General features: G+C 36.1%; 10 protein-coding genes and 1 long non-coding RNA gene across 24 annotated transcripts; 5 read left to right on the forward strand and 6 right to left on the reverse strand.

The window, feature by feature from the left end:
• Window positions 1-11,744: 11,744 nt before the first annotated feature.
• Window positions 11,745-20,785, forward strand: LOC131805062 (uncharacterized). The gene is made up of 2 exons (XM_059128305.1): window positions 11,745-12,525; window positions 19,444-20,785. Exon 2 carries the CDS (start codon window positions 19,446-19,448, stop codon window positions 20,436-20,438), a length of 993 nt encoding a protein of 330 aa, XP_058984288.1. The 5' UTR covers window positions 11,745-12,525; window positions 19,444-19,445; the 3' UTR covers window positions 20,439-20,785.
• A 17,458-nt stretch (window positions 20,786-38,243) lies between these two features.
• LOC101901723 (alpha-N-acetylgalactosaminidase) lies at window positions 38,244-526,713 on the reverse strand. Of its 3 annotated transcripts, none has more exons than XM_059128176.1 (7): window positions 526,563-526,713; window positions 320,385-320,544; window positions 270,271-270,445; window positions 207,632-208,063; window positions 194,123-194,485; window positions 75,107-75,189; window positions 38,457-38,581 (listed from the first exon to the last, which is right to left on the reverse strand). In XM_059128176.1, the coding sequence occupies exons 1-6, from the start codon at window positions 526,636-526,638 to the stop codon at window positions 75,151-75,153; spliced, it is 1,245 nt and encodes a 414-aa protein (XP_058984159.1). In that variant the 5' UTR covers window positions 526,639-526,713; the 3' UTR covers window positions 38,457-38,581; window positions 75,107-75,150. The 3 variants fall into 3 exon arrangements, 2 of the variants coding, with proteins under 2 accessions (XP_058984158.1, XP_058984159.1); XR_009343395.1 differs by lacking the exon at window positions 75,107-75,189 and adding an exon at window positions 118,533-118,792 and having other exon boundaries at window positions 38,475-38,581; XM_059128175.1 differs by lacking the exon at window positions 75,107-75,189 and having other exon boundaries at window positions 38,244-38,581.
• Window positions 526,714-566,728: 40,015 nt separating this feature from the next.
• On the forward strand, window positions 566,729-579,267 carry LOC131804893 (golgin subfamily A member 6-like protein 22). The gene is made up of 5 exons (XM_059128148.1): window positions 566,729-567,259; window positions 568,888-569,076; window positions 573,762-573,950; window positions 578,669-578,857; window positions 579,031-579,267. Exons 1-5 carry the CDS (start codon window positions 566,729-566,731, stop codon window positions 579,265-579,267), a joined length of 1,335 nt encoding a protein of 444 aa, XP_058984131.1.
• Window positions 579,268-584,709: 5,442 nt separating this feature from the next.
• Window positions 584,710-589,120, reverse strand: LOC131804894 (uncharacterized). Its single transcript, XM_059128149.1, has 3 exons — window positions 588,973-589,120; window positions 586,333-586,474; window positions 584,710-585,760 (listed from the first exon to the last, which is right to left on the reverse strand). Exons 1-3 carry the CDS (start codon window positions 589,118-589,120, stop codon window positions 584,710-584,712), a joined length of 1,341 nt encoding a protein of 446 aa, XP_058984132.1.
• Window positions 589,121-617,366: 28,246 nt separating this feature from the next.
• LOC101890570 (trafficking kinesin-binding protein milt) lies at window positions 617,367-671,840 on the reverse strand. Of its 8 annotated transcripts, XM_059128202.1 has the most exons (7): window positions 671,475-671,840; window positions 657,683-657,854; window positions 657,380-657,589; window positions 624,092-624,370; window positions 622,476-624,039; window positions 622,232-622,410; window positions 617,367-619,599 (listed from the first exon to the last, which is right to left on the reverse strand). In XM_059128202.1, exons 2-7 carry the CDS (start codon window positions 657,837-657,839, stop codon window positions 618,743-618,745), a joined length of 3,246 nt encoding a protein of 1,081 aa, XP_058984185.1. In that variant the 5' UTR covers window positions 657,840-657,854; window positions 671,475-671,840; the 3' UTR covers window positions 617,367-618,742. The 8 variants fall into 8 exon arrangements, with proteins under 8 accessions (XP_058984185.1, XP_005175433.2, XP_019891865.2 ...); XM_005175376.4 differs by lacking the exons at window positions 657,380-657,589; window positions 657,683-657,854; window positions 671,475-671,840 and adding exons at window positions 629,766-630,607; window positions 633,171-633,336; XM_020036306.2 differs by lacking the exons at window positions 657,380-657,589; window positions 657,683-657,854; window positions 671,475-671,840 and adding exons at window positions 629,766-630,736; window positions 633,171-633,336.
• A 127,630-nt stretch (window positions 671,841-799,470) lies between these two features.
• Window positions 799,471-801,106, forward strand: LOC131805035 (uncharacterized). The gene is made up of 3 exons (XM_059128265.1): window positions 799,471-799,939; window positions 800,018-800,544; window positions 800,603-801,106. The coding sequence occupies exons 1-3, from the start codon at window positions 799,644-799,646 to the stop codon at window positions 800,998-801,000; spliced, it is 1,221 nt and encodes a 406-aa protein (XP_058984248.1). The 5' UTR covers window positions 799,471-799,643; the 3' UTR covers window positions 801,001-801,106.
• Window positions 801,045-802,195, reverse strand: LOC131805036 (uncharacterized). Its single transcript, XR_009343483.1, has 3 exons — window positions 801,853-802,195; window positions 801,627-801,783; window positions 801,045-801,566 (listed from the first exon to the last, which is right to left on the reverse strand). It is a non-coding gene; the product is annotated as an uncharacterized LOC131805036 (long non-coding RNA).
• A 12,122-nt stretch (window positions 802,196-814,317) lies between these two features.
• LOC101893052 (ras-related protein Rab-30) lies at window positions 814,318-884,328 on the forward strand. 4 transcript variants are annotated; one of them, XM_059128252.1, is made up of 3 exons: window positions 814,318-814,525; window positions 869,546-869,729; window positions 882,716-884,328. In XM_059128252.1, the coding sequence occupies exons 2-3, from the start codon at window positions 869,559-869,561 to the stop codon at window positions 883,196-883,198; spliced, it is 654 nt and encodes a 217-aa protein (XP_058984235.1). In that variant the 5' UTR covers window positions 814,318-814,525; window positions 869,546-869,558; the 3' UTR covers window positions 883,199-884,328. The 4 variants fall into 4 exon arrangements, with proteins under 4 accessions (XP_058984235.1, XP_058984236.1, XP_058984238.1 ...); XM_059128253.1 differs by lacking the exon at window positions 814,318-814,525 and adding an exon at window positions 814,656-814,795; XM_059128255.1 differs by lacking the exon at window positions 814,318-814,525 and adding an exon at window positions 836,728-836,873.
• Window positions 884,329-903,746: 19,418 nt separating this feature from the next.
• LOC109613960 (uncharacterized) lies at window positions 903,747-905,162 on the reverse strand. Its single transcript, XM_059128150.1, has one exon. The coding sequence runs from the start codon at window positions 905,160-905,162 to the stop codon at window positions 903,747-903,749; it is 1,416 nt and encodes a 471-aa protein (XP_058984133.1).
• A 5,616-nt stretch (window positions 905,163-910,778) lies between these two features.
• LOC109613959 (uncharacterized) lies at window positions 910,779-912,998 on the reverse strand. Of its 2 annotated transcripts, XM_020039151.2 has the most exons (3): window positions 912,601-912,998; window positions 912,496-912,540; window positions 910,779-912,395 (listed from the first exon to the last, which is right to left on the reverse strand). In XM_020039151.2, exons 1-3 carry the CDS (start codon window positions 912,833-912,835, stop codon window positions 912,292-912,294), a joined length of 384 nt encoding a protein of 127 aa, XP_019894710.1. In that variant the 5' UTR covers window positions 912,836-912,998; the 3' UTR covers window positions 910,779-912,291. The 2 variants fall into 2 exon arrangements, with proteins under 2 accessions (XP_019894710.1, XP_058984156.1); XM_059128173.1 differs by having other exon boundaries at window positions 910,779-912,540.
• A 24,733-nt stretch (window positions 912,999-937,731) lies between these two features.
• Window positions 937,732-938,493, forward strand: LOC131805071 (uncharacterized). Its single transcript, XM_059128308.1, has one exon. It carries the CDS (start codon window positions 937,765-937,767, stop codon window positions 938,491-938,493), a length of 729 nt encoding a protein of 242 aa, XP_058984291.1. The 5' UTR covers window positions 937,732-937,764.
• Window positions 938,494-1,087,853: the final 149,360 nt, after the last annotated feature.

The following is a 1,087,853-nucleotide window of genomic DNA, read 5'->3' on the forward strand; positions in this document are numbered from 1 at the left end:
TGATCAACGCGACGACGGATAATCAGTACAAGTGAAGCTAATTATTTTCACAACAAGAGAACTAATTTTTGTAGGAAAATGCGCTTGTATAACACAAGAAGTGTTAATATAAGTCGACCAACTGACTTGTTTCCAAACGAAAGGCAAAAGTATGATCAACGCAATGTAGGTTGATCAGTACAACGAATGCAATTTAATGCAACGAGAGTGGACTGTATTCAAATTACAATAACACACGCGAAGGGTGATTGAAGCTCGACCAATATTATGTTTTTTTCCGAATAAAAACAATTGACATATGCACTAAACCGCGGGTAGCTCACTACAAATAGAGATCTGAAATTACGTACCGGGTTTTTAGTCTAATATGTTGATGATTATGATGAGAGAGAAGGACTTCTTCATCCAATAAAGGGAGCAACGACAAGGGGATGGCTTCAACCCGGCTCGATGCGACCAATGTTTAAACTCAGGGTAGTGGGAAGAATGGCTTCGATTAGCGGTAGCAACAACAAGAACTCCCCAGACTTATTATGTGATGTGAGGTATGTGATGTGTAGGTGAGGTGCGGGTGATACGCGTGTGTGATGTAGGATAAAAAGAAAGACAAATGCAAGAAATAAAACACAGAAATATAATTAGTGTAATTCAATATAAATTCATGGTTTTATTGGTGATTCTTTCTTTTCTAAACAACAAATTACCTTCAGTAATTGGGGTGGCGACAGAGGCCGTGTGCTTTCGCTTTCGTTTCTAAAAGACAAGTGAACGCAGAGGTTCTAAGTGATCGCAGAGGATCCCTTGTCTATTTCTAATACATATGCAAATACAGGCAAGTGAACGCAGAGGCTCTGAGTGACCGCTGAGGGTCCCATGTCTGTATATTATTATAACTACAACTACTTCCAATGAGAGCAAGGTGAGCCTACCGCCAACAACCAATACCCAGCGGCGATCCGCTCACTACGGTATCCGCCAAGGGAGTTGTAGAGCACATGCCAGTGTGCGAATCAGCATCCGAGATTGACGAGTATTGGAAAGTTGTGGTGGAACGTATCGAACTTATACAATACTTTTTCACATGATCCATAAATTATAGGGCTACAGAAATATCCATTTTTAATTTTTTTAAGAACACAAGTAATTAGAACAAAATCATTGGGAATATTATGTTTCTTTATTTACAATTTGTTTGTTTACAACCGAGCTGCCAGTTCACGCAGAGCCTGCTTACGTATGGTTGCATTCTGATACGAAAGTGAGTGACTAGCTTTCGTTCGCACAAATTTTCGATATCGTGGAACAGGCTGTAAGTCATATTATCATAAGCAGTACTTAAGGAATATTTTTAAGAAAAAAAATCAGTATCTTACAAACGCTCAGCAAAGATAGATGTGGTGTCTATCAAATTACTGATCCTGGTTTACAAAACTTTTCAAAAAACTATAAAGTGTTTAGAAAATTTTATACTTCATGGATTGTTATCTATCAAACATTTATAATCTATCAAACCTTTATACCAAATTTGAATTTTAAAAACTGCAACCAATTTCAGACTGCTGTCATTTCTAAGCCACTCGTCCGACAGCTGTTAAAATTATTCCAGTGACAGCTCATTATATTGTTTACAATCGTACAAAAGCTTTTTGTTGAAAATTTTCCAGAAAAAAGTTATTCGAGATGGAATTCAAGCGTGATAGTGTGATTTCTTTATATTTGACTGGAAAACCACAAATGGGTGTCGTTAGAGCACTCCAGCATTTAAATGTGAATAAATCTTTTGTGTCTCGTACCATCGCTCATTACTGTAATACTGGTAACGTAGCCCGAGTGGACGGAAGAAAACAGCAACATGAGCAGAAATGGTTCGAAAAGTAAAGAAGCGACATAATCGAAATCCGCGTCACAGTGGCCAAAAAATGGTTTGTGAGCTGAAATACTGAAAAATGATAAAGCCATTGAAATTCAAAAAGTGCAAGAACTTACACCGCAACAGAAAGCTAATAGACTCAAAAGAGCTGAAGAGTTGCTTCGCTTGGCCGAAAATGGTGAACTGCCGAATTTGGGTTTCTCCGATGAGAAAACATTTGTTGTCCAGGAGTTTGTAAACAAACAAATGATCGTGTTTTCTTACCAAAGAGGTCAGCTGAAAATGTGAACCTTCGGTTGACCACCAGAACTCAATCGCCGGCCATGGTGATGGTGTGGGCCGCCATAATAGCCGAAGGTCGCTCTCCACTCGCATTAATCGACCGTGGCATCATAATAAATGCCGAATATTATCGCGAAAATAATCTGAAGGGTGTATTAAAGCCTTGGGCACCCAAACATTTTGGCTGCAGACCTTGGACATTCCAACAGGACTCAGCACCATCGCATTCAGCACGCGCAACCCAAGATTGGTTACAAAATGATGTTCCTCGCTTCATATCCAGTGCAGAATGGCCACCAAAATCTCCGGATACCAATCCATTGAACTATTGTGTCTGGAGTATTTTGAAGAGCAAGGTTGGCGCTAAAAATGCCAAAGCGTCGATCACCTCAAACAAACGCTTCGCCGGGAATGCGCCAAAATACCGCAGAGCAACATTCGGCACCGTGTGACGGTTTCATTGGCCGTTTGAAGGCCATAATTCGTGTCCAAGATGACCAGTTTGAACAAATATAACATTTTTCAAAAAATTCATTCAATAAAATTAAAACAAGTTAAAAATTATGACGTTTGACTTTGTTGCCGTTTTTTTATATCACCCTGTCACTAATATCCTTTTTATACCCTCCACCATACTATGGAGTGTATATTAACTTTGTCATTCCGTTTGTAACTCCTTGAAATACTCATGTCAGACCCAACAAAATATATATATTCTTGATCAGCGTAAAACTCTTAGACGATTTAGCCATGTCCGTCTGTCTGTCTGTCCGTCTGTCTGTCTGTCCGTCTGTCCGTCTGTCTATTGTAATCACGCTATCTTTCGAACGAATTGAGATAGAATTCTTAAATTTTGCACACGTGTTTATTTTTCTAGTAGGCAGGTTAAGTTCGTAAATGGGCCATGTAGGTCCACGTTTTTATATAGCCCCCGTATATTAGCGACATTATTCACCGGAGTTGTTTCAAAGTTTGTATTTGAGATTCGTAATGGATGCTACAGCCTATGAAAGAAAATTGTCTGTGCAGGTTCACGTCTGCGTATAGCCCCCATATAACGGTACCTCCCAAAATTCGGTATTTTGATGATTTTAGCGCCATTATTCACCGGAACTGTTTCAAATTACGTATTTAGAGTTCGTAATGGGAACTACAGTCTGTGACAGAAAAATTTCTATGCAGGTCCAGTTCTTCGTATATCCCCCATATCTTTCGAACGAATTGAGATAGAATTCTTAAATTTTGCACACGTGTTTATTTTTCTAGTAGGCAGGTTAAGTTCGTAAATGGGCCATGTAGGTCCACGTTTTTATATAGCCCCCGTATAACGGTACCTCCCTATATTCGGTATTTTGATGATATTAGCGACATTATTCACCGGAGTTGTTTCAAAGTTGGTATTTGAGATTCGTAATGGATGCTACAGCCTATGAAAGAAAATTGTCTGTGCAGGTTCACGTCTGCGTATAGCCCCCATATAACGGTACCTCCCAAAATTCGGTATTTTGATGATTTTAGCGCCATTATTCACTGGAACTGTTTCAAATTACGTATTTAGAGTTCGTAATGGGAACTACAGTCTGTGATAGAAAAATTTCTATGCAGGTCCAGTTCTTCGTATATCCCCCATATAACCGTACCTCCCAAAATTCGTATTTTGATGATTTTAGCGTCATTATTCACCGGAATTGTTTCAAATTACGTATTTAGAGTTCATCATGGGAACTATAGTCTGGGATAGAAAAATGTCTATGCAGGTCCAGGTCTTCGTATAGGCCATATATATCAGTACCTCCCTATATTCGGTATTTTGACGAGTTTAGGTACAATACCCACCGAAATTGTTTGAGATATCGTATTTGACGTTAGTAATGGATGCTATAGCCTGTGACAGAAAATTGTCTATGCTGGTCCAGGTCTTCGCACAGCTCCCATATAATGGTACCTCCCTATATACGATATTTTGATGGTTTAAGCTACATTATTCACCGTTTATTTCAAGTTTCGAATTTGAATATGGTAATGGCAAACAATGCCTATGTAGGTCCACGTCGTATAGACCCCAATATTATGGCAATATTCGGTATTTTTAAAATTTAACAGAATTGTTTAAGGATTTTATTTTTTTTTTAATTTTCAAATTCGTTCCAAATGGTGGAGGGTATTCAAAGTTCGGCCCGTCCGAACTTACTGCTTTTTAACTTTTTATACCCTCCACCATACAATGGAGGGTATATTAAATTTGTCATTCCGTTTGTAACTCCTCGAAATACTCATGGCAGACCCAACAAAGTATATATATTCTTGATCAGCATAAAATTCTAAGTCGATTTGGCCATGTCCATCTGTCTGTCTGTCGTAATCACGCTATCTTTCGAACGAATTGAGACAGAAGACTAAAATTTTGCACACGTGTTTATTTTTCCAGTAGGCAAATACCAAATTTGAAACAATTCCGGTGAATAATGTCGCTTTACGAACTTAACGCGCCTACTGAAAAAATAAACATGTGTGCAAAATTTTAGCCATCTATCTCAAATCATTCGAAAGATAGCGTGATTACAACAGACAGACAGACGGACATCGCTAAATCGACTTAGAATTTTACGCTGATCAAGAAAATAAATACTTTGTTGGGTCTGACATGAGTATTTCGAGGAGTTAAAAACGGAATGACAAAGTTAATGTACCCTCCATAGTATGGTGGAGGGTATAAAAATGTCTATGCAGGTCCAGGTCTTCGTATAGGCCCCATATATCAGTACCTCCCTATATTCGGCATTTTGACGAGTTTTGGTACATTATTCACCGTTTATTTCAAGTTTCGAATTTGAATATGGTAATATATAATATAACGGCTGTATTTGGTATTTTTAAAGTTTTAACACAATTTTTTAAGGATTTTATTTTTTGAAAATTTCCAAATTCGTTCCAAATGGTGGAGGGTATTCAAAGTTCGGCCCGTCCGAACTTACTGCTTTTTAACTTTTTATACCCTCCACCATACAATGGAGGGTATATTAAATTTGTCATTCCGTTTGTAACTCCTCGAAATACTCATGGCAGACCCAACAAAGTATATATATTGTTGATCAGCATAAAATTCTAAGTCGATTTGGCCATGTCCGTCTGTCTGTCTGTCCGTCTCTCTGTCTGTCCGTCTGTCTGTCTGTTGTAATCACGCTATCTTTCGAATGCATTGAGATAGATGGCTAAAATTTTTGCACACATATTTATTTTTCCAGTAGGCAGGTTAACTTCGTAAATGGGCCATGTAGGTCCACGTTTTCATATAGCCCCCATATAACGGTACCTCCCGATATCCGGTATTTTGATGATTTTAGCTACATTATTCATCGTTTTAAAAGAATTTTTTATGTTTTTTAGGTTTTTTGTTTTTTTTTTTTTTTTAATTTCCAAATTCGTTCCATATGGTGGAGGGTATTCAAAGTTTGGCCCGACCGAACTTACTGCTTTTTAACTTGCTTTTTTTTAAATATTTAAACCACATATTTGCACTGTTCTTCCGAGTTATAACGTAAAATCTTCCTTGTGGATTTTCGGTAGTACATACAATCTTTAATCTTACTGATATGTGTGTCTATCTTTGTGGACTTTGTCCTCATCTTTTCTTGCTGCTCTTTGTCGTTTCATGTTTGTATTACGTCTTCGCCGTCTGCTATTAGTTTAAATAGTGGAAATTGTGATTTTGTTGTTAGAAGTCCAAATTTCTCTCCGAGCGAAGGAAGCCACTTCACATCTTCGGAGAATTGAGTGTTTGTGTATTTAGAGACCATTTATCATTCTATTTTATGCCAAGATGTATCATTTCTTGCTGTTTAAGTTTTTTGAATTTTCTTTTCTGCCACGTCCGATATTATTTTGCATATATACAGGGTGAGATGAAAAAACTGTTGGTGATGAAATTCAAGCGTGATAGTGTGATTCTTTATATTTGGCTGGAAAACCACAAGTGGCTATCGTTAGAGCACTCCAGCATTTAAATATGAATAAATTTTTTGGGTCTCGTACCATCGCATGTTACCGTGATACTGGAAGCGTAGCCCGACGTCAAGGGAGTGCCAAAGGTGACCAATTCGAACAAATCTAAACTTATTCTATATTTTGATGCTATTTCGAAAATTTTTTGCTTTAATTCAATAAAATAATAAAAAAAATAATAATTAAAAATGTTCACCGACATGTAGGTCCACGTTTTCGGTTGATATTGTACCTAAACTCGTCAAAATACCGAATATAGGGAGGTACTGATATATGGGGTCTATACGAAGACCTGGACCTGTATAGACATTTTTCTGTCACAGACTGTAGTTCCCATTACGAACTCTAAATACGTAATTTGAAACAATTCTGGTGAATAATCGCGCTAAAATCATAGAAATACCGAATTTTGGGAGGTACCGTTATATGGGGGATATACGAAGACCTGGACCTGCATAGACGTTATTTTGTCACAGACTGTAGTTCCCATTACGAACTCTAAATACGTAATTTGAAACAATTTCGGTGAATAATGGCGCTAAAATCATCAAAATATCGAATTTTGGGAGGTACGGTTATATGGGGGATATACGAAGAACTGGACCTGCATAGAAATTTTTCTGTCACAGACTGTAGTTCCCATTACGAACTCTAAATACGTAATTTGAAACAATTCCGGTGAATAATGACGCTAAAATCATCAAAATACGAATTTTGGGAGGTACGGTTATATGGGGGATATACGAAGAACTGGACCTGCATAGAAATTTTTCTGTCACAGACTGTAGTTCCCATTACGAACTCTAAATACGTAATTTGAAACAGTTCCGGTGAATAATGGCGCTAAAATCATCAAAATACCGAATTTTGGGAGGTACCGTTATATGGGGGCTATACGCAGACGTGAACCTGCACAGACAATTTTCTTTCATAGGCTGTAGCATCCATTACGAATCTCAAATACCAACTTTGAAACAACTCCGGTGAATAATGTCGCTAATATCATCAAAATACCGAATATAGGGAGGTACCGTTATACGGGGGCTATATAAAAACGTGGACCTACATGGCCCATTTACGAACTTAACCTGCCTACTAGAAAAATAAACACGTGTGCAAAATTTAAGAATTCTATCTCAATTCGTTCGAAAGATATGGGGGATATATGAAGAACTGGACCTGCATAGAAATTTTTCTGTCACAGACTGTAGTTCCCATTACGAACTCTAAATACGTAATTTGAAACAATTCCGGTGAATAATGGCGCTAAAATCATAGAAATACCGAATTTTGGGAGGTACCGTTATATGGGGGATATACGAAGACCTGGACCTGCATAGACGTTTTTCTGTCACAGACTGTAGTTCCCATTACGAACTCTAAATACGTAATTTGAAACAATTTCGGTGAATAATGGCGCTAAAATCGTCAAAAAAAAGGAATTTTGGGAGGTACCGTTATATGGGGGATATACGAAGACCTGGATCTGCATAGACATTTTTCTGTCACAGACTGTAGTTCCCATTACGAATTCTAAATACGTAATTTGAAACAATTCCGGCGAATAATGGCGCTAAAATCATCAAAATATCGAATTTTGGGAGGTACAGTTATATGGGGGATATACGAAGACCTGGACCTGCATAGACATTTTTCTGTCACAGACTGTAGTTCCCATTACGAACTCTAAATACGTAATTTGAAACAATTCCGGTGAATAATGGCGCTAAAATCATAGAAATACCGAATTTTGGGAGGTACCGTTATATGGGGGAAATACGAAGACCTGGACCTGCATAGACGTTTTTCTGTCACAGACTGTAGTTCCCATTACGAACTCTAAATACGTAATTTGAAACAATTTCGGTGAATAATAGCGCTAAAATCGTCAAAAAAAAAGGAATTTTGGGAGGTACCGTTATATGGGGGATATACGAAGACCTGGATCTGCATAGACATTTTTCTGTCACAGACTGTAGTTCCCATTACGAACTCTATATACGTAATTTGAAACAATTCCGGTGAATAATGGCGCTAAAATCATCAAAATATCGAATTTTGGGAGGTACCGTTATATGGGGGATATACGAAGAACTGGAACTGCATAGACATTTTTTTGTCTTTTGGGAGGTACCGTTATATGGGGGCTATACGCAGACGTGAACCTGCACAGACAATTTTCTGTCATAGGCTGTAGCATCCATTACGAATCTCAAATATCAACTTTGAAACAATTCCGGTGAATAATGGCGCTAAAATCATCAAAATACCGAATTTTGGGAGGTACGGTTATATGGGGGCTATACGAAGACGTGGACCCAGATAATTTTCTGTCATAGGCTGTAGTATCCATTTCGAACTTCAAATACCAAAGTTGAAACAATTCCCGAGAATAATGTCGCTAAAATCATCAAAATACCGAATATCGGTAGGTACCGTTATAAGGGGGCTATATGAAAACGTGGACCTACATGGCCCATTTACGAACTTAACCTGCCTACTGGCAAAAAAAAAAAACATTTTTGCAAAATTATATGTCAATTCGTTCGAAAGATAACGTAATTACAACAGACAGACAGACAGACAGACGAACAGACAGACAGACGGACAGACAGACAGACAGACGGACATGGCTAAATCGACTTAGAATTTTACGCTGATCAAGAATATATATACTTTGTTTGGTCTGACATGAGTATTTCCAGGAGTTACAAATGGAATGACAAAGTTAATATACCCTCCATAGTATGGTGGAGGGTATAAAAATATGAAGATTAAGACAAATGACAGAATGGTTTCATTTGACGTAGTATCACTCTTCCCGAGCATACCGATTGATCTTGGTATTCAAATAATCGACGAACGGTAGGAAGAACTGAAACAATACACAAATATTATAAAGGGCCTATTTTTCAGCATCCAGTAAATTTCGCATTGAGGACAACCGATATTTCAAATACAACGACAGGATATATAAACAAAGAATAAGAAGAATAGACTGTCAATGTGCACAACAGCTTCTCCAGTTGTGGCGGATATAGACATGGAGAAACACCTGCATGAAAAAACTGACAACGAAACCCAAAATATTAACGAAATACGTGGACGATCTCTTTGTAATAACTGGGGAAGATGCGATCAATGATACATTGAATATGCTTAATAGTTTCAGCAACAATATCAAATTCATCATGGAGGATGAAATGAATGGATGTTTAGAATATCTGGACACAATAATATATAGAAATAAGGACAAATTAGAATTAGACTGGTATCAAAAACCTACGGCATCAGGGGGAATTATAAATTTCTTTTCGAAACATCCCAAGCAAATGATTATAAACACTTCAAAAAATTTTGTACATAGAGTAATGAACAAACACAAAATCCAAGATATTCTATGATTTACTTACCAAATTTATCAGAAAGATTCTAAATCTAAATTTATATGAAAAGAACAAATATATAATAGCCCAGAAAAACAACAACATTCTCAAAAAGCTATTAAGCAATACAAAAGACTAAATACAAAACTCTGATAAACACAATGCGATGTACCAAATACAATGTGATGGCAACCCTAACGAAAAATATGGGAAACGTTATGTTTGTACCACACACACACAGCTCATAAGTCTGATTTAAAAATTTGAAACCAAAATTACACACAAACAAGTTAAAAAGCAGTAAGTTCGGCCGGGCCAAACTTTGAATACCCTCCATCATTTGGAACGAATTTGGAAATTTTAAAAAAATACAATCCTTAAAAAATTCTGATACATTTTAAAAATACCGAATATTGCCGTTATATTGGGGTCTATACGACGTGGACCTACATAGGCATTGTTTGCCATTAGCCATTACCATATTCAAATTCGAAACTTGAAATCAACGGTGAATAACGTAGCTAAAATCATCAAAATATTGTATATAGGGAGGTACCATTATATGGAAGCTGTGCGAAGCCTTGGACCAGCATAGACAATTTTCTGTCACAGGCTATAGCATCCATTACTAACGTCAAATACGATATCTCAAACAATTTCGGTGGGTATTGTACCTAAACTCGTCAAAACACCGAATATAGGGAGGTACTTATATATGGGGCGTATACGAAGACCTGGACCTGCATAAACATTTTTCTGTCACAGACTGTAGTTCCCATTACGAACTCTAAATACGTAATTAGAAACAATTCCGGTGAATAATGGCGCTAAAATTATCAAAATACCGAATTTTGGGAGGTATCGTTATATGGGGGATATACGAAGACCTGGACCTGCATAGACATTTTTCTGTCACAGACTGTAGTTCCCATTACGAACTCTAAATACGTAATTTGAAACAATTCCAGTGAATAATGACGCTAAAATCATCAAAATACCGAATATAGGGAGGTACCGTTATATGGGGGCTATACGACGAAGTGGACCTGCAGACAATTTTCTGTCATAGGCTGTAGCATCCATTACAAATCTCAAATACCAAATTTGAAACAATTCCATTGAATAATATCGCTAATATCATCAAAATACCGAAGTTTGGGTGGTACCGTTATATGGGGGCTATACGAAGACGTGGACCCAAATAATTTTTTGTCATAGGCTGTAGTATCCATTTCGAACTTCAAATACCAAAGTCGAAACAATTCCGATGAATAATGTCGCTAAAATCATCAAAATACCGAATATCGGGAGGTACCGTTATATGGGGGCTATATGAAAACGTGGACCTACATGGCCCATTTACGAACTTAACCTGCCTACTGGAAAAATAAACACGTTTGGAAAATGTTAGCCTTCTATTTCAATTCGTTCGAAAGATAGCATGATTACAACAGGCAGACAAACTACATGGCTAAATCGACTTAGAATTTTACGCTGATCAAGAATGTATATACTTTGTTGGGTCTGACATGAGTATTTCGAGGAGTTACAAACGGAATGAAAAAGTTAATTAATATATAATATAATATAGTATGGTGGAGGGTATAAAAACTGACCAAAATCTCAAAATATAACGTTCAGGACTCAATAGCGAATTAATCAATCGAATCAATTAAGGCAAATGACGGAATGGTTTCATTTGACGTAGTATCACTCTTCCCGAGCATACCGATTCATCTTGGTATTCAATTAATCGACGAACGGTGGGAAGAACTGAAACAATACACAAATATGACAAAGGGCCTGTTCATAAAAGATGCTAGTTTTTTGCGCAACACTGTTGTTTGTTACATTACCGGTGGCTGCATAAATAACATCATAAAAAAATGATGTACATATACACACACACAGGCACATATATGCAGCCACCGGTAAATTCCAATGCTGAATTCAAATAAATAAGCATCGTCACCAGCCAAAACAGGTTTGCTGTGACGATGCAAATTGGAGTTAGATCAGTTCTGTCTCGAATTTAAAAGCGCGTACGCAAGGTTCCCCCCCGAAGTGAACAGTGCCCAAAAACAGAAAAAAAAAACAAAGTGTCAACAAAAAAAAAAAAAAAAAAAAAAACATCATACAAAAAACATAAAACATTGTACATAAAACCAAAACCAATTGAACAAAAAAAAGTAAAAATTAATTGAACAAAAAAAAAAACCTAAAACTAGAACAAAAAAGTGTGTACGAAACAAATTGAATTTTAAACATTGAAATAAAACAATACAAAAAAAAAAAAAACAAAAATAAAACAACATCTTTTAATTAAAGAAAACATAAAAAAGGTGAAATAAAAAAATAAAAAACTGTTTTTAGAATATTAAAAACAAAAAAAAAACAAAGTATTAAGTGGACAGACACAGTGAAGTGAAACAAAAGTGCATAATAACATATAAATAAATAAATTAACAAAAAGTGACGTTTAAAAAAGTGCAACCAAAAGAAAAAGTGCTAAAAAAAAAAATAGAAAGTACACTGTGCTACAAAAAAGTGACATTAAACAAACAAATATATATTTTTACAAATTTACTACAAAAAAGGGACAACACACAGTGCTACAAAACAAACAGAAAATACACAGTGCTACAAAAGTGACATTAAAAAGTGATACAAAGTGACATTACACGGTGCTACAGAACTAAAAGAAATTACACAGTGCTACAAAAATAAACAAAAATTAATTAAATTTTTTATTTTTTTGGCAAAAAAAGTCTACACAAAAGACAAAATACAAAAATAAAAAGTGTAACAAAAAGTGACAGTACACAATATTACAAAAAAACCAAACAAAATCAAGAAGTACGCAAAATTGTGGAAGCTGCCAGAAGACCACGAAGGACTCCGGCAACACAACAACAATAGTAACAACAACAACAAGAGGAACACTACAATAACGAATTTTTTTTGAGACCCAAAGGCCAAATCAAAGTGAGTACTCAATCAAATTTATCTTGTTGGACATAAAGGGCATACCGGGAGCAGGCAAATCCTCAATATTTGTATTGACCCGAAGATTCCCATACTTTGAAATCTCAAGTTGACACTTTTTAAAGTTGCTGCGTTGCCTCTAAGACACTTTTTTGAGAAAATTTCCCTTTTTGGAGCCATTTTGTGGACGGACATCTAAATATAGACTCACATAGGCGCAATAAGTACTTATAAAATAGCGCGAATTTTCATACACATAAATACATAATATTGGAATTTGCTGAACGTGCAGTTCAAAAAATAAATAAGCGCCATATTAAAAAAAAAACATTCTTATTGGAAAATTGGCGTCACTTGACACACATATAAACGCCATATTGGAAAAAAATCTAGCGTCACATAAAAATATATAATCGCCATATTTTTAACATTTTTGGCGTCACAAAAATACATAAGCGAAATACATAGCAACCGTTTGGATTTTGCAAATAATAGCGTCTAGTGGATGGACATGAAACAATACTTAACCTAGAATTTTTTTCGGGATTTTTGAAAAAAATTAGATTGGCGTCTGTGGACAGACAAAAGAGAAAAAAATCGATTCCATATATAATATAACACACTTTTATTATATTTTACAAATCTCTTAACATTTTTAAATCAAGAAAAACATTTCTGGGACCCAAAATTTATTTCTGGATTTTTTCGCAGAAATATTTTGCTGGTATTTTTTTTTTTGCTTTTTGCTAAAACAAACATTTTGAAAGAATTTGCTGAACGAAAAAAGTTACTTTTTGGAAACTTTTGTGGAAATTTTAATTGGAGTTTGACACAACAAACATTTTGCTGGGATATACAAATTTTTTGGAAAATTTTGCAAATTATTGGAATTTTTCTGGAGAAAAAAATTTTGTGGAACTTGACCCAATACTAGCAACTTGTGATTTTAAATTAATTACCTAGCGTTTTTAGAAAATTTGTTGCTTCAACCAAAATTTCATAGCAATATTTTTGGCTCGTCAAAATTTAAAATTCCTCCTGCAATTTTATGGTAATATTTTTGAGGATATTTTGTTCGACAACCCAGTACACATTTTTATTTCAATAGAAAATATTTTTCCTTTTTGGAAATATTTATTGAAAATTTTCATTTTCTACAATTTTACTGCTGGGAAAAAACCCTCGTTGGTGGAAAATCAAAAATCTTTTGGTCGTTTTTGTATCGTTTTTTGCCTGTACAATCCTCACCTTTACTCTTTTTGGAATAATATTGATGGACAACCCAGCAAACATTTTTAAACAAAATTATTTCGGCGTCTCATACAAAGTAAAGTTTTTGGGATTTTGCAAGAACTTTCAAGTCTTTGGAACAAAACGAAATATAATTCGACCCAAACCAAAAATTGTACATAGATTTCGTTGATCAAATTGAAGAAGATAGCTTATCCTTATTTTTTAAAAATAAAAATTTGGATAAAAGTTTGAATCTTATTCCAAGTCAATCCTTTTCATTGGGTTGCCTTTCCTTTTTGCAACACAACAAAATTTCGGTAAAGGTTAATACTCAGTCATCAAGATGGATAAGACCCTAAGCGAAAAATTCGCAAACTGCGTCAACGATCTTCAGGATTATATTTCAATTTTTTCAATAACCAAACCGGATGACACGGTTCATACTTTGGAGACAACACGCATGGAGTTGGATTCTGCATGGGACCAGGTCAAAAGGGCATATTTAGACTGCCGTGATTATGTTCCAGAGGAAGGAGGAAAAACCATCGACAAAAATAAACTGAGGAAACATTATATGGATACCATGGGATCATATAAACAGGCGCTGAGTTCAATAAATGGACAAATTCAAAATATTTTGGATGAAAAGGCACAGGAGAAAATGAAAAGAGATTCAGAGATGTCACAGCAAGGAAAGGAAGTGGATTTTACGCCAATATCACGGCTGCCGCCATGCGACACAGACACCTTTAAAGGGGGTTATCGAGAATAGCCGACTTTCAGAGATTTATTTTCGGCAATTTACATAAACAATTCAAAATTAAGTAATGTCGAAAAGTTATTCCATTTGACTCAAAAGACAGCAGGAGAAGCACCAGAAATTATAACGCATGTTCCCCTAACTAATGATGGATTTGCACTAGCGTGGAAAAATCTTACGGATCGTTATGAGAACAAAAGGATGCAAATTAATGAAGAAATTAAAACACTTTTTAATCTACCTGGTGTTTCTACAGAGTCAAGTCACACTATTCAAAAACTACAACGCACTGTAAATAGCTGTATTCAAACTTTGGGGATGCTTGACGTCGATGTAAAAGGATGGGATCCGATTTTAATATACATTTGCTCAACAAAATCACCTAGAGGCTTCCTAGAAGAATTCGAGAACTCATTAAGCGATTGTAAACAAATACCAAAATGGGAACATTTTGACGATTTCTTAACAAACAAATTCAAAACCTTGGAAACAGTAGGGAATATAAAACCCTCAACATCAAAATTTGCTCAACAGAAGCAAAATAGCATCAATAAACCTAGATTTTTGAAAACATTTCAAACAAATGTCGCAAAAAATACAACCAATTTTAGAGGAAGAAACAACTTAGCACAACCTCAACAAAATAAAACACAAAATACTCAAACATGTCAAGTCTGCAAATCAAATCATTTTATCAGGGATTGCAGCGAATTTTTAAAAAAGAGTGTAAATGACAGAATTCACACTGTGAAAACGTCACACTTATGCTATAACTGCTTGTCTTCAAACCACGGAGTAAAAGATTGCAAAAGTCGCTTTGGTTGTCGTATCTGTACTATGAGACATAATACTTTGTTACACAAGGGGTCGGAAACCCGAACCACAAACACATACCTAGCTCGAGTGGAAGCACAACCTAGTACCAGTGCTGCTGCTCTTTCAAATCACATACAGTCCACTACCAACCTAGAACCAACTACTATTACCTCTTTGACCCTCCAAGATGAGCGAATTAGTGAGCAACAATCTAGAGGAACTCTACTTTTCACAGCAATAGTACAAATTGAAACCAAAGGACAACTATACGATGCCCGAGCTCTAATAGACTCAGGATCACAATCCACTTTTATTTCTGAGAAGATGAAAAACCTCTTGAAATTACCCACAAGGAACAATCTAGTTCATATCACCGGCCTTAGTCAATTTGTTGCCGAAACATCTACGAAATCTTGCTTGTTTACTATGAGATCCAAATACGACCCTAGCTTTAAACTGGAAGTATGGGCTCCAGTTCTAAAGAATTTACCTTCAAATTTACCACCACAAAACTTAGATGAATCACAACTTCGAGATGTAACCTCATTAGAACTGGCTGACCCGAAATTTTACGTTAGTCAACCCATTGATTTACTTATTGGAATGGACATAGGACCATTAATATTCACACTTGGAACTCCGATGAGAACATTTGGATCAATTTTAACTCAAAAAACCAAATTTGGATGGATAGTTGGAGGACCCATACCGGGAAGCACTCTTCAACGAAAACAAATATCACTTCTAAATACAACATCAATAGAGAAAGTACTTACACGATTTTGGGAGGTGGAAGAGACACCTAAAAAAGTTTTACGGTCAGAAGAAGACCAATTTTGTGAACAAAATTTTACTGAAACAACAATACGAAACAAGGATGGAAGATATGTGGTGACTCTCCCATTCAAAAAATGCGAAGAATTAGGAAATTCCCGAAACATCGCCTTAGCTCAATTCTACAGAATGGAGAAAAAACTTATGAAAACGCCCGAGATAAAAGAACAATATGATGCCTCAATACTTGAATATTTAGAACTTGGTCATATGCGGAGGATCAATCCGGATGAAAGAGACGAAATGCCCAATTATTATCTACCACATCATGCAGTAATTAAGCCAGATCGAATCACGACAAAGTTAAGAGTCGTCTTCAATGCTGATGGGCAACATCAAACAAAACAAGTCTCAATGACATATTGTTTCCGGGACCCATTTTACAACAAGATTTGGTACTACAAATTCTAAAATGGAGATTTTTTAAGTATGCTTTTAAAGCCGATATTACTAAAATGTATAGGCAAATACTGTTGGATTCAACTCAAACAAAATATCAAAGAATTCTGTTTAGAAAATCGCCAACAGACCCAGTTGAAGACTATGAATTACTAACTGTAAAATTTGGAGTAAATTGCGCACCGTTTCTGGCACTGAGAACTCTTATGAAATTGGCAGATGATGTTCAAGATTCGTATCCAAGAGCTGCAAGAATTATAAGACAAAATCTTTATGTGGATGATGTACTTGCGGGTGGACACACAATTGAGGAGACTATAAAAGCTCGGAAGGACTTAGTAGCAGCGCTCGAATCCGCTGGATTTCAACTTATGAAATGGGCCTCAAATTATCATACAATAATAAAAGATATTCCACAAGAAAATTTATTGCCTCTTAACTTGTTGGATATCTCTGAAGATGCGTCCACGAAAACGTTGGGAATTCGATGGAATATATCAGGTGATTTTTTCACTTTTACAGCTCCAACCGTGGAAAACAAAAACATTTACACAAAACGAGAAGTTTTATCAACTATAGCCAAATTGTTTGATCCATGCGGATGGCTAGCGCCAATAGTGGTCGTAGCAAAACTGATAATGCAACAAATTTGGCTGGATAAAATCGATTGGGATGATACACTGAAACCAATCACCCATATAAATTAAACTGTCAAAAATAGCAATGATATTAAATCTCTCAGAGTTCCAAGATGGATACAGTTTACACTAGATGCTTCTGTTGAGATTCATGGATTTTGTGACGCATCGGAGAGCGCGTATGAAGCAACGCTATATGTTCGGATTGAAAAAACTGACCATACCACACACACCTTTTTATTAGCAGCAAAGACTCGTGTAGCACCAATCAAAAAACTATCAATACCAAGGCTCGAATTATGTGGGGCAGTATTACTTTCCAAATTAGCAAAATCTATTACAAACAGTCTACAAATATCAAAATATTCAACACATTTTTGGACAGACTCTACTATCGTTTTGGCCTGGTTAAAAAAGCCTCCTTGTCATTGGAGCACCTTTGTGGGAAATAGAGTCTCGGAAATATCTGATAATGTTGGGCAAGAAAACTGGAAACATGTTGACTCTGAAAGCAACCCAGCTGACATTGCTAGTCGTGGATGTTCTCCAACTGAACTAACGACTCATGAGCTCTGGTGGCATGGACCTCAATGGCTCAAAATGCCAAAAGATCGTTGGCCATCGCAAGATATCCCAAACGACACAAATTTAGAGGCTAAAGCTGTAAAAGTTCTGACTATATTTCAAGAAAGAGATGATCCATTAAAAAATTTCTCATCATTGGCAAAAGTCTACCGATCATTCGCCTATGCTCTGCGATTTTGGAAAATACTGGCGCAAATCGGCAAAATCTTCGCTCCTCATCAATAGATCTTACCGCAGCCGAAATCCAAGATGGAAAACGATCTTGCATAATTCGTACACAAAAATTCGTTTATGCAGATGAATATAATTCACTAATGAAAAGGTCTCCAATTTCTCCATCTAGCCCTCTATTGACGTTAAACCCTTTCTCGACTCAAAGGGTATTATTCGAGCTAATGGCAGATTAGTTCAATCTCCAGCCCTTACATATAGCGAACGTCATCCATAATACTACCACACGGAACTACCCTTAGCAAATTGTTGGTCGAATTCACTCATAAGATCACTTTACATGGTGGTAATCAATTGATGACCCGAGTGCTAAGATCCGAATTCTGGATATTTGGACTCAAATCTCTGGTTAAACAAACTATACGAAAATGTCGAATCTGCTTAATTCACAAGAAACAAACCCAAACTCAAATAATGGCCTCGCTGCCACCCGAACGTACTTTTCTGTCTCGACCCTTTACAAACACTGGGGTAGATTTTGCAGGACCCTTTAATATTAAAAGTTATTCAGGAAGGGCTTGCTTTATTACAAAAGGCTATGTTTGCCTGTTCGTCTGCTTCGCCACCAAGGCTATACATTTAGAACCAACTAGCGATTTATCTACATATGCCTTTCTCGCCGCTTTCTCCAGATTCATAAGTCGGCGAGGTTGTCCGTCTTGTATATTTTCCGACAACGGAACCAATTTTGTGGGAGCGGTCGATCTATTAAAGCGAGATCGATTAGCTTTCATGAAGAATATTCAAAGTACCACAATCCAAAACAATTTCAATCAAAATCTTACTTGGAAATTTATCCCGCCTGGCGCTCCGCACATGGGCGGTTTGTGGGAGGCCGGCGTTAAATCGTTTAAAATGCATTTGCGAAAAAGTATTCCAAAAATGAATTTCACATTTGAAGAATTTACAACTATCTTAGCAAGAATTGAAGCCTGCCTTAATTCGCGACCCTTAAGTCCTGGTAGCGATGATCCAATGACCTTTCCCCGTTAACTCCTGGTCATTTCTTAATTGGAACATCAATTCTTACTCCTGCTGAACCCGACATTTCCGACACAGATCTTAGTCTAGTAAATCGTTGGAAACGACTCAAAGTTATTTCACAATACTTTTGCAATAGGTGGAAATTAGAATATCTCCACGAACTTCACAGAAGAACTAAATGGAAGCGTGAAAAGGAGAATGTCAAAGAAGGAGATTTAGTAGTCATAAAGGACGATAGGTTGGCTCCAAATGAATGGAAGTTGGGTCGAATTGCAAAAACATATCTCGGTAGCGATCAGAATACGAGGGTTGTAGACATACGGACATCAAGTGGCAACATTAGCAGACCTATTACAAAAATTGTCAAATTGTTTTCCGACTGACTAGCCGGAATCCTACTTAAAAAAGAACATAGTACTCGCCTTTGGTTTTTTTCAGATATGGCTGCCTACTTGCCCAATCAAGACTGCCGTTTAGATGATCGCAGCCTCAGTCCCAACCAATCCGCACGTCCAACAGCGAGAAGTTCTAGCAGACCCAGACGCCCAACCGAACCCATTCCCAGCAGACCGGCTCATAGACACCGCAGACTTCCCAGTTCCACATCGCCAGAAAGACGTCAACGAAGCCGCTCCGCTGCAAGATCCCGCCAACGCCAAGAACGACCCAGCTATTGGCAGTATTCCTGTGGGTTGTGTCAGGAGGACCATGCCCTCAGTGCTTGCGAGAGGTTTCGCCACCAGACCCCCTTCCAGCGCTATGAGACTGTGGAGCGTAGGGGGTACTGCAGAAATTGCCTTGCCAGAAGTCATTTGGCCCCTGACTGTCCGTCGTTGACTGGTTGCAGGAGGTGCAACAATCGGCATCATACGCTGCTACACGGGGCGTCTCAGCTGGAGGAAGTATCTCTAAACGTGGAAGTTGTAACAACACCAAACTTTGCGTGGGATTTGGTATTTGTGCCAACGGCTATGGTGCGCATCAAAGCTGACAAAACAGAGGGGTACACCATGATAAGAGCATTAATCAGCCAATCAGCGACGATGTCCAAAATATCGTATGCGGCTTTCCGTAGATTGGGCTTACAATCGCGGATTTACAAAGGGCAGCGATTTACCACATTTACTGTTTCGCCCCGCCGCACAAACAGCCACTGGAGTCTTAGAGTCAATGCCTTGATAATCGAAGATTTGCCCAGGCGCATTTACTCGGACCCGATCCTCGAGGACCCCACAAGAAGTTTCAGAAATTGCGCCCTAGCCGACCCTGATCCCCGAGGCAACAATCCCGTCGATGTGGAACTGGGTGCTGACGTTTACTCAGCCATAAGAAAAGACGAGTGCAAGGAGGCTGGAATTGGAGATGTCCTGGCCTATGATACCCAGCTGGGTTACGTGTTTGCAGGTCCAATAAAAAATATGCCAAAAATATAAAGAACAATATTGTATTTCAAAGATGAATGTAAACACTTGTCATTCGGGGGCCAGAAATGTTCATAAAAGATGCTAGTTTTTTGCGCAACAGTGTTGTTTGTTACATTACCGGTGGCTGCATAAATAACATCATAAAAAAATGATGTACATATACACACACACATGCACATATATGCAGCCACCGGTAAATTCCAATGCTGAATTCAAATAAATAAGCATCGTCACCAGCCAAAACAGGTTTGCTGTGACGATGCAAATTGGAGTTAGATCAGTTCTGTCTCGAATTTAAAAGCGCGTACGCAAGGTTCCCCCCCGAAGTGAACAGTGCCCAAAAACAGAAAAAAAAAACAAAGTGTCAACAAAAAAAAAAAAAAAAAAAAAAAAAAAACATCATACAAAAAACATAAAACATTGTACAAAAAACCAAAACCAATTGAACAAAAAAAGTAAAAATTGAACAAAAAAAAAAACCTAAAACTAGAACAAAAAAGTGTGAACGAAACAAATTGAATTTTAAACATTGAAATAAAACAGTTCAAAAAAAAAAACAAAAATAAAGCAACATCTTTTAATTAAAGAAAACATAAAAAAAGGTGAAATAAAAAACAGGGCCTATTTTTCAGTATTCAGTAAATTTTGCATTAAGGACAACCGATATCTCAAATACGACGACAGGATATATAAACAAAAGAATAGACTGCTAATGGGCTCAACAGCTTCTCCAGTTGTGGCGAATATAGACATGGAGAAACACCTGCATGAAAAAACTGACAACGAAACCCAAAATATTAACGAAATACGTGGACGATCTTTTTGTGATAACTGGGGAAGATGCAATCAATGATACATTGAATATGCTCAACAGTTTCAGCAACAATATCAAATTCATCATGGAGGATGATATGGATGGATGTTTAGAATATCTGGACACAATAATATATAGAAATAAGGACAAATTAGAATTAGACTGGTATCAAAAACCTACGGCATCAGGGGGAATTATAAATTTCTTTTCGAAACATCCCAAGCAAATAATTATAAACACTTCAAAAAATTTTGTACATAGAGTAATGAACAAACACAAAATCCTAGAATATCTTGGACAAACGACAATTTTCCAATAAGATTAATAATTAGATAAATACACCGACAGAATACTCCTAGAGAAACCCAAACGAATTAAAAGATATATAAATCTATGATTTACTTACCAAATTTATCAGAAAGATTCTAAATCTCAAATTTATATGACAAGAACAAATATATAATAGCCCACAAAAACAACAACAGTCTCAGAAAGCTATTTAGCAATACAAAAGACAAAATACAAAACTCTGATAAACACAATGTGATGTACCTAATACAATGTGATGGCAACCCTAACGAAAATATGGGAAACGTTATGTTTGTATCACACACACACAGCTCATAAGTCTGATTTAAAAATTTGAAACCAAAATTACACACAAAAAACAGCGCTTGCGGGACACTGTATATCAGGCAACCACCAGCCAAACATTGAACTTACATTAGGAATGCTATACAATACATTAACAATCTACTGAGTAGATTGTTCTACTGAGTTGTAGTAGTAGTAGAGTAGATTCTACTCACAACAGAGAGAACAACACAGCTTATTGCTATAGGCCATAGATGCCCAATGTAATAGTATTGGTGAGAGCGACGAAATAACACTGGAAGAAAAGATTTTTCTATTCATTTTATTTAGTCGTCAGCGAGATAACGACGAAAGCACATGTGTGGCGGGTGTCGTCATTTTTTTCTTTTTCTGGGAAATGTAAAATTAATAAATGTACATATTTTAGTAATACCCTTGATGAATATAAATGTTGATACTCTAATTGCAGTTACGCAGTAAAAGTGTATTTCTCAAACTATAAGAATTCATCTTATTGCGTTTTTTATATTATATAAAAATATATTTATATTTTTTTAAATTATATTTCTTATTTTTTTAAATGTCTTATAACATATAACACATTGCATATCATCAAAAGCATTTTGTAGCATAACATACTTTTTAAATGACATCATTGACATATCGCAATAATTTTCAGTTTATGTGTTCACTAACAGCTGTCTCGATTACGATTAAATGTAAATATTACACAGAACTTCTGCCTGTGTAGCTTGTCTCTCTCACTCATATTTCTGCTTTCCCATTGGTTGATTGGCGATCAAACAAAAGAGCGTAAGAATACGTGTGAGCAGTGTTGCCGTTTTGGGCGTTTCCGTCCAAATTTGGGCGGAAAAAAGATAAATTTTGTGGTTTGGGCGGATTTTGGGCGGATTTTTTCCATATTGGGTACAAATTTATTTTTCATTGTTTATTTTTACGCAATTTAATTTTTTTTATTACAAACTGAATTTTATATTTTTTATTGAAATGAATCGTTATTTATTTTATAGATTTTTGTTAAGTTTTTTAATAATATAAATAATACATTAGGCTAAAGTCGTGAGGGGCCGACCATGTGATACCCTACAACACTACAATATGTTAGAAGCCCCCTCATGTCCAAATCCATTTTGGAAGATTTCGCTTTTGAAATTATGTGACGGAGCACTGCCCTGATATTACCCTTAGCATTTTGACAAGGGCCATTTTCCCAATATTTATGCACTCCGTCGTGCTGTTAGTTTTTGTGTTCCATTTTACGGCTAAATATATTCCAATGGTCATCCAAAATGCCAGAATTCTTCCCTGTGCTTACCTATTTTCTCAGGCGTGTCGATTGGCTTCAATTGTGTGATTATGAATTTTTTTTCTGTTTTTGGTTCATATATATATATATATATATATGAATATATTGCGGACATCTTTGAAAACAATAGGCCTTGCCCTTCTGAGCCTAACCCTTGTGAAAAATTTCGTGAGGATCGAACGATAATTGCAATCTGTATATAAATAATAACCCTAACCTGTGTTGTATTATAAGTCAACTTGAAAAAATCGCATGCGAAAAAAAAAATATGAAAAAAATAAAGAAAATGTCTCAAAATACTACAAAATCTATATGAACATCATTATTGGTATCTTTTTATGCGATTTTGTAGTATTTATACTTTAATGCCACAAGGGCAATTGACAAAATTTGTCAAAATCGCTCCAGCCATTGTGAAGATATAAGCATTCTAGCTGACATCCCCTTCCTTTGTATATATACATTGTATATATTTCTCTATATATATCCGATATTTTTACTATCGGCATCTACGTAACGGTCAGAATTGACCTGTTCGTCTATTTGTGATTTCGCCGGCAGTAAAAATATTCGCGGATTAATGGTAAAATTTACTTTTATTTATCGCAAATGCTATGGTCTACTAAACCACTAAATATTACCCGATGACCATCAAAATTGGAAGGCTTCTGCCCAGTCCAAAGCTCTAGCCCCATGCTAAACTTCGCTTCGATTGGTCTATAATTGTGACCTGTAGAGCAACTGCAAAATCAGGAAATTTCAGTTTTTGGTCCATTTCAACCCCTAAATATTATGCGATCATCTCCAAAAGAAATAGGGTTCTATTCTGACCTTAACCCCAGCTACATTCTAAATTTCGTGAAGATCGGGCCATAATTGCGACCTGTAGAGTGATTACAAATTTACATGGACATACATAGCTAGATCGACTCAGCTCGGTGAGATAGGAAGATCCATATATACTTTGTGGGAAACCAATATTTCGTGGTGTTACATAATTTTTGGCCCAATCAAACTTATAATACCCCCAACACATAGTGTTGTAGGGTATAAAAACCTGAATAATAATAATGACTTAAATGTATTTAATACATTGAATTCTTGTATTATGTTACTTTTTCAAATATGTATATAAAAAAAAAACTTGAAGTAAAATAACATAACATTTTTATTTTCTCTAAAGTATTTAATACATTGAATGTAATAAAATTTGAGTACCTTTTTTATGTATAGTGTAAAATTGTCATTTTCTTACTTGAATACAAACTACATATAAATTATTCAACTTTTTACAGTTTGGGCGGATATGGTCGATTTTGGGCGGTTTTTAGAAAAAATTTGGGCTGAAATAAAAATTTCAAACGGCAACACTGCGTGTGAGTTGAAATTGCTGAAATCAGCCACTACTGGGCATCTATGTCATAAGATGAGATCCTGCAATATGTAAACAAAATCAGTGAAATATCAACAGCCGACGATGATAGTGAATCCTATCATAGTTTTTAAGTTAACTTGACGGTTATTGTTTACAAGTAAGCGATTTTTGTGTCATAAGAATATTGTGTTTGTTTCTATTTTTAATCAATGCTGTGATATTAAAATTAGGAATATTATATTTTCTTGTAGATCCCTTGAAAATTCAATTTATGCAATTGCGAAATATCGGAGATCGAAAATGAGATAAAATAAAAAACTGACCTAAAGCTCAAAAAACTCGTATTATTAAATATGTATAAACTCACACTTATAGTAGAATATTTGTCAGCATAATATAAAAAAAGATAAGTGAAAATTATGTGATGACATCGAAAAATACGGGAATAATCAAATGAAATTCTCAAGAACAGATGAAATATGTTTTCGAAGTCAAGTAAGTCGACTGCGGAAATTAACGGAGTAGCAACTAGGACCAGGACTATTGTTTGATTTTAAGTTACGTAAACTTTTTGTACCCTCCACCATACATGTGTGGGAGATAAAAACGTCTTTAACCACGAAAACAACGCTCAGTTTGGACACACTTGTTGTATAACTGTTGAATAACAGATATGCGGAAAATAAAAACTATTTTTAAAAATGCTATCTTTTTTAAATTTGTAGTTATTTTTGTTTGTAAACGATAGGGAACATAATTAATTAATAATAATTAAAGTTGTTTCAATAAAACCATTCGTCCTCATATCGATTATTTTTGAATGGGAGAAAATTACATAGCCCACTGTGCGGCAATAAAAAATTGTGCACTACAGGAAAGGTCGTTCCAAGAGCTTTCTAAAACGCTATTACTTGGCGAAATCGATCGCGGAAAATTAGAGAAAATTTGTCTTTTTCGATTTTTCAAAAGGAAAGGTCGTTCCAAGAGCTTTCTAAAACGCTATTACTTGGCGAAATCGATCGCGGAAAATTAGAGAAAAATTGTCTTTTTCGATTTTTCAAAAGTTATCATCGATTCCCACCGTGCGAAAACTACAAATAGTGCAAGCACATGGAATAGCATGTTGAAAAGTCCATGAGGTGTACTTTCAAGATATAGACACTCCTAGAACATTATTCGGACAGATTTTTTAAAAAATATTTTTCATAAAATCAAGTTTTTTCTAAGGGAAACATAAAATTCTCCACTGTGCAGCAATAAAAAATAGTGCACGCATATGAATGGTACCGCAGGAAAGGTCGTTCCAAGAGCTTTATAAAACGCGATTACTTGGCCAAATCGATCGTCGGAAGAATTTACTTTTCTGATTTTTCAAAAGTTATCATCAAGTCCTACACAAAGAGTTCTTTTTGAGTACTTTATAATCTGGAAGAGAATTATCTATATAGGTCCGTGATATCGCATAGTCCCCATATAACGGTACCCCCAATATTCGTTATTTTGCTGATTTTAGCCACATTTTTCAACGGAATCTTCTGAAATTCTACAGAAAGAGTTCCTTGTGGGTACTTTACCCCCTGAAAGATAATGGTCTATATAGTGTCACGCTGTCGTATAGCCTCCATATAACGGTACCTCCCGATATTCAATAATTTGATGATTTTAGCCACATTTTTCAATGGAATTGTCTTACATTCTGCACAAGAAGTTCCTTGTGACTACTTTATCCCCTGAAAGAGAATATATATCTATAAAAGAGGAAAATGTTTGTATGTTTGTTTCTAATTTATGGACTCGAAAACCGCTGAACAGATTTTCCTGAAAATGTCCAAGTATACTACAACATTGCCTGAAAGTAACATAGGCTATAAAAATTATATAAAAAAATTCCACTTGGATCTGGAGATATAGCATCAGAATCGGAGGTATCTCCCAAAAATTTAGATTTTTTATGCAATTATCTATTGATCGATTACAAATACAGTTTCCAAATTTGGAATGTGTAACGGAGTTCGCAACAAAAATAAATTTGCCAGATTTAAATGTAGCTCCCATATATATTTTTGACCGATTTCATGTATTTGCTGCATCAAACACGCTGTGTTTCAATGAAATTTGGAATGTTTGATAGAATTTGTCCAAAAACTGTTTTTTTTTTTTTTGAAAATTTAGTTCCAAATGGTGGAAGGTATTCAAAGTTTGGCCCGTCCGAACTTACTGCTTTTTTACTTTTTTCACATAAACTATTTGTATACCCTCCACCAAAAAAGGTATGGAGGGTATATTAAGTTCGTCATTCCGTTTGCAACTAATCGAAATAATCATTTTAGACCCAACAAAGTATATATATTCTTGATCAGCGTAAAATTCTAAGACGATTTAGTCCGTCCGTCCGTCTGTCCGTCTGTTGTAATCACGCTACAGTCTAAACGAATTAAGATAGGAAGCTAAAACTTTTTGTCTGCAGGCAGGTCAAGTTCGAAGATGGGCTATATCGGTCCACGATATCGTATAGCCCCCATATAACGGTACCCCCGATATTCGGTATTTTGATGATGTTAGCCACATTTTTCAATGGAATTGTCTGAAAATCCATACAAGGAGTTCCTTGTGAGTACTTTACACGCAGACATAGATTTGTCCTTATAGGTCCACAATATCGTATATCCCCCCATATATCGGCACCTTCCTATATTAGATATTTTAAAGATTTTAAAAGAATTTTTATTGGATTTAATTTTTTTTAAAATTTTCTAATTCGTTCCAAATGGTGGAGGGTATTCAAAGTTCGGCCCGGCCGAACTTACTGCTTTTTAACTTGTTTTTATTTCCTTTTTTTCTTGGGTGGGTTATTTCTTTCGATATTTCCCCTTTGCACGATATCCGTTTCAGGACATTTTGAGTCGATCTAGCGGTGTCTATCTAGCTGGGGAAATTCAAGGGAGTATCCAATTTCCTACAAACTTGGTATATCGTAATATTTGTATCAGTTCTGGGACAGATGCGAAAATAGATAATAACGGACACGAATACTAAATTAAAATCAGATTGTCTTGAAATTTCACACATTCCAATATTTCTAGAAATATCAGACCTTTAGAAATATCTTATGGCAGGATGGTACAACACGCAACATTTATATACCCTCCACCATACTATGGAGGGTATATTAACTTTGTCATTCCGTTTGTAACTCCTCGAAATACTCATGTTTTTGATCAGCGTAAAATTCTAAGTCGATTTAGCCATGTCCGTCTGTCTGTTGTAATCACGCCATCTTTCGTACGAATTGAGATAGAAGTCTAAAATTTTGCTCACGTGTTTATTTTTCCAGTAGGCAGGTTAAGTAAATGGGCCATGTAGATCCACGTTTTCATATAGCCCCCATATAACGGTACCTCCTGATATTCGGTATTTTGATGATTTTAGCGACATTATTCACACGAATTGTTTCCACTTTGGTATTTGAAGTTCGAAATGGATACTACAGCCTATGACAGAAAATTATCTGGGTCCACGTCTTGGTATAGCCCCCATATAACGGTACCACCCATATTCGGTATTTTGATGATATTAGCGACATTATTCACCGGAATTGTTTCAAATTTGATATTTAGGATTCGTAATGGTTGCTACAGCCTATGACAGAAAATTGTCTGTGCAGGTCCACGTCTGCGTACAGCCCCCATATAACGGAACCTCCCAAAATTCGATATTTTGATGATTTTAGCGCCATTATTCACCGGAATTGTTTCAAATGACGTATTTAGAGTTCGTAATGGGAACTACAGTCTGTGACAGAAAAATGTCTATGCAGGTCCAGGTCTTCGTATAGGCCACATATATCAGTACCTCCCTATAATCGGTAGTTTGACGAGTTTAAGTACAATAACCATTACATTATTCACCGTTTATTTCAAGTTTCGAATTTGAATATGGTAATGGCTAATGGCAAACAATGCCTATGTAGGTCCACGTCGTATAGACCCCAACATAACGGCAATATTGGGTATTTTTAAAATTTAACAGATTTTTTTAAAATTTCCAAATTCGTTCCAAATGGTGGAGGGTATTCAAAGTTTGGCCCGGCCGAACTTACTGTTTTTTAACTTTTTATACCCTCCACCATACTATGGAGGGTATATTAACTTTGTCATTCCGTTTGTAACTCCTCGAAATACTCATGTCAGACCCAACAAAGTATATATATTTTGATTAGCTTAAAATTCTAAGTCGATTTAGTTATGTCCGTCTGTCTATCTGTCTGTCTGTCCGTCTGTCTGTCTGTCTGTTGCAGTGTTGCCGTTTGAAATTTTTATTTCAGCCCAATTTTTTTCTAAAAACCGCCCAAAATCGACCATATCCGCCCAAACTGTAAAAAGTTGAATAATTTATATGTAGTTTGTATTCAAGTAAGAAAACGACAATTTTACACTATACATAAAAAAGGTACTCAAATTTTATTACATTCAATGTATTAAATACTTTAGAGAAAATAAAAATGTTATGTTATTTTACTTCAAGTTTTTTTTTTTATATACATATTTGAAAAAGTAACATAATACAAGAATTCAATGTATTAAATACATTTAAGTCATTATTATTATTCAGGTTTTTATACCCTACAACATTATGTGTTGGGGTATTAGAAGTTTGATTGGGCCAAAAATTATGTAACACCACGAAATATTGGTTTCCCACAAAGTATATATGGATCTTCCTATCTCACCGAGCTGAGTCGATCTAGCTATGAATGTCCATGTAAATTTGTAATCACTCTACAGGTCGCAATTATGGCCCGATCTTCACGAAATTTAGAATGTAGCTGGGGTTAAGGTCAGAATAGAACCCTATTTCTTTTGGAGATGATCGCATAATATTTAGGGGTTGAAATGGACCAAAAACTGAAATTTCCTGATTTTGCAGTTGCTCTACAGGTCACAATTATAGACCAATCGAAGCGAAGTTTAGCATGGGGCTAGAACTTTGGACTGGGCAGAAGCCTTCCAATTTTGATGGTCATCGGGTAATATTTAGTGGTTTAGTAGACCATAGCATTTGCGATAAATAAAAGTAAATTTTTCCATTAATCCGCGAATATTTTTACTGCCGGCGAAATCACAAATAGACGAACAGGTCAATTCTGACCGTTACGTAGATGCCGATAGTAAAAATATCGGATATATATAGAGAAATATATACAATGTATATATACAAAGGAAGGGGATGTCAGCTAGAATGCTTATATCTTCACAATGGCTGGAGCGATTTTGACAAATTTTGTCAATTGCCCTTGTGGCATTAAAGTATAAATACTACAAAATCGCATAAAAAGATACCAATAATGATGTTCATATAGATTTTGTAGTATTTTGAGACATTTTCTTTATTTTTTTCATATTTTTTTTTCGCATGCGATTTTTTCAAGTTGACTTATAATACAACACAGGTTAGGGTTATTATTTATATACAGATTGCAATTATCGTTCGATCCTCACGAAATTTTTCACAAGGGTTAGGCTCAGAAGGGCAAGGCCTATTGTTTTCAAAGATGTCCGCAATATATTCATATATATATATGAACCAAAAACAGAAAAAAAATTCATGATCACACAATTGAAGCCAATCGACACGCCTGAGAAAATAGGTAAGCACAGGGAAGAATTCTGGCATTTTGGATGACCATTGGAATATATTTAGCCGTAAAATGGAACACAAAAACTAACAGCACGACGGAGTGCATAAATATTGGGAAAATGTCCCTTGTCAAAATGCTAAGGGTAATATCTGGGCAGTGCTCCGTCACATAATTTCAAAAGCGAAATCTTCCAAAATGGATTTGGACATGAGGGGGCTTCTAACATATTGTAGTGTTGTAGGGTATCACATGGTCGGCCCCTCACGACTTTAGCCTAATGTATTATTTATATTATTAAAAAACTTAACAAAAATCTATAAAATAAATAACGATTCATCTCAATAAAAAGTATAAAATTCAGTTAGTAATAAAAAAAATTAAATTGCGTAAAAATAAACAATGAAAAATAAATTTGTACCCAATATGGAAAAAATCCGCCCAAAATCCGCCCAAACCACAAAAGTTATCTTTTTTCCGCCCAAATTTGGACGGAAACGCCCAAAACGGCAAGACTCTGTTGTAATCACGCTATCTTTCGAATGAATTGAGATAGATGGCTAAATTTTTTGAACACATATTTATTTTTCCATTAGGCAGGTTAAGTTCGTAAATGGGCCTTCATATAACGGTACCTCCCGATATAGCCTTCATATAACGGTACCTCCCGATATTAGGTATTTTAATGATTTTAGCGACATTATTTATTCGTATAGCCTCCATATAACGGTACCTCCCAATATTCGGTATTTTGATGATTTTAGCGTCATTATTCACCAGAATTGTTTCAAATTACATATTAATTTTTCGTTATGGGAACTACAGTCTGTAACAGAAAATTGTCTATGCAGGTCCAGTTCTTCGTATAGGCCCCATATATATGAGTACCTCCCTATATTCGGAATTTTGACGATTTTAGTTGCAATACCCACCGAAATTGTTTAAGATGCGGTATTTGAAGTTCGTAAAGCCTGTGACAGAAAGTTGTCTATGCAGGTCCAGGTCTTCGCACAGCTCCGATGTAACGGTACCTCCCTATATACGATATTTTGATGATTTTAGCAACATTATTCACCGTTTATTTCAAGTTTCGAGTTTGAATATGGTAATGACTTTTGACGAACAATGCCAATGTTGGTCCTCGTCGTATAGACCCCAATATAATGGCTGTATTTGGTATTTTTAAAATTTTAACAGAATTTTTTAAGGATTTTATTTTTTGAAAATTTCAAAATTCGTTCCAAATGGTGGAGGGTGTTCAAAGTTTGGCCCGGCCGAACTTACTGCTTTTTAACTTGTTATATCTCCCTTTTCAGAACTCTGAAAGATACAATTGTCCTTGATGGCTATTTTTTGAGATTAATATGTCTCATTGTTGGTACATTTAAAAAAATGCATTTGTGGAAGAATGCTTAAATCACTTCTTTTAAGGCATTGTAAAAAAAGGAAATACAAACAATTCTATAAGTCATATATTTTTCAACCGATTTTTTTTTGTTTTTACCCACTTTCAAAAGTTAATTTAATTTCCTGCCTCACTAATATATGATTTTGTTTGAAATATTATATTTAACTCTTCTAAAGGGTAAGAACTAATATAAATTCATTGTAAAAGACAGAGGGCTCAAACATTGTTTTCGATTTATATATGTTAATATTTTTGACATCATAACCTAACCGTTTTCACTCAAACTCCTATAAACGGCATAACCGACATGCTGAATCTAATTTTTTCGATGATAGTAGAATAGAGCGTTTCTGGCTTTTACTTTATTATTATATTGAATTACATATAAGCGTCGCACACATACATGTTATACATAGCTACCGAATTTTATGATATGTCTGATTTGCATTACTTTATTGTCAGTTTGTAAGTAAAAAAGGGCACACAATAGATATGTTCTATATTCAAGTTTATTTTCAACACCATCTTAAAGACTAATGTATATATAATATAAACAAGTAAAAAAAGCAGTAAGTTCGGCCGGGCCGAACTTTGAATACCCTCCACCATTTGGAACGAATTAGAAAATTTTCCAATAAATAAAATCCTAATATCGGAAGGTATATAGACAAATCTATGTCTTGGGGTAAAGTACTCATAAGGAACTCCTTGTGTGTTTTTTCAGAGAATACAATTGGAAAATATAGCTAAAATCACCAAAATACCGAATATCGGGGGTACTGTTATATGAGGGCTATACGATGTCGCTAACCTTTATAGAGAACTCTCTGTCAGGGGGTAAAGTGCTAACAAAGAACCCCTTGTGTGAAACTTCAGACAATTCAATTGAAATGTGGCTAAAATCATCAAAAAACCGAATATCGAAGGGTACCGTTATATGGGGGCTATACGATATCGTCGACCTATATAGATAATTCCCTTCCGAGGAATAAAGTACCCACAAGGAACTGCTTGTGTGGATTATCAGACAATTCCGTTGAAAAATGTGGCTAAAATCATCAAAATATCGAATATCGGGGGGTACCATTATAAGGGGGATATACGATATCGTGGACCTATATAGACAATTCTCTTTCAGGGGTGAAATACTCATAAGGGACTCTTTGTGTGGAATTGAAATGTGGCTAAAATCATCAAAATAAATAATATCGGGGACACCGTTATATGGGGGCTATACGATCGTCGACCTATATAGATAATTCCCTTTCGAGGTATAAAGTACCCACAAGGAACTCATTGTGTGGATTTTCAGACAGTTCCGTTGAAAAATCTGGATAAAATCATCAATATACCGAATATCGGGGGGTACCGTTATGTGGGGGCTATACGATATCGTGGACCGATATAGCCCATCTTCGAACTTGATCTGCCTGCAGACAAAAGAGAGATCTGTGCAAAATTGTACCTTTCTAACTTAATTCGTTTAGACTGTAGCGTGATTTCAACAGACGGACGGACAGGGATAAATCGTCTTAGAATTTTACGATGATCAAGAATATATATACTTTGTTGGGTCCAAAATGATTATTTCGATGATAAACGGAATAACGAAAACCCTTGAAATTTTGGGTGAGGGTCACTCTTTGGCCGAAGGGCTCAGATAAGGTTGGGTTTTTAGAAATTGTACTAGAACGGTTAGAAAAGTATTAAAAGGTACAAAATATGGCAGCCATTATATATGATGAAGCAGTAGAACCAGACATTTTTTAATTTGGAATGAGAGTCACAGATGGAGTGTGTGATGGGTGTATTAAAAGGTTTTTGGAAATTCGCACTATAATTGTACGAAAAGTACTAATATGTACTACATTTGGTACCATTTCGTATCATGTGAACGGTTAGAGCTAAAAACTTGAATTTTGGAATGCGAATCAAGGTTAAGAAGTAGAGTCGATGTAAGGAGGTAGTATTGGAAGTATAAACTCATGTATGGAGCTGAAATCTTGAAATTTAAAAATTAACATTACTGGTGGTGTGAAACAACCATTTCTCAATATGATTTTAACCACATTTTCACGTAATTTGGTATAAGGTATTCTCAATGGGTTCAAAATCTGGTTGGGGAACATTGTAAATGTAGGTATACATTTTTCTACAACGATACCTCCAGATATTTAGTGATTTAACAATTTATGTCACATTTTTCGATTTTTTTCTTGATATTCCGTATTTGTATTTTACAATGGGTTTTACGACCGTTGTCAAAACATTGTCCATATTGGTCCACGGTTTCAACATAACAAACCGATATTAGGTGTTTTGATGATTCTAGAAAAATTTTGCTTCGCATTTGTTTCAAATTTTGTGTTTGAGTCTTTGACTTTGAATGTTCGTTCCTGCCGAACTAAATGTTTTTTGTGTGTACTAAATTCAATAACGTTTATGAATAAGATGTATTAATGGTAATCCCAACAGTATAAGTCATAAAAGTAGGTTTTTTTCACCAATCTTTTCAAACTTGTCCCAACTGTTTTTTTTTATTTTTAACTAAACGTTCAAGAAAACAATTGGAAGAGCATGTGTATATATTGTAATAATATTAAGGGCAGATAATCTAGTTAATCATTGCTCTGTTTCAGAACCTGCAAGAACCTACTAGTTTTGAATTTTTATTTCGATATCATAGATGAAAAATTGGTTGTGGTAGTAACAAGTTTTACCTTATTGCAGTTCTGGAGTAAAGCATTGATTTGTCATTCAAAAATATATCACAACATACTCGATTTATTTGATACCATAATTGAAGTCACAGTATGAAAAAAACTATTTTCAATGAAATACATACAATTGCAACACTTTGTCTTTAATCTGATGATTGTCTAAAAAATGGTGGGATTAACCACGTAACGTAACTATTAATGGTAAGTGCAACCAGGAGATGGTTTTAACAAGACTGTGCCACATGCCACACTAAAGGTCTCATAGAGAGTTCGATGAACATTTTATTTAACGTTCGGGACCTAATCAATTAGGCGTCTATATCGTGACATTAACGCCTTTAGAATATTTTTGTGGGGCTATATTTAAGCTCATACCTAGACAGATGAGTTCGCTTTAATTGACGCCTTCTAAGACAACATTGACAAAATAATTCGTAAAATACTGGCCGAAATGTTGAAAAAAGTATGCCAAAATTGGACTAAGCGGATTGATGATTTGCGTCGCAATCGCAAATAAATTAAATGGAACGGTATAGCCATAGGGACTAGTTTGCTTCCTGCTGCGCCATTGTGGACCCCAGTGAGTCCTCATCTTCGTCGTTCACATCGTCGTCGGAGTATGAGACTCCCCCACAACAGCAAGTCGTGCAGCAGTTGACGCCACACTTTGCTGTTCAAGTTTCGGACAATGTATCGTTTCTCCAAATTAACTGCCATGGTGTCCGAGGTAAGAAAAACGAAATTGTAAGCTCCATGAGTCGGAAGAATATCAAGGTCGCTGCGATCCTGGAAACAATCAGTGGCAATCAGTCATTTCGCTAGGCTCAGACCACCTCCCCATTATTGTCGCCATCAACATACCACCCGATTTCATAGACTCTGAACGTCGCACGTTCCTTAACCATGGGAAAGCTAACTGGCAAGACTTCGGAAAGTATACTAATCGCCGCTTCAGAGAACTGCCCAACCAATCTGATGTTCAGGTAGCTTTCGGGACATCATCAAAGCCACAGCCGCTCGCTATATACCTGCTGGTCGAATACTTGAAATAAGACCAAATTTCCCAGCAGAGGCAGCGGGATTAGCAAATGAGCGAGATGAGCTTCGCCGTACTAACCCTAATAACCCCAGAGTCAGGGAACTTACTCTGGAGGTAAACAGGTTAGTCGGTGAGCATAAGCGGAAAAAGTGGCTAGAACATCTGAAGCATTGCAACATCTGGATCGGAACGAGTAAATTGTGGGCAACGGTTAAGTCGCTCTCGAAACTCCTCAACCTGTCATTCCATCCTTATAGTTTCCGAATCCAGGAAAGTGGGCAGGGAGGTCCCGCTACTGAAGCCAGGCAAGGTAGCCAGCAAAAGTGATTCATACAGGCCGATATCACATTTGTCACCAGTACCAAAGACGCTTGAGGCTTTATTCCTTTCCAGCATAAGAGAGTGTTTCCCAGTAGCTGATCATCAACACGGATTCCGAAAATGGCATAGCACGACAAAAGCTTTAAACGACATTTCCATACATGTCAGCATAGGACTCAACCAGCCCAGGCCGTGTGATGGTGCACTTGATTTATTAAAAGCTTTTGATAGTGTCAATCATTCCACACTGTTCGAGTACATTAGACGCACCGCCCTCTGGCCAAGTTTGAAACGTAAACTACATGTGTGGACGCCAGTCGTACGTGGAATTCGGAAACAAGAAGTCGAGCTACCATAGAGTGAAACAGGGAGTTCCCCAAGTTGGGGTGATATCTCCGGAACTGTTTAACCTCTACCTTTCAGACATTCCACGCCCTTCAGACGGCATAGATCAAATAGAGTACAGTGGAAAAATATTTAGTCCTGTCAGAGTGCTGCCCTTAGAGCCGCAACAGGGTACCTTCTCATGACACCTGTCGACCATCTAAATTAGGATTCGAAGGTCTTACCTGTACGACAGCATAATAAAAAGCTGTTAATGCAATACCTGCTTGGTTGTTAGCGACAGAGGCATCCGAATCACCACCTGGTGGATAAGCAACCTCCGCCCAGGCACGTAAGGAAAGACCTTCATGATCTATAGAGAGAGGTACAAAGGTATAAGAGAGAGTCTCTAGATCAACAGGCCTAGCAGGCGGGACTGGATAGTGTTCACTCTAAAGCGGTCTCAGAAGTTATTGAAGGATATAGAATGAATACTGTATTAGGAGACTATCCCCTTCCATCGCAGCTGAAGAGCGAGAGCTGCCCGACAAACCCGAGTAGTTTTGGCTCAACTAAGATCCGGATGATGCAGTCGCCTCAATTCCCATTGGGCTCGGATCGACAGCGATGTGCAAAACATCTGCCCAGCTTGTGACACAGAACCACATGACACGCTGCATCTTTTTCGCTGTTCAGCCAAACCTACTCACCTAACTCCAGCCTTGTTGTCGACTCAACACGTACAGGTAGCATCCTTTTTGAGACTGGACTTAGAGACAGAACCCGATTAAGAAGAGTCACATACAAATACCAAGTTTTAGACAAATCCGCGAAGAAATGTTTTAGACAAATTCGTGAAAAAATGTGACAAAAACCATCAAAATACCGAATATCGGGAGGTACCGTTATATGGGGCTATCCCAAAACGTGCACCTATACATGCAATGTTTCGCCACCTGAGCTAGAACCCATTATGACCAACAAATAGTAATTTTTAGACAAATTCGTGAAAAAATGTGCCAAAAATTCTTAAAAATATTCAGGCTTCAAAGTTGTGATGGAGTATTAGCGTTCCTATTGCACCACTCTGTCCAGTGACCCGTACATGGAATGTATGGGGGTAGCGGTCAAGTGTGGAACCGCGGATGTTGAGTTGTACATTCCGCCTTTAAATAGCTGCTAGGCAATAACCGTCTGGTACTAGGGAATTTCAATGCCCATCATGAACTATGGCATTCCATCCCAGGTAATGACCAGAGAGGCATGGCGCTGGTTGAGCAAATCGATAGCTCTATGTTTTGCACAGTGAATGAGGAAGCGCCCACCAGAATTAGGGGAGACTGCCACAGTTCGCCGGACTCATCCATCGTGTCCCCAGGTCTGACGAATGACGTGGCAATCAGTCATTTCGCTAGGCTCAGACCCGATTTCATAGACTCAGAACGTCGCACTTTCCTTAACCATGGGAAAGCCAACTGGCAAGACTTCAGAAAATATACTAATCGCCGCTTCAGAGAACTGCCCAACCCATCTGATGTTCAGGTAGCTTTCGGGACATCATCAAAGCCACAGCCGCTCGCTATATACCTGCTGGTCGAATACTTGAAATAAGACCAAATTTCCCAGCAGAGGCAGCGGGATTAGCAAATGAGCGAGATGAGCTTCGCCGCACTAACCCTAATAACCCCAGAGTCAGGGAACTTACTCTGGAGGTAAACAGGTTAGTCGGTGAGAATAAGCGAAAAAAAGTGGCTAGAACATCTGGATCGGAACGAGTAAATTGTGGGCAACGGTTAAGTCGCTCTCGAAACTCCTCAACCTTATAGTTCCCGATTCCTGGAAAGTGTGCAGGGAGGTCCCGCTACTGAAGCCAGGCAAGGTAGCCAGCAAAAGTGATTCATACAGGCCGATATCACATTTGTCACCAGTACCAAAGACGCTTGAGGCTTTATTCCTTCCCAGCATAAGATAGTGTTTCCCAGTAGCTGATCATCAACACGGATTCCGAAAATGGCATAGCACGACAACAGCTTTAAACGCCATTTCCATACATGTCAGCATAGGACTCAACCAGACCAGAACAGAGCGTTTCTTCCTTTTACTTTATTATTATATTGAATTACATATAAGCGTCGCATACATACGCATACATCCATGTTATACATAGCTACCGAATTTTATGATATGTCTGATTTGCATTACTTTATTGTCAGTTTATAAGTAAAAAAGGGCACACAATAGATATTTTCTATATTCAAGTTTATTTTCAACACCATCTTATAGACTAATGTATATATAATATAAAAAACAACTTAACAAACTGTTCCAGAACTGCAGGAATGTACAATTTTTTACTAGGATAACCAATTTTTCCTTATGACATCGAAAACAATTAAAAAACTAATACATTCTTGCTGGTTTTAGAACAGAACAAAAATGAACATATATACTTTAAATGTAAAAGTTTCAGGAGATATGTAGGAGTGCATGATTGTGAACTTCAGCCCTTAACATCACAACACCGGATGGATTAACCTTCACTTTTATTTTGGTATTGGAATGGAGAACTCCGTAATCGACGTTTTCATATAAATCCTAAAATCATAAGAGCATATGATAAAATGGTTGTTATTCAAGTATATATATAAAATATAAAATATAATGAATAAAAAAGTATCGGCCGACAGATGTATACCCTCAGCCGATTATTTTAAAATATTTTGACTTCTGTTATGAATTTTCAAACTCTTGAACCTCTATGGAGTGGGTTTGGAAAGAATGGGTCAATATAGTCCATTTCGTATCTGACCTCAATAAATATGATATATATATATATATATATATATATATATATATATATATATATATATATATATATATAATATATAATATATAATATATAAATAAATAAATAATATATATATATATATATATATATATATATAATATATATATATATATACATGTATATATATATATATATATTGGGAGGTGTGAAATTTGAAGACAATTGGACTCTTACATCACATTATTCATGTAATTTTGACCATTTTTGGGAATGTACTTGATGGCTCACCTGACTTAGCTTTGACGTAAATATTAGGATTTGCAAATATGGAACAAAATCGGATTATCCTTTCTCTTTCTGTGCAAAAAATATAGTTTTTGAAAAATTTGACCTTTTGTGGGGAGTGGATATTGCTTATCTCCGAGCTTGATCTTAATTCGACAAAAATATTACGATGTACCCAGTTTGGACCAAATCGGAGAGTTTTCGTGCGCACCAGACAGACAGACGGACGATCCAAAGAGACCTAGGGTCTAAAACCGTTATTTCGACAAGTCACGTTTTCACCGTATCAAATTGTATATAACCTCTGTAGCCATATGGCTGAGGGTATAAAAACAGTTTCTTTAATTTCAATATTTTTACGTTGCGTTTACATCAGAATTGCGTTTGTAGGTGATGTAAGCTTTCCAAACATTGCAACTTTATCTATATTAATAAAAGAGTAATGTAATTGAGTGACTGACTGACTTAACGATTCATCAACGCCCAGACGAAACGGCTGAAGCTTGGATCTTGAAATTTTGGGTGAGGGTCACTCTTGGGCCGAAGGGCTCAGATAAGGTTGGGTTTTTAGAAATTGTACTAGAACGGTTAGAAAAGTATTAAAAGGTACAAAATATGGCAGCCATTATATATGATGAAGCAGTAGAACTAGACCTTTTTAATTTGGAATGAGAGTCACTGATGGAGTGTGTGATGGGTGTACTAAAGAGTTTTTGGAAATTTGCTCTATAATTGTGCGAAAAGTACTAATATGTACTACATTTGTTACCATTTCGTATCATGTGAACGGTTAGAGCTAAAAACTTGAATTTTGGAATGGGAATCAAGGTTAAGAAGTAGAGTCGATATAAGGAGGTAGTATTGGAAGTATAAACTCATGTATACAATTAGAATTTGGAGGATCGGATGGAGCTGACATCTTGAAATTTAAAAATTAACATTACTGGTGGTGTGTAGGATTGATTTTCGAAATTTGTACTTATGTGCACTAAAAGTACTAGATTTGGTACAATTTTGATTTGGCTAAACTGATAGAAATGAAATTCAGAAATAAGATTGCTATTGCAATCTAGGTACTAAATTTGGGGACAAGACAACAACGTAGAAATGAACTGGTATCAAAAACCGACGGCATCTAGTCGCATATTAAATTTCCACTCGAAACACCTAAAACAAAATGAACCTTATGAACAGAATATCGAACATAAGTGACAATAAATTCCACGAAAGTAATAAAAACAAAATACGAGAAAATACTGACAAAAACGGTTTTCCAAAATTATTAATTGAAAACCAAATAAATAAATGTAACATACAAAAAAGGGGACAAATCTGAGAAACATTAAAAAACGATTTATGTGACAAGGATAAATTGCAAATAGCAACACAGAAATACAGTACAGTAAAATGTATATTTACTAATACCAAAAGTACAAAAGAGGCTATCTTTGAATGTGCAGGTCGATTGAGTTGTAATTCCGACCACCAACTAACCCAAGGTGCTATGGTCACATTCGATAGCCTTTTCAAGTCGCCCGCGCATACCAAAGTTATCTGCGATAGGATTAGTAATAAGAACAAGGTTCTCAAGTCTCTTGCCGGCAGCACTTGGGGAGCTGATAACGAAATCTTGTTGACCTCTTAAAACTTGATAGGCCAGTTTGTGGTAAACTATGCGACTCGGGTGTGGTGCAGAATGCCGCCCTTAAAACCGCAACAGGGTACCTTCTCATGACGCCTGTCGATCATCTACATGAGGCGGCGAAGGTCTTACCGGTGCGACAGCATAATAAAATGCTGTCAATGCAAAACCTGCTTGGGTGTTAGCGACAGAGCCATCCGAATCACCACCTGGTGGATAGGAAACCTCCGCCCAGGCACGTAAGGAAAGACCTTCATGATCTAGAGAGAGAGGTACAAAGGTATAAGAGAGAGCCTCTAGATCAACAGGCCTATCAGGCGGGACTGAATAGTATTCACTCTAACGCGGTCTCAGAAGTTATTGAAGGATATAGAGTGAATACTGTATTAGGAGATTACCCCCCTTCCATCGCAGCTGAAGAGCGAGAGCTGCCCGACAAACCCGAGTAGTTTTGGCTCAACTAAGATCCGGATGGTGCAGTCGCCTCAATTCCCATTGGGCTCGGATCGACAGCGATGTGCAAAACATCTGCCCAGCTTGTGGCACAGAACCACATGACACGCAGCATCTTTTTCGCTGTTCAGCCAAACCTACTCACTTAACTCAAGTCTCGATGTAGACCCAACCCGTACAGATTGCATCCTTTGTCAGACTTGACTTAGAGGCATAACCCGATTGAGAAGAGTCAGATCGAACACGGCAGTATGAGCTGCTACAACAACAACAACATACAAATTTGTTGTGAACAAACAATTAACTTTCATTAAACTATTTTTAATTCAAAAATATACATTTTTGGAATTTGAATTTTAAATTTTAAAATGCAGAGGAATAGTTCCTAAAATATTTAATTTTAATACTCCCCTGCATGTATGATTGTTAGCTGTAGGTCAAAATCTCTCAACACTTCAAGCAATCGCTGGACTGTATATATACATAAAGTATTTAACATTTTGCAATCAATAGACAAGGCACCGTCGATGAAGATTTCCACGGTTATGCTGATTTCGTTAACGAACGCATAACAAGTGAAGGGACATGAAAATGGTTATAAGTGCGTTATATGACTGGCTCATCCAAAACTCGTCACTTGTCATTGAATACGTCAGACCATCGTCACTAGTTCTTGTCATATTAGCTACATGCAAAACGCTCATCTCCACTATTAGATAAATACATGTTTTGTATTTTGCAACAACAAAATAATTTTAAAGTTCATTGCAAAACTATTTACGCTGTTGTGCAGTTAGGTTTTTTGAAAAGTTAAAATAAAGTTATTGCGTTTTTGCTTTCCTGACACGAAGATGATATGGTTGTGATATTATTTTTCTTTTTCGTTAAGAGCGTAGTGATCTGAATTTTGCAATGAAAAGGAAAAACCAGAGAGGCACTATTAGGCAAAAGTAGTTTTTGTTTTAAAGTAAATACGGTAATGCATATGCGAATAAACACTAGAACAATCCAAGTTCGACTCAAGCTCAAGCTGTACTGTATGAAACGTGTTGATGGTATTCAAGATTGCGTTATCAACTTCACGTGTCTATTCACATTTATAGATGATTCACAGTGTTTAAAACGAAATAATACAATACCGAGTAATTTATAAAAAAATGCGTTGTTTTTTTTAAAATGTTACGTTAGTTTTAAAATATAATATTTTTTATCAATTAAAAAAGGATTTAAATTTCAATTTTATTATTTTTCTTTTTTGATAATTGATTAGATTATTTATTTTTTCTTTTCATATTTTTTATAATGCATGAAACAATGAATTTTCTTTGTAAAATAGGAAAATTATATATTTAATATCTACCTATTGACTCAAAGGGACCCAAGAAGGACACAAATCAAGGGACGTAGAAGGGTTAATGCAAAATACGGATGTAGAGCGTATATTTTCAAAGGTCAGTTCTGTGAAAATTGTCAAAAACATTTTGAATAAAAGTAAGGATCAAAGGCAAATCCATAGATAGTATTATTACATTATCGCAGCAATATATAATTCCAAAAATATAATTTACCGTCTCCAGCTCCGTCGTATCAACTAAGTTAAAAAAGCTCAAATCACTGTAGACGATCTATCTGATTTTCATTCTCGAAAATCCTGTATTAGATAACAGTAGTCTGATGGAAGAAAATCAAGACATGTCTATGAACCGACATTTAAAAAATTAAAATAACAAACCTACACAATATCAACATTATGTAACAAAATCTGGTGGGCCTCAAAAATCCCAAAAAGATGTGACATCGAAACAGTGACAATTTAAACTATAAAAGAGAACTATACATCACTTTCAAATCTCATCATACATCATATGAGTAATCAGTATCCTTAATATTTATAAATATGGATATAAGTTATTATATGTTACTAGTCTTATACCAATCTTCAACTTGCTGAGTAAGAGAGACCCAATTGCTGCTAACGGCGATGTATCGTTAATTGCTGATCATTTCATTACGTGTATTGAATATCCGTACGAATGGGCTATGGATGTACTTTAAATTTAGATAGAGACGAGCTCGATTCAGCTTGTAAAACATATTCAGTTGTACAAGATGAATATGTTTTACAAACTGAATATTTATTTTGCTCAATCTGTCTGATAATTGCTTTGCGTTTTAGCTAAATATTACTGATACAATTCCAAAGTAAATATTTGGATATCTTCCACTTCCGTTACCATCATCACCACGTAGTTTGGTGTGTAAGCGAACCAAACCGTCTGAGTTCGGTCGGTTCGGACTACTGACCGAAAATTATATGGAGAGGTTAATGCGTTGTCAAACCGAAGGGTTGGATGAAAGTCTAAAATTTTAGCCGACTTTCGAAACGAAGTTGGACCGAATTCGCAAGGATATCAATGGGAAATTTGGAATGGAAATTAGAGTTGTCGGACTAATATTTATTGTCGACTATCTAACCGTAGCCGAATTCGGAAGAAAGGTCTTGTAAAGTTCTGACGAACATATTAACTACTACCGTAATACTTCCCTGACTGTACGACCACAATTACGTATATATTTCACCAACAAAGTATTAGCAGAAAAGGGAACCACAGAAGAATAAGTGAAAAAAAACACAACAACAAGAAAAAATATAAGAAAAAATAATAAGAATTAATGCCTTCCCAAGAAATATCATCAATGAAATCGCATATAGAGTATACCAAAATACTAAAATTGTGGAAAAGATATACCTATATACCTGGGTTTTCTGAAAGATTTTCTTCATCAAAAATGTACAATAGTGAGAAGCATCAATTGGCTTTTAGAAGAGGTAACATCAACTGTTTAAGTAAGAACTGTATCCATTAATTGAAATGGAATCGTGGTGCAGTTGTTTGCAATACTTATCGTACAATACGATTCGTTGAAATCTGTTCACTACTTCTTATTGCAACATTGATATGTCAATGTCAGATTTCAACGAATTGGCGCTAAAGCTGCCACCTTACTTCTGGCTGTCTTGGTGATTCCGTCTTTGCTATCGGTTGAGTGTTTATGCTCAACATTGTAAACACTACACGTACAAAGGTCAATCTCGTCACCTTTTGATTATAATATCAATAAAGGATCCACATATTTATTTGCATAAGAAAATAAAACGATTGTGTTTTATTTTGTTGTTGCAAAATGGTCAGGCTTTATCCCTTTATTGTTGTTTTTATAAAACAACGTTTTTTTATTAGTGGAGAACGATGGTAATGTTTACCAGGGGGTAAGGCAGGGAATACCTAGGTTTCGGAAAGAGCCACCAATCCTCATCAGTTCCCTTGTTTTTTGTCTGGGATATTCTCCCCAGAAGTTATTTTAAAAATAACTTCTATGACAAAAGACATTTTTTTTTTACCCAAGTGACGAGATCGTAAGCTCAATAGAAGAGGAACCAAAGAATTAAATAAAACTAAAATTCTTTTGGAAAGTCTTCTAAATCTTACAACCGCACTTATAAACATTTACATCTTTCTCCACTTGTTACGCTTTCGTTCAACCTGAACGAAGTAGCATAACCATGTAAGTTGGTTTTGTCTGTTACAACAAAAACCCCTTCGTCGACTGTGCCTTGTCTATTAATAGAACAGTTTTGGCTTGTTTGTTCGGGGTACCGTAGTATTTTGTTGTTGCAAAATGGTCAGGCTTTATCCCTTTATTGTTGTTTTTATAAAACAACGTTTTTTTTTTAGTGGAGAACGATGGTAATGTTTACCAGGGGGTAAGGCAGGGAATACCTAGGTTTCGGAAAGAGCCACCAATCCTCATCAGTTCCCTTGTTTTTTGCTCATTAGAAAATTAAAAATTGAGGATTTAGATTATTTCGAATCAGAAGCCCGTAGCTCTAATTTAGAACAAGTATGGAAAGCAACGGATGAGAGTTTAGAATTATATGAAACTAATTTGGAATAGTCCTGTGCAGGTACTACAGCAGATTTTGATACCGTTTACACAAAATATGATGAAGCTAGGGAAAACTATATGCGTTGCTTAAGTGGTTTAAAAAATAGGCTGTCCGAGGTTAGTCGGTCGAAAAATCCTTCGGTGACTTCTTCTCGTAGCAGTTCATTAGCGTTATCGCAGCATCCACTTGATATTCCACTCCAGAAACACAGTCTCGCGATTTTGCTTTAATAAACTTCCCCAATATCGTCTGTTGCGAATGATAGTGTCGTTAAGAGTTTTGTTGATCCTCCTCTAGTAGACAGTGTTCATAACCTAGCTTTGCCTCCTTGTGATATAGACGTTTTCGATGGCAATTTCCAAAATTGGCCTACGGTCTATATAAATAATTCGCGCTTGAGCGATATTGAGCGTCTTTGTTATTTAGCGCGCAAAACCAGCGGAGAAGCTCGAGATTCCCCCTGACCATCCGCAGTTTCGGCCTAGCGTGGAATGTTTAAAGGATGAATATGATAACCCTCGGTTACTCGTCCATAGTCATTTGAAATCTCTTTTCGCGCTTCCTGTTCTCGAAAAAGAAAATAGCGCTGGTTTGAAAGAAATTCAACGCGGCATTAATGGATGTCTTTCGGCGATGTCCATATACGATACTCCTACGGATCATTGGGATCCAATAATCGTTTTCGTTTGTCTCCAAACGCTCTTGTTGCTTGTTTTGCCCCTCACAAAGCCATCCTCTTTTTGAATGTCCTAATTTCAAAAATATAACCCTATCTTCAAGATTTTCTACGGTGAAGCGTCATCGTTTGTGTATAAACTTCTTGCGCAAGGGACATGAGATAAAAAATTGTTGAAGTCGTCGTCGGTGTGTATTTTGTAATCGTAGTCATCACAAATTGCCTCATAGATATGGTTTAACAACAAATAGTCCAAGTCCAATGGCAATACCACCAAATTCGTGTTTGTCAGTTTCGGCTCCACGTTTTTATCCCTCGAATTCTTTCTCAAGCACTAGTAAATCTCCCGAATCAAATGCATCTCGTTCCTCCACATCGGCTGGAGATGCAATTCAACAGACATTTCACGCTGCGCAGAATCAGTCAGTCTTTTGGGCACTGCCATGGTGGTCGTTCATCAAGGCGGTTCCTATTCTGCTAGGGCGTTGATAGACCCGGCATCTGAGTCCTCTTTTGTCACAGAGCGACTTCGAAAGAAACTTAAGCTTTCTGTTTGTTCGTGCAATTCCACCATTTCGTGTGTTAAGTGTTCACTTGCGGCTACATCAAAGAATATTTGTAATATTAAAATCAGAAGTAGCCTAGACCATTCATTGTCCCTGAAAACTTCAGCGGTCGTGCTGAATTCGATTTCAGGAAATCTACCCTCGCTTGCGGACACGTTCGACTTCAGAAATCTACTGTCTAATGTCGTATTAGCAGATTAAAAAATGTTTAAGTCAAGTCCAGTTGATAATTTGATAGGTGCAGACTTGTACACTAGAATTGTTAAAAACCACAGCTTTCGCTTTTCGTCCGGTTCTCTGCTTGCTCAAAATACCATATTTGGTTGGATTGTAACTGGACCGATTCCGCATCGACAAAATCGCTCTCTTGAAACTACATAAAGCTTTTCGTCGTCATTAATACACATATTTTTTTCGAATTGAAATCTCGTATTGTAAATTGGCCACAAAAATACTCATTTTTCGGACTAAATTCGTAACTGCGGATTTCACATACTTGGTTTTCGTAGCAAATCCGTAACTGCGGATTTCGTGGAACTTAAATCCGTAACAGCGGATGTCGTTATTGTTTCGTGAAAATAGCCCATAACTGCGGGTTTTGTTTGAATCTCAAAATACTTTGTAATCAAGTTCGAATCCATAACTGTGGGTTCTTGGTGACGTTGGACTATCAATTCGTTTATCGTTTACTTTCGAAACCGCTCACATATCTACACTGTACCACCACTTTATACTATTTATCTAATTAATTTATATTGTTACACCATCCCAGGATGCAGTAAGTTGGCCGGCTAATGTTTAAGTAAGGATTGTATCCATTTATTTGAAACTGAATCGTGGTGCAGTTTGTTGCAACACTTATCGTATTATACATTCGTTGAAATCTGTTCACTACGTCTTATTGCAACATTGAATTGGCGCTAAAACTAGCACCTTACTTCAGGCTGTCTTGGTGATTCCGTCTTTGCTATCAGTTGAGTGTTTGTGCTCATCATTGTAAACATTACACGTTCGTGTGTAATTACAAATGTAAATCTCGTCAACTTTTGATTATAATATCAATAAAGGACCCACATATTTATTTGCATAAGAAAATAAAACGATTGTGTTTTATTTCTATTTTTCTCTCCCCTTTTATCGGAGCGCAATTTCGGCGCACTAACATTTGAGTAGTATTTCGCTGTCATTCGGGCAGACAACACCAGCGATATCGTTTATTTATATGAGTAAACTCCCTGATGAGTAATAAATATATAGCTGCACAATTCATGAACAATATGCCTCTGTAGTTGGATTGATTAGATATAGAGTTTTTGCCAGGTAATAAATACGTCGTTTATTTTCGAAGACTAGCATTTTTTAACTGGCAAAAACTCTATTGTGTATAGCTTAATAATCTAGAATTGATCTGTGGCGCTCATGAAAAATTCATGCCTTATCCTGCCCTTGGCTGGAGCCTTATTAGTTTTACAACATTTTCTTCGATTCGATTATTGTAAACAGTCTATTTAAATCGGTATCCCCTTTATATCTAGGTGAGTAGTAAATAATGACATTATCTTCGCAGTTTTTAAATGGCCTTTCATAGGAACATCCATAGCACAATTACAGATGGTAGAACAAAGCTACCCCCCAAATATTTTTTCTTTTTGTGCCCTTATTCTGTCAAAACATATACACACTTTGTGTATAATATTTTTATTCAAAACAAAAAATACAACAAAATCACAATAATGCAATTTTTCGACGTAAATGGGTAACAAATTGTACAATTTTGTGATAAAACTGTATCCTCCTACTATTTTAGATTCAATATTGCGGAATAACCCCGAAATTCCGTTCTTGTTTCGCTTTTTTTCAATATAAGCATTTTTTTTAAGAAATTAAAAAAAAACAAAGCCAAATTTTGCGTTTTTAAAAGCCTATTTAACAATATAAGTCTCCAGCACAGAGTTGAATTTTTCTAGTTTCTCTGAAGTCGAGCCATGGGAACATCTAAAGGCTTCTGCCGTAACATTTGATTATACCAGATTGTTTCTATTTAAGTATTTTTCTGCATTCGTATTTCGTGCATTAGTCATTGCATATTACTTTTGATAGCAATAACATTTATTTTCCTGTCGGTATTACAGTTTTTACTATTTAGACGTCGAAGTTTAGTATCCGAATGACATTTGTAGATCAGTTCAATACGTTTCTGGAACACTCTTCCCCCGAAATCCAAAGCCTATTTTGTTATTTATTTGAATATCATATCAAATTCTAATATGTATTTTAATTTTTAATGCCGATTTAATATTGTTAATGCTTACTTTTTATTATTAATTATCTGGGTGTTCCCCTAAAACAAAAATGAAATAAGAAGTAAAAAAGAAGAAGAAAAGAAAACGGTGCAGGACCTAAATAAACAAGCACCGGCGGGTGCTTGTGATCCAGCCACAAGTCACACCACGCCAATATCCAATGATCGTGAGCAAATTTCTCCCGCAGATGTGGGTGTCTTGGCATCTGCCGTCGAAGGTGACGCTACAAGCCCACAGCATTTTGGCAAAAAGGGAGACAAAATGACAGCAGCAGCTACACTGCCGTTTTGCAAATCCCAATAAAGGAGGAGGCACACAAAACGACAGAAGAAGTGAGCGACAGCTTTGCGAAACTTACAACTAAAACGAAAAAAGTTGTCTGGGGCTCAACGGCAAAAGCCAAGGAATCAACATACGAGAAAAAATCCAGAGTTGCAAGATGCTCCTAAGGGGTCTACGAGTACTCCCCCACTCCCTTGGAGTCAGGAAGAGGATCAAGTCCCCTGAAGAACCAAAAACTGCGAAGCCGCCGAAAAAGAAAAAAAATTCCCGCCTTCAAGTGCTCCGAGAAAACCAGGTCAAGGACCTTGCAAAGAAGACTGACTGATTCCTATCCTTTGACAGAGGGAAACGAGGTTGGCGTCAACACTGAAAAAGAGAGCCCGACCGTGAAATCGACTGCCAAGCCTGGGATTTCTGAGGAGAAATCCCTGAACCGACAGAAGAGGAAGCGGGTAAGAAGCCGGCATCCTATGCAAAAACAGTCAGGAAACATTATAGGCACGATATTAACTCGATACCAATAAATTTTCAGTCAATTTACCCAAAAACCATAGAGGAAAAGTTCAACAACAAAATATTCTTAATGATTGCAACACATGCAAACATTGCCGCCCTAAAAGAAATCATCGTTAATATAAAACCCCTTGGAAAAACGGCAGCCTCAAGATGGTGATGAAGAGCGAAAATCCTCGGCTGACTAAAACGACGGTATACGTCGACTCGGAACATATGCTCGAAGCCTTTGTAAGACAAAACAAGACCTTCGACGTGAACTCCAATCACAAGTCTTCTTGTGATTGGAGTTGACGATCTCTCCATGGCCAGTCTGACAAAGACTAAGGGCATTGATTTATATTAATCAAATGTGGTCAGATTCAATATCAATAAGACATAAAGCAACACAAAACAGGGAGTCGTAACAGAAATCAGCGACTTTCAAAAACCCGTCTACTGGTGGACCAGTGATTGAGGTCATCCATATCAACCTTCATCGGAGGTAGACGGCAACTCTAGTAAAGGTACACATTGGAACCTTGGACTGTTAAGAGCAAGTCTTGTGAATAAACCATTTTAACTACCAATTGTTTTATGGCAAAACAGGGTCTCGACCGAGAGCGTTTATAATATGTCTCAAAAATTGATATTTTCCCTCGGCAGAATTCAACATCGGACCCAACAGTACTATGGCAGCATATACCTAGCGTCAGTACACCTGCTGTTCGTCTCACCGACATTACCACCTACGTCGGAACTGCAGCAGCTGGTGAGCAAAGCAAAACAAACACGTAACTAAGTACTTATAGGTAGCGATGTTAACTCTCACCACATTGAGTGGGGTAGTACTAACACTTCGACAGAGGAAATCTGACTACGAAAAAACCTGAATGACAGGGTTAATTCGTAACAAAAGAAAAGAGGTTCGAAGGCTCTACACGTAAAAAAACAGCAGTATTCTGGGATAGCTATATAGCACTATAAACTTAAAGAATACAGATAATAGTAAGAACAGAGAACGCAACTCCAGGATTTTTTTTCTGCGAACAGGTTGACAGCGTAAATAATGTATCAAAGATTAAAATGTCTCTCAAAAATCCATGCACGAGTCGAGAAAATAGTGGATGATATGGGAACGAGATGGAAACGATGGAAGAGGCCCTAGGGCTTTTGATGGAAACACACTTCCCGTCGAGAATCACGACACACGTAGTTATTTTGGAATTGAGAGGGAATGGGACTGATAAAGCACCAAAGGATGATATCAAAAACCTCAAATCGTTTAAGGCAGAGGAGCCAGACATGGTCTTCCCGGCTCCAAAAGTAAGTGGACTATATAAAGCTGGCAGGCAAGCTACTCACTACCTAAGTCTTATCGACCGATAAGTTTAACATCGTTCTTACTCAATACCATGAAACGCACAATCGATACCATGATTAAGAACTAGATCGCAAACGATGTGCTTACATATAAACAACATGCATACGTTAAAGGATGTTCAGCGGAAACTGCATTGCATGAGATTATACACCACATAGAGAGCAACTTCGATAAAAAGATGTATACACATTCGAGGGTGGTTCGGAAATTTCTTAGGCTATCAGTGAAAAATATTTTCATTTTTTCAATATAATCTCCTGAAACTTCGATACACTTAGTCCAACGCTTTTCTAGCAACTCTATCACTTGATAAAAATAGTTTTCCTCAAGGTCTTCAAAATAGTGGTTTATAACTGTAATTGCATCTACATTTGAGGTAAAACGCTTTAATTCGTTGCGTTGTCTTGATGAAAAAATATTTTTTGTGTTGTAAGTCAGGACGTTTTTCTCATATTTGTACATTTAATTGATACAAAAGGTTGCAATAGTACTCTGAATTTTTTGTTTACCATTTTGCAGATAGGCAATTAATACAATAACTTTGAAGTCCCAAAAACCGTTGCCATAGCCATACTAGCCGATTAAAATGTTTTTGCCTTCTTTGGGGCACTTTCTCCAGCTTCAGTCCATTCCGCATCGACAAAATCGCTCTCTTGAAACTACATAAAGCTTTTCGTCGTCATTAATACACATATTTTTTTCGAATTGAAATCTCGTATTGTAAATTGGCCACAAAAATACTCATTTTTCGGACTAAATTCGTAACTGCGGATTTCACATACTTGGTTTTCGTAGCAAATCCGTAACTGCGGATTTCGTGGAACTTAAATCCGTAACTGCGGATGTCGTTATTGTTTCGTGAAAATAGCCCATAACTGCGGGTTTTGTTTGAATCTCAAAATACTCTGTAATCAAGTCCGAATCCATAACTGTGGGTTCTTGGTGACTTTGGACTATCAATTCGTTTATCGTTTACTTTCGAAACTGCTCACATATCTACACTGTACCACCACTTTATACTATTTATCTAATTAATTTATATTGTTACACCATCCCAGGATGCTGTAAGTTGGCCGGCTAATGTTTAAGTAAGGATTGTATCCATTTATTTGAAACTGAATCGTGGTGCAGTTTGTTGCAACACTTATCGTATTGTACATTCGTTGAAATCTGTTCACTACTTCTTATTGCAACATTGAATTGGCGCTAAAACTAGCACCTTACTTCAAGCTGTCTTGGTGTTTGTGCTCATCATTGTAAACATTACACGTTCGTGTGTAATTACAAATGTAAATCTCGTCAACTTTTGATTATAATATCAATAAAGGACCCACATATTTATTTGCATAAGAAAATAAAACGATTGTGTTTTATTTCTATTTTTCTCTCCCCTTTTATCGGAGCGCAATTTCGGCGCACTAACATTTGAGTAGTATTTCGCTGTCATTCGGGCAGACAACACCAGCGATATCGTTTATTTATATGAGTAAACTCCCTGATGAGTAATAAATATATAGCTGCACAATTCATGAACAATATGCCTCTGTAGTTGGATTGATTAGATATAGAGTTTTTGCCAGGTAATAAATACGTCGTTTATTTTCGAAGACTAGCATTTTTTAACTGGCAAAAACTCTATTGTGTATAGCTTAATAATCTAGAATTGATCTGTGGCGCTCATGAAAAATTCATGCCTTATCCTGCCCTTGGCTGGAGCCTTATTAGTTTTACAACATTTTCTTCGATTCGATTATTGTAAACAGTCTATTTAAATCGGTATCCCCTTTATATCTAGGTGAGTAGTAAATAATGACATTATCTTCGCAGTTTTTAAATGGCCTTTCATAGGAACATCCATAGCACAATTACAGATGGTAGAACAAAGCTACCCCCCAAATATTTTTTTCTTTTTGTGCCCTTATTCTGTCAAAACATATACACACTTTGTGTATAATATTTTTATTCAAAACAAAAAATACAACAAAATCACAATAATGCAATTTTTCGACGTAAATGGGTAACAAATTGTACAATTTTGTGATAAAACTGTATCCTCCTACTATTTTAGATTCAATATTGCGGAATAACCCCGAAATTCCGTTCTTGTTTCGCTTTTTTTCAATATAAGCATTTTTTTTAAGAAATTAAAAAAAACAAAGCCAAATTTTGCGTTTTTAAAAGCCTATTTAACAATATAAGTCTCCAGCACAGAGTTGAATTTTTCTAGTTTCTCTGAAGTCGAGCCATGGGAACATCTAAAGGCTTCTGCCGTAACATTTGATTATACCAGATTGTTTCTATTTAAGTATTTTTCTGCATTCGTATTTCGTGCATTAGTCATTGCATATTACTTTTGATAGCAATAACATTTATTTTCCTGTCGGTATTACAGTTTTTACTATTTAGACGTCGAAGTTTAGTATCCGAATGACATTTGTAGATCAGTTCAATACGTTTCTGGAACACTCTTCCCCCGAAATCCAAAGCCTATTTTGTTATTTATTTGAATATCATATCAAATTCTAATATGTATTTTAATTTTTAATGCCGATTTAATATTGTTAATGCTTACTTTTTATTATTAATTATCTGGGTGTTCCCCTAAAACAAAAATGAAATAAGAAGTAAAAAAGAAGAAGAAAAGAAAACGGTGAAGGACCTAAATAAACAAGCACCGGCGGGTGCTAGTGATCCAGCCACAAGTCACACCACGCCAATATCCAATGATCGTGAGCAAATTTCTCCCGCAGATGTGGGTGTCTTGGCATCTGCCGTCGAAGGTGACGCTACAAGCCCACAGCCTTTTGGCAAAAAGGGAGACAAAATGACAGCAGCAGCTACACTGCCGTTTTGCAAATCCCAATAAAGGAGGAGGCACACAAAACGACAGAAGAAGTGAGCGACAGCTTTGCGAAACTTACAACTAAAACGAAAAAAGTTGTCTGGGGCTCAACGGCAAAAGCCAAGGAATCAACATACGAGAAAAAATCCAGAGTTGCAAGATGCTCCTAAGGGGTCTACGAGTACTCCCCCACTCCCTTGGAGTCAGGAAGAGGATCAAGTCCCCTGAAGAACCAAAAACTGCGAAGCCGCCGAAAAAGAAAAAAAATTCCCGCCTTCAAGTGCTCCGAGAAAACCAGGTCAAGGACCTTGCAAAGAAGACTGACTGATTCCTATCCTTTGACAGAGGGAAACGAGGTTGGCGTCAACACTGAAAAAGAGAGCCCGACCGTGAAATCGACTGCCAAGCCTGGGATTTCTGAGGAGAAATCCCTGAACCGACAGAAGAGGAAGCGGGTAAGAAGCCGGCATCCTATGCAAAAACAGTCAGGAAACATTATAGGCACGATATTAACTCGATACCAATAAATTTTCAGTCAATTTACCCAAAAACCATAGAGGAAAAGTTCAACAACAAAATATTCTTAATGATTGCAACACATGCAAACATTGCCGCCCTAAAAGAAATCATCGTTAATATAAAACCCCTTGGAAAAACGGCAGCCTCAAGATGGTGATGAAGAGCGAAAATCCTCGGCTGACTAAAACGACGGTATACGTCGACTCGGAACATATGCTCGAAGCCTTTGTAAGACAAAACAAGACCTTCGACGTGAACTCCAATCACAAGTCTTCTTGTGATTGGAGTTGACGATCTCTCCATGGCCAGTCTGACAAAGACTAAGGGCATTGATTTATATTAATCAAATGTGGTCAGATTCAATATCAATAAGACATAAAGCAACACAAAACAGGGAGTCGTAACAGAAATCAGCGACTTTCAAAAACCCGTCTACTGGTGGACCAGTGATTGAGGTCATCCATATCAACCTTCATCGGAGGTAGACGGCAACTCTAGTAAAGGTACACATTGGAACCTTGGACTGTTAAGAGCAAGTCTTGTGAATAAACCATTTTAACTACCAATTGTTTTATGGCAAAACAGGGTCTCGACCGAGAGCGTTTATAATATGTCTCAAAAATTGATATTTTCCCTCGGCAGAATTCAACATCGGACCCAACAGTACTATGGCAGCATATACCTAGCGTCAGTACACCTGCTGTTCGTCTCACCGACATTACCACCTACGTCGGAACTGCAGCAGCTGGTGAGCAAAGCAAAACAAACACGTAACTAAGTACTTATAGGTAGCGATGTTAACTCTCACCACATTGAGTGGGGTAGTACTAACACTTCGACAGAGGAAATCTGACTACGAAAAAACCTGAATGACAGGGTTAATTCGTAACAAAAGAAAAGAGGTTCGAAGGCTCTACACGTAAAAAAACAGCAGTATTCTGGGATAGCTATATAGCACTATAAACTTAAAGAATACAGATAATAGTAAGAACAGAGAACGCAACTCCAGGATTTTTTTTCTGCGAACAGGTTGACAGCGTAAATAATGTATCAAAGATTAAAATGTCTCTCAAAAATCCATGCACGAGTCGAGAAAATAGTGGATGATATGGGAACGAGATGGAAACGATGGAAGAGGCCCTAGGGCTTTTGATGGAAACACACTTCCCGTCGAGAATCACGACACACGTAGTTATTTTGGAATTGAGAGGGAATGGGACTGATAAAGCACCAAAGGATGATATCAAAAACCTCAAATCGTTTAAGGCAGCGGAGCCAGACATGGTCTTCCCGGCTTTGCTCCAAAAGTAAGTGGACTATATAAAGCTGGCAGGCAAGCTACTCACTACCTAAGTCTTATCGACCGATAAGTTTAACATCGTTCTTACTCAATACCATGAAACGCACAATCGATACCATGATTAAGAACTAGATCGCAAACGATGTGCTTACATATAAACAACATGCATACGTTAAAGGATGTTCAGCGGAAACTGCATTGCATGAGATTATACACCACATAGAGAGCAACTTCGATAAAAAGATGTATACACATTCGAGGGTGGTTCGGAAATTTCTTAGGCTATCAGTGAAAAATATTTTCATTTTTTCAATATAATCTCCTGAAACTTCGATACACTTAGTCCAACGCTTTTCTAGCAACTCTATCACTTGATAAAAATAGTTTTCCTCAAGGTCTTCAAAATAGTGGTTTATAACTGTAATTGCATCTACATTTGAGGTAAAACGCTTTAATTCGTTGCGTTGTCTTGATGAAAAAATATTTTTTGTGTTGTAAGTCAGGACGTTTTTCTCATATTTGTACATTTAATTGATACAAAAGGTTGCAATAGTACTCTGAATTTTTTGTTTACCATTTTGCAGATAGGCAATTAATACAATAACTTTGAAGTCCCAAAAACCGTTGCCATAGCCATACTAGCCGATTAAAATGTTTTTGCCTTCTTTGGGGCACTTTCTCCAGCTTCAGTCCATTCCGCATCGACAAAATCGCTCTCTTGAAACTACATAAAGCTTTTCGTCGTCATTAATACACATATTTTTTTCGAATTGAAATCTCGTATTGTAAATTGGCCACAAAAATACTCATTTTTCGGACTAAATTCGTAACTGCGGATTTCACATACTTGGTTTTCGTAGCAAATCCGTAACTGCGGATTTCGTGGAACTTAAATCCGTAACTGCGGATGTCGTTATTGTTTCGTGAAAATAGCCCATAACTGCGGGTTTTGTTTGAATCTCAAAATACTCTGTAATCAAGTCCGAATCCATAACTGTGGGTTCTTGGTGACTTTGGACTATCAATTCGTTTATCGTTTACTTTCGAAACTGCTCACATATCTACACTGTACCACCACTTTATACTATTTATCTAATTAATTTATATTGTTACACCATCCCAGGATGCTGTAAGTTGGCCGGCTAATGTTTAAGTAAGGATTGTATCCATTTATTTGAAACTGAATCGTGGTGCAGTTTGTTGCAACACTTATCGTATTGTACATTCGTTGAAATCTGTTCACTACTTCTTATTGCAACATTGAATTGGCGCTAAAACTAGCACCTTACTTCAGGCTGTCTTGGTGTTTGTGCTCATCATTGTAAACATTACACGTTCGTGTGTAATTACAAATGTAAATCTCGTCAACTTTTGATTATAATATCAATAAAGGACCCACATATTTATTTGCATAAGAAAATAAAACGATTGTGTTTTATTTCTATTTTTCTCTCCCCTTTTATCGGAGCGCAATTTCGGCGCACTAACATTTGAGTAGTATTTCGCTGTCATTCGGGCAGGCAACACCAGCGATATCGTTTATTTATATGAGTAAACTCCCTGATGAGTAATAAATATATAGCTGCACAATTCATGAACAATATGCCTCTGTAGTTGGATGGATTAGATATAGAGTTTTTGCCAGGTAATAAATACGTCGTTTATTTTCGAAGACTAGCATTTTTTAACTGGCAAAAACTCTATTGTGTATAGCTTAATAATCTAGAATTGATCTGTGGCGCTCATGAAAAATTCATGCCTTATCCTGCCCTTGGCTGGAGCCTTATTAGTTTTACAACATTTTCTTCGATTCGATTATTGTAAACAGTCTATTTAAATCGGTATCCCCTTTATATCTAGGTGAGTAGTAAATAATGACATTATCTTCGCAGTTTTTAAATGGCCTTTCATAGGAACATCCATAGCACAATTACAGATGGTAGAACAAAGCTACCCCCCAAATATTTTTTTCTTTTTGTGCCCTTATTCTGTCAAAACATATACACACTTTGTGTATAATATTTTTATTCAAAACAAAAAATACAACAAAATCACAATAATGCAATTTTTCGACGTAAATGGGTAACAAATTGTACAGTTTTGTGATAAAACTGTATCCTCCTACTATTTTAGATTCAATATTGTGGAATAACCCCGAAATTCCGTTCTTGTTTCGCTTTTTTTTTTCAATATAAGCATTTTGTTTAAGAAATTAAAAAAAACAAAGCCAAATTTTGCGTTTTTAAAAGCCTATTTAACAATATAAGTCTCCAGCACAGAGTTGAATTTTTCTAGTTTCTCTGAAGTCGAGCCATGGGAACATCTAAAGGCTTCTGCCGTAACATTTGATTATACCAGATTGTTTCTATTTAAGTATTTTTCTGCATTCGTATTTCGTGCATTAGTCATTGCATATTACTTTTGATAGCAATAACATTTATTTTCCTGTCGGTATTACAGTTTTTACTATTTAGACGTCGAAGTTTAGTATCCGAATGACATTTGTAGATCAGTTCAATACGTTTCTGGAACACTCTTCCCCCGAAATCCAAAGCCTATTTTGTTATTTATTTGAATATCATATCAAATTCTAATATGTATTTTAATTTTTCGTGCCGATTTAATATTGTTAATGCTTACTTTTTATTATTAATTATCTGGGTGTTCCCCTAAAACAAAAATGAAATAAGAAGTAAAAAAGAAGAAGAAAAGAAAACGGTGCAGGACCTAAATAAACAAGCACCGGCGGGTGCTTGTGATCCAGCCACAAGTCACACCACGCCAATATCCAATGATCGTGAGCAAATTTCTCCCGCAGATGTGGGTGTCTTGGCATCTGCCGTCGAAGGTGACGCTACAAGCCCACAGCATTTTGGCAAAAAGGGAGACAAAATGACAGCAGCAGCTACACTGCCGTTTTGCAAATCCCAATAAAGGAGGAGGCACACAAAACGACAGAAGAAGTGAGCGACAGCTTTGCGAAACTTACAACTAAAACGAAAAAAGTTGTCTGGGGCTCAACGGCAAAAGCCAAGGAATCAACATACGAGAAAAAATCCAGAGTTGCAAGATGCTCCTAAGGGGTCTACGAGTACTCCCCCACTCCCTTGGAGTCAGGAAGAGGATCAAGTCCCCTGAAGAACCAAAAACTGCGAAGCCGCCGAAAAAGAAAAAAAATTCCCGCCTTCAAGTGCTCCGAGAAAACCAGGTCAAGGACCTTGCAAAGAAGACTGACTGATTCCTATCCTTTGACAGAGGGAAACGAGGTTGGCGTCAACACTGAAAAAGAGAGCCCGACCGTGAAATCGACTGCCAAGCCTGGGATTTCTGAGGAGAAATCCCTGAACCGACAGAAGAGGAAGCGGGTAAGAAGCCGGCATCCTATGCAAAAACAGTCAGGAAACATTATAGGCACGATATTAACTCGATACCAATAAATTTTCAGTCAATTTACCCAAAAATCATAGAGGAAAAGTTCAACAACAAAATATTCTTAATGATTGCAACACATGCAAACATTGCCGCCCTAAAAGAAATTATCGTTAATATAAAACCCCTTGGAAAAACGGCAGCCTCAAGATGGTGATGAAGAGCGAAAATCCTCGGCTGACTAAAACGACGGTATACGTCGACTCGGAACATATGCTCGAAGCCTTTGTAAGACAAAACAAGACCTTCGACGTGAAAAGATGGGAAGTCTTCCACAGGGAGGAGAAGGTAGACGGCACTCTTCTTGTGATTGGAGTTGACGATCTCTCCATGGCCAGTCTGACAAAGACTAAGGGCATTGATTTATATTAATCAGATGCGGTCAGATTCAATATCAATAAGGCATAAAGCAACACAAAACAGGGAGTCGTAACAGAAATCAGCGACTTTCAAAAACCCGTCTACTGGTGGACCAGTGATTGAGGTCATCCATATCAACCTTCATCGGAGGTAGACGGCAACTCTAGTAAAGGTACACATTGGAACCTTGGACTGTTAAGAGCAAGTCTTGTGAATAAACCATTTTAACTACCAATTGTTTTATGGCAAAACAGGGTCTCGACCGAGAGCGTTTATAATATGTCTCAAAAATTGATATTTTCCCTCGGCAGAATTCAACATCGGACCCAACAGTACTATGGCAGCATATACCTAGCGTCAGTACACCTGCTGTTCGTCTCACCGACATTACCACCTACGTCGGAACTGCAGCAGCTGGTGAGCAAAGCAAAACAAACACGTAACTAAGTACTTATAGGTAGCGATGTTAACTCTCACCACATTGAGTGGGGTAGTACTAACACTTCGACAGAGGAAATCTGACTAGGAAAAAACCTGAATGACAGGGTTAATTCGTAACAAAAGAAAAGAGGTTCGAAGGCTCTACACGTAAAAAAACAGCAGTATTCTGGGATAGCTATATAGCACTATAAACTTAAAGAATACAGATAATAGTAAGAACAGAGAACGCAACTCCAGGATTTTTTTTCTGCGAACAGGTTGACAGCGTAAATAATGTATCAAAGATTAAAATGTCTCTCAAAAATCCATGCACGAGTCGAGAAAATAGTGGATGATATGGGAACGAGATGGAAACGATGGAAGAGGCCCTAGGGTTTTTGATGGAAACACACTTCCCGTCGAGAATCACGACACACGTAGTTATTTCGGAATTGAGAGGGAATGGGACTGATAAAGCACCAAAGGATGATATCAAAAACCTCAAATCGTTTAAGGCAGCGGAGCCAGACATGGTCTTCCCGGCTTTGCTCCAAAAGTAAGTGGACTATATAAAGCTGGCAGGCAAGCTACTCACTACCTAAGTCTTCGTCTATCAGTGAAAAATATTTTCATTTTTTCAATATAATCTCCTGAAACTTCGATACACTTAGTCCAACGCTTTTCTAGCAACTCTATCCCTTGATAAAAAAATAGTTTTCCTCAAGGTCTTCAAAATAGTGGTTTATAACTGTAATTGCATCTACATTTGAGGTAAAACGCTTTAATTCGTTGATTTTATCCATTGTTAAAACACTCTAGTGCGCTGTTGCGTTGTCTTGATGAAAAAATATTTTTTGTGTTGTAAGTCAGGACGTTTTTCTCATATTTGTACATTTAATTGATACAAAAGGTTGCAATAGTACTCTGAATTTTTTGTTTACCATTTTGCAGATAGGCAATTAATACAATAACTTTGAAGTCCCAAAAACCGTTGCCATAGCCATACTAGCCGATTAAAATGTTTTTGCTTCTTTGGGGCACTTTCTCCAGCTTCAGTCCATTGTTTGGATTGTTATTTTGTCTCTGGAGTGCAGTGGTGGATCCATGTCTCATCAACAGTTATGAAAAGACTCTTATAATCCATTTTATTTCGCTAAAAACGATCCAAACAAGCTTGAGAAATGTTCATTCCTATGCGTTTTTGATCGACTGTGAACAAATGCGGCTCCCATCTTCCAGAAAGCTTTTTCATCTGTAGTCCTTCATGCTAAATTTAATGGATTATATCATTTGAGATGCCCATGATATTAGCACAGATACATTCATCAAATCTTTAGACAATTTCCAGGTTGACCGGAGCCTCAGGGACTGGATATGCTTTGGAAACGATGGATAAGATATGGGCTATTTGTCGTAATCTCTTTCTGCTTGCCCGATCATAATGCGATTTTTCAAGCGGAGCTCCGGGTGATTGCAGAGTGTCTGAACTGGCTCAATACCAACACGAGACCGCTACGACGTACGTACGGAGAATAAAATCGCTATAAAAGCTATAACCTACAAAATAGTAAATTCGACAAGTAAAGAAGCATCTAAGTTCGGCCGGACCGAACTTTTAATACCCTCCACCATTTCGAAGGAACTTGAAAATTTTCAAAAAAAAAAAAGAAAAAAAAAATAGAACAGTGTGGCTTGTGTTTTCGGGATACCGTAGTATTTTGTTGTTGCAAAATGGCCAGGTTTTATCCCTTTATTGTTGTTTTTATAAAAACAACGTTTGTTTATTAGTGGAGAACGATGGTAATGTTTACCAGGGGGTAAGGCAGGGAATACCTAGGTTTCGGAAAGAGCCACCAATCCTCATCAGATCCCTTGTATTTGTCTGGGATATTCTCCCCAGAAGTTATTTTAAAAATAGCTTCTATGACAAAAAACTTTATTTACCCAAGTGACGAGATCGCAAGCTCAATAGAAGAGAAACCAAGGAATTAAATAAAACTAAAATTCTTTTGGAAAATCTTCTAAATCTTACAACCGCACTTATAAACCTAAGTATTACCCTCTGGTAAACATTACCGTCGTTCTCCACTAATAAAACCAGTAAAGAAAGCCTTAAAGTCGGCCGGGGCCGACTAATTTGAAATGGGATAAAGATATGTATGGGAGCTATATCCAAATCTGAATTTCGATCAAATGTGGCATACTTATTTTCAGGCCTAATTTGGTTGTATGTGCAAAATTCCATACTATTCGGGCTGATATTACACGTTTGGTGCACAATAAAAGGCAAATCGGACGAAGATATATATATGGGAGCTATATCTAAATTTCGACCGACTATCTCTAATTTCGTTCGTTTCGTTCTTGGGCCAAACAAATGATTTGTGCAAAATTTCATGTGGATAGGGCAAATTTCATCTGGATAGGGCATCTGGACGGACATGTATAAATCGACTCAGAATGTGATTCTATGCAGATCATCAAAAGGAACTATGGGTCTATCTCCAATCCCACGGCAGCGGGTTCTACGATACCGGATTGACCCGAAACAACAAGATTCCAGTTTCGGCCAGCGGCTGCCAACCCAGTATGTACATGTTTGTGTTTGTTTATTTTTCTGCATTGGGAGCAACATATCCCGGAATGCTTGCTCCGGATTTTATTGGTCCGTGCCGGGATTGAGGAAAACCCCGGACCTTGGTTCTGCTCGGTTAGTCAGAACGTCATCACACAGATCTTTCTCGGTGCGATGTAATGGATGCAGAGAGTGGGTGCACTTCAAGAACTGTTCCGGACTAAGGCGTTTACGAGACTACAGCGAAAGGGATTATGTTGCGACTTGCTGCGGTAACGTAGTCCCCAGCGAGTCCACTTCTTCGTCGTCCTCGTCAGAGACGTCGTCGGAGTATGGCATTCCACCGCAGTCTCCAGAACAGTAACCAACACCGCAGCACCTAACGCCACATGTTGCTGTTGCAACTCCGGATTGTGCATCATTCTTGCAATTCAATTGCAACGGACTTCGAGGCAAAATACATGAGTTAGTGGAATTTATGAGTCGGAGGAATATTAAGATCGCAGCGGTGCAGGAAACCAAGCTGAATGAAAATTGCAGCCTACAACGTTGTTATTGTTACAACGTACTAAGGAAGGATCGCACCAGAAGTGGAGGTGGGGGATTAGCGTTCCTGTTACACCATTCTGTTCAGTACAGACCTATCTCGCTTGAGCTAGTCTCTAGTGACCCTTACATGGATGTATGGGGGAAGCAGTCAAGTGTGGAACTGCCGAGGTAGAGGTGGTTAATGTGTATATCCCGCCGATTAATAGCTGTGAATCGCGTTATTTGCCTGATATTAGCCCATTATTGGTAGGCAATAACCGCCTGGTACTAGGGGATTTTAATGCCCACCATGAGTTGTGGCATTCCGTCCTAGGTAATGACCAGAGAGGATCAGCGCTGGCAGTGCAGATTGACTGCTCCACATTCTGTACGGTTAACGAGGATGCCCCCACCCGAATAAGAGGAGAGTGTCACAGTTCGCCAGACTTAACCATAGTGTCACCCGGTCTGATAAATGACGTGACTTGGCAACCCGTCATTACTCTTGGCTCAGACCATCTCCCGATAATCGTCTCCATAAGCAGGTCGCCCGATTTCATAACCTCTGAACGCCGCACTTTCCTTAACCATGGGAAAGCTCACTGGCCAGAGTTCAGAGAATTCACCAACCGCCGCTTCAGAGAACTGCCCACCCTTCTGATGTTCGGGTAGCAGAAAGGATTTTCCGAAACATCATCAGAGCTGCAGCCGCTCGCTATATACCTGCTGGTCGAATACCCGAGATAAGACCAAACTTCCCAGCAGAGGCAGCGGGATTAGCAAACGAGCGTGATGATCTCCGTCGTACCAACCCTACTGATCCTAGAATCAGTGATTTGACAGTGGAAGTCAACCGGTTGGTACAGGACCATAAGAGGAAAAAGTGGCTAGACCATCTGAAGTGCTGCAACATTGGAACCGATATGAGTAAGCTGTGGGTAACGGTTAAGTCGCTCTCGAACCCTGGAAAAAAGGATGATAGGACCTCAGTCACTTTTAACGACGTAACGGTGACTGATCCGAAGAGGTGCGCGGAATATTTTAACCGTCGAGCGCACAGTGGTCCAAGATGCCAATCTAGCTGGAAAAAAACTCAATTTTTTTATGTTTCAATGTTCACATAATTTGTTTGGTAATCATTAGATAACAGTCCACTGTTCATAATTGTATATCAGTTTTTTTGTTTTTTTTCTAATTTGCTTTGTTATGATGTTTTGGAAATGAACTATTGTATTATCACTGTTGTTTTAGCAGGCCTGTCGATTGCCAGCATCACATTTGAACTGTTCGTAACATCAAAGAAGAAAAAATTTTGTCGTAATTTTTTTTACATTGCATCATGTCAGGTATGTTTAAGCTATATTGTAGATAAATGTCGAATTTAAATGTTCTGTGTGCAAAATAATTGGTAAGAGGAAATATGTGTTTTGTGTAGCAAAATTTAGCAGTTTATGGTTTTTAGAGTAACTTTTAAATAGGATTCCCGTGGATTCCCGTGAAATGAATTGTGTCCTGTTGATCTGTGTGGTGTCCACTTTAGATGAAAAAAAGAAATAGCTGCAATTATTGACCGGTAAACTTTTTATATACATATATAGATAACATACCCATAACACGGAGAGAACTATATAATGTGTGGATTGCCGAAATGGAAAGCAAAGAAAGGGCAAAAGCTGTCATTAGTTATTTTTTTGCTAAGAGTGGTTTACAGAAAACTAAAACAGAAGATTATTGCAATAAAGTTGAGTTAGCTGTACGGAGATTAACGTATTCAATTAACGAAAGGTGGATAAAAGCAAAAAGATCAAAGAAATATTTTGAAGACTCTAATAAAATTTGGTTAAATGGAGTATTTTGTCTTCCTTCTGAAAACGTGATTAAAATTCCAGAGGATTTAGGGATCCAACCGTCAACGTCAAATTTTGGTAGACCTCGATCTGATTTTTCAGCTAAATCTGAAAAAGGGAAGCGTTTGGAAGTGTCAACTTTAGTTAGTGAATGTTCACCTGAGAAACTAGTTTTCGCTGCTGGCGTTAGTCTTTATAAGTCTGGCAAGAGGAATGCTGCCGCGATTCTAAAGAACATAAATGAATCTCCAACGAGAGCAACTAAAATTAAAAAAATTGTTAATGCACAATCTAAGGAACCAGTACCATATACAGATGACGAAGCATTACGACTGTTTATCGATGTAAAATATACAAAAGCAAGTTATAATGCGATGCGTGCTGGTGCTAAGATCCGTAACGCGGATATATACCCATCATATCATAGAATTTTAGAAGCTAAAGAAAAGTGCTACCCAAGTAATGGAATAAAGGTATCCGATGTAACAGCAGAAGTGCCTCTGCAGGACTTAGTGGATCACACTGCATGTAGAATTTTAAAGTTACAAAAAGAGGTCATAGAGGAATTCAATTATACGGAATTGACTTTGACGTATAAATGGGGATGTGATGGTAGCAGTGGACACTCAACCTATAAGCAAAACTTTAGTTCAAATGATTCCCGTAAGACAGATGAATATTTGTTTGCAATTTGCTTGGTACCTTTGCAGCTAAAGTACGATAACCATATCATATGGGAAAACCCACGTCCATCATCTACACGTTTTTGCAGGCCAATTAAACTGATTTTTGAAAAGGAAACAAAATCGTTGATTCAAGATGAAACTAATTACATTCAAAATCAAATTAATGCAATAGTGTCAACAGCTTCTAACATTGAAGATAAAACGGTTATTGTTAAACATGTGTTTTATTTAACAATGATTGATGGCAAGGTTTTCTCAATTCTTAGCGATTCCTCTACTCAAAGATGTGGTATTTGTGGAGCAACGCCAACCATTATGAACAAACTGCACGAAATTAAAGCCTTAAATGTAAGGGCCAATCTTTACGAATATGGGTTATCGACATTGCATGCGTGGATAAGATGCCTGGAATGTGTATTGCATATATCTTACAAAATTGAAATTAGAAAATGGCAAGCTCGTAGTGCGTCCGATAAAGATTCACAGAAGAAAAGAAAAGAAGAAATAATTAGCGCTCTGAAATCAGAAATGAATTTGCTTATTGATATTCCTAAGCCTGGAGAAGGAAGCACAAATGACGGTAATACCGCTAGAAAATTTTTTCAGCAACCTTCCTTAGCTTCTCAAGTAAATGAAAGTTTAATAAAAAGACTAGGAATAATTTTGAGAACTATGTCATCTGGTTATGCAATTAATGTGGAAGCTTTCCGAAAATATGCGATGGATACTGCGGAACTATACGTAGAACTGTATGAATGGTACTATATGCCATCGAGTGTCCACAAAATTTTGATTCACGGCGCAGACATAATTCAAAATGCGGCACTACCGATAGGAATGATGTCGGAGGAAGCACTAGAGTCTCGAAACAAAGATTTTAGATTTATTCGCGAACATCACACTAGAAAAATGTCACGAGAAAAAACAATGGAAGATCTTTTCAATTATTTGCTTCTGTCATCAGATCCATTAATCTCATCTTTTTCAGCAAAGCCATTTGTTAGCTCTCGAAATGAAGAACTATTAGGTGATGAAGATATTTCATTACTTTTAGATCCTTTTATACAGGAAGATGTAGAATAATTTAAATAAATGATTATTATTTTAAATATATATTAATATTCTTATGTTGTTTTGTATATATTAACATTCATATACTTTCAAATGCCATAAAAATTTCCACGACTATTTTACCTACAACGCCCATTTTTGGTACAAAGAATGCTTTCAATACGAAATACATAATTCCAAAATTTCATACTTCTAGCTGCTTCCGAAGAGAAGTTATGACTTTTTTCCAGCTAGATTGGCGTCTTGGACCACTGTGGAGCGCCCCGAGTGCGATAGGGAGAAGCGAAGAGTACTACGTCGTATCAGATCTCTTCCCGCCGAGGAGGAACCACCACAGTTTACGATGGGTGATGTTGCAAATGTCATCCGTAACGCTAAGTCATCCAAAGCGTTGGGCCCGGACGGAATCTCAATGATAATGTTGAATCAGCTGGATACGCCGGGAGTCGAGTACTTAACGAAAGTTCTCAATTTGTCGCTAGCCACCCACATAGTGCCCGAAACCTGGAAAATGGGCCGGGTGGTCCCGCTACTGAAGCCAGGCAAGGATGCCAGTAAAGCGAATCGTACAGGCCGATTTCGCTTTTGTCGCCAGTAGCAAAGACTCTTGAGGCTTTACTCCTCCCCAGCATTAGAGGAAGCTATACAGTTGCCAACCACCAGCACGGATTCCGTCCACAACATAGTACCACAACATCATTACACGCCATTTCCACACATATTAGTAGAGGACTGAACCAGAACAGGCCGTGTGACAGAACAGTGTTGGTAGCCCTTGACCTATCAAAGGCATTTGATACGGTCAATCATGCCACACTGTTTGAGGACGTACAGAGAACTACCCTCCGGCCAAGTTTGAAACGTTGGATAATCAACTATATGTGTGGACGCCAGTCGTACGTGGAATTCCGGAACAAGAAGTCCAAAGCCCGTAGAGTGAAACAGGGAGTTCCCCAAGTTGGGGTGATATCTCCGGAACTGTTTAACCTCTACCTTTCCAGAATTCCTCGCCCTCCAGACGGCATTGAGATCGTAACGTATGCGGATGATTGTACGATCATGGCGTCGGGTCCAGTGGTCGATGACATATGCGAAAGGTTGAACCCCTATCTCGCGGAGCTTGCCGCATACTTCCACGCGAGGAATATGAAAATATCCGCCACGAAATCAACGGCCACACTACCACATGGTCTGCGGAGATGAGAACACAGCTGAATGTTCAGGTCGAGGGGAATCTAATACCGACCACGAACTACCCCAAGATTCTTGGGGTAACGTTCGACAGCATGTTCAAGTCGTCCGCGCAAGCCACAGCTATCTGCGACAAGATGAAAAGTAGGAACAAGGTCCTCAAGGCGCTAGCCGGCAGCTCTTAGGGTGCGGACAAAGAAAACTTGTTGACCTCTTATAACGCGATAGGTCGGTCTGTGGTCAGCTATGCGGCTCCAGTGTGGTCTGCGAATACTAGTGCTACGCAGTGGAAGCATATCCAGACCTGCCAGAACGCTGCCCAGAGAACTGCGACAGGGTGCCTCCTCATGACACCAGTGGACCATCTACATGAGGAGGCGAAAGTCCTTCCCTTACGTCAGCATAATCATATGCTTTCGTTGCAGTACCTGCTTGGGTGTTACCGTGAGAGTCATCCCAACCATCATATGGTGGATAACTCTCCCCCATCCAGGCGTGTCAGAAAGGACATACATGATCTAGAGAGGGAGGTCCAGCGCTACAAGAGAGAGCCTCTAGATCAAGAAGCCTATCAGGCAGGTCTGAGTGGCATTCACACCGATGCAGTCGCGGATGCTATTAGCAGTTATAAAGTGAATGCCGTCCTCGGAGTCCACCACCCATCCATTGCAGCCGAAGAACGTCAGCTGCCTAGACAAACCAGGGTAGTTTTGGCGCAATTACGTTCAGGATGGTGTAGTCGTCTCAATTCGTATTGGGCACGAATTGATGAAGATGTGCGTGACGCCTGCCCGGCGTGCGATACAGGACCGCACAATACGCTACACCTTTTTATTTGCTCACCCAAACCTACCCAACTCACTCCAGAAGATCTCTGGCTACAGCCCGTTAAAGTAGCCGAATTTGTAAACCTGGAGCTGGAACCAGATTAGCAGAACGCAAACACATACATGTACTACTGCTACAACAACAACAACATGGGTCTATCTCGTTTCCTTTTGCCTGCTACAAACAAATGCACAAAGACATAATACACCTTGTGGTGTAGGGTATAAAATCGATGTTTTTATAAAAACAACAATAAAGGGACTAAGCCTGAACATTTTGCAACAACAAAATGCTACGGTATCCCGAACAAAGACGTCTACACTGTTCTGTTCCTAGATTTAAAAAAAGAAACAAATGAAAGAAATGCTGTTATTCCTCATATTTAGGGTGTTTTAAGTTTTTTCCTTTTCCCCTATAAAACTATTTTGAATAGCTAAAATAAGTAAAATAAGCGTAGACAAAGATAAACCTAGTTAAAAATGTTTGTTTAAGCGCCGCCTTTCGACATTGTAGCTTATTTAATTCACTCTCTCATTATTTCCCGAACAGAAAGCATAAAAACACTACATTCGGTACAAACGGTACATACAACCCATTACCGTTCCCATTTTTCTGACCACAGGTTGGTTAGGAAAGTGGACTTGGAGGGTACACAGAATGTGGGAACTATACTTAAATAAATCCCTATGTGGACAATTATCTGTAAGATAGTTCTCTACCACGGGGTGGTCTAAATACATTTTTTGCCAAATCAATTGATAAATGTGCTCAAGAGAGGTTTTTTACCCCCTTAGAGCTAAAGATGCCAAATAAGGGCTAAAAATCCTAAAAAAGTGGCCAAGACTCCGAAAATATCGTAAATCATATGATGATTTTACCAAAACGTGATCAGTTTTTGCAAGGATCGTTTCTTCTCAAATTACCAACGTTTGCCGAAATTAGTACTACAAATATGGAAAAAGTGTAAAATATGCTTGAAATTAGGTTGTACCCTTATCCGAGAGGTTATGACCCATTTCATGATCTGCATTTAAGGTATCTTGAAAGTATAGGAAGAACACTTTTTCTTAATAAATCTCCAATTCGCTCTACTATTTTGCGCCCTTTATATACGGTATTTCGCAGATTGCAGTCTTAATGAATTTTGCATTTTGAGTTCTCATTGGACGGATTATTGTCATGTGAAAGAAGTAAGTTCACTTTTTGAAATGAGCCCCATCATAACTTTGTCGGTCATTTTGGTTTGTTTAAATGTGTTCGCATCTTCCAGATGAAGCACGATGTAGACTCTGGAGTTGAAAGATAGATGCCAATTTTAGACATGAAAGATCGCCATTTAATATCGTAATTGCAAATGGAGAACGGAGAGTCGCACGGACATAATTTAATCGACATAGATGTGTACCTTTTAACATACTTTGTGGGGTCCATAACTTTTATAAACCGATGACACCTTATTTACAATAGTTAAATTCAATTTAGAAATTATTATCGTTTTTGACGACGAAAACACCAACAAATTGAAAACATATATACATGTGTATAGCCTAAATGTCCTTCATTCCCATAAATATGTTTTGTGCAAACTAAATAAATAAGTTCAAACGAATACAACAATAAATCTCAAAACAAGGGAAACAGCAATAAGCATGAACACCTCCAAATTTGTAGATTGACGATAGTTGCAAGCCAACATTGTTTATCACAGTTTACAACTTATAGTAGGTTCTTAAAAATATGCTTTATATGCTAATACTATGGGTCAGGAACGCGGTCCGGGTTAGTTAATTTGTAATTAGTGGCGTCGAAAACCGTTGAACAGATTTTCTGAAAACTTCCAAGTATACTCCAACATTGCCCGAAATTATATTGAAATCGATTCAGATTTAAATATATCTCCCATATATATTTTTGACCGATTGCATGTATTTGATGCATTAAACACGCTGTGGGCGTCACATTCAATGAAATTTGGAATGTTTGATGGAATTTGTCCAAAAACTGTTTTTGCCAAATTATATTGAAATCGATTTAGATTTGAATATAGCTCCCATTTACATTTTCGGCCGACTTCGTTTGTTTGATGCACCAAAGACGATACGTATGTTCGATTCCAGTGAATGAGTGACTAAATTTGGTACAAAAATAAATTTGTCAAATTATATTCAAAGCGGTTCAAATTTTGATATAGCTCCCATATATATTTTCGGCCTATTTGCATAATTGATGCACCCAACGCGATATATATGTCCGATTCCAATGAAATTCAAAATGTGTGGCGGAATTTTGTACAGAAATAAATGTTGCAAATTATATTCAAATCGGTTAAGATTTAAATATAGCTCCCATATTTATTTTCGGCCGATTTCGCATATTTAATCCTTCAAACACGATATGTATGTCAAATTGCAATGGAATTTGGATTAAAGGGTATATAATATATTTAGTACATAAAATTTTCAAATTATATTGAAATCGGTTAAGATTTGGATATAGGTTCCATATATATTTCGGCCGATTTCATGTATTGTATGCACCAAACACGATATGTATGTCCAATTCCAAAGAAATTCAGAATGTGTGGCAGAAGTGACGGAATTTAGTGCAAAAAATCCAATTTATGTTGAAATCGGTTGAGGTTTGGATATAGCTCCTATATATATTTCGGCCGATTCGGAATAGGTGAATATCAGAATGTGCTATGGAATAAAAATTAATTTTCCAAATTATATTGAAATTGTTAGAGGCTTGGATATATATAAAACGGTTGTCAAATTGTATTGAAATTGGTTCAGTTTGCGATATGATTGTGTCCCACAACGCCTTGACTATAGTATTAGGCTAACAGTAAAAACTTCACAAAAATTTAATTGAGGATACGATTATTATGGGGAAGTATGTTGCTAACTCGAATTCTCTAATAGTAATAGAAATTCCACTCAACTTCAAAAATTTGCAGTTTCCTGCACGCTTGGCATTTGCTATTAATAAATCCGAAGTACAAACTCTTCGTGTATGCGGACTAAATTTGGCATGTTTCTGCTTTTCACATGGACAGCTGTGCCTGGCATGTTCACGCGTTGTTAGACCGAGCGATTTGTTTGTTTACGCATTCAAGTCTTATGATAAATATATATAAAATATAAATATAAATATATATATATATTATAATATATATATATATAATTATCTGTTCCCAGCTGGAACCCATTAGACAAATCCGTGAAAAAATGTGGCAAAACTAATCCAAATACCGAATAACGGGAGGTACCGTTATATGGGGGCTATACCAAATCGTGAACCCATACATGCAACGTTTCGCCACCGGAGCTGGAACCCATTATGACCAACAAATACCAATTTTTAGACAAATCCGTGAAAAAATGTGGCAAAAATATGGGGGCTATACCAAAACATGAACTTATATATGCCATGTTTTGCCACACGTACAGGGACCCGTTATGACCTACAAATACCAAAAATCCGTGAAAAAAATGTGGCATGAATCATCAAAATACCGAATATCGGGAGGTACCGTTATATGGGGACTATACCAGAAGGTGGACCGATATATCTCATTTTCAATACCAACCATCCTAGACACAATACAAATTGCTCTGCTACATTTTGGCCTTAAAAAATTCTGTTAAATTTTAAAAATACCGAATATTGCCGTTATATTGGGGTCTACACGACGTGGACATACATAGGCATTGTTTGTCATAAGCCATTACCATATTCAAATTCGAAACTTGAAACAAACGGTGAATTATGTAGCTAAAATCATCAAAATATCGTATATAAGGAGGTGCCGTTAAATTGGAGCTGTGCGAAGACCTGAACCAGCATAGACAATTTTCTTTCGCAGGCTGTAGCATCCCATACAAACTTCAAATACCATATCTCAAACAATTTCGGCGGGTATTGTACTTAAAATCTTCAAAATACCGAATGTAGGGTGGTACTGATATATGGGTCCTATACGAAGACATGGACCCGCACAGACAGTTTTCTGTCACAGACTGTAGTTCCCATAACGAACTTCAAATACCAAATTTGAAACGATTCCCGTGAATAATGTCGTTAAAATCATCAAAATACCGAATGTAGGGAGGTACCGATATATGGGGGCTATACGAAGACGTGGACCTGCACAGACAATTTTCTATCTTAGGGTGTAGTATCCATTTTGAATTTCAAATACCAAATTTGAAACAATTCCCGTGAATAATGTCGCTAAAATCATCAAAATACCGAATATCGGGAGGTACCGTTATATGGGGGCTATACGAAGACGTGAACCTGCACAGACAATTTGCTGTCTTAAGGTGTAGTATCCATTTTGAACTTCAAATACCAAATTTTAAATTACTTCCGGGAAAAGGTCGCTAAAATCATCAAAATACTGAATATCGGGAGGTACCGTTATATGGGGGCTATACGAAGACATGGACTTGCACAGACAATTTTCTATCTTAGACCGTAGTATTCATTACGAACTTCAAATACCAATTTTGAAACAATTCCGGTGAATAATGTCGCTAAAATCATCAAAATACCGAATATCGGGAGGTACCGATATATGGGGGCTATACGAAGACGTGGACCTGCACAGACAATTTTCTATCTTAGGGTGTAGTATCCATTTTGAATTTCAAATACCAAATTTGAAACAATTCCCGTGAATAATGTCGCTAAAATCATCAAAATACCGAATATAGGGAGGTACCGTTATATGGGGCTATATGAAAACGTGGACCAACATGGCCCATTTAAGAACTTAACCTGCCTACTGGAAAAATAAACATGTGTGCAAAATTTTAGCCATCTATCTCAATTCATTCGAAAGATAGCGTGATTACAACAGACAGACGGACGGACAGACAGACAGACGGTCATCGCTAAATCGACTTAGAATTTTACGCTGATCAAGAATATATACTTTGTTGGGTCTGACATGAGTATTTCGAGGAGTTACAAACGGAATGACAAAGTTAATATACCCTCCATAGTATGGTGGAGGGTATAAAAATGCAAATTGGGTAAAATTACAATTTTTGTCCTCTAAGTACAATACCACCAGACCCTTTAGCAATAACATAAACCATGAAGCGGCCAATATCCAAAGGATACTTCTTCGAAGCGCCAATGAATCGTTTCCTCACCATTAGATCAGTTCCTGCAGTCTCCGCCTGATTCTCTACGAAAACGAAAGAAACCGACTGAAGTTACATTAGATAAGCCAACGAATGAAATTATTACGCAGAAAATTCCGCTGATTACTATCCAAGAAACACCATCAAAAACTGCTTCGTCATCAATTTGTAATCAGAATCGTGCAATAGTAACTGATTTAACACCGTCCAAAAACCCTTCTACATCAAAATCTGCACCACTTTCAATACCTACGTCCGAACTAACTCCGTCTGTGTCAAAAAAGTTTTTCTCCCCTCAAATCACGCCAAAGTCGCCATATATAATGAGTACTCCTAATACTCCAAGTCCGCCCAATCTAAGAGTAGTTTTGCCTAAACGTACAGTATTTGCTGCAAGGTTTGCTGCTTCAACGTCTGAGGATGATGTCTTATCATTTATAAAGAGCAAAATAAATATCGATGCTGAAATAAAAGTTTTTAAATTCAAATATGCGGAAAAACGAAGTAAAGCTTCGTATAAAATTCTTGTTGCTGAGGATATTTTTGAAATAATAGTTAACCAATCTTTTTGGCCTGCAAAAGCCGTTATACACGAATATATTTATAAAGAAGTTCCTAAATCAGATATTGTATATTTACCAACATCTCAATCAAAAAACTAAATATTGTACCTACTGTTGATAATTTTAATCTAGTTTATCAGAATTTTAGAGGTTTGAACACTAAATTATCTTCCTTATTTATAAACAGTTATATTCTGAATTATCAAGTCATCGCGTTTACCGAAACTTGGCTTTCAAGCAATATCTACGACGCAGAAATTTTATGTTCCAAATTTCAGATTTTTAGATGTGATCGTACTAATAGTTTAAAAAGTAGAGGCGGTGGAGTTCTTATCGCCGTTTCTTCTCAACTACCTGCTGTCGAAATTTTCTTCTCTACACCGCTGGATATTGAAATAGTTGCTGTAAAGATTCGCCTTAATCATCTAACAATCTATATTACTTGTTCATATATCCCACCATGCGCAAGTATTGATACATATATTAACCATGTTTCTTTTATTCTTTATGCCTTTCAGCATGCAAAATCCGAAGATATATTGATTACTCTTGGAGACTTCAATCTTCCTAACTTAAAGTGGATTGAAAGCGAGGATAATAAAGAATGTTTACCAGCTGAATTGAATGAAAATACAAAACAATTTGTTGCTGCATTAATTAGTAGTGGTCTTTCACAAATTAATAAAATTAGCAACATATTTGGAAGAACCCTTGACCTTATATTTGTCAATAATCCTTCAGATATTTTACTTTCCCGTTGTAATCCCATAACCCTACCTGAAGACAAGCACCACCCTACTTTAAACATCCAAATCCCATTATCCACTCTTTCCACCAACCATAAGAAATCGTACCAAACTAAATCCACGTATTGCTTCTCAAAGACGAATTATGTACGCCTAAATTCACAATTAAGTTCATTAGATTGGCCTACGTTGTTTTCACTTAGTTCTTTAGATGAAATGTTAACCGTGTTTTATCATACCTTAGAATCATCTATATCTCAAAATGTTCCAAAAACCGCAGCTTTTAAGAATGTTGGTCCTCCGTGGAATACACCGTTGTTATCTAAATTGAAGAATAAAAAGAATAAACTCTACGCAAAGTTTAAGAGAAGTGGTTCACTTTTAGAGTTTAAGAGCTATTCTGTCATAAGATCGCAATATATGGTCTTAAATAAGCAGCTTTATAATAATTATATAAGTAAAATGAAGAATGAAATGCTTTCAAATCCCAAATCCTTCTACGGTTTTGTAAACAATAAGCGCCGACATAATGGATTTCCAAAAACGTTAAAATTTGGTCACATTATTGCAGAGGATGATATTGAAATCTCAAATATATTTGCATCTTTTTTTGAAACTACATATTCCACGAAATCGTACAACGATAATTTCCTATACCCTTACTTAGTTTCAGAATTTTCATCAATTCATGTTCCCAGTTTCAATGTACAGACTGTGTTAAATAACTTAAAAGTGCTCAAAAGTACGACTGTTCCCGGCCCTGATGGAATTCCAGCATGTATACTAAAAAATTGTGCCGAAAATTTAGCATTGCCTCTCTGTATGTTGTTTAATAAATCGTTAGGTTCTAGTTATTTTCCTGAATTGTGGAAAGAATCCTATATTGTGCCCTTGTTTAAATCAGGTAGTAGAATTGATGTCACAAATTACAGAGGTATTGCAAAGCTTAATGCCATACCAAAACTTTTTGAAAAGTTAGTTACAGATATAATATCATTTCAAGTATCGTCTATTATATCAAAATTTCAGCATGGTTTTAGAAAGCATCGCTCAACAGTCACAAACATTTTGGAACTTACTACTGTTGTAAATGAAGGATTTAGAATGAAATGCCAAACAGACTGTGTTTATACTGATTTCAGTAAGGCATTCGATAAAGTAAACCATAAGTTATTGTTATTTAAGTTGCATAGCATGGGTTTTAGTGCCTCATTATTAGATTGGATAAAATCTTATTTAACAGGAAGATCACAAAGAGTGAAATATGGCAACATAATTTCCAATAAAATTAATGTAAGTTCGGGTGTGCCACAAGGAAGCCATCTTGGACCTGTTCTTTTTACACTATTTATAAACGACTTACCTAACGTAATATGCCACTCTAAAGTCTTAATGTATGCGGATGATGTAAAAATATTTCTTCCATTTAATGCTGAATCGAATCAACAGCTTTTACAGTCTGATCTCAACAACTTTTACCAGTGGTGTATAGATAACCTTTTAGAATTAAACATTAAAAAATGCAAACATATGTCATTTTTTAGAGTTAAGAAAATCACGTCGAGTTACTATTTTAATAATTGTCTAATCGACTCTGTAACATGTATGAATGATCTTGGAATCCTTTTGGATCATAGACTTGACTTCCGAGAGCATATTTCATTGACTATAAATAAAGCATATAAAAGTTTGGGCTTTATAAAAAGATGGAGTAAAGAATTCTTGGATCCATTAGTCTGTAAACAACTTTACATTTCTTTTGTGCGCTGCATCTTAGAGTATGGGTCTGTAATATGGGATCCAGGATATGTCATTCATTCTAATTTATTAGAATCCGTTCAAAAGCAATTTTTATTATTTTGTCTTCGTGGTCATAGTTGGACCCAACAAACATTGCCAAGTTACGAACATAGGTTAAACCTTATAAAGTTACCTACATTGAAAAGCCGCCGTACTATGCTAAATGTAACTTTTTTATTAATGGTTATTCATGGGAAGATATTGTCAGATGTTATTCTAGATAAACTGCACATAAACGTACCGTATAGACCGACGCGAAACTATCAATTGCTTCATATAAATTATTATACTACTAACTATGCCAATAATGATCCTTTACGTCGTCTTTTCCTTGAATTTAATAAATTTTATAATTTTATTGATCTAGCAGAGAGTCGCGAATCTTTAAAACGGAAATTGACTTTGCACTTAAACAGAGTTTAGTTTTTAAACCTCTACATTTTTTCTCTATTATAAAAATAAAAAAAAAAAAATTCTCAATTGTATATAGCAATTTAGTTTTTAATTTAGTCTGTAAGGATTTGTAATCTATAGACTTAAGATAAATAATAAAAAAAAAAAAAAAAAAAAAAAAAAAAATATATACCTAGCATAAGAAGAAATATCAATGTCCCATGGTGGAACAAAACTCTTGAATTACTTAAAAGAGAAAGAAACCGCTTATGGAATATTTTAAAAAGACATATAACACCTGATAACATCATTAATTTTAAGAGAGCTAATGCCAAATTCTTAAATAACACCTACATCACCAGTTGATAAGTTATGGTACAATATCAAACAATATCAAACAATGATTACAAATAACACGGATATGGCTAATGCTTTCGCAAATGCCTGGTCTTAAAACTCCCATGATCTGAATTTTCCACTACTATTTCAAGAACACAAAAAGTCTGCTTCCGCCGCTATTAACCTTACGCCATGTAAGGATGCAGATGTTTTAGAAGCGCCTATTTCGTATCTAGAACTTGAGTCTCTCCTCTATACTTTGAAAGGAAAAACCCCAGAAATGGATATTTCTTATCCAATGATAAAATATGCCTCAAAACCTCTCAAAAACAGAATATACAATATATAATATATATGTATATATATATATATATATATATATACAATATATAATATATATGTATATATATATATATATATATATATATATATATATATATTATATATTGTATATTCCTTTTTTGAGAGGTTTTGAGGTATATTTTATCATTGGATATATATATATATATATATATATATATATATATATATATATATATATATATATATATATATATATATATATATATTTATACAATACAATTTTCACTAATTATATAACACAAATATCATATCATATCATACAAATCATCAAACCAAACACAGATAAAACATTCATAACGTCATACAGACCTATTTCCTTAAACTCATGCATGTCAAAATTGTTAAACAAAATCATCTCAAAACGCCTATGGTGGTTTTTATCTAAAAACAACCTTCTTCATCCTAACCAGATTGGCTTCAAGAAGGGGAAATGAATTTATGATTCACTTATTTTTCTTGATCACATTATAAGTCACTCAATTTCATCAGGGAAACACATATCACTTATATCATTAGATTTTGCAAAGGCATATGACAAAATCAGAATACATACTATACTGGACCAACTCATCCAATGGAAAGTAAGACCTAATATATTCAAATACATTTATAATTTCTTGAATAATAGAAAACTCAGAGTTCAGGTCAACTCCGCCCACTCAAATATTTATCCCATTAACAATGGAATTCCTCAGGGGTCTCCTATTTCAGTAGTACTCCTTCTTATTGCGTACAATAAATTATGCAATATTATACCTCTACATAAGGAACTTAGCTTCATAGCATATGCGGACGACTTTGTAATTTTAAGAAAACAAAACAAGTCTAAAAACCAAGACATAAATTTAGAACCACTCCTAGATAAGATATTATCATGGTGTAAATATTCCGGTACCTCATTTTCTGTAAGCAAGTGTCAACAAATACACATTTGTCGGAAACATCACTGCACCTCCAAACTTTTATGCAATTATTCGCATATTCCTACTGTCGATTCTTTTAAAATTCTAGTACTTACATTCAACAAGAAATATCGCTGGAATACACATATTGACAATATTGTTAAAGAACTTACCAATAGTCTGAACATAATAAAATGTCTATCATGCAATAAATTCAACTTTAGTACGATTTCATTAATAAATACTGTACATGCTTTAATAAAATCAAAATTGGAATGTGGACTAATAATATATGGAAAAGCTCCTAAATCACTTTTAAATAAAATAAAAACAATATTGAATTCTGCTATTAGATTAGCTGTTGGTGCTTTTAGAACCACTCCAATTAATAATTTACTTTATGAAAGTAATTTCTTGTCCATTCCCGAGATCAGAATCTATCTCACTTTTAAGAGTTTCAAACATATCTTCTACAGGGACAAGTCACCTCTATCTGATACTACAAATATGTTACTTAAAAAAGAAAAATACAGGAACATTCCATCCACTTTGAATAATATTATAAAATACTGTCGAGACTTTGATATACCAATAAATAACAAAATAAAAAACCAAAACATATATCCCCCATGGCATTTTAAGACCTATTCCATAGATTGCAGCCTTTCTAAGTACAAAAAGAATATTAATCCTTTAGAGACTTATAAGAAGGAAGTACTACAAATACAAACAGTTTGGGAAATATAACATTTATTTATACTGATGGTTCCAAATCCGAAACAACAACTGCGTACAGCATAATTCTCAATAATGTAATCAAAAGACGCTCAATCTTACCTGAATACAGTACATCATTCACAGCAGAAATAATTGCAATTCACGACTCACTAAATTTAATACAAAATATGAGAAGCAATTTTGCCATATTTGCGGACTCCTTGTCTTCCCTTGAATCAATAAGAAACATAAACAACTATGAATTTTACGCTTGCAATTTTAGACAAAAACTCATTAAACTCGGAAAAAGTTAGTAATTGTTTGGATACCTAGCCATTCACCAATACTTGGAAACGAATTAGCTGACAATACTGCCAAACTCGCCACAAAATCCCCGTTAATAGCATCGTATAATCTTAATATTTGCAATATATATAAATTTATAAAAAAAAATATATATATATATATATATAATGGTATAATCTTAATATTTGCGATATATATAAATTTATAAAATTCAAAATGCTATATAGAAAAAATATACCATGGCTGTTTCAAGATATCAATAAAGATAAAACACCTATTGTTCAAATACTACGAAATAATCAGAGCATCAACCTTTCCAGATGGGAACAGATATTTCTCATATAATAATTATCAATTATTATATATATATATATATATATATATATATATATATATATATATATATATATATAAATATATATATATATATATATATATATATATATATATATATATATATATATTATATGGGGGCTATACGAAGACATGGACTTGCACAGACAATTTGCTGTCTTAGGGTGTAGTATCCATTTTGAACTTCAAATACCAAATTTTAAATTACTTCCGGGAAAAGGTCGCTAAAATCATCAAAATACCGAATATCGGGAGGTTCCGTTATATGGGGGCTATACGAAGACATGGACTTGCACAGACAATTTTCTATCTTAGGGTATAGTATCCATTTTGAACTTCAAATACCAAATTTGAAACAATTACCGTGAATAATGTCGCTAAAATCATCAAAATACCGAATATAGGGAGGTACCGTTATATGGGGGCTATATGAAAACGTGGACCTACATGGCCCATTCAAGAACTTAACCTGCCTACTGGAAAAATAAACTTGTGTGCAAAATTTTAGCTATCTATCTCAATTCATTCGAAAGATAGCGTGGTTACAACAGACAGACGGACATCGCTAAATCGACTTAGAATTTTACGCTGATCAAGAATATATACTTTGTTGGGTCTGACATGAGTATTTCGAGGAGTTACAAACGGAATGACAAAGTTAATATACCCTCCATAGTATGGTGGAGGGTATAAAAATGCAAATTGGGTAAAATTACAATTTTTGTCCTCTAAGTACAATACCACCAGACCCATTAGCAATAACATAAACCATGAAGCGGCCAATATCCAAAGGATACTTCTTCGAAGCGCCAATGAATCGTTTCCTCACCATATCCCTAGCATAAGAAGAAATATCAATGTCCCATGGTGGAACAAAACTCTTGAATTACTTAAAAGAGAAAGAAACCGCTTATGAAATATGTTTAAGTTAGAATCGCTGTTTAAAATGGTTAAACACTCTGCCCTTAATTTGAAATGAAATAGCCGTTAAAATCTGTCTACTCCTAATTACTACATCCTTGTTGTAGTAGGATAGACAGATTTCAACGAGCATTTGACATTAAATTGACAAGCCGCCAACCTTTTTTAGGCATCTAAATGTCAATACAGACCAACAAATAGCTTCGAGTTGGATCGCCGCTTGAATCGCAAGCAAATAACCGCGCTTATATTGTAAGCTAAGTACATATCGATGTACTCATTAAAAGGTAATATCGTTTACCACCAATAAATACACGGCAATTGGCCAAACCTTTTATTAAAACCCTGTGTTTTCTTTTATTTATATTTCCTCGCAATCACCCATCCTTTGACGGTCACACGTACGTATTGGACGTACTGGCTCTATTGGGAGAGCTTCGCCGGCACTTGTTACCCGAGTCCCTATAGTGCGGACTTAACATTGGTCGTATCGAGCCGGATCCGAAGGATCGCTGCCCTTCATATTGGTAAACTCGTATGGTTGCTGAAATTACAGTCCACAGCATCATTTATTTGCATCAACCTATATCGGTACGTATAGTGAGCAAAACAATAACAAGTGTTTCGTTTGTTTGTGGCCGTCATAACAACACTTTGCATATTCCCTTTTTCGCGATCGGTCAAAGTCCATTTTCGAACAGACATACGGGAATAATAAAATCAAAACAAAATTAATATTTTCGGTTTTTGTGTTTGGTTCTTATTATTCTCAAACCTCGCAGTCAATATTGTTGACATCGATAGTTTGTTGTTAGATTTTTAAACTGCATCCCTCAACATTACCAGTTTACTTCTTCTTTCTGTTTTCATTTTTGCGGCATTAGAAATATACAAAAATATATTCATATTTACGTGAGTGACATACGTACGTTTTACAGCCTATTGGCGGCTGTATATTTGTTTGTTACACACACGTACGTATTGTTACATACTCCAGCATCGTCGCTTTGTCGTTCCGTCTAGTCGGTCAATCAGTCAATTGCATGCGACAAGCATACATACGCATACGCACATAAATATTTCGTTTGGGCAATTCTCTTTTGTGTCGTGTCCGTTTTTATTGCACAGTCTCCCGCCACTATATTATTACACAGTGTTTGGTCGGTAAATTAGTACCGATACCAGTAATTATATATTTTATTGTAAATATATAAAATCAGTGTAGGGGAGCATTTTGAAAATATCTTTGGACATTTTGAATTGTTGTGCACCCTACAATCGGTCAATTGGACATTTTAGTTGTGTAGGGCGCTTCTTTTGCATATAGTTGCAAAATAAATAAATTGGCTGATTATAAAAAGTGTTTTAATTTCTGAGTGAAAATTTACTGTCGTGAATTATTGTACGCTACAATCGGTAGCTTTTTTAATAAGCTATTCGTCCTTTACAACCAGAACTTAGTCGTTTATTTGTTAGTGACCATTTGGCTTAAAACAAAGGAGATTTCTTTGCATATTGTTGCAAATTTTTAATCTGGTAGGGTTTTTGAGTATCCAGTTGGGTTTAAAAAATATTATACGCTACAATCGGTAGCTTGTTTTTTATATATTGTTATATTTGATTTTTATCGTGTCATTTGCAATAAAAGTTTCGTTGCAAATTGTTAATTTTAAACATTTTTAACTTTTCTATAGTGACCTCTTCATCCTAATACGCTGCAATTGGTAGCTCTTTTCGTTGAATATCGCAATTTGTTTCATAAAATCGTAACTTTGGTTTTGTATTCGTTGTTTACGATTCGATTCTCTTTTGTTTTCGTACTGCCTTTTCATTTTGTCGGCAATTTGTTTGCTAAATTCCTCCTTTTTTGAAATGGCCTTCACTCCTTTTGAAAAGTTTCTAAGAGCTTCTAACTCTTTGGTGAGGTTCACTGCACATTTCGGTGCAATGAAGAAAGAAGAGCTTGATATTTATGATCTTCAGGTCAGGAGTGAAGAAATTGGAAAATTGTGGAAATTGGTTGAGGAAACATTCAATAATTGTCTCTCCCATCTAGAAACTCCTGAAGATCTTGATTCTCTATACAGCAAATTCGAGGTTTCGTCCAAAGAATATATGATTTGCGCATCGGCGATTAAACGATTGTTGTCTAAATTTCAGAGTGAATCAAAAGTGTCCCTGAACTCATCTCGCAACAGTTCAGTAGATTCCTTAACGGAGCCTCCAGATACTATTCTTGTAGAAAAGCTGTCTTCTGATGCTTCCGTTAAAAACATTAGCTCGTCGTCCCACTCTTCTCGGGAGGTGGGAACACAGGCATCTAGCTCCGCAATTTTGGATATTGGGAATCCTAGAATAGGCACAAGCTTTGTTGTTGATCCTCTAAATGTAGATAACTTTCACAATTTGGCGATACCCCCTTGTAATATTGAGGTCTTCGATGGAAGTATTTTGACTTGGCCCACTTTCAGAGATTTGTTTAGTGCGGTTTTTATTAATAACACTCGATTAACAGACATCGAACGTCTATGTCATCTTGTTAATAAGACTAGTGGTGAGGCTCGAGAAATCGTCTCGAAGTTTCCTTTGACTCATCGGAGTTTCGAACTAGCGTGGAATGCCCTGAATTCCACTTACAATAATCCACGGTTGCTTGTGCACAGCCATTTAAAATCATTGTTCGCTCTTCCTGTATTGGAGCAGGAAACTAGTTCGGGACTTAAGTCTATTCAACGCGGGGTTAATAGTTGTCTTTCGGCAATGGCAATTTTTGATGTACCAACGGATAATTGGGATCCGATTGTGGTTTTTATTTGTTTGCAAAAATTGCCTGAAATCACTCACGCTTTATGGGAGCAAAATGTGAAAACCAAATCGTCTCTTTCATCTTGGAAAGAGTTAGATGCATTCTTGACAGAGAGAATTCGAACTCTTCTGTGTTTGCATGAAATGAGGAATACTGATGCTTCGCTCAAATTGAATCGCAACGAAGTATCCTCTGATATTGTTGTTTCCTCCTCCCCCGCGTCTCCCGGTCAGAAAAATCATAATTCCTCCCCTCGTGTGTCTCGTAATTCTTGTTGCATTCTTTGTTCAGAGCAACAACATATATTGTATGCTTGTCCTCGGTTCGTAAATGGTACACCGGTGGAAAGATTTAAATTGGTAAAAAGGCATCGTTTATGTGTAAATTGCCTTCGTAAGGGGCACGAAGTCAAAAATTGTAGCAGTCGTTCTTGTCGAAAGTGCAGTCAGAGACATCACACTCTATTGCACAGAGATCGCTCTATTGTGAGTAGTCCGAGTCAGATTGTGACTCCTAGAAATTCGAATTTGTCGTCGTCTGCCCCCTCCTTTCGACCAAGAAACGTAATTGTTAATAGTAATCGTACGCCCGCTTCAAATACGATTGATTCAGTCGCATCGGTCGGTAATGTAGTTCGCCAATCGTTTTACGTAACGCAGAATAAGACAGTTCTATTGGGAACAGCTATGGTGAATATAGTTCATCATGGTGCTTCTTTTCCTGCCAGGGCGTTGATAGATCCGGCATCTGAATCGTCATTCATTTCGGAACGACTTCAGAAAAACTTAAATCTGTCGGTTAAGTCTACTAATTCGGTAGTTTCTGCGGTAAATAGTACTGTCGCAGCTACCTGTCGAAAGGTGTGTAACATAAAGCTTCGTAGTCGTTGTGATAGATCGCCTATTTTAGAAACATCAGCGTTGGTTGTAGATTCTATATCGAGAAATCTCCCAACAATTTCAGTCACTTCGGACCTGAGGTCAGATTTGTCCAATATAGTTTTGGCTGATCCTCAGTTCGGTGATTCTCGACCAGTAGATATTTTGATAGGAGCAGATTTGTACCCTAAATTGGTCAAAAATCATAGTTTTCGGTTTTCGTCCGGTGCGCTGCTCGCTCAGAATACTCATTTCGGCTGGATTATTACAGGTCCTATCACATAACTGTTCACGCTCGTATATCGTACGGATTTTTCGTTGAATGACGGCCGCTTCAGACACATTTACTTAGCTCACTTCGCGGGGTCCCTAATGGCCCGGAGCCTCGTATGGCTCCAAATGTTTCAAGGTCCCTAATGGCCTGGGGTCCTTAACGATCTCGAATGTGGTAAAGGTCCATAATGGCCTGGGGCCTCTAGTGACCCCGAATGTTTAAAAAGGTCCCTAATGGCCTGGGGTCTTTAATAGTCCCGAATGTGTAATTGGTCCCTAATGGCCTGAGATCGCTAATGACCCCGAATGCTTAGATTGTAAGCATATTTATTTGAAAAAATAATGAATTAAAAAAAAAAATGAAAAAAAGTAGAAAAAATGTAAAAGGTTTTGCTCACTACTTTATGATACCACAAATTGTAATAATTATTTTAATCTTTATTCGTTGAAACATATAGTTGTTTCAAGGGAGGCGGCAAATGTTTAAGTTAGAATCGCTGTTTAAAATGGTTAAACACTCTGCCCTTAATTTGAAATGAAATAGCCGTTAAAATCTGTCTACTCCTAATTACTACATCCTTGTTGTAGTAGGATAGACAGATTTCAACGAGCATTTGACATTAAATTGACAAGCCGCCAACCTTTTTTAGGCATCTAAATGTCAATACAGACCAACAAATAGCTTCGAGTTGGATCGCCGCTTGAATCGCAAGCAAATAACCGCGCTTATATTGTAAGCTAAGTACATATCGTTGTACTCATTAAAAGGTAATATCGTTTACCACCAATAAATACACGGCAATTGGCCAAACCTTTTATTAAAACCCTGTGTTTTCTTTTATTTATATTTCCTCGCAATCACCCATCCTTTGACGGTCACACGTACGTATTGGACGTACTGGCTCTATTGGGAGAGCTTCGCCGGCACTTGTTACCCGAGTCCCTATAGTGCGGACTTAACAAAATATTTTAAAAAGACATATAACACCTGATAACATCATTAATTTTAAGAGAGCTAATGCCAAATTCTGAAATAACACCTACATCACCAGTTGATAAGTTATGGTACAATATCAAACGTTTCCGTGGCCTAAAAATTAAACACCGAATTCACTGTATTCAATCTGCTTCCAATCCCTTAACAATGATTACAAATAACACGGATATGGCTAATGCTTTCGCAAATGCCTGGTCTGAAAACTCTCATGATCTGAATTTTCCACTACTATTTCAAGAACACAAAAAGTCTGCTTCCACCGCTATTAACCTTACGCCATGTAAGGATGCAGATGTTTTAGAAGCGCCTATTTCATATCTAGAACTTGAGTCTCTCCTCTATACTTTGAAAGGCAAAACCCCAGGAATGGATAATATTTCTTATCCAATGATAAAATATGCCTCAAAACCTCTCAAAAAAAGAATAGTATCTTTATACAATACAATTTTCACTAATTATATAGCACAAATATCATACAAATCATCAAACCAAACACAGATAAAACATTCATAACGTCGTACAGACCTATTTCCTTAAACTCATGCATGTCAAAATTGTTAAACAAAATCATCTCAAAACGCCTATGGTGGTTTTTATCTAAAAACAACCTTCTTCATCCTAACCAGATTGGCTTCAAGAAGGGGAAATCAATTTATGATTCACTAATTTTTCTTGATCACATTATAAGTCACTCAATTTCATCAGGGAAACACATATCACTTATATCATTAGATTTTGCAAAGGCATATGACAAAATCAGAATACATACTATACTGGACCAACTCATCCAATGGAAAGTAAGACCTAATATATTCAAATACATTTATAATTTCTTGAATAATAGAAAACTCAGAGTTCAGGTCAACTCCGCCCACTCAAATATTTATCCCATTAACAATGGAATTCCTCAGGGGTCTCCTATTTCAGTAGTACTCTTTCTTATTGCGTACAATAAATTATGCAATATTATATCTCTACATAAGGAACTTAGCTTCATAGCATAAGCGGACGACTTTGTAATTTTAAGAAAACAAAACAAGTCTAAAAACCAAGACATAAATTTAGAACCACTCCTAGATAAGATATTATCATGGTGTAAATATTCCGGTACCTCACTTTCTGTAAGCAAGTGTCAACAAATATACCTTTGTCGGAAACATCACTGCACCTCCAAACTTTTATGGAATTATTCGCATGTTCCTACTGTCGATTCTTTTAAAATTCTAGGACTTACATTCAACAAGAGATATCGCTGAATACACATATTGACAATATTTTTAAATGACTTACCAATAGACTGAACATAATAAAATGTCTATCATGCAATAGATTCAACTTTAGTACGATTTCATTAATAAATACTGTACATGCTTTAATAAAATCAAAATTGGAATATGGACTAATAATATATGGAAAAGCTCCTAAATCACTTTTAAATAAAATAAAAACAATATTGAATTCTGCTATTAGATTAGCTTTTGGTGCTTTTAGAACCACTCCAATTAATAATTTACTTTATGAAAGTAATTTCTTGTCCATTCCCGAGATCAGAGTCTATCTCACTTTTAAGAGTTTCAAACATATCTTCTACAGGGACAAGTCACCTCTATCTGATACTACAAATATATAAATATATATATATATATATATATATATATATATATATATATATATATATAGTTTCCAAGTATTGGTGAATGGCTAGGTATCCAAACAATTACTAACTTTTTCCGAGTTTAATGAGTTTTTGTCTAAAATTGCAAGCGTAAAATTCATAGTTGTTTATGTTTCTTATTGATTCAAGGGAAGACAAGGAGTCCGCAAATATGGCAAAATTGCTTCTCATATTTTGTATTAAATTTAGTGAGTCGTGAATTGCAATTATTTCTGCTGTGAATGATGTACTGTATTCAGGTAAGATTGAGCGTCTTTTGATTACATTATTGAGAATTATGCTGTACGCAGTTGTTGTTTCGGATTTGGAACCATCAGTATAAATAAATGTTATATTTCTCAAACTGTTTGTATTTTTAGTACTTCCTTCTTATAAGTCTCTAAAGGATTAATATTCTTTTTGTACTTAGAAAGGCTGCAATCTATGGAAGAGGTCTTAAAATGCCACGGGGGATATATGTTTTGGTTTTTTATTTTGATATTTATTGGTATATCAAAGTCTCGACAGTATTTTATAATATTATTCAAAGTGGATGGAATGTTCCTGTATTTTTCTTTTTTAAGTAACATATTTGTAGTATCAGATAGAGGTGACTTGTCCCTGTAGAAGATATGTTTGAAACTCTTAAAAGTGAGATAGACTCTGATCTCGGGAATGGACAAGAAATTACTTTCATAAAGTAAATTATTAATTGGAGTGGTTCTAAAAGCACCAAAAGCTAATCTAATAGCAGAATTCAATATTGTTTTTATTTTATTTAAAAGTGATTTAGGAGCTTTTCCATATATTATTAGTCCATATTCCAATTTTGATTTTATTAAAGCATGTACAGTATTTATTAATGAAATCGTACTAAAGTTGAATCAATTGCATGATAGACATTTTATTATGTTCAGTCTATTGGTAAGTCATTTAACAATATTGTCAATATGTGTATTCAGCGATATCTCTTGTTGAATGTAAGTCCTAGAATTTTAAAAGAATCGACAGTAGGAACATGCGAATAATTCCATAAAAGTTTGGAGGTGCAGTGATGTTTCCGACAAATGTGTATTTGTTGACACTTGCTTACAGAAAGTGAGGTACCGGAATATTTACACCATGATAATATCTTATCTAGGAGTGGTTCTAAATTTATGTCTTGGTTTTTAGACTTGTTTTGTTTTCTTAAAATTACAAAGTCGTCCGCTTATGCTATGAAGCTAAGTTCCTTATGTAGAGATATAATATTGCATAATTTATTGTACGCAATAAGAAAGAGTACTACTGAAATAGGAGACCCCTGAGGAATTCCATTGTTAATGGGATAAATATTTGAGTGGGCGGAGTTGACCTGAACTCTGAGTTTTCTATTATTCAAGAAATTATAAATGTATTTGAATATATTAGGTCTTACTTTCCATTGGATGAGTTGGTCCAGTATAGTATGTATTCTGATTTTGTCATATGCCTTTGCAAAATCTAATGATATAAGTGATATGTGTTTCCCTGATGAAATTGAGTGACTTATAATGTGATCAAGAAAAATTAGTGAATCATAAATTGATTTCCCCTTCTTGAAGCCAATCTGGTTAGGATGAAGAAGGTTGTTTTTAGATAAAAACCACCATAGGCGTTTTGAGATGATTTTGTTTAACAATTTTGACATGCATGAGTTTAAGGAAATAGGTCTGTACGACGTTATGAATGTTTTATCTGTGTTTGGTTTGATGATTTGTATGATATTTGTGCTATATAATTAGTGAAAATTGTATTGTATAAATATACTATTCTTTTTTGAGAGGTTTTGAGGCATATTTTATCATTGGATAAGAAATATTATCCATTCCTGGAGTTTTTCCTTTCAAAGTATAGAGGAGAGACTCAAGTTCTAGATATGAAATAGGCGCTTCTAAAACATCTGCATCCTTACATGGCGTAAGGTTAATAGCGGTGGAAGCAGACTTTTTGTGTTCTTGAAATAGTAGTGGAAAATTCAGATCATGAGAGTTTTCAGACCAGGCATTTGCGAAAGCATTAGCCATATCCGTGTTATTTGTAATCATTGTTAAGGGATTGGTAGCAGATTGAATACAGTGAATTCGGTGTTTAGTTTTTAGGCCACGGAAACGTTTGATATTGTACCATAACTTATCAACTGGTGATGTAGGTGTTATTTCAGAATTTGGCATTAGCTCTCTTAAAATTAATGATGTTATCAGGTGTTATATGTCTTTTTAAAATATTTCATAAGCGGTTTCTTTCTCTTTTAAGTAATTCAAGAGTTTTGTTCCACCATGGGACATTGATATTTCTTCTTATGCTAGGGATATGGTGAGGAAACGATTCATTGGCGCTTCGAAGAAGTATCCTTTGGATATTGGCCGCTTCATGGTTTATGTTATTGCTAATGGGTCTGGTGGTATTGTACTTAGAGGACAAAAATTGTAATTTTACCCAATTTGCATTTTTATACCCTCCACCATACTATGGAGGGTATATTAACTTTATCATTCCGTTTGTAACTCCTCGAAATACTCATGTCAGACCCAACAAAGTATATATTCTTGATCAGCGTAAAATTCTAAGTCGATTTAGCGATGTCCGTCTGTCTGTTGTAACCACGCTATCTTTCGAATGAATTGAGATAGATAGCTAAAATTTTGCACACAAGTTTATTTTTCCAGTAGGCAGGTTAAGTTCTTAAACGGGTCATGTAGGTCCACGTTTTCATATAGCCCCCATATAACGGTACCTCCCTATATTCAGTATTTTGATGATTTTAGCGACATTATTCACGGTAATTGTTTCAAATTTGGTATTTGAAGTTCAAAATGGATACTATACCCTAAGATAGAAAATTGTCTGTGCAAGTCCATGTCTATATATATATATATATATATATATATATATATATATATAATAATTGATAATTATTATATGAGAAATATCTGTTCCCATCTGGAAAGGTTGATGCTCTGATTATTTCGTAGTATTTGAACAATATGTGTTTTATCTTTATTGATATCTTGAAACAGCCATGGTGTATTTTTTCTATATAACATTTTGAATTTTATAAATTTATATATATCGCAAATATTAAGATTATACCATTATATATATATATATATAATATATATATATATATATTTTTTTTTTTTTTATAAATTTATATATATTGCAAATATTAAGATTATACGATGCTATTAACGGGGATTTTGTGGCGAGTTTGGCAGTATTGTCAGCTAATTCGTTTCCAAGTATTGGTGAATGGCTAGGTATCCAAACAATTACTAACTTTTTCCGAGTTTAATGAGTTTTTGTCTAAAATTGCAAGCGTAAAATTCATAGTTGTTTATGTTTCTTATTGATTCAAGGGAAGACAAGGAGTCCGCAAATATGGCAAAATTGCTTCTCATATTTTGTATTAAATTTAGTGAGTCGTGAATTGCAATTATTTCTGCTGTGAATGATGTACTGTATTCAGGTAAGATTGAGCGTCTTTTGATTACATTATTGAGAATTATGCTGTACGCAGTTGTTGTTTCGGATTTGGAACCATCAGTATAAATAAATGTTATATTTCTCAAACTGTTTGTATTTGTAGTACTTCCTTCTTATAAGTCTCTAAAGGATTAATATTCTTTTTGTACTTAGAAAGGCTGCAATCTATGGAAGAGGTCTTAAAATGCCACGGGGGATATATGTTTTGTTTTTTTATTTTGATATTTATTGGTATATCAAAGTCTCGACAGTATTTTATAATATTATTCAAAGTGGATGGAATGTTCCTGTATTTTTCTTTTTTAAGTAACATATTTGTAGTATCAGATAGAGGTGACTTGTCCCTGTAGAAGATATGTTTGAAACTCTTAAAAGTGAGATAGACTCTGATCTCGGGAATGGACAAGAAATTACTTTCATAAAGTAAATTATTAATTGGAGTGGTTCTAAAAGCACCAAAAGCTAATCTAATAGCAGAATTCAATATTGTTTTTATTTTATTTAAAAGTGATTTAGGAGCTTTTCCATATATTATTAGTCCATATTCCAATTTTGATTTTATTAAAGCATGTACAGTATTTATTAATGAAATCGTACTAAAGTTGAATCTATTGCATGATAGACATTTTATTATGTTCAGTCTATTGGTAAGTCATTTAACAATATTGTCAATATGTGTATTCAGCAATATCTCTTGTTGAATGTAAGTCCTAGAATCGACAGTAGGAACATGCGAATAATTCCATAAAAGTTTGGAGGTGCAGTGATGTTTCCGACAAATGTGTATTTGTTGACACTTGCTTACAGAAAGTGAGGTACCGGAATATTTACACCATGATAATATCTTATCTAGGAGTGGTTCTAAATTTATGTCTTGGTTTTTAGACTTGTTTTGTTTTCTTAAAATTACAAAGTCGTCCGCTTATGCTATGAAGCTAAGTTCCTTATGTAGAGATATAATATTGCATAATTTATTGTACGCAATAAGAAAGAGTACTACTGAAATAGGAGACCCCTGAGGAATTCCATTGTTAATGGGATAAATATTTGAGTGGGCGGAGTTGACCTGAACTCTGAGTTTTCTATTATTCAAGAAATTATAAATGTATTTGAATATATTAGGTCTTACTTTCCATTGGATGAGTTGGTCCAGTATAGTATGTATTCTGATTTTGTCATATGCCTTTGCAAAATCTAATGATATAAGTGATATGTGTTTCCCTGATGAAATTGAGTGACTTATAATGTGATCAAGAAAAATTAGTGAATCATAAATTGATTTCCCCTTCTTGAAGCCAATCTGGTTAGGATGAAGAAGGTTGTTTTTAGATAAAAACCACCATAGGCGTTTTGAGATGATTTTGTTTAACAATTTTGACATGCATGAGTTTAAGGAAATAGGTCTGTACGACGTTATGAATGTTTTATCTGTGTTTGGTTTGATGATTTGTATGATATTTGTGCTATATAATTAGTGAAAATTGTATTGTATAAATATACTATTCTTTTTTTGAGAGGTTTTGAGGCATATTTTATCATTGGATAAGAAATATTATCCATTCCTGGGGTTTTTCCTTTCAAAGTATAGAGGAGAGACTCAAGTTCTAGATATGAAATAGGCGCTTCTAAAACATCTGCATCCTTACATGGCGTAAGGTTAATAGCGGTGGAAGCAGACTTTTTGTGTTCTTGAAATAGTAGTGGAAAATTCAGATCATGAGAGTTTTCAGACCAGGCATTTGCGAAAGCATTAGCCATATCCGTGTTATTTGTAATCATTGTTAAGGGATTGGTAGCAGATTGAATACAGTGAATTCGGTGTTTAGTTTTTAGGCCACGGAAACGTTTGATATTGTACCATAACTTATCAACTGGTGATGTAGGTGTTATTTCAGAATTTGGCATTAGCTCTCTTAAAATTAATGATGTTATCAGGTGTTATATGTCTTTTTAAAATATTTCATAAGCGGTTTCTTTCTCTTTTAAGTAATTCAAGAGTTTTGTTCCACCATGGGACATTGATATTTCTTCTTATGCTAGGGATATGGTGAGGAAACGATTCATTGGCGCTTCGAAGAAGTATCCTTTGGATATTGGCCGCTTCATGGTTTATGTTATTGCTATTGGGTCTGGTGGTATTGTACTTAGAGGACAAAAATTGTAATTTTACCCAATTTGCATTTTTATACCCTCCACCATACTATGGAGGGTATATTAACTTTATCATTCCGTTTGTAACTCCTCGAAATACTCATGTCAGACCCAACAAAGTATATATTCTTGATCAGCGTAAAATTCTAAGTCGATTTAGCGATGTCCGTCTGTCTGTTGTAACCACGCTATCTTTCGAATGAATTGAGATAGATAGCTAAAATTTTGCACACAAGTTTATTTTTCCAGTAGGCAGGTTAAGTTCTTAAACGGGTCATGTAGGTCCACGTTTTCATATAGCCCCCATATAACGGTACCTCCCTATATTCGGTATTTTGATGATTTTAGCGACCTTTTCCCGGAAGTAATTTAAAATTTGGTATTTGAAGTTCAAAATGGATACTACACCCTAAGACAGCAAATTGTCTGTGCAAGTCCATGTCTTCGTATAGCCCCCATATAACGGTACCTCCCGATATTCGGTATTTTGATGATTTTAGCGACATTATTCACCGGAATTGTTTCAAAATTGGTATTTGAAGTTCGTAATGAATACTACGGTCTAAGATAGAAAATTGTCTGTGCAAGTCCATGTCTTCGTATAGCCCCCATATAACGGTACCTCCCGATATTCGGTATTTTGATGATTTTAACGACATTATTCACGGGAATCGTTTCAAATTTGGTATTTGAAGTTCGTTATGGGAACTACAGTCTGTGACAGAAAACTGTCTGTGCGGGTCCATGTCTTCGTATAGGACCCATATATCAGTTCCTCCCTAAATTCGGTATTTTGAAGATTTTAGGTACAATACCCGCCGAAATTGTTTGAATGTGGTATTTGAAGTTTGTAAGGGATGCTACAGCCTGCGACAGAAAATTGTCTATGCTGGTCCAGGTCTGCGCACAGCTCCAATTTAATGGTACCTCCCTATAAACGATATTTTGATGATTTTAGCTACATTATTCACCGTTTATTTCAAGTTTCGAATTTGAATATGGTAATGACTAATGGCAAACAGTGCCTATGTAGGTCCACGTCGTATAGACTCCAATATAACGGCTATATTCGGTATTTTTAAAATTTAACAGAATTTTTTAAGGATTTTATTTTTTTAAATTTTCCAATTCGTTGCAAATGGTGGAGGGTATTTTTAACTTGTTTAATTTAAAATGAGCTTTATGTCTTTTTATACCCTCCACCTTAGAAAGGAGGGTATATTAACTTTGTCATTCCGTTTGTAACATCCTTAAATATTCGTCGTAGAGCCCATAAAGTATATATATTCATAATCAGCATAAAATTCTAAGTCGATTTAACGATGTCCGTCTGTCTGTCTGTCTGTTGAAATCACTGCCCACATTATTTGACGTAGAGCGCCAAAATTTAGCAGAGCAATTTGTATTGTGTCTAGGATGGTTGGTATTGAAAATGAGATATATCGGTCCACGTTCTGGTATAGTCCCCATATAACGGTACCTCCCGATATTCGGTATTTTGATGATTCATGCCACATTTTTTTCACGGATTTTTGGTATTTGTAGGTCATAACGGGTCCCTGTACGTGTGGCAAAACATTGCATATATAGGTTCATGTTTTGGTATAGCCCCCATATAAAGGTACCTCCTGATATTCGGTATTTTGATTATTTTTGCCACATTTTTCACGGATTTGTCTAAAAATTGGTATTTGTTGGTCATAATGGGTTCCAGCTCCGGTGGCGAAACGTTGCATGTTTGGGTTCATGTTTTGGTATAGCCCCCATGTAAAGGTACCTCCCGTTATTCGGTATTTTGATTATTTTTGCCACATTTTTTCACTGATTTGTCTAATGGGTTCCAGCTCCGGTAGCGAAACATTGCATGTTTGGGTCCACGATTTGATATAGCCCCCATATAACGGTACCTCCCGATATTCGGTATTTTGATGGTTTTTGCCACATTTTTTTCATGGATTTTTCTGAAAATTGGTATTTTGTAGGTCATAACGGGTTCCTGTACGTGTGGCAAAACATTGCATGTATAGGTCCACGTTTTGGTATAGCCCCCATATAAAGGTACCTCCCGATATTCGGTATTTTGATTATTTTTGCCACATTTTTCACGGATTTGTCTAAAAATTGGTATTTGTTGGTCATAATGGGTTCCAGCTCCGGTGGCGAAACGTTGCATGTTTGGGTTCATGTTTTGGTATAGCCCCCATGTAAAGGTACCTCCAGTTATTCGGTATTTTGATTATTTTTGCCACATTTTTTCACTGATTTGTCTAATGGGTTCCAGCTCCGGTAGCGAAACATTGCATGTTTGGGTCCACGATTTGATATAGCCCCCATATAACGATACCTCCCAATATTCGGTATTTTGATGATTTTTGACACATTTTATGACGAATTTCTCTGAAAATTGGTAGTTGCAGATCATAATGGGTCCCAGTTTGTGTGGCGAGTCATTGTAATTAAAGGACCAGGTTTTGGTATAGCCCCCATATAACGGTACCTCCCGATATTCGGTATTTTGATAATTTTTGCCAAATATTTTCGCGGATTGGTCTAAAAATTTGTATTTGTAGATGATAATGGGTTCTAGTTCCGTTGGCAAAACATTGCATGTGTAGGTCCACGATTTGGTATAGCCGCCATATAACGATACCTCCCAATATTCGGCATTTTAATGCTTGTTGTCACATTTCTTCTAATGTTTCCTTTACCCTAAGGTGGAGGGTATTAAAAGTTTGGCCCGGCCGAACTTAATGTTTTTTTACTTGTTGAATATATTCCAGTAGTTGGAAAAAGGGGTATTTTTATTGGGAAATGGTCGCTTCCACTTAGATCATCATGTATGTTCCAGGTTGAATTGATCTTGATTATTGGTGATGCTATAGATAAGTCAATATGTGAAAATGTGTTGTGTGTTGAATAGTGTGTAGGTGAACCATCGTTTAGCAAAATAAGATTCGATTGAGTTATAAATTTATTTATTGTATTGCCTCTTTTGTTATTCTTTTGTGAACCCAAGAAGAGTGCCAGCCATTAAAATCTCCCGTAATAATATATGGGCAAGAAGAACAGTTGAAAGTATCGTCTAAATTTTTCTTATTAAATCCCAAATTTGGCGATATATAAGATGAAAAAATAGTAAATTTTATTTTTGAATAAAGAGTTAGGGCTATTGTGTCAAATGTGCTATTTGTGTAGAAGATTTCGTGTTGAATAGAATTATGTATATTCAGATCAGAGCCTCCAAATGAATTCATATTATTTTCTTTTCACTGCAAATTTCAGATCATTAAGCTCGTCTCGAAAGAGAAATCAAACACATAAATCGCCTTAATAAGGCAAAACTTAAAAATTCAGCCGAGCCTGGCTGTGGGATTTGAACCGCGGACCTCGGTGTGCAGCCAACTAGAAGTTGCCGTCTCTACGTTCAGAGCCATTAACCCGTCTTCCTAAAGTAGCACTAAAACAAGTGTATGCATTGGAAGCAATTTAGTTGTTGTGGACAAAAAATCCATCACTACAAAAACAAAAAACTTTGCTGTGAAAAAGATCTGCCAATAGAACTTGAGTCGAACCTGAAGAGTTTCTAGTGTATAATTCGCATATGCTAATTTGCAATAAGTTCGAAATATATACTTCTTTCCAGAGAACGGCCCTTGTAAGCCATCATCCAAACCAAATATGCCTGATGAGCCGCTTAACCAACGGCGAAACGCGTCGCATAGTGGTGAGTGTGTGATAGTGTCTATCTGGCTTTCCTTTTCACTGCAAATTTCAGATCATTAAGCTCGTCTCGAAAGAGAAATCAAACACATAAATCATAAAACATATGATCTTCGCCTTAATAAGGCAAAACTGATAAATTTTATAATTGACAGGGATTGGGATATTTAGAGCATTTTTTAGGTGTGTTTCCTGAAGAGATATTACTTGGGGTTTATGTAATTTTATTAGCGTTTGTAATTCATTATATAATAATTATATATGTAACCTTTTATGTTCCATTGTAAAGTGCTAAGAGTCATCTAGTGTATATTATTTTTATTGATATATAATTCAAATTTTGGTTGGTATTAAAAAAATTTTGGTTGGTATCAAAGGTAACGAATGACAAACAATATTGAGTGAGTGTTGTGTAAACAGGGCAATATTGAATTGATTTTGGGGTTTCTTTCTTCTTTACTTCGTGTCATTATTCTTTCATTCCGCTAGATTCGTCGCTAGTTTCAACTTAAATTTGGTTCAACAGTTTTGTTTTGAGAGATCTTCTCATTCTCTTTGATGCATTTCGTGGTAGAATTATGACATTATGATTTCATTCACTGTTCTGTTTTGAGGGAGAGTTTTGTTTGTTATTGTTGCTGTTGCTGTTGTTCCATGCTGTGAAGTTTCATTTAATTTATTGAGAGACGCATATTTGGATGTTGATGGGGATTGAGCATCGAGAGAGTTGTGAGTATTGTTTCTAGTTATCTCTGCATATGATTTGGACTGCTGAACTCGCGCCTTATACATGTTAGGGCAGTTTTATGGACTACTTTTTTAGTTGTTTTTATTGTTTGAATTTCTTTCTGTTTCAAAAACGTTGGGCATTTTTTACTTGTGGCTGGATAATTTGTGTCTGATATCTCTTCTCTCTTGCAATTGATGCAGCACGTTGTGTTTTCGCATGGAGTATTAGAATTAATTGTGTGATATGAATTGGAACAATTGTAGCAAATTTTATCATTTGTACAAAACTTTCCCGAATGACCGTATAAGTGGCAATTGTTGCATTTAAGAGGCGAAGGGATGTAGTCACGCACTTGTCTTATTACATAACCAATGTGTACGTATTTAGGGAGCTAAATGGTTGTGAAAGTTAATATAATAAGACCTGTTTCAACTAATAGTTCATCTTTCTGTTTCAATATTTTTTTGACTTCACAAACATTTTGAGATTTCATTTCATTAAGAATTATGTCTTCGCTAATTCCCCGCAGAGAGTTATCATATACACTCCCCGACACATGAATAGGACAACGCAAATATTATTTAAGAGACTGCTGGTTTTTACAAAAGAAAGGTACAATTGTATGTTATTTGTTATTGTTTTTTCTTATTGATTATCGCTCATTATTTGAGTGTAATTTAATGTGCAGAAAATGTACCGTTATGAGATTTTTTCTATTTTGTTTTGGTACTGTGGTAAAATTACAGTATTTTTTCGTGACACTTGAATAAGACACTGCTTTAAATTCCAGTTTTTTCGTACAAGTTAAAATGTGAAGGTCAATAATTTTAATTTTCACCGTAATTAAAGTAATTTAAATTACAATTCGTTAAAAATGGGACGAGGAAAATCATTGACTGGTGAAGAAAAAATTAAAATTAAAATTTACAAAGAATCTGATTTATCTATTAATCAAATCGCAAAAAAAATTGGCAGAAGCCGGAATGTAGTATCCAATTTTTTAAAAAATGAATCAAGTTACGGAAAAAATATGAAAGGTCGAACAAAAAGTGTACTTTCAGCAGCAGATAAACGTGCTATACTTAGAAAAGCTTCAAACTCTCACGACTCCGCAGCACAAATTTTAGCTAAAACAGGTGTAGTAGCGAGCGTAAGAACTGTTCAGCGTGTTATTTCTAAAGCTGACCACTTAAAGAGATTAAAACTTAAGAAGAAACCACCGCTTAACGACACGCGTAAAAAGGCACGCCTCGAATTTTGTCGTTCGCATTGGACGGGTAAAACAAATTGGCACCGTGTCGTCTTCTCTGATGAAAAAAAATTTAATTTCGAGGGGCCAGATGGTTTTAATTATTATTTCCACGATATTCGAAAAGAAAATCATTATTTGGATCGCTTGCATAGCAGAGTGGGCGGTGTAATGGTATGGGGGGCCATATCATACTATGGCACTATCGATTTGCAATTCCTAACCACCACAATGAATGCAAATTGCTACAAAAATGTTCTTCAGGAAGCATTTCCTCAATTCAAAATTTTTTTTGGAGACCTAGAATGGATATTCCAGCACGACAATGCACCGATTCATACAGCTGGAGTCGTAAAGTCTTGGATTCGAAGCCAAAATGTCAAGCTTCTTAACTGGCCACCTTACTCCCCAGACCTTAATGTAATTGAAAATGTGTGGGGCTGGCTAGTTAGAAAAGTTTACGCTTCTGGTAAGCAGTACAACAACAGAGATGACCTTATCTATGCAATAAAAGAGGCCTGGTCCACAATTTCCCTCGATTACATTAAATCGTTGTACGATTCCATTCCAGACAGAATGTACGAAGTAGTTCTTAACAAAGGAGGACCTACTCATTATTAATATTACAAAAATGTGTTCAAATCTTAATAATTTAACGTTAAAAATAAACCAAAATAAAAACTATTTTCAAACTATACATTTTATGAGTTTTTTTAAAGGGTGTCCTATTCTACTGACGCAATTATAAAGCCAAATTTGCAGTAGTTTTACATTCATTGGCATTATTTTAAACAACCATTATCCATATCACATCGAAAAATATTTTTCTCGTTAAGAACTACCTGTGGTTGAAAAAATGCAAAAATTTAAAATTTTTTTCGCTATATATGTTTATAACTTGTAATTTAATATGAATTACATTGGTGTCCTATTCATGTGTCGCGGAGTGTATGATGCCTTTAGAAGTGTTCAAACTCTTGTGTTCATTTATTTCTACATTTATTTCAAGGGTAAATGAGGTTAACTTTATTAACATGCTTACTTGGATATAGTTTTTTGTTTTCACAAGTAATGTTCCATTCATCAATTTCTTACAAGAGGAAACTTCTCCACAAGCACAATCTATCAATTTCTTTATAAGAAATGGTGAAGTGTTCTTGAATGATTCAGTTTTGTGTAAACTTGTTATCACAAGATATTTTGGACCAATAAACACATTTTTTATGGTTTTGTTGTGGTTCCTTGCGCAACATAACATTGTTGTTGGAAGTCGTATTTTTTTTTATTCTCGCTCTCTATAAGAGAGGAGAGATCACTAAAATTCGTCTTATGTATGGTTATTTTTTCTTCAATTTATTGCACCAAATACATTAATCTTCATTTGAAGTTTTTTTTATGATTATTTGAGTATTTATATAAAAGTACATTCACAACGCAATGATATTCAGTTTGCCACTGATATATATATATATATATATATATATATATATATATATATATATATATATATATATATATATATATATATATATATATATATATATATATATATATATATATATATATATATATATATATATATATATATATATATATATATATATATATATACTAGCTGGTCCGGTCCACATTGCCGGCCCGTAGTTCTTGTCTATTATGCATATTTGTCAAAGCATAATTATTCACAGATATGACTGATATAAGCATTCACGTACTGGTCGATTAAAAGTGTTTTAAAATACCTGCACCCATATTTAAGCCGAGATTTTTAGCGATTTTGAAAAAGGAATTATCTTTTAACTTTCGTGTGAAATCTTCAGATTAGGGCCTATATTGGTCTTAACCACATTCATCAAATGATTGATTCCTATAAAAATTGTACTTATAGGCATTTATTTAAGTAAAGTCCCGACATTGGAGTATCCCCAAGTCCACTTGTACATCGAATGTGTGGTCAGAAAAGAAAATTTTGTATTCTATTGAATTTGTAACCCCCAAGAGAATATTGGTTGGAAACGTAGATTTGGGATGTACATCTATATGAAATAAATTGTGAAAACATGAACAAATTACATATATAAGAAAGTAGCACGGGACCGAATATTTGTTGAATCGTCATTGAATTATACTATGATGAAAAATATGGACTTTATGGGGTCTCCAAATTACAATTTAAGTGCGAAATACGATGTTAACTGACATATACCTTTCAACTGCAGGGCCTACATCGTGGTTCAGCAGGAAGATGTGAACACATTTAAACAAACAAAAATGACCGAAAAAGCCTCTTTCATGTGTCAATAATCCGTCCAATGAGAGCTCAAAATGCAAAATTCTATGGGAGTACAATCACCAAATATAAAGGATGCAAAAAAGTAGAGCGAATGGGACTTTAGTAAGAAAAGGAATTCTATCCTTCCAGAAGTTCTTCCTAAACATTCAAGATACCTTAAATCGCTTTTGCAGGTCATGATGTATAACCATCGTATGATTTAAGCTATTTTTGTGATCTTGGCCACTTTTTTTTTACCTTTTTTGGCATCTTTGTTTCTAAGGGGGTAGAGAACCTCTTCGCATAAAATTTAAAATTTTCGGGGTAGGGCCCATATTGGTCTTGACCACATTCATCAATTGATTTGGCTAAAAAAATTTATTTATGCTACCCTGGGTTAGGCAACCATCATACAGATAATTGCCTCATAGGAATTTATTTAAGTAAAGTCCCCACATTGGAGTATTCCCAAGTCCACTTTCACATCGAATGTGTGGTCAGAAAAGAAAATTTTGTATTCTATTGAATTTGTAACCCCCAAGAGAATATTGGTTGGGAACGTAGATTTGGGATGTACATCTATATGAAATAAATTATGAAAACATGAACAAATTACAAATATAAGAAAGTAGCACCGGACCGATTATTTGTTAAATCGTCATTGAATTATACTATGATGACAAATATGAACTTTATGGGGTCTCCAACTTACAATTTAAATGGCAAATAAAATTAATTCCCACCTTACGATAATAGGTGTAAAATAGTAATAATATTTGACTATTCTAAAATCATTCTGCCCTCAATTATGAGGTGGATAGAACTATTTTTACTTATTTAAATCACGCGAATTTTTTTCAGTTTGAAAAAACATTGCGTTTTTCTGCTATATTTTTGATTTGGCCTCTATTTGTCATCTTGGATTATAAGGAGTAGAAGAAATTTTTCAATGTAGATCGATGTTTCGGAGTAGTGCCCATATAAAGATACCTCCTGATTTTACCATATTTCAAAGTATTTGGATAAACATGTGTATTTGGGGGTGAAAATCAACATATATACAAATTTTAGAATTTTCTCCATATAATAGTACCCCCTCAAGTCCACCTTTTGGCGGACAAACAGACCGGGGGACTTATGAGAACTCTAATGCATAATCTAAAGTGCAAATGGGTTTAAAAAAGTAATTAGCTTCGGCTATTCTTAAATCATTCAGGCGTCAATTATGAGGTGTACAAAATAAAGTATATATATTGTTAAATATTGAAGGCCACGGCTTAATACTGTATATACTGTATTTTGTAATTACTCACAGATATGACTGATATAAGTATTCACGTACTGGTCGATTAAAAGTGTTTTATATGTTTTATATATACTGTATTTTGTACATCTCATAATTGACGCCTGAATGATTTAAGGATAGCCAAAGTTAATTACTTTTTTTAACCCATTAGCACTTTAGATTGTGCATTAGAGTCCTCATAAGTCCCCCGGTCTGTTTGTACGCCAAAAGGTGGACTTGAGGGGGTACTATTATATGGAGAAAATTCTAAAATTTGTATATATGTATTTGTATATAATTCTTAACCTTACACACTATCTAGCAACCCTTACTTTCTATTCAAGAATACATATAAATTGGTGACAGACCAACGCGACTCATCTTGCGTACATTGTCTTTCCTGCATATCTCTTATGGGGGTCATAAAATCTCTATTACATGCTCATTATCTTATGCAGCAGGCAAACACAGCGTTTGGTAGATTATAATTTACAAAAACTATTAAACATAGTCGTACGTAAATAGTTCAATACAAAATTATCACTAAACTGAAGAGTAAATTCTATGTTGATAAGAATGTAAGTACTTAGCATAAAGCAAACTAAAAACTAAATAATATTTAGATAAGCGTGTGGAACACCAATTCCATTTCCACACACATGTTTGAGTCTTTCAAACATTCTGCGGGGGGGCAAAGTGAATAGATGCTACTCTTGTCGGTTTTATGCATCTTCTGATTGAACATATTAGATCTATTATGCAGGCGGCTACCATCACCATTAGAGATAAGTGCCCGGAGATATGATGAAAATTCAACCCTTTTAGATTAAGCTGTTAGGCATCGATCGTTTTCAACTGAGACTCTATTTCCGCTAGCCTTGCTGAGTGATTTACCACCATCGGCCCTAAAGGCATGACCGAGAAATTAGACAGCCGGTCTATGTCTGCTACGAAGGATGATTTGTCTTCCACGACCTTCTTCGATTCAAGATTGAAAGGTGTGGAAATTGTTGCTCCTTTTACCCTTAATGTACATCCTGGCTTCATCGTAATGATGCCTTGACTCGGTAGCTGGACTATTTGCTGTGAATCTCGACTGCAGGATACGTGAGCTGTTGTTGGTTGAAAAACTTTGAACAACCAGCGGTTGTTGGCTTGCAGCTTCGTTCATAGCGATTCCATCTTTGTCTCAGAGAACTGACATCTCGGTGCATTTAGGGGCTTAAGAGAGTACACCTCACACGAATGGTCATTTGCGTCGACCCATGGCCAATTACCTTCGCAAACATATTCATCGTCAATGTACAGCTGACACATGTTTAACTCAGCTTGCGTCATTATATGATAGGCAACCCTGTTGAAATTATATATCAGATAATGTCCCGATGGCTGTGCTACAACTTTCCCACCGTTCAGCCTAATAGGCAGGGGGATGATCCGATGCAGCTGAGACGTGTGCTGCGTAAACAATGGAATATTAACTGAAACCATCAGTCGGTCCTCAATTAATGCTGCCTTAGCAGTAAGAAGTTTGTATACCGCTCTAATTTGATCATACTTTTTTCCAGGAAATTTGAGGTGTTCAGGCATGTGATCTCTTATCTTGGTCATTTCTTCCTGAAGTTGTAACGGCGTAATCAAGGCTGGATTGAGCTTCCCATGGTTAATGTCAATAAGCAGGTTTATCATACTCGACTGTACTCTTTCGTTCTCGCGAATTATTGCGTCCAAATCTTTGGTTACCATGAAAAACCGAATCGACTCTCTATAAACGAAGTATGATTCTTCCGTAGCTGCCGTTATGTTGTTCATCTGATCCTGTATCTTCTTGAAGTTGGAATTTACATCTTCCATAGTAGAGCGCAGAATATTAACCGTAGATTCTACGACCGATGTTTGTTTTTGCATCATAAACTTCAGGTTATATTGATTTTCCAATAAGTTTTGCAAGCTTTCTTCTATTTTTTCCGATCTTCCGCATCCATAGTTCCGAATAGGACGTGCTGGAGTGACCCGATGAACTCTAATGGCGCTCGTTTGGGCCTCCTACTAGTTCTCGAGAACAAGAACTCGTTAGTGTCTTGTAGACTCCGAACCTGCCTCTCCATAGTTCTTAGAATATTGTCGCACTGCGGCTCGAATATCTGCAACTTTACGCATAGTGGCATCATCGTTTTTAACACGGTCTCGCAGTTCTCCATGGATTCAAAGAATGGAAGCATATTAAAAACTATGATCATGTTCCATTTCGAGGCTACAACATTCACTTATCCAACCTGGTCCAAATATAGTGCGGTTGACTCCTGCAGCTCTGTGATATTGGTTAAGCTGTCAGCGACCGTAGGTTTTACTTGAGTTAAAGCAAGAAGCAAAAGCACTAAGTAGCCTGCCAGATTGCCGGTTCTCTTTCCACTGGAGCTGTCATGTTTTTCATCAGTTTTTACGCCTTCTAATGGGCACAACTTGTTCACGGATCTCTTTATCAACCCTGCTTGGGTTTTTAAAGTGGCGACTCTTACTAACCTATCCGGTCCTGGATGGACATCTTCGAATTTACCTAACGGCCATCGTCCAGGATGTGTTTCCTCATTCTTAACTATCACCACTTGTCCCCTCTGTATATTCTTCTTTTGGGTTTTCCACTTGTACCGTTGTTGGAGTGTTTCTAGATAGTTTGATTTCCATTGCTTCCAAAAACAATTTTTCATTTTCTGCACTTGCTTCCAACGATCTAGGGTTGTAATGTTGTGTTCGTCGCTCGTTTCTGGATAGCTTATCAAGGGCCTTCCGATTAGAAAATGTCCAGGTGTGAGGACTTCCACCTCGCCAGCATTATCATCCATGTTATAAAGCGGCCTCGAATTTAACACGGCCTCGATCTGATATAAAAGCGTAGACATTTCTTCAAATGTCAATTTACTCTCACCAATAACTCTTCGTAAATGGTATTTCATTGATTTAACCGCCGCTTCCCATATTCCTCCGAAGTGGGGACTTGCCGGGGGAATAAAATGCCACTGCACTCCTTCTGTTGCTAATATAGGTGCTAGTGCGTTATTCTTCTTCATGGCGGCCTTTAAATCTCTATCCAAATGTTTAAATGTTCCAACAAAGTTTGTGCCGTTGTCAGAATATATATGACTACTTTTACCTCTTCTGGCAAACAAGCTCTTTAGGGCTGCCAGAAATGCTTCTGACGTCAAACTGCTAACCGGTTCCAAATGAATTGCCTTTGTTGTCATGCAAATAAATACCGCAATGTATCCTTTATATGTTTTCTGACTTCTGCCATTTGAACATTTCATGTATATTGGTCCTGCATAGTCCACACAACAATGTGTAAACGGTGCTGATACATTAACTCTATATTCTGGTAACATTCCCATTAGATGGCATTGATTTTCTCGTTTATATCGTATACATTTGACGCAACCCCGATTCAGCCGTTTTACGTTGTTTTTCAACCCAATAATCCAAAATTTTCTTTTTAGCAAATGTTTCACTATCCGATTTCCACCATGGAGCGTTTTCACATGTGCGTCCTTGATAATTAGATCACTCAGGTCTGATTTATTGAGTATTATAGGATGTTTATGATTATACGCCAGCGAAGCTAACTGTAATCGACCTCCAACTCTCAACACGTCATTCTCGTCTAAAAAGGGTTTTAATGAAGCCAGCTTGTGTTTGTGATCAATCGGCGTATTATTTCTTAGTCTCGTGACAATTTCTGGAAATTCTTGTTGTTGATGGCCTTTTATTAAAAACATTTCCGCAGCTCGTAATTCTTCCACAGTCAAGTAATCTGGCAAGTTTTTTCCGCGTAGCTTTGCGATATATCTGAGCACATACGCTATCACTCGCTTAAGTCGTGTAAACGATGAATAATCTTTTACCATATGATTGAAATAGTTGGGACCGCTGTTCGCATTTGTAACGGCCACATTGACGTACACAGGTTCCTTTGTACCCCAGCTCTCTTCATCTCGCATTAACCACGACGGACCATTCCACCAGAGATTATTCTCTGGTAACTTGACTGCTGATATCCCTCTGGATCCCATGTCTGCCGGATTTTCCTTTGATTTTACATATTGCCATTTGGCTGCTGGTACCCATTGTCGAATCTCCTTCACTCTTGTCCTTATAAATCGATCTTTACTGGAACTATTACGGATCCATAACAGCGCTATCGACAAATCACTCCACATAAATACATTTGCTTCTATTGACAAAATTTTCATAACCTTTGTCATAAGTTTCGCTAATAAATTCGCCACACACAACTCTAGTTTTGGTAACGTCTTCCTATTTTTAATGGGATTGACTTTGCTTTTAGCTGCTACTAGATGAACAACTCCATTCACTTTAACATAAACTACGGCTACAAAAGCCTTTTCCGATGCATCCGCGAATCCATGCAATTGTGCTTCAGTTGGGCTGGATACGTGCAACCATCGAGGTATTCGAATCGAAATTAGTGAGGTCAGCTTACTCGTGAACCCTCTCCATTGTTTATTCAGCTCCTCTATTAGTAGATTATCCCATCCAATATGCATTACCCATAGTTGTTGAATAAAAAGCTTCGCCGTTATTGTTCCAATATCCATTACCCATAGTTGTTGAATAAAAAGCTTCGACGTTATTGTTATTGGCGTTAGCCATCCTAATGGATCGAAGATTTTGGCCAAATAGGACAGGGCTTTCCGCTTGGTTATCCGTTGTTCATTGTAAAGTTGCGTTGTAAATCCAAATGTGTCACATGCTGGATACCATTTCAGCCCCAACGTTTTAAGGCAATCATCTTCTTCTATGTGAAGTGCATCATTCTCTCTTTTAGCGTCTATGTTTTTTTGGACATCACTATCGTTCGAAATCCATTTTCGTAGCTTAAATCCATATTTTGCTAGATGTTTATTTATTTTCTCCTGTAATTCTTTACATCTTAAAATAGAATCTGCTCCGGTTAACAAAACTTCCATGTAGAAATCATTTTGGATAATAGCGCCAATGTCTTTATCTTCACATTGAGATCCAATTTCGTCAAGCGTCTTTAACGCCAAAAACGGCGCACATGCCGTACCGTACATCACTGTCGTTAATCTGTATTGTTCTACTGGGCTTTCGCTGCTGGATCTCCACAACACATATTGGTATTCTTGGTCATCTTTATGTACCCAAATTTGTCGGTACATTTTTTCCACGTCTGCACTTATGACGAACTGATGTTTCCGCCATTTTGTAAGGATATCAAAAATATCTCTCTGCAATCTTGGCCCAGCGTAGAGAATATCGTTCAAGCTTCTTCCATTTGATGTCTTGGAAGACGCATCAAACGCCACTCTTACTTTTGTAGTTATACTGCTTTCTCTGATGACAGCTTGATGGGGAAGGTAGTATTTTCCCCGTATTTCCGGCTCTACTCGTTCCATATGCCCCATACTAATATATTCTTCCATAAACTGTTGGTATTCCATTTTTAGTTCAGGGTTGGCGCATATTTTTTTTTTCAATGTTCAAAAATCTTGCCATAGCTCTTTTATGTGAATCTCCTAATTCAACGTCTTTCCTGAAGGGAAACAACATTCGCTAACGATGTTGTTGAGCCATAATTTGACATACAAAAGTCATCCTCTGTCACTGCTTGATTGTCGCTCACCTCCTCTATCTCCCAAAATATCTCCAGTGTAGTAGTTGCTACAATTTTCTTGCTGCTTCCCTTTTTTTCCGTAGTCGGCCCCGACAGTATCCATTTTTTCCCATTTATCTATATCGTATTTACACGTTGGATCCTGCTGAACTGAAGCTAACTCAGGAAGTACGACTGCCTCTATATTCACAGCGAAATCACTTAAAAATCTGGGTTTCACTTCGATAATAACTTTCGATTTTGCTTTACCGACGACTGCTCCTCCAAGTCCATGCAGTGTTACATCTGTTCTTTGCTTTGGCAACTGCAATATCTGTACGGCTTCCTCGCTGATTGAAGACGCCTGAGCACAAGGATCGATAAATGCTCGCAAGGTGATGCATTCGTTTTGCTTCGATTTTACTCGTATCTGTGCTGTTGCAATTAATACGCAATGCATAATGCATTTCTTTAATTGTGGTAAATGTTGATTTTCCTTTGTTGCCTCCTGAAGCCGATTTTTCAATATGAAGGCTGGTATGATGTCTGCCATTACACATAAATCAATTCGTTTTGCTAAAGCATCTTCTTGTTGCCTTATGATTTAAACAGTTAGTGCACAGCTCGTTCCGTCTTACCCAATCAATCCTCTCCTTCACTGTTAATGTTTTATACTGCTGACATTGGTGAATCTTGTGCCCAAAACTTTTGCAATAACCGCATTTTGTTTGATTTGCTTCGCTGTTTGTTGCTGCCTCTTTAAAATTGTATTGTCGCTTGAATCTCTGCTTATCTCCATCATCTATAGACCAAACTGAATTCAAAGTTTGATATCTTTGCTCCAAGAATTTTAGAACGTCGTTGATATCTTGAATTTCCGTAGACTTTTGTATTGTCTGTTCATATTGTAAAAGAGTCTCTTTATCCAATTTGCGCACTATTATGTGTGCCAGAATTGGGTATGCATCTCCTAGTTTCAAATTCATGGATTTGATACCCTCAATGCTCTCTATAGCTGTATCCAATAACTTCTTGATACTGTGATACCTTTTACGCAATGCTTCCAAAGCCCCTTCATATGCTGAACTGGTTAACGGCATGTTTTGAATAATCTACAGTGCATCCCCCTTCAAAGCTGACCTTAGACGAAACAGCTTCTCTTGATCTGAGGCATTTTTATCTTCGTGCACTAATGTGCGGAATAATTCATAAAATGAGTTCCAATCTTCACGACGTCCACTAAACTCTGGAATTTTTATTTTTTCGACCATTACGGATTTTCTTTCTGCCGCTTCTAAAGATGTCAACAATTCTGTTATTTGCATCTGAGCTTTGTTGAAATCTTTTCCGGACTGCTCCCACCGATCTTCCGTAAAGTCATTTCCTGCACCTTCTCTCGCCATTTCTGATCGAATGTCGAGCAGTGTGTTCATCTGGACTTCCAGTCTCTCAAGCAGTTTTGTTAAATATATCTTGTCTTTCTTGGTTTCGACCAGCTTTATCATAGAATTTAATTCTGCTACGTTAGAATTAAGTCGATTTTCTTTTCTTGATCTTGCTAGTTTGTTGTGATTTTCATTTGACACTTCACCAATTTCCATTCATTTGAATGATAACTGTGGTGTATTTAAGCTATGTTCTTGTGGACTTAAATCTCCTTGTCGTGGACTTATTTTAACGGTGTGGGATTCTTCTGCTTCTGCATCATTTAAAATCTTCCATATGTCCTCTTTCATGTTATGTGCAATTTCATACGCTTTCTCCTTATAATACGGGTCATTTTCACTCTTATCGTCCCTTTTTTTGACTGCCTCATCATTTCTGCAGAATGTTTCCCATTGTTCTACCACCTTCTTACGCATGTCTGGTATGGTATTACTGCGATATTTCCTACCTCGCGCCGTCTGCAACATAGCATCTAACACTTTGAAGATTGTGTGTTGTTGAGAGTAAATTTCTTGGCAACTAGGCATTTTGATATGTCCTTTTAAAAATCGATGTTTAATTTTTTGTAGATTTGTTTTCTTTTTTTTTTGTTTGCGAATGTTGATCAATGTTGTTGTTGTGTTTTGTAGATTGTTATATTGTGGTTGGTGAGTTGTTTCACTGCTGTTACCACACTTGATGTTGATGTTGTTAAAGTTGTTTGTTCCTAATGTTAAATCGTTTTTGATTGTTGTTGATTCGATTTTTGATGTTTGCTAGTTCCTTCACTTTCGCCAAGTGCGCGCTCGATGGACCAAATGTTTGGGAAGAGAATGAAAATGCTCGTATGATGCTTGATTCGACACTGAATTTATTTTTTCATAATTCCATCTTAAGTGCTAGCTTACAAAATAATTCTTAACCTTACACACTATCTAGCAACCCTTACTTTCTATTCAAGAATACATATAAATTGGTGACAGACCAACGCGACTCATCTTGCGTACATTGTCTTGCCTGCATATCTCTTGTGGGGGTCATAAAACCTTTATTACATGCTCATTACCTTATGCAGCAAGCAAACACAGCGTTGGGTAGATTATAATTTACAAAAACTATTAAACATAGTCGTACGTAAATAGTTCAATACAAAATTATCACTAAACTGAAGAGTAAATTCTATGTTGATAAGAATGTAAGTACTTAGCATAAAGTAAACTAAAAACTAAATAATATTTAGATAAGCGTGTGAAACACCAATTCCATTTCCACACACATGTTTGAGTCTTTCAAACAACACCCATTATCGTAAGATGGGTATTAATTTTATTTGCCATTTAAATTGTAAGTTGGAGACCACATAAAGTCCATATTTTTCATCATAGTATAATTCAATGACGATTCAACAAATATTCGGTCCCGTGCTACTTTCTTATATTTGTAATTTGTTCATGTTTTCACAATTTATTTCATTTAGATGTACATCCCAAATCTACGTTTCCAACTAATATTCTCTTGGGGTTACAAATTCAATAGAATACAAAATTTTCTTTTCTGACCACACATTCGATGTGAAAGTGGACTTAGGGATACTCCAATGTTGGGACTTTACTTAAATAAATTCCTATAAATACAATTTTCTAGCCAAATCAATTGATGCATGTGGTTAAGACCAATATGGGCACTATTCTGAAAATTTCACACCGAAGTTAAAAGATAATTACTTTTTCAAAATCGCTAAAAAATCACGAAAAAAGAGATCTCATTGCAAAAATTCTCAAATCGAGAAAAAATTTAGAAAAAATGTTCAATGGAATAGAATTTTAAAATAATAGTACATTCTATTGACAAACTTTGTAAGGATCTTTAAACATTTGCTGTAAGAAATCAGCGAACACGTTGAAGATTTTTTCAATTTGTTATTCTTCTTTTGTCAATTTTTTTCAATTTGTATTGTCATATGGAATTCAGTGGATTTTTTGTGAACAAACTAAAGAATAATTTTTCACTATATACAATTTTTCACCAAAAAAAAAAAAAAATGAAATAAGTGCGAAATACGATGTTAACTGACATCTACCTTTTCACTCCAGGGCCGACATCGTGGTTCAGCTGGAAGATGCGATCACATTTAAACAAACAAATATTACCGAAAAAGCCTAATGGGGTTCATTTCAAAGCGTGGTCCTACTTCTTTCAAGTGACAATAATCCGTCCAATGAGTGTTCAAAATGCAAAATTCTTTGGGAGTACAATCAGTAAAATACCAAATATAAAGGGTGGAACATAGTAGAGCGAATGGAACTCTTAGTAAGAAATGGATTTCTATCCTTCCAGCAATTCTTCCCAAACATTCAAGATACCTTAAATCGCTTTGCAGGTCATGATATCGATCGTAATTCACGGATAAGGGTACAACCCGATTTCATATTTATATAACCATCGTATGATTTAAGCTTTTTTGGGGTCTTAGCCACTTTTTTCATTTTTTTGGCCCTTATTTGGCATCTTTGTTTCTAAGAGGGTAGAGAACCTCTTCGCATAAAATTTGAAATTTTTGGATTAAGGCCCATATTGGTCTTGACCACATTCCTCAATTGATTTGGCTAAACAATTGTAGATATGCTACCTTGGGTTAGGGAACCATCATACAGATAATTGCCACATAGGAATTTATTTAAGTAAAGTCCCCATATTGGAGTATCCCCAAGTCCACTTTTACATCTAATGTGTGGTTAGAAAAGAAAAAAAATTATTCTATTGAATTTGTAACCCCCAAGAGAATATTGGTTGGGAACGTAGATTTGGAATGTACATCTATATGAAATAAATTGTGAAAACATGATCAAATTACAAATATAAGAAAGTAGCACGTCATTGAATTATACTATGATGAAAAATATGGACCTTATGGGGTCTCCAACTTACAATTTGAATGGCAAATAAAATTAATTCCCATCTTTCGGTAATGGGTGTAAAATAGCTATATTTTTTATTTGTCCTCTATTTGTCATATTGGATTACAAGGGGTAGAAGAAAGTTTTCAATGTAGGTCGATGTTACGGAGTAGTGCCCATATTAAGGTACCTCTTGATTTTACCTTATTTCAAAGGATTTGGCTAAAATGTATATTTGAAGTGGAAATCTTAAGCAAAATCCACCTTTTGACGGGAAGGAGGCCGGCATGGTTAGGGGGACTTATAAGGACTCTAAGGAGCTAATGGTTTTAAAAAAGTAATTAACTTTGGCTATTCTTAAATCATTCGGCCCTCAATTATGAGGTGTACAAAATACACTAAATTCCAAATTGCTGCTCATTTGACATGAAAATTTTTCTAAAATTTTTACCATACTAAAAATTAATTTGATGCCTTACATGGGGATAAGATTGATACATACTTTTTAATGGATTTGTATAGCACATCCACACATTTGAAGTCCACGGTTTAAATATTGAAGCCCACGGCTTAAATATGGGTACAGGTATTTTAAAACACTTTTAATCGACCAGTACGTGAATACTTATATCAGTCATATCTGGAATAGTTATGCTTTGACAAATATGCATAATAGAGAAAAAATACGGGCCGGCAACGCGGACCGGCCCAGCTAGTAAAATATAAAAAACACTACAAATGTACATTAGAAAAAAAGTAAAATATAAAAAACACTACAAATGTACATTAGAAAAAAGTAAGTCAAAATGGAGAAAAATCGTCTGTCTGTTGAAATCATGATACACATTATAAGACGTAGAGCTTTAAAATTTGGCAGAACGATTTGTATTGTGTATACGATGGTTAGTGTTATGTTGGTATAACAGTACCTCCCGATATTCGGTATTTTAAAGAATGGTCGTTCGTGTACATGTTCACATGTATAAATTAAAAGAATTCTTAATGGTTTTTGCAAATACTGAGCGGTCATTGTCTATATATTATATATTAAAATTATATATTATATATTAAAATTGCAAATAACAACTTTTTACTTAATTATACCTTTTATTAAGTCTGGATTTTGTTCCAAATCTGATGAAATATATTGATTGAAGTTTAATGTTTTATGTTGCGCTTGCCTGTCATTGGCACATTCGATCGAATTTAGCAAAGAAGCAAACACGTTAAATGTGGTGCAAATCGGTTCAGATATAGATCTTGCTCTGGTACATATAGTTCACATACAACATAAAAAATCGATTCTTTCCGATTAAATGTGTGTTATTCAAAATTCCATTCGATTACAAATGAGAGTCACTCTAAAGCAAATCCAAATCGCTATAAAGTAATCAATAACGGTCATAGTTGGTATAATCAGTTTAAAATAAATTACTTATATAAACGTTTATTTGTTACAGGTTGCCCCACTGTGGCCCTTTTTTTACTATGGGGATACTTCTATTTTTCATCAAATGTGGGTTTTAACATTTTGATCTTTGCTGTGATACTTACTAGTATGTCGAACTTCCCTATTTGTGAATGTTATTTTTTAGAGGGGACGATGTCAAGAATTAGACCACAAGGTGGTCAGGGTATTATGTCTTGTGCATTTGTTTGTAACAGGCAAAAGGAAACGAGATAGACCCATAGTTCCTTTTGATGATCTGCATAGAATCACATTCTGAGTCGATTTATGCATGTCCGTCCGTCCGTCTGTCTATGTATTTTTGTAAACAAAGTATAGTTCGCATTTATTGCCCTATCCAGATAAAATTTTGCACAAATCATTTGTTTGGCCCAAGGACGAACCCTATTGAAATTGGAGATAATCGGTCAAAATGTAGATAAAGCTCCCATATATATCTTCGTCCGATTTGCCTTTTATTGTACACCAAACGTGTAGAATCAGTCCGAATAGTATGGAATTTTGCATGTACGATCAGATTGGACCTAAAAATAAGTATGCTAAATTTGATCGAAATCGGTTTAGATATAGCTATAGCTCCCATATATATTGTTCATCCGATTTGTTGTTTTTGTCCTCCGCAGCCGTAATATGCACTCTGTAACAACCATATTTGGGGAAATATATCAAATACAGCTCAGAAATACATTTGCTAAATTTTATAGAGATCGGTTCAGATTTGGATATAGCTTCCATATATAACTTCGTCCGATTTACCTTTGATTGTGCACCAAACGTCTAATATTTGCCCAAATTGGATGAAATTTGGCACTTACGACCGAATTGAGCCTAGAAGGTAGAATGTTAAATTTGGTGAAGATCGGTTCAGATATAGCTATAGCTCCCATATATACTTTCATCCGATTTGATATACTTGTTACCCACAGTCATAATATGCACTCCGTAACAACGATATTCAGGGAAATATATCAAATACAGCTCAGAAATATCTTTGTCAAATTTTATCGAGATGGGTTACGATTTGGATATAGCTCCCATATATATCTTTATCCGATTTAAAATTAATTGTGCACCAAATGGGCAATACAAGTCCGAATTTAAAAGATACAAATGCTTCGGCATATTTAGTCCTTTGAACTTTAAATTATAATTATAATCATAGCGTGTATGATTGAATTCTCCCATAAAGACTTTTAATTGTTATGCGCAGCTCTACTAAATTAGCAAAGTGGTGTAGGGTAGCATAAAGTCGGCCCCGCCCGATTTTAAGACTTTCTTTACTGGTTTTGCGTTTTCAAAGCGTGCAATAATGTGTTATTCAGGTCCATTTGCTTAACAAGCTCTAGTGAGAATATTTTCTATTTTTCCAGTGGGGTTTCGTGTTTGAGCTGATGCAGGCAGAGTTTTCAAACCTGAGATCAGATAAGATTTGTGCATTTTGTTGTAGGTCTGGACCATTGAATCGTTAGTTGTTTGTTATTATTTCGCAGATATATTGGTTGGGTATTACAACATTGTTATTTAATCTCCTATCATTGATGGTCTAATGTACGCTTTTGAGCAGCTTTGGAATGCATTTAGAATCGTTAACATCAAACCTACCATATGGCTTCACAAATATTTGGGGACACATAAATGTTATAATTGTCTTTAAGTCCAAATATTGTCTTTAATACCCTCCACCATACATACAATGGTGGGTATATTAAGTCCGTTTGTAACTCATCGAAATAATAATTTAGGCCAAAATATCATATAGCCCCCATATAACGGTAACCTCGATATTCGGTATTTCCATGATTTTAGCCAAATTTTTCAATACAATAGCCTAAAATTCTATCCCCCACACAACGGTAACTTCCGATATTGTATATGCAGGACCACGCCTTCGTATAGCCCCCATATACTGGTTTTCCTTTGAGTGGTACTTTTCGACTGAGCTGTTTTTTGGAAATTTATCAAGTTACTTCAAAATGGTGGAGGACATTAAACGTTCTGCCTGGCCGAACATAGCTGCTTTTCAACTTGTTTACAAAGGGGAACATATTCAAAATATATTTTTTAAATTTCCTTCCAATTTTTATGCCCTCTATGTAACTCCTCAAAATACTCATGTCAGACCCAACATAGTATATATTCTTGATCAGCGTAAAATCTTCGATTTAGCGATGCCAGTCTGTCTGTTGTTATCACGCTATCTTTCGAACGAATTGGAATAGAAGGCTAAAATGTTGCACACATGTGTATTTTGCCAGTAGGTAGGTTAAGTTCGTAAATGAACCATGTTGGTCCACGTGTGCGTACACCTCCCATATAACGGTACATTCCAATATTAGGTATGTCGATGATTTTAGAGACGTCATTTAGTGGAATTTTTTCAAATTTCATATTTTAGGTTCGTAATGGATACTACAATCTATGAAAAAAAATTGCTTGTGCATTCCCACGTATTCGTATTGCCCCTATATAACGGAACCTCTCAATATTCTTTATTTTTATGATTTGAGAAACATTATAGGCTGGAATTGTTTCAAATTTTGTATTGAAAACTCGCAATGGGTATTACAGTCTACAGTATTCAGGTCCACGCCTTCTTATAGCCTCCATATAACCATACCTCCCGATATTCGGTATTTTGATGATGTTAGCGACATTTTTCACCGAAGTTTAAGTTTCCTATTTCAAATTCGTAATGGATACTACAACCTATTACAGAAAATTGTCTCTGCATTTTTTTTAATTATCTTCATTAGTTTTAGTATACCTTCCATTTTATTCTTGAGAAAAGTGTGATACAACTTGATGCTACTGAAAGCAATATTATAAAATTTTGTTTTTATTTTGTATTTTAATGGACGAGAAAATAACTTTAGCCAAATGGACTGCCAGTAGGACATTTACAATTTCTCCTATAGCACTTAAATATAAATCGTACAATTTCATTGAACATTTTATGCCCAGATTTACTTTTAAACTCTCCACCTTTTCAAGGATAAGTTATAAGCTATATACTTTACCCATCAACTTCCCGAGCTCGGCCAATCACAGATGCATATGACATCACTGGCATCTCCTCTACACCCTCCCTCTGTGTGAAAAGTGAAGTCCGACGGTTGTTGATACTTTGCTAGCTTGATGCATACCATATTACTCTCCACTTGGAAATTAGTATTAATGCATTAGTAACTGGCAAGGAGATCCTCTGCGATCAAAATAATATCTAACTTCACTTGTCTTTTTGATGATATTCGCCACATTTTCCCACGGAATTGTTCTAAATTTGATATTAAGACTTAGCTGTCCACTTTTTTCCATGGTCCCCATATAAAGGTACTCTGATAGATTCGGTATTCTGATAGATTTAGCCACATTTTTCCCCGCGTTTGTCCAAAAATAGTATTTGTTGTTCGTAATGGGTTCTAGCTCCTGTACTAAAAAATGTTATGTAGGTCCACGTTTTCCTACATCGCATACATAACGTCCGTTCGTTATCGGACATTCGGTACTTTGACGAGTTAAGTATTTTAGTAAAATTTGGTAATTGTAGTTCGTAATGGGTTCTAAAACAGGTGTCAATATATTGTCCATATTGGCCTCCAGTTTCCATATAACGGCACACACCGATATTCAGTATTTTTACAATCCTAGTCACATTTACCCACGGAATTTTTACAAATTTGGTATATAAGACTCACAATATTTAAAAACATTTTAGTGTAAAATTTTTAAATATAGGTTCCCGTTTTTGTATGGCCCCCAAACAACGCACAAAGGGGTGAAATCACAAAACACGGAGGTTAATTGAAAAATAAAATTCGTCGTTTGGAATAAATGCTTTTAAACTATTATAGAATATTAGATTCTACTTCAGTAACGAACATTTCAAAGTCATACGTTGTTCACGATAGTTATCGAATACAGATAGTTATCAGTGTAAAAAAAGTTTTGAAAATAATGATGTAAAAATATTTTAAAAATTAATTCGAAATATGACTGATTTGCGGTGAATGTACTTTGATCTAGTTCTCTGCTTTGTTTTTTTCTTTTTATTGTTCTTTTTAAATCACTTTCTCTTGCGGTTTTATACTTTCTTTACTACATAAAAATAATGTAAAAAAATGTCCGTCTGTCTGTCTGTCTGTTGCAATCACGCTATCTTTCGTATGAATTGAGATAGATGGCTAAAATTTTTGCACACATATTTATTTTTCCAGTACGCAGGCTAAGTTCGTAAATGGGCCATGTAGGTCCACGTCTTCGTATAGCCCCCATATAACGGTACCTCCCGATATTCGGTATTTTGATGATTTTAGCGACATTTTTCACGGGAATTGTTTCAAATTTGGTATTTGAAGTTCAAAGTGGATACTACACCTTAAGACAGAAAATTGTCTGTGCAAGTCCACGTCTTCATATAGCCCGCATATAACGGTACCTCCCTATATTCGATATTTTGATGATTTTAGCTACATTATTCACCGGAATTGTTTCAAAATTGGTATTTGAAGTTCGTTATGGGAACTACAGTCTGTGACAGAAAATTGTATATGCAGGTCCAGGTCTTCGTATAGGCTCCATATATCAGTACCTCCCTATATTCGGTATTTTGACGATTTTAGGTACAATACCCACCGAAATTGTTTGAGATGTGGTATTTGAAGTTCGTAATGGATGCTACAGCCTGTGACAGAAAATTGTCTATGCTGGTCCAGGTCTTCGCACAGCTCCAATTTAACGGCACCTCCTTATATACGATATTTTGATGATTTTAGCTACATTATTCACCGTTTCGAATTTGAATATGGTAATGGCTTAAGACAAACAATGCCTATGTATGTCCACGTCGTATGTCCACGTCAGGCCTTTTATAGCCAGCAGCCTTGGTACGCGAACTGAATTTAGTTTTATAAATAAATGAAAAAATATATAAATGACAATCAACTTTTAAATAAGTGGAAATAAATAAATTGAAATAAATTTTGAAAAAAAAGGAAATGAAATAATTTGAGCTGATAATTAATAAGAAAATAAAAAATCGGGTTATAAAATAAAAAAAGTTAAAGTTAAATTAAACAAAAAGCAATGAAACAAAAAATAAACTAGAAATAAACAAATTGAAATAAGTTTTAAAAACAGAAGAAAAAAAATAATTTTGACAAGAAATAAAGAAAATAAAAGGAACGAAGTTTAAAATTAAAAGTGAAATTCGATGAATAGTAATGAAACAAAAAATACATGAAATACACATTTAGAATATATGGCAAAATAGAATGTTATTGAACTGTGACGATCAATTAAAGGAAAAAATTGTATGTGAACATAAACTAAATGCAAAAAGTGTAAAAGAAAAAAAATAATGAAAATGAAACTATTATCAAGATATCAAAATAAAAACTGAGGAACTATAGAAATTTACAAAGAAGTCTACAAAACGTAACATAATGTAAAGCAGCATACGGCGAATAATCATCAACAGAACGAGCCAGCAAACACCGAAGGAAAACGAAATGAATATGTTAACGTTATTAAAGTAAGCTTATAGTATAATATTGCCGTTAAATTTTAGTACTTATTAAAATTAAATTTATTTGAACAACTAATCCTCTCATTCCTACTAACATCCATGTTAAATCTACCAAAATGACGGAAGTAGACAACATAGCCGAAAGATTAAGAAAAGGGTTAGACTTAGGAACGTCTTCAACTTGTTTAGGATTAACTCAAACACAAAAAGATGATGCGATTAAAATTATGAGAAGTTTCTTTCCACTAGACAGCACAGAGGAAATGGGCGATCAGCCTATAACACAAGTCAATATTAAGCAACTGGACTCGATTCCAGATATAGTTAAAAGTTTAAGAGAATCCAGTGGTAGACCAGGAGAGTTTAATTCATGGCGTAAGTCAGTCGATAGAATACTAGAACTTTTTGATTCTATAAAAGGTACTAGTAGGTATTTTGCCATCCTACATACCATTAGATTGAAAGTTATTGGTGACGCTGATACCGCACTGGAATACTAAGTATACTAGAATTCCAAATGAGTTCCTTGAGACAAAACAGTATGACGGTTACTCAGTTTTGTCGTGCTGTGTACCAGCACCTTTCTTTAATCCTAGACAAAATAGCATGCCTAGATTATGACGACAAAAGTCTTGCGAATATGACGAAGGCATACAGAGATAAAGCTTTGGACACATTTATTATAGGGCTTAGGGATCAGTTACCAAAATTATTAGCAATTTTTGCTCCCAATTAACTGCCTCAAGCATTGCATATCTGCCTAAAATTGGATAATATGAACATAAGAACCAACCTTGTCTTTGGTCAGACGAGAACGGCTATTAATTTCGGAAACTATGCAACAACTAAACAAGGATTCAATCCAGAACTTGTTAATTTTGAGGGACAGAACAAATTCCAAGCGAGACCTCCGTTTCCGCATCGGTCTCAAAAAACATCATGGTTTGAGGCACCACAAGCCTCCAATAGTAATCATGCTTTTAGACAACATTTTAATAATAATCGTTCTCGAATAAATCCGGTTCAACATAACCAATATGATACAATACATAATAAGCCTCAACCCATGGAAGTAGATCAATCCATGCAAACGAGACACGTTAACTATGCAAATAATCCTCAATATAATAATTTTCCATTCAAAAGGTCAGCAACCGCAAGCTTTCAAACACTAGTCAACATAGTTCAACGCAACTTTCATTTAAATACAACGGATACACCAAATTCAGTAAATACAGATTTTAAGGATTTACCAGAATGTAGCTCATTCTGAGCAACCTCGGACGCTGCTGACTATAATGAAGATTACGAAGAAATTGTCAACCAAAACGATGTAGAAGATTATCTTAATCCATGCGATTATAGGATAGAGGAACATGATAAATCGGAAAGTTATTCCTTACAAGAACTCAATGACGTTATGAATTTTTTTGGTTTAATAGTTCCTCGTTTCCATATTTTAATATAAAAACGAGGGACGTAAAAGAACTCAAAATTTTAATAGACACTAGTAGTAATAAGATCTATATTAAATCAGAGCACGTACAAGGTCCAAAACCGAATCTGGAAATTCTTTCTGCCAATGCAATATCGGGCAATGTTATAGACACTCACCATACCAAATTTTACATATTGCCAGGCTTACGTACATTTGACGCTATTTTGGGAAATAACACACTTGTCGAATTATCTGCTGTGATTTACTCATCTAAAAATTACTTTACACTTCAAAATCAAGTAACAATACCCATATACCAATATTTGATTCAAAACGTTAATAACATAGAAATGAGAATGGGACATATGACTCCAAATCAAAATGTACAACTTTCACGAATGGTTGATACTTTTAGGAACCTTCTTGCTGACCCAGACGAGCGTTTGACTTATACCACTCGGTTAAGGGCGAAATTCGGACTTCAACTAACGCACCGACATACACCAGAAATTATCCATATCCAACAGCACTGAAAGGGATAGTAGACGAAGAAATTAGTAAGCTACTCAAGGATGGAATAATAAGACCTTCTCGTTCACCAAAAAAGGAAGATGCATCAGGGCAAAAAAAATATCGTGTGGTGGTAGACTTTAGGAAGTTGAACTCAATAACAATTGCAGGTAGGTATCCAATTCCGGAGATTACTGCAGTTTTGTCAAAGCTTGGGGGAAATAAGTTCTTTTCAGTTATTGACCTAAAAAGTGGATTTCATCAAATCCCTTTAAGAGAGGAAGATATCGAGAAAACCGCGTTCTCTGTCAATAACGGCAAATATGAATTTACAAGGTTGCCATTCTGATTAAAGAAGGCGCCCTCCATATTCCAACGGGCACTCGACGATATATTGAGAGATTATATTGGTAAGATCTGCTATGTCTACATCGACTACGTGATTATTTTTAGCGAAGACGAATAGTCGCATTTAAAAAATGTGGAAGAAATCTTTTGGACAACACGAACAGTTGGACAAATGTGAATTCTTCAAAAAGGAAGTAGAATTTTTAGGATTTGTAGTTTCTGGGGAAGGGATAAAAACTATAAGGAAGAAGGTTGATGCACTTGTCAACATTCCATATCCTGTGACACTTAGGCAATTGAGATCATTTTTAGGACTATGCAATTACTATCGACGATTCGACGATGGTTTTGCAGATATCGCAAAACCTCTCACATCTATGTTAAGAGGACCTTATGGTAACATACCTGGGAGAGAATGAGAAAAAAACGATAGACAATCTTAAAAATGCCTTGGTATCTAGAGATGTAATGCTATATTACCCCGACTGTAAGAAAAATTTAATTAATAGTACAGAAATTCCAATAAACGTATTTAAGAACCAAATTTAGTTCTGATGAGTTAGTGATGAGCCATCCTACCAATTTAAAATTATATTCCCAGGTTACCACAGGCATATTATTAACGAACGAGAATTCACACTAGAAAACTTGACAACATTTTTAAAGCGTTATTTAAATCCTTCAATCAGAAATGGTGTAAAAGCACCAGAATGTATTATGGGCAAAATTCAGGAAATATACCTCATTCATTTTAGAAATTACAAAGTTTTATTTTCCCAGAATGTTGTTGTTGACGATGTTAAATCTGAAACTGACAAAGAAAATATTATAATAGACACCCATAAAAGGGCACATCGTAATGCCGAGGAAAATAAAATACACATGTTAGAAAAATACTACTTCCCCGGAATGCTAGGCAAGACAAAAAGGATTGTGAAACTATACACGATTTGCAGAGCAAATAAATACGAAAGGCACCCTAACAACCCAAAACTTAATGAAACACCTATCCCCACCTATCCAGGACAAATCCTTCATTTGGATATCTTTTCAACGGACAAAAAATTAGTGCTAACATCCATAGACAAATTTTCAAAATATGCTCAAGCCCGTATACTTAAAGGAAAATTTACGGAAGATGTAAGGAGACCTCTTAGAGATCTCTTATTCTTTTATGGGGTACCAAAAACGTCAATAATGTTTATGATGAAAGACGAATTAGGGATTGATGTATTTACTTGCCCACCTTACAGGAGCGAAGTTAATGGACAAATCGAAAGGTTCCACTCAACATTAGCCAAACTTTTGAGATGGATTAAATCTGAAGGAGTATGCCGTGATTTTGAAGAACTTTTAGAAAAGGACGTTAACGAATACAATCACTCGATTGTATTCGTTAACGAACCGGCCAGGCCAAAAGGTCTACGTTAAGATAAATAAGCGGCTAGGGACAAAATTGTCAGAAAGGTATAAAGAAGAAATAGTAAAGAAAAATAGAAATTCAACCATAGTAACCGAGGGTGACAAAAGCCACATAAAACATTAACTAAATTCGCTTAATATATTGCAGAGTACCACTACTGCTGTCATTATGCAGAGCAGATTTCCAAATATTGAACTATTCCATTTCTAAATTAATGACAATTCATGCAGGACTAGCAAAAATTCAAACCGGATCATTTAAAATTATTCATAACATCGATTTGCAGAATTATGAAAATATAATACGTAAATTTTAAAAAGACATTTTTATAAACACCAGCCGTCATCCCTTAATCCCATACATATCCTTCACCTTATCCCAAATAAAATCCCATATTGCTAGAATTAAACCTAGGATAAATAAGGATTCTCGGTACAGCTTGGAAATGGTTGGCTGGTAGCCCAGACCGCCACGATTTTGAAATCATTTCAAAGAAAATTGAAAATACTCTTAAGATCAATGATAATCCAATAATTATTAATAAGTTTTCAATTGAAAAAATTAATCAATTAACAAACATGTCTAACGAAATTGTAAAAATCATTAAATCCGAAAATAACGAAGAAAATGAAAAAAATGTTGAATTCAAATATAAATTAGAAATTTTGAAAGAAGAAATTGTTAATATAGAACTAGCGATTCATTTAGCTAAGGAAAACGTTGTAAATTCATTCATATTGTCAGCAATTGAAATTGAAACACTTAATAAAATTTTTGACAAAGAAAACATTCCGTTTAAAAGTATTGACGAATTACTACATTTCTCGAGAGTAAAAATAGCATCAGAAGGATTTAATATAATTTATATCATAAGTGTCCCTACAACTAAAGAGGAGAATTGTAAGAAAAAATCTATCTATCTAAATTGTTTGTTACTTGCTCTTATATTCCCCCTTCATCTTCACTTGACATTTATAATCAGCATTTATCAGCAATAAATTTAATCGCTGAAAAAATGAAAGATTCCGATCGCATTCTGTTCCTTGGTGATTTTAATATGCCCTCCATTAGGTGGCTTCCAATGCCAGATTCTGAAGCTTTGATTCCTTTGCCATCCGAAATGAACAGTACCCAGTATACATTTGATGTTATAAATAGTTTGTGTGACTTAAATCTTTATCAAATAAACAGTGTGAAAAATTCCCTCGGCAAAATTCTTGATTTGGCGTTTGTAAATATAACACAGCATTTTGATATATTCAGAATTCCTCCAATATATATCTCCATGACTCACAGTTATGTAATTGAAGAAAGTCAGTCCGACTCATTTAAAACTGTCCTTAATTACAAAAAAACTAATTTTCGAAAATTTAATACCCTCATTTCCTCCGTAAATTGGGCTTCTGTGTGCCTGTGTAACAATCATAAAGATTTAGAATATATAATTGATAAATTTTATGATATTTTAAATAGATTTAAACTGGAATGTGTTCCAACCACTAGAGTTAAAAATTCAAATAAATATCCATGGATAACCTCTGAGTTATCAAGTTTAAAAAACTCTAAAAATAAGCTTTTTCGTAAATATAAAAAATCAGACTTAACAATAGACTACACTAATTACTCTGTTGCTAGATCTAAATATACTTTAGAGTCTTGTAGATTGTATAATCTTTACCTAGACAAGATTAAAAATAATTTTAAATCCAATCCTAAATCTTTTTATGATTTTGTTAATCTAAAACAAAAAGTTTCCTCAAAGACCTCAGTATTGAAATATAACAATAAAGAATTTGTCACAGGCACAGATTATGCTGAATGTTTCGCAGATTTTTTTGCCACAACCTATTCCAGTACATCTTGCCAACTTAAAGAGTCTTATCCTTATAGATTATCACAGGCTGATCAAATGTGTATGTCTTTTCTACAACGTCAGGATGTGTCCAATAGTCTGCGTAGTTTAAAATCGATTAAATGTCCAGGACCGGATGGCATACCTAATATAATTCTTAAATATAGTTCAGAAACATTAGCACTTCCGTTAACTATATTGTTAAATTATTCACTTAAATTTGGTCACTTTCCTACTTTCTGGAAAAAATCTTATATTATACCTTTACATAAGTCTGGTAGTTTTACTAATGTGTCAAATTATAGAGGAATTGCAAAATTAAGTGCCATACCAAAATTGTTTGAAAAATTAATTACTGCAGTAATTTCACAGAAAATTCAATCTATATTGAGTCCCTATCAGCATGGTTTTCGTAGTGGTCTTTCAACTACAACAAATCTTATAGAATTTACGTCAACAGTAATAAAAGGATTTGTTCAGCGTAAACAAACTGATACAATTTATACTGATTTTAGTAAAGCTTTTGATAGGGTTAACCATGAACTCCTAATATATAAATTAAATTATATGGGTTTCAACACAAACTTAGTCAAATGGATATCATCTTACTTAAAAGATAGATCACAACTAGTTTTGTTTGAAGGGTATCTATGCAAAACGATTAACGTTCCATCGGGTGTTCCGCAAGGAAGTCACCTTGGACCGATCCTCTTTCTTTTATTTATCAACGATTTACCTAATTCCATAAATTACTCGAAATTGTTAATGTACGCAGATGATGTTAAATTATTCATTTCCCATAATTGTGATAAACGAGCTAGTTTACTTCAAAACGATTTAGATAGCCTTTTTAAATGGTGCAGGTTAAATTGTATGGACTTAAATTTAAGCAAATGTAAGCATATGTGCTTCTCCACATCTTCTTCTCTGATATAACAATATAATATTGACGGTCATTCATTATCAACTGTAGATTCATTTGTCGATCTAGGCCTCTTGATGGATCCAAAATTAAATTTTAATAGCCATGTAATAACAATGGTAAATAAAGCAAATGGTGTTTTAGGTTTTGTTAAACGGTGGGCCAAAGAATTTTCTGATCCATATATAACAAAACAGTTATTTACGTCTCTTGTTAGACCTATATATTGGAATATGGTCCTGTTGTATGGGATCCTCAATATGCAATATACTCAGATAAAATAGAATCCGTGCAAAAACAATTTCTGCTATTTGTCTTACGAGGTTTACATTGGAATAGTGATTTTGTTTTGCCTTCTTACGCTAGCAGGCTAAAATTAATTAGGTTGCCTACACTTAAAAGCAGACATATTATGTTGAACTCCATGTTTGTACTAAAAATATTAAATGGTAATATACCTTCAGATTTCCTAGGGCGAACCTCTTAGTAAAATGTGTATTGACTTTAATTCTGTGTATTGTAATGTAGATTTTTGTATGAGTTTAGAAGTTATTAAATCTAGAATAATTTTAATTTTTAAACAATTAACATACATGTTTTATTATTTGACAAACTAGCTGATGAATTAGATTCTGTAGCTGGTTTTCAATTTCCTACGGAATTCCCATTATGATGCGTATCATGATGTGTACGCGATCCCTCCGTAAAGGGAGGTCGCCCCCTCGGTCGGCAGGGGTGGGAATGTGAGGCGTGGGAACGTTCGAAAAAAAAATTATTAAACCTATAAAAAATAGAGATGAAATATTGAAAATTGAATTTGAATTTATCTTTGAATGTAACAAACAATTTATAATTCATTAAATATTTGCGAAACCAATAAAATTATTGATATTACAAACACTAGTTGTATTCCAAATTTGATCAAAAGCCAACATTCAACCTGCACCACAACCAACAACGATCACGTACTAACTAAATACGTACTACTAAATACTAATAGATGACTCAACATTATGGCTCAACGGCTCGTATGTTATTCACCACTATAATTCAACTGTTCAACCAGATATCAAGTTTAAAGCCTCTACCAGCCCTAGTGCAACCTACAAAAAGCACCAAGCAACAGAAGACTTTATCACTGGAATTTATAAATCAGATGAACCTAAATAATTCTCATCGATTGGAAGATTATGGAGAAATGAACAACATAAGTCTGATACTTGGCACTATTCTCCTGTTTATATTCATAATACTAATAACACTTTTGGCCGTTAATCACTTGAGAAGAACTCATTCAACTACTCACAACAAACCTAATACAAGGAGGACAGAGGACGTGTCCGTAGGTGACATTTAGAGTTAAGTTAGTTAAGTTAATCAGTTACAAATTTGATTTAATTAACTCTAAATGTCACCTACGGACACGTCCTCGGTCCTCCTTGTATTAGGTTTGTTGGGAGTAGTTGAATGAGTTCTTCTCAAGTGATTAACGGCCAAAAGTGTTATTAATATTATGAATATAAACAGGAGAATGGTGCCAAGTATCAGACTTATGTTGTTCATTTCTCCATAATCTTCCAATCGATGACAATTATTTAGGTTCATCTGATTTATAAATTCCAGTGATAAAGTCTTCTGTTGCTTGGTGCTTTTTGTAGGTTGCACTAGGGCTGGTAGAGGCTTTAAACTTGATATCTGGTTGAACAGTTGAATTATAGTGGTGAGTAACATACGAGCCGTTGAGCCATAATGTTGAGTCATCTATTAGTATTTCTCCGACATATTGATTAAGCATTATAACATCTTCCTCTATTTCCTCTATTGTTGGGACGTGATCGTTGTTGGTTGTGGTGCAGGTTAAATGTTGGCTTTTGATCAAATTTGGAATACAACTAGTGTTTGTAATATCAATAATTTTATTGGTTTCGCAAATATTTAATGAATTATAAATTGTTTTTTACATTCAAAGATAAATTCAAATTCAATTTTCAATATTTCATCTCTATTTTTTATAGGTTTAATACTTTTTTTTTCGAATGTTCCCACGCCTCACATTCCCACCCCTGCCGACCGAGGGGGCGACCTCCCTCTACGGAGGGATCGCGTACACATCATGATCCGCATCATAATGGGAATTCAGTAGGAAATTGAAAACCAGCTACAGAATCTAATTCATCAGCTAGTTTGTCAAATAATAAAACATGTATGTTAATTGTTTAAAAATAAAATTATTCTAGATTTAATAACTTCTAAACTCATACAAAAATCTACATTACAATACACAGAATTAAAGTCAATACACATTTTACTAAGAGGTTCGCCCATTGAATAATTCGTGCGGTGAAAATCAGTATATAATAATTGGTAGTATCTACTAGATCTAAACGGAAAATTAATTCTAATAGATGAGATTAGGAAATCTGAAGGTATATTACCATTTAATATTTTTAATACAAACATGGAGTTCAACATAATACGTCTGCTTTTAAGTGTAGGCAACCTAATTAATTTTAGCCTGCTAGCATAAGAAGGCAAAACAAAATCACTATTCCAAAGTAAACCTCGTAAGGCAAATAGCAGAAATTGTTTTTGCACGGATTCTATTTTATCTGAGTATATTGCATATTGAGGATCCCATACAACGGAACCATATTCCAATATATAGGTCTAACAAGAGACGTAAATAACTGTTTTGTTATATATGGATCAGAAAATTCTTTGGCCCACCGTTTAACAAAACCTAAAACACCATTTGCTTTATTTACCATTGTTATTACATGGCTATTAAAATTTAATTTTGGATCCATCAAGAGGCCTAGATCGACAAATGAATCTACAGTTGATATTGAATGACCGTCAATATTATATTGTAATATCAGAGAAGAAGATGTGGAGAAGCACATATGCTTACATTTGCTTAAATTAAACTCCATACAATTTAACCTGCACCATTTGAAAAGGCTATCTAAATCGTTTTGAAGTAAACTAGCTCGTTTATCACAATTATGGGAAATGAATAATTTAACATCATCTGCGTACATTAACAATTTCGAGTAATTTATGGAATTAGGTAAATCGTTGATAAATAAAAGAAAGAGGACCGGTCCAAGGTTACTTCCTTGAGGAACACCCGATGGAACGTTAATCGTTTTGGATAGATACCCTTCAAACAAAACTAGTTGTGATCTATCTTTTAAGTAAGATGATATCCATTAGACTTAGTTTGTGTTGAAACCCATATAATTTAACTTATATATTAGGAGTTCATGGTTAACCCTATCAAAAGCTTTACTAAAATCAGTATAAATTGTATCAGTTTGTTTACGCTGAACAAATCCTTTTATTACTGTTGATGTAAATTCTATAAGATTTGTTGTAGTTGAAAGACCACTACGAAAACCATGCTGATATGGACTCAATATAGATTGAATTTTCTGTGAAATTACTGCAGTAATTAATTTTTCAAACAATTTTGGTATGGCACTTAATTTTGCAATTCCTCTATAATTTAACACATTAGTAAGACTACCAGACTTATGTAAAGGTATAATATAAGATTTTTTCCAGAAAGTAGGAAAGTGACCAAATTTAAGTGAATAATTAAACAATATAGTTAACGGAAGTGCTAATGTTTCTGAACAATATTTAAGAATTATATTAGGTATGCCATCCGGTCCTGGACATTTAATCGATTTTAAACTACGCAGACTATTGGACACATCCTGACGTTGTAGAAAAGACATACACATTTGATCAGCCTGTGATAACTTATAAGGATACGACTCTTTAAGTTGGCAAGATGTACTGGAATAGGTTGTGGCAAAAAAATCTGCGAAACATTCAGCAATATCTGTGCCTGTGACAAATTCTTTATTGTTATATTTCAATACTGAGGTCTTTGAGGAAACTTTTCGTTTTAGATTAACAAAATCATAAAAAGATTTAGGATTGGATTTAAAATTATTTTTAATCTTGTCTAGGTAAAGATTATACAATCTACAAGACTCTAAAGTATATTTAGATCTAGCAACAGAGTAATTAGTGTAGTCTATTGTTAAGTCTGATTTTTTATATTTACGAAAAAGCTTATTTTTAGAGTTTTTTAAACTTGATAACTCAGAGGTTATCCATGGATATTTATTTGAATTTTTAACTCTTGTGGTTGGAACACATTCCAGTTTAAATCTATTTAAAATATCATAAAATTTATCAATTATATATTCTAAATCTTTATGATTGTTACACAGGCACACAGAAGCCCAATTTACGGAGGAAATGAGGGTATTAAATTTTCGAAAATTAGTTTTTTTGTAATTAAGGACAGTTTTAAATGAGTCGGACTGACTTTCTTCAATTACATAACTGTGAGTCATGGAGATATATATTGGAGGAATTCTGAATATATCAAAATGCTGTGTTATATTTACAAACGCCAAATCAAGAATTTTGCCGAGGGAATTTTTCACACTGTTTATTTGATAAAGATTTAAGTCACACAAACTATTTATAACATCAAATGTATACTGGGTACTGTTCATTTCGGATGGCAAAGGAATCAAAGCTTCAGAATCTGGCATTGGAAGCCACCTAATGGAGGGCATATTAAAATCACCAAGGATCAGAATGCGATCGGAATCTTTCATTTTTTCAGTGATTAAATTTATTGCTGATAAATGCTGATTATAAATGTCAAGTGAAGATGAAGGGGGAATATAAGAGCAAGTTACAAACAATTTAGATAGATAGATTTTTTCTTACAATTCTCCTCTTTAGTTGTAGGGACACTTATGATATAAATTATATTAAATCCTTCTGATGCTATTTTTACTCTCGAGAAATGTAGTAATTCGTCAATACTTTTAAACGGAATGTTTTCTTTGTCAAAAATTTTATTAAGTGTTTCAATTTCAATTGCTGACAATATGAATGAATTTACAACGTTTTCCTTAGCTAAATGAATCGCTAGTTCTATATTAACAATTTCTTCTTTCTAATTTATATTTGAATTCAACATTTTCTTCATTTTCTTCGTTATTTTCGGATTTAATGATTTTTACAATTTCGTTAGACATGTTTGTTAATTGATTAATTTTTTCAATTGAAAACTTATTAATAATTATTGGATTATCATTGATCTTAAGAGTATTTTCAATTTTCTTTGAAATGATTTCAAAATCGTGGCGGTCTGGGCTACCAGCCAACCATTTCGAAGCTGTACCGAGAATCCTTATTTATCCTAGGTTTAATTCTAGCAATATGGGATTTTATTTGGGACAAGGTGAAGGATATGTATGGGATTAAGGGATGACGGCTGGTGTTTATAAAAAAGTCTTCTTCAAATTTACGTATTATATTTTCATAATTCTGCAAATCGATGTTATGAATAATTTTAAATGATCCGGTTTGAATTTTTGCTAGTCCTGCATGTATTGTCATTAATTTAGAATTGGAATAGTCCAATATTTGGAAATCTGCTCTGCATAATGACAGCAGTAGTGGTACTCTGCAATATATTAAGTGAATATAGTTAATGTTTTATGTGGCTTTTGTCACCCTCGGTTACTATCTTTCTGACAATTTTGTCCCTAGCCGCTTATTTATCTTAGCGTAGACCTGTTGGCCTGGCCGGTTCTGTTTTTGTTGTGATATCTTTTATCATGTGCCTGCGTGTTTTTGCTGCAGTTTGTCAACGTTTGAGAGTCTTGTACGGTCTTAACTACCGGGTTAAAAATCTACAGTTCGACGGAAAAATAGATCAACCGGTTTTTTCCCTATCGTTGAATGAATCGAGTGATTGTATTCCTTAACGTCCTTTTCTAAAATTTCTTCAAAATCACGGCATACTCCTTCAGATTTAATCTATCTCAAAAGTTTGGCTAATGTTGAGTGGAACCTTTCGCTCCTGTAAGGTGGGCAAGTAAATACATCAACTACTCCCAACAAACCTAATACAAGGAGGACAGAGTACGTGTCCGTAGGTGACATTTAGAGTTAAGTTAGTTAAGTTAATCAGTTACAATTTTGATTTCATTATAAACAAGCGGTGTATCAACCGCACCGGTTTAATTTATATATATATATATATATATATATATATATATATATATATATATATATATATATATATATATATGGCCTGTGCTTGAGTTCTGGTGGCCAACCTAAGCTGCACATTTTCAGCTGACCTCTTTGGTAAGTAAACACGATCATTTTGTTTGTTTACATACTGCTGGACAACGAATGTTTTCTCATGAGAGAAGACCAAATTCGGAACTCACAAAACATTTTTCGGCCACTGCGACGCGGGTTTCGATCAAGTCGCTTCTTTACAGATGCAGATGCGATTGTACCTACACTGTTTTTGTTGATTGAGCGCCTGTGACAAGGCATTTGTGGATCTGAAAATGCTTGGTAAAAGGCGTTTCAAATGCCAATGCTTTATCCCATAAACCGATCATGTCCAGGTAATCCATACAATCAAAAGTAATCTTTGGTTCTACATATCCCCGAGGACCAGTTACATCGCATACATTGTCGCGAATATACACTATTTTCTTGAGTGTTATTTTACAAATATTTTTACGATCATCTAATACAGGGCAAGGCAGAGTGCCTCAAAAATTTTTTGTGATTGTATGTGTTTTGAAATAACAAAATATTGCAAGTGCTTTTTTGCCTCTCTTTACAGAGTGAGAAATAATTTGTTATCTTTAAATTTTCAATTTAAAATTTTCTGTTTTCAAAACAACTTCGTTGGTAAACATTAATATTTGATCAGACAATTCGGACATATATTTACACAGTTATTTCAATTATGATTCATTTTAGAATAAATAAAAAATATATAAGTTGACATTTTCAGAAATTTTATATAATTTTGATGTTATTTGTGTTTAATAATTCCGGACATAACATGTTAACCATCTAAATTGGCCCTTTAAAAAGTAATACCAATTACCACTGGCTGACATACGCAAATAGTCGAAGAATTTTATGCTGATCAGAAACTCATATCCTGTGTTGGGTCCTAAAATATTATTTCTATGAATTACAAAGAGAATAACAAACATCATATCCTGTTCTTTTTTCTAATAGTGACTAAGAACGTACATATCATTTCAGAGAAATTAAGGGTTATGAAAATGTACACTAATTTGGAAGGACAATAAATGTATCTAACAATATTAAATAAATTTATATTCCTAACATGTGAATTCGTATGCAATTTTTGTCAAATAGAAATCAATCAAAAAAGATAAATCTTAAAAGTTGTAATTTTTCAACTTGGCAAATATTTGTTTCAAATATGTAGTGAGATATATTTATGTACACCAATATTTCTAACGATGTATTCTTAAAAATGTCCGACAGCACCTTCCTCATCGACTGATCGAACAAAACTAAATATTCTCCCAAAACCAATTTGACAGAAAATTCAAAACAATTTATTTTTTACAATTGTGTTGGTGAACACACAGATATCCCAAGGGATACTTTTTGCCTAGCCTTGATCTAATAACATGACCAACGAAACATTTTCACAGTACGCATTTGCATGTTAGAGTTACTGCATAATAACAGGTGTACACAATGGAAACAATGTACTTATTGTATAAAAACCTATCGCTACAACAAACTTTACTGTAAACAAGAAAAAACAGATTAAATTTAGCCAGACCGAACTTTTAACACCTTCCAAAATTGGATAAAGAAAAAATTGCATATAAAAGTATATTTAATTCAAATGGCATAAATAAGATTACATACATTTTCAATCTGTTATTTTTACGATCAAAGTATATACCACACAACTGTCATTTCCCCTTTTTCCAACTTATACAACTAACTATAATTTGTTTATCCTATTTTTATTAAACAACGTTTTACGCAATTTTTTAACCCTTTTATATATGATAGAATAATACAAGTAACAGCAAGTGTTGTTGTACAACAACCACATGCAAATTTGTTTTTGTACGTAATACAAGTGTCAGAGTTATTTACCTAAAAATATAACTATAATTTTCAAAAAATTATTTTAATCTCAAAAATGTTCGTTCTTGGAATTTGGATTATTAAGTTTGCAATGCAGAAAAATAGTTCCTAAAATAGTAAATTATAATGCATTCATATTATTCCCCTCAATGTATAGTTGTTAGCTGTAGGTCCAAATCTCCGAACACTTCAAGCAAACGCTAGAAAATCGTGGGAAACAATATCCCATTCAAATTGAAAGCAAACTGTATATATACTTAAAGTATTTTACATCTTGCTACTTTATGAAACATTGAATATTCGACTTATTACCTAATGCGGTGTCGCGGTTCCTTAACCCTGAAATAAGTTTTCGTACCATCGCCTTTCGGCGTTTTATTAAGTATAACAGCGAATTTTTCTATTATTGGGATAAAATATGTTCACATTGTCCTGCTGTGCCGGGCAAAACTTTCAAACCCCTCCACTATATACAAGGAAGAAAACCATACGGAGACGAGGACTTGCATAAGTAATTTTTTGTCATTGGTTGTAGTACCCACTACGAACTTTAAATTCGAAATTTAAAATAGTTCCGGTCTATAATGTCTCTAAATTCATAAAAATACCGAATATCGGGAGGTATGTACAATGTGAACCCAATACGAACTACAAATGCCATGAAAATACCGAATGTCGGGAGGTACCGTTATATGGCGGCCATATAAAAACGTGGACCTATATGTATAATGTTCCGCCACCGCAGCTGGAAACCATAACGAACGACAAATACCATATTTATACCCTCCACAATGGAGAGTATATTAGCTTTGTTATTCCATTTGTAACTCCTCGAAACATTCATAATAGACCCTACAAAGTATATACATTCTGGATTAGCGTAAAATCCCAAGACGATCTAGAGGTGTCCGTATGTCTGTTTTAATCACACTATCTTTCCGACGAATTGACGAACGAATACATGCAGTGCGACCTACTGGTAAATTAGCGGGCAGGTTAAGTTTGTAAATTGGCCATGTGGGTCCACCTTTTCTTATATCCCCCATACAACGGTACCTCCCGATATTCGGTATTTTCAGGATTTTAGCAACATTATTCATTGGAGTAGTTTTAAATTACGTATTTAGAGTTCGTAATAGGTACTACAGTCTCTGACAGAAAATTGTCTGTGCAGGTCTACGTCTTCGTATTGCGCCCATATAACAGTGCGACATTTTTTACCGATATGTTTACCGGAATTGTTTCAAATTTGGCATTTGAAGTTCGTAATGAATACTATAGTCTAAGGTAGAAAATGAGCCATGTGGGTCCACGACTTCGTATAGCCCCCATTTAACATTACCCCCGATATTCGGTATTTTGATGATTTTAGCGACATTATTTACCTGAATTATTTCAAATTTTGTATTTGAAGTTCCAAAAGGATACTACAGCCTAAGACAGAAAATGAGCCATGTGGGTCTACGTCTTCGTATAGCCCCCATATAACGGAACCCCCGATATTCGGTATTTTGATGATTTTAACGGCATTATTCATGGGATTTTTTTCAGATTTGGTATTTAAAGTTCGTAATGGATACCACAGCCTATGAAAGAAATTTTTCTGGGCAGGTTCACGTCTTCGTATTGCCCCCATATAACAGAACCGTCCGATATGTTTACCGGAATTGTTTCAAATTTGGTATTTGAATTTCGTAATGAATACTACAGCCTATGACAGAAAATTGTCTGTGCAGGTCCACGTCCGATATTCGGTATTTTGATGATTTTAGCGGCATTATTTACCTGAATTATTCCAAATTTTGTATTTGAAGTTCGTAATGGATACTACAGCGTATGCCAGAAAATTGTCTGTGAGGGTACCTCCCTATATTCGGTATTTTATTTATTTTAGCTACATTATAAACAGATTTTTTTCAAGTTTAGCATTTGAATATTATTATAGCTTATGACAAAAGTTGCCTATGCAGGTCCACGTCGTCGTATAGACCCTAATTAACGGCTACATTCGGTATTTTTAAGATTTTAACAGAATTTTTAATGCATTTTATTTTTTTGAAAATTGCCAAATTTGTACCTAATGGTGGAGGGTATTCAAAGTTCGGCCCGGCCGAACTTACATCTTTTTTACTTGTTTTTATTAAAATCATTAATAATTTTATTAAATGGTGCACAAAATGTGGGTCATCCCTAACTGTGACAGTATCGGAACTCACAAAAAACCAAAAGGCAATTAAAAAAGCCTGTATAATGCAACCTTTAATAAAAAGTTTAATTAATAATACTAGCATAAAAGAATTAAGAAATTGAAACAACAAAACAATCCGTTTAGGAAAGAAATCGATTAAGATGACAAAAAATCAAGAAACGTATTATGAAAATACACAACCAATTATCATTTTTTAAGTTGAAAATAAAACAATATAGACATTGTGAAGGAATAACAGATAATTTTAAGAAAGAAAATATATAAAAATAAATAAATCACAAAACAATAGACAATAGAATCTATCAACGAAAAATCAACAGGCCATTAAACCATCTCGCTGTGGAGTTGAAGTCAGGCAATGAGAAACTATTTAATAAAAACAAGTAAAAAAGCTGTAAGTTCAGCCGGGCTGAACTTTGAATACCCTCCACCATTTGGTAAAAATTTGGCATTTTTCAAAAAAATAAATAAATAAATAAAATCCGTTGAAAATTATGTTAAAATCATAAAAATACCGAAAGTAGCCGTATATTAGGGTCTACGACGTGGACCTTCAAAGGCAACTTTTGTCATAAGCTATTACAATATTCAAATGCGAAACTTGAAAAAAAATCTGTTTATAATGTAGCTAAAATCATCAAAATACCGAATATCGGGAGGTACCATGGGGGTTATAAAACGTGGACCTGCACAGACAATTTTCTGACATAGGTTATAATATTCATTACGAACTTCAAATGCTAAACTATTTCCGGTAAATAATGTCTCTAAAATCATCACAATACCCAATATCGGGAGGTACCATTATATGGGGGCTATACGAAGACGCGGGCCTACATGGCTGTAGGTACTGTCTTAGGCTGCAGTATAAATTACGAACTTCAAATACCAAATTTGAAACAATTCCGGTAAATAAGTGTCGCTAAAATCATCAAAATACTGCATATCGGGGGGTACCGTTGTATGAGGCCTATACGAAGACTAGGTCCACGTCTTCGTATAGGCTCATTTTAAATACCAAAAGTCCTGCAGATATAATACACACAAAAAATAGTCATTGTTTTGGGGGTTTTCATCTCCTACATAAACGTACGTATTAAGGCAGTATTCTACTTAACCTTTAACAAACAAGGTGCTGGTAAATTTTACCCTCCATTCGCATTTTCGTGAAATTCTCTCTTCTATTACGATTCTTATTGTTGTAATTTAAAATACACAAGCATATACTTATAAAACAAATAATAATAAAAAAATATTTTTTTTTTGTAAAATTTAGAGGGGTCAAATTTACCAACACGTTATAAAATATGTCACCTCACCAGTTATTGGTTAAGTTTTTGTCACTAAGTCATCATAGTTAAAGCTATTTGTACGGTTGTCATAAGCGCAATGTTTTTGTTTAGTTCCTAAATCTGACTTATTTTTACATGTGAAATTAAGTTGTAAGTGGAAATTGCGTTCAAAGTGCAAAGAGTTTCGCCTTTGATCAGGAGGCCCCATCGGGTATATATGGTGTGCATAGTGGCTAGCAAGGGTTGCCTTCGAATTCACATTAAAAAAAAAAAAATAGTTTTAATTTAAGTTCATATTTTATTGAACAAATTCAAGGGTATGGGATAGGTATTACAATTTCTTATTACAGGTTAATCTCAATTTCATCATAAAATATTTAACTTGCCTAATTGCATATAAGTTAATAATTTTATTTTATTTCACAATTTTCAGTTTATTAACAAATGCGGCACTAACCTCTTTCTGCGTTAATCAGTTTATCTCGACGGGGGTAGGTACGTGGTGATCATTTGAACTTGCAAACTTCGAATGAAAATAAAAAAATTGCAACGTCGCAGCCAACCTGTCTTTTACTGTGATGTTTCCAATGCTGATTGGACTGTCCAAAGAGAAATGCAAAACTGTTGTGACACTCTGAATACTTAATATTTTTTAATAACTCAGTACTTTTTAATATTGTTTCAATAACAAACGCATGCATTTTTTGGAAATAATAGTGCTTAACGTTGTGTTGGATTTATATGCAAAGTTAATGTTGTTGTTGTTAATGATTTGTCGCAGCTGTTTGTTATCAAATAACCCAGGGATGTAAGTTACACCGTAAAAACTTTTTGGTTCTGTCTTTTCATTATCCGCCGGTGTTTTGACATCTCTCTGTAGTTTTGTTTTAATTTCGTCAATTAATGTGCATATTACTTTATATGGAAAACTACAAAATAAAATAATTTTGTTTTAATTTGTATATGAAACCTAAGGTCAAAAAGCTAAAACACTCAAAACATTTACTACTGTTTGATGAGGTTTTAAGAAAATGAAAAACGTCTGCAGCAAATGCGAATGAAAGAGATGCCGTTGCTCAACTTATTCTCACGCTACACGAAGCTTTTGACCCGGTAGTTACCGCGTTGGAAAATATGAATGAAGAAGATCTATCCATCGAAATAGTTAAGCAAAGGCTATTGGTAGATGATTCCAGGAGGCAAGATCGTTGTGACATGGATACTTCCACGACTTCGCCGTTTAATGGAGTGAAGAAGTCATAAAAATTCCATGGTACAATGGAGTAAAGGTAACCTCATTTCAAATTAGCATTCCCAGCTTTGCATTTTCTGTAATTTACCAAGACATAAAAAACAGGTCCCATCTCTGATTTTGTGTGTATGCAATGGATTCATGAATAAAGATTTTGACAATAAGATGTTGTCAAATGCATAAATTGAAAAAAAAAATTGTAAACATATGATTACATGACTTTACCGTCTTAGTCCTACCATGAAAAATTCCTTGTGTGTTTCCGCTGCAAGAAAAAGAGCCATAAACAAAATAATTGCCGCGATCATTTGTAAAATGAAAAAGCTAATACAGCATCAGCTTCGAAGTCAATTTGTTTCAGGTTGCTGCCTTGTAGTAGTACCGTTGCAATTTTGTCCTTTTACTGCGTTCTATTGATGGTGTTTTTGTGCGGAACCGGCATTTTGGTTATTGTCTGTATAGGCATAGCGTTGTTGTTTTGGTGGCTCGCTGTTTGTGTGTGTCACACGGATAGGCATAAGACGTAAAAAGAAATACAATCGCTTTTGGTTTTCGCTTGCTCAAAAAAGTTTGCAATTACTTTGCAAATGAAGTTGGAATTTGAGTCACAGTGGTATGCAACCATACGTAATAAAATGAATTTATGCGAAAATAAGAATAAAAGATAAATCCTCTATATCGTCTTACACCACAGAACAACAATTGGTTGTTGTTTATTGATACTTACGCACGAAGAGAAATTTGCTCAATTTATGAGACAAAATGTTTATATTTGGAATACTTGTTGGGCCTTCGATTATATAAAAACTTGTGCGCTTGAAACTTTGTAGAAAGGAAATACTATACATTCTTATTAGTAGAGTCTACTTAACATCTTTCTCGATTGAAAGTTGGTTAAATAATCGAAGTTATTGGACTTCTTGGTAACTTCGCGAACATTAACGAGCAAAAAAATTTACTCTTAACTCATTTGGAGTTTTGAAGATTTTTTTTTGCTTCAATGGGAAAAAAAGGAGATTACCCGGGAGAAACTGATACTCGATAAATATTTATATACTTTTGGGTATATAAAACATTGTATTTCCACAATTCGAGTTTCGGGTAGTTTGGAAATTAAACGTTACTCTTGGGAGATCACCTTGGAAAAATTCTTATTTGAGAAAGTATTTTGAGAAAAATTTCACAAAAACTTCCGTGCTCTACTAAATCGTGCTTCCGTGCTCTTACTCAATGTGTTATCGGTGTATAAGGAATCGGCAATTGAGGCCGAACGTTCAGAAATCCGAAGCTTATGGGCCGAATGGAAGGATGCCTATAAACAGTGTACTGCTCACCCTGAATGCAGTAAGAAGAATAAAGAAGTCCTAAAGTGGAATAAGAAATTTGCTCACCAGAGTTATATTAGCCTTATTAGTACTTTGGGGGACTGGATGGAAAGAACTAAAGTTGTACCAAGTTCTTCCAACCAGAAATTGTCTTCCTCAATTGCTGCCCCACCGTGTGATACGGAGATTTTTCATGGGGACTGTCAAACTTGGCCAAGTTTCCGTGATTTGTTCACGGCTGTTTAGTTTAATAATAAAAAATTATCTTCGGTTGAAAAACTTTATCATCTTTTCCAAGGGAAGTGAATCGCAAAATACCACTAACAGCCGAAGGATTTACGATTGCTTGGGACAATCTTAAAAACCATTATGGAAATAAAAGGATTTTAATCAATACCCAGCTGAGAAATTTGTTCAATTTGGCTCATTGTGAACAAGAATCAAGCTACAGCAGGATATAAATTTAAAGCCCATCACACTAAAGTTATTGAAAACAAATGCAATCTATGCAAAGGTACGCATCCATTAATATCCTCCCCGAAGTTCCTTAGTATTGAATGTCATTCAAAGAAAAAATCGCTGCATAAATTGTATGGGAATAGGTCATTGAGCTGTGGACTGTAAAGATTGCAAGATTGTTCTAAATGCAGAGGAAAACATCATGATCCTCCCCATAGAAATAAAATTACTCAAAATGATGGACCTACATCACTTAATTTCACAGATAAGCCTGATACTTCTAATGCTAATACATCCTCTGGCAAATCCTAGAAACTTCCACACGTCTGTCTCAAATAGGACTATGCTTGCCAGCTTGGGTAAATGTTTTAAAGAATTCAGTACCATATAGAATTCGTGCGCTAATAGATCCTTGCTTCAGCGGCGTCTGACCCACAATGGGCGGCTTGCTGGTCTGCGTCTGACTCCAGGATGGGTTGCAGCAACTTCAATTTCCTGTCCTTACGGACATTAAGATCGAGCCCAGTAAGATCTTAATTATGGCATACTGGAAACCATATCCTTTGATGTTTTGAACCCCTGGCCTAAAATCTGACTGAAAAGGCTTCCGGGTTAAAGCTCCAGCTGCCTTTCGTCCCTTTAAAATGTGGGAAGTCTTATGGTACGCTCCTAGTTTCGTCGCCATTTAGTTGGTGGTATAGGTTCTGTTGAATGTCGTCCTGATTTATACGGGTCTGGCTCTGAACGCAGGATCTCATAAGGATCCTGTGTCAACCCTTGCATGGCCTCTCTGCTTGCATAGACAACCATGGGACCAACAAACTTAACTACTCATCGAACTAAGATAACGGCCATAAGTTGGGACCCAGTGAAGAAATGAATAGCAATAACAACATTAATGGAGAAGAAAACACAACGATGGTAAACCCTTTTAAACCAAGAGGTACCTTACGAAGAACACCACCTAGGGGGATATTTACACCGAGGAATGCCATTCCAAAGTATAACCACATCCAACACAAGAGATGATGATGTTTATATCTCACGGTTAGAACTGCAGGAGGAGCAAGCATTTGTTAAACTCGGTAACAAATTGAGTGCAATATATATTATATATTGCACTATATTAATATAGTGAGTGAAGCAAAAAAATACATAAAACTATAAGGGATAATCTCTTGCAAGCTGTTGCTCTATACCAACAACCAAGAGAAAATCGGGAAGCTCTTGCATTAAGCAAGGTTGTTGGTGAAAAACAGGAAAAAGAAATGACAGACAAAGAAGTACAAACGGAGTATGAAGTATCTCCAAGGAATATTCAAAAGAGAACTGCTTCCGTATCTCCTAAAAAGAGCACATTAAATAAAAAAGTGCGTACGTTTGAACCAGAGAAAGCCGTAGATGAACACACAAACACACCCCAGTGATTAGTTGTAAAACGGAAAAAGGGTAAAAATAAAAGTAACCCTGATAAAAAATCAATTAGAACAAGAGGAAACTCAACGTATGCAGACATAGTACGAAAAATGAAATCAACTATCAAACTGGCAGAAATCGGTATCGGAATAAGAAAAATAAGCAAAACCAAAGATGGCAATGTACATATTGAAGTTGGAAGAGGCGATGGAAATGCCAATTTGATAGAATTATGGAACCTACGAATGAAATCGGCCCTAAGAACATTAAAGTGCGAAATATTCTAAATTTCTATGTGGGAACAAAACAAGCCCTGTTCGAAATTCCCAGTAACATAGCAATAAAACTTTTCAAAAATAATGAAATTAAAATGGGTCTTACTTATTGCAGAATTAGGAGGAAAACTTTCGCTAAACACTGCTATAGATGCCTAGAATAGGGCCATCTTGCTTGAACATGTAAAGGAAAGGACAGGGGTCTAATGTGCCGTAAATGTGGTTTAGATGGGCACAAATCGAGCACATGTTCGAACCAGCCAAGATGTGTAATTTGCATAGAAGCCGTTCAAAAGAGTACAAACCACTACATCGGTACAAGTACCTTCTGTAGCAATGTCCAAATAAACCTGGGAAGAGGTCACCAAGCCCAAGATCTTATGATTAGGAATGCTCGGGATAAGGAACAATATAACAAATGTGAGAGTAAATCGTGATATCAAGACAAACTAGGCAACGCCTCAGTTTATGTGAGAAATCATGCACTATCCATAGATGAAGTTGACGAGAGCAGAGAAAACTTTACTGTCGTTCAAATTAACGGTATACGGATCTATAGTTGCTACTATTCGCACAAAATGGACTTGTAAGTCTTTTTATCACAAATGGCTAGGCTTGAGCGCCACATAAAAAGATATAATACACCGGTAATAATTGGAGGGGATTTTAACAGTAAATCAAAGGAACAGTGTTCCAAAAAATAAAAGGGGAATTGCAGTCGGCGAGATGATAGATTCGCTTGGATTATATGTGCTTAATAATGGAAATGCCCCAACGTTTATGCGAGGCGAAGCCACATCCTTTATCGACATTACATTATCATCAACCGAGGTCGCAAATAAAATGTCAGGATGGAACGTTCTACACGAGGAAACTCTGAGCGACCATCAATATATCATGTTCGAAGTAGGGAAAACCCTCCACGTGGTGAATAGTTCGAAGCAAAGGTGGAACACAAGAAAAACCAACCTAGAAAACTGCAAACAAAAGGTGATAGCACTCAAGAGTACAGTTGATATCACTAACTGTACATATATAAACACCGCTACTGAACTACTCGCGAGCATATTAACTCAGATTTGCGAAGCGGGGATCCCTAAAACGAGATCTTTAGACCCTAAGAAGAAACCTGCTTACTGGTGGAGCAATGAAATCGCAGAACTTCGGAAAAATTGTCACAAGGCAATAAGAAAGAAAGGTGATATAGACTCTATGAACCACTATAGAATAGAGAGGAATAGCCTTCGTGTGGCTATAAAAAAGCAAAGAAGAAAGCATGGGAATCGCTTATAAATGAAGTCCAAAAGCGACCTCTGGGTTCTTCCATACAAGATCGTTACGAAGAAGTTCGGCAATAGGAATGTAATTCCAGGATGGGCACTAACCATTGTTAAAACGCTATTTCCAAAGAGCAAGGCGGTCCGAAATACTTTTTTAAATACAGCACGTACGGGAAATCTTGACAATTTCACAGTGGAAGAAATCAAAAAAGTGATTGGCAAGCTAAAGAAGCGCAAGGCGCCTGGTCCTGACGGAATACCCAATGAAGTCATTTCTATAGTAGGAAAACTATTGCCAGAATTACTCGCGTTGGTTCTAAACCAGTGCCTACAAGCAGACGTTTTCCTTCTATACGGTAAGTACAGCAGTTAGTTCTACTAAGAAATAACAACAAGCCAATAACCAGCCCCTCGTTTTACAGACAAATTTGCTTGCTGGACACATGTGGGAAATTACTGGAAAAACTATTACTAAATAGATTAGAACAGGAAATTCAGGTAAATGGAGGCTTATCTCAGATGCAGTTTGGTTTCATTAAAGTTAATCGACAAAGTCTAAGGAAAGAAGGCATTTTTGTGCTATAATTACATTAGATATAAAAAATGCTTTTAATTCTGCTGATTGAAACTTAATAAGGAGTGTCATAAGGCGACGCAATATTTCAGGTTATCTGGTAAAGTTGATTGATAGCTACCTCGGAAACCGTACACTGATTTATGACTCTGACACTGGTGCCAAAAAATATACCATAACTTTAGGCGTCCCACAAGGTTCAATATTGGGCCCTTTTGTATGGAACCTGATGTATGACGACTTATTAAAATTGAGTTTACCGCAGGGCATAAAACTGGTTGGATATGCGATGACGTCGCACTTGTCGTTGACCAACCTCTAGCTCCACTATTTGAAATTACTGCGAATGACAGTCTGGCAAGGATCTCAAGATGGCTAACATCAAAACAGTTGGAGCTTGCTGCTGCTAAGACGGAGGCAATTCTTGTAACCCGAAGGCGCAATTTTATTAGACCAGAGATATTAACGGAATTCATTGTCTGAATAGGGGATTAGGTCATGAAAAGAAAGATGCAAAAAGGCAGTAAATGAACTACACCTCGAAGTAATGCGAAAGCGTTCCAGGGGTAGTAGTTCCAGTGTAGGACCACTATTTATAGCGCGCTATCACTACGTCCATAAAAGATCAGAAGATGTTAAAATTACTTAGGCAGTGAGCATTTGACGAAATACTCAAAAATAGCGTCTGTGACAATTGGATCTATCAAAAATAGCCCTTTCTCGATTGACCTGGAGGTCTTTGTAGTTCCCGAAATAACGGGAAATATTACAAGACAGGCATTGGATAAGATGTGTGTCACGAAAATTCCAGATATAGATTTGGCGGATCCCATTTTCTACCAAAGCAGTCCGATAGATATCTTGCTCGGAGGGAACGTTTATCCAATTATATTACTCAACGGAGTAAAAAAGAATATACTTGGTTCACTTTTAGCCCAAGAGACTGTGTTTGGCTGGATATTAACAAATCCAACTACGAATTTGATAGATCGAAACTCGTTGCAAATTTCCCATTGTACAAGAATATCAGTACAGGATCAGCTTGCAAAATTTTGGGGGGTAGAGGATATTCTCAAGGTACCAACTGTCTCAGTAGATGATGAAAAGTGTGAAAAAAATTTCAAACAACAACAATTCGAGGTCCATGGGTGAGAGCGTAACGACGAAGTGAAGAGTGGTCTTTAACGCCTCATGTCCCTCAATGGACGGCAAAAGTCTAAACGATGCATTATATGTTGATTCCTCGCTCCAAAAAGATATTATATCTTTGGTATTGAACTGGCATATACAAGTACGTATTCAATGCGGATATTTCCAAAATGTATCGCCAAATTTGGATCAACCCATTGCATGCTAAATATCAACGTGTTTTATTTAGAACATGTCCGGAAGAGGAGGTGTCTGATTACCAGTTAAAGACTGTAACCTTTGGAGTAAATTGCGCTCCTTATTTGGTTGTAAGAAAGCTTTTAAAATTGGCGGATGATAAAGAGGCGCGATTTCCTCTTGTTTTCAAAATACTTAGAAATAATATGTATGTTGATGATGCTTTGGTAGGAGCTCACACTATCTCAGAGGGGTTAAAGGCAAGAGAAGAGCTAAGTAAGATACTGGAATCTGCTGGGCTTGAGCTTTGAAAATGGATTTCTAACTCAAGAGAAATATTGGCGAAGACGTTGGGAATTCGTTGGAACGATTCCTCTGACTGTTTCTTTTTTGTGATGAAAAAAAAAGGAAACAAATTCTTACACAAAACGACTGGTCTTGTCAATAATTGCGAAAATTTTCGATCCTTTGGGATGGCTGTCGCCAATAGTCGTGACTGCAAAGATTTTTATGCAACAGTTATGGCTCGATGGATTGGATGGGACGACTCCTTAAAAGCCCTTACTCTAACAATCTGGAAAAAATTTGTCTCAAATTATGCTGGAATTGAGGTAATTAGCATTCCTCCTTGGGAAAATTACTCTCCCAACTGCGATCTTGAATTGCGCGGTTTTTGTGACTCATCCGAGTCCGCCTACGCGGCAGCTTTGTACTTAAGGGTAGTTATTGGAAATGATATTTGTTCAAACTTGCTCGTTTCGAAATCTAAAGTAGCCCCTTTGAAGAAAACATCTTTGCCTAGGCTGGAGCTCTGTGTTGCTCTGCTGCTGGCAGAGTTAGTTGATTCAATTCTGCCACAATTAAATATCCTGAAAGCTTCAATGTTTGCTTGGTCAGATTCGACTATTGTGCTATCTTGGCTAAAGAAACCTTCATACACCTGGAAAACCTTTGTCGCGAATAGGGTGTCGATTATCCAAGAGGAGGTAGGAAAAGATTGGCGCCATGTCTCTACATATGAAAACCCGGCAGATCTGGCAACCCGGGGACGGACTCAAAGAAAATTAGTTTTGCCCGGCGACGTTTGATGTCTCTCGGAATCGGAAGCTTGAGTCAGGTAGTCCTCTTTTGTCTCTAAACCCCTTTCTCGATAAAGATGTCTCATCCGAGCAAACGGAGTTCCACACTTTCTCTACCGTACGGTGAAAGGTACCAGATAATTCTGGTCCATAAGAGCAGATTCTCTGCAATCTACGTTGACCATGTCCATCGTCTGACCGACCATGGGGGTATTCAGCTGACTCTGGCTACAACTCGCATCGAATGTTGCATCATATGAGGCAGAAACTTAGTGAAAACCACTTATCGAAATTGCACTAAATGTGTTCTTGCCCAAAAGAAGCGACAAACGCAACCTATGGCTGCCTTCCTCCCGAGAGAACTACATTTGCTCGCCCGTTTTCCACCTCTGGAGTCGATTTCGCTGGGCCAATTGAAATTAAGAATTTCAGTGGAAGAGGTTGTCGTATTTCGAAAGGTTATATATGTTTGTTAGTCGGCTCCGCCACTAAGGCGATTCATTTGAAGCCCGTAAGCGATCTCTCCACACCGGCTTTCATTTCTGCTCTGTCTCGTTTTGTCGCCTGGCGTGGTTGCCCCCGTCACTTCTACTCTAATTTTAAAGGACGATTCTCTTACTCGATAGGGTTTTCAGAAATTAGAATGGCATTTTATACCCGCCGCGGCTCCGCACATGGGAGGACTATGGGAAGCAGGGGTCAAAAGCTGCAAAGACCACTTGAAGAAAATTAGCGGACAAATTACACACTTTTGAGAAACTTTCAACCATTCCTGCCCATATAGAATCCTGCCTGAATTCTAGATCTCTTACCCATTTTTCCGACAGCGTGGACGACTTTGCTGCGCTCATTCCAGGGCATTTTCTCATTGGAGAAATGTCACAAAGTGACCTACGAATCGATGATATTGTGGTGCTACATTCTGACTCACTTGCTCCAAACGAGTGGCGACTGGGTCTCGTGGTAAAATTACACTTTGGACAGGACCTTAGGGATCGAGTAGTGGACTTGAAAACCCTGAACGGCCTGACAACGCGTCCAGTACACAAATTAGTACTCCTTCCTCATCCCGAATAAACTTTGCTCTAAAGGCCAGCTAAAGTTGTCACATGATGTCTTACTCTATGAAAATATGTCTACCCATCATTGAACCAGGTATGCCGTACGCTCAAAATACCATTTTTGGATGGACCTTTTTTTGGCGACGTTGCCCGCAAAGTGCTACCTCATGAATATTAGAACTTGTGAAGCTGATTCCTATTTTATTTATTATTTACTTAGTTTTAGTTCAGCAGTGCTTGTATATATATATATATATTATTATCTAGTATTACTTTATTTTTTTTTGTAATGTATTAGAAATCATCATTGAATTCCTATTCTTATATAAATTAGTATCTAGTTGGGACCTCGCCCCAAGGGGGAGGATGTAGAGGAGAGAAAAAAAAACGCGTAATTGGCATTACTGCCTTCTCTCCACTATATATTTTCCCACATTTATCATTTTTATTAATTTCCCTTTGGCAATCACTCTCCCTCTCTTGCTCTCAATACCAGTAAAACCGGTATTTGGAGAAGAAGAAGAACAGTGATTGCCAAAACGGTTCATCTATGCATTTAGAAAAATGCAATTGTTAGTTCTAGTCTTTGTGTGTCAATCTATTAGAAGGTTTTTTTGTTGAAAAAATAAAAATTGAAGAATTAAAGAAGTTGTTTTAGTATATAACAGTGTGGCAGAACAGACATTGAACATTAAAGCGCAAGTGGGTGCTCTTTCCCGAGGAAGATCAATCAAAGAAAACTATTCGGCATCTCCATTGCCCTGGAGCAACTGACGATTTCTACAGCGAACAAGCGACGCTTGTGGGATTTTTACATAATTGTGTGCTGTGTGTCGCTCGGGAAAGCCCGTCCCGTGGTGGTCAACTTTAGAAAAGTTGGTGAATGACACCAATAAGCTGCATTTCTTTGCGGGGATTTAAAAGAAGATATTTACATGGAAGTTCCAGACGGATTAAACGCTCCTAAAAACCAAGTATGCAAGTTACGAAAATCGCTTTATGGACTTAAACAAAGTCCAAGGTGCTGGAACAAAAAATTTAACGATTTCCAGCTCCAGCTTTGTTTTAAGAAACCTTTACATGATCCGTATCAATGTTTCAAAGAAATTCGGTTTCGTACTTGCTACTATATGTGAGGATGTATTGATTGCGGGATATGATTTTATAGCAATAAAGGAGGTAAAATCGGATCTACGTGCATCAATCAAAATGTCCGATTGTGGACCCCTACAGTATTACTTGGGAACGAAGATTGAATATGATAGAACTAAAGGCGCAATGAATCTGAATCAGAACAAGTAAAAAACATTAAGTTTGGCCGGGCCAAACTTTTAATACCCTCCACCTTAGGGTAAAAGAAACATTAGAAGAAATGTGGCAAAAACCATTAAATTACCGAATATCGGGAGGTACCGTTATATGGGGGCTATACCAAAACGTGGACCTATAATTACAATGTTTCGCTACATGAACTAGGACCCATTATGACCTACAAATACCAATTTCCAGACAAATCCGTGAAAAAAATGTGGCATAAATCATCAAAATACCGAATATCGGGAGGTACCGTTATATGGGACTATACCAAAACGTGGACCGATATATCTCATTTTCAATACCAACCATCCTAGACACAATGCAAATATCTCTGCTAAATTGTGGCGCTCTACGTCAAATAATGTGGGCTGTATCGTGATTTCAACAGACAGACAGACGGACAGACATCGTTAAATCGACTTAGAATTTTATGCTGATTATGAATATATATACTTTATGGGGTCTAAGACGAATATTTAAGGATGTTACAAACGCAATGACAAAGTTAATATACCCTCCTTTCCAAGGTGGAGGGTAGAAAAATCACATGGAATAGATTCTTGAAAAATTCTCAATAAATGAGTGCAATCCTACAAAAACTCCAATCGAAAAGGCATTGATTCTTCCAACAGAAACCCAAGAGTTAACGGACAAACAATATCGTGAAATGCTGGGCAGCATAATGTATTTGAGGTTAAGCGCCCGACCAGACATATGTTTTCAAATATCGTATATGGGTAGATTTCAAACAGGCGAGATACATTTGTCTGCATTAAAAATAATTGTCCGCTACATTGAAGGAACTAAAGAACTCAACATGGTTGACCAAGATAATTTTAGTGACGAAGAGCTTATTGGGCTTTAGATAACACAGACCGCAATTATGTAAGCGGTATATTTTCAAGGTTATGATGGAGCAGCAAGAAACATACTATATTTGCAACCTCATTAAGCTAAGCGGATTGCATAGCCCTCAGTTACGCTGTTTCGGAAGCTTTTTGGATTAGAGGAATTCTTATAGATTTGAACGTTCTAAATGATGAGATACCATAGTAAATGATGGGATACCATAGTATTTTGTTGTTTCAAAATGTTCAGGCTTAATCTCTTTATTGTTGTTTTTATAAAACAACTAATAAACAAACGTTTCGGCATTACCCTCTCCGCTTAACTGTCTCGTAGTGCTGAAATGCTGACTGTTCTCTAAACTTAGGGCATCTCATGATGGCGTGGTCATCCTGAAAGAGTTCGCATGCATATTGCCAGAAACTCGGAGATCCGACTGGTCAGCCGGTACATAGTTTGACGACTTTTGTAATGAGTCTGTTAGTTCTACCAAGCGAAGTTTTCATGTCTACAACTCTAATATTATTATCAACCCCCTGGTAAGTTTTGACAATGCGTCGCAACCTCCATTCTGTAAGCGACAATCGGTCATCCCTCGGTCTTTTCGATATTTATATTTGTGCCTTCTATGAAGTTCACTTAGATTTTAATTTTTACACCTATGACAAAAATGGTGGGAAATAACTGTGAGTCCCTTCCAACGATTTACTTACGAAAGCTCAGAATCGGAACCGCCTGGTTCAGCTGGTTAAGCAGAGGGCCCCCAATGAGAAAATGTGCTGGCGTCAAGGAAGCAATTTCATTAGAGTCGTCACTAGCAGGGCTCAAGGGTCTTGAATTGAGACAAGCATCTATACGAATAAATATTTTAGTGTACTCTCCAAAGGTAAAATTAAGATTTGAGAAGCTTTTCCTAAATGAGTCTTAAAGGATGTAACGTCAACCTCCCACAATCCACACATATGCCGAGCGCCGGGAGGAATATTTTCAATCTAAGTTTCGATGGACATTTTGATTAACGACTTGAGTTCTAAGACTTTTACGAAATTCTGCTTTATCCTTTTTTAAGGATTCAGCGGCACCAGGAGGAACATTTGCTTCGAAATAAAAGCCAAAAATAAGATAATAAGACTGAAAGACCTTGCAAAGTCAACCCCCGTGTTGCAGAAGGGTCTTGCAAATCAAGTACGATGAGGCGGACTGAAATCCATAATTTGATTTTGGCTGTGTTTTCGATATAAGGTGCAAACTTTGCAGTAGCGATTCGTTTTTATACCCTCCACCAAAAAAAGTATGGAGGGTATATTAAGTTCGTCATTCCGTTTGTAACTCATAAAAATAATCATTTTAGACCCAACAAAGTATATATATATTCTTGATCAGCGTAAAATTCTAAGACGATTTAGCCCTGTCCGTCCGTCTGTTGTAACCACGCTACAGTCTAAACGAATTAAGATAGGAAGCTAAAATTTTGACCAGATCTCTCTTTTGTCTGCAGGCAGGTCAAGTTCGAAGATGGGCTATATCGGGCCACGATATCGTATAGCCCCCATATAACGGTACCCTCACGGTATTCGGTATTTTGATGATTTTAGCCACAATTTTCAATGGAATTGTCTGAAATTCCACAAAAGGAGTCCCTTGTGGACATTTTACCCCCTCAAAAAGAATTGTCTATATAGGTCCACGATATTGTATATCCCCCATATAACTGTACCCCCCGATATTCGGTATTTTGATGATGTTAGCCGCATTTTCCAATGGAATTGTCTTAAAATCCACACAAGTAGTTCCTTCTGAGTACTTTACCCCCTGAGAGAGAATTGTCTATACAGGTCCATGATATCGTATATCCCCCATATAACGGTACTTCCGATATTCGGTATTTTGATGATTTTACCAACGTTTTTCATCGGAATTGTCTGAAAATCCACACAAGGAGTTCCTTGTGGGTGCTTTATACCTCGGCAGAGAATTATCTATATAGGTCCACGATATCGTAGAGCCCTCATATAACGGTGCCCCCGATATTCGGTATTTTGATGTTTTTAGCCATATTTTTCAACGGAATGGTCACAAGGGGTTCTTTGTACACAAGGGGTTCTTTGTGAGCACTTTACCCCCGACAGAGAATTCTCTATATAGGTTAACGATAACGTATAGCTCCCATATAACGATATCCCGCTATATTCGGTATTTTGAAAATCCACACAAGGAGTTCCTTGTGAGTACTTTCCACGCAGACATAGATTTGTCTTTATAGGTCCACAATATCGTATATCCCCCATATCGGCACCTTCCTATATTAGATATTTTAAAGATTTTAAAAGAATTTTTAATGGATTTTATTTTTTTGAAAATTTTCTAATTCGTTCCAAATGGTGGAGGGTATTCAAAGTTCGGCCCGGCCGAGCTTACTGTCTTTTTACTGGTTTTTTTTTATACCCTCCACCATACTATGGAGGGTATATTAACTTTGTAATTCCGTTTGTAACTCCTTGAAATACTCATGTCAGACCCAACAAAGTATATATATTCTTGATCAGCGGAAAATTCTAAGTCGATATAGCGATGTCCGTCTGTCTGTCTGTCCGTCTGTTCGTCTGTCTGTCTGTTGTAATCACGCTATCTTTCGAATGAATTGAGATAGATGGCTAAAATTTTGCACACATGTTTATTTTTCCAGTAGGCACGTTAAGTTCGTAAATGGGCCATGTAGGTCCACGTTTTCATATAACCCCCATATAACGGTACCCCCACGGTATTCGGTATTTTGATGATTTTAAGGACATTATTCGCGGGAATTGTTTCAAATTTGGTACTTGAAGTTCAAAATGGATACTACTCCCTAAGACAGAAAATTGTCTGTGCAGGTCCACGTGTTCGTATAGCCCCCACACAAGGAGTTCCTTGTGGGTGCTTTATACCTCGGCAGAGAATTATCTATATAGGTCCACGATATCGTAGAGCCCTCATATAACGGTACCCCCGATATTCGGTATTTTGATGTTTTTAGCCATATTTTTCAACGAAATGGTCACAAGGGGTTCTTTGTGAGCACTTTACCCCCCGACAGAGAATTCTCTATATAGGTTAAGGATAACGTATAGCTCCCATATAACGATACCCCGCGATATTCGGCATTTTGAAAATCCACACAAGGAGTTCCTTGTGAGTACTTTACACGCAGACATAGATTTGTCTTTATAGGTCCACAATATCGTATATCCCCCCATATCGGCACCTTCCTATATTAGATATTTTAAAGATCTTAAAAGAATTTTTAATGGATTTTATTTTTCTTTTTTTTTTTGAAAAAATGGTGGAGGGTATTCAAAGTTCGGCCCGGCCGAACTTACTGCTTTTTTACTTGTTTTTTTTATACCCTCCACCATACTATGGAGGGTATATTAACTTTGTAATTCCGTTTGTAACTCCTGGAAATACTCATGTCAGACCCAACAAACTATATATATTCTTGATCAGCGTAAAATTCTAAGTCGATTTAGCGATGTCCGTCTGTTTGTCTGTCTGTCTGTCTGTCTAGTGTAATCACGCTATCTTTCGAATGAATTGAGATAGATGGCTAAAATTTTGCACACATGTTTATTTTTCCAGTAGGCACGTTAAGTTCATAAATGGGCCGTGTAGGTCCACGTTTTCATATAGCCCCCATATAACGGTACCTCCCTATATTCGGTATTTTGATGATTTTAGCGACATTATTCACCGGAATTGTTTCAAATTTGGTATTTGAAGTTCCAAGTGGATACTTCACCCTAAGATAGAAAATTGTCTGTGCAAGTCCATGTCTTCGTATAGCCCCCATATAACTTTACCTCCCGATATTCGGTATTTTGATGATTTTAGCCACCTTTTTCCCGGAAGTAATTTAAAATTTAGTATTTGAAGTTCAAATTGGATACTACACCCTAAGACAGGAAATTGTCTATGCAGGTCCACGTCTTCGTATAGCCCTCATATAACAGTACCTCCCGATATTCGGTATTTTGATGATTTTAACGACATTATTCACGGGAATTGTTTCAAATTTGGTACTTGAAGTTCAAAATGGATACTACTCCCTAAGACCGAAACTTGTCTGTGCAGGTCCACGTCTTCGTATAGCCCCCGTATAACGGTACCTCCCTATATAAAGTATTTTGATGATTTTATTATTTATTTTTTTGAAAATTTTCTAATTCGTTCCAAATGGTGGAGGGTATTCAAAGTTCGACCCGACCGAACTTACTGCTTTTTTCCATCATACTATGGAGGGTATATTAACTTTGTAATTCCGTTTGTAACTCCTCGAAATACTCATGTCAGACCCAACAAAGTATATATACTCTTGATCAGCGTAAAATTCTAAGTCGATTTAGCGATGTCTGTCTGTCTGTCTGTCTGTTGTAATCACGCTATCTTTCGAATGAATTGAGATAGATGGCTAAAATTTTGCACACATGTTTATTTTTCCAGTAGGCACGTTAAGTTCGTAAATGGGCCATGTAGGTCCACGTTTTCATACAGCCCTCATATAACGGTACCTCCCTATATTCGGTATTTTGATGATTTTAGCGACATTATTCACCGGAATTGGTATTTGAAGTTCGTTATGGGATCTACAGTCTGTGACAGAAAACTGTCTGTGCGGGTCCAGGTCTTCGTATAGGCCCCACATATCAGTACCTCCCTATATTCGGTATTTTGACGATTTTAGGTACAATACCCACCGAAATTGTTTTAGATGTGGTATTTGAAGTTCGTAATGGATGCTGCAGCCTGTGACAGAAAATTCTCTATGCTGGTCCAGGTCTTCGCACAGCTCCAATTTAACGGCACCTCCTTATATACGATATTTTGATGATTTTAGCTACATTATTCACCGTTTATTTCAAGTTTCGAATTTGAATATGGTAATGGCTTATGACAAACAATGCCTATGTATGTCCACGTCGCACTATGTCGCGAGTTCATACAAACGGCGGCCAAAAATAGAAAGAGTTGTCGTAGGTGGATGAAATTTTGTACAGATGCTTATTATTGGGCTAAAAAGCAAATTACAAAAATTTGGATAGATTGGACCAAAATTCGGTATACCTCCCATATATAGGGTCTTCCAAATTTCACTCTTTTAGCCTATAAAATCGTTAATATTCAACCAAATTTGATGAAAATTGGCATGTAACTTCTAATTGGGCCTATAAAACAGTTGACAAAAAATTGGATTGATCGGACCATGATTTGGTATACCTCCCATACAATGGGTCTTGAAAAATTCTCTCTTTTGGGATATAAAAACGAATGTATTAACCCAAATTCGACGAAAATCTGCAGTTTACTTCTAATTTGGGCTATAAAACAAGTGACAAAAAATTGAATTGATCGGACCATGATTTGGTATACCTCCCATACAATGGGGCTTGAAAATTTCGATTTGTTGGCCTATGAAATCGTATGTATTCAACCATATTAAATGAATATTTGCAGTTTACTTCTTATTTAGTGAAATATTAAAATTGTCTGTAGGTTTACGTTTCAGAGTATTTTATATTACAAAACCCTCTTTTCAATAAAACACGTTTTATTCGTATTTAATTTTTATTAATAACATAAGCTTTGAAATACACTATTCACTACATACCTCACTGCAATCATCAGATTCATCTTCTGAACATATTTCCGGAATATTTAAGTTATTTTCTTCACAAATATATGATTTAATGTCTTCCATGTTATAATTTCGGGCCAATATATTATGACTGTTCAAGGATATTACAGGGTCCGATTGTAGTATCAAATACTGAATTAAATCCCTATTTGACTCGACTCTACCACATTTTCGGGTGTGTTTCAAACGGTTGCTCCTAATTATTTTATGGCATGACTCGATAGCCTCTTCCGAAAGCAGTCCAAGAGGGGATGTACTGTACCTTACATATCCAATGCCATGAACTAAAATTTTATGCACCGTGACTGGCATGTAATACCAAGAGTATAAGTCGATGTAAAGTTGCCATGTATATTGAAGAAGCTTATGAAATAAATTTATATTTATAAATCTCCCACAAGACAAAATCCGCAAAATGAGGGAAAAATTGTAAATTAATCTTCTGTCGACCCCGGTAATATCTGCCGCTACTTCAATGTTTGAAAAAAAACGTCGAGCTGTATTTCCATCATTTGATGTCCCGTAGCCCGGTTTTATTTTGTCGACAAGAAGACCTAGATTTGTTTTTAATGCTCTTCGTATCCTGATTTTATTTTCATTCACTAATATTGTGTTTCTACTATCAATTCGCCATGTCTTGACAGGTAGTTTATATGCAATATGAACAATGCACTCAAAAAACTTAATCCAGGCGTGTAAACTAGATATACCGTTCCTATAACACTCTTCGTTGACTTCTCTTTGGTATATAGATTCATCATTCATTTGTGAAGGCTTGGCGCCACATAAAACACAGGTTGCACAACTTTTATTGCCATACAATACATTTAATACAGCTCCGTCAATCATTGTTAGTTTCATGCGATGAGAAATCATAATTTCATAACTGTTATCAATGTATACACAAGCATCCAAATCTGCTATTTCTTTCTCTATGTTTTCTTTGACTTCATTTATAGTCTGTGAATTTTCCTTTGTAAAAAGTATTTTAATAGGTCTACATAGCCTTGAAGATGAGTGCCTGTCGAAGAAACGAACATAAATTCATCTGTTGCGTCTTCGTTTCGAAATTTTTGTTTATAGAGGCTATGACCACTGCTGCCATCAAATCCCCATTTACATTCTAAAGTTATATTATTTTTCGGACAAATTTGTAGTTTAGTTAGAATGCTCTTCGCGGTATTATCCAAAAGTGTTTGTAGAGGTACATTCATTGATGTTTCCGTCACTTCTATATTTTCTGGAATCAATTTTTTCTTAGCTTCTGCTATAGCATAATACGATGGGAAACAATTTTTATGTATAGCATTTACAGCATTTCTCATCATGTTATACTGTCTAACTGATAAATCCATATCCACGTAGAGCGCCAATGCTTTTTCCACTGAAATAATGTCCGTTTCCTTTACATTCGAAAATCTTTTTGCAGCTGTTGTTATGATGTCCGCCGAAGTAGATGCAACAAGTTCACCTACACGTCGCCTTTTTGTTCTACATGAACTTTCCTCAAAGTTAATGCGTGGTCGACCTCTTGATGTAGACTTATCAGGTTCCTAAATATTTAAAAGTTTTTAAATAATTGGTTTAATAAAAATAATCTTCAAATGTACCGAATCAAATTTAAACGTATCCATAAGAAACCAATCTTTTAAGACCATTTCTACTTTATCCCTCTTTCGATAGTATTTTTTCCACGTAGAAGACAATTTGTAGCAAATATTTTTAACCTTTATGTGTTCTTCGCCCGTCATTTTCCTTCCAATTCGATCCTCAATAAATTCTTTAAGTTTTGCCAGAACATATGACATACTTTGATCCTTTACTTCTAACCATTCCAAAAATATGTCACAGTTTTTTAAAGAGGTGGTCACTAAAAAAAGCAAATAACTCTTAGGACCGCAGGATTCCGCAGCTAATTTTTTATAGGTTAAAAATACATACTTTTCACAACTAAAATCAACAAAAATGTAGACTAAACTTTTTTAACCTTTTTTTTTCTACTCCACTAATTTCAAGATTTGCTTTACAAAATAGATGAACTAAGTACAACAGGTGTTTGTAACTGTAAACACCATATGATCACTATTTACACCCAAACAAAGGTGAAGCCAAGTTTTTGACATCCCAAGTAACTAAAATAAACACTTTTTTTATAACCGTTACTTTTAATATTCAAATTTTTGAACATATGAAAAAAGTGTCAATTTTCCGAAAAAAATAGAAAAATGCCGATTGCCAAAAACTATCAGATTTGAACCCTCGTACAGGCAAAACTACTTGACGTATCACTACCAAAATTCATATTATTCCTAACTGGAATGTTTTCTATCAATTCTCATCAATAAATTTGTGCTCTTATGTACTTGGTTTTTACCATTTTTGGCCGCGGTCGTGACACTGTGCGTCGTATAGACCCCAAAATAACGGCTATATTCGGTATTTTTAAAATTTTAACAGAATTTTTTAAGGATTTCATTTTTTGAAAATTTCCAAATTCGTTGCAAATGGTGGAGGGTATTAAAAGTTCGGTCCGGCCGAACTTACTGCTTTTTAACTTGTTTTTGATAAAGATTTTTAATTGGATATTCATTCCGAACGTAAGATACAAGTTATTAGATGATTATGATGATTCGACCAATAATTGTGACAATTTGGGGGTAGCAGGGGATTGTATCTAGATACGAATTTAAAGAAACCAGACTGCTGCTAGGTGGAAGTTTTGTTTTTCTTTTAGATATTAGTATTCGCTTTCAAAATAGTATTGCTCGGTAGTCATGATAACTAGATGCTTAGCGTGTCGAATCTAATCAGAGAAAAAGCGAGACAACACCTTAAGTGTTTTTTGGAATAGCGCATAACAAAAGCATACGTTCTGTAGGTTCAGTGTAATTGTGAGAATTTTTTAAGGATCATTGTTTATAAGTTCTTCTTTGGCATTACCAGTAATGGTTGTAAGTGTCAATACTTTAGATGGTTTCTTTTTTTTAATTGGTGTCTAGCGGAATGTTATTCGATGGCAAACTATTTTTTTTTTGACATTTTAACCACTGTGGTCCATGCCACCAAAAATGTTGTGTTTGTGAATCGATAGGTGAGCATCCACGACTTGCGACTTCAGCTGGATTAGCCTAAGAGTCAACAAGACCCCATCGGTGATCCATTCCCACAATTTCTGTTTCCTGTTGTTCCTTCTGTTGCTCCAGTGGTACGGTGATTTTTTAAGACAACCTAAAATAATTGTGTAGCCTCTTTAATAATAAGACTCAGTAATCGAAATTGAAAGGTTTGTAATTATGGAATGGGCTAATTTGGACTAAGTTGAAAACCTGCTGATTCAAATGCGGCAATTAGTTCTTTACATAAGCCAACTGCTTTTTAAAATAATTTTGGCAGTTTTAGGGTGTGTGTCTTTAATGTCATCTGCCAATTGCATGAGTTCGCAGTTCACTCCGAAAGTGACTATCAAAAGTTCAAAATCTTCCACATGGTCGGAAGAAGATTTTTTAAAGAGAATTCTTTAATATCGAGTCTGGTTTCTATTGAAGAGAATCTGACGGTACATTTGCGTAACATCAGCGTTGTAAACGTCTTCAAAGAACTGCATTTAAGTATTTGTAGAACAAGGTCTTGCTGAAATATTATACCAGCGAAAAGATTATCATTTAGGCTTATTTTATTAGAAGTAAAGCTTGAAGCATTAAAAACCACACGAAGTTTCGTAGTTAACCGATCGGGTTTGATGACCACATGGTGCGGCAAATAATAATTTGGAGTCTGATTTATTTCCTCAAGTGAAAGTTTTCTTTTCAATATTTTGTGTAGGTAAATTATACGGAAGAGTTTTCAAAACTGGCGCCCATACATCAAACTCAAAACTGTGGTCTAAACGAGAACAAGGAGTGTAAAGGCAAGATTTTGTAGATTTGGCTATGTCCCGTAAAATGAACAAGGTTTTTCTTAGATGGCAAATTCAACATTTTTTATTTTTTTTTATTTTATTTTATTTATTTATTTATTTTTTTTTTGTGATAAATGTAGACAAAATTAATTCTGTCATGCACTGACTTTTCTATACATCGAGAACAATCCCTTATAAAATGATTTTCTTTACAAAGTGGCCAATTCAGTGTGACTTGAGTCCTTAGCGGTTGATGATCTACTTCTAGAGTTTCTAAAGTCTGAATGCAACTATTTATAGTACGTCGAAGTTTTTGAATTGTGCTACTTGAATCATATGTTATGTGGGTAGGTTAAAGAGGATTTTCGTCTGCTCGTTTACCTGCATTCTTCTGTTTTCATAACGCTCGTTAAGATTTTTCCACGCCAAATCCGTCTTTTGTGTCAACGCGGACCTCGGTGTGCAGCCAACTAGAAGTTGCCGTCTCTACGTTCAGAGCCATTAACCCGTCTTCCTAAAGCAGCACTAAAACAAGTGTATGTATTGGAAGCAATGTAGTTGTTGTGGACAAAAAATCCATCACTACAAAAACAATACTTTGGTGTGAAAAAGATCTGCCAATAGAACTTGAGTCGAACCTGGAGAGTTTCTAGTGTATAATTCGCATATGCTAATTTGCAATAAGTTCGAAATATATACTTCTTTCCAGAGAACGGCCCTCGTAAGCCATCATCCACACCAAATATGCCTGATGAGCCGCTTAACCAACGGCGAAACGCGTCGCATAGTGGTGAGTGTGTGATAGTGTCTATCTGGCTTTCCTTTTCACTGCAAATTTCAGATCATTAAGCTCGTCTCGAAAGAGAAAACAAAGAGTTTTTCAACATTGCTTAGTTTCTCGTTCTTTATATATATATCTCAATGAAAAGAGGTCTCGGAACGTCGGCCGTAATTCCTCGTATGACATTTTTATATGAGTTAATGGCCTCCATATAATGGCTTTTTCATTTATTTTTGTCCAATGGATTCTCTCTTTCTTGAGGAACATAATCCCTGCATTCCACATAAGCTCTTTTGACCTGTTCATAAATCGAATCTAACTGAACTCTCGATGTCTCTTATCTATGTGTGTCGTCTTCTGTGTTTGCTATGCTTAAATCAAAATAAAAAATCAAAAATAAATCGAAAAAAAAATGTGTGTTTGGTTGTCCAGACAAGAGAAATTAAAAAACAGTGATTAATTAATGAAGCAATGGTATGGTAAATCTCTTTCGCGTTGCACTTTAAAACCGATAACGTTTGAAAACAAATTTTTTTTGGGTATAAGTCAAAAAGTTAGAGTAAATAAATTAGCCAATAAGTCATGATATCCCAGCAACCATATCAGTATTAAATTATTCTGGATCAAAAATTGTTCAACACAAATACTTTTCAAGTGTCGCCAGCAGCAAAAATGCTTAAGAATATAATTTAAGTTGATCTTAAAATCTATTTTGATGATACTATTTTGTGTTAGCTGATGATATCAAGAAGCATTAAACTACATTTGTTTGTTATGTGCTGCTACTTGTCCCCTTTTTTTTTTTGAAGTCTCTTTCCTAAATTGTTTTAACATTTGAGACCCTAGGATGGTCAATACTTTAAGTATCGTTTGGATACAAATGAATGAAATGAATATGTTTATGACAAATGAAGATAAAAACTGGCTATACTCAAATATATGTGTTTTCGTGTTTCTTTAATATATTTTCCTTTACGACTTCCGTTACGGACTCGAGGCGAACGACTAGATCTAATGATTCACCGCAATGAGAATACTGTAAATCGTAATTTTTGTATAGGAAGTTTAGACTAATGATTTATTTACTTTTAACTTTAAAGGCTTTTATGCTGCTTCTATGCTTGTTATTATGTAGTCAATCACAATTTCAACTCAAAATAAGTCGTAGTGAAATAAGCACCAAAATATCTTCTATATTATCTGACAACCGTTACAAATTCAAATTTTTGCAAAAAACCTCTCATTCGATGAACGCATTTGAAAAATTGACGTGTAGCTATCAATATCTAAAAGCAGATATCTGTTATAGTCTAATTGAATTTGAATTTTTCTTTATAATTGTGAAAGTTTGTTTGTGTGAATATATATAGGGTGAGATGAAAAAACTGCAACCAACGTCAGGCTGCTGTTATATATGCCACTCGCCCAACAGCTTTTAAAATTATTTCAGTTGCAGCTCACTATATTGTGTAGAAAAGCATTTTGGTGAGAATTTTCCAGAAAAAATGTTATTCGTGATGGAATTCAACCGTGAGAGTGTGATTTCTTTATATTTGGCTAGAAAACCACAAGTGGATATCGTTAGAGACCTCCAGCATTTAAATGTACCATCGCTTATTACCCTCATACTGATAGCGTAGCCCTTGAGCTGAACATATCAGCAGCATTTTGTAAACAAACAAAATGATCGTGTTTACTTGCCAAAGAGGCCAGCTTAAAATGTGCACCTTTGGTTGGCCACCAGAACTGAAGCTTCCTCCGTGGCGATGGTGTAGTCCGCCATAACAGCCGATGGTCGCTCTTCGCTCGTATTAATTGACCGTGGCATCACAATAAATGCCGAATATTATCGCGAAAATATTCTGGAGGGTGTATTAAAGCCTTAGGCACGCAAACATTTTGGCCACAGACGTTGGACATTCCAACAGGACTCAGCAGGCGCTACCCAAGAATGGTTACAAAATGAGGTTCCTCGCTTCATTTCCAGCGCACAATGACCGCCAAAATCTCCAGATACCAACCCGTTGGGCTATTGTGTCTTAAGAATGTCTGAAGAAAAATACAAGTGTTGAACACCTCAAGGAAGCGCTTCGACGAAAATGGGCCAAAATACCACAGAGCAACATTCGCGCAGAGTGTGACGGTTTCATTGGACGTCTCAAGGTCATAATCCTGGCAAAAGTGACCAATTCGAACAAAACTATGCTATTTCCGACATTTTTTGCTTTCATTAAATAACATTTAACACAAGTTAAAAACCAGTAAGTTTGGCGGGCCGAACTTTGAAAACCCTCCACCATTTGGAACGAATTTGGAAATTTTCAAAAAATAAAATCCTTAAAAAATTCTGTTAAAATTTTAAAAATACCAAATACAGCCGTTATATTGGGGTATATACGACGAGGACCTACATTGACATTGTTCGTCATAAGTCATTACCATATTCAAACTCGAATCTTGAAATAAACGGTGAATAATGTAGCTAAAATCATCAAAATATCGTATATAGGGAGGTACCGTTATATCGTAGCTGTGCGAAGACCTGGACCTGCATAGACAATTTTCTGTCACAGGCTGTAGCATCCATTACAAACTTTAAATACCACATCTCAAACAATTTCGGTGGGTATTGCACCTAAAATCGTCAAAATACCGAATATAGGGAGGTACTGATATATGGGGCCTATACGAAGACCGCATAGACAACTTTCTGTTACATACTGTAGTTCCCATAACGAAAAATTAATATGTAATTTGAAACAATTCTGGTGAATAATGGCGCTAAAATCATCAAAATACCGAATATTGGGAGGTACCGTTATATGGGGGCTATACGAAGACGTCAACCTGCACAAACAATTTTCTGTCTTAAGGTGTAGTATCCATTTCGAACTTCAAATACCAAATTTGAAATAATTCCGGTGAATATATCGCTAAAGTTATCAAAATACCGAATGTAGGGAGGTAACTTTGTATGGGGGCTATACGACGAAGTGGACCTGCAAAGACAATTTTCTGTATTAGGGTGTAGCATCTATTTCGAACTTTAAATACCACATTTGAAACAATTCCGGTAAATAATGTCGCTAAAATCATCAAAATACCGAATATCGGGAGGTACCGTTATATGGGGCTATCTGAAAACGTGGACATACATGGCCCATTTACGAACTTAACCTGCCAACTGGAAAAATAAATATGTGTGCAAAAATTTTAGCCATCTATCTCAATTCATTCGAAAGATAGCGTGATTACAACAGACAGACGGCAGAGAGACGGACAGACAGACTGGCGGAGGTGGCTAAATCGTCATAGAATTTTACACTGATCAAGAATATATATACTTTGTTGGGTCTGACATGAGTATTTCGAAGAGTTACAAACGGAATGACAAAGTTATTATACCCTCTATTGTATGGTGGAGGGTATAAAAACTTAAAAAGCAGTAAGTTCGGTCGGACCAAACTTTGAATACCCTCCACCATTTAGAACGAATTTGGAAATTTAAAAAAAAATGAAATCCTTAAAAAATTCTGTTAAATTTTAAAAATACCGAATATTGCCGTTAATTGGGGTCTATACGACGTGGACCTACATAGGCATTGTTTGCCATAAGCCATTACCATATTCAAATTCGAAACTTGAAATAAACGGTGAATAATGTAGGTAAAATCATCAAAATATCGTATAGAGGGAGCTACCATTATATCGGAGCTGTGCGAAGACCTGGACCAGCATAGACGATTTTCTGTCACAGGCTATAGCATCCATTACTAACGTCAGATACGATATCTCAAACAATTTCGGTGGGTATTGTACCTAAACTCCTCAAAATACCGAATATAGGAAGGTACTGATATATGGGGCCTAATTCCAGTAAATATATCGCTAAAATCATCAAAATACCGAATATAGGGAGGTACCGTTATATGGGGACTATACGACAAAGGGGTCCTGCAAAGACAATATCCTGTATTAGAGTGTAGCATCTATTTCGAACTTTAAATACCACATTTGAAACAATTCCGGTAAATAATGTCGCTAAAATCATCAAAATACCGAATATCGGGAGGTACCGTTATATGGGGGCTATATGAAAACGTGGACCTACATGGCCCATTTACGAACTTAACCTGCCTACTGGAAAAATAAATATGTGTGCAAAAATTTTAGCCATCTATCTCAATTCATACGAAAGATAGCGTGATTACAACAGACAGACAGAGAGACGGACATAGCTAAATCGTCTTAGAATTTTACGCTGATCAAGAATATATATACTTTGTTGGGTCTGACATGAGTATTTCGAGGAATTATAAACGGAATGAAAAAGTTAATATACCCTCCATTTTATGGTGAAGGGTATAAAAGAATGTAAAAATTATGGCGTTTGACATTGTTGCAGTTTTTTAATCTCACCTGTATTATCTACTTCCATTTTTATACCCTCCACCAAAAAAGGTATGGAGGGTATATTAAGTTCGTCACTCCGTTTGTAACTCATCGAAATAATCATTTTAGACCCAACAAAGTATATATATTCTTGATCAGCGTAAAATTCTAAGACGATTTAGCCCTGTCCGTCCGTCTGTCCGTCCGTCCGTCTGTCTGTCCGTCTGTCCGTCCGTCCTTCTGTCCGTCTGTCCGTCTGTTGTAATCACGCTACGAATTAAGATAGGAAGCTAAAACTTTGCACAGATCTCTCTTTTGTCTGCAGGCAGGTCAAGTTCGAAGATGGGCTATATCGGTTCACGATATCGTATAGCCCCCATATAACGGTAGCACCGATATTCGGTATTTTGATGATGTTAGCCACATTTTTCAATGGAATTGTCTGAAAATCCTCACAAGTAGTTCCTTGTGGGTACTTTATACCTCGGCAGAGAATTATCTATATAGGTCCACAATATCGTATAGCCTCCATATAACGGTACCCCCCGGTATTCGGCATTTTGATGATGTTAGCCATATTTTTCAATGGAATTGTCTTAAAATCCACACAAGTAGTTCCTTGCGAGTAATTTACCCCCTGAGAGAGAATTTTCTATACAGGTCCACGATATCGTACATCCCCCATATAACGGTACCCCCCGATATTCGGTATTTTGATGATTTTACCCACATTTTTGAACGGAATTGTCTGAAAATCCACACAAGGAGTACCTTGTGGGTACTTTATACCTCGGCAGAGAATTATCTATATAGGTCCACAATATCGTACAGCCCCCATATAACGGTACCCCCCGATATTCGGTATTTTGATGATTTTACCCACATTTTTCAACGGAATTGTCTGAAAATCCACACAAGGAGTTCCTTGTGGGTACTATATACCTAGGCAGAGAATTATCTATATAGGTTCACAATATCGTATAGCCCCCATGTAACGGTACCCCAGATATTCGGTATTTTGATGATTTTACCCACATTTTTGAACGGAATTATCTGAAAATCCACACAAGAAGTTCCTTGTGGGTACTTTATACCTTGGCAGAGAATTGTCCATACAGGTCCACGATATCGTATAGCCCCCATGTACCCAGGCGTTACCCAAGAATGGTTACAAAATGAGGTTCCTCGCTTCATTTCCAGCGCACAATGACCGCCAAAATCTCCAGATACCAACCCGTTGGGCTATTGTGTCTTAAGAATGTCTGAAGAAAAATACAAGTGTTGAACACCTCAAGGAAGCGCTTCGACGAAAATGGGCCAAAATACCACAGAGCAACATTCGCGCAGAGTGTGACGGTTTCATTGGACGTCTCAAGGTCATAATCCTGGCAAAAGTGACCAATTCGAACAAAACTATGCTATTTCCGACATTTTTTGCTTTCATTAAATAACATTTAACACAAGTTAAAAACCAGTAAGTTTGGCGGGCCGAACTTTGAAAACCCTCCACCATTTGGAACGAATTTGGAAATTTTCAAAAAATAAAATCCTTAAAAAATTCTGTTAAAATTTTAAAAATACCAAATACAGCCGTTATATTGGGGTATATACGACGAGGACCTACATTGACATTGTTCGTCATAAGTCATTACCATATTCAAACTCGAATCTTGAAATAAACGGTGAATAATGTAGCTAAAATCATCAAAATATCGTATATAGGGAGGTACCGTTATATCGTAGCTGTGCGAAGACCTGGACCTGCATAGACAATTTTCTGTCACAGGCTGTAGCATCCATTACAAACTTTAAATACCACATCTCAAACAATTTCGGTGGGTATTGCACCTAAAATCGTCAAAATACCGAATATAGGGAGGTACTGATATATGGGGCCTATACGAAGACCGCATAGACAACTTTCTGTTACATACTGTAGTTCCCATAACGAAAAATTAATATGTAATTTGAAACAATTCTGGTGAATAATGGCGCTAAAATCATCAAAATACCGAATATTGGGAGGTACCGTTATATGGGGGCTATACGAAGACGTCAACCTGCACAAACAATTTTCTGTCTTAAGGTGTAGTATCCATTTCGAACTTCAAATACCAAATTTGAAATAATTCCGGTGAATATATCGCTAAAGTTATCAAAATACCGAATGTAGGGAGGTAACTTTGTATGGGGGCTATACGACGAAGTGGACCTGCAAAGACAATTTTCTGTATTAGGGTGTAGCATCTATTTCGAACTTTAAATACCACATTTGAAACAATTCCGGTAAATAATGTCGCTAAAATCATCAAAATACCGAATATCGGGAGGTACCGTTATATGGGGCTATCTGAAAACGTGGACATACATGGCCCATTTACGAACTTAACCTGCCAACTGGAAAAATAAATATGTGTGCAAAAATTTTAGCCATCTATCTCAATTCATTCGAAAGATAGCGTGATTACAACAGACAGACGGCAGAGAGACGGACAGACAGACTGGCGGAGGTGGCTAAATCGTCATAGAATTTTACACTGATCAAGAATATATATACTTTGTTGGGTCTGACATGAGTATTTCGAAGAGTTACAAACGGAATGACAAAGTTATTATACCCTCTATTGTATGGTGGAGGGTATAAAAACTTAAAAAGCAGTAAGTTCGGTCGGACCAAACTTTGAATACCCTCCACCATTTAGAACGAATTTGGAAATTTAAAAAAAAATGAAATCCTTAAAAAATTCTGTTAAATTTTAAAAATACCGAATATTGCCGTTAATTGGGGTCTATACGACGTGGACCTACATAGGCATTGTTTGCCATAAGCCATTACCATATTCAAATTCGAAACTTGAAATAAACGGTGAATAATGTAGGTAAAATCATCAAAATATCGTATAGAGGGAGCTACCATTATATCGGAGCTGTGCGAAGACCTGGACCAGCATAGACGATTTTCTGTCACAGGCTATAGCATCCATTACTAACGTCAGATACGATATCTCAAACAATTTCGGTGGGTATTGTACCTAAACTCCTCAAAATACCGAATATAGGAAGGTACTGATATATGGGGCCTAATTCCAGTAAATATATCGCTAAAATCATCAAAATACCGAATATAGGGAGGTACCGTTATATGGGGACTATACGACAAAGGGGTCCTGCAAAGACAATATCCTGTATTAGAGTGTAGCATCTATTTCGAACTTTAAATACCACATTTGAAACAATTCCGGTAAATAATGTCGCTAAAATCATCAAAATACCGAATATCGGGAGGTACCGTTATATGGGGGCTATATGAAAACGTGGACCTACATGGCCCATTTACGAACTTAACCTGCCTACTGGAAAAATAAATATGTGTGCAAAAATTTTAGCCATCTATCTCAATTCATACGAAAGATAGCGTGATTACAACAGACAGACAGAGAGACGGACATAGCTAAATCGTCTTAGAATTTTACGCTGATCAAGAATATATATACTTTGTTGGGTCTGACATGAGTATTTCGAGGAATTATAAACGGAATGAAAAAGTTAATATACCCTCCATTTTATGGTGAAGGGTATAAAAGAATGTAAAAATTATGGCGTTTGACATTGTTGCAGTTTTTTAATCTCACCTGTATTATCTACTTCCATTTTTATACCCTCCACCAAAAAAGGTATGGAGGGTATATTAAGTTCGTCACTCCGTTTGTAACTCATCGAAATAATCATTTTAGACCCAACAAAGTATATATATTCTTGATCAGCGTAAAATTCTAAGACGATTTAGCCCTGTCCGTCCGTCTGTCCGTCCGTCCGTCTGTCTGTCCGTCTGTCCGTCCGTCCTTCTGTCCGTCTGTCCGTCTGTTGTAATCACGCTACGAATTAAGATAGGAAGCTAAAACTTTGCACAGATCTCTCTTTTGTCTGCAGGCAGGTCAAGTTCGAAGATGGGCTATATCGGTTCACGATATCGTATAGCCCCCATATAACGGTAGCACCGATATTCGGTATTTTGATGATGTTAGCCACATTTTTCAATGGAATTGTCTGAAAATCCTCACAAGTAGTTCCTTGTGGGTACTTTATACCTCGGCAGAGAATTATCTATATAGGTCCACAATATCGTATAGCCTCCATATAACGGTACCCCCCGGTATTCGGCATTTTGATGATGTTAGCCATATTTTTCAATGGAATTGTCTTAAAATCCACACAAGTAGTTCCTTGCGAGTAATTTACCCCCTGAGAGAGAATTTTCTATACAGGTCCACGATATCGTACATCCCCCATATAACGGTACCCCCCGATATTCGGTATTTTGATGATTTTACCCACATTTTTCAACGGAATTGTCTGAAAATCCACACAAGGAGTACCTTGTGGGTACTTTATACCTCGGCAGAGAATTATCTATATAGGTCCACAATATCGTACAGCCCCCATATAACGGTACCCCCCGATATTCGGTATTTTGATGATTTTACCCACATTTTTCAACGGAATTGTCTGAAAATCCACACAAGGAGTTCCTTGTGGGTACTATATACCTAGGCAGAGAATTATCTATATAGGTTCACAATATCGTATAGCCCCCATGTAACGGTACCCCAGATATTCGGTATTTTGATGATTTTACCCACATTTTTCAACGGAATTATCTGAAAATCCACACAAGAAGTTCCTTGTGGGTACTTTATACCTTGGCAGAGAATTGTCCATACAGGTCCACGATATCGTATAGCCCCCATGTAATGGTACCCCCACGGTATTCGGTATTTTGATGATTTTTGCCACATTTTTCAACGGAATTGTCTGAAATTCCACAAAAGGAGTCCCTTGTGGGCATTTTACCTCCTCAAAAAGAATTGTCTATATAGGTCCACGATATCGTATATCCCCCATATAACGGTACCCCCCGATATTCGGTATTTTTATGATTTTACCCACATTTTTCAACGGAATTGTCTAAAAATCCACACAAGGGGTTCCTTTTGGGTACTTTATACCTCGGCAGAGAATTATCTGTATAGGTCCACAATATCGTATAGCCCCCATATAACGGTACCCCCCGATATTCGGTATTTTGATGATTTTACCCACATTTTTCAACGGAATTGTCTGAAAATCCACACAAGGAGTTCCTTGTGGGTACTTTATACCTCGGCAGAGAATCATCTATATAGGTTCACAATATCGTATAGCCCCCATATAAGGGTACTCCCCTATATTCGGTATTTTGATGATTTTAGCCACTTTTTCCAATGGAATTATCTGAAAATCCATACAAGGAGTTCCTTGTGAGTACTTTACACGCAGACATAGATTTGTCTTTATAGGTCCACAATATCGTATATCCCTCCATATATCGGCACCTTCCTATATTAGATATTTTAAAGATTTTAAAAGAATTTTTATTGGTTTTATTTTTTTTGAAAATTTTCTAATTCGTTCAAATGGTGGAGGGTATTCAAAGTTCGGCCCGGCCGAACTTACTGCTTTTTTACTTGTTTAAACTTAGATAATAGATGTTTTTAGTTCACTTATTAATAACACTTTATAAATGCCACTATTGTTTAAGCCAAAATCACTCAGATTCGTATTGTTCAGTTGCAGATATTATAATGTGTCAGTTTCTCAAGTGTAATCTTATAATAGCAAATTTTTAGTGACGTTGTAGCCTTTACCTTACCTAAAATTACGTATTTTCTATGGTATTTTTACTGAAAGAACATTCGCTCTTCTGTACTGAAATACGTACGATGACTATTAATGGGTTAATTTGTTGTATGTGGAAATTTGTTGGTCCTGTTGTAGCCTTTGCCTACTTAACCCAATCATGTGTACCTTTTTAGCCCATACAAAGTATGGTCATTAAAATGAAAAAGAATTTCTTCGTGAAATTGCTTATTTTCTATGATATTTTTTACAGAATGAAAATGGGTTCATTAAAATCATATCAATGCTAAATCCTGGGGTTTCGGAAAGTGTGAAAATTGATAAGCTGTTAATTTTAGGTGAATTTTTATAAGAGGAAAAAGAGTTAAAACACAAAATAAATTATAACTCGTCTATTTCTCAATCGATTGTAATGAACTTTCCAACTTTTCGGTGTAAAGCGCGAAGGAAAACGTTTTCCTATTTTTGAATGCGTTTTTTCACACTTAAACCACTGTAACTTTGCTATTTGTTAACCGATTTCAAAAATCTTTGATTTACAAAGAAGTTTACACCCTTTTAAAGAAATCCGTTGTGGAAAATAAAAGTAATGCACGTTTAAAGTTGAAAATCCAGGAAACGCCGATTTTCTCTTTATTTACCGTTATAAAGTCAATTTTCGAAGTGACCCAGAAAAACTAAAGGCATATTATTCAAAAACAATAAAATCCGTTAAAAATTCTGTTAAAATCTTAAAAATACCGAATGTAGCTGTCATATTAGGGTCTATACGACGACATGGACCTACATAGGTAACTTTTTTCTTAAGCTATTACAATATTCAAATGCGAAACTTAATGAATAATATAGCTAAAATCATCAAAATACCAAATATCGGGAGGTACTGTTATTTGGGGGCTATACGAAGATGTGGACCTGAACAGACAATTTTCTTTCATAGGCTGAAGCATCCATTACGAACTTCAAATACCAAATTTGAAACAATTCTGGTGAATAATGTCGATAAAATCATCAAAATACCGAATATCGAAAGGTACCAGTTTAGGGAGGTCCATACCAGAAGGTGGAACTACACGGCCCATTTTCAATACCAAAAGTCCTACAGACATAATATATATTTGAGTAAAATTTTATTAATTTACTTCAATTCGTTCGGAAGCTAGTGTGATTTCCACAGATGGATAAACGGACGGACATCGCTAAAAAACATAGAATTTTATGCTGATCAAGAATATGTATTGAATATCCGTATTAAAATAACGATAACCGGATCTGCTCGGCAATAAAAAGTCATATTCATCTGTCATCAAAAATTGCTAATTTTTTCGTTCGGGAACAAACATTACGCTTTCGTTGACAATTGCAGATAATTTTTTACTGAATTATGTTTACAAAATCAAATATATGATCATTTGGTCGGCTTAAAATTTGCCTTGAAATTACGTATGTTTTGGTCATTTATATTGCTGTCCTCTAACAACTTTGTACCTTCCATTGATTGTGAATGCCAGGGATGAGGGGATCAGATGGTGCTATCAAAATATTACATAAATCTTTGTTAGCAAAATTTTGTGATGTCTGTCTTGTATTGTAATCTCAATAAGATTCGTAATCCTTGTTTATTTTTTCTTCTAGTAGACCTTCGATTGATACTAATCATCCAGTAATAATCTGCTCCATGGCAGAGAATATTGTGCACTGTTGCAGACATTTTTCTCAATTCAATCGTTTTTAATCTTGAAATTAGATTTATATCCACTCCAGTTAATTTAAATGTCCCTTTCCGATTCGAAGACGTATTATTTGGGTTGTTTGAATCACTGCTTCTAAAATAACACAGACACAATTACATATCCGAACTAATTTTAAGAATATTTTGGATATTCTTATCTGGGGTGACAGCAATTGAAATTCATATATAATAGCATAATCCAATAATTTTTCGGGGACTTTGTTTAATTGCTCTGGTGCTGACAGGACTTAAGCCCTATTCCCCAGAAAAGTTGTAACTGGTAAAGTGTAATTTGCTAATATTTAAACACGAACTTTGAATACCCTCCACCATTTGGAACGAATTAGAAAATTTTCAAAATAATAAAATCCAATAAAAATTCTTTTAAAATCTTTAAAATATCTAATATAGGAAGGCGCCGATATATGGGGGGATATACGATATTGTGGACCTATAAAGACAAGGAACTCCGTGTGTGGATTTCAGACAATACGATTGGAAAATGTGGCTAAAATCATCAAAATACCGAATATCGCGTGGTACCGTTATATGGGAGCTATACGTTATCGTTAACCTATATAGAGAATTCTCTGTCGGTGGGTAAAGTGCTCACAAAGAACCCCTTGTGACCATTCCGTTGAAAAATATGGCTAAAAACATCAAAATACCGAATATCGGGGGTACCGTTATATGAGGGCTATACAATATCGTGGACCTGTATAGACAATTCTCTCTCAGGGGGGGTATAAAGTACCCACAAGGAACTCCTTGTGTGGATTTTCAGACAATTCCGATGAAAAATGTGGGTCAAATCATAAAATACCGAATATCGGGAGGTACCGTTATATGGGGGATATACGATATCGTGGACCTGTATAGACAATTCTCTCTCAGGGGGTGAAGTACTCACAAGGAACTACTTGTGTTGATTTTAAGACAATTCCATTGAAAAATGTGGGTAAAATCATCAAAATACCGAATATCGGAGGTTTCAGTTATATGGGGGATATACGATATCGTGGACCTATATAGACACTTCATTTTGAGGAGGTAAAATGCCCACAAGGGACTCCTTTTGTGGATTTTCAGACAATTCCGTTGAAAAATGTGGGTAAAATCATCAAAATACCAAATATCGGGGGGTACCGTTATATGGGGGCTATACGATATTGTGGACCTATATAAATAATTTTCTGCCGAGGTATAAAGTAACCACAAGGAACTCTTTGTGTGGATTTTCAGACAATTCCGTTAAAAAATGTGGGTAAAATCATCAAAATACCAAATATCGGGGGGTACCGTTATATGGGGGCTATACGATATTGTGGACCTATATAGATAATTCTCTGCCGAGGTATAAAGTACCCACAAGGAACTCCTTGTGTGGATTTTCAGACAATTCCGTTCAAAAATGTGGGTAAAATCTTCAAAATACCGAATATCGGGGGGTACCGTTATATGGGGGCTATACGATATTGTGGACCTATATAAATAATTCTCTGCCGAGGTATAAAGTACCCACAAGGAACTCCTTGTGTGGATTTTCAGACAATTCCGTTGAAAAATGTGGGTAAAATTATCAAAATACCGAATATCGGGGGGTACCGTTACATGGGGGCTATACGATATCGTGGACCTATATGGACAATTCTCTGCCGAGGTATAATGTACCCACAAGGAACTCCTTGTGTGGATTTTCAGACAATTCCGTTGAAAAATGTGGGTAAAATCATCAAAATACCGAATATCGGGGGGGTGCCGTTATATGGGGGCTATACGATATTGTGGACCTATATAGATAATTCTCTGCCGAGGTATAAAGTACCCACAAGGAACTCCTTGTGTGGATTTTCAGACAATTCCGTTAAAAAATGTGGGTAAAATCAACAAAATACTGAACATCGGGGGTACCGTTATATGGGGGCTATACGATATTGTGGACCTATATAGATAACTCTCTGCCGAGGTATAAAGTACCCACAAGGAACTTCTTGTGTGGATTTTCAGACAATTCCGTTAAAAAATGTGGGTAAAATCATCAAAATACTGAACATCGGGGGGTACCGTTATATGGGGGCTATACGATATTGTAGAGCTATATAAATAATTCTCTGCCGAGGTATAAAGTACCCACAAGGAACTCCTTGTGTGGATTTTCAGACAATTCCGTGGAAAAATGTGGGTAAAATCATCAAAATACCGAATATCGGGGGGTACCGTTACATGGGGGCTATACGATATCGTGGACCTATATGGACAATTCTCTGCCGATGTATAAAGTACCCACAAGGAACTCCTTGTGTGGATTTTCAGACAACTCCGTTGAAAAATGTGGGTAAAATCAGCAAAATACCGAATATTGGGGGGTACCGTTATATAGGGGCTATACGATATTGTGGACCTATATAGATAATTCTCTGCCGAGGTATAAAGTACCCACAAGGAACTCCTTGTGTGGATTTTCAGACAATTCCGTTGAAAAATGTGGGTAAAATCATCAAAATACCGAATATCGGGGGGTACCGTTATATGGGGGCTATACGATATTGTAGAGCTATATAAATAATTCTCTGCCGAGGTATAAAGTACCCACAAGGAACTCCTTGTGTGGATTTTCAGACAATTCCGTGGAAAAATGTGGGTAAAATCATCAAAATACCGAATATCGGGGGGTACCGTTACATGGGGGCTATACGATATCGTGGACCTATATGGACAATTCTCTGCCGATGTATAAAGTACCCACAAGGAACTCCTTGTGTGGATTTTCAGACAACTCCGTTGAAAAATGTGGGTAAAATCAGCAAAATACCGAATATTGGGGGGTACCGTTATATAGGGGCTATACGATATTGTGGACCTATATAGATATTTCTCTGCCGAGGTATAAAGTACCCACAAGGAACTCCTATTGTGGATTTTCAGACAATTCCGTTCAAAAATGTGGGTAAAATCATCAAAATACCGAATATCGGGGGGGTACCGTTATATGGGGGCTATACGATATTGTGGACCTATATAAATAATTCTCTGCCGAGGTATAAAGTACCCACAAGGAACTCCTTGTGTGGATTTTCAGACAATTCCGCGGAAAAATGTGGGTAAAATCATCAAAATACCGAATATCGGGGGGTACCGTTACATGGGGGCTATACGATATCGTGGACCTATATATATAATTCTCTGCCGAGGTATAAAGTACCCACAATGAACTCCTTGTGTGGATTTTCAGACAATTCCGTTGAAAAATGTGGGTAAAATTATCAAAATACCGAATATCGGGGGGTACCGTTATATGGGGGCTATACGATATTGTAGACCTATATAAATAATTCTCTGCCGAGGTATAAAGTACCCACAAGGAACTCCTTGTGTGGATTTTCAGACAATTCCGTTGAAAAATGTGGGTAAAATCATCAAAATACCGAATATCGGGGGGTACCGTTACATGGGGGCTATACGATATCGTGGACCTATATGGACAATTCTCTGCCGATGTATAAAGTACCCACAAGGAACTCCTATTGTGGATTTTCAGACAATTCCGTTCAAAAATGTGGGTAAAATCATCAAAATACCGAATATCGGGGGGTACCGTTATATGGGGGCTATACGATATTGTGTGGATTTTCAGACAATTCTGTTGAAAAATGTGGGTAAAATCATCAAAATACCGAATATCGGGGGGTACCGTTACATGGGGGCTATACGATATCGTGGACCTATATAGATATTTCTCTGCCGAGGTATAAAGTACCCACAAGGAACTCCTATTGTGGATTTTCAGACAATTCCGTTCAAAAATGTGGGTAAAATCATCAAAATACCGAATATCGGGGGGGGTACCGTTATATGGGGGCTATACGATATTGTGGACCTATATAAATAATTCTCTGCCGAGGTATAAAGTACCCACAAGGAACTCCTTGTGTGGATTTTCAGACAATTCCGTGGAAAAATGTGGGTAAAATCATCAAATACCGAATATCGGGGGGTACCGTTACATGGGGGCTATACGATATCGTGGACCTATATATATAATTCTCTGCCGAGGTATAAAGTACCCACAAGGAACTCCTTGTGTGGATTTTCAGACAATTCCGTTGAAAAATGTGGGTAAAATCATCAAAATACCGAATATCGGGGGGTACCATTACATGGGGGCTATACGATATCGTGGACCGATATAGCCCATCTTCGAACTTGACCTGCCTGCATACAAAAGAGAGATCTGTGCAAAATTTTAGCTTCCTATCTTAATTCGTTTAGACTGTAGCGTGATTACAATAGACGGACGAACAGGGCTAAATCGTCTTAGAATTTTACGCTGATCAAGAATATATATACTTTGTTGGGTCTAAAATGATTATTTCGATGAGTTACAAACGGAATGACGAACTTAATATACCCTCCATACCTTTTTTGGTGGAGGGTATAAAAAGAACGCTTTCGTTTCACAAAAATTGTTGCATTTTTCTTTTGGACATACATTTGAATAAGTCTGCCGAAAAATTGCAAAGCAAACGTTAACATAACAATTCACCTTTGTTAAAGCCAGAAAATATCTAAAAATTTTAAAACGCGAGATTTTGTTCGGCGATAGTGAAAACTTGGTTACAACAAGAAACTCTAAATAGTATTCGAAACATGTAAAAAACATTAAGTTCGGACGGTCCGAACATTTAATACCATTCACCTTTAAGTATAGAGAACATTTTTATATATAAGGGTATCTGCATTCAAACGTGTACCATTTAAAAATACAAATACCCGTAAGACCGTTTGGATAATACTGTTAAAGTTTCCAAAAACCAAAAGTTGGTGAGGCCGTTATATGACGGCCATACCAAAACGGGAGCCTCCATAGACAATTTTATGCTTCAAGGATTGTCATCTACAAAATCTTTTTAAATACTACACTTGAAACAATTTCGGGGGTAAATGTTTCTAGGAGTATTAAAAAAAGAATTTCGGGGGTTATCCTTATATGTGCGCTATAAGAAAACGTAGATCTAAATATTCAATATTCTCCCACCGGAGCTAGAATCCATTATGAACTACAAATAAGAATTTTTACACAATTCAGTAAAAAAATGTCATCATCCGTATCATCAAAATACTGAATATCGGGAAGTACCATTATGTAGGGGCTATACGAAAACGTGGCCCCATACATTCTTTGCACCGCCACCGGAGCTAAAACCCATTACAAACGACAAATATAATACTGAAAATTTAAAATGTTATTCGGCATATCTACAAAGAATTACAAATAGTTTTCAATGCAACACAAAAAACTTCTATAATTTCGTGAATTCTAAAAGAAAGGTTCATGAATTACCTAGCTGTATGAAATTCGGCAGTACAGAGGCTACTGATGATTCTGATATTGCAAACATGTTCGCAGATTTTTTTCAGAATAGCTATTCAACATTTGCATGCACTAGCAATTACAGCTTTAACATTAATAGACTGAATTTTTTGCCCCAAATTTTGCTTACGGAAGAAGAGGTTTTACATGGTTTAAAAACTTTAAAAAGTTCGATCTCCCCAGGTCCAGACGGAGTACCGGCAAACGTTCTTAAATTATGTGCAATTGAATTAACATACCACTTACGAAATTATTTAATTACTCTTTATCTTTAGGCTACTTTCCTTATTTTTGGAGATATAGTTATATAATTCCTCTCCATAAAACTGGTAGTCGTTGCAATATTAAAATTATAGGGGTATTGCTAAGCTTAGCGCAATACCTAAACTTTTTGAATTTTTGGTTTCGCGTAGGCTAACACTCTTTGTGACACTAATTTTTTCACCGTGTCGACACTGTTTCATCAGAGGTAGGTCAACTTTGACTAATCTTATGGAATTAACATGCTTGTTCATAATGGTTTTGCCAATAAATTTCAAACTGATGTAATTTATACCGATTTTAGTAAAGCTTTTGACACTGTCGTACATAGTTTATTACTCCACAAGCTTGATATAATGGGTTTACCTACATTGTTGTTAGACTGGATTTCATCATACCTTGAAACCCGTACTCAAAAGATGTCTTTCATAAATACCATCTCAAAAAATATTCTAGTCCATTCTGGTGTTCCCCAGGGAAGCCATTTAGGTCCATTACTCAATGATCTTCCGTCAGTTGTAAGCTTTGCCAAAATTCTAATGTTTGCAGATGATTTTAAGCTGTTCATTAATCTCGATTCCCTCAATAGCTCATTACATTTACAACATGATCTACATTCCATTGTAAATTGGTGTGGTTTAAATGGCATGTCACTAAATCTTAAAAAATGTAAAAAATTATCATTATTCAGATCTAGACATATTCAATCTGATTACTTCGTAGGTTCATACAAATTGGAGAATGTAGACTCATTTATTGATCTTGGAGTTATTTTGAACAATAAACTTCGTTTTTACTTACACATTGAATCTAGCGTTAAAAGCAGATGCATGTCCACATCTTCGTATAGCCTTCATATAACAGTACCTCCCGATATTAGGTATTTTTGAAGATATTACCTACATTGTTACCGATTTTTTTTCAGTTTCGCATTTGAATATTGTAATTGAATATTGACTATTGAATTGAATATTGAATTTCGGTTTAATAATATCGATTCAGATTAACCCCCCATATATATGATTTATCCGATTTGTATTCAAAGTCATAATATGCATTCTATGGAAGTGATACTTACGACTAAAAACTTCGTCAAATTTTGTGGAACATGTTTCATCTGTTGATGATTGTGTTTTGACAAGGCATGTACCTCTTGAATGTCTATTTAATAGTAGGTTTGATCCAATAAATGGAGTTTCATACTTGAATATCCGGTTAAAGATAACGATAACCGGATCTGCTCGGCAATAAAAAGTCGTATTCATCTGTCATCAAAAATTGCTAATTTTTTCGTTCGGGAACAAACATTACGCTTTCGTTGACAATTGCAGAATTTTTTTTTATTGAATTATGTTTACAAAATCAAATATATGATCATTTGGTCGGCTTAAAATTTGCCTTCAAATTACGTATGTTTTGGTCTGTTATATTGCTGTCCTGTAGCAACTTTGTACCTTCCATTGATTGTGAATGCTAGGGATGAGGGGATCAGATGGTGCCATCAAAATATTACATAAATCTTTGTTAGCAAAATTTTGTGATGTCTGTCTTGTATTGTAATCTCAATAAAATTTGTAATCCTCTTTTATTTTTATACCCTCCACCAAAAAAGGTATGGAGGGTAAATTAAGCTCGTAATTCCGTTTGTAACTCATCGAAATAATCATTTTACACCCAACAAAGTATATATATTCTTGATCAGCGTAAAATTCTAAGACGATTTAGCCCTGTCCGTCCGTCGGTCCGTCTGTTGTAATCACGCTACAGTCTAAACGAATTAAGATAGGAAGCTACAATTTTGCACAGATCTCTCTTTTGTCTGCAGGCAGGTCAAGTTCGAAGATGGGCTATATCGGTCCACGATATCGTATAGCCCCCATGTAACGGTACCCCCCGATATTCGGTATTTTGATGATTTTACCCACATTTTTGAACGGAATTGTCTGAAAATCCACACAAGGAGTTCCTTGTGGGTACTTTATACCTCGGCAGAGAATTATCTATATAGGTCCACAATATCGTATAGCCCCCATATAACGGTACCCCCCGATATTCGGTATTTTGATGATTTTACCCACATTTTTCAACGGAATTGTCTGAAAATCCACACAAGGAGTTCCTTGTGGGTACTTTATACCTCGGCAGAGAATTATCTATATAGGTCCACAATATCGTATAGCCCCCATGTAACGGTACCCCCCAATATTCGGTATTTTGATGATTTTACCCTCATTTTTCAACGGAATTGTCCGAAAATCCACACAAGGAGTTTCTTGTGGGTACTTTATACCTCGGCAGAGAATTATTTATATAGGTCCACAATATCGTATAGCCCCCATATAACGGTACCCCCCGATATTCGGTATTTTGATGATTTTACCCACATTTTTGAACGGAATTGTCTGAAAATCCACACAAGGAGTTCCTTGTGGGTACTTTATACCTCGGCAGAGAATTATCTATATAGGTCCACAATATCGTATAGCCCCCATATAACGGTACCCTCCGATATTCGGTATTTTGATGATTTTACCCACATTTTTCAACGGAATTGTCTGAAAATCCACACAAGGAGTTCCTTGTGGGTACTTTATACCTCGGCAGAGAATTATCTATATAGGTCCACAATATCGTATAGCCCCCATATAACGGTACCCCCCGATATTCGGTATTTTGATGATTTTACCCACATTTTTCAACGGAATTGTCCGAAAATCCACACAAGGAGTTCCTTCTAGTCCATTCTGGTGTTCCCCAGGGAAGCCATTTAGGTCCATTACTCAATGATCTTCCGTCAGTTGTAAGCTTTGCCAAAATTCTAATGTTTGCAGATGATTTTAAGCTGTTCATTAATCTCGATTCCCTCAATAGCTCATTACATTTACAACATGATCTACATTCCATTGTAAATTGGTGTGGTTTAAATGGCATGTCACTAAATCTTAAAAAATGTAAAAAATTATCATTATTCAGATCTAGACATATTCAATCTGATTACTTCGTAGGTTCATACAAATTGGAGAATGTAGACTCATTTATTGATCTTGGAGTTATTTTGGACAATAAACTTCGTTTTTACTTACACATTGAATCTAGCGTTAAAAGCAGATGCATGTCCACATCTTCGTATAGCCCCCATATAACAGTACCTCCCGATATTAGGTATTTTTGAAGATATTACCTACATTGTTACCGATTTTTTTTCAGTTTCGCATTTGAATATTGTAATTGAATATTGACTATTGAATTGAATATTGAATTTCGGTTTAATAATATCGATTCAGATTAACCCCCCATATATATGATTTATCCGATTTGTATTCAAAGTCATAATATGCATTCTATGGAAGTGATACTTACGACTAAAAACTGTTGATGATTGTGTTTTGACAAGGCATGTACCTCTTGAATGTCTATTTAATAGTAGGTTTGATCCAATAAATGGAGTTTCATACTTGAATATCCGGTTAAAGATAACGATAACCGGATCTGCTCGGCAATAAAAAGTCGTATTCATCTGTCATCAAAAATTGCTAATTTTTTCGTTCGGGAACAAACATTACGCTTTCGTTGACAACTGCAGAAAATTTTTTATTGAATTATGTTTACAAAATCAAATATATGATCATTTGGTCGGCTTAAAATTTGCCTTCAAATTACGTATGTTTTGGTCTGTTATATTGCTGTCCTGTAGCAACTTTGTACCTTCCATTGATTGTGAATGCTAGGGATGAACGGAATTGTCTGAAAATCCACACAAGGAGTTCCTTGTGGGTACTTTATACCTCGGCAGAGAATTATCTATATAGGTCCACGATATCGTATAGCCCCCATGTAACGGTACCCCCCGATATTCGGTATTTTGATGATTTTACACACATTTTTCAACGGAATTGTCTGAAAATCCACACACGTAGTTCCTTGTGGTAACTTTATACCTCGGCAGAGAATTATTTATATAGGTCTACAATATCGTATAGCCCCCACATAACGGTACCCCCCGATGTTCAGTATTTTGATGATTTTACCCACATTTTTTAACGGAATTGTCTGAAAATCCACACAAGGAGTTCCTTGTGGGTACTTTATACCTCGGCAGAGAATTATCTATATAGGTCCACAATATCGTATAGCCCCCATATAACGGTACCCCCGATATTTGGTATTTTGATGATTTTACCCACATTTTTCAACGGAATTGTCTGAAAATCCAGAAAAGGAGTCCCTTGTGGGCATTTTACCTCCTCAAAATGAAGTGTCTATATAGGTCCACGATATCGTATATCCCCCATATAACTGTAACCTCCGATATTCGGTATTTTGATGATGTTAGCCACGCTTTTCAATGGAATTGTCTTAAAATCAACACAAGTAGTTCCTTGTGAGTACTTCACCCCCTGAGAGAGAATTGTCTATAGAGGTCCACGATATCGTATATCCCCCATATAACGGTACCTCCCGATATTCGGTATTTTATGATTTGACCCACATTTTTCATCGGAATTATCTGAAAATCCACACAAGGTGTTCCTTGTGGGTTCTTTATACCCCCCCTGAGAAAGAATTGTCTATACAGGTCCACGATATTGTATAGCCCTCATATAACGGTACTCCCGATATTCGGTATTTTGATGTTTTTAGCCATATTTTTCAACGGAGTGGTCACAAGGGGTTCTTTGTACACAAGGGGTTCTTTGTGAGCACTTTACCCACCGACAGAGAATTCTCTATATAGGTTAACGATAACGTATAGCTCCCGTATAGCGGTACCCCGCGATATTCGGTATTTTGATGATTTTAGCCACATTTTCCAATCGTATTGTCTGAAAATCCACACACGGAGTTCCTTGTGAGTACTTTACACGCAGACATAGATTTGTCTTTATAGGTCCACAATATCGTATATCCCCCCATATATCGGCGCCTTCCTATATTAGATATTTTAAAGATTTTAAAAGAATTTTTATTGGATTTTATTTTTTTGAAATTTTCTAATTCGTTCCAAATAGTGGAGGGTATTCAAAGTTCGGCCCGGCCGAACTTACTGCTTTTTTACTTGTTTCTTCTTATAGATCTTCGATTGGTACTAATCATCTAGTAACAATCTGCTCCATGGCAAAGAATATTGTGCACTGTTGCAGACATTTTTCTCAATTCAATCGTTTTTAATCTTGAAATTAGATTTATGTCCACTCCAGTTAATTTAAATGTCGCTTTCCGATTTGAAGACGTATTATTTGGGTTGATATCTTGTGATTTCGTATTTGCGAAATTCAGTCTGAAGATGTTTCCTTAAGATAACACAGATACAATTACATATCCGAACTAATTTCAAGAATATTTTGGATATTCTTATCTGGGGTGACAGCAATTGAAATTCATATGTAATAGCATAATCCAATAATTTTTCGGGGACTTTGTTTAATTACTCTGGTGCTGACAGGACCTAAGCCCTATTCCCCAAAAATTTTTAACTGGTAAGGTGTAATTTGCTAATATTTAAAAAAGAACGCTTTCGTTTCACAAAATTGTTGCATTTTTCTTTCGGACATACATTTGAATAAGTCTGCCGAAAAATTGCAAAGCAAACGTTAACATTACAATTTACATTTGTTAAAGCCAGAAAAGATCTAAAAATTTTAAAACGCGAGATTTTGTTCGGCGATATTGAAAACTTGGTTATAACAAGAAACTCTAAATAGTATTCGAAACATGTAAAAAACATTAAGTTCGGACGGTCCGAACATTTAATACCCTTCACCTTTAAGTATAGAAAACATTTTTACATATAAGATTGTTTGCATTCAAACGTGTACCACTTAAAAATACAAATTCAAGATGGTACACACTTACACATTGAATCTAGCGTTAATAAAGCAAAGTCTCTTCTAGGTTTCATTAAGCGCTGGTCTAAAGAGTTTGAAGACCCTTACGTAACTAAACGCTTGTTTACTAGTCTACTTCGACCTACATTAGAGTATGGTTGCGTGTTGTGGGGTACATTTTATATATGTAACTCTAATTCAATAGAAACAGTTCATAAACAATTCATTATATTCGCACTCAAAGGTCTGCCCTGGAATCCGGCTGAAGCACTCCTCCCCTATGAAGATCGAATAAAACTTACAGACCTTCCATCGTTAGAAAGAAGGCGTTTAATGCTTAGAGCAATATTTTTAGTACTACTTTTGCGTGGTCAAATTGATTCACAATTTTTAATTAGCGAAGTAAAGTTTAATGTTCCGTCTAGAATAACTCGTAATTATATACCGCTACATATTTCCTTGGCGAGATATAACTACGAACTAAGCAACCCCTTAGATCTTTATGTGAAATATATAACAAACTCTATAATTATTTGTCACTATCTGAACCTTTGAATGCAATAAAAGTATCAATACTTAATTTGTAATTATAGTATTAGGAGCTGCCAGATTTGTAATACTAATCCTTTTACTAATACCGGCTGATGTTTTACTGTAGCTGGTATTTCCCTACAATACTAACCCTCCATGGTGAGGACTATGGGGTGTAGCGCTCCCTACATGTTGGGAGGTAGCCCCCTCGGTCGGCAGGGGTACCGAATATCGTGGAACTAACATACATTGTTGCGCTACCTGAGCTAGAGCCCATTATGACCAAGAAATTCTAATTTTTAGACAAATCCGTGGAAAAATCTTGCAAAGATCATAAAAATACCGAATATCGGGCAGTACCGTTATATGGGGGCTATACAAAAACGTTAACGTATACATATAATGTTCCGCCACCGGAGATAGAAACCACTTTACCTACAAATACAATTTTTAAACAAATCCGTGAATAGATGTGGCGAAAATTATCAAACTACCTAATATCGGGAGGTACCACCCATCGTAGACACAAAAAACAACGGGACCAAATTTTAAAGCTCTACGTTGAATAATGTGGTATCGCGATTTCAACAGACAGGAAGGCTTAGAATGTTATGCGGATTATGAATATATATACTTTATGGGGTCTGCGGCGAATATTTAGAGATGTTACAAATGGAGTGACAAACTTGGTCATTCAAGGTGGAGAGAAATAATGTCGCTAAAAAAATATCGAATATCGGGAGATACCGTTATATGAGGGCACAGACAATTTTCTATCTTAGGCTGTAGCATACATTACGAACTTCAAATATCAAATTTGAAACAATTCTGGTAATTAATGTTGCTAAAGTCACGAAAATACCGAATATCGGAAGGTACAAATTTACCAGAACGTGGAACTACATGGTCCATTTCAATTCCAAAAGTCCTGCAGACATAATATACATTTGAGAAAAAATTTATCAACCTACATCAACAATTCTTGTAAATAATGTCGCTAATGTCATCAAAATACCGAATATCGAAAGGTACCAATTTAATGAGGGCCATACCAGATCGTGGAACTACATTTTCCATTTTCAATTCCAAAAGTCCTGCAGACATAATATACATTTGAGAAAAATTTTATCAACCTACATCAACAATTCTGGAAAATAATGTCGCTAATGTCATCAAAATACCGAATATCGGAAGGTACCAATCTAATGAGGGCCATACCAGAACGTGGAGCTACATGGTTCATTTTCAATTCGAAAAGTCCTGCAGACGCAATATATATTTGAGAAAAATTTTATCAACCTACTTCATTTTGTTCGGAAGCTAGAGTTATTTCCACAGACGGACGAACATCGCTAAATCGACATAGAATTTTATACTGATCGAGAATATATATACTTTGTGGGATCTAAAATGTATATATATTGTGTTACAAACGGAATGACAAACTGAATATACCCTCTATACCATGGTGGAGGGTGTTGTCAAGCGATGGAACATAGTATGCAGATTCTTCGCAATAAAAATTCACATCTATTTAGAAAAGTTTAAACCTATTTTATTTAATATTGTGGACATTTAGGTTTAGTAAGCTTATAAATTAGCCTATTGTGCCAGACCGTTTTAATGGTTTCTCAACATTTAGTAAAACCATTGCCATAGAGCGCTTTAATTAAAATTGGTTGTTTACTAACGGACCTATAGCTGGAAATTATGTATATGGTATGGTTCACCTTGTTTTGGTGAGGGAATTGATTGAAATTGCACACAATCCTCGAAAATATATCTTAAGTGAATTAAATGCTAGACCCAAAAATTTTAATATTATCCAACTCACTGATTTCTTATTTTTCATGTTTTTTATATTGTTCATAAATTTACGCAATTTTGCCCAACACTGTTGGTTGGGTATTTACCGGCGGCTGCATAAATTACATCAAAACAAAATGATGTAAATAATATATACCTACACATACACACATACATTGATGCAGCCACCGGTAAATTCCAATGCTGAATTCCAATAAGTAAGCATCGTCAACAGGCAAAACAGGTTTGATGTGACGATGCAAATTGGACAATAGTTAGTTCTCGTCGAATTCTAATAGCGACCGCAAGAATTCCCCCCCAAATGATAAGTGATAAAATAATAAATTTATGTAATTAAGATTGAACATTAAACAGAAACAGTGAATATACAATTAAATATACGGAATAAGACAACATAAAGTGGAAATTAATAATTGCTGCGAAAAAGCATTACAGCAAACTAATACAACACAAAGTATTGAAATTGTACAAAAAACACATAAAAATGCTAAATTAAAACTTATGAACTATTAAAATAAAACTTAAACACTAAATTACCTAAATTAAAATTGTTGAGCTACTGAACTAAATCGTATAACTAGTGAATAAAAAGCTTAAAATAATTTATGTGAAATTACAAAAAATATCTATTTTTATATCTACATTGCACTACCCCCAAGAAAAAATCTAATAATAAAACCCAATTGAAATAAAAGACATAGATCTTGTAATTAAAAAGGAAATAAAGATAAACTTAAAAACATTTGATCCTTCAGTGCCGGATAAAAAAGTGGTGTTTTTTAAATGTTAAAAACAAATGAGTGGACAGACACAAGAACAGTGAAAAAGAACACTAATACAGTGAGTTTAAAAAATTAGTGCAAAACTAAAAAAGTTGAAAAAAAATTATTGAATTTTTAAATATTAAAAAATAAACAGTATTAATATAAACAACATAAAATAGACTATAAACAGTGCAACAAAAAGTAAAATTACACAGTGCTACAAAAAAATTATTTTTTTAAATTTTAAAAAAATTAAATTTTTATTAAATTTTTTATACAAAAAAGAGACAATAGAAAGTGATACACAAAAGAACAGTGACACAGAGAACAACAACAAGGAAAATTGTGGAACCAGCAGCAAGGAGAGAGGAACGGACACACGTAGCACAACAACAATAACAACCGAGATCCAAAACCCAAAGTGAGTAGTCGTGAAATTTTCTTTTTTGACACAAAAGGGCATTTCGGGAGCTGGCAAATCTTCAATATTTGCTTTGACCCGCATATTCTTGACACATATTCAAAGCTGCTAGTTGCCCACTCAGACAATGTGACGGAAAATTTCTCAATTCGGAGCCATTTTTGTGGACAGACATTTGGCTATTAACCCGGAAAAAAGCAGACAGATATATTTTTTTAAAATATCGGGAATTTTCGAAAAAAAAAATTTGAAATTCTCTGAACGTGGAGTTCAGATGAAAAATAAGCGCCATATTGACACAAATACATAAGCTTTTAAATTTAGAAAATTGGCGTCACGAAACTTGGCAAGCGTATAACCGCCACATTGCAAAAACTATATACAATTTTTTGGAAACAAAGCGTCACTTGCAATATATAGTCCCCATATTTTTTTTTTGGAAATATTTGGCGTCTATCGATAACATAAAAACGTAAATAACAACCGTTTAAAAATAGTGTCTGGTGGACAGACAAAAATTAACCTAAAATTTTTTAAACAATTTTTCGAAAGAAAAAAATGGCAAACAAGCAAGCGTCTGGTGGACAGACATACTTTTGAAACTTAAACCACACATTTGAAAATTTGGAGAACAAATTTAATATCGTAGTCTGGTGGACATACATAAAATCGATTCCATATATTTACAAATATTTTTATTCTAATTTCAATCTTTTTCCCATTTAGCACAATATCTATTGCTCTAAGGAGCTTAAATTTTTTTCTGAGACCCAAAATTAATTTCTCGCTTTTTCGCAGAAATATTTTGCTGGTATATTTTTTGAGTTTTGTGACACATTACAAAACTTTTTGGAAAAAAGTTTTCTTTACTTTTCTGCATTCCTTATTATTATTATTTTTTTTTTTTTTGCGAAAAATATTTGGATTTTGAACCAAATTTTTTTCTGTTGAAATATTTTGCTGGGACATAAATTTTTCCCTGAAATATTTGGACCTTGACCCAAATCATATTTTTGTGAAAATTTTTGTTCCACTTTTTGGATTTTGACCCAAATTATTTGTTTGAAATATTTTCTGCTGAAATATTTGGATTTATACATACATAATTTTCTCTAACTCTCGTTGCGAGTTTTATCGAAAAATTTGGAGAAGTTAGAAAATTTGTTGAATCAGACAAATTTTCACAGCAATAATCAACGTTATTGGCTTTTAATAATAAAATCCTCCTGTCGTAGGATATTAAACAATTTTAAGTAAAAGTTTTTGAAACTTTTTTTCGACAGCCCAACACACAATATTTACTTCGTTAAAAATTTTCGGATCATCTGAATTTTTTTTTGGAATTTTTAACTTCTTTTTTATTATCAAACTAGATTCTCGTTTTTTTTTTGGCAAAAATCGATTATTGCAGCAACACATCTCTGGTAATTTCTGCTTTTGCAATTCAAGTTTACACACTTTTGTTTTAAAAAATTTTTGATTATTGTCAATTTGCAAAAATAAAATCCTCCTGCAAGGGGACGACATATAGTTTGACTCAAAACTACAAGATAAGATCGTTTTCGTCGACAAAAATTGAACAAAGAAACTTATCCGTATTAAAAAAATTGGATAAACGTCTAAATTCTAAACCAAGTTAGTCCTTTTCATTGGGCAAATTTTCTTTTTTGTAACACATCAAAAATTTCGTAAATTCGCTCAGCTTTCAAAATGGATAAAACTTTAAGCGATAAATTCACAAATTGCGTCAACGATCTTCTGGATTATATTTAAAATTTTTCAATAACCAAACCTGATGACACGGTACATACATTGGAAACAGCAAGGATGGAGTTGGACTCTGCATGGGGCCAGGTCAAGAGATCATACATAGATTGCAGGGATTATGTCCAGAAGCGGAAGGAGAACCTATTGATAAAAATAAACTGAGGAAGCAATATATGGATACCATGGGATCGTTCAAAAAAAAAAAAGCGCTGAGTTCAATAAATGAACAAATTCAAAATCTTTTGGATAAAAAGACAAATTAATTAAGAAATTAAGACACTTTTTAATTTATCTGGAGTTTCTACAGAATCAAGTCACACTATTCAAAAATTACAACGCACTTTTTAAAGGATGGGATCCGATTATAATATACATTTCTTCAACAAAATTATCTAGAGGCTTTTTAGAAGAATTCGAGAACTCATTAAAGCTCTCTATATCAAAATTTGCTCAACAAAAACCAACTAACTATAACACGCCTAGATTTTTGAAAACATTTCAAACAAATGTCTCAAAAAATACAAACAACTTTGGAGGAAGACCTACTAATATAACACAATCTCAACAAAATAAATTGAAAAATATTCAAACATGTCAAGTCTGCAAATCAAATCATTTCATCAGAGATTGCAGCGAATTTTTGAAAAATAGTGTGAATGACGGAATTCATATCTTGAAAACATCACACTTATGGTACAATTGTTTGTTATCAAATCACGGAGTAAAGATTGCAAAAGTCGCTTTGGCTGCCGTATTTGTACTATGAAACACAATACTTTGTTACACAAGGGAACGGAAACCCAAACAATAAATACATACTTAGCTCAAGTGGAAGCACAACCTAGTACTAGTTCTGCCGCCCTTACAAATCAAATACAGTCCACTACAAACCTAGAACCAACTACTATTACTTCTTTGACCCTCCAAGATAAGCAAATTTGTGAGCGACAATCTGGAGGAACAGTACTTTTCACAGCAATAGTACAAATTGAAACCAAAGGACAATTTACGATGCCCGAGCTCAGGATCACAATCCACCTTTATTTCGGAAAAGATGAAAAACTTTTTGAAGTTGCCTACACGGAACAACTTAGTTCATGTCTCTGGCTTAAGTCAATTTGTTTCTGAGACTTCAACGAAATCTTGATTTTTCACTATGAGATCCAAATACGACCCTAGCTTTAAACTGCAAGTCTGGGCTCCAGTTTTAAAGAACCCACCTACATACATATAGAACTCCAATGAAAACATTGGGATCAATTTTAACAAAAACAAAGTTTGGATGGATGGGCCCATAACGGGAAGCACCCTTCAACGAAAACAAATATCACTTTTAAATACAACATCGATAGAGAAAATACTTACACGTTTTTAGGAGGTGGAAGAGACCCCTAAAAAGTTTTACGGTCAGAAGAAGACCAACAAACTAAAAACAAAACTACAATACGGAACAAGGATGGAAGATATGTGGTGACTTTCCCATTCTAAAAATGCGAATTCTACAGAATGGAGAAAAAACTTATGAAAACACCACATATCAAAAAACAATATGATGCCTCAATACTTGAATACCTAAAACTTGGTCATGTGAGAAAAATGAATCCGAATGGAATAGATAAAATGCCAAATTATTATCTACCACATCACGCTGTGATAAAACCCGATCGACTCACAACGAAATTAAGAGTCGTATTTAATGCTTCTTGTCCTACATCAAACAAAACAAGTCTAGATGACATACTATGTCCTGGACCCATATTACAACAGGATTTAATATTGCAAATGTTAAATTGGAGATTCTTCAAATATGCCTTCAATGCAGATATAACAAAGATGTATCACCAAATACTTTTGGATTCAAAGCAAACAAAATATCAAAGAATTCTCTTTAGCCAGTCTCCTGAAAACCCGGTAGAGGATTATGCGCTGCTAACAGTTACATTTGGAGTTAACTGCGCACCATATTTAGCATTGAGAACTCTTCTTAAACTAGCTGAGGATGTAAAAGATTTGTATCCTAGAGCCGCAAACAAATTTTGAATAATTTATATGGTGATGATGTATTAGCTGGCGGACACACTGAAGATGAATCAATAAAAGCTCAAAAGGAATTGACTGGCGCTTTAGACTCTGCTGGTTTCACACTCATGAAATGGGTGTCAAATGATCACAAAATAATACAAGATATTCCACATGAACATTTACTATCACTCAATTGGCTAGACATTTCCGAAGATGCTTCTAATAAAACCCTTGGAATTCGATTAAATATCTCAGGCGATTATTTTTCTCTCAGACCACATTTAATGGAAAATAAAAATGTATCTTCAAAACGAGAAGTTTTATCAAAGATAGCCAATTCATTTGACCCATGTGAATGGCTGACACCGGTGGTGGTCGTAACTAAGTTGATAATGCAACAAATCTGGCTAGACAAAATTGACTGGGATGATTAATTAAAGCCAATAACACAAATGAACTGGAACAGTTTTGTCAAAGATAGCAAAGATATTGAATATCTCAGAGTTCCTCGATGGATTCAATACACGCTAGATGGTTCTGTTGAGATTCATGGATTTTGTGACGCATCGGAAAGCGTGTATGGAACCACTCTTTATATTCGGGTGGAAATACTGACCATACCACACATACATTTTTTTGGACATCGTCTTAGCATGGTTAAAATAGCCCCCTTGTCATTGGAGCACATTGCTGATAATGTTGTACAAAAGAAAATTGGAGACTTGTTGATTCGGAGAATAATCCAGCTGATATTGCGATCCGTGCTTGAAGTCATGGCTAGGCATATTAATGCCAAATTATAATGGAAAACGACGGAAGGATTTTAGTGCGGCTCTGTAATTCCTTTGTGAAATGTCACAAAATAGGCCGTGCCATGACTTCAAGCTTCTTATGTACTTAGCCCTTAAGACTCTGGAGGCAAATAAGCAACACCTTCGCACGTCATCACAAGACCTTACAGCTGCCGAAATCCAAGATGGAAAACGATCTTGCATTATTCGTACACAAAAATTCGTATATTGCGACAAATACAACTCACTTATGAAAAAGACTCAAATTTCTCCTTCAAGTCCTCTGTTAACACTCAATCCGTTTCTAGACTCAAAGGGCATTATTAGAGCAAATGGCAGATTGGTACAATCGCCAGTCCTTACATATAGCGAATGTCACCCAATAATATTACCACATGGCGCAAAACTCAGCTTAACTTATCACATTGCACGGTGGTAATCAATTAATGACCCGGGTATTAAGGTCCGAATTCTGGATATTTGGACTCAAATCGCTAATCAAACAAACCATACGAAAATGTCAAATCTGCTTAATTCACAAAAAAAAAAACGAACCCAAACTCAAATAATGGTTTCGCTAACAAAGGGTTAGACAGAACCCTTTCACATTAAAATTTATTAAGGAAGAGCCTGTTTTATTACAAAGGCAACGTGTGCCTGTTTGTTTGTTTGTTTCGCCACTAAGGCTATAAATTTAGAACCCAAAAGCGATTTGTCGACATATGCCTATCTTGCCGCTTTTTCTAGGTTCTTAAGTCGGAGAGGTTGTCCATCTTGTATATTTTCGGACAACGGAACTAACTTTGTGGTGCTCTGCACATGGGCGACTTGTGGGAAGCTGATGTTAAATCACTTAAATTCATTTACGAAAAAGTATCCCAAAAATTAATTTCACCTTTGAAGAACTATTTTAGTAAGAATTGAAGGCTGTCTTAATTCGCGACCCTTAAGTCCTGCTAGCGACGATCCAAATGACCTTTCCCTTTGACTCTTGGTCATTGCTTAATAGGAACATCTATTTTTACCCCAGTTGAACCAGACATAGTCAATCGTTGGAAAAGACTCAAAGTTATTTCGCAATATTTTTGTAACAGATGGAAGTTAGAATATCTTCACGAACTACACAGACCCATAACAAAAATTGTCAAATTATTTTCCGACTGACTAGTCGGATTCTCACTCAAAAAAAAAAAAAAAAAAAAAAAAAAGTGTTCGCCTTAATTTATTTTCAGATATGGCCGCTTACTCGCCTAACCAGGACTCTTGTCTGGACGATTGCAACGGTAGCCCAGACTCACCTGCCCGACCAACAGCAAGAAGGAGTCTCAATTGGGCGAGGTATTCCTGAATATAGAAGCCGTCACCACCTCAGCTTTCGCATGGGACTTAGTATTTGTATCGACGGCTATGGTACGCATAACGGTCGAGGGCATGTCTAAAATAGTTTGGTTTTTCAATAGACCCTAAAATATAATATGGTAACTTAGTTAATTTGTTACATCACAGAGGAGTACAAATTTCTATCGCAGAAAGAACACGATTGTTAATGTCAACTGTGGATATGATGTCATTTAGAAACAAAGCCCTTTGTGAGATCAATTATATTTTTATTAAAGCTTTTCCAAGTAGTTTTAAAAAAGAGATATAAAAACTTATCATACAAATATAAAGCGTTTATTAAAAAAGTAACAGGGAAATATTCTCCTATTATTGCAACAATCACCTATAATTTTAGCTATATCGTTAATGAGTAATTCAAGTACTAAGTTTTTTCTATTAATATATTTTTTATTCTGTTTAATCGGCGTAACTTAATGTTTCTGGGAATGAATATAACGACACCACCACCCCTTCGATTTAATCTGTAGTGTGTAAAACATATGTATGCTAAAATTAAAAGTAGTTATTCATTGCCTAAAAAAAATAACTTTCTTTCTTTAAAGATATTAAATAATGCCAGACTCTTTCCATTATTGTAAGCACAGCTCTTTTTTCTATGTTCTATTTCATAGAACAATGATTGCAAAAGGCCACATAAGAGATCCCAAAAACAACTTAAGAGATCACAGTAAGAGTAAAATAGGCTTAATGTAGAGGGAAATTGAATATTGAAATATGGCTCTGTTTTAACTGATTGTAGCAAGCGTTGATCTGCCTCTTCTTTGCCTTAGTATAATTGTGTCTTTTTAGCAGCAATTGTGTTGTGATACGATGCATATAGATTAGAAACCTTTAATACCGCACGAAATCTGAATACTTGTAATAATCCATATTGGAGTACTTATGAAAGCATTTGATAATTGTTTACTTTTTTCATAGTTCTGATTGATTTTAACAGATTGTTCACAAAACTTCTTATATTTTAAATAAAAATGCCGACATAAATATATTTTTGTTAATGAGTTTCTATTCTTATAGCACGTTATTTTTAACCTTACTGGATAAAGGTTGTACCGTTTTTATATTTCACTAAAATTTTGTACCAGGGAAACAATCAAACTGCTCATTTCGTATATTCCCTAAGGTAAACCATTTCACAAAGGTAACAAGCCTACCTAATTTCAATAAAAGTCAGTCAAATTGGATTAAAACGAAGAAATAATATTTCAGAATAATTTGAACAATGGATACTATTTTAGAGTAATTTAAATAATGAAAGTATTAAATATGTTTTGTTACAAACTCAACAGTGCACTTTGGTATGGATTATTAGTAATATTTTATATTTTCATAAGTATTCTTGTGTATTTAAAACTACACAATACTTACTTGAACTCGGTAACCGTGTGTTGATACTAATCCTAATTCCTTGAGCGTAACAGCAATATCTGACGGAGTACCATCGGTTCTTCTATTTACGAACGCTATTGCATAAGAGTAATGCAGATCCTGTGTAGGTGTAATTGGTTTGGACCATATTTCAATTCCTTTATGCTTGTATATCCTCCGTCCTTGAATGCCCAATGGATCTTGATCTACGGAAATAATCTTTCTGTTCTGCAAGATAGCCTTGAATTCCGGACGTATCGTTCGTAAATCAACTGACATCAACAGAGGTGCTGCCATTATAGACCAAATAGCAAACTGAGTTTTGGCTTGATCATAACTGAGGCCAAAGTTACCAATTATCAACTACGATGGAAAATAAAAAAATATTTTAGACAATTCAAAAAGCGAAATTGTTAAAAGTCAATTTAAATCGAGCATACTTAAGGTAAGTTCCACCATAAAAATGAGGGTATATTGATTTTGTCATTCCGTTTGTAACATCCCTAAATTATACCTATTCATAAAATTCTAGTCGATTTGGCGTAGAGCCTCAACATTTAGCACACCATTTTGTATTGTGTTTAGGATGGTTGGTATTGAAAATGAAATATGTCGGTCCACGTTTTGGCATAGCCACCATATAATGGTACCTCCCTATATTCAGTGTTTTGATGAATTTTGCCATATTTTTCCACGGATTTGTCTAATAATGACAATGACAATCCATAAGCTATAAAATTTTCTATGGTGGTTCCCGTTTTGGAATGACCGCCATATAACGGGCTCATCCACTTCATTGTTTCTTTGAAAAGTTTAACAGCATTATCCCAACGGTCTTACTGATATTTGTACTTCTACTGACACAATTATTTGACAATTTTTGTATAAACAAGCCATTCGGCTAATTCTCGGTTTTATATATTTGTCAAGTTGTTCCTCTTTCGGAAAGAATAAAAGATAAATGTTTATCTTCTTCACAAAAATGCTTTAAAAATCTTTCATTTTGAAGTCTACCGAGGAGAATATTAGTAAAAACCATTGCTCAATGGATCCACATCCAAATTTTCTGTCCACAACTATTTCAACGTCCCAATATATAAACCCTACAAACCAACAGTGACCTTAATATCAAATTCCATAATTTCATCTCTATCCCTCTACCCAAGGCAAAATTTAGAGCCATTCAGCACTTTTCATACAATTATAGTGCACATTTCCGAAATCACCTCTTTATATCCAGGCTATACATGAATCCTAATATAATCCTAATATAACTATTCTATTCAATACTTTTCGTGCACAACACATTTCTGAAACCACCTCTTTGTCACAAACCTATGACCAGCAGGGACCCAAAACAACATTTCAGCTTAGGAGTGAACTTAACCAAATTTTAGTACAATTTGCCAACTTAATGTACACTTCTAAAACTACCACACCAAATTTCAAGTTGTAAGCTCTATCCATTCACATAATTTCAAATTGTATAATTTTAGAAGGTTAGTACCTGTTCTAGATCAGGCCATAGATATGCGCCTTAAATTATTGTTATTTTGCTGCTATCGATTATTATTTGTATTATCAGTTTGAAGTGAATTTCCGGAGTTTTGTTGATTCCTCTTTCTTTGCATATTTGTGTTAATCGTTGCTAATCGCAATTTAGTTTTTATTCAATTATAATTTTGATATTCGTTGAAGACGGAGGCGTAAAACTGGGGTAAGGGTTTACCGTCTATATGTGTATTTTTTTTGTAATTAAACAGTTATGTTTTCATAGAAATAAACTCAACAACAACATAAAGGTGTTTTAATTTCTGTTTAACGCAAACCACCTGCTATTCTAGCCGTAGCCAGTAACATCTTTTTTTTATTTTGCAGTTTGTTGTTGTTGTATGTTGCAGTTTTTTGTATTTTCATACAAAGAACTGAGTTTGTTGCCGTGGTAATTGTTGGTGGACACAAAATAAGCAACCTTTTGGAAAAAGTAACAGCATACTCCACCACGCCGGAAACCTCGTCTACAAGGTAATAAAAATGAAGATGCTATAGTAGATGATCATCCTGATCAGACTCCGCCCGAGTCAATGCCAATTTGTGTCACCAACAAAACAACCAAAAAAACTACCTATAACCTCACGTGGTGTGCAGCCAGCACCAATTTTCTCCATGGAATTAAATGGAAAGCCAGCCACTACAGTAAGTGGCCATCAATAGCAAACTATTGCACTACAGATATCAGTGCCGATGTCGACTGCAAGTCCTGCCAGTCCATCAGAGATGCAAAGATCAAATCACTGCTTATTCATCCTGACAACGTCGACGACATAATTAAGCAACTCTGTTTTAGATTTGGTAAACCGGAACAGCTCATATATACTCAGTTATGCCAAACCAGTGAAGTTAGTGCCATTTTCAAACTAACTTAGTGAAGTTAGTGCCATTCTCAATAAAAGTTAAAAATTTAGCTGTTTTCCTGCAATCCGTGAATGCACAAAATCACATTGCAAACCCCATACTTCTTGAGTAGTTGGTGTCGAAGCTTCCCATAAGTAAGAAATTGGAATGGGCCAGGGTTGCCACAGCGACATTGCCGAAAAAATAAGGATCAGAGGAAAGAGGCACCATTAATGTTCAATGGTTCGGAAATTGACCTTCCAGAGAGCCTGTGACATCCTTCAACATAAAAGTGAGTGGATCTGGTAAAAAGGGCTTGCGACCTTCCGATGCAGTCTTTGAGTCAAGATGAAATTTTACCGGGCCATTGTAGTGCCAAAGCTGTTGATTGGATTGGGCTACGCGCATCTAGGGTTGCCATCGAATTGAAAACCAATAATGAATTTGGACCATTTGAATTGGGATGTGTTCTTTTCATGTCACTCTTTATCTTCTATCCAGAAATCATCTCTATGTATTTCCGTGGAAAAAAATGACGAGTTACATCAAATGGTACTTGATTATTTTAATGTGGAAGGCATGGGTGTTAGATAAGTTCCTTTAGTCGAAAGCGATGATGATGTTAGAGCCAAGAGAATTTTTCAAGAAACCACTCAAAGAATTGGAGGGCTGTTGTGGAAGCAAGATGAGATTCGGCTCCCAGATAGTTACCCGATTACACTTAGTCATCTGGAGGGAATTAAAAGGAAGATGAAACGAGATTCCAATTTCTCTGCAACCTACAGGGAGATCATAGATAAATAGGTAAGGAAAGTCATTCCGAAGTAGAATTTCTAGTGAGAGAAAATGATATTTCCGCACTTCGTGGTAGTCAACCTCCACAAACCTGAAAAGTTAAGACTCGTTTTTGATGCAGCCAAGGTAAACAATATTTCGCTGAGTTCTCTTCCGCTAAAATCACCTCAAAATATAAATCCTTTGTTGACTATACCTTATAATTTCCGTCGAGTCAAAATAGCAGTTGGTGCCGATATATGGGAAATGTTTCACCAAGTTAAAATTCAACAGAGTGATAGAGTTTCCCAACGATTCCTATGGAGGAATGGAAATCAGAAAAAGCCACCAGGTGTTTACGAGATGCAGGTCTTGATCTTCGGGGCAGCCTGTTCACCATGCTCTGCCATTTTTGTCATGAAAGCAAATGCCGAAGAACATTTCCATTATAATCCAAGAGCGATTGAAGTCATTTGCGAAAACCATTGCTTTGATGATTTTGTAGATAGAAGCTGTAGATGAAGCTTTCAATATTTCTAAACAAGTATAAGAAATTCACAAAAACGGCGGGTTTGAATTGAGGAACTTCATATCAAACTCGAAGGATATCTCCCAGATGGTAGTTTGAAAGCAATGCCAATAAATAACGGAGCAGAGATGGTCTTAGGATTATATTGGGAGTGAGGACGCCTTTGCTGCAGTGACATTTTTGAGGTACAGTTCGAATGAGTTCACTGATACCAGCTTCATCACTTCTAAAATTAAATGTGCACCTCTGACAAAAGTTACGATTCCGCGTCTGGAGCTACAAGCTGCAGTTTTGGGAACTAGATAATTGCAGACAAATGTGTCTTCTCATATTTTGACCCAGAAAAGATTGTTTTGTGGAGTGATTCCACAACAGTGTTACGATAGATAGCCAGCAGCCACAGCAATATAAACAGTACGTCACCCATCGAATTTCTAAAATATTGTCATCACCAAAAATTGAGAGTTTTAGATGGGTTTCAACAAGTGAAAATGTAGCCGATGAAGGCACCAGGGCATTCAACCATATCGACTTTTCCATGTCCCACTTTCTTGAGAATGAATGGACATCACCGGCCTACTAGAGTAATTGACACCACCTGTGCTAATGATATTGAGGAAAATCATCCTAAAATATCATTATTGATTGTTGATAATGATTTTATTGATTCTAACCGGTTTTCGTCATTTACGAGAATAATAAGGTCGGCTTGTTGGATTATTAGTTTTGTGAAGAGATGCCGAAATATTTTTGACGATTTAAATTACGGCGAAAATATATTATGCCGCTTAGTACAGAGAGATAGATTTTCTGCCGAGTTAAATTGCAGTGAAAAAAACTAACAGTAGTTTGATTAGTTTATCTCCTTATGTTGATGATGGTCTTTTAAAAGTATGTGCAAGGTAGATCTACTAGGTAATCGCATCAACCCAGCTGACGGCACCATTAAAGGTCAAAACAAATTGTTGTAATAAAGATTCGCCCTAAATGAATGCAACAACAAATTTGTTTATGTTGTCTTCCCTAAAAGTACCTTTTTATAATATTTCAAATAATTTAAGAGCAAGTTTAGTGTGAAACCAGTAAAAAAATTAAAAGAAAATGAAGGAAGGAGGTTAGAATGGAATGCAGCTTTAAGAATTAAGTTAGCCTTAACATCAAAGATTCCCAAAGCACATCACGGGAAGTTGTGCAAGAATTCGACCCTTGCCATTTGCAGTTCCGGAAAACTTTCGGTTTAAACCAGTAAAATATAGTCATTATAAGTTTCTTGGTATAAAAAAAATTAATACTTATTTTACTCTTATTTGTTTTACAATAAAAACTTTTATTGCGACGTTCGTTTACGACGAGAGGCACACAAAATAAAATGTAAACAAACGCTTCGTTTCTGATTGGTTGAAGCAAATTTGCCGCAACGATGGCGAATCTATGTTTTTCGCCTTAGATGCGAATTTTGACATTTGAGGGTACCACAAAATTTGCTTTATTGTAGCAATTCGCCGATGCGGTTACCTGTTAGATCTACCTTGAGTATGTGGAAGAATAGATGCAGCCAGCTACAACATGAAAGGGCAATAATATTGCCTAAAAATCATCAGTTTACGAAACTTTTAGTTATGCATCACCATAGCCAGAAGATGAACCAAAATCCCGAGGCTACGGTGTGTGAATTTCGAAAAAAGTTTTGGATACCACAAGTACGTTTTTTGAAGAAAGTAGTTGCCGAGTGTTTTTATGCCGATCTAAAAAATGTTTGCCACGATTGCCCATCATGGGGCAGCTGCAATTAGACCGCTTTGAGCCTAATATTCCGCCGTTCAAATACACAGGACTGGATTATTTTAGACCAATTACTGTAACAATTGGAAGTAAAATCTTAGAAAAGGTGGATAGCATTGCTCATAACTTCTCAACGGATTCGTGTATCATTGCCATAAGGGATTTCATTGATCGTAGAGGTGTTTCAACCAGAATTCGTTCCGATAACCGGCGAAATTTTATTGGGGCCACCGAAGCTTTTGATGCTAATTGAATCCAGAGTGAGTTATCCAAGAGAGGAATTAAATGGATTTTTAATTATCCCGCTAATCCTTCGGATAGTGACGCTTAGGAATGAATGGTTCAGTGTGTGAAAAAAGTTTTGCGGTATACACTGAAAGAAATCTCACCTCGAGAACATGTACTACAGTCTCTTTTGATCGAAGCTGAGAATATAGTGAATTCCCGCCCACCAACTCACTTCCCAAAAAGTTCTGATGAGGAATAACCACTTACTCCAAGCCATTTTTTTAATTGGCTCGGGAAATGTTGCACCTACCACGCCAGTTAATGAACCAGACGGAAGCTTTTTTCCCTGAAAAAACAATGGAGAGTTCTGAGGTGTCTTCGAGATAGATTTTGGAAGTGGTGGATTGCAGAATACCTAACCACTCTCACCAGGAAAGTTAAGGGGTTGAATATTTGTGTTAATCGTTGCTGAGCGCAAATAGCTCATTTTAATTTTGATATTCGTTGAAGAAGAAGGCGCAAAACTGCGGTAAATGTTTGCCATTTATATTTGTATTTTTTGTAATTAATCGGTTGTTTTTTCATAGAAATAAACGCAACAACAACATAAAGGTGTTTTATTGTCTGTTTAACGCAATCCTCCTGCTCTTCTAGCCGCAGCCAGAAACAGTACCATTACAAAACTATTCTTAATCTGCACTCCCAATTTCAGAGTTCTAACCTATTTCGTTTGTTCAACACAAAGTATTATTTTTTTACTTTTTCGATTTTACGTACCTCTTGTTCGAAGGTATTTGTTGAAGGTGCTTTGTTGGTATGGATAGACACCCTGTAATCATTTGGAAGAGAGTCACTCACTCCCCCTTTAAGATGCCACTTCTGCGACGCTTCTAATCCTAATAAATGTGATAGTTTACAATAACGAAACTTCTGTTGTCTACTTTCTATTATTAAGGTGTCACAAATTAGTGGCACCAAGGAAGGTAAACGAAGGTGGCGCGTATGCCGACATTATTTCGTGAATTCGATCGGATAAAACATCGATAGTTTACATAATTTACGAAATTATCAAAAATAAAACTTTGTTATATCTGAGGAATATAAAACACTGTGGCGCAGTTGTAAGTTTGTCATCAAGACATCACAAAATTAAAAACGAAAAATGTGAGAGATCATTCCAGCTAATTAGTATAAGTTCTATGCAAGCGCACATTGGCAAAAGTATCAATAACAATAAAAAAAAATGAAGTATCTTCTGCGATTATTAGAAGTTATGCTGTAAATGCAAGTTAGTCACGCGGGCCTATTTACCCACGAAATTTGGTATTTAAGACAATCCTCGAAGTATAAAATTGTCTATAGACTTTCTCGTTTTGGTAAGGTCTCCATATAACGGCCTCACCCAATTTATAGTTTTATTAAAAGCTTAACAGCATTATCCAAACGGTCTTACTGGTATTTGTAGTTTTATGTGGAACACGTTTGAACTCGGATACTTTTATATAAAATTATTTTTAATTTTATATATTTAGCCAATAGTGGAGGGTATTAAAAGATCGGTCCAGCTGGACTTAATGTTTTTTTCTACTTTTTTTCATTTTTAATAACTGTTCAGGAAGTAACTTCTGCGGTTTTTATTTAGTTTTTTCACTTTCAATAACTGTCGAGGAACAAACTTCTGCGATTATTAGAAGTAACGCTGTATACGCTAGTTAGTCAAGCGACACCATATATTTTTTTTAAATTTAGTATTTAATAGGATTTGTTAGAGTACAATCCTCGAAGCATAAAACTATCTGTAGACTTCCCCGTTTTGGTATGGCATCCACCAGTCGGTTCGGTCCAGCCGAACTTATTGTTTTGTTTACTTGTTTTATCAAAAAATATTCAACACGGGTCCTCAAAAAAGGTTTCCTTCAATTTTTCGGCATTTTGACTTAATCTCTTAAAAAATATTAATATACAACCCCCGATGCAACAGTATTTTCAAATTTTTAATTGTTTCTCATTTTACGAAGCCAATTGTTAAAAAAGTGTTGCACAGACTTTTTTCTTGAAAACAACTTTTTTCTTCAAAAAAATTATTCGTCTGTAAAAACCAAACAATGTGATATTACTAATAAAATATTGAAGCAAAGAAAAAAAAAAAAACAAAACAAACAAGTAAAAAAGCTGTAAGTCGGCCGAGCCGAACTTTAAATACCCTCCACCATTTGGAACAAATTTGGCAATTCTCAAAAACAATAAAATCCGTTAAAAATTCTGTTAATATCTAATAAATACCGAATGTAGCTGTTACATTAAGGTCTACACGACAACATGGAAAACTTGAAAAAAAAAATCGGTGCATAATGTAACTAAAATCATCAAAATACCGAATAGGGAGGTACCTTTATATGGGGTCTATACGAAGACGTGGACCTGCACAGACAATTTGCTGTCTTTGGCTGTAGTATCCATTACGAACTTTACCAAATTTGAAACCATTCCTGTGTATAATGGTGCAAAAATCATCAAAATACCGAATATTGGGAGGTACCGTTATATGAGGGCTATACGAAGACGTGAACCTGCACAAAAAAATTTCGGTAAGAGGCTGTAGTATCCATTACGAACTTCAAATACCAAATTTGAAGCAATTCCGGTGAATAATGTCGCTAAAATCATTAAAACACCGAATATCGGTAGGTACCGTTATATGGGGGCTATACGAAGAGGTGGACCTGCACAGATAATTTTCTGTGATAGGCTGTAGTATTCACTTCAAATATCAAATTCAAAACAATTCGGATTAATATTGTCGCAAAACTCATCAAAATACCCAATATCGGGAGGTACCGTTATATGGAGGCTATACCAAAACGTGGACCTACATGGCCCATTTTCAATACCAAAAGTCCTGCAGAGTATATATTTGAGTAATATTTTATCAATCTACTTCAATTCGTTCGGAAGCTAGAGTGATTTCCACAGACGGACGGACATCGCTATATCGACATAGAATTTTATGGTGATCAAGAATATATGTACTTTGTTGGGTCTAAAATGTATATTTCGAGGTGTTACAAACGGAATGACACCATACTATGGTGGAGGGTATAAAAATAACACTCAAGAAAAGAATTATGTAATTATTAAAAAATATGTGAAATATGTATTGTGGAATGCCGTTAAATCAATTAATAATTAATTAATATTTTAGGACAGGCACAGGAATTTGCACTAAAAACAATTATCATAGATTTTATGGAGAACCATCATGACCTAGCTAGGGCTATGTCAAAGGTGATTGTGTGGTTGCCGAAACAAGTTCGTAACAACTTACCGAAAAAAAACCCTAGGGACCACCCACCCATAAGATTGCAATGAGTGGAAAAAAACATGGTTAGACTGGACAGTATACATTAAAACAAGTAAAAAAACATTAAGCTCGGCCAGGCCAAACTTTTAATACCCTCCACCTTAGGGTAAAAGAAACATTAGAAGAAATGTGGCAAAAACCATTAAAATGCCGAATATCGGGAGGTACCGTTATATGGGCACTATACCAACGCATGGACCTATAATTACAATGTTTCGCCACACGAACTAGGACCCATTATGACCCACAAATACCAATTTTTAGACAAATCAGTGAAAAAATGTGGCAAAAACCATCAAAATACCGAATATCGGGAGGTACCGTTATATGGGGGCTATATCAAATCATGGACCCATGCATTGCAATGTTTCGCCACCGAAGCTGGAACCCATTATGACCAACAAATACAAATTTTCAGACAAATCCGTGAAAAAATGTGGCAAAAATCATCAAATTACCGAATATCGGGAGGTACCTTTATATGCGGGCTATACCACAACGTGGACCTATACATGCAATGTTTTGCCACACGCTCAGGGACCCATTATGACCTACAAATACCAATTTTCAGACAAATCCGTGAAAAAATGTGGCATAAATCATCAAAATAATATCGGGAGGTACCGTTATATGGGGAATATACCAGAACGTGGACCGATATATTTCATTTTCAATACCAACCATCCTAGACATAATTCAAATAGCTCTGCTAAATTTTGGCGCTCTACGTCAAATAATGTGGGCTGTATCGTGATTTCAACAGACAGGCAGACGGACAGACAGACAGACGGACAGACAGACAGACGGACAGACAGACAGACGGACATTGTTAAATCGACTTAGAATTTTATGCTGATTATGAATATATATACTTTATGTGGTCTAAGACGAATATTTAAGGATGTTACAAACGGAATGACAAAGTTAATATACCCTCCTTTCCAAGGTGGAGGGTATAAAAATGGTGTCACAATAAAAAGGAAAATGCAAAACTGATGGTGTTTTTTTTGCACAAAAAACTCTTTCAAACAGAATATGTACACTTCTACAATATTTTTAAATCATGTGTTCTGCTTTGATTCATCGTTTATTCATTCTTTCATTCCCCTAATGTTACCATAGTGAATATAAAATGTTGCCATATTTACACTGAATTTATAGTTTACCCAATCGTACGAAATCTGAAGAAGCTAAGACAAAAACGAACGATTTTTAATTGCGGAATTCAAACCATTTCGATACGATTTTGTGACATGCTACATGACATTCGGTCTATCCAGGTATTTGTGAACATAAATCTTTATATTATTGCTATAGGTCCCATATATATGTTTTTGATATAATTTGAAATACCAGAAACAGAAAATATTGATTCAGCCTGTTAAAAAAACCGAGTTTTATAACTGTTAATACATAATACGCCTTCTTTTTAATGTGGACAGTCGATTGATTTTGAGCGGAAATGCGGGGTGATAAAATGTTCTCGTTAATATCATATACAGTTGATAAAGAAGTAGATTTTAAATCCATGAAATTGAACCACGAAAATAAGCTTTTGAGATAGCATTGCAATAAATCTGACTGTTTATAGGACTTGTGATTCAGAAATATCTTTACATCATCTGCATACATCAGGAACTTTAAATAGTTTATTGTAGTAGGCAAATCGTTCACAAGCAAGAGAAAAAGTATCGGTCTAAGATGACTTCCTTGTGGAACCCCCGATAATATTGTAAAAAAGTAGAATGAAAATCCTTAAATAATGCTATACGTGTTCTAGTGAATAGGATGTAACCCACGACAAAAAATATTACTGACGCCCATATAGTTTAGTTTATGTAATTAAATTGGGCGATGGAACGTTTTACTGAAATCTGATTTGTGAAAGGACGAAAACCATGTTAATGAGGACATAAAACGGGCTCGACTTTATGTGAAAATAATTCAGTTATAAATTTTCAAATGGCTTCCGATTTGCCCTTAATTTTGCAACACATCTTTAATTTGATGCATCATATAAACTACGGATTTATGTGATAGAACTAAAACAGAGTTGTACACAGAGTGAGATGACAAAATGCAACCAGCTTCGGACTGCTGTCATTTCTAAGCCACTCGTCCGACAACTGTCAAAATTATTCAAGTGACAGCTTGTTATATTGTTTACAAGCGTACAAAAGCATTTTGGGGAGAATTTTCCAGAAAAATTGAAATATTCGTGTAACGAATTCAAGCGTGATAATGTGATTTCATTATATTTCGCTGGAAAACCACAAGTGGCTATCGTTAGAGCACTCCACCATTTAAATATGAATAAATCTTTTGTGGCTCGTACCATAGCTCGTTACCGTGATACTGGTAGCGTAGCCCGACATCAGGGAAATGGAGGGAAGAAAACAGCAACATAAGCAGAAATGGTTCGAAAAGTAAAAAAAGCGACTTGATCGAAACCTGCTCGCACTGGCCGAAAAATGGCTCTTGAGCTGAACATATCTCAATATTCCATTCGGCAAATATTTAAAAATGAGCTCGGGGTAAAACCATTAAAATTCCAAAAAGTGCAGGAACCGCAAAATAAAGAAAATAGACCCAAAAGAGCTAAAGAGTTGCTTCGCTTGGTCGAAATTGGTAAACTCCCGAATCTGGTTTTCTCCGATGAGAAAACATTCGTTGTATTAAAGCCTTGGGCACGCAATCATTTTGGTCGCAGACCTTGGACATTCCAACAGGACTCAGTACCATCGCACTCAGTACGCGCCACCCAGCGCACAATGGCCACCAAAACTCTTCAGATACCAATCCGTTGGACTATTGTGTCTAGAGTATTTTAAAAGGAAGGTTGGCACTAAAAAATTCCAAAGTGTTGATCACCTCGAGCAAGCGCTTTGCCGGGAATGGACCAAAATACCGCAGAGCTACTTTCGGGCAGCGTGTGACGGTTTCATTGGCCGTTTGGAGGCCATAATTCGAGCCAAAGTTGACAAATTCGAACAAATCTCAACTTATTTTAAAATTTGAGGCTATTTCCGACATTATTTGCTTTCAATCAATAAAATTTAAAAAAAAAAATGTAAAAAGTTTGGCATTTGACTTTGTTGCTTTTTTATCTCACCCTGTATATGTCTCTTACTCAAATGGCGAGGTATTCTTCGAGGGAATATGAAGAGGTTCATGGTCCTTATTTCTTTGGGGTCATACCAATATTGAACATACCAACAGCAGGTCACCAATGAAAAAGTCATTTAAAGCTTTAGACAGTACATCAAAGTCTTCAGCGTGGAACAATTGATTAAAGAGCCAATGATCACCCCAGGAAGTGCAAGACAGCAAGAGAGTTCCAGCATGCGTAGCATATTTTTGGGATCTGCCAAAACTTTATTATGATCAATTATAATTGTTCATCAATGCATGGCAACTAATAAGCGGCAACTAATAAATTGGGTGCGAAATAGTCTTTCACTTCGAACATTTGCTGCAGTCATAGCACAACGAGCGTCTCTTTGCCGATATTCACTTATGTTGTTTCGCCAAAAATCACACAATCGATCTCCAGGTCCATCTGTTATTATTTTAGCTTTCCCAAATTGAATGTTGGAAAATTTTCTTAGAATCATTTTTGAGGGCCATGGTCTGATATTTTAAGTTTCAAAGTGTTTTTCGCTAAAATGATTCAACAATGGTGGCACTTGTTCCAATTTCCTTCTTATTTTCAACGTTTAAAGATATCTTCTTGAAAGACATGTTATAAATCACTTTTTTACTTCAATTTTAAAAATTTTACATTTATGCAACGATTTTTTTAAAAAAATTTCAAAAATGTAAAATGAATGACCCCTAACAAATGCAAATTCATCAGCATTAGGTAGTCAATTGAAAACACACCTTAACCGTACACCTTCAAGTTAATGTAGACGGGTAGCTACAAAAAAGAAGACGTAGAACTATTCAGCTATTATCGGAAAAATTATTATTGGAAAGAAAAACAATCAGATGGACATTTCCTATGATTTGCTTGCAAAAAAATTAGTCTAATGAAAATATTTAATTCATCGTGAGAGTATTTTATATTTTTAAAATACTAACGTTAAAAAATGCGCTGAAAAAGCTTTCATGACTTGTGACCAATGTCATTACAAAGAATTGGTGATAAATATCATGAAGATCTGGTGATAAATGACGTGACATCATGAGTCAAAAGAGTAAAAACAGTCGGCGATATTACAGCAAATCACTGCATTATGATTCAACTCATGATTAATCATCGAACATTTTGTGATTATAGAATTACCTTACGGCACTAAACAGCAACAGACTAGGAATGGTTATTAGAAGACTGAAGGAGGGTGGAAAAATATGAATATTTTGATCAGTAATGTCGGTCATCTTGTATGAGTTTGATGGGTATTTATAGACGTCATGTGTACACGTGTGTATGTCTTACCATATCCGGATCGTTCCAATGTCCTGGGCCAGCAAATTGTGCAATATGATCCTGGTTATCTCCATAATAATCGATTATACTCTCTACAGATGCCCACGAATCTTGAACATCATCAAAATTTCTCCACATATTACAATGTTCCATTACCTTGCTAAAGTTGGGCTGAATACCAGCGTATATTTGATAAACGGGCCAACTACATGAAAAAACCATTGGTCTCCCTGTATTATTCAATACTGTCTGAAAATCGCTATATCCTTTGTCCATATCTTCTGGAAATGCGTAACATCCATCGAGCTTAACATAATCAACGCCCCATTCCGCAAACTGATTGGCGTCTGATATTTGGTGTCCTATTATACCTGGATACCCGGCGCATGTGTAATTTCCAAAATCTTCATATATGCCAAATTTAAGACCCCTGGAATGAACCTAAAAGTAATAAAAAGTTTCAATTAAAATAAAATTTTAAATTTGCTCTAATTATATAGAGTGCAGTGCTGTAAATGGAAATATATCTACATTATTCAATAAGGGAAGGCAAAAGTCGGATATCTAACAGATGATATGTCCATCACAATAGTAATTTTTTATACCCACCACCTAGAAAAGGAGGGCATATTGGGTATATAATCATAATCAGCATAACATCCTAAGTCGATTTAACGATGTGCGTCAAAAAATTGGTATTTGTAGATCATAATGGGTTCTAGCACCGGTGGCTAAAAATTCTGTGTATAGGTCCACGTTTTTGTATAGCCCCATGTCTAAAAATTGGTATTTGTAGGTCATGATGGGTTCTAGCTCCTGTGGCGGAACATAGTGTGCATAGGTCTACGTTTTCGTATAGCCTTCACATACCGGTACTTCCCGATATTCGGTATTTTTATTATTTTTGCCACGTTTTTCCATGATTTTGTCTAAAAATTGGTATTCATAGTTTATAATAGGTTCTAGCTCCGGCGGCAGAACATTGGAAATTTAGGTCCACGTTTTCGTATAGGGCACATATAATGATACCCACTGATATTCGGTATTTTTATAATCCTAGTCATATTTAATCCTAGTCAAATTTGAAACAACTTTCAAATAGAGGTTCCCGTTTTGGTATTTTTTTTTTTTTTTTTTTGAAAAGTGTAACAGCATTATCCAATCGTTTTTACTTGTTTGTAGTTTAAAATGGAACAGATACTTTTATATAAAAATTTCAGATACTTTTACTCAAAACTAAAAAAAAACTAATTAAAATCTGAGAAATTTCGGTCAGAATTCAAAAAACATTACATTATATAAAATTCATATGTCAATTCATATCAAAAGCTATAAAAAAAGCAGCTAAGTTCGACCTGGCCGAACTTTTAATACCCCACACCATTTGGAAGGAACTTGAAAATTTTCAAAAAGAGAACTGAGCCGAAAAATATGGCCTAAATGAAAGCCGTTATATAAGATCTGTATGAAGACGTGGACGTGCAAAAATAATTTTCCTCAATAGACTGTCATTCCGATTGTGGACTCCTAATACGAAATTTGAAACAATTCCGGTGAATAAAGTCGGTAATATCATAAAAATACCGAATAAAGGGAGGAACCGTTATGTGTGGGCAAAGACGTGGACCTGGATAAACAATTTTCTGCCATAGGTTGTAGTACCCATTGTGAACTTCAAGTACGAAATTTAAAACAATTTCGGTGAATAATGTCGCTTATATCCTATACGAAAACGTGGACCGATATGACCCATTTACGACCTTAAACTGCCTACAAACGTATGATAAATTTATATCGTCATTATAACAGACACGCAGACAGCGGGAAATCGCTAAATTGATTTAAACTTTTAAGCTGATCCAGAATATGAACACTTTGAAGTGTCTAATATAAGTATTTCCAGAAATTCTAAACGCTAATATACCCTCAATAAAATGGTGAAGGGTATAAAAACAATATCCTTCTCGAAAAAGGCCATTCCGAACTGCATATTCTGCAAACCCCTCCTCTCTGTTGTGGTAAGCGTAGTGTTGTTGCAAAATAGTCAGACTCAATGCTTTTTTTATAAAAATATTTCTCAACTAATAAACAATCGATGTTTTTATAAAAACAATAATGGGATTAAGCCTGACTATTTAATTTATTATAATAACAAATTTTCCCTTTATGATGTCGAAAAAAAAAATTGAAGAAAATAATAGAATCTTGCGTGTTCTGGAACAGAGCACTCTCCTCAACACATAAGCCAACATAAGTTTACAAAGTTCTTTAAACCGCTTATTATCCACGCATTTCGTAAAGATGTCTGCCAACTGATCACATGTTCCGATAGGTACTATATTGATAATTCCTTTATCCGTATGATGCTTGATATCAGTTTCGACATTTGATGCCATGAAAATACCTGCCCTGTCTATATCTATAAAAGCGAAATGTTTGTACGTTTGATTGTTTGTTTGTAATTTATGGACACAAAAACTGCTAAACTTATTTTCCTGAAAATTACCATATATACTACAGCATCGCCTGAAAATTTTTTGAAATTAAACATGGAACTAGAGATATAGCGTCAGTATCGGAGGTACCTCCAGAAGATTTAGTTTTGGAATGCACATATCTATTGGTTTGAAATCAGTCCAATAAATTTGTAAAATTATATTGAAATCGGTTCAGCCGATCTCACACATTTGATTGTACGAGTATGTTTGCCTAATTCCAATGAAATTTGGAACAAGTGAAGGAATTTGGTACAAAAATAAGTTTGCTAAATTATATTGAAATCGGTTCAGATTTGGATATAGCTCCCATATATACTTTCGACAGATTTAGTTAATTTGATGCACCAAACACAATTCGATTCCAATTATTCCGATTCCGTATACAGTTTCGGTCGATTTCAAATATTTGATGCACAAAACACGATAAGTATGTCGTACTTTCTACTTGAAGAGGATTCGGAACATCTAAAAACTTACTTAAAACACTTACTGACATTCGATCAACTTCATCACTAGCTACATCTGGAAATCCTATTATGGGAGGCTCATCATTTTTCATAATTCAATTTAGATTTTATAGTTCTTATATCTTAAAACACTTTTGGCTCCTTGCGAATGATGTTCTGATTTTTGTTGGAAATGTCCCAGGTAGCCCACATGATAGCATATGTCTAGCCTTACGCAAAGCTACGTCTATGCATCATACCTCCGATCTCTATAAGGCTTATAGCATAGGTTTTTAACTTTTTTAGCATGTAGCTTCAAATTTTATACATTGACGTTTAAAGGGGTTACAATTCTGCATAGAAATTTTGTCCAATACTAGCTTCTTGCTATAGCATTATTTTTGATGAAGTCTTTTCAATCTTCACTCCCAAAAAGTATTTCAACTCCCCAAAATCTTACTATTTAAATTTGCCTAACTTTTGTTTTAAATTTTTTAATGAATATTATATTACTGTTAGCAATAAGCAGATAGTCTACATAAAGTATGATATAGACTACATCATCACTTCATAAGTTTGGTGAATAAACAATTGTCATGACCTGATCTGTTAAATCCCAAAGCGATGAGATGCATATTAAGGGTCTCGTTTTAACACTTTGGCACTTGCTTTATCCCATAAGTAGATTTTAAAAGACGACATGCGATTCCCCTGCTTGCGAAAACGCCATTAGGAATGTGTATAAAAATGTCCTCTTTCAGCTCGCCATCAAGGATGCAGTTTTTAAATTCATTATATTGCATAGCAACAAATTTTATAAGCTGCAATGGCTAACACAAAGGGCGCAGTTGAAAATTTAGCAACGGGTGCACAAACTTCCTTATATTCCTCTCCTTTTCTTTGCTGAAAACCTTCTACAACAATCAATGCCACTGATTTCAGTTCTCCGTTTGTTGCTTAATGTTCATCAGATCTATTAATGTTCATCAGATCTATTAATGTTCATCAGATCTAACGATATCAAAAACATTTTCTGGAACGCCTAAGAGGGATTTATCTTCTATATGTGCAGAAAACCCCAACTTGAATCCCATGAATAAGTTGGGAATATTCCTGGTTCGTTTACTTCTTCAAATTCATTGGGACTGCAATCAGTAAAGTGGATTATAAAGAGGAATTATATTCATATTTCATATGGTAATAATCCGTCTAATGAGAACTAAAAAAGCAATGATAAAAATTCCTCTATCACCTCTAATATAATCACCTCTATATAATATCACCTTACGATCTTAAGTACATAATTTGTTAATTCAAAATATCGGGTACCTCACTACAGAAAATTGTTGTAAGAATCCAAAATAGAGAATCTGATCCCCATGTTTACTATGTATTATTGGAGTCGAATATAATTAGGTTTTCGGGTATGAGCGCATATATACTTAAGAGGGGTCTATATATATATATATATATATATATATATATATATATATATATATATATATATATATATATATATATATATATATATATATATATATATATATATATTTACAAAAATTAAATGCGCATAGCACCCATACCACTATGTGGTGTAGGGTATAAACATCAAGTTCGGCCAGGTCGAACTTTAAATAACCTCAAACATTAGCCAAAGAAAACATTTTTATATAAAAACTAAAACACTTTAAACTAACAATATCAGTGAGGTCGGCTGGATAATGCAATAAAAGCTTTCAAAAAGCAAGAAAGTGGGTTAATCCATTATAAACTGTGGCTTTAATCTCAAAATTCTGAACATCCGAAGGTACCGTTATATGTGCGTTATAGGAATACGTATTCCACTAGAAGTACCAATTATTCGACAAATCCTGTTATGTGCATATACTGTTATATGGAGGATGTAGTAAAACATGAACCTATACAGCCAATGTTTTGCTATCAGAGGTACCTTAGTATCAAATTTTGCAAAAATTCCATAAAAATTCCACTAAAATACGGAATATCGAAAGGTTCTATGGAGCTATACCAAAACGTGGACTGCTATATCTCATTTTCAACACCAACCTTTCTAGACGCAATACTAACTGCTATGTCAAATTTAAAAGTTCTACGTTAAATAATGTTGGGCTGCATCGTGATTTCAACAGACAGACGGACATGGTTAAATCATTCTAGCACTATATACTGGTCATGAATATAAATATTTTAAGGGACTTACGACGAATATTTAGAGGCGTTACAAGCGGAATAACAGATTTAATACACGGTGGAGGGTATAATTAATTAGAAAAATGAATGTTTTCAAATACATTCATGAATGTCCTGTAATTTTGTCAGTTTGAAGGAATATTTCCATTGAAAAGAAATCGGTAGAAGCTAGTTGGAAGACAATTTTACTCAGAAAGATATATAAAATATTTAAGTATATATTACAATGATACCATCTTTGAAACAGAAGTAGATTTACATATTTGATGCACCCAATGCGATATATGTCAGATTCCAATGAAATACAGAATGTGTGGCGGAATTTGGTTACAACATTAAATTTGACACTCCATGTAAATAAAAAAAAATGTTTCAACTAGTTTATCGTTGGACTAGTTTACCGTTCACACTGCTTCCTGGCGAGGTATCGTTTCACTGCTCGTAGTTTGTCTTTAGTCGAAAAAACATATGATACAAGTACTACTCGCTCACCACTATGGAACCCTAAAACTCGCTTATAATGAAGTTTGCTAGCTTGTTTCCACATTCTAGCCCTACTTATCACACGCCCATCGTTGCCGGTTGAACAACTGCCTAATTATAGTGTAACAATGCAAAACAAACATTTTAATCAACGATTGTAGACAATAGACATGCCCCACGGTTACATTTTAATCTAGTCTATGCATATGTTTAAAATTCCCACGACTGTATCTTTTTTATTATATTTTGGTTTTTAGTACATTTATCCTAAACATTGCAATGTATATTTAACATAAAACCGTTTACCTTAAAAAGATTTTTTTTACCTATTTATACCCTACAACACTATGTGTTGGGGTATAATAAGTTTGATTGGGCCAAAAATTTTGTAACACCTCGAAATATTGGTTTCTCACATAGTAAAGTATATATGGATCTTCCTATCTCATGTTAATTTGCAATCACGCTACAGGTCGCAATTATGGCCCGATCCTCACGAAATTTCCGTCTATCTGTCTGTTGAAATCACCATAGAGTCCACATTATTTAATCTATAGATTTGAAATTCGGCACAAAGATCCATATTAAATGCTGGCGGGTTGATTTTGAAATGGGCTATATTGGTCCACGTTCAGGTATAGCTCAAATACAACGGTACCTCCAGATTTTCGGTATTTTGATGATTTCGGCCACAATTTCCAGCCTCATCAGCTCTTGTGTAAAGTTTCACAAGAGGTTTTTAGTAAGTCTGTTCTCTTCTTGAAAAATTTGTTCGATTAAAATCCACTAATTGGTCCAACTAAATTTTATACCCTCCACCATTCTATGGAGTGTATATTAAATTTGTCATTCCGTTTGTTACTCCTCGAAATACTCGCAAAAGACCCTACAAAGTATATATATTCCAGATCAACGTAAGATTCTAAGTCGGTTTAGTGCCGGCCCATCTGTCTATCTGTCTATTGTAATCACGCTATCTTTCGAGAGAATTGAGATAGAAGGCTAAAATTCTTCACACGTGTGTATTTTACCAGTAAGCAGGTTAAGTTCGTAGATGGGCCATAACGGTCGTCGTTTTCGCATGGCCCAATAGGTCGGCACCTCTCTATATTTTGTATTTTGAAGTTCGTAATGGGTTCTACAACCTATGACAGAAAATTGTGTCTTCAGGACCTCGTGTTCGTATAGCCCACATAAAACTGTACCTCCCTTTATTCGGTGTTTTGATGATTTTTACGACATTATACACCAGAATGGTTTCAAATTTCGTATTTGATGCTCGGAATCGCCACAACAGGCTATGGCGAAATTTACTTATTCAGGACCACGTCTTCCTATAGCTCACATACAACGATTCGATTTAAGAGGCATTTTTTGACGTTTTTATACCCTCCACCAAAAAAGGTATGGAGGGTATATTAAGTTCGTCATTCCGTTTGTAACTCATCGAAATAATCATTTTAGACCCAACAAAGTATATATATTCTTGATCAGCGCAAAATTCTAAGACGATTTAGCCCTGTCCGTCCATCTGTCCGTCTGTTGTAATCACGCTACAGTCTAAACGAATTAAGATAGGAAGCTAAAATTTTGCAGGCAGGTCAAGTTCGAAGATGGGCTATATCGGTCCACGATATCGTATAGCCCCCATATAACGGTACCCCCCGATATTCGGTATTTTGATGATTTTACCCACATTTTTCATCGGAATTGTCTAAAAATCCACACAAGGAGTCCCTTGTGGGCATTTTACCTCCTTAAAAAAGAATTATCTATATAGGTCTACAATATCGTATAGCCCCCATGTGACGGTACCCCCGATATTCGGTATTTTGATGATTTTACCCACATTTTTCAACGGAATTGTCTGAAAATCCACACAAGGAGTTCCTTCTGGTACTTTATACCTCGGCAGAGAATTATCTATATAGGTCCAAAATATAGTATAGCCCCCATGAAACGGTACCCCCAAAATTCGGTATTTTGATGATTTTACCCACATTTTTCAATGGAATTGTCTGAAATTCCACAAAAGGAGTTCCCTGTGGGCATTTTACCTCCTCAAAAAGAATTATTTATATAGGTCTACAATATCGTATATCCCCAATATAACGGTACCCCCCGATATTCGGTATTTTGATGATGTTAGCCACATTTTTCAATGGAATTGTCTGAAAATCCACACACGGAGTTCCTTGTGGGTACTTTATACCTCGACAGAGAATTATCTATATAGGTCCACAATATCGTACATCCCCCATATAACGGTACCCCCCGATATTCGGTATTTTGATGATTTTACCCACACTTTTCATCGGAATTGTCTAAAAATCCACACAAGGAGTCCCTTGTGGGCATTTTACCTCCTTAAAAAAGAATTATCTATATAGGTCTACAATATCGTATAGCCCCCATGTGACGGTACCCCCGATATTCGGTATTTTGATGATTTTACCCACATTTTTCAACGGAATTGTCTGAAAATCCACACAAGGAGTTCCTTCTGGTACTTTATACCTCGGCAGAGAATTATCTATATAGGTCCAAAATATAGTATAGCCCCCATGTAACGGTACCCCCGATATTCGGTATTTTGATGATTTTACCCACATTTTTCAATGGAATTGTCTGAAAATCCACATAAGGAGTTCCTTGTGGGTACTTTATACCTCGGCAGAGAATTATCTATATAGGTCCACAATATCGTATAGGCCCCATAAACGGTACCCCCCGATATTCGGTATTTTGATGATTTTTGCCACATTTTTCAATGGAATTGTCTGAAATTCCACAAAAGGAGTACCTTGTGGGCATTTTACCTCCTTAAAAAAGAATTATCTATATAGGTCCACAATATCGTATAGCCCCCATGTAACGGTACCCTTGATATTCGGTATTTTGATGATTATACACACATTTTTCAACGGAATTGTCTGAAAATCCACACAAGTAGTTCCTTGTGGGTACTTTATACCTCGACAGAGAATTATCTATATAGGTCCACAATATCGTACATCCCCCATATAACGGTACCCCCCGATATTCGGTATTTTGATGATTTTACCCACATTTTTCATCGGAATTGTCTAAAAATCCACACAAGGAGTCCCTTGTGGGCATTTTACCTCCTTAAAAAAGAATTATCTATATAGGTCCACAATATCGTATATCCCCCATACAACGGTACCCCCCGATGTTCGGTATTTTGATGATTTTACCCACATTTTTCAATGGAATTGTCTGAAATTCCACAAAAGGAGTCCCTTGTGGGCATTTAAGCTCCTCAAAAAGAATTGTCTATATAGGTCCACGATATCGTATATCCCCCATATAACGGTACCCCCCGATATTCGGTATTTTGATGATTTTACCCACATTTTTCAACGGACTAGTCTGAAAATCCACATAAGGAGTTCCTTGTGGGTACTTTATACCTCGACAGAGAATTATCTATATAGGTCCACAATATCGTAATGGAATTGTCTGAAAATCCACACACGGAGTTCCTTGTGGGTACTTTATACCTCGACAGAGAATTATCTATATAGGTCCACAATATCGTACATCCCCCATATAACGGTACCCCCCGATATTCGGTATTTTGATGATTTTACCCACACTTTTCATCGGAATTGTCTAAAAATCCACACAAGGAGTCCCTTGTGGGCATTTTACCTCCTTAAAAAAGAATTATCTATATAGGTCTACAATATCGTATAGCCCCCATGTGACGGTACCCCCGATATTCGGTATTTTGATGATTTTACCCACATTTTTCAACGGAATTGTCTGAAAATCCACACAAGGAGTTCCTTCTGGTACTTTATACCTCGGCAGAGAATTATCTATATAGGTCCAAAATATAGTATAGCCCCCATGTAACGGTACCCCCGATATTCGGTATTTTGATGATTTTACCCACATTTTTCAATGGAATTGTCTGAAAATCCACATAAGGAGTTCCTTGTGGGTACTTTATACCTCGGCAGAGAATTATCTATATAGGTCCACAATATCGTATAGGCCCCATAAACGGTACCCCCCGATATTCGGTATTTTGATGATTTTTGCCACATTTTTCAATGGAATTGTCTGAAATTCCACAAAAGGAGTCCCTTGTGGGCATTTTACCTCCTTAAAAAAGAATTATCTATATAGGTCCACAATATCGTATAGCCCCCATGTAACGGTACCCTTGATATTCGGTATTTTGATGATTATACACACATTTTTCAACGGAATTGTCTGAAAATCCACACAAGTAGTTCCTTGTGGGTACTTTATACCTCGACAGAGAATTATCTATATAGGTCCACAATATCGTACATCCCCCATATAACGGTACCCCCCGATATTCGGTATTTTGATGATTTTACCCACATTTTTCATCGGAATTGTCTAAAAATCCACACAAGGAGTCCCTTGTGGGCATTTTACCTCCTTAAAAAAGAATTATCTATATAGGTCCACAATATCGTATATCCCCCATACAACGGTACCCCCCGATGTTCGGTATTTTGATGATTTTACCCACATTTTTCAATGGAATTGTCTGAAATTCCACAAAAGGAGTCCCTTGTGGGCATTTAAGCTCCTCAAAAAGAATTGTCTATATAGGTCCACGATATCGTATATCCCCCATATAACGGTACCCCCCGATATTCGGTATTTTGATGATTTTACCCACATTTTTCAACGGACTAGTCTGAAAATCCACATAAGGAGTTCCTTGTGGGTACTTTATACCTCGACAGAGAATTATCTATATAGGTCCACAATATCGTAATGGAATTGTCTGAAAATCCACACACGGAGTTCCTTGTGGGTACTTTATACCTCGACAGAGAATTATCTATATAGGTCCACAATATCGTACATCCCCCATATAACGGTACCCCCCGATATTCGGTATTTTGATGATTTTACCCACACTTTTCATCGGAATTGTCTAAAAATCCACACAAGGAGTCCCTTGTGGGCATTTTACCTCCTTAAAAAAGAATTATCTATATAGGTCTACAATATCGTATAGCCCCCATGTGACGGTACCCCCGATATTCGGTATTTTGATGATTTTACCCACATTTTTCAACGGAATTGTCTGAAAATCCACACAAGGAGTTCCTTCTGGTACTTTATACCTCGGCAGAGAATTATCTATATAGGTCCAAAATATAGTATAGCCCCCATGTAACGGTACCCCCGATATTCGGTATTTTGATGATTTTAGCCACTTTTTCCAATGGAATTATCTGAAAATCCATACAAGGTGTTCCTTTTGAGTACTTTACACGCAGACATAGATTTGTCTTTATAGGTCTATAATATCGTATATCCCCCCATAAAAGAATTTTTATTGGATTTAATTTTTTGAAAATTTTCTAATTCGTTCCAAATGGTGGAGGGTATTCAAAGTTCGGCCCGGCCGAACTTACTGCTTTTTTACTTGTTTTTTTTTTTAATTTTTCAGGTTCCTTCCAAATGGTAATGAGTATTAAAATTTCAACCCTGCGAACATAGCTTCTTTTTTACTAGTTTTATTTTAATTTAAATATTAATATTTGCAATTAACATATTCTACTCTTTCCATGACTTCTTTTTACATTGACAAACATAGTTCGGCACGGTAGAATTTAAAGCCCTTTTTACTTGTTTTTATACCCTCCACCATACTATGGAGGGTATATTAACTTAGTCATTCCGTTTGTAACTCCTCGAAATACTCATGTCAGACCCAACAAAGTATATATCTTCTTGATCAGCGTAAAATTCTAAGTCGATTTAGCCATGTCCATCTGTCTGTCTGTTGTAATCACACTATCTTTCGAACAAATTGCGATAGAAGGCTAAAATTTTGCACACGTGTTTATTTTTTCAGTAGGCAGGTTAAGTTCGTAAATGGGCCATGTAGGTCCACGTTTTCATGTAGCCCCCATATAACGGTACCTCCCGATATTCGGTATTTTGATGATTTTAGCGACATTATTCACCGGAATTGTTTCATCTTGGTATTTGAAGTTCGAAATGGATGCTACAGCCTATGACAGAAAATTGTCTGTGCAGGTCCACGTCTTCGTATAGCCCCCATATAAAGGTCCTCCCAAAATTCGGTATTTTGATGATTTTAGCGCCATTATTCACCGGAATTGTTTCAAATTACGTATTTAGAGTTCGTAATGGGAACTAAAGTCTGTGACAGAAAAATGTCTATGCAGGTCAAGGTCTTCGTATAGCCCCCATATATCAGTACCTACCTATATTCGGTATTTTGACGAGTTTAGGCACAATACCCACCGAAATTGTTTGAGATGTGGTATTTGAAGTTCTAATGGATGATATAGCCTGTGACAGAAAATTGTCCATGCTGGTCCAGGTCTGCGCACAGCTCCAATTTAATGGTACCTCCCTATATACAATATTTTGATGATTTTAGCTACATTATTCACCGTTTATTTCAAGTTTCGAATTTGAATATGGTAATGGCTAATGGCAAACAGTGCCTATGTAGGTCCACGTCGTATAGACCCCAATATAACGTTAATATTCGGTATTTTTAAAATTTAACAGAATTTTTTAAGGATTTTATTTTTTAAAAATTTCGAAATTCGTTCCAAATTGTGGGGGGTATTCAAAGTTTGGCCCGGCCAAACTTACTGCTTTTTAACTTTTTATACCCTCCACAATACTATGGAGAGTATATTAACCTTGTCATTCCGTTTGTTACTCCTCGAAATACTCATGTCACACCCAACAAAATATATATATTATTGATCAGCGTAAAATTCTAAGTCGATTTAGCCTTGCCCGTCTGTCTGTCCGTCTGTCTGTCTGTTGTAATCACGCTATCTTTCGAATGATTTGAGATCGATTGCTAAAATTTTGCACACATATTTATTTTTCCAGTAGGCAGGTTAAGTTCGTAGATGGACCATGTAGGTCCACGTTTTCATATAGTCCCCATATAACGGTACCTCCCGATATTCGGTATTTTGATGATTTTAGCGACCTTATTTACAGGAATTGTTTCAAATTCGGTATTTAAAGTTCGAAATAGATGCTATACCCTAATACAGAAAATTGTCTTTGCAGGTCCACTTCGTCGTATAGCCCCATATAACGATACCTCCCTATATTCGGTATTTTGATAATTTTAGCGATATATTCATCGGAATTATTTCAAATTTGGTATTTGAAGTTCGAAGTGGATACTACACCTTAAGACAGAAAGTTGTTTGTACAGGTTGACGTCTTCGTATAGCCCCAATATTCGGTATTTTGATGATTTTAGCGTCATTATTCACCAGAATTGTTTCAAATTACATATTAATTTTTCGTTATGGGAACTGTAACAGGAAATTTTCTATGCAGGTCCAGGTCTTCGTATAGGCCACATATATCAGTACCTCCCTATATTCGGTATTTTGACGATGTTAGGTGTAATCCCAACCGAAATTGTTTGAGATATGGTATTTGAAGTTCGTAATGGATGCTACAGCCTGTGACAGAAAATTGTCTATAAAGGTCCAGGTCTTCGCACAGCTCCGATTTAATGGTACCTCCCTATATGCGATATTTTGATGATTTTAGCTGCATTATTCACCGTTTATTTCGAGTTTGAAAAATGCGAACAATGTCAATGTAGGTCCTCGTCGGGCTGCAAATGTGACACTTTTCTCTATTTATGTCATGGAGAAAAAACGCTCGTCATGTTGTGCCCTGTTTGATCAAACGCATAACAGTACGTGACATCCAACTAAATGCTCGATGTCTCGTCATGTCGGTCACACTCAAACCCATCGTCATAACATGTAATGACCAATAAAAGGGAATGTTGAATAGTGTGTCATACAGAAATGTTCTATCAAAAAAACAACAACAATTATGAAACAATTGCCAACGAAAAAGACACACATGATGAAGGCAAAGCGCAATCGCTACCTGCTTTTCCGATATGTGAAAAAATACATTTTTTGTAATAAAGAATTTCTTGGCGATTACTAAAATATTAAAGGTACTTCTAATTGGTCCACACAGAATGTTCACATTTCGTGGTTATTGACGAAACAATCTAAAATGTTAATCCTTATTAAAAAACAATAATCCCCTGAAAAATTTTCTCATTTTGATTATAATTTCATAAATGTTTGCCTCCGGTATTGATATGTAAATGAGAATAAGTGCTACTGTAATTCACATAACAACACTATATACTACCATTGTTCAATTCTGTGTATATTCTGTTATTGAATGAGAGTCAAATCTCTGCCCACAAACTTTAATTTTAAAGGAACAATATATGTAGATTGAAAATATGCAAACAATATTTAACTCTTTTTTATGACCAACATTTTATGATAATCACCAATAAATTGGGATTATTAAGCATATATTTCATTTTTTCTATTCATTTGTTGTTGCCCATGTACATTTTGTTATTGAACTCAATTTTATATTTACGCGGTGTTTGTTACTTCAAAATTACAGCACACACAAAAACACACCCTCGTCGTCGAAAGTAACACACACATACACTCTCAATTTAAGCACACGTACACAAATGACACACAATTTGACGATGACACGGTTCGATGTCATCGTTGACACCCTGCATTTTTCGAGAACACCTTCAAATATTCGAGTCAGCCATGCCACGATCGAACCTTAGACAATGGCACACATGAATCAATATGGGGGATGTTGTTGGTTGTCATTGCTTTTCAAATACATAGCGCATGATTGAGTAGGCAAAGTCAGTGTGTCGAACAAAGGATTATTCATACAATTCGTCTTGTGCAGGCCTTTAGTATAGACCCCAATATAACGGCTGTATTTTGTATTTTTAAATTTTAACAAACTAAAATATCTTACTGAAAAATAGGATCAGGTTTTTGAAAGTAATATTATATCGATTAAATAGAAATAAATACGTCTTTCAAAAAACCTGATCCTATTTTTCAGTAAGATATTTTATTTTGAGAGTAAAAAACCTAAATAATATAGCATATATATTAAAAAGTATACATTAACTGTTTATAATAGGCCCATGCAAGTAGCCTAAACACACATTTTAAGTCAAATCGATTCGAAAAAATGTGACCAAGACCTTGATGGTAACTAAAATCACCGGATACCTTCACATAAGAGTTATAATGAAGCATGGTCCTATACTAACAATTATTTGAAACAATTTTTTCTTTCTAAAATCTCAAATTACCCATATTTGAGGAATTTGAAAGGAGCTATATCATTTGATGTGGGCTATATCACAATGTAGACCAACCTACACATGATTCCTCATGTAACCCCTAGGACTGTATCAAATTTAAAACCTTATCGTAACTTTTGTGGAGTATAGGGGAAAATATTTGCGGCCCTTTGTGTATGGTTAAGATATATAAAATTAACTCTAAAAAAGTTACACCCGGGAACCCCTCTTTTGCGATTTTTATTTACCAACCGAAAAATTTCCTAACCCCAAGATTGTCTGCGGCGCAGTGTAATTACTGACGATAGCGCATAGTGCCCGTATAACGGTACCTATGATTTAAGGTTACTTCTAAGGGTTCGGAAGATTTTTCCAATTATATGAATCCTTTCCTTACTATATTTTCAATTCACACCACTATTTTGTATAGTCCGCATATTAAAGTGCCTCTTCATAATTTTGCATTTTGAGTTCTCATTGGATGGATTATTTCCATATCTAATCAAAATTGAAAATTTGGGTATGGCAACCATATAACAGCATGTATAGAAAATATGCAAACTTTCCCGATTTTTTCGGGTTTTTCAATAAGAATTTTTAATTCCAAAAGGCACTCTGGAACAAGGAGATCCGCAATTATTCCCAAAAATTTCTTTCATTACAACGTTTCCACTGTAATGACAAATAACCGAAAGAAAATTTGAATCAAATCGCCCCAGCCGTTCTCAACTGATGTGTTACTATACTTTTTAAATTTTTTTACATAAAAATTTAAAGACGTAGGTGTGGCCAGTTCCCCTGACCCCAAACAAATACCTAGGGTTGGAGGGAGAGAGTCAAGATTGCGTCGTATACTAACTGTGGAACAGATATCTTCATGATTTTGGCAGATATTAGGATTAGGATTTTAGATAAATCGAAGAAATGGGCGCAAAATTGGTCGTGGTCACTTTTTCTTTGTATAAAAAATTGAATCGGGATAGGACGAAATTTAAAAGAAATAATCCAAATAGCTCCAGCCGGTCTCAACTGATTCAATTACCAACGAACAACAATTGGTTTATATATAGATGAAAAAGTAGGCGTGGTCAGTTCCTCAGCCCCCAAATAAATACTTAGAATTGGAGGGACAGTCAACAGTATGTCGTGTAATAATTTTAAAAACGATATCTTCATTATTTGGCAAATATAAGGATTTTAGAAGAATCGAAATAGTTGGCCTTGGTCCCCAGTTGGTCCCCATATATATTTTCGCCAGACTTCATGTATTTGATGTATCAAACACGCTGTGTATATCAAATATCAATGATATTCAGAATGTGTGATTGAATTTGGTCTAACGATTTATTTATCAAATTAAATTTAAATCGGTTCATATTTGGATGTAGCTCTCATATATATTTGATACACCAAACACGATACGTATGCCCGATTCCAATGAAATTCGGCTTGAGTGATTAAATTTGGTACACAAAAAAAATTGCAAAATTATATTGAAATCGGTAAAGATTTGGAGATATGTTCCATTTATATTTTCGACCGATTTGGTTTATTTGATGTATCAAACACTATGTTTATATTCGATTCCAATGAAATTTGGAAAGTGTGACCGGATTTGATACGAAAATAAATTTGGCAAATTATATTGAAATCGGTTCAGATTTGGATCTAGCTCCCATATATATTTTCGGCCGATCTTACATATTTGATGCACCAACACCATACATATGTCCGATTCCAAAGAAATTAGGACAGAGAAACGAAATTTGGTACCAAAAAAATGCCAAATTATATTGAAATCGGTTGAGGTTTGGGTATAGCTCCCATACATACATATCTGCCGATTTCATGTATGTTATGCTCCAAACACGATATGTATGTCCGATTCCAATGAAATTCAGTATGTGTGGCGGAATTTGGTTACAATAATAAATTTGACAAATTAATTAGAAATAGGTTAAGATTTGGATATAGCTCCCATATATATATATACTTCCGGTCGATTTTACACATTTGATGCACCAAACAAGGTATATACCTCCAATTTCAAAGAAATATGGAAATTTTGGTCTAAAAGAAAGTTTTTTTCAAATTGTATTGAAATCGGTTCAGATAAGGATATGATTTTATTAAGAAGCATTGACCCACAAAGCCTTTGCAATGGTATGAGGCTAACAATAAAAAACGACACAACAATTTATTTGAGGATACGATTATCACCGGGAAGTATGTTATATTAAAAAATAAATATTTAAAATATTCAATATATTCATGCTTATAAATTTTTTTGGGACATCAATCAGTGAAATACGGAATATAAAGGGCGCAAAATAGTAGAGCGAATTGGACATTTGGTAAGAAAAGGATACTTTCAAGATACCTTATATCAATTTTGCAGGTCATGATACGCCCGGTACCCCGGATACAATCCGACTTCAAGTATAATATTTGAATATTGTAATGGCTTAAGAAAAAAGTTATCTATCATTCCGCCCTCAATTTTATAATAACATAACGGCACACCACCCCCCCCCCCCCACCCCTCTGGGTATTTGACTGATTGATGTCCTAAAAAAATTTTCATTTTGAGTTGTCATTGGACGGATCATTGTCATATAAAAGATGTAGGTCAACGTTTTGAAATGAGCTCCATAACGCCATATGTAGATTAGCTGGCCCGGTCCGCCTGAATGAATCATAATAAAAATGAAATGAGTGCGATTTCAAAACGATGTTAAATGGCGATAAAAATATGGAAAAATAAAAGAGATATCAGAAAATACTACAAAATCTATATTGACATCATTACTGGCATCTTTTTATGTGATTTTTCTAGATTTTTTCTTTTATACCAAAAGGGCATTCTGAATTGACAAAATTTGTCAAAATCAGTCCAGCCATTCTTGAGCTATATGCATTCTAGAAAACCTCCCCTTTCTTTGTATATATACATTGTATATATTTCGCTATATATATCCGATATATTTACTATCGGCATCTACGTAAAAATATTCTCGGCTTAATGAAAAATTTGACTTTAATTTAACACAAATGTTATGGTCTATTTCACCCACTAAATATTAGCCGATGACACGATGGGAACAAATAGCGAAAAAGCTATTGTGGGGACAGTAAGTATTGAAAAATAGGGGTTTTTCTTCTGCAAGAAAATTAATGCACCTTCCAACTATCATGAGTAAGTACAATTTGAAATTTTTTTACTTATTGTACGAATGCTAAATGTAATGAAAGGCTTTGCGAAAATATTTGCGACTTTTTAATTACACTTTCCGTTAGTGTGTAGATTCCGCATTTAAGAAGATTCCGCACTGGTCGTGAGAAGATATATTTTTGTATGGTAAAACTGGTTGACATCTTGAAAATGTGGGTTTATCTGGATAAAATTTTGTATATAAACGCGCTATAAATCTGGGAATCCTGGTCAAGATTTATTCAACAGGGCTTTAAGCGGACTAACCTTTATTATCTGGATTTTTACTTAGTCCGAATTTATTCAACCAGATTTGTAGTGCGTTTATATACAAAATTTTAATCTGGATTAACTCAGATTATCTGGATTTACTGCTTAATCCGGATTTTTCATTCATATTTACCATACAAAAATTTAACTGGCTACAAAATTAGTAGTGTTACACTCCAAAATCGCTATTTTCCAGCAAATACACGTAAACTAACATCAGCTTAGGAGCATTTATATTCTCCTTAGGGTGTATCTATTAACCCACTGGGTGTATAAAACGGAGGGTTAATATACAATAGTATAAATGCTTTCACTGACCAGGACAACCGAAACCTCAATTACGTTGCGTCGTTGAGATATGTTATGAGTTAACACTTTTGAATTTAAGATCTCATTTTCCATTGCAATTTTAAAATATATTTGTATTAACATTAGTTGTTTCAAATATCTGATATCTTCCTAACTCAATAATTTTCTTAGAGCAAACTAATTATAATGTAGGGCCATCCGTAGATCGACATAAATTGCGGTAAAGGTCGGTAAATCTTCCCGGCAAAAATGTAAAACAAAAAAAAAAACAAGTTGTTCAGGCAAACGGCTGAATTGCCTGGTAAAGCTTTGGAAGCATCTACCGTGAGTGTGATGGTGGACAACTTGCTCTTAGAGCCCAAACAAAATCCAAGATCACTTTTTTTTACCTTGAATGTTGTAGCTGGCAGAAACGTTGAAAACGGTTGGAACCCAAATCCAGAGTAATGAAAAAAAAGCTTTTATATTTCGCTATATTAGAATTCTTTTTATTAGGATGGTACTGGATTTGGACTGTCAGGTTCCAGAGTCGAATTAGAATAGAATCCAAGATAATGCGGAAATTAGACTCCCAATATGGCCATTAGAGAAGGCCGATAAAAGAAAGTATGGAAATGGGAAAAGGAAAAACATAGCATATTTATCTTAACTTCGATAACAGTTCGAATGGATAGTACACTAACAATGGTGCTATTCATATTTAAGATACAATTTAAGAAAGTGAAAATGGTTTACGTTTTGACGTAAACATTCCGCCCCCCATGGCAAGGGGACATGACAATTATATAATCAATTCATTTAGGACTAAATTCATATGACTAAATGACTTAATGCATAACTTATTATATCATAATACAATATGTCTTTTCAAGTGATTTCAATTGGCATATTAGTATTTAAAAAAAAAGGTATCGTAAATTCAGAATAAAAGTGGTGGAAGAGAGTACAATTATTTGTATTAATTTGAAAATGTTCCATATAGCACTAATCCGAAAAGGGTATTTTGAGCTGTAGGAAGTCCATGGCGAATAAAGATGCCGTCGACAATAATTTTGGAATATATGTCAACACCAATGACGATATCAACAGAAGCTGCCTTATAGAATTTGCTATCTGCTAGGACGAAGTTTTTGAAACTGAGTTTTGAAGACTCGGGCAGCGATTGCTTAGGAGTTGTAATTCCAATCCTGTTCCTCATTCGCAATATAGCCTCTATCTTTGTCTTGGAATCGACGCAGGATGTCAAGGTGACGGGGCACATAACTTCATCTTCCAACTCGAGCGTAGACAACCCCAACTTATCTACGAAGCGTTTGGAAATGCAGCTCATGGGGGCCGCGGAATCCAATAAACACCTTGCCAACTGTGTGCTATTTGCTCCGTTGATTTTGACGACTGCAGTAGGAAGAAGAGGGGTGGCATTCTGCCTAAGAAGTGCCGACAAAGAGGTAATACTGGATGTCGATGTTGACCTCGGTATTGAGCCGGTAGTGGCTGAAGAGTCCTTGGGGGTGGTGATATCAAGAGGGGTAACCATCTTATTGGTATTTTTCGTCGAGGATGATTTGGCCTTTTGTAACCTTGGGTGTTGATGTAACAAGGAGTGGTGCTTTTTGTGGCAATATCCACATCCTGTGGTGGTAAAACAGGTGCCCTGTGAATGGGTATGCGCCAGGCAGTTCATACAGTACCCATATTTCTTGACCGCATTTAACCTTTCTGCGGAGTTCATGGCACGAAATTTCCAGCACGATTTCAGAGGATGTTTTTTGCGGCACAACCTGCAGGCAAATTCCGAATAACGAGAAGACGAAGGACCCTTCATTGTAATATTGTAAATAAAGAACTGAAAAAAAGGAATGAATTAAAAAAAAAGAAGAATGGAATTGAATTGAACTAAAATAGAAAATGGAAAAATTATTTGTCTCAGGCTTTGTATGAGGATAAAGTCTAAGACTGGTTATCTGGTAAGATGACCAGCTTTGTAATTGGCCGGGTGATTCTTCCCTTCTGAGTGAGAATGTCAGCAACGCGCACTTTCTGATCATTGCCATGATAGACACGAATCACTCTGCCCAAACGCCAACAGGTCGGAGGGAGATTTTCTTCCTGAATAACCACCAGCATATTTTCTTCGACATCGCGTTCTGGACTTTTCCATTTAGTCCTTTTATGAAGTTCCTTCAGATATTCAGTCTTCCATCTGCTACAAAAATGTTGATACATTGATCGGAGTCGTTGCCAGCGATTTTGAATAGAAATGGATGACTGGGAAATTTCTGGTTCTAAGGGAGATAGTATAGGAGAACCGATTAAAAAGTGTCCAGGAGTCAATGCGGTGAAATCTGATGGGCTTTGAGAAGATGGGGATATTGGTCTAGAGTTTAGACACGCCTCAATTTTAGTCAGTAAGGTTTGAAATTCTTCGTATGTGTATTTTGTATTGCCAGCAACTTTGCGGAAATGTTGTTTGAAACTTTTTACGCCGGCTTCCCAGAGTCCACCCATATGAGGAGCTCCGGGAGGTATGAAATGCCATGTCAAATTTTGGTGGGCGTAATTAGACATTAGAGCTTGATTCGAGGTATCGATAAAATCTTTTGCGATCCTCTTGGAAGCTCCGACAAACGTAGTTCCGTTGTCAGAGTGCAAATGGAGTGGACAGCCACGACGGGAAACAAAACGGTTAAAAGCTGCCAGAAAATTGGATGTGGATAAGTCGGATGTTGCTTCAAGGTGAATTGCCTTTGTGGAAAAACAGACAAACACACACACATATCCTTTCTTAATCCGACAATATCTTCCAGTATAGCTCTTGATATCAAAAGGTCCTGCAAAATCCAAACCGGTATGTGTGAATGGTCGGGATATTTCACATCTTTCTGGAGGCAATGCAGCCATCAACTGCTTTTGGCATCTTTTCTTATATATGACACAGATCTTGCAATTTCGTATAATGGATTTTATAAGATTTTGAACCTTTGGTATCCAGTATTGTGTACGGACCAATCGGAGGACAAGTTGATTGCCCCCGTGTAGACTTATCAAATGGATATATTGGACTAATAGTTTGGAATATTGACAGTTGTATGGAACAATTATAGGATGTCTCTCGTTGTAGGATAACTCTGGACATACTTCAAGTCGACCGCAAATTCGCATTAGACCTTCAGAATCTAAGAAGGGATTCAAACTCAATAGTTTACTAGAAGAAGGAATCGGTCTTTGGATACTCAGCGCCATGTACTCATTTGGGTAAAATAGCCTTTGGTATATGGATATCAGCTTTGAGCGAACATGGATGATTTCTTGAGCTTCTATGACGTTACCATAACGTCTATTATTGGTCTTATATCGTGGATGAGTACCATTTATAAAACGATATACATACGCCATAATCCTTAGAGCTCTTGGGTAGGAAGAAAAATTCGTTAAGTAATCGTGGAAGTTTTCGAAATATGCAAAATGTGTCTTTACCGACTTCTTCTCTAATTCAGTTGGTTGGACATCTTGATTAGAGTAATTTTCCCAAGGAGTGTCAAATTCAGATAACCATGCAGGACCTCTCCACCAAAGATCATTTTGGATTAGATCCTGTGGATAGACACCTCTACTCGCGAGATCGGCGGGGTTGTCCTCTGAACTGACGTGGTGCCATTTTGGTGGATCGACAGTTTGGATGATTTTAGAAATTCGATTTGCCACAAAAGTATTCCAATGACATGGTTGTTTTGCTAACCATGAAATCACAATGGTGGAGTCCGTCCAGCAATGTAATGAGTGACGGTGAACGTCGAATTGAGGCACTAAATTGTCAATTAACTCAGCAAGGAGAGTAGCTGCACATAATTCCAGTCTAGGAATAGATAGGGACTTAATCGGTGCTACTTTCGTTTTGGAAGCCACTAAGTGGGTGTACACAGTAGTTGGAGAAACAATTCGAATGTATAGTACTGCGGCATAAGCCCTTTCTGATGCATCCGAAAACCCGTGGAATTCAATTTCATGGTCTGGGACAAAGTTAAACCAACGTGGAACACGAATCTCATTGATGGAAGAAAATGAAGACTGAAATGCTTTCCATAAGTCAATTGATTCTGGTGATATCTCTTCATCCCAACCCACTTTATCTAGCCATATTTTTTGCATAATTATCTTGGCTAATACAATGACCGGCGAAATCCAGCCAGCAGGATCAAATAGTCTTGATATTTGGGAAAGAACCTCTCGTTTGGTATAAGTATGGGGAGAAAATGCAATGGAGGAGAAATAAAACTGATCAGAATACGCATTCCAACGAATGCCTAACATTTTAGCTGCACAATGTGCGTTAAAGTCTAAAAAGCCATCATTAAGAAGATCATCGGGTGACAAGTCCGAGAGAATTGTTGTTGAATTGGAGGTCCATTTTCGCATGTTGAATCCTGCGGACTTCAGTGATAGGATTAATTCACGTACGGTTGAAATTGCTGTGTGTATGTCATGTGCCCCTGCAAGGGCATCATCCACATACATGCAATTCTTCAAAACATGACTAGCTAATGGATATGAATCATGGACGTCATTGGCTAGTTGAATCATCGTACGTATCGCAAGATACGGTGCACAGTTAACACCAAAGGTTACAGTTTTCAACTCGTAATCCTTTATTGGTTCAGTTGGATTCTGGCGGAACAGGATTCTCTGAAAGTGGGTGTGAGAAGGAGACACAAGGATTTGGCGATACATTTTCTCTATATCACCACTGAAAACATAGCGATAAAAACGCCACTTAAGGATGAGAATAGTCAAGTCGTTCTGTAAGGCTGGACCAGTATACAAAACGTCATTTAGACTTGTACCATTCGATGTTGCGTAAGAAGCATTGAAAACCACACGGACTTTAGTGGTAGAACTATCTGGCTTCACAACAGCATGATGCGGCAAATAGTAGTGATCGGGAAATTCTGAGATTGTAGGAGGTAGAACAGGAATCATATGTCCTAATTTGACGTACTCTTCAATATTAAGATCATATTCTCTTTTCAATTCTGGATTTTTTAGCAGACGACTTTCATTCCGAATATATTGGGCCATCGCACCTTTTCTCGACTGACCTAAGGTTAGTGAATCGGAATATTCGTCTTTAAACGGAAGCGAAACAGTATACCTTCCATTCCCATCTCTAGTTGTCGTTCTCTGATAAATTTCTTCACATTGTCTATCTGCTTTGGACATTACACGCTGTTGTGGAATATTCTCCACCTCCCAAAATTTCAGAAGACTTTTTTCTAAAGAAATTTCGCAGAAGTACGATACACATGTAGAGAAGGACTTTGGAGCTTTGGTTGGAATGGGGCCAGTGAGGATCCATCCGAATACGGTCTCCTGGGCGAATAAGGATCCGCAAATCGCTCGCTGGCACCCAGATAACATGACAGAAGGAAGTAAATCTGCGCCAATTAGGATATCAATCTTGGAGCTTCGGTAAAAATACGGGTCAGCTAAGTCTAACTTTGGTAGCGAATAGAGAATATCAGACCCTATTGTGCAGGTTGGAAGGTTATTAGAAAGATGAGGCACAATTAAGGCTGAAACATCGATCTCGAAAGCTTTATCCGCATAGGAGCCCAGGATAAAGCGACATTCTTTTTGAACAGCAGCTGAAACCGTGTTATTAAGGCCTGATATGATAGCGGATGTAGGTTTGGAAGGTAACCTGAGGGCATTGGCAAGGTTTTGAGATATAAAGGTACCTTCTGAACCTGAATCTATGAGGGCCCTCGCTATATAACCAACACCTGCATGAATAACTTTTACTACAGCGGTACCAAGCAAAACGCCGTTTGAATTAACCGCGAAACAATTTTGAATAACATCGGTTGAAGAGTTAGTGGACTGTATGGAAGAATTTGGAGAAGCTTGGAATGCACATGTCCTAGGCGTTTGAAGTGGTGTATTGGAAGCTGCAGGAGAAGTACTAACGGGTATATTTTGTTGCTCAGCATCCTTATGGAGGAGAGTATTATGTCGTTTTTGACATTTGAAGCAAGAATTTTTGCTTTTACAATTTTTGACAGCATGGGAGCTGGAAAAACAATTTAGACAGAGATTGCTGGCCTTTATTTCCGCCAATCTCTGTGCGTAATTAAATGCTAGGAACCGAGGACATTTCCTTATTATGTGGAATTCATTGGAACACAATCGACATTTAGTTTTGTTGACGTTGGTTTGGTATGTCTGAAGCCTGTCCTTCTGATTTTTTGTATTTAAAGGTTTGGACTTATCCCCTTTGGACTTGGAATCAGAAGAACTTCTCATTTCAGAGACAGCCTCCAATGTTCTATACCTGTTGGTAAGAAATATATCCAATTCAGACCATTTTGGAATGCTGGTTTTATCCGAGAGTGTTTGTTCCCATAAAGTTAAAGTAGAATCTGGAAGACAGTTGGAACAAATGAACACGAAAATCGGATTCCAGCTTTCAACGTCAACATCATAAAGCTTTAGAGTGGATATACAAGAATTGATATCTCTTTGAAGCTTCTTGATGGATATTGCAGTTTCTGTATGAATATTGACAAGTGAAAATAAATTCTTTAGTTGGCCATTAACCAGCACTCGTTTGTTCTCAAACCTGGAACATAGATTGTTCCACGCTAAGGTGAATCCGGAATTCGTCAAAGGACTTTTCCTAACAATGTCGTGTGCTTCACCTTTGGTCTTCTGACTTAGGTAGAACAATTTTTCTACTGGGCTTAATTTGGAATTGCGTATGCAAATGGCCGTAAACATGTCACGAAAGCTTGGCCAGGATTTGTAGTCCCCATGGAATGTGGATAACTCAATTGGAGGCAAGTTAAAAGAGTTACTGGACCGTAAACTTGGACTAGAAGAGGAAGGAGAGAGAGGTTCCAGAGCTTTATTGAGCTTTGAGATACAACGACAGTAAGTGGAGTAGGATTTTTTATATTTATCCTTTACTGTCGCTACCTCATTGGTTTCTCGATCATCAGACACCTCTTCATCTTCTTCTTCATTTTCCAAATCCGCCAGACATTGCTCATAAGCTTGTTTAAGATGTGACCATGTGGATTTCACCTCTTCAGTGTGGGTTTCCAGCAAACAACGAGTTGTTAGAGGAAACTCATTGGCAATAAGTGCCGCTTCAAATTCTACCAAGCTGTCAGCTAGGCGAATGAATTTGTCGAGTGACATGACTACAAGCAAGAAGTTTGGTGGATCAAAGGCAAGAAAATGAATGAATAAAGATTATTCAGATAAGTGGTTATATCGGAGTAGGCAACTAGGACTGGTGAAAGAAACAACAAGCTGAGTTCACCGTATGTTCCAAATTTGAAAATGATGCGCAAATTTGAAAATGATGCAAAAATAGCATAAAATGTCCTGGTATAAAGTACGGATACCAATTGAATGCTATTTTAGGAAAAACCAACTTGAAACGAACAGGAGATTGTTTTATGTATTATTATTAATTTCAAATTCCACTGGTGGAATATTTTTGTAATTTTATTGTATTTATTTTTTTTAATTACTTAATTATTTCCTTTAATTTGAGTTAAAGTTTTAATTATTACTATTTTTAATTCAAGTAGAAGTTTTTCTTTATTTTAGTATCAGTAGAATAGTATATTTCATTTCAATTAATTTTTTCCCAATAATTAACTAGTCTCTTGAGTTTAAAATTTCAATTAAATAATGTACTTGATTTTTTACTAATTATTAACTTTTTCTCAAATATCGATTAATTATTATTATTTTTTTTAACTTCAATTAAATAATTCTGAATTATTACAATTAATTTATTTAATTTTCAATATAAAGTGGAAATAACGACAAGTGTATAATTTTTTAATTATTGTGGAAAAGTGATATTTGGTACCACTGTGCGATGGTATCCAGATATAAATATTTTTATCTAATTGCTTCGAAATGTGCTTCAGATACATCACAAGCAAAAACACGACTTTGCCAAAGTAGAAAAGCAGCTGATCGTTCAAGAGTTCATTGAACTCAATGTAAGTGGAAAGAATTTGGAAGAATTGGAATAAATGGAATAATTTGGAATGATATGCTCCGCTCTGAGCAATCAATCCTCCGTTGGTATGTGTCGGACTCTCAAACAGCGAGAATGACACGTAAAAAATAAATAGAGAAAAGAACACAAATGTAACAACTGATTGAGTGGAGAACTCAAACTCTGCAGTAGTAGTTACACGGCAATGATACAACAACACGATTGAGTTGTAATCTCACCCACAATTGACTAGCGCATTCTCATTGGACATGCGCACTCAAAGCAGAGAATGTAAACATTGGTAGCAATTGGATGTATGTGGCTGAGGAAGAGAACGATGAGTTGAGCTTTAGTTTCAGCATGCACGAGAGAAGCGCATTCTCAGTGGACATGCGCATTCGAACAATAGAAAAGAAGAGAGTGATGCTGAAACTGAGTTAAGAGACGTGTGCAAGCTCTGATCACCACATACATGCACAAGAGTAGCATATGCTCATTCGGACCAATGAAGACGAAGAAAGGTAAGCTGAAAATAACTTAAGAGAACATGGCAAGCTTGGATCTCAACATCCATAAATAAGAGCATGTACTCAGTGGACATGCGCGCTGGGAATAAACATGAAGCTGAAAAAGAGAATGGAATGGACAATGCAAGACGAGTGAACAACAATATGGAAGAGATCATGCATGGAGGTTGCTCACTCCCATGTGTATTATGAGTGCCTGGATGATCATTGAGAAAGCACTTCTAATGTATTTTCAGGGTAAACCTGAAATGCATCTGGTACAACAGAGAGATGTTCCCATAAATAAATAGTGAACAGTGAGGCTGTCGCAGATAAATGTTATGACTCTGTTATTAACAGAGTTCTACAGAACACGGTTTTTAATTTAACAGCCTCGGATCTGTTACACTAAGGAGCAAATGTACCACTTATGTTCACACATATTTTAAACGAATTTTGCCCCTTTTTTTATTATTTTTTTTCCAACAAAATGTTTCCTTTTTACCGAAATTTTTAAGAACTTCCCACAGAGATTTTTTTTGTAGTCTCACTCAGGGCTATTTTTCAACACACAGGATATCAATATTTTTTTTTGTAAAAAACTTACTCACAATCCTCTTGTTGTATTAAGGCAGTCTCCTCTTAGTAAATCCTCTTAGTCTTCCTCTTAGTAAATCCACAATTCCTAGGTTGTCGATCTTCTCAGCTTAGTTATTTGGGGAATTAGCCAGGAATTTCCAGATATATAATTATTTTGAAGTTTATATTTTGGGGTGAAACACGACACGGCACTTTATATCAAATTGAGTGAATCTTTCGACTTCTTGTTGTGTACTGAAACGACGAAATTATTACAAGAGAAACGTACCTATGGAAATCAAAGGCTTCTGCAGCTGAATTCTCTGGAGAGCAGCTTGTCGATCCGGTTCGACGTGGACCAAAATGTTCAGGCAAACGGCTGAATTGCCTGGGAAAGCTGTGGATGTAGACAATTTACTCTCTGGAGCCCAAACAAAATCCAAGACCAGTTTTTATCTTGAACGTTATAACTAGCAGAAACGTAGAAGAGTATTAGAACTCAAATCCAATATAAATGAAACAAAAGCCTTTAACTTTCTTAGCTAAGAATTATATTTATTAGGATTTCACTGGATTTGACTAACAGCTTCAGAAGTCGAATTAGAACAGAATCCAAGATAATGCGGAAATTAGACTCCCAATATGGCCATTAGAGAAGGCCGATAAAAGAAAGTATGGAAATGGGAAAAGGAAAAACATAGCATATTTATCTTAACTTCGATAACAGTTCGAATGGATAGTACACTAACAATGGTGCTATTCATATTTAAGATACAATTTAAGAAAGTGAAAATGGTTTACGTTTTGACGTAAACACAAGTTAAAAAGCAGTAAGTTCGGACGGGCCGAACTTTGAATACCTTCCACTATTTGGAACGAATTTGAAAATTTTAAAAAAATAAAATCCTTAAAAAATTTAGTTAAAAATTTAAAAATACCAAATACAGCCGTTATATTGGGGTCTATACGACGAGGACCTACATTGGCATTGTTCGTCATAAGCCATTACCATATTGAAATAAACGGTGAATAATGTAGCTAAAATCATCAAAATATCGTATATAGGGAGGTACCATTAAATTGGAGCTGTGCGCACACCTGGACCTGCATAGACAATTTTCTGTCATAGGCAGTAGCATCCATTACGAACTTTAAATACCACGTCTCAAATAATTTCGGTGGGTATCGCACCTAAAATCGTCAAAATACCGAATATAGGAAGGTACCGTTATATGGGGGCTATATGAAAAAGTGGACCTACATGGCCCATTTACGACTTTAACCTGCCTACTGGAAAAATAAATATGTGTGCAAAAATTTTAGCCATCTATCTCAATTCATTCGAAAGATAGCGTGATTACAAGAGACAGACAGACGGACATGGCTAAATCGTCTTAGAATTTTACGCTGATCAAGAATATATATACATTGTTGGGTCTGACATGAGTATTTCGAGGAGTTACAAACGGAATGACAAAGTTAATATACCCCCCATTGTATGGTGGAGGGTATAAAAAGTTAAAAAACAGTAAGTTCGGTCGGGCAAAACTTTGAAAAAAAAATCCTTAAAAAATTCTGTTAAATTTTAAAAATACCGAATATTGCCGTTATATTGGGGTCTATACGACGTGGACCTACATAGGTATTGTTTGCCATTAGCCATTACCATATTCAAATTCGAAATTTGAAATAAACGGTGAATAATGTAGCTAAAATCATCAAAATATCGTATTTAGGGAGGTACCATTATATCGGAGCTGTGCGAAGACCTGGACCAGCATAGACAATTTTCTCTCACAGGCTGTAGCATCCATTACGAACTTCAAATACCACATCTCAAACAATTTCGGTGGGTATTGTACCTTAAATCGTCAAAATACCGAATATAGGGAGGTACTGATATATTGGGCCTATACGAAGACTTGGACCCGCACAGACACTTTTCTGTCACAGACTGTAGTTCCCATTACGAACTCTAAATGCGTAATTTGAAACAATTCTGGTGAATAATGGCGCTAAAATCATCAAAATACCGAATTTTGGGAGGCACCGTTATATGGGGAATATACGAAGACCTGTTGTTTTCCAACATCCACTAGGGAGAAAATGAAGTCGGCTTTATTTTTAATCAATAAAATCGTCCCAGTAGCTTATTTATGAGGAGGGAAAATTTGACGCGGTTTATCTACTTGATATCATAAATTTTGTTATATTAAATTTGCATTACATTGTTCCTATACCCTCAACCACTCTATGGAGGGTATTTAACTTTCATTCCGTTTGTTACTCCTCGAAATATTCATAATAGACCCTACAAAGTATATATATTCTGGATCAGCGTAAAATTCTAAGACGATCTAATGATGTCCGTCTGTCTGTTGTAATCACGCTATCTTTCGAACGAATTGAGAATTTAGAATACTTGCATAGTTTACCAGTAGGCAGGTTAACTTCGTAAACGGGCCATGCATCTTGCATTTGAAGTTCGTAATGGGTACCACAGTCTATGACAAAAATTTGTGTATGGAAGTCCAAGTCTTCGTACTCATTTTTGTTTATTTAACCTAGGTTTGGTGCGCAATTATTTAGATCAGAGAACAGCATTGATCCATTTGCAAAATCATGGCAATCTATATATATATATATATATATATATATATATATATATATATATATATATATATATATATATATACATAGATATGTATTAGGGCTATTTCTAAATGAGAGCAAATATATACCGTTTGTAACATCAATCATCCTAACAATAATATGAAAACCTGTGCAAAGTTCGAAAGACGCATATTAAATTAAATTAATTAAATTAATTAATTAAATATTAAATTTGTTGACCTCTATCGTAATTGCAGATGGTGAACGAAGAGGCTCATGGACATTATTTAACCAACAAAGATTTATACTCTTTAATATACTTTATGAGGTCCCTAACTTTTATAAATCGACGAAACTTTATTTATGATAGCTAAATTAAAGTCATATAGCCATCATATTGGATTTCAATTAAGAAATTACTATCCATCCTGAGGTCCAAAACTCAAAGAAATTTACTAGATATACAAAAAATCCATCCAATTGTAGTGGATACTACTTAAAAAAAAACACCGTTTGATTTATCTTTTTTTTTTTTTTGATACACTGTCTGTTTGCTTTTGCTCTCTCCATTCGACTGTCTGTCCAGCGACCGACGAGCAACAGAACAAGGCTCAATCTTTTATTAGGTACAATTATCGATAAATATTACAAACTAATGTGCTAGATAGTAATTAACGTTACGTGAATATGATTTATTATCTAAATGTCTTATGAACTAATGAGTATACTACAATTCGGCCGTCCTGACCATAAGAATCACCTGATTCTTTCGAAATCTACATCAGTATGTTATCACATTTTTTTTTACCTTGGAACCAGGGTTTTATATTATGAGCTGCCCAAACGCCTTTGTAGGGTATTTGCGTTTGCTGGAAACCGTCTACGTCTTCTAAAATATATGTACTTCGGTATTAGTTTTCTCGCTATCCCGGTTTTGCAGTCGAAGTTTCGGATAACTACATAATCTCCTACTTTATATTCAACCGGATTTTTCCGTTTCTCATTAGTAATTCTTTCATTGTACGATTGTGCTTGCATTTCTTTTTTATTTGCGTTTGTTCTAACCTCGTCAACATCTCGACGATTTTCGGGTAAAACATTTTTCTGTATTTCGTTTGTACATTTTCCTTTTTGATTTATTCCAAAAAGCATAACGCTTAGATGTTCATCTATCATTCTGTGAACGGTATTATTCATGGTAAATTCTGTAATTTCTATTATGTCACTCCAGCTTAAATTTGCATCTGTGTCTTTAATTTTTGCTATCATTGGCCCTAAATTTCTGTTAACCCTCTCGACTTGGCCATTAGCTTGTGGCGACCCTGTTGCGATTAAAATGTGCTTAATGTCATTTTCTTTCATAAATTGTGCGAAATCAGAGGAGGTGAAACACGTCCCTCTGTCCGATACTATATATGTCGGCCTACTGTAATATCTAAAGTACTCACTCAACGCCTTTATAGCCTCTTTTGTTGCTGTAGTCTTTGTGGGATATAGTTTTACAAATTTTGAACAAGCATCAACGACAACAAATAAATGCTTCTTCACGTCGTTGCCATGAATAGGTCCGTAATGATCTATATGAAGCATCTCGAAAGGTTTATCAGGCTTCGGTATATTATGAAGAAAACCTTCTTTCTTACCACTTTTACTAGAAAATGATATGCACTTTAAACAATTCTCGATGTGATTTTTCACTTTAACCTTCAGTTGTGGAAACCAGTAATGTTTTTCTATTAGATCAGTAACTTTATTAATACCAACGTGGCCCATCTCATCATGAAATTTGTACAAAACGTGTGACTCCATATCTAGCGGAACGTAAAATAATACTCTATTTTTACTAAGCTTCTTGTATAATACTCCATTTCTCATCTCATAATGTTTATGTTCTGTAGTTTGTAGTGTCTCCTTTAATTTCCTTATATTTGGGTCTCTATTTTGACATATAACTAAATTCTCTTCAAACGTGTTAGTTTCGATTATCATTATGTCTTGGCATCTGCTAAGTGCGTCGACATGTATCATGCGCTTTCCAGAGCGATGTTCCACGACATAATCGAAGTTTTGCATTTCTAAAGCCCACCGTGCTATTCTCGGGTTCAGATCTTTTTTACCTAAAGTCAACTTAAGTGAATTACAGTCTGTAATTATTTTGAACGGTCTCCCAAAGACTCTAAATCTCCTCAACGCATATATGATAGCTAGGGTTTCCAATTCATAACTATGAAATTTTGATTCAGATTCACTTGACCTCTTTGAAAAATAAAATACTGGATGATATTTTCCATCGCTTCCCTTTTGAACTAGTATTGCCCCATAACCTAGCGCACTGGCGTCACAGTGTAATTCTGTTTCAGCTAAAGGATCAAAAAGAGCTAGAACTGGGGATTCTAAAAGCTTGTTTTTCAGTAAGTCGAATGCTGTAAATTCTTCTAGACCAAATGAAAACTTCTTGTCTTTTTTGTGAGGTCGTATAACGGTTTTGCTATGATTGAAAAATCTTTTATAAAACAACGAAAATATGAGCACAATCCTAAAAAGCTTCGAACCGTGTGTACTTTATCTGGAACGGGGTAGTTTTTAATTGCCTCCAAACCTTTTTCATCTGCTCTAATACCTGACGAGTCTATATTGTAACCAAGATATTTAACATTATTCTGTAAGAACTCGCATTTATATAGTCGCAACTCTAATTTGTTTTTTTACTATCCGTTTCATAACCTCTTCCAATACCAAAAGGTGCTCAGGGATGTTATCGGTGGCTATCATAATGTCGTCAAGGTAAATTATAACTTTTCTATCTTTTACTAGATCTGCGAAGATTTTGTTAATGAACATTTGAAACACTGACGGAACATTTTTTAGGCCGAAAGGCATTCTGAGAAATTCAAATTGTCCCAGTGGTGTAATAAAGGAAGTAAATTTTACTGATTCTTCGTGCATGTGAACGTGGTAAAAGCCGTTCCGTAAATCTAGTTTTGTAAAAATTGTCTTTTTACATAAGGTTTCTAAAAGGTCATCTATCAGGGGTATAGGATAGTTATGTTTCATAGTCATTTTATTCAAGTGCCTAAAGTCTACGCACATTCTTAATTCACCCGTCTTTTTGCGTACTAATACTATCGGCGAGGTGTACTCGGATTCGCTAACTCTAATAATTTTATTCTCTAAAAGTTCGTCTATTATTTTCTGTAGCGCCTGTTTCTCAGCATACGCAAGTCTACGAGGTGGACAATTGAATGGTTGTAAATTATCTAAATTAATTTTCATTTCAAACTTAATTTCTGGTTCTTCAGGTCTTTCCAAATTTACATAAGTGTTTCGGAATATTTTCTCTAAGATAGATTTGACTTCGTGCGGTACATTTTCTTGAATATTTAAATTTATATCATTTTTATCTGTATAATTTTCTAATGCCATAATAGCTTTCTCAAATTCTGTATTTTCATCCAAATCAAATTCATTTTGTAATTCATGTACTTTGTTTTCTTTTTCTGATTCCCCAATCATAATTTTGCTATTTGTTATATTTAAAAAATCTCTTCCCAATAATATCGAATACTTCATGGATTTTGCATCCACCACAATCAGCTCAATTTCATAACAGCATTTATTGACTTCAATTAAAAATAAACATTTTCCGATTGTTTGTTTCAGTAAAATTTAATCCATAAAATGAGGTATTATTATCAAAATTAAGAATTTGGAATTCATTTGGAACCATATCCTCTTTAATCAAGCTGACTGACCCCATTGTATGGTGGAGGGTATAAAAAGTTAAAAAACAGTAAGTTCGGTCGGGCAAAACTTTGAATACCCTCCACCATTTGGAACGAATTTGGATATTTAAAAAAAATCCTTAAAAAATTCTGTTAAATTTTAAAAATACCGAATATTGCCGTTATATTGGGGTCTATACGACGTGGACCTACATAGGTATTGTTTGCCATTAGCCATTACCATATTCAAATTCGAAATTTGAAATAAACGGTGAATAATGTAGCTAAAATCATCAAAATATCGTATTTAGGGAGGTACCATTATATCGGAGCTGTGCGAAGACCTGGACCAGCATAGACAATTTTCTCTCACAGGCTGTAGCATCCATTACGAACTTCAAATAGCACATCTCAAACAATTTCGGTGGGTATTGTACCTTAAATCGTCAAAATACCGAATATAGGGAGGTACTGATATATGGGGCCTATACGAAGACTTGGACCCGCACAGACAATTTTCTGTCACAGACTGTAGTTCCCATTACGAACTCTAAATGCGTAATTTGAAACAATTCTGGTGAATAATGGCGCTAAAATCATCAAAATACCGAATTTTGGGAGGCACCGTTATATGGGGGATATACGAAGACCTGTTGTTTTCCAACATCCACTAGGGAGAAAATGAAGTCGGCTTTATTTAGTCTTTGTGGGATATAGTTTTACAAATTTTGAACAAGCATCAACGACAACAAATAAATGCTTCTTCACGTCGTTGTCATGAATAGGTCCGTAATGATCTATATGAAGCATCTCGAAAGGTTTATCAGGCTTCGGTATATTATGAAGAAAACCTTCTTTCTTACCACTTTTACTAGAAAATGATATGCACTTTAAACAATTCTCGATGTGATTTTTCACTTTAACCTTCAGTTGTGGAAACCAGTAATGTTTTTCTATTAGATCAGTAACTTTATTAATACCAACGTGGCCCATCTCATCATGAAATTTGTACAAAACGTGTGACTCCATATCTAGCGGAACGTAAAATAATACTCTATTTTTACTAAGCTTCTTGTATAATACTCCATTTCTCATCTCATAATGTTTATGTTCTGTAGTTTGTAGTGTCTCCTTTAATTTCCTTATATTTGGGTCTCTATTTTGACATATAACTAAATTCTCTTCAAACGTGTTAGTTTCGATTATCATTATGTCTTGGCATCTGCTAAGTGCGTCGACATGTATCATGCGCTTTCCAGAGCGATGTTCCACGACATAATCGAAGTGTTGCATTTCTAAAGCCCACCGTGCTATTCTCGGGTTCAGATCTTTTTTACCTAAAGTCAACTTAAGTGAATTACAGTCTGTAATTATTTTGAACGGTCTCCCAAAGACTCTAAATCTCCTCAACGCATATATGATAGCTAGGGTTTCCAATTCATAACTATGAAATTTTGATTCAGATTCACTTGACCTCTTTGAAAAATAAAATACTGGATGATATTTTCCATCGCTTCCCTTTTGAACTAGTATTGCCCCATAACCTAACGCACTGGCGTCACAGTGTAATTCTGTTTCAGCTAAAGGATCAAAAAGAGCTAGAACTGGGGATTCTAAAAGCTTGTTTTTCAGTAAGTCGAATGCTGTAAATTCTTCTAGACCAAATGAAAACTTCTTGTCTTTTTTGTGAGGTCGTATAACGGTTTTGCTATGATTGAAAAATCTTTTATAAAACAACGAAAATATGAGCACAATCCTAAAAAGCTTCGAACCGTGTGTACTTTATCTAGAACGGGGTAGTTTTTAATTGCCTCCAAACCTTTTTCATCTGCTCTAATACCTGACGAGTCTATATTGTAACCAAGATATTTAACATTATTCTGTAAGAACTCGCATTTATATAGTCGCAACTCTAATTTGTTTTTTTACTATCCGTTTCATAACCTCTTCCAATACCAAAAGGTGCTCAGGGATGTTATCGGTGGCTATCATAATGTCGTCAAGGTAAATTATAACTTTTCTATCTTTTACTAGATCTGCGAAGATTTTGTTAATGAACATTTGAAACACTGACGGAACATTTTTTAGGCCGAAAGGCATTCTGAGAAATTCAAATTGTCCCAGTGGTGTAATAAAGGAAGTAAATTTTACTGATTCTTCGTGCATGTGAACGTGGTAAAAGCCGTTCCGTAAATCTAGTTTTGTAAAAATTGTCTTTTTACATAAGGTTTCTAAAAGGTCATCTATCAGGGGTATAGGATAGTTATGTTTCATAGTCATTTTATTCAAGTGCCTAAAGTCTACGCACATTCTTAATTCACCCGTCTTTTTGCGTACTAATACTATCGGCGAGGTGTACTCGGATTCGCTAACTCTAATAATTTTATTCTCTAAAAGTTCGTCTATTATTTTCTGTAGCGCCTGTTTCTCAGCATACGCAAGTCTACGAGGTGGACAATTGAATGGTTGTAAATTATCTAAATTAATTTTCATTTCAAACTTAATTTCTGGTTCTTCAGGTCTTTCCAAATTTACATAAGTGTTTCGGAATATTTTCTCTAAGATAGATTTGACTTCGTGCGGTACATTTTCTTGAATATTTAAATTTATATCATTTTTATCTGTATAATTTTCTAATGCCATAATAGCTTTCTCAAATTCTGTATTTTCATCCAAATCAAATTCATTTTGTAATTCATGTACTTTGTTTTCTTTTTCTGATTCCCCAATCATAATTTTGCTATTTGTTATATTTAAAAAATCTCTTCCCAATAATATCGAATACTTCATGGATTTTGCATCCACCACAATCAGCTCAATTTCATAACAGCATTTATTGACTTCAATTAAAAATAAACATTTTCCGATTGTTTGTTTCAGTAAAATTTAATCCATAAAATGAGGTATTATTATCAAAATTAAGAATTTGGAATTCATTTGGAACCATATCCTCTTTAATCAAGCTGACTGACCCCATTGTATGGTGGAGGGTATAAAAAGTTAAAAAACAGTAAGTTCGGTCGGGCAAAACTTTGAATACCCTCCACCATTTGGAACGAATTTGGATATTTAAAAAAAATCCTTAAAAAATTCTGTTAAATTTTAAAAATACCGAATATTGCCGTTATATTGGGGTCTATACGACGTGGACCTACATAGGTATTGTTTGCCATTAGCCATTACCATATTCAAATTCGAAATTTGAAATAAACGGTGAATAATGTAGCTAAAATCATCAAAATATCGTATTTAGGGAGGTACCATTATATCGGAGCTGTGCGAAGACCTGGACCAGCATAGACAATTTTCTCTCACAGGCTGTAGCATCCATTACGAACTTCAAATACCACATCTCAAACAATTTCGGTGGGTATTGTACCTTAAATCGTCAAAATACCGAATATAGGGAGGTACTGATATATTGGGCCTATACGAAGACTTGGACCCGCACAGACACTTTTCTGTCACAGACTGTAGTTCCCATTACGAACTCTAAATGTGTAATTTGAAACAATTCTGGTGAATAATGGCGCTAAAATCATCAAAATACCGAATTTTGGGAGGCACCGTTATATGGGGGATATACGAAGACCTGTTGTTTTCCAACATCCACTAGGGAGAAAATGAAGTCGGCTTTATTTTTAATCAATAAAATCATCCCAGTAGCTTATTTATGAGGAGGGAAAATTTGACGCGGTTTATCTACTTGATATCATAAATTTTGTTATATTAAATTTGCATTACATTGTTCCTATACCCTCAACCACTCTATGGAGGGTATTTAACTTTCATTCCGTTTGTCACTCCTCGAAATATTCATAATAGACCCTACAAAGTATATATATTCTGGATCAGCGTAAAATTCTAAGACGATCTAATGATGTCCGTCTGTCTGTTGTAATCACGCTATCTTTCGAACGAATTGAGAATTTTGAATACTTGCATAGTTTACCAGTAGGCAGGTTATCTTCGTAAACGGGCCACGCATCTTGCATTTGAAGTTCGTAATGGGTATTACATTCTATGACAAAAATTTGTGTATGGAAGTCCAAGACTTCGTACTCATTTTTGTTTATTTAACCTAGGTTTGGTGCGCAATTATTTAGATCAGAGAACAGGATTGATCCATTTGCAAAATCATTGCAATCTATATATATATATATATATATATATATATATATATATATATATATATATATATATATATATATATATATATATATATAAATAAATATATTTTTGTTCTTCGTTGGTAATGGAATCAGTTGAGAACGGTTGAACCGATTTGAATTGTTTTCAAAATTTCTTTTGGTAATTTGTAATTACAGTGGAAACGTTTTCATAACAAATGTTGAGAAGAATCTCTATAAAAATAGTGGAAATGAAAACATTGATTTTTCTATTGTGATATAGAGTTTTGTGTAGAATAGTTTCAAAATGCCTCTTGAAATTTTAAAAAAGAAAAAATCGAGACATTTTGCATATTTTCTATAGATGCCATTATATGGTTGCTATACCAACGCTGTTTTTTCCAACCAATGCTGGTATATTCAATTTTGATTGAAAAATACTTTTCAAAGCATCAAAACATTAAAATTCTCAACGTACTTTTAAATTGAGGCTATGCCTAATGGGGACCAATAGTAGCCAGTTATTGTCGGCATTGATTTCTCAACATCGAAAACTTCAAATGTCAAGTTACAGATAATTCTGTAGAAATTGTAACAAAACCATGCAAATGGACGAATTTTTAGTGGTATTGTTTTACCTAAACGGAACGGATATATTTTAACTAGTTTAAATTTTAATCTAAATATTTCGCCTTTATTGCGATTTCAACGAACGAACGGCCGCATACACAGACGGATATAATTTAATTGACTGGTAAAATCTAAATACCTTACAACATGATCTTCTAAAAGTTACGAATTCTAAGAATTCTTGCTAAGACCTTTATAGTACTGATAACTGAGATTTGAAAATTTAATTAAATACGATGAAATAATAAATAAAAAGAGGCACATTTGGTCGACGAATATTAGAAGATAATATTATATTAGGGCTATTTCTAAATGAGAGCAAATATATACCGTTTGTAACATCAATCATCCTAACAATAATATGAAAACCTGTGCAAAGTTCGAAAGACGCATATTAAATTTGTTGACCTCTATCGTAATTGCAGATGGTGAACGAAGAGGCTCATGGACATTATTTAACCAACAAAGATTTATACTCTTTAATATACTTTATGAGGTCCCTAACTTTTATAAATCGACGAAACTTTATTTATGATAGCTAAATTAAAGTCATATAGCCATCATATTGGATTTCAATTAAGAAATTACTATCCATCCTGAGGTCCAATTGTAGTGGATACTACTTAAAAAAACACCGTTTGATTTATCTTTTTTTTTTTTGATACACTGTCTGTTTGCTTTTGCTCTCTCCATTCGACTGTCTGTCCAGCGACCGACGAGCAACAGAACAAAGCTCAATCTTTTATTAGGTACAATTATCGATAAATATTACAAACTAATGTGCTAGATAGTAATTAACGTTACGTGAATATGATTTATTATCTAAATGTCTTATGAACTAATTAGTATACTACAATTCGGCCGTCCTGACCATAAGAATCACCTGATTCTTTCAAAATCTACATCATTATGTTATCACATTTTTTTTTACCTTGGAACCAGGGTTTTATAATATGAGCTGCCCAAACGCCTTTGTAGGGTATTTGCGTTTGCTGGAAACCGTCTACGTCTTCTAAAATATATCTGTCATTATCTAAAATCGTAGTTATCTGGTATATTCCCTTGTACTTCGGTATTAGTTTTCTCGCTATCCCGGTTTTGCAGTCGAAGTTTCGGATAACTACATAATCTCCTACTTTATATTCAACGGGTTTTTCCGTTTCTCATTAGTAATTCTTTCATTGTACGATTGTGCTTGCATTTCTTTTTTATTTGCGTTTGTTCTAACCTCGTCAACATCTCGACGATTTTCGGGTAAAACATTTTTATGTATTTCGTCTGTACATTTTCCTTTTTGATTTATTCCAAAAAGCATAACGCTTAGATGTTCATCTATCATTCTGTGAACGGTATTATTCATGGTAAATTCTGTAATTTCTATTATGTCACTCCAGCTTAAATTTGAATCTGTGTCTTTAATTTTTGCTATCATTGGCCCTAAATTTCTGTTAACCCTCTCGACTTGGCCATTAGTTTGTGGCGACCCTGTTGCGATTAAAATGTGCTTAATGTCATTTTCTTTCATAAATTGTGCGAAATCAGAGGAGGTGAAACACGTCCCTCTGTCCGATACTATATATGTCGGCCTACTGTAATATCTAAAGTACTCACTCAACGCCTTTATAGCCTCTTTTGTTGCTGTAGTCTTTGTGGGATATAGTTTTACAAATTTTGAACAAGCATCAACGACAACAAATAAATGCTTCTTCACGTCGTTGCCATGAATAGGTCCGTAATGATCTATATGAAGCATCTCGAAAGGTTTATCAGGCTTCGGTATATTATGAAGAAAACCTTCTTTCTTACCACTTTTACTAGAAAATGATATGCACTTTAAACAATTCTCGATGTGATTTTTCACTTTAACCTTCAGTTGTGGAAACCAGTAATGTTTTTCTATTAGATCAGTAACTTTATTAATACCAACGTGGCCCATCTCATCATGAAATTTGTACAAAACGTGTGACTCCATATCTAGCGGAACGTAAAATAATACTCTATTTTTACTAAGCTTCTTGTATAATACTCCATTTCTCATCTCATAATGTTTATGTTCTGTAGTTTGTAGTGTCTCCTTTAATTTCCTTATATTTGGGTCTCTATTTTGACATATAACTAAATTCTCTTCAAACGTGTTAGTTTCGATTATCATTATGTCTTGGCATCTGCTAAGTGCGTCGACATGTATCATGCGCTTTCCAGAGCGATGTTCCACGACATAATCGAAGTTTTGCATTTCTAAAGCCCACCGTGCTATTCTCGGGTTCAGATCTTTTTTACCTAAAGTCAACTTAAGTGAATTACAGTCTGTAATTATTTTGAACGGTCTCCCAAAGACTCTAAATCTCCTCAACGCATATATGATAGCTAGGGTTTCCAATTCATAACTATGAAATTTTGATTCAGATTCACTTGACCTCTTTGAAAAATAAAATACTGGATGATATTTTCCATCGCTTCCCTTTTGAACTAGTATTGCCCCATAACCTAGCGCACTGGCGTCACAGTGTAATTCTGTTTCAGCTAAAGGATCAAAAAGAGCTAGAACTGGGGATTCTAAAAGCTTGTTTTTCAGTAAGTCGAATGCTGTAAATTCTTCTAGACCAAATGAAAACTTCTTGTCTTTTTTGTGAGATCGTATAACGGTTTTGCTATGATTGAAAAATCTTTTATAAAACAACGAAAATATGAGCACAATCCTAAAAAGCTTCGAACCGTGTGTACTTTATCTAGAACGGGGTAGTTTTTAATTGCCTCCAAACCTTTTTCATCTGCTCTAATACCTGACGAGTCTATATTGTAACCAAGATATTTAACATTATTCTGTAAGAACTCGCATTTATATAGTCGCAACTCTAATTTGTTTTTTTACTATCCGTTTCATAACCTCTTCCAATACCAAAAGGTGCTCAGGGATGTTATCGGTGGCTATCATAATGTCGTCAAGGTAAATTATAACTTTTCTATCTTTTACTAGATCTGCGAAGATTTTGTTAATGAACATTTGAAACACTGACGGAACATTTTTTAGGCCGAAAGGCATTCTGAGAAATTCAAATTGTCCCAGTGGTGTAATAAAGGAAGTAAATTTTACTGATTCTTCGTGCATGTGAACGTGGTAAAAGCCGTTCCGTAAATCTAGTTTTGTAAAAATTGTCTTTTTACATAAGGTTTCTAAAAGGTCATCTATCAGGGGTATAGGATAGTTATGTTTCATAGTCATTTTATTCAAGTGCCTAAAGTCTACGCACATTCTTAATTCACCCGTCTTTTTGCGTACTAATACTATCGGCGAGGTGTACTCGGATTCGCTAACTCTAATAATTTTATTCTCTAAAAGTTCGTCTATTATTTTCTGTAGCGCCTGTTTCTCAGCATACGCAAGTCTACAAGGTGGACAATTGAATGGTTGTAAATTATCTAAATTAATTTTCATTTCAAACTTAATTTCTGGTTCTTCAGGTCTTTCCAAATTTACATAAGTGTTTCGGAATATTTTCTCTAAGGTAGATTTGACTTCGTGCGGTACATTTTCTTGAATATTTAAATTTATATCATTTTTATCTGTATAATTTTCTAATGCCATAATAGCTTTCTCAAATTCTGTATTTTCATCCAAATCAAATTCATTTTGTTATTCATGTACTTTGTTTTCTTTTTCTGATTCCCCAATCATAATTTTGCTATTTGTTATATTTAAAAAATCTCTTCCAAATAATATCGAATACTTCATGGATTTTGCATCCACCACAATCAGCTCAATTTCATAACAGCATTTATTGACTTCAATTAAACATAAACATTTTCCGATTGTTTGTTTCAGTAAAATTTAATCCATAAAATGAGGTATTATTATCAAAATTAAGAATTTGGAATTCATTTGGAACCATATCCTCTTTAATCAAGCTGACCGGGCTTCCAGAATCTATGAGGCATTCTAAAGAAAAACTAAAATTAGGTTTGTTATGTAATCTTAATAAGAAATATCTTACATAATCATTTGTTTCGCTTTGTTTCTTCTTGTTAAGGCTGCAGTTTGAAACCATATGATCTTTGCTTCCACACGCATAGCATGTACCTGGTTGCCGACGGGGTTTGCCGCAGTCCACAGCATAATGACCAAGGCTATTGCAGTTGTAACATCTTACAACAAGCTTCGTTGTCGTTGTTGCTGTAGATTTTGTTGTGACTGCCATGGCAGTATTTGTTTTCGGCAATTTGACATTCACCAAGGCTTTATACAAATCTCTAGTATTTTTATGTTGTTGCATTGACACTTGCGTTTTAATCTGTAGATTTGTTATCCCATCTATTATGTATTCTAGCAACTCTTCATCGTCCATCTCTAACTTGTTGGCAAGCAACATTTTTCCATTAAAGTAATCTGTAAAGTTTTCATTCTGTTGCCATTTACGTTGTTCGAATTTGCGTCGTCTTTCTAACTTTGTGTCGTTTGTTCCAAACGTCAAGCAGAATTCTTGAAGTAAGTTGTCTACATCTTCACAAGCAGTGTTGCGCCTGGAATGCAACCAAGACTTAGCTTTTCCAACAAGTTTCATCGCAAACAATGTGCGCAACATGTTGTCATTGAACTGATATGTTTTTTGGATGTCTCGAAGTTATGTTGTCCAAAATGTTGCATCACTTGTTCCATCGTAATCTGCCATAAAGTTGCTGACAAGATCAATCGACACTCCACTGGCACCGTGTTCTCTTATTTCTAGCCTCTTCTTTAACAATTCATTTTCTCTTGTTAGTAATCCATGCTCACGTCGCAGCAACTCATTTTCTCTTCTTAATATGTTGGCTTCTCTTTCGATGAATTCTTGTTCTGTCGACGATTTGGTACTGCTGCTGACGGTAATAGAAGTTCTCGGACAGTATTCATTGTTGTGTTGCTTTGAGTTTTTAGAGCCTACATTTTGCATAGTTCTTTCCTCCGAGTTATTGTTGTTCTGCAATTCTGCTGTATGGTTGTCGTCGTTATTATTTTTCAGCATGGCAGTAGGGTTCTGTATGTTTGCTTGTTCTTTATTTTGCAGCGGTACTTTTGAATTTTCTGCATTTTTTAATTTCTCCTCACTTTTTGATTTCTGTAATTTTTGTTGCTGTTCATTATGTAGCGGTACTGTTGTCATTGTCATTGTCATCACGGTCATCGATTTGGTGCAAAAGGCCACTTAAATATGTAACTTGATCTTCTTCCTCTTCCACAGTTTGTATAACTTTTTCTAGATCATCCGCTGATACGTTTTTGATACGTTGTATTAAAACTCTTTTTGTGCCTTCAGCAGATAAACTGAGCTGTTTGCACACACATTGTAATGAGGCAATGGATAGTTTTTCTAAATGAGCCAGATTGTCCATTTTTCACACTCTATATTCTTTTCTATTTTATGGTTTTGTATGTCTATAATTTGTTTTATTTAATAGTTATTGTTATGTGGCAGGTAAGGCCCACTTCTGATATTTGTAGTGGATACTACTAAAAAAAACACCGTTTGATTTATCTTTATTTTTGATGCACTGTCTATTTGCTTCCGCTCTCTCCATTCGACTGTCTGTCCAGCGACCGACGAGCAACAGAACAAGGCTCAATCTTTTATTAGGTACAATTATCGATAAATATTAGGAACTTATGTGCTAGATAGTAATTAACGTAACGTGAATATGATTTATTATCTAAATGTCTTATATATATATATATATATATATATATATATATATATATATATATATATATATATTACCAACGAACAACAACTGAATAAAACATATATATATATATATATATATATATATATATATATATATATATATATATATATATATATATATATATATAGATAGATTAAAAAGTAGTCATAATCAGTTCCCCTGCCCCAAATACATACTTAAGGTTGCATGGAAAGTCAACAGTAGCTTGTGTAATAATTTCCAAACCGATTGTTAACACATACGTACCTACATACATATTTATATTTAAGTTGTATTTTAGTTGTGACGTATTTACAGCTTTATTCTAGTTTGTAAATTCAGCTTTTTCATGTAAGCCATTTATTAACGTTTATTTAGGTTCATTGACTATTTGCAATATTTAACAATTTCATTTATTCACTTTGTATTAATAATATTTGACCTAGTTTTACTTTATGCAATTCATCAATTATGCTAAGAAATTATTTGTACAAAAGAATGAAAATAATAAAGAGTTAATCAGTTGTCTTTTATGAAGCGGCCATAACCAATTTGGGTTTATTTAATAAACATTGTCTTTCCTTCAAGTTTATGTGCTTGTAAGGAAAATTTTAAGGACTGTAAATGTCAGTTCAAATTTATGTGTTTGAACTTAATCCCACTAGGTCCGATTTATATTAACATTTTTTGGTGACCCCGACGTGATCCTTTTACCCCACAAGTGGTAAAGGATTTGAATCGTAATACGCGTTCGTTTACACACATCCTTTTACCTCACAAGTGGTAAAGGATTTTGGTCGTTATGCGCGTTCGTTAACACACATTCTATTACCCCACAAGTGGCAAAAGAGGTTGATCGTGATACGTATCGTTAAACACAGCCTTTTGCCCCACAAGTGGTAAAGGACTTGGCAACATATATCCGGTTTTGTCAGGTGTGGTACACACGCATCTTGTACACAAATTTCTTTGGAAATTTAAATCTCAACAATCGTACTGAGTTTAAATATTAACAATAGTCCAACAAGAAGTAAGGGGCAGTAATTTCGAGAAATTCATAGCGATCATTAAGAAGGCACCTCTTGAAAGAAGAACTGAGGAGTTTTACATTGGCAAGCGTAAGGAGCTAGAGCAGCTTTGGCAGACGTTTGAAACGGCAGAAAACCAGATCCGCAAAGATTCATCATTGGGAGAGGATGATCCGTATATAGCGGAGACTCTGTACCAGGCCATAGGAGAAAAGTTCAATGCAACAGTGGACTATATAAAGGCGGAGTTGGAGAAGCTGAAGTCTGCCAAGGTCAATCCAGATAAACCTGCAAAGACATGATCGCCAGAAAATGATTCAGAACCCCAAGCATCAGCCCAGGTTAAGGAACCTGCGTCTGCTCAAGTTTTCTGAACCAGCCAACAGGAACCTCATCAACCGCTTCTATCAAAGCTATGCATGATACGGCGAGGAATGTATGCTAGCCCTGAACAACCTGGATATTGATACTTCGTCGTGGGACGCGCTATTGATCCAATTGATTACGAAGAAGTTGGATCATACCGAAAAGGCCGAAGGAGGTCCCTTCCATGAAAGAACTGTTTGCATTTTTGGAATTGCAGTTTGAGTCGATGGAATCGATTGGGAAAGTGGCAACTGCTCACAAAGGTTCAAGCAAAGCTGTTTCGTCCATAACATCAATGGAGAATCACAGTAATTGTAAGCTATGCAAAAATGATCAACATCGTCTTTATCAGTAAGCAATTCTTGGCGATGTCGGAATCTGAAAGACTCCAATGGATACAACAACATAAAATGTGCGTGAACTGATTTAAGGCTGATCGTATAGCGAAAAACTGCACATCTGGTAACTGCAAGAAATGTAATAATAAACACTATACGTTGTTACATTTATCAAGGAGATCTCAATCATCATCAACGGGCTTGAATCAAACGTCAACCACAAGTAGCAATCATACACCGGTCAATACTGCTGTAATTTCTTCGGCATCAGCAGAAGATCAGAAGAACGTAATTCTTGCCACTGTTGTATGTCAGGCGAGTTCAGAGCTGTGCTTGATTCCGGTTCACAAGTAAATATTGTTACAAAACGGCTGAATAAAAGGTTATCAATTGCAACAACAGAGACCTCTTTGTCTATTGACGGAGTTGGAAAAATCCAGATGAAGGCTTATCATCGTGTGAACATGCAAATGTTGTCTAACAAATCTGGATTTCCATCTTATTTGGAAGCATATATTTTACCAACGATTATACCTGCACAACCGAATCACGATTTGGACATATCTAACTGTCAGATTCCAACGAACATTAAATTGGCGGATCCAAATTTTAATATTCAAGGAAAAATCGACATCCTACTCGGGGCGGAGTTTTACTTCAGCCTAATGCAACCGGGTACAATAAAACTGAATAATAATCAACCAATTCTGCAGAATACTGCGCTTGGCTGGATTGTAGGCGGCTTAATAAAACAATCATCAACGAACGTCACATCAGCAGCGCTAACATGTGCAATTTTCGATAGTGAAACTTCACTGGCACAAGCAATTGAGAGGTTATGGAAACTCGAGGAAGTAGCATCAACAGAAAGGGTAAAGGGTCTCCGCTGGAAACCCGCTGCGATTCTCATTATAATCAGCATGTCCCGAAAGATCAGAGCGGTCGATTCATTGTTAGTCTTCCTTTCCAAGAATCTCCAACAACATTGGGAAAATCTCATGCGATGGCGTATAACCTGTTCATGAGTCTTGAACGTCGGCTTCTTCAGAAGGATGTTATCCGCATGCAATACATCAAGTTCATGTAGGAATATGAAATGCTAGGACACATGCAGAAAATTGACGTGAATATAGTGTCAAAACCTAAATATTTCATTCCGCATCACTGTGTCCTGAAACCAGATAGTACCACGACAAAATTAAGGGTGGTATTTGATGCATCCGCGAAAACGTCATCGGGTCATTCGTTAAATGACTTAATGTACACAGGACCAACTGTGCAAAGCGAACTGTTCTCTATCCTGCTACGGTTTCGATTACCAAAGTTTGTATTCACAACTGACATTGAAAAAATGTATAGACAAATCTTAATTCACCCCGATGATCAGAAATATCAACTTATCATTTGGAGGGATCGAGAACAGGGATCGCACCCAGTTAGCTATTACAAGCTCAATACTGCTACATATGGAAATCGTGCAGCAGCATACCTTGCCACAAAGTGTCTACAGAAAATCGCAGACGATAACTTGGATCGCTATCCCCTTGGTTCAGAAATGCTAAAAGAACTTTTATATGGACGATGGTCTCGGTGGTTCTGATAGCTTCAACATAGCGATGGAGACGCAAAAGGAATTGATAATCATTTTGAAAAAGCACGGCTTCAACTTAAGAAAATAGTAGTCAAACAGTCCAAGATTGCTAAAGGATATACCTTATAGTGATCGGGAAGTCAATCTAGATTTTGATGAAAGCAAAACGATAAAGACTTTTTGACTATTTTGGATGCCTAAGGCCGACCATTTTTGCGTATTGATCATTGTCAAGTAATAACGGAACGATCAGTTACGTCTGAGCTAGCGAAACTCTTTGATCCACTTAGTCTGCTTGCACCAATTATTGTAAAAGCAAAGATGTTTATCCAGCAGCTGTGGCAACATGCATTAGGATGGGATGAACGGAAATTGTCCTTGCCTGGATAAAATCCCAGTCAACCTTATATAAGACATTTGTGGCAAATAGGGAGTCAGACATTCAAACATTGTCATTACCAGAGCAATGGAAGCACGTTCCGTCAAAGGAGAATCCTGCCGACATGCTTTCTCGAGGCCTGCAACCAGTAGACCTAGATAAGAGCCGATTATGGTTTCATGGTCCAGTTTTTCTTCACGGAAAGGAGGAGTTGTGGCCTGCTAAATGTCCTCCTCAAAATGCTCTTACCAATAACATGGAGCTAAAGGTTGCCGCTACGACTGCTATAGTAACCTCTGACATCCACTTTATAGATGGAATCGATCACAAAAATTCCTTCAGGAGACTACAAAGGATTGTGTCATACGTCCTCAGATTCATAAGAAATGCAAAGGTCTCAGCGGCCCAGAAGTAAGGCCCCTAACCCTGAGGAGTTAGATGACTCCCTCCGGTTAATTACTCATGCTATACAATCGGCAGAATTCGCAACTGAAATAAAAGAGTTGAAAGCTGAGAAGCAAATTAGCAAACACAGCTCTCTATGCAGCCTGTTGCCGTACTTGGATGAAGAAGGTGTCCTTCGCGTAGGTGGAAGATTGGAACATTCTATGCTTCAATCGGAGGCAATAATATTGCCATATAACGGTCCATTAGTAAAGTTATTATTTACGATGATTCATGAAGAAAACAAACATTGTGGACCTCAAGCGGTGTTAAACACAATAAGACAACGATTTTGGCCAATCAGAGGGAAAATAACTGCCACATCAACGATTCAAAAATGTATAAGGTGCACCAGAGCACGACCCCAGCTGTATCAACAAATAATGGGATAGCTGCCAGCAACAAGAGTAACTTCCGCAAGGCCATTTATAAACTCTGGAGTTGACTATTGTGGGCAATTTTGGATACATTACAAAGTGAGGGGTAAGCGACCAACCAAGGCTTATGTAGCTGTCTTCTGCTGCTTTGCGACAAAGGCAGTTTACCTAGAACTTGTGTCTGATTTATCCACAGAAGCTTTTATTGGCGCACTTTAACGCTTCATTGCGCGGCGTGGACACTGCCAAAAAATATTGTGACAATGCTACGAACTTCGTTGGAGGCAAGAATAATTTAGCGGAGCTATCTGAAAATATATATTCGGATAAAGCGCAAGAATCAAGTTTTTCAACCTCAAGCGCTAAAGGCATTCACTTTCATTTCATCCCACCAAGAGCACCGAATTTCGGAGGTTTATGGGAAGCAGCAGTGAAGTCCGCGAAACGCCTCTTGGTACGTAGCGTGTCAACGGAAAACCTAACACATGAGGAATTGGAAACGATCATAATCGGGATAGAAGCAATCCTAAATTCCCTGCCGCTCACGCCTTTGTCAAACGATCCTGATTGTCTTGAAGCACTGACACCAGGACACTTTTTAAGGCTTCGGGGAGGCTTTAACTACACAAGTAGACAGCAGAGCAGAATCTGTTAAGACCTCTAGCACATCTTATTGGAAGCTGCTCTCACATATCAAGCAGCAGTTCTGGAGAAGATGGTCGGATGAATACCTCCACGAACTGCAACAACGGAACAAATGGAGGAGAAAGATGAACAATCTTCGGAAAGGTGATATGGTCATCATCAAGGAAGATAATTTACCGACGATGAAGTGGCCATTGGGAAGAATTCTCAATGTGTTCGCTGGTGACGATGGAGCTGTATGAGTTGCTGATGTGAAAACATCAACTGGAGTATACAAATGGGCCATTCAGAGGCTGGCTCCACTGTTTCCAGAGGAGCATAGTGAATTATCCACAGACCAGACAACGCAGGGTGACATCGGCTCTTCTAGGCAAGAGGAAGATGGGAAAGATACCATCCCGAGTAAAAGAATGAAGATCGCAAATAGCCCCATAATGCTATCAGTAATATTAGCCTTGCTTCTAATGCCTGTGGTCCTATGCGACATTCTGAAAATAACGCAATTTCACAATGATCCGGGATTATGTTTTGAAGGCTTGGAAACAGTGTAACTTAACGCGGCAGAATGGAAAATGTTGGTGTATTGCGATTTAACGCCTTTTACATCAGAAATAAAGACACTTTCAACCGGTTTACAATCGCTGCAGCAGATGTGTCCTGTAATTCAGCAACACGAGATGTGTGACATGTTCGTGAGCAATCTCAAACACATAAAAAATGAACTACTACAGGAAAATGAGTTATTTACCAACAGATGGTTTAAAAGATCTCCATTCAATATAGTCGGCAATATTGTTCGTTCCCTTTTTGGTGCCCTTGATGCTGATTATGCGGAAGAAATGTCTAAAACCATTAGCAAGGCAAGAATCGATCACATATCGAAAGCCCAAACTTCAATAGTTGACTCTACCATTAATGTCATAAAACAGGATGAGATCGGCAATCAACAAAAGATATAAGAGATCTCAGAAATGGTTGAGAAATAAGCAAAAAAATAATGGCAAAATAAGTCCACTTTTACTGTCTCCTCATCAATTGAGAGAAGAAATTAACATAATCAAGGCTAATCTTCCAATTTCGCATGCTTTACCAACGGACAATGAAAACTTGATTAAACTCTATAAACTTATGAGCGTCAAGGGTGCAGTGACAAAGCATGAAGTCATCTTCGAGGTCAGGATACCCTTAGTCAATTAACAGTTTTTTGAACTATTCAAGGTAGTACCCGTTCCAACAATAAGGAATGACACTGTAATAGCCATTAAGCCAGAAAAGTCATACTTGGCTACAGATGCGCACAGAGACGAATACATACTTTTCCAACCTGAGGACATATCAAGATGCCTTAAATCAAAGAATGACGAATACATATGTAGAAATCACCGTTTCAAACTCCGGAGGAACGCAGTCGCCAACTCCTGTGAAGTCAACATTTTTAATAATCATTCAACTGCCAATTGCAATCTCAACAAGATTATTGGAAATACTGTATGGAGCCAATTTCATCATCAAAATAGATGGATCTTCGCTACTACTGTCGATGTTGAATCTTCTATTGTAGGCGGTACGGAGACAAATCTTATCATCATCAAGTATGCCGGAATAATGGAAATGGGTTCCAACTGTGTCATGAAGAACCATTTTGTTACCATACATGGACATTTTGAACCCTCAAATAGCATACACACTTCATATGTGAGATTAAAAGACATCCTTTTTATAAGTCCATCACAGGAAAAAGATTTTAACGCTCACAAACACTACTTTTTACAAGGTTCATCTGGAAGTATTGGATAATATACAACGGCAGTTGAATGAATCAACTCTTAAGCATTTGCCACAACTTATCCACTCCACCACTCTTCACCATCATGCAGTTAGCTACACCTCGTTATGTTGCTGCATTATTATTCTGCTTGGTCTGCTGAGTTGGAGAATGCATTTAAGGTTCAACAAACCAGCTCAATTTACACCTACTCCAGCTGTAAGAATTCACCAATCAGCGACAAATGGCTCCGTTTCTGCTTGAATACTGTCAACGCGGCGGAGAATGTTAACACATACGCATCTATGTACATATTTATATTTAAGTTGTATTTTAGTTGTGACGTATTTACAGCCGTATTCTAGTTTGTTAATTCAGCATTTTTATGTAAGCCATTTATTAACGTTTTTTTAGGTTCATTGACTATTTGCAATATTTAACAATTTCATTTATTCACTTTGTATTAATAATATTTGACCAAGTTTTACTTTATGCAATTCATCAATTATGCTAAGAAATTATTTGTATAAAAGAATGAAAATAATAAAGAGTTAGTCAGTTGTCTTTTATGAAGCGACCATAACCAATTTGGGTTTATTTAATAAACATCGTCTTTCCTTCAAGTTTATGTGCTTGTAAGGAGAATTTTAAGGACTGTAAGTGTCAGTTCAAATTTAGGTGTTTGAACTGAATCCCACTAGGTCCGATTTATATTAACACCGATATCTTCATTATTTTTGCAAATATAAGTATTTTAGATAAATCGAAATAGTGGGCGTAAAAGTAGGCGTGGTCAATATTTTTTCTTTAAAAACCTAACTCGGGGTATGAAGAACGTTTGTACCAAAAAATAATGGAAATCGGTCCAGCCGTTCTCAACTGATTTCATTACCAACGAACAACAATTGATTTTTATATATACAGATATTTAAAGAAGTATGTGTGGCCAGTTTCTCTGACCCCAAACAGATACCTAGGGTTGGAGGGAGAGTCAAGAGTACGTCATATACTAACTATGGAACACATATCTTCATTATTTGGACATACGGTTTACGTTTTACCTAATATATGTCCAAATAATGAAGATATGTGTTCCATAGTTAGCATATGACGTACTCTTGACTCTCCCTCCAACCCTAGGTATCTGTTTGGGGTCAGAGACAACTGACTAACTCTTTATTATTTTCATTCTTTTATACAAATAATTTCTTAGCATAATTGATGAATTGCATAAAGTAAAACTAGGTCAAATATTATTAATACAAAGTAAATAAATGAAATTGTTAAATATTGCAAATAGTCAATGAACCTAAATAAACGTTAATAAATGGCTTACATAAAAATGCTGAATTAACAAACCAGAATACGGCTGTAAATACGTCACAACTAAAATACAACTTAAATATAAATATGTACATAGATGCGTATGTGTTAACATTCTCCGCCGCGTTGACAGTATTCAAGCAGAAACGGAGCCATTTGTCGCTGATTGGTGAATTCTTACAGCTGGAGTAGGTGTAAATTGAGCTGGTTTGTTGAACCTTAAATGCATTCTCCAACTCAGCAGACCAAGCAGAATAATAATGCAGCAACATAACGAGGTGTAGCTAACTGCATGATGGTGAAGAGTGGTGGAGTGGATAAGTTGTGGCAAATGCTTAAGAGTTGATTCATTCAACTGCCGTTGTATATTATCCAATACTTCCAGATGAACCTTGTAAAAAGTAGTGTTCGTGAGCGTTAAAATCTTTTTCCTGTGATGGACTTATAAAAAGGATGTCTTTTAATCTCACATATGAAGTGTGTATGCTATTTGAGGGTTCAAAATGTCCATGTATGGTAACAAAATGGTTCTTCATGACACAGTTGGAACCCATTTCCATTATTCCGGCATACTTGATGATGATAAGATTTGTCTCCGTACCGCCTACAATAGAAGATTCAACATCGACAGTAGTAGCGAAGATCCATCTATTTTGATGATGAAATTGGCTCCATACAGTATTTCCAATAATCTTGTTGAGATTGCAATTGGCAGTTGAATGATTATTAAAAATGTTGACTTCACAGGAGTTGGCGACTGCGTTCCTCCGGAGTTTGAAACGGTGATTTCTACATATGTATTCGTCATTCTTTGATTTAAGGCATCTTGATATGTCCTCAGGTTGGAAAAGTATGTATTCGTCTCTGTGCGCATCTGTAGCCAAGTATGACTTTTCTGGCTTAATGGCTATTACAGTGTCATTCCTTATTGTTGGAACGGGTACTACCTTGAATAGTTCAAAAAACTGTTAATTGACTAAGGGTATCCTGACCTCGAAGATGACTTCATGCTTTGTCACTGCACCCTTGACGCTCATAAGTTTATAGAGTTTAATCAAGTTTTCATTGTCCGTTGGTAAAGCATGCGAAATTGGAAGATTAGCCTTGATTATGTTAATTTCTTCTCTCAATTGATGAGGAGACAGTAAAAGTGGACTTATTTTGCCATTATTTTTTTGCTTATTTCTCAACCATTTCTGAGATCTCTTGTATCTTTTGTTGATTGCCGATCTCATCCTGTTTTATGACATTAATGGTAGAGTCAACTATTGAAGTTTGGGCTTTCGATATGTGCTCGATTCTTGCCTTGCTAATGGTTTTAGACATTTCTTCCGCATAATCAGCATCAAGGGCACCAAAAAGGGAACGAACAATATTGCCGACTATATTGAATGGAGATCTTTCAAACCGTCTGTTGGTAAATAACTCATTTTCCTGTAGTAGTTCATTTTTTATGTGTTTGAGATTGCTCACGAACATGTCACACATCTCGTGTTGCTGAATTACAGGACACATCTGCTGCAGCGATTGTAAACCGGTTGAAAGTGTCTTTATTTCTGATGTAAAAGGCGTTAAATCGTAATACACCAACATTTTCCATTCTGCCGTGTTAAGTTTCACTGTTCCCAAGCCTTCAAAACATAATCCCGGATCATTGTGAAATTGCGTTATTTTCAGAATGTCGCATAGGACCACAGGCATTAGAAGCAAGGCTAATATTACTGATAGTATTATGGGGCTATTTGCGATCTTCATTCTTTTACTCGGGATGGTATCTTTCCCATCTTCCTCTTGCCTAGAAGAGCCGATGTCACCCTGCGTTGTCTGGTCTGTGGATAATTCACTATGCTCCTCTGGAAACAGTGGAGCCAGCCTCTGAATGGCCCGTTTGTATACTCCAGTTGATGTTTTCACATCAGCAACTCATACAGCTCCATCGTCACCAGCGAACACATTGAGAATTCTTCCCAATGGCCACTTCATCGTCGGTAAATTATCTTCCTTGATGATGACCATATCACCTTTCCGAAGATTGTTCATCTTTCTCCTCCATTTGTTCCGTTGTTGCAGTTCGTGCAGGTATTTATCCGACCATCTTCTCCAGAACTTCTGCTTGATATGTGAGAGCAGCTTCCAATAAGATGTGCTAGAGGTCTTAACAGATTCTGCTCTGCTGTCTACTTGTGTAGTTAAAGCCTCCCCGAAGCCTTAAAAAGTGTCCTGGTGTCAGTGCTTCAAGACAATCAGGATCGTTTGACAAAGGCGTGAGCGGCAGGGAATTTAGGATTGCTTCTATCCCGATTATGATCGTTTCCAATTCCTCATGTGTTAGGTTTTCCGTTGACACGCTACGTACCAAGAGGCGTTTCGCGGACTTCACTGCTGCTTCCCATAAACCTCCGAAATTCGGTGCTCTTGGTGGGATGAAATGAAAGTGAATGCCTTTAGCGCTTGAGGTTGAAAAACTTGATTCTTGCGCTTTATCCGAATATATATTTTCAGATAGCTCCGCTAAATTATTCTTGCCTCCAACGAAGTTCGTAGCATTGTCACAATATTTTTTGGCAGTGTCCACGCCGCGCAATGAAGCGTTAAAGTGCGCCAATAAAAGCTTCTGTGGATAAATCAGACACAAGTTCTAGGTAAACTGCCTTTGTCGCAAAGCAGCAGAAGACAGCTACATAAGCCTTGGTTGGTCGCTTACCCCTCACTTTGTAATGTATCCAAAATTGCCCACAATAGTCAACTCCAGAGTTTATAAATGGCCTTGCGGAAGTTACTCTTGTTGCTGGCAGCTATCCCATTATTTGTTGATACAGCTGGGGTCGTGCTCTGGTGCACCTTATACATTTTTGAATCGTTGATGTGGCAGTTATTTTCCCTCTGATTGGCCAAAATCGTTGTCTTATTGTGTTTAACACCGCTTGAGGTCCACAATGTTTGTTTTCTTCATGAATCATCGTAAATAATAACTTTACTAATGGACCGTTATATGGCAATATTATTGCCTCCGATTGAAGCATAGAATGTTCCAATCTTCCACCTACGCGAAGGACACCTTCTTCATCCAAGTACGGCAACAGGCTGCATAGAGAGCTGTGTTTGCTAATTTGCTTCTCAGCTTTCAACTCTTTTATTTCAGTTGCGAATTCTGCCGATTGTATAGCATGAGTAATTAACCGGAGGGAGTCATCTAACTCCTCAGGGTTAGGGGCCTTACTTCTGGGCCGCTGAGACCTTTGCATTTCTTATGAATCTGAGGACGTATGACACAATCCTTTGTAGTCTCCTGAAGGAATTTTTGTGATCGATTCCATCTATAAAGTGGATGTCAGAGGTTACTATAGCAGTCGTAGCGGCAACCTTTAGCTCCATGTTATTGGTAAGAGCATTTTGAGGAGGACATTTAGCAGGCCACAACTCCTCCTTTCCGTGAAGAAAAACTGGACCATGAAACCATAATCGGCTCTTATCTAGGTCTACTGGTTGCAGGCCTCGAGAAAGCATGTCGGCAGGATTCTGCTTTGACGGAACGTGCTTCCATTGCTCTGGTAATGACAATGTTTGAATGACTGACTCCCTATTTGCCACAAATGTCTTATATAAGGTTGACTGGGATTTTATCCAGGCAAGGACAATTTCCGTTCATCCCATCCTAATGCATGTTGCCACAGCTGCTGGATAAACCTCTTTGCTTTTACAATAATTGGTGCAAGCAGACTAAGTGGATCAAAGAGTTTCGCTAGCTCAGACGTAACTGATCGTTCCGTTATTACTTGACAATGATCAATACGCAAAAATGGTCGGCCTTAGGCATCCAAAATAGTCAAAAAGTCTTTATCGTTTTGCTTTCATCAAAATCTAGATTGACTTCCCGATCACTATAAGGTATATCCTTTAGCAATCTTGGACTGTTTGACTACCATTTTCTTAAGTTGAAGCCGTGCTTTTTCAAAATGATTATCAATTCCTTTTGCGTCTCCATCGCTATGTTGAAGCTATAAGAACCACCGAGACCATCGTCTGCGATTTTCTGTAGACACTTTGTGGCAAGGTATGGTGCTGCACGATTTCCATATGTAGCAGTATTGAGCTTGTAATAGCTAACTGGGTGCAATCCCTGTTCTCGATCCCTCCAAATGATAAGTTGATATTTCTGATCATCGGGGTGAATTAAGATTTGTCTATACATTTTTTCAATGTCAGTTGTGAATACAAACTTTGGTAATCGAAACCGTAGCAGGATAGAGAACAGTTCGCTTTGCACAGTTGGTCCTGTGTACATTAAGTCATTTAACGAATGACCCGATGACGTTTTCGCGGATGCATCAAATACCACCCTTAATTTTGTCGTGGTACTATCTGGTTTCAGGACACAGTGATGCGGAATGAAATATTTAGGTTTCGACACTATATTCACGTCAATTTTCTGCATGTGTCCTACCATTTCATATTCCTACATGAACTTGCATGCGGATAACATCCTTCTGAAGAAGCCGACGTTCAAGACTCATGAACAGGTTATACGCCATCGCATGAGATTTTCCCAATGTTGTTGGAGATTCTTGGAAAGGAAGACTAACAATGAATCGACCGCTCTGATCTTTCGGGACATGCTGATTACAATGAGAATCGCAGCGGGTTTTCAGCGGAGACCCTTTACCCTTTCTGTTGATGCTACTTCCTCGAGTTTCCATAACCTCTCAATTGCTTGTGCCAGTGAAGTTTCACTATCGAAAATTGCACATGTTAGCGCTGCTGATGTGACGTTCGTTGATGATTGTTTTATTAAGCCGCCTACAATCCAGCCAAGCGCAGTATTCTGCAGAATTGGTTGATTATTATTCAGTTTTATTGTACCCGGTTGCATTAGGCTGAAGTAAAACTCCGCCCCGAGTAGGATGTCGATTTTTCCTTGAATATTAAAATTTGGATCCGCCAATTTAATGTTCGTTGGAATCTGACAGTTAGATATGTCCAAATCGTGATTCGGTTGTGCAGGTATAATCGTTGGTAAAATAAATGCTTCCAAATAAGATGGAAATCCAGAATTGTTAGACAACATTTGCATGTTCACACGATGATAAGCCTTCATCTGGATTTTTCCAACTCCGTCAATAGACAAAGAGGTTTCTGTTGTTGCAATTGATAACCTTTTATTCAGCCGTTTTGTAACAATATTTACTTGTGAACCGGAATCAAGCACAGCTCTGAACTCGCCTGACATACAACAGTGGCAAGAATTACGTTCTTCTGATCTTCTGCTGATGCCGAAGAAATTACAGCAGTATTGACCGGTGTATGATTGCTAATTGTGGTTGACGTTTGATTCAAGCCCGTTGATGATGATTGAGATCTCCTTGATAAATGTAACAACGTATAGTGTTTATTATTACATTTCTTGCAGTTACCAGATGTGCAGTTTTTCGCTATACGATCAGCCTTAAATCAGTTCACGCACATTTTATGTTGTTGTATCCATTGAAGTCTTTCAGATTCCGACATCGCCAAGAATTGCTTACTGATAAAGACGATGTTGATCATTTTTGCATAGCTTACAATTACTGTGATTCTCCATTGATGTTATGGACGAAACAGCTTTGCTTGAACCTTTGTGAGCAGTTGCCACTTTCCCAATCGATTCCATCGACTCAAACTGCAATTCCAAAAATGCAAACAGTTCTTTCATGGAAGGGACCTCCTTCGGCCTTTTCGGTATGATCCAACTTCTTCGTAATCAATTGGATCAATAGCGCATCCCACGTCGAAGTATCAATATCCAGGTTGTTCAGGGCTAGCATACATTCCTCGCCGTATCATGCATAGCTTTGATAGAAGCGGTTGATGAGGTTCCTGTTGGCTGGTTCAGAAAACTTGAGCAGACGCAGGTTCCTTAACCTGGGCTGATGCTTGGGGTTCTGAATCATTTTCTGGCGATCATGTCTTTGCAGGTTTATCTGGATTGACCTTGGCAGACTTCAGCTTCTCCAACTCCGCCTTTATATAGTCCACTGTTGCATTGAACTTTTCTCCTATGGCCTGGTACAGATTCTCCGCTATATACGGATCATCCTCTCCCAATGATGAATCTTTGCGGATCTGGTTTTCTGCCGTTTCAAACGTCTGCCAAAGCTGCTCTAGCTCCTTACGCTTGCCAATGTAAAACTCCTCAGTTCTTCTTTCAAGAGGTGCCTTCTTAATGATCGCTATGAATTTTTCGAAATTACTGCCCCTTACTTCTTGTTGGACTATTGTTAATATTTAAACTCAGTACGATTGTTGAGATTTAAATTTCCAAAGAAATTTGTGTACAAGATGCGTGTGTATCACACCTGACAAAACCGGATATATGTTGCCAAGTCCTTTACCACTTGTGGGGCAAAAGGCTGTGTTTAACGACACGTATCACGATCAACCTCTTTTGCCACTTGTGGGGTAATAGAATGTGTGTTAACGAACGCGTATAACGACCAAAATCCTTTACCACTTGTGAGGTAAAAGGATGTGTGTAAACGAACGCGTATTACGATTCAAATCCTTTACCACTTGTGGGGTAAAAGGATCACGTCGGGGTCACCAAAAAATGTTAATATAAATCGGACCTAGTGGGATTCAGTTAAAAAAAAAAAAAAAATGAACCTAAATAAACGTTAATAAATGGCTTACATGAAAAAGCTGAATTTACAAACTAGAATAAAGCTGTAAATACGTCACAACTAAAATACAACTTAAATATAAATATGTATGTAGGTACGTATGTGTTAACAATCGGTTTGAAAATACTGCTGACTTTCCATGCAACCCTTAGTATTTATTTGGGGCAGAGGAACTGATTATGACTACTTTTTAATATGGGCGTAAAAGTAGGCGTGGTAATAAAAACCAAACTCGGGGTAGGACGAAAATTTTAAAAAAATATTCAAATATATATATATATATATATATATTCAGTTGTTTTTCGTTGGTAATCGGCTGATAATCAGCTGAGAACGGCTGAACGGATTTGAATATTTTTTTAAAATTTTCGTCCTACCCCGAGTTTGGTTTTTATTACCACGCCTACTTTTACGCCCATTTTTCGAATTAGCTCAAATCCTAATATTTGCCAAAGATTGTTCCATACTTAGTATATATATAGTATAATATATATATATATAAATATATATATATATATATATATATATATAGTATAATATATATATATATATATATATATATATATATATATATATATATATATATATATATATATATATATATATATATATATATATATATATATATATATATATATATATATATATATATATATATATATATATATATATATATATATATATATATATATATATATATATATATATATATAATTTAAAAAAATGTAGTAATACATTTGTTGAGAACTGCTTGGATGAATTGACTCTAACGTTCTTTTAATTATTTGTATTTATATAATGGAAACGTTTTCACGAATGAACATTTTAAAAAAAAACCTCTAGAAAAATCGTATTTATAGAATTGTTTCAGAATGCCTTTTAAAATAGAAAATTCTTATTCAAAAAAAAAAAAACAAAATCGAGAAATTTTGCATACATTCTATACAATTTTGATTAAAAAATACTTCTCAAAGCATCAAAACATTTAAAATCTGCACGTACTTTTAAATTGGGGCTATGCATAATGGCGAACGATAGTAAATTAAGTAGTAAGCAGTTATTGCCGGTATTGATTTCACAATACGGAAAACTTTAAATGTCAAATTACAGTTAATTCGGTAGAAATTATAACAAAAACATACAAAAGCACGAATGTTTAACGGTATTATTATACCTAAACGAAACGCATATATTCTAACTTCCTTTTAATATTGTATAAATGTTCAAAGATTAACCTAAATTTTTCGACTTTATTGCGATTTTAACGAACGGCCACATACACAGACGGATATAGATGAATTGAAATAGGATTTTGCACAAACATGGTCTTCTAAAAGTTACGAATTCAAAATTACTTTTGATTTGAAAAATATTGCCAAGAACTTTATAATACTGACAATTGAGGTTTGAAAATTTAATTAAAAACGATAATATAACGATTTGTTTAACAAATGATTTATAACCCCGAAAATGCTTTTGAGGCCTTCAAAATAGCTCAAATCGGCAGGTTATATGGGATATCAGTTTTAAAGGACTAGACTTAAGTGTACTGAAATCATAAAATGACACACTGGAGCATATTTAGTCAACGAATATTAGGAGATAATATTATATGAGGGCTATATCTAAATGAGAACAAATATATACCTTTTGTAACATCAATAATTCTAAGAATAATATGTGCTAAGTCTGAAAGACGCATATTAAAATTGGTAGGCTCTATCGTAATTGCAAATGGAGAACGGAGAAGATCACGGACATAATTTAATCGACAAAGATTTGTACTCTTTAACTTACTTTATGGGTCCATAACTTTTATAAAGCGATGACACCTTATTTACAATAGTTAAATTCAATTTAGAAATTATTATCAATTCTGATGACGAAAATCAATGGTTGACGTAGATAAAATGTCTAAATGTTAGAGAATAACAAGTTAAAAAGCAGCAAGTTCGGCCGGGCCGAACTTTTAATACCCACCACCATTTCCAACGAATTTGGAAATTTTTAAAAATAAAATCCTTAAGAAATTCTGTTAAAATTTTAAAAATACCGAATATAGCCGTTATATAGGGGTCTATACGACGTGGACATACATAGGCATTGTTTGTCATAAGCCATTACCATATGCAAATTCGAAACATGAAAAAAACGGTGAATAATGTAGCTAAAATCATCAAAATATCGTATATAAGGAGCTGCCGTTAAATTGGTGCTGTGCGAAGACCTGGACCAGCATAGACAAATTTCTGTCACAGGCTGTAGCATCCATTACGAACTTTAAATACCACATCTCAAACAATTTCGGTGGGTATTGTACCTAAAATCGACAAAATACCGAATATAGGGAGGTACTGATATATGGGGCCTATACGAAGACCTGGACCTGCATATACAATTTTCTGTCACAGACTGTAGTTCCCATAACGAACTTCAAATACCAATTTTGAAACAATTCCGGTGAATAATTTCGCTAAAATAATCAAAATACCGAATATAGGGAGGTACCGTTATATGGGGGCTATATGAAGACGTGGACCTGCACAGACAATTTTCTGTCTTAGGGTGTAGTATCCATTTTGAACTTCAAATACCAAATTTGAAACAATTCCCGTGAATAATGTCGAATATAAGGAGGTACCGTTATATGGGGGCTATATGAAAACTTGGACCTACATGGCCCATTTACGAACTTAACCTGCCTACTGGAAAAATAAACATGTGTGCAAAATTTTAGCCATCTATCTCAATTCATTCGAAAGATAGCGTGATTACAACAGACAGACAGACGGACATCGCTAAATTGACTTAGAATTTTACGCTGATCAAGAATATATATACTTTGTTGGGTCTGACATGAGTATTTCGAGGAGTTACAAACGGAATGACAAAGTTCATATACCCTCCATAGTATGGTGGAGGGTATAAAAACGAATTCCTCATTTTGTAAAGAAAAATATGTGTTTCAATCAAAAATTGAGAAAAACTAATAAATTTGCTTAAAATAGAATTACAAGCCCCCCATTACAAAATGGTATTAAATATGTGGCGATATTGTTCTCATATGTATATTGTACATACTATGAGATACATTTTAACTCAATTCGGTAACATTAAATTTTCTTTATACAGAATTTTTTTATGTTATTTTAAAAATAATGGATATATGCTGTTTCTTCATATATACAGTTTTAAATATTTATGCTCACATAGTTTGCAAGAGATTTCATACCACTAGGAAATCTCAATTTATCAGGCACCAGGTGGCCATTTAAAGACCTTTTTTTCTCTAACCAGCAATCGTCAATATTAATATATTCGTATCCGACAGATGCATAACCATCAGTTATAAGAAGATCTGCCATGGTTTTAAACAAGTGCTCGCTAAAAAGATATTGTAAAAACAGAAAAACGTTATTACAGATATACTTAAAACTTTGTAGCTGACAGATTTATTTTATACATACTAAACATTTAACTTTTACAAATAATACAGAAATAAATTCTGGAGGCACATTATGGGGTTTTCAATATTACATTTTACCGTTAAAACAAATGAATTTTTGATAGATAGATAGATAGATAGATAGATAGATAGATAGATAGGTAGCTACTGCTTTTTCACAATGGCATCTTCTTTATACCCTACACCACAAGGTGGCCAGGGTATTATGTCTTTGTGCATTTGTTTGTAACAGGCAAAGGAAACGAGATAGACCCATAGTTCCTTTTGATGATCTGCATAGAATCACTTTCTGAGTTGATTTATGTATGTCAGTCCGTCTGTCCGTCCGTCTGTCGGTCCGTCTGTCCGTCCGTCTGTCCATGTATTCTTGTGAACAAAATGCAGGTCGCTTTTATTATCCGATTGAGATGAAATTTTCCAAACAACATTTGTTTGGCCCAAGGACGAACCCTATTGAAATTGGAGATAATCGGTAAAAATTTAGATATATCTCCCATATATAACTTCGTCCGATTTGCCTTTTATTGAGCACCAAACGTCTAATATTTGTCGAAATGGGATGGAATTTGGCACATACGACCGAATTTAGTCTAGAAGGTAGTATGCCAAATTTGGTGAAGATCGGTTCAGATATAGTTATAGCTCCCATATATATTGTTCATCCGATTTATTGTATTTGTTACCCACAGCCGTAATATGCACTCCGTAACAACGATATTCAGGGAAATATATCAAATACAGCTCAGAAATATCTTTGCCAAATTTTTTCGAGATCGGTTCAGATTTGGATATAGTTCCCATATATATTTTTATCCGATTTCAAATTAATTTCGCACCAAATGGGCAATACAAGTCCGAATTCAAAAGATACAAATGCTTCGGCATATTTAGTCCTTTGAATTTTAAATTATAATTATAATCATAGCGTGTATGATTGAATTCTCCCATAAAAACTTTTAATTATTAAGTGGAGCTCAACTAAATTAGCAAAATGGTGTAGGGTATCATAAAATCGGCCCCGCCCGACTTTAGGACTTTCTTTACTGGTTTAAGCTTAAAAATAATACACAAAACGAAATTCCACATGGAACTGGAAATATAGCATCAGCTAAAAAATTTATATTCTGTATCACCATATCTATTGATCCATCTCAGATAAAATTTGGAAAATGAAGCGCAAATTATATTGAAATCGGTTCAGATTTGGATTTAGCTTCCATCGGTCGATTTTTTAACTGATTTCTTTATACCGCTCCAACTGTGGAGTATAAGTCACCAATTCCATAAGAGTAAAGTATTTTTACTGAAGGCGTAATAATATATAGGCCATTTCTTAGATTTTTTCTTTCACATTATCGGGTTTTTCATTATTACATATTTCCTTTAAAATAAATGCATTTTCAGAGATATGACAAAAAATGTAAATGTAACTGTTACTTTCAAATTAAAAACAAAACGATTTTCTAATTAGTGTCGTGAAATAAATCGGTAATTTTTTCGTTCAATGTTTTCGTATATACATATCTTCAAGTTCTTCAATACAAAATAAACGTTTTGCGTTATCCATTTTTTATTTGAATAAATTTTGCTGTTATCGCTGTGTTATCAATATAAAATATGGTAATCGACCTATGGCCGGTTATTACATCTTTCTGACAGATAAAATATTTTTCATTACTTCAAGTTTAATTTAAATATGAACTGTCCGATAAGCTAAATTTTCCTTTTGTCTTTTACAGTGAAGTTTACTGAATTCATGTTGCCATATATTATATTGACAATATTATATATATATATATATTGACAATATGGCAATAAAAACAAGTAAGAGAGCAGTAAGTTCGGCCGGGCCGAACTTTCAATACCCTTCACCATTTGGAAAGAATTTGGAAAGTTTCAAAAAATAAATAAAAATACCGAATACAGCCGTTATACTGGTGTTTATACGACGTGCCATTACCATATTCAAATTCAAAAACTTGAAATAACCAGCATAGACAATTTTCTGTCATAGGCTGTAGTATCCATTACGAACTTCAAATGCCAAATTTGAAACTATTCCGGTTAATAATGTCGCTAAAATCATCAAAATACCGAATATAGGGAGGTACTGTTATATGGGGGCCATACGAAGTCGTGGACCTGCACAGACAATTTTCTGTCTTAGGCGGTAGTATTTTTTTGTGTTTGTTTTCTCTTTCGAGACGAGCTTAATGATCTGAAATTTGCAGTGAAAAGGAAAGCCAGATGGACACTATCACACACTCACCACTATGCGACGCGTTTCGCCGTTGGTTAAGCGGCTCATGAGGCATATTTGGTTTGGATGATGGCTTACAAGGGCCGTTCTCTGGAAAGTAGTATATATTTCGAACTTATTGCAATTTAGCATATGCGAATTATACACTAGAAAATCTCCAAGTTCGACTCAAGTTCTATTGGCAGATCTTTTTCTTTTTGTTTGGTAGTATTTTTTTGAACTTCAACTACCAAATTTGAAACACTTCTGGTGAAAAATATCGCTAAAATCATCAAAATACCGAACATTGGGAGGTACCGTTTATGAGGGCTATATGAAAACGTGGACCTACATGGCCCATTTACGAACTTAACCTGCCTACTGGAAAAATAAACATGTGTGCAAAATTTTAGCCTTCTCTTTCAATTCGTTCGAAAGTTAGCGTGATTACAACAGACAGACAGACAGACGGACAAACTTTGTTGGGTCTGATATGAGTATTTTGAGGAGTTATAAACGGAATGACAAAGTTAATATACCCTCCATTGTATGGTGGAGGGTATAATAAAATCAGGAAAAAACTATATGATACCCTACACCACTATGCGTATTTAATAGATCTACCTAACAAAAAATTATATATTGGGAATTTAACTGAGGTAGTTCATACCAACTATGATCCAAATGACATTGCTGTAGAGTGCATGATATGACTTCGATAAGGATTATATTAAAAAATGTTTCTTGGAGCAATATATTTACCGGACAGAGTTTCAACAAATGGAAAAATTCGGTTGAATATGAAAAAATCTATTCAATTTGGCCTGACGTATATCGAAGCTATATAAAAACCGACCTTGATAAAATTTGGCAGAGGTATTTTCGAGCATTTTCTGATGCCCGGTATAAAGTATCATTGTTGAGGAGTGCATATTACGCATGTAAGAGACTTTAACACCAAATCGGATGAAATATATATTTGGGAGCTATAGCTATATCTGAACCGATTTTCTCCAAAATCCGAAGCGCTTGCATAAAGGCTAAAGTCAAAATTCAGTCCATGCACAAAAAACATGAAATCGGATAAAGATATATATGGGAGCTATATCCAAATCCGAACCGATCTCGACAAAATTTTAAACACTTATTTCTGAACTGTATCTGATATCTGACTCCAAAGATTATTTTTGTGGAGTGCACACAACGCATGTGAAGGACTTTAACACCAAATAGGATAATACATACATACATATGGGAGCTATAGCTATATTTGAACCGATTTTCACCAAATTTGATGACTTGTTTCTACGATGAATTCAGTCGAAATTGCCGAAATTCAGTTCATTTGACCTGATATTAGCTGTTTTTTGGTGTAATCGATAGAAGCTAGTTGGAAAAAAATTTTACTCAGAAAGATCGCTTGACAATATTTTTAAGATTATGTTATATATTTAATTTTATATTATAATTACATCACCTTTGAAACAGAAGTAGATATGTTTAAACAAAATAAACAAAAATTACTCCAAGGCCCGGCGGAACTTTAATATAAAACTAACCGAATCAGTTTCACTTCGCTACTCCTTTTGATGTATGTGCATTCAAAATTTTATATATGAATATTTTGTAATTTTTAAATAAAAACCAATACCAATTTTTAGACATATTCATGGGGAAATGTGGAAAAAATTATTAAAATAGCGAATAACGGGAGGTACCGCTATATGGGGCTATACAAAAACAAATACAATGTTTCGCCACCGGAGCTAGAACCCATTATGACTAACAAATACCAATTTTTAGACAAATCCGTGAAAAAATGTGGCAAAAATCATCAAAATACTGCATGTCGGGAGGTACCGTTATATGGGGGCTATACCAAATCGTGGTCCTATACATGCAATGTTTCGCCACACGAACTTGGACCCAGTTTGACCACAAATCCCAGTTTTCAGACAAATCCGTGTTAAATGTGGCAAAAATTATAAAAATACCGAATATTGGGAGGTACCGTTATATGGGGACTATACCAAAACGTGGACCGATATATCTCATTTTCAATATCAACCATAATAGACACAATATAAATTGTTCTGCTAAATTTTGGTGCTCTACTTCAAATAATGTGGGCTATCGTGATTTCAACAGACACACAGACAAACGGACAGACAGACGGACATCGTTAAATCGACTTAGAATTTTATGCTAATTATAAGTATATATACTTTATGGGGTCTACGACGAATATTTAGGGATGTTACAAACGGAATGACAAAATTAATATACTCTCCTTTCCAAAGGTGGAGGGCATAGTAAAACAAATTAAAAAATATGACAACCGTAGTTGCTCGGTCTATCAACGCCTGAACATGCCAGGTACAGATGACCATAAGAAAAGCAGGAACATGCCAAATTTAGTCTGCATACATGAAGAGTTTGTCCTTGCGATTCATGAATTGTCATAGCAAGTGCAAAACGTAAAGTAGTGTATATTACATCCCCAAATATTCGTCGTATACCCCATAATTCTAAGTCGATTAACGATGTCTACTTTTGCTTATAACCCCCACATGACGGTACCTCCTGAAATTCGGCATTTAAATGTTTTTTGTCACATTTTTCAAGGATTTGTTTAAAAATTGGCTATTGTTGTTCGTAATGGGTTCTAGCTCCGGTAGCAGAACATTGAATATCTATGTCCACGTTTTCCTATAGCACACATATAACGATCCCCACCGATATTCGGTATATTGATAACCGTAGTCACATTTCACCACGAAATTGTTTCAAATTTGGTATTTAAGACTCTCAGTCCTTGTAGAATAAAATTGTGTACATAAGTCTCCGTTTTGGTATGGCCCCCACATAACAGCCTCCCCCACTTTATGGTTTTTTGAAAAGTTTAAAGGTGGGAGTACATAAAAGCTTTTGTAGTGACTTAAGTCATCGTAATAGAACAAATGAGTAATAGGTTGACATAGTTCGAATTTGACCTTACGCTCCTTTTTTCTTTTAAAAAGAAGTACGTTTGAATACAGATACTTTTATATATATAAAAATATTTGCTTTACCCAATGGTAGAAAGTACTAAAAGTAAACCAGTAAAGAAAGTCTTAAAGTCGGGCGGGGACGACTTTATGATATCCTACACCACTTTGCTTGGCAAAAATATTTCTGAACTGTATTTGATATATTTCCCTGAATATCGTTGTTACGGAGTGCATATTATGGTCGTAAGTGCCAAAATTCAGTCCATTTGGACAAATATTAGACGTTTGGTGCACAATAAAACGTATATCGGTCGAAGTTTTATATGGGAGCAATAACGATAAAATTTTTCATACTTATTTTCAGGTCTAATTTGGTTGCATGTGCAAAATTTCATACTATTCGGGCTGATATTACACGTTTCGTGCACAATAAAAGACAAATCGGACGAAGATATATATGGGAGCTATATCTAAATTTTTACCGATTATCTCCAATTTCAATAGGGTTCGTCTTTGGGCCAAACAAATGATTTGTGCTAAATTTCATCTGGATAGGGCAATAAATGCGAACTGTACTTTGTTTACAAAAACACATGAACAGACGGACTGAATGCATAAATCAACTCAGAAAGTGATTCTATGCACATCATCAAAAGGAACTATGGGTCTATCTCGTTTCCTTTTGCCTGTTACAAACAAATTCACAAAGACATAATACCCTGACCACCTTGTGGTGTAGGGTATAAATATAATACCCCGGTGTTGTGATCTAAGTCTTTATAAATAAGATGTTTACTATGAAGAGCGTTTTGTAAATATGTGTTGTGTACTTTAGATATGATATCCATAAACCGCCATTGTCCCGCGTTCAGCCAAGGCGTTTCTTCAGCCTTATTCGACTAGTACCAAACCGCTAAAAACATCATCCATTTAGCTGCTATGGGTATGGTTAGGTTGGACGTAACATATTTTCGTATTCAACCCAAAGGCATCTTCAAATCGACGAAAAATGTATGTACCTTTTTATTGTCATTAAATTTCACTATTGCTGTAGAATTAAGGATGTTGTTCAATGTAAAGTACCCTGTTTGAAAGCCTGCCTGAATCTCATCGAATGTTTGTTTTGTAAAATAATTGTTTGATGAAATAATCATTTCTATTTTCTTCAACATGTACCTCTAAGAGAACAAATATATCAAACTTTTTTATATATTCGTAGAATTGATAGTAAAGATTTTTATTGTGTAGTCCGTGCACATTGTATGATTAAATATTTAACGGAATTATAAATGCATTCAAAATTTTATATACAAGTCTTTGTTGGTTAAAAAAAAATAAAACAAATTCAAAAATATAAAAACGTAATTATTGTAATACTTTAATTCGTAAACAAACAAATAGCTCGGTTTACCAACGCGTGAATATGCCAGGAACAGCTGACCATGAGAAAAGCAGGAACTTTGAATCTTTTGAAGTTGAGTGACATTTATGTTGCAATTAATAAATTTGAGGTAGCAATTAACTTTCTAGTAATAATCATATCCTCATTTAAATTGTTGTGTAGTTTTTTACTGTTAGCTTAATACCATTGCAAAGCGTTGTGGGTCAATGCTTCTTAATTATTGTAACGAAATTCTTCTTAATTATTGTAACACATTTTATTGGAATCGGACATACATTTCGTGTTTGGTGCATAACATATATGAAATCTGCCGAAATATATATAAATCTCAACTGATTTCAATATAATTTGGTAATTTATTTGGTACCATATGTCGCCTCCCTTCCAGAATTTCATTGGAATCGGACATATATATCGCGTTGGGTGCATCAAATATGTAAAATCCGCCGAAAAAATATTTGGGAGCTATATCCAAATCTGAACCGATTTGAATATAATTTGACAAATTTATTTTTTTTTTTCAAATTCCGTTACGCATTCCAAATTTGAAATTTGTTATCTGCATAGGTAAATTTTTTCATAAGCCATTACAATATTCAAATGCGAAAATTAGAAAAAAATCGGTGAATAATTGTAATGAACCATTTATTAAACTTGCAGCATTTGTCGTCAAAATACTATTTAAAGTGAAGGAACGAACGGGAGTCATTGAATAAGCTAGCGGTCAGTCGGCACGGGGGGATCCTTGTTTCCTCACACTCCAAATAAAATATCAATGGTCACACATAAAAATATTTGTTAGACTCCCTTAAGAAAAAAAACTGTAAAACAACTAAAGATATAAAACCAAAATGATAGAATTTGACCTACAAAGTTTCTGATGACACTTGAAACTCCCCAGTAAGTCAATATTTCAGAAAAACAAAACAAGTTACTAATCGATACACTTACTTCCCTCCTTTAGATCTTCAGGAGATGGTGCTCGAAACCCACCCTACCTATGACTTTAGTCTTTGCACCCATGTAAAATTTAGTTTAAAGTCCCTAACTTTTCTAATAAAGTCTATTAAGTGTTCACACCTGATAGAAACCCTAAATGAAAACTTACAGATTCATGATGATATAAATGTTTATTCTATAATAAAGTATTTTATAAAATAGTATGAATTCAATCTCCTTAATTTAACAAAAAAAAATGTACAAGAAAAAAAATGCCTACGATATACTCTTTACTCATATCAATATGCATGATTATAAAATTTAATTAAATTCAATTTGTAAATAAATGATTCGATGGACGGTAATGCTTGATCGAATAATTGTAGTGCTCAGATAAGCTGTTCCGCAAACAAGCATCAATAGGGAAGTACGAAAGGAACCATAAAAAACTCGGAACCAAAACAAAACAATCAATATCTATTTGCTGTTGCTTGTTGCTATGCAAAAAAGAAACACAAATCATCGCACTTACAAATTCCATCAAACATTGCAAAGCAAAATCAATACTAGTGGTACAATATGAATTACATATATATATTTTTTCAAACTCACCGCTTGTGTTTTGTTTGCTGCCGCTGCTGGATGAGGCCTCGTCCTCGGCTGGCGCTATTAAATTGTTGCGTTGACGTATTATTTTTGCTTTGCTGATGATCTTATTGCTAACTTAATTATGATGATGGGGTAATACTAGATCTATCTAATTTATGTTGAAGCTGGATTCGATAACCCATGTTGGGTTTCAGGTCGGTGCTGAAGGTACGGATTACAAATTCGGGAGCAACGACGATGTTATCTACTATTTATAGGCTTCTAGTTAACTTGAAGAATATCTCAAATGATGGTTGTGTCTCCGGTCGATGGCTTAGGGGTACATCAATAAATTCCTGGCGGTTATAGTAAACTGTTCGATATACCCGACTAGCTAGGCCGAAGTTAAGTTTCACTTTGCAAACCGAGACTTTAGTTGGAAACTTCTTTTTTGTGGAATAGTGGCCAATGGTAGTAAAAATTTATTTTCTGTGACATCAGAATCTTATAGTGAAAAATCTTACTAGCGGTATAAACTGTGCAATTTCTTGTAAGTTTTCCGTCAAATATATGAGGAATGGGTTGAACTTAATGTTTTAAGTTGTAAAAATTTTTCTTTCCAGAAGAATTCGGTGAGGTTATGGATTGGTAGACAAGTTCCTGAGTCAGGGGTTGCTTGAAACGGCCACGTGTACTCAATTAAATGCGAAGAATCGTTAGGAACCAGCTTTCGTAACCTCAATACGAGTCCTGGTTTCCAAAAAAATGGTGGTATGATAAGTGATTTCTCCGGAATTAAAATTGTAGGTAACACGTGGGCGTAAAATTTATGAGTTCTGAAGAAGAAAAAAAAAACAGATGATGTCACCATAATGATCCTTTCTAGGGGGGTTTCACTCGTAGTCCATTATCTTTTATAATTACCTGTTTGAGTTTAAAGTTGTGTAGTTTTGAAATGAAATGTCCCAATATTCTTTCTTTATTTTTTTGTATTAGACACAAAGTTGTTGCTTGGATAAAAAATTTGATGTGAACTCGATGATGGTGTTTAAAGAAGAGAATGTTAGAATGTATCACGACAATCACTAAACCTCCGCTACAAGCTGAGATCAGCTGATAAGCACGTATATATTGAATCAAGGTATGAAATTGTCATGTTATCGACTAGTGAAATGAGTTTGTGTGTACAGTACTATAGACTAGAGCATTATTGCGTTAAACTTTAACGATTTAGATAAACTTTCAAATTGTTTTAAAGAAATACGGCGATACTGGCATTACAAACCACATAATACTACTACGTTGTTGTAGTATTAGGGGGAGAACTATGTTTAGGGACGTATGTCCTTAGCGTGATAAGTCCCGGTGGTATTGTTATCTATGTCCTGCAATATATAGTAATGATTGCCAATTTTTTCTTTGATTTTTGCCTTTATGAATAAAGGAGCTAGTTTTGAACTAAATTTTTTCTCTTGAGAGCTCAGGGCAAAGTTCCTTCGAAAAACTATATCGCCAACATTATAGGAGATTGAGCGGGTTCTCAAGTTATATTGCTTAGCATTTGCCTCATAAGCTTGGGATATGTGATCTTTCAATTTTGTTCGCAATACTTGTAGTTCATCTTCATGACGGAGTTTTACGCATGGCTCGTTGAGGCTATTTAAACTTCGCAAAAGTTTATAAGAGCTTCCATGAGTAACCATATCGAGACCGAAAAGCGCTTTGTATGGGGAGCATTGGATAGCTTGATGAACAGTATTTCTTAACGAGCAACTAATAAAACTCAGATTCTGATCCCATAACGTGTGATCTTTTTTCAGAAAACTTCTAATCCCCGCAATTATGGAACGGTTTACACGCTCCGAAGCGTTAGATTGCGGAGAGTATAACGCTGTGTATACATGGGTTATGCCTAGTGAAGTTAAAAAGGCGTTGAAATCATTTGCCTTAAATTGGGAACCATTGTCACTTAGAAGCGTTTCCGGGACGCCATATATGTGGAAAACATGTTTTAGTAGAAGGTCAATAATGCAGAGGGAGGTAAATTTTTTTAGTGGGAACAGCCAGTGGAACTTCGTTAGGTGATCCAACACGATTAAAATACCGATATGTCCTTGCTTACTGCGCGGATATGGACCTAATATATCCACGTAGATTCGTTGGAACGGTCTCGAAGTTTCAACTGGAGATCCCATTTCAGGCCGTAAAATGAAATTTGGAGCTTTTGTGGACTTACAGGTGTCGCAAGACTGTATGTACTCTCGTACATCTTGTACAAGTCCAGGCCAGAAAATGTGTCGGCGGATTAAATCCAGCGTTTTAACTACACCACAGTGCGCGGAAACAGGTGAATTGTGAGCCCTGTGAACTACGTCGTTCCTTAAGTCCTTTGGAACCCAAAGCTTCCAACATTCACTTTCTTGATCCTCATCTCCCCTGTAGTGGCCGGTACGTATATAAATGTATTTATCGATGACTTTCACATCCGGGTATTTGTTCCTGTTATCTTCAACTTTTACCCGTAAGTTGCTATAATCTGCACTATCAAAATGGGGAGATTCCAAATCTATTTCAGGCTCTGTTATTTCGATGGAGGAAACTTCGTCTCCAGGCACTCTAGATAGTGCATCCGGCACCACATGGTCTTTTCCTTTTCTATGTCGGATTGTGAACTTAAACCCCTGTAATTTAAAAACCCACCGCGCTAGGCGCCCGGTCAAATCCGACTGGTTCATCAACCAGAGCAACGAAGAGTGGTCCGTAATTATCTCGAACTCCTGGAGTTCGAGGTAACAACGAAACTTTTTGATGGCCTCTACAGCGGCCAAACATTCACGTTCGGTCACGCTGTAGTTCCGTTGCGCCGATGTAAGCTTGCGCGACATAAAGGCTATGGGTTTTTCATTGTTCTCTTCATCCAGCTGTATTAACACTGCGCCAATACCAAAATCGCTGGCGTCACAGTGCACGAAAAATGTCTTTGTGAAGTCAGGATTAGAGAGAATCGGTGCACTAGTGAGGATTTGTTTGAGCTGGTCAAACGCTGCTTGGGCTTCCCTTGTCCAGACAAACTTTCGTTTCGTCGATAAGGTCTCAGTTATGGGGTACACGAGGGTAGAAAAATTTGCCACAAACCTGCGGTACCACCCCGCCAAACCCAAAAAGCCTCTTACCTGCTTTATGTTCTTAGGGGGAGGCCACTTCAAAATTGCATCAATTTTCTGTGGGTCGGTTTTGATACCTCCATCCCCAATTATATAACCAAGGTAATTAGCCTCAGTTACACAAAAATGCGATTTCGCAATGTTTAGTGTTAGGTTGGCTTTTCGGAGTTGATCGGCTAATCTAACTAATACCGTAATATGGGCGTTGAAATCTTCGGATACTACAATTAAGTCATCCAGATATCCAAAAATACAGTGCCGTAGGTCAGGGGGTATGAGTTCGTCAACAAGTCGGCACATGGTGGCAGGAGCGTTGCAAAGCCCGAAAGGCATTACAAGAAACTGGTAGAGAGGTCTACCAGGAACGGTAAAAGCAGTTAAAGCTTTTGATTCCTCGGTAAGACCAATCTGCCAGTATGCGTCCTTTAGATCAAGTTTTGTTATAAGATGAGCTTTTGGGAGTCTGGAAAAAATGCCCTCTATACTGGGTAGGGGGTAAGCGTCTTTTTTGGTAACCTGGTTTAACCGCCTTGCGTCCAGACATAAACGCACTTTATTTGGTTTTATCACCAACCTCATTGGCGAGCTCCAAGATGAAGAAGAGGGTTCAATTACACCCAGAGATAACATCCTGTCCACCTCCTGGTACATTAACTTTTCTACCGCTGGGGACACTGGGTAATATCTCTGCTTGACAGGATCTGCCCCCTCAACTTCAATCTTGTGCTGGATTAATTTTGTTCGACCGAGTCCCTGTTTATCAGAGTTTGGGAATAGTTGGATAACTGTCTCCAATTGCTGACGTTGAGAAGGAGAAAGAGGGTACTCTTTATGGATACTACCGGAAGGGGGTATCTCTGATATTTCCGATAGGCATGTATTTACATCTTCTTGTTTCGAAGACACAATGACATTTTCGAACAGATCTGGTGCTAAGTTAAATTTTCTCCAGAAGTCAAGGCCTAAAATAAGTCTTTGACTAATGGAGGGGACTATCAGAATTTGGATTTTCTCCACATTATTTTTGAAGTGTACGTCTACATTTAAATAGCCTTTGACCTTTTGAATTACCCCGTCGGCTGTTCTTACGAACGACTTTAATGGGCAGAATTCCTTGTATGTGCTGAAATCTAGACTTGCTAAATCAGACCCAAGGCATGACACATTGGCACCTGTGTCCAACAAGCCTAGTTCAACGAAAGTTAAAAATTTTACAGAAGCGTAATATCTCCGATCTGTCGAGTTATTTATAATTGTGGATAAATAAAACTTAGAAGTGAATTTTCTTTCCTTGAAATACCTCCGTAACCGCAAAGTAGATCTCTTTGGTTTGCTACTTGAAGGCATATATAAACCGGATGATTCAAATATTTCATTTCTTCTTTTGGTATATTGCTCCCACCGTTTATGATATGGGAGTAATGGGAATATTAAACTATTATTGGGCGATATATTATCGGTTTTGGGACATGGTCGTTTAAGAATGGACACCTAGGGGGTCGAATCCAAGACACTATTTGTATTGGACTTGGTATCCAATAGGGGTGTAGGTGTTATTTCATATGGTTTTGGATTCGGAAAGGTTAGTTTTTTGGTTTCCATAATTTCCTAGTGGCACATTTGGAGCACTGTGGTTTATACGTATTTTTCTCGCCACATCCGTAACAGAAAATTTTACGTTCAGACTCACAGTCCTCCCAATAATGGCCTTGTTCCTCGCAGTTCCAGCACTTCACTAAACGCGATGGATGCTGTACGGCATCAATAACCTGATTTGTATCTTCCACTTCACAATGATTACCCTCATTAAACTCTATATCGGCAATCTTCCTATGACCTTGGCTTGGTATTATTTTTGCTGGGAATGCTTTGCGAAACTGGTCTTCAGCCAATAGAGCTTCCCTCATTTGCACGAGTTTTCGTAAATGCGCAATTGAGAATATCGGCACATATAAAAGCTCGTGCCTTATATCGGGTCTCAAATTGCGTGTCAAAATTTCAATTAGCTCTTCCTCTTCCATAGGCTTATCAAGCCTGTCAAGCATCGAAGCGATAGAGTCGTAAAAGGACTCGAAGGTTTCATTAAGCTTCATTTTTCTACTTCGGATTTCTTCTTTTATATCAAATGAAGATTTAAAAACTTTATATTGATACTTCAAAGCGGAACAGAAGGAATCCCACTCAACCTGAGGAACCTGGCGATGGTACCTCCAGTACCAATCCTGTGCTTTGCCTGTTAGAAGCAATGGTAAATTTCTACATAACTGCGAAAAATCATTGTTTAAATTTTCTTTAGTCAAAGTTTTGACTCTATAGAGAAATTCCTCTACACTCATGCCACTGTGGGAACCATCAAATCGTATATTCCAGTCTCTTATTATGGTTGTCAATTTATCCGGTCGCATGGAAAGATTTCCTGATGCAGACATAGGTCTATTATCATTAGTTGCTTGATCATTCATTAAATAATGAGTAGCGCGGTTCTGATTATTGTTAAGGTCTGCTTGTGTAACTTGAACTAAATGAACATTTCGACTATTATTTTGTGGAACAGTATTTTTGGGTTGGGTATTTAAAACAGAGTCTCGATTTGTGACGTAATTTTGAGGAGCGTTGTCACTTGGTTCTGCTGATGAGGACGTTAAATTTAAATTTTGTAACATTTTCGATACGGTGTTTTCTACTATGCGACTTATATGATCATAATCAACAGTTGTTTGAGGTGCCTTGTAAGGCCGCTTTTGTGTATCAGAATTTTGATTTCTAAAAGGAGAATTCCTTGGAGTCTGGAGTTGACTAATTTCTCCACCCTCTTCCCTAACATTTTCTATGTCAGTAGAATTGTACTGAAATTTTTCTGGGAAAAGACTACGTACTTGGCTGCGAGTATTATAGGCTTTTGCCATAGCTCCTCGCGGTTTGCCTCGGTTACTATTAGCATGTTTAACTTTGTCTTTTCTTATTTCTGCAAGAGAACAATGTCTTTTGCAAGACGGACATTCTGGAGAATTAGACAAGTGGTTTTCAAGACAGATTCTGTGAAACACATGATTGCATTCCGACAGGGTCACAATATCCTGCTCCTCTAAGATCTTATCTCCACAAACAGTACAATAATTCTCGGTTACAGATGCGTCAACACCACCAGACGCGGTCAACACTTGAGATTCTGGAGGAGTTCTCTCCATTTTGAAAACAATTTTTCGAAAGTATTAAATTTGCAATGAAAAACAGTTAAATATATCAAAGGAATTGTTAAACTTGATTAGCTATGAAATATTTTATGGGTTTCTATACTATGGTGTGAAACAACAAAAACTTACATGAAGTGAAATGTAACGATTGATAACAAGTTAGCAAAAACCATTCTATTGCCTAATATTCGAAAAGAAATCATGAGGAACAAACCAACAAAGTACCTACTTTTACTCTGATTTGTCGGGACAACAATTTGCAACTAGCAGATATGTTGTAAATCCAACAGCAAACCAGGCGCTGATAACTCAGTACCCTAACAATTTCTTTATGAATACTAAAGCGACATAACTTAAAGTATAAATATTCATGACCAACTAAGAATCTGCAAGCAGAACGAAATTAGTTGCTCTTTTAGTTGATATGACCAAAACCATCAGTCAATCAAAATCCATAAGAACTGAATTTTATCTTACAAGCCGATTCCTACCGTACATAAATCTCAACTCAAGCTGTCATGAAAACTACGATCTAAATTTGGATGGATGTACTAGGGCAAGAAAGCGATTTGTTCTGTAAACAAATACAATTTTCCGGGCCCCACGTTGGGCGCCAAATTATGTAATGAACCATTTATTAAACTTGCAGCATTTGTCGTCAAAATACTATTTAAAGTGAAGGAACGAACGGGAGTCATTGAATAAGCTAGCGGTCAGTCGGCACGGGGGGATCCTTGTTTCCTCACACTCCAAATAAAATATCAATGGTCACACATAAAAATATTTGTTAGACTCCCTTAAGAAAAAAAACTGTAAAACAACTAAAGATATAAAACCAAAATGATAGAATTTGACCTACAAAGTTTCTGATGACACTTGAAACTCCCCAGTAAGTCAATATTTCAGAAAAACAAAACAAGTTACTAATCGATACACTTACTTCCCTCCTTTAGATCTTCAGGAGATGGTGCTCGAAACCCACCCTACCTATGACTTTAGTCTTTGCACCCATGTAAAATTTAGTTTAAAGTCCCTAACTTTTCTAATAATGTCTATTAAGTGTTCACACCTGATAGAAACCCTAAATGAAAACTTACAGATTCATGATGATATAAATGTTTATTCTATAATAAAGTATTTTATAAAATAGTATGAATTCAATCTCCTTAATTTAACAAAAAAAAATGTACAAGAAAAAAAATGCCTACGATATACTCTTTACTCATATCAATATGCATGATTATAAAATTTAATTAAATTCAATTTGTAAATAAATGATTCGATGGACGGTAATGCTTGATCGAATAATTGTAGTGCTCAGATAAGCTGTTCCGCAAACAAGCATCAATAGGGAAGTACGAAAGGAACCATAAAAAACTCGGAACCAAAACAAAACAATCAATATCTATTTGCTGTTGCTTGTTGCTATGCAAAAAAGAAACACAAATCATCGCACTTACAAATTCCATCAAACATTGCAAAGCAAAATCAATACTAGTGGTACAATATGAATTACATATATATATTTTTTCAAACTCACCGCTTGTGTTTTGTTTGCTGCCGCTGCTGGATGAGGCCTCGTCCTCGGCTGGCGCTATTAAATTGTTGCGTTGACGTATTATTTTTGCTTTGCTGATGATCTTATTGCTAACTTAATTATGATGATGGGGTAATACTAGATCTATCTAATTTATGTTGAAGCTGGATTCGATAACCCATGTTGGGTTTCAGGTCGGTGCTGAAGGTACGGATTACAAATTCGGGAGCAACGACGATGTTATCTACTATTTATAGGCTTCTAGTTAACTTGAAGAATATCTCAAATGATGGTTGTGTCTCCGGTCGATGGCTTAGGGGTACATCAATAAATTCCTGGCGGTTATAGTAAACTGTTCGATATACCCGACTAGCTAGGCCGAAGTTAAGTTTCACTTTGCAAACCGAGACTTTAGTTGGAAACTTCTTTTTTGTGGAATAGTGGCCAATGGTAGTAAAAATTTATTTTCTGTGACATCAGAATCTTATAGTGAAAAATCTTACTAGCGGTATAAACTGTGCAATTTCTTGTAAGTTTTCCGTCAAATATATGAGGAATGGGTTGAACTTAATGTTTTAAGTTGTAAAAATTTTTCTTTCCAGAAGAATTCCGTGAGGTTATGGATTGGTAGACAAGTTCCTGAGTCAGGGGTTGCTTGAAACGGCCACGTGTACTCAATTAAATGCGAAGAATCGTTAGGAACCAGCTTTCGTAACCTCAATACGAGTCCTGGTTTCCAAAAAAATGGTGGTATGATAAGTGATTTCTCCGGAATTAAAATTGTAGGTAACACGTGGGCGTAAAATTTATGAGTTCTGAAGAAGAAAAAAAAACAGATGATGTCACCATAATGATCCTTTCTAGGGGGGTTTCACTCGTAGTCCATTATCTTTTATAATTACCTGTTTGAGTTTAAAGTTGTGTAGTTTTGAAATGAAATGTCCCAATATTCTTTCTTTATTTTTTTGTATTAGACACAAAGTTGTTGCTTGGATAAAAATTTGATGTGAACTCGATGATGGTGTTTAAAGAAGAGAATGTTAGAATGTATCACGACAATCACTAAACCTCCGCTACAAGCTGAGATCAGCTGATAAGCACGTATATATTGAATCAAGGTATGAAATTGTCATGTTATCGACTAGTGAAATGAGTTTGTGTGTACAGTACTATAGACTAGAGCATTATTGCGTTAAACTTTAACGATTTAGATAAACTTTCAAATTGTTTTAAAGAAATACGGCGATACTGGCATTACATAATGTAGCTACAGTCATCCAAATACCGATTATCGGGAGGTACCCTTATATGGGGGCTATACGAAGGCGTGGACCTGTACAAACAATTTTCTGTCTTAGGATTCAGTATTCATTGCGAACTTCAACCCTTTCGATAAACTTTCTGCACCTGATTGAATAAGCATAAATAAGCATAGCTATAAATTTGTTGGCAAACCGCTAAAAACATCATCCATTTAGTTGCTAAAGGTATGGTTAGTTTGGACGTAACATATTTTCGTATTCAACCCAAAGGCATCTTTAAATCGATGAAAAACGTATGTATCTTTTTATTGTCATTAAATTTCCCAATTGCTGTAGAATTAAGGATGTTGTTCAATGTAAAATACCCTGTTTGAAAGCCTGCCTGAATCTCATCTAATGTTTGTTATTGATGAAGCCATTTCGCCATTCTTGTGATTGTAAATGCTATTATCGGCTTTTCTTTCCCTTCATAAAAGTAGTTCCGGAATAATTCTTTTTGTGGATAGGAAAATTATGCAATCGAAAATACGGCACTCGGTCTTCATCTATAGCTTTATTTGCCTTACCCCTTCTCAACTGAAGAGAATTGGCTTCGCTTTACTTATTGGGTTTAAAAGCTCTTCAAAGTAAGTTTTTACATTTTCTACTGGTAAGCAGCCACTCTCGTCATGGTCCACCTGCCAAATTTCTTTGCAATGCCGTTCTTCTACATTTTAAAATAATTGTTTGATGAAATAATCATTTCTATTTTCTTCAACATGTACCTCTAAAGCAACAAATATATCAAATTTATTTATATATTCAGAGAATTGATGGTAAAATTAGAAAAAAATGGGTGAATTATGTACAGGGTTGTCCATATTCGACGGACTGCCAGATGGGTCCGTCATTACGCCATAACTTTTGAGAGAGATGTCACATCGCTTAATGACATACTGCGTTTGAAGCGTCAGTCCAAGCAGATTTTTACCATGAACCAATACACGCCACGCGAAATAGTTGAAATTTAAGTCAATTGTGAAAACTCAACGTGCTTTTAAAACATTAAAAAAATGTGAGAAGTGCGCCTTTCAAGAACACCATTAAGCGTTTATACGAAAAATTTTCGACTGGTAAGGCTCTTTCTAATCCGAAGAGGCCATATAAAAGTCGACCAAGGCGATCGGCCGAGAATATCGCTGCCGTACGAGCCAGTGTTGAGAGGTCACCAAGAACATCCCAAAAACGCCGTTCTCAGCAGTTGGGCATGGCTCGGTCCATCTTACAGCGCATTATTCGCATTGATTTGCATTTGTTCCCGTACAAAATTCAATAGACGCAAAGAATGTTGCCTGCGGACAAGCCTCGTCGATTGGAATGGGCCCAAAGAGTCATGGGTCCGTCGAATATAGGCAACCCTGTAGTTACAGTCATCAAAATACCGATTATCGGAAGGTACCGTTATATGGGGGCTATACGAAGGCGTGGACCTACATGGCCCATTTAGTTGCTAAAGGTATGGTTAGTTTGGACGTAACATATTTTCGTATTCAACCCAAAGGCATCTTTAAATCGATGAAAAACGTATGTATCTTTTTATTGTCATTAAATTTCCCTATTGCTGTAGAATTAAGGATGTTGTTCAATGTAAAATACCCTGTTTGAAAGCCTGCCTGAATCTCATCTAATGTTTGTTATTGATGAAGCCATTTCGCCATTCTTGTGATTGTAAATGCTATTATCGGCTTTTCTTTCCCTTCATAAAAGTAGTTCCGGAATAATTCTTTTTGTGGATAGGAAAATTATGCAATCGAAAATACGGCACTCGGTCTTCATCTATAGCTTTATTTGCCTTACCCCTTCTCAACTGAAGAGAATTGGCTTCGCTTTACTTATTGGGTTTAAAAGCTCTTCAAAGTAAGTTTTTACATTTTCTACTGGTAAGCAGCCACTCTCGTCATGGTCCACCTGCCAAATTTCTTTGCAATGCCGTTCTTCTACATTTTAAAATAATTGTTTGATGAAATAATCATTTCTATTTTCTTCAACATGTACCTCTAAAGCAGCAAATATATCAAATTTATTTATATATTCAGAGAATTGATGGTAAAATTAGAAAAAAATGGGTGAATTATGTACAGGGTTGTCCATATTCGACGGACTGCCAGATGGGTCCGTCATTACGCCATAACTTTTGAGAGAGATGTCACATCGCTTAATGACATACTGCGTTTGAAGCGTCAGTCCAAGCAGATTTTTACCATGAACCAATACACGCCACGCGAAATAGTTGAAATTTAAGTCAATTGTGAAAACTCAACGTGCTTTTAAAACATTAAAAAAATGTGAGAAGTGCGCCTTTCAAGAACACCATTAAGCGTTTATACGAAAAATTTTCGACTGGTAAGGCTCTTTCTAATCCGAAGAGGCCATATAAAAGTCGACCAAGGCGATCGGCCGAGAATATCGCTGCCGTACGAGCCAGTGTTGAGAGGTCACCAAGAACATCCCAAAAACGCCGTTCTCAGCAGTTGGGCATGGCTCGGTCCATCTTACAGCGGATTATTCGCATTGATTTGCATTTGTTCCCGTATAAAATTCAATAGACGCAAAGAATGTTGCCTGCGGACAAGCCTCGTCGATTGGAATGGGCCCAAAGAGTCATGGGTCCGTCGAATATAGGCAACCCTGTAGTTACAGTCATCAAAATACCGATTATCGGAAGGTACCGTTATATGGGGGCTATACGAAGGCGTGGACCTACATGGCCCGAACTTAACCTGCCTACTAGCAAAATATACATGTGTGCAAGATTTTAGCCTTCTATCTTAATTCGTTCGAAAGATAGCGTGATTACAATAGACAGACGGGCAGACAGACGGACAGACAGACAGTCAGACACACAGACATGTCTTAGAATTTTACGCTGATCAAGAATATATATACTTTTGATCTGATATGATTATTTCGAGGAGTTACAAACGGAATGACAAAATTAATATACTCTCCATAGTATAGTGGAGGGTATAAAAATGTAGCTACGCCAACAAAAAGCAAAACATTACAAACAAATTTTGCCGAAAGAGCTAATGCTACTTGAAATCATCAGCAAATTAAAACCAGTAAAGAAAGTCCTAAAGTCGGGCGGGGCCGATTTTATGATACTCTACACCATTTTGCTAATTTAGTTGAGCTCCACTTAATAATTAAAAGTTTTTATGGGAGAATTCAATCATACACGCTATGATTATAATTATAATATAAAATTCAAAGGACTAAATATGCCGAAGCATTTGTATCTTTTAAATTCGGACTTGTATTGCCCATTTGGTGCGAAATCAATTTGAAATCGGATAAAAATATATATGGGAACTATATCCAAATCTGAACCGATCTCGATAAAATTTGGCAAAGATATTTCTGAGCTGTATTTGATATATTTCCCTGTATATCGTTATTACGGAGTGCATGTTACGGCTGAGGAGGACAAAAATAACAAATCGGATGAACAATATATATGGGAGCTATAGCTATATCTGAACCGATTTCGATAAAATTTGGCATACTTATTTTCAGGCCTAATTTGGTTGTATGTGCAAAATTCCATAATATTCGGGCTGATATTACTCGTTTGGTGCTCAATAAAAGGCAAATCGGACGAAGATATATATAGAAGCTATATCTAAATTTTTACCGATTATCTCCAATTTCAATAGGGTTCGTCCTTGGGCCAAACAAATGTTGTTTGGAAAATTTCATCTCAATCGGATAATAAATGCGACCTGCATTTTGTTCACAAGAATACATGGACAGACGGACGGACGGACAGACGGACGGATGGACAGACGGACTGAAATGCATAAATCAACTCAGAAAGTGATTCTATGTAGATCATCAAAAGGAGCTATGGGTCTATCTCGTTTCCTTTTGCCTGTTACAAACAAATGCACAAAGACATAATACCCTGACCACCTTGTGGTGTAGGGTATAAAAATGTTTCTTTACCCAAAGGTGGAGGGTATTAAAAGTTAGACCCGGCCGAACTTAATTTTGGTTTGAACAATATTGAAATTTAATGAAAGTGTTCTTGTATGGTCTGGATACTTATGTATACATGTAATATTTGCAGCTAGCGGTACGCATTATGTGAATTGGTGTATATACACCATATATGTATATCTATTGAATCCTAGAAAGTTCAGCAGGCCTTAGTATCCTAAGAAAAAATATTCTCATTCAATTCGTATTACGAATGGGATTCTAGACTTGACCCAAATTTCAAATTAGATGTTTGGGCACCTGTTCTGAAATCGCTTCCGTCAAATCTGTCGTCATACACCCTAGAAAGAACACAAAGGGCGATGCTACGAATTTAGAATTAGCAAACCCGTAATTCTACATTAGCCAAGCAGTTGATCTACTGATAGGGATGGACGTACAAACTGAAAAAGCATATGCAGCAGCATTATATGTCAGACTCCAGAATGAAGACATCAAAAAAGTCATTGTTTACTGCCAAAACAAGAGTTACTCCAATTAAGAAAATTTCACTTCCCAGACTAGAGCTTTGTGGAGCAGTTCTTTTTTATTAGTATAAGCAATATTAAATAATTTACATATTTCAAATTTTTCGTTTCATTACTGGACTGATTCAACAATTGTGTTCGCTTGGTTGAAAAAAAAAACAGCTTGCCATTGGTCCACCTTTTTGGAAATCATATATTTTGTAGACTCACAGACATTACAAGCCGCGTATGGCCACCCAGCGAACTCAGGTGTAACAAACTCTGGTGTATGGACCGAATTATCTCAAAATATATATAAGATTCCCGATGATACAAAACATAGATGCAAAAACACTAAAAGCTCTGACTTTTTTGGAAGAAAAAATTGAACCTCTACGAAATTTTTCATCGTTAACAAGGTTCTTCCGATCATATGCATACGCATTTCAATTTTGTAAAAACACTGGAATAAATACATCAGGCCTTTTCTGGACTCAAAGTGGATTATGAGATCTAATGGTCGATTACTACAGTCGCCCGCGCTTAATTACAATGAATGGCATCTATTAGTATTTTTATACTATTAGTGGATTTTACGCACAAGGTCACATTGATCAGAATAGTACGGTCCGAGTTCTGAATATTCGAACTAAAATCGTTGATTAAATAAACAAAAGAATTCAAAAGAAACGCACCTAGAGTCAAATAATGGCATCACTACCTCCAGAACGAACTCCCTTTGCAAGACGCTTTACGAACACAGGCGTAGATTTTGCGGAACACTTCAATATTAAAAGTTATTCTAACATAGCCTCAGTTGTGATTAAAGATGAGTGTTTGGCTCCAACTGAGTGAAAACTAGAGAGAATTGCGCCCAAAATAAACGAGTTCCTTTCTCGTGGGTTTTTTTTTCTTGTACCCACTATGCTTCTGTATATGGCCTCCGATGACATGGACATCGATACCATATTGGATTTGCTTAGTAAGTCGGATGTAATGTCCTGCGCTGGGTACTCCACAATCCAGAGGATGGATCTGAGGTCATTCCTGTACCAAGATCGAAGATTCACGTCTTCCAAAATAATGAGCCGGTGATCCAATTCCACCTAACTAGAGAAGTATTAAAGCACGGAGTTATGGGGGCGGATACTGTGTATTATTCTAAATTATTAAGTCCTGGCGCGTTCCGCGTTGCAGGCCCGTACTTTTAGTCTTTAATGCATATTTTTAAAGTATAATAAAACACAGATCTATGTAAGCGGCACAATTTTTATTAAAAGTAATAACCTCACAGTAATTTCTGAATAGAAATAAACATTCATGGCAACAATTATAATAGATAATCACCTACCGTCGGTTTTAGATATTTTGAATAATCTGATTATATTATTCAGCCATAGGCTTTAATTGAGTGTTAAAAACCTATATGATATAGAAATATAATTAAATTAGCTGTAATTTTAAATTTGTATTTCCACCGTTTAGAATACCGTGCTGCGTGGTATCTAGTCTTGCCCACCTCTTAATTAAGGGCGGAATGATTTCAGAATAGTCAAAGATAATTACTCTTTTTTCCTATTACCGTAAGATGAGATTTTTTTATTTTATTTAAATTGTGTGTTGGAGACCGATTAAAGTCCATGTTTTTCATCTTAGTATAATTCAATGACGATTAAACAAATTTTCGGTCCCGGGAAGTGGACTTGGGGGTACACTATAGTGGGGACTATACTTAAATAAATGCCTATGTGAACAATTATCTACACCAGAGTAGCATAAATACAACTGAATAGCCAAATCAATTGATAAGTGTGGTCAAGACCAAGATTGGCCCTACTTCGAAAATTTCATGTGGTGAGGTTTTCTACCCCCTTAGAAACAAAGGACAAAAGGTAAGGGCAAAAAAAATTAAAAAAATGGCCAAGGCACCGAAAATAGCTTAAATCATATGATAGTTATACCAAAAGGTGATCTTTTTTGCAGTGATGGTTTCTTCTCAAATTATCAACATTTGCTTATAATATTATGAAAAATATGGTTAACATTTAAAATACAATTGAAAAAGTGTTGTACTTAACTTTGCTTCTTTTATACTTGTTTTTTTTTTTTTTTTAACCAACAAATATTTGTCTATAATATTTTGAATGCATATAAAATCAAAGGGTGTAGCGAAGCGCACCGGGTTCAGCCATTTGGTTATAAAATGCAAATTGGTATATACTCTATTAGCACCCACTGTAGCAGAAAAAAAAACTTTACAAATTGTCATTTACCAAATCTTCTTAAATAAAATAAAATTCTATGTCGATCTGGCGATGTCTGTCCGTCTGTGTAAATCACTCTAGCTTCGGAACGAAATGGCGTAGGTTGATCAAATTTTACTCAAATGTAGGTTATGTCTGCAGGTCATTTTGTATTGAAAATGGTCCATGTGAATTTGGATTTAAGCGACATTATTTACCGGAAATGTTTCAAATTTGGTATTTGAAGTTCGCAATGTTCGTAAGATAGAAATTTATCTGTGCAGGTCCGCGTCACCATATATCCCCCATACAACGGAACCTCCCAATATTCTGTATTTTGATTATTTTTGCCACGGATTTCTCCAAAAATGGTATTTGTAGTTCATAATGGGTTCTGGTCCCCATACTCACCCACCCACTTTATGTTTTTTTGAAAAGTTTAACAGAATTGTCCAAATGGTCTTACTGCTATTTGTAGTTTAAAGTGGAACACGTTTGGACTCAGATACATTCATATAAAAATGTTTCTTTACCCAAAGGTGGAGGGTATTAAAATATAGACCCGGCCGAACTTAATTTTGGTTTGAACAATATTGAAATTTAATTAAAGTGTTCTTGTATGGTCTGGGATCATACTTATGTATACATGTAATATTTGCGGCTAGCGGTACGCATTATGTGAATTGGTGTATATGACCATATATGTATATCTATTGAATCGTAGAAAGTTCAGCAGGCCTTAGTATCCTAAGAAAAAATATTCTCATTCAGTTCGTATTACGAATGGGATTCTAGACTTGACCCAAATTTCAAATTAGATGTTTGGGCACCTGTTCTGAAATCGCATCCGTCAAATCTGTCGTCATACACCCTAGAAAGAACACAAAGGGCGATGCTACGAATTTAGAATTAGCAAACCCGAAATTCTACATTAGCCAAGCAGTTGATCTACTGATAGGGATGGACGTAGAAACTGAAAAAGCATAAGCAGCAGCATTATATGTCAGACTCCAGAATGAAGACATCAAAAAAGTCATTGTTTACTGCCAAAACAAGAGTTACTCCAATTAAGAAAATTTCACTTCCCAGACTAGAGCTTTGTGGAGCAGTTCTATTTTATTAGTATCGGCAATATTAAATAATTTATATGTTTCAAATTTTTCGGTTCATTACTGGACTGATTCAACAATTGTGTTCGCTTGGTTGAAAAAAAAAAAACAGCTTGCCATTGGTCCACCTTTTTGGGAAATCATATATTTTGTAGACTCACAGACATTGCCAGCAGCGTATGGCCACCCAGCGAACTCAGGTGTAACAAACTCTGGTGTATGGACCGAAATAGCTCAAAATATATATAAGATTCCCGATGATACAAAACTTGGAGGCAAAAACACTAAAAGCTCTGACTTTTTTGGAAGAAAAAGTTGAACCTCTACGAAATTTTTCATCGTTAACAAGATTCTACCGATCATATTCATACGCATTTCGATTTTGTAAAAACACTGGAATAAATAAATCAGGCTTTTCTGGACTCAAAATGGATTATGAGATCTAATGTTCGATTAGTACAGTCGCCCGCGCTTAATTACAATGAATGGCTTCTATTAGTATTTTTTTACAATTAGTAGATTTTACGCACAAGTCACATTGATCAGAATAGTACGGTCAGAGTTCTGAATATTCGAACTAAAATCGTTGATTAAACAAACAAAAGAATTCAAAAGAAACGCACCTAGATTCAAATAATGGCATCACTACCTCCAGAACGAACTCCCTTTGCAAGGAACACTTCAATATTAAAAGTTATTCTAACATAGCCTGCATTAGTTGGAAGTTTATCCCGCCTGGCGCTCCACACATGGCTAGTTGGAGTGATGCCCGCGTTAAATTTAAATAAAATTTTATCTTCGAAGAGTTCACTACAATTTCAACTCGAATAGAGGCATGTCTTAACTCTAGACCGTTGAGTCCACTAGTGAAGATCCTAATAATTTGCGCCATTGACCCCGGGCCACTTCTTAATCGGTATTCCTGTTTTAGCTCCTCCCTTTCAAAATTTTAGACTAGCCAATAGATGGAAAAGGTAAAAAATCTCCCAATGTTTGTGTAATCGATTTAAAGTTGAATATTTACATGAGCTACCTACAAAATGGAAATACCAGAAGGATAACCTCAGTTGTGAAATGAATGTTTGGCTCCAACTGAGTGAAAACTAGAGAGAATTGTGAAGACCCATCCAGGAACAGGTCAAAATCTTAGTGGTAAACATTAAAAATGCCGATGGCAATATCAGCCGACCCATGACGAAGGTTGTCAAGTTATTTTTTGACCCCCACCCCTTTCAAAAGAATTAGAACCCCTTCTTCTCTTTTTCACAGATGACAGCATATTTACCAATCCCAAGTTGATAGACGAAGGGAGCCCATAACGCCCCGACCGCAGCCCACATCGACCAGAAGCAGAAGTCGAACCCAACAACAACCGACCAGTCCGGCACTTCGAACGCCGCCCAAGCCTTGATTGCAATTATCGAAGCCGGTTGGAAAATAGATCATTGGCTTTTTTTGTCATTGGCTGCAGTGCTCATTACGAACTTCAAATACGAAATTTGAAATAATTCCGGTAAATAATGTCACAAAAATCATTAAAATATGGTGTATCGGGAGGTACCGTCATATGAGGGCTATACGAAGACGTGGACCTGCATACGAATTTTAGATACGAAATACCCATTTAGATACGAAATTTTGAAACTATTCCGGTGAATAATGTTGCTGAAATCGTCAAAATATTGACTATCGGATATACGAAGACGTAGACCTGCATACAAAATTTTGGTTACAGGCTGTAGTACCCATTGCGAATTTCAAATACGAAATTTGAAATAATTCCGGTAAATAATATCGCTAAAATCATGAAAATACCGAATATCGGTAGGTTCCGTTATATGGGGGCTATATGAAAACATGAACCTACATGGCCCATTTACGAACTTAACCTGCCTACTGGAAAAATAAACATGTGTGCAAAATATAGGTCCATGTTTTCATATAGCCCCCATATAACGGTACCTCCCGATATTCGGTATTTTGATGATTTTAGCGACATTATTCACCGGAATTGTTTCAACTTTGGTATTTGAAGTTCGAAATGGATACTACAACCTATGACAGAAAATTATCTGTGCAGGTCCACGTCTTCGCATAGCCCCCATATAACGGTACCTTCCGATATTCGGCATTTTGATGATTTTGGCGGCTTTATTCTCCGGAATTGTTTCAAATTTGGTATTTGAAGTTCGAAATAGATACTACAGCCTAAAACAGAAAATTGTCTGTACAGGTCCACGTCTTCGTATAGTCCCCATATAACGGTACCTCCCGATGTTCGGTATTTTGATGATTTTAGCGACATTATTCACCGGAATTGTTTCAAATTTGGTATTTGAGATTCGTAATGGATACTACAGCCTATGACAGAAAATTGTCTGTGCAGGTCCACGTTTTCATATAGACCCAATAAAACGGTACCTCCAGATATTCGGTAATTTGATGATTTTGGTGACATTATTCACCAGAAGTGATTCAAATTTGGTAGTTGAAGTTACAATAAAAATACTACCGCCTAAGACAGAAAATTGGCTATGCAGGTCCACGTCTTCGTATATTCACCGGAGTAGTTTCAAATTACGTATTTAGAGTTCGTAATGGGAACTACAGTCTGTGAAAGAAAATTCTGTATGCAGGTCCTCGTCGTCGTATAGGCCACAGTACCTCCCTATATTCGGTATTTAGACGATTTTAGTTACAATACTCACCGAAATTGTTTGAGATGTTGTATTTGAAGTTCGTAATGGATGCTATAGCCTGTGACAGAAAATTGTCTATGCAGGTCCAGGTCTTCGTATAACTCCAATTTAATGGTACCTCCCTATATACGGTATTTTGATGCCTTTAGCTACATTATTCACCGTTTATTTTAAGTTTCGAATTTGAATATGGTACTGGCTTATGACAAACAAAGCCTATGTAGGTTCACGTCGTAGAGACCCCAATATAACGGTTTTTTCGGTATTTTTAGGATTTAACAGAATTTTTAACGAATTTTATTTGTTGAAAATTTGTAATTCATTCCAAATGGTGGAGGGTATTACTTACTGCTTTTTAACTTGTTCGCATTTAATATTATCCATTTTTTTACCCTACAACACTATGTGTTGGGTGTTAATTGGGCCAAAAATTATGTAACGCCTCGAAATATTGGTTTCTCACATATGAAAGTATATATGGATCTTGCTATCTCGCCAAGTTGAGTCGATCTAGCTATGTATGTCCGTCCGTCTGTCCATGTTAATTTGTAATCATGCTACAGGTCGCTATTATGGTCCGATCCTCACTAAATTTAAAATGGAGGTGGGCTTTGGATCAGAATAGAAGCCTATTTCCTATATTGGAAATGATCGGATAATATTTAGGAGTTGAAATGGACCAAAAAACTGAAAAATTCGTGATTTTGCAGTTGCGCTGTAGGTCATAATTATAGACCAATTGACGCGAAAGTTAGCATGGGTGTAGAGGCTGGGGCTGGTCAGAAGCCTTCGAATTTGGATGGTCATCGAGCAATATTTAGTGGGTGAAATAGACCATAACATATGTGTTAAATAAAAGTTAAGGCAAAATCACAAATAGACGACAAGGTCAATTCTCACCGTTACTTAGATGCCGATATTAAACATATTGGATATATATATAGCGAAATATATACAGTGTGTATTTACAAAGTAAGGGGACATTAGTTAGAATGCTTATATCTCAAAAATGGCTGGACCGATTTTGACAAATTTTGTCAATTCAGAATGCGCTATTGGTATAAAAGAATAAAATCTGGAATGTTAATATAGATTTTGTAGTATTTTTTGACATTTTTTAATTTTTTTTATCGCATCCAATTTTGTTCAATTAGAATTAGAATATATTTTGTATATATTTTGCAATATTTTTTAACTTAAAACACTGGTTGAAGCTATTATATAAAGATTGCAATTATCGCCCGATCCTCAAGAAAATTCAGAATACCCTCTTGGAATAAAAGAATAAGATCTGAAATGTTAATATAGATATAGATAGACAGGGAAGAATTCTAGCATTTTGGATGACCATTGGATTATATTTAGCTGTAAATTGGACCACAACAACTAACAGCACGACGGAGTGCGTAAATATTGGACAAATGTCCCTGGTCAAAATGCTAAAGGTAATATCTATGCAGTTTTCCGTGACATCATTTCAAAAGCGAAAAATTCCAAAATGGATTTGGATATAAGGGGGATTCTAACATATTATAGGGTATCACATCCTCGCATCTGCTTCGAAATGTGGTTCCTCACATGTTATTCGAAATGGTCCCAAGTTCCTTGCATGCCAGCGCACATTCCATGTAAATAAGCTAAGTCATTACATCGGTGGAAGTTGTACCAATCAGACCAGTCAAGTGTTGAATTCGAAGATGGCTCCCTTATGTCCCTTTATCTCCTGGCATTCCGAACCACCTTGTATTTTGGCATGCATCGTTAACAATAATCTCTAGTGGTTCGTGGCTTAAGCCGATGGCCAGGCTGTGTTCATATTCAAGTAACATGTGGGAAACATAATCCCCTGAAGATTAACTTCTCATTTTTCTAGGATACCACCGATGTTTTTGCAAACTTTTCATCTAATGCACGATCGTTTCGGAAGTTTGTATATACCCATCGAAAACGTTTACGACTTCTCTCTAGTTTCCAGTTCTAAAATATTAATGGGCCGAAATTTACTGTTAAATATGTACCAGAAATTCTATTTTCTTAATGAGTTTCACCATCAAGTTGCATTTTAAGTCTAAATCCATTTATAGACTTCGATAGTTTAATCATTGCTTTTATACACCTTTCCATCAGTCTTTCCATAAAATTACAAATTTTGGCGAGCTTATATTGATTTTGTTTGTTTTGTGTTGACATCTATGGTGACAATAAATTAGACCTTCAAGAAGTTCATTAAAACATCTATTCATAACTGCATACCATGTATCCTCTATATGAAGCACTGTCAAAAATACTGCAACATCTTAGGTGCCACTTTTTCGCCTTGGGCTCCACGCATGTAAGGCCTCTTGGAAGCCGGGCTTAAAAGTTTCAAACCCTGTTTCATAAATTTTGCCGGCTCAGTCAAGTCTACGTTCGAAGAATTCTCAACTTTTCTGACCAGAATTGAAGCCTGCTTGAATCACATTCACTATTTCCTATTTCTACTGAATCAAAAGACTTTGCAGCATTAACTCCCGGCCAATTTCTAATCGGCACTCTCATACCTTGAAGACAGTCCAGTTTATTTTTATACCCTCCACCATACCATGGAGGGTATATTAACTTTGTCATTCCGTTTGTAACTCCTCGAAATACTCATGTTAGGCCCAACAAAGTATATATATTCTTGATCAGCGTAAAATTCTAAGTCGATTTAGCCATGTCCGTCTGTCTGTCTGTCTGCCTGTCTGTCCGTCTGTCTGTTGTAATCACGAACGAATTGAGATAGAAGGCACACCTGTTTATTTTTCCAGTAGGCAGGTTAAGTTCGTAAATGGGCCATGTAGGTCCACGTTTTCATATAGCCCCCATATAACGGTATCTCCCTATATTCGGTATTTTGATGATTTTAGCGACATAATTCACCGAAATTGTTTCAAATTTAGTGTTTGAGATTCGTAATGAATACTACAGCCTATGACAGAAAATTGTCTGTGCAGGTCCAGGTCTTCGTATAGCTCCCATATAACGGTACCTCCCAAAATTCGGTATTTTGATGATTTTAACGCCATTATTCACCGGAATTGTTTCAAATTACGTATTTAGAGTTCGTAATGGGAACTACAGTCTGTGACAGAAAAATGTCTATGCAGGTCCAGGTATTCGTATAGCCCCCATATAACGGTACCTCCTAAAATTCGGTATTTTGATGATTTTAGCGCCATTATTCACCGGAAGTGTTTCAAATTACGTATTTAGAGTTCGTAATAGGAACTACAGTCTGTGACAGAAAAATGTCTATGCAGGTCCAGGTCTTCGTATAGGCCCCATATATCAGTACCTCCATAGATTCGGTATTTTGACGAGTTTAGGAACAATACCCACTAAAATTGTTTGAAATATTGTATTTGACGTTAGTAATGGATGCTATAGCCTGTGACAGAAAATTGTCTATGCTGGTCCAGGTCTTCGCACAGCTCCGATATAATGGTACCTCCGATATAATGGTATATACGATATTTTGATGATTTTAGCCATATTATTCACCGTTTATTTCAAGTTTCGAATTTGAATATGGTAATGGCTAATGGCAAACAATACCTATGTAGGTCCACGTCGTATAGACCCCAATATAACGGCAATATTCGGTATTTTTAAAATTTAACAGAATTTGTTAAGGATTATATTTTTTTAAATTTCCAAATTCGTTCCAAATGGTGGAGGGTATTCAAAGTTCAGCCCGGCCGAACTTACTGCTTTTTAACTTATTTGCTTTTGAAATTGTAAACAAGTAAAAAAAAACATGAAGTTCGGCTGGACCGAACTTTTAATACCCTCCATCTTAGCAAACATTTTTAGGTAAATAAAAGTAACTGTATTCAAGCGTGCTTCACTTTATACTTCATATACAAGTAAGACCCTTTGGATAATGTACTTAAACTTATAAAACCATAAAGTGAGTCAGGCCGTTATATAGGGCTATACCAAAACTTAAACCTCTATAGTCAATTTTATACTTCTACGATTGTCATCTATCAAATCTTCTAAAATACCAAATTTGACACAATTACTAGACTAATTAGTGCTAATTCTGCTACAACGCGTTCCCGAACTCGAAAAAAACTAGCAAAACTTGCAGCTCTCTCGAGAAAAAAATAGTGCTGAGTGGTGCACATTTCTGCTTGTTTTAGCTACATGAATTTGGCCGACCAGAAATGTGCAAATTGTAAATTTGACATTTAAATGGCAGGGCTAACAAGGTTGAAAAATGTATTGATACATTTCAAAGTTCGCGCGTGACAACAAATGTAAAGAATAAAGATAAACTTAAAAACTAAAGAAAAACTAATATTTGTCGTGCAAAAACAAAAAGAGAAAATATGGAGCAACTGATGTATTCACTTTTGAATGATTCCAGGAGTGAAGAGGACTGGCTGAATGAGGAATCAGACGAAGAAAACGTATTGGAAAACAGTGCAAAATTAGTGAAAGGTAAATTTAAAAATTAAGCTTAAAATCATAGATGTTTGCTTATTACTGCGAACATTTTCTTTTTATTTTTTAGGTTGGCTGTCTTCCCAACTTGTGGCATTAATTTAACCGGCGCCTCCAATCATGTCAGCTTCTCCGAGGTTGAAAACAAAACAAAACTTTCTACCTCTTTCGGGAGGTAAGTCATATGGGGGATATACCAAAACGTAGATCTATCCATACAATGTTCCACTACACGAGCTAGAACCCATTACGAACTAAAAATGCGAATTTCTGGGCAAATCTGTTAAAATATTTGTCAAAATATCGAATATCGGCAGGTACTATTATATGGGGGCTATACCAAAACATGGGTTCATAAATACAATGCCTAGAGCCTAGAACCCATTATGACCTACAAAGTACAATTTTTAGACAAATCCGTGAAAAAAAAAATTTGGCAAAATAATCAAAATACCGAATATCGGGAGGTACCGTTATATGGGGGCTATACCAAAACATGGACCTATAAATAAATGTTTCGCCACTGAAGCTAGAACTTGTTATGACCTACAAATATAAATTTTCTGGAGAAATCCGTGAAAAAATGTGGCGAAAACCATCAAAATACCGAATATCGAGAGGTACCGTTAAATGGGGACTATATATACAAAACGTAGACCTATGAATACATAGTTTCGCCACACGAGCTAGAACCCATTATGACCTAAAAAACAAAAGTTTTTAGACAAATCCGTAAAAAAATGGGGCGAAAATCATCGAAAAAACAAATATCGGGAGGTACGTTATATGGGGGACTAAATCAAAACGTTGACCGATATATCTCATTTCCAATACCAACCATCCTAGACACAACACAAATCGTTCTTCACAAAATTATGGGGTCTACGACAAATGTTTAGGGATGTTACAAACGGAATGACAAAGTTAATATACCCTGCTTTCCCAAGTGGAGGATGTTTAAGTTAGAATCATTATTGCTCCTATTTTTCTCATTAATTTAATTTTATTTGGATACCATATAATTCTTTCACTTGTTTTGAATATAACTTTGTGAAAAAGTGATAATGTCAACATTATAACTGGGGAATTAGGCACTGAGCGCCACTTTACAACACCTACGCTTTTCTCGTTAGAATTCGTTCTTGGATTACGTCCAATTCGCACCAGCAAAAATAAGGTAAATTATTATCTCCGATAATATACCAAATTATTAATAAATAAAACCCAAGTCAATATTGACACATTAAAACTAAACCCTTTTTTATTTCTATTTCTCCTTTTCTTTTTATTGCTACGCAAACATTTGGTCCAAACGAGCCGGATAAGTTTTTGTTTACGACAAACAACTAAACATCTCTTATTCTATCTCCATAGAAGCTCTACATCATCCTCATCAAAACTTCACATCACTCTCTCATTTTCCCTTTAATCATCTATAAAAATCAAGGTACGTATCACTATTAAAGTGTGCATTCACGAGTGTTCCGATTTGCTTTTTTTTTCATAAAATAATTTGCCAAAACAATAACATAACCTACGGTCGTCTTGCAATACGCGTATCGTTTTTGTTGTTACTCTTCCTCTCGATCATTTCAAAGCCAATCGATCGTACAAAAAGTGGTGGTTTTCAAAGAGAACAAGTAAAAAAGCTGTAAGTTCGGCCGGGCCGAACTTTTAATATCCTCCACCATTTGGTACAAATTTGGCAATTTCCAAAAAAAAAAAAAAAAAAACCGTTAAAAATTCTGTTAAAATCTTAAAAATACCGAATGCTTATACGACGACGTGGGCCTGCATAGGCAACTTTTGTCATAAATTATTACAATAAATGTTTAAATGCGAAACTTGAAGAAAAATCTGTTTATAAAGTAGCTAAAATCGTCAAAATACCGAATATGGGGGGTACCGTTATATGGGGGCTATACGAAGACGTGGACCTGCACAGACAATTTTCTGGCATGGGCTGAAGTATCCATTACGAACTTCACATACGAAATTTGAAACAATCCCTGTAAATAATGTCGCTAAAATCATTAAAATACCGAATATCGGGGGGTACCGTTATATGGGGGCTATATGAAGACGTGGACCTACATGGCTCATTCTTTGACTTCGGATGAAGTATCCATTACGAACTTCAAATACCAAATTTGAAACGATTCCGGTAAACAATGTCGCTAAAATCATCAAAATACCGAATATCGGGGGGTACCGTTATATGGGGGCTATATGAAGACGTGGACCTACATGGCTCATTTTTTGATTAAGGATGTAGTATCCATTACGAACTTCAAATACCAAATTTGAAACGATTTCGGTGAACAATGTCGCTAAAATCATCAAAAAACCGAATATCGGGGGGTACCGTTATATGGGGGCTACAGGAAGACGTGGACCTGCACAGATAATTTTCTGTCTTAGGCTGTAGCATCCATTACAAACTTCAAATGCCAAATTTGAAATAATTCCGGTGAATAATGTCGCTAAAATCATCAAAATACCGAATATCGGGAGGTACCGTTATATGGGGGCTATATGATAACTTGGACCTACATGGCCCATTTACGAACTTAACCTGCCTACTGGGAAAAAATACATGTGTGCAAAATTTTAGCCTTCTATCTCAATTTGTTCGAAAGATAGCGTGATTACAACAGACAGACAGACGGACAGACAGACAGACAGACAGACACACAGACGGACATGGCTAAATCGTCTTAGAATTTTACGCTGATCAAGAATATATATACTTTGTTGGGTCTGACATGAATATTTCGAGGAGTTACAAACGGAATGACAAAATTAATATACCCTCCATAGTATGGTGGAGGGTATAAAAATAAAGAAAAAACAAGTGAGAACGGTGAAACAGTGCCTAAGAAAAATTCGGTGTTTGTTTAAATTTTTCAATAAGAGAAAAATTCTATCTTGTTATTTTACAACGCAAAAATTAAAGGCTAAAGCATAAAACGAAATAATAAAAAACAACAACAAATACACAGACAGTCGTCGAACCACAAAGCAGCATTAACAGCAGTGACCATTATTGTTGTTTTTGTTAATGTTGGATGGCCTTATCACTGTTCCCACTCACCGCCAGTTAAATACACGAATAGGGTTGCCATCGCGTATTATAAAAATTGGTATAAGTAACATTTTTGGTCGATTTTCGATAAAATATTATTTTAATATAAACGCGAATATAAAATTGTTGGAAAATCGTCGGTCCTCGTTAGTAGTGAATATATATTTTCATATATTATTAAAGATATTTTATTATATATCTACAATTTTGATTTTATCCTGATTTTTATATATTTTGATATTTTTTTGAATACTTTGAAAAAAATTTTGGTTGTGTGTACCCTACAGTCTATGCACACTACAATCGGTAATATTAAAAATTACTATGTTTCGGAATATTTTTGATTTTTTTGAGAAAATATTTCTTCTCTCGGAAAAAGTTTTAATATTTTTGGACACTTTGGTGTTATAATTAAAACTTTGTATGTTACGTATACACTGAGAGAAATTTCTTGTATTTTCAACACACTTTAAAAAATTGGGTTTTTGATTTGTTCACTTTTTTATTCAATTTTGAGTAGTTTTCGCTACATTTCGACCAAAAATCTGTGTTGTATTTACGATACATCACACAAATAGAACACTTTGTTGGTTTATTAAAAGAATTTCGTTCTTTTATAAGATTTTTATCTTTATTTCATTTGCAATTTGGTACAAAAGTTTTGATTTTTGGTTTTTTCCGCAATATGCCTTTGACTTCTCTCGATTTCTTCATCAGAGCCACTGATGCTCTTGTAAAATTCGAAGCCAACTTCACTTCTATTCTGGATGAAGAGTTGGACGTCTATTCTTTAGAAATTCAAGGGGCTGAAGCAAAGGAGCTTTGGGGCAAAGTTAAAGATCTTTTCGAAAAATGCTTAAACGACATTCAGTCGTCTGATACTTCCTCTGCAGAAGAATTAACATCGGTTGAGAGTAAGTACGATGTCGCATTTAAAGCTTATGTTAAGGTGTTATCGGCTATAAATAGGAAAGTTGATCAGCTTCGGACTTCGCCGAAAGCTCAAACTTCTCCTAGAGTAGCAAATCCATCAAGCACTCCACGTGCAAATTTATCACAATTTGAGGAAACTATTTCTGTCTCAGGTGTTTTGCATCAATCAGTAAATCTTCCAGATGTTTCCACTGGTACGATGAATGATAGTTTCCTAGATAGCATCAACCTTCCTGCATGTGATATCGATGTCTTCGATGGTGACATTCTGACTTGGCCAACATTTAGAGATTTCTTTTCTGCGGTATATATTAATAACCCTCGCCTTAGTGATATAGAGAAATTGTGCCATCTTCTCAAGAAAACTAGTGGTGACGCCCGAGAAATTGTGAAAATATTTCCGCTTACTCATAAAAGTTTTAGCTTAGTCTGGAAATCATTAAAAGATACCTATGATAATGTTCGAATTTTAGTTAACAACCAACTTAAGGCTCTTTTTGATCTTTCGTTGCTTGATACTGAAACTAGCGCAGGTTTAAAAGGTTTGCAAAGAGGAATTAATGGTTGTGTCTCTTCTATGTCAATTTATGATGTTGCTACTGACAATTGGGACCCAATATTAGTTTTTCTTTGTTTACAAAGGCTTCCCAAAAATACGGTTACAATGTGGGAACAAGGTATTAAAGATACTAGGATCTTTTAAGACTAGGATCTTTTTTTGACAGAAAGATTTCAGAAGCTCACCTGCCTTAAAGATATAAAGGGAATAAATTCCACTCAAAAATCAGAGAAAATGAAAGTTAGGACACATTTTACGAATGCTGCTCCATCCAAGCCTTCACAATCTACCACTGTTAAGTTCTGTATATTCTGTCCAAGGCAGATACATCATTTACGTGTATGCCCAGAATTTAGAAAGCGCAGACCGCTATTCACTTTCAAAGCAGCACAAACTTTGTATTAATTGTCTATCTCGAGGTCATGATGTTAGGAATTGCACCAGTTCCCATAGTTGCTCAAAATGCCATAAACGACATCATACCCTGCTTCACCATGATACGGCACCAAATAATAGTTCTACGACTCCGTCACAGACTTCTCCTCAATCGATTTGTATTCCACGCTCCCCACAACAATCTACTTCTAATCTAAATACGCCTTCGACTTCTTTGGGTCAAACTTCGAATTCTTTAAGTAGGCAGGTATTCCATTCCTCGCAAAATAAATCGGTCTTACTGGGCACAGCTATGGTCAACATTATTCATATGCCTGCTTCATTTGTGTCAGAAAGCTTACAGCAGCGACTTGGTATTCACACAAGGTCTACTCAAGCAACAATTTCAGGTGTAAATCAAGGGGTTTCAATCTTGTCGCGAAATTCGTGTTCTTTGTATGTAGGATCTCCAGTAGATAGAACTATCTTAATGGAAATGACAGCACTAGTTGTACCAACTATATCAGGCAATCTTCCTTCGATTCCCATCAGCAAGGAACTTGTTTCTAATATGCCAAATCTACGTTTGGCGGATAAAAATTTGTTTGACTGTCGTCCAGTAGAAATATTAATAGGGGCAGATTTATATCCAAAAATAATTCTCCCGGGTATACATTCCAATATTTTAGGTTCCCTAGTTGCCCAAAGAACAGTTTTCGGCTGGGTAATTACAGGTCAGGTCCCTACTGGCATAACTCCTTCTAGAAGCGTAACGACATTTGCAACTAACGTTACCTACTCGGAATTGGAAAAAGTGCGTAAGTGTAATTTCATGTTTCCTTCTGACCAAAATTGTTAAAAATATTATAAAAAACACATATTACGCATGCAGTATTGGATACCTCGATCAAATTCGATGATTCGTAATGTAGTAAGAAAATGCAAATCATTTTAAAGAAAAAAGATTTTGATCACAAAGTTTTGCTACTCTACCTCCGGAGAGAACAGTCATTTAAAACCATTCGCCACTGCAGGCATAGATTTCACTGGTCTTTTCAATTTAAAATCCTTTACAGGGCGTTGTTGTGAAATTACGAAGTATGTGTATCCGTTTGCTTTTCTACGAAAGCAATACATCTTGAAGATACCCATTGAATGATTTTCAAAAAATCTTATATAATTAACACCAGGTCATTCTTTGATAAGGGTCTCCGATTCTAGCTCCTCCTGAACCTCTAATAGATGAATCTCCTTTGAATATCGTGAATCGGCATTGTAGATTAAAAGCGCCTACTCAAATCTGCTAACGGTAGAAAGAATAGTACCTTAAAAGTATTCATAAACGCTAAAAATGGCAGTATCTAGAGCGCGATATTCAAATTGTTCGTAACGAACAATTATCTCCCACAACGTGGAAATTAGGTCCTGTAACTCGCGTTTCACCCAGCATCGACGGTCGCGCCCGCATCGCCTACGTAAAAATGAAATTATAAGACGACCAGTAGAATAGTTGGTCAATTTGGCCATTTTAAATTGTTAGTACTTCTCACTTCGTGGCGTCTCTATCTTTTCACAGAATGAAAATATTTGTATGATGGCCGCCACTCTTCCCGATTATGATGACCTCGTCCCCATAACCGACAAGGAGAGAGAAGAACTGCCGGCTACATCCATCACAGGAGATATACAATCCCCATCTGGAAATTACCCCCTACACAAGTGATAACAAATCGACAGCTGACACTCCCATGTACCACATGCTATCAGCGCTCTCTTCCTAACATATAAAGGAGCCAAACCAGGCCGGGAGCACTGGACCTGCCCCTCTTTCAGAGGAAATCAATGTAATACCTGTGAAAACACATAAAGGAGTGAAACAGGCTTCCCGAATTAGGTACAACTAACCATGTTTGGTTGGGGTTGCTTCCGAAAGGTAACCTGTTTGGCCTCTTTCGGAGTACAGCCATACGGTGTCCCTAATGTTTTCCTTATATGCGATTTTAATTTGCCTTGACTCACCGAGCATATTTTTTGAATACTTTATTATTTTATTGCAACATAGCAAGATGTTGCAAGTCTGGCGGCAATGTTTCAGTTAGAATCATTATTGCTTTTATCTTTCTAATTAATTTAATTTTATTTGGATACCATATAATTCTTATACTTGGTTTGAATACAACTTTATGATTAAAGTGATAATGTCAACATTATAACTAGCGAATTAGGCATTGAATTCGTTCTTGGATTACGTCCAATTCGCACCAGCAAAAATAAGGTAAATTATTATCTCCGATAATATACCAAATTATTAATAAATAAAATCCAAGTCAATATTGACACATTAAAACTAAACCCTTTTGTGTTTGTATTTTTCCTTTTCTTTTTATTGCTACGCAAACAGAGGGTATAAAAAACAGAGTTTTTTTTTATACCCTCCATCCCTTGGAGGTTATATTAACATTGTCATATTCTCCATCGGCGTAAAATTCTAAGTCGATTTTGCAATGTCCGTCTGTTGTAATAACGAATTGAGATAGAAAACTAAAATTTTGCACACATGTTTATTTTGCCAGTAGGCAAGTTCGTAAATGGGCCATGTAGGTCCACGTTTTGATATAGCCCCCATATAACGGTACCTCCCTATCTTCGGTATTTTGATGATTTTAGAGATATTATTCAAATTTGGTATTTGAAGTTCGTAATGAATACTACAGTCTAAGATAGAAAATTGTCTGTGCAGGTCCACGTGTTCGTATAGCCCCCATATAACGGTGCCTCCCAATATTCGGTATTTTGATGACTTTGGCGTCATTATTCACCGGAGTGGTTTCCAATTACGTATTTAGAGTTCGTAATGGGAACTACAGTCTGTGACAGAAAATTGTCTATGCAGGTCCATGTCTTCTTCCATATACCAGTACCTCCCTATATTCGGTATTTTGACGACGTACAATACTTACCGAAATTGTTTGCGATGTCGTATTTGAAGTTCGTCATGTATGCTACAGTCTGTGGCAGAAAAATGTCTTTGAAGGTTCACGTCTTCGTATATCTCCGATGTAACGATACCTCCCTATATACGGTATTTTGATGATTTTAGCTACATTTTTCACCGTTTATTTCAAGTGTCGAATTTGAATATGGTAATGGCTTATGACAAACAATGCCTATGTAGTATATTTATATATTTTTTTTTTTTTTGAAAATTTCCAAATTCGTTCCAAATGGTGGAGGGTATTCAAAGGCCCGGCCGAACTTACTGCTTTTTAACTTTTTTGTTTTTTTTTTCTTTTTCTATGTGTGTGTTTGAAACGTATTTAACGTATATACAATTTTATCTTTAGTTCATTCTATATGAGTTCTATCACAAAATGATTCTCTTTGTACAATTTTAACTTTTTGTGACCATTATTACCCACTTACTTCTCCATTCACAATATTATTTCGTTATGTTTTGTTTTTTTTTTTTTTCAGTGAGAATTCGACTTGTCAGTCCGAAAATCATTTGACAATTTTTGTGATATCTCTTCTAATGTTGCCACTTGCCCGCGACACTGGTATTCTGATAACTTGCTGGATACGTTTTTTTAATACGATCCAACTTCCATTCATGCGGATCCAACCTATTATCCTTTATGACTAAATATCCTTCTTTGATATTCACCTTTTCATATTTCCGCATAGTGATTCTGTAAAATTCGTGGAAATATTCTAATTTCCATCTTTTGCAAAAATATTGCTACATAAATTTGAGATATTTCCAACAACTGAATAATCTAAGAATAGGTGTTTCCATTAAGAAATGACCAGTGGTCAAAAGGGGGAAATCATTTGTTTCATCTCTAACAGGACTTAAGTTCAATTCTTGTTAATATAGTGGTAAATACTTCAAAAGTGAAATTCATTCCAGCTATACTTTTTCGCAAATGAAGTTTAAAAGATATATAGCCAAGCGGATTCATCTTCTTAATAAGATTTTGGGTGAAGTTGTAATAAATTGTACTATTTTGAATGTGTTTAGTTTTGTAGAAACTGTACATGTTGTAAAAATAGTTTGTGTGTTGAATGTTCTTCTTTAAATTCTTATCTCATTTTTATTTGTCTTTTCGGAAGAATGTAAATTAGTTAAATAAAGAAAACACAAGATGCATGTGTTTTCCAAATGCTAGGTTTATGGTCGGTAATAAATAATGTAATAAATGTCACGGCCATAAATAGAAGATAAGAAAGAGTCGATCACAAATTAGGTACGTTTCGTTTTCTCCCGCAACGTATTGTGTGCGTTAATGCACAGCGTGCATTAGTACATAAAATGCATGTGTTAATGTATTAGATGTAAGCTTTAGTGTTAAGAATATGTTGTAAATAAATTGAGTTCCCTTCCAGCCACGGAACGAGAAAGATCAACTCGCGGCATTTTCTTTTTCTTTCGTTAGTTACATCGCTTTGTGATGAGGTTAGGAGTCGACCTCATCATTTGGTGACCCCGACGTGATAGTATCGCGTGTAGTTAGTGAAGTTATTCGATAGGCTATATTTTCAGTGTCCGAGAAAATATTAGTTTATGCGAAATAAATGACGTGATAGGCGCGCATTTTCGTAGTAGTAAAGTGTGTTAGGCTTATTTGTTGTAGCGACGTAAAAGGTGCACTGTTGAAGCAAAGATAGTGTTAGATCTTTTAGTTGTGTAAAAGGAGACATGATAGGTAGCAGTGAAAGATTCTGTCGATCTATCTCTCCATATACTAACGCAATAGACGTGCAGAAAAAAGTGATTAGTTTATTCGTTTATTTTTTGAGTGCACATATATTTCGTCAATATGAATTTTGTAGACTTCATTCAACATCAAAGGATGTTGGGCGAGTATATTGTGTCACTTTATTTAGAAATGGAAAAAATTGCTCTGTGTGGTGTAACTGAGGAAGCTAGGGAAAAATGTATCAAATTAGGTAGTTCCTTTACAGAAGCAAGAAAGGAATATTTAGATAACGAGAGGGAACTCCGTCGTGTGAAAAAATTTACATACTCGGATTACATAGACGCCTTGGGAGTGTGCTATGCGACTAAAGATATCGAGAGAGTTCTAAACGGCATAGATGTTTTTGTGCCCATAGAAATACCACGTTTAGATATCGATTATTTAGCTGAGGTGAACAGCTTAAGTTCATCGGAACAGTGTGGGAAAAATGCCTTACTGTTCCATTCACAGCCGCCAGACATTGGGATAACGGTTAAACTTATCGATGCTTTATTTGATTTTTGGGAGGAGATTAGAAGATGTTATTTCTCAAAAATAGAAAACATCGATAGAAAATTTCAAACATTATCGTCACAATACGTGCGGTATTTGGATGAAGTTGGAAAACAGGATCACTACACAAGTCATTACCATTTTCTTAGAATTTGTTACCGCATAGTGAGAAGTGGGAACATTTCAAGAATAGCACCTGAAAAGGTGAACATGAAGAAGCATGTTGATAATGTTAAAGGTAGTTTAGGGACTCATCAAAAGGTAGTTGAGGACTTAGAAGCTATCGAAAGAAAAAATGAAAACGTTCGCCTTGATGCTCCACGAGTCGAAGGAAAAATAACTCGTAAAATTAAAATTGAAGCAGGGCTGCCAACAAGGAATATGCTGAAACACAAAAATCTTGTATTTGCTGCTCCTGACAATGAAGAAAGTGAAATCCGGGCCAAGCATTGTATTAGCGATGGACATAAAGACAAGATTGATAATTTCCGTCTGAAACGCCCGGGATGGTTCAGAAGTCGTGGAGAACATAACAACATGGGTATGAGTAAACGACGTATCCATGCAGAAGATTTGTCATTGAATCATGGCAAGGATTTAAAAATATCCCAGGTATCTGGTCATCGCTGGCGGAGAGATCAAGACTTCAAGTGGTTGGTGGATGTCATGGGTGCAATTACCTAGTTTCAAGCTGCATACTTCGGATATTATTTTTACGTTAGAAATTAATTTTGAAATAAGATATAACTTTAGCACAGTTTTATTCAATTTTTAATATTAAGAAAATTATGTTTATTTTATATAATTTAAAAAAAAAATAGAATCGATCGAATTTGTTAAAAGATTAGGATCTTTTAAGGCCGGGAGTATGTTTAGTTTTGTAGAAACTGTACATGTTGTAAAAATAGTTTGTGTGTTGAATGTTCTTCTTTAAATTCTTATCTCATTTTTATTTGTCTTTTCGGAAGAATGTAAATTAGTTAAATAAAGAAAACACAAGATGCATGTGTTTTCCAAATGCTAGGTTTATGGTCGGTAATAAATAATGTAATAAATGGCCATAAATAGAAGATAAGAAAGAGTCGATCACAAATTATGTACGTTTCGTTTTCTCCCGCAACGTATTGTGTGCGTTAATGCACAGCGTGCATTAGTACATAAAATGCATGTGTTAATGTATTAGATGTAAGCTTTAGTGTTAAGAATATGTTGTAAATAAATTGAGTTCCCTTCCAGCCACGGAACGAGAAAGATCAACTCGCGGCATTTTCCTTTTCTTTCGTTAGTTACATCGCTTTGTGATGAGGTTAGGAGTCGACCTCATCAGAATGCGTTTCTTAAAAGCTAATCGATCTGGCTTTAATATACCAACCGCATCCACAAAGTTTTTTTTCCGTTAATGGTATACTATTGACAACCTCGCCAAATGATAAACATAGAGAATTCGGCAAGAGAGACATATGTCGACAAGTCACTTGTGGGCTTTAAAATATTTTGAACCACCAGAGTTCACGAGTCATTAGTTATGCAAGTGAACATCCTCTGCTCCTAATATCAGCTGAATTGTGTTCCGAATTAAGAGGTCTCCAGTTTTCTTTTCCAACATTTTCAGAAATTTCCAAGACTACATTTTTATCGAAGATGCTCCAATTAGGAGGCTTCTTAACCATGTTAAGACGATGGTAGAGTCTGTCCAAAATTGTGTCGAATATTTACAAAAAATTTTACAATGGCTTCTGCTAATTTGGAGAATAATACTGACTCACATATTTAGTGCGACACAAATATTTGCTGTTAATCAGAATGTACGTGTGGTACGGTCAATATTTTCCATCTGAACATATAGGGGGCTCCATACGCGCTTGCCAACGCATCTCAAAATACATGAGTCTCAACAGAATATCTTATCTGTTTTTAAGAAAATTTTTCCAGTTCAACAGAGTTATTGTCTTCAATTGATCATCCCAATCAGCAATGTCTAACCAGATTTGTTGCGTTATTATCTTGGCTACGACGAACAATTGTTCCAGCCATCCACATGCATCAAAAAATTGATTATTGTTGATGAAACTTCTCATTTTGAAGCTACATTTTTATTTTCCATTGAAGGTGGTGTGAAATAGAAATAATCACCTGAGATATTCCAACGTATTCCAAACGTATTTGTGGAAGCATCTTCGGAATTGGCTAGCCAATAGATTGCAATGTCTAAATCAAAAGCACTCTAACTACACTAGAATTTCGAAACTTACAACAAGAGTTAAATAAAACAATTTCGTCAAAGTTCAAATATTACAACAAAAATATTCCATAAAAATCCAAATATCTCAGCAACAAAGTTTTTAATAATTGTGATGTTCTAGCAAAATTTAAAAAAAATATATATTTTAATAAAAATGCCGGAAAATTACTTCTGGAAACAATTTATTTTGGGTCCCATAAAATGCAAGAGCAATAGATATTGTGCCAAATTTTAATAAATTGTTTAAAATTGTAAAAATATATATTGTTGTAAACATATTTAAATATTTTTAGTCTATGTTGTTATTTACATTTTGTTTTCAAATGTTGTTATTCTATCCATAATTACATAAATATTTAATTAAAATTATAATATTTACTCATTTATAATATTACAAGTTAAGTTGTTTTATGATTTCAATTAAAGATTGTTTTCTTGCTCTAAATTCAATTTCATACGATGTTTTCAAATTGTTATGAGGGCGGCTCGAAAAGTACTTAGCCTTTCAATAAAAGAGAATAGTTAATTTTTCAAAAATAATTTTATTTTTCAATATAATCTCCTGAAACTTCAATACACTTAGTCCAACGTTTATCTAGCAATTCTATTCCTTGATTAAAATTGTAATTGAATCTTCATTTGGGGTTAAACGCTTGCCAGAAAGGATTTCTTTACCATGTCTCACCAACAGTTATGAAACGACGCGTAAAATCCATTTTATTTCGCTTAAACGATCCAAACAAGCTTGTGAAATGTTCATTCTTATGCGTTTTTGATCGACTGTTAACTAATGCGGCACCCATCTTGCAGAAAGCTTTTTAATCTGTAGTTCTTCATGCAAAATTTAATAGACCCGATCATTTGAGATGCTCATAATATTAGCAATTTCACGCACCATACCATGTCATGCACTTTAGATACAATTTCTGTTGTGTTTGCTGTTTTTGGACGTCCACTACGTGGTTCATCTTCAATGCTTGTACGACCAAGTTTAAATTCAGCAACCCAATTTTTTACTGTTGCATATGAAGGGGCACTTTCACCTAACATATCATTATGAATTTCTTGTCCCGACAAACTTTTTTATGTAAATATTTAATGACAGCACGCTTTTCTAATTTTTCCATTGTAAAAAAGTTACGGATGCGTCGTCTTGAACACCTGTTTCTATATGAAGGAGTTGCCAGATCGAAACAAAATTTTAATACGTCCTAATTACTTAAAACACATGAAACTCATAACTTGACTAGGGCACACACATAATTTTTTCGAATATAGAAAGTGATGTCTGGCTTATGAATCGAACCCAGAGAGCAAAGTTATAAACTATGGATGTTTCGTCCAATGGAAGTTACGAGAGAGTGTCTGCAGATGTAACACTTTATTTTATCTTCCTTGTCGCCACTACGTAGTAACTCTGTGACGATGGAAAGTAGCCAACAGTAGTTTAGTTAATATGTGCATACTATTGCATTTATTAGGTTTAGAAGCGTCAAAGAAGTGGCATCTTAAAAAGAGAGTGAGTGACTCACTTCCAAATGCTTGCAGGGTGTCTATCCACACCAACAAAGCATTTGATAGTATAAATCACCGGTCCCTTGCAATACATTCTGCTGCTTTGTTCTTTTTCAAAAAAATAAAATCCGTTAAAAATTCTTTTGATGAATACGACGACTTGGACCTACATAGGCAAATTTTCGTCATAAGCCATTACAATATTCAAATCTTGAAAAAAAATCGGTTAATAATAAAGTTGAAATCATCAATATATATATATATATATATATATATATATATATATATATATACTAGCTGGCCCGGTCCGCGTTGCCGGCCCGTAGTTTTAGTCTGTAATGCAAATTTTATATAGCACAAATCTAGTTCATAAAAGTGAACAAATTTTAATATAAATATTGATCCAACTAAATCAAAATGAATACATATGGAAGGAGGACAAAATAATTTAAAAGTTAATTACGCTTTTACACCCATTACCATAGCACCTTAAATTGCGCATTAACGTCCCCAAAAAGTCTACGTTCTTGTTCATAGTAAAATTCAATGACGATTAAACCATGCCCGTGTTGTCGTCCGCCAATCGGTAAAAATCACTACAGATCGGCGGCACTGGGGACTGTACCAAAATATTTACGTATGTTGACATTTTTCTCTAAGATGGTTCTCTATTCACAAAGTAGCCTAAATACAGCAAAATCGATTGAAAAATGGGGTCAAGACCCTCTAAATAGAAAAGCCAAGATGCCAAATAATGGCCAAATCAGTTGAAAAACGTGGCCAAAACCACAGTCATAGCTGGAATCAGGGATACATTCATATGAGAGTAATACCAAAACGTGGCCCAACCAATATTCTCTTGGGGGTTACAAATTCAATAGAATACAAAATTTTCTTTTCTGACCACACATTAGATGTGAAAGTGGACTTGGGGATACTCCAATGTGGGGACTTTACTTAAATAAATTCCTATGTGGGAATTATCTGTATGATGGTTCCCTTCCCCAGGTTAGCATAAATACAATTTTTAGCCAAATCAATTGATGAACGTGGTCAAGACCAATATGGGCCCTACTCTGAAAATTTCAAATTTCATGCGAAGAGGTTCCCTACCCCCTTAGAAACAAAAATGCTAAATAAGGACCAAAAAATGAAAAAACTGGCCAAGACCCCAAAAATAGCTTAAATCATAGATGTTTATATAAATATGAAATCGGGTTGTACCCTTATCCGTGAGTTATGATCGATATCAAGACCTGCAAAAGCGATTTAAGGTATTTTGAATGTTTGGGAAGAATTTCTGGAAGGATAGAAATCCTTTTCTTACTAAAAATCCCATTCGCTCTACTATTTTGCACACTTTATATTTGGTATTTTACTGATTGTACTCCCAAAGAATTTAGCATTTTAAGCTCTCATTGGACGGATTATTGTCACATGAAAGAAGTAGGTCCATGCTTTGAATTGAATTTTTCGGTCATTCTTGTTTGTTTAAATGTGTTCGCATCTTCCAGCTGAACCACGATGTAGGCCCTGGAGTTGTAGGGTAGATGTCAGTTAACATCCTATTTCGCACTTATTTCATTTTTTTGGTGAAAAATTGTATATAGTGAAAAATTAATCTTTAATTTGTTCACAAAAAATCCACTGAATTCAATATTATAATACAAATTGAAAAAAATTGACAAAAGAAGAATAACAAATTGAAAAAATCTTCAACTTGTTCGCTGATTTTTTACAGCAAATATTTAAAGATCCTTACAAAGATTGTCAATATAATAAACTTTTATTTTAAAATTCGATTCCATTGAATTTTTTTTTTTCGATTTAGTCCCGATTTGAGAATTTTTGCAATAAGGTCTCTTTTTCGTGATTTTTTAGCGATTTTGAAAAAGTAATTATCTTTTAACTTTGGTGTGATCGCGTTAAATTATATCGATATCACCTATTCCGTTTCGCCACCACATAATTCGGTACTACACTTTTATAAATTCGGTACTATTTATAAATAAATAAATTGGTATTAATATTCGAATTCAAAAATAAAATATACAAAACACTGCAAATGTACATTAGAAAAAAGTAAGTCAGAATGGGAAAAAATCATGCAAAATAAAACATTACTATTGTACATTTCAAAAGTCAAAATGAAAATGTTAATATATTACATTTTTACGCGATTTTTTTGGATATTATCCTTTTCGGAGAGGAGACAATTCCGAATTTGTGTGAATCGTTAAAATCAGTCCAGCGGTTCTTAAGTTATAAGCGTAGTAACTAACACAACTTACATTTATATATATAGATATATATATATATATATATATATATATATATATATATATATATATATATATATATATATATTCATATATATATATATATATATATATATGTGTTCATTCATTCAACGCAAGCATTCGAACCGAGCCACACATCGTACCGGACAACAAAATTTAATTAAATTTAGCTTCAATCTGACAAAAGGTTTCAAACAATATGTAGTTGTTTGACATTGGAGCTGCGCATGGTTTTTGTATCGGATGTCTTCAGCAAAAGGTGCTATATATATATATATATATATATAATATACACCATGAGAGTAGAAAATTCTTCGAAAATTTTTAGTTATTCTCCTTAAAACTGAGGCTCACACGAGGTTTAAAACTTCAATTGGGACCAATCTTCATTTAGTACGTACACTGAAATGTGAACATATATCGCCATTTGTGTATAGTACAAGAATTCAACTCACATTTGTTAACATTATGTGATCTGAATCTTTTAAATAATAGTTTTATATGGTATTTATATTTGGTAATCCAGGTTTGATTAAACGTCTTTATAGTTTGATATGAGAACAGTAGAATGAAGTGAACTTTGTCCTAGGTTAGTTGGTAAGCAGAGCCGTAGGTTGTTTTTTTGCCGTCCGAACAGATAGAATAATGTATGCGAATCGGCTTAGGAATGCTCAATCTGAAAACGAAAGTTTGTGCTTTATGTGGAAAAAGAAATATAATAGCGCATTCTAAGGAATTCCTTATGGATTAAAATTTAGGATATAATTGAAAGTTGCACTAAGTTATTATTCCCACGAGTGTGGACTATAAATGGCGCAACTAAAATCCATACTGTGGGCGGTTGGTAAAGCGTTTCTAGCTTCGACCCACACAATAATCAACAACTCGAACCGTTGGCAGTAATAATGTTGTGTTTTGCTCAATAAAGGATGTGGGCTATCGCTGGAAGTTATGTGATATAGAAGGCATAAATTGCGAGGTTTGGGTTGGGCTGGTCGATATTCATGGGTATGTTAAAATGGAGCGAGAGTTATACCCGTACACCCGCGAGGTAGCTTGGGATCCATATTACAGAAATATAACCAACAACCATATATATAAGCTACTGTTGTCTAATTTCTGTTTAAATTTACAAAATACACAAACAACTATTGCGGGCTTAGCTTATTTCTAACCGTAGGATTTAACTTCCGGGATGATAAAATAATGATTGTATCGCCGTGTTATTTTTTTTTGCAGGGATGTAAATATTAAATACAATAGTGGTTTCATTTACCTGATGCAATTTTCCGGATCATTTTCGCAATCAGTGTTACATCGGAACCTTTCCCATGACAACCAGCCCATTGGAGGTGTAAGCGCCAGTCCATTATTTAAAGGAGATACGTAAGATGATGTTAATAATAACAAGGCAATAATAAACCGCATACTGTGACCTAAAATAAAACGAAAAATACAGATTAAACACAATGAATTGTTGTAAGAATTTTCGTTAAAAAACGTAAAAGCTGATTTGCTGACAGTAAAGAGAAATTGGCAACATGTCTTTCTGATTCTGATGAATACGGAGAATAATGAAAAATGAGGTCAAAGTATTGAAACTTTCAGACGAATTCTCAATTACGCTAAAATATTCAACTAAAAAGAAAAATGTTCAATGCTATATATGCTGTTTTTTTAGTAGTATTCAGATGAGCCTACTGGCCTTTTTCCATTCGTTCGTAAGTTTTAAGAATAAAAAAATATATTTTGGTTTTAGTATCTAATGTTTTCTTCTGTCAGTGACAATCACACAAAAGTTTTTCCATTTACTTTTATTTATTTATTATTTTTTTTTTTTTTTTGTTTTAACAGAGACATACGAACGAAATACATATATAAAATAGGATGGAAGCTATTGTTTTGATCAGAAATCTTCTATTTGTTACAATATCACTTCAAAATTGTATGTCTATGATGAGGAAATTCAAATAATTGTTAGGGGCACAAACATTCTCTTGGCGCTTCACATCCCTCAAAAACAAAGCTTTCAGAATTTCTATAAAATACACGTTAACACGTTTGCTTTACATTATTGCCATATTATATTTTGAACAAAATTAAATTAAATTTTATAGGAAACTAGCTGTCCCAGTCCGCGTTGCCGGCCCGTAGTTTTAGTCTTTAATGCAAAGTTTTTAAAGCATAATAATTCACAAATCTTACTCACATAAGTGACACAATTTTTTGTAAAAATGATGATTCGATTAAATAGAAATAAATACGTCTTTCAAAAAACCTGATCCTATTTGTAAGTAAGAGGTTTTAGTTTGAGTTTATATATGGAAATCAATTGTTGTTCGTTGGTAATGGAATCAGTTGAGAACGGCTGAACCGATTGCATAATTTTTCGTACAAACGTTTGTAATACCCCGAGTTAGGTTTTTGAAGAACAAAATATTGACCACGCCTACTTTTACGCCCACTATTTCGATTTATCAAAAATCCTTATTTTTGCCAAATAGTGAAGATATCGATTTTAAAATTAGTACACGACATACTGTGACTTTCCTCCAATCCTAAGTATTTATTTGGGGCTGAGGAACTGACCACGCCTACTACTCACTAATTGTAGTTTCGATTTAGCTTAGAAATCGTTGTCGGATATGTATGATAATAAGCCCTTCGTGGTGCATAGTTATACCAAATATTCCTCCTATGAAATTTAAAACTTGTTTTGGTTTGAAAAATATCAACGTGGAATTAATAATAGTCTCGCTACAATGAAATCCTATGACGTCACTACGGCTTATTGGAAACTTGTTTTTGTCGTCTTGCGATTCGTTCCTCACAGAAAGAATAGAAACGTTCCAGTGAATTCAGGGCACACATAAAAATTCACCCACAGCAAATCCTTGCCCAAATTAGTCACTTTTCCTATTCCCTTTATTAAATAAATGTCACCAATGAATGTTACTCCTCCCATGTCTATCGCTATTTCCCAGATGATTTGACCTTCCTCATTCCGCAAAAAAGACATTTTCATCAAAACTTAATGACAAATCAGCCAAAATATGTCCCTCTTTTTCTTCTGTCTACTAATGTACTGTCAAATACTAACTGTCCCATTTGTCATGACTAGAGTCATTTTTTTTGACAGAGTCAAAAAACTTTCGTTTGAGTACAAATTCTTGTTTTTGAAAAAGACAAACGTTCCGTCAAATGCATGTTTCATGGTCATGCTGTCAAAGATTATCACAGTACAAATAGTTGCAAATCTTCTAATCAAGGACAACACTGCCTTCTTCACCGGCCACAAATTAATAGATATTCAGAACCATCTCTGGTATCTACCAATTTTAAGAATCGTGGATCTTGCCTGTCTTCGCAATCGCGCGTTGTGAAATCTAAGAAATCATCTCCACCTTTTACTACAGTAAAAAGTAGAGATTCGAAATTCAAACTGCCCACTAAGGACAAAAGGAGGCTGGATAACCAATCTACCAACACCATTCACAGTAATGTGTTCTTGGGAACATCGTTCATGATAGTAAATCGTATACAACTCGTACAATTGTTGATCGGCAGTTCACCACTTTCGGCCAAGCAAAGCAACTCTTTGTCTCTTTTGAGCCTTTTTTCTTTATTTTACGGTGTAAGTTCTTGCACGTTTTGGGATTTAAATGGCTTTACCCCGACCTCATTTTTCAATATTTGCCGATATGTTTAGCTAACGAGCCATTTTTCTGCCACTGCGACGCGGGTTTCGATCAAGTTGCTTCTTTACTTCTCGAACCATTTCTGCTAATGTTGTTGTTTTTTTCCATCTACTTCCTTGACGTCAGGCTACGCTGCCAGTATCACGGTAACGAGCGATGGTGCGAGTCACAAAAGATTTATTCACATTTAAATGCTGGAGTGCTCTAACGATAGCCACTTGTGGTTTTCCAGCCAAATATAAAGAAATCCCACTATCAAGTTTGAATTCCATCAGGAATAACTTTTTTTCTGGAAAATTTCCATCAAAATGCTTTTGTACGCTTATAAACAATGTAATGAGCTGTCACTGGAATAATTTTAACAGCTGTCGGACAAGTGGCTTAGAAATGACAGCAGTCTGAAGTTGGTTGCAGTTTTTTCATCTCACCCTGTATACTTGGCATTGTTACTCGTTCTGAGGTTAGCAAATATAAAGCTGCCGCATGAAGAAAATATATTTTTCATAAGTTGTCTTCCCCTAAAAATGTATCATGTATCATGGAAACAAGTGTGTAGCTTTAGGAAGTTCTTCTCGTCATTATCTTTTTGAGAATTTGAAGAATGGAGCGAAAATACACAAGTACTCAATACACTCAACGTAATTTTGTTGTTGAATAGAAAAGAGAAGAAAACTCCAATAAAATTATGAATCTATTTGAATTATACTAATTATATATTTGGTGTTTTGTTTCATACATTTTGTCCTCTTCTTCTTGGGTCCACAACGACACTGAAGTTAGTTTAAAAGGTTTGGCTGGGTAGCGAAATAGGCGTAGCGTGTCATGTGGGCCTGGGGCATATGCTGGGTAGATGTTCTGCTCATCGCTGTCAATCCGTGGCCAATATAAATTGAGGTGGCTGCATTATCTGAATCTTTTTTGTTCCAAACGTCTTGGGTTTGTCGGGGCAGATCTCGCTTTTCAGTTATGATGGGAGGGGATAATATCCTAGTACGATATACACTCAATATTCCACCATGACTTCTGAAACCGCGTCAGAGTGAATATCATTCAGTTTGACAGGCCTGTTGATCTAGTAGCCCTCTCTTATACCTCTTCACCTCTTTCCTAGAACATGTAGGTCTTTCCTTACGTGCCTGGGCGGAGGTTGCTCATCCACCAGATGGTGATTGAATTGGCTCTGTTTGTAATATCTAACCAGGTGTTGTATTAAGAGCATTTTTGCTATCGTATCGGTATGATATCCGCCTCCTCATATAGATGGCCGACAGGTATCATGAGGAGGCAACCTCTTTCGGTTCTGAGAGCGGCATTCTGGCAGCACTGAATATTTTAACATTATGCTGCTGCCAAGAGACTTGACAACTTTGTTGGTACTTCTAATAACAGTGGTATGCGCGGACCCCTTAAAGAGGCTATCGAATGTGTCCCCTACGGACTTGGGGTAGTTGGTTGTTGGAATTACAACACCATCGACTTGCACATTTAATGATACTTTTATCTCCGATGTCCATGTGGAAAAAAAGTGTGGCCGTCGATTTCGTGGCGGGAATTTTCTTATTCCTCTCAGTGAAATAAAAATCAACTAAGTAAGCGTTTAACCAATCGCAAGTGTAATCAATGATGGGCGTATAGGCCGCGACCGTACATTTATTCGTACGTTATTATTTCAATGCTGTCTGGAGGGCATAGAGTGCCAGAAAGTTAAGGTCAACCATTCCGGAGATATCACACCAATGTGTCAACTTGATATAATTAAGAGTTTTATTTAAGGAATAAACGTTACCATAAAGGTTTTTAGATCATGTTTCATTTATAACACCATTTAGCACTTAAAGCAGAAAAAATGTAGTTGTTAGGTTTTTTCAACGTAGAATTGGAAAGGAAATACGGTACTAATAAAATTAATGTTATCACAATAATTTTCTAATCTAATGGAGAGTCTACAGTGTTGCTGCTTGAAAAATGTCCAACAGCATGTGAATTATGTACTTGCTAATTTAACTAGTGAAATGAATTTTCTAATTCTGGAGTAATCTTCTCCAAAAGACCTACTATGAATTGATTGAATGTTTCTGTAGTTATTGCATTTCGATGTGCCACTGTAGAATGCCTTTGGTGCTCTTATTCCATATTTATAAGGAGATAGATTTCTTCCAAAAATTGGATCCACACCTGTCTATAAATATTAGATTTTCTCTTGGATGGGATACTCATAAGTAAAATAAATAAATGTTACTGTTGGACCAACATCGCAGATTGTTGGTTTATTATTCGTGGAGAAAGTGCGATGTATAAGTTGAGCCAAAAATTCTGTGGATGCAAAAAATTACCCATGATTCATCGCTACTAACAATTGATGAAAGACAATGTCGTTTATATACGTTACTTCTTTCACTAGCTGGGAATATTATAAACTACAGACCGACATTGTAAACAACAACCAGATGACAAAGGGTTGACCAGAGATTAAGCAAAATAGTACTTGTAAGTACATATTGTATTCCATATCTTGTTCATTATATTGTGAAATTAGTGTACTACAACATCGTCTCGTAAGTCCCTTTACATATTGAAAAAAGTGGAACATATTATATATAAACATATTAATGGTAGAAGAGTAACCGAAAAAATTAAATTAAACAAAAGTTCTTTTGCCTTTTCTTCAAATTTTAAAACCGCACTCATAAAAATGTTTATCTCTATGAACTTGTTATGCAATTGTTTACCTGAACAAAGAGCATAACCATGTATGTTGGTTTTGTCTATTCCATCTCCTCTTCAGATCCACAATAACTAACCTTATGGACTTTGTTATGTTCACAAAGGGTTTGTTCAAAAAAGTCAGTCCGATGTAATTTAGTAAGGTGTTTGATACTGTAGTTCTTTAAGGAAGAATTGATGTTTAAAATATATCAACATATAGACTTTAATTTGAAAGGACATAGCCGTTGAGATCTGTGTACTCCTAATTACCACACCCTTGTTGTAATAGGAGAGACACATTTCAACAAAAATATAATATGATTTATCAAGCCGCCACATTTTAGGAATCCAAATGTCAACGAAACAGAAATACAGTTGAGTTTGGAACGACATAAGAGACACTTCAGATTCAAACTGTCACCCGCATTTCATTATAAGCCCGCGTACATATTGTTATACTTAGAGGTAATATCATTACCGTCTTTTATAACATGATGTACTCCAACTCCTCGTCAATTGGATTAATGTCATGCTATCATTTCAGATCTCTAGCAGGGAGCTCTCATTAAACTATCGAGGTGGGCACGCCGTAATTGACCAGCAACATTATTCACCGATTTTTTCAAGTTTTGAATACCACAAATAAATATACATGACAAGTTAATGAAAGGGCTCGATTTTTTCAACAGTGGTAGAACTGGCAAACTGTAATATAAATTTCTCCCAATCAATGATTATGAAAATATTTGGCTATCAAAACAATAAATAAGCTCATAAAATTGGCAGAAGTCGGGCACAATTAGAAAAAAAAATTGTAATCAGATGGTAGCTATACCTTACCTTTTTATTGTACCATGCTTATAACTGATGCAAATTCCGAGTTGCCTATTTATATTTTCAAGTTATTATATTATTACCATGGCAAAACGATAACGGTAAACTCATTTGCTAAATTGAATATGGCAATCCTTTTCTGACGAACTCAACCTTTTCATTTTTCAAATAAAATCTATTTTCATATCTAAAATATTTTGGTATGACGAGTGAGAGATTTTACAAAAATAAAAATGTTATTTTATTTTCGGCGTTCCTTGGCACATAAAAACAGTTTTATATTCCATATCTCAGGAATACCAAATTTATTTATCTGCTTTTGAACTTAAACTTATAAAGATAAATATTTCAAACTTTTTATCGTTTCAGGTGTTGTTAGTTCTAGTGTAAGCCTCAAATGAGGTTTTATTTTAGGTCCGCCTTTAAAAATCAAACCTTGACAAATCTTAACAATATCTGATATATGAATTCTGTACTGAAACGAAAGCTTACACTGAAAATTTTTTGTAACGCATTTAATGTCAATTCAACTAAAATGAGAGATGAGAATCGTTAACCTGTATTGTAGCAAACATTTTATATTGTCTTCATACTTTTCCTTTGGTTTGGTTTTATTCAACCATTTCATAACTATGTGACTTATCAGACTATTATTTTACTTTTCTGTTTTAGATTATATTCTTGTTTGACTTTTATGCCCTCTAAAAGCTGTGAAAATAACAAAATATTTAGTCTGAAATTAATGAAAAACTATTGCCAGCGTACGCCCATATTTAAGGAAGAACTACAAAACATAAATTTGACAATGAAGGGACATAAAAGGAAAAAATTGTATTCGAATGATCTTCTTCAGCTCCCTTGGCCTTTTTATTAGTATTTTTCTGTATTTATATTAGCTAATATTTTTGTAAGAGAAATTCATAACCAATTACTAACACGCATTGGTCCGGTATATAGTGTGTACGAGCTCATTTCGCTTGGGAGATGATCCGCTTGGTCAGTATGGCGGGTGTGACACACATGGGGTTGAACATAAAAAAATAAACAACATCCAGCATCAACAACATCAAAAATAGAATACAAATTTATTACAAAGAGAACAAATTTTCCATTTAGCAACTATTTGTTCTTCACAAATAAAACAATTGGGCTTGCAGTTTCCAATATAAAAGTGTTTTCAAATTGCTTGCACAAAAAAACAATTTTGAATTTTTTTCTGGCAAATTTTCACTTTTTACAGTAAAGTTCTCGAAAAAAATAGCGACTCCAGAGGGAAATTTTTACCAGTTTCAACTTTGGAATGAAATAGTATTGTCTCTTCGTCTTGGATTCAATTTTGTGGAAAAACTCCGCATTCCTTTAATGTTTTGTATTTTTTCCCAAGCTTCAGAAAATTGCGAACAAAAATGTAAAATAAACAAAACTAATTATGCGTGCTTCAACTTTCGACATAAACATAAAACTATGAAGACATGCAAAAATGCATTTTGGAAACCTTATTTCTTTGTCGAGTGAAATTTTTTAAAACTTTTAATATGTGGCATAGACTGTTACTCTATCTTTATTAGGTGGTACTTTTATTTCGATTTCAACATTTAAAAGGTTTTAAACCTTTTGTTTTCAATTTTTTATTTAAATCTTGGCACAAATTAGTTATTGTTTACAAAAACATATTGAAACGTAATTTGACATAATATGGAGGTAATTGAATCAGTTATGAACAGCTGAAACGATTTTTATAATTTTTCTAAACGTTCGTTCAATTCCGAGTAAGGTTTTTATGGAAAGAAAAAGTGACCACTCCCAATTTTAGGCCGATTTTTTTTTTGATTTATCTAAAATCTTAATATTTGCCAAAATCATGAAGATGTCTGTTCTACAGTTAGTATACGACATAATCTCCACTGTCTCTCCAACCATAGGTATCTGTTTGGGGCCGGAGGAACTGGCCACACCTACTTCTTTAAATCTATATGAAAAAAATTAAAAAAGCTTAGTAATACGTCAGTGGAAACGTTTGACGAATATTAGGAGATAATATTATATGAGGGCTATATATAAATGAGAACAAATATATACCTTTTGTTACATCAATTATCCTACGAATAATATAAAAACCTGTGCAAAGTTTGAAAGACACATATTAAATTTGGTGACCTCTATCCTAATTGCAAACGGTGAACGAAGAGGCTCACGGACATGATTTAATCAACAAAGATTTCTACTCTTTAACATACTTTATGGGGTCCCTAACTTTTATAAGTCGATGAAACTTTATTTATGGTAGTTAAATTTAAGTCATATTGCCAGGATTTCAATTTAGAAAAGATTATCGATTCTGAGGTCCAAAACTATAAAAAATTGACTAGATATGGAAATAATCCATCCAATGTGAACTCAAAATGCAAAATTCATTGGGACTGCAATCAGTGAAATACCGAATATGTAATATACGCACTATACAAAATAGTGGAGCGAATTGAAAATTTAATAAGAAAAGGAATCATAGCCTCGGAAAATTCTTCCCAACCCTTAAAAGTGACCTTAACTCACATGTAACTTTATACGGGGACTATGCGCTGTCGTCAGTAATTACACTGCGGGAAATTTAAACTTGGGAAATTGTTTCAGTTGATAGATAAAAATCCCAAAAGGGGGGTTCGGGTCAAACGTTTTAGGGTCCATTACCATACACAAAAGGCCTCAAATACAGCTTAACCTCAAATATTTTGCTCCATACTCCGCAAAAGTTGCGATAGAGTTTTAAATTTGTTACAGTCCTAGCGATTACAGGAAGAATCATTTGTGCCAAATATGTATCAGGTCGGTCTACATTGTGATATAGCCCCCTCAAATGTTATTGCCCCCCTCAAATAATATAGCCTCTATCAAATTCCTCAAATGTTGGTAATTTGTAATTTTAGAAAGAACAACACATTCTTCCAAATAATTATAAATATAGAACCATGCTTTGGTGTAACCCTTATATAAAAGTATCTGCTGATTTCAGCTATTTCCAGGGTCTTAGTCACATTTTCAATTGATTTTACCCTTATTTGGCATCTTAGCTTCTAAGGGTGTAGAAGACCTCTTCGCGGAAATTTTTCGGAGAAGCGCCCATTTAATAGTGCCTCCTGATTCATCTATGCATTAAAGACTAAAACTACGAACCGGCAACGCGGATCGGGCCAGCTAGTATACATATATTTATATAAAGAACCATAAAAGATATTTTTGAAATATTTAAAATTTTTCATTCACTAGAAGATATGAATAGAGCAAGAATGGAAACAAAAGGGGATGTAAGTAAAAGTACATTTACCGGTACAATACCACTAAAAAATATTTTAGTGATACTGTACCGGAACACAATGATGATCGTAGTGTACCGCAGTCGGAGCGATAACGCAATCGGAGCATTAAAAATTGTAGTGTACAACATGCACCACATTAAAAAATCGAAATAATAAAACTAATTTTAAACACTCACCAATACTTTGTAAAATATTTAGTTTTTTACACCTACATTCATTGATTTTTCGGTACCACAAAATAACAGGTAAATTATTTGCCATTTTATCATTTTTCCGGAATTTTTCGGAAAATCAAAAATTTCAATTTTCTATGGTTAAATACAAATTATTATCACTTCAGATTTGGTCCCATTTTTTTCATTCTACATATTCTCATATTTTTCTATTATCTTCAATTTCGCAACCAATCTAAACATAAATGACAAATAAAAAAGTCATCTTTCATTTTTTATACCCTCCACCATACTATGGAGGGTATATTAACTTTGTCATTCCGTTTGTAACTCCTCGAAATACTCATGTCAGACCCAAAAAAGTATATATATTCTTGATCAGCGTAAAATTCTAAGTCGATTTAGCGATGTCCGTCTATCTGTCTGTCCGTCTGTCTATCTGTCTGTTGTAATCACGCTATCTTTCGAATGAATTGAGATAGATGGCACACAAGTTTATTTTTCCAGTAGGCAGGTTAAGTTCGTAAATGGGCCATGTAGGTCCACGTTTTCATATAGCCCCCATATAACGGAACCTCCCTATATTCAGTATTTTGATGATTTTAGCGACGTTATTCACGGGAATTGTTTCAAATTTGGTATTTGAAGTTCAAAATGGATACTACACCCTAAGATAGAAAATTGTCTGTGCAAGTCCATGTCTTCGTATAGCCCCCATATAACGGTACCTCCCGATATTCGGTATTTTGACGATTTTAGCGACCTTTTTCCCGGGAGTAATTTAAAATTTGGTATTTGAAGTTCAAAATGGATACTACACCCTAAGACAGCAAATTGTCTGTGCAGGAATTGTTTCAAAATTGGTATTTGGAATTGTTTCAAAATTGGTATTTGAAGTTCGTTATGGGAACTACAGTCTTAAGAGAAAATTGTCTGTGCGGGTCCATGTCTTCGTATAGGACCCATATGTCAGTACCTCCCTATATTCGGTATTTTGACGATTTTAGGTACAATACCCACCGAAATTGTTTGAGATGTGGTATTTGAAGTTCGTTATGGGAACTACAGCCTGTGACAGAAAATTGTCTATGTTGGTACAGGTCTTCGCACAGCTCCGATGTAATGGTACCTCCTTATATACGATATTTTGATGATTTTAGCTACATTATTCACCGTTTGTTTCAAGTTTCGAATCTGAATATGGTAATGGCTTATGACAAACGATGCCTATGTATGTTCACGTCGTATAGAACCCAATATAACGGCTATATTCGGTATTTTTAAAATTTTAACAGAATTTTTTAAGGATTTTATTTTTTGAAAATTTCCAAATTCGTTGCAAATGGTGGAGGGTATTAAAAGTTCGGCCCGGCCAAACTTACTGCTTTTTAACTTGTTTTATAGTATTGAATTGTATATGTAATTTTTTGCATTTTCATTCTTGATCAGCGTAAAATTCTAAGACGATTTAGCCCTGTCCGTCCGTCTGTCCGTCTGTTGTAATCACGCTATCTTTCGAACGAATTAAGATAGGAAGCTAAAATTTTGCACAGATCTCTCTTTTGTCTGCAGGCAGGTCAAGTTCGAAGATGGGCTATATCGGTCCACGATATCGTATAGCCCCCATATAACGGTACCCCCGATATTCGGTATTTTGATGATGTTAGCCACATTTTTCAATGGAATTGTCTGAAAATCCACACAAGTAGTTCCGTGTGGGTACTTTATACATCGACAGAGAATTATCTTTATAGGTCCACAATATCGTACATCCCCCATATAACGGTACCCCCCGATATTCGGTATTTTGATGATTTTACCCACATTTTTCATCGGAATTGTCTGAAAATCCACACAAGGAGTCCCTTGTGGGCATTTTACCTCCTTAAAAAAGAATTATCTATATAGGTCCACAATATCGTATAGCCCCCATGTAACGGTACCCCCGATATTCGGTATTTTGATGATTTTACCCACATTTTTCAACGGAATTGTCTTAAAATCCACACAAGGAGTTCCTTGTGGGTACTTTATACCTCGGCAGAGAATTATCTATATAGGTCCAAAATATCGTATAGCCCCCATGTAACGGTACCCCCGATATTCGGTATTTTGATGATGTTAGCCACATTTTTCAATGGAATTGCCTGAAAATCCACACAAGGAGTCCCTTGTGGGCATTTTACCTCCTTAAAAAAGAATTATCTATATAGGTCCACAATATCGTATAGCCCCCATGTAACGGTACCCCCGATATTCGGTATTTTGATGATTTTTGCCACATTTTTCAACGGACTAGTGTGAAAATCCACATAAGGAGTTCCTTGTGGGTACTTTATACCTCGGCAGAGAATTATCTATATAGGTCCACAATATCGTATAGCCCCCATACAACGGTACCCCCCGATATTCGGTATTTTGATGATTTTTGCCACATTTTTCAATGGAATTGTCTGAAATTCCACAAAAGGAGTTCCTTGTGGGTACTTTATACCTCGGCAGAGAATTAACTATATAGGTCCACAATATCGTATAGCCCCCATGTAACGGTACCCCCGATATTCGGTATTTTGATGATTTTACCCACAGTTTTCAATGGAATTGTCTGAAATTCCACAAAAGGAGTCCCTTGTGGGCATTTTACCTCCTCGAAAAGAATTGTCTATATAGGTCCACAATATCGTATATCCCCCATATAACTGTAACCCCCCATATTCGGTATTTTGATGATGTTAGCCACGCTTTTCAATGGAATTGTCTTAAAATCAACACAAGTAGTTCCTTGTGAGTACTTCACCCCCTGAGAGAGAATTGTCTATACAGGTCCACGATATCGTGTATCCCCCATATAACGGTACCTCCCGATATTCGGTATTTTATGATTTGACCCAAATTTTTCATCGGAATCGTCTGAAAATCCACACAAGGAGTTCCTTGTGGGTACTTTATACCTCGGCAGAGAATTATCTATATAGATCCACGATATCGTATAGCCCTCATATTACGCTATTTTGTTGTTTTCAGCCATATTTTTCAACGGAATGGTCACAAGGAGTTCTTTGTACACAAGGGGTTCTTTGTGAGCACTTTACCCCCCGACAGAGAATTCTCTATATAGGTTAACGATAACGTATAGCTCCAATATAACGGTACCCCCCGATATTCGGTATTTTGATGATTTTAGCCACATTTATCAATCGTATTGTCTGAAAATCCACACACGGAGTTCTTTGTAAGCACTTTACCCCTGAAACGGAATTGTCTATATAGGTCCACAATATCGTATATCCCCCATATAACGGTACTCCTCTATATTCCGTATCTTGATGATTTTAGCCACTTTTTCCAATGGAATTATCTGAAAATCCATACAAGGTGTTCCTTTTGAGTACTTTACACGCAGACATAGATTTGTCTTTATAGGTCCATAATATCGTACATATATCGGCATATATATCCTATATTAGATATTTTAAAGATTTTAAAAGAAAGTATGTATGGCTAGTTCCTCTGACCCCAAACAGATACCTAAGGTTGGAGGGTGAGTCAAGACTACTATGGAACAAATATCTTCATTATTTTGGCAAATATTAGGATTTTAGGTAAATAAAAAAAGGGCATAAAAGTAGGCGTGATCACTTTCTCTTCGCATAAAAAACAAAATCGGGGTAGGACTAACAGTTTAAAAAAATATTCAAATCCGCTGATTCTATTACCAACGAACAGCAATTGATTTTTATATATATAGATTAAAAAATAGTCGTGGTCAGTTCCTCTGCCCAAATAAATACTCAATGTTGAATGGAAAGTCACCCGTATCTCGTGTAATCATTTTCAAACCGATATCTTCATTATTCTGGATTTTAGATAAATCGTGGTCAATGTTTTTTCTTTAAAAACCTAACTCGGAGTATGACGAACGTTTGTGCAAAAAATAATGCAAATCGGTCCGGCCGTTCTCAACTGATTCCATTACCAACGAAAAACAATTGATTTTTATATATATAGATTTTAAATCATCCTGATCCAAAACAGTAGGATTAATAATATTTAATTTTGCCAATATTAAGGATAAAATTGGATTTTGCGATTCCCTAATCTGGATTCTATTTCCGGTCTTAAGGATTTTTCTGTAGCTAGTATGATGTTAATTGCATTTGTTGGTTTTTGTACCCTCCAACATACATAGTATGGAGGGTATATTAAGTTCGTCATTCCGTTTGTAACTCATTGAAATACTCATGTCAGACCCAACAAAGTATATATATTCTTGATCACCTTTAAATTCTAAGACGATTTAGCCTTCAGCGTCCTTCCCTCTGTTGTAATCACGCTACAGTTAAAACGAATTAAGATAGTAAGCTAAAATTTTGCACATCTCTCTCTCTTTTGTCTGCAGGCAGTTCAAGTTCGAAGATGAGTTATATCGGTCCCCTGAAAGAGAATTGTCTATATAGGTCCACAATATCGTATATCCCCCTATAACGGTACCCCCGATATTAGGTATTTTGATGATTTTAGACACATTTTCCAATGGAATTGCCTGAAATTCCACACAAGGAGTTTCTTGTGAGCACTTTATCCCTTGAAAGAGAATTATTTATATAGGTTCACGATATCGTATATACCCGAATTTCGGTATTTTGATTTTAGCCGCATTTTTCAATGGAATTGTCTGTAATTCCACACTAGGAGTTCATTGTGAGTACTTTACCCCCTGAAAGAGAATTGTCTTTACCCCCTGAAATTGAATAGGTCCACAATATCGTGTATTCCCCATATAACGGTACCCCCGATATTCGGTATTTTGATAATATTAGCCACATTTTGCAATGGAATTGTCTGAAATGCTACACAAGGAGTTCTTTGTGTGTATTTTACCCCCAGACATAGATTTGTCTATATATCGCTCCACGATATCGTATATCCCCCATATATCGGCACCTTCCATTTTAGATATTTTAAAGATTTTAACAGAACTTTTAATGTATTTTATTTTTTTGAAAATTTCCTAATTCGGTCCAAATGGTGGAGGGTATTCAAAGTTCGGCCCGGCCGAACTTACTGCCTTTTACTTGCTCTATTTATATTAGGGTCTTTGTATTTATCTCTATCTGTCGATTGTTGGAATCCACAAGCTGTCGTTTAATTAATTTAATATATTCTTAGTCCTCGACATCTGGCAATGACTTTTAGCGCGGTGCCTATAAGGTTAATACTTTTTGCATTCCGGTGATGTACGGTGAGGGTTGTTGGCGCAATGAGTTGGACTCTAATATTTTTTACATTTTCCTGCGGAAAGATCTTCACTGCGTTCTTCGTTTCGTATAATATTTGAAAGTATCTTGTTAGATTAGTTGTATGTCTATTTGAAAGTATGTTGTAAGATTAGTTGTATGTCTTGGGTAACCATACTTATTCTATACAGTAACCTTCCCATCTAATATTGGAATATAGTCGGAAATCCATGCCACTGTGGACCTTAACATGAAAAGGAATTGTAGTGTCAGCCTACGTTATATGTAGAATAAAGACAATTTAGCGAAATTGAAGACAAATATTTTAGATTATACTAAAGGATCACCCCCCCCCCCCTTTAATTAGGACAGTTCTCCCCACATCTGTCTCGTAAAGTGAAAAAATGTTGTTCCCTAGTCTTCGATTATTCTTAATATAAACTTTGACCCTACATTATAAATTCTATGATTGGGGGTTTTGTTAAAGTACTGTAACTGTATGTTCTGCACGTTACAAATTCGCCCTTTATTTTTTCTCCAAACGGAGAGCGTTTTGAATGAATTACGCCAATTGGTTTGTCCTTAGTAACAGAATGGATTGTATTATATAGTTGATTGTAAAAAGAGGTCAACGGTGTCCTCAATCTTTCATTACATTTTATGCATCTTGCTACTTCCTCAAGAGTGCTGTGGAATCGTTCTATCTGCCGGTTTGAGGAACTGTGTTGAGGGGGAGCATTAACTTTATCGACGTTAAACTGGATTGTTCAGAATTAAAAGACCTTTCGTTGTCGCACTAAAAAAATTGTTTTGTGTCTTAGTTACTTATTTAGCTTTTACATCTAGTATTTTTCCGAATGCTATTGTCTGCACTACAGACAATTTTGATTTTTTTAATATAAGTTAAGAAATGCTTTTTATAAGTCTAATAGAAATCAATATGTAAATGTTCCCGCGATAGGAAGGAACGGTTGTCTACAATGTGCTTTTCTGGGTGCCGGTTATATTTCACTTACAAAAATTTCTCTCTGATCACACTAGTTGGAAATGTCAGAGGCAAGTTTACTACAAAATATGAATTTAGTTGATGGGGACATCTTAATTTAATATTTAATGTGTGCTCAAAAAGGTAGATCAAAATGAATCACGTGATCTACCTCGGTGTTAAATGTGTCCACAATTTTAGTCGAATAAGGTACTTATATATAATAAAAATTGTACAATATGTCTTGCTTTGTTTTCGAAAAGTATACAATTTCGAATGTTGGGAAATTCCGACTCTTCAAGAATGATTTGATTGCTGAAACAGTTGACCGCTTTGTCTGAACTTTTCATGGTATAAGTTAATGATTCCTCGCTATGTATTGTAGCTATATCACAAGAATTGTTAGTCTCCAAAACATGTATTAGATGTCTAGATAGCGCATCCGCAACTTGATTTTCTTTTCCTGGTTTATAATGCAAATTTGCATCGTACTCATCTGTAAAGGCTTTCCAGCGCTTAATGTTTTCTTTTATATTACGATCCGAAACCGCATACGTTGAATTTTTGATGGTCCGTGAATATGTTAAGAGTGTTTTCACTATACAGATAATGTCTCAGAGTCTTCAGAGCCCAGACAATTCCTAAAAGCTCCTTTTCGTTTATCGAAGTTTAGTTTCTTCATGAGCAATTCCGGTCAATAATGTCGCTAAAATCATCAAAATACCGAATATCGGGAGGTACCGTTATATGGTAGCTCCTGAGGCTGCCGTATATATTACGAACTTCAAATACCAAATTTGAAACAATTCCGGTCAATAATGTCGCTAAAATCATCAAAATACCGAATATCGGGAGATACCATTATATGGGAGCTATACAAAGACGTGTACCTGCACAGACAATCTCCTGTCATAGGCTGTAGTATCTATTACGAACTTCAAATACAAAATTTGAAACAATTCTGGTCAATAATGTCGCTAAAATCATCAAAATACCGAATATCGGGATGTATCATTATATGGGGGCTATACGAAGACGTGGACCTGAACAGACAATCTCCTGTCATAGGCTGTAGAATCTATTACGAACTTCAAATACAAAATTTGAAACAATTCCGGTGAATAAATCATCATCGCTAAAATCATCAAAATGCCGAATATTGCTATATATTGGCTATACGAAGACGTGGACCTGAACAGACAATATCCTGTCATAGGCTGTAGAATCCATTGCGAACTTATATGGGGGCTATACGAAGACGTTGACCTGCACAAACAATTTTCTGCCTGAGGCTGCAGTTTCTATTATGAACTTCAAATACAAAATTTGAAACAATTCCGGTCAATAATGTCGCTAAAATCATCAAAACACCGAATATCGGGAGGGACCGTTATATGGGGGCTATACGAAGACGTGGACGAACTTTAAATATGAAATTTTAAAAAATTAGGGTAAATACTGTCGCTAAAATCATGAAAATACCGGATATCAGGAGGAACCGTTACATGGAGGCTATACGAAAACGTAGACCGACATGGCCCATTTACGAACTTAACCTGCCTACTGGTAAACCATATATGTATGCAAAATTTTATTCTTCTATCTCAATTCGTTCGAAAGATAGTGTCAGTACACCAGACAGACGGGCATCGCTAGATCGTCTTAGAATGTTACGCTGATCCAGAATATATACCTTGTGTAATGCATATTTTTAAGAATCTAATATAAGTTGTAAATGGTTAGCTTTTCTCTTTAAAAAGCCTGTACTTTGATAAACAATGTTGGCTTGCAAGTATTGTCAATCTACAAATTTGGCGGTGTTCATGTTTATTGCTGTTTTCCTTGTTTTGTGGTTTATTGTTGTATTAGTTTCAACTTAGAGTGTACAATACATATTTATGGTGAATGAAAGATATGTTGCATATGCGCATGTATATATGTTTTCAATTTGTTGGAGTTTTCGTCGTCAGAATCGATAATAATTTCTAAATTGAATTTAGCTATCATAAATAAGGTGCCATCGGTTTACAAAAGTTATGGTTAAAATAAAAGTTTTGTGATTAAATTATGTACGTGAGCCTCTCCGTTCTCCATTTGCAATTACGATAGAGCTCACCAAATTTAATATGCGTCTTTCAGAAAAGTTATATATTTGTTCTCATTTAGATATAGCCCTTCAATACCAGCGTTTGAAAATAAACAGTACACAAACATAGTGTGTTGTACCGGTACAGTATCACTAAAAAATTTTAGCGGTAGTGTACCGGTACACTACCATTAAAAAATATTTTAGTGATACTGTACCGGAACGCAACGATGATCGTAGTGTACCGCAGTCGGAGCGATAAAAAATCGTAATGTACCGCAGTAGGAACACTAAAAAACGTAGTGTTCCGCAATCGGAGCATTAAAAATTGTAGTGTATCACCTGCACCACATTTAAAAAATCGAAATAATAAAATCAGCGTAAAATTCTAAGTCGATTTAGCCATGTCCTTCTGTCTGGCCGTCTGTGTGTTGTAATCACGCTATCTTTCGAACGAATTGAGATAGAAGGCTAAAATTTTGCATACGTGTTTATTTTTCCAGTAGACAGGTTATGTTCGTAAATGGACCATGTAGGTCCACGTTTTCATATAGCCCCCATATAACGGCACCTCCCGATATTAGGTATTTTGATGATTTTAGCAACATTATTCACGGGAATTGTTTCAACTTTGGTATTTGAAGTTCGAAATGGATAAGACAGCCTATGACAGATGGATACTACAGCCTATGCACACGTGTTTATTTTTCCAGTAGGCAGGTTAAGTTCGTAAATGGGCCATGTAGGTCCACGTTTTCATATAGCCCCCATATAACGGTACCTCCCGATATTCGGTATTTTGATGATTTTAGCGACATTATTCACCGGAATTAACTTTTGTATTTGAAGTTCGAAATAGATACAACAGCCTATGACAGAAAATTATCTGGGCCCACGTCTTCGTATAGCCCCCATATAACGGTACCTCCATATATTCGGAATTTTGATGATTTTAGCGACATTATTCACCGGAATTGTTTCAAATTACGTATTTAGAGTTCGTAATGGATGCTACAGCCTATGACATAAAATTGTCTGTGCAGGTCCACGTCTGCGTATAGCCCCCATATAACTGTACCTCCAAAAATTCGGTATTTTGATGATTTTAGCGCCATTATTCTCCGGAATTGTTTCAAATTACGTATTTAGAGTTCGTAATGGGATATACAGTCTGTGACAGAATAATGTCTATGCAGGTCCAGGACTTCGTATATCCCCCATATAACGGTACCTCCATATATTCGGAATTTTGATGATTTTAGCGACATTATTCACCGGAATTGTTTCAAATTACGTATTTAGAGTTCGTAATGGATGCTACAGCCTATGACATAAAATTGTCTGTGCAGGTCCACGTCTGCGTATAGCCCCCATATAACTGTACCTCCAAAAATTCGGTATTTTGATGATTTTAGCGCCATTATTCTCCGGAATTGTTTCAAATTACGTATTTAGAGTTCGTAATGGGATATACAGTCTGTGACAGAATAATGTCTATGCAGGTCCAGGTCTTCGTATAGGCCCCATATATCATTACCTCCCTATATTCGGTATTTTGACGAGTTTAGGTACAATACTCACCGAAATTGTTTGAGATATCGTATTTGACGTTAGTAATGAATGCTATAGCCTGTGACAGAAAATTGTCTATGCTGGTCCAGGTCTTCGCACAGCTCCGATATAATGGTACCTCCCTATATACGATATTTTGATGATTATTCACTGTTTACTTCATGTTTCGAATTTGAATATGGTAATGGCTAATGGCAAACAATGCCTATGTAGGTCCACGTCGTATAGACCCCAATATAACGGCTGTATTTGGTATTTTTAAAATTTTAACAGAATTTTTTAAGGATTTTATTTTTTGAAAATTTCCAAATTCGTTCTAAATGGTGGAGGGTATTGAAAGTTCGGCCTGGCCGAACTTACTACTTTTTAACTTGTTTACACCTACATTCACTGATTTTTCGGTACCACAAAATAACAGTTAAATTATTTGCACTGAATACCATTTTTCTCATATTTTTTTCTATTATCTTCAATTTCGCAACCAATCTATAAATACGTGACAAAAAAAGGTCATCTTTAAGTTTTATACACTCCACCGTGGAAAGGAGGGTATATTAACTTTGTCATTCAGTTTGTAACATCCCTAAATATTCGCCGTAGACCCCGTAATGTATATATATTCATAATCAGCATAAAATTCAAAGACGATTTAACGATGTCCGTCCGTCCATCTGTCTGTCTATCTGTCTGTTGAAATCACGATACAGCCCACATTTCTTGACGTAGAGCGTGTTTAGGATGGTTCGCATTGAAAATGAGATATATCTGTCCACGTTTTCGTATAGTCCCCATATAAAGGTACATCTCGATATCCGGTATTTTGATGATTTTGGCCACACTTTCTCACGGATTTGCCTGAAAATTGGTATTTGTAGGTCATAATGGGTCCTAGTTCGTGCGGCGAAACATTGTATGTATAGGTCCACGCTTTGGTATAGTGCCCATATTACGGTACCTCCCGATATTCGGTATTTTGATGATTCTAGGGATTGTTTCAAAATTGATATTTAAAGTTCGGAATAGATGCTACGGCCTAAGACAGAAAATGGCCCATGTAGGTTCACGTCTTCGTATAGCTCCCTTATAACGGTACCTCCCGATATTCGGTATTTTGATGATTTTAGCGACATTATTTACCGGAACTATTTCAAATTTGGTATTTGAAGTTCGTAATGAATACTATAGCCTATGACATAAAATTGTCTGTGCACGTCCACGTCTTCGTATAGCCCCCATATAACGTTACCTCCCGATATTCGGTATTTTGATGATTTTAGCGACATTATAAACATATTTTTTTTTCAAGTTTCGCATTTGAATATTGTAATAGCTTGTGACAAAAGTTGCCTATGCAGGTCCACGTCATCGTATAGACTCTAATATACGGCTACATTAGGTATTTTCAAGATTTTAACAGAATTTTTAACGGATTTTATATATTTTTTTTTTTTTTTGAAAGTTGTTAAATTTGTATAAAATGGTGGAGGGTATTCAACTTGGCCGAACTTGCAGCTTAATACACACAGCACTTTCTCTTCGTGCCACAAGAGCATAATACTGTAGGAAATCCAGAGGCCGTTGAAATGTCCCTATCAATAATTATTATATGATATTGTGTATGGAGATATCGGGGGTACCGTTATATGGGGGCTATGGAGAAGACATGGACCTACATGACTCATTTTCTGCCTTAGGATGTAGTATCCATTACGAACTTCAAATACCAAAATTGAAACAATTCCGGTAAATAATGTCGCTAAAATCATCAAAACACCGAATATCTGGGGGTACCGTTACATGGGGGCTATACGAAGACGTGGATCTACATGGCCCAATTTCTATTTTATGCATTATATATTATATACAGAAGATTTTTCGCGTCACAACAACATAGGTTAAATCTACCAAAACAAAATATCCAGTTCGGAGTGTGACAAAATGTCGATATGTAGAAGTTACATATATCGTGTAAAACATGGCGGCCATTTCAGTTGTGAAAAACGTGAGTGAAGTCCATATGTACTTTTTCGATCACAGTGTACCTATCTTTGTCGGAAAAATATAATTTAATCAATGTCCTTTGTTTGTTTGTTGTGGAAACATATATACAATAACATTTGCGGTAAAAAATCGCTCATAATATTTAAAATTTTGTTATAAAATATAATATAATAACAATGTAATTTAAAGAAATAAAAAAATGAGGTCTATGATCACAAAACTTATGAGGCGTATGTAAAATGAAAATGTTGATAAATAAAAAATTTTGAAGTAATAAACAAGCTTAATCGAAAAGTTTGCCTCACGACCATCCAAAATGATGTTCAACATTCCTCAGATAAGATCGCAGACTGAAAAATTCGAATTCTGAATTATCTGAGAACTTTACATTCTTTCTCTTGATTTTGATTACAAAGCGTGCATTTCCTTGCCCGGTTTTCTATACTGAATTCTGTCGCATTCAAATTGATATTTCCACATCTTGCTTTAAAAATTCATGAAAATTAGTCGCTAGTAACAGAATCAGAAAAATAAAATTCTCCCCTTGAAAAATATAAAAAATTTGTATATTCTAGTTTGACTTTAATATTTAAACCTCATATATTCTTGGAATTTGTGTAGCTTTTCGTTGTTCGGCCGGGTCGAACTTTGTATACCCTCCACCATTTCGAACGAATTAGGAAATTTTCATAAAATTTTAAAAATATCGAATATCGGAAGGTGCGATATATGGGGGGATATACGATATTGTGGACCTATAAACACAATTCTCTTTCAGGGGGTAAAGTACTCACAATGAACTCCTTGTGTGGAATTTCAGATAATTCTATTGAAAAATGTGGCTAAAACCATTAAAATACCGAATATCGGGGGGTACCGTAATATGGGGGCTATACGATATCATGGGCCTACTTAGAAAGATATCTTCCAGGGAATAAAGTGTTTAAAAAGAACTCCTTGTATAGAATTTCAGACAATTCCGTTGAAAAATGTGGCTAAAAGCATCAAAATATCGGGGGGTACAGTTATATGGGGGCTATACTATATCGTAGACCTATATAGATTATTATCTTCCAAGGAATAAAGTACTAACAACGAACTACTTGTGTGGATATACGATATCGTGGACCGATATAGCCCATCTTCGAACTTGACCTGCCTGCGTGAAAGATAGCGTGATTACAACAGAAATATAGACGGACATTGCTAGATTGTCTTAGAATTTTGCCCTAATCCAGAATATATATACTTTGTACGGTCTATTATAAATATTTCGAGGAGTTACAAATGGAATGACAAAGTTAATATACCTCCATAGAATGGTGGAGGGCATAAAAATTGCAAATATGAAGCATTGGCAATATTGTTAATAACAAGTTAAAAAGCAGTAAGTTCGGCCGGGCCGAACTTTAAATACCCTCCACCATTTGGAACGAAAAAAATAAAATCCGTTAAAAATTCTGTTAAATTCTTTACAGAATATAGCCGTTATATTGGTGAATAATGTAGCTAAAATCATCAAAATACCATATATAGGGAGGTACCGTTATATGAGGGCTATACGAAGGCGTGGACCTACATGACCCATTTACGAACTTAACCTTACTGGCGAAATAAATAGGTGTGCAAAATTTTAGCCTTCTATCTCAATTCGATCGAAAGATAGCGTGATTACAACAGAAAGACGGACATCGCTAAATCGACTTAGAATTTTACGCTGATCAAGAATATGTATACTTTGTTGGGTCTAACATGAGTATTTTTAGAAGTTACAAACTGTATGACAAAGTTAATATACCCTCCATAGTATGGTTGAGGTATAAAAATTGTAACATATGTTTTCTACTAAGTGATAGCCCCCAGGTAACTCCTCCATCTTTCCATTCGGTCTCTTTTAAATGTCGCACCTCCTTTGTCTGCCGGCTAAATTTCCCAGCTGAATTCTCTTCATGTATCGTCTTCCTACTTAAGTCAATAGTGTGATATTTATCTGGTGTCACCATCTTACAGACCTTGGACAGCTTATCGTTCCAGCGTTGCAAGCGCCCATAATTTCTTGTAACTCCAGCCTGCTTTTTTCTAGCTGCATCATTTTCACTAGGCATCTTCATGGCAACTTGCGCTACCTTCTTCCTCTTCATCTTGAGGGCAAACAGCTTATCTACGACCTCTACCCATTTCCGTTAAGATATGACATTTTGGTTCTTTTGAAATTTTAATACTTCTATATGCGCCTCTTCAACCGTCATATCTTTATTGATCCTTACCGCTAATTTTGCAGCCAATTCATCAGCTTCGATTTAGGATGTTTTGTTCGGAAGCTAGAACTTCAAATGTGTACTATGTCTGCAGGACTTTTGGTATTGAAAATGAGCCATGTAGGTCCACGTCTTCGTATAGCCCCCATATAACGGTACCTCCCGATATCCGGTATTTTGATGATTCTAGCGACATTTGTTACTGGAATTGTTTCAAAATTAATATTTAAAGTTCATAATAGATGCTACGGCTTAAGACAGAAAATGGGCCATGTAGGTCCACGTCTTCGTATAGCCCCCATATAACGGTACCTCCCGATATTCGGTATTTTGATGATTTTAGCGACATTATTTACCGGAATTGTTTCACATTTTGCATTTGAGGTTCATAATGGATGCTACAGCCTATCACAGAAAGTTGTCTGTGCAGGTCCACGCCTTCGTATAGCCCCCATATAACTGTACCCACCGAACTTCGGTATTTTTCATGATTTTAATGACATTATTTACCGGAATTGTTTCAAATTTCGCATTTGAAGTTCGTGAAGTTCGATATTACAGCCTATAACAGAAAATTGCCTGTGCATTATAAACAGATTTTTTTTTCAAGTTTCGCATTTGAATATTGTAATAGCTTGTGACAAAAGTTGCCTATGCAGGTCCACATCGTTGTATAGACTCTAATATACGGCTACATTAGGTATTTTCAAGATTTTAACAGATTTTTAAGGGATTTTATTTTTTTTTTTTTTGAAAATTGTTAAATTTGTACCAAATTGTGGAAGGTATTCAAAGTTCGGCCCGGCCAAACTTACAGCATTTTTACTTGTTCTTCTCCAGCTTTGCAGCTAACCTGTCACGTTCGGGTTCAGCTGTGAGTCGTGCTTTTTTTGAAGAAGAAAAATCATCGCTAAGCTGCCTTACGACCGGCTTCAAACCCTCGCCCTTGCGTTCTGCCTCCTGGTTAGCCGCTTGTAGTTTGTCCTTAGTTTCCTCGGCTACCAATACAGAGGAAATTTATAAGCCAATAAGCCACATTATGTTCCTGGTTACTTGTTTTGCAAATATTCTTGTGTATTTTTAACGAATCTAATGGAGGGAATACATAAAGCGCATATTTGCCTGGCTAAAGTCATCGGCTGGCTTCTTCGAAGAGGAACAAAGAAGTTGTACGTTGACTTAGTACGGATATGGCTCTAGGCTTCTTTGTTCATTTCCGAAGAAGCCAGCCAAATAAGAGCTTTATGTATTCCCACCTTAAGTATTCCTTTCTAGACACGACTGTGTTATTTTTGTGGTGTGCTTCATTTGCCCTCGCGCACTGTGACATTGGTAATTATACCAAGGCTGTTGTGTGGAAAAGGTTGAAGTTCTGATTATTTTTGATGCTTTTATAATATCCCCAATATTATTTATTGTGGAGATCTGCTCGATATCTGTTTATAATTTTTATACCCTCCACCATACTATGGAGGGTATATTAATTTTGTCATTCCGTTTGTAACTCCTTGAAATACTCATGTCAGACCCAACAAAGTATATATATTCTTGATCAGCGTAAAATTCTAAGACGATTTAGCCATGTCCGTCTGTCTGTCTGTGTGTCTGTCTGTCTGTCTGTCTGTTGTAATCACGCTATCTTTCGAACAAATTGAGATAGAAGGCTAAAATTTTGCACACATGTATTTTTTCCCAGTAGGCAGGTTAAGTTCGTAAATGGGCCATGTAGGTCCAAGTTATCATATAGCCCCCATATAACGGTACCTCCCGATATTCGGTTTTTTAATGATTTTAGCGACATTATTCACCGGAATTATTTCAAATTTGGCATTTGAAGTTTGTAATGGATGCTACAGCCTAACACAGAAAATTATCTGTGCAGGTCCACGTCTTCCTGTAGCCCCCATATAACGGTACCCCCCGATATTCGGTTTTTTGATGATTTTAGCGACATTGTTTACCGGAATCGTTTTAAATTTGGTATTTGAAGTTCGTAATGGATACTACATCCTAAATCAAAAAATGACGTCTTCATATAGCCCCCATATAACGGTACCCCCCGATATTCGGTATTTTGATGATTTTAGCGACATTGTTTACCGGAATTGTTTCAAATTTGGTATTTGAAGTTCGTAATGGATACTTCATCCAAAGTCAAAGAATGAGCCATGTAGGTCCACGTCTTCATATAGCCCCCATATAACGGTACCCCCCGATATTCGGTATTTTAATGATTTTAGCGACGTTATTTACAGCGATTGTTTCAAATTTCGTATGTGAAGTTCGTAATGGATACTTCAGCCCATGCCAGAAAATTGTCTGTGCAGGTCCACGTCTTCATATAGCCCCATATAACGGTACCCCCATATTCGGTATTTTGACGATTTTAGCTACATTATAAACAGATTTTTCTTCAAGTTTCGCATTTAAATATTGTAATAATTTATGACAAAAGTTGCCTATGCAGGCCCACGTCGTCGTATAAGCATTCGGTATTTTTAAGATTTTATCAGAATTTTTAACGGGTTTTATTTTTTGGAAATTGCCAAATTTGTACCAAATGGTGGAGGGTATTAAAAGTTCGGCCCGGCCGAACTTACAGCTTTTTTACTTGTTTTGTTTAAGACTAGTTTGGGTAATAGATTTCGGTTTTTATACCCTCAAACATACATAGTATGGAGGGTACACTAAGTTCGTCATTCCGTTTGTAACTCATCGAAATAACCATTTCAGACCCAACAAAGTATATATATTCTTGATCAGCGTAAAATTCTAAGACGATTTAGCCCTGTCCGTCTGTTGTAATCACGCTACAGTCAAAACAAATTAAGATAGGAAGTTAAAATTTTGCACAGATCTCTATTTTGTCTGCAGGCAGGTCAAGTTCGAAGATGGGCTATATCGGTCCACGATATCGTATAGCCCCATATAACGGTACCTCCCGATATCCGGTATTTTGATGATTTTAGCCACGTTTTTCAATGGAATTGTATGAAATCCACACAAGGATTTCTCTGTGAGTACTTTATCCCTTGGTAGAGAATAATCTATATAGGTCCACGATATCGTATAGCCCCCACATAACGGTACGGCCCGATATCCGGTATTTTGACGATTTTAGCCACATTTCTAATGGAATAGTCTAAAAATCCACACGAGGAGGTCTTTGTCAGCACTTTAAGAGAACTGTCTATATAGGTCCACGGTATCGTATAGCCCCCATATGAAGTTACCCCCCGATATTCGGTATTTTGATGATTTTAGCCGCATTTTTCAACGGAATTGTCTGGAATTCTAGTTCTTTGTGAGCACTTTACCACTAGTTTTTTGTGAGTTCCTTGTGAGCACTTTACCCCCTGAAAAGGAATTGTCTATATAGGTCCAAAATATCGTATATCCCACATATAACAGTATATGGGCTATATCGGTCCACGATATCGTATAGCCCCCATATAACGGCACCCCGATATTCGGTATTTTGATGATTTTAGCCACATTTTAGCCGATTCCCTGACAACGGAATTGTCTGAAAATCCACACAAGGAATTTCTTGTGAGTACTTTATCCCCTAGAAAGAAATTGTCTTTATAGGTCCACGATATTGTATATCCCTCACACAACGAAGTGAAACCTTTTTCATTTGCTGTTTTGAAGGAGCAAGATCTCGTTCTATGAGTATATTTGAACCAAATAATTTCTTTTACTTTCGTACTACATCATCCGATTTTTGGCTTTACTCGACAACTACAACGCTCATCTTTTCGTTTTTATACCCTCCATCATAGTCTTAAGTTTGTCATTCCGTTTGTAACACCTCGAAATATACATTTTAGACCCCACAAAGTATATATATTCTTGATCAGCATAAAATGCTATGTCGATTTATCAATGCCCGTCCGTCTGTCCGTCTATCCGTCTGTCCGTCTGTGGAAATCACTCTAGCTTCCGAACGAAATGAAGTAGGTTGATAAAATTTTACTCAAATGTGTACTATGTCTGCAGGCCTTTTGGTATTGAAAATGGGTCATGTAGGTCCACGTCTTCGTATAGCCCCCATATAACGGTACCTCCCGATATCCGGTGTTTTGATGATTCTAGCGACATTTGTTACTGGAATTGTTTCAAAATTAATATTTAAAGTTCATAATAGATGCTACGGCTTAAGACAGAAAATGGGCTATGTAGGTCCATGTCTTCGTATAGCCCCCATATAATGGTACCTCCCGATATTCGGTATTTTGATGATTTTAGCGACATTATTTACCGGAATTGTTTCAAATTTGTTATTTGACGTTTTTAATAAATACTACAGCATAAAACAAAAAATGGGTCATGTAGGTCCACGTCTTCGCATAGCCCCCATATAACGATACCCCCCGATATTCTGTATTTTGGTCATTTTAGCGACATTATTTACCGGAATTGTTTCAGCTTTAGTATTTGAAGTTCGTAATGAATACTACATCCTAAGACAAACAAGTAAAAAAGCTGTAAGTTCGGCCGGGCCGTACTTTGAATACCCTCCACAATTTGGTACAAATTTAACAATTTTTAAAAAAAATAAAATCCCTTAAAAATCTGTTAAAATCTTGAAAATACCTAATGTAGCCGTATATTAGAGTCTATACAACGATGTGGACCTGCATAGGCAATTTTTGTCACAAGCTATTACAACATTCAAATGCGAAACTTGAAAAAAAAAATTTGTTTATAATGCACAGGCAATTTTCTGTCATAGGCTGTAATATCGAACTTCACGAACTTCAAATGCGAAATTTGAAACAATTACGGTAAATAATGTCGCTAAAATCATCAAAATACCGAATATCGGGGGGTACCGTTATATGGGGGCTATATGAAGACGTGGACCTGCACAGACATTTTTACGTCATAGGCTGTAGTATTCATTACGAACTTCAAATGCGAAATTTGAAACAATCCCGGTAAATAATGTCGCTAAAATCATGAAAATACCGAAGTTCGGGGGGTACAGTTATATGGGGGCTATACGAAGGCGTGGACCTGCACAGACAACTTTCTGTGATAGGCTGTAGCATCCATTATGAACTTCAAATGCAAAATGTGAAACAATTCCGGTAAATAATGTCGCTAAAATCATCAAAATACCGAATATCGGGAGGTACCGTTATATGGGGGCTATACGAAGACGTGGACCTACATGGCTCATTTTTGGTCTTAGGATGTAGTATTCATTACGAACTCCAAATACTAAAACTGAAACAATTCCGGTAAATAATGTCGCTAAAATGATCAAAATACCGAATATCGGGAGGTACCGTTATATGGGGGCTATACGAAGACATTGACCTACATAGCCCGTTTTCTGTCTTAAGCCGTAGCATATATTATTAACTTTAAATATTAATTTTGAAACAATTCCAGTAACAAATGTTGCTAGAATCATCAAAATACCACATATCGGGAGGTACCGTTATATGGGGGCTATACGAAGACGTGGACCTACATGACCCATTTTCAATACCAAAAGTCCTGCAGACATAGTACACATTTGAGTAAAATTTTACCAACCTACTTCATTTCGTTCGGAAGCTAGAGTGATTTCCACAGAGGGACAGACGGACTGACGGACGGACATTGATAAATCGACATAGAATTTTATGCTGATCAAGAATATATATACTTTGTGGGGTCTAAAATGTATATTTCGAGGTGTTACAAACGGAATGACAAACTTAATATACCCTCCATACTAAGGTGGACGGTATAAAAATGAGCCATGTAGGTCCACGTCTTCGTATAGCCCTCATATAACGGTACCTCCCGATATTCGGTATTTTGATGATTTTAGCGACATTATTTACCGGAATTGTTTCACATTTTGCATTTGAAGTTCATAATGGATGCTACAGCCTATCACAGAAAGTTGTCTCTGCAGGTCCACGCCTTCGTATAGCCCCCATATAACTGTACCCCCCGAACTTCGGTATTTTCATGATTTTAGCGACATTATTTACCGGAATTGTTTCAAATTTCGCATTTGAAGTTCGTAATGAATACTACAGCCTATGACGTAAAATTGTCTGTGCAGGTCCACGTCTTAATATAGCCCCCATATAACGGTACCCCCCGATATTCGGTATTTTGATGATTTTAGCGACATTATTTACCGTAATTGTTTCAAATTTCGCATTTGAAGTTCGTGAAATTCGATATTACAGCCTATGACAGAAAATTGCCTGTGCATTATAAACAGATTTTTTTTGTTCAAGTTTCGCATTTGAATATTGTAATAGCTTGTGACAAAAGTTGCCTATGCAGGTATAGACTCTATATACGGCTACATTAGGTATTTTCAAGATTTTAACAGATTTTAAGGGATTTTTTTTTGAAAATTGTTAAATTTGTACCAAATTGTGGAGGGTATTCAAAGTTCGGCCCGGTCGAACTTACAGCTTTTTTACTTGATTTTTTTCAAGTTTCGCATTTGAATATTGTAATAGCTTGTGACAAAAGTTGCCTATGCAGGTCCACATCGTTGTATAGACTCTAATATACGGCTACAATAGGTATTTTCAAGATTTTAACAGATTTTTAAGGGATTTTATTTTTTTTTTGAAAATTGTTAAATTTGTACCAAATTGTGGAGGGTATTCAAAGTTCGGCCCGGCCGAACTTACAGCTTTTTTACTTGTTCATATTATTGTCGTGCGAATTTTGCCTTCATTGGAACTTTTAATTTCTCTGATATCATTATACCCTCCACCTTGAAATTCTTTGCCATTCCGTTTGTAACATCCCTAAATATTCGTCGTAAACCCCATAATGTATATATATTCATAATCAGCATAAATATTAAGCCGATTTAACGATGTCCGTCTCTCTGTCTGTCCGTCTCTCGGACAGACCGTCTGTCTGTTGAAATCACGATACAGGGCACATTATTTGACGTAGAGCGTTAAACTTTAGCAGAATAATTTGTATTATGTCTAGGATGGTTGGTATTGAAAATGAGATATATCGGTCCAGGTTTTGGTAAAATAATAATAAAAATACCGAATATCGGTACCTCCCGATATTCGGTATTTTGATTATTTTTGCCACATTTTTTCACGGATTGGTCTGAAAATTGGTATTTGTAGGTCATAATGGGTCCTAGTTCGTGTGGCGAAATATTGTATGGGTCCACGCTTTGGTAAAGCCCCCATATAACGGTACCTCCCGAGATTCGGTATTTTGATGATTTTTGCCACATTTTATCATGGATTTGTCTTAAAATTGGTATTAGTGAGTCATGTGGTTCTAATGTTTCCCTTACCCTAAGGTGGAGGGTATTAAAAATTCGGCCCAGCCGAACTTAATGTTTTTATACCCTCCACCATACTATGGAGGGTATATTAACTTTGTCATTCCGTTTGTAACTCCTCGAAATACTCATGTTAGACCCAACAAAGTATATATATTCTTGATCAGCGTAAAATTCAAAGTCGATTTAGCCATGTCCGTCTGTCTGTCCGTCTGTCTGTCTGTCTGTCTGTCCGTCTGTCTGTCTGTTGTAATCACGCTATCTTTCGAAAGAATTGAGATAGAAGGCTAAAATTTTGCACAACTGTTTATTTTTCCAGTAGGCAGGTTAAGTTCGTAAATGGACCATGTAGGTCCACGTTTTCATATAGCCCCCATATAACGGTACCTCCCGATATTCGGTATTTTGATGATTTTAGCGACATTATTCACCGGAATTGTTTCAATTTTGGTATTTAAAGTTCGTAATGGATACTACAGCCTATGACAGAAAATTGTCTATGCAGGTCCACGTCTTCGTATAGCCCCCATATAACGGTACCTCCCAAAATTCGGTATTTTGATGTTTTTAGCGCCATTATTCACCGGAATTGTTTCAAATTACGTATTTAGAGTTCGTAATGGGAACTACAGTCTGTGACAGAAAAATGTCTATGCAGGTCCAGGTCTTCGTATATCCCCCATATAACGGTACCTCCCAAAATTCGGTATTTTGATGATTTTAGCGCCATTATTCACCGGAATTGCCTCAAATTACGTATTTAGAGTTCGTAATGGGAACTACAGTCTGTGACAGAAAGATGTCTATGCAGGTCCACGTCTTCGTATAGGCCCCATATATCAGTACCTCCCTATATTCGGTATTTTGACGAGTTTAGGTACAATACCCACTAAAATTGTTTGAAATATTATATTTGACGTTAGTAATGGATTCTATAGCCTGTGACAGTAAATTGTCTATGCTGGTCCAGGTCTTCGAACAGCTCCGATATAATGGTACCTCCCTATATACGATATTTTGATGATTTTAGCCATATTATTCACCGTTTATTTCAAGTTTCGAATTTGAATATGGTAATGGCTAATGGCAAACAATACCTATGTAGGTCCATGTCGTATAGACCCGAATATAACGGCAATATTCGGTATTTTTAAAATTTAACAGAATTTTTAAGGATTATATATTTTTAAATTTCCAAATTCGTTCCAAATGGTGGAGGGTATTCAAAGTTCGGCCCGGCCGAACTTACTGCTTTTTAACTTATTTTACTTGTTTTGTCTACTTCCATTAAAGGTACATGCAAATGTTGTTGTTTTTCATTTGTTCTTGCATTCACGACGCATATTAAATTAATATGTCAACTTGATATGATTAAGAGTTCTATTTAATAAATAAACGTTACCACAAAGGCGTTGGATGCTTTTTTACTTATAACACTATTAAGCACAAAACGCAAAAAAATCTCCAACACCATGTGAATTATATAGTTACTGATTTAGCTAGTGAAATGAGTTTCTTAACCTACCTACTGGAAAAATAAACATGTGTGCCAAATTTTAGCCTTCTATCCCTATTCGTTCAAAAGATGGCGTGATTACAACAGGCAGGCAGACGGACATCGCTAAATCGACATAAAATTGTACGCTGATCAAGAATATATATACTTTGTTGGGTCTGACATGTGTATTTTGAGGAGTTATAAACGGAATGACAAAGTTAATATACTCTCAATAGCATGGTGGAGGGTATAAAAAGCATGAACATTGGATACGCTGTTCATTTTTCTAAATAAATAGTAGGAGATACATTTAATGTAGAAAACAAGTTAAAAAGCTCTAAGTTCAGCCGGGCCGAACTTTTAATACCCTCCACCATTTGCAACGAATTTGGAAATTTTTAAAAAATAAAATTCTTAAAAAATTCTGTTAAAATTTAAAAAATACGGAATATAGCCGTCATATTGGGGTCAATACGACGTGGACATACATAGGCATTGTTTGTCATAAGCCATTACCATATTCAAATTGGAAACTTGAAATAAACGGTGAATAATGTAGCTAAAATCATCAAAATATCGTATATAAGGAGGTGCCGTTAAATTGGACCTGTGCAAAGACCTGGACCAGCATAGACAGTTTTCTGTCACAGGCTGTAGCATCCATTACGAACTTCAAATACCACATTTCAAACAATTTTGGTGGGTATATACCTAATATCGTCAAAATACCGAATATGGGGAGGTACTGATATATGGGGCCTATACGAAGACCTGGACCCGCACAGACAATTTTCTGTCACAGACTGTAGTATTCATTACGAACTTCAAATACCAATTTTCAAACAATTCCGATGAATAATGTCGCTAAAATCATCAAAATACCGAATATTGGGAGGTACCGTTATATGGGGGCTATACGAAGACATGGACTTGCACAGACAATTTTCTATCTTAGACTGTAGTATTCATTACGAACTTCAAATACCAATTTTGAAACAATTCCGGTGAATAATGTCGCTAAAATCATCAAAATACCGAATATAGGGAGGTACTGATATACGGGGCCTATACGAAGACCTGGACCCGCACAGACAATTTTCTGTCACAGACTGTAGTATTCATTACGAACTTCAAATACCAATTTTCAAACAATTCCGATGAATAATGTCGCTAAAATCATCAAAATACCGAATATTGGGAGGTACCGTTATATGGGGGCTATACGAAGACATGGACTTGCACAGACAATTTTCTGTCACAGACTGTAGTATTCATTACGAACTTCAAATACCAATTTTGAAACAATTCCGGTGAATAATGTCGTTAAAATCATCAAAATACCGAATATAGGGAGGTACCGTTATATGGGGGCAATATGAAAACGTGGACCTACATGGCCCATTTACGAACTTAGCCTGCCTACTGGAAAAATAAACATGTGTGCAAAATTTTAGCCATCGATCTCAATTCATTCGAAAGATAGCGTGATTACAACAGACAGACGGACAGACAGACAGACGGACATCGCTAAATCAAGAATATATATACTTTGTTGGGTCTGACATGAGTATTTCGAAGAGTTACAAACGGAATGACAAAGTTAATATACCCTCAATAGTATGGTGGAGGGTATAAAAATGTAGAAGAAGTATGATTTAAATTTGAAAAGGTTTCATTTCAGCTAGAAAAGGTTTAATTTCATTTGAAAAATATTTCTATATTTGAGAAAGTAGAGGAGGAGTAAATAAATATATATATATATATATATATATATATATATATATATATATATATATATATATATATATATATATATATATATACTAATTTAATGCGTTAATAAACAAAATCATTACAAAAGCAGTAACATGACATGCATACACGAAGGGTTTGTCCTTCGGATTTATTTATTTCATAGCAAATACCAATCGCAGCAATATATATATATATATATATATATATATATATATTAATTAGTAATATATATATGTATATATATATATATATATATATATATATATATATATATATATATATATATATATATATATATATATATATATATATATATATATATATATATATATATATATACTAATTTAATGCGTTAATAAACAAAATCATTACAAAAGCAGTAACATGACATGCATACACGAAGGGTTTGTCCTTCGGATTTATTTATTTCATAGCAAATACCAATCGTGCAGGAAACTGCAATTTTTTTAAGTAGAGTGGCATTTCTGTTGCATTTAGTGAATTCGAGATAGCAACATACTTCGCCGTAATAAGCGTATTTCAAATAAATTGTTGTGTTGTTTTTTAGTGTTAGCCTAAGGCGTTGTGGGTCAATGGTGTTATTAAAATCATATCCCAATCTGATCCGATTTAAATATAATTATAAAAAAAAATACTTTTACACCAAACTCCGCCACACCTTTCATATTTCATTGAAATTGGTGCGTCAAATATGTGAAATCCGCCGAGAATATATATGTATGGGAGCTATATCCAAATCTTAACTAATTTCCAATTAATTTATCACATTTATTATTATAACCAAATTCCGCCACTCATTCTGAATTTCATTGGAATCGGTCATATATATCGTGTTTGGTGCATAATATGTATGAAATCGGCCGAAATATATATGTTAGCTATATCCAAACCTCTACTGATTTCAATATAATTTGACAATTTTTGCTGGTGCCAGATTTTGTATCTCTCGCTTTGGGTGCATCAAATATGTGAAATCGGCTGAGTATATATATGGGAGCTATATCCAAATCTGAACCGATTTCAATATAATTTGACAAATTTATTTTCGGATTAAATCCCGTCACACATTCCAAATTTCATTGGAATCGAACATTCATATTGTGTTTGAGGCATCAAATGAACGAAATCGGTCGAAAATACATATATGGGAGCTATATCCAAATCTGAACCGATTACAATATAATTTGGCAAACTTATTTTTGTTCCAAATTCCGTTACGTATTCCAAATGTGGAGACTGTATCTTCAACCAATCAATAGATATGTGCATATAAAATCTAAATTTTTGGGAGGTACCTCCGATTCTGATGCTATATCTCCAGTTCCAAGTGGAAATTCAAAAATGTATATAGCCTATGTTACTTTTAGGCGATGTTGCAGTATATATGGAAATTTTCAGGAAAATCTATTCAGCGGTTTACGAGTCCATAAATTACAAACAAACAAACAAAAAAACAAACAAACATACAAACATTTTCCTCTTTTATAGATATATATATATACTAGCTGAACCCGGTGCGCTTCGCTACCCCTTTTGATTTTATATGCATTCAAAATTTTATTTACGAATATATGTTGGATAAAGAAAAACAAATTTAAAAATTAAAAAAAAATATTGCACTAATTTAATGCGTTAATAAACAAAATCATTACAAAAGCAGTAACATGACATGAATACACGAAGGGTTTGTCCTTTGGATTTATTTATTTCATAGCAAATACCAAGCGTGCAGGAAACTGCAATTTTTTTAAGTAGAGTGGCATTTCTATTGCAATTAGTGAATTCGAGATAGCAACATACTTCGCCGTAAGAAGCGTATTTCAAATAAATTGTTATGTTGTTTTTTAGTGTTAGCCTAAGACGTTGTGGGTCAATGGTTCTTATTAAAATCATATCCCAATCTGATCCGATTTAAATATAATTTAAAAAAAATTACTTTTACACCAAACTAAGCCACACCTTTCATATTTCATTGAAATTGGTGCGTCAATTATGTGAAATCCGCCGAGAATATATATATGGGAGCTATATCCAAATCTTAACTAATTTCCAATTAATTTATCACATTTATTATTATAACCAAATTCCGACACACATTCTGAATTTCATTGGAATCGGCCATATATATCGTGTTTGGTGCATAATATGTATGAAATCGGCCGAAATATATATGTTAGCTATATCCAAACCTCAACTGATTTCAATATAATTTGGCAATTTTTGCTGGTGCCAGATTTTGTCCCTCTCGCTTTGGGTGCATCAAATATGTGAAATCGGCTGAGTATATATATGGGAGCTATAATCATATATAATTTGTCAAATTTATTTTGTACCAAATTTAGCCACTCATGCCGAATTTCATTGGAATCGGAAATACGTATCGTGTTTTGTGCATCAAATATGTGAAATCGGCGGAAAATATATATGGGAGCTATATCCAAATCTGAACCGATTTTAATATAATTTGACTAATTTATTTTCTAATCAAAATCCCGTTACATATTCCAAATTTCTTTGGAATCGAACATACATATAGTGTATGGTGCATAAAATACATGAAATCGGTCGAAAATATATATGAGAGCTATATCCAAATCTGAAACGATTTTAATATAATTTGACAAATGTATATTTGTTTTAATTTCCGCTACACATTCCAAATTTCATTGAAATTAGAGATACATACAAATTAGAGATACAAAAATATATATGGGAGCTATATCCAAATCTGAACCGATTTAAATTTAATTTGACAAATTCATTTTGGCTCCTAATTCCGTTACTTATTTTAAATTTCATTACAATTGGAAATACATGTCGTGTTTGGTCCACCAAATACATGAAATCGGCCGAAAATGTATATGGGAGCTATATCCAAATCTGAACCGATTTCAATATAATTTGGGAAATCAATTTTTTAGATAAAATCTATCACACGTTTCGAATTTCATTGAAATTGGGGATACATAGCGTGTTTGGTGCATCAAATGCTTGAAATCGGCCGAAAATATATATGTGGGAGCTATATCTAATTTGAAAAATTTATTTTCGGATTAAATCCCGTCACACATTCCAAATTTCATTGGAATCGAACATTCATATTGTGTTTGAGGCATCAAATGAACGAAATCGGTCGAAAATATATATGGGAGCTATATCCAAATCTGAACCGATTACAATATAATTTGGCAAACTTATTTTTGTTCCAAATTCCGTTACGTATTCCAAATTTGGAATATGTGCATATAAAATCTAAATTTTTGGGAGGTACCTCCGATTCTGATGCTATATCTCCAGTTCCAAGTGGAAATTCAAAAATGTATATAGCCTATGTTACTTTCAGGCGATATTGCAGTATATATGGAAATTTTCAGGAAAATCTATTCAGCGGTTTTCGAGTCCATAAATTACAAACAAACAAACATACAAACATTTTCCTCTTTTATAGATATAGAAGAAGAAGAAATATATATATATATATATATATATATATATATATATATATATATATATATATATATATATATATATATATATATATATATATATATATATATATATAAATACACAGTGGTAATCAGTGGTGAGGTAACCTTCCCCACCTATAACTTTGACTGATAAGTGGAGCCAAAATATTCTGAGATGATGTGTAGATGAGAGGTTTGGTGAGGTGCGGGTGATTCGAGCGTGTGGTGTGCAAAGAAAGAAAATATACAAGAAATGAAACAAATATAAATTAGTATTAATTCTTAATATAATTTATGCTTTATTAGGTTTCTTTCTTTTCAACGACAAATTACCTTAAGTAATTGGGGGTGGCGACAGAGGCCGTGTTTTGACGCTTTCGTTTCTACTAGACAAGTGAACGCAGAGGTTCTAAGTGATCTTGTCTATTTCTAATACATATGCAAATGCAGACAAGTGACCGCTGAGGTTCCCATTTCTGTATATTATTACAACTACAACTATTTCCAATGAGAGCAAGGTGGGCCTACCGGCAACAACCATTTTTCAATTAATCTCCGTGTTTTGCGATTTCACCTCTCTGTACGACGTAGGATGATCACTACAACGAATGCAATTTAATGTAACAGGAGTGGACTGCACTCTATTACAATGACAAAAAAGATGATTGAAGATCGACCAATATTGTTATTTTTTAAATAAAACAGTTACCATGCGCACTCACAAGCCCTGATGTCTCACTTCAAATGTACATCTCAATTAACGTTCCTGATTTTTAGTCTAGTATGTTGATGGTATAATGAAATATAAAGATTTCTTCATCCAATGAAGAGAGCAGCGACAAGAGGATGGCTTCAATCTGTCTCGATGCAACCAATACCTAACTCAGGGGATTGGGGAATGGGTTGGACAGCGGCAACAACAAGTGAAGACAGGGGCTCTAAGTGATCCCTTGTCTATTTTTTATTACAACTACTTCCAGCGAGAGCAAACCTGTCTACGGTATCTGCCCAGGAAAATTGACAAGGTGATGCCCATGGTGTCAATCAGCATCCGTGATTGACTGTGATCTGGAAGTTGTAGCGGAACGTATCGATCTTATACACTTGTGTTAACTATGTTGTCAAAATCATATCTCTGCCAATATTTCATTGTCAAAATGTATATTCCAAAATTCATTGTATATAAACAAATCAATCCTTTTGATTCTTTGAAAGGTATAATCTAGACACTTTGAGCATTGCCTTGAGGAAAATAAAGCGTGTTTCGAATTAGTTTTCAATCATATTTTCTTAAAAATGACTTGAACTCAAAAAAGATAAATTCCATTATCGATATGGCAGAATGAAAGAATAAGTCTCATTTGACAAATAGTTAGGAAACCCTGTTCCATAATTGGAACCCATCATGTTATAAGTATTAACAGGGTATATGACTCGCTCTATATTCGTTCGGTCCTTAATTATGTTAAAAACTGAAATTAATGAATGATAAGTAAAATATTGAATGATGAATGTTCACTAAAAGGAAGCAAATTTGACTTTACTTTTACTTCCAATAAAAAAGAAATGAGTTCAAAAATTAAGGCCAGGACGAACATTAAAGCCACTCTACCATTAGCTAAAAAACAGATCATTTTTACGTTTTAAGTATCTGGATTCAAACGTGCTCCACATTAAACTACAAAATCGTTAGGCTTAATTCCATTATTGTTGTTTTTATAAAAACGTTTGTTTATTAGTGGAGAAAGATGGTAAAGCTTACCAGAAGGTAAGGCAGGGAATACCTAGGTTTCGGAAAGAGCTACCAATTCTCATCAGCTCCATTGCGTTTTGTCTGAGATATTCTCTCCAGAAGTTATGTTAACATAGCTAGTGTGACAAAAAAAAAAAAACTTTTTTTACCCAAGTGACGCTTAATAGAGAAGGAACCAACGATTTGAATTGAAGTAAAATTCGTGCGCGTTCGTTAATTGCTCGTGAAGAATGTGCGATTTATAAGTGGAGCCAAAATATTCTGTGGGTATTAAATATATATATAATGTTCCACATTAAACTACAAATACCACCGAGATCGGTCGGATAATGTAGTTAAAGTTTATAAAGACAGAAGAGTGTTGGCATGTTTGTTCGGGATACAGTAATATTTTGTTGCTGCAAAATCGTTAAATATATATATATATATATATATATATATATATATATATATATATATATATATATATATATATATATATAATATATATATTTATATATATTTAATATACCCAACCAATACCCAGCGGCGATTCGCTCACTACGGTATCCGCCAAGGGAGTTGCACAGGAGATGCCAGTGATTGACAGAATCCGTGATTGACGAGTATTAGGAAGTTGTGGAAGTTAGAATAAAAAAAGTATTAAAAATAATGATATAAAAATATTTTAAAAATTAATTCAATATATGCCCATATTTTCGCCATATCCGAAAAGTATATGGAGTTTTAAAAAAAAATAATATCGAGAAGGTCTTAAAACTTAAATTTTTTTTATTTTAGTATGCAATGTCATCTTTCATAATGAATAAAAACTCGTGCTTTTTTTGTTTAATTTATTAAAATGGTGAAAAAAGTCAACTGATTTTGCAGTAAATGTACTTTGATGTAGTTCTCTGCTTACAAAAATTATACAAACTATATAAAAATTATCCAGTCTCTTTTAAAATCAGTGGTGAGGTTACCTTCGCCACCTATAACTTTGACTGCTAATCCAATTTAAGACAACGAGAGAGATTTAAAGGAAGAACACCATAGTCATGTATTTTAAAACATATTTTTTTAAATATATTTATAAGGTTCTGGTCTATTAAAATAGGAAGGATTAATTGCCTGCCATTTTTATAAACATTTTTTATTAATATTATTCCTTTCTCATAAAAATATGTAGTCTTTTTGTCTTCCGATTTAAAAAGGTTTATAAAGGATGAATTCTTTTTTCTGGCTTAACTCAATTTTGTTATTTGTTGCTGATATGAAATATTAAAAGATAAAACATGAATGGGAGCAACGAAATGCTTCCTTTGAATTTATCTCAGATTTGGGGGATCAGTTCTGAAATCAAAATATCATGTTACTCATGAATGGGATTAAGATTGTGTTTGAAACCTTAAAATGTCGAAATTTAGGATGTACAGTAATATGGGGTCAATACCTGAGGGTATTTGTCAGTTCACCTACCAGGCGCGTCCCCACTGGCGGATAGAGGGGGGAGGGTGGATGATCGTACTGTTTTGCTCGTACCAGGGCGCCTATATGGCGAAATGGTTTGGAGCGGAGCAGTGCGATCACCCGTCCCAGGAAATTTTTTCCCGCGGACAAAATCTGACTACGGGGATGTTCCCCTAAAACAAACATGGAGGAAGTTTTAAAAGAAGAAAAAGTTACGGTGCAGGGCCTAAATAACCCAGTACCGGCGGGTGTTTGTGATCCAGCCACGAGTCACACCCTGTCGTCATCCAAAGATTGTGAGCAAAACTCTCCAGTAGATGTGGGTGCCTTGGCATCTGCGGTCGAAATACTGCTAAAAGCACACAGCCCTCGGGCAACAAGGTAGACGGAGAGGCTGAAGAACTCAGTGGAAGCGTACGCTCGACCCAACCTTCAACGACAGGTAGCGCCTCAGACTCTGAGTCCGACAACAGCGGCAACAATACTACCGTTCTGCGAATCCCTAATGAGGATGAGGCGCACGGAACGATAGAAGAAGTGAGCGACAGCCTAGCGAAGCTCACAACTAAGGCTAAAAGGCTGTCTGGGGCCCAGCGGCGAAAGCTCAAGAGGCAACGGAACTGCAAAAACGCAAAGTCGCAGGACGCTCCGAAGGGCACCAAAAATACTCCCCCCACTCCGTTGGAAACAGGGAAGAGGATCAGGTCCCCTGAGGAACAGAATACTGCGAAGCCGGCGAAGAAGAAAAAGAGCTTCCCATCTACGGATGCGTCGGGTAAAGTAAGGCAAGGAACCCACAAGGGAGACTGTAATAGGAATCCTTTGCCCGAGGGTGACAAGGCCAGCCCCAGCACTGTAAAGGTGAGCCCGACCGTGAAATCGGCTGCCAAACCTGGGGTTTCTGAAAAGAAATCCCTCGTTCATCAGAAGAAAAAACGTATGCAAAAGTCGCCAGGAAACACAACAGGGACGAAATGCAATACGCATTAATCGACACCAACAAAGGCTCAGGCAACCTATCAAAAGACCATATAGAAGAGATAGAGGAAATGGTCAACAGCAAAATCCTGGATCACATCTTGGAAGGTGGAGATCCAATCCCTATCATGAGCAGTGGGATTAAGAACAATAAAATGTTAATTCAGGAAACCTGAACAGTTCAGAACAAGGTCTCTGGACTAAACCATATTAATTATCAACTGTTTTATGCTAACACAGGGTCTCGACCGAGAACTTGTATAATATATCACAAAAACAAAACAAACATGTAACGAAGTACTAGTAGGTAGCGATGCTAACTCACATCACATTGCGTGGGGTAGTACTAACACTAACAAAAGGGGTCAGTCCCTACTAAATTATCTAAATACTAATGACCTAACAATTCTTAACATTGGGAATAAAGCGACCATTGTAAACAGAATTAGGGAGGAGGTTTTAGACATCACTTTTTGTTCAGAGAATCTTATAAACGAGATCCAGAATTGGAGAGTCTCGGAAGAGCACTCTTTCTCGGATCACAGGTATATAAGATTTGAACTAACACGGCCGCCGCCGAACCCAATAAGTTTCCGGAACAAATCCAAGACTTACTGGATGAAGTACGGGGGACTAGTTAGACAAAAGCTAGGGCAGAGTAACAATGAATGCCTAAGCATAGATGACATAGGCAGAGATGTTAATAGCTTAACTGAGACCCTAGTAAAGTCTTTCGAGGAATACTGGAACCCTAGATGACAGGGGATATCCGTAACAAAGGAAAGGAGGTCCGTAGGCTTTACAACAGAGCTCGACGTAAAAAAATTGGCAGTATTCTGGGACAGCTACCATAATAAACTTAAAGAATACAACAAAGTAGTCAGAACAGCTAAACAAAATTCCTGGAATCTTTTCTGTGAACAGGTTGAAAGCGTGAATGATGTTTCAAAAATAAAAAAAGTTTCTTTCAAAAATCCATACACAAGCCGAGACAATGGTGGATGATATGGGTAACAAGATGGAAATAATAAAAGAAACCCAAGGCAAAGACCTAAAATGGTAAAGACTAGACAAAATGCATTCTGAGCAAATGGTTTGTGTCTATACTGTCTGGGTAACAGCTTATGGCAGGACCATGTTAATATAAAAAAATATATTTATAGAAAAAAATGACAAACAAAAGTTTGAAAAATCCAAAAATTGGGTTTCAAAATTCTATTCCATAGACTTTCCAAATTAATTGCATATTGCCTAAGCGGTTTAAATCGCATAACATTTCTAACTATGTTGTTACGATATCATAACAACAGAGGAATTTTCACAGGGTTGCCATATCTTGACTCTGTCTTGTCCCATCTTTATACTTCTATGTCTTTGCCCAAGGGCTACTGATGAAAACACACTTCCCACCGAGCGCCACGACAAACGTGGATACATCGGAAGATAGAAAGAATGTGACTGAGGAAGCACCAAAAATTGACGAATCGATGGTAAAAGAAGCCATCAAAAGTTTCAAACCGTTTAAGAACCAGATATAGTCTTCCCGGCTCTGCTCCAAAAGGAAGTGGACGTTATTTCGTCCAACTTAGCCGGAATTTTCAAGTTTGCGTACACTTCAAAAGCCTGGCAGGCATCCAGGGTAGTTTTTATACCCAAACCTGGAAAGGCAAGCTACGCAATACCCAAGTCTTATCGACCGATAAGTCTAACATCGTTCTTACTCAAAACCATGGAACGCATAATCGATACTATGATCAAGAGCAGGACTGCAAACGATATGCTTAAATATAAACAACACACATACGTTCAGTGGAAACCGCTCTACATGAGGTGGTACACCACATCGAGAGCACCTTCGATAAAAAGATGTACACATTAGCAGTATGCATTGACATCGAAGGCGCTTTCAACAATGTCAGCACGGATACACTAAGGAATAGATGGATAAGTTGTGGGCTATATGACGTCATCATAAGGGACAAAGTTGGTCAAGGAACTCCACAGGGAGGGATATTATCACCCTCCTATGGGTTACTACCATAAATAGTCTCCTAAGGACTTTAACCAACGAAGGTTTTAAACCAGTCTGCTATGCAGACGATGTTATAATACTTCTGAGGGGAAAGAACCCTAACTTACTGTGCAGAAGGGCCGAGTCGGCTCTGAAACTTGCATACAACTGGGCTAGACCGAGAGGTCTCAACGTCAACCCGGAAAAAACTGAAATATGTCTATTTACCAGGAAAAGGAAACTGGGTCTTTTCGAGGAACCGGTTTTCCTGAACAGGACAATCAAAATTTCCAATAATGTTAAATATCTGGGTGTGATTCTAGATAGGAAACTTAATTGGAGGGACCACATCCAGGAAAGAGCAAACAAAGCTCATAGATGTTGGGCAACGTGTAAAAGAGCTATAGGCTCTAAATGGGGTATCAATCCAAACATGATACACTGGCTATACAAAAGCATGATTAGACCTGTTCTAACTTACGCGTCAATAGTCTGGTGGACAGCCATGGATATAAAGTGTAATATTAAAATACTACAGAAAGTCCAACGAATGTGTAACGGAGTTAGAGGTAACGAGATAGCAAACTCTCTCGCTAGAACAGGCAGGGAATTAGCAGCAGTAAACTTAGACAATCCAATGCCGCTAAAAGCATCACATCTAATGTTAAAGACATGGGCAAAAAACGCCCATATATCCTTATGGAACGAAGAGGGCGTAGGGAAAACCACCAAAATCCTGTGGGGTGACCCAAATGAGATAAAAACGAAGAATCTTTTATTGCTAGGCAAGAAGGAAATCAGTGAGGTGACAGGCATCCTTATGGGGCACCTGGGCCTACAAGCTCATCTATACAAGATAGGTTGCACAGATAACAGCATATGCAGGCGTGCAGGGAAGATGACGAAAATTTTGGAACATTTTCTCTGTATATGCCCAGCGTTTGCTAATATCAGAGCCCAATTCTTAGGGAGCGACACTATACCAGACTTTAGTCGGATCATGGTAAATGATATAAAACAGTTAAAGAATTTCATAAAGGCAACAGAATTTCAATGATAACAGACTGTTAACTGCACGTCTTCCTCGGTAAAACCCCTCTGACTAGAGCGCACAACAGGCCTATACTGGCTTAAGTGCATGCCCAACAGGGCTTCCGGCGAAATTGCTTCGCCCCTCTTTTTCAACCTAACCTAACCTAATATGGGGTCAATAACAAATAGTGGGGCAATCTTAAATTTTTTAGCAAGGAGAGATTATATCTCCTCCTATCTCTAAATTACAAGTGATTTGGTTTAAAATTGTTGTCAAAACATTCAAAAACCGAGAATCAGGAAGTAACGCTATATGGGGGCCTTGTCGAAACGTGGGCCGATATGTCCCATTTTTAATACCAAACATACTAGAGGCAATATAAATGCCTTATCAAAATTTCAAAGCGATAGAATGCTTCCCTGAATTAATCTCCGTTTTTGGGGATATCACCCCACTGTGCGTCGTGCTGATCATTTATTTACCTTTCGTTTAAAAAAAACATGTCAGTTGGTTATTCAAAAAGAATTTGCATCACAACAGTTGTTACAACAGCATATATATAAATTACATGTTTTTTTTTTTTTTTTTGTCACCCATTTACTTTTACCAAATTAGCAAAATTAACAGCTTACATAGTCGATTGTTTTGTTTTTAATATTACCTCGAACCAATGTCTTTAGCATTGCTATCACTCTTCTTGATTCAAAGGATAATTATTTGTTCCTAAGACAATTATTTGTTCCTATTACACATTATTGTTATTTGGTCATCCTCGCCAAACAAGCAAACTTGCTTTTATTGTAATCCACCTTCGTTTTTCTAATCGTCAATCAATTTTTTGTTGAGAATTTACATTGCCAAAATTGCAACAACAATACCCCACCATTCTACTCACCTTTTTTGTGTCGGTTTGATATTTAATTAAAATAACAACACATTTTTTTGACCTCCAACCCCTCGGGTTAGATCGTTTGTGGTGTCGCTCGTTGCGTGTCCACGTAGGTGCTTTCGCATAGTAATTTCTCTTCCAGCGTCGCTTTTGTTTTGTTGTTCCTTTTTCGATACAAGTTGCTGGTTCGGCATAGTCACTGCGTCACTGCAAATTGTGATTTTTTTCGAACTTATTTCAGAAATTATTTTTTTATAATTTAGGGTTTTTGGAATTTTAGGATAAACTACATTCAGCATTATTTGCACATATTTCAGCAACATATATTAGTTGAAACTTATCGTTTTGTGGCTATTTTCGTAATTGTTTCGGCAAATAATTTATAGTTGATAATACTATTACCCTTCAAAGGTCAGGAGTTGGTGAAATTGCTATCCTGCTACAGCTTTTTCAATCTCAAGCTTGAAATTTGAGGCTTGTTCCGGTTTGAAAAATATCCCACGAGGAATTAGTAATAGTCTCGCTACAATAACTGCATATGACGGCATTACGGCTAATTGGAACGTTTCAGTGTATTCAGGGCATATATGAAAATCCGCCCACAGAAAAGTCTTTGCCCAAAATAGTCACTTCTCCTATTCCCTCTATTAAATAATTGTAGCCAAAGAATGTCATTCCTCCTATGTCTGCAAAGAAATCGTTGTATCCCAGATGATTTGACCTTCCTTATTCCACAAAGAAGACATTTACATCAAAAGTTAATGAGAATTTTTCTTCCACTACTAAAAGATCGCTGATTCATTGTTATAGCGTCTCCCACTGTTCCCTTAATTTTATTTTGATCATACACACATAACTTATGTATTATTTTATACCTTATCCACTGTAAAGATTTCTGTTAATTTCCAAAACACTCTACTCCCAAATGCTAGCGCTATATATATACTATCAACTCCAAGTAAGTTTAATGTGTTCATTATTTGTATTGACCAAATAAATAAATTGCAAATAATTTTAAAGACTTTGCAAAATCAATAACCTTAGTACATATTTGGGAACTGTGCTAGTAAAAATCGTTCATGGTAATAAATCTTATACAACTCGTGCAGTTGTTGACCCTGTTTTAAAAAGTAAATTATTAGTAAAAAGCTTACAAATGTACTTGGCATTGTTTCTCGTTCTGAGGATAAAAATCAAGGGGATGTTCTTCTCGTCGCCATCTTTTCGCAATTTTAAGACTGAAAGGTATCTGTCGCCTCTCAAAATTATTGAAGGTAATTTTGTCGTTGAATAGAACAGAGAAGGATACACCAATAAAGCTATAAACTTGTTTGATTTGTACTAATTATATATTCGGTGTTTTGTTTCATGCATTTTCTTTTTCTTCTTCTTGGGTCCACAACGACACTGGAGTAGTTGAATAGGTTTGGCTGGGTAGCGAAACAGTCGTAGCGAGTCATGTTGGCCTGGCGTAATGCTGGGCAGATGTTCTGCTCATCGCTGTCAATCCGGGCACAATAAAAATTGAAGCGGCTGCATCATCTGGATCTTAATTGTGCCAGAAACTCTGGTGTTTCGGGGCAGCACTCGCTCTTCAGTTGCGATGGGAGGTGGATGATCTCCTAGTACGTTATTCACTCTATATTCTTCCATGTCTTATGAAACTGCATCAGAGTGAAAACCATTTAGACTTACTTAAAAAGTCTGTTGATCTAGAGGCCCTCTCTTATACCTCAGTACTTATTTCTCTAGATCATGAAGGTCTTTCCTTACGTGCCTGGGCGGGGGTTTGACTATTAACCCCATGGTGATTGGGTTAGGATTTGTTCTGAGAACGGCGTTCTAGCAGATTGAATATTTTAACGTTGGCAGACCACAATTTCATATTACTCTCAGTGAAAAAGGCGTTTAGATAAAATAAGTACGCGTTTAACCGATCGCAAATGTCGTCAATGGTGTGACTGGACGCCAGGAGCGTACAATCATTTGTACGTTATTATTTCTATGCGGTCTGGATGGCATAGAATGCCAGAAAGGTAAAGTTTAACCATTCCGGAGATATCACACCACCTTGAAGAACGCCCTGATTCACTCTACGGATATTAGACGTTTTTTTTTCTGAATTCCTCGTTTAACTGGCGTCTACACATGTAGTTAACGATTCAACGTTTCGAAGGGCGGTGTACTCAATGTCCTCAAACAGTATGGCGGTTTGATATTTAATTAAAATAACAACACATTTTTTTAACCTCCAACCACTCGGGTTAGATAGTTTGTGGTGTCGCTCGTTGCGTGTCCACGTAGGTGCTTTCGCATAGTATTTTCTCTTCCAGCGTCGCTTTTGTTTTGTTGTTCCTTTTTCGATACAAATTGCTGGTTCGGCATAGTCACTGCGTCACTGCAAATTGTGATTTTTTTCGAACTTATTTCAGAAATTATTTTTTTATAATTTAGGGTTTTTGGAATTTTAGGATAAACTACATTCAGCATTATTTGCACATATTTCAGCAACATATATTAGTTAAAACTTATCGTTTTGTGGCTATTTTCGTAATTGTTTCGGCAAATAATTTATAGTTGATAATACTATTACCCTTCAAATGTGAGGAGTTGGTAAAATTGCTATCCTGCTACAGCTTTTTCAATCTCACCAACTTCTCACCGTTCCAGTACGTATAGTAGCAGGCGCCAATCTACACTTAGGTAGTGATTGATTTATAGTGCCAGCTATTGATATGGCAGTTCATGCTGGCGTCCTTGCTTGAAATTTGAGGCTTGTTCCGGTTTGAAAAATATCCCACGAGGAATTAGTAATAGTTTCGCTACAATAACTGCATATGACGGCATTATGGCTAATTGGAAAACTTTTTTGTGCATATTTATTTGCAACGGTTGCCAAAATAAAAACTATATATGGGAGCAAAGGGTTAAAAACAAGTAGTCTTTGTTTTCTTGGAGAAATTTAGATTCGTTCATCACAGAAAGAATAGGAACGTTTCAGTGCATTCAGGGCATATATGAAAATCCGCCCACAGAAAAGTCTTTGCCCAAAATAGTCACTTCTCCTATTCCCTCTATTAAATAATTGTAGCCAAAGAATGTCATTCCTCCTATGTCTGCAAAGAAATCGTTGTATCCCAGATGATTTGAACTTCCTTATTCCAAAAAGAAGACATTTACATCAAAAGTTAATGAGGATTTTTCTTCCACTACTAAAAGATCGCTGATTTATTGTTATAGCGTCTCCCACTGTCCCCTTAATTTTATTTTGATCATACAGACATAACTTATCTATTATTTTTATACTTTATCCACTGTAAAGATTTCTGTTAATTTCCAAAACACTCTTCTCCCAAATGTTAGCGCTATATATAAAATATCAACTCCAAGTAAGTTTAATGTGTTCATTATTTGTATTGACCAAATAAATAAATTGCAAATAATTTTAAAGACTTTGCAAAATCAATAACCTTAGTACATATTTGGGAACTGTGCTAGTAAAAATCGTTCATGGTAATAAATCTTATACAACTCGTGCAGTTGCTGACCCTGTTTTAAAAAGTAAATTATTAGTAAAAAGCTTACAAATGTACTTGGCATTGTTTCTCGTTCTGAGGATAGCAAATACAAAGCTGCCGCACCAAGATACATAACTTATCTTAAGTTGCCTTCCCCTTAAGTTTTACCTAAAATCAAGGGGATGTTCTTCTCGTCGCCATCTTTTCGCAATTTTAAGACTGAAAGGTATCTGTCGCCTCTCAAAATTATTGAAGGTAATTTTGTCGTTGAATAGAACAGAGAAGGATACACCAATAAAGCTATAAACTTGTTTGATTTGTACTAATTATATATTCGGTGTTTTGTTTCATGCATTTTCTTTTTCTTCTTCTTGGGTCCACAACGACACTGGAGTAGTTGAATAGGTTTGGCTGGGTAGCGAAACAGTCGTAGCGAGTCATGTTGGCCTGGCGTAATGCTGGGCAGATGTTCTGCTCATCGCTGTCAATCCGGGCACAATAAAAATTGAAGCGGCTGCATCATCTGGATCTTAATTGTGCCAGAAACTCTGGTGTTTCGGGGCAGCACTCGCTCTTCAGTTGCGATGGGAGGTGGATGATCTCCTAGTACGTTATTCACTCTATATTCTTCCATGTCTTATGAAACTGCATCAGAGTGAAAACCATTTAGACTTACTTAAAAAGTCTGTTGATCTAGAGGCCCTCTCTTATACCTCAGTACTTATTTCTCTAGATCATGAAGGTCTTTCCTTACGTGCCTGGGCGGGGGTTTGACTATTAACCCCATGGTGATTGGGTTAGGATTTGTTCTGAGAACGGCGTTCTAGCAGATTGAATATTTTAACGTTGGCAGACCACAATTTCATATTACTCTCAGTGAAAAAGGCGTTTAGATAAAATAAGTACGCGTTTAACCGATCGCAAATGTCGTCAATGGTGTGACTGGACGCCAGGAGCGTACAATCATTTGTACGTTATTATTTCTATGCGGTCTGGATGGCATAGAATGCCAGAAAGGTAAAGTTTAACCATTCCGGAGATATCACACCACCTTGAAGAACGCCCTGATTCACTCTACGGATATTAGACGTTTTTTTTTTCTGAATTCCTCGTTTAACTGGCGTCTACACATGTAGTTAACGATTCAACGTTTCGAAGGGCGGTGTACTCAATGTCCTCAAACAGTATGGCGGTTTGATATTTAATTAAAATAACAACACATTTTTTTAACCTCCAACCACTCGGGTTAGATAGTTTGTGGTGTCGCTCGTTGCGTGTCCACGTAGGTGCTTTCGCATAGTATTTTCTCTTCCAGCGTCGCTTTTGTTTTGTTGTTCCTTTTTCGATACAAATTGCTGGTTCGGCATAGTCACTGCGTCACTGCAAATTGTGATTTTTTTCGAACTTATTTCAGAAATTATTTTTTTATAATTTAGGGTTTTTGGAATTTTAGGATAAACTACATTCAGCATTATTTGCACATATTTCAGCAACATATATTAGTTAAAACTTATCGTTTTGTGGCTATTTTCGTAATTGTTTCGGCAAATAATTTATAGTTGATAATACTATTACCCTTCAAATGTGAGGAGTTGGTAAAATTGCTATCCTGCTACAGCTTTTTCAATCTCACCAACTTCTCACCGTTCCAGTACGTATAGTAGCAGGCGCCAATCTACACTTAGGTAGTGATTGATTTATAGTGCCAGCTATTGATATGGCAGTTCATGCTGGCGTCCTTGCTTGAAATTTGAGGCTTGTTCCGGTTTGAAAAATATCCCACGAGGAATTAGTAATAGTTTCGCTACAATAACTGCATATGACGGCATTATGGCTAATTGGAAAACTTTTTTGTGTATATTTATTTGCAACGGTTGCCAAAATAAAAACTATATATGGGAGCAAAGGGTTAAAAACAAGTAGTCTTTGTTTTCTTGGAGAAATTTAGATTCGTTCATCACAGAAAGAATAGGAACGTTTCAGTGCATTCAGGGCATATATGAAAATCCGCCCACAGAAAAGTCTTTGCCCAAAATAGTCACTTCTCCTATTCCCTCTATTAAATAATTGTAGCCAAAGAATGTCATTCCTCCTATGTCTGCAAAGAAATCGTTGTATCCCAGATGATTTGAACTTCCTTATTCCAAAAAGAAGACATTTACATCAAAAGTTAATGAGGATTTTTCTTCCACTACTAAAAGATCGCTGATTTATTGTTATAGCGTCTCCCACTGTCCCCTTAATTTTATTTTGATCATACAGACATAACTTATCTATTATTTTTATACTTTATCCACTGTAAAGATTTCTGTTAATTTCCAAAACACTCTTCTCCCAAATGTTAGCGCTATATATAAAATATCAACTCCAAGTAAGTTTAATGTGTTCATTATTTGTATTGACCAAATAAATAAATTGCAAATAATTTTAAAGACTTTGCAAAATCAATAACCTTAGTACATATTTGGGAACTGTGCTAGTAAAAATCGTTCATGGTAATAAATCTTATACAACTCGTGCAGTTGCTGACCCTGTTTTAAAAAGTAAATTATTAGTAAAAAGCTTACAAATGTACTTGGCATTGTTTCTCGTTCTGAGGATAGCAAATACAAAGCTGCCGCACCAAGATATATAACTTATCTTAAGTTGCCTTCCCCTTAAGTTTTACCTAAAATCAAGGGGATGTTCTTCTCGTCGCCATCTTTTCGCAATTTTAAGACTGAAAGGTATCTGACGCCTCTCAAAATTATTGAAGGTAATTTTGTCGTTGAATAGAACAGAGAAGGATACACCAATAAAGCTATAAACTTGTTTGATTTGTACTAATTATATATTCGGTGTTTTGTTTCATGCATTTTCTTTTTCTTCTTCTTGGGTCCACAACGACACTGGAGTAGTTGAATAGGTTTGGCTGGGTAGCGAAACAGTCGTAGCGAGTCATGTTGGCCTGGCGTAATGCTGGGCAGATGTTCTGCTCATCGCTGTCAATCCGGGCACAAAAAAAATTGAAGCGGCTGCATCATCTGGATCTTAATTGTGCCAGAAACTCTGGTGTTTCGGGGCAGCACTCGCTCTTCAGTTGCGATGGGAGGTGGATGATCTCCTAGTACGTTATTCACTCTATATTCTTCCATGTCTTATGAAACTGCATCAGAGTGAAAACCATTTAGACTTACTTAAAAAGTCTGTTGATCTAGAGGCCCTCTCTTATACCTCAGTACCTATTTCTCTAGATCATGAAGGTCTTTCCTTACGTGCCTGGGCGGGGGTTTGACTATTAACCCCATGGTGATTGGGTTGGGATTTGTTCTGAGAACGGCGTTCTAGCAGATTGAATATTTTAACGTTGGCAGACCACAATTTCAGATTACTCTCAGTGAAAAAGGCGTTTAGATGAAATAAGTAAGCGTTTAACCGATCGCAAATGTCGTCAATGGTGTGACTGGACGCCAGGAGCGTACAATCATTTGTACGTTATTATTTCTATGCGGTCTGGAGGGCATAGAATGCCAGAAAGGTAAAGTTTAACCATTCCGGAGATATCACACTACTTACCTTCATAGTTAGTTCCCTGGCTCTGGAGATAATTGGGGTAAATACAGCGAAGCTCATTTCACTCATTTGCTAATCCCTCCGCCCCTACTTTGAAATTTGGTCTTATTTCATTTTTTCAACCATCATGTATATAGCGATCGGCTGCAGCTTTGATTAAGTCCCGGACAGTTCTTAAGCTGCAATTGGTATTTCTCTGAATTCTGGTCAATTGACCAGATTGCCAGGTTACGCCGTTTTTCAGACCTGGGGACACGGTGGGCTTTGGCAGTCTCCCTTTATTCTGGTGGGTGCGTTCTCATCCACTATAAAAAACCTGGAGCTATCAATTTGATTTGTAAGCCCCATGCCCCCCTGGTCGCTACCTAGGTCGGAATGCAGTAATTCATGATGGGCATTGACATACGAAGCAAAGATTCCGTGTAATGTTGCTCCTACATCTGAAAAATGGACGAACTCGAATCTGTATTTGCTAGGTTGACGGCAACTTGTCGAAGATTTATTCCTATGAGTCAATCCGATACATAGAACCGGCCGTCGTGGGCTTGTGCGAGTTATTGTTGTCGTTTTCGATGTCTAAGCTATTCCCCCACTCTTCTGAGTTAAACAACAACTTTAAACTCAGTTTTTATTTTTTATCCTACCGAGACTAGGTCTTCAATCTCGAGTAAAAGAAAAAGAGGCAGTACTCATAAATTATAAAATTTTGAATCGTAAAAGTTTTTCATAAAGACTTGTTGAACGGAAATGTGTTAATGTAGGCTATTTTATTCAATTATGCAATACATAATTTGAAAGCAAATATGTGGATTGTTTAGTGGAACAGTGAACGTTTTACTTCTACCTTTTTTTCCTCAAGAGTGCAAGGTAGACAAGAGAAAAAGAAAGCTAAAGAACGAGTAATCAGTCATGCGAATCCATAGAGGTAGCATATTTTATAAAAATAAAAACTAATAATTTTTTACTTTTGGCGTTCCGATGAGCGTAAAAAAGTTATTTATTCCGTATCTGAGGACGACAAAACTTATTAATCTTTTCCTTATTTATCTTTTATTTTTATTTTTCTTTTCGTTTCCAAATTTGAAACAATTCTGTGGAGGAATGTGGTTAGGGTCATGAAAATAAAAAATTTCGGTGAGACAAGGTTATGACACTGAACTATAAATAACAAATTATATACAAATTCGTTGGAAAATGTGACTTAAATCGTCAAAATACTGCATATTCGAAGGTACCGTTATATGGAGACAATAGATAAAATTGTGCATGCGTTACAAACTTTTAATATCAAATTCGAAACACTTCGGAGAAAAATGTGGCTAAAACCATCAAAATACCTAATATCGGGTGTTCCCATGATATGGGAGCTACAAGAAAATGTTAATCTACATGAACAATATTTGCTAGAACCCATTATGAACTATAAACACCAATTGTTAGACAAATCAATGAAAAATTGTGGCTATAACCATCAAAATACCTAATATCGGGAGTTACCGCTATACGGGTCTATACGAAAACGTAAACCGATATAACATTTTCAATAGCAACCATCCTAGATGCAATACAAACTATTGCGCCAAATTTCAAAGTTCTACATCAAATACTGTGGGTTGTATTGTAATTTCAACAGACAGACAGAAGGACGGACATTGTTAAATCGAATTTTATTCTGGTTAGGTACATATATACCTTATAAGTTCTACGACAAATACTTAGAGGTGTTACAAATCAACCACTGGAAAATTCTGATAGATTAATCGTCAGGTTTTATTATAATATAATACTAGCTAACCCGGGCCGCGTTGCTGGCCCATAGTATTAGCGTGTATTGCATATTTTTAAGAACCTAATATAAGTTGTAAATGGTTAGCTTTTCTCTTTAAAAAGCCTAAACTTTGATAAACAATGTTGACTTGCAACTATCGCCAATCTACAAATTTAGCGGTGTTCATGCTTATTGCTGTTTTCCTTGTTTTGTGGTTTATTGTTGTATTCGTTTCAACTTATTTATTTAGAGGGCAGAATACATATTTATGGTGAATGTTGCATATACGCATGTATATATGTTTTCAATTTGTTGGAGTTTTCGTCGTCAGAATAAATAATAATTTCTAAATTGAATTTAACTATCATAAATAAGGTGCCATCGGTTTATAAAAATTATGGACCTCATAAAGAATGTTAAAGTGTACAAATCTTTGTCGATTAAACTATGTCCGTAAGCCTCTCCGTTCTCCATTTGCAATTACGATAGAGCTCACCAAATGTAAAACTTAGCACATATTATTCTTAGGATTATTGACGTTACAAAAGGTATATATTTGTTCTCATTTATATATAGCCCTCTGTGCCGCAATGTGCATTTTATGATTTCAGTACAGTTAAGTCTAGTCCTTTAATACTGATTTCCCATATAACCTGCCAATTTGACTCGTATTTTCTTTACTCCCGTCGCTGACAGAAATAAATTTCTGTGACGAACTCTAGCCACCGCGAGCTAAGCAAATGGAGGAATTCGAGATGTTACATAATAATAATAATAATAATAATAATAATAATAATAATAATAATAATAATAATAATAATAATAATAATAATCATAATAATAATAATCATAATAATAATAATAATAATAATAATAATAATAATAATAATAATAATAATAATAATAATAATAATAATAATAATAATAATAATAATAATAATAATAATAATAAAAATAACAATAATAATAATAATAATAAGAAAAGTTATAATAATAATAATAATAAATAAATAAATAAAATATATAAGTGATAAAATACTCAAAATATTAGCCCAAACACACAATCGCTTGTCATACACATTAATTTTGTCTGGCGAAGATGTGTGACTAAAAACTGATTTGCCTAAAAATAAAACCATTAACAGCTTTTAACAAGTTAAAAAGCAGTAAGTTCGGCTGGGCCAAACTTTTAATACCCTCCACCATTTGTAACGAATTTGGAAATTTTTAAAAAATATAATCCTTAAAAAGTTCTGTTAAAATTTTAAAAATACCGAATATAGCCGTTATATTGGGGTCTATACGACGTGGACATTCATAGGCATTGTTTGTCATAAGCCATTACCATATTCAAATTCGAAACTTGAAATAAGCGGTGAATAATGCAGCTAAAATCATCAAAATATCGTATATAAGGAGGTGCCGTTAAATTGGAGCTGTGCGAAGACCTGGACCAGCATAGACAATTTTCTGTCACAGGCTGTAGCATCCATTACGAACTTCAAATACCACATCTCAAACAATTTCGGTGGGTATTGTACCTTAAATCGTCAAAATACCGAATATAGGGAGGTACTGATATATGGGGCCTATACGAAGACTTGGACCCGCACAGACAATTTTCTGTCACAGACTGTAGTTCCCATAACGAACTTCAAATACCACTTTTGAAACAATACCGGTGAATAATGTCGCTAAAATCATCAAAATACCGAATATCGGGAGGTACCGTTTTATGGGGGCTATACGAAGACGTGGACCTGCACAGACAATTTTCCGTCTTAGGGTGTACTATCCATTTTGAACTTCAAATACCAAATTTGAAACAATTCGCGTGAATAATTTTGCTAAAGTCATCAAAATACCGAATATAGGGAGGTACCGTTATATGGGGGCTATACGAAGACGTGGACCTGCACAGACAATTTTCTGTCTTAGGTTGTAGTATCCATTTTGAACTTCATATACCAAATTTGAAACAATTCCGGTGAATAATGTCGCAAAAATCATCAAAATACCGAATATCGGGAGGTACCGTTATATGGGGACTATATGAAAACGTGGACCTACATGGCCCATTTACGAACTTAACCTGCCTTATGGAAAAATAAACATATGTGCAAAATTTTAGCCATCTATCTCAATTCATTCGAAAGATAGCGTGATTACAACAGACAGACAGACGGACAGACAGACAGACAGACGGACATCGCTAAATCGATTTAGAATTTTACGCTGATTAAGAATATATATACTTTGTTGGGTCTGACATGAGTATTTCGAGGAGTTACAAACGGAATGACAAAGTTAATATACCCTCCTATCCCTATAGTATGGTGGAGGGTATAAAAATGTTCGAGGGTTGGCATAAAATGTATATTTCTAGATGTTTAAAATAAGGAAAAGATTAATAAGTTTTGTCGTCCTCAGATACGGAATGAATAACTTTTTTGCGCTCATCGGAACGCCAAAAGTAAGAAATTATTATTTCTTATTTTTATAAAATATGCTACCTCTATGGATTCGCATGACTGATTACTCGTTCTTTAGCTTTCTTTTTCTCTTGTCTACCATGCACTCTTGAGGAAAAAAAGGTAGAAGTAAAACGTTCACTGTTCCACTAAATTGTGGGCAATCCACGTCTTTGCTTCTAAATTATGTATTGCATAATTGAATAAAATAGCCTACATTAACACATTTCCGTTCAACATGTCTTTATGAAAAACTTTTACACTTCAAAATTTTATAATTTATGAGTACTGCCTCTTTTTCTTTTACTCGAGATTGAAGACCTAGTCTCGGTAGGATAAAAAATAAAAACTGAGTTTAAAGTTGTTGTTTAACTCAGAAGAGTGGGGGAATAGCTTAGACATCGAAAACGACAACAATAACTCGCACAAGCCCACGACGGCCGGTTCTATGTATCGGATTGACTCATAGGAATAAATCTTCGACAAGTTGCCGTCAACCTAGCAAATACAGATTCGAGTTCGTCCATTTTTCAGATGTAGGAGCAACATTACACGGAACTTTAAATACCCTACACCATTTGGTAAAGAAAATGTTTTCAAATAAAAGTATGTGGATTCTAATCCATATTTTTTGTTTAATTATTTCTTTATAGTGAACGATTTCTTGAAGAGGTTGTTAAAAATTCTTCATAGTAGTTACTGAATAGCACCACAGCCATGACTAAAAGGGAATTTCATTAGAAAGTGATATACATTTCCAAGTTATTATAATGAAACACATGCAAATTACATTACATACACAGAACAAAGCAAATTCGACTCAACTTCCACCAGTGCAAATTTTAACAGAAAACTTTGTTTTTAAGACAGCAAAAAATAAGATTGAAATTGCTAGCCCAAAAATTGTTGGACTCTTTCATTATATTTTTCCTTACATGATTACAGGTAAAATAAAGGAGGTAAAGTCATTTCAAAAAATACTATCCATCACTGCATTTTCTGTAATTTAACTTGTCAAATTTCACTGAATAAAAAAGTTTCCATCCCTGATTTCTGTATTCTCAATGGATTTATAAATATAAATTTTAAACATATGATTCCATAACTTTATCTTCTTAAATCTACCATGGTTTAATCGTTGCAGATCATCAAAACTTAGTGTGTCTTGATGAAAATTTATTATTATCATTATAATATTTTTTTGACTTCTGTATGTGGATCCATTAATAATAACTACATCCTAATAGGTAATTAGGCATGTGCCGCAACCAGTGGTTATAGAACCATGAATATTGTTGAGTGTTACAGTGAACAATTCAACATAAGTTCGTAAACAAATAACTCATGTGAATACAAAATTCGATCAATACTTGTTTGATCACAACTTTTTCGTTTGGCTTGAGCAACTCGAATAAACATTTTACATGTGACCGACTGATTGAGTTTCATTGTATTTCTACTGTGTGCGATCAAGCCTACTTAATCATACTCATTGCAGCCCTCTGATAGTTACCAAAGGCTCAAGATACTAGTTCGTGGGCTTGGAATCCCGATTAAAGCTAACTTCTTGAAGTTCTCGACAAAATGGTGATGTTAGGTTAGAACTAACATATGATTTCCGCAATCTGCAACATTCTTCTCAGTTAGGTGCAGTATCATTCCATTGCGTTGAACCGGAATAATAATGATTTTCTCGCATTTTGAACTAGGCGTGGAATACTTGTATAGTAAAATGTAGTTGCTTATTGTCTAAAAGGGCTTTAACAATTGATATTTCTAAAATATCTGTAATGATTGAATACATATTATCTATTTTCATTCCATTTTCAGATCTTCAGAGTCTAAGGTGGAATCCCGATTAAAGCTAACTTCTTGAAGTTCTCGACAAAATGGTGATGTTAGGTTAGAACTAACATATGATTTCCGCAATCTGCAACATTCTTCTCAGTTAGGTGCAGTATCATTCCACTGCGTTGAACCGGAAAAATAGTGATTTTCTCGCATTTTAAACTAGGCGTGGAATACTTGTATAGTAAAATGTAGTTTCTTATTGTCTAAAAGGGCTTTAACAATTGATATTTCTAAAATATCTGTAATGATTGAATACATATTATATATTTTCATTCCATTTTCAGATCTTCAGAGTCTAAGGTGACTGGCAACATTAACATCTTTATTTCATTAATTATTATTATATTTCTAGGAAGTAGGTTCTCATACAATTGATTTGTGCTTATTTGTTTAGGGTTTTTGATTGAAATAACATTATTGATAGATTCTGTCAATTTATTAATCTGTTCCTGAGTTTTTTGTGTTTATTGATATCCGTTCAAAGCATTCGTTGTTGTTTAAATTTTAGTTTCTCGGAGTCGTCAAAGTCAGGCGTAACTTTAGGAGTTGTTTACATCGCATTAATGCTCTCTGCATGTATGTGGTGAACTTCTGAAGTTAATTAAACGGCTCTTATTTGCATTGTATCGGTTCGGTCAGTTTTTTCCACTATTTCAGAATACAATGCTAAGTATAGCAAGTAATTAAAATCTCTCTGTAATTGGAATGTATGCTTCAAGTATTTCCTCAGAATAAAAGGGGGGTTAGGAAAACGAGGACAATCATGCATTCTATGTTGTTGCTTTGAGCAAAAAACGCAACAAGAATTAGGAGACAAATTTGGAGAGGACCGGGAGACGCGCGGAAAGAGCGTCGAAGCGTCAGAAATCTATAAAGTACCGCTCACACAAACATTTAAATATTTTTATTATTTTTGCACTCCAAACAAAACAAAACCACAAACATTTCAATGTCAGAAGTACACAAACAATACTTCGCCCTAATGTAGTTCTGCTGTGATTTGGCGTACTGTATAAAAGGCAAGAATTTAACTTAAAAATAAGTTTTACTTTATTTGTAATCAGTTAATATACAGGGGAACGTTTCCAATTATTTTTGTATTGTTTCGTTCCCAATGTTGCGTCATCCAGCAGAGGATATTTCAGTTTTGTTTTTGTCTTCACCCATCTACCCAAACAATTTCGTACTATGAGAAAATACTGAGCGAAATGATTGCAAACGTTTGATGTAACTTACATTCGTACCCTGGGACGACGAAGTCGTGTTTTTGATCGAATGGATCACATAGGGGTGCCTCAACAACGAAACTACTGATCTATTTTGAGATGGTTCAAGGACACATTTGAACTATGAAATTTAGATAGCAACCTTGTAATTGCCTTTGGGCAAGTCAAATATCCTTTTGACGAAAACTGTTGAGTAGGAATTCGCTAAAATGTGTATCAAGATGTTCGGGTCTTTATATATGAGGATGCAGTTATTGAAAGTCTCCTCAATTGGTTTCCACAATTTACTAATTTTCACACTCCTAACTTCTAGGTCATAAAAATGAAGTTCATGAAGCTCCTTTAATGCGCCGAAGTGTGCAGTGATCCTCACTATAGAGTTGGAAGCAGGATACGGAAATCGATTAAAATACAAAACTATTTACGGCGAGAATCCGATTGTTTTCAATTTATCGCGAGTAAGTTGCGATGAGCTTACAAGCATTTCTCCCACGAGCAGAAGCATTGTACGAAAAACTCTCAAACGATAAAACTTTGATGCAAACGTTCTATTTGATCTTTTCTTCCAGTAGTTACGTGTATCACTATATACCAGAACTGATCACATTCGTAAAAAGAGATTTTTTAAGATAACATTAAAATTGCTTTTTCACAATAATTTTCAATGTATTTCAACTTAAACCAAGTAAAAACCAGTAAAGAAAGTCTTAAAGTCGGGCGGGCCGACTTTATGATACCCTACACCACTTTGCTTGGCAAAAATATTTCTGAGCTGTATTTGATATATTTCCCTGAATATCGTTGTCACGGAGTGCATATTACGGCTGTGGGTAATAAATATAACAAATCGGAGGAACAGTATATATCGGAGGAACGATAAAATTTGGCATACTTATTTTCAGGACTAATTTGGTTGCATGTGCAAAATTTCATGCGGGCTGATATTACACGTTTGGTGCACAATAAAAGGCAAATCGGACGAAGATATATATGGGAGCTATATCTAAATTTTTACCGATTATCTCCAATTTAAATAGGGTTCGTCCTTGGGCCAAACAAATGATTTGTGCAAAATTTCATCTGGATAGGGCAATAAATGCGAACTGTACTTTGTTTACAAAAATACATGGACAGACGGACGGACATGCATAAATCGACTCAGAATGTGATTCTATGCAGATCATCAAAATGAACTATGGGTCTATCTCGTTTCCTTTTGCCTGTTACAAACAAATGCACAAAGACATAATACCCTGACCACCTTGTGGTGTAGGGTATAATGAAGCTCTTTCGGCCGGGCCGAACTTTTAAAACTCTCCAACATTTGAAAGGAACTTAAAAATACCACTTATTTGAAAAATCGTTATATGGGGACCATACGAAGACGTGGACTTGCCTACGAAATTTTTTGTAGTACCGATTACGAATTTTATATACGAAATTTGAAATAATTCCGGTAAATAATGTCGCTAAAATCATGAAAATACCGAATATCGGGAGGTACCGTTATATGAAGGCTATACGAAGACGTGGACCTGCATACAAAAATTTGTGTCATAGGCTGCAGTATCTATTGCGAACTTCAAATACGAAGTTTGAAATAATTCCGATAAATAAAGTCGCTTAAATCAAAATACCGAATATCGGGATGTATCGTTATATGGGGGATATACAAAAACGATACCGAATATCGGGAGGTACCATGATATGGACGCTATACGAAAACGTGGACCGACATGACCCATTTACAAACTATTGGTAAACTATACATGTATTCAAAATTTTAGCCTTCTATATCAATTCTTTCGAAAGATATCGTGATTACAACAGGCAGACAGACGGACTTTGCTAGATCGTCTTAGAATTTTACACTGATCCAGAATATATCTATATCTATAAAAGAGGAAATCTATATCTATAAAAGAGGAAAATGTTTGTATGTTTGTTTGTTTGTAATTTATGGACTCGAAAACCGCTGAATTTACTGCAACATCGCCTGAAAGTAACATAGGCTATATACAATTTTGAATTTCCACTTGGAACTGGAGATATAGCATCAGAATCGGAAGTACCTCCCAAAAATTTAGATTTTATATGCACATATCTAGTGATTGGTTGAAGATACAGTCTCCAAATTTGGAATACGTCACGGAATTTGGAACAAAAATAAGTTTGCCAAAGTAATCGGTTCAGATTTGGATATAGCTCCCATATATATTTTCGACCGATTTCGTTCATTTGATGCCTCAAACACAATATGAATGTTCGATTCCAATGAAATTTGGAATGTGTGACGGGATTTAATCCGAAAATAAATTTGTCAAATTATATTGAAATCGGTTCAGATTTGGATATAGCTCCCATATATATTTTCGGCCGATTTCAAGCATTTGATGCACCAAACACGCTATGTATCCCCAATTTCAATGAAATTTGAAACGTGTGATAGATTTTATCTAAAAATTGATTTCCCAAATTATATTGAAATCGGTTCAGATTTGGATATAGCTCCCATATACATTTTCGGCCGATTTCATGTATTTGGTGGACCAAACACGACATGTATTTCCAATTGTAATGAAATTTAAAATAAGTAACGGAATTGGGAGCCAAAATGAATTGTTCAAATTAAATTGAAATCGGTTCTGATTTGGATATAGCTCCATATATATTTTCGACCGATTTCATGTATTTGATGCACCAAACACGCTATGTATCTCTAATTTCAATGAAATTTGGAATGTGTAGCGGAAATTAAAACAAATATACATTTGTCAAATTATATTAAAATCGGTTCAGATTTGGATATAGCTCTCATATATATTTTCGACCGATTTCATGTATTATATGCACCATACACGATATGTATGTTCGATTCCAACGAAATTCGCCATGAGTGGCTAAATTTGGTACAAAAATAAATTTGACAAATTATATTCAAATACGCTCAGATGTGGTTATAGCTCCCATATATATACTCAGCCGATTTCACATATTTGATGCACCCAAAGCGAGAGGGACAAAATCTGGCACCAACAAAAATTGCCAAATTATATTGAAATCAGTTGAGATTTGGATATAGCTAACATATATATTTCGGCAGATTTCATACATATTATGCACCAAACACGATATATATGACCGATTCCAATGAAATTCAGAATGTGTGGCGGAATTTGGTTATAATAATAAATGTGATAAATTAATTGGAAATTAGTTAAGATTTGGATATAGCTCCCATATATATATTCTCGGCCGATTTCACACCCTTCGTGTATGCATGTCATGTTACTGCTTTTGTAATGATTTTGTTTATTAACGCATTAAATTAGTGCAATATTCGCATATAGTGCATATAAAATCAATCTATCTATATTTTTTATACCCTCCATAGAATGGTGGAGGATAGATAGATAGATAGATAGATAGATAGATAGATAGATAGATAGATAAATAGATAGATAGATAGAATATATCGACTCAATGGTCCGTTGAGGATCTAGTTAAAAACATGTTGGAAAGTAAGGAAAGATGGTCGCAGTGCTCAATGTTCATTGAAAAAGTATTGACCGAAAAGGCGAAATACCTGAACAGATATGAATCGAACCCCTAATCACAATCGAATGGACGGGGGACCACTATTGGTAGTGCGCTATCATTACGTCCAAAAAAAAAAAAAGATAGATAGATAGATAGATAGATAGATAGATATATAGATAGATAGATAGACTAAACCGCAAGGTATTCTCATTAGAGAAAACGGGCTTAACGACCCCGCGGACCCCAGTTGGCAGGCAATTAGCTTGCAAATAAATCCAGCAGCGTCTGACCCATAGTGGGCGGCTTGGTGGTCTGCGTCTGACCTCAGTAGGGGTGGCAGCATTTCTCATCGTCCGTCCTTTTGGACATTAAGATCGAGACCAGTAAGATCTTAATTATGGTATACTGGAACACGTGATCGTAACATATTGACTCTTGGCCTGACGGTTGTAGTATTCTAGAACCCGAGTAAGTGGAGTGAAATCTAACCGAAACGGCTTCTGGGCAAATACTGCAACTGCCCCCATCCTATTAAAACTTGGGAAGTCTCAAAGAACGCTCCTAGATTCGTCACCATTAGGTTGGTGGTGTAGGTCCAGTTGACTTTGTCCTGGTTTGTACGGGTCTGGCTCTGAACGTCGAAACTTATAAAGATTCTTCGTCAACCCTCGCATGGCCTCCCTGCATGCATAGACAACCATGATACCACAAACGTTACTACACAACGATCTGAGATAACGGCTTTGAGTTAGGATCCAGTGAAGCATGAACAATAACAACGCACTTGAAGATAACAGACTGAATAACCCATTCAAACCCAGTGGAGTTACGATAAGAACACCATCCAAAACAATAACTACAATTCCCAACATTTTGCAAAGAAGCACCAGCACTGTTGATAAAAATGGAGAATATGGCGAAAACTATATTACCCGCCTCAAACTGGAGGAAGAGGCTGCCTTCGTCAGACTTGGCAACAAACTAAGCGCGATGAACTCTATAGTAAGCGAAGCTAAGAATATTCATAAGGCCATACGGGACAACCTCATGCAGGCAGTAGCACTATATCAGCAGCTACGTGAAAACAGAGAAGCAATAGCTCTAAACGGAGTCGTGGGAGATGTCCCTGGAAATAAATACACAAAATATGAGAATAAAGAAGTGCAAACCGAGGTCGATGAAATAACCCTCAAGAGCAACCAAAAAAGAAATGAATCCATATCCCCGGAAAAAAATAAGTCAAACAAAAAGGTGCGAACTTCCGGACTCGAGATGGAAAAAACTGTAGGGGAAAGTGCACTACAATGGTCAAAAGTGACGAGAAGGCGAAACAATACCAACGTCAAAAAAGCGTAGTAAGACCAAAGTTGGAGTCTCTTACAATTCAAGCTGGAAATTGCAGTTATGCAGACATTCTTAAAAAAATGAAAACCTCTATAAAACCAGAAGAAATCAGAGTTGGCATAAAGAAAATTCACAAAACGAAGGACGGAAACGTGCACATTGAACTGGGAAAAGGGGATGGACATGCTAAGAAGCTTGAATACGCCATCAAGACATCGCTGGGAGAAGACATCACTGTTCAAACCCAAAAAGAGAAATTCCTCCTGGACATCCGAGATTTAGAGGAAACAACTGAGGACAATGAAATTATCTCAAGCATAATGGAAACATCATGTGAAAGTAATTCCGAGGGAATAAAGGTTCGTAACATACGAAACTTCTACGGCGGAACAAAACAAGCACTAGTTGAAGTCCCTGGGCACATAGCTGAAAAGGTCCTACAACTTAGTAAAATCAAAGTGGGATTAGTAATATGCCGAGTCCGAAGAAAGATTTATCCGAAACGATGCTTCAGATGCCTACAAGAAGGTCACGTAGCCCGATTCTGTAAAGGAAAAGACAGAAGTCAAATGTGCAGGAGGTATGGGATAAATGGACACAAATCGAATACATGCACAAGCCTACCACGATGTGTTATATGTCTTGAGGCTGGTAAAAGTGACATAAACCATTATATGGGTACAAGCATTACCTGTAGATATGTCACTTAAGATACTCCAAATAAACCTGGGCAGAGGGCGCCAAGCTCAGGACCTTATGGTACGGAACGCGGACGAAAAAGATACCGACATAGTTCTTATAAGCGAACAATATAGAAAATGTGAATCAAAGAATTGGTACCAAGATAAACAGGGCAAAGCATCTGTGTACATAAGAAACCCGCTCCTGAATATTACAAAAGTAGAGGAAAGCTAAGAAAGTTTCGTCGTTGTTCACATGAACGGCTTTCGAATATACAGTTGCTATTTCTCCCCAAATATAGAAATAACGGAATTCCTTAATAAAATAGATAAACTTGTACAACACGTTAGAAGTTATGACACACCAGTACTTATTGGAGGCGATTTTAATAGTAAGTCATCGGAGTGGTCCTCAAGAACAACGGACAGAAGAGGAGTAGCTGTTAGTGAGATGATTGCATCGCTGGGACTAATAGTCCTTAACAGAGGAAATACCCCAACCTTTCAACGAGGGGAGGCAAACTCCATAATCGACATAACTCGCGGCTCACTATCAATTGCGAGAAAAATATGCCAGTGGGAGGTCTTAACAGAAGAAACATTAAGCGACCACCAATACATTATGATGACCATAACGCAAAACGCTACCTCTGAAAACACCCCCAGGCAAAGATGGAACACAAAGAAGATGTGCCATGAAAGATGCACACATAAATTATTTTATTTGAAAGCGAGTTATGAAAAAAACGATATGGAAGACATAAACACTACAGTTAACAACCTAGGTAATATGCTCACTCAAATATGTGACGCAGGTATCCCCAAAACTGTTGTACTGGGCAAAAACAAAACACAAGTCTACTGGTGGAACGACGATATCGCTAAATTAAGAAAAACGTGCCATAAAACCAAAAGAACGGCTACTAGAAAAAAGGGCGACACGGAAGCAATGGAAATATATAGACATGCCAGACGTAACCTACGGGCAGCTATAAAAGAGTCCAAGAAAAAAGCCTGGGTATCTTTATGCGAAGAAGTTCAAAATGACGCATGGGGTCTTCTTTACAAGATAGTAATGAAAAGGGTAGGTAACCGAAACTGTATACCAGCAATAAAAAATCCAGAGTGGGCACGAACTATTGTAACCACACTATTCCCGAAAAGTGCTATACCACGAGAAAGTATACCACTTGAGGAAGAACAAAATGCACCACGGTTTACCGTGCTGGAAGTACGCCAAGCCTGCCAAAAGCTTAAAACAAAGAAAGCACCAGGACCAGACGGAATACCAAACGAGGTAGTCGCACTTCTTGGAAACATGTGGCCTGAACTTCTCTTAGATGTTTTCAACAAATGTCTCGATACGGGTATTTTTCCAAGTGCATGGAAAAAGCAACAACTTGTACTACTCCGAAAAAGCAATAAACCATTGGACAACCCGTCGTCCTACAGACCACTCTGCATGCTCGACACCTGTGGAAAGCTTTTAGAAAAATTATTACTGAATAGGCTAGAAGCAGAAATAAACAGAAGAGGAGGATTCTCTGGCCTGCAGTTTGGATTTGTTAAAGGAAAGTCTACTGTAGATGCTATAAAGGAAGTGGTAGAAACATCAAAAAAATCCATGGATCAAAAACGCTTCTGTGCAGTTATCACCCTGGATATTAAAAATGCATTTAACTCGGCTGACTGGAACGTAATACGACAAACGCTTAGAAAACGCCAAATTCCTCATTATCTAGTGAAAATGATCGACAGTTATCTAGAAGATAGAATTCTGCTGTTTGATACCATATTAGGAGTCCAAAGCTATAAAATCTCACCAGGCGTACCTCAAGGTTCTATTCTTGGGCCATTTCTATGGAACCTGATGTACGACGATCTGCTAAATATGAATCTACCGAAAGGTACAAAGCTTATTGGATACGCAGACGATGTGGAACTATTGGTCGATCAACCCACAACACCTCTAATAGAAATAGTTGCGAATGACTGCCTCTCACGAATCTCCAGGTGGCTGACATCAAAAAGATTATCACTCGCTGCTCACAAAACAGAGGCAATTATAATAAGTAGGAGACGTGCATTCGTCAATCCGAAGGTAATGGTGGACGGACATGAGGTTACCATAAGCAAAAGTTTGAAATATCTGGGAGTATTTTTGGACTCCAAACTGTCTTTTGAAACCCATGTTAAAGGAATTGCAGAAAAGGCATTATCAACAGCAAGCAAACTAATATGCCTTATGCCCAAATTGAAAGGTCCAGGTCCAGGCTTATGCACAAATGTTGTACGCAGCTCCTGTTATTAGTGATGCCATTGCGAGCAGTAAAAAGTTGACTAATATGATTGAGAAAGTACACCGTGCATGTCTACTTCGAGTTACATCCGCATACCGAACAGTGTCCACCGCAGCACGTTCGTTGTCATTGGTGAGCGATTGCCAGAAATGATTTCAATCGCCAACTTAATGAACGATTGCTGTGGTGTATAATATGTGTGCGAAAAAATTTTGCGAACGTTCGTTTGCTAATCGCACAATGAGCTCAAGCGAGAAGATCGTATTTTAAATCTTTCGCGAGCGAATCTTCTGGTTGGAAGCACGTATAAATAAGTTCATAGGAGTGGAAACAAAAAGCAGTTGAATCAAAATGCAGAGGAATATATACGAAATAAAGTTAATCAAGTTAAAAGCAGCTAAGTTCTGCCGGGACGAACTTTTAATACCTTCCATCATTTGGAAGGAATTTGAAAAATGTCAAAGAAACTTCCTGAAACTACCACTTAAATGAAAACTGTTGTATGAAGACTACGCAATTTTTTGTCAAATTTTCAAATACCAAATTCGAAACAATTCCGGTTAATAATGTCGCTAAAATCAAAATACCGAATATCGGGATGTACCGTTATATGGGGGATATACAAAAACGTGAACCTACATACGATTTTTTGTCATAGCCTGTAGTACCCTTTACCAACTTTAAACAAAGACCTAAAATGATAAAGACTGGACAAAATGCATAATTGGAAATGAGTTAATGTGAAAAATATATAGGGGCGCTGCTCACAACTGTGACATGTTAGCATAAAAATCATAGTTACAGAGCAATTTTAAGAATAACATTTTTTTTAAACCAATAATCTGGACTAAAAATTGCATTCCATTGACGTTTTCAATTAACTGAAAATTACATTTGCTGTTAAATCCGCTTAACATTGCTGAATATTTTGTTATGATATCGTAACCACAGAGATATTTACACCTGGTGACAATATTTTGAATTTGTCTTGTCCCATCTTTTTACTTCTATGTCTTTGCTTTAAATACGAAATTTATAACAATTCCGGTGAATAATATCGCACAAATAATAAAAATACCAAGTGTTGGGAATATACAATACAAAACTTTTTGTCATAGGCTGTAGCACCCATTACAAACATCAAATACAAAATTTGAAAAAATTCCGCAAATAATTTCTCTAAAATCATGAAAATACCGAATATCGGGAGGTATCGTTATTTAGGGGCTATACGAAGACGTGGACCTGCATACGAATTTTTTTCCATAGGTTGTAGTAACCATTAACAACTCCCAATGCGAAATTTGAAACGATTCCGCTTAATAATGTTGCTGAAATCATCAAAATACCGAATATCGGGAGCTACCATTGTGTTGGTGCTCTACGAAGACGTGGACCTGTATACAAAAATGTTTGTCTTAGGCTGTAGTACCCATTACGAACTTCAAATACGAAATTGGAAATATTACCGGTAAATAATGTAGCTGATACCATCAAAATACCGAATATCGGGAGGTACCGTTATATGGGGGCTATATGAAGTCGTGGACCTGCATACAAAAATTTTTGTCATGGGCTGTAATTCCCATTACGTACTTTAAATATGACATTTTCTATAATTCCGGTAAATACTGTCATTAAAATATTAATACCGAATATCGGGAGGTTCCGTTATATGGGGGCTATACGAAAACGTGGACCGACATGACCCATTACGAACTTAACCTTCCTAGTGGGTAGCTATGCATGTATGCAAAATTTTAGCTTTCTATCTCTATTCGTTCCAAAGATAGCGTGATTACAACAGACAGACAGACAAACAGACGGACAGACAGACATCGCTAGATCGTCTTAAAATTTAACGCTGATACAGAATATCTATACTTTGTAGGGTCTATTATAAATATTTCAACGAGTTACAAACGGAATGTTAAGTTAATATACCCTCCATAGAACTTTGAATACCCTCCATTATTTGGAACGAATTTGGACATTTTCTTCATTTTCAAAAAATAAAATCCGTTAAAATCTTAAAAATACCGAATACGCTTTGTTTGTCATAAGCCATTACCATATTAAAATGCGAAACTTGAAATAAACGGTGAATAATGTAGCTAAAATCATCAAATTGCCGTATATAGAGAGGGATCGTTATATCGGAGCTGTACGAAGACCTGGATCTGCATAGACAATTTTCTGTCACAGACTGTAGTTCCCATTACGAACTATAAATACGTAATTTGAAACTACTCCGGTGAGTAATGTCGCTAAAATCATTAAATACCGAATATAGGGAGGTGTGGGCAATGTGAAAACGTGGACTTGCACAGACAATTTTCTGTCAGAGGCTGTAGTATCCATTACGAACCTCAAACACCATATTTGAAACAATTCCGGTGAATAATGTCGCTAAGATCATCAAAATACCGAATATAGGGAGGAACCGTCATATGGGGGCTGTACGAAGACGTGGACCTTCACAGACAATTTTCTGTCACAGACTGTAGTTCCCATTACAAACTCTAAATACGTAATTTGAAACTACTCCGGGGAGTAATGCTGCTAAAATCATCAAAATGTCGAATATCGGAAGATACCGTTATATGGGGGCTATATGAAAACGTGGACCTTTTCGAAACTATTGTATTTCCTCTCACCCCCTGGTAAACAATACAATTTTTCTCCAATAATAAACTTTGAGAAAAGTGTAAAAAAAACAATTTGTTCCATTTGTCGCTTGTTTGTTCCGTCAAGTCGGTCAGTCAAATCATAACCGTTTTGTTTGAGCAATTCTCTTTTGTATCGGTCCGCTCTTATTGCACAGTCTCTCGTCACTATATTATTACATGGTGCCTGGTTACTAAATCAGGACTGCAGCCTGTAAATGTATTGTACATATATAAAACCAGTGTAAGGTGGATTTTAAAAATATTTTGGTAACTTTTAGATAATATTGCATCCTTCGGGCAATTGGACCATGGCTGGGCATAGTAATGTCAAATTATAAAAAAGTAAAAATTACTGAGAAAAATCATGTATCCATTCTTGTGATAACTGTTTAGCCTGTCTCTGCTTTTCAGTGTCTTTCCCAACAATTTTGTTCATGTTTATTTTTTTCAAATATATTGGCAAATAATCGGGTATTTCGGTGTAAACTTCTTCCTCAAGTTCACCGTTTAAGTACGCAGTCACAAAATCCAACAATCCTGTTCAGTTCCCTTTGCTTTTGTCTAGGGATATTTTCCCCAGTAGTAGTTTTAAAATAACTGCTATGACAAAAACTTTACACCAAGTGACCAAGTATATATATATATATATATATATATATATATATATATATATATATATATATATATGTATATATATATATATATATATATATATATATATATATATATATATATATATATATATATATATATATATATATATATATATATATATATATATATATATATATATATATATATATATATACTAGCTAACCCGGACCGCGTTGCTGGCCCATAGTATTAGCGTTGTTATAAGTTCTAAATGGTTACCCTTTCTCTTAAAGAGGCTAAACTTTCATAAACTATGTTGGCTATGTTGGCACCTATCGTCAATCTACAATTTTGGCAATATTCATGCTTATTGCTATGTTTTGTGGTTTATTGTTGTATTCGTTTCAACTTATTTATTTAGAGTGAAGAATACATATTTATGGTGAATGTTGCATATACGCTTGTATACATGGAAGAAGAATGCATGTAGATGCATCACCGCTTGGGAACATTGATATGTCAAAAATATTTAAATGTTTTTTCAAATATAAGTAGATTCTTATATGTTTTCTTATACGATGTCATTCGGAGGTTATAATTATTCGCGCTTTTCAACAATTTTTACAAATTTAAATAATTTTTCATTCAACATTTTTAATTCCAAAATTGGTTTGACAGTTCATTGTCCCAGCACTTGTGTCGATGCGTCTACCTATATTCTTCTACCATGGTTGTATACATGGTACAACGAATTCAAAATAGGGCAGAACTACCATATGATTTTAATTTTTTTTTATTTTTCTGGCTTAATATGTCAACTTCATTTGTTAATGTGTGTGTATTCTTGTCAATAATAAATAAAATATTCAAATTCGGGTGTTTTCAAAATGCTTATTGCGACGTATGCATCGACAAAATCTATAGTTTTTGTCGCGAAATAAACCATAAGATGATTTTGAAAAGAAATTTTGACCTTTCATTCCGTTTTCGAGGTTTTAAATTATTTATTATTTCAAAATCAATGCAACAAGTTGTTTGCTTTTTTATTTTTTTGATGGTAACAGGTAGACCTCTATACTTGCAAATTTTTTTCAAAGTTAGCCTACCTTGTATTCATTGTACCATGGTTGTGTATATGTTTTGAATTTGTTGGAGTTTTCGTCGTCAGAATCGATAATAATTTCTAAATTGAATTTAACTATCATAAATAAGGTGTCATCGTTTTATAAAAACTATGGACTCCATAACGTATGTTGAAGAGTACATATCTTTGTCGATTTAATTTAATATGCGTCTTTCAGACTTAGCACATATTATTCTTTGGATTATTGATGTTACAAAAGGCATATATTTGTTCTCATTTAGATATTATCTCCTAATATTTGTCGACTAAATGTGCCTCAATGTGGCATTTTATGATTTCAGTACACTTAAGTCTAGTCCTTTAATACAGATTTCCCATATAACCTGCCGATTTGAGGTATTTTGAAGGCCTCAAAAACATTTTCGAGGTTATAAATCATTTGTTTAAAAATTACGAAAAGTCCACTTTATGAATTATTTACTAATCATCAGTACCTCTTTATATTCGTTATTGTCAGTATTATAAAGACCTTAGCATTATTTTCCAAATCAAAAGTAATTTTGAATTCGTAACTTTTAGAAGACCATGTCCTATGTCAATTAATCTCTATCCGTCGGTGTATGCGGTCGTTCGTTGAAATCTCAATAAACGCAAAATACTAGAAAATTAATCTTTGAACATGTATACAATATTCCTAAGATGTTAGAATACATACATTTCGTTTAGGTATAATAATACTGCTAATAATATTATAATTTCTACCGAATTAACTGTAAATTGACATTTAAAGTTTTCAGCTTTGTGAAATCAATACCGGCAATAACTGTTTACTATTTTATTTTCTATTGTTCCCCATTAAATCGACATAGAATTTTATACTTTGTGGGGTCTAAAATGTATATTTCGAGGTTTTACAAACGGAATGACAAACTTAATATACCCTCCATACTATAGTGGAGGGTATAAAAAAATATATGTGGCCAGTTCCTCTGACCACAAACAGATACCTAGGGTTGGAGGGAAAGTCAAGAGTACGTCATATACTAACTATGGAACACATATCTTCATTATTTTGACAAATATTAGGATGTTAGGCAAAACGACTGCACAGACAATTTTCTGTCAAAGGCTATAGTATCCATTACGAACTTCAAATGCTAAATTTGAAATAGTTCCGGTAAATAATGTCGCTAATAGGGTCTATACGAAGACGTGGACCTACATGACTCATTTTCTGCCTTAGGATGTAGTATCCATTACGAACTTCAAATACCAAAATTGAAACAATTCCGGTAAATAATGTCGCTAAAATCATCAAAATGCCGAATATCGGCGGGTACTGTTACATGGGGCCTATACGAAGACGTGGGCCTACATGTCCCATTTTCAATACCAAAAGTCCTGCAGACATAGTACACATTTGAGTAAAATTTTATCAACCTACTTCATTTCTTTCGGAAGCTAGAGCGATTTCCACAGACGGACATTGATAATCGACATAGAATTTTATACTTTGTGGGGTCTAAAATGTATATTTCGAGGTTACAAACGGAATGACAAACTTAATATACCCTCCATACTATGGTGGAGGGTATAAAAAAGTATATGTGGCCAGTTCCTCTGACCACAAACAGATACCTAGGGTTGGAGGGAGAGTCAAGAGTACGTCATATACTAACTATGAAACACATATCTTCATTATTTTAACAAATATTAGGATGTTAGGTAAAAAAAATTGGCTTTTTCTTTGCATAAAAACCAAACTCTGAATATAAAACTATTCAGATCCGCCCAGCCGTTCTTAGCTGATTCGATTACCGACGAAAAACAATTGATTTTTATATACATGGATTTAAAGGTAGCCGTGGTCAATTACTCTGATCCAAATAAATACTTAGGTTTGGATGGAAAGTCAACAGTATCTCGAGTAATAATTTTCAAACCAATATCTTCATTATTTTGGCAAATATAAGGATTTTAGATAGTTCGAAATAGTTGACGTAAACGTAGGCATGGTTAATATGTTTTCTTTAAAAGTCTAACTCGGGGTATGACGAACGTTTGTACAAAAAAAAACAATTCAAACCGGTCACAGCCGTTCTCAACTGATTTCATCACTAAGGAACAACAATTGATTTTTATATATAGAATAGATATATAGATATAGATTACCATGATTTTGCAAATGGACCAATGCAGTTCTCTGATCTAGATAATTGCGCACCAAACCTAGGCCGCCTCAGCTGAAGTTTTGAATTGTTAAGGCGGAAACCATATGTTAATCTCAAATGATCATTAAGATCGCACCAAAAGTTAAATAAACAAAAATGGATTTCGTCATATTTCAAATCGCAATTTTACACAACTTCACTCGAACTCAGGATGTTGACGTGGTCAATACTATAGTATCTTTGGTTTTACAACATTTGTTACAAGCTCGAGTTCGAACAATTAGATCTACTGATTTGGTGCGTTGAAAATGCTACAAATCATCACTTTTGTACGGAAAAGGTCAAACTAATGTTTTTAAGAGCACATCCTGTTCAAATATTCCACTTCATTTAAAAATTTTATTTTTTTTCAGAATGGCCGTTCGTACAACCCGATTAAACTTACAATATTAAGGTTCTACACTATTTTCTTCTGTTTAGCATATAGCCACACACAAAAAGAGGATTCCATACTTCTACTTGAAACAGAGTATAAATTGTACATATGTAAGGAATTATTTGCGTGTTTACATACATTAAATTCACTCAAATTGAGAATTAGTATTAGCAAATAACAATTCCATGAGAGGTACCGTTATATGAGGGCTATACGAAGACGTGGACCTGCGTATAAACATTTGTGTCATAGGCTGTAGTACCCATTACGAACATTAAGTACGAAATTCGAAATAATTCCGGTAAATAAAGCCCCTTAAAATCATGAATATACCGAATATCGGGAGGTACCGTTATATGGGGGCTATACGAAGACGTGGACCTGCATACCAAATTTTTGCCATAGGTTGTAGTGGCTATTAGGATCTTCCAGTACGAAATTTGGAAGGATTCCGGTGAATGATGTTGCTGAAAATTTTAGCCTTCTATCTCAATTCGTTCGAAAGATAGCGTGATTAAAACAGACAGACGGACATTATTAGATCGTCTTAGAAATTTACGCTGATCCAGATTATATATACTTTGTAGGGTCTATTATGAATATTTCGAGGAGTAACAAACGGAGTGATAAAATTAAATACCCTCCATAGATTGATTGAGGGTATAGAAACAATGTAATGCAAATTCGATATAGCAAAATTTGTGATATCAAGTAGATAGACGGAGTCAACTTTTCCCTCCTCATAAATAAGCTACTGGGACGATTTTATTGATAAATAAATTAAAAAGCTGTAAGTTCGGCCGGGCCGAACTTTGAATACCCTCCACCATTTGGAACTAACTTGGAGATAAAATCCTTAAAAAATTTGTTAACATTTTAAAATACCAAATATGGCCGTTATATTGGTGTCTATACGACGTGGATCTACATGGGCATTGTTTGTCATAAGTCATTACCATATTCAAATTCGAAACTTGAAATAAACGGTGAGTAATGTAGCAAAAATCATCATAATCATTCTGCCATAGGCTGTAGCATTCATTACGAACTTCAAATACGCGTCTCAAACAATTTCGGTGGGTATTGTACCTAAACTCGACAAAATACCGAATATAGGGATGTACTGGTATGTGGGGCTTACACGAAGACCTGGACCTGCATACACAATTTTCTGTCACAGACTGTAGTTCCCATTACAAACTCTAAATACGTCATTTGAAACAATTCCGGTGAATAATGGCACTAAAATCATCAAAATACCGAATTTTGGGAGGTACCGTTATATGGGAGATATACGACGACGTGGACCTGCACAGACAGTTTTCTGTCTTAAGCTGTAGTAACCATTTCGAACTTCAAATACCAAATTTTAAACAATTCCGGCTAATAATGTCGCAAAAATCATCAAAATACCGAATTTTGGGAGGTACCGTTATATGGGGGATATACGAAGACTTGGACCTGCATAGACATTTTTCTGTCACAGACTGTAGTTCCCATTACGAACTCTAAATACGTAATTTGAAACAATTCCGGTGAATAATGGCGCTAAAATCATCAAAATACCGAATTTTGGGAGGTACCGTTATATGGGGGCTATACGAAGACGTGGACCTGCACAGACAATTGTCTGTCATAGGCTGTAGCATCCATTACGAATCTCAAATAACAAATTTGAAACAATTCCGGTTAATAATATCGCTAAAATCCATAAAATACCGAATATTGGGAGGTACCGTTATATGGTCTTACAATAAAGTCTTATAAAAATGAGAAACCAACAATATTGATTGGAGCAAATAACTGGAAGCTCGAAATGCCACTAAAAATACGGGTAGTAGTTTCCGCGGACGACTTTATGTCAATGATGATGTTGAAGACTTCGTGTCAGAAAGTAGACGGCCGTTATGGGGAAAGCTTATTGTAGAAGTTAATGTACAACAACTTTTAGAAAGTTACAATAAGGTCCATAATCGTCTTACGTGTCAACAAAAGAAATTTCAATTGGCAAAACATAAACCAATGAAGAAATAACTAGCAACAATTATCCGTATGGTATCCAACATTTATTAAACTCAACCCCAACAAGCCAGGTAAAATTCAAATGGTGTGGGATGGCGCAGTAAAATCTTATGAAATTTGTAAGCCAGACCTTGTGACGACAAAAATCGGTATCCTCGTTTTCGTCCCAACCAATATTATTATTATTTTTGTTATGTTTGTTATTATATTTGTTAAACACTAATTTTTGAATAAATGTTATGAATTCCCCATTTAATTTGCTGCCCTCGTTGAATTTTTCCCGCCTGATCGATTGGCCCTCATTGTTGTTTATATGTTTTGTGACATCAAAACAACATAACGTTAGGACAATGCATTTCGTCGACGACCAAAATAAGCAACAACAACAAACCTGCGTAGTTGAATTGGATGCGTCGCTGACTAGATAAAACAAGTAGCAACAACAATCCGAAGTGTTTGAGTTGGATGCGTCGCTGACTAGGAAAAAACAAGCAGTAGCAAAAGGGCTGTTTTAGAATGGAATGCGTTGCTTATTTGAAAATAATAACAAGCAGCAACAACATAATTTGGCAACGTTATGCTGATAGTAGGTCAGTGATGATTGGTTGCTGCTTGTTACAGAAGGGGATCAGGACAATGGTATAAAAGGGGAAAGTGATTGACGGATGGGGATGAGTTGTTTTATCAAAGTGGCAAAGGTGACAAGTGCGTGAAAGTCAAAACGAACAAAGACCCAGCCAAGCAGTTTTTTTTCCTTAGGTGAGTCAGAGTAGTGCAAATCCCCAATAACCCTTGAAGAGTCCGTATCCCTTGGGTTCTCGGTATTTTAGACAACACCCTTGAAGAGTCCGTATCCCTTGGGTTCTCGGTATTTTAGACAACACCCTTGAAGAGTTCGTATCCCTTGGGTTCTCTGTATTTTAGACAAAACCTTGAAGAAGTTCGTATCTCTTGGGTTCTCGGTATTTTAGGTTAACCCTTGAAGAGTTTGTATCCCTTGGGTTCTCGGCATTTTATTTTCACCCTTGAAGAATTCGTATCCCTTGGGTTCTCGGTATTATAGCAATAACCCTTGAAGAGTTCGTATCCATTGGGTTCTCGGTATTTTAGACAAAAACCTTGAAGAGTTCGTACCCCTTGGGTTCTCGCTTTAACCCTTGGATTTCTCGGTTGTCAGCTATAGCGTAGAATCTTCAGGGCCTAGAATTTCCAGCTCTCCTTCCCGCTGTAGAGCCACTCAGCTAGAAAAGGGATAACTGTTAACCACAGAATTGGAGGGCAAGCCTCTACTCCAGGCTCCACCCATGTAGGAGCTGTGGATTAATTTTCAATCTGTATCCCAAATGTTTTGATTCGTCTTAAAAAATGTTCGCAGTGGTCTTCAAATTTGAGCCGTTCTTATTATTAATATAATGGATGCCCCTTGGGCAATGAAATTGTTGGAACACATAACACATGAATTGGTGTCAAGACTGTAATGTCGTTGTCAGATTTCGCCCACACGTTGCATGATGAATTGTTGAAACCTTTAAAGTCCACTCGAATCTACAGCAACAATATTTTGAAATCTGTCCATGCCTGTTAAAATCAACAGGTTGTAACGACACAAGTTTCCTCCGGTTGCTGAGCTGAGGATGAGCTCACGGAGGCCAGGGTGTCACAGAAATTTGTACAAAGCGAGACTGAGAGAAATATAACACACTTTTGTTGAGTTTTTACTTTGGTCTTTATTAGAATAGTTTTTGAGAGTTCGTGTATTATTATGTGAGTAAAAGTATTTAAGGCTACCAAATCTGGCCTCTTTCCGTGATTTTGGAGTGACCTGGCTAAGTTTACCAACTGCTCGGGTATCATCGTTTCTCGTAGGTGATCGGGATAAGTTCACCCGATTTTCAGATCCACATCTGGCTGGCTATATCTTTTGTTTCCGTCGGAGACCTGGCTAAGTTCACCGATCGCTTCCTGCAAGTAGAGGCTTGCCCTCCAATTCTGTGGTTAACAGTTATCCCTTTTCTAGCTGAGTGGCTCTACAGCGGGAAGGAGAGCGGGAAATTCTAATCCCTGAAGATTCTACGCTATAGCTGACAACCGAGAAACCCAAGGGTTAAACCGAGAACCCAAGGGGTACGAACTCTTCAAGGGTTATTGCTATAATACCGAGAACCCAAGGGATACGAATTCTTCAAGGGTGAAAATAAAATGCCGAGAACCCAAGGGATACAAACTCTTCAAGGGTTAACCTAAAATACCGAGAACCCAAGAGATACGAACTTCTTCAAGGTTTTGTCTAAAATACAGAGAACCCAAGGGATACGAACTCTTCAAGGGTTAACCTAAAATACGGAGAACCCAAGGAATACGAACTCTTCAAGGGTGTTATCTAAAATACCGAGAACCCAAGGGATACGGACTCTTCAAGGGTTATTGGGGATTTTCACTACTCTGACTCACCTAAGGAAAGAAACTGCTTGCCTGGGTCTTTGTTCGTTTTGACTTTCACGCACTTGTCACCTTTGCCACTTTGATAAAACAACTCATCCCCATCCGTCAATCACTGTCCCCTTTTATACCATTGTCGTGATCCCCTTTTGTAACAAGCAGCAACCAATCATCTCTGACTTACTATCAGCAAAACGTTGCCAAATTATGTTGTTGCTGCTTGTTATTACTTTCAAATAAGCAACGCATTCCATTCTAAAACAGCCCTTTTGCTACTGCTTGTTTTTTCCTAGTCAGCGACGCATCCAACTCAAAAACTTCGGCTTGTTGTTGCTACTTATTTTTTCTAGTCAGCGACGCATCCAATTCAACTACGCAGGTTTGTTGTTGTTGCTTATTTTGGTCGTCGACGAAATGCATTGTCCTAACGGTATGTTGTTTTGATGTCACAAAACATATAAACAACAATGAGGGCCAATTGATCAGGCGGGAAAAAATTCAACGAGGGCAGCAAATTAAATGGGGAATTCATAATATTTATTCAAAAACTAGTTTTTAACAAAAATAATAACAAACATAACAAAAATAATAATAATATTGGTTGGGACGAAAACGAGGATACCGATTTTTGTCGTCACAAGGTCTGGCTTACAAATTTCATAAGATTTTACTGCGCCATCCCACACCATTTGAATTTTACCTGGCTTGTTGGGGTTGAGTTTAATAAATGTTGGATACCATACGGATAATTGTTGCTTGTTATTTCTTCATTGGTTTATGTTTTGCCAATTGAAATTTCTTTTGTTGACACGTAAGACGATTATGGACGTTATTGTAACTTTCTAAAAGTTGTTGTACATTAACCTCTACAATGAGCTTTCCCCATAACGGCCGTCTACTTTCTGACACGAAGTCTTCAACATCATCATTGACATAAAGTCGTCCGCGGAAATTAAAAAACGGACTTTGCTCATATTTTACAATTTTTAATAGCATCTGAAGCTTTTCTTGTTGTATTTTCCTGTCTTGTTGTATCACCCATCCATATCGAGCAAAACTGCTCTTCGACACCTTCAAATCAAATAGCTAAAAAAACATATTTTCCATCAACTTTACAGGGGAGCATTAGCCGATTAGAGCAGATCGGTAAAATTCTAAAAAATTAACATCGGCTTGTTTCTTTTGTGGAGTATGTCAATACAATCAATGATCACGTCCACTTTACTACACTTATCGCAATTAATAAATCCATCTCTGGTTCTCTTAAATATTAAATAAAAATTTTTTTAAGAAAACTGTGTGTAAATATTACACTTTATTTTACAATTATTTATTATTTATTTTTGCAGAATTAGTGGGACTTACGAACTTTTAGTTCATGAGAAGAGCCTTCCAATCCAAGTATCATTTACGATTTTAATAAAAAATTGTAATATAGATTTTGCAAATAATGGAAAGAGAACAGTATATAAATAGACAAGGACATTTTTCTGAATGTGAAATTATCCATAAAGGACAACAGATACTTTGAGTTTGAAGACAAAGTATCCAAACAAAAAGTATTACAGATTTGGTTATGGAATTATTACCTAACATCTGTATATTATCCTTACAGTCTAAACCAAAGATACTGACGAAATGCATGGCTGTTATGTTTTTTTATTATAAGGGAATATGCAATTACATAGTTTTAACAAAAAGAGGAACGGGACGAATAAAAACAGTTTAATTTTTGAAACAAACTAAAAACTAAGGACATTTTGGTCAATAACAAAATCAAATAATCAATCAATATCATCTTTAAATAATGAAATCCCTAATATACAATGACAATAATAAGTAAAATACTAGCCGATATTTGCCGAAAACAAAACCATTAAAGACATGCAAATCCAACATGTATAGCATTTTCAAATTAAATGAACCTTTTGCAATTGAAATGAAACCATTTGCAATGCAAACGAAACCAAAAATCAAATGAATCTTTTAGATTTATAGAAAGGAACATAAAAAACATTTTAATTTTTAGTGGGTTTAAAATTAATCAGCTAATTATAGCTAACTTTCAGTTAAGAAGGATTTTTTATAGACTATTAATATCTATATTTACTAATGTTATTTCTTAATTTTTCATTTATAGTTACAGAAACAATTAGTCTTAGCTAATAAAGCATTCCCGCTTCACAGCTTCTTTGATTTTTTACAGCAAATCTATTATGGAGATAGAGCAGTGTTGTTGTAGGCTATTGAATGGTTCGCTCTATCACGTACACAATGTCATGCTTCGTTGAAAGGTCCCGGATTTTAGCTGTTGTAGTGTATCACACGCTATCATTAAACGCAAGTGTAATTTCAGAAAAATTAAATTACATGAGTATGCTATTTCATTCATGTAAAACGTACGGTTGTAATTCTAAGAAGATTTTCCAAAATTTAGAAAATTTTACCAAAAGAATTTTAGTTTAATATAATTCATTGGTTTCTCTTCTATTGAGCTTGGATAAAACAACTTTTTCTAATAGGAGTTGTTATTTTTAAAATAACTCCTGGGGAGGATATCCCAGACAGAAAAACAAGGGAACTGATAAGGATTGGTGGTACTTTCTGAAACGCAGGTATTTCTTGCCTTAATCCCTGGTAAACACTACCATCTTTCTTCACTAATAAACAAACGCTGTTTTTATGAAAACAATAATAATAGGATTAAGCCTCACTATTTAGCAACAACAAAATACTACGGTGTCCCGAACAAACAAGCCAACACTGTTCAAAAAATAAAAATGTTTTTCACGTTTTTTTCACCAAAAGCACCGAGTTGGATAACATCTCTTTAAAATCCCGTTTGCAACACCTCTAAATATTCGTTGTAGACCCAAAAAAGTATATACATTTATGATCTAAGTTGATTTATTGATGTCCGCCTGTCTATCTGTAGAAATCACGATGTTGTGATGAAATTTGATGCAGAGATTTGAAATTTCAACAAGGTACGTCATAGAGCGAACTATTCAATAACCTACACAACAAAACTGCTCTATCTCCATAATGGATGCTGCTAAAAATCAAACAAGCTGCGAAGCGAGAATCTCTTTTTTAGGTAAGATTAATGGTTAACTATAACTGTAAAACTTTATAGTAAAGCTATATTTCGCATTTCAGTCCTGCCAGTTAAAATTATAGTAATAAGATATGAAGTAGATATTAGATATGAAGCAATATTATTAATAATTAGTTGATTTAATTTTAAACCCTTTAAAAATAAAAATGATTTGTCATGTTTCTTTCAATAAATCTAAAAGCTTCATTTCATTGACAAGAATGTTTACACAATATGACGTGAGAGTGTTGCAAACGGAACATCATTACATCAAGAGACTAACGATAATTTGTCAACAATAAAATACTTTGCTAACAACAAAGAGAATGAACACCGAAGCAGAGTTCGTGCAATAAGAAAATAATTTCAAGTTTGCACAGCCCAGCAACGCTAACCACTGTTGCAGTGGAGTGTCTCCTAGCGCAGCACAATAGAACTAAGAGCAACAACAGTAGCAGCCAAGTGCCTTCTTAAATAATCACATTACGTCTGGTGATCGTTGGAAATGCTGATGTTTATATTTTTATATCTTGAGTTAAAATATAATTAGTAATTTATGAATGATCTAAGACTTTGTCTTATTGGGCTTTTAGATCTGGATTTTATTAAATGAAAATAAAAACTATATATTTCATTTTTCATCAGACGTTTCGTTCGGATTTTCCAACTTCTTCAGGGATATTTTTATTAAATCTGGCAACGACAGCAGAAGTGGTAAAATATGTATTTAAGTGAAGTAATACTTAAATTTGTCGTCAAGTTTCTACATTTAGATTTCGTTAAGGTTTTTTCACAAACACAACAATTAAGCTTATAAATAAATGTAAAAATAATTAAAATGATTATAAATATCACAGGTGTTGCTTAGGTGCTAAGAATCACAGATTGTTGGACTACGACTAAACAATTGCTATCGTGTCAATTATGTTTTTGAAAAAGAAAATAAAGTATATATTTTGACAACTCACAAACGAACAAAACAATTAACTGGCGCCCAAACGTTTTGAACTCACTTACTCCAAGAAGGGTTTCTTTGCTGTGACTGATCAATATGATCATCATAATCAACGCCCAACCGGCTTGAACTCATTTATATTGAAGGAGGACTATTTTAATATTTATTCTTTTAACTGATCAACATTTTAAACAGTGTTAGAATATTTTTTATAGGAAAACAGCTTTAACATTTTCAAAAAAACTTTGCATTTCTGTGAGATTTATTCCTGGATCTAGTTTAATATTTATTTTTTTATTTATTTATTTTTTTTTTTTTGAACACATAGAAATATCCAAATTTCTCGAATCCGCTGTTAGAACAACGATCCTCTAGTAAAAATCAGAACTCGATAAAAAGATTGTAGAATTAACAATAGAAATTAACGTCAATCTTTGTCGGACAGAACGAAGCAAAAGCCTATGATGAGGCAAAAACAAATCGTCCTTATCATGTGATGAGTCCTTGGAAGAAATTGAAGCTCTGCCGTAGTTCGACGGCAAGATGAAAAATTGTGTGTAGTCGAAACAAGCGGAGCATAATGCTTATAATATGTTTGAGAAATATGATAGTAGTTCTAGGCACTACCAAGCTGTCTGCATCATCAGAAGCAAATTTAAGTGATCAGAGGACGCTGCATAAGGCTCTCTTAATACTGCTAAAGACTTCGAAGCTATTATAGCTACACTATATTTCACATATTCCGATATACCCCGATACATTTAAACGAACAAGGGCTTATTACTCTTATACAAGGCCAAGTGTCAGTTCTTCCATTGTACATTTTACAAGACTATAATCACATTAATAGATGAAAGAAAGGAAACATTATAAGGGAAAAACAACACAACGATACATAACACAAAACTGAAGACAAATTTTTACGGTGAATATTGGGAGGTACCGTTATATGGTGACTATACCAAAACGTGGACCGATATATCTCATTTCTCAATACCAACCATTCTAACACAATGCAAATTGTTCTGCTAAATTTTGATGCCCTACGTCAAATAAGGTGGGCTGTATCGTACGCATACAGACGGACAGACAGACGGACATCGTTAAATCGACTTAGAATTTTATGCTGATTATGAATGTTTTATACTTTATGGTGTCAACGACGAATATTTAGGGGTGTTTCAAACGGAATTACAAAGTTAATATACCCTACTTTCCAATGTGGAAGTTATAAAAAAGAGAAACTAGAACAACATATGATACACACAGGCCACACACCTTGTTTTGTCAAAACAATTAATATTAGAAAAAAAAAAGGAAAGTGAGGGACCCAAAGTCTAAGAATACAACAGCAAATTGACGCAACGATGAACTTGATAGAGACACCGATAAAATTAGATCAGGGTATGGATTAATTTTTATGTCGTTGTTCATTGCCTTTTACGCTAATTTAATGTAAAATTTATGTAAGAATGTGCTTAATAATACTATAAGTAAAGATTATGTTTATAATTATAATGTTTTTGATTAAATGTGAACAGTTATAGTTAACAAAAATGCAAAGTTAATTTATTCGGATCGAACTCAAGTGTCTTAATTTTGCAAAACTTTAAGTACATTCGACGCAATCGTAGCCCTGGATCTGCTAAATAATTAAATCATCTAATACAATTAATACAAACGTTGATGCATCTACCTGTATTTTTCTATCATGTTTAACACATTAGTTCTTAGATCAGGGTTCCATCAAATTGAACTCGCAGAAAGGAATAGCGACAACGGCAAATAACGAATAGTTTGAATTTTATCGACTCCGATTTGCACTGAACAACGCTCCGAGTATATTCCAACGTGCAACAGATGGCATACTCAGAGATGAGATAGGTAAAACATGTCATGTTTACATTGATGAGGTTGTAGATTTTTGAGCAACTAGCGATGTCGATTTATCGATGTCCGTCCGTCTGTACGTCTGTGGAAATCACTCTAGATTACGAACGAAATGAAGTAGATTGATAAAATTTTACTCAAATGTATATTATATCTGCAGGACTTTTAGCATTAAAAATGGGCCATGTAGGACCACGTTTTCGTGGACCACCATATAACGGTACCTCCCGATATTCGGTAATTTGACGTTTTTAGCGACATTATTCACCGGAATAGTTTCTGGTCCACGTCTTCGTATAGCCCCCATACAACGGTACCTCCCGATATTCGGTATTTTGATGATTTTAGCGACATTATTCACCGGAATTATTTCAAATTTGGCATTTGAAGTTCGTAACGTATACCACAGCCTATGAGAGAAGATTGTCGGTATACGGTATTTTGATGCTTTTAGTTTGATATTTGAAGTTCGTAATGAATACTACAGTTTAGGACAGAAATTTGTCTGTGCTAGTGCTGGTCAACGTTTTCGTATAGCCCCCATACAACGGTTCTTCCCGATATTCGGTGTTTTGATGATTTTAGCGACATTATTCACCGGAATAGATACTGCAGCCTCAGGCAGGTCGACGTCTTCGTATAGCCCCCATATAACGCTACCTCTTGATATTCGGCATTTTGAGGATTTTAGCGACATTATTTACCGGAACTATTTCAAATTTTGTATTTGAAGTTCGCAATAGATATAATAGATACATGTCTTCGTATAGCCCCCATATAGTGATACCTCTCGATATTCGAAATTTTGATGATTTTAGCGACATTATTGACATGAATTGTTTTAAATTTGGTGTTTGAAGTTCGTAATAGATACTGCATATTCGGTGTTTTGATAATTATAGCGACATTATTCACCGGAATAGATACTGCAGCCTCAGGCAGGTCTTCGTATAGCCCCCATATAACGCTACCTCTTGATATTCGGCATTTTGAGGATTTTAGCGACATTATTCACCGGAATTGTTTCAAATTTTGTATTTGAAGTTCGTAATAGATTCTACACCCAATGGGGGCTATACGTCTTCGTATAGCCCCCATATATCGGTGATGATTTTAGCGACATTATTCACCGGAATTGTTTCAAATTTGGTATTTGAAGTTCGTAATAGATACTGCAGCCTCAGGAAGAAAATTGTTTGTGCAGGTCACATCATCGTATAGCCCCCATATAATGATACCTCCCGATATTCGGAATTTTGATGATTTTAGCGACATTATTCACCGGGATTGTTTCAAATTTTGTATTTGAAGTTCGTAATAGATTCTACAGCCTATGACAGGAGATTGTTTGTGCAGGTCCACGTCTTCGTATAGCCCCCATATAACGCTACCTCTTGATATTCGGCATTTTGAGGATTTTAGCGACATTATTCACCGGAATTGTTTCAAATTTTGTATTTGAAGTTCGTAATAGATTCTACACCCAATGGGGGCTATACGTCTTCGTATAGCCCCCATATATCGGTGATGATTTTAGCGACATTATTCACCGGAATTGTTTCAAATTTGATATTTGAAGCTATTAAGGGTACTGCAGCGTAGGGCAGAAAATTGTCTGTGCAGGTCCACGTCTTCGTATAGCCCCCATATAACGGTACCTCCTGATATTCGGTATTTTGATGACTTTAGCGAAATTTTTCACCGGAATTTGTTCAAATTTGGTATTTGAAGTTCATAATGAATATTATAGCCTATGACGTCATCGTTTAAACCTAAATATGACGGTTACACATGGTATTTTTAAGATTTTAATAAATTTTTTAACGGATTTTATTTTTAATTGCCAAATTAGTTCCAATAGTGGATGGTATTCAAAGGTCGGCCCGGCCGAATTTACAGCTTTTTTACTTGTTTTAAATCCGAAGTTGAATACCTTGACTTTGCCGTATCAAAGACTGGTAAAAAACGGAATCGTCGAAGATAAGTGTCATTAAAATTTGTCAGAATCCAACTACGTTATTCGCTTTAAGGTAGTTTATTGGCTTAGCAAATTATGTGTTATGGAAGATTGCAAAATCATTTACTGATACCTTAAAGGGAAAACAGAAAATTTCCTGCTACCAAATCAATTGTACAATCTTAATACATGTCAATCCGAAAACTAAAGAATATTTTGTGTCCTGAAGACGTCATGTTGATGTACCCCGATTACAAAAAAGCCAACCGACGAATCAGGGTATGGGTTAGGTGCTGTATTATCCCAAGAGCGAGGACCCATAAAGAAATTAAACTTCGATAAACGAAAAGGAGCTTTTAGGAATTGCCTGTGCTCTGAAGACTCTGAGACATTATCTGTATAGTGAAAAGACTCTTAACATATTCACGGACCATCAAAAATTTAACGTATGCTGTTTCGAATCGTAATATAAAAGAAACCATTAAGCGCTGGAAAGCCTTTACAGATGAGTACGATGCAAACTTGCATTATAAACCAGGAAAAGAAAATCAAGTTGCGGATGCGCTATCTAGACATCTAATACATGTTTTGGAGACTAACAATTCTTGTGATATAGCTACAATACATAGCGAGGAATCATTAACTTATACCATGAAAAGTTCAGACAAAGCGGTCAACTGTTTCCGCAATCAAATCATTCTTGAAGAGTCGGAATTTCCCAACATTCGAAATTGTATACTTTTCGAAAACAAAGCAAGACATATTGTACAATTTTCATATATAAGTACCTTATTCGACTAAAATTGTGGACACATTTAACAACGAGGTAGTTCAAGTGATTCATTGTGATCTACCTTTTTGAGCACACATTCAATATTAAATTAAGATGTCCCCATCAACTAAATTCATATTTTGTAGTAAACTTGCCACTGACATTTTCAACTAGTGTGATCAGAGAGAAATTGTTGTAAGTGAACACAATAGGGCTCATCGAGCTACACAGGAGAATGTTAAGAAATTCTTATCAGACTAGTATTTCCCCAATATGGTAAGAAAAGCAAAGAAGCTTGTTGCCAATTGACAAACATGTTCAAAAGCGAAATATAATCGGCACCCAGAAAAGCACGTTGTAGACAACCGTTCCTTCCTATCGCTGGAAAATTTACATATTGATTTCCATTAGACTTATAAAAAGCATTTCTTAACTTATATTAAAAAAATCAAAATTGGCTGTCGTGCAGACAATAGCATTCGGAAAAATTCTAGATGTAAAAGAGGTAAATTAGTAACTAAGACGCAAAACAATTTTTTTAGTGTGACAACGAAAGGTCTTTTAATTCTGAACAATTCAGTTCAGATACATTTAATGCTCCCCCTCAACACAGTTCCTCAAACCGGCAGATAGAACGATTCCACAGCACTCTTGCGGAAATAGGAAGATGCATGTAAATAGAAAGAAAGATTGAGGACACCGTTGTCCTTATTTTACAATACAATCCATTCTGTTACTAAGGACAAACCAATTAGCTTAATTCATCCAACACCCTCTACGTTTGGAGAAAAAATAAAGGGCGAATTTGTAACGTGCAGAACATACAGTTACAGTACTTTAACAAAACCCCCAATCATAGAATTTGTAATGTAGGGTCAAAGTTTATGTTAAGAATAACCGAAGACCAGGGAACAACATTTCTTCACTTTACGAGGCAGATATGGGGAGAACTGTCCTAATTAAAGGGAGGGTGATCCTTTAGTACTATCTAAAATATTTGTCTTCAATTTCGCTAAATTGTCTTTATTCTACATATAACGTAGGCTGACACTACAATTCCTTTTCATATTAAGGTCCACAGTGGCATGGATTTCTGACTATATTCCAATATTAGATGGGAAGGTTACTGTATAGAACAAGTATGGTTACCCAAGACATGCAACTAATCTAACAACATACTTTCAAATAGACATACAACTTATCTAACAAGATACTTTGAAATTTTATACGAAACAAAGAACGCAGTGAACATATTTCCGCAGGAAAATGTAAAAAATATTAGAGTCCGACACATTGCGCATTGATACCCTCTTGACAACCCTCACCGTACATCACCGACATGCAAAAAGTATTAACCTTATAGGCACCGCACTTAAAGTAATTGCCAGATGTCGAGGACTAAGAATATATTAAATTAATTAAACGACAGCTTGTGGATTCCAACAATCGACAGATAGAGATAAATACAAAGACCCTAATATAAATAGAGCAAGTAAAAGGCAGTAAGTTCGGCCGGGCCGAACTTTGAATAAACTCCACCATTTGGACCGAATTAGGAAATTTTCAAAAAAATAAAATACATTAAAAGTTCTGTTAAAATCTTTAAAATATCTAAAATCGGAAGGTGCCGATATATGGGGGATATACGATATTGTGGACCGATATATAGACAAATCTATGACGGGGGTAAAATACACACAAAGAACTCCTTGTGTAGCATTTCAGACAATTCCATTGCAAAATGTTGCTAATATTATCAAAATACCGAATATCGGGGGTACCGTTATATGGGGAATATACGATATTGTGGACCTATTCAATTTCAGGGGGTAAAGACAATTCTCTTTCAGGGGGTAAAGTACTCACAATGAACTCCTAGTGTGGAATTACAGACAATTCCATTGAAAAATGCGGCAAAAATCAAAATACCGAAATTCGGGGTATATACGATATCGTGAACCTTTATAAATAATTCTCTTTCAAGCGATAAAGTGCTCACAAGGAACTCCTTGTGTGGAATTTCAGGCAATTCCAATGGAAAATGTGTCTAAAATCATCAAAATACCTAATATCGGGGGTACCGTTATAGGGGGATATACGATATTGTGGACCTATATAGACAATTCTCTTTCAGGGGACCGATATAACTCATCTTCGAACTTGAACTGCCTGCAGACAAAAGAGAGCTAAATCGTCTTAGAATTTTACGATGATCAAGAATATATATACTTTGTTGGGTCTAAAACGATTATTTCGATGAGTTACAAACGGAATGACGAACTTAATATACTCTCCATACTATGTATGTTGGAGGGTATAAAAACCAACAAATGCAATTAACATCATACTAGCTACAGAAAAATCCTTAAGGCCAGAAATAGAATGCAGCTTAGGGAATTGCAAAATGAAATTTTATCCTTAACATTGGCAAAATTAAATATTATAAATCCTACTGTTTTGGATCAGGATGATTTAAAATCTATCACCTACTATTTCGATTTATCTAAAATCCTTATATTCGCCAGAATAATGAAGATATCGTTTTGAAAATGATTACACAAGATACCGTTGATCCATCCAACCCTAAGTATTTATTTGGGGCAGAGGAACTGACCACGACTTTTTTTTAATCTATATATATAAAAATCAATTGCTGTTCGTTGGTAATCAAATTGGCTAAGAACGGCTGGACGGATTTGAATATTTTTTTAAATGTTCGTTCTACCCCGATTTTAGTTTTTATGTGAAGAAAAAGTGATCACGCCTTCTTTTACGCTCATTTGTTTTTTTTTTATTATTTATCTAAAATCCTAATATTTGCCAAAATAATGAAGATATTTGTTCCATAGTTAGTATATGACGTAGTCTTGACTCTCCCTCAAATCCTAGGTATCTGTTTGGGGTCAGAGGAGTTAGCCACACATACTTCTTTAAATTTATATGTATACAATTTAAAAAATATAGTAACACATTATAACAAAAACATACAAAATGACGAATGTTTAGCAGTATAAACTAAACGAAACGTATATATTCTAACTTGCTAGGAATATTGTATAAATGTTTGAAGATTAACCTAAATATTTCGCCTTTATTCTGATTTTAACGTTTGGCCACATGCACAGACGGATATAGATTAACTGACATAGGATTTTGCACAAACAGGGCCTTCTAAAACTTACGAATTCAAACTTACTTTTGATTTGGAAAATGTTGCTAAGCCTTTATAATACTTTGAGGTTTGAAAATTTAATTAAGTACGATGATATAACGAATATAAAGAGGCACTGATGAATAGAAAATTAATCATATGTAGACTTTTCGTAATTTTTTTAACAAATGATTTATAACCTCGAAAATGCTTTTGAGGCCTTCAAAATACCTCAAATCGGCAGGTTATATGGGAAATCAGTATTAAACGACTACACTTACGTGTACTAAAATCATAAAATGCCTCATTGGAGCACATTTAGTCGACGAATATTAGGAGATAATATTATATGAGGGTTATATCTAAATGAGAACAAATATATACCTTTTGTAACATCAATAATCCTAACATCCTAATCCTAATGCTAAGTCTGAAAGACGCATATTAAATTTGGTGAGCTCTATCGTAATTGTAAATAGAGAACGGAGAGGCTCACGTACATAATTTAATCGACAATGACATACTTTATAGGGTCCATAACTTTTATAAACCGATGACACCTTTCTTATGATAGTTAAATTCAATTTAGAAATTATTATCGATTCTGACGACGAAAACTCCAACAATTTGAAAACATATATACATGCGTATATGCAACATATCTTTCATTCACCATAAATATGTATTGTGCACTCTAAATAAATAAGTCCGGCTTAGCTAGTTGTTTATAAGAAACCAGAACAATGAGCAATATACAGACTTTACCATATCAGATTGTCTATTGTAAAAGTAATATCTAATGAAGTTTATTTGTGTTTTATTGTTAAGTATCCATGTAAAAATACGCTCATTTTTACAAAATTGCCGAATTTATCGATACCAACACTGTGAAAGATAGCGAAGACACCGTTTACTCAGCAGCAGATTGCCAGCCCACACTTTCTTACACTTACTGAAAACTACTTGCGCTCAACAACAAAGAAGCAGCACGCTGCAACTTCATAAGTAACAACCTAGAAAAGGTTACTGATATCAATGACGGGATTGTCATTATCAACGACGTTATTGGCGAAAGAAAGAAACTATCTGAGACCCTAAGAACCGTAAATGGTCCGTTTCTTATAACGTTCAGAGAAAACGTTACCATCAAAGTTACACTATACGTGAAGAAAACCAATATTGAAATACTAGGACCCCCACCTTCTCACCAATTACTATTAAGAATCGCACCGAAATCTTAAGTCTCTAAATATTGTTTTTGCTCCAGTTGTGTAACCTGTCAATGAAAAATGTTTTATATTTGAAGAGATGCTTTGCTATCAGTTAATACCAATATCAGTATCTTGCCCGAAATTTCGGTTCAAAGAACCGGATAACCCGATATGACCGTCGGGTAACATTTACATTTTTTAATCAGGAGACCAAGATCTATCTACAGAAAAAATTCCAGACCGATCCGAGGGTAGTTGCTAATCAAGTATTGTTCCTACGACACAAAAATCGTATTCATAGATCTCATGGGGAAGTATTTGACGCGTGCGCTATGGGATTGATATTTGAGATTGAGTGGATTTCGTAAATTTTAACGTTCTTTAAAAGCTCAATTAGGATTAATTGTTTCAAATTTTGTATTCGAAGTTCATAATAGATTCTACAGCCTATGACAGGAGATTGTCTGTTCAGGTCCACGTCTTCGTATAGCCCCCATATAATGATACCTCCCGATATTCGGAATTTTGATGATTTTAGCGACATTATTCACCGGGATTATTTCAAATTTTGTATTTGAAGTTCATTATAGATTCTACAGCCTATGACAGGAGATTGTTTGTGCAGGTCCACGTCTTCGTATAGCCCCCACATAACGGTACCTCCCGATATTCGGTATTTTGATGATTTCAGCGACATTATTCACCGGAATTGTTTCAAACTTGATATTTGAAGTTATTAAGGGTACTGCAGCGCAGGGCAGAAAATTGTCTGTGCAGGTCCACGTCTTTGTATAGCCCCCATATAACGGTACCTCCTGATATTCGGTATTTTGATGACTTTAGCGAAATTTTTCACCGGAATTGTTTCAAATTTGGTATTTGAAGTTCATAATGAATACTACAGCCTATGACGTCATCGTTTAGACCTAAATATGACGGCTACACATGGTATTTTTAAGATTTTAATAAAATTTTAATACATGTCAATCCGAAAACTAAAGAATATTTTGTGTCCTGAAGACGTCATGTTGATGTACCCCGATTACAAAAAAGCCAACCGACGAATCAGGGTATGGGTTAGGTGCTGTATTATCCCAAGAGCGATGACCCATAAAGAAATTAAACTTCGATAAACGAAAAGGAGCTTTTAGGAATTGCCTGTGCTCTGAAGACTCTGAGACATTATCTGTATAGTGAAAAGACTCTTAACATATTCACGGACCATCAAAAATTTAACGTATGCTGTTTCGAATCGTAATATAAAAGAAACCATTAAGCGCTGGAAAGCCTTTACAGATGAGTACGATGCAAACTTGCATTATAAACCAGGAAAAGAAAATCAAGTTGCGGATGCGCTATCTAGACATCTAATACATGTTTTGGAGACTAACAATTCTTGTGATATAGCTACAATACATAGCGAGGAATCATTAACTTATACCATGAAAAGTTCAGACAAAGCGGTCAACTGTTTCCGCAATCAAATCATTCTTGAAGAGTCGGAATTTCCCAACATTCGAAATTGTATACTTTTCGAAAACAAAGCAAGACATATTGTACAATTTTCATATATAAGTACCTTATTCGACTAAAATTGTGGACACATTTAACAACGAGGTAGTTCAAGTGATTCATTGTGATCTACCTTTTTGAGCACACATTCAATATTAAATTAAGATGTCCCCATCAACTAAATTCATATTTTGTAGTAAACTTGCCACTGACATTTTCAACTAGTGTGATCAGAGAGAAATTGTTGTAAGTGAACACAATAGGGCTCATCGAGCTACACAGGAGAATGTTAAGAAATTCTTATCAGACTAGTATTTCCCCAATATGGTAAGAAAAGCAAAGAAGCTTGTTGCCAATTGACAAACATGTTCAAAAGCGAAATATAATCGGCACCCAGAAAAGCACGTTGTAGACAACCGTTCCTTCCTATCGCTGGAAAATTTACATATTGATTTCCATTAGACTTATAAAAAGCATTTCTTAACTTATATTAAAAAAATCAAAATTGGCTGTCGTGCAGACAATAGCATTCGGAAAAATTCTAGATGTAAAAGAGGTAAATTAGTAACTAAGACGCAAAACAATTTTTTTAGTGTGACAACGAAAGGTCTTTTAATTCTGAACAATTCAGTTCAGATACATTTAATGCTCCCCCTCAACACAGTTCCTCAAACCGGCAGATAGAACGATTCCACAGCACTCTTGCGGAAATAGGAAGATGCATGTAAATAGAAAGAAAGATTGAGGACACCGTTGTCCTTATTTTACAATACAATCCATTCTGTTACTAAGGACAAACCAATTAGCTTAATTCATCCAACACCCTCTACGTTTGGAGAAAAAATAAAGGGCGAATTTGTAACGTGCAGAACATACAGTTACAGTACTTTAACAAAACCCCCAATCATAGAATTTGTAATGTAGGGTCAAAGTTTATGTTAAGAATAACCGAAGACCAGGGAACAACATTTCTTCACTTTACGAGGCAGATATGGGGAGAACTGTCCTAATTAAAGGGAGGGTGATCCTTTAGTACTATCTAAAATATTTGTCTTCAATTTCGCTAAATTGTCTTTATTCTACATATAACGTAGGCTGACACTACAATTCCTTTTCATATTAAGGTCCACAGTGGCATGGATTTCTGACTATATTCCAATATTAGATGGGAAGGTTACTGTATAGAACAAGTATGGTTACCCAAGACATGCAACTAATCTAACAACATACTTTCAAATAGACATACAACTTATCTAACAAGATACTTTGAAATTTTATACGAAACAAAGAACGCAGTGAACATATTTCCGCAGGAAAATGTAAAAAATATTAGAGTCCGACACATTGCGCATTGATACCCTCTTGACAACCCTCACCGTACATCACCGACATGCAAAAAGTATTAACCTTATAGGCACCGCACTAAAAGTAATTGCCAGATGTCGAGGACTAAGAATATATTAAATTAATTAAACGACAGCTTGTGGATTCCAACAATCGACAGATAGAGATAAATACAAAGACCCTAATATAAATAGAGCAAGTAAAAGGCAGTAAGTTCGGCCGGGCCGAACTTTGAATAAACTCCACCATTTGGACCGAATTAGGAAATTTTCAAAAAAATAAAATACATTAAAAGTTCTGTTAAAATCTTTAAAATATCTAAAATCGGAAGGTGCCGATATATGGGGGATATACGATATTGTGGACCGATATATAGACAAATCTATGACGGGGGTAAAATACACACAAAGAACTCCTTGTGTAGCATTTCAGACAATTCCATTGCAAAATGTTGCTAATATTATCAAAATACCGAATATCGGGGGTACCGTTATATGGGGAATATACGATATTGTGGACCTATTCAATTTCAGGGGGTAAAGACAATTCTCTTTCAGGGGGTAAAGTACTCACAATGAACTCCTAGTGTGGAATTACAGACAATTCCATTGAAAAATGCGGCAAAAATCAAAATACCGAAATTCGGGGTATATACGATATCGTGAACCTTTATAAATAATTCTCTTTCAAGCGATAAAGTGCTCACAAGGAACTCCTTGTGTGGAATTTCAGGCAATTCCAATGGAAAATGTGTCTAAAATCATCAAAATACCTAATATCGGGGGTACCGTTATAGGGGGATATACGATATTGTGGACCTATATAGACAATTCTCTTTCAGGGGACCGATATAACTCATCTTCGAACTTGAACTGCCTGCAGACAAAAGAGAGCTAAATCGTCTTAGAATTTTACGATGATCAAGAATATATATACTTTGTTGGGTCTAAAACGATTATTTCGATGAGTTACAAACGGAATGACGAACTTAATATACTCTCCATACTATGTATGTTGGAGGGTATAAAAACCAACAAATGCAATTAACATCATACTAGCTACAGAAAAATCCTTAAGGCCAGAAATAGAATGCAGCTTAGGGAATTGCAAAATGAAATTTTATCCTTAACATTGGCAAAATTAAATATTATAAATCCTACTGTTTTGGATCAGGATGATTTAAAATCTATCACCTACTATTTCGATTTATCTAAAATCCTTATATTCGCCAGAATAATGAAGATATCGTTTTGAAAATGATTACACAAGATACCGTTGATCCATCCAACCCTAAGTATTTATTTGGGGCAGAGGAACTGACCACGACTTTTTTTTAATCTATATATATAAAAATCTATTGCTGTTCGTTGGTAATCAAATTGGCTAAGAACGGCTGGACGGATTTGAATATTTTTTTAAATGTTCGTTCTACCCCGATTTTAGTTTTTATGTGAAGAAAAAGTGATCACGCCTTCTTTTACGCCCATTTGTTTTTTTTTTTATTTATCTAAAATCCTAATATTTGCCAAAATAATGAAGATATTTGTTCCATAGTTAGTATATGACGTAGTCTTGACTCTCCCTCAAATCCTAGGTATCTGTTTGGGGTCAGAGGAGTTAGCCACACATACTTCTTTAAATTTATATGTATACAATTTAAAAAATATAGTAACACATTATAACAAAAACATACAAAATGACGAATGTTTAGCAGTATAAACTAAACGAAACGTATATATTCTAACTTGCTAGGAATATTGTATAAATGTTTGAAGATTAACCTAAATATTTCGCCTTTATTCTGATTTTAACGTTTGGCCACATGCACAGACGGATATAGATTAACTGACATAGGATTTTGCACAAACAGGGCCTTCTAAAACTTACGAATTCAAACTTACTTTTGATTTGGAAAATGTTGCTAAGCCTTTATAATACTTTGAGGTTTGAAAATTTAATTAAGTACGATGATATAACGAATATAAAGAGGCACTGATGAATAGAAAATTAATCATATGTAGACTTTTCGTAATTTTTTTAACAAATGATTTATAACCTCGAAAATGCTTTTGAGGCCTTCAAAATACCTCAAATCGGCAGGTTATATGGGAAATCAGTATTAAACGACTACACTTACGTGTACTAAAATCATAAAATGCCTCATTGGAGCACATTTAGTCGACGAATATTAGGAGATAATATTATATGAGGGTTATATCTAAATGAGAACAAATATATACCTTTTGTAACATCAATAATCCTAACATCCTAATCCTAATGCTAAGTCTGAAAGACGCATATTAAATTTGGTGAGCTCTATCGTAATTGTAAATAGAGAACGGAGAGGCTCACGTACATAATTTAATCGACAATGACATACTTTATAGGGTCCATAACTTTTATAAACCGATGACACCTTTCTTATGATAGTTAAATTCAATTTAGAAATTATTATCGATTCTGACGACGAAAACTCCAACAATTTGAAAACATATATACATGCGTATATGCAACATATCTTTCATTCACCATAAATATGTATTGTGCACTCTAAATAAATAAGTCCGGCTTAGCTAGTTGTTTATAAGAAACCAGAACAATGAGCAATATACAGACTTTACCATATCAGATTGTCTATTGTAAAAGTAATATCTAATGAAGTTTATTTGTGTTTTATTGTTAAGTATCCATGTAAAAATACGCTCATTTTTACAAAATTGCCGAATTTATCGATACCAACACTGTGAAAGATAGCGAAGACACCGTTTACTCAGCAGCAGATTGCCAGCCCACACTTTCTTACACTTACTGAAAACTACTTGCGCTCAACAACAAAGAAGCAGCACGCTGCAACTTCATAAGTAACAACCTAGAAAAGGTTACTGATATCAATGACGGGATTGTCATTATCAACGACGTTATTGGCGAAAGAAAGAAACTATCTGAGACCCTAAGAACCGTAAATGGTCCGTTTCTTATAACGTTCAGAGAAAACGTTACCATCAAATACTAGGACCCCCACCTTCTCACCAATTACTATTAAGAATCGCACCGAAATCTTAAGTCTCTAAATATTGTTTTTGCTCCAGTTGTGTAACCTGTCAATGAAAAATGTTTTATATTTGAAGAGATGCTTTGCTATCAGTTAATACCAATATCAGTATCTTGCCCGAAATTTCGGTTCAAAGAACCGGATAACCCGATATGACCGTCGGGTAACATTTACATTTTTTAATCAGGAGACCAAGATCTATCTACAGAAAAATTCCAGACCGATCCGAGGGTAGTTGCTAATCAAGTATTGTTCCTACGACACAAAAATCGTATTCATAGATCTCATGGGGAAGTATTTGACGCGTGCGCTATGGGATTGATATTTGAGATTGAGTGGATTTCGTAAATTTTAACGTTCTTTAAAAGCTCAATTAGGATTAATTGTTTCAAATTTTGTATTCGAAGTTCATAATAGATTCTACAGCCTATGACAGGAGATTGTCTGTTCAGGTCCACGTCTTCGTATAGCCCCCATATAATGATACCTCCCGATATTCGGAATTTTGATGATTTTAGCGACATTATTCACCGGGATTATTTCAAATTTTGTATTTGAAGTTCATTATAGATTCTACAGCCTATGACAGGAGATTGTTTGTGCAGGTCCACGTCTTCGTATAGCCCCCACATAACGGTACCTCCCGATATTCGGTATTTTGATGATTTCAGCGACATTATTCACCGGAATTGTTTCAAACTTGATATTTGAAGTTATTAAGGGTACTGCAGCGCAGGGCAGAAAATTGTCTGTGCAGGTCCACGTCTTTGTATAGCCCCCATATAACGGTACCTCCTGATATTCGGTATTTTGATGACTTTAGCGAAATTTTTCACCGGAATTGTTTCAAATTTGGTATTTGAAGTTCATAATGAATACTACAGCCTATGACGTCATCGTTTAGACCTAAATATGACGGCTACACATGGTATTTTTAAGATTTTAATAAAATTTTAATACATGTCAATCCGAAAACTAAAGAATATTTTGTGTCCTGAAGACGTCATGTTGATGTACCCCGATTACAAAAAAGCCAACCGACGAATCAGGGTATGGGTTAGGTGCTGTATTATCCCAAGAGCGATGACCCATAAAGAAATTAAACTTCGATAAACGAAAAGGAGCTTTTAGGAATTGCCTGTGCTCTGAAGACTCTGAGACATTATCTGTATAGTGAAAAGACTCTTAACATATTCACGGACCATCAAAAATTTAACGTATGCGGTTTCGGATCGTAATATAAAAGAAAACATTAAGCGCTGGAAAGCCTTTACAGATGAGTACGATGCAAACTTGCATTATAAACCAGGAAAAGAAAATCAAGTTGCGGATGCGCTATCTAGACATCTAATACATGTTTTGGAGACTAACAATTCTTGTGATATAGCTACAATACATAGCGAGGAATCATTAACTTATACCATGAAAAGTTCAGACAAAGCGGTCAACTGTTTCAGCAATCAAATCATTCTTGAAGAGTCGGAATTTCCCAACATTCGAAATTGTATACTTTTCGAAAACAAAGCAAGACATATTGTACAATTTTCATATATAAGTACCTTATTCGACTAAAATTGTGGACACATTTAACAACGAGGTAGTTCAAGTGATTCATTGTGATCTACCTTTTTGAGCACACATTCAATATTAAATTAAGATGTCCCCATCAACTAAATTCATATTTTGTAGTAAACTTGCCTCTGACATTTTCAACTAGTGTGATCAGAGAGAAATTTTTGTAAGTGAACACAATAGGGCTCATCGAGTTACACAGGAGAATGTTAAGAAATTCTTATCAGACTAATATTTCCCCAATATGGTAAGAAAAGCAAAGAAGCTTGTTGCCAATTGACAAACATGTTCAAAAGCGAAATATAATCGGCACCCAGAAAAGCACGTTGTAGACAACAGTTCCTTGCTATCGCTGGAAAATTTACATATTGATTTCTATTAGACTTATAAAAAACATTTCTTAACTTATATTAAAAAAATCAAAATTGGCTGTTGTGCAGACAATAGCATTCGGAAAAATTCTAGATGTAAAAGAGGTAAATGAGTAACTAAGACGCAAAACAATTTTTTTAGTGTGACAACGAAAGGTCTTTTAACTCTGAACAATCCAGTTCAGAAAATGCAGTTTAACGTCGATACAATTAATGCTCCCCCTCAACACAGTTCCTCAAACCGGCAGATAGAACGATTCCACAGCACTCTTGCGGAAATAGGAAGATGCATGAAAATAGAAAGAAAGATTGAGGACACCGTTGACCTTATTTTACAATCAACTATATAATACAATCCATTCTGTTACTAAGGACAAACCAATTGGCTTAATTCATCCAACACCCTCTACGTTTGGAGAAAAAATAAAGGGCGAATTTGTAACGTACAGAACATACAGTTACAGTACTTTAACAAACCCCCCAATCATAGAATTTGTAATGTAGGGTCAAAGTTTATGTTAAGAATAACCGAAGACTAGGGAACAACATTTCTTCACTTTACGAGGCAGATATGGGGAGAACTGTCCTAATTAAAGGGAGGGTGATCCTTTAGTACTATCTAAAATATTTGTCTTCAATTTCGCTAAATTGTCTTTATTCTACATATAACGTAGGCTGACACTACAATTCCTTTTCATATTAAGGTCCACAGTGGCATGGATTTCTGACTATATTCCAATATTAGATGGGAAGGTTACTGTATAGAACAAGTATGGTTACCCAAGACATACAACTAATCTAACAACATACTTTCAAATAGACATACAACTAATCTAACAAGATACTTTGAAATTTTATACGAAACAAAGAACGCAGTGAAGATATTTCCGCAGGAAAATGTAAAAATATTAGAGTCCGACTCATTGCGCATTGATACCCTCTTGACAACCCTCACCGTACATCACCGACATGCAAAAAGTATTAACCTTATAGGCACCGCACTAAAAGTAATTGCCAGATGTCGGGGACTAAGAATATATTAAATTAATTAAACGACAGCTTGAGATAAATCGACAGATAGAGATAAATACAAAGACCCTAATATAAATAGAGCAAGTTAAAGGCAGTAAGTTCGGCCGGGCCGAACTTTGAATACCCTCCACCATTTGGACCGAATTAGGAAATTTTCAAAAAAATAAAATACATTAAAAGTTCTGTTAAAATCTTTAAAATATCTAAAATCGGAAGGTGCCGATATATGGGGAATATACGATATTGTGGACCTATTCAATTTCAGGGGGTAAAGACAATTCTCTTTCAGGGGGTAAAGTACTCAAAATGAACTCCTAGTGTGGAATTACAGACAATTCCATTGAAAAATGCGGCTAAAATCAAAATACCGAAATTCGGGGTATATACGATATCGTGAACCTTTATAAATAACTAGCTGAACCCGGTGCGCTTCGCTACCCCTTTTGATTTTATATGCATTCAAAATTTTATTTACGAATATATGTTGGATAAAGAAAAACAAATTTAAAAATTAAAAAAAAATATTGCACTAATTTAATGCGTTAATAAACAAAATCATTACAAAAGCAGTAACATGACATGAATACACGAAGGGTTTGTCCTTTGGATTTATTTATTTCATAGCAAATACCAAGCGTGCAGGAAACTGCAATTTTTTTAAGTAGAGTGGCATTTCTATTGCAATTAGTGAATTCGAGATAGCAACATACTTCGCCGTAATAAGCGTATTTCAAATAAATTGTTATGTTGTTTTTTAGTGTTAGCCTAAGGCGTTGTGGGTCAATGGTTCTTATTAAAATCATATCCCAATCTGATCCGACTTAAATATAATTTTAAAAAAATTACTTTTACACCAAACTCCGCCACACCTTTCATATTTCATTGAAATTGGTGCGTCAAATATGTGAAATCCGCCGAGAATATATATATATATATATATATATATATATATATATATATATATATATATATATATATATATATATATATATATATATATATGGGAGCTATATCCAAATCTTAACTAATTTCCAATTAATTTATCACATTTATTATTATAACCAAATTCCGCCACACATTCTGAATTTCATTGGAATCGGTCATATATATCGTGTTTGGTGCATAATATGTATGAAATCGGCCGAAATATATATGTTAGCTATATCCAAACCTCAACTGATTTCAATATAATTTGGCAATTTTTGCTGGTGCCAGATTTTGTCCCTCTCGCTTTGGGTGCATCAAATATGTGAAATCGGCTGAGTATATATATGGGAGCTATAATCACATCTGAGCGTATTTGAATATAATTTGTCAAATTTATTTTTGTACCAAATTTAGCCACTCATGCCGAATTTCATTGGAATCGGAAATACGTATCGTGTTTTGTGCATCAAATATGTGAAATCGGCGGAAAATATATATGGGAGCTATATCCAAATCTGAACCGATTTTAATATAATTTGACTAATTTATTTTCTAATCAAAATCCCGTTACATATTCCAAATTTCTTTGGAATCGAACATACATATCGTGTATGGTGCATAAAATACATGAAATCGGTCGAAATATATATGAGAGCTATATCCAAATCTGAACCGATTTTAATATAATTTGACAAATGTATATTTGTTTTAATTTCCGCTACACATTCCAAATTTCATTGAAATTAGAGATACATACAAATTAGAGATACAAAAAAATATATGGGAGCTATATCCAAATCTGAACCGATTTCAATTTAATTTGACAAATTCATTTTGGCTCCCAATTCCGTTACTTATTTTAAATTTCATTACAATTGGAAATACATGTCGTGTTTGGTCCACCAAATACATGAAATCGGCCGAAAATGTATATGGGAGCTATATCCAAATCTGAACCGATTTCAATATAATTTGGGAAATCAATTTTTTAGATAAAATCTATCACACGTTTCGAATTTCATTAAAATTGGGGATACATAGCGTGTTTGGTGCATCAAATGCTTGAAATCGGCCGAAAATATATATGTGGGAGCTATATCCAAATCTGAACCGATTTCAATATAATTTGACAACTTTATTTTCGGATTAAATCCCGTCACACATTCCAAATTTCATTGGAATCGAACATTCATATTGTGTTTGAGGCATCAAATGAACGAAATCGGTCGAAAATATATGTGGGAGCTATATCCAAATCTGAACCGATTACAATATAATTTGGCAAACTTATTTTTGTTCCAAATTCCGTTACGTATTCCAAATTTGGAGACTGTATCTTCAACCAATCAATAGATATGTGCATATAAAATCTAAATTTTTGGGAGGTACCTCCGATTCTGATGCTATATCTCCAGTTCCAAGTAGAAATTCAAAAATGTATATAGCCTTTGTTACTTTCAGGCGATGTTGCAGTATATATGGAAATTTTCAGGAAAATCTATTCAGCGGTTTTCGAGTCCATAAATTACAAACAAACAAACAAACAAACATACAAACATTTTCCTCTTTTATAGATGTAGATTCTCTTTCAAGGGATAAAGTGCTCACAAGGAACTCTTTGTGTGGAATTTCAGGCAATTCCAATGGAAAATGTGTCTAAAATCATCAAAATACCTAATATCGGGGGTACCGTTATAGGGGGATATACGATATTGTGGACCTATATAGACAATTCTCTTTCAGGGGACCGATATAACTCATCTTCGAACTTGAACTGCCTGCAGACAAAAGAGAGCTAAATCGTCTTAGAATTTTACGATGATCAAGAATATATATACTTTGTTGGGTCTAAAACGATTATTTCGATGAGTTACAAACGGAATGACGAACTTAATATACTCTCCATACTATGTATGGTGGTGGGTATAAAAACCAACAAATGCAATTAACATCATACTGGCTACAGAAAAATTCTTAAGGCCAGAAATAGAATGCAGCTTAGGGAATTGCAAAATGAAATTTTATCCTTAACATTGGCAAAATTAAATATTATAAATCCTACTGTTTTGGATCAGGATGATTTAAAATCTATCTCCTACTATTTCGATTTATCTAAAGTCCTTATATTCGCCAGAATAATGAAGATATCGTTTTGAAAATGATTACACGAGATACCATTGATCCATCCAACCCTAAGTATTTATTTGGGGCAGAGGAACTGACCACTACTATTTTTTAATCTATATATATAAAAATCAATTGCTGTTCGTTGGTAATCGAATCAGCTAAGAACGGCTGGACGGATTTGAATATTTTTGTTAAATGTTCGTCCTACCCCGATTTTGGTTTTTATGCGAAGAAAAAGTGATCACGCCTTCTTTTACGCCCATTTGTTTTTTTTTTATTTTTTATCTAAAATCCTAATATTTGCCAAAATAATGAAGATATTTGTTCAATAGTTACGTAGTCGTAGTCGTGACGTAATCTTGACTCTCCCTCAAATCCTAGGTATCTGTTTGGGGTCAGAGGAACTAGCCACACATACTTCTTTAAATTTATATGTATACAATTTAAAAAATGTAGTAACACATTATAACAAAAACATACAAAATGACGAATGTTTAGCAGTATAAAATAAACGAAACGTATATATTCTAACTTGCTAGGAATATTGTATAAATGTTTGAAGATTAACCTAAATATTTCGCCTTTATTCTGATTTTAACGTTTGGCCACATGCACAGACGGATATAGATTAACTGACATAGGATTTTGCACAAACAGGGCCTTCTAAAACTTACGAATTCAAACTTACTTTTGATTTGGAAAATGTTGCTAAGCCTTTATAATACTTTGAGGTTTGAAAATTTAATTAAGTACGATGATATAACGAATATAAAGAGGCACTGATGAATAGAAAATTAATCATATGTAGACTTTTCGTAATTTTTTTAACAAATGATTTATAACCTCGAAAATGCTTTTGAGGCCTTCAAAATACCTCAAATCGGCAGGTTATATGGGAAATCAGTATTAAACGACTACACTTACGTGTACTGAAATCATAAAATGCCTCATTGGAGCACATTTAGTCGACGAATATTAGGAGATAATATTATATGAGGGTTATATCTAAATGAGAACAAATATATACCTTTTGTAACATCAATAATCCTAACATCCTAATCCTAATGCTAAGTCTGAAAGACGCATATTAAATTTGGTGAGCTCTATCGTAATTGTAAATAGAGAACGGAGAGGCTCATGTACATAATTTAATCGACAATGACATACTTTATAGGGTCCATAACTTTTATAAACCGATGACACCTTTCTTATGATAGTTAAATTCAATTTAGAAATTATTATCGATTCTGACGACGAAAACTCCAACAATTTGAAAACATATATACATGCGTATATGCAACATATCTTTCATTCACCATAAATATGTATTGTGCACTCTAAATAAATAAGTCCGGCTTAGCTAGTTGTTTATAAGAAACCAGAACAATGAGCAATATACAGACTTTACCATATCAGATTGTCTATTGTAAAAGTAATATCTAATGAAGTTTATTTGTGTTTTATTGTTAAGTATCCATGTAAAAATACGCTCATTTTTACAAAATTGCCGAATTTATCGATACCAACACTGTGAAAGATAGCGAAGACACCGTTTACTCAGCAGCAGATTGCCAGCCCACACTTTCTTACACTTACTGAAAACTACTTGCGCTCAACAACAAAGAAGCAGCACGCTGCAACTTCATAAGTAAGAACCTAGAAAAGGTTACTGATATCAATGGCGGGATTGTCATTATCAACGACGTTATTGGCGAAAGAAAGAAACTATCTGAGACCCTAAGAACCGTAAATGGTCCGTTTCTTATAACGTTCAGAGAAAACGTTACCATCAAAGTTACACTATACGTGAAGAAAACCAATATTGAAATACTGGGACCCCCACCTTCTCACCAATTACTATTAAGAATCGCACCGAAATCTTAAGTCTCTAAATATTGTTTTTGCTCCAGTTGTGTAACCTGTCAATGAAAAATGTTTTATATTTGAATAGATGCTTTGCTATCAGTTAATACCAATATCAGTATCTTGCCCGAAATTTCGGTTCAAAGAACCGGATAACCGGATATGACCGTCGGGTAACATTTACATTTTTTAATCAGGAGACCAAGATCTATCTACAGAAAAAATTCGAGACCGATCCGAGGGTAGTTGCTAATCAAGTATTGTTCCTACGACACAAAAATCGTATTCATAGATCTCGTGGGGAAGTATTTGACGCATGCGCTAGGGAATTGACATTTGAGATTGAGTGGATTTCGTAAATTTTAACGTTCTTTTAACGTTTTAAAAATTTAGGTCCACGTCCCCGTATAGCCTCTATATAACGGTACCTCCCGATATTCGATATTTTCATGATTTAGCGACATTTTTACCGGAATTATTTCAAGTTTCATATTAGATGTTCGTAATGGGTGCTACAGCGTATGACAAACATTTTTGTATGTAGGTCCACGTCTTCGTATTTTTTTTAAATTTTTCAAGTTCTTTCCAAATGGTGGAGGGTATTAAAAGTTCGGCCCGGCCGAACTTAGCTGTTTTTTTACTTTTTTCTTTGCTGATAAGTATTAAATTTTTTTTTGAGTGCTTTGACTCTCATTGTACAAAATTAATGTATTCAACAATATTTTTCCTTTCAAATAACGAGCTTCTTTAGTTGCCTCAGCTATTGCAATATATTCAGGATCTGTACTAGAAAGCGAAACATGTCTTTGTTTTCGTGTTTCCCAACTTCAATCTATATATACATAAATCAATTGTTGTTCGTTGATATTCGAATCAGTTGAGAACGGTTGGACCGAATTGCATAATTTTTTGTACAAACGTTCGTCATACCCCAAGTTAGGTTTTTAAAGAAAAAAATATTTACCACGTCTACTTTTACGCCCACTATTTAGATTTATCCTTATATTTGCCAACTAATGAAGATATTGGCTTGAAAATTATTACACGAGATACTGTTGACATTCCATCCAGTCCTAGGTATTTATTTGGACGCCGAGGTACTGACCACGCCTACTTTTAAATTTATATATAAAAATGTTGTTCGTTGGTAATTGAATCAGTTGAGAACGGCTGGTATGATTTAGATTATTTTTTATCCTAAATATTCGTTTTACCCCGAATTAGGTTTTTATGCAAAGAAAAAGAGACCAGGCCCATTTTCCGATTTACCTAATATTTGCCAAACGACGTAATCTTGACTCTCCTTCCAACCCTAAGTATCTGTTTGGGGTCAAAGGAACTGGTCACATATACCTTTTTAAATATATATGTAAAAAATTAAAAAAATATTTTAACACATCAATTGAGAACGGCTGGGCCGATTTGACTCAGTTGGTTATTTTTAATTACAGTGAAAACGTTTTCATAAAAGAAAATGTTGAGAAAAGCCTGTACAAAAATCGCGGAACTGAAAAAATTGAATTTTCTATTTTGATATGGAGCTTTGTGTCGAATTGTTTCAAAATGCATTTTGGAATTTAAAATTCTTAAAAAAAATGCATATTTTCTATACATGCCATTATATCCTTTCCAAACCAAAATTGTCAATTTTGATTAAAAATACTTTTCAAAGCATTAAAACATTAAAAATCTCAAGGTACTTTTAAATTGAGGCCATGCCTAATGGGGTACTTTGGAATAGAAAATAAATCATAAAGTCGACTTTCGATGTAATTTTCTGACAAATGATTTATAACCTCAAAAGTGCTTTTGATCACTTCAAAATACCTCAAATCGACCAATTTATAGCACATTTGGTCGACGAATATTAGGAGATAATATTATATGGGGGATATATCTAAATTAGAACAAATATATAACTTTTGTAACATCAATCATTCTAAGAATAATATTAAAACATGTGCAAAGTTTTAAAGACGCATATTAAATTTGGTGACCTCTATTGTAATTGCAGATGGTGAACGAAGAGGCTCACGGACATAATTGAATCAAAAAAGACTTCTACTCTTTAACATACTTTATGAGGTCCCTTCCTTTTATAAATTGATGAAGCTTAATTTATGTTAGTTAAATTAAAGTCATACTGCCAGGATTTCAATTTAGAAATTACTATTGATTCTTAGCTCCAAAACTCATTAAATGAAATGAATGAAGAACTTAAAATGCAAAATTCATTGGGACTGCAATCATTGAAATACGGAATATGAAGAGGAATTTAAAATTAAGTAAGAAAGCGATTCACATCCTCAGAAAATTCTTCCGAACTATTAAAAGTAACCTTAACTCAAATGTAACGTTATACAGGGACTATAGGCTATCGTCAGTAATTATACTGCGGGAAATTACACTTGGGAAAGCATTCGGTTTGTAGATAAAAATCTCAAAAGGGAGTTTTCGGGTCAAAGGTTTTTAGGGTCCATTTTATATAGTTTAACCAAACACAAAGGGCCACAAATATTTTGCTCTATACTCCGCAAAAGTTAGGATAGAGTTTTAAATTCGATACAGTCTTATGGTTTAAATGTACAAAATATGTATCAGGTCGATCAACATTGTGATATAGCACCCCTCAAATGATGTAGCCCCTTTCAAATTCCTCAAATGTGGGTAATTTGAGATTTTAGAAAGTATAACTCATTATTTCAAATAATTATAAGAATAGGACCATGCTTTAGTATAACCCTTATATTCCATCGTCTTGGTCACATTTTTTAATTGATTTTACCCTTATTTGGCATCTTAGCTTCTAAGGGGGTAGAAGACCTCTTCGCGGAAATTTTTCAATGTCAATGATTCGGGAAAGCTCCCATATAAAAGTACCTCCTGATTTTATCTATTTCGAGGGTTTTGATTATATTTTCAAATCGATTTGGCTTAAAATGTGGGTTTAGGCTGATTTGGGGGTAGATAACCATCTTATATGAGGCTATTAAAAGACAGTTAATGTATACTTTTTAATATATGTGATTTATTATTTAGGTTTATAACTCTCAAATTAAAAACTCTGGCTGAAAAAAAGGTTCAGGTTCTTTGAAACACCATATTCGCCCCTGTATTGAAATTTTTGCGATGCGTATTTATTTCTATTTAGTCGAGTCATCATTTATACTAAAAATTGAGCCACTTATGTGAGCTAGATCTATGAATTATTATGCTTTAAAAACTATGCATATTAATTTTTTTGTATAATATTCCATGTTCAAATGTTTCTTTCAAATATTTTAGAATTCTTTTAACTGTTTCCAATATTCTTCGTTGTAGTTTGAATTAAATAGACTAATATAATTCACCGCATAGGCAATATCTACCTGCTCCTATTTATTTCTGACATGGATACTTGGACATTGCTTCTTTGCAAATTGCTGATAGTACTGTCAGTTTACAATTTTCATCCAAAGGCGTGGAGTAGGGTTTGCAATCCATCATGCCGAAACGACCAAGTACCAATTCGGCGTATTTTCGTTGAGAGATAAACACTTAATATGAGCAATATCATTTACATCAAATGACTGCGATAGTGACATCGTAATGGAGTTCCATTTTGGTTCGTTGTACGCCAACAATAAGTCGGCAACATATATACATTAACATGTGTCTTCCGTAGCATAAGACATACAAAGGCTTATTGAGTTCGCAAACAGACCATTTCTTTCGCCCCATTGCTGCATTTCTCATGTTTCTCAATCGATTTTCCTGATTTGATGCTTGACAGATTTGACTCCAGTTCATTTGGAACTTGAATGTACACGTTTTCATTTATTTCGCCATTTATGTAGGCCGTCACAGCATCCATTTGATGGATTTCTGAACTTAGTTCTGCTGCTAACGGTTCCAGAAGTCTAATTGACACTTTGTTCACACTTTGTACGTTATCTCTAAAAGTGTTTTTTATACCCACCACCATACTAGGGAGGGTATATTAACTTTGTCATTCCGTTTGTAACTCCTAAAAATACTCATGTCAGACCCAACAAAGTATATATGTTCTTGATCAATGTAAAATTCTAAGACGATTTAGCCATGTCCGTCTGTGTGTCTGTCCGTCTCTCTGTCTGTCCGTCTGTCTGCCGTCTGTCTGTTTGTTATAATCACACTATCTTTGAAACGAATTGAGATAGAAGGCGTTAATTTTGCACACATGTTTATTTTGCCAATAGACAGGTTAAGTTCGTAAATGGACCATTTAGGTCCACGTTTTCTTATAGCCCCCATATAACGGTACCTCGCGATATTCGGTATTTTGATTGTTTAAATTTTGGTATTTAAAGTTCGTAATGGATACTACAGCCTATGACAGAAAATTGTCTATGCAGGTCCACGTCTTCGTATAGCCCCCATATAACGGTTCCTCTTAATATTCGGCATTTTAATGACCTTAGCGTCATTATTCACCGGAGTAGTTTCAAATTACGTATTTAGAGTTCGTAATGGGAACTACAGTCTGTGACAGAAAATTGTCTATGTAGGTCCAGGTCTTCGTATAGGCCCCATATATCAGTACTTCCCTATAATCGGTATTTTGGCGATTTTAGGTACAATGCTCATCGAAATTGTTGGAGATGTCGTATTTGAAGTTCGTAATGGATGTTTCAGCCTGTTGCAGAAAATTGTCTATGCAGGTCCACGTCTTTGTATAGCTCCGATATAACGGTACCTCCCTATATACGATATTTTGAGGATTTTAGCTACATCATTCACTGTTTATTTCAAGTTTCGAATTTGAATATGGTAATGGCTAATGGCAAACAATGACTATGTAGGTTCACGTCGTATAGACCCCAAAATAACGGCTATATTCGGTATTTTTAAAATTTTAACAGAATTTTTTAAGATTTTATTTTTTGAAAATTTCCAAATTCGTTCCAACTGGTGGAGGGTATTCTAAGCTCGTCCCGGCTGAACTTACTACTTTCTAACTTGTTTTAATTTTTTAATTTTAAACCTTTGTATTTTGGAGAAGATTATCCCAGATTTAGAAAACTCATTTCACTAGCTAAATCCGTAACTATATAATTCACATGGTGTTGGAGATTTTTTTTTGCGTTTTGTGGTAAATAGTGTTATAAGTAAAAAAGTATCTCAACGCCTTTGTGGTAACGTTTATTTATTAAATAGAACTCTTAATATCAAGATGACATATTAATTTAATATGCGTCGTGAATGCAAGAACAAATGAAAAACAACAAAATTTGCATGTACCTTTAATGGAAGCAGACAAAACAAGTAAAAAAACATTAAGTTCGGCTGGGCCGAACTTTTAATACCCTCCACCTTAGGGTAATGGAAACATTAGAACCAGTTATGACACACTAATACCAATTTTTAGACAAATCCATGATAAAATGTGGCAAAAATCATCAAAATACCGAATCTCGGGAGGTACCGTTATATGGGGGCTATACCAAAGCGTGGACCCATACAATATTTCGCCACACGAACTAGAACCCATTATGACCTACAAATACCAATTTTCAGACAAACCCGTGAAAAATGTGGCGAAAATAATCAAAATACCGAATATCGGAAGGTACCGTTATATGGGGATTTTACCAAAACGTGGACCGACATATCCATCCCAGACACAATATAAATTATTCTGCTTAAGTTTGACGCTCTACGTCAAATAATGTGCCCTGTATCGTGATTTCAACAGACAGACGGACATCGTTAAATCGGCTTAGAATTTTATGCTGATTATGAATATATATACATTATGGGGTTTACGACAAATATTTAGGGATGTTACAAACGGAGTGGCAAAGAATTTCAAGGTGGAGGGTATAATGATATCAGAGAAATTAAAAGTTCCAATGAAGGCAAAATTCGCACGAAAATAATATGAAAACGAAAAGATGAGCGTTGTAGTTGTCGCGTAAAGCCAAAAATCGATGATGTAGTACGAAAGTAAAAGAAATTAATTGGTTCAAATATACTCATAGAACGAGATCTTGCTACTTCAAAACAGCAAATGAAAAAGGTTTCATTTCGTTGTGTGGGGGATATACAATATCGTGGACCTATAAAGGGGATAAAGTACTCACAAGAAATTCCTTGTGTGGATTTTTAGACAATTCCGTTGTCAGGGAATCGGCCAAAATGTGGCTAAAATCATCAAAATACCGAACATCGGGGGTGCCGTTATATGGAGGCTATACGATATCGTGGACCAATATAGACAATTCTCTTAAAGTGCTGACAAAGACCTCCTCGTGTGGATTTTTAGACTATTCCATTAGAAATGTGGCTATTCCAAATATAACGGCTATATTCGGTAAAGAATTTAACAGAATTTTTAACGGATTTTATTTTTTTCGTTCCAAATGGTTACTGCTTTTTAACTTGTTATTAACAATATTGCCTATGCTTCATATTTGCAAATTTGTATGCCCTCCACCATTCTATGGAGGTATATTAACTTTGTCATTCCGTTTGTAACTCCTCGAAATACTTATAATAAACCGCACAAAGTATATATATTCTGGATCAGCGCAAAATTCTAAGGCAATCTAGCGATGTCCGTCTATATGTCTGTTGTAATCACGCTATCTTTTGAAGGTATTGAGATAGAAGGCTAAAATCTTGCATACATGCATAGTTTACCGGTAGGCAGGTTAAGTTCTGAGCCATGTCGATCCAGGTTTTCGTATAGTCCCTATATAACCGTACCTACCGATATGGGGTATTTTCGTGATTTTAGCGACTGCATTTACCGTAATTGTAACACATTTCGTATTTAAAGTTCGTAATGGGTACTACAACCTGTAGCAAAAAAGAAATTCGTATGCAGGTCCACGTCTTCGTATAAGACGATTTAGCCCTGTCCGTCCGTCCGTCTGTTGTAATAAGGCTACAGTCAAAACGAATTAAGATAGGAAGCTAAAATTTTGCACCGATCTGTCTTTTGTCTGCAGGCAGGTCAAGTTCGAAGATGGGCTTTATCGGTCCACGATATCGTTTATCCACACAAGTAGTTCGTTGTTAGTACTTTATTCCTTGGAAGATAATAATCTATATAGGTCTACTATATAGTATAGCCCCCATATAACTGTACCCCCCCGATATTTTGATGCTTTTAGCCACATTTTTCAACGGAATTGTCTGAAATTCTATACAAGGAGTTCTTTTTAAACACTTTATTCCCTGGAAGATAGTTTTCTAAATAGGCCCATGATATCGTATAGCCCCCATATTACGGTACCCCCCGATATTCGGTATTTTAATGGTTTTAGTCACATTTTTCAATAGAATTATCTGAAATTGTGAGTACTTTACCCCCTGAAAGAGAATTGTGTTTCTAGGTCCCCCCATATATCGCACCTTCCGATATTCGGCATATTTTAAAATTTTTTGAAAATTTCCTAACTCGTTTGAAATGGTGGAGGGTATTCAAAGTTCGACCCGACCGAACAAAAAAAAGCTACACAAATGCCAAGAATATATGAGGTTTAAATATTAAAGTCAAACTATCTGAGACCCTAAGAACCGTAAATGGTCCGTTTCTTATAACGTTCAGAGAAAACGTTACCATCAAAGTTACACTATACGTGAAGAAAACCAATATTGAAATACTGGGACCCCCACCTTCTCACCAATTACTATTAAGAATCGCACCGAAATCTTAAGTCTCTAAATATTGTTTTTGCTCCAGTTGTGTAACCTGTCAATGAAAAATGTTTTATATTTGAATAGATGCTTTGCTATCAGTTAATACCAATATCAGTATCTTGCCCGAAATTTCGGTTCAAAGAACCGGATAACCGGATATGACCGTCGGGTAACATTTACATTTTTTAATCAGGAGACCAAGATCTATCTACAGAAAAAATTCGAGACCGATCCGAGGGTAGTTGCTAATCAAGTATTGTTCCTACGACACAAAAATCGTATTCATAGATCTCGTGGGGAAGTATTTGACGCATGCGCTAGGGAATTGACATTTGAGATTGAGTGGATTTCGTAAATTTTAACGTTCTTTTAACGTTTTAAAAATTTAGGTCCACGTCCCCGTATAGCCTCTATATAACGGTACCTCCCGATATTCGATATTTTCATGATTTAGCGACATTTTTACCGGAATTATTTCAAGTTTCATATTAGATGTTCGTAATGGGTGCTACAGCGTATGACAAAAATTTTTGTATGTAGGTCCACGTCTTCGTATTTTTTTTTAATTTTTTCAAGTTCTTTCCAAATGGTGGAGGGTATTAAAAGTTCGGCCCGGCCGAACTTAGCTGTTTTTTTACTTTTTTCTTTGCTGATAAGTATTAAATTTTTTTTTGAGTGCTTTGACTCTCATTGTACAAAATTAATGTATTCAAACCAATATTTTTCAAAATTCCTCTCAAATAACGAGCTTCTTTAGTTGCCTCAGCTATTGCAATATATTCAGGATCTGTACTAGAAAGCGAAACATGTCTTTGTTTTCGTGTTTCCCAACTTCAATCTATATATACATAAATCAATTGTTGTTCGTTGATATTCGAATCAGTTGAGAACGGTTGGACCGAATTGCATAATTTTTTGTACAAACGTTCGTCATACCCCAAGTTAGGTTTTTAAAGAAAAAAATATTTACCACGTCTACTTTTACGCCCACTATTTAGATTTATCCTTATATTTGCCAAATAATGAAGATATTGGCTTGAAAATTATTACACGAGATACTGTTGACATTCCATCCAGTCCTAGGTATTTATTTGGACGCCGAGGTACTGACCACGCCTACTTTTAAATTTATATATAAAAAATGTTGTTCGTTGGTAATTGAATCAGTTGAGAACGGCTGGGATGATTTAGATTATTTTTTATCCTAAATATTCGTTTTACCCCGAATTAGGTTTTTATGCAAAGAAAAAGAGACCTGGCCCATTTTCCGATTTACCTAATATTTGCCAAACGACGTAATCTTGACTCTCCTTCCAACCCTAAGTATCTGTTTGGGGTCAAAGGAACTGGTCACATATACCTTTTTAAATATATATGTAAAAAATTAAAAAAATTTTTTAACACATCAATTGAGAACGGCTGGGCCGATTTGACTCAGTTGGTTATTTTTAATTACAGTGAAAACGTTTTCGTAAAAGAAAATGTTGAGAAAAGCCTGTACAAAAATCGCGGAACTGAAAAAATTGAATTTTCTATTTTGATATGGAGCTTTGTGTCGAATTGTTTCAAAATGCATTTTGGAATTTAAAATTCTTAAAAAAAATGCATATTTTCTATACATGCCATTATATCCTTTCCAAACCAAAATTGTCAATTTTGATTAAAAATACTTTTCAAAGCATTAAAACATTAAAAATCTCAAGGTACTTTTAAATTGAGGCCATGCTTAATGGGTTACTTTGGAATAGAAAATAAATCATAAAGTCGACTTTCGATGTAATTTTCTGACAAATGATTTATAACCTCAAAAGTGCTTTTGATCACTTCAAAATACCTCAAATTGACCAATTTATAGCACATTTGGTCGACGAATATTAGGAGATAATATTATATGGGGAATATATCTAAATTAGAACAAATATATAACTTTTGTAACATCAATCATTCTAAGAATAATATTAAAACATGTGCAAAGTTTTAAAGACGCATATTAAATTTGGTGACCTCTATTGTAATTGCAGATGGTGAACGAAGAGGCTCACGGACATAATTGAATCAAAAAAGACTTCTACTCTTTAACATACTTTATGAGGTCCCTTCCTTTTATAAATTGATGAAGCTTAATTTATGTTAGTTAAATTAAAGTCATACTGCCAGGATTTCAATTTAGAAATTACTATTGATTCTTAGCTCCAAAACTCATTAAATGAAATGAATGAAGAACTTAAAATGCAAAATTCATTGGGACTGCAATCATTGAAATACGGAATATGAAGAGGAATTTAAAATTAAGTAAGAAAGCGATTCACATCCTCAGAAAATTCTTCCGAACTATTAAAAGTAACCTTAACTCAAATGTAACGTTATACAGGGACTATAGGCTATCGTCAGTAATTATACTGCGGGAAATTACACTTGGGAAAGCATTCGGTTTGTAGATAAAAATCTCAAAAGGGAGTTTTCGGGTCAAAGGTTTTTAGGGTCCATTTTATATAGTTTAACCAAACACAAAGGGCCACAAATATTTTGCTCTATACTCCGCAAAAGTTAGGATAGAGTTTTAAATTCGATACAGTCTTATGGTTTAAATGTACAAAATATGTATCAGGTCGATCAACATTGTGATATAGCACCCCTCAAATGATGTAGCCCCTTTCAAATTCCTCAAATGTGGGTAATTTGAGATTTTAGAAAGTATAACTCATTATTTCAAATAATTATAAGAATAGGACCATGCTTTAGTATAACCCTTATATTCCATCGTCTTGGTCACATTTTTTAATTGATTTTACCCTTATTTGGCATCTTAGCTTCTAAGGGGGTAGAAGACCTCTTCGCGGAATTTTTCAATGTCAATGATTCGGGAAAGCTCCCATATAAAAGTACCTCCTGATTTTATCTATTTCGAGGGTTTTGATTATATTTTCAAATCGATTTGGCTTAAAATGTGGGTTTAGGCTGATTTGGGGGTAGATAACCATCTTATATGAGGCTATTAAAAGACAGTTAACGTATACTTTTTAATATATGTGATTTATTATTTAGGTTTATAACTCTCAAATTAAAACCTCTGGCTGAAAAATAGGTTCAGGTTCTTTGAAACACCATATTCGCCCCTGTATTGAAATTTTTGCGATGCGTATTTATTTCTATTTAGTCGAGTCATCATTTATACTAAAAATTGAGCCACTTATGTGAGCTAGATCTATGAATTATTATGCTTTAAAAACTATGCATGTTAATTTTTTTGTATAATATTCCATGTTCAAATGTTTCTTTCAAATATTTTAGAATTCTTTTAACTGTTTCCAATATTCTTCGTTGTAGTTTGAATTAAATAGACTAATATAATTCACCGCATAGGCAATATCTACCTGCTCCTATTTATTTCTGACATGGATACTTGGACATTGCTTCTTTGCAAATTGCTGATAGTACTGTCAGTTTACAATTTTCATCCAAAGGCGTGGAGTAGGGTTTGCAATCCATCATGCCGAAACGACCAAGTACCAATTCGGCGTATTTTCGTTGAGAGATAAACACTTAATATGAGCAATATCATTTACATCAAATGACTGCGATAGTGACATCGTAATGGAGTTCCATTTTGGTTCGTTGTACGCCAACAATAAGTCGGCAACATATATACATTAACATGTGTCTTCCGTAGCATAAGACATACAAAGGCTTATTGAGTTCGCAAACAGACCATTTCTTTCGCCCCATTGCTGCATTTCTCATGTTTCTCAATCGATTTTCCTGATTTGATGCTTGACAGATTTGACTCCAGTTCATTTGAAACTTGAATGTACACGTTTTCATTTATTTCGCCATTTATGTAGGCCGTCACAGCATCCATTTGATGGATTTCTGAACTTAGTTCTGCTGCTAACGGTTCCAGAAGTCTAATTGACACTTTGTTCACACTTTGTACGTTATCTCTAAAAGGGTTTTTTATACCCACCACCATACTAGGGAGGGTATATTAACTTTGTCATTCCGTTTGTAACTCCTAAAAATACTCATGTCAGACCCAACAAAGTATATATGTTCTTGATCAATGTAAAATTCTAAGACGATTTAGCCATGTCCGTCTGTGTTTCTGTCCGTCTCTCTGTCTGTCCGTCTGTCTGCCCTCTGTCTGTTTGTTATAATCACACTATCTTTGAAACGAATTGAGATAGAAGGCGTTAATTTTGCACACATGTTTATTTTGCCAATAGACAGGTCAAGTTCGTAAATGGACCATTTAGGTCCACGTTTTCTTATAGCCCCCATATAACGGTACCTCGCGATATTCGGTATTTTGATGATTTTAGCGACATTATCAAGCGGATTTGTTTAAATTTTGGTATTTAAAGTTCGTAATGGATACTACAGCCTATGACAGAAAATTGTCTATGCAGGTCCACGTCTTCGTATAGCCCCCATATAACGGTTCCTCTTAATATTCGGCATTTTAATGACCTTAGCGTCATTATTCACCGGAGTAGTTTCAAATTACGTATTTAGAGTTCGTAATGGGAACTACAGTCTGTGACAGAAAATTGTCTATGTAGGTCCAGGTCTTCGTATAGGCCCCATATATCAGTACTTCCCTATAATCGGTATTTTGGCGATTTTAGGTACAATGCTCATCGAAATTGTTGGAGATGTCGTATTTGAAGTTCGTAATGGATGTTTCAGCCTGTTGCAGAAAATTGTCTATGCAGGTCCACGTCTTTGTATAGCTCCGATATAACGGTACCTCCCTATATACGATATTTTGAGGATTTTAGCTACATCATTCACTGTTTATTTCAAGTTTCGAATTTGAATATGGTAATGGCTAATGGCAAACAATGACTATGTAGGTTCACGTCGTATAGACCCCAAAATAACGGCCATATTCGGTATTTTTAAAATTTTAACAGAATTTTTTAAAGATTTTATTTTTTGAAAATTTCCAAATTCGTTCCAACTGGTGGAGGGTATTCTAAGCTCGTCCCGGCTGAACTTACTACTTTCTAACTTGTTTTAATTTTTTAATTTTAAACCTTTGTATTTTGGAGAAGATTATCCCAGATTTAGAAAACTCATTTCACTAGCTAAATCCGTAACTATATAATTCACATGGTGTTGGAGATTTTTTTTTTTGCGTTTTGTGGTAAATAGTGTTATAAGTAAAAAATCATCTCAACGCCTTTGTGGTAACGTTTATTTATTAAATAGAACTCTTAATCATATCAAGATGACATATTAATTTAATATGCGTAGTGAATGCAAGAACAAACAACAAAATTTGCATGTACCTTTAATGGAAGTAGACAAAACGAGTAAAAAAACATTAAGTTCGGCCGGGCCGAACATTTAATACCCTCCACCTTAGGGTAATGGAAACATTAGAACCAGTTATGACACACTAATACCAATTTTTAGACAAATCCATGATAAAATGTGGCAAAAATCATCAAAATACCGAATCTCGGGAGGTACCGTTATATGGGGGCTATACCAAAGCGTGGACCCATACAATATTTCGCCACACGAACTAGAACCCATTATGACCTACAAATACCAATTTTCAGACAAACCCGTGAAAAATGTGGCGAAAATAATCAAAATACCGAATATCGGAAGGTACCGTTATATGGGGATTTTACCAAAACGTGGACCGATATATCCATCCTAGACACAATACAAATTATTCTGCTTAAGTTTGACGCTCTACGTCAAATAATGTGCCCTGTATCGTGATTTCAACAGACAGACGGACATCGTTAAATCGGCTTAGAATTTTATGATGATTATGAATATATATACATTATGGGGTTTACGACAAATATTTAGGGATGTTACAAACGGAGTGGCAAAGAATTTCAAGGTGGAGGGTATAATGATATCAGAGAAATTAAAAGTTCCAATGAAGGCAAAATTCGCACGAAAATAATATGAAAACGAAAAGATGAGCGTTGTAGTTGTCGCGTAAAGCCAAAAATCGATGATGTAGTACGAAAGTAAAAGAAATTAATTGGTTCAAATATACTCATAGAACGAGATCTTGCTACTTCAAAACAGCAAATGAAAAAGGTTTCATTTCGTTGTGTGGGGGATATACAATATCGTGGACCTATAAAGGGGATAAAGTACTCACAAGAAATTCCTTGTGTGGATTTTTAGACAATTCCGTTGTCAGGGAATCGGCTAAAATGTGGCTAAAATCATCAAAATACCGAACATCGGGGGTGCCGTTATATGGAGGCTATACGATATCGTGGACCAATATAGACAATTCTCTTAAAGTGCTGACAAAGACCTCCTCGTGTGGATTTTTAGACTATTCCATTAGAAATGTGGCTATTCCAAATATAACGGCTATATTCGGTAAAGAATTTAACAGAATTTTTAACGGATTTTATTTTTTTCGTTCCAAATGGTTACTGCTTTTTAACTTGTTATTAACAATATTGCCTATGCTTCATATTTGCAATTTGTATGCCCTCCACCATTCTATGGAGGTATATTAACTTTGTCATTCCGTTTGTAACTCCTCGAAATACTTATAATAAACCGCACAAAGTATATATATTCTGGATCAGCGCAAAATTCTAAGGCAATCTAGCGATGTCCGTCTATATGTCTGTTGTAATCACGCTATCTTTTGAAGGTATTGAGATAGAAGGCTAAAATCTTGCATACATGCATAGTTTACCGGTAGGCAGGTTAAGTTCTGAGCCATGTCGATCCAGGTTTTCGTATAGTCCCCATATAACCGTACCTACCGATATGGGGTATTTTCGTGATTTTAGCGACTGCATTTACCGTAATTGTAACACATTTCGTATTTAAAGTTCGTAATGGGTACTACAACCTGTAGCAAAAAAGAAATTCGTATGCAGGTCCACGTCTTCGTATAAGACGATTTAGCCCTGTCCGTCCGTCCGTCTGTTGTAATAAGGCTACAGTCAAAACGAATTAAGATAGGAAGCTAAAATTTTGCACCGATCTGTCTTTTGTCTGCAGGCAGGTCAAGTTCGAAGATGGGCTTTATCGGTCCACGATATCGTTTATCCACACAAGTAGTTCGTTGTTAGTACTTTATTCCTTGGAAGATAATAATCTATATAGGTCTACTATATAGTATAGCCCCCATATAACTGTACCCCCCCGATATTTTGATGCTTTTAGCCACATTTTTCAACGGAATTGTCTGAAATTCTATACAAGGAGTTCTTTTTAAACACTTTATTCCCTGGAAGATAGTTTTCTAAATAGGCCCATGATATCGTATAGCCCCCATATTACGGTACCCCCCGATATTCGGTATTTTAATGGTTTTAGTCACATTTTTCAATAGAATTATCTGAAATTGTGAGTACTTTACCCCCTGAAAGAGAATTGTGTTTCTAGGTCCCCCCATATATCGCACCTTCCGATATTCGGCATATTTTAAAATTTTTTGAAAATTTCCTAACTCGTTTGAAATGGTGGAGGGTATTCAAAGTTCGACCCGACCGAACAAAAAAAAGCTACACAAATGCCAAGAATATATGAGGTTTAAATATTAAAGTCAAACTATCTGAGACCCTAAGAACCGTAAATGGTCCGTTTCTTATAACGTTCAGAGAAAACGTTACCATCAAAGTTACACTATACGTGAAGAAAACCAATATTGAAATACTGGGACCCCCACCTTCTCACCAATTACTATTAAGAATCGCACCGAAATCTTAAGTCTCTAAATATTGTTTTTGCTCCAGTTGTGTAACCTGTCAATGAAAATGTTTTATATTTGAATAGATGCTTTGCTATCAGTTAATACCAATATCAGTATCTTGCCCGAAATTTCGGTTCAAAGAACCGGATAACCGGATATGACCGTCGGGTAACATTTACATTTTTTAATCAGGAGACCAAGATCTATCTACAGAAAAAATTCGAGACCGATCCGAGGGTAGTTGCTAATCAAGTATTGTTCCTACGACACAAAAATCGTATTCATAGATCTCGTGGGGAAGTATTTGACGCATGCGCTAGGGAATTGACATTTGAGATTGAGTGGATTTCGTAAATTTTAACGTTCTTTTAACGTTTTAAAAATTTAGGTCCACGTCCCCGTATAGCCTCTATATAACGGTACCTCCCGATATTCGATATTTTCATGATTTAGCGACATTTTTACCGGAATTATTTCAAGTTTCATATTAGATGTTCGTAATGGGTGCTACAGCGTATGACAAAAATTTTTGTATGTAGGTCCACGTCTTCGTATTTTTTTTTAATTTTTTCAAGTTCTTTCCAAATGGTGGAGGGTATTAAAAGTTCGGCCCGGCCGAACTTAGCTGTTTTTTTACTTTTTTCTTTGCTGATAAGTATTAAATTTTTTTTTGAGTGCTTTGACTCTCATTGTACAAAATTAATGTATTCAAACCAATATTTTTCAAAATTCCTCTCAAATAACGAGCTTCTTTAGTTGCCTCAGCTATTGCAATATATTCAGGATCTGTACTAGAAAGCGAAACATGTCTTTGTTTTCGTGTTTCCCAACTTCAATCTATATATACATAAATCAATTGTTGTTCGTTGATATTCGAATCAGTTGAGAACGGTTGGACCGAATTGCATAATTTTTTGTACAAACGTTCGTCATACCCCAAGTTAGGTTTTTAAAGAAAAAAATATTTACCACGTCTACTTTTACGCCCACTATTTAGATTTATCCTTATATTTGCCAAATAATGAAGATATTGGCTTGAAAATTATTACACGAGATACTGTTGACATTCCATCCAGTCCTAGGTATTTATTTGGACGCCGAGGTACTGACCACGCCTACTTTTAAATTTATATATAAAAAATGTTGTTCGTTGGTAATTGAATCAGTTGAGAACGGCTGGGATGATTTAGATTATTTTTTATCCTAAATATTCGTTTTACCCCGAATTAGGTTTTTATGCAAAGAAAAAGAGACCTGGCCCATTTTCCGATTTACCTAATATTTGCCAAACGACGTAATCTTGACTCTCCTTCCAACCCTAAGTATCTGTTTGGGGTCAAAGGAACTGGTCACATATACCTTTTTAAATATATATGTAAAAAATTAAAAAAATTTTTTAACACATCAATTGAGAACGGCTGGGCCGATTTGACTCAGTTGGTTATTTTTAATTACAGTGAAAACGTTTTCGTAAAAGAAAATGTTGAGAAAAGCCTGTACAAAAATCGCGGAACTGAAAAAATTGAATTTTCTATTTTGATATGGAGCTTTGTGTCGAATTGTTTCAAAATGCATTTTGGAATTTAAAATTCTTAAAAAAAATGCATATTTTCTATACATGCCATTATATCCTTTCCAAACCAAAATTGTCAATTTTGATTAAAAATACTTTTCAAAGCATTAAAACATTAAAAATCTCAAGGTACTTTTAAATTGAGGCCATGCTTAATGGGTTACTTTGGAATAGAAAATAAATCATAAAGTCGACTTTCGATGTAATTTTCTGACAAATGATTTATAACCTCAAAAGTGCTTTTGATCACTTCAAAATACCTCAAATTGACCAATTTATAGCACATTTGGTCGACGAATATTAGGAGATAATATTATATGGGGAATATATCTAAATTAGAACAAATATATAACTTTTGTAACATCAATCATTCTAAGAATAATATTAAAACATGTGCAAAGTTTTAAAGACGCATATTAAATTTGGTGACCTCTATTGTAATTGCAGATGGTGAACGAAGAGGCTCACGGACATAATTGAATCAAAAAAGACTTCTACTCTTTAACATACTTTATGAGGTCCCTTCCTTTTATAAATTGATGAAGCTTAATTTATGTTAGTTAAATTAAAGTCATACTGCCAGGATTTCAATTTAGAAATTACTATTGATTCTTAGCTCCAAAACTCATTAAATGAAATGAATGAAGAACTTAAAATGCAAAATTCATTGGGACTGCAATCATTGAAATACGGAATATGAAGAGGAATTTAAAATTAAGTAAGAAAGCGATTCACATCCTCAGAAAATTCTTCCGAACTATTAAAAGTAACCTTAACTCAAATGTAACGTTATACAGGGACTATAGGCTATCGTCAGTAATTATACTGCGGGAAATTACACTTGGGAAAGCATTCGGTTTGTAGATAAAAATCTCAAAAGGGAGTTTTCGGGTCAAAGGTTTTTAGGGTCCATTTTATATAGTTTAACCAAACACAAAGGGCCACAAATATTTTGCTCTATACTCCGCAAAAGTTAGGATAGAGTTTTAAATTCGATACAGTCTTATGGTTTAAATGTACAAAATATGTATCAGGTCGATCAACATTGTGATATAGCACCCCTCAAATGATGTAGCCCCTTTCAAATTCCTCAAATGTGGGTAATTTGAGATTTTAGAAAGTATAACTCATTATTTCAAATAATTATAAGAATAGGACCATGCTTTAGTATAACCCTTATATTCCATCGTCTTGGTCACATTTTTTAATTGATTTTACCCTTATTTGGCATCTTAGCTTCTAAGGGGGTAGAAGACCTCTTCGCGGAAATTTTTCAATGTCAATGATTCGGGAAAGCTCCCATATAAAAGTACCTCCTGATTTTATCTATTTCGAGGGTTTTGATTATATTTTCAAATCGATTTGGCTTAAAATGTGGGTTTAGGCTGATTTGGGGGTAGATAACCATCTTATATGAGGCTATTAAAAGACAGTTAATGTATACTTTTTAATATATGTGATTTATTATTTAGGTTTATAACTCTCAAATTAAAACCTCTGGCTGAAAAATAGGTTCAGGTTCTTTGAAACACCATATTCGCCCCTGTATTGAAATTTTTGCGATGCGTATTTATTTCTATTTAGTCGAGTCATCATTTATACTAAAAATTGAGCCACTTATGTGAGCTAGATCTATGAATTATTATGCTTTAAAAACTATGCATATTAATTTTTTTGTATAATATTCCATGTTCAAATGTTTCTTTCAAATATTTTAGAATTCTTTTAACTGTTTCCAATATTCTTCGTTGTAGTTTGAATTAAATAGACTAATATAATTCACCGCATAGGCAATATCTACCTGCTCCTATTTATTTCTGACATGGATACTTGGACATTGCTTCTTTGCAAATTGCTGATAGTACTGTCAGTTTACAATTTTCATCCAAAGGCGTGGAGTAGGGTTTGCAATCCATCATGCCGAAACGACCAAGTACCAATTCGGCGTATTTTCGTTGAGAGATAAACACTTAATATGAGCAATATCATTTACATCAAATGACTGCGATAGTGACATCGTAATGGAGTTCCATTTTGGTTCGTTGTACGCCAACAATAAGTCGGCAACATATATACATTAACATGTGTCTTCCGTAGCATAAGACATACAAAGGCTTATTGAGTTCGCAAACAGACCATTTCTTTCGCCCCATTGCTGCATTTCTCATGTTTCTCAATCGATTTTCCTGATTTGATGCTTGACAGATTTGACTCCAGTTCATTTGAAACTTGAATGTACACGTTTTCATTTATTTCGCCATTTATGTAGGCCGTCACAGCATCCATTTGATGGATTTCTGAACTTAGTTCTGCTGCTAACGGTTCCAGAAGTCTAATTGACACTTTGTTCACACTTTGTACGTTATCTCTAAAAGGGTTTTTTATACCCACCACCATACTAGGGAGGGTATATTAACTTTGTCATTCCGTTTGTAACTCCTAAAAATACTCATGTCAGACCCAACAAAGTATATATGTTCTTGATCAATGTAAAATTCTAAGACGATTTAGCCATGTCCGTCTGTGTTTCTGTCCGTCTCTCTGTCTGTCCGTCTGTCTGCCCTCTGTCTGTTTGTTATAATCACACTATCTTTGAAACGAATTGAGATAGAAGGCGTTAATTTTGCACACATGTTTATTTTGCCAATAGACAGGTCAAGTTCGTAAATGGACCATTTAGGTCCACGTTTTCTTATAGCCCCCATATAACGGTACCTCGCGATATTCGGTATTTTGATGATTTTAGCGACATTATCAAGCGGATTTGTTTAAATTTTGGTATTTAAAGTTCGTAATGGATACTACAGCCTATGACAGAAAATTGTCTATGCAGGTCCACGTCTTCGTATAGCCCCCATATAACGGTTCCTCTTAATATTCGGCATTTTAATGACCTTAGCGTCATTATTCACCGGAGTAGTTTCAAATTACGTATTTAGAGTTCGTAATGGGAACTACAGTCTGTGACAGAAAATTGTCTATGTAGGTCCAGGTCTTCGTATAGGCCCCATATATCAGTACTTCCCTATAATCGGTATTTTGGCGATTTTAGGTACAATGCTCATCGAAATTGTTGGAGATGTCGTATTTGAAGTTCGTAATGGATGTTTCAGCCTGTTGCAGAAAATTGTCTATGCAGGTCCACGTCTTTGTATAGCTCCGATATAACGGTACCTCCCTATATACGATATTTTGAGGATTTTAGCTACATCATTCACTGTTTATTTCAAGTTTCGAATTTGAATATGGTAATGGCTAATGGCAAACAATGACTATGTAGGTTCACGTCGTATAGACCCCAAAATAACGGCCATATTCGGTATTTTTAAAATTTTAACAGAATTTTTTAAAGATTTTATTTTTTGAAAATTTCCAAATTCGTTCCAACTGGTGGAGGGTATTCTAAGCTCGTCCCGGCTGAACTTACTACTTTCTAACTTGTTTTAATTTTTTAATTTTAAACCTTTGTATTTTGGAGAAGATTATCCCAGATTTAGAAAACTCATTTCACTAGCTAAATCCGTAACTATATAATTCACATGGTGTTGGAGATTTTTTTTTTTGCGTTTTGTGGTAAATAGTGTTATAAGTAAAAAATCATCTCAACGCCTTTGTGGTAACGTTTATTTATTAAATAGAACTCTTAATCATATCAAGATGACATATTAATTTAATATGCGTAGTGAATGCAAGAACAAACAACAAAATTTGCATGTACCTTTAATGGAAGTAGACAAAACGAGTAAAAAAACATTAAGTTCGGCCGGGCCGAACATTTAATACCCTCCACCTTAGGGTAATGGAAACATTAGAACCAGTTATGACACACTAATACCAATTTTTAGACAAATCCATGATAAAATGTGGCAAAAATCATCAAAATACCGAATCTCGGGAGGTACCGTTATATGGGGGCTATACCAAAGCGTGGACCCATACAATATTTCGCCACACGAACTAGAACCCATTATGACCTACAAATACCAATTTTCAGACAAACCCGTGAAAAATGTGGCGAAAATAATCAAAATACCGAATATCGGAAGGTACCGTTATATGGGGATTTTACCAAAACGTGGACCGATATATCCATCCTAGACACAATACAAATTATTCTGCTTAAGTTTGACGCTCTACGTCAAATAATGTGCCCTGTATCGTGATTTCAACAGACAGACGGACATCGTTAAATCGGCTTAGAATTTTATGATGATTATGAATATATACATTATGGGGTTTACGACAAATATTTAGGGATGTTACAAACGGAGTGGCAAAGAATTTCAAGGTGGAGGGTATAATGATATCAGAGAAATTAAAAGTTCCAATGAAGGCAAAATTCGCACGAAAATAATATGAAAACGAAAAGATGAGCGTTGTAGTTGTCGCGTAAAGCCAAAAATCGATGATGTAGTACGAAAGTAAAAGAAATTAATTGGTTCAAATATACTCATAGAACGAGATCTTGCTACTTCAAAACAGCAAATGAAAAAGGTTTCATTTCGTTGTGTGGGGGATATACAATATCGTGGACCTATAAAGGGGATAAAGTACTCACAAGAAATTCCTTGTGTGGATTTTTAGACAATTCCGTTGTCAGGGAATCGGCTAAAATGTGGCTAAAATCATCAAAATACCGAACATCGGGGGTGCCGTTATATGGAGGCTATACGATATCGTGGACCAATATAGACAATTCTCTTAAAGTGCTGACAAAGACCTCCTCGTGTGGATTTTTAGACTATTCCATTAGAAATGTGGCTATTCCAAATATAACGGCTATATTCGGTAAAGAATTTAACAGAATTTTTAACGGATTTTATTTTTTTCGTTCCAAATGGTTACTGCTTTTTAACTTGTTATTAACAATATTGCCTATGCTTCATATTTGCAATTTGTATGCCCTCCACCATTCTATGGAGGTATATTAACTTTGTCATTCCGTTTGTAACTCCTCGAAATACTTATAATAAACCGCACAAAGTATATATATTCTGGATCAGCGCAAAATTCTAAGGCAATCTAGCGATGTCCGTCTATATGTCTGTTGTAATCACGCTATCTTTTGAAGGTATTGAGATAGAAGGCTAAAATCTTGCATACATGCATAGTTTACCGGTAGGCAGGTTAAGTTCTGAGCCATGTCGATCCAGGTTTTCGTATAGTCCCCATATAACCGTACCTACCGATATGGGGTATTTTCGTGATTTTAGCGACTGCATTTACCGTAATTGTAACACATTTCGTATTTAAAGTTCGTAATGGGTACTACAACCTGTAGCAAAAAAGAAATTCGTATGCAGGTCCACGTCTTCGTATAAGACGATTTAGCCCTGTCCGTCCGTCCGTCTGTTGTAATAAGGCTACAGTCAAAACGAATTAAGATAGGAAGCTAAAATTTTGCAACGATCTGTCTTTTGTCTGCAGGCAGGTCAAGTTCGAAGATGGGCTTTATCGGTCCACGATATCGTTTATCCACACAAGTAGTTCGTTGTTAGTACTTTATTCCTTGGAAGATAATAATCTATATAGGTCTACTATATAGTATAGCCCCCATATAACTGTACCCCCCCGATATTTTGATGCTTTTAGCCACATTTTTCAACGGAATTGTCTGAAATTCTATACAAGGAGTTCTTTTTAAACACTTTATTCCCTGGAAGATAGTTTTCTAAATAGGCCCATGATATCGTATAGCCCCCATATTACGGTACCCCCCGATATTCGGTATTTTAATGGTTTTAGCCACATTTTTCAATAGAATTATCTGAAATTCCACACAAGGAGTTCATTGTGAGTACTTTACCCCCTGAAAGAGAATTGTGTTTATAGGTCCACAATATCGTATATCCCCCCATATATCGCACCTTCCGATATTCGATATTTTTAAAATTTTATGAAAATTTCCTAATTCGTTCGAAATGGTGGAGGGTATACAAAGTTCGACCCGGCCGAACAACGAAAAGCTACACAAATTCCAAGAATATATGAGGTTTAAATATTAAAGTCAAACTAGAATATACAAATTTTTATATTTTTCATGGGGAGAATTTTATTTTTCTGATCCTGTTACTACCGACTAATTTTCATGAATTTTTAAAGCAAGATGTGGAAATATCAATTTGAATGCGACAGAATTCAATATAGAAAGCCGGGCACGGAAATGCACGCTTTGTAATCAAAATCAAGAGAAAGAATGTAAAGTTCTCAGATAATTCAGAATTCTAATTTTTCAGTCTGCTATCTTACTGAGGAATGTTAAACATCATTTTGGATGGTTGTGAGGCAAATTTTTCTATTAAGTTCGTTCATTACTTCATTTTTTTTCATTTATCAACATTTCCATTTTACATACGCCTCATAAGTTTTGTGATCATAGACCTCATTTTTTTAATTCTTTAAATTACATTGTTATTATATTATATTTTATAACAAATGTTTAAATATTATGAGTGATTTTTTACCGTAAATGTTATTTTATATATGTTTCCACAACAAACAAACAAAGGACATTGATTAAATTATATTTTTCCGATAAAGCTAGGTACACTGTGATCGAAAAAGTACATATGGACTTTACTCATGTTTTTCACAACTGAAATGGCGGCCATGTTTTACACGATATATGTAACTTCTACATATGGACATTTTGTCACACTCAGAACTGGATATTTTGTTTTGGTAGATTTCACCTATGTTGTTGTGACGCGAAAAATCTTCTGTATATAATATAGAATGCATAAAATAGAAATTGGGCCATGTAGATCCACGTCTTCGTATAGCCCCCATGTAACGGTACCCCAAGATATTCGGTGTTTTGATGATTTTAGCGACATTATTGACCGGAATTGTTTCAATTTTGGTATTTGAAGTTTGTAATAGATACTACAGCATAAATGTGGGGCTTTTAAAATAGAAAATTATTAATATATATATATATATATATATATATATATATATATATATATATATATATATATATATATATATATATATATATATATATATATGGCGTTTGACTTTGTTGCAGTTTTTCATCTCACCCTGTATGTACGACGTACGAATTTAGAAATTGTCAAAAAATAAAATCCGTTAAAAATTCTGTTAAAATCATTAAAATTGCGAATATAGCCATTGTATTGGGGTCTATACGACCCCAACCTACATAGTCATTGTTTGTCATTAGCCATTACCATATTCAAATTTGAAACTTGAAATAAACAGTGAATGATGTAGCAAAAATCATCATAATCATTCTGCCATAGGCTGTAGCATTCATTACGAACTTCAAATACGCGTCTCAAACAATTTCGGTGGGTATTGCACCTAAACTCGACAAAATACAGAGTATAGGGATGTACTGGTATGTGGGGCTTACACGAAACCTGGACCTGCATACACAATTTTCTGTCACAGACTGTAGTTCCCATTACGAACTCTAAATACGTAATTTGAAACAATTCCGGTAAATAATGGCGCTAAAATCATCAAAATACCGAATATAGGGAGATACCGTTATATGGGGGCTACACGACGAAGTGGACCTGCAAAGACAATTTTCTGTATTAGGGTGTAGCATCTATTTCGAACTTTAAATACCACATTTGAAACAATTCCGGTAAATAATGTCGCTAAAATCATCAAAATACCGAATATCGGGTGGTACAGTTATACGGGGGCTATATGAAAACGTGGACCTACATGGCCCATTAACGAACTTAGCCTGCCTACTGAAAAAATAAATATGTGTGCAAAAATTTTAGCCATTTATCTCAATTCATTCGAAAGATAGCGTGATTACAACAGACAGACAGACGGACATGGCTAAATCGTCCTAGAATTTCACGCTGATCAAGAATATATATACTTTGTTGGGTCTGACATGAGTATTTCGAGTAGTTACAAACTGAATGACAAAGTTAATATACCCTCCATTGTATGGTGGAGGGTATAAAAAGTTAAAAAGCAGTAAGTTAGGTCGGGCCAAACTTTGAATACCCTCCACCATTTGGAACGAATTTGGAAATTTAAAAAAAAAAAAATAAAATCCTTAAAAAATTCTGTTAAATTTTAAAAATACCGAATATTGCCGTTATATTTGGGTCTATACGACGTGGACATACATAGGCATTGTTTGCCATTAGCCATTACCATATTCAAATTCGAAACTTGAAATAAACGGTGAATAATGTATCTAAAATAATCAAAATATCGTATATAAGGTGGTCCCATTACATCGGAGCTGTGCGAAGACCTGGACCAGCATAGACAATTTTCTGTCACAGGCTATAGCATCCATTACTAACGTCAAATACGATATCTCAAACAATTTCGGTGGGTATTGCACCTAAACTCGTCAAAATACCGAATATAGGGAGGTACTGATATATGGGGCCTATACGAAGACCTGGACCTGCATAGACATTTTTCTGTCACAGACTGTAGTTCCCATTACGAACTCTAAATACGTAATTTGAAGCAATTCCGGTGAATAATGGCGCTAAAATCATCAAAATACCGAATTTTGGGAGGTACCGTTATATGGGGGATATACGAAGACCTGGACCTGCATAGACATTTTTCTGTCACAGACTGTAGTTCCCATTATGAACTCTAAATACGTAATTTGAAACAATTCCGGTGAATAGTGTCGCTAAAATCATCAAAATACCGAATTTCGGGAGGTACCGTTATATGGGGGATATACGAAGACCTCGACCTGCATAGACATTTTTCTGTCACAGACTGTAGTTCCCATTACGAACTCTAAATAAGTAATTTGAAACAATTCCGGTGAATAATGGCGCTAAAATCATCAAAATACCGAATTTTGGGAGGTACCGTTATATGGGGGCTATACGCAGACGTGGACCTGCACAGACAATTTTCTGTCATAGGCTGTAGCATCCATTACGAATCTCAAATACCAAATTTGAAACAATTCCGTTGAATAATGTCGCTAATATCATCAAACTACCGAATATAGGGAGGTACCGTTGTATGGAGGCTATACGAAGACATGGACCTGCATAGACAATTTTCTGTCATAGGCTGTAGTATCCATTTCGAACTCCAAAAAAAAGGCCATGGCAGAGGCCGAGTTCATAGTCAAATCCAGGCCACTCCCATTTGTTTCTCTAGAGTCATGTGTAGATGAAGCCCGCCAAACAACCTGTTATTAGGTTCAGCCAAAAGGCACAATCCATAATAACGGAATCCACAGAACTGCGGCTACGATAGCGAAGACTAGAACTAAGTGGACTAATTTTTCCAACTTCAACTAGGGAGAAAATGAAGTCGGCTTTATTTTTATACCCTCCACCATAATATGGAGGGTGTATTAACTTTGTCATTCCGTTTGTAACTCCTCGCAATGTTCATGTCAGACCCAACAAAGTATATATTTTCTTGATCAGCGTAAAATTCTAAGACGATTTAGCCATGTCCGTATGTCTGTCTGTCTGTTGTAATCACGCTATCTTTCGAACGAATTGAGATAGAAGGCTAAAATTGTGCACACATGTTTATTTTTCCAGTAGACAGGTTAAGTTCTAAAATGGGCCATGTAGGTCCACGTTTTCATATAGCCCCCATATAACGGTACCTCCCGATATTCGGTATTTTATGGATTTTAGCGATATTATTAACCGGATTTGTTTCAAATTTGGGATTTGAAATTCGAAAGGGAGACTACAGACTTAGACAGAAAACTGTCTGTGCAGGTCCACGTCTTCGTATAGCCCCCATATAACGGTAACTCCATATATTCGGTATTTTGATGATTTTAGCGACATTATTAGCCGGAATTGTCTAAAATTTGGTATTTGAAGTTCGAAATGGATACTACAGCTTAAGACAATAAACTGTCTGTGCGAAGTATATCCTCCATATAACGGTATCTCCCAAAATTCGGTATTTTGATGATTTTAGCGCCATTATTCACCGGAAATGTTTCAAATTACGTATTTAGAGTTCGTAATGGGAACTACAGTCTGTGACAGAAAATGTCTATGCAGGTCCAGGTCTTCGTGTAAGTCCCCCATACCAGTACATTCCTATATTCGGTATTTTGTCGAGTTTAGGTACAATACCCACCGAAATTGTTTGAGACGCGTATTTGAAGTTCGTAATGAATGCTACAGCCTACGGCAGAATGATTATGATGATTTTTGCTACATTATTCACCGTTTATTTCAAGTTTCGAATATGGCAATGACTTATGATAAACAATGCCCATGTAGATCCACGTCGTATAGACACCAATATAACGACCATATTTGGTATTTTTAAAATGTTAACAAATTTTTTAAGGATTTTATCTCCAAATTAGTTCCAAATTGTGGAGGGTATTCAAAGTTTGGCTCGGCCGAACTTACAGCTTTTTAACTTATTTATCAAAAAAATCGTCCCAGTAGCTTATTTATGAGGAGGGAAAAGTTGACTCCGTTTATCTACTTGATATCATAAATTTTTGTTATATTGAATTTGCATTACATTGTTTCTATACCCTCAACCAATCTATGGAGGGTATTTAATTTTATCACTCCGTTTGTTACTCCTCGAAATATTCATAATAGACCCTACAAAGTATATATAATCTGGATCAGCGTAAATTTCTAAGACGATCTAATGATGTCCGTCTGTCTGTTGTAATCACGCTATCTTTCGAACGATTTGAGATAGAAGGCGAAAATTTTGAATACTTGCATAGTTTACCAGTAGGCAGGTTAAGTTCGTATATGGGCCATGTCAGTCCACATTTTCGTATAGCGGTACTTCCCGATATTTTGTATTTTCATGATTTTATCGACATTATTTACCGGAATTATTCAAATCTCGCATTTGAAGTTCGTAATGGGTATTACAGTCTATGACAAAAGTTTGTGTATGGAAGTCCAAGTCTTCGTATAGCTCTCTTGTAACGGTACCTCCCGATTTTCGGTATTTTGATGATTTCAGCAACATCATTCACCGGAATCCTTCCAAATTTCGTACTGGAAGGTCCTAATAGCCACTACAACCTATGGCAAAAATTTGGTATGCAGGTCGACGTCCTCGTATAGCCCCCATATAACGGTACCTCCCGATATTCGGTATTTTCATGATTTTAGCGGCTTTATTTACCGGAATTATTTCGAATTTCGTACTTAATGTTCGTAATGGGTACTACAGCCTATGACACAAATGTTTATACGCAGGTCCACGTCTTCGTATAGCCCTCATATAACGGTACCTCTCATGGAATTGTTATTTGCTAATACTAATTCTCAATTTGAGTGAATTTAATGTATGTAAACACACAAATAATTCCTTACATATGTACAATTTATACTCTGTTTCAAGTAGAAGTATGGAATCTTCTTTTTGTGTGTGGCTATATGCTAAACAGAAGAAAATAGTGTAGAACCTTAATATTGTAAATTTAATCGGGTTGTACGAACGGCCATTCTGAAAAAATAAAATTTTTAAATGAAGTGGAATATTTGAACAGGATGTGCTCTTAAAAACATTAGTTTGACCTTTTCCGTACAAAAGTGATGATTTGAAGCATTTTCAACGTACCAAATCAGTAGATCTAATTGTTCGAACTCCAGATTGTAACAAAAGTTGTAAAACCAAAGATACTATAGTATTGACCACGTCAACATCCTGAGTTCGAGTGAAGTTGTGTAAAATTGCGATTTGAAATATGACGAAATCCATTTTTGTTTATTTAACTTTTGGAGCGATCTTAATGATTATTTGAGATTAACATATGGTGTCCGCCTTAACAATTCAAAACTTCAGCTGAGGCGGCCTAGGTTTGGTGCGCAATTATCTAGATCAGAGAACTGCTTTGGTCCACTTGCAAAATCATGGTAATCTATATCTATATATTTATTCTATCTATAAAAATCAATTGTTGTTTCTTGGTAATGAAATCAGTTGAGAACGGCTGTGACCGGTTTGAATTGTTTTTTTTTTGTACAAACGTTCGTCATACCCCGTTTACGTCAACTATTTCGAACTATCTAAAATCCTTATATTTGCCAAAATAATGAAGATATTGGTTTGAAAATTATGTCAAAAATATGTCAAAAATATTTAAATGTTTTTTCACATATAAGTAGATTTTTATATGTTTTCTTATACGATGTCATTCGGAGGTTATAATTATTCGCGCTTTTCAACAATTTTTACAAATATAAATAATTTTTCATTCAACATTTTTGATTCCAAAATTGGTTTGACAGTTCATTGTCCCAGCAGTTATGTCGATGCGTCTACCTATATTTTTCTACCATGGTTGTATACATGGTACAATGAATTTAAAATAGGGCAGAACTACCATATGATTTTAGTTTTTTTATTTTTCTGGCTTAAAATGTCAACTTCATTTGTTTATGTGTGTGTATTCTTTTCAATAATAAATAAAATGTTCAAATTCGGGTGTTTCCAAAATGCTTATTGCGACGTATGCATCGACAAAATCTACAGTTTTTGTCGCGAAATAAACCATAAGAAATATATAGAACATGATTTTGAAAAGAAATTTTGACCTTTCAAAACTTGAAAAAAAATGATTATAATGTCGCTAAAATCATCAAAATACCGAATATCGGGAGGTACCGTTATATGGGGGCTATACGAAGACGTGGACGTGCACAGACAATTTTATGTTATAGGCTATAGTATTCATTACGAACTTCGAATACCAAATTTGAAATAAAATCATCAAAATACCGAATATATGGAGTTACCGTTATATGGGGGCTATACGAAGACCTGGACCAGCATAGACAATTTTCTGTCACAGGCTATAGCATCCATTACTAACGTCAAATATGATATCTCAAACAATTTCGGTGGGTATTGTACCTAAACTCGTCAAAATACCGAATATAGGGAGGTACTGATATACGGGGCCTATACGAAGACCTGGACCTGCATAGACATTTTTCTGTCACAGACTGTAGTTCCCATTACGAACTCTAAATACGTAATTTGAAGCAATTCCGGTGAATAATGGCGCTAAAATCATCAAAATACCGAATTTTGGGAGGTACCGTTATATGGGGGATATACGAAGACCTGGACCTGCATAGACATTTTTCTGTCACAGACTGTAGTTCCCATTATGAACTCTAAATACGTAATTTGAAACAATTCCGGTGAATAATGGCGCTAAAATCATCAAAATACCGAATTTTGGGAGGTACCGTTATATGGGGGCTATACGCAGACGTGGACCTGCACAGACAATTTTCTGTCATAGGCTGTAGCATCCATTACGAATCTCAAATACCAAATTTGAAACAATTCCGTTGAATAATGTCGCTAATATCATCAAACTACCGAATATAGGGAGGTACCGTTGTATGGAGGCTATACGAAGACATGGACCTGCATAGACAATTTTCTGTCATAGGCTGTAGTATCCATTTCGAACTCCAAAAAAAAGGCCATGGCAGAGGCCGAGTTCATAGTCAAATCCAGGCCACTCCCATTTGTTTCTCTAGAGTCATGTGTAGATGAAGCCCGCCAAACAACCTGTTATTAGGTTCAGCCAAAAGGCACAATCCATAATAACGGAATCCACAGAACTGCCGCTACGATAGCGAAGACTAGAACTAAGTGGACTAATTTTTCCAACTTCAACTAGGGAGAAAATGAAGTCGGCATTATTTTTATACCCTCCACCATAATATGGAGGGTGTATTAACTTTGTCATTCCGTTTGTAACTCCTCGCAATGTTCATGTCAGACCCAACAAAGTATATATTTTCTTGATCAGCGTAAAATTCTAAGACGATTTAGCCATGTCCGTATGTCTGTCTGTCTGTTGTAATCACGCTATCTTTCGAACGAATTGAGATAGAAGGCTAAAATTGTGCACACATGTTTATTTTTCCAGTAGGCAGGTTAAGTTCTAAAATGGGCCATGTAGGTCCACGTTTTCATATAGCCCCCATATAACGGTACCTCCCGATATTCGGTATTTTATGGATTTTAGCGATATTATTAACCGGATTTGTTTCAAATTTGGGATTTGAAATTCGAAAGGGAGACTACAGACTTAGACAGAAAACTGTCTGTGCAGGTCCACGTCTTCGTATAGCCCCCATATAACGGTAACTCCATATATTCGGTATTTTGATGATTTTAGCGACATTATTAGCCGGAATTGTCTAAAATTTGGTATTTGAAGTTCGAAATGGATACTACAGCTTAAGACAAAAAACTGTCTGTGCAGGTTCACGTCTTCGTATATCCTCCATATAACGGTATCTCCCAAAATTCGGTATTTTGATGATTTTAGCGCCATTATTCACCGGAAATGTTTCAAATTACGTATTTAGAGTTCGTAATGGGAACTACAGTCTGTGACAGAAAATGTCTATGCAGGTCCAGGTCTTCGTGTAAGTCCCCCATACCAGTACATTCCTATATTCGGTATTTTGTCGAGTTTAGGTACAATACCCACCGAAATTGTTTGAGACGCGTATTTGAAGTTCGTAATGAATGCTACAGCCTACGGCAGAAAGATTATGATGATTTTTGCTACATTATTCACCGTTTATTTCAAGTTTCGAATATGGCAATGACTTATGATAAACAATGCCCATGTAGATCCACGTCGTATAGACACCAATATAACGACCATATTTGGTATTTTTAAAATGTTAACAAATTTTTTAAGGATTTTATCTCCAAATTAGTTCCAAATTGTGGAGGGTATTCAAAGTTTGGCTCGGCCGAACTTACAGCTTTTTAACTTATTTATCAAAAAAATCGTCCCAGTAGCTTATTTATGAGGAGGGAAAAGTTGACTCCGTTTATCTACTTGATATCATAAATTTTTGTTATATTGAATTTGCATTACATTGTTTCTATACCCTCAACCAATCTATGGAGGGTATTTAATTTTATCACTCCGTTTGTTACTCCTCGAAATATTCATAATAGACCCTACAAAGTATATATAATCTGGATCAGCGTAAATTTCTAAGACGATCTAATGATGTCCGTCTGTCTGTTGTAATCACGCTATCTTTCGAACGATTTGAGATAGAAGGCGAAAATTTTGAATACTTGCATAGTTTACCAGTAGGCAGGTTAAGTTCGTATATGGGCCATGTCAGTCCACATTTTCGTATAGTGGTACTTCCCGATATTTTGTATTTTCATGATTTTATCGACATTATTTACCGGAATTATTCAAATCTCGCATTTGAAGTTCGTAATGGGTATTACAGTCTATGACAAAAGTTTGTGTATGGAAGTCAAAGTCTTCGTATAGCTCTCTTGTAACGGTACCTCCCGATTTTCGGTATTTTGATGATTTCAGCAACATCATTCACCGGAATCCTTCCAAATTTCGTACTGGAAGGTCCTAATAGCCACTACAACCTATGGCAAAAATTTGGTATGCAGGTCGACGTCCTCGTATAGCCCCCATATAACGGTACCTCCCGATATTCGGTATTTTCATGATTTTAGCGGCTTTATTTACCGGAATTATTTCGAATTTCGTACTTAATGTTCGTAATGGGTACTACAGCCTATGACACAAATGTTTATACGCAGGTCCACGTCTTCGTATAGCCCTCATATAACGGTACCTCTCATGGAATTGTTATTTGCTAATACTAATTCTCAATTTGAGTGAATTTAATGTATGTAAACACACAAATAATTCCTTACATATGTACAATTTATACTCTGTTTCAAGTAGAAGTATGGAATCTTCTTTTTGTGTGTGGCTATATGCTAAACAGAAGAAAATAGTGTAGAACCTTAATATTGTAAATTTAATCGGGTTGTACGAACGGCCATTCTGAAAAAATAAAATTTTTAAATGAAGTGGAATATTTGAACAGGATGTGCTCTTAAAAACATTAGTTTGACCTTTTCCGTACAAAAGTGATGATTTGAAGCATTTTCAACGTACCAAATCAGTAGATCTAATTGTTCGAACTCCAGATTGTAACAAAAGTTGTAAAACCAAAGATACTATAGTATTGACCACGTCAACATCCTGAGTTCGAGTGAAGTTGTGTAAAATTGCGATTTGAAATATGACGAAATCCATTTTTGTTTATTTAACTTTTGGAGCGATCTTAATGATTATTTGAGATTAACATATGGTGTCCGCCTTAACAATTCAAAACTTCAGCTGAGGCGGCCTAGGTTTGGTGCGCAATTATCTAGATCAGAGAACTGCTTTGGTCCACTTGCAAAATCATGGTAATCTATATCTATATATTTATTCTATCTATAAAAATCAATTGTTGTTTCTTGGTAATGAAATCAGTTGAGAACGGCTGTGACCGGTTTGAATTGTTTTTTTTTTTTTTTTTTGTACAAACGTTCGTCATACCCCGTTTACGTCAACTATTTCGAACTATCTAAAATCCTTATATTTGCCAAAATAATGAAGATATTGGTTTGAAAATTATGTCAAAAATATTTAAATGTTTTTTCACATATAAGTAGATTTTTATATGTTTTCTTATACGATGTCATTCGGAGGTTATAATTATTCGCGCTTTTCAACAATTTTTACAAATATAAATAATTTTTCATTCAACATTTTTGATTCCAAAATTGGTTTGACAGTTCATTGTCCCAGCAGTTATGTCGATGCGTCTACCTATATTTTTCTACCATGGTTGTATACATGGTACAATGAATTTAAAATAGGGCAGAACTACCATATGATTTTAGTTTTTTTATTTTTCTGGCTTAAAATGTCAACTTCATTTGTTTATGTGTGTGTATTCTTTTCAATAATAAATAAAATGTTCAAATTCGGGTGTTTCCAAAATGCTTATTGCGACGTATGCATCGACAAAATCTACAGTTTTTGTCGCGAAATAAACCATAAGAAATATATAGAACATGATTTTGAAAAGAAATTTTGACCTTTCAAAACTTGAAAAAAAAATGATTATAATGTCGCTAAAATCATCAAAATACCGAATATCGGGAGGTACCGTTATATGGGGGCTATACGAAGACGTGGACGTGCACAGACAATTTTATGTTATAGGCTATAGTATTCATTACGAACTTCGAATACCAAATTTGAAATAAAATCATCAAAATACCGAATATATGGAGTTACCGTTATATGGGGGCTATACGAAGACCTGGACCAGCATAGACAATTTTCTGTCACAGGCTATAGCATCCATTACTAACGTCAAATATGATATCTCAAACAATTTCGGTGGGTATTGTACCTAAACTCGTCAAAATACCGAATATAGGGAGGTACTGATATACGGGGCCTATACGAAGACCTGGACCTGCATAGACATTTTTCTGTCACAGACTGTAGTTCCCATTACGAACTCTAAATACGTAATTTGAAGCAATTCCGGTGAATAATGGCGCTAAAATCATCAAAATACCGAATTTTGGGAGGTACCGTTATATGGGGGATATACGAAGACCTGGACCTGCATAGACATTTTTCTGTCACAGACTGTAGTTCCCATTATGAACTCTAAATACGTAATTTGAAACAATTCCGGTGAATAATGGTTCTAAAATCATCAAAATACCGAATTTTGGGAGGTACCGTTATATGGGGGCTATACGCAGACGTGGACCTGCACAGACAATTTTCTGTCATAGGCTGTAGCATCCATTACGAATCTCAAATACCAAATTTGAAACAATTCCGTTGAATAATGTCGCTAATATCATCAAACTACCGAATATAGGGAGGTACCGTTGTATGGAGGCTAAACGGCTAAACTCGTCAAAATACCGAATATAGGGAGGTACTGATATACGGGGCCTATACGAAGACCTGGACCTGCATAGACATTTTTCTGTCACAGACTGTAGTTCCCATTACGAACTCTAAATACGTAATTTGAAGCAATTCCGGTGAATAATGGCGCTAAAATCATCAAAATACCGAATTTTGGGAGGTACCGTTATATGGGGGATTTACGAAGACCTGGACCTGCATAGACATTTTTCTGTCACAGACTGTAGTTCCCATTATGAACTCTAAATACGTAATTTGAAACAATTCCGGTGAATAATGGCGCTAAAATCATCAAAATACCGAATTTTGGGAGGTACCGTTATATGGGGGCTATACGCAGACGTGGACCTGCACAGACAATTTTCTGTCATAGGCTGTAGCATCCATTACGAATCTCAAATACCAAATTTGAAACAATTCCGTTGAATAATGTCGCTAATATCATCAAACTACCGAATATAGGGAGGTACCGTTGTATGGAGGCTATACGAAGACATGGACCTGCATAGACAATTTTCTGTCATAGGCTGTAGTATCCATTTCGAACTCCAAAAAAAAGGCCATGGCAGAGGCCGAGTTCATAGTCAAATCCAGGCCACTCCCATTTGTTTCTCTAGAGTCATGTGTAGATGAAGCCCGCCAAACAACCTGTTATTAGGTTCAGCCAAAAGGCACAATCCATAATAACGGAATCCACAGAACTGCCGCTACGATAGCGAAGACTAGAACTAAGTGGACTAATTTTTCCAACTTCAACTAGGGAGAAAATGAAGTCGGCATTATTTTTATACCCTCCACCATAATATGGAGGGTGTATTAACTTTGTCATTCCGTTTGTAACTCCTCGCAATGTTCATGTCAGACCCAACAAAGTATATATTTTCTTGATCAGCGTAAAATTCTAAGACGATTTAGCCATGTCCGTATGTCTGTCTGTCTGTTGTAATCACGCTATCTTTCGAACGAATTGAGATAGAAGGCTAAAATTGTGCACACATGTTTATTTTTCCAGTAGGCAGGTTAAGTTCTAAAATGGGCCATGTAGGTCCACGTTTTCATATAGCCCCCATATAACGGTACCTCCCGATATTCGGTATTTTATGGATTTTAGCGATATTATTAACCGGATTTGTTTCAAATTTGGGATTTGAAATTCGAAAGGGAGACTACAGACTTAGACAGAAAACTGTCTGTGCAGGTCCACGTCTTCGTATAGCCCCCATATAACGGTAACTCCATATATTCGGTATTTTGATGATTTTAGCGACATTATTAGCCGGAATTGTCTAAAATTTGGTATTTGAAGTTCGAAATGGATACTACAGCTTAAGACAAAAAACTGTCTGTGCAGGTTCACGTCTTCGTATATCCTCCATATAACGGTATCTCCCAAAATTCGGTATTTTGATGATTTTAGCGCCATTATTCACCGGAAATGTTTCAAATTACGTATTTAGAGTTCGTAATGGGAACTACAGTCTGTGACAGAAAATGTCTATGCAGGTCCAGGTCTTCGTGTAAGTCCCCCATACCAGTACATTCCTATATTCGGTATTTTGTCGAGTTTAGGTACAATACCCACCGAAATTGTTTGAGACGCGTATTTGAAGTTCGTAATGAATGCTACAGCCTACGGCAGAATGATTATGATGATTTTTGCTACATTATTCACCGTTTATTTCAAGTTTCGAATATGGCAATGACTTATGATAAACAATGCCCATGTAGATCCACGTCGTATAGACACCAATATAACGACCATATTTGGTATTTTTAAAATGTTAACAAATTTTTTAAGGATTTTATCTCCAAATTAGTTCCAAATTGTGGAGGGTATTCAAAGTTTGGCTCGGCCGAACTTACAGCTTTTTAACTTATTTATCAAAAAAATCGTCCCAGTAGCTTATTTATGAGGAGGGAAAAGTTGACTCCGTTTATCTACTTGATATCATAAATTTTTGTTATATTGAATTTGCATTACATTGTTTCTATACCCTCAACCAATCTATGGAGGGTATTTAATTTTATCACTCCGTTTGTTACTCCTCGAAATATTCATAATAGACCCTACAAAGTATATATAATCTGGATCAGCGTAAATTTCTAAGACGATCTAATGATGTCCGTCTGTCTGTTGTAATCACGCTATCTTTCGAACGATTTGAGATAGAAGGCGAAAATTTTGAATACTTGCATAGTTTACCAGTAGGCAGGTTAAGTTCGTATATGGGCCATGTCAGTCCACATTTTCGTATAGCGGTACTTCCCGATATTTTGTATTTTCATGATTTTATCGACATTATTTACCGGAATTATTCAAATCTCGCATTTGAAGTTCGTAATGGGTATTACAGTCTATGACAAAAGTTTGTGTATGGAAGTCCAAGTCTTCGTATAGCTCTCTTGTAACGGTACCTCCCGATTTTCGGTATTTTGATGATTTCAGCAACATCATTCACCGGAATCCTTCCAAATTTCGTACTGGAAGGTCCTAATAGCCACTACAACCTATGGCAAAAATTTGGTATGCAGGTCGACGTCCTCGTATAGCCCCCATATAACGGTACCTCCCGATATTCGGTATTTTCATGATTTTAGCGGCTTTATTTACCGGAATTATTTCGAATTTCGTACTTAATGTTCGTAATGGGTACTACAGCCTATGACACAAATGTTTATACGCAGGTCCACGTCTTCGTATAGCCCTCATATAACGGTACCTCTCATGGAATTGTTATTTGCTAATACTAATTCTCAATTTGAGTGAATTTAATGTATGTAAACACACAAATAATTCCTTACATATGTACAATTTATACTCTGTTTCAAGTAGAAGTATGGAATCTTCTTTTTGTGTGTGGCTATATGCTAAACAGAAGAAAATAGTGTAGAACCTTAATATTGTAAATTTAATCGGGTTGTACGAACGGCCATTCTGAAAAAATAAAATTTTTAAATGAAGTGGAATATTTGAACAGGATGTGCTCTTAAAAACATTAGTTTGACCTTTTCCGTACAAAAGTGATGATTTGAAGCATTTTCAACGTACCAAATCAGTAGATCTAATTGTTCGAATTCCAGATTGTAACAAAAGTTGTAAAACCAAAGATACTATAGTATTGACCACGTCAACATCCTGAGTTCGAGTGAAGTTGTGTAAAATTGCGATTTGAAATATGACGAAATCCATTTTTGTTTATTTAACTTTTGGAGCGATCTTAATGATTATTTGAGATTAACATATGGTGTCCGCCTTAACAATTCAAAACTTCAGCTGAGGCGGCCTAGGTTTGGTGCGCAATTATCTAGATCAGAGAACTGCTTTGGTCCACTTGCAAAATCATGGTAATCTATATCTATATATTTATTCTATCTATAAAAATCAATTGTTGTTTCTTGGTAATGAAATCAGTTGAGAACGGCTGTGACCGGTTTGAATTGTTTTTTTTTTGTACAAACGTTCGTCATACCCCGTTTACGTCAACTATTTCGAACTATCTAAAATCCTTATATTTGCCAAAATAATGAAGATATTGGTTTGAAAATTATGTCAAAAATATGTCAAAAATATTTAAATGTTTTTTCACATATAAGTAGATTTTTATATGTTTTCTTATACGATGTCATTCGGAGGTTATAATTATTCGCGCTTTTCAACAATTTTTACAAATATAAATAATTTTTCATTCAACATTTTTGATTCCAAAATTGGTTTGACAGTTCATTGTCCCAGCAGTTATGTCGATGCGTCTACCTATATTTTTCTACCATGGTTGTATACATGGTACAATGAATTTAAAATAGGGCAGAACTACCATATGATTTTAGTTTTTTTATTTTTCTGGCTTAAAATGTCAACTTCATTTGTTTATGTGTGTGTATTCTTTTCAATAATAAATAAAATGTTCAAATTCGGGTGTTTCCAAAATGCTTATTGCGACGTATGCATCGACAAAATCTACAGTTTTTGTCGCGAAATAAACCATAAGAAATATATAGAACATGATTTTGAAAAGAAATTTTGACCTTTCAAAACTTGAAAAAAATGATTATAATGTCGCTAAAATCATCAAAATACCGAATATCGGGAGGTACCGTTATATGGGGGCTATACGAAGACGTGGACGTGCACAGACAATTTTATGTTATAGGCTATAGTATTCATTACGAACTTCGAATACCAAATTTGAAATAAAATCATCAAAATACCGAATATATGGAGTTACCGTTATATGGGGGCTATACGAAGACCTGGACCAGCATAGACAATTTTCTGTCACAGGCTATAGCATCCATTACTAACGTCAAATATGATATCTCAAACAATTTCGGTGGGTATTGTACCTAAACTCGTCAAAATACCGAATATAGGGAGGTACTGATATACGGGGCCTATACGAAGACCTGGACCTGCATAGACATTTTTCTGTCACAGACTGTAGTTCCCATTACGAACTCTAAATACGTAATTTGAAGCAATTCCGGTGAATAATGTGTAACGTATCAATTGCACTACTGGAGCTGTTCTAAACAAAATATTTAAAACTCAAATGAATTAGGACGATCGGAGCCATTTATGGGGCTAGCAAACAGTCGTTGGGGGGTTCGTGTCCTATTCACAGAGAATCGCTATAATGATACGACACAATAAAATTTATTGTAGACTCCTAATTTTCTTAAATATGCGCTAATAAACTAAAGCCCCCTAGGCAAACAAATGTATCCTTTCGACGAAGACTAAATCAGGTTCTCAGGATGTTATTCGAAACCTGTGCCTCAAAACCCTCCCTACCTATGGTTCTAGTGGCGTAATATTCTATAGAACCCCAAAATTAATAGCTTGTCAATGCTTTACTTATTCATCTGACCATCGCCTCGAAGGGAAACACCCATGACAAAATCTACTCACTGATCATTTTTATATCGATTTTTATTCATGAGAATTCATAATAATTTCAATTATAAAACTTTCTTAAACGTAGGTATAATGATCTCAATTTTGGTCGATTAGACCCGAATTCTAAGATTTAAATGGCAATTACTATTTTTTATATATATAAATGGAGTAATAGAGATATATCGCAAAACGTAATTAAGAGACTTATATTAGAATTATATACTGTAATTTATTGAGCTCCAAAAAAGTTAATATATACCATAAGAATTGGATAGGATTAGAGAAATATCAAAGTTTAATATTTTTTTAAGTTCATATTTTTAAAAAATTCGATTAAAACAAATCGTATACATCAATTATTATTTCCAATTGTAAAGGCTAAATTCTTTTGGAACAAAATACTATTTTTGGAACACTTGGTTTATTTTATAAAGAATGCATTCTTTTAGAAGATTGCATTTGTAAAATTTATATTTTTCTAATTCCCAAATCATTAATAAACGAGAACATAACAATGACAGTTATTGAATTCCATAAACAACAAGATTAACAATTTTGGGTTTTAGAATAGCTAATTGTTCATTATCACAATTCTTAACTTTTTCACTCTCACAAGGCAAAATCAATAATCAAAAAAATGTCACTCACCATTTATCAGGTTTGTCCATCGATGCATGAAGAGGGCCCTTTTCTGCTTGATGTGTGATGAAATAATTGTAAATATTATCATGGTTTTGCCTTGGTTGAAAAAAGAGTAAAAAATGCCTTTTTAACTCGTTTTCTAAGCTAATGCAATTTTTTTAGCGTAATAATGAATTTAGATTTTTTTTAAGTTATTGTTTCAAAAATCATGAGAATAATGATTGCTTTGAATGATGAAATGACAATGATGGAAAGAAGGTGATACTATTGTGATTTTTGACTGGCGACATTCGATTGATATGCTGATATCTAATCCATTCTTGTTGCTATGCCAAAATGTGTTGCGTGGGCGATGTTAGTAGGGCAAACTGATCTTGATATTTTATTGCCTTGCTTGACCGCTGCTTGTGTTTGGGGATCGACTGGCTGACCGTAACGTTGTTGTTGTTTTATGACTGCCAGAATTTTTTTCTTTTGGGATCCAAGCCTTGGTGTTGTTTTTGTTTTAGGTATTGCGATCGAAATGTGTTGAATTGTGGATTGAGCGATTGACCAATGTTATTGTAATGTTATGATTACGTCGTAGCAGGTCAATTTGCAATGTGTACAGAGTGATCGCTTCGTCGACACAGGGTGTGGTGTTGGCATTACTGATGTTGGATAAAAGAATTACTTGCAGAAATCTGCAAATCGGTAATCCGTTTCGTGGCAAGCCAATTGCATCATCATAATGATGGGATTATCGAATATGATTATGTACCGATTGCGTCGCTTACTATCACCAGATAAACCTCAAATTTAATACAGGATTTCGAGATCTTGGAACTAGGCAAGAACAGCGTTCCCGCTTGTTCCAATCCCTTAGAGATTCCAAAGCACGGATTTTGGCAAACGATATGATTCCCTATTTAAGAAGAACCACTTATAACAATTCCAATAAGTCTTTTTTTTACAAATAACTTACGCAAATCTCCAAAAATATTGTGTGGGTTTATCAAAAAATGGAATAATGATGATTAATTGTGCAGCAATTTTATGTATTTCATGGAGATTATATAGACTATTGTAACTTTAGTTTTTCACTTTTGATTAGAGAATTATAGTAAATTTTAGTGTTAACTCTTTGAAGGTTTTATTGAAAAGGAAGTTTTATTCTCTTACATGCGGAATGAAATGTCTGTGTTAAGTTGGCTGAGAAGAGTTAATGATCATTATCATAAAGTGCAACAATGTATATGCTTTTAGGTAATCATTTGAGTCAGCTGCTTTACAATGTTGGAGATGGTAATGCCAATCAATAATTACGTTACTATTAATAACTATTCAAATTATTTTACATATTTCAATGTAGTATTTTGAAAAAGTAAGAACGCACAATAAAAATTAAAATTTTTATAAGCTAAGGTGGTAGAAACGCTAAAATAGTTTTTAATTATTTTTGGAGAAACATGTAGGTTTCTTGTTTTAACGACCATTACAAAACCGGATAATTCTTTACCTATGGTAAGAAGAATTATCAGGAAAAAGGGAGTGGAATATGTTCAGGGACGAATGTCCTTAGAATGATAAGTACCGTCAAGTTTTCCTTGTAAGTCTTCTAAAACGTAATAATTATTACCAACTTTTTCACGAACTCTGGCCTTTATGAACATGGGTGAAAGTTTTGCATTAAACTTTTTTTCTGCCGAACTCTGTGCGAAGTTCCGCCGGAACACTTCTTGGCCAATTTGGAAAGATTGTGGTTTACACCGCAAGTTATATTGCTTTGAAGTCCTGTTATGGGCATCTTGGATGAATTTTCTCATGTCAATATGTTGCAAATGTAAGGTATCATCTTTTCCTAAAGAAAAGCGTGGTTCATCTAATAGTTGCAAATTTCTAAGTAACTGGTATGACGAACCATGGGTTATCATATCTATTCCATATAAAGAGTGATAAGGAGAAGTTCGAATGGTTTCGTGATACGCGTTTCGCAAAGCGCAGCTTATGGCGCTAATTGTTTCATCCCATTTTTGGTGGTCTTTTTTAATGTAAGCCCTTATGCCAGCTATAATGGAACGATTTACCCTTTCGGAGGCATTGCTTTGTGGCGAATATAGAGCAGTATATATATGTTTAACTCCATACGAGGTTAGGAACGCATTAAAATCGTTTGCACGGAACTGTGTTCCGTTGTCACTCACGACACATTCAGGAACCCCGTACATGTGGAATATTTGACTTTCCATGAATTCAATGACTGTTTTGGACTTAAATGCTCTCATTTTACACAGCCAATGAAATTTGCTGAAGTGATCGAGCACTATGAACATACCCACATAACCCGATTTACTTCTAGGATAGGGACCCAGAAAATCTATGTAGAGTCGTTGAAAAGGTCTGCATGAAATTATTGGATTACCCATAGGTGGTTTCATGATAAAATTAGGTGCCTTTGTTGCTTTGCACGTTTCGCATTTTTTTACATATTCACGTACGTCTTTTACAAGACCGGGCCAGAAAAAGTTTCTACGAAGTAAATGGATTGTTTTTGTCATACCTCCATGGGCACAAAGTGGTGAATCATGGGCTCTGGAAAGAACTTCTTGACGCAAATTAAAAGGTATCCAAAGCTTCCAGCATCTATCATCTTGTTCATCATTTCCTGAATAATGTCCGGTTCTTATATAAATGTAATTATCAACCAATTTTATGTCGGGGTATTTTGACTGATTGCAGAGGATTTTGTTTTTTAATTCCTGATAGTCCGGATCATAAAAATGAGGAGAGTTGAGATCTATTTCCTGTTCGGATACATTCAAAGATGCAAGGTCATGTTCGGGTATACGTGATAAAGCGTCCGGTACAATATTGTCCTTCCCCTTTCTATGGCTAATGGAGAAGCTGTAAGATTGGAGTTTAAATACCCATCTAGCTAATCTACCACTTAGGTCAGGCTGCTTAAGTAGCCAGAGCAGACTAGAATGGTCTGTTATGACCTCAAACTCCTGCATTTCAATATAGCAACGAAATTTGTGTATGGCTTCGATAGCAGCAAGACATTCGCGCTCTGTGACGCTGTAATTGCGTTGAGCAGTATTGAGCTTGCGGCTCATATAGGCTATTGGCCTCTCGTTGCCTTCATCATCCAATTGGACGAGAACAGCGCCAATGCCATAATTACTTGCGTCACAGTGCACAAAAAATTTCCTATTAAAATCAGGATTAGCGAGAATGGGTGCGGTTGTTAACAACATTTTAACCTTGTCAAATGCTTCCTGTGCTTGTGATGTCCATCGGAATTTGCTCTTATTAGAAACAAGGTCTGAGATCGGGGCTACTATGGTAGAAAAGTTCTCAACAAAGCGACGATACCATCCTGCCAGTCCTAAAAATCCTCTCACTTGTTTTAAATTTTTCGGGACAGGCCAGTTAAGAATGGCTGTCACCTTATCTGGGTCCGTGGATATGCCTCCATTCCCGATGACGTATCCTAGATACTTTACCTGTACAACACAAAATTTACTTTTGGCAACATTTATGGTCAAGTTGGCCTTTCGGAATTGTGCTGCAATTCGCATTAAAACTTCAAGGTGATTAGAGAAATTTTCGGAAACTATTATTAGGTCGTCTAAGTAACCAAATACACTGTGTTTTAAATCAGGTGGAATCAGTTGGTCCATTAATCTAGACATCGTTTGGGGAGCCGAACACAGACCAAAGGGCATCACCACAAACTGATACAAAGGACGTCCGGGGATAGTGAATGCGGTATAGGCTTTAGATTCCTCTTCTAAGGCAATCTGCCAATACGCATCTTTGAGGTCTATTTTTGAGATCAATTGGGCTTTAGGTAATCTAGCAAATATACCATCTATGTTGGGGAGGGGGTATGCGTCCTTTTGGGTCACTGAATTTAGCTTCCTCGCGTCCAAGCATAGGCGTACTTTTCCGGGTTTTAGAACCAATCTCATGGGCGAGCTCCATGGAGAACTAGATTCTTCAATTACGCCAAGATCTAACATCCTATCGATTTCTTTGTAAATGATTTTCTCCACCGCAGGAGATACGGGGTAAAATCTTTGCTTTATGGGACTTGCATTTCCTATATTTATACGGTGTTTAATCAAATTCGTTCTACCAAGACCTTGTTTCTCGAAATTTGGAAACATTGAGATAACAACGTCGAGTTGTGAACGTTGATCTGAGGATAATGGTACAAAAGGTTCAGTGCATTCAGAGTTAAGATCCTCGGTTCTGTCAAACTCAGGTTTATGAATAAGGGATGATTCGTCTATTGGTAAAGGGTTTTCAAAAATATCAACGGAACTAATGATATTGGGCACCAGATTAAAGGACTTCCAGAAGTCAATCCCAAGTATTAGCCGAGAGGATATTGTAGGAATAATAAACAATTTGATGGGCTTGGTCTGACCTTTAAATGAGATATCGACTTCTACCCAACCTTTGACTTCTTGAGTTTTGCCATCTGCCGTTCGAACAACCGACTTACAACGGACAAAATTGGGATAACGATGGAAAGGGTAGTTGGCTAATTCGGAACCTACGCAACTTATATTAGCCCCGGTATCTAAGAGACCATATTCGTTGAGGTCCAGAAATGAAACTTGAGCATAAAAGCGTTTGTCTGATGAATTTGATATTATGGCCGAAATTAATATTTTTCTGGCTATTTTCTTCAAACGGAAATATTTTCTAAGCCGCAACGTAGAACGTCTAGGTTTCTGTATAGAGGCTACACATTTACCAGATTCGTTAAATATGGCATTTCTTCTTTCCATATAGAGTTCATAACGTTTATGATATGGTAGTCTTGGAAATATGAGACGTAAATTATTTTGGGTATATTTGGTGGAGCAATGTGATGTGGTCGGAATATCGAATGAGAGTTTATGATCGGAGTTATCATTATTTAGTAAAAAATTAGTTTTATTATATTCTGTTAATGTTGTGCCAATTTTCGGTTTAACATTAGTAGATGTGGGCTTCTGGTTGGAACTAACATCAGCTAAGGATTTTTCTTTAGAAGGTTTCCATGACGAAAATTTTTCTGAGTTTTTGACTTTGCCTCTGTGCAGGTTATACAATTGGGCTTGTAGGTATCCTTGGCCCCACAGCCGTAACAAAATACCTTACGTTCGTTCAAACAATTTTCCCAAAAATGGTCTTTTTCGTCGCAATTCCAACAACGGGATTCTTGATGAAAACCTTGGATTGCATTTATTGATTCCGAAGAATCTTCAAAAGATTGTAATGTATAGTCAGAAATTTCAGAGATTTGTTTTTTCATTGGGTAGGCACTTACATGCCTATTGGACAACTGCTTCTTTACGTAATCATCACTTAGAAAGTTCTCTCTCATGTGCACTAATTTACGGAGATGGGCTAGAGAATTTATTGGAATGTAAAGAATTTCTTGTCGGATTTCAGGACGTAGATTACGTGTAAGAATTTCAATAAGTTCCATTTCCGACATCTGTGTTGGCAATCGATCATGAATAGCAGTTACCGCATCAAAGAACGAATCAAAGGTTTCTCCAATTCTTTGTTTTCGATTTCTAATTTCTTCACGAATGTCAAAAGAAGTTTTGAAGTCACGGTACTGAAATTTAATGGAGTCGCAAAAGTCCTCCCATATAATAGGATTGGCATTTTTTCGGTACCGCCAGTACCATTCACGCGCTTTGCCGGACAATAGAATATTTAAATTTTTACATATTAGTGAAAAATCACCATTGAATGTGTCTTCGGTCAACGTCGTGACTCGGTATAAAAACTCATCAACTGTTAACCCAGTTGGAGACCCATCAAATTTAAGGTGCCAATTTTGTATAATTGTTGTAATTTTGTCTGGCTGTAGTGGTACATTTGAAACTGAAAACTGATTTGGCGAATTTGATTGGACCTGTGGTAGTGGAAGTACAGTTGAACTTCGTACATTGGTATTACGATCATTATTGGAAGATCCATAAGTATGGACTGGATTTGGAATATTAGGATCAGATACAGGAGGATTGGTTGGTAAAATGTTAAGTCGGGTTAAAAGACTACATAAGCTCGTTTCGACCATTTTTTGGATTTCTCCATAGTCTATCGAACTCTGAACAGTTTGTTGTGCTAAAGGACGGTTACTTTCTTGCACAGGTTCTATATTTCGGGTTTGGTGAGTAGGGGTCATACCTACAGCTCCTTGTGATTCTGCACTAAAATCGAGCAAATTACTTGGTTCGTGAAATAGATTCTTCTTAGCATATCGGGTATTGTAATGTTTCGACAGCGCACCACGACCTTTTCCTCTTTGAACTGGTTTGGGCTGTGGTCTAGGACCAAGAGAAACCCTTCTCAAATCGGATAACATACATGAAATTTTACATGTTGGGCATTCAGCTGTCGAAGACAAGTGGAGTTCTATACAATTCCGATGAAATGTATGCGAACACTGATTCAAAGATAGACAGTCTTGACCTTGGGCCAGGAGTTCATTACAAATACTACACAATAATGTTTCAACGGTTTGGTCTCTGTGAATGTCTGTTTCAATATTCGTGGTCTCTCCAAGGGGATTATTGGAACTTGACCTTGGGAGTGGTGGTGTCCGCTCCAATGACATATTGTTCAAATATTAAAACAACAACAAAAAAATAGGTTTAAATTCCAAATATTGGATATTTCAAAATATTAGTAACCAAAATAGAAAAGTTAATAATCAAGTAGTTGGTGTTTCACTCCATAAGGTTCAGGTACAGATGATAATTATAAAAGGATAGAGGAATGCAAATTGGTCTATGGATGTACAGTACAAATATTTTCATTATAATTCAGATCAAACCAGTTGAAATATACATAAACTTTATATCTGATATTCCTAAATAATTACCGGATAAAATTTCGCCATTGCAAAATTTTATTTTCCAGATAATTAATTAGTTCTGATATCTAAGATCTGATTTATAATGAAATTAGCCGTAAAATACACAACAAAACGTCGTCGAATTCCTAAATATAAATATAACTTCCAAGCCTATAGATCATTTGACTAATCGGTTAGGTCCCTCGAATTCATTGACTCAAAAGCCTAAATTCCAGAATGGCAATAAAGTATAGTCCCAAAAAATTATCTTCAATTTAGTAAATAGAGAACGTTATGCTTTGAGTTTGAAATTTACTTTTTAATAAAACTATTGAATGAGCAAATAGAACGTATTACCATTATGCGTTATGAGCATATGATTTCTAAAGATTTTTGCGGGGACAGTAAAAGATATAGAATCTTCAAAATCACCCAAAAATATAATATTTTATCGATCTACAGATGTCAACCGTTCTGAATCTGCAGAAAGGTAGTTTTAGTTCTTTATGCCCACGTTGGGCGCCATCTTCTATTATGTAACGTATCAATTGCACTACTGGAGCTGTTCTAAACAAAATATTTAAAACTCAAATGAATTAGGACGATCGGAGCCATTTATGGGGCTAGCAAACAGTCGTTGGGGGGTTCGTGTCCTATTCACAGAGAATCGCTATAATGATACGACACAATAAAATTTATTGTAGACTCCTAATTTTCTTAAATATGCGCTAATAAACTAAAGCCCCCTAGGCAAACAAATGTATCCTTTCGACGAAGACTAAATCAGGTTCTCAGGATGTTATTCGAAACCTGTGCCTCAAAACCCTCCCTACCTATGGTTCTAGTGGCGTAATATTCTATAGAACCCCAAAATTAATAGCTTGTCAATGCTTTACTTATTCATCTGACCATCGCCTCGAAGGGAAACACCCATGACAAAATCTACTCACTGATCATTTTTATATCGATTTTTATTCATGAGAATTCATAATAATTTCAATTATAAAACTTTCTTAAACGTAGGTATAATGATCTCAATTTTGGTCGATTAGACCCGAATTCTAAGATTTAAATGGCAATTACTATTTTTTATATATATAAATGGAGTAATAGAGATATATCGCAAAACGTAATTAAGAGACTTATATTAGAATTATATACTGTAATTTATTGAGCTCCAAAAAAGTTAATATATACCATAAGAATTGGATAGGATTAGAGAAATATCAAAGTTTAATATTTTTTTAAGTTCATATTTTTAAAAAATTCGATTAAAACAAATCGTATACATCAATTATTATTTCCAATTGTAAAGGCTAAATTCTTTTGGAACAAAATACTATTTTTGGAACACTTGGTTTATTTTATAAAGAATGCATTCTTTTAGAAGATTGCATTTGTAAAATTTATATTTTTCTAATTCCCAAATCATTAATAAACGAGAACATAACAATGACAGTTATTGAATTCCATAAACAACAAGATTAACAATTTTGGGTTTTAGAATAGCTAATTGTTCATTATCACAATTCTTAACTTTTTCACTCTCACAAGGCAAAATCAATAATCAAAAAAATGTCACTCACCATTTATCAGGTTTGTCCATCGATGCATGAAGAGGGCCCTTTTCTGCTTGATGTGTGATGAAATAATTGTAAATATTATCATGGTTTTGCCTTGGTTGAAAAAAGAGTAAAAAATGCCTTTTTAACTCGTTTTCTAAGCTAATGCAATTTTTTTAGCGTAATAATGAATTTAGATTTTTTTTAAGTTATTGTTTCAAAAATCATGAGAATAATGATTGCTTTGAATGATGAAATGACAATGATGGAAAGAAGGTGATACTATTGTGATTTTTGACTGGCGACATTCGATTGATATGCTGATATCTAATCCATTCTTGTTGCTATGCCAAAATGTGTTGCGTGGGCGATGTTAGTAGGGCAAACTGATCTTGATATTTTATTGCCTTGCTTGACCGCTGCTTGTGTTTGGGGATCGACTGGCTGACCGTAACGTTGTTGTTGTTTTATGACTGCCAGAATTTTTTTCTTTTGGGATCCAAGCCTTGGTGTTGTTTTTGTTTTAGGTATTGCGATCGAAATGTGTTGAATTGTGGATTGAGCGATTGACCAATGTTATTGTAATGTTATGATTACGTCGTAGCAGGTCAATTTGCAATGTGTACAGAGTGATCGCTTCGTCGACACAGGGTGTGGTGTTGGCATTACTGATGTTGGATAAAAGAATTACTTGCAGAAATCTGCAAATCGGTAATCCGTTTCGTGGCAAGCCAATTGCATCATCATAATGATGGGATTATCGAATATGATTATGTACCGATTGCGTCGCTTACTATCACCAGATAAACCTCAAATTTAATACAGGATTTCGAGATCTTGGAACTAGGCAAGAACAGCGTTCCCGCTTGTTCCAATCCCTTAGAGATTCCAAAGCACGGATTTTGGCAAACGATATGATTCCCTATTTAAGAAGAACCACTTATAACAATTCCAATAAGTCTTTTTTTTACAAATAACTTACGCAAATCTCCAAAAATATTGTGTGGGTTTATCAAAAAATGGAATAATGATGATTAATTGTGCAGCAATTTTATGTATTTCATGGAGATTATATAGACTATTGTAACTTTAGTTTTTCACTTTTGATTAGAGAATTATAGTAAATTTTAGTGTTAACTCTTTGAAGGTTTTATTGAAAAGGAAGTTTTATTCTCTTACATGCGGAATGAAATGTCTGTGTTAAGTTGGCTGAGAAGAGTTAATGATCATTATCATAAAGTGCAACAATGTATATGCTTTTAGGTAATCATTTGAGTCAGCTGCTTTACAATGTTGGAGATGGTAATGCCAATCAATAATTACGTTACTATTAATAACTATTCAAATTATTTTACATATTTCAATGTAGTATTTTGAAAAAGTAAGAACGCACAATAAAAATTAAAATTTTTATAAGCTAAGGTGGTAGAAACGCTAAAATAGTTTTTAATTATTTTTGGAGAAACATGTAGGTTTCTTGTTTTAACGACCATTACAAATGGCGCTAAAATCATCAAAATACCGAATTTTGGGAGGTACCGTTATATGGGGGATATACGAAGACCTGGACCTGCATAGACATTTTTCTGTCACAGACTGTAGTTCCCATTATGAACTCTAAATACGTAATTTGAAACAATTCCGGTGAATAATGGCGCTAAAATCATCAAAATACCGAATTTTGGGAGGTACCGTTATATGGGGGCTATACGCAGACGTGGACCTGCACAGACAATTTTCTGTCATAGGCTGTAGCATCCATTACGAATCTCAAATACCAAATTTGAAACAATTCCGTTGAATAATGTCGCTAATATCATCAAACTACCGAATATAGGGAGGTACCGTTGTATGGAGGCTATACGAAGACATGGACCTGCATAGACAATTTTCTGTCATAGGCTGTAGTATCCATTTCGAACTCCAAGAAAAAGGCCATGGCAGAGGCCGAGTTCATAGTCAAATCCAGGCCACTCCCATTTGTTTCTCTAGAGTCATGTGTAGATGAAGCCCGCCAAACAACCTGTTATTAGGTTCAGCCAAAAGGCACAATCCATAATAACGGAATCCACAGAACTGCCGCTACGATAGCGAAGACTAGAACTAAGTGGACTAATTTTTCCAACTTCAACTAGGGAGAAAATGAAGTCGGCATTATTTTTATACCCTCCACCATAATATGGAGGGTGTATTAACTTTGTCATTCCGTTTGTAACTCCTCGCAATGTTCATGTCAGACCCAACAAAGTATATATTTTCTTGATCAGCGTAAAATTCTAACACGATTTAGCCATGTCCGTATGTCTGCCTGTCAGTTGTAATCACGCTATCTTTCGAACGAATTGAGATAGAAGGCTAAAATTGTGCACACATGTTTATTTTTCCAGTAGGCAGGTTAAGTTCTAAAATGGGCCATGTAGGTCCACGTTTTCATATAGCCCCCATATAACGGTACCTCCCGATATTCGGTATTTTATGGATTTTAGCGATATTATTAACCGGATTTGTTTCAAATTTGGGATTTGAAATTCGAAAGGGAGACTACAGACTTAGACAGAAAACTGTCTGTGCAGGTCCACGTCTTCGTATAGCCCCCATATAACGGTAACTCCATATATTCGGTATTTTGATGATTTTAGCGACATTATTAGCCGGAATTGTCTAAAATTTGGTATTTGAAGTTCGAAATGGATACTACAGCTTAAGACAAAAAACTGTCTGTGCAGGTTCACGTCTTCGTATATCCTCCATATAACGGTATCTCCCAAAATTCGGTATTTTGATGATTTTAGCGCCATTATTCACCGGAAATGTTTCAAATTACGTATTTAGAGTTCGTAATGGGAACTACAGTCTGTGACAGAAAATGTCTATGCAGGTCCAGGTCTTCGTGTAAGTCCCCCATACCAGTACATTCCTATATTCGGTATTTTGTCGAGTTTAGGTACAATACCCACCGAAATTGTTTGAGACGCGTATTTGAAGTTCGTAATGAATGCTACAGCCTACGGCAGAATGATTATGATGATTTTTGCTACATTATTCACCGTTTATTTCAAGTTTCGAATATGGCAATGACTTATGATAAACAATGCCCATGTAGATCCACGTCGTATAGACACCAATATAACGACCATATTTGGTATTTTTAAAATGTTAACAAATTTTTTAAGGATTTTATCTCCAAATTAGTTCCAAATTGTGGAGGGTATTCAAAGTTTGGCTCGGCCGAACTTACAGCTTTTTAACTTATTTATCAAAAAAATCGTCCCAGTAGCTTATTTATGAGGAGGGAAAAGTTGACTCCGTTTATCTACTTGATATCATAAATTTTTGTTATATTGAATTTGCATTACATTGTTTCTATACCCTCAACCAATCTATGGAGGGTATTTAATTTTATCACTCCGTTTGTTACTCCTCGAAATATTCATAATAGACCCTACAAAGTATATATAATCTGGATCAGCGTAAATTTCTAAGACGATCTAATGATGTCCGTCTGTCTGTTGTAATCACGCTATCTTTCGAATGATTTGAGATAGAAGGCGAAAATTTTGAATACTTGCATAGTTTACCAGTAGGCAGGTTAAGTTCGTATATGGGCCATGTCAGTCCACATTTTCGTATAGCGGTACTTCCCGATATTTTGTATTTTCATGATTTTATCGACATTATTTACCGGAATTATTCAAATCTCGCATTTGAAGTTCGTAATGGGTATTACAGTCTATGACAAAAGTTTGTGTATGGAAGTCCAAGTCTTCGTATAGCTCTCTTGTAACGGTACCTCCCGATTTTCGGTATTTTGATGATTTCAGCAACATCATTCACCGGAATCCTTCCAAATTTCGTACTGGAAGATCCTAATAGCCACGTATAGCCCCCATATAACGGTACCTCCCGATATTCGTTATTTTCATGATTTTAGCGGCTTTATTTACCGGAATTATTTCGAATTTCGTACTTAATGTTCGTAATGGGTACTACAGCCTATGACACAAATGTTTATACGCAGGTCCACGTCTTCGTATAGCCCTCATATAACGGTACCTCTCATGGAATTGTTATTTGCTAATACTAATTCTCAATTTGAGTGAATTTAATGTATGTAAACACACAAATAATTCCTTACATATGTACAATTTATACTCTGTTTCAAGTAGAAGTATGGAATCTTCTTTTTGTGTGTGGCTATATGCTAAACAGAAGAAAATAGTGTAGAACCTTAATATTGTAAATTTAATCGGGTTGTACGAACGGCCATTCTGAAAAAATAAAATTTTTAAATGAAGTGGAATATTTGAACAGGATGTTCTCTTAAAAACATTAGTTTGACCTTTTCCGTACAAAAGTGATGATTTGAAGCATTTTCAACGTACCAAATCAGTAGATCTAATTGTTCGAACTCCAGATTGTAACAAAAGTTGTAAAACCAAAGATACTATAGTATTGACCACGTCAACATCCTGAGTTCGAGTGAAGTTGTGTAAAATTGCGATTTGAAATATGACGAAATCCATTTTTGTTTATTTAACTTTTGGAGCGATCTTAATGATTATTTGAGATTAACATATGGTGTCCGCCTTAACAATTCAAAACTTCAGCTGAGGCGGCCTAGGTTTGGTGCGCAATTATCTAGATCAGAGAACTGCTTTGGTCCACTTGCAAAATCATGGTAATCTATATCTATATATTTATTCTATCTATAAAAATCAATTGTTGTTTCTTGGTAATGAAATCAGTTGAGAACGGCTGTGACCGGTTTGAATTGTTTTTTTTTTTTTTTTGTACAAACGTTCGTCATACCCCGTTTACGTCAACTATTTCGAACTATCTAAAATCCTTATATTTGCCAAAATAATGAAGATATTGGTTTGAAAATTATGTCAAAAATATGTCAAAAATATTTAAATGTTTTTTCACATATAAGTAGATTTTTATATGTTTTCTTATACGATGTCATTCGGAGGTTATAATTATTCGCGCTTTTCAACAATTTTTACAAATATAAATAATTTTTCATTCAACATTTTTGATTCCAAAATTGGTTTGACAGTTCATTGTCCCAGCAGTTATGTCGATGCGTCTACCTATATTTTTCTACCATGGTTGTATATATGGTACAATGAATTTAAAATAGGGCAGAACTACCATATGATTTTAGTTTTTTTATTTTTCTGGCTTAAAATGTCAACTTCATTTGTTTATGTGTGTGTATTCTTTTCAATAATAAATAAAATGTTCAAATTCGGGTGTTTCCAAAATGCTTATTGCGACGTATGCATCGACAAAATCTACAGTTTTTGTCGCGAAATAAACCATAAGAAATATATAGAACATGATTTTGAAAAGAAATTTTGACCTTTCAAAACTTGAAAAAAAATGTTTATAATGTCGCTAAAATCATCAAAATACCGAATATCGGGAGGTACCGTTATATGGGGGCTATACGAAGACGTGGACGTGCACAGACAATTTTATGTTATAGGCTATAGTATTCATTACGAACTTCGAATACCAAATTTGAAATAGTTCCGGTAAATAATGTCGCTAAAATCATCAAAATACCGAATATCGGGAGGTATCGTTATATGGGGGCTATACGAAGACGTGGACCTGCATACCAAATTTTTGCCATAGGTTGTAGTGGCTCTTAGGATCTTCCAGTACGAAATTTGGAACGATTCCGGTGAATGATGTTGCTGAAATCATCAAAATACAGAAAATCGGGAGGTACCGTTATAAGAGAGCTATACGAAGACTTGGACTTCCATACACAAACTTTTGTCATAGACTGTAGTACCCATTACGAACTTCAAATGCGAGATTTGAATAATTCCGGTAAATAATGTCGATAAAATCATGAAAATACAAAATATCGGGAAGTACCGCTATACGAAAATGTGGACTGACATGGCCCATATACGAACTTAACCTGCCTACTGGTAAACTATGCAAGTATTCAAAATTTTAGCCTTCTGTCTCAAAAGATAGCATGATTACAACAGACAGACGGATATTAGATCGTCTTAGAAATTTAAGCTGATCCAGATTATATATACTTTGTAGGGTCTATTATGAATATTTCGAGGAGTAACAAACGGAGTGATAAAATTAAATACCCTCCACAGATTGGTTGAGGGTATAGAAACAATGTAATGCAAATTCAATATAACAAAATTTATGATATCAAGTAGATAAACGGAGTCAACTTTTCCCTCCTCATATATAAGCTACTGGGACGATTTTTTTGATAAATAATTTAAAAATCTGTAAGTTCGGAAGAGCCAAACTTTGAATACCCTCCACCATTTGGAACTAATTTGGAGATAAAATCCTTAAAAAATTTGTTAACATTTTAAAAATACCAAATATGGCCGTTATATTGGTGTCTATACGACGTGGATCTACATGGGAATTGTTTGTCATAAGTCATTACCATATTCAAATTCGAAACTTGAAATAAACGGTGAATAATGTAGCAAAAATCATCATAATCATTCTGCCGTAGGCTGTAGCATTCATTACGAACTTCAAATACGTCGTCTCAAACAATTTCGGTGGGTATTGTACCTAAACTCGACAAAATACCGAATATAGGGATGTACTGGTATGTGGGGCTTACACGAAAACCTGGACCTGCATACACAATTTTCTGTCACAAACTGTAGTTCCCATTACGAACTCTAAATACGTTATTTGAAACAATTCCGGTGAATAATGGCGCTAAAATCATCAAAATACCGAAATTTGGGAGATATGGATATGGGGGATATACGAAGACGTGGACCTGCACAGACAGTTTTCTGTCTTAAGCTGTAGTATCCATTTCGAACTTCAAATACCAAATTTTAGACAATTCCGGCTAATAATGTCGCTAAAATCATCAAAACACCGAATATATGGAGTTACCGTTATATGGGGGCTATACGAAGACGTGGACCTGCACAGATAGTTTTCTGTCTAAGTCTGTAGTCTCCCTTTCGAATTTCAAATCCCAAATTTGAAACAAATCCGGTTAATAACATTGCTAAAATTCATAAATCACCGAATATCGGGAGGTACCGTTATATGGGGGCTATATGAAAACGTGGACCTACATGGCCCATTTACGAACTTAACCTGCCTAAGATAGCGTGATTACAACAGACAGACAGACAGACATACGGACATGGCTAAATCGTCTTAGAATTTTACGCAGATCAAGAAAATATATATACTTTGTTGGGTCTGACATGAATATTGCGAGGAGTTACAAACGGAATGACAAAGTTAATATACCCTCCATATTATGGTGAAGGGTATAAAAATAATGCCGACTTCATTTTCTCCCTAGTTGAAGTTGGAACAAGTTAAAAAGCAGTAAGTTCGGCCGGGCCGAACTTTTAATACCCTCCACCATTTGCAACGAATTTGGAAATTTTCAAAAAATAAAATCCTTAAAAAATTCTGTTAAAATTTTAAAAATACCGAATATAGCCGTTATATTGGGGTCTATACGACGTGGACATACATATGCATTGTTTGTCATAAGCCATTACCATATTCAAATTCGAAACTGGACCCACACCGACATTTTTCTGTCACAGACTGTAGTTCCCATAACGAACTTCAAATACCAAATTTAAACAATTCCGGTTAATAATGTCGCTAAAATCATCAAAATACCGAACATAGCGAGGTGCTGTTGTATGGGGGCTACACGAAGACGTGGACCTGCACAGACAATTTTCAGTTTTAGGGTGTCGTATCCATTTGGAACTTCAAATACCAGATTTGAAACAATTCCCGTGAATAATGTCGCTAAAATCATCAAAATACCGAATATCGGGAGGTACCGTTATATGGGGGCTATACGAAGACACAGACTTGCACAGACACTTTTCTATCTTAGGGTGTAGTATCCATTTGGAACTTCAAATACCAAATTTGAAACAATTCCGGTGAATAACGTCGCTAAAATCATCAAAATACCGAATATAGGGGGAGTTACCGTTATATGGGAGCTATATGAAAACGTGGACCTACATGGCCCATTTACGAACTTAACCTGCCTACTGGAAAAATAAACATGTGTGCAAAATTTTAGCCTTCTCTCTCAATTCATTCGAAAGATAGCGTGATTACAACAGACAGACAGACGGACATCGCTAAATCGACTTAGAATTTTACGCTGATCAAGAATATATATACTTTGTTGGGTCTGACATGAGTATTTCGAGGAGTTACAAACGGAATGACAAAGTTAATATACCCTCCATAGTATGGTGGAGGGTATAAAAATTAGTCCACTTAGTTCTAGTCTTCGCTATCGTAGCGGCAGTTCTGTTGATTCCGTTATTATGGATTGTGCCTTTTGGCTCAACCTAATAACAGGTTGTTTGGCGGGCTTCATCTACACATGACTCTAGAGAAACAAATGGGAGTGGCCTGGATTTGACTATGAACTCGCCATGGCCTTTTTTATACCCTCCACCATACTATGGAGGGTATATTAACTTTGTCATTCCGTTTGTAACTCCTCGAAATACTCATGTCAGACCCAACAAAGTATATATATTCTTGATAAGCGTAAAATTCTAAGTCAATTTAGCCATGTCCGTCTATCTGTTGTAATCACGCTATCTTTCGAACGAATTGAGATAGAAGGCTAAAATTTTACACACGTGTTTATTTTTCCAGTAGGCAGGTTAAGTTCGTAAGTGGGTCATGTAGGTACTCCATATAATGGTACCTCCCGATATTCGGTATTTTGATGATGTTAGCGACATTATTCACCGGAATTGTTTCAAATTTGGTATTTGAGATTCGTAATGGATGCTACAGCCTATGACAGAAAATTGTCTGTGCAGGTCCACGTCTGCGTATAGCCCCCATATAACGGTACCTCCCAAAATTCGGTATTATGATGTTTTTAGCGCCATTATTCACCGGAATTGTTTCAAATTACGTATTTAGAGTTCGTAATGGGAACTACAGTCTGTGACAGAAAAATGTCTATGCAGGTCCAGGTCTTCGTATATCCCCCATATAACGGTACCTCCCAAAATTCGGTATTTTGATGATTTTAGCGCCATTATTCACCGGAATTGCCTCAAATTACGTATTTAGAGTTCGTAATGGGAACTACAGTCTGTGACAGAAGAATGTCTATGCAGGTCCAGGTCTTCGTATATCCCCCATATAACGGTACCTCCCGATATTCGGTATTTTGATGATGTTAGCGACATTATTCACCGGAATTGTTTCAAATTTGGTATTTGAGATTCGTAATGGATGCTATAGCCTATGACAGAAAATTGTCTGTGCAGGTCCACGTCTTCGTGTAGCCCCCATATAACAGCACCTCGCTATGTTCGGTATTTTGATGATTTTAGCGACATTATTAACCGGAATTGTTTAAATTTGGTATTTGAAGTTCGTAATGGGAACTACAGTCTGTGACAGAAAAATGTCTATGCAGGTCCAGGTCTTCGTATAGGCCCCGTATATCAGTACCTCCCTATATTCGGTATTTTGACGAGTTTAGGTACAATACCCACCGAAATTGTTTGAGATATCGTATTTGACGTTAGTAATGGATGCTATAGCCTGTGACAGAAAATTGTCTATGCTGGTCCAGGTCTTCGCACAGCTCCGATATAATGGTACTTCCTTATATACGATATTTTGATGATTTTAGCTACATTATTCACCGTTTATTTCAAGTTTTGAATTTGAATATGGTAATGGCTAATGACAAACAATGCCTATGTATGTCCACGTCGTATAGACCCCAATAAAACGCCAATATTCGGTATTTTTAAAATTTAACAGAATTTTTTAAGGATTTTATTTTTTTTTTTTTTTAAGTTCCAAATTCGTTCCAAATGGTGGAGGGTATTCAAAGTTTGGCCCGACTTACTGCTTTTTAACTTTTTATACCCTCCACCATACAATGGAGGGTATATTAACTTTGTCATTCAGTTTGTAACTACTCGAAATACTCATGTCAGACCCAACAAAGTATATATATTCTTGATCAGCGTAAAATTCTAATACGATTTAGCCATGTCCGTCTGCCTGTCTGTTGTAATCACGCTATCTTTTGAATGAATTGAGATAAATGACTAAAATTTTTGCACACATATTTATTTTTTCAGTAGGCAGGTTAAGTTCGTAAATAAGCCATGTAGGTCCACGTTTTCATATAGCCCCCATATAACTGTACCACCCGATATTCGGTATTTTGATGATTTTAGCGACATTATTTACCGGAATTGTTTCAAATGTGGTACTTAAAGTTCGAAATAGATGCTACACCCTAATACAGAAAATTGTCTTTGCAGGTCCACTTCGTCGTATAGCCCCCATATAACGGTATCTCCCTATATTCGGTATTTTGATGATTTTAGCGCCATTATTCACGGTAATTGTTTCAAATAACGTATGTAGAGTTCGTAATTGGAACTACAGTCTGTGACAGAAAATTGTGTGTGCAGGTCCAGGTCTTCGTGTAAGCCCCACATACCAGTGCATCCCTATACTCGGTATTTTGTCGAGTTTAGGTGCAATACCCACCGAAATTGTTTGAGACGCGTATTTGAAGTTCGTAATGAATGCTACAGCCTATGGCAGAATGATTATGATGATTTTTGCTACCTCATTCACTGTTTATTTCAAGTTTCGAATTTGAATATGGTAATGGCTAATGGCAAACAATGACTATGTAGGTTCACGTCGTATAGACCCCAATACAACGGCTATATTCGCCATTTTTATGATTTTAACAGAATTTTGAACGGATTTTATTTTTTGATAATTTCTAAATTTGCTGTCCCCGAATCATTCCTCTTACATATATATATATATATATATATATATATATATATATATATATATATATATATATATATATATATATATATATATATATATATATATATATATATATATATATATATATATATATGTAAGAGGAATGATTCGGGGACAGCAAAGAAAAATGATTTAGTAACAATCTATATATATAAAAATCAATTGTTGTTTGTTGGTAACGGAATCAGTTGAAAACGGCTGGACCGATTTGCATAATTTTTTGTACAAACGTTTGTCATACCCCGAGTTAGGTTTTTAAAGAAAAAAATATTGACCACACCTCCTTTTACGCCCACTATTTCGATTTATCTAAAATCTTTATATTTGCCAAAATAGTGAAGATATCGGTTTCAGAATTATTACACGAGATGCTGTTGGCTTTCCATCCAACCCTAAGTACTTATTTAGGGGCTGAGGAACGCGCCTACTTTTAAATCTATCTCTCTATATGTAAAAGAAAGTTGTGTTAGTTACTACTCTTATAACATAAAGACCGCCGGTCTGATTTTAACGATTAAGACAAATTCGGAATTGCCTCTTGGCAGAAAAGAATAAAATCCAAAAAAATCGCGTAAAAATGTGCAATTTGAACATTTTCATTTCGACTTTTAAAATGTACAATAGTAATGTTTTATATTGCATATTTTTTCCATTTTGACTTACTATTTTCGAATGTACATTTGTAGTGTTTTTTTTTTAATTCTAATATGATGTGTAGGTTTTTTTGGGTAGTATAAAGCCACAACGGATAAAACTGTTATTTATAGATTTTATTCGTTGTCGCTTTATATGAAAATTCTAAAATCGAGAAAAATTGACAATTTTTCAATGGAATCTAATTTTAAAATAATAGTACATTCTACCGACAAATTTCGTAGGGACCTTTAAACATTTGCCGCAAAAAAAATCAGCGAACCAGTTGAAGATTCTTTTTCTTTTTTCTATATTGAAGTGTACATTTTTTTATTGGTTTGAATTCTGAATGAATAGTATTAAAAATGAAATGAGGGCGCAATACGATGTTAAATGCTTTCTACTCCAGGACCTACATCGTGCTTCAGCTGGAAGATGCGAACACATTTAAACAAACAAAAATGACCAAAGAAGCGTTATGGGGCTAATTTCAAAAAGTGGACCTACTTCTTTCAATAAATTGTCAAATGAGAACACAAAATGCAAAATACATTGGGACTGCAATCAGTCAAACGCCGACTATAAAGAACGCAAAATAGAAATTCTACCTAAACATTCAAGATACCTTTAATCGCTTTGCCAGGTCATGATATGGATCATAACCTCTGATAACGGAACAACCCGATTTCAAGTATATTCTACATTTTAACCATATTTTTCGTACTAATTTTAGCATATGTTGATAATTTAAGAAGAAACCATCTTTGCAAAAAATTATCACGTTTTGGTATCATCATCATATGATTTAAGGTATTTTCGTGGTCTTGCTCACTTATTTGACATCTTTGTTTCTAAGGGGGAAGAAAACCTCTTCTTATAAATTTTTATTTTTCGGAAAAGCGCGCATCTTAGTCTTGAGGCTACCTGGGGTAAAAAACCCTGGAGTGGAAAATCATCTTACAGATAATTATCCTCATATGAATTTATTTAAGTATAGTCCCCACATTAGTATACCCCCAAGTCCACTTTCCCAGCCAATGTGTGGTCAGAAAAGAAAATTTGGTATTCTATTGAATTTGTAACCCCCAAGAGAATATTGGTTGGGAACGTAGATTTGGGATGTACGTCTATATGAAATAAACTCCGAAATGTCAATCTGGGACTCATTCAGTCGGAAATTGTGGCAGAAACATGAAAACAAAATACGAAATTATAAAGGAACTTTATTGGATCTCCACCGCAAAATTTAAATGACAAACAATTAATGTCCATCTTACGGTAATCGGAGCAAAAGAGTAATTTTTTTGGCTATTCTGACTACATTCTGCCTTCAAGTATGAGGTGGACAAAACTGAATACCACGCAGTACGGGATTTTAAACGTTGGAAATACAAATTTCAAATTATAGCTCATTTGAATGCTTTTTACAATATCAAAAATTGAGCTGAATTTTCACATGGGGCTATTATAGGTTCTTTATCATATAGGTATTTAACACTCAAATTAAAGCCTATAGCTAAAACCGACGGTAATTATAATTTTTGCCATGAATATTAATTTATATTTAGTCATGGAGTCATTACTCATAATCAAGTCATTACTTATAATCAAAATTGGAGTAATTATAATGGCGTCATTACTTATAATCAAAATTGTGCCGCCTACATAAGTCAGATCTGTGATTTATTATGCTTTAAAGACTAAAAGTATGGGCCGGCAACGCGGACCGGGCCAGCTAGTTTTTTATACAATATAGATTATATAAGAATACATAACCCGATATCTGTGCGAAATAATTTATATATTATGTTCTACGGCGTTTTATATTCTTTGAGATTTATTTGGGGTCATCTGTTATACTGCGAATCATTTCGGCCAATGTACCTGAAATGCGCGTAGAATATACAACAATAGGGGCTGCCACCGCTATGTTAAATTTTACCATTTTTTTTTTTTTCTTTTTTTGTAAACTATATTGAACGACCTCTCCTTTGAATTTGAATGAATCTCAGAATTTCCCACGAGGGAAATAAATTTCTTAAAAAAAATTGTGTTTAAAAAACTGACCTGACCAGGAATTGAACCAGGGTCACCTGAGTCGCAATCAACAAAAATAACTCAGCGCCAGCCGCCTACCGATTGAGCCACAACACTACTGATGATTTCGCAATCTAAATAAAAACAATAGTTTTACATTTTGATGGCCGCTAGCTTGAATGTATACTAAAGGGAATGGTTTGTTATGAGAAATGCAACTACATGAAAGGACAACAGCTTAACATCTGTGTACGTGAACCAAATAAACTGTTCATATTGGTACAAACACAATTTTATTAAAATAATGTGCAAAATAATAATATGTGAATTCTATTATTTCAATTATAATAGGTTTATCTCATATTTTCTTCTTTGCGGAAAATTTCATATTTCTATTCCTATATCAGCCGTGAGCAAATAAGAAAGAAATAATTTAAGGGAGTAAAAAAATTTTATTTTTCATAATTTGGCATGAACTTTTTGATACATCGATATTGTGAACCAAATATTTAAAATTAACAAAAGTCTTAAATCTGATTTATAAAAAGAAGAAATAGGCATCATGTCCAGAATATATTTCATCTAATAATAGTATTAAAAAGTAGAACAAAAACTGAACTATAAATACCTGCATTTTAATTTTCATGGACCGTTACTTTCCATGACGATGCTGTTAAGAGTTTCAGATGCAACATCAACAAAACTTTTGTTTATAAACATGTTGCTTCATTCAGATTGCGAATTTAGATCAAAGTGTTGCAGTGGAGTGATGGTTGAGTTGGTTAAGGGCAACTGTCGGCATGTACTGGGTTGGGAGTTCAAATTTGCGCTGGGGCATTTTAAATTTACTTACTTATTTTTTTTTTTTTGGAACATAAAACGGATGAATTTGGTAACGTATGTAAATGGTACAGGGTATATATCATTTGGTACCGTTAAAACAGTAAAATAAACAAGTTAAAAAGTATCAGTCGGTATTGCCGCCAGAGATATACCCTCAGCCTATGTTCGATTATCTAAATATATTTTCACTAGTGTTAAGGTTATTCAAACGTTTGACCCTCTATGGAGCAGATCCCGAAGGAATGGGCCAATATTGCCCATTTCCTATCGGACCCAAAATATGATATAAATATTTCGACAGATGTGCCAAGTATAAATGGAATCGGATGTTAATTTGGCGATTTATGAGTTTCATGGGTACTCAAAATTTCAATATTTTGTGGGGGAGGTACTTGATGGAGTGGACCGATATTGTCCATTTTCACACCTGTCCTAGCACTGACGCAAATATTAGGATTCGCAAAGTCGGAGCAAATTCTGATTAGCCTTTCTCTTTCTGTGCAAAAAATTTTTTTTTTTTTTTTTTGAAAATTTCGACCTTTTGTGGGGGAGGTACCAGAATGTCTTTTTGGCTGGCTGGTGCGCACGACAACTCTCGAAGGGAGTATCCGATTTGGTCCAAACTTGGTACATCGTAATATTTTTGTCAAACTTAGATCGAGTTCGGAGATGGGCATATCGGTCCACTCCTTCTGGTACCTCCCCCACAAAGGTCGACATTTTCAAAAAATACAATTTTGCACAGAAAGAGAAAAAATAATCTGATTTTGCTCCAACTTTGCAAATCCTAATATTTGCGTCAATGCTATGTCTGGTGTGAAAATGGACAACATCGGCCCACTCCTTCTGGTACCTCCCGATATATCCCATCTTCACAAGAGATTTTTTATTAGTGGAAATAATGGGATGTGTGAAACATAAAGAGAACATCATGATTACTTCGGATTTTATAAACGTTTTGGTTATTCAAAACTTTGACCCTTTGTGAGGGATTAACAAGAAAGAATAGTCCAATCTCTACCGTTTTTATACACTCCACCATACATAGTACGGAGGGTATATTAAGTTCGTCATTCCGTTTGCAACTCATCGAAATAATAATTTTAGACCCAACCAGTAAAGAAAGTCTTAAAGTCGGGCGGGGCCGACTTTATGATACCCTACACCACTTTGCCAATTTGGTAGAGCTCCACATAACAATTAAAAGTTTTTATGGGAGAATTAAATCATACACGCTATGATTATAATTATAATTTAAAGTTCAAAGAACTAAATATGCCGAAGCATTTGTATCTTTTAAATTCGGAGTTGTATTGCCCATTTGGTGCACAACTAATCTGAAATCCGATAAAAATATATATGGGAGCTATTTGATATATTTCCCTGTTACGGAGTGCATATTACGGCTGTGGGTAACAAATATGACAAATCGGATGAACAGTATATATGGGAGCTATAGCTATATCTGAACCGATCTTCACTAAATTTGACATACTAGCTTCTAGACTCAATTCGGTCGTAAGTGCCAAATTTCATCCAATTTGGGCAAATATTAGACGTTTGGTGCACAATCCAATGTAAATCGGACGAAGTTATATGTGGGAGCTATATCCAAATCTGAACCGATCTCGATAAAATTTAGCAAAGGTATTTCTGAGCTGTATTTGATAAATTTCACCAAATATTGTTGTTACAGAGTGCATATTACGGCTGCGGAGGACAAAAATAACAAATCGGATGAACAATATATATGGGAGCTATAGCTATATCTGAACCGATTTCGATAAAATTTGGCATACTTATTTTCAGGCCCAATTTGGTTGTATGTGCAAAATTCCATACTATTCGGGCTGATATTACACGTTTGGTGCACAATAAAAGGCAAATCGGACGAAGATATATATGGGAGCTATATCTAAATTTTTACCGATTATCTCCAATTTCAATAGGGTTCGTCCTTGGGCCAAACAAATGATTTGTGCACAATTCCATACTATTCGGACTGATATTACACGTTTGGTGCACAATAAAAGGCAAATCGGACGAAGATATATATGGGAGCTATATCTAAATTTTGACCGATTATCTCCAATTTCAATAGGGTTTGTCCTTGGGCCAAAAAAATGATTTGTGCAAAATTCCATACTATTCGGACTGATATTACACGTTTGGTGCACAATAAAAGGCAAATCGGACGAAGATATATATGGGAGCTATATCTAAATTTTGACCGATTATCTCCAATTTCAATAGGGTTCGTCCTTGGGCCAAACAAATGATTTGTGCAAAATTTCATCTGGATCGGGCAATAAATGCGACCTGTACTTTGTTTACAAAAATACATGGACAGACGGACGGACGGACAGACGGACGGACGGACATGTATAAATCGACTCAGAATGTGATTCTATGCAGATCATCAAAAGGAACTATGGGTCTATCTCGTTTCCTTTTGCCTGTTACAAACAAATGCACAAAGACATAATACCCTGACCACCTTGTGGTGTAGGGTATAACAAACTAAATATATTCTTGATCAGAGTAAAATTCTAAGAGATTTAGCCCTGTCAGTCTGTTGTAATCACGCTACAGTCGAAACTAGTTAAGATAGGAAACAAAACTTTTGTTTATAAACATGTTGCTTCATTCAGATTGCGAATTTAGATCAAAGTGTTGCAGTGGAGTGATGGTTGAGTTGGTTAAGGGCAACTGTCGGCATGTACTGGGTTGGGAGTTCAAATTTGCGCTGGGGCATTTTAAATTTACTTACTTATTTTTTTTTTTGGAACATAAAACGGATGAATTTGGTAACGTATGTAAATGGTACAGGGTATATATCATTTGGTACCGTTAAAACAGTAAAATAAACAAGTTAAAAAGTATCAGTCGGTATTGCCGCCAGAGATATACCCTCAGCCTATGTTCGATTATCTAAATATATTTTCACTAGTGTTAAGGTTATTCAAACGTTTGACCCTCTATGGAGCAGATCCCGAAGGAATGGGCCAATATTGCCCATTTCCTATCGGACCCAAAATATGATATAAATATTTCGACAGATGTGCCAAGTATAAATGGAATCGGATGTTAATTTGGCGATTTATGAGTTTCATGGGTACTCAAAATTTCAATATTTTGTGGGGGAGGTACTTGATGGAGTGGACCGATATTGTCCATTTTCACACCTGTCCTAGCACTGACGCAAATATTAGGATTCGCAAAGTCGGAGCAAATTCTGATTAGACTTTCTCTTTCTGTGCAAAAAAAATTTTTTTTTTTTTTGAAAATTTCGACCTTTTGTGGGGGAGGTACCAGAATGTCTTTTTGGCTGGCTGGTGCGCACGACAACTCTCGAAGGGAGTATCCGATTTGGTCCAAACTTGGTACATCGTAATATTTTTGTCAAACTTAGATCGAGTTCGGAGATGGGCATATCGGTCCACTCCTTCTGGTACCTCCCCCACAAAGGTCGACATTTTCAAAAAATACAATTTTGCACAGAAAGAGAAAAAATAATCTGATTTTGCTCCAACTTTGCAAATCCTAATATTTGCGTCAATGCTATGTCTGGTGTGAAAATGGACAACATCGGCCCACTCCTTCTGGTACCTCCCGATATATCCCATCTTCACAAGAGATTTTTTATTAGTGGAAATAATGGGATGTGTGAAACATAAAGAGAACATCATGATTACTTCGGATTTTATAAACGTTTTGGTTATTCAAAACTTTGACCCTTTGTGAGGGATTAACAAGAAAGAATAGTCCAATCTCTACCGTTTTTATACACTCCACCATACATAGTACGGAGGGTATATTAAGTTCGTCATTCCGTTTGCAACTCATCGAAATAATAATTTTAGACCCAACCAGTAAAGAAAGTCTTAAAGTCGGGCGGGGCCGACTTTATGATACCCTACACCACTTTGCCAATTTGGTAGAGCTCCACATAACAATTAAAAGTTTTTATGGGAGAATTAAATCATACACGCTATGATTATAATTATAATTTAAAGTTCAAAGAACTAAATATGCCGAAGCATTTGTATCTTTTAAATTCGGAGTTGTATTGCCCATTTGGTGCACAACTAATCTGAAATCCGATAAAAATATATATGGGAGCTATTTGATATATTTCCCTGTTACGGAGTGCATATTACGGCTGTGGGTAACAAATATGACAAATCGGATGAACAGTATATATGGGAGCTATAGCTATATCTGAACCGATCTTCACTAAATTTGACATACTAGCTTCTAGACTCAATTCGGTCGTAAGTGCCAAATTTCATCCAATTTGGGCAAATATTAGACGTTTGGTGCACAATCCAATGTAAATCGGACGAAGTTATATGTGGGAGCTATATCCAAATCTGAACCGATCTCGATAAAATTTAGCAAAGGTATTTCTGAGCTGTATTTGATAAATTTCACCAAATATTGTTGTTACAGAGTGCATATTACGGCTGCGGAGGACAAAAATAACAAATCGGATGAACAATATATATGGGAGCTATAGCTATATCTGAACCGATTTCGATAAAATTTGGCATACTTATTTTCAGGCCCAATTTGGTTGTATGTGCAAAATTCCATACTATTCGGGCTGATATTACACGTTTGGTGCACAATAAAAGGCAAATCGGACGAAGATATATATGGGAGCTATATCTAAATTTTGACCGATTATCTCCAATTTCAATAGGGTTCGTCCTTGGGCCAAAAAAATGATTTGTGCAAAATTCCATACTATTCGGACTGATATTACACGTTTGGTGCACAATAAAAGGCAAATCGGACGAAGATATATATGGGAGCTATATCTAAATTTTGACCGATTATCTCCAATTTCAATAGGGTTTGTCCTTGGGCCAAACAAATGATTTGTGCAAAATTCCATACTATTCGGACTGATATTACACGTTTGGTGCACAATAAAAGGCAAATCGGACGAAGATATATATGGGAGCTATATCTAAATTTTGACCGATTATCTCCAATTTCAATAGGGTTCGTCCTTGGGCCAAACAAATGATTTGTGCACAATTCCATACTATTCGGACTGATATTACACGTTTGGTGCACAATAAAAGGCAAATCGGACGAAGATATATGGGAGCTATATCTAAATTTTGACCGATTATCTCCAATTTCAATAGGGTTCGTCCTTGGGCCAAAAAAATGATTTGTGCAAAATTCCATACTATTCGGACTGATATTACACGTTTGGTGCACAATAAAAGGCAAATCGGACGAAGATATATATGGGAGCTATATCTAAATTTTGACCGATTATCTCCAATTTCAATAGGGTTTGTCCTTGGGCCAAACAAATGATTTGTGCAAAATTCCATACTATTCGGACTGATATTACACGTTTGGTGCACAATAAAAGGCAAATCGGACGAAGATATATATGGGAGCTATATCTAAATTTTGACCGATTATCTCCAATTTCAATAGGGTTCGTCCTTGGGCCAAACAAATGATTTGTGCAAAATTTCATCTGGATCGGGCAATAAATGCGACCTGTACTTTGTTTACAAAAATACATGGACAGACGGACGGACGGACAGACGGACGGACGGACATGCATAAATCGACTCAGAATGTGATTCTATGCAGATCATCAAAAGGAACTATGGGTCTATCTCGTTTCCTTTTGCCTGTTACAAACAAATGCACAAAGACATAATACCCTGACCACCTTGTGGTGTAGGGTATAACAAACTAAATATATTCTTGATCAGAGTAAAATTCTAAGAGATTTAGCCCTGTCAGTCTGTTGTAATCACGCTACAGTCGAAACTAGTTAAGATAGGAAACAAAACTTTTGTTTATAAACATGTTGCTTCATTCAGATTGCGAATTTAGATCAAAGTGTTGCAGTGGAGTGATGGTTGAGTTGGTTAAGGGCAACTGTCGGCATGTACTGGGTTGGGAGTTCAAATTTGCGCTGGGGCATTTTAAATTTACTTACTTATTTTTTTTTTTTGGAACATAAAACGGATGAATTTGGTAACGTATGTAAATGGTACAGGGTATATATCATTTGGTACCGTTAAAACAGTAAAATAAACAAGTTAAAAAGTATCAGTCGGTATTGCCGCCAGAGATATACCCTCAGCCTATGTTCGATTATCTAAATATATTTTCACTAGTGTTAAGGTTATTCAAACGTTTGACCCTCTATGGAGCAGATCCCGAAGGAATGGGCCAATATTGCCCATTTCCTATCGGACCCAAAATATGATATAAATATTTCGACAGATGTGCCAAGTATAAATGGAATCGGATGTTAATTTGGCGATTTATGAGTTTCATGGGTACTCAAAATTTCAATATTTTGTGGGGGAGGTACTTGATGGAGTGGACCGATATTGTCCATTTTCACACCTGTCCTAGCACTGACGCAAATATTAGGATTCGCAAAGTCGGAGCAAATTCTGATTAGACTTTCTCTTTCTGTGCAAAAAATTTTTTTTTTTTTTTGAAAATTTCGACCTTTTGTGGGGGAGGTACCAGAATGTCTTTTTGGCTGGCTGGTGCGCACGACAACTCTCGAAGGGAGTATCCGATTTGGTCCAAACTTGGTACATCGTAATATTTTTGTCAAACTTAGATCGAGTTCGGAGATGGCCATATCGGTCCACTCCTTCTGGTACCTCCCCCACAAAGGTCGACATTTTCAAAAAATACAATTTTGCACAGAAAGAGAAAAAATAATCTGATTTTGCTCCAACTTTGCAAATCCTTATATTTGCGTCAATGCTATGTCTGGTGTGAAAATGGACAACATCGGCCCACTCCTTCTGGTACCTCCCGATATATCCCATCTTCACAAGAGATATTTTATTAGTGGAAATAATGGGATGTGTGAAACATAAAGAGAACATCATGATTACTTCGGATTTTATAAACGTTTTGGTTATTCAAAACTTTGACCCTTTGTGAGGGATTAACAAGAAAGAATAGTCCGATCTCTACCGTTTTTATACACTCCACCATACATAGTACGGAGGGTATATTAAGTTCGTCATTCCGTTTGCAACTCATCGAAATAATAATTTTAGACCCAACCAGTAAAGAAAGTCTTAAAGTCGGGCGGGGCCGACTTTATGATACCCTACACCACTTTGCCAATTTGGTAGAGCTCCACATAACAATTAAAAGTTTTTATGGGAGAATTAAATCATACACGCTATGATTATAATTATAATTTAAAGTTCAAAGAACTAAATATGCCGAAGCATTTGTATCTTTTAAATTCGGAGTTGTATTGCCCATTTGGTGCACAACTAATCTGAAATCCGATAAAAATATATATGGGAGCTATTTGATATATTTCCCTGTTACGGAGTGCATATTACGGCTGTGGGTAACAAATATGACAAATCGGATGAACAGTATATATGGGAGCTATAGCTATATCTGAACCGATCTTCACTAAATTTGACATACTAGCTTCTAGACTCAATTCGGTCGTAAGTGCCAAATTTCATCCAATTTGGGCAAATATTAGACGTTTGGTGCACAATCCAATGTAAATCGGACGAAGTTATATGTGGGAGCTATATCCAAATCTGAACCGATCTCGATAAAATTTAGCAAAGGTATTTCTGAGCTGTATTTGATAAATTTCACCAAATATTGTTGTTACAGAGTGCATATTACGGCTGCGGAGGACAAAAATAACAAATCGGATGAACAATATATATGGGAGCTATAGCTATATCTGAACCGATTTCGATAAAATTTGGCATACTTATTTTCAGGCCCAATTTGGTTGTATGTGCAAAATTCCATACTATTCGGGCTGATATTACACGTTTGGTGCACAATAAAAGACAAATCGGACGAAGATATATATGGGAGCTATATCTAAATTTTTACCGATTATCTCCAATTTCAATAGGGTTCGTCCTTGGGCCAAACAAATGATTTGTGCACAATTCCATACTATTCGGACTGATATTACACGTTTGGTGCACAATAAAAGGCAAATCGGACGAAGATATATGGGAGCTATATCTAAATTTTGACCGATTATCTCCAATTTCAATAGGGTTCGTCCTTGGGCCAAAAAAATGATTTGTGCAAAATTCCATACTATTCGGACTGATATTACACGTTTGGTGCACAATAAAAGGCAAATCGGACGAAGATATATATGGGAGCTATATCTAAATTTTGACCGATTATCTCCAATTTCAATAGGGTTTGTCCTTGGGCCAAACAAATGATTTGTGCAAAATTCCATACTATTCGGACTGATATTACACGTTTGGTGCACAATAAAAGGCAAATCGGACGAAGATATATATGGGAGCTATATCTAAATATTGACCGATTATCTCCAATTTCAATAGGGTTCGTCCTTGGGCCAAACAAATGATTTGTGCACAATTCCATACTATTCGGACTGATATTACACGTTTGGTGCACAATAAAAGGCAAATCGGACGAAGATATATATGGGAGCTATATCTAAATTTTGACCGATTATCTCCAATTTCAATAGGGTTTGTCCTTGGGCCAAAAAAATGATTTGTGCAAAATTCCATACTATTCGGACTGATATTACACGTTTGGTGCACAATAAAAGGCAAATCGGACGAAGATATATATGGGAGCTATATCTAAATTTTGACCGATTATCTCCAATTTCAATAGGGTTTGTCCTTGGGCCAAACAAATGATTTGTGCAAAATTCCATACTATTCGGACTGATATTACACGTTTGGTGCACAATAAAAGGCAAATCGGACGAAGATATATATGGGAGCTATATCTAAATTTTGACCGATTATCTCCAATTTCAATAGGGTTCGTCCTTGGGCCAAACAAATGATTTGTGCAAAATTTCATCTGGATCGGGCAATAAATGCGACCTGTACTTTGTTTACAAAAATACATGGACAGACGGACGGACGGACGGACGGACGGACGGACAGACGGACGGACATGCATAAATCGACTCAGAATGTGATTCTATGCAGATCATCAAAAGGAACTATGGGTCTATCTCGTTTCCTTTTGCCTGTTACAAACAAATGCACAAAGACATAATACCCTGACCACCTTGTGGTGTAGGGTATAACAAACTAAATATATTCTTGATCAGAGTAAAATTCTAAGAGATTTAGCCCTGTCAGTCTGTTGTAATCACGCTACAGTCGAAACTAGTTAAGATAGGAAACTAAAATTTTACAAAGATCTGTCTTTGGTCTACAGGCCGGTTAGGTTCGAAGATGGGCTATATAGGTCCACGATATCGTATACCCCCATATAACGGTACCCCCCAAATTCGGTATTTTTATTATTTCAGCCACATTTTTCAATGAAATTGTCTGAAATTGTAAACAAGGAGTTCGTAACGATTACTTTGTCCCCTTACAGAGAATTATCTATATACGTCCACGATATCGATATTCGGTATTTTGATGATTTTAGTCACATTTTTTAATGAAATTGTCTGAATTGCACACAAGAAATTCCTAATGAGTATTTTACCCCCTGGCAGAGAATTGTCTATATAGGTCCACGATATCGTATATCCCCCATACAACGGTACCCCAAGTTCGGTATTTTGATGATTTCACCCACATTTTTCAACGAAATTATCTGAAAATTCTCTCGAAGTGCTCCTTGTGAATACTTTATCCCCTTAAAGAGAATTGACTGTATTGGTCCACGATATCGTGTAGCCCCCATATTACGGTACCCCCCGATATTCGGTATTTTGATGATTTTAGCCACATTGTTCAATGGAATTGTCTGAAATTCTACACAAGAAGTTCTTTGTGAGTACTTTATCACCTGAAAGAGAATTGTCTATATATGTCTACAATATCGTATATCCCCCATATAACGGTACCCCGATATTCGATATTTAGATGATTTTATCCACACTTTTCAACGGAATTCTGAAATTGCATAAAAGAAGTTCCTTGTGAGTACTTTATCCCCTGAAATAGAATTGTCTATATAGATCCACAATATCTTAAATCCCCCTGTATCGGCACCTTCCAATATTCGATATTTTTAAGATTTTAACAGTTAACAATTCTTAATGGATTGTATGTTTTTGAAAATTTTCTAATTCTTCCCAAAGCCCGGTCGAACTTACTGTTTTTTTACTTGTTATAACAAATCCTGTTTGATAGAAATATTGAGATGTACCAAGTCTGGAGTGGAATCAGATATTTATTTCGCGTTTTATAAGCTTAATTGATATACAAAATGTCAACCTTTTTGGGAGAGGTACCTGAAGAATTGTATTCCATCTTTTCGCCAGACCTTGGGTTAATAAAATTATTGGGATGTGTGAAATTTGAAGACAACCGAACTCTTACATCACACTTTATTAGAGTTGTAACCATTCAAAATTTTTACTCTTTGTGGGGTAGGTACTTGATGGAGTGGACCAATATTGTCCATTTTCACACCTGACCTGGCACTGATGCAAATATTAGGATTTGCATAGTTGGAGCAAAATCGGAATATCGTTTCTCTTTCTGTGCAGAAAATATATATATTGGACCTATGTGTTCCATCTTAACACCAGACCTTAGGTAATTAAAATTATTGGGATGTGCGAAAGTTAAAGACAATCGGACTCTTACATCACATTTTATAAGAGTTGTAATTATTCAAAATTTTGACCCATTGTGGGAGTGGTACTAGATGGAGTGGACCGATATTGTCCATTTTCGTATCTGACCTAGTGCATCTGACGCAAATAATAGGATTTGCAAATTTGGAGCAAAATTATTATGCTTTCCCTTTCTGTACAATATATTATTTTCTTTGAAAATATTGACATTTTGTGGGGGAGGTACAAGAAGGAGTGGACCGATATTGCCCATCTCGGAACTTGATATAAGTTTTAACAAAAATGTTACGATGTACCAAGTTTGGACCAAATCGGTTAGTCCCTTTGAAAGTTATCGTGCGCACCAGCCAGACTGACAGATGGATGGACATCGCCAGATAGACTCCAAATGTCCCGAACCGGATTTGGTTCACAGAGACCAAGTCTCTAAAAGCGTTATTTTGACTAGGCACGTATTAACCGTATCAAAAGATATACGTTTATAAAATCCGAAATAAGCATGAGGTTCACTTTATATTTCACACATTCCATTATTTACACTAACAAGAGATCTGCTGTGAAAATAGATAAAATTTTGAATACACATGAAGCTCATACGATTCCATTCAAGACATAGTACATCTCAATATTTTCATCCACACAAGATCTGTTATAAAGAGGTTAGAGATCGGACCATTTCGTTTGCTACCTACCCAACATAGGTTTCACGAGAATGCGAAATAAAGCATTCAACACTCTTCAAATTTCACACACACAAACATTTTTTCTAATACAATATCTGTTGTGCAGATATCACCCACAAAGGGTCACAATTTTCGATATTTTTATCTGTCATAACTTGCGAAACAAGTCAGCGATTCTTTAAAACTTGCTATTTCTAAATATATCTCTCTTTGCCAGAAACCTGAGATGAATATGGAATATATGACTTTCCATAAATTGGATATAAATGTTTCATTTTCTTGTAATATTGCCCATACCAATATTTGTATATCTACTAGATGAAGCATGAAAATGGAATACTTCGATCGACTATATCTGGTACCTCACGCACATGTTCACATTTTCTAAACATTATGATATATGTCATGTAAAGTTAAAATATTACCAAAGTTAATTGTTTCAAACATGTCACGACGCAATATTTATATCATTAAGGTCCGATAGAAAATGGCCAATATTGGCCCATTCCTTCGGAACCTACTCCATAAGGGGTACATTGGCTGAGGGTATACAACTGTCGGCATAACCGAAAGATACTTTTTAACTTGTTCTATCAGATAATAGGTAGGTAGGCGACATAACAGAAATGTACTGGAAATTTTAGAAAGCAGAAAAAATTATCAGTTATGATAGGCATGCTCTCAAAAATCTATTCCAAAGCATTTCCTTGTACATTGAACCGATAAAAATCAACAACAACCCTAAAAATGTGTCAGCACTGTTTATAAAGTAATGCTATGTCGCGATATCGTGACATAACATATTTTTCCACAACCAACGCCATCTATTGAAGAAAAGTAACAATGTAATGTCTCATCTTATTATATTTTGTCTTTGTATATACCCATTCTAGCCATATGGCTGAGGGTATAATAAATATTATGAAACATTGGTAGGTCAATTGCATTTAATGATAAAAAAAAAATTGTACTATTTATAATACATTACCGAATTCATCCGTTTTATGCTCAAAAAAAAAAATAAAATAAATAAAAGTAACATGACCCAGCGCAGATTTGAACTCCCAACCCAGTACATGCCAACAGTTGCCCTTAACCAACCCGACCATCACTCCACTGCAACACTATGATCTAAATTCGCAATCTGAATGAAGCAACATGTTTATAAACAAAAGTTTTGTTGATGTTGCATCTGAAACTCTTAACAGCATCGTCATGGAAAGTAACGGTCCATGAAAATTAAAATGCAGGTATTTATAGTTCAGTTTTTGTTCTACTTTTTTAATACTATTATTAGATGAAATATATTCTGGACATGATGCCTATTTCTTCTTTTTATAAATCAGATTTAAGACTTTTGTTAATTTTAAATATTTGGTTCACAATATCGATGTATCAAAAAGTTCATGCCAAATTATGAAAAATAAAATTTTTTACTCCCTTAAATTATTTCTTTCTTATTTGCTCACGGCTGATATAGGAATAGAAATATGAAATTTTCCGCAAAAAAGCAAAGAAGAAAATATGAGATAAACCTATTATAATTGAAATAATAGAATTCACATATTATTATTTTGTTCATTATTTTAATAAAATTGTGTTTGTACCAATATGAACAGTTTATTTGGTTCACGTACACAGATGTTAAGCTGTTGTCCTTTCATGTGGTTGCATTTCTCATAACAAACCATTCCCTTTAGTATACATTCAAGCTAGCGGCCATCAAAATGTAAAACTATTGTTTTTATTTAGATTGCGAAATCATCAGTAGTGTTGTGGCTCAATCGGTAGGCGGCTGGCGCTGAGTTATTTTTGTTGATTGCGACTCAGGTGACCCTGGTTCAATTCCTGGTCAGGTCAGTTTTTTAAAAACAATTTTTTTAAGAAATTTATTAGTTGAATCATTTTCCATTGATACCTGTATTTTCCAGGTAAAATGAAAGGCAAAGGTATTTTTCGAAAGAAAAAAACAAACAAATAGGCAGAAATCGTAAATGGTCTGAGAGTTTTACGTTCATCAAGAATATGTATACTTTGTTGGTCCTAACATGATTATTTCGAGGAGTTACCTAGCGAAAGACATGTATATATCACAGAATTGCGATGATTAAGGGCACCAAAAAAGTTGATAATTTGGTAAAACATGGTAACCCTATGAATTTATTTTTTTGGTTTTTTACCGAAAAATCATACTTATTGACTATACATATTGAAAATTAAGGTGTATTTAAGGAAAGAATATGTGGATATTCCAAAAAAAAAAACAAAAATATTGACATTTAAAAATTTTGTCCCCGAATTCAGAATGTCCTCTAATAATTCGCAGCCCCTGATGAAAATTCGGGAACAGACCTCAAATACCGAAAATGTCCCCAGAAAGATCGGTGCATCCAAACTTAGTCCCTGAATAGCTCTCCTCACATATATATATATATATATATATATATATATATATATATATATATATATATATATATATATATATACAGTAGCGTGCAAAACCGATCACACCTTCTGCGGTTTTAGATATTAAGCTCTGTAAAAATATTTGTACGCAATTAAATGAAATGAAACTTTGTTGATTCATTACTAGAAACAAAACAAAACAAATGGCATACAACACTATTTAGTATAACCAGGTTGTGCAGGATACTATGTAATAAACATGAGAGACATCACATATGTTCAGTTTTGCACGTTTCGCATTTATTCAAAAAGCAGAAAGTTAATGTAGAAATGTAAACAAATATTTACCGTTATTGGTCTCTCATGCTTTTGTTGATCTCTCATTGGTTTTTACTCTTTATCTTAGTTTGGTATTTTACTTTGATATTAGTTCTTAACACGTGTTGAAAGTGATCGATTTAATAAAATTATCATTTAATAAAAAATGAAAAAACTTAGCGTAGAACTAGAAAATAGTGTCGTGGTGTTAACGGAAAAAGGGCATTCTACCAGAGAAATAGCCGAAAAATTGAATATTGGTCAAAGCACTGTAGTTAAAGTCCAGAAAAGAAAAAATATTGTGCGAGCGCCAAATGTTGGAGGTCGACCGAGACAACTTTCTGACGCGGATGCCCGCTTAATGGAACGAGAAATGAGAAAAGATAGTTCCATAACACCTAAACAAGCTGCAGATGCATTAAATAAGAATGTAAGCGAGTGGACCGCCCGTAGAGCGTTGCATAGAATTGGATTGCTATCAGCAGTAAAGAAGAAGAAACCGGCTTTATCCGCTAAAAATGTTAAAGCTCGTTTAGCATTCTGCAAGAAACATGTGAATTGGAGTGTTGAGGATTGGAGGCGAGTCATTTGGTCGGACGAAGTAAAAATAAACCGATTTCAATCAGACGGAATAAGTTACTACTGGCGTCGTCCCAAAGAAACCATCCAAAGGCATCACGTGAAACAAACAGTGAAACATGGTGGAGGTAGTTTGATGGTGTGGGGCTGTTTTACATGGCATAATATTGGACCAATTGTTAAAATAAGTGGGATAATGAAGAAGGAGGACTACCTGGATATTTTGAAGTCAAATTTACCAGACTTCGTACAATCCAGTCCATACTCGGAGGAGCAAGTCATTTTCCAACAGGATGGAGACCCGAAACACACCGCCAAAATAGTAAAAGAGTGGTTTTCCCAACAAACATTTAAGCTTATGGAGTGGCCCGCACAATCACCCGATCTCAATCCAATTGAGAATTTGTGGTCCATTTTGAAAAAAAGACTTGGAAAATACAAGAGAGCTCCTGAGAATATGGATGAACTCTGGCGGCGTGTACAATTTGAATGGGGACAAATTCCTGACAATTTTATCCAAAATTTAGTGGAAAGTATGCCCAAACGTATGAAAGGTGTCATAAAAAATAAAGGGTTATGGACAAAATACTAAGAATTTGGAAAACAACGAATATATGCGAAACGTGCAAAACTGAGCACATGGAGTTCCTCTTATGTTTATAATAAATTATCCCGAATATGTATACACTTTAAGTTGATTTCAGCCTTAATATTATTATAATGAATTAAATAAAATATAACATAAGTTTCATTTAATTTGATTGACTTTAAATATTGTTACACAGCTTAACTGCCAAATTTGCAAAACATGTGATCGGTTTTGCACGCTACTGTATATATAGACCCCAATACAACGGCTATATTCGCCATTTTTATGCTTTGAACAGAATTTATATATATATATATATATATATATATATATATATATATATATATATATATATATCAAATTTTAGAATAGGTTTAGGTTTGTTCGAATTGGTCACCTTTGGCAAGAATTATGGCCTTCTAACGGCCACTGAAACCGTCACAGGCTGCCCGAATGTTTCTCTTGAGGTGATCTACACTTTGGTATTTTTTATTGCCAACCATTTGGTGGCCATTGTGCGCTGGAAATGAAACGGGGAACCTCGTTTGTAACCATTCTTGGGTGGCGCGTTCTGAGTGCGATGGTGCTGAGCCCTGTTGGAATGTCCAAGGTCTGCGGCCAATATGTATGCGTACCCGAGGCTTTAATACACCCTCCAGAATATTTTCGCGATTAATACAAGCGGATAGCGACCATCGGTTTTTATGGCGGCCTATACCGTCACCATGGCCGTCGCTTGAGTTCTGGTGGCCAACCAAAGGTGCGCATTTTAAGCTGACCTCTTTGGCAAGTAAACACGATCATTTTGTTTGTTTGCAAACTGCTGGACAACGAATGTTTTCTTATCGGAGAAAACCAAATTCTGCAGTTCACCATTTTTGGCTAAACGAAGCAACTCTTGTGAGTCTATTTTCTTTCCGTTACGGTGTAAGTTCTTGCACTTTTGGAAGTTCAATTGCTTTACCCCGAGCTCATTTTTCAATAGTTGCCAAATGGAATATTGCAATATGTTCAGCTCACGAGCCATTTTTCGGCCACTGCGACACAGGTTTCGATCAAGTCGCTTCTTTACTTTTCGAACCATTTCTGCTGATGTTGCTGTTTTCTTCCGTCAACCTATTTGACGTCGAGCTACGCTACCAGTATCACGGTTGCGAACGATGGTACAAGACACAAAAGATTTATTCACATTCAAATATAAAGAAATCACACTATCACGTTTGAATTCCATCACGAATAACTTTTTTTTCTGGAAAATTCTAACCAAAATGCTTTTGTACGCTTGTAAACAATATAATGAGCTGTCACTGGAATAATTTTAACAGTTTTATCATCTCATCCTATAGTACACATATCCATAAATATGCGTCAAGTTGGCAATTACGGTATTCTTTTCTATTCTATAAGCCGCGTTTCTATTTATAATTTTCTATAGAAAAATTTCATTAATGTTATACATTTTATAATGCCATTCATTAAGTTCAGTTAAACACTCCTTAAGGTGAGATCACATAAAACGTTTTTTTTTTTTTTTTTTGACGGGATTATGTCATCGGCTGGCTCTTTCGTAGGGGAATAAAGGAGTTTTAGGTTGATTCACTTCGATTATTGCCCTAAGCTTCGTTTTTTCCAATGAAGCTTATACATACAATGTTTCGCCACCTGAGCTAGAACCCGTTATGGCCAACAAATCCCAATGTTTAGACAAATTCGTGGGAAATGTGGCAGAAATCATCAAAATACCGAATATCGGGATGTACCCTAGTATGGGGGCTATACAAAATCGTGGAACTATACACACAATGTTTCGCCACCGGAGCTAGAATCCATTATACCGTACAAATACAAATTTTTGGACAAATTCGAGGGAAAATGTGGCAAAAATCATAAAAATACCGAATATCGGGAGGTGCCGTTATATGGGGTATATACCAAAACGTGGGCTTACACACACAATGTTTCGCCGCCGGAACTAAAACCCATTATACCCTACAAATACAAATTTTTGGACAAATCCATGAAAAAATGTGGCAAAAATCATCAAAATACCGAATATCGGTAAATACCGTTATGTGGGGACTATACCAACACGTGGGCCTATACATACAATGTTTCCCCATACGATGTAGAACCCATTATGACCCACAAATACCAATTTTTAGACAAGCTCGTGGAAAATGTGGCAAAAATCATCAAAATACCGAATATCGGGATGTACCGTTATATGGGGAACTAGAATCCATTATGACCCACAAATACCAATTTGTAGACAAATCCATGAAAAAACGTGACAAAAATCATCAAAATACCGAATATCGGTAGGTACCGTTACATGGGGGCTACACCATACATACAATGTCTCGCCACCGGAGCTAGAACTCATCATGGCCAACAAATTCCAATTTTTAAACAAATCCTTGAAAAGAAATGTGGCAAAAACCATCAAAATACCGAATATGGGGAGGCACCCTTGTATGGGGGCTATACCAAAACGTGGAACTATACATACAATGCACTATGGGGCTGATGGCATGTTTTTGAGGCAAACAATCATATTTTGAAGTTAGTTGTTTGAATAAAAAATTAATGGAGTTTTGTTCAGAACACTTTCCAAACCTCGAAAACAATCTGGCAGCATCTTACGGCCATATGCCGAGTTATCGAAGATGCCATATTTTCTTTTCGCCATTTCCTTACATTTAAACTTATTCAAACCCTATATTATTATTGGTGCCAAACAAAAACTGTTTGCATTATATTCGGCCCTATTATGGTTGTCGTCGGCGTCGCTAAATGAAGTCGAGGCGACAATAATGGTATTAGGGTTGTCGTTTTTTCTCGATAGCAACAAATGATTGCAATTATCATTGTCGATACAACAGTCGACGTGAAGTCGATTTTTGATAATATCTGTCGCCGTAAAAAATTGTGACGACATTGTATTTTTTGGTCGACGTTGATATTGTAACCATTTTGTATTTGATATTTGACCATGAAAAAAAAACAACAGCAAAACAATTTGAAATGTTTTTATTAGTAATTCTTCTAAGTTTGGAAAGATTTAAAATTTAAAACAAAAAAAGTGCAGAATAAGGGTAAAGCCAGCAGCACTGAAGATGGCATTTTTAAGTAAATGACTTTGTCGCTTTGGGAGGAGTCTGTCGCGAATGTAATGCAGTTATAAAGTTGCTGAATCCACCAGGTTATAGTTCATAAAAATGAGCAAGTGGACGAGGCTGATATAACTGCTATTGAAGCTTCCCGATCTCCCAGAAAAAACAATGGTAAATTGTCATCAAGGAAAGCATAAACTATTGAGCTGTTGAAAGAGCGGCATAAACTTTTGGAACAACACAATCAAGAGCCAGACAATGCAAATATGTTTGTTTGCTGCCTTAGCACTCGCCGCTGCACTACTAATACATTCTCCTCTTCACCCTCACTTGAACTTAAGATATTGAACGCATTTATAACATTCATTTTTTCACTATATTTTTTCGAAAGAGACGAAATTAAAATTCAAAATACACAAAAAATTATCTTTTTTGTCAATAACAAGGGAATGTTGCCAACCTTGTTATTAATTGTTGCCAACTTATATTTTGAACTGGCGATATCGCTTCTATGCCTCACCGTAATACCATTTTTGAATCGAAGCGACGGCGACGATGACTTGCACATAAAGTCGACGACGACTATAGTAACGACAACCGTAATTGGGCCGTTTAACAACAAAAAGTGAAAAACATGTGGAAAAGAATGTAAATCAGAAATAAAAAGTTTTGTTAAACGTTGCAAATTTTCTATGGGGTGAATGTGTAGTGTCTTTTAATATAGTTTTTTTTTATGTATCATTTGGAGTAAAACTTTCGGTGTTGGTACGTAACAAGGCCCATTAAATAGGTCGTCCGATTAGCCCAGCTGATTTCACCCATTCTGTCAAAATACATTTGTTTATATTTGGAATTCGCCAAAAAAAATGACAAGCTGTAATTATACAATAGTCCTGTCTGGTTATTTTCCTGAAGTAATTGTCTAGTAATTTCTTTCTGAGAGTTTTATTCTCTTTTATTGTCAGCTGATTTATGAAAAACGAAGGAATAAAAAGAAATAAAGTACACACAAATTGAAAATAAGCCGTAAGACTATACAATTAGGCTTTTGATTACTAAAATAAATATGTTTTAAATGTGCTTCGGAAGGAGAAGAATAGCAAATGATTGCAAGAAGAAATTTGTCCAGGAAGAATTTGCAAACACTCAGTGAAAGAATTCCTCTATAGAATAAATCTCTTTAGCAGGACTTTTGTGTTAAAAGTAACGGTTGTTAAAAATTTTAGGGTAAACAGACACAACTAATTATATCCTGGCTGCTTGACTGCAAATGCGATTTTTTCTCCATTCCCAAGTACGAAGACGCAATGTCAAAAAGGAGCACAAATTGCCAAAATATGTTCATTGAAACGTCTTGCCTTCTGTTTAATTTTAATACTATGGTCGTGTGCTTTGTTTCGTATCCTTTACTTTGTTTTTTTCTCGTAGATGTTTACAAATTCGCCACAAAAATGATAAATAAAGGCGAATTATTATTCGCTTCAGAAGAAATTTTGACAGTTCGAAGAAGAAAAACAGCTGATTTTAAAGCAATACGCCCTTTACGCGACCTAATAAATGGACCTTGGTACGTATTTTGGAAACAATATACATGTGGTGGTGGCGATCTATCATATTTAAAAAAAAAAAGTTTGCACCAATTTGCACCTTTTCAAATAAATTAGTTTTCAAGTAGCTTAACGCTCAAAAATTCATATATTCTTTACATTTGGCTGGAAAAATTGCGATAACCCACAAATGTAATAATCAATATCTCAGCAATATTAAATTAAATATTGTCGATTAATATGAAATATGAGCACGAAAAAGCTAAATAATAACATTTATTCACAAACTTACCTTAACCTGCTAAATACAAAGGACCAAAAGCACTCTTAAAAAGGTAAAAATGTATTTTTGGTTCAAGACAGAGTCTTTAAGTTAGTAGCTTCATCTGATCCGTCCTTGTCAACTACGTATTTTAACGAGTATGGAAAAGACAAAAGTCAATCGGAGCCGACAATATGATACCCTACATCACTCTGCATACTAAGTACAGCTTCTAGTAAAAAGCAATTGCTTATATTGTGTATTTGTTTGAAGCAACAATGATCTTTATTGAATGCCCAAAATGGATTTAAACCGGATGAAATATATAAAGGAAGCTATATCTTAATCTAAATTGCTTTCCATTAATTTTAAAGGAGATATTATGACTTTGAAAAGACTTTGATATAAAATCGTATGAAACATATATATGAGAGCTATTTGGTTCAAATATAGCAGGCTTTAATTATGACTGAATTTTACCGTATGAACCAAGACACAACCTAATTAGACAAAAGTAGCATGGTTGGTGTATCACCTACAAAAAAAAAAAAAAAAAAAAACAAGTAAAAAAGCAGTAAGTTCGGCCGGTCCGAACTTTGAATAGCCTCCACCATTTAGAACGAATTTGAAAATTTTCGAAAAAGATAACATTTGCCAAGATTTCTGTTAACATTTTAAAAATATTGAATATATAGGCATTGTTTGCCACAAGCGATTACCATATTCAAATTCGAATCTTGAAATAAACGGTGAATCAATAGCGTACATAGGGAGGTACCGTTATATGGGGGCTGTATGAAAACGTGGACCTACATGGCCCATTTACGAACCTGCCTACTGACAAAATAAATAAATTTTAGCCTTCTGTCTCAATTCGTTCGAAAGATAACGTGATTACAACAGACATGGCTAAATTGTCTTAGAATTTTACGCTGATCAAGAATATATACTTTGTTGGGTCTATGATCATTATTTTGATGAGTTACAAACGAAATGACAAAATGAATATACACTCCGTAGTATGGTGGAGGGTAAAAAAATTGAGTGGAATGTATATGGGAGCTATATGTAAATTTGAACCGGTATCGACCAAATTTGTCAAAAGTATTTCTAAGCAGTATCGTACCGAAAATCGCTATTATAGAGCTCATATTACGACTCTTAGGATGAAAGTTATATGTGGGAGCTATATCTATATACTTGCGGACTCGAAAGAAATTCGGCACATGTTCTTCTCATCATAACTAGCTCCTAAAAACGAAATTTGGGTGCTCTACCACGTCCCTGTGATCTGTTGCCTCAAAAACAAGCCATTGGCCTCATAGTGCAATGTTTCGTCATACGAGCTAGAACACATTATATCCTACAAATAGCAATTTTTGGACAAATGTGCCAAAAATCATCAAAATACCGAATATCGGGAGGTACCGTTATACGGGGACTATAAAAAAAAGGGGACCGATATATCTCATTTTCAATACCAACCTTCCTAGGCATAATACAAACTATTCTGTTAAATTTTGACGCTCTATAAATATTAAAATATTTAAAATATTAAATTAAAATATTATTTAAAATCAAACCAAACAAGTTAAAAACCAGTAAGTAAATTAAAATATTATCTAAAATCAAACCCAACAAGTTAAAAAGCACTTAGTTCGACCGGGCCGAACTTTGAATAACCTCCACCATTAGAACGAATTTAAAAATACCGAATATAGCCGTTATATACGTGGACCTACATTGTTGTCATAAGCCATTACCATTTTCAAATTCGAAAATTGAATAAACGGTGAATTATGTAGCTAAATTAATAAAAACAACGTACATAGGGAGGTACTGTTACATCGGAGCTATGCGAAGACCTGGACTTGCATAGACAATTTTCTGTTATGGCCTGTAGCATCCATTACGAACTTCAAATACGACATATCCAACAATTACGGTGAGTATTGTACCTAAAATCGTCAAAATACCGAAAATAGGGAGGCAGTTATATGTGGGGCCTATACAAAGTCCTGGACCCGCATAGACAACTTTCTGTCATAAGCTGAAAGCGCAACCCTTTACAGAGGCGTGAAAGTCATGTGCTGTGAAAACCAGGAATCCAAGGATTCCCTAGTCACCACAGTATCTAGATTTCGCGATCTTTTACAAGCCTGTGATCTGGCGGTTGTATCCTTAAAGGATATCCCCTGCCGTAAGATGTTGACAGCTTGGGTGCCACCACCATCTGTGGATCCGGCACGCATCCTGACAATAGTGTGCAAGCAAAACCCCAACCTCAGAACAGACAACTGGCGTTTTTTCAGTTCAAGCTCTGAGGGAGGTGGCCTGGTCATGAAGGTATCTATGGATACGGATGGTCAAGAGTACCTTCAAGCTCGTGGGGGGAAATTGCATTTCGGCGCCTGTTGGATACGTTTCCGGCTAACGCCGTTGCATTAGAAGGAAGGAAACAGCAGCTACTTAGTATCATGCAGATTAATCTGCATCACTGCAAAGCAGCTGCTGCCGAACTCCTTCTATTCCTCACGAAAGCTGAAGTAGACATAGCCCTGGTTCAGGAACCCTATATATACAATAATAGGGTAACTGGACTAGGGAGTGGGTAGTACGTCTCTTACGCGGTCTCCAATGGTGATAAGGTAAGGACGTGTATTGTTGCCAAAAAGAGTTTAAATCTTATCTTCCTTAGCAACTACAGTAGAGGAGACGTTACGGTGGCGAGAATGGAATCTAAATCCGGGAAGGGTTCTCATTTTCATCTCTCTATACCTACCGTATGAGTAACCTGATCCACCTGGCCACGAAGTAGAGAAGCTGCTTAAAGATCTGGCTGACAAAGGACATCTAGTTATGGGTTATGATGCCAACGCACACCACTTCCAATGGGGCAGCAACGATACCAATGTCAGAGGTGAGTACATTTTTGATTTTATCTAGAAATATAATCTCAAAATATGTAATAGGGGCACTGATGCAACATTTCAAATCAAAGACAGGGCAGAGGTCATTGACCTCACCCTTACTAACAAGGATGAATCTCTTATACAAGACTGGAAAGTTTCTCCTGAGTGCCCGTTTTCAGAACGCCGGAAGATAGTTTTCAAAATCTTTATAGAGGGAATTCATCAGAAACGTCATAGAAACCCAAGGAATTCTTGCAAACAATCTCTGACCTAATGCAGGGAGCTCTAGTCACCCTATCAAGGTGAGCGCGTCGCAATGGACTAGGCGTGAACCCATCAAAGACAGAGCTCGTCCTTTTCACTAAGAAACGTAAATATCCTTCATTTATACCACCGAGGCTAGATGGAGTCACTTTAAACCTCTCACCAGAAGCCAAATACGTTGACACTATCCTCGACCGCCAATTAAGTTGGAAGAGGAGCACTGAGGAACGAGCTAAGAGAGGTTTGATCGCACTCTATTCCTGTAAGAACTCCATAGGTAAAAGCGGGGGCCTCAGACCACACATCATTAAATGGATGTTTGAGTTAATTGTTCGCCCCATTCTATCCTGTGGAGCTCTAGTATCTTCGCATTCCTTGAAGAAGTCAACCTACTTACGACACATTAACAAAGTTCAAAGAGCCGCATCCCTACTAATAACGGATGCTTTCAGGAGCATACCTTAAGCATCACTGGACACCCTACTGTGCTTAAGTCCACTGAGCATACATGTAGAGGAACAGGCATTCAGGAGTGCTCTTCGACTCAGAGAACTAAACGAATGACGAAGTCAAATCTTTGGACATTCTGCGATTCGAAGACGTGACTATATTTCATCACGGTTGTGCTTTGACCCACCTGACATACACATACCTAACAGAGACGCCTGGGTCCATAACAACCCACCTTTCCGCGACATAGCTGTTTTGAACTGCAGAAAAGCCATGGAAAACACTGAGTTATCTATCAAGCTCTGTGGTGGGTATTATCACAGGTCACTGTAAGGTAAGGGCAATGACCTCGAAATGGGATAGCGACAACTTTGACTACTGTAGGATCTGTAAAGATGAAGAAGAAATTGAGACAGTCGAACACTTGCTCTGCCACTGCCCAGCACTCATTAATGTGAGACACAGGCTGGTGGGTGAACTAGTGTCACATAATCTGTTTTCTTTTTTTAACACTGACCCTATAGTAATTCTTCAATTAGCCCGAATACTAAAGTGGCTAAATATGACACAACAAACTCCTTAGCCGTAGATCACACTCTATAACTCTATATTCACCCCCTTCTATCAAACATTCCGTCCTTTTTTCTTACTATTCGGAATGACAACTTAATATACCCTCCATAGTATGGTGGAGGGTACAAAAACGCCAAAATGAGAGATTTAATCACGAAAAGCCGTAAAAAATACAACCATACGTCAGCTGGCTCTGCCTGTACTGACAGTTCAGTTGTAAACAAACAAATTGTAAAAAAAAAAACAAATAAAATAACATTCCTAGTTTCTCAGTGATTGTGTTCAATTTATTTATTTATTCAAAAAATTAAAAAAAAATAATATTTCTGTTGCGCTATATTTTATGGATGATGTGGAGGAGCCGCTGCTTCTAAATATTGAGCCTCCTCTAGCGAACTCAGGATTCTTTTCCAACTAGCGCCCATAGCTCTGCAGGAGATAATTCGTGCTGGAATTAAGAAAATAAAAATTATATTTGTTGTTGGCGTATTATAATTGTATTTATTATTTTTACTCACCTTTTTGTTACTATTTTCAATCATAGCAATATTGATGCTGAAACAATTCTCCTGAATTATAATTAGACGGCAGCCATTTGTGTTCGCATGCGTGCGAAAGAACGCAAAATTGCACTGAAATGCTTATGTTTTCATTCGCTTTGATGTTCTTACAATTTTTCGTTCTGATGTATTTTAGTGGAACATCAATTAGCTGTTTGCGTGTAAAAGGTATGCGAACGTGTTCTTTCGATATCGTGGAAAAGGCTGCATTTCTTGTTTATTCACTATAGTGTGAGAGTTTTGAAGGCCATTATTTCGCGAAAGTGTTCGAGTTTTTCGACACTATAGTGCTGTGTTAGTAAATTCTTGGAGGCTTTTCGGTACGTTCCTTGGACATTTGAAAAGCTTGGTCGATTTTTTTGAAATTGTTGAGCTTGTTGATAATTGTTGCGTTGTTATTCCTTCGTATATTGTGCAAAGTCAAATTTTGTTTTTGATTAAATTTTTAGCAATTTTGTGCTTTGTTTTGCTCTTACTTATTGTAGTAGAGACTTGGTAAAAAAAACTTTCAAAATGTCTTTGACCCCAATCGACATGGTTATTAGAGCTTCGGATGCTCTTGTAAAGTTTAGCCCTAGCTTTGAACCTATGAGAGATAAGATTAGACTTACAGTCTTTAAAATTCCCAATCAATGGATTAGAAAATTTGTAGCAAAAAGTGCAGCAAAAGTTTGAAAAAGTCTGTGATTTCATGATGACGTCTATAGAGACCTCAAAAAATTAAATAGATGCTGTCGATATATAATGCATCTTTTCAACTGTATTTACGATGCCCGTCTGCAATTAATAGGAAGACCATCAAGTGTTAGTGGTTCCTTAGCGTTGTTGTGAGAAACCACAGGTAAAACACTAGAAAAATCACCTAATCCAATTCTACCGAAAACGTCGGTTGAAACGCAAAACCAATTGAATGTTTGGAATCAGGTTTCGCTCGAAAATCCTTCTCAGATTCAGACTCCGCTTGCCTCTATTGTGGGGAAAAGTAGTGCGAGTTTTCGTACTTTAGATTATGTAATCTAAATTTTCCTCCTTGTGACACAGATGTTTTTGAAGTTGATTTTCACTCATGGCCAATATTTAGAGATTTGTTTACCGCCGTGTACATGAATAATGCTCGTCTAAGGGACATTGAAAGACTTTGTCGTTTGGTCCGGGAGATGACAGAGAAGCTCACGAGATAGTCTCAATATTTCCAATAACTAATCGTAGTTTCGCGCCGGCTTGGAAGGCTTTGATCGAAAATTATGACAATCCTCGGCTTCTTGTTCATAATCAGAGTCTTTGGGAGCAGAGTGCAAAGGATAAATCCTCGCTTTCACCTTGGAAAGACTTTGATGATTTTCTTACTGAGTGATCTGTCTAAGCGATCAAGTTATAGAAATGTCATAAATTGTATGACTGTCCCCGCTTTAAGAGCTTATACCCCGCTAATCGATATAAAGAAATGAAACATCATCATTTTTGCATACACATTGTTAAATTCTGGGAACTTGAGGAAACTCCCAAAAGAAAAATTTTATACCCATCGGATCGTTTTTGTGAGGAGAATTACGCCCGGACTACTCGTAGGAACTCAGACGGTAGATATATCATTAGGCTACCAATAAAAGCTTAGATTGGCGCTACCAGTTACTTTGGAGAACCTCGCTCAAATGTTTTATCACAACGAAAATTCTTTGACGAAAAAGCCGGACGTAAAAATAGTCTACGATCAATATTATCAGAATACTTGGAACTTGATCACATGAGTTCAGTATCCGCAATCAGTTAAAAGCAGGTCATTTCGTGTTATTTACCGCATCACACTGTGATTCATTTTCAACTCTGACATTACCCAAATGTGTAGGAAAATCCGCGTAAATCTCTTCGGAAACGTAGCAGATTTTAGACTATGAACTGGTGTAAATTGTGCACCATACTTAGCAATCCGGACTCTTTTATAACTGGCAGATACTGAATCAGAATTCCCGAAATTGTATGTACGTTGACGATGTTTTAGCTGGAGCTTACGACATTGAGACTGCATTTGCATCTAGGGACCAGTTGATTACGGCACTCTCGTCGGCAAAGTTCGAGCTTAGAAAATTGACTTCCAATAATAGAGCTATTTTGTTAACAAATTCAGCTACAACTATTGTTTACATATCCAGCTACAGCTATTGTTAACAAATCCAGCTACACTACTACATTACACAGTTGGTTGGTTGGCGCCAGTGATTGTGGCAGCGAAGACTGTTATGCAGAAGGTCTGGTTAGACAGTGTTGGTTTGTCTAATCATATCCCCATGTAAATTCAATCCGGATTCCTAGGTATTACCCGCAGATTTAGGAAGTCGTGGTATGTCTATTGGTTAGGTAAGAATAAATCTGTATGGTCGAATCATAATCTGGTTAGAGAAATGCGCCTTTTGACGTTCGCAAAAGATGCATTTCTCTAACGAGTACAACAATTTGTTAGACAAAAAGCCGTTAGATATATAGATAGTTGTCAACTTCCCATTAATGCTTTGTGGATGAATGCGGCGTCATGCGGATGAATGGTAGATTGTCACATTCACCCACGCTTTCCTATTCGGAGCGATTCCCGACAATACTCATCTCACGGTGATATTCAATTGATGTTACGTACTTTAAAGTTCGGCATAGTAAAGTCTTCCTTTTATTGAAAAAGCGCAGCTGCAGTCAATGCATGGCTGCACTTCCAACAGAGAGAACCACCCTTGATTGACCATTTACAAATACTGGCGTGGACTTGAAAGCAAGCTCGAAATCTTAGGTTTACGTTCAAAGAATTAGAAACAGTTTTGGCAAGGATAGAAGCGTGTTTGAGCTCTCGTCCTCTTTGGCCGATGTCGGACAGTTAATTTGTATATGATTAACACCGTTGAAATCTATCGATGTCAACAGATTTAAACGAGTGACTAATGGCGCTAACGCCGCCTTACTTCGTGTTGGGATCGTTACATTGCAATAAGAATAATCCTGTTCGAAGGACCACAAATGAGGGGCTCCGCCGACGGGATTGAGATGCCGAATGCGTGGAGGACTGTAGTGTTTTGCAATAGAAAAAAAAACAGTAAAAAAGCAGCTAAATTCGGCCAGGCTGAATATTTCATTTCGAAGGAACTCGAAAATTTTCAAAAAATTCCGAAAACAACCACATAAATTAAAACCGTTATATGGGGACTATACGAAGACGTGGACCTGCATTCGAAATTTTTTGTCATAGGCTGTAGTGCCCATTACGAACTTCAAATGCGACATTTTTTACAATTACGGTGAATAATGTCGCAAAAATTATGAAAATACGGAGTATCGGGCGGTACCGTCATATGGAGGCTATACGATGCTGTGGCCCTGCATACGGAGTTTTTTGCCATAAGTTGAAATACCCATTAGGATCTTTCAATACGAAATTTGAAACGATTCCGGTGAATAATGTTGCTAAAATCGTTAAAATGCCGACTATCGGGAATATACGAAGACGTGAACCTACATACAAAACTTTTTGTCATAGGCTGTAGTACCTATTGCGAATCTCAGCTACGTAGTTCGAAATAATTCCGGTAAATAACGTCTAAAATCATGAAAATAGCGAATATGGGGAGGTATCGTTATATGGGGGCTATACGAAAACGTGGACCGACATTAACCATTTACGAACTGATTACTGGTAAACTATGCATGTATGAAAAATTTTAGCCTTCTATCCCAATTCGTTCGAAAGATAGCGTGATTACAACAGACAGACAGCCGGACATCGCTATATCGTCTTAAATTTTACGCTGATCCGGAATATATATACTTTGAAAGGTCTATTATATTTCGAGCAGTTACAAAATGAATGACAAAATTAATATACCCTCCATATAATGGTGAAGGGTATAAAAAGGTAAATAAAAACACAATAAAATTAAACGATTTTTTGCTAGTTTGGTTGGATGGTAACAATAGTACCTTTGGCAACAATATACCTTTCTATGCAACGATATGTGCTTGCAAACGATATTGCGGGTGTTCCGTAGCGTACAAATTCAGTTTTTAATTTTAGCTTTGCGTGGTTTAAATTGGAATCCCTCTGAACTTCTTCCGCCATACGAGAGCCGTTTAAAGTTGATTAAGAGCATTATTTATCATTAAATTAATACGATTAATTGATTGATTCTCCAAGAAGAAATAATGATCTTGAAATGAGATCACTTTGTGTAATTTATAACAGCTTAGGTAATTCTATTTCCTTAAATAGTCCCTTGAACACAATAAAAAATTGTATTGTACATATGTAATTTATGTCGTGAAATATCTACGATAATTTTATGTTTATGTTACCTTATATTTATGTTTTAACTCTATATGCTCATTTTACGGCATATTATCTGCAAATGCCTCCGCGGAACCAGTAGAACTTCGCCTTTGATCATCTTGCATTTGATCTACAATACCCTATGCCGAACAGTAGACGTGGCCAATGAGCAGTGCTTGTAGATTGTTGCTTTGTAAATTTATGTTTACTACTTTGTGTGTAACTTTTAAAATGACTTTTGTATTTTATTCACTGGCTGATGTAGTTTCTGTAGCCGGTGTGAAACCATTGCTAACCTGCCTTGGTCCGTACGCGCTCTTTGCGTTATAGGGAGGTTGCCCCCTCGGTCGGCAGGGGCGGTTGTGAGAGGCGTGGGACCGAACGAACAAAATTAGATTTTTGATATTGAACTTAATCCGATGTGGAGGTTATACATTTCGAGGGACGAAAAACTGGGACTGAAGCTGACAACAACGATTTTGACGAGCTTTATGTAGACTTTGGAATCAGAACCGAACCATTCGGATTTAATGACCATTTACTAGTTTATTTATACAATAGCCCTCTCACTTGACGAATGCAAATCTATTGGCGGAGGATAACTTTTTAAATTTTGAGCACAAATGAAGCCGATGGTATATACCTTGTTCCACAGCAGTTGCGTTTCTTTAGGTAAACATTGTAGGAAATTGAAGACAAGTATAGGATCCCATTGATATGTGGGAACGTAATAGGTCGACATCGAAAAAATTCAACTGTTAATTCCCCGTGGGATGTCTTTTTGACCCGATGCAGTTTCTTTTACAATAATTGGAAGACTATACAATGACTTTAGTTTATGATGAACCAATTATTGCTTTCCATACGACAGCGAAACCACGATTAGGTTGAGGAAATTGAGAAACGATTTCCCGAGATTCTCCAGCAGTTTTTAGAAGCAAGTACTTGTGTTCCACATCACTCAAGCGATTGTTATTTAGGTAAATTTCGCTAAACAAATCCCGAAAGGAAGGCCAATAAGAAAAATCTCCCTCAAAAATATCAATATCAGTTGGGGGCAATGCCAAACTTTGAACAATATCACAGCCAAAAGACATATTTGCGGTAGTATTTTCCTGCGACTCAGAAACCAAAAGGGATTGAGCCGATTTCTATGAGTTTTATCCGCATGAGTTTTATCAAATTTCTTGTTATGCAACGTTATTTTATAATTTTTCTATAAAGTATTGGCATTGTATTGGAGTAATTGTTAAAAGAAGCGTTATATTTATTTCTGCCATATGCAAATGTTCTTTTGTTACATTTTCCAATTGTTTTAAGTTTTGCGACGACTTATATATAACTTATCAAAATGACCAAAAACAACAACAAAAATTAAATACAGGGTTGCCCATATTCGACGGACCCAACTGGTAACGCCATAACTTTTGACAGAGATGTCACATCCAAGCAGATTTTTACCATGAACCAATACATGCCACGCGAGCGCTTTGAAATTTACATTCAACAGAAGAAGTCAATTGTGAAAACTCAACGTGCTTTTAAAACATTAAAAAATGTGAGAAGTGCGCCTTCTAAGAACACCATTAAGCGTTTATACGAAAAATTTTCGACTGTTAAGGCTCTTTCTAATCCGAAGAGGCCATATAAAAGTCGACCAAGGCGATTGACCGAGAATATCGCTGCCGTACGAGCCAGTGTTGAGAGGTCCCCAAGAACATCCCAAAAACGCCGTTCTCAGCAGTTGGGCATGGCTCGGTCCACTTTACAATGGATTATTCGCATTAATTTGCATTTGTTCCCGTACAAAATTCAATCGACGCAAAGAATATTGCCTGCGGACAAGCCTCGTCGATTGGAATGGGTCCAAAGGTCCATCGAATATGGGCAACCCTGTACACTATTGCATTGATTTTATTGTAACCATATTGTAATAATAATTTTACACCCAATACCAACTAATATAACAAACAAAAGTAACCGACCAACGTAGTGTAGCTACGTAACATAATCGGACACGACAGAAAGAGGAATAAACAAAAATAATCTTCCTTCGTTTGTTATGTTCGTACACTGATGTAACAAAGCTCAAAAAACAAGTGCTGATCAGAGAACAACGACAAGCAAACAGTGATGTTGGTGGATGATCAAACAGTGTTGATACTTGCGACAAACAAAACAGAAAATGAATTTAGCTGTTGTTACACCCAGAAAAAACAATAAATGTAAAAACAACAATTTGCAATATTAAAAAGGACAAACCAACCAAAGAGAATAGTATTGTGAACTTTGCTTTAGGTAGTAAGGCACTCCCAACTAAGAACTACTAACAACGATGATTTTGTTGGTATCAACGAAACGAAATATTGAATGTTTTGTTGTTTAAAATGAATCAAACGAAAAGAAAATTAGCAAACGATATTTGCCACAATTTTATTTTCGAGTTTTGTTTTGGTTATGATGCTGCCGAATGCAAGCATCTAAATTAGAAGCCAACGTAAATCGACCTCACTCGAATACAGTGCACTGTATGTAGTGGATTCCTAAAGCGACCAAGAGGGCTGGAATATCCGGTTAGATTGGACCAAATGTTTAGCTCAGAGGGGCTCCGCTGATGGGAGTAAAACACCGAATGCGTCGTGGAGCGTGGGGTTTTGCAAAAAAAGATAGATAAAAACACAAGGGTTTTCTTAGAATAAAATTGAATAATGAATAAAATTTGAATAATGCTAGTTTAGTTGGATGGTAAAGAATATTACCTTATTTGCACAATAGCAGGGAAAATTTTAGTACCCTCAACCATGAGGATAGTCATTGGATCCACTTCCATTTTTGCTAGGGAAATCGGTTGGTAAAAAGTCTTAGAAATGCCATAAAGTCGATGGTACTGGTTTTCTGTCAAAGCGGTTGTCCTGGTACAGAATACCAAATTCAAAAAAGACTTGCTAAAAATGTCTATTCCAGCAGTCTTCGATTCCACAGCACTCTTGTCGAATAGCAAGATGCATTAAAATAGAAAGAAAGTTTGGGGACACCGTTGACCGTTGGGGACACCGTTGACCTCATTTTACAATCAACTATGGAATACAATAGAACAATATATTCTGTTACTAAGGACAAACCAATTCATTCAGCACCCTCTGAGTTTGGTAAAAAAGGGGTGGATTTGTAACGTGCAGAACAGACAGTTACATAACTTTAACAAAACCCGCAATCATAGAGTTTATAATGTAGAGGACAAAGTCTATGTTAAGAATAACCGTAAGCCGTTATCGAGGCAGATATCAAGGTCAAGATCAGTCGATTGGTATATCGAGTCAAAGAGAAAAGTTCGATTAGTAGCAACAGGGTATTCGCAACCACTTGGTGAAGATTTTCACGAAACTTACTCTCCTGTTGTGCGATCATCGTCAAAAATCCATCAAATGGATGCTGTGACGGCCTACATAAATGGGAAACATGAGAAATGCAGCAATGGGACGAAAGAAATGGTCTGTTTGTGAACTCAATAAAGCTTTGTATGTCTTATGGTACGGAAGACACATGTTAATACTTATATATATTGACGACTTATTGTTGGTTTCCAATGAACCAAAATGGATAAACTCCATCACGATGTCACTATCGCCGTCATTTGATGTAAATAATTTTGGTCAAATGAAATATTTATCTCTCAACGTAAATACGCCGACTTGGTACTTGATGGTTTTTGCATGATGGATTGCAAATCCTACTCCACGCCTTTGGAATCAAATTGCAAATTGGCAGTACCATCAGCAATTTGTGAAGAAGCAATGTTCAAGTATCCATGTCAGAAATTAATGGGAGCAGGTAAATATTGGCTATGCGGTGAATTTTATGAGTCTATTCAAACTACAACGATGAATATTGGAAAGCAGTTAAAAGAATTCTGAAATATTTAAAAGAAACATTGGAACATGGAATATTAAACAAGAAAATTAATATAGATGTAGTTGACGTTCATTGGGGCCAGATCGTCGTTTGTAGTTTGTTTATATATATGTATATATATATATATATATATATATATATATATATATATATATATATATATATATATATATATATATATATATATATATATATATATATGTTGGGAAGCACGAAAACAAAGAGAGGTTTCGCTTTCCTGGATATAATGTAATAGCTGAGGCAACTAAAAAAGCTCGTCATTTCAAAGGAAAACTATTCGTTTGAATACCTTAATTTTGTACAATGACAGTCAAAGCACTCAAAAAAATTGAATATTTATCAAAAAAAAGGTCCAACAGAAACGGGCACATTTTTTGTTAAAAAAAAAATGAGTTTAAAGAATCAGCAATATCAACAGTAGTATATTTGCACGGGGGAGAGTGCTTTGGAAACCACGCAAGACTTATATTCTTACACAAAGAAGGTTTTTTTGCATGAACAATATGACATAGAACGAGAAGAACTAGAATTTTGTTCATTGTTTATTCTACACAATACACAAGAAGCTTGAAGCCGTCGCAATGCATATAAGTGACACATTATAAAGGCAACGATGCTAAGCTGGTAGTCAATCATCGTGTTTAATCCTAATTAAGCTTTTAAAGTACGTTAAGATTTTACGAAATCCACTCAATCTTAAATGCCAATTCCATAGCGGATCTATGAATACGACATTCGTGACATAGGAACAATTCTTATTTAGCTAAAACCCTCGGGTCGATCTGGATTTTTTTCTGTAGGTAGATCTTAGTCTCGTGATTAAAAAATGTAAATGTTAGCCAACAGTCATAATCGGTTATCATTGGCAAATTTGTCGGTCAATTTAACGAACTGACAGTTTTTCATAACTGTGATTTAATTTTTTTTTTGCATTTTAAATTTAAATTCACTTACCGTACAACCTTATTTAATTCATGCCAATAAAGGCAACAACATAAGTAGTAAGTATAACATATGTTTTAATTATTCAAATTTAAATGCTGAAATAATGAATAATAATAAAGTTATAACAGAACAGAGACAAGTTGTAACAAGTAAAAAACATTAAGTTCGGCCGGGCCGAACTTTTATACCCTCGCACCTTACCCTAAGGTGGAAACATTTTTATGTAAAAGTATCTGAATTCAAGCGTGTTACACCTTAAACTTCATATTCCAGTAAGACCTTTTACATAATGCAGTTAAACTTATCAAAAACCCATAAAGTGAGTGAGGCCGTTATATGGGGCCATACCAAAACTGGAACCTTTATAGACAATTTTGTACTTCAAGGATTGCCATATATCAAATCTTCTAAAATACCAAATTTGAAACAATTATGTGGGAAAATATGACTAGGATTATCAAAATATCGAATATCAGTGGGTACCATTATATGTGCGTTATGTGAAAAGGTTTAATTAAATATTAAATGTTCCACCAATGGACTAGAACCCATTATGAACTAAAAATACCAATTTTTATCAAAAAATCGAAAATCAGTAGGTACCGTTATATGGGGGCTATACCAAAACGTGGACCTATACATACAATGTTTCGCCATACGAGCTAGACTCCATTATGACCCACAAATACCAATTTTTAGACAAATTCGAGAGAAAATGTGGCAAAAATCATCAAAATACCGAATATCGGGAGGTGCCGTTATATGGGGGCTATACCAAAACATGGGCTTACACATACAATGTTTTGCCACCGGAGCTAGAACCCATTATGACCTACAAACACCAATTTTAAGAAAAATCCATGAAAAAATGTGGAAAATCATAAAAAAACCGAATATCGGGAGGTACCGTTATATGGGGACTATACCAAACCGTGGACCGATACATCTGATTTTCAATACCAACCATCCTAGGCACAATAAAAATTTTTCCCAAAGGTCCGTCGAATATGGGCAACCCTATACCGTCCTTTCCAAGGTAAAGGGTATAAAAATATGGCATCGGCCGTTAATTACTACGCGTTATAAAATTAACATCAAAATGAATATAAATAGTATATCCGATCTTTAATAATACAGTTTTTGATCATGTGCCAGAAAATATTGTACAAGTATTAATGGATTGGGAATAATTCTCCAAAAAGGAAAACTAAAATGTAACAAGGGACATATCTTACAGTTAAGACAATGCTGCAGTAGCATAGGTGGCGATAGATACAAAAGAAAATACTGTAGATATAATTTTTACCAGTCCATTCGTAAGAATACTTTTTCGACAAATCCCACCTATGAATGTTCAATTTTTCATTGTTGCAAAATAGTTAGGCTTAATCCCATTATTGTTGTTTTTATAAAAACAACGTTTGTTTATTAGTGGAGAAAGATGGCAATGTTTAACAGGGGATAAGGCAGGGAATACCTAGGTTTCGGAAAGAACCACAAATCCTCATCAGTTCCCTTGCTTTTTGTCTGGGATATTCTCCCCAGAAATTATTTTAAAATAACTCCAAGACCTGTGAATAACGCAAAGAAGAACTGCGAACTAGCGACTACTTTAATTTCGTCGTTAACTAAACGACAAACTTCATTAATTACGGAAAGTAAACCTCCGCCAGGAGGGATGAAAACATGAATATTACTGGAACGAATTTTATTTTAAAAAGTCTTAATGAAACTAGCGGTACCTGTACATGGGAGCTATACCAAAACGTGAACTAACATAAACCAATTTCCAATCCAAAACCAATAAAAAATATAACACTGTTGCCTTTTTTTGGCTGCAATAACTTGAAAATTCAACACTGTTATAGCTACAAGTGGCAACACTGTCGTATTCGCATGCCAAAGTCACGATTTAATCTTAGATGTGTCTTAACATTAAAATTCCAATATTAGGAGGTACCGGTAAATAGGGACTATATAAAAAAAACAAGAACCTACATAGAAAGTTATTGGCTACAGTGTTTGGTATCTATTGCGAGCATTATGTACAAAATTTGAAACACTTTCATTAGAAAATGTGGTTAAACCGTAGAAATACCGAATATCGAGAGTAACCGTTATTTGGAGTCTATAGGTACCCTAGGATCTTTGTAGAAATTGTTATGAAATGCCGAATTTTAAACAATACCGTTAGTAATGTGGCTTAAATCGCCAAAACCCTGCATGTCGAGAGATGGGGCTACACGATGTCGACTGATATGACACATTTTCTTGGAAATTTAAGATTTATATATTCGTTCGAAAGATAGCGAGATTAAAACAGACAGACGAACAGCGCTAAATCGACTGAAAATATTTCGCTGATCAAGAATGTATATAGTCTGTATCAAGGTAGATTATAGTGATTCTGGAATACAGCTCCAAGCCATGGACAATTCAGACAATTCATTTCTGCCATTTTATATAAGAAAATAAAACAAATACTCTTTTCTAGTACCAGGAAATACCTATTAGTTTTCCAATTTGGTTCATCAATTGTATTGCTATTTTTTCGTACGGGAACTCACATAATATTACATTGCTCTTTTTGTCACTAAAGCAAAAGGCAGACCAAATACCAAGGCACTGACGTATTTACAGCAGGCATTTCAATTTACATACATATGCATGCACATATGGCAATCAATGGACTACACGATAAATACAAACATCACATCGTGCTTTATGTTCAGCATGTTAGAAGGATAAAATAATGTATATACATAAGTAAATATGTATGTGCATTATTTAATTCTTCTGGAACCCACTTTGTGAATCAGAAAAAAACTTAGGCAGTTTATATTTGTGGTGTCTTTTTAGTAAAATCCACAATAACTTACAATTGGTATAATCACGGATTGATGCGATTATGTATGGTATGCAGCAATGATTAACTTTTGCAGCCATTCTACGCATATCATATGATGTAGGTGTGTATAAGCAAAATTTAATAACGACCGGCCCGATTTTACTCAAATTTTCTTTCGGAGCCAGTTGAGTTTAGGGGCTATGCTTAGATCATTTGAAACGTTTACCGCACGTAGGCATTTTTAACCCGATAAAGGGAAAATAATTTTTTCGAGGGGGAAATACCCTGTTACATAGTTATTTACTCGGAAGTTCAGATACAAAATCGTGTTTTATCCAGTTCTACAAACATTTATTTACAAAATGGGTATAATTTGAAAGCTTATTGAAATATCTATCTAACAAGTGATGGTGTTATTGGAACCAGTTTCCGAGTAAGTTAAGAAAATTGGTAATTTATACCAGTACTTTTTTAAAAGCCCCCAAAAAAAATGGACCCTTTATGGGGTATTAGAGAAAATCTCAATTTCATGATTTGCAACACTAATATCTTCAGAACTACAAGATATCAATACATTTAGCATAATTTTGGAAAGGCCAGAATGTAGGGTACAATGTAGTATGCAGTTTTTAATATCCCATAATGGGTTCACTTCAAATTTTAGGGGGTTTTCAAAAAGTTCCGGCAGAGAAATACAAATTTTCTTGTATTGCTCTGGAATCATATGACCGAAGTTCCGTGTCGAATAGTGAGGTAAATGGGTATTTCTGCCACAAAAAAAAAAAATTACTTTGCAATCAGGTTAATCCCTAAACTTAAGCCGAAAATGCAGAAATTTTTACCAAAGGTAGGTCGTGTTATTGCAATTAATTTTGTCGGAGTGAAATCAATACTTAACTAAATAAAGAAGTTCCAAACTTGCGAATTTTTTTTTATTTTGATATTTGTAAGACAATAATCGAGATAAAAACTTCAAAATGTCACCACCGGTTGGTTTTTCTATCCTGATTACAACAACAAAACATGTCCGAAAGATGGGTCCATAATGCCCCATACTGCAAACAACTTGTTACTCTCAATTTTTTTACCAGCGTTTACATAAATTTAATATTTATTAAATAATCAAAAATATAATGACCTTTATAAAATTCGGAGCCATATGTCTCGGGAAGTATGGACCCACTCCCTGAAAATGTTTTTTTGTTGTAATAAGGATACAGAAACCTACCTGTTGTGACAGTTTGAAGTTGATGTATTTTTGTAACTTTGGAACCCTACATCTCAAGAAGTATTAATTTTCTCCAAAAATATTTATGTCGCTGTGATTAGGAAAACGACCTACCTTTAGCAAAAATTCCAGAATTTTCTGCCAGCTGAGGCTAAACTCAATTTAAGCCAAAAGAATAATTTTCTTTTTTATTGTTTTAGGAAAGTTAATATAATGCGTGCAATAATTCAGGAACTTCACGTTGTAATGTGTTGAAGTTTCAATAAGAAACCCCAGACATACATATGTTGCTCTGGTGACGAGAAATTATCTTTTCTAGCAAATCCTCCTAGACATTTCATTTCTTTCGCCACGATGAAACCATTTGGAATTGTAATTTTTATTTTCCAATATATATTTTTTAACTCTTAACACTTTTTTTCTGCCATTTTTGAACGACAATTCATAAAATGTTTGCTTTAGTGGTTCATACTTAATGGTTTAATTATTTTTAATGTTTTCCTGTATTGCATATCAATAATCAGTAAATATAAAGTTTTACGCTTGCTCTTGTCTCCTCATCAAAAAGTAACGCTATTGGTACTTGTTTTTAGGCTTACCTTTTTGCCTTTGAGTCTTTTTAAATTATAAGAAAGTATTTTGTTTTTTTTTTTCTTCGTGTTTTTATTTATTATTATTTAGATTTTTTCTAGGGGGAAAGTGCAATTTAGATGTAACATTAGATTTTAGGTTTTTATAATTTATTTTAAGTTTTCAATAGTTCATAAGTATTATTTAGTTTATTTATTTTTGTATACTTTAAGTTTTAACTCACTAGTTTCTAAGTTTTAATTCACAGGTTTCAAATTAATGTATTCTTAAATTAACTAGTTTGTAAGTTTTACAATTCAACAATTTCTTTGTTCTTCTTGTTGTATGTTCTTGTTTTGTGTTTGGCTCTTTATGTTGTAAATTCACTGTTTTATGTTTCTATTTTTTTGTAAAAGTTATGTTATTAGTCTTGTTATTTTGTGTTTTTGTATTGACAGTTTCACTTGTCACTCGGGGGGAAACTCGCGTTCGCGCTTAGAATTCGATTAGAACTAACTATTGCCAAATTTGCATCGTCACATCAAACCTGTTTTGGCTGTTGACGATGCTTAGTTACTGAAATTCAGCATTGGAATTTACCGGTGGCTGCATAAATGTATGTGTGTATGTGTTTACATTATTTACATCATTTCGTTATGATGCCATTTATGCGGCCGCCGGTAAATATCCAACCAACAGTGTTGGGCAAAATTATAGCAATTTTATGAACATTTTCTGGGCCCCGAATGACAAGTGTAAGTATTCATTTGTATCCTCGGTTTTCAGTTCCTCGGCATGTTCTTGATTGGTCCAGCAAACACGTAGCCCAGTTGTGTGTTGTAGGCCAGGACATCTCCAATTCCAGCTGCTGTACACCCATCCTTCCTTATGGCGGAGTACGTGTCCGCTGCCAGTTCCACATCGATCGGACTATTTCCTCTGGGATCCGGGTCAGCAAGAGCATAGTTCGTAAAACATCTCGTGGGGTTTTCTAATATCGGGTCTGAGTAAATGCGTCTGGGGAGGTCTTCAATTATTAAAGCATTTACCTTCAGACTCCAATCAGAGTTTGTGCGGCGGGGCGAAACGGTGAAGGTGGTGAATCGCTCACCTTTGTAGCTCCGCGACTGCAGACCCAAGCTGCATACGAGATCTTGGACATCGTCGCCGATTGGCTAACTATGGCTCGCAACATGCTGAAACCCTCCATGCCCTCGGCCGTTATGCGTACCATCGCTGTTGGTACAAAACTAAATCCCATGCGAAGGCTGGGGTGGTGACGACTTCTATGTTGAGGGATACCTCGTCCAATTGAGACGCCCCGTGCAAAAGGGTATGGTGCCGGTCGTTGCATCTCCGGCAACCAGTTTAAGACGGGCAGTCGGGGGCCAAATGACTTCTCGCCAGGCAATTTCGGCAATACCCCCGACGCTCCACGGTCTCATACCGCTGAAAGGGCGTCTGCCGGCGGAACCTCTCACAGGCACTGAGGGCATGGTCTTCTTGGCATAGTCCACATGAATATTGCCAGTAGCTTGGTCTTTCTTGGCGTTGACGGGGTCTTGCATCGGATCGACTTCGTTGACGTCTTTCAGGGGATGTGGAACCGGGACGATGGATTGGCCGCATGGGTCGATTGGCGCTTCTTGCTGTGGGACGGGCAGGTGAGTCTGGGCTACGGTTGCGATCGTCCAGACGGCAGTCCTGGTTGGGCAAGTAAGCGGCCATATCTGAAAAGAAATTAAGGCGAGTACTAAATTCTTTTTTGAGTGAGAATCCGACTAGTCAGTCGGAAAACAATTTGACACTTTTGTAATGGGTCTGGTAATGTTGCCACTTGATGTCCGTATGTCTACAACCCTTGTATTTTGGTCACTACCTGGATAGGTTTTTTCGATACGACCTAACTTCCATTCATGCGGAGCCAATCTATCATCTTTTACGACAACTAAATCTCCTTCTTTGATATTCTCTTTTTCATATTTCCATTTAGTTCTTCTGTGAAGTTCGTGAAGATATTCTAACTTCCATCTGTTACAAAAATATTGCGAAATAACTTTGAGTCTTTTCCAACGATTGACTAATCTTAAATCGTTATCTGAAATGTCTGGTTCAGCTGGGGTAAGAATAGGTGTTCCTATTAAGAAATGACCAGGTGTCAAAGGGGAAAGGTCGTTTGGGTCGTCGCTAGCAGGACTTAAGGGTCGTGAGTTGAGACAGCCTTCAATTCTTGATAAAATTGTTGTAAATTCTTCAAAGGTAAAATTCATTTTTGGGATACTTTTTCGCAAATGAGTTTTAAATGATTTGACGCCAGATTCCACAAGCCGCCCATGTGCGGAGCACCAGGAGGAATAAATTTCCAAGTAAGATTTTGAGTGAAATTATTTTGAATTGTGCTATTTTGAATACTTTTCATGAAAGCTAATCTATCTCGCTTTAATAGATCAACCGCTCCCACAAAGTTAGTTCCGTTGTCCGAAAATATACAAGACGGACAACCTCGCCGACTAATAAACCTAGAAAAAGCGGCAAGAAAGGCATATGTTGACAAATCGCTTGTGGGTTCTAAATGTATAGCCTTAGTAGCGAAACAAACAAATAGGCACACGTAACCTTTTGTAACAAAGCTGGGTCCTGCAAAATCTACCCCTGTGTTTGTAAAGGGTCGAGAAAGAAAAGTGCGTTCGGGTGGTAGCGAAGCCACTATTTGAGTTTGGGTTTGTTTTTTGTGAATTAAGCAGATTCGACATTTTCGTATGGTTTGTTTGATAAGCGACTTGAATCCAAATATCCAGAATTCGGACCTTAATACTCGGGTCATTAGTTGATTACCCCCGTGTAAAGTAACCTTATGAGTGAATTCGACTAATAATTTGCTAAGTTTTGCGCCATGTGGTAATATTATTGGGTGACGTTCGCTATAGGTAAGGGCTGGCGATTGTACCAATCGGCCATTTGCTCTAATAATACCCTTTGAGTCTATAAACGGTTGAGTGTCAACAGAGGACTTGACGGAGAAATTTGAGTCTTTTTCGTAAGTGAGTTGTATTCGTCTGCATATACGAATTTCTGGGTACGAATTATGCAAGATCGTTTTCCATCTTGGATTTCCTCTGAAGTAAGGTTTTTTGATGAGGTGCGAAGGTGTTGCCTATTTGATCCAGTATTTTTCCAGAGTCTTAGGGCATATGCGTATGATCGATAAACTTTAGATAAAGAGGAGAAATTTTTTAAAGGGTCTTCCTTTTCCGCGAAAATGGTCATGACTTTTGCCGTCTTGGCTTCCAAATTTGTGTCATTTGGGATTTCATACGATGGCCAACGGTCTTTTGGCATTCTGAGCCATTGAGGTCCCTGCCACCAGAGATCACTAGTCTTTAGCTAATAAGTAATACTGCCCCGCATAACTCGAGTCTGGGTATTGATAATTTTTTAATTGGAGCGACACGAGTCTTTGCTGATAGCAAGAATGTATGTGTGGTATGGTCAGTATTTTCCACCCGAATATAAAGAGTTGCTCCATACGCGCTTTCTGACGCGTCACAAAATCCATGAATCTCTACAGAACCATCTAGCGTGTATTGAATCCATCGAGGAACTCTGAGATATTCAATATCTTTGCTATTTTTGACAAAATTGTTCCAGTTCATTTGTGTTATTGGCTTTAATTGATCATCCCAGTCAATTTTGTCTAGCCAGATTTGTTGCATTATTAACTTAGCTACGACGACCACCGGTGCCAGCCATCCACATGGGTCAAACAATTTGGCTATTGTTGATAAAACTTCTCGTTTTGAAGATATATTTTTATTTTCCATTGAGGGTGGTGTGAAAGAAAAATAATCGCCTGAGATATTCCATCGAATGCCAAGGGTCTTAGTTGAAGCATCTTCGGAAATGTCTAGCCAATTGAGTGGTAGCAAATGTTCATGTGGAATATCTTGTCTTATTTTGCGATCATTTGATGCCCATTTCATGAGTGTAAAACCGGCAGAGTCTAAAGCGGCTGTTAATTCCTTTCGAGCTTTTATTGATTCATCTTTAGTGTGACCGCCAACTAATACATCATCAACATATAAATTATTCAAAATTATATTTGCGGCTCTAGGATATGATTCTTTTACATCTTCTGCTAGTTTATGAAGAGTTCTCAATGCTAAATATGGTGCGCAGTTAACTCTAAATGTAACTGTTAGCAGCTCATAATCCTCTACTGGGTTTTCCGGAGACTTTCTAAAGAGAATTCTTTGATATTTTGTTTGCTTTGAATCCAAAAGTATTTGGCGATACATCTTTGTTATATCTGCATTGAAGGCATATTTGAAGAATCTCCATTTTAAGATTTGCAATACTAAATCCTGTTGAAGAATGGGTCCAGGATATAGTATGTCATTGAGACTTGTTTTGTTTGATGAAGGACAAGAAGCGTTAAATACGACTCTTAACTTCGTTGTGAGTCGATCTGGTTTTATCACAGCGTGATGTGGTAGATAATAATTTGGCATTTTATCTATTTCATTCGGATTGATTTTCCTCATATGACCAAGTTCTAAGTATTCAAGTATTGAGGCATCATATTGTTCTTTGATCTCTGGTGTTTTCATAAGTTTTTTCTCCATTCTGTAGAATTGAGCTAGGGCGATGTTTCGGGAATTCCCCAATTCTTCGCATTTTTTGAATGGGAGAGTCACCACATATCTTCCATCCTTGTTTCGTATTGTTGTTTCAGTGTAGTTTTGTTCACAAAATTGGTCTTCTTCTGACCGTAAAACTTTTTTAGGGGTCTCTTCCACCTCCCAAAAACGTGTAAGTACTTTCTCTATTGAAGTTGTATTCAGAAGTGATATTTGTTTTCGTTGAAGGATGCTTCCTGGTATGGGTCCTCCAACTATCCATCCAAATTTGGTTTTTTGTGTTAAAATTGATCTAAATGTTTTCATTGGAGTTCCAATTGTGAATATTAATGGTCCTATGTCCATTCCAATAAGTAAATCGATTGGTTGACTAACGTAAAATTTCGGGTCAGCCAGTTGTAATGCTGTTACATCTCGAAGTTGTGATTCATCTAAGTTTTGTGGTGGTAGATTTGAAGGTAAGTTCTTTAAAACTGGAGCCCAGACTTCCAGTTTAAAGCTAGGGTCGTATTTGGATCTCATAGTGATCAAGCAAGATTTCGTTGATGTCTCAGAAACAAATTGACTTAAGCCAGTGACATGAACTAAGTTATTCCGTGTAGGTAACTTCAAAAAGTTTTTCATCTTTTCCGAAATAAAGGTGGATTGTGATCCTGAGCTCGGGCATCGTAAATTGTCCTTTGGTTTCAATTTGTACTATTGCTGTGAAAAGTACTGTTCCTCCAGATTGTCGCTCACAAATTTGCTTATCTTGGAGGGTCAAAGTAGTAATAGTAGTTGGTTCTAGGTTTGTAGTGGACTGTATTTGATTTGTAAGAGCAGCAGCACTAGTACTAGGTCGTGCTTCCATGAGTTAGGTATGAGTTGGTTGTTTGGGTTTCCGTTCCCTTGTGTAACAAAGTATTGTGTTTCATAGTACAAATACGGCAGCCAAAGCGACTTTTGCAATCCTTTACTCCGTGATTTGATGACAAGCAATTGTAGCATAAGTGTGAAGTTTTCACGATGTGAATTCTGTCATTCAAACTCTTTTTCAAAAATTCGCTGCAATCTCTTATGAAATGATTTGATTTGCAGACTTGACAAGTTTGAGTATTTTTCGGCTTATTTTGTTGAGGTAATATTACATTAGTAGGTCTTCCTCTAAAGTTGTTTGTATTTTTTGAGACATTTGTTTGAAATGTTTTCAAAAATCTAGGCGTGTAATTGCTATTTGGTTTTTGTTGAGCAAATTTCGATGTAGAGGGCTTTATATTTCCAACTGATTCCAAAGTTTTGAATTTGTTTGTTAAGAAAAAAAGCCTCTAGGTAATTTTGTTGAACAAATGTCTATTAAAATCGGATCCCATCCTTTAACATCGACATCAAGCATCCCCAGTGTCTGAATGCTGTTATTAACAGTGCGTTGGAGTTTTTGTATAGTGTGACTTGATTCAGTAGAAACTCCAGGTAGATTAAAAAGTGTCTTGATTTCTTCATTAATTTGCATTCGTTTATTCTCGTAACGATCTGTAAGATTTTTCCATGCTAATGTAAATCCATCATTAGTTAGTGGGACATGTGAAATAATTTCTCTAGCTTCTCCTGCCGTCTTTTGTGTTAAATGGAATAATTTTTCGACATTGCTTAATTTTGAGTTGTTTATGTAAATTGCCGAAAATAGATCTCTGAAAGTTGGTCATTCTCTATAACCACCTATAAATGTGTCTGTATCGCATGGAGGTAACCGCGATACATTAGTAAAATCCACTTCCCTTCCTTGTTGTGACATCTCTGACTCTCTTTTCATTTTTTCCTGTGTCTTTTCATCCAAAAGATTTTGAATTTGTACATTTATTGAACTCAGCGCTTTTTTGTACGATCCCATGGTATCCATATAGTGCTTTCTCAGTTTATTTTTATCGATCGGCTTTCCTTCCTCTTCTGGAACATAATCTATGTATGCTCTTTTGACCTGGTCCCATGCAGAGTCCAACTCCATTCGTGTTGTTTCCAAAGTATGTACCGTGTCATCAGGTTTGGTTATTGAAAAAATTGAAATATAATCCAGAAGATCGTTGACGCAATTTGTGAATTTATCGCTTAAAGATTTATCCATTTTGCAAGCTGAGCGTTAACCATTCTGAGCCATTGAGGTCCCTGCCACCAGAGATCACTAGTCTTTAGCTCTGCAGGCGAACATCCCCGGCTCGCAATATCAGCTGGGTTATTTTCCGAACCAACATGTCTCCAATTTTCTTGTCCTACATTATCAGCAATTTCCGAGACTCTATTTCCAACAAATGTGCTCCAATGACAAGGAGGCTTTTTTAACCATGCTAAGACGATGGTAGAATCGGTCCAAAATTGTGTCGAATATTTTGATATTTGTAGACTATTTACAATGGATCTAGCTAATTTGGAGAGTAATACTGCCCCGCATAACTCGAGTCTGGGTATTGATAATTTTTTAATTGGAGCGACACGAGTCTTTGCTGATAGCAAGAATGTATGTGTGGTATGGTCAGTATTTTCCTCCCGAATATAAAGAGTGGCTCCATATGCGCTTTCTGACGCGTCACAAAATCCATGAATCTCTACAGAACCATCTAGCGTGTATTGAATCCATCGAGGAACTCTGAAATATTCAATATCTTTGCTATTTTTGACAAAATTGTTCCAGTTCATTTGTGTTATTGGCTTTAATTGATCATCCCAGTCAATTTTGCCTAGCCAGATTTGTTGCATTATTAACTTAGCTACGACGACCACCGGTGCCAGCCATCCACATGGGTCAAACAATTTGGCTATTGTTGATAAAACTTCTCGTTTTGAAGATATATTTTTATTTTCCATTGAGGGTGGTGTGGAAGAAAAATAATCGCCTGAGATATTCCATCGAATTCCAAGGGTCTTAGTTGAAGCATCTTCGGAAATGTCTAGCCAATTGAGTGGTAGCAAATGTTCATGTGGAATATCTTGTCTTATTTTGCGATCATTTGATGCCCATTTCATGAGTGTAAAACCGGCAGAGTCTAAAGCGGCAGTTAATTCCTTTCGAGCTTTTATTGATTCATCTTCAGTGTGACCGCCAACTAATACATCATCAACATATAAATTATTCAAAATTATATTTGCGGCTCTAGGATATGATTCTTTTACATCTTCTGCTAGTTTATGAATAGTTCTCAATGCAAAATATGGTGCGCAGTTAACTCCAAATGTAACTGTTAGCAGCTCATAATCCTCTACTGGGTTTTCCGGAGACTTTCTAAAGAGAATTCTTTGATATTTTGTTTGCTTTGAATCCAAAAGTATTTGGCGATACATCTTTGTTATATCTGCATTGAAGGCATATTTGAAGAATCTCCATTTTAAGATTTGCAATACTAAATCCTGTTGAAGAATGGGTCCAGGATATAGTATGTCATTGAGACTTGTTTTGTTTGATGAAGGACAAGAAGCGTTAAATACGACTCTTAACTTCGTTGTGAGTCGATCTGGTTTTATCACAGCGTGATGTGGTAGATAATAATTTGGCATTTTATCTATTTCATTCGGATTGATTTTCCTCATATGACCAAGTTCTAAGTATTCAAGTATTGAGGCATCATATTGTTCTTTGATCTCTGGTGTTTTCATAAGTTTTTTCTCCATTCTGTAGAATTGAGCTAGGGCGATGTTTCGGGAATTCCCCAATTCTTCGCATTTTTTGAATGGGAGAGTCACCACATATCTTCCATCCTTGTTTCGTATTGTTGTTTCAGTGTAGTTTTGTTCACAAAATTGGTCTTCTTCTGACCGTAAAACTTTTTTAGGGGTCTCTTCCACCTCCCAAAAACGTGTAAGTACTTTCTCTATTGAAGTTGTATTCAGAAGTGATATTTGTTTTCGTTGAAGGGTGCTTCCTGGTATGGGTCCTCCAACTATCCATCCAAATTTGGTTTTTTGTGTTAAAATTGATCTAAATGTTTTCATTGGAGTTCCGATTGTGAATATTAATGGTCCTATGTCCATTCCAATAAGTAAATCGATTGGTTGACTAACGTAAAATTTCGGGTCAGCCAGTTGTAATGCTGTTACATCTCGAAGTTGTGATTCATCTAAGTTTTGTGGTGGTAGATTTGAAGGTAAGTTCTTTAAAACTGGAGCCCAGACTTCCAGTTTAAAGCTAGGGTCGTATTTGGATCTCATAGTGATCAAGCAAGATTTCGTTGATGTCTCAGAAACAAATTGACTTAAGCCAGTGACATGAACTAAGTTATTCCGTGTAGGTAACTTCAAAAAGTTTTTCATCTTTTCCGAAATAAAGGTGGATTGTGATCCTGAGCTCGGGCATCGTAAATTGTCCTTTGGTTTCAATTTGTACTATTGCTGTGAAAAGTACTGTTCCTCCAGATTGTCGCTCACAAATTTGCTTATCTTGGACGGTCAAAGTAGTAATAGTAGTTGGTTCTAGGTTTGTAGTGGACTGTATTTGATTTGTAAGAGCAGCAGCACTAGTACTAGGTCGTGCTTCCATGAGTTAGGTATGAGTTGGTTGTTTGGGTTTCCGTTCCCTTGTGTAACAAAGTATTGTGTTTCATAGTACAAATACGGCAGCCAAAGCGACTTTTGCAATCCTTTACTCCGTGATTTGATGACAAGCAATTGTAGCATAAGTGTGAAGTTTTCACGATGTGAATTCTGTCATTCACACTCTTTTTCAAAAATTCGCTGCAATCTCTTATGAAAAGATTTGATTTGCAGACTTGACAAGTTTGAGTATTTTTCGGCTTATTTTGTTGAGGTAATATTACATTAGTAGGTCTTCCTCCAAAGTTGTTTGTATTTTTTGAGACATTTGTTTGAAATGTTTTCAAAAATCTAGGCGTGTAATTGCTATTTGGTTTTTGTTGAGCAAATTTCGATGTGGAGGGCTTTATATTTCCAACTGATTCCAAAGTTTTGAATTTGTTTGTTAAGAAAAAAAAGCCTCTAGGTAATTTTGTTGAACAAATGTCTATTAAAATCGGATCCCATCCTTTAACATCGACATCAAGCATCCCCAGTGTCTGAATGCTGTTATTAACAGTGCGTTGGAGTTTTTGTATAGTGTGACTTGATTCAGTAGAAACTCCAGGTAGATTAAAAAGTGTCTTGATTTCTTCATTAATTTGCATTCGTTTATTCTCGTAACGATCTGTGAGATTTTTCCATGCTAATGTAAATCCATCATTAGTTAGTGGGACATGTGAAATAATTTCTCTAGCTTCTCCTGCCGTCTTTTGCGTTAAATGGAATAATTTTTCGACATTGCTTAATTTTGAGTTGTTTATGTAAATTGCCGAAAATAGATCTCTGAAAGTTGGCCATTCTCTATAACCACCTATAAATGTGTCTGTATCGCATGGAGGTAACCGCGATACATTAGTAAAATCCACTTCCCTTCCTTGTTGTGACATCTCTGACTCTCTTTTCATTTTTTCCTGTGTCTTTTCATCCAAAAGATTTTGAATTTGTACATTTATTGAACTCAGCGCTTTTTTGTACGATCCCATGGTATCCATATAGTGCTTTCTCAGTTTATTTTTATCGATCGGCTTTCCTTCCTCTTCTGGAACATAATCTATGTATGCTCTTTTGACCTGGTCCCATGCAGAGTCCAACTCCATTCGTGTTGTTTCCAAAGTATGTACCGTGTCATCAGGTTTGGTTATTGAAAAAATTGAAATATAATCCAGAAGATCGTTGACGCAATTTGTGAATTTATCGCTTAAAGATTTATCCATTTTGCAAGCTGAGCGTTAACCTTTTATTTTTGTCGAAGAAAACGATCTTATCTTATTGGTTTGAGTCAAATTATATTTCGTTTCCTTTCAAGAATTTCAAAATTTTTGAAAAATTTCAAAAAATTTTCTTTGTACTAGACGCCGGACTGATTTGATTACAAATGTTTGTTGGGTTGCCAGAAGGAGTCAACTTTTAGCCAAAATGAGCAAAAAGGAAAATAAAATCTCTTAAAGTCCACTTACAGGAGGATTTTATTTTTGCAAATCGACAAATAATCAAAAGTTTTTAAAACAAAAGTGTGTAAACGAGGATTGCAAAGGAAGAAATTACCAGAGATGTTTTGCTGTAATAAACTATGTTTTCCAAAAAAAAAAAAAAAACGAGAGTCTTTTTTGATAGTCAAAGAGAAGTTTTATGTTCCAAAAAGTTTCAGAAAATCCAAAAAAATTTCAACGAAAGAAAAAATGTGTGTTGGGTTGTCGAACAAAAGTTTTAAAATTTTTACTTGAAATCGCTTAATATCCTATGACAGGAGGATTTTATTTTATAAAAGCCAATAACTTTGATTATTGCTGTGAAAATTTGTCTGATTCAACAAATTTTCTAAATTCTCCAAATTTTTCGATAAAATTCGCAGCGAGAATTAGAGAAAATTATGTATGTATAAATCCAAATATTTCAGCAGAAATATTTCAAACAAATATTTGGGTAAAAAATCCAAAACTTTGAGCAAAAATTTCCAAAAAATTTGATTTGGGTCAAGGTCCAAATATTTCAGCGGAAAATTTTATGTCCCAGCAAAATATTACAAAAGAAAATAATAGAATAATAGAAAGAAAATAATAATCCAGGTATTTTCAGCAAAGAATTCAAGAAAGTGTAAAAAATGTCAATGAAGAAATTTTTTCCCAAAAAGTTGTCGTGTTATGTGTCACAAAATCAAAAAAAGTATACCAGCAAAATATTTCTGCGAAAAATGCAAGAAATTAATTTTGGGTCACAGAAAAATTTTTAAGCTCCTTAGAGCAATAGATATTGTGCTAAATGGGAAAAAAGGTTAAAATTAGAATAGGAATAAAAATTGTAAATATATGGGATCGATTTTATGTCTGTCCACCAGACTCCGATAAAAAATTTGTTCTCCAAAATTTCAAAAAAATTTGTAGTTTAAGTTTCAAATGTATGTCTGTCCACCAGACGCTTGCTTTATTTCCAAATTTTTTTTCCAAAAATTTCAAAAAAATTTAGGTTATTTTTCGTCTGTCCACCAGACACGGGTTTTATTTACTCGTTTATGTATTCGGGTGACGCCAAATTTTTCCAAAAAATATGGCGACTATATATTGCAAATGACGCTTTGTTTCCAAAAAATTGTATATAGTTTTTGCAATATGGCCTTTATATGTTTGCCAAGTTTAGTGACGCCAATTTTCCAAAATTAAAAGCTTATGTATTTGTGTCAATATGGCGCTTATGTATTCACCTGAACTCTACGTTCAGAAAATTCCAAAATTTTTAGTATATATATATATTTGTATATGGCTGAAAATTCCCGCTATTTTTGAAAAAAATATGTGTCTGTCTGCTTTTTTCCTTTTCCGGGTCAATAGCCAAATGTCTGTGCACAAAAATGGCTCCAAATGGAAAATTTCGTTCACTGTGTCAGAGCGGGCAACTAGCAGCTTTGAATATGTGTCAAAGTTATCTTGCCAAATATGGGAATATGCGGGTCAATGCAAATATTGAAGATTTGCCTGCTCCCGAAATGCCCTTTTTTGTCAAAAAAGAAAATTTCACGAGTACTCACTTTGATGTTGGGTTTTGTTTCCTTGTCTCGATGTTGTACCTTGTTTGTTGTTGTTGTGCTGCGTGTGTCCGTCCGTCTCTCCTTGACTGCTGTATCCGCAGTTTTCCTTTGCCATTGCTTTTTGTGTCACTTTATATTGTCTCTTGAGTATCACTTTTTATTGTCTCTTTAGTTTCTAAAACTTTTTGTTTAATTGTACTTTTTTTTTATTTTATATCTTTTAAAATAGAAGAAAACATTTAATTTTTCTAAAATTTTAAATTTTTTGTAGCACTGTGTATAGTCTCTTTTCGTTGCACTGTGCACTGTCTATTTTTTTTTTTTGTAATTATTTTTAAAGTTATTTTTTTTTCAAAACCTTTTTTCTTTGCACTTATTTTTGCACCGCTCTGGAGGACCAAATGTTTTTAGGCTTACCTTTTTGCCTTTGAGTCTTTTTAAATTATAAGAAAGTATTTTGTTTTTTTTTTTTTCTTCGTGTTTTTATTTATTATTATTTAGATTTTTTCTAGGGGGAAAGTGCAATTTAGATGTAACATTAGATTTTAGGTTTTTATAATTTATTTTAAGTTTTCAATAGTTCATAAGTTTTATTTAGTTTATTTATTTTTGTATACTTTAAGTTTTAACTCACTAGTTTCTAAGTTTTAATTTACAGGTTTCAAATTAATGTATTCTTAAATTAACTAGTTTGTAAGTTTTACAATTCAACAATTTCTTTGTTCATCTTGTTGTATGTTCTTGTTTTGTGTTTGGCTCTTTATGTTGTAAATTCACTGTTTTATGTTTCAATTTTTTGTAAAAGTTATGTTATTAGTCTTGTTATTTTGTGTTTTTGTATTGACAGTTTCACTTGTCACTCGGGGGGAAACTCGCGTTCGCGCTTAGAATTCGATTAGAACTAACTATTGCCAAATTTGCATCGTCACATCAAACCTGTTTTGGCTGTTGACGATGCTTAGTTATTGAAATTTAGCATTGGAATTTACCGGTGGCTGCATAAATGTATGTGTGTATGTGTTTACATTATTTACATCATTTCGTTATGATGCCATTTATGCGGCCGCCGGTAAATATCCAACCAACAGTGTTGGGCAAAATTATAGCAATTTTATGAACAGTACTACTACTATTAAGTACACAATAGGCGACAAATATTACTGCGGTAATAGTCTAACAATGAACAGATTTAAAGCAACCATTACCGGCCTTCCGACATCAAAATAAACAAGTAAAGCTAGAATGTTGGGGATCTGATTAAACCCAAAAAATGGGATCTCACTCCTCTCAGTGAAGTAAATAAAGACATTAGTGAGAAGTAAGATAAACTTCATATCGTCTCTTCTAGCTGTTTCTATAATCACAATGTTAGCATTGGTGCCTTTAGTTAATCATAATTGTTCATCAAATCCTGCAGAAAGAAGTACTCGATGTTTGGCTATTTAATTTCTAACTTCGCGATGCTGAACGTTATGCTGGTAACTAATGAATTTGGTTATGATGTAACGTTTCTCTTCCAACATGTGCTGAAATCCAATTACAATGCACATGTTGTATCGGTAACAATAATCATAATTAATCCCCTGAAGTTAGACTCACCCATGGTACAATGATATCAAGGTAGGGCTATGATACCATATGATTTCAATTTTTTTATTTTCTTGGCTTAATATGTCATCTTTATTTGTTTATGCATGTGTTTTCTTTTCAATAACAAAAGAATTGTTCAGAAAATATTCCAATTTGTGTGTTTTCAAAATGTTAATTTCAACGTATGCATCGACAAAATCTAGAGTTTTTGTAGCGAAATAATCCTTTAGGGATATATAGTACATGATTTTGAAAATAAGTGTTGACCTTTCATAAAGTTATCGCGTTTTTTCAATTATTTATTCAAAATCAATGCAACAAGTTGTTTGCTTTTTTATTGTTTTGATAGTAATTCTGACATTACAAGCCAAACAGGTAGACCTCTATACTTACAATTTTTTCAAAGTTGACCTACCTTCTCTTCATTGTACCATGGACTCACCTAAATCATTTTGTGGTCCTTCTGTGATTGCGCTTCCCTTCTTTCATTTCGTGCACATTTCGAATTAACTTTTTTAGATTAATTAGTGAAGACCAGTGGTTGTCGTTACTGTGCATGCTCCACCTCTTTTGATAAAACGTGTTTGCAATGAAGGGCAACGTAAAAACAGCTTCCTTACAGTTAGCCCTATGGATTCCTGACTAAAAGTACGTTTATATATATGAGGGTTAACCCACTAGATTTAGATTTAAATTGTCATATCCATTACTTTTACTTCAAATAAATCCTCTCAAAGTAGGTTAACCCTACAAAAAGTTCTAACGTAAACATGGCATAACATGGATTTGGGATTTTGATGCCTTAAGTAGAAATTGTTTTTGTTTCGTTGTACAACAGCTTTGAGTGCGTGAATGCATATTCCAATTCGTCTTTGGCTATGAGTCTGTGCTACATTCAGAAGCTTCATTTTCTTTCCTTGGCGGATTCTCTTTGCACATCCAGAGTTCTTGTTAGCTTTTTCTGAGTTTAATATTTTGCCCCACAGTGCTTTAGGCTCTATGACAAATAAAGAACTTTTCTGAGAAGACACTTTTAAATTCACTTACAAAAATTGTGTACTTGGGGGTTTCCGGAACTATGTTGAATTGCACATATCGACAAATAAGCCATAAATACAAAATTGTGTTTGTAAAATTTGCAAATGAAACAAAGCAAACAATTCGAATGATATAAATAATATGCAATGTCATATTAAATCAAAAATTTCGGATTCCCATTCGTATAATTTATTGTATCCAAGGCAATAAAATCAAATGCATTTTCCTATAAATCATTTGTTTCACATGAACGAAATAGCATAATCATGTAAGTTGGTTTTGTCTGTTACAACAAAAACTCCTTCGTCGACCTTAGCCATGTAATAACAATGGTAAATAAAGTAAATGGTATTTTAGGTTTTGATAAACGGAGGGCCAAAGAATTTTCTGATCCATATATAACAAACCATTTATTTACGTCTCTTGTTAAACCTTCATTAGAATACGGCTCTGTTGTATGGGATATACTCTGATAAAATAGAATACGTGCATAAACAATAGGTGTGTCTGGTTACCCTAAAATTTGTAACAATTGTTACAAATTGTTACTGGAAGTCGTCTGTTAACCCGAAAGTTCTGCAAAAGAGAGCCTTCTTCTTCTCATTCATGGACATTCAATCAGATGTTTTCTATTGTTTATTTATTTTTTTTGTGATTTTAATTTGAAAATATTGTTTTGGAATTAGCAAGACTAATTGTTTTTGGAGAACAACTTCACAAAATGTGAAAAACATAAATATTAATATGTAATAAGAAAATTAAAGACTAATTCCAACATTTTTAGACAAATGCCACTAGCAAAAGAGAATAACTACCTTACTCTCTCAGAAAGATGTTGCTGGACAATTCCTGCAGAGAAAGTAACCAGACACACCTAATATACAATATCTCCTTACGAGGTTTATATTGGAATAGTGATTTTGTTTTGCCTCCATATGTTAGCAGGCTAAAATTAATTAGATTGCCTATACTTAAAAGCAGACGTATTATGTTGAACTCCATGTTTGTACTAAAAATTTTAAATGGTAATACACCTTCAGATTTCCTAATCTCCTCTATTAGAATTAATGTTCCAAATAGATCTAGTAGATACTACCTATTATTATATACTAATTCTTACCGCACGAATTATTCAATGGACGAACCTCTTAGTAAATTGTGTGTTGACTTTAATTCTGTGTACTGTAATGTAGATTTTGGTATGAGTTTAGAAGTTATTAATTCCAGAATAACTTTATTTTTAAACAATTAAAATACATGTTTAATTATTTGACAAACTAGCTGATGAATTAGATACTGTAGCTGGTTTTTCCCTACTAAATTCCATAATGATGCAGACCATGCAGACGATTCCTACGTAAAGGGAGGTCGGCAGTGGTGGGAATGTGAGGCGTGAGAACGTTAAAAAAACTGTAGATGCATACGTTGCAATAAATATTTTGAAAACACCCAAATTTGAATATTTTCTGAACATTTTATTGTTGCAAAATAGTCAGGCTTAAATCCATTATTGTTGTTTTTATAAAAACACATTTCCTCGTTGAGAGCTCATCGTGTTAAGACGTAATTGTATACCGTGATGCGTGTTTTTTACTTGTGGCTGCTGTGTAATTTTTTTCTTCGGTTTGCTGTGCAGCAGATGTTTTGTGAGGAAGGATGAATAATATTTTTATTAATAAAATAAAAATCTGTTGCTGTGCAACTACAATTTAAAAATTCCTTTTGTGGTGTGTGAGTGCTTAATTATCTGGAACGTGGCTGCAAGGAAGGTTATGGACGCCATGGCGTCTGTACCTAAAGACGCATTTCTATGTGTGAGTGAAGCTAACACCATTGTTAGCGCCCAGGCGAAATAAGAATTCTAGAAAATGGCGATGTTGATCAAAAAATAAATGTGTGTTGTAGCGACGCTGCTGATAACGCTGGTGTGCAAGTGCAAAAAATCCTGTAAGATACCAATAAGAGGAGATTTATTGACGAACATAGAGGTGAGTTTATGGTGTTAGTAGATACTAGTGAGGCAGAAATCAAATATATTAAAGTAAAAGGGTTTCAGGGTATCAAAAGGGTAGATGCGATTAGCGTTACGCTGCACAAAATCTCCTTTGAAGACAGAATTTCTGCCAACGCTTCTATTCAAAATGAAGATTTAAAGAAGAAAAATTGAGAGCCTTCGTCCCAAGGAATTTCGTGGAAACCTTTGGTGTCATTAAAAATTTCCCATTATGTGTTTTCAACCACACGGTTTTGGTTATAAATGCCTTTTATCCAGCAGTAAGACTATGTATCAACTTCGTCGTTCCAAGGGTAGATGTTTGGAGGGTATTAACGAGATGTGTAAGGGAAATTGCAATATTAAAAAATGTGTTTTGTGCATGTCAACAGATCACTCCTGTAAGAAAAAAAGAGAAATGCTCAGCATGAGCCAATGAAATCAAAACTAACGAAATAATGACGAGGAAAAAAATTCCACAAAAAGTAGGATGAAGCTACGAAATCCAGATATCGTATGATATTATTGCTGACAATCCACTAGTTAAGTCAGGCTCATATTCCCGACAGAAATCCCACAAGCCATCTACAAGGAGCTTGCTGACTACAAAATGCATGATATTGAATTATTTGCAACAGATGCGTCGGTCAAAGACAATGCTACTGGTTGTGGAATTTACAACATCTCCAAGAGACAAAGATTTATCTTCAAGATTGACTTGAAAACCTCCTCCACCTTGTTGCCTGCAGGGCTTTAGCTACTGTTAACTCGGACCATTTTCGGGTTGGAGATTTCATTCATTTCATTCTACAAGATTTAAATATTCAACGTTGTTATGTTATATGGAGGCTTTAATGAAGATTAAACACAAAATTTCCATGACTGGAACGAAGAATTCACTCAAATTTCAACAACCAAGGGGTAATTTTTTTCCAAATTTCCGAAAATGTTAGTGCACGTCCCTGGTAACTATGAACCTATCCTCGAAGGATACAAAACTAATAAATAGGTTGATGGTTGGTCAACCTTATGACAAGGTGCCCCTACATCGCATTGGAACTGTTGATAATGATAATTGTGATAAATGTGGCACTCGCCCAAAGCGATGCCCAAACCTGTATTTTTGAATGCCTGAGGTTTAAGATGCAAATTCTCTATCCTCTTTCCACTACACCAAAAACTGAACCAAACCCAAGACCCCAATCTTTGCACACAACTGCTTGAGTTCAAGGGAACTCATCTACACCTGTGAAATTTCCTTATACTGTGATACAATCTGTGCTATTTTGCCTGAATCCTTCTACCCCACAGCTTTATATTCATTGCTTTGGATAAGCCATCTTAATCTACTGGATACATCAAAGATCACCATTTTGGCTGTAATTTCCGGAGATCATAATCATATAAACACACTGGATTATTTTCTACATGCACTGCTTAGTGTTATAGGCTCTGAACGCCGTACTTTCCTTAACCACGGGAAAGCCAATTGGCAAGAATTCAGAGAATATACCAATCGCCGCTTCAGAGAACTGCCCAACCCATATGATGTTCAGGTAGCAGATAAGTGTTTCCGGGACATCATCAAAGCTGCAACCGCTCGCTATATACCTGTTGGTCGAATACCTGAAATAAGACTAAATTTCCCAACAGAGGCAGCGGGACTAGCAAACGAGCGAGGTGAGCTTCGCCGTATTAACCCTAAGAGTCAGGGAATTTGCTCTGGAGGTGTACAAAATACTTTTCACATACTTTTGAGTGGGTTGAGTCGCCTCGGAAATCTAGCAATAAACAATAAATATTATAAAATTACATTTTTCCCAGCCGCCATAAAACACCACAGTGAACAATTCGGTGATCTTGTGCGCTGACGCATACGATAATTTGTGAGATAATAAAGGTTATGACCCACAAGTACATATATCGATGGGCTCAGTAGATGCACAAGACCACTTGAATGAAATAACAAGCAGCCCTGCAATGTTCTCCATTCAACATTAGAATAGATAAGAATAATTGCGTGGCTGCAATTAGGTTAAGTTAGATTAGTTAAATACAATTAGAATTGAATCAACAGCCAAACCATTCGGTTGGTTTTCTTTTCTCATCTTACATAGGTCAATCGAGCCTTCGCTTCGTCAAAGTGAAACGAATTAGCGACCACAAAACGAAAAAAATTGTAGGAGTTTTCCCCCACCAGTGGTAAGAGACTCACTACAAGCAGAAGTAGCTATTCTTCAAAAAAAAAAAAGAGAAGAACTGCTACCAAAAGAAGTCCGCTGAGATATTTGAAATATAATACCGTAGGGCATTTTAAAAAATAGTCGAAGGGACAAAATTAAACGAAAAAGTCATTGTGCAAGAATAAAAAAGCCATAGAGGCAGAATTAAAAAAAAAAAAACATATAAATATTACAAACGAAACCCAATGGGCAAAAATAAAAAAAAACTCGCCATAGGGGAAAAACCAAAGAAAAAATCGCTAAAAAAGTACAACAAAGTCGCAAAACAAAAACGTACAAAATTTGATAAGAGGACGTCAAAACTCCGAACTAAAAAAGATATAAATTAAAAAAAATAAATAAAAGCCAAGAAAGCAGCATCGAAAAAAACAAAGAAGCAAAATATTCAAAAAAAAAAAAAAAAAAAAACAAAGAAATATAAAAAAGCAAAATATGATGCAAAAAATGAAAAAGGAGTTCCAAAAACAAAAGCTCCAAGAAGGGGAGCATGAGCTTCAGAAAGCGGATAAAACAACGGCGTCAAGAGGCCTTGAGGTCGAAAAGCCTGGGGCATTGAATATACCAGATTATTTTATAACAGCAACAGTTTCAGGCGTTCCAGAAAATGATGCTGCAGCAACAGGAGCATTTCAAATCGATGATGGAACTAATAAAGCAGATGTTCCTATTGCTACAACCCAGCAAAAATAAAAATGAAGACAAGAAACAAGAGGAAAGGCAAGTCGTCAAAACTGAGAAAGATGTCTTGTCCAAACAACTATCAAGTGTAAGAAAGGAACATGATGCTGTTGAACGAAAACAGATTTCAGGCTTGGAAGGAAAATTTGGGAATTTTTTCCCGCCGGCAAGTCCTCATTTTGAGGAACGAGATGTGGAAGGAAATTCTGGTGTCGCACCCGCACTGACTGTTGAAAAACCACTCCGGGAGAAACTTATCAAGTTACTTAAAAATAATCGAAAAGTGGGAGAAGAGGAGAAACCGCTGCGCACATAAGGATCCAAGATTTTCGACGAATATGATGATTACGATGACGATTCTAGAGGAAAAGAATGCATCGAAGAAGTGGGGAAAGCGGAACAAAGTCCTCTGGTTCTGGTTCTCAGCAAATCATCAATGACCGTTAGAACCCTGGGAAAAATTACGATCGGACATCTGTCTCTTTTAACGGCGTAGAAGTGACAGATATGAAGAGATGTGCGTGTTATTTCAACTTTCTGGAAAACATCTTATATTATACCTTTACATAAATCTGGTAGTCTTACTAATGTGTCAAAAATTATAAAGGATGTGCAAAATTAAGCGTCATTCCAAAATTGTTAGAAAAATTAATTACTGCAGCAATTTCACTGAAAATTCAATCTATATTGAGTCTATATCAGCATGGTTTTTGTAGCGGTCTTTCAACTACAACAAATCTTAAACAATTTACGTCAATAAAATTTACAGTAATAAAATAATTTGTCCATCGTAACTCGAAATTGTGAATGTACGCAGATGATTTTAAATTATTCATTTCCCAAATTTTTGATAAAAAACAAATAGTTTACTTCAAATCGATTTAGATAACCTTTTTCAATAGTGCATGTTAAATTGTATGGATTCAAATTTGAGCAAATGTATGCATATATGCTTCTCCAGATCTTCTCTGATATTGCAATATAATATTGAAGGTCATTCATTGTCAACTGTAGATTCATTTGTCGATCTTGACCTTTTGATGGACCCAAAATTAAAGTTTAATAGCCATGTAATAACAGTGGTAAATAAAGCAAATGATGTTTTAGGTTTTGTTAAACGGTGGTTCTGTTGTGTGGGATCCTCAATATGCAATATACTCAGATAAAATAGAATCCGTGCAAAAACAATTTCTGCTATTTGCCTTACGAGGTTTATATTGAAATAGTGATTTTGCTTTGCCTTCTTATGCTAGCAGGCTAAAATTAATTAGATTGCGTACACCTAAAAGCAGACGTATTATGTTGAACTCGATTTTTGTACTAAAAATATTAAATGTTAATATACCTTCAGATTCCCTAATCCTATGTATTCGAAGTAATGTTCTGTTTAGATCTAGATACTACCAATTATTATATACTGATTTTCACCGCACGAATTATTATTGACTTTAATTCTGTGTACTGTAATGTTTAGTATGAGTTCAGAAGTTATTATATCTAGAATATTTTTATTTTTAAACAATTAAAATACATGTTTTATCATTTGACAAACTAGCTGATGAATTTGATTCTGTAGTTGGTTTTCAATTGCCTACAAAATTCCCATTGTGATGCGGATCATGATGTGTACGCGGTCCCTGCGTAAAGGAATGTCACAGGGGTGGGAATGTGAGGCGTGGGACCGGCCGGCAGTACTTGGGGAGCTGATAAGGAAACCTTGTTGACCTCTTACAACACGATAGGACGGTCTGTGGTAAATTATGCGGCTCCGGTGTGGTTCGCCAATGTTAGTGCTACGTAGTGGAAAAATATTCAGTCCTGCCAGAATGCCGACCTTAGAACCGCAGCAAGGAAAATCAAACGACTTCTAAATGCACTTTCCGCACTCAATCTTTTGTTTAATCCACCATAAAACAAATTACACTGAATTACTTTCTGAACATTTCTCATTTATAGAGAATGCCGTTATCAATAAGACTAATCTTTTGAGATGCCCTACTTCAATCAGAGAATAGAAGCGTTGTTAGATCCAAAATTGAGTACTCTAAAACGACAACTGCTAATTCTCCACAGTACATAAAGAAAAAAGTTGAACGTCTAATTGACATGATTAAAAGATCCCTGGGAGTGCCCAAATCATCACCTACTCTTGTGGTATATACGCTTGCTGGAGAACTACCGCCTGCACACAGAGCCCAGTTTTTAACTGCAAAAAGATCAGTAGGATGAAGCTACGAAATCCAGATATCGTATGATATTATTGCTGACAATCCACTAGTCAGGCTCATATTCCCGACAGAAATTCCACACATCAGAACCAACTTACTAGCTTTTACAAGCCATTTACAAGGAGCTTGCTCACTACAAAATGCATGATTTTGAATTATTTGGAACAGATGCGTCGGTCAAAGACAATGCTACTGGTTGTGGAATTTACAACACCTCCAAGAGACAAAGATTTATCTTCAAGATTGACTTGAAAACCTCCTCCACCTTTGGTGAGTTTTTTGTCCTTTAAAAGGCTCTTCAGATTGCTGTGGAAGATACCACATTGTTGCCTGTAGGGCTTTAGCTACTGTTAACTCGGACTATTTTCGGGTTGGAGATTTCCATAACATTCTACAAGATTTAAATATTAAACGTTGTTATGTTATATGGAGGCTTTAATGAAGATTAAACACATGCCATGACTGGAACGAAGAATTCACTCAAATTTCAACAACCAAGGGGTAATTTTTTTCCAAATTTGCGAAAATGTTTTTGCACGTCCCTGGTACATAAAATGGACCTATCATTGAAGGATACGAAACTAATAAATAGGTTGATGGTTGGTCAACCTTATGACAAGGTGTGTCTACATCACATTGGAGCTGTTGATAATGATAATTATGATAAATGTGGCACTCGCCCAAAGAGATGCCAAAAACTGTATGCTTGAGTTCATCAAGGAAACTTACATACACCTGTGAAATTTCCTTTTACTGCGATACAATCTGTGATATTTTGCCTGAATACTTCTACCCCACAGCTTTATATTCATTGTTTTGGATAAGCCATCTTAATCTACTGGATACATCAAAACTCTCAAATATCACCATTTTGGCTATAATTTCCGGAGATCATAATCATATATACACACTCTGAACGCCGTACTTTCCTTAACCACGGGATAGCCAATTGGCAAGAATTCAGAGAATGTACCATCGCCGCTTCAGAGAACTGCCCAACCCATATGATGCTCAGGTAGCAGATAGGTGTTTCCGGGCATCATCAAAGCTGCATCTGCTCGCTATATACCTGCTGGTCGAATATCTGAAGTAAAACTAAATTTCCCAACAGAGGCAGCGGGACTAGCAAACGAGCGAGGTGAGCTTCGCCGTATTAACCCTAAGAGTCAGGGAACTTACTTTGGAGGTGTACAAAATACTTTTTACATACTTTTGAGTGAGTTGAGTCGCTGGGAAAATCTAGCAATAAACAATAAATATTCTAAAATTACATATTTCCCAGCCGCCATAAAACACCACAATGAACAATTCGGTGATCTTGTGCGCTGACGCATACGATAATGTGTGAGATAATAAAGGTTATGACCCACACGTACAGATATCGATGCGCTCAGTAGATGCACCACAAGACCACTTGAATGAAATAACAAGCAGCCCTGCAATGTTCTCCATTCAATTTTAGAATAGATAAGAATAATTGCGTGGCTGCGATTAGATTAAGTTAGATTAGTTTCGGTAGCACTTGAGAAACATATTTTTGAAATAAAATTAGAGTTAAATCAACAGCCAAAGCATTCGGTTGGTTTTCTTTTCTCTTCTTACATTGGTCAATCGAGCCTTCGCTTTTGTCAAAGTGAAACGAATTAGCGACCACAAAACGAAAAAAAATTAGGAGTTTCCCCCACCAGTGGTAAGAGACTCACTACAAACAGAAGTAGCTATTCTTCAAAAAAAGAGGGAAAAAATTAAACGAAACAGCCATTGTGCAAAAATAAAAAAGCCATAGAGGCAGAATAAAAAAAACACATATACATATTACAAACAAGACCCAAGGGGCAAAAATAAAAAAAGTCGCCATAGGGGCAAAACCAAAGAAAACAGGTAACAGGTTTTAATACCCTCTACCATTTTGTACAAATTTGGCAATTTTCAAAAAAAAAAAATACCATTAAAAATTCTGTTAATATCTTAAAAATACCGAATGCCTCTACGACGACGTGGACCTGCATAGGCAACTTTTGTCATAAGTTATTACAATATTTAAATGCGAAACTTGAAAAATCTGTTTACAATGTAGCTAAAATCATCAAAATACCGAATATCGGAGGGTACGGTATATGGGGGCTATACGAAGACGTGGACCTACATGGCCCATTTTCTGTTTTATGCTGCAGTATCTATTACGAACTTCAAACACCAAATTATATGTTATATGGGGACTGTATGATAACTTGGGCCTAACATTAAAAAATAAAAAACTAAAAATAAGTAAATAAATAAATAAATGATAGACAGCCAAGAAGGCAACATCGAAAAAACAAAGAAGCAAAATCAATCCCACGGCAGCGGGTTCTACGATACCGGATTGACCCGAAACAACAAGATCCCAGTTTCGGCCAGCGGCTGCCAACCCAGTATGTACATGTTTGTGTTTGTTTATTTTTCTGCATTAGGAGCAGCATATCCCGGAATGCTTGCTCCGGATTTTAATGGTCCGTGCCGGAATTGAGGAAAACCCCGGACCTTGGTTCTGCTCGGTTTGCCAGAACGTCATCCACCACAGATCAGTTTCGGTGCGATGTAATGAATGCAGAGAATGGGTGCACTTCAAGAACTGTTCCGGACTAAGGCGTTTACGAGACTACAGCGAAAGGGATTATGTTGCGACTTGCTGCAGTAACGTAGTCCCCAGCGAGTCCACTTCTTCGTCGTCATCAGAACGTCGTCGGAGTATGGCACTCCACCGCAGTCTCCAGAACAGCCACCAACACCGCAGCACCTAACGCCACATGTTGCTGTTCCAACTCCGGATTGTGCATCATTCTTGCAATTCAATTGCAACGGACTACGGGGCAAAATAGATGAGATAGTGGAATTTATGAGTCGGAGGAATATTAAGATCGCAGCGGTGCAGGAACACAAGCTGAATGAAAATTGCAGCCTACAACGTTGTAATGATTACAACGGTTAACGAGGATGCCCCCACCCGAATAAGAGGAGAGAGTCACAGTTCGCCAGGCTTAACCATAGTGTCACCCGGTCTGATAAATGACGTGACTTGGCAACCCGTCATTTCTCTTGGCTCAGACCATTTTCCGATAATCGTCTCCATAAGCAGGTCGCCCGATTTCATAACCTCTGAACGCCGCACTTTCCTTAACCATGAGAAAGCTCACTGGCCAGAGTTCAGAGAATTCACCAACCGCCGCTTCAGAGAACTGCCCAACCTTTCTGATGTTCGGGTAGCAGAAAGGATTTTCCGAAACATCATCAAAGCTGCAGCCGCACGCTATATGCCTGCTGGTCGAATACCCGAGATAAGACCAAACTTCCCAGCGGAGGCAGCGGGATTAGCAAACGAGTGTGATGATCTCCGTCGTACCAACCCTACTGATCCTAGAATCAGTGATTTGACAGTGGAAGTCAACCGGTTGGTACAGGAGCATAAGATGAAAAAGTGACTAGACCATCTGAAGTGCTCCAACATTGGAACCGATATGAGTAAGCTGTGGGTAACGGTTAAGTCGCTCTCGAACCCTGGAAAAAAGCATGATAGGACCTCAGTCACTTTTAACAACGTAACGGTGACTGATCCGAAGAGGTGCGCGGAATACTTTAACCGACAATTTGTCGAGCACCCCGAGAGCGATAGGGCGAAGCGAAGAGTACTACGTCGTATCATATCTCTTCCCGCCGAGGAGGAACCACCACAGTTTACGATGGGTGATGTTGCAAATGTCATCCGTTGGGCCCGGACGGAATCTCAATGGTATTGTTGAAGCAGCTGGATACGCCGGGAGTCGAGTACTTTACGAAAGTTCTCAATTTGCCGCTAGCCACCCACATAGAGCCCGAAACCTGGAAAATGGGCCGGGTGGTCCCGCTACTGAAGCCAGTCAAGGATGCCAGTAAAGGCGAATCGTACAGGCCGATTTCGCTTTTGTCGCCAGTAGCAAAGACTCTTGAGGCTTTACTCCTCCCCAGCATTAGAGGAAGCTATACAGTTGCCAACCACCAGCATGGATTCCGTCCACAACATAGTACCACAACAGCATTACACGCCATTTCCACACATATTAGTAGAGGACTGAACCAGAACAGGCCGTGTGAAAGAACAGTGTTTGTAGCCCTTGACCTATCAAAGACATTTGATACGGTCAATCATGCCACACTGTTTGAGGACGTGCAGAGAACTACCCTCCGGCCAAGTTTGAAACGTTGGATAATCAACTATATGTGTGGACGCCAGTCGTACGTGGAATTCCGGAACATGAAGTCCAAAGCCCGTAGAGTGAAACAGGGAGTTCCCCAAGGTGGGGTGATATCTCCGGAACTGTTTAACCTCTACCTTTCCAGAATTCCTCGCCCTCCAGACGGCATTGAGATCGTAACGTATGCGGATGATTGTACGATCATGGCGTCGGGTCCAGTGGTCGATGACATATGCGAAAGGCTTGCCGCATACTTCCACGCGAGGAATATGAAAATATCCGCCACGAAATCAACGGCCACACTCTTTACCACATGGTCTGCGGAGATTAGAACACAGCTGAATGTTCAGGTCGAGGGGAATCTAATACCGACCACGAACTACCCCAAGATTCTTGGGGTCACGTTCGACAGCATGTTCAAGTCGTCCGCGCAAGCCACAGCTATCTGCGACAAGATGAAAAGTAGGAACAAGGTCCTCAAGGCGCTAGCCGGCAGCTCTTAGGGTGCGGACAAAGAAACCTTGTTGACCTCTTATAACGCGATAGGTCGGTCTGTGGTCAGCTATGCGGCTCCAGTGTGGTCTGCGAATACTAGTGCTACGCAGTGGAAGCACATCCAGACCTGACAGAACGCTGCCTGAGAACTGCGACAGGGTGCCTCCTCATGACACCAGTGGACCATCTACATGAGGAGGCGAAAGTCCTTCCCTTACGTCAGCATAATCATATGCTTTCGTTGCAGTACCTGATTGGGTGTTACCGTGAGAGTCATCCCAACCATGATATGGTGGAGAGAGGGAGGTCCAGCGCTACAAGAGAGAACCTCTAGATCAAGAAGCCTATCAGGCAGGTCTGAGTGGCATTCACACCGATGCAGTCGCGGATGCTATTAGCAGTTTTAAAGTAAATGCCGTCCTCGGAGTTTACTTACTAAGCCCAAAATTGATTTTGGGCGTGATGTCTGCCCAAACCCCGGACATAACCCCCTAAACGAAATTGGGCATTATGTCCCCCAATGCTGCGGACATAATGCCCACTGGGCGTTATGTCCGTTTTTATTTAAAGTAACATTTTTGCAGTTCAGTTGTAGAAATTAGAAGTTTATTCAAATCAAATATAAATTTCTTGTGTTTGACCCACAATTTGTCTACAGAATGGACATAATATTAAAGTACCTTGATTATTATGTTTATCTTGTATTCCTTCAAAACAAGGTTTACAAAGTTTTGCATGCCTGCATGGAAGCAGAAGCATACATTTTTTGTTTTTAAAACATATTTCACATAACAACCCATCCTGAAGGATAGGTTGACTTTCATCCTCAGTTTCGCATTCATCAATAGGTGTTCGGTCCAAAACTACTGGGGCGAGATTATTTATTTTATTGGTCATCATCTGGAGGAACATTTTGGGAGTAATCTGTTTATTTGCCAGTTGCTCTGTGAGAATTTTCACTTGCTCATTGCGGTCTCTATTTCGTTTTTTTGGTGGTTGTGAAATTTCCGAAACGCCATCTAAAATCTGTTTCAGATCAACATATTTCTGAAACTCTTGCTGTCTAATTATTTGTAAAAAGTCCCAGAATGAGCCATGCATTGGAATTTGTGCACACAAAAAGCTGTTATATGATTCCACAGCGCTCGTAGTTCGTACGCATTCACCATGGACAGAAAATTTGAGTGGACTTTCCTATGGAAATATATATACATATTTAAAATTTTCTGAATATATATGTATGTACTCACTAAATCTATCCATTGTCTTTGAAAATAGTCGAAGAATTTCTCAAATACATTCTCTGATTTGTAATAACAGTTCATGGATGCGTACGCTTCTTGTTTGCACAAATTGAATGCGGTTGGTATATCGTCTGGAGGAAGCAGTGGTAAAACAAGCATCTTTTTAAAAATTCGCCTTGCCGCATCAGTGGTTTTGACAAATTTAGCCAATTCTGAGATGTTGGTTAATTTTCTTCTTAATGCTTGGCAGTAATGGAACCAGCATCCCTTTAGTTGCACCTCAGGATATACCTTTAATATTCCACTTCGTAGGGCCTTCTCAAAGTCTGTGGTAAAAGAGGCGGGATTAAGGCGAAACACATTTGCGTCTATGAACCGCAAAACGTGTTCGTAGCATTTCTGGGTTTTCTTCGACATAAGTATATATGCAAAAGGGAATACCTGCAAAACTCGGTTATGAATGTACCCATACGGAAAATGTATGCCTTATTTTAAATTAGAAATTGAGTAATGAATCAAGCCGAAAGATGTTGAAAGCTATTGATCAATAGTCATAGACGGTGGATTTATATAAGAAAATCGCGCGATTTTCCTATATAAATCCACCGTCTATGACTATTGATCAATAGCTTTCAACATCTTTCGGCTTGATTCATTACTCAATTTCTAATTTAAAATAAGGAATACATTTTATACACATAATAACATCTAACTCAACAACTTACGTGACGCTCATACCCGATGTATATAAGAAGTAATCATTTGTAACCGCTTGATGGCACAACTGCAAATGTCGCATCGACAAGATAGTGACGAGAGTCATCATCCATTGTAGAAATTAATTTCGTCATTGGTAAGGAGCAGAATAGGGTGTAGCTAAAGTCTGTTTCCAGGATTGTTGTTTGATAAAATGGTTCGTCCGGCGCGCTCTCACACATGCCGTATTGCTTCATGTGTTCGCTGTTTGCAAATATGTTTATAAATTCCTGAGGAGTTTGTGGAGATTTCGGCATAGCTTGGCTCTTTATCCGCCTCAAGTGCCTCTGCATTTTGTTAAAGACAATTTGATCAGCACTATCCTTAGCATTTCTGCATTCAGCGTTAAAAACAACTCGAACTTTGTTTGCTACCAAGCTCGGTTTGGAAACACCTTCTTTTATTGCAGCTTTTAATTTAAATTGATTCATTAGGCTTTCCTGGTCGCCATGGTCAAAGTATCCATTATTTTCTTTTGGTAAAATTGCTACTTCTCTGTTAATAACTTGAAGAAATGCTTTGCAATTATTTTGATAACAAATGTATCGCCTTATGCACTCTCCTTTTTTATTGGTGTATTGAGTTTTAAATTTGTACAATTGTTTTTTCGTCGGCGTATACACTAACTCACAATTGAGGCGAGCGCCTACAACAAACTCAAATTCAACAATTTCACCCATTCTTATCACTAGTTTGGAAACAACTGAATGATGATTGCTATTTTACGCATCAACAACTGATCTTTTACAACTCATTCTTAATAGCTAATATACCGTTATTTTGAAACCAGTTCTGCATTACAACATACCTAGTTCCCATTTTTTGGGCGTTATGTCCTATTATTTTTGGGCATTATGTCCGCAGCATCGGGGGACATAACGCCCAATTTGATTTTGGGGGTTATGTCCGGGGTTTGGGCAGACATAACGCCCAAAATCAATTTTGGGCTTTATGTCCGTTGGGCGTTAAGTCAGGTCGCCGTTAAAGTAGCCGAATTTCTAAACCTGGAGCTGGAGCCAGATTAGCAGAACGGAAACACATACATGTACTACTGCTACAACAACAAGAAGCAAAATATACAAAAAAAAAGAAATATAAACAAGCAAAATATGATGCAAAAAATGAAAAAGGAGTTCCAAAAACAAAAGCTCCGAGAAGGGGGCATGAGGTCGAAAATCCTGGGCCATTGAATATACCAGATTATTATATGACAGCAACAGTTTCAGGCGTTCCAGAAAATGATGCTGCAGCAGCAGCAGGAGCATTTGAAATCGATGATGGAACAAATGAAGCAGATGTTTCCATTGCTACAACCCAGCAAAAATAAAAATGAAGACAAGAAAAAAGAGGAAAGGCAAGTCGTCGAAGCAGAGAAAGATGACTTGTCCAAACAACTATCAAGTGTAAGAGAGGGACATAATACTGTTGAACGAAAACAGATTCCAGGCTTGGAAGGAAATTTCGGGAATTTTTTCCCGCCGGAAAGTCCTCATTTTGAGGAACGAGATGTGGAAGGAAATTCTGGTGTCGCACCCGCACTTACTGATGAAAAACCACTCCGGGAGAAACTTATCAAGTTACTTAAAAATAATCGAAAAGTGGAAGAAGAAGAGAAGCCGTTGCGCAGAGAAGGATCCAAGATTTTGGACGAAAATGATGATTACGACGACAATTCTAGAGGAAAAGAATGCATCGAAGAAGTGGGGAAAGCCGAACAAAGTTCTCTGGTTCTGGTTCCTGAACGGTATTGCCTTAGAGAAATCAATAGCAAATCATCAATGACCGTTAGAACCCTGGGAAAAATTACGATCGGACATCTGTCTCATTTAACGGCGTAGAAGTGACAGATCTGAAGAGATGCGCGTGTTATTTCAACCGGCAGTTTATAGAGCACCCCGAGAGTGACAGGGTTAAGAGAAGGATCTTACGCCGTGTAGAAAGATGTTGCATATGTCATCAGAATATTATTGTATTGTATATTGTTTAGAAACATTAGCACTTCCTTTAGCTATATTGCTTAGTTATTCACTTAAATTTGGTCACTTTCTATCTTTCTGGAAAACATCTTATATTATACCTTAACATAAGTCTGGTAGTCTTACTAATGTGTCAAAAATTGTAGAGGAATTGCAAAATTAAGTGTCATTCCAAAATTGTTCGAAAAATTAATTACTGCAGTAATTTTACTGAAAATTCAATCTATATTGAGTCTATATCAGCATGGTTTTTGTAGTGGTCTTTCAACTACAACAAATCTTAAACAATTTACGTCAATACAATTTACAGTAATAAAAGAAATTGTCCATCGTAAACAAACTGACACAATTTATATTAGTTTTAGTAAAGCTTTCGATAGGGTTAACCATGAACTTCTAATATATAAATTAAATTATATAGGTTTCAACACAAACTTAGTCAAATGAAATGGAAATAGATCACAACTAGTTTTGTTTGAAGGGTATCTATCCAAAACGATTAACGTTCCATCGGGTGTTCCGCAAGAAAGTCACCTTGGACCGGCCTTCTTTCTTTTGTTTTCACCGATTTACCTAATTCCATAAATTACTCGAAATTGTGAATGTACGCAGATGGTTTTAAATTATTCATTTCCCAAATTTGTGATAAAAAAGCTAGTTTACTTCAAATCGATTTAGATAACCCTTTTCAATGGTGCATGTTAAATTGTATGGATTTAAATTTGAGCAAATGTAAGCATACAAGCTTCTCCAGATCTTCTATGATATTGCAATATAATATTGAAGGTCATTCATTGTCAACTGTAGATTCATTTGTCGATCTTGGTCTCTTGATGGATCCAAATTAAAATTTAATAGCCATGTAATAACAATGGTAAATAAAGAAAATGGTGTTTTAGGTCTTGTTAAACGGTGGTTCTGTTGCATGGGATCCTCAATATGCAATATACTAGATAAAATAGAATCCGTGCAAAAGCAATTTCTGCTATTTGCCTTATGAGGTTTATATTAGAAAAGTAGTTTTGCTTATCCTTCTTATGATAACAGGCTAAAATTAATTAGATTACCCACACTTAAAAGCAGACATATAATGTTGAACTCCATTTTTGTACTAAAAATATTAAATGGTAATATACCTTCAGACTCCCTAATCTTATGTATTAGAAGTAATGTTCCTACCAATTACTACCAATTGTTATATACTGATTTTCACCACACGAATTATTATTGACTTTAATTCTGTGTACTGTAATGTTTAGTATGAGTTTAGAACTTATTAAATCTAGAATAATTTTATTTTTAAACAATTAAAATACATGTTTTATCATTTGACAAACTAGCTGATGAATTAGATTCTGTAGTTGGTTTTCTATTGCCTACAAAATTCCCATTGTGATGCGGATCATGATGTGTACACGGTCCCTGCGTAAAGCGATGTCACAGGGGTGGGAATGTGAGGCGTGGGACCGGCCGGCAGTACTTGGGGAGCTGATAAGGAAACCTTGTTGACCTCTTACAACACGATAGGACGGTCTGTGGTAAATTATGCGGCTCCGGTGTGGTCCGCCAATGATAGTGCTACGTAGTGGAAAAATATTCAGTCCTGCCAGAATGCCCACCTTAGAACAGCAGCAGGGTGGTATATCATAAGGACTTTGATCAAGCCATGGAACACCTGCAAGAAAAATCAAACGACTTCTAAATGCACTTTCCACACTCAATATTTCGTTTAATCCACCATAAAACAAATTACACTGAATGTCGAGGTTACCTTCATGCAACAACAAAAGAAGCTAAAGTTTCTGGGACGAATTATCTCTAACTCCCTGTCTGTTTCTGAACATTTCTCATTTATAGAGAATGCCGTTATCAATAAGACTAATCTTTTGAGATGCCTTAATGTATATAGAAGCGTTGTTAGATCCAAAATTGAGTACTCTAAAACTGCTAATTCTCCACAGTACATAAACAAAAAGGTTGAAAGTCTAAATGAATTGATTAAAAGATCCCTGGAAGTGCCCAAATCATTACCTACTCTCGCTGGAGAACTACCGCCGGCACACAGAGCCCAGTTTTTAACTGCAAAAAGATCAGTATCGTATATATATTCAGTATCGTATGATATTATTGCTGACAATCCACTAGTCAGGCTCATATTCCCGACAGAAATTCCACACATCAGAACCAACTTACTAGCGTTTAAAAAAGAAAACACTGATAATGACATGATACAAGCCATTTACAAGGAGCTTGCTCACTACAAAATGCATGATTTTGAATTATTTGGAACAGATGCGTCGGTCAAAGACAATGCTACTGGTTGTGGAATTTACAACACCTCCAAGAGACAAAGATTTATCTTCAAGATTGGCTTGAAAACCTCCTCCACCTTTGGTGAGTTTTTTGTCCTTTAAAAGGCTCTTCAGATTGCTGTGGAAGATACCACATTGTTGCCTGCAGGGCTTTAGCTACTGTTAACTCGGACTATTTTCGGCTTGGAGATTTCCATAACATTCTACAAGATTTAAATATTAAACGTTGTTATGTTATATGGAGGCTTTTATGAAGATTAAACACATGTCATGACTGGAACGAAGAATTCACTCAAATTTCAACAACCAAGGGGTAAAAACTTTTTCTAAATTTTCGAAAATGTTTTTGCACGTCCCTGGTACATAAAATGAACCTATCATTGAAGGATACAAAACTAATAAATAGGTTGATGGTTGGTCAACCTTATGACAAGGTGTTTCTACATCACATTGGAGCTGTTGATAATGATAATTATGATAAATGTGGCACTCGCCCAAAGAGATGCCAAAAACTGTATGCTTGAGTTCGTCAAGGAAACTTATCTACACCTGTGAAATTTCCTTTTACTGCGATACAATCTGTGATATTTTGCCTGAATACTTCTACCCCACAGCTTTATATTCATTGCTTTGGATCTACTGGATACATCAAAACTCTCAAATATCACCATTTTGGCTATAATTTCCGGAGATCATAATCATATATATACACTCTGAACGCCGTACTTTCCTTAACCACGGGAAAGCCAATTGGCAAGAATTCATAGAATGTACCATCGCCGCTTCAGAGAACTGCCCAACCCATATGATGTTCAGGTAGCAGAAAGCTGCATCCGCTCGCTATATACCTGCTGGTCGAATATCTGAAGTAAAACTAAATTTCCTAGCAGAGGCAGCGGGACTAGCAAACGAGCGAGGTGAGCTTCGCCGTATTAACCCTAAGAGTCAGGGAACTTACTTTGGAGGTGTACAAAATACTTTTTACATACTTTTGAGTGAGTTGAGTCGCTGGGAAAATCTAGCAATAAACAATAAATATTCTAAAATTACATATTTCCCAGCCGCCATAAAACACCACAATGAACAATTCGGTGATCTTGTGCGCTGACGCATACGATAATGTGTGAGATAATAAAGGTTATGACCCACACGTACAGATATCGATGCGCTCAGTAGATGCACCACAAGACCACTTGAATGAAATAACAAGCAGCCCTGCAATGTTCTCCATTCAATTTTAGAATAGATAAGAATAATTGCGTGGCTGCGATTAGGTTAAGTTAGATTAGTTTCGGTAGCACTTGAGAAACATATTTTTGAAATAAAATTAGAGTTAAATCAACAGCCAAAGCATTCGGTTGGTTTTCTTTTCTCATCTTACATTGGTCAATCGAGCCTTCGCTTTTGTCAAAGTGAAACGAATTAGCGACCACAAAACGAAAAAAATTTAGGAGTTTCCCCCACCAGTGGTAAGAGACTCACTACAAACAGAAGTAGCTATTCTTCAAAAAAAGAGGGAAAAAATTAAACGAAACAGCCATTGTGCAAAAATAAAAAAGCCATAGAGGCAGAATAAAAAAAACACATATACATATTACAAACAAGACCCAAGGGGCAAAAATAAAAAAAGTCGCCATAAGGGCAAAACCAAAGAAAACAGGTAACTGGTTTTAATACCCTCTACCATTTGGTACAAATTTGGCAATTTTCAAAAAAAAATAAAAAAAATACCATTAAAAATTCTGTTAAAATCTTAAAAATACCGAATGCCTCTACGACGACGTGGACTGCATAGGCAACTTTTGTCATAAGTTATTACAACATTTAAATGCGAAACTTGAAGAAAAATCTGTTTACAATGTAGCTAAAATCATCAAAATACCGAATATCGGAGGGTACGGTATATGGGGGCTATACGAAGACGTGGACCTACATGGCCCATTTTCTGTTTTATGCTGCAGTATCTATTACGAACTTCAAACACCAAATTATATGTTATATGGGGGCTGTATGATAACTTGGGCCTAACATTAAAAAATAAAAAATTAAAAATAAGTAAATAAATAAATAAATGATAGACAGCCAAGAAGGCAACATCGAAAAAACAAAGAAGCAAAATCAATCCCACGGCAGCGGGTTCTACGATACCGGATTGACCCGAAACAACAAGATCCCAGTTTCGGCCAGCGGCTGCCAACCCAGTATGTACATGTTTGTGTTTGTTTATTTTTCTGCATTAGGAGCAGCATATCCCGGAATGCTTGCTCCGGATTTTAATGGTCCGTGCCGGAATTGAGGAAAACCCCGGACCTTGGTTCTGCTCGGTTTGCCAGAACGTCATCCACCACAGATCAGTTTCGGTGCGATGTAATGAATGCAGAGAATGGGTGCACTTCAAGAACTGTTCCGGACTAAGGCGTTTGCGAGACTACAGCGAAAGGGATTATGTTGCGACTTGCTGCAGTAACGTAGTCCCCAGCGAGTCCACTTCTTCGTCGTCCTCATCAGAAACGTCGTCGGAGTATGGCACTCCACCGCAGTCTCCAGAACAGCCACCAACACCGCAGCACTTAACGCCACATGTTGCTGTTCCAACTCCGGATTGTGCATCATTCTTGCAATTCAATTGCAACGGACTACGGGGCAAAATAGATGAGATAGTGGAATTTATGAGTCGGAGGAATATTAAGTTCGCAGCGGTGCAGGAACACAAGCTGAATGAAAATTGCAGCCTACAACGTTGTAATGATTACAACGGTTAACGAGGATGCCCCCACCCGAATAAGAGGAGAGAGTCACAGTTCGCCAGATTTAACCATGGTGTCACCCGGTCTGATAAATGACGTGACTTGGCAACCCGTCATTTCTCTTGGCTCAGACAATTTCCCGATAATCGTCTCCATAAGCAGGTCGCCCGATTTCATAACCTCTGAACGCCGCACTTTCCTTAACCATGAGAAAGCTCACTGGCCAGAGTTCAGAGAATTCACCAACCGCCGCTTCAGAAAACTGCCCAACCTTTCTGATGTTCGGGTAGCAGAAAGGATTTTCCGAAACATCATCAAAGCTGCAGCCGCACGCTATATGCCTGCTGGTCGAATACCCGAGATAAGACCAAACTTCCCAGCGGAGGCAGCGGGATTAGCAAACGAGTGTGATGATCTCCGTCGTACCAACCCTACTGATCCTAGAATCAGTGATTTGACAGTGGAAGTCAACCGGTTGGTACAGGAGCATAAGATGAAAAAGTGACTAGACCATCTGAAGTGCTCCAACATTGGAACCGATATGAGTAAGCTGTGGGTAACGGTTAAGTCGCTCTCGAACCCTGGAAAAAAGCATGATAGGACCTCAGTCACTTTTAACAACGTAACGGTGACTGATCCGAAGAGGTGCGCGGAATACTTTAACCGACAATTTGTCGAGCACCCCGAGAGCGATAGGGCGAAGCGAAGAGTACTACGTCGTATCATATCTCTTCCCGCCGAGGAGGAACCACCACAGTTTACGATGGGTGATGTTGCAAATGTCATCCGTTGGGCCCGGACGGAATCTCAATGGTATTGTTGAAGCAGCTGGATACGCCGGGAGTCGAGTACTTTACGAAAGTTCTCAATTTGCCGCTAGCCACCCACATAGAGCCCGAAACCTGGAAAATGGGCCGGGTGGTCCCGCTACTGAAGCCAGTCAAGGATGCCAGTAAAGGCGAATCGTACAGGCCGATTTCGCTTTTGTCGCCAGTAGCAAAGACTCTTGAGGCTTTACTCCTCCCCAGCATTAGAGGAAGCTATACAGTTGCCAACCACCAGCATGGATTCCGTCCACAACATAGTACCACAACAGCATTACACGCCATTTCCACACATATTAGTAGAGGACTGAACCAGAACAGGCCGTGTGAAAGAACAGTGTTTGTAGCCCTTGACCTATCAAAGACATTTGATACGGTCAATCATGCCACACTGTTTGAGGACGTGCAGAGAACTACCCTCCGGCCAAGTTTGAAACGTTGGATAATCAACTATATGTGTGGACGCCAGTCGTACGTGGAATTCCGGAACATGAAGTCCAAAGCCCGTAGAGTGAAACAGGGAGTTCCCCAAGGTGGGGTGATATCTCCGGAACTGTTTAACCTCTACCTTTCCAGAATTCCTCGCCCTCCAGACGGCATTGAGATCGTAACGTATGCGGATGATTGTACGATCATGGCGTCGGGTCCAGTGGTCGATGACATATGCGAAAGGCTTGCCGCATACTTCCACGCGAGGAATATGAAAATATCCGCCACGAAATCAACGGCCACACTCTTTACCACATGGTCTGCGGAGATTAGAACACAGCTGAATGTTCAGGTCGAGGGGAATCTAATACCGACCACGAACTACCCCAAGATTCTTGGGGTCACGTTCGACAGCATGTTCAAGTCGTCCGCGCAAGCCACAGCTATCTGCGACAAGATGAAAAGTAGGAACAAGGTCCTCAAGGCGCTAGCCGGCAGCTCTTAGGGTGCGGACAAAGAAACCTTGTTGACCTCTTATAACGCGATAGGTCGGTCTGTGGTCAGCTATGCGGCTCCAGTGTGGTCTGCGAATACTAGTGCTACGCAGTGGAAGCACATCCAGACCTGACAGAACGCTGCCTGAGAACTGCGACAGGGTGCCTCCTCATGACACCAGTGGACCATCTACATGAGAAGGCGAAAGTCCTTCCCTTACGTCAGCATAATCATATGCTTTCGTTGCAGTACCTGATTGGGTGTTACCGTGAGAGTCATCCCAACCATGATATGGTGGAGAGAGGGAGGTCCAGCGCTACAAGAGAGAACCTCTAGATCAAGAAGCCTATCAGGCAGGTCTGAGTGGCATTCACACCGATGCAGTCGCGGATGCTATTAGCAGTTTTAAAGTAAATGCCGTCCTCGGAGTCCACCCCCCATCCATTGCAGCTGAAGAACGTCAGCTGCCTAGACAAACCAGGGTAGTTTTGGCGCAATTACGTTCAGGATTCGTATTGGGCACGAATTGATGAAGATGTGCGTCACGCCTGCCCGGCGTGCGATACAGGCCCGCACAATACGCTACACCTCTTTAATTGCACAGCCAAACCTACCCAACTCACTCCAGAAGATCTCTGGCTACAGTCCGTTAAAGTAGCCGAATTTCTAAACCTGGAGCTGGAACCAGATTAGCAGAACGGAAACACATACATGTACTACTGCTACAACAACAACAACAAGAAGCAAAATATACAAAAAAAAAAGAAATATAAACAAGCAAAATATGATGCAAAAAATGAAAAAGGAGTTCCAAAAAGAAAAGCTCCGAGAAGGGGGCATGAGCTTCAGAAAGCGGACAAAACAACAGCGTCAGCACTTACTCAGGTCGAAAATCCTGGGCCATTGAATATTATATGACAGCAACAGTTTCAGGCGTTCCAGAAAATGATGCTGCAGCAGCAGCAGGAGCATTTGAAATCGATGATGGAACAAATGAAGCAGATGTTTCCATTGCTACAACCCAGCAAAAATAAAAATGAAGACAAGAAAAAAGAGGAAAGGCAAGTTGTCGAAGCTGAGAAAGATGACTTGTCCAAACAACTATCAAGTGTAAGAGAGGGACATAATACTGTTGAACGAAAACAGATTCCAGGCTTGGAAGGAAATTTCGGGAATTTTTTCCCGCCGGAAAGTCCTCATTTTGAGGAACGAGATGTGGAAGGAAATTCTGGTGTCGCACCCGCACTTACTGATGAAAAACCACTCCGGGAGAAACTTATCAAATTACTTAAAAATAATCGAAAAGTGGAAGAAGAAGAGAAGCCGCTGCGCAGAGAAGGATCCAAGATTTTCGACGAATATGATGATTACGACGACGATTCTAGAGGAAAAGAATGCATCGAAGAAGTGGGGAAAGCCGAACAAAGTTCTCTGGTTCTGGTTCCTGAACGGTATTGCCTTAGAGAAATCAATATTGTATATTGTTCAGAAACATTAGCACTTTCTTTAGCTGTATTGCTAAATTATTCACTTAAATTAGGTCACTTTCTAACTCTCTGGAAAACATCTTATATTATACCTTTACATAAGTCTGGTAGTCTTACTAATGTGTCAAAAATTGTAGAGGAATTGCAAAATTAAGTGTCATTTCTATTCATTGCTTTGGATAAGCCATCTTAATCTACTGGATACATCAAAACTCTCAAAGATCACCATTTTGGCTATAATTTCCGGAGATCATAATCATATATATACACTCTGAACGCCGTACTTTCCTTAACCACGGGAAAGCCAATTGGCAAGAATTCAGAGAATGTACCAATCGCCGCTTCAGAGAACTGCCCAACCCATATGATGCTCAGGTAGCAGATAGGTGTTTCCGGGCATCATCAAAGCTGCATCTGCTCGCTATATACCTGCTGGTCGAATATCTGAAGTAAAACTAAATTTCCTAGCAGAGGCAGCGGGACTAACAAACGAGCGAGGTGAGCTTCGCCGTATTAACCCTAAGAGTCAGGGAACTTACTCTGGAGGTGTACAAAATACTTTTTACACACTTTTGAGTGGGTTGAGTCGCCTCGGAAATCTAGCAATAAACAATAAATATTATAAAATTAAATTTTTCCCAGCCGCCATAAAACACCACAGTGAACAATTCGGTGATCTTGTGCGCTGACGCATACGATAATGTGTGAGATAATAAAGGTTATGACCCACACGTACAGATATCGATGGGCTCAGTAGATGCACAAGACCACTTGAATGAAATAACAAGCAGCCCTGCAATGTTCTCCATTCAACATTAGAATAGATTAGATTAGGTCAAGTTAGATTAGTTTCGGTAGCACTTAGGAAACATATTTTTTAAATACAATTAGAATTGAATCAACAGCCAAAGCATTCGGTTGGTTTTCTTTTCTCATCTTACATTGGTCAATCAAGCCTTCGCTTTAAAACGAATTAGCGACCACAAAACGAAAAAATTGTAGGAGTTTTCCCCCACCAGTGGTAAGAGACTCACAACAAGCAGAAGTAGCTATTCTTCAAAAAAAAAGAGGAGAACTGCTACCAAAAGAAGTCCGCTGAGACATTTGAAATATAAGACCGTAGGGCATTTTAAAAAATAATCGAAGGGACAAAATTAAACGAAAAAGTCATTGTGCAAGAATAAAATAGCCATAGAGGCAGAATTAAAAAAAAAAAAAAAACATATAAATATTACAAACGAAACCCAATGGGCAAAAATAAAAAAAAAACTCGCCATAGGGGAAAAACCAAAGAAAAAAATCGCTAAAAAAGTACAACAAAGTCGCAAAACAAAAACATACAAATTTGATAAGAGGACCTCAAAAGTCCGAACTAAAAAAGATATAAGTTAAAAAAAAATAAATAAATGACAAAGAGCCAAGAAAGCAACATCGAAAAAAAAAAACAAAGAAATATAAAAAAGCAAAATATGATGCAAAAAATGAAAAAGGAGTTCCAAAAACAAAAACTCCAAGAAGGGGAGCATGAGCTTCAGAAAGCGGATAAAACAACAGCGTCAGGAGGCCCTGAGGTCGAAAATCCTGGGCCATTGAATATACCAGATCATTTTATGACAGCAACAGTTTCAGGCGTTCCAGAAAATGATGCTGCAGCAGCAGCAGGAGCATTTGAAATCGATGATGGAACTAATGAAGCAGATGTTCCTATTGCTACAACCCAGCAAAAATAAAAATGAAGACAAGAAACAAGAGGAAAGGCAAGTCGTAAAAACTGAGAAAGATGTCTTGTCCAAACAACTATCAAGTGTAAGAAAGGAACATAATGCTGTTGACCGAAAACAGATTTCAGGCTTGGAAGGAAAATTTGGGAATTTTTTCCCGCCGGCAAGTCCTCATTTTGAGGAACGAGATGTGGAAGGAAATTCTGGTGTCGCACCCGCACTGACTGAAAAGTGGAAGAAGAAGAGAAGCCGCTGCGCAGAGAAGGATCCAAGATTTTCGACGAATATGATGATTACGACGACGATTCTAGAGGAAAAGAATGCATCGAAGAAGTGGGGAAAGCCGAACAAAGTTCTCTGGTTCTGATTCCGGATCGGTATTGCCTTAGAGAAATCAATAGCAACCGGCAGTTTATAGAGCACCCCGAGAGTGACAGGGTTAAGAGAAGGATCTTACGCCGTGTAGAAAGATGTTGCATATGTTATCAGAACGGTTTTTGTAGCGGTCTTTCAACTACAACAATTCTTAAACAATTTACGTCAATACAATTTACAGTAATAAAAGAATTTGTCCAGCGTAAGCAAACTTACACAATTTATATTGATTTTAGTAAAGCTTTCGATAGGGTTAACCATGAACTTCTAATATATAAATTAAATTATGTGGATTTCAACACAAACTTAGTCAAATGAAATGGAAATAGATCACAACTAGTTTTGTTTGAAGGGTATCTATCCAAAACGATTAACGTTCCATCGGGTGTTCCGCAAGAAAGTCACCTTGGACCGGCCTTCTTCTTTTGTTTTCACCGATTTACCTAATTCCATAAATTACTCGAAATTGTGAATGTACGCAGATGGTTTTAAATTATTCATTTCCCAAATTTGTGATAAACAAGCTAGTTTACTTTAGATAACCTTTTTCAATGGTGCTTGTTAAATTGTATGGATTTAAATTTGAGCAAATGTTAGCATACATGCTTCTCCAGATCTTCTCTGATGTTCCAATATAGTATTGACGTCTTTCATTGTCAACTGTAGATTAATTTAGAGTATTTTAGAATCCGTGCAAAAATAATTTCTGCTATTTGCCTTATGAGGTTTATATTAGAATAGTGGTTTTGCTTATACTTCTTATGCTAGCGGGCTATATATATATAATGTTGAACTCGATTTTTGTAATAAAATTACTAGTAATGTTCCTACCAATTACTACCAATTGTTATATACTGATTTTCACCGCACGAATTATTATTGACTTTAATTCTGTGTACTGTAATGTTTAGTATGAGTTTAGAAGTTATTAAATCTAGAATATTTTTATTTTTAAACAATTAAAATACATATTTTATCTGATGAATTAGATTCTGTAGTTGGTTTTCAATTGCCTACAAAATTCCCATTGTGATGCGGATCATGATGTGTACGCGATCCCTGCGTAAAGGAATGTCACAGGGGTGGGAATGTGAGGCGTGGGACCGGCCGGCAGTACTTGGGGAGCTGATAAGGAAACCTTGTTGACCTCTTACAACACGATAGGACGGTCTGTGGTAAATTATGCGGCTCCGGTGTGGTCCGCCAATGATAGTGCTACGTAGTGGAAAAATATTCTGTCCTGCCAGAATGCCCACCTTAGAACCGCAGCAGGGTGGTATATCATAAGGACTTTGATCAAGCCATGGAACACCTTCAAGGAAAATCAAACGACTTCTAAATGCACTTTCCGCACTCAATCTTTCGTTTAATCCACCATAAAACAAATTACACTGAATGTCGATGTTACCTTCATGCAACAACAAAAGAAACTAACGTTTCTGGGACGAATTATCTCTAACTCCCTGTCTGTTTCTGAACATTTCTCATTTATAGAGAATGCCGTTATCAATAAGACTAATCTTTTGAGATGCCCTACTTCAATCAGAGGAGGTCTACATCCAAAACTAGCCTTAATGTATATAGAAGCGTTGTTAGATCCAAAATTGAGTACTCTAAAACGACAACTGCTAATTCTCCACAGTACATAAAGAAAAAAGTTGAACGTCTAATTGACATGATTAAAAGATCCCTGGGAGTGCCCAAATCATCACCTACTCTTGTGGTATATACGCTTGCTGGAGAAATACCGCCTGCACACAGAGCCCAGTTTTTAACTGCAAAAAGATCAGTAGGATGAAGCTACGAAATCCAGATATCGTATGATATTATTGCTGACAATCCACTAGTCAGGCTCATATTCCCGACAGAAATTCCACACATCAGAACCAACTTACTAGCTTTTACAAGCCATTTACAAGGAGCTTGCTCACTACAAAATGCATGATTTTGAATTATTTGGAACAGATGCGTCGGTCAAAGACAAAGCTACTGGTTGTGGAATTTACAACACCTCCAGGAGACAAAGATTTATCTTCAAGATTGACTTGAAAACCTCCTCCACCTTTGGTGAGTTTTTTGTCCTTTAAAAGGCTCTTCAGATTGCTGTGGAAGATACCACATTGTTGCCTGTAGGGCTTTAGCTACTGTTAACTCGGACTATTTTCGGGTTGGAGATTTCCATAACATTCTACAAGATTTAAATATTAAACGTTGTTATGTTATATGGAGGCTTTAATGAAGATTAAACACATGCCATGACTGGAACGAAGAATTCACTCAAATTTCAACAACCAAGGGGTAAAAACTTTTTCCAAATTTGCGAAAATGTTTTTGCACGTCCCTGATACATAAAATGGACCTATCATTGAAGGATACGAAACTAATAAATAGGTTGATGGTTGGTCAACCTTATGACAAGGTGTGTCTACATCACATTGGAGCTGTTGATAATGATAATTATGATAAATGTGGCACTCGCCCAAAGAGATGCCAAAAACTGTATGCTTGAGTTCATCAAGGAAACTTATCTACACCTGTGAAATTTCCTCTTACTGCGATACAATCTGTGATATTTTGCCTGAATCCTTCTATTCCACAGCTTTCTATTCATTGCTTTGGATAAGCCATCTTAATCTACTGGATACATCAAAACTCTCAAAGATCACCATTTTGGCTATAATTTCCGGAGATCATAATCATATATACACACTCTGAACGCCGTACTTTCCTTAACCACGGGAAAGCCAATTGGCAAGAATTCAGAGAATGTACCAATCGCCGCTTCAGAGAACTGCCCAACCCATATGATGTTCAGGTAGCAGATAGGTGTTTCCGGGCATCATCAAAGCTGCATCTGCTCGCTATATACCTGCTGGTCGAATATCTGAAATAAAACTAAATTTCCTAGCAGAGGCAGCGGGACTAGCAAACGAGCGAGGTGAGCTTCGCCGTATTAACCCTAAGAGTCAGGGAACTTACTCTGGAGGTGTACAAAATACTTTTTACACACTTTTGAGTGGGTTGAGTCGCCTCGGAAATCTAGCAATAAACAATAAATATTATAAAATTAAATTTTTTTCCCAGCCGCCATAAAACACCACAGTGAACAATTCGGTGATCTTGTGCGCTGACGCATACGATAATTTGTGATATAATAAAGGTTATGACCCACACGTACAGATATCGATGCGCCCAGTAGATGCACAAGACCACTTGAATGAAATAACAAGCAGCCCTGCAATGTTCTCCATTCAATATTAGAATAGATAAGAATTGATGCGCTCAGTAGATGCACAAGACCACTTGAATGAAATAACCAGCAGCCCTGCAATGTTCTCCAATCAATATTAGAATAGATAAGAATAATTGCGTGGCTGCGATTAGGTTAAGTTAGATTAGTTTCGGTAGCACTTAACAAACATATTTTTGAAATAAAATTAGAATTAAATCAACAACAACCAACCGAATGCTTTGGTTTTCTTTTCTCATCTTACATTGGTCAATCGAGCCTTCGCTTTTGTCAAAGTGAAACGAATTAGCGACCACAAAACGAAAAAATTGTAGTAGTTTTCCCCCACCATTGGTGAGAGACTCACTACAAACAGAAGTAGCTATTCTTCAAAAAAAGAGGAGTACTGCTACCAAAAGAAGTCCGCTGAGACATTTTAAATGTAAGACCGTAGGGCATTTTAAAATATAGTCAAAGGGACAAAATTAAACGAAACAGCCATTGTGCAAAAATAAAAAAGCCATAGAGGCAGAATAAAAAAACCACATATACATATTACAAACAAGACCCAAAGGGCAAAAATAAAAAAACTCGCCATAGGGGCAAAACCAAAGAAAACAGGTAACAGGTTTTAATATCCTCCACCATTTGGTACAAATTTGGCAACTTTCAAAAAATAAAATCTGTTAAAAATTCTGTTAAAATCTTAAAAATACCGAATGCCTATACGACGAAGTGGATTTAAATGCGAAACTTGAAGAAAAATCTGTTGAAAATGTAGCTAAAATCATCAAAATACCGAATATCGGAGGGTACGGTATATGGGGGCTATACGAAGACGTGGACCTTCATGGCCCATTTTCTGTTTTATGCTGCAGTATCTATTACGAACTTCAAATACCAAATTATATATTATATGGGGACTGTATGATAACTTCGACCTAAAATTAAAAAAAAAATAAAAAATAAAAAAAAATAAATAAATGATAGACAGCCAAGAAATATAAACAAGCAAAATATGATGCAAAAAATGAAAAAGGAGTTCCAATAACAAAAACTCCAAGAAGGGGGGCATGAGTTTCAGAAAGCGGACAAAACAACAGCGTCAGCAGTTATTGAGGTCGAAAATCCTGGGCCATTGAATATACCAGATTATTATATGACAGCAACAGTTTCAGGCGTTCCAGAAAACGATGCTGCAGCAGCAGCAGGAGCATTTGAAATCGATGATGGAACTAATGAAGCAGATGTTTCTATTGCTACAACCCAGCAAAAATAAAAATGGAGACAAGAAAAAAGAGGAAAGGCAAGTCGTCGAAGCTGAGAAAGATGACTTGTCCAAACAACTGTCAAGTGTAAGAGAGGGACATAATACTGTTGAACGAAAATAGATTCCAGGCTTGGAAGGAAATTTCGGGAATTTTTTCCCGCCGGAAAGTCCTCATTTTGAGGAACGCGATGTGGAAGGAAATTCTGGTGTCGCACCCGCACTTACTGAGGAAAAACCACTCCGGGAGAAACTTATCAAGTTACTTAAAAATAATCGAAAAGATGAAGAAGAAGAGAAGCCGTTGCGCAGAGAAGGACAGAAAGGACAATTCTAGATGAAAAGAATGCATCGAAGAAGTTTGGAAAGCCGAACAAAGTTCTCTGGTTCTGGTTCCTGAACGGTATTGCCTTAGAGAAATCAATAGCAAATCATCAATGACCGTTAGAACCCTGGGAAAAATTACGATCTAACATCTGTCTCATTTAACGGCGTAGAAGTGACAGATCTGAAGAGGTGCGCGGGTTATTTCAACCGGCAGTTTATAGAGCACCCCGAGAGTGACAGGGTTAAGAGAAGGATCTTACGCCGTGTAGGAAGATGTTGCATATGTCATCAGAATATTATTGTATTGCATCTTGTTCAGAAACATTAGCACTTCCTTTAGCTATATTGCTTAGTTATTCACTTAAATTTGGTCACTTTCTATCTTTCTGGAAAACATCTTATATTATACCTTAACATAAGTCTGGTAGTCTTACTAATGTGTCAAAAATTGTAGAGGAATTGCAAAATTAAGTGTCATTCCAAAATTGTTCGAAAAATTAATTACTGCAGTAATTTTACTGAAAATTCAATCTATATTGAGTCTATATCAGCATGGTTTTTGTAGTGGTCTTTCAACTACAACAAATCTTAAACAATTTACGTCAATACAATTTACAGTAATAAAATAATTTGTCCAGCGTAAGCAAACTGACACAATTTATATTGATTTTAGTAAAGCTTTCGATAGGGTTAACCATGAACTTCTAATATATAAATTAAATTATATGGGTTTCAACACAAACTTAGTCAAATGAAATGGAAATAGATCACAACTAGTTTTGTTTGAAGGGTATCTATCCAAAACGATTAACGTTCCATCGGGTGTTCCGCAAGAAAGACACCTTGGACCGGCCTTCTTTCTTTTGTTTTCACCGATTTACCTAATTCCATAGATTACTCGAAATTGTGAATGTACGCAGATGGTTTTAAATTATTCATTTCCCAAATTTGTGATAAACAAGCTAGTTTACTTCAAATCGATTTAGATAACCTTTTTCAATGGTGCATGTTAAATTGTATGGATTTAAATTTGAGCAAATGTATGCATATATGCTTCTCCAGATCTTCTCTGATATTGCAATATAATAATTGAAGGTCATTCATTGTCAACTGTAGATTAATTTAGAGAATTTTAGAATTCGTGCAAAAACAATTTCTGCTATTTGCCTTATGAGGTTTATATTAGAATAGTGGTTTTGCTTATCCTTCTTATGCTAGCGGGCTATATATATATAATGTTGAACTCGATTTTTGTAATAAAATTACTAGTAATGTTCCTACCAATTACTACCAATTGTTATATACTGATTTTCACCGCACGAATTATTATTGACTTTAATTCTGTGTACTGTAATGTTTAGTATGAGTTTAGAAGTTATTAAATCTAGAATATTTTTATTTTTAAACAATTAAAATACATATTTTATCTGATGAATTAGATTCTGTAGTTGGTTTTCAATTGCCTACAAAATTCCCATTGTGATGCGGATCATGATGTGTACGCGATCCCTGCGTAAAGGAATGTCACAGGGGTGGGAATGTGAGGCGTGGGACCGGCCGGCAGTACTTGGGGAGCTGATAAGGAAACCTTGTTGAACTCTTACAACACGATAGGACGGTCTGTGGTAAATTATGCGGCTCCGGTGTGGTCCGCCAATGATAGTGCTACGTAGTGGAAAAATATTCAGTCCTGCCAGAATGCCCACCTTAGAACCGCAGCAGGGTGGTATATCATAAGGACTTTGATCAAGCCATGGAACACCTTCAAGGAAAATCAAACGACTTCTAAATGCACTTTCCGCACTCAATCTTTCGTATAATCCACCATAAAACAAATTACACTGAATGTCGATGTTACCTTCATGCAACAATAAAAGAAACTAACGTTTCTGGGACGAATTATCTCTAACTCCCTGTCTGTTTCTGAACATTTCTCATTTATAGAGAATGCCGTTATCAATAAGACTAATCTTTTGAGATGCCCTACTTCAATCAATCAGAGGAGGTCTACATCCAAAACTAGCCTTAATGTATATAGAAGCGTTGTTAGATCCAAAATTGAGTACTCTAAAACGACAACTGCTAATTCTCCACAGTACATAAAGAAAAAAGTTGAACGTCTAATTGACATGATTAAAAGATCCCTGGGAGTGCCCAAATCATCACCTACTCTTGTGGTATATACGCTTGCTGGAGAAATACCGCCTGCACACAGAGCCCAGTTTTTAACTGCAAAAAGATCAGTAGGATGAAGCTACGAAATCCAGATATCGTATGATATTATTGCTGACAATCCACTAGTCAGGCTCATATTCCCGACAGAAATTCCACACATCAGAACCAACTTACTAGCTTTTACAAGCCATTTACAAGGAGCTTGCTCACTACAAAATGCATGATTTTGAATTATTTGCAACAGATGCGTCGGTCAAAGAGAATGCTACTGGTTGTGGAATTTACAACACCTCCAAGAGACAAAGATTTATCTTCAAGATTGACTTGAAAACCTCCTCCACCTTTGTTGAGTTTTTTGTCCTTTAAAAGGCTCTTCAGATTGCTGTGGAAGATACCAGGGCTTTAGCTACTGTTAACTCGGACTATTTTCGGGTTGGAGATTTCCATAACATTCTACAAGATTTAAATATTAAACGTTGTTATGTTATATGGAGGCTTTATAGAAGATTAAACACAAAATTGCCATGACTGGAACGAAGAATTCACTTAAATTTCAACAACCAAGGGGTAAAAACTTTTCCCAAATTTGCGAAAATGTTTTTGCACGTCCCTGGTACCTCAAAATGAACCTATTCTCGAAGGATACGAAACTAATAAATAGGTTGATGGTTGGTCAACCTTATGACAAGGTGTTTCTACATCACATTGGAGCTGTTGATAATAATAATTGTGATAATGTGGCACTCGCCCAAAGAGATGTCCAAAACTGTATTCTTAAATGCCTGAGGTTTAAGATACAATTTTTCTATACTCTTTTCACTACACCATAAACTGAACCAAACCCAAGACTCCAATCTTTGCACACTGCTTGAGTTCAAGGAAACTAATCTACACCTGTGAAATTTCCTTATACTGTAATACAATCAGTGATATTTTGCCTGAATCCTTCTACCACACAGCTTTCTATTCATTGCTTTGGATAAGCCATCTTCATCTATTGGATACATCATAACTCTCAAAGTGTTTCGATCACCATTTTGGCTGTAATTTCCGGAGATCATAATCATATAAACACACTGAATTATTTGCTACATGCACTGTTTATTTTCCTTAACCACGGGAAAGCCAATTGGCAAGAATTCAGAGAATATACCATCGCCGCTTCAAAGATACTAAATACTTTTTACATACTTTTGAGTGGGTTGAGTCGCCTCGGAAATCTAGCAATAAACAATAAATATTATAAAATTAAATTTTTCCCAGCCGCCATAAAACACCACAGTGAACAATTCGGTGATCTTGTGCGCTGACGCATACGATAATTTGTAAGATAATAAAGGTTATGACCCACACGTACAGATATCGATGCGCTCAGTAGATGCACAAGACCACTGAAATGAAATAACAAGCAGCCCTGCAATGTTCTCCATTCAATATTAGAATAGATAAGAATCGATGCGCTCAGTAGATGCACAAGACCACTTGAATGAAATAACAAGCAGCCCTGCAATGTTCTCCAATCAATATTAGAATAGATAAGAATAATTGCGTGGCTGCGATTAGGTTAAGTTAGATTAGTTTCGGTAGCACTTAGGAAACATATTTTTTAAATACAATTAGAATTGAATCAATAGCCAAACCATTCGGTTGGTTTTCTTTTCTCATCTTACATCAATCGAGCCTTCGCTTGAAAACGAATTAGCGACCACAAAACGAAAAAATTGTAGGAGTTTTCCCACACCAGTGGTAAGAAACTCACAACAAGCAGAAGTAGCTATTCTTCAAAGAAAGAGGAGAACTGCTATCAAAAGAAGTCCGCTGAGACATTTGAAATATAAGACCGTAGGGCATTTTAAAAAATAGTCGAACGGACAAAATTAAGCGAAAAAGTCATTGTGCAAGAATAAAAAAGCCTTAGAGGCAGAATTAAAAAAAAAAAAACATATAAATATTACAAACGAAACCCAAAGGGCAAAAATAAAAAAAAAAACAAAGAAAAAAATCGCTAAAAAAGTACAACAAAAAATCGCAATACAAAAATATACAAATTTGATAAGAGGACCTCAAAAGTCCGAACTAAAAAAGATATAAATTAAAAAAAATAAATAAATGATAAAGGGCCAAGAAAGCAACATCGCAAAAAACAAAGAAGCAAAATATACAAAAAAGAAAAACAAAGAAATATAAAAAAGCAAAATATGATGCAAAAAATGAAAAAAGGAGTTCCAAAAACAAAAGCTCCGAGAAGGGGGCATGAGGTCGAAAATCCTGGGCCATTGAATATACCAGATTATTATATGACAGCAACAGTTTCAGGCGTTCCAGAAAATGATGCTGCAGCAGCAGCAGGAGCATTTGAAATCGATGATGGAACAAATGAAGCAGATGTTTCCATTGCTACAACCCAGCAAAAATAAAAATGAAGACAAGAAAAAAGAGGAAAGGCAAGTCGTCGAAGCTGAGAAAGATGACTTGTCCAAACAACTATCAAGTGTAAGAGAGGGACATAATACTGTTGAACGAAAACAGATTCCAGGCTTGGAAGGAAATTTCGGGAATTTTTTCCCGCCGGAAAGTCCTCATTTTGAGGAACGCGATGTGGAAGGAAATTCTGGTGTCGCACCCGCACTGACTGATGAAAAACCACTTCGGGGAAACTTATCAAGTTACTTAAAAATAATCCAAAAGTCGAAGAAGGAGAGAAGCCGCTGCCCACAGAAGGATCCAAGATTTTAAACGAATATGATGATTACGACGACGATTCTAGAGGAAAAGAATGCATCGAAGAAGTTTGGAAAGCCGAACAAAGTTCTCTGGTTCTGGTTCCTGAACGGTATTGCCTTAGAGAAATCAATAGCAAATCATCAATGACCGTTAGAACCCTGGGAAAAATTACGATCTAACATCTGTCTCATTTAACGGCGTAGAAGTGACAGATCTGAAGAGGTGCGCGGGTTATTTCAACCGGCAGTTTATAGAGCACCCCGAGAGTGACAGGGTTAAGAGAAGGATCTTACGCCGTGTAGGAAGATGTTGCATATGTCATCAGAATATTATTGTATTGCATCTTGTTCAGAAACATTAGCACTTCCTTTAGCTATATTGCTTAATTATTCACTTAAATTTGGTCACTTTCTATCTTTCTGGAAAACATCTTATATTATACCTTTACATAAGTCTGGTAGTCTTACTAATGTGTCAAAAATTGTAGAGGAATTGCAAAATTAAGTGTAATTCCAAAATTGTTCGAAAAATTAATTACTGCAGCAATTTCACTGAAAATTCAATCTATATTGAGTCTATATTGCATGGTTTTTGTAGTGGTCTTTCAACTACAACAAATCTTAAACAATTTACGTCAATACAATTTACAGTAATAAAAGAAATTGTCCATCGTAAACAAACTGACACAATTTATATTAGTTTTAGTAAAGCTTTCGATAGGGTAAACCATGAACTTCTAATATATAAATTAAATTATATGGGTTTCAACACAAACTTAGTCAAATGAAATAGATCACAACTAGTTTTGCTTGAAGGGTATCTATCCAAAACGATTAACGTTCCATCGGGTGTTCCGCAAGAAAGTCACCTTGGACCGGCCTTCTTTCTTTTGTTTTCACCGATTTACCTAATTCCATAGATTACTCGAAATTGTGAATGTACGCAGATGGTTTTAAATTATTCATTTCCCAAATTTGTGATAAACAAGCTAGTTTACTTCAAATCGATTTAGATAACCTTTTTCAATGGTGCATGTTAAATTGTATGGATTTAAATTTGAGCAAATGTATGCATATATGCTTCTCCAGATCTTCTCTGATATTGCAATATAATAATTGAAGGTCATTCATTGTCAACTGTAGATTAATTTGTCGATATTGGCTTCTTGCTGGATCCAAAATTAAATTTTAATAGCCATGTAATAACAATGGTAAATAAAGCAAATGGTGTTTAAGGTCTTGTTAAACGGTGGTTCTGTTGTATGGGATCCTCAATATGCAATATACTCAGATAAAATAGAATCCGTGCAAAAACAATTTCTGTTATTTGCCTTGCGAGGTTTATATTGGAATATTGATTTTCCTTTGCCTTCTTATGCTAGCAGGCTAAAATTAATTAGATTACCCACACTTAGAAGCAGACGTATTATTAAATATTATTATTAAATATTATTAATATTAAATGGTAATATACCTTCAGATTCCCTAATCTTATCTATTAGAAGTAATGTTCCTACCATGGTACAATGAAGAGAAGGTAGGTCAACTTTGAAAAAATTGCAAGTATAGAGGTCTACCTGTTTGGCTTGTAATGTCAGAATTGCTATCAAAACAATAAAAAAGCAAACAACTTGTTGCATAAATTTTGAATAAATAATTTAAAATACCGCGAAAACTGAATGAAAGGTCAAAATTTATTTTCAAAATCACGTTCTATATATCTCTTATGGTTTATTTCGCGAAAAAACTGTAGATTTTGTCGATGCAATCGTTGCAATAAGCATTTTGAAAGCACCCGAATTTGAATATTTTCTAAACAATTTTTTATTATTGAAAAGAAGACACACACATAAGCAAATGAAGTTGACATATTAAGCCAGAAAAATAAAAAAAATTAAATCATATGGTAGTTCTGCCCTACCTTGAATTCATTGTACCATGGTTCCTACCAATTACTACCAATTGTTATATACTGATTTTGGTATGAGTTTAGAATTTATTAAATCTAGAATAATTTCATTTTTAAACAATTAAAATACATGTTTTATCATTTGACAAACTAGCTGATGAATTAGATTCTGTAGTTAGTTTTCAATTTCCTACAAAATTCCCATTGTGAATGTGATCATGATGTGTACGCGGTCCCTGCGTAAAGGGATGTCGCAGGGGTGGGAATGTGAGGCGTGGGACCGGCCGGCAGTAATTGGGGAGCTGATAAGGAAACCTTGTTGACCTCTTACAACACGATAGGACGGTCTGTGGTAAATTATGCGGCACCGGTGTGGTCCGCCAATGTTAGTGCCGACCTTAGAACCGCAGCAGGGTGCCTCCTCATGACAAAATGCTTTCAATGCAATACCTGCTTGGGTTTTATAGACAAAGCCATCCGAATCACCATCTTGTGGATAGGCAACCTCCGCGCAGGCACGTTAGGAAAGACCTTCATGATCTAGAGAGAGGTACGTAGGTATAAGAGAGAGCCTCTAGATCAAAAGGGCTATCTAGCGGAACTGAATAGTATTCACTCTAATGCGGTCTCAGAAGCCATTGAAGGATACAGAGTGAATGTGTTAGGAGACCATCCCCCTCCCGTCGCAGCTGAAGAACGAGAGCTGTCCCGACAAACCCGAGTAGTTTTTGCTCAATTACGATCCGGATGGTGCAGCCGCCTAAATTCCTACTGGGCCCGGATTAACAGCGACTTGCAGAACATCTGCCCAGCTTGTGGCACAGGCCCGCATGACACGTTGCACCTATTTCGCTGCCCAGCCAAACCTACTCACATAACTCCAGTCTCGTTATGGACACAACCCATATAGGTGACATCCTTTTTGAAACTGGACTTAGAGGCAGAATCAGATTGAATGGAGTCAGAAAATGGAAAAAGAGCAAACAGAGATGTATGGGCTGCTACAACATTCCAAGGAATCTCCATCTTTGCTCTTTAAAAAGGGGATCGCTTCAAAGTTAAAAAAACAGTTTATAAAAACAACGTTTGTTTATTAGTGGTGAAAGATTTAATGCTTACAGGGGTAAGGCAGGGAATACCTAGGTTTCGGAAAGAGCCCCCAATCCTTCCTTGTTTTTTGTCTTTCTCCACTAATAAACAAACCTGACTATTTTGCAACAACAACATTTTATTTTTATTCAAAACAGTACGTACACACAAACAAACTGTGGATGTATTTTAAACGGAGTAGTGGCATCCAACGCACCTAAAGAAAAAAATGTATTTAGAGGTAGCTTTGTTCTATCTTCTGTAATTTAGCCATGCGAAAACTATCTCTAGGCGAAAAATATTTAACTGGACTCCAGCGCCAATAGTCTAACAATTTCTTCTATATATTTCTTCTATTTTTTTATTTTTACCTAATTAAGGGAAAGTATTTTTTGCATGAGAGAAATATCCGGTTATTTGACCAGAAATTTCGGATACAACATCCGGGTTTTATCCGGTTCGGTATTTACAAAATGAGTACCCTTTGAAAGCTTATGGAAATACCCATGGTACAATAAGGAGGTAGAGCAGCTTCATTAAACTACAGATATACACAGCGGCCGGTTCTATTTACCGGATTGGCTCGGAGGTACAAATCTCCGACCAGGGGCCGCCAACCCAGCAAATACATGTTCGTGTTCGTCCATCCCGAATGTGTTATCTGTATTCTCTTGGTCCGAGCCGGGATCGAGACCAACCCCGGACCATGTTTCTACTCCGTTTGTCGTAATCGCATCCACCACATATCGGTCTCGGTGAGATGCAACGGATGCATGGAGTGGGTGTCAACGCATATCACCTCATCTAGTAACCAACATGAATAATTTCAAGTATTGTTTTAAGCAAATTCGATGTCATTTATCGATTATTCATAATTTTTGCTAAATCCTCCATTACACTTTATTCCTTTTGTACTAAATTCTACAATAAGAAGTTATATTTTGAGTGCTCAAGCAAGCTCTCTTTCTTTTACAATAGTTCGTCAAGCAGTTAACATACTGCAATAAAAATTAATTATACCTGATGGTTTGAAATCAAAATGTACGTATAATCTTATTATTTGCATGTCTAATATATTTTATCCTAAATAAAATTGACTTACCTTAGGAATTAAAACAATGTTTGCCAAAATTTGGCAATACGAAATAAACATTTTGCAATAAAACTAAACAGTGTTGGCGAATTAATTCAAATCATCAGGGGCTATTGTGAACAGGTGCATTCCCGGTATTTGGGAGGAGAATGAAAATGCTCGTATGATGCTTGATTCGACACTGAATTTATTTTTTCATAATTCCATCTTAAGTGCTAGCTTACAAAATAATTCTTAACCTTACACACTATCTAGCAACCCTTACTTTCTATTCAAGAATACATATGAATTGGTGACAGACCAACGCGACTCATCTTGCGTACGCGAATCATCTTGCATATCTCTTGTGGGGGTCGTAAAATCTTTATTACATGCTCATTATCTTATGCAGCAGGCAAACACAGCGTTGGGTAGATTATAATTTACAAAAACTATTAAACATAGTCGTGCGTAAATAGTTCAATACAAAATTATCACTAAACTGAAGAGTAAATTCTATGTTGATAAGAATGTAAGTACTTAGCATAAAGTAAACTAAAAACTAAATAATATTTAGATAAGCGTGTGAAACACCAATTCCATTTCCACACACATGTTTGAGTCTTTCAAATATTCTGCGATGGGGCAAAGTGAATAGATGCTACTCTTGTCGGTTTTATGCATCTTCTGATTGAACATATTAGAGCTATTATGCAGGCGGCTACCATGACCATTAGAGATAAGTGCCCGGAGATGTGATGAAAATTCAACCCTTTTAGATTAAGCTGTGAGACATCGATCGTTTTCAACTGAGACTCTATATCCACTAGCCTTGCTGAGTGATTTACCACCATCGGCCCTAAAGGCATGACCGAGAAATTAGACAGCCGGTCTATGTCTGCTACGAAGGATGATTTGTCTTCCACGACCTTCTTCGATTCAAGATTGAAAGGTGTGGAAATTGTTGCTCCTTTTACCCTTAATGTACATCCTGGCTTCATCGTAATGATGCCTTGACTCGGTAGCTGGACTATTTGCTGTGAATCTCGACTGCAGGATACGTGAGCAGTTGTTGGTTGAAAAACTTTGAACAACCAGCGGTTGTTGGCTTGCAGCTTCGTCCATAGCGATTCCATCTTTGTCTCAGAGAACTGGCATCTCGGTGCATTTAGGGGCTTAAGAGAGTACACCTCACACGAATGGTCATTTGCGTCGACCCATGGCCAATTACCTTCGCAAACATATTCATCGTCAATGTACAGCTGACACATGTTTAACTCAGCTTGCGTCATTATATGATAGGCATCCCTGTTGAAATTATATATCAGATAATGTCCCGATGGCTGTGCTACAACTTTCCCACCGTTCAGCCTTATAGGCAGGGGGATGATCCGATGCAGCTGAGACGTGTGCTGCGTGAACAATGGAATATTAGCTGAAACCATCAGTCGGTCCTCAATTAATGCTGCCTTAGCAGTAAGAAGTTTGTATACCGCTCTAATTTGATCATACTTTTTCCCAGGAAATTTGAGGTGATCAGGCATGTGCTCTTTTATCTTGGTCCAGCGTAGAGAATATCGTTCAAGCTTCTTCCATTTGATGTCTTGGAAGACGCATCAAACACCACTCTTACTTTTGTAGTTATACTGCTTTCTCTGATGACAGCTTGATGGGGAAGGTAGTATTTTCCCCGTATTTCCGGCTCTACTCGTTCCATATGCCCCATACTAATATATTCTTCCATAAACTGTTTGTATTCCATTTTTAGTTCAGGGTTGGCGCATAATTTCTTTTCAATGTTCAAAAATCTCGCCATAGCTCTTTTACGTGAATCTCCTAATTCAACGTCTTCCCTGAAGGGAAGTCTGACCATAAACCGGCCATCATTCGCTAACGATGTTGTTGAACCATAATTTGATATACAAAAGTCATCCTCTGTCACTGCTTGATTGTCGCTCACCTCCTGTATCTCCCAAAATCTTTCCAGAGTAGTAGTTGCTACAATTTTCTTGCTGCTTCCCTTTTTTTCCGTAGTCGGTCCCGACAGTATCCATCCTAGCTTCGTCCTCTGCGCCAATATACTATCTTTTTTGTGAATACCATCTTGAAGGATTTCGTGGTAGACATCGCTTCCAATTAGCACGTCGATTCTATCTGACGACGTAAAGTCCGGATCTGCTAGCGTAAAATTTTCCCATTTATCTATATCGTATTCACACGTTGGATCCTGCTGAACTGAAGCCAACTCAGGAAGTACGACTGACTCTATATTCACAGCGAAATCGCTTAAAAATCTGGGTTTCACTTCGATAATAACTTTCGATTTTGCTTTACCGACGACTGCTCCCCCAAGTCCATGCAGTGTTACATCTGTTCTTTGCTTTGGCAACTGCAATATCTGTACGGCTTCCTCGCTGATTGAAGACGCCTGAGCACAAGGATCGATTAATGCTCTCAAGGTGATGTATTCGTTTTGCTTCGATTTTACTCGTATCTGTGCTGTTGCAATTAATACATGATGCATTTCTTTAATTGTGGTAAATGTTGATTTTCCTTTGTTGCCTCCTGAAGCCGATTTTTCAATATGAAGGCTGGTGTGATGTCTGCCATTACACATAAAGCAATTCGTTTTGCTAATGCATCTTCTTGTTGCCTTATGATTTAAACAGTGCACAGCTCGTTCCGTCTTACCCAATCAATCCTCTCCTTCACTGTTAATGTTTTATACTGCTGACATTGGTGAATCTTGTGCCCAAAACTTTTGCAATAACCGCATTTTGTTTGATTTTCTTCGCTGTTTGTTGCTGCCACTTCAAAACTGTATTGTCGCTTGAATCTCTGCTTATCTCCGTCATCTATAGACCAAACTGAATTCAAAGTTTGATATCTTTGCTCCAAGAATTTTAGAACGTCGTTGATATCTTGAATTTCCGTACACTTTTGTATAGTCTGTTCATATTGTAAAAGAGTCTCTTTATCCAATTTGCGCACTATTATGTGTGCCAGAATTGGGTATGCATCTCCCAGTTTCAAATTCATGGATTTGATTCACTCAATGCTCTCTATAGCTGTATCCAATAACTTCTTGATACTGTGCACTGATGATCCATTAATTTTTGGCACATCTAATAGGCTGTCCACATAATGTGTGAATAGAGTCCTTTTATTGTCGTACCTTTTACGTAATGCTTCCAAAGCCCCTTCATATGCTGAACTGGTTAACGGCATGTTTTGAATAATCTGCAGTGCATCCCCCTTCAAAGCTGACCGTAGATGAAACAGCTTCTCTTGATCTGAGGCATTTTTATCTTCGTGCACTAATGTGCAGAATAATTCATAAAATGAGTTCCAATCTTCACGACGTCCACTAAACTCTGGAATTTTTATTTTTTCGACCATTACGGATTTTCTTTCTGCCGCTTCTAAAGATGTCAACAATTCTGTTATTTGCATCTGAGCTTTGTTGAAATCTTCTCCGAAATCTTCCTACTGGGCCCGGATTAACAGCGACTTGCAGAACATCTGCCCAGCTTGTGGCACAGGCCCGCATGACACGTTGCACCTATTTCGCTGCCCAGCCAAACCTACTCACATAACTCCAGTCTCGTTATGGACACAACCCATATAGGTGGCATCCTTTTTGAAACTGGACTTAGAGGCAGAATCAGATTGAATGGAGTCAGAAAATGGAAAAAGAGCAAATCTTTGCTCTTTAAAAAGGGGATCGCTTCAAAGTTAAAAAAACAGTTTATAAAAACAACGTTTGTTTATTAGTGGTGAAAGATTTAATGCTTACAGGGGTAAGGCAGGGAATACCTAGGTTTCGGAAAGAGCCCCCAATCCTTCCTTGTTTTTTGTCTTTCTCCACTAATAAACAAACCTGACTATTTTGCAACAACAACATTTTATTTTTATTCAAAACAGTACGTACACACAAACAAACTGTGGATGTATTTTAAACGGAGTAGTGGCATCCAACGCACCTAAAGAAAAAAATGTATTTAGAGGTAGCTTTGTTCTATCTTCTGTAATTTAGCCATGCGAAAACTATCTCTAGGCGAAAAATATTTAACTGGACTCCAGCGCCAATAGTCTAACAATTTCTTCTATATATTTCTTCTATTTTTTTATTTTTACCTAATTAAGGGAAAGTATTTTTTGCATGAGAGAAATATCCGGTTATTTGACCAGAAATTTCGGATACAACATCCGGGTTTTATCCGGTTCGGTATTTACAAAATGAGTACCCTTTGAAAGCTTATGGAAATACCCATGGTACAATAAGGAGGTAGAGCAGCTTCATTAAACTACAGATATACACAGCGGCCGGTTCTATTTACCGGATTGGCTCGGAGGTACAAATCTCCGACCAGGGGCCGCCAACCCAGCAAATACATGTTCGTGTTCGTCCATCCCGAATGTGTTATCTGTATTCTCTTGGTCCGAGCCGGGATCGAGACCAACCCCGGACCATGTTTCTACTCCGTTTGTCGTAATCGCATCCACCACATATCGGTCTCGGTGAGATGCAACGGATGCATGGAGTGGGTGTCAACGCATATCACCTCATCTAGTAACCAACATGAATAATTTCAAGTATTGTTTTAAGCAAATTCGATGTCATTTATCGATTATTCATAATTTTTGCTAAATCCTCCATTACACTTTATTCCTTTTGTACTAAATTCTACAATAAGAAGTTATATTTTGAGTGCTCAAGCAAGCTCTCTTTCTTTTACAATAGTTCGTCAAGCAGTTAACATACTGCAATAAAAATTAATTATACCTGATGGTTTGAAATCAAAATGTACGTATAATCTTATTATTTGCATGTCTAATATATTTTATCCTAAATAAAATTGACTTACCTTAGGAATTAAAACAATGTTTGCCAAAATTTGGCAATACGAAATAAACATTTTGCAATAAAACTAAACAGTGTTGGCGAATTAATTCAAATCATCAGGGGCTATTGTGAACAGGTGCATTCCCGGTATTTGGGAGGAGAATGAAAATGCTCGTATGATGCTTGATTCGACACTGAATTTATTTTTTCATAATTCCATCTTAAGTGCTAGCTTACAAAATAATTCTTAACCTTACACACTATCTAGCAACCCTTACTTTCTATTCAAGAATACATATGAATTGGTGACAGACCAACGCGACTCATCTTGCGTACGCGAATCATCTTGCATATCTCTTGTGGGGGTCGTAAAATCTTTATTACATGCTCATTATCTTATGCAGCAGGCAAACACAGCGTTGGGTAGATTATAATTTACAAAAACTATTAAACATAGTCGTGCGTAAATAGTTCAATACAAAATTATCACTAAACTGAAGAGTAAATTCTATGTTGATAAGAATGTAAGTACTTAGCATAAAGTAAACTAAAAACTAAATAATATTTAGATAAGCGTGTGAAACACCAATTCCATTTCCACACACATGTTTGAGTCTTTCAAATATTCTGCGATGGGGCAAAGTGAATAGATGCTACTCTTGTCGGTTTTATGCATCTTCTGATTGAACATATTAGAGCTATTATGCAGGCGGCTACCATGACCATTAGAGATAAGTGCCCGGAGATGTGATGAAAATTCAACCCTTTTAGATTAAGCTGTGAGACATCGATCGTTTTCAACTGAGACTCTATATCCACTAGCCTTGCTGAGTGATTTACCACCATCGGCCCTAAAGGCATGACCGAGAAATTAGACAGCCGGTCTATGTCTGCTACGAAGGATGATTTGTCTTCCACGACCTTCTTCGATTCAAGATTGAAAGGTGTGGAAATTGTTGCTCCTTTTACCCTTAATGTACATCCTGGCTTCATCGTAATGATGCCTTGACTCGGTAGCTGGACTATTTGCTGTGAATCTCGACTGCAGGATACGTGAGCAGTTGTTGGTTGAAAAACTTTGAACAACCAGCGGTTGTTGGCTTGCAGCTTCGTCCATAGCGATTCCATCTTTGTCTCAGAGAACTGGCATCTCGGTGCATTTAGGGGCTTAAGAGAGTACACCTCACACGAATGGTCATTTGCGTCGACCCATGGCCAATTACCTTCGCAAACATATTCATCGTCAATGTACAGCTGACACATGTTTAACTCAGCTTGCGTCATTATATGATAGGCATCCCTGTTGAAATTATATATCAGATAATGTCCCGATGGCTGTGCTACAACTTTCCCACCGTTCAGCCTTATAGGCAGGGGGATGATCCGATGCAGCTGAGACGTGAACAATGGAATATTAGCTGAAACCATCAGTCGGTCCTCAATTAATGCTGCCTTAGCAGTAAGAAGTTTGTATACCGCTCTAATTTGATCATACTTTTTCCCAGGAAATTTGAGGTGTTCAGGCATGTGCTCTCTTATCTTGGTCCAGCGTAGAGAATATCGTTCAAGCTTCTTCCATTTGATGTCTTGGAAGACGCATCAAACACCACTCTTACTTTTGTAGTTATACTGCTTTCTCTGATGACAGCTTGATGGGGAAGGTAGTATTTTCCCCGTATTTCCGGTTCTACTCGTTCCATATGCCCCATACTAATATATTCTTCCATAAACTGTTTGTATTCCATTTTTAGTTCAGGGTTGGCGCATAATTTCTTTTCAATGTTCAAAAATCTCGCCATAGCTCTTTTACGTGAATCTCCTAATTCAACGTCTTCCCTGAAGGGAAGTCTGACCATAAACCGGCCATCATTCGCTAACGATGTTGTTGAACCATAATTTGATATACAAAAGTCATCCTCTGTCACTGCTTGATTGTCGCTCACCTCCTGTATCTCCCAAAATCTTTCCAGAGTAGTAGTTGCTACAATTTTCTTGCTGCTTCCCTTTTTTTCCGTAGTCGGTCCCGACAGTATCCATCCTAGCTTCGTCCTCTGCGCCAATATACTATCTTTTTTGTGAATACCATCTTGAAGGATTTCGTGGTAGACATCGCTTCCAATTAGCACGTCGATTCTATCTGACGACGTAAAGTCCGGATCTGCTAGCGTAAAATTTTCCTATTTATCTATATCGTATTCACACGTTGGATCCTGCTGAACTGAAGCCAACTCAGGAAGTACGACTGCCTCTATATTCACAGCGAAATCGCTTAAAAATCTGGGTTTTACTTCGATAATAACTTTCGATTTTGCTTTACCGACGACTGCTCCTCCAAGTCCATGCAGTGTTACATCTGTTCTTTGCTTTGGCAACTGCAATATCTGCACAAGGATCGATTAATGCTCTCAAGGTGATGTATTCGTTTTGCTTCGATTTTACTCGTATCTGTGCTGTTGCAATTAATACATGATGCATTTCTTTAATTGTGGTAAATGTTGATTTTCCTTTGTTGCCTCCTGAAGCCGATTTTTCAATATGAAGGCTGGTGTGATGTCTGCCATTACACATAAAGCAATTCGTTTTGCTAATGCATCTTCTTGTTGCCTTATGATTTAAACAGTGCACAGCTCGTTCCGTCTTACCCAATCAATCCTCTCCTTCACTGTTAATGTTTTATACTGCTGACATTGGTGAATCTTGTGCCCAAAACTTTTGCAATAACCGCATTTTGTTTGATTTTCTTCGCTGTTTGTTGCTGCCACTTCAAAACTGTATTGTCGCTTGAATCTCTGCTTATCTCCGTCATCTATAGACCAAACTGAATTCAAAGTTTGATATCTTTGCTCCAAGAATTTTAGAACGTCGTTGATATCTTGAATATCCGTACACTTTTGTATTGTCTGTTCATATTGTAAAAGAGTCTCTTTATCCAATTTGCGCACTATTATGTGTGCCAGAATTGGGTATGCATCTCCCAGTTTCAAATTCATGGATTTGATTCACTCAATGCTCTCTATAGCTGTATCCAATAACTTCTTGATACTGTGCACTGATGATCCATTAATTTTTGGCACATCTAATAGGCTGTCCACATAATGTGTGAATAGAGTCCTTTTATTGTCGTACCTTTTACGTAATGCTTCCAAAGCCCCTTCATATGCTGAACTGGTTAACGGCATGTTTTGAATAATCTGCAGTGCATCCCCCTTCAAAGCTGACCGTAGATGAAACAGCTTCTCTTGATCTGAGGCATTTTTATCTTCGTGCACTAATGTGCGGAATAATTCATAAAATGAGTTCCAATCTTCACGACGTCCACTAAACTCTGGAATTTTTATTTTTTCGACCATTACGGATTTTCTTTCTGCCGCTTCTAAAGATGTCAACAATTCTGTTATTTGCATCTGAGCTTTGTTGAAATCTTCTCCGGACTGCTCCCACTGATCTTCCGTAAAGTCATTTCCTGCACCTTCTCTCGCCATTTCTGATCGAATGTCGAGCAGTGTGTTCATCTGGACTTCCAGTCTCTCAAGCAGTTTTGTTAAATATATCTTGTCTTTCTTGGTTTCGACCAGCTTTATCATAGAATTTAATTCTGCTACGTTAGAATTAAATTGATTTTCTAATGATCTTGCTAGTTTGTTGTGATTTTCATTTGTCACTTCACCAATTTCCATTAATTTGAATGATAACTGTGGTGTATTTAAGCTATGTTCTTGTGGACTTGAATCTCCTTGTTGTGGACTTATTTTAACGGTGTGAGATTCTTCTGCTTCTGCATCACTTAAAATCTTCCATATGTCCTCTTTCATGTTTTGTGCAATTTCATACGCTTTCTCCTTATAATACGGGTCATTTTCATTCTTATCGTCCCTTTTTTTGAGTGCCTCATCATTTCTGCAGAATGTTCCCCATTGTTCTAGCACATTCTTACGCATGTCTGGTATGGTATTACTGCGATATTTCCTACCTCGCGCCGTCTGCAACATAGCATCTAACACTTTAAAGATTGTGTATTGTTGAGAGTACATTTCTTGGCAACTAGGCATTTTGATAAGTCCTTTTAAAAATGTTGTAGTTGATCGATGTTTAATTTTTTTTTGTAGATTTTTTTTTTTTTTTTTGTTTGCGATTGTTGATCAATGTTGTTGTTGAGTTTTGTAGATTGTTATATTGTGGTTGGTGAGTTGTTTAACTGCTGTTACCACACTTGATGTTGATGTTGTTAAAGTTGTTTGTTCCTAATGTTGAATAGTTTTTGATTGTTGTTGATTCGATTTTTGATGTTTGCTAGTTCCTTCACTTTCGCTAAAGTGAGCGCTCGATGGACCAAATATTTGGGAGGAGAATGAAAATGCTCGTATGATGCTTGATTCGACACTGAATTTATTTTTTCATAATTCCATCTTAAGTGCTAGCTTACAAAATAATTCTTAACCTTACACACTATCTAGCAACCCTTACTTTCTATTCAAGAATACATATGAATTGGTGACAGACCAACGCGACTCATCTTGCGTACGCGACTCATCTTGCATATCTCTTGTGTGGGTCATAAAATCTTTATTACATGCTCATTATCTTATGCAGCAGGCAAACACAGCGTTGGGTAGATTATAATTTACAAAAACTATTAAACATAGTCGTGCGTAAATAGTTCAATACAAAATTATCACTAAACTGAAGAGTAAATTCTATGTTGATAAGAATGTAAGTACTTAGCATAAAGTAAACTAAAAACTAAATAATATTTAGATAAGCGTGTGAAACACCAATTCCATTTCCACACACATGTTTGAGTCTTTCAAATACCCGGAATTGTTCCGGCTTAAAGCGGTTACAGGAGTACAGCGATAAGGACTACATTGCTTCCTGCTGCGTCAATGTAGACCCAGTAAATCTTCATCTTCGGTGTCCTCATTGCGTCCCCCGCAATCTCATCAACAGCAATTTATGAATGAATTATGACATTACATCTTAGGTAATGACCAGAGAGACATGGTGCTGGCTGAGCAAATTGATAGCTCCACGTTTTACACAGGGAATGAGGACGCGCCTACCAGAATAAGGGGAGACTTCCACAGTTCTCCGGACATATTCATCGTGTCCCCAGGTCTAACGAATAACGTAACTTCGCAAGCCGTCATTTCTCTAGGCTCAGACCACCTCCCCATTATTTTCGCCATCAACAGACCATCCGATTTCATAGACTCTGAACGCCGTACTTTCCTTAACCACGGGAAATCCAATTGGCAAGAATTCAGAGAATATACCAATCGCAGCTTCAGAGAACTGCCCAACCCATCTGATGTTCAGGTAGTAGATAGGTGTTACCGTGACATCATCAAAGCTGCAACCGCTCGCTATATACCTGCTGGTCGAAAACGTGAAATAAGACCAAATTTCCTAGCAGAGGCAGCGGGATTAGCAAAAGAGCGAAATGAGCTTCACCGTACTAACCCTAATAACCCCAGAAAGAGGGAACTTACTCTGGAGGTAAACATGTTAGTAGGTGAGCATAAGCGGAAAAAGGTGATTAGAACATCTGAAGCATTGCATCATCAGTACCGGAACGAGTAAATTGTGGGCAACGGTTAAGTCGCTCTCGAACCGTTTAGGCATTTAACGGCGTAGAAGTGACAGATCCGAAAAGGGCAGAGAGAAAAATCGTACGCCGTGTACGATACCTTCCAGCCGAGGAGGTACCACCACAATTTACGTTGGAAGATGTTGTACATGTTATCAGAAGCGCAAAGTCATCCAAAGCGCTTGGTCCTGACGGAATCTCTATGGTGATGTTGTAGCAACTGGATGAACCAGGAGTTGAATATCTTACAAAGCTCCTCAATCTGTCGTTAGCCATCCTGGTAGTTCCCGATGCCTGTAAAATGGGCAGGGTGTTCCCAAGAGAATGTTTCCCAGTAGCCGATCAACAACACGGATTCCGAAAATTTCACAGCACAACAGCAGCTTTACATGCCATTTCCACACATGTCAGCAGAGGTCTCAACCAGAAAAGGCCTTGCGATAGAACAGTTATGGTGGCACTTGATTTATCAAAAGCCTTTGATACCGTCAATCATGCCACACTGTTCGAGGACATTGAGCGCACCGCCCTCCGGCCAAGTTTGAAACGTTGGATAGTAAACTACGTGTGTGGACGCCAGTCGTACGTGGAATTCAGAAACAAGAAGTCGAGCATCTGTAGAGTTAAACAGGGAGTTCCCCAAGGTGGGGTGATATCTCCGGAACGGTTTAACCTCTACCTTTCTGACATTCCACGACCTCCAGACGGCATAGAGATTATAACGTACGCAGATGATTGTACGCTCGTGGCGTCCGGACCCATTATTGATGACATTTGCGATCGGTTAAACGCTTACCTTGTTGATCTTACCGCCTTTATCACTGCGAGGAATATGAAAATATCCGCCACTTAGTCGACGGCCACACTTTTTAAGACATGGACTGCGGAGATGGGACTGTCCTTGAATGTGCAGGTCGATAGTTCTATAATTCCTACCACCAACTACCCTTGTGGATCGGCAACCTCCGCCCAGGCACGTTAGGAAAGACCTTCATGATCTAGAAAGAGAGGTACAGAGGTATAAGAGAGAGCTTCTAGATCAACAGGCCTATCAAGCGGGACTGAATAGTATTCACTCTAATGCGGTCTCAGAACCCATTGAAGGATACAGAGTGAATACTGTGCTAGGAGTCCATCACCCTCCCGTCGCAACTGAAGAACGAAAGCTGCCCCGACAAACCCGAGTAGTTTTGGCTCAATTACGATTCGGATGGTGCAGCCGCCTAAATTCCTACTGGGCCCGGATTAACAGCGACTTGGAGAACATCTGCCCAGCTTGTGGCACAGGCCCGCATGACACGTTGCACCTATTTCGCTGCACAGCCAAGCCTACTCACCTAACTCCAGCGTAGTTATGGACACAACCCATACAGGTGGCATCCTTTTTGAGACTGGAATGGAGGCAGAATCAGATTGAATGGAGTCAGAAAATGGAAACAGAACAAACACAGATGTATGAGCTGCTACAACAACAACAACCATCTGAATTCAACCTGGCATTTTGATTCCAAGGAATCTCCATCTTTGCTCTTTAAAAAGGGGATCGCTTCAAAGTTAAAAAAAAAAACAGTTTATAAAAACAACGTTTGTTTATTAGTGGTAAAAGATTTAATGATTACAGGGGGTAAGGCAAGGAATACCTAGGTTTCGGAAAGAGCCACCAATCCTTCCTTGTTTTTTGTCTTTCTCCACTAATAAGCAAACGTTGTTTTTATAGAACATCAATAATAGGATTAAGCCTGACTATTTTGCAACAAAAAAAATTATTTTTATTCAAAACAGTACATACACACATACAAACTGTATATGTATTTTAAACAGAGTAGTAGCATCCAAGACACCTGAAGAAAAAAATTGTATTTAGAGGGTAGCTTTGTTTAACCTTTGTTTAGCCATGCGAAAACTATATCTAGGCGTAAAAATTTAACTGGACTCCAGCGCCAATAGTCTAACAATTTCTTCTATATATTTCTTCTATATATTTAGGAGCTCTGCTCGGATAATTTTGTAATTTTAGTTATTTTTAACCTGATTAAGGGAAAGTATTTTTTGCATGAGAGAAATACCCGGTTTTTATCCGGTTCGGTATTTACAAAATGGGTACCCTATGAAAGCTTATGGAAATACCCATGGTACAATAAGGAGGGAGACCAGCTTCATTAAACTACAGATATACACATTCCTACGGCGGCCGGTTCTATGTACCGGATTAACTCGGAGGTACAAATCTCCGACCAGGGGCCGCCAACCCAGCAAATACATGTTCGTGTTCGTCCATTTTTCTGATATAGGAGCAACATTACCCGAAATGTTTTATCTGTATTCTCTTAATCCGAGCCGGGATCGAGACCAACCCCGGACCATGGTTCTACTCCGTTTGTCGTAATCGCATCCACCACATATCGGTCTCGGTGAGATGCAACGGATGCATGGAGTGGGTGCATTTCCGGAATTGTTCCGGCTTAAAGCGGTTACAGGAATACAGCGATAGGGACTACATTACTTCCTGCTGCGTCAAAGTAAACCCCAGTAAGTCTTCATCTTCGGCGTCCTCACCGTCGTCTCAATATGAGACTCCCACACAATCTCCTCAACAGGAATTTATGCATGAATTATGGCATTCCGTCTTAGGTGTTGGCCAGAGAGACATGGTGCTGGCTGAGCAAATTGATAGCTCCACGTTTTGCACAGTGAATGAGGACGCGCCTACCAGAATAAGGGGAGACTTCCACAGTTCTCCGGACATATTCGTCGTGTTCCCAGGTCTGAAGAATGGCGTAACTTCGCAATCAGTCATTTCTCTAGGCTCAGACCACCTCCCCATTATTGTCGCCATCAACAGACCATCCGACTTCATAGACTCTGAACGCCGTACTTTCCTTAACTGCGGGAAAGCTTCAGAGAACTGCCCAACCCATCTGATGTTCAGGTAGTAGATAGGTGTTACCGTGACATCATCAAAGCTGCAGCCGCTCGCTATATACCTGCTGGTCGAAAACGTGAAATAAGACCAAATTTCGCAGCAGAGGCAGCGGGATTAGCAAAAGAGCGAAATGAGCTTCACCCTACTAACCCTAATAACCCCAGAAAGAGGGAACTTACTCTGGAGGTAAACAAGTTAGTAGGTGAGCATAAGCGGAAAAAGGTGGTTAGAACATCTGAAGCATTGCATCATCAGTACCGGAACGAGTAAATTGTGGGCAACGGTTAAGTCGCTCTGGAACCCTGGAACAATGGCATAGAAGTGACAGATCCGAAGAGGTGCGCGTGTTATTTTAACCGGCACCCCGAGAGTGACAGGGCTAAGAGAAGGATCCTACGCCGTGTACGATCCCTTCCAGCCGAGGAGGTACCACCACAATTTACGTTGGAAGATGTTGTACATGTTATCAGAAGCGCAAAGTCATCCAAAGCGCTTGGTCCTGACGGAATCTCTATGGTGATGTTGCAGCAACTGGATGAGCCAGGAGTTGAGTATCTTACAAAGCTCCCCCATCTGTCGTTAGCCACCCTGGTAGTTCCCGATGCCTGGAACATGGACAGGGTGGTCCCGCTACTGAAGTCAGGCAAGAATGCCAGAAAATTATTCATACAGGCCGATACCACTTTCGTCTTTGAGGCTTTACTCTTTACTTTACTCCTCCCCAGCATAAGAGAATGTTTCCCAATAGCCGATCATCAACATGGATTCTGAAAATTGCACAGCACAACAACAGCTTTACACGCCATTTCCACACATGTTAGCAGAGGTCTCAACCAGAAAAGGCCTTGCGGTAGAACAGTTATGGTGGCACTTGATTTATCAAAAGCCTTTGATACAGTCAATCATGCCACACTGTTCGAGGACATTGAGCGCACTGCCCTCCGGCCAAGTTTGAAACGCTGGATAGTAAACTAAGTGTGTGGACGCCAGTCGTACTTGGAATTCAGAAACAAGAAGTCGAGCATCCGTAGAGTTAAACAGGGAGTTCCCCAAGGTGGGGTGATATCTCCGGAACTGTTTAACCTCTACTTTTCTGACATTCCACGACCTCCAGACGGCATAGAGATTATAACGTACGCAGATGATTGTACGCTCGTGGCGTCCGGACCCATTATTGATGACATTTGCGATCGGTTAAACGCTTACCTTGTTGATCTTACCGCCTTTATCACTGCGAGGAATATGAAAATATCCGCCACTTAGTCGACGGCCACACTTTTTAAGACATGGACTGCGGAGATGGGACTGTCCTTGAATGTGCAGGTCGATGGTGCTATAATTCCGACCACCAACTACCCCAAGGTATTAGGGGTCACATTCGATAATCTCTTTAAGTCGTCCGCGCATACCACAGCTATCTGCGACAAAATTAGAAGTAGGAACAAGGTCCTCAAGTCTCTGGCCGGTAGTACTTGGGGAGCTGATAAGGAAACCTTGTTGACCTCTTACAACACGATAGGACGGTCTATTGTAAATTATGTGGCTCCGGTGTGGTCGCTAAAGTTAGTGCTACGCAGTGGAAAAATATTCAGTCCTACCAGAATGCCGTCCTTAGAACCGCAACAGGGTGCCTTCTCATGACACCTGTCGATCACCTACATGAGGAGGCGAAGGTCTTACCGGTGCGACAGCATAACAAAATGCTGTCAATGCAATACCTGCTTGGGTGTTAGAGACAAAGCCATCCTAATCCTTCATGGTCTAGAGAGAGAGATACAGAGGTATAAGAGAGAGTTTCTAGATCAACAGGCCTATCAAGCGGGCCTGAATAGTATTCGCTCTAATGCGGAGTACAGCGATAGGGACTACATTACTTCCTGCTGCGTCAATGTAAACCTTAGTAAGTCTTCATCTTCGGCGTCCTCATCGTCGTCTCAATATGAGACTCCCACACAATCTCCTCAACAGGAATTTATGCATGAATTATGGCATTCCGTCTTAGGTGTTGACCAGAGAGACATGGTGCTGGCTGAGCAAATTGATAGCTCCACGTTTTGCACAGTGAATGAGGACGCGCCTACCAGAATAAGGGGAGACTTCCACAGTTCTCCGGACATATTCGTCGTGTTCCCAGGTCTGACGAATGGCGTAACTTCGCAATCAGTCATTTCTCTAGGCTCAGACCACCTCCCCATTATTGTCGCCATCAACAGACCATCCGACTTCATAGACTCTGAACGCCGTACTTTCCTTAACTACGGTAAAGCTTCAGAGAACTGCCCAACCCATCTGATGTTCAGGTAGTAGATAGGTGTTACCGTGACATCATCAAAGCTGCAACCGCTCGCTATATACCTGCTGGTCGAAAACGTGAAATAAGACCAAATTTCCCAGCAGAGGCAGCGGGATTAGCAAAAGAGCGAAATGAGCTTCACCGTACTAACCCTAAATACTCTGGAGGTAAACAGGTTAGTAGGTGAGCATAAGCGGAAAAAGGTGGTTAGAACATCTGAAGCATTGCATCATCAGTACCGGAACGAGTAAATTGTGGGCAACGGTTAAGTCGCTCTGGAACCCTGGAACAATGGCATAGAAGTGACAGATCCGAAGAGGTGCGCGTGTTATTTTAACCGGCACCCCGAGAGTGACAGGGCTAAGAGAAGGATCCTACGCCGTGTACGATCCCTTCCAGCCGAGGAGGTACCACCACAATTTACTTTGGAAGATGTTGTACATGTTATCAGAAGCGCAAAGTCATCCAAAGCGCTTGGTCCTGACGGAATCTCTATGGTGATGTTGCAGCAACTGGATGAGCCAGGAGTTGAGTATCTTACAAAGCTCCCCCATCTGTCGTTAGCCACCCTGGTAGTTCCCGATGCCTGGAACATGGACAGGGTGGTCCCGCTACTGAAGTCAGGCAAGAATGCCAGAAAATTATTCATACAGGCCGATACCACTTTCGTCTTTGAGGCTTTACTCTTTACTTTACTCCTCCCCAGCATAAGAGAATGTTTCCCAATAGCCGATCATCAACATGGATTCTGAAAATTGCACAGCACAACAACAGCTTTACACGCCATTTCCACACATGTTAGCAGAGGTCTCAACCAGAAAAGGCCTTGCGGTAGAACAGTTATGGTGGCACTTGATTTATCAAAAGCCTTTGATACAGTCAATCATGCCACACTGTTCGAGGACATTGAGCGCACTGCCCTCCGGCCAAGTTTGAAACGCTGGATAGTAAACTAAGTGTGTGGACGCCAGTCGTACTTGGAATTCAGAAACAAGAAGTCGAGCATCCGTAGAGTTAAACAGGGAGTTCCCCAAGCTGGGGTGATATCTCCGGAACTGTTTAACCTCTACTTTTCTGACATTCCACGACCTCCAGACGGCATAGAGATTATAACGTACGCAGATGATTGTACGCTCGTGGCGTCCGGACCCATTATTGATGACATTTGCGATCGGTTAAACGCTTACCTTGTTGATCTTACCGCCTTTATCACTGCGAGGAATATGAAAATATCCGCCACTTAGTCGACGGCCACACTTTTTAAGACATGGACTGAGATGGGACTGTCCTTGAATGTGCAGGTCGATGGTGCTATAATTCCGACCACCAACTACCCAAGGTATTAGGAGTCACATTCGATAATCTCTTTAAGTCGTCTGCGCATACCACAGCTATCTGCGAAAAAATTAGAAGTAGGAACAAGGTCCTCAAGTCTCTGGCCGGTAGTACTTGGGGAGCTGATAAGAAAACCTTGTTGACCTCTTACAACACGATAGGACGATCTATGGTAAATTATGTGGCTCCGGTGTGGTCGCTAAAGTTAGTGCTACGCAGTGGAAAAATATTCAGTCCTACCAGAATGCCGTCCTTAGAACCGCAACAGGGTGCCTTCTCATGACACCTGTCGATCACCTACATGAGGAGGCGAAGGTCTTACCGGTGCGACAGCATAACAAAATGCTGTCAATGCAATACCTGCTTGGGTGTTAGAGACAAAGCCATCCTAATCCTTCATGATCTAGAGAGAGAGATACAGAGTTATAAGAGAGAGCTTCTAGATCAACAGGCCTATCAAGCGGGACTGAATAGTATTCACTCTAATGCGGTCTCAGAGCCCATTGAAGGATACAGAGTGAATACTGTGCTAGGAGACCATCCCCCTCCCGTCGCAGCTGAAGAACGAAAGCTGCCCCGACAAACCCGAGTAGTTTTGGCTCAATTACGATCCGGATGGTGCAGCCGCCTAAATTCCTACTGGGCCCGGATTAACAGCGACTTGCAGAACATCTGCCCAGCTTGTGGCACAGGCCCGCATGACACGTTGCACCTATTTCGCTGCACAGCCAAGCCTACTCACCTAACTCCAGCCTAGTTATGGACACAACCCATACAGGTGGCATCCTTTTTGAGACTGGACTGGAGGCAGAATCAGATTGAATGGAGTCAGAAAATGGAAACAGAACAAACACAGATGTATGAGCTGCTACAACAACAACAACCATCTGAATTCAACCTGGCATTTTGATTCCAAGGAATCTCCATCTTTGCTCTTTAAAAAGGGGATCGCTTCAAAGTTAAAAAAAACAGTTTATAAAAACAACGTTTGTTTATTAGTGGTAAAAGATTTAATGATTACAGGGGGTAAGGCAAGGAATACCTAGGTTTCGGAAAGAGCCGCCAATCCTTCCTTGTTTTTTGTCTTTCTCCACTAATAAGCAAACGTTGTTTTTATAGAACATCAATAATAGGATTAAGCCTGACTATTTTGCAACAAAAAAAATTATTTTTATTCAAAACAGTACATACACACATACAGACTGTATATGTATTTTAAACAGAGTAGTAGCATCCAAGACACCTGAAGAAAAAAATTGTATTTAGAGGGTAGCTTTGTTTAACCTTTGTTTAGCCATGCGAAAACTATATCTAGGCGTAAAAATTTAACTGGACTCCAGCGCCAATAGTCTAACAATTTCTTCTATATATTTCTTCTATATATTTAGGAGCTCTGCTCGGATAATTTTGTAATTTTAGTTATTTTTAACCTGATTAAGGGAAAGTATTTTTTGCATGAGAGAAATACCCGGTTTTTATCCGGTTCGGTATTTACAAAATGGGTACCCTATGAAAGCTTATGGAAATACCCATGGTACAATAAGGAGGGAGACCAGCTTCATTAAACTACAGATATACACATTCCTACGGCGGCCGGTTCTATGTACCGGATTAACTCGGAGGTACAAATCTCCGACCAGGGGCCGCCAACCCAGCAAATACATGTTCGTGTTCGTCCATTTTTCTGATATAGGAGCAACATTACCCGAAATGTTTTATCTGTATTCTCTTAATCCGAGCCGGGATCGAGACCAACCCCGGACCATGGTTCTACTCCGTTTGTCGTAATCGCATCCACCACATATCGGCCTCGGTGAGATGCAACGGATGCATGGAGTGGGTGCATTTCCGGAATTGTTCCGGCTTAAAGCGGTTACAGGAATACAGCGATAGGGACTACATTACTTCCTGCTGCGTCAAAGTAAACCCCAGTAAGTCTTCATCTTCGGCGTCCTCACCGTCGTCTCAATATGAGACTCCCACACAATCTCCTCAACAGGAATTTATGCATGAATTATGGCATTCCGTCTTAGGTGTTGGCCAGAGAGACATGGTGCTGGCTGAGCAAATTGATAGCTCCACGTTTTGCACAGTGAATGAGGACGCGCCTACCAGAATAAGGGGAGACTTCCACAGTTCTCCGGACATATTCGTCGTGTTCCCAGGTCTGAAGAATGGCGTAACTTCGCAATCAGTCATTTCTCTAGGCTCAGACCACCTCCCCATTATTGTCGCCATCAACAGGCCATCCGACTTCATAGACTCTGAACGCCGTACTTTCCTTAACTACGGGAAAGCTTCAGAGAACTGCCCAACTCATCTGATGTTCAGGTAGCTGATAAGGAAACCTTGTTGACCTCTTACAACACGATAGGACGGTCTATTGTAAATTATGTGGCTCCGGTGTGGTCGCTAAAGTTAGTGCTACGCAGTGGAAAAATATTCAGTCCTACCAGAATGCCGTCCTTAGAACCGCAACAGGGTGCCTTCTCATGACACCTGTCGATCACCTACATGAGGAGGCGAAGGTCTTACCGGTGCGACAGCATAACAAAATGCTGTCAATGCAATACCTGCTTGGGTGTTAGAGACAAAGCCATCCTAATCCTTCATGGTCTAGAGAGAGAGATACAGAGGTATAAGAGAGAGTTTCTAGATCAACAGGCCTATCAAGCGGGCCTGAATAGTATTCGCTCTAATGCGGAGTACAGCGATAGGGACTACATTACTTCCTGCTGCGTCAATGTAAACCTTAGTAAGTCTTCATCTTCGGCGTCCTCATCGTCGTCTCAATATGAGACTCCCACACAATCTCCTCAACAGGAATTTATGCATGAATTATGGCATTCCGTCTTAGGTGTTGACCAGAGAGACATGGTGCTGGCTGAGCAAATTGATAGCTCCACGTTTTGCACAGTGAATGAGGACGCGCCTACCAGAATAAGGGGAGACTTCCACAGTTCTCCGGACATATTCGTCGTGTTCCCAGGTCTGACGAATGGCGTAACTTCGCAATCAGTCATTTCTCTAGGCTCAGACCACCTCCCCATTATTGTCGCCATCAACAGGCCATCCGACTTCATAGACTCTGAACGCCGTACTTTCCTTAACTACGGGAAAGCTTCAGAGAACTGCCCAACCCATCTGATGTTCAGGTAGCTGATAAGGAAACCTTGTTGACCTCTTACAACACGATAGGACGGTCTATTGTAAATTATGTGGCTCCGGTGTGGTCGCTAAAGTTAGTGCTACGCAGTGGAAAAATATTCAGTCCTACCAGAATGCCGTCCTTAGAACCGCAACAGGGTGCCTTCTCATGACACCTGTCGATCACCTACATGAGGAGGCGAAGGTCTTACCGGTGCGACAGCATAACAAAATGCTGTCAATGCAATACCTGCTTGGGTGTTAGAGACAAAGCCATCCTAATCCTTCATGGTCTAGAGAGAGAGATACAGAGGTATAAGAAAGATCTTCTAGATCAACAGGCCTATCAAGCGGGCCTGAATAGTATTCGCTCTAATGCGGAGTACAGCGATAGGGACTACATTACTTCCTGCTGCGTCAATGTAAACCCCAGTAAGTCTTCATCTTCGGCGTCCTCATCGTCGTCTCAATATGAGACTCCCACACAATCTCCTCAACAGGAATTTATGCATGAATTATGGCATTCCGTCTTAGGTGTTGACCAGAGAGACATGGTGCTGGCTGAGCAAATTGATAGCTCCACGTTTTGCACAGTGAATGAGGACGCGCCTACCAGAATAAGGGGAGACTTCCACAGTTCTCCGGACATATTCGTCGTGTTCCCAGGTCTGACGAATGGCGTAACTTCGCAATCAGTCATTTCTCTAGGCTCAGACCACCTCCCCATTATTGTCGCCATCAACAGACCATCCGACTTCATAGACTCTGAACGCCGTACTTTCCTTAACTACGGTAAAGCTTCAGAGAACTGCCCAACCCATCTGATGTTCAGGTAGTAGATAGGTGTTACCGTGACATCATCAAAGCTGCAACCGCTCGCTATATACCTGCTGGTGAAACGTGAAATAAGACCAAATTTCCCAGCAGAGGCAGCGGGATTAGCAAAAGAGCGAAATGAGCTTCACCGTACTAACCCTAAATACTCTGGAGGTAAACAGGTTAGTAGGTGAGCATAAGCGGAAAAAGGTGGTTAGAACATCTGAAGCATTGCATCAACAGTACCGGAACGAGTAAATTGTGGGCAACGGTTAAGTCGCTCTGGAACACTGGAACAACGGCATAGAAGTGACAGATCCGAAGAGGTGCGCGTGTTATTTTAACCGGCACACCGAGAGTGACAGGCCTAGAGAAGGATGCTACGCCGTTTACGATCCCTTCCAGCCGAGGAGGTACCACCACAATTTACGCTGGAAGATGTTGTACATGTTATCAGAAGCGCAAAGTCATCCAAAGCGCTTGGTCCTGACGGAATCTCTATGGTGATGTTGCAGCAACTGGATGAGCCAGGAGTTGAGTATCTTACAAAGCTCCCCCATCTGTCGTTAGCCACCCTGGTAGTTCCCGATGCCTGGAACATGGACAGGGTGGTCCCGCTACTGAAGTCAGGCAAAGATGCCAGCAAATTATTCATACAGGCCGATACCACTTTCGTCTTTGAGGCTTTACTCTTTACTTTACTCCTCCCCAGCATAAGAGAATGTTTCCCAATAGCCGATCATCCACATGGATTCCGAAAATTGCACAGCACAACAACAGCTTTACACGCCATTTCCACACATGTTAGCAGAGGTCTCAACCAGAAAAGGCCTTGCGGTAGAACAGTTATGGTGGCACTTGATTTATCAAAAGCCTTTGATACAGTCAATCATGCCACACTGTTCGAGGACATTGAGCGCACTGCCCTCCGGCCAAGTTTGAAACGTTGGATAGTAAACTAAGTGTGTGGACGCCAGTCGAACGTGGAATTCAGAAACAAGAAGTCGAGCATCCGTAGAGTTAAACAGGGAGTTCCCCAAGGTGGGGTGATATCTCCGGAACTGTTTAACCTCTACCTTTCTGACATTCCACGACCTCCAGACGGCATAGAGATTATAACGTACGCAGATGATTGTACGCTCGTGGCGTCCGGACCCATTATTGATGACATTTGCGATCGGTTAAACGCTTACCTTGTTGATCTTACCGCCTTTATCACTGCGAGGAATATGAAAATATCCGCCACTTAATCGACGGCCACACTTTTTAAGACATGGACTGCGGAGATGGGACTGTCCTTGAATGTGCAGGTCGATGGTGCTATAATTCCGACCACCAACTACCCCAAGGTATTAGGGGTCACATTCGATAGTCTCTTTAAATCGTCCGCGCATACCACAGCTATCTGGGAAAAAATTAGAAGTAGGAACAAGGTCCTCAAGTCTCTGGCCGGTAGTACTTGGGGAGCTGATAAGAAAACCTTGTTGACCTCTTACAACACGATAGGACGATCTATGGTAAATTATGTGGCTCCGGTGTGGTCGCTAAAGTTAGTGCTACGCAGTGGAAAAATATTCAGTCCTACCAGAATGCCGTCCTTAGAACCGCAACAGGGTGCCTTCTCATGACACCTGTCGATCACCTACATGAGGAGGCGAAGGTCTTACCGGTGCGACAGCATAACAAAATGCTGTCAATGCAATACCTGCTTGGGTGTTAGAGACAAAGCCATCCTAATCCTTCATGGTCTAGAGAGAGATACAGAGTTATAAGAGAGAGCTTCTAGATCAACAGGCCTATCAAGCGGGACTGAATAGTATTCACTCTAATGCGGTCTCAGAGCCCATTGAAGGATACAGAGTGAATACTGTGCTAGGAGACCATCCCCCTCCCCTCGCAGCTGAAGAACGAAAGCTGCCCCGACAAACCCGAGTAGTTTTGGCTCAATTACGATCCGGATGGTGCAGCCGCCTAAATTCCTACTGGGCCCGGATTAACAGCGACTTGCAGAACATCTGCCCAGCTTGTGGCACAGGCCCGCATGACACGTTGCACCTATTTCGCTGCACAGCCAAGCCTACTCACCTAACTCCAGCCTAGTTATGGACACAACCCATACAGGTGGCATCCTTTTTGAGACTGGACTGGAGGCAGAATCAGATTGAATGGAGTCAAAAAATGGAAACAGAACAAACACAGATGTATGAGCTGCTACAACAACAACAACCATCTGAATTCAACCTGGCATTTTGATTCCAAGGAATCTCCATCTTTGCTCTTTAAAAAGGGGATCGCTTCAAAGTTAAAAAAAAACAGTTTATAAAACAACGTTTGTTTATTAGTGGTAAAAGATTTAATGATTACAGGGGGTAAGGCAAGGAATACCTAGGTTTCGGAAAGAGCCACCAATCCTTCCTTGTTTTTTGTCTTTCTCCACTAATAAGCAAACGTTGTTTTTATAGAACATCAATAATAGGATTAAGCCTGACTATTTTGCAACAAAAAAAATTATTTTTATTCAAAACAGTACATACACACATACAAACTGTATATGTATTTTAAACAGAGTAGTAGCATCCAAGACACCTGAAGAAAAAAATTGTATTTAGAGGGTAGCTTTGTTTAACCTTTGTTTAGCCATGCGAAAACTATATCTAGGCGTAAAAATTTAACTGGACTCCAGCGCCAATAGTCTAACAATTTCTTCTATATATTTCTTCTATATATTTAGGAGCTCTGCTCGGATAATTTTGTAATTTTAGTTATTTTTAACCTGATTAAGGGAAAGTATTTTTTGCATGAGAGAAATACCCGGTTTTTATCCGGTTCGGTATTTACAAAATGGGTACCCTATGAAAGCTTATGGAAATACCCATGGTACAATAAGGAGGGAGACCAGCTTCATTAAACTACAGATATACACATTCCTACGGCGGCCGGTTCTATGTACCGGATTAACTCGGAGGTACAAATCTCCGACCAGGGGCCGCCAACCCAGCAAATACATGTTCGTGTTCGTCCATTTTTCTGATATAGGAGCAACATTACCCGGAATGTTTTATCTGTATTCTCTTAATCCGAGCCGGGATCGAGACCAACCCCGGACCATGGTTCTACTCCGTTTGTCGTAATCGCATCCACCACATATCGGTCTCGGTGAGATGCAACGGATGCATGGAGTGGGTGCATTTCCGGAATTGTTCCGGCTTAAAGCGGTTACAGGAATACAGCGATAGGGACTACATTACTTCCTGCTGCGTCAAAGTAAACCCCAGTAAGTCTTCATCTTCGGCGTCCTCACCGTCGTCTCAATATGAGACTCCCACACAATCTCCTCAACAGGAATTTATGCATGAATTATGGCATTCCGTCTTAGGTGTTGGCCAGAGAGACATGGTGCTGGCTGAGCAAATTGATAGCTCCACGTTTTGCACAGTGAATGAGGACGCGCCTACCAGAATAAGGGGAGACTTCCACAGTTCTCCGGACATATTCGTCGTGTTCCCAGGTCTGAAGAATGGCGTAACTTCGCAATCAGTCATTTCTCTAGGCTCAGACCACCTCCCCATTATTGTCGCCATCAACAGACCATCCGACTTCATAGACTCTGAACGCCGTACTTTCCTTAACTGCGGGAAAGCTTCAGAGAACTGCCCAACCCATCTGATGTTCAGGTAGTAGATAGGTGTTACCGTGACATCATCAAAGCTGCAGCCGCTCGCTATATACCTGCTGGTCGAAAACGTGAAATAAGACCAAATTTCCCAGCAGAGGCAGCGGGATTAGCAAAAGAGCGAAATGAGCTTCACCCTACTAACCCTAATAACCCCAGAAAGAGGGAACTTACTCTGGAGGTAAACAGGTTAGTAGGTGAGCATAAGCGGAAAAAGGTGGTTAGAACATCTGAAGCATTGCATCATCAGTACCGGAACGAGTAAATTGTGGGCAACGGTTAAGTCGCTCTGGAACCCTGGAACAATGGCATAGAAGTGACAGATCCGAAGAGGTGCGCGTGTTATTTTAACCGGCACCCCGAGAGTGACAGGGCTAAGAGAAGGATCCTACGCCGTGTACGATCCCTTCCAGCCGAGGAGGTACCACCACAATTTACGTTGGAAGATGTTGTACATGTTATCAGAAGCGCAAAGTCATCCAAAGCGCTTGGTCCTGACGGAATCTCTATGGTGATGTTGCAGCAACTGGATGAGCCAGGAGTTGAGTATCTTACAAAGCTCCCCCATCTGTCGTTAGCCACCCTGGTAGTTCCCGATGCCTGGAACATGGACAGGGTGGTCCCGCTACTGAAGTCAGGCAAGAATGCCAGAAAATTATTCATACAGGCCGATACCACTTTCGTCTTTGAGGCTTTACTCTTTACTTTACTCCTCCCCAGCATAAGAGAATGTTTCCCAATAGCCGATCATCAACATGGATTCCGAAAATTGCACAGCACAACAACAGCTTTACACGCCATTTCCACACATGTTAGCAGAGGTCTCAACCAGAAAAGGCCTTGCGGTAGAACAGTTATGGTGGCACTTGATTTATCAAAAGCCTTTGATACAGTCAATCATGCCACACTGTTCGAGGACATTGAGCGCACTGCCCTCCGGCCAAGTTTGAAACGTTGGATAGTAAACTAAGTGTGTGGACGCCAGTCGTACTTGGAATTCAGAAACAAGAAATCGAGCATCCGTAGAGTTAAACAGGGAGTTCCCCAAGGTGGGGTGATATCTCCGGAACTGTTTAACCTCTACCTTTCTGACATTCCACGACCTCCAGACGGCATAGAGATTATAACGTACGCAGATGATTGTACGCTCGTGGCGCCGGACCCATTATTGATGACATTTGCGATCGGTTAAACGCTTACCTTGTTGATCTTACCGCCTTTATCACTCCGAGGAATATGAAAATATCCGCCACTTAGTCGACGGCCACACTTTTTAAGACATGGACTGCGGAGATGGGACTGTCCTTGAATGTGCAGGTCGATGGTGCTATAATTCCGACCACCAACTACCCCAAGGTATTAGGGGTCACATTCGATAGTCTCTTTAAGTCGTCCGCGCATACCACAGCTATCTGCGACAAAATTAGAAGTAGGAACAAGGTCCTCAAGTCTCTGGCCGGTAGTACTTGGGGAGCTGATAAGGAAACCTTGTTGACCTCTTACAACACGATAGGACGGTCTATTGTAAATTATGTGGCTCCGGTGTGGTCGCTAAAGTTAGTGCTACGCAGTGGAAAAATATTCAGTCCTACCAGAATGCCGTCCTTAGAACCGCAACAGGGTGCCTTCTCATGACACCTGTCGATCACCTACATGAGGAGGCGAAGGTCTTACCGGTGCGACAGCATAACAAAATGCTGTCAATGCAATACCTGCTTGGGTGTTAGAGACAAAGCCATCCTAATCCTTCATGGTCTAGAGAGAGAGATACAGAGTTATAAGAGAGAGCTTCTAGATCAACAGGCCTATCAAGCGGGACTGAATAGTATTCACTCTAATGCGGTCTCAGAGCCCATTGAAGGATACAGAGTGAATACTGTGCTAGGAGACCATCCCCCTCCCGTCGCAGCTGAAGAACGAAAGCTGCCCCGACAAACCCGAGTAGTTTTGGCTCAATTACGATCCGGATGGTGCAGCCGCCTAAATTCCTACTGGGCCCGGATTAACAGCGACTTGCAGAACATCTGCCCAGCTTGTGGCACAGGCCCGCATGACACGTTGCACCTATTTCGCTGCACAGCCAAGCCTACTCACCTAACTCCAGCCTAGTTATGGACACAACCCATACAGGTGGCATCCTTTTTGAGACTGGACTGGAGGCAGAATCAGATTGAATGGAGTCAAAAAATGGAAACAGAACAAACACAGATGTATGAGCTGCTACAACAACAACAACCATCTGAATTCAACCTGGCATTTTGATTCCAAGGAATCTCCATCTTTGCTCTTTAAAAAGGGGATCGCTTCAAAGTTAAAAAAAAAACAGTTTATAAAAACAACGTTTGTTTATTAGTGGTAAAAGATTTAATGATTACAGGGGGTAAGGCAAGGAATACCTAGGTTTCGGAAAGAGCCACCAATCCTTCCTTGTTTTTTGTCTTTCTCCACTAATAAGCAAACGTTGTTTTTATAGAACACCAATAATAGGATTAAGCCTGACTATTTTGCAACAAAAAAAATTATTTTTATTCAAAACAGTACATACACACATACAAACTGTATATGTATTTTAAACAGAGTAGTAGCATCCAAGACACCTGAAGAAAAAAATTGTATTTAGAGGGTAGCTTTGTTTAACCTTTGTTTAGCCATGCGAAAACTATATCTAGGCGTAAAAATTTAACTGGACTCCAGCGCCAATAGTCTAACAATTTCTTCTATATATTTCTTCTATATATTTAGGAGCTCTGCTCGGATAATTTTGTAATTTTAGTTATTTTTAACCTGATTAAGGGAAAGTATTTTTTGCATGAGAGCAATACCCGGTTTTTATCCGGTTCGGTATTTACAAAATGGGTACCCTATGAAAGCTTATGGAAATACCCATGGTACAATAAGGAGGGAGACCGCTTCATTAAACTACAGATATACACATTCCTACGGCGGCCGGTTCTATGTACCGGATTAACTCGGAGGTACAAATCTCCGACCAGGGGCCGCCAACCCAGCAAATACATGTTCGTGTTCGTCCATTTTTCTGATATAGGAGCAACATTACCCGGAATGTTTTATCTGTATTCTCTTAATCCGAGCCGGGATCGAGACCAACCCCGGACCATGGTTCTACTCCGTTTGTCGTAATCGCATCCACCACATATCGGTCTCGGTGAGATGCAACGGATGCATGGAGTGGGTGCATTTCCGGAATTGTTCCGGCTTAAAGCGGTTACAGGAATACAGCGATAGGGACTACATTACTTCCTGCTGCGTCAAAGTAAACCCCAGTAAGTCTTCATCTTCGGCGTCCTCACCGTCGTCTCAATATGAGACTCCCACACAATCTCCTCAACAGGAATTTATGCATGAATTATGGCATTCCGTCTTAGGTGTTGGCCAGAGAGACATGGTGCTGGCTGAGCAAATTGATAGCTCCACGTTTTGCACAGTGAATGAGGACGCGCCTACCAGAATAAGGGGAGACTTCCACAGTTCTCCGGACATATTCGTCGTGTTCCCAGGTCTGAAGAATGGCGTAACTTCGCAATCAGTCATTTCTCTAGGCTCAGACCACCTCCCCATTATTGTCGCCATCAACAGACCATCCGACTTCATAGACTCTGAACGCCGTACTTTCCTTAACTGCGGGAAAGCTTCAGAGAACTGCCCAACCCATCTGATGTTCAGGTAGTAGATAGGTGTTACCGTGACATCATCAAAGCTGCAGCCGCTCGCTATATACCTGCTGGTCGAAAACGTGAAATAAGACCAAATTTCCCAGCAGAGGCAGCGGGATTAGCAAAAGAGCGAAATGAGCTTCACCCTACTAACCCTAATAACCCCAGAAAGAGGGAACTTACTCTGGAGGTAAACAGGTTAGTAGGTGAGCATAAGCGGAAAAAGGGGGTTAGAACATCTGAAGCATTGCATCATCAGTACCGGAACGAGTAAATTGTGGGCAACGGTTAAGTCGCTCTGGAACCCTGGAACAATGGCATAGAAGTGACAGATCCGAAGAGGTGCGCGTGTTATTTTAAACGGCACCCCGAGAGTGACAGGGCTAAGAGAAGGATCCTACGCCGTGTACGATCCCTTCCAGCCGAGGAGGTACCACCACAATTTACGTTGGAAGATGTTGTACATGTTATCAGAAGCGCAAAGTCATCCAAAGCGCTTGGTCCTGACGGAATCTCTATGGTGATGTTGCAGCAACTGGATGAGCCAGGAGTTGAGTATCTTACAAAGCTCCCCCATCTGTCGTTAGCCACCCTGGTAGTTCCCGATGCCTGGAACATGGACAGGGTGGTCCCGCTACTGAAGTCAGGCAAGAATGCCAGAAAATTTTTCATACAGGCCGATACCACTTTCGTCTTTGAGGCTTTACTCTTTACTTTACTCCTCCCCAGCATAAGAGAATGTTTCCCAATAGCCGATCATCAACATGGATTCCGAAAATTGCACAGCACAACAACAGCTTTACACGCCATTTCCACACATGTTAGCAGAGGTCTCAACCAGAAAAGGCCTTGCGGTAGAACAGTTATGGTGGCACTTGATTTATCAAAAGCCTTTGATACAGTCAATCATGCCACACTGTTCGAGGACATTGAGCGCACTGCCCTCCGGCCAAGTTTGAAACGTTGGATAGTAAACTAAGTGTGTGGACGCCAGTCGTACTTGGAATTCAGTAACAAGAAATCGAGCATCCGTAGAGTTAAACAGGGAGTTCCCCAAGGTGGGGTGATATCTCCGGAACTGTTTAACCTCTACCTTTCTGACATTCCACGACCTCCAGACGGCATAGAGATTATAACGTACGCAGATGATTGTACGCTCGTGGCGCCGGACCCATTATTGATGACATTTGCGATCGGTTAAACGCTTACCTTGTTGATCTTACCGCCTTTATCACTCCGAGGAATATGAAAATATCCGCCACTTAGTCGACGGCCACACTTTTTAAGACATGGACTGCGGAGATGGGACTGTCCTTGAATGTGCAGGTCGATGGTGCTATAATTCCGACCACCAACTACCCCAAGGTATTAGGGGTCACATTCGATAGTCTCTTTAAGTCGTCCGCGCATACCACAGCTATCTGCGACAAAATTAGAAGTAGGAACAAGGTCCTCAAGTCTCTGGCCGGTAGTACTTGGGGAGCTGATAAGGAAACCTTGTTGACCTCTTACAACACGATAGGACGGTCTATTGTAAATTATGTGGCTCCGGTGTGGTCGCTAAAGTTAGTGCTACGCAGTGGAAAAATATTCAGTCCTACCAGAATGCCGTCCTTAGAACCGCAACACGGTGCCTTCTCATGACACCTGTCGATCACCTACATGAGGAGGCGAAGGTCTTACCGGTGCGACAGCATAACAAAATGCTGTCAATGCAATACCTGCTTGGGTGTTAGAGACAAAGCCATCCTAATCCTTCATGGTCTAGAGAGAGAGATACAGAGGTATAAGAAAGATCTTCTAGATCAACAGGCCTATCAAGCGGGCCTGAATAGTATTCGCTCTAATGCGGAGTACAGCGATAGGGACTACATTACTTCCTGCTGCGTCAATGTAAACCCCAGTAAGTCTTCATCTTCGGCGTCCTCATCGTCGTCTCAATATGAGACTCCCACACAATCTCCTCAACAGGAATTTATGCATGAATTATGGCATTCCGTCTTAGGTGTTGGCCAGAGAGACATGGTGCTGGCTGAGCAAATTGATAGCTCCACGTTTTGCACAGTGAATGAGGACGCGCCTACCAGAATAAGGGGAGACTTCCACAGTTCTCCGGACATATTCGTCGTGTTCCCAGGTCTGACGAATGGCGTAACTTCGCAATCAGTCATTTCTCTAGGCTCAGACCACCTCCCCATTATTGTCGCCATCAACAGACCATCCGACTTCATAGACTCTGAACGCCGTACTTTCCTTAACTACGGGAAAGCTTCAGAGAACTGCCCAACCCATCTGATGTTCAGGTAGTAGATAGGTGTTACCGTGACATCATCAAAGCTGCAACCGCTCGCTATATACCTGCTGGTCGAAAACGTGAAATAAGACCAAATTTCCTAGCAGAGGCAGCGGGATTAGCAAAAGAGCGAAATGAGCTTCACCGTACTAACCCTAATAACCCCAGAAAGAGGGAACTTACTCTGGAGGTAAACAGGTTAGTAGGTGAGCATAAGCGGAAAATGGTGGTTAGAACATCTGAAGCATTGCATCATCAGTACCGGAACGAGTAAATTGTGGGCAACGGTTAAGTCGCTCTGGAACCCTGGAACAACGGCATAGAAGTGACAGATCCGAAGAGGTGCGCGTGTTATTTTAACCGGCACCCCGAGAGTGACAGGGCTAAGAGAAGGATCCTACGCCGTGTACGATCCCTTCCAGCCGAGGAGGTACCACCACAATTTACGTTGGAAGATGTTGTACATGTTATCAGAAGCGCAAAGTCATCCAAAGCGCTTGGTCCTGACGGAATCTCTATGGTGATGTTGCAGCAACTGGATGAGCCAGGAGTTGAGTATCTTACAAAGCTCCCCCATCTGTCGTTAGCCACCCTGGTAGTTCCCGATGCCTGGAACATGGACAGGGTGGTCCCGCTACTGAAGTCAGGCAAGGATGCCAGCAAATTATTCATACAGGCCGATACCACTTTCGTCTTTGAGGCTTTACTCTTTACTTTACTCCTCCCCAGCATAAGAGAATGTTTCCCAATAGCCGATCATCAACATGGATTCTGAAAATTGCACAGCACAACAACAGCTTTACACGCCATTTCCACACATGTTAGCAGAAGTCTCAACCAGAAAAGGCCTTGCGGTAGAACAGTTATGGTGGCACTTGATTTATCAAAAGCCTTTGATACAGTCAATCATGCCACACTGTTCGAGGACATTGAGCGCACTGTCCTCCGGCCAAGTTTGAAACGTTGGATAGTAAACTAAGTGTGTGGACGCCAGTCGTACATGGAATTCAGAAACAAGAAGTCTTAGAAGGTCTTACCGGTGCGACCGCATAACAAAATGCTGTCAATGCAATACCTGCTTGGGTGTTAGAGCCAAAGCCATACTATCCTTCATGATCTAGAGAGAGATACAGAGTTATAAGAGAGAGCTTCTAGATCAACAGGCCTATCAAGCGGGACTGAATAGTATTCACTCTAATGCGGTCTCAGAGCCCATTGAAGGATACAGAGTGAATACTGTGCTAGGAGACCATCCCCCTCCCGTCGCAGCTGAAGAACGAAAGCTGCCCCGACAAACCCGAGTAGTTTTGGCTCAATTACGATCCGGATGGTGCAGCCGCTTAAATTCCGACTGGGCCCGGATTAACAGCGACTTGCAGAACATCTGCCCAGCTTGTGGCACAGGCCCACATGACACGCTGCACCTATTTCGCTGCACAGCCAAGCCTACTCACCTAACTCCAGTCTCGTTATGGACAAAACCCATACAGGTTCCATCCTTTTTGAGTCTGGACTTAGAGCAGGGCAAGGCAGAGAGCCTCAAAAAATTTTTGTGATTGTATGTGTTTTGAAATAACAAAATATTGCAAGTGTTTTTTGCCTCTCTTTACAGAGTGAGAAATAATTTGTTATCTTTAAATTTTCAATTTAAAATTGTCTGTTTTAAAAACAACTTCGTTGGTAAAAAATTAATATTTTGACAGACAATTTGGAGATATATTTGCAGAATTATTTCAATTATTATTCATTTTAAAATTAAAAAGTATATAAGTTGACATTTTCAGAAATTTTATATAATTTTTTTTGTGTTTACTAATTTCGGACATAACATGCTAACGATCTAAGTAATACCGATTTCCACAGGCTGACATACGCAAATAGTCGTAGAATTTTATGCTGAATTTTATGCGTTGGGTTCTAACAGATTATTTCCATAAATTACAAACAGAATGATAAACATCGCATCTTGCAATTTTTCCTAAAATTGACTAAGACTGTACATGACATTTCATAGAAATCGGGGGATATGAAAATATCTACTACTTTAGAATGACAATTAATTTGTCGGTCAATATGAAATGAATTCCCTCTTTATACAAATTCGGTCAAAAATAAATCAATCAAATATACAAATCTTAATAGTTGTAATTTTTATAATTTCGGAAATATTTGTTTCAAATATGTAGTAAGATATATTTATGTGATCCAATATTTCCTACGGTGTATTCATAAAAATGTCCGACAGCACCTTATTCATCGACTGCTCGAACAAAACTAAATATTCTCCCAAAACCAATTTGACAGAAAATTCAAAACAATTTATTTTTTACAATTGTGTTGGTGAACACACAGATATCCCAAGGGATACTCTTTGCCTAGCCTTGACTTAGAGGCAGAACTTGATTGAATGGAGTCAGAAAAATGGAAACCGAACGAACACAGATGTATGAGCTGCTACAACAACAACAGAAATGCAGCCCTGAGTCTATGCCCGCTACATATAGACAACAAGTTGTAATTATTTATTTAAGATTTTTTGTTCATTTCTAAAATGAGTCAAATAGAGCGAAACATGTGTGAAATGCCTGGATGTTCTCTCAAAAATATTATCCTAAGTGTTCAATCCTTTAATTCTATTGCAAACCTGGTTAATATTATTAATGCGCGGCCCGCAACTTAAGTTTCTTAGAATTGATTTTCGAAAATATTTTGTTTTATTATTCAAAACAAAAACTACATACCCAAAATTCTGCGGAAGTCGGGTACACTTAGAAAAAAACTGTAATCAGCTAGGAGCTCTATCTTACCTTTTTATTGTACCATGGAAATACCTATTTAACAAGTGGGTTATTGGAACCGGTTCCGTAGTAATGCAACAAAATTGGTATTTTGTACAAGTACTTTAAAAAAAAAACTTCCAACAAGAGGTAGAAAAAGAAATCGAAAAAATCCCGGCTGTTGGTGCCGACTTTTAAGAGTATGAATCTGATTAAAATATCACGGAAAGGTAATACAATAGTCAATGGCCAATTATAACAAAATGGCTAGTTTTCATTTTAACTATGTTAAAATTGTGAAGGTATTCGTTTGGCCGAATAAACCAGACAAAAACAACAAAAGAAATGTAATCCAAACAAAGGTCGAAATCAAAACAAAATCATTTATCTGGAGGCATTTCTGATAGACAATTCGCCTAATTTTGATCCACTGAAATATCACAGTTATGATTGCACCCAACTTTTTCAGATTGCAAATTTACAGTTTGCTTAACTGCATGGATCAATAATGCAGTCGTAAATTGATTATATTTTTTTTATTATTCTACTTTATTCAGATGTATACACCATAAATATGTGGTTTACGCTTTTTTCATTTAAGAGAAAAATCAATACCAAAAGACGTAACCCACATAGCTCTGAAATTATGAAAATTACTATTAAAAAAAAGACATCTCTTATCTTTCTTTAAGTACTGTACATTATTTTATAAACCAGTTTTCAGTTTCTAACGAATTTTGTTTCTCCTGTATAGTTATGGTTTTATGGGGTTACACCTTTAGGCCTTTCTGGTGACGATATGCTTTTAACAAAAAACCTACCAATCACATAAAAAACAAAATAAATTATTATAGTTTCAACAATATTTTATTGCATAAAAATAATTTTAAACTTTATCGACTTTTCTGTCGACTTTCTACACATTATAATAGTATCTTCACGTTTTTACAGTTGTTGCATTGCGCATCTTAACTTTAAGCTCACAAACTAATATGTAAAAGGTTCACAAAATTCAACTATAGTTTTGTAGTTTATAACAAAAAACTACATAATAATTTCGATTGATGTTTTAGCTATGTGGTCAGTAAATTGAAAGAGAGAGAGAGGTCGCCAGAATCTTTGTTTTCAGATCTTAATTTTAACTATTACATACTTAAATAAAATTTGGATAAAAGAAACATAGGTGCTTCGTTTCAATTGGTATTTTTATTTGTCAGTTTAATTTTATAGAAAGGCATTTGGCAAACGCACAACTTAAATTAAGTAAGGTAGTTTAGACTTTTGTTAACAGGTATGACATATTATATTTTTGAAACTTGACTTGAAACAAGTTTCAATTAACTTGAAAGAAGAAACGCAAGCAGCCATCAGTATTCAACTACCTTATATACACAAGTATTGTACCTTACAAAAATATATATTATCGGTAAAATTTCTTTTGAAACATGAGTTAAAAAGTAACAAGATTAAAAATACGCATAGTTTGGATATACAATGCTGGACTAGAAATGATTAAAGAGATAATAATTAGCACAATGTACTGTGTTCTTAATTGAAGTTGGCAAGCAATACCGACCAAGTCTCTTCATCTTTAAATAAATTTGGAAGCAAAATTATTAACGCTAAAATTTAGAATGACCGAAAAGAAAATTATCTGAACTGAGAGCGTAAAGAAAAACGTTAGTCGGTGCTTTTTGCCACGCTTGTGCATTCCTCACATTCCATTTTCTTGGGGGTTAAAAATAGTTGTGGTGCATATTCTTCAGGCAGGATAAAATTTGACAGCTATCATAACTAAAAGAAATAAGAATTAACATAAGTTTTTGGGGAGTAGCACCGGTCGCTGTTTATACGTATCTACGTATGCTTAACGAAAGAATGAAAATGGGGCACACGATTGTTACAGGAATAACTAACTACGTAATCACAGTACAACTATGATAAACAGCGGTTCACACTTCGAATTTAAAACAAATTGTAAAAATAAGTGCATGTTATCTCAGCTTTGAGATATGTTAAACTTTCTTATACAATTGAATGTATAATGTAAATCTCAAAATGCTATTTTAAATGACTCCGCGTCTAACGGACTATACAGCAGTGTACTGGCTAGGGGATGAAGCTGTTAGACAGATTTTGATGCTTCGATCTATTTTTTAGCAGCCAAAAGGCCGAAAAACAAACGTATTTTGTGTGTGTTTACACATTGTGATTTAGCTATTTACAGCCAACCTCCTTTGCGACCAAATAATAAGGAACTCACTGTACCCACAAAAGATTGTGCAATACTTTGCTGAGCTTCTTTAGCTTCTGGTTTTTCTGGGGTAGAATTTCTTTTCGAACTAGACGAAGTCTTATGTATACTGCTGGTAGATTGATCCGACTGTTTAGGAGACACATGTCCCAAATCAGTACGCACTCGTCCGCCAATGGTACCCAAGTCAGGTCTTTGGCCGTTTTTGAGATTTCGCCTTGACTTTTGCCGTTGCATTTGTTTGGCTCGGACGTTTGAAATGCCCACATCAGAAGTTGTTCTGTTCACAATAGTTTTTTGTGCATCCACTTCATGATCCGCTGGCGGTATCCCCTCCCTATTTTGAATATTTAGTTCAGAATTTATTAGTTTGGAAACTGGAGCCGTCTCTTTTAAACTTGATGATGGTGGAAGATTGCTTTGTGAATTAAGACCTTTATGAAGCACATCCTTTATGTGGTCTCTATTGAAATGTAAATCGCTTACTATATTGTTTGAATTTGTATGGATATTTTTAAGGCTTGTTAGTTGAGCCATTGGACTTGCACTCCGATTTGCTATTCCGCTAGCCAACTGGGACATTGTGTTTGGTTGTGTAGTTATTATATTTTCTAAACCTATGCTTTCAACCCTTTCAACCAGACGCAGGGACCTTAAAGCTCGCCTCTCAAGCCTTGTTAACATAATTTTTTGCTGCTTTTGCTGTTGATTGCGGTTAGGCCTTTCTATATCACCGCCCACTAGTTTGCGTCGAATCAATTCAGCTCCTGATGAAAGTAGTCCAAATAGTGGTTCCGGAGACATGGATCGCGTAGGAGACCCCTCTGCAAAAAGAATAATTCAAACGTAAATATTATAATATTAAAAAAAGTAAAGAACTGGGGCTTAATTCTTATATGATAATGTGAAATGGAAACTTATAAGAAAAAAATATCTAAATAAATTTCATAGAACAAGAAAAACAAATAAAAATGTCAGATCCAGATGGAAATTTATTAATATCAACAAATTAACCAATCAGCATCGGGGAGCATAGCCGATATCTGTCGGGGGCGTCCATACTGGGTAGCTGCGAATTGGATAAGCAGTCGGAAAAGTCAGCGGGTCTGGGTGGTGTCGAGTGCCAATGATCCGTAGACTGAAGAGGCGATGTTTCGTCGCCCCTAAAATAGCCTCTGTGCAGGTCCCACAAAAAGAGGCCCCCTTAACGATAGGGTGTTATGCGACCACGTGTTCATCAGTGTTGCAGGTTTGAAGTCAGGGTACCGACTGTATTCTACCGGAGCTTCATTGATACATGGGCGCCTCAACGAATAACAGGTTTAGTTACCAAGTACATGATACAGAGGTCATACTATGATCGACGATTACTTGTGGAAGGAGACATTTATGGAAGGAGAAATTTAAGCTGAGATAATAGCAAATGGACTAATTCTGTTCTAGAGACTCTCGACTTCCTATCAGTACCCACTTACCCGGCTGTAAGGTTGCAGGTGGTAGTGAGTAATCAGCAACGCCCACCCTACATTGTACATCGGAAGGGTCATATGGGCGATTAATACCTTCCAACCCATTAAATCAACTCGCTCTGATGGTGTTGGACATCTTGCAGGATAAATCGAAGATCTGTCTTAGGTTGTGCTACGTATCCAGTCTATGGAATGAGGTTACAGTGACCTATATTCCCAAAGCCGGAAAACCAAGTCACATATTACCAAAAGGCTATACACAAATTTTTCTTTACGATCTTGGACCAGGGTTTAAACTGGAGCAAGAATAAGCTGCTTCAAAAAATATATTATCGAATAATCCAGAAGAAGATGACACTTAGAGAACGGAAATCTCTAATCCATCTTGCCGGAAATCTCGAGAAAAAGAACCGCGGTAGGCGTACTGACTGGCCACTGCATTACCAAATATCTGACCTAAAGATGGGATAACAGTGTCTGACTGCTGTAGAATATGTAAAGACGGCGAAGAAGAGATAGAGACGATTGAACACCTACTATGCCGATGTCCCATGTTATGGCTATTTGGCAGGTGGGAGATAGAAGCTGTAACGTTCGTGAAATATAAATTCGATCATCATCTACAGCTTTGCCAAAAACTTACCCTGCAAAATAGACTGCCCTGCTAACTGTATTGCAGGTTCTGGAATGCAACTTTTCCAGAAATAACTGACCTGAAACTCTTGAGGCATTTTTTCTACGTATTGATGTAACATACATCCAAAATAACCGAGTTTAATTAAACCTTCACCCAGGACACAATTCCTTTTATTTATAGTTCCGTCATTAGATATGATCTTTAAAAATAAAGAACAATGAATGATAACTTTTTAAGCGGTTGACTCTTTCTTGTCTTCTTTTTAAAGCAGAATAATCGCCCTTCTAGCACGAAAAATCATTCCTTGCAACAAAAACCGTGTTGAATGGTTACTCCAGTGTGAAGCGTTGCAAAGCACTAACAATGTCAAAGTCAAATAACCGCTTCACTCGGACACCTTCTAGTCCATTGTGTTCATCCTATAATCAAGGCAGATAAGACTTACATGACATTTTTTATATATTAACATTTATATTTTCTTACAAGTCCCATATCATAAACTACTTGAACGAATTTTGTTTTTCCATTTTTTTTTTTTTTTTTTTTTTTTTCTAAAAAGTATTCTATATAAAAGTTTAAATGATATTCAATGAAATAAAATTGAATTTCTCTTAATTAAATAGTCTTCGTGGAGTGGTAAAGCATACTGTCCTTCATATTTCAGTAGCATCCGAATTACATTTATACCTTTGAATAATATATGTTTAAAGTTGATAAAATAATTGATGAGGACCCAGATTTTTCTTTATTCAGTAGTGATCAAGATGCGAAGTAGTTAGTCGTAAACAGGAATTTCCTAAGTAGTATTGCACCTATGATTTATTCAGAGCTTGCTTCATTTAACGCCTTCTACCAAAAACGAACTTTTATGTTATTTTCTGAGGTCAACTCGAAGTCAGATAAAAAAGGTATATAAAAATGGAAAATAAAATATTTTGGGAATATTGGTGCGAATATTTCTTTGCATATACAATGGTTAAAAATATTCCTGTCTTTGACGTCATTAGTTTAAAATGATGCTTTCTTGGAGATATCACACAAAGTTCGGACATAACCCCAAATCTTTTAAACATAAATGAGTTACTGGCGTTTAAGGTAAGATTTTTACGTCTTTTAGGACCTATAGTAGAATTTCATGACAAATAATTTTGTAGGATATTTTGATTTGTTACGGAGTTTTAACCATAATTTCAAAAAAGGGCTAAAATACCCTTTATTGGCCCGATATAAAATTTCACGTCCATACATGTCGGACTTCCCTGTATTTATTTTCTGAGTTGCACAGTATTATCATGCCGAAGGTTATTTTCAAACAAATATTATATGTTGATGTATAAATCACATAATTACCAGGACTATTGCAGGGTGTTACAGTTGGCGAAAAGTTTGGCCCAGCAGGTGTATTTAAGGCGCTTGGAGTTACAGCTTTGATACCTCGCTCATTCAACATAGACGCTAAGCCTAAATTTACCGAGAATGTTGAACAGGAATTTTTGCGCGAAAGACCAGCTCTTGGTGTTGGTGGGCAGCTACAATTAAGAAATTGGTTGAATTTATTATTATTATAATTTATTAGGTTAATAAAGTAAATTACCTTGGCTGTCGAGACGTTGATGCCGATGCAGTTCTTGAAGATACTTGGGACTGTGATAAAAATGAAAGATCTGTTGATATACCATCGTCGGGATGCATTACCATACTAGTCGTGAATGTATATGTACATCCAGACGCTTCATACTGCTTGCCAGGTAACTCTTCGCTTATGTCTTCTTCAACGTCTGACAAAGTGTATACCTGCATACCTAAATCGTCAAGTCCTCGCCCCCCGCGAATTGTCACACCGGGTCTTTCTTCCAAAAGACCACTCAGGGTAGGTGTAGCCAACTGTGACCAATGATGCAATGTATGTGAACCTTCAATAGGTTTTACTATTTGCAGCTTTTCTGGTAATCGCCACTGATGTACAGAGGATGACATGTTAGTTGATGAGGAAATACCAGATGATCCGGTCGACATAATGCTGTCTGGTGTGCGCAGTCCCATTGGAAATGCAGTTGTAGTTTGAACATCGTCATAATTATATGTACCAGCAGGTGCGTATGAAAGCATAGCCCTTCGAGCAAGTACTTCTGCTGGAGTAAGTCTCTTTAAAGCAGCCTCAAGTTCCTTTGCGCCGGGAGCTCCAGGAACCCCTGATGGTTGCAAGGGATAACCATCTTCAGATTGAGAAGCTAAACTTTCACAGGATATTGTTTTATCGCCCATACCATTATTTTCAGCGCCAAAAGTGTTGTTGGAGGAGGTTAATGTACTTCCAATAGCCATAGTAGACATGCGTGGGCCTGATGCTGTGCTCATAGACATCGCTCCAAGGTGTGTCATTGAAGTACTGTCCAAATCAGCAAAGTTTCCGCTTTTGGTTGCACACCGAACAGTATCAAATACTCTCTTGTATGGCTGCAGTAAACCCCCGCCTCCATAAACCGTACTCATTGTGCCATTGTAGGCCACTCCACATGATGTGTTCGGTTGATTTGACATCAAACGACCAATTCGATCATTTATTCTTTGATTATCACCTGATATTCCAGAATCAAGACTATTTTCTGAATATAGAGATGACTCCATCAATTCTGACTGCAAGGAGTCCGGCTGCAAAATTGAAGACATGAAGGAACTACGAGCTTGAGGCATAGTTTTCTTTCGTTGTTTTCGTAACTGTTCCTGTGCTTCTTGCAAAAGAGCCAAGACCTCTTGATATCTTTGCTTGAATTCAACCAGTTCTAATGCCAGACTATTTTGGTTCTCCTTTGTAATATTTAGAAGTGTAATATGTTCATCGTTGTCGTGTGTCAGTTGATGAAGTTTCATTTCAGCTTCTGCCAATCGCGAAGTTAAGCTTACTATTTGTTCATGCTGCAAACGATTCTCCTCACGTTGCCTTTCCAGTTCTAAGCTAAGTCCTTCGAACTGCTGATTGACGTCGTTTAGCTGTGATGCTATATCGTCCATAAGCCTCCGCTCCTGAGCCTCAACCTCATCTGTCTGACAGGCCAATTGAGATGCTTCATATTTAAGTGACTTGTTTTCATCCTGAAGTGAAGCAATCTTCTTTTGTAATAAATCCAAAGTGATGGACTTGGAGAAGGTTGGGGTATCTGAAATATAAGACTTTGTAGTTATCATATCATCAATAACTTCATGACTTACCATTATCACTAGAATCCTCACAATCATTTGTTAAAACAGCTATCAGTTCATTTTTCTTGTGTAGCTCATGTAGCAACTGCGAACGGTCCTCATTAGCTGATTTTAATTCAGCTTCTAAATCGGCTATTCTATTTTCTAATGCATTATTCTGCGTCAACAATTCTTTCCCTATTTGTACCGTCAACTCCAAATCCTTCTCTTTTTCTTCGAGAAGGCGTGTGACAGCCTCAATATCATCATATGCACGGGTCATTTGACTTACACGATTACCACATAGAACTGTAAAAAGAAATTTAATAATATAAGCTATGTGGTCAAAACGAAATTGCAATTAATAAAATCAGTTGATTAAAAGAGCATTTAAATATTTGATGATGGGTACAAAGCGTAGTGATCTTCCTGTACTGTATCCGGTATTAGAAAAAAGGGGCCCGCAATATTCAACACATTTTTGGATAGGTACTTTGACAACTTTTTTATTTATGATTTTTTCACATTCGTTTGGAATTTGTCGACTTAAAAAAATATTTGGGTTTTCGGTGCCAATGACTTTTATGTCCGTGACGTATACACGAAAGCTTTTACTTCCCATTGTATTTTTGTGGATTTTTGTAAGAATTAAATACGAGAGAGAACGTCAGAAAAAAAACGATAGAAAGAGAGCTATGGTTTCACTTTCCATTGCATTTTTCTGGGTTTTTGTAACAAATACGAAAGAGAACGTCAGAAAATGAGACCTATCGTTTTGAACAGAAATTGTCTGTTTGTTACAGAATGACACCAAAATTATATGTGTATGAATAGAATTTATATAGCTATGAACTGTTTTAACACATCTTGTTTTTGTTGGCGCATCTTGCAGGATCATATTTTTAAAATGTTTTCTTGACATTTTTACAATTATTTGATACATTTTAAATTTATTGGGTTTGCTATAAGCAACAGTAAAACGTAATAGATGTAAGGGGGTTTGTTCGTTAGAAACGCCAAAGACGTAATGGGCAAAAGCATTGTGTGGGTATAAAAATATGTCCATATATTTATATTTTTGTATTGGAGCTTTGCTTTCAGTTAACCTCATAACAGGCTAGTGTCTATACAGTTCAAAAACTAGCTAAGTGACATTGATATATTCTTTGGCTGTTGCATATAATCAAGTTTCTAACAATGTTTATGTAGAGTTAAAAAATATTGTACAACGTAAAAAGCAGGATGAAAGATGTTTTTGATTTTTTGTAGTATTGTACACTTGGATTTTTTTTATGAACAGCTGCACATTTTGAGTTGCTGATGTTAAAACAAAGATATTATAGAATAATATTGCAAACCTTCGATTAATAATTGTTCATTTGGTATTAAATTTTCAAGGGAAGAATTTATCGTTGTGTCGATCATAAATTCATCTTCATAAGAAATTTGCTCCACTGTTGGTGTACTTGGAAATGATGATATAAACAATTCTTCCTCATCGTACTCTAACTGATTTGCCTCCTCGATAAACAACTCCCAATTGTTTTCTTCAATACTGATATGGGGCGGTGTGGCTCTATTTACACTACCCTCTATGTCAGCGTGGACTATACTGCTATCATGTGACCGATTTATGACTTGAGGCAGTTGCAAAGGATCCATCATCCCAAATTGTATAACAGCCACAAAACAACAAGCCAATACTTTTTGGACTATCGTTTTCGTTTAAGAACGGCGAAATAGGTGAAAACCGACTTACGTCCAGATTTCCTTTCCAAACAAACAATGTTTGGTTATTTGATTTCAAATCCTCTTTTTGTTTCGTATGTAATTATGCAATCCTCGTATTTATCCATTCTGTTTTAAAAATTATGTGATACTTTATACCCAGACATAAAGGTCTGTTGACATACATATGTATAATCACACTTTAGAGAAATTAAGGATTTCAGGAAATAAAAAGCAGATTAAATCATTTTTACTTAATAGTCAACACTAGGTTTTGAATGTTTTCAAGTATTAGCTGTTTGCTTAAATAATTTATCTTCTAGCCAATCGAGTTTATGACGCATCACACACAAATTGCACGGTATAAGAAATTGTCGCAATTTTTAACACTCACGGACTTGAAATTGTTCGTACAGAAATACATATCTTTGTTTGAGTGTGCGCGAATATTCAATTTTCCCCTTTATGGCAAAAAGGGAGGAAAAATAAAAACGATGCTTGGAAAAAAACTACAACCGAAAATAATATGCAACGACGCGGCTTTATGAGGACAAAGTTGCAAAAACTGAATGTTGGTAACAGAAAACGAACAGGTACTTTTGGGATGTCTTCTTTAATGAATTCCGTTCAATTTAGGTATAAAACAAAATTCGGTTCTCCAGCATTTTCGGAAAGAAATCTGGTTTATTTACATAAGTTATGACTATTAGGTAGAGAATAATGTATTGACTAGCTACGAACATAGTATCGTGGACGGACAATACACTCGTGATGTAGAATATAAAATTTCCAGCTGCATGGCAAGATGGCGTAAACATTCAGTTTGTTGTTATTCTTTTGTTTGTCTTGTATAACATACAAAATAAATATCTACGTATATAAGCGTGTACTAACAAGATACAAGTTATATTCACACACAATGTTTTATTAAATTTATTAATAAGTAAATCTTTTTGTCTAATCAAAGGCCCACTTCGTAGTTATTAACTGTAATTTGTTAGATACATTTGTATACTAAATACAACCGAATGGGGTTGGCAAAACAAACGAAATCCACACCACTCATGCAATAGCTTCCACAAATTCTCTGTGTCTAAATATTGTGCAGTGTTGCTACTCGCAGATTTCACAGTCGTACAGCGAGAGTATGCAATAATAAATGTTACACGGCTTCTATTAAAAAAACGTCAAATGAAAAACCAGAAATATCGCTTATTTACCCAAAGTTCACCATACCTCAAAAAACGTCTTTTCATGTTGATGTCTGTTAAACTCCATTTTTTAGTTGGAGTTTGACATAAATCAACAGAATACTGACTTCAAAAATTACTTAATTACTTCAAACCGTTTTTGATCTTGTACAGAAATTTTAAAACTGATATATGGTTACATATTTGCAAATAATTGTCTATGTAATTATAATACTTTTTAATTCGGTAATGTGGCGTTTCCACTGCACTTGATTCGCTCTCTATTCGTTGTTTGACCCTTAACTATGAAAAAACTACCTAATTCTTCACACAACATTTCCTGAGCGAACACTCATATTTGTACCTTGTTCAAATCAAATCACTCTCAGAACAACGAAAAAATATGTCCCATCCCTAACAAATGAGAGCATTTATCGAAAAAATAAATTATGACATTTAAAAATTATAAATAGAAAAATTTAATGAAATTTTAAAAATTTTTGGGAAGACTGAAAATTATGAATGAAAACTACAATGTTGAATGGCGTATGTACATTCAAAGAAAGTAAATTTTGTTTTCTCTCTCATTCGAGGTACGCATTTGGTCCACGAGTTAAAATTTCTACAGAAAACTGCAAACAAAATAGTCAATATTTTCAAAATGTTTCTATTGGCAGAAAAAATGTTTGAGAAGTGTCTCTTCAGCAGAATTTAAAAATGGAAAAACACAAAAATATGTTCAAAATGTCAACATTTACACAAAAAGTTGAAAACGTGAATGAAAATTGTAAAATTAATGATATAATAAATCTTTGGGAGAAAAACAATAATTTCTTATATTCATATTAGCGAGAATTTCATGTATTTTCGTATACATTCCCTTTAAAATCAACAAACATTTTTTTTTGAAAAAAGGAATTATTTTACTATGAATTACGAATCGTGCCGTATGAACGGGTTAATTCGTGTACATAATTCTGAGAGCGAACAACGTTGTTCGGTTTCCAATGGAAACATGCTATAAGTCGAATTGCAATCGATAATTTAAAATAAGTTTTAAGTTACGACATTGTTTGCGATAAAATTGAAGTTTTAAAAGAGAGGGGGAGAGAGAGAAATGTCAAATAAAAAGTTGATTTTTTTATCTACGAATGACATGGTGGAATTATAATTGCATGCATTGAATAGTCTGAATGGGAAATATAATACCGACCACGAGCGCTCCCCCAAGATCCTAGGGGTCACATACGACCGCATGTTCAAGTCGTCCGTGCAAGCCACAGCTATCTGCGACAAAATGAAGAGTAAGAACAAGGTCCTCAAGGCTCTAGCCGGCAGCACTTGGGGTGCGGACAAGGAGACATCTTTAGGTGTGCGGCCCAAGTGAGGTCTGCGGATACAAGTGCTAAGCAGTGGAAAAATATCTAGACCTGCCAGAATGCTGCCTTAAGAACTGCGACAGTGTGCCTCCTCATGACACCAGTAGACCATCTACATGAGGAGACGAAGGTCCTTCCCCTACGTTAGCATAACCATATGCTTTCGTTGCAGTACCTGATTTAGTGTTATCATGGGAGTCATCTAAACCATCATATGGTGGATAATACTCCCCCACTCAGGCGTGTCAGGAAGGACATATATAATCTAATGAGGGAGGTCCAACGCTTAGAGAGAGAGCCACTAGGCCAAGAAGCCTATCAGGCAGGTCTGGATCGCGTTCATACGGAAGCATTTAGTGATAATAATTATACTATGAATGCCGTCTTCGGAGTCCACTCCCCATCCATTGGAGCGGAAGAACGTCTGCTGCCCACAGAAACCAGGATAGTTTTGGTGCAATAGCGTTTAGAATGGTGCAGTCGTCATGATGAAGGCCAACACAATACGCTGCACCTTTTCAATTGAATATAGAACAATAATCCAGCACCATGTTGGCACTGTTTGAAAAACACTGCTCTGAAGGTAGTGTCTCGTTACTTCATAATAAGAACACTAAAAGCAACAATTTGTTAATACTGTTAAAAAATACGCAACGAAATTAACTCCATTTAAATAAATCTATGTTGTACAAACACTTAAAATTTATTTGTAATGTATTTAATTTAATCTAAATCACATGTTTTCAATATGATCTGTTTATTTTCAAATTTTAATGTCTCAATTCAAACAAACCATAGCACACTGCCATAGTACTTGGGAATAAGCTCGTTTTTGTTATTGTAGGTTAACCTTTGGAAATATACGTATAGCAAGTTTTGATTCGGGGTTTACACATGCAAGTAACTTACGCAAGGTTGCATATGTTTATTGTAGTCGAAAATTCGATTTTTTCAATGTGGCAAAAAATGAGTTTTTGACCACTCATTTGCTCACTAGCAATGAAATATTGGTGTCAGTTGAGTTGCAAGTGTAATCCAGGATAAGTGACAAAAAATATAATATTATCCCTAATATATCGCCGCATGTTTGAAAACTTTGAAGAGGCAAATGGGGGTTAACAATATGGAAAAAGTGCACGATGCAATATATATATATATATATATATATATATATATAATTATATCGAGCATCGTGCACTTTTTCCATATTAATGGTATTGTATTTGCTTTCAACGGTACTATATACATATGGATACCACAATTTTTATAAATAAATTATTATCAGTTACGTGAATATATGTTCTACCAAGGCAAATGTAAAGGTACTCGCATCGCCAATTTGTTACAACAAAAAATGTTTCCGTAACATTATATATATAGAACTATGGGAAATATGGTGCAACAAACCTTCTTGATTCAAAATTTTCTTTGTTTTTAGACATTTTCTACCATCCGGATCTCTTCCAATATAATACATAAGATCTGAAGAAAAACCGCTATTTATTAATTTCAGTTGTTGATCCGAAACACAGGAATGACTTGAATCATCGGTAAGGTCTTGCTTTGATGAATTCTTCAACACGAATGCATGAAACAAAGCCAACAACGAAGTTGGTACATTATGTTTTTGTCCAGATTCTAACTTGTGTACTACGCTCTGAAGGCGCTGCATTGCCTCCAACTCCAATTCTAGACGACTTGGATCATCTTCTCTGGGCTCCTTTTTCGCGAGAGACAAGAATATCGGGTGGCTCATATAATTAGACAAATGTTGGGACTTGTTCTCAATCTGTTGCTGCAGAATTTTAAAGCTATTCTCAAAGCCTTTACTGGAAACAGATGGCTTATTTGAAACAAAAACAACTCTAGTTTTGGCACATGTTGCTTTACTATTCGGAATCGCGCAGGCTGAATCTAATCGTGATGGCATTTCTTCTGTATTATAGTTTTTGGCTTTTGGATCGTCGTCAACAAATGAACTATGAAGACAATTTTCGTTGGCGTGTTTATGAAAGTTGGAATACAGTGTTTCCTCGTCTGACTTGCCCGATTCAATACATTCAAGGACAATTTCGTTCTCCTCCAGGATCTTATGTAATTTTCGCTTTTTCGAGACAACATCTGCATCGCCATATTTGTTTTCAGTACATGCCGTTATATTTTCAACACACAAATCTTTTTCGCTGTTTGCCATAATTTATGCACATATTTTCCGGAATTTTCTAATTGTTTACGGTATTTTTTATCAGCTATATTTTGAAATGTCAATTTTTCAAAATCACATTTTTCGTAAGAAATTTTATATTTTTATATAAAGAATTTTTGAGCTGATATACTCAACCGTCATACTGACTTGCGATGGTGTACAAAAATTTCAACTGTATTTGCAAAACTGTCTTAAAACTGACAAATGTACCATTTGATTCGATGTTTTATATTTGGTATGCTGTTGTATATATTTGTTAATGCGACCTTTTAGCAGCCGTATTTCCTTATAAATTTTAAATTTAGTTCACATTTTAATTATTTGCCGTTGAAAGATATGAAATGTAGGAATGAATCTATATGTGGGTTTCGATCATGTATGACGCTATGTGTGTAACTTTCACCAAATAGTAGGGTTGCGATTATAGGAAAACTATACAGTATGGTATGTTAAGTGAATGTATTTTGGGAATGTTTAAATTATACATAACAATTAGAATTTACTGCTCCGAAAAGAGCCTACAGCAAAACAACGTCTAACATAAATGATTTAATAAACCATGCATAAATTTACGGGGTTAGAGACATTGAAATAACAATCCGAAAAAAAATATATATTTATGTTTAGTTAGTTGGCATTTAACTGAAAAATTATTTAAATACAATTATAAACAATACGCACGTATACAAAATATAGATTGACAATCTCTCTAAAAATTACTAGAAATAAATTTGTTATTTTTGGTTAATGCAAATAAGAGATAAGGATAGATTACACATTAGGTTTGAGTCATATGTATTCAATATTTTGTAGATCATTTTAAGCGCTCCGATCACATTTTAAAATGTAAAGATGCGCAGTACCATATAAAATATATACTATACCATAATAACAAAAAATTTGCTACTGTAAGCGTTTTTACATAATGTATACAACAGCCTTATAATAATTATAAAATTCTTTTATTTTATTTTGTTCAATAACAATTTTTGCAAGTATCTATTGGATGTTATTAATAAGCTTGTGTGCACCAAACGAAAGGATATTAAAAGATCAGTTTCAAAATAAATCCAGAATTTTTTATAATCTTGAGTTTAAACAAAAGAAAATGGTGTTCTCTATCTAATCCAAGTTACGCATATTTTCCATAGGTTCAAATTTGACTACAATTCTAGAAAAACTATCATACATTTTGTGTATTTCTGTAACATGAAATTATTATTGGCATGTCTCTCCCCTGAAGAATTTTAAGCTACAAAAGTATTAAAATTTAGTTAAAAAGTCAATATTTTCTGAAAAAGTGGAAAACATGAAATAAAATTATATAATACCTAAAGAAAGACACTAATTATATTTTTATTCATATTCAGTTTTTAATTTCCATAATAACATAGAAACAAAAATAAGCATTTATGAATCTTGTTATTAAACGGGTTGATTTGGATACCTACTTCCAAGGTAAAGGAATACAGGTAGTCGCATCGACACAGCTGCTGGGTCAATGAACTGTCAAACCAATTTTGGAATTAAAATTTTTAAAGGAAAATTATTCTCACTTGTAAAAATTGTTAAAAATGCATATCATAACAACCTCCGATTGGCGTCGAAGAGGAAAACATATACAAATCAACTTATTTTTGAAGAAACATTAAAAAAGTTTGACATTTCAATGTTCCCAAGCCTTATATTCTTCTACCACGACCTACTTCTGAGAGCGAACGATGTTGTTCGAATTCCAATGGAAATAGTGGAATAATGCATGTGGTTCGTTTACTCTTGGCAAAATGTACAAATTCTACCAACAGAAGTTGTTGAGTAGTATTATTAGAAAAGTTAACGAACAGACCTAAGAAATAAACAATGCGATAAACTAAAAAAATCATGACGGCGATAGCTAGTGTCATATTTATTCTAAAAAACTTATTTTTATAGATAACCTTATAAAAAAAAGAAGGAAAGCAAATTTCTCTAACAAAAAAACTGTTCTATTAAATTTAGTTATGACTTCTGGTGTCAAACGATCTACTTTCCTGCAGTTCTAAACATACATACATCATTTGAAACAATAACACTTAAAACAGATGTTTTGATACGCATGTATAATAGGTACCACAACTTCAAATTGAAAACCGACTGGCAACACTGAAGTGTGCAATAGCTTCCCCATATTCACACATACCGACACAAGCGTTGACTGTCAAAATATTCTACATTTAGCACACTTGACCGAAGTCAATCATAGCAAAGCGGCACTATTGTTCAAATTAAAATACATTTCGTCAAATTTCCATGACATTATACCATTATACACGCTAAAATAGCAATGCAAAGTAAAAATATTGTCACCAGTCTAAGAAACTTTACACACATTGGGTTCCACACAATGTATGACACACATATAGATTTATACACACATATTTATATCTGTCATATGGCAAGGCAATTCTTATCAAACACAAATATTAAACATCGAACAGATATTTACATAATGCCGATATGCATAAATATCCGGAGATAGGTTTAAAAAACTAAGAATTATTTGTTTTTCTTCAACGATTCGTGTGTTCCCTTTATTGTTCCCAAATATAGACAATGACGGCACATACGATGATCGAAATCTGGGACTGCATCACATCTATTCGAGCGATGACGTTAGCTGTTAAGGTTTTTTTATTCTGTGTATACAAACGTAAAAACTTCGAAATGTATAGTGTTCGCCTTTAAGTTTCAATCCCGTTTTATATCAAAATGTATTACAAAACAAAAATAAACACAGACCGACACACAAGCATATAGTGTAATTAATAAAACGGAACTGGCGAAAAATTATTAGTACGTTTCACATAATTCCAGAGGTGTATTTGTTTGGCAAACAAAACGTTGCCAGATCCTATCATTCGAATAATTGGAATAAAGACTATTTTCAATGATGCCAGCTGTACAGGCTGTGAACAAATTATTACTGTGTTACCTAAATATTATTTGAATAATTTCCAAATCTAATGCCATGTTTACGTTAGAACTTTTTGCAGGGTTAACCTACTCCAGGAGGATTTTTATGAAGTATGCGTAATTGATATGACAATTTAATCTAAAACTCATGGTAGAAAAATACAGGTAGATGCATCAACGCTTGGGAACATTGATATGTCATAAATTTGTAAATGTCTTTTCAAATAGAGGTAGATTTTTATTTGTTTTCCTATACAACATCATTCGGAGGTTAGTATAATACGTGTTTTTCAACATTTTTTACAAATTTAAATAATTTTTCATTCAACATTTTCAATCCCAAAATTGGTTTGACAGTTCATTGTCCCAGCAGCTGTGTCATTTTTGAACTACAGTCAATCTGTCAACAATTGAATATTGTAATGGCTTATGACAAAAGTTGCCTATGCAGGTCCACGTCTTCGTTTAGACCCTAATATGACGGCTACATTCGGTATTTTTAAGATTTCAATAAAATTTTTAATGGATTTTATTTTTTTTTTTTTTGAAAATTGCCAAATTCGTTCTAAATGGTGGAGGGTACAGCTTTTTTACTTGTTTGTATTGAACTCATCTATCATTTTCAAATTGTTTGAATAGTAAATATCAAATTATTTATGCAAGACAATTTTTTTGTTAAAATTAAAAAAATCCTACATTTTTCGCTTTGTTGAATGAAACAATTCTTTATTTTTAAAGATGCATGCATTTATACAAATAAATATTCCAAAATATGTATCAGGTCACTTTATCGATTGAAACATCGTAATATACATGTCAAACTTAGATCGATTTGGGAGATGGGCAGTATTGTCCAGTTCTTCTTCATTTTAATATTTAGTCAGACTTAGGTTAGGTACCTTCCTCACAAAAGGTCAACATGTTGAGTAATAAGTCTCGGAAGGTGTGAAATCAATGTTAAAACTGTGTGAAATCATCAAACTTCGCACACCCCAAAATTTCTACCAACATTTCGACTCCAATGTATATCCGAGATTATTCGCAATACCGGGAGGCATTTTCTGATCATCAAAATACCGATTTCCGGGAACCACCGTTATATGAAATCTATAACACAACATGAACTTGAATAGGTTGTTCTTTGGTAGGATTTTTTGGATGTTGTTTGGTTGAAAAAATATTCCCAAAATATTTGCTCTGTTCCAGTACCTGCAAGAATCCACTAGTTTTGCAATTTTCATAGATATCATAAAGGAAAACTCGGTTATCGTAGTAGAAACGTTTACATTATTGCACTTCTGGAGCAGAACGAAAAATTAAAAAAAAAATAAAAACCATATGATTGTCAATTACACCTTGATTAACAAATAAGAAAATCGTTGTGATATTGTGCCGAGGCGAAATATTTTCTTGCAAAAATAACAAATTTTTGTCATAATTATTGAATTTGGAAATTTGCCCCCTGAAGTGGGATTCTCGAATTCTTTATTTTCATCGATTACTTACAAATTTCGTTAACTGAAATTATGAGCAAATGAAATTCGGTAATATCGATCATTACTGGTGGATTCTTTGGAAAGGCAGCAAGGTCGCCACTGTGTCCGTCTCGAAAATCCCATGTAGAATGTTAGCTTCTGTATGTATTCCACCTCTGCGATACAATAGAATGAATAAATAAATAGTTACGGAATTGCTCTGTTCCAGAACTTCACCAATATAAAACTTTTTACGGCCATAACCGATTTTTTTTTTTGTCATTAACTAGTTATACAATAAAGGGCTGCAAATGTGACAATTTTCTCTATTTATGCCATGGAGAGAAAACGCTCGTCATGTTGTGCCCTGTTTGATCAAACGCATAACAGTACGTGACATCCAACCAAATGCTCGATGTCTCGTCATGTCGGTCACACTCAAACCCATCGTCATAACATATAATGACCAATAAAAGGGATTGTTGAATAGTGTGTCATACAAAAATGTTCTATCAAAAAACAACAACAAATATGAAACAATTGCCAACGAAAAAGACACACACGTGATGAAGGCAAAGCGCAATCGCTACCTGCTTTCTCAATATGTGAAAAAAATATTTTGTAATAAAGAATTTCTTGGCGATTACTAAAATATTAAAGGTAATTCTAATTGGTCCACACACTATTTTCACATTTCGTGGTTATTGACGAACAATCTAAAATGTTAGTCCTTATTAAAAAACAATAATCCCCTGAAAAATTTTCTTATTTTGATTATAATTTCATAAATGTTTGCCTCCGGTATTGAGGTGTAAAAGAACACTATATGTAGATAGAAAATATGCAAACAATATTTACCTCTTTTTTATGACCAAAATTTTATGATAATCACCAATAAATTGGGATTGTTAAGAATGTATTTCATTTTTTCTATTCATTTGTTGATGTCTATACACATTTTGTTATTGAACTCAATTTTATATTTACGCGGTGTTTGTTACTTCAAAATTACAGCGCACACAAAAACGCACCCTCACCGTCGAAAGTAACACACACACACACTCTCTCAATTTAAGCACACGTACACAAATGACACACAATTTGACGATGACACGGTTCGATGTCATCGTTGACACCCTGCATTTATGGAGAACACCATGCAAATATTCGAGTCAGCCATGCCACGATCGAACTTTAGACAATGGCACACATGAATCAAAATGGGGGATGTTGTTGGTTGTCATTGCCTATCAAATACATAGCGCATGATTGAGTAGACAAAGTCAGTGTGTCGAAAAAAGCACAATTCATACAATTCGTCTTGTGCAGGCCTTTATTATACAATAGTATTACTGGTGGACTATTTATTGGACCATGGTTAGGTTCATATCTAGTACCTGTCGTTCGCCTCCAAATTGAAGTTTATGAACTTCTGGTTTCGGCATTAGCAGTAATAATATTCACAGTAAGGAATCTATTTCCATATTGCTGCAGTTAATGGGATTTAATCTCTTTGGAAAGGCAGTAAGGTCGCCGTTGCGTCCGTCTCGAAAATCTTATGTAGAATGGTAGATTCCTTTTCTAAGGACAACGGGATGGTTTTTAAATGTGGCCACGTGCAGATTAATCTGCAAGGCCAAGGCTGTCGAGCTCCAATTAATCCTCTCGAAGTCTAATATTGTCCCCGTATAATAGGTTTTTCGGACCTAACGGCAAGAACTATACGGGTTTCGCACCACAAATGGGGATAAGGTGAGGCCTTTATTGTTGCGAAGATGAATTTGAATCGAATGTAGTTTTTTCTAATTTTAGTAAAGGACATGGTAAATCTAAGAAGGTAAAGTCATACAATCATATGTTTACAATTTTTTCAAATTTTTACCTTTGACAACATTTTATTGTCAAAATCTATAACCATGAATCCATAGTATATACAAAAAATCGGAGATGAGAACTGTTTTCAATGCAGTAAATTTGGACAAGGTAAATTACAGAAAATGCAGGGCTGGGAATGCATATTTGAAATAAGGTTACCTTTATTTCATTATACCATGAAGAGAAATCAGGAGCCAGAAGGCTAAATGGAGGTAGAATCAATGTCTTGAATTGACATCCTGGGCCTACTAAGAAAATGGGTAGTGCATGCAGCATCATTTTAGTATGTGATGCAACTGCCCATCACTTTTACGAATGCAAAACGTGTGCCAGTTTTCAATTTTATTCTTAATAATAATTTTCGAATATGCAATAAGGGTAGGACAAATCTAAGTCTCTTACGCCAGAGTTGAAACATGATCCTCGAGGTCGAAGCAACCAATTAATCACATTGAGAGGACAAAAGTATCACAAAAGTTCTTCGTTCAAGCTATGAAAAACCTTGTTCAATAACATACCATGTGAGGAAATCCCAGCCGGTCTGGGGGACCAAAGACCTTGCCATTTTTCGTAGAATAACAAAGAGGTCATACAACAAAGACAGTACATCTAAAATTAGTATTTATTTGAGCGCCTATAAGAAAAACTTCCATAAGTACAAAAGTTAGTCGAAGGCTTGACGAAAATTGTCGACGTCAATGCAGCCGCGTTGGCTATCTGCAGGCAAATTTTTAAAATTGTCTCAGGTTTTGCCTCGTACCGAGTCTGTGAAAAGAGGTAACGGTGGTAGTTTGTTTACATTAAACATTTTTACAGGGTTAAGCTCCTTGATGACCTTGTTTGACGTATATGGTATGGAATTTGCAATTTGAATTCGCTGGATTAATAAATCCGGTAAACTGTAAACGTAATATAACCCAATATTTAAAATTCTTCGTTTTATTTGAATATTGAATATGACCTCGTGCTCGGAAGAGACTTTTTGAGTTTATTTAAATATCTTTACATACTAATAATTGGAATTCGAATTCAATTCACAAGTGAATTCAATATGGGGTTAAATAAAATAAATGAAAAAATGAATTGGTTTGTGGTTCTCAATTAAAGATCAAAAAGGGAATAAAAATAGATACGATTGATGAATATCAGACAGTTTGTAACATTAATGTAGGTACGAGGGAATAAAAAATAGAAATTAACCCAGCATTGGAATTGAAGTCTAATACAATGAAAATTATTATCAGATATTTTGTGTTATCCCAGAGCCATCAGAGCCTCAATTTTAGTAAACTCGGGGAATACATCATATTTTTCAATACGAAGATTATCCTTTGCGGAAAAGCAATACGTGAATAAAATAAAATCAGACATATCGCCCCAGCAATTCCCCTTATGCTTACCCAACAGATGGTGAGATCAGAATTATGTGGGTCGTTAAATAAGATATTAATTAGAGACAACTATCCTATCCCACTGATAGAAGACTGCTTGGACCACTTAGAAGGGAAGTCCTTGTTTGTAGTAATGGACTTGTAGTCGGGTTGATATCATGTCAGATTAGAAGAGCAATCGGTAAATGACAAACGAAGTTTGTGGTTCGAAATGGACTATATGAATTCCTGAGACTTTTTTTTGGCCTAGACCAAAGACTTTGATCGGAAATTTTTAGTGATTTTTTGGATATAAACGAAATAGTAATCTATGATATAGTGGACGCGTCGAGAACGGTAGAGGAACATATATTAATTGTGGGAAGAATTTTTCAGCGGTTAGCAAAATATGGGTTGAAACTTAAGACACAAAAGTATAAAGTCGCATGCTCGGAAATAGAATACTTGGGGTATAAGATATCCAAGACCGGAACAGAACCATTAGATAGACATATACAAGCTATTAAAAACTATCTGCAGCCAAAGAATTTGTGTGAATTTGTGTGGGCCTTTGTTCATATCTTAGGAAATTTGTTCGGGGATTTTCCGAAATAGCCAAGCCATTGTACGATTCAACAAAGGATGGTGTGAAATGCGTTTACTAAGAAGAGTATCAGAAAGCCTTCGCGATGCAAGTGCAGCGGGATTTAATTCAGTTCTAATGCAGAAAAAGGGGATATCGGTTTATTTCTCCCTTTGTATAAAAAAGGTAAAGATGGTATAAGATTTTATGTTCCAAAGGAAATGGAGGTGATTTGAATGAACAATATTAACCTGGTTTTATGTAACTAGTTACGATTAGAGGTGTGCACATATAGTTCCGTGAGTAGTGCGTGTTCGTGCATTTTCGAAAAACGTCGTGCTTTTTTTGAAAATAGTGAAATACACCATACCAAACACAAAATTTTAACAAGAATTAAAAAAAATATACCAGACTATAATTTTTTGTTTTTGTGGCCTGATACTTGTTGCCGCTTTGTTATGAAGAGGGCAAAGTATGAGTGAAAAAAGGTGACGTTTGTCATTTGGTTACGAGAGAGAAGCATATGTAAAACCAACTCAGTGATTTGACGCGATATAAAGTCTTTGCGAACCATTTGTATCTGACTATATATTCTGTATGTATTTAATTTACTTCGATTTCCAGCCGCATCAAGGCACATTCACTAGGCATATCATTCACGCCAGCTCATGGCATAAGTACGAGATATGTGTATGCAAGAGCGAATAACTGCTACATATGTGCTGAGGTAAAGGTTTACAGAATGTATTCTGTCAAATTTTGTAAACAAGGTGAAAAAATTGATTCGTCACAGATTAGATTGCGGCAAGTTAAAGAAAAAATTAATTTAAAAATCAATTAATTTGTTTTCTTTAATACAGTCGAACCTTGGATAATCGATTTTCCCGGATAATGGAGTGAAAAGTAATGCAAAATAATATGTACCTGTGCTATTTGTATCATATTTGTTAAAGAAAATCCAACATATTTTATAAAGATAAAAAGCATAATTGTCATCAGATTAATCTGAACTCAGTTTGTTCAATGGTTTTTGTGATTCCATAAACACACGAATTCGATATGGACGACCAAAAAATTTCATTCATAACTGACATGTGGACCAATGATTATACTCAAATGAGTTTTAGTTCTTTAAGTGTTTACAATATTGCATTTTTTTCTGCTTATTCATTCTGCACCCTATAGCTTTTTAGACGGGACCACAGTTCCTTCTAAAATGAATTAACCTTTTCTTTTCCAATCGCCCAAATCCAATGAAATACAACATCTCAAAATCTCAAAATATAAAGATATAGATAAAAAAAATATAATACAGAGTAAAAACTGAATAAAAAACAAGTGAAAAAGCAGTCAGTTAGGCCGGGCCGAACTTTGAATACCCTCCACCGTTTGGAACGAACTTGGAATTTTTCAAAAAAAAAAAAATCCTTAAAAAATGCTGTTAAAATTTTAAAAATACCGAATATAGCCGTAATATTGGGGTCTATACAACGTGGACCTACATAGGCATTGTTTGTTATAAGCCACTTCATTTCATTTCATTTATTTCATACAATTCAATATAAATAAGCCAACATGGCCTAAATCTTATATTAACATACAACAGTATAAAAACAGTCTATAACCAAATTAATCTAAAAAAAAAAATAAATAAATAACAAAAATTATAAACGAATAGTAAAATATATACAAAAAAAATTATAATAATAAAAATTTAAATTTAGTAGCAATTAGACCCTCAGAAAAAACTCCTCTACCAAGCTGAACAACAGTTTAGCAAGGTAGAGAGGAAAAAGGCAAGAGGCATCAATACACTTAAGCGCTAATCATCACTCGTTACCAACCGAGCGAATGTAGCTACTACAAGAAGCAAAAAAAATCCTTAAAAAAGAAAAAAACAATAAAATTATGTACTACATGGAAAATAAACAACCATAAAAATGGCCCCCAGCCAATAACTAAAAAGAAATAACAAAATATAACCCGCAACCAGAAACTCAATGAACAGACAAATATTCAAAACACCTCTTCTTGTACATATCAAAAGAACAGGTAAAATTACGCAGGGCCAAAGGGAGCTGATTCCACAATCTCGCAACTCTCACAACAAACGCCTTCTCACCAACTACAGACGAATATCTTGGAAACAGCAATTGGGGATTTCGAGATGATCTACAAAACACAAACTTATTATACAAAGGAGAATTAACATTCCTCATAATTCTGTAATGACACAAAAGAAGGCGATATTCAACATATGTGTCAAATGACAGTCCAAGAAACTTAATAACATACTGTGTTAGACGATCACTACGGCGCAACCTAAACACATATCTAACAATAGAGTTAACAAGTTTGCGTACGCGCAGAATTAGGAAAGCATTCGCCCCAGAGATGACTTCCAAACAATAGTTGACATGAGACATTAACAAAAATCTGGCAGCCATCATCCTAACACTAAGAGGCAAATGAGCTTGAAGACTATATAGCCTCCGCATCTGAAAACGCACACGAGACAGCAGCGAATCAACATACGCTGAAAAATTAAGCTTGGTGTCAATGACTACACCTAAACATCTCATCTCATCCACAACATTAACCACAGAGGAGCCAACACAGATGCACGGCGTAGGAACATAACGAGGACTATTAAACAGAACAGCTTCTGTTTTATTCCAATTTACAGACAAACCATTAGAGGAGATCCACATAGAAAGCAATCTCAAAGTAGTGTTTGCCACATTTTCCAACTCAAAGAGATCTGCATTTCTAAAGAAGACATGAATGTCATCCGCATACATGAAAACTTCACAACTGGAATTAGACACAGACCCCACAATGTCATTAATGAACATAATAAAAAGCAGAGGGCCACAGATCCTTGTGGGACACCACACCGCACAGCACAAACATCAGACTGAACACCCCTGTGCACAACAAACTGAGATCTTCCACTCAAATACGACGATATCAATCTACACGAAGAAGGAGAGAAACAAAACTTGTCTCTCAGCTTACAGAGCAGAAGCATATGATCCACAGAGTCAAAAGCCTTAGACAAATCAAGGCCAACAAGCAAACCAACATCAGAACTATTGAACACATCACGAATGAGATCAGTGATCACGCCGAAAACCAAACTGGGAACTACTCAAATACTTACGGTCATCCAGAAAATCAACAATCGCATCCTTAATAACATGTTCCACCAATTTCGACATAGCCGGCAGAATGCTTATTGGTCGAAGATTCTTCTGATGATAAGAACTCCCCTTCTTCGGCACAGGCACCACACGAGCAACCTTCCACGCAAGTGGAAAGGTTGACGTCATAAAAATACAATTTACAAAATGCAGAAAGTGACTACAAATGTAAGGGAATACGCATTTAACTTAATAGGTATGCCAGAACTTAATAGGTATGCCATCAACACCTACAGCATTTGACTTAATATTCCGCAAAGCACGAAACAAATCATCCATGTACACACAGTCAAATCTAAAAGAATCAAAATCATTGGCCTCACTAACAACAAAATCACGAGACGAACCTAAATTACCAACACTACAAAAGTAATTATTAACAGCGTTGACATCAATAAATGGGACATCACAACCATCATCAAGACAACCAAGCGACTTTAACGACTTCCATATATGCACACTACTCATACGACCAAACATTTCCTCATAAAATTTCCTTCTTTCATTACGCATAACAGCCTTACAGCGGTCACATACATACAAAATATCTGCCTGTTGCGAACCGTAGGACGCCTACGCCATTCCAGATAAGCCTGATCCCTAACGTAACAGGCCGACTTTACCACATCCAACCCCAACCAAGCATCATTTTTTGGGCAAGAACAGCTGGTAGCAATAGGTACAAAAGACAACAAATTTTGAAACAACAAATCAAACAAAGCCAACTGTTGGTCAACATCTCTTGTAAGATACAGAGGACTAAAATCAAAGTTGCAAACATAATCTTCCACACCCCGCCAGTCAGTCCTACGAAAATCCAGGAACTCAATAACCTTTTCTTCAGCAAGAACCGAGAGTTCAACCCCTCCAAAAATTAATGCATGGTGGGAAATACCAGGGCACTGCCCCTGCGAGGAAAAATTCACAGTCAAGGCATCAGAGACCAGGCAAAAGTCAATTAATGAGGTAGTGCTACGAACAACATCAAGGTGAGTCGGACTGGAATTGTGTACAACAGAAAGCCCAAGAGATCTGCACAGTCTTCACATTGATAACGCATTACCATATTCAAAAACGAAACATAAAAAAACGGTGAATAATGTAGCTAAAATAATCAAAATATCGTATATGGGGAGGTACCGTATCGTATATGGGGATAGACAATTTTCTATCACAGGCTATAGCATCCATTACGAACGTCAAACACGACATCTCAAACAATTTCGGTGGGTATTGTACCTAAACTCGTCAAAATACCGAATATAGGGATGTACTGATATAGGGGGGGCCTATACGAAGACCTGGACCTGCATAGACAATTTTCTGTCACAGACTATAGTTCCCATTACGAACTCTAAATACGTAATTTGAAACAATTCCGGTGAATAATGGCGCAAAAATCAACAAAATACCGAATATTGGGAGGTACCGTTATATGGGGGCTATACGAAGACGTGGACCTGCACAGATAATTTTCTGTCATAGGCTGTAGTATCCATTTCGAACTTCAAATATCAAATTTGAAACAATTCCGGTGAATAATGTCGCTAAAATCATCAAAATACCGAATATCGGGTGGTACCGTTATATGGGGGCTATATGAAAACGTGGACCTACATGGCCCATTTACGAATATAACCTGCTTATTGGAAAAATTAACACGTGTGCAATTTGCAATTTTAGCCTTCTATCTCAATTCGTCCGAAAGATACCGTGACTACAACAGACAGACAGACGGACATGGCTAAATCGACTTAAAATTTTACGCTGATCAAGAATATATATACTTTGTTGGGTCTGACATGAGTATTTCGAGGAGTTACAAACGGAATGACAAAGTTAATATACCTACCATACTATGGAGGGTATAATAAAGAAATGCAAACATGGTATGTCTAAAGAAATGCAAACAATTTTCCCTGTATAGACCCCAGCCAATACACTCCTTTCATACGAATTAGAAAAATTGATTCCTTCATTGACTTCGGCGTTATCTTATATAAAGCCAAGTGTTTATTAGGATTCATAAAATGCTGGTCTAAAAACTGCGATGATCCTTATGCCATCAGAAGACTGTTTGTTAGCTTAGTTCGCCCAGTATCAGAATACGGCTGCATTCTGTGGAGTTGAGAATCAGTTCAAGTTCAATTTTTGATTTTTGCTCTATGGGGCCATAATTACTTCCGCTTTATGAGAGTCGTTTATGTTAATTGATCTTCCAACCTTAAAAGGAGACAGTGTATTGTAAGAGCGTTATTTATCATTGAATTAATATGATTTGATTGATTATCCGTTCTTAACTAGCAAAGTAGCTTGCTCGCAAGAACAAGTTTCGAAATCAGTAACCCATTGAGGACCAATTTTTTTAATTGTTTAAGTTGTTGTTGTTGTTGTAGCAGTAGTACATGTGTGTGTTTGTGTTCTGCTAATCTGGTTCCAGCTCCAGGTTTAGAAATTCGGCTACTTTAACGGGCTGTAGCCAGAGATCCTCTGGAGTGAGTTGGGTAGGTTTGGCTGAGCAATTAAAAAGGTGTAGCGTATTGTGCGGGCCTGTATCACACGCCGGGCAGGCGTCACGCACATCTTCATCAATTCGTGCCCAATACGAATTGAGGCGACTACACCATCCTGAACGTAATTGCGCCAAAACTACCCTGGTTTGTCTAGGCAGCTGACGTTCTTCGGCTGCAATGGATGGGGGGTGGACTCCGAGGACGGCATTCACTTTATAACTGCTAATAGCATCCGCGACTGCATCGGTGTGAATGCCACTCAGACCTGCCTGATAGGCTTCTTGATCTAGAGGCTCTCTCTTGTAGCGCTGGACCTCCCTCTCTAGATCATGTATGTCCTTCCTGACACGCCTGGGTGGGGGAGAGTTATCCACCATGTGATGGTTGGGATGGCTCTCACGGTAACACCCAAGCAGGTACTGCAACGAAAGCATATGATTATGCTGACGTAAGGGAAGGACTTTCGCCTCCTCATGTAGATGGTCCACTGGTGTCATGAGGAGGCACCCTGTCGCAGTTCTCAGGGCAGCGTTCTGGCAGGTCTGGATATTCTTCCACTGCGTAGCACTAGTATTCGCAGACCACACTGGAGCCGCATAGTTGACCACAGACCGACCTATCGCGTTATAAGAGGTCAACAAGGTTTCTTTGTCCGCACCCCAAGAGCTGCCGGCTAGCGCCTTGAGGACCTTGTTCCTACTTTTCATCTTGTCGCAGATAGCTGTGGCTTGCGCGGACGACTTGAACATGCTGTCGAACGTTACCCCAAGAATCTTGGGGTAGTTCGTGGTCGGTATTAAATTCCCCTCGACCTGAACATTCAGCTGTGTTCTCATCTCCGCAGACCATGTGGTAAAGAGTGTGGCCGTTGATTTCGTGGCGGATATTTTCATATTCCTCGCGTGGAAGTATGCGGCAAGCTCCGCGAGATAGGGGTTCAACCTTTCGCATATGTCATCGACCACTGGACCCGACGCCATGATCGTACAATCATCCGCATACGTTACGATCTCAATGCCGTCTGGAGGGCGAGGAATTCCGGAAAGGTAGAGGTTAAACAGTTCCGGAGATATCACCCCACCTTGGGGAACTCCCTGTTTCACTCTACGGGCTTTGGACTTCTTGTTCCGGAATTCCACGTACGACTGGCGTCCACACATATAGTTGATTATCCAACGTTTCAAACTTGGCCGGAGGGTAGTTCTCTGTACGTCCTCAAACAGTGTGGCATGATTGACCGTATCAAATGCCTTTGATACGTCAAGGGCTACCAACACTGTTCTGTCACACGGCCTGTTCTGGTTTAGTCCTCTACTAATATGTGTGGAAATGGCGTGTAATGCTGTTGTGGTACTATGTTGTGGACGGAATCCATGCTGGTGGTTGGCAACTGCATAGCTTCCTCTAATGCTGGGGAGGAGTAAAGCCTCAAGAGTCTTTGCTACTGGCGACAAAAGCGAAATCGGCCTGTACGATTCGCCTTTACTGGCATCCTTGCCTGGCTTCAGTAGCGGGACCACCCGGCCCATTTTCCAGGTTTCGGGCACTATGTGGGTGGCTAGCGACAAATTGAGAACTTTTGTTAAGTACTCGACTCCCGGCGTATCCAGCTGCTTCAACATTACCATTGAGATTCCGTCCGGGCCCAACGCTTTGGATGATTTAGCGTTACGGATGACATTTGCAACATCACCCATCGTAAACTGTGGTGGTTCCTCCTCGGCGGGAAGAGATCTGATACGACGTAGTACTCTTCGCTTCGCCCTATCACTCTCGGGGTGCTCGACAAATTGTCGGTTAAAATATTCCGCGCACCTCTTCGGATCAGTCACCGTTACGTCGTTAAAAGTGACTGAGGTCCTATCATCCTTTTTTCCAGGGTTCGAGAGCGACTTAACCGTTACCCACAGCTTACTCATATCGGTTCCAATGTTGCAGCACTTCAGATGGTCTAGCCACTTTTTCCTCTTATGCTCCTGTACCAACCGGTTGACTTCCACTGTCAAATCACTGATTCTAGGATCAGTAGGGTTGGTACGACGGAGATCATCACGCTCGTTTGCTAATCCCGCTGCCTCTGCTGGGAAGTTTGGTCTTATCTCGGGTATTCGACCAGCAGGTATATAGCGAGCGGCTGCAGCTCTGATGATGTTTCGGAAAATCCTTTCTGCTACCCGAACATCAGAAGGGTTGGGCAGTTCTCTGAAGCGGCGGTTGGTGAATTCTCTGAACTCTGGCCAGTGAGCTTTCCCATGGTTAAGGAAAGTGCGGCGTTCAGAGGTTATGAAATCGGGCGACCTGCTTATGGAGACGATTATCGGGAGATGGTCTGAGCCAAGAGAAATGACGGGTTGCCAAGTTACGTCATTTATCAGACCGGGTGACACTATGGTTAAATCTGGCGAACTGTGACACTCTCCTCTTATTCGGGTGGGGGCATCCTCGTTAACCGTGCAGAATGTGGAGCAGTCAATCTGCTCTGCCAGCGCTGATCCCCTCTGGTCATTACCTAGGACGGAATGCCACAACTCATGGTGGGCATTAAAATCCCCTAGTACCAGGCGGTTATTGCCTACCAATAATGGGCTAATATCAGGCAAATAACGTGGTTCACAGCTATTAATCGGCGGGATATACACATTAAGCACCTCTACCTCGGCAGTTCCACACTTGACTGCTACCCCCATACATTCCATGTATGGGTCACTAGAGACTAGCTCAAGCGAGATAGGTCTGTACTGAACAGAATGGTGTAACAGGAACGCTAATCCCCCACCTCCACTTCTGGTGCGATCCTTCCTTAGTACGTTGTAACCATAACAACGTTGTAGGCTGCAATTTTCATTCAGCTTGGTTTCCTGCACCGCTGCGATCTTAATATTCCTCCGACTCATAAATTCCACTATCTCATCTATTTTGCCTCGAAGTCCGTTGCAATTGAATTGCAAGAATGATGCACAATCCGGAGTTGGAACAGCAACATGTGGCGTTAGGTGCTGCGGTGTTGGTTGCTGTTCTGGAGACTGCGGTGGAGTGCCATACTCCGACGACGTCTCTGACGAGGACGACGAAGAAGAGGACTCGCTGGGGACTACGTTACTGCAGCAAGTCGCAACATAGTCCCTTTCGCTGTAGTCTCGCAAACGCCTTAATCCGGAACAGTTCTTGAAGTGCACCCACTCTCTGCATCCATTACATCGCACCGAGACAGATCTGTGGTGGATGACGTTCTGACAAACCGAGCAGAACCAAGGTCCGGGGTTTTCCTCAATCCCGGCACGGACCAATAAAATCCGGAGCAAGCATTCCGGGATATGCTGCTCCCAATGCAGAAAAATAAACAAACACAAACATGTACATACTGGGTTGGCAGCCGCTGGCCGAAACTTGAATCTTGTTGTTTCGGGTCAATCCGGTATCGTAGAACCCGCTGCCGTGGGATTGAATTGTTTAAGTAATCTGTAGAACTGAATCTTTGGTGTGTATGCGTTCCCTACGTATGGGAAGATTGCCCTCTCGGTCGGCAAGGGCGGCAGTGAAAGGCGTGGGAACCAACAAAAAAAAATATGATGATGTGATAAGCTCATTTATCACTCATCACTAATTATATCATTAAAATACACTTTTAATGGCAAATAATCGCCAACAATTTACGAAATTCCATCTCATTGATATTTAATTATAGCAAACTAATATTACCAGTATTTATGTGATTTTTTAAGCAGCCAATGGGCGAGTCGCAATTGTAGTAAATTTTGAGAACGGATACGAAACGAATACAATATGCTTATCATGATAACTGAACTACTCCAACAAAGGGACATTCCAAAAATGTTCATATAAACATATATTTTAGAAAAATGACCTGGTACTTGTGGATTTTAATGCCCGACGTGAATTCCAGTATTCCGTCCTAAGAAATGATCAGAGGGGACCAACCAACGCTGACAGAGTAAATTGACTGCTCCACACAAATAATAGGAGTGTCACTCCTTACTCACTTAACCATCGTGTCACCCGGTCTAATAAATGAGGTGACTATCACCCCGTCATTTCTCTTGGGTCAGACTATCTCCCGATAATCGTTTCCATAATCAGATCGTCCGATTTCATAACCTCTGAACGTCACACTTTCCTTAACCATGGGAAAGCTCACTGGCCAACTGTCGCTCCAGAGAAGTGGCAGCCCTTCTGATATTCGGGAAGCAGAAGGGATTTTCGTCAAACTTGCAGCCGCTCGATATATGCTGGTCGGATAACCTATGGTCGAATATTCAATATATCGAATACCCTTTCTAACCCTACCGCGCCAAGGATCAGCTCTTTAACCCTGGGAAAAAGGATGATAGGACCACGAGGAGTCAACACGATGGGTGAAGTTGGAAATGTCATCGGAAACGCTAAGTAATGTAAGCGGTGGGCCCAGACGAAATCTCAATGGTAATGTTGAAACAACTGGAGACGCCGGGAGTTGAGTACCTGACAAAAGTTGCCTGAAAAGTGAGCAAAGACGAATCACACAGGCCAATTTCGCCTTTGTCGCAGTGGCAAAGACTCTTAATACATGGAATTCCGAAAAAGAAGCCCATAAAAACAAGGAGTTTCCCAAGGTGGGGTGATACATACGGAACTGTTAAACCTCTACCTTTCCCGATTTATAATATAATTGTACGATCATGGCGTCGACATATGTGTAAGGTTGAACTCACATATTCACAAATTTCAGGTCGAGGGAAATTTATTCAGATCCCGAACTACACCAAGATCTTAGGGGTACCATTCGACAGCATGTCCTCGGAGTACATACCCATCCATAGCTGCTGAAGAACGTCGGCCGCCTAGACAAACCAGGATACTTTTGCCGTAACTACGTTCAGGATGGTGTAGAAATAGACAAAGATGCGAAACGTCTTCCGAGGACCGTACGTAACGCTGCACCTCTTAATTGCCCTGCCAAACCCACCACACTCACAAGGTGAAGGTAGCCGATGCGCTTGCAAGAGGTGCAAAAAGAAATTTCCTTGCCCCAAGGGATACTGATTATTAGTAATTAAAAAAAAAGCAGTGTGCAAATCTACATAAGAACAAAAAACTTCCATGAAATGTAAACAGATATGGTGTTATATGGAACATGGGCAAAAAATAAACAAACGATGGCAAGAACCAAACGCTTCCCAATATAAAATGGTAAGGCCAAGTTCGTGGGATGCAGACCATGCAAGGAAGAATTCGTCTGGATTACAACCTAGTATAGGTAAGACTTTCATAACTAAACGTAGTGAAAGTTACATTTGTTACCAGTTTAAAGCCAAATTTCAAAAAAAAGAAAAATTTAAAGTATCAGCAGCCGCTTAAATATTTAAAAAATTCATTATTTTTAAGTAATAATGTATTAGAAAGTACTGTATATTGTATAGATAAGTAGCAATCGCTGTATAGCAGCAATATGGGCAGGTCGGCAATTCTATAAAAAATAATAGAGAATGAACTGTCAATATTATGGAACTTTTTCTATATATAACCTCAACAGCAAGGACATTTAAAATTTCAGATGTTATAAATCTACATATAATTTTATATTTGTTATATTTTTTTATTTTTATTTTCAATGAATACAGTTACTTAGTCATGGACGGTTCCAAAACTTCTATATACGACTACTCTAAAATTTTTTATAACATTCTAAATCTTAAACTTCATAATTAAAACAAGTAAGCAAAGGCTACAGTCGAGCGGGGCCGACCGTTGAATACCCTACAACACTATAATAAACGATACAGTTTATATAGGCGAGATACTCGAAAGAATTCCACAAGATATTGTGAAAAATAATAAAAGAAAGCCATCAGGTTTCGTTCTCTAATTTTCAAATAATAGAAACTTTAACTAATTTGCTAATTTCCAATTTATTGGTAGATATTGGACGTAAATGGTCTTCCTAGATCTGGAACCAATATTTCCCAAAGACCTATAATCTCTCAGAAGTGGCAAAAGATTAACATTTATTATTGGTTTTTGACTGAAACGCATCTATATGAAATACAGCCATTTGACTATATTCTTCCACGAAATCAGCGTTAACGAAATAGTCAGAAGTGCGTCTTTCCTGTATTTGTGAATTCTCCAAAACGTCACTGGAATGGACATTTTCGTATTTTGTCTACAAAAGTTGGCAAACTATTTCCCACATTGAATATTTTTGGATGGCCATCCAAAACTGCTTGGCTTTTGAAATGTCCGGTAACCCCCATTCAAATGCACGTGAGGATCGGTTGATAATTACGACCTGCTGACAATTTTGCTGTTTTTTTGGTCCATTTCAACCCCTAAATATATGGCGATCATCTCCAAAAAGAGTACGCTTCTATTCTGACCCTCATCTTATCCCCATGCAAAATTTCGTAAGGATCGGCCCATAAATGCGATCTGTATATGATATCCTGATATCCTAACTACTTAGTTTTGTTAGCTGTAGAAATATTACCAAATGTTTAATTCAAAATGAAAATATTCCAAAAATATGACAAAACTGAAAAAATATGAGAACATTTTACAAAATCAATATTTTCATCTTTAGAGAGATATTTTTATGCGATTTTTTTAGACGTTTTTCTTTCCTGGCAAGAGGCCATTCTGATTTAATGAGAACTGTCGAAATCAGTTCAGCCGTTCTCGACATATAAGAGATCTTTCAGGCATATCTTCTTTGATAAACATATATATCGCACATATTTTGCTATATATCCGATTTGTTGGATGTTAACATCAATGTAAAGGTCAGAAGTAACCTTGTCTTGGCTTTGTGATTTCGCCGGGATTTAAAATATTCGCGGTTTAATGAAAAATGTTGAATTTTTTCAACACAAAATATATGGTCTATTTTACCCGCTAAATATTATCCGATGACCACCCAAATTGGTAGGCTTCTTTCCCGTCCTAAACTCTAGCTACATGCGAAATTCCGCGTCGATTGGTCTATAATTGCGACCTGTATAGCTACTGCAAAATCCGACATTTTTTCAGTATTTGGTCCATTTCAACCCCTAAACATTTGGCGATCATCTCAAAAAGAAATAGGGTTCTATTCTGGCCCGAACCCGACCTCCATTCCAAATTTCGTGAAGATCGGGCCATAATTGCGACCTGTAGAGTGATTACAAATTAACATGGACAGACGGACAGACGGACAGACGGACGGACGGACATACATAGCTAGATCGACTCAGCTCGGCGAGCTAGGAAGATCCATATATACTTTCCTATGTGGGAAACCAATATTTCGTGGTGTTACATAATTTTTGGCCCAATCAAACTTATAATACCCCCAACACATAGTGTTGTAGGGTATAATTATTGAATGCAGAACTTATTTGCTGAAATATCAAGTTTGTAAATCATGACAATACATTATAGATTTGCGTTTTCCATATTATTGTTATTAATTGATTTTGATTTGAAAAATTTAGCTGAAATAATGCCAAAAATCGGGAGAAACTGTTATGTGTGGGCTATTTAAAGACCTGGGACGATGTTGATAATTTTCTACCAGAGGGAATGGTACCCATCACTAACCTCAAAAAAAAAAAAAACAAATTTCAAGCAATTCTACGGAAATATTTGTCTAAAATCATTAAAATGCCGAGTTTCCGAAGGTTTCGCTACATGGGGACCATATATCGTGGACCTGTAGAGACAAAAATTCGGGTTGATAGTTGTCTAAAAGGTCTAAAGTGGTACGTAATAGAGAACCTAAAATCTTCCAAATAACGAATGTCGTTATATAAATGTTATAAGAATCCTCGGACTTGCATAATCAACTACTGCCACATATGATAGGGCCTACACCGAACCCCAAATAGCAACATTTACAAAATTCCGTTCAAAAATGTGTCTAAAATCATCTAAATATCGAATATTGGGACATACCGTTATATGGTGGCTATAACAAATCGCTGACCTACATGTCCCATTTTTAATACCAAAAAATCTACGGACCTATTCGGATAAAATCTTATTATGATCCAGAACTTAAAAAGGGTGTTTTTATGAGGTTTTTTTATCTGACAGCTTTTTTGACAGTTTAAATCATCATGAATAGGTTAACTCCAGAACAAGGCTTTGAAATGGGAATTTATTTTCAAGAATAGTGTTCAATTAAAAAAGTTTATAGAGCACTTCGTGACTTTTATGGTGCTCATAAATGTCCGTCAGAAACCACCATAAAATTGCGAAATTGGTGTAGGTGGAGCAAGGATAATCCAGACGCCGTTTATTGGTGCGGTCTATGGGTTGGTGGAATCATCGGTCCTTCTATCTTTAAAAATGAGGAAGGACGACGCGTTACCGTTACTGGATATTAATACAGAATCATGAACAATTAATTTTGGTTGTCAAAACGTCAAGTGTGGTTTGAAAAGCCACATGTCACACTGCGGGCGAAACAATGGACATATTATAAGAACATTTCATCGCCAACATTATTTCGGGAGATGAATTGGTAATTTGACCTCCGCATTTGTGTGATTTTACGCCACTCGATTCTTTATTATGGCGATACCTGAATTTATTAGTTTACGTAGATAAACCTGCAACGATTGATGCAACGATTGAAAAGGTCGAACATTGGACCGCCAGAATGACCTTTGTGCAAAATAGTCGTGGTGGCCATATGCCCAAAATTATTGTAAATGACAAGAAATGATCTTCCAAATAAAAACATTTCTTGGTAAATTCATAATTTGGCATGTGTGTTCATTTGAATTTCAAATCAGCAAGCTCTTAGAAAAACACCCTTTACTTTGTGGAGTCTTAAATGCAAAAGATAAAAGGTAGATGTTTCGAATCCACATACAAATTTTAATTTAACAAATAAATGAAGATCACATATTTTGTAAAAGTATGAGTTTATGAGTAGCAAAGTAGCTTGCTCGCAAGAACAAGTATCGAAATCAGTAACCCATTGAGGACCAATTTTTTTATTTGTTTAAGTAATCTGTAGAACTGAATCTTTGGTGTGTATGCGTTCCCTACGTATGGGAAGATTGCCCTCTCGGTTGGCAAGGGCGGCAGTGAAAGGCGTGGGAACCAACAAAAAAAAAAATATGATGATGTGATAAGCTCATTTATCACTCATCACTAATTATATCATTAAAATACACTTTTAATGGCAAATAATCGCCAACAATTTACGAAATTCCATCTCATTGGTATTTAATTATAGCAAACTAATATTACCAGTATTTATGTGATTTTTTAAGCAGCCAATGGGCGAGTCGCAATTGTAGTAAATTTTGAGAACGGATACGAAACGAATACAATATGCTTATCATGATAACTGAACTACTCCAACAAAGGGACATTCCAAAAATGTTCATATAAACATATATTTTAGAAAAATGACCTGGTACTTGTGGATTTTAATGCCCGACGTGAATTCCAGCATTCCGTCCTAAGAAATGACCAGAGGGGACCAACCAACGCTGACAGAGTAAATTGACTGATCCACACAAATAATAGGAGTGTCACTCCTTACTGACTTAACCATCGTGTCACCCGGTCTAATAAATGAGGTGACTATCACCCCGTCATTTCTCTTGGGTCAGACTATCTCCCGATAATCGTTTCCATAATCAGATCGTCCGATTTCATAACCTCTGAACGTCACACTTTCCTTAACCATGGGAAAGCTCACTGGCCAACTGTCGCTCCAGAGAAGTGGCAGCCCTTCTGATATTCGGGAAGCAGAAGGGATTTTCGTCAAACTTGCAGCCGCTCGATATATGCTGGTCGGATAACCTATGGTCGAATATTCAATATATCGAATACCCTTTCTAACCCTACCGCTCCAAGGATCAGCTCTTTAACCCTGGGAAAAAGGATGATAGGACCACGAGGAGTCAACACGATGGGTGAAGTTGGAAATGTCATCGGAAACGCTAAGTAATATAAGCGGTGGGCCCAGACGAAATCTCAATGGTAATGTTGAAACAACTGGATACGCCGGGAGTTGAGTACCTGACAAAAGTTGCCTGAAAAGTGAGCAAAGACGAATCACACAGGCCAATTTCGCCTTTGTCGCAGTGGCAAAGACTCTTAATACATGGAATTCCGAAAAAGAAGCCCATAAAAACAAGGAGTTTCCCAAGGTGGGGTGATACATACGGAACTGTTAAACCTCTACCTTTCCCGATTTATAATATAATTGTACGATCATGGCGTCGACATATGTGTAAGGTTGAACTCACATATTCACAAATTTCAGGTCGAGGGAAATTTATTCAGATCCCGAACTACACCAAGATCTTAGGGGTACCATTCGACAGCATGTCCTCGGAGTACATACCCATCCATAGCTGCTGAAGAACGTCGGCCGCCTAGACAAACCAGGATACTTTTGCCGTAACTACGTTCGGGATGGTGTAGAAATAGACAAAGATGCGAAACGTCTTCCGAGGACCGCACATTACGCTGCACCTCTTAATTGCCCTGCCAAACCCACCACACTCACAAGGTGAAGGTAGCCGATGCGCTTGCAAGAGGTGCAAAAAGAAATTTCCTTGCCCCAAGGGATACTGATTATTAGTAATTAAAAAATAAGCAGTGTGCAAATCTACATAAGAACAAAAAACTTCCATGAAATGTAAACAGATATGGTGTTATATGGAACATGGACAAAAAATAAACAAACGATGGCAAGGACCAAACGCTTCCCAATATAAAATGGTAAGGCCAAGTTCGTGGGATGCAGACCATGCAAGGAAGAATTCGTCTGGATTACAACCTAGTATAGGTAAGACTTTCATAACTAAACGTAGTGAAAGTTTCATTTGTTACCAGTTTAAAGCCAAATTTCAAAAAAAAAAGAAAAATTTAAAGTATCAGCAGCCGCTTAAATATTTAAAAAATTCATTATTTTTAAGTAATAATGTATTAGAAAGTACTGTATATTGTATAGATAAGTAGCAATCGCTGTATAGCAGCAATATGGGCAGGTCGGCAATTCTATAAAAAATAATAGAGAATGAACTGTCAATATTATGGAACTTTTTCTATATATAACCTCAACAGCAAGGACATTTAAAATTTCAGATGTTATAAATCTACATATAATTTTATATTTGTTATATTTTTTTATTTTTATTTTCAATGAATACAGTTACTTAGTCATGGACGGTTCCAAAACTTCTATATACGACTACTCTAAAATTTTTTATAACATTCTAAATCTTAAACTTCATAATTAAAATTATTGAATGCAGAACTTATTTGCTGAAATATCAAGTTTGTAAATCATGACAATACATTATAGATTTGCGTTTTCCATATTATTGTTATTAATTGATTTTGATTTGAAAAATTTAGCTGAAATAATGCCAAAAATCGGGAGAAACTGTTATGTGTGGGCTATTTAAAGACCTGGGACGATGTTGATGGTACCCACCACTAACCTCAAAAAAAAAAAAAAACAAATTTCAAGCAATTCTACGGAAATATTTGTCTAAAATCATTAAAATGTCGAGTTTCCGAAGGTTTCGCTACATGGGGACCATATATCGTGGACCTGTAGAGACAAAAATTCGGGTTGATAGTTGTCTAAAAGGTCTAAAGTGGTACGTAATAGAGAACCTAAAATCTTCCAAATAACGAATGTCGTTATATAAATGTTATAAGAATCCTCGGACTTGCATAATCAACTACTGCCACATATGATAGGGCCTACACCGAACCCCAAATAGCAACATTTACAAAATTCCGTTCAAAAATGTGTCTAAAATCATCTAAATATCGAATATTGGGACATACCGTTATATGGTGGCTATAACAAATCGCTGACCTACATGTCCCATTTTTAATACCAAAAAATCTACGGACCTATTCGGATAAAATCTTATTATGATCCAGAACTTAAAAAGGGTGTTTTTATGAGGTTTTTTTATCTGACAGCTTTTTTGACAGTTTAAATCATCATGAATAGGTTAACTCCAGAACAAGGCTTTGAAATGGGAATTTATTTTCAATTAAAAAAGTTTATAGAGCACTTCGTGACTTTTATGGTGCTCATAAACGTCCGTCAGAAACCACCATAAAATTGCGAAATTGGTGTAGATGGAGCAAGGATAATCCAGACGCCGTTTATTGGTGCGGTCTATGGGTTGGTGGAATCATCGGTCCTTCTATCTTTAAAAATGAGGAAGGACGACGCGTTACCGTTACTGGATATTAATACAGAATCATGAACAATTAATTTTGGTTGTCAAAACGTCAAGTGTGGTTTGAAAAGCCACATGTCACACTGCGGGCGAAACAATGGACATATTATAAGAACATTTCAACGCCAACATTATTTCGGGAGATGAATCGGTAATTTGACCTCCGCGTTTGTGTGATTTTACGCCACTCGATTCTTTATTATGGGGATACCTGAATTTATTAGTTTACGTAGATAAACCTGCAACGATTGATGCAACGATTGAAAAGGTCGAAAATTGGACCGCCAGAATGACCTTTGTGCAAAATAGTCGTGGTGGCCATATGCCCAAAATTATTGTAAATGACAAGAAATGATCTTCCAAATAAAAACATTTCTTGGTAAATTCATAATTTGGCATGTGTTTCATTTGAATTTCAAATCAGCAAGCTCTTAGAAAAACACCCTTTACTTTGTGGAGTCTTAAATGCAAAAGATAAAAGGTAGATGTTTCGAATCCACATACAAATTTTAATTTAACAAATAAATGAAGATCACATATTTTGTAAAAGTATAAAGTACTTTTCGGTATGAGTTTATGAAATATGTAATACAGCAAATAAAATAAATTTTAATAAAATTGTAAAATACACTTACGGAAGTAATTGAGTGTCTCTCGCGTTTGTTCTTTGGTTAAACCAAGGCCTTCAGCCGGGATTTGAAGTGCTGGTGCCGGGACATACCAATCTTGATTCGAATAACCAGCAAAGTCGGTCAGAAAATCTGATCGAACTTTATATTTTGGTATCTGTTCCTCTAGCAAAGAAAATATTTCCACTTCTGGTATACACTCGTTGCTACATAGATCTAAATTATTAAGTATTTTTGCCATCAGTTCCTTACAAAGTTATAATTTTGGCCCTTAGACAAATTAGTACTTTTAAATCAACAAATACATACCTGTTAGACAGGCAGCATCGACTGTCTGCACCTGAGGTTTAGTATTCTGCTGATATTGCGCCAAACGTTTACTCGAAAATTTAGGAAGATGCTTATTCAATGTAGCTTGAGCTAAGGGGCTCAAAGGGGCTGATGCCCCGAAGGCTGAGGGCAACATATGTTGTGATGAGATCTAAAAAGGAAAATAGAAATGATTTACTATAAGGAAAGGCAGAGAATGTTTTAATCGATATATATGTGATAAATTCGTCTACGTATTCAAACAATTATGCAAAGCTGATTTTTCTATCAAAAATATAAAACATCATACTCATATTTATACTCATTTACTGAAAATGTCGGTAAAAATACAACGTTTTTGCTGAACTAATTGAGATCAATATATGAACGTCCTGATGTTCATAGGAGCACTAAATTATAGGATGATAACTGGATTAACTCTGGAAAAATAGTCTCTGCCAGATAAAAAGCAAAAATAAATAAAGAGGAATTTTTATTTACAAAACTTAGGTCTATAAGCTTAATAGAACCCAAATCAATAAACCTACCTGGACCAAGAAAATTAATAATCAAAAATCAATATTATTATTTGATTCCGGATGTTTATGTATAGTTTTTCAATTTCATGGATGTGTAGGAGGTGAAGAAAATATGATTAAATGCTAAAACAACATTTGTATTTTTTAATTGTTGGAAGATTGACCGTGTTGTACCAAATCCAAAGTTTCCTTCTAGTTATGATACTCAGGATTTGCGATCTATCTCCAAACTTGATGTTCTTTATCAAGTATGTGAAAATGTAATGAAACAACAAGTTTTTTTAAGTGTGAGGTATAAAGTTGTCAATGAGCAGTATTATCTTAGTATCATCTTTACCACTATACACTATATATCACACTTAACAGACCCTATTAGATTTCACAGCAATTTTTAACGGATTTATGGTTTAGTTTCTTTTGATTTTTGTAATGCGTGTTTGCAAATCAACAATTTCTGATGGGTAGAGTAGCCATCATAACATCCAGCGTATATATATACATATATATATATATATATATATATATGTATATGTATATGGCAGCTGCGGGTGCTTCTGTTGTAATTGACTATCATTGTGATTTTTAGGAAAATAAAATAAATTAATTTTTTTTTTTTAATAAATTAATTTTAACAAGGACAAAGGAAAACCCTCGTAAAAGGTAAAATCAGGAGGTATTTTTATATGAGCCCTACTTCGAAACATTGACATTGAAAAATTTCCGCGAAGAGGTCTTCTACCACAAGTAAGATTTCTTATACTAACTATGGAATTCGAAAGAGTGGGCGTAAAGTAGGCGTTGTCAAAATGTTGTTCTTTAAAAACCTAACTCGGGGTATTACGAATGTTTGTACAAAAAATTATGCAAATCGGTTCTCAAACGTTCTCAACTGATTCCATTACCAACGAACAACAATTGATTTTAATATATATAGACTAGCTGGCCCGATCCGCATTGCCGGTTGGTAGTTTTAGTCTTTAATATATAATATATATATATATATATATATATATATATATATATATATATATATATATATATATATATATATATATATATATATATATATATATATATATATATATATATATATATATATATATATATATATATATATATATATATATATATATATATATATATATATATATATATATATATAAAATGGACCCTAAAACGTTTGACCCGAAACCCACCTTTTGGGATTTTTATCTACCAACCAAACAATTTGCAAAGTTTAAATTTCCCGCAGTGTAATTACTGACGACAGCAAATAGTCCCCATATAAAGTTACATGTGAGTTAAGGTTACTTTTAAGGGTTCGGAAGAATTTTCCGAAGCTATGAATCCTTTTCTTATTAAATTTTCAATTCGCTCCACTATTTTATATAGTGCGCATATTACATATTCGGTATTTCACTGATTGCAGTCCCAATGAATTTTGCATTTGGAGTTCTCATTGGATGAATTATTTCCATATCTAGTCAATTTTTTGGAGTTTTGGACCTCAGAATCGATAATAATTTCTTAATTGAAATCCTGGCAATATGACTTAAATTTAACTATCATAATTAAAGTTTCATCGACTTATAAAAGTTAGGGACCCCATAAAGTATGTTAAAGAGTTGTTGTTGTTGTTGTTGTAGCAGTTTTATATGTTCCGTCTACATTGTGATATAGCCCCCTCAAATAATATATATATATATATATATATATATATATATATATATATATATATATATATATATATATATATATATATATATTATTTGAGGGGGCTATATCACAATGTAGACCGACCTAATACATATTTTGTACAAATGATTCTTTCTGAAATCCCTAGGACTGTAACAAATTTAAAACTCTATCGTAACTTTTGCGGAGTATAGAGCAAAATATTTGAGGCCCTTTATGTATGGCTAAGCTATATAAAATGGACCCTAAAACGTTTGACCCGAAACCCCCCTTTTGGGATTTTTATCTACCAACCAAACAATTTGCAAAGTTTAAATTTCCCGCAGTGTAATTACTGACGACAGCAAATAGTCCCCATATAAAGTTACATGTGAGTTAAGGTTACTTTTAAGGGTTCGGAAGAATTTTCCGAAGCTATGAATCCTTTTCTTATTAAATTTTCAATTCGCTCCACTATTTTATATAATGCGCATATTACATATTCGGTATTTCACTGATTGCAGTCCCAATGAATTTTGCATTTGGAGTTCTCATTGGATGAATTATTTCCATATCTAGTCAATTTTTGGATTTTTGGACCTCAGAATCGATAATAATTTCTAAATTGAAATCCTGGCAATATGACTTAAATTTAACTATCATAATTAAAGTTTCATCGACTTATAAAAGCTAGGGACCCCATAAAGTATGTTAAAGAGTTGTTGTTGTTGTTGTTGTAGCAGTTTTATATGTTCCGTTGTTTTTTCTAACTAATCCGGTTTTTCCTCAATGTCCAGGTTTAGGAATTCTGCTACCTTTATGGGCTGTAGCCATAGATCCTCTGGACGGAGTTGGGTAGGTTTGGTTGGACAATTAAACTAGTGCAGCGTGTTGTGCGGGCCTGTATCGCACGCTGGGCAGGCGTTCCGCACATCCTCATCAATTCGTGTCCAATACGAATTGAGACGGCTGCACCATCCTGAACGTAGTTGGGCCAAAACTACCCTGGTTTGCCTAGGCAGCCGACGTTCTTCAGCTGCAATGGATGGGGGGTGGACTCCGAGTGTGGCATTCATACTGTAATTATTAAATACCTCTGCGACTGCATCAGTATGAATGGTATTCAGATCCGCTTGATAGGCTTCATGATCTAGAGGCTCTCTTATATCGCTGGACCTCTCCTTCTAGATCGTGCAGGTCCTTCCTGACACGCCTGGGTGGGGGAGTTCTATCCACCATATGGTAGTTAGGGTGACTCCCACGATAACACCCAAGCAGGTACTGCAACGAAAGCATATGATTATGCTGACGTAAGGGAAGAACCTTCGTCTCCTCATGTAAATGGTCCACAGGAGTCATGAGGAGGCACCCTGTTGCAGTTCTCAGGGCGGCATTCTGGCAGGTCTGAATACTTTTTTACTGCGTTGCACTTGTATTCGCCGACCACACTGGAGCCGCATAGCTAACCATAGACCAACCTATCGCTTTATAAGAGGTCAACAAGGTTTCCTTATCCGCACCCCAAGTGCTGCCGGCTAGCGCCTTGAGGACCTTGTTCCTACATTTCATTTTATCGCAAATAGCTGTGGCTTGCGCGGAAGACTTTAACATGCTATCGAATGTGACCCCAAGGATTTTGGGGTAGTTGGTGGTCGGAATTATATGCCCCTCGACCTGCACATTCAGCTGTGTTCTCATCTCCGCAGTCCATGTGGTAAATAGTGTGGCCGTCGATTTAGTGGCGGATATTCTCATATTCCTCGCGTGGAAGAAGGCGGCAAGCTCCGCGAGATAGTTATTCACCCTGACACCTACAGGACCCGACGCCATGATCGTACAATCATCCGCATAAGTTACGATATCGATGCCGTCTGGAGGGCGCGGAATTCAGGAAAGTTAGAGGTTAAACAGTTACGGAGATATCACCCCACCTTGGGGAACTCCCTGTTTCACTCTACGAGGCTTGGCCTTCTTATTCCGGAATTCCACGTACGACTGGCGTCCACACATATAGTTAACTATCCAACGTTTCAAACTTGGCCGGAGGGTAGTGTTCTCAACGTCCTCGAACAGCGTGGCATGGTTGACCGTATCAAAGGCCTTTGATAGGTCGAGAGCCACCACTACTGTTCTGTGGCACGACCTGTTCTGGTTGAGTCCTCGACTGATATGTGTGGATATGGCGTGCAATGCTGTTGTAGTGCTATGTAGTGGACGGAAACCGTGTTGATGGTTAGCAACTGAATAGCTTCCTCTGATACTGGGGAGGAGTAAGGCCTCGAGAGTCTTTGCTACTGGCGGCAAAAGTGAAATTGGCCTGTATGATTCGCCTTTGCTGGCATCCTTGCCAGACTTTAGTAGCGGGACCACCCTGCTCATTTTCCAATGTTAAAGAGTAGAAATCTCTGTTGATTAAATTATGTCCGTGAGCCTCTTCGTTCACCGTTTGCATTTAGAATAGAGGTCACCAAATTTAATATGTGTCTTTCAAACTTTGCAGAGGTTTTTATATTATTCTTAGGATTTAAAAGTACGTTGAGATTTTTAATGTTTGATGCTTTGAAAAGTATTTTTTAATCAAAATTGAAAATTTTGTATGGCAACCATATAACGGCATGTATAGAAAATATGGAAATTTTCTCGAACTTTTTCGGTTTTTTTTTTCAATAAGTATTTTCAATTGCAAAAGGCATTTTGAAACAATTCTACACAATACTCCATATCAAAATAGAACAGTGATTTTTTTTCAGATCCGCGATTTTTATAGGGGCTCTACTTAAAATTTTCTTTCACGAAAACGTTTCCACTGTAATTACAAATAACCAAAAGAAAATTTGAGTCAGATCGGCCCAGCCATTCTCAACGTGTTACTATGCTTTTTTATTTATTTTTTTTTTTTTTTTCATATAGATTTAAAGAAGTAGGTGTGGCCGGTTCCTCCCGTCCCAAACAGATACCTATGGTTGGAGGGAGAGTGTAGTGTACGTCGAATACTATCTGTAGAACAGACATCTTTATGGTTTTGGCAAATATTAGGATTTTAGATCCTAAAATCGGCGTAAAATTGGGCGTGGTCACTTTTTCTTACCATAAAAACCTTACTCGGGATAGAACGAACATTTAGAAAAAAAATTATAAAAATCGTTCCAGCTGTTCATAACTGATTCAATTACCAACGAACAACAATTTTTTCTATATATATAGAGTAGGCGTGGTCAGTTCCTCAGCGCCCAAACAAATACTTAGGGCTGGATGGTAAGTCAACAGTATCTCGTGTAATAATTTTTAAATCGAAATCTTCATTATTTGGCAAATATAAGGATTTTAGAAAAGTTAAAATAGGGGGCGTAAATATAGGCGTGGTATATATATATATATATATATATATATATATATATATATATATATATATATATGGTATATATATATATATATATATATATATATATATATATATATATATATATATATATATATATATATATATTTTTTTTTTTTTTTTTTTTTTTTTTAACCTAACTCGGTGTATTACGAACGTTTGTACAAAAAATTATGCAAACGAACAACAATTGATTTTTATATATATAGATGAATGATTTGCGTGATTATTTGGATCACAAAATATTCTTTGCGCATATTTGTCGATGAAATATTTTTCTTGTTTAATTCATAATAATATAATAGATAATATTGAAGACTTTGAGAGAAAAATGAAATCATGCTTGGCACGGCCACTGAATTGGACGCATGATATTTCATTAGATATTAATCCAAATAAAACGACGGTCATTCCATTTGGTTTTCTGTACCCAATATAAACATTTTTATACGACAATCAGGTTTCTCATATTCATATTATTCACTATAAGGTTTAATCCATTTCACGTATGTATCTGAGTATGTATTGGAATTAAAGAAAATTATGATTTGTGCATAATTTTCACTTACGCGAAGATATATTATTTTATGTAAATCATTTTTAGGATGTTCTTTTCGAAAATATATTGATTACGCTATTTAATGGACTTCTATGAAGTTATTATAACTGGATATCCTAAGCCTCAAATACATAACCCCTGTTTTGATCAATGATTCCTTGTTCGGATAACTAGAGTCTGGAACAAGTTGCCTGTTGAATTGGTAAATTCTCACACACTAATAATGCAATTCGCTTGAAATGAGTGGAATTAAATAATATCTAACAACATGAAGCCCATACTATATTGCATTATTATATATATTTTTTCCCACTCGCTCGCAAATTTGTCGACAGAAAAACAAATTGGTTCTTAAAGCAAATACTTTTTATGTCAGTGAGGCATACGAAAGCTTTTATTTCCCATAGTATTTTTTTGGGTTTTTGTAACAAACGAATACGAAAGAACATGTCAGAACAATTCTATTTTAAGAGATCTATCGTTTTGAACAGAAATTGGCTGTTTGTTACAGAATCACGACAAAATTGTATTTGTCTATTGGGAAATTTATATCTGAATTGTTTTAATACAAGTTTCGGTTAGCGCATCTTACAGGACCATATCCTTCAAATGTTTCCTTGGCATTTGTATAAAATAAATAATTTTATCTATTTATTTTCAATTAATAAAATTTCAATTATTTATTATTTTTCTTTTTACTAGTTACAACTCAAGAACGGCTGCTCTGATTTTAACGATTCAGATAAATTCGGAATTGTCTCTTGGAAAAGGATAATATCCAAAAATCCAAAAATAGCGTAAAAATGTGAAATTTAAACGTTTTCATTTTGACTTTTGAAATGTACAATAGCAATGTTTTATTTTGCATGGCATCTTTTCATTTTGACTTACTATTTTCGAATGTACATTTGTAGTGTTTTTTTTTTTGAATTCTAATATGATGTGTAGTCTTTTTGGGGTGTTAAAAGCGGCATCAGACAAAACAGGTATTTATAGATTTTATGTATTTATTGTGTAAGTGAAACTATCCGAATAAAATCATTTCAGAAGAGGATAAGCTATGAACAAAAAAATCAATTTTTAATGGGTACGAACGGTTTTTTTTTTTTCATTCAATTAACTTTGTTTAATTGTCTCGATTTCTTAAGAATTGAAATTGCAGGCGGGCTACATAGAATGTAGTACCGAATCATGTGGTGGCGAAACTGAATAGATGATGTCGAAATAATTTTACGCGGTCACATAAAAGTCAAAGGATAAGTACTTTTTCAGTACTTTTATAGTACGACAAAATTCGTAAGGACTTTTAAACATTTGCTTTAAAAATCAGCGAACAAGTTGCAGGATTCTTTTTAAACGAGTGCGCAACACAATCTTAAATGGCGATCTTTCATGTCTAAAATTGACATCTAGCTTTCAACACCAGTACCTACATCGTGCTTCAGCTGGAAGATGCGAACAGATTTAAACAAACAAAATTGACCGACAAAGCGTTATGGGCTCATTTTAAAACGTGGACCTACTTCTTTCATATGACAATAAACGTCCAAGAAGAATTCAAAATGCAAAATTCATTGAGACTGCAATCGGTTAAATACCGAATATAAAGGTTGTAAGTAAGAAAGGATTTATATCCTTCCAGAAATGCTTCCTAATTTTCAAGATACCTTCAATCGATTTTGCAGGTTAAGATATGGGTCATAACCCCCGGATAAGGGTACAAGCCGATTTCAAGTATATCTTTAATGTTAACTATATTTTTAATACTAATTTCGACAAATGATGGCAGTAATTTGCGAAGAAACCATCCTTACCAAAAACGATCATGGTTTGGTATCAGCATCATATGATTTATAATATTTTCGGGGTCTTGGCCATTTTTCAGTCAATTTCTGAAAAATAAGATCAGGCTATTCAAAATATCTAAAACCGACGATATGCGAACATCAATTATAATTTTAGCATGAATATTTATTTCTATTTAGAAATTACTATGGACTCAGATCTTTATTTTATTACGCTTTAAAAATTGGCATTAAAGACTTACAGTACAGACCGGCAACGCGGACCGGGCCAGCTAGTTTTTAATAAATAACTTCTAATAAAAATAAATAATAAAATAACGGAATAATGGTTATGAAAACAGCTTTCGAAAATTGACGCTTTCAAAAATATATTTTTTAATTTTTAGTAATTTTATTACTTTAAAAGTGTACATTTATATTGTGCTTCAGGAGAAAGATGCGAAACATAATTTTTTGAGATCGTCTCATATATCGAAAATGGGGGATATATTTTGTGTGCAAATTGAACTGTATGGCGGAAGCGATCTTCTTCCAATCAGAGTTACACTTAAGATCAAATTGGTAAATGAAACGTGCTTGTACTAGAAAAGTTATCGTACATACGTAATGCTGAAACTTTAGAGTGTCCACTGGACATTCGTAAAGCAACGTTGTGAAAATGTAGTCTTCAATTTTCCGTGATCCGGATAACCGGTAACCCCTACTAGCATAGATCAGTCTATGGTTTTTTGTTTGCGATATTTTTAATAGTTTCGATTAGCTGTATTATTCGTAATGGCATGATAGACCCTAGAAGGTATATATATTCAGGGTCAGCGTAAAATTCTAAGTCGATTTAGCGTTGTCCGCCTGTCTGCTGTTTTCACGCTATCTTTTGAACGTTTTGAGATAGAGGTCAAATTTTTGCACACGTGTCTATTTTGCCAGTATACAGGTTAAGTTCGTAAATTGATCATGTCGGTCCACGTATTCCTATAGCCTCCCATATTTATACGACTTTTATATGATTTTAACGACATTTTTACCGGAATTGTTTAAAACTTCGTATTTGAAGATCTTAATGGGTACTACTGCCTAAAACAATTACTTTTGCAGTTTGACCTCTAAGTATAGTATTTTTCCACGGCATTTTTTGAAAAATTTTCAAGTTCCTTTAAAATGGTAGAGGGTATTAACTTAGCTTCTTTTTTTCTTGATTAATTTTATTTAATTAACTTTAAATTCATACATACATACATATGAAGATGAAAAAACCGACTGCTCTCATTTCTAAGCCACTCGTCCGACAGCTATTAAAATTATTCCAGTGACAGCTCATTATATTATTTACAAGCGTACTAAAGCATTTTGGTGGGAAGTTTCCAGAAAAAAGTTATTCGTGATGGAATTCAAGCGTGATAGTATGATTTCTTTATATTTGGCTGGAAAACCACAAGTGGCTATCGTTAGAGCACTCATCGCTCGCTGTGATACCGGTAGCGTAGCCCGACGTCAAGGAAGTGGAAGTGAAACAGCAACATCAGGAGAAATGGTTCGAAAAGTAAAGAAGCGACTTGATCCAAACCCGCGTCGCAGTTGCCAAAAATTGGCTCGTGAGCTGAAAATATCGCAATATTTCATTCGGAAAATATTGAAAAATGAGCTCGGGGTAACCATTGAAATTCCAAAAAGAGCAAAAACTTACACAGCAACATGAAGAAAATAGACCCAAAAGAGGTAAAGAGTTGCTTCGCTTGGCCGATAGTGGTGTATTGCCGAATTTGGTTTTCTCCGATGAGAAAACATTCGTCGTCCAGCAGTTTGTAAACAAACAAAATGATTGTGTTTACTTGTCAAAGAGGTCAGCTGAAAATGTCCATCCCTAAAAATATATATCGGAGCCGAGTTCCACCAACTTGGAAAATACTGCCACTAAATATTCGTAAATTTGAGTAAAATCCTTTACTATACTATACTTTTTTGCACTATTTTTATACACATATATTTAAATGAGTAGGCGTGGCTAGTTTCTCTAACTCCAATTAGATACTTAGGGTTGGAGGGAGAGTCAACAGTACCTCGTATACTAACTTTCAAACATATACCTTCTTCTTTTTTTGCAAATATTAGGATTTTTAATGAATTGAAATATGAACCGAACCTTACTAACCTTGCCTAATTTAAGATTTCAAACAATATCCGTGGCTGACGGAATAACACGACCAGTTAGATCCCAGAAGCCTCCCCCATTATATCTTCGCGAAGTAACAATAAACAATCTCGTGAACAAACTCCAAATCGCATTATAAAGACATAATATGTGCTCAAGATTCTCAAAAAAAAAAAAAAAAAAAAAAAATTACTACACCTATCACCTCAAGAGCTCAAAAGGGCTAGGATTCATCGAAATCGAAAGTCAATCATCAACATTTTTAATAAAGATAAAGTTTCGCAACCTATGTTTAAAGTAGAACTAATATATGAAACAACGCAATTAAAGAAAGGGGGGACCAATTTATAATCTTATGTTTGTTTGTCATCGCGGAATTAAAATAGAAAAACCTCAAAAAAAGAAAGAACAACCACAATGTACAGGCTGCCAGGAGTACGGGCATACCAACAATTATTGCAAACTGCAATCGGTATGTGTCAGTTGCGGCAATCTGCACAAATCATCGGAATGTCCACATTCAAACGTCACGAAGTGTAGTAATTGTGGGGAACCATACTGCGAACACTACAGGGGATGCCCTCTATACATCCACATAAAAATTCTAGCTTAGCTACAACAAAGCCTACTATCGGGTACAAGAGAGCCCACAAGTTAATAACAAAACTGCTGATTTCCCAGAGCTAAAAAGGAAGAAAGAATTTGCCGTTCCCAACAACAATCTCCCTTCTTAGAATACGCAATACTTATATTCTGAAACTTTGATAAACGACTCACCCAAAAAAAAACCAAATATTGAAACACCCATCGAAAAACTTATCGACACCATGAATTCGTTTATGACAAGCATGAAAGCACGATGAAAGAAATTATGAGAAATCAATTTATGCTAATGCAAATCGTTTTAAAACAATAAATAATCGAAAACTTTATTCGATCACTCAACATACACATTTTACTGGTAGCAGAAACTTGTTTCACTCCTAGAAACTGCTGTGTTAATATCTAATACAGTTCAGCACAATCCCATGTCAGAATATAAGTCTGGATCTCAAAAAAGTGTACTTAGCATCCCCAAAAGTCTGCTTTGCCAGCCACAATGAATCTACTCCCAAGAAATGAGAAGAAACGTACCTCAAATAGTTTGGACCGCCAATTCCTATTATTCGGAGTAGACGTGACACTCTTTCTATCGCATAGCTTATAAGTGTCTTCTTTTTCATTATTTTCAGCTCTATATGAAATAAACTTTGAAATAAACTACGAAATGTCAAACTGGGACTCATTCAGTCGGAAATTGTGGCAGAAACATGAAAAAAATACGAATATTAGAAAGTAGCACGGGACCGAACATTTGTTTCATCGTCATTGAATTATACTATGATGAAAAATATGGACCAACTTACAGTAATGGATGTAAAAAAATCAGCTGAGATTTAACATCATATGGGTTTTAACACTAAAATTAAAGCCTATGGCTGAAAAAAAAGATCAGGCTAATCAAAATATATAAAACCGACGGTAGGCGAACATGTATTATAATTTTTGCCATAAATATTTATTTCCATTTAGATATTACTATGGAGTCATTACTTACAATAATTATGGTACTGTTTACATAAGTTAGATCAGTGATTTATTATGCTTTAAAAATATGAAGTAAAGACTAAAAGTTCGGGCCGGCAACGCGGACCGGTCCAGCTAGTATTATATAAGTTATCATAAAGTTGATTAAAGTGAGTAGCGAACAACAAATTTAGTGATAGTGCATTTTTTTAAAATACCATAAAATGGTTAGTGTCGGTGAAATTATTATTGCACTAAAAATATGGTGCATTATTCGCAATGCTTGGGCATTCTGATGTTCGGTTTGCAGAAAGGATTTTTCGAGAAATAAGACCAAATTTCCCAGCGGAGGCAGCGGAAGCAGCGGTACTAACAAATGAGCGTGATGATGTCCGTCGATCCAACACTGCTGACCCCAGAATCAGTGAACTGATAGTGAAAGTCAGGAGCATAAAAGGAAACAGTGGCTAGGGCATCCGACGTGTTACAACATTAGAACCGATTATAGGTCCGAGCACTCCAAGAGCGATAGAGGCGAAGAGCACTTGGCGAATCAGAGCTCTTCCCACCTCAGTTTACGATGAGAGGTGTTGCAAATGTCATCCAAAACTCTAAATCATCCAAAGCGTTGGGCTCAGACGGAATATCGATGGTAATATTAAAACAACTGGATACGACGAATAACTGACAAAAGCTCTCAACTTGTCGCTTGCCACCGACATCTACGAAATATGCATGCCAATTTGCTTTTTCGTCAGTAGCAAAGACTCTTCTGGCTGTACTCCTCGTCAATGTCATCATATGGTGGATAAAAGTTCCTACCCAGTCGTGTCAAGATGGACCAAGAGATCTATAAGAGTGAGACACTACACATAAAGTAAATCAGGCAGGACTGAGTAACATTTATACCGATGCAGTCACAGATGTCATCAACAATTACAGTAGGAATACATCCTAGGAGTCCACCCCCATCCATTTCAGCTGGAGAATGTCGGGTGCCTAGATAATTCGTATTTGGAGAGAATTGATGTGAGAAATGTCTGCCCTTTGTGTGATACAAAAAGCTAAATCTCCCCAGAAGATATTTTACTCATAATGAAAATTCAACATTTAATTTCTATATTTTTACAGAACTGTCTATGTGTGTTCAAAGAAGTAGGTATTTTTTAGATCGTGTTTACTTTTTTAATCAAAAAAAAATCAGTTAACCAGCGAAGAAAATGTCAGCAACAGTGCTATTGTTCCACACCTACAACAAAGCTGATAATTTCAAACCAAACAAAATCACTTCTTCCAAATTCTCTGTCGTGTCTTCGGAAGATAACAATTGAGTTTGTTGGCAACACACATAATCATACATCTAATTTTCTGCAAATAAAATAAACTTTTAATATTCTTCAAAGTATGAGCATTCATTACCAATCATGTGATAAAATAATTTTAAGCTAAAGTATATAAATATTTTGACTGAAATTGGAAATTACAACTAGGTATGTAGTTATTACTCATTTGCACTAGTCCACTACAACTTTTTAACCAATTCTATTCAAAGCAAACGAATTGGCATCGAATTGCGTAATGTTTATTGACGATTTTGCTATCGGAAATAAAAGACAATGGAAAGTGGAAATTTAGAGCAATGAAATGTTAGTAACATGCTCAAATGCACGTATGCACGTTTGTTGTGCTATCGCATGGCTATTATCTTTTAATAACTATACACTTACGGTGTTGTATATATTTGATTGTGCGATTTGAGACGCCGTAATGAAGCAAGTCAGAACATTGACAAATTTTCTTCTTCTTGTCTGTAGTTTGCATTTATGTTAAAAGCATAGCATTGGCAATACAAAGCAACTGCTCCGTGATTGATAACTCGGAACAGCGTTAAAACATGGATGGAATTGGATAGCGCAAAGAAAGTTGGATTAGAAATAAAAAATCTTATATAAGCACTAAATACACAATCACAATATATAGCGTATCCCTTCAATGAATTGGATTCCGCATATCGCATGTCGAAAAGAAAAGATCAATGACAATTCCAAAATATCAAGGTTTGTGCATAAATAAACATGAATATCATAAGGATTTATGCCTAACAAATGTATCCAAAATTACCTTAGTATATCCGCAAATTCAAAATAACTGTAAATATATACTTTTCACTTTCTCTACGTCATCGGTGCAGAGCGAAAAAGGATAAAATGCATATAGTATAAATTTTATCGGATTAATTTTGTATAGTTATGCTTCCACAGTATTTCATCCGCGTATAACTGCCAAAAACACCTGGTAATTGTGGTAAGACGTTAGCGTTTCCACTGTGCACTTTATATTTGTTACAAAATAAAATATACACTTCGAAAATTCTATGCACTAAAAGGAAGAAGAAAAACCAAAACAATCACTTCTATAACATGGTAAATTTCACGAATAATTCTCATTTTACTCGAAAACTAATTTTCAGCGAGTACTAAAATGAAGAGTTTTGTTTAATATGTTGTCATTTAAATGAACACAGCCTTCTATGTGACATTAAAACGAAAAACGTTCCAACGAATATTATTATGATAGAATAATACAGGTAGACGCATTAACACAACTTGTAATATAGTGCAATGTCAAAACATATCTGGAACTTAAATATTTTTTATTAGAAAGATATTAAGTTAGTTAAATTTAACTTTCTGCAATTTCGGCACTTATATGTCCCAAAAAAATTAAGGCAAAGTAAAGGTGAGAATACACAAAACTCATTTTTGACTGGCTTAAGCCATCGGCTGGCTTATTCCGAAATGAACAAATGATCGTAGGGCCAAAATCGTACTAAGTCAACCTTTGTTCCTTTGTGAAAAAGCCGTTTAAATTATCTAAATCGATTCCCACTAAACTTGACTAAGGTTAATTCATGTTGAATATGACTTTCGAACCAAATATCGTTGTTATGGACTGCATGTTATGACTTTTAGAATACTCAATGGAGCAAGTTGAGTTTAGGGGCTATGCTCGGATCATTTTGAAATTATTACCGCAGGTGGGTATTTTTAACCTGATTAAGGGAAAGCAATTTTTTTCGTGGGGGAAATACCCGGTGACCTGTTTATTTGACCCGGAAGTTCGAATACAAAATAAGGTTTTTATCCGGTTCTACAAAACCCGAAAAACATTTACAAACTTGAAAATAGACCCATTATGATGTACATGCTACATTATAGCCTATATTCTTACCTTTCCAAAATGGTAACATATGTGCTGATTTCTCCTATAGTTCCAAAGATATATGTTTTGCAAATTATGAAATTGATATTTTCTCCACGAATATGTATCTAAACATTTTAAAGTAGACGGCCTTCGGCCGGGGATTGAGTTTTTCTGCCCCGGGGGTATGTCCAACATCGGCTACGCGATCCATAGTTTTTCTATACATTGTGATTTTGGTATGTAGGCGGCCTTTGGCCGGGCCTTGAGATTTTCTCCTCTAGGGTACGTCCTACACCGGCTACGCGATCCATAGTTTTTCTAAACATTGTACATTTGGTAAGTAGCCGGCCTTCGGCCGGGGCTTGAGATTTTCTCCCCTGGGGTATGTCCTACACCGGCTACGCAATCCATCGTTTTTCTAAACATTATAATTTTGGTAGGTAGCAGGCCTTCGGCCGGGGCTTGAGATTTTCTCCTCTAGGGAATGTCCAATACCGGCTACGCGATCCATAGTTTTTCTAAATATAATTTTTGTAAGTAGCGGGAATTCGACTTTAAAGTCAATATCTTCGGAACTACAAAGCTAAGATAAATATTAGTGGAGGAAATCTTAATTTCATGATTTGCAACACTAATATCTTCGGAACTACAAGAAATATCAATACCTTTTGGAAAGGCCAGAGTGTAGGCTACAATGTAGTATGCAATTTCTAATACCCCATAATGGGCCCATTTTCGACTTTTTATGGGTTTTTCAAAAAGGTTCGGTACAAAAATACGAATTTTTTGTATTACTCCGGAACCAATTGAAATCAACCCATCATATACCACGTTTTAGAAAGGTATTTCCATAAGCTTTCAAATGATACCAATTTTGTACATTTCAGTTGCGTACAACCGGATATAACCCGGATTTTGTATCCGAACTTTAGGGTCGAATAACCTGGTAACCGGATATTTCACCCACAAAAAATTACCTTGCCGTAATCAGGTTAAAAAGTGGTAAAAATTTTAGGTCAATCCGAGCATAGCCCCTAAACTCAACTTAAGCCAAACGCACAAAACTTGAATGGAGTATTGGGGTTTCTCCCATGGCAGGAGAATAAAGGTAGATGCATCGAAAATTTTTAAATGTTTTTTCAAATATAAGAAGATTTTTATATGTTTTCTTATACGACGTCAATTGTAGGTTAGTATGATATGCGTTTTTCAACAATTTTCAAAAATTTGAATAATTTTTCATTCAAAAATGTCCATTCCAAAATTTGTTTGACACTTCATTATCTCAGCAGCTGTGTCAATGCGACGGGTTTCCCCACAAAATTCAATAGTAGGATAACAGTACGTTTACGTATAAATGGGTTAACCCACTGGATTTGGATTAAAATTGTCGTATCCATCACTTATACTTCAAATAAATTCTCTTGAAGTAGGTTAACCCTGCAAAAGTTCTAATGTAATCATTGCATAAGTTTGTTTTTATACCCTCCACCATAGTATGGGCCATGGTAGAATCAAGAAGGAAAAGTCATGCAATCATATGTTTACATTTTTTTCAAAAATTATTCATTTGACAACATCTCATTGTCAAAATTTGTATTTATAAATCCCTTATGCATACACAAATCAGAGATGGGAACCTCTTTTTATGTAATGAAATTTGACAAGGTAAATTACAGAAAATGCAGAGATGGGTATGCTTATTTGAAATGACTTTATCTTCTTAATTTTACCATGGTATGGGCCATGTAGGTCCACGTTTTGGTATAGCCCCAATATAACGGTACCTTCCGATATCCGGTATTTAAATGATTTTAGCGAAATGGATATTACTATGGTACAATAAGGAGGTAGAACAGCTTCGTAAAACGACAGAATTGCAACCCTGAGGCTATGCACGCTTCCTGTCAGACTTATTCAAAATCATAGGCAACAAGTTGTTTTCATTTATTTGATTTTTTTTTTGTTACTTTCTAAAATGAGCCAAACAGCGCGAAAGACTAATGAAATGCCTGGCTGTTCTCTCAAAATAAAAACCAAAGCGTTCAATCTTTCAATTTCATGGCAAATCTGATTAATATTATAAATGCGCGCCCCGCAATTTAAGTTTCTTCCAATCATTGATTTTAAAAATATTTTGTTTTTATTTTTCAAAACAACAAATACATACACAAAATTGGCAGAAGTCGGGCACACTTAGAAAAAAATTGTAATCAGCTGGGAGCTTTATAGTCCACATATAACGGTACCTTCCATATTCGGTATTTTGACGATTTTAGCGACATCATTCACCGGAATTGTTTCAAATTTGTATTTGATGTTCGTAATGGATGTTACAGCCCATGACAGGAGATTGTATGCGCAGCCCCAAGTCTACCATACCACCATATAATGGTACCTCCCTATTTTCGTATTTTGACTATTTTAGCGACATTTTTAACCGGAATTGCTTCAAGTTCGTAATGGTCTTTGAAGTTCATAATGGATACTAAGCCTAAGGTATACGTCTTTTTATAGCCGCCATATAAAGGTACCTCCCGATATTCGGTATTTTGATATTTTGGCGATATTATTCACTGGAATTGTTTCAAATTTGGTATTTGAAATTCGTAATAAATACTACAGCCCATTTTACAATAAATTCAAGGTAGGGCAGAACTACCATATGATTTTAATTTTTTTATTTTTCTGGCTTAATATGTCAACTTCATTTGTTTATGTATGTGTATTCTTTTCAATAATAAAAAAAAATTGTTCAGAAAATATTGAAATTCAGGTTTTTCAAAATGCTTATTGCGACGTATGCATCGAAAAAATCTACAGTTTTTGTCGCGAAATAAACCATAAGAGATATATAGAACATGACTTTGAAAAGAAATTTTGACCTTTCATTCAGTTTTCGCGGTTTTAAATTATTTATTCAAAATCAATGCAACAAGTTGTTTGCTTTTTTATTGTTTTGATAGTAATTTTGACATTACAAGCCAAACAGGTAGACCTCTATACTTGCAATTTTTTCAAAGTTAGCCTACCTTGTATTCATTGTACCATGCTACAGCCTAAGACAATTGTTTCAAATTTGGTATTTGAGTTTCGTAATGGATACTACAGCATAAGACAGAAAATTGTCTGTGCAGGTGCACGTCTTCTATAGCCCCCCATATAACGGTACCTCCCGATATTCGGTATTTTGATGATTTTAGCGACATTATTCACGGGAATTGTTTCAAATTTGGAATTTGAAATTCAAAATGGATACTACACCCTAAGACGGAAAATTGTCTGTGCATGTCCACTTCGTCGTATAGCCCACATATAACGGTACCTCACATATTCGGTATTTTGATAATTTTAGCGACATCATTCACCGGAATTGTTTCAAATTTGGTATTTGAAGTTCCAAATGGATACTACAGCATAAGACAGAAAATTGTCTGTGCAGGTGCACGTCTTCTATAGCCCCCCATATAACGGTACCTTGCGATATTCGGTATTTTGATGATTTTAGCTACATTATTCACCGATGTTTTTAAGTTTCTCATTTAAATTTTTTAATGGCTTATGACAAAAGTTACCTATGCAGATCCATGTCTTCTTATAGACCCAAATATAACAGCTACATTCGGTGTTTTTAAGATTTTAACTTAATTTTTAACGGATTTTATTGTTTTTGAGTATTGCCAAATTCGTTCCAAATGGTGGAGGGTATTCAAAGTTCGGCCCGGCCGAAATTACAGCTTTTTTTTTATCAGTTTTTTCTTATATTGTACATTTTATCGTCCGTTAACGTGGAAAATGTGATTTTCTGCCTTCTCTAAATTAAAAATAATTTCAGATTATTTTCATATTTATTCAAAACAATACACACATATACAAACTGTGTATATGTTTTGACGGAATAGGGGCACTAAAAGACAAAAGTTGGACTTAGGGGGTAGCTTTGTTCTACCTTCTGCAATTGTGCCATGGGTAAGGCGATATTATAAATGAAACACGCGAGACTAAAATCCCAAACGATTTCGTTATTGTACTTAATTTTTCAATGACTTTTTATTCTTTATGCAAAGGAATACTAAAAGTAGTCCGCCATACTTGGGGAAAATAACCAAATGTCAAAGAGTCATTTAATATAGTGGTTAGGGCTCTACTCACCCCCATACACATGACTATAAAATGTAAGCTGATACTCCATCAGGGCCAGGGCAATTACAACTTTACAACAATAGTAGACCATTTAAGACATCCTCCTTAGTAAGAATAGTTTGGGGAAATACCAATAATTTAAGATTAATCACCATAATAATTGAATAAAGGCTTAGGATACGTATTTTGAAAAAAATCTGCGAACAAATTGGTTATTTCTAGGTGGTCCCCTGTTTCCCTACAAACATGTTTCATGCTATTATGAAAATCACGAACTTCACGTTCTGATTTTAAAAATTTTTTAGGATTTTTCTAAAAGTTATTTTTTAATTTTTTTAAATAATTTGAATAAGATTTCATAATTTCAATATTTTATTTATTTCGAGCTTTTGAATAATTAGTATCATTTAAAGTGGAATTACATTCTTTGAATTTTTAAAATAACGCACTTTTTACGTTACGCAATCGCAATGGGGTAAAGCAAACAGGGCCCGAGTCGGGATAGAACTTAAGTGTACTGTAATAAGAAGAAATTTGCGAATCGATGTTATCTTCATGAGACCAACTCGAAATGGACAATGTAGAACGAAGGAGATCAATGTTAGTTTTAAAAAAATTAATTTCTGAAGTTTATTTTGTGTTTTTGCACAGTTTTTTTTTTTTTGAATATTAAGTTCAGGGTTTATGACAAGCGGGTGGTATCTTTCTTTCTGTTCTACAAAAGGTGGACATTTATTTAAGGAGGTATTAACGGTCGAAAAAACTCTCAGTCTAATATTTTACCTTTAAAATTTTAAATATTATTTAGTTGATATAGACCTTGGTCAAAAATATTTTGCCTAGAATTGTCCATGTTATTAGACCATAATGTTGACGAAACAGGTAAATAATGTGCCGTATCATCATCTAGGATCCACGACGTATTTGGTAAGTTAAAATCGGCAAGGCAAATTAATTCAGAATTTGCATATATGAGACTTCTTTAATAAATTCAGAGTGTTTTAAATAAATGCTTGAACCTGAATTTGGAGGGATATACGAATATGTTATATAAATCAAAATGGAATTTTGAACTGTTATGAGCACTTCTCCACCAATTTTTTACTCTATCTTCTCTAAAAATTTGGCATTGATCAGATAAGATTTCAGTTTTACGGATATCCGGTTTAATCCAAGTTTCTCTAAAAACGAGTGTTCCACGCGGGGGAGTGGGGAGTTTTATTTTTTTTGTTTATTATTTTTCTTAAAAATATGGTTTATGTGCAGTTTATCTAGAACAACATCTGACAATATCTTCCCGTGAATAACCATTAATAAAAAAGTTACATTTAGCATAGTACGGCGGCTTTTCAATGTAGGTAGCTTTATAAGGATTAACCTATGTTCATAACTTGGCAATGTTTGGAAAGTAGTATATATTTCGAACTTATTGCAAATTAGCATATGCGAATTATACACTAGAAACTCTCCAGGTTCGACTCAAGTTCTATTGGCAGATCTTTTTCACAGCAAAGTTTTTTTTTTTTGAACGGACTCGAATAAATTAGAATGAATGACATATCCTGGATCCCATATTAAAGACCCATACTCTAAGATGCAGCGCACAAAAGAAATGTAAAGTTGTTTACAAACTAATGGATCCAAGAATTCTTTACTCCATCTTTTTATAAAGCCCAAACTTTTGTATGCTTTATTAATATTCAAAGAAATATGCTCTCGGAAGTCAAGTCTATGATCCAAATAGATTCCAAGATCATTCATAAATGTTACAGAGTCGATTAGACAATTATTAAAATAGTAACTCGACGCGATTTTCTTAACTTTAAACAAGTTAAAAAGCAGTAAGTTCCGGGCCGGGCCGAACTTTTAATACCCTCCACCATTTGCAACGAATTTGGAAATTTTTAAAAATAAAATCCTTAAAAAATTCTGTTAAAATTTTAAAAATACCGAATATAGCCGTTATATTGGGGTCTATATGACGTGGACATGCATAGGCATTGTTTGTCATAAGCCATTACCATATTCAAATTCGAAACTTGAAATAAACGGTGAATAATGTAGCTAAAATCATCAAAATATCGTATATAAGGAGGTGCCGTTAAATTGGAGCTGTGCGAAGATAGACAATTTTCTGTCACAGGCTGTAGCATCCATTACGAACTTCAAATACCACATCTCAAACAATTTCGGTGGGTATTGTACCTAAAATCGTCAAAATACCGAATATAGGGAGGTACTGATATATGGGGCCTATACGAAGACCTGGACTCGCACAGACAATTTTCTGTCACAGACTGTAGTTCCCATAACGAACTTCAAATACCAATTTTGAAACAATTCCGGTGAATAATGTCGCTAAAATCATCAAAATACCGAAAATAGGGAGGTGCCGTTATATGGGGGCTATATGAAGACGTGGACCTGCACAGACAATTTTCTGTCTTAGAGTGTAGTATCCATTTTGAACTTCAAATACCAAATGTGAAACAATTCCCGTGAATAATGTCGCTAAAATCATCAAAATACCGAATATAGGGAGGTACCGTTATATGGGGGCTATACGAAGACGTGGACCTGCGCAGACAATTTTCCGTCTTAGGGTGTAGTATCCATTTTGAATTTCAAATACCAAATTTGAAACAATTCCCGTGAATAATGTCGCTAAAATCATCAAAATACCGAATATAGGGAGGTACCGTTATATGGGGGCTATATGAAAACGTGGACGTACATGGCCCATTTACAAACTTAACCTGCCTACTGGAAAAATAAACATGTGTGCAAAATTCTAGCCATCTATCTCAATTCATTCGAACTTACATTAATTTTATTCGAAATTATGTTGCCATATTTCACCCTTTGTGATCTTCCTGTTAAATAAAATTTTATCCAATCTAATAATGAGGCAATAAAACCCATGCTATCCAACACATGCGAATGCCTTACTGAAATCAGTATAAACACAGTCTGTTTGGCATTCATTCTAAATCCTTCATTTACAACAGTAGTAAGTTCCAAAATGTTTGTAACAGTTGAGCGATGCTTTCTAAAACCATGCTGAAAATTTCATACAATAAACGATACTTCAAATGATATTATATCAGTAACTAACTTTTCAAATAGTTTTGGTATGGCATTAAGCTTTGCAATACCTCTGTAATTTGTGACATCAATTCTATTACCTGATTTAAACAAGGGCACAATATAGGATTCCTTCCACAACTCAGGAAAATAACTAGAACCTAACGATTTATTAAACAACATACAGAGAGGCAATGCTAAGTTTTCGGCACAATTTCTCATCAGGGCCGGGAACAGTCGTACTTTTGAGCCTCTTTAAGTTATTTAACACAGTCTGTACATTGAAACAGGGAACATGAATTGATAAAAATTCTGAAACTAAGTAAGGGTATAGGAAATTATCGTTGTGCGATTTCGTGAAATATGTATTTTCAAAAAAGATGCAAATATATTTGAGATTTCAATATCATCCTCTGCAATAATGTGACCAAATTTTAACGTTTTTTGGAAATCCATTATATCGGCGCTTATTGTTTATAAAACCGTAGAAGGATTTGGGATTTGAAAGCATTTCATTCTTCGTTTTATTTATATAATTATTATAAAGCTGCTTATTTAAGACCATATGACAGAATAGTTTTTAAACTCTAAATGTGAACCACTTCTCTTAAACTTTGCGTAGAGTTTACTCTTTTTTTTCTTCAATTTAGATAAAAGCGGTGTATTCCACGGAGGACCAACATTCTTAAAAGCTGCGGATTTTGGAACATTTTGTGATATATATAATTCTAAGGTATGATAAAACACGGTTAACATTTCATCTAAAGACCTAAGTGAAAACAACGTAGGTCAATGTAATGAACTCAAATGTAAATTTAGGCGTACATAATTCATCTTTGAGAAGCAATACGTGGATTTAGTTTGGTACGATTTCTTATGGTTTGTGGAAAGAGTGGATAATGGGATTTGGATGTTTAAAGTAGGGTGATGCTTGTCTTAAGGAAGGGTTATGCGATTGCAACTGGAGAGTAAAATATCTGAAGGATTATTGACAAATATAAGGTCAAGGGTTCTTCCAAATATGTTGCTAATTTTATTAATTTGTGAAAGACCACTACTAATTAATGGAGCAATAAATTGTTTTGTATTTTCATTCAATTCAGTTGGTAAATATACTTTATTCTCCTCACTTTCAATCCACTTTAAGTTAGGAAGATTGAAGTCTCCAAGAGTAATCAATGTATCTTCGGATTTTGCATGCTGAAAGGTATAAAGAATAAACGAAACATGCTTAATATATGTATCAATACTTGCGCATGGTGGGACATATAAACAAGTAATGTAGATTGTTAGATCATTAAGGCGAATCTTTACCGCAACTATTTCAATATCCAGCGGTGTAGAGAAGAAAATTTCAACAGCAGGTACTTGAGAAGAAACGGCGAAAAGAACTCCACCGCCTCTACTTTTTAAACTATCGGTACGATCACGTCTAAAAATCTGAGATATGGAACATAAATTTTCTGCGTCGTAGATATGACCTGATAATTCAGAATATAACTGTTTATAAATAAGGAAGATAGTTTAGCGTTTAAACCTCTACGAGATGACGTCAATGTAATGTTAACTATGACGGATTGCACCTAAAGCTTTTTGACACTATGATGCTTGTACGAATCACACAGCAAAACGAAGACCAGGAGAAAAAGAAAAATGGCTATTCCTTTTATTTGTTTTGCAAAAAACAATTCTTTGCGCCGAAAAACTGCCAATTTATGCACACAATTCGATAAGGAAACACTGGGAAAGCTTAGTAGTTCAGATTATTTAATTTATCAACGGCAATTAAGACAAGAAATTTATCGTTTTTTGAGAGCGAGTTATAAACACGTCCGAACATATATATCCATGACTTATTGGGGATTCTTTATCTTTTCTAATGAACAACAAAATTACCTTTCTGTAATTTGATGTGGCAGCAGAGGCCTGTGTGCTTTTTCTTTTGTTTCTTCTAGACAAGTGAACGCAGAGGTTCTGAGCGATCGCTGAGGATCCCATTTCTATTCACAATACCTATTCAAATACATACAAGTGAACTCAGAGATTCTATGTGATCACAGAGTTTCAACTACAACTACTTCCAATGAGAGCAAAACGGTAACAACCAAAGTCCAGCGGGGATCCGCTCACTCCGGTCTCCGGCAAGGGAGTTGTAGAGGAGATGCCAGTGTGCCAATCAGCATCTCTGATGGACGGGAATTGGGAAGTTGTGGTGGAACGTATCGAACTTATACATTCTGGCCCCTTGCTAGGACCACAAGTCTATCAATTAATATCGATTTATTATAAGTTAGAAAATTCAGATTCTTAAGTGAGCGATAGTGCGTTGCAGATTTTCAAATTATCGACATATTCGGTTTACTATTTCAGTGCTTAGTGCATGTAATATTTTAAAATTTTAAGCGATATACTTTTTTTAGAAATAGTCGACTTTAATTTTTAGCGCGAGATTGTGTTACATTCGCGGGAGGTACTGAACCGGTGATGATATATCCGAAAATAGAGTTTTGGGTCCGCAAAAAATCCAAAACAGTTTTTGGAGGTTCAGCTTTTGGACTAAAACTCTAGTTTCGACAACTCTAGACGAATTTCTCCGAGAAGACAACTGAAGAGAACAAACTTTTCTTGAAGCAGCAAGTTTAGATTTTTGAATGCCAATGAGAGTCGGAATTCCAAAGCATTTCTAAGCTTATTACTAATTATTGATGCTTTAGAACAAGGGTCTATTATAGCACGAGCAGTATAGCTTTTCCCATTATGAACAATATTGACTAGTGCAGTTCCCAAGAGCACATTTTCCTTCATGGTGTTTGGAGAATGACTGTTTGAATTATCTTTTAGCAGAGGATGGGTGTTTTAGAAGGCTTTTGACCTCGACTTTTGACCTTCGTAAAAGCCAGAGGTAACTTCTTGGGATTCAAAACGAAATTTTGGGCAGACTTGCAGGACAACGAAGATTTTCGACTTTTAAAATTGGTAGTGTAAATAACTTTACAATTTTGTGACCGGGTTTGTTTACAAGATCTGAAACTATATGTACTGTGACAGTTTTTAACTACATGGCCAAGTGAGAGACAATTGATACAACGTTTATTCTTTTCCACAATCAAGAATTTGCCCTCAAACGAAAGTTTTATAAACTGGGGGCTGATTAGGACAGATGGAGCACATAGTATTTGACAATGAATTTTTAGATTGAGTAGAAGACACAACCCTTGCGTGGGGATCCGTTTGCAATCTATAGGCGATGAGATGTGTAAATATGCCCAGATTTCAGCGAATTTGAAGATGCAACACTTTTTGGCAGCAAAGACTTTGCCATGGAGCTTGGAGAGGCAATATTTGGCGACAACTTTTTTGGGAAGAGCCATGTTCTGTGTGGGCGGATTTCTACGGGCATGGTGATTACATTGCAACGTTTGTATTCTTTCAGTGAGGAAAGCATCTAGGCCCGGCCAAGGGCTGCAAACAAATATACACAACAATTGGATCCCACTGATCCGTAGCGACCATTGCAGCAAGACAACTATTTATTCCATTTTGAATAATTTTCAAACCTTGAATAGTTTCTAACTTTAAGGAAGGAATATGAAACAAGTTTTTGATATTACTATTTACTTCGCTTATTGTCGAAAGCTTTCCATGAAAGCAACAACGGGTGGAGACAAACTGCACAGGAATCGAATAATTTTTTTGTTACATGAGACTGTCAATTCTCACAAAGGGTTTAGCATTTGAAACGAGAGTTAGAAACGAAATAATGTACGAAGCGGGAATAACAAAAAAACGTAATATATTTGTATGATCATACGCGACGACGGATGATCAGTACAAGAGAAGATAATTATTTTCACAACAAAACTACTAGGTGTAGGGGAATGCACTTGATTAACACAAAAAGTGTTGATATAAGTCTACTAAATAACTTGTTTCAAGCGAAATGCATATGTACGATCACCGTGACGTAGGATGATCTGTACGACGAATAATGTGTGGACTGTTTTTCTTTTTAGCAACTACACGCGCGTACTTCAATTGAGATTCGACAAAACCCAAACAAATTTAATATGCACTAAAAAGCGCGAGTAGCTTACTTCATATAGAAATCTTAATTTACGTACCTGTCTCTTAGTCAAATCTGTTGGTGATGATGATTTCTTCATTCGCGATAGCAAATGTTGGCTCGATTCCGGCTCGAAAGACCAAATGTTTAGCCCAGGGGAGTGGGCTTAGACAGCGGCAGCGACAACGACGATAACTCCCCAGAGTTATTAATATGAGATGTAGTGAGAGGTGAGGGTGATACGCAAAGAAAGAGAATTGGCAAGAAATAAAACACAGAAAAGAATTTGTATAGATTCAATATTTATCCATGGTTTATTGGTGATTCTTTCTCTTTTCTAATGAACAACAAAATTTCCTTTTTGTAATTTGAGGTGGCGGAAGAGCCCTGTGTGCTTTTTCTTTCGTTTCTACAAGACAAGTGAACGCAGAGGTTCTGAGTGATCGCTGAGGATTGCATATCTATCTACAATACATATACAAATACAAACAAGTAAACGCCGAGGTTCTATGTGATCGTAGAGTGGCAAACCGACAACAACCAATGTTGTTTATATACTGAAGCTAATTAAATATAATTTAGAAAAGCAAGCCTTTTTTATGTCACATTTGTTGTAATTTTGTCCAACAACTTATGTATACATTTATTGCAATTTGAACTGTTTTTTAACGTAGAAGGGTCTACAATTTGAATAAACACTCGATGACATCGTTTATCAAAGGCCCTTACGCGTTTTTTCTTACGTTAGCAACATTTTCTTTATTCAAACTAAAGATTTAATTTATTAACAAAATTCTTATATTGGTATTGGGGTTATACCACAAGATTGAATCTTAAATAGTAGGACAATACAGTTTTATCCCAATATTGTACAATGTGTTGCCAATTAACATCAAAAGTATACATTTATTTTGCAACCGAATTTGAAATATTTTCAAATTATTGTATTTTTTTATTCAAAACAATACATACACATACACAAAATGTTTATATGTTTTGAAATAATAAGGGTACCAAAAGAAAAAAATTGTATTTAGGGGGTAGCTTTGTTCTACCTTCTGTAATTGTGCCTAGTATAACTATCTCCACTACTTCTACTTCTATTACCACAACGTCCACAACATCATCTTAGCATGTATTTCCACCAACGACGACTTCATCGAATTCGAATGTTCCGCTGCCCTACCACATAATCATAGGAATATATAAATTTGCCAAAGTTTTGTGGGTCGCCTGAAGAGTGGCCAACGTTTGTTGAAACTTTAAACTGCACCACTGCGGAATTTGGTTATTCGGACTTGCATTACATGGAAAAGCGTTTGAAACGGTGGAATCATTATTATCAAACTCCAGAAACGTCTCAGCAATTATGAAAATCATCGCCGAAATATATGGAAGGCCTGATCAGTTAATTAAATCGCAGATTCGAAAGGTAAGGGCCCTTTCTGCTATTGTGGAATTAGATTTTGATGGGCTATTAAACTTCGCAATTAAAGTAATCAATTTGACTACATTCATACAATCGGCTGGAGGTGACTATCACTGAGCAAATCCATTGCTCTTGAGCGTGTTGGTTTTAAAACTGTCTGCATCATAAAGATGTGATGTGAAAAATGTTTTAATATGATAAATATTCCAAGCATAATAGATTTATCGAACTAGCTGCAAGATTTACGCAAAGTAATCAATATGGCATCTGATTCACTACCAATTACTGCTAATGTTGTTGAGAAGCAGTCCTAGGGATATACTTGTGTAAGTTCCATAGTGGAAAGAAAGTCCTGCAAACGCTGTGAATACAGTGTAAGAATCTGGTAGTTTGTGATAAATTCACAAAATTACCTCTGCGAAAAATGGGAAAAGGTTAAGGCGATGGGAATATGTTTCTCATGTCTAAAAGAAGGTCACCTAACTGTGAGATTTTCTATTAAAAAGAAATGTGACAGAAATTTCTTCATAGATTGTTGCATGCTGATTTTGAAAAAGATGAAAAGGTGGAGAAACCTGTTGAAGGAATTAATAAAACATATAAAGTGTCGGAATTGCAATCGAAAGCTGAACGAAATTGCTTAGTAGATGAAAATGCTGGAAACGGACCTGTTTTATTTCAAATTATTCCAGTTAAGCTGTATGGACCAAATGGATACAGGGAAATATATGCCATAATAAAAGGACAAGTTTATCCATGGTTGACAAAGACGTCGTAAAGAATTTGGGTATTACTGGAAAACCTGATGTCCTTGAACTACAGTGGATCAATAATCAGTTTTGGTCCATAGCAGTGCTGGACGGTTTAACCAAATTTTCAATGAAAAATGTGTATGAAAGGCAATCGCTTTGAATCTGGACTACTTTGGAGAAGTGATGACTTTATTCTCCCTGAATCATATGCTATGGTTTTTAAACGAATTTCGACAGTGGAAAGAAAGATGGAAAAAATGTAACCTTTGCAGAAGATTATTGCTCAAAAATTCAAGAATATGTCAATAAAGGTTAGGCAAGAATTATGTCGGAAGATGTGGCAAAATCTCATTCCAGTAGGACGTTTTATTTGCCTCGGCTACATTTTTCGACGCAACATGTTCTCCAACATGTGCACAATTTGTAAAAAATAAGAATGCAAAAGAATACGCAAATATCTACCCCAGAGCGGTGAAAGCAATTGTGGAAAGGCACTACGTCGACGATTACGTTGGTTATTTTGATTTAGAAAACTAAGCCATCGAAGTAGCTGAAGCAGTTCAGAAAATTCATAGATCCGGTGGATTCGAAATATATAACTTATTTACTAACTCTGATCGAGTAGCTGAGAGATTGGGCATACATATGGAGGAAGGTTTCGTAAATGTTGATAGAACAACAGAAAGAATGCTTAGAATGCATTGGGTACCCAAATCTGACGATTTTATTTTTCTTCTGAAATTTCATAAAGTTTCCAATAATGTTATAACAATGATGCGAGCTCCAACCAAATTATTAAGCATTTCAATGTCAGTTTTTGATCCGCATGGTATGGCTGCAAATTTTATGATTTGTTCTAAATTGTTAATGCAAGAGGTATTGAGATATTATTCACTGGAATTGTTTCAAATTTGGTATTTGAAATTCGTAATAAATACTACAGCCCATGGTACAATAAATTCAAGGTAGGGCAGAACTACCATATGATTTTAATTTTTTTATTTTTCTGGCTTAATATGTCAACTTCATTTGTTTATGTATGTGTATTCTTTTCAATAATAAAAAAAATTGTTCAGAAAATATTGAAATTCAGGTGTTTTCAAAATGCTTATTCCGACGTATGCATCGAAAAAATCTACAGTTTTTGTCGCGAAATAAACCATAAGAGATATATAGAACATGACTTTGAAAAGAAATTTTGACCTTTCATTCAGTTTTCGCGGTTTTAAATTATTTATTCAAAATCAATGCAACAAGTTGTTTGCTTTTTTATTGTTTTGATAGTAATTTTGACATTACAAGCCAAACAGGTAGACCTCTATACTTGCAATTTTTTCAAAGTTAGCCTACCTTGTATTCATTGTACCATGCTACAGCCTAAGACAATTGTTTCAAATTTGGTATTTGAGTTTCGTAATGGATACTACAGCATAAGACAGAAAATTGTCTGTGCATGTGCACGTCTTCTATAGCCCCCCATATAACGGTACCTCCCGATATTCGGTATTTTGATGATTTTAGCGACATTATTCACGGGAATTGTTTCAAATTTGGAATTTGAAATTCAAAATGGATACTACACCCTAAGACGGAAAATTGTCTGTGCATGTCCACTTCGTCGTATAGCCCACATATAACGGTACCTCACATATTCGGTATTTTGATAATTTTAGCGACATCATTCACCGGAATTGTTTCAAATTTGGTATTTGAAGTTCCAAATGGATACTACAGCATAAGACAGAAAATTGTCTGTGCAGGTGCACGTCTTCTATAGCCCCCATATAACGGTACCTTGCGATATTCGGTATTTTGATGATTTTAGCTACATTATTCACCGATGTTTTTAAGTTTCTCATTTAAATTTTTTAATGGCTTATGACAAAAGTTACCTATGCAGATCCATGTCTTCTTATAGACCCAAATATAACAGCTACATTCGGTGTTTTTAAGATTTTAACTTAATTTTTAACGGATTTTATTGTTTTTGAGTATTGCCAAATTCGTTCCAAATGGTGGAGGGTATTCAAAGTTCGGCCCGGCCGAAATTACAGCTTTTTTTTATCAGTTTTTTCTTATATTGTACATTTTATCGTCCGTTAACGTGGAAAATGTGATTTTCTGCCTTCTCTAAATTAAAAATAATTTCAGATTATTTTCATATTTATTCAAAACAATACACACATATACAAACTGTGTATATGTTTTGACGGAATAGGGGCACTAAAAGACAAAAGTTGGACTTAGGGGGTAGCTTTGTTCTACCTTCTGCAATTGTGCCATGGGTAAGGCGATATTATAAATGAAACACGCGAGACTAAAATCCCAAACGATTTCGTTATTGTACTTAATTTTTCAATGACTTTTTATTCTTTATGCAAAGGAATACTAAAAGTAGTCCGCCATACTTGGGGAAAATAACCAAATGTCAAAGAGTCATTTAATATAGTGGTTAGGGCTCTACTCACCCCCATACACATGACTATAAAATGTAAGCTGATACTCCATCAGGGCCAGGACAATTACAACTTTACAACAATAGTAGACCATTTAAGACATCCTCCTTAGTAAGAATAGTTTGGGGAAATACCAATAATTTAAGAGTAATCACCATAATAATTGAATAAAGGCTTAGGATACGTATTTTGAAAAAAATCTGCGAACAAATTGGTTATTTCTAGGTGGTCCCCTGTTTCCCTACAAACATGTTTCATGCTATTATGAAAATCACTAACTTCACGTTCTGATTTTAAAATTTTTTTAGGATTTTTCTAAAAGTTATTTTTTAATTTTTTTTAAATAATTTGAATAAGATTTCATAATTTCAATATTTTATTTATTTCGAGCTTTTGAATAATTAGTATCATTTAAAGTGGAATTACATTCTTTGAATTTTTAAAATAACGCACTTTTTACGTTACGCAATCGCAATGGGGTAAAGCAAACAGGGCCCGAGTCGGGATAGAACTTAAGTGTACTGTAATAACAAGAAATTTGCGAATCGATGTTATCTTCATGAGACCAACTCGAAATGGACAATGTAGAACGAAGGAGATCAATGTTAGTTTTAAAAAAATTAATTTCTGAAGTTTATTTTGTGTTTTTGCACAGTTTTTTTTTTTTGAATATTAAGTTCAGGGTTTATGACAAGCGGGTGGTATCTTTCTTTCAGTTCTACAAAAGGTGGACATTTATTTAAGGAGGTATTAACGGTCGAAAAAACTCTCAGTCTAATATTTTACCTTTAAAATTTTAAATATTATTTAGTTGATATAGACCTTGGTCAAAAATATTTTGCCTAGAATTGTCCATGTTATTAGACCATAATGTTGACGAAACAGGTAAATAATGTGCCGTATCATCATCTAGGATCCACGACGTATTTGGTAAGTTAAAATCGGCAAGGCAAATTAATTCAGAATTTGCATATATGAGACTTCTTTAATAAATTCAGAGTGTTTTAAATAAATGCTTGAACCTGAATTTGGAGGGATATACGAATATGTTATATAAATCAAAATGGAATTTTGAACTGTTATGAGCACTTCTCCACCAATTTTTTTACTCTATCATCTCTAAAAATTTGGCATTGATCAGATAAGATTTCAGTTTTACGGATATCCGGTTTAAGCCAAGTTTCTCTAAAAACGAGTGTTCCACGCGGGGGAGTGGGGAGTTTTATTTTTTTTGTTTATTATTTTTCTTAAAAATATGGTTTATGTGCAGTTTATCTAGAACAACATCTGACAATATCTTCCCATGAATAACCATTAATAAAAAAGTTACATTTAGCATAGTACGGTGGCTTTTCAATGTAGGTAGCTTTATAAGGATTAACCTATGTTCATAACTTGGCAATGTTTGTTGGGTCCAACTATGACCACGAATAAAATTTGCTGTGTTTGTTTTCTCTTTCGAGACGAGCTTAATGATCTGAAATTTGCAGTGAAAAGGAAAGCCAGATAGACACTATCACACACTCACCACTATGCGACGCGTTTCGCCGTTGGTTAAGCGGCTCATGAGGCATATTTGGTTTGGATGATGGCTTACAAGGGCCGTTCTCTGGAAAGTAGTATATATTTCGAACTTATTGCAAATTAGCATATGCGAATTATACACTAGAAACTCTCCAGGTTTGACTCAAGTTCTATTGGCAGATCTTTTTCACAGCAAAGTTTTTTTTTTTTTTTTGAACGGACTCCAATAAATTAGAATGAATGACATATCCTGGATCCCATATTAAAGACCCATACTCTAAGATGCAGCGCACAAAAGAAATGTAAAGTTGTTTACAAACTAATGGATCCAAGAATTCTTTACTCCATCTTTTTATAAAGCCCAAACTTTTGTATGCTTTATTAATATTCAAAGAAATATGCTCTCGGAAGTCAAGTCTATGATCCAAATAGATTCCAAGATCATTCATAAATGTTACAGAGTCGATTAGACAATTATTAAAATAGTAACTCGACGCGATTTTCTTAACTTTAAACAAGTTAAAAAGCAGTAAGTTCCGGGCCGGGCCGAACTTTTAATACCCTCCACCATTTGAAACGAATTTGGAAATTTTTAAAAATAAAATCCTTAAAAAATTCTGTTAAAATTTTAAAAATACCGAATATAGCCGTTATATTGGGGTCTATACGACGTGGACATGCATAGGCATTGTTTGTCATAAGCCATTACCATATTCAAATTCGAAACTTGAAATAAACGGTGAATAATGTAGCTAAAATCATCAAAATATCGTATATAAGGAGGTGCCGTTAAATTGGAGCTGTGCGAAGATAGACAATTTTCTGTCACAGGCTGTAGCATCCATTACGAACTTCAAATACCACATCTCAAACAATTTCGGTGGGTATTGTACCTAAAATCGTCAAAATACCGAATATAGGGAGGTACTGATATATGGGGCCTATACGAAGACCTGGACTCGCACAGACAATTTTCTGTCACAGACTGTAGTTCCCATAACGAACTTCAAATACCAATTTTGAAACAATTCCGGTGAATAATGTCGCTAAAATCATCAAAATACCGAAAATAGGGAGGTACCGTTATATGGGGGCTATATGAAGACGTGAACCTGCACAGACAATTTTCTGTCTTAGAGTGTAGTATCCATTATGAACTTCAAATACCAAATGTGAAACAATTCCCGTGAATAATGTCGCTAAAATCATCAAAATACCGAATATAGGGAGGTACCGTTATATGGGGGCTATACGAAGACGTGGACCTGCGCAGACAATTTTCCGTCTTAGGGTGTAGTATCCATTTTGAATTTCAAATACCAAATTTGAAACAATTCCCGTGTATAATGTCGCTAAAATCATCAAAATACCGAATATAGGGAGGTACCGTTATATGGGGGCTATATGAAAACGTGGACGTACATGGCCCATTTACAAACTTAACCTGCCTACTGGAAAAATAAACATGTGTGCAAAATTCTAGCCATCTATCTCAATTCATTCGAACTTACATTAATTTTATTCGAAATTATGTTGCCATATTTCACCCTTTGTGATCTTCCTGTTAAATAAAATTTTATCCAATCTAATAATGAGGCAATAAAACCCATGCTATCCAACCCATGCGAATGCCTTACTGAAATCAGTATAAACACAGTCTGTTTGGCATTCATTCTAAATCCTTCATTTACAACAGTAGTAAGTTCCAAAATGTTTGTAACAGTTGAGCGATGCTTTCTAAAACCATGCTGAAAATTTCATACAATAAACGATACTTCAAATGATATTATATCAGTAACTAACTTTTCAAATAGTTTTGGTATGGCATTAAGCTTTGCAATACCTCTGTAATTTGTGACATCAATTCTATTACCTGATTTAAACAAGGGCACAATATAGCATTCCTTCCACAACTCAGGAAAATAACTAGAACCTAACGATTTATTAAACAACATACAGAGAGGCAATGCTAAGTTTTCGGCACAATTTCTCATCAGGGCCGGGAACAGTCGTACTTTTGAGCCTCTTTAAGTTATTTAACACAGTCTGTACATTGAAACTGGGAACATGAATTGATAAAAATTCTGAAACTAAGTAAGGGTATAGGAAATTATCGTTGTGCGATTTCGTGAAATATGTATTTTCAAAAAAGATGCAAATATATTTGAGATTTCAATATCATCCTCTGCAATAATGTGACCAAATTTTAACGTTTTTTGGAAATCCATTATATCGGCGCTTATTGTTTATAAAACCGTAGAAGGATTTGGGATTTGAAAGCATTTCATTCTTCGTTTTATTTATATAATTATTATAAAGCTGCTTATTTAAGACCATATGACAGAATAGTTTTTAAACTCTAAATGTGAACCACTTCTCTTAAACTTTGCGTAGAGTTTATTCTTTTTTTCTTCAATTTAGATAAAAGCGGTGTATTCCACGGAGGACCAACATTCTTAAAAGCTGCGGATTTTGGAACATTTTGTGATATATATAATTCTAAGGTATGATAAAACACGGTTAACATTTCATCTAAAGACCTAAGTGAAAACAACGTAGGCCAATGTAATGAACTCAAATGTAAATTTAGGCGTACATAATTCATCTTTGAGAAGCAATACGTGGATTTAGTTTGGTACGATTTCTTATGGTTTGTGGAAAGAGTGGATAATGGGATTTGGATGTTTAAAGTAGGGTGATGCTTGTCTTAAGGAAGGGTTATGCGATTGCAACTGGAGAGTAAAATATCTGAAGGATTATTGACAAATATAAGGTCAAGGGTTCTTCCAAATATGTTGCTAATTTTATTAATTTGTGAAAGACCACTACTAATTAATGGAGCAATAAATTGTTTTGTATTTTCATTCAATTCAGTTGGTAAATATACTTTATTCTCCTCACTTTCAATCCACTTTAAGTTAGGAAGATTGAAGTCTCCAAGAGTAATCAATGTATCTTCGGATTTTGCATGCTGAAAGGTATAAAGAATAAACGAAACATGCTTAATATATGTATCAATACTTGCGCATGGTGGGACATATAAACAAGTAATGTAGATTGTTAGATCATTAAGGCGAATCTTTACCGCAACTATTTCAATATCCAGCGGTGTAGAGAAGAAAATTTCAACAGCAGGTACTTGAGAAGAAACGGCGAAAAGAACTCCACCGCCTCTACTTTTTAAACTATCGGTACGATCACGTCTAAAAATCTGAGATATGGAACATAAATTTTGTGCGTCGTAGATATGACCTGATAATTCAGAATATAACTGTTTATAAATAAGGAAGATAGTTTAGCGTTTAAACCTCTACGAGATGACGTCAATGTAATGTTAACTATGACGGATTGCACCTAAAGCTTTTTGACACTATGATGCTTGTACGAATCACACAGCAAAACGAAGACCAGGAGAAAAAGAAAAATGGCTATTCCTTTTATTTGTTTTGCAAAAAACAATTCTTGGCACCGAAAAACTGTCAATTTATGCACACAATTCGATAAGGAAACACTGGGAAAGCTTAGTAGTTCAGATTATTTAGTTTATCAACGGCAATTAAGACAAGAAATTTATCGTTTTTTGAGAGCGAGTTATAAACACGTCCGAACATATATATCCATGACTTATTGGGGATTCTTTATCTTTTCTAATGAACAACAAAATTACCTTTCTGTAATTTGATGTGGCAGCAGAGGCCTGTGTGCTTTTTCTTTTGTTTCTTCTAGACAAGTGAACGCAGAGGTTCTGAGCGATCGCTGAGGATCCCATTTCTATTTACAATACATATACAAATACATACAAGTGAACTCAGAGATTCTATGTGATCACAGAGTTTCAACTACAACTACTTCCAATGAGAGCAAAACGGTAACAACCAAAGTCCAGCGGGGATCCGCTCACTCCGGTCTCCGGCAAGGGAGTTGTAGAGGAGATTGGGAAGTTGTGGTGGAACGTATCGAACTTATACATTCCGGCCCCTTGCTAGGACCACAAGTCTATCAATTAATATCGATTTATTATAAGTTAGAAAATTCAGATTCTTAAGTGAGCGATAGTGCGTTGCAGATTTTCAAATTATCGACATATTCGGTTTACTATTTCAGTGCTTAGTGCATGTAATATTTTAAAATTTTAAGCGATATACTTTTTTTAGAAATAGTCGACTTTAATTTTTAGCGCGAGATTGTGTTACATTCGCGGGAGGTACTGAACCGGTGATGATATATCCGAAAATAGAGTTTTGGGTCCGCAAAAAATCCAAAACAGTTTTTGGAGGTTCAGCTTTTGGACTAAAACTCTAGTTTCGACAACTCTAGACGAATTTCTCCGAGAAGACAACTGAAGAGAACAAACTTTTCTTGAAGCAGCAAGTTTAGATTTTTGAATGCCAATGAGAGTCGGAATTCCAAAGCATTTCTAAGCTTATTACTAATTATTGATGCTTTAGAACAAGGGTCTATTATAGCACGAGCAGTATAGCTTTTCCCATTATGAACAATATTGACTAGTGCAGTTCCCAAGAGCACATTTTCCTTCATGGCACATTTTCCCAGATTTCAGCGAATTTGAAGATGCAACACTTTTTGGCAGCAAAGACTTTGCCATGGAGCTAGGAGAGGCAATATTTGGCGACAACTTTTTTGGGAAGAGCCATGTTCTGTGTGGGCGGATTTCTACGGGCATGGTGATTACATTGCAACGTTTGTATTCTTTCAGTGAGGAAAGCATCTAGGCCCGGCCAAGGGCTGCAAACAAATATACACAACAATTGGATCCCACTGATCCGTAGCGACCATTGCAGCAAGACAACTATTTATTCCATTTTGAATAATTTTCAAACCTTGACTAGTTTCTAACTTTAAGGAAGGAATATGAAACAAGTTTTTGATATTACTATTTACTTCGCTTATTGTCGAAAGCTTTCCATGAAAGCAACAACGGGTGGAGACAAACTGCACAGGAATCGAATAATTTTTTTGTTACATGAGACTGTCAATTCTCACAAAGGGTTTAGCATTTGAAACGAGAGTTAGAAACGAAATAATGTACGAAGCGGGAATAACAAAAAAACGTAATATATTTGTATGATCATACGCGACGACGGATGATCAGTACAAGAGAAGATAATTATTTTCACAACAAAACTACTAGGTGTAGGGGAATGCACTTGATTAACACAAAAAGTGTTGATATAAGTCTACTAAATAACTTGTTTCAAGCGAAATGCATATGTACGATCACCGTGACGTAGGATGATCTGTACGACGAATAATGTGTGGACTGTTTTTCTTTTTAGCAACTACACGCGCGTACTTCAATTGAGATTCGACAAAACCCAAACAAATTTAATATGCACTAAAAAGCGCGAGTAGCTTACTTCATATAGAAATCTTAATTTACGTACCTGTCTCTTAGTCAAATCTGTTGGTGATGATGATTTCTTCATTCGCGATAGCAAATGTTGGCTCGATTCCGGCTCGAAAGACCAAATGTTTAGCCCAGGGGAGTGGGCTTAGACAGCGGCAGCGACAACGACGATAACTCCACAGAGTTATTAATATGAGATGTAGTGAGAGGTGAGGGTGATACGCAAAGAAAGAGAATTGGCAAGAAATAAAACACAGAAAAGAATTTGTATAGATTCAATATTTATCCATGGTTTATTGGTGATTCTTTCTCTTTTCTAATGAACAACAAAATTTCCTTTTTGTAATTTGAGGTGGCGGAAGAGCCCTGTGTGCTTTTTCTTTCGTTTCTACAAGACAAGTGAACGCAGAGGTTCTGAGTGATCGCTGAGGATTGCATATCTATCTACAATACATATACAAATACAAACAAGTAAACGCCGAGGTTCTATGTGATCGTAGAGTGGCAAACCGACAACAACCAATGTTGTTTATATACTGAAGCTAATTAAATATAATTTAGAAAAGCAAGCCTTTTTTATGTCACATTTGTTGTAATTTTGTCCAACAACTTATGTATACATTTATTGCAATTTGAACTGTTTTTTAACGTAGAAGGGTCTACAATTTGAATAAACACTCGATGACATCGTTTATCAAAGGCCCTTACGCGTTTTTTCTTACGTTAGCAACATTTTCTTTATTCAAACTAAAGATTTAATTTTTTAACAAAATTCTTATATTGGTATTGGGGTTATACCACAAGATTGAATCTTAAATAGTAGGACAATACAGTTTTATCCCAATTAACATCAAAAGTATACATTTATTTTGCAACCGAATTTGAAATATTTTCAAATTATTGTATTTTTTTATTCAAAACAATACATACACATACACAAAATGTTTATATGTTTTGAAATAATAAGGGTACCAAAAGAAAAAAATTGTATTTAGGGGGTAGCTTTGTTCTACCTTCTGTAATTGTGCCTAGTATAACTATCTCCACTACTTCTACTTCTATTACCACAACGTCCACAACATCATCTTAGCATGTATTTCCACCAACGACGACTTCATCGAATTCGAATGTTCCGCTGCCCTACCACATAATCATAGGAATATATAAATTTGCCAAAGTTTTGTGGGTCGCCTGAAGAGTGGCCAACGTTTGTTGAAACTTTAAACTGCACCACTGCGGAATTTGGTTATTCGGACTTGCATTACATGGAAAAGCGTTTGAAACGGTGGAATCATTATTATCAAACTCCAGAAACGTCTCAGCAATTATGAAAATCATCGCCGAAATATATGGAAGGCCTGATCAGTTAATTAAATCGCAGATTCGAAAGGTAAGGGCCCTTTCTGCTATTGTGGAATTAGATTTTGATGGGCTATTAAACTTCGCAATTAAAGTAATCAATTTGACTACATTCATACAATCGGCTGGTGGTGACTATCACTGAGCAAATCCATTGCTCTTGAGCGTGTTGGTTTTAAAACTGTCTGCATCATAAAGATGTGATGTGAAAAATGTTTTAATATGATAAATATTCCAAGCATAGTAGATTTATCGAACTAGCTGCAAGATTTACGCAAAGTAATCAATATGGCATCTGATTCACTACCAATTACTGCTAATGTTGTTGAGAAGCAGTCCTAGGGATATACTTGTGTAAGTTCCATAGTGGAAAGAAAGTCCTGCAAACGTTGTGAATACAGTGTAAGAATCTGGTAGTTTGTGATAAATTCACAAAATTACCTCTGCGAAAAATGGGAAAAGGTTAAGGCGATGGGAATATGTTTCTCATGTCTAAAAGAAGGTCACCTAACTGTGAAATTTTCTATTAAAAAGAAATGTGACAGAAATTTCTTCATAGATTGTTGCATGCTGATTTTGAAAAAGATGAAAAGGTGGAGAAACCTGTTGAAGGAATTAATAAAACATATAAAGTGCCGGAATTGCAATCGAAAGTTGAACGAAATTGCTTAGTAGATGAAAATGCTGGAAACGGACCTGTTTTATTTCAAATTATTCCAGTTAAGCTATATGGACCAAATGGATACAGGGAAATATATGCCATAATAAAAGGACAAGTGTATCCATGGTTGACAAAGACGTCGTAAAGAATTTGGGTATTACTGGAAAACCTGATGTCCTTGAACTACAGTGGATCAATAGTCAGTTTTGGTCCATAGCAGTGCTGGACGGTTTAACCAAATTTTCAATGAAAAATGTGTATGAAAGGCAATCGCTTTGAATCTGGACTACTTTGGAGAAGTGATGACTTTATTCTCCCTGAATCATATGCTATGGTTTTTAAACGAATTTCGACAGTGGAAAGAAAGATGGAAAAAATGTAACCTTTGCAGAAGATTATTGCTCAAAAATTAAAGAATATGTCAATAAAGGTTAGGCAAGAATTATGTCGGAAGATGTGGCAAAATCTCATTCCAGTAGGACGTTTTATTTGCCTCGGCTACATTTTTCGACGCAACATGTTCTCCAACATTTGCACAATTTGTAAAAAATAAGAATGCAAAAGAATACGCAAATATCTACCCCAGAGCGGTGAAAGCAATTGTGGAAAGGCACTACGTCGACGATTACGTTGGTTATTTTGATTTAGAAAACTAAGCCATCGAAGTAGCTGAAGCAGTTCAGAAAATTCATAGATCCGGTGGATTCGAAATGTATAACTTATTTACTAACTCTGATCGAGTAGCTGAGAGATTGGGCATACATATGGAGGAAGGTTTCGTAAATGTTGATAGAACAACAGAAAGAATGCTTAGAATGCATTGGGTACCCAAATCTGACGATTTTATTTTTCTTCTGAAATTTCATAAAGTTTCCAATAAAGTTATAACAATGATGCGAGCTCCAACCAAATTATTAAGCATTTCAATGTCAGTTTTTGATCCGCATGGTATGGCTGCAAATTTTATGATTTGTTCTAAATTGTTAATGCAAGAGGTATTGAGACGCAAATTAGGATGGGACCAAAAACTTCCAGAAGATATTTACCAGAAATTCACGAATTGGTTGTAAGAGTTACAAAAGGTGGAAACTTTTAAAGTCTCACGATATTATTATAGCAATCAATGGAGAAATTACAGCTTCACATTTTCTGTGATGCCAGTGAACAGGCTTTGTCTGCCATGGCTTACAGGAGAACATAATGTGGATAAAATAACATTTAAATGGCCTTTGTTATAGGAAAAACTTCTTGTGCACCACTTCGTTTTCATTCTGTTCCAAGACTTGAACTACAAACAGCAGTGATGGCCGTTCGTTTGAAGGAAACTATTGCAAAGAATCACGAATTTGGAAAACTTCTGAGGTATTTTTAGAAAATGCAGAAGAAGAACAATGGCGATGGTGTGCAATATCCTGCCGATAAAAGTACGCGTTCAATGTTTCCGATACGTTACGAACCGGAAAGCGTATGGAAGAATGGTCCATCGTTTCTCTATCATGAAGAGTCTGAATGGCATACTCAGAGCGACCCGAAGAACAAGGTTGAAAGTCAAAGGAAGCGTTGAAATTGAAGTTTGTTGTGGGTACCGTTGTGGGTACGTTTGATACTATTGATAGAATGATAAGTCGGTCATTAAAATATTTGAAAATTCCACGAAATATATATACTTAAGAAGTATATCCAACATAAGCATTTAAAAATTTAAATCATAAGAGGAGAATTATATGTTGAAGAGAAAACGGACGATGAAACTACTATTTAGATCACAATGAAAATACAAAAAATCTTACCCCTCTTGGTATAAAATGGATTTTTTATACACCAGCTGATCCTACTTCAGGTGGATCCTGGGAAAGATTAAAACACAATCCGTTAAGAAAACTTTGCGAGAATTGCTAGGAAAAATTAATCCGAAACTTTAAGTGTTCATTTCATTGAAGCCACACGATCTTGAGCCCCTCAACCCAAATCATTTTTATTGGGAATGAGTAATTCTACTCAAGCTCCGGCTAAATTGGAGATAAAATTGATTAACTTAAATTTCAAAATTTAAAAAAACGGTTTTTGTTTACGATGTATATCGGAATATCTGCCAGAGTTAGCACGAAGAGTTAAATGATGTTTGCCGTCGAAATCATTAGAAGTGGGAGATGTTGCAATTATATGTGATGAAAACCTGCCTAGATCCAAATGGAGGCAATGTATTGAAAATGTATTATGGTACGGATAGAGTAGCTCGGTTAGCTGATGTTACAACGAATGACGATTGGGAAGACCAATTTCCAAGCTGGCGAAATTGGATTTCATAGAAAACTAGTGAATCTCCGTGGTCGATTCATTATGTCAAATTTGTTCTATTTGTTCAAATGGTTAACGTAGAAGGGTCCGCAATTTGAATAAACCCTCGCTGATATCGTTTATCAAAGGCCCTTACGTGATCTCCTGCGGTCTCCGCCAAGGGAGTTGTAGAGGAGATGCCAGTGTGCCAATCAGCATCCGTGATTGATGGGAATTGGGAAGTTGTGGTGGAACGTATTTTAAATCATATTCGAAAGTATTAAAGTTTTAAAATCAGTTTGGAAAGTCTATAGGAATACAGTTTTAGTTCTTATGCCTATCAATTTTTGGTAAAGCAAAGACATATATTTATTTAGTTTCTTGGTACAATTTTTGGTAAAGCAAAGACATATATTTATTTAGTTTCTTGGTACAATCGATTCAGAAGTTAACGTTATTGGTTTTACAAAATTAGGTCTTTGTCTTAAACTAATGTAAACTAGTATATCATCTGGCTAAAAAGAATTTTTTAAAATTAAATATACATACATATACAATTTCGAATGAACAGTTATTTTAAATGATGATATATCACGTGATGTGGATAAATTAAATTACAAGATATTATAATCCTTGTCGAGAAAATTTTGAATTTCGGACTTGATATAATTACTAATATTATCTAGTCTAGAAACAAATATACTCCATTTGGGAGCAACTACGATTAATTCGTTACTACTAGTAGAAGGAACATTTTCTGAAGCATATATGACTTTTGTAGGCGGAATCGGTGCATTAATTGGGGTAACTTCCGAAGATTGGACTTTAATCGGAGTATTTACAATAGGACTCGAAATTGTTACGGAATTAACATTAGAGCATGGAATAAGTACGGTGCCGAAGATTTTTATATTTCGGAGAACAATCTACATGCTCACTGTTCATAAAATCTTTTTAAAGTCCATCTTCATGGAAGTTATTTCAATTTTAGACTCCTTGAAAAGACGATAAAAGTCAACTTCTAGAGACCAACAATTGATGCATGCCCAACAAAGCCCATTTTTACGATCTGTTATCACATAGCCAGCAACAGCGAACGAAAATAAACTATTGGAAACGTTTGCAATCGTTTCATTCTGTATTTTTTTGAAGTACGAAACAAAACCAATATTAAGATAACGGGACTTGTTTATTATTTTGTACTGTCTGTGTAGATGAGTGGAGAAAAAAACAGAACTGAAATGTTCTCAGCTGAATGACTCAACATTGGAAACGAAACAGTACAATACTCATTGCAATCGTTTCACAGTATATTAACTCAATAAAAATAATGTACAAACTAATTAAAAGTTAAAATTATTCCTTTTTATTCATTTATTTGACCATCAGACAATGTAAAAAAGTGCAAAGAACAATATTAAGAATAACAACTCTTAATGTACCAGTCATCATTTCGCACAGCAAACGTTTCCCTGCGATTCATTCGCAAACGATAGGGCTCGGCAACTCACAGCCGAAGTATATTAAGGCAATCGTATTGTTTGTGTCTTCGTGAGAGGGGTACGTCAATCGGTTCGTTTGTGTTCGTTCACTGGCCAGCATGCCAATACTCTTTCATTTTGGTTTGTTATGTTAATTTTTAAACACACGTCATTTAAATATGCTTTTCCAGGAATAAAATTATTAAGAGATAATTATTAGAAATTTACTTAAGTACCGAAAAGTATGCTATTAATTTCAAGTATTACAATTGTAAATTGTAAGTGTTGTTATCAAACTGTATGAGGAGTATTAATAATAATGAATACAAAACTGTATAAGACGTAAGTCACGACAAAAGCAAAGCATGATGAAATAATAAACACACAAACTAACCTAAAAATTATTGGAAATAACTCTAGTTTAGTAAAAACTCTTCGATTTTTTCGAAAATTTTTCCAGAGTTAGGTATTTTTACCCTGATTCCGGGTTCCCGACCGAAAATCCGTGTTCAAGACCTGGCCTGGACCCGGATCCAATAACGCGATAGACAATATAGGTATCGTTGGAAAGCTTCTGAAAATACCTATCCAACAAGATATAGTCAAATTATCGATTTTCCAAAAGTTTTCTAAATTTGACACTTTTGGAAAATAGATGGCCTTCGGCCGAGGCTTGAGATTTTCTCCTCTGGGTATGTCCCACACCGGCTAACGCGAACAAAAGTTTTCTAAATTTGACACTTTTTGTAGATAGCCGGCCTTCGGCCGGGGCTTTAGATTTTTTCCTCCAAGCATGTCCTACACCGGCTAACGCGACCCACAGTTTTCTAAATTGAAATTGAGATTTGAGATTTTCTCCTCCACACCGGCTAACGCGAACCAAAATTTTTTAAATTTGACACCATTTGTAAGTAGACGGCCTTCGGCCGGGCCTTTAGGTTTTCTCCTCTAGGTATGTCCACGACAGGTAGCGCCTCAGACTCAGAGTCTGACAACAGCAGCAACAATACTACCGTTCTGCGAATCCCTAATGAGGAGGAGGCGCACGGAACGATAGAAGAAGTGAGCGACAGCCTAGCGAAAATCAAAACTAAGGCTAAAAGGCTGTCTGGGGCCCAGCGGCGAAAGCTCAAGAGGCAACGGAACTGCAAAAACGCAAAGTCGCAGGACGCTCCGAAGGGCACCAAAAATACTTCCCCACTCCGTTGGAAACAGGGAAGAGGATCAGGTCCCCTGAGGAACAGAATACTGCGAAGCCGGTGAAGAAGAAAAAGAGCTTCCCATCTACGGATGCGTCGGGTAAATCAAGGCAAGGAACCCACAAAGGAGACTGTAACAGGAATCCTTTGCCCGAGGGTGACAAGGCCAGCCCCAGCACTGTAAAGGTGAGCCCGACCGTGGAATCGGCTGCCAAACCTGGGGTTTCTGAAAAGAAATCCCTCGTTCATCAGAAGAAAAAACGGGCCGGGGAAACGGATACGAAGCCGCCATCGTATGCAAAAGTCGCCAGGAAACACAACAGGGACGAAATGCAATACCCATTAATCGACACCAACAAAGGTTCAGGCAACCTATCAAAAGACCATATAGAAGAGATAGAGGAAATGGTCAACAACAAAATCCTGGATCACATCTTGGAAGGTGGAGATCCAATCCCTATCATGAGCAGTGGGATTAAGAACAATAAAATGTTCTTTAATCTCGCTGCTCCTGCTAACATCGCCGCCTTAGAGGGGATTATCGAAAAGATAAAACCCCCTTGGGAAAATGGCAGCCTTAAGTTGGTGAGGTGGAGAGAGATCCCTCGCCTAACTAAAACGACGGTGTACGTCAGAGGATACGGCAGCAGACTCGGGACGGGACGCATGCTCGAGATCTTTGGTAACCAAAATAAGACTTTGGACGTGAAGAGATGGGAAGACTTTCACAGGGAGGAGAAGGAGGATGGCACTCTCCTTGTGATAGGGATTGACGATCTCTCCATGGCCAGTCTGACAAAGACCAAGGGCATAGCTTTCTTCATCTCGAACGCGGTCCGTTTCAAAAACAACAAGGTCAGCATCGGAGACGAAGGACCCAAGGGAGACAGCGAGGAGGAGAAAGAAAACCCCCCTAGCAACACAACACAGGGAGCCGGCGATAATATCACCGACTCTCAGGAAGCCCGCCTACTGGAGGACCAATGATTGAGGTCATCCAGATCAACCTTCATCGGAGCGAGACGGCAACAATAGCTCTGATGAGATTAATAAATACAAGTAAGATATATATTGGTTTAATCCAGGAACCCTGGACAGTTCAGAACAAGGTCTCTGGACTAAACCATATTAACTATCAACTGTTTTATGCTAACACAGGGTCTAGACCGAGAACTTGTATAATATGTCAAAAAAATTTATGCTTTCTTTTCTCCCCAGAGTTGTCATCATCGGACGCAACGGTACTGAGGCAGGGGAATGGCAACATATACCTGGCGTCGGTATACCTACCATTCGACGTGCCGACATTACCACCCACGTCGGAACTGCAGCGGCTGGTGAGCAAAACAAAACAAACAGGTAACGAAGTACTAGTAGGTAGCGATGCTAACTCACATCACATTGCGTGGGGTAGTACTAACACTAACAAAAGGGGCCAGTCCCTACTATGTTATCTAAATACTAATGACCTAACAATTCTTAACATTGGGAATAAAGCAACCTTTGCAAACAAAATTAGGAAGGAGGTTTTAGACATCACTTTTTGTTCAGAGAATCTTATAAACGAGATCCAGAATTGGAGAGTCTCGGAAGAGCACTCTTTCTCGGATCACAGGTATATAAGATTTGAACTAACACGGCCGCCGCCGAACCCAATACGTTTCCGGAACAAATCTAAGACTGATTGGATGAAGTATGGGAGACTAGTTAGACAAAGGCTAGGGCAGAGTAACAATGAATGCCTAAGCATATATGACATAGACAGAGATGTTAATAGCTTAACTGAGACCCTAGTAAAGTCTTTCGAAGAATGCTGTCCACTATGAAAAACCCTGGATGACAGGGGATATTCGTAACAAAGGAAAGGAGGTCCGTAGGTACAGCTACCATAATAAATTTAAAGAATACAACAAAGTAGTCAGAACAGCTAAACGTAATTCCTGGAAGTTTTTCTGTGAACTGGTTGAAAGCGTGAATGCTGTTCCAAAAATAAAAAAGTTTCTTTCAAAAACCCATACACAAGCCGAGACAATGGTGGATGATATGGGTAACAAGATGGAAATAATAGAAGAAACCCTAGGGCTACCGATGAAAACACACTTCCCACCGAGCGCCACGACAAACGTGGTTACATCGGAAGATAGAAGGAATGTGACGGAGGAAGCACCAAAAATTGACGAATCGATGGTAAAAGAAGCCATAAAAATTTCAAACCATTTAAGGCAGCGGGACCAGATATGGTCTTCCCGGCTCTGCTCCAAAAGGAAGTGGACGTTATTTCGTCCAACTTAGCCGGAATTTTCAACGCGTGCCTAAAGTTTGCGTACACTCCAAAAGCCTGGCAGGAATCCAGGGTAGTTTTTATACCCAAACCTGGGAAGGCAAGCTACGCAATACCCAAGTCGTATCGACCGATAAGTCTAACATCATTTTTACTCAAAACCATGGAACGCATAATCGATACCATGATCAATAGCAGGACTTCAAACGATATGCTTAAATATAAACAACACGCATACGTTAAAGGGCGTTCAGTGGAAACCGCTCTACATGAGGTTGTACACCACATCGAGAGCACCTTCGATAAAAAGATGTACACATTAGCAGTATGCATTGACATCGAAGGCGCTTTCAACAACGTCAGCACGGATACTCTAATCCAATCCTAATGCCATGTTTACGTTAGAACTTTTTGCAGGTTTAACCTACTTCAAGAGGATTTATTTGAAGTATAAGTAATGGATATGACAATTTTAATCCAAATACAGTGGGTTAACCCATTTATATGTAAACGTACTATTAGATAGCTTTCAGGTCAACAGGACCCTAAGGGACTGGATAAACCATATGCTAAGGAACAGATGGATAAGTTGTGGGCTACATGACGTCATCAAAAGGGACAAAGTTGGCCAAAGAACTCCACAGGGAGGTATATTATCACCCCTCCTATGGGTTTCAATCCTAACATGATACACTGGCTATACAAAAGCGTGATTAGAGCTGTTCTAACTTACGCGTCAATAGTCTGGTGGACAGCCATGGATAAAACGTGTAATATTAAAATACTACAGAAAGTCCAACGAATGTGCTGCCAACTAGGGCACTAGAGACATTACTAGTTCTTCACCAAATAGACATTCAGATTCGGTATGAAGCAACCGTCGCGGACTTAAGGCTTAGGGCAATGGACAAGTGGTTAATCAAAGGCCACGCTACATACCATCAAAGAATCTTACAGGTAACAACGGGAGAATCAATAGAAAATTTTGTATCGAACCGGATATCTGAATCTATTGTAGCTGCCTCTTGTGAAACATTAATCCCAAACAGAGACTCGTGGATCGATGGATTCCCATCACAGATGCCGACTGGTAACTGTTGTTACACAGATGGTTCAGTGTTGGGGGAGAGAGTAGGACTGGGACTTTTTATCGAAGAAACAAATACCAAGATCTCTTTCCGCCTGACCGATCACAATACGATTACAGAGTGTCTGAATTGGTTAAATGCTAACATGAGACCGGCTATCGTAAACGTCCTAACGGATAGTAAGATAGTCATTAACACTATAACATCTAAAACAGTAACTTCAAGAACTGTATTGGAATGTATAAACTCAATCAACAACTACTCTCAACACGGCTTAGTTCGCATTATATGGGTACCAGGCCATAACGGAGTTAGAGGTAACGAGATAGCAAACTCTCTCGCTAGAACAGGCAGGGAATTAGCAGCAGTAAACTCAGACAATCCACTGCCGCTAAAAGCGTCACGTCTAATGTTCAAGACATGGGCAAAAAACGCCCATACATCCTTATGGAACGAAGAGGGCGTAGGGAAAACCACCAAAATCCTGTGGGGTGACCCAAATGAGATAAAAACGAAGAATCTTTTATTGCTAGGCAAGAAGGAGATCAGTGAGGTGACAGGCATCCTTACGGGGCACCTGGGCCTACAAGCTCATCTATACAAGATAGGTTGCACAGATTACAGCATATGCAGGGCGTGCAGAGAAGACGACGAAACTTTGGAACATTTTCTTTGTATATGCCCAGCGTTTGCTAATATCAGAGCCCAATTTTTAGGGAGCGACACTATACCAGACCTTAGTCGGATCATGGTAAATGATATAAAACAGATAAAGAATTTCATAAAGGCAACATAATTTCTATTATAACAGACTGTTTAACTGCACGTCTTCCTCGGTAAAACCCCTCTGACTAGAGCGAACAACAGGCCTATACTGGCTTAAGTGCATGCCCAAAAGGGCTTGAGGCGAAATTGTTTTTTCCCCCTCTTTTTCAACCTAACCTACCCTATGTCCCACACCGGCTAATGGAAGCAAAGTTTTCTAAATGTGGCGCTTTTGCAATCCAACGACGGCTACGCGAAATAAACCATTTTTACTAAAAATCTTAATTTTAATGAACAGGTTAGAATCGGGTTATGCAGATGGAACGACCCATATCTCTGGAAGGTATGTCTCACTGAAGGTATTAGCACAAATTTTAGCATTTTGGAAAGGTGAGAGTGTCAGCTATAAATTGGCATCAATTTTGTTGACCCCCATAATGGGCCCTTTTTTGACATTTTGGGGGTTTTATAAAAAATCCGGGTGACTATAACTTCCGAACCGTTAACTCTTACCCCTTGTGTTCCACTTGTTGGATAGGTAATCCAACGATTTCCAACGATACCTATAATGCCTATATTGGGATCAGGGTGAAAATACCTACCACTGGAAAAATTTTTGAAAAAATTGAAGAGTTCTTACTAAACTAGACTTAAGCCAATTATTGTTGCTAATTTCCTTAAATATCACGTTTTGTCACTGTTTTTTACAATGCACCTGTAGGGTGACTCAAAAATTCACGAAATATCCAACATAATTAACAATTGAATGCTAAATAAAATTTAAGTCGCTATTGGCAATCGTAATAAAACTACTTCTTAACACCACAAGAGTATCAGACTTATTTGGGCTAATATTTAAAATTTGGGGAGCAATATACATGAAACTGGACGAAGATGAACCGATCTCGGTAAAATTTGGAAGAGGTATTTTTGAGCTGTATCCGATATGTGGTGCAATGTTGAAGCATCCACACAGCTGCTGTGACACTGACCTGTCAAACAAATTTTTAATTGAAATTTTTGATTGATTTTTTTTTTTTAATTTTTGAAAATTGTTGAAGTGCATATTATAACAACCTCCGATTGACGTCGTATAGGAAAACATATACACATCTACTTATTTTTGAAGAAACATTAAAATTTGTTGACATATCAATGTTCCTAAGCGTTGATGCATCTACCTGTATTCTTCTACTGTGTCTGGTATCAAATATTATTGTTGTGGAGAACATATTACTACAATCACCTGTAAAATACCTAATATCGGCGGGAACCGTTATATGTGCGCTATAGGAAAACGTGAACCCATATATAAAATGTTCTGCCACCAGAGTTAAAGCCCATTATGAACAATAAATACCAATTTTTGACAAAAAAAAGGTAAAAAGTGTGCCAAAAATAGTCACAATACCGTATATCGGGAGGCACGTTATGAACACGCGTATCTATTCATACAATGACCCTACATCGTAGGTAGAGTCTTTTGCGAATTACAACGAGACAAATCCGCGAAAAAAATGAGGCGAAAATAATCAAAAAAAAAAAAAAAAAAAAAAAAAAAATTGGGAGGTACCGTTATGTTGGGGCTATAGTAGTACTAGGACATATGTATGCAATGTTATGCCAACGGAAACAAAACCCATTATGCACTACGAATACCAATTTTTGAACGAATTAAAATACACCTATACAGTCAGTTAATATATATATATATATATATATATATATATATATATATATATATATAACTGACAAAACTGACAAATATTGTATGGAGACCTACACTTTCGAATAATACCATTCGCCAATAAGTCCTGGATTTCTTTGTTTACAAAATCCGAAAAACCTAAAGGATGCGGGTACAATCTCGAGTACACTGGGTATTCGTTGTCTGTGCGGATCGTCGCAACGACGTTTGTATTGTATGGAAGTGCTTCATTGGGATCTGCAAACACTCCATTAACATTTTTAATTACATTGAAAAATGCTCCTTTCAAATGGTTTGGTACCGAATTGGCTGAAGTTGGAGATGATTTAAGTCCTGTCTAGTTATGAATAAGATAGTTTCCTTTCCGTTGTCATGAGTAATTGTGTTTGATTTTAAATCAATAGAGGCGTGTACCTTATTCAATATGTCAATGCCAATGACGCCGTCAAATGACGTCAGTTCAGGTACAATGAAAAAATCAGCAACTTTACCAAAAATTTCAACTGCCCATTTCTGATTGATATGGGTGACCCCGTGGATTGATTTTACTGAAAAAGAATGCTGAACTAATTTATTTCCTTTTAGTTCAGGTAGTGGTTTGATATAGCTCTTTGACGCTCCTGTGTCGACAAGGAGCTTAGCTTCTCTCCCCCTAATTGACTTTGAAATCCAAGGCAGGAGGATTTGTCCCCAATAAATTAAGCTCATCATTTTCGTTGTCATCCTCGACTTGTTCCGCTTCCAGAATTGGCAGGTCGTTTCGTCATATGTCCTTGCGGCCTGTAAGTATGATACGTAGGATGCTTAAATTGTTTCTGTCTATTTACCGAATTATGTGGATTCTTGTTTCCTACATTTTGTTCTTCACTATAATGTAAAGATAGAAGAAATATTATATTGGTAGTGAGATAAAGGAAATATTGTTTACATTTTTTAGGATTGCCTTAAGATTGGTCATAGTCATATTAGTGTCGGCATCAAATGGACGTTTAATGGAATACTCTAACGCGAGATACATTCCAGTAACCGACGGGGATCTCGTAATTTGGGAAAACTTTGGACACATAAAACATGTTACTAACCTAACTTTATACGAATAACTAGGAGACCAAACAGCTAATGCTACAAACTACATTCCCCAAACTCATAAAAACCAAATAAGTAGACTGATCCAGACGGTAAATATTCACCGCATATAAGCGAGAAGCTTGAATGCATTAGGAACAGTCTTGAAATACATCACTGGGACACCTGATCATGATGACTTCGACAAACTGTCCAACACAGTTGACCAACTAATCAACTCACAGGAGAGACAGTTTACTACTACAGTAAACAAAATTTTAAAGGCAGAAAAACAAAGGCACGTTGATACAGGAAATCTTTATGATGTCTTCCTACAATTAAATAACTTAGTAAACTCTATCACATTCGCAAAAATTGTAGTTTTGAATCCTATCCTTTTAGATAGCAATGAAATCAATTTCACAATAAAAAAAACCAGCAATTCACAAACCTCTCCGTAGCTGATATTATAGCTAAAATTAAGATTTTACAATACAATAATGTAATATATTTCCTGATAAGATATCCTATCCCTAAGTCTAAATGTAAGAAAATTATTATACTACCTCGCTGCATGTAACAATTACACCTCAGCAGTAAGAAACTGCAGCGATACTATGCCAACATTTTGTCTGTCATCATCACTCACATCATGCGCTCTGGAACTAATGACACGTAACACCGCTAACTGCAGCACAACATTCAACAACCTCCCACCGATTACAGCGATATGCGAAGGTTTGGTGGTCATCAATGACCAACTGGCGGTTGTAGAAGAAAGCAACGAACTCCCTGTTACGGTCAATGGTACTTATCTAGTTATCTTCAATGATTTCGTTAGAATCAATAATACGATGTACTACAACGAGAATTCAACGACCAGATATTCCATGGGCTTCTATGATTAACCTAACGCAACCTACCGATATACTAAGCACGTCCTATCTCCATCATTTCAATAATCAAAATCTCCAACATATCCAACACTGTGGTCTATCAAGATCATATCGCAAGTTTATCGACCATTGGAATTCTATTTCTTATAGGACTGATTGCTTACTTACTCCGACGCAGGGCCTCCACGAAGAAAAAAATTCTTATAACTAAATCTGTGGAGGTCGCAATAAAAAATGCTAGCATTGGGACCGTGGATGGCCCTAACGTAGAAGGGGAGGAGTTATCGCGAAGAAATACACTTATTTCATCATTCCCACAGTTTTGGCTTTTGTCGGGTAACTGAACGCTATACGCGTGTGCTACTCAGCACATTTAACTTTCCCACAAGTTCTTGACACCTGAGTAGCCAAATATATTGTTGCTGCAACATTAGTTAAGCGGTAATAGAGCAATGTCGGCAAAGTGGAGCATAGCGTAGGAGCTGAGATTAAGGAATGAAAATATATAGTGCAATTAGTGGACATTAACTCATCGTAGTAATAACACACAAAATTAATTAATAATTAAATAAAAAAATGTATTAAAAATACAAATAAAAATTGTAATTGCGCCCAACGTAGGACATAACAACGATTATCCTTGGGCAGCATTGAGAATATACTGGAGGTCTGAACGACAACATAAGGAACACTACTTGACACCAAGGAACGATTGTCCTTGGGCAACGTTGAGAATACACCGGAAGTCTGAGTGACAACATAAGGAATTGACAGAAAAATTACCGCGATTCAGGGCCAATTTAACTTGGGAAAACCGAAAGTCCAAAAATTCGCGAAGGGTACGATCAACCCACTTGTGCCGTGTGAAATTACTCTAGATGCGATAAAATGTCTTCCGGAATTTTCCGGACAACAAGGGTCCTATGTGTCTTGGCGTGAGGCTGCGCACAACGCTTATGAATTATTTAAGAGGTATGATGGCAGTGAACGCCACTATCAAGCAGTGACCATACTAAGAAATAAAGTGCGGGGTGCAGCCGACACAGTGCTGTTATTGCAATCATTGCACGACTGGACTTTACCTATGCGGACAAACGTCCCTATGCGGACAAACACCCATCTCTAATCAAGAACACAATGTAGGAAACAAGAATCCACATAATTCGGTAAATAGACAGAAACAGGTTGGCCACTCGCAGCAGTTCGCGAGTTATCCCTCATCTCCCAATTTAAGCATCCTACGTATCATACTTACAGGCCGCAAGGACATAAACGAAACGACCTGCCAATTCTGGAAGCGGAACAAGTCGAGGATGACAACGAAAATGATGAGCTTAATTATTGGGGTTTCGTCTAGACTTTCGAATAATACCATTCGACAATAAGTCCTGGATTTCTTTGTTTACAAAATCCGAAAAACCTAAAGGATGCGGGTACAATCTCGAGTACACTGGGTCTTCGTTGTCTGTGCGGATCGTCGCAACGACGTTTGTATTGTATGGAAGTGCTTCAATGGGATCTGCAAACATATGTCCTTGCGGCCTGTAAGTATGATACGTAGGATGCTTAAATTGGGAGATGAGGGATAACCCGTGAACTGCTGCGAGTGGCCAACCTGTTTCTGTCTATTTACCGAATAATGTGGATTCTTGTTTCCTACATTGTGTTCTTGATTAGAGATGGGTGTTTGTCCGCATAGGGACGTTTGTCCGCATAGGTAAAGTCCAGTCGTGCAATGATTGCAATAACCTTTAGCACTGTGTCGGCTGCACCCCGCACTTTATTTCTTAGTATGGTCACTGCTTGATAGTGGCGTTCACTGCCATCATACCTCTTAAATAATTCATAAGCGTTGTGCGCAGCCTCACGCCAAGACACATAGGACCCTTGCTGTCCGGAAAATTCCGGAAGACATTTTATCGCATCTAGAGTAATTTCACACGGCACAAGTGGGTTGATCGTACCCTTCGCGAATTTTTGGACTTTCGGTTTTCCCAAGTTAAATTGGCCCTGAATCGCGGTAATTTTTCTGTCAAATTCTACTCTTTGAGCAGATAATCCTTTGCTCACCTCCGCTTTTATGAACTCACTAAATTTTTTCGCATTCATTTTTTGTTCTATATGTTCTAAATTTAGCTTTTCAAACAAGGTTTCTAACTCACTCATCTACTTTCTTTCTACTTTTTTTATTTATTTTTTTTCGCTAGCACCTTAACATTTTTTGTGTTGAATTAGTTAACTTATAATGAATTTCCAGGTAGTCCAAGTAGTGCTATTTCCAGTGATTTTTTTATGTCAAGTGTTTTTTCAACGCTGCCCAAGGAAAATCAAGGAAAATCTGGTGACAGATAGTATTCCTTATGTTGTCACTCAGACTTCCGGTGTATTCTCAATGTTGCCCAAGGACAATCGTTCCTTGGTGTCAAGTAGTGTTCCTTATGTTGTCGTTCAGACCTCCAGTATATTCTCAATGCTGCCCAAGGATAATCGTTCCTTGGTGTCAAGTAGTGTTGTCTTCTTTTTGTTATGTCCTACGTTGGGCGCAATTACAATTTTTATTTGTATTTTTAATACATTTTTTATTTAATTATTAATTAATTTTGTGTGTTATTACTACGATGAGTTGATGTCCACTAATTGCACTATATATTTTCATTCCTTAATCTAAGCTCCTACGCTATGCTCCACTTTGCCGACATTGCTCTATTACCGCTTAACTGATGTTGCTGCACTATATTTGGCTACTCAGGTGTCAAGAACTTGTGGGAAAGTTAAACGTGCTGAGTAGCACACGCGTATAGCGTTCAGTTACCCGACAAAAGCCAAAACTGTGGGAATGATGAAATAAGTGTATTTCTTCACGATAACTCCTCACCTTCTAGGTTAGGGCCGTCCACGGTCCAAATGCTAGCGTATTTTATTGCGACCTCCACAGATTTAGTTATAAGAATTTTTTTCTTTGTGGAGGCCCTGCGTCGGAGTAAGTAAGCAATCAGTCCTATAAGTAATAGAATTCCAATGGTCGATAAACTTGCGATATGATCTTGACAGACCACAGTGTTGGATATGTTGGAGATTTTGATTATTGAAATGATGGAGATAGGACGTGCTTAGTATATCGGAAGGTTGCGTTAGGTTAATCATAGAAGCCCATGGAATATCTGGTCGTTGAATTCTCGTTGTAGTACATCGTATTATTGATTCTAACGAAATCATTGAAGATAACTAGATAAGTACCATTGACCGTAACAGGGAGTTCGTTGTTTTCTTCTTCAACCGCCAGTTGGTCATTGATGACCACCAAACCGTCGCATATCGCTGTAATCGGTGGGAGGTTGTTGAATGTTGTGCTGCAGTTAGCGGTGTTACGTGTCATTAGTTCCAGAGCGCATGATGTGAGTGATGATGACAGACAAAATGTTGGCATAGTATCGCTGCAGTTTCTTACTGCTGAGGTGTAATTGTTACATGCAGCGAGGTAGTATAATAATTTTCTTACATTTAGACTTAGGGATAGGATATCTTATCAGGAAATATATTACATTATTGTATTGTAAAATCTTAATTTTAGCTATAATATCAGCTACGGAGAGGTTTGTGAATTGCTGGTTTTTTTATTGTAAAATTGATTTCATTGCTATCTAAAAGGATAGGATTCAAAACTACAATTTTTGCGAATGTGATAGAGTTTACTAAGTTATTTAATTCTAGGAAGACATCATAAAGATTTCCTGTATCAACGTGCCTTTGTTTTTCTGCCTTTAAAATTTTGTTTACTGTAGTAGTAAACTGTCTCTCCTGTGAGTTGATTAGTTGGTCAACTGTGTTGGACAGTTTGTCGAAGTCATCATGATCAGGTGTCCCAGTGATGTATTTCAAGAATGTTCCTAATGCATTCAAGCTTCTCGCTTATATGCGGTGAATATTTACCGTCTGGATCAGTCTACTTATTTGGTTTACGTCCGCATCCAGCAATTTTCTCATATGAGTTTGGGGAATGTAGTTTGTAGCATTAGCTGTTTGGTCTCCTAGTTATTCGTATAAAGTTAGGTTAGTAACATGTTTTATGTGTCCAAAGTTTTCCCAAATTACGATATCCCCGCCGGTTACTGGAATGTATCTCGCGTTAGAGTAGTCCATTAAACGTCCATTTGATGTCGACACTAATATGACTATGACCAATCTTAAGGCAATCCTAAAAAATGTAAACAATATTTCCTTTAACTCACTACCAATATAATATTTCTTCTTTCTTTACATTATAGTGAAAGGGATTGTCCTTATGGACCCTTCTCCCTCTTATCAGAACTGTTGTCCCAAATCTTTTTGGACTTCTTCTTCACTATAAAGGGGAGTTAGTTTTTTCCCTAATCTCCTATTATTCTTGACGAGAACTTTTTTCCCCTACGGAAAACTCCCTGTCACGTCGTTTCTTATTGTGAGTTACTAACTCTTTATCCTGGATGGATTTTAAACGTGACACTATCTTTTCATCATTCTTTGTTGAATGGAAGATGCTTATTGGTTTCATTCCAGTCACCGTATGTATTGATTTATTATACTCAATGGTGTCTAAAAGTACTATATCTTCGATATCGTCCAGATTCTTGTCAATTTTAAGGCATCGCGCTATTTCCATCAGTGTGTTGTGGAAGCGCTCCACTTGCCCATTTGATGTGCTGTGTAGGGGTGGGGCATTCACGATATCTATGTCAAGGTGATTTTTTAACATAACCTTAATGGTGTGCGAGTTAAGTGACTTTGCTTTGTCACAATAACTGGTTTTTGTACCATGGAACATGTTGAGCAGCTGTAGTAAACTTGGCTTAACATCCACTATAGTCCTGGATTTTAGTGACTTTACTATCGCAAATTTTGAAAATTTGTCGATGCAAGTCAGAAAGTACTTTGACCCAGTCAATGTGAAGGACTTCCCCGCACAATGTTGGTATGGGTGTCTGGGCAATACCTTGCCTTTTTGGATGACGATCATACTTTGCCTGGGAACATACTCGGCAGTTTGCCACCAACTGCTTCGCTTTCTTTTCCATTTTTGGAAAAAATAGTCTTATAGAATATGCTTTACATTTTCCTGAGCTGCTCGGTGTGCAAACATAATCGAGTTCAGCTGATGTTCATTCGGGTTGGATATATCTATAACTAACTTCTCCGTGTGTCTGAACATAACATTGGGAAAGAGTTCAACCAATTTTTGTTGGAATTGTGCCAGAGTGGGCAAGTCGCACCGCAGTGCGTTTACCACATCCGTTTTTAAAGACTCTTGTAGGTGTTTTATCAGATCATCGTTTGTTCGGAATGTAATGAGGTGCCTTGCTTTTTTCCAAAGATAAAAAAGTTCGTATCTGAGGCTCTACACCTTCTTCCACGATTATCTGTTTACGAAAACAATTTACCGGTTTGTCGGTTCTTTCAATTGTGTTAGTTGATGACATTTCGCTATGAATTGTACCAAACTTGCACTATCCAAGGCATTTATATTTTGCGTAGATAACGCATCGGCGACCACATTTTTCTTTCCAGGTTTGTAGATCAGCCTTGCATTGCATTCGTCAATAAGTGATTTCCATCTTTTGATTTTGGAGTTCGGATTTCTGTCCGAAACGGCAAATGTTAGTGGTTGTTGATCTGTGAATACATTCTGATCGACCACATTTTCCTTTCCAGGTTTGTAGATCAGCCTTGCGTTGCATTCGTTTGATTTTGGAGTTTGGATTTCTGTCCGAAACGGCAAATGTTAGTGGTTGTTGATCTGTGAATACATTCAGATCTGATACTCAGTAGAGATAATTTCTAAACGTTTTTAGTGCCCAGACGATGGCCAACAACTCCCGCTCATTAGTAGCGTAATGTTCTTCGCTTTCGGTTAAAGTGCGGGAGATCATAGTGATAGGTCTGCCTCCACGTGACGTTAAATCAAATGTTTTCCGAAAATCTGGATATGTTAACGTTACATCTTCGGACGTTAGGATTTCTTTTATTGTGTTGAATGCCTCTCAAATCGATTTTCCCGACTGCGATGCAGAAACTCGACCATATTCTCCTCTCTGTATGTTCGAGAGTGGCTTTGCAATCTTGGCAAAGTCTTTTATAAAACAGCGGTAATAGCACGCCAATCCTAAGAATGATCTTAATAGCCTTAGAGTGGTAGGCTCGGGAAAATTTTGAATTGTATTTACATTTTCTGGACTTGTTCTAATTCTCCCTTGAGTAACTAGAAATCCTAAATATTGAACTTCAGTTTGGAAGAATTTTGATTTTTCAGCCGAAACCCTCATATTGGCTTCGAATAGACTTCTCAGTACTAATTCCACATCTTGTAAGTGTTGTTGCTCGTTTTTCGAGAATATGATTACATCGTCCACGTAGACGAAACACCTCGTCCCGATGTATTCTCTTAACACGTCATCTATAGCCCTCTGAAAAATGCTTGGAGCATTCTTCAGACCGAAGGGCAGTCTACAAAACTCGTATTTTCCGTTTTTTTTTTGTAAAACTCATTTTTCCCTATCTGGTTCTGATAGTTGTATCTGGTGAAACCCCGATTTCAAGTCAAGTGTGGTAAAAAATTACTTCCACCAAGATTGGACAAGGTTTCCGTGATTTCTGGAATTTATCACTGATAGTTTTCTCATTAAGTATTCGGAAATCTATCACCAAACGTTTTTTCTCTTGTCCAGTTTCGTCAAGACCCTTTTTCTTTACTACCCATATTGGATTATTGTATGGAGACCTAGACTTTCGAATAATACCATTCGCCAATAAGTCCTGGATTTCTTTGTTTACAAAATCCGAAAACCCTAAAGGATACTGGTACAATCTCGAGTACACTGGGTCTTCGTTGTCTGTGCGGATCGTCGCAACGACGTTTGTATTGTATGGAAGTGCTTCATTGGGATCTGATTGATTTTACTGAAAAAGAATGCTGAATTTAATTCCTTTTAGTTCAGGTAGTGGTTTGATATAGCTCTTTGGCGCTCCTGTGTCGACAAGGAGCTTGAGTTTGAAATCCAAGGCAGGAGGATTTGTCCCCTTAAATTAGGAGATGAGGGATAACCCGTGAACTGCTGCGAGTGGCCAACCTGTTTCTGTCTATTTACCGAATAATGTGGATTCTTGTTTCCTACATTGTGTTCTTGGTTAGAGAAAGATTGGGCAGAGCTTGCTACACTGTTTTCGTATGACATAATTGTCTTGTTTGCTAATAACGTTAGTTTCTTTTCTACTTCGTCATAGAACTCTAAACATGACATTCAACCCTGTCAAAGAGTGGACAGTTCCTGTTCTATTAAATAGACGGGACGTTTGTCCGCATATGTAAAGTCCAGTCGTTCAATGATTGCAATAAAATTTAGCACTGTGTTAACTGATGAGAGTGCCGCATCGGCTGCACCTGGCACTTTATTTCTTAGTATGGTCACTGCTTGATAGTGGCGTTCACTGCCATCATATCTCTGCGCGCAGCCTCACGCCAAGACACACGGGACCCTTGTTTTCCGGTAAATTCCGGAAGAGATTTTGTTTAGTTTTGTAGAAACTGTACTTGTTGTAAAAATAGTTTGTGTGTTGAATGTTCTTCTTTAAATACTATTCTTATTATGTAAATTAGTTAAATAAAGAAAACACTTAAGATGCATGTGTTTTCCATATGCTAGGTTTATGGTCGGTAATAAATAATGTAATAAATGTCACGGGCATAAATAGAAGATAAGAAAGAGTCGATCACAAATGAGGTAAGTTTCGTTTTCTCCCGCAACGTATTGCGTGCGTTAATGCGCAGCGTGCATTAGTAAATACAATGCATTTGTTAATGTATTAGATGTAAGCTTTAGTGTTAGGAATATGCTGGAACACAAAATTTCGCGGCGTTTTCTCTTTCTTTCGTTAGTTACACCGCTTTGTGATGAGGTTAGGAGTTGACCTCATCATTTGGTGACCACGACTTGATAGTATCGCGTGTAGTTAGTGAAGTTATTCGATAGGCTATATTTTCAGTGTCCGAGAAAATATTAGTTTTTGCGAAATAAATAACGTGATAGGCGCGTATTTTCGTAGTAGTGAAGTGTGTTAGGCTTATTTGTTGCAGCGACGCATAAGGTGCACTGTTGAAGCAAAGATAGTGTTAGATCTTTTAGTTGTGTAAAAGGAGACATGATAGGTAGCAGTGAAAGATTCTGTCGATCTATCTCTCTAATACTAACGCAATAGACGTGTAGTAAAAAGTGATTAGTTTATTCGTTTATTTTTTGAGTGCACATATATTTCGTCGATATGAATTTTGTAGACTTCATTCAACATCAAAGGATGTTGGGCGAGTATATTGTGTCACTTTATTTAGAAATGGAAAAAAATTGCTCTGTGTGGTGTAACTGAGGAAGCTAGGGAAAAATCTACCGAATTAGGTAGTTCCTTTGCAGAAGCAAGAAAGGAATATTTAGATAACGAGAGGGAACTCCGTCGTATGAAAAAATTTACATACTCGGATTGCATAGACGCCTTGGGAGTGTGTTATGCGACTAAAGATATCGAGAGAGTTCTAAACGGCATAGGTGTTTTTGTGCCCATAGAAATACCACGTTTAGATATCGATTATTTAGCTGAGGTGAACAGCTCAAGTTCATCGGAACAGTGTGGGAAAAATGCCTTACTGTTTCATCCACAACCGCCAGACATTGGGATAACGGTTAAACTTATCGATGCTTTATTTGATTTTTGGGAAGAGATTAGAAGAGGTAATTTCTCAAGAATAGAAAACATCGATAGAAAATTTCAAACATTATCGTCACAATATGTGCGGTATTTGGATGTTGTTGGAAAACAGGATGACTACACAAGTCATTACCATTTCCTTAGAATTTGTTACCGCATAGTGAGAAGTGGGAACATTTCAAGAATAGCACCTAAAAAGGTGAACATGAAGAAGCATGTTGATAATGTTAAAGGTAGTTTAGGGACTCATCAAAAGGAAGTTGAGGACTTAGAAGCTATCGAAAGAAAAAATGAAAACGTTAGCCTTGATGTTCCGCGAGTCGAAGGAAAAATAACGAGAAAAATTAGAATTGAAGACGGGCTGCCAACAAGGAATTTACAGGAACACAAGAATCCTGTATTTTCTCCTCCCGAAGAAGAAGAAAGTGAAACCCCGGCCAAGCATTCTATTAGCGATGGACATAAAGACAAGATTGATAATTTCCGTCTGGAACGCCCGGGATGGTTCAGAAGTCGTGGAGAACATAACAACATAAGTATAAGGAAACGACGAATCCATGCAGAAGATGTGTCATTGAATTATGGCAAGGATTTCAAAATATCCCAGGTATCTGGTCATCGCTGGCGGAGAGATCCAGACTTTAAGTGGTTGGTGGATGTCATGGGTGCAATTACCTACTTTCAAGTAGCATACTTCGGAGATTATTATTACGTTAGAAATTAATTATGAAATAAGATATAACTTTAGCACAACTTTATCCAATTCTTAATATGAAGAAAATTATGTATATTTTATATAATTTTTAAAAAATTAGAATCGATCGATCTAAGTTTGTTAAAAGATTAGGATCTTTTAAGGCCGGGAGTATGTTTAGTTTTGCAGCAACAGTACTTGTTGTAAAAATAGTTTGTGTGTTGAATGTTCTTCTTTAAATACTATTCTTATTATGTAAATTAGTTAAATAAAGAAAACACTTAACATGCATGTGTTTTCCATATGCTAGGTTTATGGTCGGTAATAAATAATGTAGTAAATGTCACGGGCATAAATAGAAGATAAGAAAGAGTCGATCACAAATTAGGTACGTTTCGTTTTCTCCCGCAACGTATTGTGTGCGTTAATGCACAGCGTGCATTAGTAAACAAAATGCATGTGTTAATGTATTAGATGTTAGCTTTAGTGTTAAGAATATGTTGTAAATAAATTGAGTTCATTTCGCTGCGTTTTCTTTTTCTTTCGTGAGTTACACCGCTTTGTGATGAGGTTAGGAGTCGACCTCACCAGATTTTATAGCATCTAGAGTAATTTCACACGGCACAAGTGGGTTGATCGTACCCTTCGCGAATTTTTGGGCCTTCGGTTTTGCCAAGTCAAAATGGCCCTGAATCGCGGTAATTTTTCTGTCAAATTCTACTCTTTGAGCAGCTAATGCTTTGCTCACTTCCGCTTTTATCAACTCACTCACTTGTTCCGCATTCATTTTTATACCCTCCACCATACTATGGAGGGTATATTAACATTGTCATTCCGTTTGTAACTCCTCGAAATACTCATATCAGACCCAACAAAGTATATATATTCTTGATCAGCGTAAAATTCTAAGTCGATTTAGCGATGTCCGTCTGTCTGTCTGTCTGTTGTAATCACGCTATCTTTCGAATGAATTGAGATAGATGGCTAAAATTTTGCCATTCACGCATTATTCACGGGAATTGTTTCAAATTTGATATTTGAAGTTCAAAATGGATACTACACCCTAAGACAGAAAATTGTCTGTGCAGGTTCACGTCTTCATATAGCCCCCATATAACGGCACCTCCCTATATTCGGTATTTTGATGATTTTAACGACATTATTCACCGGAATTGTTTTAAAATTTGTATTTGAAGTTCGTTATGGGAACTACAGTCTGTGACAGAAAATTGTCTGTGCGGGTCCAGGTCTTCGGATAGCCCCCATATAACGGTACCTCCCTATATTCGGTATTTTGATGATTTTAGCTACATTATTCACCGTTTATTTCAAGTTTCGAATTTGAATATGGTAATGGCTTATGACAAACAATGCCTATGTATGTCCACGTCGTATAGACCCCAAAATAACGGCTATGTTCGGTATTTTTAAAATTTTAACAGAATTTTTTAAGGATTTTATTTTTTGAAAATTTCCAAATTCGTTGCAAATGGTGGAGGGTATTAAAAGTTCGGCCCGGCCGAACTTACTGCTTTTTAACTTGTTTGTTCTATATTTTCTAAATTTAGCTTTTTAAACAGGGTTTCTAACTACTCATCTACTTTCAATCACTAATTTACTTTGTTGTATTTTTTATTAATTTTTTTCACTAGCACTTCACTTAGGAGGCAGGAGGATTTGTCCCCTTAAATTGGGAGATGAGGGATAACCCGTGAACAGCTGCGAGTGGCCAACCTGTTTCTGTCTATTTACCGAATAATGTGGATTCTTGTTTCCTACATTGTGTTCTTGGTTAGAGAAAGATTGGGCAGAGCTTGCTACACTGTTTTCGTATGACATAATTGTCTTGTTTGCTAATAACGTTAGTTTCTTTTCTACTTCGTCATAGAACTCTAAACATGACATTCAACCCTGTCAAAGAGTGGACAGTTCCTGTTCTATTAAATAGATGGGACGTTTGTCCGCATATGTAAAGTCCAGTCGTTCAATGATTGCAATAAAATTTAGCACTGTGTTAACTGATGAGAGTGCCGCATCGGCTGCACCCCGCACTTTATTTCTTAGTATGGTCACTGCTTGATAGTGGCGTTCACTGCCATCATATCTCTGCGCGCAGCCTCACGCCAAGACACACGGGACCCTTGTTTTCCGGAAAATTCCGGAAGAGATTTTGTTTAGTTTTGTAGAAACTGTACTTGTTGTAAAAATAGTTTGTGTGTTGAATGTTCTTCTTTAAATACTATTCTTATTATGTAAATTAGTTAAATAAAGAAAACACTTAAGATGCATGTGTTTTCCATATGCTAGGTTTATGGTCGGTAATAAATAATGTAATAAATGTCACGGGCATAAATAGAAGATAAGAAAGAGTCGATCACAAATGAGGTAAGTTTCGTTTTCTCCCGCAACGTATTGCGTGCGTTAATGCGCAGCGTGCATTAGTAAATAAAATGCATTTGTTAATGTATTAGATGTAAGCTTTAGTGTTAGGAATATGCTGGAACACAAAATTTCGCGGCGTTTTCTCTTTCTTTCGTTAGTTACACCGCTTTGTGATGAGGTTAGGAGTTGACCTCATCATTTGGTGACCACGACTTGATAGTATCGCGTGTAGTTAGTGAAGTTATTCGATAGGCTATATTTTCAGTGTCCGAGAAAATATTAGTTTTTGCGAAATAAATAACGTGATAGGCGCGCATTTTCGTAGTAGTGAAGTGTTTTAGGCATATTTGTTGCAGCGACGTATAAGGTGCACTGTTGAAGCAAAGATAGTGTTAGATCTTTTAGTTGTGTAAAAGGAGACATGATAGGTAGCAGTGAAAGATTCTGTCGATCTATCTCTCTAATACTAACGCAATAGACGTGTAGTAAAAAGTGATTAGTTTATTCGTTTATTTCTTGAGTGCACATATATTTCGTCGATATGAATTTTGTAGACTTCATTCAACATCAAAGGATGTTGGGCGAGTATATTGTGTCACTTTATTTAGAAATGGAAAAAAATTGCTCTGTGTGGTGTAACTGAGGAAGCTAGGGAAAAATCTACCGAATTAGGTAGTTCCTTTGCAGAAGCAAGAAAGGAATATTTAGATAACGAGAGGGAACTCCGTCGTATGAAAAAATTTACATACTCGGATTGCATAGACGCCTTGGGAGTGTGTTATGCGACTAAAGATATCGAGAGAGTTCTAAACGGCATAGGTGTTTTTGTGCCCATAGAAATACCACGTTTAGATATCGATTATTTAGCTGAGGTGAACAGCTCAAGTTCATCGGAACAGTGTGGGAAAAATGCCTTACTGTTTCATCCACAACCGCCAGACATTGGGATAACGGTTAAACTTATCGATGCTTTATTTGATTTTTGGGAAGAGATTAGAAGAGGTAATTTCTCAAGAATAGAAAACATCGATAGAAAATTTCAAACATTATCGTCACAATATGTGCGGTATTTGGATGTTGTTGGAAAACAGGATGACTACACAAGTCATTACCATTTCCTTAGAATTTGTTACCGCATAGTGAGAAGTGGGAACATTTCAAGAATAGCACCTAAAAAGGTGAACATGAAGAAGCATGTTGATAATGTTAAAGGTAGTTTAGGGACTCATCAAAAGGAAGTTGAGGACTTAGAAGCTATCGAAAGAAAAAATGAAAACGTTAGCCTTGATGTTCCGCGAGTCGAAGGAAAAATAACGAGAAAAATTAGAATTGAAGACGGGCTGCCAACAAGGAATTTACAGGAACACAAGAATCCTGTATTTTCTCCTCCCGAAGAAGAAGAAAGTGAAACCCCGGCCAAGCATTCTATTAGCGATGGACATAAAGACAAGATTGATAATTTCCGTCTGGAACGCCCGGGATGGTTCAGAAGTCGTGGAGAACATAACAACATAAGTATAAGGAAACGACGAATCCATGCAGAAGATGTGTCATTGAATTATGGCAAGGATTTCAAAATATCCCAGGTATCTGGTCATCGCTGGCGGAGAGATCCAGACTTTAAGTGGTTGGTGGATGTCATGGGTGCAATTACCTACTTTCAAGTAGCATACTTCGGAGATTATTATTACGTTAGAAATTAATTATGAAATAAGATATAACTTTAGCACAACTTTATCCAATTCTTAATATGAAGAAAATTATGTATATTTTATATAATTTTTAAAAAATTAGAATCGATCGATCTAAGTTTGTTAAAAGATTAGGATCTTTTAAGGCCGGGAGTATGTTTAGTTTTGCAGCAACAGTACTTGTTGTAAAAATAGTTTGTGTGTTGAATGTTCTTCTTTAAATACTATTCTTATTATGTAAATTAGTTAAATAAAGAAAACACTTAACATGCATGTGTTTTCCATATGCTAGGTTTATGGTCGGTAATAAATAATGTAGTAAATGTCACGGGCATAAATAGAAGATAAGAAAGAGTCGATCACAAATTAGGTACGTTTCGTTTTCTCCCGCAACGTATTGTGTGCGTTAATGCACAGCGTGCATTAGTAAACAAAATGCATGTGTTAATGTATTAGATGTTAGCTTTAGTGTTAAGAATATGTTGTAAATAAATTGAGTTCATTTCGCTGCGTTTTCTTTTTCTTTCGTGAGTTACACCGCTTTGTGATGAGGTTAGGAGTCGACCTCACCAGATTTTATAGCATCTAGAGTAATTTCACACGGCACAAGTGGGTTGATCGTACCCTTCGCGAATTTTTGGGCCTTCGGTTTTGCCAAGTCAAAATGGCCCTGAATCGCGGTAATTTTTCTGTCAAATTCTACTCTTTGAGCAGCTAATGCTTTGCTCACTTCCGCTTTTATCAACTCACTCACTTGTTCCGCATTCATTTTTATACCCTCCACCATACTATGGAGGGTATATTAACATTGTCATTCCGTTTGTAACTCCTCGAAATACTCATATCAGACCCAACAAAGTATATATATTCTTGATCAGCGTAAAATTCTAAGTCGATTTAGCGATGTCCGTCTGTCTGTCTGTCTGTTGTAATCACGCTATCTTTCGAATGAATTGAGATAGATGGCTAAAATTTTGCCATTCACGCATTATTCACGGGAATTGTTTCAAATTTGATATTTGAAGTTCAAAATGGATGCTACACCCTAAGACAGAAAATTGTCTGTGCAGGTTCACGTCTTCATATAGCCCCCATATAACGGCACCTCCCTATATTCGGTATTTTGATGATTTTAACGACATTATTCACCGGAATTGTTTTAAAATTTGTATTTGAAGTTCGTTATGGGAACTACAGTCTGTGACAGAAAATTGTCTGTGCGGGTCCAGGTCTTCGGATAGCCCCCATATAACGGTACCTCCCTATATTCGGTATTTTGATGATTTTAGCTACATTATTCACCGTTTATTTCAAGTTTCGAATTTGAATATGGTAATGGCTTATGACAAACAATGCCTATGTATGTCCACGTCGTATAGACCCCAAAATAACGGCTATGTTCGGTATTTTTAAAATTTTAACAGAATTTTTTAAGGATTTTATTTTTTGAAAATTTCCAAATTCGTTGCAAATGGTGGAGGGTATTAAAAGTTCGGCCCGGCCGAACTTACTGCTTTTTAACTTGTTTGTTCTATATTTTCTAAATTTAGCTTTTTAAACAGGGTTTCTAACTACTCATCTACTTTCAATCACTAATTTACTTTGTTGTATTTTTTATTAATTTTTTTCACTAGCACTTCACTTAGGAGGCAGGAGGATTTGTCCCCTTAAATTGGGAGATGAGGGATAACCCGTGAACTGCTGCGAGTGGCCAACCTGTTTCTGTCTATTTACCGAATAATGTGGATTCTTGTTTCCTACATTGTGTTCTTGGTTAGAGAAAGATTGGGCAGAGCTTGCTACACTGTTTTCGTATGACATAATTGTCTTGTTTGCTAATAACGTTAGTTTCTTTTCTACTTCGTCATAGAACTCTAAACATGACATTCAACCCTGTCAAAGAGTGGACAGTTCCTGTTCTATTAAATAGATGGGACGTTTGTCCGCATATGTAAAGTCCAGTCGTTCAATGATTGCAATAAAATTTAGCACTGTGTTAACTGATGAGAGTGCCGCATCGGCTGCACCTGGCACTTTATTTCTTAGTATGGTCACTGCTTGATAGTGGCGTTCACTGCCATCATATCTCTGCGCGCAGCCTCACGCCAAGACACACGGGACCCTTGTTTTCCGGTAAATTCCGGAAGAGATTTTGTTTAGTTTTGTAGAAACTGTACTTGTTGTAAAAATAGTTTGTGTGTTGAATGTTCTTCTTTAAATACTATTCTTATTATGTAAATTAGTTAAATAAAGAAAACACTTAAGATGCATGTGTTTTCCATATGCTAGGTTTATGGTCGGTAATAAATAATGTAATAAATGTCACGGGCATAAATAGAAGATAAGAAAGAGTCGATCACAAATGAGGTAAGTTTCGTTTTCTCCCGCAACGTATTGCGTGCGTTAATGCGCAGCGTGCATTAGTAAATAAAATGCATTTGTTAATGTATTAGATGTAAGCTTTAGTGTTAGGAATATGCTGGAACACAAAATTTCGCGGCGTTTTCTCTTTCTTTCGTTAGTTACACCGCTTTGTGATGAGGTTAGGAGTTGACCTCATCATTTGGTGACCACGACTTGATAGTATCGCGTGTAGTTAGTGAAGTTATTCGATAGGCTATATTTTCAGTGTCCGAGAAAATATTAGTTTTTGCGAAATAAATAACGTGATAGGCGCGCATTTTCGTAGTAGTGAAGTGTTTTAGGCATATTTGTTGCAGCGACGTATAAGGTGCACTGTTGAAGCAAAGATAGTGTTAGATCTTTTAGTTGTGTAAAAGGAGACATGATAGGTAGCAGTGAAAGATTCTGTCGATCTATCTCTCTAATACTAACGCAATAGACGTGTAGTAAAAAGTGATTAGTTTATTCGTTTATTTCTTGAGTGCACATATATTTCGTCGATATGAATTTTGTAGACTTCATTCAACATCAAAGGATGTTGGGCGAGTATATTGTGTCACTTTATTTAGAAATGGAAAAAAATTGCTCTGTGTGGTGTAACTGAGGAAGCTAGGGAAAAATCTACCGAATTAGGTAGTTCCTTTGCAGAAGCAAGAAAGGAATATTTAGATAACGAGAGGGAACTCCGTCGTATGAAAAAATTTACATACTCGGATTGCATAGACGCCTTGGGAGTGTGTTATGCGACTAAAGATATCGAGAGAGTTCTAAACGGCATAGGTGTTTTTGTGCCCATAGAAATACCACGTTTAGATATCGATTATTTAGCTGAGGTGAACAGCTCAAGTTCATCGGAACAGTGTGGGAAAAATGCCTTACTGTTTCATCCACAACCGCCAGACATTGGGATAACGGTTAAACTTATCGATGCTTTATTTGATTTTTGGGAAGAGATTAGAAGAGGTAATTTCTCAAGAATAGAAAACATCGATAGAAAATTTCAAACATTATCGTCACAATATGTGCGGTATTTGGATGTTGTTGGAAAACAGGATGACTACACAAGTCATTACCATTTCCTTAGAATTTGTTACCGCATAGTGAGAAGTGGGAACATTTCAAGAATAGCACCTAAAAAGGTGAACATGAAGAAGCATGTTGATAATGTTAAAGGTAGTTTAGGGACTCATCAAAAGGAAGTTGAGGACTTAGAAGCTATCGAAAGAAAAAATGAAAACGTTAGCCTTGATGTTCCGCGAGTCGAAGGAAAAATAACGAGAAAAATTAGAATTGAAGACGGGCTGCCAACAAGGAATTTACAGGAACACAAGAATCCTGTATTTTCTCCTCCCGAAGAAGAAGAAAGTGAAACCCCGGCCAAGCATTCTATTAGCGATGGACATAAAGACAAGATTGATAATTTCCGTCTGGAACGCCCGGGATGGTTCAGAAGTCGTGGAGAACATAACAACATAAGTATAAGGAAACGACGAATCCATGCAGAAGATGTGTCATTGAATTATGGCAAGGATTTCAAAATATCCCAGGTATCTGGTCATCGCTGGCGGAGAGATCCAGACTTTAAGTGGTTGGTGGATGTCATGGGTGCAATTACCTACTTTCAAGTAGCATACTTCGGAGATTATTATTACGTTAGAAATTAATTATGAAATAAGATATAACTTTAGCACAACTTTATCCAATTCTTAATATGAAGAAAATTATGTATATTTTATATAATTTTTAAAAAATTAGAATCGATCGATCTAAGTTTGTTAAAAGATTAGGATCTTTTAAGGCCGGGAGTATGTTTAGTTTTGCAGCAACAGTACTTGTTGTAAAAATAGTTTGTGTGTTGAATGTTCTTCTTTAAATACTATTCTTATTATGTAAATTAGTTAAATAAAGAAAACACTTAACATGCATGTGTTTTCCATATGCTAGGTTTATGGTCGGTAATAAATAATGTAGTAAATGTCACGGGCATAAATAGAAGATAAGAAAGAGTCGATCACAAATTAGGTACGTTTCGTTTTCTCCCGCAACGTATTGTGTGCGTTAATGCACAGCGTGCATTAGTAAACAAAATGCATGTGTTAATGTATTAGATGTTAGCTTTAGTGTTAAGAATATGTTGTAAATAAATTGAGTTCATTTCGCTGCGTTTTCTTTTTCTTTCGTGAGTTACACCGCTTTGTGATGAGGTTAGGAGTCGACCTCACCAGATTTTATAGCATCTAGAGTAATTTCACACGGCACAAGTGGGTTGATCGTACCCTTCGCGAATTTTTGGGCCTTCGGTTTTGCCAAGTCAAAATGGCCCTGAATCGCGGTAATTTTTCTGTCAAATTCTACTCTTTGAGCAGCTAATGCTTTGCTCACTTCCGCTTTTATCAACTCACTCACTTGTTCCGCATTCATTTTTATACCCTCCACCATACTATGGAGGGTATATTAACTTTGTCATTCCGTTTGTAACTCCTCGAAATACTCATATCAGACCCAACAAAGTATATATATTCTTGATCAGCGTAAAATTCTAAGTCGATTTAGCGATGTCCGTCTGTCTGTCTGTCTGTTGTAATCACGCTATCTTTCGAATGAATTGAGATAGATGGCTAAAATTTTGCCATTCACGCATTATTCACGGGAATTGTTTCAAATTTGATATTTGAAGTTCAAAATGGATACTACACCCTAAGACAGAAAATTGTCTGTGCAGGTTCACGTCTTCATATAGCCCCCATATAACGGTACCTCCCTATATTCGGTATTTTGATGATTTTAACGACATTATTCACCGGAATTGTTTTAAAATTTGTATTTGAAGTTCGTTATGGGAACTACAGTCTGTGACAGAAAATTGTCTGTGCGGGTCCAGGTCTTCGGATAGCCCCCATATAACGGTACCTCCCTATATTCGGTATTTTGATGATTTTAGCTACATTATTCACCCTTTATTTCAAGTTTCGAATTTGAATATGGTAATGGCTTATGACAAACAATGCCTATGTATGTCCACGTCGTATAGACCCCAAAATAACGGCTATATTCGGTATTTTTAAAATTTTAACAGAATTTTTTAAGGATTTTATTTTTTGAAAATTTCCAAATTCGTTGCAAATGGTGGAGGGTATTAAAAGTTCGGCCCGGCCGAACTTACTGCTTTTTAACTTGTTTGTTCTATATTTTCTAAATTTAGCTTTTTAAACAGGGTTTCTAACTACTCATCTACTTTCAATCACTAATTTACTTTGTTGTATTTTTTATTAATTTTTTTCACTAGCATTTCACTCACCTTAACATTTTTATGTATTGAATTAGTTAACTTATAATGAATGTCCAGGTAGTCCAAGTAGTGCTATTTCCAGTGATTTTCTTATGTCCAGTGTTTTTTCAACGCTGCCCAAGGAAAATCGTTCCTTGGTGACAGATAGTATTCCTTATGTTGTCACTCAGACTTCCGGTGTATTCTCAACGCTGCCCAAAGACAAACTACTTGACACCAAGGAACGATTATCCTTGGGCAGCGTTGAAAAAACACTGGACATAAGAAAATCACTGGAAATAGCACTACTTGGACTACCTGGAAATTCATTATAAGTTATACAGCTAAAATCTAATACATTAACACATGCATTTTGTTTACTAATGCACGCTGTGCATTAACGCACACAATACGTTGCGGGAGAAAACGAAACGTACCTAATTTGTGATCGACTCTTTCTTATCTTCTATTTATGCCCGTGACATTTATTACATTATTTATTACCGACCATAAACCTAGCATATGGAAAACACATACATGTTAAGTGTTTTCTTTATTTAACTAATTTACATAATAAGAATAGTATTTAAAGAAGAACATTTAACACACAAACTATTTTTACAACAAGTACTGTTGCTGCAAAACTAAACATACTCCCGGCCTTAAAAGATCGTAATCTTTTAACAAACTTAGATCGATCGATTCTAATTTTTTAAAAATTATATTGGATAAAGTTGTGCTAAAGTTATATCTTATTTCATAATTAATTTCTAACGTAATAATAATCTCCGAAGTATGCTACTTGAAAGTAGGTAATTGCACCCATGACATCCACCAACCACTTAAAGTCTGGATCTCTCCGCCAGCGATGACCAGATACCTGGGATATTTTGAAATCCTTGCCATAATTCAATGACACATCTTCTGCATGGATTCGTCGTTTCCTTATACTTATGTTGTTATGTTCTCCACGACTTCTGAACCATCCCGGGCGTTCCAGACGGAAATTATCAATCTTGTCTTTATGTCCATCGCTAATAGAATGCTTGGCCGGGGTTTCACTTTCTTCTTCTTCGGGAGGAGCAAATACAGGATTCTTGTGTTCCTGTAAATTCCTTGTTGGCAGCCCGTCTTCAATTCTAATTTTTCTCGTTATTTTTCCTTCAACTCGCGGAACATCAAGGCTAACGTTTTCATTTTTTCTTTCGATAGCTTCTAAGTCCTCAACTTCCTTTTGATGAGTCCCTAAACTACCTTTAACATTATCAACATGCTTCTTCATGTTCACCTTTTTAGGTGCTATTCTTGAAATGTTCCCACTTCTCACTATGCGGTAACATATTCTAAGGAAATGGTAATGACTTGTGTAGTCATCCTGTTTTCCAACAACATCCAAATACCGCACGTATTGTGACGATAATGTTTGAAATTTTCTATCGATGTTTTCTATTTTTGAGAAATTACCTCTTCTAATCTCTTCCCAAAAATCAAATAAAGCTTCGATAAGTTTAACCGTTATCCCAATGTCTGGCGGTTGTGGATGGAACAGTAAGGCATTTTTCCCACACTGCTCCGGTGAACTTGAGCTGTTCACCTCAGCTAAATAATCGATATCTAAACGTGGTATTTCTATGGGCACAAAAACACCTATGCCGTTTAGAACTCTCTCGATATCTTTAGTCTCATAACACACTCCCAAGGCGTCTATGCAATCCGAGTATGTAAATTTTTTCATACGACGGAGTTCCCTCTCGTTATCTAAATATTCCTTTCTTGCTTCTGCAAAGGAACTACCTAATTCGGTAGATTTTTCGCTAGCTTCCGCAGTTACACCACACAGAGCAATTTTTTTCCATTTCTAAATAAAGTGACACAATATACTCGCCCAACATCCTTTGATGTTGAATGAAGTCTACAAAATTCATATTGACGAAATATATGTGCACTCAAAAAATAAACGAATAAACTAATCACTTTTTACTACACGTCTATTGCGTTAGTATTAGAGAGATAGATCGACAGAATCTTTCACTGCTACCTATCATGTCTCCTTTTACACAACTAAAAGATCTAACACTATCTTTGCTTCAACAGTGCACCTTATGCGTCGCTGCAACAAATAAGCCTAACACACTTCACTACTACGAAAATGCGCGCCTATCACGTTATTTATTTCGCAAAAACTAATATTTTCTCGGACACTGAAAATATAGCCTATCGAATAACTTCACTAACTACACGCGATACTATCAAGTCGTGGTCACCAAATGATGAGGTCAACTCCTAACCTCATCACAAAGCGGTGTAACTAACGAAAGAAAGAGAAAACGCCGCGAAATTTTGTGTTCCAGCATATTCCTAACACTAAAGCTTACATCTAATACATTAACAAATGCATTTTATTTACTAATGCACGCTGCGCATTAACGCACGCAACACGTTGCGGGAGAAAACGAAACTTACCTCATTTGTGATCGACTCTTTCTTATCTTCTATTTATGCCCGTGACATTTATTACATTATTTATTACCGACCATAAACCTAGCATATGGAAAACACATGCATCTTAAGTGTTTTCTTTATTTAACTAATTTACATAATAAGAATAGTATTTAAAGAAGAACATTCAACACACAAACTATTTTTACAACAAGTACAGTTTCTACAAAACTAAACAAATTCTCTTCCGGAATTTACCGGAAAACAAGGGTCCCGTGTGTCTTGGCGTGAGGCTGCGCGCAGAGATATGATGGCAGTGAACGCCACTATCAAGCAGTGACCATACTAAGAAATAAAGTGCGGGGTGCAGCCGATGCGGCACTCTCATCAGCTAACACAGTGCTAAATTTTATTGCAATCATTGAACGACTGGACTTTACATATGCGGACAAACGTCCCATCTATTTAATAGAACAGGAACTGTCCACTCTTTGACAGGGTTGAATGTCATGTTTAGAGTTCTATGACGAAGTAGAAAAGAAACTAACGTTATTAGCAAACAAGACAATTATGTTATACGAAAACAGTGTAGCAAGCTCTGCCCAATCTTTCTCTAACCAAGAACACAATGTAGGAAACAAGAATCCACATTATTCGGTAAATAGACAGAAACAGGTTGGCCACTCGCAGCAGTTCACGGGTTATCCCTCATCTCCTAATTTAAGGGGACAAATCCTCCTGCCTTGGATTTCAAACTCAAGCTCCTTGTCGACACAGGAGCGCCAAAGAGCTATATCAAACCACTACCTGAACTAAAAGGAATTAAATTCAGCATTCTTTTTCAGTAAAATCAATCAGATCCCAATGAAGCACTTCCATACAATACAAACGTCGTTGCGACGATCCGCACAGACAACGAAGACCCAGTGTACTCGAGATTGTACCAGTATCCTTTAAGTTTTTCGGATTTTGTAAACAAAGAAATCCAGGACTTATTGGCGAATGGTATTATTCGAAAGTCTAGGTCTCCATACAATAATCCAATATGGGTAGTAAAGAAAAAGGGTCTTGACGAAACTGGACAAGAGACAAAACGTTTGGTGATAGATTTCCGAATACTTAATGAGAAAACTATCAGTGATAAATTCCAGAAATCACGGAAACCTTGTCCAATCTTGGTGGAAGTAATTTTTTACCACACTTGACTTGAAATCGGGGTTTCACCAGATACAACTATCAGAACCAGATAGGGAAAAATGCGTTTTACATAAAAAACGGAAAATACGAGTTTTGTAGACTGCCCTTCGGTCTGAAGAATGCTCCAAGCATTTTTCAGAGGGCTATAGATGACGTGTTAAGAGAATACATCGGGACGAGGTGTTTCGTCTACGTGGACGATGTAATCATATTCTCGAAAAACGAGCAACAATACTTACAAGATGTGGAATTAGTACTGAGAAGTCTATTCGAAGCCAATATGAGGGTTTCGGCTGAAAAATCAAAATTCTTCCAAACTGAAGTTCAATATTTAGGATTTCTAGTTACTCAAGGGAGAATTAGAACAAGTCCAGAAAATGTAAATACAATTCAAAATTTTCCCGAGCCTACCACTCTAAGGCTATTAAGATCATTCTTAGGATTGGCGTGCTATTACCGCTGTTTTATAAAAGACTTTGCCAAGATTGCAAAGCCACTCTCGAACATACAGAGAGGAGAATATGGCCGAGTTTCTACATCGCAGTCGAAAAAATTGATTTGAGAGGCATTCAACACAATAAAAGAAATCCTAACGTCCGAAGATGTAACGTTAACATATCCAGATTTTCGGAAAACATTTGATTTAACGGAGGATGCATCGTCACGTGGAGGCAGACCTATCACTATGATCTCCCGCACTTTAACCGAAAGCGAAGAACATTACGCTACTAATGAGCGGGAGTTGTTGGCCATCGTCTGGGCACTAAAAACGTTTAGAAATTATCTCTACTGAGTATCAGATCTGAATGTATTCACAGATCAACAACCACTAACATTTGCCGTTTCGGACAGAAATCCAAACTCCAAAATCAAAAGATGGAAAGCACTTATTGACGAATGCAACGCAAGGCTGATCTACAAACCTGGAAAGGAAAATGTGGTCGATCAGAATGTATTCACAGATCAACAACCACTAGCATTTGCCGTTTCGGACAGAAATCCGAGCTCCAAAATCAAAAGATGGAAAGCACTTATTGACGAATGCAATGCAAGGCTGATCTACAAACCTGGAAAGAAAAATGTGGTCGCCGATGCAAGTTTGGTACAATTCATAGCGAAATGTCATCAACTAACACAATTGAAAGAACCGACAAACCGGTAAATTGTTTTCGTAAACAGATAATCGTGGAAGAAGGTGTAGAGCCTCAAATACGAACTTTTTTTATCTTTGGAAAAAAGCAAGGCACCTCATTACATTCCGAACAAACGACGATCTTATAAAACACCTACAAGAGTCTTTAAAAACGGATGTAGTAAACGCACTGCGGTGCGACTTGCCCACTCTGGCACAATTCCAACAATAATTGGTTGAACTCTTTCCCAATGTTATGTTCAGACACACGGAGAAGTTAGTTATAGATATATCCAACCCGAATGAACATCAGCTGAACATAATCGAGCACACCGAGCAGCTCAGGAAAATGTAAAGCATATTCTAGAAGACTATTTTTTCCAAAAATGGAAAAGAAAGCGAAGCAGTTGGTGGCAAACTGCCACAAACTGTTCCCAGGCAAAGTATGATCGTCATCCAAAAAGGCAAGGTATTGCCAACATTTTGCGGGGAAGTCCTTCACATTGACTGGGTCAAGGTATTTTCTGACTTGCATCGACAAATTTTCAAAATTTGCGATAGTAAAGTCACTAAAATCCAGGACTATAGTGGATGTTATGCCAAGTTTACTACAGCTGCTCAACATGTACCATGGTACAAAAACCAGTTATTGTGACAACGAAAAGTCACTTAACTCGCACACCATTAAGGCTATGTTAAAAAATCACTTTGACATAGATATCGTGAATGCCCCACCCCTACACAGCACATCAAATGGGTAGGTGGAGCGCTTCCACAACACACTGATGGAAATAACGCGATGCCTTAAAATTGACAAGAATCTGGACGATATCGAAGATATAGTACTTTTAGACACCATTGAGTATAATAAATCAATACATACGGTGACTGGAATGAAACCCATAAGCATTTTCCATTCAACAAAGGATGATGAAAAGATAGTGTCACTTTTAAAATCCACCCAGGATAAAGAGTTAGTAACTCACGATAAGAAACGACGTGACAGGGAGTTTTCCGTAGGGGAAAAAAGCCCTCTTCAAGAATAATAGGAGATTAGGGAACAAACTAACTCCCCTTTATAGTGAAGAAGAAGTCCAACAAGATCTAGGGACAACAGTTCTGATAAGAGGGAGAAGGGTCCATAAGGACAATCCCTTTCACTATAATGTAAAGATAGAAGAAATATTATATTGGTAGTGAGTTAAGGGAAATATTGTTTACATTTTTTAGGATTGCCTTAAGATTGGTCATAGTCATATTAGTGTCGGCATCAAATGGACGTTTAATGGACTACTCTAATGCGAGATACATTGCGGTAACCGGCGGGGATCTCGTAATTTGGGAAAACTTTCGACACATAAAACATGTTACTAACCTAACATTATACGAATAACTAGGAGACGAAACAGCTAATGCTACAAACTACTTTCCCCAAACTCATATGAGAAAATAGCTGGATGCGGACGTAAACCAAATAAGTAGACTTATCCAGACGGTAAACATTCACCGCAGACAAGCGAGAAGCTTGAATGCATTAGGAACCGTCTTGAAATACATCACTGGGACACCTGATCATGATGACTTCGACAAACTGTCCAACACAGTTGACCAACTAATCAACTCACAGGAGAGACAGTTTACTACTACAGTAAACAAAATTTTAAAGGCAGAAAAACAAAGGCACCTTGATACAGGAAATCTTTATGATGTCTTCCTAGCCTAATACTAACTCAATAGACGTGTAGTAAAAAGTGATTAGTTTATTCGTTTATTTTTTGAGTGCACATATATTTCGTCAATATGAATTTTGTAGACTTCATTCAACATCAAAGGATGTTGGGCGAGTATATTGTGTCACTTTATTTAGAAATGGAAAAAATTGCTCTGTGTGGTGTAACTGAGGAAGCTAGGGAAAAATCTACCGAATTAGGTAGTTCCTTTGCAGAAGCAAGAAAGGAATATTTAGATAACGAGAGGGAACTCCGTCGTATGAAAAAATTTACATACTCGGATTGCATAGACGCCTTGGGAGTGTGTTATGCGACTAAAGATATCGAGAGAGTTCTAAACGGCATAGGTGTTTTTGTGCCCATAGAAATACCACGTTTAGATATCGATTATTTAGCTGAGGTGAACAGCTCAAGTTCAGTGTGAGAAAAATGCCTTACTGTTCCATCCACAACCGCCAGACATTGGGATAACGGTTAAACTTATCGAAGGTTTATTTGATTTTTGGGAAGAGATTAGAAGAGGTAATTTCTTAAGAATAGAAAACATCGATAGAAAATTTCAAACATTATCGTCACAATACGTGCGGTATTTGGATGGAGTTGGAAAACAGGATGACTACACAAGTCATTACCATTTCCTTAGAATTTGTTACCGCATAGTGAGAAGTGGGAACATTTCAAGAATAGCACCTAAAAAGGTGAACATGAAGAAGCATGTTGATAATGTTAAAGGTAGTTTAGGGACTCATCAAAAGGAAGTTGAGGACTTAGAAGCTATCGAAAGAAAAAATGAAAACGTTAGCCTTGATGTTCCGCGAGTCGAAGGAAAAATAACGAGAAAAATTAAAATTGAAGACGGGCTGCCAACAAGGAATTTACAGGAACACAAGAATCCTGTGAACCGGGAAAAATATAATGCAAGTAGTGGACAACAACTCATCGTAGTAATAACACACAAAAATAATTAATTATTAAATAAAAATAAATGTACTAAAAAATACAAATGAAAATTCATAATTAAAATAAATGTATTAAAAAACACAAATAAAAAATCATAATTGGCGCCCAACATGGGGCATAAGTCGAAGTGACCAATACCGAAAGAGGACAACACTACTTGACACCAATGAACGATTATCCTTCGATTATTGGATTATTGTATGTATACCTAGACTTTCGAATAATACCATTCGACAATAAGTCCTGGATTTCTTTGTTTACAAAATCCGAAAAACCTAAAGGATGCCGGTACAATCTCGAGTACACTGGGTCTTCGTTGTTAATTGTGTTTGATTTTAAATCAATAGAGGCTTGTACCTTATTCAATATGTCAATGCCAATGACGCCGTCAAATGACGTCAGTTCAGGTAAAATGAAAAAATCAGCAACTATACCCAAAATTTTAACTGCACCTTTCTGATTGATATGGGTAACCCCGTGGATTGATTTTACTGAAAAAGAATGCTGAATTTAATTCCTTTTAGTTCAGGTAGTGGTTTGATATAGCTCTTTGGCGCTCCTGTGTTGACAAGGAGCTTGAGTTTGAAATCCAAGGCAGGACGATTTGTCCCCAACAAATTCCTAATCATTTTCGTTGTCATCCTCGACTTGTTCCGCTTCTTCTTTGTATGTTAGGTCAGCAGGTAAATCTGGTAGATTATGATCATCATTAAGATGATTTACACGTTGTATTTTTGGTCCGGTGTATCGTCCAGAATTGGCAGGTCGTTTCGTCATATGTCCTTGCGGCCTGTAAGTATGATACATAGGATGCTTAAATTGGGAGATGAGGGATAACCCGTGAACTGCTGCGAGTGGCTAACCTGTTTCTGTCTATTTACCGAATAATGTGGATTCTTGTTTCCTACATTGTGTTCTTGGTTAGAGAAAGATTGGGCAGAGTTTGCTACACTGTTTTCGTATGACACAATTGTCTTGTTTGCTAATAACGTTAGTTTCTTTTCTACTTCGTCATAGAACTCTAAACATGACATTCAACCCTGTCAAAGAGTGGACAGTTCCTGTTCTATTAAATAGATGGGACGCTTGTCCGCATATGTAAAATCCAGTCGTGCAATGATTGCAATAAAATTTAGCACTGTGTTAAATGATGAGAGTACCGCATCGGCTGCACCCCGCACTTTATTTTTTAGTATGGTCACTGCTTGATAGTGGCGTTCACTGCCATCATATCTCTGCGCGCAGCCTCACGCCAAGACACATAGGACCCTTGTTGTCGCGAAAATTCCGGAAGAGATTTTGTTTAATTTTGTAGAAACTGTATTGTTGTAAAAATAGTTTGTGTTTTGAATGTTCTTCTTTAAATAATATACTTATTATTTAAATTAGTTAAATAAATAAAACACTTAAGATGCATGTGTTTTCCATATGCTAGGTTTATGGTCGGTAATAAATAATTTAATAAATGTCATGGGCATAAATAGAATATAAGAAAGAGTCGATCACAAATTAGGTACGTTTCGTTTTCTCCCGCAACGTATTGTGTGCGTTAATGCGCAGCGTGCATTAGTAAATAAAATGCATGTGTTAATGTATTAGATGTAAGTTTTAGTGTTAAGAATATGTTGTAAATAAATTGAGTTCCCTTCCAGCCACGGAACGAGAAACATCATTTCGCGGCGTTTTCTTTTTCTTTCGTGAGTTACACCGCTTTGTGATGAGGTTAGGGGTCGACCTCATCAGATTTTATCGATTTTCCTTGGGCAGCGTTGAAAAAACACTGGACATAAGAAAATCACTGGAAATAGCACTACTTGGACTACCTGGAAATTCATTATAAGTTAACTAATTCAATACATAAAAATGTTAAGGTGAGTGAAGTGCTAGTGAAAAAAAAATAATAAAAAATACAACAAAGTAAATTAGTGATTGAAAGTAGATGAGTAGTTAGAAACCCTGTTTAAAAAGCTAAATTTAGAAAATAGAACAAAAAATGAATGCGGAACAAGTGAGTGAGTTGATAAAAGCGGAGGTGAGCAAAGCATTAGCTGCTCAAAGAGTAGAATTTGACAGAAAAATTACCGCGATTCAGGGCCATTTTGACTTGGCAAAACCGAAGGCCCAAAAATTCGCGAAGGGTACGATCAACCCACTTGTGCCGTGTGAAATTACTCTAGATGCGATAAAATCTGGTGAGGTCGACTCCTAACCTCATCACAAAGCGGTGTAACTCACGAAAGAAAAAGAAAACGCCGCGAAATGATGTTTCTCGTTCCGTGGCTGGAAGGGAACTCAATTTTTTACAACATATTCTTAACACTAAAGCTAACATCTAATACATTAACACATGCATTTTGTTTACTAATGCACGCTGTGCATTAACGCACACAATACGTTGCGGGAGAAAGCGAAACGTACCTAATTTGTGATCGACTCTTTCTTATCTTCTATTTATGCCCGTGACATTTATTACATTATTTATTACCGACCATAAACTTAGCATATGGAAAACACATACATGTTAAGTGTTTTCTTTATTTAACTAATTTACATAATAAGAATAGTATTTAAAGAAGAACATTCAACACACAAACTATTTTTACAACAAGTACTGTTGCTGCAAAACTAAACATACTCCCGGCTTTAAAAGATCCTAATCTTTTAACAAACTTAGATCGATCGATTCTAATTTTTTAAAAATTATATAAAATATACATAATTTTCTTCATATTAAGAATTGGATAAAGTTGTGCTAAAGTTATATCTTATTTCATAATTAATTTCTAACGTAATAATAATCTCCGAAGTATGCTACTTGAAACTAGGTAATTGCACCCATGACATCCACCAACCACATAAAGTCTGGATCTCTCCGCCAGCGATGACCAGATACCTGGGATATTTTTAAATCCTTGCCATAATTCAATGACACATCTTCTGCATGGATACGTCGTTTCTTATACTCATGTTGTTATGTTCTCCACGACTTCTGAACCATCCCGGGCGTTCCAGACGGAAATTATCAATCTTGTCTTTATGTCCATCGCTAATAGAATGCTTGGCCGGGGTTTCACTTTCTTCTTCTTCGGGAGGAGAAAATACAGGATTCTTGTGTTCCTGTAAATTCCTTGTTGGCAGCCCGTCTTCAATTCTAATTTTTCTCGTTATTTTTCCTTCGACTCGCGGAACATCAAGGCTAACGTTTTCATTTTTTCTTTCGATAGCTTCTAAGTCCTCAACTTCCTTTTGATGAGTCCCTAAACTACCTTTAACATTATCAACATGCTTCTTCATGTTCACCTTTTTAGGTGCTATTCTTCAAATGTTCCCACTTCTCACTATGCGGTAACAAATTCTAAGGAAATGGTAATGACTTGTGTAGTCATCCTGTTTTCCAACTACATCCAAATATCGCACGTATTGTGACGATAATGTTTGAAATTTTCTATCGATGTTTTCTATTCTTGAGAAATTACCTCTTCTAATCTCTTCCCAAAAATCAAATAAAGCATCGATAAGTTTAACCGTTATCCCAATGTCTGGCGGTTGTGGATGGAATAGTAAGGCATTTTTCCCACACTGTTCCGATGAACTTGAGCTGTTCACCTCAGCTAAATAATCGATATCTAAACGTGGTATTTATATGGGCACAAAAACACCTATGCCGTTTAGAACTCTCTCGATATCTTTAGTCGCATAACACACTCCCAAGGCGTCTATGCAATCCGAGTATGTAAATTTTTTCATACGACGGAGTTCCCTCTCGTTATCTAAATATTCCTTTCTTGCTTCTGCAAAGGAACTACCTAATTCGGTAGATTTTTCCCTAACTTCCTCAGTTACACCACACAGAGCATTTTTTTTCCATTTCTAAATAAAGTGACACAATATACTCGCCCAACATCCTTTGATGTTGAATGAAGTCTACAAAATTCATATTGACGAAATATATGTGCACTCAAAAAATAAACGAATAAACTAATCACTTTTTACTACACGTCTATTGCGCTAGTATTAGAGAGATAGATCGACAGAATCTTTCACTACTACCTATCATGTCTCCTTTTACACAACTAAAAGATCTAACACTATCTTTGCTTCAACAGTGCACCTTATGCGTCGCTGCAACAAATAAGCCTAACACACTTCACTACTACGAAAATGCGCGCCTATCACGTTATTTATTTCGCAAAAACTAATATTTTCTCGGACACTGAAAATATAGCCTATCGAATAACTTCACTAACTACACGCGATACTATCAAGTCGTGGTCACCAAATGATGAGGTCAACTCCTAACCTCATCACAAAGCGGTGTAACTAACGAAAGAAAGAGAAAACGCCGCGAAATTTTGTGTTCCAGCATATTCCTAACACTAAAGCTTACATCTAATACATTAACAAATGCATTTTATTTACTAATGCACGCTGCGCATTAACGCACGCAATACGTTGCGGGAGAAAACGAAACTTACCTCATTTGTGATCGACTCTTTCTTATCTTCTATTTATGCCCGTGACATTTATTACATTATTTATTACCGACCATAAACCTAGCATATGGAAAACACATGCATCTTAAGTGTTTTCTTTATTTAACTAATTTACATAATAAGAATAGTATTTAAAGAAGAACATTCAACACACAAACTATTTTTACAACAAGTACAGTTTCTACAAAACTAAACAAAATCTCTTCCGGAATTTACCGGAAAACAAGGGTCCCGTGTGTCTTGGCGTGAGGCTGCGCGCAGAGATATGATGGCAGTGAACGCCACTATCAAGCAGTGACCATACTAAGAAATAAAGTGCGGGGTGCAGCCGATGCGGCACTCTCATCACTTAACACAGCGCTAAATTTTATTGCAATCATTGAACGACTGGACTTTACATATGCGGACAAACGTCCCATCTATTTAATAGAACAGGAACTGTCCACTCTTTGACAGGGTTGAATGTCATGTTTATGTCTATGACGAAGTAGAAAAGAAACTAACGTTATTAGCAAACAAGACAATTATGTCATACGAAAACAGTGTAGCAAGCTCTGCCCAATCTTACTCTAACCAAGAACACAATGTAGGAAACAAGAATCCACATTATTCGGTAAATAGACAGAAACAGGTTGGCCACTCGCAGCAGTTCACGGGTTATCCCTCATCTCCGAATTTAAGGGGACAAATCCTCCTGCCTTGGATTTCAAACTCAAGCTCCTTGTCGACACAGGAGTGCCAAAGAGCTATATCAAACCACTACCTGAACTAAAAGGAATTAAATTCAGCATTCTTTTTCAGTAAAATCAATCAGATCCCAATGAAGCACTTCCATACAATACAAACGTCGTTGCGACGATCCGCACAGACAACGAAGACCCAGTGTACTCGAGATTGTACCAGTATCCTTTAGGTTTTTCGGATTTTGTAAACAAAGAAATCCAGGACTTATTGGCGAATGGTATTATTCGAAAGTCTAGGTCTCCATACAATAATCCAATATGGGTAGTAAAGAAAAAGGGTCTTGACGAAACTGGACAAGAGAAAAAACGTTTGGTGATAGATTTCCGAATACTTAATGAGAAAACTATCAGTGATAAATTCCAGAAATCACGGAAACCTTGTCCAATCTTGGTGGAAGTAATTTTTTACCACACTTGACTTGAAATCGGGGTTTCACCAGATACAACTATCAGAACCAGATAGGGAAAAATGAGTTTTACAAAAAAAACGGAAAATACGAGTTTTGTAGACTGCCCTTCGGTCTGAAGAATGCTCCAAGCATTTTTCAGAGGGCTATAGATGACGTGTTAAGAGAATACATCGGGACGAGGTGTTTCGTCTACGTGGACGATGTAATCATATTCTCGAAAAACGAGCAACAATACTTACAAGATGTGGAATTAGTACTGAGAAGTCTATTCGAAGCCAATATGAGGGTTTCGGCTGAAAAATCAAAATTCTTCCAAACTGAAGTTCAATATTTAGGATTTCTAGTTACTCAAGGGAGAATTAGAACAAGTCCAGAAAATGTAAATACAATTCAAAATTTTCCCGAGCCTACCACTCTAAGGCTATTAAGATCATTCTTAGGATTGGCGTGCTATTACCGCTGTTTTATAAAAGACTTTGCCAAGATTGCAAAGCCACTCTCGAACATACAGAGAGGAGAATATGGCCGAGTTTCTACATCGCAGTCGAAAAAATTGATTTGAGAGGCATTCAACACAATAAAAGAAATCCTAACGTCCGAAGATGTAACGTTAACATATCCAGATTTTCGGAAAACATTTGATTTAACGGAGGATGCATCGTCACGTGGAGGCAGACCTATCACTATGATCTCCCGCACTTTAACCGAAAGCGAAGAACATTACGCTACTAATGAGCGGGAGTTGTTGGCCATCGTCTGGGCACTAAAAACGTTTAGAAATTATCTCTACTGAGTATCAGATCTGAATGTATTCACAGATCAACAACCACTAACATTTGCCGTTTCGGACAGAAATCCAAACTCCAAAATCAAAAGATGGAAAGCACTTATTGACGAATGCAACGCAAGGCTGATCTACAAACCTGGAAAGGAAAATGTGGTCGATCAGAATGTATTCACAGATCAACAACCACTAACATTTGCCGTTTCGGACAGAAATCCGAGCTCCAAAATCAAAAGATGGAAAGCACTTATTGACGAATGCAATGCAAGGCTGATCTACAAACCTGGAAAGAAAAATGTGGTCGCCGATGCGTTATCTACGCAAAATATAAATGCCTTGGATAGTGCAAGTTTGGTACAATTCATAGCGAAATGTCATCAACTAACACAATTGAAAGAACCGACAAACCGGTAAATTGTTTTCGTAAACAGATAATCGTGGAAGAAGGCGTAGAGCCTCAAATACGAACTTTTTTTATCTTTGGAAAAAAGCAAGGCACCTCATTACATTCCGAACAAACGACGATCTGATAAAACACCTACAAGAGTCTTTAAAAACGGATGTAGTAAACGCACTGCGGTGCGACTTGCCCACTCTGGCACAATTCCAACAAAAATTGGTTGAACTCTTTCCCAATGTTATGTTCAGACACACGGAGAAGTTAGTTATAGATATATCCAACCCGAATGAACATCAGCTGAACATAATCGAGCACACCGAGCAGCTCAGGAAAATGTAAAGCATATTCTAGAAGACTATTTTTTCCAAAAATGGAAAAGAAAGCGAAGCAGTTGGTGGCAAACTGCCGAGTATGTTCCCAGGCAAAGTATGATCGTCATCCAAAAAGGCAAGGTATTGCCAACATTTTGCGGGGAAGTCCTTCACATTGACTGGGTCAAGGTATTTTCTGACTTGCATCGACAAATTTTCAAAATTTGCGATAGTAAAGTCACTAAAATCCAGGACTATAGTGGATGTTAAGCCAAGTTTACTACAGCTGCTCAACATGTTCCATGGTACAAAAACCAGTTATTGTGACAACGAAAAGTCACTTAACTCGCACACCATTAAGGCTATGTTAAAAAATCACTTTGACATAGATATCGTGAATGCCCCACCCCTACACAGCACATCAAATGGGTAGGTAGGAGCGCTTCCACAACACACTGATGGAAATAACGCGATGCCTTAAAATTGACAAGAATCTGGACGATATCGAAGATATAGTACTTTTAGACACCATTGAGTATAATAAATCAATACATACGGTGACTGGAATGAAACCCATAAGCATCTTCCATTCAACTAAGGATGATGAAAAGATAGTGTCACTTTTAAAATCCACCCAGGATAAAGAGTTAGTAACTCACGATAAGAAACGACGTGACAGGGAGTTTTCCGTAGGGGAAAAAAGCCCTCTTCAAGAATAATAGGAGATTAGGGAACAAACTAACTCCCCTTTATAGTGAAGAAGAAGTCCAACAAGATCTAGGGACAACAGTTCTGATAAGAGGGAGAAGGGTCCATAAGGACAATCCCTTTTACTATAATGTAAAGATAGAAGAAATATTATATTGGTAGTGAGTTAAGGGAAATATTGTTTACATTTTTTAGGATTGCCTTAAGATTGGTCATAGTCATATTAGTGTCGGCATCAAATGGACGTTTAATGGACTACTCTAATGCGAGATACATTGCGGTAACCGGCGGGGATCTCGTAATTTGGGAAAACATTGGACACATAAAACATGTTACTAACCTAACATTATACGAATAACTAGGAGACGAAACAGCTAATGCTACAAACTACTTTCCCCAAACTCATATGAGAAAATAGCTGGATGCGGACGTAAACAAATAAGTAGACTTATCCAGACGGTAAACATTCACCGCAAACAAGCGAGAAGCTTGAATGCATTAGGAACAGTCTTGAAATACATCACTGGGACACCTGATCATGATGACTTCGACAAACTGTCCAACACAGTTGACCAACTAATCAACTCACAGGAGAGACAGTTTACTACTACAGTAAACAAAATTTTAAAGGCAGAAAAACAAAGGCACCTTGATACAGGAAATCTTTTTGATGTCTTCCTAGCAAAAACAGGGCGATAATAGCAGGATTAAATAACTTAGTAAACTCTATCACATTCGCAAAAATTGTAGTTTTGAATCCTATCCTTTTAGATAGCAATGAAATCAAATAAAAATAAAAAAACAGCAATTCACAAACCTCTCCGTAGCTGATATTATAGCTAAAATTAAGATTTTACAATACAATAATGTAATATATTTCCTGATAAGATATCCTATCCCTAAGTCTAAATGTAAGAAAATTATTATACTACCTCGCTGCATGTAACAATTACACCTCAGCAGTAAGAAACTGCAGCGATACGATGCCAACATTTTGTCTGTCATCATCACTCACATCATGCGCTCTGGAACTAATGACACGTAACACCGCTAACTGCAGCACAACATTCAACAACCTCCCACCAATTACAGCGATATGCGAAGGTTCGGTGGTCATCAATGACCAACTGGCGGTTGTAGAAGAAAACAACGAACTCACTGTTACGGTCAATGGTACTTATCTAGTTACCTTCAATGATTTCGTTAGAATCAATAATACGATGTACTACAACGAGAATTCAACGACCAGACATTCCAGGGGCTTCTATGATTAACCTAACGCAACATACCGATATACTAAGCACGTCCTATCTCCATCATGTCAATAAGCCAAATCTCCAACATATCCAACACTTACAACATGTGGTCTATCAAGATCATATCGCAAGTTTATCGACTGTTGGAATTCTATTACTTATAGGACTGATTGCTTACTTACTCCGACGCAGTGCCTCCACAAAGAAAAAAAATCTTATAACTAAATCTGTGGAGGTCGCAATAAAAAACGCCAGCGTTGGGACCGTGGACGGCCCTAACCTAGAAGGGGAGGAGTTATCGTGAGGAAATACACTTATTTCATCATTCCCACAGGACTGATTGCTTACTTACTCCGACGCAGTGCCTCCACAAAGAAAAAAAATCTTATAACTAAATCTGTGGAGGTCGCAATAAAAAACGCTAGCGTTGGGACCGTGGACGGCCCTAACCTAGAAGGGGAGGAGTTATCGTGAAGAAATACACTTATTTCATCATTCCCACAGCTTTGGCTTTTGTCAGGTAACTGAACTGTCAGGTAACTGACAAAAGCCAAAACTGTGGGAATAATGAAATAAGTGTATTTCTTCACGATAACTCCTCCCCTTCTAGATTAGGGCCGCCCACAGTCCCAACGCTAGCATTTTCTATTGCGACCTCCGCAGATTTAGTTCTAAGAATTTGTTTCTTTGTGGAGGCCCTGCGTCGGAGTAAGTAAGCAATCAGTCCTATAAGTAATAGAATTCCAATAGTGGATAAACTTGCGATATGATCTTGAAAGACCACATGTTATAGGGTTGGATATGTTGGAGATTTTGCTTATTGATATGGTGGAGATAGAACGTGCTTAGTATATCGGTATGTTGCGTTAGGTTAATCATAGTAGCCCATGGAATATCTGGTCGTTGAATTCTCGTTGTAGTACATCGTATTATTGATTCTAACGAAATCATTGAAGATAACTAGATAAGTACCATTGACCGTAACAGGGAGTTCGTTGTTTTCTTCTACAACCGCCAGTTGGTCATTGATGACTACCAAACCTTCGCATAACGCTGTAATTGGTGGGATGTTGTTGAATGTTGTCCTGCAGTTAGCGGTGTTACGTGTCATTAGTTCCAGAGGGCATGATGTGAGTGATGATGACAGACAAAATGTTGGCATAGTATCGCTGCAGTTTCTTACTGCTGAGGTGTAATTGTTACATGCAGCGAGGTAATATAATAATTTTCTTACATTTAGACTTAGGGATAGGATATCTTATCAGGAAATATATTACATTATTGTATTGTAAAATTTTAATTATTTTAGCTATAATATCAGCTACGGAGAGGTTTGTGAATTGCTGTTTTTTTATTGTGAAATTGATTTCATTGCTATCTAAAAGGATAGGATTCAAAACTACAATTTTTGCGAATGTGATAGAGTTTACTAAGTTATTTAATTCTGCTATTATCGCCCTGTTTTTGGCTAGGAGGACATTATAAAGATTTCCTGTATGAACTTGCCTTTGTTTTTCTGCCTTTAAAATTTGGTTTACTGTAGTAGTAAACTGTCTCTCCTGTGAGTTGATTAGTTGGTCAACTGTGTTGGACAGTTTGTCGAAGTCATCATGATCAGGTGTCCCAGTGATGTATTTCAAGACTGTTCCTAATGCATTCAAGCTTCTCGCTTATCTGCGGTGAATATTTACCATCTGGATCAGTCTACTTATTTGGTTTACGTCCGCATCCAGCTATTTTCTCATATGAGTTTGGGGAAAGTTGTTTGTAGCATTAGCTGTTTGGTCTCCTAGTTATTCGTATAAAGTTAGGTTAATAACATGTTTTATGTGTCCAAAGTTTTCCCAAATTACGAGATCCCCGCCGGTTACCGGAATGTATCTCGCATTAGAGTAGTCCATTAAACGTCCATTTGATGCCGAAACTAATATGACTATGACCAATCTTAAGGCAATCCTAAAAAATGTGAACAATATTTCCCTTAACTCACTACCAATATAATATTTCTTCTATCTTTACATTATAGTAAAAGGGATTGTCCTTATGGACCCTTATCCCTCTTATCAGAACTGTTGTCCCTAGATCTTGTTGGACTTCTTCTTCACTATAAAGGGGAGTTAGTTTTTTCCCTAATCTCCTATTATTCTTGATGATAACTTTTTTCCCCTAGGGAAAACTCCCTGTCACGTCGGTTCTTATTGTGAGTTACTAACTCTTTATCCTGGGTGGATTTTAAACGTAACACTATCTGTTCATCATTCTTTGTTGAATGGAAGATGCTTATTGGTTTACTTCCAGTCACCGTATGTATTGATTTATTATACTCAATGGTGGCTAAAAGTACTATATCTTCGATATCGTCCAGATTCTTGTCAATTTTAAGGCATCGCGTTATTTCCATCAGTGTGTTGTGGAAGCGCTCCTACCTACCCATTTGATGTGCTGTGTAGGGGTGGGGCATTCACGATATCTATGTCAAAGTGATTTTTTAACATAGCCTTAATGGTGTGCGAGTTAAGTGACTTTGTTTTGTCACAATAACTGGTTTTTTTTACCATATATATATAGAAACAGTTTGTGGCAAACTGCCGAGTATGTTCCCAGGCAAAGTATGATCGTCATCCAAAAAGGCAAAGTATTGCCCAGACACCCATACCAACATTTTGCGGGGAAGTCCTTCACATTGACTGGGTCAAAGTCGCTAAAATCCAAGACTATAGTGGATGTTAAGCCACGGTTACTACAGTTGCTCAACATGTTCCATGGTACCATATTCGTTCCGTCGAACTTTTTATTCTCCACATCTAGAAAGTATGTCATGTAAAATGATGCCTAGAAACGCCGAAATTCCAGTATTCGCTGTATGCGTCACTGTTCTTATTAGGATATTCCAACCCAAATTTCAAAAAATAACATCTGTAAAAAAGTTGGCTACAATCATCAAAATACCGAATATCATTATATACGTAGTAGAACCCATTACGGAATCCAAATGCTTAATTTTCAATAACTTCGTTAGAAAATAGGAGGAAAACGTTATAGGTAATGTTCTGTCACATGAGGTAGAACCCAATACAAACTTTAAATACCAAATTTTAAAATGGATGCACAGAAAATAAAACTTTGTGCAAATTACTAGCTTTTTACCTCATGCCGTATGGACTCTAGCGTGATTATAACGGACGGGCGACATATAATTTTACGCTGATATACTATACTTACTATACCCTCCATATTATGTATGTGGAGGGTGACTATTTGCGCCAAAGCGGGGAAAGATGCAAAGCTCAAACCAATAAATAAATAAAAACACAATAGGGGGTTATAGTGTTAAGAATAATGGCAAAGGCCGTATTTATTAATAATAATAATAAATAATAATGGGTAAGACAGATTACCTGGTTTGCACAATAGCGGGGAGCGCGACTTCGTATCGAGAGATAGAAGAGACGAGTGTGAAACCAATGACCAAAACATGAAGGAAGGTGGAGGCTTTGGCGCCATTCGCCACTCGATGAAATCTGTTTACATTTATGTTGACAGATCTAAACGAGGTTAATCATTTACAAATTAATTATGCGTTAACCCATTGTTAACGTTACAAAACAATAATTACCAATCTAAATTAAACATGCCGCCCACCTTGCAACATATTGAGATGTTGTAACTAAAATACAATAATAATAAATACATTTTTTCTACTTTTTTTCAATCTGCCAAAGGAAGACCTAACAATGAGTCACGAATGCGCTCTGGGATTACCGCTGTAGACGTAAGCGCATTGTCCAAATTGGTTACCACAGCCACAATTGAAATGGACTGACTCCGGTCATAGATCGAACTAACGGTCAGCCGACATATTTGGATTCTAGAAGAAGGGAGTCGAAGATTGTGCACCAAAGAGGAACATATCTGACTCTGCCTACTATACGGGTCCAAAACCGCCTTCACAATAGTGGGTCGATCGGACGACATAATTTTGACTATCAAAGTCGGGGATAGGCAGATACCTGTTTGGAGGGACAACAAGCTGACCAATCCTATCTGCGAGGGGGAGCGTTATCAGACGGACGACTATACGGACTGTTACGTGGCCGATATCTATACCCGGTCCACGGACGACGCTGACGATTATTAGTGGCTTTAACCACGGTCTTCGTATCTTCATGAAGGAGGGTGTGGTGTTCTTTATTGCATACGGCACGTTTTCTTTTGCTTCGGCAGTCCCTAGCTTGGTGGGATTTAGATAAACACCGTATGCAGTCATTGTATCTTAGGACAATGCAACGTCGCATGTCAACATTCACAACCCGGAAGTCACTACATCTATCCAGCGGGTGCATGCGATCACAAAGTCGACATTTATGTGAGGCCTCAGATGAAACCTTATGGGTTTCGGACCTTCAATTTTTTTCCGACTCCTCCGAATGAGGTGTGGCAACCGGAGCCGCAGATAGACCCGAAGATCCGGACTCGGTTTGTAATGTAACATTTTGGGGGGGATAAATCAAGGACCGGAGTCGCAGATGAATCCGTTGATGTGGATTCGGACTCGGTTTGCATCGATTCAGCATAGGCGAGGGCCGCAGATGAATCCGCTTTATCGGATTCGGACCCACGTTCTGATATTTTTACAGATGCGATCGGCTCAACAAGGGCTGCTTCCACTGCAGCTGAATACATTCCAGTTTGGGGATCGGTGGGGCGAGGTTCATTGAAGTCAACACAACATTCAAAAGTTCGTCTTCTGAATAGATTTTCACCGACATACTATATAATGAGAAGAGAACAATATTATTCGTTTGCGGCAGTGTTTGTCGCTAAAAATGACCAACTTTGTAATGGGCCGTCTTACAACACCGTTTTCCGTTCGAACGTTCGCGACTCTAACATGACCGTCGGTGCCCCGAAAAACATTTTCTATACGTCCTAATTTCCACGACGTTGGAGGAAGCTGATCATGAAGAAAAACGACTAGATCGTCAATCGCCATTTCTCTTTGGGGAAATTTCCACTTACATCTCATATGCAACTGCTTGAGATATTCATCTTTCCACCTGGTCTGATAAAGACGAGGAGGCGGAGTCAGCGCTTTTTTGGAGGAAATCTTTAAAATTTCCTTGAAGTTCACGCGATGCTCCAACAAAATTTGTTCCATTATCCGAAAAATGGAATGGAATGGGGACAACCACATCGAGCAATAAATCTATGTAACGCAGCCAAAAAATTAGCAGTCGACAAATCGGACACTGCTTCCAAATGAATTGCCTTTGTAGAGAAACATACAAAGACACATACATAGCCCTTTGTTATTTTACAAGACCGAATTAGATACGATTTTACATCAAACGGACCTGCGAAATCCACGCCAGTGTTTGTAAAAGGTCGATTAAGAGTTGTTCTCTCGGGGGGAAGGGCAGCCATAAATAGACTGCAAGCACGTTTCTTCAACAGAAGGCACACGTTGCAGCGACGAACAACCAGCCGAACCAAACTTTTCATATGCGGAATCCAATATTCCAATCTCAAAGTTCGAATCATTAACTGGATATCACCATGAACAGATGGTGGGTATATTCTACCAACCGTAGAGCAAAGGCACTCCTATAGGGGACAATTATAGGATTACGTTCCGAAGGTGCAAGTGTGGGCGAATTTACCAGTCTACCATTCATTCGCATGACACCATTGTCATCTATGAAAGGATTGAGAGGAGCCAACAAACTCTTACTATCTAACGCCTTCTTGTCTAACAGATTTTTATAATCGCTGACGATATATATTTTTTGAGCCGTAATTGCACAATAATTACGTGCGTCAATAATATCTGCCGAGGAAATGCGTCCGGTGGGATAGTAGTAATGGTTTCTATACCGGGGATGCGTTTGACGAATAAATCGAAACGCGTATACAATGAAGTGAAGAGCTCTACGCAAACAAGAAAAATCTTCCAAAATCTCTTTAAATGTCGACGGAAAGAAAGCAAAGTGAAATTTAACGGGGCGCTTTGACATTTCAGTACTAAACGGAGCCAGATCACGAATAGACCATTCCGATTTAGTTTTACCTGGCCAACTAGGGCCGTTCAACCACATGGGGGAGGCGGACAATTCTATCGGAGACAAGCCTCGACTTCCTAAATCAGCGGGGTTATCTTCTGAATTAACATGGTACCAATTGTAATTGCCAACATTTTCTTGTATTCGACGCACCCTATTGGCTACAAAGGTCGAGGGGGTTCTCTTCAACAAGGCAAGATTAATAGTTGAACCTGTCCAACAATAAATTTGAATTAAGTCCAGATCTATTTCCCGCACAATAGGTCTGATGCTAAAACTGCTCCACAAAGTTCCAAGCGAGGAAGCGAAATTGATTTCAAAGGGGCGACTTTAGTTTTGCACGATAGCAAATTAACGAAGATTTTTCCATCGGGGGACTCGACACGTATATATACTACCCCCGCGTATGCCTTTTCCGAGGCATCGGAAAAGACATGAAGCTCAGCAGAAAATCCTGGAACATATTGAACCCATCTAGGTATCCTAGTCGAGTTAACATACGGATATGTTTCGACAATACTTCTCCATTCAGCCTCAGTAGCTGCCAGAAGTGGATCATCCCAACCAATGTTGTCCAGCCAAATCTTCTGCATGATCATTTTCGCCCTAACAATCACATGGCCCAACCAACCGACAGTGTCAAACAATTTCGCGATTGCCGAAAGAACTTCCCTTTTATTGAAGTGTTTATTGACAATAGGACTCACTTCGAAGAAGAAAAAATCTAAACGCGCATTCCACCTAATACCCAGGGGTTTAGAACTACTAGCCTCTACAAACGATAAAAGCTGAGCATATACCAAATGCTCAGGGGGGAAGCGATCCAAAATAGCTCTATTATTCGCTGTCCATTTTCGCAGCTCGAACTTTGCCGACGATGTGCCCTAGTCAACTGGTCCCTAACTGCCAATGCAGTCTCGATGTCGTGAGCTCCTGCCAAAAACGTCATCAACGTACATACATTTTCGCAATATATGCGCCGCGAGGGGAAACTCTGACTCAGTATCATCTAATATGGTGCACAATTTTCACCGAACGTCACTGTCTGTAGTTCATAGTCTAGGACCTGTTTTGTTGTTGAATTCCTCTGAAGAGGCGAATTCTTTGAATCTACACGAACTTGCCTATACATTTGAGTAATGTCTGAGTTAAACACGAATTTGAAGATACGCCAACGGAGGATCAAAAGAACTAAATCTTGTTGTAACGTTGGACCGACGTGCAATATGTCGTTAAGACTCTGCCCATTCGAAGTTTTATTTGAGGCATTAAACACTACTCTAAGTTTGGTGATCTCTTTTGCTAGGTTTATTACGGAGTGATGTGGTAGATAACAAGAAAGGACATCCATTGAAGTATTTACGGGTACCGGCCTCATGTGGTCAAGTTCTAAATATTCCGATAATACCTGGTAGTAAACAAGTTGTAATTCAGGCTATTTCAATAAAGAATTCTCATTCCAATAATATTGTTTGAGGACTTTCGCACGAGACTCTCCCAAATACCCGATAGCGCTAATCTCAGATTTAAGTGGCAGCGTAACGATACACCTACCCTCTGAGTCCCTACGAGTAGTCCGGACGTAATTCTCCTCACAAAAACGGTCCGATGGGGATAATATTTTGCGTTTAGGATGCTCTTCGATTTCCCAGAATCTCAAAAGGGTCTGCTGGATTTTGTCTTCCTCTGCTACCTCAACAGTAGTGGCAAATGTTCGAACTTGTGTGGCTGAGATAGGACCCGTAACAAGCCAACCAAATACAGTATTTTGAGCAAGCAATGCTCCAGACAAAATGGGACGACAACCGTCTAATAATATTTTTGGATAAAGATCAGCACCTAACAGCAGATCGACAGGACGAGATTCAAAAAGATTAACATCTGCCAAGCGAAGATCGGGAATTTGTAACCTTAAGTCGGAATTAACCACAGTGGGAAGATTTCCAGAAATGGCACGCAAAACTAAAACGTTGGTCTCCAATTTCAGAGAAGGGTTGAAAGGACTGCTAATTTGTATATGACAAGCTTTATTAGCAGTGGCCGAGAGTGAACAACTAACTACTGAAATTACCTCATTCGTAGAACGCGCAGGGAGCTTCAAACGAGTTTGGAAATTAAATGAAAGAGGACTCGGAAGCAGGATCTATTAACCCTGGCAGAAAGTGAAACACCTAGATAAACAATATTCACCATTGCGGTACCTAAGACTACAGCCTTGTTCTGCGCGGCGTAAAATACTTGTCGGGGCAAGCAACCGGCGGATGTGCATGGCGCGCAGTTTTCCGAATTAGGGGCGACGGTCGAAGGCGTAGCACTCGGATTTTGGGGGGCATTGCTAGTAACGGTGGAAGTTCGAGTTGAATTACTCGAGGTAATATCATCCCGATGCAACAACGTATGGTGGGACTTGTTACACTTCGAATACCGACGTTTGCTATCACAATTCTTAACTTCATGATCGTTCCTAAGACAGTTGATACAAAGATGATGACGTTTCATTACTTTGTATCGATCAGTGGGTTTGAAACTCTTAAAGCGGTGACTGTCATACATGTCGCTGATTTTGACAAATTAAACAATTAGAACCTTTCTGATGCGCTTGAACTTTACTATTATTTGACCGCTTAGACTGATCTTTATCACGCATATCTTGGAGGCACATGAGCGTACGTATGCGCTCAGTGAGGAAGGCATCCAAATCCTTCCAGGACGAAAGAGAAGATTTATTCTTAACACAACAATTTTTGGCAATCTCTGGAGACACAAAAATACTATACTGGAGACACTAACAAATCCCTAAAGGTTGGCCATGAATGGAAATCACCTTCAAATATGTCCGCATCGCACGGCGGTAGGGCAAGGTTATGGACACAATCCAAATGAGAAACTTCCTCTGTAGTCCTAAAACTGGCACTATTATTTCTCACAATAGAGGAAAGCGGAGTTTGTATCTGCGAATGATTTTCGCGGGAAGCATGAGTCGAAGTACTCAAATGGTTGCCCGTAGCTTGCGAGTTTTGTATGGGCGATTTAGCTGAAGTCTCGCCCGGTGTTTCTATCAACGAAGCAACCGAACCACATTAATAGAGGAAGTACGATATTTTTTGAATTGCCCTAGCTGCCTATTAATTGCGGACTGGCAGTCGACATAGATTTGAAATGACGAATTGTATTTCTGATCAACCGCATCGATAACTTCTTTCGTCGTCTCTACTGACGACATCATATAGTCACAGCACTTTTCAATTTGTCCTGTGCTTGCGTCCAAAGTTTTTCTAATGCACTAAGATGAGACTGTAGCGCATGAATATCGAGCTGGCTATCACGCATCGTATTGAAACGAGCATTAAACTGGATGACCGCATCCGAAGTTCTAGTGAACATATCAATTGGGGTGAATGACATTGTGAATAAATTTCCCGAAATCTGTACTACAAAAAGCAAGAAGGGAACGACTAAAGCACGATTTGCTTAGATAATCTATACAAAATCCACGAATTACTGATTCTTCTTCGCACAATATACGAAGAAAACACAAAAGTTTATACAAAAACTCCAAAAGTTTCAAAAAATCAACCGAGTTTTTCAATAGTTCAAGAAAAATACCGAAAAGCTTCCGAAAATCTAACAAAACCGCACTATAAGGCCAAAGAAATCGAAAATTTTCGAGAAATAAATGCGTTGAACCTCTCACACAATAGTGAAATATCAAAAAACCGGTCTATAATCACCAAAATTGTAATCTCCGATGAGATATTTAGCAACCAAATGCAAAGATACGACGAAAAATATGTGAAAATATTCAAATAAATAATAAAAATTTCAAATATATATTCAAAGAAATATCAATAAATAATAAAAGATTTGTTAAATTTTGTAATTTTCCAAAACAAAACTTATTTTCGGGCACAAAGAATTCAATTTTACCGAAAATGTTGAGATTTTATTATTTTTATTTCCACAGTTAACCTACTATTTAAGCAATCGAACTACCAAATGTAGCGTATTCTCCAAAAATAAATTTTTAAAAAATAAAAATTTTATTCAAAATCTCCAAATGTAATTAAAATTTTGAAATTCCACACGAAAAATATCAATTTTAACACTTTTTATTTAAAAAAGTCGTATTGACCGATCGTAGGGTGTAAGCGATATTAATTTTTCCAAAAACGTCGTTTTCTTACACCCAATTATCATTCAATAATAATAATCAAAAATAAAATTTGAATTTTTTAATACTTTATTTTGGTTAATAATACCAATCGTATGTACGAATATGTGTGTCAAGCGGCTGACCGACTAAGCAACGATATTAATTGTATGATTTCTATGGCTGTACCAATTACAACAAAAAGTATTTTTTTTTTTTGGTTGGTGATTTGTGAAAAATATTTTAAATATTAAAAATGCAATTTTGCAAAAAATTTAACAATTTTAAAATTTCAATTATACTTTTGGGGGGTTTTAGTTTTAAGAATAATGACAAAGGCCGTATTTATTAATAATAATAATAAATAATAATGGGTAAGACAGATTACCTGGTTGGCACAATAGCGGGGAAGCGCGACTTCGTATCGAGAGATAGAAGAGACGAGTGTAAAACCAACGATCAAAACATGAAGGGACAAAGGGACAAACAATGCATTGGACTCATATATTACCGCCAGTCTTTTATATCGAGGTCACAGGGCAGTGCAACAGCGCTATTAGCAATGGGTGTTTCAACCAGTAATTGCAATTCTGCCTAATCTAAGATGGTTCGTTGCCACCTTCTACGACCAGATCAATTTACAAAAGAAGCCTCGTCTTTTCAATCTCTCCGCCAGACATTATTTCGTTATGCCCGATAGCAATGGAATGCTATATATCTTTGATATATATATGTCGTCGAAGGAATATATGGAAATTATTCATCTTCGATTAAAACTTATTTCGTAACTGGACAATTGCTTGTTCCGTTCGAATATCTACGACTTTAAAGTGACCATTGCCTACAGGATAAACCTGAACAATGCGAACTAGTTTCCAAGAGGCAACCACAGCAACCAATAAAACAATAAAATGCTGTCATTAACGTCCGATAACAACCCGAACATGGTTTTTCGGACAATATTTATTTCATTTCATTTATTTACTTTACAAAGAAATATAAATAAGCCCACAGGGTCCATAACTTATATTATCTATCTACAATACCCTAACATAATACAAATTCAATGATTAATTTAAACTTAACAAATAACATATTAAACCTAATAATTTATCTTAAAAACTCACGAGGAACTCGAAACCTACACCTCGATTTACCATCACCAACTAAACAATAATCTAGTAGAGCAGTGATAAAGTATAGCAGAAACGAGCTTAAAATAAGAGAGAACTATTTTAATACTCACTAAACAGAGTATAAATAGTAACTTACATTATAACACCCTACAAACAAAATTAAGAAGATAATATAGTGGTTCCCCAGCCCAACAAAAAGAAAACCCCATAATAAACCGACACAAGCACTACAAAAACATAGTCTACATATTTAGGCGAAGGTACTCAATTACTTTAAACCTAAACAGATAATTGGTATAGGCAAAAGTACGTAAGGCCAAAGGAAGCTGATTCCATAATCTCACCGCCCTAACCACAAAGGATCTCTCACCAATGGAGGACGAAAACCTTGGACACAACAATTGAGGATTTCGAGATGATATACAAAACACAAAGTTGTCACGAACACATAACACTGTAATGAAATTGAAGAATACGAAGATCAACGTAGCTGCTAAATGGCAATCCCAGGAGATCATTAACAAAAGAAGAAACATGATCACCGCGACGCAAGCCATACACGTAACGAACAATCGATTTAACTGTCCTACGAATACGTTGCATTTGAGAAGAAGTAGTGCCGAAGACTACCTCCAGACGATAATTTACCTGCGATAACAGCAGGGATACAACCACTCTCTTTCTAACATGAAAAGGCCAAGACGCTACTGAAACCTTATGCGACAAAGCAAGGTATTAATGTGTCTCTTAAAGTCCAACTTCCGATCAATTATAATACCAAGACATTTCATTTCATCAACAAATTCCACTAACACAGAACCCACAGAAATATTAAGGGAACAACCATTACCATGATCATTGAACAACATAGATTTAGTATACAATATAATCTTATGACTTTCGCTGTTGGACAGTGTTGGGGTTTTTGTTCAGCGGCCACTGCGACGCATTATACCATCTTGGTCCAAACGAGTGTTTAGAGTAAGTGGGAGCTGTTCGAAGATAAGGAGGCCTGCTCTAATAAACACTTGTCCTGCCTTTTGAGCGAGAATTGCTAAACATAGTTTAACTGCTTTTAACTCGAAAGCATCCAAAGTAGCAGGTTCGCCCAACGATTGTAAAATCGAAATACATGGGGAAATAAGTAGATAGGCTATGGGGATGTTGACATTTCACCACGGTATATTTTGATGTGAATGTTAAAATGAGAAACTCACCGCGGTAAATTTTGATGGGGATGCTGCACGAAAAAATTCACTACGATAAAATTTGGTGGGCATGTTTTAATATGAACTACTAGATGGGACTGTTTCTTAATTTGGCGTAGATACACTCCAAAACTACTGTAATTCATATTACAACAGTTTGAAGTGTGTATATGGGATGGTGAAATAACAAGTCTTACTATTATCGAATGGGGCTGGTGAGATCCACCATGTGAAAGGTTAATATAGCATAGACACATCTCAAAATGGGTAATACGATTAGTATCATAGACAAAAACAAGGTGTTTGTTTTATTTGACGGTGAGTTGTATATATACTAACCACCAGATAATGTTGTAGCACCAAAAATGCTGCTGTAGGCCCTCAAAGTAAAGTCTTCTGGTTTGAACAGGCACTTTGATGCATTTATCAATCTTTGGTTATTCGTCACTAGATGGTGGTATAGTGATATGTAAAGGGGTCCAAGTATTGTTTGAACTGGCACATTGATTAATTTATTTATATCGATCGTTTGATTTTTGGATTTTTGTGAAATGAATATGAAAATTTAAAACTTCTAGCCCTCAAATAATACAATAATACTGTGAAAGTTGCGTTAATTTTCGTATATATAGAAGTCAATTTTAAGTAAAACTCACAGTACGAAATTGAAATTGAATGTGATATTATGGCGAACAGATGTAATAAGCTTGTTCAATACTTTCAGTTATAAAAAATAATATATTTGAAGATAACAAAGAATACAACATTTTTGAACCTTTCAGAACAAATACAACATATGGAGAAAGAATTGTGCTGAAAGTTAATGACGTTATTCTCAGATTGCCAACAAGATTCCTCGAACTATCAAATGAATACGTAAAAAGAAATAGCTGGCGGAAGTTATTTAGTGAAAAGAACTATGTTAAAAGACGGTAGCGGATCTTTACAAATTAGAATTAAAATATTTGGATCAACCATATTTAACATAAAATAAAAGTAAATATACATTTTGTTTTATATTAAAAAATTGCAACGTCTTTTCATTCAAATGTTTAAGAGAGATATTCAGTTTGTTGGCTAAGCTTTAGAAAGAAAGATGTCTCTTAATAAGAAAGACGAACCTTTGCTCGTTGGCCCCTAGCTTATCCAGATCCCAAGTCAATGGCTGCAATAGGACTTTATTATGCTGTAGTAAGAGATATAACCAGATGTTATTTCAAAGCATTTAAGGAGGTCATACCATTGCCCATTGCTGGAAAGGCATGTTACAACTTCCTGAAATTGCTGCAGATATTTGGGTTTGTGGAAAAGAAAAACTTTATTAATTTTATCATGAAATATGTAGTCAAGATCTTTCCAGTTTTGTTCAATGAATACAAATATCTTAAATGCGATATTTACAGCATACTTAAATCTATAGTATAATGTATGGGGCAGTTTTTTAAATAATTTTGACAAGCTCTAAGTTTCATACTATTTTTTAAAATGTAATGATAGTTGTTTAATGGTTTAGGAAATCTCTCGACACCATTATAAGTTATATCTCCATCTGCCCAATCTAAGCCATTCAAATGTGCATTTATTCTGCATGCAAGTAAGTTCTTTTATATCAAAAGGTGAACGGAACAAAAAATAATCTAGAACAACCAAAGCACCACACATAAATGATAGTTCCTTCACGAAAATGTTCCATGACAATATGGAAAATCAACCATTGAAATATCCAATCTGTTGATTTCACACATCTTCTTAGGAAAGTTGAATTAGACTGGAGTGCTTAGCATCGATGTTGGATAAAATCTCATCTATAATTGTATGTAGTAGCTTGTCCCAAATAACGTAAAACTTCTGCCGGAGGTTGAAGATTATCAAAACTGCCGCAACAGTAGATAATTTTATAACATTTAAATTTATGATACCGCATTCTATTTTATTATAAGACTTTTGGGTAGCTACTTTATTAGTTTCTTGGAGTTTCATTTTTATCAACATAAATTCCATAACCCTTTTTATATGGTTTGAGACAGACAGAACATATGAAATAAAGCTAAATTCATGAATGCTGGAAAGAAAAGTATGGATTTCTAACAATTTCCAAGGATGATAAAATTCACTCGGGAATATATATAGAGGGCTTTCATATATTTATTTTAACCTTATATTATTTAACATATTTTCATATGTTAATATATATTAGTACACCTACAGCCATAGAAGAGGAAATTTTGAAACGGCTTGTACAGTCCAGAAATGTTTTGAAAAGGAAATTTCAAAGCTTTAAAATGAGGGAAGACGCAAAAACTACAGAATTGAAAAATTCTTTCAAACCGATAACGAATATAGTAAACAAACTCGATACATACAAAACTTAATGAACGAATAAAGGTAAAAATACAAATATAAGAAAATAATAAAAAATTTAAAAGATCAAATAAATAAATTCAAATATATACACTGAGACGATCCCATTGAATTAAAAGAACGATTAAAATTTTTGTTGGTATCACAGCAAGCTGGAAACAATAATCATACTAATGAAATTGTTTCTATTATGGAAGAAATGCCAGAAGGAAATGTAATATATTAAATAACTCCAAGGAAGTTTGTACATCATTACAATAATAAAAAAAAAAACAATCAATTGCAGTGAAAGAAAATGTTTCGAGAATATAGGGAGTCAATATTGACAAAGACACAACCTTAAGGTGCAAAATAAGAAGATTAAGAATGTTGCACCTACGTACGGATATCAAGCTCATGCAAGAAATATTAAAAAAATGTCATTCAAGAAAGTACCTACCTTAAAGAAGAAATATTACTACTGAAACGTTCACAAAATAAAATATTTAAAGTCTTAACTCAACCTCCATTAAATTCGATTGCTCTTATATATCACTCCAAAATTGAATAATGGAAAAGCGGAATTTGGTAAATGAACTTCACCATCAAGCACGAAGAAATTTTGAAGCAAATTCGCTATGAACTGGGGATAACAAAAGAAATTAAACATTAAATTAAGATTATGAGCAATGCAGGAGAAAAACTTATAGTGATGTATCAGCAGGCTACTTCAATTTTTGTGTACCCTTGAATCGTCTACTGTGGTTCGCAGAGGACTTCGATAAAGTAATTTGTAACAGCAAGCATGACTCTTTAGCGCAGTGTCAACGATAAAAATGTGTTTTATCCAACTGTGGATGAGGAGGAAATTAATCTTACAATTACAAATGTTGTGTGGAAAGTATAACAATTATATTATATTCAATTATCAGGCAAGGCAATATAGTTGAAATGTTAAATTGTCTGCCAATTATGAAAGACCTCGATATGTTGCTTTGATGTTTGAAAAAGACAACAAGCTGCAACATTGTGAACTTCAAAACATCAAAGTTCACTCGTCTCTAAAACATATGGATATGATGATTTAAATCTAAAGTTTGAAAAAAATCGCTACGTAGTGCTAAATGATATGTATACAAAGTTTTAACAATCATATTAAATGAAGTAGCCACAACCACTTCTTGCATATGCTAGTTTTAAAGAAAAGCTCATTGCCGTTATTTTCATTAACAATCAGAATGAAGCTGTTAGGAATGGACCAATCGATTTAAAAATCCAATTCGAATCCAATACACCAATTCCACAAAACAATTCTGCGTACTGTTTAATTATCCATGATCGTCTGGTACGTCCGGGAATTGTACGAAAAGTAGTATAAAGTATAATTTGTTTTAAACTCCCCGTTGTAGACCCCAAAAAGATTTCAATAAAGCACGGCTTACTTAGATATTATTATTATTTTATATTTTATTTTCAAATAAGAATTTAAAGATTAGACATTATGTGTTGTGAGTATATATTTATATATTTGTAGTGAGTAAAGAATAATATGTTGAAATTATTATTGTTAGTTTACGTAGATTACTTCTTTACTGAATCTTATATCATAAATCAATTTATATTTTAATTATCGTCCTTTGATACAGATTCATTTGAACTATATACGTTTGATTCCTGAAGATTATTAAATCCATTGTGGCCCCAAGCATAAGTATGAATATCATCATGGCTTAGAGATACATGGCTTAGAGATTCTTTAATTTTGGTAGTTTTGTCTGTATATATTGTTTTTTGATTTAAACGAAAACATGGTGCCCTAAAAACTTTTTGTTATAAAGACATTCTCTATATTTATCCATAATATATTGTTTTTGGGGCCGAATTTTTAACATCTTAGATTTCTTTACTTGTTCACTATCAACTACATTGAAATCGTGCATTTGGGGCGAATGCCTACAATTTCAATCATTCTTTTTCTCTTATTCTCATTTGGCATGATAACCAAGTTTTTTCTAATTAAGAAGAGGAAGTTCATATTTATTTATTTTTTGAATATCCTGGGGTGTCGTATCTTGCCAAAATGTAATTTAAAGTTAATTCGAAATACAAATTATGTCCGTTAAATATTAACATACAGTTTAAAATGAAATCTTCGCCAAATTTGACTTTTAGAAAATCATACACTTTGATAAAGCTATTATGCAGAACCCTAAATACAATAGTCTGTCATATTTTACATTTACATTCCTTATCTGAATAGCAAACATATTTTTGGAAAATATTAAAAGGCTGTGAAAATTTGGCATCAAGAAACTTTATTTTTTTTCTGCCAAAAAAGGCAAATCTTTATGTTTGTCTTGAAGGTGTCTATTTGAACGTGTACAATAAAACCAGTAGGAGCGTTGTAGGCAAGGGTCAAGTTCGTTAATTCCCACACATAAGCTTTTGAAATTTTCAAATACATCTGCTAATAGCAATACATCCGTCTTTTGCATAGTTTGACAAAAATAAGTGACACCAAACATTTGTTGCATGCCTATAGTCATCTAACGAACATTCACTATCTGTCAATTTATTATAAAATTGGTTTCCAGTCATGAGTTCAAATGCTTCTTCATCAGAAAAAATGAAATCTGTCAGCAATAACAGAGTCTCGAGATAAATTCCTTACAAATTTATGATTTATAAATCTAAAACTATCTAAGAAACGAAAATCTAATCTATTTAGTTTCTTCTTTTTTGACTTGGCTATCCTCTTCGTCCTGCAATTCCTCATTATCATCGTCATCACTAGAATCTTCTTGTACAACAACTGCACAGTTTAAAAAGATAAGACATTGAAATATGCCTTTCTTTATCTTGGCGAATGACTCTTTTTCACCACCAAATTGAACTAATTCTTTAAATTCTTTACGAAGAAAAGTTGAGGAAAAATAACGGACGAAATTTAGGAATATGGTATTGCAGATTGCAATACTTATGTGCCGCACTCGATATTGTCCCGTTAAGTGACAATGATCTTTCGCCCTATCAGTACCTAAAATATAACCATATATAATTGGTATCTCTAATGAAAGCTGTTTCTTCTTCGGGTGTTGAAATATTTATAGATTCGTTTTGGTGAGATAACTACTTAACAAAAATTTACAACCTTGAATTAGTTCTTTTAGAAAAGTTGTTGCTGTAGGGACAGCTATATATGAAGAACTTATGTAAACAATCATTAACACTACATTTAATAAAATAGCTAAATGCGCCTGGATTTTGCCTAATTATTTTTTCCGTTTTACTCCCCCCATTCTTCTTATCTTTTGGTACATCCTCTTGTATGTTCTCAGAGTCAGAATTAATAAACAAATGCACTTTTGTCCTTTTCTTATGATTAACGAATTTCAACACAGCACCCTTCTTATTTGGTAGGGTACACTGCCTTATTTATTTTATTTTCGCAGTGAAAATATTGTAAGCATCCATTACAAAAATAAGCTTTCTCCTTGAAAATACCAATTGGTGGGTACTTTCCTGGATTTTTATGCTGCTGTTTGTGGACAGAAAAATATTCCTTGGAATTAGAAATATTTTTCTCTCGGTTTTGGATAGACAAAATGGAAAATAGAAATAAAGCAATTGGATGGCTTTTATGTTGGGGAAAAGAACAATTATGGTTCTTTATGTATTCAAATTTGATGGAAATTCGAACATCGATAACTAATAACAACAGTTGTGATTGTACGTTGGTGAAGTTTATCAAGGAAAATTCAAAAGCAACAGAGAGGACACAAACGGATATTTTGAGTAGTTGAGCGACACAAACACAAGCAAAGCTTATGGATCAACTCGAAACTTAAAACACATATTTAGGGTTGCCAAATCGTAGAAATTTAGTATTAACATCACCTGCCTGTCTGTCTGATCCGTGTATGTCAATCTGATCCGTGTATGTCCAGATCTGTTTACAATAGCAATGGAAATGAAATGCACTTAGTATTAGGAGATAATCATTGAAGTTGATGACCAGAGGCATATGTAGTAGTTTTCTGTCGTCAGACCTGATAGACTTACGTACTCTCCTTTGCTTCGGACGTACCAGCTGAAAAGCAAAGTTTGTGCTTTGTGGGGAAAGAAAGTCAATAGTGCATTCTAAAGAATGTAGGGATTTATAAACTCAAGTTCAGGCAATAATTTTAAAATTAATAAATTATTACTTTTTAAGAACATAGCCCATAGATGGCCCACCCAAAAACGGTACTTTGGGCAGTTTGTACAACATTTCAGGCATACACCCCCTTCGTAATCATGTTCGGAAAGATATCGACGCCAATCACTTTATCAATTACAGAAGATTGATTAAACTTTGAATCCGCAAAAACAGATGGGGGAATCCAGATTTTCTCACGGTGTACCGATGTTCTTCGCTACGTACGTGTGATCGTATATTATTCACAATTTTATTACAATCGTCGCAAACCTTTTTCACCTTCACAGCTGATTAATATTGATTTTGTTGTTTTAGTTTTTCTTGAAAAATCATGAATAACACGATTTGTTTTTCATTAAATACTCATCTCCATGACAGTTCTCTAAGTGTAATTCTAAATCGCTAACACTTTTGCATAAGACTTCACAAAACATACAATGCTTGTTCATATGTTTCACAAATTCTCTCTTATTCTTAACTTGAAATTCCGGATTTATATGATTGATGCAGAATTTGTCATAAAAATCTGCAACAACGCTTCCCCACAAATTCTCATATTCATTTCACAAAAATCCAATTGTTAGATAACGTAAACAATGGTGTTACTTCTTCAAAACCCTTCAATATTCAATAATTCAGGGTTTGCACTGAAACTGTTTCAGTTTCAAATATTTCAAATTGCTACATAATTGGTCTGTTCAAGAACTGCAAGAATTTAAAAGTCTGGAAGTACGCCAAGCTTGCCAAAAGCTTAAAACAAAGAACGCACCATTACCAGTTAGAATATCAAACGAGGTAGTCGCACTTCTTGGAAACATGTGGCCTGAACTTCTCTTAGATGTTTTCAACAAATATCTCGATTCGGATATTTTTCCAAGAGCATGGAAAAAGCAACAACTTGTGCTACTCCGAAAAAGCAATAAACCATTGGACAACCTGTCGTCCTACAGACCACTCTGCATGCTCGAAACTTGTGGAAAACTTTTAGAAAAATTATTACTGAATAGGCTAGAAGCAGAAATCAACAGAAGAGGAGGATTCTCTGGCCTGCAGTTTGGCTTTGTTAAAGGAAAGTCTACTGTAGATGCTATAAACGAAGTGGTACAAACGTCAAAAGAATCCATGGATCAAAAACGCTTCTGCGCAGTTATCACCCTGGGTATAAAAAATGCATTCAACTCGACTGACATCCGTCTTACGACAAATGCTTAGAAAACACCAAATTCCTCATTATCTAGTGAAAATGATCGACAGTTATCTAGAAGATAGATTTCTGCTGTTTGATACCATATTAGTGGTCCAAAGCTATAAAATCTCATCAGGCGTACCTCCAGGGCCTATTCTTGGGCCATTTCTCTGGAACCTGATGTACGACGATCTACTAAATATGAATCTACAGAAAGGTACAAAGCTTATTGTATACGCAGACGATGTGGCACTATTGGTCGATCAACCCACAACACCTCTAATATAAATAGTTGCGAATGACTGCCTCTCACGAATCTCCAAAAGATTATCACTCGCTGCTCACAAAAAAGAGACAATTATAATAACCAGGAGACGTGCATTCGTCGATCCGAAGATAATGGTGGACGGACATGAGGTAACCATAAGCAAAAGTTTGAAATATCTAGGAGTATTTTTTGACTCCAAATTGTCTTTTGAAACCCAAAAAAACCCAAGTTAAAAGAATTGCAGAAAAGGCATTATCAACAGCAAGCAAACTCATACGCCTATAGCGCAAATTGAAAGGTCTAGGACAACTGGTCTGAAAATTTATAATAACAGTTGCTTATGCACAAATGTTGTACGCAGCTCCTATTATTAGTGATGCCATTGCGAATAGTAAAAAGGTGTCTAATATGATTGATAAAGTACACCGTGTATGTCTACTACAAGTTACACCCGCATACCGAACAGTGTCCACCGCAGCACTGTCGGTATTATCTGGCATACCACCGACAAATGCAATCCAGCAATTTGAGGAGATGAAATATATTTACGACCGTCGGAAATGCCTGCCATGCATTCATAGTAGTCAAGAGCTGCAGCAAATAAAGATGGAAGCTACACGCATATTAAGCCAAAAATGGCAAGAGAGCTGGGAAAACTGTTCAAAGGGAAGACATACATTCGAGTTAATCCCATTTATAGAAACATGGACGAAACGAAATCACGGAGAACTTAATTTCTTCCTGTCCCAAATATTTAGCGGACATGGAAATTTTGCCACATACTTACTGTAAAATAAGAATAGAGCCCAATCTCCCTCTTCGATTGTCAACTCTATTCTTTATTCGGGAATGAGAAAAGAAAGAACAATCTTATTTTTTGGATGTAGTTTCAATTCTGATTTCATTTAAAAAATATGTTTCTTAAGTGCTACTGAAACTATTCTAACTTAACCAAATCGCAGCCACACAATTATTCATATCTATTCTAATATTGAATGGAGAACATTGCAGGGCTGCTTAACATTTCATTCAAGTGGTCTTGTGCATCTACTGAGCGCATCGATATATGTGCGTGTGAGTCATAGCCTTTATTATCTCACACATTATCGTATGCGTCAGCGCTCTGGACTCTAGCGTGATTACAACAGACGGGCGACTTATAATTTTACGCTGATCAAGAATATGTATACTTTGTTGGGTCTTAAATAATTATTTCGATTAATTACAAACGGAATGACAAACTTACAATACCCTTCATATTATGTATGTGGAGGGTGACAAAACCATTAAATAAAAGAGATTTTAATATTGATTTTGGATATGTTTTCAAAATGTATGGGTCAAAAAATGGAATTCCACAAAACAATGCTTTACCTTGCAAACGTGTGCAATCAACGAGAGGTTTTAAAAAAATGAGTTTTGCCAACAGCAAAATTGCGATCATCAATAAAGACCACAGCACAGGAAAGCTCCTCTCTGTACCCGGACATTACGATTATGGCTTATAAGATATGCAGTACGAAATAAGAAAAGTCTCTCTCTTACAATCCGAACTAGGCGAATATGGCTACTAGAAAATTTTCTGAGAAGATTTTCCCATTGCGCGAGAGCGTTCAACTAATGATGGTAGTTTGAATGTTGGGGAAGGGACAAACAATGCATTGGACTCATATATTACCGCCAGTCTTTTATATCGAGGTCACAGGGCAGTGCAACAGCGCTATTAGCAAAAGTTGTTTCAACCAGTAATTGCAATTCTGCCTAATCTAAGATGGTTCGTTGCCACCTTCTACGACCAGATCAATTTACAAAAGAAGCCTCGTCTTTTCAATCTCTCCGCCAGACATTATTTCGTTATGCCCGATAGCAATGAAATGCTATATATCAAAGATGTCGTCGAAGGAATATATGGAAATTATTCATCTTCGATTAAAACTTATTTCGTAACCGGACAATTGCTTGTTTCGTTCGATTATCTACAACTTTAAAGTGACCATTGTTTACAGGATGAACCTAAACAATGCGAACTAGTTTCCAAGAGGTAACCGCAGCAACAATAAAAAGCTGTCATTAACGTCTGATAACAACCCGAACATGATTTTTTGGACAATATTTATTTCATTTTATTTATTTATTTTAAAAAGAAATATAAATAAGCCCACAGGGTCCATAACTTATATTATCTATCTACAATACCCTAACATAATACAAATTCAATGATTAATTCAAACTTAACAAATAACATATTAATCCTAATAATTTATCTTAAAAACTCACGAGGAACTCGAACCCTACACCTCGATTCACCATCACCAACTAAACAATAATCTAGTAGAGCAGTGATAAAGTATAGCAGAAACGAGCTAAAAATAAGAGAGAACTTTTTAATACTCACTAAACAGAGAATAAATAGTAACTTACATTATAACACCCTACAAATGAAATTAAGAAGATAATATAGTGGTTCCCCAGCACAACAAAAAGAAAAACCCCATAATAAACCGACACAAGCACTACAAAAACATAGTCTACATATTTAGGCGAAGGTACTCAATTACTTTACAAAGGAAGCTGATTCCATAATCTCACCGCCCTAACCACAAAGGATCTCTCACCAATGGAGGACGAAAACCTTGGACACAACAATTGAGGATTTCGAGATGATATACAAAACACAAAGTTGTCACGAACACATAACACTGTAATGAAATTGAAGAATACGAAGATCAACGTAGCTGCTAAATGGCAATCCCATGAGATCATTAACAAAAGAAGAAACATGATCATGAGCGGGAGCGTTCTCTGAACAAAAATTCTTTTACCAAGGTATCTTTGGGCCAGAATGAACTACCAACAATAATGTTAAATAATTTGGGGGGAACAGTTATTTTGAATGACGAAATATCACGCTGTTGAGAGGAACGAAATTTAAAGATGTTTAAATCTTGATCAGTTACACCGTTTAGATTTGATTTTATATAGCTGCGAATGTTGTCAGTGGAAGTATCAGGGTGAAGTCTAGATACAAATACTGTTTTACGCCGTGTTAAAACGATAAGAGTGTTAGAAGTAGAGGGATCAACGCCATTTACAACCGCGGAAGAGTTTGTAGGAGTTATAGTTGGAGACTGCACGACTACTGCAGGTGGTTTAGCTTTTTGGACTTTCGAAGAGTTAATGCTTGCAGTCGAAGTGGAAGCATTAGAAGTTGGGTCTATGCCTTTGCCATTATCGATTGATGTATTATTATTAGGAGGGGGAATTGGCGATATTGGAGAATTTGCATTTGAGAAGAAGTAGTGCCAAAGACTACCTCCAGACAATAATTTACCTGCGACAACAGCAAGGATACAACCACTCTCTTCCTAACATGAAAAGGCCAAGACGCGTTAAGACAATACAGCCTCTGCAACTGAAACCTTATGCGACAAAGCAAGGTATTGATGTGTCTCTTAAAGTCCAACTTCCGATCAATTATAATACCAAGACATTTCATTTCATCAACAAATTCCACTAACACAGAACCCACAGAAATATTAAGAGAACCACCATTACCATGATCATTGAACAACATAGCTTTAGTATACAATATAATTTTATGACTTTCGCTGTTGGACAGTGTTGGGGTTTTTGTTCAGCGGCCACTGCGACGCATTATACCATCTTGGTCCAAACGAGTGTTTAGAGTAAGTGGGAGCTGTTCGAAGATAAGGAGGCCTGCTCTAATAAACACTTGTCCTGCCTTTTGAGCGAGAATTGCTAAACATAGTTTAACTGCTTTCAACTCGAAAGCATCAAAAGTAGCAGGTTCGCCCGACGATTGTGAAATCGAAATACATGGGGAAATAAGTAGATAGGCTATGGGGATGTTGACATTTCACCACGGTATATTTTGATGTGGATGTTAAAATGAGAAACTCACCGCGGTAAATTTTGATGGGGATGCTGCACGAAAAAATTCACTACGATAAAATTTGGTGCGCATGTTTTAATATGAACTACTAGATGGGACTGTTTCTTAATTTGGCGTAGATACACTCCAAAACTACTGTAATTCATATTACAGCAGTTTGAAGTGTGTATATGGGATGGTGAAATAACAAGTCTTACTATTATCGAATGGGGCTGGTGAGATCCACCATGTGAAAGGTTAATATAGCATAGACACATCTCAAAATGGGTAATACGATTACGTATCATAGACAAAAACAAGGTGTTTGTTTTATTTGACGGTGAGTTGTATATATACTTACCATCAGATAATGTTGTAGCATTGTAGCACTAAAATGCTGCTGTAGGCCGTCAAAATAAAGTCTTCTGGTTTGAACAGGCACTTTGATGCATTTAGCAAGCTTTGGTTATTCGTCACTAGATGGTGGTATAGTGATATGTAAAGGGGTCCAAGGATTGTTTGAACTGGCACATTGATTCATTTATTTATATCGATCGTTTGATTTTTGGATTTTTGTGAAATGAATATGAAAATTTAAAACTTCTAGCCCTCAAATAATACAATAATTTTGTGAACGTTGCGTTAATTTTCGTATATATAGAAGTCAATTTTAAGTAAAACTCACAGTACGAAATTGAAATTGAATGTGATATTATGGCGAACAGATGTAATAAGCTTGATCAATTCTTTCAGTTATAAAAAATAATATATTTGAAAATAACAAAGAATACAACATTTTTGAAGCTTTCAGAACAAATACAACAAATGGAGAAAGAATTGTGCTGAAAGTTAATGACGTTATTCTCAGATTGCCAACAAGATTCCTCGAACTATCAAATGAATACGTGAAAGAAATAGCTGGCGGAAGTTATTTAGTGACAAGAACTATGTTAAAAGATGGTTGCGGATCTTTACAAATTAGAATTAAAATATTTGGATCAAACATATTTAACATAAAATAAAAGTAAATATACATTTTGTTTTATATTAAAAAATTGCAACGTCTTTTCATTCAAATGTTTACACAGAGAAAGATGTCTCTTAATAAGAAAGACGAACCTTTGCTCGTTGGCCCCTGGCTTATCCAGATCCCAAGTCAATGGCTGCAATAGGACTTTATTATGCTGTAGTAAGAGATATAATCAGATGTTATTTCAAAGCATTTAAGGAGGTCATACCATTGTCCATTGTTGGGAAGGCATGTTACAACTAATGTCCTTATTAACTCAAAAAATTGGGATTTTATTCTTCCTGAAATTGCTGCAGATATTTGGGTTTGTGGAAAAGAAAAACTTTATTAATTTTATCATGAAATATGTAGTCAAGTTCTTTCCAGTTTTTTTTTTTCAATGAATACAAATATCTTAAATGCGATATTTACAGCGTACTTAAATCTATAGTCCAAATGTATGGGACAGTTTTTTAAATAATTTTGACAAGCTCTAAGTTTCATACTATTTTTTAAAATGTAATGATAGTTGTTTAATGGTTTAGGAAATCTCTCGACACCATTATAACTTATTTCTCCATCTGCCCAATCTAAGCCATTCAAATGTGCATTTATTCTGCATGCAAGTAAGTTCTTTTATATCAAAAGGTGAACGGAACAAAAAATAATCTAGAACAACCAAAGCACCACACATAAATGATAGTTCCTTCACGAAAATGTTCCATGACAATATGGAAAATCAACCATTAAAATATCCAATCTGTTGATTTCACACATCTTCTTAGGAAAGTTGAATTAGACTGGAGTGCTTAGCATCGATGTTGGATAAAATCTCATCTATAATTGTATGTAGTAGCTTGTCCCAAATAACGTAAAACTTCTGCCGGAGGTTGAAGATTATCAAAACTGCCGTAACAGTAGATAATTTTATAACATCCAAATTAATGATACCGCATTCTATTTTGTTAGAAGACTTTTGGGTAGCTACTTTATTAGTTTCTTGGAGTTTCATTTTTATCAACATAAATTCCATAACCCTTTTTATATGGTTTGAGACAGGCAGAACATATGAAATAAAGCTAAATTCATGAATGCTGGAAAGAAAAGTATGGATTTCTAACAATTTCCAAGGATGATAAAATTCACTCGGGAATATATCTAGAAGGCTTTCATATATTTATTTTACCCTGATATTATTTAACATATTTTCATATGTTAATATATATTAGTACACCTACAACCATAGAAGAGGAAATTTTGAAACGGCTTGTACAGTCCAGAGCTTTACAGTCAAAGCTTTAAAATGAGGGAAGACGCAAAAACTACAGAATTGAAAAATTCTTTCAAACCGATAACGAATATAATAAACAAACTACTAAAGCTTTCAACGAAGGTGCATCCAAAATTATGCCCATACAGAACTCGATACATACTAAACTTAATGAACGAATAAAGGTAAAAATACAAATATAAGAAAATAATAAAAAATTTAAAAGATCAAATAAATAAATTCAAATATATACACTGAGACGATCCCATTGAATTAAAAGAACGATTAAAATTTTTGTTGGTATCACAGCAAGCTGGAAACAATAATCATACTAATGAAATTGTTTCTATTATCGAAGAAATGCCAGAAGGAAATGTAATATATTAAATAAAACTCCAAGGAAGTTTATACATCATTACAATAATAAAAAAAACAATCAATAGCAGTGAAAGAAAATGTTTCGAGCATATAGGGAGTCAATATTGACAAAGACACAACCTTAAGGTGCAAAATAAGAAGATTAAGAATGTTGCACCTACATACGGAAATCAAGCTCATGCAAGAAATATTAAAAAAATGTCATTCAAGAATGTACCTACCTAAAAGAGGAAATATTACAACTGAAACGTTCACAAAATAAAATATTTAAAGTCTTAACTCAACCTCCATTAAATTCGATTGCTCTTATATATCACTCCAAAATTGAATAATGGAAAAGCGGAATTTGGTAAATGAACTTCACCATCAAGCACGAAGAAATTTTGAAGCAAATTCGCTATGAACTGGGGATAACAAAAGAAATTAAACATTAAATTAAGATTATGAGCAATGCAGGAGAAAAACTTATAGTGATGTATCAGCAGGCTACTTCAATTTTTGTGTACCCTTGAATCGTCTACTGTGGTTCGCAGAGGACTTCGATAAAGTAATTTGTAACAGCAAGCATGACTCTTTAGCGCAGTGTCAACGATAAAAATGTGTTTTATCCAACTGTGGATGAGGAGGAAATTAATCTTACAATTACAAATGTTGTGCGGAAAGTATAACAATTATATTATATTCAATTATCAGGCAAGGCAATATAATTGAAGTGTTAAATTGTCTGCCAATTATGAAAGACCTCGATATGTTGCTTTGATGTTTGAAAAAGACAACAAGCTGCAACATTGTGAACTTCAAAACATCAAAGTTCACTCGTCTCTAATACCTATCCATATGATGATATAAATCTAAAGTTTGAAAAAATCGCTACGTAGTGCTAAATGATATGTATACAAAGTTTTAACAATCATATTACATGAAGTAGCCACAACCACTTCTTCCATATGCTAGTTTTAAAGACAAGCTCATTGCCGTTATTTTCATTAACGATCAGAATGAAGCTGTTAGGAATGGACCAATCGATTTAAAAATCCAATTTGAATCCAATACACCAATTCCACAAAACAATTCTGCTGCAAATACTGTTTAATTATCCATGATCGTCTGGTACGTCCGGGAATCGTACGAAAAGTAGTATAATGTATAATTTGTTTTAAACTCCCCGTTGTAGACCCCAAAAAGATTTCAATAAAGCACGGCTTACTTAGATATTATTATTTTATATTTTATTTTCAAATAAGAATTTAAAGATTAGACATTATGTGTTGCGAGTAAATATTTATATATTTGTAGTGAGTAAAGAATAATATGTTGAAATTATTATTGTTAGTTTACGTAGATTACTTCTATACTGAATCTTAAATCATAAATCAATTTATATTTTAATTATCGTCCTTTGATACAGATTCATTTGAACTATATACGTTTGATTCCTGAAGATTATTAAATCCATTGTGGCCCCAAGCATAAGTATGAATATCATAATAATAAACACTTGTCCTGCCTTTTGAGCGAGAATTGCTAAACATAGTTTAACTGCTTTTAACTCGAAAGCATCCAAAGTAGCAGGTTCGCCCGACGATTGTGAAATCGAAATACATGGGGAAATAAGTAGATAGGCTATGGGGATGTTGACATTTCACCACGGTATATTTTGATGTGGATGTTAAAATGAGAAACTCACCGCGGTAAATTTTGATGGGGATGCTGCACGAAAAAATTCACTACTTTATTAATTTTATCATGAAATATGTAGTCAAGTTCTTTCCAGTTTTTTTTTTTTTTTTTCAATGAATACAAATATCTTAAATGCGATATTTACAGCGTACTTAAATCTATAGTCCAAATGTATGGGACAGTTTTTTAAATAATTTTGACAAGCTCTAAGTTTCATACTATTTTTTAAAATGTAATGATAGTTGTTTAATGGTTTAGGAAATCTCTCGACACCATTATAACTTATTTCTCCATCTGCCCAATCTAAGCCATTCAAATGTGCATTTATTCTGCATGCAAGTAAGTTCTTTTATATCAAAAGGTGAACGGAACAAAAAATAATCTAGAACAACCAAAGCACCACACATAAATGATAGTTCCTTCACGAAAATGTTCCATGACAATATGGAAAATCAACCATTAAAATATCCAATCTGTTGATTTCACACATCTTCTTAGGAAAGTTGAATTAGACTGGAGTGCTTAGCATCGATGTTGGATAAAATCTCATCTATAATTGTATGTAGTAGCTTGTCCCAAATAACGTAAAACTACTGCCGGAGGTTGAATATTATCAAAACTGCCGTAACAGTAGATAATTTTATAACATCCAAATTAATGATACCGCATTCTATTTTGTTAGAAGACTTTTGGGTAGCTACTTTATTAGTTTCTTGGAGTTTCATTTTTATCAACATAAATTCCATAACCCTTTTTATATGGTTTGAGACAGGCAGAACATATGAAATAAAGCTAAATTCATGAATGCTGGAAAGAAAAGTATGGATTTCTAACAATTTCCAAGGATGATAAAATTCACTCGGGAATATATCTAGAAGGCTTTCATATATTTATTTTACCCTGATATTATTTAACATATTTTCATATGTTAATATATATTAGTACACCTACAACCATAGAAGAGGAAATTTTGAAACGGCTTGTACTGTCCAGAAATGTTTTGAAAAGGAAATTTCAAAGCTTTAAAATGAGGGAAGACGCAAAAACTACAGAATTGAAAAATTCTTTCAAACCGATAACGAATATAATAAACAAACTACTAAAGCTTTCAACGAAGGTGCATCCAAAATTATGCCCATACAGAACTCGATACATACTAAACTTAATGAACGAATAAAGGTAAAAATACAAATATAAGAAAATAATAAAAAATTTAAAAGATCAAATAAATAAATTCAAATATATACACTGAGACGATCCCATTGAATTAAAAGAACGATTAAAATTTTTGTTGGTATCACAGCAAGCTGGAAACAATAATCATACTAATGAAATTGTTTCTATTATCGAAGAAATGCCAGAAGGAAATGTAATATATTAAATAAAACTCCAAGGAAGTTTGTACATCATTACAATAATAAAAAAACAATCAATAGCAGTGAAAGAAAATGTTTCGAGCATATAGGGAGTCAATATTGACAAAGACACAACCTTAAGGTGCAAAATAAGAAGATTAAGAATGTTGCACCTACATACGGAAATCAAGCTCATGCAAGAAATATTAAAAAAAAAATGTCATTCAAGAATGTACCTACCTAAAAGAGGAAATATTACAACTGAAACGTTCACAAAATAAAATATTTAAAGTCTTAACTCAACCTCCATTAAATTCGATTGCTCTTATATATCACTCCAAAATTGAATAATGGAAAAGCGGAATTTGGTAAATGAACTTCACCATCAAGCACGAAGAAATTTTGAAGCAAATTCGCTATGAACTGGGGATAACAAAAGAAATTAAACATTAAATTAAGATTATGAGCAATGCAGGAGAAAAACTTATAGTGATGTCTCAGCAGGCTACTTCAATTTTTGTGTACCCTTGAATCGTCTACTGTGGTTCGCAGAGGACTTCGATAAAGAAGAAATGTAATATATTAAATAAAACTCCAAGGAAGTTTGTACATCATTACAATAATAAAAAAAACAATCAATAGCAGTAAAAGCAAATGTTTCGAGCATATAGGGAGTCAATATTGACAAAGACACAACCTTAAGGTGCAAAATAAGAAGATTAAGAATGTTGCACCTACATACGGAAATCAAGCTCATGCAAGAAATATTAAAAAAAAAATGTCATTCAAGAATGTACCTACCTAAAAGAGGAAATATTACAACTGAAACGTTCACAAAATAAAATATTTAAAGTCTTAACTCAACCTCCATTAAATTCAATTGCTCTTATATATCACTCCAAAATTGAATAATGGAAAAGCGGAATTTGGTAAATGAACTTCACCATCAAGCACGAAGAAATTTTGAAGCAAATTCGCTATGAACTGGGGATAACAAAAGAAATTAAACATTAAATTAAGATTATGAGCAATGCAGGAGAAAAACTTATAGTGATGTATCAGCAGGCTACTTCAATTTTTGTGTACCCTTGAATCGTCTACTGTGGTTCGCAGAGGACTTCGATAAAGTAATTTGTAACAGCAAGCATGACTCTTTAGCGCAGTGTCAACGATAAAAATGTGTTTTATCCAACTGTGGATGAGGAGGAAATTAATCTTACAATTACAAATGTTGTGCGGAAAGTATAACAATTATATTATATTCAATTATCAGGCAAGGCAATATAATTGAAGTGTTAAATTGTCTGCCAATTATGAAAGACCTCGATATGTTGCTTTGATGTTTGAAAAAGACAACAAGCTGCAACATTGTGAACTTCAAAACATCAAAGTTCACTCGTCTCTAATACCTATCCATATGATGATATAAATCTAAAGTTTGAAAAAATCGCTACGTAGTGCTAAATGATATGTATACAAAGTTTTAACAATCATATTACATGAAGTAGCCACAACCACTTCTTCCATATGCTAGTTTTAAAGACAAGCTCATTGCCGTTATTTTCATTAACGATCAGAATGAAGCTGTTAGGAATGGACCAATCGATTTAAAAATCCAATTTGAATCCAATACACCAATTCCACAAAACAATTCTGCTGCAAATACTGTTTAATTATCCATGATCGTCTGGTACGTCCGGGAATCGTACGAAAAGTAGTATAATGTATAATTTGTTTTAAACTCCCCGTTGTAGACCCCAAAAAGATTTCAATAAAGCACGGCTTACTTAGATATTATTATTTTATATTTTATTTTCAAATAAGAATTTAAAGATTAGACATTATGTGTTGCGAGTAAATATTTATATATTTGTAGTGAGTATAGAATAATATGTTGAAATTATTATTGTTAGTTTACGTAGATTACTTCTATACTGAATCTTAAATCATAAATCAATTTATATTTTAATTATCGTCCTTTGATACAGATTCATTTGAACTATATACGTTTGATTCCTGAAGATTATTAAATCTATTGTGGCCCCAAGCATAAGTATGAATATCATAATAATAAACACTTGTCCTGCCTTTTGAGCGAGAATTGCTAAACATAGTTTAACTGCTTTTAACTCGAAAGCATCCAAAGTAGCAGGTTCGCCCGACGATTGTGAAATCGAAATACATGGGGAAATAAGTAGATAGGCTATGGGGATGTTGACATTTCACCACGGTATATTTTGATGTGGATGTTAAAATGAGAAACTCACCGCGGTAAATTTTGATGGGGATGCTGCACGAAAAAATTCACTACGATAAAATTTGGTGGGCATGTTTTAATATGAACTACTAGATGGGACTGTTTCTTAATTTGGCGTAGATACACTCCAAAACTACTGTAATTCATATTACAGCAGTTTGAAGTGTGTATATGGGATGGTGAAATAACAAGTCTTACTATTATCGAATGGGGCTGGTGAGATCCACCATGTGAAAGGTTAATATAGCATAGACACATCTCAAAATGGGTAATACGATTAGTATCATAGAGAAAAACAAGTAAAAAAACATTAAGTTCGGCCGGGCCAAACTTTTAATACCCTCCACCCTAGGGTAAAAGAACATTAGAAGAAATGTGGCAAAAAACATTAAAATGCCGAATATCGGGAGGTACCGTTATATAGGGGCTACACCAACACGTGCACCTATAATTACAATGCTTCGCCACACGAACTAGGACCCATTATGACCCACAAATACCAACTTTTACACAAATCAGTGAAAAAATGTGGCATAAATCATCAAAATGCCGAATATCGGGAGGTACCGTTATATGGGGACTATACCAGAACGTGGACCTATACATGCAATGTTTTGCCACACGCTCAGGGACCCGTTGTGACCTACAAATACCAATTTTCAGACAAATCCGTGAAAAAAATGTGGCATAAATCATCAAAATACCGAATATCGGTAGGTACCGTTATATGGGGGCTATACCAAAACGTGGACCTATACATGCAATGTTTTGTCACACGCTCAGGGACCCGTCATGACCTACAAATACCAATTTTCAGATAAATCCGTGAAAAAATGTGGCATAAATCATCAAAATACCGAATATCGGGAGGTACCGTTATATGGGGACTATACCAGAACGTGGACCGATATATCTCATTTTCAATACCAACCATCCTAGGGACAATACACACACTTGTGCCAAATTTCAAAGGTCTACGTCAAATAATGTGGGCTCTATCGTGATTTCAACAGACAGACAGACAGACGGACAGACAGACGGACAGACAGACAGACAGACGGACATCGCTAAATCGTCTTAGAATTTTATGCTGATTATGAATATATATACTTTATGGGGTCTAAGACGAATATTTAGAGGTGTTACAAACGGAATGACAAAGTTAATATACCCTCCTACCCATGGTGGAGGGTATAACAAGGTGTTTGTTTTATTTGACGGTGAGTTGTATATATACTTACCACCAGATAATGTTGTAGCATTGTAGCACTAAAAATGCTGCTGTAGGCCGTCAAAATAAAGTCTTCTGGTTTGAACAGGCACTTTGATGCATTTAGCAAGCTTTGGTTATTCGTCACTAGATGGTGGTATAGTGATATGTAAAGGGGTCCAAGGATTGTTTGAACTGGCACATTGATTCATTTATTTATATCGATCGGTTGATTTTTGGATTTTTGTGAAATGAATATGAAAATTTAAAACTTTTAGCCCTCAAATAATACAATAATATTGTGAACGTTGCGTTAATTTTCGTATATATAGAAGTCAATTTTAAGTAAAACTCACAGTACGAAATTGAAATTGAATGTGATATTATGGCGAACAGATGTAATAAGCTTGTTCAATTCTTTCAGTTATAAAAAATAATATATTTGAAAATAACAAAGAATACAACATTTTTGAAGCTTTCAGAACAAATACAACAAATGGAGAAAGAATTGTGCTGAAAGTTAATGACGTTATTCTCAGATTGCCAACAAGATTCCTCGAACTATCAAATGAATACGTGAAAGAAATAGCTGGCGGAAGTTATTTAGTGACAAGAACTATGTTAAAAGATGGTAGCGGATGTTAGCAGGATGGTAGCAGATGTTATTTCAAAGCATTTAAGGAGGTCATACCATTGTCCATTGTTGGGAAGGCATGTTACAACTAATGTCCTTATTAACTCAAAAAATTGGGATTTTATTCTTACTGAAATTGCTACAGATATTTGGGTTTGTGGAAAAGAAAAACTTTATTAATTTTATCATGAAATATGTAGTCAAGTTCTTTCCAGTTTTTTTTTTTTTTTTTTTTTTTCAATGAATACAAATATCTTAAATGCGATATTTACAGCGTACCTAAATCTATAGTCCAAATGTATGGGACAGTTTTTTAAATAATTTTGACAAGCTCTAAGTTTCATACTATTTTTTAAAATGTAATGATAGTTGTTTAATGGTTTAGGAAATCTCTCGACACCATTATAACTTATTTCTCCATCTGCCCAATCTAAGCCATTCAAATGTGCATTTATTCTGCATGCAAGTAAGTTCTTTTATATCAAAAGGTGAACGGAACAAAAAATAATCTAGAACAACCAAAGCACCACACATAAATGATAGTTCCTTCACGAAAATGTTCCATGACAATATGGAAAATCAACCATTGAAATATCCAATCTGTTGATTTCACACATCTTCTTAGGAAAGTTGAATTAGACTGGAGTGCTTAGCATCGATGTTGGATAAAATCTCATCTATAATTGTATGTAGTAGCTTGTCCCAAATAACGTAAAACTTCTGCCGGAGGTTGAAGATTATCAAAACTGCCGTAACAGTAGATAATTTTATAACATCCAAATTTATGATACCGCATTCTATTTTGTTAGAAGACTTTTGGGTAGCTACTTTATTAGTTTCTTGGAGTTTCATTTTTATCAACATAAATTTCATAACATATGAAATAAAGCTAAATTCATGAATGCTGGAATGAAAAGTATGGATTTCTAACAATTTCAAAGGATGATAAAATTCACTCGGGAATATATCTAGAAGGCTTTCATATATTTATTTTACCCTGATATTATTTAACATATTTTCATATGTTAATATATATTAGTACACCTACAACCATAGAAGAGGAAATTTTGAAACGGCTTGTACAGTCCAGAAATGTTTTGAAAAGGAAATTTCAAAGCTTTAAAATGAGGGAAGACGCAAAAACTACAGAATTGAAAAATTCTTTCAAACCGATAACGAATATAATAAACAAACTACTAAAGCTTTCAACGAGGGTGCATCCAAAATTATGCCCATACAGAACTCGATAAATACTAAACTTAATGAACGAATAAAGGTAAAAATACAAATATAAGAAAATAATAAAAAATTTAAAAGATCAAATAAATAAATTGAAATATATACACTGAGACGATCCCATTGAATTAAAAGAACGATTAAAATTTTTGTTGGTATCACAGCAAGCTGGAAACAATAATCATACTAATGAAATTGTTTCTATTATCGAAGAAATGCCAGAAGGAAATGTAATATATTAAATAAAACTCCAAGGAAGTTTGTACATCATTACAATAATAAAAAAAACAACAACAGTAAAAGAAAAGATTTCGAGCATATAGGGAGTCAATATTGACAAAGACACAACCTTAAGGTGCAAAATAAGAAGATTAAGAATGTTGCACCTACATACGGAAATCAAGCTCAAGCAAGAAATATTAAAAAAAATGTCATTCAAGAATGTACCTACCTAAAAGAGGAAATATTACAACTGAAACGTTCACAAAATAAAATATATAAAGTCTTAACTCAACCTCCATTAAATTCGATTGCTCTTATATATTACTCCAAAATTGAATAATGGAAAAGCGGAATTTGGTAAATGAACTTCACCATCAAGCACGAAGAAATTTTGAAGCAAATTCGCTATGAACTGGGGATAACAAAAGAAATTAAACATTAAATTACGATTATGAGCAATGCAGGAGAAAAACTTATAGTGATGTATCAGCAGGCTACTTCAATTTTTGTGTACCCTTGAATCGTCTACTGTGGTTCGCAGAGGACTTCGATAAAGTAATTTGTAACAGCAAGTATGACTCTTTAGCGCAGTGTCAACGATAAAAATGTGTTTTATCCAACTGTGGATGAGGAGGAAATTAATCTTACAATTACAAATGTTGTGTGGAAAGTATAACAATTATATTATATTCAATTATCAGGCAAGGCAATATAGTTGAAGTGTTAAATTGTCTGCCAATTATGAAAGACCTCGATATGTTGCTTTGATGTTTGAAAAAGACAACAAGCTGCAACATTGTGAACTTCAAAACATCAAAGTTCACTCGTCTCTAATACCTATCCATATGATGATATAAATCTAAAGTTTGAAAAAATCGCTACGTAGTGCTAAATGATATGTATACAAAGTTTTAACAATCATATTACATGAAGTAGTACAACCACTTCTTCCATATGCTAGTTTTAAAGACAAGCTCATTGCCGTTATTTTCATTAACGATCAGAATGAAGCTGTTAGGAATGGACCAATCGATTTAAAAATCCAATTTGAATCCAATACACCAATTCCACAAAACAATTCTGCTGCAAATACTGTTTAATTATCCATGATCGTCTGGTACGTCCGGGAATCGTACGAAAAGTAGTATAATGTATAATTTGTTTTAAACTCCCCGTTGTAGACCCCAAAAAGATTTCAATAAAGCACGGCTTACTTAGATATTATTATTTTATATTTTATTTTCAAATAAGAATTTAAAGATTAGACATTATGTGTTGCGAGTAAATATTTATATATTTGTAGTGAGTAAAGAATAATATGTTGAAATTATTATTGTTAGTTTACGTTGATTACTTCTATACTGAATCTTAATCATAAATCAATTTATATTTTAATTATCGTCCTTTGATACAGATTCATTTGAACTATATACGTTTGATTCCTGAAGATTATTAAATCTATTGTGGCCCCAAGCATAAGTATGAATATCATCCTCTAAAATACATGGCTTAGAGATTCTTTAATTTTGGTAGTTTTGTCTGTATATATTGTTTTTTTGATTTAAACGAAAACATGGTGCCCTAAAAACTTTTTGTTATAAAGACATTCTCTATATTTATCCATAGTATATTGTTTTTGGGGCCGAATTTTTAACATCTTAGATTTCTTTACTTGTTCACTATCAACTACATTGAAATCGTGCATTTGGGGCGAATGCCTACAATTTCAATCATTCTTTTTCTCTTATTCTCATTTGGCATGATAACCAAGTTTTTTCTAATTAAGAAGAGGAAGTTCATATTTATTTATTTTTTGAAAATCCTGGGGTGTCGTATCTTGCCAAAATGTAATTTAAAGTTAATTCGAAATACAAATTATGTCCGTTAAATGTTAACATACAGTTTAAAATGAAATCTTCGCCAAATTTGACTTTTAGAAAATCATACACTTTGATAAATCTACTATGCAGAACACTAAATACAATAGTCTTTCACATTTTACATTTACATTCCTTATCTGAATAGCAAACATATTTTTGGAAAATATTAAAAGGCTGGGAAAATTCGGCATCAAGAAACTTTTTTTTCTGTCAAAAAGGGCAAATCTTTATGTTTGTCTTGAAGGTGTCAATATCAACGTGTACAATAAAACCAGTAGGAGCGTTGTAGGCAAGGGTCAAGTTCGTTAATTCCCACACATAAGCTTTTGAAATACATCTGCTAATAGCAATACATCCGTCTTTTGCATAGTTTGACAAAAATAAGTGACACCAAACATTTGTTGCATGCCTATAGTCATCTAACGAACATTCACTATCTGTCAATTTATTATAAAATTGGTTTCCAGTCATGAGTTCAAATGCTTCTTCATCAGAAAAAATGAAATCTGTCAGCAATAACAGAGTCTCGAGATAAATTCCTTACAAATTTATGATTTATAAATCTAAAACTATCTAAGAAACGAAAATCTAATCTATTTAGTTTCTTCTTTTTTGACTTGGCTATCCTCTTCGTCCTGCAATTCCTCATTATCATCGTCATCACTAGAATCTTCTTGTACAACAACTGCACAGTTTAAAAAGATAAGACATTGAAATATGCCTTTCTTTATCTTGGCGAATGACTCTTTTTCACCACAAAATTGAACTAGTTCTTTAAATTCTTTACGAAGAAAAGTTGTGGAAAAATAACGGAAGAAATTTAGGAATATGGTATTGCAGATTGCACCATATATAATTGGTATCTCTAATGAAAGCTGTTTCTTCTTCGGGTGTTGAAATATTTATAGATTCGTTTTGGTGAGATAACTACTTAACAAAAATATACAACCTTGAATTAGTTCATTTAGAAAAGTTGTTGCTGTAGGAACAATAATCCTAAAGCAGCACTAAAACAAGTGTATGCAATGGAAGCAATGTAGTTGTTGTGGACAAAAAATCCATCACTACAAAAACAAAACTTTGTTGTGAAAAAGATCTGCCAATAGAACTTGAGTCGAACCTGGAGAGATTCTAGTGTATAATTCGCATATGCTAATTTGCAATAAGTTCGAAATATATACTACTTTCCAGAGAACGGCCCTTCTAAGCCATCATCCACACCAAATATGCCTGATGAGCCGCTTAACCAACGGCGAAACGCGTCGCATAGTGGTGAGTGTGTGATAGTGTCTATCTGGCTTTCCTTTTCACTGCAAATTCCTGATCATTAAGCTCGTCTCGAAAGAGAAAACAAACACGATAATCATTGAAGTTGATGACCAGAGGCATATGTAGTAGTTTTCTGTCGTCAGACCTGATAGACTTACGTACTCTCCTCTGCTTCGGACGTGAAAAGGAAAGTGTGTGCTTTGTGGGGAAATAAATTCAATAGTGCATTCTAAAGAATGTAGGAATTTATAAACTCAAGTTCAGGCAATAATTTTAAAATTAATAAATTATTATTTTTAAGAACATAGCCCATAGATGAGCCACCCAAAAACGGTACTTTGGGCAGTTGGTACAACATTTCAGCCATACACCCCCTCCATAATCACTTTCGGAAAGATATCGACGCCAATCACTTTATCAATTACAGAAGATTGATTAAACTTTGGATCCGCAAAAAACAGATGGGGGAATCCAGATTTTCCCACGGTGTACCGATGTTCTTCGCTACGTACGTGTGATCATATATTATTCACAATTTTATTACAATTGTCGCAAACCTTTTTCCCCTTCACAGCTGATTAATATTGATTTTGTTGTTTTAGTTTTTCTTGAAAAATCATGAATAACACGATTTGTTTTTCATTAAATACTCATCTCCATGACAGTTCTCTAAGTGTAATTCTAAATCGCTAACACTTTTGCATAAAACTTCACAAAACATACAATGCTTGTTCATATGTTTCACAAATTCTCTCTTATTCTTAACAGCTGCAAGACCAATAATTTTTTGAGACATTTTTAAAACTTTTCCAAACATATTGCAAAACGATGCTAATTATTCTGCGAATTTTTGAGTATTGATCTTTATTCCAATCCATTCAAAATACTATTTACCATATTTGGTAAACAAATTGAAATTTCGGAATTATATGATTGATGCAGAATTTGTCATAAAACTCTGCAACAACGCTTCCCCCCAAATTCTCATATTCATTTCACAAAAATCCAATTGTTAGATAACGTAAACAATGGTGTTACTTCTTCAAAACCCTTCAATATTCGATAATTCAGGGTTTGCACTGAAACTGTTTCAGTTCCAAATATTTTAAATTGCTACATAATTGGTCTGTTCCAGAACTGCAAGAATTTAAAAGTCTGGAAGTACGACAAGCTTGCCAAAAGCTTAAAATAAAGAAAGCACCATTACCAGACAGAACACCAAACGAGGTAGTCGCACTTCTTGGAAACATGTGGCCTGAACTCCTCTTAGATGTTTTCAACAAATATCTCGATTCGGATATTTTTCCAAGAGCATGGAAAAAGCAACAACTTGTGCTACTCCGAAAAAGCAATAAACCATTGGACAACCCGTCGTCCTACAGCCAGTGAAAAACTTTTAGAAAAATTATTACTGAATAGGCTAGAAGCAGAAATCAACAGAAGAGGAGGATTCTCTGGCCTGCAGTTTGGCTTTGTTAAAGGAAAGTCTACTGTAGATGCTATAAACGAAGTGGTACAAACGTCAAAAGAATCCATGGATCAAAAACGCTTCTGCGCAGTTATCACCCTGGACATAAAAAATGCATTCAACTCGGCTGACTGGAACGTAATACGACAAACACAAAATTCCAACAAAACACCAAATTCCTCCTTATCTAGTGAAAATGATCGACAGTTATCTAGAAGATAGATTTCTGCTGTTTGATACTATATTAGTGGTCCAAAGCTATAAAATCTCATCAGGCGTACCTCAAGGTTCTATTCTTGGGCCATTTTTCTGGAACCTGATGTACGACGATCTACTAAATATGAATCTACAGAAAGGTACAAAGCTTATTGTATACGCAGACGATGTGGCACTATTGGTCGATCAACCCACAACACCTCTAATATAAATAGTTGCGAATGACTGCCTCTCACGAATCTCCAGGTGACTGACATCAAAAAGATTATCACTCGCTGCTCACAAAAAATGAGACAATTATAATAACTAGAAGACGTGCATGTCCATGCTGCAGACCGTGATCCCTCACGTAGCAAATGATTGCCATTGGCCTTATGTTTAGCTCCGGCTTGTCGTCTTCCATTCTCACTATTCAATTATAAAAAATCACATTAATTGAAGTCGATTTCATGAAAAATGAAGAAATGTGTTTTCAAATAAATTAATAAGTATATTTGACTGCAGTAACTACAGTAACATGTTGACTATACAAAAGCTTGCTAAAAGCCATCTGGACAAAAAGATAAAATGAACATGTTGTTATTGTATTTTCTTTTTCATTACCCACTTTGAGATTTGTTTATGTTATATTCAACTTTCACTGGTTAAATGTCACCAGCCCCATTCGAATGAACATATTACAGCAGTTTTGGAGCGAGTCTAGGCTACACTAAGAAAAAGCGCCATCTATTGATTCATATTTAAACATGTAATTTCAACATCCCCATAAAATTTTACCGTTGTAAATTTCTCGTGTCAACATCCCCATAGCATATCTTTTAAAATACTTTTAAAAAAAATTATTGGCGAGTCCTCATATGTATGTCGGTCGTATCCTTTGGTCAATAGTGAAAACAACGTGGAATTTGAATGAAGTTAACAGCCTAACATTTGCATAACAATTGTTGCAACAACAACGGCAGGATAACTAAGGTTAGCAATGACTGACAGGACTTCCCATTTGAAATATTCAACTTTTTTGGGTACAGCGGCTGCGACAAAAAAATTAGAATGCGCATTCTAATGTTTAAAAATGTGATAGATTCTATAAACGAGAGAACTTGTGCTTCCACGAATTCATTAGTCGAAAAACGGAATGAATTACTTATGATTTGACGTCCACCTCTTCAGCTCAAATTTTTGCAATAGAAAGGGCTTCAATCATTTAATCCCCAGCGAGAACGTCGTCTACTTTCATAAAGAATGAAGAAGATTGAGTATCTCTAATTTATAATTTTGTGTCGGTTCCAAGTATAAGAGCAAATCTGGTCAGACATCTCCTCGCGTAGAACTCAGTCTTTAGTAAGCATGAATAAATCAACCTTATGGATAACAATAGGGATACTAAGAAGATGCTACAACATCCGATCAAGAACGTCCAAATGGAATAGCTCTAACGTCGAATACTGCAGGCTGTGTGAGGATGAGGCCATAATTAAACGATCGAACACATTTTGCTGCAACACTATCCTCAATCAGGGTATCAAGGGAAAAACTACGAGCTATGGGGGAAACAATCAACTCATAATCTCAGTGTGCCTTCAGGCGCGGATCCCTTTTTCAAACATAATTTCGAAAAAAGCTCTACTGGCTCTGGAGCTGAAGTTAAAATACAAAACTTTTCGACGCTTTTCTCCGTCCTTTCTACTTCACTACAAAAAAAAATTCATCCTTCATCTTTCTTAACTTTTACTACATAGGACGATCACAATGGATCTAAAGTGCTCCGAGTGAGGTAGCTACAATTTCAATTGTAATCTCTAACCTAATCTAACGTTGTGTCGGTTTATCAGGATTAATTACAGGATGTTGTAAAACAAGCAAGTGAATTGGACGATATAAGTACATTTTCAAATACAATTTTATCCGAAGACGTACGAAGTTAAGAATCTCCTAACCGACAATATCCTTTCAGAACTTTACTTTATAATTCATTATATTTAAAATGAAGGGTTTACAACAGTTGCGAAATTCGTTACGGTCGTTGTTTGTTGAATCGAATGGAACAAGTGCTTCTGTTTCCTTTACAAACGTGTGCTATAAACGAGAGGCTTTTAAGAAGCGATCATCTAAAACGATCCCAGCATTGAAAAGCTCCTCTCCGTAGCGAAAAAGAGTAGAACCTCTTTCCTACAACGCGAATTAGCGAATATTCCTCCTGGAAGAATAGCAAAGAAGATATTTAACTCTTTATTGTATTGGTCTTGCTTGGCATCCCCTGCTGGTTGTTGGCTGTTGGTAAAAATGCGTCAATTGATTCTTCTTTTTTATACCCTTCACCATAGTATGGTATACCCTCCATACTTAACTTCAACATAACATAACTTTGTCATTCCGTTTGTAACTCCTCGAAAAACTCATGTCAGACCTAACAAAGTATATATATTCTTGATCAGAGAAAAATTCTAAGTCGGTTTAGCGATGTCTGTCTGTTGTAATCACGCAATTTTTCGAACGAATTGAGATAGACGGCTAAAATTTTGCACGCATTTTTATTTTGCCAGTAGGCGGATTAGGTTCGTAAATGGCCATGTAGGTTCACGTTTTCATATAGCCCCCATATAACAGTACCTCCCGATATTCGGTATTATAATGATTTTAGCGACATTATTCAGTGGAATTGTTTCAAATTTGATATTTGAAGTTTATTTTTAAAACAATGCTCAACTCAGACCTAGACTTCACATATCATCATCATTTGTTTTCTTTTAAAATAGAAGTGTGAAGTTAAACTAAACAAAAATATTGTGTAGAAAAGTAAAAGGAAAAGGAAGGTAAAAAAGTACTGCTTTCTTACTTGTTATACTTGCTTACTTGTTACTTGTGGTAAAAAACCCGTTTCAAAATAAATGCATAAGGATTCAATACTTAAACGATTTCCATTTTGAACTTCACATATCATCATCATTTGTTTTCTTTTAAAATAGAAGTGTGAAGTTAAACTAAACCAAAATATTGTGTAGAAAAGTAAAAGGAAAAGGAAGGTAAAAAAGTACTGCTTTCTTACTTGTTATACTTGCTTACTTGTTACTTGTGGTAAAAAACCCGTTTCAAAATAAAAGCATAAGGATTCAATACTTAAACGATTTCCATTTTGAACTGAATCCCAGTAAAAACGAATGGATATATGGAAGAGCGTTACCGTTATATGGAAGTCAAACTAAAATACAATTCAATGTTTTATTCCTGTAGTGCATTATAGGGCCAACGATATGTTTTAGAGGTAAAAAGTCAGAGGAACAAAGTAGACTTTCCAAAGTTAGTTTATATATGCCTGTTAGCGATTAGAACGACATCTGCCAAAGTCGGTAAATATATACATATATATATATATATATATATATATATATATATATATATATATATATATATATATATATATATATATATATATATATATATATATATATATATCTAAGGTTGGTTGACGCATATATTCAAGATTGCACATCGGAAGAATCCTGAATATTTCGATTGATAACTTCGTTACTATTAGCTTCTAACGTCAAAGGAATCAAGCCTTCAGAAGCATATTGTTTAATTAGGAATCGCATTAAATATACCTTTTATAGACCCCTGGTTTGGACCTTAATTATTCGTTAAAATGTCCAGTCCATTAATCCTGCATTACAAGGTACGTATAGTGCAGTGTTGTCAAGTGACCTGGTGTTATTAAATTACCGCGACAACAACAAAGCAATCGGTTTTGTTTAGGTACAAAGGTCGTTTTACAACGTTACCTCTTTCCCTCTTGCTTTGTTTCCCGCCAATCGTTGTTTTCTAATTTGGATGCTTGCATTCGGCAACATCATAATAAAAACAAAAGTTAAAAATGAAATTTTTGCAAAAATCGTTTACCAATATTCTTTTGTTTTGGTTCATGTAAAGCAACAAAACATTAAACATTTCGTTTATTCTATCAAAATCACCTCCAAGCATTGTTTTTGCTAGTTCTTAGTTTGGTGTGCTTTATTACCTGAAACAAAGATCACAATATTATTCTTTTTATTTGGTCGGTCCGCTTTAACTTTGCAAATTGTTGTTGTCACATTTATTCTCCTTTTCTCGTTGTAACAGTCAAATTCATTTTCTGTTTGGTTTGTCGCAAACAACATCAACACTGTTGAACCATCAATCAATATCATTGCTTGTTTTTTTGCTCTCTGATCAGCACTTGTGGTTTGTTAGATCAGTGAACGAACATAACCGAAGGAAGAATATTTGTGTTTATTCCTCTTTCTGTCGTGTAAACGAGAATAGAGTCCAATCTCCCTCTTCGATTGTCAACTCTATTATTTATTCGGATCCTGCTTTGAGGATCAATGTAATAGCGAGAAAAGAAAACCAACGAAATGGTTTGGATGTTGGTTCAATTCTGGATCCGGCTTGAAGGATGAGAAAGTGAGAAAAGAAAGAACAACCTTCAAACTTCTTTGGATTTGGTTCAATTCCTTGTATTTGGCTCGAAGTACCAAATTTAAGTGAAAAATATAGTCCAGTCTCCCTCTTCGATTGTCAACTCTATTCCGTTTTCGGATCGACTGGCGCAATGTAAAGTGAAAAAAGAAACACGACCGCTTCGTTAGGGTGATATTTCAATTCTGATTTTATTTAAAAAATATGTTACTTAAGTACTACACAAACTAATCTAACTTAACCAAATCGCAGCCGCACAATTATTCTTATCTATTGATAATATTGAATGGAGAACATTGCGGGGCTGCTTGACATTTCATTCAAGTGGTCTTGGGCATCTACTGAGCGCATCGATATATGTGCGTGTGGGTTTTAACCTTTATTATTGTGCGTCAGCGCACAAGATCACCGAATTGTTCACATGTGGTATTTTTTGGCGACTGGGAAATATATAATTTTTTAATATTTATTGCTTATTGCTAGATTTTCCAAGCGCCTCAACCACACTCAAAAGTATGTACAACGTATTTTGTACAGTCGTGTCCGTTTAGTTGGAGTAGCTACATTAGGTCGGTCGGCCAAATTTGTTGTAATAGGGTGTAATAGGTGGTCGTAGTAGGTACTTGAGAATTAACTTTTCGAATAGTACGTCGGAGTATTCTCCTTTAAAATTTTCTCCACATTGTAAATAGAACAATGAACATCTTTTCTGAATCGCAGAAAAGAAGTAGTCGCTTCGTAGAATCAATTCCGAATTTGCGTCCCCTTAGATGTCTTCCATGGGGATTTTTCATCTTGGCCATCTTTTCTTTATTTGTTTAGTGCTATTTTTTATACCTTCCACAGTATATTAGTGTATATTAAGTCTGTCATTCCGTTTGTAACACCTCGAAATAAACATTTTATACCCCACAAAGTATATATATTCTTGATCAGCATCAAATTGTATATCGATTTAGCGATGTCCGCCCGTCTGTCCGTCTGTGAAAATCACTATAGCTTCCGAACGAATTGATGAAGATCGATAAAATTTTATTCAAATGTACATTATGTCTGCAGGACTTTTGGTATTGAAAATGGGCCATGTAAGTCCACGTTTTGGTATAGCCCCCATATAACAGTACCTCCCGATATTGGGTATTATGATGATTTCAGCGACAATATTATTATTCAAATTTGGTATTGTTCGTAATGAATGCTACAGCCTATGACAGGAGATTGTATGTGCAGGTCCAAGTCTTCGTATAGCCCCCATATAACGGTACCTCCTTATATTTGGTATTTTCGTGGTTTTAGCGACATTATTCACGGGAATTGTTTAAAATTTGGTATTTTAAGTTCAAAATAGATATTACAGCCTAGCACAGAAAATTTTCTGTGTAGGTCCACGTCTTCGTATAGCCCCCATATAACGGCACCTCCCAATATTCGGTATTTTGATGATTTTACCAACATTATTGACCGGAATTGTTTTAATTTTTGTATTTGAAGTTCATAATGGATACTACAGCCTACGACAGAAAATGTCTGTGCAGGTCCACATCTTCGTATAGCCCCCATATAACGGTACCTCCTGAGAAAATTAATCGGATCCATTTGTCAAGCACCACGATGATTGTATAAATTGTTTAGTAAAGGGACATAAAGTAAAATGCTAGTAAGATTAGTTGTTTGAAATGTGGTTAACGTCATCACAATTTCTTACATCGCGAGTCATTAAAACCGAATAGTTCGATTCCGGTCCTGACTCCTTAGACTTTGTCAAGCGCATCAAAATCGTTGTTGTCAGCTTCAGCCCCAGTTTTTTGTCCCTCTAAATGTTTAACCTCCCCATCGGTTGGAGTCCAAAATCAAAAATCTAACTCTGTTTATTCGAAATCACTACACAAATTGACGTAATTGAGCTTAATTATAATTTAAAAAATCAAATTTATCGAACGGAAATCATGAAAAGTAATTAAAATTTGTAAACAATATTGTAAGATGACCTTCGGGTAAAATCGGTCTCGCGACAGCTGCTGGTATATAAACTGACCTTGGCACAAAACCTTAACTAACACACCCGTGAAATTTTTTCGGGAAATACCTAGCTTGAATGAAGCCCGAATCTGTAACTGCAGGTTCATCTACGGCTTCGAACTATTAAATTTCGAGAATAAAATTGAAGTCCGAATCTGTTACTGCAGATTCATCTGCGTCTTCATATCGCGTAATATCTTTGTAGCAGAGATGGATCCCGAATCTGTTACTGCAGATTCATTTGCGGTTCCATTCCCTACATTTTGTTCGAATAAAAAGCTTACACTGCACTATACAAACCGTACCTACCATGGTAGAAGAAAACAGGTAGTCGCATCGGCACAGCTGCTGGGACAATGAACTGTCAAACCGATTTTGAAAATTGAAAATTGCCTCGTATAAAAACATTTAAAATCCACTTATTTTTCATAAAACATTTTAAAAATTTTGACATATCAATGTTCTCAAGCGTTGATGCATCTACCTATATTCTTCTACCATGGTACCTACTATTGAAGCTAATTTAGATTAAGTTTAATTGTGTCGTTTGCATAGAAGTTTATATTGTTGCCATAAAACGAAACTAAGAATAAATAGTTACATTTATATTATTGCATATACACTACGGTACACTGCTCGACGCATTCGGTGTAACCCGGCGGAGCCCCTCTGAACTAAACACATATTGAAATCACCAAGAATTAGTATACAGCCTGAATCATTAATCTTTTAATGAATAAGTTTATATAAGAACAAGTTATAAAAAAAATTATATCAATTAAATTAGTGGTGTAGTTGGCATCAACTGCTATGATGACGGCATCACATGTTTACCCAAGTCTCAGAGAACACTAATACATTGTAATGAATTTATAGGCAAATATGCAAAATTGTCCGATCTCTCCACAAATTCTTTATAAAATGCCCAGGCTAAAATTCTTTTAAAATTAATTGAGAAAAAATATTTTTGTAGTGTTAAAAAAAAATTTTGTTCTGATCATGGTAGAATGAAATAAAGGTAACCTCATTTCAAATTAGGATTACAAGCTCTGCATTTTCTATAATTTACCTTTAAATTAATTGAGAAAAAATATTTTTGTAGTCCTTGATATATCTGTAATGTAGCGAAGTTCTCAAACCGGGATGATAAAGAGGAAAATTCTTTTTTCTCCGGTTGCAAATCCTTTATAAAATTTAAAAAAAAATATTTTTTAACCAACATGATTTGAAATAAAGCAAGCGAAAGCGTAAGCATTTTGGGTGTAATTTTGCGTTCCACAATATATTTTCTTTCGCACGTATGCGAACACAAATGTCAAAATCAGTCACTTGTGTGTTTGCTGTCGTCTAATTATAATTCAGGAGAATTGTTTCAGCATAAATATTGCTATTATTGAAAGTGGAAATAAAAAGGTGAGCAAAAATAATAAATGCAATTATAATATGTCAAGAACAAATATAATTCTTTCCTCAATTCCTCTACGATAAAATCATCTACTATATAGCTGCCATGGTAGAAGAATACAGGTAGATGCATCAACGCTTGGGAACATTGTTATGTCAAAAAAATTTAAATGTATTTTCGAATATAAGTAGATTTTCATATGTTTTCTATACATCACCCGGGGCTTATTATGATTTGCGTTTTTCAACAAATTTTACAAATTTAAATAATTTTTCATTCAACATTTTCAATTCCAAAATTGGTTTGACAGTTCATTGTCCCAGCAGCTGTGTCGATGCATATACCTATATTCTTCTACCATGATAGCTACGGACACTAGTTGAGAAGCTTCTCCACATCATTCCGAAATTAAACCAAAAATCGCCAAAATTATAGAAAAAGCAGTAAAAATGCAACCATGCGTCAGTTGGCTCTGTCTGAGTTGACAGTTCAGTTGCAAAAAAAAAAAAAAAAAAAAACAAATTAAAAAAAAACAAACAAAATAACATTCCGAGTTTGCCAGTGATTGCGTTGAATTTATTTGCATGTTAAAAAAAATTTTTGTTCTGATCATGGTAGAATGAAATAAAGGTAACCTCATTTCAAATTAGGATTACCAGCTCTGCATTTTCTGTAATTTACCTTGTCAAATTTTAATACATAAAAGACACTTCCCATCTCTGATTTTATGAGTATACAATGGAATTATTAATATAGATTTTGACAATGATATGTTGTCAAATGTATAAATTTGAAAAAAAATTTAAACATGATTGCATTTTTTTTGGAATTTAGTGGGACGAAACGTGTTCTTTTGATATCGTGGAACAGGCTGTTATATTTTTCCTTATTTTTGTTTTAATTTTTAACATGAATAATTTGTGGGTTCGTCGTATTTCGTATTTCATCAAATGCATGTCAAAACATTTTAGATTTTACATATTTTCAAATTTAGAACTCCTATTTTATCATTTCCTTGAAACTATATAGACGACATCTGCTGATCCAATTTCTTTCGATGATAAGCCTCTAAATATTCAATTGTCTACGCGTAGGGTACACAAATATTTAACTTCTCTGCTAAGGTAAAATGCTTTGTAAGTTTCTATAAAAATGTAAACATTTTTTTATTCAATTCTAATTTCAATACCCAAAAAGAAATTTTTCAATTGTAAATATTAAAATTGTTCAACTTGGGAATTTCGTATGCTCGACGTATTTCGGTAATGAAAAAATATTCAAATTTCTTAAAATCGTTGAAAACTGCATATCGTTACAACCTCCGATTGGTGTTGTAAAAGAAAACTTATACAAATCTACTTATTAAAGAAACAAGTTTAAAAGCAGTAAGTTCGGTCGGGCCAAACTTTGAATACCCTCCACCATTTGGAACGAATTTGGAAATTTAAAAAAAACTGAAATCCTTAAAAAATTCTGTTAAATTTTAAAATCACCGAATATTGCCGTTATATTGGGGTCTCTACGACGTGAACCTACATAGGCATTGTTTGTCATTAGCCATTACCATATTCAAATTCGAAACTTGAAATAAAGGGTGAATAATGTAGCTAAAATCATCAAAATATCGTATATAGGGAGGTGCCGTTAAATTGGAGCTGTGCGAAGACCTGGACCAGCATAGACAATCTTCTGTCACAGGCTGTCGCATCCATTACGAACTTCAAATACCACATCTCAAACAATTTCGGTGGGTATTGTACCTAAACTTTTCAAAATACCGAATATAGGGAGGTACTGATATATGGGGCCTATACGAAGACCTGGACCTGCATAGACATTTTTCTGTCACAGACTGTAGTTCCCATCACGATTTCTAAATAAGTAATTTGAAACAATTCCGGAGAATAATGGCGCTAAAATCTTCAAAATACCGAATTTTGGGAGGTAATGTTATATGGGGGTCATACGAAGACGTGGACCTGCGCAGACAATTTTCTGTCATAGGCTCTAGCATCCATTACGAATCTCAAATACCAAATTTGAAACAGTTCCGGTGAATAATGTCGCTAATATCATGAAAATACCGAATATAGGGAGGTACCATTATATGGGGGCTATACGAAGACGTGGACCTGCCCAGATAATTTTCTGTCATAGGCTGTAGTATCCATTTCGAATTTCAAATACGAAAGTTGAAACAATTCAGGTGAATAATGTCGCTAAAATCATCAAAATACCGAATATCGGGAGGTACCGTTATATGGAGGCTATATGAAAACGTGGACCTACATAGCCCATTTACGAACTTAACCTGCCTACTGGAAAAATAAACACTTGTGCAAAATTTTAGCCTTCTATCTCAATTCGTTCGAAATATAGCGTGATTACAACAGACAGACAGACGGACAGACAGACAAACGGACATGGCTAAATCGACTTAGAATTTTACGCTGATCAAGAATATATATATACTTTGTTGGGTCTGACATGAGTATTTCGAGGAGTTACAAACGGAATGACAAAGTTAATATACCCTCCATAGTATGGTGGAGGGTATAAAAAAAACATTTTGACATATCATGGTACATATATTCTTGATCAGAGTAAAATTCTAAGTCGGTTTAGCGATTTCCGTCGGTCTGTTGTAATCACGAACGAATTGAGATAGACGGCTAAAATTTTGCACGCATGTTTATTTTGTCAGTAGGCAGATTAAGTTCTTAAATGGCCATGTACGTTCACGTTTTCATATAGCCCCCATATAACAGTACCTCCCGATATTCGGTATTTTGATGATTTTAGCGACATTATTCAGCGGAATTGTTTCAAATTTGGTATTTGAAGTTCGAAATGATTACTATGGCCTATGACAGAAAATTGTCTGTCCAGGTCTTCGTATAGGCCCCATATATCAGTACCTCCCTATATTAAGTATTTCGACGATTTTTGGTACAATACTCACCAAAATTGTTTGAGATGTCGTATTTGAAGTTCGTTATGGATGCTACAGCCTGTGACAGAAAATTGTATATGCAGGTCCACGTATTCGTATAGCTCCGATATAATGGTTCCTCCCTATATACGGTATTTTGATGATTATTATATAATAATATATTATTCACCGTATATTTCAAGTTTCGAGTTTGAATATGGTAATGGCTTATGACATAGACCCCGTATATACCCCAATATAGCGGCTATATTCCATATTTTTAAGATTTTTATAGAATTTTTAACGGATTTTATTTTTTAAAAAATTTCAAATTCGTTCCAAATTGTGGAGGGTATTCAAAGTTCGGCCCGGCTGAACTTACAGCTTTTTATTTGTTTACTTGAAAAGCAATCCTTAACTCAGACCTAGACTCCACATATCATCATCATTTGTTTTCTTTTAAAATTAACAGGCACAAAAATTAAAAAAAAGTGTGTAGCTAAACTAAACAAAAATATTGTGTAGAAAAGTAAAATGAAGGTATAAAAGTACAGCTTTCTTACTTGTTATATGTGGTAAAAAAAACCCTTTCAAAATAAAAGCATAAGGATTCAATATTTAAACGATTTCCATTTTAAATTGAATCCCAGTAAAAACGGATGGATATATGGGAGAGCGTTACCGTTATATGGAGGTCAGACTAAAATATAATTCAACCTTTTATTCCTATAGTGCACCATAGGGCTATCGATATATTTTTGAGGCAAAAAGTCGCAGGAGCAAAGTAGACTTTCCAAAGTTAGTTTATATATGCTTGTTTGCGATTAGAACGACATCTGCCAAATTTGGTAAACATATAGATATATCCTTTTTGACATTTAAGACCATCAAAGTCGTAATATGCACTCTATAACAATGCTTTTCTGTACAAGAAATTAGATACAGCTTTCAAATACTTTTGACAAAATTTATTCGGTTCAAATTTAGATGTAGCTCCCATATATATTTCCCTCATGTGGTAATCAATTCGGATTAGGATATGGCAAAGACATAAAACTATAAAGATTGGACAAAATGCATATGGGCTTTAATGGAAACATCAGGTAATAGATGGCAGGTGACATAACAGAAATGCATTGGAAATTTTAGAAAAATATGTTATTCCGATATCGCCAAAAATTGGCGTAAATACGAGGAAAAAAATGTCAGGTATGATAGACATGGTCTCAAAAATCTATTCCAGAGCATTTCCTTGTAGGGTAAGTATACCAGTAGTCGGCACTTTTAGGATTTATGCGTTTTTAATCACTCACCATTCTGAGTGAAACATTTCAATTATTACAAAGTTAATTTATTTAGATTCGAAATTTTGTATAGTTTTTGCAATAATAAATAAAGTTTCAATAACTTTTTATTAAATTTCATAAATTTGTAGTTTTTTTTCAACAATGCTTTTTTGCCAGTATTCGGCACCACTTGCCGATTGTCGGTATGGCATGTTCCAACAGTCGGCATACCAATTTTTTTTGTAAGAATAATTAATAATAATAATAAATTAATTCATTAAAATATAATATTTTTGCTTAGGTAAACTGATTCGACGTCTTTATTGTACTTTTCTTAAGAATATGAATTGTTGAGGACCTTCACAGACAAAAATTTAATTTTTATTAGAATAAATCATCTTTTCTTTGCGAAATTGTGCACAAAGATAGCTGGCAATATATTTGAAGTAAACAAAATACATTTAGTTATAATAGTTTCATTTATTTGAGCTTAAAAATAAAAAGTGCCGACTACTGGGACATGCCGAACTTAGGCACACTTACCCTACATTGAATCGATATAATCAACAACAACCCTTAAAAAGTGTCAGCTCTGTTAAATTATAACATAATGCTATGTCACGATATCGTGACATAACATATTTTTCCACTACCAACGCCATCTATTGAAGAAAAGTAACAATGTAATGTCCCATCTTATTATATTATATGTCTTTATATTACTTTCATCCGAATTCAATGTCATTCTTAATATTGATTTGCTTCACATAAATTCGCATCATAAGGATAAATAAGGTTGGTTGACGCATATATTCAAGATTGCACATCGGATGAATCCTGAATATTTCGATTGATAACTTCATTACTATTCACTTCTAACGTCAAAGGAATCAAGCATATTGTTTAATTAAGAATCACATTAAATATAGCTTTAAATATAGCTTTAGACCCCTGGTTTGGTCCTTAAGGGTCTGTCAGATAGAATACGTTGTGTCCGTTGCGGCAACGTATTGGACTGACGTGACGTACATAAAGTATAGACTCGCCACAACAAATCCGTCGTTGTACATAAGAAAACAGCTGATTTGCATTGGTGGTAAAATTCAGTTTGAAAACAGACAACATTTTCTGTTATTTGAAAATGGAAACCTCACAATTAATGAACATTATATCATTAATCTTAATGCTGTTCGAGGCCGGCGAATGCTTAAAAAAATTGTACGGGCGTAGAAGATATTGGGTGCGACCACTATTGCGGAATCGCGACACGCATGGATTTTTCGCCACCACATTTTGCTTCCCAGACGAATTCCAGAAAACCATAAGGATGGAGAAGAACACATTCGATCTCCTCCTGACTTTCGTAAAAGAGAGGTTAAGGAAGCACTCCAATAGGCCATCAATTTCACCGGAATGTCGACTTTTTATGACCCTTGCGTAAGTTCTTATACATATTGGTAACATTTAATCGTATGTGTCCGAATAACATTCTTGAATACTTCCATAAAATTTAAGATATTTAGCTCATGGCGGAAGTAAGCAGATATTTTCTGCTGCCTTTAAAATGGGAGTGTCAACTATGAAAGGAATAGTATCAGAAACCTGCGAAGTGCTTTGGGAAATACTTGGCCCAATATATTTATCAGTCCCAAAGGAAAATGAGTGGAAGCGAATCGCCATTGATTTTTACACAATGTGGGATTTACCCAATTGTGTTGGCGCCATTGATGGCAAGCACATCAATTTAACTTGCCCATCGAACTCTGGCTCCCAGTTTTACAATTATAAAGGGAACTACTCCATTGTCCTTCTGGCAGCTTGTGATGCTAATTACACATTTACTTCCGTGGATATTGGTGCGTTTGGTTCCCAAAGTGACGGTGGAGTTATGTGGAACTCAAGATTCGGTCAACAGTTGTATAAGGGCCAATTGGATCTACCAAAAGAAGAAGTACTACCCGGTACAGATAAAAGTTTCCCACACTATTTCGTTGCAGATGCCGCGTTCCCATTAAAACCATTTTTAATTAGACCTTATCCAGGTTTGCATGAGCAATTTATATTTTCCTCTTCGATTTTATGTAACAAAAATTTTTTAAGGAAGTAACTTGCCGCCTGAAAAGGAAATATTTAATAAACGTTTGTCACGGGCCCGTAGGGTAATAGAAAATGCTTTTGGTATTTTGGCGAGCCGATGGAGGATTTTGTTGTCATCCCTACAAATGAGCCCAGCATCCGCAGAGAAAGTTATTAAAGCCACGGTACTTCTTCACAATTTCCTCAAAATGCATGATGGCAGTTATTGTCCGCCAGAATATGTCGACCGAGACGACGGCACTGTATTGATAAATGGTCTGTGGCGCAAAGAAGTGCCTGTCCCTTTGCAGAGAGCCAGGAGAACAGCTTCAAATAATGCAGCAAAATGCGCATTCAAATTAAGGGATGAACTCATGAGCTATGTCGTTTCACATCCAATTCGGCAATTTTCCCGGCAGTAACTTCATATTTGTTTAATAATACTGATGAAAGCATGTATCAAACATTTAATATTTCTTTTCATATTTTATTATACTAAAAAATAAATCATTTCATTATACTAAAAACTAAAAATAATTTATTTTATTAAATAAGAAAGCAAGAAGAAAGAACATTGTTTAAAATTCATTCATTGTTTAAAATTTGAGACAATGTTGAGCAATTTGATTTTAATTCTATCTTGCTCGTCCTCTGAGTGCTTCAGCAAATACTCGTCTAGTACTCTTAAAAAATCAGCATTACGAGACACTGGTGGGGGACTTTGACTCTGTGCTGCATGTTTTTTTATCCAGTCAGACACAGAGTCACAAAGGTGATCAAACCTGTCTTCTTGTCTCTTTCTTTTATCGCAACGTTTTTCCACTTGTGGTGTGGATTGCTCAAAAGAACGTGGCAGCTCGCTGCAAAAGAAATCTACATTTTTGTTTCGTCTTCCCCCGACAACGGCGAACTTCCAAATATGTCGCCACTCTCAAACTGCGTACTTAAAAATGAATCCTCACTCGACCATTGCATATTTGAAGAAGTTCTGGGATATAAAAACGATTAGGAATCTCCCAAAATATATATCACAGAGCTCTGTAATTACCTACGAGGAGCGACGTGTCGTTGCAAAAAAGACATCGCATCCATATACCGCCATCCACTACCTTCTTTTGCACCACTTCCCGACGGAAGCTTACTTCCGTTAACCTCCTTTACATATCTGTCCCGAAGGGACCTCCAGCGACTTTGGCATTGTTCGACTGCAATATAATATAAAATACCTCCTGTCAATATCAACCTTAAATATACAATTTATGAAAATAACTCACCAGTAGCGTTTGTGGAAGCTGCCACAGCTCTCCAAGCTTTTTCCTTAGCAATTTTGTTGCGATATAGCACTGTTTTTTTTTGTCAAAAAGACAAGGGTGAATCTGCACCGCTTCTATTAATAAAAATTCCATTTCAAAAACCTAACATAAAATATTTAATAATAACAGCTGATTTCTCTGCCGGACTTGCCGCATGTCAAAAGTTGAGAGTAGACCAACTTTTATCCGTTACGGCAACTTACACGTTGTGAATGTGACATTCTTCATTAAAATATAAGCAACCAAATCGGCTGTCAGTCTAATACATTGCCGCAACGGACACAACGTATTCTATCTGACAGACCCTTTAATTATTCGTTAAAATGTACGCACTACGTTTTATTGCAACCTTAGTTGTCACTTGTTTTGCCACCTCCTTTAGACATCAAGTAGTGTTTCGCTGTCATAGACAGACAACACTCGCAATATTGTTTGCATAGAAAGTCATATTGTTGCCAAAGGTAATATTGTTACCATCGAACCATTCTAAGAATTTTTGGCAGCTGGGAAATATGTAATTTTTGAATATTTATTGCTTTTTGCTAGATTTTCCCAGCGCCTCAACCGCACTCAAAAGTATGTACAACGCATGGTACAATGATTTCAAAGTAAGGCAGAACTACCATATGATTAAAATTTTTTTATTTTTCTAGCTTAATATGTCAACTTCATTTGCTTATGTGTGTGTCTTCTTTTCAATAATAAAAAATTGTTCAGAAAATATTCAAATTCGGGTGATTTCAAAATGCTTATTGCAACGAATGCATCGATAAAATCTACAGTTTTTTTCGCGAAATAAACCTTAAGAGATATATAGAACATGATATTGAAAAGAAATTTTGACCATTCATTCAGTTTTCGCGGTTTTAAAATATTTATTCAAAATCAATGCAACAAGTTGTTTGCTTTTCTATTGTTTTGATAGTAATTCTGACATTACAAGCCAAACAGGTAGACCTCTATACTTGCAATTTTTTAAAAGTTGACCTACCTTCTCTTCATTGTACCATGGTACAACGTATTTTGTACAGTCGTGTCCGTTTAGCCAAATTTGTTGTAATAGGCTTAATAGGAGGTCGTAATCGGTACTTGAGAATTAACTTTTCGAATAGTACGTTGGAGTATTCTATTTGACTCCTTTAAAATTTTCTCCACATTGTTAATAGAACAATGAACATCTTTTCTGAATCGCAGAAAAAAGTAGTCGCTTCGTTCACAGTTTCTCGCTGTCCCCCATAGATATAGATGTCTTCCATGGGGATTTTTTATCTTGGCCATCTTTTCGTTATTTGTTTAGTGTTATTTTTTATACCTTCCACCATAGTATGGAGGGTATATTAAGTCTTTCATTCCGTTTGTAACACCGTTTGTAACACGAAATAAACATTTTATACTCCACAAAGTATATATTCTTGATCAGCATCAAATTCTATGTCGATTTACCGATATCCGTACGTCTGTCCGTCTGTGAAAATCACTCTAGCTTCCGAACGAATTGAAGACGATCGCTAAAATTTTATTCAAATGTATATTATGTCTGCAGGACTTTTGGTATTGAAAATAAGCCATGTAAGTCCACGTTTTGGTATAGCCCCCATATAACGGTACCTCCTTTGTCGTGAGAAAATTAATCGGATCCATTTGTCAAGCGCCACGATGATTGTATATATTGTTTAGTAAAGGGACATAAAGTAGTAAAATGCTAGTAAGATTAGTTGTTTGAAATGTGGTTAACGTCATCACAATTTCTTACATCGCGAGTCATTAAAAACGAATAGTTCGATTCCGGTCCTGACTCCTTAGGCTTTGTCAAGCGCATCAAAATCGTTGTTGTCAACTTCAGCCCCAGTTTTTTGTCCCTCTAAATGTTTAACCTCCCCATCGGTTGGAGTCCAAAATCAAAAATCTAACTTTGTTTATTCGAAATCACTACACAAAATGACGTAATTGAGCTTAATTATAATTTAAAAATCAAACTTATCAAACGGAAATCATAAAAAGTAATTCAAATTTGTAAACAATATTGTAAGATGACCTTCGCGTAAAATCGGTCTCGCGAAGTCCGAATCTATTACTGCAGATTCATCTGCGGCTTCATATCGCGTAATATCTTTGTAGCAGAGATGGATCCCGAATCTGTTACTGCAGATTCATTTGCGGTTCCATTCCCTACATTTTGTTCGAATAAAAAGCTTACACTGCACTATACAAACCGTACCTACCATGGTAGAAGAAAACAGGTAGTCGCATCGGCACAGCTGCTGGGACAATGAACTGTCAAACCGATTTTGAAAATTGAAAATTGCCTCGTATAAAAACATTTAAAATCCACTTATTTTTCATAAAACATTTTAAAAATTTTGACATATCAATGTTCTCAAGCGTTGATGCCTCTACCTATATTCTCCTACCATGGTACCTACTATTGAAGCTAATTTAGATTAAGTTTAATTGTGTCGTTTGCATAGAAGTTTATATTGTTGCCATAAAAGGAAACCAAAAATAAATAGTTACATTTATATTATTGCATATACACTACGGTACACTGCTCGACGCATTCGGTGTAACCCGGCGGAGCCCCTCTGAACTAAACACATATTGAAATCACCAAGAATTAGTATACAGCCTGAATCATTAATTTTTTAATGAATAAGTTTATATAAGAACAAGTTATAAACAATTTTAGATCAATTAAATTAGTGGTGTAGTTGGCATCAACTGCTATGAGGACGGCACCACATTTTTACCCAAGTCTCAGAGAACACTAATACATTGTAATGAATTTATAGGCAAATATGCAAAATTGTCCGATCTCTCCACAAATTCTTTATAAAATGCCCAGGATAAAATTCTTTTAAAATTAATTGAGAAAAAATATTTTTGTAGTCCTTGATATAAATGTATTAATGTAGCGAAGTTCTCAAACCGGGTTGCAAATCCTTTATAAAATTTAAAAAAAATATTTTTTAACCAACATGATTTGAAATAAAGCAAGCGAAAGCGTAAGCATTTTGGGTGTAATTTTGCGTCCACAATATATTTTCTTTCGCACGTATGCGAACACAAATGTCAAAATCAGTCACTTGTGTGTTTGCTGTCGTCTAATTATAATTCAGGAGAATTGTTTCAGCATAAATATTGCTATTATTGAAAGTGGAAATAAAAAGGTGAGCAAAAATAATAAATGCAATTATAATATGTCAAGAACAAATATAATTCTTTCCTCAATTCCTCTACGATAAAATCATATACTATATAGCTGCCATGGTAGAAGAATACAGGTAGATGCATCAACGCTTGGGAACATTGTTATGTCAAAAAAATTTAAATGTGATTTCAAATATAAGTAGATTTTCATATGTTTTCTATACTTCACCCGGAGCTTATTATGATTTGCGTTTTTCAACAAATTTTACAAATTTAAATAATTTTTCATTCAACATTTTCAATTCCAAAATTGGTTTGACAGTTCATTGTCCCAGCAGCTGCGTCGATGCATATACCTATATTCTTCTACCATGATAGCTACGGACACTAGTTGAGAAGCTTCTCCACATCATCCCGAAATTAAACCAAAAATCGCCAAAATTATAGATTTAAACGCAAAAAACCAGTAAAAATGCAACCATGCGTCAGTTGGCTCTGTCTGAGTTGACAGTTCAGTTGCAAAAAAACAAATTAAAAAAAAAACAAACAAAATAACATTCCGAGTTTGCCAGTGATTGCTTTGAATTTATTTGTATGTTAAAGGATTTTTTTTGTTCTGATCATGGTAGAATGAAATAAAGTTAAACTCATTTCAAATAAGGATTACCAGCTCTGCATTTTCTGTAATTTACCTTGTCAAATTTTAATACATAAAATACACTTCCCATCTCTGATTTTATGAGTATACAATGGAATTATTAATATAGATTTTGACAATGATATGTTGTCAAATGTATAAATTTGAAAAAAAATTAAACATGATTGCATTTTGGAATTTAGTGGGACGAAACGTGTTCTTTTGATATCGTGGAACAGGCTGTTATATTTTTCCTTATTTTTGTTTTAATTTTTAACATGAATAATTTGTGCGTTCGTCGTATTTCGTATTTCATCAAATGCATGTCAAAACATTTTAGATTTTACATATTTTCAAATTTAGAACTCCTATTTTATCATTTCCTTGAAACTATATAGACGACATCTGCTGATCCAATTTCTTTCGATGATAAGTCGGTTTAGCGATTTCCATTTGTCTGTTGTAATTAACGCTATTTTTCGAACGAATTGAGGTAGACGGCTAAAATTTTGCACGCATGTTTATTTTGCCAGTAGGCAGATTAAGTTCTTAAATGGCCATGTAGGTTTACGTTTTCATATAGCACCCATATAACAGTACCTCCCGATATTCGGTATTTTGATTATTTTGGCGACATTATTCAGCGGAATTGTTTCAAATTTGGTATTTGAAGTTCGAAATGATTAATATAGCCTATGACAGAAAATTGACTGTCCAGGTCTTCGTATAGGCCCCATATATCAGTACCTCCCTATATTAAGTATTTCGACGATTTTTGGTACAATACTCACCAAAATTGTTTGAGATGTCGTATTTGAAGATCGTAATGGATGCTACAGCCTGTGACAGAAAGTTGTATATGCAGGTCCACGTATTCGTATAGCTCCGATATAATGGTACCTCCCTATATACGGTATTTGATGATTATTATATAATAATATATTATTCACCGTATATTTCAAGTTTCGAGTTTGAATATGGTAATGGCTTATGACATAGACACCGTATATACCCCAATATAGCGGCTATATTCCATATTTTACAGAATTTTAACGGATTTTATTTTTTAAAAAATTTCAAATTCGTTCCAAATGGCGGAGGGTATTCAAAGTTCGGCCCGGCTGAACTTACAGCTTTTTTACTTGTTTACTTGAAAAGCAATCCTCAACTCAGACCTAGGCTCCACATATCATCATCATTTGTTTTCTTTTAAAATTAACAGGCACAAAAATTAAAAAAAAAGTGTGTAGCTAAACTAAACAAAAATATTGTGTAGAAAAGTAAAAGGAAGGTACAAAAGTACAGCTTTCTTACTTGTTATATGTGGTAAAAAACCCTTTCAAAATAAAAGCATAAGGATTCAATATTTAAACGATTTCCATTTTAAATTGAATCCCAGTAAAAACGGATGGATAAATGCGAGAGCGTTGCCGTGGAGGTCAAACTAAAATATAATTCAACGTTTTATTCCTATAGTGCACTATAGGGCTATCGATATGTTTTTGAGGCAAAAAGTCGCAGGAGCAAAGTAGACTTTCCAAAGTTAGTTTATATATGCTGTTTGCGATTAGAACTACATCTGCCAAATTCGGTAAAGATATAGATATATCCTTTTTGACATTTAAGACCACCAAAGTCGTAATATGTACTCTATAACAATGCTTTTCTGTACAAGAAATTAGATACAGCTTTCAAATACTTTTGACAAAATTTATTCGGTTCAAATTTAGATGTAGCTCCCATATATATTTCCCTCATGTGGTAATCAATTCGGATTAGAATATGGCAAAGACATAAAAGTATAAAGATTGGACAAAATGCATATGGGCTTTAATGGAAACATCAGGTAATAGATGGCAGGCGACATTACAGAAATGCATTGGAAATTTTAGAAAAATATGTTATTCCGATATCGCCAAAAATTGGCGTAAATATGAGGAAAAAAATGTCAGGTATGATAGACATGGTCTCAAAAATTTATTCCAGAGCATTTCCTTGTAGGGTAAGTGTACCAGTAGTCGGCACTTTTAGGATTTACGCGTTTTTAATCGCTCACCATTCTGAGTGGAACATTTCAATTATTACAAAGTTAATTTATTTAGATTCGAAATTTTGTATAGTTTTTGCAATAATAAATAAAGTTTAAATAACTTTTTATTAAATTTCATAAATATGTAGTTTGTAGAAATCGGTTCAAATTTAGATGTAGCTCCCATATATATTTCCCTCATGTGGTAATCAATTCGGATTAGGATATGGCAAAGACATAAAACTATAAAGATTGGACAAAATGCATATGGGCTTTAATGGAAACATCAGGTAATAGATGGCAGGCGACATTACAGAAATGCATTGGAAATTTTAGAAAAATATGTTATTCCGATATCGCCAAAAATTGGCGTAAATATGAGGAAAAAAATGTCAGGTATGATAGACATGGTCTCAAAAATGTATTCCAGAGCATTTCCTTGTAGGGTAATTGTACCAGTAGTCGGCACTTTTAGGATTTACGCGTTTTTAATCGCTCACCATTCTGAGTGGAACATTTCAATTATTACAAAGTTAATTTATTTAGATTCGAAATTTTGTATAGATTTTGCAATAATAAATAAAGTTTAAATAACTTTTTATTAAATTTCATAAATATGTAGTTTTTTTTAAACAATGATTTTTTGCCAGTAGTCGAATTATTCTAAGAATAAATAGTTGCATTTATATTAAGAAAAACCTTTGTGTTTTTATTTATCTTATTTTTATTTACATGTACCCTACGTTCCACTTCTCGACGCATTCGGCCTATTTCTTCCATTGGCGGCTAAATATTTGGTCCAATCGAAACGGATATTCCAGCCCTCTTGAACCAAAATATACAGTCCATTAATCCTGCATTACAAGGTACGTATAGTGCAGTGTTGTCAAGTGATCTGATGTTATTAAATTACCGCGACAACAACAAAACAATCGGTTTTGTTTAGGTACAAAGGTCGTTTTACAACGTCACCACTTTCCCACTTCTTTTGTTTCCCGCCAATCGTTGGTTTCTAATTTGGATGCTTGCATTCGGCAACATCATAATAAAAACAAAACTCCAAAATCGTTTGCTAATATCCTTTTTGTTTTGGTTCATGTAAAACAACAAAACATTAAACATTTCGTTTCGTTTATTCCATCAAAATCACCTCCAAGCATTGTTTTTGCTAGTTCTTAGTTTGGTGTGCTTTATTACCTGAAACAAAGATCGCAATATTATTCTTTTTATTTGGTCTGTCCGCTTTAATTTTGCAAATGTTGTTGTCACATTTATTCTCCTTTTCTCGTTGTAACAGTCAAATTCATTTTCTGTTTGGTTTGTCGCAAACAACATCAACACTGTTTAACCATCAATCAATATCATTGCTTGTTTTTTTGCTCTCTGATCAGCACTTGTGGTTTGTTAGATCAGTGAACGAACATAACCGAAGGAAGAATATTTTTGTTTATTCCTCTTTCTGTCGTGTTGACGAGAATAGAGTCCAATCTCCCTCTTCGATTGTCAACTCTATTATTTATTCGGATCCTGCTTTTAGGATCAATGTAATAGCGAGAAAAGAAAACCAACCGAATGGTTTGGCTGTTGGTATGGCATGAAGGATCAATGTAGAAAGTGAGAAAAGAAAGAACAACCTTCAAACTTCTTTGGATGTAGTTTTAAGTGAAAAATAGAGTCCAATCTCCCTCTTCGATTATCAACTCTATTCCATTTCGGCTCGACTGGAGCGATGTAAAGTGAAAAAAGGAACAGGACCGCTTTGTTAGGGTGCTATTTCAATTATGATTTTATTTAAAAAATATGTTGCTTAAGCACTACAAAAACTAATCTTACTTAACCTAATCGCAGCCGCACAATTATTCTTATCTATTGATAATATTGAATGGAGAACATTGCAGGGCTGCTTGACATTTCATTCAAGTGGTCTTGGGCATCCACTGAGCGCATCGATATCTGTGCGTGTGGGTTTTAACCTTTATTATCTGACACATTATCGTATGCGTCAGCGCACAAGATCACCGAATTGTTCACATGTGGTATTTTTTGGCGACTGGGAAATATATAATTTTTGAATATTTATTGCTTGTTGCTAGATTATCCCAGCGCCTCAACCGCACTCAAAAGTATGTACAACGCATGGTACAATGGTTTCAAGGTAAGGCAGAACTACCATATGATTTAAATTTTTTATTTTTCTGGCTTAATATGTCAACTTCATTTGCTTATGTGTGTGTCTTCTTTCAATAATAAAAAATTGTTCAGAAAATATTCAAATTCGGGTGATTTCAAAATGCTTATTGCAACGAATGCATCGATAAAATCTACAGTTTTTGTCGCGAAATAAACCATAAGAGATATATAGAACATGATATTGAAAAGAAATTTTGACCATTCATTCAGTTTTCGCGGTTTTAAAATATTTATTCAAAATCAATGCAACAAGTTGTTTGCTTTTCTATTGTTTTGATAGTAATTCTGACATTACAAGCCAAACAGGTAGACCTCTATACTTGCAATTTTTTCAAAGTTGACCTACCTTCTCTTCATTGTACCATGGTACAACGTATTTTGTACAGTCGTGTCCGTTTAGTTTGAGTAGCTACATTAGGTCGGTCGGCCAAATTTGTTGTAATAGGCTGTAATAGGAGGTCGTAATCGGTACTTGAGAATTAACTTTTCGAATAGTACGTTGGAGTATTCTATTTGACTCCTTTAAAATTTTCTCCACATTGTTAATAGAACAATGAACATCTTTTCTGAATCGCAGAAAAAAGTAGTCGCTTCGTAGAATCAATTCCGAATTTGCCTCCCCCTTGTGATATGGTTCACAGTTTCTCGCTGTCCCCCATAGATATAGATGTCTTCCATGGGGATTTTTTATCTTGGCCATCTTTTCGTTATTTGTTTAGTGTTATTTTTTATACCTTCCACCATAGTATGGAGGGTATATTAAGTCTTTCATTCCGTTTGTAACACCGTTTGTAACACGAAATAAACATTTTATACTCCACAAAGTATATATTCTTGATCAGCATCAAATTCTATGTCGATTTACCGATGTCCGTACGTCTGTCCGTCTGTGAAAATCACTCTAGCTTCCGAACGAATTGAAGAAGATCGCTAAAATTTTATTCAAATGTATATTATGTCTGCAGGACTTTTGGTATTGAAAATGGGCCATGTAAGTCCAAGTTTTGTTATAGCCCCCATATAACGGTACCTCCTTTGTCGTGAGAAAATTAATCGGATCCATTTGTCAAGCGCCACGATGATTGTATATATTGTTTAGTAAAGGGACATAAAGTAGTAAAATGCTAGTAAGATTAGTTGTTTGAAATGTGGTTAACGTCTTCACAATTTCTTTCATCGCGAGTCATTAAAACCGAATAGTTCGATTCCGGTCCTGACTCCTTAGGCTTTGTCAAGCGCATCAAAATCGTTGTTGTCAACTTCAGCCCCAGTTTTTTTGTCCCTCTAAATGTTTAACCTCCCCATCGGTTGGAGTCCAAAATCAAAAATCTAAGTTTGTTTGTTCTAAATCACTACACACAATGTCGTAATTGAGCTTAATTATAATTTAAAAAATCAAATTTATCAAACGGAAATCATAAAAAGTAATTCAAATTTGTAAACAATATTGTAAGACGACCTTCGCGTAAAATCGGTCTCGCGACAACTGCTGGTATATAAACTGACCTTGGCACAAAGCCTCAACTAACACACCCGTCGAAATTGTTTCGGGAAATACCTAGCTTGATTGAAGTCCGAATTTGTAACTGCAGGTTCATCTACGGCTTCGAACTATTAAGTTTCGAGAATAAAATTGAAGTCCGAATCTGTTACTGCAGATTCATCTGCAGCTTCATATCGCGTAATATCGTTGTAGCAGAGATGGATCCCGAATTTGTTACTGCATATTCATTTGCGGTACCATTCCCTACATTTTGTTCGAATAATGAAAGAAGTGTTTTTCGAGCTTGAGGTCTTTGTTGTTGTATTTGTTTTAATATTCCAATATTTCGAAATTCAATGAATTTCATCTTCACTAACCGTACCTACAATGGTAGCAGAAAATAGGTAGTCGCATCGACACATCTGCTGGGACAATGAACTGTTCCCAAGCGTTGATGCATCTACCTAAATAGTTAAATTTATATTATTGCAAATGCACTACGGTACACTGCTCGACGCATTCGGTGTAACACGGCGGAGCCCCTCTGAACTAAACACATATTGAAATCACCAAGAATTAGTATACAGCCTGAATCATTAATTTTTTAATGAATAAGTTTATATAAGAACAAGTTATAAACAATTTTAGATCAATTAAATTAGTGGTGTAGTTGGCATCAACTGCTATGAGGACGGCACCACCTTTTTACCCAAGTCTCGGAGAACACTAACACATTGTAATGAAAACCAATGCTCTCAGTATATAAACGGGTTAGTTAAGCTCCTTTTCTGGCAAATGAATCTGATTTTAGAGGCAAATATGCAAAATTGTCCGATCTCTCCAAAAATTCTTTAATAAATGCCCAAGCTAAAATTCTTTTAAAATTAATTGAGAAAAAATATTTTTGTAGTCCTTGATATCTGTAATAATGTAGAGAAGTTTTCAAACCGGGATGATAAAGAGGAAAATTCTTTTTTCATTCATTTTTTCTCCGGTTGCAAATCCTTTATAAAATTTAAAAAATATATATTTTTTAACCAAAATGATTTGAAATAATACTATTATACAAAGCAAGCGAAAACGTAAGCAGTTCAGTGTAATTTTGCGTTCCACAATATATTTTCTTTCGCACGTATGCGAACACAAATGTCAAAACCAGTCACTTGTGTGTCTTCTAATTATAATTCAGAAGAATTGTTTCAGCATAAATATTGCTATTATTGAAAGTGGAAATAAAAAGGTGAGCAAAAATAATAAATGCAATTATAATATGTCAAGAACAAATATAATTAATTCCTCAATTCCTGCACGATAAAATCATCTACTATATACCTGCCATGGTAGAAGAACACAGGTAGATGCATCAACGCTTGGGAACATTGTTATGTCAAAAAAATTTAAATGTATTTTCAAATATAAGTAGATTTTCACATGTTTTCTTATACATCACCCGGAGGTTATTATGATTTGCGTTTTCAACAAATTTTACAAATTTAAATAATATTTCATTCAACATTTTCAATTCCAAAATTGGTTTGACAGTTTATTGTCCCAGCAGCTGTGTCGATGCATATACCTATATTCTTCTACCATGATAGCTACGGACACTAGTTGAGAAGCTTCTCCACATCATCCCGAAATTAAACAAAAAATCGCCAAAATTATAGAAAAAGCAGTAAAAATGCAACCATGCGTCAGTTGGCTCTGTCTGAATTGACAGTTCAGTTGTAAAAAAACAAATTAAAAAAAAAAACAAACAAAATAACATTCCGAGTTTGCCAGTGATTGCGTTGAATTTATTTGTATGTTAAAAAAAATTTTTTGTTCTGATCATGGTAGAATGAAATAAAGGTAACCTCATTTCAAATTAGGATTTCCAGCTCTGCATTTTCTGTAATTTACATAAAAGACACTTCCCACCTCTGATTTAATGAGTATACAATGGAATTATTAATATAGATTTTGACAATGATATGTTGTCAAATGTATAAATTTGAAAAAATTATAGGCATGATTGAATTTTTTTGGATTTTAGTGGGACGAAAATCAGCTGTTTGTCGTGTAAAAATGTGCGAACGTGTTCTTTTGATATCGTGGAACACGCTGTTATATTTTTCCTTCTATTTGTTTTAATTTTTAAATGCTTTGTACGTTTCTATAAAAATGTAAACATTTTTTTATTCAATTCTAATTTCAATACAAAAAAGGAAAATTTTCAATTGTAAATATTAAAATTGTTCAACTTGGGAATTTCGTATGCTAGACGTATTTCGGTAATGAAAATATAATCAAATTTGCACATCGTTACAACCTCCGATTGGTGTCGTAAAAGAAAACTTATACAAATCTACTTATTAAAAGAAACATTTTGACATATCATGGTAGAAGAATATTGGTAGATGTGACAACGCTTGGACACATGGTAGAAGAATATAATATAAATGCATGGTACAATAAAAAGGTAAAGTAGAGCTAACAGTTAATTAAAATTTTTTTCTAAGTGTGCCCGACTTCTGCCAATTTTGTGTATGTATTTATTTATTTTTTTTTTTTGAAAAAAAAAAAACAGAATATTTTCAAAATCTATGATTGGAAGACGCTTAAATTGCGAGACGCGGATTAAAGCTATTCGCTATTTCAATGCGACTACTTGTATTTTTCTACCATGATTGGACAATGACATGTCAAAAAATTTAAAATGTTTTGTCAAAAATAAGTATATCTTTATATGTTTTCTTATACGGCGTCAAATGGAGGTTATTTTAATATGCCTTTTTAAACCATTTTTAGAAATTCAAATATTTTTTCATTCAAGATTTTCAATTCGAAAATCGGTTTGACAGTTCATTGTCCCAGCAGCTGTGTCGATGCGACTACCTGTATTCTTCTACCATGTGACATATCAATGCTACCAAGCGTTGATGCATCTACCTGTATTCTTCTCTTATTCTACCAAGGAAGTACTTTTATACGTTTTATTACGCAGCGTAATGAAATCATCAGTGTGAATGGAAAATTTGTGTCTGTGACCTTATAAACAATATTTGCAAAAACAGAATTTATTTTAATAATTAAAATACATTTTTTAACAATTTCCGTGTTTGTACGATACAGACAAAATACTATATTTGGGCTCGTCATGGAGAAAGTAATGTATCCATTTCGTATTATCTGTCCGTGAAATTATTTATTTATTTAGAGACAACTTAACTTTATACAAAAATTGTATATACGTTTGTCTAAAGTTATTAACTGGACTCATATTTGTGTTAATGAAACATATAGCTTGGTTTGTTGTACATTTGTTCATCATTGTATGATGTTTATTAATTGTGTTTAATAAAGTTAGAAAAACAACTTTTTAGTCATTAAACAACGACCCATGACACATATACAGTTGTGTTTACATCGTAAACAGGTGTGTACAAAACGTATAAGTCTGACGGTCTACTGCCTAGAAAATATACATGCTTACAAATATAAGTGTAATAAGTGAATTGTGTATAAAGTGCCACTAATTTTATAGTAGTCATGTATATAAGTTTTTGGAACCGTCCATAGCCCTATGGGGTGTATAAATTGAAAATGAAATATCAATTAGCAAAATGGGAAGAACTCTTGTTTAGTAAAAACTATCGGATATTTATTAGGAACAACTCTAGTTTAGTAAAAACTCTTCGATTTTTTCCAAAAATTTTCCAGTGGTAGGTATTTTTACCCTGATCCCGGGAAACTATTTTTTTCTTGGGGGACAGACCTGGGACCCTAGATTTTTGACCCGAAAGTCCGGGTTCAAGACCCCGACTCGACCCGGATCCAATTACCCGATATAGACAATATAGATATATCTTATGAAAATACCTATCCAACAAGTGGTCACATGATGGGGTAAGATGTTACGGTTCGGAAGTTATAGTCAAATTATCGATTTTTGGACCCGGATTTTTTATAAAACCCCCAAAAAGTCAAAAAAGGGCCCATTATGGGGGCCAACAAAATTATTTCCAAATTATAGCTGACACTCTTACCTTTCCAAAATGCTACAACTTGTGCTAATACCTTTTTCGGGTCCAGAGATATGAGTCTTTCCATCCGCATAACCCGATTCTAATCAGTTCATTAAAATGATGTTTTCAATAAAAAAGAGGGTTTATTTCGCGTAGCAGTCGTCGGAATAACAAAAGTTTTCTAAATTTGGCACTTTTCGTAAATAGCCGGCCTTCGGCCGGGGCTTGAGATTTTCTCCTGTGGGTTTGTCCCACACCCGCTAACGCGAACCAAAGTTTTCTAAATTGGATACCTTTTGTAAGTAGCCGGCCTTCGGCCGGGGCTTTAGGTTTTCTCCTCTGGGTATGTCCCACACCGGCTAACGCGAAACAAAGTTTTCTAAATTGGATACCTTTTGTAAGTAGCCGGCCTTCGGCCGGGGCTTGAGATTTTCTACTCTGGGTATGTCCCACACCGGCTAACGCTAACCAAAGTTTTCTAAATTGGATACCTTTTGTAAGTAGCCGGCCTTCGGGCGGGGCTTGAGATTTTCTCTTCTGGGTATGTCCTACACCGGCTAACGCGAACCAAAGTTTTCCAAATTTAACACTTTTTGTAAATTGCCGGCCTTCGGCCGGGGCTTGAGATTTTCTACTCTGGGTATGTCCCACACCGGCTAACGCAAAACAAAGTTTTCTAAATTGGATACCTTTTGTAAGTAGTCGGCCTTCGGCCGGGGTTTGAGATTTTCTCCTCTGGGTATGTCCTACACCGGCTAACGCGAACCAAAGTTTTCTAAATTTGACACTTTGCAAATAACCGGCCTTCGTCCGGGGCTTGAGATTTTCTCCTCTGGGTATGTCCCACACCGGCTAACGCGAACCAAAGTTTTCTAAATTAGATACCTTTTGTAAGTAGCCGGCCTTCGGCTGGGGTTTGAGATTTTCTCCTCTGGGTATGTCCTACACCGGCTAACGCGAACCAAACTTTTCTAAATTTGACACATTTTGTAAATAGCCGGCCTTCGCCCGGGGCTTGGAATTTTCTCCTCTGAGTATGTCTAACACCGGCTAACGGAAACCGAAGATTTCTGAATTTGATGCTTACGCGAAATATACTTTTTTTTTATTGAAAACATAGTTGTAATGAACTGGTTAGAATCGGGTTATGCGGATGGAAAGACCCATATGGACTCAGTAAAGATATTAGCACAAATTGTATCATTTTGGATAGGTAAGAGTGTCAGCTATAATTTGGCATCAATTTTGTTGTCCCCCATAATGCACCCTTTTTTTACTTTTTGGGGGTTTAATAAAAAATTCGGGTCCAAAAAATTTGACTATAAATTCCGACATCTTGTTGTATAGGCACTTTCATAAGCTTTCCAACGATATCTATAATGTCTATATCGGGTAATTGGATCCGGGTCTAGTCGGAGTCTTGAACCCGGACTTTGGGGTCAAAAATCTGGGGTTCCAGGTCCGTCCCCAAAGAAAAAAAAGTTTCCCGGGATCAGGGTAAAAATACCTACCACTGGGGGTCAACAAATTATGGGGGTCAACAAATTATCCAAATTATAGGTGACACTCTTACCTTTCCAAAATGCTACGATTTGTGCTTATACCTTTTTCGGGTCCAGAGATATGGATCTTTCCTTCCGCATAACCCGATTCTAACCAGTTCCAAAAAATCGATTTGACTATAAGTTCCGAACCGTAACATCTTACCCCTTCATGTAACCACTTGTTGGATATGTATTTTCATAAGCTTTCCAACGATATCTATATGATCTATATCGGGTAATTGGATCCGGGTCTAGTCTTGAACCCGGAATTTCGGATCAAAAATCTGGGGTCTCAGGTCCGTCCCCCAAGAAAAAAATAGTTTCCCGGGATCAGGGTAAAAATACCTACCACTGGGAAAAATTGAAGAGTTTTTACTAAACTAGAGTTAAGCCAAATATTCAAAACATAACGTTAATGAAATTCTTAGAATCGGGTTGTGCGGTTGGAAATATCCATATCTGTGGAAAGGAAATAGGTATTAGCACAAATCCGGGTTCTATCTGAACCGATTTATACAATATGGGCATCGTTTTAAAGCTTTTATAAATACCTATTCCAATGTGAAACATATCATGGATTATTTTAACATGTTCGGTATTAATACAAGAAATTTTTATTTTTGGATCGGAAATCTTAAAAAAACTCCCAAAAAGTCGAAGATGGACCCATTATTGAATAATAATATTTATGTACCACATTATAGTCTACACTTTAATCTTCCCAAATGGTGCCATACGAGACGATATATTTTGTAGTTCCGAAGATATTAGCTTTAACAATTTCTGTTATTGGAACAATTTTGAGCAAACCAAATTTTGTAATGGATTTAAGGCTTTAGTCGTACACCGGAGGCCGGCTGCTTCCAAAAGAAACAAAGTTGAGAAATATTACGGATCGAGTAGCCGCTGTTGGACATACGCAAATTGAGTTTAGGGACTATGCTCGGCTAATTTTGAATTTGGGTATTTTTAACCTGATTAAGGAAAAGTCATTTTTTCGTGGGGGAAATACCCGGTTATTTGACCCGAAAGTTCCGGTTCTGATACAGTTCTACAAAATGGTATCATTTGAAAGCTTATGGAATTACCTATCCAACAAGTTGTCATATGATAGGGTTATTGGAACCGGTTCCGGGGAATGCATGAAAATTGGTAATTTTATACCATTACTTTTTGAAAACCCCCTAAAAAGGAGCACTACAGATCTACATACTACACTATAGCCTATATTCTTGTCCTTCCAAAATGGTATCATATGTGCTGATCTCTCTTATAGTTCCAAAGATATTTGTGATGCAAAACATGAAATATTTAAGCTTTTTTACGTAGCAGGCCTTCGGTCGGGGCTTGAGATTATCTCCCCTCGGGTATGTCCAACACCGGCTACACGATCCATAGTTTTTCCTAACATTCTGGGGTATGTCTAACACCGGCTACGCGATCTATAGGTTTTCTAAACATTATAATCTTCCAGAGATCTTCCAGATTTCCATCCGCATAACCCGATTCTAACCAGTTCATTAAAATGATGTTTTCAATAAAAAAAGGGTTTATTTCGCGTAGCAGTCGGCGGAATAACAAAAGTTTTCTAAATTTGGCACTTTTCGTAAATAGCCGGCCTTCGGCCGGGGCTTGAGATTTTCTCCTATGGGTGTGTCCCACACCGGCTAACGCGAACCAAAGTTTTCTAAATTGGATACCTTTTGTAAGTAGCCGGCCTTCGGGCGGGGCTTGAGATTTTCTCTTCTGGGTATGTCCTACACCGGCTAACGCGAACCAAAGTTTTCTACATTGGATACCTTTTGTAAGTAGCCGGCCTTCGGCCGGGGTTTGAGATTTTCTCCTCTGGGTATGTCCTACACCGGCTAACGCGAACCAAAGTTTTCTAAATTTGACACTTTTTGCAAACAGCGGGCCTTCGGCCGGGGCTTGAGATTTTCTCCTCTGGGTATGTCCCACACCGGCTAACGCGAACCAATGTTTTCTAAATTGGATACCTTTTGTAAGTAGCCGGCCTTCGGCCGGGGCTTGAGATTTTCTCCTCTGGGTATGTCCCACACCGGCTAACGCTAACCAAAGTTTTCTAAATTGGATACCTTTTGTAAGTAGCCGGCCTTCGGCCGGGGCTTTAGATTTTCTCCTCTGGGTATGTCCCACACCGGCTAACGCGAAACAAAGTTTTCTAAATTGGATACCTTTTGTAAGTAGCAGGCCTTCGGCCGGGGCTTGAGATTTTCTACTCTGGGTATGTCCCACACCGGATAACGCTAACCAAAGTTTTCTAAATTGGATACCTTTTGTAAGTAGCCGGCCTTCGGCCGGGGCTTGAGATTTTCTCTTCTGGGTATGTCCTACACCGGCTAACGCGAACCAAAGTTTTCTAAATTTGACACTTTTTGTAAATTGCCGGCCTTCGGCCGGGGTTTGAGATTTTCTACTCTGAGTATGTCCCACACCGGCTAACGCGAAACAAAGTTTTCTAAATTGGATACCTTTTGTAAGTAGTCGGCCTTCGGCCGGGGTTTGAGATTTTCTCCTCTGGGTATGTCCTACACCGGCTAACGCGAACCAAAGTTTTCTAAATTTGACACTTTTTGCAAATAACCGGCCTTCGGCCGGGGCTTGGAATTTTCTCCTCTGGGTATGTCCCACACCGGCTAACGCGAACCAAAGTTTTCTAAATTAGATACCTTTTGTAAGTAGCCGGCCTTCGGCCGGGGTTTGAGATTTTCTCCTGTTGGTATGTCCCATACCGGCTAACGCGAACCAAAGTTTTCTAAATTGGATACCTTTTGTAAGTAGCCGGCCTTCGGCCGGGGCTTTAGATTTTCTCCTCTGGGTATGTCCCACACCGGCTAACGCGAAACAAAGTTTTCTAAATTGGATACCTTTTGTAAGTAACCGGCCTTCGGCCGGGGCTTGAGATTTTCTACTCTGGGTATGTCCCACACCGGCTAACGCTAACCAAAGTTTTCTAAATTGGAAACCTTTTGTAAGTAGCCGGCCTTCGGGCGGGGCTTGAGATTTTCTCTTCTGGGTATGTCCTACACCGGCTAACGCGAACCAAAGTTTTCTAAATTTAATACTTTTTGTAAATTGCCGGCCTTCGGGCGGGGCTTGAGATTTTCTACTCTGGGTATGTCCCACACCGGCTAACGCGAAACAAAGTTTTCTAAATTGGATACCTTTTGTAAGTAGCCGGCCTTCGGCCGGGGCTTTAGATTTTCTCCTCTGGGTATGTCCCACACCGGCTAACGCGAAACAAAGTTTTCTAAATTGGATACCTTTTGTAAGTAGCCGGCCTTCGGCCGGGGCTTGAGATTTTCTACTCTGGGTATGTCCCACACCGGATAACGCGAACCAAACTTTTCTAAATTGGATACCTTTTGTAAGTAGCCGGCCTTCCGCCGGGGTTTGAGATTTTCTCCTCTGGGTATGTCCTACACCGGCTAACGCGAACCAAACTTTTCTAAATTTGACACATCTTTCCTTCCGCATAACCCGATTCTAACCAGTTCCAAAAAATCGATTTGACTATAAGTTCCGAACCGTAACATCTTACCCCTTCATGTAACCACTTGTTGGATATGTATTTTCATAAGCTTTCCAACGATATCTATATGATCTATATCGGGTAATTGGATCCGGGTGTAGTCTTGAACCCGGAATTTCGGGTCAAAAATCTGGGGTCTCAGGTCCGTCCCCCAAGAAAAAAATAGTTTCCCGGGATCAGGGTAAAAATACCTACCACTGGAAAAAATTGAAGAGTTTTTACTAAACTAGAGTTAAGCCAAATATTCAAAACATAACGTTAATGAAATTCTTAGAATCGGGTTGTGCGGGTGGAAATATCCATATCTGTGGAAAGGAAATAGGTATTAGCACAAATCCGGGTTCTATCTGAACCGATTTATACAATATGGGCATCGTTTTAAAGCTTTTATAAATACCTATTCCAATGTGAAACATATCATGGATTATTTTAACATGTTCGGTATTAATACAAGAAATTTTTATTTTTGGATCGGAAATCTTAAAAAAACTCCCAAAAAGTCGAAGATGGACCCATTATTGAATAATAATATTTATGTACCACATTATAGTCTACACTTTAATCTTCCCAAATGGTGCCATACGAGACGATATATTTTGTAGTTCCGAAGATATTAGCTTTAACAATTTCTGTTATTGGAACAATTTTGAGCAAACCAAATTTTGTAATGGATTTAAGGCTTTAGTCGTACACCGGAGGCCGGCTGCTTCCAAAAGAAACAAAGTTGAGAAATATTACGGATCGAGTAGCCGCTGTTGGACATACGCAAATTGAGTTTAGGGACTATGCTCGGCTAATTTTGAATTTGGGTATTTTTAACCTGATTAAGGAAAAGTCATTTTTTCGTGGGGGAAATACCCGGTTATTTGACCCGAAAGTTCCGGTTCTGATACAGTTCTACAAAATGGTATCATTTGAAAGCTTATGGAATTACCTATCCAACAAGTTGTCATATGATAGGGTTATTGGAACCGGTTCCGGGGAATGCATGAAAATTGGTAATTTTATACCATTACTTTTTGAAAACCCCCTAAAAAGGAGCACTACAGATCTACATACTACACTATAGCCTATATTCTTGTCCTTCCAAAATGGTATCATATGTGCTGATCTCTCTTATAGTTCCAAAGATATTTGTGATGCAAAACATGAAATATTTAAGCTTTTTTACGTAGCAGGCCTTCGGTCGGGGCTTGAGATTATCTCCCCTCGGGTATGTCCAACACCGGCTACACGATCCATAGTTTTTCCTAACATTCTGGGGTATGTCTAACACCGGCTACGCGATCTATAGGTTTTCTAAACATTATAATCTTCCAGAGATCTTCCAGATTTCCATCCGCATAACCCGATTCTAACCAGTTCATTAAAATGATGTTTTCAATAAAAAAAGGGTTTATTTCGCGTAGCAGTCGGCGGAATAACAAAAGTTTTCTAAATTTGGCACTTTTCGTAAATAGCCGGCCTTCGGCCGGGGCTTGAGATTTTCTCCTATGGGTGTGTCCCACACCGGCTAACGCGAACCAAAGTTTTCTAAATTGGATACCTTTTGTAAGTAGCCGGCCTTCGGGCGGGGCTTGAGATTTTCTCTTCTGGGTATGTCCTACACCGGCTAACGCGAACCAAAGTTTTCTACATTGGATACCTTTTGTAAGTAGCCGGCCTTCGGCCGGGGTTTGAGATTTTCTCCTCTGGGTATGTCCTACACCGGCTAACGCGAACCAAAGTTTTCTAAATTTGACACTTTTTGCAAACAGCGGGCCTTCGGCCGGGGCTTGAGATTTTCTCCTCTGGGTATGTCCCACACCGGCTAACGCGAACCAATGTTTTCTAAATTGGATACCTTTTGTAAGTAGCCGGCCTTCGGCCGGGGCTTGAGATTTTCTCCTCTGGGTATGTCCCACACCGGCTAACGCTAACCAAAGTTTTCTAAATTGGATACCTTTTGTAAGTAGCCGGCCTTCGGCCGGGGCTTTAGATTTTCTCCTCTGGGTATGTCCCACACCGGCTAACGCGAAACAAAGTTTTCTAAATTGGATACCTTTTGTAAGTAGCAGGCCTTCGGCCGGGGCTTGAGATTTTCTACTCTGGGTATGTCCCACACCGGATAACGCTAACCAAAGTTTTCTAAATTGGATACCTTTTGTAAGTAGCCGGCCTTCGGCCGGGGCTTGAGATTTTCTCTTCTGGGTATGTCCTACACCGGCTAACGCGAACCAAAGTTTTCTAAATTTGACACTTTTTGTAAATTGCCGGCCTTCGGCCGGGGTTTGAGATTTTCTACTCTGAGTATGTCCCACACCGGCTAACGCGAAACAAAGTTTTCTAAATTGGATACCTTTTGTAAGTAGTCGGCCTTCGGCCGGGGTTTGAGATTTTCTCCTCTGGGTATGTCCTACACCGGCTAACGCGAACCAAAGTTTTCTAAATTTGACACTTTTTGCAAATAAACGGCCTTCGGCCGGGGCTTGGAATTTTCTCCTCTGGGTATGTCCCACACCGGCTAACGCGAACCAAAGTTTTCTAAATTAGATACCTTTTGTAAGTAGCCGGCCTTCGGCCGGGGTTTGAGATTTTCTCCTGTTGGTATGTCCCATACCGGCTAACGCGAACCAAAGTTTTCTAAATTGGATACCTTTTGTAAGTAGCCGGCCTTCGGCCGGGGCTTTAGATTTTCTCCTCTGGGTATGTCCCACACCGGCTAACGCGAAACAAAGTTTTCTAAATTGGATACCTTTTGTAAGTAACCGGCCTTCGGCCGGGGCTTGAGATTTTCTACTCTGGGTATGTCCCACACCGGCTAACGCTAACCAAAGTTTTCTAAATTGGAAACCTTTTGTAAGTAGCCGGCCTTCGGGCGGGGCTTGAGATTTTCTCTTCTGGGTATGTCCTACACCGGCTAACGCGAACCAAAGTTTTCTAAATTTAATACTTTTTGTAAATTGCCGGCCTTCGGGCGGGGCTTGAGATTTTCTACTCTGGGTATGTCCCACACCGGCTAACGCGAAACAAAGTTTTCTAAATTGGATACCTTTTGTAAGTAGCCGGCCTTCGGCCGGGGCTTTAGATTTTCTCCTCTGGGTATGTCCCACACCGGCTAACGCGAAACAAAGTTTTCTAAATTGGATACCTTTTGTAAGTAGCCGGCCTTCGGCCGGGGCTTGAGATTTTCTACTCTGGGTATGTCCCACACCGGATAACGCGAACCAAACTTTTCTAAATTGGATACCTTTTGTAAGTAGCCGGCCTTCCGCCGGGGTTTGAGATTTTCTCCTCTGGGTATGTCCTACACCGGCTAACGCGAACCAAACTTTTCTAAATTTGACACATCTTTCCTTCCGCATAACCCGATTCTAACCAGTTCCAAAAAATCGATTTGACTATAAGTTCCGAACCGTAACATCTTACCCCTTCATGTAACCACTTGTTGGATATGTATTTTCATAAGCTTTCCAACGATATCTATATGATCTATATCGGGTAATTGGATCCGGGTGTAGTCTTGAACCCGGAATTTCGGGTCAAAAATCTGGGGTCTCAGGTCCGTCCCCCAAGAAAAAAATAGTTTCCCGGGATCAGGGTAAAAATACCTACCACTGGAAAAAATTGAAGAGTTTTTACTAAACTAGAGTTAAGCCAAATATTCAAAACATAACGTTAATGAAATTCTTAGAATCGGGTTGTGCGGGTGGAAATATCCATATCTGTGGAAAGGAAATAGGTATTAGCACAAATCCGGGTTCTATCTGAACCGATTTATACAATATGGGCATCGTTTTAAAGCTTTTATAAATACCTATTCCAATGTGAAACATATCATGGATTATTTTAACATGTTCGGTATTAATACAAGAAATTTTTATTTTTGGATCGGAAATCTTAAAAAAACTCCCAAAAAGTCGAAGATGGACCCATTATTGAATAATAATATTTATGTACCACATTATAGTCTACACTTTAATCTTCCCAAATGGTGCCATACGAGACGATATATTTTGTAGTTCCGAAGATATTAGCTTTAACAATTTCTGTTATTGGAACAATTTTGAGCAAACCAAATTTTGTAATGGATTTAAGGCTTTAGTCGTACACCGGAGGCCGGCTGCTTCCAAAAGAAACAAAGTTGAGAAATATTACGGATCGAGTAGCCGCTGTTGGACATACGCAAATTGAGTTTAGGGACTATGCTCGGCTAATTTTGAATTTGGGTATTTTTAACCTGATTAAGGAAAAGTCATTTTTTCGTGGGGGAAATACCCGGTTATTTGACCCGAAAGTTCCGGTTCTGATACAGTTCTACAAAATGGTATCATTTGAAAGCTTATGGAATTACCTATCCAACAAGTTGTCATATGATAGGGTTATTGGAACCGGTTCCGGGGAATGCATGAAAATTGGTAATTTTATACCATTACTTTTTGAAAACCCCCTAAAAAGGAGCACTACATATGTGCTGATCTCTCTTATAGTTCCAAAGATATTTGTGATGCAAAACATGAAATATTTAAGCTTTTTTACGTAGCAGGCCTTCGGTCGGGGCTTGAGATTATCTCCCCTCGGGTATGTCCAACACCGGCTACACGATCCATAGTTTTTCCTAACATTCTGGGGTATGTCTAACACCGGCTACGCGATCTATAGGTTTTCTAAACATTATAATCTTCCAGAGATCTTCCAGATTTCCATCCGCATAACCCGATTCTAACCAGTTCATTAAAATGATGTTTTCAATAAAAAAAGGGTTTATTTCGCGTAGCAGTCGGCGGAATAACAAAAGTTTTCTAAATTTGGCACTTTTCGTAAATAGCCGGCCTTCGGCCGGGGCTTGAGATTTTCTCCTATGGGTGTGTCCCACACCGGCTAACGCGAACCAAAGTTTTCTAAATTGGATACCTTTTGTAAGTAGCCGGCCTTCGGGCGGTGCTTGAGATTTTCTCTTCTGGGTATGTCCTACACCGGCTAACGCGAACCAAAGTTTTCTAAATTGGATACCTTTTGTAAGTAGCCGGCCTTCGGCCGGGGTTTGAGATTTTCTCCTCTGGGTATGTCCTACACCGGCTAACGCGAACCAAAGTTTTCTAAATTTGACACTTTTTGCAAACAGCGGGCCTTCGGCCGGGGCTTGAGATTTTCTCCTCTGGGTATGTCCCACACCGGCTAACGCGAACCAATGTTTTCTAAATTGGATACCTTTTGTAAGTAGCCGGCCTTCGGCCGGGGCTTGAGATTTTCTCCTCTGGGTATGTCCCACACCGGCTAACGCTAACCAAAGTTTTCTAAATTGGATACCTTTTGTAAGTAGCCGGCCTTCGGCCGGGGCTTTAGATTTTCTCCTCTGGGTATGTCCCACACCGGCTAACGCGAAACAAAGTTTTCTAAATTGGATACCTTTTGTAAGTAGCAGGCCTTCGGCCGGGGCTTGAGATTTTCTACTCTGGGTATGTCCCACACCGGATAACGCTAACCAAAGTTTTCTAAATTGGATACCTTTTGTAAGTAGCCGGCCTTCGGCCGGGGCTTGAGATTTTCTCTTCTGGGTATGTCCTACACCGGCTAACGCGAACCAAAGTTTTCTAAATTTGACACTTTTTGTAAATTGCCGGCCTTCGGCCGGGGTTTGAGATTTTCTACTCTGAGTATGTCCCACACAGGCTAACGCGAAACAAAGTTTTCTAAATTGGATACCTTTTGTAAGTAGTCGGCCTTCGGCCGGGGTTTGAGATTTTCTCCTCTGGGTATGTCCTACACCGGCTAACGCGAACCAAAGTTTTCTAAATTTGACACTTTTTGCAAATAACCGGCCTTCGGCCGGGGCTTGGAATTTTCTCCTCTGGGTATGTCCCACACCGACTAACGCGAACCAAAGTTTTCTAAATTAGATACCTTTTGTAAGTAGCCGGCCTTCGGCCGGGGTTTGAGATTTTCTCCTGTGGGTATGTCCCATACCGGCTAACGCGAACCAAAGTTTTCTAAATTGGATACCTTTTGTAAGTAGCCGGCCTTCGGCCGGGGCTTTAGATTTTCTCCTCTGGGTATGTCCCACACCGGCTAACGCGAAACAAAGTTTTCTAAATTGGATACCTTTTGTAAGTAGCCGGCCTTCGGCCGGGGCTTGAGATTTTCTACTCTGGGTATGTCCCACACCGGCTAACGCTAACCAAAGTTTTCTAAATTGGAAACCTTTTGTAAGTAGCCGGCCTTCGGGCGGGGCTTGAGATTTTCTCTTCTGGGTATGTCCTACACCGGCTAACGCGAACCAAAGTTTTCTAAATTTAATACTTTTTGTAAATTGCCGGCCTTCGGGCGGGGCTTGAGATTTTCTACTCTGGGTATGTCCCACACCGGCTAACGCGAAACAAAGTTTTCTAAATTGGATACCTTTTGTAAGTAGCCGGCCTTCGGCCGGGGCTTTAGATTTTCTCCTCTGGGTATGTCCCACACCGGCTAACGCGAAACAAAGTTTTCTAAATTGGATACCTTTTGTAAGTAGCCGGCCTTCGGCCGGGGCTTGAGATTTTCTACTCTGGGTATGTCCCACACCGGATAACGCGAACCAAACTTTTCTAAATTGGATACCTTTTGTAAGTAGCCGGCCTTCCGCCGGGGTTTGAGATTTTCTCCTCTGGGTATGTCCTACACCGGCTAACGCGAACCAAACTTTTCTAAATTTGACACATCTTTCCTTCCGCATAACCCGATTCTAACCAGTTCCAAAAAATCGATTTGACTATAAGTTCCGAACCGTAACATCTTACCCCTTCATGTAACCACTTGTTGGATATGTATTTTCATAAGCTTTCCAACGATATCTATATGATCTATATCGGGTAATTGGATCCGGGTCTAGTCTTGAACCCGGAATTTCGGGTCAAAAATCTGGGGTCTCAGGTCCGTCCCCCAAGAAAAAAATAGTTTCCCGGGATCAGGGTAAAAATACCTACCACTGGAAAAAATTGAAGAGTTTTTACTAAACTAGAGTTAAGCCAAATATTCAAAACATAACGTTAATGAAATTCTTAGAATCGGGTTGTGCGGGTGGAAATATCCATATCTGTGGAAAGGAAATAGGTATTAGCACAAATCCGGGTTCTATCTGAACCGATTTATACAATATGGGCATCGTTTTAAAGCTTTTATAAATACCTATTCCAATGTGAAACATATCATGGATTATTTTAACATGTTCGGTATTAATACAAGAAATTTTTATTTTTGGATCGGAAATCTTAAAAAAACTCCCAAAAAGTCGAAGATGGACCCATTATTGAATAATAATATTTATGTACCACATTATAGTCTACACTTTAATCTTCCCAAATGGTGCCATACGAGACGATATATTTTGTAGTTCCGAAGATATTAGCTTTAACAATTTCTGTTATTGGAACAATTTTGAGCAAACCAAATTTTGTAATGGATTTAAGGCTTTAGTCGTACACCGGAGGCCGGCTGCTTCCAAAAGAAACAAAGTTGAGAAATATTACGGATCGAGTAGCCGCTGTTGGACATACACAAATTGAGTTTAGGGACTATGCTCGGCTAATTTTGAATTTGGGTATTTTTAACCTGATTAAGGAAAAGTCATTTTTTCGTGGGGGAAATACCCGGTTATTTGACCCGAAAGTTCCGGTTCTGATACAGTTCTACAAAATGGTATCATTTGAAAGCTTATGGAATTACCTATACAACAAGTTGTCATATGATAGGGTTATTGGAACCGGTTCCGGGGAATGCATGAAAATTGGTAATTTTATACCATTACTTTTTGAAAACCCCCTAAAAAGGAGCACTACAGATCTACATACTACACTATAGCCTATATTCTTGTCCTTCCAAAATGGTATCATATGTGCTGATCTCTCTTATAGTTCCAAAGATATTTGTGATGCAAAACATGAAATATTTAAGCTTTTTTACGTAGCAGGCCTTCGGTCGGGGCTTGAGATTATCTCCCCTCGGGTATGTCCAACACCGGCTACACGATCCATAGTTTTTCCTAACATTCTGGGGTATGTCTAACACCGGCTACGCGATCTATAGGTTTTCTAAACATTATAATCTTCCAGAGATCTTCCAGATTTCCATCCGCATAACCCGATTCTAACCAGTTCATTAAAATGATGTTTTCAATAAAAAAAAAGGGTTTATTTCGCGTAGCAGTCGGAGGAATAACAAAAGTTTTCTAAATTTGGCACTTTTCGTAAATAGCCGGCCTTCGGCCGGGGCTTGAGATTTTCTCCTATGGGTGTGTCCCACACCGGCTAACGCGAACCAAAGTTTTCTAAATTGGATACCTTTTGTAAGTAGCCGGCCTTCGGGCGGGGCTTGAGATTTTCTCTTCTGGGTATGTCCTACACCGGCTAACGCGAACCAAAGTTTTCTAAATTGGATACCTTTTGTAAGTAGCCGGCCTTCGGCCGGGGTTTGAGATTTTCTCCTCTGGGTATGTCCTACACCGGCTAACGCGAACCAAAGTTTTCTAAATTTGACACTTTTTGCAAATAGCGGGCCTTCGGCCGGGGCTTGAGATTTTCTCCTCTGGGTATGTCCCACACCGGCTAACGCGAACCAATGTTTTCTAAATTGGATACCTTTTGTAAGTAGCCGGCCTTCGGCCGGGGCTTGAGATTTTCTCCTCTGGGTATGTCCCACACCGGCTAACGCTAACCAAAGTTTTCTAAATTGGATACCTTTTGTAAGTAGCCGGCCTTCGGCCGGGGCTTTAGATTTTCTCCTCTGGGTATGTCCCACACCGGCTAACGCGAAACAAAGTTTTCTAAATTGGATACCTTTTGTAAGTAGCAGGCCTTCGGCCGGGGCTTGAGATTTTCTACTCTGGGTATGTCCCACACCGGATAACGCTAACCAAAGTTTTCTAAATTGGATACCTTTTGTAAGTAGCCGGCCTTCGGCCGGGGCTTGAGATTTTCTCTTCTGGGTATGTCCTACACCGGCTAACGCGAACCAAAGTTTTCTAAATTTGACACTTTTTGTAAATTGCCGGCCTTCGGCCGGGGTTTGAGATTTTCTACTCTGAGTATGTCCCACACCGGCTAACGCGAAACAAAGTTTTCTAAATTGGATACCTTTTGTAAGTAGTCGGCCTTCGGCCGGGGTTTGAGATTTTCTCCTCTAGGTATGTCCTACACCGGCTAACGCGAACCAAAGTTTTCTAAATTTGACACTTTTTGCAAATAACCGGCCTTCGGCCGGGGCTTGGAATTTTCTCCTCTGGGTATGTCCCACACCGGCTAACGCGAACCAAAGTTTTCTAAATTAGATACCTTTTGTAAGTAGCCGGCCTTCGGCCGGGGTTTGAGATTTTCTCCTGTGGGTATGTCCCATACCGGCTAACGCGAACCAAAGTTTTCTAAATTGGATACCTTTTGTAAGTAGCCGGCCTTCGGCCGGGGCTTTAGATTTTCTCCTCTGGGTATGTCCCACACCGGCTAACGCGAAACAATGTTTTCTAAATTGGATACCTTTTGTAAGTAGCCGGCCTTCGGCCGGGGCTTGAGATTTTCTACTCTGGGTATGTCCCACACCGGCTAACGCTAACCAAAGTTTTCTACATTGGAAACCTTTTGTAAGTAGCCGGCCTTCGGGCGGGGCTTGAGATTTTCTCTTCTGGGTATGTCCTACACCGGCTAACGCGAACCAAAGTTTTCTAAATTTAACACTTTTTGTAAATTGCCGGCCTTCGGGCGGGGCTTGAGATTTTCTACTCTGGGTATGTCCCACATCGGCTAACGCGAAACAAAGTTTTCTAAATTGGATACCTTTTGTAAGTAGTCGGCCTTCGGCCGGGGTTTGAGATTTTCTCCTGTGGGTATGTCCCACACCGGCTAACGCGAACCAAAGTTTTCTAAATTGGATACCTTTTGTAAGTAGCCGGCCTTCGGCCGGGGCTTTAGATTTTCTCCTCTGGGTATGACCCACACCGGCTAACGCGAAACAAAGTTTTCTAAATTGGATACCTTTTGTAAGTAGCCGGCCTTCGGCCGGGGCTTGAGATTTTCTACTCTGGGTATGTCCCACACCGGATAACGCGAACCAAACTTTTCTAAATTGGATACCTTTTGTAAGTAGCCGGCCTTCCGCCGGGGTTTGAGATTTTCTCCTCTGGGTATGTCCTACACCGGCTAACGCGAACCAAACTTTTCTAAATTTGACACATTTTGTAAATAGCCGGCCTTCGGCCGGGGCTTGGAATTTTGTCCTCTGAGTATGTCTAACACCGGCTAACGGAAACCAAAGATTTCTGAATTTGATGCTTACGCGAAATGTACTTTTTTTTATTGAAAACATAGTTGTAATGAACTGGTTAGAATCGGGTTATGCGGATGGAAAGACCCATATGGACTCAGTAAAGATATTAGCACAAATTGTATCACTTTGGATAGGTAAGAGTGTCAGCTATAATTTGGCATCAATTTTGTTGTCCCCCATAATGGGGGTTTAATAAAAAATTCGGGTCCAAAAAATTTGACTATAAATTCCGACATCTTGTTGTATAGGTACTTTCATAAGCTTTCCAACGATATTTATAATGTCTATATCGGTTAATTGGATCCGGGTCTAGTCGGAGTCTTGAACCCGGACTTTGGGGTAAAAAATCTTGGGTTCCAGGTCCGTCCCCCAAGAAAAAAAAGTTTCCCGGGATCAGGGTAAAAATACCTACCACTGGGGGTCAACAAATTATGGGGGTCAACAAATTATGGGGGTCAACAAATTATCCAAATTATAGGTGACACTCTAACCTTTCCAAAATGCTACGATTTGAGCTTATACCTTTTTCGGGTCCAGAGATATGGATCTTTCCTTCCGCATAACCCGATTCTAACCAGTTCCAAAAAATCGATTTGACTATAAGTTCCGAACCGTAACATCTTACCCCTTCATGTAACCACTTGTTGGATATGTAACCACTTGTTGGATATGTATAAGCTTTCCAACGATATCTATATGATCTATATCGGGTAATTGGTTCCGGTCTAGTCTTGAACCCGGAATTTCGGGTCAAAAATCTGGGGTCTCAGGTCCGTCCCCCAAGAAAAAAATAGTTTCCCGGGATCAGGGTAAAAATACCTACCACTGGAAAAAAATTGAAGAGTTTTTACTAAACTAGAGTTAAGCCAAATATTCAAAACATAACGTTAATGAAATTCTTAGAATCGGGTTGTGCGGGTGGAAATATCCATATCTGTGGAAAGGAAATAGGTATTAGCACAAATCCGGGTTCTATCTGAACCGATTTATACAATATGGGCATCGTTTTAAAGCTTTTATAAATACCTATTCCAATGTGAAACATATCATGGATTATTTTAACATGTTCGGTATTAATACAAGAAATTTTTATTTTTTATCGGAAATCTTAAAAAAACTCCCAAAAAGTCGAAGATGGACCCATTATTGAATAATAATATTTATGTACCACATTATAGTCTACACTTTAATCTTCCCAAATGGTGCCATACGAGACGATATATTTTGTAGTTCCGAAGATATTAGCTTTAACAATTTCTGTTATTGGAACAATTTTGAGCAAACCAAATTTTGTAATGGATTTAAGGCTTTAGTCGTACACCGGAGGCCGGCTGCTTCCAAAAGAAACAAAGTTGAGAAATATTACGGATCGAGTAGCCGCTGTTGGACATACGCAAATTGAGTTTAGGGACTATGCTCGGCTAATTTTGAATTTGAGTATTTTTAACCTGATTAAGGAAAAGTCATTTTTTCGTGGGGGAAATACCCGGTTATTTGACCCGAAAGTTCCGGTTTTACAAAACCGGTTCTGATACAGTTCTACAAAACGGTATCATTTGAAAGCTTATGGAATTACCTATCCAACAAGTTGTCATATGATAGGGTTATTGGAACCGGTTCCGGGGAATGCATGAAAATTGGTAATTTTATACCAGTACTTTTTGAAAACCCCCTAAAAAGGAGCACTACAGATCTACATACTACACTATAGCCTATATTCTTGTCCTTCCAAAATGGTATCATATGTGCTGATCTCTCTTATAGTTCCAAAGATATTTGTGATGCAAATCATGAAATATTTAAGCTTTTTTACGTAGCAGGCCTTCGTTCGGGGCTTGAGATTATCTCCCCTCGGGTATGTCCAACACCGGCTACACGATCCATAGTTTTTCCTAACATTCTGGGGTATGTCTAACACCGGCTACGCGATCTATAGGTTTTCTAAACATTATAATCTTTGTAAGTAGCCGTCTTTCGGCCGGACTTGAGATTTTAGCTTAAGTTTACAAAAGGTATAGTTGAGAAAAACTGTGGATATGCATGGCTAGTGATGGGCATATACCATAGGATACAATTTCAAGCCTCTTCAAAAAATTTCAATATCATGATTTTTATGACAAATACAATACATATCGACACAAATGGCAACTTTTTAGAAAGGCAAGAATGTAGATTATTTTTTGGTGCGTTAAACTTATTACTTTATGAAGGCCCAATTTTCGATTTTTTTGGGCTTTTCAAAAACTTGGGGTACAAAAATTCTAACTTGCTTGTTTACATTCGAACCGGCTAAAATATGTGTGCCTGATTTTTGGATAGGTATTATTATAAATAAATCAAAATGATCCTTGCATAGCCCCTAGACCTAACTTACTCCATAATAGAGGTAGCCCCGTTGAGACAGCTGCTAAACTGTCAAACCAATTTTGAATGAACAGTTATTCAAACTCTTTAAAATTGATAAAGAATACATCTCTTCTACCATGCTTAAACATAATCAAATTTAAAAAAATAAATAAACTCAGAATAGAAAATTACTATCCCGGCGAAGGCCGGCTATATAAAAAATATAAAATTAAGAGAACTTTGGTTTGATGTACTATAGGAATCGGGTTGTCTGGGCTCAAAGATTAATATCTCTAGATCCTAAAAAAATAGTAACACATTTTGTAAAAATCAGGTCCGAAAATTCTATAGTTTAGATGATTAGGTTAGAGGCTGTGCGGTTGCTTATAGCAACCGCTTTACTCGGAGACCATTGTGTTCATCCTAATTTAAAGGAAGAATAAAAATAGAGAAAAAATATTATTAATATTAGTATAAAAACGAGGAATATCTACAAAGAGGTTATCGTGTCGTCTTTAGCTATTTTAGTCAGTTTCGGAGATTTTAATTCGCGAAGACTTTCAGTTGTATAATTATAAAAACGATTTTAAACGTGTTAGACTTTTAATCTTAGTCATTTGTTTAATTTACGAAAAATGATTTTTATTATCCCCTAGTAAATAAAATAGTAATACTGAAATAAACACATAAAATAAAAATACCCAACATACCAAATTGATTTGAGAATAATATTTTAACAACTTACAAACATAAGCCTTAAGTTTAAGAAAATCTTGAGAATGTATTGAGAAATGCTTATTTAACAATTATAGAATAATCGAAACGGAACCCTTATTTTTAAGCTTATTCTTGTATTTTGCAGAATAAGCTTACGAAAGTAATATTATATTAAGCTTGCTAGTGCAATTGTAGAATAAGCTTACAAAACTAATATTTTCGTAAGCTTGCTAGTGCAATTGTAGAAGAAGCTTACAAAACTAATATTTTCGTATACTTATGTATTTATAAAAAAGCGTACATATTTTTCAAAACTATTTACTCCATTTTTATTAATTCAGTTGTGTTTTAAATTAAGATAATTTCTTCGACTAATTTTAGTGAAAGTTATAATATAATTGTGTTTTTTTAATTTAGATTTATTTTTTTTTTTTTTGTTTTTGTAATCGTTTCGCAGCTTTATACAATTTTTAGCGAATTGAAAGAAATGAGCGTGTCTTTAATGAATGTGTCCCCCGTGTAGCCCAATGATAAAGTTGCATCTATGAAATATAGAAATAGATAAAAGATAGAAGAGATATACTTCGTATTGCTTTTGTTGTACTTAAATTGCGAACACTTCTCTTTGTCTCCGTTCCTTTCCAGCAGAGTCGTTCTCCCAATTCATCTGTTATTATTTTTTTCCAGCAATTCTTTACGAAATTTGGTGCCTTGGCAACAAGTTTCGGTTCGCTTTCCTGAAATTAAGGAAAACGTAGTGATATTATTATTTTTGTTTTAATTGGTATTTTTGAACTAAATAATTTCCTGAAAAAATTTAGATTGAAACCTACAAAAGAAATAAATGAAATTGGAAGACCGTCAATATTAAAATTTAATTCAATAGCGTCGCGATTGTATTTAGCGTTTGAAAAAAAAATCGGTCAAGCAGTCCTCCAGTCCATAGTGCACATATACAACTCCTGCAATTAGCACAACTGACCCATCTCTAGGGGTTTTTTAATGATGTAGCATCTTTTGGTAGGCTTGGTATCATCCTCCTCATAATTGTTAAAAGTTTATTCAATGCAGAGTTCGAAATTAAATGTTTCACACTCCACTTAGCCAACTCATCTTGAATATTAAGTTTTTCAATTAGAAATAATTGGAGCTCCGTCGCTTTCATGTTCACTCTCACTTTCATTTTCACATTGCACAGGAACTGGATCGCTATTTATTACACTAGTTTCCAAACGTTCTTTTGATACAATTTTTTTGTGTTGATTATCACTAAAAAGAAGTTCAACCATTCTCTTTTGCTTCTCTTCTAACACTTTTTTTATATTTATAAGGCATTTTTAAAATATTACCAATTAATTTTTACAAAACACAGCGAAAAACTTTTTTACATTAAAAGTAATCAATAAATGTAAAACAAATTGTTTTCACCAAATAAATTTATCTACAAATGCAATGCTTTGCCTACTCACTATGAAATGGCTGTGTGTTCAAAAAATTTTCAGACAGACTTGCGAAACCTTTGTACGAATAAGCATTTCTAAAGTATTGTTAAAAATTTGTTGTGAAATTTCTTTTTAATAATATTGTGTTGTAGTTTTATTTTTATTTGGTATGTTGGGTACATTATTTAAATTGTCAATGTGTAAGAATTATGATTTTAAACATTTGTTTGCTTTAATGATTTACAAAAATATTTTTTTTACTGCAAAAAAGAATTTGTTTAGAAAATCGTCAAAATCGTTCCGAATATGCATTGACCTATGTAAGTATTTCATTGTAGAAAATTTGAGAAAAAAATTAATCATCGGAAAACACAATTTTAAAGGACAAAATATGTTTTGGCCTATATCTCAGGATCAAAAAAGGATACACGTATATGTTTTATTTCAGTATTAGTATATTATTTACTAGGGGATAACAAATATCGTTTTTCGTAAATCAAACAAATGAATAAGATTAAAAGATTAACACGCACATATACAAAAACGTTTTTACACTGTTATACAACTGAAAGTCTTCACAAATTAAAATCGTTTTTATCTTCACGCACAAGAAGACAAGTCATTCAGAATTTGCTTAACCACGACCTTCTGTAGGATGGACGCAAACCAGCGTTGATGATCACTTCCAGAATCTGTACTATTACCGCCGATGCATGCTGTAGCATGGCGGGTATAATACCATTCGGTCCTGGTGATTTGATTTTTTGGGAATGCTTACAATCCTGGGATTCAGGCTCACGTCCTCAGCCGCACGATGTTAATTAAGTCGATCTGACTGCCAATCGCTTGTCACCTCTGTTCAATTCGGAAAGTAAGTGCTAGCTAACAGAGTCTCTAGACCAGAGTCAGTCCACGTGTTATCGCTCCGCCTTATGCTTCCAATGGATTTAGGGTCCTTTAAAAGGATTGCGGAAGCTGGAAGCTTCATTGACATTCTATGGACTCAGTAAAGTAGACCCAAGATTTCCGTTTAGCCTCCTTGATCTCACTATTGTACTTATTGAAGGCCGACATATAAGACTCCCAGTGCCTACTAAGTTTAGTCTTGTTGGTTCTGTTTAATAAGCGTCTACTTACTTTCCTAAGACCACCTAGGTGTTTTGAGAGGGAATGTACGCGGACATGCTTTCTCATAGCACTCAATCAAGACTTTTGTTTAACGAGTCGTCTAGACTCGAGGTCAATGTAGTGTGCTCTGCGAATTTATTCCAACGAGCCTTCCTTGGATTCCTATGAGATTTGGAATGTAATCCTCCGATGGTCCGAGAACGAACATTCGGAGGATACTTTCCAGTTCAATATGAGTTATTCATCCATATTCGTTAGGTGAGATCAATGTACTCCTCCCTATCCTTATTCCGGTATGTAACCTAATTTCCACTATTAAATATTTTGAGTTTATGTCTAAGAATAAAATCAAAAATGTACTCACCTCTGGAATTGCTATACCGACGTGGCGTCTCCTCCGCTGAAATCATTAAGGAAGATTAAGTTCAAACTCTTTAGTGACGATACAAGGCTTTGTCATATGTACTGCGACTGGCGATTAACCGAATCGGTAAGAATTAAATTACCCCATAATGTGGCAACTTGTTGGATAGGTATTTTGATTAGTTTTCAAACCTTAAGGGCTTGGTCTGTATTTCTACAAAAAATACTTTCTCGAAATCAGGATACCTACCTTTGGAAAAATGTCAAAAAAGCTAAATATTATTACTAAGTTAGAGTTGTTCCAAGAAGTCACCCAATATTCACAGCTGATCTCAACACACTTTTGTATTTTGAATGTATAAATCAAACCAGAGTGTGCGTGTGAATAGCTGAAAAACGTTGTCACTTACGTTAGGGTCGACCAGACGCCTTTAGCCTACCACATATATTAATATATATTATAAATAAATAATAAATACTGAACAATTTAATATAAAAAATTACTTCTGAATTGTTTTACAATACTTGATGTAATCTTATATTATTATACCATGAGGTCCAGTATGTGCTTTAGCTCAAATAAACGGGTTTTTCTGATACGACTAAAATAAAACCAAGATGCACTTCAATTGCACATGCATATTGTAGAGAATTGACGTGCCCTACAGTTTTGTTTTAGTCAAGTCTATGCATATGTTTATAATTCCCACGACCGTATCTATTATTTATTATTATTTGGTTTTTAGTACATTTATCTTAAACATCGCAATGTGTGTTTAACATAAAATCCTTTAACTTAAAAAGTTTTTTACCTATTTTTTTTAAACTCCTCTCTTCAACTAATAGACTATCTTCGTTTGAATTTGTTATTTTTAGGATTTTCCATTTTCTATTTTATTTTGTCAAAAACACGAAACAAATACAAGTCGCAGTTACCACAATTTTACGTCGTGATCATATTTTCTACATAATACAAAAAACTTCACAAATGGTTATATTGACACTTAGAATTCCGGTGATTGCAAATTAGTTGTTTGGTTTACATTTTTGCACCTATAACTCTAACACTAGCATCACATACAATAACAAATTTCTCTCTGGTTGTTGAATAGTTTCTGTTGCATATTTGCCTCAACCCTCTAATAATTCTATCATGGTTAATCAGGACCTTTGTACGTTTGAAGTTATAAAGTGGCCATGTAGATGGTGATGTTTTGCAATTTTCGGTCTTGTCCCTGGAAGGCATCCGCCTTAGTTTAGGTTAAAGGACGCGTGGTTGCCGCTCCACTCCGAGATCTGCTGGTCCATTGCGTTATTAATACGAAAGTTATTAATACGAAATAGAGTTATAAGGATAATCCACGGCTAGAAATTTTTCCGTGTCGTCTTTAGCCACTTAAGTCTTCTTTCTAATTGAAGAATTGCTGTAGGGTTAGTGTTAGAGAACCATGACAAATCATGTGACAGTTTTCCCCCCACCAATCTGTGTCACGTTAATGAGTGCTGGACAATGGCAGTGCGAATATTCGATCGTCTCAATTTCTTCCTCGTCTCGACAGATTGTACAGTAATCAATACCATCGCTGTTCCATTTCGAGGTCATTGCCCACACCTTGCAGTGACCTGTGATGATGCTCACCACAAGTTTTAAATCAGGTTTCGACAAGTACAGTAGCGACTTTTTTTCTTCTCAGAGAGTATGGGGCAGATTCTCTTGGAGATACTGCATCACCTTTCATCCAGCCATATTTGTTGAATTCTCTCAGAGTAATGTCTATGAATTACCTGGAAGATGTGGCACAGTGGTTGTTTGACCGAATTCTCAACTTCAAGGATAACTGATTCGGACCCTAGCCTAGCCAATTCGTCTGCAATCTGGTCGCCTGAGATATTGTAATGACCAGGAACCCAACAGAGCAGGACAACCCAGTGTTTTCCAAGGATTTCCTGCATTCAAAACAGCCCTAGAGTTAATGGTGGTGGAGTTTAAAGCTTTCAGTGACGCTTGGCTGTCGACATGTATAGTCATCGGACCGTTAACCTCGTTGTTTCTCGTGACCAATAGGTGTATGGCTTCGAAAGCACCTTATTTTATTAGGGATGCAGGCTATAGAGTTTTTGCAAGAATAGAGTGCAATCAAGCCTCGCTTTGCTCATTCCTCAGTGTTCCTCTTTCAACTTTGTTGGCGGTGGAGGATGGTGCCGAGGTATTTGGCTTCAGAGGAGAGGTTTAGCGTATCCCCATCGGTGGTTTTTCCTTTTTTTTACGTTTCCTCGTAAAGGGGACAAGCTCTGCTACGCAAAATCGTCTATTGTCATAACTTTTAAAGCAAACAAAAAAGAATAACGGACCAAAGCCTATATAATGTTGGACAAGAAGACACCTTGTAACAACATTTTGACAATAAACTCATTAGTTGTTCACTATTGTGATTTGACTTTATTTAAATTTCAAACTGCAGACTCAGAGATTGACTTACTATCCGGCCATTTATAAGCCTTGTAGACAACCTTTCTATGTAGATGTTGATGAGTTTGGAAATAAACTGAGACACTTTTCTACATGTGTGGGTGAAATCTGTTCTTCTTTTTGATTTGGTCTTTTTGATGTGAAGTATTTTAAGCCTAAGTTTTTGTTTGATTTCATTTCATTTCATTTCATTTCATTTCATTTATTTACCTTACAAAGAAATATAAATAAGCCCACAGGGCCCATAACTTATATTATCTATCTACAATACCCTAACATAATACAAATTGAATGATTAATTCAAACTTAACAAATAACATATTAAACCTAATAATTTATCTTAATAATTCACGAGAAGCTCGAACCCTACACCTCGATTCACCATCACCAACTAAACAATAGTCTAGTAGAGCAGTGAAAAAGTGTAGCAGAAACGAGCTAAAAATAAGAGATAACTATTTTATTACTCACAAAACAGAGTATAAATAGTAACTCACATTATACCCTACAAATAAAATTAAGAAGATAATATAGTGGCTCCCCAGCCCAAACAAAAAGAAAAGCAAAAAGAAAGACCCATAATAAACCGACGCAACCACTACAAAAACATAGCCTACATATTTAGGCGAAGGTATTCAATTACTTTAACCCTAAACAGATAATTGGTATGGGCAAAAGTACGTAAGGCCAAAGGAAGCTGATTCCACAATCTCACCGCCCTAACCACAAATGATCTCTCACCAATGGAGGACGAAAACCTTGGACACAACAATTGAGGATTTCGAGATGATCTACAAAACAAAAAGTTGTCACGAAGAGGACAGTCAAAATTGCACATAACACTGTAATGAAATTGAAGAATACGAAGATCAACGTAGCTGCTAAATGGCAATCCCAGGAGATCATTAACAAAACAAGAAACATGATCACCACGACGCAAGCCATACACATAACGAACAATCGAATTTACCGCCCTACGGATACGTTGCATTTGAGAAGAAGTAGTACCGGAGACTACCTCTAGACAATAATTTACCTGCGATAGCAGCAAGGATACAACCACTCTCTTCCTAACATGACAAGGCAAATAAGCATTAAGACAATACAGCCTCCGCAGCTGAAACCTTATACGACAAAGCAAGGAATCAATGTGTCTCTTAAAGTCCAACTTCCGATCAATTATAACACCAAGACATTTCATTTCATCAACAAATTTCACTAACACAGAACCCACAGTAATATTAAGAGAACCACCATTACCATGATCATTGAACAGCATAGCTTTAGTTTTATTCCAATTAATCATAAGGCCATTTAGCGAAATCCACGACGAAAGAGACAAAACAATAGAATTAACCAACCCTTCCAACCCAGCAATATCAGCCTCTCTGAAGAAAACATGAATATCATCTGCATACAAAAACAGACAACACCTGTCATCAACAACTGAGTGCACAATGTCATTAATGAACATAATAAATAACAACGGTCCCAGTACAGAACCTTGCGGGACTCCACATTGGACACTACAAACTTCAGACGAAACACCCAAATGAACAACAAACTGAGACCTACCTTCCAAATATGAAGCCATTAAACGACACGCAGAAGATGAAAAACCAAACTTAAACCTCAGCTTGTCAAGTAAAAGGGAATGGTTTATCGAATCAAAAGCCTTTGACAAGTCAAGGCCCAATAATAACCCAACATCAGATGAATTAAATACATCTCTGATCATGTCAGTAAGATATAATAAGTGCGTGGTCGTACTACATCGCCGCCGAAAACCAAACTGAGAACTACTCAATAGCCTACGATCATCAAGGAAGTCAACAATCGCTTCTTTAATAATATGCTCAACGATTTTTGACATAGCAGGTAGAATGCTAATGGGACGCAGATTCGGCAAATCAAATGATTCACCAGTTTTCGGCACAGGAACAATTCGTGCAACCTTCCACGCCCGAGGAAAAGTAGATGTCATAAAAATCGAGTTAACAAAATGCAGGAAATGACAGGAAATGTATGGAAATATAAGTTTAAAAAACTTTACTGGCACGCCATCAACCCCCACAGCTCCCGACTTAACTTTATTTAATGACCTTACAACATCAGAATAAAATATGCAATAAAACCGAAAAACATCATCTCCCACATGACCCTCACTATAAAGAGACTGACCACGCTCACCCACAAAACCAGGATTCCCACTGGAAAAATAATGATTAGCAGCATTGACATCAATTGGTGGAGCTTCATTATCACTACCCAAAACACCAAACGACTTTAGAGATTTCCACAGCTGATTATTATTCATACGACCAAAGAGATCATTATAGTACTTACGCCTCTCATTCCTCATCACAGCCTTACAACGATTCCTATACATACAATATATTATTCTATTACCCTCCATAGGTCGCTTGCGCCACTCAAAGTACGCAAGATCTCTAAACATCCGTGCCGATTTTACCACATCAGATTCCAACCATGCATCATTCCTGGGGTTGACCTTACGAACAGAAACAGGAACGAAAGACAATAGCGCGTTAAACAACAAATCAAATAGTGAAAGTTGACAATTCACATCAGAAGTGGAATATAAGGGGTTGAAGTCAAAATCGGATATGAAATTTAAAATGCCCAACCAATCCGCTCGGCCAAAGTTACGATACTCAATAAATCTCTCCTCTGAAAATACAGGCAGGTTAAGCGAACCAAAAACAAAGGCATGGTGCGATATACCAGGACATCGACCCTGAGATGAGAAACCCAAGGACAAATTATCACTAGTAAGGCAAAAATCAATTAACGAGGTAGAGTTATGGGCCAAATCATAATGGGTAGGTTTCATGTTATGCACAATAGTTAGCCCCAATGATCTGCATAATCCTCTCATCGAAACAGAGTTCGAAGACACAAATAAATTACAGTTAAAATCGCCAAGGACAATGATATTAGAGAAGCGATCAAACAAACTCTCATGTACATCACAGAAAGACTGAACATCGCCATGGGGAAGATATACTACCGCCACAAGCAAAACCAATGCCCCAATATTCAACTCAACACACACCGACTCACAAACACCAAAATTATTTGAGCGAAAAACTACCTTATAAGGAATGCCACTACCAATATAGAGACATACCCCACCACCAACACGACCAACACGATCACTCCGCACCAGCTTATATCCTGGAACAACCAACGATTTCGATGAGACTGCAGAATTAAGCCAAGATTCAGTGACACCAAAAATGCTGATACCACTACCAACCAGCAAGGATCGAAGCTCATCAATTTTATTATTGAATCTCGATGGGCGAATACTTTGGCAGTTCAAGTGGCCATACGTTAGTTTACCAGACAAACCCTCAAATAAGGGTTTAAAAAAGTGAGCGTCATTAATTATGGGTCCCAGATTATCATCAAGTGACATCAAACCAAATAAAGGGGCTGGGGAGCAAAATTATGTAAATTCGATTTCGCATCTTAAACTAAAAATTGAAAAATATAAATATATAAATAAAAAAAATAAATAATAAATAATAATATGAAAGATTATTTAGAACAAATAAGCAATAATTTGCATCAAGAAAACAATTAAATTGCCAATGAGATCAAAACAAAATTAATATTTACATTACATGACTACACTCCCAGCAGCATATCACCAACCAACGGAGCACCACCCGGTTGCAGAGGACAACTACGAGCAAATTCAAGAAGCTCTTGTCGCTCAAAAATTGTTTTACTTCCATCAGCAAGTATTACCTCAACTTGAGGTTCATCACTATTTAACAACCTGAATTTCTTAATCTTCTTCTTCTTGAGCAGGCCTCTGCAGGCAAAAACAAGACTAGATGCCGATTTAACAAGATGATCATTTAAGTAGATACGGGACTCCAATAGACAATTCTCCATAACTTCTTTTAGGGTTACCTTCCCTCTTTTAACAAATCGGCGGATAAGGGAATCTCTTGTCTGAATAGAATTAAACTTCACCAAAACCGCTCTACGTTCAGATATGTAACAGCACTGCTGCATGTCGCCATGAGATAGTTGCAACCCACACAAATTAGCAACTTTAACAACAAAGCTCCTGAGGTCTTTAATATTTTCCGGCAAACCTCTTATAATGATATCAGCTCTGTTAAGCCTTCGCTGGAGCACATTGTTAAAAGACTCAAGCTCAGAAATCCTATCAGCAAGTTTCTTTTCTGCTAACAAAGCCGTACTTTTAACTTCAGAGACTGTCATCTTCAACTCAACTACAGCCTTTTTAAGCTCAACCACATCACGCTTTACCTCAGATATTTGTGCATTATAAAGATCAAACAGAGCATCAGTTTTGGTACGGAATTCAGACAGACATCTAGCCATATACGTGTCCATTTGTTGTTTCATAGACAAAATCAAGTTATCCTGCAGCTCTCGCAGAGCATCTGAATTCCCAACAAAATCACACGCAGCCACACCAACTGTCTCATCACCACCATTCAAAGAAGCATCAGCTGTGGCACCAACCCTAGATGCATCAACTGCAGTGTTCGCTTTTGTTCCACGATCAACCACACCAGCGTCACCACTACCACCAGCAGCCCGAACACAGCACACACAAGTGTATCTGAGTTGCTTATTTATTTTAGCCTCAGCCTCAGAAATGCCAACGCAATCCAAATGGAAAAAATTTGCACAGCCTTTGCAACCAATTTTATATTTGGATTTGGCAATATGATCCTTACAAACATTACAGGTCAATAGCGACGGCATTTTCAGGATTACCTTGGCAGATGCAAATGAATAAAAAAAAAAGAGCGCCAAACGAAAATGCACAGCAACAGGTTAAAAAGGTGAGAAGAAAAACCAACTCCACCAAAAGCCACAGCTCCAGACCTTCAAACACCAATATCCAAAAGAAATAGTCCAGTCAATTTGTAAAAATCTCCAATTTTAAATATTTAATTATTTTCTTGACAGAGCTCAAATTTAATGCTTGTTCATTGCAGGGATCTATAGTTCGATCTCCATTTATGTTCAAGTCAGATTAAAAAAAAAAAAATTTTTTTAAATAAATTAATTGAATTATTTAAAATTAGTGGAATATATGTATTTTTTAATTTGTCTTCTTTCTGCGTAACGAATGATTATTTCTGCCGTTTTTACAAATTTTTATAGTGTTTGTTGGTCTAAGTCAGTTGAGATTTGCGGTGGTTTTTTATAGTGTTATTTAGTCTCAGTCTGTAGCGCTTTATGGTAGTTTTTAAAAAACTTATCTGTAGCGATTTTTATGTCGGAAGAGTTGGCATCCCTGATTTCAACCACCAACGCACGATCGTTGATGTGTGCTCGCGCGCGTTTGTAATGTGTGTGCGAAGGTTCGTAACACCCAAGATGCTATGACCATGTCGCATGATGATCCTTACAATATTTTGGAAGAAGAATTCAATAACTTGACTAGTAACCGATAAAAAATAAATGCAATATTCGCCAAAAACTGGATAATTCAGCATATGGACAAAGAATGCCTTTCGCAACGAATTTACTTGATTACTGGTAAAGTCTAAAATAGTTTTAGCAGTTCCATCAAGTTAAGTGTCCGTAGAAAGATAATTTAATGCACGATTGTAGGCAAACAGCGCACAAGATTAAGCAGTTCCAAAATTAAAAATTTAATAATTGTTACGTTGAAACCTAAAATGTAAAGGTCAACATGTTTTTGATTTATTTAATTTATTATATATTTGAATTGTAAATATATTTTAATAAAATTTTCATCGACATGTGATGTATCTACACAGGTTCTTACTTTTTTTCTTACTACGTGGTGTATTTTATAGGACTAGAGCGATAGCAAAAAAGGGTAATAATAATTATTGTCCCTTCGAACAAGCAATAAAATCAGTTTTGTAAACAGAATCATAAAACGTTCTACATGCTCAAAAAAAAAAAAAAAAAAAAAAAAAAAACATAAACATGCGGCAAATGCATGTGCAGTGTAAAATAATGTTTTTTTTTAATCGATCGCGAACGATTAAAAATACGATCTTCTCGCATGGGCTCATTTTACGTTCTCAAAAAACGAACGATCGCGAAAGATCGAATCGACGACGCTTGAAGCGAACTTTTATATTTCGTGAGTTTTTCGTTCATTGCTTATACTGGTGAGAGATTGTAAATGCTTGTGCGCTCTTTGCAACTTTATCGCTCGTGATAAATTAAAAAACAATCGAATTGTCGCCGTAAATAGTTGTGAGAAAGAACGTATTTAAATCGTTCTCCTCGCCCTAGTTTTTATTAACTTTATCATGTTCTGTGATCATTTTCAAGTGTATAGAAAGGATGGACTAAATATAGTGAGGTTATGTCCTAATAGCTGTACATAATAGTGCGCTTATCTCAGATTTCGGGATTTCATTAATAAAATTGCGTCATTTCTATCTAATACCTCTGTGTTAATTGCTATAGTCCATTTTAATGTTCCCAAGATTACTGGGGATAACAGCATTGATTTTGCGATATCTTTTAGTACCTGTATGGCCCATTTTCAATACCAAAAGTCCTGCAGGCAACATACATTTTTTTATTGTTTAATTTATTGAATCTTTCATATATTTAATGAAAATATCAATAAGGTTTCATATCTTATATACTAATATTTTATATAGGGAGGTTGTCAATACAATCACCCCATATTTTTCATGCTTTAATTATTAATTATTGTTAATTTTTTTATGATAAAGATGTGTGTTTTTTGTGGGCTTGTGGATACAGTTATATCCGTGAATTAATTGAGTAGGTAGTTAAGATCAGTTTAGATACAATTATATCTAAGTGAATCGCGGACTACAGAAATAGTCTTACGGATATAATGTTGCTTTGTTTAGATACAGTTATATCTAATCATCCCGCGGACTACAGTAATAGTCTTATCGATTTCTTCGCAGAAGCAGCTTCCAATTTAGCATACTAATACCTGTAGAAGTATAACAGTGGGCGACGTTCAATTGGCCAGACAAGAGCTGAAAATAATGAGAGAGTAAGACAAAAAATGAACTATATGATAGAAAGAGTGTCACGTCTGCGCAGTCTATCGTGACCTCCGAATAGCAGGAGTTGGCGGGCCCAGCTATTTGGGTGCTCAGATAGTTTGTTTAAGTACTTTCGGCAAAGCTTATTTATTTCTTCTTTAACAGTAAGTATATTTAGGTCCTTGTGGATGTTTGCGTTCCTTATGTACCATGGTGCACCTGTATTAGATCGAAGAATATTCGATTGTCTTCTTTGTAGACAATACAGCCCCAGAGCTGTATGCCATAAGTCCAAATTGGCTTTATTACAGTCTTATATAATAGGACTTTGTATTCTAATTTAATAGAAGAACGTATACCAATTAACCACTCAAGATTTGCCTTTTTTGGTTTAATTTGCGTGATTTTTGCATCGATGTGTTGCTTCCATGTAAGTCTTCGGTCCAGGTGCATTCCGAGATATTTTACGGTATCTTTCTGTGGAACTTGAGTATTAAAGATTTTTATCGTGGGGCAAAGTTCACGTCTTAGAGCAAAAGTAACGTGTATGCACTTGCTTGCATTTACCGACATTCTTCATTTTGTCAGCCAATTTTCGAGAAGATATACATGGTATTGTAGTTTTTCCGACGCAATCAGAGGATCCTTGTGTATGCTAATGAAAGCAGTATCATCAGCAAACGTTGAGGTTAGAGTTTCATTGGTTGTGGACATATCGGCAGTAAATAACACGTACAGAATTGGTCCTAAGATACTACCCTGTGGGACGCCAGCCAATATTTTTCTCGAATTTGAAAGTACGAATTTCAAAAAAGTTTATGAGTGTTTTTAGGTAGAGTTTCACAAATTTTGTATAGAATTCCAAGAAGCCAGACCCTGTCAAACGCTTGGGAAATGTCTATAAATAACGCCAAGCAGTATTCCTTCCTTTCGAATGTCATTCTAATGTTTGACATTCACTTGCTCAATAGTACTGTGGTTCTTACAGAGGCCGAATTGGTGGTCGGGGATAATATTGCTACTTGTAATATGGGGAGTTAACTTCCTTAGTAATGTTGTATCGAACAGCTTTGAGAGTATAGATAGAAGACTGATGGGTCTATACGATTTTACCTGCGTTGGATCTTTTCCAGGTTTCGGAATCATTACTATTTCAGATTCTTTCCATACAGACGGGAAGTACCCTACTCGAAGAATGCTGTTAAATATAAATAACAATAGTTTAACGACCGGTGTTGGTAATTTTTTGAGCATGTTTGGAGTAATTCTATCTTTACCCGGGGATTTTTTTTAGTTTCATCGAGGCTATAGAACTTTCGATTTCTTTTAGAGAATTAAAGGTTGAACAACTATCGATGGTCCGGATTTGGGGTAAATACAGATTCAAGGTGTTTGGCAAATGCGTTTACTTTTTCTGCTGTAGTTCTTGCCCAAGTCCCATTTTCTAGGCGAATTGGAGATTCGTGGGCGATAGGTCTATTCAAGTTTTTTTTTTTTGGCTTTCCATAAGCTGTAGTCAGTTCTCTCTGTGGGATCCAGGTTATTTAGGAATATTTTTAGGTTTCGCTCTTTATTTAATCTGAGTGCTTGTTGTAAGAGTTTTTCAGATTCTTTTAGTTTTTCCCGAAACCTAGGTGAGCGGTGCTTCTGCCATTCTCTTCTGGCCTTTCTTTTATCAGACACGAGTTTTCGAATCGTCGATGGATTGTAGGAATTATTTTCTAGTTTAGAAAATTTAGTGGGAGTGGCAACATTGACAGCGGTGTTGACTACCGAAGTAAATATTTTAACTGCATTGTCAATTTCTTCTCCGGACTTTAGAGAAGTGTTAGAATTCACATGTGTACTGACATATTCTTTGTACTTCATCCAGTTTGTATATTTATTTGGTAGATAATATTTATATTTGTTTGGTAGATAATTGCAGATATAGCTGTATTCGTTGAAGATAGAGCAACTGTTGTAGCTTGTAGGTGGTCAAACTTATATTCTGGCATGGGGTAATGCTGAATTTTATTAGAAATTATCACCGCAGTGCCGCCGCAAGCTCTCCCACTAGGATGTTTAGTGTCGTATGTACTGTAACCGTTTATTCTAAAACAGTTTCTAGAAGTGAAATGAGTTTCAGATACCAGTAAAGTATGTTGAGTGAGTGAATAAAGTTTTCGACCTCGTGTTTATGTTGGCTTCAGCCGTTTGCGTTCCAAAAACAGACTCGAATTTTATCTATTTGTGTTTTAAAACTATTTGCATAATCATAGATTGATTTCTCACAATTTCTTGCATCATGCTTTGCATACCTGTCATAAAAGAATTCATGGTGACGATTAGTTTTTCGATAGATGGTTCTATATTTGAATTTTTTTAGTTGGGTGAGTCATTTCTCAAAGTATCAGAATATAAGTATTGCGTATTCTGTGAGGGGAGATTGTAATTAGGAGCGGTGGTTTCATTCCTCTTCCTCTACCGCACCCGGTAGCTTGCAGGCTTTTTTGTGGTTAAGATAGATTTTGTTAAGTGGATATATGCAGGACATCCTCTGTAGTTTGCAGTATGATTTCCACCGCAATTGCTGCACTTTTTGACGCTTGGGTCAGTTTTGGATGTGGACATTCCGATGATTTGTGAAGGTCACCACAAGTAACACAAACCGATAGCAATTTGCAATACGTTTTGGTATGCCCATACTCTTGGCAGTTTGTACATTGAGGTTGGCCTTTTCTTTTTTGAGGTTCTTCAATTTTCACACCGCGATTACAAAGAAGCCTAAGGCTATAAATTGGATGAAATTGTCCCTTTTTCTTTAGTTGCGAAGATTCGTATGTTAGTTCTACTTTAAACTAAAGGCCTGCACAAGACGAATTGAATGAATTATGCTTTTTTCGACACACTGACTTTGTCTACTCAATCATGCGCTATGTATTTGATAGGCAATGACAACCAACAACATCCCCCATTTTAATTCATGTGTGCCATTGTCTATGGTTCGATCGTGGCATGGCTGACTCGAATATTTGCATGGTGTTCTCCATAAATGCAGGGTGTCAACGATGACATCGAACCTTGTCATCGTCAAATTGTGTGTCATTTGTGTACGTGTGCTTAAATTGAGAGAGTGTGTGTGTTACTTTCGACGGTGAGATGTGTTTTTGTGTGTGCTGTAATTTTGAAGTAACAAACACCGCGTAAATATAAAATGGAGTTCAATAACAAAATGTGCATAGACATCAACAAATGAATAGAAAAAATGAAATATATACTGAACAATCCCAATTTATTGGTGATTATTATAAAATATTGATCATAAAAAAGAGGTAAATATTGTTTGCCTATTTTCTATCTACATATAGTGTTCTTTTAAAATTAAAGTTTGTGGGCAGAGATTTGACTCTCATTCAATAACAGAATATGCACAAAATTGAACAATGGAAGTATAAGTGTTGTTACGTGAATTACAGTGGCACTCATTATCATTTACACCTCAATACCGGAGGCAAACATTTATGAAATTATAATTAAAATAAGAAAATTTTTCAGGGGATTATTGTTTTTTAATAAGGATTAACATTTTAGATTGTTTCGTCAATAACTACGAAATGTGAACATTTTGTGTGGACCAATTAGAAATACCTTTAATATTTTAGTAATCGCCAAGAAATTCTTTATTACGAAAAATGTATTTTTTCACATATCGGAAAAGCAGGTAGCGATTGCGCTTTGCCTTCATCACGTGTGTGTCTTTTTAGTTGGCAATTGTTTCATAATTGTTGTTGTTTTTTGATAGAACATTTTTGTATGACACACTATTCAACATTCCCTTTTCTTGGTCGTTACATGTTATGACGATAGGTTTGAGTGTGACCGACATGACGAGACATCGAGCATTTGGTTGGATGTCACGTACTATTATGCGTTTGATCAAACAGGGCACAACATGACGAGCGTTTTCTCTCCATGGCATAAATAGAGAAAATTGTCACATTTGCTGCCCTTTACTTTAAACATAGGTTGCGGAACTTTGTCTTTATTGAAAATGTTGATGATAGATTTTGTTTCGAATCCTTCTGCTGCGAGAGCATCTTTTTGTCCTCTATGGTTGTAGAACTATGAAGCCCTTTAATCACGACTACTAGTCCTTTTGAGCACTTGATCTGATAGGTGTAATAATTCTTCTTCTCAGAATCCAGAGCACGAACTAGGTTCTTATAATGCGACTCAGTATAATGGCTCGATTATCCATTGCCACCAAACTTGGGTTGCGTTATCAGTTGTGAGCGCGACTGAAATAAAATGTTGTATTATAGAAGGCAACCCAATTGAGTTGTCGATAAACGTGTTAACGATCAGTGTATTTTCCATCTTGTGAACTCTAAACTTCAAAAATGTCAATAAAGTCGAAATAACAAAACACAATTTGAACAATAAAAGAATTTTAAAATGATAAGTTCAGTGGAATTATTTTTTGATGAAGAAGAAAATGTTCAGTACTTTGCATCTATTCGACGAAGCTTGAGAGATAATTCCACCTCAACATTTGACACTATTTCTATCCCATCTTCATCCCATGTCTCCATTATTCCGTAAACCTGCAGGATCTGTTACTAAACTTATTTGTAGTAGATCTACTGCGGTTTGCTCCAACGGCGATAGACGCACTTCTTGTGATGGACCACACCCTGCGGCGATAAGATTTCTTTTATTTTGCGACATTTTCTTCTTAAGCTTGGCTTTAAAATGGATCCATACTCTATGTCATTCTTCTGGTGTCCTTGTTGGTGGACCATGACTGTTTAGGTTGTCGGAAATTTTCTTCCACGCTTCATCTGCAGTGGCTTTGGTTTCACCAAAGACACGGATTCCTCGAGCTAAGTTTGGATTAGCACCCATTTTTACTATAAGTATTTCGAACTGATGGTTTTGTTGTTACTTTCACCATATTTAATCTAAAATGATATGCAAAATGATTTAGTGAAGCTAAAAAATGAATAATTGTTAAGAAAATGTGTATTTACCTCTCAATTTTACTTTTTCTTCTTTGAAAACGTTCACTGCAACTGCAAATAGATGGTTGCTCAAATATGGCCGCTGTAGCAACTGAAATTCGCAACTTCAGTTAAAAGTTGCTATACGTAATGCAATTTTCGCAACTGGCAACGCCACTCAACGATAGTTGTTATCAATAATCGGGCCATAAGTTTGTATTATGGCAACATACATTTGAGTAAAATTTTATCAACCTACTTCATTTCGTTCGGAAGCTAGAGTAATTTCCACAAACGGACATCGCTAAATCGATATAGAATTTTATGCTCATCAAGAGTATATATACTTTGTGGGGTCTAAAATGTATATTTCGAGGTGTTACAAACGGAATGACAAACTTAACATCCCCTTCATACTACGGTGGAGGGTATAAAACTACAATTACAGAGACGCATGACAAATGAAAGTTTGGAAAATCCAAAAATGTGGTTTAAAAGTTCTATTCCATACACCTTTCTAAAATTTTTCATATTGTCTTAGCGGTTTGAATCAGTTAGCATTGGTTACTATGTTGTTATGATATAACCATGGTTGAAAAATATAGGTAGACGCATCGACACAGCCGCTTGGACAATGAACTGTCAAACCAATTTTGGAATTGAAAATGTTGAATGAAAAATTATTTAAATTTGTAAAAATTGTTGAAATACGCGAATTATAATAACCTCCGAATGACGTCGTATAAGAAAACATTTAAAAATCAACTTATATTTGAAAAAACATTTAATTTTTTTTGACATATCAATGCTCCCAAGCGTTGATGCATGGATATAACAACAGATGTATTTTCATAGGGTTACCATTTTTTGACTCTTTTTTGTCCTATCTTTATAATTCCTTGTCTTTGCTACTGAATTTTATGAATTTTGGAATTAATATTCGACAGGTGTTTGTATCAAACAAATAAATATGTTCAAGACTTCTATGATCAAATTAATAAAGCTTTTTCCATCTAGTAAAAAAGCTCTTGCTTTTTTTTTTTTGTTAAAGAAAAGGTTTTTAAGAAGTTAAATTATGTGCTGACTTATTCAAAATATTTCCTAATGAATGAAGCCTAATTTTAAACGCAATCTGAAAGGTTTCTTTAACATTCTTATTTCCAAAAAAAAGCAAAAAAAGACCATAGCTTTGTGAAGTTTTGCAGTAGTGATCTGATGGTTTGTAAATTTCAAATATGTTTGCTACCTTTTTTCAATTATTTTATTCTCAAAGTAGTCCTGATATTTAATACAATTATAGCACCAACAATTTGAGAAATCCCTTTGTATAACAGTGCGTGATGATGAAATTTTAGATAGTTTAATTCCGATAATAATTTCGTTAACTATAAATTTATTGCAAAAGTAAGTACAATACCAAAGCTTTTTGGACTCTTGTGTCCTGTAGATTAACTCATTTTACAACGACATTGATTTCTAAATTCCTACGTGGATTTTTGAAAGGTAAATCAACAAGTTCTACGCTCATGAGGGCTTTAGTAGAAAACAACTGGTTGACATTATCAACACTGGCTTCAGCTTCACATAAACTCTTCCTTCACAAGCTTGGGATGGCATCACTAGTTGCCCACGTCGGCTATAATTTGGTATTCCATTACAGCATCAACAGTTTATTTTTTCCAACCCTTCTCTCTTCTTCAACTAGTATATTAAATTGATTTGAATTTGTTATTGTTATTTTATTTTGTAAAAAACACAAAACGAATACAACTCGCATCTAATACAAACTTACGTCGGAGTCATGCTATCTTACAAAATACGAAAAAACTCACAAATGGTAACTTAGAATACCGATTCGCAACAAACGCCGTCGATAAATAGAATAAAGGTGATTGTAAATTAATTGTTTTGTTTACATTTTTGGACACATAATTTTAACATTACCATCACTTACAACAACAAATTTCTATGTGGTTGTTGTTGAATTGTATTTGTTGCATTTTCGCTTCTATCTTGCAATATTTCTATTATGGTTAATCGGGAACTGTGTACGTTTGAATTTATAAAGTAATTATTATATCGTTATAGTATATAGTATAGAAACCTCAGAAGGTCTTCCAGAACGGCCTGGTATTGTTAATCTTCGTTACATTTGTACAGAGCAGGAGCAGAGGAGGTGTTCAACTATTTTCTTTTCTTCTTCGTTTCCCCAGCGACAGTATTTATTGTGTAGAGTATGTAGAAGCTTTGCATGGTTACCAATTACCAATAACCGCTTAACACTGCGGTGAAGAAAAAGTGACACCACATTTGTTAATATTCTCGTATATTTCATGTTTTCTAAATTTGAAAATGAAAAGAGCCTCATGAATATTATACTTTGATTTCCATTTAAGAGATTTGGTAAACGATTGCGCTACGAATCCTCAGAAAGAATAATGATACCCTGACACATTTTCTTAAAAAAAACTGGGTTTGGGTTTTATACCATTCAGCATACTAGGAGGGCATATTAATTTTATTATTCCCTTTGTATATCTCCTCGAAATACTCATGTCAGATCCAACAACATGCATATTCTTGATCAGCGTAAAATTTCAAGATGATTTAGCGATGTCCGTTGGTGTGTACAACAGACACACCAACGGACATCGCTAAATCATCTTGAAATTTTACGCTGATCAAGAATATGCATGTTGTTGGATCTGACATGAGGGAAATATGAAAATGTGGACCGAGGTGGCCCATTACAAACTTTACCTGTCTACTGGCAAAATACACATGTGTGCAAAATTTTACCCTTCTATCTCAATTCGTTCCAAAGATAGCATGATTACAACAGAATCATGCTATCTTTGGAACGAATTGAGATAGAAGGGTAAAATTTTGCACACATGTGTATTTTGCCAGTAGACAGGTAAAGTTTGTAATGGGCCACCTCGGTCCACATTTTCATATTTCCCCCATGTAACGAACCTCTCGATATTTGGTATTTTTATGATTTTAGCGACAATATTAAACGGAATTGTTTCAAATTTTGTACTTGAAGTTCGTAATGGGTATTACAAACTATGATAACCAAATAATCTAAGCAGGTCCACGTTTCTTATAGCCCCCATATAACGGTACCTCCAAATATTCGTCATTTTGATGATTTTTGAAGGAATACTACACATTTTGCGAACAGGCAGAGGTATAAATTAAAATGAATACAACTATAGTTTCCTTTTCTCCTTCAAACGAATTGAATTTTAAATTTCTTTTTAATATTTTCATTTTAAAATTTGCCTACTGTTTTATGACCAGAAATTTATGAATATGCCAAAAAATTGGATTTTCTGGACATTTTGGTTACTAAGAATTTATACTTTTTCTATGACATGAGAGTTGGGTCTCTGCCTATAATTAGAAGAATAATATGAATTTGTACTTCATTTTATTTTTAATATGTGTTTATTGTCTTACAATTACATCATACACAGAAACTCTCTACACTCAATTTAAGCACAAGTGCACAAATGACAAAACCCCGTCGACGACATGGTTCGCTGTCATCGTTGACATACGTTTTTTTTTTTTTTGGAGAACACCATGCAAATTGTCGAGTCGACCATTCAATGATCCAACCGTTTAAAGTGACACACATGAATCAAACTGGGTAATTGTTGAGTGCTAATGTCGATCAAATACTTAGCACAAGATTGTGTAGACAAAGTCAATGTGTTTGAAAAAAAAAAAAAAACAGTTAACACAATACGTCTTGTACATTCAGAAGAATAATATGAGAGTTTTGAAATTAAACCATTTATGTGATTTATTTTTGCATTTTCAATAATCCAAATTCCAAAAATTCGCAATTTTGAAATTAATATAATTTCTTCACCCTTATTCTACTTGTCAGCACCAATACCACCGTTACTTTTGGGATGACATATCTTGTTGTCCGCGTCGACACTACTTTGGAATTCCGTAACAGCGTCGACTGTTAATTTGTGCAACCCGAACTACAAATGATCGTGCATCAATACTCCTAGGTATAATCAATTGTGTGTTTCTGGTTGAATGTGAAAAGATTCTAGTTGAAGATACAGGCTCAGCATCTTTAACTACCTTATAAAATCCTTGGTAGGATTCGATAAGAGATAAAATTGTGTAATTAGCAACTCAGAAAATACTTAACATAATTTGAAACATGAATTCTTATAGGAAACTTATAGATAAAGCGTGCAACTGCATTTACAATTCTCCGCAATAAAGAGAGTTGGAAACCAGTGCAACCTGACACAATCTCAATACCATATAGTAAGTTTTTTAACACATAAAGGCATATTCAAATTTGGTGCGTTAAAATACTGGATAAAATGTCAATATGATTACTAAACGATAGTTCTCTATCAAGAGTAACACCCCGAACCTTATGGTGTTCGACAAAGCCAATAATATTATTGCCTAAAACAATGTTTAAATCAATAATATCATTATAATATTATTGCCTAAAACAATGTTTAAATCAGATGATGCATTTCTTCGCATGCCAAACATTAGAGCTTTGGACTTTGATGAGTTAACTGTTAGATGATATACTGTTGCCCAATTCGAAAATTGACGGAGGCACGTGTTGATAGTATTTTCCAACAAAAATAAATTATCTCGACCAGTAAATACTAAAAATATATCATCCGCAAACTGGAATGCAAAAAGATTTATAGCCTGTTCTTTCAATTGCAAGGAAATGGCAGACAAATAGATTTTTTTCGTTGGTAAGTAAACAAAAAGAGCTATTTTCTATAGACAAATTTTGGTTCATCTAACTCCAAAACGGAATGCCAAAGTAGACAATCAAAAATATAAATCGTTCATTAACAAAATTTATACAAAGTGAAATATTGTGTTTGAAAATGGTTATTTCACACAAAAGGTATGGCCGATTTCATCCGCTGTGCTATGTCGATCCCAGGAGGTGCGCTTCTTCGCTGTTCTAAATCCTAACCCCACGTAAAATTAGGCCTGAGAGACTGCAAAATCAGAAAAATATTTTATTGGTCCATTTCAAGCCCTAAAGGTTTTTATTCTGACCCTAACCTTGACTTAACGCAAAATTTCGTGAAGTTTACGTCATAATTGTGACCTGTAGCGTGAACCTGTAAAAATGGACAGACAGACACACATAGCTAAATCGACCCAGCTCGCCTAGATACGTAGATACATATGTAAAATCGTGAGTCTAGAACCAACATTTCGAGGTTTGTGGCATCACCTAGGTTGATATTTCCGCCATCCCCATTTACACTTGTATTTAAAATGGAAAATCCAATACTGGCGGCCGGACATAATCCCTATGGTCATAAACTCATTGCAATTATGGGGAGTATGTCCGTTTTCTGTGGGGACTGCTTACAAAGATATTAAACGTAGTAAACTTTCTTTCGCGTTAGCCGCCCATTCCATACGGGGGTTCGGTCATAACCCCTAGAAAATTGCCAAAGCGTTTGGATGTGCGAAAAAATTGAGATTTTCTCCTCTGGGTATGTCCTGCAACTAAATTTCATAATTTTTGCAAGTAGCAGGCCTTTGGCTGTGCCTTGAGGTTTTCTCCTCTGTGTATGTTCCGCACTGGCAACCGCGAAACAAAGATTTCTAAAATTAACAATTTTTTAGTAGTCCATACAGCAAACGGTCATATTCCCCATGGGGATTGGAAGCGGCATAATCCGCACATTATTATGGAGGTTATGACCAAAACCAAATTGGACATAAACCCCATAATTGCAATGGGGACGCAATCATTAAAAAAAAAATAAACAAATGTAGTTCACTAAATGTAGAACAAAGTCAGAAATACACGGAAACGCCAATTTAAGAAAGTATTTTGGAATTTCATCAACACCAACCGACTTGCATTTGATTCTGCTCAAGACTTCGTAACCCTCAATTTCAGAAACAGAGCTAAAGACAGAAAGAAATCGATGTCATTATCTGGGTCGGAATTATTTTGAGCAAAAAATGCTAATTACATTAGGATCGCTTTCTACACATCCTTAGCTTTTCCATATTCCAGCAGAATTTGCATTATCAAAGAGTTTAGATAAGTATTTCCTTTTCGCCCTGCGCGTTACGGTTCTAGCCATATTCCGATATCTGCAGTAAGTGGACCAATTTTCTTGACATCTATTATATTGGAAGGTGGAAAAAGCTAAGTCTCTAGCCGATCTAGCAAAAGCTACATTATTCATTGCTTCAATCCAGCGGTCTGAATTAATATTAATTTTCTTTCGCAGAACCGGAACGCGTGAAAAAAGATCTGCAAGTAGATTTGTTATAAATGTACACTTCAAGTTTACATCTACTGACCTATAAAAAGCATAGCTATCAAACTCGCGTAAAAGAGTAAACAATCGATCCCAATCAATTGTATTATAATTGCGAAAAAACTATAAATTCTGACGGAGAATAAACATTGGAAACCATGCGTGCCTAAATCAAAATGTGATGGCTTTGAGTTATGATTTATCGCGGGTTTGATTTAGAAACATCAAACAAATTAACGTTGAAATCACCTAAAACGACTATATTTGAATATTTAGAAAACATGTCTCTATGACTGATTTCAAAATCGAGTAAACTACCTGTAGACAAGTAAATAACGCCAAAAAAGATCTTAACATGTCCAAATACGAATTCAATAAATAATAAGACAAGTTTCCGGTACGATATAATGTACTATCTACAAACACGCCTTAACTCCTCAAGCTTCAACAGAGCCTTTATAATTCGGCAATACAAATGAGCAAGTTTGAAATGCTGGTCATTAGAGCAGAGGGCAGACTTAATATAAGAGTTATTGGTAAAATCCGGACCAAGGTTGTCGTTAAGAGATGTCATAAATTAGCAAATAAGTTAAGCAGGGAACCAAAAAAAATTTATGATAAAATAATTTTAAAATATAAATACCTACTTTTTTTGTTTTTGCAAAATGGTCAGGCTTTATCCCTTTTATTGTTGTTTTTATAAAAACAACGTTTGTTTATTAGTCGAGAACGATGGTAATGTTTACCAGGGGGTAAGGCAGGGAATACTTAGGTTTCGGAAAGAGCCACCAATCCTCATCAGTTCCCTTGTTTCTTGTCTCTGATATTCTCCCCAGAAGTTATTTTAAAAATAACTTCAATGACAAAAAACATTTTTACCCAAGTGACGAGATCGTAAGCTCAATAGAAGAGGAACCAAAGAATTAAATAAAACTAAAATTCTTTTGGAAAGTATTCTAAATCTTACAACCGCAATTATAAACATTTACATCTTTCTCCACTTGTTATGCTTTCGTTCAACCTGAACGAAGTAGCATAACCATGTAAGATGGTTTTGTCTGTTACAATAAAAAGCCCTTCGTCGACCGTGCCTTGAACAGTATTGGCCTGTTTGTTCGGGATACCGTAGTATTTTGTTGTTGCAAAATGGTCAGGCTTTGTCCCCTTTATTGTTGTTTTTATAAAAACAACGTTTGTTTATTAGTGGAGAACGATGGTAATATTTACCGGGGGTAAGGCAGGGAATACCTAGATTTCGGAAGGAGCCACCAATCCTCATCAGTTCCCTTGTTTCTTGTCTGGGATACTCTCCCCAGAATTTTTTTAAAAAATAACTTCTGTGACAAAAAAAACATTTTTTACCCAAGTGACGAGATCGTAAGCTCAATAGAAGAGAAACCAAAGAATTAAATAAAACTAAAATTCTTTAATTGTTGTTTTTATAAAAACAACGTTTGTTTATTAGTGTAGAACAATGGTAATGTTTATCAGGGGGTAAGGCAGGGAATACTTAGGTTTCGGAAAGAGCCACCAATCCTCATCAGTTTCCTTGTTTCTTGTCGGGGATATTCTCCCCAGAAGTTATTTTAAAAATAACTTCTATGCAAAAAGCATTTATTACCCAAGTGACGAGATCGTAAGCTCAGTAGAAGAGAAACCAAAGAATTAAATAAAACTAAAATTCTTTTATTGTTGTTTTTATAAAAACAACGTTTGTTTATTAGTGGAGAACGATGGTAATGTTTATCAGGGGGTAAGGCAGGGAATACTTAGGTTTCGGAAAGAGCCACCAATCCTCATCAGTTCCCTTGTTTCTTGTCTGGGATATTCTCCCCAGAAGTTATTTTAAAAAAAAACTTCTATGACAAAAAACATTTTTTGCCCAAGTGACAAGATCGTAAGCTCAATAGAAGAGGAACCAAAGAATTAAATAAAACTAAAATTCTTTTGAAGTCTTCTAAATCTTACAACCGCAATTATAAACATTTACATCTTTCTCCACTTGTTATGCTTTCGTTCAACCTGAACGAAGTAGCATAACCATGTATGTTGGTTTTGTCTGTTACATCAAAAACCCCTTCGTCGACCGTGCCTTGCAACATATATATATATATAGATATATACCGCATTTAAAAAAATCATTTTTATTTTCCGATATATGTGTCACACAGTTACACAGCTGAATATGTGTCTGGTCAAACGTTTTTTTCGCGCATTAAAATTCGCTATGAGAGAACTGCTCTGCCAGAAAGTATGGGGAAGAAAAACTAGTACATGTTAGCCAATCGAAATTATTATGAAAGGTTCTTCGACAACCCATAAACCTGTGATTGAGAGTGAATTTGCAAGGAAATTTATAATACTGAGTGTTTACAACTTTTTACTAAAAAATTGAGTGAACTTTGGATGTCATTAACAATTTATTGAATAAGCGAGTTCAGATGCATAAAACTATGTTGGATTAGTTTTAATTTAAAGGCATATCATATACTGGGATTGGGGTAACATTGTACATACAATTTTTTATTATTCAAAACAATACATTACTTAAACTTTATATATCTTCTTCTTCTATATATATAACAAGTTAAAAAGCAGTAAGTTTGGCCGGGCCGAACTTTTAATACCCTCCACCATTTGCAACGAATTTGGAAATTTTCAAAAAATAAAATCCTTAAAAAATTCTGTTAAATTTTTAAAAATACCGAATATAGCCGTTATATTGGGGTCTATACGACGTGGACATACATATGCATTGTTTATCATAAGCCATTGCCATATTCAAATTCGAAACTGGACCCGCACCGACAATACCAAATTTTAAACAATTTCGGTTAATAATGTCGCTAAAATCATCAAAATACCGATGGGTGTGAAGATAAATTGGAAAGTTAAATTGTTAAATGATGTTAACAGAACACCGTCACTTAACAGAGCTCTGTTAAGGACTTAACAGAGCTTTGTTAAAGACTTAGTAAAAAGAAAATTTTGAAAAATATAATTATTTGTTAATTATTATATTAAAATTTATTACTTCGGTAATAAAAATTACTTGAATACAAATTAAATAAATACTATGCAGCACCAACTATGGAACAAACCGTTTCAGACACCCGAATTGGGTCATATCTTTATTATGATGTAAAAAAACGGAATGGACCACTGTGCAAAGCCTATAAAACCTGCGCGGATCAAACTAGGCTTAGATGAAAGGTCTCTCCGAGCACTTTCAGCCCATATATAGGTTATAGTCCAAAACCGTTTCAGAGACCCAAATTGGACCCATCTTTAATAATAATAAGGTCCTAACAGATTGAACCACTGTGCAAAGCCTATAAAACCTGCGCGGATCAAACTAGGCTTAAATGAAAGGTCTCTCCGAGCACTTTCAGCCCATATATAGGTTATAGTCCAAACCGTTTCGGAGACCCAAATTGGACCCATCCTTAATAATAATAAGGTCCTAACAGATTGAACCACTGTGCAAAGCCTATAAAACCTGCGCGGATCAAACTAGGCTTAAATGAAAGGTCTCTCCGAGCACTTTCAGCCCATATATAGGTTATAGTCCAAAACCGTTTCAGAGACCCAAATTGGACCCATCCAGATAATAAGAAGGTCCTAACAGATTGAACCACTGTGCAAAGCCTATAAAACCTGCGCGGATCAAACTAGGCTTAGATGAAAGGTCTCTCCGAGCACTTTCAGCCCATATATAGGTTATAGTCCAAAACCGTTTCAGAGATCCAAATTGGACCCATCCAGATAATAAGAAGGTCCTAACAGATTGAACCACTGTGCAAAGCCTATAAAACCTGCGCGGATCAAACTAGGTTTAAATGAAAGGTCTCTCCGAGCACTTTCAGCCCATATATAGGTTATAGTCCAAAACCGTTTCAGAGACCCAAATTGGACCCATCCTTAATAATAATAAGGTCCTAACAGATTGAACCACTGTGCAAAGCCTATAAAACCTGCGCGGATCAAACTAGGCTTAAACGAAAGGTCTCTCCGAGCACTTTCAGCCCATATATAGGTTATAGTCCAAAACCGTTTCGGAGACCCAAATTGGACCCATCCTTAATAATAATAAGGTCCTAACAGATTGAACCACTGTGCAAAGCCTATAAAACCTGCGCGGATCAAACTAGGCTTAAATGAAAGGTCTCTCCGAGCACTTTCAGCCCATATATAGGTTATAGTCCAATATTTTTCTTCGACATTTCCTCTTTTATGTTTTATCGCTAAAGTTCTTATTTTATTTTTAATTTCTTTAAACGTTCTACGTCTAAAAAAGTAATAAAACAAAATTCCCGTACCGGCATTCGAACCTACGACCCAACAGATTTCTGCGGAGCCACTCAACCGACTCGGCCCCTGCACCAGTGTGCAGGCGTTGGCTTAAAGTTATTAACAGTGCCGAACAATATGAGATCATTTTTACTGTTGTCAACGTTGATAATCAAAATAAAATTGGTAACGGACATTTTATTGATTAAAGAACCTCTCATGCAGAGGGTTGCATATTAGCGTAGGTAGTAGGTAGATTATTTTTACTATACTTATTTATACTAATAAATGTACGTTAATTTTTTTATTTGTATATATTCAAAAATTTTTATTTATATTTATTTTTTCCATTATAGTTATATATTTTTATTTTCATAATTCCGTATTTATATTTATTATTATATATATCTTTATTCCAAAAAATATTTTATTTATTATATTTTATTATAAATATGTTAAAATGTTGTATTAAAACTAATTCCTTTTTATACTTATTTATATTGTTGTTAAATAGAAACATTTTTTTATTTTGAAATACCCACATCACGATATTTCACACATTCACATCAGTTCATATTTTTTATTCAATTGCATTTATGTGAAGTAACCTATCTGAAATGCAAAATTCCAAAGAATGTGAACCGTTACATTTCGCACGTACCATTGATGTTGTTTGTCTTAATGTACGTTTTTTTTCTGACGAATAACTCTTGTTTATGTTTTCACAAAAAATACTACACAACTTAAGTTCACCATCGTCGTGATCTTGTGGTAGCTTAAGTGGTAAAGCTGTTTTGTTTCATGCCTTGCGTCGCGAGTTCGAATCCCGCGGAAGGCGTGTTTTTCTATTTTTAAAAAATATGTTTTTTTTAAAGAATTTTTTACAGAATAAATGTAATTTATGTAAGTATCTGTTATTAAAGTTTATATGTTGGAGCCATAAGTAACTGATTTTAAATTCAAAATTTCAGGAAGACTTAAAATATTTATATATATATAATAAACAACCACCAAATTATACAAGCAGCAATCGAACACCAAGAGTGGACAAATAATTTTTAAAAATTGTAAACATATTTAAGGCAATCATTAAGTCTAATATTCTGTAAGGCCATATTATACATTTATACATATCTATTATAAATTGGCTTACAGCTATATTGATCATTTTACAATTTGTAGGTGTTCTATATTATATTAATGTAATTTTTGATGTAGAAAAACATTTTTGGGGTAAAAAGTATAAAACTTTCTTTCAACAGGATTTGAACCCAGACCGAATGTTCCGTACGCCAGCGGGCTAACTGCTGAGCCACTCGACATACATCGCAGGTTGCGACTATGACAAAAACGAATAATGAAAATCTCACTGAGTATTGATGTGCAAAACTGTCCAAAAATTGCGTTTGGCGCCACTTGTTAAATGCGTATTCTCTTCTCTCTCTTTTCGTCAGCGACTTCTTCATTTCATTGTTTCTAAGTAAATTCTACGACGGCTTTTGTACGCCTACTGAGATACAAACACTGTCTCTCTTCTTCCATCTCGCTCTCTCGAGCACACTTTACAATTTGCGATGACAACAATTGCATAATCTCATTTTCCTCCGAAAACAAGAATGTAGTGTTCCGTAACTTATTAATAACACAAAAACATTTGGTATAGAGGAATGAAACACATCGGAATGTGAATAACATAGGGAAAACATTAAAGGGCGCCTAATAGTATAAAAGCAACGTAGGACTGTGCTACCCACACAAATGCCTTTTTCTGATTGATTGTTGTTCTTCGGGTAAAGTGTGCTCGAGAGAGCGAGATGGAAGAAGAGAGACAGTGTTTGTATCTCAGTAGGCGTACAAAAACCGTCGTAGAATTTACTTAGAAACAATGAAATGAAGAAGTCGCTGACGAAAAGAGAGAGATGAGAATACGCATTTAACAAGTGGCGCCAAACGCAATTTTTGGACAGTTTTGCACATCAATACTTAGTGAGATTTTCATTATTCGTTTTTGCCATAGTCGCAACCTGCAATGTATGTCGAGTGGCTCAGCAGTTAGCGCGCTGGCGTACGAAACATTCGGCCTGGGTTCAAATCCTGTTGAAAGAAAGTTTTATACTTTTCACCCCAAAAATGTTTTTCTACATCAAAAATTACATTAATATAATATAGAACACCTACAAATTGTAAAATGATCAATATAGCTGTAAGCCAATTTATAATAGATATGTATAAATGTATAATATGGCCTTACAGAATATTAGACTTAATGATTGCCTTAAATATGTTTACAATTTTTAAAAATTATTTGTCCACTCTTGGTGTTCGATTGCTGCTTGTATAATTTGGTGGTTGTTTATTATATATATAAATATTTGAAGTCTTCCTGAAATTTTGAATTTAAAATCAGTTACTTATGGCTCCAACATATAAACTTTAATAACAGATACTTACATAAATTACATTTATTCTGTAAAAAATTCTTTAAAAAAAACATATTTTTTAAAAATAGAAAAACACGCTTTCCGCGGGATTCGAACTCGCGACGCAAGGCATGAAACAAAACAGCTTTACCACTTAAGCTACCACAAGATCACGACGTTGGTGAACTTAAGTTGTGTAGTATTTTTTGTGAAAACATAAACAAGAGTTATTCGTCAGAAAAAAAAACGTACATTAAGACAAACAACAACAATGGTACGTGCGAAATGTAACGGTTCACATTCTTTGGAATTTTGCATTTCAGATAGGTTACTTCACATAAATGCAATTGAATAAAAAATATGAACTGATGTGAATGTGTGAAATATCGTGATGTGGGTATTTCAAAATAAAAAAATGTTTCTATTTAACAACAATATAAATAAGTATAAAAAGGAATTAGTTTTAATACAACATTTTAACATATTTATAATAAAATATAATAAATAAAATATTTTTTGGAATAAAGATATATAATAATAAATATAAATACGGAATTATGAAAATAAAAATATATAACTATAATGGAAAAAATAAATATAAATAAAAATTTTTGAATATATACAAATAAAAAAATTAACGTACATTTATTAGTATAAATAAGTATAGTAAAAATAATCTACCTACTACCTACGCTAATATGCAACCCACTGCATGAGAGGTTCTTTAATCAATAAAATGTCCGTTACCAATTTTATTTTGATTATCAACGTTGACAACAGCAAAAATGATCTCATACTGTTCGGCACTGTTAATAACTTTAAGCCAACGCCTGCACACTGGTGCAGTGGCCGAGTCGGTTGAGTGGCTCAAAATAAAAAAATGTTTCTATTTAACAACAATATAAATAAGTATAAAAAGGAATTAGTTTTAATACAACATTTTAACATATTTATAATAAAATATAATAAATAAAATATTTTTTGGAATAAAGATATATATAATAATAAATATAAATACGGAATTATGAAAATAAAAATATATAACTATAATGGAAAAAATAAATATAAATAAAAATTTTTGAATATATACAAATAAAAAAATTAACGTACATTTATTAGTATAAATAAGTATAGTAAAAATAATCTACCTACTACCTACGCTAATATGCAACCCACTGCATGAGAGGTTCTTTAATCAATAAAATGTCCGTTACCAATTTTATTTTGATTATCAACGTTGACAACAGCAAAAATGATCTCATACTGTTCGGCACTGTTAATAACTTTAAGCCAACGCCTGCACACTGGTGCAGTGGCCGAGTCGGTTGAGTGGCTCCGCAGAAATCTGTTGGGTCGTAGGTTCGAACGCCGGTACGGGAATTTTGTTTTATTACTTTTTTAGACGTAGAACATTTAAAGAAATTAAAAATAAAATAAGAACTTTAGCGATAAAACATAAAAGAGGAAATGTCGAAGAAAAATATTGGACTATAACCTATATATGGGCTGAAAGTGCTCGGAGAGACCTTTCATTTAAGCCTAGTTTGATCCGCGCACTTTTTATAGGCTTTGCACAGTGGTTCAATCTGTTAGGACCTTATTATTATTAAGGATGGGTCCAATTTGGGTCTCTGAAACGGTTTTGGACTATAACCTATATATGGGCTGAAAGTGCTCGGAGAGACTTTTCATCTAAGCCTAGTTTGATCCGCGCAGGTTTTATAGGCTTTGCACAGTGGTTCAATCTGTTAGGACCTTCTTATTATCTGGATGGGTCCAATTTGGGTCTCTGAAACGGTTTTGGACTATAACCTATATATGGGCTGAAAGTGCTCGGAGAGACCTTTCATTTAAGCCTAGTTTGATCCGTGCAGGTTTTATAGGCTTTGCACAGTGGTCCATTCCGTTTTTTTACATCATAATAAAGATATGACCCAATTCGGGTGTCTGAAACGGTTTGTTTCATAGTTGGTGCTGCATAGTATTTATTTAATTTGTATTCAAGTAATTTTTATTACCAAAGTAATAAATTTTAATATAATAATTAACAAATAATTATATTTTTCAAAATTTTCTTTTTACTAAGTCTTTAACAAAGCTCTCTTAAGTCCTTAAAAGAGCTCTGTTAAGTGACTGTGTTCTGTTAACATCCAATTTAACTTTCCAATTTATCTTCACACCCATAAAATACCGAACATAGCGAGGTGCCGTTATATGGGGCTATACGAAGACGTGGACCTGCACGGGCAATTTTCAGTCTTAGGGTGTAGTATCCATTTGGAACTTCAATTACCAAATTTGAAACAATTCCAGTGAATAATGTCGCTAAAATAATCAAAATACCGAATATCGGGAGGTACCGTTATATGGGGGCTATACGAAGACATAGACTTGCACAGACAGTTTTCTATCTTAGGGTGTAGTATCCATTTGGAACTTCAAATACCAAATTTGAAACAATTCCGGTAAATAACGTCGCTAAAATCATCAAAATACCGAATATAGGGGGGTTACCGTTATATGGAAGCTATATGAAAACGTGGACCTACATGGCCCATTTACGAACTTAACCTGCCTACTGGAAAAATAAACATGTGTGCAAAATTGTAGCCATCTATCTCAATTCATTCGAAAGATAGCGTGATTACAACAGACAGACGGACAGACAGACAGTCAGACAGACAGACGGACATCGCTAAATCGACTTAGAATTTTACGCTGATCAATAATATATATACTTTGTTGGGTCTGACATGAGTATTTCGAGGAGTTACAAACGGAATAACAAAGTTAATATACCCTCCATACCGTTGGTAATGGAATCAGTTGAGAACGGCCGAACCGATTTGCATAATTTTTTGTACAACCGTTCGTCATACCCCGAGTTAGGTTTTAAAGAACAAAATATTGACCACGCCTACTTTTACGCCCACTATTTCGATTTATCTAAAATCCTTATAGTTGCCAAATAATGAAGATATCGGTTTTAAAATTATTACACGACATACCGTAGACTTTCCCTCCAATCCTAAGTATTTATTTGGGGACTGAGGAACTGACCACGCCTACTTTTTAATCTATATGTACGGATATGCATAATTTTTTTTTTAAATATTCGTTGTACACCGATTTAGTTTTTTATTCAAAGAAAAAGTGACCACGACCAATTTTACGCTAATTTTTTGATTTACCTAAAATCCTAATATTTGCCAAAATCATGACGATATCTGTTCCACAGTTAGTATATGACGTAATCTTGACTCTCCCTCCAACCTTAGGTATCTGTTTGGGGTCAGAGGAACTGCCCACACCTACTTCTTTAAATCTGTATGTAAAAAATTTAAAAAAGTATAGTAACACATTAGTTGAGAACGGCTGGGCCGATTTGACTCATATTTACTTTTGGTTATTTGTAATTTGAGAGGAAACGTTTTCATGAAATAAAATGTTGAGAAAAGCCTCTATAGAAAAATTGACTTCTCTATTTTGATATGGAGTTTTGTGTAGAATTGTTTCAAAATGCCTTTTGGAATTTAAAACTCTTATTGAAAAAAAAAAAAAACCGAAAAAATCGAGAAATTTTGCATATTTTCTATACATGCCGTTATATGGTTTTCAATTTTGACTAAAAAATAATTTTTAAAGCATCAACACATTAAAAATCTCGACGTACTTTTAAATTGAGGCTATGCCTAATGGGGAACCAATAGTAGCCAGTTATTTCCGGTATTGATTTCACAATACCGAAAACTTTAAATGTCAAGTTACAGATAATTCGGTAGAAATTGTAACAACATGCAAAAGGACGAATTTTTAGTGGTATTATTATACCTAAACGAAACTGATATCTTCTAACTTCCTAGGAATATTGTAGTTCAAAGATTAACCTAAATATTTCGCCTTTATTGCGATTTCAACGATCGCCCACATACACAGGCGGGTATAGATTAATGACATAGGATTTTACACCGGCAAAAACTAAATTCCTTAAAATCTGGTCTTCTAAAAGTTACGAATTCAAAATTACTTTTGATTTGGAAAATTTACGATGATATAACGAATATAAAGAGGTACTGGGGAATAGAAAATAAATGATAAAGTGGACTTTTGTTGTAATTTTTCGACAAATGATTTATAAACTCGAAAATGCTTTTGAGCCATTCAAAATACCTCTAATCGGCCACATTAGAGCACATTTTGTTGACTAATATTAGGAGATAATATTATATGAAGGCTACGTCTAAATGAGGACAAATATATACCTTTTCTAACATCAATCAGCGTAATAATAATATAAAAGCCTGTGCAAAGTTTGAAAGACGCATATTAAATTTGGTGACTCTAAAGTAATTCAAATGGTGAACGGAAAGGCTCCGAGATATAATATAATCGACAAAGATTTCTACTCTTTACCATACTTTGGAGTCCCTAACTTTTATAAACTTTATTTATGATAGTTAAATTAAAGTCATATTACCAGGATTTCAATTTAGAAATTACTATCGATTCTGAGGGCCAAAACTCCAAAAAATTGACTATATATGGAAATAATCCATCCAATGAGAACTTAAAATGCAAAATTCATTGGGACTGCAATCAGTGAAATACCGAATATGAAGAGCACTGTTATATGCGGACTATACAAAATAGTGGAGTAAGTTGAAAATTTAGAAAGAAAAGGATTCATATCCTCGGAAAATTCTTTCGAAACCTTAAAAGTAACCTTAACTCACATGTAACGTTATACGGTGACTATGAGCTATCGTCAGTAATTACACTGCGGGAAATTACACTTGGAAAATTGTTTGGTTTGTAGATAAAAATCCCAAAAAGTGGTTTCGGGTCAAATGTTTTTAGGGTCCATTTTATATAGCTTAACCAAACACAAAGGGCCTCAAATATTTTGCTGTATACTTCGCAAAAGTTACGATAGAGTTTTAAATTTGATACAGTCCTAGGGGTTTCATGAAAAATCAGTTGTACAAAATATGTATCAGGTCGGTCTAAATTGATGTAGTCCCTCAAATAATGTAGCCCCTTTAAAATTTCTCAAATGTTAGTAATTTGAGATTTTGGGAAGAATAACATATTCTTTCAAATAATTATAAGAATAGGACCATGCTGTGGTATAACCCTTATATGAAGCCGCTGATTTCGGCTATTTCCAGCGTCTTGGTCCCATTTTTCAATTGGTTTTACCCTTATTTGGCATCTTAGCTTCCTAGGCGATAGAAGACCTCTTCGCGGAAATTTTGTTGCTCTTCCTTTATTAATTAATATATTTCTCTGTTTTAGCATTTAATCTAATATGGAGGAATATAAATTTCTTTTTAAAATCGTCTTGGTTGGAAATGCGGGCGTTGGAAAAACATGCCTAGTAAGACGTTTTACGCAAGGTCTTTTCCCCCCTGGTCAAGGTGCTACTATTGGAGTCGATTTTATGATTAAGACTGTTGAAGTCGAAGGCGATAAAATAAAGGTAAGCCCTCGTATTTTCTTATTTTTTGTTATACTTTGCTGTGGTACAGTATAATGGGGTGCCAATGAAATTTAACTGATGATCTGATTTATTGCATATGCACATACCCTAAATAAATGCATGTACCATAGAACTGCAATATTTTCTTTAACGAATTACTCGTTTAAATACTTTACATTACATTACGACGGTGCTGATATAATTTTACCGACGTCCTGATCAATGTTATATGCTCCTTAGGATTATTTTGTTACTTGAAAGAAAAACAATTATATAAATACATTTTTGTTCTCTACGCATTCTCTTTTTGAAACTTTATATTTGAAAAATTCTAAACGTATCTGTTTGAAAATTATTATACGAGACCCTAAGGGTGGCGAAAGCACCGACTACTTTTGGAAATTCGACGCATCACCCCATAAATACGCTGCATTTATTAAAACTGCAGAAGACTGAAAATAATAAAGAATAAAAAAATCTTTCTAGTTTCTTACTCAAAATAATAAAATGATTTCTGAAAATGCCAGAAGTGGGTATTTATCAGGAAAAAGCTGGATTGTTATGCTGCTATTCGTGGACAGAAAAATATTCCTCCAAATTAGAATTATTTTCTTCTCGAATTTGGATTAAAAAATGGAAGAAAAGAAATAAAACAATTGGATGAGTTGTGTGTGCAGGTTGGTTCACAAGTAAAGTTTATTTAGGAACATTTTAAGTAGGTGTGCGACACAAACACAAACAAAGATCATGGATTGACTCTAAACTTAGGATATAAAATTAGCCAGATCGAAGTTCTAACCTTAGTAATTACACACGAGTAACCAAGACTGAGAGGAGGAAGGTGGTAGCTTTAGCGCGAGTTCTTTGAAATCTGACATTGACATAGCATCAAGGTAATTTAATTCGAAAACTAGTATACAAAGATTTAACAGTGCAGATATGTGAGCAGTTTCGAAATTAATTAACCAAAAACCCACAGTTATGGATTCGGACTTCATACCAACACCCACAGTGTTTACGCCAATTTTATTAAAAGAAAAAAAAAAGCAAGAAATAAAAACATGTTAGTTAGTGTTTTTACTGTATTTGATCAGTATGCAACAACATTGCAATTCTATAACAGTTTTATTAGCTATCACCATTTTCGTTGTTATAAAAACAATAGAATAAACTTAGTTGTTATATTCAATATTGGATCTGCCTTGTATTGTGTAAGGCATTTTTTTTTTTTTTTTTTTTGAAAAGCTTATAACTTGGAAGCTTTTCAATGATCATCGACAATTTAAAAACATTTTTAAACTGACACACTGATCAATGATTGGACTAGAATATCTTGAGTGGGTGTGTTAGGACGTTTAGGAGAGAGGGACACCACTCCCACTAAAGGGAGACTTCCCAATGCAACAGCATTTGAGCTAGTCAGCTGGCTGATTGTTTTCGACGGACGAGAAACGGAGCAATTTGCCGGACGGACCTTGTGCTTTTTATTCGGACGTCGCTTGCGAGCAGGACCTAAATCGGACTTTGCTACACCCGTTTTCGGGTCATCATGAAGGGGTGTGTGGTGTCTGTTTTTGCATCCGCGACAACTGCTTTTGATACGACAATCCTTTGCCAAATGAGTGCGTGCCGGACAGCGGGTACATCAACCATAAGCCAGGACTGGCCTTTGACGTTTCTCTATGGGGAGATAGAGAAATGTCTTGCAGGATCAACGCGGATGTTAGAAAGACCAGTAGCTATATCAATTTCTGCGAAAAATTTATCGTAGTCCTAAGTCCATCGGCAAAAGTGAATTTTTTCATGATTCTAGGGAAAAGAATCGGGCTAACGATGTTGAAATTTATTCGGTCAATAAGACCAATTTAGTAGTAAGCAGTCTTACAACGACATTCTCTACACGAACATCAGCAACGCAAGTATGACCATCAGGTGGTCGCAGGATTAATATTTATTGCATAATAGCGTATTTAGATACAAAATTGTGCATGGATTTTCCCACATTATTAGGATTCATAGTTTATTCCGGATTTATTCAACCAGATTTACTATAAAACAAGTAAGCAAAGGCTACAGTCGAGCGGGGCCGACCGTTGAATACCCTACAACACTATAATAAACGATACAGTTTATATAGGCGAGATACTCGAAAGAATTCCACAAGATATTGTGACAAATAATAAAAGAAAACCATCAGGTTTCGTTCTCTAAATTTCGAATAATAGCAACTTAAACTAATTTGCTCATTTCCAATTTATTGGTAGATGTTGCACTTAAATGGTCTTCCTAGATCTGGAACAAATATTTCCCAAAGACCTATTATCTCTCAGAAAGATTAACATTTATTATGGGTCCGTTTCAACCCCCAAATATATGGCGATCATCTCCAAAAAGAATTGGATTTTATTCTGACCCTCATCTTATCTCCATGCAAAATTTCGTAAGGATCGGGCCATAAATGCGATCTGTATATGATATCCTAACTACTTAGTTTTGTTAGCTGTAGAAATATTACCAAATGTTTAATTCAAAAAGAAAATATGCCAAAAATATGACAAAATTAAAAAAATATGAGAAAATTTTACAAAATCAATATTTTCATCTTTAGAGCGATATTTTTATGCGATTATTTAGACGTTTTTTTTCCTGCCAAGAGGTCATTCTGAATTAATGAGAACTGTCGAAATCAGTTCAGCCGTTCTCGACATATAAGAGATTTTTCAAGCATATCTTCTTTGATAAAGATATATATCGCACATATTTTGCCATATATCCGTTTTGTTGGATGACATCATCAATGTAAAGATCAGAAGTAACCTTGTCATGGCTTTGTGATTTCGCCGGGATTTAAAATATTCGCGGTTTAATGAAAAATTTTGAATTTTTTCAACAAAAAAGATATGGTTTATTTTATCCGCTAGATATTATCCGATGACCACCCAAATGGGTAGGCTTCTTGCCAGCCCTAAACTCTAGCTACATGCGAAATTTTTCAGTTTTTGGTCCATTTCAACCTCTAAATATTATGCGATCATCACCAAATAGCTAGATCGACTCAGCTCGGCGAGATAGGAAGATCCATATATACTTTCCTATGTGGGAAATCAATATTTCGTGGTGTTACATGATTTTTGGCCCAATCAAACTTATAATACCCCCAACACATAGTGTTGTAGGGTATAAATATATATTTTTTTTACGGCCGGATGTATTTTAAATCCGATGCGGAATCCACATACCTACGAATTAACAGAGCAATATTAAAGATAAAAATTTACAAAAGATTGTCCTCTAACATGAAGTGAAATAATATGTGACAGGACATTTACATACACATGCATATCAATAGAGAGCGTATGAAAAGTACATCTAGCGAACGTGTCCTACAATTTCTAAGATGCGAATGGATAGTACTTATTACAATCTTTCCCTTGATGGTGTACAGCTAAGCTTTTTTACACAGACACTTTATTTTCCCATAAAATTAAATTTTAGCTAGCTGTGAAATATATATGTATTTTTGTGTTGTACAATTCTTTTATTTCATTATACCCTACTATACTTACTATACTTTGTTTTGGGGGTATTATAAGTTTGATTGGGACAAAAAGTTTGCAACACCTCAAAGTATGGGTCATAACCCCACGATGTTATATATGTATAATCCAATCTCGCCTAGCTGAGTCGATCAAGGTATGTGTATGTGATAGTGTGATCTCTTTATATTTGGCTGGAACACCACTAGTGGCTATCGTTACAGCATTCCAGCATTTAAATGTGAATAAATCTTTTGTTTGTCGTACTATCGCTCGTCAAGGAAGTGGACGGAAGAAAACAGCAACATCATCAGAAATGGTTCGAAAAGTAAAGAAGCGACTTGATCGAAACTCAAAAGAGCTAAATAGTTGTTGTTGTTGTAGCAGTGACAACGTGCTGCGTTGGTTCTCCTTTGATGTCCAGGTTTAAGAATTCTGCTACCTTTATGGGCTGTAGCCAAAGATCCTCTGGACAGAGTTGGGTAGGCTTGGCTTGACAATTAAACAGGTACAGCGTTCTGTATCGCACTCTGGGCAGGCGTTCCGCACATCTTCATCTATTCGTGCCCAATATGAATTGAGACGGCTGCACCACCCTGAACGTAGTTGGGCCAAAACTACCCTGGTTTGCCCAGGCAGCCGACATTCTTCATCTGCAATGGATGGGGGCTGGACTCCGAGGATGGCATTAATACTGTAATTGTTTACTACCTCAGCGACTGCATCAGTATGAATGCTATTCAGACCCGCTTGATAGGCTTCATGATCTAGGGGCTCTCTTATATCGCTGGACCTCTCTCTCTAGATCATGCAGGTCCTTCCTGACACGCCTGGGTGGGGGAGTTCTGTCCACCATATGGTAGTTAGGATGACTCCCTCGATAACACCCAAGCAGGTACTGCAACGAAAGTATATAATTATGCTGACGTAAGGGAAGAACCTTTGTCTCCTCATGTAAATGGTCCACTGGGGTCATGAGGAGGCACCCTATTACAGTTCTCAGGCCGGCATTCTGTCAGATCTGAATACTTTTCCACTGCATTGCTCTTGTATTCGCGGAGCCACATAGCTAACCGCAGACCGACCTATCGCTTTATAAGAGGTCAACAAGGTTTCCTTACATACTTTTCAGTTTATCGCAGATAGCTGTGGCTTGCGCGGAAGACTTGAACATGCTATCGAATGTGACCCCCAGGATTCTAGGGTAGTTAGTAATCGGAATTATGTGCCCCTCGACCTGCACATTCAGTTGTGTTCTGATCTCCGCAGTCCATGTGGTAAATAGTGTGGCCGTTGATTTAGTGGCGGATATTTTCACATTCCTCGCATTGAAGAAGGCGGAAAGCTCCGCAAGATAGCTGTTCACCCTGACACATATGTCATCAACTACAGAATCCAACGCCATGATCGTACAGTCATAACCATATGTTACGATCTCGATTCCGTCTGGAGGGCGCGGAATTCCGGAAAGGTTGAGGAGATATCACCCCAACTTGGGGAACTCCTTGTTTCACTCTACGGGGTTTGGACTTCTTATTCCGGAATTCCACGTACGACTGGCGTCCACACATATAGTTGACTATCCAACGTTTCAAACTCGCCTTTGCTGGCATACTTGCCAGGCTTTAGTAGCGGGACCACCCTGTCCATTTTCCAGGCTTCGGGAACTATGTGGGTGGCTAACTTTGGTTAGATACTCGACTCCCAGCGCATCCAGTTGCTTCAACATTACTATTGATATTCCGTCCGGGCCCAACGCTTTAGATGACTTAGCGTTTCTGATGACATTCGCAACATCACCCATCGTAAACTGTGGAGGTATATCCTCGGCGTTACCCACAGTTTACACAAACGTTTCCAATGTTGCAACACTTCAGATGGTCTAGCCACTTTTACCGCTAATGTTCCTGTACCAACCTGTTGACTTCCACTGTCAGCTCACTGACTTTGGGATCCGTTGGATTGGTACGCCAGAGCTCATCACGCTTATTCGCTAGTTCCGCTGCCTCTGCTGGGAAATTTGGCCTTACTTCGGGTATTCGACCAGCAATTATATAGCGAGCGTCTACAGCTTTAATGATGTTCAAGAAAATCCTTTCTGCTACCCGAACATCAGAATGGTTGGGCAGTTCTCTGAAGCGAAGGTTGGTGAACTCTCTGAACTCAGGCCAGTGGGCTTTCTCATGGCGGCGTTCAGAAGTTATGAAATCGGGTGATCTGCTAATGGAGACGATTATCGGGAGATGGTCTGAGCCAAGAGAAATGACGGGTTGCCAAGTCACGTCATTTATCAGACAATGGTTCAATCTGGCGAACTATGACACTCTCCTATTATTCGGGTGGGGACATCCTGGTTTACAAAAAATCTGGTCTGCCAACGCTGATCGCCTCTGGTCGTTACCTAGGACAGAATGCTACAACTCATTGTGGACATGAAATCCCCTAGTACCAGGACTTATATTAGGCAAGTAACGCGGTTCACAGCTTTTAACCGGCGGGATATACACATTAAGTTTCACACTTGACTGCTACCCCTATACATTCCATGTATGGGTCACTAGAGACTAGCTCAAACGAGATAGTTCTATTGAACAGAATGGTGTAACAGGAACGCTAATCCCACACCTCCCGCTAATCCCCGTTAGGTGCTGCGGTGAAGGTTGCTGTTCTGGAGACTGTGGGGGAGACCCATACTCCGACGACGACTCAGAAGTTGACGACGAGGTCGTGGACTCACTGGGAACTATGTTGGTACAGTCTTGCAAACGGACCAATTCCTAAAATGCACCCATCCTCCGCATCCATTACATCGCACCGAGATAGGATGATAGGCAATCCCACGGCAGAGGGTTCTACGACACCGGATTGACTCGAAACAACCACACTCCAGTTTCGGCCAACGGCTGCCAACCCATTGTGTACGTTTTCGTGTAGAGTTGCTTCGCTTGGCCGAAAGTTGTGAACTGCCGAATTTGGTTTTCTCCGATGGGAAAACATTCGTTGTCTGGCAGTGTGTGATCGTATTTACTTGTCAAAGAGGTCAGCTGAAAATTTGCACCTTCGGTTGGCCACGCCGGCCATGGTGATGGTGTGGGCCGCCATAACAGCCGATGGTCGCTCTCCGCTTGTATTAATCGACATTTGCATCATAATAAATGCCGATTTCTATCTCAAAAATATTCTGGAGGGTGTATTAAAGCCTTGGGCACACAAACATTTTGGCCGCAGACCTTGGACATTCCAACAGGACTCTACACCATCGCACTTAGCTCACGTCACTCAAGAATGGCTACAAAATGAGGCTCCTCGCTTCATTTCCAGCGCACAATGGCCAACAAAATCTCCGAATACCAATCCGTTGGACTATTGTGTCTGGAGTATTTTGGAAAGCAAGGTTGGCAATAAAAAATTCCAAAGTGTCGATCACCTCAAGCAAGCGCTGCGCAACATTCGGGCAGCGTGTGACTGTTTCATGGAGCGTTTGAAGGCCATAATTCGTGCCAAAGGAGACCAATTCGAACAAATCTAAACTTATTCTAAAATTTGATGCTATTTTCATTTAAATAAATTAAAAAAAAAAAAAACGACAAAATACTGCATATCGGGAGGTACAGTTATATGATGCCTATACGAAAACGTGGACAACGACATTGTTAGCAAACAATCAGGGCTGTCACAGAAACCATGTCGGTTTTGCTTATTGACGTTTCTGTAAACCAATGTTGGTTTCATTTGGTGTCATGAAACCAAGTTAGTTTTGTCAATTTCGAATGTAAATAAAACCAATGTTCGAAACAGCTGTTGTTGCTGTATCAGTAAAAGTAAAGTAAATAAAAAAAGGAATAAGGGGCTATAAATAAAGTAAGATGGCATCAGCAGTGGTAGTTTTTGTGTTGTTGGACGAAGAACGCTCAGAAAAGGTGACGAGAAAAGCTCTTCAGATTTCAGCAACCCACTGGAGTTGCCGGAGATAGCGTAAATAAATTTTTTAATTGTGAACTTACTCATAAAGCTGCTTTGCAGATTTATAGTTTATGGTCCTTTAAAAATTCTTTTGAAATTTCTTTCAAAAATCCACGTTTATAGCCCTTTAAATATTCTTTAAAAAATCCAAGTTTATGGTCCTTTAAAAATTCTTTTGAAATTTCTTTCAAAAATCCACGTTTATAGCCCTTTAAATATTCTTTAAAAAATCCAAGTTTATGGTCCTTTAAAAATTCTTTTGAAATTTCTTTCAAAAATCCACGTTTATAGTCCTTTAAAAATTCTTTTGAAATTTCTTTCAAAAATCCACGTTTATAGCTCTTTAAAAATTCTTTAAAAAATCCACGTTTATAGCCCTTTAAATATTCTTTAAAAATTCTTTAAAAAATCCACGTTTATAGCCCTTTAAATATTCTTTAAAAATTCTTTAAAAAATCCACGTTTATAGCCCTTTAAATATTCTTTAAAAATTCTTTAAAAAATCCACGTTTATAGCCCTTTAAATATTCTTTAAAAATTCTTTAAAAAATCCACGTTTATAGCCCTTTAAATATTCTTTAAAAATTCTTTAAAAAATCCACGTTTATAGCCCTTTAAATATTCTTTAAAAATTCTTTAAAAAATCCACGTTTATAGCCCTTTAAATATTCTTTAAAAATTCTTTAAAAAATCCACGTTTATAGCCCTTTAAATATTCTTTAAAAATTCTTTAAAAAATCCACGTTTATAGCCCTTTAAATATTCTTTAAAAATTCTTTAAAAAATCCACGTTTATAGCCCTTTAAATATTCTTTAAAAATTCTTTAAAAAATCCACGTTTATAGCCCTTTAAATATTCTTTAAAAATTCTTTAAAAAATCCACGTTTATAGCCCTTTAAATATTCTTTAAAAATTCTTTAAAAAATCCACGTTTATAGCCCTTTAAATATTCTTTAAAAATTCTTTAAAAAATCCACGTTTATAGCCCTTTAAATATTCTTTAAAAATTCTTTAAAAAATCCACGTTTATAGCCCTTTAAATATTCTTTAAAAATTCTTTAAAAAATCCACGTTTATAGCCCTTTAAATATTCTTTAAAAATTCTTTAAAAAATCCACGTTTATAGCCCTTTAAATATTCTTTAAAAATTCTTTAAAAAATCCACGTTAATAGCCCTTTAAATATTCTTTAAAAATTCTTTAAAAAATCCACGTTTATAGCCCTTTAAATATTCTTTAAAAAATCCACGTTTATAGCCCTTTAAATATTCTTTAAAAATTCTTTAAAAATCCACGTTTATGGTCCTTTAAATATCCTTTTGAAATTTCTTTCAAAAATCCACGTTTATAGCTCTTTAAATATTCTTTAAAAATTCTTTAAAAAATCCACGTTTATGGTCCTTTAAATATCCTTTTGAAATTTCTTTCAAAAATCCACGTTTATAGCCCTTTAAATATTCTTTAAAAATTCTTTAAAAAATCCACGTCTATAGTCCCTTAAAAATTCTTTAAAAAATCCACGTCTATAGTCCCTTAAAAATTCTTTAAAAAATCCACGTCTATAGTCCCTTAAAAATTCTTTAAAAAATCCAGGTTTATAGCCCTTTAAATATTCTTTAAAAATTCTTTAAAAAATCCACGTCTATAGTCCCTTAAAAATTCTTTAAAAAATCCAGGTTTATAGCCCTTTAAATATTCTTTAAAAATTCTTTAAAAAATCCACGTCTATAGTCCCTTAAAAATTCTTTAAAAAATCCAGGTTTATAGCCCTTTAAATATTCTTTAAAAATTCTTTAAAAAATCCACGTCTATAGTCCCTTAAAAATTCTTTAAAAAATCCACGTCTATAGTCCCTTAAAAATTCTTTAAAAAATCCACGTCTATAGTCCCTTAAAAATTCTTTAAAAAATCCACGTCTATAGTCCCTTAAAAATTCTTTAAAAAAATCCACGTTTATAGCCCTTTAAATATTCTTTAAAAAATCCAAGTCTATAGTCCCTTAAAAATTCTTTAAAAAATCCACGTTTATAGCCCATTAAGTATTCTTTAAAAAAACCACATTTTTAGTGCTTTGAATATCCTTTAAAAATTCTTTAAAAAATCCAAATTTTTAGTGCTTTGAATATCCTTTAAAAAATCCACATTTTTAGTGCTTTGAATATCCTTTAAAAATTCTTTAAAAAATCCACGTTTATAGCCCTTTAAATATTCTTTAAAAATTCTTTAAAAAATCCACGTTTATAGCCCTTTAAATATTCTTTAAAAATTCTTTAAAAAATCCACGTTTATAGCCCTTTAAATATTCTTTAAAAATTCTTTAAAAAATCCACGTTAATAGCCCTTTAAATATTCTTTAAAAATTCTTTAAAAAATCCACGTTTATAGCCCTTTAAATATTCTTTCAAAAATCCACGTTTATAGTCCTTTAAATATCCTTTTGAAATTTCTTTCAAAAATCCACGTTTATAGTCCTTTAAATATCCTTTTGAAATTTCTTTCAAAAATCCACGTTTATAGCTCTTTAAATATTCTTTAAAAAATCCACGTTTATGGTCCTTTAAATATCCTTTTGAAATTTCTTTCAAAAATCCACGTTTATAGCCCTTTAAATATTCTTTAAAAATTCTTTAAAAAATCCACGTCTATAGTCCCTTAAAAATTCTTTAAAAAATCCACGTCTATAGTCCCTTAAAAATTCTTTAAAAAAATCCACGTCTATAGTCCCTTAAAAATTCTTTTAAAAAAACACTTTATAGTCCGTTAAAAATTCTTTAAAAAATCCACGTTTATTGTCCTTTTAATGTCCTTTAAAAATCCACATTTTTCGTGCTTTGAATATACTTTAAAAATTGTTTAAACAATCCACAATTTTAGTCCTTTGATTATCCTTTAAAAATTGTTTAAAAAATCCACATTTTTAGTCCTTTGAATATCCTTTAAAAATTGTTTAAAAATCCACATTTTTAGTCCTTTGAATATCCTTTAAAAATTGTTTAAAAAATCCAAAGCAAATGAAAAGTGACAGCTCTAAGCAACTTGGTTTATATCCAATAACAAAACCAATAACATTGGCTTCTATGACAACCAAAACCGATAAAATTCTAATTCGAAAATAAAACCGAAAACATTGATTTTCATGACACCAAATCATTTTTTCTTGTCGTTTTTAAAACCAATAGTGACAAAATTGGTTTCTATGACAGCCCTGAATATGTACTTCCACCCATGGTACAATGAAGAGAAGGTAGGTCAACTTTGAAAAAATTGCAAGTATATAGGTCTACCTGTTTGGCTTGTAATGTCAGAATTACAATCAAACCAATAAAAAAGCAAACAACTTGTTGCATTGATTTTGAATAAATAATTTAAAACCGCGAAAACTGAATTAATGATCAAAATTTCTTTTCAATATCATGTTCTATATATCTTTTATGGTTTATTTCGCGACAAAAACTGTAGATTTTGTCGATGCATTCGTTGCAATAAGCATTTTGAAAACACCAGAATTTGAATATTTTCTGAAAATTTTTTTATTATTGAAAAGAAGACACACACATAAGCAAATGAAGTTGACATATTAAGCCAGATAAATAAAAAAATGTAAATCATATGATAGCTCTGTCCTACCTTGAATTCATTGTACCATGCTTCCACCCATGGTACAATGATATCAAGGTAGGGCTATGATACCATATGATTTCAATTTTTTTTATTTTCTTGGCTTAATATGTCATCTTTATTTGTTTATGTATGTGTTTTCTTTCCAATAACAAAAAAAATTGTTCAGAAAACATTCAAATTCGGATGTTTTCAAAATGTTTATTTCATCGTATGCATCGACAAAATCTAGAGTTTTTGTACCGAAATAATCCTTTAGAGATATATATAACCTGGTTTTGAAAAGAAGTGTTGACCTTTTATTCAGTTTTCGCGGTTTTCAATCATTTATTCAAACTAAATGCAACAAGTTGTTTGATTTTTTTTATTGTTTTGATACTAAATCTGACATTACAAGCCAAACAGGCAGACCTCTATACTTGCATTTTTTTCAAAGTTGGCCTACCTTCTCTTCATTGTACCATGCTTCCACCCATGGTACAATGAAATCACAGTAGAGCAATGTTACCAATCAATTTTATTTATTTTTTTTAAACGGTTTTATTTATCTCACCCGTTTGTTTTATTTATTCTTGGGTCATGTGTATCAAACGAAAGCGCTCAACCAATAGAATACAATGTACCATATAAAATTAAAATCCAAGATGGCGGTCTCTACAAAATTGCGGATAACTTAGGTTTTATACATCCCATCAACATGGGTATTAAATGAAAGGTCTCAACAAGTAGAATACAATTTACTTTGTAAAATTGAAATCTAAATGGTCGCCGCTACCAAATGGCTGATAACAATTGTTTATCAATCCCACCAACATGGGTATCAAATAAAAGGGCTAGAGAGTGCTCTATACAACCTCAATATTAAAGATGGGCGCAGCCACATCTTTATAATAATGATGAAATTTAAATTTAGAAATTGCATCTGTAATATAATGAAATTTAAATTTAGAAATTGCATCTGTAATTTAGGTATCTGATTAATCCAGCCTGAATCCGCCACTCAAGTCAAGATGAGGACTGTGTGGCGTTAGGGTGGCTATAAATGATATGTCGTTAGCGGTACACCGCCCAAATTAAGGTGAAAGGTTAAAACGCGCGAGGAAAAAGCGAAATAAACTATTTGCGAATAATGAGGCAACAATGGGATCACACAGAATTTTTGATTGTCGACGATGGTGTCTTATCAAATGTTATGCATGATGGACGCTCGATTAAGGCAAATTAAGAACTGTGAAAATGAGTTTTTTGCCTCCTATAAAACTATCAGGAACACCTGTTTTCAAACAGCCAGAACATCTCCAACCAGCTACACATCTCTTGCGTTTATTCACGCTGTGTGAATTAACTGAAAATATGCGTCAGCAAGGTGACCAGATTTTTATTGATATTTTAAATGCGTTGAGAGTATTTTAATGGCAAGATTTCGAGTGATGAGTTTGCAAAGCGTTAAGGGTATACCCCACAAATCAACAAGTTAACGACCACAACTCTACTGTATTGAATTTGTACAAAAGTAGTGGTGCTCGCATTTACAAAATAAAAGCGCAGTATCAGCTAGTACACAATGCAAACAATGTGGACATAGCTACCATAATACCAGCTGAAATCAACAAAACTGGCGGAACTGGAAATGTTCATGGGGCAAAAGTCATGGTACGGTCCAATATTGACGTTTTAAAGGGATTATTAAATGGTGCTAGGTCATCCGAGTATTCGGGTTCGGGTACATACCTATCTCTAAAAAAAATAAAAAAACGATACTTTTTACTAAGTTAATAGTTAATTTCCTAAATATATTAAAAAACAATATCTACAATGAAACTTTATTTTAAAATCGATTTATTATAGTAATTTTTCTTTTATTTTTAGCTACAAATTTGGGATACGGCTGGACAAGAACGATTTCGTTCAATTACACAAAGCTACTACAGATCTGCCCACGCTTTGATTTTAGTATACGACATTAGTTGCCAGCCAACATTTGATTGTCTTCCGGATTGGCTACGTGAAATTCATGAATATGCTAATACAAAAGTCTTGAAAATTTTAGTGGGCAACAAAACGGATAGAGACGACAGAGAAATACCTACACAAATAGGCGAAGAGTTTGCCAAACAGCATGATATGTATTTTTTAGAAACATCAGCCAAGGAGGCAGAGAACGTAGAAAGACTATTTTACGAAATTGCAGCAGAGCTGATCGATCAAGCCCGTAGTAAAGACAATTCTTCATCAATGAATAAAAATCTGAGCGATTCCGTTGGTCTATCCCCGCAAGGTTCTAAACCTCCTCAAGTCAGCTGCTGTAGCGGCCTTTCCAACCAATCTTCTAGCCAGACCGGCAACACTTAAGCGCCTATTTGAATTGAATAGTAAATGTAGTAGTTTATTTTATCACAATTAAGGTAATAGGAATGACCGTTACTGACTATATGATATTGAATTTTAGAAATATAAAATTAAAAACATGTCATATAGGTATGTGATGAAAACAGATTCGACAGATATTAATGGTCGTTGATGATAAACATACACTTGTTGGGCAGAATGCTCTTATACAATCATATTTTCGAAAAATTTTCAAATTTCAATAAAAGAATTTGTAAAAATGATATAAAACGATTTTTGACAAAACTTGTCGAATGGTTTCCATCAAATACCTGATAATCGTCTTTCATATATCACTACAACTTAAAAGTTTTTTATATGTAGGTACGATCTCAAACTATGCATATATTTTTCTTAAATAAAAACATGCACAATATTTGTTATGAAGATAAAAGTGTATTTAAAGGTTGCAAAATTTATTATTAAATATTTTACATTGTATTAGGTTGTTAAAATGGGTATGCCTACTGTTTTCGTATGTGCAATATTAGTAATGTTGGGTATCGTTAATATACATATTTATGGAACTTGTATAAGGCAAATGCTAATTGTAACATAACAATTATAATATTTAATAATGAATTTACAAATGGAATTTTTAAGATTATAGTTTAGTTGAATCATTACAAAGGCATGCATTTAAGCCAGCACTGCTCAAAACCCTGTGCTACCATATGAGTCCAAAAAAGAGATTAAGAGAAAACAAAAACCTATTTTTCTTTATGTCCATCCGTTCATTGCAATTGTTATAAAAACTTGGATGTTGTCCAAAATAATAAAGCGAATTATTACAATACATGATAAATCATGTTTTAATACTGGTTTTTTGAATGATTTAAAAATTAAGAGAAATTGGACTGGTGAGCGAGGTCTGATTTTTGAGCAGCTGGCTTAACCCCATTAAAAACGTTATGTAATATAATCATAGAACTTATTTCAAAATCTTACTTTAATAAATTAATAAATAATATCATAATAAGTTTAAGTCTAGCCTTGCGCGATGAATTCGCAAGATTTATTGTTTTTCATTTGTTATTGCTACCTATAACACATTTTACCTGAGGTATGAATAAGATTTTTTATTTTTAAATGCTTTGTTGGCAGTCTTTTATTTTACATTTTCAGTTGAGGTCAAATTGGAGATCAACTTTCGGAGAGACAATTTTAAATATTACCCAACATATTGCACAATCACTTTTTACTCGTTAAGTGTCAGGAGCGAAGGTTGTTCATATGTCACATTGGACGTACTTAAATCTTCTCAGTGTCTACTGTTTATCTTACAATTTACTGCAATAGCCGTTTTCACAGGCATGTCACAGTGACATCAGAAAACAAAAAAGCAAAATTCTTTCGGTTTGAAACCACTTTTGTTTGTGACTTTAAAACACTCTCAAAACATTTTAAGTAATAAATATGTTGTCTTAATGACAAATACACAATTTGTAGCTGTCGCTCATATATATTTTGTTTATTTATTTTTATATTATTATTATTTTCCACACAGCATCATATGGGTGACGGTGTGACGTCATTGACACAGCCATCCATATGATTGCATGTGAGTGTTTCTATGTTTTGATTTACTTATTTGCAGAAGTCCCTTTTTTCCTCTCATTCTATTGCATTGAATTCGTTCAAAACCGGTCTTATGTTGGAACGAAACCGTTAGACATTTTGTAATGCAAATAATTTAAGGGTAGTTTATTTTGTCGCCCTTTTAATAAATTTAGTTCGTGGGGGATAAAGACTGCGGTAAGCTGTGTGGCTCATAATATTTTTGTAAGTTTTAATTTTAAATTTTTATAAGAAATAAACGCGCGAGTTAAGCAATAAACCCATATTAAATAAAATTGTTGGTGTTTCTGTTTTGGTCGTTTGGTTTTGTTGCCAGTGGTTAAATTCGCTATCACTCCGAGGAGAAACTCACGTCGCAGCCAGTGTCAAATTTTATTTCGCATTCTGCATCTGCGTCAAATTTTATTTCGCATTGCGGATCGAACTTTGCTGAAATTTAAAATTAATTGTGAGGCCATTTTGGAAAGATTTTTCTGGAATATTTGTGGTGCTGAAAATTAAAGTGGAGCCATTTTGTGTGAAATTTTCTGAAAAAATTTGTGGTGCTGAAAAATTGAATTGCTGTTTAGGTAACATTTTGAGTGAGAATAGTGGTTCCAGCGGCACCCAGCCTGGTGTCGACACAAATCGGCCCAGTGTCACAACACAATCTTACGTAACCGGTAATCAGCCTACGGTCTTCCGTTATAGTCAGCCACCTCCTCTGCAACGTGATCCGTCGCCCGTTGTCCAACCGACGCTGCCAACTTTTGCCGCCATTGCCAAAAAGGTTATTTGACTTGCCGAGTTTTAGTGGTGTTTCTGAAGACTGGCCAATGTTTTCAACAGCGTTTGAGCATTCGACAGCAGCGTACCAATACAGAAGAAGAAGGCATTAAAGGGTGATGCCAGAGAATGTGTTAAGTCGCTGCTCATACATTCCGATAATGTGAACACCGTGATGGAACAGCTGAAATTCAAATATGGCCGACCTGAATTGTTGATACGAGGGCAGTTGAATCAGGTGAGGGAAATTCCGTCCATTAGTGAAAACGCCGTGGAAAAGTTGGTGCCATTTGCAATAAAAGTACAAAATCTTGCCGCCTTGTTGGAAACAGCAAATGGTCATTAACATTTATCGAAGTGGACATTCTACTAGAAATTGCCGCCGTAGAAAACAATGTCAAATAAATGGTTGCCAAAGAAAACATAACAAATTGTTGCATGACGAGTCAAGAAATTTTGGGGAAAATAATTCAAATGCAAATAATGTTGTTACTCGAAGTGATCCAGATGCAGAACCAGTGTTGAGCTGTGTGTCCAGTATTAGTGAAAAATGAACTTGGTGTTCCGAGTGCTGCCTGTGAAACTTTATGGTCCGAATTGTGTTCTTGAAACTTTTGCCTTGCAGGATGAACTAGGACTTAGTGGTCGTCAAAGCAAGTTGAATTTAAGCTGGTATGGTGGTAAGTCGTCTCAAGAAAGTACAATGGTGGTTGATCTTCATGTGAGTGGTGCTTCAAAGAAGAGGAAGTATGCTTTGAGAAATGTGTATGGTGTTCCAAATTTGAAGTTGCCCACTCAAAACTTTAATATGAAGTCAACTAAACATTATGATGTTCCAGTGCCGCCATACAGCAACGTTACGTCTAAGTTGCTCATCGGACTTGATCACTGCCTTTGGGGTTGCCAGATGAAGTCGTGCTATTGGAAGAAGGTGGACCTTACGCAGCAAATACACACTTAGGATGGGTATTTTTTGGTCAGGTGTGTGGAAGACAGCCTAGATCCCACACATGTTTGCTGACAGCTCGGCCAGAGCAAAATTTATATGATTTGGTGTCATTTTACTTCGAAACGGAAAATTTTGGTGTCAAAGCCCTGCCGACAATAGAGAGTAAGGATGATATTCGTGCTAGACAGTTGCTGAAGGATTCAACGATAAAGGTTGCCGGACGATTTCAATCTAGACTACAATGGCGTGATGAAAATGTGGTCTTGTCGGATAGCTATTCCATGGCCTTTAATCGACTTGTTGGTATTGAGGGGAAAATGAAGAAGAATCCTGAGTTTGGTGCCGACTACAAGCGAATCATTCGAGATTATGTCAACAAAGGGTATGTACGAAAGTTGACATCATCTGAAATGTCTATTTGTAGCCCGAGAACTTGGTATCTGCCACATTTTAGTGTATTGAATCCCTTGAAGCCTGGGAAACTTCGCCTCGTGTTTGATGCTGCCGCTAGAGTCGAAGGAGTTTCTTTAAATTCGAGATTATTGAAAGGTCCTCAACAATACAGACCATTGCCTGCCGTTTTGTTCAATTTTCGAATGAGAAAAGTTGCTGTCTGCGCAGATATCAAAGATATGTTTCACCAAATTGTTGTTGCCGCAGAAGACAGACGTTCTCAAAAATTTCTTTGGCGTGAAAATGAAGGATGTTCTCCAGATGTATTTGAGATGAATGTGATGACTTTTGGAACCGCTTGTTCGCCATGTATTGCCCAATATGTAAAAGAACCAATGCCCTAGAATTTCGTGAGCGTTACCCCAGAGCAGTGAAGGCCATTATCGAGCCATAGAAATATCAATGCAAGTGCGAGAAATACACAAGTCAGCTGGTTTCGAGTTACGCAATTTCACATCGAACTCAAAAGAGGTCGTCGTGGCTCTGGAGGGTAATTTAGGAAGGAATGTCAACTTGTGTGCTGATTTAGCCGATGTTCAGTTTTGCACGGAAAAGATTCTAGGCGTGTATTGGCATCCTGGTGACGACGCATTTAAGTTCGAGCTGAAGTTCCATCGTGTGAAACCCGACATCATCAGTGGAGAAAGGTGCCCAACAAAAAGAGAATTGTTGAGTGTTGTCATGTCGGTATACGATCCCCTGGGGTTGTTAAGTCACTTCATGGTAACTGCTAAGTTGTTGCTAAGAAGTGTCTAGAGATATGATATTCGTTGGGATGAAGATATCCCCAATGGTCTGTATGACATATGGAATAATTGGCGTGATGAGTTGAATAATGTTGCCAAAGTGAGTGTTCCTAGACACTACTTTAAAAGTAGTTTGCCTGAAAAAGTCGAGTTGCATGTTTTCGTCGATGCCAGCGAAGACGCATTTAGTGCCGTGTCGTATTGGAGGTCGATAAAGTCAGATAGTGAAATTGAAGTCACCTTTATAACCTCAAAGACCAAATGTGCCCCGCTCAAATCAATGACTATACCGAGACTTGAACTACAAGCTGCCGATTGGAAATGGTTGCCTACAAATTTGAATGTTGCCGATGAAACAACAAGAGCAAACAGAAATATAGACTTCTCTTTAATTCCCGATGGTACCAAGGTTCACAATTTTTGCATCAGCCGGAGGAAGATTGGCCCGAAATGATATCAACCTCCAATGATGAAACGTCTGAGGAAGAGCTTCGTTCAAAATTTGTGTTAACGGTCAGTACAAATGTTGTTATTGATTTTAATCGTTTTTATTCTATTCTTAGGATAAAACGTACGATGGGTTATGTCCTGAGATTCATCGAACGATATTTGAAGAAGAAAATTGGTGTGGGTGAAAATTGTCTAACAGTCGCCGAATTGAAGGATGCCGAAACTGTTCTTTGCCGCCTATCTCAACGTGAAAGTTTCGCCTTCGAACTGTGACGCTGGCTGCAACGTGAGTTTCTCCTGGGAGGGATAGCGAATTTAACCACTGGCAACAAACCCAAACGACCAAAATAGAAACAACAACAATTTAATTTAATATGGGTTTATTGCTTAACTCGCGCGTTTATTTCTAATAAAAATATAAAATTAAAACTTACAAAAATATTATGAGCCACATAACTTACCGCAGTCTTTAAATTTATTAAAAGGGCGACAAAATAAACTACCATTAAATTATTTGCATTACAAAATTTCTAACGGTTTCGTTCCAACATAAAACCTGTTTTGAACGAACTCAATGCAAAGAATGTGAGGAAAAAAGGGACTGCGGCAAATAAGTAAATCAAAACATAGAAACACTCACATGCAATCATATGGATGGCTGTGTCAATGACGTCACACCGTCACCCATATGATGCTGTGTGGAAACTAATATAAAAGCGACAAAAATAAATAAACAAAATATATATGATCGGCAGCGACATCCCCGCCCCCGTGAATCGACCCGATTCACTATTCAATATCTAGGACGGCAAGTTTAGAGACGGGGCGTTTCAGGATTCCAATGGTCGTAGCGACTTCAGCTCGTCGGACGACACCATCCTTGCCAGCGTACACCTCTTGAACTCGACCTCTTCTCCATTCACGACGGGAGACATCAGGGTCACAAATTAATACCAAGTCACCTGGGGCTACGGGCTTTGTGTACTGGCACCATTTGGCTCTTCTAGTAAGTGTGAGCAAATATTCGGCAATCCACCTTTTCCAAAAGTGGTCACGAAGCTGTCGTGAGATACGCCACTGTTTCTTCAGCACAGCTGGCTTGGCAACAATTGTTCTGGCTGGCGTTTCCGGCATATTAGGATGGCCCAACAAGAAATGATTCGGCGTTAATGGTTCTTCTTCATCGGACCTAACAGGCAGATGGGTTAAACGGCGTGAATTGACAATATTTTCAGCTTCAATCAGGAAACTGTGCAACGTATGCTCTCTTGGGGCGACTTCCTTTAGCGTTACACGTAATACCCTTTTGACGGATTGAACCATCCGCTCCCAAATGCCTCCTTCTAATGGATTATGTAGGCAATTGACCTGCCAATCAATGCCATTTGTAGACAATTAATTTTTCACTCGGAACACATCGAAAACTTCTTCAAATCTCTTGGCTTTTTGGTCTGCTCCAACAAAATTCTTGCCATTGTCACTCCGTATTCTAATGGGCGTTCCTCTTTGATTAATAAAATTGTGTATAGCTAAAATGCAGGCATCGGTTGACAGATCAAAGGCAATCTCCAAATGTATGGCTTTTATCGTCATCGTTTTTTCGTTCGTTTTTCATGACGCCGGCCAATAGTTATGGTAATTGAGCCAAAATAATCTAACCCGGTATAGGCAAATGGACGGACATTTGGAGTTTATCTGTCACTCGGAAGGGAACCCATAAATGGCTGCACTGGAGAGGCACGGCGTAGCTTGCAGACATTACATTTGGAGATACAACTTTTCAATAGTTTTCGAAGTCGAGGAATCCAATATCGTCTTCTTATGGCGGCAATAGTGGCCTCAAAGTTCTGGTGGTTCATCAGTTTATGTTCATGAACAACAATAAGTTTGGCTAGGCGATGCTTTGTCGAAAGTATTATGGGTCGTCTGGCTTCAATAGGCAAACAACCGGCGGCATCAATACGTCCATATACTCGCATCACGGTAGTCTCATCAATATAATGCGACAAAGTGTACAATTCATTGTTTTTCGGGAATCACAAGACTTTAAAGTATCCAGTTTGTCGCTGCCGATCATATATATTTTGTTCATTTATTTTTGTCGCTTTTATATTAGTTTCCACACAGCATCATATGGGTGACGGTGTGACGTCATTGACACAGCCATCCATATGATTGCATGTGAGTGTTACTATGTTTTGATTTACTTATTTGTCGCAGGCCCTTTTTTCCTCTCATTCTATTGCATTGAGTTCGTTTAAAACAGGTTTTATGTTGGAACGAAACCGTTAGAAATTTTGTAATGCAAATAATTTAATGGTAGTTTATTTTTTCGCCCTTTTAATAAATTTAGTTCGTGAGGGATAAAGACTGCGGTAAGTTGTGTGGCTCATAATATTTTTGTAAGTTTTAATTTTATATTTTTATTAAAAATAAACGCGCGAGTTAAGCAATAAACCCATATTAAATTAAATTGTTGGTGTTTCTGTTTTGGTCGTTTGGGTTTGTTGACAGTGGTTAAATTCGCTATCCCTCCCAAGAGAAACTCACGTCGCAGCCAGCGTCGAATTTTTTTCGCATTGCGGAGCGAACTTTGCTGAAATTTAAAGTTAATTGTGAGGCCATTTTGGAGAGTTTTTTTCTGGAATTTTTGTGGTGCTGAAAATTAAAGTGGAGCCATTTTGTGTGAAATTTTCTGAACAAGTTTGTGGTGTGGTAAAAAAATTAATTGCTGCCATTTTTAAATTGCTGTTTGCCGCCATTGAATATGTGTAAATTTGTGTGTGACATTTTGCTGCCATTTTTAGAATTTGCGAGTCCTGTTGTTCAATTGTTGTATGCTGGAAATATGATGCCAAGATCGCCACCAAATACAACAAAAACAAGTGCAAGTGGTCCTAAAGGTGTTCCAGTCAGTGCCTCCACGTCAGCCGGAGCGACAAATGCCGCCAACAGCCGCCATATTATAATAACTTTTTGATGCCGCCATTGCCAAAAAAGTTATATGACTTGCCGAGTTTTAGTGGTGTTCCTGAAGACTGGCCAATGTTTTCAACAGCGTTTGAGCATTCGACGGCAGCGTACCAATACAAAGCAAGATAAACGAATTTCAGGAATTATGTGGTAAATTATCCTTACAGTTTAACATGGAAAAGATTAATACTGTCCACTTTAGCAGGAAACCTCAACAACTTGGTATCATTATTAACAACATCTGATTAAGTCAAACAGATACAATTAAATATCTTGGCGTAAATATCACCTCTAGTGGTTCCGCTAAAGTACATATGAATCCAGCTGCAAATTCTTAAAAATTCTGAGTGGTTGCAAATTTGGTATTAGTCCATCTAGAGCGTTACATTTCTACAAAGCATTTGTCAGATCCAAAATTGAATATGGCGCATCATCCTTATTAAATTTAGCAAAGGAATCCGAAAATAAACTCAAAACATGCATTCAAGAAAGTCTCAGAAAAGCCCTTGGACTTATAAGATCAACTTCCACTCCCAACTACAGGTTCCAACTTGCTACTGCCAAGGAGCTTGCTAAATGCGTTGCATTAAGCCTTCCTGGCGCTGAAATCATAAGAAGCAATGCATGTATATACCAGCTATGCCAAGGTATGGACAAAATTTGAAAGTATTTTATCATATATTGCCGGTACTAAAGTCTAGAGTCCTAACTCTACGATAATCAATGTTGATACTTGATTTTTCAAGGGAACCAATTTTAAAAAAGCGGAGGCCAATCATGAAATAATTACCGCAATTGCCACTGAAAAAATTAATAATCTCAGGAATGCTGGTTACGAGATCTTCTCCACTGGTGGCTATGTCAACAACAATACTATTGGGGCTGCCATTAATCAAATATCGAATACACTCAGGAACAAATGGAGCAGTGAATATCATGAAATAGCTCAAAACGGTAATTCTCACTTTTACAAAATTTTCCCTTCTCTATCCAGAACACCTTGGTTAATTGTAAATTTAATTCTTTCTCTCAAAAACAGATAAATCGTGTACTTAGCGGCCATTGTTTTTGCAATAATACACTAGCCAAAATGAATGTTGTTACATCCAATTTATGGAATGGGTGCGGGGTTGATGAAAATGCTTCCCACATTATTTTTGAATGCAGTAAGTATAATACCAAACGGAGATGTTTCCTAACACTATGCGATTTCTTCACCGTTGAAGATTTCGTAAATTCACAAAGCTCAGAGCGTCTGAACATAGTAGCTAAATTCCTCAAAGAAGCTGAAATCGACATATAAATATTGCCAGCACTGAACAAATCGATTAAATTGTAGCATTGCTACACATGGATACATGGCACTAAACCTTATATCCCTATAGAAAGTGGTCCAACCAAAATAATACATAAAAAAAATTACAGCGGTCGAAATGTTTGTCTATACGAAACAGAACTCGATGACGAATGCAGTGATTTGGCCCCTGTTGTGCGCTCTTCTGTTATGTCGTGGCCGGCCTCGTGGTGATATTAAAAGCCAGTTCAGACACTGCAATTTTTCGGACCTCCGCTTGAAATTTCGTACTATGATCGGGCAAGCGGAAATAAAATAAAAGTCCCAGTCCTCATCTCCCCCTAGAACTGAGACGTCTGTATAACAACAGTTTCCAGTCGGCATTTGTGATCCACATTCGTCGATCCACGAGTCTCTGCGGGTATTAATATTTCACAAGAGGCAGCTAAAATTTTTTCAGGTATCCGGTCCGATACAAGGTTTTCCATTGATTCTCCTGTTGTTACCTGTAATTTTTTGACGGTATTTTTATTATTTATCCTCTCATTAGTTGCCCTCAGCCTTATGGCCCGACGCCGATTCATACAGAATATATTGGGTGAACATATAACATTTGCTAATTATTTTAAATAAAAAGAAATAATTGACGCTGGCTGCGACGTGAGTTTCTCCTGGGAGGGATAGCGAATTTAACCACTGGCAACAAACCCAAACGACCAAAACAGAAACACCAACAATTTAATTTAATATGGGTTTATTGCTTAACTCGCGCGTTTATTTCTAATAAAAATATAAAATTAAAACTTACAAAAATATCAATCATCATTGGAGATTGATATCATTTCGGGCCAATCTTCCTCCGACTGATGCAAAAATTGTGGACCTTGGTGCCATCGGGAATTAAAAGAGAAGTCTATATTTCTTTTTCCTCTTGTTGTTTCATCAGCAACATTCAAATTTGTAGGCAACCATTTCCAATCGGTAGGACGTGTGGAATCTAAAATCTCTGTGATTCTATGGGCGACAAACGGCTTATATCTTCGGTTGTCAGAATTTATCCAATTGATGAAAGTTGAAGAATCACTCCAGCAAATTCGACGTGAAACCTTGACCGAATGTTCCTTTTCGATGGTGCACAGCAAACGAGTACCCAATACGGCAGCTTGTAGTTCAAGTTTCGGTATAGTCATTGATTTCAGCGGGGCACATTTGGTCTTTGAGGTTATAAAGGAGACTTCAATTTCACCATCTGACTTTATCGACCTCCAATACGAAACAGCACCAAATGCGTCTTCGCTGGCATCGACGAAAACATGCAACTCGACTTTTTCAGGCAAACCACTTTCAAAGTAGTGTCTAGGAACACCCCCTTTGGCAACATTATTCAACTCATCACGCCAATTATTCCATATGTCGTACAGACCATTGGGGATATCTTCATCCCAACGAATATCATATCTCCAGACTTATCTTAGCAACAACTTAGCGGTTACCATGACTTAACAACCCCTGGGGATCGTATACCGACATGACAACACTCAACAATTCTCTTTTTGTCGGGCATCTTTCTCCACTGATGATGTCTGGTTTCACACGATGGAACTTCAGCTCGAACTTAAATGCGTCGTCACCAGGATGCCAATACACGCCTAGAATCTTTTCCGTGCAAAACTGAACATCGGCTAAATCATCACAGAAGTTGACATTCCTTCCTAAATTACCCTCCAGAGCCACGACGACCTCTTTTGAGTTCGATGTGAAATTGCGTAACTCGAAACCAGCTGACTTGTGTATTTCTCGCACTTGCATTGATATTTCTATGGCTCGATAATGGCCTTCACTGCTCTGGGGTAACGCTCACGAAATTCTAGGGCATTGGTTCTTTTACATATTGGGCAATACATGGCGAACAAGCGGTTCCAAAAGTCATCACATTCATCTCAAATACATCTGGAGAACATCCTTTATTTTCACGCCAAAGAAATTTTTGAGAACGTCTGTCTTCTGCGGCAACAACAATTTGGTGAAACATATCTTTGATATCTGCGCAGACAGCAACTTTTCTCATTCGAAAATTGAACAAAACGGCAGGCAATGGTCTGTATTGTTGAGGACCTTTCAATAATCTCGAATTTAAAGAAACTCCTTCGACTCTAGCGGCAGCATCAAACACGAGGCGAAGTTTCCCAGGCTTCAAGGGATTCAATACACTAAAATGTGGCAGATACCAAGTTCTCGGGCTACAAATAGACATTTCAGATGATGTCAACTTTCGTACATACCCTTTGTTGACATAATCTCGAATGATTCGCTTGTAGTCGGCACCAAACTCAGGATTCTTCTTCATTTTCCTTCAATACCAACAAGTCGATTAAAGGCCATGGAATAGCTATCCGACAAGACCACATTTTCATCACGCCATTGTAGTCTAGATTGAAATCGTCCGGTAACCTTTATCGTTGAATCCTTCAGCAACTGTCTAGCACGAATATCATCCTTACTCTCTATTGTCGGCAGGGCTTTGACACCAAAATTTTCCGTTTCGAAGTAAAATGACACCAAATCATATAAATTTTGCTCTGGCCGAGCTGTCAGCAAACATGTGTGGGATCTAGGCTGTCTTCCACACACCTGGCCAAAAAATACCCATCCTAAGGGTGTATTTGCTGCGTAAGGTCCACCTTCTTCCAATAGCACGACTTCATCTGGCAACCCCAAAGGCAGTGATCAAGTCCGATGAGCAACTTAGGCGTAACGTTGCTGTATGGCGGCACTGGAACATCATAATGTTTAGTTGACTTCATATTAAAGCTTTGAGTGGGCAACTTCAAATTTGGAACACCATACACATTTTTCAAAGCATACTTCCTCTTCTTTGAAGCACCACTCACATGAAGATCAACCACCATTGCACTTTCTTGAGACGACTTACCACCATACCAGCTTAAATTCAACTTGCTTTGACGACCACTAAGTCCTAGTTGTCTCACCAACGAACTGTCTATCATGGTCACCGACGAACCTTCATCCAGCAAGGCAAAAGTTTCAAGAACACAATTCGGACCATAAAGTTTCACAGGCAGCACTCGGAACACCAAGTTCATTTTTCACTAATACTGGACACACAACTCAACACTGATTCAGCATCTGGATCACTTCGAGTAACAACATTATTTGCATTTGAATTATTTTCCCCAAAATTTCTTGACTCGTCATGCAACAATTTGTTATGTTTTCTTTGGCAACCATTTATTTGACATTGTTTTCTACGGCAGCAATTTCTAGTAGAATGTCCACTACCAAGGCGAGAAAAACATAACCTTAACTTTTTCACTTCCTTCCATCTATTCGACTGAGATGCAGGCAGAAAAGTTGGCAGCGGCGGTTGGGCGACGGAGCACGTTGCAGAGGAGGTGGCTGACTATAACGGAAGGCTGTAGGCTGATCACCGGTTACGTAAGATTGTGTTGTGACACTGGGGCGATTTGTGTCGACACCAGGCTGGGTACCGCTGGAACCACTATTCTCACTCTAAATGTTACCTGTAACCATTTGTGCTGAACTTGGTGTTGATGTAGCTTCCAGTGCGCGCAGAGAGTTCCCCAATTGTTGCTGCAACACTTGTTGTTTTTGTGGCGGCAAGTGCAAATTGTGTTGCAGAAGTTCCAGCAGTGGTAGGCACATTTGTCCCTCCGGCTGACGTGGAGGCACTGACTGGAACACCTTTAGGACCACTTGCACTTGTTTTTGTTGTATTTGGCGGCGATCTTGGCATCATATTTCCAGCATACAACAATTGAACAACAGGACTCGCAAATTCTAAAAATGGCAGCAAAATGTCACACACAAATTTACACCAGGTTCAATGGCGGCAAACAGCAATTTATAAAATGGCCGCAATTACATCTTTTAGCTCCACAAACTTGTTCAGAAAATTTCACACAAAATGGCTTCACTTTAATTTTCAGCACCACAAAAATTCCAGAAGAAAACTCTCCAAAATGGCCTCACAATTAACTTTACATTTCAGAAAAGTTCGCTCCGCAATGCGAAATAGAATTTGATTGCGAAATAAATTTCGACGCTGTCTGCGACGTGAGTTTCTCCTGGGAGATTTAGCGAATTTGACCACTGGCAACAAAACCAAACGACCAAAACTTACACAAATATTATGAGCCACACAACTTACCGCAGTCTTTATCCCTCACGAACTAAATTTATTAAAAGGGCGACAAAATAAACGACCATTAAATTATTTGCATTACAAAATTTCTAACGGTTTCGTTCCAACATAAAACCAGTTTTGAACGAACTCAATGCAATAGAATGAGAGGAAAAAAGGGACTGCGGCAAATAAGTAAATAAAAACATAGAAACACTCACATGCAATCATATGGAGGCTGTGTCAATGACGTCACACCGTCACTCATATGATGCTGTGTGGAAACTAATATAAAAGCGACAAAAATAAATGAACAAAATAATTTATTTCGTGAGGGATAAAGACTGCGGTAAGTTGTGTGGCTCATAATATTTTTGTAAGTTTTAATTTAATTTTTTTATTAGAAATAAACGCGCGAGTTAAGCAATAAACCCATATTAAATTAAATTGTTGGTGTTTCTGTTTTGGTCGTTTGGGTTTGTTGCCAGTGGTTAAATTCGCTATCCCTCCCAGGAGAAACTCACGTCGCAGCCAGCGTCACAATTATTTCTTTTTATTTAAAATAATTAGCAAATTTTATATGTTCACCCAATATATACTGTATGAATCGGCGTCGGGCCATAAGGCTGAGGGCAACTAATGAGAGGATAAATAATAAAAATACCGTCAAAAAAATTACAGGTAACAACAGGAGAATCAATGGAAAACCTTGTATCGGACCGGATACCTGAAAAAATTTTAGCTGCCTCTTGTGAAATATTAATACCCGCAGAGACTCGTGGATCGACGGATGTAGATCACAAATGCCGACTGGAAACTGTTGTTATACAGACGTCTCAGTTCTAGGAGGAGATGAGGACTGGGACTTTTATTTTATTTCCGCTTGCCCGATCATAGTACGATCCTTCAAGCGGAGGTCCGAAAAATTGCAGTGTCTGAACTGGCTTTTAATGTCACCACGAGGCCGGCCACGACATAACAGAAGAGCGCACAACAGGGGCCAAATCACTGCATTCGTCATCGAGTTCTGTTTCGTATAGAGAAACATTTCGACCGCTGTAATTTTTTTATGTATTATTTTGGTTGGGCCACTTTCTATAGAGATAGAAGGTTTAGTGCCATGTATCCATGTGTAGCAATGCTACAATTTAATCGATTTGTTCAGTGCTGGCAATATTTATATGTCGATTTCAGCTTCTTTGAGGAATTTAGCTACTATGTTCAGACGCTCTGAGCTTTGTGAATTTACGAAATCTTCAACGGTAAAGAAATCGCATAGTGTTAGGAAACATCTCCGTTTGGTATTATACTTACTGCATTCAAAAATAATGTGGGAAGCAGTTTCATCAACCCCGCACCCATTCCATAAATTGGATGTAACAACATTCATTTTGGCTAGTGTATTATTGCAAAAACAATGGCCGCTAAGTACACGATTTATCTGTTTTTGAGAGAAAGAATTAAATTTACAATTAACCAAGGTGTTCTGGATAGAGAAGGGAAAATTTTGTAAAAGTGAGAATTACCGTTTTGAGCTATTTCATGATATTCACTGCTCCATTTTTTCCTGAGTGTATTGTTGTTGACATAGCCATCAGTGGAGAAGATCTCGTAACCAGCATTCCTGAGATTATTAATTTTTTCAGTGGCAATTGCGGTAATTATTTCATGATTGGCCTCCGCTTTTTTAAAATTGGTTCCCTTGAAAAATCAAGTATCAACATTAATTATCGTAGAGTTAGGACTCTAGACTTTAGTACCGGCAATATATGATAAAATACTTTCAAATTTTGTCCATACCTTGGCATAGCTGGTATATACTTGTATTGCTTCTTATGATTTCAGCGCCAGGAAGGCTAAATGCAACGCATTTAGCAAGCTCCTTGGCAGTAGCAAGTTGGAACCTGTAGTTGGGAGGAAGTTCGCATGATAAATTATAGATAATGGCAGTGGGAGTTGATCTTATAAGTCCAAGGGCTTTTCTGAGACTTTCTTGAATGCATGTTTTGAGTTTATTTTCGGATTCCTTTGCTAAATTTAATAAGGATGATGCGCCATATTCAATTTTGGATCTGACAAATGCTTTGTAGAAATGTAACGCTCTAGATGGACTAATACCAAATTTGCAACCACTCAGAATTTTTAAGAATTTGCAGCTGGATTCATATGTACTTTAGCGGAACCACTAGAGGTGATAGTTACGCCAAGATATTTAATTGTATCTGTTTGACTTAATCAGATGTTGTTAATAATGATACCAAGTTGTTGAGGTTTCCTGCTAAAGTGGACAGTATTAATATTTTCCATGTTAAACTGTAAGGATAATTTACCACATAATTCCTGAAATTCGTTTATCTTGCTTTGTATTGGTACGCTGCCGTCGAATGCTCAAACGCTGTTGAAAACATTGGCCAGTCTTCAGGAACACCACTAAAACTCGGCAAGTCATATAACTTTTTTGGCAATGGCGGCATCAAAAAGTTATTATAATATGGCGGCTGTTGGCGGCATTTGTCGCTCCGGCTGACGTGGAGGCACTGACTGGAACACCTTTAGGACCACTAGTACATGTTTTTGTTGTATTTGGTGTCGATCTCGGTATCAAATTTCCAGCATACAACAATCGAACAGGACTCGCAAATTCTAAAAATGGCAGCAAAATGTCACACACAAATTTACACATATTCAATGGCGGCAAACAGCAATTTAAAAATGGCAGCAATTAAATTTTTTAGCACCACAAACTTGTTCAGAAAATTTCACACAAAATGGCTCCACTTTAATTTTCAGCACCACAAAAATTCCAGAAAAAAACTCTCCGCAATGCGAAAAAAATTCGACGCTGGCTGCGACGTGAGTTTCTCTTGGGAGGGATAGCGAATTTAACCACTGTCAACAAACCCAAACGACCAAAACAGAAACACCAACAATTCAATTTAATATGGGTTTATTGCTTAACTCGCGCGTTTATTTCTAATAAAAATATAAAATTAAAACTTACAAAAATACTATGAGCCACATAACTTACCGCAGTCTTTATCCCTCACGAACTAAATTTATTAAAAGGGCGACAAAATAAACTACCATTAAATTATTTGCATTACAAAATTTCTAACGGTTTCGTTCCAACATAAAACCTGTTTTGAACGAACTCAATGCAAAGAATGTGAGGAAAAAAGGGACTGCGGCAAATAAGTAAATCAAAACATAGAAACACTCACATGCAATCATATGGATGGCTGTGTCAATGACGTCACACCGTCACCCATATGATGCTGTGTGGAAACTAATATAAAAGCGACAGAAATAAATAAACAAAATATATATGATCGGCAGCGACATCCCCGCCCCCGTGAATCGACCCGATTCACTATTCAATATCTAGGACGGCAAGTTTAGAGACGGGGCGTTTCAGGATTCCAATGGTCGTAGCGACTTCAGCTCGTCGGACGACACCATCCTTGCCAGCGTACACCTCTTGAACTCGACCTCTTCTCCATTCACGACGGGAGACATCAGGATCACAAATTAATACCAAGTCACCTGGGGCTACGGGCTTTGTGTACTGGCACCATTTGGCTCTTCTAGTAAGTGTGAGCAAATATTCGGCAATCCACCTTTTCCAAAAGTGGTCACGAAGCTGTCGTGAGATACGCCACTGTTTCTTCAGCACAGCTGGCTTGGCAACAATTGTTCTGACTGGCGTTTCCGGCATATTAGGATGGCCCAACAAGAAATGATTCGGCGTTAATGGTTCTTCTTCATCGGACCTCATCGGAACCCATAAATGGCTGCACTGGAGAGGCACGGCGTAGCTTGCAGACATTACATTTGGAGATACAACTTTTCAATAGTTTTCGAAGTCGAGGAATCCAATATCGTCTTCTTATGGCGGCAATAGTGGCCTCAAAGTTCTGGTGGTTCATCAGTTTATGTTCATGAACAACAATAAGTTTGGCTAGGCGATGCTTTGTCGAAAGTATTATGGGTCGTCTGGCTTCAATAGGCAAACAACCGGCGGCATCAATACGTCCATATACTCGCATCACGGTAGTCTCATCAATATAATGCGACAAAGTGTACAATTCATTGTTTTTCGGGATGGAATCACAAGACTTTAAAGTATCCAGTTTGTCGCTGCCGATCATATATATTTTGTTCATTTATTTTTGTCGCTTTTATATTAGTTTCCACACAGCATCATATGGGCGACGGTGTGACGTCATTGACACAGCCATCCATATGATTGCATGTGAGTGTTTCTATGTTTTGATTTACTTATTTGCCGCAGTCCTTTTTTCCTCACATTCTATTGCATTGAGTTCGTTCAAAACAGGTTTTATGTTGGAACGAATCCGTTAGAAATTTTGTAATGTAAATAATTTAATGGTAGTTTATTTTGTCGCCCTTTTAATAAACATAGTTCGGGAGGGATAAAGACTGCGGTAAGTTGTGTGGCTCATAATATTTTTGTAAGTTTTAATTTTATATTTTTATTAGAAATAAACGCGCGAGTTAAGCAATAAACCCATATTAAATTAAATTGTTGGTGTTTCTGTTTTGGTCGTTTGGTTTTGTTGCCAGTGGTCAAATTCGCTAAATCTCCCAGGAGAAACTCACGTCGCAGACAGCGTCGAAATTTATTTCGCAATCAAATTCTATTTCGCATTGCGGAGCGAACTTTTCTGAAATGTAAAGTTAATTGTGAGGCCATTTTGGAGAGTTTTCTTCTGGAATTTTTGTGGTGCTGAAAATTAAAGTGGAGCCATTTTGTGTGAAATTTTCTGAACAAGTTTGTGGAGCTAAAAGTTGTAATTGCGGCCATTTTATAAATTGCTGTTTGCCGCCATTGAACCTGGTGTAAATTTGTGTGTGACATTTTGCTGCCATTTTTAGAATTTGCGAGTCCTGTTGTTCAATTGTTGTATGCTGGAAATATGATGCCAAGATCGCCACCAAATACAACAAAAACAAGTGCAAGTGGTCCTAAAGGTGTTCCAGTCAGTGCCTCCACGTCAGCCGGAGGGACAAATGTGCCTACCACTGCTGGAACTTCTGCAACACAATTTACACTTGCCGCCACAAAAACAACAAGTGTTGCAGCAACAATTGGGGAACTCTCTGCGCGCACTGGAAGCTGCATCAACACCAAGTTCAGCACAAATGGTTACAGGTAACATTTAGAGTGAGAATAGTGGTTCCAGCGGTGCCCAGCCTGGTGTCGACACAAATCGCCCCAGTGTCACAACACAATCTTACGTAACCGGTGATCAGCCTACAGCCTTCCGTTATAGTCAGCCACCTCCTCTGCAACGTGCTCCGTCGCCCAACCGCCGCTGCCAACTTTTCTGCCTGCATCTCAGTCGAATAGATGGAAGGAAGTGAAAAAGTTAAGGTTATGTTTTTCTTGCCTTGGTAGTGGACATTCTACCAGAAATTGCTGCCGTAGAAAACAATGTCAAATAAATGGTTGCCAAAGAAAACATAACAAATTGTTGCATGACGAGTCAAGAAATTTTGGGGAAAATAATTCAAATGCAAATAATGTTGTTACTCGAAGTGATCCAGATGCTGAATCAGTGTTGAGTTGTGTGTCCAGTATTAGTGAAAAATGAACTTGGTGTTCCGAGTGCTGCCTGTGAAACTTTATGGTCCGAATTGTGTTCTTGAAACTTTTGCCTTGCTGGATGAAGGTTCGTCGGTGACCATGATAGACAGTTCGTTGGTGAGACAACTAGGACTTAGTGGTCGTCAAAGCAAGTTGAATTTAAGCTGGTATGGTGGTAAGTCGTCTCAAGAAAGTGCAATGGTGGTTGATCTTCATGTGAGTGGTGCTTCAAAGAAGAGGAAGTATGCTTTGAAAAATGTGTATGGTGTTCCAAATTTGAAGTTGCCCACTCAAAGCTTTAATATGAAGTCAACTAAACATTATGATGTTCCAGTGCCGCCATACAGCAACGTTACGCCTAAGTTGCTCATCGGACTTGATCACTGCCTTTTGGGGTTGCCAGATGAAGTCGTGCTATTGGAAGAAGGTGGACCTTACGCAGCAAATACACCCTTAGGATGGGTATTTTTTGGTCAGGTGAGTGGAAGACAGCCTAGATCCCACACATGTTTGCTGACAGCTCGGCCAGAGCAAAATTTATATGATTTGGTGTCATTTTACTTCGAAACGGAAAATTTTGGTGTCAAAGCCCTGCCGACAATAGAGAGTAAGGATGATATTCGTGCTAGAGAGTTGCTCAAGGATTCAACGATAAAGGTTGCCGGACGATTTCAATCTAGACTACAATGGCGTGATGAAAATGTGGTCTTGTCGGATAGCTATTCCATGGCCTTTAATCGACTTGTTGGTATTGAGCTGTCAACAAAGGGTATGTACGAAAGTTGACATCATCTGAAATGTCTATTTGTAGCCCGAGAACTTAGTATCTGCCACATTTTAGTGTATTGAATCCCTTGAAGCCTGGGAAACTTCGCCTCGTGTTTGATGCTGCCGCTAGAGTCGAAGGAGTTTCTTTAAATTCGAGATTATTGAAAGGTCCTCAACAATACAGACCATTGCCTGCCGTTTTGTTCAATTTTCGAATGAGAAAAGTTGCTGTCTGCGCAGATATCAAAGAGATGTTTCACCAAATTGTTGTTGCCGCAGAAGACAGACGTTCTCAAAAATTTCTTTGGCGTGAAAATGAAGGATGTTCTCCAGATGTATTTGAGATAGTGTGACGTCATTGACACAGCCATCTATATGATTGCATGTGAGTGTTTCTATGTTTTGATTTACTTATTTGCCGCAGTCCCTTTTTTCCTCACATTCTATTGCATTGAGTTGGTTCAAAACAGGTTTTATGTTGGAACGAAACCGTTAGAAATTTTGTAGTGCAAATAATTTAATGGTAGTTTATTTTGTCGCCCTTTTAATAAATTTAGTTCGTGAGGGATAAAGACTGCTTTAAGTCGTGTGGCTCATAACATTTTTGTAAGTTTTAATTTTATATTTTTATTAGAAATAAACGCGCGAGTTAAGCAATAAACCCGTATTAAATTAAATTGTTGGTGTTTCTGTTTGGTCGTTTGGGTTTGTTGCCAGTGGTTAAATTCGCTATTCCTCCCAGGAGAAACTCACGTCGCAGCCAGCGTCACAGTTCGAAGGCGAAACTTTCACGTTGAGATAGGCGGCAAAGAACAGTTTCGGCATCCTTCAATTCGGCGACTGTTAGACAATTTTCACCCTCACCAATTTTCTTCTTCAAATATCGTTCGATGAATCTCAGGACATAACCCATCGTACGTTTTATCCTGAGAAAAGAAGAAAAACGATTAAAATCAATAACAACATTTGTACTGACCGTTAACACAAATTTTGAACGAAGCTCTTCCTCAGGCGTTTCATCATTGGAGATTGATATCATTTCGGGCCAATCTTCCTCCGGCTGATGCAAAAATTGTGGACCTTGGTACCATCGGGAATTAAAAGAGAAGTCTATATTTCTGTTTGCTCTTGTTGTTTCATCGGCAACATTCAAATTTGTAGGCAACCATTTCCAATCGGTAGGACGTGTGGAATCTAAAATCTCTGTGATTCTATGGGCGACAAACGGCTTATATCTTCGGTTGTCAGAATTTATCCAATTGATGACAGTTGAAGAATCACTCCAGCAAATTCGACGTGAAACCTTGACCGAATGTTCCTTTTCGATGGTGCACAGCAAACGAGTACCCAATACGGCAGCATGTAGTTCAAGTCTCGGTATAGTCATTGATTTCAGCGGGGCACATTTGGTCTTTGAGGTTATAAAGGTGACTTCAATTTCACTATCTGACTTTATTGACCTCCAATACGAAACGGCACTAAATGCGTCTCCGCTGGCATCGACGAAAACATGCAACTCGACTTTTTCAGGCAAACTACTTTTAAAGTAGTGTCTAGGAACACTCACTTTGGCAACATTATTCAACTCATCACGCCAATTATTCCATATGTCGTACAGACCATTAGGGATATCTTCATTCCAACGAATATCATATCTCCAGACATCTCTTAGCAACAACTTAGCAGTTACCATGAAGTGACTTAACAACCCCAGGGGATTGTATACCGACATGACAACACTCAACAATTCTCTTTTTGTCGGGCATCTTTCTCCACTGATGATGTCTGGTTTCACACGATGGAACTTCAGCTCGAACTTAAATGCGTCGTCACCAGGATGCCAATACACGCCTAGAATCTTTTCCGTGCAAAACTGAACATCGGCTAAATCATCACAGAAGTTGACATTCCTTCCTAAATTACCCTCCAGAGCCACGACGACCTCTTTTGAGTTCGATGTGAAATTGCGTAACTCGAAACCAGCTGACTTGTGTATTTCTCGCACATGCATTGATATTTCTATGGCTCGAGCTGAAGTTTCGAAGCTGTCAACAAAATCATCTACATAATGGTTGTCGATAATGGCCTTCACTGCTCTGGGGTAACGCTCACGAAATTCTAGGGCATTGGTCTCTTTTACATATTGAGCAATATATGGCGAACAAGCGGCTCCAAAAGTCATCACAGTCATCTCAAATACATCTGGAGAACATCCTTCATTTTCACGCCAAAGAAATCTTTGAGAACATCTGTCTTCTGCGCAGACAGCAACTTTTCTCATTCGAAAATTGAACAAAACGGCAGGCAATGGTTTGTATTGTTGAGAACTTTTCAATAATCTCGAATTTAAAGAAACTCCTTCGACTCTAGCGGCAGCATCAAACACGAGGCGAAGTTTCCCAGGCTTCAAGGGATTCAATACACTAAAATGTAGCAGATACCAAGTTCTCGGGCTACAAATAGACATTTCAGATGATGTCAACTTTCGTACATACCCTTTGTTGACAGCTCAATACCAACAAGTCGATTAAAGGCCATGGAATAGCTATCCGACAAGACCACATTTTCATCACGCCATTGTAGTCTAGATTGAAATCGTCCGGCAACCTTTATCGTTGAATCCTTGAGCAACTGTCTAGCACGAATATCATCCTTACTCTCTATTGTCGGCAGGGCTTTGACACCAAAATTTTCCGTTTCGAAGTAAAATGACACCAAATCATATAAATTTTGCTCTGGCCGAGCTGTCAGCAAACATGTGTGGGATCTAGGCTGTCTTCCACACACCTGACCAAAAAATACCCATCCTAAGTGTGTATTTGCTGCGTAAGGTCCACCTTCTTCCAATAGCACGACTTCATCTGGCAACCCCAAAAGGCTGTGATCAAGTCCGATGAGCAACTTAGGCGTAATGTTGCTGTATGGCGGCACTGGAACATCATAATGTGTAGTTGACTTCATATTAAAGCTTTGAGTGGGCAACTTCAAATTTGGAACACCATACACATTTCTCAAAGCATACTTCCTCTTCTTTGAAGCACCACTCACATGAAGATCAACCACCATTGCTTTGACGACCACTAAGTCCTAGTTGTCTCACCAACGAACTGTCTATCATGGTCACCGACGAACCTTCATCCAGCAAGGCAAAAGTTTCAAGAACACAATTCGGACCATAAAGTTTCACAGGCAGCACTCGGAACACCAAGTTCATTTTTCACTAATACTGGACACACAACTCAACACTGGTTCAGCATCTGGATCACTTCGAGTAACAACATTATTTGCATTTGAATTATTTTCCCCAAAATTTCTTGACTCACCATGCAACAATTTATGTTTTCTTTGGCAACCATTTATTTGACATTGTTTTCTACGGCAGCAATTTCTAGTAGAATGTCCACTACCAAGGCAAGAAAAACATAACCTTAACTTTTTCACTTCCTTCCATCTATTCGCACTGACATGGAATGGAATTTCTTACAGTCAAACCATTTGTGTTGTCCTCGGCATAATCGGCACTCTTCTTCTTTATCTTGTTCATCAGATGCGTACAGAACCACTTTTTTCTTTGTTTCACCTGTTGAGCGAGTTGTTGTTAGCTGAACACTCCGAACTAAATTTGCTACACCTTTCAACCAATTATTAAAATCCAAAACTGTGGGCCACGACTCTAAGTTCAATGAGTTCTAAGCCCATTCCAACCTCTTACTCATGGGCAACTTTTGAATTAACTCATCCATTAGTGTGGAGTTCGATAAATGTTGATGACCATTTGCTGTTTCCAACAAGGCGGCAAGATTTTGTACTTTTATTGCAAAAGGCACCAACTTTTCCATGGCGTTTTCACTAATGGACGGAATTTCCCTCACCTGATTCAACTGCCCTCGTATCAACAATTCAGGTCGGCCATATTTGAATTTCAGCTGTTCCATCACGGTGTTCACATTATCGGAATGTATGAGCTGCGACTTTACACATTCTCTGGCATCACCCTTTAATGTCTTCTGCAATCGCAAACAGTTTTCAAAATTATTGTATTGGTACGCTGTCGTCGAATGCTCAAACGCTGTTGAAAACATTGGCCAGTCTTCAGGAACACCACTAAAACTCGGCAAGTCATATAACTTTTTATTATAATTTGGCGGCTGTTGGACGGCATTAAACGGCTGGACGACTGAGATGCAGGCAGAAAAGTTGGCAGCGTAGGTTGGGCAACGGGCGACGGAGCACGTTGCAGAGGAGGTGGCTGACTATAACGGAAGGCTGTAGGCTGATGAGCGGTTACGTAAGATTGTGTTGTGACACTGGGGCGATTTGTGTCGACACCAGGCTGGGTTCCGCTGGAAGTTCCCCGCGCTGAGAGTTCCCCAATTGTTGCTGCAACACTTGTTGTTTTTTGTTGTTTTTGAGGCGGCAAGTGTAAATTGTGTTGCAGAAGTTCCAGCAGTGGTAGGCACATTTGTCCCTCAGGCTGACGTGGAGGCACTAACTGGAACACCTTTAGGACCACTAGCACTTGTTTTTGTTGTATTTGGTGGCGATCTCGGCATCATATTTCCAGCATACAACAATTGAACAACAGGACTCGCAAATTCTAAAAATGGCAGCAAAATGTCACACACAAATTTACACCAGGTTCAATGGCGGCAAACAGCAATTTAAAAATGGCAGCAATTAAATTTTTTAGCAGCACAAACTTGTTCAGAAAATTTCACACAAAATGGCTCCACTTTAATTTTCAGCACCACAAAAATTCCAGAAAAAAACTCTCCAAAATGGCCTCACAATTAACTTTACATTTCAGCAAAGTTCGCTCCGCAATGTGTATCCAGTTTGTCGCTGCTGAACATATATATTTTGTTTATTTATTTTTGTCGCTTTTATATTAGTTTCCACACAGCATCATATGGGTGACGGTGTGACGTCATTGACACAGCCATCCATATGATTGCATGTGAGTGTTACTATGTTTTGATTTACTTATTTGTCGCAGGCCCTTTTTTCCTCTCATTCTATTGCATTGAGTTCGTTTAAAACAGGTTTTATGTTGGAACGAAACCGTTAGAAATTTTGTAATGCAAATAATTTAATGGTAGTTTATTTTTTCGCCCTTTTAATAAATTTAGTTCGTGAGGGATAAAGACTGCGGTAAGTTGTGTGGCTCATAATATTTTTGTAAGTTTTAATTTTATATTTTTATTAAAAATAAACGCGCGAGTTAAGCAATAAACCCATATTAAATTAAATTGTTGGTGTTTCTGTTTTGGTCGTTTGGGTTTGTTGCCAGTGGTTAAATTCGCTATCCCTCCTAGGAGAAACTCACGTCACAGCCAGCGTCACAATTATTTCTTTTTATTTAAAATAATTAGCAAATTTTATATGTTCACCCAATATATACTGTATGAATCGGCGTCGGGCCATAAGGCTGAGGGCAACTAATGAGAGGATAAATAATAAAAATACCGTCAAAAAAATTACAGGTAACAACAGGAGAATCAATGGAAAACCTTGTATCGCACCGGATACCTGAAAAAATTTTAGCTGCCTCTTGTGAAATATTAATACCCGCAGAGACTCGTGGATCGACGGATGTGGATCTCAAATGCCGACTGGAAACTGTTGTTATACAGACGTCTCAGTTCTAGGGGGGAGATGAGGACTGGGACTTTTATTTTATTTCCGCTTGCCCGATCATAGTACGATCCTTCAAGCGGAGGTCCGAAAAATTGCAGTGTCTGAACTGGCTTTTAATGTCACCACGAGGCCGGCCACGACTTACAGAAGAGCGCACAACAGGGGCCAAATCACTGCATTCGTCATCGAGTTCTGTTTCGTATAGGGAAACATTTCGACCGCTGTAATTTTTTTATGTATTATTTTGGTTGGCCCACTTTCTATAGGGATAGAAGGTTTAGTACCATGTATCCATGTGTAGCAATGCTACAATTTAATCGATTTGTTCAGTGCTGGCAATATTTATATGTCGATTTCAGCTTCTTTGAGGAATTTAGCTACTATGTTCAGACGCTCTGAGCTTTGTGAATTTACGAAATCTTCAACGGTGAAGAAATCGCATAGTGCTAGGAAACATCTCCGTTTGGTATTATACTTACTGCATTCAAAAACAATGTGGGAAGCAGTTTCATCAACCCCGCAATCATTCCATAAATTGAATGCAACAACATTCATTTTGGCTAGTGTATTATTGCAAAAACAATGGCCGCTAAGTACACGATTTATCTGTTTTTGAGAGAAAGAATTAAATTTACAATTAACCAAGGTGTTCTGGATAGAGAAGGGAAAATTTTGTAAAAGTGAGAATTACCTATTTCATGATATTCACTGCTCCATTTGTTCCTGAGTGTATTCGATATTTGATTAATGGCAACCCCAATAGTATTGTTGTTGACTTAGCCATCAGTGGAGAAGATCTCGTAACCAGCATTCCTGAGATTATTAATTTTTTCAGTGGCAATTGCGGTTATTATTTCATGATTGGCCTCCTCTTTTTTAAAATTGGTTCCCTTGAAAAAGCAAGTGTCAACATTGATTATCGTAGTGTTAGGACTTTTGTCCATACCTTGGCATATCTGGTATTTATGCTTGTATTGATTCTTATGATTTCAGCGCCAGGAAGGTTAAATGCAACGCATTTAGCAAGTTCCTTGGCAGTAGCAAGTTGGAACCTGTAGCTGGGAGGAAGGTCACATGATAAATTATAGATAATGGCAGTGGGAGTTGATCTTATAAGTCCAAGGGCTTTTCTGAGACTTTCTTGAATGCATGTTTTGAGTTTATTTTCGGATTCCTTTGCAAAATTTGATAAGGACGATGCGCCATATTCAATTTTGGATCTGACAAAGGCTTGTAGAAATGTAACGCTCTAGATGGACTAATACCAAATTTGCAACCACTCAGAATTTTTAAGAATTTGCAGCTGATTTTGATGGCAGATGTTGATTCATTCATATGTACTTTAGCGGAACCACTAGAGGTGATAGTTACGCCAAGATATTTAATTGTATTTGTTTGACTTAATCAGATGTTGTTAATAATGATACCAAGTTATTGAGGTTTCCTGCTAAAGTGGACAGTATTAATCTTTTCCATATTAAACTGTAAGGATAATTTACCACATAATTCCTGAAATTCGTTTATCTTGCTTTGCAGCATAGGTATGGCATTGTTGATGGTTTTCTCATGTCAAACGATGAAAAAATCATCAGCAAACTAAAAAAAATTGCAGTTATCGTCAATTATTTGGTGTAGCGAAGCAGTGTAGATGTTGAAAAGTATGGGGCTCAAACCGCTGCCTTGAGGAATTCCATTACAAACTGATATGGATTTGTTACCCAGTAATAATGTTCTCTGTGACATGCCATCATAGATCCATTTTATGATGTGAGTGTTAAGTCCAGATTTAAAAAGAGCCAGTTTACCAATATCAGTGTTGTCAAAAGCTTTCCCGATGTCAATGCATGCACCAACAACAGTATTTTTGTTTTGCTTGTGAATTTCAATTGTGATAACTAGGTCGTTAATACAGTTTGTGGTGGATTTACCCAATGAGAAGGCATAAGAACTTTTTGGAACTATTTTCTTGATCTCTATGTTCCATATTAAACTGTAAGGATAATTTACCACATAATTCCTGAAATTCGTTTATCTTGCTTTGCAGCATAGGTATGGCATTGTTGATGGTTTTCTCATGTCAAACGATGAAAAAATCATCAGCAAACTAAAAAAAATTGCAGTTATCGTCAATTATTTGGTGTAGCGAAGCAGTGTAGATGTTGAAAAGTATGGGGCTCAAACCGCTGCCTTGAGGAATTCCATTACAAACTGATATGGATTTGTTACCCAGTAATAATGTTCTCTGTGACATGCCATCATAGATCCATTTTATGATGTGAGTGTTAAGTCCAGATTTAAAAAGAGCCAGTTTACCAATATCAGTGTTGTCAAAAGCTTTCCCGATGTCAATGCATGCACCAACAACAGTATTTTTGTTTTGCTTGTGAATTTCAATTGTGATAACTAGGTCGTTAATACAGTTTGTGGTGGATTTACCCAATGAGAAGGCATAAGAACTTTTTGGAACTATTTTCTTGATCTCTATGTATTCTAATATTAAAGGTTTGAGCGCGGCTTCAAATATTTTTTGGGGGGCACACATAAGACCAACGGAGGTTGGTTTTGAACAGATACGTGAAGAGCTAGTTATGTGTTCTAAGAATTTTTCATTCTGTTCGTCACTCCAAATATTATTAGGTGACTTTATTCTTTGATATTTTTTAACATTATTCATTTTAGACCATACCTCTTTAATGGGGACATTCCCAGATATGTCGCTTTGTAACTTTTTAAAGTTTTTCTTTTTTAATTTGGCAATGAGATTGTAAAATTTCCTTTCAGTTCTCGCTAAATTACAGGCATCAGTAAATGAATTGGTTCTTTGATAGATTTCTCTGAGTGTAGTTCTTTCATTATAGAGATTATTTACTTGGGAGTTCCACCATGGTTTGGGTACATATTTATTATTTGAGTCCACCACAATTGTATTCCGAGATATGGCTTGGTTTATCTTGATATTGGTTTGTTGGAAGTTGTCCTCAACAATAATACTTCTGATATCGTTGAAGAGGTTCTCTTTGTGTTGTATTTTGCCATTTTTGATGGCTGTTTTGTTACAGGTTTCGATGATGATAGGTAGGTGGTTACTATTGGTGATTTTACTATGTCTGACTGACCAAGAAAAGTTGAAAAAAGTACTGTTGGAAAAAGCGATGTCAATGGCCGAATGAGTGTTATTTAAAACAAAAGTGGGTTCACCAGTGTTGAGACATTAGAAGTTGTTGATATCAGCAAGTCTGGCAAGTACATCACCTAAAGGATCAGTGTGGGTATTTTCCCAAGAGATGGATTTTGCGTTGAAATCACCAACAAGTAAGGTAGGATGTTTAAGACAATTGATTTTCGGAAAAACATCAGTAATTATGTCTATATAATTAGATCTATTTGAGTTAGGAGGTATGTAAACAACAACAATATTGAAGGGATTTTTGATATTCATAATAGAGATGCCAATTACCTCATGTTCATTGTCAAAATTAATGAGTGAATATTTAAAACTGCGCTTAATATAGATGCCTACACCACCGTAACCATCATCTCTTTTTTTCCATAGAAATTATAGTTGCAAAGATTGGTACTTGTTTCATCTCTGACCCAGGTTTCAATTAGAAGAGCAATGCCAATTTTTTCGTTTTCAAGAAAGAGTTCTAAGATGTTTTTATTTTCGATTTTGTTTATGCTTTGTATATTGTACTGTAGCATTTTGAGTGCCATGATGGTTTATTTGGAATTGGTGGAGATAATCTCCTGGATGATGCTGGTATTTTCTTTAGGGTTCCTGTTAGGATTAACCAAGAGGAAATCAAAATTAAGTATTTCGTTTAAAATTTTTTCTTTGATATTCTTGAGTGTTGTTGTTTGTGCTTCGTTTAACTTACCGATTTTTTCGGAGGTTAGTTCATTGATGTTATTTAGCACCGTGTCTTAATCGTAAAAGAAATTATGGTTGTTAGGGCTGTTAACCAATGATTGCAAGGTCTTACCTGTGGAGATGTTACCTGTAATATTTGGGTTGGATTCAAAAAGGCTAGTAGTTGGGGCGTCGTCGCATTTCGCTAAACTCCCCTGTTGTTCGTCATCTTCCAGTTTTTTCTTCTTATTGACGTCCACTCTGTTCCCACTTCGACTACTGTTGCGGTTAATTTTCGGTTTATCTTTTTTGGTGGTTTGCCTACGCGGCGACAATGGAGGTGGAGGGATGACCACGTCCTCCTCCATGATGAAGTTTTGTGGTTTTCACTTTTAGCTTTTGTGCTAATCTGCGTGTCAGTTTCTGTATACTGACGCCACAGAGATCCCGTTACATGAACAGTACAGCTACGTCTATGCTTGAATGTTTTACGAATCTAAACACGTGTTTGGCGGAAATTGTTATCAGAAAAATTGAGAAAAATTGAAAGTTTTTTAGATAAAAGTTTATTTATTTTGAATTTGAAACACTTTAAATTAATTTCTGCACATATTTTTGTGTATTCGGCACGAAAGTAAAAAGTTAATTTTGTACAAGTACAGCTTGTACTTGATTTTGCATTTAATGCATAATAAAAATTGTAGCGTCACTTTGATAAAATTCACAAAACAAAGTTTTTCTTTTAAATCGTAAGCTTTAATAGAATTTTTAATGTTTTTCACGTGAAAACATGAATTTTTTAATTATTTTTCTTTAATTACGTTTTAAAAAAATTACACAAACGATAGCGTCACTTTTTTCACTTAATTCACAATCCGAACACTTGCGAGAGCAACCGTATGCGATGGCGTTGTCCACGATAATGACTGTAATTTTTTAGATCACCGCATTCGATCGCAATTTATTTTGCCTACTACTTTTTTACTTTGCTGTAAACATGTGGTAATAATGAAAAATTAAAGGGTTGCAAATGCGACATATTTCTCTGTTTATGCAATGGACAGAAAACGCTCGTCATGTTATGCCCTGTTTGATCAAACGCATAACAGTACGTGACATCCAGCCAAATGCTCGATGTCTCGTCATGTCGGTCAGACTCAAACCCATCGTTATAACACGCATTGACCAATAAATGAGGATGTTGAATAGTGTGTCATACAAATGTGTTCTTTCAAAAACTAGCAACAATAATTATTTATTTGATTTATAAAATTGATTTGATTATTGAAGAATACTATCAATTTTTGCTCTGTTCCAGAACTGCAAGCTTGTACCAGATATTATCGACAAAATTGCAAAACTAGTAGATTCTTACAGGTTCTGGAACAGAGTATTTATCGAACGTATACCTCAGTTATATAAGAAGCTAATTCATAAATTTAATTTAAAATTTATCTTATGTTTTATGATAAGAATTTTATGAAGATGCCAAAAATAAAATTTCAGCATATTTTCGTACTTAAAAGTTGAAACCTTTTTCTTCAGTGAGTGTCAGACCCCGTCCAAAATTGCAAACATACGCATTTTATATTTCTAAATGTGTTTATTACTTCACAATAACAACGCACACACAAATTCTCCCCTACAGTCGGAGTAACACACACACACACGCAAACTCAATTTGAGCACACGTACACAAATGACACACCATTATGTCGAAGACATGGTTCGCTGTCATCGTCGACATACTGCTTTTTTTGAGAACACCATGCAACTGGTCGAGTCGATCAAGCCACAATCGAACCTTTGACAGTGCCAGACATGAGTCAAAATGAATGTTGTTGTTGGGGGTCAATGTTGAGCAAATACTTAACACATGATTGAATAGACAAAGTCAGTGTGTTAAAAAAAGCATAATTAATACAATTCGTCTTGTGCTAGTCTTTAATAAGAATTTCAAAATAAGTTTTTGCGATCAAAATATGTTATTTCTGAAAATTTTAAATAAATGGGATGTGTTGAAATAAATGGGGACAAATGTGTTATGAATGCAAGTGTTTTTTTGTTTTCCTCGTCTTCGGACTCAGAGCATGAGTATTAATAAGGAAAAATATTCGTGACAAATTTAGTCCTTTAACATTGTCTGAAGAGGTGTAAGTGATTCTATTTAAAATAGAATAAAACTTATACTTTCACCAAGTCCTTGTTTCTTTTTGCTTTTATATCCGCATAAAAATAACTACATACTTTGTTTTCGATAGCATACAACTTCGTGTACAACTTCGAGTAAAAACAATTCGATAACGACTGCGGTGATCGGCGTAAACTACATTACAATGCTGAAGTACTCGATTTCGTCTGCGGTGATTTGCCTCAGGCCTATACTGGCTTAAGTGTATGCCCACAAGGACATGTGGCGATCGTTTTAGCCCTTCTTTTCAAACTAACCTACTTTAAGAAAAGACTTGTAAATTTGTTTCAATTGGGTACTTAACAAAGAAAAACTTATCGTATTAATAAAAATTATTATAGCCTCGTCATTATAGTTTTACTTTCATGGCTTTATTTGACTAGTGGGACTTGTCTGCTTGAACTTCTTTGGATTGCCGTTAAAAAGCGTTTCTCAATTTTGTAGTTTTGCCTTGTTAGGGCGAATATCGTATGTTTATGATTTATACGTTTCCATGTTCTAAAGCTGATATAATATCTGAATATAAAAAAATATTTATTTTAAAACCCCAGACCCCACAAAATAAGAATCACGACTTTCACCACAACTGTTTTCTGTTGTCTCCCGAATATTTTTATACCCTTCACCATAGTATGGAAGGTATATTAAATATGTTATTCCGTTTGTAACACATCGAAATATACGTTTTAGACCCCACAAAGTATATATATTCTTGATCAGCATAAAATTCTATGTCGATTTTGTCCATCCGTCCGTCTGTGGAAATCACTACAGCTTCCGAACGAAATGAAGTAGGTTGATAAAATTTTACTCAAATGTATATTATCTCTGCCATACTTTTGGCATTGAAAATGGGCCATGTATGTCCACGTTTTGGTATAGCACCCATATAATGGTACCCCCCTATTTTCTGTCTTTTGCAAATCTGTTTACTTCTTTCAGCTACTATCTAAATTGCACACTTCACAACAATTAAAAGAATAAAGAAAAAAAGAAGAAGCAGAGTTTATCAGCTGCAATTGTTTATACTTCTTCTATTAGAGAAACCATTATAAACCTGTGTCATTCAACAATTTTTTCAACAAAATATGGAACAACTAAAGAAGGATAATTTTGAAATAATTTTTACAGATGGTTCGGTTTTAAAACATTGCGCTAGTTAGCTTTTGTCCGTAAAAGTTCAGGAATTGTTTTCTCATCAAAAATATATATCATCCATGTCTGTTGAGCTAGTAGAAGTAATATAAGCGCTGTAATACGCTATAAATAATAATCTTAATAAAGTGGCAATTCTCCTCGATAATTTGAGTGGGATTCAAGCTATTGAGTGTGATTCGAAAGGAAACTATATAATTTATCAAATAAAGATTACCTCTTTAAAACTCAATGGTGGCATCGAAGTACATCTTATATCCGGGTATACCAATATACATTTGAATGAATTTCTGGATCAATCAGCAAAACGCGCTAAAGAAATAGGTACTTAAATTGAAACACTTATGCGGATGAAATTGGAGACTAATTTTATTTCATTCTTAAAAATTCTAAAAATAACAAGCCCATTTCCCGTCCCGATACAGAATTTGAAAATAATTATCCTATACTTTTTGTTGTAGCGATGTTGCAAAAAGGACTGGGCCACGTTTCCTAAATAAATGAAATAAAGAAAATAAAATATTTTTTTAATGCAGTAAAATGTGACAAGATAAATTACAAAAAATGCAGAGATGGGAATGCTTATTTGAAATGACTTTACATTCTTAATTTTACCATGGCTACTGTAAACGTTGGGTACAATTTCCAAGTGTTGTTATGGAAAGAAAGAATCATTCCCAACATATTGTAAAAGTCTTCATGCTTCTAATTATAATTTGTTTTGGTTTAAGAAACTTTATTTTCTAATATATAACTGCATGGAAAGGTTGTCACAATATCGGAAGTTAAGTATCTTTGAAAATTTCAACAGAATCTTTTGGTAAATCATATGTATATATTTTTTCTTTCGGTTGTATTAATGAATGCAAAAGGCAATCTGCTTGGAAGAGTATTGGGTGGAATAAGCAATTTTGTTCTGTATGGTTGTGTCATTGTATCCATAAACTAGGTTATAACAGTTATATGCAAGAAGAAATTGGCAGCACTAAAAGTTAATAAAAATTAGAGTCAGTATATATCATGGTTAAATTAAGAAGGTAAAGTCATTTCAAATAAGAATACCCACGTTTGCATTTTCTGTAATTTACCTTGTCAACTTTCATTGCATAAAAACTGGGTTTCCATCTCTGATTTGAGTATTTACAATGGATTTATAAATATACATTTTGACAATAAGATGTTGTCAATTGAATAATTTTGAAAAAATTGCAAACATATGTTTGCATGACTTTACTGGGTTTCCATCTCTGATTTGAGTATTTACAATGGATTTATAAATATACATTTTGACAATAAGATGTTGTCAATTGAATAATTTTGAAAAAATTGCAAACATATGTTTGCATGAGTTTACCTTCTTGATTCTACCATGGTATATATAAAAAATAAGAAAACCTATGAATTGCCATTTTTGGTAAAGAATATAGTCGTAGGCCCTGTAATAAAATTAGTAATTCTCAAATTGATCAGTACATTGTCCTCTACCAAAATGTGTCGATGTTGCAATAGGAAGTGTTTGATATGTTGTGTTTTAGTTGTTTTATTGAATGCCTTTTGAAATGAATACATGGTGTTACCTGATTATCGGTATATAAATGTGGAGGCACGAATATAAAATTATGTATTGTATTTCCTTTTTCTATTTCAGACGGAACCACATTATTATTTGCTATGCATATATTAATAATTTAATATTGTTAAAGGGTCTTCAATAATGGGTAATGTAAATCTAATTCCTCTTCTATGCGTACGTGAACTTCGGTTGTGTCATCAATAATGTCATTGGTAATTTTTTCTCGCTCTCAAATCAAAACAAATGATTTTGTTGTTGGTTTTGTAAAATAAAATCGACATCATAGACTAATGAATGCATAGACAATTGAAAGTTAGTTTTGTCTTTTTATGCAGGTAGCTCTTAGGTCGCTTTTGCATAGTCAACATGCTGATTGACGCAGTCGACCTACTCAACTATAAAATACATATTTTTCTATGGCATCACGTCATTTTCATTTATACTTTATTATGGAACAATGTTTAACTGATAAATATACTGCAATTCATACATTTTTTTGCGTTGATAAGCGGTTCGTTCGTCATTAGTCTATGTCGACATAACAAAGGTAAACAAAAAGCCAACAGAAATAAAACAAGTTAAAAAGCAGTAAGTTCGAGCAGGCCGAACTTTGAATACCCTCCACCATTTGGAACGAATTTGGAAATTTTCAAAAAATAAAATCCTTAAAAAATTTTGTTAAAATTTTAAAAATACCGAATATATCCGTTTTATTGGAGTCTATACGACGTGGACCTATGTATGCAATGTTTGCCATTAGCCATTGCCAAATTCAAATTCGAAACTTGAAATAATAATGTAGCTAAAATCATAAAATCAATACGATATGTATATAGGGAGGTACCGTTATATCGGAGCTGTGCGAAGACCTGTCTCAAACAATTTCCGTGGGTATTGTACACAAACTCGTCAAAATACCGAATATAGGTACTGATGTATATATTTATATATATACACAATTCTTTTTTTGAGTTTTCCTTTAGTTTTTTCTCTTTGGTCCAGTTTATTATTTGTAATACCACATTGTTTGGTATACAGAATATATATATATATATATATATATATATATATATATATATATATATATATATATACATATACATACATATATATATATATATATATATATATATATATATATATATATATATATATATATATATATACCAAACAATGTGGTATTACAAATAATAAACTGGACCAAAGAGAAAAAACTAAAGGAAAACTCAAAAAAAGAATTTTGTACAAAAATGTAATTATCTTAAAATAGGTGAAATATGTATTGTGAAATGATGTGCTGTTTAATCGATTAATCAATAATTAATATTGTAGGGGCAGGCACAGGAAACAATTGTCATAAGACAAGCGGAAATAAAATAAAAGTCCCAGTCCTCATTTGTTTCCAGTCGGCATTTGTGATCCACATCCGTCGATCCACGAGTCTCTGCGGGAATTAATATTTCACAAGAGGCAGCTACAATTTTTTCAGGTATCCGGTCCGATACAAGGTTTTCCATTGATTCTCCTGTTGTTACCTGTAATTTTTTTGACGGTATTTTTATTATTTATCCTCTCATTAGTTGTCCTCAGCCTTATGCCCGACGGCCTATTCATACCGTATCTATTGTATAAAATTGTCTCTAAAGCCCTAGTTGGTGTTGTTCTCATTGTTCCGCAGATAGTTATTACATTTTTATCTATAGCTGTCCACCAGACTACTGTTGCATATGTTAGAACACGTCAGTGTGTCATCCTTGGATTGAAACCGCATTTTGACATTGTGACACAGTCAATAGTAAGTCAGTAGTTATTCAAAATTGAAGTTTCCTACAGTTCTAGTTCGTTGGTGGCTGTTAAGTAAAACCGCTACGTAGAAGGAACTTCGGACGCAAAATTATAAAGACATGCTACCGGTGTGAATTTAATCATTCCTCGACATTTTTTATATAGCTGTTTATATATGCTTTGACTCTGGTTAAAAAACCTTGGTCCGCATTTGTTGTTGTTGTAGCAGCTCATACAGCTGTTTTCATTTTCTGACTCCATTCAATCTAGTTCTGCCTACACTCCCACTGCGGCCGGTTCTATGCACCGGATTGACTCAGAGGAACAATCCTTCGACCAGGGGCCGCCAACCCAGAATATACATAAATGTCCGCATTTGTCAGTGCGGCGGATGCATACTCCAATTTCCATCTAATAAAGCTTTTAAAAAGTCGAAGTGGTTTCTCTGGAACTATGCCCTTTGTTTCGATTTTCTACAAAGACCTAAAATGGTAAAGACTAGACAAAATGCATTTTGAACAAATTTTTTGTGTACAATACATAAAGTAATAGCTCATGACAGAGTTATGTTACTATAAAAACCATAATTACCGAAAGGAATGGCAAATAAAATTATGAAAAATCCAAAAATCTGCTTTCAAAATTCTATTCCATAGATGTTTCCGAAAATTTGCATTTTGCCTTAGCGGTTTAAATCAGTTAACATTGGTAACTATGTTGTTATGATATCATAACAACAGAGGTATTTTCACAGGGTTGCCATATTTTGACTCTGTCTTGTCCTATCTTTATACTTCTATGGCCCGTTCTTATATCTTCCCTTTATAGTCCACTTTTGTTATTCCTTACTTTAGGAAAAGTGAAGGATAAAGTTCACATTATCGGATTATCATTATTACATCTTTCCTTTAAAGTATATGCATTTCTTACAGAGATATGGCAAGCTTTATGTAAAAGTAACTGGTAGTCACAGCATTTTTTTCACAATGACATTTTAGGTTAAAAATAATAAACAAAACGAATTTGTAATTAATTTCGTGAAATAAATTTATAATTCAGTTCTTCAATATAAAATAAATGATTTGCGTTATCCATTTCTTTATTTAAATATATATATTTTGCTGCTATTGTCATATTATCAATTTAAAATATGGCAACATGAATTCAGTAAACCTTACATTAAAACATAAAGGGAAGATGGTCTGGCCTTTTGCTTATCGGACAGTTTTTATTTAAACGAGACTTGTAATAACGAAAAACGATTTATGTGTTCGGAAACATCACTTTTTTATCTATCGGAAAGATGTAATAACCGGCCTATGTCTTTGATTTCTACTCCGTTAGACTTATTTGAGGCAATTTAAAAACTCAAATCTTTTTTATATTTCTATTATTTTGGTGTTAATTCTATCACAAATAACATCTATTTCGCAAACTCTTCTATAAGAATAAGTAGTTATAGTCTTATTGGCATTAAAATTTAAACGTATGCCTTTACATCTATTGGAAACTCCCTCATTTTAGATAACATTATATTAAAATCTTGTATCGTTGTTATTATCAAGCATGTCAAAAATCGTATCGAAATGGTTTGAATTTCGTAATTCATAATCCTTCGTTTTTGTTTTAGCTTCTTCAGATTTCGAACGATTTGGTGAACTTTGAATTCTGTGTAAATATGGCAACATTATATATTGAATATGGTAACATTTGGGGAATGAATGAGGAATCAAAAGAAAACGCATGATTAGAAGTGTTTAAAGAGTTTTTTGTGCAAAAATAAAAATTGTAATTGATTGCTCAATTTCACTGATCACATATTTGTGGAAAGGGCCACCAACAGTTGTTGGATTTTCCATTTTATTGTGGCACAATTTTTTTAACGTATACAGTCCAGTCTGACCCAGTTTTTTTCCACCATCGGGTGGTCCCGAGGAATTTTGTTTTTCGGTAAGCTGTGACCAACTTAATTGATTAAACAGCACATCATTTCACAATACATATTTCACCTATTTTCTTTTTCTTTTTTTGAGTTTTCCTATAGTTTTTTCTCTTTGGTTCAGTTTATTATTTGTAATACCACATTGTTTGGTATATATATATATATATATATATATATATATATATATATATATATATATATATATATATATATATATATATATATATATATATATATGTATATATATATATATAGCCATATATATATATATATATATATATATATATATATATATATATATATATATATATATATATATATATATATATATATATTCTGATATACCAAACAATGTGCCTGCCCCTACAATATTAATTATTGATTAATTGATTAAACAGCACATCATTTCACAATACATATTTCACCTATTTTAAGATAATTACATTTTTGTACAAAATTCTTTTTTTGAGTTTTCCTATAGATTTTTCTCGTTGGTCCAGTTTATTATTTGTAATACCACATTGTTTGGTATATATATATATATATATATATATATAGTTTTTTCTCTTTGGTCCACTTTATTATTTGTAATACCACATTGTTTGGTATATATATATATATATATATATATATATATATATATATATATATATATATATATACATATAATGTGGTATTAAAAATAAAAAACTGGACCAAAGAGAAAAAACTAAAGGAAAACTCAAAAAAAGAATTTTGTACAAAAATGTAATTATCTTAAAATAGGTGAAATATGTATTGTGAAATGATGTGCTGTTTAATCAATTAATCAATAATTAATATTGTAGGGACAGGCAGATTGTTTGGTCCAGTTTATTATTACAAATAATAAACTGGACCAAAGAGAAAAAACTAAAGGAAAACTCAAAAAAAGAATTTTGTACAAAAATGTAATTATCTTAAAATAGGTGAAATATGTATTGTGAAATGATGTGCTGTTTAATCAATTAATCAATAATTAATATTGTAGGGGCAGGCACAGGAATTCGGCACTGCAAACAATTGTCATAGATTTTACGGAGAGCCCCCAGCATCTAGAGAGGGGCTATATCAAAGGTAATCGAGTGGTTGCCGAAACAAGTTGGTCACAGCTTACCGAAAAACAAAATTACTCGGGACCACCCGATGGTGGAAAAAAGACTGGGTCAGACTGGACTGTATACGTTAAAAAAATTGTGCCACTATAAAGTGGAAAATCCACAAACTGTTGGTGGCCCTTTCCACAAATATGTGATCAGTGAAATTGAGCAATCAATTACAATTTTTATTTTTGCACAAAAAACTCTTTAAACACTTCTAATCATGCGTTTTCTTTTGATTCCTCATTCATTCCCCAAATGTTACCATATTCAATATATAATGTTGCCATATTTACACAGAATTCAAAGTTCACCAAATCGTTCGAAATCTGAAGAAGCTAAAACAAAAACGAAGGATTATGAATTACGAAATTCAAACCATTTCGATACGATTTTTGACATGCTTGATAATAACAACGATACAAGATTTTAATATAATGTTATCTAAAATGAGGGAGTTTCCAATAGATGTAAAGGCATACGTTTAAATTTTAATGCCAATAAGACTATAACTACTTATTCTTATAGAAGAGTTTGCGAAATAGATGTTATTTGTGATAGAATTAACACCAAAATAATAGAAATATAAAAAAGATTTGAGTTTTTAAATTGCCTCAAATAAGTCTAACGGAGTAGAAAACAAAGACATAGGCCGGTTATTACATCTTTCCGATAGATAAAAAAGTGATGTTTCCGAACACATAAATCGTTTTTCGTTATTACAAGTCTCGTTTAAATAAAAACTGTCCGATAAGCAAAAGGCCAGACAATCTTCCTTTTATGTTTTAATGTAAAGTTTACTGAATTCATGTTGCCATATTTTAAATTGATAATATGACAATAGCAGCAAAATATATATATTTAAATAAAGAAATGGATAACGCAAATCATTTATTTTATATTGAAGAACTGAATTATAAATTTATTTCACGAAATTAATTACAAATTCGTTTTGTTTATTATTTTTAAACTAAAATCCGATAATGTGAACTTTATCCTTCACTTTTCCTAAAGTAAGGAATAACAAAAGTGGACTATAAAGAGAAGATATAAGAACGGGCCATAGAAGTATAAAGATAGGACAATACAGAGTCAAAATATGGCAACCCTGTAAAATATACCTCTGTTGTTATGATATCATAACAACATAGTTACCAATGTTAACTGATTTAAACCGCTAAGGCAAAATGCAAATTTTCGGAAACGTCTATGGAATAGAATTTTGAAAGCAGATTTTTGGATTTTTCATAATTTTATTTGCCATTCCTTTCGGTAATTATGGTTTTTATAGTAACATAACTCTGTCATGAGCTGTTACTCTATGTATTGTACACAAAAAATTTGTTCAAAATGAATTTTGGCTAGTCTTTACCATTTTAGGTCTTTGTAGAAAATCGAAACAAATTTGTCAACAGAGAAACCACTTCGACTTTTTAAAAGCTTTTTAGATGGAAATCGGAGTATGCATCCGCCGCAATGACAAATGCGGACATGTATGTATATTCTGGGTTGGCGGCCCCTGGTCAAAGGATTGTTCCTCTGAGTCAATCCGGTGCATAGAACCGGCCGCAGTGGGAGTGTAGGCAGAACTAGATTGAATGGAGTCAGAAAATGAAAACAGCTGTATGAGCTGCTACAACAACAACAAATGCGGACCAAGGTTTTTTAACCAGAGTCAAAGCATATATAAACAGCTATATAAAAAATGTCGAGGAATGATTAAATTCACACCGGTAGCATGTCTTTATAATTTTGCGTCCGAAGTTCCTTCTACGTAGCGGTTTTACTTAACAGCCACCAACGAACTAGAACTGTAGGAAACTTCAATTTTGAATAACTACTGACTTACTATTGACTGTGTCACAATGTCAAAATGCGGTTTCAATCCAAGGATGACACACTGACGTGTTCTAACATATGCAACAGTAGTCTGGTGGACAGCTATAGATAAAAATGTAATAACTATCTGCGGTACAATGAGAACAACGCCAACTAGGGCTATAGAGACAATTTTATATGTTCACCCAATAGATACGATATGAATAGGTCGTCGGGCATAAGGCTGAGGGCAACGAATGAGAGGATAAATAATAAAAATACCGTCAAAATTTACAGGTAGCAACAGGAGAATCAATTGTATCGGACCGGATACCTGAAAAAATTGTAGCTGCCTCTTGTGAAATATTAATTCCCGCAGAGACTCGTGGATCGACGGATGTGGATCACAAATGCCGACTGGAAACAAATGAGGACTGGGACTTTTATTTTATTTCCGCTTGTCCGATCATAGTACGATCCTTCAAGCGGAGGTCCGAGAAATTGCAGTGTCTGAACTGGCTTTTAATGTCACCACGAGGCCGGCCACGACATAACAGAAGAGCGCACAACAGGGGCCAAATCACTACATTCGTCATCAAGTTCTGTTTCGATCGCTGTAAACATTTCGATCACTGTAATTTTTAGATCACCGCATTCGATCGCAATTTATTTTGCCTACTACTTTTTTACATTGCTGTAAACATAGAGTGATAAGAAATTGGAAGCGAATAAGAATTAAAGGGCTGCAAATGCGACATATTTCTCTGTTTATGCAATGGACAGAAAACGCTCGTCATGTTATGCCCTGTTTGATCAAACGCATAACAGTACGTGACATCCAACCAAATGCTCGATGTCTCGTCATGTCGGTCAGACTCAAACCCATCGTCATAACACGCATTGACCAATAAATGAGGATGTTGAACAGTATGTCATACAAATGTGTTCTTTCAAAAAATAGCAGCAACATGCTACTATTATCAATAAACCAACGCTACCTGCTTTTAAGATTGCGCTACGAATTCTTAGTAATAATTAATAACGTTTTGACAATTCCTTAATAAAAAAATCCATTTGATTTATAATTTTGATTTGATTTATAAAATTGATTTGGTTATTGAAGAATACTATAAATTGTTGCTCTGTTCCAGAACTGCAAGCATGTACCAGATATTATCGACAAAATTGCAAAACAACTAGATTCTTACAAGTTCTGGAACAGAGTATTTATCGAACGTATACCTCAGTTATATAAGAAGTTAATTAATAAATTTAATTTAAAATGTATCTGATGTTTTATGATCAGAAGTTTATGAAGATGCCAAAAATAAAATTTCAGCATATTTGCGTACTTAAAAGTTGAAACCTTTTTCTTCAGTGAGTGTCAGATCCCGTCCAAAATTACAAACATACGCATTTTATATTTCTAAATGTGTTTATTACTTCACAATAACAACGCACACACAAATTCTCCTCTACCATCGGAGTAACACACACACACACGCAGGCTCAATTTGAGCACACGTACACAAATGACACACCATTATGTCGAAGACATGGTTCGCTGTCATCGTCGACATACTGCTTTTTTTGAGAACACCATGCAACTGGTCGAGTCGATCAAGCCACAATCGAACCTTTGACAGTGCCAGACATGAGTCAAAATGGGTGTTGTTGTTGGGGGTCAATGTTGAGCAAATACTTAACAAATGATTGAATAGACAAAGTCAGTGTGCCAAAAAAAGCATAATTCATACAATTCGTCTTAATTAATAAAAATTTTAAAATAAGTTTTTGCGATCAAAATATGTTATTTCTGAAAAATTTATACGGCTTCTCTGTGTTTAAATACATGTGGAGAAATGTGTTATGAATGCAAATGTTTATTTGTTTTCCTCGTATTCGGACTCAGAGCATGAGTCCAAAGTGACATTAATAAGGAATAATATTCGTGACAAATTTAGTCCTTTAGCGTTGTCTGAAGAGGTGTAAGTGATTCTATTTAAAATAGAATAAAACTTATACTTTCACCAAGTCCTTGTTTCTTTTTGCTTCTTTATCCGCATACAAATCACTACATACTTTGTTTTCGATAGCATACTACCCATCGTGTACAACTTCGAGTAAAAACAATTCGATAACGACTGCGGTGATCGGCGTAAACTACATTACAATGCTGAAGTACTCGATTTCGACTGCGGTGATTTGGCTCAGGCCTATACTGGCTTAAGTGTATGCCCACAAGGACATGTGGCGATCGTTTTAGCCCTTCTTTTCAAACTAACCTACTTTAAGAAAAGACTTGTAAATTTGTTTCAATTGGGTATTTAACAAAGAAAAACTTATCGTATTAATAAAAATTATTTAATAAAATGAGCCTCGTCATTATAGTTTTACTTTCATGGCTTTATTTGACTAGTGGGACTTGTCTGCTTGAACTTTTTTTTGGATTGCCGTTAAAAAGCGTTTCTCAATTTTGTAGTTTTGCCTTGTTAGGGCAAATATCGTATGTATATGATTTATATGTTTCAATGTTTTAAAGCTGATACAATATCTGGATATAAAAAATATTTATTTTAAAATTAGGAAAAACTTCTTAATTTGCTTACGTATCTCTAAGCCTTCCTCGTGTTGTACTGTTATCAGCTTCTCCAAACATTTTTGAGAAAATACTTTTCAATACACAGTTTTTTATATTTTTCCCGCAAAGGAAATTTTAGTTTCGAAAAACCTTAAAGACCTAAAATCATTTGCAGACCTCACAAAATAAGAATCACGACTTTCATCACAACTGTTTTCTGTTGTCTCCCGAATATTTTTATACCCTTCACCATAGTATGGAAGGTATATTAAATTTGTTATTCCGTTTGTAACACATCGAAATATACGTTTTAGACCCCACAAAGTATATATATTCTTGATCAGCATAAAATTCTATGTCGATTTTTACATCCATCCGTCTGTGGAAATCACTCCAGCTTCCGAACGCAATGAAGTAGTTTGATAAAATTTTACTCAAATGTATATTATCTCTGTCATACTTTTGGCATTGGCATTGAAAATGGGCCATGTAGGTCCACGTTTTGGTATAGCACCCATATAATGGTACCCCCCTATTTTCTGTATTTTGCAAATTCGTTTACTTCTTTCAACTGCTATCTAAATTGTACACTTCACAACAATTAAAAGAATAAAGAAAAAAGAAGAAGCAGAGTTTATCAGCTGCAATTTTTTATACTTCTTCTTATTTTGAGAAAAATAAAACTTGTGCTTGACAATATCTCATAATTTGTAGACTTCTATTAGAGAAACCATTATAAACCTGTGTCATTCAACAATTTTTTCAACAAAATATGGAAAAACTAAAGAAGGGTAATTTTGAAATAATTTTTACAGATGGTTCGGTTTTAAAACATTGCGCTAGTTAGCTTTTGTCCGTAAAAGTTCAGGAATTGTTTTCTCATCAAAAATATATATCATCCATGTCGGTTGAATTCTCTTCGATAATTTGATTGGGATTCAAGCTATTGAGTGTGATTCGAAAGGAAACCTCTTTAAAACTCAATGGTGGCATCGAAGTACATCTTATATCCGGGTATACCAATATACATTTGAATGAAGTTCTGGATCAATCAGCAAAACGCGCTAAAGAAATAGGTACTTAAATTGAAACACTTATGCGGATGAAATTGGAGACTAATTTTATTTCATTCTTAAAAATTCTAAAAATAACAAGCCCATTTCCAGTCCCGATACTGAATTTGAAAATAATTATCCTATACTTTTTGTTGTAGCGATGTTGCAAAAAGGACTGGGCCACGTTTCCTAAATAAATGAAATAAAGAAAATAAAATATTTTTTTTGATGCAGTAAAATGTGACAAGATAAATTACAGCAAATGCAGAGATGGGAATGCTTATTTGAAATGACTTTACATTCTTAATTTTACCATGGCTACTGCAAACGTTGGGTACAATTTCCAAGTGTTGTTATGGAAAGAAAGAATTATTCCCAACATATTGTAAAAGTATTCATGCTTCTAATAATGAAATATGTTTCTCATTTATAACCAGAATTCAATAAAAAAAAACGCTCTTGAAAAAGTTGGAAACAAGCCAACGAAACGTTGAGCAGAATATGAAATTAATTCGTTCATTTTCATTTAATTAACTTGACCATAAAAGCCCAATAAACACATATAGAATTTGTTTTGGTTTAAGAAACTTTATTTTCTAATATATAACTGCATGGAAAGGTTGTCACAATATCGGAAGTTAAGTGTCTTTGAAAATTTCAACAGAATCTATTGCTAAATCATATGCATATATTTTTTCTTTCGTTTGTATTAATGAATACAAAAGGCAATCTGCTTGGAAGAGTATTATGTGGAATAAGCAATTTTGTTCTGTATGGTTGTGTCATTGTATCCATAAACTAGGTTATAACAGCTATATACAAGAAGAAATTGGCAGCACTAAAATTTAATAAAAATAAGAGTCAATATACATCATGGTTAAATTAAGAAGGTAATTTCAAATAAGAATACCCAACAAAAAGCAAACAGAAATAAAACTAGTTAAAAAGCAGTAAGTTCAGCCGGGCCGAACTTTGAATACCCTCCACCATTTGGAACGAATTTGGAAATTTTCAAAAAATAAAATCCTTAAAATTTTTAAAAATACCGAATATAGCCGTTATATTGGGGTCTATACGACGTGGACCTACATATGCATTGTTTGCCATTAGCCATTGCCAAATTCAAATTCGAAACTTGAAATAAACGGTGAATAATGTAGCTAAAATCATCAAAATATCGTATATAGGGGATACCGTTATATCGGAGCTGTGCGAAGACCTGGACCAGCATAGGCAATTTTCTGTCACAGGCTATAACATCCATTACTAACGTCAAATACGATATCTCAAACAATTTCGGTGGGTATTGTACCTAAACTCGTCAAAATACCGAATATGGGGAGGTACTGACAAAACAAATGATTTTGTTGTTGGTTTTGTATAATAAAATCGACATCATAGACTAATGAATGCATAAACAATTGAAAGTTAGTTTTGTCTTTTTATGCAGGTAGCTCTCAGGTCGCTTTTGCATAGTCAACATGCTGATTGACGCAGTCGACCTACTCAACTATAAAATACATATTTTTCTATGCCATCACGTCATTTTCACTTATATTTTGTTATGGAACAATGTTTAACTGATAAATATACTGCAATTCTAAATTAAAAAAAAAAAAAATAAATAAATAAATTTTTTCGTTGATAAGCGGTGAGAGCATATGTTCGTCAATAGTTTCATTAGTCTATGTCGACATAACAAAGATAAACAAAAAGCCAACAGAAATAAAACAAGTTAAAAAGCAGTAAGTTCGGCCGGGCCGAACTTTGAATACCCTCCACCATTTGGAACGAATTTGGAAATTTTCAAAAAAATAAAATCCTTAAAAAATTCTGTTAAAATTTTAAAAATACCGAATTACCGTTTTATTGGGGTCTATACGACGTGGACCCACATAGGCATTGTTTGCCATTAGCCATTGCCAAATTCAAATTCGAAGCTTGAAATAAACGGTGAATAATGTAGCTAAAATCATCAAAATATCGTATATAGGGAGGTACCGTTATATCGGAGCTGTGAGAAGACCTGGACCAGCATAGACAATTTTCTGTCACAGGCTATAACATCCATTACTAACGTCAAATGCGATATCTCAAATAATTTCATATATATATATATATATATATATATATATATATATATATATATATATATATATATATATATATATATATATATATATATATATATATATATATATATATATATATATATATATATATATATATATATATACACATATATATATTATCTTATCTTAAAATAGGTGAAGTTTGTATTGTGAAATGATGTGCTGTTTAATCAATAATTAATATTGTAGGGGCAGGCACAGGAATTCGGCACTGGAAACCATTGTCATAGATTTTATGGAGAGCCGCCAGCATTTACAGAGGGGCTTTATCAAAGGTAATCGAGTGGTTGCCGAAACAAGTTGGTCACAACTTACCGAAAAACAAAATTCCTCGGAACCACCCGATGGTGGAAAAAGACAGGGTCAGACTGCACAGTATACGTTAAAAAATTGTGTCACAATAAAATGGAAAATCCAAAAACTGTTGGTGGCCCTTTCCACAAATGTGTGATCAGTGAAATTGAGCAATCAATTGCAATTTTTCTCTTTGCACAAAAAACTCTTTTAAACACTTCTTATCATGCGTTTTCTTTTGATTTCTCATTCATTCCCCTAATGTTACCATATTCAATATATAATGTTGCCATATTTACACTGAATTCAAAGTTCACCAAATCGTTCGAAATCTGACGAAGCTGAAAAAAACGAAGGATTATGAATTACGAAATTCAAACCATTTCGATACGGTTTTTGACATGCCTGATAATAAGAAAGAAAGAAGGTAAAGTCATTTCAAATAAGAATATCCATGTTTGCATTTTCTTTAATTTACCTTGTCAAATTTCACTGCATAAAAACTGGGTTTCCATCTCTGATTTGAGCATTTACAATGGATTTATAAATATACATTTTGACAATAAGATGTTGTCAATTGAATAATTTTTTTCATGAGTACCTCCCGATATTCGGTATTTTGATGATTCTAGCGACATTATTTACGGGAATTGTTTTAAATTTGGTATTTGAAGTTCAAAATGGATAGTACACCCTAAGACAGAAAATTGTCTGTGCAGGTCCACGTCTTCATATAGCCCCCATATAACGGTACCTCACTATATTCGTTATTTTGATGATTTTAGCGACACCATTCACCGGAATTGTTTCAAAATTGGTATTTGAAGTTCGTTATGGGAACTACAGTCTGTGACAGAAATTTTTCTGTTCAGGTCCAGGTCTTCGTATAGGCCCCATATATCAGTACCTCCCTATATTCGGTATTTTGACGATTTTAGCTACAATACCCACCGAAATTGTTTGAGATGTGGTATTTGAAGTTCGTAATGGATACTATAGCCTGTGACAAATTGTCTATGCTGGTTCAGGTCTTCGCACAGCTCCAATTTAACGGCACCTCCTTATATGCGATATTTTGATGATTTTACCTACATTATTCACCGTTTATTTCAAGTTTCGAATTTGAATATGGTCATGGCTTATGACAAACAATGCCTATGTATGTCCACGTCGTATAGACCCCAATATAACGGCTATATTCGGTATTTTTAAAATTTTAACAGAATTTTTTAAGGATTTTATTTTTTTGAAAATTTTCAAATTCTTTCCAAATGGTGGAGTTCAAAGTTCGGCCCGGCCGAACTTACTGCTTTTTAACTTGTTTTGTATTCAACGGTTTAAAACGCGGGGCCACCAATTAATGTGCGAGGTTTATGTATTTTTAATTGAAACAAAGGCACATTTATATAAAAAATTAACAAAATTTATATTTGGTTTTTGAAAGAAATACAAGAACTCAAAAAATTATAATTTCAAAAAAGAAGTATTATCTTGGCAATTTAAAATTCAAAGAAGAAATGGTGTAAGTTTACAAGTACAAACATTGCAAAGTGTGCACCTACAGGTATTCAAAGTTCGGCCCGACCGAACTTACTGCTTTTTAACTAGTTATATTTCTGTTGGCTTTTTCTTTACCTTTGTTATGTCGACATAGACTAATGAAAATATAGACGAACATATGTTCTCACCGCTTATCAACGAAAAAATGTATGAATTGCAGTATATTTATTAGTTAAACATTGTTCCATAATAAAGTATAAGTGAAAATGACGTGATGGCATAGAAAAATATGTATTTTATAGTTGAGTAGGTCGACTGCGTCAATCAGCATGTTGACTATGCAAAAGCGACCTGAGAGCTACCTGCATAAAAAGACAAAAATAACTTTCAATTGTCTATGCATTCATTAGTCCATGATGTCGATTTTATTTAACAAAACCAGCAACAAAATCATTTGTTTTGATTTGAGAGCGAGAAAATATTACCAATGACATTATTGATGACACAACCAAAGTTCACGTACACATAGAAGAGGAATGGATTTACATTATCCATTATTGAAGACCCTTTTACAATATTAAGTTATTAATATATGCATAGCAAATGATAATGTGGTTACGTCTGAAATAGAAGAAGCAAATACAATACATAGCTTTATATTCGTGCCACTACATTTATATACCGATAATCAGGTAACACCATGCATTCATTTCAAAAGGCATTCAATATATATATATATATATATATATATATATATATATATATATATATATATATATATATATATATATATATATATATATATATATATATATATATATATATTTCCGTTCCAGACGGAAATTATCAATCTTCTCTTTATGTCCATCGTCAATACAATCCTTGGCCCGGATTTCACTTTCTTCTTTGTCAGGAGCAGCAAATACAAGATTTTTGTGTTCCCCCAAATTCCTTTTTGGCAGCCCTTCTTCAATTTTAATTTTTCTCGTTATTTTTCCTTCGACTCGCGGAACATCAAGGCGAACGCTTTCATTTTTACTTTCGATAGCTTCTAAATCCTCAACTACCTTTTGATGAGTCCCTAAACTACCTTTAACATTATCAACATGCTTCTTCATGTTCACCTTTTTAGGTGCTATTCTTGAAATGTTCCCACTTCTCACTATGCGGTAACAAATTCTAAGAAAATGGTAATGACTTGTGTAGTCATCCTGTTTTCCAACTACATCCAAATACCGCACGTATTGTGACGATAATGTTTGAAATTTTCTATCGATGTTTTCTAATAACATCTTCTAATCTCCTCCCAAAAATCAAATAAAGCATCGATAAGTTTAACCGTTATCCCAATGTCTGGCGGCTGTGAATGGAACAGTAAGGCATTTTTCCCACACTGTTCCGATGAACTTAAGCTGTTCACCTCAGCTAAATAATCGATATCTAAACGTGGTATTTCTATGGGCACAAAAACACCTATGCCGTTTAGAGCTCTCTCGATATTTTTAATCGCATAGCACACTCCCAAGGCGTCTATGTAATTCGAGTATGTAAATTTTTTCATACGACGGAGTTCCCTCTCGTTATCTAAATATTCCTTTCTTGCTTCTGTAAAGGAACTACCTAATTTGGTACATTTTTCCCTAGCTTCCTCAGTTACACCACACAGAGCAATTTTTTCCATTTCTAAATAAAGTGACACAATATACTCGCCCAACATCCTTTGATGTTGAATGAAGTCTACAAAATTCATATTGACGAAATATATGTGCACTCAAAAAATAAACGAATAAACTAATCACTTTTTTCTACACGTCTATTGCGTTAGTATATGGAGAGATAGATCGACAGAATCTTTCACTGCTACCTATCATGTCTCCTTTTACACAACTAAAAGATCTAACACTATCTTTGCTTCAACAGTGCACCTTTTACGTCGCTACAACAAATAAGCCTAACACACTTCACTACTACGAAATGCGCGCCTATCTCGTCATTTATTTCGCATAAACTAATATTTTCTCGGACACTGAAAATATAGCCTATCGAATAACTTCACTAACTACACGCGATACTATCACGTCGGGGTCACCAAATGATGAGGTCGACTCCTAACCTCATCACAAAGCGATGTAACTGACGAAAGAAAAAGAAACGCCGCGAGATGATCTTTCTCGTTCCGTGGCTGGAAGGGAACTCAATTTATTTACAACAAATTCTTAACACTAAAGCTTACATCTAATACATTAACACATGCATTTTATTTACTAATGCACGCTGTGCATTAACGCACACAATACGTTGCGGGAGAAAACGAAACGTACCTAATTTGTGATCGACTCTTTCTTTTCTTCTATTTATGGCCGTGACATTTATTACATTATTTATTACCGACCATAAACCTAGCATATGGAAAACACATGCATCTTAAGTGTTTTCTTTATTTAACTAATTTACATAATGAGAATAGAATTTAAAGAAGAACATTCAACACACAAACTATTTTTACAACATGTACAGTTTCTACAAAACTAAACATATATATATATATATATATATATATATATATATATATATATATATATATATATATATATATATATATATATATATATATATATATATATATATATTCTCATATACCAAACAATGTGGTATTACGGATTTTACGGAGAGCCCCCAGCATCTAGAGAGGGGCTATATCAAAGGTAATCGAGTGGTTGCCGAAACAAGAAGCAAATACAATACATAGCTTTATATTCGTGCCTCTACATTTATATACCGATAATCAGGTAACACCATGCATTCATTTCAAAAGGCATTCAATATTCAACATTCAAAAAAATATAAAATACCTAAACTAAAACACAACATATCAAACACTTCCTATTGCAGCATCGACACATTTTGGTAGAGGACAATGTACTGATCAATTTGAGAATTACTAATTTTTTTACAGTGCCTACGACTATATTCTTTGCCAAAAATGGCAATTCATAGGTTTTCTTATTTTTTATATATACCAGGTAGAATCAAGAAGGTAAACTCATGCAAACATATGTTTGCAATTTTTTTCAAAATTTTTCAATTGACAACATCTTATTGTCAAAAGGTATATTTATAAATCCATTGTAAATGCTCAAATCAGAGATGGAAACCCAGTTTTCATGCAGTGAAATTTGACAAGGTAAATTAAAGAAAATGCAAACATGGATATTCTTATTTGAAATGACTTTACCTTCTTTCTTTCTTATTATCAGGCATGTCAAAAACCGTATCGAAATGGTTTGAATTTCGTAATTCATAATCCTTCGTTTTTTTCAGCTTCGTCAGAATTCGAACGATTTGGTGAACTTTGAATTCAGTGTAAATATGGAAACATTATATATTGAATATGGTAACATTAGGGGAATGAATGAGAAATCAAAAGAAAACGCATGATAAGAAGTGTTTAAAAGAGTTTTTTGTGCAAAAAGAAAAATTGCAATTGATTGCTCAATTTCACTGATCACACATTTGTGGAAAGGGCCACCAACAGTTTTTGGATTTTCCATTTTATTGTGACACAATTTTTTTAACGAAAACTGTCCAGTCTGACCTTGTCTTTTTCCACCATCGGGTGGTTCCGAGGAATTTTGTTTTTCGGTAAGCTGTGACCAACTTGTTTCGGCAACCACTCGATTACCTTTGATATAGCCCCTCTGTAAATGCTAGCGGCTCTCCATAAAATCTATGACAATGATTTCCAGTGCCTGTGCCTGCCCCTACAATATTAATTATTGATTAATTGATTAAACAGCACATCATTTCACAATACATATTTCACCTATTTTATGATAATTACATTTTTGTACAAAATTCTTTTTTTGAGTTTTCCTTTAGTTTTTTCTCTTTGGTCCAGTTTATTATTTGTAATACCACATTGTTTGGTATATATATATATATATATATATATATATATATATATATATATATATATATATATATATATATATATAATTTGAATTGTAACGTAAATTTCTACTACGCAGTTTATTTGAATAACTTCACAACAACAACTACTGTATAGATTTTTCTACATCCTTCCATTTCCTCTTTCATTTTCTATTTTGTTGCTGACGTACAATGTCAGCTGACGTTAAACGTCATCATTGATGATCGCTTAATTCCTCTTTCTTTGTTACCCCCTCGCCTGTGTATGTGTTGTTGTTATTGTTCACTCAATGTAAGTTTGTATGTGTTCGTTGCATTGGTAGATTGTTCGTAATCTAGGCGTTACCAGATCGTCTAGAAACTTCTGTAGCGACAGGCGAGGCTCATATAAATAGGGGAAATGGAAAGGCAGTTAGTCAGTTGTGAATCAGATCGCGAATTGAAACCGTCGAGTAAAGTAAAGTGCAAAGTAAAGTTGTGTGAATAAAATCATTGTAGTAATCGTAATCCGAAAGAACCCGCGTTTTATTTGGTACGAGCTGTATTGGGAAATAAAACAACGTGTACACGGGATTAAGTAAAATCCAAGAACGTAACAATTGGTGTCGGAAGTGAGATTACGATAATACTACGATGAAGTTTAAGGATCTACGAGTGGAAGACTTGAAGAAGGAACTTAATAAATTGGAATTGTCTTCTACTGGCAACAAGGCTGAACTACAAAAACGTCTGTTGGATGAGTTCGAGCGCCGTGGTATGAACATCGATACATATGAGTTTGACAGTAAGGATGAAGTGGATTTATCGGAAATGGGCGACTCCAACGGTGGGGAAGTCTCGTCAGTAGCTGCCAGGGGTGACGATTTCAGAGAAATGCTAGCCAAAATGTTTGAGGAAAATTTCAGAAGGTTCGAAGAAAATTCGAGAATAACGAACGAGAAACTCGAGTACATTACAGAAGTTATTGGAAGGAGAGTGGAAACCGTGGAGGTCCAAATTAAAGAGTTGGATAAGAAAGTGCAGTCGGTTGACGAGAAATTTCTGTCCCACGACCATAGGGTTACAAATCTGGAGAAGAAAATTTCGGAACTGGAAATCAAAGGTGGTCCGGTGCGAGTTCCTGATAACACACTAAAAATCAAACCTCCTGTATTCGACGGCTCTACGTCATTCAATGTTTTCAAGTTACAGTTCGAGACAGTGGCTTCTAGAAATTCGTGGAACGACAGCGACAAAGCGGTTGCACTACTTCTGGCATTGAAGGGCAGTGCTGCTGATGTTATACAGAGTATTCCTGTCGCTTCTAGAAACAACTATGAAGATGTTATTGCTGCACTGGAACGTAAGTACGGTGGCGAACATAAACGAAACATCTACCTTATGGAATTAAGGGGAAGAGTACAGAGGGCAAACGAGACGTTACAAGACTTTGCAGCTGAGGTGGAACGTTTGGTGCTAATGACGTATCCAGGAGAGGATCACCCATTGCTGGACCGTATGAAAATCGAAACCTTTGTGAATGGCATACGTGACCCTGAGATTAAGTATGCAACATATGCGTCACCAAAAGCATCATTTTCCGAAACTGTGTCGTTTACCCTTGCCCAAGAGACGGCAAGAATAGTTGTTAAGCCCCAGACCCACAAGATTCGCCAACTGGAGACCGAAGGTTGCGAACCCAAATCTCTCGTTAACTCGATCGAAGACGCCATGAGGCGGGTAATAGAAGAGACAAAGTTAGTTGGGATGACTAAGCCCAGGGTTAGATGCTACAACTGCGATAAAGCAGGTCATATTGCGCGCGAATGCAGAGCTAAGCGCAAACGATCCAGGTCATCGTCACCACCTCCAACGAAAGATGGTAGAAGAATGGCCCAACAGTCCACCAATGAGTCAACAGTTAAACTAAATCGAGCCAGTCCAGCGGGGCATGAACTGGCTCCCATCGACGATGGCCCCACAATCTCCATAGCAATAGTACAACAGGAAAGTCACAACCTAACAACAACTGGGTACATCAATGGTGATAAGCGAGTTCTGACGTTAGATACTGGCGCATCAAAGTCCATCGTAAGATCAGATCTGGTAAAGGGAAAAATAACGCAACTTAATGGAGTCAGACTGCGCACAGCAACGGGGGAGCCCGCGGCAGTACACGGCAAGATTACCCTGAGACTAACTATTGCCGATATCGTAGACGAAGTGATAATAGGCGCAGATTTTATGATTGCCTTTGGTATCAATCTGGATATGAAAGAACGTGTGATGACCTGGTCTAACGTCGAAATTCCGTTAAACGTGGGCTACGATGAAAGTACACCCATTAGACGTCTGACCACGGACCATCCAGAGATAATACCGCCCTGTGCCGAAGCAATAATATGGGTACCAATGAATGGAGATTGTGGAGCCGAGAAGTTGTGGGTGGTGGAACCAGCAGAAAACAGAAACAGTAACATCCTAATAGCGAATGCCCTGGTGAAAAGCAACAAGGACGGATTAATTCCTGTTAGAGTTTTGAACCTGTCAAACAAGCAAGAGCAAATTTGCCAATTTTCCGATGTTGGACAATGCACACCAGCTGAAGCTGTAGTTAATTTGGAAACTAGCACCGAAAAGCCAGCTGCCATGGAGAAGAAGCACCTCGACGGCTACATAAAAGAGTGGACACACCAATTATCACCTTCCGAGAGGAACAAGGCTAAGCAGCTATTATGGAAATATGCCTCTACCTTTGCGTTGACAAAAGAGCACCAAGGAAGAACATCAGTGGTGAAGCATGAAATCAATACAGCAGACGCGAGACCCATTAAACAGCCTCCAAGAAGTGTTCCCCTGGCAAAAAGAGACGAGGTTCAGAAGCTGATAAGTGAAATGGAAAAGAGTGGTGTAATAGAACCATCGTCAAGTCCATGGTGCTCCCCAGTGGTCTTGGTCAAGAAGAAAGACTGAAGCACCCGATTTTGTGTGGACTACAGAAAGTTGAATGATGTCACCAAGAAAGACAGCTATCCGCTCCCAAGAATCGACGACACATTGGACACATTAGCCGTGACGTCATGGTTCTCCACCCTCGACCTGCAGAGTGGGTACTGGCAAGTAGAGATTGCCGAGAAAGATAAGGAGAAAACAGCGTTTGGCGTAAATGGGGGTCTCTGGCAGTTCAATGTCATGCCATTCGGACTCTGCAACGCCCCGGCTACATTTGAAAGGCTGATGGAGCGTGTGTTAAAAGGGCTGCAGTGGAAGTCGTGCCTCATATACCTGGATGACATCATAGTCATGGGACGCAACTTCGACGAACACATCAAGAACTTAAAGGATGTTCTACAGCAGCTTTCGTCTTCAGGCCTCAAGCTGAACCCAAAGAAGTGCAGTCTCTTCCAACGAGAGGTGAAGTTCCTGGGGCACCACGTGACGCCGGAGGGCATATCGACGGATAAGGAGAAAATTCAAGCCGTCAGAGATTGGCCGCAGCCCCGAAATCTCCATGAGCTGCGAAACTTTCTGGGTCTCTGCACATACTACCGTCGATTTGTCCAAAATTTTGCCAACATCGCCGCCTGTCTACACCGTTTGACGCAAAAAGGCCAGAGGTTTCAGTGGGGCAACGACCAGGAGGAGGCAGTCAGAAAGCTCAAAGACATGCTATGCAGAGCCCCCATTTTGGCATACCCTATACCTGGCGGCAAGTTTGTCCTGGACACAGACGCAAGTGCGTGCGGCATCGGTGGCGTCCTTTCCCAGGAAATCGACGGACAGGAAAAAGTCATTGGGTACTACAGCCGGACATTGTCGAAACCTGAGAGGAATTACTGTGTGACGAGGAGAGAGCTGCTTGCTGTCCTTGAGTGCGTTAAACACTTCCACAAATACCTATATGGCCAGCATTTCCTGCTGAGGACCGACCACGCTGCTCTCCAATGGTTGCTGCAGTTTAAGAATCCGGAAGGTCAACTAGCCCGTTGGATCGAGAGGCTCCAGAGTCATGACTTCAGAATCGAGCACAGAAAAGGCGGAAAACACGGTAATGCTGATGCCCTGTCTCGTCGGCCATGCAAAGTAGAATGCAAGCACTGCTCAAAGGCTGAGAATAAAGAGAATATCGTTGATGTCCGACTATTGCAATTTGAGTCGGGTGAAGATTGGTCGACGGAACAACGAAGAGATCCCATTCTGGGCAAAGTAATTTCGGCCATAGAAACGGGCAAACGACCTAGTCGCAAAGAAATTACCTCCGAAAGCCCTCTTTTAAAATCCTATTGGGCCCAGTGGGACAGTCTACTTATAATAGATGGTTGCCTATATCGCAAATGGGAAAGTGAGGACGGTAAATCTCACCGGAACTTGATCGTCGTCCCAGACTCCAAAATAAGAGATGTCTTGTCGGAGTTTCACGATGGGCCAAGTGGAGGACATCTTGGCATAGCAAAAACCGCTGAAAAGGTAAAGCAGAGATTCTACTGGGTCGGCTGTCAAAAATCCATTGCCGACTGGATCGCCAATTGTGAAAGGTGCATAAGAGCTAAAGGTCCAACACGGAAGAGTCGAGGCTACATGCAGCAGTATAATTCAGGAGCCCCTTTTGAAAGAATCGCAATGGATGTAGCTGGACCGTTCCCAACAAGCGACTCTGGGAACCGGTATGTCTTAGTGGTCATGGATTACTTCAGTAAATGGCCAGAGGTTTATGCTATCCCAAATCAAGAAGCCAGGACAATTGTGGATGTGTTCAGCAGAAATTGGATTTGTCGCTATGGTGTTCCATCTGAGGTTCATTCCGATCAAGGGAGGAATTTTGAATCAGCGATCTTCAAGGAAATGTGTGACTCCTACGGAATCAAGAAAACCAGAACGACGCCCCTACATCCACAATCAGATGGCATGGTGGAAAGATTCAATCGCACCCTGGAAGAACATCTACGGAAAGTGGTGGACAGTGGCAAACGAGACTGGGATGAGCATATTCCCAATATATATATATATATATATATATATATATATATATATATATATATATATATATATATATATATATATATATATATATGTATGTATATATACCAAACAATGTGGTATTACAAATAATAAACTGGACCAAAGAGAAAAAACTAAAGGAAAACTCAAAAAAAGAATTTTGTACAAAAATGTAATTATCATAAAATAGGTGAAATATGTATTGCGAAATCCAGTTTATTATTTGTAATACCACATTGTTTGGTATATATATATATATATATATATATATATATATATATATATATATATACCAAACACATATATCTCAATATATACATATATATATATATATATATATATATATATATATATATATATATATATATATATATATATATATATATATATATATTCTGATATACCAATCAATGTGGTATTACAAATAATAAACTGGACCAAAGAGAAAAAACTAAAGGAAAACTCAAAAAAAAGAATTTTGTACAAAAATGTAATTATCATAAAATAGGTGAAATATGTATTGTGAAATGATGTGCTGTTTAATCAATTAATCAATAATTAATATTGTAGGGGCAGGCACAGGAATTCGGCACTGGAAACCATTGTCATAGATTTTACGGAGAGCCCCCAGCATCTAGAGAGGGGCTATATCAAAGGTAATCGAGTGGTTGCCGAAACAAGTTGGTCACAGCTTACCGAAAAACAAAATTCCTCGGAACCACCCGATGGTGGAAAAAGACAGGGTCAGACTGGACAGTATACGTTAAAAAAATTGTGTCACAATAAAATGGAAAATCCAAAAACTGTTGGTGGCCCTTTCCACAAATATGTGATCAGTGAAATTGAGCAATCAATTGCAATTTTTCTCTTTGCACAAAAAACTCTTTTAAACACTTCTTATCATGCGTTTTCTTTTGATTTCTCATTCATTCCCCTAATGTTACCATATTCAATATATAATGTTGCCATATTTACACTGAATTCAAAGTTCACCAAATCGTTCGAAATCTGACGAAGCTGAAAAAAACGAAGGATTATGAATTACGAAATTCAAACCATTTCGATACGGTTTTTGACATGCCTGATAATAAGAAAGAAAGAAGGTAAAGTCATTTCAAATAAGAATATCCATGTTTGCATTTTCTTTAATTTACCTTGTCAAATTTCACTGCATAAAAACTGGGTTTCCATCTCTGATTTGAGCATTTACAATGGATTTATAAATATACATTTTGACAATAAGATGTTGTCAATTGAAAAATTTTGAAAAAAATTGCAAACATATGTTTGCATGAGTTTATCTTTGTTTACGCAAGAAATATTAAATTAATTTATTTGCATTGTTTGGAAATGCCCCTCTTTTTTGTCGTTCTAATTTCATTGTGTTTGATTTTGCATACTCGTTAGAAAACTGCCTACTCCTTATTGTTACACCATTGAACTGTCAACTAGCAGTTTTCTAACGAGTATTGGTTTGCGCCGACGCCACCTTTCGGCATTATTAATCTTCGTATCGATCGTAGCACAGGTAATCTGTTTGTTAATTTTCCCTTTCTTATCTATTATTTTTATTTATCAATAAAGCGACTGCTTTCTTTGAATTTTGAAACTAAAACTATTTGTGTTTTTTGTTTCTTTTTTTTTCCTTTATTTATCGGAGCGCAATTTCGGCGCATTTACATTTTGGTCCATTCAAACCGGACGCGAGCCTTTGGAGAAATTTTCTAATTGGATTTCGTTTCTTATTTACACAGCCTTCATCATCATCGTTAACATCATAATCATCCTCATCAACACTATCCCCATCATCATCTATAAACATAAACAAAACATCAGGTAGGTGCAGTGTTTTTATTTATTTGTGAGCTCGCGTTTCTAAAAAAAAAAATAATAATAATAATAATCAAAATAAACAAACAAGAAGTGTCCAAAGTCCAACATTTGTCGTTTTACAACAACAAACGGTCGCTTTACAACGCACCGCGCATTCCTTTTGTTTCGTCACATCGTTTTTTTTCGGTTCAAAGAAATTATTATTGAACAGTGAAAACAAGTGAAAATAGATATTTGCTGCAAAAATAATCTGTAGAAAAAGTGGTTAAAATTTGTTAAAAAAGTGCATTTTTTTCTTTTTGTAAACAGTGGTAAAATTATTAATAAAATTTAAATAACTATTGGTGCATAATTTGGATAATTTTATTAATGAAAAATCTATTTAATTTACAATATTAAAACATTAATTATTCATTGTCGATTACCACTGTGTAAAAGTGCATAACAATAAGAAAAAACCACCACCAAATTGCTAATTATCATTGCTTGTAATATTCCTTTTGTTTCGCTGTTCAATAATACATAATTATATTCATATACATACGCGTGTGACATATTTACGTTGAGCGGTCAATCGTCTCGTCATCACACAGCATACACACACGCGCCTCACATACATATTTTCGAAATTGATCTTTTTATTTTTTCTTTTTTTCTTTTGTTTGCGTGTACCCTACACTAATCGGGTTGGTCAATAGTGACTGGTCAACACGTTGGGAACAAAGGAAAATATTTTTTGATTATTGTATTGTGGCGTGTGTATAATCACATTTTAAGGTAATTTTGGACATTTTAATTTATCGTGTACCCTACAGTCCGCATATATAGAATTTTTATTCGGTTTGTAAAAATTATTATTTTTATTGTATTTGGACATAAAAATAGTAATTTTTTTGCCGTTTTTAATAAAAATAGTTGCAAAAATAATTATTTCTATATATTTTATCGAATATTTTTGCAATTATTACCTTGTTTTATTAATATTATTTTAAATATTTGGTGATTTTTTGGCTTTTTTTACATATTTTTGTGGATTTCGTCGCTTTTTTATAAAGGGAAAATAAATATTTTGTGCAAAATTTTGAAACTTTTCGCTAATTTGGTTGTCCTTTTCGCTTTTCGGATTGATTTTTCGGATTTTTTGGAATTTTTTGCTGGGTTTTTGGAATTATTTATTTGGCTTTTTAGATTTTCTTGTCGAATTTTCGAACTTTTTTGAATTTTTCGTTGTCGGGCCTAATTATTTGGTTAACTTATTCGATTTTCTAATCGAATTTTTGGATTTTTTGGAATATTTTGTTGGATAAGTTTATTTAATTGGTTGATTTTTCTGATTTTTTAATCGAATTTCAGATTTTTTTTGTAAAGGAATTTATATTATTGCAAGCCTTACAAGGATTTATCGTTTCGTTCATTGGAATATTCACTTTTTTCCAATTTTTGGGTTCATCAAAAGAATTTTTTGGATATTTTCTTCGGTTTATTTGTCGTTTCGTGTGAATTTATATTATTCGCAGCATCATGGCTCTAAATCCTCTCAAGAATTTCACTAGAGTTTCCGATAATATGGTCAAGTTTTGTACTAAAATTAAAGACGCGAAAGAAGAAGACTTAAATGTTTTCATTTTAGAAGTAAAAAGTGCCGAGTTAAATAAAAAATGGGTTGACTTAGAAAGTTCCTTTGGAAAATGTCTCGACTATTTATCGACTGCCGAGGATACGACTGCTGAAGACATTGTGGTTGTCGATGGGAAATATGAGGAGTGTGTCGCGCTCATTAATAAATATTTGCATAAATTCCGGCGATCTCGAAAATCATCATTGAGCTCATCTTTTAGTTCAGTGGTTTCTTTAAATCAGGATCCCTCTGATATTCCTAAGGATGACCAGACCCCGTCTGGAATTCCAAAGGAAGTCCAGGGCAGAAACTTAGATTTAAATAAAACGAACTCGTCTACCCACACTGCTCGGAATGTGGGTACGCAGGCTTCTAGCTCCGCAATATCTAATATTGGGAATCCTAGGGATAGCTCGAGTTTTGCTATTGAGCCGCCGAATTTTGATATGGTCCACAATCTGGCGTTGCCTCCATGCGATACTGATGTCTTCGAAGGTGATTTTCTCTTCTGGCCAACGTCAATAGTCAGTTTAAGACATTATTTTCTCTCCCGGTACTTGAAACTGAGACATGTTCGGGCCTCAAACAAATCCAGCGTGGTATTAATGGTTGTTTGTCTGCAATGTCCATTTACGACGTTCGTGCAAAGGCTCCCTAAAATTACACAAACCTTATGGGAGCAGAGTGTTAAAGATAAATCATCTATTTCGTTGTGGAAAGACCTAGATAGCTTTTTGTCGGAACGAATTCAGACACTCATGTGTCTACATGGTATGAGAGGAAATGATCAGCCCACAAAGTCTAATGTTAAAAAACTTCGAAGTCATATGACTAATACCAATTCTTCTCGCTCTCCTAATCCTCCGCAGAATAATTATTGTTTCCTGTGTCCCCAACTTTCCCATTTGCTATCTGAATGTCCTCGTTTCAAAAATAAGTCCCCCTCGGCTAGGTTTTCTATTGTGAAACGTCGTAGGTTATGTGTAAATTGCTTGCGTAAGGGACATGAGGTAAAAAATTGTATTAGTCAGCATCGGTGTTCGAAATGTAAGCGAAGCCATCACACCTTGCTACATCGTAATGATTCTTCCCCGAGAAGGTCAAGCCCACCTGTTTCTTCGGTGAGCCAGATTCCAACCAATCCACCACTTCTCGCGCCAGCCAATTCATCTCGTCCCTCTACATCCTCGGCGGGTGTTTCTCGGCAAGTGTTCCACGCCTCTCAAAATCAATCAGTCCTTTTAGGAACCGCAATGGTAAATATTCTGCATTGTGGTATGTCGTATTCAGCTAGGGCTTTAATAGAAGATAGTACTTCCCCTGCCTCCGAATCTTCTTTTTTAACTGAACGTTTGCAAAATAGGTTGAAACTTCCGGTAGGTTCAACTAATGCTGTTATCTCTGGTGTGAATTGTGCAATTTCGGCCAATTCTCGTAAAATTTGTTCTCTGAAGATTGGAAGCCCTTTGGATCCATCGATCAACTTAGAAACTCGTGCGCTGGTGTTGCCGTCCATTTCTGGAAACCTGCCCTCGGTCACTGTCTCCTCTGATTTTAGAGCCCAAATGCCAAATATTCGTCTGGCAGACCATAACTTGTTTGACTCCCGTCCAGTGGATCTTTTGTTGGGTGCTGATTTTATTTTATTAGAGGGATGTCATTCGATTCTCTGTGGAACGTTGCTTGCCCAAAATTCTGTCTTCGGATGGCTTGTCACTGGACCGATTCCTTCATCGCAAATTCGAATATTTGCCACTATGGTTGACGTCGCGGAAGAGGACTCCTTAAACAAAACTTTGTTGCGCTTTTGGGAGTTAGAAGAAATTCCTAAGCGGAAAATGATGACTCCATCAGATCGTTTCTGTGAGGAAAATTATATCAGGTCGACGCGTAGAGACTCCGAAGGTAGATATGTGGTGACGCTTCCTTTGCGATCTGGGTTCGGTGAAGATTTACATTTGGGAGAATCTCGCCCAAGCGTCCTCAGACAATTTATTCGTAATGAGGCGTCGTTATCTAAAAAACCCGAGGTGAAAGCTATGTATGATAAGGTCTTGATCGAGTATTTGGAACTTGGCCACATGAAGCCAACAGACATTCCAATCTGCCATAATTATCTTTCGTGTTATTTGCCTCACCATCCGGTAATTAATCTCGAAAAACAAACTACAAAATTGCGAGTTGTTTTTAACGCCTCCAATAAAACTTCGACCGGCATTAGTCTGAACGACATGTTACATGTAGGACCTTCTTTGCAACTCGACCTAGTACTTTTATTACTTCGTTGGCGAGTGTATAGGTTCGTGTTCAATTCAGACATTACTCAAATGTATAGGCAAATACGTGTAGACCCCAAACATACACCGCTTCAAAGAATTCTTTATCGGGACTCGCCAACCAAACCCATTCTCGACTATGAATTGCAAACGGTAACTTTTGGCCTTAATTGTGCGCCTTACTTAGCAATCCGGACGCTTCTACAACTCGCTGACGAGACTGAGTCTGAATATCCGCTCGCGGCCAAAATATTGCGATCATCCATGTACGTAGATGACGTTTTGGCCGGAACACATGACCTCGAGACGGCATTTATTACTAGGGACCAGTTGATCGGAGCACTTTCTTCGGCTAAGTTTGAATTGAGGAAGTGGACAGCCAATGACAAGTCAATTTTGGATTGTTTTCCTCCAGAGCATTTGGTTGATGCTCAAGTTTTGTCGTTTGAGGAAGCTAGTGGCTCAAAACCCTTAGGAATTAGATGGAACGCGAGGTTGGATTCGTTTTACTTTGAGGTTTGTCCTATTGAAACTAAATCAAGTTATACAAAGCGGGAAGTACTATCTTCAATCGCCAAACTTTTTGACCCGGTAGGTTGGGTTAGCCCGGTTATTGTGACCGCGAAAATCATAATGCAAAAGGTGTGGCTAGACCAAATTGGTTGGGACGAGCCCCTGTTGCCCGCTACTTATTCGGAGTGGCGCAAATTCGTCGATTGTTACCCTAAGGTAAATTTGATAAAAATACCTCGTTGGCTTCGGTATACCCCTGAGTGTTCGGCTGAATTACACGTCTTTTCGGATGCCTCTGTTAAGGCATACGCGGGGGTAGCATATATGAGAATCGAGTCTCCAGATAAAAATGTGTTCGTGCATTTATTATCTAGTAAGACAAAAGTGGCTCCATTGAAATCTATTTCTCTCCCTCGTCTGGAACTTTGCGGCGCAGTATTAGCCTCTGAACTTTTAAAAATTATCGTCAAAGAGATCGATTTAGAATTTCGTCAAGTTTATTGTTGGACGGATTCCACTATTGTGTTGTCGTGGCTAAGAAAAACTCCTTCCACTTGGACTACATTTGTAGCTAATCGAGTATGTAGAATTCAGGAAAATGTGGGGAATCATAACTGGTATCACGTTAGGTCGGAGGATAATCCAGCAGACCTGGGAAGTCGTGGTTTATCGCCCGCAGATTTAGCTGTGAGCTCTCTTTGGTGGCATGGGCCTCAATGGCTTAGCAAAAAAAAGTCGGATTGGTCTATTCGAGACCTGGCTCCGCTTGGGACTGACATTGAAAAACGGTCTGTTCATTGTCATTTTTCGTTCTTTCCTCCGTCCTTCGAAGATATTCTCGAAAGGTATTCCTCATTTGAAAAGGGACTTCGCACAATGGCGTATGTTTTAAGATTCATTCGCCAGACCCATTCGCGGTATAGGGGTACATTTAATTACCCAAACTCTCGGATTTCTGCCGAAGAATTAAAAGAGGTTCGTACTCGCCTCGTAATTACAACTCAAAAGCTTCATTTTGCTGAAGACTACAAAAAACTAATCAACAAGGAACCCATTTCTAAAAACAGTTCCCTCGTTCCCCTCAATCCCTTTGTTGACGAAATTGGTGTCATGAGAATTAATGGTCGTCTTGTACGTGCGCCCTGCCTTTCATATTCGGAGCGTCATCCCATAATTCTTCCCTATAAAAGTAGGTTCGCGAAACTTTTGGTCGAATACATCTACATAAAATGTGTTCATGGAGACGTTCAGCTTATGCTTCGTACGCTAAGGATGGAATATTGGATTCCTCGAGTAAAAATTTTGATTCGTTCGGTGGTTCATAATTGTAAAGTATGTATCTTGGAGAAGAAACGACATTGTAGCCAAATAATGGCTGCGCTTCCACCTGAAAGAACAATAATTGATAGGGCGTTCACAACAACTGGGGTCGACTTCGCCGGTCCATTTGAGATTAAGTCATTTACTAGCCGTGCGTGTAAGATTACAAAAGGATATGTTTGTGTGTTCGTTTGTTTTTCTACCAAGGCCATACATTTGGAGGCAGTATCCGATTTGTCCACTGCCAATTTCTTGCTGGCTTTTCATCGATTTGTGGCACGTCGAGGTTGTCCTAGCTTGATATATTCGGACAACGGTACGAATTTCGTAGGTGCTTCCCGTGAGTTACGTCGGAATTTCCGAGAATTCATCCGGAATAGTTGCGAATCGGTCTGTAATGTATTTGCAACTCAGGGGCTCAATTGGCATTTCATTCCAGCGGGTGCTCCACATATGGGTGGGCTCTGGGAAGCTGGAGTGAAAAGTTTCAAGCAACACTTTCGAAGACAAGTTCGAAATGTTCGACTTACCTTAGAAGAATTGGCAACCGTTCTAGCCAGAATAGAGGCTTGTTTGAATTCGCGTCCTCTATGTCCGATGTCTGACAGTCCGGATGAACTAGTAGCTTTGACACCAGGTCATTTTTTGATTGGCGCTCCATTACTCGCTCCTTCTGAGCCTGTAGTACCTAACGAACCTTTATCGCTCGTGAATAGGTTTCGAAAAGTACAGGCCCTTGCTCAATTGTTTTGCCTTAGATGGAAAGAGGAATATTTAAAAAGCTTGCACATGCGCTATAAGTGGAAATTTCCCGAACGCGAAATCCAAAAAGACGATCTTGTGGTAATTCGTCATGAACAACTTCCACCGACATCTTGGAAGTTAGGCCGAGTAGAAAATATTTACCCGGGTATTGATGATCATGTTCGAATTGTCGATGTTCGCACAGCAAATGGCGTTGTAAAGCGGCCCATATCTAAACTGGTCGCTTTGACCGACCATTCAATTTCGAATTCCCTTTAAATCCGCAATTTTTTCTTAGAAAATGGATTCCTCTAATATGTACAACATCGATCTCGTGACGGCAATTGATAACCATTTGGAAAGGGCCGACAAAAAACAGAGGACTACTTCGGAGGTAGTGGATGATTTGGTGAAGCCAATCGCTGCAGTGACACTCACTGAATCGGAATCCGTCTCTGCGGATCCGATAGAAATGTCAACGGAATCCGTCACTGCGGATTCAAATAATCTTGCTGCCACTTTATCGAAATCCGTCACTGCGGATTTAAATATAAATAACGCGGAATCCGTAACTGCGGGTTCAAACGAACGGCATTTGAATATTGAATCCGTCTCTGCGGGTTCATCGGGTCAACAACTCTTTCCTAACAGATCGGAATCCATAGCTGTGGATTCAATGGCGACCGCTCGTTTGGTAGAATTGGGGAGTACGACCGTTACTGCGGTCGATTCGGACACCCCACATAAATATAGCTGTCGGGTTTGTCTGCGCAGGCACTCGCTGAGCACCTGCAAACAATTTTTAGAAATGACGCTGGAATCGCGTCTCAATGTTGTGGTTCAGCATCGAGATTGTACGCGTTGCCTTGGCAAATGGCACCAAGCGCGTAATTGCCATAGCACCAAAAGCTGCTACAAATGCGGTGGGGACCATCATGCTTTGCTGCATGATAATAGAAAAGATGTTGGTCGAGGTTCTCAACCCATGTTCCGTCCGCGCCAGCATACAAGGTCTCGTCCGTACCCAAGATCTATGTCTGGTCCGAGTACTAGATCCGATCTTCGTTCGTCAGAGGTTTCACGATCCTTCTGCCATTCATCTGGTAGTTCCTTGGGCATACTGCCTTTACAATCGGTGGCGACCTTATCCCCAAGTCTAGTAGTACGACTTCAATGTGTCGGACCGACTTTTCCAGTCCGAGCGGTGCTGGATACTTGCTCAATACAGAGTCTCATTTGTGCGACAATGGTAGACCAATTGAAACTACCCACTTCCGACCTAGATGGAATTCGGCTTTGCCGAATCACGGTCACGTCCGTTTATGATGTCACTCAAAGCATAAATTTAGTGGCAAGGGTTACAGATCTTCGCCACGTTTACACCCCTCGCGAAGCCGTCAATGAAAGGGTCAAGGAGGCATTCCTTGGATTGCCTTTAGCAGATCCCTCCTTTTTTCGACCAAGTCGGGTTGCGTTAGTGCTGGGCGTGTATTCAAAGGTGGTGACACATCGGGTGCAAACGACGCCTGGATTACCTATAGCACAATACACCATATTTGGTTGGGTATTGTCTGGAGTCTGCTACAATTAGTAGAACCTAGTAAAAATCTGAATTTTTGAAAAACATTAACTTTACCAAAATAAATTTGAATTGCTCACAAAACACTGCACCTCCTTTTTCATTATACAGTACCTACATGTTACAATACATAATATCGACCTGTGTTACAACATTCATAATGTTGCAAGGTGGGCGCCTAATGTTTACGCAAGAAATATTAAATTAATTTATTTGCATTGTTTGGAAATGCCCCTCTTTTTTGTCGTTCTAATTTCATTGTGTTTGATTTTGCATACTCGTTAGAAAACTGCCTACTCCTTATTGTTACACCATTGAACTGTCAACTAGCAGTTTTCTAACGAGTATTGGTTTGCGCCGACGCCACCTTTCGGCATTATTAATCTTCGTATCGATCGTAGCACAGGTAATCTGTTTGTTAATTTTCCCTTTCTTATCTATTATTTTTATTTATCAATAAAGCGACTGCTTTCTTTGAATTTTGAAACTAAAACTATTTGCGTTTTTTGTTTCTTTTTGTTTCCTTTATTTATCGGAGCGCAATTTCGGCGCATTTACAACCTTCTTGATTCTACCTGGTATATATAAAAAATAAGAAAACCTATGAATTGCCATTTTTGGCAAAGAATATAGTCGTAGGCCCTGTAAAAAAATTAGTAATTCTCAAATTGATCAGTACATTGTCCTCTACCAAAATGTGTCGATGCTGCAATAGGAAGTGTTTGATATGTTGTGTTTTAGTGTAGGTATTTTATATTTTTTTGAATGTTGAATATTGAATGCCTTTTGAAATGAATGCATGGTGTTACCTGATTATCGGTATATAAATGTAGAGGCACGAATATAAAGCTATGTATTGTATTTGCTTCTTCTATTTCAGACGTAACCACATTATCATTTGCTATGCATATATTAATAACTTAATATTGTTAAAGGGTCTTCAATAATGGATAATGTAAATCCATTCCTCTTCTATGCGTACGTGAACTTTGGTTGTGTCATCAATAATGTCATTGGTAATATTTTCTCGCTCTCAAATCAAAACAAATGATTTTGTTGTTGGTTTTGTTAAATAAAATCGACATCATGGACTAATGAATGCATAGACAATTGAAAGTTATTTTTGTCTTTTTATGCAGGTAGCTCTCAGGTCGCTTTTGCATAGTCAACATGCTGATTGACGCAGTCGACCTACTCAACTATAAAATAAATATTTTTCTATACCATCACGTCATTTTCAATTATACTTTATTATGGAACAATGTTTAACTGATAAATATACTGCAATTCATACATTTTTTCGTTGATAAGCGGTGAGAACATATGTTCGTCTATATTTTCATTAGTCTATGTCGACATAACAAAGGTAAAGAAAAAGCCAACAGAAATATAACTAGTTAAAAAGCAGTAAGTTCGGTCGGGCCGAACTTTGAATACCTGTAGGTGCACACTTTGCAATGTTTGTACTTGTAAACTTACATCATTTCTTCTTTGAATTTTAAATTGCCAAGATAATACTTCTTTTTTGAAATTATAATTTTTTGAGTTCTTGTATTTCTTTCAAAAACCAAATATAAATTTTGTTAATTTTTTATATAAATGTGCCTTTGTTTCAATTAAAAATACATAAACCTCGCACATTAATTGGTGGCCCCGGGTTTTAAACCGTTGAATACAAAACAAGTTAAAAAGCAGTAAGTTCGGCCGGGCCGAACTTTGAACTCCACCATTTGGAAAGAATTTGAAAATTTTCAAAAAATAAAAACCTTAAAAAATTCTGTTAAAATTTTAAAAATACCGAATATAGCCGTTATATTGGGGTCTATACGACGTGGACATACATAGGCATTGTTTGTCATAAGCCATGACCATATTCAAATTCGAAACTTGAAATAAACGGTGAATAATGTAGCTAAAATCATCAAAATATCGCATATAAGGAGGTGCCGTTAAATTGGAGCTGTGCGAAGACCTGAACCAGCATAGACAATTTGTCACAGGCTGTAGTATCCATTACGAACTTCAAATACCACATCTCAAACAATTTCGGTGGGTATTGTAGCTAAAATCGTCAAAATACCGAATATAGGGAGGTACTGATATATGGGGCCTATACGAAGACCTGGACCTGAACAGAAAAATTTCTGTCACAGACTGTAGTTCCCATAACGAACTTCAAATACCAATTTTGAAACAATTCCGGTGAATGGTGTCGCTAAAATCATCAAAATAACGAATATAGTGAGGTACCGTTATATGGGGGCTATATGAAGACGTGGACCTGCACAGACAATTTTCTGTCTTAGGGTGTACTATCCATTTTGAACTTCAAATACCAAATTTAAAACAATTCCCGTAAATAATGTCGCTAGAATCATCAAAATACCGAATATCGGGAGGTACTCATGAAAACATATGTTTGCAATTTTTTTCAAAATTATTCAATTGTATATGTATATTTATAAATCCATTGTAAATGCTCAAATCAGAGATGGAAACCCAGTTTTTATGCAGTGAAATTTGACAAGGTAAATTAAAGAAAATGCAAACATGGATATTCTTATTTGAAATGACTTTACCTTCTTTCTTTCTTATTATCAGGCATGTCAAAAACCGTATCGAAATGGTTTGAATTTCGTAATTCATAATCCTTCGTTTTTTTCAGCTTCGTCAGATTTCGAACGATTTGGTGAACTTTGAATTCAGTGTAAATATGGCAACATTATATATTGAATATGGTAACATTAGGGGAATGAATGAGAAATCAAAAGAAAACGCATGATAAGAAGTGTTTAAAAGAGTTTTTTGTGCAAAGAGAAAAATTGCAATTGATTGCTCAATTTCACTGATCACACATTTGTGGAAAGGGCCACCAACAGTTTTTGGATTTTCCATTTTATTGTGACACAATTTTTTTAACGTATACTGTGCAGTCTGACCCTGTCTTTTTCCACCATCGGGTGGTTCCGAGGAATTTTGTTTTTCGGTAAGTTGTGACCAACTTGTTTCGGCAACCACTCGATTACCTTTGATATAGCCCCTCTGTAAATGCTAGCGGCTCTCCATAAAATCTATGACAATGGTTTATCTTTGTTATGTCGACATAGACTAATGAAACTATTGACGAACATATGCTCTCACCGCTTATCAACGAAAAAATTTATTTATTTATTTTTTTCTTTTTTAATTTAGAATTGCAGTATATTTATCAGTTAAACATTGTTCCATAACAAAATATAAGTGAAAATGACGTGATGGCATAGAAAAATATGTATTTTATAGTTGAGTAGGTCGACTGCGTCAATCAGCATGTTGACTATGCAAAAGCGACCTGAGAGCTACCTGCATAAAAAGACAAAACTAACTTTCAATTGTTTATGCATTCATTAGTCTATGATGTCGATTTTATTATACAAAACCAACAACAAAATCATTTGTTTTGTCAGTACCTCCCCATATTCGGAATTTTGACGAGTTTAGGTACAATACCCACCGAAATTGTTTGAGATATCGTATTTGACGTTAGTAATGGATGTTATAGCCTGTGACAGAAAATTGCCTATGCTGGTCCAGGTCTTCGCACAGCTCCGATATAACGGTATCCCCTATATACGATATTTTGATGATTTTAGCTACATTATTCACCGTTTATTTCAAGTTTCGAATTTTAATTTGGCAATGGCTAATGGCAAACAATGCATATGTAGGTCCACGTCGTATAGACCCCAATATAACGGCTATATTCGGTATTTTTAAAAATTTTAAGGATTTTATTTTTTGAAAATTTCCAAATTCGTTCCAAATGGTGGAGGGTATTCAAAGTTCGGCCCGGCTGAACTTACTGCTTTTTAACTAGTTTTATTTCTGTTTGCTTTTTGTTGGGTATTCTTATTTGAAATTACCTTCTTAATTTAACCATGATGTATACTGACTCTTATTTTTATTAAATTTTAGTGCTGCCAATTTCTTCTTGTATATAACTGTTATAACCTAGTTTATGGATACAATGACACAACCATACAGAACAAAATTGCTTATTCCACATAATACTCTTCCAAGCAGATTGCCTTTTGTATTCATTAATACAACCGAAAGAAAAAATATATGCGTATGATTTAGCAATAGATTCTGTTGAAATTTTCAAAGACACTTAACTTCCGATATTGTGACAACCTTTCCATGCAGTTATATATTAGAAAATAAAGTTTCTTAAACCAAAACAAATTCTATATGTGTTTATTGGGCTTTTATGGTCAAGTTAATTAAATGAAAATGAACGAATTAATTTCATATTCTGCTCAACGTTTCGTTGGCTTGTTTCCAACTTTTTCAAGAGCGTTTTTTTTATTGAATTCTGGTTATAAATGAGAAACATATTTCATTATTAGAAGCATGAATACTTTTACAATATGTTGGGAATAATTCTTTCTTTCCATAACAACACTTGGAAATTGTACCCAACGTTTGCAGTAGTCATGGTAAAATTAAGAATGTAAAGTCATTTCAAATAAGCATTCCCATCTCTGCATTTGCTGTAATTTATCTTGTCACATTTCACTGCATTAAAAAAATATTTTATTTTCTTTATTTCATTTATTTACGAAAGGTGGCCCAGTCCTTTTTGCAACATCGCTACAACAAAAAGTATAGGATAATTATTTTCAAATTCTGTATCGGGACGGGAAATGGGCTTGTTATTTTTAGAATTTTTAAGAATGAAATAAAATTAGTCTCCAATTTCATCCGCATAAGTGTTTCAATTTAAGTACCTATTTCTTTAGCGCGTTTTGCTGATTGATCCAGAACTTCATTCAAATACATATTGGTATACCCGGATATAAGATGTACTTCGATGCCACCATTGAGTTTTAAAGAGGTTTCCTTTCGAATCACACTCAATAGCTTGAATCCCACTCAAATTATCGAAGAGAATTGCCACTTTATTAAGATTATTATTTATAGCGCATTCCAGCGCTTAAATTACTGCTACTAGCTCAACCGACATGGATGATATATATTTTTGATGAGAAAACAATTCCTGAACTTTTACGGACAAAAGCTAACTAGCGCAATGTTTTAAAACCGAACCATCTGTAAAAAATATTTCAAAATTATCCTTCTTTAGTTTTTCCATATTTTGTTGAAAAAATTGTTGAATCACACAGGTTTATAATGGTTTCTCTAATAGAAGTCTACAAATTATGAGATATTGTCAAGCACAAGTTTTATTTTTCTCAAAATAAGAAGAAGTATAAAAAATTGCAGCTGATAAACTCTGTTTCTTCTTTATTCTTTTAATTGTTGTGAAGTGTACAATTTAGATAGCAGTTGAAAGAAGTAAACGAATTTGCAAAAAATAGGGGGGTACCATTATATGGGTGCTATACCAAAACGTGGACCTACATGGCCCATTTTCAATGTCAATGCCAAAAGTATGGCAGAGATAATATACATTTGAGTAAAATTTTATCAAACTACTTCATTGCGTTCGGAAGCTGGAGTGATTTCCACAGACGGATGGATGTACAAAATCGACATAGAATTTTATGCTGATCAAGAATATATATACTTTGTGGGGTCTAAAACGTATATTTCGATGTGTTACAAACGGAATAACAAATTTAATATACCTTCCATACTATGGTGAAGGGTATAAAAATATTCGGGAGACAACAGAAAACAGTTGTGATGAAAGTCGTGATTCTTATTTTGTGAGGTCTGCAAATGATTTTAGGTCTTTAAGGTTTTTCGAAACTAAAATTTCCTTTGCGGGAAAAATATAAAAAACTGTGTATTGAAAAGTATTTTCTCAAAAATGTTTGGAGAAGCTGATAACAGTACAACACGAGGAAGGCTTAGAGATACGTAAGCAAATTAAGAAGTTTTTCCTAATTTTAAAATAAATATTTTTTATATCCAGATATTGTATCAGCTTTAAAACATTGAAACATATAAATCATATACATACGATATTTGCCCTAACAAGGCAAAACTACAAAATTGAGAAACGCTTTTAAACGGCAATCCAAAAAAAAGTTCAAGCAGACAAGTCTTACTAGTCAAATAAAGCCATGAAAGTAAAACTATAATGACGAGGCTCATTTTATTAAATAATTTTTATTAATACGATAAGTTTTTCTTTGTTAAATACCCAATTGAAACAAATTTACAAGTCTTTTCTTAAAGTAGGTTAGTTTGAAAAGAAGGGCTAAAACGATTGTCACATGTCCTTGTGGGCATACACTTAAGCCAGTATAGGCCTGAGCCAAATCACCGCAGTCGAAATCGAGTACTTCAGCATTGTAATGTAGTTTACGCCGATCACCGCAGTCGTTATCGAATTGTTTTTACTCGAAGTTGTACACAATAGGTTTGTATGCGGATAAAGAAGCAAAAAGAAACCAGGACTTGGTGAAAGTATAAGTTTTATTCTATTTTAAATAGAATCACTTACACCTCTTCAGACAACGCTAAAGGACTAAATTTGTCACGAATATTATTCCATATTAATGTCACTTTGGACACATGCTCTGAGTCCGAATACGAGGAAAACAAATAAACATTTGCATTCATAACACATTTCTCCACATGTATTTAAACACAGAGAAGCCGTATAAATTTTTCAGAAATAACATATTTTGATCGCAAAAACTTATTTTGAAATTTTTATTAATTAAGACGAATTGTATGAATTATGCTTTTTTTGGCACACTGACTTTGTCTATTCAATCATGTGTTAAGTATTTGCTCAACATTGACCCCCAACAACAACACCCATTTTGACTCATGTCTGGCACTGTCAAAGGTTCGATTGTGGCTTGATCGACTCGACCAGTTGCATGGTGTTCTCAAAAAAAGCAGTATGTCGACGATGACAGCGAACCATGTCTTCGACATAATGGTGTGTCATTTGTGTACGTGTGCTCAAATTGAGCCTGCGTGTGTGTGTGTGTTACTCCGATGGTAGAGGAGAATTTGTGTGTGCGTTGTTATTGTGAAGTAATAAACACATTTAGAAATATAAAATGCGTATGTTTGTAATTTTGGACGGGGTCTGACACTCATTGAAGAAAAAGGTTTCAACTTTTAAGTACGAAAATATGCTGAAATTTTATTTTTGGCATCTTCATAAAATTCTGATCATAAAACATCAGATACATTTTAAATTAAATTTATTAATTAACTTCTTATATAACTGAGGTATACGTTCGATAAATACTCTGTTCCAGAACCTGTAAGAATCTAGTAGTTTTGCAATTTTGTCGATAATATCTGGTACATGCTTGCAGTTCTGGAACAGAGCAACAATTTATAGTATTCTTCAATAACCAAATCAATTTTATAAATCAAATCAAAATTATAAATCAAATGGATTTTTTTATTAAGGAAATGTCAAAACGTTATTATTTATTACTAAGAATTCGTAGCGCAATCGTAAAAGCAGGTAGCGTTGGTTTATTGATAATAGTAGCATGTTGCTGCTATTTTTTGAAAGAACACATTTGTATGACACACTGTTCGACATCCTCATTTATTGGTCAATGCGTGTTATGACGATGGGTTTGAGTCTGACCTACATGATGATGCGGGGCCCACCAAATGACTAAGTCCGGCCCTGCACACAAAAAAATTTTTTGCGTGGTAAAGCGTTAGGCTGAGACCTTTTTCTGTCCGTGGCGGTCTCAAGTCCACGCAAAATTTTCTGTATAACTCCCACTTACATAGGGGGAGTGCATTATTAGGAAATGGTGATGTTTCGGGGGCACTACATGTGGGTAACCATAGGATGGTGGTATGGTTAGCCATGCCCAGCGATAATTGTTTTGTTTTGGGTGGTAAAGGTGACCTCGGTCCCTGCCACCGATGTATATCTTTTTGTTTGTTTGTTTTAAAAAAAGATTTGTGAAATGCCTGGGTATGCTCAGCCAGGACTTATGCGTTGATTGCCGGAATTCCACATGTGAAGGGATGAAGCAGTTCTCATCCTTCATCAGTGGATGTAGGTGCGACCCGGAAGGACGGGAAGCGTGTCCCTGAAGAGTTATGAGTGCTTCGGCATTTCTTCACATGTGGGATAGCTGAAAAAGAAGAAAGAAATTATATTAATAAAAGTAAAATAACCAACAAACTAGAACGATACAGCTTGCCGCCTGAAAAATATGAAACTAAAGATCAGCTGTTGTCTGGTTTACGACAATCACGCGGGTGTGACAGCACGAAAAGGATTTGCCAACCGCAAAAATTTAATTGGAAGGAAAATGGTGACACGCTATTACCTACAGGGTAGCCGTGTTCTCTTAAATAATATTTAGGAGAAAATTTCACTCTTAGATTTGGAGTGAAACTGAATTTTTAGAAAGGGACAATTTCATTAGAATTAGAAAAGAATAACTGTTGGATTTAGCACAAAATGTCTGCTAATGGAAAGCTGCGCTTGCTCGCTCCATAAGTCATAAAAGGTAGTGGATCATAGATAGAAAGAAAAGTTAGTAAATTGGTGTTGGACTGAATAACCCTTCAGTTAGTTGAAAGTTAAAGTGTAACTAAAGTTATATGATAAAATTGTGAAAATAAAAAAGATAAAAAAAACTAAATTTCATTTCATTTCATTTATTTACCTTACAAAGAAATATAAATAAGCCCACAGGGCCCATAACTTATATTATCTATCTACAATACCCTAACATAATACAAATTCAATGATTAATTCAAACTTAACAAATAACATATTAAACCTAATAATTTATCTTAATAATTCACGAGAAGCTCGAACCCTACACCTCGATTCACCATCACCAACTAAACAATAGTCTAGTAGAGCAGTGAAAAAGTGTAGCAGAAACGAGCTAAAAATAAGAGATAACTATTTTATTACTCACAGAACAGAGTATAAATAGTAACTCACATTATACCCTACAAATAAAATTAAGAAGATAATATAGTGGCTCCCCAGCCCAAACAAAAAGAAAAGCAAAAAGAAAGACCCATAATAAACCGACGCAACCACTACAAAAACATAGCCTACATATTTAGGCGAAGGTATTCAATTACTTTAACCCTAAACAGATAATTGGTATGGGCAAAAGTACGTAAGGCCAAAGGAAGCTGATTCCACAATCTCACCGCCCTAACCACAAATGATCTCTCACCAATGGAGGACGAAAACCTTGGACACAACAATTGAGGATTTCGAGATGATCTACAAAACACAAAGTTGTCACGAAGAGGCGAGTCAAAATTGCACATAACACTGTAATGAAATTGAAGAATACGAAGATCAACGTAGCTGCTAAATGGCAATCCCAGGAGATCATTAACAAAACAAGAAACATGATCACCACGACGCAAGCCATACACATAACGAACAATCGAATTTACCGCCCTACGGATACGTTGCATTTGAGAAGAAGTAGTACCGGAGACTACCTCTAGACAATAATTTACCTGCGATAGCAGCAAGGATACAACCACTCTCTTCCTAACATGACAAGGCAAATAAGCATTAAGACAATACAGCCTCCGCAGCTGAAACCTTATACGACAAAGCAAGGAATCAATGTGTCTCTTAAAGTCCAACTTCCGATCAATTATAACACCAAGACATTTCATTTCATCAACAAATTTCACTAACACAGAACCCACAGTAATATTAAGAGAACCACCATTACCATGATCATTGAACAGCATAGCTTTAGTTTTATTCCAATTAATCATAAGGCCATTTAGCGAAATCCACGACGAAAGAGACAAAACAATAGAATTAACCAACCCTTCCAACCCAGCAATATCAGCCTCTCTGAAGAAAACATGAATATCATCTGCATACAAAAACAGACAACACCTGTCATCAACAACTGAGTGCACAATGTCATTAATGAACATAATAAATAACAACGGTCCCAGTACAGAACCTTGCGGGACTCCACATTGGACACTACAAACTTCAGACGAAACACCCAAATGAACAACAAACTGAGACCTACCTTCCAAATATGAAGCCATTAAACGACACGCAGAAGATGAAAAACCAAACTTAAACCTCAGCTTGTCAAGTAAAAGGGAATGGTTTATCGAATCAAAAGCCTTTGACAAGTCAAGGCCCAATAATAACCCAACATCAGATGAATTAAATACATCTCTAATCATGTCAGTAAGATATAATAAGTGCGTGGTCGTACTACATCGTCGCCGAAAACCAAACTGAGAACTACTCAATAGCCTACGATCATCAAGGAAGTCAACAATCGCTTCTTTAATAATATGCTCAACGACTTTTGACATAGCAGGTAGAATGCTAATGGGACGCAGATTCGGCAAATCAAATGATTCACCAGTTTTCGGCACAGGAACAATTCGTGCAACCTTCCACGCCCGAAAAAAAGTAGATGTCATAAAAATCGAGTTAACAAAATGCAGGAAATGACAGGAAATGTATGGAAATATAAGTTTAAAAAACTTTACTGGCACGCCATCAACCCCCACAGCTCCCGACTTAACTTTATTTAATGACCTTACAACATCAGAATAAAATATGCAATAAAACCGAAAAACATCATCTCCCACATGACCCTCACTATAAAGAGACTGACCACGCTCACCCACAAAACCAGGATTCCCACTGGAAAAATAATGATTAGCAGCATTGACATCAATTGGTGGAGCTTCATTATCACTACCCAAAACACCAAACGACTTTAGAGATTTCCACAGCTGATTATTATTCATACGACCAAAGAAATCATTATAGTACTTACGCCTCTCATTCCTCATCACAGCCTTACAACGATTCCTATACATACAATATATTATTCTATTACCCTCCATAGGTCGCTTGCGCCACTCAAAGTACGCAAGATCTCTAAACATCCGTGCCGATTTTACCACATCAGATTCCAACCATGCATCATTCCTGGGGTTGACCTTACGAACAGAAACAGGAACGAAAGACAATAGCGCGTTAAACAACAAATCAAATAGTGAAAGTTGACAATTTACATCAGAAGTGGAATATAAGGGGTTGAAGTCAAAATCGGATATGAAATTTAAAATGCCCAACCAATCCGCTCGGCCAAAGTTACGATACTCAATAAATCTCTCCTCTGAAAATACAGGCAGGTTAAGCGAACCAAAAACAAAGGCATGATGTGATATACCAGGACATCGACCCTGAGACGAGAAACCCAAGGACAAATTATCACTAGTAAGGCAAAAATCAATTAACGAGGTAGAGTTATGGGCCAAATCATAATGGGTAGGTTTCATGTTATGCACAATAGTTAGCCCCAATGATCTGCATAATCCTCTCATCGAAACAGAGTTCGAAGACACAAATAAATTAGAGTTAAAATCGCCAAGAACAATGATATTAGAGAAGCGATCAAACAAACTCTCATGTACATCACAGAAAGACTGAACATCGCCATGGGGAAGATATACTACCGCCACAAGCAAAACCAATGCCCCAATATTCAACTCAACACACATCGACTCACAAACACCAAAATTATTTGAACGAAAAACTACCTTATAAGGAATGCCACTACCAATATAGAGACATACCCCACCACCAACACGACCAACACGATCACTCCGCACCAGCTTATATCCTGGAACAACCAACGATTTCGATGAGACTGCAGAATTAAGCCAAGATTCAGTGACACCAAAAAAGCTGATACCACTACCAACCAGCAAGGATCGAAGCTCATCAATTTTATTATTGAATCTCGATGTGCGAATACTTTGGCAGTTCAAGTGGCCATACGTTAGTTTACCAGACAAACCCTCAAGGGTTTAAAAAAGTGAGCGTCATTAATTATGGGTCCCAGATTATCATCAAGTGACATCAAACCAAATAAAGGGGCTGGGGAGCAAAATTATGTAAAATCGATTTCGCATCTTATACAAAAAATTGAAAAATATAAATATATAAATAAAAAAAATAAATAAATAATAAATAATAATATGAAAGATTATTTAGAACAAATAAGCAATAATTTGCATCAAGAAAACAATTAAATTGCCAATGAGATCAAAACAAAATTAATATTTACATTACATGACTACACTCCCAGCAGCATATCACCAACCAACGGAGCACCACCCAGTTGCAGAGGACAACTACGAGCAAATTCAAGAAGCTCTTGTCGCTCAAAAATTGTTTTACTTCCATCAGCAAGTATTACCTCAACTTGAGGTTCATCACTATTTAACAACCTGAATTTCTTAATCTTCTTCTTCTTGAGCAGGCCTCTGCAGGCAAAGACAAGACTAGATGCCGATTTAACAAGATGATCATTTAAGTAGATACGGGACTCCAATAGACAATTCTCCATAACTTCTTTTAGGGTTACCTTCCCTCTTTTAACAAATCGGCGGATAAGGGAATCTCTTGTCTGAATAGAATTAAACTTCACCAAAACCGCTCTACGTTCAGATATGTAACAGCACTGCTGCATGTCGCCATGAGATAGTTGCAACCCACACAAATTAGCAACTTTAACAACAAAGCTCCTGAGGTCTTTAATATTTTCCGGCAAACCTCTTATAATGATATCAGCTCTGTTAAGCCTTCGCTGGAGCACATTGTTAAAAGACTCAAGCTCAGAAATCCTATCAGCAAGTTTCTTTTCTGCTAACAAAGCCGTACTTTTAACTTCAGAGACTGTCATCTTCAACTCAACTACAGCCTTTTTAAGCTCAACCACATCACGCTTTACTTCAGATATTTGTGCATTATAAAGATCAAACAGAGCATCAGTTTTGGTACGGAATTCAGACAGACATCTAGCCATATACGTGTCCATTTGTTGTTTCATAGACAAAATCAAGTTATCCTGCAGCTCTCGCAGAGCATCTGAATTCCCAACAAAATCACACGCAGCCACACCAACTGTCCCATCACCACCATTCAAAGAAGCATCAGCTGTGGCACCAACCCTAGATGCATCAACTGCAGTGTTCGCTTTTGTTCCGCGATCAACCACACCAGCGTCACCACTACCACCAGCAGCCCGAACACAGCACACACAAGTGTATCTGAGTTGCTTATTTATTTTAGCCTCAGCCTCAGAAATGCCAACGCAATCCAAATGGAAAAAATTTGCACAGCCTTTGCAACCAATTTTATATTTGGATTTGGCAATATGATCCTTACAAACATTACAGGTCAATAGCGACGGCATTTTCAGGATTACCTTGGCAGATGCAAATGAATAAAAAAAAGAGCGCCAAACGAAAATGCACAGCAACAGGTTAAAAAGGTGAGAAGAAAAACCAACTCCACCAAAAGCCACAGCTCCAGACCTTCAAACACCAATATCCAAAAGAAATAGTCCAGTCAATTTGTAAAAATCTCCAATTTTAAATATTTAATTATTTTCTTGACAGAGCTCAAATTTAATGCTTGTTCATTGCAGGGATCTATAGTTCGTTGAAATAGAAGGTAGTAAAATGTTTACAAAAAAAGTTTGGTGAAATTAGTTAGTAAAAGTTGATTTATTAATAATTTAGGGAAAAGTATGTAATAATAAAAAGGAGACAGCCGAAAATAAAAGGTACTGAAGGAAATTGCAACAATTGAAACAACGAAATTATTAAACTCAAAAATTTATAAGACATGCTAGCCGAATCAAACCGACCAAAAAGGCGGACAACAGCGGCATCTAGGAGGAAGGACATCAACCACATTCATCCCATACTTGTCACTATTTTAAAAAGGTAGGAAATAAGTTTTCCCAACTTTTAATTAAGAAAAAAAAACTGACAGACCGCCATCTATGGGTCAGTGCCTTTTGTGGCTCTCTGGTCTCCACTCATTCCAAGTTCAACACCAACACATTAACTTACCCGAGACACAAAGTCAATGAAAACAGGCGAATTCGCCGCATTTGCGATCGTCAAAATATTCTGAAGACGACAAAATATATGTATAAACTCTAGAGCTCAAGAATAGTACCGAGATTCCTTGAATAACGCTGTGATTGCTTTGGAGTGTTAATGACAGAATAAGAAACAATATAAGCGAATTCCAAGGCTAAACCAAAGCACCACATCACCTGAGACCACATAAAAATTCAAACTGATTTTCACCGTCTTTTTTTTAATTTATTTTGCATGATTTTTTTCATATATTAATTTTGTGTGATTTTACTATATTTTGCATGATTTTATTATTTATTATTTTTGCATGATTTTTCTATTTATTAATATTTATATTTGACATTTTATTTATCCTTTTATTTATAAGTATATATTTATTGATATTTTTTTATGATTGCATGATTTTTCCACAGCAATTTCAAGCTAGTTATATTTAATTCGCCCTTAACAGACTTCAGAGAAAGAGCTCTTTTTACGAGGACATTAGGGTGGGTAAGGTTATTTAAGAAAATTTATTTTTTTTTACGTATGGTCTAAATTCTGCGTTTTGCTTTGCAAGTGAACTTCAATGACTAATATCTGTGGTTGAATTCAATCATCAAAAAGTAATAATAAATTGTCAGTTGGTCAAACGACCGAAAGTACGTTTACGTTAAAAATAATCCTAACGGAAAGGAAAGGAATTTAAAACAAATTTTTTTAATTTTGTGTTTTTTTATTCTAAATTTTGGTATTTTTTTTGTATAACACTTTAAACTAAATTTTATAAAGACATTTGGCTGTAGTATTAAGGATTCTTGTTAGTATTAGGTATTTTCTTTTAAATAAATATGATGTGACTAATATAGATAAAAAGATGTGTTAAACAAAAAAATATGGAGGATTAGAAGGATGAGGTAAGTGATGGATGTGGGAGGTTTATAGGGGTCACTAGGAGTATAATAGGAATTCAGTGATCATGGTAGGGTGGGCGAACTTAAAGCCATCGCACAGTGGTCGAGGTCGTTTGGGAACAGCGGCCAAAAATACTTTTAGTACAGATATCAATATGATTCTTTGGTTATGGTACCTTGTTGGGATAAAAATTGAAAATGTGACAAAATGGATATGGTCGATGCATGTTTTGGCATGGTCCCCTTACAACGTACCTCCCGAATAAGGGTTATTTGCCCAATTTTTGTCACATTTCTACACTAGATTGGTCTGTTATTTGACATTTTACGTTCTAAAGAGCTAAAAAATAGTCTTACTGAAAATTATTTGGAACGGCCCGCCTTCAGGTAGAGTCCCCCTGTAAAGGTACCTCCAAAAATAGAAGTATTATTTATACAAATCAAAATTCCAAATTTGATTATGTTTTTGTAAACAAAATAGACAATTTTTTTTTTGTAAACAGAATAAACAATTCAATATAAAATTAAATGAAAGTTACTAATGGATATTTATAAATTTTAGTGTTATTCAAGTAAATCAAATGCAGATTTTAATAATATAGATTTTTTATTGATTGGTAACGTTCGCTGTCCCGTTATAAAAGGGTCAGAGCTCAGAAGAAGACGATTAATAATTTTTTCGGGTATGATTTTGTCGAAACTTTTTTATATCATTGTTTCTAGACTCCACGGCCACCTCTTATAATTCTCCAATCGATACAATGACAAATTTATATGTATTAAACTTTTATTAGCTGTGGGTGAAAGATAGCGCCATGGATATCTATTTGTTAACTCTTTAGCCGTTTCCAGTGCAAAGGCCTTAAATTTTTGGACATTAATATTATACCCAGAAGACAATGCAGGCAACATTATATGTATCCTTATCAATCCCAAACAACAAAAACATATTCTATGTCACTAGCACCATAGAACTGACAAAATTGGAGCGAAGTCACTTTAGTATATTGGGCATAACATACAAATCTGACAAAATCTGAAAGTTAAATTAGCACTTCTTGAATCTTAGGACCATTACTAATGGCGTGAAAAAAATCACATTGGAGGATTCAGGGGGGAAAACAATTAAAACTTTAACTGAAATCCAATTTTATTTTCAAAATTAATCTTAAAGGCAACTCAAAACACTCACATCGTCTATATTATACACAACTACTAAACACACAAATTACTGCACTAAAAATAAGTCAATACCTTGCTTTTCAGTAATTATGCCAAGAATTGTCATTTTAAAATGTATTTAATTTTGTAATACAGATCTATTTTTACTCTTTTTTTTACTGATCCCACTGAAAAAAGCAACTAACTACATTTTCTCTTATTTGATGCTATTTTCGAAGTGTCCCGTTAGAATGAAGCCAAGATTATTATGTTTTCTAAAAAGCTTAACCTCTTAAGAGTTCATGTGTACACATTTGACAATAAATATCTGATTTTAATTTTTTGAATTTTGGCCAATGGCAGCGACCACTGTGCATTGGTTGAGGTTTCACTGGTGTTGTTGTACCTTTTTTTAACTTCCGTTTGATGAGTTTCCTTTTTTTTACGTTGCGTGCCAGAGGCTGATGGTATCCGGGTTGGGACTACGCCCGAGAGAAAAAGACTGGGTTGGCCGGAGTCTGAATGGGAAACATCCCCAAGCCGCCTCATGGCGCAAGTAACAGTATGGCGCCCAAAATTAAATGATTTATCTAGTAGTGTATGACATCTAAACACTAGACAATAGACCTGTAGAATAAAACAATAGACCCACATGTCCAACTTAGGCTAAGGATCAAGGATTGGTTAACTCAATAGCCACTCTAGACCAAGAGCCAGAATGTAGTATGAGTAGCCAATCCAACGATGCATTAGGTTAAGGAAGGTCATGAAAAGTACGACTCTTCATATGATTTGTCCTACAGTGTGATAGGTTTAAACGAAGTAGTAGCAAACCGTATGAAGATTTTTAATATAGATGCATCAGCTGAGTACTTATTTTAGTGATCCAATTCTACAAACAGATATCCGCTCTAGAACTTATCTAGGGTTGACGTATCAATTACTGTGGAATTGAGGGATACTGCCGTGGGTAGGCCATATCCAGTCACAAAATTGGTAGTTGTAGTATCCGCGTATAAGTAGTTAATAAATCCCTGTTATGCATCATTGGAACCATTTTGAGGGCTTAAGGAAAACCGCAAACATCCTGCCTCGACTTTTAATCCTCCTAGAAAGATAAATAGAAAATAAATAAGTAAATTTACAATCAATTTCCTAGACATTATAGTAATACTTAAATTATAATATAAATCGATAGCGTGAAACTTGTTAAATAGTCTGAAAAGAAAATCTGCTGGTGTTTGAGTGGTATGAGTGTTGAAACTCGTGCAAGAGCAAAGAATCGAAAAAGGGATAGGCCTACAACTTTTGATTCGAATCGGTCGATCATAATCGAAAATAAGAAGAAAAGAGACAACGATATTGACCCCGACATGGCAGAAGCTAATCCCAGTGGAGATAGTCAAATCCGGGACCTTTCCCAAACCATAAATGTGAGTTCACCGGTGTCTAATTCCATAGGGCCCGTTTTCCTTCAAGGTGGATCGGGAGATTCGCGTCAAATTCAGGAGGCATCAGGATTTTCATTCCGGGATAATGTCTTAGGCCAGCGTCTAATAGAAAATAAAATACAAAACATTCAGAATGAAATGAGTGAAATAATAGAAATTAATAGAACTAACAAAGACCATGAAAGAATCCAGCAAAGGGACCAGAGAAACAAATGAGTCTGGAATCAGTACTAATCTCGAGGGAAATCGACAGCCAGAGTCCGTTAGGGATACGAATATCCTTCCACCCATGATTGCCTCTAATTTAGGGATGCTTCAAGTTCCGAATCAGAATAACTCCACTGTATTTCATGTGAATGGGACCAATCCTAATGTGACTCAGCCAACAACAGTACAGCCAATAGTAAATATGCCTTCCCAGAATGAAACGCCTATCGCCAAAGGCCCTGTAACTAACACGCCCACTTTAGGAACGTTTGACCCTAGGTACGGATTTAGGATAAAAAAATTAGGATTGCAATTTGATGGTAGTTCCTCGGGATTGGGGGTTGAAGAATTTGTTTATCGTTTGGAATATTTTCAACTGCACTATAATATACCATGGTCTGAGATAATCCGGGATTTTCCATTGCTTCTCACAGGTAGAGCGGATTCTTGGTATTGGCTTTTTCAGAAGACCAATAGATTTCATGACTGGGAGGGATTGAAGTATAGTCTACTGAGCCAATATCAATCCTCAAAATCAAATTTTGAAATAATAACTGAACTAGCACAACGGAAGCAACAACACAATGAGTCAATTGACACCTATTTTCATGTCATGGGTCAGATTCGTGCAAAGCTTGTACAACCAATATCCGAATATGATATGATTAAAATCATGAAAAAGAACGTAAGAGAAAACATCGGGCGGATAGTATATCCAATACAGGTCAATTCCGTAGAGCAGCTCCGCATAGAGTGTAATGAAGGGGAAAAGAATTTTCTCAGACGTGAGAGCCGCTCATTCATGCCACCACCACGTCCAGTGAGACAGGTCAGCGAGATAGGGGTTGATGAGACGAACGGTGAATATAATGTTTTGGAAAATGTGTCAGAAACAGAGGACGTATCGGCCATCCGCTTTGAGAGGCAACATAACCCGAATCTAACATGCTGGAACTGCAAAAAGTCAGGTCATACTTTCCGGGAATGTGAAGATACTGTCCGTTCCCTATTTTGTTACAAATGCGGCAACCCTGGTACTACGACTCCGAAATGTCGTTTATGCCAATCGGGAAACCGAAACAGGGGCGTGGAGAGTCAAGGGGGGCCACGTCCGACCGAAAACCCCTAATTGCCAAACAAGTGCTTCAGAAAGATCATCAAAACCTTTATTACTAGAAGAGCATAACCGTTTTCGATCATAGAATATATGCAGAGGTCGAAATCAACGGTGTAAAAAAGCAGGGTCTATTGGATACTGGGGCTTCAGTCAGCATCATGGGAAAAGGCTGTCGTGAGTTCCTCGACCAAGTGGGGGCCAGATTAAAACCAATGTTTTCCACGGTTAAAACTGCCGCGGGAAAACCACATAGGATATTAGGCAAGATCACACTTGATGTCACATACAAGGATAGAACCCAGAGCTTAGATTTATATTTATGCCCTGATTTGGAGCAGGAATTGTATTTGGGAATCGACTTCTGGCGACTGTATGATCTAGTACCTGACGGAATAGAAATTAATGAGCTAAATATAGAGAACATACCAAAAGAGATACTCGAAGACGAAACATATAAATTGAATCCCCATAGGCTATCCACCGAACAACAACAACAACAACTCGACGAGGTCATCAAGAATTTTGCGACGTTTGAAGAAAATGGTCTCGGTAAAACACACCTGGAGAAACATACGATCCAATTGATAAAGGGGGCACAACCCGTCAAGGATCGTCATTATCCGTTATCTCCCGCCGTCCAGGCAATTGTGTATGAAGAGATAGATAAGATGCTGCGATTGAATATTATCGAAGAGAGCAACAGCCCGTTGAGCAATCGCACCACTGTGGTTAGAAAGCCAGGAAAGAATAGGTTTTGCCTGGACGCAAGAAAATTAAATAAGTTGACTGTGTAAGATGCGTACCCGCTACAAAACATAGATGGTATATTGAGTAGAATCGACGAAACTTATTTTATAAGCAGCGTTGATTTAAAATTCGCCTTCTGGCAGATAGAGCTCGACGAGGATAGCAAAGCTTGCACTGCGTTTACAGTGCCCGGAAGGCCATTATACCAATTCCGAGTTATGCCATTCGGCCTCTGTAACGCAGCGCAACGCTTATGCAGGCTAATGGATAAGGTTATTCCTCAACAACTTAAAGAACATGTTTTCATTTATCTGGATGATCTGTTGGTAATCTCCAGTAACTTCAACGAACACTTGCGTCTTCTCAATGAAGTGGCGATATGCCTAAAGAGGGCAAACCTCACTATAGGGATGAAAAAATCGCAATTTTGCTTCAAAGAAATTAAGTATTTAGGGTTCATCGTAGGGCAAGGCCAATTAAAAACAGACCCGGATAAGGTAAAGGCGATTAGAAACATGAAGGTACCGCGCAATCCCCGAGAAGTCAGAAGCTTTATGGGAACAGCGGGCTGGTACCGTCGATTCATTAAAGACTTCGCGACGCTATCCGCTCCCTTGACAGACACCCTAAAAAGGTCCAAAAGATTTGAAATCAGCGAAGCGGCTGTAAAATCGTTTGAAAATTTAAAAAAGGCCCTGACATCCGCTCCCGTGCTGCGCCACCCCGATTTTTCACGACATTTTTATATTCAGTGCGATGAATCGGAGTATGGTATAGGGGCTGTTCTGTACCAATTGGATGATGATCAAGGAGAGCACCCCATTGCGTTTTACTCCAAGAAGTTGAATTCTTGTCAGCGAAATTATACGGTCACGGAGAAAGAATGTCTAGCGGCAGTAATGGCCATAAAAAGATTCCGACCCTATGTCGAAATGATGCCGTTTACGGTCATTACTGATCACGCGTCGCTAAAATGGTTAATGTCGTTGAAAGACTTAAGTGGGCGCTTGGCTCGCTGGTCCCTTCTATTGCAATCTTATGATTTTGACATTAAGCACCGAAAGGGATCAGAAAATGTGGTAGCCGATATGTTGTCCCGAGCTCCCCATATCGATGAGTTAAACTTGAGGGAATATTTCGATTCTGATACGGACGAATTCAAAAGTGATGAGTATAGGGACCTAATAAAAACCATTACTGCCAATGCAAAAAAATTGCCTGATCTCAAGGTAGAAAATGAAATAGTTTTTAAAAAACATTTCTGTAACCAGGAAGTGGATGGTGAGATGGGTTGGAAAATATGGCTTCCAAATGGGATCACACAAAAGGTGATAGAAAAAAATCATGACACAACGACTTCATGTCACGGAGGGGTACACAAGACTATTGAAAGAATCAAAAGATTCTTTTATTGGCCAAATATGACCACACAAGTAAGGCAATATATTCGGGATTGTCAAAAATGCCAGGAATCAAAGTCTTGTAACCGAAATTTAACGCCCCAGATTGGAAGAGAAGTTGTAACGGAAAGACCGTTTCAAAAGTTATACATCGACTTTTTAGGAAAATATCCTAGGTCCAAAATGGGAAATGCGTATATATTTATAGTAGTGGATCATTTCTCAAAATTTACCTTTCTAAAGGCAATGAAAGACGCCACCACGGCCAACGTAATTAGGTTCCTTGTGGATGAAGTGTTCCATAAATTCGGAGTTCCTGAAGTCATCCACAGTGGTAATGGGGCCCAATTTACATCAAAAACCTTCCAAGAACTAATCGAAACCTACAAGATTACGCACATGAAAACCGCGTTCTATTCCCCACAGTCAAACGCGTCCGAACGCGTAAATCAATCAGTTATAACAGCGATTAGGACTTATTTAGAAGAGGATCAACGTGATTGGGATTTGTACTTGTCGGAAATAGAATGTGCGCTCCGCAATTCGGTGCATTCTGCAACTGGAACCACACCATTCTTTGCCCTTTTCGGATTCCACATGTATTCGAAAGGAACCGATTATGAGCTTGCCCGAAAACTCATGTCGATGACGGATCATGAGGTTAAAGAGTTGCACAGGCCCGAGAAACTAGAGCTTCTGCGCAACAAAATAAAAGCAAATTTACACAAAGCCTATTTAACCAGTTCAGAGAGGTATAACAAGAGGGCAAGAGTGGTAAAATTTAGACCAGGGCAAGAAGTGTATCGCCGAAACATCGTTCAGTCCGACTTCTCCAAGAATATAAACGCTAAATTTTGCAAAAAGTTTATTAGATGTCGAATTGTGAGACCCTTAGGCGAGAACATGTATGAACTAGAGAATTTGAGAGGTATTCCCATCGGCGTATATCATGTAAAGGATATAAAATCGTAAATGCAATATAAAGAACGGCCTGTGATACCATTAGGATTAAGCATTCATGTTTGTGATGTCCTAATAGTATTTAAACCTTAAAGTTGTAGTGCAATATAACGATTTCCTAACTGTGATATACGATGTACCTGGATCTCTAATGTATGTGATTGTCCGATTTTCTTTTACACTCTATAATATATACACCCTCTATTAATTCTATTCTTTACCCAAGCTAATTATTAAGGAGGGATTTCAAAATAAGCACTTACGATTTGAGATACCGCATTAGATCCATCCTTGCCAGAAGCCTTAAGTACGTGTCACCCATACACCTGAAACGATACACAATTTTCCAAAAATAACTGAACTACGTCGAAAAAGGGCTTATTTATACTTCCCTAAAGCTGGCCCGGCTTGATGTCAGGGTGTGAGAGTTCCCCACGTTGGCTGCCGGAACTACCAAGGTCAAGGCCCACGCACACCACCACTGTCATCATTCTTTGGCAGTGTTGGAGTTTTGTTGCGGGGCCCACCAAATGACTAAGTCCGGCCCTGCACACAAAAAAAATTTTTGCGTGGAAAAGCGTTAGGCTGAGACCTTTTTCTGTCCGTGGCGGTCTCAAGTCCACGCAAAATTTTCTGTATAACTCCCACTTACATAGGGGGAGTGCATTATTAGGAAATGGTGATGTTTCGGGGGCACTACATGTGGGTAACCATAGGATGGTGGTATGGTTAGCCATGCCCAGCGATAATTGTTTTGTTTTGGGTGGTAAAGGTGACCTCGGTCCCTGCCACCGATGTATATCTTTTTGTTTGTTTGTTTTAAAAAAAGATTTGTGAAATGCCTGGGTATGCTCGGCCAGGACTTATGCGTTGATTGCCGGAATTCCACATGTGAAGGGATGCAGCAGTTCTCATCCTTCATCAGTGGATGTAGGTGCGACCCGGAAGGACGGGAAGCGTGCCCCTGAAGAGTTATGAGTGCTTCGGCATTTCTTCACATGTGGGATAGCTGAAAAAGAAGAAAGAAATTATATTAATAAAAGTAAAATAACCAACAAACTAGAACGATACAACTTGCCGCCTGAAAAATATGAAACTAAAGATCAGCTGTTGTCTGGTTTACGACAATCACGCGGGTGTGACAGCACGAAAAGGATTTGCCAACCGCGAAAAATTAATTGGAAGGAAAATAGTGACACGCTATTACCTACAGGGTAGCCGTGTTCTCTTAAACAATATTTAGGAGAAAATTTCACTCTTAGATTTGGAGTGAAACTGAATTTTTAGAAAGGGACAATTTCATTAGAATTAGAAAAGAATAACTGTTGGATTTAGCACAAAATGTCTGCTAATGGAAAGCTGCGCTTGCGCGCTCCATAAGTTATAAAAGGTAGTGGATCATAGATAGAAAGAAAAGTTAGTAAATTGGTGTTGGACTGAATAACCATTCAGTTAGTTGAAAGTTAAAGTGTAACTAAAGTTATATGATAAAATTGTGAAAATAAAAAAGATAAAAAAAAAACTAAATAGAAGGTAGTAAAGTGTTTACAAAAAAAGTTTGGTGAAATTAGTTAGTAAAAGTTGATTTATTAATAATTTAGGGAAAAGTGGAGTTTGGCGGCATATTATTACTAATAAATGGTTTATGTAATAATAAAAAGGAGACAGCCGAAAATAAAAGGTACTGAAGGAAATTGCAACAATTGAAACAACGAAATTATTAAACTCAAAATTTATAAGACAGGCTAGCCGAATTAAACCGACCAGAAAGGCGGACAACAGCGGCATCTAGGAGGAAGGACATCAACCACATTCATCCCATACTTGTCACTATTTTAAAAAGGTAGGAAATAAGTTTTCCCAACTTTTAATTAAGAAAAAAAAAACTGACCGACCGCCATCTATGGGTCAGTGCCTGTTGTCGCTCTCTGGTCTCCACTCATTCCAAGTTCAACACCAACACATTAACTTACCCGAGACACAAAGTCAATGAAACAGGCGAATTCGCCGCATTTGCGATCGTCAAAATATTCTGAAGACGACAAAATATATGTATAAACTCTAGAGCTCAAGAATAGTACCGAGATTCCTTGAATAACGCTGTGATTGCTTTGAAGTGTTAATGACCGAATAAGAAACAATATAAGTCGAATTCCAAGGCTAAACCAAAGCACCACATCACTTGAGACCACATCAAAATTCAATTCAATTCAAATTTTGCATGATTTTTTTCATATATTAATTTTGTGTGATTTTACTATATTTTGCATGATTTTATTATTTACTATTTTTGCATGATTTTTCTATTTATTAATATTTATATTTGACATTTTATTTATCCTTTTATTTATAAGGATATATTTATTGATATTTTTTTTATGATTGCATGATTTTTCCACAGCAATTTCAAGCTAGTTATATTTAATTCGCCCTTAACAGACTTCAGAAAAAGAGCTCTTTTTACGAGGACATCTGCGTTTTGCTTTGCAAGTGAACTTCAATGACTAATATCTGTGGATGAATTCAATCATCAAAAAGTAATAATAAATTGTCAGTTGGTCAAACGATCGAAAGTACGTTTACGTTAAAAATAATCCTAACGGAAAGGAAAGGAATTTAAAACAAATTTTTTAATTTTGTGTTTTTTTTTATTATTCTAAATTTTTGTATTTTTTTTGTATAACACTTTAAACAAAATTTTATAAAGACATTTGGCTGTAGTATTAAGGATTCTTGTTAGTATTAGGTATTTTCTTTTAAATAAATATGATGTGACTAATATAGATAAAAAGATGTGTTAAACAAAAAATATGGAGGATTAGAAGGATGAGGTAAGTGATGGATGTGGGCGGTTTATAGGGGTCACCAGGAGTATAATAGGAATTCAGTGATCATGGTAGGGTGGGCGAACTTAAGGCCATCGGTTGAGGTTTCACTGGTGTTGTTGTACCTTTTTTTAACTTCCGTTTGATGAGTTTCCTTTTTTTACGTTGCGTGCCAGAGGCTGATGGTATCCGGGTTGGGACTACGCCCGAGAGAAAAAGACTGGGTTGGCCGGAGTCTGAATGGGAAACATCCCCAAGCCGCCTCATGGCGCACGTAACAATGACGAGACATCGAGCATTTGGTTGGATGTCACGTACTGTTATGCGTTTGATCAAACAGGGCATAACATGACGAGCGTTTTCTGTCCATTGCATATACAGAGAAATATATATATATAATTCGCTTCCAATTTCTTATTACCATATGTTTACAGCAATGTAAAAAAGTAGTAGGCAAAATAAATTGCGATCGAATGCGGTGATCTAAAAAATTACAGCGATCGAAATGTTTACAGCGATCGAAACAGAACTCGATGACGAATGTAGTGATTTGGCCCCTGTTGTGCGCTCTACTGTTATGTCGTGGCCGGCCTCGTGGTGACATTAAAAGCCAGTTCAGACACTGCAATTTCTCGGACCTCCGCTTGAAGGATCGTACTATGATCGAACAAGCGGAAATAAAATAAAAGTCCCAGTCCTCATTTGTTTCCAGTCGGCATTTGTGATCCACATCCGTCGATCCACGAGTCTCTGCGGGAATTAATATTTTACAAGAGACAGCTACAATTTTTTCAGGTATCCGGTCCGATACAATTGATTCTCCTGTTGCTACCTGTAAATTTTGACGGTATTTTTATTATTTATCCTCTCATTCGTTGCCCTCAGCTTTATGCCCGACGACCTATTCATATCGTATCTATTGGGTGAACATATAAAATTGTCTCTATAGCCCTAGTTGGTGTTGTTCTCATTGTACCGCAGATAGTTATTACATTTTTATCAATAGCTGTCCACCAGACTCCTGTTGCATATGTTAGAACACGTCAGTGTGTCATCCTTGGATTGAAACCGCATTTTGACATTGTGACACAGTCAATAGTAAGTCAGTAGTTATTCAAAATTGAAGTTTCCTACAGTTCTAGTTCGTTGGTGGCTGTTAAGTAAAACCGCTACGTAGAAGGAACTTCGGAAGCAAAATTATAAAGACATGCTACCGGTGTGAATTTAATCATTCCTCGACATTTTCTTATATAGCTGTTTATATATGCTTTGACTCTGTTTAAAAAACCTTGGTCCGCATTTGTTGTTGTTGTAGCAGCTCATACAGCTGTTTTCATTTTCTGACTCCATTCAATTTAGTTCTGCCTACACTCCCACTGCGGCCGGTTCTATGCACCGGATTGACTCAGAGGAACAATCCTTTGACCAGGGGCCGCCAACCCAGAATATACATACATGTCCGCATTTGTCAGTGCGGCGGATGCATACTCCAATTTCCATCTAATAAAGCTTTTAAAAAGTCGAAGTGGTTTCTCTGTTGACAAATTTGTTTCGATTTTCTACAAAGACCTAAAATGGTAAAGACTAGCCAAAATGCATTTTGAGCAAATTTTTTGTGTATAATACATAGAGTAACAGCTCATGACAGAGTTATGTTACTATAAAAACCATAATTACCGAAAGGAATGGCAAATAAAATTATGAAAAATCCAAAAATCTGCTTTCAAAATTCTATTCCATAGACGTTTCCGAAAATTTGCATTTTGCCTTAGCGGTTTAAATCAGTTAATATTGGTAACTATGTTTTTTTTTTTTTTTTTTTTTTTTGTTTCGAACGTTCCTACGCCTCACATTCCCACCCCTGCCGACCGAGGGGTCGACCTCCCTTTACGGAGGGATCGCGTACACATCATGATCCGCATCATAATGGGAATTCAGTTGGAAATTGAAAACCAGCTACAGAATCTAATTCATCAGCTAGTTTGTCAAATAATAAAACATGTATGTTAATTGTTTAAAAATAAAATTATTCTAGATTTAATAACTTCTAAACTCATACAAAAATCTACATTACAATACACAGAATTAAAGTCAATACACATTTTATTAAGAGGTTCGCCCATTGAATAATTCGTGCGGTGAAAATCAGTATATAATAATTGGTAGTATCTACTAGATCTAAAAGGAACATTAATTCTAATAGATGAGATTAGGAAATCTGAAGGTATATAACCATTTAATATTTTTAGTACAAACATGGAGTTCAACATAATACGTCTGCTTTTAAGTGTAGGCAATCTAATTAATTTTAGCCTGCTAGCATAAGAAGGCAAAACAAAATCACTATTCCAATGTAAAGCTCGTAAAGCAAATAGCAGAAATTGTTTTTGCACGGATTCTATTTTATCTGAATATATTGCATATTGAGGATCCCATACAACAGAACCATATTCCAATATAGGTCTAACAAGAGACGTAAATAATTGTTTTGTTATATATGGATCAGAAAATTCTTTGGCCCACCGTTTAACAAAACCTAAAACACCATTTGCTTTATTTACCATTGTTATTACATGGCTATTAAAATTTAATTTTGGATCCATCAAGAGGCCTAGATCGACAAATGAATCTACAGTTGATAATGAATGACCGTCAATATTATATTGTAATATCAGAGAAGAAGATCTGGAGAAGCACATATGCTTACATTTGCTTAAATTTAACTCCATACAATTTAACTTGCACCATTTAAAAAGGCTATCTAAATCGTTTTGAAGTAAACTGGCTCGTTTATCACAATTATGGGAAATGAATAATTTAACATCATCTGCGTACATTAACAATTTCGAGTAATTTATGGAATTAGGTAAATCGTTGATAAATAAAAGAAAGAGGACCGGTCCAAGGTGACTTCCTTGCGGAACAACCGATGGAACGCTCATCGTTTTGGATAGATACCCTTCAAACAAAACTAGTTGTGATCTATCTTTTAAGTAAGATGATATCCATTTGACTAAGTTTGTGTTGAAACCCATATAATTTAATTTATATATTAGGAGTTCATGGTTAACCCTATCAAAAGCTTTACTAAAATCAGTATAAATTGTATCAGTTTGTTTACGCTGAACAAATCCTTTTATTACTGTTGACGTAAATTGTATAAGATTTGTTGTAGTTGAAAGACCACTACGAAAACCATGCTGATATGGACTCAATATAGATTGAATTTTCTGTGAAATTACTGCAGTAATTAATTTTTCAAACAATTTTGGTATGGCACTTAATTTTGCAATTCCTCTATAATTTGACACATTAGTAAGACTACCAGACTTATGTAAAAGTATAATATAAGATTTTTTCCAGAAAGTAGGAAAGTGACCAAATTTAAGTGAATAATTTAACAATATAGTTAACGGAAGTGCTAATGTTTCTGAACTATATTTAAGAATTATATTAGGTATGCCATCCGGTCCTGGACATTTAATCGATTTTAAACTACGCAGACTATTGTACACATCCTGACGTTGTAGAAAAGGCATACAAATTTGATCAGCCTGTGACAACTTATAAGGATACGAATCTTTAATTTGGCAAGATGTACTGGAATAGGTTGTTGCAAAAAAATCTGCGAAACATTCAGCAATATCTGTGCCTGTGACAAATTCTTTATTGTTATATTTCAATACTGAGGGCTTTGAGGAAACTTTTCGTTTTAGATTAACAAAATCATAAAAAGATTAAGGATTGGATTTAAAATTATTTTTAATCTTGTCTAGGTAAAGATTATACAATCTACGAGACTCTAAAGTATATTTAGATCTAGCAACAGAGTAATTAGTGTAGTCTATTGTTAAGCCTGATTTTTTATATTTACGAAAAAGCTTATTTTTAGAGTTTTTTAAACTTGATAACTCAGAGGTTATCCATGGATATTTATTTGAATTTTTAACTCTAGTGGTTGGAACACATTCCAGTTTAAATCTATTTAAAATATCATAAAATTTATCAATTACATATTCTAAATCTTTATGGCTGTTACACAGGCACACAGAAGCCCAATTTACGGAGGAAATGAGGGTATTAAATTTTCGAAAATTAGTTTTTTTGTAATTAAGGACAGTTTTAAATGAGTCGGACTGACTTTCTTCAATTACATAACTGTGAGTCATGGAGATATATAAAGTTGGATGGTATATATCTTCAGGAGTGCATATTGTGGCAAAAAAATCTGCGAAACATTCAGCAATATCTGTGCCTGTGACAAATTCTTTATTGTTATATTTCAATACTGAGGGCTTTGAGGAAACTTTTCGTTTTAGATTAACAAAATCATAAAAAGATTAAGGATTGGATTTAAAATTATTTTTAATCTTGTCTAGGTAAAGATTATACAATCTACGAGACTCTAAAGTATATTTAGATCTAGCAACAGAGTAATTAGTGTAGTCTATTGTTAAGCCTGATTTTTTATATTTACGAAAAAGCTTATTTGTAGAGTTTTTTAAACTTGATAACTCAGAGGTTATCCATGGATATTTATTTGAATTTTTAACTCTAGTGGTTGGAACACATTCCAGTTTAAATCTATTTAAAATATCATAAAATTTATCAATTACATATTCTAAATCTTTATGGCTGTTACACAGGCACACAGAAGCCCAATTTACGGAGGAAATGAGGGTATTAAATTTTCGAAAATTAGTTTTTTTGTAATTAAGGACAGTTTTAAATGAGTCGGACTGACTTTCTTCAATTACATAACAGTGAGTCATGGAGATATATAAAGTTGGATGGTATATATCTTCAGGAGTGCATATTGGAGGAATTCTGAATATATCAAAATGCTGTGTTATATTTACAAACGCCAAATCAAGAATTTTGCCGAGGGAATTTTTCACACTGTTTATTTGATAAAGATTTAAGTCACACAAACTATTTATAACATCAAATGTATACATTCATTTCATTTCGGATGGCAAAGGAATCAAAGCTTCAGAATCTGGCATTGGAAGCCACCTAATGGAGGGCATATTAAAATCACCAAGGATCAGAATGCGATCGGAATCTTTCATTTTTTCAGTGATTAAATTTATTGCTGATAAATGCTGATTATAAATGTCAAGTGAAGATGAAGGGGGAATATAAGAGCAAGTTACAAACAATTTAGATATGCCCAATTCAATGGATACACCAACAAATTCTATATCAAGAAAATCATTTAGATCAATTAAATTAGTGGTATATTTGGTATCAACTGCAATAATTACGCCACCAACTTTTTTAATGATATCATAACAACAGAGGTATTTTCACAGGGTTGCCATATTTTGACTCTGTCTTGTCCTATCTTTATACTTCTATGGCCCGTTCTTATATCTTCCCTTTATAGTCCACTTTTGTTATTCCTTACTTTAGGAAAAGTGAAAGATAAAGTTCACATTATCGGATTTTAGGTTAAAAATAATAAACAAAACGAATTTGTAATTAATTTCGTGAAATAAATTTATAATTCAGTTCTTCAATATAAAATAAATGATTTGCGTTATCCATTTCTTTATTTAAATATATATATTTTGCTGCTATTATCATATTATCAATATAAAATATGGAAACATGAATTCAGTAAACTTTACATTAAAACATAAAGGGAAGATGGTCTGGCCTTTTGCTTATCGGACAGTTTTTATTTAAATGAGACTTGTAATAACGAAAAACGATTTATGTGTCCGAAAACATCACTTTTTTATCTATCGGAAAGAAGTAATAACCTGCCTATGTCTTTGTTTTCTACTCCGTTAGACTTATTTGAGGCAATTTAAAAACTCAAATCTTTTATATATTTCTATTATTTTGTTGTTAATTCTATCACAAATAACATCTATTTTGCAAACTCTTCTATAAGAATAAGTAGTTATAGTCTTATTGGCATTAAAATTTAAACGTATGTCTTTACATCTATCGGAAACTCCCTCATTTTAGATAAAATTATATTAAAATCTTGTATCGTTGTTATTATCAGGCATGTCAAAAATCGTATCGAAATGGTTTGAATTTCGTAATTCATAATCCTTCGTTTTTATTTTAGCTTCTTCAGATTTCGTACGATTTGGTGAACTTTGAATTCAGTGTAAATATGGCAACATTATATATTGAATATGGTAACATTAGGGGAATAAATGGGGAATAAAAAGAAAACGCATGATTAGAAGTGTTTAAAGAGTTTTTAGTGCAAAAAGAAAAATTGCAATTGATTGCTCAATTTCACTGATCACATATTTGTTGGTGGCCAACAGCTTTTGGATTTTCCATTTTATTGTGACACAATTTTTTTTAACGTATACTGTCCAGTCTGACCGTGTCTTTTTCCACCATCGGGTGGTCTCGAGGAATTTTGTTTTTCGGTAAGCTGTGACCAACTTGTTTCGGCAACCACTCGATTACCTCTCTAGATGCTGGCGGCTCTCCATAAAATCTATTACAATGGTTTCCAGTGCCGAATTCCTGTGCCTGTCCCTACAATATTAATTATTGATTAATTGATTAAACAGCACATCATTTCAAAATACATATTTCACCTTTTTTAAGATAATTACATTTTTTTACATATATATATATATATATATATATATATATATATATATATATATATATATATATATATATATATATATATATGTTCTCAAAAAAAGCAGCTGATCATAAAACATTAGATACATTTTAAATTAAATTTATTAATGAACTTCTTATATAACTGAGGTATACGTTCGATAAATACCCTGTTCCAGAACATGTAAGAATCTAGTAGTTTTTGCAATTTATAGTATTCTTCAATAACCAAATCAATTTTATAAATCAAATCAAAATTATAAATCAAATGGATTTTTTAATTAAGGAAATGTCAAAACGTTATTATTTATTACTAAGAATTCGTAGCGCAATCGTAAAAGCAGGTAGCGTTGGTTTATTGATAATAGTAGCATGTTGCTGCTATTTTTTGAAGGAACACATTTGTATGACACACTGTTCGACATCCTCATTTATTGGTCAATGCGTGTTATGACGATGGGTTTGAGTCTGACCGACATGACGAGACATCGAGCATTTGGTTGGATGTCACGTACTGTTATGCGTTTGATCAAACAGGGCATAACATGACGAGCGTTTCCTGTCCATTGCATATACAGAGAAATATATATATATAATTCGCTTCCAATTTCTTATTACCATATGTTTACAGCAATGTAAAAAAGTAGTAGGCAAAATAAATTGCGATCGAATGCGGTGATCTAAAAAATTACAGCGATCGAAATGTTTACAGCGATCGAAACAGAACTCGATGACGAATGTAGTGATTTGGCCCCTGTTGTGCGCTCTACTGTTATGTCGTGGCCGGCCTCGTGGTGACATTAAAATCCAGTTCAGACACTGCAATTTCTCGGACCTCCGCTTGAAGGATCGTACTATGATCGGACAAGCGGAAATAAAATAAAAGTCCCAGTCCTCATTTGTTTCCAGTCGGCATTTGTGATCCACATCCGTCGATCCACGAGTCTCTGCGGGAATTAATATTTCACAAGAGGCAGCTACAATTTTTTCAGGTATCCGGTCCGATACAATTGATTCTCCTGTTGCTACCTGTAAATTTTGACGGTATTTTTATTATTTATCCTCTCATTCGTTGCCCTCAGCCTTATGCCCGACGACCTATTCATATCGTATCTATTGGGTGAACATATAAAATTGTCTCTATAGCCCTAGTTGGTGTTGTTCTCATTGTACCGCAGATAGTTATTACATTTTTATCAATAGCTGTCCACCAGACTACTGTTGCATATGTTAGAACACGTCAGTGTGTCATCCTTGGATTGAAACCGCATTTTGACATTGTGACACAGTCAATAGTAAGTCAGTAGATATTCAAAATTGAAGTTTCCTACAGTTCTAGTTCGTTGGTGGCTGTTAAGTAAAACCGCTACGTAGAATGAACTTCAGACGCAAAATTATAAAGACATGCTACCGGTGTGAATTTAATCATTCCTCGACATTTTCTTATATAGCTGTTTATATTTCGCATTTGTTGTTGTTGTAGCAGCTCATACAGCTGTTTTCATTTTCTGACTCCATTCAATTTAGTTCTGCCTACACTCTCACTGCGGCCGGTTCTATGCACCGGATTGACTCAGAGGAACAATCCTTTGACCAGGGGCCGCCAACCCAGAATATACATACATGTCCGCATTTGTCAGTGCGGCGGATGCATACTCCAATTTCCATCTAATAAAGCTTTTAAAAAGTCGAAGTGGTTTCTCTGTTGTGTAATGGACCACTTGTATTGGTATATAACGAAAATGAAACCAACTGATTTTATTGGGAAAGAGGAGTGGGCGGGAGCCATGCAAGGGCTAGCTAACAGTCGGGGTTGGGGTGGATCTTACTCTCTCAATTCCCATTTACATTTTGTTTGGTCCACACTAGAAATAAATTTATTTTAGACTCCCTGATCTTAAAGATGGAATATGAACTATGAATTGACCCTAATCAAATGCTGACAAAGAATACCCCATGTTGGTCAATAATGCTGAAATTATACGAATCTCAATCAAAATACATATTTGGATCTCCTGATGGTGTGGAGTCCTGTGTCCGCAGCCCTCCCAACCAATGATTTTAACGAGGCACATTATCTTAGTTAAAATCCCTAAAGTAGTTATTTAAGTCACTTTACGATTACACCTTGTAAGAAAATTTTAATCAGTTTATTCACTCATTTTTGTAAACTTCAAAAACAAAAATTATTAGCAAACATAAAAATTATTATATAAGAGCTTCAAATTAGCACAAAAAAACTTAATTCAAGATACAAAATTACTCTGTATGCCTATCGTAGGGCTATCGTTAAATCTATTCTTTAACATAATTATGATGATGATAATGTAAGACACTTTATAAGAAAGAACAGAAAGAACAACAAAAACAATTCTTCCGAATCTGTTATAGGAATTGAATGCAGTAAGTAATAAAAGCAAGCGACATATCAAATGTAATGATGATGAGGTTGTTGTTTTTTTTTTTTATTTTGTTCTTTCTTTGGCGATGTAACAAGCAATGCAAAAGATCAATGTTATTTTGTTTTGATTAATTTACTCACCAAACAAAAACACCGCTGGTAGAGGCCTCTTCCATTATGGTAGTTGGTAGTTCTTTGTTGTTGCTATGCTGCGATGAAGATCAATTTTTACTTTTGCGTTGCTTACATACCGAAGTTCAATCTAACAACGTGATTATCATCTCCATGTAATTAATGATATATGGGTAACTCCATACGTATTTTTTTAACTTAATTGTAGGTATTATTTTTTTAAATATTAGGTTATTGTAGGAAGTGATGATGAAACAGAACTGACAGGCGTATTTAATTCAGGCTGGGTTGAAAGTTGCGTTGAAACTTTCAGAATTTTATGGCAACGGTAGAAAATAAATTGTAAAATTGTCAGCTTCTTAAGACGTAATTGACTGAATAAGCAGACTCCAATATGAAATTGTGGAAATACAATATCCACTGACCCGACTTGACGTAATTGGAAGTTTTTGTACCAAATTTCGGGAAGATTTACAAAACCACAATTTTCAAGCAGTTTGTCTTGGCAGTTTTAGATATAACGTCAGGTAGCCAAACAGACTGCTATTTAATTCTGTATTTGGAAATCTAACTTGTCCTGGATTTGTAGAATAGCGTTTAAGTGGTGGCTCCTCAGAGCCCCCAACACGGTATAAAAAGGTTTTATAACCTTTAAAATAATGGATAGCGGTATTGTTTCCCGTGATATAGAGAATGGTTATCCTCTGGCAGAGGTAACACAAAAAATCACGTGGGCCGCGTGGCGAATATGGGGTACCTTTTCTCTCGATATTTTGTGTTTTTTTTAGGGTGAGGAACTGTGAAGAAAACTTCAGCAATTGAACGAATCAATTTTACAAAATATTAAAAAACTTAACAGGTTGAAAACGTTTAATTGTCACAATATGTTTTATAGTTCTTTGCTGGTTGGTGGATCGATAGAAAAGAATGATGAAGACGATTAGCTGGTCTAAGTAAACCTCATGCAAGGGCAAGTTGAAACAAGAGAGAGAATGCAGTGTAGTGTTTAATAATCACTGCCTTATTGATTGACGTACGTTGTTTAACATGATATAATGTTAAGTACTGTACAGTAAGTGTACGTTAATTTTGAAACTCATATTACAGTTGACAAATTTGTTTCGATTTTCTACAAAGACCTAAAATGGTAAAGACTAGCCAAAATGCATTTTGAGCAAATTTTTTGTGTACAATACATAGAGTAACAGCTCATGACAGAGTTATGTTACTATAAAAACCATACTTACCGAAAGGAATGGCAAATAAAATTATGAAAAATCCAAAAATCTGCTTTCAAAATTCTATTCCATAGACGTTTCCGAAAATTTGCATTTTGCCTTAGCGGTTTAAATCAGTTAATATTGGTAACTATGTTGTTATGATATCATAACAACAGAGGTATTTTCACAGGGTTGCCATATTTTGACTCTGTTCTTATATCTTCCCTTTATAGTCCACTTTTGTTATTCCTTACTTTAGGAAAAGTGAAGGATAAAGTTCACATTATCGGATTTTAGGTTAAAAATAATAAACAAAACGAATTTGTAATTAATTTCGTGAAATAAATTCATAATTCAGTTCTTCAATATAAAATAAATGATTTGCGTTATCCATTTCTTTATTTAAATATATATATATTTTGCTGCTATTACCATATTATCAATATAAAATATGGAAACATGAATTCAGTAAACTTTACATTAAAACATAAAGGGAAGATGGTCTGGCCTTTTGCTTATCGGACAGTTTTTATTTAAATGAGACTTGTAATAACGAAAAACGATTTATGTGTCCGAAAACATCACTTTTTTATCTATCGGAAAGAAGTATTAACCGGCCTATGTCTTTGTTTTCTACTCCGTTAGACTTATTTGAGGCAATTTAAAAACTCAAATCTTTTATATATTTCTATTATTTTGTTGTTAATTCTATCACAAATAACATCTATTTTGCAAACTCTTCTATAAGAATAAGTAGTTATAGTCTTATTGGTATTAAAATTTAAACGTATGTCTTTACATCTATCGGAAACTCCCTCATTTTAGATAAAATTATATTAAAATCTTGTATCGTTTTTATTATCAGTATCGAAATGGTTTGAATTTCGTAATTCATAATCCTTCGTTTTTATTTTAGCTTTTTCAGATTTCGTACGATTTGGTGAACTTTGAATTCAGTGTAAATATGGCAACATTATATGTTGAATATGGTAACATTAGGGGAATGAATGAGGAATCAAAAGAAAACGCATGATTAGAAGTGTTTAAAGAGTTTTTAGTGCAAAAAGAAAAATTGCAATTGATTGCTCAATTTCACTGATCACATATTTGTTGGTGGCCAACAGCTTTTGGATTTTCCATTTTATTGTGACACAATTTTTTTAACGTATACTGTCCAGTCTGACCGTGTCTTTTTCCACCATCGGGTGGTCCCGAGGAATTTTGTTTTTCGGTAAGCTCTGACCAACTTGTTTCGGCAACCACTCGATTACCTCTCTAGATGCTGGCGGCTCTCCATAAAACCTATTACAATGGTTTCCAGTGCCGAATTCCTGTGCCTGCCCCTACAATATTAATTATTGAGTACAGTACCTCCCTATATTCGTTATTTTGACGAGTTTGTGTACAATACCCACTGAAATTATTTGAGATATCGTATTTGACGTTAGTAATGGATGCTATAGCCTGTGACAGAAAATTGTCTATGCTGGTCCAGATCTTCTCACAGCTCCGATATAACGGTACCTCCCTATATACGATATTTTCATGATTTTAGCTACATTATTCACCGTTTATTTCAAGTTTCGAATTTGAATTTGGCAATGGCTAATGGCAAACAATGCCTATGTAGGTTCACGTCGTATAGACCCCAATATAACGGCTATATACGGTATTTTTTAAATTTTTAAGGATTTTATTTTTTGAAAATTTCTAAATTCGTTCCAAATGGTGGAGGGTATGTGCGAGGTTTATGTATTTTTAATTGAAACAAAGACACATTTACATAAAAAATTAACAAAACTTATATATTTTTTTTTTGAAAGAAATACAAGAACTCAAAAAATTATAATTTAAAAAAAAGTATTTTCTTGGCTATTTAAAATTCAAAGAAGAAGTGATGTAAGTTTACAAGTACAAACATTGTAAAGTGTGCACCTACATTACCCCCTTCCTAGTGAAAACTATACAGATTTCTCTTTCGATTTGATAGGAGTGATTTCTTGATTTATATCAATTTCTGAATGTTCAATTTCTATAAATGCTTGTTTAAGTCGATCAATTATGATGTTATCTGTCTTGCTTCCGATTTGAAGAGTAAAATATTTTGGAAATCTCTTGATCACTCTGTAAGGTCCATAAAACTTTTGTTCAAGAGGTTTAAGTACACGATCATTCCTTATCCACACATGGGAACATACATTCAATTCCTTGTTGATAAATATATTTGAACTGCTCTTATTTGAAGTTGTTGCTGGTTTAATTCTGGACATTAATGTTTGAAGATGTAATAGAAAATCATCTGAATCTAGAACGACATTACTTTCGGTGAACATTTGACCAGGAACATGAAGTGTTTCGCCATATACCATTTCGACTGGAGAACAATTAATAGTATCTTTTAATTAATAGTATCTTAGTATCTATCAATTAATAGTATCTTAGCCCAAGCAATACTTAAGGCAAAGACCTTGTCCATTGAGTTTTGTTGTGGCATATCAATGCGGATTTAAGAGTTCTGTGAAAACGTTCAACTAATACATTCGAATTGGATGATAAGACGTCCAATGTTTTAATCGAGTTCCCAATAACTTTAATAGATTCCGAAAAGTATTCGATGTGAACTGGCCCTCTGTCCGTGTGAACAATATCGGGAGAACCAAAACGAGATACCCAGCCATTTAAGAAACTTTGGGACACAGTTTCAGCTGTAATATTCGGCATTGGTATTGCTTCCATCCATCGGGTTAATCGATCAAGAATATAGCGATGATCATCTGATAGTGGAAATGGGCCAACTATATCTAAGTGCACCTCTGCAAAACGTCGCGATGATAATGAATATGTCCCGATTGGACTTTTTGTATGGCGAGTTATTTTTGATCGTTGACAATCCTGACAAGATTTTGTCCATTGTGCACAATCTCTTTTCATAAAAGGCCAGCAATAACGTTCAGTGACAAGTTTTACGGAAGATCTTGAACCAGGATGAGATAAATTGTGTAAACCGTAAAATACTGATTTTCGCAATTGAACTGGAACATATGGTATTGGATTATTAGCTTGAGAGACATCACAAAATATCTTCATATTTGAGGCAGGAATTGTAATGAGTTGTAAATTCATTGATGTTTCGGATTTCAACAAATCTTGAAGTTCTTGATCGCTTTGTTGAAGTTTTGAAAATTCCTCAAATAATGATAATGATTCTCCACGGGAGAATGTATCTGCCACGATGTTTTCATTACCCTTAATGTACCTTAAATCCGTTGAAAATTGGCCAATAAAATTTAATTGTCGAAATTGACGAGGACTTGCTTTTTCTGGCTTTTGAGAAAAAGCGTAAATTAGTGGCTTGTGATCAGTATGGATTGAAAACGAACGGCCTTCTAGGTAGTCCCGAAAATACTTAACAGCTTCATAAATCGCTAATAGTTCTCGATCGTAAGTACTATAGCGTTGCTGACCATTATCTTCTTTGTAAAGAAAGATAATGGTTGTAACTCACCATCGATTCTCTGTTCCAAAACAGCTCCTAAAGCTAAATCTGATGCATCTAAATGGATAATTCAGCATCACTAACGGGATGAAATAACAACACTGCATTTGATAAGCTTGACTTACATTGCGGAAATGATTTTTCCGCTTCCTTAGTCTAAATAACAGGTCGTTTATCATTTTTCACCACATTTTTGAGAAGTTGTTTTAGTGGGGCTTGTTCTGTCGCTGTATTAGGTAAAAACCGTCTATAAAAGTTTTCCATTCCGAGAAAGTGTCGTAAGTCCTTTATAGTCGAAGGCTTAGGGATACTTTCAATTTCATCAACTTTGCTTCGAATGGGTTGCATTCCAGTTGATGATATTCGGAAACCAAGGAAATCAATTTCACTATTACCGAAAGAACATTTACCTTGATTGACGACAATGCCATATTTTTGAAACCCCTCAAAACCAATCTTTAGATGCTCCAAATGTTCAGCAGGCGATTTTGAAAATATAAGGACATCGTCAATATAGACAAATACAAAAGGTAAACCACGTAGTATCCATTAAACGTTGGAAACTTTGGGCGGCATTTCGCAATCCAAACGGCATTTTGACAAATTCGTATAAACCAAATGAAGTAGTGATAGCAATTTTTGGTACGTCGTCAGGAAATACAGGAATTTGATAGAATGCGCGTGCCAAATCCAACTTTGAAAATATGCAGCTACCGGCTATGTTAATGTTGGCATCAGTTATAAAATGTATTTGATAACGATCAGGTACCGTAATTTTATTTAAAAATCGGTAATCTCCAACACATCTCCACTCACCATTTTTCTTGGGAACCATATGAAGAGGGTTCGGCCAATTACTACTTGATGATCTAATAATTCCATGTTCGATCATATACTCAAAATCTTTTTTGGCAATTTGAAAACAATTTTGATCTAAGCGCCGTGGTTTTGCATACACGGGTGGTCTAGTCGTTTCAATATGATGATATATTCCATGTCCCGGGAAATTTCATTAACAATTTATTGTACACAGAGTCATATTTCACCAATGTTGTTATGCCTAGTGACGGATATTTAGAAATTTTCGCTGAAACTTGCAGATCAGTTTTACCATCAATCAATGCTTTACGCTTAAGATCAGGAAGAAGATGAAGATGTTTTAAAAAATCAGAACCAATAATGGGTTTTGTAACATGTGCTATAATAAAGTTCCAAGAAAAATTTCTCCGTAATCCAAAATCTATATGCATAATTTTCTGACCGAAAGTACGAATTGAAGAACCATTAGCAGCAAAAATTTTAATACCACAGTCTGACGTTTTTGAAGTCTTGAAACTCGGAGGAATTACAGACACATCGGCTCCGGTGTCAATTAAAAAATCTCTATTGGAAAGCTTATCTTTAACAAAAAGGCGACACGAGATACCACTGTCATCTGGAATTGTCGCAACTTCCGAGTGGTCCTCTAGTTTTTTGAGAAAGAGCATGGGGACACACACTTTGTTGCCTTTTCAGCGAACCGATTATGGTACCAACACCAGTCTCTGCGTCCTGATTTACTTCTGCTACGTGATTTGCTGTTATTACCTGTCTCTGAACGAGTTTTAGAGCGGTTTCTAGAAAAGTTGTTGAACTTCTTTTCTAAAGCTTCAATTTGACGGGATATTTTGGTCAGATCAATACTGCCAGCTGCAGCAGTTACTTCATAAAGTTGTGGCGAACGTAGGCTCATGATCTTATCTGCTTGCAGAGCTAACGAAGACAAATGCTTTACTTGAATTATTGTTAAAATAGACCGAACATCTTCTGGAAGTTGTTCCAAAAATAGCGTCTTTAGAACAGCATCATTTAATTGACCAGAAGCAAGATTTTTCATAACTTAAAGCAAATGCGATGGTTTTTGATCTCCTAATTCTTGACTTTTCAGCAGTCTGCGGAGTTTTGATTCCTGAGATTCGGAAAAAGTTTCCATAAGGCGATTTTAACGGCAACAAATCTACCATCAGCAGGAGGGGATTCCAAAATATCACAAATATGAGGAAGAAAATTTGAATCGATATTTGCTATAACGTATTGGAATTTGGTCTCATCGCGAGTGATACCAGAAATTGCAAAAATAGCTTCAACCTGCATAAACCATTATTTTGGATTTTCTTTCCAGAATGGAGGCAGCTTGTGGACACTAGAAGCAGCAACATTACGGGCTTGAGGGCTTTCATTCCGACCATCTGCTAATTGATCCGAATTGTCCGCGGAATTGGGCATTGTTACATTAGTTTTGTATTTGTTTTTATACCCTCCACCATACTATGGAGGATATATTAACTTTGTCATTCCGTTTGTAACTCCTCGAAATACTCATGTCAGACCCAACAAAGTATATATATTCTTGATCAGCGTAAAATTCTAAGTCGATTTAGCGATGTTCGTCTGTCTGTCTGTCCGTCTGTTTGTTGTAATCACGCTATCTTTCGAATGAATTGAGATAGATGGCTAAACTGTTTATTTTTCCAGTAGGCAGTATTTTGATGATTTTAGCGACATTATTCACGGGAATTGTTTCAAATTTGGTATTTGAAGTTCAAAATGGATACTACACCATAAGACGGAAAATTGTCTGTGCAGGTTCACGTCTTTGTATAGCCCCCATATAACGGTACCTCCCGATATTCGGTATTTTGATGATTCTAGCGACATTATTTACGGGAATTGTTTTAAATTTGGTATTTGAAGTTCAAAATGGATACTACACCCTAAGACAGAAAATTGTCTGTGCAGGTCCACGTCTTCATATAGCCCTCATATAACGGCACTGTTAAGTATTTTCGGGACTACCTAGTAGGCCGTTCGTTTTCAATCTATACTGATCACAAGCCACTAATTTACGCTTTTTCTCAAAAGCCAGAAAAAGCAAGTCCTCGTCAACTTCGACAATTAAATTTTATTGGCCAATTTTCAACGGATTTAAGGTACATTAAGGGTAATGAAAACATCGTGGCAGATACATTCTCCCGTGGAGAATCATTATCATTATTGGATTTTGAGGAATTTTCAAAACTTCAACAAAGCGATCAAGAACTTCAAGATTTGTTGAAATCCGAAACATCAATGAATTTACAACTCATTACAATTCCTGCCTCAAATACGAAGATATTTTGTGATGTCTCTCAAGCTAATAATCCAATACCATATGTTCCAGTTCAATTGCGAAAATCAGTATTTTACGGTTTACACAATTTATCTCATCCTGGTTCAAGATCTTCCGTAAAACTTGTCACTGAACGTTATTGCTGGCCTTTTATGAAAAGAGATTGTGCACAATGGACAAAATCTTGTCAGGATTGTCAACGATCAAAAATAACTCGCCATACAAAAAGTCCAATCGGGACATATTCATTATCATCGCGACGTTTTGCAGAGGTGTACTTAGATATAGTTACCTGCATTGATCGATTAACCCGATGAATGGAAGCAATACCAATGCCGAATATTACAGCTGAAACTGTGTCCCAAAGTTTCTTAAATGGCTGGGTATCTCGTTTTGGTTCTCCCGATATTGTTCACACGGACAGAGGGCGCCAGTTCACATCGAATACTTTTCGGAATCTATTAAAGTTATTGGGAACTCGATTAAAACATTGGACGTCTTATCATCCAATTCGAATGGATTAGTTGAACGTCTTCACAGAACTCTTAAATCCGCATTGATATGCCACACATTGCTTGGGCTAAAAACTTCGGTAAAAGATACTATTAATTGTTCTCCAGTCGAAATGTTCACCGAAAGTAATGTCGTTCTAGATTCAGATGATTTTCTATTACATCTTCAAACATTAATTTCCAGAATTAAACCAGCAACAACTTCAAATAAGAGCAGTTCAAATATATTTATCAACAAGGAATTGAATGTATGTTCCCATGTGTGGATAAGGAATGATCGTGTACTTAAACCTCTTGAACAAAAGTTTCATGGACCTTACAGAGTGATCAAGAGATTTCCAAAATAATCTTGAGAAATGGTTGTTTATCGGCCTTTTTATTTCCAAAATATTTTACTCTTCAAATCAAGCATTAAACAAGCATTTATAGAAATTGAACATTCAGAAATTGATTTAAGTCAAGAAATCACTCCTATCAAATCGAAAGAGAAATCTGTATCGTTTTCACTAGGAAGGGGGTAATGTAGGTGCACACTTTACAATGTTTGTACTTGTAAACTTACATCACTTCTTCTTTGAATTTTAAATAGTCAAGAAAATACTTTTTTTAAATTATAATTTTTTGAGTTCTTGTATTTCTTTCAAAAAAAATATAAGTTTTGTTAATTTTTTATGTAAATGTGTCTTTGTTTCAATTAAAAATACATAAACCTCGCACATACCCTCCACCATTTGGAACGAATTTGGAAATTTTCAAAAAATAAAATCCTTAAAAATTTTAAAAATACCGAATATAGCCGTTATATTGGGGTCTATATGACGTGGACCTACATAGGCATTGTTTGCCATTAGCCATTGCCAAATTCAAATTCGAAACTTGAAATAAACGGTGAATAATGTAGCTAAAATTATAAAAATATCGTATATAGGGGATACCGTTATATCGGAGCTGTGCGAAGACCTGGACCAGCATAGACAATTTTCTGTCACAGGGTATAACATCCATTACTCACGTCAAATACGATATCTCAAACAATTTCGGTGGTTATTGTACCTAAACTCGTCAAAATAACGAATATAGGGAGGTACTGACAAAACAAATGATTTTGTTGTTGGTTTTGTAAAATAAAATCGACATCATAGACTAACGAATACATAGACAATTGAATGTTAGTTTTGTCTTTTTATGCAGGTAGCTCTCAGGTCGCTTTTGCATAGTCAACATGCTTATTGACGCAGTCGACCTACTCAACTATAAAATACATATTTTTCTATGCCATCACGTCATTTTCACTTATACTTTATTATGGAACAATGTTTAACTGATAAATATACTGCAATTCATAAATGTTTTCGTTGATAAGCGGTTAGAACATATGTTCGTCTATATTTTCATTAGTCTATGCCGACATAACAAAGGTAAACAAAAAGCCAACAGAAATAAAACAAGTTAAAAAGCAGTAAGTTCGGCCGGGCCGAACTTTGAATACCCTCCACCATTTGGAACGAATTTGGAATCCAAAAGCTGTTGGACACCAACAAATATGTGATCAGTGAAATTGAGCAATCAATTGCAATTTTTCTTTTTGCACTAAAAACTCTTTAAACACTTCTAATCATGCGTTTTCTTTTGATTCCTCATTCATTCCCCAAATGTTACCATATTCAATATATAATGTTGCCATATTTACACTGAATTCAAAGTTCACCAAATCGTACGAAATCTGAAGAAGCTAAAATAAAAACGAAGGATTATGAATTACGAAATTCAAACCATTTCGATACTGATAATAAAAACCATACAAGATTTTAATATAATTTTATCTAAAATGAGGGAGTTTCCGATAGATGTAAAGACATACGTTTAAATTTTAATACCAATAAGACTATAACTACTTATTCTTATAGAAGAGTTTGCAAAATAGATGTTATTTGTGATAGAATTAACAACAAAATAATAGAAATATATAAAAGATTTGAGTTTTTAAATTGCCTCAAATAAGTCTAACGGAGTAGAAAACAAAGACATAGGCCGGTTAATACATCTTTCCGATAGATAAAAAAGTTATGTTTTCGGACACATAAATCGTTTTTCGTTATTACAAGTCTCATTTAAGTAAAAACTGTCCGATAAGCAAAAGGCCAGACCATCTTCCCTTTATGTTTTAATGTAAAGTTTACTGAATTCATGTTTCCCTATTTTATATTGATAATATGATAACAGCAGCAAAATATATATATTTAAATAAAGAAATGGATAACGCAAATCATTTATTTTATATTGAAGAACTGAATTATAAATTTATTTCACGAAATTAATTACAAATTCGTTTTGTTTATTATTTTTAACCTAAAATCCGATAATGTGAACTTTATCCTTCACTTTTCCTAAAGTAAGGAATAACAAAACTGGACTATAAAGAGAAGATATAAGAACGGGCCATAGAAGTATAAAGATAGGACAATACAGAGTCAAAATATGGCAACCCTGTAAAATATACCTCTGTTGTTATGATATCATAACAACATAGTTACCAATGTTAACTGATTTAAACCGCTAAGGCAAAATGCAAATTTTCGGAAACGTCTATGGAATAGAATTTTGAAAGCAGATTTTTGGATTTTTCATAATTTTATTTGCCATTCCTTTCGGTAATTATGGTTTTTATAGTAACATAACTCTGTCATGAGCTGTTACTCTATGTATTGTACACAAAAAATTTGCTCAAAATGCATTTTGGCTAGTCTTTACCATTTTAGGTCTTTGTAGAAAATCGAAACAAATTTGTCAACAGAGAAACCACTTCGACTTTTTAAAAGCTTTATTAGATGGATATTGGAGTATGCATCCGCCGCACTGACAAATGCGGACATGTATGTATATTCTGGGTTGGCGGCCCCTGGTCAAAGGATTGTTCCTCTGAGTCAATCCGGTGCATAGAACCGGCCGCAGTGGGAGTGTAGGCAGAACTAAATTGAATGGAGTCAGAAAATGAAAACAGCTGTATGAGCTGCTACAACAACAACAAATGCGGGCCAAGGTTTTTTAAACAGAGTCAAAGCATATATAAACAGCTATATAAGAAAATGTCGAGGAATGATTAAATTCACACCGGTAGCATGTCTTTATAATTTTGCGTCCGAAGTTCCTTCTACGTAGCGGTTTTACTTAACAGCCACCAACGAACTAGAACTGTAGGAAACTTCAATTTTGAATAACTACTGACTTACTATTGACTGTGTCACAATGTCAAAATGCGGTTTCAATCCAAGGATGATACACTGACGTGTTCTAACATATGCAACAGTAGTCTGGTGGACAGCTATAGATAAAAATGTAATAACTATCTGCGGTACAATGAGAACAACACCAACTAGGGCTATAGAGACAATTTTATATGTTCACCCAATAGATACGATATGAATAGGTCGTCGGGCATAAGGCAGAGGGCAACGAATGGGAGGATAAATAATAAAAATACCGTCAAAATTTACAGGCAGCAACAAGAGAATCAATTGTATCGGACCGGATACCTGAAAAAATTGTAGCTGCCTCTTGTGAAATATTAATTCCCGCAGAGACTCGTGGATCGACGGATGTGGATCACAAATGCCGACTGGAAACAAATGAGGACTGGGACCTTTATTTTATTTCCGCTTGTTCGATCATAGTACGATCCTTCAAGCGGAGGTCCGAGAAATTGCAGTGTCTGAACTGGCTTTTAATGTCACCACGAGGCCGGCCACGACATAACAGTAGAGCGCACAACAGGGGCCAAATCACTACATTCGTCATCGAGTTCTGTTTCGATCGCTGTAAACATTTCGATCGCTGTAATTTTTTAGATCACCGCATTCGATCGCAATTTATTTTGCCTACTACTTTTTTACATTGCTGTAAACATATGGTAATAAGAAATTGGAAGCGAATTATATATATATTTCTCTGTATATGCAATGGGCAGAAAACGCTCGTCATGTTATGCCCTGTTTGATCAAACGCATAACAGTACGTGACATCCAACCAAATGCTCGATGTCTCGTCATGTCGGTCAGACTCAAACCCACCGTCATAACACGCATTGACCAATAAATGAGGATGTTGAACAGTGTGTCATACAAATGTGTTCCTTCAAAAAATAACAGCAACATGCTACTATTATCAATAAACCAACGCTACCTGCTTTTACGATTGCGCTACGAATTCTTAGTAATAAATAATAACGTTTTGACATTTCCTTAATAAAAAATCCATTTGATTTATAACTTTGATTTGATTTATAAAATTGATTTGGTTATTGAAGAATAGTATAAATTGTTGCTCTGTTCCAGAACTGCAAGCATGTACCAGATATTATCGACAAAATTGCAAAACTACTAGATTCTTACAAGTTCTGGAACAGAGTATTTATCGAACGTATACCTCAGTTATATAAGAAGTTAATTAATAAATTTAATTTAAAATGTATCTAATGTTTTATGATCAGAATTTTATGAAGATGCCAAAAATAAAATTTCAGCATATTTTCGTACTTAAAAGTTGAAACCTTTTTCTTCAATGAGTGTCAGACCCCGTCCAAAATTACAAACATACGCATTTTATATTTCTAAATGTGTTTATTACTTCACAATAACAACGCACACACAAATTCTCCTCTACCGTCGGAGTAACACACACACACACGCAAACACAATTTGAGCACACGTACACAAATGACACACCATTATGTCGAAGACATGGTTCGCTGTCATCGTCGACATACTGCTTTTTTTGAGAACACCATGCAACTGGTCGAGTCGATCAAGCCACAATCGAACCTTTGACAGTGCCAGACATGAGTCAAAATGGGTGTTGTTGTTGGGGGTCAATGTTGAGCAAATACTTAACAATGTCAATGTTGAGCAAATACTTAACACATGATTGAATAGACAAAGTCAGTGTGCCAAAAAAGCATAATTCATACAATTCGTCTTAATTAATAAAAATTTCAAAATAAGTTTTTGCGATCAAAATATTTTATTTCTGAAAAATTTATACGGCTTCTCTGTGTTTAAATACATGTGGAGAAATGTGTTATGAATGCAAATGTTTATTTGTTTTCCTCGTATTCGGACTCAGAGCATGAGTCCAAAGTGACATTAATAAGGAATAATATTCGTGACAAATTTAGTCCTTTAGCGTTGTCTGAAGAGGTGTAAATGATTCTATTTAAAATAGAATAAAACTTATACTTTCACCAAGTCCTTGTTTCTTTTTGCTTTTTTATCCGCATACAAATCACTACATACTTTGTTTTCGATAGCATACTACCTATCGTGTACAACTTCGAGTAAAAACAATTCGATAACGACTGCGGTGATCGGCGTAAACTACATTACAATGCTGAAGTACTCGATTTCGACTGCGGTGATTTGGCTCAGGCCTATACTGGCTTAAGTGTATGCCCACAAGGACATATGGCGATCGTTTTAGCCCTTCTTTTCAAACTAACCTACTTTAAGAAAAGACTTGTAAATTTGTTTCAATTGAGTATTTAACAAAGAAAAACTTATCGTATTAATAAAAATTATTTAATAAAATGAGCCTCGTCATTATAGTTTTACTTTCATGGCTTTATTTGACTAGTGGGACTTGTCTGCTTGAACTTTTTTTGGATTGCCGTTAAAAAGCGTTTCTCAATTTTGTAGTTTTGCCTTGTTAGGGCAAATATCGTATGTTTATGATTTATATGTTTCAATGTTTTAAAGCTGATACAATATCTGGATATAAAAAATATTTATTTTAAAATTAGGAAACACTTCTTAATTTGCTTACGTATCTCTAAGCCTTCCTCGTGATGTACTGTTATCAGCTTCTCCAAACATTTTTGAGAAAATACTTTTCAATACACAGTTTTTTTGATTTTTCCCGCAAAGGAAATTTTAGTTTCGAAAAACCTTAAAGACCTAAAATCATTTGCAGACCTCACAAAATAAGAATCACGACTTTCACCACAACTGTTTTCTGTTGTCTCCCGAATATTTTTATACCCTTCACCATAGTATGGAAGGTATATTAAATTTGTTATTCCGTTTGTAACACATCGAAATATACGTTTTAGACCCCACAAAGTATATACATTCTTGATCAGCATAAAATTCTATGTCGATTTTGTACATCCATCCGTCTGTGGAAATCACTCCAGCTTCCGAACGAAATGAAGTAGGTTGATAAAATTTTATTCAAATGTATATTACGTTTTGGTACAGCACCCATATAATGGTACCCCCCTATTTTCTGTATTTTGCAAATTCGTTTACTTCTTTCAACTGCTATCTAAATTGTACACTTCACAACAATTAAAAGAATAAAGAAAAAGAAGAAGCAGAGTTTATCAGCTGCAATTTTTTATACTTCTTCTTATTTTGAGAAAAATAAAACTTGTGCTTGACAATATCTCATAATTTGTAGACTTCTATTAGAGAAACCATTATAAACCTGTGTCATTCAACAATTTTTTCAACAAAATATGGAAAAACTAAAGATGGATAATTTTGAAATAATTTTTACAGATGGTTCGGTTTTAAAACATTGCGCTAGTTAGCTTTTGTCCGTAAAAGTTCAGGAATTGTTTTCTCATCAAAAATATATATCATCCATGTCGGTTGAGCAGTAATGTAAGCGCTGGAATACGCTATAAATAATAATCTTAATAAAGTGGCAATTCTCTTCGATAATTTGAGTGGGATTCAAGCTATTGAGTGTGATTCGAATGGAAACTATATAATTTATCAAATAAAGATTACCTCTTCAAAACTCAATGGTGGCATCGAAGTACATCTTATATCCGGGTATACCAATATACATTTGAATGAAGTTCTGGATCAATCAGCAAAACGCGCTAAAGAAATAGGTACTTAAATTGAAACACTTATGCGGATGAAATTGGAGACTAATTTTATTTCATTCTTAAAAATTCTAAAAATAACAAGCCCATTTCCCATCCCGATACTGAATTTAAAAATAATTATCCTATACTTTTCGTTGTAGCGATGTTGCAATAAGGACTGGGCCACGTTTCCTAAATAAATGAAATAAAGAAAATAAAATATTTTTTTTAATGCAGTGAAATGTGACAAGATAAATTACAGCAAATGCAGAGATGGGAATGCTTATTTGAAATGACTTTACATTCTTAACTTTACCATGGCTACTGCACACGTTGGGTACAATTTCCAAATGTTGTTATGGAAAGAAAGAATTATTCCCAACATATTGTAAAAGTCTTCATGCTTCTAATAATGAAATATGTTTCTCATTTATAACCAGAATTCAATATAAAAAACGCTCTTGAAAAAGTTGGAAACAAGCCAACGAAACGTTGAGCAGAATATGAAATAAATTCGTTTATTTTCATTTAATTAACTTGACCATAAAAGCCCAATAAACACATATAGAATTTGTTTTGGTTTAAGAAACTTTATTTTCTAATATATAACTGCATGGAAAGGTTGTCACAATATCGGAAGTTAAGTGTCTTTGAAAATTTCAACAGAATCTTTTGCTAAATCATATGCATATATTTTTTCTTTCGGTTGTATTAATGAATACAAAAGGCAATCTGCTTGGAAGAGTATTATGTGGAATAAGCAATTTTGTTCTGTATGGTTGTGTCATTGTATCCATAAACTAGGTTATAACAGTTATATACAAGAAGAAATTGGCAGCACTAAAATTTAATAAAAATAAGAGTCAGTATACATCATGGTTAAATTAAGAAGGTAATTTCAAATAAGAATACCCATGTTTGCATTTTCTGTAATATACCTTGTCAAATTTCACTGCATAAAAACTGGGTTTCCATCTCTGATTTGAGTATTTACAATGGACTTATAAATATACATTTTGACAATAAGATGTTGTCAAATGAATAATTTCGAAAAAAATTGCAAACATATGTTTGCATGAGTTTTCCTTCTTGATTCTACCTGGTATATAAAAAAATAAGAAAACCTATGAATTGCCATTTTTGGCAAAGAATATAGTCGTAGGCCCTGTAAAAAATTAGTAATTCTCAAATTGATCAGTACATTGTCCTCTACCAAAATGTGTCGATGCTGCAATAGGAAGTGTTTGATATGTTGTGTTTTAGTTTAGGTATTTTGTATTTTTTTGAATGTTGAATATTGAATGCCTTTTGAAATGAATGCATGGTGTTACCTGATTATCGGTATATAAATGTAGAGGCACGAATATAAAGCTATGTATTGTATTTCCTTTTTATATTTCAGACGGAGCCACATTATTATTTGCTATGCATATATTAATAACTTAATATTGTTAAAGGGTCTTCAATAATGGATAATGTAAATCTAATTCCTCTTCTATGCGTACGTGAAGTTTGATTGTGTCATCAATAATGTCACTGGTAATTTTTTCTCGCTCTCAAATCAAAACAAATGATTTTGTTGTTGGTTTTGTAAAATAAAATCGACATCATAGACTAATGAATGCATAGACAATTGAAAGTAATTTTTGTCTTTTTATGCAGGTAGCTCTCAGGTCGCTTTTGCATAGTCAACATGCTGATTGACGCAGTCGACCTACTCAACTATAAAATACATATTTTTCTATGCCATCACGTCATTTTCACATATACTTTATTATGAAACAATGTTTAACTGATAAATATACCGCAATTCATACATTTTTTCGTTGATTAGCGGTGAGAACATATGTTCGTCTATATTTTCATTAGTCTATGTCGACATAACAAAGGTAAAGAAAAAGCCAACAGAAATAAAACTAGTTGAAAAGCCGTAAGTTCGGCCGGGCCGAACTTTGAATACCCTCCACCATTTGGAACGAATTTGGAAATTTTCAAAAAATAAAATCCTTAAAAATTTAAAAAATACCGAATATAGCCGTTTTATTGGGGTCTATACGACGTGGACCTACATAGGCATTGTTTGTCATAAGCCATTACCATATTCAAATTCAAAACTTGAAATAAACGGGGGATAATGAACTAAAATCATCAAAATATCGTATATAGGGGATACCGTTATATCGGAGCTGTGCGAAGACCTGGACCAGCATAGACAATTTTCTGTCACAGGCTATAACATCCATTACTAACGTCAAATACGATATCTCAAACAATTTCGGTGGGTATTGTACATAAACTCGTCAAAATACCGAATATAGGGAGGTACTGATATAAGGGGCCTATACGAAGACCTGGGCCTGCATAGGCAATTTTCTCTCACAGACTGCAGTTCCCATTACGAACTCTAAATACATAATTTGAAACAATTCCGGTGAATAGTGACGCTAAAATCATCAAAATTCCGAATTTTGGGAGGTACCGTTATATGGGAGCTATACGAAGACGTGGACCTGCACCGGCAATTTTCTGTCATAGTCTATAGTATCCATTATGAATCTCAAATACCAAATTTGAAACAATTCCGGTGAAAAATGTCGCTAAATTCATCAAAATACCGAATACAGGGAGGTACCGTTATATGGGGGCTATACGAAGACGTGGACCTGCACCGACAAATATCTGTCTTATACTGTAGTATTCATAACGAACTTCAAATACAAAATTTAAAACAGCTCCGGTGAATAATGTCGCTAAAATCATCACAACACCGAACATCGGGAGGTACCGTTATATGGGGGCTAAACGAAGACGTGGACCTGTCCAGATAATTTTCTGTCATAGGCTGTAGTATCCATTTCGAACGTCAAATGCCAAAGTTGAAACAATTCCGGTGAATAATGTCGCTAAAATCATCAAAATACCGAATATCGGGAGGTGCCTTTATATGGGGGCTATATGACATGGCCCATTTACGAACTTAACCCGCCTACTGGAAAAATAAACACGTGTGCAAAATTTTAGCCTTCTATCTTAATTCGTTCGAAAGATAGCGTATAGCCCCCTATAACGATTTTTATTTTAGCGTTATTTTTCGACGGATTTTCTATTTGATATTTTTTTAATGTTTAATGTTCCTTCTATGTGGTGGAGGGCATTAAAAGTTCGGTCCAGCCGAACTTACCTGCTTTTTTAATTGCCTTTATTTGATTCAATTTATTATTAGAAAGCCCAGATTATTTAGTTTTCACAAATGAATATTTTTCGGAAGAAAAAATTGGGTTTCAAGAAAAGAAATTGATGTGACAAGAGACAAATGAGCCTCCTAGTTAAGACAGCAAAGAATCAACATTCAATAAGAAAATAAGTTTTGTGTCAATAAATACACCTAAAAATCTCATATACAAGGTTAGGTTAAAGGACGCGCGCTTACCATATGGCATCCGCTCCACACGGAGACCTATAGGTCCATTGTGTACATCCTAGAAGAATGTTAAGAAAAGAGGAAGAAGTGGTTGGTAGAAGAGGTGAAGATAAGAGGTAGATTTATAGAGTGTGATCTACGGCTGAGGAGTTTGCCGTGTCGTCTTTGGCCACTTCAATCTTCTGGCTAATTGAAGGATTACTATAGGGTCAGTGCTAGAAAAAGAAGACAGATCATGTGACACCAGTTCTCCCACTAGTCTGTGTCTCACCTTGGTTTAACCGAGTTGTCTACTTCAATTGTAGTTGATTCGGATCTTAGTCTGGCCAATTCGTCTGCAGTCTCGTTACCTGGGATGTTATAATGGCCAGGAACCCAACAGAGCTTGATGAACAACCCAGTGTTTTCCAAGGCTTTCCTGCAGTTTAAAACAGCCCTAGACTTGATAGTAAAGGAATTTAAGGCCTTCAGTGCCGCTTGACTATCGACATATATAGTCACCGGACCGCTCACCTCAGTGTTCCTCGTGACCAGCAGGTCTGTGGCCTTTTTGACCGCAAAGATTTCCGAATGAAATACGCTACAGTTGATTCCAAGCTTGTAGGATTCACGAACATTAAGGGTATCGCAGAAGACACCAGCTCCCGTACCACATTCCATCTTTGAACCGACGGTATAAACAGCTATGCCGCGGAAAGGTGGGTTGTTATGGGCCCAGGCGTCTCTGTCAGGTAAGTGTATGTCAGGTGGGTTATAACAGTTATATACAAGAAGAAATTGGCAGCACTAAAATTTAATAAAAATAAGAGTCAGTATACATCATGGTTAAATTAAGAAGGTAATTTCAAATAAGAATACCCATGTTTGCATTTTCTGTAATATACCTTGTCAAACTGCATAAAAACTGGGTTTCCATCTCTGATTTGAGTATTTACAATGGACTTATAAATATACATTTTGACAATAAGATGTTGTCAAATGAATAATTTCGAAAAAAATTGCAAACATATGTTTGCATGAGTTTTCCTTCTTGATTCTACCTGGTATATAAAAAAATAAGAAAACCTATGAATTGCCATTTTTGGCAAAGAATATAGTCGTAGGCCCTGTAAAAAATTAGTAATTCTCAAATTGATCAGTACATTGTCCTATACCAAAATGTGTCGATGCTGCAATAGGAAGTGTTTGATATGTTGTGTTTTAGTTTAGGTATTTTGTATTTTTTTGAATGTTGAATATTGAATGCCTTTTGAAATGAATGCATGGTGTTACCTGATTATCGGTATATAAATGTAGAGGCACGAATATAAAGCTATGTATTGTATTTCCTTTTTATATTTCAGACGGAGCCACATTATTATTTGCTATGCATATATTAATAACTTAATATTGTTAAAGGGTCTTCAATAATGGATAATGTAAATCTAATTCCTCTTCTATGCGTACGTGAAGTTTGGTTGTGTCATCAATAATAATACCACTGGTAATTTTTTCTCGCTCTCAAATCAAAACAAATGATTTTGTTGTTGGTTTCGTAAAATAAAATCGACATCATAGACATATTTTCACATTTTCACATATACTTTATTATGAAACAATGTTTAACTGATAAATATACCGCAATTCATACATTTTTTCGTTGATTAGCGGTGAGAACATATGTTCGTCTATATTTTCATTAGTCTATGTCGACATAACAAAGGTAAAGAAAAAGCCAACAGAAATAAAACTAGTTGAAAAGCCGTAAGTTCGGCCGGGCCGAACTTTGAATACCCTCCACCATTTGGAACGAATTTGGAAATTTTCAAAAAATAAAATCCTTAAAAATTTAAAAAATACCGAATATAGCCGTTATATTGGGGTCTATACGACGTGGACCTACATAGGCATTGTTTGTCATAAGCCATTACCATATTCAAATTCAAAACTTGAAATAAACGGGGGATAATGAACTAAAATCATCAAAATATCGTATATAGGGGATACCGTTATATCGGAGCTGTGCGAAGACCTGGACCAGCATAGACAATTTTCTGTCACAGGCTATAACATCCATTACTAACGTCAAATACGATATCTCAAACAATTTCGGTGGGTATTGTACATAAACTCGTCAAAATACCGAATATAGGGAGGTACTGATATAAGGGGCCTATACGAAGACCTGTGCCTGCATAGGCAATTTTCTCTCACAGACTGCAGTTCCCATTACGAACTCTAAATACATAATTTGAAACAATTCCGGTGAATAGTGACGCTAAAATCATCAAAATTCCGAATTTTGGGAGGTACCGTTATATGGGAGCTATACGAAGACGTGGACCTGCACCGGCAATTTTCTGTCATAGTCTATAGTATCCATTATGAATCTCAAATACCAAATTTGAAACAATTCCGGTGAAAAATGTCGCTAAATTCATCAAAATACCGAATACAGGGAGGTACCGTTATATGGGGGCTATACGAAGACGTGGACCTGCACCGACAAATATCTGTCTTATACTGTAGTATTCATAACGAACTTCAAATACAAAATTTAAAACAGCTCCGGTGAATAATGTCGCTAAAATCATCACAACACCGAACATCGGGAGGTACCGTTATATGGGGGCTATACGAAGACGTGGACCTGTCCAGATAATTTTCTGTCATAGGCTGTAGTATCCATTTCGAACGTCAAATGCCAAAGTTGAAACAATTCCGGTGAATAATGTCGCTAAAATCATCAAAATACCGAATATCGGGAGGTGCCTTTATATGGGGGCTATATGACATGGCCCATTTACGAACTTAACCCGCCTACTGGAAAAATAAACACGTGTGCAAAATTTTAGCCTTCTATCTTAATTCGTTCGAAAGATAGCGTATAGCCCCGTATAACGATTTTTATTTTAGCGTTATTTTTCGACGGATTTTCTATTTGATATTTTTTTAATGTTTAATGTTCCTTCTATGTGGTGGAGGGCATTAAAAGTTCGGTCCAGCCGAACTTACCTGCTTTTTTAATTGCCTTTATTTGATTCAATTTATTATTAGAAAGCCCAGATTATTTAGTTTTCACAAATGAATATTTTTCGGAAGAAAAAATTGGGTTTCAAGAAAAGAAATTGATGTGACAAGAGACAAATGAGCCTCCTAGTTAAGACAGCAAAGAATCAACATTCAATAAGAAAATAAGTTTTGTGTCAATAAATACACCTAAAAATCTCATATACAAGGTTAGGTTAAAGGACGCGCGCTTACCATATGGCATCCGCTCCACACGGAGACCTATAGGTCCATTGTGTACATCCTAGAAGAATGTTAAGAAAAGAGGAAGAAGTGGTTGGTAGAAGAGGTGAAGATAAGAGGTAGATTTATAGAGTGTGATCTACGGCTGAGGAGTTTGCCGTGTCGTCTTTGGCCACTTCAATCTTCTGGCTAATTGAAGGATTACTATAGGGTCAGTGCTAGAAAAAGAAGACAGATCATGTGACACCAGTTCTCCCACTAGTCTGTGTCTCACCTTGGTTTAACCGAGTTGTCTACTTCAATTGTAGTTGATTCGGATCTTAGTCTGGCCAATTCGTCTGCAGTCTCGTTACCTGGGATGTTATAATGGCCAGGAACCCAACAGAGCTTGATGAACAACCCAGTGTTTTCCAAGGCTTTCCTGCAGTTTAAAACAGCCCTAGACTTGATAGTAAAGGAATTTAAGGCCTTCAGTGCCGCTTGACTATCGACATATATAGTCACCGGACCGCTCACCTCAGTGTTCCTCGTGACCAGCAGGTCTGTGGCCTTTTTGACCGCAAAGATTTCCGAATGAAATACGCTACAGTTGATTCCAAGCTTGTAGGATTCACGAACATTAAGGGTATCGCAGAAGACACCAGCTCCCGTACCACATTCCATCTTTGAACCGACGGTATAAACAGCTATGCCGCGGAAAGGTGGGTTGTTATGGGCCCAGGCGTCTCTGTCAGGTAAGTGTATGTCAGGTGGGTAGAAGCTCAAGAGTGGTGAAATATAGTCACTTGCATTGGCTATCTCTCTCACATTCCTTACACGTCTTAGAATCGCAGAATGTCCAAAGGGTTGACTGCGCCATTCGTTTAGTTCTCTGAGTCGAAGAGCACTCCTGAATTTCTGTTTCTTCACATGTATACTCAGCGGATTTAAGCCCATTAGAGTATCCAGTGCTGCTTGAGACGTGCTCTTGAAGGCACCCGTTATTAGTAGGGATGCGGCTTTTTGATCTTTGTTAATGTGTCGTGAGTAGGTTGACTTCTTCAAAGAATACCACCATACCAAAGATCCATAGGATAGAATGGGGCGAACGATTGACTCATACATCCATTTAATGTTGTGTGGTTTGAGGCCCCAGCTTTTACCTATGGAGTTCTTACAGGAACAGAGTGCGATCAAGCCTCTCTTAGTCGTTCCTCAGTGTTCCTCTTTCAACTTAATTGGCGGTCAGGGATAGTGCCAAGGTATTTGGCTTCTGGTGAGAGGTTTAAAGTGACTCCATCTAGTCTCGGTGGTGTAAATGAAGGATATTTACGTTTTTTAGTGAAAAGGACGAGCTCTGTGTTTCCTTTAAGGATACCAGATCACAGCCTTGCCAGAGGTCACGAAATCCAGATACTGCCTGGTGTTTCAGCACATGACTTTCACGCCTCTGTATAGGGTTGCGCTGCCAAACTGCATTCTTCTTGGGTCACCCTTTCCCGTAAATACAACTCCCTCAGTCGATCTTTGAATAGCAGTCATCGACTGTCGCTGATTTTACCTTCCGGTTCAGCGTTGTCGATGAATGCTACACGAAGATTGTCCGGGTAGATGGTCTGAGAGTACTTCCTCTTCCGTCCTGTTTGGCCTGCCGTTTGTGACTTGACCTCCCCCTTGTGGACCTTATCAGGCTAAGAGCTTGAAGGGGCTGGTAGGGGCGGTTTGGTCACGACCGACTTGCTGACGGACGGAGCGGAAGATGTAGGTGTAGGCCGAGAAGCCGGGGCCGTAGATGCCTTCTTGGCCTCAGGGTGTGGTTCCTCTGTAGACCGACCCCCCTTCAACGCTGAGCGAAACGGGCTGCGGTTTCTTGGCTTTCCTGTTCCTGTGCTTTTTGGCAGGTGGGTTTGACCCAGCAGGGTCAGCACTAACCGTGACCGCGTGAACAACAACCGAAATGGTCTTGCTATCGGTGGTGGATTTACTGACCTCCGCAGGGCCCTCAACAGAGGGTTGAACCAAAGGTGGGTTGACCTTACTGTTGATAGCAGATGGTAGGAGAGTTAGAAGAACTTGATAAGGAGAACAGCTTGGTAAATGCGGGTAGTACAAAATTAACCATGAAGGAGGCAACACAGATGCAAGGCATAGGAACACAACGAGGACTGTTGGAGAAGATTCCAACGTAGTGTTCGCTACTGTTTACGAATGCGTAAACTTTTGATCTCCACTGTCAGTTGGGGTTAACGGCCACTGCGGTAAAATTGTAAATATATGTTGCACCCATACAAATGCGCAGTCACCGGTAACTTCCAACTGACTGGAAGTAAATAAGCAACAAATTGATTTGCAATTTTGGTTGCTAAGCTGATGCAAATTAGGCATCGACACAGTTCGTCTTAAAATCGCGCCCGCGAAAGTTCAAAAGTGCTCCCCAGTGACAAGTGAAAATTAAAGACAATACAAAGTGAACATTTAAATTAACAAACATAATTATAGAACATTGTCATACAACACACAACAACCATCATCAAAAAAAATATATATATATTTAATCAATAAATATCCAACACGAAGAACGTTAAACAAAAATTATTACACAATTTACAAAAAATACATGAATTTCCACACACAACATCATATACAACACTTACACGAATTTAGAAAGAAAATACACTAAAAATTACACTCATTATTAAACTTAAACAACATATAAACATTTGAAATTGCCACATAAAAACAAACCACTGAAACCACTGAAAACTTTTATTTTTATATGCCAATAAAGATTGTGCTCAAATTGAATTTTAAATGTGAAATAAATGTCTTGTTAATTAAAAAAGGCAGACCACAGGTAAAGTAAAAAACATTTGATCCTTCAACGCCGGATAAAAGTGAAGTTTTTTAAATAACTAAAAACGAAAAACAAGGCGGTTTACATACATACATCAGTGCATGACAAACACAAAAAGTTCATCGAACATATAAAAAAAAGAAGTAAAAACATAAAGCATAAGAACCGTGAAGTACAAGATCAAAGGAAAGAAAATAGAAAATAGAAAAAAAGGAGCTGCTTAGTGGAAAAAAAAATTGAACAAATAAATACAAAGCGGAACAAAAGAGAATAATGAACCAAAGGGTTCATTAACAGTGTAACAAAAAAATGTTTTCATTACAAAATAAAAAGAACAAAATAGATTATAAAAAAAAAAGAGTTGAACAGTGATAAAAAGTTGAACAGTGGTAAAAAATTCGACAGTGGTACAAAAAAAAAGAATAGTGGTGCAAAGTGGAAAAAATTACGAAAACAGGAAAAAACTGGAAAATTCGTGTCTTTGCTAAAAGTGACCCTGCAAAACGAATTGTCGTTTCACAGTGGTGCAAAAACGGACCCTGCACAGTGGAAAACAGTGCGAAAAATGCAAAATATATTTAAAATAAAAAATATATAAAAAATATATTTTTTTCACAGAAGAAACACATATACGTACAAACAGTGAACAGTGCAAAGTGGTATAAAACTACAACATACAAAAATACCTACAAAACATAAAAAGGACATTTTTACAAAAAGGAAACCCAGCATATTCGAGGAGATAAAACCAGAAAAGCCCAGAAAAGACCCAGAAATTCGTCAAAGTGAGTACTTGTGGAAAGTTTTTGAATTTTTAAAGACACAGAAAGCATTTTTGTTCTGGCAGATCATTAATATTTGTTCGGAGCCATATATGCAAATTTCTTTGACACCTTTTTGGAATCTGCTGCTTGCCCCATTGACATTTTTTGCGCAATTTTTGGGAATATTAACCTAAAAATTGGAAAAAAATTATATCGGTGATCTTTTGGACGGACGGACATTAATACAAAAAACTCATACAAAATAAGTTGCCGTTACAAAAAAAAGTGGATTTTTTTGGAAAGTTGGCGTCATTACGAATATATAAACGCCATTTTTTTGTGGAAATTAGCTGAACGTGGAGTTCAGGCATTTAACTTCGCCATATTTGCACATACATGCAATTTTTGGAAATTTGCCGTCATCACAAATATATAAACGCCATTTTTTGTGGAAATTAGCTGAACGTGGAGTTCAGTCATTTAACTTCGCCATATTTGTACATACAGTTTTCTATATGGAAATTTTTTGGAAAGTTGGCGTCACTACGAATACATAAACTTTATATCTCAAATTATACATATACATATTTGAAAAACATAACGCCGCAAAATACATAGCGTCATATTTAAAAGCAAATACAAAAGCGAATTAAATAACAAAATGGAAGTCTGATGGACAGACAAAATCAACATTTTTGAAACATTTTTTTTTATCAGCGTCTGGGGGACAGACGGAATTTAATTATCCATATTATCTTCATATCTTTTTTAATTAATATAATTAATTTTTATAATTTTTCAGTTTTTTTTTCTTGCTTGATCTAAAATATTCTAAATTTTTTGCAATCATTTTGGGAATTATGCAACTTTTTTAATTCTTTTTGATGAAAAAGGCTGTTTTTTGACCCAGAAATTTTTCATTTTTTGGAATATTTTCGGATTTTATTACATTTTAAAAACTTTTTGGAAACAATATCCGGGGTTCTGACCCAAAAATCTTTTTGTCCACCGAAATTGTTTTTTCGTCGTTGAATAATATCGTAGCGCACTTAGAATATTTTTCGCTTTAGAGAAATATTCAGACCCTACTTTAAAGAAACTTACTTTTGGAGAAAAGTTTAAATTAAACAAGCTATAAACGCTTCCTAAAAAAGGAGATCATAAGAGATTGTATGCAATTTTGGAATTTGCATTTTTCGAAATTTTACGACAACCCAGCAAACATTTTCTACTTTGGCATACATCTCACTTGGTGGATAGACGGAGCTGTCCAATAACTACTCTTCAAGTTTCTGACTATTTTTTTTAATACAATTTCACTGTATTATTAATTTTTTAAATCGTGGGTACATGTGTTCATCGATTGAAGAATTTATAGATTTTTTTTTTAATTTTTTGTTCTTTAATTCGTTTTTCTTGAAGCGGAATCTCTTTTTCTTTTGTAATCGGATAAAACTTCTTTCAGTTGACATTTCGCTCATCCAACTATATTCGAATACGTAAGGACGAATTTTGGAAAAACATTTCTCCAGATTTTGGATTGACAAACTTATAACCGTCGAAGCGTTCACAAAAAGTTAAATTTGTTCAGATTTTCTCGGTAGGCTTTGGAAATATTGACCCAATAGGTAATTCGTAGCAAATTTAAAAGGAAGATACTTTCTCGCTTTTGAACCACAAAAAGTTGAAGAAAAGTTGAATTCCTAAACAGAGTAACTCCTTCTCGTTGGGCTTCTTTTGGATTTTGGACAATAAACCAAATTTTTTGAAAGGTTTCTCGCACAACTTAGAAGATGGACAAATCACTAAGCGACAAATTCGCTAACAGCGTCAACGACTTGTTGGATTTTATTTCGATTTTTTCAATTACCAACCCAGAGGATACTGTGGACACTTTGGAAACTACACGTTTAGAATTGAATTCAAATTGGAGTCAAGTAAGGAGAGCTTATATCGATTGCAGAGAGCATGAAGCAAAGGAAGGAGAAAAGGTTATTGATAAAAACAAGTTAAGGAAAAATTACATGGAGGCGATGGACGCATATAAAAAGGCTTTAAGTGCCGTCAACATTCAATTACAGAATGTTCGAGAAAAACAGATGTTGGAAAAAACAAAACGAGAGTCATTAACGACACAGCAGGGAAAGGATAGGGATTTTGCCTCCGTATCTCGCTTACCACCATGCGATACGGACACTTTTAAAGGAGGATATCGAGAATGGCCCACATTTAGACACTTATTCACGGCAATTTATATAAAAGGAACAAAGCTAAGCAACGTAGAAAAACTATTTCACTTGAAACAAAAAACCACTGGGGAAGCAAAGGAAATTATTAGTCACGTGCCATTGACTAATGATGGATTTGAACTTGCATGGAAAAATCTTACTGATAGGTATGAAAACAAACGGATGCAAGTAAATGAGGAGATAAAAACACTTTTTAATCTACCTGGAGTTTCTGCCGATTCAAGACATTCGATACAAAAATTACAACGAACTGTCAACAGCTGTATACAGACCTTGGAATTGCTAGAAGTCGATGTCAAAGGATGGGATCCTCTTCTAATATACCTTTGCTCTTCAAATTTACCAAGAAATTTTCTAGAGGAATTCGAGAAATCATTAAGCAACTGTAAAATACTCCCAGAATGGGAACAATTCAACACATTTTTAACGAACAAATTCAAAACAATGGAATCCGTTGGAAATATAAAGCCTACGACTTCGAAATTTTCTCAGCAGAAACAACCTATTTACAACAATCCTAGATTATCGAATACATTTCAAACAAATGTCACAAAGAGTACGAATAATTTGGGAAGAAGGACAAATTTTAATCAGCAACAACCACAGAACAGTACAAACAATAATACACAAAATGCCCAGATGTGCCAGGTGTGCAAGGCTAATCACTTTGTCAGAGATTGCACGGAGTTTTTAAGAAAAAATGTAAATGATAGAATTCATATTGTGAAAACATCTCATTTATGCTATAACTGCTTGTCAGCGCACCATGGTGTAAAGGATTGTAAAAGTAGATTTGGATGTCGAACTTGCACAATGAGACATCATACTTTGTTACATAAGGGAACGGAAACCCAATCTACAAATACATACCTAGCTCGAGTGGAAACACAACCTAGAAAGAGCGCCGCCGCTCAAACAACACAAATACAGTCCACACCCAACCTTGAACCAGCTACAGTTACAACTTTGACCCTTCAAGATAAGCAAATTAGTCAGCAACAATCTGGAGGTACCCTACTCTTTACAGCCATGGTGCAGATAGAAACCAGAGGACAACTTTACGATGCCAGAGCGCTCATAGACTCTGGATCACAATCAACATTTATTTCGGAACAACTTAAAAATCTTCTGAAGTTACCAACACGGAACATCTTAGTTCATGTTACTGGATTAAGTCAATTTGTTGCAGAGACATCAACGAAATCTTGTCTGTTTACCTTACGATCCAAGTTCGACCCTAGCTTTAAACTGGAAGTTTGGGCTCCAGTTTTAAAGAACTTACCATCACATCTACCACCACAAAATTTAGACAGATCACAACTTAGAGATTTAACATCATTGGAACTTGCTGATCCGAAATTCTACATTAGTCAACCAATTGATTTACTCATCGGTATGGACATAGGACCTTTGATATTTACGCTTGGAGTTCCAATGAAAACTTATGGATCAATTTTAACTCAAAGTACAAAATTTGGATGGATCGTCGGAGGACCCATACCTGGAAATGCTATCCAACGAAAACAAATTGCATTGCTAAACACAACATCTATTGAGAAAATACACGTTTTTGGGAGGTGGAAGAGACCCCTAAAAAAGTTTTACGGTCAGAAGAAGACCAATATTGCGAAACGAATTTCATTGATACAACAATACGGGACAAGGATGGAAGATATGTTGTGACTCTCCCATTTAAAAAGTGCGAGGAATTGGGGATTTCTAGGAATATTGCTTTAGCTCAATTCTATCGAATGGAGAGGAAACTTATGAAAACACAAGATATCAAGGAACAGTACGACAATAAAATAAACCCAAATGAAATAAACGATATGCCCAATTATTGTCTGCCACATCACGCAGTTATAAAACCAGATCGTATTACAACAAAGTTAAGAGTCGTATTCAACGCTTCATGCCCTTCATCGAATAAAACAAGTCTAAACGACATACTATTTCCTGGACCCATATTACAACAGGACTTAGTACTACAAATTTTGAAATGAAGATTTTTCAAATACGCATTTAACGCCGACATTACAAAGATGTATCGGCAAATACTTTTAGACACAAGTCAAACAAAATATCAAAGGATTTTATTTAGGAAATCACCAGCAGAACCTGTAGAGGATTACGAATTACTAACAGTGACCTTTGGAGTAAACTGCGCGCCGTTTTTAGCATTGAGAACGCTCATTAAGTTAGCAGAAGATGTTAAAGATTCGCACCCTAGAGCAGCGGATATAATATTGAATAATTTATACGTTGATGATGTACTGACTGGGGGCCATACATTGGAGGAATCAATCATGGCCAGAAAGGAATTAGTAGCTGCTTTGGACTCAGCTGGATTTACTCTAATGAAATGGGCCTCAAATGAACACAATGTAATCAAAGATATTCCGAAAGAAAATTTACTGCCACTGAATTGGTTAGATATTTCCGAGGATGCTTCCACAAAAACATTGGGGATTCGATGGAATATATCCGGAGATTTTTTCTCTTTTACGCCACCACAAATGGAAAATCAAGATAGATATACTAAGAGAGAAGTCCTATCAACAATAGCCAAATTGTTTGACCCTTGTGGATGGCTAGCGCCAGTGGTGGTTGTAGCAAAACTGATAATGCAGCAAATCTGGCTGGACAAAATTGATTGGGATGAAACATTGAAGCCTTTGACCCAAATAAACTGGAATAATTTCGTGAAAAATAGCCAAAATATAAAAAAAACTTGAAGTACCAAGATGGATTCAATACACCTCAGACAGTACGGTGGAAATTCATGGCTGAAATACTGACAAAAGCGCACGTACATTCTTGTTAGCTGCAAAAACTCGTGTAGCTCCGATCAAAAAACTCTCTATTCCTAGACTCGAATTATGTGGCGCAGTTCTGTTGTCCAAGCTGGCAGTATCGATAATGAATAATCTACAAATTTCTCACTATTCGACCCAATTTTGGACAGATTCCACGATTGTGTTGGCTTGGTAAAAAAAGGCACCTTGTCATTGGAGCACATTTGTGGGAAACCGAGTTTCGGAGATTTCTGAGGGCGTGGGTCAAGAGAAATGGAGGCACATTGACTCTGAAAACAATCCAGCTGATATAGCCAGCCGAGGATGTTCACCTCTCGAATTACATAATCTACAACTCTGACAAAAAACTTAGGATGACGTCAAACGAGCTTACAGCTGCCGAAATTCAAGATGGAAAACGAGCAAGCATAATACAGACTCAAAGGTTCTTCTACATAAACGAATATGAAGCATTGAAGAAAAAGACTCGAATTTCATCAACAAGTTCACTTTTGACCTTAAACCCATTTTTAGATTCGAAAGGCATCGTGAGAGCCAATGGAAGATTGGTACAATCTACTGCCTTAACATACAATGAACGTCATCCTATAATTTTGCCACATGGAGCAATCTTTAGCCAGTTGTTGGTGGACTTTGTTCATAAACTCACTTTGCATGGCGGAAATCAGTTGATGACTCGAATAATAAGGTCCGAATTCTGGATATTTGGATTAAAGTCGCTGGTCAAGAAAACTCTTCGTCACTGTAAAATATGCATTATACATAAAAAAAGGACGCAGGAACAAATAATGGCATCACTTCCACCCGAACGAACTTTTCTGTCCAGACCCTTCACAAATACTGGTGTCGATTTTGCGGGACCCTTCAACATCAAAAGTTACTCTGGAAGAGCTTGTTTTATCACAAAAGGTTATGTGTGTCTTTTTATATGCTTTGCGACCAAGGCAATACATTTAGAGCCAACAAGCGACCTTTCAACTCACGCATTTCTTGCCGCGTTTTCAAGATTCGTTAGCCGTCGAGGGTGTCCGTCTTGTATTTATTCCGACAATGGAACCAATTTCGTTGGTGCTGTCGATTTAATAAAAAGAGATAGAATTGCGCTTATCAAAAGCCTCCAAACACATACGATTGACAGCAATTTTTACCAAAATCTTAGTTGGAAATTCATCCCACCTGGTGCGCCGCACATGGGTGGCTTGTGGGAAGCAGGAGTTAAGTCATTTAAACTTCATTTAAAGAAAAGTCTACCAAAAATGAACTTCACGTTTTAGGAATTCACAACAATTTTAGCCCGAATAGAAGCTTGTCTCAATTCGCGACCATTAAGTCCATCTAGCGACGACCCTAATGATTTGTCACCCTTGACTCCCGGTCATTTTCTTATAGGGACATCAATACTTGCTCCAGCGGAGCCCGATGTTTCAGACACAGACATAAATTTAGTAAATAGGTGGAAACGACTCAGAGTGATTTCTCAATATTTTTGTAACAGATGGAAGTTAGAATATTTGCATGAACTCCATCGAAGAACCAAATGGAAATACCAAAAAGACAACGTTAAAGAGGGAGATTTAGTAGTGGTAAAGGATGACCGACTCGCTCCAAACGAGTGGAAGTTGGGTCGCGTTCAAAAATCTTATCAGGGCACGGATCAAAATACTCGGGTAGTGGATATACGGACTTCTGGTGGCAATATAAGCAGACCCATTACCAAAATTGTCAAACTATTCTCCGACTGACTAGCCGGATATTTCCTCCTAAAAGAACCTAGTACTCGCTTCTTGTTTTTTACAGATATGGCTGCTTATCTACCAAATCAGGACTGGCGTCTGGAAGACCGGAGCCGCAGCCCCAGTAACTCAGCCCGGAGCCCCAACCGCCCAACCCCACAACCCAATCGAACAGCCCGCAGTCCTAACCAGCCACCGAGAAGCAGACGTGAGGCAAGGCCCAACCGACGCCTTTTAAACGAGAGACCCAGCAACTGGCAGTACTCCTGTGGACTATGCCAACAGGACCACAGCCTTTACTCGTGCCCGGTGTTCCGGCGACAGACCCCGTTTCAGAGGTATGAGACAGTGGAAAGACGTGGGTATTGTCGGAACTGTCTGGCAAGGAGCCATCTTGCCCCCGATTGCCCCAGTCTGGATGGCTGCAGGCGTTGCGACAGCAGGCACCATACGACCCTGCACGGGGCATCGCAGCTGGATGAGGTGCCTCTGAATATGGATGCTATAAACGCACCAGCCTTTGCATGGGATTTGGTGTTGGTGCCCACCGTAATGATGAGGTGAATGGCCGAAGGGATGGAAGGTTTCGTAATGGTGCGGGCACTGATGAGCCAGTCGGCAACTATGACCACCATTTCATATGCGGCATATAGGCGGTTTGGCCTGCAGCACCGCATATATAATGGGCAACGCATAACACATTCACTATACGACCCAGAAGAATTAGCAGCAGCTGGTCCCTGCAAGTAAATGCGGTGGTGAGCGACAAACTCCCCAGGCGACTTTATTCGGAGGCTCTGTTGGAAGACCCCACCCGGGGCTTCACTAATTACGCCATCGCCGACCCAGATCCTAGGGGGAACACGCCTATCGATGTGGAATTAGGGGTGGACACATACAATGCGATTCGCAAAAGTGGGTGTGTGGCGGTTGGATTAGGGGATGTACGGGCTTTCAACACACAACTGGGATATGTGTTCGCTGGACCGATCCGGAACATGCCTGCTGCCGAAAATTGTATGGAGCAAGCGGAATTGAAGATTTACACTTGTCACTCGGGGGTCCAGAAATGTTTACGAATGCGTAAACTTTTGATCTCCACTGTCAGTTGGGGTTAACGGCCACTGCGGCAAAATTGTAAATATATGTTGCACCCATACAAATGCGCAGTCACCGGTAACTTCCAACTGACTGGAAGTAAATAAGCAACAAATTGATTTGCAATTTTGGTTGCTAAGCTGATGCAAATTAGGCATCGACACAGTTCGTCTTAAAATCGCGCCCGCGAAAGTTCAAAAGTGCTCCCCAGTGACAAGTGAAAATTAAAGACAATACAAAGTGAACATTTAAATTAACAAACATAATTATAGAACATTGTCATACAACACACAACAACCATCATCAAAAAAAAAAAAAAAATATATATATTTAATCAACAAATATCCAACACGAAGAACGTTAAACAAAAATTATTACACAATTTACAAAAAATACATGAATTTCCACACACAACATCATATACAACACTTACACGAATTTAGAAAGAAAATACACTAAAAATTGCACTCATTATTAAACTTAAACAACATATAAACATTTGAAATTGCCACATAAAAACAAACCACTGAAACCATTGAAAACTTTTATTTTTATATGCCAATAAAGATTGTGCTCAAATTGAATTTTAAATGTGAAATAAATGTCTTGTTAATTAAAAAAGGCAGACCACAGGTAAAGTAAAAAACAGCTACATTTTTAAACTCAAATAAATCTGTACTACGGAAGATGTGATTGAAAAAGTCATTTGCACAAATTAATGTTTCTAGGAAGGAAATTAAAATCAAGGCAATTTAAGGCAATTCAAAGTCTTCCAGCGTAGTCAAGCAGAATTATCCCACCTATTTTTGAGAAAAAACTTATGGAAAAGCTGGAAAAAATAAAGCTTAATTACAAAAACGCTTCAGATATATTTTCGTTCTACTACCCCATACATCGATATTCAATTATATTATGACTGCTGTCTTATACAAATGAACAGACAAAAAATAAAAGAATTTTCGAAAATTGGCAAATATAAAGACGAAGATAAGATTTATCACCTCCTTTAAATAAAATTGTAAAAAGTACATTATTACTGAATTTCAACTTTAGTAAACTACATTAAAAACTGGCCCAGTCCCCGGCGCAACAACGTAAAGTATATTTTAATTTAAAATTTAATATTTGCTTTACTGAATTAAAGTATGAAGAAATAATTTCATACCAACAAGAACGTTAGGAGACCAATTTGAGTGAATACAATAATATGGCCTTAGAGGCAGAAAAGCAGGAGGTTGAAAGCTTATGGGGATAATGGACAGCTTCGTACAAAATGCATTTCTGACACAGACTGTCAGAAAATGGACAAAATTAGAGTTAAAACACATATCGGAAACTCACAAATGCGATGTCTCGCTCTCGTACCATCTTTTTCAACAGAAAAATCGGGAAAGCGAGGAAGATATTAATATTAATGATGAAGGTTTAGATAATATGAAACACCAATATTAAAATAAGAGAACTCTTATATATAATCAATTACGTACAATGCCCCAATGTTCTCAAGAGTAAGCAAGCGGCCTAAAAAGTTACTGAAGCATATAAACAATGTTTCTCTATGTTAAAATTGGAGCAGATAGACACTCGGTCTAATTTTTGTATCCCAATGGTCTTCGATGTTGCCAAAAATTACATTATTCATGTGGGAACAGTTAAATTAAGAAATGCCTTCGTGGAACGAACTTTATATATTTTTAACAGAAAGAGTTGAAGCATTCGAGAGTGTTTCTGGCATAAAACCAATCATCTGCAGAATTTCCACAATTTTGTCTGATTAAAAATCGAATTTCCATCGAAAAACGCTATTACTGTCTACATAATTGCCTGGGCGAGTTAAAACAAGTTAAAAAGCAGTAAGTTCGGCCGGGCCGAACTTTGAATACCCTCCACCATTTGGAACGAATTTGGAAATTTTCAAAAAATAAAATCCGTTAAAAATTCTTTTAAAATCTTAAAAATACCGAATAATGCCGTTACATTGGGGTCTCTACGACGTGAACCTACATATGCTCTGTTTGTCATAAGCCATTACCATATTCAAATTCAAAACTTGAAATAAACCGGGAATAATGAACTAAAAGCACCAAAATACCGTATATAGAGAGGTACCGTTATATCGGAGCTATACGAAGACCTGGACCTGCATAGATAATTTTCTGTCACAGGCTGTAGCATCCATTACGAACTCCAAACACGACATCTCAAACAATTTCGGTGGGTTTTGCACCTAAAATCGTCAAACTACCGAATATAGGGAGTTACTGATATACGGGGCCTATACGAAGACCTGGACCTGCATGCGCAGTTTTCTGTCACAGACTGTAGTTCCCATTAAGAACTTCAAATACCAAATTTGAAGTAATATTAATAATCAATAAAAATTCCTCTTTAACTATATATTAGTTATAATTAGTTGATTTAATTTCAAACCTACTAAAAATAAAAATGTTTTGTTATTTTCCTTCTAAAAATCTAAAAGTTTAATTTGATTTGCAAAAGGTTTCGTTTCGGTTGCAAAAGCTTTTATTTCCGCTGCAAAAGGTTTCATTTCCACTGCAAAAGGTTTCATTTTCACTGCAAAAGGTTTCATTTCCACTGCAAAAGATTTCAATTCCACTGCAAAAAGTTTCATTTGAATTGCAAAAGGTTTGATTTAATCTGAAAATGCTATATTACTTAATAAATATGTTTCTATGTATATATTTCTATGTCTGGTATTTGACTTCTTACTAAGACTGCAAAGCTTTGTTTTGCGAAGGATATACTTACGCTTCCCACAAAGCCAACAGTAGGGGGCAAGGAGTCTAGTGCAGATTATCCTGAATCTATGCAAGGCTGCGGGTGCAAACCCTCGCGGCGACAAACATCGCCATGGTCCAGGAGCCCTATCCTTTTAACCAAAGTGTTCCCAGGCTAATCAAACGGGGACAAGGAAGAAGGTATCTAAAAAGTGCTCTCTACGTCAGAGTCGACATATGATCCACGAGGTCTGCAAGCTATGAGAAATCTAATTGAATTACTTACCATGGGAAGAGGTCCCAGCTGGTTCGCTAGACTAAGGACAGAGCCAGTGGAGCTAAACAGTACTGATTGGTATGCCTGTAACGCAAACTTTAAGAAGTATAAAGCGAGTAAAAGAAGGCTATAGATAATTTTTTAGATAAATATTAAATATTTAAACTCTGAAATTGTTCGTAAAAACTTTGTAGAGAAAGGTACCAGTGATCTTACCTAATCACACGTTGCCCAAATACTATAGACCGATTAACCTTTCTTCATTTCTAATGAAGAAGACCTTAGAAAGATTGCCGAATCAGAACTTCAGTGGAGACTGCCCCACACGAAGTTCTCAGATACATTCAGAAGAATATGAAAAACTCCAATTTTACATTGGCAACTTCGCTCGATGAAAGGGGGAATTCAAAAATGAGAAGCTCGAGTCGATCCATTCCTGATTGAATGGATTGGTATGATGCTAGAAAGCAGTATAATCAATTGAAGCTTAGGAGAGAGAAAATATGTGTTGCAGTTTATCCTAAACTTCCAGTTCAATTTAACCCAGCGAAAAGTGAGCTGAGATTATGGAAAGCGTTTTGATCATGCATGAATCCTGGACATACCAATAGATCGAGGTTGCTCCAAGTCGATTGATGAGACTGTCTTACCACCACTAAGGCTCTCATCAAAGAAGCTCGTAGAAGATGAATCTAAGAGCCAGTCGCAAGCTGTCCACTTTTGTTATTCCTTACTTTAGGAAAAGTGAAGGATAAAGTGCACATTTTCGGGTTCTCATTATTACATTTTCCGAGGTATGGCAATTACTTGTAAATGTAACTGGCAATTACTTGTAAATGTAACTGTAAACGATTTTATTTAGCTCACCCCGTTTGTTTTATTTATCCTTGGGTCAAATTTAGTAATTCAAATTTCACCCTCTTCCTGTCAAGCGATTAATCTGAAATTTGTATACACTTTGGATTTTGGTGACAATACAATTATGTTTATTCATTATCATTATAAATCCAAGATGACAGCCGCTACAAAATGGCAGATAACGTAGGTTTTATCAATCCCATAATATGGGTATCAAATGAAAGTGCTCAACAAGTAGAATACAATGTACTATATAAAATTAAAATCCAATATGGCGGTCCCAACACAATGGCGGATAACTAAGGTTTTATCCATCCCATCAACAACTAGAATACAATTTACTATGCAAAATTTAAATCTAAGATGGCCGCTGCTACCAAATCGCTGATAACATTTTTTATAAAACACATTAATATGGGTATCAAATAAAAGGGATTGACAGTGCACTATACAACATCAATATTTAACATGGGCGCAGCCACTAAATGGCGTAATATAAGATTTAAATTGAGAAATTGCATCTGTAATTTAGGTATCTGATTAATCCAGCCATCCATGTCAAGATTTTGTATCGTGTTCAGAACTGTGTGGCACTAGGGTGTCTAAAAATGAATCGTCGTTAGCGGTACACCAACCAAGTTAAGTTGAAAGGTTAAAACGCGCCGAGAACTGTATGACATTAGGATGGATAAAAATGATATGTCGTTAGCGTTTTCCCTTCAAGACTCAGGCGCATCTTGTTGTACATAGCCTTGCCCCTTTATTGGACCTCTGGGGGTCAACCGTTTAAAAGTCCATTGCTCGTGGGAAAAAATGGTAAAAAAAATACAAAATAATAAAAAATATACAAATAATACAGAATAAAAAATACGAAATAAAACAGAAACTGCAACACAACGTAAACGAAGGCTTCAAAAAGCGAAAGAAAAGCCATACAGTTTCCAGCTAAGTACAATTACGGGACGGCTGAAAGAAGAATTTTGCCTTTAATACTATCATGGGGTTCTACAATACATAAAATGCAGGGCAGCACTAAGGTCACGCAGTGGTATACTTAGGTGCGAAATTGTTTGAAGATGGTCAAACCAACGTGGCTCTTAGTAGAGTAAGATCTATGCAGGGAGTACGTATGTACACACTGATGTATGTAGACGATGACCATGTAAGTATACACTAGATCCCAGAAGGAATAGCGACTAAACAGCAACTAAAAGCTATTTTAAAATAAGCGGGATTCCATCTACGAAAATTGACAAAAAAAAAACTTTTTCACAATATCACCCGAAACCATCTTCTCAATGGAGAGTTCCTAGGTCTACATGATAAATGCGTGGAAAACGCATGTAATCAGATGAAACGCAGGTATTGACACATTTAATTTCAATACAGAAAAAATAGCCAACCACAAAAAGAGAAGTCCTCTTGGTAATAGACCGACTATTTGACCCTTCGTCCTCATAATTGGCCTATGCATCTGTTCTATATTCCAGAATAAAAATAGAAAACTATCGAAAGTAAAATTGAAAAAAAATCTCTGTCCCAGTTAGAGCTATGTGGAACCCGTCCATTGACTGAGTTAGTACATGTTTTCCTTCCTCAACTGCGTATACAAAACCATACCTTGGACAACATTTGTGGGAAATAGGGTTCCAAATGTTCAAGAAAAGGTTACGTGTATTCTGCTCGTGAACGCCCTATTAGGCTATCGCAAATGAAGTGTTTTACTGAGATATAAAAAAAGGCTTTTCTTGGACAAAGACGGCATTATTCGAGTAAACGGCCGTTTAGGTTCCATGCTTTCATTGCCTTACAGTGAAAGATACTCATTAACGAATGTGTGTCTCACGCATTCACGAATGTTTCACTCTTTCGTTTGGAATGTAAGGAGCAGTTCGGCAAATCAAGTCCAACTGAAGCTCTACATGTAAACAAACCTGTCATTGCAAAATTCAATACAGTCCAAACTGAAGCGTGCCTTTACGAAAAAGAAACCTACTTTCGAGGCATTGAAGTGCTATCACTTTATCGGGTCGATATTAGTGCCAAGACTAAGTATTTAATTTTTTTTTAAAAAATATTATACATTAAATGCGAATATATCTAATTTTAATTATTTTATTGCGTTACAATTATTGATCCTCTCTGTAAAAAACTAGTACTCATTCGTTTGGTACTATTTATCACAGAATCAGCGTTGCCAGTATGGAGGAATTTTCCCCAAAAAGGGGATATTTATTTCAAATTGGGGACGAAAAATTCAAGTTAAGGATTCATTGGGATCTTTTTAAAAAATTGCGGAATTTGTGAGGATTTTTTTTGCAATAAAAATTCTAACCACCTTACTTATTATACCCTCCACCATACTATGGAGGGTATATTAACTTTGTCATTCCGTTTGTAACTCCTCGAAATACTCAAGTCAGACCCAACAAAGTATATATATATATATATATATATATATATATATATATATATATATATATATATATATATATATATATATATATATATATATATTCTTGAAATGGATACTACAGCTTCGTATAGCCCCCATATAACGGTATCTCCCTATATTCGGTATTTTGATGATTTTAGTGCCATTATTCACCGGAAGTGTTTCAAATTACGTATTTAGAGTTCGTAATAGGAACTACAGTCTGTGACAGAAAAATGTCTATGCAGGTCCAGACCTTCGTATAGGTCCCATATATCAGTACCTCCCTATATTCGGTATTTTGACGATTTTAGGTACAATACCCACTGAAATTGTTTGAGATATCGTATTTGACGTTAGTAATGGATGCTATAGCCTGTGACAGAAAATTGTCTATGCTGGTACAGGTCTTCGGACAGCTCCGATATAATGGTACCTCCCTATATACGATATTTTAATGATTTTAGCCACATTATTCACCGTTTATTTCAAGTTTCGAATTTGAATATGGTAATGGCTAATGGCCAACAATGCCTATGTAGGTCCACGTCGTATAGACCCCAATATAACGGCAATATTCGGTATTTTTAAAATTTAACAGAATTTTTTAAGGATTATATTTTTTAAAAATTTCCAAATTCGTTCCAAATGGTGGAGGGTATTCAAAGTTCGGCCCGGCCGAACTTACTGCTTTTTAACTTGTTTTGATATTTACATTTATGTTGCACATGCGTAACCCATCAATAAAATACATTCCCCACGAATCAGACAAAGTTGTTATAATTTACACCAGATATAAGAAATGGATTTGCTATCTAGTTATCTCATTCCATACTCTGCGTTTACCTATAACACATACACATATTTGGAAAAAAATTGCATTTAAAGTGCTAAAAGTTGCATGATTGTTTTACATAGAAGGTGCCAATCAGCAATGTATGTGTAGAACGAGTGTTTTCAGTTATGAACTCAGTGAAAACCAAACTTAGAAATAAAACGCAGTATGATTTGTGGGAAGCTCTTTTAAGAATAAATACTCAATTTTCAATTAATTTCATTTGCAGCAAATTTTGACCATATTAAAGAAATGGTTAAAGCTTTTTAACTATAAGAATTTATATAAACCAAATGAGACTGAAAATGATGACGATTTGGAATTTGAAGTTTTTGACGTGGTTGCATTGCAACTTTGAAAACTCTAGTCTATGAAATTAAAATGTTCTATTTATTTGTTATTTTCTATTTTTTTTTTTTTGTTATTTTACTTGTATAATATGCAAGATAAACTACGGATAAAAACGGTTTTAGACCATAGGTCTCTTTGGACCACGATAACTCTCGAACTTAGATCGAGTTCGGAGATGGGCAAAATCGGTCCGCTCCATCAAGCACCTCCCCCACAAAGGGTCAAAATTTTGACTAATTACAACTCTTATAAATTGTGATATGAGGATCCGATTGTCTTCAAATTTCACACATCCCAATAATTTTATGAACCTAAAGTCTGATGTTAAAATGGAATACATCGGTCCATTCCATCATGTACGTCCCCCACAAAAAGTCGATAATTCCAAAAAAAAATTTTTTCTGCACGGAAACAGAATCAATAATCCGATTTGGCTCCAACGTGCAAATCCTATTATTTGCCGCAGTTCTCGGTGAGGTGCAAAAATGGATAATATCGGTCCACTCCATCAAGTGCTTCCCCCAAAATTTCACTCATCCCAATATTTTTATAAATTCAACTCCTTCTGGTACCTCCCCCATAAAAGATCGAAATTATGAATACACATAAGGTTCTTAAAAAGCGAAATTAACATCCGATTCCATTCCAGGTTTGGTACATCAGAATATTTCCATCAAAACAAGATCTGTTATGAAGATATACATATAAAATATATACCTTCCCCTTCTGGTACAATTTTCAATACTTTTATCTGGCATACCTTGGGATTCTTTACAACTTGCTATATCTGAATATCTCTCTCAACCAGAAACCTGAGAGGAATATGGAATTTATAATTTCGCATAAAGTTTTATATGTAGGTATTAGATGAAGTATGAAAATGGAATACTTTGGTCGACTATATCTGGTACATCAAGCACATTTCAACATTCTCTAAAATTTATTATATATTTTTAATAAAGTGAAGGAAGAAGCGAATATAGTCCAAACCCGGTACGTCGCAATATTTATATCATATGTATTCAGGTCCGACATGAAATGGTTAATATTGATCCATTCCTTTTTAACCTACACCATAGAGGGTCGACAACTTGAATAATCATAACAGAAGTCAAAATATATTTAAATAATCAAACCTTGGCTGAGGGTATACATCTGTCGGTAAAACCTACTGATATTTTCTAACTTGTTTCAAATAAATTTACTCTTTTCGTTTTTTGTTAAATGCTTGGGGAATTTTTTTAAGAAAATTGAATCAAATTTGAGGAGATTTGGTGAAAACATTTTGTGATTTTGGAGACGAGAGACAGAAAAATACAGGCAACACTGCACAGAACACTGTTTCATTACTTCTCGACTCAAGTGAGACTTCGTTAACGTACTCATCCTAAAATAACTCTCAAACTCTTACATTTTTTTTATATCCTCTACCATACTATGGAGGGTATATTAACTTTGTCATTCCGTTTGTAACTCCTTGAAATACTCATGTCAGACCCAACAAAGTATATATATTCTTGATCAGCGTAAAATTCTAAATCGATTTAGTCCGTCTGTCCGTCTGTCTGTTGTAATCACGCTATCTTTCAAACGAATTGAGATAGAGGGCTAAAATTTTGCACTCATGTTTACTTTGCCAGTAGGCAGGTTAAGTTGTAAATTGTATATATGTTATTTTGATGAGTTTAGCTACATTATTCACCGTTTATTTCAAGTTTCGAATTTGAATATGGTAATGGCTCATGACAACAATGTCTATGTAGGTCCACATCGTGTAGACCCCAATATAATGGCTATATTCGGTATTTTTAAGATTTTAACAGAATTTTTAAAGAATTTAATTTTTTGAAAATTTCCAAATTCGTTCAAATGGTGGAGGGTATTCAATGTTCGACCCGGCCGAACTTATGGCTTTTTAGCTTGTTTTTTTGATTCAGAAGCAGAATAATATCGTATTCAATTTCATTCTTGCGAACTGTCGAAGAATAAACATGAAATAATTATACATCTTAGGATTTTTTAAGGTTTATAAATTATTTATTATCCAGCTTGAACGTTTATAGTTTTTCATAGGATTCATATTTTTGTTTCACATATTATATTAACATAAATATCATAATTAAAGTTTTCAGAACATATGTCTAACAAAGATTTAATATAAAATATGGGTTGTCCGGGCTTTATTTTTATACCCTCCACCATACATAGTATGGAGGGTATATTAAGTTCGTCACTCATCGAAATAATCATTTAAAACCCAACAAAGTATATATATTCTTGATCAGCGTGAAATTCTAAGACGACATAGCCCTGTCCGTCTGTTGTAATCACGCCACAGTCTAAACGAATTAAGATAGGAAGCTAAAATTGTGAGTACTTTACACCCAGACACAGATTTGTCTTTATAGGTCCACAATATCGTATATTCCCCCATATATCGGCACCTTCCTATATTAGATTTTTTAAAGATTTTACAAGAATTTTTAATGGATTTTATTTTTTGAAACTTTTCTAATTCATTCCAAATTGTGGAGGGTATTCGAAGTTCGGCCGCTTCTGCTTTTTTACTTGTTATATTTACAATACATGTCAGTGAAATGTTTTGAAATTTGAATTGCTTGTAAATAAGTCTTGTTGAAATAATCATTGGGTTTTCCATTAATATGTAAGTCATCTTCGATATTATCACAATCATATCATACCTAATTCAAGTTAACGAAAAGTGGTTGTTAATTTCGTAGACGTCAGAAACAAATCGTTCGTATGCAGATGAACAATCAAACCACTGGTCGTCATGTAGAAGAAATAAGAAAGACACATTGTCGAGTAAATTGTAAGTATTATTAGATTGCCGTATTACTTGCGCTGTAGAAGAAATTTTATATAGTTGGAAATACATTTTGCACCGTTTAAATTAAGAAAGGCCACGAAAAAATATATCTAATTTTCATTCCACAAATCGAACTGAAATAGTTTCCTTCACATGCCTGTATATATTGTCAAATAAAGAAATAGGATGCAGTGAAATATGATCATAGTTCCATAGCTAAGAGAGTATATCACTATAAGAAGGATATCTATTCATATAATTTCAGACAAATTACGAAGTTTATAACCTTCGCACTTTGAAAAGTAATTATTTTGAAAAAATGTGTATGAAGGTGCGTTTACATAAAAATCTTTATCAGGGCTAACACTAACAATAAAACAATCAAAATAAATTTGATTGGTCAATTATTAGCGGTTATCCCGGTAAAGACTTTGTTTGTAAAAGCATGCTATTAATTCCATAATTCAGAAATCGCTACATCTAATTTCTTACAATCACATTGAACAAGTAAAATAAAAAAACATTAAGTTCGGCCGGGCCAAACTTTAAATACCCTCCACCTTAAGGTAAAGGAAACATTAGAACCCATTGTATCCCACAAATACCAATTTTTAGACATATTAGTGGGAAAATGTCGCAAAATCATCAAAATATTGAATATCGGGAGGTACCGCTATATGGGGCTATACAAAAACCTGAACCTATACATACAATATTTCGATAACGATGCTAGAACCCATTAGGACACAAAAATACCCATTTTTAGACAAATCCGCGAAGAAATGTGGCAAAAATCGTCAATAATATTGAATATCTGGAGGTACCGTTATATGGGAGCTATACCAAAAGGTGGACCCATACATACAATGTTTCGCACCACAGCCAGAACCTATTATGACCAACAAATACCAATTTTTAGACAAATCCGTGAAAAATGTGACAAAATCCATAAAAATACTCCATATAGGGAGGTACCATTATATGGGGGCTATACCAAATCGTTGACCTTTACATGCAATGCTTTGCCACCGAAGCTAGAACCAATTATGACCAACAAATACCAATTTTTAGACAAATCCGTGAAAAAAATTGGCACAAATCTTAAAATATCGAATATCGGAAGGTACCGTTATATGGGGACTATACCAAAACGTGGACGGATTATCTCATTTTCAATACCAACCATCTTAGACACAATACAAATTATTCTGCTAAACTTTGACGCTCTACGTCAAATAATGTGGGCTGCATCGTGATTTCAACAGACAGACAGACAGTCGAACATCGTTAAATCGACTTGGAATTTTATGATGATTATGAATATATACACTTTATGGGGTCTACGACGAATATTTAGGGATGTTACAAACTTGATGACAAAGTTAATATACCCTCCTTTCCAAGGTATATACCAATAAATCAAAATACCGACTATTAAGGCACGGGAGGTAGAAACAAACGTGGGCCTATAATGACAATGTTTTATTTCAACTAAAAGCATGGCTAAAATTGACAAAATACTAAATGTCTGGACATATTTTTATGGATGTTGTAGGAAAAGGTGAAAATATTTAAAAGGAAATATGAACTATTACAAACTCTTAATACCCAGTTATAAGCAATTCAGTTAGAGATTGTGGCTGAAATCAACAAGATATTCAATATTGGTAGAAAGCCCATCCTCCATCTTGACTTGCCTGCAGGCAAGTTAGCTAAATCTATAATCTTAGCTTCCTATAGATACTCGTATGAACTAGAGCTTAATCATGTCTAACGGACACAGCTAAATTAGGATTTTATGTCGATCAAAATATATGTATGTATATGAATCACAAACGGAATGAAAACAAGTTTGAAAACAATATAATTCATTCTTGATAGGATTTACCAGTGCATCATAGAGATCCACAACAAGAAGGACACATTCGCGTCTAACCGTAGTATTAGCGGATGATTACTCACAAGCTATTGTACCGAATCGATTTACCTTAACTACGGCTCTATCGACGAGCTAAATCTACTATAGATGTTTGCTAACAAGATCTTCCCCTATCCCATTTAATGAACAGACATAACCCCCATTGGCTACTTGAGACAAATGTATAATGTGTCTAGTCTACGTCATCAGATTTCGATCTACTCCCTAGGGAAAGTACGCTGAGTTGGTGGGAGTCCAAATGGCATGATCCAAACAGGACATAAGCACATGTCACGTATGCGTGCACGCTGTCGTTTTACTTTGCTACTTTCCGAATCCGAGAGAATCTTTAATACGGGTTGTAGTTCTCTTCTACATTTTACTTTTTGGAGAAGATCATTAATTGCCTGTTGACAAGAATTAATATAACTAAATCTAGATTAAATATGCTATCCGGATGAAATATTTTTCTATGTCTGGTATTTTACTTCTTACTAATTTCCCTCATGATGCGGATCATGGTAGTTGACTTCCTAAGAGAGGGACTGTAAAGTTTGTTATACGAAGGATATACTTACGCTTCCCACAAAGGGTGCAAGGAGTCTAGTGCAGATTATCCTTAAACTATGAAAGGCTGCGGTTGCAAACCCTCGCGACAAACAAACCAGGAGCCTTATCCTTCTAACAAAAGTGTTCCCAGGCTAAACGGCAAGAACTATTTAGTTTATTTCACAAACGGAGCTGGTTCGGTAGACTAAGGACCTTCGAAGGTCATATTACAGAGCCAGTGCAGCTAAACAGTACTGATTGGTATGTCTGTAACGCAAACTTTAAGAAGTATAAAAGCGAGTAAAAGAAGGTTAAAGATAAATCTTTAGATAAAAGATTGAATATTTAAACTCTGAAATTGTTCGTAAAAACTTTGAGGAGAAAGGTACCGGTGAGATGTGTTTCTAAAGCCGGGAAACCTAATCAAACGTTGCCCAGATACTATAGACCGATTAACCTTTCTTCATTTCTAATGAAGACCTTTGAAAAATTGCCGAATCAGAACTTCAGTGGAGACAGCCCTACACGAAGTTCTCAGATACATTCAACTTTGCTGGCAACTTTGCTCGATAAAAGGGGGCATTCAAAAATGTGAAGCTCGAGTCGATCCATTCTTGATTGAATGGATTGGTATGATGGTAGAAAGCAGTATAATCAATTGAAGCTTAGGAGAGAGAAAATATGTGTTGCATTTTATCATAAACTTCCAGTTCAATTTAACCCAGCGAAAAGTGAGCTGAGATTATGGAAAGTGTTTTAATCATGAATGAAGCCTGGACATACCAATAGATCGAGGTTGTTCCAAGTCGAATGATGAAACCGTCTTACCACCACTAAGGTGGATCTAAGAGCCAGTCGCAAACTATCCACTTTTGCTATTACCGATTAATCTGAAATTTTGAATTTCGGTGACAATACAATTATGTTTATTCATTATCATTATAAATCCAAAATGGCGGATAACGTAGGTTTTATCAATCCCATAATATGGGTATCAAATGAAATGCTCAACAAGTAGAATACAATGTACTATATAAAATTAAAATCCAATATGGCGGTGCCTACACAATGGCGGATAACTAAGGTTTTATCCATCCCATCAACAACTAGAATACAATTTACTATGCAAAATTTAAATCTGAGATGGCCGCTGCTACCAAATCGCTGATAACATTTTTTATAAAACCCATCAATATGGCTATCAAATAAAAGGGATTGACAGTGCACTATACAACCTCAGTATTTAAGATGGGCGCAGCCACGAAATGGCGTAATATAAGATTTAAATTGAGAAATTGCATCTGTAATTTAGGTATCTGAATAATCCAGACATCCATGTCAAGATTTTGTATAGTGTTCAGGACTGTGTGGCGTTAGGGTGGCTAGAAATGAATCGTCGTTAGCGGTACACCAACCAAGTTAAGTTGAAAGGTTCAAACGCGCCGAGAACTGTATGACTTTAGGATGGATAAAAATGATATGTCGTTAGCGTTTTCCCTTCAAGACTCAGGCGCATCTTGTTGTACATAGCCTTGCCCCTTTATTGGACCTCTGGGGGTCGACCGTTTAAAAGTCCATTACTCGTGGGAACAAAATGGTAAAAAAATTAAAAAATACAAACAGGAATAAAACAGAAACGCAACGTAAACGTCAAATATTGAATATCGGGAGGTACCGCTATATGGGGCTATACAAAAACCTGAACCTATACATACAATATTTCGATAACGAAGCTAGAACCCATTAGGACACAAAAATACCCATTTTTAGACAAATCCGCGAAGAAATGTGGCAAAAATCGTCAAAAATATTGAATATCTGGAGGTACCGTTATATTGGAGCTATACCAAAAGGTGGACCCATACATACAATGTTTCGCACCGCAGCCAGAACCCATTATGACCAACAAATACCAATTTTTAGACAAATCCGTGAAAAAATGTGGCAAAATCCATAAAAATACCGCATATAGGGAGGTACCATTATATGGGGGCTATACCAAATCGTTGACCTTTACATGCAATGTTTTGCCACTGAAGCTAGAACCAATTATGACCAACAAATACCAATTTTTAGACAAATCCGTGAAAAAAATTGGCACAAATCTTAAAATATCGAATATCGGAAGGTACCGTTATATGGGGACTATACCAAAACGTGGACGGATATATCTCATTTTCAATACCAACCATCCTAGACACAATACAAATTATTCTGCTAAACTTTGACGCTCTACGTCAAACAATGTGGGCTGCATCGTGATTTCAACAGACAGACAGACAGACAGACAGTCGAACATCGTTAAATCAACTTGGAATTTTATGATGATTATGAATATATACACTTTATGGGGTCTACGACGAATATTTAGGGATGTTACAAACGGGATGACAAAGTTAATATACCCAAGGTGGAGGGTATAAAAATGTGGCCAATAAATCAAAATACCGACTATTAAGGCACGGGAGGTAGAAGCATGGCTAAAATTGATAAAATACTAAATGTCTGGACATATTTTTATGGATGTTGTAGGAAAAGGTGAAAATATTTACAAGGAAATATGAACTATTACAAACTCTTAATACCCAGTTATAAGCAATTCAGTTAGAGATTGTGGCTGAAATCAACAAGATATTCAATATTGGTAGAAAGCCCATCCTCCATCTTGATTTGCCTGCAGGCAAGTTAGCTAAATCTATAATCTTAGCTTCCTATAGATACTCGTATGAACTAGAGCTTAATCATGTCTAACGGACACAGCTAAATTAGGATTTTATGTCGATCAAAATATATGTATGTATATGAATCACAAACGGAATGAAAACAAGTTTGAAAACAATATAATTCATTCTTGATAGGATTTACCAGTGTATCATAGAGATCCACAACAAGAAGGACACATTCGCGTCTAACCGTAGTATTAGCGGATGATTACTCACAAGCTATTGTACAGAATCGATTTACCTTAACTACGGCTCTATCGACGAGATAAATCTACTATAGATGTTTGCTAACAAGATCTTCCCCTATCCCATTTAATGAACAGACACAACCCCCATTGGCTACTTGAGACAAATGTATAATGTGTCTAGTCTACGTCATCAGATTTCGATCTACTCCCTAGGGAAAGTACGCTGAGTTGGTGGGAGTGCAAATGGCATGATCCAAACAGGACATAAGCACATGTCACGTATGCGTGCAACGCTATCGTTTTACTTTGTTACTTTCCGAATCCGAGAGAATCTTTAATACGGGTTTTAGTTCTCTTCTACATCTTATTTTTTGGAGAAGATCATTAATTGCCTGTTGACAAGAATTAATATAACTAAATCTAGATTAAATATGCTATCCGGATGAAATATTTTTCTATGTCTGGTATTTTACTTCTTACTAATTTCCCTCATGATGCGGATCATGGTAGTTGACTTCCTAAGAGAGGGACTGCAAAGTTTGTTATACGAAGGATATACTTACGCTTCCCACAAAGCCAACAGTAGGGTGCAAGGAGTCTAGTGCAGATTATCCTTAAACTATGAAAGGCTGCGGTTGCAAACCCTCGCGACGACAAACATCGACATCGCCATGGTCCAGGAGCCTTATCCTTCTAACAAAAGTGTTCCCAGGCTAAACGGCAAGAACTATTTAGTTTATTTCACAAACGGAGCTGGTTCGGTAGACTAAGGACCTTCGAAGGTCATATTACAGAGCCAGTGCAGCTAAACAGTACTGATTGGTATGCCTTTAACGCAAACTTTAAGAAGTATAAAAGCGAGTAAAAGAAGGTTAAAGATAAATCTTTAGATAAAAGATTAAATATTTAAACTCTGAAATTGTTCGTAAAAACTTTGAGGAGAAAGGTACCGGTAAGATGTGTTTCTAAAGCCGGGAAACCTAATCAAACGTTGCCCAGATACTATAGACCGATTAACCTTTCTTCATTTCTAATGAAGACCTTTGAAAAATTGCCGAATCAGAACTTCAGTGGAGACTGCCCTACACGAAGTTCTCAGATACATTCAGCAGAATATGAAAAACTCTAATTTTACATTGGCAACTTTGCTCGATAAAAGGGGGCATTCAAAAATGTGAAGCTCGAGTCGATCCATTCTTGATTGAATGGATTGGTATGATGGTAGAAAGCAGTATAATCAATTGAAGCTTAGGAGAGAGAAAATATGTGTTGCATTTTATCATAAACTTCCAGTTCAATTTAACCCAGCAAAAAGTGAGCTGAGATTATGGAAAGTGTTTTAATCATGAATGAAGCCTGGACATACCAATTGATCGAGGTTGTTCCAAGTCGAATGATGAAACCGTCTTACCACCACTAAGGTGGATCTAAGAGCCAGTCGAAAACTATCCACTTTTGCTATTACCGATTAATCTGAAATTTTGAATTTCGGTGACAATACAATTATGTTTATTCATTATCATTATAAATCCAAAATGGCGGATAACGTAGGTTTTATCAATCCCATAATATGGGTATCAAATGAAAGTGCTCAACAAGTAGAATACAATGTACTATATAAAATTAAAATCCAATATGGCGGTCCCTACACAATGGCGGATAACTAAGGTTTTATCCATCCCATCAACAACTAGAATACAATTTACTATGCAAAATTTAAATCTGAGATGGCCGCTGCTACCAAATCGCTGATAACATTTTTTATAAAACCCATCAATATGGGTATCAAATAAAAGGGATTGACAGTGCACTATACAACCTCAGTATTTAAGATGGGCGCAGCCACGAAATGGCGTAATATAAGATTTAAATTGAGAAATTGCATCTGTAATTTAGGTATCTGAATAATCCAGACATCCATGTCAAGATTTTGTATAGTGTTCAGGACTGTGTGGCGTTAGGGTGGCTAGAAATGAATCGTCGTTAGCGGTACACCAACCAAGTTAAGTTGAAAGGTTCAAACGCGCCGAGAACTGTATGACTTTAGGATGGATAAAAATGATATGTCGTTAGCGTTTTCCCTTCAAGACTCAGGCGCATCTTGTTGTACATAGCCTTGCCCCTTTATTGGACCTCTGGGGGTCGACCGTTTAAAAGTCCATTACTCGTGGGAACAAAATGGTAAAAAAATTAAAAAATACAAACAGGAATAAAACAGAAACGCAACGTAAACGTCAAATATTGAATATCGGGAGGTACCGCTATATGGGGCTATACAAAAACCTGAACCTATACATACAATATTTCGATAACGAAGCTAGAACCCATTAGGACACAAAAATACCCATTTTTAGACAAATCCGCGAAGAAATGTGGCAAAAATCGTCAAAAATATTGAATATCTGGAGGTACCGTTATATTGGAGCTATACCAAAAGGTGGACCCATACATACAATGTTTCGCACCGAAGCCAGAACCCATTATGACCAACAAATACCAATTTTTAGACAAATCCGTGAAAAAATGTGACAAAATCCATAAAAATACCGCATATAGGGAGGTACCATTATATGGGGGCTATACCAAATCGTTGACCTTTACATGCAATGTTTTGCCACTGAAGCTAGAACCAATTATGACCAACAAATACCAATTTTTAGACAAATCCGTGAAAAAAATTGGCACAAATCTTAAAATATCGAATATCGGAAGGTACCGTTATATGGGGACTATACCAAAACGTGGACGGATATATCTCATTTTCAATACCAACCATCCTAGACACAATACAAATTATTCTGCTAAACTTTGACGCTCTACGTCAAACAATGTGGGCTGCATCGTGATTTCAACAGACAGACAGACAGACAGACAGTCGAACATCGTTAAATCGACTTGGAATTTTATGATGATTATGAATATATACACTTTATGGGGTCTACGACGAATATTTAGGGATGTTACAAACGGGATGACAAAGTTAATATACCCTCCTTTCCAAGGTATATACCAATAAATCAAAATACCGACTATTAAGGCACGGGAGGTAGAAACAAACGTGGGCCTATAATGACAATGTTTTATTATTTATTAAACTAAAAGCATGGCTAAAATTGATAAAATACTAAATGTCTGGACATATTTTTATGGATGTTGTAGGAAAAGGTGAAAATATTTAAAAGGAAATATGAACTATTACAAACTCTTAATACCCAGTTATAAGCAATTCAGTTAGAGATTGTGGCTGAAATCAACAAGATATTCAATATTGGTAGAAAGCCCATCCTCCATCTTGACTTGCCTGCAGGCAAGTTAGCTAAATCTATAATCTTAGCTTCCTATAGATACTCGTATGAACTAGAGCTTAATCATGTCTAACGGACACAGCTAAATTAGGATTTTATGTCGATCATAATATATGTATGTATATGAATCACAAACGGAATGAAAACAAGTTTGAAAACAATATAATTCATTCTTGATAGGATTTACCAGTGCATCATAGAGATCCACAACAAGAAGGACACATTCGCGTCTAACCGTAGTATTAGCGGATGATTACTCACAAGCTATTGTACAGAATCGATTTACCTTAACTACGGCTCTATCGACGAGCTAAATCTACTATAGATGTTTGCTAACAAGATCTTCCCCTATCCCATTTAATGAACAGACATAACCCCCATTGGCTACTTGAGACAAATGTATAATGTGTCTAGTCTACGTCATCAGATTTCGATCTACTCCCTAGGGAAAGTACGCTGAGTTGGTGGGAGTCCAAATGGCATGATCCAAACAGGACATAAGCACATGTCACGTATGCGTGCAACGCTATCGTTTTACTTTGTTACTTTCCGAATCCGAGAGAATCTTTAATACGGGTTTTAGTTCTCTTCTACATTTTACTTTTTGGAGAAGATTATTAATTGCCTGTTGACAAGAATTAATATAACTAAATCTAGATTAAATATGCTATCCGGATGAAATATTTTTCTATGTCTGGTATTTTACTTCTTACTAATATCCCTCATGATGCGGATCATGGTAGTTGACTTCCTAAGAGAGGGACTGCAAAGTTTGTTATACGAAGGATATACTTACGCTTCCCACAAAGCCAACAGTAGGGTGCAAGGAGTCTAGTGCAGATTATCCTTAAACTATGAAAGGCTGCGGTTGCAAACCCTCGCGACGACAAACATCGACATCGCCATGGTCCAGGAGCCTTATTCTTCTAACAAAAGTGTTCCCAGGCTAAACGGCAAGAACTATTTAGTTTATTTCACAAACGGAGCTGGTTCGGTAGACTAAGGACCTTCGAAGGTCATATTACAGAGCCAGTGCAGCTAAACAGTACTGATTGGTATGCCTGTAACGCAAACTTTAAGAAGTATAAAAGCGAGTAAAAGGAGGTTAAAGATAAATCTTTAGATAAAAGATTAAATATTTAAACTCTGAAATTGTTCGTAAAAACTTTGAGGAGAAAGGTATCGGTGAGATGTGTTTCTAAAGCCGGGAAACCTAATCAAACGTTGCCCAGATACTATAGACCGATTAACCTTTCTTCATTTCTAATGAAGACCTTTGAAAAATTGCCGAATCAGAACTTCAGTGGAGACTGCCCTACACGAAGTTCTCAGATACATTCAGCAGAATATGAAAAACTCTAATTTTACATTGGCAACTTTGCTCGATAAAAGGGGGCATTCAAAAATGTGAAGCTCGAGTCGATCCATTCTTGATTGAATGGATTGGTATGATGGTAGAAAGCAGTATAATCAATTGAAGCTTAGGAGAGAGAAAATATGTGTTGCATTTTATCATAAACTTCCAGTTCAATTTAACCCAGCAAAAAGTGAGCTGAGATTATGGAAAGTGTTTTAATCATGAATGAAGCCTGGACATACCAATAGATCGAGGTTGTTCCAAGTCGAATGATGAAACCGTCTTACCACCACTAAGGTGGATCTAAGAGCCAGTCGCAAACTATCCACTTTTGCTATTACCGATTAATCTGAAATTTTGAATTTCGGTGACAATACAATTATGTTTATTCATTATCATTATAAATCTAAGATGGCGGCCGCTACAAAATGGCGGATAACGTAGGTTTTATCAATCCCATAATATGGGTATCAAATGAAAGTGCTCAACAAGTAGAATACAATGTACTATATAAAATTAAAATCCAATATGGCGGTCCCTACACAATGGCGGATAACTAAGGTTTTATCCATCCCATCAACAACTAGAATACAATTTACTATGCAAAATTTAAATCTGAGATGGCCGCTGCTACCAAATCGCTGATAACATTTTTTATAAAACCCATCAATATGGCTATCAAATAAAAGGGATTGACAGTGCACTATACAACCTCAGTATTTAAGATGGGCGTAATAATAGAAATGGCGTAATATAAGATTTAAATTGAGAAATTGCATCTGTAATTTAGGTATCTGAATAATCCAGACATCCATGTCAAGATTTTGTATCGTGTTCAGGACTGTGTGGCGTTAGGGTGGCTAAAAATGAATCGTCGTTAGTGGTACACCAACCAAGTTAAGTTGAAAGGTTCAAACGCGCCGAGAACTGTATGACTTTAGGATGGATAAAAATGATATGTCGTTAGCGTTTTTCCTTCAAGACTCAGGCGCATCTTGTTGTACATAGCCTTGCCCCTTTATTGGACCTCTAGGGGTCGACCGTTTAAAAGTCCATTACTCGTGGGAACAAAATGGTAAAAAAATTAAAAAATACAAACAGGAATAAAACAGAAACGCAACGTAAACGAAGGCTTCAAAAAGCGAAAGAAATGTGTAACAGGTAAGTCACCACTGTCCGGAAACTATTTGCGAGTAATGAGTCACGCTGTGTGAATTGATATACGTTCCATTATTCCGTATTAATGTATTCTTTCTTGGCCACTTCGATTTTTTTAGGAAGCAAATTTGCGGAGTAACAATGACACCAAGGTAATTGTATTGTTGAACGATTTCAATCTACTGCTACTACTACTAACCACAGTAGATCAATCTGCTTCCTATTAGGAAAACCATTATTTTTGACTTGTTTTTATTTGTTATTAGATTCTATTTTGTACGGTATTCTTCCAAATTCGTCAAATGCGTACATCAATAATCTTATATTCAGATCCTCTTCTATATGCTTTCTTACATTTTAACTGAATTGTAAATGATATCAATTTCATGTAGTTTATAAATTAATAAGCTCTTGATAATATTATGAAATGCACAAAAGATGCATACAATTTCTTCGTCTATGATATTTTAATGATGACAACTGAGGCTGCATTGAATAATTTCTCCTAAAAAAGGTTGATATTCAAGTAGTATTTGTCGATTTTTTACCCATGTTAACTTTTATGTTATGTCATCCAATGATATTTCTATACCCAAATAATGGTCTGTTAGTCAGGCTTTAAAAAGTGCATTCGACTGATATGTCTTTGTTCTGCTTGCTGTAGACGATGCTGAAAGAGTAATTTTAAGTCTTTGTGACAAAGTATTTCTTTTATTATTCGAAGATTTTAGAAATTTGTATTGAGCTTCTTTTGTTACAAGTTTTTATCTGATTCTTTCCATAGCAGTTTGGTAAGAATCTGATTTTTTTTTCGTGTTGATCTTGTGAACTTTGTAGTGTGCAACGGTCTAATTATTAAATTTTACTTCAAATGTAGTATGGCACGAATATTTTTGCCGACCTTATTGCTCGCCTTTGAGGTTGATCTTGTCAAGTTTCACCAATAGGCTTTATCCACCACCAGTTTAATTTTAATGCGTGAATTTCAAATAGTATTATATGGACTAAGGAAATCTACAATCCTTTTATACAGTTCAAGAGCAGTATAGCAGAACGAACTATTCTTCTCACAATGCGGTAAGACATGCTAACAATAAGAAATCTGAACATATTGTCATAGTAAACCCCAAAATAATTTAATCCATATATCTTTGCCGATCCCTTTATAAATCAAACTAGACTAATTATTTGCGCCATATTATAACAAAAGGTTAATTTATTGAATTTATAAGATTTCATGCTGTATAAAAATTTCAAACGAAATTAATTAACCTACCTACATCATAAAGAAAAAAGTAAATCTTAAAGACGCGCAAAAAAATCAAAATAACCAGTACGTATGTTAGTGTGTTGAAACTTTTTATTATCTGTTCCAAAACGGTTGTTAGGTCATTTACCTTGCTCAGACTTTAAGACATCAATTTCAAGTGTTCGATGTTAACTTTCATCTTCCTTTTCATAAAAATTCAACTGATTTTTTTCACGACGCCAAATATAAAAAGTAACTGTATAATAAGGTTATATGAATATGCTAATAGATTTTGTTACAAGATTCAATAATAATTTCTTTGAAAGGATCACTTTATTTTAGGAAGCAGTGCTTCTCAAATTCAAATCTCAGATGTTATGTATTAGCAGTGGCTTCGGTTTTGGTTCAACCACGATTCATATGTTAACATTAGCGTATCCATGGAACGAGTGTAAAAATAGAGGTAACCGGGAATACAATCGAACGAGCACTATTTGATCTTTTAATATTAAAATATCCCTTAAGAAGAGGGAGCTCCCACACTGAAAGGCCTTTCGAGAGGGGGTTGACTGTGTTCAATGAACAACAGACTCCAGGCAATTTACAGAATTTTTTTCACACATCATTCTTATTACATTCTTTTCTAACCTTTTAATTTTTCTTCAGTTGAACGTGCCAATTATTGATGTTGAGGGTTGAGACTTTTTAACATCAACACTTGAATCTCACTAAAGATAATGCCTATTATTACACAACCGTATATTTCTGTTAATTACCCCGCCTTCTGAGAGATTACTTAACAAGTTAAAAAGTATCTGTCGGTTTTGCCGACTGATGTATACCCTCAGCCAATGTACGATTATTAAAAACATTTTAACTTCTGTTATGATTATTCAAAATGTTTAACCCCTTATGCAGTAGGTTCCGAAGGAATAGGGCAATATTGGCCATTTCGCATCGGACCTAAATAAATATGATATAAATATTGCGACGTGCTAGGTTTGGACTATATCGACTACTTCCTTCACTTTACATGACATATATGATAATTTTTTGAAAATGTTAACATTCCATTCCATGCTTCATCTAATACATATTAAAATATTGGTATGGGCAATATTACAAGAAAATCGAACGGTTATATCCAATTTATGGAAAATCATAAATCCCATATTCATCTCAGGTTTCTGGCAAAGAGAGATATATACATATATAGATATAGCAAGTTGTAAAAAATCGCTGACAGATAAAAGTTGGGAAAATTGTTCACAGGTATATGTTATCTGCACAACAGATATTGTATTGTTTGTTATATGTGTGAAATTTGAAGAGTGTTGATTATTTCGCTTTCTTTGATCGTTGTAGTTTTCAAAATCTTAAACCCTATATGGGGCAGGTAGCAAAAGAAATGGTCCGATCTCTACCATCTATATAATAGATCTTGTGTTAATGGAAATATTGGGATGTACCAAGTTTTGAATGGAATAGGATGTCAATTTCGCTTTTTATGAGCTTCATGTATATTAAAAATTTGGAGCCTTTGTGGGGAAGGTACCAGAAGGAGTAGACCGATATATCCCATGTGTGAAATATAAAGAGAGCCTGAAGCTTATTTCGGATTTCATAAACGTTTTGGTTGTTCAAAACTTTGACCTTTTGTTGGGGAGGTACCAGAAGGAATGGTCCGATCACTATCGTTTTTCTAACAGATGCTGTGTACGATGTACCAAGTTTGGACCAAATCGGATACTCCCTTCGAGAGTTATCGTGCACACCAGCCAGACAGACGGACGGACGAACGGAGATCGAATTTGGTCTAAACAGACCTAGGTTCTAAAACCGTTATTTCGACGAGCACGTGTTGACCGTATCAAATAATAAATATACTCTCTAGCCATATGGCTGAGGGTATAAAAAGTGCATAGGGGTACTATTAGGAAATAAATAGAAGAGATAGCAAACAATAATTTTAACATAACCAAGGGAGTTGTATTAACAGGAGAACAGGGGTCCCATAAAATAAACGGTAATAACTACCTTTTGTAAAAGCTGGAAAGAAACAGAAGGAACAGTGATTACCATGTATAGGTTCTTATTTTTAAACAAATTCCATAAAACTTTCAAAGGTCGTTTCCATCAAAGCCAGCCACAGGAATTATGTGAAACATATTCATTAAAATATATTTGGTGAAATGACGCAGGACAGAAACTATGTTTGTACTTTGTGGCGAAGTTGAAAAAAAGTGAATTCAATATCTACATAGTTGTCGTCTTTTGTAACCTCGGGTGAACTTACGTTACCAAAAGCGGTTTACCCACACTAAACCACAATTTGACGAATAACAAGTAAAAAAGCAGTAAGTTCGGCCGGGCCGAACTTTGAATACCCTCCACCATTTTGAACGAATTAGGATATTTTCACAAAAATAAAACTCATTAAAAGTTCTGTTAAAATTTTAAAAATACCGAATATCGGAAGGTGTCGATATATGGGGGAGATACGATATTGTGGACCTATATAGACAAATCTATTTCTGGGGGTAAAGTACTCACAAGGAACTCCTTGTGTGGAATTTCAGATAATTCCATTGAAAATGTGGCTTAAATCATCAAAATACCGAATATAGAGGGTACCGTTATATGGGGGCCATACGATATCATGGACCGATATAGCCCATCTTGGAACTTGACCTGCCCGCAGACAAAGACAGACCTCTGCAAAATTATAGCTTCCTATCTTAATTTATTTTGACTGTAGCGTGATTACAACAGACGGGCGGACGGACAGAGCTAAATCGTCTTAGAATTTTACGCTGATCAAGAATACATATACTTTTTGGATCCAAAATAATTATTTCAATGAGTTACAAACGGAATGACGAACTTAATATACCATCCATACTATGTATTGTGGCGGGTATAAAAACGTCTTTCGTCTATACATATATTTTGTGACCACATTTAATGAAAAACAAGTTAAAAAGCAGTAAATTCGGCCGGGCCGAACTTTAAATACCCTCCGAATTTGGAAATTTTCAAAAAATTAAATCCGCTGAAAATTAGGTTAGAATTTTAAAAATATCGAATAAAGCCGTTACATTGGGGTCTCTCTACATATGCTTTGTTTGCCATAAGCCATTACCATATTCAAATTTAAAACTGAAATAAACGGTGAATAATGAACTAAAAGCATCAAAATATCGTATATAGAGAGGTACCGTTATAACGGAGCTATACGAAGTCCTGGACCTGCATAGACAATTTTCTGTCACAGGCTGTAGCATCCATTACGAACTTCAAATACGACATCTCAAACAATTTCGGTGAGTATTGTACCTAAAATCGTCAAAATACCGAATATAGGGAGGTACTGAACGAAGACCTGGACCTGCATACACAATTTTCTGTCACAGACTGTAGTTCCCATTACGAAATATAAATACGTAATTTAAAACTACTCCGGTGAATAATGTCGCAAAAATCATCAAAATACAGAATATCTGGAGCTACCGTTATTTGGGGGCTATATGAAGACGTGGACCTGCGCAGACAATTTTCTGTCACAGGCTGTAGTATCCATTACGAACTTCAAATAGCAAATTTGAAAAAATTCCGGGACGTTCCGTTATATGGGGGCTGTTTAGGAGGGGAAATTGTGAGGAGGTGAAAGGAGGAAAATAGAAATAAAACACAATAGTAATTAGTTTTAAGTTCATATAAGTTTGGTGGTTTGTTGAGTTCTTCTTTTCTTATACAACAAACAAAATTACCTTTTGTAATTTGGGGTGGCGCAGAGACCTTTGCAATCGCAGAGGATGCAGTGATCGCCGAGGATCATTGTCGATTACTACTACTACATTTACAATTATTTCCAATGAAAGCAGAGTCTCGTATGTATCAAAGTGAGCTAACCAACAACAACCACCGCCCGGTGGCATCTGCGCTCTACGGTCTCCGCCGAGGGAAGTTTGCCGAAGAGATGCCCGTTGTGTCAATCAGCATCCGTGATTGACTGGACTCGGGAAGTTGAACATTGCCGCCCACCTTGATACATTTCAATGTATTAACAAATGCAAGTTGGAATCAGTAATATGGCAACAGTTAAATTTTAGCTATAATAAAATATACAAAGGATCGTAAGTTCAGGTTTAAATGAGCGTTTTAGTATGTTTCAATACAATTCAATTTTAAGCGAGATTTTACAAGTGTTCTGGACTGAATTCAAAAGATAAGATGTAGGTGGTAGTTCCTAAATAAATATACTTTAATAACCTATCGAAAAGAAAACAGTTACGGTTAAAGTTGACGTTTTGAGCGGGTTAGACAACAATTGGGTGAGGTTGGTGAATGTTTAATACTGCCCGGTGAATGCACAAGCATGTTTAGTGGTGATCTTGTAGTACTTTGAGGCAAACGTCAATAATATGGTGAGGGTGAACCGTTCAGAAAAAAAGGGGAATCTTTGAAATTGGGTGTACCTTAGGCTTGTGAAAAGCGGGAAGGAGATTGCGAATAAACATTTTTTGGAGAATATATTTTCAATACACTACATACAGTATTCAAGGGGCCAGTATAGGATGAGAAGATTGTCTAGATACACAAGACGAGAGAGATTTATTACTGGTCTAGGGAGAATAACGTAGGAGAAGAATTACGTGGTGATATTGAATAATATGGTGGACAAGAGCGGGAGGTTCCCGTTAACGAGGAATGGTGATTTGGGGAATAAGGAGGGGGTATTACTGATCCAGATGTTCTAGATGAAGATCCGATATGGGCTTGTAAGCGATGGGGTGACATGGGAGGATCTTGGGGCGCCTTAGTTGACGAAAACGATTTGTGCTTTGGAACTTTTTGTGGGTGAAGCTGTTTAAGGATTATATGGGAGTTAGCTTTCTCACGTGATTGAATAGTGGTCAGGGGTGGACAATGAATTGGACCAGATACAATCCATCCGAAAACCGTATTTTGTGCCAACAATGAACCAAATATGTTCTGTTGTACTCCAGGCAACACAATTTGGGGATACAAATCCGCACCTAATAATATTTCCACAGGACGAGAATCGGAAATTGTTGGATCTGCTAGATGGATATTAGAAAAAGCACTTGAAGGGGTAATATTGACAGGGAAAGAAGGGATATTACCTGAGATCTTCGGGAGAACAAATGCTTCGGTTTTCAATAAAATTGTGGAATCTAACCCAGAGCTAATGTTAATGATGCAATTTTTCCTGGAGGTAACGTTAGAAGAAGCATTTATACCAGATATTCTAGAAGGAGAAATACAGGAGGGTAATTTTAATCTATTTTGGAGGTGCTCACTTATGAAAGTTGCCTCGGACGCAGGGTCAACAAGGGCTTGAACAGGGTAGGATTTGCCTTGGTGAACTAAATTAACAATAGCTGTGCTGAGAAGACATTTAGAATTGTGGGTAGTGCGATACACCTGGCTATTAACTGTTGGCAGATTTGCAGCAGTAGTGGTAGAAGCTTGGTTAACTATGTTAGTACTAGACTGCAGACTAGCGGCTGGGAAAGTAGTATTTGGAGCATTTGGGACGATACTGTTGGGGTATGCAATTCTACTAGGTTTATGTAGAAGGGTGTGGTGCCTTTCATGACAAAAATTGCAATTATGTGTGCTGGAACAATTTCTAACCGAGTGACCTTTAGATAAACAATTTAAACACCACTCTTGTCTTTTTACAAAATCTATTTTTTCATCAATAGTTAACTTTTTAAAACTAGGACAGCAGTAAAGTGCGTGACTTTCACTGGGGCAGTAGAAACAACGATGTATAGAACGTGGTTTTATTATACCAGACGATTTATTCACCAAAGGTGTCCTAACGTTGCGTGAATTTGATCTTGGTTCAGAAGAATCGATGCCTTTGAGATCACGCAGACAGGCAAGCGTCTGTATTCTTTCATTGAGGAAAGAATCGAGCTCGGACCATAACGATAAGGACGACTTATCTTTGAGACTCTGTTCTCAGAGTGTCACAGTAAGTTCTGGCAGACGTTGAATACAAATAAAAACCAGAATAGGATCCCAGTGATCCGTAACAATGTCATAGACTGACATGGCAGACAAACAGCCGTTTGTGCCCCGTTGCAAGGTTTTTAAACCGGCCACTAAATGGCGTAATATAAGATTTAAATTGAGAAATTGCATCTGTAATTTAGGTATCTGATTAATCCAGCCATTAATGTCAAGATTTTGTATCGTGTTCAGGACTGTGTGGCACTAGGGTGTCTAAAAATGAATCGTCATTAGCGGTACACCAACCAAGTTAAGTTGAAAGGTTAAAACGCGCCGAGAACTGTATGACATTAGGATGGATAAAAATGATATGTCGTTAGCGTTTTCCCTTCAAGACTCAGGCGCATCTTGTTGTACATAGCCTTGCCCCTTTATTGGACCTCTGGGGGTCGACCGTTTAAAAGTCCATTACTCGTGGGAAAAAATGGTAAAAAAATACAAAATAATAAAAAATATACAAATAATACAGAATAAAAAATACGAAATAAAACAGAAACTGTAACACAACGTAAACGAAGTCTTCAAAAAAGCGAAAGAAAAGCCATGCAGTTTCCAGTTAAGTACAATTACGGGACGGCTGAAAGAAGAATTTTGCCTTTAATACTATCATGGGGTTCTACAATACATAAAATGCAGGGCAGCACTAAGGTTACGCAGTGGTATACTTAGGTGCGAAACTGTTTGAAGATGGTCAAACCTACGTGGCTCTTAGTAGAGTAAGATCTATGCAGGGAGTACGTATGTACACACTGATGTATGTAGACGATGACCTTGTAAGTATACACTAGATCCCAGAAGGAATAGCGACTAAACAGCAACTAAAAGCCATTTTAAAATCAGCGGGATTCCATCTACGAAAATTGACAAAAAAAGAACGTGCAAATCCTAATATTTGCCGCAGTTCTCGGTGAGGTGCAAAAATGGATAATATCGGTCCACTCCATCAAGTGCTTCCCCCACAATTTCACTCATCCCAATATTTTTATAAATTCAACTCCTTCTGGTACCTCCCCCATAAAAGATCGAAATTATGAATACACATAAGGTTCTTAAAAAGCGAAATTAACATCCGATTCCATTCCAGGTTTGGTACACCAGAATATTTCCATCAAAACAAGATCTGTTATGAAGATATACATATAAAATATATACCTTCCCCTTCTGGTACAATTTTCAATACTTTTATCTAGCATACCTTGGGATTCTTTACAACTTGCTATATCTGAATATCTCTCTCAACCAGAAACCTGAGATGAATATGGAATTTATAATTTCGCATAAATTTTTATATGTAGGTATTAGATGAAGTATGAAAATGGAATACTTTGGTCGACTATATCTGGTACATCAAGCACATTTCAACATTCTCTAAAATATATTATATATTTTTAATAAAGTGAAGGAAGAAGCGAATATAGTCCAAACCCGGTACGTCGCAATATTTATATCATATGTATTCAGGTCCGACATGAAATGGTTAATATTGATCCATTCCTTTTTAACCTACACCATAGAGGGTCGACAACTTGAATAATCCTAACAGAAGTCAAAATATATTTAAATAATCAAACCTTGGCTGAGGGTATACATCTGTCGGTAAAACCTATTGATATTTTCTAACTTGTTTCAAATAAATTTACTCTTTTCGTTTTTTGTTAAATGCTTGGGGAATTTTTTTAAGAAAATTGAATCAAATTTGAGGAGATTTGGTGAAAACATTTTGTGATTTTGGAGACGAGAGACAGAGAAATACAGGCAACACTGCACAGAACACTGCTTCATTACTACTCGACTCAAGTGAGACTTCGTTAACGTACACATCCTAAAATAACTCTCAAACTCTTACATTTTTTTTACATCCTCTACCATACTATGGAGGGTATATTAACTTTGTCATTCCGTTTGTAACTCCTCGAAATACTCATGTCAGACCCAACAAAGTATATATATTCTTGATCAGCGTAAAATTCTAAATCGATTTAGCGTTGTCCGTCTGTCTGTTGTAATCACGCTATCTTTCAAACGAATTGAGATATAGGGCTAAAATTTGCACTCATGTTTACTTTGCCAGTAGGCAGGTTAAGTTGTAAATTGTATATATGTTATTTTGATGAGTTTAGCTACATTATTCACCGTTTATTTCAAGTTTCGAATTTGAATATGGTAATGGCTCATGACAACAATGCCTATGTAGGTCCACATCGTGTAGACCCCAATATAATGGCTATATTCGGTATTTTTAAGATTTTAACAGAATTTTTAACGGATTTAATTTTTTGAAAATTTCCAAATTCGTTCAAATGGTGGAGGGTATTCAAAGTTCGGCCCGGCCGAACTTACGGCTTTTTAGCTTGTTTTTTTGATTCAAAAGCAGAATAATATCGTTTTCAATTTCATTCTTGCGAACTGTCGAAGAATAAACATGAAATAATTATACATCTTAGGATTTTTTAAGGTTTATAAATTATTTATTATCCAGCTTGAACGTTTATAGTTTTTCATAGGATTCATATTTTTGTTTCACATATTATATTAACATAAATATCATAATTAAAGTTTTCAGAACATATGTCTAACATAGATTTAATATAAAATATGAGTTGTCCGGGCTTTATTTTTACCATACATAGTATGGAGGGTATATTAAGTTCGTCACTCATCGAAATAATCATTTAAAACCCAACAAAGTATATATATTCTTGATCAGCGTGAAATTCTAAGACGACATAGCCCTGTCCGTCTGTTGTAATCACGCCACAGTCTAAACGAATTAAGATAGGAAGCTAAAATTGTGAGTACTTTACACCCAGACACAGATTTGTCTTTATAGGTCCACAATATCGTATATCCCCCCATATATCGGCACCTTCCTATATTAGATTTTTTAAAGATTTTACAAGAATTTTTAATGGATTTTATTTTTTGAAACTTTTCTAATTCATTCCAAATTGTGGAGGGTATTCGAAGTTCGGCCGCTTCTGCTTTTTTACTTGTTATATTTACAATACATGTCAGTGAAATGTTTTGAAATTTGAATTGCTTGTAAATAAGTCTTGTTGAAATAATCATTGGGTTTTCCATTAATATGTAAGTCATCTTCGATATTATCACAATCATATCATACCTAACTCAAGTTAACGAAAAGTGGTTGTTAATTTCGTAGACGTCAGAAACAAATCGTTCGTATGCAGATGAACAATCAAACCACTGGTCGTCATGTAGAAGAAATAAGAAAGACACATTGTCGAGTAAATTGTAAGTATTATTAGATTGCCGTATTACTTGCGCTGTAGAAGAAATTTTATATAGTTGGAAATACATTTTGCACCGTTTAAATTAAGAAAGGACACGAAAAAATATATCTAATTTTCATTCCACAAATCGAACTGAAATATTTTCCTTCACATGCCTGTATATATTGGCAAATAAAGAAATAGGATGCAGTGAAATATGATCATAGTTCCATAGCTAAGAGAGTATATCACTATAAGAAGGATATCTATTCATATAATTTCAGACAAATTACGAAGTTTATAACCTTCGCACTTTGAAAAGTAATTATTTTGAAAAAATGTGTATGAAGGTGCGTTTACATAAAAATCTTTATCAGGGCTAACACTAACAATAAAACAATCAAAATAAATTTGATTGGTTAATTATTAGCGGTTATCCCGGTAAAGACTTTGTTTGTAAAAGCATGCTATTAATTCCATAATTAAGAACTCGCTACATCTAATTTCTTACAATCACATTGAACAAATAAAAAAACATTAAGTTCGGCCGGGCCAAACTTTAAATACCCTCCACCTTAAGGTAAAGGAAACATTAGAACCCATTGTATCCCACAAATACCAATTTTTAGACATATTAGTGGGAAAATGTCGCAAAATCATCAAAATAATGAATATCGGGAGGTACCGCTATATGGGGCTATACAAAAACCTGAACCTATACATACAATATTTCGATAACGATGCTAGAACCCATTAGGACACAAAAATACCCATTTTTAGACAAATCCGCGAAGAAATGTGGCAAAAATCGTCAATAATATTGAATATCTGGAGGTACCGTTATATGGGAGCTATACCAAAAGGTGGACCCATACATACAATGTTTCGCACCGCAGCCAGAACCTATTATGACCAACAAATACCAATTTTTAGACAAATCCGTGAAAAAATGTGACAAAATCCATAAAAATACCCCATATAGGGAGGTACCATTATATGGGGGCTATACCAAATCGTTGACCTTTACATGCAATGCTTTGCCACCGAAGCTAGAACCAATTATGACCAACAAATACCAATTTTTAGACAAATCCGTGAAAAAAATTGGCACAAATCTTAAAATATATATATATATGGGGACTATACCAAAACGTGGACGGATTATCTCATTTTCAATACCAACCATCTTAGACACAATACAAATTATTCTGCTAAACTTTGACGCTCTACGTCAAATAATGTGGGCTGCATCGTGATTTCAACAGACAGACAGACAGTCGAACATCGTTAAATCGACTTGGAATTTTATGATGATTATGAATATATACACTTTATGGGGTCTACGACGAATATTTAGGGATGTTACAAACGGGATGACAAAGTTAATATACCCTCCTTTCCAAGGTATATACCAATAAATCAAAATACCGACTATTAAGGCACGGGAGGTAGAAACAAACGTGGGCCTATAATGACAATGTTTTATTTCAACTAAAAGCATGGCTAAAATTGATAAAATACTAAATGTCTGGACATATTTTTATGGATGTTGTAGGAAAAGGTGAAAATATTTAAAAGGAAATATGAACTATTACAAACTCTTAATACCCAGTTATAAGCAATTCAGTTAGAGATTGTGGCTGAAATCAACAAGATATTCAATATTGGTAGAAAGCCCATCCTCCATCTTGACTTGCCTGCAGGCAAGTTAGCTAAATCTATAATCTTAGCTTCCTATAGATACTCGTATGAACTAGAGCTTAATCATGTCTAACGGACACAGCTAAATTAGGATTTTATGTCGATCAAAATATATGTATGTATATGAATCACAAACGGAATGAAAACAAGTTTGAAAACAATATAATTCATTCTTGATAGGATTTACCAGTGCATCATAGAGATCCACAACAAGAAGGACACATTCGCGTCTAACCGTAGTATTAGCGGATGATTACTCACAAGCTATTGTACCGAATCGATTTACCTTAACTACGGCTCTATCGACGAGCTAAATCTACTATAGATGTTTGCTAACAAGATCTTCCCCTATCCCATTTAATGAACAGACATAACCCCCATTGGCTACTTGAGACAAATGTATAATGTGTCTAGTCTACGTCATCAGATTTCGATCTACTCCCTAGGGAAAGTACGCTGAGTTGGTGGGAGTCCAAATGGCATGATCCAAACAGGACATAAGCACATGTCACGTATGCGTGCACGCTGTCGTTTTACTTTGCTACTTTCCGAATCCGAGAGAATCTTTAATACGGGTTGTAGTTCTCTTCTACATTTGACAAGAATTAATATAACTAAATCTAGATTAAATATGCTATCCGGATGAAATATTTTTCTATGTCTGGTATTTTACTTCTTACTAATTTCCCTCATGATGCGGATCATGGTAGTTGACTTCCTAAGAGAGGGACTGTAAAGTTTGTTATACGAAGGATATACTTACGCTTCCCACAAAAGGGTGCAAGGAGTCTAGTGCAGATTATCCTTAAACTATGAAAGGCTGCGGTTGCAAACCCTCGCGACGACAAACATCGACATCGCCATGGTCCAGGAGCCTTATCCTTCTAACAAAAGTGTTCCCAGGCTAAACGGCAAGAACTATTTAGTTTATTTCACAAACGGAGCTGGTTCGGTAGACTAAGGACCTTCGAAGGTCATATTACAGAGCCAGTGCAGCTAAACAGTACTGATTGGTATGTCTGTAACGCAAACTTTAAGAAGTATAAAAGCGAGTAAAAGAAGGTTAAAGATAAATCTTTAGATAAAAGATTGAATATTTAAACTCTGAAATTGTTCGTAAAAACTTTGAGGAGAAAGGTACCGGTGAGATGTGTTTCTAAAGCCGGGAAACCTAATCAAACGTTGCCCAGATACTATAGACCGATTAACCTTTCTTCATTTCTAATGAAGACCTTTGAAAAATTGCCGAATCAGAACTTCAGTGGAGACAGCCCTACACGAAGTTCTCAGATACATTCAACTTTGCTGGCAACTTTGCTCGATAAAAGGGGGCATTCAAAAATGTGAAGCTCGAGTCGATCCATTCTTGATTGAATAGATTGGTATGATGGTAGAAAGCAGTATAATCAATTGAAGCTTAGGAGAGAGAAAATATGTGTTGCATTTTATCATAAACTTCCAGTTCAATTTAACCCAGCGAAAAGTGAGCTGAGATTATGGAAAGTGTTTTAATCATGAATGAAGCCTGGACATACCAATAGATCGAGGTTGTTCCAAGTCGAATGATGAAACCGTCTTACCACCACTAAGGTGGATCTAAGAGCCAGTCGCAAACTATCCACTTTTGCTATTACCGATTAATCTGAAATTTTGAATTTCGGTGACAATACAATTATGTTTATTCATTATCATTATAAATCCAAGATGGCGGCCGCAACAAAATGGCGGATAACGTAGGTTTTATCAATCCCATAATATGGGTATCAAATGAAAGTGCTCAACAAGTAGAATACAATGTACTATATAAAATTAAAATCCAATATGGCGGTCCCTACACAATGGCGGATAACTAAGGTTTTATCCATCCCATCAACAACTAGAATACAATTTACTATGCAAAATTTAAATCTAAGATGGCCGCTGCTACCAAATCGCTGATAACATTTTTTATAAAACCCATCAATATGGCTATCAAATAAAAGGGATTGACAGTGCACTATACAACCTCAGTATTTAAGATGGGCGCAGCCACGAAATGGCGTAATATAAGATTTAAATTGAGAAATTGCATCTGTAATTTAGGTATCTGAATAATCCAGACATCCATGTCAAGATTTTGTATCGTGTTCAGGACTGTGTGGCGTTAGGGTGGCTAAAAATGAACCGTCGTTAGTGGTACACCAACCAAGTTAAGTTGAAAGGTTAAAACGCGCCGAGAACTGTATGACTTTAGGATGGATAAAAATGATATGTCGTTAGCGTTTTTCCTTCAAGACTCAGGCGCATCTTGTTGTACATAGCCTTGCCCCTTTATTGGACCTCTGGGGGTCGACCGTTTAAAAGTCCATTACTCGTGGGAACAAAATGGTAAAAAAATTAAAAAATACAAACAGGAATAAAACAGAAACGCAACGTAAACGAAGGCTTCAAAAAGCGAAAGAAATGTGTAACAGGTAAGTCACCACTGTCCGGAAACTATTTGCGAATAATGAGTCACGCTGTGTGAATTAACTGAAAATATGCGTCAGCAAGGTGACCAGACTTTTATTGGTATTTTGAATGTTTTGAAAGTATTTTAATGGGAAGATATCTTCAAGACACGAGTTATGAGTTTGCAAAGCGTTAATAGTATACCCCACAAATCAACAAGTTAACGACCACAACTATGCTGTATTGAATTTGTACAGAAATAATGGTGCTCGAATTTACAAAATAAAAGCGCAGTATCAGCTAGTACACGCCACATGAAATGCAGACAATGTGGATATAGCTACTATAGTACCAGGTGATATTAACAAAACTGGGGGTTTACCAGCGTAACTGGTAATATTTGAGGGGGCAAAAGTTATGCTACGGTCCAATATTGACGTTTCAAAGGGATTTGTAAATGGCGCTATAGGCTACATCAGCAAAATCGTTTGGCCTCAATTTCGTCGAACACAGAGGTATGCAACAGATATACCTTCCGTCCGAATTGATTTCGCAAGAGACGGAGTATACACCCGAAAGCCATACAGTTTCCAGCTAAGTACAATTATGGGACTGCTGAAAGAAGAATGTTGTCTTTAATACTATCATGGTGTTCTACAATACAAAAAATGCAGGACAGCACTGAGGTCACGCAGTCGTATACTTAGATGCGAAACTGTTTGAAGATGGTCAAGCTTATGTGGCTCTTAGTAGAGTAAGATCTATGCAGGGACTACGTATAGAGGAGTTGTACTGCAATAAACTAACGGGCAAGAAACCTTGCAATATTTTAGCACTAAATGAATTTAATAGAATGCGAAATAAAAACAACAATCTAGAAAATAAAATAGGTATAAAAAACTTTTTAAGTTAAATGGATTTATGTAATATAGCAATGTTTAAGAAAAATGTGCTAAAAACCAAAAAATAATAAAATAGATACAGTCGTGGGAATTATAAACATATGCATACACTAGACTAAAATAAAACCGTGGGACATGTCAATTATCTACAATCGTTGAATAAAATGTTAGTTTTGTAATGTTACACTATAATTAGGCAGTGTGATAAGTAGGGCTAGAATGTAGGAACAAGCTAGCAAGCTTCATTATATGAGTTTTAGGCTTTCATAGTAGTGAGCGAGTAGTACTTTTATCATATGTTTTGTCTATTAAAGACAAACTACGAGCAGTGAAACGATTCCTCCAACGATAAATTAGTTGAAACATCTCCTTTATTTACATGGAGTGTATAACTATTGGAATTTCCATGAGCAAGAAAAAAGTAAGTAATCTCCTCATCGTCTGCGTGTCAACTGTCTAACGACAAATTAAACGATTCTTCTATCGCACATTAAGTATATAATTTGTAGACAATTGACGTGCCCCACGGTTTTATTTTAGTCTAGTCTATGCATATGTTTATAATTCCCACGACATTATTTTAATATTTTTTGGTTTTTAGTATATTTTTCTTAATCATTGCAATGTATGTTTAACATAAAACCGTTTAACTTTTCAAGTTTTTTTTTACCGATTTATATTTTAGTTAAAAAAATAAACAAAACGAATTTATAATTAATTCGGGATACTAATCTTCAATTCACTTTTTCAATACAAAATAAACAATTTGCGTAATCCATTTTTTCTTTGAATGAATTTTGCTGTTGTTGAAATATTATCAGTATAAAATATGGCAACATGAATACCGTAAAGTTTACGTTAAAAGATAAAGGGAAGATGGTCTGACCGTTTGCTTATGAGACAGTTCGTATTTAAATGAAACTTGTAATATCGAAAAACGACTTTCTGTTTGAAAAAGAAACTTTAAATCTTATCTACCTTATCAAAGTGAAGATGTGCTGTATACTACAGAATTGCTCTACAAACTGATTGATATACGTTCCATTATTCCATATTCAATGTATTCTTTCTTGGCCACTTCGATTTTTTTAGGAAGCAAATTTGCGGAGTAACAATGACACCAAGGTAATTGTATTGTTGAACGATTTCAATCTACTGCTACTACTACTAACCACAGTAGATCAATCTGCTTCCTATTAGGAAAACCATTATTTTTGACTTGTTTTTATTTGTTATTAGATTCTATTTTGTACGGTATTCTTCCAAATTCGTCAAATGCGTACATCAATAATCTTATATTCAGATCCTCTTCTATATGCTTTCTTACATTTTAACTGAATTGTAAATGATATCAATTTCATGTAGTTTATAAATTAATAAGCTCTTGATAATATTATGAAATGCACAAAAGATGCATACAATTTCTTCGTCTATGATATTTTAATGATGACAACTGAGGCTGCATTGAATAATTTCTCCTAAAAAAGGTTGATATTCAAGTAGTATTTGTCGATTTTTTACCCATGTTAACTTTTATGTTATGTCATCCAATGATATTTCTATACCCAAATAATGGTCTGTTAGTCAGGCTTTAAAAAGTGCATTCGACTGATATGTCTTTGTTCTGCTTGCTGTAGACGATGCTGAAAGAGTAATTTTAAGTCTTTGTGACAAAGTATTTCTTTTATTATTCGAAGATTTTAGAAATTTGTATTGAGCTTCTTTTGGTACAGGTTTTTATCTGATTCTTTCCATAGCAGTTTGGTAAGAATCTGATTTTATTTTCGTGTTGATCTTGTGAACTTTGTAGTGTGCAACGGTCTAATTATTCAAATTTTACTTCAAATGTCAACCTGGATGAACTTGGAGTATGGCACGAATATTTTTGCCGACCTTATTGCTCGCCTTTGAGGTTGATCTTGTCAAGTTTCACCAATAGGCTTTATCCACCACCAGTTTAATTTTAATGCGTGAATTTCAAATAGTATTATATGGACTAAGGAAATCTACAATCCTTTTATACAGTTCAAGAGCAGTATAGCAGAACGAACTATTTTTCTCACAATGCGGTAAGACATGCTAACAATAAGAAATCTGAACATATTGTCATAGTAAACCCCAAAATAATTTAATCCATATATCTTTGCCGATCCCTTTATAAATCAAACTAGACTATTTATTTGCGCCATATTATAACAAAAGGTTAATTTATTGAATTTATAAGATTTCATGTTGTATAAAAATTTCAAACGAAATTAATTAACCTACCTACATCATAAAGAAAAAAGTAAATCTTAAAGACGCGCAAAAAAATCAAAATAACCAGTACGTATGTTAGTGTGTTGAAACTTTTTATTATCTGTTCCAAAACGGTTGTTAGGTCATTTACTTTGCTCAGACTTTAAGACATCAATTTCAAGTGTTCGATGTTAACTTTCATCTGCCTTTTCATAAAAATTCAACTGATTTTTTTCACGACGCCAAATATAAAAAGTAACTGTATAATAAGGTTATATGAATATGCTAATAGATTTTGTTACAAGATTCAATAATAATTTCTTTGAAAGGATCACTTTATTTTAGGAAGCAGTGCTTCTCAAATTCAAATCTCAGATGTTATGTATTAGCAGTGGCTTCGGTTTTGGTTCAACCACGATTAATATGTTAACATTAGCGTATACATGGAACGAGTATAAAAATAGAGGTAACCGGGAATGCAATCGAACGAGCACTATTTGATCTTTTAATATTAAAATATCCCTTAAGAAGAGGGAGCTCCCACACTGAAAGGCCTTTCGAGAGGGGGTTGACTGTGTTCAATGAACAACAGACTCCAGGCAATTTACAGAATTTTTTTCACACATCATTCTTATTACATTCTTTTCTAACCTTTTAATTTTTCTTCAGTTGAACGTGCCAATTATTGATGTTGAGGGTTGAGACTTCTTAACATCAACACTTGAATCTCACTAAAGATAATGCCTATTATTACACAACCGTATATTTCTGTTAATTACCCCGCCTTCTGAGAGATTACTTAACAAGTTAAAAAGTATCTGTCGGTTTTGTCGACTGATGTATACCCTCAGCCAATGTACGATTATTAAAAACATTTTAACTTCTGTTATGATTATTCAAAATGTTTAACCCCTTATGCAGTAGGTTCCGAAGGAATAGGGCAATATTGGCCATTTCGCATCGGACCTAAATAAATATGATATAAATATTGCGACGTGCTAGGTTTGGACTATATCGACTACTTCCTTCACTTTACATGACATATACGATAATTTTTTGAAAATGTTAACATTCCATTCCATGCTTCATCTAATACATATTAAAATATTGGTATGGGCAATATTACAAGAAAATCGAACGGTTATATCCAATTTATGGAAAATCATAAATCCCATATTCATCTCAGGTTTCTGGCAAAGAGAGATATATACATATATAGATATAGCAAGTTGTAAAAAATCGCTGACAGATAAAAGTTGGGAAAATTGTTCACAGGTATATGTTATCTGCACAACAGATATTGTATTGTTTGTTATATGTGTGAAATTTGAAGAGTGTTGATTATTTCGCTTTCTTTGATCGTTGTAGTTTTCAAAATCTTAAACCCTATATGGGGCAGGTAGCAAAAGAAATGGTCCGATCTCTACCATCTATATAATAGATCTTGTGTTAATGGAAATATTGGGATGTACCAAGTTTTGAATGGAATAGGATGTCAATTTCGCTTTTTATGAGCTTCATGTATATTAAAAATTTGGAGCCTTTGTGGGGAAGGTACCAGAAGGAGTAGACCGATATATCCCATGTGTGAAATATAAAGAGAGCCTGAAGCTTATTTCGGATTTCATAAACGTTTTGGTTGTTCAAAACTTTGACCTTTTGTTGGGGAGGTACCAGAAGGAATGGTCCGATCACTATCCTTTTTCTAACAGATGCTGTGTACGATGTACCAAGTTTGGACCAAATCGGATACTCCCTTCGAGAGTTATCGTGCACACCAGCCAGACAGACGGACGGACGAACGGAGATCGAATTTGGTCTAAACAGACCTAGGTTCTAAAACCGTTATTTCGACGAGCACGTGTTGACCGTATCAAATAATAAATATACTCTCTAGCCATATGGCTGAGGGTATAAAAAGTGCATAGGGGTACTATTAGGAAATAAATAGAAGAGATAGCAAACAATAATTTTAACATAACTAAGGGAGTTGTATTAACAGGAGAACAGGGGTCCCATAAAATAAACGGTAATAACTACCTTTTGTAAAAGCTGGAAAGAAACAGAAGGAACAGTGATTACCATGTATAGGTTCTTATTTTTAAACAAATTCCATAAAACTTTCAAAGGTCGTTTCCATCAAAGCCAGCCACAGGAATTATGTGAAACATATTCATTAAAATATATTTGGTGAAATGACGCAGGACAGAAACTATGTTTGTACTTTGTGGCGAAGTTGAAAAAAAGTGAATTCAATATCTACATAGTTGTCGTCTTTTGTAACCTCGGGTGAACTTACGTTACCAAAAGCGGTTTACCCACACTAAACCACAATTTGACGAATAACAAGTAAAAAAGCAGTAAGTTCGGCCGGGCCGAACTTTGAATACCCTCCACCATTTTGAACGAATTAGGAAATTTTCACAAAAATAAAACTCATTAAAAGTTCTGTTAAAATTTTAAAAATACCGAATATCGGAAGGTGTCGATATATGGGGGAGATACGATATTGTGGACCTATATAGACAAATCTATTTCTGGGGGTAAAGTACTCACAAGGAACTCCTTGTGTGGAATTTCAGATAATTCCATTGAAAATGTGGCTTAAATCATCAAAATACCGAATATAGAGGGTACCGTTATATGGGGGCCATACGATATCATGGACCGATATAGCCCATCTTGGAACTTGACCTGCCCGCAGACAAAGACAGACCTCTGCAAAATTATAGCTTCCTATCTTAATTCATTTTGACTGTAGCGTGATTACAACAGACGAACGGACGGACAGAGCTAAATCGTCTTAGAATTTTACGCTGATCAAGAATACATATACTTTTTGGATCCAAAATAATTATTTCAATGAGTTACAAACGGAATGACGAACTTAATATACCATCCATACTATGTATTGTGGCGGGTATAAAAACGTCTTTCGTCTATACATATATTTTGTGACCACATTTAATGAAAAACAAGTTAAAAAGCAGTAAATTCGGCCGGGCCGAACTTTAAATACCCTCCGAATTTGGAAATTTTCAAAAAATTAAATCCGCTGAAAATTCGGTTAGAATTTTAAAAATATCGAATAAAGCCGTTACATTGGGGTCTCTACGACGTGAACCTACATATGCTTTGTTTGCCATAAGCCATTACCATATTCAAATTTAAAACTGAAATAAACGGTGAATAATGAACTAAAAGCATCAAAATATCGTATATAGAGAGGTACCGTTATAACGGAGCTATACGAAGTCCTGGACCTGCATAGACAATTTTCTGTCACAGGCTGTAGCATCCATTACGAACTTCAAATACGACATCTCAAACAATTTCGGTGAGTATTGTACCTAAAATCGTCAAAATACCGAATATAGGGAGGTACTGAACGAAGACCTGGACCTGCATACACAATTTTCTGTCACAGACTGTAGTTCCCATTACGAAATATAAATACGCAATTTAAAACTACTCCGGTGAATAATGTCGCAAAAATCATCAAAATACAGAATATCTGGAGCTACCGTTATTTGGGGGCTATATGAAGACGTGGACCTGCATACACAATTTTCTGTCACAGACTGTAGTTCCCATTACGAAATATAAATACGTAATTTAAAACTACTCCGGTGAATAATGTCGCAAAAATCATCAAAATACAGAATATCTGGAGCTACCGTTATTTGGGGGCTATATGAAGACGTGGACCTGCGCAGACAATTTTCTGTCACAGGCTGTAGTATCCATTACGAACTTCAAATAGCAAATTTGAAAAAATTCCGGGACGTTCCGTTATATGGGGGCTGTTTAGGAGGGGAAATTGTGAGGAGGTGAAAGGAGGAAAATATAAATAAAACACAATAGTAATTAGTTTTAAGTTCATATAAGTTTGGTGGTTTGTTGAGTTCTTCTTTTCTTATACAACAAACAAAATTACCTTTTGTAATTTGGGGTGGCGCAGAGACCTTTGCAATCGCAGAGGATGCAGTGATCGCCGAGGATCATTGTCGATTACTACTACTACATTTACAATTATTTCCAATGAGAGCAGAGTCTCGTATGTATCAAAGTGAGCTAACCAACAACAACCACCGCCCGGTGGCATCTGCGCTCTACGGTCTCCGCCGAGGGAAGTTTGCCGAAGAGATGCCCGTTGTGTCAATCAGCATCCGTGATTGACTGGACTCGGGAAGTTGAACATTGCCGCCCACCTTGATACATTTCAATGTATTAACAAATGCAAGTTGGAATCAGTAATATGGCAACAGTTAAATTTTAGCTATAATAAAATATACAAAGGATCGTAAGTTCAGGTTTAAATGAGCGTTTTAGTATGTTTCAATACAATTCAATTTTAAGCGAGATTTTACAAGTGTTCTGGACTGAATTCAAAAGATAAGATGTAGGTGGTAGTTCCTAAATAAATATACTTTAATAACCTATCGAAAAGAAAACAGTTACGGTTAAAGTTGACGTTTTGAGCGGGTTAGACAACAATTGGGTGAGGTTGGTGAATGTTTAATACTGCCCGGTGAATGCACAAGCATGTTTAGTGGTGATCTTGTAGTACTTTGAGGCAAACGTCAATAATATGGTGAGGGTGAACCGTTCAGAAAAAAAGGGGAATCTTTGAAATTGGGTGTACCTTAGGCTTGTGAAAAGAGGGGAGAATATATTTTCAATACACTACATACAGTATTCAAGGGGCCAGTATAGGATGAGAAGATTGTCTAGATACACAAGACGAGAGAGATTTATTACTGGTCTAGGGAGAATAACGTAGGAGAAGAATTACGTGGTGATATTGAATAATATGGTGGACAAGAGCGGGAGGTTCCCGTTAACGAGGAATGGTGATTTGGGGAATAAGGAGGGGGTATTACTGTTCCAGATGTTCTAGATGAAGATCCGATATGGGCTTGTAAGCGATGGGGTGACATGGGAGGATCTTGGGGCGCCTTAGTTGACGAAAACGATTTGTGCTTTGGAACTTTTTGTGGGTGAAGCTGTTTAAGGATTATATGGGAGTTAGCTTTCTCACGTGATTGAATAGTGGTCAGGGGTGGACAATAAATTGGACCAGATACAATCCATCCGAAAACCGTATTTTGTGCCAACAATGAACCAAATATGTTCTGTTGTACTCCAGGCAACACAATTTGGGGATACAAATCCGCACCTAATAATATTTCCACAGGACGAGAATCGGAAATTGTTGGATCTTCTAGATGGATATTAGAAAAAGCACTTGAAGGGGTAATATTGACAGGGAAAGAAGGGATATTACCTGAGATCTTCGGGAGAACAAATGCTTCGGTTTTCAATAAAATTGTGGAATCTAACCCAGAGCTAATGTTAATGATGCAATTTTTCCTGGAGGTAACGTTAGAAGAAGCATTTATACCAGATATTCTAGAAGGAGAAATACAGGAGGGTAATTTTGATCTATTTTGGAGGTGCTCACTTATGAAAGTTGCCTCGGACGCAGGGTCAACAAGGGCTTGAACAGGGTAGGATTTGCCTTGGTGAACTAAATTAACAATAGCTGTGCTGAGAAGACATTTAGAATTGTGGGTAGTGTGATACACCTGGCTATTAACTGGTGGCAGATTTGCAGCAGTAGTGGTAGAAGCTTGGTTAACTATGTTAGTACTAGACTGCAGACTAGCGGCTGGGAAAGTAGTATTTGGAGCATTTGGGACGATACTGTTGGGGTATGCAATTCTACTAGGTTTATGTAGAAGGGTGTGGTGCCTTTCATGACAAAAATTGCAATTATGTGTGCTGGAACAATTTCTAACCGAGTGACCTTTAGATAAACAATTTAAACACCACTCTTGTCTTTTTACAAAATCTATTTTTTCATCAATAGTTAACTTTTTAAAACTAGGACAGCAGTAAAGTACGTGACTTTCACTGGGGCAGTAGAAACAAGGATGTATAGAACGTGGTTTTATTATACCAGACGATTTATACACCAAAGGTGTCCTAACGTTGCGTGAATTTGATCTTGGTTCAGAAGAATCGATACCTTTGAGATCACGCAGACAGGCAAGCGTCTGTATTCTTTCATTGAGGAAAGAATCGAGCTCGGACCATAACGATAAGGACGACTTATCTTTGAGACTCTGTTCTCAGAGTGTCACAGTAAGTTCTGGCAGACGTTGAATACAAATAAAAACCAGAATAGGATCCCAGTGATCCGTAACAATGTCATAGACTGACATGGCAGACAAACAGCCGTTTGTGCCCCGTTGCAAGGTTTTTAAACCGGCCACTAAATGGCGTAATATAAGATTTAAATTGAGAAATTGCATCTGTAATTTAGGTATCTGATTAATCCAGCCATTAATGTCAAGATTTTGTATCGTGTTCAGGACTGTGTGGCACTAGGGTGTCTAAAAATGAATCGTCATTAGCGGTACACCAACCAAGTTAAGTTGAAAGGTTAAAACGCGCCGAGAACTGTAAGACATTAGGATGAATAAAAATGATATGTCGTTAGCGTTTTCCCTTCAAGACTCAGGCGCATCTTGTTGTACATAGCCTTGCCCCTTTATTGGACCTCTGGGGGTCGACCGTTTAAAAGTCCATTACTCGTGGGAAAAAATGGTAAAAAAAAAAATACAAAATAATAAAAAATATACAAATAATACAGAATAAAAAATACGAAATAAAACAGAAACTGTAACACAACGTAAACGAAGTCTTCAAAAAAGCGAAAGAAGAATTTTGCCTTTAATACTATCATGGGGTTCTACAATACATAAAATGCAGGGCAGCACTAAGGTTACGCAGTGGTATACTTAGGTGCGAAACTGTTTGAAGATGGTCAAACCTACGTGGCTCTTAGTAGAGTAAGATCTATGCAGGGAGTACGTATGTACACACTGATGTATGTAGACGATGACCTTGTAAGTATACACTAGATCCCAGAAGGAATAGCGACTAAACAGCAACTAAAAGCCATTTTAAAATCAGCGGGATTCCATCTACGAAAATTGACAAAAAAAGAACGTGCAAATCCTAATATTTGCCGCAGTTCTCGGTGAGGTGCAAAAATGGATAATATCGGTCCACTCCATCAAGTGCTTCCCCCACAATTTCACTCATCCCAATATTTTTATAAATTCAACTCCTTCTGGTACCTCCCCCATAAAAGATCGAAATTATGAATACACATAAGGTTCTTAAAAAGCGAAATTAACATCCGATTCCATTCCAGGTTTGGTACACCAGAATATTTCCATCAAAACAAGATCTGTTATGAAGATATACATATAAAATATATACCTTCCCCTTCTGGTACAATTTTCAATACTTTTATCTGGCATACCTTGGGATTCTTTACAACTTGCTATATCTGAATATCTCTCTCAACCAGAAACCTGAGATGAATATGGAATTTATAATTTCGCATAAATTTTTATATGTAGGTATTAGATGAAGTATGAAAATGGAATACTTTGGTCGACTATATCTGGTACATCAAGCACATTTCAACATTCTCTAAAATATATTATATATTTTTAATAAAGTGAAGGAAGAAGCGAATATAGTCCAAACCCGGTACGTCGCAATATTTATATCATATGTATTCAGGTCCGACATGAAATGGTTAATATTGATCCATTCCTTTTTAACCTACACCATAGAGGGTCGACAACTTGAATAATCCTAACAGAAGTCAAAATATATTTAAATAATCAAACCTTGGCTGAGGGTATACATCTGTCGGTAAAACCTACTGATATTTTCTAACTTGTTTCAAATAAATTTACTCTTTTCGTTTTTTGTTAAATGCTTGGGGAATTTTTTTAAGAAAATTGAATCAAATTTGAGGAGATTTGGTGAAAACATTTTGTGATTTTGGAGACGAGAGACAGAGAAATACAGGCAACACTGCACAGAACACTGCTTCATTACTACTCGACTCAAGTGAGACTTCGTTAACGTACTCATCCTAAAATAACTCTCAAACTCTTACATTTTTTTTACATCCTCTACCATACTATGGAGGGTATATTAACTTTGTCATTCCGTTTGTAACTCCTCGAAATACTCATGTCAGACCCAACAAAGTATATATATTCTTGATCAGCGTAAAATTCTAAATCGATTTAGCGTTGTCCGTCTGTCTGTTGTAATCACGCTATCTTTCAAACGAATTGAGATATAGGGCTAAAATTTGCACTCATGTTTACTTTGCCAGTAGGCAGGTTAAGTTGTAAATTTTATATACGTTATTTTGATGAGTTTAGCTACATTATTCACCGTTTATTTCAAGTTTCGAATTTGAATATGGTAATGGCTCATGACAACAATGCCTATGTAGGTCCACATCGTGTAGACCCCAATATAATGGCTATATTCGGTATTTTTAAGATTTTAACAGAATTTTTAACGGATTTAATTTTTTGAAAATTTCCAAATTCGTTCAAATGGTGGAGGGTATTCAAAGTTCGGCCCGGCCGAACTTACGGCTTTTTAGCTTGTTTTTTTGATTCAAAAGCAGAATAATATCATTTTCAATTTCATTCTTGCGAACTGTCGAAGAATAAACATGAAATAATTATACATCTTAGGATTTTTTAAGGTTTATAAATTATTTATTATCCAGCTTGAACGTTTATAGTTTTTCATAGGATTCATATTTTTGTTTCACATATTATATTAACATAAATATCATAATTAAAGTTTTCAGAACATATGTCTAACATAGATTTAATATAAGATATGAGTTGTCCGGGCTTTATTTTTATACCCTCCACCATACATAGTATGGAGGGTATATTAAGTTCGTCACTCATCGAAATAATCATTTAAAACCCAACAAAGTATATATATTCTTGATCAGCGTGAAATTCTAAGACGACATAGCCCTGTCCGTCTGTTGTAATCACGCCACAGTCTAAACGAATTAAGATAGGAAGCTAAAATTGTGAGTACTTTACACCCAGACACAGATTTGTCTTTATAGGTCCACAATATCGTATATTCCCCCATATATCGGCACCTTCCTATATTAGATTTTTTAAAGATTTTACAAGAATTTTTAATGGATTTTATTTTTTGAAACTTTTCTAATTCATTCCAAATTGTGGAGGGTATTCGAAGTTCGGCCGCTTCTGCTTTTTTACTTGTTATATTTACAATACATGTCAGTGAAATGTTTTGAAATTTGAATTGCTTGTAAATAAGTCTTGTTGAAATAATCATTGGGTTTTCCATTAATATGTAAGTCATCTTCGATATTATCACAATCATATCATACCTAACTCAAGTTAACGAAAAGTGGTTGTTAATTTCGTAGACGTCAGAAACAAATCGTTCGTATGCAGATGAACAATCAAACCACTGGTCGTCATGTAGAAGAAATAAGAAAGACACATTGTCGAGTAAATTGTAAGTATTATTAGATTGCCGTATTACTTGCGCTGTAGAAGAAATTTTATATAGTTGGAAATACATTTTGCACCGTTTAAATTAAGAAAGGACACGAAAAAATATATCTAATTTTCATTCCACAAATCGAACTGAAATATTTTCCTTCACATGCCTGTATATATTGGCAAATAAAGAAATAGGATGCAGTGAAATATGATCATAGTTCCATAGCTAAGAGAGTATATCACTATAAGAAGGATATCTATTCATATAATTTCAGACAAATTACGAAGTTTATAACCTTCGCTCTTTGAAAAGTAATTATTTTGAAAAAATGTGTATGAAGGTGCGTTTACATAAAAATCTTTATCAGGGCTAACACTAACAATAAAACAATCAAAATAAATTTGATTGGTCAATTATTAGCGGTTATCCCGGTAAAGACTTTGTTTGTAAAAGCATGCTATTAATTCCATAATTAAGAACTCGCTACATCTAATTTCTTACAATCACATTGAACAAATAAAAAAAAACATTAAGTTCGGCCGGGCCAAACTTTAAATACCCTCCACCTTAAGGTAAAGGAAACATTAGAACCCATTGTATCCCACAAATACCAATTTTTAGACATATTAGTGGGAAAATGTCGCAAAATCATCAAAATATTGAATATCGGGAGGTACCGCTATATGGGGCTATACAAAAACCTGAACCTATACATACAATATTTCGATAACGATGCTAGAACCCATTAGGACACAAAAATACCCATTTTTAGACAAATCCGCGAAGAAATGTGGCAAAAATCTTCAATAATATTGAATATCTGGAGGTACCGTTATATGGGAGCTATACCAAAAGGTGGACCCATACATACAATGTTTCGCACCGCAGCCAGAACCTATTATGACCAACAAATACCAATTTTTAGACAAATCCGTGAAAAAATGTGACAAAATCCATAAAAATACCCCATATAGGGAGGTACCATTATATGGGGGCTATACCAAATCGTTGACCTTTACATGCAATGCTTTGCCACCGAAGCTAGAACCAATTATGACCAACAAATACCAATTTTTAGACAAATCCGTGAAAAAAATTGGCACAAATCTTAAAATATATATATATATGGGGACTATACCAAAACGTGGACGGATTATCTCATTTTCAATACCAACCATCTTAGACACAATACAAATTATTCTGCTAAACTTTGACGCTCTACGTCAAATAATGTGGGCTGCATCGTGATTTCAACAGACAGACAGACAGTCGAACATCGTTAAATCGACTTGGAATTTTATGATGATTATGAATATATACACTTTATGGGGTCTACGACGAATATTTAGGGATGTTACAAACGGGATGACAAAGTTAATATACCCTCCTTTCCAAGGTATATACCAATAAATCAAAATACCGACTATTAAGGCACGGGAGGTAGAAACAAACGTGGGCCTATAATGACAATGTTTTATTTCAACTAAAAGCATGGCTAAAATTGATAAAATACTAAATGTCTGGACATATTTTTATGGATGTTGTAGGAAAAGGTGAAAATATTTAAAAGGAAATATGAACTATTACAAACTCTTAATACCCAGTTATAAGCAATTCAGTTAGAGATTGTGGCTGAAATCAACAAGATATTCAATATTGGTAGAAAGCCCATCCTCCATCTTGACTTGCCTGCAGGCAAGTTAGCTAAATCTATAATCTTAGCTTCCTATAGATACTCGTATGAACTAGAGCTTAATCATGTCTAACGGACACAGCTAAATTAGGATTTTATGTCGATCAAAATATATGTATGTATATGAATCACAAACGGAATGAAAACAAGTTTGAAAACAATATAATTCATTCTTGATAGGATTTACCAGTGCATCATAGAGATCCACAACAAGAAGGACACATTCGCGTCTAACCGTAGTATTAGCGGATGATTACTCACAAGCTATTGTACCGAATCGATTTACCTTAACTACGGCTCTATCGACGAGCTAAATCTACTATAGATGTTTGCTAACAAGATCTTCCCCTATCCCATTTAATGAACAGACATAACCCCCATTGGCTACTTGAGACAAATGTATAATGTGTCTAGTCTACGTCATCAGATTTCGATCTACTCCCTAGGGAAAGTACGCTGAGTTGGTGGGAGTCCAAATGGCATGATCCAAACAGGACATAAGCACATGTCACGTATGCGTGCAACGCTATCGTTTTACTTTGTTACTTTCCGAATCCGAGAGAATCTTTAATACGGGTTTTAGTTCTCTTCTACATCTTATTTTTTGGAGAAGATCATTAATTGCCTGTTGACAAGAATTAATATAACTAAATCTAGATTAAATATGCTATCCGGATGAAATATTTTTCTATGTCTGGTATTTTACTTCTTACTAATTTCCCTCATGATGCGGATCATGGTAGTTGACTTCCTAAGAGAGGGACTGTAAAGTTTGTTATACGAAGGATATACTTACGCTTCCCACAAAGGGTGCAAGGAGTCTAGTGCAGATTATCCTTAAACTATGAAAGGCTGCGGTTGCAAACCCTCGCGACGACAAACATCGACATCGCCATGGTCCAGGAGCCTTATCCTTCTAACAAAAGTGTTCCCAGGCTAAACGGCAAGAACTATTTAGTTTATTTCACAAACGGAGCTGGTTCGGTAGACTAAGGACCTTCGAAGGTCATATTACAGAGCCAGTGCAGCTAAACAGTACTGATTGGTATGTCTGTAACGCAAACTTTAAGAAGTATAAAAGCGAGTAAAAGAAGGTTAAAGATAAATCTTTAGATAAAAGATTGAATATTTAAACTCTGAAATTGTTCGTAAAAACTTTGAGGAGAAAGGTACCGGTGAGATGTGTTTCTAAAGCCGGGAAACCTAATCAAACGTTGCCCAGATACTATAGACCGATTAACCTTTCTTCATTTCTAATGAAGACCTTTGAAAAATTGCCGAATCAGAACTTCAGTGGAGACAGCCCTACACGAAGTTCTCAGATACATTCAACTTTGCTGGCAACTTTGCTCGATAAAAGGGGGCATTCAAAAATGTGAAGCTCGAGTCGATCCATTCTTGATTGAATGGATTGGTATGATGGTAGAAAGCAGTATAATCAATTGAAGCTTAGGAGAGAGAAAATATGTGTTGCATTTTATCATAAACTTCCAGTTCAATTTAACCCAGCGAAAAGTGAGCTGAGATTATGGAAAGTGTTTTAATCATGAATGAAGCCTGGACATACCAATAGATCGAGGTTGTTCCAAGTCGAATGATGAAACCGTCTTACCACCACTAAGGTGGATCTAAGAGCCAGTCGCAAACTATCCACTTTTGCTATTACCGATTAATCTGAAATTTTGAATTTCGGTGACAATACAATTATGTTTATTCATTATCATTATAAATCTAAGATGGCGGCCGCTACAAAATGGCGGATAACGTAGGTTTTATCAATCCCATAATATGGGTATCAAATGAAAGTGCTCAACAAGTAGAATACAATGTACTATATAAAATTAAAATCCAATATGGCGGTCCCTACACAATGGCGGATAACTAAGGTTTTATCCATCCCATCAACAACTAGAATACAATTTACTATGCAAAATTTAAATCTAAGATGGCCGCTGCTACCAAATCGCTGATAACATTTTTTATAAAACCCATCAATATGGCTATCAAATAAAAGGGATTGACAGTGCACTATACAACCTCAGTATTTAAGATGGGCGCAGCCACGAAATGGCGTAATATAAGATTTAAATTGAGAAATTGCATCTGTAATTTAGGTATCTGAATAATCCAGACATCCATGTCAAGATTTTGTATCGTGTTCAGGACTGTGTGGCGTTAGGGTGGCTAAAAATGAACCGTCGTTAGTGGTACACCAACCAAGTTAAGTTGAAAGGTTAAAACGCGCCGAGAACTGTATGACTTTAGGATGGATAAAAATGATATGTCGTTAGCGTTTTTCCTTCAAGACTCAGGCGCATCTTGTTGTACATAGCCTTGCCCCTTTATTGGACCTCTGGGGGTCGACCGTTTAAAAGTCCATTACTCGTGGGAACAAAATGGTAAAAAAATTAAAAAATACAAACAGGAATAAAACAGAAACGCAACGTAAACGAAGGCTTCAAAAAGCGAAAGAAATGTGTAACAGGTAAGTCACCACTGTCCGGAAACTATTTGCGAATAATGAGTCACGCTGTGTGAATTAACTGAAAATATGCGTCAGCAAGGTGACCAGACTTTTATTGGTATTTTGAATGTTTTGAAAGTATTTTAATGGGAAGATATCTTCAAGACACGAGTTATGAGTTTGCAAAGCGTTAATAGTATACCCCACAAATCAACAAGTTAACGACCACAACTATGCTGTATTGAATTTGAACAGAAATAATGGTGCTCGAATTTACAAAATAAAAGCGCAGTATCAGCTAGTACACGCCACATGAAATGCAGACAATGTGGATATAGCTACTATAGTACCAGGTGATATTAACAAAACTGGGGGTTTACCAGCGTAACTGGTAATATTTGAGGGGGCAAAAGTTATGCTACGGTCCAATATTGACGTTTCAAAGGGATTTGTAAATGGCGCTATAGGCTACATCAGCAAAATCGTTTGGCCTCAATTTCGTCGAACACAGAGGTATGCAACAGATATACCTTCCGTCCGAATTGATTTCGCAAGAGACGGAGTAGTCTTATACACCCGAAAGCCATACAGTTTCCAGCTAAGTACAATTATGGGACTGCTGAAAGAAGAATGTTGTCTTTAATATCATGGTGTTCTACAATACAAAAAATGCAGGACAGCACTGAGGTCACGCAGTCGTATACTTAGATGCGAAACTGTTTGAAGATGGTCAAGCTTACGTGGCTCTTAGTAGAGTAAGATCTATGCAGGGACTACGTATAGAGGAGTTGTACTGCAATAAACTAACGGGCAAGAAACCTTGCAATATTTTAGCACTAAATGAATTTAATAGAATGCGAAATAAAAACAACAAACTAGAAAATAAAATAGGTATAAAAAACTTTTTAAGTTAAATGGATTTATGTAATATAGCAATGTTTAAGAAAAATGTGCTAAAAACCAAAAAATAATAAAATAGATACAGTCGTGGGAATTATAAACATATGCATACACTAGACTAAAATAAAACCGTGGGACATGTCAATTATCTACAATCGTTGAATAAAATGTTTGTTTTGTAATGTTACACTATAATTAGGCAGTGTGATAAGTAGGGCTAGAATGTAGGAACAAGCTAGCAAGCTTCATTATATGAGTTTTAGGCTTTCATAGTAGTGAGCGAGTAGTACTTTTATCATATGTTTTGTCTATTAAAGACAAACTACGAGCAGTGAAACGATTCCTCCAACGATAAATTAGTTGAAACATCTCCTTTATTTACATGGAGTGTATAACTATTGGAATTTCCATGAGCAAGAAAAAAGTAAGTAATCTCCTCATCGTCTGCGTGTCAACTGTCTAACGACAAATTAAACGATTCTTCTATCGCACATTAAGTATATAATTTGTAGACAATTGACGTGCCCCACGGTTTTATTTTAGTCTAGTCTATGCATATGTTTATAATTCCCACGACATTATTTTAATATTTTTTGGTTTTTAGTATATTTTTCTTAATCATTGCAATGTATGTTTAACATAAAACCGTTTAACTTTTCAAGTTTTTTTTTACCGATTTATATTTTAGTTAAAAAAATAAACAAAACGAATTTATAATTAATTCGGGATACTAATCTTCAATTCACTTTTTCAATACAAAATAAACAATTTGCGTAATCCATTTTTTCTTTGAATGAATTTTGCTGTTGTTGAAATATTATCAGTATAAAATATGGCAACATGAATACCGTAAAGTTTACGTTAAAAGATAAAGGGAAGATGGTCTGACCGTTTGCTTATGAGACAGTTCGTATTTAAATGAAACTTGTAATATCGAAAAACGACTTTCTGTTTGAAAAAGAAACTTTAAATCTTATCTACCTTATCAAAGTGAAGATGTGCTGTATACTACAGAATTGCTCTACAAACTGATTGATATACGTTCCATTATTCCATATTCAATGTATTCTTTCTTGGCCACTTCGATTTTTTTAGGAAGCAAATTTGCGGAGTAACAATGACACCAAGGTAATTGTATTGTTGAACGATTTCAATCTACTGCTACTACTACTAACCACAGTAGATCAATCTGCTTCCTATTAGGAAAACCATTATTTTTGACTTGTTTTTATTTGTTATTAGATTCTATTTTGTACGGTATTCTTCCAAATTCGTCAAATGCGTACATCAATAATCTTATATTCAGATCCTCTTCTATATGCTTTCTTACATTTTAACTGAATTGTAAATGATATCAATTTCATGTAGTTTATAAATTAATAAGCTCTTGATAATATTATGAAATGCACAAAAGATGCATACAATTTCTTCGTCTATGATATTTTAATGATGACAACTGAGACTGCATTGAATAATTACTCCTAAAAAAGGTTGATATTCAAGTAGTATTTGTCGATTTTTTACCCATGTTAACTTTTATGTTATGTCATCCAATGATATTTCTATACCCAAATAATGGTCTGTTAGTCAGGCTTTAAAAAGTGCATTCGACTGATATGTCTTTGTTCTGCTTGCTGTAGACGATGCTGAAAGAGTAATTTTAAGTCTTTGTGACAAAGTATTTCTTTTATTATTCGAAGATTTTAGAAATTTGTATTGAGCTTCTTTTGGTACAGGTTTTTATCTGATTCTTTCCATAGCAGTTTGGTAAGAATCTGATTTTATTTTCGTGTTGATCTTGTGAACTTTGTAGTGTGCAACGGTCTAATTATTCAAATTTTACTTCAAATGTCAACCTGGATGAACTTGGAGTATGGCACGAATATTTTTGCCGACCTTATTGCTCGCCTTTGAGGTTGATCTTGTCAAGTTTCACCAATAGGCTTTATCCACCACCAGTTTAATTTTAATGCGTGAATTTCAAATAGTATTATATGGACTAAGGAAATCTACAATCCTTTTATACAGTTCAAGAGCAGTATAGCAGAACGAACTATTTTTCTCACAATGCGGTAAGACATGCTAACAATAAGAAATCTGAACATATTGTCATAGTAAACCCCAAAATAATTTAATCCATATATCTTTGCCGATCCCTTTATAAATCAAACTAGACTATTTATTTGCGCCATATTATAACAAAAGGTTAATTTATTGAATTTATAAGATTTCATGTTGTATAAAAATTTCAAACGAAATTAATTAACCTACCTACATCATAAAGAAAAAAGTAAATCTTAAAGACGCGCAAAAAAATCAAAATAACCAGTACGTATGTTAGTGTGTTGAAACTTTTTATTATCTGTTCCAAAACGGTTGTTAGGTCATTTACTTTGCTCAGACTTTAAGACATCAATTTCAAGTGTTCGATGTTAACTTTCATCTGCCTTTTCATAAAAATTCAACTGATTTTTTTCACGACGCCAAATATAAAAAGTAACTGTATAATAAGGTTATATGAATATGCTAATAGATTTTGTTACAAGATTCAATAATAATTTCTTTCAAAGGATCACTTTATTTTAGGAAGCAGTGCTTCTCAAATTCAAATCTCAGATGTTATGTATTAGCAGTGGCTTCGGTTTTGGTTCAACCACGATTCATATGTTAACATTAACGTATACATGGAACGAGTATAAAAATAGAGGTAACCGGGAATGCAATCGAACGAGCACTATTTGATCTTTTAATATTAAAATATCCCTTAAGAAGAGGGAGCTCCCACACTGAAAGGCCTTTCGAGAGGGGGTTGACTGTGTTCAATGAACAACAGACTCCAGGCAATTTACAGAATTTTTTTCACACATCATTCTTATTACATTCTTTTCTAACCTTTTAATTTTTCTTCAGTTGAACGTGCCAATTATTGATGTTGAGGGTTGAGACTTCTTAACATCAACACTTGAATCTCACTAAAGATAATGCCTATTATTACACAACCGTATATTTCTGTTAATTACCCCGCCTTCTGAGAGATTACTTAACAAGTTAAAAAGTATCTGTCGGTTTTGCCGACTGATGTATACCCTCAGCCAATGTACGATTATTAAAAACATTTTAACTTCTGTTATGATTATTCAAAATGTTTAACCCCTTATGCAGTAGGTTCCGAAGGAATAGGGCAATATTGGCCATTTCGCATCGGACCTAAATAAATATGATATAAATATTGCGACGTGCTAGGTTTGGACTATATCGACTACTTCCTTCACTTTACATGACATATATGATAATATTTTGAAAATGTTAACATTCCATTCCATGCTTCATCTAATACATATTAAAATATTGGTATGGGCAATATTACAAGAAAATCGAACGGTTATATCCAATTTATGGAAAATCATAAATCCCATATTCATCTCAGGTTTCTGGCAAAGAGAGATATATACATATATAGATATAGCAAGTTGTAAAAAATCGCTGACAGATAAAAGTTGGGAAAATTGTTCACAGGTATATGTTATCTGCACAACAGATATTGTATTGTTTGTTATATGTGTGAAATTTGAAGAGTGTTGATTATTTCGCTTTCTTTGATCGTTGTAGTTTTCAAAATCTTAAACCCTATATGGGGCAGGTAGCAAAAGAAATGGTCCGATCTCTACCATCTATATAATAGATCTTGTGTTAATGGAAATATTGGGATGTACCAAGTTTTGAATGGAATAGGATGTCAATTTCGCTTTTTATGAGCTTCATGTATATTAAAAATTTGGAGCCTTTGTGGGGAAGGTACCAGAAGGAGTAGACCGATATATCCCATGTGTGAAATATAAAGAGAGCCTGAAGCTTATTTCGGATTTCATAAACGTTTTGGTTGTTCAAAACTTTGACCTTTTGTTGGGGAGGTACCAGAAGGAATGGTCCGATCACTATCGTTTTTCTAACAGATGCTGTGTACGATGTACCAAGTTTGGACCAAATCGGATACTCCCTTCGAGAGTTATCCTGCACACCAGCCAGACAGACGGACGGACGAACGGAGATCGAATTTGGTCTAAACAGACCTAGGTTCTAAAACCGTTATTTCGACGAGTACTTGTTGACCGTATCAAATAATAAATATACTCTCTAGCCATATGGCTGAGGGTATAAAAAGTGCATAGGGGTACAATTAGGAAATAAATAGAAGAGATAGCAAACAATAATTTTAACATAACCAAGGGAGTTGTATTAACAGGAGAACAGGGGTCCCATAAAATAAACGGTAATAACTACCTTTTGAAAAAGCTGGAAAGAAACAGAAGGAACAGTGATTACCATGTATAGGTTCTTATTTTTAAACAAATTCCATAAAACTTTCAAAGGTCGTTTCCATCAAAGCCAGCCACAGGAATTATGTGAAACATATTCATTAAAATATATTTGGTGAAATGACGCAGGACAGAAACTATGTTTGTACTTTGTGGCGAAGTTGAAAAAAAGTGAATTCAATATCTACATAGTTGTCGTCTTTTGTAACCTCGGGTGAACTTACGTTACCAAAAGCGGTTTACCCACACTAAACCACAATTTGACGAATAACAAGTAAAAAAGCAGTAAGTTCGGCCGGGCCGAACTTTGAATACCCTCCACCATTTTGAACGAATTAGGAAATTTTCACAAAAATAAAACTCATTAAAAGTTCTGTTAAAATTTTAAAAATACCGAATATCGGAAGGTGTCGATATATGGGGGATATACAATATTGTGGACCTATATAGACAAATCTATTTCTGGGGGTAAAGTACTCACAAGGAACTCCTTGTGTGGAATTTCAGATAATTCTATTGAAAATGTGGCTTAAATCATCAAAATACCGAATATAGAGGGTACCGTTATATGGGGGCCATACGATATCATAGACCGATATAGCCCATCTTGGAACTTGACCTGCCCGCAGACAAAGACAGACCTCTGCAAAATTATAGCTTCCTATCTTAATTTATTTTGACTGTAGCGTGATTACAACAGACGGGCGGACGGACAGAGCTAAATCGTCTTAGAATTTTACGCTGATCAAGAATACATATACTTTTTGGATCCAAAATAATTATTTCAATGAGTTACAAACGGAAAGACGAACTTAATATACCATCCATACTATGTATGGTGGCGGGTATAAAAACGTCTTTCGTCTATACATATATTTTGTGACCAAATTTAATGAAAAACAAGTTAAAAAGCAGTAAGTTCGGCCGGGCCGAACTTTAAATACCCTCCGAATTTGGAAATTTTCAAAAATGAAATCCGTTAAAAATTCTGTTAAAATTTTAAAAATATCGAATAAAGCCGTTACATTGGGGTCTCTACGACGTGAACCTACATATGCTTTGTTTGCCATAAGCCATTACCATATTCAAATTTAAAACTTGAAATAAACGGTGAATAATGAACTTAAAGCATCAAAATATCCTATATAGAGAGGTACCGTTATAACGGAGCTATACGAAGACCTGGACCTGCATAGACAATTTTCTGTCACAGGCTGTAGCATCCATTACGAACTTCAAATACGACATCTCAAACAATTTCGGTGAGTATTGTACCTAAAATCGTCAAAATACCGAATATAGGGAGGTACTGATATATGGGGCATATACGAAGACCTGGACCTGCATACACAATTTTCTGTCACAGACTGTAGTTCCCATTACGAAATATAAATACGTAATTTAAAAATACTCCGGTGAATAATGTCGCAAAAATCATCAAAATACAGAATATCTGGAGCTACCGTTATTTGGGGGCTATATGAAGACGTGGACCTGCGCAGACAATTTTATGTCACAGGCTGTAGTGTCCATTACGAACTTCAAATAGCAAATTTGAAATAATTCCGGGACGTTCCGTTATATGGGGGCTGTTTAGGCGGGGAAATTGTGAGGAGGTGAAAGGAGGAAAATAGAAATAAAACACAATAGTAATTAGTTTTAAGTTCATATAAGTTTGGTGGTTTATTGAGTTCTTCTTTTCTTATACAATAAACAAAATTACCTTTTGTAATTTGGGGTGGCGCAGAGACCTTTGCAATCGCAGAGGATCGCCGAGGATCATTGTCGATTACTACTACTACATTTACAATTATTTCCAATGAGAGCAGAGTCTCGTATGTATCAAAGTGAGCTAACCAACTACAACCACCGCCCGGTGGCATCTGCGCTCTACGGTCTCCGCCGAGGGAAGTTTGCCGAAGAGATGCCCGTTGTGTCAATCAGCATCCGTGATTGACTGGACTCGGGAAGTTGAAGGCCAACTTAAACATTGCCGCCCACCTTGATACATTTCAATGTATTAACAAATGCAAGTTGGAATCAGTAATATGGCAACAGTTAAATTTTAGCTATAATAAAATATACAAAGGATCGTAAGTTCAGGTTTAAATGAGCGTTTTAGTATGTTTCAATACAATTCAATTTTAAGCGAGATTTTACAAGTGTTCTGGACTGAATTCCAAAGATAAGATGTAGGTGGTAGTTCCTGGATATATATTCTTAAATAACCTATCGAAAAGAAAACAGTTACGGTTAAAGTTGACGTTTTGAGCGGGTTAGACAACAATTGGGTGAGGTTGGTGAATGTTTAATACTGCCCGGTGAATGCACAAGCATGTTTAGTGGTGATCTTGTAGTACTTTGAGGCAAACGTCAATAATATGGTGAGGGTGAACCGTTCAGAAAAAAAGGGGAATCTTTGAAACTGGGTGTACTTTAGGCTTGTGAAAAGCGGGAAATAAGTTGAAGGAGATTGCGAATAAAAATTTTTGGAGAATATATTTTCAATACACTACATACAGTATTCAAGAGGCCAGTGTAGGATGAGAAAATTGTCTAGATAAACAAGACGAGAGAGACTTATTACTGGTCTAGGAAGAATAGCGTAGGAGAAGAATTACGTGGTGATATTGAATAATATGGTGGACAAGAGCGGGAGGTTCCCGTTAACGAGGAATAGTGATTTGGTGAATAAGAAGGGGGTATTATTGATCCAGATTATCTAGATGAAGATCCGATATGGGCTTGTATGCGATGGGGTGACATGAAAGGATCTTGGGGCGCCTTAGTTGACGAAAACGATTTGTGCTTTGCAACCTTTTGTGGGCGAAGCTGTTTAAAGATAGCTAACTCCCAAAAGCTTTCTCACGTGATTGAATAGTGGTCGTAAAGACCTTCAGGGGTGGACAATGAATTGGACCAGATACAATCCATCCGAAAACCGTATTTTGTGCCAACAATGAACCAAATATGTTCTGTTGTACTCCAGGCAACACAATTTGGGGATACAAATCCGCACCTAATAATATTTCCACAGGACGAGAATCGGAAATTGTTGGATCTGCTAGATGGATATTAGAAAAAGCACTTGAAGGGGTAATATTGACAGGGAAAGAAGGGAGATTACCTGAGATCTTCGGGAGAACAAATGCTTCGGTTTTCAATAAAATTGTGGAATCTAACCCAGAGCTAATGTTAATGATGCAATTTTTCCTGGAGGTAGAAGGAGAAATACGGGAGGGTAATTTTAATCTATTTTGGAGGTGCTCACTTATGAAAGTTGCTCGGACGCAGGGTCAACAAGGGCTCGAACAGGGTAGGATTTGCCTTGGTGAACTAAATTAACAATAGCTGTGCTGAGAAGAACTTTAGAATTGTGGGTAGTGTGATACACCTGGCGATTAACTGGTGGCAAATTTGCAGCAGTAGTGGTAGGAGCCTGCTTAACTATGTTAGTACTAGACTGCAGACTAGCGGCTGGGAAAGTAGCATTTGGAGCATTTGGGACGACACTGTTGGGGTATGCAATTCTACTATGTTTATGTAGAAGGGTGTGGTGCCTTTCATGACAAAAATTGCAATTATGTGTGCTGGAACAATTTCTAACCGAGTGACCTTTAGATAATCAATTGAAACACCACTCTTGTCTTTTTACAAAATCTATTTTTTCATCAATAGTTAACTTTTTAAAACTAGGACAGCAGTAAAGTGCGTGACTTTCACTGGGGCAGTAGAAACAAGGATGTATAGAACGTGGTTTTATTATACCAGACGATTTATTCACCAAAGGTGTCCTAACGTTGCGTGAATTTGATCTTGGTTCAGAAGAATCGATGCCTTTGAGATCACGCAGACAGGCAAGCGTCTGTATTCTTTCATTGAGGAAAGAATCGAGCTCGGACCATAACGATAAGGACGACTTATCTTTGAGACTCTGTTCTCAGAGTGTCACAGTAAGTTCTGGCAGACGTTGAATACAAATAAAAACCAGAATAGGATCCCAGTGATCCGTAACAATGTCATAGACTGACATGGCAGACAAACAGCCGTTTGTGCCCCGTTGCAAGGTTTTTAAACCGGAACTCGTTTCGCTTGTTAACGAGGGGAGATCAAACAACTTTTTCAAATAACTATTCACAAGAATGCGTTTGTTATCATAAGTATCGTGCAGAGACTTCCAAGCTAGAGGAAAGCCTTTGTGGGTAAGTGGAAATTTAGAAACGATTTCCTTGCCTCACCTTTAGTATTCTGCACTAAGTGACATAACCTCTCAATGTCACTTAACCGATTATTATTTATGTACATGACCGAAAAAGATCACGAAATATGGGCCACGACAGGAAGTCTCCGTGGAAATCATCTATTTCACACGGCGGTAGATTTAGGCTGTGCATAGTATTGCAATTATTCGGCGGGAGACTCCAATTAGAATTTGACATTTCAGCAGAGAACTGAACATCGGGGTTCACAAAGTTAGACATATTTAAACTAGCATTACTAACATGGTTTGACTCACAATTTTGAATTGGAGTGCTTTGCGGACTGACGTTTATAACGGTAGTTGTGGACGAAGGAGATTTCACCGATTTCAAATTTTGCAACTTCTGATTAATTTCTGTCATCAAAAAGTCAAGACATTGGTCATAAGTGTTCTTGACCTTGCCCCATAAGTCTTGAAGATCCGAACGCCGAACTTCAAGGTTAAAAACTGTATGCCTTTCAGAATCAAGTAGGTGAAATGATGCAATAAGCTTGACTACATTATCAGACGCACGGATAAATTGAGAAAAAGGTGTGACCGACATGTTGCAAAAAGGGGGCAAATATCAATATCTAAATAAAGGCGCAAAGTTTTATATGAAACAAGTTTAAAAAATAAAAATAAAACTTTTATATTTCGGTTATTGTCGGTGTAGCGTGCACAATTTTTGCAATGAATATATTAATTGGAGAGCTTAACAATTTATATACACAGGTGTATCTCCAAAAAACCCAACAGAACTGTTTTTATAAAAAATTTCAAAATTGAGCAATTTTATAAGGGGAATTATCTGTTTAATGTTCTACCAAAATGCCAAAAGTAGGGTTATTTCAAAAGAAAATTCCAAAACCTTGCTAAAAATCAATTATATTTTCAAAATTAAAAAAAAAATTAAGATTTTATTTTTTTCAAAATTCACAATTTTGTCAGGCAGACCCACTGTGCAATGGTGAATTAAGAATACCGCACAAAAGAGAATAAAACACTAGCAGTGTTTGTGGATCGAACGGTGACGGGGGTTGGTAAAGTACCACACTACAAACAGATCACTGACAATGGTGTTTACGAATATCGCACAAAAGGGAATAAAACACAAGCAGTGTTTGTGGATCGAACGGCGACGGGGAGGGGTTGGCTAACACACTACAGATAGATCACTGACAATGGTTGTGAAGGATATCGCAACAAACAGAATAAAACACAAGCAGTGTTTGTTGATGGGACGGTGACGGGGAGGGGATTGACTATCACAATACGAATAGATCACTGACAATTAACCAACAGTGATTGGTGAGAGAGCTAAACAATTGTTGGTGTGATTATGTATTAGTAAACCGACGCTAATAAAGGCGGTTGGAATATTGGGGAATACAACAACTAAGCAAACTTGAGAGTTGGGGAGATGAAGTTGTTGTTCCGTTTATTTGTAAGAAACACCGATTGGAATATTGGTGCAGTCTTGTTGAGAGCAAAACAAAGATGAAATCAGAGAATGTTGTCTCAACAGAGAAAATAGAGTGTGGTGAATATAGCAAAAGAAAAACACAAATTAAAACACTCTTTGTAAAAGCTCGCAATAACAAAACACTGAACTTACGTACCTTATTGTTGATGTTGACGATTTTATGAGGAGAGGTATTGATGCGGTGGTGAGAGATATGAGGGGGATGTGTTGTAGTGTATTACAACCAGCCAAAATTCTTAAGCGACACAAATCCGACTCGATACGACCAAATGTTTAGGCGGGGAAATTGTGAGGAGGTGAAAGGAGGAAAAAAGAAATAAAACACAATAGTAATTAGTTTTAAGTTCATATAAGTTTGGTGGTTTATTGAGTTCTTCTTTTTTTATACAACAAACAAAATTGCCTTGTGTAATTTGGGGTGGCGCAGATACCTTTGTGTTTATGTGTCAACTACTAAACGACAAGTGAACGCAGAGGTTCTTGCAATCGCAGAGGATCGCAGTGATCGCCGAGGATCTACTACTACATTTACAATTATTTCCATTGAGAGCAGAGTCTCGTATGTATCAAAGTGAGCTAACCAACCACAACCACCGCCCGGTGGCATCTGCGCTCTACGGTCTCCGCCGAGGGAAGTTTGCCGAGGAGATGCCCGCTGTGTCAATCAGCATCCGTGATTGACTGGACTCGGGAAGTTGAAGACCAACTTAAACAGGGGCTATATGAAGACGTGGATCTGCACAGACAATTTTCTGTCTTAGGCTGTAGTATTCATTTTGAACTTCAAATACCAAATTTGAAACACTTCCGGTTGTTGTTGTTGTAGCAGTAGTACATGCACGTGTTTGCGTTCTGCTAATCTGGTTCCAGCTCCAGGTTTAGAAATTCGGCTACTTTAATGGGCTGTTGCCAGAGACTTCTGCAGTGAGTTGGGTAGGTTTGGCTGTGTATTTTATAATTGCTAATAGCTGACGTACCGGAACGACTTTCGCCTCCTCATGTAGATGGTCCACTGGTGTCATGAGAAGGCACCCTGCCGCATAGCTGACCACAGATCGACCTATCGCGTTATAAGAGATCAACAAAGAGGTTCAAGGTTCGAGATAGGGGTTCAGCCTTTTACATGTGTCATCGACCACCGGGACCGACGCTATGATCATACAATCATCCGCATACGTTACGATCTCTATCCAGGTTTCGGGCACTATGTGGGTGGCTAGCGACAAATTGAGAACTTTCGTTAAGTCCTCCCGGCGTATCCAGCTGCTTCAACTTTACCATTGAGATTCCGTCCGGGCCCAGCGCTTTGGATGACTTAGCGTTACGGGTGACATTTGCAACATCACCCATCGTAAACTGTGATGGTTCCTCCTCGGCGGGAAGAGATCTGATACGACGTAGTACTCTTCGCTTCGCCCTCGGGGTGCTCGACAAATTGTCGGTTAAAATACTTTGCGCACCTCTTCGGATCAGTCACCGTTACGTCGTTAAAAGTGACTGAGGTCCTATCATCCTTTTTTCCAGGTCCTGTCATCCAAGTTCCAGAGCGACTTAACCGTTACCCACAGCTTACTCATATCGGTTCCAATGTTGCAACACTTCAGAAGATCTAGCCCCTTTTTCCTCTTATGCTCCTGTACCAACCGGTTGACTTCCACTGTCAAATCACTGATTCTAGGATCAGTAGGGTAGGTACGACGGAGATCATCACGCTCGTTTACTAATCCCGCTGCCTCTGCTGGGAAGTTTGGTCTTATCTCGGGTATTCGACCAGCAGGTCTCATCTCGGGTATTCGACCAGCAGGCCAGTGAGCTTTCCCATGGTTAAGGAAAGTGCAGCGTTCACTCGGGCGACCTGCTTTTGGAGACGATTATCGGGAGATGGTCTGAGCGAAGAGAAATGACGGGCTGCCAAGTCCAGTCATCCTCGTTAACCGTGCAGAATGTGGAGCAGTCAATCTGCTCTGCCAGCGCTGATCCCCTCTGGTCATTACCTAGGGCGGAATTCCACAAATCATCATCATGGCTACCAACCATGGGATAAAATCTGGCAAATAACGCGGTTCAAAGCTATTAATCGGCGGGATATACACATAAAGTACCTCTACCTCGGCAGATCCACACTTGACTGCTACCCCCATACATTCCATGTATGGGTCACTAGAGATTAGCAAAAGCGAGATAGGTATGTACTGAACAGAATGGTGTAATCCCCACCTCCACTTCTGGGGCTGGATTCTTGTTCTATGAAAATGTGATATGAAAAATATTTCCTTTATAAAATTTTTCATTTGACATTTTTTCCCTTTATAAATGTTTTCATTTCACATTTTCATAGATCCAGAATTGAGGCCCTGGTACGATCCTTCCTTAGTACGTTGTAACCATAACAACGTTGTAGGCTGCAATTTTCATTCAGCTTGGTTTCCTTTGCCGCTGCGAACTTAATATTCCTCCGACTCATAAATTCCACTATCTCATCTATTTTGACTCGTTGCAATTGAATTGCAAGAATTAGTATTTCATTCCAAATTAGTTATATATATATATTCAATTTTCATTCAACCCTCTCTTACCACAAGTTTGTACTTCTTGAACTCCTTTAGTACATTCTAAAATTGTCATCCTTGTCTAAAACTAATTTGTAATAAAAAGGAATGAAATACTAAAAATTATCGTGTAGAATTTATTTCAAGAAAACAATTTAAAAAGTTATAAAATATATTATTATGAATAAAATCGGAATTTTTCATAAATTGTTTTTAAGAGAAACTTGTGTCAATGATATTGCCCGCACTGTATATTATCATTTAATATGTATATTTCGGTATTAACATATTTTTATACACACATGTAGCTATGGAGGAATATGTATGTAAGAAATGAAAATAAATTATAAAGTTTAGGGAGTAAAGTACTCACAAAGAACTCCTGGTGTGGAATTTTAGACAATTCAATTGAAAAATGTGGCTAAAAACATTAAAATACCGAATGTCGGGGGTACCGTTGTATGGGGGCTATTCGATATCGTGGACCTATATAGATAATTCTATTTCAGGGGATAAAGTGCTCACAAGGAACTCCCTGTGTTGATTTTCAGACCTTTCCATTAGAAAATGTGAGTAAAATCATCAAAATACCGAATATCGGGGGTTACCGTTATATGGGGGCTATACAATATCGTCGACCTTTATAGATAATTCTCCTCCGAGGTACAAAGTACCCACATGGAACTCCTTGTGTGGATTTTCAGACAATTCCGTTGAAAAATGTGGCTAAAATCATCAAAATACCGAATATTGAGGGTACCGTTGTATGGGGGCTATACGATATCGTGGACCGATATAGCCCATCTTCGAGCTTGACCTGCCTGCAGACAAAAGAGATATCTGTGCAAAATTTTAGCTTCCTATCTCAATTCGTTTAGACTATAGCGTGATTACAACAGACGGACGGACGGACAGGGCTAAATCGTCGTAGAATTTTACGCTGATCAAGAATATAGTATACATTTTGTTGGTTCTAAAATGATTATTTCGATGAGTTACAAACGGAATGACAAACTTAATATACCCTCCATACTATGTATGGTGAAGGGTATAACAAGTTAAAAAGCAGTAAGTACTGAACAGAATGGTGTAACAGGAACGCTACTCTCTCACCTCCACTTCTGGTGCGATCCTTCCTTAGTACGTTGTAACAATAACAACGTTGTAGGCTGCAATTTTCATTCAGCTTGGTTTCCTTCACCGCTGCGAACTTAATATTCCTCCGACTCATAAATTCCACTATCTCATCCATTTTGCCTCGGAGTCCGTTGCAATTGAATTGTAAGAATTAGTATTTCATTCCAAATTAGTTTTATATATATATATATATATATATATATATATATATATATAATTTTCATTCAACCCTCTCTTACCACAAGTTTGTACTTCTTGAACTCCTTTAGTACATTCTAAAATTGTCATCCTTGTCTAAAACTAATTTGTAATAAAATGGAATGAAATACTAATAATTATCATGTAGAATTTATTTCAAGAAAACAATTTAAAAAGTTATAAAATACTAGCTGGCCCGGTCCGCGTTGCCGGCCCGTACTTTTTGTCTATTATGCATATTTGTCAAAGCATAATTATTCAAAAATATGAATGTTATAAATGTTCACGTACTGGTCGATTTGTTTTTAATTTTTAGTCAAATGAGCAGTAATTTGGAATTTACTGTACGTTGTGCACCTCATATTGAGGGCTAATTGATTTAAGAATAGCCAAAGTTAATTACTTTTTTAAACCCATTAGCTCCTCAGATTGTGCATTAGAGTCCTCATAAGTCCCCCTAACCATGTCGGTCTGTTTGTCCGGCAAAAGGTGGACTTGAGGGGGTACTATTACATGGAGAAAATTCTAAAATTTGTAGATATGTTGAAATTTTTGTGTAAGATTTTCACCCCCAAATACACATTTTTAGCCGAATCCTTTGAAATATGGTAAAATGCGAAACATCGACCTACATTGAAAACTTTCTTCACCCCTTATAATCCAAGATGACAAATAGAGGCCAAATCGAAAATATAGCAGAACAACATAGCATGTCAAACTGAAAAAATCACGTGATTTAAATAAGTAAAAATAGTTTTATCCACCTCATAATTGAGGTCATACTGATTTTAGATTAGTCAAATATAATTACTATTTTACACCCATTACCGTAATATGGGAACTAATTTTATTTGTCATTTAAATTGTAAATTGGAGACCCCATATAGTCCATATTTTTCATCATAGTATAATTCAATGACGATTCCACAAATATTCGGTCCCGTGCTACTTTCTTATATTTGTAATTTGTTCATGTTTTCACAATTTATTTCATATAGATGTATATCCCAAATCTACGTTCCCAACCAATATTCTCTTGGGGGTTACAAATTCAATAGAATACAAATGTTTCTTTTCTGAAAGTGGTGTGAAAGTGGATTTGGGGATACTCCAATGTAGGGACTTTACATGAATAAATTTCTATGTGGCAATTATCTGAACGATGGTTCCTTACACCAGGGTAGCATAAATACAATTTTTTAGTGGTCAAGACCAATATGGGCCCTACTCCGAAAATTTTATGCGAAGAGGTTCTCTACCCCCTTCGAAACAAAAATGCCAAATAAGGGCCAAAAATAGAAGAAAGTGGCGAAGACTCCAAAAATGGCTTAAATCATACGATTGTTATTTATGATCGATATCATGACCTGCAAAAGCGATTTAAGGTATCTTAAATGTTCAGGAAGAATTTTTGGAAGGATAGAAATCCTTTTTTTCTTAAAAGTCCCATTCGCTCTACTATTTTGCACCCTTTATATTTGGTATTTTACTGATTGTACTCCCAAAAATTTTTGCATTTTGAGCTCTCATTGGACGGATTATTATCACATGAAAGAAGTAGGGTCACGCTTTGAAATAAGCCCCATTAGTCTTTTTCGGTCATTTTTGTTTGATTAAATGTCTGCGCATCTTCCAGCTGAAGCACGATGTAGGCCCATGGTACAATGATGTCAAGGTAGGGCTATGATACCATATGATTTCAATTTTTTTATTTTCTTGGCTTAATATGTCATCTTTATTTGTTTATGTATGTGTTTTCTTTACAATAACAAAAAAAATATTCAGAAAACATTCAAATTCGGGTGTTTTCAAAATGTTTATTTCCACGTATGCATCGACAAAATCTAGAGTTTTTGTAGCGAAATAACCCTTTAGAGTTAGTTAGTTATCGCGGTTTTCAATTATTTATTCAAAATAAATGCAACAAGTTGTTTGATTTTTTATTGTTTTGATACTAATTCTGACATTACAAGCCAAACAGGTAAACCTCTATACTTGCAATTTTTTCAAAGTTGACCTACCTTCTCTTCATTGTACCATGTGTAGGCCCTGGAGTTGAAAGGTAGATGTCAGTTACCATCGTATTTCACACTTATTTCATTTTTTTAGTGAAAAATTTTATATAGTGAAAAATTATTCTTTATTTTGTTCACAAATAATCCACTGAATTCAATACGATATTACAAATTGAAAAAAATTGACAAAAGAAGAATAACAAATTGAAAATATCTTCAACTTGTTCGCTAATTTTTTACAGCAACTGTTTAAAGATCCTTATAAAGTTTGTCAATAGAATGTACTTTTATTTTAAAATTCAATTTCATTGGAATTTTATTTCGATATTTTCCCGTTTTGAGAATTGTTGCAATAAGATCTCTTTTTCGTGATTTTTTAGCGATTTTGAAAAAGTAATTATCTTTTAACTTTGGTGTGACTGCGTTAAATTATTTCGATATTATCTATTCCATTTCGCCAATACATAATTCCATCAATTTCAGTTCTCAAGAAATCAAGTCAATTAAATAAATTGGTATTAATATTCGAATTCAAAACTAAAATATAAAAAAAATCTACAAATGTACTTTAG

Source organism: Musca domestica, unplaced genomic scaffold, assembly GCF_030504385.1.
Source record: "Musca domestica strain aabys unplaced genomic scaffold, Musca_domestica.polishedcontigs.V.1.1 5, whole genome shotgun sequence".
In the NCBI taxonomy this organism is placed as follows: domain Eukaryota; kingdom Metazoa; phylum Arthropoda; class Insecta; order Diptera; family Muscidae; genus Musca; species Musca domestica.

What these genes read in the sequence shown, in the direction of transcription:
- LOC131805062 (XM_059128305.1), top strand. Translation starts at nt 19,446, where the DNA reads ATGGCTGCCTACTTGCCCAATCAAGACTGCCGTTTAGATGATCGCAGC.
- LOC101901723 (XM_059128175.1), bottom strand. Translation starts at nt 526,638, where the DNA reads ATGCGTAGAATGGCTGCAAAAGTTAATCATTGCTGCATACCATACATA. An exon ending in AATCCGTGATTATACCAATT is followed by an intron (nt 320,545 to 526,562) that starts GTAAGTTATTGT and finishes GTTTTATTTTAG; the next exon opens with GTCACAGTATGCGGTTTATT. An exon ending in CACACGGTTACCGAGTTCAA is followed by an intron (nt 38,582 to 194,122) that starts GTAAGTATTGTG and finishes TTATGATTTTAG; the next exon opens with GATTTATATGAAAACGTCGA.
- LOC131804893 (XM_059128148.1), top strand. Translation starts at nt 566,729, where the DNA reads ATGATGCTGCAGCAGCAGCAGGAGCATTTGAAATCGATGATGGAACAA. An exon ending in TGTCCAAACAACTATCAAGT is followed by an intron (nt 569,077 to 573,761) that starts GTAAGAAAGGAA and finishes ATTATATGACAG; the next exon opens with CAACAGTTTCAGGCGTTCCA. An exon ending in TGTCCAAACAACTGTCAAGT is followed by an intron (nt 573,951 to 578,668) that starts GTAAGAGAGGGA and finishes ATTATATGACAG; the next exon opens with CAACAGTTTCAGGCGTTCCA.
- LOC131804894 (XM_059128149.1), bottom strand. Translation starts at nt 589,120, where the DNA reads ATGGACGAAGCTGCAAGCCAACAACCGCTGGTTGTTCAAAGTTTTTCA. An exon ending in AGCCAGGATGTACATTAAGG is followed by an intron (nt 586,475 to 588,972) that starts GTAAAAGGAGCA and finishes TCTGCACATTAG; the next exon opens with TGCACGAAGATAAAAATGCC. An exon ending in TTGGAAGCATTACGTAAAAG is followed by an intron (nt 585,761 to 586,332) that starts GTACGACAATAA and finishes GTGTAATGGCAG; the next exon opens with ACATCACACCAGCCTTCATA.
- LOC101890570 (XM_005175376.4), bottom strand. Translation starts at nt 630,552, where the DNA reads ATGGCAAACAGCGAAAAAGATTTGTGTGTTGAAAATATAACGGCATGT. An exon ending in GAAAATTTTGAATCAAGAAG is followed by an intron (nt 624,371 to 629,765) that starts GTTTGTTGCACC and finishes TTCTTTTTACAG; the next exon opens with TTCTATGTGGTAATCGTGTA. An exon ending in TCAACGTCTCGACAGCCAAG is followed by an intron (nt 622,411 to 622,475) that starts GTAATTTACTTT and finishes TCTTAATTGTAG; the next exon opens with CTGCCCACCAACACCAAGAG.
- LOC131805035 (XM_059128265.1), top strand. Translation starts at nt 799,644, where the DNA reads ATGGAAACCTCACAATTAATGAACATTATATCATTAATCTTAATGCTG. An exon ending in CGACTTTTTATGACCCTTGC is followed by an intron (nt 799,940 to 800,017) that starts GTAAGTTCTTAT and finishes ATAAAATTTAAG; the next exon opens with ATATTTAGCTCATGGCGGAA. An exon ending in TTTAATTAGACCTTATCCAG is followed by an intron (nt 800,545 to 800,602) that starts GTTTGCATGAGC and finishes AAATTTTTTAAG; the next exon opens with GAAGTAACTTGCCGCCTGAA.
- LOC101893052 (XM_059128252.1), top strand. Translation starts at nt 869,559, where the DNA reads ATGGAGGAATATAAATTTCTTTTTAAAATCGTCTTGGTTGGAAATGCG. An exon ending in TCGAAGGCGATAAAATAAAG is followed by an intron (nt 869,730 to 882,715) that starts GTAAGCCCTCGT and finishes TTTTATTTTTAG; the next exon opens with CTACAAATTTGGGATACGGC.
- LOC109613960 (XM_059128150.1), bottom strand. Translation starts at nt 905,162, where the DNA reads ATGACTTTTGGAGCCGCTTGTTCGCCATATATTGCTCAATATGTAAAA.
- LOC109613959 (XM_059128173.1), bottom strand. Translation starts at nt 912,835, where the DNA reads ATGGAGGAGGACGTGGTCATCCCTCCACCTCCATTGTCGCCGCGTAGG. An exon ending in TACAGGTAACATCTCCACAG is followed by an intron (nt 912,541 to 912,600) that starts GTAAGACCTTGC and finishes TTTACGATTAAG; the next exon opens with ACACGGTGCTAAATAACATC.
- LOC131805071 (XM_059128308.1), top strand. Translation starts at nt 937,765, where the DNA reads ATGATTGCCTTTGGTATCAATCTGGATATGAAAGAACGTGTGATGACC.